This window comes from Schistocerca serialis, chromosome 2, assembly GCF_023864345.2.
Source record: "Schistocerca serialis cubense isolate TAMUIC-IGC-003099 chromosome 2, iqSchSeri2.2, whole genome shotgun sequence".
NCBI lineage: Eukaryota > Metazoa > Arthropoda > Insecta > Orthoptera > Acrididae > Schistocerca > Schistocerca serialis.
The window spans coordinates 287,452,808-288,571,996 of record NC_064639.1 but is presented as its reverse complement, the minus strand read 5'-3'; the positions used below and the strand labels follow the sequence as shown (position 1 = coordinate 288,571,996).

Genomic DNA, 1,119,189 nt, shown 5'->3' with positions numbered 1-1,119,189 from the left:
TCGCTGGGTTTTGTTCGTCGCTCCAGAGAATACGATAAACTGCTGCTGTAAGGGGAGCAAGTTCTTTTGCATAATCTGTGTAGAATATTACACGTATCTCATCTCGCTCATATGACTTTCCACTACTAACCGATTGTAGTTGTTTTTCCGTTCCGCGGTCGCGTATCTCAGTATCTGCCTGTTCGTTGTTCGTACGATGATTGAGAGAAGGAACCATATTCCGATTTTCCGTGGTAAAACAAATTCGGAAGGCTGATTCAGTATTTCCGCTTTCTGTTATCTTTCGTTTCGATGCCAGTATGGTATCTAAGTGACTGAATAGATGATTTCGGTCCGTTTACAGATTTTATATAAGAAAAAAGCCTCTTCGGTTTCTCAGGCAGATTGATCGGCAAAATTTTACTTTCAGTGTCACTGAACTTTTCTCTCATTGCTCTCCTTATTCTCATTTTCGCTTCGTTCAGCTTTTGTTTTTCAGATAGGTGTTTTGTCTTCTCAACTTCGGTTGTCCTTTCGTCCTCAGCTGCGTATAATGTTACGATATGTAAATCGTTATTACTTTGGGACCATCTAACAACAACTGAATTATACACAATTTTTGTGCCATATGCGTTTCGCCTTTATTCTTCGCAAAGTGCCTCCAGTGACCTGGAATATGCATATATTTTTGTTTGTCCTCTTTACTTTACATCTTAGGACGTTCCATACATAGTTTATAAACAGTTATGGCACTTTTTTGCTTTTGTATGATGAAGTAGCAATTTAAAGTTCTGCTTACAGATTTCGTGGATGCTAATCTATAGGTATTCTTGTTCCTCTGCTAAGCAGTTCTTCATCTGGTAACTGCCATTTGACATTCCTAGCGTTGTGTAGTGTGAAAACGAAATTTCAAATGAACGAGAACACACGTTGTTAAGCATCCACGAAGTCTGTAAGTAGAACTGACATCACAGAAAAGCAAAAAGTGCCAGAACTGTTTATAACATAAACATACAACGTCCTAAAACGTAAAAAATGGTTCAAATGGCTCTGAGCACTATGGGACTCAACTGCTGAGGTCATTAGTCCCCTAGAACTTAGAACTAGTTAAACGTAACTAACCTAAGGACATCACAAACATCCATGCCCGAGGCAGGATTCGAACCTGCGACCGTAGCGGTCTTGCGGTTCCAGACTGCAGCGCCTTTAACCGCACGGCCACTTCTGCCGGCTCCTAAAACGTAAACTAAATAGCATAAACAAAAATATGTACATACTGCAGGCTACTGAAATCGTCTTGCAAAGAATAATGGCGAAACGCGTATGCCACAAAAATTGTGTTTTAGTGAGTTGTCACTGCACGGCCCGAAAGTAATAATCATCTACATAGTGTAAGCTGTCTTTGTTTACGTAGCGGTTATCTAACATGGCCATGAAACCACAGTTGGTCTTTCCCATCCCTTAAAAAGTTGATAGGAAGATACTTGTCCAACGGGTATTGAACGGTGCTTTGAATTTTATCCATTTGTGCTCATCATCTTCGTCCTCAGCAATGAATTTTTGGTGCTGACTATTCAGAAACTCTGTAATTTATATACTGCCCCTTTTGCTAGTTATTGATGGTATCATAGGCATATGAGCACTGGTGCCCACCCTCCTCCAACCTTAACTGATTCGAACAGTTCAGGTCTGTTTGTGTTAGGAGGTCTAAGACGTTACCCTCAGGAGTTGCTTCTCTATCTGATCGAAATAATTTACAGACGGGACTTCAAGAACAATGTTATATCTGTCTCCATAGCATTACTCTGCCATTCTGTACCTGGCAATTGGACTCTCCCTCAATTTCAATAGTGTGATAAGGAAACTTAATCACGGGATTCCGTAAGTTTGTTCTGAAGCCTTTATTGTATGATTATATGATAGCGGAACAAACACTGGTAGCAGTTACTTCTGTAAAATATCTGGGAGTATGCGTACGGAACGATTTGAAGTGGAATGATCATATAAAACTAATTGTTGGTAAGGCGGGTACCAGGTTGAGATTCATTGGGAGAGTGCTTAGAAAATGTAGTCCATCAACAAAGGAGGTGGCTTACAAAACACTCGTTCGACCTATACTTGAGTATTGCTCATCAGTGTGGGATCCGTACCAGGTCGGGTTGACGGAGGAGATAGAGAAGATCCAAAGAAGAGCGGCGCGTTTCGTCACTGGGTTATTTGGTAACCGTGATAGCGTTACGCAGATGTTTAATAAACTCAAGTGGCAGACTCTGCAAGAGAGGCGCTCTGCATCGCGGTGTAGCTTGCTCGCCAGGTTTCGAGAGGATGCGTTTCTGGATGAGGTATCGAATATATTGCTTCCCCCTACTTATACTTCCCGAGGAGATCACGAATGTAAAATTAGAGAGATTAGAGCGCGCACGGAGGCTTTCAGACAGTCGTTCTTCCCGCGAACCATACGCGACTGGAACAGGAAAGGGAGGTAATGACAGTGGCACGTAAGGTGCCCTCCGCCACACACCGTTGGGTGGCTTGCGGAGTATCAATGTAGATGTAGATGTAGATGCAGCTACTGTCGCAGGCGGTCTATAAAAGAATCCGATTACCATTTTTTATCTACATTTGATGCTGAACTTCACCCAGACTATTTTTTTTTTTGGATGTCGCTAAACTTTTTCGTTCTCGAATATTGGAGGAATATGGTCTGGTTAATCTACGGGTCATAGGTTACGCCGCTTCAAAACAGATAAACACTTCCTAAATCTAATACTCGACTTATTGTGTCAAATGTTTAAAGTAAGATGGCTTATGACAGCATTTTAAATTTTTGAGTTTGGTCACTAATTAAATTGAGTACTTACTGAAAGTCAAATTTTTGTTGCCTCTGGAAATCATTAGATAGGCAATCTGCAAGTGGAGTCATTTCTAGTACGATTATGGCTCATACTCAGGAAAACACGTAAACTCTCTAGATTTGTCTCTACCTTGAAAGATATCCCATGAAGTTTGTGACTGTAACGTCACCTGTAAGTTCAATCAAATTTAATTAAGAAATCAGAGATTGCCAGCTTGAACGTATTTCTGCAAGAGAGGGAGGCGCTTACACGAACCGAATGACACCAGATTTTCTGACAGAGTCTCGAGCACCACGTTGCTGCATTCTGCCATCCCAGGTAGGGCTGGTTTGAAGCCCAAGCGACAGAGGCGGCATCACTGTAAGATTTCCATACAGCAAATGTACCACAATTCACAGCAGCCGCTTGGGGCGTCTAGATGAAAGGGGCACCCAAGTACAAGATTTATACACTGTGCGTACTAGAGATGTGTCGTTCACGAACTAATGGGTCCAAAGGAACGGTTCGTCAAGATGAACGGAACGAGCGATGAACGAATTCTAAGGAACGGTCTTTCATAGTTCACCTCGGTCGCGGTTTTCTACTTATAACTGGAAACGGTGGGTCTCGTTCCAGCCTCGGTCCCGTTCCCGTTAGCCTCTGTCTCGTTCTCGCTCGGCGGGACTCCTTCTTCTTCGGGTGGCCACTCGTCGCAGTTCCACTGCCGACTGCTCATAGTTCAGTATCGAGTTGTTTTTCGTTTCGTTCGCTGCGCATGCCCATTCTAGATCTGTTTCAAACCTTTTTTCAACTCTGAACTTCTGTTTCTTTTCGTGTTATATTCAGCGTCCGTGACCGGTAATTAAAAGGTATTTTATAATTACGTTAATTACATAAAATTACATGGTATGTAATACATACATCTTTTCAGGTAACAAAACAGCATATCAGCGTACTTTACTATTTCGAAAAAGAGCAGAAGAAATACTTATAAAAAGGCAAGATTTTTTTTTTTTGTTATTGCACATGCAAAGGACGTCGGCACGGCACATACGAGTGGCCATTTTCCGTCTTTTTTTTTTTTATCCAAGGCAAAAGAGCATGTTCATTGTTATGGAAGGCAGACCGACTTACAACCGAGTGAAGTCCGCGTTCCATAACAGAGTGCATGGTATGGCATTTTGTAAAGAGAATATGATAACTTCTACAATACTACTTCAATGGTAGAGGGTGGCGCACGAAATATCGGCGCCGAGTACTAGACTGCTCATCGTCGCCTACCAATCGTCATCTATTGTTTCGAAGTTGTTGTTTGCATTAGCTTATTTGTTATTTTCTCACTGCTTAATTATTACATGTTTATCTGTTCTGCTCGTAGCGGTCAACAAATAGTGCGTAATTGGCGAGCAGTCTGTACTCGGGGCCGCTTTTTCGTGCTCCACCTTGTATTATTTCACGGCGATCAGCCGCATAACGCTACAGTTGGCTAAACGAGAGGTTTTGCAGAATCACGAAAATTACAATTGTATGCGAATGCTGTTATGAATAAAAACTCTGTACTCCAGGGCGGAGGCAAGTGCCGCCTCTTGGCGCCTTCCATATTCAGTGACCTATGCTACTCATTTTCAATTTATCATAAGAACCTTATACCAATGACAAATGAACAGTGAACGAGTAAAAATGAACGGTTCCCAAAAAAGAGCGATCACCATTGAACCAGTTCCCAAGAATAAACGAGTTTGCCCATCTCTAGTGCGTATCACGATTTGCAGCGAAAACTTAAACGGGTGAAAGTGTATTAGGGAAAAGGGGAGGGATGATAAATCGCTCGCGTGGAAAAATGTTTGCGAACTGAACCTGATACCAAGAGTATCCAACCCCAGGGTTGGTGCAGGCTTGCAGGCGGCAGAGGTTAGTGGGGTTGAAAGCTGGTGGTGGCTCAGAGACACTCGGTTGTGAAATCAAACACTTTTTCAGATAACCGTGTGGGCTGCTAGAGGACAACTAGCGTCCAGCCAGCTGGCTGCAACACTCGCGCCCGGCTTTGCTGATAGTGTTTGGTATGCGGCAAGCGATTCACTTGTGTGAGTTGTGCCACAAACATACTGCGTAAGCGGCGTTCGAAGAGAGTCAGGATTCTTGTAGCGGTAGCCAGCTCTACAGTGAATGACGGCGTGCCGGCGGTTTTTGGCGTGTGGCACGGCAGGGCCCGTACCGCGATATCGGAAGACGACTGCCGTGCGCAGGACACGACGTGCTGCCCTGGGCAGGAGTCCGGCTAGCCGATGCAGTAGGCTTGCGAAAGCCCGGCTGTACCGTGGCACTGTCTAGCAGGTGGACTGTCTGCAAAAGGCAGGTACCGTGGCGTCACGGGGATGTCACTGCTGCTGGCTGATCCCTGCCGTCCCCTCATCTGGGCCACTATCGGTAGCCGCGCGGTCTCAGGCGCCTTGCCACGGTTCGCGCGGCTCTCCCCGTCAGATGTTCGAGTCTTTCAAAAATGGTTCAAATGGCTCTGAGCACTATGGGACTCAACTTCTGAGGTCATCAGTCCCCTAGAACCCAGAACTACTTAAACCTAACTAACCTAAGAACATCACACACATCCATGCCCGAGGCAGGATTCGAACCTGCGACCGTAGCGGTCGCGCGGTTCCGGACTGTAGCACCTAGAGCCGCTCGTCCATCCCGGCCGGCTCGAGTCCTTCCTCGGGCATGGGTGTGTGTGTTGTCATTAGCGTAAGTTTAAGTGAGATGAAGTAGTGTATGAGCCTAGATACCGATGACTCTGCAGTTTGGTCCCATACGAACTTACCACAAATTTTTTCCTTCATCTGGCTTAGACCCCATGCCCTGGCGGGCCTGCGAATAAATCTGCTACCAAAATGACATTTGTACAGGATAAGAGTGTCTTGTTGTGCCAATGTGCTGCTTTCAGTCGGGTTCTCAGCGACACCACTGAAAACTCTCAGTGGAGAAATCCCCTAGTCTCTACAGCAAGAACTGTGCCTTACATCCATCGACCATCGACATCACCAGCACTGAATTATTCTGGAGAGATGCACAACATACAGGATACAGATCACAAGAGGGACTAAATGGGAGATCCCAGTGAAAAAAGTTGAAAAAATTAGGTTCTATTACCAATATTCGAAACATTCCGGATGCCTTAGCTAGTACTTTTCATGGCACTTGAAACTCGTAAAGTATGCCAGTGTAGGCCTGGGTTGACGTATTTAGCGATTATCAAGCGTAAAAAAGTTATATAATATTAACATTTAAATTTAGCGACGGTGTGTCTATGATTACTATGTATTACGTCCTATACGGGACGGCAATATTCCTAAGTTTATTCCATGCACGAAGGCTATTCGGGAGTAAGGTCTGATGGATCGTGAAATGGGAATCATAGAGAAAAACCTATGAAGATTTGCATAGATGTGTTGGATAGTGCCTCTAGTATGCCCGACGATCGTGTCACGTCGCTCTTTCCAGTTCTGAACGCGCAGTGACCACGTAAGGATGCCTAGTTAATAGCGTCTTCCGCCCTTGTAAGGATGCCTAGTTAATAGTGTCTCCCGCCAAGTACGGGTGCCTGCCGTGAAATTTCGCCACATTTTATACAACCCGCTTATGTAACTATCAGGCACTTCCTTCTTCAAAACAATTCTCAGCCACACACTGCAGGGGCAGTGAGGAAGCTCCTGCTGCGCTTTCGATGAGAAGTGGTCCATCATCCACCATACAGCCCAAACGTGGGCCGACCAGGGTGGCCGAGCGGTTCTAGGCGCTACAGTCTGGAACCACGCGACCGCTACGGTCGCAGGTTCGAATCCTGCCTCGGGCATGGATGTGTGTGATGTCCTTAGGTTAGTTAGGTTTAAGTAGTTCTAAGTTCTAGGGGACTGATGACCTCAGAAGTTAAGTCCCATAGTGCTCAGAGCCGTTTGAACCATTTGAACCCAAACTTGGCTCCCTCTGATTTTCATCTCTCCTCACATGAACCGCTGGCTAAGAAGACAACATTTTGGCACGGACAACAAGCTATAGATCAGCGAATAATATTGACAGAAAGTATAGGCAGCTGCCTTCTGTGACAAGGGTATTGCAAAGTTGGTACAGCGCTGTGACGAATTTCTCAGTCGGAGCTGAGGCTATGTAGAAAAGTAGCTGGAAGGTGTAACAAACTGTTGCAACTAAAACATTTTTGATTTTCACTATGTTTTCCATTCCGTAACAGAACAGTCCACGTATAAAAGCTTCGTTCATGCAAAATTTTGGTTAAGTCGGTTGAGTAAAGCAGTAAAAAACAAAGACTTCCATATCTTTAAATACTGTGTTAGTTTGATTGTTTGCACCAGTTTAAAAAGGTCGCAACGCATATCGTAGTTTAAAGTACATACCTATGCTTATAAAACATAGCGAAGGCTGGAAACCTATTACTTTACAAAATTACCCTAAAAAAATTAACATTGCGTAGATCTCTTTTACTGTAACGTGGGCGACGCCGCTGGGGGTTAATTGAATAGTTCACTATAAAGGTTTTTGTGGGAAAGAATCAAGGAAAAATAACATGTATAGAACATCATACGCTATAGCTCTATTTAGACTATTTTAAAAACAGTTGATGAATTCTTATAGACTAGATGTTCTACTACAATGTACGGTAACAGTGAGTAAACTAGTATACAATTAGTAATAAACACTTACTTACCATCATGCCTTTGCCTTTTAGAAAAACAATATTGATTAATTGCTTTGAGCTCTCTGCTTAGCAATTCCTCTTGACACATGCACTGACTGTAAGTGTATTATTATACCAACACAAGACTCTTAAGTGATTGTCGCGTGGCGTTCAATTGTTAGCCGTCTGTCTCCTGGCCATCCCTCTAACAAACTTTCAACGAAACCAAGCAGATTTGTGCTTATCTGTCAAACTCCTGCGCTGGCAGTCATACCAACACAGTTCATTAAAATTTCGAATATCGTCTTTTTAGTAAATAATATGAGTGGATATGATTTACTGATACGTTAGTTGAAACCTGGTAGTCAAGGAAAGCAGGATTCGTTTACGATTGTGGACGGGGCCGCAATCAGTTATTGTTGGTTCCCTTTTGCAACTACGCACACTTATTTTAAAACGGTAATTCCAGACACAGCAAATAATGTTTTAAGAAGAAGCCAATGTGATCCCAAGTAGAATTTTAAGGCAAATAACCACAGTCACGGCTGAAGGCCTTTAACGCCAAGAACGGCAACTATAAAAGAATTTAACAAACATATTGTAATATAAAAAGACAGGCAACTGATCACCAAATGGGTGAGACAATATGATGGTAAACTTGGTAGCACAATCATTTAAACTGCTGTAACGCCAAGAATGGCAATTATATAAAAAATTTAGAAACATACAATAAAACACCAAATATAATAATGAAACACAAGGGCCAGTCACAGACGGTGCACCAGGAATCGACCTCTGAGTAAAAAAATGTTCAAATGTGTGTGAAATCCTATGGGACGTAACTGCTAAGGTCATCAGTCCCTAAGCTTACACACTACTTAACCTAAATTATCCTAAGGACGAACACACACACCCATGCCCGAAGGAGGACTCGAACCTCCGCCAGGACCAGCCGCACAGTCCATGACTGCAGCGCCTTAGACAGCTCGGCTAATCCCGCGCGGCACATCTGAGTTGGTCCGGCAAAAAACAGTTTCGCGAGCGATGAGACAGGCAGCCAAGAGTTGCATTCACTTCACAAGGTGTAACTCAGACTAGTGGGACTCTAGCGAATGACTAATGAAAATCTTGCTGAGGCTACCTGACGTCCAATAAACCAAATGCAAAGATGTAAAAATACGCCGAATCCGGAACCAGTGGTCTGGACTGGGCGCGCAGAATACAGTGTTTAAAGCGTCCGCAACGGGAAAGGAATCACTACCACCAGAGTAGAGGAATCGCCAACCAACCTACAAACAAGAAAGCTGTCAAAACTACACGCCTCACCGAACAGCAGCGGTAAGGCGAGGAAGCGTACACTGCCGTTACATACACTAACTGCCAGGGCAGGTAACTGGGGCGTAGGCGGCCACGAGGCAGGAAAAATACCGTTGGTTGATCTGAACAAATAGTAACAAACTGAACGCAATAAATAGTAATTAGAAGTCCAGGAAAGCTAATCAGATCCGCCTTCCCCAAGCACTCCACTCGCTGCTTGGTTCAAAATGGCTCTGAGCACTATGGGACTTAACATCTATGGTCATCAGTCCCCTAGAACTTAGAACTACTTAAACCTAACTAACCTAAGGACAGCACACAACACCCAGTCATCACGAGGCAGAGAAACCACTCGCTGCTCTTCGCCTCGGCAACACAATGAGCAGCAACACAAATCCAAGTCACTGGAGAACCGCAAGATCTCACAATGGTGGTTTCTCTACTTGAATCCAATTACGCTCAACTTAAAACTTGCAGGATCTGGTTTACGACGAGGTCGTGCACCCTCGTGACCACAGGCCTTCGAGTAGGCAGTTCATGCGCGCCACCAGCGGTCCCGGCGTGTTCGCGCACTGCATGGACCTGGCTCCTCCTGAGTCCCCAACCGAACTGCACACTGATACGATCCCGAACAACCACGATATCGCCCCAAATATAGGGCCACAGTTACTACATATCGATAACCGCCGCTGCTGCCACTAGCGGACAGGCAACGCTTGCGAAACCAAATGGCGCCAGTCAACATGAGAAGAAGACAAACAACCGCAACCATGACAGCTAGACGATACGGTCTGGCCTCCAACAGAGAACAGAAACCTACAAACAGCAACAAAGTGAGCTGCAGCACAGCTCATTAGTAAATCCTGCAGACCATTAATTCTTACTGTACGACAGCTTTTGGTAGGAGAAATTAGTGAAGTTTATATGTATTCGTTCAACGGTGTCATTTTTTGCACACTAAGACTCAAAAAATTGAAACTACCTTCCAAAAAGTTCTGAAGGTAGGGAGAGACATCCTCTCCCCCTCCTCCCGGTAGCGACACCCATGTTCACCGCTGTGCTCGTAGGTTTCACGAAACCGAGCGCGAAGGGGGGCGTCTCGCAATAAATCAACAGCTCTGTTAACTGTAATCGAGGTGGCAACACCCTGCACTCGCCGGAAGCGAGTGGCTGCTGAAATACTTCACCGTCACATTCCCGAGAATTTGCCCATATAGTGGTAGCTGCACCACGTAGCTAACATTAAGGCCATTTAATTCTCGATACTCCCATTTATGTTGGTAAACGGCGTCGAGCGGTGGTAGAGACACCCTGTCGGAGATTCAGAACACTAGGGCTACAAAGTCGGCGAGGAACGATTGTTCCCGAGCATTCTCAGTCGTGCAGACATTTCACTCTTTCGCCAACAGTAGTTCTGTTCGAGCCGCAAGGGTGCTAGCATGTGCGCTTCTAGCACTGCGATCTGAAGAGGACATGCACCCTGCCTATTGCAGCGGTTAATGACCCAATAACAATAAGCGAACCGCGTCACTATCTTCTACTTTGAGGCATACAGCACTTCCTAAGCTCGTGTCACGCCTGTGGGACGCTCCTTCTCATCTGCCGCCTCGGAGCTTCCGTAGCGACCAGCAAGGTGCCCCTTGCAGCCGCGGCCACACTCAACACACCTCTGTGGTTACCGCCTTGCGGTGCGGGAGACAAATCGCGCGACGTATCGCTCTGCAGATTTCCCTCATAACGTAGTCGTATCTTGGCAGACCCAGTTATTTCTACGCACTGTTACTCACTCTAAACAAGGGTCACCAGCAAAGCTTTGACTCGCAAGACGGGGTAAAATAGTCACTTCTGCTACACTATAAATCAATGGCTTGTAGTAACCCAACTACTTTGAAAACAATCTCAGATTCGACCACAGGATTACAAAAAGCGTACCGAAAAAAATTCACTACACAAACCGATATGCAGTATCTCATCCATAAACAAAACTGGATATCAGTCTAATGTTAAAGGAGGGAAGGACACACACAAAAACAATACAAGTTTACACTGCAATGAACTGAATTTAATTTTCTATGAGACCTCGCCGAGTCTGCCTCTTTGTTGTCAAATGAAACCTACAACTAGCTGATGTCCCTACGTTCTAATATAGGATCTGTGTACACCTAGCAAACCTCCCTCATTTACCACACGCCCTTCCAAAAAAAAAAAAAAAAAAAAAAAAAAAACCGGAAAATAATTATACTGGTCTTTGAGAGTCATTCATTCACGACCTATCACACGATCCACTGTTAGAACTACAACTCCGCCCCACAGGACCCATGACTTCTGTCCCACCCCTCGCGAGAGCTACCAACTGACTCCCACTTTCACAAGCTAAGAAATTATTTTCATAATCAGACCTTTTGGCCAATCAGTCTCCAAGCCGTAATGCTGGCAGTTAAAGTCATCACTTCCTGGTGATGCTCATAGCTCTTGCGACAAGGTGCTGCTCCCTCCCAACACTTTCACAAGTTTGTTTCCCATTAGGTATTAGGAAACACCGGGATTGCTCTGGAAATCACTCAAACTAGGCATGTAGGCCCCAACTGCAAACCCGTTTAGGAGGGTTAGACAAAAATCTGTCCATCAACTCCAGGCTGGAGAACAAAACCACGTAACGAGCACACAGACATGGCTCAGAGACGACATGTTTATAGTATATGGCTAGTTCCTCTAAGCAACACTTTCTGTGTGCGTGTGTGTTTGTGTGTGTGTGTATGTGTGTGTCTATGCGATTCACTTATGTTTTATCTCAAATCAAGGTGCCCTTCTTCCCCTACCTTGGTGCTCATGTCTTCACTATTATACGTTTTTCTGGTACGTTGTTTTATTCTTTCAATGCGCTCAGTACTAAATTTCTTAATACATGTTTTTATGTGGATACTAGTGAATCCAGCAATGCTTCACAATGGCTAAACATGTAAATACACCTTAATCTCCATCTTCTCTCTTTCGCTCCATCTACCTTCTCTTCCCTCCCTCTCTTTATCCATCTCCTCCTCCACCTCCTCCCCTTCTCTTCCATCAACTCCTACCCCCCTCTCTGTCCACCTCCTCCTTCCCCTACCTTGCTCCACCACCTTCTCCCACTCTCCTTGTTCATCTCCTCCTTCCTTCACTCTCTATCCATTATCTCTCCACCCAACTCCCCCATCCAGCTCCTCTTTTCCGTTGCCTCTGACCTTGAGCTTTGTTCACTGTTGCCAATGAACCGTGACAGGGAACTGAAGTCGCTTAAAATAAATACGTAAATCGTATGTGGGGTATGTCAGACCTCCCTTGATGTTGCATCAGTGAGGACATTAGCTCAATGATGTGCGAATGGTTAGGATTACCCATTGTAACTGTTTGGGCTCAACTTGCGTCAACTGAACTATAGGTGAGTTAGGGGAGTAATGGTTCCAGTGATTGTTTTGCAATTTTGAAATCATACAATAACAGGTGTTTCTAAATAAATTATAAAACAGCTTGGATTGCAAAGGTGCATTTACTACAAGATAATTGGTTTGGATCACCACATGATCATCTTCAGATTTTAAAAACTGTAATATGATACCGAGTAAAAATTAGAGTGATACATACAAAGGACTTAAAATTAGCTATAAAATTGCAAGACTTAGATACATCCATCTTGGTGGACAATGGCTATGCCCAGAGCAGGTACTGCTGAATGACGATAGTCAACTGCTGGAGAGAGCAGCGCATCTATTCCTTAAATAGGGGGTCTCCACCTACAGCTGACACCTTGATGTCAGCAGTAGCCAATCAGCTGTATATTGAAAGAATTATGTGCAAAAAGATGTACTTTAGTAAATAGAACCTCAAACTCATGTAGAATAAATTTGTAACAAAAAAGAAACAGTTTGTTTACGCAGTTATTGTCAAATAAATAGACTGAGATCTTTAAAAAGCAAACAAAGAGACAACGCATTCATTGACTATAGATTGCCCTCTAAGAGCATGCTAGAAAAATAATTACGATGTTGTTGGTTTCTGTAGAGATATGGACGCCATTCCAAAGATGTAGTAGCAGGTCAGTTTTTAAAGAGAGGGTAGTGAGTATCGATATGTGATGTCCAGCAAACCATATTCTACTGATGTATGAAGTAGTTGGTTACTATGGAGACGGCAGACGCTGATCTCAGGTGGTTTCCAATGACGTGGACACAAACTTCAATAAATGAAGTTTAGCGAAGAACGCTCCATACATGCAGTCACAAGACATAAAGAAGCAGTATCTGTTGAGGTATTTTCAATCTACATTAAATAGTCGTTAATTGTAGTATGCTAGCAAATAATAACAAAAGTGTTATGAGAGGTTACCAATATTAAAGATAAATAAGAGCCCAAATTTGTAAAATACATAATGCTGTAAGTAGTGAAAAAATAAGTTATGTCAAAAATACCATGATGATCAAATATAAAGTTAAATTTGTAGTTTTACATCTGACCTAACACTGTAGTAACATTACATAAATACATAATAAAATAATATGAAATTAAAGAAAAATATCATAAGCCATTATATTTAAATAAAATAACATGAAACACACTAATATGGGTCACAATGAAAAGAGTATGGAAATGATATAAAACAGAATTGTACAGCTATAAAATAAAGCCATCAGAGTAAGCACTCTAAAGGAGATCAAAGCTCAAAAAATGTTTGTCTTTGATGTCTACTGGCGCATTTATAACAGATAATGATATGTTTTTGTAATCTGAGTAAATTTCTATCAAACAATGATTTGATACTTGCAATACTAGTAGTATGCTCTATGAAACATACTGAAAGTTACATACAACTTGCCCACTATATTGTTTATCATAGTCATTGCACTGTATTTTGCAGATGGCAGAATTTTTATATTTGAAAGATTTGCCAACTGTATGGTCCATTTTTGTTGTAGTAGGTTGTGAGCTGCAGAAGATGTTGTCAGATTTGTTTTTGTTTAAATAATTTGTTGCTGGAGACTACAAAAAATTTAGAGGATAAGTTTAAAGCTCAGTTCCAAAATGTATTTTAACAAACAATGCCTAACAAATCACCTGACACCTAATTACATAAAAATTAATTTTCATACAATATCAAATGTAACACAATATTTATAAAGGAATACTAGCATTCTTTGGATAAAATCTGATATTAATGGTGCATATATGAAAAATGACACATCAAATCTTAAAAATGGGTTACTAGTATTTGTGCATTAGCTGTTAGTTGTCATAACTAATATTCCAACAATCACTTGCATCTACAGAAAAGAAAATTAATCTCTTACAAGAAACTATTTCCAACAGACGTAATAAGAAAATTTCAGTCCTTGTTAATCAATAGATTGTGCTTTCACAAGATGCTTCACCAAATGTACATAGCCTTTTTTAGATGAACTAACTTGGGTAATATTATTTTCACTCCCACCATAGAACCTCTCTTAAACAAAAACCTTAAATACAATTTAACTTCAGGATAGTGTAACATTAAATCTGTGACTGCCAATGTAGAGACTCCTGTAAAATGTTCACAGCTTAAACAATCTAAATTTGTGATAGTGCACTTAAAACTAAAAATGTTATAACAAAAGAAGAAGATAAAAGAAATTTAGCAATGAATCAAAATTACTTAAGGAGAGCAATTAAAAACTAATAAGTAACAAATCAATCATAATTAAGGCAGGTAAAGATAATACCATTATCATTGTTAATGAAGATCTCTTGCACTTGACAATTTTTTTACTGCCAGTAGAATTACTGGGGTTAGCAAACACCCTCCTACAAAATTTCAAGCCAAATGTAAAAATGTAGTTGATGACAATAATTTTTTATTTTTGCCTAAGGTGAGAAAATCCTATGAATCCTACATTACCCAGTCTGACATCACAAATTACATTACATAAACCAAACTTACCAGTTTACCCAGTTGTAGCCAGCCAGTGTGGCTGAGCCATTCTAGGCACTTCAGTCTTGAACCGCGTGACCGTTACGGTCGCAGGTTCGAATCCTGCCTCAGGCATGGATGTGTGTGATGTCCTTAGGTTGGTTAGGTTTAAATAGTTCCAAGTTCTAGGGGACTGATGACCTCAGATGTTTTAAGTCCCCTAGTGCTCAGAGCCATGTTTTTACCCAGTTGTAAACAGTATTAAATGATCCTCTTATAAGCTCTATTAGGCTGTCAACATAATTAAAAACAACTTACTAAATCATAAAATTATGAGCACTGAACAAACATTTTTGTTTATTATTCTACTACAAAATACTCTAGCTTTCAACCATTTGTCATTTTAAACAGAATCTATAATCGGAATATTGGACTTGTTATGGAGAATTCACTTGTCAGCACTTTATCCAATATCTTTGTAAATTTCATCAAAACTACAGTAATCTAGAAATAACCAGTAAAATCATTTATTATAAAAGATATATTGATGATATTTTGTTATTATACAAAGACTCAAAAGAAGAATTTGAGCTTCTCACCAGCTTAAATAATGCACATCTTAATCTTTCTTACACAGTGGAGCATTAAAACAAAAAAGGAATTAACTTTCTAAATCTTACAATTTCAAATCAAAATGGAAAACATTGTATCTCTATTTATAGGAAACCAGTATCAACAGATTTTTTGTAATTAATGATAATGAATGCCATGCTACAAAATATAAAAATGAATTCTTCAAAACAGTGGTATGTAAGTTATTAAAATTACCTTTTCAACCTGATACAACCCAAAAAGAAACTGATACTTTAAAACAAATTTATATTGCCAATAACTTTAGAGCTAGTCAAGTCGACTATTTATATCAAAAATTAAAACAAACAAATGACATTGTTACAAATTGCAATAAGAGATTTACTAAAATGATTCATATGAGACTTATTTCAGACAAAATAAAGGAATCTTTTTTAAAAAATAAGTCTGATGATAGCCTTGACAACTAACAACCTACCACAAAAAACCTGAAACATACAATTGGAGAATGTAACAAATACCAAAATTCTGGCATTTACAAAATACAGTGCAAGGACTGCAATAAACAATATATCAGACAAACTGGCTATAACTTTTTAGTACATTTCAGAGAGCATACTAATCATACTGCCCTGTACCAAATTATCTTGATGAACATAATCTCTCTGGAGGTTACATTTCTAACAATGTGAAACATTTACATAATGCTCTTAAATGGCTGTTCCTTAATACATTAGATGAAAACGAAATTTATTCACATTACAAAAATAAACCTATATTCATTATCTAGACTTCAAAGACAAACACTTCTTTGGACTTTTTGGCGATCTGTTCTAGAATGCTGACTCTGATGTTTTCTTTTTGTAATGGTACAAATTTATTTTATGTCCTTCTTCACACTCTTTTTACTGTAACTCATATTATTGTGCTTCATGTTATTTTATTTAAATATAATGGCTTATGAAATTTTTCTTTAATTTCATATTATTTTCTTTTATGTTTACATAATGTTATTGCATTGTGTAAATAATTTTCACATTAAGGCAGGCATAGCACTGCATTTTTATCTATATACTTCCTCATAATGGAACTAACTTAATTCATTAATTTTTGACAATACTTATTTTTTCACTTCTTATCACATTATACATTTTAGAAATATGGGCATGTATTTTCTTTAATATTGTTAGCCTCTCATAACACTTCTGTTATTATCTGCTAGCATGATTGAGAATGTATGTTGCAATCGCTACTTTGAGATGAAGAGGGGAGAAATTCGTGGTGGGTTGCATCAAACTAGTCAGAAGACTGATAACTCAAAAAAAGCATATTAAATTCAACTTCTGTTTACTATAGAGTGATACATGCATGAACAGACATCACTTATTTATATCCTGTGAGTGCATTGTAAGAGGTCCATGATTAAGGAATTTGTTGCTAGCACACTCGAGCAGATGTAATTTGGATGGATTGCTCACGTGCTGCCTGCAGTATGTAAGCTATAATAGAATCTGAGACCAGGGAGCAGTGTTGTATGCAGTAGGAACTGAGTAGCAGTAGGAGTAATTAGTAGCTATGAGTCTGGTATATTGTGTTGGCTGGGCCAGTCGTGTGAAGCAATGGTGGTGTCTGAGCGTTGTAGTATAAGGTAAAAGCAGCCTCGCGCATATGTAGTACTGTTATATCAAGTCCCATGTAAATAGTTTTAAAAAGAAATCCCTTAATAATAATCTTTTTTATAAAAATTAAGTTTTGACAATCATTCAACTCAATTTAAGGATTTTACTAATTTCTCCAATACATGGTCATCATGATTATTGTAAAGACAAATCAGTTAAAAAAAAAAAAAAAATGGCTGTGAGCACTATGGGACTCAACTGCTGAGGTCATTAGTCCCCTAGAACTTAGAACTAGTTAAACCTAACTAACCTAAGGACATCACAAACATCCATGCCCAAGGCAGGATTCGAACCTGCGACCGTAGCGGTCTTGCGGTTCCAGACTGCAGCACCTTTAACCGCACGGCCACTCCGCCCGGCACAAATCAGTTGTTTCTTTCTATACATGACAAATCTATTGGCCAGCATTGCACTGCGCTGTGCCAGAAAAATTTCTTATAGGAGCAAATATATACGCGTTATCCGGCGACCTTATTGAGGTAAGAATTTTCATTTTTTATTGAGAATGATCTTTCAGGGCCATGACGCAGCATTGCTGACGTCCAAAATTTACCAGTTTAAATTCAGTCAATTATTGAAAGGTGAGCCATAATTTTATTGAGAGATTAGTCACATTGTATTATTTGGAGGTTTCGGAATTTTTCTGTTGGGAGTTACACTAAATGTGAATGATATAATTATATATTTTTTCTGTTGGGAGGTTACGCTAAATGTGAATGATATAATTATATACTTTTTCTGTTGGGAGGTTACAGCATCTATGGAGCGTTCTCTGCTTAGCTTCATTTATGGATGTTTGTAGCCATTTCAATGGAAACCGCCGGATATCAGCGTCTGCCATCTCCATAATAACCAACTGCTTCGTATGTGTATGGAATGTTGTCTACTGGACATCACCTATTGATACTCAGTGCCATCTCTTTAGAAATCGCCCTGCTGCTACATCTTTAGAACGGCGTCCACCATCTCTATAGAAACCACAACATCGCAATTATTTTTCCAGCATGCTCTTAGAGGGCAACTTATACGCAACGAATGCAATGGTTATTTGTCTCCTTCTTAGAGGTCTCAGTATATTAATTTGACAATAGCTGCATAAACAAGCTGTTGGATCTTGATTATAAAATCATTCTAAGTTATTTTGATATTCTATTTACTAGTAAATACATCTTTTTACACATAATTCTTTCGATATGTTACTGATTGGCTACCGCTGACATCATGGTAACAGCTGTGGGTGGAGACTCCACTATTTAAGAAAGAGCTGCGCTGCTCTCTCCACCAGTTGACTGTCGTCATACAGCCCTTCCTCTCAGTGTACAGCCGTTGTCCACCAATACGGATATATCTGTGTTTTGTAATTTTAAAGTTAATTTTAAGTTCTTTTTCTGTATCCCTGTAATTTATATCCCGTCTCATATTACAATTTTGAAAATCTGAAGAGGAACATATTGTGATCGAAACCAGTCACGTTGTAATAAATGCGCCTTTGCGATCTGCGTGGTTTCATGATTGATTTCAAATAATGTATTTTGTTTGCTGTCTTTCTCCAGCAACGTTTTATAAAGTAATGGACAATGTCTCTACATATATGCAATACGTTACATTTGTTTATGTTGAGAATCAATTGCCTTCCATGCTCCAAGCGTCGATGCTCTGCATTTCGCTACAACTTTCTAGCGTTGCGGCTCCTCTGTTTAAAACAGCGTCACGAGCGAAAAGCCTCGTGGAGCTTTCGATGTTGTCTATTACGTCATTTATCTATATTGTGAAACATAATGGACGTACAACACTCCGTTGTGGTATATATACCAAGTTACTTTTAGACCTGAAGACTTCTCTGGGTTGAGAATGACAGATTGTGTTCCTTTTGCTAAAAAAAATAAAAAAATTCCTCTTACTCTAGTCATACAGAGAGTCTGATATGCCGTATGTTCGTAATTTGTTAATTAGCGGCAGCGCAAATTGTATCGAAAGCCGTACGGAACTCAAGGAACACGGCATCTACCTGGGCGCCAGTATCCACCAGCTTCTGGGTCTCCTGGACGAACGGAGCGAGCTGGGCTTAACACGATTACTGTTTCCGGAACCCATGTTGATTCTCACACAGCAAAATGTCGGTTGTACAAATGTCGTGACAAACCAACATAAGACACGTTGCGAAGTCAGAGATGTGGGCCTATAATTTTGTGCGTCTGTTCGATGACCCTTCTTGTAAAAGCAAATGAGCTGTGCTTCGCTCCTCCAGAGATGTACAGTTCACTGCTACTAGAAGAAGGGTTAATTTTTTTCGCATAATGTGTGTAGAATCGTACTGGTGTCCATCAGGTCAGGAGCCGTCCCTCTGTTGAGGGATTAAGTTGCTTTTCTATCCCATGGTCACTCACTTCGATATTGGTCTTTTTGTCGTTCGTGTGATTGATTTAAAGAGGTACTATAGTGCGATCTTCATCTATAAAACAGTTTTGGAGAAATATGTTTAGTATTTCGGCCTTTCCTGTGTGGTCCTCCGTTTCTCTTCTGGAATTGAACTTATATTGCACTCATTCACTTGCTTCATTTCGTTCATGGCTCTTTGAATCCCACTTTTATGTCATTTTGCAAGATTTACTTGCATTGTTTGTTATTCTGGTGTGAAACCATATGGTATTCGCAGCTTATGAAATTTCTTTGCAGATGTTCGTGTTTTGTAATCGATATTTAAGTATATAATATTAAAAAGAATTTTGTTTATTCATAACGTTAATAGCGTTTGGTGATTTTATTAAAGAGAACCACTTCCGATGAACAAGTTCTTCGGTTTGTGGTATGCTTGGGACAGAAAAACAAATATATCGTTACGATTCGAGGAAAAGTCGCGTTGCTATCAGGAGGTCGTGCGAAAAGCCGGGATGAGTGTTCCTGTAAAGTACCAGGCCTCTAATGAAATTACTGGTGAGAGATTTACGGACAATCTGTCTTCTTCCCAGCGCTGCCTAGCAGCGACCGTGCTGAGTCTCCACTGGTTGAAAACGCGAGGTCACACGTCAGTGTCCGCGAGTAGCTTGATGAGCACAGGTTCTGGCGTTGCCTGTGGTCATTGCTGTGGCCCCCTCGCAGGAGGATGTGGTGGCCGTGTGTCTGCGCAGTCTGGCATGGCTGTGAAAGTACGTCAAGGTATCAGCGCTCTCAATGAGTCAAACTGCGCTTAGGCTCGGCCCCAGAAGTCTGAACGGTCCTATTGTCGGTTGTCGGGATGATGTGTAGGCGGCAGAATACCCAGCAGCAACACGAACGACAGTTCGAGTGGCGGTCCCAGCGTACAGTCGGCAAGGCGGTACTTATACTGCCGCAGTAGTGGTGACACAGGCGCCCAGCGCTTAGGCTGAACAGCTTGTAGACGGGTATATCGGTTCTTGAGACTCGGAAGATCGGTCCGGCCACCATTCTCAGTCTGTCACTATTTTGACCGGCAGGGCTTGCAGATAGCTAGTCCCCTCCGCGGCCAGACAGTTACGGGTTTGGAGCAGTGTACTCCAAGCTGGCGGAAGGTTAAATAGAGCTGGTCTTCCATCGGTATCCATGAAGTGGATGGACGGCAGAACTCTGAGAATGAGCTTGAGGGGGCTGGACGTTTTACAGCAGGCGATGATGGCGATCCCGCACAACGATGATCCAATGTGTTCTCGCTTTCTGAGCTAGTCAGCGCTCGCAGCTGCTCTAGCGTTTAACTTCAGGGTGCCCAGTGCACTCCTTTATACGAATTTGTTCATATTGAAAGCTTTCCTTATGACATCTCTGGTTGAAGTTACTACACTTAGTATTATTATAGTAGAGCGTTCTGTTTGCTCTGCAATACTGTCACAGTGCTGGATCAATTGTCCTTGGCTTCCATATTGCAAAGGCTGATGAAACGAGCTCCCAGTCTGTACTTCAGATCTTCCGTGCCGCGCGGGATTAGCCGAACGGTCAGGGGCGCTGCATCATGGACTGTGCGGCTGGTCCCGGCGGAGGTTCGAGTACTCCCTCGGGCATGGGTGTGTATCTTTGTCCTTACGATAATTTAGATTAAGTAGTGTGTAAGCTTAGGGACTGTGTAACCTTCCAGCAGAATTTAAAAAAAAATAATTAATGAAAATGAGCCAAGCGTAGCCTCACCACAAAATAATAATAATTAAATGAATTTTTCTAATTGTAACCTCTGAACAAAATTGGCTCCCATTTATTTGTCTGTGTGCAGAAATGCATTCACACTTAATATTCCCACAAAATTCTTTTCTCATTTAATGCCAAGTTCGAAACAGAAAAATTCCTAAACACCAAGATAATAAAAGAGTTTAGTAACCTGATAAATTTTATGAGGACAGCAGCGCTGACCTTCGGCCCTGTATTGTGAATAAAAAAAGCAAAAATTCTTACCTCAATAAAACTGCAATTATATCTGCTCTTAATTAGTAATTCTGGACACAGCTTCGTGCAATGCTGGCGTATATTTTTTTTTCTTTATTCTTGGAAGTAATGATAATGCATTGGAAATTCTTTAAATTGAAATGAATGCTTTTCTTTAAAAGAGTTGCTTTATATTATAAAAATTATTATTGGGGTATTTTTGAACAAATTAAATTACAATTAACATACATTATCAAATATGCGCAAGGCTGCTTCTTTACCTTCTACAACGATACTCATCCTCCAGAGTCCCGACCAGAGTCGCGACCAGAGCACACATCCGACGCATGCCGACTCCACCAGACTACTACCGACTCGCTACTAAAGCCGACCGACTACTACTGTCGACTCGCGCAGTCAAGCGCAGACTAGCGACAAGCAACAACTAACGATAAACTACTCTCTGGTCAGAGATTCTGTCATGCCTCACCCATCGCTGGCAAAGCATACGTCTTACAACTGATGACCTTAGCAGTTAAGTCCCATAAGATGTCACACACATTTGAACATTTCAGGTCTTCCGTGTTGACATTTGGTTACGACACCACTACATATCTGGCAGTCGCACCACACACAGCGACGTCTCCATCGGTCTGTAACGAAATTTTATTCCTGCATTTACTTACTATTCCACTTACGACAGCCAGTCAAGCTGAGGCTCCCAAGTAATTCCCCCTACTGTTTACTGATGATGTTCGAGTTGCAGTCTGTGTATCTGGACATTATTAGTAATTACATTTTAGATCCAAAGTTACAGAACTGCGAATAAAACTCATTGGCCTATATTTTACATATTTCGGCTCCCCGTCGACTCAGTGACACCGGCCACCACCGCGTCTTCGAAGTGTGACCATCCCAATTGGTATCCAGATCAGGAAATATATTGCCTAAGCAATCGTGTTGTTCCTGTGACTAGTCTCATGCAAAACTGGCAACATTGTAAAATATGTTTGGCAGTTATTTGACTATCAGTTTACTTTGTGGAGTGGTTCACAATTAATCTGCTATATTCACTTAATATTTTCTTGTCATGTTCAATAAATAATGTGAATGATTCTCACTTACGGTATAACACAGTGTTATCAAATCTGTGATTTGATCTCAAGAAGTTAGTTCCATGCAGAATCTACAACTAATCGCCTATCTTACTTTGCGAATTATCTGTGTTATGTATCGCTATGGCACTGAGAGCGCACACATCGAGTAGTATGGGCTCGCTACATAAGTGATAACGCGGATACTGTGAAAACGAAAATGCATTAGCTCCGGTTTCAACATTGCAGGGGACATAGACAATTTTTCAGCTTTTTATCCTTGACTTGCCGAACTACAAGCTTTTAGATCAAAAATCAGTAAGAGAATTTGAATTTCTCCATGTTAAATTTTCTTGCAACCTCGCAACCTCGATTTCATCTACATCTGTGTGATTACTCTGCTATTCACAATAAAGTGCCTGGCAGAGGGTTCAATGAACCGCCTTCAAGCTGTCTCTCTATCGTTCCACTCTCGAACAGCGTGCGGGATATACGAGCACTTAAATTTTTCTGTGCGAGTCCTGCTTTCTCTTATTTTATCGTGATGATCATTTCTCTCTCTGTAGGTCGGTGCCAACAGAATGTCTTCGCAAGTATAATACACTCTAGATCAAATGGTTCAAATGGCTCTGAGCACTGTGGGACTTAACATCTGAGGTCATCAGTCCCCTAGACTTAGAACTACTCAAACCTAACTAACCTAAGGACGTCACACACACTCATGCCCGAGGCAGGATTCGAACCTGCGACCGTAGCAGCAGCGCGGTCCCGGACTGAAGTGCCTAGAACCGCTCGGCCACAGCGGCCGGCACTCTAGATCCAAAGTGGAAAAATTTAAGAAACTGTGACTTTCCAGTCTCGTTAAAGCACAAATTTTCCTACTAATACTCATCTACTTTTTAGTTTTTTGTGAGTGTGTAATTTCATTGGTTTATATGCGGCACTGTATAATTTGTTAACTGGGTTTCTTTTTGAGTCTATTCTCATAGCTAGATTTACATATCTCTGTGGTAGTCCCGAAATGTTTCTTGGATAGGACACAGTACTTCACGTAGACATAGACCATCGACGTCAAAAGTGCGTGAAATTTCTGGCAGGCTCGTATTGCGGGTACTTATATTAAACTTGCGTCGTAAAGTTATCATAAAAAGCATGCTGTTAGGAAGAACTCCGCTAACAGCTGGTAAAATTGTTGTTTATTAAAACACTACCGGTTTCGTAGTCTACAGTCGCATCATCAGGTGCAACCTATATGGTAGAAAGCAAAGTACAGTGTCGCCACATTTTTGGATATTAAAATTAACAAAGGAATACTCATAAGTTAAAAGATAATAAGCATACCCATCGCTCTTAGCCAAAATTTACTATTCAGTGAATATCGTCAACGCCATGGCGAGCGGAAGGTAACGAAGACGTGCTCTATTCACGAAAATTTTCCTGCATCTAAAAATAAAATAGAAAAAGTTTTTAAAAAAGGAGCCGGACTGGCGATAAAAAATTATCACTGGTAACATGGTTAGTCGTGGCACTATGCAAATTATTATGTGAAATGTATCATGTGGCTGCGTCTTACCGGTGCGACGGCAGCGCAGCTCGGTGCAGGGCAAAGTAAAAGCGGCCCGCACGAACAGCAAAGAGAGACTAGCTGGCTGGCGGAAGGGAAGCTCATGGAGGTAAGAATAGAGGGAGACGCCGTGACGTCACAGCTGTGAAGCTATGTGAAGCCGAGGGTAGCCATCTTAGTCAGACCAAAACATTGCTGCTGTAAGCTTGTGTGCATAGGCTTGTCGCCCGCTTTTGGAAGGATTTTGCGTTATTATGGTGTCTTGTGTGGTGTTCGAATGTACGAATCGTTCTGATAGTGATGCGAAATTGAAGGGAATAACATTTCATGTGTAAGTTGTCTCGTTAAGTGTGATTTTACAACTTCATTGTGAATGAACGTGTGCTACATCGGTACTTGTACTATAGCGTATTTTTCTCCTGTATGATTTTAATTTCCTAAAAATGAAAGTCGGAAAGCTCTGTGGGAGAATGCCGTGAGGAGGAAGATTTGGCGTGCGTCTAAGTGGAGCACTATATGTTCTCAGCATTTCCGAGAAGAGGACATAGACCGAACTTCCCTTTCAACAGTAAGGCTCCGAGAAAATGCTGTAGTTTTCCCTACACACCCAAAACATTTGCAAAAGGTATGTTAATTCAAAGAATTAAATTCTTAGTTTTCAAGTTCACGTTTCAGTATAATACGTACGTATCGTCGATAATCGAAGTGTTGAGTAACTCACTTTGTCTTCATCATGTACCAAATTAAAAGCTAACACTACATTAAATGGCGCAAAGTATAGGCCTAAACAGGACACTGTGTAGATTTGCCATTCTATGTACCGTATTTCAGTAAATATTGGTGGTAATAATGAACAGTGTTTCCCATTAGTGTAACGTAACTGAAATGTCCCAGTGCGTATTACAAACAAGATGTACGTATTTATGGGGCTTTGGAGGGAGGGTATAGCTAACTTAGTTTTCAGTTTCTATTATTTAGTTTGTGATACACGTTTATTACTGAATTAACAAAATTGTATCGTTTACATTGAAGACTAGCTATTCGTAATATTACATTAAAAACTATTTTTAATCAGAAGAGACGCGGAATTTCGCCTTTACGAGATTTTATTTTAAACAAAAACTTTGAAACAACCAATCTGATGACGTTACATGCGTATATGGTGCAATTAGCGACTGTAATACTCGCAGCGCTATAGCACACTGGCAATGTTTTGGTCAGAGTGTCATGGCAGCGAGCCACGCCCCCATGGCTTCAAAACGTAGTACGGCTGGGATACGTAGCGCCACCTCCCCTTATTCTTACCTCCATGGGGAAGCTATACGTATGGACAATGTGACGTCATACACTCATGGCTAGAAGGGCTGAGTCGTTACCTTTACAAGCGAGAATAATGCAGAATTTTACTACGTATTAATACCTAACCGTATAAGCCCGCCCGGCTAGCTGCGCGGTCTAACGCGCTGCTTCCCAACTGGGAAGGCGTACCGCTCTCCGGCACGAATCCGAATCGAGGTCCGGGGTGCCAGCCGACCTATCGACGGTTTTTAAGGCGGTTTTCCACCTGCCTCGGCGAATGCGGGCTGGTTCCCCTTATTCTGCCTCAGTTACACTTTGTCAGCGATTTCCGTGCAAAAACTGTCTCCCCCTACGCGTACACGATAATTAGTCTACCACGCAAACATTTTGGGGTTACACTCTTCTGGTATGAGACGTTTCCAATGGGTGGGAGGGGGCGGGGTTGGAGGGGGGGGGGGGTCCATTGGGGACCGAACCGCATAACAACCCTGGGTTCGGTGTGGGGCGGCGGTGGGCTGGGGGTACTGCTGTGGCCTGTGGTGGTGTTGTGAATCACTGAGGGCTACGGCGGGACGAAGCCTCTCCGTCGGTTCTAGGTCCCCAGTTCATTACACAATACACAATAATCGTATAAACAATCAAAATTAGCCATAATGCTACGCTGCTTTAATTCTAATTGATTGTTCAGCGGGAAATGGTGTTTTCGTTTTTCTATCTAAAAACTTCTGATTCCTCTTGTGGTGTCACCGCCAGACACCACACTTGCTAGGTGGTAGCTTTAAATCGGCCGCGATCCATTAGTACATGTCGGACCCGCGTGTCGCCACTTTCAGTGATAGCAGACCGAGCGCCACCACACGGCAGGTCTAGAGAGACGTACTAGCACTCGCCCCAGTTGTACGGACGACGTAGCTAGCGATGCACACTGACGAAGCCTCGCTCATTTGCAGAGCAGATAGTTAGAATAGCCTTCAGCTAAGTCAATGGCTACGACCTAGCAAGGCGCCATAGCAATTGATAGTTATCGTATGAAGCATGTCTCATCAAGAACGATGTATACAAATGATGGATTAAAGTTAAGTATTCCAGAAGCTACGTACTTTTCTTTATAGCATTCATTACGTATCCTGTTTCAGACCTCACGCCCATCTGCGTGAGCTTAGCGCGTGCCTTTCGGCTACTTCCGAGTGGCGTGGCTGTCTTGTTACGCCACAACACCTCTAATATATTCAAAATATGGCTTTTTCTCTTTTTTATAAAGTATTTTTAAATTTTCTGAAAGGCCTGCGATGCTGTGCCCCTCTTCGCGTAAGTGCGCTGTTAATTCAGATTGTGGATTATTTAAGTTAATGTGTTCCTGAAATCTTATTCGAATGACTTACCGATTTTCCCTATATATTTTTTAGGGCAATCACTGTACGTACTGCAGCATACAGCCACTTCTTTATATTTATTTACGATAGCTTTTTCCTTGTACTTGAGTACAAAAAAAAAGAAAAAAAGGGGGCATTCCAGCTCGGCTGGTCTAAGCGTTATAAAATCTGCCTCTGACCCGATATGGGAGGAAGATTTTTCTTTTCCAATACATTTCTTTTAATTGCTTTAACAAATTCTGGATCTTAACCATTTTGATACGGTGTATCCCGTATAACTTCATTTCAGCCACTAGTGAGGTGCAATTCATACATACGGTTTAACATGGCACGGAATTCCGCGGATTTATATTTAATTGAGTGACATGTCTGCGCGTGCACGAGTTAACAAGATCTGTTGTGGCTGGCTTTCGGTAAACATCGAAGTCTGTATTTCCATTTTTTAAGGTCACTTGGAGGTCCAAGAACAATAAAGTTTGAGCCGAAAGATATAGTTTAATGGGCAATGCGCTAAGCATGACACTTTGCCCGGAATGTAAAATAGTTTGTTATCATTAATAGTTATATTGCATTTGTATTAGAACAGTACATATTGTTGTAGAGCTTCTCGTTGGTTTATTGAACATAAGAGAGAGATCAATCATCAATAATAAATTCTCTCACAATTAAAGAGGCCTGATGGTGCTCTGGCAGTTTTTGGATTCCATGTGTATCGGAGGCTACTGGTTCGAGGATAAAGATGTCGTCAATCCAAGTTTAAAGCGTATTTTCGAACGCAAGGAAATTTTTTTTAGAGTTTGTTCGATAAGGAGTGAGTAAGGTAAATGTATGATGCCACAAGATTAGAAGAACAAGTGCAGTAGGGGTGGCTTTCTAGCCAAAGTCCTGTATAGCTTCTTTTGTTAAATCAGCAGAGTGCAAACGGGCGTTCTCGTATTGTAACTACTTTTCATGCAGTTTGCATGGTTGTTTTTCTTCTATGACCGCAAGGTGTCTCAGGTGTCAGCAGCAGATGCCAAATAGAATAGAAAAAGCCCTGGGATGCCTTCCTAGTGCCACCAGATGTTCAACGCTAGATTTTGAAGACTCACATTGGCCTTTGCTTAATGTATTTTTTTATTAGAGCGAACAATTATTTACTTTTTCTGCAGTTAACACAAGGTGATTCAAATCCCGATCTGGCCATCTTTATTTAAGTTTCCGTCACTTCATTACATCGATTAAGGCAAATACAGGGCTCTTTCTTTTGAAAGGCCGCAGTTGATTTCATACCCCATTATTCCCAATCCTAGATTCTGTTTGGTCTCTCATAATAGTTTCGTCGATGGAGTGCTTAACGATAATCAACCTTCCTGTCTGTCTTCCCTAACATTGCCCACTGAACAAAAGTGTCTCAAGTAGTTGCAGTTCATCACATTTGCCATTAGGTGGGTGAACCATAGTTGTAAACCATACAAACGTCGATCAAAGCCCGTTTGTTTACTTGAATGTAGCAAATAGTTCACGTCAAAACGCTCCTATTTAAAACATGAAAACCATTTTCTGACGTGACACATGGCACAAATGTTTCCAGTTGCCTCCACTACCTGCAATCTCTATTAAATACAAATAGAACAAAATATCAAAAATATTAAATATTTTTCCCCTTCATGCTCCATTTTTAACGCTTGAATAACATTCTTGTTAACCTTCAACTACGCCACAATCATTAAGCCACCGCAAAAACACTTTTCGCAAAGCAAATAAGAATGACGATTGATAAATGTAATTATGGCAATCTGGGCGACGAAACAACCAAATACATTATCCACGAAACTCTGAACCAACCTACTTTTTTCAGGTAAATTTTTCTCTGATAGATTTCGTAATTCAGTAATCTTCACGCCAAACTGTACATGAGAAAAAGTCGCAATGCCCTTGCCTACGCATTTATGTGAAATGAAATGCGGTTTAAAAAAACAAAGAAGTGTATGCTCGATATCTTGCCGTTGCGTTTACACTGCGCCAGATTTGCCACTAGACCATAAATACATACATGAATAAAACTGTTGCATCACCACGATATATCGTGCTGGTGCGTTCACATTGAGACTCCTCCTTAATCAACTAGAAGATCACCGCTGAAGTTGTTTGTAAACGTGCACATACAGTGCATCACAAAAGTATTCGACCATCCTCATTGTTCTTGAAATGCGAAGTTCTCTTCGAACATTTGGGCACACGAGAAGCAATTGCCGGTCCATTCCATAGTGTGAATATTGTCTGACAATGTACCACAAGCAGGTCACTGTATAATATAATTAACAACGTGCAATGTATATTTTCATTATAAGACACCACAAGATGCAGTCACTTTATTATTCGGGCACATGTATAGGCGGCGATGGTGCTAGCTGTAGTCTGAGCAGACTGATTCCGTGCTGCGCTTCCGTGTTGTTAACACGCATGGTGCACAGTACGATGGGGCGCAAAAGAAACAACACCTCATTTGAAAAGAGACAAATTGTTATTTTCCATCACGCTAAAGGACCTTCCGAAAGACAGATTGCCGCATTGTTACAAATGAGTAACAGAAGTGTAGGTGACAATATACGAAGTTCAACAGAGAAGATAATATTGAAGATAACCCAAAAACAGGGCTACAAAAGAAGCTGAGTAGAAGAGAGGAAACCGGAGTAATAAGAAAAATTAAAACAAATCCAATGTTGTCGGCAACGAAAATTTCTGCCGCATTGCAGCAGGAATATGGGAAGGGCGTGCAGCCTGAAACAGTCCGACGAATTATCAGACGAGAGGGGTATAATGGTCGAGTAAGCAGGAAGAAGCCTATGATAAATGAGAGGAATTGAAAGAAACGACTGGACTTCCTGAAGCAGCACGTACATAAAAGTATCAGTTGGTGGGACGAAGTAATTTTTGTCGATGAATGTCAAGTGCAGATGTCCTCCTCAAACGGAAAACCTATGACTTGGAGAAAACGACGTGAAGAATTTCAGTCGAAGCATCTGCAACCCACAGTTAAACACGGTGGTGGAGGTGTCATGATTTTTGGTTCCATGTCGTCATCTGGGATAGGCGAATTAGCATTCGTTGAAGGTACAATGGTCAAGCATTAGTACCTGAACATCCTAAAAGAGAACTTACCGCAAAGTGCTACAAGTTTCGGGCTTTCGAGGACGTTCAAATTGTATCCAGACAATGATCCGAAGCATAAAGCGGATATTGTGAGACTATGGACGCTGTATAATTCCCCTAAGGTTTTGGATACCCCTCCTCAGAGTACAGACTTGAAACAAATAGAAAATCTTTGGAGTGAACTGGATCGAAAAGTACGACAAACGCCAGTGACATCAAAACAAACTTTAAAGGATCGAATACTGGAAGAATAGCGTCAAATAAGTCCTGATTATACGCGAAAGCTCGTTCACAGCATACCTAAACGCTTGGAACGAGTGATTAAGCAAAAAGGACTGCGTACAAGGTATTAAAATGTACAAGGTTTTGATTGTTATACTTGCCGCCCGAAAACATTTGAGGTTGTGGCAGTGGGCATGTTTCTTTGTGTATTATTGTTTATGTTGAGTTAAGTTTGCAAATCAGAAAATGCTGTTATGTTATTTATTACATAGTCCTATGCCATTTTCTGCCGAGAGTACTCCTCTAATTTGTGATGCCTGTATATAATGAAGTAAAATTAAAACATAACACTGGAGGCCGAATACTTTAGTGAGTCACTGTAGTTACGTCACCGTTACGTACAGGTAGAACTCCACTGTAGGATAGAGTTGAAAGTAAACCACCAGTAGAAATCAGAATTGTGTTCTACCAAAACTACGGTTCTTTCTTTTCGGTACATAAAAGACGTAGTAAATGGTAGGGTTACCGGTAGTATTGGTAGGGAAAGAAACATAAATAAATGTGCGAGATAGAAATTGGTGAGACACCGACTTCTCTTTCTTTTGTGTTTGTCTGTTAGTTTTGCACATCATCAAAAATATCACTCAGTGTTGAGCGCAGTGTGTGTTTTATGTCCGTCCGAAATATAAATTGCATTTTATAAGCAATAACGATTAGTTGCTCGCGTAACGTCTGCGCTTTTAGTAACAAAGGCAGTTATTTCAGACGTAAGTACAGTTGACAGTTGCAGAAACATAAAAAAATGTTAATAATTATTGTTATTTTGTACACAGTAGAACGTCCATCATTATCAAATGCAAGAGTTTCCTGTTGTTATTGACAAGCGCGAAAGTTGTTTATGAAGTACGGAAACATGTTTTATGTAAGGTCGACGAAATATTCAACGGGTTTGATATGCTTTTCATTTTGTGTTTTTAAAAATTTTAGCTTTTTTGAGGTAGTTGCGTTTTCTAGAGCTATGTGGTAAAACTGTACTGTTCATTTTTTATTCTCACTGCAATATTCCTCTGTTTCTTGTTAATAAGCGACATTTCTCGAATATGACCTGAATTAAATATTCAAAGTTTCAATTTTTCTACAAATAATGTTTATTTGTAAGTAACAGACAGGAGAATAGCTGTGTAGATTAAAAATGTTCCATAGTTTACGCAGCCCTTTATAAAGGGTGTTTCAAAAAGGATTTTACAGCTTTAAAAATTTATATACATTGATTGAACGAAGATATAGCCTTGGGTTTAGTGTTCTTTTTTAGGGAAACAGATCAAGTTTTTTTTACCTTAAATTGAAGATGTTGTATGTGGCTTCCGTTGGTTATCCTGCACACATCCCATCAGAAGTCAATTTCTTACCAAACTCGCTGCAGCATTGCAGGTGTAACTTGCTCAGTGGCGCCAAAAATTCTTGGTCTAAGTTCATGTAGAGAAGCCGACACAGGAGGTGCAAACACGATATCGTTGACAAATCCCCATAAAAAAAGAAAATCTAGTGATGTCAGACCTGGGGAACGTGGGGGACATGCAATTGGTGCATCATGGCCAACCTATTGAGTGGAAAGCGGTCACTGAGAAAATTCCGGACGTCAGCCCAAGTAGTGGGGTGGTGCACCGGCTTGCATGAACTAAACATTTCGTTCTTGGTCATCCTCTTCGATCTGTGGTGTGAAAAATTGTTGTAACATATCCAGGTACGACGTCGTCAGATGTGCTTGGACGACCTGATGATTTCCCATGTCTTACCGAACACCCTGTTTCTACAAAACATTTATGCCACTCATGCAGGCCTACTAGAATGATCTTCTGCGTACTTGGTACGGAAATTAAGCTGAACTTTTGTCGCCGACACACAGCTAGCACGCTCGGGTTTAGTGAACACAGCCATCTTTAACGCAACTGCAGCTAGCGCTCCTTACGGTGCGATTCGGCACTAGCGAACTACGCGAGACAAAACTTGATCTATTTCTCTATAAATTGACACTACAATCATATTTGTAGGTACGATGAATTAATTTATATGAATTTTCAAAGTTGTAAAATCTATTTCGAAACACCCTTCATATCCTCACTGAGTTTCAGAATGGTTCGCCACTTCCAGTTTCAAGAGGAATCTCGTAAAACACAGGTCGCTTTCGCAAACAAAGGGATCGAAATGGGGTAACACCCTGTAGGTATGCAACACACGTAACATGCAGGTAAGGCAGTTACGATGTGAACTGACGAAGGTTACTAGGAAAACTACCGTAGTCTACACTCTACGGTACAGCTCTAGTGGACACGCATTACAGACGCCTGTCTAACAGTAGACTGAACATGCCTCATGCGACAAATGTGCGGGTCTGCATAATAACATTATGCACCGAAAGAAAGGGAAGTTGCTTGACGTGTGCGCCATAGTCATAGTGAAGTGGTGCGGTCGTGAAATCGCCCCCATTGACAGCTTGTATTGAGGACTTACAGTGCACAGGCCGTCCACATTCGACAGATACGAAGAACTTTCGATATCTACGACATTTGAGTAAAAGGGAGCTATGAACTGAGTGCTCAAGAATTCGTCGTTCGAAGAGGTTACAAGGGCACTGTTTATCGCATTAAACTGTTAGAAGCCGACTGCATGATGCATATCTCCATTCACAACGACCACGGCGAGCACCACGTCGTACATGGCAATATCATGGATACAGTCAAAGAGATGCAATAAATCATGCAGAATGGTGCACCAGGATTAGCGTCGGGTGTTATTTACTGACGAAACTGGGATCCGTTCATACCCTCATAATCACAGGCGTGTTTGAACACAATCTGGTGATATCAGGCGCCTCCAGCACTGTGTTCCACACGTGTGAAAAAGGTGGTGGTGGAGTGATCTACATCTACATCCATACTCCGCAAGCCACCTGGCGGTGTGTGGCGGAGGGTACCTTGAGTACCTCTATCGGTTCTCCCTTCTATTCCAGTCTCGTATTGTTCGTGGAAAGAAGGATTGTCGGTATGCCTCTGTGTGGGCTCTAATCTCTCTGATTTTATCCTCATGGTCTCTTCGCGAGATATACGTTGGAGGGAGCAATATACTGCTTGACTCTTCGGTGGAGGTATGTTCTCGAAACTTTGACAAAAGCCCGTACCGAGCTACTGAGCGTCTCTCCTGCAGAGTCTTCCACTGGAGTTTATCTATTATCTCCGTAACGCTTTCGCGATTACTAAATGATCCTGTACGAAGCGCGCTGCTCTCCGTTGGATCTTCTCTATATCTTCTATCAACCTTATCTGGTACGGATCCCACACTGCTGAGCAGTATACAAGCAGTGCGCGAACAATCGTACTGTAACCTACTTCCTTTGTTTTCGGATTGCATTTCCTTAGGATTCTTCCAATGAATCTCAGTCTGGCATCTGCTTTACCGACGATCAACATTATATGATCACTCCATTTTAAATCACTCCTAATGCGTACTCCCAGATAATTTATGGTATTAACTACTTCCAGTTGCTGACCTGCTATTTTGTAGCTAAATGATAAAGGATCTACCTTTCTGTGTATTCGCAGCACATTACACTTGTCTACATTGAGATTCAATTGCCATTCCCTGCACCATGCGTCAAGTGATGTTGTGGGGTGGCATTACATGCGGCCTCTCGTGGTTGTTAAGTGCAATCTGACTGCTTTGCGGTACGGGCAAGAGATTCTGCAACCAATAGTGGGACTATATCATCAACATGTTGGCGACAATTTCAGCTTGATGGACGATAACTCGCATGTTCGTCGTGCTGTGCTCGTGAACAGGATTCTTCAGCATGCCAGGATCACCAGAACGGAAAGGCCTGCCCGTTTCCTGGACATGAACACAATCCATAATGTGCTAAAAGCGGCTTACGCAGAATTACCATTATCAAGTGGGACAATTTGATGGCTTGATGATCTCATTGATTACGACGGATCTAAGCCAACAGTCTATCAAGGGGCGTTCCACCAAGTATTGATGCTACTCAGAAGTACTGAGAAAATCACCCATGGGAAACGGACGATTCTGTCGTTACGCAAATCTTCGTTTTTGATTTTTCGTTCTGGACGCATTGCAGATGAACATACAAGCAAGCCTCAAAGCAAGTTTTTGTTTCCTGTGCCAAGAATTTGTGTGATACAAAACTTTTAGTGATGCCTATACATACAATACCAAAGCAGCTGCAGAGAAAAGCAGCACATCCTGCAGAAACTTCCACATCCTACCATGTCTCCAGTTTGTGCAGATGTCTGTTACGTCAATTTAGTTTGATGATCACAAAATCATGTCGAAAGTATGTATAGGTAGCCGATGCAGCTAATGAATAAAAATTGATGGGGATGAACATGGAAAAGAATGTTTTGAAGAGACTGTAGTCCACCTCCAGGGAGTCAGTTCTCTTCCATTGTGGAGCATATTCCGTTACGACAAAATCATGAACCAGCCAATATGTGTAGTTTGGTGTTCTGTTGGTATCATTTTAGCTTCACATGCTTAAGGTCCGGGTTCGATTTACATTTCAGGTAACCATTTTTAAAAAGCAAGAACAGGTCCTCTTCACGTTTGGTAACGCCAGCCAAATGAACAATATATGGTTGCACAGTAGTTCTAAATCCACATTAAACATGATGTCCTGCTACTACCGACTGGAGGAGAATTGGTGTAGATAGAGATATAAAAGAAGCGGAAGTCGCGACAAGTAGAAACTGTCGCTGTCTTACATTAGAAGTGTCATTTTATTAATGAACCAATTATCACGCAAGAGCACAGGTAACTTATTTCTTATTGTATTTGAACTTGAGATGTTGAAAATATTGGCGATGGGCTGGGATTTGATCTTAGATTTCCCCTTTCGAGAGATTTGACCCTTTCCATTGTTTCGTTATTATTCAAGATTGTTAACTCCTCAAGGTGCATGTCTGGTTTTGAATCCTGGTCCAGTATAAAAATTTCCATCATGTCATTTCAAGCTGTAGCACGCGCAAAGCAAACTAAAGGTAAAAAGCATCTGGAACTTGTCATTACATATTTCACATTCAAATATGCCACTCCTAGCTATTGTGGTTCCTGAAGAGGGGCAGCAGCCTTTTCAGTAGTTGCAAGGGCAACAGTCTGGATGATTGACTGATCTGGCCTTGTAACAATAACCAAAACGGCCTTACTGTGCTGGTACTGCGAACGGCTGAAAGCAAGGGGAAACTACAGCCGTAATTTTTCCCGAGGGCATGCAGCTTTACTGTATGATTACATGATGATGGCGTCCTCTTGGGTAAAATATTCCGGAGGTAAAATAGTCCCCCATTCGGATCTCCGGGCGGGGACTACTCAAGAGGATGTCATTATCAGGAGAAAGAAAACTGGCGTTCTACGGATCGGAGCGTGGAATGTCAGATCCCTTAATCGGGCAGGTAGGTTAGAAAATTTAAAAAGGGAAATGGATAGGTTGAAGTTAGATATAGTGGGAATTAGTGAAGTTCGGTGGCAGGAGGAACAAGACTTCTGGTCAGGTGACTACAGGGTTATAAACACAAAATCAAATAGGGGTAATGCAGGAGTAGGTTTAATAATGAATAGGAAAATAGGAATGCGGGTAAGCTACTACAAACAGCATAGTGAACGCATTATTGTGGCCAAGATAGACACGAAGCCCACACCTACTACAGTAGTACAAGTTTATATGCCAACTAGCTCTGCAGATGACGAAGAAATTGAAGAAATGTATTATGAAATAAAAGAAATTATTCAGATTGTGAAGGGAGACGAAAATTTAATAGTCATGGGTGATTGGAATTCGAGTGTAGGAAAAGGGAGAGAAGGAAACATAGTAGGTGAATATGGATTGGGGGACAGAAATGAAAGAGGAAGCCGCCTGGTAGAATTTTGCACAGAGCACAACATAATCATAACTAACACTTCGTTTAAGAATCATGAAAGAAGGTTGTATACATGGAAGAACCCTGGAGATACTAAAAGGTATCAGATAGATTATATAATGGTAAGACAGAGATTTAGGAACCAGGTTCTAAATTGTAAGACATTTCCAGGGGCAGATGTGGACTCTGACCACAATCTATTGGTTATGACCTGTAGATTAAAACTGAAGAAACTGCAAAAAGGTGGGAATTTAAGGAGATGGGACCTGGATAAACTAAAAGAACCAGAGGTTGTACAGAGATTCAGGGAGAGCATAAGGGAGCAAATGGCAGGAATGGGGGAAATAAATACAGTAGAAGAAGAATGGGTAGCTTTGAGGGATGAAGTAGTGAAGGCAGCAGAGGATCAAGTAGGTAAAAAGACGAGGGCTAGTAGAAATCCTTGGGTAACAGAAGAAATATTGAAGTTAATTGATGAAAGGAGAAAATATAAAAATGCAGTAAGTGAAACAGGCCGAAAGGAATACAAACGTCTCAAAAACGAGATCGACAGGAAGTGCAAAATGGCTAAGCAGGGATGGCTAGAGGACAAATGTAAGGATGTAGAGGCCTATCTCACTAGGGGTAAGATAGATACCGCCTACAGGAAAATTAAAGAGACCTTTGGAGATAAGAGAACGACTTGTATGAATATCAAGAGCTCAGATGGAAACCCAGTTCTAAGCAAAGAAGGGAAAGCAGAAAGGTGGAAGGAGTATATAGAGGGTCTATACAAGGGCGATGTACTTGAGGACAATATTATGGAAATGGAAGAGGATGTAGATGAAGATGAAATGGGAGATACGATACTGCGTGAAGAGTTTGACAGAGCACTGAAAGGCCTGAGTCGAAACAAGGCCCCCGGAGTAGACAATATTCCATTGGAACTACTGACGGCCGTGGGAGAGCCAGTCCTGACAAAACTCTACCATCTGGTGAGCAAGATGTATGAAACAGGCGAAATACCCTCAGACTTCAAGAAGAATATAATAATTCCAATCCCAAAGAAAGCAGGTGTTGACAGATGTGAAAATTACCGAACTATCAGCTTAATAAGTCACAGCTGCAAAATACTAACACGAATTCTTTACAGACGAATGGAAAAACTAGTAGAAGCCAACCTCGGGGAAGATCAGTTTGGATTCCGTAGAAACACTGGAACACGTGAGGCAATACTGACCTTCCGACTTATCTTAGAAGAAAGATTAAGGAAAGGCAAACCTAAGTTTCTAGCATTTGTAGACTTAGAGAAAGCTTTTGACAATGTTGACTGGAATACTCTCTTTCAAATTCTAAAGGTGGCAGGGGTAAAATACAGGGAGCGAAAGGCTATTTACAATTTGTACAGAAACCAGATGGCAGTTATAAGAGTCGAGGGACATGAAAGGGAAGCATTGGTTGGGAAGGGAGTAAGACAGGGTTGTAGCCTCTCCCCGATGTTGTTCAATCTGTATATTGAGCAAGCAGTAAAGGAAACAAAAGAAAAATTCGGAGTAGGTATTAAAATTCATGGAGAAGAAATAAAAACTTTGAGGTTCGCCGATGACATTGTAATTCTGTCAGAGACAGCAAAGGACTTGGAAGAGCAGTTGAATGGAATGGACAGTGTCTTGAAAGGAGGATATAAGATGAACATCAACAAAAGCAAAACAAGGATAATGGAATGTAGTCTAATTAAGTCGGGTGCTGCTGAGGGAATTAGATTAGGAAATGAGACACTTAAAGTAGTAAAGGAGTTTTGCTATTTGGGGAGCAAAATAACTGATGATGGTCGAAGTAGAGAGGATATAAAATGTAGGCTGGCAATGGCAAGGAAATCGTTTCTGAAGAAGAGAAATTTGTTAACATCGAGTATAGATTTAAGTGTCAGGAAGTCATTTCTGAAAGTATTTGTATGGAGTGCAGCCATGTATGGAAGTGAAACATGGACGATAAATAGTTTGGACAAGAAGAGAATAGAAGCTTTCGAAATGTGGTGCTACAGAAAAATGCTGAAGATAAGGTGGGTAGATCACGTAACTAATGAGGAGGTACTGAATAGGATTGGGGAGAAGAGAAGTTTGTGGCACAACTTGACTAGAAGAAGGGATCGGTTGGTAGGACATGTCCTGAGGCATCAAGGGATCACAAATTTAGCATTGGAGGGCAGCGTGGAGGGTAAAAATCGTAGGGGGAGACCAAGAGATGAATACACTAAGCAGATTCAGAAGGATGTAGGTTGCAGTAGGTACTGGGAGATGAAAAAGCTTGCACAGGATAGAGTAGCATGGAGAGCTGCATCAAACCAGTCTCAGGACTGAAGACCACAACAACAACAACAGCTATTGGCGAAAAAGAATTCAATATTTAATGTCTCTTCGCGTGTAGTCAACAACGATATGTGCGGTGTTTGACTCCCAGTCAGCAGAGAATTTTTCCTCACAGTATTTGCAGTTCATCATGCGCACGTCTCGCTATGGTGAAATAAACCTGTATTTATTGTCTATTTGTGGGTAGGAAACTGCGGCGATAGATTCCGTGTTCGAACCCCGATAAGGTAAACTTTTTTCGTCTTGACATTTTAATTTCAGAGGCCATGTAATTGGCAAGTCACGACCGGTACACTTGTCGAAGATTCGTGCTACTTATTGCCGAATAACGCATGAAAGGTGTTGGTGCACCATCATGCATGTACCATAATGAAATCCATTCACCCGATGGAATATCATCCAAAATGTAGCCTTAGATATATTTTAACAAAGGTATTACTGCACTTGCTCATACGTTATATCGGGGAAACCATTGCTTTCCGGACGTACTTTTACTTGGGTTATTTGCCTGTTTCATTGTCCTCTACTAGCCACTTTCGTTTCTGCCTATAATAACCAAACACCCTGTATAAGTCGAAAGAAATTCGCCGAATGCGAATATCTTGGCTTCAGCTGTGTTAGGTATACATGTAATACCTATAAGAGGAATATGAAAATTTGTGTTGGACTGGGACTGCAAATGCGGTGTGGCTAGGGCTTCCCGTCGGGTAGACCGTTCGCCTGGTGCAAGTCTTTCGAGTTGACGCCACTTCGGCGACTTGCGTATTGATGGGGATGAAATGAAGATGATAAGGACAACAGAACACCCAGTCCCTGAGCGGAGAAAATTTCCGACCCAGCCAGGAATCGCACCCGGGACGTTAGGCTTGACATTCCGTCGCGCTGACCACGCAGCTACCTGGGGCGAACGGACTGGGACTGGAACACGGAACGCGATCAGTCGCCTTAACAACATCGGTTGCCCATGCCCGCCTCCAGGACCAATCCAGAATTCCGTACATCACACTGTCTACACCTCAATATCATAGCCCCCTACATTCATCACTTACTGCTCGCTACTTGATTCTGAACTCCCGCACCAGTGAGAGCGAGACTATGAGGAATCTAAACCCATGACATTATCGTCTTGTGCCTGCCACGGCATGTAAACTCGAATTATTCAAAAAGAAAGAACAGATTTCAGTTGTTTATTACAAACTGTAAAAGACAGAAACACATCGCGAAAGTCACTGTATAGAAGAAGGTTCAAAGTTTTGACAAAGCTGTGTCGTTGGTTGTTTATAGCAAACCAGGTGACTACACCACAAGAAAAATCATTTTGTATGTTGGAATCTGCATGAAGTCAAGCCATTGTACAAGTGCAAAGTGCATTCCGCCATCGATCCAACAAGGGATCACCTCTGCGCAAGCAAATTTACGATGGCATACAAAATTCGTGAAAGTTGGTTGCATATACAAAGAGAAGAGCGCTGGTCGGCCACACACATGTGATGAAAATGTCGACCGTATCCGACGTGCGTTCACACGGAGTCCTCGGAAGTCCACAAGACGGGCAGACCTGGAACATCAGCTTCCTCAAACGACGGTGTGGCGTTTTCTGAAATGACGCCTGCATGTGAAGCATTACAGTTACTGGAAGAATTTCATCCTCTAGACCATAACAGAAGGTACGAATTTTGCATTTCAGTCCTTCAGAATGTGGCAGAGGACACTTTTTTCGAGCGACTCATCTTTTCGGACGAATAGACGTTTCATCTGACGGGTAAAGTAAACAGCCATAATGTAAGAATTTGATGGTCACAAAGTCCTGACGTCGTCGTCGGACATGAAAGAGACTCGCCGAAACTGAATGTGATTTGCGCCGTTTCTGTTCACGAAGTATATGGATGTTTCTTTTTTTTTCGGAGGAAGCTGCAGAACTGGTTGTTTCCTCAGCTTCAAAAAGATTCCAATGATTTCATTTTTACAGACGACGGAGCCCCGCCTCTCATTCGCCTTGATGGGCGTTATCTTAACTACATCATCCCACAACTTTGGATTGGACGAGGTGGACAACAAGGTCTTGAAACTTCCTGGCAGATTAAAACTGTGTGCCGGACCGAGACTCGAACTCGGGACCTTTGCCTTTTGTGGGCAAGTGCTCTACCACCTGAGCTACCCAAGCACGACTCACGTCCCGTCCTCAAGCTTTTGCGAACCTTGCAGAACCAGCACTCCTGGAAGAAAGGATTTCAACGCACACTCCGCTGCAAAGCGAAAATTTCATTCTGGAAACATCCCCCAGGCTGTGGCTAAGTCATGTCTCCGCAATATCCTTTCTTCCAGGAGTGCTAGTTCTGCAAGATTCGCAGGAGAGCTTCTGTGGAGTTTGGAAAGTAGGAGACGAGGTACTGGCGAAGGTAAAGCTGTTGTGAGGATGGGGCGTGAGTCGTGCTTGGGGAGCTCAGATGGCAGAGCACTTGCCCGAGTTCGAGTCTCGGTCCGGCACACAGTTTTAATCCTGAGTAAAGCAATCAATGATCAACTTGAATGGATGTCTTGTGATGTCAGCACAGACCAAACGCAACGAACTATCTCGACAAACGACAAAAAAAAAAAAAAAAAAAGAAAAAAAAATAGCCGACATGGTAGCTCAGCGTGTTCCGTTAGAGGGCTAGCTGCTCTCTGTAATAAAAAACTGAGTTAATGGATCAACAACGAACTGAAACGGGTGTCTTTCGACGCCCGCCCAGAGCAGAGACAACGACCGAAAACGAACAAAATGCGATCGCCCGCACGGTAGCTCAGCGTCTTCGGTCAGAGGGTTTAGCTACCCACTGTAAACGGATCAACGAACAACCTGAACGAGTGTCATCAGACATCCGCCACGAACAAATTCAACGAACAATATAGAACAAAGTCAGATTTAGAAAAAAAAAAGTTGGTAGAGCACTTGCCCGCGAAAGGCAAAGCGAGTCTCGGTCGGCACACAGTTTTAATCTGCCAGGAAGTTTCATATCAGCGCACACTCCGCTGTGGAGTGAAAATCTCATTCTGGAAACAAGATCTTGTGCATTACTTTTGGCCTCCCAGGTCATCAGACCTCACGCTCTGCGATTTTTTTCTGTGGGTATTCGTAAAAGACGGAGTCTACGGCAGCTACTCTTTAGGAGCTGAGAAGATGAGCTGCTGAAGCTGTAGAGTAAATCAGCAGAAACCTATCGATTCGTATGTGGAATGAAATGCACTACCGTTTCTATATTTCTCGAGCAATACATGGTGCTCATGTTGAATGTGTGGTACAGCGGCTGTACGAACATAAAACTTTGAACTTTCCTCCATCCAATGACATGCGCAATATGTTTCCATCTTTCGTCGTTTGTCTGTAAATAAACAAGTGAAATCTGTTCTTTCTTTTTGAATCACTGTGTATTTATCGTGGAAGAAAAATTTCTTAGCCAAGGTCGCAATAAAACACTGTATTGTGGATAGCCGGTTTCGGTAAAACTATGTTACCATCATCAGATCTTCGTAAGGTGGTTTTACCGATACCTGTAATCCACAACACAGTGTTTTATTGCGATCCTGGCCAAGAAGTTTTTCTTCTCCTAAAAAAGTAAATACAGATCGCCCCTTCATACTCAGTATGAATAAACTAACTCTGTACCTACTTGCACGTCTGGTTGAACAGGGGAATGGTAGAGGACTAATGGGCACGGATAGCCGAACTGGTTAGGGCGACAGCTGTCGATAAGCGGGAAATCCGATTTTTATATCGCTCTGATAGGTAGTATATCTACACCTAACACAGCTGATGTCAGAATATTCGCATTCAGTGAATCTGTTTTGAATTAAATTTCGGACTGCTGTCAGTCGTCATTAATGTCTGTTCATCCAGACTTGCAAGTAAACCCCGCATAAGGATGCCGTCACCAGAAAGTACTTTCCTTCAGTGCTTACTATGTTACTGTGCATATTTTACATACTATTAGCAAATACTATCAGCTTTGTTTGTGGTGGAAAACGTTTTTTATACAAGGTAACGATCGGTATGGCAGTAAAAGCACTTTATGACGGCAAGTTGACAGACCGAAATGCCATTAATGTGTGTAGCACGAGTGTTATCACCGGACATAAAGCAGCAGCCCAACTTTGGCGTAACCACTCGTCGCTCTCCTTCCCACACACGTGGTCGTTACTTGTCTAAAAACTTGGCCGCTGTCCTGTAGGATAACTTGCCGCCGACGCAACTTTTACAGCGGACTTGAAATTTAGTGCACCTCCGGCGGTGTCCTAAACACAGCATTTAGAGCCAAGTGTCAAGGTAATAAAAGAACCGCCATGCATGTTTCAGCGTGTGTAAACGGGTATGCCGCCATGACGCGGCGAACCCAGCGGAGTATTATTCAGGGCGGCGACCGCAAGAGCCATACGACTGAGGAGGGGAACGTAGAGCTCCGAAAAATTACATGACGCCACGGTACTCTGCGGCCAGCGCAAGTGTTTTCTGAAAATAGAACGGCACGGAACTTTCTGCGAAAATATACGATGCGTTTCAGTAGAAAATACGTATAAATATTTAAGAAACGGTCGTATGCTCTCTTTTGAGCTGAGAGGTTAATCTAAACACGTGTCTTATTTCTGTCCTTGTAGAGGTACAGTTGTCTGCAGCTAACCCATCCCGTCAAATACACGCTCATAAATGTGTAAGTGACTTTTTGAGCCGGGCGGGGTGGCCGAGCGGTTCTAGGTGCTACAGTCTGGAACCGCGCGACCGGTACGGTCGCAGGTTCGAATCCTGCCTCGGGCATGGATGTGTGTGATGTCCTTAGGTCAGTTCGGTTTAAGTAGTTCTAAGTTCTAGGGGACTGATGACCTTAGAAGTTAAGTCCCATTCTGCTCAGAGCCATTTCAACCATTTGATCGTATATTAATGTGCTCCAGTTACATGTAAATGCTAGTTCCGGAAACGTCACCGAAGAACTGTGAAGTTTGGAAGGTAGTAAAGCTGTGAGGACGGGTCGTGAGTCGTTGTTGGGTAGCTCAGTCGGTGCAGAACTTGCCCGAGAAAATCAAGTTCCCGACCTCGAATAGCAGTCCGGCAGACTTTTGCTGTGCCAAGAAGTTTCATATGAGCGCAAACTCTGCTGCAGAGTGAAAAATTCATTCTAGAATAAATTGTGCTTCGCTTCAACGTAAATTTTAACTGCGAAATTCTTGTGAATGCCCTTATCCTCCTTGCTGTAGACTATGGTACTGTGTAGTTTACAGGGGTGAAAAAACCGGTTGGTGGCAGTACAGAGACAATTTGTATTGTTTGTTATCTAGTGCAGTAGTCGGATTGAGGAGTCTTTTGAAAGTAATCCGGCTGCTAGAAAGCATGAAGTGGTGGTTTAGTGAAACTCTCTCCATCCGAACAGGCCTCGGAACACCCAACGGTATCGACCGGCCGCCGTTTCATCCTCACAGCCCAGGGGCGTCGATGGATGCGGATACGGAGGGGCACATGGTCAGCACATAACTCTCCCGGCCGTTGTCAGTTTTCGTGACCGGAGCCACTACTTCTCAATCAAGTAGCTCCTCAGTTTGCCTCATAAGGATTGAGTGCACCCCTCTTGCGAACAGAGCTCGCCAGATCGGACGGTCACCCATCCAAGTGCTAGCCCAGCCCGACAGCTCTTAACTTCGGTGATCTGACGGTAACCGATGTTACCACTGCGCCAAGGCCGTCGGCAGTGGTGTAGTGGAAGTAACTAATTTAACCTTCGCCCAAGGATCAAAGTGGCAATGGCCTTGCCGTAGTGGATACACCGGTTCCCGTCAGATCACCGAAGTTAAGCGCTGTCGGGCGTGGCTGGCACTCGGATGGGTGAACCTCCAGGCCGCCATGCGCTGTTGCCATTTTTCGGGGTGCACTCAGTCTCGTGAGGCCAACTGAGGAGCTACTCGACCGAATAGTAGCGGCTCCGGTCAAAGAAAACCATCATAACGACCGGGGGTGGGGTGTGCTGATCACACGCCCCTCCCATCCGCATCCTCAGTGAGGATGACACAGCGGTCGGATGGTCCCGATGGGCCACTTGTGGCCTGAAGACGGAGAGCAAGGATCAAAGTGAGGCTGGTGACCCTTGCTTGGATTGATACCATATGTGTAGCAGGGGATAGAAATTATCCGGGTCCGTCAACATACGTTTCGGAGGGAGTCTGCGTAGCAATACGTCACGTGATTTGTCTCGAGCACCGCACGGCGCCAGCAGTTCGTGGACTCTGGCCAGTGGCCAGCCGATAGGTGGCTTCACCAGGCGCTGCAGAAACTCCGAGACGGCGGACGAAGAGGAACGTTTCAATTCCTCACTCGAAATACACAATGACAATCACTAAATTTTTACAGTAATCAACACTGTGCAGTTAATCACGTTGTGAGTTGAGTCTTTCATCAGAAAGTGTCACATCGCAATCAGATTCAAGTAAGACCTGCAATGCACAATGTCACTTGTGTGGAGAGATGTACATGCGTTACAAAAGCTATGAAAATACACTCATTAAAAAAAGTTTTGCATCACTTCGGTTCCTAGAGTTCCGGAACCTATACTGAGAATTGGAATAGAGATCAACAATATCGTTTCTCCCCTTTTTATTGTTCATGAAAAACACACATTACATGTTGTGTCTGAGAGCTGGTTTCTCAGGATGGGGCACGATAAGATTACGATTACGGACGGGGCCGTAATCAGGTACTCTCGGTTGCACACAAATACGTAAACTTTATTTAAAGAAATTAAAATTTTAAAACAATCTCTTAAAAAAACACAATTGACTGTATGACGACTGAAGGCCTTATGACCAAAAAAATTCCACAATTTTGGGGCCGAAGGCCACGAACAATAACCTCAAACAACAAATGGCTGAAGGCCTGAATGAGAAGTCAGAAGAACAATTCCAAATATAGCACTTATTAAAATAAATACTTCGTTTCAAAACAAACAGTAACATGGCTGAAGGTCTTATTATAAAAGAAGTGAAATTATTACTCGGCAGAAGACCACAAACAATTTCAAATAAAAAACGGCAAAGACCTGAATTAGAAGTCAGAAGAACAAATCCAAATAGCACACATTTCAACAAATACTTTGCTTTTAAAACAAGTTTGCTTTAAAAAAATTTCTTGTAACACGGCTCAAGGCCTTATTATGAAAGAAGTGAAATTATTGCTCAGCTGAAGGCCACACACAACTTGAAATCACCAACAGCTGAAGGCCTGAATTAGAAGAACAATTCCAAATAGCACATATTAAGATAAATACTTCGTTTTAAAACAAACTGTAACACGACTGAAGGCCTTTTTATAAAATAAGTGAATTTGTTATCAGGCGGAAGGCCACAAATAATTTCAAATAACAAACGGCTGAAGGCCTTAATAGGTAGTCAGGGAAACAATTCCAGATAGCACCTTTAAAATAAATACCATGCTTTTAAAATAAGGTTGCTTAAAAAAACTTACTGTAACATGGCTGAATGCCTTATCACGAAAGAAGTGAAATTATTGCTCGGCTGAAGGCCACACCAACAATAATTAGAAAATTACAAATATCCTTAAAACAAACATCACAGTCTAAGGAATCAGGCAAACGGTTCTCAGCAAGCGTGCCAAGGGTCGGCCTGGGAAAGTCACTCAGACATAAGGTAAGGTGAGACAGGCAGGCAAGAGTTGTACTCACGTAACAGGCTGGCAACTGAAACTAGGGGCAGCTTAAGCGCCGACCGACCGACTAACCAATCCGCCTAACGTCCGATCACCGGTACAACGATGGAATATTTTTAGGCAAGGGCGAAGATATAGACAGCATTACGTCTTCAGAAAACACCCAAGGCCGAAGGAAACACTAGACCAAGGTAGACCTCCCAAAAAATATGCACAGTACAATATAAGAGGCTGTCGAACTACACGTCGTGGCGGACAGCATCAACACGACGAGGTAAGGTACACTGCCGCAAAAGTACGCTAACCTCCAGGGCGGGTAACAGGGGCGTTAGCGGCCACAAGGCAGAAAATACCGCTGGTTGCGCTTCACTAATAAGAATAATACCAAATTCAATGATGAATAACAAATAGAGAAAGACGGCTGCAATACTTCACCTCCTCGAAACACTTCACTCGTTGCCGCCAGGCTCAGCGGCCCTGGGAACAACAACCCGCCGAACAAAGGCGAGATGTCAGAATAGTCGAGGTTGCATTAGTAGTTAACTCTTCACTCAACTTAAACGTCCAGGGTTCGGTGTGCAACCCCTCCTCCATCCGGCAGTGGCCCCAGCTTGCCCTCGCGCTGCACGGACCTGCTCGTTGCTGCACCCCAACCGACCTTATCCGTTCGCCACACCCATTACCAAATCCAGTACGCAGACAGCATTAAAATAACTGCTCACTCAAAACCACAAGATACACACAGATCCGGGAAACAATTCCACCAACAACTCACAACACTATAACCAGTCACTGTGAAACAATACAGACGAATTACAAGTCGGCACAAACACAGAGAAGCCAGAAGCGGTCGGAAGACCAAATGCACGTCGTCCGCTGCGGCGACTGACGGAACGACCAACCAATGGTCGTCGCCACTCAAGTCAGGCACGGAAAAGTATCCAGTATAAATCGTCGACTGACAACTTATTGGTGTGGGGTCACTTCGACAGGAGGACACACACACACACACACACACACACACACACACACACACACACACAGGTGAATGTTTCACAACTCGAATATCACGATCCATTCAACTAAAACTCGCTGAATCCGGTCCTTGACGTGGTCGTGCACTCTCGCGACCACATTCTTCTGTTGCACAGTGCATGTGTGTCGCTAGCGGTCGGGCGAGTACTGGCTGTCCGGTCCTCACTGCTGCTCCGTCCCAACTCCACTCGCTCGACACACGACGACCCGGAAATACTAGAGACCGCTCCAAAGACGGTACCACAGTACGCGCTATCGACAAGCGCTGCTGCTGCTGCCACTCACGGACAAACAAGGCGAGCAAACGTAGTGGCGCCAGTGAACACACTAAGATAACGAGACGCCACTATCGCTGTTACAAGATGCCAAGCTATGAACGGCATCAACGCGAGCCGCACGCGTCTCAGTGCCATCATACAGCGAGACCTTCAGAAGAGATGGTCCAGATTGTTGTACATACCGGTACATCTAATACTCAGTACCACGCCCTGTTGCATTGATGCATGCCTGTATTCATCGTGGCATACTATCCATAAGTTCATCAAGGCACTGTTGGTCCACATTGTCCCACTTCTCAACGGTGATTCGGCATAGATCCCTCAGAGTGGCTGGTGGGTCACGCCGTCCATAAACAGCCATTTTCAGTCTATCCCAGGCATGTTCGATAGGATTCATGTCTGGAGAACATGCTGGCCACTATAGTCGAGTGATATCGTTATCCTGAAGGAAGTCATTCACAAGATGTACACGATGTGGGTGCGAATTGTTGTCCATCAAGACGAATACCTCGCCAATATGCTGCCGATATGGTTGCACTATAGGTCAGAGGATGGCATTCACGTATCGTACAGCCGTTAAGGCGCCTTCCATGACCACCAGCGACGTAAGTAGGTCTCACATAATGCCACCCCAAAACAGCAGAGAATCTCCACCGTGCTGCACTCGCTGGAAAGTGTGTCTAAGGCGTTAAGCCTGACCGAGTTGCCTCCAAACACGTCTCGGACGATTCTCTGGTTGAAGACATATGCGACACTCATCGGTTAAGAGAACGTGATGCCAATCCTGAGCGGTCCATTCGGCATGTTGTACCGCGCTGCATGGTGTCGTGATTGCAAAGATGGTCCTCGCTACGGACATCGGGAGTGAAGTTGCGCATCATGCAGCCTATTGCGCACAGTTTGAGTCGTAATACGACGTCCTGTGGCTGCACAACACCATTATTCAACATGGTGGCGTTACCGTCAGGGTTCCTCCGAGCAGCGGCCATCCACTGCAATAGTAGCCGTTGGGCGGCCTGAGCGAGGCATGTCATCGACAGTTCCTGTCTCTCTGTAACTCCTCCACGTCCAAACAATATCGCTTTGCCTCACTCCGAGACGCCTGGACACTTCCCTAATTGAGAGCCCTTTCTGGCACAAAGTAACAATGCGGACGCGATCGAACCGTCTTGGATTGGTTTAACTACAGACAACACTAGCCTTGTACCTGCTTCGTAGTGAAATGACTGGATCTGATCGGCTGTCGGACCCCCTCCTTCTAATAGGCGCTGCCCATGCATGGTTGTTTACATCTTTGGATGGATTTAATGACATCTCTGAACAGTCAAAGGAACTGTGTCTGTGATACAATATCCACAGTTAACGTCTATCTTCAGGAGTTCTGGGAACCGAGGTGATGCAAAACTTTTTTTGATGTGTGTATGTTTAACCGTATAAAGGCTTGGTAACTGTAAAGCAATGCCATTAGACGGCTACTGTAATATTATTTACCAATCCTGATGAACGCCCATGGAAACAGCCATGAATAATGGTGGATGCTGCCGCTCGTTTTCGTATCACGCTCGCCATCTTAGCTCCCACTGTTTTCCGGGCCCTTAAGGGGTTCAGCAGGGAGCAGCACAATTCTGATATGTCTATTACAATGTACTGTTCGCGTTTGGAGACTCAGGCTGATAAAAAAAGGACCATTGTGAGCTGTCCGCCGCAGAAGACATGGCGCACCACAGAGTAAATATTTCCCCTCCTGGAAGTTCACTTTTCTTCGGTCATAGATAACTTCACGTCGTACAGTGCTGGGCGCTAATCTGCATTCCTGTACAAATGCAAGCCAACAACGTGCCGCAGGAAGCGAGACCAGCGGTCAGACCACTACCAGGAAACATTTACCGATACTGCACCAGCTAACCTCAGTTGGGAGTTTACAAACACCAGCCTGCACCTTCCTGGTCGTAGTTTCACGACAGATTACCCGTCCCGGGCGCTCGGAGCTCTCATCACAACAGCTTAACGTGTGGCACCAACGCACTGAGCCAAAGATCTTCATGACCATTCACATTTGTCGCCAAGCGGCAAAATACCGCATACAATACACCACTGACCCAAGCAGTCGCTGGACCCAACCTAGATACCGCTGCTGCTGTACTTCTTTTCACTGCACTTTAAAGTTAGCTCAGAGAATGCAAAAGCATTAAAATTTACGCAAAAACTTAGGAAACTTTGAACAAGTTAGTATACTCGTACGCTGGCGAGTACAGCGAAATACACGGCGACAGTTCACTTCTTCGCAAAAATGTGAGTACTGTACACAGGTCACCAGATTAAAACTGAATTAGGTGACAGTACCGCTCATCGCGGTATGAAGGTACATTAGACCGTCACCTACGCAATGCAAATGTCCAAAGTTTACGCAAAAACTTACTGTAAGTTAGTACATATTAGTCAGCACAGTAAAATAACAGATGCAATTCACTTCTTGGCGGAAGCAAGTGAGACAAACATACAACTTAATTGTGTGTATAGACAGAAAGGCAATGAAGGACATGAAGAGGAGGAAAGCTACAGGAGATGACGACATACTGGTGGATTTGCTGAAAGGAATCAGAAACGGAGGTTTGAAAGTTTTAATGCAACTTATCAACAAAATCTACGAAACTGGAGAATGGGCTAAGGGCATTTCAGACGTCACAACCGTTGCCCCTGAGAAATAACGAAAAAAAATAAAGAAATGTAGTGATTACAGAACTATTAGTCTGATCTCACACGTGGCGGTGATCATTGCAAGAATACTCAACAGACGGTTGGAGCACAAAATTGAAGAACTAATGGAAGAGGACCACTTTGGATTTAGGAAGGGAAAAGGAAGCAGAGACGTCATCGACATGGTCAAGATTTTGTCGGAGAGAGTTTTGGCTGTAAACGAAGAAGTTTGCGCTGGTTTTGTAGACTGGCAGACGGCGTTCGATAATCAACTGGATAAAATTGATGAAAATGCTTAAGAGGTGGACCGGAGAATAATTCTTAACTTGTACCTGGGACAAAGAGTAACGGTGCGGCTGAACTACGGACAAACAAACAGCGTGGAAACGGGAAGAGGAGTCAGACGTGGATCTCGCCTATCGCCGAGTGTCTTCAACCTGTATGGAGATCGGCCGGTGAAAGAAGCTTTGAAAGGATGCGGAAATCTTAGGAAAAGAGAACCACTCATCAGCACCACCCAGTATGCAGATGACCTGGTAGTGGTCGCCACAAATCAAAGACAGCTTCAACACGTGATGAACCTGTTGGTGGCAACTGGAAGGAAATCAAAGTTGACAAATCGAAAGTGGTGCAGGTATCAAAATGGGAGAAACTTTGAGGATACTTTAGGCAACGGAGAACTGGAAAAAGTGATGCACTTCAAGTACTTGGGAAGTTTGCTGTCAAAGGATGCTCACTGCGCAAGTGAAATTTGAACAATAATCGCCATGGCCAAAGCCGCATTCAACAAGAAGAGGAGTCTGCTGTTTAGCAAGTGGAGCTTGGATTTAAAAAGGAAACTAGTGAAGTGCTACAACCGGAACATTGCACTGTACGGAGCAGAGACGTAGACCATGAGAAAAACTGAGAAAAAAAATACATGTAAAGTTTTGAAATGTAGTGCTGGAGAATAATAGGGAAGATCAAGTAGACAGATAGGGTGACAAACCACTATGTACTGAGAAGCATAGGAGAGAAGGGAATTATTCTGAATACAATTCTTCAGAGGAAGGCTGACAGGACTCGACACGTACTTAGACATGAGAGGCTCGTGTACGATGTCATCGAAGGGAAGATCAAAGGAATTACGGGACGAGGAAGTAAAAGAGTTCAACATCTGGATGACGTGAATGATGGAAGGAGGTACAGCAGACTGATGGAAGATGCTGAAGACAGAGCGCATTGGCGTCAGAATTTCTCCGTATGAAGAAGATTAACCCTATGAAGGAGACTACATTATTTTAACAATAATAATAATATTAATAATTATAACAATAATAATGATAATAATCAGAAACTGCTACTTCTGCTAGCACGTTCTCTGGTTGGAGGAGGGATCTGCGAGCCATCCGAGTAGTTGACTTAACAAGCGTGGGAAACCGCCTAAAAATCTAACTCACAAATGGCAATCGGATTTATGTAATTTTTTATATTTATGGTACGTGAAGTCCAGAACTCAACTGTTCCTCTCCCAAATCAGTTCGATGCAACTGTCATTAATTCTCGAGAAAATCGACTTTAAAGTATTTAATATACTAAAATAAGATACATATTTTCTACGAACGGCTGTGTGAGAGGCCTGAGTCGATTCCCGGTGCGATCATATTTTTAAACAAAGGAGCATTTTCTACGAATATTTCCATGAAACGAGAGTACACAAAGCGCACGAGACTGGTAAGCGCTAGGAGGAGACTCGTTTCGGTCATTATTTTCTTCGAATACCTATGTCACTTCCATATAAAAGTCATCAAATATATGCTAATTAGTACATCTAATTCTCATTTTTGTGGAAAATAAACTTCTTATTTCTAATTAGATACTACATACAAAAATGCGGTTTTCACTGCAAACAAAACTTCTTTATTACCGATATTTTATAAAGATTATTAATCTAGATTCGATAGTTAAAAACCAATTAATTTTTTGTATCGTTTTGCATTTTATGCTTCAAGCAAATGCTCAAGCACCTGCACCTTTATTTAAAAATTTGATTCCACCATTTTAAAAATTTGATTCCGCCATGTTTCGAACTCAATCTTTGCTTTACTTGCAAGATATGACGACTTTTGTAATGGACTAAATGCGGCTTGTTGTTTTCTATTCCTTTTGATGTCAGCTGTTGTGGACATAACGCATTTTGATTAGTTTTCGCTAATGTAGAACTGGTAGATATATTTCTTTTTTTTTTTTTTTTACTTCCACTTTTTAATATTAATACAACACACCAGATGCAGAAAGAAAACCGTAAATGTTCTTCATTTCAATGACAGTGTACAAGAGTTCGGTACATGGTAGGCTGATAATCTGGATGAAAAACTTAAGGACTTCAGCATCTCTCCGTTTTTTCCAAATCTGATGCAAAGTAGTTTTCTTACATTGTTTTTCTTTCCTTCTTTAATCCTGTCCAGAGGTGACCCTTTGTATCTATTTGGTACTTTGCTAAAGCTGTATTCACGTTTGCTTAGTAGTAAAAAGCACTTTGAAGAATCATCAGAAATGTAGTTGACTTGAGTTTTCGTTTTCACATCAGTTCCTCTCCATCTACCATGCATTTCTTGAAATGAATCCTTCTCAGATCAATGATCCCTTCAATAGGGTTCAAAATTTTACATACTTCATTGCAATGAAATAGTTCCCAAACTTTCCCCAAAATCCTTGTTTCGTCCACTTCTACGTGAATTTCTTCGTATTTGGATTCAACATTACTTTCTTCTTGACCAAAAACCCAGTTAGTAGCTGAGAGAAGTGTCATAGAATTTGAAAGCAGAGAAGTACTTCAGACGCAAGCTCTGTAGATTCCCTTCTAACGAAAAAAGACAAAAATGAACGAAAAATACGTACCCATTCGCAATTATACGTTCAAAGTCAGATTGAAAAAAAATAAAAAATAAATTTAAAAAATGAACACCAGCTGGCCAAATTTGTCATTGTAGGCCAGTTCACAAATTTCACTTTAGTCCACCACTGTTACAAGGTTGAGTCAAATGAAAACCTTAAATATTTTTTTTAATATTATTTATTGTGCAGAAATGGTACAAAGCTGTATCACTTTTCAACATAATCTCCCCAATGCTCAATGCAAGTCCTCCAGCGCTTGCAAAGTGCACAAATTCCTTTAGAAAAAAATTCTTTTGATAGTTCGCGCAACCATTCGTGGCGTACCTCTTCATCAGAACGGAATTTCTTTCCTCCCATTGCGTCTTTGAGTGGTCCAAACATATGGAAATCACTTGGGGCAAGGTCTGGTGAGTATGGTGGATGAGGAAGACTCTCAAAATGCAGGTCTGTGATTGTTGCAACTGTTGTACGGGCAGTGTGGGGCCTTGCATTGTCATGTTGCAAAAGGACACCTGCTGACAGCAATCCACGTCGCTTTGATTTGATTGCAGGCCGCAGATGATTTTTCAGGAGATCTGTGTGTGATACACTGGTGACAGTGGCCCCTCTAGGCATGTAATGCTCCAAAATGACGCCTTTTTCATCCCAAAGAGAGTCAGCATAACCTTCCCTGCTGATGGTTCTGTTCGAAACTTCTTTGGTTTTGGTGATGAGGAATGGCGCCATTCCTTGCTCGCTCTCTTCGTTTCCGGTTGGTGGAAGTGAACCCAGGTTTCGTCCCCAGTAACGATTCTTGCAAGGAAGCCATCACCTTCTCGTTCAAAGTGCCGAAGAAGTTCTTCACAAGCATCAACACGTCGTTCTCCCATTTCAGGAGTCAGCTGTCGTGGCACCCATCTTGCATACAATTTGTGAAACTGGAGCACATCATGCACAATGTGGTGTGCTGACCCATGACTAATTTGTAAACATGCTGCAATGTCATACAGTGTCACTCGGCGGTTTTCCTCCACTATGGCTTCAACTGCTGCAATGTTCTGTGGAGTCAGAACTCGTTGTGGCTGACCTGGACGAGGAGCATCTTCCACTGAAGTCACACCATTTCCGAACTCCCTATTCCATTCGTAGACTTGCTGCTGTGACAAAAATGCATAAGTTTCACACTTTCACTACGCCAAAACCGAATAAGAGAACGCTGTTCTTCCCTGGTGCAAGTCGCAATTGGGGCGGCTATACTGATACTGCGACGGTATATGTGCTTCTGCACTATGATGCCACCGACAGGCCATTCTGCACGCTGTTTGTAGCACGCTTACCAACTTACAGGATGTTGTTGTTGTGGTCTTCAGTCCTGAGACAGGTTTGATGCAGCTCTCCATGCTACTCTATCCTGTGCAAGCTTCTTCATCTCCCAGTACCTACTGCAGCCCACATCCTTCTGAATCTGCTTAGTGTATTCACCTCTTGGTCTCCCTCTATGATTTTTACCCTCCACGCTGCCCTCCAATACTAAATTGGTGATCCCTCGATGTCTCAGAGCATGTCCTACCAATCGATCCCTTCTTCTAATCAAGTTGTGCCACAAGCTCCTCTTCTCCCCAATTCTATTCAATACCTCCTCATTAGTTATGTGATCAACCCATCTAATCTGCAGCATTCTTCTGTAGCACCACATTTCGAAAGCTTCTATTCTCTTCTTGTCTAAGCTATTTATCGTCCACGTTTCACTTCCACACATTGCTACACTCCATACAAATACTTTCAGAAATGACTTCCTGTCATTTAAAACTATACTCGATGTTAACAAATTTTTCTTCTTCAGGAACGCTTTCCTTGCCATTGCCAGTCTACATTTTATATCCTCTCTACTTCGACCATCATCAGTTATGTTGCTCTCCAAATAGCAAAATTCCTTTACTACTTTAAGTGTCTCATTTCCTAATCTAATTCCCTCAGCATCACCCGATTTAATTCGACTACATTCCATTATCCTCGTTTTGCTTTTGTTGATGTTCATCTTTTACCCTCCTTTCAAGACACTGTCCATTCCGTTCAACTGCTCTTCCAAGTCCTTTGCTGTCTCTGACAGAATTACAATGTCATCGGCGAACCTCAAAGTTTTTATTTCTTCTCCATGGATTTTAATACCTACTCCGAACTTTTCTTTTGTTTCCTTTATTGCTTGCTCAATATACAGATTGAATAACATCGGGGATAGGCTACAACCCTGTCTCACTCCCTTCCCAACCACTGCTTCCCTTTCATACCCCTCGACTCTTATAACTGCCATCTGGTTTCTGTACAAATTGTAAATAGCCTTTCGCTCTCTGTATTTTACCCCTGCCACCTTTAGAATTTGAAAGAGAGTATTCCAATCAAAATTGTGAAAAGCTTTCTCTAAGTCTACAAATCCTAGAAACGTACGTTTGCCTTTTCTTAATCTTTCTTCTAAGGTAAGTCGTAGGGTCAGTATTGCCTCACGTGTTCCAACATTTCTACGGAATCCAAACTGATCTTCCCCGAGGTCGGCTTCTATCAGTTTTTCCATTCGTCTGTAAAGAATTCGCGTTAGCATTTTGCAGCTGTGACTTATTAAACTGATAGTTCGGTAATTTTCACATCTGTCAACACCTGCTTTCTTTGGGATTGGAATTATTATATTCTTCTTGAAGTCTGAGGGTATTTCGCCTGTCTCATACAGATGGTAGAGTTTTGTCATGACTGGCTCTCCGAAGTTCTAATGGAATGTTGTCTATTCCCGGGGCCTTGTTTCGACTCAGGTCTTTCAGTGCTCTGTCAAACTCTTCACGCAGTATTGTATCTCCCATTTCATCTTTATCTACATCCTCTTCCATTTCCGTAATATTGTCCTCGAGTACACCGCCCTTGTATAGGCCCTCTATATATTCCTTCCACCTTTCTGCTTTCCCTTCTTTGCTTAGAGCTGGGTTTCCATCAAAGCTCTTGATATTCACGCAAGTGGTTCTCCTTTCTCCAAATGTCTCTTTAATTTTCCTGTAGGCAGTATCTATCTTACCCCTAGTGAGATAAGTCTCTACATCCTTACATTTGTCCTCTAGCCATCCCTGCTTAGCCATTTTGCACTTCCTGTCGATATCATTTTTGAGACGTTTGTATTCCTTTTTGCCTGCTTCATTTACTGCATTTTTATACTTTCTCCTTTCATCAATTAAATTCAATATTTCTTCTGTTACCCAAGGTTTTCTACTAGCCCTTTGATCCTCTGCTGCCTTCACTACTTCATCCCTCAAAGCTACCCATTCTTCTTCTACTGTATTTCTTTCCCCCAATCCTGTCAATTCTTCCCTTATGCTCTCCCTGAAACTCTGTACAATCACTGGCTCTTTCAGTTTATCCAGGTCCCATCTCCTTAAATTCCCACCTTTTTGCAGTTTCTTCAGTTTTAATCTACTGGGACACTCAGATGTTTAGGACGGGTGGTAGGGACAGAGCATCGAGTGACATTATACTGAGTGCACTATCCGAAAATTACCTCGAGCAATTAAACAGAGAACCGACTCGTGGAGATAACATCTTGGACCTACTGATAACAAACAGACCCGAACTTTTCGACTCTTTAAGTGCAGAACAGGGAATCAGTGATCATAAGGCCGTTGCAGCATCCCTGAATATGGAAGTTAATAGGAATATAAAAAAAGGGAGGAAGGTTTATCTGTTTAGCAAGAGTAATAGAAGGCAGATTTCAGACTACCTAACAGATCAAAACGAATATTTCTGTTCCGACACTGACAATGTTGAGTGTTTATGGAAAAAGTTCAAGGCAATCGTAAAATTCGTTTTAGACAGGTACGTGCCGAGTAAAATTGTGAGGGACGGGAAAAACCCACCGTGGTACAACAACAAAGTTAGGAATCCACTGCGAAAGCAAAGAGAGCTTCACTCCAAGTTTAAACGCAGCCAAAACCTCTCAGACAAACAGAAGCTAAACGATGTCAAAGTTAGCGTAAGGAGGGCTATGCGTGAAGCGTTCATTGAATTCGAAAGTAAAATTCTATGTACCGACTTGACAGAAAATCCTAGGAAGTTCTGGTCTTACGTTAAATCAGTAAGTGGCTCGAAACAGCATATCCAGACACTCCGGGATGATGATGGCATTGAAACAGAGGATGACACGCGTAAAGCTGAAATACTAAACACCTTTTTCCAAAGCTGTTTCACAGAGGAAGACCGCACTGCAGTTCCTTCTCTAAATCCTCGCACAAACGAAAAAATGGCTGACATCGAAATAAGTGTCCAAGAAATAGAAAAGCGACTGGAATCACTCAATAGAGGAAAGTCCACTGGACCTGACGGGATACCAATTCGATTCTACACAGAGTACGCGAAAGAACGTGCCCCCCTTCTAACAGCCGTGTACCGCAAGTCTCTAGAAGTACGGAGGGTTCCAAATGATTGGAAAAGAGCGCAGGTAGTCCCAGTCTTCAAGAAGGGTCGTCGAGCAGATGCGCAAAACTATAGACTTATATCTCTGACGTCGATCTGTTGTAGAATTTTAGAACATGTTTTTTGCTCGAGTATCATGTCGTTTTTGGAAACCCAGAATCTACTATGTAGGAATCAACATGGATTCCGGAAACAGCGATCGTGTGAGACCCAACTCGCTTTATTTGTTCATGAGACCCAGAAAATATTAGATACAGGCTCCCAGGTAGATGCTATTTTTCTTGACTTCCGGAAGGCGTTCGATACAGTTCCGCACTGTCGCCTGATAAACAAAGTAAGAGCCTACGGAATATCAGACCAGCTGTGTGGCTGGATTGAAGAGTTTTTAGCAAACAGAACACAGCATGTTGTTATCAATGGAGAGACGTCTACAGACGTTAAAGTAACCTCTGGCGTGCCACAGGGAAGTGTTATGGGACCATTGCTTTTCACAATATATATAAATGACCTAGTAGATAGTGTCTGAAGTTCCATGCGGCTTTTCGCGGATGATGCTGTAGTATACAGAGAAGTTGCAGCATTAGAAAATTGTAGCGAAATGCAGGAAGATCTGCAGCGGATAGGCACTTGGTGCAGGGAGTGGCAACTGTCCCTTAACATAGACAAATATAATGTATTGCGAATACATAGAAAGAAGGATCCTTTATTGTATGATTATTTGATAGCGGAACAAACACTGGTAGCAGTTACTTCTGTAAAATATCTGGTAGTATGCGTGCGGAACGATTTGAAGTGGAATGATCATATAAAATTAATTGTTGGTAAGGCGGGTACCAGGTTGAGATTCATTGGGAGAGTGCTTAGAAAATATAGTCCATCAACAAAGAAGGTGGCTTACAAAACACTCGTTCGACCTATACTTGAGTATTGCTCATCAGTGTGGGATCCGTACCAGGTCGGTTTGACGGAGGAGATACAGAAGATCCAAAGAAGAGCGGCGCGTTTCGTCACAGCGTTATTTGGTAACCGTGATAGCGTTACGAAGATGTTTAATAAACTCAAGTGGCAGACTCTGCAAGAGAGGCGCTCTGCATCGCGGTGTAGATTGCTCGCCAGGTTTCGAGAGGGTGCGTTTCTGGATGAGGTATCGAATATATTGCTTCCCCCTACTTATACCTCCCGAGGAGATCACGAATGTAAAATTAGAGAGATTAGAGCGCGCACGGAGGCTTTCAGACAGTCGTTCTTCCCGCGAACCATACGCGACTGGAACAGGAAAGGGAGGTACTGACAGTGGCACGTAAAGTGCCCTCCGCCACACACCGTTGGGTGGCTTGCGGAGTATAAATGTAAATGTAGATGTAGATGCAGTTCATAACCAATAGATTGTGGTCAGAGTCCACATCTGCCCCTGGAAATGTCTTACAATTTAAATCCTGGTTCCTAAATCTCTGTCTTACCATTATATAATCTATCTGATACCTTTTAGTATCTCCAGGGTTCTTCCATGAATGCAACCTTCTTTCATGATTCTTAAACCAAGTATTAGCTATGATTAAGTTATGCTCTGTGGAAAATTCTACCAGGCGGCTTCCTCTTTCATTTCTTAGCCCCAATCCATATTCACCTACTATGTTTCCTTCTCTCCCTTTTCCTACTGACGAATTCCAGTCACCCATGACCATTAAATTTTCGTCTCCCTTCACTACCTGAATAATTTCTTTTATCTCATCATACATTTCATCAATTTCTTCATCATCTGCAGAGCTAGTTGGCATGTAAACTTGTACTACTGTAGTAGGCGTGGGCTTCATGTCTATCATGGCCACAATAATGCGTTCACTATGCTGTTTGTAGTAGCTTACCCGTACACCTATTTTTTTATTCATTATTAAACCTACTCCTGCATTACCCCTATTTGATTTTGTATTTATAACCCTGTATTCACCTGACCAGAAGTCTTGTTCCTCCTGCCACCGAACTCCACTAATTCCCACTATATCTAACTTTAACCTATCCATTTCCCTTTTTAAATTTTCTAACCTACCTGGCGGATTAAGGGATCTGACATTCCACGCTCCGATCCGTAGAACGCCAGTTTTATTTCTCCTGATAACGACGTCCTCTTGAGTAGTCCCCGCCCGGAGATCCGAATGGGGGACTATTTTACCTCCGGAATATTTTACCCAAGAGGACGCCATCATCATTTAATCATACAGTAAAGCTGCATGCCCTCGGGAAAAATTACGGCTGTAGTTTCCTCTTGCTTTCAGCCGTTCGCAGTACCAGAACAGCAAGGCCATTTTGGTTAGTGTTGCAAGGCCTGATCAGTCAATCATCCAGACTGTTGCCCCTGCAACTACTGAAAAGGCTGCTGCCCCTCTTCAGGAACCACACGTTTGTCTGGCGTCTCAACAGATACCCCTCCGTTGTGGTTGCACCTACGGTACGGCTATCTGTATCGTTGAGGCACGCAAGCCTCCCCACCAACGGCAAGGTCCATGGTTCATGGGGGGACTTTCAGGATAACGGCGTGAAATTTCGATTTGTTATTACAAATTTGACTCACCCTTGTACATTGCAGCCATCGTCGCTTAGTAACACAAAAAGTAAACCGATAGACTTTATGATGTTTCATTCATTGATACTAGCGGACAACATGTATTTGTTGTATTTGCTAATTTTCATAGATCATTTTGAAAGTTTTGAAATGTGTTTTGATGGGATCAAAATGGTTCAAATGGCTCTGAGCACTATGCGACTCAACTTCTGAGGTCATCAGTCGCCTAGAACTTAGAACTAATTAAACCTAACTAACCTAAGGACATCACACACATCCATGCCCGAGGCAGGATTCGAACCTGCGACCGTAGCGGTCACGCGGTTCCAGACTGAAGCTCCTTTAACCGCGCGGCCACACCGGCCGGCTTGATGGGATCAGATTGTCATCGACCAGCAGTATGCATTTTAAGAAGTTGCTCCTCATACGTCTTTTGGGGGGCGGGGGGGGGGGGAGAGGGGTATGACCCGCATGACACCCTCTCTGGACCCGAGCCTGTGACGCCGTCACAATGTTGCGCTGTTTTCAGAGTCGGGCAGCGCATTAGAGTACATTTCGCTCGGGATGCAAGCGCTGTCTCAGATTGCGCCATGTTGCCGGATTCTCATTAATAATGACTGTACTGTTCTGGCGCCGCCTCACATGCGCTCCACATATGTACGCACAAAATGAGAAGTGTAGGGGGGAGGGAACTGCAGTTATCTCGTAATTATTTCGCCGGGCGGCGGCGTTGCAACTTCTGGCTGCGGCAGTCATTGACGGCGAATTGGCGCAATTATGTGATGATCAGCGTCATTTGGCTGCGCAGCCGCTCAAACGCGCCGCCCCGCTCCACCCACGCACGCGCGCGTGTACACGCACGTGCGCATGCACGCGAGCGCACGCGCAGCGAGAGCGGTTGCGTGGCATCCGGGCTGTTTGCCAAATCGAATTACCAACTTTGCGGTAACGCGCATCTGTGATGTTAAAGTACCCTCGCGCCGAGCCCGACATCGTAATATATAAAGTGATATTTTACTAACATGGCCGTAGGCTAGAGGGGGCGGAGAAGAGCGGCGGGGAGGCGGTAATGATAATTTATATGGGCAGGGAGGGGCTAACTTTGTGCGACTCTAATTTGTATTCATGTTTACTCGTTTATTTCCGCGGCGATGGCCGCTCTTGGCCGGCGGCCCTCCTCTGATTGTTTAATTGCCGCTCTAATGCGGCGCGTATGAATTCTGTGCGCTGCAGCCTAACGACTTCAGCACGAAAGAACTCGATTAAAACGTGCAGTGCGATTAAAAGATTAAATGTCGACAACGTTTTTTCCCTCGTGCCCCTCTACAACAGCTTCACAAGAACTCCCGAATGAAGAGCATCGCCTACTCATCATTATTTGAAAGGAGCACTTGATTCAGCTACATTTACAGGAGGGGGGGGGGGGGGACAAAAATACACTACGTGATCAAAAGTAACCGGACACCTGGCTGAAAATGACTTACAAGTTCGTGGCGCCCTCCATCGGTAATGCTGGAATTCAATGTGATATGGCGCACCCTTAGCCTTGATGACAGCTTCCACTCTTGCAGGCATACGTTCAATCTGGTGCTGGAAGGTTTCTTGAGGAGTGACAGCCCATTCTTCACGGAGTGCTGCACTGAGGAGAGGTATCGATGTCGGTCGGTGTGGCCTGTCAAGAAGTTGGGGTTCCGAAATATCCCAAAGGTGTTCTGTAGGATTCAGGTCAGGACTCTGTACAGGCCAGTCCATTACAGGGATGTTATTGTCGTGTAACCACTCCGCCAGAGACCGTGCATTATGAACAGGTGCTCGATCGTTTTGAAAGATGCAATTGCCATTCCCAAATTGCTCTTCAACAGTGGAAAGCAAGAAGGTGGTTAAAACATTAATGTAGGCCTGTGATGTGGTAGTGCCACGCAAAACAACAAGGGGTGCAAGCCCCTACACGAAAAACACGACCACGGCATAACACCACCGCCTTTAAATTTTACTGTTGGCACTAAACACACTGGCAGATGGCGTTCACCGGGCATTCGCCATACCACACCCTGCCACGAATCGCCACATTGTGTACCGTGATGCGTCACTACACACAACGTTTTTCCACTGTTCAATCGTCCAAAGTTTACGCTCCTTACACCAAGTGAAGCGTCGTTTGGCATTTGCCGGCGTGATGTGTGGCTTATGAGCAGCTGCTCGTCCGCGGAATCCAAGTTTTCTCACCTCCCGCCTAACTGTCATCGTACTTGCAGTTGATCCTGAAGCAGTTTGGAATTCCTGTCTGATGGCCTGGATAGATGTCTGCTTATTAAACATTACGACCCTTTTCAACTGTCGGCAGTCTCTGTCAGTCAACAGACCAGGACGGCCTGAACGCTTTTGTGCTGTACGTGTACCTTCGCGTTTCCAATTCACTATCACATCGTAAACAATGGACCTAGGGATGTTTAGGAGTGTATAAATCTCGCATACAGACATATAACACAAGTGACAATCACCTGACCACGTTCAAAGTCTGTTAGTTCCACGGAGCCACCCATTCTGTCTCTCACGATGTCTAATGACTACTGAGTCGCTGATATGGAGTACCTGGCAGTAGGTGGCAGCACAATGCACCTAAAATGAAAAACGTATGTTCTTGGGGGGTGTCCGGACACTTTTGTCACATAGTGTATGGAACAACTGCGGCCGGCCCGAGTGGCCAAGCGGTTCTAGGCGCTACAGTCTGGAACCGCTACGGTCGCCGGTTCGAATCCTGCCTCGGGCATGGATGTGTGTGATGTCGTTAGGTTAGTTAGGTTTAAGTAGTTCTAAGTTCTAGGGGACTGATTACCTTAGCAGTTAAGTCCCATTGTGCTCAGAGCCATTTGAACCATTTTTCTGAACAACTGCTACAAATGGATGCTTAAATGTACAGTGTGTTTCCCACTTCATCTTACACACTTCTAGAGATTGCAGAGGGGAGTTAGTAGATCAAGTTTTACATAGAAACCAAAGTCCAGAAACGGTTCGTTTCCATGTTAGAAGGAAAACAGAATATGCAGACTTCATTTCTATTTACTGTGATATTGTAATAGCTGATCGATATGACGACCACCAAGATCGGTGCACACAGTGTTTATGCGCAGTAAGTTCGCATAAACTCTGTCCAACACCCGTGGCGTATGGTTCATCACTTCTGCCGCAGCCGTAATCCGTGCAACCAGCTCTTCCTCCGACTGGACAGGTGTCTCGTAAACAACTCTTCATATGGCCCCACGAGGAAAAGTGCAAAGGCGTTAAATCTGGGGAACTTACATCTACATTGATACTCCGCAAGCCACCCAACGGTGTGTGGCGGAGGGCACTTTACGTGCCACTGTCATTACCTCCCTTTCCTGTTCCAGTCGCGTATGGTTCGCGGGAAGAACGACTGTCTGAAAGCCTCCGTGCGCGCTCTAATCTCTCTAATTTTACATTCGTGATCTCCTCGGGAGGTATAAGTAGGGGGAAGCAATATATTCGATACCTCATCCAGAAACGCACCCTCTCGAAACCTGGCGAGCAAGCTACACCTCGATGCAGAGCGCCTCTCTTGCAGAGTCTGCCACATGAGTTTATTAAACATCTCCGTAACGCTATCACGGTTACCAAATAACCCAGTGACGAAACGCGCCGCTCTTCTTTGGATCTTCTGTATCTCCTCCGTCAACCCGACCTGGTACGGATCCCACACTGATGAGCAATACTCAAGTATAGGTCGAACGAGTGTTTTGTAAGCCACCTCCTTTGTTGATGGACTACATTTTCTAAGCACTCTCCCAATGAATCTCAACCTGGTACCCGCCTTACCAATAATTAGTTTTATATGATCATTCCACTTCAAATCGTTCCGTACGCATACTCCCAGATATTTTACAGAAGTAACTGCTACCAGTGTTTGTTCCGCTATCATGTAATCATACAATAAAGGATCCTTCTTTCTATGTATTCGCAATACATTACATTTGTCTATGTTAAAGGTCAGTTGCCACTCACTGCACCAAGTGCCTATCCGCTGCAGATCTTCCTGTATTTCGCTACAATTTTCTAATGCTGCAACTTCTCTGTATACTACAGCATCATCCGCGAAAAGCCGCATGGAACTTCCGACACTATCTACTAAGTCATTTATATATATTGTGAAAAGCAATGGTCCCATAACACTCCCCTGTGGCACGCCAGAGGTTACTTTAACGTCTGTAGACGTCTCTCCATTGATAACAACATGCTGTGTTCTGTTTGCTAAAAACTCTTCAATCCAGCCACACAGCTGGTCTGATATTCCGTAGGCTCTTACTTTGTTTATCAGGCGACAGTGCGGAACTGTATCGAACGCCTTCCGGAAGTCAAGAAAAATAGCATCTACCTGGGAGCCCTTATCTAATATTTTCTGGGTCTCATGAACAAATAAGGCGAGTTGGGTCTCACACGATCGCTGTTTCCGGAATCCATGTTGATTCCTACATAGTAGATTCTGGGTTTCCAGAAATGACATGATACGCGAGCAAAAAACATGTTCTAAAATTCTACAAGAGATCGACGTAAGAGATATAGGTCTATAGTTTTGCGCATCTGCTCGACGACCCTTCTTGAAGACTGGGACTATCTGTGCTCTTTTCCAATCATTTGGAACCCTCCGTTCCTCTAGAGACTTGCGGTACACGGCTGTTAGAAGGGGGGCAAGTTCTTTCGCGTACTCTGTGTAGAATCGAATTGGTATCCCGTCAGGTCCAGTGGACTTTCCTCTATTGAGTGATTCCAGTTGCTTTTCTATTAATTGGACACTTATTTCGATGTCAGCCATTTTTTCGTTTGTGCGAGGATTTAGAGAAGGAACTGCAGTGCGGTCTTCCTCTGTGAAACAGCTTTGGAAAAAGGTGTTTAGTATGTCAGCTTTACGCGTGTCATCCTCTGTTTCAATGCCATCATCATCCCGGAGTGTCTGGATATGCTGTTTCGAGCCACTTACTGATTTAACGTAAGACCAGAACTTCCTAGGATTTTCTGTCAAGTCGGTACATAGAATTTTACTTTCGAATTCAATGAACGCTTCACGCATAGCCCTCCTTACGCTAACTTTGACATCGTTTAGCTTCTGTTTGTCTGAGAGGTTTTGGCTGCGTTTAAACTTGGAGTGGAGCTCTCTTTGCTTTCGCAGTAGTTTCCTAACTTTGTTGTTGTACCACGGTGGGTTTTTCCCGTCCCTCACAGTTTTACTCGGCACGTACCTGTCTAAAACGCATTTTACGATTGCCTTGAACTTTTTCCATAAACACTCAACATTGTCAGTGTCGGAACAGAAATTTTCGTTTTGATCTGTTAGGTAGTCTGAAATCTGCCTTCTACTACTCTTGCTAAACAGATAAACCTTCCTCCCTTTTTTTATATTCCTATTAACTTCCATATTCAGGGATGCTGCAACGGCCTTATGATCACTGATTCCCTGTTCTGTACATACAGATTCGAAAAGTTCGGGTCTGTTTGTTATCAGTAGGTCCAATATGTTATCTCCACGAGTCGGTTCTCTGTTTAATTGCTCGAGGTAATTTTCGGATAGTGCACTCAGTATAATGTCACTCGATGCTCTGTCCCTACCACCCGTCCTAAACATCTGAGTGTCCCAGTCTATATCTGGTAAATTGAAATCTCCACCTAAGACTATAACATGCTGAGAAAATTTATGTGAAATGTATTCCAAATTTTCTCTCAGTTGTTCTGCCACTAATGCTGCTGAGTCGGGAGGTCGGTAAAAGGAGCCAATTATTAACCTAGTTCGGTTGTTTAGTGTAACCTCCACCCATAATAATTCACAGGAACTATCCACTTCTACTTCACTACAGGATAAACTACTACTAACAGCGATGAACACTCCACCACCGGTTGCATGCAATCTATCCTTTCTAAACACCGTCTGTACCTTTGTAAAAATTTCGGCAGAATTTATCTCTGGCTTAAGCCAGCTTTCTGTACCTATAACGATTTCAGCTTCGGTGCTTTCTATCAGCGCTTGAAGTTCCGGTACTTTACCAACGCAGCTTCGACAGTTGACAATTACAATACCGATTGCTGCTTGGTCCCCGCATGTCCAGACTTTTCCCCGCACCCGTTGAGGCTGTTGCCCTTTCTGTACTTGCCCAAGGCCATCTAACCTAAAAAACCGCCCAGCCCACGCCACACAACCCCTGCTACCCGTGTAGCCGCTTGTTGCGTGTAGTGGACTCCTGATCTATCCAGCGGAACCCGAAACCCCACCACCCTATGGCGCAAGTCGAGGAATCTGCAGCCCACACGGTCGCAGAACCGTCTCAGCCTCTGATTCAGACCCTCCACTCGGCTCTGTACCAAAGGTCCGCAGTCAGTCCTGTCGACGATGGTGCAGATGGTGAGCTCTGCTTTCATCCCGCTAGCGAGACTGGCAGTCTTCACCAAATCAGATAGCCGCCGGAAGCCAGAGAGGATTTCCTCCGATCCATAGCGACACACATCATTGGTGCCGACATGAGCGACCACCTGCAGATGGGTGCACCCTGTACCCTTCATGGCATCCGGAAGGACCCTTTCCACATCTGGAATGACTCCCCCCGGTATGCACACGGAGTGCACATTGGTTTTCTTCCCCTCTCTTGCTGCCATTTCCCTAAGGGGCCCCATTACGCGCCTGACGTTGGAGCTCCCAACTACCAGTAAGCCCACCCTCTGCGACTGCCCGGAACTTGATGGCCAAACAAGTGGTCCACCGTGACTGATCCACATGTCCCCGTAGACTACATTCAGATCGCTTCGGAAGCGAGCTGCTAAATGTACTGCAGTGCCATTATGCTGGAATCACAAATCGTGCCGAATGTCCAATGACATATCTTCCAAAAATTCCTCTAGCACTTGTTACAGGAATGTCAAGAACGTGGCACCCGTTAGGTGGGGGAGGAAGGATATACGGCCCAATCACACGACCATCGCAGATACCTGCCCAGACATTGATCTCGAAGGAGAGCTGAGATCTTCGTGTACACGTGGCTTTGGGCTTTCCTTGACCAGAAATGTCGCTATTTCGAGCGTTTGAAACACCTTCCGTGTTGAAATAAGCTTCGTTGGTGAACAAAATTCGCCTTGGAAACTGAGAAAAATCCACGCCAAGCAGATTCAGAAGGATGTAGGTTGCAGTAGATACTGGAAGATGATGAAGCTTGCACAGGACAGAGTAGCATGGAAAGCTGCATCACACCAGTCTCTGGACTGAAAACCACAACAACAACAACATTGTGGTACAGATGTTTGTTGGTCTTCTCTTCCATTATGGCGAACTTCACCGTGAATTAACAACATATCGGTGTCCCTGCGAACGTGTACTGAGGCATCCTGTTACTGCAGTACTGGTCACCGTAATGCCAATTGACGCATCACCAGGAAGCATGAAAACAAGACAGGTGGAAACAGAGTACATAACGTGACACCGCGTCATCATACCATTCCCGAATGTGGGTAGCGAAGAAACATCTAGCGATGGAACGAAACGTTTCCGGACATGAGTTCCTATGTAAAACTTGGACTGCTATGTCCCCTCTATAACTTCTTGAAGCCTGTTAACATGAACTATGAAACACTCTGTTTATGTAGATGCTAGCCAAACCTGCAGGTTGATCTGTTGTATTCACCACATACAGCGTCTGTGCAATGTCCTCAATACGTTATGGGTGTCATTCGTGGTTAGAACAGTGTTCTGTGAAGTTGTGAGAACATCATGTCCGAGCTAAGTGAATTCGAACGTGACCAAATTATTGGTACTCGAACGGTGGGTGCTTCCGTGCTAGACTTATATCGCATACGGGAAAACTGGAAAACATCATCCACCAAGTCACAACGTGGACGAAAGTGTGTGTTGAGGTATCGAGAAAGAGGGTCGTTGAAGAGGATTGTGACGAAGTATGAGAGGACCAAGTGTCGCACTCGCTGTCAGCACCAAAACAACACGATGGGAGCTCCATAACCAGGGAATTGCAGGGCGATCTGGATTTCCAGAAACACTCAGGTCAATGATGCCCGTAACAGAAATACGTGGCGCCGAAACCATCAAACCTGAACGATAGAGCAATGGAAGAAAGTCATTTGATCGGATGAGTCCCGTTCCACACTGTTTCCAAATTCTGGCCGAGTTTATGTCACACGAGTAAAACATGACAGGAGTTCGATGATGATTTGGGCAACCAGATTGCGGTGTTCCAAAGGTCACCTGCTTACTCATCAACACTGCAATACTGCCAAGGATTATCCGACCATTTTGGCAGATCACGTCGATCCCACGTTACAATGTTTGCTCCCCAATGGTGACCTTGTGTTCCGAGATCGCAAGGCCCATATTTACACACCTCGCGTCGTCCACGACTGGTTTTGTGGACACGAGAATGAATTGTCACACCTTCAGCTGCTATCACAGTCGCCAGATCTCAGTATTAGTGAGCGTCTGTGGTTTACTTTGGAGAGAAAGGTGCGTATCACTATGTAGCCGCATCAACGTTGCCTGAACTTGCCACTATCTTGCAGGAAGAATGCTATAACTTTTCCTCCAGAACCGTACAGGACCTGTATTTGTCCATTTAGAGATAACTGGAAGCTATGTTGAATACCAACAATCTCCTATGCCCTATTAAGCATGGTAACGTGTTGCGTTTCTTGTTTTCCCTATTTTTTCCACCTCCTGTACATGTAATGGAAGCTTAAATTAATTCTCGCTGTTGACGAAGAGAAGGCAGCAGTTACAAGCAGTGCAGCATAGCACGCAGCGACACGAGGCGTATTTAGCAGCAGAGATATTAGGCTTTCAGATTTGTGTGTGACTTTCGAGTGCAGTGAAAAGGACATACCTATTTAGTGGCTTTAACGTGTCGGGTTTTTTACCTACAAAACAGCATTGGCGAGAAATGTTACTCTTCTGGATCCATGTTAAGAAATCTGCTGCGGAAACCGTCGTTCGCTAGTGGAAGCATATGGAGAACATGCTCTTTCGGAAACAACATGCAGAGACAGATTTAGACGATTCAAAGACGATTTTGAGGTGAGTGCCAAACTGCGTCCTGGCGTGTGTGGCGTACCACGAGCTGCTAAGGCGGATGCTGACTGTTACGAAACACAATTAAATGCACTTAGAGATGCACGCCCACAATTCTGTTTCATCACACTGCCAAGCAACATGTTGCAAACCGAGCGAGGGAAATCTTGAAAGGACTTCGATGGGATTGGGATGCTTTACAGTGTTCGCGCAGTAGCACCATTCGGCAGTCATTCGCACATGCCGGGCTGGGCTGATATGGTGGAAGAGACCAAACAGTGAGGTCATCGATCTCATTGGATTAGGGAAGGATGGAGAGGGAAGTCGGCCGTGCCATCCCGGCATTTACCTGAAGCGATTTAGGGAAATTGTGGAAAACCTAAATCAGCATGGCCGGACGCGGGATTGAACCGTCGTCCTCCCGAATGCGAGTCCAGTGTGCTAACCACTGCACCACCTCGCTCGGTCGCACGTGTCGGTTCATTAAGCTTTGTTAGTAGTGAGAGTTCAGCGCGACAGAATGTCAATCCTAAGGGCCCGGGTTCAATTCCCGGCAGGGTCGGAGATTTTCTCCGCTCAGGGACTGGGTGTTGTGTTGTCCTAATCATCATCATTCCATCCCCATCGACACACAAGTCGCCGAAGTGGCGTCAAATCGAAAGACTGGCACCCGGTAAACGGTCTACCCGACGGGAGACCCCAGTCACACGACATTATTATTAGTAGTTTTTCGCGACGAAAAAAGAAAACGAACTTAATTTTCCGTCACGGGTTCTCATTTGAGTTCTGGGAGCATTTTCGCAATCCTCGAACACTGATCTAATTTACCAGTACCAAATCTAGCAGCAGGCCTCTCGATTGCTTCGATGTCCAGCTTTATTTCGATCTGGTGTGGATCGACCAGTACTCAAGGGTGGATAGTGCTATTGTTCTGTATACGGGGTCTCCTTTATAGATACACTTCCCCAGAATTCTAGCAATAAACTGCTGTCGATCATCACCGCTCCCTACTACATGCATAACGTGCTCATTCCATTTCATTTTCTTTGTAACATTACGCCTAGATGTTTAACAAACGTCACTGTGACAAGCAGCAGATCACTACCTCCTGTATTCGAAAATAATAGGTCTGTTTTTTCTACTAATATGCGCTAATTTACATTTCTCCATATTTACAGCAAGCTGCTATTCATCACACCAAACGGAAATTCTATCTAAAATTTCCATTATCGTCCTACAGTACCGGAGGCTCGACAATGACTCTTGCCACAACAGTACAGCCTCATCAGCAGACACTCGCACATTGCTGCCAACCCCAAGCATCAGGATATTTATGTATGTAGAGAACTGGAACGATCCTATCACACCTCCCTGGGGCATTCGTCGTGCAGCAAAACGTGTTGGCCTCTCTTGCTAAAAAAATCTTCGCGATACCACATATCTCAGAACTTATTCCCTATGCTCGCATCTTCGTTAGCAATGCGGCTCTGTGTGAAATGTTTCCGGAAATCAAGGTATATAGAATCTGCCTGGTACTCTTCATGGTCTCTTGCAGCATTGGACCTGCACCTATAACGGGTATTCAGAAGGTTTTCACTGCTCATGCTGCTGTTACTTCTCTACATGTTCACCCTCCAGGGCGAAAAATTTTCCCCAGCGGCGGATGACTTGACAGTAAACTTTGCTGTAAAAATCTACGTTTCGTCTGTCTACGAACCTATCGTTGAGTAAAAAACACCTATGCAGCTGTATGGTTACTTTGTTTAAAAAGAACGACCGGTTTCATAACGTTAGTTACATCACCAGGTGAAGTTCTCAATAGAAAAAAATCAGAAAATAATACCAGGAAGTGACAACCTTGATTAAAAAGAACATCACATCATTGCCAAAAGTGGCTAAATGCAAGTAATATACAGGGTGGTCCATTGATAGTGGCTGGGCCAAATATCTCACGAAATAAGCATCAAACGAAAAAACTACAAAGAACGAAACTCGTCTAGCTTGGAAGGGGAAACCAGATGGCGCTATGGTTGGCACGCTAGATGGCGCTGCCATAGGTCAAACCGATATCAATTGCGTTTTTTTAAATAGGAACCCCCATTTTTATTACATATTCCTGTAGCACGTAAAGAAAAACGAATGTTTTAGTTGGACCACTTTTTTTGCTTTGTGATAGATGGCGCTGTAATAGCCACAAACGTATCAGTACGTGGTATCACTTAACATTCCGCCAGTGCGGACGGTATTTGCTTTGTGATACGTTACCCGTGTTAAAATGGACCGTTTACCAATTGCGGAAAAGGTCGATATCGTGTTGAGGTATGGCTATTGTTATTTAAGGAAACAGGAAGTGTTCAACCACACGTGAAACGTCAACCACGACCTGCAACAAATGATGATCCCCAAGTAGGTGTTTCAGCTGCTGTCGCGGCTAATCCGCACATCAACATCAGACAAATTGCGCGAGAAAAACGTCAGTGTTGAGAATGCTACATCAACATCGATTGCACCCGTACCATATTTCTATGCACCAGGAATTGCAAGGCGACGACTTTGAACGTCGTGTACAGTTCTGCCACTGCGGACAAGAGAAATTACGTGACGATGACGGATATTTTTGCATGCGTTCTATTTAGCGACGAAGCGTCATTCACCAACAGCGGTAACGTAAACCGGCATAATATGCACTATTGGTCAACGGAAAATCCACGATGGGTGCGACAAGTGGAACATCAGCGACCTTGGCGGGTTAATGTATGGTGCGGCATTATGGGAGGAAGAATAATTGGCCCCCATTTTATCGATGGCAGTCTAAATGGTGAAATGCATGCTGATTTCCTACGTAATGTTCTACCGATGTTACTACAAGATGTTTCACTGCATGACAGAATGGCGATGTACTTCCAACTTGATGGATGTCCGGCAGATAGCTCGCGTGTGGTTGAAGTGGTATTGAATAGCATATCTCATGACAGGTGGATTGGTCGTCAAAGCACGTTCACCGGATCTGACGTCCCCAGATTTCTTTCTGTGGGGAAAGTTGAAGGATATTTGCTATCGTGATCCACCAACAACGCCTGACAACATGTGTCAGCGCATTGTGAATGCATGTTGGGTTGGGTTGTTTGGGGAAGGAGACCAGCCAGCCAGGTCATCAGTCTCATCGGATTAGGGAAGGATGGGGAATGGAGTCGACCGTGCCCTTTCAAAGGTACCATCCCGACATTTGCCTGGAGCGATTTAGGGAAATCACAGAAAACCTAAATCAGGATGGCCGGACGCGGGATTGAACCGTCGTCCTTCCGAATGCGAGCCCAGTGTCTAACCACTGCGCCACCTCGCTCGGTGTGAATGCATGTGCGAACATTACGGAAGGCGAACTACTCGCTGTTGAGAGGAATGTCGTTACACGTATTGCCAAATGCATTGAGGTTGAACAATAGACGGCCTCAAATTTATAACGACTCGAAATAACATGAACAGCATCCAAGGCAGAGCCAGACTAAAATAAATTAACAATTTCTTGATGATTGGACCTGCAGTAAAATATATGTCTTGAAAGAGCTTTGTGCGTTGGAGCAACACGAAGGGTAAAAAGAACGAAATAAGAGGAGTTGGTAAAACTACTCAATTTGTTCTTATTCATGGACCTACTTTATTTTGTGGTGCGAGGTTAAATTTTTCTTTAATGAAAGTTTCTTCTTCTTCCAGTTTGGGTAACGGATGGCTAACTGTACCTTTCGATGCTTGTAACAATGCAGGAAGAGCCGGTTTGGAATCCTTTGAAACTCGGGAAATCTTAGCTTACCGTGCTATACCTGTTTCTGAGATTATTATTGCTAGTGAGGGTTCCTACCTTTTTCCGCACGGGAGTTTGTCTTTGTCTTGTCGTAGACGTTTTAAGATAAATTCTGACTGTAGCATTCACTTATAGGTGAAAGCTAGTGGTCCTTCTTCTTTGGAAGATTGTCGTATTGTGGGTGCATCACTGCAAGAACGTTTATTGACGATTACAACAGCTGTTTCGGGAGATTTCCATTCTCAAGTACCTGCGTATACAAAGTTTGAGAATTACAGTGTGCTATAGTTCTACAGGAAGTTTAGATTTAATTTTTATAAGTGAAGAATTTCGTGAGCTATCGAGGTATAACAGAAATTGCAGTCATAATTTACATTATCACGAATTACAAAAATACAAAAATCAAGAAAAGTAAATGTTTCAGCAGTGATACTAGAACCTTACTTACAATAAATTAACAGTATTAAACAACTCATTCATGGAGAACACAGTCTTTAAGATTCAAACAAAGAAAAGAACCACAGAAACGGTCGTAAAATTACAAGAGTTTTAAAACTGGTAAAACACTTATTTGAGCAGCTAAAAAATACTAATTTGCAGAATAAACGCAGCCGGAAATGAAGGCTGATCCTTCTAAAACATTTTTTGCTTGTGCTCTAACACCAAGGTGCTGTTCTAAATTGGCCGGTGGCACTGATCGCCGGCCGTGACTGCAGAACAAAATCCAATGCTGGCATAGGTCAAAACATGGCAACAGTATAACCTTGATCAAGCCTCTAAATGACAGCTGTGTGCCCAGGTGCACCTAAGCACAGACAAAAGAATGTTAGTTAACATATAATGATTATTCAGCACCAGATATGTTAGGAAATAGAGGGCAGAATGGGCAAGCTTCAATTAAGGCAAGATATAAGTAATGAAACTACTGTGACAATCTTTCGTTAACGACCTTTTATGGCCGAATTAAGAGGAAATGTATCAATCAGGGTTGGTGTAAGTACAAGCTGCACCTTACGTCAGCTATTGGTTGGTTCACTGATTGGAGGGAGGGGATGAAACAATGAGGTCATCGGATTAGGAAAGGATGGAGAAGGAAGTCGGCCGTGCCATTTCAGAGGAACCATCAGAATGCTCGGACGAGGGTTTTGAACGGTTGTCCTCCAGAATACGAGTCCAGTGTGCCAAGCACTGCACCACTTCGCTCGGTGAGTCAGCTGTTAGTGACACTTATCAGCAGATAATATACAAAACAGCAGGCGCACTTTAAAAATGTGCTGTCATAGCGATACAATAAACCAACGAAAGCAATTTCATATAACAGATAATTATGCACCCTGTGAAAGCTTGCTAATCAAAATTTAGGTTCTCAAAACAAACACGTTTAGCGCTACGAACTATCATTAGCTTTCAGAGGAGTTCAAACACTGAAACTGAGGTAAGTGGCATATAAATCGCCAAAGGCACACAGACGCGTGCTATTTTTAATTACTTACAGTTTTCAACGTGCTTTCCTTCACTCAATACACGATCGGCTGCAAACAAACACAGGCCGCCAATCGCACCGTGCCATAGGACCCAACTACTCTTGGCGGCAATCGAAGGAAAACAACTAAAGCGCACCCAGGTTTTAATATTAGGAACAAAAAAGAAAAATGGTGGCACACAATTTACTCTCAGTATCATAGAAAGAGCTTCTTCCTTGTCAAGATCAAGTTTACGCCAGCTCAACAGGGTCCGCAAATAACACTCACTAGGAAATCAGCTGGAATTTTTCTCTTTTTTCTTTTTTTCAAAAAAGAGGTAACAAAAAATACATTGAGGCTCGAACCTCACATAACGGCTCAAAAGGCACTTCCGAAAATACACAATGAACAGAGCCACAAGTAGTAAAAGCAGAAGCAATAGCAAGGCGTGGAGTGAGAGATTACTCACGCAGAATCTGCCAACTTGACTCTCCAGCTAGCCAAGAAGTAATTCATCAACCAAGGCGAAGGCGAAGGCGGGACAAAATCATCCTCCACAACATGGAAGCGCCGAAGAAGGCGCAACGGCAGGACCACCACGAACTCATCACATTACAGAAAAAAAAGAAAAAACAAAAATAATCCAACTGCCTGGCCGTACTGAGAAGCACTCGCTGTGTGTGCTCACTAGGGATGCCGACTATCGCTGAAAACAAACGATTTTTTGTTAGATCGTTTTTCGAACGCAAGTTTAACCGGACTGTTAAAACCGCTCACCAGTTTTCTCCTATTGATTTTAATTTTGAAATTCTGCCCAAAAATCATGTTATAATAGGGGATAATACCACTATTTGGACATTACAAATATACAGTACTAAAGCATAAAAACTGAGGTTGAACTCTATTTTTTGTGTGATTTGTCCGTTCTCAAGGACTAAAAGACGTTTGCAGCGAAATCCCTTAACACAGCAATGCGCACTTCCCAAATGTCTGCACTTGGCATGTCCACCCTTGACAATTTTCATGACGTACTCGCTAGAATGTGACAGAAAGAAAACGCAGTTGACCACATACCGAGACTTCAACCGTATTAATCTACTATGTATGAACTTGCAACTGAGGCGCAAAAAAATAGGTTGGGGGACGTCTTCGCTTTCTCGGACATAAACGATAAACTCCATGAGTTTATTAAGAAACTTACTCAACTACATGACAAATATTGCCCTTTGAATATAGAAGGAAACCTGTACCTTGGTTAATTGAAGAACTACAGCTCAAGAATCTCAGAGATGCAGCACATCGGGAATACAAACAGCGCCCCACTACTAAAAATCGTGTCACGTACAAATAGAAGCGTAACAGAGGCAGTTGTGAGAAATGCATAACTCAGGCATGCCCGTACATTGACTGACAACAGAAACAGACCAGGTGTCCTACAGCAAAACCTTCTTGGTCTTGGTATAGGCAAAGTAAAAGCTGCAGTTGATTCCATTATCCCAGCCGGTGAACTGAACTAGTACTTCACATTACTTACAACAACAATAGAATGACAAACAAAACAGCGACTCATTGATTACTTCATTGGGGTAAACGACTATAGCCACGAAAAATTTTGCCTAAACCATGTTACTTGTAACACCGTCAACAAAAGCCATCATGCACATCAGATCAGCATCTACTGGACATGGTGTCATCACAGTCCGAATAATGAAGCTTATTATTAACCCATTACTACCCACCATAACAGACATCTTCAATTACTCATTATCTACAAGAGTTTTCCCTGAGTTCTGGAATCAGGAAGTAGTTAAGCCATTACTAAAATGCCCACAGCACCTTCTGGTTACCGACTTATTCGCATTCTTCCTGCGCTGTCCTTGGCCTTAGAATATTTAATCCACAACAAGCTACTAACAAGCTACCTGCCTACAAACAACCAACTAGACGCATACCAGTCACGCTTCCGTAAACATCACAGCATGATATGTGCCATAATAAAGACAGCAGATGGCCAGAAGCTTGCCAAGGATGCACAAGAGGCAACTATGTGCTTCTTAGATTTCAGCAAATCCTTTGACACTGTCGTCTATGACACTTTGCTCGCCAAACTTAGCAGCCTACATTTTTCGCCAAGTGCAATGCGTTGCCTGACGTCTCGCCAGCAATGCGCCATGTCTGGCACCATAAAACCACAATTAAGGCACGTAGCACCAGGCGACCCACAGGGTTCGGTATTAGGTCCTACACTCTTTTCATGGCCCATGGACCTTGCCATCCGTGGGGCGACTTGCATGCCGCAGGGATACAGACTGTCACACCGAAGGTGAACCAACAATGGGTACGTAGGCGAGGGAGGGGGGGGGCTGGGGGGTTCTGTCGAGAGGCCAGACAGGGCCTGAAGATGGGATGCAGCCTTTTCAACAGTTGCAGGGGGAACAGTCTGTATAACTGACTGATCTGGCGTGGTAACATCAATCAAAACGTACTGTACTGATACTGCGAACGGCTGAAAGCTAGGGGAAACTGCAGCTCTACTGTGTGGTTAAAGGATGATGATGTCCTCTTGGGTAAAATACTCTGGAGGTAAAATAGTCACCCACTCGGATCTTCGGGCGAGTACTACTCAGTAGGATGTCGTCATCAGGAGACAAAATTGGCATTCTACGGATCGGAGCATGGAATGCGCCATGTCTGGCACCATAAAATCACAATTGAGGCACGTAGTACCAGGCGACCCACAGGTTTCGGTATTAGGTCCTACAGTCTTTTCATGGCCCATGGACCTTGCCATCCGTGGGGCGACTTGCATGCCGCAGGGATACAGACTGTCACACCGAAGGTGAACCAACAATGGGTACGTAGGCGAGGGAGGGGGGGGGGGGCTGGGGGGTTCTGTCGAGAGGCCAGACAGGGCCTGAAGATGGGATGCAGCCTTTTCAACAGTTGCAGGGGGAACAGTCTGTATAACTGACTGATCTGGCGTGGTAACATCAATCAAAACGTACTGTACTGATACTGCGAACGGCTGAAAGCTAGGGGAAACTGCAGCTCTACTGTGTGGTTAAAGGATGATGATGTCCTCTTGGGTAAAATACTCTGGAGGTAAAATAGTCACCCACTCGGATCTTCGGGCGAGTACTACTCAGTAGGATGTCGTCATCAGGAGACAAAACTGGCATTCTACGGATAGGAGCATGGAATGCGCCATGTCTGGCACCATAAAATCACAATTGAGGCACGTAGTACCAGGCGACCCACAGGTTTCGGTATTAGGTCCTACACTCTTTTCATGGCCCATGGACCTTGCCATCCGTGGGGCGACTTGCATGCCGCAGGGATACAGACTGTCACACCGAAGGTGAACCAACAATGGGTACGTAGGCGAGGGAGGGGGGTGGGGGTGGGGGGGGTTCTGTCAAGAGGCCAGACAGGGCCTGAAGATGGGATGCAGCCTTTTCAACAGTTGCAGGGGGAACAGTCTATATAACTGACTGATCTGGCGTGGTAACATCAATCAAAACGTACTGTACTGATACTGCGAACGGCTGAAAGCTAAGGGAAACTGCAGCTCTACTGTGTGGTTAAAGGATGATGATGTCCTCTTGGGTAAAATACTCTGGAGGTAAAATAGTCACTCACTCGGATCTTTGGGCGAGTACTACTCAGTAGGATGTCGTCATCAGGAGACAAAACTGGCATTCTACGGATCGGAGCATGGAATGCGCCATGTCTGGCACCATAAAATCACAATTGAGGCACGTAGTACCAGGCGACCCACAGGTTTCGGTATTAGGTCCTACACTCTTTTCATGGCCCATGGACCTTGCCATCCGTGGGGCGACTTGCATGCTGCAGGGATACAGACTGTCACACCGAAGGTGAACCAACAATGGGTACGTAGGCGAGGGAGAGGGGGGGGGGGTGGGGGGGTTCTGTCGAGAGGCCAGACAGGGCCTGAAGATGGGATGCAGCCTTTTCAACAGTTGCAGGGGGAACAGTCTGTATAACTGACTGATCTGGCGTGGTAACATCAATCAAAACGTACTGTACTGATACTGCGAACGGCAGAAAGCTAGGGGAAACTGCAGCTCTACTGTGTGGTTAAAGGATGATGATGTCCTCTTGGGTAAAATACTCTGGAGGTAAAATAGTCACCCACTCGGATCTTCGGGCGAGTACTACTCAGTAGGATGTCGTCAACAGGAGACAAAACTGGCATTCTACGGATCGGAGCATGGAATGCGCCATGTCTGGCACCATAAAATCACAATTGAGGCACGTAGTACCAGGCGACCCACAGGTTTCGGTATTAGGTCCTACACTCTTTTCATGGCCCATTGACCTTGCCATCCGTGGGGCGACTTGCGTGCCGCAGGGATGCAAACTGTCACACAGAAGGTGAACCAACAATGGGTACGTAGGCGAGGGAGGGGGGGGGGCGGGGGGGTTCTGTCGAGAGGCCAGACAGGGCCTGAAGATGGGATGCAGCCTTTTCAACAGTTGCAGGGGGAACAGTCTGTATAACTGACTGATCTGGCGTGGTAACATCAATCAAAACGTACTGTACTGATACTGCGAACGGCTGAAAGCTAGGGGAAACTGCAGCTCTACTGTGTGGTTAAAAGATGATGATGTCCTCTTGGGTAAAGTACTCTGGAGGTAAAATAGTCACCCACTCGGATCTTCGGGCGAGTACTACTCAGTAGGATGTCGTCATCAGGAGACAAAACTGGCATTCTACAGATCGGAGCATGGAATGCGCCATGTCTGGCACCATAAAATCACAATTGAGGCACGTAGTACCAGGCGACCCACAGGTTTCGGTATTAGGTCCTACACTCTTTTCATGGCCCATGGACCTTGCCATCCGTGGGGCGACTTGCATGCCGCAGGGATGCAGACTGTCACACCGAAGGTGAACCAACAATGGGTACGTAGGCGTGGGAGGGGGGGGCGGGGGGTTTCTGTCGAGAGGCCAGACAGGGCCTGAAGATGGGATGCAGCCTTTTCAAAAGTTGCAGGGGGAACAGTCTGTATAACTGACTGATCTGGCGTGGTAACATCAATCAAAACGTACTGTACTGATACTGCGAACGGCTGAAAGCTAGGGGAAACTGCAGCTCTACTGTGTGGTTAAAGGATGATGATGTCCTCTTGGGTAAAATACTCTGGAGGTAAAATAGTCACCCACTCGGATCTTCGAGCGAGTACTACTCAGTAGGATGTCGTCATCAGGAGACAAAACTGGCATTCTACGGATCGGAGCATGGAATGCGCCATGTCTGGCACCATAAAATCACAATTGAGGCACGTAGTACCAGGCGACCCACAGGTTTCGGTATTAGGTCCTACACTCTTTTCATGGCCCATGGATCTTGCCATCCGTGGGGCGACTTGCATGCCGCAGGGATACAGACTGTCACACCGAAGGTGAACCAACAATGGGTACGTAGGCGTGGGAGGGGGGGGGGGGCTGGGGGTTTCTGTCGAGAGGCCAGACAGGGCCTGAAGATGGGATGCAGGCTTTTCAACAGTTGCAGGGGGAACAATCTGTATAACTGACTGATCTGGCGTGGTAACATCAATCAAAACGTACTGTACTGATACTGCGAACGGCTGAAAGCTAGGGGAAACTGCAGCTCCACTGTGTGGTTAAAGGATGATGATGTCCTCTTGGGTAAAATACTCTGGAGGTAAAATAGTCACCCACTCGGATCTTTGGGCGAGTACTACTCAGTAGGATGTCGTCATCAGGAGACAAAACTGGCATTCTACGGATCGGAGCATGGAATGCGCCATGTCTGGCACCATAAAATCACAATTGAGGCACGTAGTACCAGGCGACCCACAGGTTTCGGTATTAGGTCCTACACTCTTTTCATGGCCCATGGACCTTGCCATCCGTGGGGCGACTTGCATGCCGCAGGGATACAGACTGTCACACCGAAGGTGAACCAACAATGGGTATGTAGGCGAGGGAGGGGGGGGGGGTGGGGGGGTTCTGTCGAGAGGCCAGACAGGGCCTGAAGATGGGATGCAGCCTTTTCAACAGTTGCAGGGGGAACAGTCTGTATAACTGACTGATCTGGCGTGGTAACATCAATCAAAACGTACTGTACTGATACTGCGAACGGCTGAAAGCTAGGGGAAACTGCAGCTCTACTGTGTGGTTAAAGGATGATGATGTCCTCTTGGGTAAAATACTCTGGAGGTAAAATAGTCACCCACTCGGATCTTCGGGCGAGTACTACTCAGTAGGATGTCGTCATCAGGAGACAAAACTGGCATTCTACGGATCGGAGCATGGAATGCGCCATGTCTGGCACCATAAAATCACAATTGAGGCACGTAGTACCAGGCGACCCACAGGTTTCGGTATTAGGTCCTACACTCTTTTCATGGCCCATGGACCTTGCCATCCGTAGGGCGACTTGCATGCCGCAGGGATACAGACTGTCACACCGAAGGTGAACCAACAATGGGTACGTAGGCGAGGGAGGGGGGTGGGGGTGGGGGGGTTCTGTCGAGAGGCCAGACAGGGCCTGAAGATGGGATGCAGCCTTTTCAACAGTTGCAGGGGGAACAGTCTGTATAACTGACTGATCTGGCGTGGTAACATCAATCAAAACGTACTGTACTGATACTGCGAACGGCTGAAAGCTAGGGGAAACTGCAGCTCTACTGTGTGGTTAAAGGATGATGATGTCCTCTTGGGTAAAATACTCTGGAGGTAAAATAGTCACCCACTCGGATCTTCGGGCGAGTACTACTCAGTAGGATGTCGTCAACAGGAGACAAAACTGGCATTCTACGGATCGGAGCATGGAATGCGCCATGTCTGGCACCATAAAATCACAATTGAGGCACGTAGTACCAGGCGACCCACAGGTTTCGGTATTAGGTCCTACACTCTTTTCATGGCCCATGGACCATACCATCCGTGGGGCGACTTGCATGCCGCAGGGATACAGACTGTCACAATGAAGGTGAACCAACAATGGGTACGTAGGCGAGGGAGGGGGGGGGGGCTGGGGGGTTCTGTCGAGAGGCCACACAGGGCCTGAAGATGGGATGCAGCCTTTTCAACAGTTGCAGGGGGAACAGTCTGTATAACTGACTGATCTGGCGTGGTAACATCAATCAAAACGTACTGTACTGATACTGCGAACGGCTGAAAGCTAGGGGAAACTGCAGCTCTACTGTGTGGTTAAAGGATGATGATGTCCTCTTGGGTAAAATACTCTGGAGGTAAAATAGTCACCCACTCGGATTTTCGGGCGAGTACTACTCAGTAGGATGTCGTCATCAGGAGACAAAACTGGCATTCTATGGATCGGAGCATGGAATGCGCCATGTCTGGCACCATAAAATCACAATTGAGGCACGTAGTACCAGGCGACCCACAGGTTTCGGTATTAGGTCCTACACTCTTTTCATGGCCCATGGACCTTGCCATCCGTGGGGCGACTTGCATGCCGCAGGGATACAGACTGTCACACCGAAGGTGAACCAACAATGGGTACGTAGCCGAGGGAGGGGGGGGGTGGGGGGGTTCTGTCGAGAGGCCAGACAGGGCCTGAAGATGGGATGCAGCCTTTTCAACAGTTGCAGGGGGAACAGTCTGTATAACTGACTGATCTGGCGTGGTAACATCAATCAAAACGTACTGTACTGATACTGCGAACGGCTGAAAGCTAGGGGAAACTGCAGCTCTACTGTGTGGTTAAAGGATGATGATGTCCTCTTGGGTAAAATACTCTGAAGGTAAAATAGTCACCCACTCGGATCTTCGGGCGAGTACTACTCAGTAGGATGTCGTCATCAGGAGACAAAACTGGCATTCTACGGATCGGAGCATGGAATGCGCCATGTCTGGCACCATAAAATCACAATTGAGCCACGTAGTACCAGGCGACCCACAGGTTTCAGTATTAGGTCCTACACTCTTTTCATGGCCCATTGACCTTGCCATCCGTGGGGCGACTTGCGTGCCGCAGGGATGCAAACTGTCACACCGAAGGTGAACCAACAATGGGTACGTAGGCGAGGGAGGGGGGGGGGGCGGGAGGGTTCTGTCGAGAGGCCAGACAGGGCCTGAAGATGGGATGCAGCCTTTTCAACAGTTGCAGGGGGAACAGTCTGTATAACTGACTGATCTGGCGTGGTAACATCAATCAAAACGTACTGTACTGATACTGCGAACGGCTGAAAGCTAGGGGAAACTGCAGCTATACTGTGTGGTTAAAGGATGATGATGTCCTCTTGGGTAAAGTACTCTGGAGGTAAAATAGTCACCCACTCGGATCTTCGGGCGAGTACTACTCAGTAGGATGTCGTCATCAGGAGACAAAACTGGCATTCTACAGATCGGAGCATGGAATGCGCCATGTCTGGCACCATAAAATCACAATTGAGGCACGTAGTACCAGGCGACCCACAGGTTTCGGTATTAGGTCCTACACTCTTTTCATGGCCCATGGACCTTGCCATCCGTGGGGCGACTTGCATGCCGCAGGGATACAGACTGTCACACCGAAGGTGAACCAACAATGGGTACGTAGCCGAGGGAGGGGGGGGGGGTGGGGGGGTTCTGTCGAGAGGCCAGACAGGGCCTGAAGATGGGATGCAGCCTTTTCAACAGTTGCAGGGGGAACAGTCTGTATAACTGACTGATCTGGCGTGGTAACATCAATCAAAACGTACTGTACTGATACTGCGAACGGCTGAAAGCTAGGGGAAACTGCAGCTCTACTGTGTGGTTAAAGGATGATGATGTCCTCTTGGGTAAAGTACTCTGGAGGTAAAATAGTCACCCACTCGGATCTTCGGGCGAGTACTACTCAGTAGGATGTCGTCATCAGGAGACAAAACTGGCATTCTACAGATCGGAGCATGGAATGCGCCATGTCTGGCACCATAAAATCACAATTGAGGCACGTAGTACCAGGCGACCCACAGGTTTCGGTATTAGGTCCTACACTCTTTTCATGGCCCATGGACCTTGCCATCCGTGGGGCGACTTGCATGCCGCAGGGATACAGACTGTCACACCGAAGGTGAACCAACAATGGGTACGTAGGCGAGGGAGAGGGGGGGTGGTGGGGGGGTTCTGTCGAGAGGCCAGACAGGGCCTGAAGATGGGATGCAGCCTTTTCAACAGTTGCAGGGGGAACAGTCTGTATAACTGACTGATCTGGCGTGGTAACATCAATCAAAACGTACTGTACTGATACTGCAAACGGCTGAAAGCTAGGGGAAACTGCAGCTCTACTGTGTGGTTAAAGGATGATGATGTCCTCTTGGGTAAAATACTCTGGAGGTAAAATAGTCACCCACTCGGATCTTCGGGCGAGTATTACTCAGTAGGATGTCGTCAACAGGAGACAAAACTGGCATTCTACGTATCGGAGCATGGAATGCGCCATGTCTGGCACCATAAAATCACAATTGAGGCACGTAGTACCAGGCGACCCACAGGTTTCGGTATTAGGTCCTACACTCTTTTCATGGCCCATGGACCTTGCCATCCGTGGGGCGACTTGCGTGCCGCAGGGATGCAAACTGACACACCGAAGGTGAACCAACAATGGGTACGTAGGCGAGAGAGGGCGGGGGGCGGGGGGGTTCTGTCGAGAGGCCAGATAGGGCCTGAAGATGGGATGCAGCCATTTCAACAGTTGCAGGGGGAACAGTCTGTATAACTGACTGATCTGGCGTGGTAACATCAATCAAAACGTACTGTACTGATACTGCGAACGGCTGAAAGCTAGGGGAAACTGCTGCTCTACTGTGTGGTTAAAGGATGATGATGTCCTCTTGGGTAAAATACTCTGGAGGTAAAATAGTCACCCACTCGGATCTTCGGGCGAGTACTACTCAGTAGGATGTCGTCATCAGGAGACAAAACTGGCATTCTACGGATCGGAGCATGGAATGCGCCATGTCTGGCACCATAAAATCACAATTGAGGCGCGTAGTATCAGGCGACCCACAGGTTTCGGTATTAGGTCCTACACTCTTTTCATGGCCCATGGACCTTGCCATCCGTGGGGCGACTTGCATGCTGCAGGGATACAGACTGTCACACCGAAGGTGAACCAACAATGGGTACGTAGGCGAGGGAGGGGGGGGGGGCTGGTGGGTTCTGTCGAGAGGCCAGACAGGGCCTGAAGATGGGATGCAGCCTTTTCAACAGTTGCAGGGGGAACAGTCTGTATAACTGACTGATCTGGCGTGGTAACATCAATCAAAACGTACTGTACTGATACTGCGAACGGCTGAAAGCTAGGGGAAACTGCAGCTCTACTGTGTGGTTAAAGGATGATGATGTCCTCTTGGGTAAAATACTCTGGAGGTAAAATAGTCACCCACTCGGATTTTCGGGCGAGTACTACTCAGTAGGATGTCGTCATCAGGAGACAAAACTGGCATTCTACGGATCGGAGCATGGAATGCGCCATGTCTGGCACCATAAAATCACAATTGAGGCACGTAGTACCAGGCGACCCACAGGTTTCGGTATTAGGTCCTACACTCTTTTCATGGCCCATGGACCTTGCCATCCGTGGGGCGACTTGCATGCCGCAGGGATACAGACTGTCACACCGAAGGTGAACCAACAATGGGTACGTAGGCGAGGGAGGGGGGGGGGGCTGGGGGGTTCTGTCGAGAGGCCAGACAGGGCCTGAAGATGGGATGCAGCCTTTTCAACAGTTGCAGGGGGAACAGTCTGTATAACTGACTGATCTGGCGTGGTAACATCGATCAAAACGTACTGTACTGATACTGCGAACGGCTGAATGGTAGGGGAAACTGCAGCTCTACTGTGTGGTTAAAGGATGATGATGTCCTCTTGGGTAAAATACTCTGGAGGTAAAATAGTCACCCACTCGGATCTTCGGGCGAGTACTACTCAGTAGGATGTCGTCATCAGGAGACAAAACTGGCATTCTACGGATCGGAGCATGGAATGCGCCATGTCTGGCACCATAAAATCACAATTGAGGCACGTAGTACCAGGCGACCCACAGGTTTCGGTATTAGGTCCTACACTCTTTTCATGGCCCATGGACCTTGCCATCCGTGGGGCGACTTGCATGCCGCAGGGATACAGACTGTCACACCGAAGGTGAACCAACAATGGGTACGTAGGCGAGGGAGGGGGGGGGGCGGGGGGGTTCTGTCGAGAGGCCAGACAGGGCCTGAAGATGGGATGCAGCCTTTTCAACAGTTGCAGGGGGAACAGTCTGTATAACTGACTGATCTGGCGTGGTAACATCAATCAAAACGTACTGTACTGATACTGCGAACGGCTGAAAGCTAGGGGAAACTGCAGCTCTACTGTGTGGTTAAAGGATGATGATGTCCTCTTGGGTAAAGTACTCTGGAGGTAAAATAGTCACCCACTCGGATCTTCGGGCGAGTACTACTCAGTAGGATGTCGTCATCAGGAGACAAAACTGGCATTCTACAGATTGGAGCATGGAATGCGCCATGTCTGGCACCATAAAATCACAATTGAGGCACGTAGTACCAGGCGACCCACAGGTTTCGGTATTAGGTCCTACACTCTTTTCATGGCCCATGGACCTTGCCATCCGTGGGGCGACTTGCATGCCGCAGGGATGCAGACTGTCACACCGAAGGTGAACCAACAATGGGTACGTAGGCGTGGGAGGGGGGGGCGGGGGGTTTCTGTCGAGAGGCCAGACAGGGCCTGAAGATGGGATGCAGCCTTTTCAAAAGTTGCAGGGGGAACAGTCTGTATAACTGACTGATCTGGCGTGGTAACATCAATCAGAACGTACTGTACTGATACTGCGAACGGCTGAAAGCTAGGGGAAACTGCAGCTCTACTGTGTGGTTAAAGGATGATGATGTCCTCTTGGGTAAAATACTCTGGAGGTAAAATAGTCACCCACTCGGATCTTCGGGCGAGTACTACTCAGTAGGATGTCGTCATCAGGAGACAAAACTGGCATTCTACGGATCGGAGCATGGAATGCGCCATGTCTGGCACCATAAAATCACAATTGAGGCACGTAGTACCAGGCGACCCACAGGTTTCGGTATTAGGTCCTACACTCTTTTCATGGCCCATGGACCTTGCCATCCGTGGGGCGACTTGCATGCCGCAGGGATACAGACTGTCACAATGAAGGTGAACCAACAATGGGTACGTAGGCGAGGGGGGGGGGGGCGGGCGGGTTCTGTCGAGAGGCCAGACAGGGCCTGAAGATGGGATGCAGCCTTTTCAACAGTTGCAGGGGGAACAGTCTGTATAACTGACTGATCTGGCGTGGTAACATCGATCAAAACGTACTGTACTGATACTGCGAACGGCTGAAAGCTAGGGGAAACTGCAGCTCTACTGTGTGGTTAAAGGATGATGATGTCCTCTTGGGTAAAATACTCTGGAGGTAAAATAGTCACCCACTCGGATCTTCGGGCGAGTACTACTCAGTAGGATGTCGTCATCAGGAGACAAAACTGGCATTCTACGGATCGGAGCATGGAATGCGCCATGTCTGGCACCATAAAATCACAATTGAGGCACGTAGTACCAGGCGACCCACAGGTTTCGGTATTAGGTCCTACACTCTTTTCATGGCCCATGGACCTTGCCATCCGTGGGGCGACTTGCATGCCGCAGGGATACAGACTGTCACACCGAAGGTGAACCAACAATGGGTACGTAGGCGTGGGAGGGGGGGGGCTGGGGGGTTCTGTCGAGAGGCCAGACAGGGCCTGAAGACGGGATGCAGCCTTTTCAACAGTTGCAGGGGGAACAATCTGTATAACTGACTGATCTGGCGTGGTAACATCAATCAAAACGTACTGTACTGATACTGCGAACGGCTGAAAGCTAGGGGAAACTGCAGCTCCACTGTGTGGTTAAAGGATGATGATGTCCTCTTGGGTAAAATACTCTGGAGGTAAAATAGTCACCCACTCGGATCTTTGGGCGATTACTACTCAGTAGGATGTCGTCATCAGGAGACAAAACTGGCATTCTACGGATCGGAGCATGGAATGCGCCATGTCTGGCACCATAAAATCACAATTGAGGCACGTAGTACCAGGCGACCCACAGGTTTCGGTATTAGGTCCTACACTCTTTTCATGGCCCATGGACCTTGCCATCCGTGGGGCGACTTGCATGCCGCAGGGATACAGACTGTCACACCGAAGGTGAACCAACAAAGGGTATGTAGGCGAGGGAGGGGGGGGGGTGGGGGGGTTCTGTCGAGAGGCCAGACAGGGCCTGAAGATGGGATGCAGCCTTTTCAACAGTTGCAGGGGGAACAGTCTGTATAACTGACTGATCTGGCGTGGTAACATCAATCAAAACGTACTGTACTGATACTGCGAACGGCTGAAAGCTAGGGGAAACTGCAGCTCTACTGTGTGGTTAAAGGATGACGTTGTCCTCTTGGGTAAAATACTCTGGAGGTAAAATAGTCACCCACTCAGATCTTCGGGCGAGTACTACTCAGTAGGATGTCGTCATCAGGAGACAAAACTGGCATTCTACGGATCGGAGCATGGAATGCGCCATGTCTGGCACCATAAAATCACAATTGAGGCACGTAGTACCAGGCGACCCACAGGTTTCGGTATTAGGTCCTACACTCTTTTCATGGCCCATGGGCCTTGCCATCCGTGGGGCGACTTGCGTGCCGCAGGGATACAGACTGTCACACCGAAGGTGAACCAACAATGGGTACGTAGGCGAGGGGGGGGGGGCGGGGGGGTTCTGTCGAGAGGCCAGACAGGGCCTGAAGATGGGATGCAGCCTTTTCAACAGTTGCAGGGGGAACAGTCTGTATAACTGACTGATCTGGCGTGGTAACATCAATCAAAACGTACTGTACTGATACTGCGAACGGCTGAAAGCTAGGGGAAACTGCAGCTCTACTGTGTGGTTAAAGGATGATGATGTCCTCTTGGGTAAAATACTCTGGAGGTAAAATAGTCACCCACTCGGATCTTCGGGCGAGTACTACTCAGTAGGATGTCGTCATCAGGAGACAAAACTGGCATTCTACGGATCGGAGCATGGAATGCGCCATGTCTGGCACCATAAAATCACAATTGAGGCACGTAGTACCAGGCGACCCACAGGTTTCGGTATTAGGTCCTACACTCTTTTCATGGCCCATGGACCTTGCCATCCGTGGGGCGACTTGCATGCCGCAGGGATACAGACTGTCACACCGAAGGTGAACCAACAATGGGTACGTAGGGGAGGGAGGGGGGGGGGTTCTGTCGAGAGGCCAGACAGGGCCTGAAGATGGGATGGAGCCTTTTCAACAGTTGCAGGGGGAACAGTCTGTATAACTGACTGATCTGGCGTGGTAACATCAATCAAAACGTACTGTACTGATACTGCGAACGGCTGAAAGCTAGGGGAAACTGCAGCTCTACTGTGTGGTTAAAGGATGATGATGTCCTCTTGGGTAAAATACTCTGGAGGTAAAATAGTCACCCACTCGGATCTTCGGGCGAGTACTACTCAGTAGGATGTCGTCATCAGGAGACAAAACTGGCATTCTACGGGTCGGAGCATGGAATGTTAGACCCCTTAATCGGGCAGGTAGTGGAAAATTTAAAAAGGAAAATGGAGCAGTTGAAGTTAGATATAGAGGGAATTAGTGAAGTTCCGTGGCAGGAGGATCAGGAATTTTCGTCAGATGAATATAGAGCTCTAAACACAAAATCAAGTAGGGGTAATGCAGAAATAGATGTAATAATGAATAGAAAAATAGCAATGTGCGTAAGCTATTTTGAACAGCACAGTTAACGCATTATTGTAGCCAAGATAGACACGAAGCCCAGACCCACTGCAGTAGTACAAGTTAATATGCAAACTAGCTCCGCAGATGATGAAGAGATTGCAGAAATGTATGACGAGATAAAAGAAATTACTCATAGTTAAGGGAGACGGAAATTCCATAGTGATGGGGAACTAGAATGCAATGGTAGGAAAGGGAAAGGAATACACTAGAGATGAATGGGTAGCTTTAAGAGAAGAAATAATGAAGGCAGCAGAGGATCAAATAGGTAAAAGGACAAGACTTAGTAGAAATCCTTAATTAACACAAAAGATATTAAATGTAATTCATGAAAGTAGAAAATCTAAAAATGGATCAAATGAAGCAGGTAAAAGGTAATACAAACGCTTAAAAAATCAAATTCATAGGAAGTGCAAAATGGCTAAGCAGGAACGCCCAGAGGACCAATTTAATTATTTAGAAACGTATTTCTTTAGGGGAAAGATAGACACCGCCTATAGAAAAATTTAAGAGGCATTTGATAAAAAGAGAAGCAGATGTATGATTATAAAGAGCTCTGATAGGCAACTAGCCCTAAGCAACGAAAAGCTGAAAAGTGCAAGGAATATATAGAGGGTCTGTGCAAGGGAGATAAACTTGAATGCAATGTTATAGAAAGAGAGGTGGACGTAGATGAAGACAAGCTGGGTGATACGATACTGTGAGAAGAATTTGACAGAGCCCTGAAAGATTTAAGTCGAAACAGGGCCTCGGGAGTAGACAATATTCCGTCAGAACTACTGATATTCTAGAGAGAGCCAGCCAAGACAAAACTTTTCCATGTGGTGTGCAAGATGTATGAGATAGGAGAATACCCTCTGACTTCAAGACGGATATAATAATGCCAATTCCAAAGAAAGCAGGGGCTGCCAGGTATGAAAATTACCGAACTATCAGTTTAATAAGTGATAATAGCAAAATATTAACGTGAATTCCTTACAAAAGAATATAGAAAGCGATAGAATCCGGCAACGCGGAAGATCAGTTTGGATTCCGGAGAAATGTAAAAACATGCGAGGCAATACTGACCTTACGACTTATCTTAGAAGATAAGTTAAGAAAAGACAAACCTACATTTATAGTATTTGTAGACTCAGAGAAAGATTTTGACAATATTGACTGGAATACCCTCTTTGAACTTCTGAAGGTAGCAGGGATAAAATACAGGGCGTGAAAGGCTATTTACAACTTGTACAGAAACCAGACGGCAGTAGTAAGAGTTGAGGGGCTTGAAAGGGAAGCAGAGGCTGGGAAGGGAGTGAGACAGGGTTGTAGCCTACCCATGATGTTATTCAACCTGTATATTGGGCAAGCAGTAAGGGAAACAAAAGAAAAAAATTAGAGTAAGAATTAATGTTCAGGGAAGAGCAATAAAAACTTTGAGTTTGCCGATGACGTTGTAGTTCTGTCAGCAAATGACTTGGAAGAGCAGTTAAACGGAATGGGCAGTGTATTGAAAGGTGGGTATAAGATGAACATCAATGAAAGCAAAACAAAGCCAAGGGAATGTAGCCGAATTAAATCAGGCGATGCTGAGGGAATTAGATTAGGAAATGAGACACTGAAAGTAGTAGATGAGTTTTGGTATTTGGGGAGCAAAATAACTGATGATGGCCAAAACGTAGACTGGCAACGACAAGGAAAGCATTTCTGAATAAGATAAATTTGTTAACATCAAATATAGATTTGAGTGTTAGGAAGTCTTTTGTGAAAGTATTTCTCGGGAGTGTAGCCATATATAGAAGTGAAACATCAACGTAAAACAGTTTAGGCAAACAGTAAAGAGAAGCTTTCGAAATTCGGTGCTGCAGAACAATGTTCAAAATTAAATGAATAGATCAAATAACTAATGAATAGGTACTGCGTAGAATTGCGGAGACAAGAAATTCGTGGCACAACTTGACCAAAAGAGGGTATCGGATGATCATTCTGAAACACCAAAGGATCACCAACTTAGTACTGGAGGGAAGTGTAGGAGGTAAAAATGTTAAGAGAGATCAAGAGATTTGTAAGCAGATTCATAAAGATGTAGGATGCAGTAGTTACTCGGAGAAGGTCGCACAGGATAGAGTAACATGGAGAGCTAAATCAAACCAGTCTTCGGACTGAAGATCACAACAACAACATGTCTTTTCATTGTACGAAAATGACGTGTCATCAGTTTTGTCCAACTGCAAATACCGCTTGTATGCTAATGACCCCAGGTTGTATGTAAGTGCAAAACCTATAAACCTTAAGACAGCTATCGAGGCTCTCATTACTGACCTGTATGCACTGTCAAAATGAGCGCAGGATATAGGATTAAAGCTCAAACCACCTAAAACCCAAGCGATATTGGTTGACAATTCTAGGCTCATTGTTGTTGTTGTTGTGGTCTTCAGTCCTGATCGAGCGAGGTGGCGCAGTGGTTAGATACTGGACTCGCATTCGGGAGGACGACGGTTCAATCCCGCGTCCGGCCATCATGATTTAGGTTTTCCGTGATTTCACTAAATTGCTCGAGGCAAATGCCGGGATGGTTCCTTTCAAAGGGCACGGCCGACTTCCTTCCCCGTCCTTCCCTAATCCGATGAGACTGATGACCTCACTGTCTGGTCTCCTTCCCCAACACAACCAACCAACCAATCTTCAGTCCTGAGACTGGTTTGATGCAGGTCTCCATGCTACCCTATGCTGTGCAAGTTTCTTCATCTCCCAGTACCTACTGCAAACTACATCCTTCTGAATCTGCTTACTGTATTCGTCTCTTGGTCTCCCTCTACAATTTTTACCCTCCACGCTGCCCTCCAATGCTAAATTTGTGATCCCTTGATGCCTCAGAACAAGTCCTACCAACCGGTCCCTTCTTTTCGTCAAGTTGTGCCACAAACTCCTCTTCTCCCCATTTCTTTTCAATACCTCCTCATTAGTTACGTGATCTACCCATCTAATATTCAGCATTCTTCTATAGCACCACATTTCGAAAGCGTTTATTCTCCTCTTGTCCAAACTATTTATCGTCCATGTTTCACTTCCATACATGGCTACACTCCATACAAATACTTTCAGAAACGACTCCCTGACACCTAAATCAATACTCGATGTTAACAAAATTCTCTTCTTCAGGAAGGCTTTCCTTGCCATTGCCAGTCTACATTTTATATCCTCTCTACTTCGACCATCATCAGTTATTTTGCTCCCTAAATAAAAAAACTCCTTTACTAATTTAAGTGTCTCACTTCCTAATCTAATTCCCTCAGCATCACCCGACTTCATTCGACTACATTCCATTATCCTCGTTTTGCTTTTGTTGATGTTCATCTTATACCCTCCTTTCAAGACACTGTCCATTCCGTTCAACTGCTCTTGCAAGTCTTTTGCTGTCTCTGACAGAATTACAATGTCATCGGCAAGCCTCAAACTTTTTATTTCTTCTCCATGGATTTTAATGCCTACTCCGAACTTTTCTTTGGTTTCCTTTACTGCTTGCTCAATATACAGATTGAATATCATCGGGGAGAGGCTACAACCCTGTCTCACTCCCTTCCCAACCACTGCTTCCCTTTCATGTCCCTCGACTCTTATAACTGCCATCTGGTTTCTGTACAAATTGTAAATAGCCTTTCGCTCCCTGTATTTTACCCCTGCCACCTTCGGAATTTGAAAGAGAGTATTCCAGTCAACATTGTCAAAAGCTTTCTCTAAGTCTACAAATGCTAGAAACGTAGGTTTGTCTTTCCTTAATCTTTCTTCTAAGATAAGTCGTAGGGTCAGTATTGCCCCCTGTGTTCCAACATTTCTACGGAATCCAAACTGATCTTCCCCGAGGTCGGCTTCTACCAGCTTTTCCATTCGCCTGTAAAGAATTCGCGTTAGTATTTTGCAGCTGTGACATATTAAACTGATAGTTCGGTAATTTTCACATGTGTCAACACTTGCTTTCTTTGGGATTAGAATTTCTGAGGGAATTTCGCCTGTCTCATACATCTTGCTCACCAGATGGTAGAGTTTTGTCAGGACTGGCTCTCCCAAGGCCGTCAGTAGTTCTAATGGAATGTTGTCTACTCCCGGGGCTTTGTTTCGACTCAGGTCTTTCAGTGCTCTGTCAAACCCTTCACGCAGTATCATATCTCCCATTTTATCTTCATCTACATCCTTTTCCATTTCCATAATATTGTCATCAAGAACATAGCCCCTGTATAGACCCTCTATATACTCCTTCCACCTTTGTGCTTTCTCTTCTTTGCTTAGAACTGGGTTTCCATCTGAGCTCTCGATATTCATGCAAGTGTTTGTCTTTTCTCCAAAGGTCTCCTTAATTTTCCTGTAGGCAGTATCTATCTTACCCCTCGTGAGGTAAGCCACTACATCCTTACATTTGTCCTCTAGCCATTCCTCCTTAGCCATTTTGCACATCCTGTCAATCTCATTTTTGAGACGTTTGTATTCCTTTTTGAGTGCTTCATTTTACGCATTTTCGTGTTTTCTCCTTTCATCAATTAAATTCAGTATCTCTTCTGTTACCCAAAGTTTTCTACTAGCCCTCGTCTTTTTACTTATTTGACCCTCTGCTACCTTCACTCTTTCATCCCTCAAAACTATCCATTCTTCTTCTACTGTATTTCTTTCCCCCATTCCTGTCAATTGTTCCCTTATGCTCTCCCTGAAACTCTGTACAACCTCCGGTTTAGTCAGTTTACCCATGTCCCATCTCTTTAAATTCCCACCTTTTTGCAATTTCTTCAGTTTTAATCTACAGTTCATAACCAATAGAGTGTGGCCAGAGTCCACATCTGCCTCTAGAAATGTCTTACAATTTAAAACCTGGTTCCTAAATCTCTGTCTTACTATTATATAATCTATCTGAAACCTTCTAGTATCTCCAGGGTTCTTCCATGTATACAACCTTCTTTCATGATTCTTGAACTAAGTGTTAGCTATGATTAAGTTATGCTCTGTGCAAAGTTCTACGAGGCGGCTTCCTCTTTCATTTCTAAGCCTTAATACATATTCTCCTACTACGTTTCCTTCTCTTCCGTTTCCTACTGACGAATTCCAGTCACCCATGACTATTAAATTTTCGTCTCCCTGAAAGGTGGCTTTCATTGGTGACGTTCATTTCGCAGATTATTCTGCATGTTTGAAGAAAATAAACCCATATAATGGTCAATTAGTCTTATTAGGTGGATTAGAAAGAGAGAACGTGATGATTAAACACATGTCTGAAATAATACGGGCTTTGGTAATGATAATATTTAGTCGCATGCTGTAAGTGTAAGCAAAGTAAATTACCAGTGGAGGTGAGGAGTGGACGGGCAGCCGGCGAGGCGAAGGCCGGTGAGTGCTGGAAGACCATTGTGTAGGGGCCGGGGGTCCCAGGGGATGGGGCCACTGACCTGCAAGCATCAAAAGGAACGCCGCCGGGTGCCAGGTGAGAGAGAGAGAGGGGAAATGTCGAGCAGACAGAGAACGGCCAACGTACGCGCTGGCACTGCCCGGTCGCGCGCTGTTTTAGCTGCAAATTGGCTGAGCTCTGATTGGGCAGTTTATAAGAAAGTGCGGGAAACGCTGACGGTCAACGCCCGCTGTTTGAACAGAGAAATTTTTGGATAGGTGGAGAAATTGTATCACTCCGTGAGGGAGATGTGGGAGGCCTTTGCAGCGTCGGGATTGGCTGATTGAAGTTTGGCGGCAAGATTGTCGCAAGAGCATCGTGCAGAGTGAGGCAAGAGGGGAGAGCGTCTTGTGCCATGAAAGCGGACAATCGCAAAGTTCGGTAGCTCTGAGATAGGGACTTAGATTCTGAATACTGTGTTATGTAGGATCTAGAGTCTGCAGCTACAGTAGGACATCAGCGTCCACGATAGGCACAGCATTGACTACTAGTATAATTGCAGTTGATTCCGCCTTATAGGCTGGCAGTCACCATTGAACGTAGTCAGCCAGTGCACAGAGCTATCATACTGGTATTGCAAGTTAGTACAAGACACACTGGGCTGCACCTTAAAGGTTGCTGAGCCAGTCTTGAAAGCATTGTATACTATTTAGAGGAAATATAGGGCTTGTGGTATTAGCAGTTTCTGAGTAGTTTATTCTGCTCAACATATTTGAGAGACTTACCTTACTTAATTCAATAACTTCACAGCTGCAGTCGTCGCCCCAGCAGTATCGATGGAGCCAGCACGCTGGTAGACGGTATTGTAAACTTGCAGCAGCGACAGTAAAGTTCAGAAATAGTTGTTGGATCGTGTTCTTGCCATCTACTGAGCATCTGTGCAGTTTTGCTTACGATTCGTTTTTGGTTATTTGTCTTTTTGCATGTTGTTTGGTTTGTTTCTTGGAGGTGGTGTCCGAAGTGCGTATTATTTCAGACACAAAAGAGATTATAGGAACGCAGTCAGATCGCATTTACCATTTGCTTATCCAGGGGCATAATTAAATCTAACTTCGCATCAACTTAAGATTAAGAGCTGAGAGGCAATCTTACCAGTGTCGTATATCTAAGAACAGTGTACAATTTGTTTAGTTTATTTTCATTCATGATTTGTTCAATATGATCTAATTTCTATCGTGAGATAATTTACAATAACTACACGTTACTTACAATATCGCTTTTGATTCAATAGTTAGGGGTAGTTAGCCGTTACTGTCACATTAATATATTTTATTCATGTTTAATATCGGCTGCTACCCCGATAAGAAGTCCTACATCACCCGACTTAATTCGACTACATTCCATTATCCTCGTTTTGCTTTTGTTTATGTTCATCTTATATCCTCCATTCAAGACACTGTCCATTCTGTTCAACTGCTCTTACAAGTCTTTTGCTGTCTCTGACAGAATTACAATGTCATCGGCGAACCTCAACGTTTTTATTTCTTCTCCATGGACTTTAATACCTACTCCAAATTTTTCTTTTGTTTCCTTTACCGCTTACTCAATATACAGATTGAATAACATCGGGGAGAGGCTACAACCCTGTCTCACTCCCTTTGCAACCACTGCTTCCCTTTCATGCCCCTCGACTCTTGTAACTGCCATCTGGCTTCTGTACAAATTGTAAATAGCCTTTCGCTTCCTGTATTTTACCCCTTCCACCATTAGAATTTGAAAGAGAGTATTCCAGTCAACATTGTCAAAAGCTTTCTGTAAGTCTACAAATGCTAAAAATGTAGGATTGCCTTTCCTTAATCTTTCTTCTAAGATAAGTCGTAGGGTCAGTATTGCCTGTCAGTATTGCCTCACGTGTTCCAACATTTCTACGGAATCCAAATTGATCTTCACCGAGGTCGGCTTCTACCAGTTTTTCCATTCGTCTGTAAATAATTCGTGTTAGTATTTTGCAGCTGTGACTTATTAAACTGATAATTCGGTAATTTTCATATCTGTCAACACCTGCTTTCTTTGGGATTGGAATTATTATATTCTTCTTGAAGTCTGAGGGTATTTCGCCTGTCTCGTACATCTTGCTCACCAGATGGTAGAGTTTTGTCAGGGGTGGCTCTCCCAAGGCCGTCAGTAGTTCTAATGGAATGTTGTCTATTCCCGGGGCCTTGTTTCGACTCAGGTCTTTCAGTGCTCTGTCAAACTCTTCACGCAGTATCGTATCTCCCATTTCATCTTCATCTACATCCTCTTCCATTTCCATAATATTGTCCTCAAGTACATCGCCCTTGTATAGACCCTCTATATACTCCTTCCACCTTTCTGCTTTCCTCTCTCTGCATAGAACTGGGTTTCCATCTGAGCTCTTGATATTTATACGAGTGGCTCTCTTTTCTCCAAAGGTCTCTTTAATTTTCCTGTAGGCAGTATCTATCTTACCCCTCGTGAGATAAGCCTCTACATCCTTACATTTGTCCTCTAGCCATTCCTCCTTAGCCATTTTGCACTTCCTGTCGATCTCATTTTTGAGACGTTTGTATTCCTTTTTGCCTGCTTCATTTACGCATTTTTATATTTTCTCCTTTCATCAATTAAATTCAATATTTCTTCTGTTACCCAAGGATTTCTACTAGCCCTCGTCTTTTTACCTATTTGATACTCTGCTGCCCTCAACGACTACTTAATCCCTCAGAGCTACCCATTCGTCTTCTACTGTATTTCTTTCCCCCATTCCTGTCAATTGTTCCCTTATGCAGTCCCTAAAACTCTGTACAACCTCTGGTTTAGTCAGTTTATCCAGGTCCCATCTCCTTAAATTCCCGCCTTTTTGTAATTTCTTCAGTTTTAATCTACAGTTCATAACCAATAGATTATGGTCAGAGTCCACATCTGCCCCTGGAAACGTCTTACAATTTAAAACCTGGTTCCTAAATCTCTGTCTTACCATTATATAATCTATCTGATATCTTTTAGTATCTCCAGGATTCTTCCATGTATACAACCTTCTTTTATGATTCTTGAACCAGGTGTTAGCTATGATTAAGTTATGCTCTGTGCAAAATTCTAACATACGGCCTCCTCTTTCATTTCTTAGCTCCAATCCATATTCACCTACTATGTCTCCTTCTCTCCCTTTTCTTACTGTCGAATTCCAGTCACCCATGACTATTAAATTTTCGTCTCCCTTCAATACCTGAATAATTTCTTTTATCTCATCATACATTTCATCAATTTCTTCATCATCTGCAGAGGTAGTTGGCATATAAACTTGTACTACTGTAGTAGGCGTGTGCTTCGTGTCTATCTTGGCCACAATAATGCGTTCACTATGCTGTTTGTAGTAGCTCACCCGCACTCCTATTTTTTTATTCATTATTAAACCTACTCCTGCATTACCCCTATTTGATTTTGTATTTATAACCCTGTATTCACCTAACCAAAAGTCTTGTTCCTCCTGCCACCGAACTTCACTAATTCCCACTATATCTATTTCCCTTTTTAAATTTTCTAAACTACCTGCCCGATTAAGGGATCTGACATTCCACGCTCTGATCCGTAGAACGCTACCATCTTTAACCCTAAATTGGATATACATTAACGTCTCTCCTTCAGCAAAGAGTCTAGGAGCATACAGATGAGAAGCTAACTGTAACGTGCAAAAACGCATCAGCATTTCTCAGTGCCCTACAAAAATATAAAAAGCTCTTCCTTCTGGACCTGAAAAAGAAACTTGTACAAGAACTTGTACTTCCAGTTATTGATTACAGCGATGTCGTCCTTCAGCGACTTTGTCAGGAAGGCTCACGGCGCCTGGAGCTGGTTAGGAATGTAGGCCAGGTTCATTATATCTCTGATGTTCGGCTCTTCGATCGCACTTCACCATCATACGCACAGCTATCCTGCCTGCGTGTAGACAAGAGCAGAGATTTCCATACCCTCTGCCTTCTCAGCTGTCTTATGAATGAACACTGTCCCTCATTTCTGTCCTCGACCTTAACAAGGTGGCGCAGTGGTTAGACACTGGACTCGCATTCGGGAGGACGACTGTTCAATCTCGCGTCCGGCCATCCTGATTTAGCTTTTCCGTGATTTCCCTAAATCGCTCCAGGCAAATGCCGGGATGGTTCCTTTCAAAGGGCATGGCCGACTTCCTTCCCCGTCCTTCCCTAATCGGATGAGACTGATGACCTCGCTGTCTGGTCTCCTTCCCCAAAACAACCCCCCAACCATAACGCTCTTGTCTGAGCAACACGTCAGGAACACCCGTTCCCATCAGAGCAAAATCCTTCCTGCCCCACTCCATCGTTCAGCTACCTTCTCGAAGTCCTTCTTAGCTGTGGAACAAGCTCCCGCTATACGAGGGTTATCCGGAAAGTAAGGAACAATCGGCAGCGAAATGGAAACCACAGCGTAAATCCGATGACGTTTTGAACAGGTGTGTTGGGCAGTGTCTCTAGTATGTCCGTCAATCGCGTTACGTCGTTCTTTTTAGTTCTGAGCATACAGGGAGCACATAAAGATACGTAGAACAATAGTGTCTCCCGCTAAGTACGAGGGCCGGGTGATAAATTTCGCCTGAAGCTAGGCAGCCAACATTACATAACTGTCGTGCGTTTTCTTCTTCAAGACAACTCTCAGCCGCATTCTGCAGGAGCAATGAAGATGCTCCTGCATCGTTTTTAATTGGAATGTTTGATTACCCACAATAAAGGCCGTAATTCTCTCCCTCTGAGTTTCATCTCTGCTCACATGAACCGCTGGCTATGAAGACAACATTTTGGCACAGACAACGAGCTGTAGGCCAGCTTAGAGAATTGGTGGAAAGCACTGCCGGCTGCCTTCTATAACGAGGGTGTTGGAAAGTTGGTACAACGCTACGACAAACGTCTAACTCGGGTCGGCGACTATGGAGATAATTAGCTGGAAGTTGTATCTAACTGTTGCAAATAAAACAGTTTTGATTTTCACTGTGATTTCCACTTTGCGACCTATCATTCTTTACTTTCAGAATAGCCGAACTGAATAACATCTCCAGCTTCAGTAGAGAGGTAATGACATAGCCACTGAAGTAACAATAAGATGACCACTGTCCCTGTACGCTCTCGTTACCCTTGTACATCTCTCTTTCCAACCTGATCTACCTCATATCCCAGTATTCTTAGTCGATGCAGCCTCCTTAAATTTCCTTTTCCCAAAACTCGCTATATAAGAAACCATCTATTTTGTATGCCTGTAAATTATTTTATTTACCACTGTCATTATTGTTATTAGTGTCACAATTACAGTCATTATTATTATTATTATTATTATTTATTGGTGGCTGCAGCTACAGTAGGACAAGTAACGCCAGTATTAACTTTGTTACTTCATAGTCAGTATAATATACTCACACTGCCACTGCAGGCATTCAAATCGTTTTAATACTAGCTGTCAATCTAAAATTGTGATATTCTTGGGTAACTATGACGTAATACATACTGTATGTGTGAAACCCTGGTCCGATGTAAGAGAGGGCCTGATGGCCCGAAGATCAGGTTAAATAAAACAAATAAATAAAAGCAGGTAAAGGCACGTTGTGTAGACACACGCAACAGGTCAGCTGCTTTCTATTTTACTTGTAAACCATGAAACAACTGTTAAATTTTACGTGTTCTCCTCATATTATGTCACAAGTCTGTTGTGGCTCCTTCCGTCTCTAATTTTTGAAAGAACTGGAGCATTGTACTTCATTGATCCGCATCTCGTAAATTACTTCCAGACTAGGGATGTTACTATTCTGTACCTCATTTCCGTCCACGACAGCGGGAAATTACCATACAGACCAGATGAGGCAAGTCTTGCACACTGCATATACATGCTACCACCCCATAGGTCACACCACGTTGTAACTGGAATATTATTGTCTCAGCAGTTCTTACGCCATATGTTTGTTGCTCTTTTCTTTCGGCATTGTTATTAAAATAAAACTGGTAACTTTTTGCATTTTCTATAATAACGCAATACGTGTAAGTAACGCAAATTTTAAGAATAAAAATTATTCGTTCTTTAAGAAAGGTTTATTTAAAAATCAAAAATTTTAGCACAGCTGCTACGGTAAGTGATATTTCGGTTTTTTAAATAATTATTTATTAAAAATAAAAGACCTGTTATAACCGAGACCAAACAACTACCGATTGTTCAGAACTAAAATACTAGGATCAGTCGGTTTTTCCCATCCACGTATGCCAAAACCAAATGAAGTTGCTACAGTTTATAGCACAAAACGAACACCGCAACGCCTTCTCATTCTCCAGTGTACACAACCGATTTCAACGCTGCAGTATCGAAATGGACAATATTTGAGACTCACTGATTTCGACTGTTGGAAGACGGTGGCTTATTTATACAATACACTGAACTAAACACCAGCAAGAGAAATCGTCGCTGCTGCTCTGTCACTAAGTTGATGTACAGCGCCCCAGAGGTAGAAGGCGGCAGGAACCATGGATCGCTAAGGAGGGTGTGTCTCTGTCGGTCGTGTCAAAAACAAAGTATTTTTCTAATTTCAGATAAAAAAATCCGCATTTCGCTGAAACAGTAGCCATTGTTTCTATATGTAATATTATCTGCCAGTCTAATTTTAGTCCATTCGTTTAAGACACCGTGCCATAGGAAGACGCAGGAACACGTATTTCTTTCTCACCACACATGGTTCTATGTTCCTCGGTTAGACAGTGCTCCGCCACGGCAGATTTCTCAGCTTGCAGAATTCGTTTGTGACTGTGGTAGTCAACGCAGCTGTCGTGAATAGTCTCGCCAATACATGTTTTCCCACAACGGCACAGAGGCTTAAGCAGCCGATTGCGACTGAAGAACATTCCATTCGCACCATTCTTCCGATGGAGTGTAACAACACACGGATTCTGGCGTGCACCTCCAGTAACTGAGATATAATTTAGCAAACAGCAGAGATTAAACTAGCAAGTGACCTAATAACTAGACGGTGCATTTTGCTTAAATTCTACCTGAAAGCTTGCTCTCTCTCTCTCTCTCTCTCTCTCTCTCTCTCTCTCTCTCTATGGTCAAACAACAGAGAGACAGGATTCGCCCACTTCCTCGCCAACTGGTAATTATTACTTGACTATCGATGACGACTGACGTTGGTTACTTATGCCTGTGTCACGGCGCTAGCTTTCTTCATAGTGCTTGTCGCTCTTCTGTACACGCTGTCTTTTGTTTCTTGGTTGACGTAGCCTCAGTCATGGATCCAGGACAAGGGGGAGAGGAGGGGAGTGGTCATTCGGACATGACTCCCCCCAAAACACACTTCAGCAGAAGCGTTTATATTGTAAGTACGCTGTTTATGTTTTCTTATTGGCAACGTTACGTAGCGCTCTGTATGAAAATCACTGGCTGTGCTGTGTGCAGTCTGCGGCTAGTTTGCATTGTTGGCTGCCATTGTAGTGTTGGGCAGCTGGATGTGAACAGCGCGTAGCGTTGCGCAGTTGGAGGTGAGCCGCCAGCAGTGGTGGATGTGGGGAGAGAAATGGCGGAGTTTTGAAATTTGTAAGACTGGATGTCATGAACTGCTATATATATTATGACTATTAAGGTAAATACATTATTTGTTCTCTATTAAAATCTTTCATTTGCTAACTATGCCTATCAGTAGTTAGTGCCTTCCGTAGTTTGAATCTTTTATTTAGCTGGCAGTAGTGGCGCTCGCTGTATTGCAGTAGTTCGAGTAACGAAGATTTTTGTGAGGTAAGTGATTTGTGAAAGGTATAGGTTAATGTTAGTCAGGGCCATTCTTTTGTAGGGATTTTTGAAAGTCAGATTGCGTTGCGCCTAAAATATTGTGTGTCAGTTTAAGCACAGTCTTGTATAATTTTTCAAAGGGGACGTTTCAATATCTTTACTTGCACCAAATTCCACAGCCGACTTTCGGTGAACAAAGTAGCACGAAGAGTAAGGGTCACGAAAACGGGAGGGAGTTTTGTAAGGTACTAGGTACATGCTGATAACATTGCAGCACTTTCCCACGGTGATTGCAGCTGCTGGCATCAACAGATCCAATACTGTTCGTAGAAATAGCAAAGCATAGGAAGTAAGGGTCACGAAAAAGCCAAGGAACTCTATAAATTACAGGTTACGTACCTGATTGGCGACCCTGTAGCCAGGTAAAGACGAATCCTGCCTTGGGCCTGGATGTGTGTGATGTCCTTAGGTTAGTTAGGTTTAAGTAGTTCTAAGTTCTAGGGGACTGGTGACCTCAGATGTTAAGCCCCATAGTGCTTAGAGCCATTTGAACCAGGTAAAGACGTACGCTTTACGCGGATTCCGCCTGCTGGCATCAACAAACCCGACACGGTTCGTAGAACTGGTAAAACGCAGTAAGTAAGTGTCACGAAAATGGAATGGTTCAAAAATGGATCAAATGGCTCTGAGCGCTATGGGACTTAACATCTGTGGTCATCAGTCCCCTAGAACGTAGAACTACTTAAACCTAACTAACCTAAGGACATCACACACATCCATGCCCGAGGCAGGATTCGAACCTGCGACCGTAGCGGTCACGCGGTTCCAGACGGAAGCGCCTTTAACCGCACGGCCACACCGGCCGGCACGAAAATGGAAAGGAATTATATAAATTACAAGCTACATACCTGACTGGTAACCCAGTAGGCAGGTAAAGATGCATATTCTCACGCTGATAGTACCTACTGGCATCAACAAATCCGACACGGTTCGTAGAACTGGCAAAGCACAGGAAGTGAGTAAGCGAAGACAGAAAGGTTAAGACCCTTCATTAAGAGATAAAACAACAGAAAGGCTGCCTTCCCACATGTAGGTTGGAACGACTGAAACGAACATCATTCATCTCATTTGCAGCTTCGTATAGCCATAGTCTTCAGACGAGTGCTTAATTTCGCCCGGAACGGCTTTACGGCACCTCCCAGGGAAGTTGACCTCACTGGAGCAAGTCGGCATTGGAGATTAACATTTAAATCATATACTAAACATCCAACTCCGTGTCTCATGTGACATAGTGTCTGTTTTTCTAACTCTTCGGATAATCGAAGTTGTACCTGACTCGGACGGACCAGGATTATCTTCATCGTCATTGATCTGGACACAAGTTCAAGGAGCAGTTATAAAGCAACTGTCTGAACATTACAGATGGCTGCAGTTGACAACATGGCGTCATAGTCACGAAGACTACCGACCTGCGCCGATATGTGTCGAGCAGAACTGGGGAGCAAAGTGACGCTGCTACAGGAACAGACGGTAGCACCTGTTGTTCATATTAAATCTTGTGATTTTATTGTTTTGATTATAAGAAATTATGTTTTAAAAACCTGAATCTCAGAGAAGTATTTTGTGAAACAGTGATTTCTCATTGTAAGTTTCATCACATGATGGTTTTCAAATATCGAAACTTTTTATTTTTATGGCTGGAGTGGGGTTAAGGGGCTGTATGGTTGAAGAGGTGCCTTCCCCAGCACCAAAAAGTTTAGATATTAAACACTGCTTCAGACTTGATGTGAATCATATTGATACGATGTGTAAGGGTACAAGTAGGACTGCAACATACAAGGTGCTCGGGAATTAACGTTACAAGCTTTTAAGGTTTGTAGAGGGGAGCGAGTAGCTAACATACTAAATTGGAACCCAAGTCCGGAAACGAGTCATTTCCGCGTTACAATCAAACATATTGGTAATGCGACTACTTCTACAAGTAATTAATTAAGCGTTACCCAGTACATCACTTGTTTTACAATTCCACTCGTTAATAGTCAATGAAATTACTCGTGTACTCGTTGACGGGTTCTTTTCAACGTGATGCAGTGCGGCCTCCTCCATTTCGAGTGTGCGGCGTCTCCTTCGAGCACCAGTCACTTCTGTTGACGGTGAAGTTACGCATTCTCGAAGCCGTTCCGTAATTGTGGCAAAAAGGGTATATAATAGAGTCGGACGTTGTGGAGAATGATCTTGATAAAGGCAACGAGTAGCTCTTCCATACCGTGAGCTTCGCCATTCAGTCGGATTACATGGGTGTATTTTGCAAACGTGTACTCATCCATGCTGCTCTAACACTCCCAGACACATAGGCTCCAACGAGGTCACAGAGGTAGGACAGACCTCAGATGACATCAGCCGATCCGATGTAACAACTCCCCCCCCCCCCCCCGTCCCGCCCCACCCCCCCCCCCCCCCCCGTCCCCATGACTACCCTGTTGCATACCTAGCTAGCAAACATGTTTTCAAACAGCTCGCAGCTCGGAAATTGTGCGTTTCCGGATATGGGTCCCTATTCAAAATATTATGTACTCACTCCCCTTTACAAGTCCTAGAAATTTGTAAAGGGAATTTTCGAACGCCCTGTATGTAAACAGACAGATTTAACTCTGGACCGGTTTCTGTGCATCAGTTTTTATAAGTAATCTGTCTTGAGTGGAATGTAAGATCAAAACAAATAACCTGTAAAACCAGATGTTAACAGCTGCTGCGGAAGATGGCCACACAGACAAACATATTAGGTTTCTCTGCTTGTTGCAAATAACCTTTCCGACCCTGTATTAATTCCCCGCTATCCTTAAAATATGATATGATTGCATAACATTGACACGAATTATTGACAGACGAGTGGAAAGACAGGTAGAGCCTGACCTTTGGGAAGATCAGTGTCGGTTCCGGAGAAATGTAGAAACGCGTGAGGTGATACTGACCCTACGGCATATTCAGGAAGAAATGTTAAAGAAAGGCAAACTTCCGTGTATTTCATGTTTAGATATAGAGAAAGGCTTCGACTGAGTAGTCCATCCAACACGTATCTCTGTATCTAAAAAGGAAACAAATTGAAGTTTGCCTTTCTTTAACATTTATTCCAGAATATGTCGAGGGTCAGTATCACCTCACGCGTTTCTACACTTCTCCGGAACCGATACTGATCTTCCCAAACGTCAGGCTGTACCTATCTTTCCATTCGTCTGTCAATAATTCGTATCAATGTTCTGCAACCATATCTCGTGGTCCGGTAGTAATATTCACACGTCTTCACACCTGCCTTCTTTGTAATTTTAATTATTACATTCTTCCTGACGTCTTACGTCATTTAACCTGTCTCATATATTTCCACAACAGGTAGGATACTTTTATCATGACTGTCTCTCACAAGAATCTCTGTAACTCCAAAGCAATGTCATATATTGCAGGGATCTTCTTTCCACTTACGTCTTTCAGTGTTCTCTCTGTATCATACCTCCCATCTCATATCCATCCACTGCCTTTTGACTTTCCATGACGATGTCGTCTAGTTCATTTCCCACGTAGAGGTCCTGTATTTATATTCCTCCAACCTTTCAGCTTTCGCCGGGCGGAGTGGCCGTGCGGTTCTAAGCGCTACAGTCTGGAGCCGAGCGACCGCTACGGTCACAGGTTCGAATCCTACCTCGGACATGGATGTGTGTGATGTCCTTAGGTTAGTCAGGTTTAATTAGTTCTAAGTTCTAGGCGACTGATGACCTCAGAAGTTAAGTCGCATAGTGCTCAGAGCCATTTGAGCCATTTTTCAGCTTTCCCTTCTTTGCGTAGCACTGGTTTGCTATTTGAACTCTTCATACAGTTCCTTCTCTTTTCTCAGAACGCCTTTTTAACTTTCTCATAGGAGCACCTATCTTTCCTCTAGTTGTGTATTCTTCCACAGCTTTGAAATCGTTCTATTCCTTCCTTAATATTGGCTTGGTGCATAAGTTCGTAGCGTAGTTTAATAAGCGACTCTCTCTCTCTCCCTGTCCGAATCACTCAGAAGGTCGAAAGCTACCGACCGACCGCCGTGTCATCCTCAGCCGGTAGGCGCCACTGGATTCAGATATGGATGAGTATGTGGTCACTACACCTCTCCTCTCAGTTTTCGTGACCGGAGCCAATACTTTTCAGTAAGTAGCTTCTCGATTGCCCTCACATGGGCGAATGCACCCCGCTTGCCAACAGCAAAAAACACAACAGATACAGATAAAAAATGCTTTAGTAATCAACAGTAAATTTTCCTCTACTATTTACAACAATTTGCCAAAGCTAGGGTAACTCTTCGATTCGGTGACTGCAGAAACCAGGTGGTTTTGAGGCGAAGAACTCGTCGATCCATGTTGTAAGCGCATTTTCATCCGGAAAGGAAGTTCCTTGAAGGTTGTTCGACAGAGAGAGGAAGACGTGAAATCTGTGTGCGCAAGGTCAGGTGAATAAGGTGGGTGTAGAATGACTTCCATACCCGTCTTCTGTATAGTGTTTTTTGACAGTCTAGCAGAACGCGGGCGGTCGTTATCATGGAGTACCATTACTTCATCCAGTCTTCCTGTTACCACTCGGAGAAGCAATTCGTAGGACACCACACCGTCGTTGTTCCAGCAAATACATGACATTACCTTTTGTGGATGCACGTTGGTCTTTGTACGGGGGACAGCTGATTTGTTTGGACTCAACCATTCGTTTATTTTCCTTGTGTTAGCATAAAGACACCATTTCTTGCCACCAGTAACGATACAGGATACGAAAGGTCGGTGCTGTTCACGAATCAGTTGATAACGAGCAAGTAGAATTGTACATATGACCACCCGCTGATTTCTGTGATTTTGGCTTAGAGCATGCGGTACCCATACACCCAGTTTTTAAACCTTCCCCGTTACACACAAATGTCGCACTATGGTGGAATGATCATAGTTCGTCATATTTGCCAGTTCTCTAGTGCCCTAACGTGGATCATTGTGGATTAATGCGTTTAAACGATCTTCACTAAGCCCCGAAGGTCTTTCTGAACGTGAAGAGTCACTTAGGTCAAAACGATCCTCATAAAACCAGAAAACCATATTCTTGCCGTGCTTTGTCCAATTACATTATTCCCATACACAGCGCAAATGTTTCTGGCTGCCTCCTCTCCTGTCAACCTTCAAACAGAACTCACAGAGGAAAATATGTCGGAAATCTTGTGATTTCTCCACTTGGCACTCATTTTCTAAGGCCCACACCTCTACTTGCTGTCTCCAAACGACAAAATGAAAATATGTAAACTCAAATAGCAGCAACGAACTACAAATAAAAAATTGAAAATCGATAAATAAATCCTTAGCAAACGGAATACCAACATACAAAACAAAAACGCTATGAAATTATGCACCAAACTAATACAACATTGATCTTTTAATCTGTGGTGGGTTATTTACAACAAATGTCATGACAGAATAAATATGCTATGAAGTAGTAGTTAAAATGCCTGAGTTCCCGAACTCGAAGATGATCGTAGGTGTGTATCACATTATTCTTACTGTAGCAAGCGAGATATCTGCGGGCTTATGGGATAGAGCGTGGAAGCACTGCACGAGTGGGGCGTTTACTAACAACAAATGCCAACTCTGAAACAAACGCAGATAAGAAGGAACGCAGTAATTTTCTTTAAGATTACAGGAACAGCCAGTTAAACTGCAGGCTGAATAGTAAATATTTAAAAAGCCGATTTCTTGAAGATTCATCAGATACATTTTAAGCTGAACAGACATTAACTTTAAATCAACTATGAAATTTTAAATGGGAAAACTGCAGCACAATTAAAATTTCTAATCTCATATCGGCTTGCAAACAGCAATACAAGCAGTCAAATTTCAGCAGAGCAGAAAGGACTTTAAATACCCTGAATTAAACAATAAATATCAAAACACATTAATAAAGCACAACAGATTTCTCAAAATCGGGTACTAAAGCTTCAGATCGACTCCGGAAACGAGGAGAGTCAACAAGATTGCTGCTGAAGTCACCGGGGACCGGCACCCCTCACAAAAGTCTGTTTCAAAAATGGCTCTAAGCACGATAGGACTGAGGTCATGAGTCCCATAGACGTAGAACTACTTAAACCTAACTAACCTAAGGACACCACACACATCCATGCCCGAGGCAGGATTCGAACTTGGGACCGTAGCAGCCGCACGGCGCTGGACGGAAGCGCCTAGAACCGAAAAGTCTATTCGAGACAACCAAATTAGCAGCTTATAAAATATGCAAAGTACAAATTTTAAAAGAAAGAGCAGGTACGTATAACAATGCTGCAGCAATATGCCGACCTCAGTTATCGTCAGGCTTAGCCAAGCAATTTACTTTTCTCTCGACAGTTCATAAAGAAAAGCTAGTATGTTTACAATGTCCACACTTCAATCAACACACCCACTCTTGAGCAAGAATTCAACACCCATTAGAGTACTTAAAACATACAACAGTAAGTGCAGTTACTGGTACATGAGCAACAGAATATGCGAAGCAAACAAAAGGTTGTTTACTCGTAATAATCAGTAAACAACTCCCACATGGGAAACACTTAAATTTCAGCGCTTGGTGCTAAGACATTAGATTTGTAACGCAGCAAAGTGTTAATATAAATCAGGGGGAAAACAGTAAATTAACAACCTAAATACACTATCAGGGGATAAAGGGTAAATGAATAATCTATAAATACACTTTGAAGATTTTCTCCACGGGATACTTAGCCTAGCCAAACGCGACGACGAGTTCCAGTCGCAATAATAGCTGCTTGGCGTCGGACAAGCTCACTTTCTATACACCATACCCTAGGAAGCTCGCACTTGGACAAACAGCGGCGGACCATTATGCACGAGGAGGTTTGCACGAAACGAAAACCGCGCTAGGAAATACGTCACAAGAGAATTGAATTCTAGCGTAACGTCCCAGAAGCTGCTCACCCGGTCTTTTAAATGAAGCGGTTGCGGGATATCTGCTTCTGGCTGCAAGTAGTTGGCCGCTATCGCCATGAAGCTGGAAGGTAAACAGGAAAATGAGCCCCTCGGCCTACAACGGTCCACCTACTGCCATCTATCGTCTCCCGGCTCTTACGGTCGCGCTATTCTTGTCCTCTAACTCGCTGTTCCCCAACTTTGGCGAAGACACACCCCGCGTATCCGTCGGCCCAGCACAGCGACAAATTCAGGACTTCCCCGAACGGCCCATACGACCCAGGCCACGTATCAGAGACTCGACACACCCGACCGCTTGCTTGCCACACCACTTCCTTCCCACTCGCCAGTTCAACTCCGAGAGAGCGAGAGCGCGTGCGCTGCCGCCACGGGCGTACCCTGCAACGAACTTGTGACGTCACACTATTCGGCTTGTCCGCCACACTTCGCGAACGCTCGGCTCCGTACAGGGCCTGCGGAAAATCAGTAAGTAATTGAAAAGGTAACTACTAAAGATCTTAAACCTGTCGTGTGCTATCGACAGCTTACATGCATTAAAACCAGCAGTGAAGAATTAAACTCGTCGGAAAAAGTTACTCGCTCACGCCGAAAGCTGCGCGGGGTAGCCACGCGGTCTCGGCGTCTTGTCACGGATCGAGCGGCTCTCCCCGTCGGAGGTTCGAGTCCTCCCTCGCGCTTGGGTGTGTCTGTTGTCCTTAGTGTGAGTTAGATTAAGTAGCGTGTAAGCCTAGGGACCGATGGCCTCAGATGTTTGGTCCCATAGAACTTACCACAAATTTCCATTTGCCCGCCGAAGACGGCTGCTGCCACGAGTAAGACATGCAGTGTCACGTGCTGTGACGTATTCGCTACGGCCTGTCTTTCTCGTGGGCCGCACAAAGACCCAGTATCGAACCCACGCCTCCTCTGACCAAAGATCAGCCCACTTGCAAGTCGGACGCGACCTATCGACTTCACGGCTCATCTATAGCACTTTCTTGAAGAGCAGAAATTTACTTTCTTAAAGATGGGTTGTTGTTGTTGTTATGATCTTCAGCCCAGAGACTGATTTGATGCAGCTCTCCATGCTACTCTATCCTGTGCAAGCTTCTTCGTGTCCCAGTACCTACTGCAACCAACATCCTTCTGAATCTGTTTAGTGTATTCATCTCTTGGTCTCCCTCTACGATTTTTACCATCCACGCTGCCCTCCTATACTAAATTGGTGATCCCTTGATGCCTCAGAACATGTCTTACCAACTGAACCCTTCTTCTAGACAAGTTGTGCCACTAATTTCTCTTCTCCCCAATTCTATTCAGTACCTTCTCATTACTTATGTGATCTACCCATCTGATCTTCAGCATTCTTCTGAAGAACCACCTTTCGAAAGCTTCTATTCTCTTCTTGTCTAAACTATTTATCATCAATGTTTCACTTCCATACATGGCTACACTCCATACAAATACTTTCAGAAACGAATTCCTGACACTTAAATCTATAATCAAAGTTAACAGATTTCTTTTCTTCAGAAACGCTTTCCTTGCCATTGCCGGTCTACATTTTATATTCTCTCTACTTACCCAAAATGTCATTCCGTACAACGTTGTTGAATAAAAGAACGCAAAATATTTTAAGATACTGAGTTGTCTCTCAACAACATTTGCAACGATCTGAAGAGGAAATATGACTAACCAAGTTGTTTCACGAGGGCAGACAGGTGTTTTTCCCAATTTAAATTCTGATCAATATGGACATTTAAAAATGTTGAGGTTTCAAATATAGCTATTATTTCCCCACCACATGTTAGCTGAACGGAACGGAATACGTGTGTCTTCTTGAAATCGAGAGTGAGATGATTCGCAAAAAATTATTCAGTAATACCTTTAAGGACATTATTTACTGTTTCAACCATGGCTGCAAGTGTGTTTGGATTCATTGCATTACTAGTGTCATCCGCGAAGGGCATTACTTCTGCTTGTTGTAGATTACAATAAGGTTGTTTTCATACACTGAGGTGACAAGTGTCATGGGATAGCGATGGGCACATATGCAGACGGCGGTAGTATCGCGAACACACGCTATGAAACGGCAATAAATTGCCGGAGCTTTAATTTCTTCTCAATTAATCGATGTGAAAACGTTTCCGACGTCATTATAGCCGCACGACTTTGAACGCGAAAAGGCAGTTGGAGCTAGACGCAAGGGACATTCCACTTCTGAAATCGTTAGGGAATTCAGTATTCCGAGATCCATAATGACAAGAGTGTGCCGAGAATACCACATTCCAAGCATTACCTGTCACCACGAACAACACAGTGGTCGACGGTCTTAGCTTAACGACCAAGAGCAGCGGCGTTTGCGTAGAGTTGTCAGTGTTAAAAGTCAATAAACACTGTGTGAAGTAACCGCAGAAATCAATGTGGGCGTACGGCGAACGTATCCGTTAGGACAGTGCGACCGACGCGATTGTCTTTGCTAACAGAGCGACATCGCCTGCAGCGCCTTTCCTGGGCTCGTGACCATATCGCTTGGAACCTACACGACTGGAAAACTGCCGCGCGTGGTAGCTGCACGGTCTGGGGAGCCTTGCCACGGTTCCCGCGGCACCGTCGTCGGAGGCTGGAGTCCTCCCTCGAGCTTGTGTGTGTGTGTGTGTGTGTGTGTGTGTGTGTGTGTGTGTTTGTTGTCCTTAGCGTAAGTTAGTTTAAGTTAGATTAAGTTGTATGTAAGTCTAAGGACCGATGACCTCAGCAGTTTGATCCAATAGGAACTGACCACAAATGAAATAATATGACTGCAAAACTGGCCTGGTCGGGTGAGTCCCGACTTCATTTGATAGGTGATGATAGGGTTCGAGTGTGGGGCAGACCCCACGGAGCCATAGAGCCAACTTGTCAGCAAGGCACTGTGGGAGCTGGTGGCGGCTCCATAATGGTGTGGACCGTGTTTACATGAAAATGGCTGGGTCCTCTGGTCCAGCTAAACACATCGTTGACTGGAAACGGTTATTTTGGGCTTCATGGAAACCATTTACAGCCATTCGTGTCTGTGAACCACAACTGTTCGCGATTGACTTGAAGAACATTCTGAACAGTTCGAGCAAATAATTTGGCTACGCGGATAGCCCAACATGAACCCAGTCGAACATATATGGAGAGTAATCATAGGTCAGTTCGTGGACAAAATCCTGCTCCGGCAACACTTTCATAATTATGGACGACTAAAGAGGAAGCATGGCTCAATATTTCTGAAGAGGCTTCCAGTGACTTCTTGAGTCGATGCCACAAGGAGTTGCTGCACTACATCGGGAAACAGGAGGTACGACACGATATTAGGAGGTACCTCATAAGTTTGTCACCTCAGTTTAACCCGTAAGCGATTGCAGTCAGATGAATCTCCCCTGCTTACATTGGTTAAACTATTAAGTATAACCTTGGCATCCCTGTCGCTAGATATGTCATTATCCATTGATTGGCTACACCATGAAGTGTAGAAAACCTCAGCTTATGGAGGAGGATAATGTGGTTCCTACAGTCAAATGACTTAGATAGGTGACAGAAAAAATGAAACCGTGTAATGGAACATTCTAATAGAATACAATAGTAGCAAGACAATAGTAGACATGATGCCGCTACACTGGGTCTAATGAGTATGAGTGCGGATAATTTTGTACGTGGTACCTCAGTAAGTACACCTATCAGTGCGTTGGCTGTTTTTCTCTGCGTCCCCCAAACATGCCACACACTTTGCGACTTGGAGTTTCTCGACGGCCACAACTACACCATTAAGTGGACTATTCCTGTCAGCATAGACCATCAGTTTTGCATCCATGCATCCACACTTCAACACCTGACCTGCTCCTCAGGGAAAATAGGCTTGCTCTTGCCACATGTACTTGGGAGGTACTATCCAACATAAAAACATATTACATGTAATGGCTATAATTATTAGTCTGTAAACGATGTGAACTATGTACACTAATGGGCATTAAAATTGCTACACCACGAAGATGACGTACTACAGACGCGAAATTTAACCGACAGGAAGAAGATGCTGTGATATGCAAATGATTGCTTTTCAGAGCATTCACACAAGGTTGGCGCCGGTGGTGACAGCTACAAAATGCTGACATGACGAAAATTTCCAACCGACTTCTCATACACAAACAGCAGTTGACCGGCGTTGCCTGGTGAAACGTTGTTGTGATGTCTCGTTTAAGGAGGACAAATGCGTACCATCACGTTTCCGACTTTGATAAAGGTCGGATTGTAGCCTATCGCGATTGCGGTTTATCGTATCGCGACATTGCTGCTCGCATTGGTCGAGATCCATTGACTGTTAGCAGAATATGGAATCGGTGGGTTCAGGAGCGTAATACGGAACGCCGTGCTGGATCCCAACGGCCTCGTATCACTAGCAGTCGAGATGACAGGCATCTTATACGCATGGCAATAACGGGTCGTGCAGCCACGTCTCGATCCCTGAGTCAACAGATGGGGAAGTTTGCAAGACAACGACGATCTGCACGAACAGTTCGACGACGTTTGCAGCAACATGGACTTTCAGCTCGGAGATCATGGCTGCGGTTACCCTTGACAGGCGCGCCTGCGATGGTGTACTCAACGACGAACCTGGGTGCACGAATGGCAAAACGTCATGTTTTCCGATGAATTCAGGTTCTGTTTACAGCCTCATGATGGTCGTATCCGTGTTTGGCGACATCGCGGTGAACGCACATTGGAAGCGTGTATTCGTCATCGCCATACTGGCGTATCACCCGAAATAATGGTATCGGGTGCCATTGGTTACACGTCTCGGTCACCTCTCGTTCACACTGACGGAACTACGAACAGTGGACGTTACATTTCAGATGTGTTACGACCCGTGGCTCTACCCTTCATTCGATCCCTGCGAAACCCTACATTTCAGCAAGATAATGTTGCAGGTCCTGCCTGTACAGGTCTTTCTGTATACAGGAAATGTTCGACCGCTGCCCTGGCCAGCACATTCTCCAGATCTCTCACCAATTGAAAACGTCTGGTCAATGGTGGCCGAGCAACTGGCTCGTTACAATACGCCAATACTACTCTTGATGAACTGTGGTATCGTGTTGAAGCTGCATGGGCAGCTGTACCTGTACACGCCATCCAAGCTCTGTTTGACTCAATGCCCAGGCGTATCAAGGCCAGAGGTGGTTGTTCTGGGTACTGATTTCTCAGGATCTATGCATCGAAATTGCGTGAAAATGTAATCACATGTTAGCTCTAGTATAACATATTTGTCCAATGAATACCCATTTATCATCTGCATTTCTTCTTGGTGTAGCAATTTTAATGGCCAGTAGTGTAAGTACCATTGTATTGCTGATAAATAGACTGTCCTCAGTCACCAACTGAAATGTCTGCACCTATACCCACTACATTCTGTTGAGTGGAGTCGGTGGGCCGTGTGTGTTACGCCAGCCATTCAGGGGCGCACAGGCGCTCGCCAGTCTGGGCACGCGCCGCACGCACACGCCCACGCCCACACACACACGCCCACACACACACACACACACACACACACACACACACTCACACACACGGAGCCGCACCCCCGTTCCCCCGCCAGCTCCTCGCGCATGCAAACACACTTACCCACTTTTGCGCGATTACAACCAACACAGACGCGGGCCGCTCAAACGGATTTCCGGGAGGCGGGCGGCCGCGCCGCGACGTCGCCGGGGTCCGGCGAGGCGTCGCCGCCGGCGTCGGCGTCGGCGTCTGCGCTCTCATTGTTGACGACATTAGGGCGCCGCGGCGCGCAGTGTGATGGAAATATGATTTGGGCCCGGCGCCGCGGCGGCGCGCTCATCAGGCATTCTCTTTCCCGGAGCCGGCGCCGCGGCGCGCGCCTGCACTATGTATGATCCCCGCAGGCAGGCAGGCAGGCAGGCTCGGCGGCCGCGTGGCTGCGGCGTCGCCGTGGCGTCGCGTGGAGTAGCGGCGCGCAGTCTGCCGCGCTGTGCTGTGCTGGGCTGAGCTGAGCTGTGCTCGCAGCCGCACGCAGCCGGCGCCGCGACAAGGGCGCAGTCTCGTCGTCAGACTCCTTCCTCGAGGCATTTTTGTGCAAGGGATTGGTCAGGCGATTGGACACAAACGCTTAGGACATTTCCGTTTAAAGCAGAGCTCGTCCTACAGATGCACTCATATCTGATCAAATGATTCGGACGTGTGTTACTGGACTTAGTGTAGGGTGTTTCCACCCTACACCTCTAGGACGGCTTGAACACTGACTGGGACACTTCCAGTGAGGTGCCTGAATGCTTGCGGAGGAACGCCAGACCATTCTTCCTCAACAGCCGAGACCATATCAATTAATGATGTTGAGCCTGGAGCGGAGTTAACGTTCCAACTCGTCCTAAAGGGCACCGCTGGGTTCACTCTCGGTTTCCAAGCAGGCCAGGGTGGAGTCTGGAGCGATGTTAACGTTTCAGCTCATCCCAAAGAACTCCATTGGGTTCAATTTGGGGCTTTGAGGAGGTGTGGCTCTGGAGCGAAGCTAACTTTCCAGCTCATACCAAAAGTGTTCCATTGGGTTCAATTTGGGACTCTGATCAGGCCAAGCTGGGGTCTGTAGCGAAGTCGACTATCCAGCTCATCCCAGTGGTGTTCCATTGGGTTCAATGGGACTCTGAGCAGGCTAGACTGGGGTCTGAAGTGAAGTCGACATTCCCTCTCATCCCAAAAGTGTTCCATTCGGTTCAATTTGGGACTTTGAGCAGATGTGGCTCTGGAGCGAAGTTAACTTTCCAGCTCATACCAAAAGTGTTCCATTGGGTTAAATTTGGGACTCTGAGCAGGCCAAGATGGGGCCTAGAGCGAAGTCGACTTTCCAGCTGATCCAAAAAGTGTTCCATTGGGTTCAATTTGGGACTCTGAGTAGGCCAGGCTGGGGTCTGGAGTGAAGTCGACATTCTGTCTCATCCCAAAGGTGTTCCATTGGGTTCATCCAGAAATCTGAGCAGGACAGGCTGTGGTCTGAAACGAAGTTAGTGTCCATCACATACCAAAAGTGTTCCATTGGGTTCAATGAGCAAACCATTGCAGCACAGTTGCCGCATTATGATAGAATCCATTATGGAACTGATGCAGACAAGCACTGTTTCCAAACAGTCTTCTAACACAGTGCACAATACTGAAAATTTGTTCCTATTCTTCCACATTTATCGCTTTCTTAACTATAATAAGGGAACAACACAATAAGCAAGAAAAGCACTCCTACAACATGATACCACGTCTTCCGCTCTTCAATCTTGGCAATACACAGGTGGCAGTTAACCTTTTGCAAGCGTTCGCCAAACCCATATATCAGATTGCCCCAGGTTCAAAAATGGTTCAAATGCCTATGAGCACTATGGGACTCAACTTCTGAGGTCATAAGTTCTCTAGAATTTAGAACTACTTAAACCTAACTAACCTAAGGACAGCATACACATCCATGCCCGAGGCAGGATTCGAACCTGCGCCCGTAGCGCTCGCGCGGTTCCAGATTGTAGCACCTAGAACCGCTCGGCCACCCCGCCCGGCTTGCCCCAGGGTATAGAGTGATTCGTCACATCAAATCACTCCTAAGGATGATGATCATTATGACGATTATGGCTTTTCCAGCAGCGGTCATCTTTTATTCATGGCCCAGGATGAAATCTGTGTACCGCATGTCTCAGTGCCTCGAGTAATTCCTATACGACAGTGTGAGAATATTTTCCGAACGTTTGAGTACCGTGTACCTCAGGTGGTTCGTGCGTACCAGCCCGGTATTTATCTAGTGGGATATGGCAAATAGCTTTAAAACCACATCCAGGCCGGCCCGCTCTCCAACCGTCCTCGTCAATCCGCGAGGTGGATTCGATCCTGGTCACGCTCTCCTACCAGTATCCTGGAAGCTGCGCGTTAACGCTGTCGGCTATACGGGCGGATTAAACCAGTCGTTTCCAATCATCCACTGTGTACTGGCGAAGCTGTTTAGGGCATCTCAAGCATCGCTTTACAGTGGCTAAAGAAATAGTGTTTGGTTTATGAGGGGCTGCTCGACCATTCTTTTAGACTGCCCACACACTGCCACTGTGCTAGATGGACCGCTGACAGCACTCCGGAACTCACGAGTGATTCCTTCTGCTGATTTCGTGCGATTTTTTACAACCGTCGTCCACCAATATTCGACTATGGCAGGTTTGCCTGATCGATTTGTTAGGCAGGTGACACCCGACGACAACTACACGTTCAAACTGAGCTCTCCCGACCAACTCATTCTGCTGTTACTGCTTCGCTACTTATAACACAGTACTCCTTGCCATATTTTATATTGGCGAGTCAGTCTCTCGTAACGTCTAGTGGTCAGTTCCCCATTATGTAGAGGTGTGCGGATACTTTTGATCTTCTAGTTTAATTATAAGCCTTTACCGATGACAAAACTCTGCTGTACAATATCAAAACATGTTTTAGGTTCTCGCATTATGACCATTTTTGTGGGTGCTATATGACTACCTACTGAAAATTGTTTATAGCTTTATTACAACTAAGCCCATTTTTATGGAACAAAAAAATTTTTGTTCGCGACAGTGGTGGAACTTAATGCAAAATATCTCACTTGCATTGTAGGTATCGCTGGCGGACGGATCATGGCGTAACATCTAACCTTGAATGAACGGTCTTAACTGGCACCCCAGTACCAGATATGGCGGTCCGTGGTACAAGTTCAGACATATGGCAAAGAGTGCGATGACCTTACGGCGTTCCTGGGTAACGCGAATTAAATATACTCTGTCGTCTCTTCTGAATGTGACGTGAGTCAGTCATCCCAGCGACTGTGTTTGCGGTTCCCTTCTACGCAGTATGACAGATGGCTGCAAATTGTCCACATTTGACCTGGTGTAACAGGACGTGTAAGTTATTTCCGCATCAAAGCAAAACATAGAATTTCTAAAATGCCCACCAACCTGCTGTCTTCAAGTAATGTCGATGTCCCAGCACAAAGGCAGCACGTAACTGGTCAGTCAGGTGCTCTTGCTGTGACACAGTAATGGAAGTACAAATGAACTGGCTCACTATTTCTAAAATTATAAATTCTGAAGTTTAACATACGCCTACAAGAGTCGCAAGTTAAGTTCGTAATCATCTTTGTTATTCACTAATAGTAAACCTAGCTCATTGCTAAACGTGGTAGAAAATGTAATAAATATTTTAGAAATCAAATTACATTTCCCAAGCTCGTTTCTACTCTGCCTTGCTCGCAAAGTCGTGATCTTGAACGCGCAACGCCATATACGATTGGACGCGAAGTGAGTCGGCTCTCTCTCTCTCTCTCTCTCGTTACTCAAGTATTCTCCAAATATTGATTCTACAAGGAGCGTTCAATAAGTAATGCAAGACAGCTTTTTTCTCGGTCAATTTCGGTTGAAAAAATGCAGAATTTGTTGTGGGACATCACTGAATATTCCCGCTTCAGCCCCTATAGTTTCATAAAGTTCCGATAGGTGGGGGTGCTATATAGAGCCATCAAAATGGCGTCTTGTAAGGGAGGTGAGTTCCAAGCAAAGAGCTGACATTGAGTTTCTTTTGGCAGAAGACCAGAGCTCCGCAGAGATTCATAGGAGACTAGAGAGATCTAGTAGTGAACAAAAGTACGTTGAGTCGTTGGGCGAGGCATCTGTTATCATCGCAACAAGGACGCGCAAACCTATCCCATATCCCGGGTGCCGGCCGGGCGCATGCAGCTGCGACTTCTGCAGTGTTGGAAAGTGTGGATACTCTCATTCGAGGTCATCGACAGATCACGATCAAACACCTCGCTGCACAGCTGGACGTCTAACGAAGGACCATTTGGGCGGAAATGCTTACCGCGTTACAAAGCTGGTCGTGACAATTTCGTCGAACATCATCACAGGCGGTGAAACATGGGCTGATCACCTCGAGTCAAAAACAAAACGGTAATCAGCGGAGTGACACTACACCACCTCTCCTCCGAAGAAAAACTTCCAAGTCGCACACTCAGCAGGTGAAATCATGGCGAGACCTTCTAAGCCTCAAAGGGTTTATTCTATTTGATGTCCTCCCTAACGATACATTGACCAACTCGAAGGTGTACAGCGCTAGCCTCAGAAAATTGAACAAACGACTTCAGCATGCTCGTCGCCACAAAAATGCAAACGCAAAGCCTGTTACAAATCTGCACGCTCGAAAGGAGTTCACAGAACTTCATTGGACTGTTCCTCATCATGCAACCTACAGCTCAGGTATCGCACCTTCCGACTTCCATGTCTGGCACAATGAACGATGCACTCCGCGGGAAGCAGGAAGTCGACGATGGGGAGATTATTGATGCAGCAATACTTTGGCTCCAACGTCGACTTGTACAGTGATACCATGCGGGCATACAAGCACTCCCAAAAAGGTGGCGTAAGGACTTCACACTGAACAGAGATTATGTTGAAAAACAGGGTTCTGTAGTCAAAAGAGTGGGGAATAATATGGTTTATTGAAATCCTGTATAAAACCAATCTGCTTTGAGAAAAATGTGTGTTGCATTACTTATTGTACTCCCCTTGTAAAAAGAAGTTTCGACTGTTTGGTGGTAGCTTAGTATTTAGAGCTTCTCCATTTATTATACCAAAAATGTTAATTTTATATCAGTAATAATTAATTAATGAAAACATGAGTTTTGGCGCGCTGTCCTGGGGTTAGTCCCTCCGTCTGTCACAGCAGCTAACCAGAATACAAGACTATTCAGCTGGCGCATTTTCTTACGACAGGTACGCTTGTAGTACTATCTGTTGTTCCCACCTCATTCTTCTTTATGATGCCATGCGTCAGCTACTGCATCTTCGCTCAACTGAGATGTGTGACGTGGGAATAAAGCTTATGGCTCTCAGAGGCAGAAATGCCACAGCCTCATGCGTCGGCAGATGCGAGGACCACAAGAATTACCACTGGGAGCTAATGGACACAGACTCTGTATCAGAAATGAGGAAGCGCGCTCGCCCTTGACATCCTGGACGATGAAAAACGTGGAAGTGTTTCAGCCAATGTACACTCGAAGTCCTCAGAAGTCACTAAAACAGGCACCTCACGGAGGTGGTTTATCTCGACACACAGTTCGAACTATTCTGAAGAACGAGTTAAATTTTCGTCCACTGAAATGGTTCAAATGGCTTTGAGCACTATGGGACTCAACATCTGAGGTCATCAATCCCCTAGAACTTAGAACTACTTAAACCTAACCAACCTAAGGACATCACACACATCCATGCCCGAGGGAGGATTCGAGCCTGCGACCATAGTGGTCGCGCGTTCCAGACTGTAGCGCTTAGAACCGCTTGGCCACTACGGCCGGCTTGTCCACTGAACCATTTTACGCCAGGAATTATCGTCAAAAGACTGTGATGGTCGGTTGGAATATGGTGTGAAAACTGGTTCGATGGTTTCTATAATATCCTCCAGTCAAATAAAGCTGTATTTCATATTTTTGCGGTTTGTTGACGGCCACTGTTGTTATTACTGCGCCGTAGAGGATCCGAGGGTGTTTGCTGAAAGTCAACAACTCCCTGAGGTCACTGTGTAGTGCGGCATCATATCCACGGAAGTTGTTGGTCCATATCTAACTAGAGACACAATGAATGTCGAACGGTATCTTGAAGTTTTCGGAGATTGTGTTCAAGTACTGTATCAACTGGACCAATCAGCGACCTATCATGGCTGTCAACAGGTTTGCTTAATGTATTAAGTGTTATGGCTGTTTAATTTGATTAGTGTGCACGAACACTTGAAACAACGCACCATCAAAAAATAGCTCTGCGCACTGTGGGACTTAACTGCTGAGGTCATCAGTCCCCTAGAACTTAGAACTACTTAAACCTAACTAACCTCAGGACATCACACACCGTAGCGGTCGCGCGGTTCCAGACTGTAGCGCCTAGAACCGTTCGGCCACTCCGGCCGGCCAACGCACCATCAATGGATATGGAAATAGAGTTGGCAGAGTAAACATGCCGAGAAGAAAGAGACATCACTTACGCACATGATTTCGCCTGGGCGACCATAAGTATGTAACGCTGGTCTGGAGGAGGAGGAGGAGATTAGTGTTTAACGTCCCGTCGACAACGAGGTCATTAGAGACGGAGCGCAAGCTCGGGTGAGGGAAGGATGGGGAAGGAAATCGGCCGTGCCCTTTCAAAGGAACCATCCCGGCATTTGCCTGAAGCGATTTAGGGAAATCACGGAAAACCTAAATCAGGATGGCCGGAGACGGGATTGAACCGTCGTCCTCCCGAATGCGAGTCCAGTGTGCTAACCACTGCGCCACCTCGCTCGGTGCTGGTCTGGAGGTCTCTGAATCACACAGGTGGTAGAGAGTCACCCAGATTCGGGCGTTGGTGTAACGTAGGGTGGAAGGTTAAAGAACTCAGGAAAATCATTCAGACAAAGTGGGAAAATAAGTGACAAGACAACCACATGCGGAACTTGCTGCCAATTTTTGAGTCATCAGTCTTCCGAGTGGTTTGGTGCATCCCGCCACGAATTCCTCTCCTGCGCTAATCTCTTCTTTCAGAGTAGCACTTGCGTCCTGCGCCCGCAGTTATTTGTTGGGTGTTTTCAAATCTGTGCCCTACCCTAAAGATTTTAATCTCTACGGTTCCGCAATACTAAGCACACGTCCCATGATACTTTCTTCTTGTCAATCTTTTTCTTATGTTTATTTCTTCGCCGATTCTGCAGAGAACCATCTCATTCTTTATCTTATCAGTCCAGCTGATTTTTCAAAATTCTTCTGCAACACTACATTTCAAATGCATCGATTCTCTTCTGTTGTGGTTTGCCCACTGCCCATGATGCAGTATCACGCAATGCGATGTTCCAAACTTTCTTCCTCAAATTAAGGCTAAAATTTGATACCAGTAGACTTCTCTTGGCCAGGAATGCCCTCTTTGCCCGAGCTATTCTGCTTTTTATGTCCTCCTTGCTTCGTCCTTCATGGGAAATTTTGCTTCCAAAGTAGCAGAATTCATTAATTTCGTTTACTTCGTGATCTCCAGTTTTGATATTAATCAACGATCTGTCTCTAAAATTTTTAAATACTCTCCCCTCCCCCGGCCCGCACACACACACACACACACACACACACACACACACACACACACACACACACACACACGCAGAATGTGTCCTCTGAACGGAAACCTTCTTTTAATCAAGTAGTGCCACAATTTATTTTCTCTCTCTTCATCAGCTAGTTGACCCACCCATAATCAACATTCGTCTGTAGCATCAGATTTCTATTCTCTTCTTTTCTGAACAGCTTATATGCCACGTTTCTCTTCCGTAGAAGATTACACTCTAGAAAAATACATTCAAAAATATTCCTTAACACTTAAATTGATATTAAATATTAACAAATTCCTCTTTTTGAAATACGTTTCCTTGCTACAGCCAGTCTACATTTTATAGCCTCTCTACTTCGGCCATCACCAGCTATTTTGTTGCTCAAATAGCAGACCTAATCTTCAACTCGTAGCGTCTCATTTCCCCCTCTGATTCTCTCAGCACTGTCTGATTTGATCTGCGTACTTTCCATTACAATGTTTTTATTTATTTTATTTTATGTTCATCTTATAACCTAACTTATTAAACTTACAGTTTGGTAATATTCACACTTGGCACCGCCTGCTTTTTTGTTACTGGAATTATTACATTCTTCTTCAAGTCTGAGGTTATTTCCCATGTCTCATATTGTACATCTTGCCCACCAAGTGGAATAGTTTTGTCATGGGTGGTTCTCCCAAGAATTACAATATAGACATAGAGAAAAATGTGAGAGATGAGCTAAGCCACGTCTCAATCTTGTTTTTAGTCTCTTTTGGGTTCCGTATTTCAATCGGTAAAAAAGGAATCTTTGTAGGGTCACTTTGTTGCCCGTCTGTCCTGATTGTTAAATACTCTTTTTTCTCAGGAACTCTTTGACGCGTCGAGTTGAAATTTATGTCACATACTAAGGTCTCAAAATGGTTCAAATGGCTCTGAGCACTGTGGTACTTAACATCTGGTCATCAGTCCCCTAGACTTAGAACTACTTAAACCTAACTAACCTAAGGACATCACACACATCCATGCCCGAGGCAGAATTCGAACCTGCGACCGCAGCAGCAGCAGCGCGGTTCCGGACTGAAGCGCCTAGAACCGCTCGGCCACAGCGGCCGGCTATTAAGGTCTATGATCCTTAGGTGGTGTAAAAAAGTTAAACTCGTAAGTAAGAAAAATGAAACGATACGGCCATTTATATCGCATATTTTAAAATTCGTGAATTCAGTCATTGAAACATGTAGCGAACTTCCCGATGACCTAGAATCATTAAATTTGAAGGAAGCAAAGTTTCACGGTACAAGTAAAGGGAAAAAAATCAGCATTTTTTCCCCTTGTGGCTAGGGCCTCCCGTCGGGGAGACCGTTCGCCTGGTGCAAGTCTTTCGAGTTGACGCCACTTCGGCGACTTGTGTGTCGATAGGGATGGAATGGTGATGATAAGGACAACACATCACCCAGTCCCTGAGCGGAGAAAATCTCCGACCCAGCCGGGTATCGAACCCGGGCTGTTATGTATGACATTCCGTCGCGCTGACCTCTCAGCTACCAGGAGCGGACAATTTTCTAATTATATCGGATAGTCAGCTTAATCACTCATACAGCTAAGTATATAGAAAATGGGAAGAATATTGAGGATAAGTTAGATGATCAATTTGGATACAGGAAAAGTAAAGGCACCAGAGAGGTAGCTCTGACGTTGCAGCTGACAACGGAAGAAAGACTAAAGAAAAATCAAGCCACATTCATAGGTTTTGTCGACTTGGAAAAAATGTTCGACAGCTTCAAATGTTGCAAGATGTTCGAAATTTTGAGATAAATAGGGAAATACGGGTACTATACGAAGTACAGTATACAAGAATCAAGAAGGAACAGTAACAGTGGAAGAGCAAGAACGAAGTGCTCAGATTAAAAAGGGTGTAAGACAGGGATGTGGTTTTCCTTTCCTACTGTTCAACCTTTACATCGATGAAGCAATGACGGAAATAAAAGAAAGGTTCAAGTGTGGAATTAAAATTCAAGGTGAAAGATTGTCACTGATATGATTATCTGATGATGTTGCTATCCTCAGCGTAAGTGGAGAAGAATTAAAGGATCTGCTGAATGGAATGAACAGATTAGTGAGTACAGCATATGGATTGGAAGTAAATCGAAGAAAGACGAAATTAATGAAAAGCAGCAGAAATTAGAACAGTAAGGAACTTAACATCAGGATTGGAGATCACAACGTAGAAAAAATGAATGTCGTGTGACTAGGGCCTCCCGTCGGGAAGACCGTTCGCCGGTGTAAGTCTTTCTATTTGACTCCACTTCCGCGACTTGCGCGTCGATGTGGATGAAATGATGATGATTAGGACAACACAACACCCAGTCCCTGAGCGCAGAAAATCTCCGACCCAGCCGGGAATCGAAGCTGGGCCCTTAGAATTGACATTCTATCGCGTTGACCCCCTTTTTTTATCTCATTTTGCTCTATAGTGGTCGATGAATTTGTTCGTGGCGGACGTCCGATGACAGTCGTTCAGGATCTTTGTTGATCCGTTGACTCAGTTTTTTATTACAGAGGGTAGCTAACCCTCTGGCCAAGCACGCTTGTAAGAGGTCCATGACTAAGGAATTTGTCGCTATCGCACTCGAGCAGATGTAATTTCGATGGATTGCTCACGCGCTGCCTGCGATATGTAAGCTATAAGAGAATCTCAGACCAGAGAGCAGTGTTGTATGCAGTAGGAACTGTGTAGCAGTAGGAGTAGCTGTACGGGACTTTAACTGCTAAGATCATCAGTCCCTAAGCTTACACACTACTTAACCTAAATTATCCTAAGGACAAACACACACACCCATGCCCGAGGGAGGACTGCCGGCACCAGATGCACAGTCCATGATTGCAGCGCCCTAGACCACTCGGCTAATTCCGCACGGCACCACTCAATTACCGGGGCACACGATGTAGATGAAGTTAAGGAATTCTGCTCCCTAGGCAGCAAAATAGCCCACGACGGACGGAGCAAGGAGGATATAAAAAGCAGACTAGCACTGGCAAAAATTGCATTCCTCGTAAAGAGAAGCGTACTAGTGTCAAGCATAGGCCTTAGTTTGAGGAAGAAATTTCTGAGAATGTAGTTTTGAACATTGCATTGTATGGTAGTGAAGCATGGATTGTGGGAAAATCAGAAAAGAAGAGAATCGAAGCATTTGAGATGTGGGGCTACAGAAGGATGTTGAAAATTAGGTGGACTGATAAGAAATGAGGTGGTTCTCTGAAGAATCGGAGAATCAGCGAGGAATGAAATTTATGGAAAACATTGACAAGAAGAAGGTACAGGATGGTAGGGAGAGGCCGGAAGGACATCACGGAATAAAATGGTTCAAATGTCTCTGAGCACTAGAACTTAGAATTACTTAAACCTAACTAACCTAAGGACATCACATACATCCATGCCAGAGGCAGGATTCGAACCTGCAACCGTAGCGGTCGCGCGGTTCCAGACTGTGGGGCCTAGAACCACTCGGCCACCCCGGCCGGCCACATCACGGAATAACTTTCATGGTATTAGAAAGAGGTGTAGAGGGTAAAAATAGTAGTGAGAAACAGATATTGGAATATATCTAGCAAATAATTGAGGACATGAGAGTGAAGTGCCACTCTGTGATGTAGAAATTGGAATTCGTGACGGGCCGCATCAAACCAGTCAAAAGACGAGCCAAAAAAAAGTTTTGTCTTTTTTTATCCGAGTTCAAACTTAAAATTAAAACATTCCCGAAAGTTTTGCAATTCCCGGTGCTAATATATTGCCAGTATGAATGTAGATTAACGGCAAAAATCGTTGACATTCTCGATTCCTGGGATGCACATATGTGTATGCACATAATTAAGTTTGTACAGAACCCTCAGCGTGCGAGTCCTACTCGCACCTAGCCGTTTTAATTTTTTTGTAAAAATCGCAGTTTTGGAGCCGTCTACTAGGGCCGCGTCAGACGTGGCTCCGCCTGCGCCGCGGGTGGCCGCCCTAGCAGGCGCAGCGGGCCCGCACGGCAGGGCAGGTTTCGATACTGTAATCGCGTTTGCCTCGGTTAATTTGGGCCGAGGATTGAGTTTCCAGAAAACACGCGCCCGCCGAGCTAACTCACTTTGCCAACATGGAGGCTGCAGCAGAACACAGGGGCCGGCCCGCGCCGCGCCGCCGTCTGTTGTACCTAATGGAGCTGCCGCGTGTGCGACCGTGTGTGTGTGTGTGTGTGTGTGTGTGTGTGTGTGTGTGGCCATCTTTTTATAGGTACTTTGAGGGCCGACGCGCGACGGCCTAGCGAGCGGCCGGGCCTTGGCACGTTACTCTTTTAGTGGGCATCAACGACGGCAGTTACAAAGTGGCTCGCTACATAAATGAATAAAAAGCTCGATAGCGGAGCACCGGCCGCGCCAGACTCCCGAGATGAAACAGGCCTCGCGCGCCGTAAAAATAAAACCCGAAATTGACTCAGGAAAGTTAGCATCAAACTGGCCGTCCGAGCGGACAGCGGCAGCGGCGGCGAGCATATGAAACTTAATAGCGGAAATTTACTATGGGTTCATCCCAGAAGCCCGCTTAGCCGTCCCGTGCGGCCACACTCTACTCGACGACTTTCTCTCGCCCGCTACCGTAGACAAAAGCTGGCCGTAAACAACTAGGGGGAACTCCGAAATAATGTTCCCGTGATTACGGGCCATTTTTTGGTGGGGGCTACTTCCTACTTTTTCGCATTTTCCGAAACGAGGGTATCTCGTTTGGTTAAAACGCCGCGAGAAGGATTTAAAAAGCCGATAAAATTGCCGCCCCACTTGCCGACAACGACAGGTGTGCCTCTTGTACGCCCACGAAGTGTGAACAGAGGAAAAGGCAAACGTAGTTATCTTCTCAGTCAAACACGCTATTGCCAGAAGAAGATGTTTATTTTTCAGTTTGAACACACACTAAGTGCTTATCGAAAATAAGGCAGAGGGTATAGGGAGCCTCGTCTTCTGCAACACCGCCATGAAACTACGGTGAATCGTCTACGTCTACATACACGCGATGTCTTCCCTAATTTTTCCACCTCATGTTTTCCTGAAATTAAACAAAATGTGAAAAATTCAGTTGGCCAGGGGTGCACCTATGTCACTGGCTCACAAAATTGATAAACGTAAACAAATATGAATCTCTACACAAAGTTAAGATTTTAAAATGTCGTATGTGTGTTTTTGTACGGAAATGAAAAACAGAGGTACAGTTAGCGATAGTAGACTCGGTTACACTGCTCTAAGCCTTATACAGGGTGTACATAAAGTCCGGGAAGACTTTCAATTATTTACTGTACAAGAACTAAACATTGTACAGATGTCACACATATTGCTTTTTGAAGAGAAACTCGGAAAGTTTTTTTTTTTTTTTTTTACAAACATTCGATATGCGAACAATGAATGACCCGGCAGACGTCAATACGGCAATCGTATTATTGCCAGTATGGCATCGTCGACTGTGGCAGTCGCTTCCCGTTCTCTCTGCCGGAGCTCTGCTACATCACGTGGTAGAGGCGTTACATACACCAGATCTTTAATGTGTCCCCACAGAAAAAAGTCACACGGAGTGCGATCTGGTGATCGGGGAGGCCACTTCATGAAACAGCCGACCCCTTCTGTAGCACGGCCGATCCATCGATGCGATCCATCGTCCGCTTCTCTTTGCCGAGCACAAGCAACCCGTCGTAACGAATTTGTTGTGCCAGTAGTAAATGGCCTTCCTTTTTGGTGGCTACTTACCGCACTTGGTTCTAAACATCCGTTGAACAGCTCTAGCACATTTGTTTTTGTCGAACTTCAAAATGGTTCAAATGGCTCTGAGCCCTATGGGACTTAACATCTGAGGTCATCAGTCCCCTGGAACTTAGAACTACTTAAACCTAACTAACCTAAAGACATCACACACATCCATTCCCGAGGCAGGATTCGAACCTGAGACCGTAGCAGTCGCGCGGTTCCGGTCTGAAGCGCCTAGAACCGCTCGGCCACCGCGGCCGGCTTTTGCCGAACTCCAACACACAGAAAGCTCGCTTCGCAACTAAACTCACCATGTTTGCGACTAGCGCTATCGGCAAATTACCAAACTACGCTGTAGCGGTATACATGGAAAAAAATACTTTCATGGTTTCTCTTCAAAATGACGTATGTATGGTATCTGTACAATGTTTGGTTCTTGTGCAATAAATAATTGAATGTGTTCCCGGGCCGGCCGGAGTGGCTGAGCGGTTCTAGGCGCTACAGTCAGGAACCGCACGACCGCTACTGTCGCAGGTTCGAATCCTGCCTCGGGCATGGATGTGTGTGATATCCTTAGGTTAGTTAGGTTTAAGTAGTTCTACGTTCTAGGGGATTGATGACCTCAGATGTTGAGTCCCATAGTGCTCAGTGCCATTTGAACCATTTTGTGTTCCCGGCCTTCATGTACACCCTGTACTTACTGGAGTACTTAGACCTTATGTGACGGAAACGGTGCCACGGTTTCTGCCGTAATGCTATAACGCAGGTTGCCTGCACTGTCCTCAGGACTGCTTTAGGCAACCCGTGCTCTGCGCTACGGCAGAAAAAAGTGGCGCCGTTGCCATCCTTTAAAGTATACTTTTAGAGCGGTCAAAACAAGTCTGTCGTCACTAATTGTACCTCTAGGCTTCATTTCCGCTGAAAAACGTGGGGCACATTTGTCATTAAAAAAAAAAAAAAAAAAAAAAAAAAAAAAAAAAAAAAAAAAAAAACCTATCTTGATGTTCAAAATGATGTTTGTTTACATTTGTGGATTGTGCATTGCAGCCCTGAGAGAGGTGGGTCCTGGGTCCCTGGACAAATGCCTTTTTCACATTTTGTTTCGTTTCGGAAATATATAAGGTGGTAGAGTTACGTGGAAAACCCTATATAGGCCTATCTGTACTCCGTAAGCCGTCTAATGGTGTATATCGGAGGGTATTTCGTGTACCTCTTTCATTTTCCCGCCCTTCATGTTCCAGTCGCGAATGGTGCGTGGAAAGAACGTTGTAGGCTCGAATCTCCCTAATTTTTCATGAGAAACACGTATGAAGAAGCAATATATTGATCGACAATTCTAGGAACGTACGCTTTTGGAAATTTATCACACAGCTCACGGTGATGCAGAGCGCCTCTCTGGCACCGTCTGCTACTGGCCTTGGCTGAGCATATTCCTGACGCTTTCGCGCTTACTACATAAACATGTAACGAAACACGCCGGTCTTCTTTGCACCATTTCCTCTGTCAATTCTATATGATAAGGATCCCAGACTGACGAGCAATATTGAAGTCATGTTGGAAAGAGGGTTTTGGAAGCTACTTCCATTGTAGATGCGATGTATTTCCTCAACATTTTTTCCAGTGAATCTGTCTGGCATATGCCTTATTCGTGTTAATTTCATGTGGTCGTTCCTATTTAAATCGCTCCGTACGCATACTCCTAGGAATTTTATAGTTGTGACTCCTCCCTCTAATTGTCCTACAATCCTGTAACCATACAGTAATGGTTCTTTCCGTCGATCCATGCGCAATGTTACATTTACTTATGCTGCAGGTGACCTGCTAATCACTGCAGGTTTTCCCGCATTTCACTACAATTTTACAGCGTTGCGAGTTCTCTGTATACAACAGCATCATCCGCGAAAAGCCTCATGGAACTTCGCGCGTTATCCACTACGTTATATGTATATATACAATGAGGGGACAAAAGTAATTGGATAGCGATACTCACATATGCAGATGCTGGTTGTATCGCGTATACAAGATATAAAAGAGAACTGCATTGATGGAGCTCTCATTTGTACTCACGTGACTCATGTGAAAAGATTTCCGACGTGATTGGGGCCGCACGACGAGAATTAACAGACTTTGAACGCGGAATGGTAGTTGGAGCTAGACGCATGAGACATTCCATTTCGAAAATCGATAGGAAATTCAATATTCCGAAATCCACTGTGTCAAGAGTATGCCGAGAATACCAAATTTCAGGCGTTACCTCTCACTGCGGACACATCGCAGTAGCCCACGGCCTTCAGTTAAAGATCTAGAGCAGTGGCGTTGAGTAGTCAGTGCTGACAGAAAAACAAGACTGCGTGAGATAACTGCAGAAATCAACGTGAGACGTACGACGAACTTATGCGTTAGGACAGTGCGGTGAAATTCGGCGTTATGGGGTATGGCAGCAGACAACTGACGCGAGTGCCTTAAGCGTCTCTCCTCGCTCCAGGGCTGGTGACTATATTAGTTGGACCCTAGACATCTGGAAACCCGCGGCCTGGTCATATGACACTCGATTTCAGCTGGTAAGAGCTGATGGTAGGGTTTAAGTGTGGCGCAGACCCCACGAACAAATGGACCCAAGTTGTTAACAAGGCATTGTGCAAGCTGGTGGTGACTCCACAACGGTGTGAGCTTTGTTTACATAGAAACAACTGAACTGAACCGATCATTGACTGGAAATGGTTATGTGCGGCTACTTGCAGACCATTTGTAACCATTCATAGACTTCATGCTCCCAAACACGTAACCGGGCCACAGTTGTTCGCGATTGGTTGGAAGAACATTCCGGACAATTCGAACGAATGATTTGGCTACCCACATCGCCTAACATGAATCCCATCGACAGTCGATAGATCAGCTCGTGCATAAAAGGCTAAACTGACAACACTTTCGCAATTATGGACGGCTGTACAGGCAGCATGGCACCATATTTCTGCACGGAATATCCAACGACTTGTTGAGTCAGTACTACGTCGAGATGCTTGCACTACGCCGGGCAAAAGTAGGTCCAACACAATATTAGGAGGTGTCCCACAACTTTGGTCACCTCAGTGTATACATATACGTGAAAAGTAACGGTGCTGTACCACTCCCTTGGGATACACCCAAAGCTACTCTTACGTCTGAAGGTATACCTCCGTTAAGAAGAACAGGGAATCCGTTACCGTGTTCCACTGTCGAGCCCCATTCTATCCTACAGTTTTTATCCTTTACGGTTCCTTCTAGCATCGCTGAGGTTATTCTCCGATGCCTTAACACACGTCCTATCACTATGTACTTTTTCTTCTCAGTATATTCCATATATTCTTTCCTTCGCCGATACTACGGAGACCAGCCTCATGCCTTATCTTGTTAATCCATGTAATTCTGAACGTTCTTCTGTAGCACCACATTTCACAGGGAATGAAATGTCGAAACCTATCCCGAATTTTTTCACACACGAAGAATGCACGGGAATAAATGCGGTGTCAAAATTTTAGCTGCTCAGGCGCTCTACAAGTATTTTTTAATGTTACAGTTACTTATTTTTACTGCACGAAGAGCCGCTTATAACAGCGGTTTGTACAGCGCTTCCTACCTAGCGCGCGAGTCTCGGTGAATAAGCAGACCCAGCGTGACAAGAGGAGATAGGGCCACGAAGAACGAAGTCCAAAGTGCACAGATGAAGATTTTAAGCACTTCAACTATTCTAAAACTGTCTCAAATCTTTAATTTTTTGAATAACTTGCCGACAGCTAAATTGTTGCAGATGTAATTGTTATGCAAGCGAATAGCAGACGAAAGAAAATCAAGGCAGTGTGTGATGTTACATAACAGACGACTTCCATCAACCAGGGCTTTAATTTATTTATATACAAGTGGCAAGGGCCTTATCGACCATACGCTTGCTGGACAAGCCTCTTCCATTTCCGTCTGTTGAGTGCACCGTTTGTCCATTCAGTGTTCGTGTTCATTCTAGTTGTGTCCTCCCGGATGTTATCTCTCCACCTACTTCTCGGTCTTCCCCTTCCTGTCGTTCCATCTATTGCCCTTCCGAATGCTATTTTAGGTAGTCTGTATTCTACCGTTCTTGCTATATGGCCTGCTCAGTTCAAACTTCTCTTCTTTAGCGCATCCGTCATGTTACAGTGTTTGTACAGCTCTCTTAATTCTTCATTTTTTCTTACCCTCCATTCCATGTTATCTTCATCATATACTCGACCAAAAATTTTTCTTAGTATTTTTCTTTCAAATGTTAATAGTTTTTCTTCATCTTTCTTTCTAAATATTAATACTTCACTTTCGTATAATGTTACTGGTATAATGGTAGACTGATAAAAGCGGATTTTGAAGTTAGTACTAAGTAATCTTTTCTGTAAGATTTTGTTCGCTGTTGCTAGACGGGCATCTACTTCTATATCCATTCCATTATTGTTACTAAACAGACTCCCTAATTACTTGAAGCGGTCAACTGTTTTAAAAGTGAATCCATTTACAGCCAAAGGTGCATTTCTTTGGTTTTTCTTACTTATGACCAGATATTCTGTCTTTTCTTGATTATCATGTAATCCTGCTTTCTCAGCAATTTTGTAATAGTTTTGCATCATTTTGATTAATTATGTTTCGAAAGTACTTGTCAATGCTACGTCATCTGCGTAGGCAAGTCTAGTAATGTTTATCTCCTACATTTGGATTTCTTGTGGATTTGACTTACTATATTCTCTACCGATCTTCTCTAAAACGAGTTTGAATAAAATAGGTGAAATGGCATCTCCTTGTCTCAGTCCAGTGAACACCTTAAAATGTTCTGTTTCTCCTACAGGTGTCTTGATACGACATAAAGTTTCATCTGTACAGATTTTAATTAATCTGATTAGCTTTGATGGTATTTCAAATTCCCTCATTATATTTAAAGTGTCTGTCGATGTATGCAGTCTTAGGCCTTATTGAAATCTACAAATAATGTGTGTACATCTACATTGAATTCCCACGCCATTTCAGTTATCTGTCTCAAAGTGAAAAGGTGAGCTAATGTTGATCTATGTCTGCGGAATTTATTGACTTTAAATATTTTATAACAATTCCTGTAGCTCAGTTCCCATGATAACTTTTGAGTAATGGATATTTTACTAAGAATGAAACAGTTCCTTGTTTATTCCCTGCAGCCGTCACAAAAAAGGGAAGTGTCTATTGGATGAGGCAAACCTTTTTCCTTACACCAGGCATGCATGATTAAAGAAATATTAATGCATTCAGGCACTTTACAGTAACTACTAGTTTTACTTAGGAAGAGCTGTAATGGAGAAAGAACTGGACGTGGCCCATGTTCTGCATGTTGTGATGTGGTCCAGGCATACTTGATCAAATTCGTAAAATGTAGCGCGCAAAACTTAAATGCAGAAATTACTGAACAAAACTGTTCCGTTGATAAACTTGAAATAAATAAGAGCTGTCGGATATTATACTGTCCGCCAATTTTCTGAAAAATTCGTTACACAGTTGAAATTTTGTTTTATCGAGAGGCTGAATCACGCTATTAGTTATGGGTGAAAACCGAATTATATTAATCGCTTTCGTCGTCCTCCTAAAGAAAGAGCTGTCATGTCCGGCCGGTTCGCTTTATTAATTATGATCACGTTGTGTCGTGTTATCTGTTTACCAATGAGCCGTCACTCAAGGATGTTTGCCCGCTGTGTGTTGTGCGTGCGCTATTATAGACACGACAGGGGTGTACATTTCTCCATGTGCCTGATGAACTAAAAAATTGGAATTCTTCAAAATTTTTTTAAAAAATACTTTCAGTGTGTCTTAGCAGGCAAATTTCTGAAATTGTGTTTCTTTCGGTGTATTCTTCCTGCCTAAAAAATTTCATGGCAGGTTTCGACACATCATATTCGACCATTCCCTTGGCAAATGCTTAGATTCTCTTCTCTTCTGCTTTTCCCAGTGTTGATCACGAATGCCCTCCTTGTCTGTGCTAGTCTGATTTTTTTGTCCTCCTTGCTTCGTCCATCATGGGTAATTTTGCTTTCAAGTTAGCAGAAGTGATCCCTGATTTTGATATTAAGTTTTTCGCTATTTTCATTTCTGCTATATCCTGTTACCTTCCTCTTTTTCCCGTTTACTCTCAATTCACATTCTATACTCATCAGACTGTTCATTCCATCCAACAGATCCTATAATCCTTTTTCATATTCACTGAGGATAGCAATGTCATCAGCGAATCTTATCACTGGAAGATTTTCTTTCGTCGTGAATTCTAATTCCTTTCTTGTTGAACATTTCTTTTATTTCCGTCATTGCTTCCTCGATATAAAGACTGAACAACGAGGGTGAAAGACGGCATTCCTGTCTTACACCATCTTTAATCCGAGCACTTCGTTCTTGATCATCCAATGTTATTGGTCTCTATTGGTTCCTGTACATACTCTACATTACCCTCCTTTCCTATTGCTTACCCCTATTTTTCTCAGAATTTCGAACATCTTGCATCATTTTACGTTGTCGAATGCTTTTTTTAGATCGACAAATGCTATGGTAAATTTTATAGCGCTTGAATATGAGTGTTTTCCTGCGTAAGTTAATATAAAATTGAGGTAATAACAAAAAGAAATATTTTCTTAGTATAATGCTCTGTATTTGTCAGCTTCTTAGGTTATTGAGGGATGAGGACTGCGTGCCACAACTGCAGACAATATAACATGAGACAGACGAAGTCATTAAATTTGGTAAGTTGACTGTACATACAAATCTCACAACAATGAAACAGATACATAAAAAAATAAAGTTGACTTTACTGTTGAAATTACGGAGTTTTCTCACATAAAAATGTTTAAGAGAGAGAAAACATTTAAATTCATTTCAAAGTATGCTAATATTCTGTGGCATATGATTAATGGTTTGTATTAGTTCCAGAAACGTAATTAGTTTACCTTTCTTACCAGTACAAAAGAGGTCAAATTCACGTCACATGGGTAGTTTTTCAATACAAGATGTTAGCCACATGTTGAACCTGGCTTTTGTAGACTTCCGTTTCTTTCTTGTTCAGGCAGTCTGACAGTCACAACTCTGCTTGTTTGACCTTCGTGTATAAGAGTCGACTGTCTCTACTGTTGAGTAACTTCCGGGGTAAGTTTAGCTATAGACAAATGCAGGTCAGCATTTATTAGATTTTAACATTTTGGAAGATTGAAGTTTTGCCAACATATGGGGTAGAGCACGTGTTCATCGGGACACAAGAAGAGTACAATATTAATTTTTTTTGTGTAGAATTTTTATCATTCAAGTCAGAGCTGCAGCTCTAGGTGACGTGACTGATCGCATGCAGCTATGTTTAAAAGACCGGTTCAGTTAAAGGAAGTGAAACGAAGCGATGTACAGTGGAGTGGGAAGTTGCACATTTCAGTTGACGGGTGCTGGTAGTTTACAGAGAGTAAGGTTTTATTAATTGTTGGTTTTATGAATATCGTTTATGACTGTGCGTCTCTGCTTGTATCTTAATTTAGTTACTAGGAATTAATGAAAGAGCCTCCAGCTCCATTTTAAAATTAGTTAAGTTTGGCTTTTGATTGTTAAAGACTATTGCCTCCTCGGGCAATCAACACCCGAACGCACCAAGCTGCATATTGCACATGCAAATGTCCAGTCTCTGCCAGCTCACTTCGACGAGTTCAAATATATATTTCAAACTGCTGATATACACGTAATACTTTTATCAGAGACTTGGCTCAAACCAAGTATTCCTACAACTTCCGTAAGCCTAGATGGCTATATCTTTCTCAGGCACGACAGATGCAACAGACGAGGGGGCGGAGTAGGGGCTTACATACGCTCTGATTTGTCACCTACAGTACTACACACATCAGACAACAATGTAGATAAACAAGTGGAATATATGTTCATAGAGATCAAATCACTTAACAGAAAGTGCTTAATATGTGTCCTTTACAAACCTCCCAAAGTAGGTGGGTTCGCCTGCTTCGAAACTGCCCTCTCTAGTCTCGAATCGTCATATGAACTTGTAATTATAGCAGGTGACCCTAACATTAATTTTCTGTGCAATAGTCCTTCAACTGGGAAATTTAAGAGGATGCTTTCTTCCTCAAATATGACGCTACTTCAGCTGGCACCTACTCATCACACGACTACCAGTCACACTTTCATAGATATATTCGCAACGAAATCTCCGAACAGAATAATCCGCACCTCACAAATATCTGCGCCTGGCATGTCTGCCCACGACATCATTTCCGTGACGTATTCACCAGAATTCCCTAGAAAGAAACAAAAACTGTCTACATACCGAGACCTCAAACGCATAAATTTGCCTGAACTCGAAACTGAGGCACAAGAAATAGTTTGGGGGATGACCTCTACTCCCCTCATGGACATAAACGACAGACTCCAGGATTTCACTACCAAAATTACTCAGCTATATGACAAATATGCTCCAATAAAGACCAGAAAAGTAAAAAGGCAACCTGCACCTTGGCTGACTGATGAACTAAAACAGCTCATGAATCTCAGAGATGCTGCACATCGAGCATACAAGATACACCCTACACCTGAAAATCATGCTGTATACAAGCAGAAACGAAACAAAGTCAGTCAAGCGGTGAGAAACGCTAAGCTCAGACATGCCCGTACATTAGCTGACAATAGATGTAGACCAGCTATCCTGTGGAAAAATCTCCGTAGTCTCGGTTTAGGCAAAATAAAAGCTGCAGAAAATCCCATGGTCACAGCTGAAGAACTAAACCGATTCTTCACATTACCTACAACCAAAATTGATCCGCAAAAAAAAAACAAAACTGATGAACTTCATGGGGATGAACGACTGTAGCAAAGAAAAATTCTATCTACAGCACGTCATTTGCAGTACTGTCAAGAAAGCCATAATGCGGATTAGATCAGCATCTACTGGACATGATGGTATCACTATCCAGATGGTAAAACTTATTATTGACCAACTAATGCCCTCTATAACAGACGTTTTCAACGATTCCCTGAGGCCTGGAAACTGGGACAAATTAAGCCACTGCCTAAAAAGGACATCGCCACAGCACCCTCTGACTACCGCCCCATCTGCCATCTTCCTGCACTATCAAAAGCCTTAGGATATATAGTTCATGACCAGCTCACCAACTACCTAACTACTCACAACCTACTAGACGAATACCAATCAGGTTTCCGTAAACATCGAAGCACAACATCCGCTCTGATAAAGGTGACAGATGACCTGAAACTTGCCATGGACAGACAAGAAGCGACTATCATTCGCTTCTTAGATTTCAGCAAAGCATTTGATACTGTCGACTTCGACATCTTACTAGCCAAACTTAGCGGTCTAAATTTCTCACCAAGAGCAGTGCAATGGTTTCGCTCATACATGACGTCTCGTCAGCAACGCGTCCTGTCTGGGAATATAAAATCACAATGGCGGCAGGTAGTGTCAGGCGTTCCCCAAGGCTCAGTATTAGGTCCTATACTCTTCTCTCTGCATGTCAATGATGTGTCATCGGTCCTGACCTATTGCAAATACCATATGTATGCTGATGACCTTCAGTTGTATCTAAGTGCGAAACCAAGCAATCTCAAGAAAGCTATTGAAAATTTCAATACTGACCTCGATGCACTGTCAAAATGGGCACAGGACTTAGGTCTAAAACTAAACCCATCTAAAACCCAAGCGGTACTTGTTGCTCACTCTAAACTCATTAGCCCAAAACATCGGGAATCTGTACCACCTCTTATCCTAAATGGAACAAATATTAACTTCTCTCCCTCAGCAAAGAGTTTGGGAGTAATAATAGATGAAAATCTAAATTGGACAGAGCACGTAACTGCAGTGTGCAAAAAAGCATCAGCATCCCTTCATGTCCTACAAAAATATAAAAAACTCTTCCCTTTCGATTTGAAAAATAAATTAGTACAAACGCTTATACACTCCTGGAAATTGAAATAAGAACACCGTGAATTCATTGTCCCAGGAAGGGGAAACTTTATTGACACATTCCTGGGGTCAGATACATCACATGATCACACTGACAGAACCACAGGCACATAGACACAGGCAACAGAGCATGCACAATGTCGGCACTAGTACAGTGTATATCCACCTTTCGCAGCAATGCAGGTTGCTATTCTCCCATGGAGACGATCGTAGAGATGCTGGATGTAGTCCTGTGGAACGGCTTGCCATGCCATTTCCACCTGGCGCCTCAGTTGGACCAGCGTTCGTGCTGGACGTGCAGACCACGTGAGACGACGCTTCATCCAGTCCCAAACATGCTCAATGGGGGACAGATCCGGAGATCTTGCTGGCCTGGGTAGTTGACTTACACCTTCTAGAGCACGTTGGGTGGCACGGGATACATGCGGACGTGCATTGTCCTGTTGGAACAGCAAGTTCCCTTGCCGGTCTAGGAATGGTAGAACGATGGGTTCGATGGCGGTTTGGATGTACCGTGCTCTATTCAGTGCCCCCTCGACGATCACCAGTGGTGTACGGCCAGTGTAGGAGATCGCTCCCCACACCATGATGCCGGGTGTTGGCCCTGTGTGCCTCGGTCGTATGCAGTCCTGATTGTGGCGCTCACCTGCACGGCATCAAACACGCATACGACCATCATTGGCACCAAGGCAGAAGCGACTCTCATCGCTGAAGACGACACGTCTCCATTCGTCCCTCCATTCACGCCTGTCGCGACACCACTGGAGGCGGGCTGCACGATGTTGGGGCGTGAGCGTAAGACAGCCTAACGGTGTGCGGGACCGTAGCCCAGCTTCATGGAGACGGTTGCGAATGGTCCTCGCCGGTACCCCAGGAGCAGCAGTGTCCCTAATTTGCTGGGAAGTGGCGGTGCGGTCCCCTACGGCACTGCGTAGGATCCTACGGTCTTGGCGTGCATCCGTGCGTCACTGCGGTCCGGTCCCAGGTCGACGGGCATGTGCACCTTCCGCCGACCACTGGCGACAACATCGATGTACTGTGGAGACCTCACGCCCCACGTGTTGAGCAATTCGGCGGTACGTCCACCCGGCCTCCCGCATGCCCACTATACGCCCTCGCTCAAAGTCCGTCAACTGCACATACGGTTCACGTCCACGCTGTCGCGGCATGCTACCAGTGTTAAAGACTGCGATGGAGCTCCGTATGCCACGGCAAACTGGCTGACACTGACGGCGGCAGTGCACAAATGCTGCGCAGCTAGCGCCATTCGACGGCCAACACCGCGGTTCCTGGTGTGTCCGCTGTACCGTGCGTGTGATCATTGCTTGTACAGCGTTCTCGCAGTGTCCGGAGCAAGTATGGTGGGTCTGACACACCGGTGTCAGTGTGTTCTTTTTTCCATTTCCAGGAGTGTACTCCCAATCATTGACTACAGCGATATTATCCTACAAGGCCTCTCTCAGGAAAATTCCCGACGTCTAGAACTGGTCACGAATGCCTGCGGTCGATATATCTGTGACGTTCGACTTATTGATCACATTTCACCAGCATATGCAAAATTGCCCTGGCTGCGTGCAGACAAACGCAGAGATTTCCATACACTCTGTCTCATCTACTGCCTTATAAATGTACACTGTCCCTCATATCTCTCCTCGTCCCTAACGCTCATGTCGGAACAACATGACAGAAACACACGTTCCCATTATAATAAAATCCTCTCCGTTGCACTCCATCGCTCAGTCACCTTCTCCAAGTCCTTTACAGTAGCGGGAACCCGACTCTGGAATAACCTCCCTCGTTATGTGAGAGAACTTAAAAACATGACCGGCTTCAAAAAACAGTTAATGACGTATCTACTTAAGCAACAGTAATGCCTTCCTCTGTACATGAGTGCACTTCACCTCATTACTTCCCTCTTTCCCCCTCCTTAAATCTCCCTTACCCAAAACTCGCTATACTAGTAAACATCTACTATACACACCAAGATATTAATGTACATCTGCACAAACCTTCATTACTATTGCCAATCTTTCTCATGTTTGACATTATTATTTGATTTTTTTTTACTGTTATTATTATTGCTTTCACCATAATCTGTATGTATATCACCTGATGTAAAAATACTGCCAGCGTTTACTTTATTAGGTCTTAGTCATGTTTATCATTATTATTTGATTCTTTGTTTTACTGTTATTATTATTGCTTTTATCATAATCTATATGTATAGCACCTGTTGTAAAAAAAAAATGGTTCAAATGGCTCTGAGCACTATGGGACTTAACAGCTATGGTCATCAGTCCCCTAGAACTTAGAACTACTTAAACCTAACTAACCTAAGGACAGCACACAACACCTAGCCATCACGAGGCAGAGAAAATGTTGTAAAAATACTTCCGCATTTACTTTATTAGGTCTTAGTCACTACTCTTTATCCATATTGTCACTAGAGTAAGCTAATTTTCTCATTTGAACTATGTTCATGATGTAACTCTGATGTGTGAAATGCTGCATGTGTGGAACACTGGTCCGATGAAAGAGAGGGCCTGATGGCCCTAATCTGATCAGGTTAAATAAATAAATAATAAAAATATTTACATATCCTCTGGATAAGAATTTCCGCATAAAGATCGATACAGTCCAAAATTAAATGTTCAGTGTGGTATGTGCACTGCTTGTGAAATGGTGCACCTTGGCATTTATCATCATATTCAAGCATACAACAATGTAAAATTCAGTTACTATTTACACTGAAGGGTCAAAGAAACTGGATAGGCAGCGTATTCAAATACATGGATACTTAAACAGGCAGAATACGGCGTTGCGGTCGGAAACACCTATATAACACAAGTGTCTCTCGCAGTTGTTAGATCGGTTACTGCTGCTGCAATGGGAGGTTATCAAGGTTTTAGTGAGTTTGAACGTGGTGTTATAGTCGGCGCACGAGCGATGGGACACAGCATCTCCAAGCCAGCGATGAAGGGGGCATTTTCCCGTACGACCATTTCACGAGTGTACAGTGAATATCAGGAATCCGGCACAACATCAAATCTCTGGCACTGCTGCGGCTGGAAAAGGATCCTGCAAGAACGGAACCAACGATGGCTGAAGATATGCGTTCAACGTGACAGAAGTGAAACCCTTCAGCAAATTGCTGCAGATTTCAATACTGGACCATCAACAAGTGTCAGCGTGCGAATCATCCAACGAAACATCACCGGTATGGGCTTTCGGAGCTGCAGGCCCATTCGTGTACACCTGATGACTGCACGACACAGAGCTTTACGCCTCGCCTGGGCCCGTCAACAGCGACATTGGACTGTTGATGACTGGGAACATGTTGCCTGGTTGGACGAATCTTGTTTCAGATTGTATCGAGCGGATGGACGTGTACTTGTGGAGACAACCTCATGAATTCATGGACCATGCAGATCAGCAGCGGACTATTCAAGCTGGTGGAGTCTCTGTAATTGTGTGGGGCGTGTGCAGTTGGAATGATATGGGAACCCTAGTACGCCTTGATACGACTCTGACAGGTGACACGTACGCAAGCATTCTGTCTGATCATGTGCATACATTCATGTCCACTGTGCATTCGGACGGACTTGGGCAATTCCAGCAGGATAATGCGACACCCCACACGTCCAGAATTGCCACAGAGTGACTCCAGGGACAGTTTAAACACTTCCCCTGGCCACCAAACTCTCCAAACATGAACATTATTGAGCGTATCTGGGATGTCTTGCAACGTGGTATTCAGAAGAGATCTCCACCCCTTCGTACTCTTACAGATGTATGGACAGCCCTGCAGGATTCATGGTGCCAATTCCCTCCAGCACTACTTCAGACATTAGTCGAGTCCAAGCCACATCGTGTTACCGCACTTCTGCGTACTCGCGGGGGCCCTACACGATATTAGGCAGGTTTCCAGTTCATTTGGCTCTTCAGTGTAAAAGTAATGGTTGTCAGAGAAACATCAGCGACTGAAATAATTGTCAAAGTGACATCACCTGCTGCTGTTCTCTCTTCAGAACTCCTGTCATTCTTGATTAATTGTAATATTTTGCTTGTGTTACTCAGTTTCAAACTGCTACTAATAGTATTGTAGTTTTTGGTTTTAATACAATTTGCATCTTCTGTGAGATAAAAACTATGTGAAGTGCACTGTAAGAGCTATAAGAGCAAATATTGTTATCATTAGTACCTTCATATGTATCCACTCACTGTGTTAGTTGTTTTCCACTGTATCAATATAGACTTCTCTCTCTCTCTCACTGTGTGTGTGTTTACTGCTGCTTGTAGACTAGTGCAGCCCGTGATTAGATAAATACAACTACATCTACATGGATACTCTGCAAATCACATTTAAGTGCCTGGCAGAGGGTTCATCGAACGACCTTCACAATTCTCTATTATTCCAATCTCGTATAGTGCGCGGAAAGAACGAAAACCTATATCTTCCCGTACGAGCACTGATATCCCTTATTTTATCGTGGTGATCGTTTCTCTCTACGTAAGTCGGTGTCGACAAAATATTTGCGTATTCGGAGGAGAAACTCGGCGATTGAACTTTCGTGAGAAGTTTCCATCGCAACGAAAAAGCCTTTCTTTTGATGATGTCCAGCCCAAATCCTGTATCACTTCAGTGACACTCTCCCGTATTTCGCGATATTACAAAACGTGAACTTTTTCGATGTACTCCGTCAGTCCTATCTTGTAAGGATCCCACACCGCGCAGCAGTATTCTACAAGAGGACAGACAAGCGTAGTGTCGGCAGTCTCCTTAGTAGATCTGTTACATTTTCTAAGTGTACTGCCAACAAAACGCAGTCTTTGGTTTGTCTTCCCCACAACATTTTCTGTGTTCCTTCCAATTTGCCGGCCGCGGTGGTCTAGCGGTTCTAGGCGCTCAGTCCGGAACCGCGCGACTGCTACGGTCGCAGGTTCGAATCCTGCCTCGGGAATGGATGTGTGTGATGTCCTTAGGTTAGTTAGGTTTAAGTAGTTCTAAGTTCTAGGGGACTGATGACCACAGATGTTAAGTCCCATAGTGCTCAGAGCCATTTGAACCATTTTGAACCTTCCAATTTAAGTTGTTCGTGATTGTAATTCCTAGGTATTTAGTTGAATTTAGATTTGACTGATTTATCGTGTACCCGACGTTTAACGAATTCCTTTTAGCATCCATGTGGATGACCTCACACTTTTCGTTATTTAGGGTCAACTACCAATTTTCCTCCATTCAGATATCTTTTGTAAATCGTTTTGCAATTTGTTTTGATCTTCTGATGACTTTATTAGTAGATAAACGACAGCATCATCTGCAAAAAACCTAGGACGGCTGCTCCGATTGTCTCCCAAATCGTTTATATAGATAAGGAACAGCAAAGGGCCTATAACACTACCTTGCCGAACGCCAGAAATCACTTCTGTTTCACTCGATGACTTTCCGTCAGTTACTAAGAACTGTGACCTCTCTGACAGGAAATCACAAATCCCGTCACATAACTGAGACGATATTCCATAAGCACGCAATTTCACTACAAGCCGCTTGTGTGGTACAGTGTCAAAAGCCTTCTGGAAATCCACAAATACGGAATCGATCTGAAATCCCTTGTCAATAGCAGTCCACATTTCATGTGAATAAAGAGCTAGTTGTGTTTCACAAGAACGATGCTTTCTAAACCCATGTTGACTGTGTGTCAATAGACAGTTATCTTCGAGGTAATTCATAATGTTCAAACACAATATACACTACTGTCCATTAAAATTGTACACCCCGAAGGTGACGTGCTACAAACGCGAAATTTAACCGACAGGAAGAAGATGCTGTGATATGCAAATCATTAGCGTTCCAGAGCATTCACACAAGGTTGGTGCCGGTGGCGACACCTACAACGTGCTGACATGAGGAAAGTTTCCAACCGATTTCTCATACATAAACAGCAGTTGACCGGCGTTGCCTGGTGAAACGTTGGTGGGATGCCTCGTGTAAGGAGGAAAAATGCGTACCACCACGTTTCCGACTTTGATAAAGGTCGGTCTGTACCCTATCGCGATTGCGGTTTATCGTATCGTGACACTGCTGCTCGCGTTGGTCGAGATCCAACGACTGTTAGCAGGATATGGAATCGGTGGGTTCAGGAGGGTAATACGGAACGCGGTGCTGGATCCCAACGGCCTCGTATCACTAGCAGTTGAGATGACAGGCATCTTATCCGCATGGCTGTAACGGATCGTGCAACCACGTCTCGATCCCTGAATCAACAGATGTGGACGTTTGCAAGACAACAACCATCTGAACGAACAGTTCGACGACGTTTGCAGCAGCATGGACTATCAGCTCGGAGACCATGTCTGTGGTTACCCTTGACGCTGCATCACAGATAGGAGCGCCTGCGATGGTGTACTCAACGACGAACCTGGTTGCACGAATGGCAAAACGTCATTTTTTCGGATGAATCCAGGTTCTGTTTACAGCATCATGATGGTCGCGTCCGTGTTTGAGGACATCGCGGTGAAGGCACATTGGAAGCGAGTATTCGTCATCGCCATACTGGCGTATCACTCGGCGTGGTGGTATGGGGTGCCGTTGATTGCACGTCTCGGTCACCTCTTGTTCGCATTGATGGCACTCTGAACAGTGGACGTTACATTTCAGATGTGTTACGACCTGTGGCTCTACCCTTCATTCGATCCCTGCGAAACCCTACATTTCAGCAGAATAATGTACGAGCCCATGTTGCAGGTCCTGTACGGGCCTTTCTAGATACAGAAAATGTTCGACTGCTGCCCTGGCCAGCACATTCTCCAGATCTCTCACCAACTGAAAACGTCTGGTCAATGGTGGCCGAGAAACTGGCTCGTCACAATACGCCAGTCACTACTCTTGATGAACTGTGGTATCGTGTTGAAGCTGCATGGGCACCTGCTCTTATACACGACATCCAAGCTCTGTTTGACTCAATGCCCAGGCGTATCAAGGCCGTTATTACGGCCAGAGGTGGTTGTTCTGGGTACTGATTTCTAAGGATCTATGCACCCAAATTGCGTGAAATGTAATCACATGTCAGTTCTATTATAATATATTTGTCCAATGAATACCCGTTGATCATCTGCATTTCTTCTTGGTGTAGCAATTTTAATGGCCAGTAGTGTATATTCCAAAACCCTGCTGCATATCGGCATGTAATTAAGTGGATTACTCCTACTACCTTTCTTGAATATTGGTGTGACTTGTGAAGTTTTGCAGTCTTTGGGCACGGATCTTTTGTCGAGCGAGCGGTTGTGTATGATTGTTAAGTATGGAGTTACTGCATCAGCGTACTCTGAAAGTAACCTAATTGGTATACAGTCTGGACCAGAAGACTTGCTTTTATTAAGTGATTTAAGTTGCTTCACTACTCCGAGGATATTTACTTATACGTTACTTATGTTGGCAGCTGTTCTCGAATTCTGGAATATTTACTTCGTCTTCTTTTATGAAGGCATTTTGGATGGCTGTGTTTAGTAACTCTGCTTTGGCAGCACTGTCTTCGATAGTATCATCACTGTTATCGCGCAGAGAAGGCATTGCTTGTTTCTGCAACAGTGTTCTGACCCTTTTTGTGTACCAAGGAGGATCAGCTCCGTCGTTTGTTAATTTATTTGGCATAAATCTCTCAATTGCTGCCGATACTATTTCTTTGAATTCAAGCCACATCTGGTCTACACTTATATTATTAATTTGGAACAAGTGGAGATTGTCTCTCTGGAAGGCGTCAAGTGAATTTTTACCTGCTTTTATGAATAGATATATCTTTTGTTTATTTTTGGAGGCTTTGGGGGTTACAATATTTAATATCGCTACTACAGTCCTGTGTTCACCGAGCCCTGTACCCGTTTTGATGCTCGGTATTAACTCGGGATTATTTCTTGGTAAGAGGTCAATAGTGTTTTCTCAACCGTTTACTATTCGCGTGGGCTCATGAACAAACTGCTCGAAATATTTTCAGAGAATGCGTTTAGCACAATTTCGGATGATGGTTTATGCGCACCTCCGGAATTAAACATGTATTTTCGCCAACATATCGAGGGTAAATTAAAGTCACCACCAACTACAATCGTAGTTTGAAAGCAAACTCAAGTTTTCTTTGAACTTTTCAGCAGCTTATCATCTGAATTGGGAGGTAGGTAAAAGGATCCAATTATTATTTTATTCCGGTTGCCAACAATGACCTCTGCCTATACTAACTCACAGGAACTATCTACTTCAATTTCGCGACAAGATAAACTACTTCTGACAGCAACAAACACACCACCGCCAACCGTGTTTAGCCTACTCTTTCGGAACATCGTTAGGTTCTGCTCAAAAATTTCGGCTGAGCTAATATCCGGCTTTAGCCAGCTTTCAGTGCCTATAACGATTTGAGGATCACTGCTTTCTATTAGCGCTTCGAGCTCTGGTGCTTTCCCAACAGCTACGACAATTTACAACTGTTATACCGATGGTTCCTGTATCTATGTTCTTCCTGTGTTCAGCCTGCACCCTTTGTGACTGAAGCCCTCCTTGTGTTTTCTCGACACACTCTAACCTAAAAAACCGCACAGTCCACGCCACACAGCCCCTGCTACCCGTGTAGCCGCCTGCTGCGTGTAAGTGGACACCTGACCTGTTCAGCGGAACCCGGAACCCAACCACCCTTTGGCGGAAGTCTAGGAATCTGTAGCCTACACAGTCGCAGAACCGTCTGAGCCTCTTATTCAGACCCTCCACTCGGCTCTGTACAAGAGGTCCGCAGTCGGTCCAGTCGACTATGCTGCAAATGGTCAGCTCTGCTTTCATCTTGCAAGCAAGACTGGCAGCCTTTACCACTTCTTTTAGCCGCTTGAAGCCAGAGAGAATCTCTTCTTATCCAAAGTGATACACATCATTGGTACCGACGTGAGCAACCACCTGCAGATTGGCTTCATCCTGTGCTCTTCATGACATCCGGGAGGACCTGTTCCACATCTGGAATGACTCCACCCGGTATGCAAACGGAGTGCACATTGGTTTTCTTTCCCTTCTTGGCAGCCATGTCCCTAAGGGGCCCTATAACGCGCCTAACGTTGGAGCTCCCAATTAGAGTAAGTTTCTTTCAGTACAAGTCAAAAAATGGTTCAAATAACTACTTAAACCTGACTAACCTAAGGACATCACACACATCCATGCCCGAGGCAGGATTCGAACCTGTGACCGTAGCGGTGGCATGATTCCAGACTGAAGCGCCTAGAACCGCTCGGCCACTCCGGCTGGCCAGTACAAGTCAGTCTCGGAAGGCCTTTTATTTCAATTTTTCTACTTGGTAGACTAACAGTGCAAAAATATTTTTCTTCGCTGCTCAGTGTTAATCTCCCAAGTAGCAAAATTCAGATGTAAACGCTTCTGAGAAGGGGTTGTACTGGCAGAAACTACCGAACACTTAAAGCAGTGAAATGATAATTAAATCGAGATCCTACGCTGTCGACAGGCGTTGATATACATCAAAGGGGACAGTTGAAAATGTGTGCCCCAACCAGGACTCGAACCTGGGATCTCCTGCTTACATGTCAGACGCTCTATCCATCTGAGCCACCGAGGGCACAGAGGATACTGCGACTGCAGGGACTTACCCTTTGCACGCTCCCCATGAGACACATTCCCAACTTAATGACCACACACTATATTCGTGGTGCCCCTGCCCATTACGCTCATACTTAAAACAGTATTCTTCAAGCAGGTAACATTTGTATTTCTGTAACTACACCTCCCATAAAATGTTCGTGCTTTTAATAAGAACCGATATATAGTTTACTGGTAATTTATAGTTTGGTTTTTTGTGAGTGAAGTTTCTATTGTTCCATTGTATTTGTGGAAAGAAATTGTAAAATGTGGTCATGAGTGAGGAGTGCACGAACTGTCATAGCATAGTGAGTGGTGGGGTATGCTTTGAACTGTACAGCAGGTGTTTTCATCGGGGTGAATGTGGGGGGGAATCTAATGGAGAAATCTAGCGAGGCCCCCTCCTGGAGCTGCAGAACATGTAGTAGGAACACATCAATAGTGGAGCAGGAAGTGAGAATAGGTGCCCTTCACGCTACCAAAGGTAATATTTCATTCAAAATAGTCGACATATCAAAATGCTGAAAAGACCAAATATTGGATTTTTGTGCTGGGCAGACTGCATTTTCAAGGCATTATAGGCTTCTTGATACTACCAGGCTCTTAAGAAATATATAACATTGATTTTGTTTATGAATATCAGTACAGACTTTTTGACTGATTTCCAGAGAAAATAACATTAAAGGATTTACGTGTATCTTACAAACAGATAGAGACAGGGTACTTTCCAACCAAAATTCAGAAAAACACTGTTACAATCATAGACATCTTCATAGATTGTTCTCAACTCTAGTTGATGGCCACACCATGGGAAAACTTACTAATGGACTGTCAGACCATGACACACAGGTAGTAGTACTGAAAGGAACAAGACAAATTCATATCCCAAAAATTTACAATATCAAAGACCTCAACGACAAATATAATACGTTATTTGAACCTTTATCACTTTAATAGCTTAACTGACGATAAGAAGGGATAGGAAGATAGGAGACCTGTTAGGACATCAGGGAATAACTTCCATGGTAGCTAGGGAGCTGCAGAGGGCAAAACTGCAGGTGAAGACAGAGACAGGAATACATCCAGCAAAAGTTGAGAGTGCAGGTTGCAAGTGGTACTCTGAGATGAAGTGGCTGGCACGTTAAAGTATTTCACGGTAGGGCATGTCAAACCAGTCAGAAGACTGATGATGCAAAAAAAGGCTCTTTCGCATTTAAAAAAGTGCAGTTACTTATGCAGTACTAATAAATATCAAATTTGAATGGCATTGGAATATTGTGTAGGAGGGAATGGGAGCAAGATGGTAGTATGAAGGACATACACAGCCCAGTAACAGAATTTTATTACAGTCAATACTGCAAAGTGCTGAGAAATGTTACCAGACAGGCTGAAACAATGCATTACACTAAGAGGATAGGAAACTCTCACATCAAAATTAAAACCATATGGTCAATTGTGAAAGAAGTATCAGGACACAATGGGGGCGCTTAATGTACTACATATCTTTTGTGTGAGAGTAAAACTGTTAGTGACCCACCAGAGTCACACAAAATATTTAATAACAATGTCTTGTCAAGTCAGAACGTTAAATCAAAATTTTATTGGTACATATAAATATGTAAAACTCCTGAAAGCTGGGATTCCAAGACAACTACATCACACGCAGCTACAGGAAGTGAGCAGACAAGAAACTGGTTGAATTGTTACATCATTACAGAGTAAATACCCACATGGGTATGGCGAAATTTCAAGTAGGATTATGGAAATCCACGCATCATACATTAGTTCTGCACTTAATCACCAGTGCAATTTGTGATTACATGTGGTCAGTTTCTGACAGAATGAAATACTGGCAAGTTAAATCACCTTATAAAAAGGGTGAAAAAGATATTGCCAGATCTGCATACGCACAATTTCTGTCAGATCCTGTTTGGCTTCAGGAATGGAGCATCCACAGAAAATGGTATTATTCTTGCGCGTCTGAGACATTTAGTAGGGCTAAATGATAGATTCAAAAGAGTGATTTAACATAAGCATTTTATTGTGTGGACCATACAATAATTTCACATAATTTGGAACACTATGGCACTAGGTAGAAAGCTCAATAATGATTTAATTCATATCTGGAAAGTAGGAAGCAGAAGGCTGCCCCAGTGTCAACATAAGTGGAAGAGGTTTGAATATAACTGGGGTCGTATCAAGTAGGGAGTGTGTACTGGTCCGTGACTGGCAGTACCCAAGGTCGATTGACGACGACAAGGGATCGTACTGTACCAACGTCTCTATGCCGTTACTGCAGAGTGTCTTGTTGCGCAGAGTACTTAGGCCACCAGTCGACCACCATACCTTTAATTAAGTACAGTTTCTTATTTTTAAATAGATGTTAAGACTGCAGAACGCTATCTAATTGCAGAAGATTCCAGTTGGAGATGAGCCTCTGATGACGGCAAGAATATAGTCCGCGCCGCAATCACACCGGCAATGAAGTAATCTGACACGAAATCAGCCTTAGTACAATTAATATTGCAGCCACCTCAACCGCTGACCATGCAAACAGCCTGTCTGCCAAATAAGGAGAACAACACCCTGCCTAGACACGACGCCGAAATCGTACCAAGCCACGATAGAACTACGAATAATCACTTAACAATATTCACACACCAATGATTACTGAAGTTAAGCAGTAGTGAATAAATGGGCCTATTTAATGAACCACTCTCGTTGTCTACGATACTGATCTCGTCGGAGCAACAAATTACTTTAATTTCAGTAACTGATTATCTTGCGTGATGATAACTGCGACATCCAACTAGCAATTGTTATCTTTCACAACGAGCTCACAACGCAGTACGTACTCTCTGACAAACTCGGAACTATATTATTACTTGTACTAAAATACCAATCTGTCTACCGTCTTGTAATGATTATTCTGTCTACGGACACTTCCATCACTACTGTTAAGAATTAAAACATCTTTACTTCTCCCTTAAATATTTTTCCAACTCGACGCAGTGATAATATGTAAGTGATGAAACTTCGAATGCGTCACAAAATAACGAATCTTTGTTAGTAGCAAAATCTTTAGCTTTTCCGTAAATAATTCAATTACTTCAATTAAACTTATTCATCATTTAGAAATCTTTTTCCCTTAATTGAAACCTTTTCTTTAATATTGAGAAGATCTGCTTTCAGTAGCTTATTAATAATTTCATTCTTTTACCAAACAAATTTAAAAAACACCACATTATACGTGATATCGACTCCACTGTATCAATATCTCTGAATTACACTCTTTTATACTTCCGAAAACGATATAGACATATTCACACTAGATACCAATTAAATAGACTGGGAAGTTTCCTTTAACCCCAATAAAATTGGATTTATTTTCCTTCTAGGTATCTCAATACACGTTGGTTATCACCAGTGGACGAGTGCCAGCAAATATATTATCAGTCCCCACATTACGGAAACAAGTCATAAAAAATCAAACAAAAATCCTAATTGTCACCGCCACTTTTCAACTAACCTGAAGTTACAATTTAAAAGCAAATCTTGACCTCTTCAGGCGTTGACCACACGCGACCCGCTAAGTTCCCTAACATTTAAATCGGCCACTCGTCACCTTGACGAATCAAGTTTTGGTTTAGCTACGTGTAGCTCGTTAAATGGTTCCCTCAATTTACTATCGCTTGTCCAATCAGTGATACGTGCACACCATCACCGTATAGTGAAACAGTTCGTCGTTCTATGAGCCAATTCGCTGTCTGCTGCAAGATAGTGGTCTTGGAAATACAACTACCAACACGTGTTCGAAGCTTCCCTTCTCTATACACACACGCACAATACCCAAACCACCTCACTAAAAACGACAAGCAACCCAATTACCTCTGGGCGCGTCGCGACCACTCAACATACAATGCAGACGGGATATCGGTCACACCGATTCTAACAAATCAATCTCTCAATTAAATCAGGCTCACGCGGGACTCACCCCAGCAAATTTTACGAACGAAACTGTTCCCTTAGCTATAATCAACAAAATTCCGTGCCCTCTCCCAAAACTTAGGTGTCAACTGAGTAGCCTCACTACACCACGCAGTGAAACGCTGTAAGATCAGACTTGATATGCACCACTACCACCACTTGGTCGGTGAGAGGTCTATCCGGGAACTAACTAACCCTTTTCGTTGTACAATAGGAACCATTTAAAACGAACAAACAAGCAACGCCACGCCAATTTTTAACAATTAATGTAATAATCATCGATGCTGTCGATTCTTCGCAATAGCGGCCGGCTGCTGCGCGTCGCTCAGGCAGCATATCTGGACGCAGCGAGGGCGATGTGGGATATCGCTGCAGTCGCGCGTGCTCGCCACCTGCTATTCCGTAGACGCTCTCACATCATCTAGAGCACAATTTGATTTTGGTTTTACCACATCATACACGCATATTATCGAGACCACCAGGTGTTATCATTGATTTATCACGCAGGACGCTCAGCACCAGTAAGGGCGAACGTACCCCGTGCGTTTTGACACAGCACAAGTGCCACAGACTTCTACTCTGTCTCTGTTGGTTTTCTTGGTGTACATGAATGATGTGACACTAGCCATGACAGATGGCACAAAAATGATTCTTTTTGCAGATGTCATAAGTGTTATTGTGAGATACATGGAACGTAATATGAATGATACGAATGCATAGTTTTGTGATGATATATACTGATAAAATTCTCTCCAGCTTCCAGCCACATCAAGTAGTTTAAACTCCACAAGCTTTAGGTGGAGTGCTCCTTGGCCATTGTCAAGTGGTGACTGTAAAATGATTGCTGCTGCTGTCAGCACTTGACCATGGCCAAGGAGCACTCAGCTGCAAGCTTGTGTATTTTAAACAGCATGACATGGCTGGAAGCCAGGGAGAATTTTATCATAATATAAATGATGTAGTTGATAGGTTAGACAGTACCATCAACATGTGGCTATCAGGGACCTGATTAATATTTAACTGTAACATGCATTCAGTTTCTGACAAGGAACTCTTATAAAAGTAAAATTTTAGTGGTAGGAGGTGGTCAGACAGTCAGTGAAGTCAACTATTTAAATTCTTTGGGATTGAGGGTAGATGGAAAATCTGAATGCTGTTATCTCTGCCGTAAGAATGATCTCCACTGTCTCTGACGTTGCCCACTTTCATTCTGCTATGTTATTTCATATGGTGTTACGTTTTGGAGGGACTATGTACACTTTCCGAGAGTAATACTGGCTCCTAAACAGGCTGCCAGACTGATATGTGGTGTCAGTTCACTAACTTTGTGTGCACTCTTGTTCACGTGCTTTAGAATTCTAACTCTGCCATCCCTGCACATATAATTCACTACAAAATTTGTTGCCGACAATACTACCTCATTTACAAGAAACTGGATCATTCATTCAGTGAATACTAGACACAAAAAAGGTATGCACCCTGATAAAACTTCCTTAAGTAATGCACTATTCAGCAGGTTTCATTTTCAATATGCTTCCAGCAGAACTAAAAAACATTGAGTAATAAACCCCACGAATTCAGTTCCAAGTCAGAAGCTTTCCTTGTGACACACTCCTACTCTGCACAAGAGTTCCTGGCAGTAGTTCTTACCTTTCCTCTGTAATGTGCAATTTATTCATGTACTCCCAGTTCCATTGTGCTTTATTAATTCTTGTTAACAAAATTTTCTAATCATCATTCTGTAAACGAAGTATTGGCTCGTCCTGTGATCAAGAGCTGTTGCTTGTATCGTCCTCAGAACAAGATAAATAAATTACTATGAGTGAACTTTCATGTAGATGGAATGGGCTTCGAAACACCAACGACAGAAAAACTGTTTTAAAAAGACGACACTGGCGGTCAGCAGCTTGAAACTGTTGAATGGTGTCATTTTTAGAGTTCTGTACCTTAATTGGTGCAAACAGAATCAATATAGATTCACTTTGTTGCCCGTCTGTCTTTCTGTCGCTCAGTTAAAAACCCTTTTTGTCTGGAATGGGTAGACGTACTAAGTTCAAATTTGTGTCATATACTAAGGTCTACGGTCAACTGGCGGTGTAAAAATTGAAGCTTCAATATCAATGCACTCACAAGATACGGGTATTTATGTCGCGTATTTTCATACTTGCGTACTCACTCATGACAATATAGGGTACATCCCATTGACATAGAATCATGATAAATAATAAGAAGCAAGGCTTCACACTACAAATAAATGAAATAATCCTAAAACTGTTTATTTATAATTGAATAAGATTTTTTTTTCATTCGTTATCCCACTGTCCATCTGTCTGACAGTTAAGAAAATCTTTCTCTCGGGAACAGTAGACGCGTCCAGCTGAAATTTATTTCACATACTGAGGCCTGTGGCCCCTTGGCGGTGTACAAACTTTAATCATCTAAGTCAATGTACTCCAGAGACACGGCTACTTACGTCACGCATTTTGATACTGGGCAACTGACTCATCCAGACCCATTGGGGACATTCCGTTGATTGAGGATCATGATATTTAGCAATGAGCAAGATTTCCCAGTACAATGAAAGTAAAAAAAAATCCGAAATTTGGTGACCTGTAATTAAATCACACGAAAATTTTTTTTGGTCATTTCGTAGTCAGGCCTACAGGGTGGTCCAATGATAGTGACCGGGCCAAATATCTCACGAAATAAGCATCAAACGAAAAAACTAGTAAGAACGAAACTCGTCTAGCTTGAAGGGGGAAACCAGATGGCGCTATGGTTGGCACGCTAGAGGCGCTGACATAGGTCAAACGGATATCAACTGCGTTTTGTTTAATAGGGACCCCCATTTTTTATTACATATTCGTGTAGTACGTAAAGAAATATGAATGTTTTAGTTGCACCACTTTTTTCGCTTTGTGATAGATGGCGCTGTAATAGTCGCAAACGTATAAATACGTGGTATCACGTAACATTCAGCCAGTGCGGACGGTATTTGCTTCGTGATGCATTACCCTTGTTAAAATGGACCGTTTACCAACTGCGGAAAAGGTCGATATACTGTTGATCTACGGCTATTGTGATCAAAATGCCCAACGGACGTATCCTGGACGACATCATCCAAGTGCCCGGACCGTTCGCCGGATAGTTACGTTATTTAAGGGAACAGGAAGTGTTCAGCCACATGTGAAACGTCAACCACGACCTGAAACAAATGATGATGCCCAAGTAGGTGTTTTAGCTGCTGTCGGGCTAATCCGCACACCAGTAGCAGACAAATTGCGCGAGAATCGGGAATCTCAAAAACGTCGGTGTTGAGAATGCTACATCAACATCGATTGCACCCGTACCATATTTCAGTGTACCAGGAATTGCATGGCGACGACTTTGGACTTCGTGTACAGTTCTGCCACTGGGCTCGAGAGAAATTACGGGACGATGACAGACGTTTTGCACGCGTTCTATTTAGTGACGAAGCGTCATTCACCAACGGCGGTAACATAAACCGGCATAATATGCACTACTGGGTAACGGAAAATCCACGATGGCTGCGACAAGTGGAACATCAGTGATCTTGGCGGGTTAATGTATGGTGCGGCATTATGGGAGGAAAGATAATGGGCCCTCATTTTATCGATGGCAATCTAACTGGTGCAATGTATGCTGATTTTCTACGTAATGTTCTACTGATGCTACTACAAGATGTTTCACTGCATGACAGAATGACGATGTACTTCCAACATGATGGTTGTCCGGCACATAGTTCGCGTGCGGTTGAAGCGGTATTGAACATCATATTTTATGACAGGTGGATTGGTCGTCGAAGCACCATACCATGGCCCGCACGTTCACCGGATCTGACGTTCCCGGATTTCTTTCTGTAGGGAAAGTTGAAGGATATTTGCTATCGTGATCCACCGACAACGCCTGACAACATGCGTCAGCGCATTGTCAATGTATGTGCGAACATTACGGAAGGCGAAATACTCGCTGTTCAGAGGAATGTCTTTACACGTATTGCCAAATGCATTGAGGCTGACGGACATCATTTTGAGCATTTATTGCAATAATGTGGTATTTACAGGTAATCGCGCTGTAACAGCACGCGTTCTCAGAAATGATAAGTTCACAAAGGTACGTGTATCACATTGGAACAACCGAAATAAAATGTTCAAACGTACCTACGTTCTGTATTTTAATTTAAAAAACCTACCTGTTACCAACTGTTCGTCTAAAATTGTGAGCCATATGTTTGTGACTATTACAGCGTTATCTATCACAAAGCGGAAACAGTGGTCCAACTAAAAAATTCATATTTCTTTACGTACTACAATAATATGTAATAAAAAATGGGGTTCCTATTTAAAGAAACGCAGTTGATATCCGTTTGACCAATGGTAGCGCCATCTAGCGGGCTAACCATAGCGCCATCTGGTTTCCCCCTTCAAGCTAGACAAGTTTCGTTCTTTGCAGTATGTATATGTCCTTGCGTTAAGACTCCTTTTTCTCGGAAATGGGTAGACGTACATCTTGCCTGTATCGATATCGATCACAGATAAGCAGCGTCAAGGTTCTCGATTCCCGAAATGGATGAGCCATCTACATATTTAATTAAGTTTGTACGGAACCCTCCGTGCGCGAGTCCTACCCGCTCTTATCCGGATTTTTACACAGTAAAATCGACTTAATCTGATTAAGTTTTTATAATATCGCCGAAGACGTGCGTAATGTGAGTTACTAGTTGACCAAGACCGTAAGACGGATCATATCGCATAGATTGAGTTGATAAAGCTATAGCAAATAATAACTTTCAATTGAGATTGAAACTTCCTAAATAACATATCAAACAAGAAACACCACAAAGAAAAAGCAAGCTAAAAATAAATATAAAAATTTTATTTTGCAATAATCAATTGACACACGTTTATTAACAGCACGTAATTAAAAACTGTATTCTGTGCACGAAGGATCTCGTTATAGACAATACTCTGCCCGTGCATCAGACCCACTAGGAAGTCTCTTTGCTGTCTATGCAAGGTCCTTCATCTTGATGGGCTTTCTGACAGCATTACTGAAGCCCTCCTTGAAATGGAACCATATGTCACTCTTCACAATCTCATCGATACGGCGACCTGCAATAAAAAAGAAAAAATGATTTAGTTCACTTAAAAAAATATTGCATGTTTATTTAACACTCACATGGCGACGACACAAACAAAACGTGGATAATGAAAGGGGAAAAAACATTGGGTGAAAATCACAAATAGTTCACTATTACTATTAAAAAGAAGAATGTATTTCAAGCGCTGGAGGCTCATCTTCAGGTGCTTATCACTATGCCACCAATAGTTGTAGATTAAGATTCCCGCTGGCCCTGTTAGGCAAATACATTTCAGTTGCGTGATGAAATAAGATTGACTAAAACAACAATCTGTACAAAAATTACACTGAGGTGACAAAAGTCATGGAACACCTCCTAACATCGTGCCGGACCTCCTTTTGCCAGTAGTTGTGCAGAAACTCGGCGTGGCTTGGACTCCCAACTCGTTCGAAGTCACCTGCACAAATACTGAGGCATGCTGCCTCTATAGCCGTCCATAATTGCTAAAGCGTTACCGTTGCAGGATTTTGTGCACGAAACGACCTCTCGATTATGTGTCGTAAATGTTCGATGAGATTCATGTCAGGTGATCTGGGTGGCCAAACCATTCGCTTGAATTGGCCAGAACGTTCTTCAAACCAACCGCGAAAAATTGTGGCCTGGTGACATGGCGCTTTGTCATACACAAAAATTTCATCGTTGTTTGTGAACATTCCATGTAAATACAGTCCTCACCATTATGGAACCATCACGAAGTTGCACAGTGCCTTTGTTGAAAATTTGGGTCCATGATTTCAAAGGGGTCTGCGCCATCAGCTCTTACCAACTGAAATCGGGCCTCGTCTGACCACGCCACGGTTCTACAGACGTCCAGGGTCCAATAGACATGGCCATGAGCCCAGGAGAGAGGCTTCAGGCAATGTCGTACTACTAGCAAATGCACTCGCGTCGGTTCTATGCTGTCAGAGCCCACTAGCGCCAGATTTCGCCGCACTGCCCTGCCGGATACGCTCGTCGTATGACCTACATTGAATGCTGCGGTTATTTCACGCAGTATTGCTTGTCTGTTAGCACTGACAACTCTACGCAAACCTCGCTGCTCTTGGTGGTTCAGTGAAGGCCGTCTGCCACTGCACTGTCTGTGGTGAGAGGTGAAATGTATTCTCGGCACACTCTTGACACTGTGGATCTCGGAATATTGAATTCCCTAACGATTTCCGAAATAGAATGTCCCATTCGTCTAGCTCCGGCTACTATTCCGCGTTCAAAGTCTTTTAATTGCCGACACATGCCACAATCATGTCGGAAACCTTCAGATGAATCACCTCAGTGCAAATGAGAGCTCCGTCAATGCAGCATCCTTTTATACCTCGTGTTCGCGACACTAACGCCATCTGTGTGTATGCATATCACTATTCCATGCCACTTGTCACCTCAGGGTATTTAGTGCTTGTGTTATCAAATGTATGGACCTCAAGCGTGGATAACGTTGTGAAACATATTTTGTGCGTTAAACCGGTTTACTTATGTTAATATTTCCAATGCCTGTGTACGTTACAAAGCTACAGACATCACATAGACTAACGGTACACACAGTTTTCGGTGTTTTTTTTTTTCTACTATAAAACGAGTCTAAAGTTATCATGACAGTTGCCTGTAGATTACAGAGGTGACTTGTCTGCTATGTGTGGTAATAATAGACTGTTAAATTACTGAATAAATCTATTTATTGATTTATATTGTTTTTGGAAAAGTTATCATTGTGCACAAAAATACTTCTTGTGTCTTGTGTCTTACCTTCAGTTTCTGCATGAAGTGTACTTTCAGTCTATCGTGGATGATGATTTGTATGTTTCTGTTTTGGGTACATGGGATTATCCATTATGCATTTTTCGCAGTGGTTGAACCTAAGCCCCCAGCGTGCTACTGGCGACGTATTTGGAGAGTTCAGAATATTTTTCCAGAGTAAAACTCAGGTAATTGTTGCACTGTAATCTGTAAACTCAACTTGTTACACGTTCGGGGTGTTAATGTTTGGTGTATGAGTTGGTTTATAACAGAAAAGCGATTGTGACTGAAGGCGTTTTACCTTTCCTTTATTTTTTTTCCAGCCATGTCTCCAACAAAAACCACAATGGAGAAGATTTAAAAAAGCGAGCCGACGTAGCGTAGAAATCGCCTGTGCAAGAATTCGATTAACTACCAGCACCCCGATTACAGTTAACAAACACTGAATTCATGCGTCGGTTTACCATTTCCTCGATGGTTGCATTTGATTTAAAAGTGAAAAAGTTATGGAAAAGAAATGACCGCACAGAATAAACGACAAATTCAATTGAGAGAAAGACTGTTGAATAGAGAACTAACAGCAGAAAAAGTCAATATCAGTACATGAAAAAAATTGTAATTTCTTTTAGAGCGATGCCATATGGAGGAATAGCGAAACCTATTTGAATAATACATTGGGCTTAGTACTATCATACGCATTGTGCGGCTTTTGTAATGTTATTAGTTACTCGATTCGAGTTGCAAATCTCACAATTATCAACCGGTGAATACACATATACCTTCTCAATTTACCGATTTGCAAAATGTTATTTATCCGACAGATTTGACCATGCCGCAGCCGATGGGCTTGCAGAAAAACCTGTCTGCCTATTGGATCTCTGTAGCATCACTGGAGCGCTCCGACAAAAACGTTATCAAATACTGAAAAATCCCTATTTTATAATAATATCTATACCTCTGGTCAATAATCGTGATCCACGACGAATCACTGAAGGCATACTGTGAACGCTACGTCTGATAATTCAAAAGACAGCAATTTTTGATAACTTTGTTGTGCGATTTGAAATGGATCGCTTAAGGAAATAGGCACAAACATATTTTTTATTTGTTGTAATAATTCATCCCAGCATGTGAAAACTACAGAGGTATAACACTACTAAGTACAACTTATAAGATTTTCACTACTCAATAAAAGATACAAAACTGCGCAGAAGGCATACTTGGGAAAATCGGTCTGGTTTATGACCAGAGGAATAAGTGATCAAACATCTGCGATAAGACAAATGATGAAAAAGTTCCATGAACATCAATTAGATCTGCACTTCTTATTCATCGATTTCAAACACGTTTTTGACCTCATAAATCAGCAAAATTTATACAGAGTGTCGAGAGAAGTCCTAAACAAATAAATCTAATGAGAATGACAATGATAGAGACAGGAGCAACAATAAAGTTACTCAATAGGACAAGTGAAAACTTTGTGTTTAATAAAGGCGTGAAGCAAGGTGATTGTCTCTCCATCATCTTATTCAATGTAGCCCTGCATAGCGTAGTAAATCAAATCAATAAAAGAGGCAGCATATTTTTTATGAAAACTAGCCAGATTGGTGCATATGTTGATGACATGGCAATAGTAGGACGAAATTCCAATACACTTAAGAAACATACCTGGCGATGGAACCAACGGCATTAAAAATCGGCCTCATAGTAAACTAAAATAAAACGAAATATATGATATTGTCGAACTCGAGGCCAGAAGAACCCCTAAATATCTAAATACAAATGGGAAATGTTTTCAAGTCCCGTCCTTAATGTGATGATAACAGCATTGGAACGGCTAAAAGGGAAAGGATACAAGAAGAGAACAGAGTTTACTTTGTACAGCTACAACTCTTCAGAAACAACCCTGTCACAAGAAGAAGGAAACTGCCAAGTTCGCCCAGTTGTCACATAGGGGTAAGGGTATGGACGCTCATAAAAAATGACAAAATGCTTTAGAAACATTTGAACGAAAACTACTACGTGAAATTTATGGCCCAATAAGAGAGGAAGAAGCCTGGAAGATACGCCATAACACCTAGCTACGAGCCTTAATACAAGGAAGAAATATAGTGAAATTTATTGCGTGACACCGAATATAATGGATTGACAAGCCCCCGCAGACATTCCGCAAGCGTCTATGAATATCTGCGATGCTCTGGTTTTCCTCCTGAAGAAACTCAATGACAGCTCTCTGTTCGGAACGCACGGCCGTCACAGACGCCAGCCATATTGAAGGCTATGGCTAGCGCTGCCACTTATCTGAACTTCATAAAACTAGAATGGCTGAAGCGGGAATATTCCACGATGTCTCACAACAAATTCCGGATTTTTCAACCGATATGGGTCGAGAAGAAAGTGTGGTCCATTACGTATGAACACTGCTCGTAATTGACGAAGCCAAGGCTCACCACCGGCTGTGGCGCAACAGAAGAAGAAGAAGAAGAAGAAGAAGAAGAAGAAGAAGAATAGATCAACCACAAGCTGTCCTCAACTCGTCGATTGGTTTGAACTCCGCAGCGCTTTACAAGACATCATATTGGAGTTGCTATGGGCCTGCCTTCCTCCGGCCTATGAACTGACCTATCCAGCCGTTTATAGGCGGAACAAAGGGTCGCCGTGGACTCCGAACCACGGTGCAATTTGGAATTTTTCAAATTAAAATGTCATTTCCAGAGGTGCAAGAACAGTCAAATAACACAAAAAATTGTAGGCCCGATTGGAGATTGAACTCACGACCTGTGGGTTTGTAGCCTGTCACGTACTCACCCAGGCACTGACCTACATCCATAAAACGACCAACATACTCATGGACAATACTTTGCAAGAGGACAAACTTTAGGTGGTGACTCATGACACGAAATGGAACCATAACATCTATAAGAAGGTGTCTCCAGAAACTGACGGCCAGTCTGCAATAAAACACTACTACTGTTACATCACACACTACACAGTATTAATTTGTTATTTAATTTAAGCATATTTCCCAACGTATTGAATCGTAGCATCAGTAACGGTTTAGCAGGATTGACGATCATATAGAATTAAGTAAATTGTACACCCTCTCAAGCATAATTTTTAATGAGATGTTTGCTTCCTTTCGAGCCTCTTACAACAACAAAATTAATGGCGTTGCGTACAGGGTGTACGGAAATTCGTATTACAACTTACAGGACTTGTAAGAGGACAGTGAGTACTTAATGTTTTCCAGCAGGCTCCCAAGTCGGGAAACATACCGTTTCCGTTCTACAACCGTTTGAAAACATGTTTGGTGATGTCAGTTGATGTCTATACTACATCTAAGATTGGTTCGAGCCTCATTCAGGTGCCTGTGAGTGTTAGAGCAACGTGATTGCGTACAAGTTTGTAGAATACACAGACATGATCCTTCTGACCGGTAACGGAAGAGCCACTTGTCTCCTTGATCAAGATCGTTCTCCACAACGTCCGACTCCATCGATTACCCTTTTTGCCACAATTATGCAACAGCTTTGAGAAACGGTACCTTCACCGTCAACAAGCGTGACTGTACTGCTCCAAGGACGCACCGCAGACTGAACTGGAAGAGGCCGTACTGCATCACGTTGAAGAGAACCCGTCAACGAGTACGCGAGCAACTTCTTTGGCTATTAACGAGTGGATCTGTAAAACAGGTGGTCATGCCTGATCAACAATTTGTAAAATGCTTTCAAATGATTATCGCATGGAAACTCTATGTTTCTGGACACGAGTTCCAATCCAAAATATTATCTACTCACTCCCTTCTACAAGTTCTAGAAGTCTGTAACGGGAATTTCCGAACATCCCGTTTAATCATATGTGCCTTATTATGAAGAACTTTCCCTGCACGTACTGTGCATGAATACTATGGTGCCATGCAATTTAGTAAAGAGATAGCAAAGAAAACACTCCAAGCGTGCAGCTTGGGTGGCGACAGTCACACGAGACGCCCACCCCTCTGGAACAACGTGACATACTCGCTCAGCGCTGACCACGAGAATGCGTTTCTGCGCCGGTGATAACGTTATTTTACGCGAGCCATATGAAATATCGCCGATTCGCAGTCGGAGCGTTTCTCGCAAGTGACGGAAACCTGGAAGAAATCATTTCCAGAATGCAGCATCAACTGGGCCTCATGCAATAGTGGGCCAATTTAAACAAGATAACTATCAACCTCATCAAGACCATGGGAAAGATGTGTGTCCACAAGCAAGCAAGCTTCCGCAAGTCGCTTCCAGAAGCAATTTAAGCAAGTTGTCTGGCTTGGAAATATCCCCAGCACGTCGACTTCCACAAGTTTCGTCGTCTTCCAGAAACAGCTTCCGCAAGTTTGTGGAAACAGTTTCTTGCATTTTGCACCTTGCTGCAAGTACTTGCCTAACTTGACAGTTGCTGAAACTTCTACTCAAACTTGCGGAAATTTTCTGTGTGTAATACCGACACGAAAATGTCAGTGCCGAAAAGGAGAATGGCGCAAAGACAGATGTGCCGAAACAAATGTACCACTGGAATCCTAAAAGTATGTATATATAATTGGGCACCGTCAGCGAATAAGCGCGGAATGGTTGGTTTGTGCCTTTGGGGGGGGGGGGGGGGGGGGGACCAAACAGCGAGGTCATCAGTCATAGAGGATTAGGGAAGGATGGGGAAGGAAGTTGGCCGTGCCCTTTGAAAGGAGCCATGCCGGCAGTTGGCCGAAGTGAATCAGGGAAACCACGGGAAACCTAAATCTGGATGATCGGACGCGAGCTTCAACCGTCTTTCTCCTAAATGCGAGTCCAGTGTGTTAACCACTGCGCAACCTCGCTCGGTAGCGCGGAATGAATTTACTGATTGCTTTATTCTCCAGACGGGGAAGTTGAATCGCATTCAGACGTCTTTGAATTTTAGCTGATTTTTTAATGTTAGTATGAACATAAATGTATTACATTTGTAATAAAAGTAATAAGTACTGTTTGCAAAAATCGAAGAGTAATTGAAAGTTGATCTCTTGTTGATGCAACATGCCGCATTTTTGTATTCTGTTTTCGAATATTTGTTGTACAATATATGACATGTGTTCAAAATTTGCATACGACGTTCTCAGAAATATTTTCATCTGACCGATGTCTTCTGATTTTGGTTCATTCAATAGGGTATTTTAATACCTATAATACGTACGCCTCCGTATTCATCCAAATATTTATTTTTGTCTAATTTCGTTTACTGTCACGATTTTTCTTGAGTAATAATGATAATAATAATAATAATAATAATGCAACAATTGTGGCGGCTGCTCTGGATTTTAAGCACGAATCTACAAACTTCTACTTCCGTCTCTCACGACGCAAGTCTTGTGGAAACACTTTTACAAGTACTTGTAGCAAGTTCCTGAAATTAACTTGCCCAAGCGACTTGCAGAAGTAAACACCTTAGAAAGTGCTTGCAGAAGTTACTTTGCACTTAATCTGGACGCGCGCCTCAGGACTCTTCACGAAACGAGGACACATCCCGTGCGCCGATTTGGAAAAAAAGAAAGCTCTTGTGGGAGCGCGCGCGCGCACGCACGCACACACACACACACACACACACACACACACACACACACACACACACACACACACACACACACACACACACACCTTGTCACCGAGAAAAATGAAGGAATGAAAATTATGAAACCAGTAATACCCTCCTTTAACTTAACGTTAAAACAAAATAGTCAACTCTACGGATAACGGTAGGACAAAGTGCGTTATATCGCTCCACGTTCTGGTTAACAACCTTTGGAGTTAATTGTAGGACTCTCCAAGTCCTACAAAACACGTGTTTCCTATGGGAATTAGGAGCCCGTTAGTGAATACTCACTGCGGAGTTCCACGAAGAGCTGTAAGAAAAATGCCTCCAACGGAAAACGGAAGACGCGGCACAACAAATGTTTTACAAAATCGAAGATTTACGTGGCATTTTTTAGACAATTTTAAAACAGTAGGGACTATTCACCTACAGGGATGGCATAAAAGCAGAGTACCACGAGCGATAATTTAGTTATGAAGCAAAAACCAAAACATCAGCCATCCATTCAAACTCAAATTAACTAAACTGCGTCCGGCCTCAGAAGACCTAACGGTACCGACCGACCTCCGTGTCATCCTCATCCGACTGGCATCATCGGACGCGGATATGGAGTGGTGTGGGATCAGCACATCGTTCTACTGGCCATTGTCACCTTCGTGACCCGAAGCCACTACGACTCAGTCAAGCAGCTCGTCAACTGTCATCGCGAGGCTGACTGCGGACCGGTAGGTCAACAGCAGATGGCGACCCAAAAGGTCACTCATCCAAATGCCAACCACGCTCGACGGTACATAACATCAATAATCTGACGGAAACTGGTGTATCCACCGTGGCCATTGACCGTTTATCCAAACTACCATAGCCCAATACAATTAACAAAATACGATGACCATTAAGGAAGGGAAGAGGAGTCATACGAGTTCCCAGGCCCCGACTCAAAAGAGAAATGAAAGATTTTACCCTACCTTACGCACAAATAGTAAAATTTTCAAAGATGATAGAGTTTCAGTTAAACCAAAAAATTTGGAGCACCGAGGCGTCAACTCTGTACCAGGCGCCGCAGACTCTGCACAGGCCGGCACCACGTGCGGACCAGTAGCGCACCACGTTCAAAACCACGTCCACATTCACGCGAGGGCAGCTTCACCAGTGCCACATCTGCACGGCAAACATGCGCGCGCCGCAGAGACACGGCTGCCATTCTCTGGCGTCGGTCGGTTCCGGTCCCTGGGGATCGCAGTTCGCAGCGCGCACAGAGCGAACCAGTAAGCGAGTGAACGAACGAACGCGGGGAGCGAATTAGGCAGAGCAGGGCGTTATCTCGCCCTCTCTCTTAATCGCTGATTGGTTTACTCAGACCGCGAGAGCGCGCTCAACTTAGCAGAGTAATTATTCGGTGTAATTACGCATGACAATCCTATCAGGGCGCACGACCGCGGGCATACGAATCTCATTAGCTGAACAAACGGACGCAAAGGAAATACAATAACGGCTGGTGACGCTAGACAAACAGTACCACTAAATTAGACAAATGCGCCGGGCGCAGAGCTCGCAGGGAAAGTATAATCAGTTTTACGGAGCTCCCCAACTGTAACTGACGGCGGAAAGAAGAGGAGCTCTCGGTTTAACCGCGGCCCGCCCGCGTTTACATTCCGACTCTGAGGGGCAGGATCTATTAGCCGTCCTTCCGCAGACGTGCACCGGAATTAGCTCCCGTGGCCTGCGACTGCAGTTTCAACTAGGTCCCATAATATGGCCGCCGTAATATGTTATACTTGCGTGGTGGCCACTGGCACGCCAAACAACAGGAGTTACTAAACGCACAGCTACTTTTGTAATTTGAAACCAGTCGTACGGCTTGTAATAATTTGTACCATCAAAACATTACCCTATTTTTATTCCATTCGTGGATGGTGCGTGGGAAGACTGAATTTGTACAACTGACTTTGTATCGTAGATAGTGTAACTATTTCGTAATGGTTTCACGTCGCAGACACAGACAGATATGAACATAAGACCTGTTCAAAAATTATTACAGTAAAATATTCACTTATACATGGCTATATTAAAACGCAACACATAACTTACTACACTACTGGCCAATAAAATTGCTACACCACGAAGATGACGTGCTACAGACGCGAAATTTAACCGACAGGAAGAAGATGCTGTGATATGCAAATGATTAGTTTTACATAGCATTCACACAAGGTTGGTGCCGGTGGCGTCACCTACAACGTGATGACATGAGGAAAGATTCCAGCCGATTTCTCATGCACAAACAGCAGTTGACCGGCGTTGCCTGGTGAAACGTTGTTGTGATGCCTCGTGTAAGGAGGAGAAATGCGTACCATTACGTTTACGACTTTGATAAAGGTCGGATTGTAGCCTATCGCGATTGCGGTTTATCATATCGCGATATTGCTGCTCACGCTGTTCGAGATCCAATGGCTGTTAGCAGAAGGAATCTGTGGGTTCAGGAGGGTAATACGGAACGCCGTGCTGGATCCCAAAGGCCTCGTATCACTAGCAGTCGAGATGACAGGCATCTTATCCGCATGGCTGTAACGGATCGTGCAGCCACGTCTCGATCCCTGAGTCAACAGATGGCGACGTTGCAAGACAACAGCCATCTGCACGAACACTTAGACGACGTTTGCAGCAGCATGGACTATCAGCTCGGATACCATGGCTGCGGTTACCCTTGACGCGGCATTACAGACAGGAGCGCCTGCCATGGTGTACTCAACGACGAACCCGGGTGCACGAATGGTAAAACGTCATTTTTTCGGATGAATCCAGGTTCTGTATACAGTATCACGATGGTCGCATCCGTGTTTGGCGACATCGCGGTGAACGCACATTGGAAGCGTGTATTCGTCATCGCCATACTGGCGTATCACCCGGCGTGATGGTATGGGGTGCCATTGCTTACACGTCTCGGACACCTCTTGTTCACACTGACGGCACTTTGAACAGTGGACGTTACACTTCAGATGTGTTACGACCCGTGGCTCTACCCTTCATTCGATCCCTGCGAAACCCTTCATTTCAGCAGGATAATCCACGGCCGCATTTTGCAGGTCCTGTACAGGCCTTTCTGGATACAGAAAATGTTCGACTGCTGCCCTGGCCAGCACATTCTCCAAATCTCTCACCAACGAAAATGTCTGGTCAATGGTGGCCGAGCAACTGGCTCGTCACAATACGCCAGTCACTATCCTTGACGAACTGTGGTATCTTGTTGAAGCTGCATGGGCAGCTGTACCTGTACACGCCATCCAAGCTCTGTTTGACTCAATGCCCAGGCGTATCAAGGCCGTAATTACGGCCAGAGGTGGTTTTTCTGGGTATTGATTTCTCAGGATCTATGCATCCAAATTGCGTGAAAATGTAATCACATGTCAGTTCTAGATAATATATTTGTCCAATGAATATCCATTTATCATTTGCATTTCTTCTTGGTGTAGCAATTTTAATGGCCAGTAGTGTATTATGATGATGTTTATGTTTGGATTGTGGGGCGCTCAACAATGGGGACATCAGCGCCCGTACAAAGTCCCATATATTACACAGTCGAATTTTTTTACACAGTCCAATTTTTTTTACACTGTCGAATCTAGCCACAGTTACGAATGATGATGATGATGATGATGATGAAACGATGAGGACAACACAAACACCCAGTCCCTGGGCAGAGAAAATCCCCAAGCCGGCCGGGAATCGAACCCGGGAACCCGTGATCCAGAGGCAGCAACGCTAGCCACTAGACCACGAGCTGCTGACAGATTTACTTTGACTCCCCCGTAAAAGGACACAACGGAGTTACCTCGGGTAACGCAACCTGTCCTCTTGCTGTGGTTAACAGTAAACAAACAGAAACACAAGTAAAATGTACAGTGGCCGTTGAGTCCATCATCTTCAGTAGCAGGTTTGCGTTACTAGGTTGGTGTATAACACTGTAGCGTTATTGTTCTGATGTTGGTATTCTGACTGCCTTGGCTTTATTTATGGAGTGTCATTTTTCATTTGTAATACACTGTTGCTATCTGAGATTACATATTATCATTTGGAGATAGTGAGCGGAGCTGTGGACGCTATAAAATGGAGTACCAAGTGGAGAAACCGAACATTTCCGACACTATCTTCTGTTTGAGTTCAAATAGAGGGGTGACAGCAGACGTGGCAGCCAGAAACACTTGCGCCGTGTATGGACTTATTATCATTGGATAGAGCAAAGCAAAACATTAGTTTTCTCGTTTTAAGGAGGAACGTTTTGACATTAGTGACTCACCACGTTTCGGAAGAGCTTAGTGGTTTGATGAAGATTGTTCAAACGCATTAATCCACAATGGTTCACGTCAATGTACTCGAGAACTTGCAAATGTGATGAACAGTGATCATTCCACATCGTGCGACATTTGTATTCAACGGGGAAGGTTCAAAAATTGGGTGTATGGGTACCGCATGCTCTAAGCCAAAATCACAAACGTCAGCAGTTGGCCACACGTGCATCTCTGCTTGCTTCTCAATTGGCTCCAAAACAACAACGGCCATTCCTATACTGTATCGTTATTGCTGATGAGAAACGGTGTCTTTATGCTAACGTAAGGAAAATAAACGAATGGTTGAGCCTAAACAATGTTACAACTCCCCGAGCAGAGTCCTGCGCGCTTCGACGAAAAATAATGTCTGATGAAACAGCGACGGTGTCGTGAACTACCAACTGCTTCTCCGAGGTGTAACCACCACATCTGACATTTACGGTCTAGAACTAGGCGTCCTGCAGACGGTATCGACGAACGACGACCAAGAAGACTGCATGAAGCGATGCTACTTCACGATACCGACTGTCAGCATTCCGCTAGACTGACAAAAGACACTATAGACGTGTGGTGTTGGGAAGTCGTTCCGCACTCACCTTATTCACCTGACCCAGCGCTCTGAGACTGTTAAAATCTGAGAGTGCAGGCTCAGGTCTCTCGTCTGTAGTGTCTTTTTCGTCCTCTATCGAACAGCCTTGAAGGAAGTTCCTTTCCAGATGAAAATGCGCTCCGAACATGGCTCGACGAGTTCTTCGCCTCAATATCACATGATTTCTACAATTGTGAAATCGAAAACTGACCACACCGTTGGCAGACTGTTGTAAATAGTGAAGGAGAGTATATTACTCATGATTGAAATATCTGTTACGTGTATCTGTTGTGCTTATTAAACTTATGGAAATACGCTACGAACTTATACACCAACACTTAGATGAGTAGCATTTCTACCTCTTTTTTGTTGGTGTAAACTGTACTCCCACAAACTTTCAACTCAAGTATGTATTTTCCTTGTGTTTCCATTTGTCTACTGTCACGTCCAGCAAGAGGACGAGTTGCGTTACCCTGGGTATCTAGGCTCTATGGCTCTGAGCACTTTGGGACTTAACATCTATGGTCATCAGTCCCCTAGAACTTAGAACTACTTAAACCTACCTAACCTAAGGACATCACACAACACCCAGTCATCACGAGGCAGAGAAAATCCCTGACCCCGCCGGGAATCGAACCCGGGAACCCGGGCGTGGGAAGTGGGTATCTAGACTGTAAGCTAGTACGGGGGAGAGTCAAACTCACTTCCTTCTTACAGTTTTTAACGCCGTCATGTTTACGTCAACCGTGCACTGTGGTACGTTTTTGAACACGCCTTGAGGAGAGAAAGTGGATTACGGAATAAAAATATCGAGTGCTATTCAGGAAAGACCTACTGTGTCCATATCTTCGTAACGAACAACGGTATAAGAAAGGCAATCATGCTGGTTGATATTCCCTCGTAGCTTGATACTTTTTTAAATTTGCTTTTAAACGAAATGTTTTTTGGAATGGTCAAAATAGGTGAAGCACAGCAAATTCCAGAATGATTTAGACAAGGCACCTGTACGGTGATAAAAGTCGCAACTGACTCTAAATAATGAAAAGTGTCGGATCATCCAAATGAGTTCCAAAAGGAACCATTACATTTTGGTTACCCGATGAATCACAGGAATCTAAAGGCTGCAAATACAATGAAATACCTTGGGATTGCAACTACGAGGAACTTAAACTAGAAAGGAGGAGGAGATTAGTGGTTAACTCCCCGCTGAAAACGACGTCATTGTTCCGATTAGGGAAGGATGGGGAAGAAAATCGGCCCTTTCAAAGGAACCATCACGGCATTTGCTTGAAGCGATTTAGGAAAATCAAGGAAAACCTAAATTAGGATGGTCGGACGTGGGTTTGATTCGTTGTCCTCCCGAATGCGGAGAGTGGAACGGTAGAGAAATAGTCTGAAGGTGTGGTTCGATAAACTCCCTGTCACACACTGAAATGAGAATTGCATAGTAGTCATGTATGAATAGACGTCCATCGACTGCATGTCATGTTTTTTAAGTTTTTTATTTCCATAGGCATTTCTGAGCGACAGCTCCGTTCGTAAGATCTTCCAAGCCCACTTGAGGCTTTCGACTTTCTCCTGGTGAAGCCGTTATAGCTTCTTGTTGCCAGAATATGCTTCTCTGGCGGCCCGTGGCGAAATTCCTTACGTCGTTCGAAATATACGCGAATACATACCACGCCTGTATCGGCTATTTCAATTCTATCCACGGACTGCAGTTTTAAGATACTGTAAACTCTGGTAAAGAATGAAGCTCATTATTCTTCAAATGGCGTATTAAAATCTGTGAATTAGATAGAGGTGGTATGCCCTTCTTTTTATACTATCTTTGAACTGGTGTAGCCAGCCATTTAGAAGAGGATCTGAGTTTAACGTGGAGTCCGAACCGAGGAGGAAGCAGGCATTTCTGACGTATACATTGCCGGAAGAAAATTAGTACGCTTGGAAAGACGACGTCGATTTCAATGTCATGACGGCACTGTCACTTGAGGGATAGTAGGTGTACTGATAATGGTTCAATGTCGTCCACCAACCGACAGCGCAGTGGCACAGCTACCAGAGCGGCATGTCTGTTACCCTTTAATATGGAATGCACAAAGCCAGAAGGCTCAGTGTGATGCAAGCTGGTAAACATGCCACAGAGACGCACTTGTGCTTTCTAGAATCAAATGAGCGAGTTTGAAAGGGGTCAAATTGTGGCCTGAGTAGCGGGATGGTCCTTTCGGCGAACTGCCACACAAGTTTCACGCGCTGCAGCAGTTGTGCAACCACGCTGATACCAGTGGTCACGTGAACACTCTCACGCCCGTAGACGAGGTCCTGGACGTCCACGTAACACAAACGCCCGCCAGGATCGTCGTATCGCGGCAGTGACAGAGCACAGAAAGAGGACTCGTGACCACAGACGTGCCAACACGAACTGTTGCCAACCGGTTACTAACAGTAGGACTACGTGCGCATACACACCTCTAGCCCATCTTCCACTCGCGCCACAACATCGACGTGCACAGCTCGACTTGTGCTGTCAGAGGATCACTTGGAAGTGTAATGGTCCGCCGTGGTCTCCAGCGACGAATGCAGATTCTACCTGCACGCAAGTGATGGTCGTTTACGCGTACCTAAGTTGACCTTGAGTGTGCTGTCTCGTAGAATGCATTCGTCCAAGACACCTGGCACTATTGCAAGAGTTATAGTCTGGGGGTGCAGTAAACTACAACTCTCGTTCACCTTTGGTGTTTCTGAAGGGGACGCTGAACGGCGCTCGGTACGTCCAAAATGTTGTCTTTCGCCGTTCGTGCAACAGGAAGGTTCGTATTGTGCCAGTAGTCTAATGCTTGCCCACACACTGCCCGTGAAACTAACCGTGCAGCAAATTTCCTGGCCAGCACGATCTCCAGACCTGTCACCTATCGAGCACTTAAGGGATGCGACTCGTCAACAAACAACTCTTACAGAACTACGTGAACAGGTTGAGCAGGCGTGGCATAACGTATCTCATCTGTAAGATCAACTACATGCCAGATCAGTGCCTGCATTGCCGCTCGTGGATGCTATACCGCGTACTAATATGGGTGTTTCGGCTTGGGCCGACGGCTGGTACCTCAGCACAGCTTGTGCTATTGATCTGTAAATGTAATCATTTCATGTACTCCCTATGCACTGTGCAACAATACATCGTGAGTGAATTGGAAACTTCTAATTTTTATTCTGGCAATGTAGATGAGTAAAATTTCTACGTCCTATTCGTAGGTGAACTTTGTACTTCCACAAACCTTCAACCGAATTGTGCATTACTCTTGGGGGTTTCCATTTGTTTATTGTCACCTCCAGCAAGTGGGTTCGTTACCCCAGATAGGTGCACTGCGTGCTAGTACGTGGGAGAGTGAGATTCAGTTCCCTGTTACGCTTTAAATAGCATCATTTTTACGTCAACTGTGCACTGTGGTACGTTTTTGAACACGTCTCGAGGAGAGAAAGTGGGTACGGAATAACAAACATAGGGTGCTATTTACGAAAGACGTACTGGACGTACTGCTGTCTATATTTTTATTTTGTTTTTGGACGGAAACTTATTTGAGATGGTCAAGGTAAGTGGGGCTCCCCAACTGCAAAATGATTTAGACGACATATCTGTACGATGCGATAAGGGGTAATTGATTCCAAACAATGAAAAGTGTCGGGTCATCCACATGAGTTCTAAATCGAATCTATTACTTGCGGTTACACAAAAATCAAAAGGTTGCCAATTCTACTAAATACCTAGGGATTGCAATTACAAACAACTTAAACTGAAACGGTCACACTAATTATGTTGTGGGGAAGGCGAACAGAAGACTGTGTTTTACTGACTCAACACTCAGAAGATGCAAGAGCTCTACCAAAGAGACTGGCTACACTACGCTTGTCCGAACTCTGTGCGGTATGGGATTCTTGCCTGATAGGATTGACGGACGACATCGAAAAAGCTCAAAGAACGACAATGAAACGGGGGAGTGTCTGTCACGGATACGATACGTGAGGTTGGATGGTAATCATTAAAACAAAGCCATTTTTTGTTGCGAGATATCTCTCCACGTAAATTCACCAACTTTCTCCAACAACTTTTGTTGCCGCCCAATTACATAGAGAGAAATGGTCATAGTAATAATATAAGAGAAATCAGAGCTAGCACTGAAAGATGTGTGTGTTTTTTCCGTGCGCTTTTCGAGGTTGGAACGATAGACAAATAGTCTAAAGCTTGTTCGATGAAAATTCTGCCAGACATTTAAGTATGAACTGCAGAGCAGTCATTTGGATGTAGATATATTTTGTGAATAGAATTCATTTGAAGTAACTCTTAATTGCCAAGATCGCATTCAATACCATTGATAACTGATGATCTGTATCAACAGTTTATCATCTTCTGATATGTAAAGTGACGCATTTACATAGAGTAAAATTTACAATAATTACTTACATTTGCCATTACAAACAAGGCAATGGAAACTCTACATTTTCAAATCTGAATTTCAAAAAAACGTTGTTGTTATACGTCCTGACTCATTGTGACTGTAGCACACATGCCATGTTGACATTATAGTGTATAGTGTGTAGCACATTCCACAGATTCGTTACAAATAAAAGCCAGTTAATCACAAACAAATACTACACAGTTAAAAAGCACGTCGTGTGAAATGTCCTACATTCTATACACTATATGGGCTACGTGATACAGAAATAATGGAACAGAACGTATAACAAGTCTTTAAAAATATTAAAAGCTAGAATTTCGATTTCTTCATTTGTAACAACAAGTAGAAATAATGATTGTAGATGTACTCTACATTAATCAGTCACTTTATAGATCTGAGGATGGAAAACTATTGAATCCGATCATCAGTAATAAATAGCATTCAATGTGATCTTCGCTATTAAAGGTTACTTCAAAGCAAATACAGATTGCTGTTTCCAATCTCCAATTACGAGAAATTTCAACCGAATAGGAGTCTCTCGACTGTATTTCGTGTATTGTAGCCTTTAATGTTCGTTAGATATTTTGGAGCGAAAGCTCAATTCGTCAGAGCTTCCGACCTCACTTGAGGTTTTTTGCCATTTCACGACGAAGCTGTTGTACCTGCGTGTTGCGAGAATATGGTTCACTGGCAGTCCATGGAGAAATTCCTTACGTCGTTCGGAGACTACACGATTACGAGGTGTCATCAAAAAGTAAAGGGAAATTTTGTTTTTCTTATAGAATCTTTATTCATCACCATCAACATTATCCCCTTCAAAGTAATCCCCCACGAATATAGTAACTTATGCGAGCGCTTTTCCCAATCTTGGAAGCACTTCTGGAACTCACTTTTCGTTATGGCGTTCAGCTCCTTCAGCGATTCTGTTTTTATGTCATTAATGGCGGCAAAATGATATCCATTCATAATTCTCTTCAGCCTCGGGAATAGAAGTCACAGGGGGGCAATGTACTGCGAATACGGTGGCCGAGAACGCACAACGGTTTTGTTCTTTGTCAGAAAATCATGAACAAGGATTGAAGCACTGAAGCGTGAGCGGGATCATTATCGTGATGCAATTTATAAGAGATATTCTGTCACAATTCAGGATGTTTTCTTCGGATTGCTTCACGCAAACGGTGCTAACTTCCAGGTAGTACCGTATGACCGTAAAGCAGGAAGTCATGACGTAATATCCCTTTGTAATCGAAGAAAACATTGAGAAGGACCTTCACAATCGATCGAACTTCTCGAATATTTTTCGGTCTTGGCTCTTCAGCCCTTGCATTTAGTTTCATACCCATACAACCAAGTTTTGTCATCTGTCATAACCTCCTTTAGAAGTTCTGGAACGTTGTCGAGTTCGTTCAGCAATTTCAAAGAAATGACTACGCGACGTCGTTTCTGTCAAATTTCCACAATTCCCGAAAAAACTTTGGTGCTACACATTTCAAGCCCAAAAAATCGGAATACGTCGTTTGGCATGAGCCAAAGGATATGCCGGCGTCAGCAGCAACCTCTCTGATAGTCCACAACCATTTTCTTTAATTTTATACATACACTACTGGCAATTAAAATTGCTACACCACGAAGATGACGTGGCTACAGACGTGAAATTTAACCGACAGGAAGAAGATGCTGTGATATGCAAATGATTAGCTTTTCAGAGCATTCACACAAGGTTGGCGCCGGTGGCGACACCTACAACGTGCTGACATGAGGAAAGTATCCAACCGATTTCTCATACACAAACAGCAGTTGACCGGCGATGCCTGGTGAAACGTTATTGTGATGCCTCGTGTAAGGAGGAGAAATGCGTACCATCACGTTTACGACTTTGATAAAGGTCGGATTGTAGCCTATCGTAATTGCGGTTCATCATATCGCGACATTGCTGCTCGCGTTGACCGAGATCCAATTACTGTTAGCAGAATATGGAATCGGTGGGTTCGGGAGGGCAATACAGAACGCCTTGCTGGATCCCAGCGGCCTCGTATCACTAGCAGTTGAGATGACAGGCATCTTATCCGCATGGCTGTAACGGATCGTGCAGCCACATCTCGATCCCTGAGTCAACAGATGGGGACGTTTGCAAGAAAACAACCATCTGCACGAACACTTCGACGACGTTTGCAGCAGCATGGACTACCAGCTGGGTGACCATGGCTGCGGTTACCCTTGACGCTACATCACAGACAGGAGCGCCTGCCATGGTGTACTCAACGTCGAACCTGGGTGCACGAATGGCAAAACGTCATTTTTTCGGATGAATCCAGGTTCTGTTTGCAGCATCATGATGGTCGCATCCGTGTTTGGCGACATCGCGGTGAACGCACATTGGAAGCGTGTATTCGGCATCGCCATACTGGCGTATCACCCGGCTTGATGGTAGGAGGTGTCATTGGTCACACGTCTCGGTTACCTCTTCTTCGCATTGACGGCACTTTGAACAGTGGACGTCACACTTCAGATGTGTTACGACCCGTGGCTCTACCCTTCATTCGATCCCTGTGAAACCCTACATTTCAGCAGGATAATGCACGACCGCATGTTGTAGGTCCTCTACGGGCTTTTCTGGATACAGAAAATGTTCGACTGCTGCCCTGCCAGCACATTCTCCAGATCTCTCACCAACTGAAAACGTCTGGTCAATGGTGGACGAGCAACTGGCTCGTGACAATACGCCAGGCACTACTCTTGATGAACTGTGGTATCACGTTGAAGCTGCATGGGCAGCTGTACCTGTACACGCCATCCAAGCTCTGTTTGACTCAATGCCCAAGCGTATCAAGATCGTTATTACGGTCAGAGGTGGTTGTTCTGGGTGCTGATTTCTCAGGATCTATGCACCCAAATTGCGTAGAAATGTAATCACATGTCAGTTCTAGTATATTTGTCCAATGAATACCCGTTTATCATATGCATTTCTTCATGGTGTAGCAATTTTAACGGCTAGTAGTGTATATTCTTTACTTCTTCCACACTGTTTTCAGTAATTGATGGCGTCCAGAGCGGCCATCGTCTTCTTCTCGATCCTCTTTGAAACATCTATACCACTCGAACTCTTCCCTAACTCATAGTAGATACGCCAAAAATCACGTTTCGAATGCTGTGCTGCACTTTATTTCATTTTTCAAGAAAACTTTAATGCAAATCCTTTGAGCTATCTTTTTCGAAAGTAAAAGTTCGCCGAGCATTTGAAAACACGTGTAACTTTTTCGACTGTCAACAATAAAATAAATATTCAAAACACCTGAAAATGCAAACACATACTAGGAATGTGGGTACTAACTAGATTAAAAAATTAAAAATCTGACGTATAACGGCCGCGTAATTAAATTCCCGTTACTTTTCGATGACACCTTGCACATATTATGCATGTATCGGCTATTTACAAATTTATGCGCTGACTGCACTTTTAAGACACTGACTGCACTTTGGTAAAGAATGAAGCTAATTATACTTTACACCGCATATTAAAAGCTGTGAATTAGACAGAAGTGGTATGCCGTTGTTTTTATCCTATCTTTGAACCTTTGAACTGATGTAGCCAGGTACTCACAAGACGATTTACAGTTTACCGTGGACTCCAAAGCAAGGAGCAAGTAGGCATTTCTGACCTATACAAGTCACTGCCAGTCGTGATCGGAAAAAAAAAATGTAGGTCCGAATGGGGACTGACCATCGAACTTCTACATTTTTCCATTCTGATGCTTGCCCAGTACAGGGCACTGAGTACACGCTAGAATAATATCGATGGTGTGCTTACTGGTGTTCAGCTGAGTTGTTGTTTCCATTTTATGCACAACATTTCGAAAACATTACTGATCAATCACGCAGAGAAAACCTGAGATACTTCAATGATATTCTTCAGTTGTGTTAGGCAATGACCGAAATAACAGCACAAGGAGTGGACTGCATCAAACTGCATTCACAAAAGCCTTTCCATTGTATCAGGTGAACACCTACACACATCACTCCGCTTGCCACTGTACAGTGTGTAGCGGATGGTACTCCCTACTGAGGTGGCAATTTTCTGTCGTACTGCATTCGCGTATGGAGCGAGAGGAGAAGTGTTTGCATTCTCGGTGCATGACGTGTTTTATGTTATTCGACTGATCTCAGCTCGAGGTTTACAATCGATGCAGCAAAATAGTCGACCGGTAAAATAAATTTACACAACAGCGTTTAGCGAGAACTACATTGTTTTTCTTCCACATTTCTCTCTTTTTAAATTAATTGATCACTTCTGTTTTCCATGGGCTATACCGAACTGTTTCTATCCCGAAATCCATCAATTTGTACGCGATACGTCAACATCTGCTGTCAAGCCTGCCTGATGAGGATTCCAACTAATGCAGTCGAGCTCTCGAGTAGACAGCAATAATGTCTTCTATGCTGGTTCCTTAATAGAGTACTGTAATTTGCCAGATCTATCCCAACAAGTCTACGATTTCACGTTCAATGTAATATCACACATCGATTGTATGTACGAGGAATGTACACAGAACTCGGTGTGCATGAGTGCCTACTTTCTCCCGATGAAGAGAATGGTTTCTTGTGCCGATGTGCGTAAGGAGCGACAGTATTCCAATTTCTCTAGTTTTTCGGCTAGTATTTATGTGACTGTTTAGGTCAATAAGTCATCATGTGGTGCAGATGTTTCGCTCTACACGAAAGGCAACTTCGAGGAGTACAATAATAAAGTTATTAATGCTGGTTTTGTTCATGCTGAACATTATCGATTTCGATGGCTGCCGATTTCACACCTCGTCATTTGTGTTCGGAACAAATGTTGCACTTCGAGGAATTAAAAAAAAAATCACATATAAAGTATAAATCACTAATACAGAAAAATTGTAACATATTTGTGACATCCAAAATAGACTTGGTGGTAGGCTTCGTCACTTGCTAGAACTGTTTGAGGATGGAAAATCATTTGGATGAAGAAGCAGAATTACACTTAAGGAAATTGACTCTTCTATCCTATCGGACACCCATTAGAAAAAACAGTAACACTAACCCGTGCTGTGCCAAGAATTTATTTTCATAAGCTACCCACCGACGAAACACCACTGTAACAGAAAAGCGCAAGCAATGAAACACATAAGCGCTCACCAACAGAACCCGTTATGAATGCCGTTAAACACACAATCAGATTTCTCTCAAGCCCTGGCTTCGTAGAAAAATGCGGAATGTAAATGAAAGCCTTAAGCATTTAATTTGGATCAGATGTCCAAACATGACTGTTGAATGAGGGAAAATCACGACCGATTTTAAGCGCTGGAGGAAAAAAGGTGCGAATCCGGGTATGTTTACTGCAAAAACATTTACACCATCAAATGGAGCAAGATCAACAAAGTTGACGAAGCACTGTCCGATTTTCAAACACTAGCCACAAAGAAAGGAAGGAGAGAGAGACGAGAACTTGAGGATCAGGAGTTTCAGTAAGAAGGAATTTAAAATCCAGGTTAGCCTATTACATGTTTGAACATCTGAACTATACTTTTTTTTTACATAGTAACAGGCCACTTAACAAAAATTATAATCCAATGTTATGATATTTTCATGTTCTCTTCAAAAGATATTTCTGTAAATTTGAAACAAAAAAAGGACATCACTTACTTAAATTCTGATTATAGGGTTGCGTGTTAGCAAAAGTGCTTGATTTTGATTAAGTCAACAGCATGCCAAACATGGATTATTTGATGGTGAAAAACATCCAATTAATGGCTCGTTGCTCGCATTCGAATGATTTATAACCTAACGAGCTGATTTTCTTCCGTTATGTCAAACAACAAATCCGTGCACAAGGATTTTCATTAGAAGAAGCTGTTGAATCATCTCAGAACCATATTCCTGAGGTGCCAACCTTAGACGATTTCTATAAATAACTGTTTCATTATTTTCGAAGAAACTTCGTCGACGCATCTTTCGAGTAACTTGAAAGGAAAGACAAACTCTCTAAATAAAGAATATCGAACGTCGAGCTCAACCGTATAGCCCCTGCAGATGATCTGGCAATATTTTCCGAAAACATCGAAAGAGGAACTGAGCACGTCAGTGTATTGAAAGAAAAGGTGGAAAAGCCTGGATTACAAATTTCTTTCGGGAATACAGAGTTGATAACGAAAATTCAAAATACTCCGAAGTTTCCGCACAAGACACGGTACAATCAACAGAGTGAATAAATTTAAATACTTCGGGAAAATAATACAGCAAACAAAAACAATGCCCAGAAAAACGGAAATGAATTATCAATTAACGAAGGGCATTTTCAATTAAAAATGACTCTCAGTAAAAACAAAAATCCAACACTAGAACATTGTCATAAAACTGGAGTACCTTTATGCAGCGGAAAGTTTAGCTCTCAACAAAAATGAAGAAATTGAACAGTTGCAAAAAGAGGAAAGGAAGGTACTACGGATAATACCAGGTTCACAGACAGTTGGGAGTACGTAGATGACAAGTAGTAATGAAGAAAACTACACCCAGACTGAAAAAGTATCTGAAGCTGATTTCATGGTCACTCGGTTCGAACGAAACAGGAAAGACTGCCTAAAAGAAAGTTTTGAGTATTTAGAAAAAAAATTCTCAGAACGCAAATCACATGGTTCAAGAAAGTGAAGAGAGACTTAGCAGAAATTGATTTCACGAAAGGAAATTCTAGCCACGCCATTTTTTCGAAAAAAGATTAGAAAGTTAGTGGAAGTTCAGGAAAAAGACAGAAAGCATCATCACAGCGTGAATAGATGAAAGAAGCAAAGAACACCGTGAAAGAATGAGGAAGTTTCAGTAAGACCGAAAATAAGGAAAGAAGGGAACATCATGAGGAAGTTACCGCACGTGGTCCATTGATGACCTATATCTCTAACGTCGATCAGTTGTAGAATTTTGGAACACGTATTGTGTTCGAGTACAATGACTTTCTGGAGACTAGAAATCTACCCTGTAGGAATCAGCATGGGGTTCGAAAGAGACGATCTTGTGAAACCCAGCTCGCGCCATTCGTTCACGAGACTCAGAGGGCCATAAACACGGGTTCCCAGGTAGACGCCGTGTTTCTTGACTTCCGCAAGGCGTTTGATACAGTTCCCCACAGTAGTTTAATGAACAAAGTAAGAGCATATGGACTATCAGACCAATTGTGTAATTGCATTGACGAGTTCCTAGATAACAGAACGCAGCATGTCATTCTCAATGGAGAGAAGTCTTCCGAAGTAGGAGTGGTTTCAGGTGTGCCGCAGGGGAGTGTCGGGGGACCGTTGCTATTCACTATATATATATATGACCTTGTGGATAACATCGGAAGTTCACTGAGGCTTTTTGCGGATGATGCTGTGGTATATCGAGAGGTTGTAACAATGGAAAATTGTACTGAAATGAAGGAGGATCTGCAACGAATTGACGCATGGTGCACGGAATGGCAACTGAATCTCAATGTAGACAAGTGTAATGTGCTGCGAATACATAGAAAGAAAGATCCTTTATCATTTAGCTACAATATAGCAGGTAAGTAAGTGGAAGCAGTTCATTCCATAAATTATCTGGGAATAGGCATTAGGAGTGATTTAAAATGGAATGACCATATAAAATTAATCGTCGGTAAAGCAGATGCCAGACTGAGATTCCATTGGAAGAATCCTAAGGAAATGCAGTCCGAAAACAAAGGAAGTAGGTTACAGTACACTTGTTCTCCCACTGCTTGAATATTGCTCATCGGTGTGGGATCCGTACCAGATAGGATTGACAGAAGAGATAGAGATGATCCAACGGAGAGTAGCGCGCTTCGTTACAGGATCATTCAGTAATCGCGAAAGCATTACGGAGATGATAGATAAACTCCAGTGGAAGACTCTGCAGGAGAGACGCTCAGTAGCTCGGTACGGGCTTTTGTCAAAGTTTCGAGAACATACCTTCACCGAGGAGTCAAGCAGTATATTGCTCCCTCCTACAAATATCTCGCGAAGAGACCATCAGGATAAAATCAGAGAGATTAGAACCCACACAGAGGCATACCGACAATCTTTCTTTCCACGAACAATCCGAGACTGGAACAGAACGGAGAACCAATAGAGGTACTCAAAGTAACCTCCGCCACACACCGTCAGGTAGCTTGCGGAGTATGGATGTAGGTGTAGATGTAGAGATGGCCGAAGTGGAAGGAAGAAGAAGAAGGAGAAGAAAAAACAACTTGAAATACGAGGGACGTTCAACAAGTAATATAAAACACGTTTTTTGTTGGTGAGTTTCAACTGAAAAAAAAAAAAATGTGAAATATCTGGTGGGACACCGTGAAACATTCCCGCTTCAGCCCCTAAAGTTTCATGAAGTCCCGACTGGTGGCGGTGCTATACGTAGAATTCAAAATGGCGTCTCTAAGGGAGGAGTGTACCGTATAGAGAGATGTCATTGAGTTTCTTTTGGCGGAAAACCACAGTATCGCAGACATTGATAGGCACTCGTAGAATGTTTACGGAGACCTGGCAGTGAATAAAAGCACGGTGAGTCGTTGGGCGAGGTTGTGCAAACTTGTACGATCCACTCTGCCGGCCGACCGTACAGGACTGTGACTCCTGCAATGTTCGAATGTGGGGACAGACTCTTTCGAGGTGGTCGACGGATCACAATCAAACACTTCGGTGCTCAACTGGATATCTCTCTTGGCAGTGCTGTCATACTCGTCCACTAGTTGGGTCCTCAAAGGTGTGTGCCCGCTGAGTTACTCACGGCCTAACAGAAGACCACGAAGAGGAACGAAGGACCATCTATGTGGGATTGCTAGCGCGTTACGTGGCTGCTCATGACAATTTTTTGTCGAACATTATCACAGGCGATTGAACATGGGTGCATCACTTTCGAACCTGAAACAAAACGGCAATCCATGGAGCGGCGCCACATCACCTCTCCTTCGAAGGAAAAGTTCAAGGCCGCACCCTCAACCAGTAAATTCATGGCGGTAATGATCAACTCAGAAGTGTATTGACGCAACCTCAGGAAACTGAAGAAACGTCTTCAGTGTGTTCGTTGCCACAAAACGCACTTCTCCATGACAACGCAAGGCCTCATGCAAGTCTGCGCACCCGAGAGGAGCTCACAAAACTTCACTGGACTATTTTTCCTCGTTCACCCTACAGTCCACATCTTGCACCTTCCGACTTCCATCTGTCAGGTCCAATGAAGGATGCACTCCGCGGGAAGCAGAACGTGGATAATGGGGAGGTTATTGAAGCAACAAGACGTTGGATCCGCGACCATATAGGCTCTCTCAGTAAGGTGGCGTAATGCTGTTGCACTGAACAGTGGTTATGTTGAAAAATATGTGTCCGTAGCCACAAGACTGAGGAATAATATGTCGCCCTGGAATCCTGAATAAAACCTAGATAGTTTCAGAAAAAAATGTTTTGCATTACTTTCTGAACGCCCTTCGTACCTTAGAAATGGTAATCAATAGCATGGTGAGTATCATTCAGTCCAGATCTGAATCGTAGTAAAAGTCTAAACACAAACGCATTACCTTTGACTAGCTACATTACCATGAAGACGTCTTAGAATACGTTGTCATTAAAAATGAAAGAACGGGTAACTAACCTGTTCCTCCGGAAGACGCCACTTGCTCCACCTCTCGTCCAAAGAAATCCTTCACAACCTGAAACAAAGAAATGTGTCATTACTTGGAAAATATATATGAATAAGTCTACTTCGCAACTCACATACTAGTGTACGGGAATAGTGGCAATAAAGAGAACCAAATAAACTTCAAAGTAATAACATAACACGTCAGAAGAGTGTACACAAAAGGAACCTGCATTTTAAGGCAAAAAAAACCGTAATATCATTTGATATGGAAAGGTACCGCGGGGGCGTTAAAGCGTGGGTAAGAGGGAGTATTGTTTATTACACCCAAGCATCTTTTTGTTAAACTCGGCATGTCGAGCATAGATTCAAGCATGTAACATACTGCACTCTATTGTTCTAACAAACGATTGAGAAAACGAAGAAAAATTTGGATTTATCCGTACATTCAGAAAAACAATCTGCTGACTGCTTGTAGCAGCCAAGGAGTTGCAGAAAGACAGATTCGAAAGTCACTGCTTTCTACAGAATAGGGAAGGTGACACCACCGTCTATTTATTTTCCATAACAAATTATGTTTTGCTCATTGGCAAATAATTGTGCGTAGCTCTTATAGAATCTTTTTTGACTGATGATCCACTTCTGTGTATGAGTAATAATCGTTGAAAACGGTTGGTCGATTGTGAATTATGCAAGCAATCGTGAGACCAATCATCTTAATTGATGCGTTGCTTTTGCAACGTATCGCAACTTTTGCAGCCTTATCATTTCCATTGTGTCGATGCACTCTGACGTTGTGTGATCTATTATCGCAAGTCTCCCTCTGATGTAAGACCAGATCCCTCAGATGCATACTGTGGTACTGATCCCTTACTCTTGTAAACGACTGGCATTTAATTTATTGCTGGTTTTCTCCTTCCTAGAATTGGTCCAGACGTATACATGATGTTCTTTTCGGAATCCGACGGAACTACCTGTCGTCCGAACGCCAAGTTAACCCCGACACAAGGCAATTTGCCTAAACGCTTAAATGTCATCCAGTCTGCCAATGTACCACTGCAGAGATTTTCGTGTGGTGCACAATCTGCCTAGTACGATGCCATATGCCATATACGGGCAAATCACGGTGGCACGAGCGGTGTCCAGAAAGTATGCTCCGATCGGTCGCGAAATGGAAACAACAGTGAAAATCCGAAGAAGTTTTGCGCAAATGTGTTGGGCAGTGTCTCTAGTATGCCCGTCGATCGCGTCACGTCGCTCTTTCTAGTTTTGAGCGCACAGTGAGCACATAGAGCGCCTAGAAAATAGTGCCTCCCGCCAAATATGAGTGCCTTTCGAAATATTTTGCCTGATTTCATGCAACCCCTCATAACGTAACTTCTTCATGACAATTCTCAGCGGCACAATGCAGGGGCAATGAAGACGCTCGTGCAGCGTTTTCGATGGGAAGTGTTTGATCATACACCATATGGCGCGAATGTGGCTCCCTCTGATATTCATCTCTGCTCACATGAACCGATGGCTATGAAGATAACGTTCTGGCATAGACAACGAGCTGCAGACCAGTGCAGGAAATTGGCGGAAAGCACCATGACATATGTCGTGGAAATTTAGTACAACGCTACAATAAATGTCTTAACGTCGGAGCGGCGATTATATAGAGAAGTGGATGGAAGGTGTAGCTAACGGATGCAAATAAAACATTTCTGATATTCACTATAATTTCCATTTCGCGACCGATCGGAACGTACTTTCTGGACAACCCTCATAGTGTAGCCATTTTCGGAGAAATGGCAGCTACTTCATTTTTCGGCTTGTAAAATAAAGTAATTGTTTTTTGGCTGATAGCTGACATATGGATGTTTATAGATGTCTCGGTAATGTGCTTTGGTAACACTTTGGTAAGAACTCGTTGAGAACAAAATGGGAGCACTCTCCGTCACAATATTCTCGGCTGTGACCGGCCACCGGTCTGTTACCGAGGCAGAGGTCGCGTCTGTTTCTCCCTGGGGGGATTTATGAGCCACTTCTTCTTTTTAAAAGGCTGTAGGGGGATGTAAAAACGACGCAGAGAAAGGAAAGGAAGTAATACCTACACGGCTGCGTCCCGCGCGCCACTCTGAACAGGGGGCCTTGGAGGATCCTCCCACATTACCATTGTTGCTTTTTATGCAGCATTGATTTCATCAAATATTTCTTGTCTGAAACCGGCAGCTGAGAGGTTTTTTTCCTTCTATGATACGCGACAGTATACAGTCTCTTTCTATTAAACGTTAAAAACCAGCGTCTGAATTAGGCTCGATCGTTCCTACTTCCCCTCGCCATCACCACCTTATCGATGTGTGTACGTGTCAGGGAGAATTCAAACCAGTAAGTGTCCGTTTATGTGTCTCTTTCAGCACACAAGTAGAGTTCGCACACTGCCTACACTCGCTACCCACACTCTGCTGCTGGATGTTCGTAGAATTCCACAACCTGTAGTTAATTTGGTTCGTACTTTTAATATCACCATAAAAATTTAGCCTATGCTCTTTCATGTCCGAATGAATGTTGACATAATTTTCAATTTTTTAAATTTGTTCTTAGTCTGTACATTCCTTCTACAGAATAATTTGAACCTAATTTTCCTGATTACTTCTCGTTCTCTCTTTTGGATTTCTTCAATGTTTCTCTTTTTGTTTAAAGGGTGTGTTTTTGACCCATAAAGACGCTCTGTACAGATAACTGTGCTATAGTATCTCATTACTTTTTCCCCTGTTCGAAGACAAGAAACGCCAATGCAACTGAATTTGATAAAATCAAGAAATGAGAAGGGAGCTTTTCGGTGCTTCTGTGCGCCTGCATACGAATATGCGAGGGGGAAAGAGCGGTAAGACAGAGCATACGGGCGTTGCAATAATCTAAGTCGGCTACTCTTTCTCGTAACAGTCCTAACTTCACGCTGCACGAAAACTGTGTACGTCCCCACTGTCGGACACGTGTGTTCACTAGTTGTTCTTTCTCCACTTATCGTCCCAGTGTTGGTGTGTCATGTGGGAGAAAACTGTATACAGATGTAAATGATCTTCAGTGTCTCGTCAAGCGGTACGCTTTATTATTTATTTTGTAAACAATAATGGCGGAAACACTGCATTGCGAAGGAGAGTAAGCATACTGCAAAATGTCTTTGTGTCAATATTTAGAAAACGTCCTATGTAATTTTTGGTTAATTTCATTGCAGCCTCAATATCTATATAGATTAAAAAGACACTAGTGTTATCAGCCTCTATCGGTACTATTATACCTCGCAACCTTTTAGATGACTAGGACTGTTACATTACCTCCTAGGACATCCTTCTCGGCTCTTTCCATGAACAAGAACCTCGTGGCTCTGAAAAATGTCTCTTTCCACCTCAATACATTAAGTTGGGTCTAATGAAATGGTTTTTCAAGTATTTCTACGAGAAGTTTCGTCATCTATCACTAACGAAGGTTAGTAGAACCTGACATTCGAAATGTGTTGGACTCCAGCGTTGAATGGACAAGTATTTAGGCTGTTTGATGAGCCTTGGGATTCACTTTTTCAACAGCCACCTTGTTGTTCTCGCTAAAACTTTGGGCGATGTCCGCGAGCAACAAAGTAAACGCTTTCAACAACACACCAAAGATATGGAAAGACAGTTTCAGGGCGTTTCAGATACAGCAATATGGTGGGCACCTAACGCGCCGTTGGTCTCTTCACCGAGGCAGTTCATCGGAGAGAAACCTACATTATATTCTTTAAGGATATGAGAGAACAGCAATATAATTCAACGGACGCAGAAGTAGTATGCAATAAACAGATCAAGTTTATACTTCACCCTTTGCTCATATTGAAAGAGGCAGTTCCGTACTTTTCATTCCAGTTGCAAACCTTTTGCCAGCTTTCTGGTTTATAGCTCACACTGTCACGAAACTTACTGTCACAGAAGAAAACTGAGGCCTGATATAGACTTACTGAAAAAATCCTTGGAGAAAGCTATTACAAAACAGAAAGCGTTTTTTTAAGCAACATCGTTATGACCAATGAAAGAGCGTGATTGAACTTTGTAGCTGATCTGCATCTATGTCAATACCCCGCAAAACCAGCTTACGGTGGGTGGAAGAAGGTGCTTTGTGTAAAAATGTCATTTCTCTCTTTTCCTGTCCCAAATGCGAACGTTTGCAGGAAGAGCGACTGTTGGTATGCCTCCGCGTGAGCTCGAATTTCTCTCATTTTACCTCCATGGTCTTCGTGCGTGATGTACGTAGGAGGAAGCAATATACTGGCTGACTTTTGTATATTATTTCGTCTTACTTCATGGGCTATCACTCTCTGACGGGTATGATTGTCTTCTTCGAAACTCAGTTTCTATGGGATACCAAGTGACTGTAGAGGCCAATCCTGCAGTTGCAGATTTTTCCATACTGTACACACACGTTTGTTCGGGTGGGGACTGGCTGCGTAGCGTAGCAATCTTTGTCTTCAGGAGTTACCGTTGGTTCCTAGCATTGCGCGTGTCAGTTTCTGCTTTCAGCGTCAGTTGTTAAGAAGGCTGAACTCCTTTCCAACCACGCGACGTCATACTAGACGACCAAGTGCAGTAGCTTCTCAACTACCAGCTTCAATTTGACATCTTTTCATTTTGTCTTTTAATACACCTTTGTATCGTTTCTTTGGTCGTCCTACTTTTCTTTGACCATCCTTTAGCTGAGGATACATAATTTTGTTTGGTAGACGGGATTCAGGCGTACAAACAATGTGGCCCGTCCAACGGAGTTGAAGCTTGATGATCATGCCTTCAGTGCTAGTAGAGTGCTTCTTCCAGAACTTGTTAGCTCGCCGATCTTGCCATTTCACCCTTAGGATCCTTCTCGGGCTGCGCTGATCGTATTCTTCCAGACATCGTGTGTGCCTTTTGTAAGTAGTACGTACTTCGCACCCATATGTGAGAGATGGTACAACAGTACACTACCGCTCATTAATTTCAATATACCCACCAAATGACATCTAGTTCTCTGTAGAGAAGGTCTAATACCGTGGGTACGGTTGAGAAAGCAAAGGAAAAGTACAACAGTTGTACACATGTCATGATATTCGTTTGTGGTCATCGAGATACTATAGTATACAACGAACAATGTTGTGTAAATAAACGGTATGTACCTATCTGCTATGTTTGTTAACCTCTTTGCCGACGGACGCAGCAAAAAATGGTTGGTTCAAATGGCTCTGAGCACTATGGGACTTAACATCTGAGGTCATCAGTCCCCTAGAACTTAGAACTACTTAAACCTAACTAACCTAAGGACATCACACACATCCATGCCCGAGGCAGGAATCGAACCTGCGACCGTAGCGGTCGCGCGGCTCCAGACTGAAGCGCCTAGAAGCGCTCGGCCATTCCGGCCGGCGGGACGCAGAATTTGGGACACCTGTGTTGTTCCTTGTAGTGAAGTGATGTCCGCAGCGAACGGCAAGCATTGCTACGATACATAACATGTGGTTACTGCAAGTCAGTTTCTTCGTGACACTGAAGTGTGCACGTCGCTAGTATGGTTCCACGAGTGGAGATATCCATAGAAAGACGTGCTGCAATTGTAGCACTTAGCCAAACAGAGTTGGTGACATTGTGAAAATAGAAGGATATATGGATCAGAAGCAGTAGCACCGCATACTTCACTATCATGCAGTACGAAGTGGATTGCGCTTAATACGCGAAGGGTTCACCTTACAACAGGACAATGACCCAAAACTTCGGTCGGCATACTGTACGAAGTACATTACATCAAAGGATAAACAGAAAGTAATCTACTAAGACTGAACAAACCACCATCAGACATGCCCTTTGGTATCTTCTCGTCAACAAGATGAAGTATAGTTCCAACAAGTACTGAGAACATAGTGGGAGCTATCACACAACCTTGTTTCGAAATGATTTCGAAATTCTCTCCCTGATAAGAACCATGCCATTCATGTTATCGTGCAGCAGTCTAACGATGTTAATGTTCTATTCACAACAACTTATTTTAGCTAAGATCTTCCACTTATACCCTGCAAAAAGACCCTTAAGAAAAGGATAGATTAGAATTCACACAGAGGCCTAAAAAGGATAGACTGAATTCTTCTTCTCCAAAAGTATATTTATCTACAGCCAGGCGTTTCTCTTCTGTTCTGTCCAGGTTATGCAAGTCCCAGTTCTCGGTCCTGTATTATGCACTTGTGATGCCAATTCCCTGTAGATCTTTCTCAGATTCAAACAGCTAACTTTTCTTGCCTTTCACTGACAAAGAGACGGAAACACCTTTTGGTCGGCTTGTCATAATTCATTCTCAGAACGTGATCGTAAAATTTTAATAGTCTTCCTCAAACTGCTAGTGACCTTCTCAATATGCCGAGAAAATTCCTGATATCTATTCCCTTCTAATTTCCGCTTGAGTACGACGGGCCAAAAGTTTTCCTTGGACTTTATATTCTTTGATATTCTTTGTCATGAACTGATGATCTTCCTCCAACTACTAACGCTCCAAATACCTTCCCGTTATATATTGAGTTATTGAGCTTTTTGTCATATCTGTTCCAGGTGACACTACAGGATTTTGTAATTTAGTGATGTCTCTCTGTTCGCTGCACGACTTAATCCTGAAGACTGGATGATTTCCCCTATTGTTGCATTTAGTGGTCTTACTTTATTTGCACTCGATTTCGATGTTACATTAAACCATCTTAGGTCCTGAATACCCTACTTATACCTTTGTCGTAACCGTACAAAATGCAATATCAAACTAACTACAGTTACTTTTAAAACTGGTAACACATCAGTTCCATTAGATTGCAAAAAATCAAATATTCATACGAACATGTAACCAGCAAACTGTTAAAACCTTAAGAAAAGACAAGAGCTATGGACAGTGTCTACGCTTCGCCATATTTACGAGGGGTGTTCAATAAGTAATACAACAAATTTTTTTCTGAAAGCAGGTTGGTTTTATTCACGATTCCAATACACCATATTTTTCCCCACTGTTTCGGCTACAAAACCCTATATTTCAACAGAACAACTGTTCAATGTGACGGCCTTACGCCACCCACTAGGAGGGCCTGTACGCGCGCCTGGCACCACTCTACTGGTCAACGACGGAGCCAACGTCATGCTGCGTCAGTAACCTCTGCACCATTCAGGTACTGCTTCCCACAGAGTGCATCCTTCATTGGGCCAAACAGATTGAAGTTGGAAGGTGCGAGATACGGACTGAAGGGTGGTTGAGGAGGAATAGTCCAATGAAGTTTTGTGAGCTCTTCTCAGGTGCGCAGACTTTGTGTGAGGCCTTGCTTTGTCATGAAAAAGGAGAAGTTGGTTTACACTTTTGTGGCGACGAACATGGTTAAGTCGTTTCCAGTTAATCGTTGCACCTTGGGGGCGGACATCAAACAGAATAAACCCTTTCAGAGTCCCAGAAGGCTCTCGCCATGACTTCACCTTCTGAAGGTGAGGCTTTGAACTACTCCATCGAGGGAGAGGTGGTGTAGTGTCACTCCATGGACTGCCGTTTTGTTTGCGGTTCGAGGCGATGAACCAAGGTTTCACCGCCTGTGACGCTGTTCGACAAAAACTTGTCACGATCAGTCTCACAGCTACTCAGTATTTAGTCGTCTCCACACCAAAAGTCTACCACCATCTATCTATACTTATTAGTAAATGATTGCAGACGTGTGGTGTAGAGACGACCGAATACTGAGCTGGATCTCACACGCATTCACTCCACAGTGAAGCGCGGTGATGGGGAATTTTGGTACGGGGATGTAAGGCTATATCTGGTGTTTGGTGCCCTGGTTTCATTTGAAGATAACATGGACAGATGTCAGTATTTAAATATCCCAAAGGTAAATCTGTAAAAAAGTGTTGCTGGCTTCGATTTACGCACAGATCACTACTTACAAGAAGGCGCGGACTCTTAAGCATACTGCGGCAATAGTTTGTGGCTGCTGTACCATACTCCCTAAGTTTTCACGTTCCCGTCACAGAGCACAGATCTTAATTCACTTGATCATCTTGGCTGTACGCTTGAAAGAATGGTCATAAAGCACAAAATACGAAGTAAGACTACTCTGGAACAACGTCTGCACCATGAATCGCAAAATATTACTTCACAGACTACTAAAACAAGTTCAGTCCATCCCAAAGAGGATAACAGAAGTGATAAATACAAGAGGAATGACTACGAAGTACTAAAATTGTCATTATATTTAATTACATTGTAATTTTCTTTGCGTTTATGAACACTTTTGTCCTCACTTTGTGACACCAGCCGGCACAGAAAATTTAGTTACTTTTTGCACGAGGCTAATTTAGTTAATCGTTTTATATGTACAGGTTAGGAAGGAAACAAATGGTTCAAATGCTCTGAGTACTATGGCACTTAACATCTGAGGTCATCAGTCCCCTAAAACTTAGGACTACTTAAACCTAACTAACCTAAGGACATCACACACATCCATGCCCGAGGCAGAATTCGAACCTGCGACCGTAGCGGTCGCGCGGATCCAGACTGAAGCATCTAGAAACGCTCGGCCACACCGGCCGGCCAGGAAGGAAACCACATACTGTTAGCTTACCAAACAACATCTCTGGTTGTGATGTTTCGTTCGGATAAACACAGTTATTTTACAAGAACAACGTTGTATCAATACTTTTTTTTTATGACTGTACGGAGTCTGTATCCGTTCGTAATTGCGAAAGCATTGCCCGTGCAGGATTTTGTGCACGAACTGACCTCTCGATTATGTCTCATAACTGTCCGAAGGGGATTCATGTCGGGCGATTTGGGCGGCCAGATCATTCGTTATAATTATCCAGAATGTTCTTCAAACCAATCGCGAACAACTGTCATCCATAACAACTCCATCGTCGTTTGGTAACCTGAAGTCCATGAATGACCGTAAATGGTCTCCAAGTAGCCGAACAAAACTATTTCCAGTCAATCATCGGTCACGCTGGACCAGAGGACCCAGTCCATTTCATGTAAACACAGCCCATAACACTATGGACCCATCACCAGCTTGCTCAGTGCCCTGTTGTCAAGTTGGGTCCAACGCTTCATGGGGTCTGCGTCACACTCGAACTACCATCAGCTCTTAGCAACTGATACCGGGACTCGTCTGACCACACTGTGGACCTCGGTACACTGAATTCCCTAACGATTTCCAAAATGGAATGCCCCATGCGTCTAGCTCCAACTACTATTCCGCGTTCAAAGTCTGTTAATCCCCGTCGTGCAGCCCTGATCGACTCTGAAACCCTTTCGCATGAATCACCTGTGTACAAGAGTGCAAATGATAGCTCCATCAATACACTAACCTTTTATACCTTTGTATGCGATACTACCGCCATCCCTAATGTACATATCGCTGTCCCATGAATTTGTCACCTCTGGGTGACTGTCTGAATTATTAAATGTCTTATGGTGGCTATTCTAATGCCTGTTTCCTAGTAGGCAAAATAACTGTTAATAGTTTTCTGAGTGGCGCTGAGGCAAATAATGATTGTTAAAGATCTTTCTCACTTTCGGCTCAGCATCTTACCACTCCCAGCTCCGTATAATTTCAGTGAGATTCAATCTCTATAATTTGTCCTAATATGTGTGTTCTATTGTTAACTGTCTGTGTTGCTGGCTCGCCCTCGAATAAAGTGTATACACCGGTGCAGAGGGCAAGTTCAAGTGTAAGCCGTCACGGACGTGTCCGGAGCCGGAATGAGCACCGTGGCCGGCAAGCAGCAGGGACCACGGCGCTGGGCGGCGCGGGGTAGAGCCAGCCAGAGCTGGGAGCCGTACATCTCGTGTGCACGCGTGGGCGGACCGCGGGAGTGCGGGTGGGGGCGGGGGAGGCGGTGGGGGCAGAGGAAGAGGCGGCGGGCTGGCTGCTAGCAAGGAGGCCACAAGGAGCGGACGGCGGGCAAAGAAAAATAAGAGGCTTTCTCCCTCCGGCCGGGCCTGCAGCGATTCCATTTACTCTGTCCAGGAAAAACTCTTTTATTTCACGAGCTGGAACATCGTTAAATTCCATCTAAGTAGGGTTTATTTTGTACCCTTAACGTCCGGCCTGGATTTGTTGAGGTAATGGCATAGACTGCTAACCCCTCCCCCCCCTCACTGGGCCGAGCCCTCCCCCACTTTCACGGTACAGTCCGGGCCGGAGCGGCCGCCGTCCGCGACCCCGGCGGTTCTGTGGCGGCTCAAACAGCGGCGTGCCGCTTCAGCACACGGAACAGGGACACAGTATCGGGATTTAATTTTGATCATTTAATGGCTTCACAGCTGTGCGTCACAACCGGCTTCGTCGTAAATGAACATCTTCAGGTGACCGTAGGTTCAGCAACAGTCTTTGAAATTAATTATCATCAAGTGGCAAAAATGTTTTGGTACGATGACTCAAAAATTTCCAGTAGCCATATTGTGCCTTTTAGCGTCTCGTACGTTGATTAAAGATTTATGTAAAAGTTATTCACGAAGGTCCTTGGTTAATTTTTGGCCATCTGAAGATGTCTACCCATTACGAAACTGGTTATGGCATAACAAACGTACCACAAATACAGCTGTGGTGGTTTTTACAAACATTTAAGAGGAGGATGATTCTGGAAGAACGACGGAGGCTAGGGTCACAGATAGGATATCTAATCACAAAAAAGTAAAATTCCATGGCTTTTTTTGTTCTTAAGCCCTGTTTCTGCAGTCGTAGTTATGCAAGTTGTAAACGTTATACACCGTGTTTTGCTGCTGTTGTAACAACTAAACATAACTTCTATTACACTCACAAAAGAAGGGATATGACGTATATTACCAGAAAAATAAATTTATTGAAAGGGCTGGAATGCGTATGAAAAAAATGGTTCAAATGGCTTTGAGCACTATGGGACTTAACATCTGTGGTCAGCAGTCCCCTAGAACTTAGAACTACTTAAACCTAACTAACCTAAGGACATCACACACATCCACGCCCGAGGCAGGATTCGAACCTGCGACCGTAGCAGTCGCGCGGCTCCGGACTGAGCGCCTAGAACTGCTAGACCACCGCGGCCGGCGGAATGCGTATGAGCTACTACTAAAATGCATGTATAAGTGTCTGATTTTTACGCAGAATATGTTTGAATTAGCTTACATCTAGAAGTGTCGTAATTTTCCAGGGTTCGGCACTGATTATTTCAGCCTACTTGCACTTTGACTTGCTGCACTACACGTTTCTGGGAGGAGAAACGAGACAAATAATTACATCGCTAGTATTTGTCTACGATCTCCTGGCTAAACGCGTGACAGTATGCATAGCATTGCCAACTGAGCTGCTAGCTCTGCTTTTCAATTTATTTAAGAAAAATTCTTTTTATTATGGGTTGTATACGAATTCATATCAACGTAAATAAAATGTAGTTTTTAGGTTTTGGGCAGTTAATGCACAGGAATCCGGTCACGTAAACTGACATATGGTCGGTAGACTAATGCGCTGACCACACGCCCCTCTATATCCGCATCCAGTGACGCCTGTGAGCTGAGGATGACACGGTGGTCGGTGGATACTGTTGGGCCTTCACGGCCTGTTCGGGCGGAGTTAAGTTTTTGATGCTAAAGAAGAGATGAACAGGAAAAGAAACAAAGGTAATCATTATCATTGCACATATAGTACAAGGGCGTCTTCTCAGTGATCACTGCAAAACAAATTTTTCCTATAGAGCTTCCTGGTCTTTCTTGTCAAGTACAGCTAATCAGCCAACGCACCCCCCCCCCCTCACACACACACCCCAACCCTACTCACCTTCTCTCCATCCCCTTACGACTTAACAGCAGTTAGCGTATTTCTATATTACCAAACAGTAGCCTACCAGGGAATCCTACTTGTGTTATGTAGCTAAATAACTAATCCTGTTTCAGTACAAGAAAACACTCACGTACTTATCATGTCAGCTATAATAAACTGAATCTGTGTTACCATAAGCCAGGATTCCAGACAATGTTAATATAACAACAGAAAGAAAGTAAGCTTTGAAGTTTTGTTCCATAAATTTAATGTTCATATTTATACAGTATATAAACAGCTGCAATTCCATGATCCTGTAATTATTGTAACACTAATTTTTGGCATTAGTGTTAACAGCAGTTTAGATGAAAGTATTTGCTCACAGGTCGATTGTATTATATGCACAAGGAAACCAAATAATCATTTGTCAGCGATATGCCATATATTTGAAGGACGGCCAGTGTAACATGCACCAATCGTGAAGCATAAGAAGGACGTTCTAGATTTATCGTTACGACCTGTATATAGTTACACCCATGGTGAAAGAGTAGTACCGTGTCGTCAACTTGCTGTCACAATGGAACCTGTCAGGTGGACACCAACTACACTCCTGGAAATGGAAAAAAGAACACATTGACACCGGTGCGTCAGACCCACCATACTTGCTCCGGACACTGCGAGAGGGCTGTACAAGCAATGATCACACGCACGGCACAGCGGACACACCAGGAACCGCGGTGTTGGCCGTCGAATGGCGCTAGCTGCGCAGCATTTGTGCACCGCCGCCGTCAGTGTCAGCCAGTTTGCCGTGGCATACGGAGCTCCATCGCAGTCTTTAACACTGGTAGCATGCCGCGACAGCGTGGACGTGAACCGTATGTGCAGTTGACGGACTTTGAGCGAGGGCGTATAGTGGGCATGCGGGAGGCCGGGTGGACGTACCGCCGAATTGCTCAACACGTGGGGCGTGAGGTCTCCACAGTACATCGATGTTGTCGCCAGTGGTCGGCGGAAGGTGCACGTGCCCGTCGACCTGGGACCGGACCGCAGCGACGCACGGATGCACGCCAAGACCGTAGGATCCTACGCAGTGCCGTAGGGGACCGCACCGCCACTTCCCAGCAAATTAGGGACACTGTTGCTCCTGGGGTATCGGCGAGGACCATTCGCAACCGTCTCCATGAAGCTGGGCTACGGTCCCGCACACCGTTAGGCCGTCTTCCGCTCACGCCCCAACATCGTGCAGCCCGCCTCCAGTGGTGTCGCGACAGGCGTGAATGGAGGGACGAATGGAGACGTGTCGTCTTCAGCGATGAGAGTCGCTTCTGCCTTGGTGCCAATGATGGTCGTATGCGTGTTTGGCGCCGTGCAGGTGAGCGCCACAATCAGGACTGCATACGACCGAGGCACACAGGGCCAACACCCGGCATCATGGTGTGGGGAGCGATCTCCTACACTGGCCGTACACCACTGGTGATCGTCGAGGGGACACTGAATAGTGCACGGTACATCCAAACCGTCATCGAACCCATCGTTCTACGATTCCTAGACCGGCAAGGGAACTTGCTGTTCCAACAGGACAATGCACGTCCGCATGTATCCCGTGCCACCCAACGTGCTCTGGAAGGTGTAAGTCAACTACCCTGGACAGCAAGATCTCCGGATCTGTCCCCCATTGAGCATGTTTGGGACTGGATGAAGCGGCGTCTCACGCGGTCTGCACGTCCAGCACGAACGCTGGTCCAACTGAGGCGCCACGTGGAAATGGCATGGCAAGCCATTCCACAGGACTACATCCAGCATCTCTACGATCGTCTCCATGGGAGAATAGCAGCCTGCATTGCTGCGAAAGGTGGATATACACTGTACTAGTGCCGACATTGTGCATGCTCTGTTGCCTGTGTCTATGTGCCTGTGGTTCTGTCAGTGTGATCATGTGATGTATCTGACCCCAGGAATGTGTCAATAAAGTTTCCCCTTCCTGGGACAATGAATTCACGGTGTTCTTATTTCAATTTCCAGGAGTGTATGTACAAAGTCGCCCATACTGAGTCAGTAAGTAACAGATTTCGAATTTCTATACAACTCGCCAGATAACCATTGCTCAAGGCTACTCATTACAGCCTTTTTTTTGTCTATTTTTGTCACGTAACTAGTACAGAACCCAACACTGTGGAAATCAAATATGTAACTTCCATGAGCCCCATCTGAAGATGAGCCTGGAAAGTTTAGAAAACTAGTTATAGGGCATAAAAGAATATTTCCAAAAAGTGACTTGTTGCAGTTTTCTATATCAATATGTAATAATAAAAAATGGCTGACGAACTTCTGGTAAATTGAACAGGATTTTCACAACAAAACTTCTGACGTGCCCAAGAAATAACGTTTACCAGCAGTGTACATTCCTATTTTGACTGACAGTAGTAAGACCAAGTTTTAATGCCGTACAAAGAACTGATGGCTGCTTATAGAGAAATAACTAGGACAGACAGAAAAAGGAACGAGCTAATGAATGACGGAACCGACTGCTGTGCAAAGCGAGACTATGTCTGTAAGGAGAATAAATGAGAGTGGGCGGGACGTGAAGCCACGCGATTGGATGACTCATAGGCTAACCAAGTTCGCTGCTGGCTTCCAAGAGAAAACGGAAGACGGCGACGATGACGTAAGGAAAGGTGGGGAAAACGTTGTAAGAATACACGCAGGATTAAGATGGATGAGCATAGCCGAAGATAGTGAGGATCGGAAAAGTCAGCTGCTGTTGCTGTACTAATGACGACGACGTCCGTCTTGTTACAGACTATATTACGCCTGCAGTTGCGCTACTGATGGACACACAACACCGCCGTGGTTTTCGCTGTCTGATAGCATTCGTGTGGCTATTGCTCCGGGTTTTACCCTGCTCCACAGATTGGTTGATTTCCCCATAATGGGTTAAGGAGCAGCGCGCTTGTATCATGTAATAATGAGAAGGGAATTGCAACATCCTGATTTTCACCTTTAATGTTTTAGCTCCTATCAGTTTGGGGAATTTTGACAATGACTTTCATCATCGATCTCCCCAATATTTATCAACAGAAAGAAAAATTTGGCTAAAAGCTCATTCGCAACGGAGATGTTGGTTAAAAATTTCTCGGTTAACTTGCCGCTTTAAATTCCGATGCAATTCCAAGCTTCCGATGAGTGCCCCCATTATGCAGAAAATGGTAGCCTCGCCAGACGGCCACTGTTTCCAGGTTCTGCTCGCTAGCGCATGTCGTCGTGCTATGCTGCATCAGATGTACAACCAATGTTCATAGCGCATTCTGCTTCGATTTTTCCTAGCGTATTTAGCTTAGGTTTCCGTAGGCAAATAGGCCCATTGTTGTATGGTCATGCCATAGCAGAATAATCATTAGAAGCAGTCACATCCATAAAATATTTAGGGGCATGCTTGTTGAGCGATAATAAATGGTTCAAATGGCTCTGAGCACTATGGGACTCAACTGCTGAGGTCATTAGTCCCCTAGAACTTAGAACTAGTTAAACCTAACTAACCTAAGGACATCACAAACATGCATGCCCGAGGCAGGATTCGAACCTGCGACCGTAGCGGTCTTGCGGTTCCAGACTGCAGCGCCTTTAACCGCACGGCCACTTCGGCCGGCAGCGATAATACTAATCGCGGATAAGGCAGATGGTAGCCACAGATTGATTGGAAAAATCCTCAGGAAATGTTGCCTAACCACAATGGAGGCAGCTTACAAAACCTTCTTTCGACCAATACTCGAATATTCCTCGCCAGTCTGGGATCCGTGGGCCACAATATAAGACCGATATAGGAAATACAGAAGATCTACAGATGAGCAGCCCGTTTCGTTACAGGTTCATTTAACAAGAGCGAAAGCGTCAAAGGGATGCTCAGGCAACCCCTGTGGCAGATGGTCCAACAGAGGCCTTCTGCATTAAGGCGTGGTTTACTATTAAGCTTGGTGAGCTTAAGTGCTTAGAAGATTCGGTGAATGTAGTGCCTCGTCTCATGTATACATTGTGAAAAGAAGATAAAATTAGAGAGATTCGAGCTCACAGGGAGACATACCAACGTTCTTCTAGCGAACCATTCGCAACTGTAATAGGAAATCACGGGAAACAAAATCAATTCCTTGAAAATTCTTGTTCATTAGATAGAAATTTACTCAGCTTGATTATTTGATGCACTTCAAATAAAGTACACTCTTAAAAAAGCGCACTAGATGGAATTATCCGAATGGGACGGAAATCGATAGTAGTCATATACATGTACAGATAAACAAATGAGTACGATTTCAGAAAAATTGGTAGATTTATTGAAGACAAATAGCTACACAAAATAAGCTACTCAATAACGCGTTGGTCCATTTCTGGACCTTATGTAAGAAATTATCCGACTCGACACGGAATGACAGAGTTTTTGGATGTCTCTCAGGCATATCGTGCCAAATTCTGTCCAGTTGTTGCGTCAGACAGTCAAAATCCCGAACTGGTTGGAGGGTCCTGCCCATAATGTTCCAAACGTTTTCAAGTGCGGAGACATCGGACAATCTCCTTGGCCAAGGCAGGGTTAGGCAAGCACGAAGACACGCGGTAGAAACGCTTGCAGTGTGCTGGCGAGCATTATATTACTAAAATGTAAGCCCTAGATGGCTTGCCATGAATGGCAATAAAACGGAGAGGAGAAAATCGTTGACGTACTGACGTGATGTAGGGGTGCCGCGTATGACAACCAACGGGGTCCTCCTATGAAGAGAATTGTGACCCTAGACCATCACTCTTGGTTGTCGGAGACGTATGGTGGCGTCAGTAAGTACCCAGCCGATGTCTGGGGCGTCTGCAGCAACGTCTTCGCTCATCATCGGGGCTCAGTGCGAAACGGGATCCACCACTGAGGACAACTCTACCTCATTCAATGAGATTCCAGGCTGAATGTGCCTGGCACCATTGCAAACGGGCTTGTTGGTGTACAGGGTGATTCAAAAAGAATACCACAACTTTAGGAATTTAAAACTCTGCAACGACAAAAGGCAGAGCTAAGCAATATCTGTCGGCGAATTAAGGGAGCTATAAAGTTTAATTTAGTTGTACATTTGTTCGCTTGAGGCGCTGTTGACTAGGCGTCAGCGTCAGTTGATGCTAAGATGGCGACAGCTCAACAGAAAGCTTTTTGTGTTATTGAGTACGGCAGAAGTGAATCGACGACAGTTGTTCAGCGTGCATTTCGAACGAAGTATGGTGTTAAACCTCCTGATAGGTGGTGTATTAAACGTTGGTATAAACAGTTTACAGAGAATGGGTGTTTGTGCAAAGGGAAAAGTTCTGGACGGCCGAGAACGAGTGATGAAAATGTAACACGCGTCCAGCAAGCATTTGTTCGCAGCCCAGGAAAATCGACTCGCAGAGCTAGCAGAGAGCTGCAAATTCCACAATCAACTGTATGGAGAGTCCTACGAAAAAGGTTAGTTATGAAACCTTATCGTCTGAAATTGGTTCAAGCACTGTCTGCAGCTGATAAGATTAAAAGAATCGATTTCTGTGATTTTATCCTTGCTCAAATGGAAACAGATGAATCTTTCGTTTCAAAGATTGTGTTTAGTGATGAAGCAACTTTCCACACTAACGGGAAAGTCAACCGTCACAATGTCTGTATATGGGGCACTGAGAATCCGCGGTAAACAACTCAGTATGAACGTGACTCGCCTAAGGTGAACGTTTTCTGTGCCATTTCAGCCAATAAAGTTTTTGGTCCCTTTTTCTTCGAAGGTGCTACTGTAACTGGACTACAGTATCTGGAGAATTAGCTGTTCCCTCAGTTCGAACAAGGAGCACAACAATTCATATTTCAGCAGGATGGAGCGCCACCACATTGGCATTTATCTGTCCGTAACTACCTGAACGTCAACTACCCGAGGCGATGGATCGGCCGCCAGGCAGCCCGTGACAGAGCACTTCATCACTGGCCTCCAAGAAGCCCTGATCTTACCCCCTACGATTTTTTCTTATGGGGGTATGTTAAGGATATGGTGTTTCGGCCACCTCTCCCAGCCACCATTGATGATTTGAAACGAGAAATAACAGCAGCTATCCAAACTGTTACGCCTGATATGCTACAGAGAGTGTGGAACGAGTTGGAGTATCGGGTTGATATTGCTCGTGTGTCTGGAGGGGTCCATATTGAACATCTCTGAACTTGTTTTTGAGTGAAAAAAAAACCTTTTTAAATACTCTTTGTAATGATGTATAACAGAAGGTTATATTATGTTTCTTTCATTAGATACACATTTTTAAAGTTGTGGTATTCTTTTTGAATCACACTGTATAGTGGTCAACAGTAGTCGGCTCAAGGGGCGGCGTGAGCTTAGTCCCCTTCTTATGAGCGGCCTTTTGATGGTCCTGGTGGTCACTGAAGCACCAGCTGCTGGTCGGCGATGATAATGATGAATCTGGGGCTCTGAACGCCTCTTTGACGATTGCTCGGTCCTCACGTTCTGTCGTCTCTCTAGGTCGACTGCTTCCTTCGTGACGCTGTGTTCGGCCATGGTTTACCCATTCCTGCCAACAGCGTCGAATAGTGGAATCGCTCCTATTATGCCAAACGATTTGCTAACTACTCCAACTAGCTTCTTTGAGAGCAACTACGCGTCCTCCGGCTGGAGTGGCAGAGCGGTTCTAGGCGCTTCAGTCTGGAACCGCGCGACCGCTACGGTCGCAGGTTCGAATCCTACCTCGGGCATGGATGTGTGTGATGTCCTTAGGTTAGATAGGTTTAAGTAGTTCTAGGGGACTGATGACCTCAGATATTAAGTACCATAGTGCTCAGAGCCATTTGAACCATTTTTTGAATTACACGTCCTCTCTCAAATGCTTGCATCTGCGTCTATTGTTCACGCGCCTGTCTGCGAGGCACAGTTATTGTTCCGACTGACAAGGGAACTATAGAAACTTCTCGTCGCCTATATGACTCATTCTGGCAGAATGTGCAAAGCACCGCTAGGGCTTCAACATACGTGAACAGGAAGACGCAACTCTTAACAGTTTTCCATAATATCGATTTTGAAAATGTTAGGCTTGCTTTTATACTTTGTATAGCGGCAAGTATTTAAGCAGTCCGCAGCCATGCGAGAAAGCGCATAGCTTCACAAGCGCGAGGTCCTTGGATCAAATACGCCTACCTGTACTTACAATTTATTTCCACGTTATTCTGTCGACAGATTTATTATGTCTGAGTACATTATCAACCTTTAATGAATCATTTGTTATTTACATAACATTTACGCTGAAGCAGGAGACAGGAAATTAAAAATTATACACGAGAACTTTCAGTCGAATCAGAACAGTCATTTCATTCATAATACTGAATCTACATTTGTCACAAGTGTAATACACTAAAGCGCCAAAGCAACTGGTATAGGCATGCGTATTGAAATACAGAGACATGTAAACTGGCAGAATACGGCGCTGCGGTAGGCAGCGCCTAAATAAGACCGCAAGTGAGTGGCGCAGTTGTTAGATCGGTTACTGCTGCTACAATGGCAGGTTATCAAGATTTAAGCGAGTTTCAACGTGGTCTTATAGTCGGCGCATGAGCGATTTGAGACACAGCATCTCTGAGGTAGCGATGAAGTCGGGATTTTCCCGTACAACAGTTTCACAGGTGTACCGTGAATATCAGGAATCCGGTAAAACATCGAATCTCCGACATCGCTGCGGTCGGAAAAAGATCCTGCAACAACGGGACCAACGACGACTGAAGAGACTCGTTCAACATGACAGAAGTGCAACGCTTCCGCAAATTGCAGGGTCATCAGCAAGTGTCAGCGTGCGAATCATTCAACGAAACATGGGCTTTCGGAGCAGAAGGCCCACTCGTGTACCCTTGATGACTGCGCGACACAAAGCTTTACGCCGCGCATGGGCCATTCAATGCCCGACATTGGACTGTTGATGACTGGAATCATGTTGCTTGGTCCGACGAGTCTCGTTTCAGTTCAAATAGAGCGGATGGACGTGTACGGGTATGGAGATAACCTCATGAATCCACGGACCCTGCATGCCAGCAGGGGACTGTTCAAGCTGGTGAACGTCCGTAATGGCGTGGGGCGTCTGCAGTTGGGAGCGATATGGGAGCCTCTGATGCGTCTAAATACGACTGACAGGTGACACGTACGTAAGCATCCTGTCTGATCACCTGCATCCACTCATGTCCGTTGTGCATGCCGACGGACTTGGGCAATTCCAGCACGAGAATGCGACACACCACACTTCCAGAATTGGTACAGAGTGGCTCCAGGAACCCTTTTCTGAGTTTAAACACTTCCGCAGGCCACCAAACCCCCCAGACGGGAGCATTATTGAGCATATCTGGGATACCTTGCATCGTTCTGTTCAGAAGAGATCTCCACCCCCCAACCCCGCGTACTCTTACGTATATATGCACAGCCCTGCACGATTCACGGTGTCAGATCCCTTGAGCACTACAAGCTGCGGGCTAGCGGGGGCCGTACAAGATATTAGGCAGGTGTACCAGTTTCTTTGGCTCTTCAGTGTACGTGACCTATGGAGTGCTGCAAGAATCAGGATCATACTTATCGTAGGAACATGGAAAATAATTATTATTGTAGCCCGTGTGATGAACGCCGAATTTTGGCATGTGCACGAGTTTTCAATATGTCTGTTGCGAAACACATTTGGTTTACACTCATAAACGGTACTCGGTCATCACACATTTCAGCGGCGTACCGAAGCAAATCACCGAATATTGGTACACACTGGTGGTATACGACTGATCGAGTTGTTAAGCTATCTTCTCTAAAAACCATCTATCTTCCGCAATAAGAGCAATTTAGTAGTCGTTTTATAAGGTTCTTCACCTGTTCGCGTCTGAGGAATATGTTTGGGAGGATTTACTTTAGTACTGTACGCTGGCAGAATAACCTGGGAGCAAAAAACGCACCAGTAGCCAGATTCAAAATGGTTCAAATGGCTCTGAGCACTATGCGACTGAACTTCTGAGGTCATCAGTCGCCTAGAACTTAGAACTAATTAAACCTAACTAACCTAAGGACATCACACACATCCATGCCCGAGGCAGGATTCGAACCTGCGACCGTAGCGGTAGCCAGATTCGATCTAGGCATCTTGCCCTTGTGAAACCAACGCTTACTCGTTCAATTGTGGACTCACTGAACGCGAGAAATCATAGAAAGTATATGAACAGCCTTAAGATTTTCTAACTCGATATTCACAAAACCGGTTGAGAGTTGTGTCTCCCTGTTTACATATGTTGAAGTGCTGATGGTCCTGCGCCGTTAAATTATGGTGCAACGACACATATTCACTCACCAGTCGTCAAAGGTTACAATTTTGCATTTTCCGTCGACGCCTTTTATCAATTAGTGACCAATTTGGATAACTCCTTCACTGTGCGTCGTTTTTTATTTTATTTTTTAAAGAGAGTATTATAGAATTCTTTTCAACATTATCTGAAATGTCCCATATTCTATCTTCCTCCAAATGATCTTATTACTAACAGCGAAAGCAAAAATGAAAATCAGACAACTGAAATAACATTACCGTTACCTCTCGCTAAATGGACGAATACTTAAAAAGGAAATGTTACGTTAATTTCGTTGTGTCGAATGAATTATATAAGTAACAAATGAAATTCAGCAATCAGTTGTCTAGCTTGGAAGTCTCAACTTAGTATAAAAAGGGTGCAGAGAATAAGATAATAGAAAATGAAGAGTAACTGAAATGTGAAGTGTAATATTAATATCAGCAAATAAATTATAAAATACGTAAATGAGCGATTGTAGCCATAAAGTCGTCATTAGAAAAGTTTCTGTTCAGTGATTGCAGCTTCGAAGTCACGAGCACAATTTGTCGTCAAAGTAATCATTAATTCTCCCCCTGAGATAAGGCTTAACGTTTATTACTACGTTCTTTATAACTCTGTCACCGTGGAAGAATTGCTCGAACGCAAATCGTTGAACGAATGCCATGACCCTAGTAAAGCAGGAGCAGCCGCTGAGATTCCTAGACGCTTTACAAAATCAATAATGCCTTTGTTGCTAGTCTACTGCCACAGAAATAATAAATATGCAAAAGTCTTTGTTACATAACTGATACCGTACATAAGAGACAAAACAGTATCCATCTGCTATCCTCAGCTACTGGCGCTACTCACCAAACCTTGTACGCAGCACAGAACATTCGCCAAAGTAATTATCTGTTATTGATTAACGAAACGAAACTCAATAAGCAGTATCAAAAATTTATACCTACTGATGGACAACGTGAAAACGTCATATCACTCAAGAATAATACGGACTTTGGAGAATTCTACGACTTTTTATGTTATTTGCCACAATACGCATCAACCTCTCTGGACATACGACGTGAAAATAGCGTTTCATCCGACAATAACAGGTTCTTTGGTGAGTGCTACTTTTTTTGCATCATGTAGCGCAGTATGTGTAGCGGATTCCATACGGTTATTGTGTCCAAACGAATGCGTGAATAAGGGAAAAATTCGGTTTAGGCGGTGGGGAAACAACCGACACGAAAAACCAAATTAGTGGCAATCGCGCTCCGGCTCATACTACGCTGCAACTGAGTTAGTGTTCAATCAGTATTCAATCACATCACTGTCGGAATTAGCAATCTTATTGCAGACAGATGAAACACCGATTTCTGCCCACCCGCAGCGCAAATAATGGCAGATTGGCACCAGGGGCAGCTGTATCGGGAAGCCCGGCTGCCTCAGTGGAAGGCTGGAGCAGCTGTTTCCAGTTGCGTCACAAAGGTATCTCACTCAAATGTTCGGGAGCGGGTCATGACACAGTAATAACTCAACAAATTACGGTATATAATATAATATGCATATAGTCTGCAGGCATTTCCGGATTAATATTTACGATTCAAAGTAAAACGAAAAAATAACGACTTTTTTTGGAAATGACGTCTCCATAAAAAAGAAGGGAGAATTTAGCGTACATTATTCTGGAAGTAGCAAGCACTGAAGAGGTGAGATGATTTAATATATTTACGTCGAGCAAACAAACCTCTTCACGTCAGTCACAGTTATAGACTTCATATAACTGCAGAATGGTTTTAGAACAGTGTATACCATTTTATTTAGAACACGTCACCACACTCGCAACTGCATTTCTGCCGCACGCAATCTTCTCAGCTGCAGACAATACATAGCCCACTGAATCTGTGTATTATCGACAATATAGCTCAGCAATACTGCTCGCCAGTGTTGCCAGTATGGGGGACAAGTAATTAAATATGAGGTATTTGCCGAGCACAACAGCGACTGAAATTCATGTTTGGGATTGGCGAACTTTTCGGGGTCTGCTTGGATGCTTTATGAAAAATCTTAAAATTTTCACTACCGTAACTTCCAGATTATATCCTACATTCGGTACTTCTATAACATTTTTGCAACAATGTAGAGAGGCATACGGAGAAAATATGTACACCAAAGACTTCTCTCGCGATTGTGGATTCTTTAGTATGAGAGGGGAACGATAGGATTTCTTTTCCATTGTAACACGTGAGTAAGCGTTATTTCAGCATATTCCTGGCGTTAGCACTAACCTTACATAACAATAACATTCAGTAAGAGCTTTGCTGAGTAAATGAACGCGATTCCTTCCTGTATTGCACCATCTATGAAGCAAGAACAACTTGCGCTGTGAACTCCCTCGCCTAATCCAACGAACAAAACAAGTGAACAAGTTGCAACAATGAATCTCGCAGTCGGTTATACAGTTTGCTTGCAGTTTTGAGTTACGTTCACTTCAGTGTTTGATTCCAAGTCTTTACGTGTGTAAAACTGCGCATTTCGCTGGTGTTTCGCGATGGGACCTAATCCACGAACAACATTACAGACAATTATGGGAGTCCTATCCTCAATTTTAAGACTGGTTACGTTCTGTTGAAAATGACAGTACAAGAGCCTACAGCACTTACTGCAAGTGCGAAATATATGCAAAATTAGCAGACATACAAAGCATGTTAAAACACAGAAAATTTCGGATCTTTCGAAAGTTCTCGACAACGGAAGCTTCCGATTAAAAGCGAGACTAAAACAAATGCTCATAAATTGTCAGAAGCAGGAATCTGCATGTTCATTACTGAACACAATTCATTTCTTTCGTGTGAGCACTTGTGGAATTACCTAAAAGACAATTTTCAGGTCCGAGAGAAGTTCAGTTACACAAAACTAAGTGGAGACATATTGTCCGTCAAGATACTTGTGAAAATGGATTCTGCTTAATTTTAGATGAATCAATAGATATATCCATTAATATCTATTACAAAATCACTCTCTCCGTTTGTATACTCTATTTCAGCGCCTCAATGGAAAAAATATTGTGCGCGTTCTTGGTTTGGTGGAATTAGAATTTTGGCACAACTGAAGCCATTGCTAATTCAATAAAAGCTTTGTTGGAGTGCCATAAATTTAAAGCAAGAAATATGGCTGGAGTCGGGGTTGACACTGCTTCAGTAAGTATAGGAATAAGCAATGGTGTATCTGAAAGGCTGAAACGAGATTTAAATTTACCACACCTGATTATGATGCGCTGTGTTTGTCACTCACTGCAGTTCGCAGTCTCTCATGTAACGGAACAGACACTGCCAAGAAATATCGACTTTTTAGTTCGAGAAACCTACAACTGGTTTTCGCGTTCCTCTAAGCGCAAATCAATGTACAGGGATATTTATAAAACATTAAATGAAGGGGAGGAACGTTTGAAAATTCCAGCTGCGTGTGAGACGCGATGGCTTTCTATTAAGTCTGTTGTAACAAGAATATTATCGCACTGTGAAGAAATGAAGCTTCACTTTCAGATTTTCAGATTTAAAGAAAACTGATACACAGCATAAACGCCGTCCACGTATTGCAATCCTGTGAATAAGTCATTTTTGGGTTACTTAAAATTAACAGTAATGGGAAAGCAAAAGACAACCAAGGCTTTTGAAAGTGAGAACGCTGACCTTACAAAATTACTTCAGGATCTGACAGATCTCATCCAGTCAGCGAGAAGGAGAATTATCATACCTACAGCGAAAGTAGACATCCTGACAAGTGATTCGCATGTAGAGAAAGCGATTTTAGAAATTAAACTCAGTGGTGATTCTGAAAACATCCTTTGTAGACGGAGCACAGATTTCACAATGAAACTCACTAAAGAACTAAGAAACAGGCTTTCTAAGGACATTCACATCCTGAAAAAAATAAAAATATTCTATGTGAACGAGTTTCTCAAGTCTGTTAAAGAATCGATTACTAATTAGATGAAATACTTGGTTGTAGTAAGTCCGACGTAACTGAACCCATCATTAGTCAGTGACGGAATATCAGTTTCATAACGTGGTGCGATGCTAGTAATCTAGCGTATTTTTGGGCTGAAGCAGTTACTTATAAAAATTTCACAGGCATGAATTGCTTTCAAAAGTTATGGCGTCTCGCAATTAAAGTGTTAGGTCTCCCCAACTCAACTGCACAAGTGGAGAGGAATTTTAGTCAAATGAGGATTGACAAATGAAAATGGCGTAATAGCATGAATATCGATCCTCTGAACTCGATTCTTATATTAAGTAGTGCGCTACAGCGAATAGGAAGTTATCATCTGATCTACCTGACTCAGTGTTAAAGTTGATAGGTACAATGTCAAGTTACACCTTACAGTCTGCTCCTGACAGTGGAGCAGCCGGACCTAACCTTCAGGAATGGAGGAATATGGAAGTGAGGATGAGGACTTAACGTAAATGTAATTTTAAAAAAAATTAAAAAAAAACATTTTATTTTAGGTAGTATCTACTTAGGCGCTACTTACATTTAACATATAGATAGCTGGATATTAAAATGAACAGTATTTAGAGCATGAACTAACAGGCAAAGTTTTATTTGACAACAACAGACATGGTAACTTTTTGCTTAAGTAAAAGCATAAAAATACAGTTTGAAGACTGAAAACTGATTAACAGTACAAAAAGAAGCAGTACTTACACGTCACGTATAACATAAACATTAAGCGAAAATGCTTGAGTCACAATTTTAAAGTAGAACGCGTGAAAAGCAAGTCACTACGGGCTGCTCGCATATGTCTGATGCTACCTGTAGCTGAAATCTTTCTAGAGCAGAAAATGGACGTCAGTACTGTAACGTTTGTGGTGCCTAAGTACCATACATTAAGGATGCTAACGAACAATGAAAAATTGTGCGTTACCAAGAGGGACGACAGAGATGCGGTGAACGTAAATTTCAAAGGTTATGTGGATATTATTATATATTTTAACCACATGCAGGTTAGGTAAGTAGGATCCCAACACCATTCTCTAAATATTAATTGGAACACATATATTTTCAGTACAAGTACCTAGTCACAGCAGCCAAGAAGCAATTGCACGACATAGTAAGAAGACGAAGTTTGAGAACTGGGCAAAAGATTTTCTTCTCCTAGTTAGTAGAGACTTACAAGAAAACTATATGAGTGGAAAAATAACTCTCAACGGCTTCTTCGGCTTGCTTGAATGGTAAGAAAAATATTAAATACCTGCCACAGTTGCCTTCAGCGAGAGCGTCTTTAGCTTAATTAGTGAAAACGATCAATTCTTCGTGTAGAAAGACTTAACGATCCCGTCGTAATTCACTCAAACTCTACTCAGGAGACACATTAAGAATACAGTCAGCTATAACGCATCAGAATTGAAAACCATAAACAGCAAATGGGAAAATTGTTCAAATGGCTCTGAGCACTATGGGACTTAACATCTGTGGTCATCAGTCTCCTAGAACTTAGAACTACTTAAACCTAACTAACCTAAGGACATCACACACATCCATGCCCGAGGCAGGATTCAGACCTGCGGCCGTAGCAGCAGCGCGGTTCCGGGCTGAAGCGCCTAGAACCGCTCGGCCACTGCGGCCGGCGGAGAGGATTTGTGAGACAGGAAATTACAAGATATTATGCAGATTGTCCGGAAAGCCCTGTTACAGACTTCTAGGACATATATATGTGTAGGGGACTGAATAGGTAATATTTTGAACTGGAACCAGTGTCTGGAGACGTATTATTTCCATGTTAAAACAATTTGAAAACATTTTGCTAACTCGACCACTTTTACAATTAACTGATTAGGCGTGACCCAGTACATCACTTGTTTTACAATTCCACTCATTAATAGTCAACGAAATTGCTCACATAGTCGTTGACGGGTTCTCTTCAACGTGATGCAGTACGGCCACTTCCAGTTCTCTGAGCGGCGTCTTCTTGCAGCACCACAGTCGTCCCTTTATAGAAGGCGTTGCGTAATAGTGGCGAAAAGGGTACACAATGGAGTCGGACATTGTGGAGAACGATCTTGATCAAGGCGGCTAACAGCTCTTCCGATACCGTGAGGTTCGCCATTCAGAAGGATCATGTCGGTGTATTCTGCAAACGTGTATTCAGTCATCTTGCTTTGACACTCACAGACACGTGAAGGAGGCTCGAACCAAGTCAGAGAGGTAGGATAGACGCAACCATTCCCCCACCATGACTACCCTGTTGCATACCTACCTAGCAAATATATTTTCACACGGCTGTAGCACGGAAACCGTACGTTTCGGTGCATCGGTTCCTATTCAAATATCATGTCCTCACTCTCCTCTACAAGTCCTACAAGTTTGTAACGGGAATTTCCGAACACCCTGTAGACAGAATTCACTTTTGTTTGAGATTATAAACGTTTTGATTTTGATCCTCTGAAATGACATTCATTATTGTTCACAAACAACTCGCCTTTGGTAAATTTGGGAAATATTTTTAGGATGACTTGGACGGGCTGAAATAAATCATTTAGGGTAACTGAGGGATATTTTGGAATGTTTAAATCTGCTCTGCAAAACACTATATTGATTTGCTATCGATTAAGGCAATACAGAACATAAGTTGGTTAAATAAACAATATTTTGTGTTGAGTCCCACATACATTCCGGAAAGTAACTGCAATCCTGCATTTGTATACTAACAGGGCCCTCGTACCTAGGTCTGAGAGGCTGAAGACCTATAATTTGCCTAAAATAATTATAAAAAGAATCTGAAATGTTACTATAAAGATCTGAAGCCTGGTTCAAATGGCCCTGAGCACTATGCGACTTAACTTCTGAGGTCATCAGTCGCCTGGAACTTAGAACTAATTAAACCTAACTAACCTAAGGACATCACACACATCCATGCCCGAGGCAGGATTCGAACCTGCGACCGGAGCAGTCGCTCGGCTCCAGACTGTAGCGCCTAGAACAGCAAGGCCACTCCGGCCGGATCTAGAGCCTGGAAAATATGGTGAAAGCAGTATGTCAGATTGAAAATACAAAATTGTGGTGATATGTAAAGTAATGCGATGAAAGCCTAATGTGAATGAAAAGCTTGTTCTTGCATACGAGTATTTTTTAGAGTAACATAATATGAAAAATGAACTTCGAGTTTGTTAAAATACGTCTGAGGAATTTACCATGAACTATTTTAACCACTTAGAATGAATTCAGCGAACCTGCAGTACACATTCTGAAAAAAGCAATGACAGTTGGTACAGCTGGGTCATTTTGGCTGAAACATACTGTTACAGAAACCAGACTTCCAAAACGTTAGTTTAGCTGGCATTGCCGTGTAATAGTCATCCTCAGATTCTTAGGTGCAAAGGATCTCTATTTTCAGTGAGGGTTGTGTTTACTACAGTAAACATGTATTAGAGGTGACCTGATGATTGTTCGAACTGAGAACTAGTCGAAAGAAGGTGAAGTTGCAGAGAAAACAGTTGATATCTAAAGATAAATAAATAAGCTCAAAAACATCAAAAAGGAAGAAAATAACAAATGAAATTCACCATTTTCTGGACTGCAATGACCCAAAATGGATATTTAGTATATTGGGCCTTGTCCTATGAGACTCGCGCAGAAAAGGACTTTTCTTCAACTCGGTTTGGCATAGCTTGGCTCGGATGGTAGTAAAGAGCCTGCTCGTTCTGCTGATAACGTGCGGCAGCTGGTCTGCCTGGTTATTAGGCCAGCATGAGCTGGTGAAAAGCGGAATGTGTACACCTCCGCAGGGACTGTGAGCAGGGAGTTAGAAAGAAGGGAGCAGTACAACAGGAATATTTTCACCCCCCTCTACGATCACGTAACAGCATTTCGCCATTCTAAAATTTAGCAGGACTGTACGCTAATTAGTCAATTATTTTAATTTCTTTTTGCTATTTCATGTCAAGTTATTGTTAATCACGTGAGTAACAAATCCATCAGAGATATATCAACTCCTCTAAAGCTGTCCGAGTCGACTGATGGTACTTGGTGTAAATGAAAATGTAAGGAAAAATGCTGTATGAAGTTGTAGGATTATTTTGTCGATGCAACTACATACAACTTCCGTTTATTCTGAAGATTTGGTCCAGTACGGAAGGTTTAATCTATGAAAAAAAAAATGTAAGTGGGAAGAAATATGTGAAATGATCTCAGATGGGACTCGGAAGTGTTAAGATGGACATAGGTAGCATGTGTGATTTTTAGAAGAAAGTTTGTTATATTTTGTAAGGGTGAGGTTTTTTGTCCTGTAATGAAAGGCGCGAATCTCGGGAGAAAGGTTTATCGAAAAAGGAAAAGACCTCTATATGCGCTTCATTGATCGAGAAAAAGCATTTGACAATGTGGCTTGGGACAAGCTGGTGACTACAATGAGGGAAAAGAGAGCGGACTGCAAAACCAGAAGACCTGTAAACTCATTATATCTGAATCAAAAAGCCTCAGTTAAAGTGAGGGGAGAAAGTACAAACTGGATCGGACTAGGAAAAGGAGCAACACAAGGATGCTATCACCTACCCTTTTCAACCTCTACTTGGAAAATATGATTGACCAATGCTCATTAGATGACAAAGGAGTAGAAATTGAAAGAAGAAGACTAGAGTGTTTGAGATTTGCTGATGACATGGCCCTCCTAGCCACAGGAGAAAAAGAATTACAGGGTTTAGTGGATACCATTAAAGCTAACGGAAAAAATTATGGATTGACAATTAACACAAACAAAAATTATGGAATGAAAATTAACACAAACAAAAAAAAAAGTATTGGCACTAGGAGGAAATAAAGAAATAAAAATTATGCTGAATGGAGAAGTATTAGAACAGGTGCAAAATTTTAAGTATCTTGGAAGCAGGATAAGAGAACGACTGGAAGTGCAGCACAGAAATTAAAACAAGGATAGCAATGGCAAAAGAGGAATTTTATAAGAAAAGGAGAATTTTCTGCAGCAGTCTGGACACAGAACTGAGGAAAAGACTCATAAAATGTTTTGTATGGAGTGTTGTTCTGTATGGCGCTGAAAGGTGGACTTTGAGGAAGAAAGACAGATTTGGACATGGCGGAACTGTTACCAGATGTAATAAAAAAGAAGAAAAAGAAATTGGATTGGGCATATATTTAGAAAGAATGACGGACTGATAAAAACAGTTTTAGAAGGTTATGTAGAAGGAACAAGGAAGCGAGGAAGGAAGAGATTTCAGATACTGGATGACGTTATGGACGGTACAACATACAGCAGCCTTAAGAAGGAAGCAATGGATCGCAGAAAATCGAGAGGCAAAGGACTGCTAATATAGCAGGAATCTGACGAAAATGATGATGGTGATGGTGATGATGATGATGAATGAAAGGACGGACTAGTTTAAGAAAAGAACGTGAAGTTTTGAAATATAGTCAGTCTTGGTCGGAACTCGGATGTGCAGCAAAGGTCGGGTGAGAGCGAAGAGTTAATTAGTAAAAAATTAATTATCTCGTGAAAGGCAGAGCAGTTTGAAAGTCTGTTGAAAGCGAAGAAGAGACGCGGTACGGAGAGGGAGAACGCAGTAATAACGTGAGGAGGCGAGAAGCGCACAGAAGTTTTGAGAACGCGATTGCTTTGCAATTGTTGCAATACCCCCCGTAATCTCGAGGGGAAAACTAATTCTGAAATTCGACGCAGAATATGAAATCGCAAGAAGGGAAGACCGTAAAGAAAAGACGAAAAACCAGAACCAAGAATTACGTGAGAGAAGATTTTTCAAGACTCGGCACATAAGAAGTTGAGAGGAAGAGCTCAAGAGTACATCAAGAAAATGGTTTAAATGGCTCTGAGCACTATGGGACTTAACATCTGAGGTCATCAGTCCCCTGGAACTTAGAGCAACGTAAACTTATCTAACCTAAGGACATCACACACATCCATGCCCGAGGCAGGATTCGAACCTGCGACCGTAGCGGTCGCGCGGTTCCAGACTGAAGCGCCTACAACCGTTCGGCCACATGGGCCGGCTACCAAGAGAATGCAAAAGCACCATGATTTCTCTGAGTGGTACAATGACCTGTTCTTTCATGTTACCTCTATTTTGAGATCCCTGCACGAGGCTGAACATGATTGTGCTTTCGCAGTGAAGGTGGTGGATTCATTGCCCATCGAGGCGACACAATTACGTGAATGCGTGTAGTCTGTTCTTCCGTACCAAGATAGTCCGCGCAATTACGATAAACACTGTGTCTGGGTGGCGCGGTGGTTAACGCAACTGCCTTATAAGCAGGAGGTCCCGGGTTCGATTTCCGGTCTGGCACACATTTTCACTCGGCGCCGCTGACTCCGCGTACAGTCCCGATGGAGCTTACTTCACGAGTTCCTCTCTTTCTCCCCCTCCACTTTCAAATTACATAATATGATTCTGAAAGAAGTTACACGAAGCATTCACATAATTTGCAGCATGGGTTCAGCCACGAGACGACGCGCGGGAGCAGCAGCGAAAATTTTATTAGCCTTCTATGAATTACTTTTCCTATGACAAGACAGCAACCGCCTTCTTACTGTGGTCCAGCAATCGCCAGAAAGGATGCAGTACACCGGCATCACAGAGCATCCAGCTCGGCGAGTACGGCGCCAGATGAGACAGATGAATCTTCCAGGAATCTACAAAGCGATCAACTTCGTTTCATGTCTAGAAACAACATGTAAACTAACTTTTATGCAGACGTTTATAAAGTCATAAGAAATGCAGACCGTTTCATAATCAGTGTAAAACTCTCTCACAGCTACAATTTGCCATCGTATCGCATAACAGGAACAGTGTGAACATTAAATTTCATGTTTGAAATAAAATTTCACCCAGTGAATAACGGTCTCATTACGGTAGCATTAGTTTGCGAACATTTTTCTGTTTAGTAGAGAAAGTACCAAATTGAGTTTTGCTTAGCAACAGGAAGACTGGATGTGTAATACGACGTAACTTATAACAAACGTTCACTTTCCATCTTCTTTCCAGCCTCAAATTTTATGCTGAAATGCTTTTATCAGTTATTGATAGAAGTGTCTCCAGATACTATGATCACTCAGTTCATGTCAAGCTTTGTGTTTTTATGCACAACACGTACTGCATCCATCAATGTTTACTACATAGTTCAGTCAGAATCTATTACGAAGTTCCGGTCGGTCAGTTTACACTGCTAATTCTTAGTGATTTACCCGTTCTTAGTTCATCATATAGATGACGTAATCATTCGTCTTATCCACATAGATGTCTTCGATAGCGAACAGATGACCTTTTAAGTGTAAGGTGTACCATTTTGCTTCCGCCATTTGCCGATGGGTGGCGACAAGGGTATGTAGCGGTCGAAAGAAACAGATCGCAGACGTCAGGCAGTTAGCTTTGACATCGGTCAACATAACCTCATTCAAACATTAGTCGATTTGTGTCTGCATCATAAAGTTCTTCTTGATTGAAAATGTCAGTTTACGAGCCTAATTGTCGTCTTTTGCGGGAGGTGTTACTGTTTTGTTTCAGTATGAAGAAAGGAGCGGCTGAGTCTCATACAATGCTCTCAAGTACATATGGTAAGGACGCTATTAGTGAAAGAAAGTGTCATGAGTGGTTTCAACGTTTCAAGAACGGTGATTTTAATGTCGTAGACCGGCATATGCTGGAAGAGAGGGTGTTTTCGAAGATGCAGAAGTGGAGACATTGCTGAGTGAAGACTCGCGCCAAACTCAAGAAGAATTGGCACGATAAATGGGAGTGACACAGCAAGCCATTTCAAAAGGTCTCAAGGCTATGGGCATGATTCAGAAAGAATGAAATTGGGTCCCTTGTAAGCTGAAACCAAGAGACGTTGAACGGCATTTGTGTGTTTGTGAACAGTTGCTTCAGAGGCAAAAAGGAAAGGGATTTCTGCATCGCATTGTGACGGGGACGAAAAATGGGTTCATTACGATAACCCTAAACGCAAAAAATCATGGGGATATCCCTGCTATGCTTCCACGCTGACGGCCAAACCGAATATTGACGGCTCCAAGATCATTCTCTGCATTTGGTGGGACCAGCTGGGCGTCGTGTACTATGAGGGGTTAAGACCACGTGAAACAATCACAGGTGCTTGTTAAAGAAGGCAATTAAAGCATTTCAGCAGAGCATTAAAAGACAAATGGCCGCAATACAGCGAGAGGCACGATAAAGTGATTATGCAGCACGACAACGCTTTGCCCCACGTTGCAAAAGAGGTCAGAACGTACTTGGAAACGTTAGAATGGGAAGTCCTACCCCACCCGCCGTATTCTCCAGACATTGCTCCCTCTGAATATCACCTGTTTAGATCGATGGTGCATGGCCTGGGTGACCAACGCTTCCGATCTCATGAAGAAGTCACAAATTGGATTGATTCGTGGATGGCTTCAAAAGATGAACAATTTTTTTGACGCGGGATTCGTACACTGCCCGAAAGATGGGTGAAAGTATTGACCAGCGATACTTTGAATGATACATGTGTAACCAATTTGTTTCATTAAATCCTCAAATGTTAGGGAACAGACATTCTCGTATAGACTGCATGTAGGAGTAGTAGTCTATGTTCACGGACATGACAGAAACGATCATTCGAAGCAAAAAAGTCTAGTAAACATGGATTCTAAAATGCACGTCTTTAGAGTTATAAGCATTTTCTATCTTAAATGCTGTGAAAGAAAACTCTTCTGCTTCAAGTTTTTTGCTTTCCGTATACTGACAGTTGGTAGTATGGACCAAACAAAGAAATAAATGTCCATTAAACATATGAACTAAAGTGCACGCGTTAAGAACTATGAGGACTTATTCATCTTCGCTAACTGAAACAACTGCTCATAGCTCTTTGAGGTACGCGTTTTAGAGCCCATATTTCCTCGACTTTTCTGCTTCGAATGATCGTTCCTACCATAAGCCTGAATGCAGAAATTCCTCCTGGGACACCTTGTATGTAAAAATATTGGCATATGTTATTTTGTAAGAGTGCATGCGAGAATGTTAGTTTGCCCATCACAAGTCAAGTAAAAGCAAAGTTAGCCACAAGCAGATTCTACAGATTTGTTCCCTTAGCACTGAAGTAACCTCCGTTAAGCAGAATCTGACTAAAGGGGTCATGAAACTTTGAGATAATTTTAGTTAGGACAATTCAAATGTGACCTCTTTGGTAATCAGTGTACTCAGTATTTGCAACGGTACCAAGTCACAATGAGAGGAAGCCGAAAGGCACGCGCTTAAGCTCACGCAGGCTGGCGCGAGGTCTGGAACAGTTAAGGGAATTAATAGTAGCAAATAAAGTACGTAGTTGATATAATACTTAACTTTAATCCACAATAGGTGTACATCTCTCTTGGCTGTACAGGCATTAATATAAAGATCAAATGAATACGGCGCCTTGCTAGGTCGTAGCAAATGACGTAGCTGAAGGCTATGCTAACTATCGTCTCGGCAAATGAGAGCGTAGTTGTCAGTGATCCATCTCTGGCTAAGTCGGCTGTACAACTGGGGCGAGTGCTAGTAAGTCTCTCTAGACCTGCCGTGTGGCGGCGCTCGGTCTGCAATCACTGACAGTGGCGACACGCGGGTCCGGCGTATACTAATGGACCGCGGCCGATTTAAAGGCTACCACCTAGTAAGTGTGGTGTCTGGCGGTGACACCACACTTACTACTAGTGCATTATAATCAGTGAAGGTAAAGTACCGCGTTTGGTTATCTTAGTCAGTTATAGTAGAACGTATTCTGGTTTTCATCGACGCATTTCGAACTTGTTGAAATAAGTAAAAATTCTCTTAATTAATCCAGCTTTGTTGGGTTCGCGAAAGACAAAAATGGCTCTGAGCACTATGGGACTTAACTTCTGAGGTCATCAGTCCTCTACAACATGAACTACTTCAACCTAACTAACCTAAGGACATCACACACATCCATGCCCGAGGCAGGATTCGAACCTGCGACGTAGCGGTCACGCTGTATCAGACTGAAGCGCCTAGAACCGCTCGGCCACACCTGCCGGCCCGTGAAAGATTTGGAAGTAAGACCAGGACTGTTTTAGAAAAAATGATGAGCAATTCCTCGTTTCTGTAGTCGGTGCTAAGTGAGGCTAGAGGTGGTGGACACTGGATGACTTCAAACTAGTGACCTCCAGTAATGAATCATGCCACACGCTGTGAAAATTTGATGGAAGAATTTGGCTTTGGCGAATGTCTAGCGAACGTTACCTGCCGTTATGTGTGGTACCAACAGTGAAGTGCGGTGAATGTGTTGTTACGGTACGGGGTTGTTATCCGTGGTTACGGTGTGGCCCTCATACTGCCCTTACGACAACAGTAAATGCAGAAGTAATGAACACATTTAACACCACTGTGTAATGCGCACAATTCGGAGACGATGATTGATTGTATCAGGACGGCAATGCTGTATGTTACAAAGCAGCATCGGTGAGGACACGGTTTGTGGACAATAATATTCCTGAAATTGACTGACATGCTCAGAGTCACGACCTGAACCCACTGTAACAGCTTCGGGGGGGGGGGGGGGGGGGGGGGGGCTCTGAGCACTATGGGACTCAACTGCTGTGGTCATAAGTCCCCTAGAACTTAGAACTACTTAAACCTAACTAACCTAAGGACAGCACACAACACCCAGCCATCACGAGGCAGAGAAAATCCCTGACCCCGCCGGTGTAACAGCTTCGGGATGCGCTTGAACGTCGACTTTGCTCCAGATCCTAGCATCCAACATCACTACCCTCTCGGATTTCGGCTCTTGACGGTGGGATGTCATTCCTCCACAGACATACACACACATCACTGAAAGTGTCCCCATTAGAGTTCGAGTCGTCATAAAGGAGAAGTGTGGACACATCTATAATAATGTCCACTAGCAGTGTCCAGATCCTTTAGATCGGCTAGTGAACGTGCGGATACAACATATGTTCAATTCGGTGTAGAGAGCGTGTTTTAGTACGACATAAGGGATGTCACTGGCGTGGCGTAGTAATCAGTGTCCAGTACGCAAACAGCTAGTACTGCATGTCGCTCTGGCACGTTGCTCTGACTGTAGCAGAAGGCAAATCTGCTTTATCTGAGAACAAACTAGATGCCTTGGAAGTGGTCTAGGAAATACACTGCCGTTCGTGAAAAGTGCAAACTTATTACCCGAATAGTGCCACACTTGGTGGAAGTGGCGACGAGTGTGCAAGCAATACGTGAGCTGTCACACAAGGTGCAAACAATACAGTGAATGCCAGTAAGCCTCGTCGACGTCAAAGGGAGCCATATCGGAATGTGAGCGAGTTCGAACAGGGCAGAATGACCGGTCTCCGGGAAACGGGGTTGTCATACCGTGACATATCGGCTCGCACAGGGAATGCTGCAACGACAGTGATGCGTGTGTTGAAGCAATTGATAGAGTAAGGTCGTACGCAGCGACGAGCGGGAACTGGACCACGGAACATGACCACAGTACGGGATGACCGACATCTTGTCCGCATGGCTATTACGGACCGTACAGCGTCATCCACAGTGTTGGGTCGTCGCTGGAGCACTGCAACAGGTGTGAACTTGTCTGCATGGACGGTTCTTCGCCGTCTGCTGCAGGTTGGACTGGTTGCACGCATGCCATTAATTCGGCTTCCACTGTCCAGGAACCACAAGCTCCTCCGACTGCAATGGGCGCGTGAATACCGTCACTGGGGTGCTGAGTGGCAACATGTAATCTTTTCGGATGAGTCCCACATAAACGTGTCCTACAGTGATGGCCGCATACGTGTCCGGCGGTACAGTGATGAGGGCAACCTGGAGGGCTGCATTGTGGAGCGGCACAGCGGACAAACACCAGGTGTGATGGTTTGGGGGCGCCATTGGTTACAACAACCGATCTCGTCTCGTACATAGTGCGAGCACTTTGAGCAGCAACCGGTACCTAACTCGGTTGTGGAGCCTGAGGTACTCTCCCTGCTTCAGGCATCTCCACAGGCCACATTTCAACAGGACAATGCTTGGCCACATATTGCGACGAATATACAGGCCTTCTTCAAAGAGCGTCGTTCGCCAGACATGTCGCCCATCGAACACGTCTGGGGCATGGTTGGTAGGCACTTGGTGCGTCACGGTTTTCCAGTAACTGATGTCACGGATTTGTGGGCTCTGATACAAACTCTGTGGAGGGAAATCCCTCAGGAAAGTATTCAGAGCCTTATTGATTCAACGCCACGACTTGTGGCAGCTCTAATTGCAGCGCATGGTGGCCACACGACATACTGAATAGTAGGGCTCAAAAGACATGTACAGGTTTGAAAAGGTGTTCATTTGTTACTTGTCATGTGCCTAACCTGCGATAATGGCTGAGCCGTTTAGCTTTTCTAACTGGTGTGTCAATAGCATCTGCATGAACCCCGAAGTATACCCATCTGAAACTGCTTACTGTAATCATAACTTGGTCTCCCACAACAGCTTTAACCAACACTTCCCTCCAATAAAAAACTGGCAGTTCCTTGATGCCTCAGAAGATGTTCTATCAACAGATCCCTTCTTGTAGTCAAGTTGTGCCACAAATTTTTTGTCTCCCCAATTCAACTCAGTACCTCCTCAGTTAGTTTCACGGTCTACACAAGCAGTCTTAAGCATTCTTTTACAGCACCAGATTTCAAAAGTTTTTATTTTCTACTTATCTGAATTGCTTATTGCTCATGTTTCATTTCCGTACAAAGCTACGCTCCAGAAAAATACCTTCAGGGAAGACTTCCTAGCCCTTAAATTTAACTTCGATGTTAACAAAATTCCGTTTTCAGAAATACTTTTCTTGCTCTTGCCTGTCTGCATTTTATGTTCTCTCTTCTTCGGCCATAATCAATTATTTTGCTACCCAAATAGCAAAACTCGTCTACTACTTTTAGTATCTCATCAGCCAAATTATTCTCGCAGTATCATGTCTCCCATCTCATCTTCATCTACTTCCTCCTTCCTTTCTACAATATCGCCTTCGAGTTCATGTCAATTGCACTGCGTGTATACAGGATGAGTCAAGAGGAAAGGTACATGCTTTGAGGGGTGATAGTATTATTGATTCTGAACAAAAAACTTCTCGTGGACCTATGCCCTATTCCGAATGGTTTCCGTGATAGAACACATTTAATATCACTTTTGTACGTTTTTCTTGAATAAGTCGAAAACCGCATCCTCCAGCGAAAACGCGTCGCAGTACAAAATTAACCTATATTAAATTTCCTGCAAAAAAGGTCGTATTTTTTTCCCCTCTAGAACTAATGGTTTGTGCGAAGAGAGCGCGAGAATGTTGAAAAACTCGCTGGACGCGCATGCGCTGTAGCTTACGTAGTTTTTGTAGGCCAATTTGAGGTAGTTTCCCGACTTGATGGACCAAAAGTGTCCCATATCACATTGTTCGCCTCAACTTGCTACCTTGTTATGCTACCTCAAATTGGCCTACAAAAACTACGTAAGCTACAGCGCATGCGCGTCGAGCGAGTTTTATTAACACTCTCGTGCGCTCTTCGCACAAACCATTAGTTCTAGAGAAAAAAACGAATACGATCCTTTTTGTAGGAAATTTAATATAGTTAATTTTGTACTGAACACGTTTTCGCTGCAGGGTGCGGTTTTCGAGTTATTCAAGAAAAACGTACAAAAGTGATATTAAATGTGTTCTATCTTGGAAATCATTCGAAATAGGGTATACGTCCATATGAAGTTTTTTGTTCAGAATCACTAGTGCTATCACATCTCAAAGCATGTACCTCCCCTCCTTACTCACGTTGTATATATTAGTTGCTTCTCTTTTCTCGAAGGTATCTTTAATCTTACTATAGGCGGTACCTATTTTCCCCAACATGTTCCTACACCCTTACATTTGTAGTCTAGCCATTCCTGCTTAGATTTTGCACTTTCTGCCAATTTCTGGTTCTAGGCATCTGTATTTCCTTTCGCCTACATCATTTTCTACATTTTTATGATTTCTGCTTTCGTAAGTTATTGAAGAATGTGTACTAGGTATTGTCTTTTTACCTATTTCATCATCTGCTGCCTTCACTGTTTCACCTGTCAAAGCTACCCAATCGTCTGCTACTGTATTCCTTTCCCTGTTTGTCAAATATTGCCTAATGCTCCCCCTGAAACACTAAACCATCTCTAGTTCTGTAAACTTATCTAGGTTCCGTATCCTTAATCTCGCGCCTTTGCAATTTCTTAAATTTTAACTTATAGTTCACCTGGGCTAGTGCACCAAATGTCAAGGTCTTCTGAATTCAGTTCGCAGGCTTGTAGAAAATAATTGCGTACTTGCAAAAAGGCGGACCCATCCATAACAATAAAGGTTTCTGAGAAAATCATCAGCAAGCTTTAAAACAATTTGAGGATTTCATTTCAGGATAAAGACAGTCATACTTTGTCTCGTTAGCGCTATATACAACGAAAAACGATATAACCGACCGAGAATACATTATTTTCACTGACGAGGGTTTCTGTCTAGTGGTGGAAGCATTAGCTGACAGCAATTAAAACACCTGTCGGCCTCAAACACCTCATTCTCATTAGATACAAGCCACATAATGCTGCGGACGGATATGTCTGTCGAAACCACTGAGAACGAGCAGGCCACGGACTGGCATAACCGTTTCACTGATTTAACTGATTTAAGGGGCTCCGGACAGGTTGAAACTTGAAATTTTTCATTCTTTTATTCGATATAATCAATTGATTTTCACTTTTCCAACGATATATGTAAGACATATATATTATTGCGTTATTTCTGGTTTATTCATTCATTTAAACAAAATATTGTGTGAGCGTGACCACAAACATTTGACAGTTTTCAGAATGAAATTTGATTGTTTGAATGCCACGTCACAGACGGCAATTATTTAGAAGATGGGGATTGAAAAACTTTCAAAGCAGTTGAGAAAGAGAAGCAATATGGAGAAAATGTAACTATCGCTAAGCAGAAGTACATAGGTCATATGCAAAAGCGAATGGATACGAGGCTGCGACGACTAAAAATTCCATACCATGGAAAGAAATTGGATATGGCAGAGGATTAGATGGTAAGAACAGACTAACATGATCTGTCGGAGAAATAATTGCCGGCCGCGGTGGTCTAGCGGTTCTAGGCGCGCAGTCCGGAACCGCGCGACTGCTACGGTCGCAGGTTCGAATTCTGCCTCGGGCATGGATGTGTGTGATGTCCTTAGGTTAGTTAGGTTTAAGTAGTTCTAAGTTCTAGGGGACTGATGACCACAGATGTTAAGTCCCACAGTGCTCAGAACCATTTGAACCATTTTTTTTTTAGAAATAATTCAAAATTATTACGGTATGACCATCAGGCGAACTGTTAGTAGCGTAGAAGATATGAGAAAAGCTGTATGGGCAGTTTGCATCACACGCCTTGTGCAAATACAACACAGCACAGCAAAATGGTAAGAAATTTATTCATAAACCAACTATTCCTTTTGCCATAGCGGACGTTCAGAAAGAAACTTTCAAAGGTGTGTCAGGTGCACGTCGATTGAGGAAATGTCTTCGCGGCCACTCCCACAGTCCTAACAAGTCCATCAAGAGCATAATCTGGGCTACAACTGCCAAGGATAGTGTTGTGGCAATCAGTACCTTGCACATCGGTGTCTTTGATGCAGTGACAACATTCAAATGTGTGTGAATTCCTAAGGGACCAAACTGCTGAGGTCATCGATCGCTATATTTACACTCTACTAAACTAACTTGAGCTAATAACACCACACACACCCATGCTCGAAGGAGGACTCGAACCTCCGGCGGCAGGGACCGCGCAATTCGTGACATGGCGCCTCAAACCACGCGGCGACAACGTTCAATGAAGGAAATGTTGCACTATGTGAAAACCTGAAAAGGCTGCTACAAACTGTTGGTCGTTTCACAGTGAAACAAGTGTGAAAATAAAAAAAAAGGCTTATGGTATGAGAAAGAACTGTTAAAAACATTGAAATAATAGCGAGACAGGGTAGACAAGCAGGAAAAAGGATATTGCGAGATGGAAGAGGTCGCGGAGAGCCCATCATGTGTGGAGCTGGGATTCATTGACAACTTTAATGGCTGCTTCCCGTAAGTTAGAATAAACTGTACTTTTTCTCAGTTTCTAGTTGCCAGAATTTGTTCAAAATTACAGTGTATACTCACTGGAGTATTGTGCATTTTTTAACAAAGGGTTTTTCTTATTTTATAAATCCCAAAGAAGTTAGAGCCTCACATATACAGAAAGGGGTAGATGATTTTTTTTACTTTTTATATCCACGTTTTAGAAAAATAATTATTATCCTAAAACTAATCAATACTTCAGAAATCCGTCTGTTAAAGTGGTTAGAAATGTGTAGCCTACACGTCATAGTTTTTTTTCAAATTTGTTTTCCAATAATTTGTAAGAAAAAGTACTTTTTATGTGAATGAATTCTGCATTGTTTTCCTACCTTTCCGGAGCACCTTAAAGAGTTAATTGGTGACGCCTTAGGCTCGGTACCGTCTGACTAATCATCGTCGTTTAGGAAAATCACGGCATACCTAACTCTGTAACGCACGGCTGGAATTTGAACCCAGCACCGGTGTTTTTACTACTGTGCGAGTTGAGTCAGCTTGTTTAACAGGAAAGAAAATGAAACAGACGCCCTTTTATCCACAATCCGCAACCGAACTTGCACTGACCGTACCAACTGGAGCCACAGTGAGGGGAGGTCTAGAGAGGCGGGACGCGACTGTACGGGCAGGAGGGCGGGCAGGTCTGCCCCTCCGCGCCGCCCCGCCCCCGCAAGAGCTATCGCGAGGTACGGCGAGGCGCGGCGCGGCGCGCGCAGGAAGGAAATGGCCATCGCTTTCTTGCGAGAAGACACAGCCACTTTGCCGCCCCCACTTTATCAGCGCCCGTTACGCCGGCCAGCGCCGCATTTCCGCTGGCTGCTGCCTGCCGTCTGCAAACCCGACAACACACACCACACCAAGCCGCAGCATCGGCCACTCCTGCTCGGGGCTGCGCTTACGTTTTACGGCCCAAACACAGCTACCTCCCCTCCCTCCTCTTTCTCCCACGCCCACACTTCCATTCCCTTACACACACAAAGACACGAAACCATGACATATAGACTTCCATGCGTGCAAGGGGTGCTACTCACACACAGTCACATTAATGTTCCATTATCTGGCACTTGTAAGCAACTTATCACTGGAGGAAGTGGCAACCGAACAACTATACAAGCTGGTATGTATGATCTATGAGACTTGAAACACACCGTCAGACATGCACACAATCCTAAGATACCAAAGGCAGGTAAACGGTCCAGTAACATCAATACGACCACCTGCCGAAATACTGAATAACCACCTTTTGCAGTGCAAACGAGAAGGAAGAGTGTCAGTGAGGATCTGAAAGATACCGAGAGGATTGTGGGGCCATGGCAACTCCTGTGGTACGGCCATCTGGGTTAGGTTTTTCCATGACGCGAAAGCCCGATCGAGGTAGTCGCACACATCCTCTACTGGGTTTGAATCTGAGACGTTTGGTGGCCAGGGGAGTACGGTAAACTTATCCTCGTGTTCTTCGAACCACGCTTGCACACAGTGAGCTGTGTGACACATTGCATTGTGTAGCTGGTGTATGCCATTGTATGGGGGAACGAAAAAAAAAACTACACCTAGGGATGGAGATGGTCCCCAAGGATACATGCATACTCGTGTTGATGCATTGTGCCTTCCAGAATGACGAGATCACCCAAGGAATGCCACGAAAATATTGCCCAGACCACAGCGCTCCCTCATTCGGCCTGGACCCTACCGACGATTGTTGCAGGAACTTACACGCCAAGGGGTATATTTCCGACAAAGCGTAATACGTGATTCCGACACAGCCAAGATGTTGATTACATGTTGCGAACACATGCAGTCCAGTACTAGCCGCGATCAATGGTGGACAACCTGTTTCGAACGCGGTGTAAACGCGCCTTTAGTAAGCTGTGGTGACGAAATTATTCGTAGACAGATTTACTGCGTACTTAGGAAGGAAATCATTACAATCTATAACATATTTTACTATCAGACTATATGATTAGAGAAATTTCTCGATTTTTTTGAAACATCAGATTGTAAAATGTCTATTTCCGAAAATTTCTGGTAACTTCGCGTAACTCTATAATTAAGGTGATAAATTCGTAACAAGTGCGGACAAGTCGTAATAGTCGGCATTTACCGTCTTGAAAAGCCATCAGATGATCAAAACGGCTTGCAAAATGATTTAGATAAGATATCTGTATGGTGCGAAAAGTGACAATTGACACTGAATAAAGAAAAAAGTGTGAAGTTATTCAGATGAGTACTGAAAAAAATCAGCTAAATTTTGATTACGCGAAATGTCACACAAATCTGAGGGCTGTAAATTCAACTAAATACTTAGGGATTACAATTACAAATAACCTAAATTGGAACGATCACATAGATAATATTGTGGGTAGAGCAAACGAAAGACTGCGATTCCTTGGCAGAACACTTAGAAGGTGCAACAGGTATACTAAAGAGACTGCTTACATTACGCTTGTCCGCCCTATTCTGGAGTATTGCCGTGCGGTGTGGGATCCGCATCAGGTGGGACTGACGGATAACATCGAAAAAGTACAAAGAAGGGCAGCTCGTTTTGTATTATCGCGAAATATGGGAGATAGTGTCACAGACATGATACGTGAATTGGAGTGGCAATCATCAAAACAAAGGTGATTTTCGTTGCGACGGAATCTTCTCATGTAATTTCAATCACCAGTTTTCTCCCCCGATTGCGAGAACATTCTGTTGGCACCCACCTACATAGGGAGAAATGATCATCACGATAAAATAAGAGAAATCAGGGCTCGCACAGAAAAAATTAAATGCTCGTTTTTCCCGCGTGCAGTTCGAGAGTGGAACGGTAGAGAGACAGCATAAAGGTGGTTCATTGAACCCTCTGCCAGGCACTTTATTGTGAATAGCACAGTAATCACGTAGATGTAGACGTAGAGGTAGGCATGTAAAAGTATCATCGCGCTGGCTACAAGAAACTGACGTGTTGCCAACGTATGAGCGATGGAAGTACATCGCCGTGGCTTGGCGTTGGGCCCGATTTAGACTTTAGCCCGTCCTTTGTTTTTATATGGACTTGTTTGGTGAAGGGTGGGGAGGGAGGGGGATCGCGTGCACGGTGAGGCAGTCAGGCAGGAGGCGACAGCGCAGCCGGTGTGCAGCAGCAGCAGCCTGGTAGCACAGCACGGCGCGGCGCGGCGCCTCGCTCCACCTATCTATAAGAAGCGCAGTTAATTATTAGCAGCAGGAGCTGCGCTGGGACACGGCAGCCGCACCGCACGCCGGAGCAGATAGCGCCGCGCCGCGGCATTGTTCAAATTCCGTTTGTGTAAACCGCCGAGATTTTAGAGTCCATTAGGCTAATTAAAACGCAGCCATTAGGGCGCTCGGCGGCAGCGGCGGCGGCGGCGGCGGCTGCTGCTGCTGCTGCTCCTCCCTGGGGTAAGATGAAATACATTAGCTGGAGGCGAGCGCCGCCAGGAAGGAGGAAAGGGAAGGAGGGGGAGGGGCGCCGTCTTGCGTGCTAAATTAACACCATTACACTTACCTCTTTAGCCGCAGCCGTAAATACCCCCGCCCCGGCGCCGCTTTTGATGCATTATGCGGAAAGTGCCGGCGGTAATACGGTACGGTACGCGTCGCAGCGGCGCCGCGCCCGGAGACTGCGCGTGCCGCGCGGGCTGCGCCGGCCCGCACCAGCCCCGCCAGAGCGATAATTACTTTCCGCCCGCCGCAGAGCGAGTCGCGCGATCGTGCGTTATTTAGCGCAATCCGCCCGCGAGTAATGTTGTTTAGGTTACGCCGCCGGCCGCAAAGTAGTAGCGGAGGAGCGCTCGGGAGCTGCGGGGGGCGGCGAGAAAACAAAACTGCAGAGGGCGCAGCCTCGCTAAGCACCGCCTCGTAACCGTCTGCAGAAATTTATCCGAGAGAGGGCGATATTCTAAAATCGCCATTTCTGATACAATTAAATCGATGAGTGTGACAATGTCTCCTACTTAGACTCAGGCTGTCGAAGGAACAGCATCGATACTTTACTCGTAAGTAGTACCGATTCGTAACACAAGTTTCGTACTCATGAAAATATCGATAGAAACGCGTCGATATAAATTTGTCGATAGCAAACTATACCAACAGAAAAGTCTCGAAAGGAAAGGGTCGATACCTCGACGTACCAATAGGTATATTTAATTAAAAAAAAAAAAAATTGCCTCTGTCGGTTCCAGTTTCTCCATCTGTGTTTTTCATATCTAAATTAAGAAAAAAAAAAAAAAAAAAAAAAAAAAAAAAAAAAGGCAACGTCCGAAGGCCTAACAGTACCGACCGGCCGCCGTGTCATCCTCAGCCGTCAGGCATCACAGCATCACAGGATGCGGATACGGAGAGGCATATGGTCAGCACACTGCTATCCCGGCCGTTGTTAGTTTTAGTGACCGTTGTAGCTACTTCTCAATCAAGTCGATCCTCAACTGGCCTCACATGGGATCAGTGCACCCCGGTTGCCAACAGCACTCGGCAGACCTGGACGCTGACCCATTCACGTGCTAGCCAAGCCCGACAGTGCTTAACTTCGGTGATCTGACGGGAACCGGTGTTATCACTGCGCCAAGGCCATTGGCTTATAATTAAGACAGATTTTTAAAATGTAAAATCAATAATATTTTTTACTTAAAATCAAAATTCGCCAAAGTATATTAATCAGCAAATCTATAATACTATGATTTATTTCAGAAAATGGCATTTGATTCGACAGAGAAACAACACATAACATCATTAGAGAGAATTTGGTCTTAAGGCAAAATTAATGAATGTAATTCGTGAAAGTCTTGCAAATAAAATATATGTCAAATGTGTGACAGAAGTACCTCAGCAATTTTAAATAGAAACTGATGTTAGACATGGGGACGGCTCATCACCTTTATTGCTTAACTGTGCTTTTTAAAGAAAATGTAAGGATCTGGAATTTGGAGTTAAAAAAGAGAAAAAACACAAAATTAAGCCAGTAGTTCAGGAGAAGGAAAGCAAATAGAACAAGGTAAACTACTTTCCTTTTGCAGACGATTTCGCGATAATATCAAAATATCTGAGAATAGTAGTTACACAAAAAAATGATAGAAAAAATAGTACATAGGACTGGTCTCAAAATTTCAGTAGAAAAAATAACTTCAACACAAAAAAATACAAGAAACATCAAAATAAACACAAGGTGACAAAATAGAGCGAGATAGTATATTTAAATATATTGAAGAAATGATACATGAAATGGACTAGAAAAATTTGCAACAGATGTAAGAGGGGGTAAAATGGAAAAGAGCGTATGCCTTGATAAAAAAAAACTACAGTAACAAAAACGTATCCAGATTAATAAAACTAAAACACTATAAAACACTCGTAATACCAGGACGTTTACATCCGTGTCAATGATAACGATGAACTGTAAGTTGGATAGAACAGACGTGCTAGAAAGACGGATTATTAGAAAAATAATGGGTACAATAAACTACAGTGGATTGGAAAATGAGTAATGCGGAGATCTACAAATATATTGAGCAAATATAAAAAGTAATGGCAAAGGGAAGGTTAGTTTCCTTTGGAGACATCTACCGAATGAATGAATTGAAGCTAACAAAATAAATATTCCAGTATTTCTCGAAAAATAAATCGACAGTAGCATGGATTACAGAAATAAGAGAAGAACTAGTAACAAACGTCACCAGAGAACGTGAAATAAGAAAAAGAAACATTTTAACAAAAAAAAGATGCTAAAATTACAACGCTTTCAAGGTAGAAGAAATAAGAAGAACAACATGGACAGAAGAAAGGAAACGACAAAGACGGGGTGAAGACAAAAGCATACTGGAAAAATAGAAAACAAATAAATAACAGCATCTCAAAAGGTTACTAAACATAAGTAGGTCAATATTAAAATAAAACAAAAATGACTAATTTAAAAAAAAAAAAAAGGCCGGGGCAAAACGAAATAATTTGCAACCGTAATTGGTAGAGGTATATCTACAGGCAAAACAAATCAATACACTTTCTGAAAAATTTGAATGATTTATTTATTCAAGAGAACGAGCTTCACAAATTGAGAAACTCAGTAACGCGTTGGTCCTCCTCTGCCCCCTATGCAAGCAGTTATTCGGCTTGGGATTGATTGATAGGAGTTGTTAGATGTCCTCCTAAGGGATATCGTGCCAAATTCTGTCCATTGGGAGCGGTCGATCGTCAAAATCCCGAGATGATTGGTGGGCCTTGCCCATAATGCTCCAAACGTTCTCAATTGGGGAGAGATTCGGTCATCTTGTTGGCCAAGGTAGGGTGTGGCAAGCACGAAGACAAGCAGTAGAAATTCTCGCCACGTACGGGTGGGCATTATCTTTCTGCACGCAAGCCCACCTTGGCTTCCCGTGAAGGGCAATAAAACGCGCCGTAGAATATCGTCGACGTACCTCTGTGCCGCGGAGGAGAACCAAAGGGGTCTTGCTATGAAAAGAAATGATACCCCAGGTCACCACTCTTGGTTCTCCGTCCTTATGGCGGGCGACGATCAGGTTGGTGGTACCCTACCGCTGTCTGGTGCGGCTCCACACTCATCTTCGCTGGCCCTCGGCGTCAGTTGGGAAGCGGGACTCATCCATGAAGATGCCTCGAGATGACTGGGTGTTTGTGCTGTCCTCATCATTTCATCATCATTCATCAAAGTGGCGAGATTGGACTGAGCAAAGGTTGGGAATTTGTACGGGCACTGATAACCGAACAGTTGAGCACCCCTAAAAAAACCAAACATTATCATCCATGAAGACGTTCTACTCCGGTCAAATGAGAAGCCGGGCCGAAGACGTGTCTCGAGATGCCCCACACAGTAGCGGGATACCACCCTGAATGGCACCCACCATACGGCTCGACAATCAGGAGTGACAATCAGGGGTGATGTTTCTTTTCGTTGCTTGGACCTCTTCGAGTGTCATACATGGCACCCTTACAGCACAGCGGTACGTCGACAATATTTTACGCCCCATTTTACTGCCCTTCATGGAGAGGCCACCCTGGGTTTGCAATTCATTTCAGCAAGATAATGCCAACCTTCACACGGCGCGAGCTTCTACTGCAAGTCTTCGTGCTTGCCAAGCCCTCCCCTGGCAATCAAGGTCACCTGATCTCTCCTAAACTGAGAAAGTTTGGAGCATTATGGGCAGGGTCCTCCAGCCAGCTCTGGATTTTGACGATATAACGCGCCATCTGCACAGAATTTGGCACGATATCCCTCAGGATGACATCCAACAACTCTGTCAATCAATGCCATCCCTAATAACTGCTGGTATAAGGGTCAGAGGTGGACCAATGCGTTATTGACTTCCTCAATTTGTGAATCTCTCTTTCTTGAATAAATCATCCGATTTTGCTGAAATTGTAATTATTTGTTTGCCTGTACATGTACATCACGTCTACCGATTTCCACCCCATTCGGATAATTCCTTCCGGGTGCTTTTTTTTCTTACAGTGTGGACTCAAATAAGCGTTGAATCAAGCAACGTTTTTACTTTCATTGTGTATTACATTCTTCCCAGCGAATCAAGCTTATCATGACAGATCACATTGCTACGGTGTGATTTATTACGGCAATATTCTACGACGGTAATTCTTAAAGCTCTGTTATCTCAAAACTCCAATTTCTGATTTACGTCCTTCTTCCATCCATGTCATATATTTATAAAAAAAATGTGTAAAGCACTATTCACTCCCTTATTCCCTGGTTAAGCAAATAATTTCACCTTTGCATTGCAGAGTGATGGTGTTTAAAATGCTTTTTCAAGTGTGACGTACTGGCATTTCCCAAACTCAAAATTTTTGAAACTGATTTTGCACCTCGTTTCATTGTTATCGTTTATCAAAATACTATCAATTGAAGAAATAAAGTTGAGATCACATTTGTTACTTGCTCACTTATGTAACTGTGTGTACAAATTATGTTTGTCAGAATACATCTCTGAAGCCGAAACAGGTCATTGTGTAGTAATATGCTATCAAGACGGATATATATGAATATAGGACGAAAATACTGCTGCGTTTCACTTTCGGTAAGCGTCATTCTGTCTGCTAAGTCAGGAATTCTTGCACTTAAACTGATCTAAACGACTACACAAAAAGAAACAAAGAAGTCGAATCGTGAAAACAAGGGATTCCAAATGAACGAACTGTGAACGAAACGTTGTCAACGCTAGGAAGATTCGCAAATGCATTCGTGTACACTCGCTCTGTTGCACGTGTGCACATGGCTCTCACAGTTGTTGGCCTACTGGCGCTCGTACTTTCAATTGTTGAATGTGTCTGAACCGAGATATGGAGCAAAAAATTTGACTTAACAGTAAAAATGTAGTAAATCATTACTAGGATGTATACGATGCCTGCTTTAAAATACTACTTTGAGGTAATAATACTTATATTATTATAAGACTTAACTGAAAAGTACAGAGTGTGTAAGTAGCGGTACTGACATGAAAGTACTTGGTACCAAGAAGTTGACTCCATTTTCGCACGTCCGTAAGTCATACCGCAACTTAAAAGTCGGGAATTATACAAAACGTACTGCACCTCAAACGACTGATAATCCATTTAGGACTTTATAAGTGGATTAATTTTTAGATTTAAACGGTAATCATTATTTCAGCACTATATGCAGAGATATGGATGCCATCTTTTTGATACAACGACCTGAAATTATATCGTGATATGATTAAATCCAGGGTTTCTAACGAGTTATGGAATATAACAAGAAAATATTCACAAAATATTTATTCGTATTTCAATAATGTTACGTTGATACTGTAAATTGGAAATATAAACAAGTCACAACAACTAAGGGTACCATACTGGTCGTCGACAAAAATAACCAACCAAAAGCCGGCCGTTGTGGCCGAGCAGTTCTAGGCGCTTCAGTCTGGAACCGCGCGACCGCTACGGTAGCAGGTTCGAATCCTGCCTCGGGCATGGATGTATGTGATGTCCTTACGTTGGTTAGGTAAAGTAGTTCTAAATTCTAGGGGACTGATGACCTCAGATGTTAAGTCCCATAGTGCTCAGAGCCATTTTTGAACCAACCAAAAATGACAAATTAATGTTTCTCGAAGTGGAGAAAGAGGGAATAAAGTCACCAAATCGCTTATTGTTTTCTGATGACATCTAGAAGCCTTGGTTTATTTATAAAACTTCGCCTCTCATCATGTTCACGAATTTCATGTTTTCTATTTTTCAATGTTGATCGGAGTAACTAAAGTTGAACGAAATGTATTTTGAAAAGTGCATTTGCTTGGTTGGTTCGCTGAAGTGCAACCCCCAGCACCAACAAGCGAAGAAATGAGTGTGGAAAATAGTTCAAAAACCAACCTCAAAGTGGCTTGTGGAGTCGACTTTGTACAGCATAAATCTGAACGAAGGCTGTTTTCGTCTCTACTGTTTGTTACGTTATCATGCAGTCACGCCAACTGTACTTGAGAATTCGTAGCACTTCGAATGCATGTGGTGCAGCGTTACAATTTTTTTTCTTTGTATTTTGCTTTCTAGACGGAATTTATGGGCGTTAATTCCAGAAACTACTCCGTCAAAAAAATTGAAATAAATATAAGGAAATTAATACAAGCAGCTTTGGCCGCCGCTTACATGGAAAAAATGACCTTTGTAATAAAAAACGTTGTAATGTAAGGGTCTATATTCATCCACTCACCATTTTTCTCTCGTCAGTTGAGTTTTGTTGACTGGTCTATATTCACACACTCACCATTTTTCTCTCGTCGGTTAAGTTTTGTTGTCTGGTCGTGACAGACGGAAATACTACAACACGCTAATTTTTGTCCCCTCTCAGTTCGACGTAACACACTATCTGAGAGTAGAAGACCATCTTAGTTCAATAGTTGTACGTTAATATAAATTACAGATGTACTAAAACCCTCTACACGGATCACTCGCAAACATCGGACAACAGTTTTTAAACGATATGCTCCGTGACGTGAGGATAGTTACGAATTATTAGTAAGCTGTAAACACGAAGAAAACGAAAATCTTCTAACAATACAGTTGCAATTTTTTAACATATCTTCACGGTCTATGTTTTCTCACAAAATATTATGCAAGTTACACTCTCGGCAAGATAACATAAAAATCTGTTTCAAAATACATATATGTCTAACAGAATTGTGTTATATACAAAAAGCATTTCTGTCGTTATGCATGGTAATGGAAGCAAAATTTCAGAAAAATCATAGTTTAAATTTTCATAGCATGTGTTGACGTAGAAACAGGGTTCTACAAAGTAAAATGGCGTAATATATTTGATATTCTCATTAAAATAGGTCAAGCTACAGGCAAAGTGAGGTAATGTATTATAGTTCCAAGAAAAGGGGAACAATAACTACATAAAACCAAGACAGCCAGCGTTACTGGAATTAAAAAGGTCATAAGACAGGTATGTAGTCTTTTTTCCATACTGTTCAGTATGTACACTGAAGAAGCAATGACGGAAGTAAAAGAAATTATCTGAAGAGTGATTAAAATGCAACATGAAGGCATACCAGTGACAAGATTCGGTGGTGACATTCCTAATCTCTATGAAAGTGAGATAATAATATTGGACCAACTGAGGGAAGTATCGCTCCAACGAGCACTAACTGCAGAGTAAGCCAAAGAAGGACGAAGGAATCAGTAGCAAAAATGAGATCAGCGACAACCTTAATGTGAACCATTGGGGGCCACGGAGTAGCCAAAGTGAATAAATACTGCAACCTTGGAAGTAAAATATCTCACGACGCACGAGGAAAGGACGTCGTAAGAGTTACTGATAGCACAGGCAAGGAGACGATTCCTTGCTAAACGAAGCCTAATAGCTCAAACATGGGCCTCAATACGAGAAATATACACTCCTGGAAATGGAAAAAAGAACACATTGACACCGGTGTGTCAGACCCACCATACTTGCTCCGGACACTGCGAGAGGGCTGTACAAGCAGTGATCACACGCACGGCACAGCGGACACACCAGGAACCGCGGTGTTGGCCGTCGAATGGCGCTAGCTGCGCAGCATTTGTGCACCGCCGCCGTCAGTGTCAGCCAGTTTGCCGTGGCATACGGAGCTCCATCGCAGTCTTTAACACTGGTAGCATGCCGCGACAGCGTGGACGTGAACCGTATGTGCAGTTGACGGACTTTGAGCGAGGGCGTATAGTGGGCATGCGGGAGGCCGGGTGGACGTACCGCCGAATTGCTCAACACGTGGGGCATGAGGTCTCCACAGTACATCGATGTTGTCGCCAGTGGTCGGCGGAAGGTGCACGTGCCCGTCGACCTGGGACCGGACCGCAGCGACGCACGGAAGCACGCCAAGACCGTAGGATCCTACGCAGTGCCACTTCCCAGCAAATTAGGGACACTGTTGCTCCTGGGGTATCGGCGAGGACCATTCGCAACCGTCTCCATGAAGCTGGGCTACGGTCCCGCACACCGTTAGGCCGTCTTCCGCTCATGCCCCAACATCGTGCAGCCCGCCTCCAGTGGTGTAGCGACAGGCGTGAATGGAGGGACGAATGGAGACGTGTCGTCTTCAGCGATGAGAGTCGCTTCTGCCTTGGTGCCAATGATGGTCGTATGCGTGTTTGGCGCCGTGCAGGTGAACGCCACAATCAGGACTGCATACGACCGAGGCACACAGGGCCAACACCCGGCATCATGGTGTGGGGAGCGATCTCCTACACTGGCCGTACACCACTGGTGATCGTCGAGGGGACACTGAATAGTGCACGGTACATCCAAACCGTCATCGAACCCATTGTTCTACCATTCCTAGACTGGCAAGGGAACTTGCTGTTCCAACAGGACAATGCACGTCCGCATGTATCCCGTGCCACCCAACGTGCTCTAGAAGGTGTAAGTCAACTACCCTGGCCAGCAAGATCTCCGGATCTGTCCCCCATTGAGCATGTTTGGGACTGGATGAAGCGTCGTCTCACGCGGTCTGCACGTCCAGCACGAACGCTGGTCCAACTGAGGTGCCAGGTGGAAATGGCATGGCAAGACGTTCCACAGGACTACATCCAGCATCTCTACGATCGTCTCCATGGGAGAATAGCAGCCTGCATTGCTGCGAAAGGTGGATATACACTGTACTAGTGCCGACATTGTGCATGCTCTGTTGCCTGTGTCTATGTGCCTGTGGTTCTGTCAGTGTGATCATGTGATGTATCTGACCCCAGGAATGTGTCAATAAAGTTTCCCCTTCCTGGGACAATGAATTCACGGTGTTCTTATTTCAATTTCCAGGAGTGTATTACGAGAATGTACGTGTGAAGTACAGCATCGAATGGAAACGCACTCACGAAAAGAAGAGAACCGAAGGGTCCGAGATACGGTGTTATGGAAGGATACTGAAAATCAAATGAACTGATAAGGTAAGGAATGAGGCGGTTCTCCGCAGATTTGGGGATATCATATCAGATTCATGCGACTGTCAGAAGAAATCTTCTGGTTGCTTTGTTGGACACGCTCTCTTTCAGCGTCCTTCTAATAACGTAAGTGCAAAAATAATTGATAATGTTATTAATTAGTGGAGTCCACGTCACTAAGTTTTCAGACTCACTGTTCATAAAGACAATGCGTTAGCAAACGCAAAGGGAGGCGCGCTCACATTTTCTAAGTTCGGCATCCCCCTAGGAGAAGGCAAATTAAGCCTGTCTGTCCCACTTTTCATTTATTCTGTCACGGCGGCGGAGATAAAATTGCTCAAGTAAGAACGCAGTCAATAGCAAAGGATACCTGACGAGAAAAACAAAGATGAAAACAGCGAAACTAAATAAACAGTTAGATCGCAGCCAGGGCAGGTGTGATCTACTGCTGGCAGGATAGGAATATGTGTAAAACATGACTAGAGCTGTGGTTCCCAACCTGGGACCAATTACACCCTGAGCGGTAAAATTAAATTTTCTAAGGAGTAAAAACAAAAGTGTTAAATCGTGTTTTGCTCACTCAATTAAATCATTTTAAAAAGATCATTACTGTTTCACTATTTTGTACGACGATAATACTGATTACGTAAGTTAGTTATTACTGTTACAGTTACCAATAATCATAATTTTTTTAAATACTAGTGTTAACGCGCGACACAATGTGCTGGAGGTTACAGCTTGTGAAACATATGTACGATCGCAGTCTTCCTTCAGTAGTCCACTCGCCACACACATACTTTGTACCACGTATTTATTAGAGTAAAATTGATATACACCAGGTGTCACTCCTAAGAGTCGCCAGGCACATTTTCTCTGGTGTTTTGGCTGATATTTATAATTTACGTTTGGAGCATGTAGCTGGAGACACCCCCAAACAAATGTTGCTCGTCACGTCTTCCGTCCATCGCTCAGTGACAACAGAAAGCGTCGGTTTGATTACCATTACAAACAAAACTGCTCTTAAGCCGAAATTTTACGTACGCATTCGATGTTGTTGTGGTCTTCAGTCCTGAGACTGGTTTGATGCAGCTCTCCATGCTACTCTATCCTGTGCAAGTTTCTTCATCTCCCAGTACCTACTGCAACCTACATCCTTCTGAATCTGCTAAGTGTATTCCTCTCTTGGTCTCCCTCTACGATTTCTACCCTCCACGCTGCCCTCCAATGCTAAATTTGCGATCCCTTGATGCCTCAGAACATTTCCTACCAACCGGTCCCTTCTTCTTGTCAACTTATGCCACAAACTCCTCTTCTCCCCAATTCTATTCAATACCTCCTCATTAGTTATGTGATCTACCCATCTAATCTTCAGCATTCTTCTGTAGCACCACATTTCGAAAGCTTCTATTCTCTTGTCTAAACTATTTATCGTCCACGTTTCACTTCCATACATGGCTACACTCCATACAAATAATTTCAGAAAAGACTTCCTGACACTTAAATCAATACTCGATGTTAACAAATTTCTCTTCTTCAGAAACGCTTTCCTTGTCATTGCCAGTCTACATTTTATATCCTCTCTACTTCGACCATCATCAGTTAGTTTGCTCCCCAAATACCAAAACTCCTTTACTACTTTAAGTGTCTTATTTCCTAATCTAATTCTCTCAGCATCACCCGACTTAGTTCGACTACATTACATTATCCTCGATTGGTTTTTGTTGATGTTCATCTTATATCTTCCTTTCAAGACACTGTCCATTCCGTTCAACTGCTCTTCCAAGTCCTTTGCTGTCTTTGACAGAAAAAAAATGTCATCGGCGAACCTCAAAGTTTTTATTTCTTCTCCATGGATTTTAATACCTACTCCGAATTTTTCTTTTGTTTCCTTTACTGCTTGCTCAATATACAGATTGAGTAACATCGGGGATAGGCTAAAACCTCGTCTTACTCCCTTCCCAACCACTGCTTCTCTTTCGTGTCCCTCGACTCTTATAACTGCCATCTGGTTTCTGTACAAATTGTAAATCGCCTTTCGCTCCCTGTATTTTACCCCTGCCACATTCAGAATTTGAAAGAGAGTATTCCAGTCAACATTGTCAAAAGCTTTCTCTAAGTCTACAAATGCTAGAAACGTAGGTCTGCTTTCCTTAATCTTTCAAATGGTTCAAATGGCTCTGAGGACTATGGGACTTAACAGCTGTGGTCATCAGTCACCTAGAACTTAGAACTACTTACACCTAACTAACCTAAGGACATCACACACATCCATGCCCGAGACAGGATTCGAACCTGCGACCATAGCAGTCGCGCGGTTCCGGAATGCACGTCTTAATCTTTCTTCGAAGATAAGTCGTAGAGTCAGTATTGCCTCACGTGTTCCAAATTAGTCTACTGAGATATTTATTTTATCTATATGTACGGGGAAAAGAAAACACGAAGAATGTGCAGCAATCCAGCAGCGACTCAGTTGCTCTACATGCTTGGCGGTAGCGGGCAGGGTGGGCTAGGCAGTGGTATCGCTACTGGAGTACTGGCTATTCATCGTCTTTTACTGTCCCTGTGAATACATATCGATAGAACAAATATCGTAATAGACTAACCTTGAACAGCTTTCTCGAATGGGCACCTGAAATTTCCCTTTAAAAATAATTTTGTTTTTAATGGAAAGCAATAAGGCGCTTTCCGTCGACACTGGTCGTCTCATGAAAAACGTTACGAGTATTATTTCATTGGACTGAGTTCAGCTACAGAATGCACAAACGAAATTGCAAATAAATGCTGGATGGCAGGTGAGACACACTACATACGTCGCATACGCTTATACATCTCACGAAAATTACTGTAATAGACCATAAATCGCTTCACTATTCAGTTCACAATAATAAATGAAATAATTGACAGTTCAACTTGACAGGAATTATGTATTGGCTGCTACGTCGAGGTAGAACCTACACATTATTATTATTATTTGTTGTTGTTTTTATTTTTAATGGCGGTGTTCAGACGCATAGCACTGCTAGCGTGGAGTCTATTTCTGTCAGTTCAGAAATAAGGAGTTCAGCAATCGAGTGATTTACAAACAGTAAATGTACGCATTTTATCTTGGTTGATTTTTAAATGGAGGTGCAGGGTGTGGATGAAACACGTAGCAGTAGGTTCAAATGGCTCTGAGCACTATGGGACTCAACTGCTGAGGTCATTAGTCCCCTAACGTAGCAGTAGGATGAGGAGCGATGCAGAGAAAGCAACTTTATAAGAAGTGTCTACTCTCAATGTGGATATTCAGTTTCCTTTTGAGAAGGAGCTGAAAGCATGAGCCGCAATGCACTGAGAATTACTTCAGTATTCAGTAAAAAAAAAAGTTGTAAGAAATAAGCAGTACCAATTGTGTTACTGATTCATTAGTTCGTGGTTTAATAAAACGCTGCAAAAGCTAAATATAATTTATTGTTCGTCATTTAATAATAAAAGCGTTCAAAGAAAAGTCTCTCTCTTTCTAAAGTTAAGATAATCGGCAGTATTGGGGGGAGGGGCTACTAGCTAACTTTGGATTGCACTGGACTACAGGAGGGGACCGTGGTGTGTTACGGCATCAGATTTTCACAGTACTAGACGGAGTAGGGCAAGACAGACTTGAGTATATCCTGCAAATAGTCGAGTACGTTGGGTTTTAAGTGCTACTCTGATAAGAAGAGTCCGGCACAGGAGAGGAAGTCGTAGCAGCTCGCATCAAACCATTCTTAAGACTGGCGATAAAAAAAAAGACGATTACGTAAGTCAGTGGTATTTACCATCCGCGCGTCCGCGCGCGCACGCGAGAGTGTGTGTGAGAGAGAGAGAGAGAGAGAGAGAGAGAGAGAGAGAGAGAAGAGCACGTGCGAGTTTAGTACATAGTTTGTATTCATGAGAGAAACCTGTTCTGAGAGCAAACTGTTTATTGCTTGGAGAATGCATTTCTTGCAAACTGGAGAACAATCTGTAACTGCATCTGGAGCGACCACAGGCAATATTTTACCGCTGAGGCTAACATGGCGTACTAAGACATGGCATAAAACTGTAGATGGACCAGTGTTCTGAGCAGAGCAGCACAACCGACCTATTCTACGCGTATCCCACAAAGGAGAATGATCCTATTACAGTCTTCTAGAGCTGTAAAACTACCGTAGACTACCACAGGTAAGAGTAGACAGTAGTAACTATCCTAGTAGCTTTGGTCAGTTAAAGCCGCAGCCGCGTTGCCTGTATGTAGATATGTTGCATACCTACCGGGCGTTACTTCATAAGGGGAACAGTTTAAACGATGAATGGGGATACAAAAGGTCTGCATAACCTACGGAATATTTATCTTCTTCATACTTATCCCCCCGTCTGTTACTTAAGAATAATCGGTATTTATAGCAAACTGAATCTGTCAATGTTTAATTCACGGCTTATTCGAAAATTCTTGATTTATAATGTGGAACAGAGGTACTTTGTAGTAAATATAAAGAAAAAATACATACTTATCATACAGCTCCAGGAAACTCAATTTACTAAACAAAAAGGTAGAATAAAAACAGCAGAACAAAAATATCAAACATGTTTACAATAATTCTTCCAGCTTATATAAAACATGTTTCTGTTATTCACAAACAGTTTTCGCATTTATCTGTAATAACAAGACTTCTAGTCAGTGAAAAATAACAATAATTAATTATTTTTATGTTTGTGCATGTAAACCGTATGTGCATCAAAAGTAATTGCTTTGGTTCAGGGTGGCAGATGACGTCAAGAAGCTCCTAATAAGTTAATGGTGCACAGGGGCCGGGGCATGGGGGCAGCGCACCACAATAACGACTTTTCCCTCCTCTCAGCTGAGCTGTATACCTGCCGTAGGGAGTAGTTCGACAGCAGTTTTTAAATCTCGATAATTTATATGGCATAATATTCATATAATTAAACACACTTTTAGATATTAGGTATTTCAAAGTTTTTGATTTATAAGAAGCAATAAAATTCAGTGTCAATGCTAGATTAAAAATGGAGAATTCCCTGAGATTTTTAAAAAAGTTTCTGAAACTTCCTGTTACTTCCTTGGTTTTTCCAGGTAAAATGTAATTCCCTGTGAATTCCAGGTTTTCCCTAAGAATCGCCATCCTGTGGTTACATAAAAGTTAAGTGAATAACTAATTTTTATTATTTATGAAATGCAATTAATGTTCCTTATGGATGTGCAGTTCGAACTGTGTGCAAAACAACCAAACAAAAAAGCAAAGATGAGTCTTAGGCCCCCATTTTCTCTCTTGTATATTCATTTCTGTTTCTTCCCATACCAATTCTACCAATACTATCGGTAATCCTACGATATACTACGTCATTTACGTAGTGTACCAAAACTATCGAACAGTAGTTTTGGTAGAGCACAATTCTACACTCTTCCGTACTGAGAGGCACAATACGTATTCTCGAACAAGACAGCAAGCAAGCGCTCAGAATATCGTTGAGTTCCCTGCCGCCATATTACAGCAAAGAGCATCAATAGCTCTGCAAGGTGAATAGTGTCATTCCCGTAAACCAAGTGGGGTACCGAACTGAGCAAAAACAAGGCTGACGAAAAAGCAAACCTGAGCCTCTTCGACAATATATCTATTTTCATTCTCAACGATCAGGAATGAAAGAAATTCCTTAATGGTAAGAAATTCCTTAATGGTCGATTTCATCATTTAAATAGATTTTTCCTGAGATTTTGTGCATTCTACTCTTAACACTCCTTAATAAGAAACTACCAATGTCGATTTCCTTTTAATGTTACGAAGGTCTTTCAATATATGAAAGGGGAAATGCAAAACGTTCTAAATGCGAAATCTGGCACTAGCTAGAAGAATTAAAAAACAATGTATCTCTTCTTGTAAATACTTGATTTGTGCCCAACAAAAGTGAGAAGGTACTCTGATAACACGGAATTAAGATGTCCAATACATCACCGCAAAAAATGGTGAGGCAAATTATAAAAGAAATACTTTATTACGAAAGTTCTACGTGCTGTAACGGAAAACTGACTGGTTCTAAGTGCCAGTAAGAAAGTTTTTAAATTTGTAAAGAAGGAAAATTAATGCAAACAACAACAAATGAAATATAAACGTGAACACCTGCCTATATATAAACCTATCGGCTCGAAAGCGACAACAGCGCTATTTGTGTAAATAAACGGCGTTTTTAACAGTGGCTAGTTGCTGTTTTCCTCTTTGCAACAATCAACTTGTGTTTTGTACTCAGCGATGGTCTCAAATATGTCAGTTTTCGACAAAGTAGCGGTAAGAAAGTTTTTGTTTCAAGTGCTATCAATACTGAGGCTCTATTATTTATTTCTGACAATACATGTACAGAAATACAACATTAGGTTTTTGACTAGTAGAACTGTAGTCAACAAAAAGTATTTATCATATCTTTCAGATTTTGGAACATAAATATGGTGACAATATCAGTCAACATTTCTTTTTACTATTTTTCTACATAGACTCCAACACGTTCTATGGGCCTATCCAGCGTTGTATACGATCACGTACTCCCTGTTGTAAAAAGCTCTCGTCCTGTACTCGGAGCCGTGTATCCAATACTTGTATCACGCTCTCATCATCTTCGAAGTGTATCATGCGTAGAGAATCCTTAACTTGCCGAACGGGTGGTAGTCCGAGAGCGCCAGATCTGAGCTATAGGGTGGATGAGACAATGTCGTGTAACTCAATTTTTGATGTTTTATTCCCAGGGTCAGAGACGTTTTGGGGAGCTCATTTTCATTTTGAAGCAAGATTTATTTTGAATTCTTGTCAGACTGAAAATTTTGGGAACGGTTCTCGAGTTTATTTCGAGTCTTTACATACGTCTCTGAATTAACAGTTGAACCTTTTGGCAACACATCCACGACAACGGCCGATCACTATCCCAAAAGGACTGACACCATGACTTTGCTGGTAGAGGGAGCTGCCTTGAATTTCTTCTTTTTCTTACATATATTGCGGAGGTGCCACTCCAGTGACTGCCCTTTTGTTTTCGGTTCAAAGTGATGCACCCAGACTTCATCCCTCACCTGTAACGAATGTGACAGAAAGGCATGTCGAGTGGTCTCAAATTGCTCGAACAATTCTTTGAATCTTGAAGACTGTTGTGAGCATTCGTGTAACCTTTTTGACCACATTTTCGAATATTCAAGAGTCGCAATCATTGTACTGACACTTCCAGTGCACATCGATAGCTGAAGAGTCAATTGTCAAGTTGTGATTGCAGTACACGTAAGGTGAGAAAAAGAATAATAATTGAAGCTGTGGTGTTGCTAGTATGAACTAAGAAAAAAAAACAGAAATTATGCTGGTCCGAGAGACAATAACTGGCACCACATAAACAAGGCGATCATTTGGCGAAATCATTTAGGTAAAATGTATACCAACAGATGGCTGAAGCAGATATCGAAACACAAAACCAGGACCCTTTCAACATCGTGGAAGTAAGGCGTTTCTGAAGCTGTATCTGTGAGAACACCTCCTGAAGGACATTGGGTTAAGAGAAAAACGTGAGACATGAAATGAAAAAAAAAACATGAAACGGACTGACTGTTACAATCACACGTGCTGTTGACGTTGGAATTATTGGGGATGGCTCAATGGCCCAATCGGACTAGAATACAGGAAAATGTAGACAGTGGTCTCGTTTAACGAACCACAACATTTACCTCATGAGCTTCAGAAAAATAATCGAAAACCTAAACATGGATACCTGGAAGGAGATTTGAAGTTGCTCCTTCAGAGTAAGAGCTCATTGACCCGCTTTTTCGCCACCCCGCTCGACCGCCACTAAGAACTCAAAACAGTCGCCTCTAAGAACTCAAAGCACGGATCGCAACACTGTTTAGTTTAGCAGCTGTAGATGTGATAAAGCTGGACAGATCTGCAGAATTTCACTTTAGTAACTTGGTAATCCTGGTTCAGGGCTCTGAGAGCATGTGGTTGTAGGCAGCTTAACTACTACATCACAATAAAGAAAAAGCAGTCTGTCAGTTTTTTATGAATTAATTAGCATGTGACTTTCGATTATATGCGTTAATTTCTGCGACATTCGCCAAATAATTTACTATGCTTAACATTCACTGCCCCGAAAAACAAGAGTGCAATGCGTATATGACGAAAAATGAAAATAAGCATCTCATCGACGACACGGTCTTAGGGACGCAGCATAAACTCGTATAGGTTAAGGACGAGGAAGTAAGTCGGTCGCATTTGTCTTCAGCTACAACGAAAATCCTAAACCTGGATGCCCAGATGTGGATTTGAATCGCCGACCTTCCGAAAGCAAATCTTACCACTACTGCGCAACGTTTCTCGATGGAGGGCAGTTTTAGGAAATACAACAGGTTAAGGGAAAGTTTAAACTTTGTGTTATTGTTGTGATCCATCAAGTCGTCTCCGACCCCGGGAGGTACGATGAACGATGTCCTTTCAAGCACTCCTAGACATTGTTTTGGTTCTTAATTGTTTCAGGGTCGTTCCAGTGCATTTCCTGATATCCACTTATGAACCTTCTCCTTGATTCTCCTCTACGTCTTTGACCTCCTTTTCGTCCGAGCTCTCAAGCTCGTTCAAGTCTCACGATATACCCAAAATACCTTAATTTCATCTGCAGTATTTTGGGTTCCAAAAATATTTGTTGTTTTATTTTTCCAGAGCTGTTTTATTAAGAAAAGAAATCTGTTTTCTTGCGGTCCACTGAAAATAATCGATTCACTATCACCCAGAAACAACTAGGTGCGACTATGAAATCTGGTAATGGAGTTAGTCCTTTTCTCTATATTTACCTCCCATTGCGACCCATTATTCACAAAGATGAATGACTTGGAGGAACCTTTGGTTGTAGAAGTCGTACTGGCAGGTCATGCTGCGCAGTGGCTTTTCATCTGAGCAAAAAGCCATTGGGTCCCATCTCACGAGGATACGCTCGGGGGAGGCGAAATCCGGTAGCACATATAAGCTTAAGTGTGACTGTCACCTGAGCAGATTGAAATGCGGTGTTGTTATAGAGGAAATTAAGTGGGGCTACATTCGTGCATAGTCTTTCGGCAGTATCGCAGAAGGAACTTGCAGCTAATCGCAGCCCTATTACACAACCTCGTTCAAACTCAGTGAGTTGTTGATAATGTCGTCTTTGTCGTCTTAAAGGCATTCTTGACCCCGATTTGCATCCTCACAGTGGCGTTACTAGCGCCACTCTTAGGCGACTGGCGCGAAATTTGAAGACATCATCTTCCAGATTCGACGCGCAAGTCGCCGAAGTGGCGTCAAATCGAAAGACTTCCACCCGGCGAACGGTCTATCCGCCGGGAGGCTCTAGTCACACGACATTTATTTATTTACCTTCAAAATGTAAAAACACGACTTCCAACTTTCGTTATGGCGCACAACTCCTTCTTGAGGTTAGGATTTTTTTTTCCGTCAGTGTAATATGATTAGCGAATTATGTCATACGAACCTTTCTGTGTTATCACTCCCAATGTGTTACTGCTGCATTTCGTCTATGAATGCATTACACGTGAGGTGCCTAGTTTCTTCCACCGTCCTGAGTGAAATGTATAGAGTTACGTTAATTTGACCAACCCACGAGAAAAGTATCATCTGCTACTGGTGCCTCCCAGCACTGATTACCTCATGTGCATAGCGCTACAATCACTACTGCTCTGATAACGAATCATGGAGCTAATATGATGGTTGCTAAAGCCAGAAATAAAACACTGCGATGCCTCGCAATATAATCTTCCGTAACTTTGTGAGCAGATTTCCTGTGATGGTGTGCTCCTTACGAGTGTAATCTGTTAGTACCACACCATGCCAGTCCCCTCCGCCCCCTCCGCCATTCTTAAAAAACTAGGCATCATGTTGTCCAGTGATAATTGGGTTTTAGCTTCTTTCGGCGATGGAAAACCTACAAGTTTTCCACTGCGTGCTTTGCTTACTTGACTTGGGGAGATAGAGATACTGCCAACAGAAGTGTATGGTCATCAGATAGCTAACTAAGTCATATGGATTGTGCTGACACAAGTGCAACATTTGATTTGATGCTTCGAATCAGCGGGCTTTTCTTGAAAACTGATCCATGGCTGAACTTCAAGTTTTCATGAAATGTATGCGCAAATCGCGACTCGAACCTTGACTTCCCCTTGGTGCGAGCACTATGAGAAGCAGAGACTGGGACATATGAAGACCTGAGTTTGTCCTGAAAGCATTGCATCTTAATATGCTGAGGTTAAAGAAGTCATGGAATACATCCGAATAGCGTGTCGGGCCTCATTTCCTCCAGCATAGGGCATCCAACTTGATGTGGCATGGACTCAGCAAGTCGTTGGAAGTCACCTGCAGAAATATTTGGCGATGCTGCTTCGGTAGCCGACATAATTGCGAAATTGTTGCGTGTGTAGGATTTTATGCACGAACTGACCTCGTAAGCTCTATAAAAAATGTTCTATGGGACTCATGTCGAGCGATCTGAGTGGACAAATCATTCGCTCGAATTGTTCAGAATGTTCTTGAAACCAACCGCGAACAATTGTGGCCCGGTAACACGGCGCATTGCCGTCCATAAGGATTCCATCGCTGTTTGAGAACATGAAACCCTGTCAATGATCGGTTCAGTTGGACTAGAGGACCCAGGCCATTCCATTTAAGCACAACCGGCACCATTATGGAGGCACAACCAGCTTCCACAGTGCCTTGTTTATAGCTTGGGACCATGGCGTCAAACACGAACCCTACCGTCAGGTCTTATCAACTGAAACTGGCACTCAACTGAACAGGCTACAGTTTTCCAGACATCTAGAGTCCAACTCATACAATCAGAGCCCACAAAAGGCACTGCCAGTTATGTCGCGCTCTTAGCAAAAGCACTCGCGTCGATCGTCAGTTGGTATAGCCCACTAACGCCAAATTTCGGCGCACTGTCCTAAGTGATGCGTTCGTCGTACGCCCCAAATTGATTTCTGCGGTTATTTCGCGTAGTGTTGCTTGTCTGTTAGCATTGACAACTCTGCGCAAACAGCGCTGCTCTCGGTGGATATGGAATGCCTCATAAGTCTAGCTCCAACTGCCATTCGTGATTCAGGGTCTGTTAACTCCCATTATGGAGCTGTAATCGCCTCGGAAACCGTTTCACATGAATCACACGAGTACAAACGACAGCTCTGCCAATGCACTGCCCTTTTATACCTTGTGTACGTGACACAACCGCCATCTGTATATGTATATATCTCCATCCCATGACGTTTGTCACCTCAGTGTGTACAGACAATGCACTAACATACTGTATTTGACTTTTTCCATTATCGTCTCGATTGTGACACTCCCGGTTCCGAGCCCCAGAGCCTCCACTTCCATTGCGATCCTTGGGTCCACGCAGACACATGATCAATGCGTCCTTCGTCATTCAGCCTTGTTTGGCTACAACAGACGCCGCCGTTTCACGTATTGTTACTCTACCTCTTGCGGGGATTTCAACGTTTTCCACGACTGTAGACATGCTCTTGGAAAGACATGAAAGGTTAGTTATGTAACTGTATTATGTTGGTGCACAGCCAGGAGCGTTTTTGTTTTGCATAATGGTATTCCGATTGCTATGGCTTTGTTTATCTACTGTCATTTATTATCTGTCGTTCACTATTGCTGTTCAAGTAAACATATTGTCGTTTTGCCATTCGGAGACAGCGAGTGGAGCTATGGATGCTCGAAAATGGAGTGTTAAAAGAGGAGAAATCGGAACATTTCTGACATTCTTCTGTTTGAGTTAAATATAGATGTGACAGCAGCGGAGGCACCCAGAAACATTTGATCCGTGAATGGGGATAATGCAACTGGACAGAGCACAGCAAGAAAACGGTTTCCTCGATTTAAGGACGTTATTCTGACATTAGTGACTCTGCACGTTCAGGAAGTCCTTCGGAGTTTGATAAAGGTCGTTTAAACGCACTAATAAACAATAATTACGTCAGAGGATATGAGAACTGTGATTATTCCACCGTCGTGCGACATTTTTATGCAATGGAGAGGATTCGAAAACGGGTTTATGATAACTGCATGCTCTAAGCCAAAATCATAAAAATCAGCGGTTGGCCATATATGCATCTCTGCTTGCTCGATAACGATTATCTCGTGAACAACACCGACCATTCCTACCCTGTACAGTTAGTGGTGACGAGAAATAGAGTCTTTACGCTAGCGTAAGGAAAAGAAAGGAATGTTTGAGCCCAAACAAAGCAGCAACTCCCCATACAAAGACCTGCGCGGATCCACAAACGGTAATGTTATGCACGTAATGAAGAACGATGATGGGGTATACTACGAATTGCTTCCCTGAGGTGTAACCACCACTGCTCACATTTATTGTCAACAATTGAGGCGCCTTCCAGACGCAGTCCACAAACAACGACCAGGAAGACTGTGTGAAGTGCTACTCCACGATAGCGCCCGCCCGTGTTCTGCTAGACTCACAAGAAATACTGTACAGGAGTTAGGTTGGGAAGTCATTCCACACAGACCTTATTCACACGATCTTGCGCCCTCATACACTACTGGCCATTAAAATTGCTACACTAAGAAGAAATGCGGATGATAAACGGGTATTCATTGGACAAATATATTATACTAGAATTGACATGTGATTACATTTTCATGCAATTTGGGTGCATAGATCGTGAGAAATAAGAACCCAGAACAACCACCTCTGGCCGTAATAATGGCCTTGATACGCATGGGCGTTGAGTCAACAGAGGTTGGATGGCGTGTACAGGTACAGCTGCCCATGCAGCTTCAACACGATACCACAGTTCATCAAGAGTAGTGAGTGGCTTACTGTGAAGAGCCAGTTCCCCAGTCACCAGACGTTTTCAATTGGTGAGAGATCTGGAGAATGTGCTGGCCAGGGCAACAGTCGAACATTTTCTGTATCTAGAAAGGCCCGTTCTGGACCTGCAACATGCGGTCGTGCATTATCCTGCTGAAGTGTAGGGTTTCGCATGGATCGAATGAAGGGTAGAGCCAAGGGTCGTAACACATCTGAAATGTAACGCCCACTGTTCAAAGTGCCGTCAATGAGAACAGGAGGTGACCGAGACGTGTAACCAATGGCACCCCATTCCACCACGCCGGGTGACACGCCAGTATGGCGATGACGAATACTCGCTTCCAATGTGCGTTCACCGCGATGTCGCCAAACACGGATGCGACCAACATGATGCTGTAAACAGAACCAGGATTCATCCGAAAAAATGACGTTTTCCCAATCGTGCACCCAGGTTCGTCGTTGAGTACACCATCGCAGGCGTTCCTGTCTGCGATGCAGCGTCAAGGGTAACCGCATCCGAGCTGATAGTCCATGCTGCTGCAGACGTCGTCGGACTGTTCGTGCAGATGGTTGTTGTCTTGCAAACGACTCAGGGATCGAGACGTGACTGCACGATCCGTTACAGCCATGCGGATAAGATGCCTGTCATCTCGACTGCTAGTGATACGAGGCCGTTGGGATCCAGCACGACGTTCCGTATTACCCTCCTGAACCCACCGATTCCATATTCTTCTAACAATCATTGGAATCCGACCAACGCGAGCAGCAGTGTCGCGATACGATGAACCGCAATCGCGATAGGCTACAATCCGACCTTTATCAATGTCGGAAACGTGATGGTACGCATTTCTCCACCTTACACGAGGCATCACACCAACGTTTCACCAGGCAACGCCGGTCAACTGCTGTTTGTGTATGAGAAATGGGTTGGAACCTTTCCTCATGTCAGCACGTTGTCCTGAAAAGCTAATCATTTGCATATCACAGCATCTTCTTCCTGTCGGTTAAATTTCCCGTCTGTAGCACGTCATCTTCGAGGTGTAGCAGTTTTAATAGTCAGTAGTGTAGTTAGTGCTGACGAGAAATACAGTCTTTACGCTAGCGTAAGGAAAAGAAAGCAATGTTTGAGCCCAAAGAAAGCAGCAACTCCCCATAGAAAGACCTGCTGTCGCGAATAGTAGAAGATGGTGTCGCGAATAGTAGAAGATGGTGTCGCAAATAGTAGAAGATAGAATTAAAATCATGTAGGCTGTAGGCTGGAAAATTATTGCTACAGATCAAGCGAGGCGGACGTGACCAGACTATCTCATGTGTAATGTGTAATGTGTACTCGACTAACAAGAGCGGAGTATGCAGTATCACGAGGCTCAAACACAGTTAGTGGCAACCCGTGGACACAGCAAACAGTGGAGAATGGCTAGTTCATCACGTAGGCATCACATGCTGCCGCGTGACTAGCCTACTCAGGGCTCAAAGTTCGGGGTGCTAGAACCTTCTAGAACCTTCTAGAACAAGTGGTGCCGGGTGCACTAACCCCTATAAAAGCGGATAGCCGCTAGATCGAAAGACAGTGATGGAGTGAGGTACTTAGGAAGCCGGTCCACGTCAGTCTGCGTCGGGATGCTGCAAGAGTTGCAGGAGAGTATTGAGCACAGCAACAAGTAGGGACTTAGGCTGAATCGACACAGCTGACACTTAGTCTGGTGCGCTCGCCTCTGCTGTATTAGGACTTAGGTTTGGGAAGTTAGGGATGGCAACTGCATAGCCAGATAGACAATCATGGGAGACTGTATATAGAACCTTATTTAAATCACAAGTGCCAGGGGTACTTCCAGTATAATCGTTCTATATATCGAGTGTTCATATATGAAAGCTTCCCTAAGATCCTATCCGAGTTCCGTACTCTAGCTCACCTTGCAGCCTTCTCTACAACGGAGCAGTGAGGAGTTGGCGGCCCACACCACCGAGACCTCATGCCAAGTAAGTTCTCTGACGCGCACCAACGCAGTCCTTCCACTCCCTCTCAGGACACGTCAGTGGGACACGACAGAGGTTTAGACCATTTTTCTGGTGCCAGGTGTGGGGTATAGGTGAGGTATCTACGGGTGAAGAAGCGACAGTATAGAGTACTGGAATAGGCAGAGGGGCGTTAAGCAGCACCAGCATCACAGAACGAGAGGGTCGACACATCGCGCCGTCGCAGAACGAGAGGGTCGACACATCGCGCCGTCGCAGAACGAGAGGGTCGACACATCGCGCAGCTGCGGAGCCAGAGGGTCGACGCAGTGCACCGTCGCGGGTCCAGGGGGTCGCCGCGGCACGTCAAAGCAGAAGGTGCTGATTCACGCCAACGCAGCACCAGCGTCGCATCGCGCCGCCGCCGGGGTAGAGAGGCGCTGGTCCGCGCCGTCCCAGCAGCTGCACCGTCTCGCACCGCGCTCATCTCGAGCGGGTCTACGCGCCGCCACCGCGACGCGCCACATTCAGCACCAGCCAGCAGGAGTCAAGGTTAGTGGAGATGTCAACCTCCAATGAAGTAGACTCGGGCGAAGGCTCGCAGACACTCTCCAGTGGAAGCAGGCTATATTTAAGTTATAGTGAGGCTACCAAGTTGGTACCCCATAAATTTGATGGGGACAGAGAAAGATTGTCCGAATTTATTGATAATTGCGATAATGCTTACAATTTAGTAAATCCTAGTTATAAGCAAGTATTTCTGAAGTTCATTATTGGTCAGATAACGGGCTCAGCCCGCAGTAAACTATTGGTTAGGGATCATACAGAGACTTGGTCTGCCGTGAGGTCTATATTGTTGGAAAATTATGAGAGCAAACGCACAATTGACTACTATGCTTGTACTATGTTTAATAGTAGGCAGGGAAACGGTGAAAGTGTGGCTCAATGGGGCTCTCGCGTTGATTCTATGCAGTTCCACTTTCGAGAGGCAATGAAGAGGGTCATGGATGAGGACGAGATTGCAGGATGCAATGCGCTGATAGGGAAGCTAGGACGGGCCGTGTTCATACAGGGATTATACGACGAGAGAATAAAAACAGTAATACGGGCACAAGGCGAACGGATAACCTTGTCAGAGGCTATTGACTTATCCGCAACGGAGGAATGTGCGATAACGTCCGAGCGAGATAAACGCCGAGTGGCGACTGCAAGCAGGACAGGACGGAAAAATAGTATGAAATGCTTTAGTTGCGGAAAAGAAGGGCATGTAGCGCGTGAATGTAGAACAAAGTATACCGTCCGAAAAACAGACGTGGTAAAGGGCGGCCCCCAGGGGACAGACCGAAATCGATTACCAGTCAAGGAAATTGACGTGCGGGAATTTAGGGGAAATGGGGGACGAGCTCAGTGTCCTCCACCCGTACGGTGTACAGCATGTAACCTACCGGGACACACACCCCCGTGTACCAAAGCCAAACCAGTGACATGCTTCACGTGTCACCGACACGGACACTATGCTCGAGATTGCCACGAAAGTAAATGGGTTAACATCCGTGGGAAGCATATGCAGGGAAACGAGAAGAGGGCGTAATGCCGCAGTTCCATTACGCTGCGTCAGGAATAATAAGAGCTGCCGAATGCACGGGCAAAAATGACTATATATGTGTGAGGAGCAAAGATGTAAAAGGAACTGAGACGAGATTACTAATAGATAGTGGGGCCCACATTAACCTCATTAAATCCAGGGTTTTGAGGGATGGTGTAAAGAAGGAAACCGACAGGGCAGTGACAATAAAGAGTATCGTCAATGAAGAGGTCAGGACGGAGGGTCCTGTATTAATCGAATTAAGTAGCGGTATAGGAAGAAAATGGGTTACTCAGTTTCAAGTTGTAAATGAATGTCTTGATCTGCCGTTTGATGGGTTACTTGGACGGGAGTTCCTGGACGAACATAAAGTCGTGCTGGATTATGGGCGACGGAGAATGTATGTGCAAGACGAATGGGTAGAATTACGAGAAGCGTGCGAAGAGGACACTGCAAATCGATTAGTTGCGCAAAGTGGTAAGATTGGGACGGAGGTAAGAGCCAGTTACGCGGATGTAGCGCGAGGAGATAAGGCGCCGGTCGAGGTTACGACGCGCGCGCGGGCAGTCGCTGGGAGACAAATAAGAGATAGCGGTCCAAGTTATACAGATAGTAAGGGTGGCGGTTGCTCCAAATACCCGACGAGGCGAGACAGCCGAGTGCCGGCTGCGCCAACTTGTAAGAATTGTGCGACGCCAGATGACAGTGCAGTTATTCGAAACGAAGAGCTGCCAGAACGAGCAAAGAAGCCCTGTAATATCACGACGAGTAGGCGTGACAAGTCACTAGCCCCGGAGGATCTGGAAGAAGTCAGGATAGGACCCCGGGAAGAGAGGTTTATAAGAGTCCGCGTGACGCGGAAAATAGGTAGGGAGGCAGTAATTCCCAAACAAGAGATTAGGCCAGGGGTCTATATACCAGAAGCCATAGTGGCCGTCCAAGATGGAACATGTATAACGAGCGTAATGAATACCCGAACCCAAGAAGTGCGGTTTAGGGTGCCGGAAGTACTAGCAGAAGAGGTCCCACCGCCCAGTAGCTACAAAGTTAGACGTGCACCCCAGAACAGGAGGATCGAGAGAAAAACGCGGCAAAAGTTGTTAACGGAAAATATGCGTATAGACCACTTAAATCGGGAGGAGCACAACGCCATACGGGAATTGTGCTTGGCGTATAACGACGTGTTTCACTTACCAGGGGACGTGCTCACCTACACTACCGTAGTGAAGCACCAGATCCCACTAACGCCGGAAGCTGAAGGGACAGTTATAAATCAAAGACCGTATCGCATCCCACAAGCTCAGCAGGATGCACTGCAAACGGAAATTCAGGGCATGTTGAGAGACGGCATAATCTCGCCGAGTACCAGTCCATTTAATTTCCCCTTGTTATTATTGCCAAAGAAACTTGATGCTAGTGGTAAACCCAAATGGAGAGTAGTTGTTGATTATAGGAAACTAAATGATGTCTTGATAAATATGGTTTACCCGTTACCTAGAATTGACGAAATTCTAGATAGCCTAGGAAAGGCAAAATATTTTTCAACGTTAGATCTCGCGAAGGGATACTACCAAGTATTAATAGATGAGAAGGATCGAAAAAAAACGGCATTTAGTACGCCGACGGGACATTACGAATATAATAGAATGGCCATGGGCTTAAAAACGGCCCCATCTACATTTCAACGGCTAATGAACACCGTGCTGACGGGCGTGCAAGGGAATAAAGTGTTCATTTATCTAGATGACATCGTCATCGTAGGTGCGTCGCTTGAGGAGCATAACGCACGCCTTGAAGAAGTATTTGAACATTTAAGAAAAGCGAACCTGAAGTTGCAGGTCGACAAATGCGAATTCTTGCGGACAGAAGTTACGTTCTTAGGACACGTTTTAACGGCAGAAGGTTTGAAACCCGATCCCACGAAAGTAACGGCAATAGAAAATTACCCGCCGCCAAAGACAACTACGGAATTGAAATGTTACCTGGGAATGGTCGGATATTACCGACGGTTTCTGAGCAATTTTAGTAAAATTGCCAAGCCTCTACATGAACTACTAAAAAAGGGAGTTCCGTACGAATGGGGCGAAGTGCAACAGGAAGCTTTCCAGACCTTGAAAGAGAAGTTAACCAAACCTCCAATACTACAGTACCCGGATTTCACTAAGGAATTTTTGGTAACCACAGACGCCAGCAAATACGCGGTAGGAGCGTATCTGAGTCAAGGTCCTATAGGAAAAGATTTACCGGTTGCGTATATATCGCGCACTCTCAATAAAGCAGAGATAAACTATAGTACAATAGAGCGAGAGTTAACTGCTATAGTGTGGGCTGTTAAATATTTTCGTCCTTATCTGTTTGGGAGGAAATTCAAAATACTCACGGACCACAAACCCCTGATGTGGTTAGGCAGTATCACAGATCCATCGTCTCGATTAATGAAACTTCGGCTAAAATTGGAGGAATATGATTACCAAATCCTGTACAAGGAAGGGAAACAAAACCGTGTAGCTGATGCATTATCACGGATTCGGAGTGTACAAGACAGCGATAAGGAAGTACCGCAGGATAGCGGGAGGCAAGGAGAAATGAAGGCGGACGCCGCGCAGCGGGACGAGAACCGAGAAGTAGATAACGAGGCAGCGACAGAAGCAGTAGCGACAGCTGAGATAACAGACCCCGAGGAAACAGCTGACGCGACCGAGATAAGTGAAGACGGAGCCGCACCGCCGATAAACGAAGAAGACGCTCTAAGCGCAGAGGACAAATTGGAAATCCTAAAACAGATGCACATATCTCCCATAGGAGGCTATCAGGGAATGGGAAGAACATATGCGCGAATAAAGCAGTACTGTACCTGGCCGGGTATGAAAGCCGATATAGAAAAATTCATAAGAATGTGTGAAAGTTGTCAAAAGAATAAGATAACCCAAGCAAAAACGAAGCAACCGATGGAACTAACGCCGACTCCCGAATTCGTATTTGAGCGATGTGACATCGATATAGTAGGTCCCTTACCAGTTACCCGAGTTGGCCACAAGTATATTTTGACCTTTCAAGACTCTCTTACGAAGTTTGTAATAGCTGAACCGATACCTCGACAGGACGCGGATACAGTAGCTCGAAAGTTAGTAGAAAACATTATTTTGAAGTTCGGCGTTCCGACCGCCCTGTTAAGTGACATGGGGAGTAATTTTATTGGTGATACGATGAGACGAGTCTGCAAATTACTGAGAATTGAGAAGATACAAACAACGGCGTATCATCCGCAGTCGAACGGAGCATTAGAACGTACGCACCGCACGCTAACAGAGATGTTACGACATTACGTGAACCGGGACCAGACGGATTGGGACGAATGGGTATCGTTCGCATGTTTTGTGTACAACACAACACCACACAGTACCACGGGATACACTCCATTCCAGTTATTCTTCGGCAGGAAGTGTAATCTGCCAGGGTGGTTACAGAAGAAGCCAGCCAACGTGATCTACAATTATGATGATTACGTGACGGAAATCCGACAGCGACTGCAGTTAGTACACCAAGAGGCCCGTAAGGCAACACAGGAAAGCAAAATCAGGAATAAAAGCGATTACGATAAAACACAGAACCCGAGGGAATTTAAAAAAGACGATCGCGTATTACTGTATGATGAAAGCGTGCGTCGGGGACGCTCAAGGAAGTTAGACAGCCAGTGGCGAGGACCGTTTACGGTATTAGATGTACAGGGACCGAACGTGATAATTAGACTGAAAGGAAATAAATGTATAAAAGTGCACGCGAATAGACTGAAGGAATTTTACTAAGCAGGCAAGAATATCTTTTAGTTGTTCGTGGTAGAGGAAGTGAACAGATTGCAGGCGATAGCAAAACAGGAGAGTGGCACGTGCGTTTCTATTGCAGATGCCACTGATGAGGGCGTTGTGGATGACAGCGATATTCGGGAGTATATGGCAGATCGGACTCGCAGGACGCGAGGCAAACCCACAAGATGTAAGAGTGCAAAAATTCCAGTCTGCACCAGGAATGTATTACGACAACCAGGGCAGTGTGAAACTATACAGCACAACGTGGAGAGTGGTGACCTATTTCAACCTCAAGGAATTGCATGACAAATTTGAAGAGACGCAGGTGGGGGCCAATAGAGCGATAGCACATTGTATAAGTACGATGAAACAAGCAAAGTTAGATGCCAGAGAATGTGAAAATGTACAACAAACTGTAAAATGGCAGGTGGGAGAGATTTCTAAATCAAAGGACTTGATTGACCAGTTGGCTAGACATGAACGGCCCAGAACCAAAAGGGGGATATTGAACTTTATTGGGGTAACAAGCAAGGTATTGTTTGGTACACTAGATGAAGATGATGCGGAATTCTTTAAAGCTAAGATAGATGTTTTAGAGGAACAGCAAAGGGAATTATTGCGATTGTCCAAGGAACAAGTAACCATTGTGAGGGCGTCACTGACGGGGGTGAACCAAACAATTAATGCAGTCACCAGGAATACTCAAATAATTGCGGATGGGATAAGGAAGTTGAGTAAACATGTCGAGGATTACGAAAATAGTACCAACAGGAAGATACAACACACCCTGATTGTTTTGACTATTACGGAACAACTGATGCAAATCTCTAATATGTTCAATGAGCTCGAAAGGGAATATGATCTATTGATCTCTGCCATAGTTAATGCGCAGAAAGGGCTATTGGAACCACACTTGATTAACCCTGTACAAGTAGTCACGTATCTCGAACTGATAAAGGAGGACTTAAAAGACAAGAAATTTCCCGTTGAACTCACGAAGGACCAAGGGTATCTGTTACTTCGTATAATAGATATAGATGTAGTTCTTGCCGGCAATACCTTAAGTTATGTACTAAATATACCTTTAGTAGATAGTAGTGTATACACTTTATATAGAATATGGCCATTACCCGCAGAATATGATGCAACTAAGAAGTTATTTGCGTATATCGAGCCTGAACGAAACTTTCTACTTATTGACGATGCGAAACGACAGTACGCACTACTGTCTCGGGACCAATTGCAGTGTAAAACGGTTACGGCGAGAAATCAAATTTGTAAACAACGGTTCGTTCTGATGTCGACCTATGATCACGAGCGATGTGAAGCTCGAATGCTACAGCCTATAAGGGAAATTCCGAAAGATTGCAATCAAAAGTATGTCATACTGAACGAAAGTATCTGGACGCAGATACAGGACAATGAGTGGCTGTATGTCGCTCCCAAGGATGAAGGACTGACAATATTATGTAACGGATTACCCCCAAACGACCTTATTGTAAGGGGTACCGGAAAGTTAACCTTTACGAGTCAGTGTAAAGGATACGGTGCGCAGGTCATGTTACAAGCTGACCATATAATTAGTACTAATGTAAGTAAGAATGATATAGTACCTATGCTAAACTTAAATATAGATTGCTGTATCATAGACGAAACAAAGCAAGAGGTCACACGTATACCTATAGATTTACCCTTAGAACATATTGTTAGACACTTAGATGACCTCAAGGTAGCCAGTCACAAAGTGGATGAACTGCAGAGTGAAATAGAATATCAGCAGCGAACCACCTTTAGTGGATGGTCTAAGAGCGTATATTCCGTATGGGGGTATACGGGTTCAGTAGTGTTAGTTGTCTTAATTATATCATGTTGTTTATGCATCTATTGTAAGTGTTGCCGTATGTGTGGCAAAAGATTGTGTGAAATCGGAGGACATTGTTGCGCTAAAGTGTGTGTGACAAATACAGTGGTAGCGGATGGCCGCTGGGAACGAAGTGTTCGGTACACCCCTGCCCGACAAACCGAGCACTGTGAAGCGGCAGCAGAAGGTGGAGAGTATGAATTAAGTTGTACACGTCGCACTCCTCTCTCCGATAGGGTACAATGGAGAGAACAGAGTCAAACGCCACAACTCTCTGAGCCCCGTGCCAGAGCAATGGAGCTGTCAAGCCCCAAGACAGACAGGAGATAACACAATTGTATGTTTATTGATTATCTTACCCTCCTGATGTATCCTAAATTGATGACAAATCAGATCTTTTGTATGTGTATAAAACTCAAATGTGTACTTATGTATGTAACTATTCTGTATGCTCTTGGTAAAAATTTGCAGCATTTTTTGAATATGTGACATGAATTTTGTTTGTTCTACGCACATTATGGACGGCACTCAACTGTATCTTATAACTTCTTGTGTTTTTTATTTTTGTGCCATGTATTTTTCATGTTTATAACGTCAAGTCTTGATGGCAATAAAGACTGGTAAGTTTTACTGGCACCGCGAGTAGAAAACGAAAATTTTGTAATCTCGAGGGACCGAGCTTACAAAATTTTCCCCTGGGGATGGGGAGGTGTCGCGAATAGTAGAAGATGGTGTCGCGAATAGTAGAAGATGGTGTCGCAAATAGTAGAAGATAGAATTAAAATCATGTAGGCTGTAGGCTGGAAAATTATTGCTACAGATCAAGCGAGGCGGACGTGACCAGACTATCTCATGTGTAATGTGTAATGTGTACTCGACTAACAAGAGCGGAGTATGCAGTATCACGAGGCTCAAACACAGTTAGTGGCAACCCGTGGACACAGCAAACAGTGGAGAATGGCTAGTTCATCACGTAGGCATCACATGCTGCCGCGTGACTAGCCTACTCAGGGCTCAAAGTTCGGGGTGCTAGAACCTTCTAGAACCTTCTAGAACAAGTGGTGCCGGGTGCACTAACCCCTATAAAAGCGGATAGCCGCTAGATCGAAAGACAGTGATGGAGTGAGGTACTTAGGAAGCCGGTCCACGTCAGTCTGCGTCGGGATGCTGCAAGAGTTGCAGGAGAGTATTGAGCACAGCAACAAGTAGGGACTTAGGCTGAATCGACACAGCTGACACTTAGTCTGGTGCGCTCGCCTCTGCTGTATTAGGACTTAGGTTTGGGAAGTTAGGGATGGCAACTGCATAGCCAGATAGACAATCATGGGAGACTGTATATAGAACCTTATTTAAATCACAAGTGCCAGGGGTACTTCCAGTATAATCGTTCTATATATCGAGTGTTCATATATGAAAGCTTCCCTAAGATCCTATCCGAGTTCCGTACTCTAGCTCACCTTGCAGCCTTCTCTACAACGGAGCAGTGAGGAGTTGGCGGCCCACACCACCGAGACCTCATGCCAAGTAAGTTCTCTGACGCGCACCAACGCAGTCCTTCCACTCCCTCTCAGGACACGTCAGTGGGACACGACACTGCGCGGATCCACAAAAGGTAATGTTATCCACCTAATGAAGAACGATGATGTGGTGTACTACGAATTGTTACCTGAGGTGTAACCACTACTGCTGACATTTATTGTCAACAACTGAGACGCCTTCCAGACGCAGTCCAAGAACAAAGACAAGGAAGACTGCGCGAAGTGCTACTCCACGATAACGCCCCCCTGTGTTCTGCTAGACTGACAAAAATCACTGTACAGGAGTTAGTTTGGGAAGTTATTCCGCACCCACCTTATTCACGCGATCTAGCGCCCGCATATTATCATCTTTTCCGCTTCCTACCGAACAACTTTCAAGGAACTTCCTATCCGAATGAAAATGTGCTCCGAACATGACTCGACTAGTTCTCCGTCTCAAAACAACTCGAGTTCTACAGTCGCAGGATCGAAAAGTTCCCCACCGTTGGCAGACTGTTGTACATAGTGAAGGAGAATACATTATTGATGATTAAAGTCTCTGTTAAGTGTATCTGCCGGCCGGAGTGGCCGAGCGGTTCTAGGCGCTACAGTCGCAGGCTCGAATCCTGCCTCGGGCATGGATGTGTGTGATGTCCTTAGGTTAGTTAAGTTTAAGTAGTTCTAAGTTCTAGGGGATTGATGACCTCAGATGTTAAGTCCGATAGAGCTCAGAGCCATTTGAACCATTTTTAAGTGTATCTGTTATGTTTATTACACTTATGAAAAACCGCTGCGAACTTACGCACCAGCTCAATACTTCTTCGAGATGATAATTAACTGTTTAACTACTGCTTGTACAGTCAGGACATGCTCAATTCACGCTGTGGAATCGGGATAAGAAAGCCTTAACACACGTCTGCTATTACGGGTGACGCCTGAGTGCTGGGCAAAGTAGCCATTCATTACCTTTTCAGGACAGCAAACAGGGGTGACGCGAATTACAATGCAGGCGCGACGTGAGCGGATACATGGTGGAGCGAGGAGCCAGCAGGCAGCAGCCAGCAGCGGGCAGGTGTAGAGGGCGCGTCGAGCCAGAAAGCCCCCGCTGCGACTCCCCGGGAAATCCCGCTGAGGGGATTCCCCCAAATGAGTGCGCCACGGAGACGCGGCGTGGCGCGACCCGCGCCGGCCTAACCGAGTTACGGAATGGGCGCGAGCGCCCGGCCCAGACACAAAGGGAATATTACGCGGGACAATGCGACTTTTATACCAGAACTTGGCAACTTAAGCGCCGAACTTTTGGAACGGCGACAAGAGCCGCGATAAAATCCCCAGTTGAAAAGAAGCGTCACGCTACACTGGCAATTTCCGTCGGCGCAAATGGCTGAGAACGCTCTTCCACACACGAACTCCCATCGGTTTAAGAAGACATTTATTTTCCCGATACAATGAAGACGATCGTTCTGTTGTTCCGTCGGAATAAGATAATGCGGCCGCAATGAAATTCTGAGCATGTTCGTCTTTCTGGAAGCAAACTCAAGTGCTGATAAATGCCAAGGTCTCATAACACGGAGAGAGATTAAAAACTGACACTTGGCAGTTAAAAAAGAAGTAACTTATGCTGAAGAATACAATTACGATGATGATTTAGTTAAATTAATTATATATCTAGTAGTTAGTTCAAATCATGGTTGTCGATTGCAGTCACACCTCAACGCTTTCGGCCACATTAAAAATAAATGATGTGATACGTAAACGTTTTTGGTTTTTCTCGCTGAGCAATTAAAGTGTAAGAACTCAGGTTAACCTTTCAAATACCAATTACTTTTCAGTTAGAGTCTTAGAAGTAGCAATATACAGAAAAATATTTCCCTCCATTTCGTTTTCCAACGTGGGGAGAGATGGGACAAACGAGGTTATTCATGATATCCTCTGGGGTTTCAAAAGATGACTGCCCAAAAACTACGAGGCATAGAGAAAGGACACACATATCGGGTTGCATTGTTTGGGGGAAGAGACCAAACAGCGAGGTCATCGGTCTCATCGGATTAGGGAAGTACAGGGAAGGAAGTCGGCCGTGCCCTTTCAAAGGAACCATCCCGGCATTTGCTTGGAGCGATTTAGGTAAATCACGGAAAACCTAAATCGGGATGGCCGGACGCGGGATTGAACCACAAATATCGGAAATTGATGTTAAGATCTTATGGGATCAAACTGCTGAGGTCAGAGGTTCCTAATAAAGCTAACACAGTACTTAATCTAATGTAAACTTACGCTAAGGGCAACACACACACACACACACACACACACACACACACACACACACACACACACACACATGCCCGAGGGAGGATTCGAAACTCCGACGGGGACAGCCGCGCGAACCGTGACAAGACTCCCCGGACCACGCAGCTACTCCTTGGGGAACACGCAGCTACTCCTTGGGGAACACACATATCGGAGGACAGAGTATCTCTTCAATTTTTTAACTCACATTACTAGCGCTCAATAAGACACTGTTTGTGATGTGACTGACGTCAGTATGTGCGTCCAATTAATTGATACCGATTGTCTGGGAAGGTATGAAATGGTTCAAATGGCTCTGAGCACTATGGGACTTAACTTCTGAGGTCATCAGTCCCCTAGAACTTAGAACTACTTAAACCTAACTAACCTAAGGACATCACACACATCCATGCCCGAGGCAGGATTCGAACCTGCGACCGTAGAGGTCACGCGGCTCCAGACTATGCCGCCTAGAACCCAACAGGCACTCCGGCCGGCGAAGGTATGAAAGCAGCCCGCTTTGCAAATATGTTTAATGGTTTGCCTACCTGCAGGCTCAAAATGATTCGATGCGATAATACGGAGCGGAGTGAAACGGAGCAGAGTGCTAACAATCAAACTTGAAGGCTGTCAACTTCCAGGTACCAAGCTGCTATTATAAGAAATCTACAAACCATTAACAGGCTTCCCTTTACCAGTGGGACACTGACACAAAGCAGTAACATGCGGCAAAATCGCAATGGGTCTCTGATAACTTATCGTGGTACACAAGTGTCCCACTGTTATCGAAGGGTCAAAAAATTCTTGTGAAAATTGTTTGGATGGCCATTCATTGCAAAAATGATACAAACAGATTCAGCTAACCTTTCTACCATTGCAAAAACAGAATAAAATCTCAAACTAATTAACTGCCCACACCGTAGGAAGATTAGATATACCACAAAAATTGGAATTCGTAACACGATCGTCTTACCAAACAACAAAATACGTATAAAGACTGAATCTTTCACTCTGCATCGGACTTTGGACATTTTGAAACTTTCTGGCACATCAAACCTGTATGCCGCACCGGGACTTGGAAATTCACAACTTTGGAGAGAGAGAGAGAGAGAGAGAGAGAGAGAGAGAGAGAGAGAGAGAGACTGACTAGTGCAAGCAATGTGTGAGGACGGACTGTGAGTCGTGCTTTCGTAGCTCAGTCACTAATAGTATTGCAAAGGTATTGGTTCAAGCCCCGGTCTAGCACACGCTCCTGATGTGGCAGGTTGTTTCACTGCAGCATACACTCCATTGCAGAGTAATGATTTATCCTGGAAACACTCCCCCCCCCCCCCCCCCCCCCCAAGGCTGTGTCTATGCCGTTTCCTCGCAGTATATAAAAGGAGATCAAAAATGTTCAGCTCGGAGGCCATATAGTCCAGAATGGGTAGGATGGAGATGCCCGTTGCGCTTCAGTCTGGAACCGCGCGACCGCTACGGGCGCAAGGTCCAATCCTGCATCGGGCATGGATGTGTGTGAAGTCCTTAGGTTAGTTAGGTTTAAGTAGTTCGAAGTTGTAGGGGATTGACGACCACTGCTTTTAAGACCCATAGTGCTCAGAGCCATTTGAACCATTTTAAACTGGAAATTTACATGCCAATTATATCAAAGTCATGGTGACTCATTATAAATAATATCGCACATGGTACCACCTGACACTAAAGAAAACGAAGAGTTAAACTGAGACTGCTGCAACATTTTCACGCAACTAAATTCAGTATGTGGGTCAACTAGTATGTTGCACTTCCTTGAGATCGTAACTCTGGTTCATACTGCTCAACCATGCAAATTACTTTTCGTAATATAAACCACGGTGGAAAAGATAATTACGCACTCAGAGTGCGATAGGTATTCATAATGTATAACATGTTTTTGTAATGTTAGTACTGATTTACTTTTTATGAAAAACAAATGTTAGTATTTCAATTTGCGCCACCTATATGTGGATTCCTCCTCCTGGTTTTAACATAAGTACTGAATGCATTTTAGTGTCTAAGGATTTCAACTTAATTTTATGTAAGGCTATTACATGTTACTTTTAAAATAATTGAAAAAAATGTACTCTGCGAATGACTTTAATGAAGAGGACGCTACTTACTACTGACGTCACGTGCAGGGTTTAGCTGCATGAAAATGTTAAGCAGCGAGCTCAGTCAAACTGTTCCTCATCTGTAATGTGAAGTGGTACCATGTGCGACTTCATTTACGATGAGTCTTCATGACTTGGATACAAGTGGTATGTAAATTTACGGTTTACAAGGTTGTATACCTCTGATCTTGCTTTCATTTACATTTTAATACCTAATTCTCATTATGTTCTTTTATTGAAGTAGCACTGAAAATCGCCACACAATAGCTGAAATAGATCTGCAATATACAGATTAAAAATTTACGCCTGACGCTGCTCTTCCTCCTATCTTGGACCTCATTAACACGGTCGTGGAGCACGCTGTTCCTGATGGGAACGAATCTGAAAGTAATGCAACAATAATTCTTCCCACGCGACAATCGTAAATGCAACAGGGGAGGTAGGGATCACTTAGTGGCACCAGATGAACCCTATGCCACACAACGTCTGGAGGCTTATGGAGTACACATGTAGATGTGAGGGACAGTAAGGACTGCTCCAACAGTCGTTTCCGAGTGAATGGGCATAATGCATTTAGTTCAGAGGAAATTCAAGTGATGAATAGAAACTTTTACTAACAATCTCACCTTTCAACCTTATCAGTCAACTGAAACTTCCTGGCAGATTAAAACTGTGTACCGGACCGAGACTCGAACTCGGGAAATTTGACTTTCGCGGGCAAGTGCTCTACCATCTGAGCTACCCAAGCACGACTCACGCCCCGTCCTCACAGCTTTACTTCTGCCAGTACCTAGTCTCCTACCTTCCAAACTTTACAGAAGCTCTCCTGCGAACCTTGCAGAACTAGCACTACTGAAACAAAGGATATTGCGGAGACATGGCTTAGCCACAGCCTGGGGGATGTTTCCAGAATGAGATTTTCACTCTGCAGCGGAATGTGCGTTGATATGAAACTTCAATCAATTCTCCAGCACCGCGGTACAGGCGCCTGCCAAGACTGTTAAGAGTGTTTCTGGTTATATCAACGTAGGATTGGTGAGCCATGTGACAGCACTCCACCTACCGCTTACCCTGAGGTGGCAAAGGTCATGGGAGGCCTTCTAATATCGTGTCGGACCTACAGGGTTATTACAAATGATTGAAGCGATTTCACAGCTCTACAATAATTTTATTATTTGAGATATTTTCACAATGCTTTGCACACACATACAAAAACTCAAAAAGTTTTTTTAGGCATTCACAAATGTTCGATATGTGCCCCTTTAGTGATTCGGCAGACATCAAGCTGATAATCAAGTTCCTCCCACATTCGGCGCAGCATGTCCCCATCAATGAGTTCGAAAGCATCGTTGATGCGAGCTCGCAGTTCTGGCACATTGTGTCTGTCCACTTCACCATTAAGAAAAAATGTTGCTTCATCACTGAAAACAAGTTTCGCACTGAACGCATCCTCTTCCATAAGCTGTTGCAACCGCGCCGAAAATTCAAAGCGTTTGACTTTGTCATCGGGTGTCAGGGCTTGTAGCAATTGTAAACGGTAAGGCTTCTGCTTTAGCCTTTTCCGTAAGATTTTCCAAACCGTCGGCTGTGGTACATTTAGCTCCCTGCTTGCTTTATTCGTCGACTTCCGCGGGCTACGCGTGAAACTTTCCCGCACGTGTTCAACCGTTTCTTCGCTCACAGCAGGCCGACCCGTTGATTTCCCCTTACAGAGGCATCCAGAAGCTTTAAACTGCGCATAACATCGCCAAATGGAGTTAGCAGTTGGTGGATCTTTGTTGAACTTCGTCCTGAAGTGTCGTTGCACTGTTATGACTGAAGTGAGTGCATTTCAAGCACGACATACGCTTTCTCGGCTCCTGTCGCCATTTTGTCTCACTGCGCTCTCGAGCGCTCTGGTGGCAGAAACCTGAAGTGCGGCTTCATCCGAACAAAACTTTATGAGTTTTTCTACGTATCTGTAGTGTGTCGTGACCATATGTCAATGAATGGAGCTACAGTGAATTTATGAAATCGCTTCAATCATTTGCAATAGCCCTGTACTTTTGCACGACGTACTGCAGCAGCTCCACGTGGTATGTTCTCAACAGGTCGATGGAAGCTTCCTGCAGAAATATTGAGTCGTGTTGCCTCTACAGCCGTTCATAATTTTCGAAGTGTATCCGGTGCAGGATTTTGTGTACACGAGTTGACCTCTCGATTATGTCCCGTAAATGTTCGATGGGATGCATGTAGGGCGACGTGAGTGGTTAACTCATTCGCTCGAAGTCTCCAGAACGTTCTTCAAACAAATCGCGGACAATTGTGACCAGGTGATGTGGCGCATTTTCATCCATAAAAATTCCATCGTTGTCTGGTTGAAAATGATCTCCAAGATTTTCAGTCAATGATCAGTGCAGTTGGACCACAGGACCGAGTCCATTCCATGTCAACAAAGCCCACACCATTATGGAGCCACCACCGACATGCATAGCGTCTTTTTGACAACTTGGATCCACGGCTTCGTGGGCTCTGCGCCACACTTGAAACCTATCATCAGCTCTTACCAATTAAAATCGAGACTCATCCAATCAGGCCACGGTTTTCCAGTCGTCTAGAGTCCAATCGATAAAGTCTTGAGCCCAGGAGAGGCGCTGCAGCATTGTCGTGCTGTTAGGGGAGGTACTCGCGCCGGTCATCTGCTGCCATAGCCCACCCTTTAATGCACAGTGTAGCTGAAACTTCCTGGCAGATTAAAACTGTGTGCCGGACCGAGACTCGAAGGTTAAGAGACGAGGTACTGGCAGAAGTAAAGCTGTGAGCACGGGGCGTGAGTCCTGCTTGGGTTGCTCAGTTGGTAGAGCACTTGCCCGCGAAAGGCAAAGGTCCCGAGTTCGAGTCTCGGTCCGGCACACAGTTTTAATCTGCCAGGAAGTTTCATATCAGCGCAAACTCCGCTGCAGAGTGAAAATCTCATCATAGTGTAGCTGATCAACTACAGACTTCATTTCTTCAATTTATCCTATACTGAGCAACGTTTTGTAACAAATTCTCTATGTAGTTAAGTGTATACACTCTACTGCAGTTGCTAAGCTGCTAGTAGTTCTTCATAGTGATCGTAAATGGCAGGATGAACTAAACCAGTTCGACAATCAGCTGTGTGGCTGTACTGCCGTGCGTGTGTTTGTGCAGCGATTTGTGGGTTTGAAAATTACTTTTTTATTTTGAAAACTTAAGTAGATATGGTATAGACAGTTAATTCCAGTGTCTTTAAGGTAGATTTGAAATTAGGTCTGTTTTTGTGCTTGCACACATTGTCAACAATAATGCTTAGTTAATTTAATTAAAAAATTATATCAATATTTTTTCCATAATGTAGGCACTATAAACTAAAAGTGGCAATTTTTACAGCTTGAAATAAAAAAAATCATGCAATTAAGGGTTAACGTCAAATTTCGCCGCACTATCCTAACGGATACGTTCGTCAAACGCCTCGTATTGATTTCTGCGTTTCTTTCACGCAGTGTTGCTAGTCTGTTAGCAGTGACAACTCTACGCAACGCCGCTGCTTTCGGTCGTTAAGTGAAGGCCGTCGGCCACTGCGTTGCCCGTGATGAGAAGTAATGCCTGAAATTTGGTACTCTCGGCACTCTCTTGATAGTGTGGGTCTCGGAATACTGAATTCCCTAGCGATTTCCGAAATGGAATGTCCCGAGCGCCTAGCTCCAGTTACCAATCCGCGTTCAAAGTTCGCTAATTCCCGTCATTACAATTACAAATAACCTAAATTGAAACGATCACACAGATAACATTGTGGGCAGAGCTAACCAAAGACTGCGATTCCTTGGCAGAACACTTAGAAGGTGCAACAGGTCTACTAAAAAGACTGCTTACACCACGCTTGTCCGTCCTATTATGGAGTATTGCTGTGCGGTGTGGGATCCGCATCAGGTGGGACTGACGGATGACATCGAAAAAGTACAAAGAAGGGCAGCTCGTTTTGTATTATCGCGAAATAGGGGAGATAGTGTTACAGACATGGTACGTGAATTGGAGTGGCAATCATTAAAACAAAGGCGTTTTTCGTTGCGACGGGATCTTCTCTTTAAATTTCAATCGCCAGTTTTTTCCTCCGATTGAGAAAACATTCTGTTGGCACCAACCTACATGGGGAGTAATGATCATCACGATAAAATAAGAGAAATAAGGGTTCGTATAGAAAAATTTAAGTGCTCGTTTTTCCCGCGCTCCGTTCGAGGGTGGAACGGTGGACAGACAGCTTGAAGGTGGTTCATTGAACGCTCTGCTAGGCACTTAATTGTGAATAGCAGAGTAATCGCGTAGATGTAGATGTCTTGTGGCTGTAATAAAGTCGAAGACCTTTTTACACGAATCACCCGAGTACAAATGACAGTTTAGCCAATTCACTGACCTTTTATACCTCGTGTACGTGATACTAACGCCATCTGTGTATGTCCATATCGCTATTCCATGACTCTGGTCACCTCAGTGTGTAACAATGTACTTACATATTGGACAGATGTTGTGGGCGCCATAATGGCGACTGCACTGTATCCGGACAGAAAGACTACAGTGTAACGGCTGGCCGCTGGCGGCGCTGACGAGAACGTATCGCGCTGACGTAGATTGGAGCGCATTTCGGCAGCGCAGGCGCCGACCCGCCGACATTCCGGAGATTTACGCAGCAGGCAAGAGGCCGCAGCAGGGAGAAATACGCCGCCCGTCATAAACAAATACGCTAATGCCGCATTATCAGCCAATCCGAGTAAAAGCGGCCCGCTGCAGACAACATTTCATCACGAACATTTAAACCACTTCACGCAATTGCCAAAATGTTCACGGATTCAAAAGGCGTAGCGCCGCGTCGCCTGGCGGCGCTGACACCAGGGCCGATGCTTAACTGAGATTGTGCCATTACGGAATCACCAATTAGCGAGAAGGCAGCCGAGCTGTCTTATTTTTTATTCAAGAGAGAGCGCATTTTCGCGTCTGTGGAGGCAGGCGGCCGACGGAGCGAACGCGCGCTCACCGATGCGTGACGGCAGATCTCGTAATGCGGGAGCGATAGCATTAAGAAAACAAAGGCCCTGCTTGCATATCGCCGCCTCGTCACGGCCGATGGAATATTTCACGCCTTGTACTGAACAGCTTTTCCAGACGTACAGATTCTCCGATTTCGATCATAATATGCAGACAGCCCTCTCCCCAATCTAATATTATGGTGTACATACAGGGCGGTCATCTGACCGTGACTGGGCCAAATATCTCACGAAATAAGCGTCAAACGAAGAACTACAAAGGACGAAACTTGACTAGCTTGAAGGGGGAAACCAGATGGCGCTATGGTTGGGCGCTGCCATAGGTCAAACGGATATCAACTGCGTTTCTTTAAATAGGAACCCCCATTTTTTTATACATATTCGTGTAGTAAATAGAGAGGATATAAAATGTAGACTGGCAATCGCAAGGAAAGCGTTTCTGAAGAAGAGAAATGTGTTAACATCGAGTGTAGATTTAAGTTGTGGGGCGGCGGGTGAATTTTTAATGTTGTTATTTAATAACGTAGAAAAGATGCATTTCCCGGCCGATGCACCATTTGTGGGGCGGCGGGAGGAATTACTTGTGTTTTAAAATGTTCCTATTATTTATGCTGTTGTTTTGCCGTTCTCAACACTGGCTCTCTAACTACAATATTGGCAACCAGAAAGTGATTAGCAAAACGTGAAGCCTGTATTTAGAATTCCTAGTGCCCACTTCATCTGAGAAACACACTTATAGCTGCAACTTATAGCTCTGAGGAATTAGGAGATTGTCTGGGATTCATAATCAAAAACGATTTTCTAAAATAGTTGAGCATTCTGAAAGTCACAGATGAAAAAAAAAAAAAAAAAAAAAAGAATCCACACAATCTGACTAACAGAGTAGTTCAGAGTCTAATGTGCTGATGCAACTATAACTGTCCAAATTAAATATTTAAATGAATGCTCGCCATAATTTGATGATTAGGTTCATCAAACGCCACGCTAAATAATGGTAGAATGTCTGTCCCGCGGCGCCACGTGAAAATACGACACACGCAAACTGAAGACAGCTAATTAAAGTCATCCCAGAATTAACACTTCACTCGAAAATGATTTCATGGTTATGCGTATCCCGAGTAACTTAATACGGCATCCGAGGCTGTTTATAGCAATGATACCGACGCGACGCGACTCCCGACACAGATGGTGTGCTATTCAGCGTCTGGAGAGAACTGGGGCCTTGCTTCCTCGCGCAACTTTCTTTATAAAGCCGTGGTGCGGACGGCTAAGGAAACGCCTGATCAAATCGGCTCTCCCAACTAGCCGCTGGGCTAGTAAAGCACCACTTTAAGTTACCGAATAAATCATAGCTTCTTTTGCTGATGGCAAATGAAGCTCTCAATTTAAGTGCGCATTCAGCACACAGGTAAGTAATCATAATATAAGCCTGACGTGGCTAAGTCAATTATTTTGTGCAAGAGAATTAATTTAATTACACTACACGCAGTAGACGAGCTCTGAACTTGCCCTTTGGAGATACGCTATCTCTATAGTTTTATACTTATTCAATTGAAACTTCTCACATCTTTATGATTATAGCGGATCTCCCTTCTACTTAAATCTAAACATCCTAGCCTTATTTATTAGCCTACTTAATCTATCTTGCTTCCTTAATTTTTAAGACAAAAACCAGAAAATCATGAATTTCAACTAAAATTTTAATTTGTGAGATCCAGAAGACTGTTTCTATTAAATTATTATGAAAAAGGAATCTAAATATAAATTTTTAAGTTTCTAGCTCTTTTGTGTTGCGCCAATGATTTTTACAGAAAAACATCCAAATTTCGAAAATGGTTAAAGTTATCGAACTGATATTCAACACATAGTATTACTCATGACATGCTAGAACCGTTTCAGGTTATTTACTTGATTTTTAAAGTATTGCGCAACATTTATGACGTCAGAGCTAGTTACAGCGGACTGGCTGGCACACAATGGAAAGACTGATGTGAATTTATTATGGCGTGAGTAGGCTGCTTCACTACAAAGTGTCAGGAAGTCGTTTCTGAAAGTATTTGTATGCAGTGTAGCCATGTATGGAAGTGAAACGTGGACGATAAATAGTTTAGAGAAGAAGAGAATAGAAGCTTTCGATGAATGCTACAGAAGAATGCTGAAGATTAGATAGGTAGAACACATTACTAATGAGGAGGTACTGAATAGAATTGGGGAGAAGAGGAGCTTGTGGCACAACTTGACTAGAAGAAGGGATCGGATGGTAGGACATGTTCTGAGACATCGAGGGATCACCAATTTAGTATTGGAGGACAGCGTGGAGGGTAAAAATCGTAGAGGGAGAACAAGAGATGAATACACTAAGCAGATTCAGAAGGATGTAGGCTGCAGTAGGTACTGGGAGATGAAGAAGCTTGCACAGGATACAGTAGCATGGAGAGCTGCATCAAACCAGTCTCAGGACTGAAGACAACAACAACAAGTAAAGAAATATGAATGTTTTAGTTGGACGACTTTTTTCGTTTTGTGGTAGATGACGCTGTAATAGTCACAAACATATGGCTCACAATTTTACACAAACGGTTGGTAACAGGTACGTTTTTTAAATTAAAATACAGAACGTAGGTACTTTTGAACATTTTATTTCGGTTGTTCCAATGTGATACATGTACCTTTGTGAACTTATCATTTCTGAGAACGCATGCTGTTACAGCGTGATTACCTGTAAATAGCACAGAAATGCAATAAATAATGTCCGTCAACCTCAAGGCATTTGGCAATACGTGTAACGCCATTCCTCTCAACAGTGAGTAATTCGCCTTCCGTAATGTTCGCACATGCATTGACAATGCGCTGAAGCCTGTTGTCAGGCGTTGCCATGATAGCAAATATCCTTCAACTTTCCCCACGGAAATAAATCCGGGGACGTCAGATGCGGTGAACGTACGGGCCGTGGTATGGTGCTTCGACGACCAATCCACCTGTCATGAAGTATGCTATTCAACACCGCTTCAACCGCACGCGAGCTATGTGCCGGACATCTATCATGTTGGAAGTACATCGCCATTTTGTCATGCAGTGAAACATCTTGTAGTAACATAGGTAGAACTTTACGTAGGAAATCGGCATACATTGCACCATTTAGAATGACACCGATAAAATGGGGGCTAATTATCAAAAAATGGCTCTGAGCACTATGGGACTTAACATCTATGGTCATCAGTCCCCTAGAACTTAGAACTACTTAAACCTAACTAACCTAAGGACATCACACAACACCCAGCCATCACGAGGCAGAGAAAATCCCTGACCCCGCCGGGAATCGAACCCTGGAACACGGGCGTGGGAAGCGAGAACGCTACCGCACGACCACGAGATGCGGGCTAATTATTCTTCCTCCCGTAATGCCGCACCATACATTAATGCGCCAACGTCGCTATTATGCCGGTTTACGTTACCGCTGTTGGTGAATGACGCTTCGTCGCTAAATAGAACGCTTGCAAAAAATCTGTCATCGTCCCGTAATTTCACTTGTGCCCAGTGGCAGAACTGTACACGACGTTCAAAGTCGTCGCCATGCTATTCCTGGTGCATAGAAATATGGTACGTGTGCAATCGATGTTGATGTAGCATTCTCAACACCGACATTTTTGAGATTCCCGATTCTCGCGCAATTTGTCTGCTACTGATGTGCGGATTAGCCGCGACAGCAGCTAAAACACCTACTTGGGCATCATCATTTGTCGCAGGTCGTGGATGACGTTTCACATGTGGTTGAATACTTCCTGTTTCCTTAAATAACGTAACTATCTGGCGAACGGTCCGGACACTTGGACGATGCCGTCCAGGATACCGAGCAGCATACGTAGCACACGCCCGTGGCGCATTTTGATCACAATAGCCATACATCAACACGACATCGACCTTTTCCGCAATTGGTAAACGGCCCATTTTAACACGGGTAATATATCATGACGCAAATACCACACACACTGGTGGAATGTTACGTGATACCACGTACTTACACGGTTGTGACTATTACAGCGCCATCTATCACAAAGCGAAAAACGTGGTCCAACTAAAAAATTCATATTTCTTTACGTACTACACGAATATGTAGTAAAAAATGGGGGTACCTATTTTAAAAAACGCAGCTGATATCCGTTTGACCTATGGCACCGCCATCTAGGGGGCCACGACCAGTTTCAGTGAAAAAATGCGGAATTTGATGTGGGACATCGTGTTTGGAATATTCCCGCTGCAGCCCCTAAAGTTTCGCGAAGTTCCGATATGTGGCGGCGCCATACGTAGTATTCAAAATGGTGGCTGTACCGGAGGTGCGATCCAAGCAAAGAGCTGTCACTGAGTTTCTTTTTGCGAAAACCCAAAACATCACAGATATTCTTAGGCGCTTGCAGAACATCACAGAGAACAAAAGCATTGTGAGTCGTTGGTCGAGGCGTCTGTCATCATCGGAAGATCGCGTAAACTGTTCGATCTCCTGCGTGCCGGCCGGCCGCACACAGGTGTGACTCATGCAATTTTGAAACGTGCGGACACTCTCATTCAAGACGATCGCCGGTTGACAATCAAATACCTCACTGCACAACTGGACGTCTCCATTGGTAGTGCTGACATAATCGTCCAACAATTGGGATATTGTATGTTAACCGGGGACCTAGAAACGACGGAGAGTCTCCGTCCCCGCCGCAGCCGCAGTGGTCCACAACCCCACGGCGACCACCGCAGTCCACTTCACCCGTCCGCCGCCCCACACAGAACCCAGGGTTATTGTGCGGTTCGGCCCCCGGTGGACCTCCCAAGTGAACGTCTCACACTAGACGAGTGTAACCCCTATGTTTGTGTGGTAGAGTAATGGTGCTGTACGCGTATGTGGAGAACTTGTTTGCGCAGCTTTCGTCGCCGGGCGGATTCGTGCCGGGGACCAGGCGCTCCTTCCCGCCGGAAAGCCGTGCGTTAGAGCGCACGGCCAACCGGGCGGGCACAAATTGGGGTACCCAGGTGTGTGCCCCCTACGTCCCTCGCCGCCTCCCAGAAGACCATAAACAGCAACGAAGGATCATCTGCGAGGAACTGCTTGCGCGTTACGAGGCTGATCGTTACAGTCTTTTGTCGAACGTTGTCACAGGCGGTGAAACATGGGTTCATCACTCCGAATCGGAAAATAAAACGTCAATCCATGGAATGGCGCGACACCACCTCTCCTCCGAAGTAAAAGTTCAAACCAGGGCCCTCAGCAGGTAAAGTCACAGCGAACCTGAAGGAGTTATTATGTTTGACTTCCTCCCTCACGGTGCAACGATCAACTCTGAAATGCGCTGTGTTACCCTCAGGAGGCTGAAGAAACGACTTCAGCGTGTTCGTCGCCACAAAAATGTAAACAAATTTCTCCTCCTCCTTGACAATGCAAGACCTCACCCAAGTCTGTGCACCCGAGAGGCTGAGGGGCGGCTGGTGGAATATATTGTTGTTATAAATGTAGAATGTAATGTAGAAAAAGATGCATTTCCCGGCCGATACACCATATGTGGGGCGGCGGGTGGAATTATTGTTTATATAATGTAGAATGTAATGTAGAAAAGATTAGCAACATATGTGGGGCGGCGGGTGGAATAATTGTTATTATAAATGTTCCTATTATTTATTTAATGCTGTTGTTTGCCGTTCTCAACACTGGCTCTCTAACTACAATATTGGGAACCAGAAAGTGATTAGCAAAACGTGAAGCCTGTAATTAGAATTCCTAGTGCCCACTTCATCTGAGAAATACACTTATAGCTACAGCTTATAGCTCTGAGGAATTAGGAGATTGTCTAGGATTCATAATCAAAAACGATTCTGGTTAAAATGTTCACTATATTCTGAAAGTCACAGAACAAAAAAGAATCCACACAATCCAACTACCAGAGCAGTTCATAGTCTAATGCGCTGATGCAACTATAACTGTTCAAACTAAAGGTTTAAGTGAATGCTCGCCATAATTTGATGATAATGTTCATCAAACGCCACGCTAAATAATGGTAGTATGTCTGTCCCGCGGCGGCTCGTGAAAATACGATATACGCAAACTGAAGATAGATCATTAAAGTCATCCCAGAATTAGCACTTCACTCGAAAACGATTTCATGGTTACGCGTATCCCGAATAACTTATTACGGCATCCGAGGCTCTATATAGCAATGATACCGATGCGACGCGACTCCCGACACAGATGGTGCGCTAATCAGCGTCTGGAGAGAACTGGGACCTTTCTCTCTCGCGCAGCGTTCTTATATATAAAGCCGCCATGCGGACGGCTAAGGGAACGCCTGATCAAATTGGCTCTCCCGACTAGCCGCTGGGCTAGTAATGCACCACTTTAAGTTATCGAATAAATCATTGCTTCCTTTGCTGATGGCCAATGAAGCTCTCAATTTAAATGTGCAATCAGCACACAGGTAAGTAATCATAATAAAATTCTGACGTGGCTAAGTCAATTATTTTGGGCGAGAGAAATAATTTAATTACACTACACGCAGTAGACGAGCTCTGAACTTGCCCTTTGGAGATATGCTATCGCTATAGTTTTATAATTATTCAGTTGAAACTTCTCACATCTTTATGATTATAGCGGATCTCCCTTCTACTTAAATTTAAACATCCTAGCCTTATTTATTCACCTACTTAATCTATCTTGCTTCCTTAATTTCTAAGACAAAAACCAGAAAATCATGAATTTCAACTAAAATTTTAATTTGTGAGATCCAGAATACTGTTTCTACTAAATTATTATGAAAAAGGAATCTAAATATAAATTTTTAAGTTTCTAGCTCTTTTGTGTTGCGCCAATGATTTTTACAGAAAAACATCCAAATTCCGAAAATGGTTAAAGTTATTGAACTGATATTCAACACATATTGATTTAGTATTACTTCTGACATGCTAGAAACGTTTCAGGTTATTTACTTGATTTTTAAAGTATTGCGCAACATTTATGACGTCAGAGCTAGTTACAGCGGACTGGCTGGCACACAATGGAAAGACAGATGTGAATTTTATACGGCGTGAGTAGGCTGCTTCCCTACAAGGGGCTCACAAAATTTCATTAGACTTTTCTTCCTCACCTACCGTACACCGTATAGCCCGGATGCCGCACCCTCCGACTTTCATGGTTTAGCGCAATGAAGGAAGCACACTGCGGAAAGCAGTACGTGGATGGAGCAAGACGTTAGGTCCGACGTCGACCAGTAGAATGGTATCATGCGGGCATACACGTTTTCCCACTAAGGTGGCGTAAGGCCGTCACAATAAACGGAGATTACAGTGAAAAATAAGGTTTTGTAGCCAAAAGAGTGGAGAATAATATGGTGTATTCGGATCCTGAGTAAAACCAAATAGCTTTCAGAAAAGATGGTTGCAATACTTATCGAATGTCCCTCGTATGTGTATATTCCTGGAGTAACACTTTAAAGCCCGTTATTGAACTTTCCTCGCGAAAGTTCGCCTCTACCTTCGAGTATCTGCCAGTTCAGTTTTTTCAGCATCTGAGTGACACTTTTCCATGGGTGAAACAAATCTGTGACTATTCGTGCTGCCCTTCTCTGTATACATTCAGTATCCGCTTTCAGTCCTGTTTGGTATGGTCTCACACAGTCGACCAATATTCGAGGATATGCGGTCAGCTCGCTTTATTTGTAAGAAACCACCTTTGTAGACAGACTGCCCATTTCATATCCCTACAAAGTGTTACGCTCAAGTATTTGTGAGACTTGGCCTGTTACAGTTGTGACTCACTGGTGACACGGCCATACATACTACGTTTTTTTCGTTTTGAGGAGTGCACAATTTTACATCTTCGTACTTTTAAAGCAACCTGCCGTTCTTTACACCGCTCTGAATTGTTATCAAAATCCCACCGAATATCTGTGCACCTTTTTCTCCGACAGTACACCTTTATACACAACTTTATCATCTGCGAAAAGTCTGCGGTTACCATTAACAGTCTGGAAAGTCATTAATATACTACATGAACAGCAACACCCATTTCCCTGTGGCACACTCGAAGGTACTTCTACATTTGTCGATAACTCTCCATCCAACATTACATGCCACGTCCGTTCTACCAAACATTTCTCAATCCACTCATAAATTTCGTTTTACAATCCATATTATTGTACTTTTGATTAAATAGCGTAGATACGGTACTGAGACAAATGCTTTTCGGAAATCGAGAAATACTACTTCTGCCTGATATTTAACTTATTTGTAACAGGTGACAATTTTAACAGTTTTGCGAGATGTGGCTTCCAAAATTGTTTAACAATATCCTGAAAAAAAGCTAGAAACGCCGACACGTGGAAGTGTTCTAATCCCTTTCTACAAAAACAATGGAGACGAAAATGACTGTAGAAACTTTATGGGTGTATCACTCCTACAACACTCATACCCTTAAAATCTGAGTGAGAGTCTTTCAAGACCGCCAACTTCGTAACAGAAAACCAGATTTGACTCACAGCTGCAAAGGAAAGCACAGCTGCAATTCGTATAATGAAACTAGTGATAGAAAAATTTCGAGAAGTCTTGTTAGATCTAAGAAAAGCTTTCGACCGAGTACCAAGAACAATAATATGAAAAGCTGTGAATGCTCATCATGTCCCGGAGTGCTACACACGAGTTAGCGTAGACATGTACAGCAACGTCCAAACTTGCGCCAAAAGCCCCACAGGCAAATCACGGAACTTTGACGTAACCTCGGTACTAGTGTCCAACGGGGTACGGCTCAAAATCCCTTACTGTTTAATACTGGTACTGAATTAGCTAGTCGGAAAGGTACAGAAACCAAAACTGTGGAATTTTTTGGATGCTGGCGTAGCCATTATATCTGATAATATCCAAGAAATTCTAGAGAATCTAGAGGAGTGCCCAAAGACCGAGTTCGTGATGCGCAACTCCGTCCTACGTGCCGCAAAAACTACAGATATCAAGTTAGATAACGTAATAATTTTAATAATTAAAATTTTTGAAGTATCTGGTAACTTCGAGAATGGATTAACTAAAGCAACGAAACAACGAAAAGCAAAATTTATAAACAACTGTAAGACCAGCACTACATTATTGTAGAGAAGTTGGACATCAAACAAGACTCACAAACAGTTCCATGCAAAGAAACGCACAGATTACGATGAGTAGGGGGAGGGGAGTACCATTAAAGACAACGTGCGTAATGAATTCATAAGAGACAGTTTTAAAGTCCTCGCCATAAACAAACCAATCCGAATCCATGCTGAGATGGTATGATCACTTTCCACAAATACATCATGAACTTGTCGACTAAAAGTTCCTCTCAAAAGCTGACCCCGAGTAATGAGAAAACTCGAGGACAAATAAGAAATTTGATACTTGAAGTGCGTGCTACATGAGAGAATTTAAAAAAAAAAAAAAAAAGAAAAAAAAGGGGAGAGAGATATCTGTTCCGCCACAAAGAGAGAGAGAGAGAGAGAGAGAGAGAGAGAGAGAGAGAGAGAGAGATCTGTTCCGCCACAGTGTAAATCTGATGAAGTTTTGCTCACATGTACTGCATAATGTGTCTAGCATGCCCGACAATCGCGTCATATCGCACTTTTCAGTTCCGAGCGCACAGTGAGCACGTATATATGCCTAGAACAATGGAGTCTGCCACCAAGTGTGAAGTGCATGCTTGTCATTCGATTTCTTTGCGCTGAGGTGCTGCGCTGATTTCATGCAGCCCACATAACGTAATGATCTAAAGTGACACCAAACTGCGGCAAAGGCGCTTGAATTTTGAAGCAGGACGCATCGGCATTCATGATGCAGACGGTCAGGGAAGGAAGCGAATGTCAGCCGATTAAGTCGTTCAATGGATTAGGCGATTCGAGAAAATCGCCTACGAAGGGCAGTTCAGAACAAGCGGAGAAGAATGTTGTCATGAGGCATTGTTGTTCTGAAGGATAATACTCAGCCTCATACAGCAGCTGCAGCGAAGATGATTCTGCAGGATTTTCGAAGGGAAGTGTTTGACCACTCACCATACAGCCCTGACTTGGCTCCCTCTGATTTTAATCTCTTGCTGACACGAGCCGCTGTGTACGAAAACAGCATTTTGGCACAGACGTTCCACTCACTCCAAACCACCGTCGTTTCTAATTTCAGTGGTGTCAAGCGAGGGCAGGGTGGAGATCTGTTGTGTTTTCTGATTAAAGCTGTTTCTGCCTCGGTGGCTTAGAATGAGGCAAGTTGAGGGCCTGCGACCAACCTGCCTGCGTGCTAGACACACTGGACCTACAACTGCAGTTACGAATTGGGGTGCGATTTCGTGTGACGGCAGTAGCATTCTCGTGGTTATCTCGCGCACCCTGACTGAAGATTTGTGTCAATCTGGTGATTCGAACCGTTTTGCTGCCTTTTCTGAATAGCATTCCAGGGGGTGTTTCCCTACTGGATAACGCTTGCCAACGTACCGCCGTTATAGCCCAGCGTACTCTACAGTGTGTCTGAGCAGTGAACGGCTCGTGTCTATTCCATTTATTGTTTTGTCATCTTCTATTACGATACTGTCGCCTCGTTTTCTTATTTCATTTACTGGCGTCACTAACTTCCTGCCTTACTTGCCCGTGAGCGGCAGCAGCAGCGCGTATCGATAAGTTCACTGTCGTACCATCTCTGGAGCGACCGGTAGTATTTCCGGGTCGTCGTGTGTCTGACAATCAGTTCGGGATGAACCGGCAGTGCAGTCGGGACGCAGCTGAAGTGAAATTGGGGACGGAGCGCCGGTGAGGCGCCGACAGCCAGTGCTCGCCGACCGCTGGCGACACACATTAACTGTCCGACGGAGGGAGATTGGAGCGGGACGACCGTTGGTTGGTCGTCTCATCGGCCGACGTATATTTGATACTTTCACCGTTTCCGGGACTGGCAGCTGGTTGGTTGGCGTGGAGTCTCCGTGGCGCATGTCTGGCCCGCTGGCGACGTCCACGCGCGGTCGGAGTGTGAGGGGCTGTTCCCAGTGCTACGAGGTCCGTAGCTCTCCGATCCCGGACACGACAGTTCAGTCTTTACTTAATCTACCAGCCAGCCCGAACTGTTCACATCGTGTCCTTTGAATTTCTCTGTGGGCTCTTGGGACATTCCCTCGAGCAACAACGTGTGTTTTCAAGTTGGCGAAATTCTAGCCGCCCTCCAGTGGAGTTTAACTAGATTATTTTGGAACTGAAGTGCACCAAGGGAGTCTTCTGCCTTGTGGCCGTTAACGTAGATTAAGGCAGCGTAGTTTCCTTGTCGTGTTGTGGCTGTCCAGCACGGCCTGCGGGTTTACCAGGGTGTCTTTGCCTGCTCGATCACCAAATTTGTCTCCAATAGAGCAATTACGGGACATCATCGGACGCCAACTCCAGCGTCAGCCACAAACAGCCTTAAGCGTCCCTTTATTCACCGCCCAAGTGTACCAGGCATGGAACTCCATCCCACAAAGTAACACCCGGTACCTGAACAACACAATGCATGCACGTTTGCATGCTTGGATTCCAAATTCTGGCGGTTAATTCAGTTATTTCACATTTGCAATGGCTTATCCCGTACATGCATTAAACTGTGATCTTGCAATGGTTGGTTGGTTGGATGGCTTGGGGAAGGAGACCAGACTGCGTGGTCATCGGTCTCATCGGATTAGGGAAGGATGGGGAGGGAAGTCGGCCGTGCCCTTTCAGAGGAACCATCCCGGCATTTGCCTGGACTGATTTAGGGAAATCACGGAAAACCTAAATCAGGATGGCCGGACGCGGGATTGAACCGTCGTCCTCCCGAATGCGAGTCCAGTGTCTAACCACTGCGCCACCTCGCTCGGTGACCTTGCAATGCTAATCAATTAATATGTTACCTAAGCAGATGTATTCGCAAAACTTCAATACTCTACATCAATCATTTTTTAGTGTTTAGATTTTTTTCCGTCAGTGCATTTCGCTTTGTGGCACCTGGGCGCGGTGTCTGTGGTCTACAGTCTTCAAAGAGGCCCTAAACTTCTTATTCCTATTCCACTTTCTCAGATTTTGTGTTAATAGCCTGTGTTTTCCAGCGAAATTTGACTGCCTGTTGTTTCTCTCCACAACGGTAGTTATTCCGCGAGGATGCTGGTAAGCTGCACGCATTTCGTGGCGACAAAGCACGCAAAAACCATCTCTGTTATCCCCGCAAATCCTGGAGATAAAATGTCCATTGTATCACTTTGGACGGTTGAGGCTAGGGCAGTCGCCTCTCAAAACACAAACCAGCCCGACTCCAATACCTATCTGGCGAGTCTCTTCGCATGGAGATGACCGGCAACTCTGTGAATGCGGATGGGAAACTGACCCCCTACAGTTTATGGTCCTGCAAAAATGTTTCAAATGGCTCTAACCACTGTGGGACTTGACATGTGAGGTCATCAGTCCCCTATACTTAGAACTACTTAAACCTAACTAACCTAAGAACGTCACACACAGCCACGCCCAAGGCAGGATTCGGACCTGCGACCGTAGCAGCAGCGCGGTTCCGGACTGAGGCGCCTAGAACCGCTCGGCCACAGCGTCCGGCTATGGTCCTGCAGCGCTTCCCATTTTCATCATGGAGAACTTGCTTCCATAGAGGCTTCTCATTTAGCTGTGCAGGCAATTAATACAGGAAACTGTAATCTAAGTACGTTAAGTAGTTAAGTACTGGCAACCACTGGTACTAATTCACATTTCCTTATCCGGTGAGGATTTACTTATTCTGATTAAATTTCACTCTTTCTTATCGATTTTACATAAATTACGGGACAATTTGGAAAAAAACTGTCGTGTAGCAATAGTATACCAACTGCATATCTTTCAGAGCACGCTGAGCCAATAGCTCCTCACTTAGCAATCATACACAAACACTCGCTTGATGAAAGATCCTTGACGAAAGACCGGAAAGTTGCACTGACCCATTTTACTGACGTTGATTTGTAGAACAATTTTGGAACATGTACTGAGTCAGAACATTATGAATTACCTGTATACAAGCCGGCCGCTGGTGGCCGAGCGGTTCCGTTCGCAGGTTCGAATCCTGCCTCGGGCATGGATGTATGTGATGTCCTTAGGTTAGTTTTGTTTAAGTAGGTCTAAGTTCTAGGGGACTGATGACCTGAGATGTTAAGTCCCATAGTGCTCAGAGAAATTTGAACCTGTATAAAAACTATCAATTGGCACATAGCATGGATTCAGGAAATGTCTTTCTTGTACAGCACATTATTCTCATTAAGTAAAGAGCGCTACTGACAGGAGATCTCAAATTGATTTCGTATTTCTAGATTTCTATAAGGCTTTCGATAACATAGCTCATAATCGGCTTCTAATCAAACTGCGTTGCCATGGAATATCGTCTTAGTTATGCTACGGGATCCGCCTAAGGTCAGAAAGGTCACAGCTCGTAGTAATTGACGGAAAGTCATCGAATAAAACAGAAGCGTTCCTCAAGGAAGTTTTATTCGCCCTCTGCTGTTTCTGGTCTGTAGAAATGTTTTACTACGTAATCTGAGCAGTCCCCTTATACAGTGTTCAGATGATGAAGTCTAGGCAGTGTTCCTTGCACACCAAACAGTGTAACTGGGCTGGAAGTGTACAAGCAGTTTGCAAGTACAACCAGATTTATAAAGCATGACTGGAAGATCATTTGGCCGGAAATGCTGCAACCTTGGATATTTAAGAGAATAAAAGGGGGCCTGATAGCCACAACTGATCAGTCTTCTGTGGTAGTGGAAGTGTTAACAGGGATTCCTCCAATGTGCTAAACATCCCTCAACTAGTTGGGAGGAAGACGAGACCAACTAATGAATATTTTGATGCGTGGTTATTACTGCATAACGTGAACAATCTTGTTACTGATATTGATAACATAAATTACATGGAAATCGGTAAGCTCCTTAGGAAGAATAATTTATATGTGTTTACGTCTATTACAGTTCTAACCATTTTACGATAGCATCAGAGTAGTGAAAATCTGTGATCAACTGGACTATTAGCAATTAGAAAAGGCAAGTTCATCACTGGAAGAGCTGGCGTCAAGGAAAAGCTACAGTTTTTCCTATACGGGAACTACAGTGTTACAGCAAGAGGAATATTGGAAAAATTCGGCAAGAAAGAGCTGGAAATCATTTCGAGAAAATACAAAAATCCTGTAGGATATATCATATAAAGTGAAATCAGCTGACAATAAAATTGATGTAATAATGGAACAGATGCCTAGAATATTGTAGGAGCTTCGTGTAGCCGACTATTATCTAATTGTCCGCTCCCGGTAGCTGAATGGTCAGCGTGACGGAGTGTCAATCCTCTGGGCCCGGGTTCGATTCCCGGCTGGGTCGGGGAATTTCCTCCGCCCAGGGACTGGGTGTTGTGCTGTTATCATCTGATCATCCTCATCGACTGCAGGTGGCCGAAGTGGCGTCAAATTGAAAGACCGGGCCCGGCGAACGGCCTGCCCGACGGGGGGCCCTATACATACGATTAAATAAAATAAAATCTAACTGACCTGGATCTAACGATAGATTTTGCTGGGATTTTTAACAAAATGGAGATGTGCGACTACCAAATTACAAACCAAAACGTCTGTATGCAAGGAGACCACCTGATAAATAGCAATAACGATAAGACAGCTGGAATAAACTGTTTATCGTGGATGACCTCTAACTGCAGAGATGTACAATAAATTTATATGTAAAATCACAAGTCCAGGAGTGAACAAAGACATCGGTGAGCACGTTATTGGTTTTATAAAGTGCCCAGACTTGCGTCTATTAGAAACTTTTACGCCCTCCTTGGCTAAAGAATATGACGTCAACCAGGCTGGGGTCTACAACATGTATACAACTACAGAAATGTCTGGCCCTGATCAGGACTGTTTACGTGTTTTAAACACCAACGACCAGTATTTACAATATGCTCCACTGTAGTCTGTACCCATCACTTCCGTGTGATGTCAATTAACGAATAACACAACAACCACTGTGTGGTGGTTAACAATGTTCTGCAGTTTGTCTATTGGCGTAATAAGAACACCTGAAAACTGACTGGTGTGCAGGTAAACCTTCAAGACAATCAAGAACGAGAAAAGCTTATCAGCTCTCTTCTGTCTGCATACAGTTTTAATTATCTACCTGTAAACTATATGGAAATTCTTAACACTGACTTCAACAAATACAATATAAGCGTTATACAGAAGTGATATATTAAAGCAGGAGAAACATATTTTTCTTAATCCAGCACACTGTTCTCCACAGTATAGTTAGATATAGGCATTTCTAAATTGGAAGTGGTTCCCACGAATAATGTCATCCCGGAGGTCTTTTCTTAGAAAAATACCCAATGTATCGAACACACATAGACCAGTCCGCATTAAAGAAATTACGCCTTTAAGTGCAGTTGACGTGTTATGAGTACAAAAAGAAGACTGTAAACGGAAGAGGTTGAAGCCAAAAACACGAAAACTGGAGTACATGGCGAAAACAGTTGCCAGAAAGAAGGAATATAAACTACTAATGGGAAAGAGAGAGCCATTGCAAACGTGCAGGCAAAGGACACATAAAAATGTTTTTATAAACGTCCATTCCAATTTGGATCCGGTTCAGAAGGATAGTTACATTCTATCTGAATGTGGCAGACCGGATGTTATGCATCTACGAACAGAACCACCTCTATCGGAGTTTAAAACTGATGGGACAACAACATTTAATGGTAATTAGTTTCCAAAAATCGTAAACTTTGGTTATATACACATATTCTGCAAGAATGTGGCGCAGAAGAGTTATCAATGTGCACCCACCAAGATGCAGAGTGTTTTGATAAAAGTATTATGCAGGAACTACGGGGCAAAATTAAAATCACCGAATGCACTCGGTTATATGAAATGCAGGGATGAACATAGCTAGCTGTTAAAGCCGCAAAAAGAGATAGTTTACTGGAAAAAATTAGATATGTATTAGAATTCGAGAATATGTCTTCTTTATATTTATCAAATTTCTCACTGGAGAAAAAAATACAAGGCTCAGATGTAGATTTGATCTGCAAGTTAAAAATTAAGTTTGATGTTATTAAAACTACACCAAACAAACATAAGAGAAAATGTAAATGTGTATATAGAAATTAATCAAGATTTTTTGCAAAAATATTTGTTTCGTATTCTATACCCTGCCACAAATACTAAAAAATTCTTCTATTTGCTGTGATTACGAAAATTTACGTGTCTGTGAACTGGATGGTTGGGTGACCTGAAAAGTAGCCAAAACTAGGTAGCTGAAAGTATGGTAATCCTCCTTTATTACCGATATAAATATATCTTGCCCAATGTCTCTGCTGTGACATGACATCCTCTCTCACGGTCAAGCTCATACCGTATGCCAAATTTCCTCAGCTATAACCAGACACTGACACTGGAAGTAGTGTTATCAAGGTCAGAGGTCAAGATCATTTAGGATGCCCACAACTGTCCTACTAACGTAACGTGGAAACTGGGTAGGGTGTTAATTCCATGGCTGTAGAAATAATGTGTAACGTGAAATATTACAACACTCCTTTGATATGTGGAGCTAACAAACGCTAATTTCATTTATACGTTGTTTTCAGATTTTTAAGTAGTTAATAGCTATGGTTAAGATACGGTAACAATTTCGTACAGAGTATGCGCTAGAACGAACATACTTACACCATATTCAGGCTAATGTAGGTAACATACATACAGGTCAGAAAAATGTAATGAAAGGGTTGATGGACTACATTTTAATTTATTAAGGGGCCTGTAACAGGCAGGTTTCGAAGCCTGTCTTAGGCACTGCGCCCTTGTGGGGAAGTGTTACTGCACACAGGGCTGCATTTGTGTGGTGGCTATCGAGACCTGCAGCCTTGGGGTCTGCACCAAAAAAATTTAAAATTAAGAAGTCCTTGTTATAATGCTGCGATGCACGTCCCCATATAATTCTAAAAGAAGCAGACGGAAGTATTTTTTAGGATTCATTCGACTGAACTTTTCAGTGGACAGACGGTTTGAATTATAATTCACCTCAAACCCCCACTCCCTTGCGTGAAATTCATAGTGACGCCTTGTGTAACGCATGCCACTTCAGTTGGCATAATCGTTAAGACTTTTAAAAGAATGATTAACGAAATTGTGGCACTCTCAAGTTACATTATAAGTCGATTCATTAGTATGAATTATAGACACAAAACAGACAGTGAAATTATGTGAAGCATTCATTTTAACGCAGATTGTTAGCGACAGTATTTTATTTGAATTAAATATAAGTAAATTTCGCTTGGTTGTTACTTGCTGCCCGTAATCGCGCACGTGCTTAACAAACATATTTGCTTCCGGTTACAACCACCACTGACCCCAACCCCCGATTCTTTAAAGAGTAAAGCGCTGTTCTCACTAATGCAATACAATATGCGATACAACACATTGCAATAAAAAGTGCGTGATGCGATGGTTATCCGTGCGATACTCGTGTTCCCACAAGAGCGATACAACAAGCAACAGGACGCAGCAAGCGGCAACAGCCACACGCGTGGCACGTCGCTGCCTGCCTAATCATTGAAAACTTATAAATATGTCGCATATTTACCACAGACTGGATAGAGATATGGCTCTAGTTCCAACGTTAATAACAATTTCGATATGTTGGCTACATTTTGCACGCAACACTTATGTCTAAAATGCAACAAACGTAAACTGGCCACCGACTACTTTTTCACTGCAAACTTTCCAAGATATCCGCAGCATTTTACTTAATTTCGAAGTGTCATAATAACTACGGGCAACTGTGGAAGGAAAACCAGCTGATTATCAAACTGTATTATCACGCAAAAGACGCAAAAAAAATTTTTTTTAACAAATAGCTTCCTCAAAATCGAGAGAGAAAGATAGCATACTGGCGAACACGCGCGAATCCCAAATCAGCGATTTTTATAATTTTTTACATAAAATGTAAAAGTTTCACTGACAAGGAAAATTCCCCACCGCACACTCTCAGATTTAAGGATACGAGGGCCCAATTGACAGACCGTCAAAAACTGAACACAGATCGAGCATGAAAACAGAAAGAAGATGTCTGAACTGTGAAAAAAAAAAGCAAACTAGAAACAGTGAACGGTCGAAGCACAACAAGAGCAACATAGAGCAATACAGAAGAGCGAAGCGGACTGCAAAGGGGGCGCAGTCGTGTTCGAAACTCCCTCGCCCAACTTTCTCGCTGTTCGCTGTATCCACATTTATGTCTGCATCGTGGCGTAACCATACATCTGCAACAGCGAGGTGCAGGAAAGAGACGTATAATGAACGTTGTTTCTGACCACCTACTCCATTAGTAGCCGAAAGGAAGTGCCTTTCGAATAGGAACCGCAAATGTATGTTGACAAGGCGACAAGTCAACCGAATCGTCCACCGGAAAACACGTGTGATGCGTCATACACGGCATAGGTGGCACTGCGTGTGTCATGTAACAGGAATCTCTTATCGGCGCACCTAACTTGTAAGCCTCGTAAGGCATGCCTCTTTGACCGATTTACGAGTTCGTATGAATGTTAACGTGATCACTCCCAAGGAAATGATGAAAACACAGCAGTTTAAGTTGCAACAAATGAACAAATGAGCGCAACAGTTTCACAATACACAGTTCTCTTTGTGCTCTGCCAAAATATATGTTTCTAATATTTTACTCTTGAATTCCTTTGTTGTAACATAGTTCGCACCCGTTTATTTTATTGTTTCCATTTCCGTGAGACGTCTATGTGCTATCTCGCCTGCTCTCACTATTCACCATATTTACTTGCGACGGTAATGTATTCTTACCACACAACTCATATTCTATAATCAAATGGCTCTGAGCACTATGGGACTTAACTTCTGAGGTCATCAGAGCTCTAGAACTTAGAACTACTTAAACCTAACTAACCTAAGGCCATCACACACATCCATGCCCGAGGCAGGATTCGAACCTGCGACCGTAGCGGTCGTGCGGTTCCAGACTGTAGCGCCTAGAACCGCTCGGCCACACCGGCCAGCGCTTAGCCTTCCACAGCACATTTTCTTTGTCATTGTTCAAGCTTAAGTCGTCTGCAAGAGTAATCCGAAGTATACAGTTCAATCAACAGCCTGTTTTCATGCTTGATGTGTGTTCAGTTTTTGACTGGCTATCCACTGGGCGATCTTATCAATAAATCTGAGGGGGGGGGTTCCCTTATGTGAAACTAACCACAGACGAGGATGTAGCATTGCTTAATACACATGAAATAATTTTTTTGGGGCGCATCAAATGACTTACAATTTCCCTCCCAGTGTATCATATGATACAGTTGCGTGTGACAAACAGAACTCCATGGTGCACGGGGACACACAACACAGAATTGTATCAGTGTCGTATTGCTCCGGTCCCAGTGCTAACCAGTTAACTAGCTACGTTTCCACGCGCTCCATCGACTTGGGAAGCTTCTGCATCGTATCGGCAATGTAGGGCAATCTGGGTGGCCAAACTATTCGCTCGAACTAACCAGAATGTTCTTCAAACCAATCGCGAAGAACTGTGGCCCTGTGATATGATGCATTATCATCCATAATAATTCTTTCGTTGTTTGGGAACTTGCCTTGAATGGCTGCAAATAGTCTCTAAGTAGCAGAACTTTCAGATGACACGGTACATCCAGGTAAATAGAGGCCACACCATTATGGAGTCAAAACCAGCTTGTGCAGTGCCTTGGTGACAGCTTGGATCCATGGCTTCGTGGTGTCTACGTCACACACTAACCCAATCATCATCTCCTACCAGCTGCTATAGGGGCTCATCTGATCACGTCACAGTTTTCCAGTCGTCTACGGTCGAACCGATATGGTCACGAGCCCAGGAGAAGCGCTGCAGACAACGTCGTGCTGTTAGTAAAGAAACTTGCATCGGTCGTCTGCTGCCACAGCCCATTAACGCCAGATTTCGCCGTACTGTCCTAACGGATACGTTCGTCGTACAACCTACGTTGATTTCTGCGGGTATTTCACGCAGCGTTGCTTGTCTGTTAGCACTGACAACTCTGTACATACGCTTCTTCTTTCGGTAGTTAAGCGAAAGCCGTCGGCCACTGCGTTGTCCGCGGTGAGAGGTAATACTTGAAATCTGGTACTCTCGGCAAGCTCTTGACACCGTGGATGTCGACATACTGAATTTCGTAACGATTTCCGAAATGGAATGTCCCAAGTGTCCATCTGCTACTACCATCCCGCGTCCACAGTCTGTTCCCGTCGTGAGGCTAAAATCACGTCGGAAATCATTCCACATAAATCACCCGAGCAGAAATTACGGCTCCACCGGTGCACTGCCCTTTTACACCTTATGTATGCGATACTACTGCCATCTGTATACGTGCGTATCACTACCCCATGACAAACGTCGTCTCAGTGTAATTCTATTAGACGTCCCACTACAAGTTCAGGTCTTTACATCCTAAATACGTCCCTGATTGGATACCTCACAGTGGACTGAAACTAGTCCGGTGGACTGGCTGTACAGCCAGCGAGCTTCGAACTTGCGGCCCACCACGGTGGCGTCCCCTGGCTCTGGCCTGCACGCCGCCTGCCGCGTGGCGCACGCGCCCGCGGGGCCGCCCCGAGTGCGTGCTTAATGGCTCGGAAATTGTGCCATTGAATCTGGGCGCTGCGCTGGCCGGAAGGTATAAGACACTCGGCAATGGCTTCCGCAGGGCGGCCCCCGAACCCCTCGCAGCCCGCCGCCGAGGTACTCAGCTCCGCGTCAACGCTCTCTTCACCAGCCCGTGTGTACTAACGCGAGCCTCTGACCCCTCGCATCACTCAGAACAAAACACTGCCGAGCGCGAGACAAGGGCGCGCCGGATACTTCCAGCCTCAAACATTATCGATAGGTGTCCTGTCACGGTCGCCACGAACCTGAGGCGCGAGGCCAAAGTGACAACAGGCCGATATAAAAGTCTGGCTACAATTCTTCTGCTGTCATGCATGTATCGCCTAATGAAACGCAGGTACAGATTCAGCAACCTAACAGGCGACCTGAACATCGCTTAGCGTACTTCTGCTCCTGTGCCATTAGCACATATATTCTTCCAGTGCACTTGCAAGGAGTTCTGGCCATAGCACTTTCTATCTCAATTAAATTTTAGTGAATACAATCCCCACTGATGTTGCATATGTGCCCTTGATTTTCTCCCAAGAGCCACTTGCGATCACATTACGAAAATTACACATACAAATCATATTCTTAGATTGATTGAAACGGGGAGTGTTACACATTGAATACGTTATAGTGGGCCTGGCAATATTTTTAAGCGTTGCGCGGAAAAATAAATTTCTTTGATGATACAGCTGTGGTGGTTCGTTCATTTATTTTCAGACTATTCTCTCGACTGTTTCAGTCTCGAATAGCACGTGAGTAAAAGGAACACTTAAATCTTTGATTTCTGTTATTTTACTACGATGGTCATTTCCCCCGATCTACCTATCTCGTAAGGAACCGTATCACGCGTCGATGATCCAGAGTAGAGCGGACAAATGGAGTCTAGTAAATTTTTTGCGCTTTTTAAGTGTTCTGGTTAGCCTTCCACAGCATATTTTTTGTGATAGTTGAAGTTTAATTCGTCTGCAATAGTAATCCGAAGTATTTAGTTCAATCTACAATCTTTAAATTTGTGGTATTTATCACGTAACAGAAATTTAACGAAAATTTTTAATAGGCTTGAGGACGACCACTCTTCCAATTAACACACTTATATTCCAGTACCTCCATTTCTGTGGGATATGTCGATTAAAGTGTCATTCTTATATGAGCTTATTTTCAGTACAGAAAGAAGCCATTCCTACCGATGAAGAATGGTTTGAATAAAGGGTTGCCAGGTCTTTAACAAAATCGGGATTTTTTACGAATCCTAGACAAAACACACACAGGCCTAAAACACAAAACAAACTCGGTAGGATCTTCCCTTCTTCCTCGCCGAGAAAATGACTAAACTGCAGGTACGTATATTAGTCATTCATCTTCACCAATAATTCTGCTTATAATGTAGCCATTGAGAAACGGTTCTCTTACCTAGTCAAGTGTTCCTCATGAGGCTGAAAATTATTTCTGGAACAGTATTGGAATGAGGTACAGAAAACACGAAGCAGGCAACTTTGGAAAGGTTTTTACAGTTTTCATAATGACAAAAAATCTGATCCACTTATCATCAGATTTCACCTCAAAAAAATTCTTCTCTTTTTCCTTTTATAGAGAGGTGTGTAATTGCACACATTCCCCGAATATTACATCCTCGTTACACGAAGTTCATATCGAGAAGTCACATGTGCGAATTCTGCAACTGAGCATTGTTTCCTTGTTAATGAAAATGGTTTGAAGGCTTTATACACAATTTCTTCAAAGTCAATCGTCATCAAATGAGGATGCGACGAATTCAGAATATTGTCCAGTCAATGTTGTGTTGCCCAGAAGCAGTTGTTACTACCAGTCTGGTGCTATTTTCTTAACGAAAAATTGTTGAATACTGCTGAAACTGAAATCATGTTTTCTTTGTAGTACGTGTAATCTGCAAACAACTATTCTTCTGAGAGAGAAAAAAAAATAGTGCGTTTGTTGTGGGTTAAAAGAAACTTTTGAAGCACTCCGGGCCCAGACCATAAAATAGAGGCAGAAAAATCTGAAGAAGTGCGAGGCAAACAGCTCTTCTGAAGATGAGAATGGTTCAAATGGCTCTGAGCACTATGGGACTTAACATCTGAGGTCATCAGTCCCCTAGACTTAGAATTACCTAAACCTAAATAAACTAAGAACATCACACACATCCATGCTCAAGGCAGGATTCGAACCTGCGGACCGTAGCAGCAGCGCGGTTCCGGACTGAAGAGCCTAGAAACCCTCGGCCACAGCAGCCGGCGAAGATGAGAATGAAACGCCTTGCCTTGTTTGCAAGGACACCTATCCGTCAACAACAAAATCAGATGATTGAGTAAAGCATTTCAAGTGTGAGAAGTGGGCCCATGAGGAATGTACAGGTTGGACTGGCGATAACTTGCATGGGTATCGGTGCACCTCGTGCCTCAGACGCAAAATGTAACCTCGCCCGTTTGAGTCGCAACGTATGGAGTATAGCCATATTGCACAGTGCTGAGTTGCATTAAATGTAATGTAAAGCATCAAAAGTAAATCCTCATAGTTTACATATTTCAAGATTTTAAACTTGGCTGAAACAGCAACCGTTGAAATTCTTCACGGTAAATGATAACAGCCAAACAGTTGCAGGATAAAGATTTATTAACAATCTTGACCACGGTTTCGGAGACACTGAACAGGAGACACTTTCATTAGCAAAAACTTTGCATCGCAACCGAGAAAGAAAAAAACACTATAGCTTAAGTAACTGTAAAATTACCAGAGTATTATAAGCACAAAAACATTTAATTACTCATTAAAATCACATCCTGCAGTAGAGATACATAAAATAATTGTGCCAAAGGCGTCATCAATAGTTAAAACATGATCTCCATTTATACGATATAATTATGGACAGAGGGTTGATGCGAACACAGCATAGCATCATTGCCTCGCCTGTGAACTAGCGTGAAGAGGATGTGAAAGCCCTAGGGCAGACAGTTTCACAGAGAGAGGGCACTCGTGGTATGCGCGAGACACTCGCGCACATTAAAACCCATGGACACATACACATGCACATCAAAATTGTTAACAGTTGTGCTAATTCAAACCTTCTGTCTTAATAAATAAAACGTATCAGAACCATTTAAAAACATCTACGTAAAATAGAAAATATGAAACCAATTTTACCTGTGTCCTAGTGTCAAGCAGATGAAGCTTGCGCTACGGAACACATCTAACGAGAGAGGGCACTAGTGTTGTGCGCGAGAATCTCGCGTAACTTAAAAGGTAAAGTACTTACTAGAGAAAACAACCAAACTGTTAAAGTAAGCCGAAACCATCTGTCGTTGTGAATAAAAACATAACAGAGTCATTTAACCACACATACACATCGAAAGCCACAAACAGCAAACATCAAAAAAACGTAAAATCCCAACAAGACAGGAAAAGCGTATCTCACCAGCATCAACAGGCAAGAAAACTAACTTCTAGTCAGCCAGACTATATTACATTAGAGCAAGGAGGGGTTTGAAACGATCTAAAAAAAATTTGTTTCTAATCTTTTTGAGACAGATGGCTGAACATCTCTAATTCTTCGAGCAGATCCAGTTTGTAACCCTTACTCGCTTCGTGAAGCAATTCTACGTCATCCAGTTTACGTGGCGTATGCTGTAAGAGCCATAGATGTTCAGCAAACGTGGAATTATATACGATTTCGCCGCGCGGGATTATCTCGCGGTCTAGGGCGCTGCAGTCATGGACTGTGCGGCTGGTTCCGGCGGAGGTTGGAGTCCTCCCTCGGGCATGAGTGTGTGTGTGTTTGTCCTTAGGATAGTTTAGGTTAAGTAGTGTGTAAGCTTAGGGACTGATGACATGAAGGCACGGTAGCTCAGCGTGTTCGGTCAGAGGGTTAGCTGCCCTCTGTAATAAAAAAACTGAGTTAACCAATCAACAACGAACTTAAACGGGTGTCTTACGACGTCCGCCCCGAGAAGATCAACGAACGAAAACGGACAAACTTAGATTAAAAAAAAAAAGACCTTAGCAGTTAAGTCCCATAAGATTTCAAACATAAAAAAAAAATCGTTCAAATGGCTCTGAGCACTATGGGCATTAACATCTTAGGTCATTAGTCCCCTAGAACTTAGAACTACCTAACCTACAACACACACATCCATGCCCGAGGCAGGATTCGAACCTGCGACCGTAGCAGTCCCGCGGTTCCGGACTGTAGCGGCTAGAACCGCACGGCCACCGCGGCCGGCGATTTCACACACATTTGAACATTTTTTATATACGTTTTCCCCAATTTTAGATATTTAGATATACCGAAACCGTGGTCAAGAATTTTAGTAAACCTTTATCCTGCAACTGTTTGGCTGTTATCATTTACCGTGAATAGTTTACATATGCTGTTAATGCCATGTTCATCTTTCAGTGATGTAAATTTGAAGTCACAACAATGAAAATCGTCACTCTTGTCCTGCTTTCTCCCTAACTACCGGATTATACCCCATCTTTCCCTAATAAACACAAATACAAAATGAAATGTAGAGAATCGATTTAATGTTGCATTATCAACAGCAAATCCTCCTCACACTCATTGAACTACATCTGTTCCTAAGAACGGCATTGCTGATAATAAATTAGTAATTACTCATCAACATCTCAACATAAAGCGAAAACACTCTGATGTCTCTTAAACCCTCATTTTCGTATCTCTACCTTCAGTCGTAAGGAATGAGACCTAGCTGTCCCAGTCCTTCAGCGAAATGGGTCTCGACCCTTACACATCGCAACTAGGTTAGGACAAATGAATTACTACTCCTGCTGCTACTACCACCAGCAAGAACAATTCGCAAATGTGTAGTTGAGAACGACTACAATTCAAAAATGGCTCTGAGCACTATGGGACTTAACATCTGTGGTCATCAGTCCCCTAGAACTTAGAACTACTTAAACCTAACTAACCTAAGGAGATCACACACATCCATGCCCGAGGCAGGATTCGAACCTGAGACCGTAGCAGTCGCGCGGTTCCGGACTGCGCGCCTAGAACAGCTAGACCACCGCGGCCGGCTACTATTCCTCAGGCAACAAGGCTACTCGGGCGCTATGCGAGGCTGTGGCTGGGCCAGTAGCGATCGTGGAGTGTTCAGTGTGTGTGAGGGTGGTTAAAGGGCAGGAGACGCATGGGCCAGGTGCCACAGAGGAGAGGGGATGGGATGGGGACACAGTGTCGCGGCGACGTGACGAATCAATGATTCAGGCGGCCGCGGCACTCTATTTTATGAAGTGGCGCGGCAGATAAGGACGACTCTAATCACGCGCCGTGGTAATCGCGTTTATTTTCTGTTGTCGGATTAGCGCCCCGGATTACTAGGCAGAGGGGCCGGCCGGTTCGCACCGCCCCGCCCCCCGCCGCCCCCTGCAGTCTAACTCTCACGCCGCCTCCTTTTTTTCACCTTTACCTCGGCCAAATTTGAAATGACGTTTTAAAAGGGTCGTCGTTCCATTTTTAAACGGTGTCGGAACGCGCGCGTGCGTGTGTGTATGAGCTGGCCGGTACGCCGCGCCTTTCCTAGCCGGTGTCTACTCTGCCCTCGCTGCTCCTCCTCCCTTGTAACGTATATACAAAAGAAAATTTGATGAACGGGAATTAACTAATAATTAGTTGATGGATGTCTAACGCGATTAAGACCGGCGCGGCGGCGCGCGCTTCCCTTTGAACTCAGAACGCGATCCCAGCGCGGCGCGGGAGCGGCCAGCAGGTCCGTGAGCAAATGCACGCGAGTGCTCCGGCGTCCCTTCTGCTCCGCGCCCCCGGCCTCCTGAAACTGGCTAACCAACTACTGTACACGCGCCCAGAGCAAGTAGTAGCCCAGTCTACGAAGACCAAAAACGGCCGACTGGGGGAAAAGATTAGTCTAGTCGCATAGTCGCACACTTTTGAACGTGTTGCGGGGCGGGTGATGTAATGAACAACATACTCGAAATCCTGACCGTTGGTTGTGACTGTAGGGGTGGCGGTGGCGCGGGGGTGAGTAATGGTCGTTTCTCGAATATCACGAAACCCGCTGCTTCTAGCGAAAATTTATCCCAGTACAAAATCAACCCCAAATTTCCTACAAAAAAGGTCGTATTCATTTTTCTCTAGAACTGTTTCTCGTTTCAGGGGATGGGAGAATCGCAGATTACCCGATGAGTAGTTTTCGACCCCAAGCTCATTATCAAATCATTCAATAACCCATACAACAACATACATTACGGCAGCCACATGACTCTTCATTCTACACTACTGGCCATTAAAATTGCTACACCGAGAAGAAATGCAGATGATAAACGGGTATTCATTCGACAAATATATTATACTAGAACTGACATGTGATTACATTTTCACGCAATTTGGGTGCATAGACCCTGAGAAATCAGTACCCAGAACAACCACCTCTGGCCGTAACATCGGCCTTGGTACGCCTGGGCATTGAGTCAAACAGAGCTTGGATGGAGCGTACAGCTACAGCTGCCCATGCAGCTTCAACACGACACCACGGTTCGTCAAGAGTAGTGACTGGCGTACTGTGATGAGCCTGTTGCACGGCCACCATTGACCAGACGTTTTCAACTGGTGAGAGATCTGGAGAATGTGCTGGCCAGGGCAGCAGTCGAACATTTTCTGTAACTAGAAAGGCCCGCACAGGCCCTGAAACATGTGGTCGTGCATTATCCTGCTGAAGTGTAGGGTTTCGCAGGGATCGAATGAAGGGTAGACCCACGGGTCATAACACATCTGAAATGTAACGTCCACTGTTCAAAGTGCCGTCAATGCGAACAAGAGGTGACAGAGACGTGTAATCAGTGGCACCCCATACCATCACGCCGGGTGATACGCCAGTATGGCGATGATGAATACACGCTTCCAATGTGCGTTCACCGTGATGTCGCCAAACACGGATGCGACCATCATGATGCTGTAAACAGAGCCTGGATTCATCCGAAAAAAGAGGTGGGGGGGTTATTTGATTCTCATTACGTGTGTTAACAAAACATTGAATATAAAAATATGAGTTAATAATAACAGTAACACAACTAAAGCCTATGCACATATTCTAAAAACAATCGCTGTGCACTATTCTACACTGCTAGAGTGGAAACTGATTCTTAGTCACCCTGCACGGCTGTTGTAGCATTCTTCATGAAAAGGTGACTTCCTTCACCACGAGCGCTTCTCGCTTTTCAATTTACAGAAAGGGTATACCTCCGTAGCATTTACCGTCCATTTATCTTACGTAAGCTGGCAGAATAAATTTGCTGAGCTCATGTTTATACCGGCTGTCAGCAGGATAAGTGCAGATATTTTTATTGGAAACTGAGGGCAGTTCACTGAACAAAATTACATCAGTATTTATTGAATTAGCAAACTAATAATAATTACAGCTATTAGGAATACTATGTTTTTAGGCTGGTTAGTACCTGGAAGTACACGTGGCAAGAGCAAGCCATTAATGCATATTTTTCCCTGGGCAGCAGGTCAAGTGCTGAGTGTGGACCCAAAACTGTTAGTCTATACAGACAAGCGTTGTCCACTTAGTGGTTACGACCTTGCAAAAAGTATCAGGTAGTAAACTATGTGACGCGTAGGAAAACAAAAAAAGGTCAAACACACTTAGGTGGATACATATTAAGGTAATAATGACGTAAGTCTGGAACCGAGCGACCGCTACGGTCGCAGGTTCGAATCCTGCCTCGGGCATGGATGTGTGTGATGTCCTTAGGTTAGTTATGTTTAATTAGTTCTAAATTCTAGGCGACTGATGACCTCAGAAGTTAAGTCACATAGTGCTCAGAGCCATTTGAACCAATAATGACGTAAACAGAATTCATATTTGCAATCGAATATCACATTTTTCTCTGCTTATTCAACTCATTCGTCAGCCTACATATTTCAGTCTGATAAGGAGGCCTCCTTACCCACGAGGCCATTTTCTAGGCTTGCTTCGCTGTTGTGTCAAAGAGGAACATCTCTTTATTCATTGCGGCTTTGATAGTTATTAACACACCACAACTGTCTATAATGCCCTGATATGAAATCATAGTATCTATATGCGCACCTAACACCGTCCGCGCATGTATGCATAATTCCTGTAATAGTCTGTAGATTGTCTTATTAGCGCGTCGCAGTCTGGTTTATTAAACCATAATTCTTCCAACACAAGTACTGCTGCAACACATTTATTTTACTTCCATAAAAGGTTAAAGCTAACTCACCCAATACTACATCGTTTGGTACTATGAATGCCGGGAGGAGGTCGTCGGGATACAACTTGTTATGGTCCCAGTTCCGGTAAAAAAACTGAAGAGCAGTCATAAGTTGTAAACAATTGCCTTTATTTAGAACGTAACCTTTCCTTTTCTTTTACAAAAGTCATATACACTACTTTCTTAAACATAAATGATATATTCTTCAACTCACTTTGATTTTTCGAATCTTTCTTAGAGTCTAGACCAGATAAAAGATTACCTACGTAAAACGAATTTGCACCCTGAAAAAACTTACTCTCAGATTTTCTTCAGCTCTACGACATTGGTCAATCTTTACTTAGTTCATCGGATTGCTGTGATTTATTATACGTTATGAATTTCTAACTGTTACGTCGATTATATGGACGCCAAGTGACTCCAGCTGAATCATACCGCACTTACACTCTAACACACTACATAGGGGGGTAACTTCAGTTTACTGACGAAGGACTTACTGGCAATGTAAAGCCGTTTAATTGTGTTGTAGTTACTTGGTGGTGAATTAATGAATGACCAGAAAGTTACTGCTCTTCTCTCACCCTTAATCGTGTTACTGTTAGACTGCATAGCCCTCTCCCATCCAGCAGTTGCTGGCACTTGTGGAGTGGGCCGTGAAGTGGGCAGCACTGAGTGTACTCATTTAGCACACGTCCAAAATATATCTTACAGGGTGGGTGTCAACATGTCGTAGGGAATAGGAGTTATTACGTTCAAATCTATAATATTAATATGCTGTAATGTAATACAGTGCTCGAATTATGTTGAAATGTCTGGAGATTCATATTACCTAGGTAGTCTACTTCTCTTACAGGAGGAGCCAATGTAAGCCTCTGGATCTCTTCCGAAGCTGGCAGAGATGAGATTGGGCTGTCGCAGATGATACAAAAAAAATGGCTCTGAGCACTATGGGACTTAACTTCTGTGGTCATCAGTCCCCTAGAACTTAGAACTACTTAAACCTAACTAACTTAAGGACATCACACACATCCATGCCCGAGGCAGGATTCGAACCTGCGACCGTAGCGGTCGCGCGGTTCCGGACTGAGCGCCTAGAACCGCTAGACCACCGCGGCCGGCGCAGATGATACACCCTCAAGTTGCGAACAGTATTCGAGAAATTGATAGTGCAGGCAATGAAATCAAAATTGTCGAACACATTCTGCCATAGTTTGTACAAGCTCTTCAATGTTGTAAACAGCTGAGAGCTGCAGCTGTGGAGCTTTTTTTACATGATAGCTCACTTAAATGCAAATAAATTTTCACTTAATAAACTGAAAATAACTCCTCGATACAGGGTGATTCAGCAGCTTCTATTGATAAGTTTTATCCAACCTGCAACACCTTCAAAAAATTTGCGTGAGATTTTCATTTTCTCTTGCTTGCTATATGCAAACTATTAGTCCTAAAGAATACACAAACAGGACCTTTTTGTAGGAAATTTAATGTAGTTAAATTTTGTACTGGGATACAGTAATAATTATACAGATACATTACATTCTGACGGATACTAAATGAAAAGTTTAAAGTTGTTGTTATCTTCAGTCCAGAGACTGGTTTGATGCAGCTCTCCATGCTGATCTATCCTGTGCAAGCTTCTTCATCTCCCAGTACCTACTGCAACCTACATCCTTGTGAATCTGCTTAGTGTATTCATCTCTTGGTCTCCCTCTACGATTTTTCCCTCCACCCTGCCGTCCAATACTAAATTGGTGATCCCTTGATGCCTCAGAACATATGCTACCAACCGATCCCTTCTTTTAGTCAAGTTGTGCCACAAATTTCTCTTCTCCCAAATTCTGTTCAATGCCTCCTCATTAGATATGTGATCTACCTATCTAATCTTCAGCATTCTTCTGTAGCACCACATTTCGAAAGCTTCTATTCTCTTCTTGTCCAAACTATTTATCGTTCATGTTTCACTTCCATACATGGCTACACTCCATACAAATACTTTCAGAAACGACTACCTGACACTTAAATCTATACTCGATGTTAACAAATTTCTGTTCTTCAGAAACGCTTTCCTTGCCATTGCCAGTCTACAATTTATATCTTCTCTACTTCGACCATCATCAGTTATTTTGCTCCCCCAATAGCAAAACTCCTTTACTACTTTAAGTGTGTCATTTCCTAATCTAATTCCCTCAACACCGCCCGACTTAATTCGACTACATTCCATTATCCTCGTTTTGCTTTTGTTGATGCTCATCTTATATTCTTCTTTCAAGACACTGTCAATTCCGTTCAACTGCCCTTCCAAGTCCTTTGCTGTCTCTGACAGACTTACAATGTCATCGGCGAACCTCAAAGTTTTTATTTCTTCTCCATGGATTTAATTCCTACACCGAATTTTTCTTTTGTTTCCTTTACTGCTTGCTCAATATACAGACTGAATAACATCAGGGATAGCTACAACACTGTCTCACTCCCTTCCCAACCACTGCTTCCCTTTCATGCCCCTCCACTCTTATAACTGCTTTCTGGTTTCCATACAAATTGTAAATAGCCTTTCGCTCCCTGTGTTTTACCCCTGCCACCTTCAGAATTTGAAAGTCAACATTGTCAAAAGGTTTCTCTAAGTCTACAAATGCTAGAAACGTAGGTTTCTCTTTCCTTAATCTATCTTCTAAGATAAGTCATAGGGTCAGCATTGCCCCCCGTGTTCTAATATTTCTACGGAGTCCAAACTGCCCTTCGCCGAGGTCGGCTTCTACCAGTTTTTCCATTCGTCTGTAAAGAATTCTTGTTAGTATTTTTCAGCAGTGACTTATTAAACTGATAGTTCGGTAGTTTTCACATCTGTCAACACCTGCTTTCTTTGGGATTGGAATCATTATATTCTTCTTGAAGTCTGAGGGTATTTCGCCTGTCTCATACATCTTCCTCACCAGATGGTAGAGTTTTGTCAGGACTGACTCTCCTATGGCTGTCAGTAGTTCTAATGGAATATTGTCTACTCTCGGAGCCCTGTTTCGACTTACGTCTTTCAGTGCTATGTCAAACTCTTCACACAGTATCATATCTCCCATTTCATCTTCATCTACATCCTCTTCCATTTCCGTAATATTCTCCTGAAGAATATTGCCCATGTATAGACCCTCTATATACTCCTTCCACCTTTCTGCTTTCCCCTCTTTGCTTCGAACTGGGTTTCCATCTGAGCTCTTGATATTCATACAAGTGGTTCTCTTTTTCTCCAAAGATCTCCTTAATTTTCCTGTAGGCAGTATCTATCTTACCCCCTAGTGATAAATGCCTCTACATTCTTACAGTTGTCCTATAGACACTAGGAAAGGTAAAAGACGCATTAAGTGACAGTAAAAATGTTAAAAACGGCTAGTGACCTAACCCCACAGCTTAGCTTACCAAAGTCCAGCGTTTACCCTGACTCACTATGGAACAGTGCAGCGAATGTACTACGTTGTGCTATTAAACTGTGCTCACGGGCAATCCAGAATTTGCCCCAGTCGGATTTGTTTATACCTATCATCAGTTCATTTTTGCAAGTGGACGTGAATAGTAACGATTAGCGAATATTTTGTAACAGGTAGATGGTTCGACAGTACCGAATACATACTGTTTAAATCTAAGTTGTTTGTTTTACAGGCCTAGCAACAGCTTAGTGCAGTATGAAAAATTATACACGAAGGTGCCTTTGTGAGAGCCGCGTCAGCTTGCAGTCAGTCATAAAATTTACTGACTTGAGAAAATGAAAGGAGAGAGAGTGTCGGCGGTAGCCGTGATGGAACGTGGAAGGAAAATGTTTCGTAAGTCGGCGGTGTGAAAATTACAGCATGTAGGGCAGGATGCCGAGCGGAGGGGCGTTGCAGTATCTAGCCCACAGACGAAGAAACGAAGTGCACGCAATAAATAGACCACTGATGGAGTTTACAAGTGTCTTATTAGGCGTTATTCCTGTGACACTATTAACAATACAAAGAAATGCGCAATCTGCTAAATCTTCACAACTTTCGTCACACAAAACCGGAATTCGTGGCTAACGAGGAAACAACACTCTGACTAAATGTTGTCACTGTTACTGTGTGCGAGGAATATTGTCGAACTAAAGCGCCGGTGAATGTTCCACTGTTGTCATGTGCAGGGCTCTGACGTACCATCGTGTAACGTTCGACGGCGCTTCGCTTGTAAGAATACAGTGTTTTGCAACTTGAATGTAGTTCTAATTATTATCATTAAATGTTTATTTTCTCCCGTTCCTCTTCAACTCCCCACAAACATGCGACGTACTCGGATGCCGCCTGTCTTACGACAAGAGAATAGGAAAAAACGGAAAACACTGTCCAGCCGGAACATCCATGCACACACAAAATGAAACTAACGTGGATAATGACGCAGGCTTGTAATGGGAAAAACAATTTATGATCAAATAGTTCATATTTTATTCTGGAGACTGCATCAATACTTGCGCGAAACAACACAATATAAATCTATCAAAGGTCTTAACTTCCATCAGTGGAAGGAGGAAACGATGGTTGCTTTCCTTAAAACACAAACGCTATAAAATGTTCGAAATGTGTTCGTGACGCCAGGGGGTTTTTAAAGCACGTAACAAAAATGCTCAGAGTGTCACAACTGATCACGTCCAATTAAAATTATGTTAAGATCCGACTCGATGTAACTGTTCAAAATCGATGTCCAGCACACACCTGGCTGCTAAAATACGCCAGGTATAATTGCCGTAAAACTTCAACACAATGAATGCCAGATCTGAATCATCAAAAGTTATCTAGCACGCCGTGTCCTTTTTCAGGAGTGTGTAATTGTTGGACACATGGCCTATGAAATTAATTTCTTCATTATCAGTCCTGCTAGGCCACGTGAATAGGAATCATGCACAACCTTTAATAACAAATCATTTCAGCATTTCATAAGAATAAAGTTTATTTTTTGGAAGAACAGAGCAAAAATAACATAAAAGCTGAATTTGTCATACTTCAACAGGTTGGTTTACAAATTCACAGTAGATGTAACAACATATATGAATTAATTAGTGTGTTCTGAAGAACGTGTGGTTATCCGCGCCGAAATCTACGTCAACATCCGGTTTCTATTTGTAATCGAAGCGGATTCTTTATAATCATTATTATCATTAATTAATAGGTTGTATGCCGCACTTTATAACCGGGAGTGTTGAAAAGACAGTCCGATCACATGAACTTTTGATTTGGACAACCGTTACACATAGCTGCTAACTTCGGAAGAGGCTGTCAGTAATCACATGGCAAATATGGAGGAGGTAGGTCAACGAATTTCGGAAGCAAAAGTATACGGCCTCTGCAGGAGGCCTGGGAAACTATACAACCATTTAAATTCAGTGTAGCTGAGTATACGGGTTATATGCACGGCCTGAAATGTGTGTTTCAGTTTGATGCATATGGCTTGCCGGGGAAGTCACCTTGTGTATCAATTTGACACACATGGCAGCCAATGGGTTAATGTATTTTTACGACACCTCGATGCCTGGCCTTCATGCTCTTCCGTATCCTTCGGCGGATCAGAGTATCCACCCGGTGCAGTTCCACTGCCGACTAACTCATGTGCACAAATTCCTCTCCGCGCTATATACACCGTGGCCCAAAGCTTGACGCTTACCACATATCTCCTGGGGGGGGGCTTCACTACTGAGTCTCACGGGGCTGTGTCCCTTAGACATAAAAATCAGGAAACAGGCAGCTTGGTATTGAGTCAAAAGAGGAGGAATTGAAAAGTGAAAAGACTGAAAATATGGGGGGGGGGGGGGGGGGGGTAGCGGATAAATTTGCAATCAGAAGAAGGGGGGAAGAATTGTGGCAAGAACTTTGGGATAAAGAAGAGACGGGAAGAAGGAGTTACCAGCTGCTGACAAACATCAAGGAACGGCTCCAACTTACATACTTCCAACCAAGTAAACGATTGCTGCACTTCCTTACGGGGCATGGACCGCACCCGGCATATCTTTGCGGGTTTGGGAATTCGGCTACCCCCTCGTGTGACTGTGGTGCTGAAATACGCACTCCGGACCTCTGATCTACGAGTGTGCCCTTTTCGATGACATTGCCACCGAATTAAGACGTCGATTACCAAATATAGACACTTATAACGTACTCAGAAATTCATCCACATTCAGAATCATTGACAGTCTTGCCAGCGGGGTATCAGCAAAATATCCTATAGAGAATCAATGATTAGTAAAACGTAAAGTGACATTCCCCGCACCTATCCCATCCCGCCGAGGCGTGGACTGGTCGATCGCCGTGACGGTCGGAATCCACCACGTCCTGGAACAGGGGGAAGGTGCGAAAACATCCCGAACTTGACTTATAGCACACTAAAGATGACTAGTAGTAGTAAGGTAGATTTAAGTAGAATGTAGTCTTTTGAACAATCACTACCAGTACCTGCAGTGACTTCCAGTTCAGGCCAGCCCAGTGCCAGGGGCACGTCCACTTGGGTTAGCTCGTTGGGCACGGACAAAAACAGTAGGTTTATAGATTTACTGGCACGCTTGTAACGCTGCAGGAGTTAGCTTGCTAGGATAGGAAGAACAGTATTTCAGTAGACAGTAACACTTGCCCATAGCGTAACTTAAATCCTCATATTCTGTAGTACGTAGGAAATCTAGAATAGAACAAATGCTGCTATGAAAACAATTGTTTTTGTGGTCTTCAGTCCTGAGACTGGTTTGATGCAGCTCTCCATGCTACTCTATCCTGTGCAAGCTTCTTCATCTCCCAGTACCTACTGCAGCCTACATCCTTCTGAATCTGCTTAGTGTATTCATCTCTTGGTCTCCCTCTACGATTTTTACCCTCCACGCTGCCCTCCATAACAAAATTGGTGATTCCTCGATGTCTCAGAACATGTCCTACCAACTGATCCCTTCTTCTAGTCAAGTTGTGCCACAAGCTCCTCTTCTCCCCAATTCTATTCAATACCTCCTCATTAGTTATGCGATCTACCCATGTAATCTTAAGCATTCTTCTGTAGCACCACATTTCGAAAGCTTCTATTCTCTTCTTGTCTAAGCTATTTATCGTCCACGTTTCACTTCCATACATGGCTACACTCCATACAAATACTTTCAGAAACGACTTCCTAACATTTAAATCTATACTCGATGCTAACAAATTTTTCTTCTTCAGAAACGCTTTCCTTGCCATTGCCAGTCCACATTTTACATCCTCTCTACTTCGACCATCATCAGTTATTTTGCTCCCCAAATAGCAAAACTCCTTTACTACTTTAAGTGTCTCATTTCCTAATCTAATTCCCTCAGCATCACCCGACTTAATTTGACTACATTCCATTACCCTCGTTTTGCTTTTGTTGATGTTCATCTTATACCCTCCTTTTAAGACACTGTCCATTCCGTTCAACTGCTCTTCCAAGTCCTTTGCTGTCTCTGACAGAATTACAATGTCATCGGCGAATCTCGAAGTTTTTATTTCTTCTCCATGGATTTTAATACCTACTCCGAACTTTACTTTTGTTTCCTTTATTGCTTGCTCAATATACAGATTGAACAACATCGGAGAGAGGCTACAACCCTGTCTCTCTCCCTTCCCAACCACTGCTTCCCTTTCATACCCCTCGACTCTTATGACTGCCATCTGGTTTCTGTACAAATTGTAAATAGCCTTTCGTTCCCTGTATTTTACCCCTGCCACCTTCAGAATTTGAAAGAGAGTATTCCAGTCAACATTGTCAAAAGCTTTCTCTAAGTCTACAAATGCTAGAAACGTAGGTTTGTCTTTCCTTAATCTTTCTTCTAAGATAAGTCGTAGGGTCAGGTATTGCCTCGCGTGTTCCAACATTTCTACGGAATCGAAACTGATCTTCCCCGAGGCCGGCTTCTATCAGTTTTTCCATTCGTCTGTAAAGAATTCGCGTTAGTATTTTGCAGCTGTGACTTATTAAACTGAGACCCACTAATGTGTAAGGTGATGAGTTATCATGTATCGTATATTTGACGAATAAAAAAAAAGCAAATGATCCGGAAAATATTTGCAGTAAGACTTGATGTGTGACTAACCCTTGTTAACGGACATGTAGCAGCTCGTCCTGAGTGATAATAGCAATACCATTTCAATGAACCGACGCAGCTTTTCCATGGTGTTAGGATTATTTGAGTACAACTGGCCCTTCAATCTCCCCCACAGATACAAGTCACATGGAGAGAGATCGGGCGATCGAGTTAGCCGGATTGCACTGCCTCTGCTGAGTGTCCTCTCCCCACCGACAAACACCTCATCCACTCGTGTCAAGCTTGCTCCGTCTTGTTGAAAATACGCTCATAGTCGCGATAAGTGGGAACAGCTTATTGGAGTCAAACAGCAGTCCTCTGCTACGATGGAGTGCTAGCGGATAAACGTGTCTATCGTATCTCTATGCCGTCTTCGCTGTGAACCAGGACTTAGCCATTGATTCTATATAGTATCTGTGTTTTCATTCTCTCCAATATCTTCGTAGGGTTTGCCACGGAAACTCGATGTTGCACACTTATAAGTCCGTTGAGGTGAAAACTGAATTGACTCAGAGGCGAAACGAAGTCCTATTCACGATAATCGCTATACAAATTGCGGTCCAGCTCTGTTGGTTTATCGGTTGGTGAGTGGGACGAGCTGCCACGAGCGTAGGGTGGGGTGGAAACAATGGCTGTCGGTCTGTCAACAGCCAGCGGCCAGCACATGTTTAACCTGAGTCTTCTCCAGTAGCGTATAGGACGGCTGGGTTATCGCGTGAGGAGGGAGGGGGAGGGGCACTGGCGCTCAACAGTACCATCTGTTACTGAAACATGTAAGCTCTCGCGGATACATCAGGCGTCCAGTTTTAAGTCAACACGGTGGCGCAGTTGCACTAGAGGCACAGAGCATGACGCTTGTATATGAATTTTCGGATTATAGAGTCTAGGTTCATTTCTTGCACGAATTTTGCACGTTCTTTTTTTCGTATGGATTTTAGCAAATCACAAACAGATTACGACGAATAAAAATAACCTTAGCACAAAAGTGGTCAGATATGTGGTAAAACATGTATTCAAGAACCCGCCACAGCCTATCACACATTTTATGAGTAATGTAATGGAGGTCAAGACTGGCTTAAAGTGCCAGTGAAGATGATCTGCAGACAAACTCCTGAAATTAATGTTTTAGGTTATTTTGTAATTCATTAATAGTTCATAATGTAAAATCATTTCACTGTGAATTATTATTTTTTTCCTGTCTTAAGCGTACTGCAATAAAACAGTCTTCCAATCTCTTAAGTTGCAGTACGTCTACGGTAAATATTAACTGATGTATAACAGCTATTCCGGAAGACAGCAATTCAAATGAACATAGTATTACGCTTGAATGATACATACGCCCTTGACCTCTTTCCACGCCCCAGGAATCTCTGTTCGAGGGGTTTCATAACACGATCAATACAGTGTATTGCACCACTTATATCCAATCTCCTTTATGCTCACTATACCACATCGAAAAAGCTCTAATTTGAACGTCCAAGAGCTATGAGAATAAGTGAGTTTGTTTCTAATATTTCTTATGAATTAATAATTTCTAACCCAAGCGTGCGACTCAGCCTGCGAAGAGAATGCAGTAACAACGAGCAAGTGACCAAAACGGGAGAACAGCGTCCAAGAGTCATCACCTGATATGCGCCATTAATCATTTCTAGCTGTGCCAATTTCACAAGTGTGAACTGGTGCTTTGGTCCAGAGGATGACGGTTCTTTTTTCGGGATATGTGAATGCATTTTTGTACTATTCTTCAAGTTTATCAATTTACGGAAACGAATGAAGAGTGTAGAGGACAAAGTGGGTTTTGTTTGTTTCATCTCTCTTTCTTTACTGTAGCACTACTTTCACTTTTGATAACACCTGGTAATAGACTCAATTACGGCGATTACACAGTAGATGACATTGAGATAAAATACAGCTGACTTCATGTACACAACGGCATAGGCACGTTGATCAAAATAAAACTTATTGAAGTGGCATCAAAAAGGAATTCAGTCTCAAAGGGTGTTGTTGTTGTTTTGGGGGAAGAGACCAAACTGCGAGGTCATCCGTCTCATCGGTTTTGGGAAGGATGGGGAAGGAAGTCGGCCATGCCCTTTCAAAGAAACCATCCCGGCATTCGCCTGGAGCGATTTAGGGAAATCACGGAAAACCTAAATCAGGATGGCCGGACGCGGGATTGAACCGTTGTCCTCCCGAACGGGTCCAGTGTGCTAACCACTGCGCCACCTCGATCTGTCTCAAAGGGTGCAGTTGGAACACAGGAAGAATGTAGATCTAGGAATCATGAAAGTTGTAAATTATCATACCTGTGTTCGGAAAGTAACACAACTCCAAGCGCTAATACATACACCTGAAAAAGTTTTGCATCACCTCGGTTCCGAGAGTTCCGGAAATCCGTACAGAAAATTGGAATAGAGATCAACATAAACATCATTTCTACCCTTTTTATTGCTCATGAAAACCACACTTTGCATGTTGTACCATCACACAGCGAGAACTTCAGAGGTGGTGGTCCAGATTGCTGTACAAACCGGTAACTCTAATACCCAGTAGCACGTTCTCTTGCATTGATGCATGCCTGTATTCGTCGTGGCATACTATCCACAAGTTCATCAAGGCACTCTTGGTCCAGATTGTCCCACTCCTCAACGGCCATTCGGCGTAGATCCCTCAGAGTGGTTGATGGGTTACGTCGTCCATAAACAGCCCTTTTCAATCTATCCCAGTTATGTTCATCAGGGTTCATGTCTGAAGAACATGCTGGCCACTCTACTCAAGCGATGTCGTTATCCTGAAGGAAGTCATTCCCATGATGTCCATGATGGGGGCGCGAATTGTCGTCTATGAAGGCGAATGCCTCGCCAATTTGCTGCCGATATGCTTGCACTTTCGGTCGGAGGATGGCATTCGCGTATCGTACAGCCGTTACGATGCCTTCCATAACCACCAGCGGCGTACGTCGGCGCCACATATTGTCACCCCAAAACAGCAGGGAACCTCCACCTTGCTTCACTCGCTGGGCAATGTGTCTAAGGCGTTCAGCCTGACCGCGTTGCCTCCAAACACGTCTCCGACGATTGTCTGGTTGAAGGCATATGCGACACTCATCGGTGAGGAGAACGTGATTCCAATCTTGAGCTGTTCATTCGGCATGCTGTTGGGTCCATCTACACCGCGCTGCATGGTGTCGTGGTTGCAAATATGGAACTAGCCGTGGACGTCGTGAGTGAAGTTGCGCATCATGCAGCCTATTGCGCGCAGTCCTGTGGCTGCACGGAAAGCATTATTCAACATGGTGGCGCTGCTGTCAGGGTTCCTCCGAGCCATAATCCGTAGTAATAGCCCTTGGGTGGCCTAAGCGATGCATGTCATCGACAGTTCCTGTCTCTCTGTATCTGCTCCTTGACCGAACAACATCGCTCTGGTACACTCCGAGACGTCTGGACACTTCCCTTTTTGAGGGCCCTTCCTGGTACAATGTAACAATGCGGACACGATCGAACCGCGGTATTGACCGTCTAGGCATGGTAGAATTACAAACAACACGAGCCGTGTACTTCCTTCCTGGTGGGATGACTGGAACTGATCGGCTGTCGGACCCCCTCCGTCTAATAGGTGCTGCTCACGCATGGTTGTTTACATCATTGGGCGGGTTTAGTGACATCTCTGAACAGTCAAAGGGACTGTGCCTGTGATAACAATATCCACAGTCAACGTCTATCTTCAGGAGTTCTGGGCACCGGAGCGAGGCATAACTTTTTTTTTTTTTTACAGTGTGTAGAAAGCACTGCTGCTCAAATCGTTATAGGCACTGTAAGCTGGCTAAAGCTGGAGACAAGTTACGGTAAATACAATTGGAGGTGCCGTGTTTGTTGCTGTTCGAAGTAGTTTATCTTAATAATAATTGTATCCTTTTACCGACCTCCCAACGCAGATGATACAAGGTTCAAAGAAAACTTAAATCTAATGTCAAACACGTACCATACTCATACAATTATAGTTTGTGGTGACTTCAATTTACTCTCGATGTGTTAGGGAAAATACATGTTTACATTCGGAGGTATGCATGAAACATCATCCGTAATTGCACTAAACGCATTTACTGAAAATTATTTCGCGAAATTAGTTATAAGGCCACTCGAATAGCAAATAGTTATGGAAACATACCTGACGTCTTAGGAACACATAATTCTGAGGTAATAAAGAACATCAAAACGGATACAGGGATTAGTGAACACAGGGTTGTCGTAGCGAGACTGAATACAGTAACTCCCAAATCCACCGAAAATAAATGATATATATATATATATCTATCCAAAAAAGAAAATAAAAATTCGCTTTTCGCCTTCCCAGGAGACAATTTCCACTCCTTCCAAATTAACAGTGTAAGTGCAGACCAGATGTGGCTTGAATTCAAGGATAGAGTATCGACAGAAATTGAGAGACTTATACCAAATAAATTAACAAACGACGGAGCTGATTCCCCTTGGTATACAAAACAGGTGAGAACGCTGTTGTAGAAACAACGAAAAAAGCATCCCAAATTTAAACGAACGTAGAACCCGCAAGATTGGCAATCTTTTAACAGAACCCGAAATTGAGCATGGATGTCAGTGCGAGATGCTTATAATAGTTTCCACGACGAAACTTTGTCTCAAAATCTGGCAGAAAATCCTAACTATTTCAGAATTTGAATCAAGAACAGCGGCAACATGAGTAACTTAGAAGAAGATACGAGGGCAGTTCAATAAGTAATGCAACACATTTTTTTTTTTACCAGGGGTTGTTTTATTCAGCATTGAAATACATCAGGTTATTCCCCAATCTTTTAGCTACACAACACTATTTTTCAACGTAATCTCCATTCAATGCTACGGCCTTACGCCACCTTGAAATGAGGGCCTGTATGCCTGCACGGTACCATTCCACTGGTCGATGTCGGAGCCAACGTCGTACTGCATCAATAACTTCTTCATCATCCGCGTAGTGCCTCCCACGGATTGCGTCCTTCATTGGGCCAAACATGTGGAAATCCGACGGTGCGAGATCGGGGCTGTAGGGTGCATGAGGAAGAACAGTCCACTGAAGTTTTGTGAGCTCCTCTCGGGTGCGAAGACTTGTGTGAGGTCTTGCGTTGTCATGAAGAAGGAGAAGTTCGTTCAGATTTTTGTGCCTACGAACACGCTGAAGTCGTTTCTTCAATTTCTGAAGAGTAGCACAATACACTTCAGAGTTGATCGTTTGACCATGGGGAAGGACATCAAACAGAATAACCCCTTCAGCGTCCCAGAAGACTGTAACCATGATTTTACTGGCTGAGGGCATGGCTTTAAACTTTTTCTTGGTAGGGGAGTGGGTGTGGCGCCACTCCATTGATTGCCGTTTTGTTTCAGGTTCGAAGTGATGAACCCATGTTTCATCGCCTGTAACAATCTTTGACAAGAAATTGTCACCCTCAGCCACATGACGAGCAAGCAATTCCGCACAGATGGTTCTCCTTTGCTCTTTATGGTGACAACGAGGGACCCAGCGGGAACAAACCTTTGAATATCCCAACTGGTGAACAATTGTGACAGCACTACCAACAGAGATGTCAAGTTGAGCACTGAGTTGTTTGATGGTGATCCGTCGATCATCTCGAACGAGTGTGTTCGCACGCTCCGCCATTGCAGGAGTCACAGCTGTGCACGGCCGGCCCGCACGCGGGAGATCAGACAGTCTTGCTTGACCTTGCGGCGATGATGACACACGCTTTGCCCAACGACTCACCGTGCTTTTGTCCACCACTGTAGACATTCTGCAAGCGCCTATGAATATCTGAGATGCCCTGGTTTTCCGCCAAAAGAAACTCGATCACTGCCCGTTGTTTGCAACGCACATCCGTTACAGACGCCATTTTAACAGCTCCGTACAGCGCTGCTACCTGTGGGAAGTCAATGAAACTATACGAGACGAAGCGGGAATGTTTGAAAATATTCCACAATAAATTTCCGGTTTTTTCAACCAAAATTGGCCGAGAAAAAAAAAGTGTTGCATTACTTATTGAACTGTCCTCGTACCTTCGGAGTAGTGAAGCAACTTAAATCACTTAATAAAAGCAGTGTTCCGGTCCACACTGTATACCAATTAGGTTCGTTTCGGAGTATGCTGAGGCAACAGCTCATACTTAACAATCGTATACAACCGCTCGCTCGACTAGAGATCCACACCCAAAGACTGGAAAGTTGCACAGGTCACTCCAATATTCAAGAAAACCAATAGGATTTATCCACTAAATTACAGGCCTATATCACTGTTGTTGATATGCAGGAGGATTTTGGAACATATACTGTGCTTAAATATTCTGAATTACCTCGAACAGAGCGGTATATTGAGACACAGTCAACACGGATTCAGAAAACATCGTTCTTGTGAAACAAATAGCTCTTTACTCACATGAGCTGTTGAGTGCTATCGAAAAATGATTTCAAATTGATTCCGTATTTCTAGATTTCCACAAAGCCTTTGGCACCGTGCCTCATAAGCGGCTAGTAATCAAATTGCGTGCTTATGGAATATCGTATCAATTAGGCGACTGGATTGGAGATTTCTTGTCAGAGTGGTCACAGTTCGTAGTAACTGTCGGAAAGCCACTGAGTAAAACAAGTGATTTCTGCCGTTTGCCAAGGTAGTGTTATAAGGCCGCTGCTGTTGCTCATCTACATAATCGATTTAGGAGACAATCTCAGCAGCCGTCTTAGTAGTTTCCACATGATACTGTTGTTTATTGCACAGAAAAGTCACCAGAAGATCAAAACCAATTGCAAAGCGATTTAGGCAAGATATTTGGGCGGTACGAAAATTTGCAATTGACCCTAAATAATGAGAAGGGTGATGTCATCCTTATGAGAGCTAAAAGGAATCAAACTCCGGTTACACGATAAATCAGTCAAATCTAAAGGCCATAAACTCAACGAAATACCTAGAAATTACAATTAAGAGTAACTTAAATTGAAAAGAACACATAGAAAATGTTGTGGGGATGGCGTACCAAAAATGTATTTTATTGGCAGTACACTTAGAAGATGCAACAGATCTACTAAAGAAACTGACTACAACACGCTTGTCCGTCCTCTTTTGGAGTACTGCCGCGCGGTGTGGGACCTTTACCAGACTGGATTAACGGAACATACCGGGAAAGTTCAAAGAAGGGGAGCACGTTTTGTGTTATCGAAGAGTATCTGAGAGAGTGTCATAGACATGATACAGCATTTGGGGTGGACATGATCAAAACAAAGCCGTTTCTCGTTGTGGTGCGATCTTCTCACGAAATTACAATCACCAACTTTCTCCTCCGAATGCGAAAACGTTTTATTGAGGCCGACCTACATAGGGTGAAACGATCTTCATAACAAAATAAGGGAAATCATAGTTCGCACGGAAAGATATACACTCCTGGAAATGGAAAAAAGAACACCTTGACACCGGTGTGTCAGACCCACCATACTTGCTCCGGACACTGCGAGAGGGCTGTACAAGCAATGATCACACGCACGGCACAGCGGACACACCAGGAACCGCGGTGTTGGCCGTCGAATGGCGCTAGCTGCGCAGCATTTGTGCACCGCCGCCATCAGTGTCAGCCAGTTTGCCGTGGCATACGGAGCTCCATCGCAGTCTTTAACACTGGTAGCATGCCGCGACAGCGTGGACGTGAACCGTATGTGCAGTTGACGGACTTTGAGCGAGGGCGTATAGTGGGCATGCGGGAGGCCGGGTGGACGTACCGCCGAATTGCTCAACACGTGGGGCGTGAGGTCTCCACAGTACATCGATGTTGTCGCCAGTGGTTGGCGGAAGGTGCACGTGCCCGTCGACCTGGGACCGGACCGCAGCGACGCACGGATGCACGCCAAGACCGTAGGATCCTACGCAGTGCCGTAGGGGACCGCACCGCCACTTCCCAGCAAATTAGGGACACTGTTGCTCCTGGGGTATCGGCGAGGACCATTCGCAACCGTCTCCATGAAGCTGGGCTACGGTCCCGCACACCGTTAGGCCGTCTTCCGCTCACGCCCCAACATCGTGCAGCCCGCCTCCAGTGGTGTCGCGACAGGCGTGAATGGAGGGACGAATGGAGACGTGTCGTCTTCAGCGATGAGAGTCGCTTCTGCCTTGGTGCCAATGATGGTCGTATGCGTGTTTGGCGCCGTGCAGGTGAGCGCCACAATCAGGACTGCTTACGACCGAGGCACACAGGGCTAACACCTGGCATCATGGTGTGGGGAGCGATCTCCTACACTGGCCGTACACTACTGATGATCGTCGAGGGGACACTGAATAGTGCACGGTACATCCAAACCGTCATCGAACCCATCGTTCTACCATTCCTAGACCGGCAAGGGAACTTGCTGTTCCAACAGGACAATGCACGTCCGCATGTATCCCGTGCCACCCAACGTGCTCTAGAAGGTGTAAGTCAACTACCCTGGCCAGCAAGATCTCCGGATCTGTCCCCCATTGAGCATGTTTGGGACTGGATGAAGCGTCGTCTCACGCGGTCTGCACGTCCAGCACGAACGCTGGTCCAACTGAGGCGCCAGGTGGAAATGGCATGGCAAGCCGTTCCACAGGACTACATCCGGCATCTCTACGATCGTCTCCATGGGAGAATAGCAGCCTGCATTGCTGCGAAAGGTGGATATACACTGTACTAGTGCCGACATTGTGCATGTTCTGTTGCCTGTGTCTATGTGCCTGTGGTTCTGTCAGTGTGATCATGTGATGTATCTGACCCCAGGAATGTGTCAATAAAGTTTCCCCTTCCTGGGACAATGAATTCACGGTGTTCTTATTTCAATTTCCAGGAGTGTAGTTGTTCGTTTTTCCCATGCGCTGTTCGAGAGTGGAATAACAGAGAATTATTGTGAAGGTAGTTCGAGGAACCCTGCCAGGCACTTAAGTGTGATTTGCGTAGTTGCCATGTAGATGTTAAATTTCGGAAATAGTGGTTTTTAATCCGTTAATTTTCATCCATGTGAAGCAAATAAAGGCGGATAAGTTGAAGACCAGTGAAGCAGTGCGTCAACAAAAGACAATACAACTGAATTTAATACAATAAAATCGACAAATGTAGAAAAAACTTATGCGTCTTTCTTTGGCACTGCATAAGCCACGAGGAAAGAGTCTTGCATGAAATCATTACTTAAAGTCAATAGACAACAAGGCCGGCCGGAGTTGCCGAGCGGTTCTAGGCGCTACAGTCTGGAGCCGCGCTACCGCTACGGTCGCAGGTTCGAATCCTGCCTCGGGCATGGAAGAGTGTGATGTCCTTAGGTTAGTTAGGTTTAAGTAGTTCTAAGTTCTAGGGGACTGACGACCTCAGCAGTTAAGTCCCATAGTGCTCTGAGCCATTTGAACCATTTTTGAATAGTCAAGGAGACTTAGACGGCCCATTTGATGTCCTGTATATAACCATGAAGATAGACAATCGCTTGTTCCACTTTAACTGTGACATGCGTTAAGGACTTCAAAACCACTTTAAAATGGCTGAAATGTACGACATCAATGGTGTGAATAAATTACCATATCCCAGACAGTCGCCTGGCGATACTGCTGCCATTCAAAATATTTTATTAATAACTAAAAACCTGCCACACTGATACTGTCCAGTATATTAAAATTACACTTCGAATTCTTTTCCTTAACCATCCGCAGTTTGTATGCTCGAGCAGCAGTCCGAAATTCTCAAGCGCATGCACACTGCGTTTGAGCAACTTCGCCAGCTACTGCTAACAGTTTCTCCCTGAACACCATACTGTTCAAGCGGCGACACAAAACTATTGAAGGACATTTGCAACTGCCAGAAAGAATATGAAAGTTCTTTCTCCGAACTGCACGAAACTCTGCATGAGCAGGTCTGCTTTTTGGTCTCCTGTTCCACGATTCTTTATGGTGGCTCGTTCCATTCGTGTCTCATTAATGTTCTTATTAAGCTTTAGATTTTATTTTCTGGTTTTGAATAGAGTAAGTTGTTCCAGAAAAATACTTTTATGTAGTAGCTTACAAGAATACTAAAGTGATGAAAAATTAAGTTAATGTAAGTAGTTACCTTGACTACTAAAAAGAAATTAGAACAAAAATTAAAAATGATTACTTATTTAAATAAAACGATAATTACCAATTATGGAAAGAGAAGAGGAGGTAGGTGGAGATGAGATAAGTAATATGATATTGCGATAAGAATTACACAGAGCGCTGGAAGATGTAAGTGGAAACAAGACAGCTGGAGTAGACGACAATCCGTAAGAATCATTGAAATCCTTGGGAGAGTCAGCCATTACAAAGTCGTTCCACCTGATGTGCAAGAATTATGGGACAGGCGAAATACCTTCATATTTCAGGAAGACTGTAATACTTCCAATTCCAAAGAAGGCAGATGCCGATAGATGTCAATGTTAACGGATCATCAGTTTAGCTAGTCATGGTTGCAAAATACTGATATGAATTATTTACTATTAGAGAAGAACTGTAAATCTTTAGCCTCAATGATAAAATTCTAGATTACAGAAGAAAATGGAATGAACATCTACAAAGAATGGAGAGAGAGAGAGAGAGAGAGAGAGAGAGAGAGAGAGAGAGAGAGAGAGAGAGACTTCCCTTAAAGGCAAGAAATTTTAAGTGCCATTGGAGAAGAGACAGAGGAAGACCGCGACAGAGATGGGTACCGTAACAGGCAATTCCTGCCTAATACCTGCAAAGAATATGAAGATGAATTATTTACAGAAGAGTGGAAAAACTACACCGAACAAACTGGGAAGAAAACCAAGGAGAAAGATTGAGTTTAACCGATGACATTGTATTTGTCAGAGACGGCAAAGGACTTGGAAGAACAGCTGAACCGAATGGGTAGTGTTCTGAAAAAGAGATTCTAAGATGAACATCAACAGAAGTAAAACAAGGGTAATAGTCGGATTAAGTCAGAATTAGATTAGGGAATATAACACAAAGTAGGAGATGAGTTTCGTTATTGACGTTCGGGGGAGTAGAGAGGGCGTAAAATGCAGACTAGAAATAGCAAGAAAAGAATTTCTGAAAAAAGGGAATTTGTTAAGACCTAATATCAATTTGTGTCTTAGAATGTCTTTCCTGAAGATATTTGTCGCATTGAAAGCGAGTGAAAGGTGGGCGATAATCTGTTCAAACAAGAGAAAAAAATGGTTCAAATGGCTCTGAGCACTATGGGACTTAACATCTATGGTCATCAGTCCCCTAGAACTTAGAACTACTTAAACCTAACTAACCTAAGGACAGCACACAACACCCAGTCATCACGAGGCAGAGAAAATCCCTAACTCCGCCGGGAATCGAACCCGGAAACCCGGGCGTGGGAAGCGAGAACGCTACCACACGACCACGAGCTGCGGACTAACAAACAAGAGACTAAAAGCTTTTGAAATGTGGTGCTACAGAACAACGCAGAAGATCAAACGTGTAGATTGAATAGCATATAAGGAGGTACTCAATCGATTTGGAGGAAAGCGACATCCATTACACAGCTTGACTAAAAGAAGGGATCGGTTAATATAACACATTCTGAGGCACGAAGGGACTGTCAAATACGTAATGGAAGGACGTGTGGGGTGAATAAATTGCAAAGGGAGACTAAGGTTTGAGTAAAGTGAGCAAGTTAAAATGGGTGTAGGCTGCGGTGGTTACGCACAGATGAAGAGACTTGCACAGGAAGATTAGCACGGAGAGCTGCCACAAACCAGCCTTCAGAAGAAGAGCACAACAATAATGATCAATGATAGTGCGTATTAATGCATTGGAACTGCTTATTACGAAATTTCATTGCCTATCAGCCTTAGCTCTTCGACCCAGAGTCCATAAAGTTCGATGCAATGATCTGTATTTCATGACAAAGCCAACGCAATTTTACGAGAAAACTAAAATGAGTCGCTCCCTGTGCGGGTGAGCAGTATGGCAAGGAGGGACTGGGATATATGGAAATCTGGGTCTGCCTGTGAAGTGTGTTCGGATAGACAAAGCTGTTACGGCGACCGCTCGTGTAACGCGGGAAATCTAGGTTCGAAGCCCGGTCCGGCGCAAATTTTCATTTGTTTCCAGTAAACACGAGTATAGATGTTGTCGTACCGTATTCGCAGTTTGTAAAGAGGTTTGACGATTTAATAAGGCTACAAATCGTCAGCAGTGTCTGTAGCTTCCGACATGCATGCGTCTCTAAAGGAATATTACTCGAACTATACGGACACTTTGAAATACAGACGCGCCAAAGTCAAGGCGATCTGACGAGAAAACTGAAATACGTCTCTCCCTGTACGCGAATCTAATTGTGCGAGCGTTATGGGAAGCAGACAGTGTAACATATGGAAATTTGAATCTGTCCGTGAAGCGTGCTGGGGCAGCCGAAGTGGTTAAAAAAATGGTTCAAATGGCTCTGAGCACTATGGGACTTAACTTCTGAGGTCATCAGTCCCCTAGAACTTAGAACTACTTAAACCTAACTAACCTAAGGACATCACACACATCCATGCCCGAGGCAGGATTCGAACCTGCGACCGCAGCGGTCGCGCGGTTCCAGACTGCAGCGCCTAGAACCGCTCGGCCACTTCGGCCGGCCGAAGTGGTTAAGGCTATCGCTCGCGTAAAATGGGGGATCCGGATTCGAGTCCCAATCAGGCACAAATTTTCCTTTGGTTTCCATTGAATTATACGGCTGCAAATATTATTTATTTTTTTCCTTTTCTATAGGGTTCGAAACTGTATTTTATTTATTTTATGAACAGTTTCTATCTATGTGATCGTCGTCATATGCATCTGTCTTTTCTATCGCTTGCGCCTTTGTCCCGCATTTTGTCCAGGGTTGGCGTGGTTAAATCGAAATAAGCATGTTAATTGGAAGGAGTGGCTGGATGCCCTTTCCTGCCGTCACCCCGTACCCCCCCAGGACGGAATCAGAGTACCCCAACTGTCTGCATCTAGTGGAAATCATGGAAGAGTGCGGATGTGTTTCAAATGTCTGCGATTCGTGTAACTGAGGCGGACGTGGGGACCAGCCCGGTATTCACCTAGAGAGATGTGGAAAACCGCCTAAAAACCACATCCAGGCTGGCCGGCACACCGGCCCCCGTTGTTAATCCGGCGGGCGGATACGATTCGGGGCCGGCGCGCCTACCCGAGTCCAGGAAGCAGCGCATCAGCGATCTCGGCTAACCTGGCGGGTCGTCATATGCATCTGTCTTTCTACTCTAATAAATAAGGCATAAGAAACTTGTAGCGAAGACATCCAAATTCAGAAGATATGAACATCTGTTATATCTAATCATCATGCTTTCATTAAGACAGAAAAATTAAAATAAGTGTACACATTTATGCATGCTTATTTTAATTTGCCCCCGTCTTTAAGTGGGTAAGTAAATAGCCAATACGATATGTGAGGTCTCGGCAACTAAAAAAACCATTTATTATTTTCAAGAGTAGAGCTTAAAAATCAGCCAATCCAAAGTACCCGATTTTAAACAAAACGCAATGTCAGTTTCAGAAAAGGGTCTGGTTTCAAATTACCTCCGTTCTGTATTAGTGCCAACGAATACAATTGAAGAATCGCCGCGCCATACGTTTCACGAACGACATCGGCGGAAGAGGTCTCAGAAATTATCTTTTCATCTCGTGCGAGCGGAGCAAACCCTGCGTGAACTGTGTCGCAGGGGGTCGGCAATTTATAAAAGTATCAGCACAATGGAGCCGATGATTTCGCCGCTAAAACGAAAGCCGCGAGCCTCGTATCTGCCGTAACAGTTTCCCCGCTTCCTCCCTCTCGAAGGCATTCCGTGATGGGATTCCGGGATGAAATGTCGCCGTACTTATCGAAAGAACAGCAGTTGTGCCGAGTCAGTGGCGCCGCGAAACCGATTCTTCGGTAATACGCAGACTGTCACTTGTCAAAAAAAAGGAGTTTAAAAATCTCTAGAGCTCCGTAGTGTGCGGGAGGCAGAAGCTTCTCCTTTTTTTTAAAAAAAATGGGGTGGAAGGGGGGCTAAAAAAGCGAGTCGCGTCTGCTCGCGGTCTGCACGGGTTAAGAATAGCGCCGGCGCGCCTATATGGGCGAGTGTTTGTTTAGCGCACATGAAATTGAACCGCAGCCGCGGGCGCACCGAGCGGGGGTAATTTTTCGAGCGAATGCTTCATCATACACAGACGGCGCGGCCGTCCGGGACCAGTTCCGAGTCGCACGAGAGGGAAAAAGGCGACCCGACCCGGCCCGGCCCGGCGAGCGCATTTAAACAGATGGCTCCGCCCAGAATTACTTGCTGCGTCCGCTTAATGGGCGCGCACGGGGCGCATAAACCGCGCCGCCCATATCGCATTTGCTCTTTGTAACAACAATATGTACTTTGTTAATGAACATCCCCCGCCATGACAACAGAGCCATTATCGACTGCTGCCAATTTATTTGTTGCATCCCATTTTTTTTACACTCCCCACCACCACCACCCACCCATCCCACGGCCTCTGTGTTGCGGAGTTTACTCCTGACCGCGTTGCGGAAGTTTGCCCGATAAATAATGCAAAACTAACACGAGCTAAACCACTGTCAACAAAATCCGTTGTCAATTACACGCCCGTTATACCTCCCCGCGCTCGCGCGAGCCGACGTTTTAATATCAATTGGAGCAAGTAGCGATTCGAATTGACGTGCGGATTTTCCGATCTGCGCGGCTCGGACAATAAACGGTTCCGCATTTTTTCGGTAAATGTTTGCCGCGGGCCCGAAAACCTCGTGTTGGTTCACGCTGAAAATATTATAATGCGCTGTTATAGGTGATTACTCGACCATTTGTTTGCACAATTAGAAACAAAATGCAGCAATCTTCCGTGCTTTGATTACAATAAATAAAGTGAAATTTACTCGGGGCTCATGATGAATCACGCACCAGATGTACGATGAATTCATACTTTCTCAGTCTATAAACGACGTCTAGTCTCGACGGGTCAAAATACTACAGATGGTAGACGTTCCTAAAATGAGTACTTTGAGTTTTACTCACGTTCGGTCCGGGTCCTGCTCGACCGGCAATGTAAAATAAAAGGAATTTTCACATTTTGTTTTAGCTTTTTTTGTGTCCATACTACTTTCATTCTCTCAGAACGCACTGTTTTTCGGTCATTAGATCCGGTATACTTCTGTTTTTCTTCTACTCTAATTGTCCAGTGAATTTTGTATATGAGTTTCTTTCTAGCACGTAAGTTTTGTTATTTCACCATTCTTCAGGTCTTTTTTTACTGCACTTATTCACTTCAATGCTTCAGCATCGACTTCATTTCGAGTTTCGTAGAATTCCACAACCTTATTTTACAAGGTGTTTGCGTATTGTTGTTGTTGTTGTGGTCTTCAGTCCTGAGACTGGTTTGATGCAGCTCTCCATGCTAATCTATCCTGTGCAAGCTCCTTCATCTCCCAGTACCTACTGCAACCTACATCCTTCTGAATCTGATTAGCGTATTCATCTCTAGGTCTCCCTCTACGATTTTTACTCTCCACGATGCCCTCCAATGCTAAATTTGTGATCCCTTGATGCCTCAGGACACGTCCTACCAACCGATCCCTTCTTCTAGTCAAGTTGTGCCACAAACTTCTCTTCTCCCCAATCCTATTCAATACTTCCTCATTACTTACGTGATCTACCCACCTAATGTTCAACATTCTTCTGTAGCACCACATTTCGAAAGCTTCTATTCTCTTCTTGTCCAAACTATTTATTGTCCATGTTTCACTTCCATACACGGCTACACTCCATACAAATACTTTCAGAAACGACTTCCTGACACTTAAATCTATACTCGATGTTAACAAATTTCCCTTCTTCAGAAACGCTTTCCCTGCAATTGCCAGTCTACAATTTATATCCTCTCTACTTCGACGATCATCAGTTATTTTGCTCCCCAAATAGCAAAACTCCTTTACTACTTTAAGTGTCTCATTTCCTAATCTAATTCCCTCAGCATCACCCAACATAATTCGACTACATTCCATTATCCTCGTTTTGCTTTTGGTGATGTTCATCTTATGTCCTCCTTTCAAGACACTGTCCATTCCGTTCAACTGCTCTTCCAAGTCCTTTGCTGTCTCTGACAGAATTACAACGTCATCGGAGAACCTCAAAGTTTTTATTTCTTCTCCCTGGATTATAATACCTACTCCAAATTTTTCTTTTGTTTCCTTTACTGCGTGCTCAATATACAGATTGAATAACATCGGGGAGAGGCTACAACCCTGTCTCACTCCCTTCCCAACTACTGCTTCCCTTTCATGCCCCTCGACTCTTATAACTGCTATCTGGTTTCTGTACAAATTGTAAATAGCCTTTCGCTTCATGTATTTTATTCCTGCCACCTTCAGAATTTGAAAGAGAGTATTCCAGTCAACATTGTCAAAAGCTTTCTCTAAGTCTACAAATGCTAGAAACGTACGTTTGCCTTTCCTTAATCTTTCTTCTAAGATAAGTCGTAAGGTCAGTATTGCCTCACGTGTTCCAACATTTCTACGGAATCCAAACTGATCTTCCCCGAGGTCGGCTTCTACCAATTTTTCCATTCGTCTGTAAATAATTCGCGTTAGTATTTTGCAGCTGTGACTTATTAAACTGATAGTTCGGTAATTTTCACATCTGTCAACACCTGCTTTCTTTGGGATTGGAATTATTATATTCTTCTTGAAGTCTGAGGGTATTTCGCCTGTCTCGTACATCTTGCTCACCAGATGGTAGAGTTTTGTCAGGGCTGGCTCTCCCAAGGCCGCCAGTAGTTCTAATGGAATGTTGTCTACTCCTGGGGTCTTGTTTCGACTCAGATCTTTCAGTGCTGTGTCAAACTCTTCACGCAGTATCGTATCTCCCATTTCATCTTCATCTACATCCTCTTCCATTTCCATAACATTGTCCTCAAGTACATCGCCCTCGTATAGACCCTCTATATACTCCTTCCACCTTTCTGCTTTCCCTTCTTTGCTTAGAACTGGGTTTCCATATGAGCTCTCGATATTCATACAAGTGGCTCTCTTTTCTCCAAAGGTCTCTTTAATTTTCCTGTAGGCAGTATCTTTCTTACCCCTATTGAGATAAGCCTCTACATCCTTACATTTGTCCTCTAGCCATGCCTGCTTAGCCATTGCATATTACAGGCACAAATTCAAAGAAACATCCGTCCGGAAACCAATGTTTTCCCAGAAACGACGTATTACGACTGATTACAAAAATACCTTGTAATAGACTGTTTCGATAAGGTTCCTTATAGCGAATGCATGCGCATGTGATATATTATGGTGCATCGTCGCATCTCCACGTGGCTGTTCGGTAGTATGTGACCGAGCATAAGTGTTCGACAGCAAATGTTTCGGTCGTGGCTCGCTAATGCCACCGCATCCCATGTCCAACGACTTGAACCTGTTGGATTCATTTGTGTTGTTGTTGTTTAGACAAGGACAAGAAGAGAACAGAAGCTTCCGAAATGTGGTGCTACAGAAGAATGCTGAAGATTAGATGAGTAGATCACATAACTAATGAGGAGGTATTGAGTAGAATTGGGGAGAAGAGGAGTTTGTGGCACAACTTGACTAGAAGAAGGGATCGGTTGGTATGACATGTTCTGAGGCATCAAGGGATCACCAATTTAGTACTGAAGGGCAGCGTGGAGGAAAAAATCGTAGAGGGAGACCAAGAGATGAATACACTAAGCAGATTCAGAAGGATGTAGGCTGCAGTAGGTACTGGGAGATGAAGAAGCTTGCACAGGATAGAGTAGCATGGAGAGCTGCAGCAAACCAGTCTCAGGACTGAAGACCACAACAACAACAACAACAACAATGGAACGCTCATAGTAAAGTTTGTCCTGAGGTGCAGGATCAATCTGTGGCCCCTTATTTTGGGATATCGCCTTTGGACCCCTCCTACATCAAATGGAAGGGAATAGCCATGCGAACGGGGTGATAGCATACGCAGATAACCACATATAGTGGTTTCCGCGGACTCAATGGCACGAGTCGAACACCGGTCAACACAGCTACTCACAAGCATCAGCCAGTGGTGCAAACATAATAAACTCGAGATGGCTCTACGCAAAACAGTTTATATACTACTCCAAGGAACACTGCAAAGTAATCCAACCATAAAACTACACATCAGCATACGTTGACAGCGGAAAACACAATATCGTGATGAACAACTCGACCAACGACTGTCCTTTGACGGACACATGAGGACAACGACTCACAGGGCTGCCAAGATCATGCACAAGCTGGCCAGACTCAACATAACACACTTCAGGGTACCATTAAAGCAACTGAGAACTTACCATTGTGCGGTCTTTGAGTGTGTGGTCTGTTTTGCGGACAGCCGGCCTAAGTGGCCGTGCGGTTAAAGGCGCTGCAGTCTGGAACCGCAAGACCGCTACGGTCGCAGGTTCGAATCCTGCCTCGGGCATGGATGTTTGTGATGTCCTTAGGTTAGTTAGGTTTAACTAGTTCTAAGTTGTAGGGGACTAATGACCTCAGCAGTTGAGTCCCATAGTGCTCAGAGCCATTTGAACCATTTTTTGTTTTGCGGACAGTGCACGGTCCCGCCGAACATGTCTGGTGATGAACAGAAACATCGGGCTGCGAGGGCAGACAAGTGTCCTTGTAAGGCTGTCAGGAGCTTTCAACACCACGTCAGTGGAATCAATCTGCGTGGTGCTTGGAATCTTCCCTATCGACACAACTATCTGGTTACGGGCTGCAGTGTACTGACTGAAAAAGGGGAGACAGGATAAGGTAGTCGAGATTACCGGACAGGACATCACCGAGAAGAGCCAACTCGTTTAACGGTGGGTGGATACGTACCAAAGAGGATCGGAATTAAGCGATAAGGACCGTAGGGTGTATCATTTATTCCCGGACATCGGAGAACGTCTGAGACTGAGCCATACCAATCCCAGCCGGGGTGTGGTTCACTTTCTGATAGGTCACGGCCCTTACCCTGAGCACTTGCACCGCATAGGCCGCGGCCAGATTGGTACTTGTACATGTGGAGAACGTGAATCCCCAGAACACATACTTTTTCACTGTCACCGATACAGAACAGCATACCAGACATCAACGCAGATATGATACTGGCAATAAGAGACAAAGACGAGTGGCAAATAATATATACTTTGATGATGTCTCAAGGAGATAACATGACCAATAAAGACAGACACGGCCGTATAACAGAACACTGAAATACACACGAAGCACGTAAGAGAGCAGTTTCAATTCGTGCACCAACACACACACACACACACACACACACACACAGACAGACAGACAGACAGACAGACAGCGAACACTTTCACCAATACATACCGCAGACAACCTTACACAACATCTAGAACAATTAAACTGTTTTAGGATAAAAAGTGTACTGCAATCACCCCTATAAAACTAAAGTATAAACTTAAGTATAAGCAGCAGGCATATCCATCCTGCAGTCATTACACCGCTGTTGGGATGTAATGCTTGTAACTGAACACTTAGTATGTAAGCAACATAATAGCTAAAATACAAGACACACAAAATACGAACTCAAGTTTAATCAATAACCCCAAGAAATAACATACTGAGCTTTCCACAGTGTACGTAATAGTTCTAGTGATTTCGTATATAGTGTTTAGAAATATTAATCCGTAAATTAAACTGTAGCGAACCGGTACTGCATGGCTCTAGGTACTGGTAGTTTCGAGACTTTCAGACCAGTCTATCCAAGTCTTTCCTATCATATATCATATCTTCTTAGAATCTGAATATTTTTGTGTTTGTTTTCTTTCAGTTTCTAATGTATTTATAATTTATTATTATTTCCATTGTAATTGCTGAAAACAATAACTGCTGTTTGTAACATGGAATATGTTTTGTAATCTACATTAAAGGCTGTAAAATGAACGACCTGTTATAAAATGTAAGGCAACAGGTGTCTAAATGAGCAATAAATCAAATCAAAATACCTGCAGCCTAGATCGTCGGGGAGTCTGTTATAAAGTATTCAATTACTTAACCGTAACACGTCATCTGCGAAAACCATTCGTTTCCTAACCCAAGCTTGTTGGCATGATTTGCTCGTTTCGTTGTCCTCTACTTGCTCATTTCGTACCTATAATACTGGGTGCGTATAATTAATATGCAGGTCCTCACAGAGGTCCATTGTGGGCTGTAATTATCGTATGGCAACAGAAACTTGGTAGATATTTTAATGCGTTAATTCGAGACCGATTTACGCTGAAAAGAATTAGTTCTAATGTTGGCCATCAGATGCAAAACTGGCGCTGTGAATGCGACAAAGACGTATAAAAATGAAACTTCCTGGCAGATTAAAACTGTGTGCCCGACCGAGACTCGAACTCGGGACCTTTGCCTATCGCGGGCAAGTGCTCTACCAACTGAGCTACCGAAGCACGATTCACGCCCGGTACTCACAGCTTTACTTCTGCCAGTACCTCGTCTCCTACCTTCCAAATTTTACAGAAGCTCTCCTGCGAACCTTGCAGAACTGACACTCCTGAAAGAAAGGATATTGCGGAGACATGGCTTAGCCACAGCCTGGGGGATGTTTCCAGAATGAGATTTCACTCTGCAGCGGAGTGTGCACTGATATGAAACTTCCTGGCAGATTAAAACTGTGTGCCCGACCGAGACTCGAACTCGGGACCTTTGCCTTTCGCGGGCAAGTGCTCTACCAACTGAGCTACCGAAGCACGACTCACGCCCGGTACTCACAGCTTTAATTCTGCCAGTATCTCGTCTCCTACCTTACAAACTTTACAGAAGCTCTCCTGCGAACCTTGCAGAACTAGCACTCCTGAAAGAAAGGATATTGCGGAGACATGGCTTAGCCACAGCCTGGGGGATGTTTCCAGAATGAGTTCGAGTCTCGGTCGGGCACACAGTTTTAATCTTCCAGGAAGTTTCATATCAGCGCACACTCAGCTGCAGAGTGAAAATCTCATTCTACGTATAAAAATGTTTCCATACATAATGGTTTAAGAACGGGACGTGGGCAGAAAAGACCAAACAAGTGAGAAAGTCACAATGCAAATTTTATTATTTACTGTCGCTTACAGAATTTGTTCAATATGAGCAACGGACACGTCGACGAGATACTGCACCGCGTCGGATGTGTACCTGGTGGCCAAAATTGGAAATAATTATTTCCAGCATAAAACGGTTCCACGTTAGCGCATTAGCATATCTACCAAGTTTCGCTGCCGTACGATAATAGCGGCCCACACTGGACCTCCATGAGTAGCTGGAATTCAGTTACAGCCACCCAGTAGTTAGATATCCTGTACATGCGAGCCGGCAGGAACCCGAATGAAGGAAGAGGCAGTAAACAGGAAAAAGAGACAGAAGCCAATTTGATACATTTGAAAAGCTTGAAAAATTTTTTTACGAGGGTGAGTCAAATGAAAACCTTAAATATTTTTTTAAATATTATTTATTGGGCAGAAGTGGTCCAAAGCTGTATCACTTTTCAACATAACCTCCACCACCCTCAATGCTAGTCCTCCAGCGCTTACAAAGTGCATAAATTCCTTTAGAAAAAAAATCTTTTGGTAGTCCGCGCAACCACTCATGCACCATGTGGCGTACCTCTTCATCAGAACGGAACTTTTTTCCTCCCATTGGGTCTTTGAGTGGTACAAACATAAGGAAATCACTCTGGGCAAATTCTGGGTTTATCGCTCTCTTCCTTTCCGGTTGGTGGAAGTGAACCCAGGTTTCGTCTCCAGTAACGATTCTTGCAAGGAAGCCATCGTCATCTCGTTCAAAGCGCCGAAGTAGTTCTTCACAAGCAACAACACGTGGTTCTCTCATTTCAGGAGTCAGCTGCAGTGGCACCCATCTTGCAGACACTTTGTGAAACTGGAGCACATCAATCACAATGTGGTGTGCTGACCCATGACTAATCTGTAAACATGCTGCAATGTCATTCAGTGTCACTCGGCGGTTTTCCTTCACTATGGCTTCAACTGCTGCAGTGTTCTGTGGAGTCACAACTCGTTGTGCCTGATCTGGACGAGGAGCATCTTCCACTGAAGCCACACCATTTGCGAACTTCCTACTCCTTTCGTAGACTTGCTGCTGTGACAAACATGCATCAACGTACTGAACCTTCATTCGTCGACGAATTTCAATAAATTTCGCACCTTCACTATGCAAAAACCGGATAACAGAACGCTGTTCTTCCCTGGTACAAGTCGCAAGTGGGGCGGCTATCTTTATACTGATACTGCGACGGTATGTGTGCATCTGCACCACGCTGCCACCTACAGACCATTCTGCACGCTGTTTGCAGCACGCTTACCAACTTACAGGATAACGGCGCGAAATTTCGATTTGTTATTACAAATTTATGGGTTTCATTTGACTCAACCTCGTACTAACTAAAAAAAAAACAAGTTTTTGAATTAACAATGCAATTTCATTAATAACCTTTTACGAAGTGTTTCACGATATGTTATTATGTCTCGCCTCCCAGTTTTATGTATTTAGCTTTGTTGGTTTGTTTTACTTGTTGGCTTGGGCTTGTACACTATTAGTCTGATTTTGTAACAGCTTCATTCCGAATGTTACCTCATATATCTATTGTCGACTTGCAACCTCTAGTTACTGTTGTGCTACCCGTGGATTGCGTCTGCAAGCGGGGATCATCTTTCCTACTTCTATTGCATATCTAACTTATCTACACCAGCAGTTATGTTACAAGTTATGGTAGAGCACTTGCCCGCGAAAGGCAAAGGTCCCGAGTTCGAGTCTCGGTCTGGCACACAGTTTTAATCTGGCAGGAAGTTTCAGTTATGTTACATTTTTACCGTTTTCCACTTTGTTAAGGTTTTCTCTCCCAATCAGTTTTATACAGTGAATATTTTAATCTTATATTTACAATCTAAGAGTTACCGACTAGTTAAATGTAGGATTCGGTTACATCAATCAATGTGCAGATACGTTTGCATCATGATTGTCTCTCCAGACCTCATCAGTTGACGCGTTAATACATAACGTAAACAAGTACGTATAGATGTCTATATAAGTTTGTTTGATTTATTACGATTTAGTTTTCTTTCTCTTCAACGACATCGTCTATAATGGTTGGTAATACGCTCACACTTAAAAAGATACCGTTTGTGCGACCTGCGACTGAATTGTATAACGAAACAGAATTTAGTTTTATTTTCCTTAAATAATGTACACTTTACAGAAACAACTTACGCAAACAGCACTTGCTAAAAACGAAAACAGCAAACCTTACAATATAATCCACTCACATAACTGAACACTGTGTTCAAAATATTCTGCCTCATTGCTCCCACATGTTGTTTGTGATAGGAAGTGTGTAATCTGTTCCCCAGTACGCTCCACACTACATTCCTCCAAGTGTCGATTTGAAATATAAGTTATGGGATACAAACTGCTGCTCCTTCTCCCGTACTATCCACAACCATCTACAGGGTAGGCAAAATAAAACTGGAGTAGAAAACACACTCTTAGACGAAAAAAAAAGACGGAACACGAAGGAATTACCCGAATGGGGCATGAATCGGTATAAGTGATGTACATTTGCAGACAAACAAATGATTAAAATTTCTGATAAACTTGATCCCTTATTCAGGAGAAATACCTCAGCAACCTGAGCAACTCAATGAAGCGTTGGACCATCACTAGCTCTGATGCAAACAGTTATACGGCCAGCCATTGATAAATAGAGTTTCTGGTTTTCGTCCAAAGGGATTTAGTGCCAAATTCTTCCAATTGGCCCGTTAGATCATCAAAATCCCGAGCTGGTTGTAAGGCCCTGCCCATAATGCTCCAAACATACTCAACTGGCGAGAGATCCGTCGATCTTGCTGGCCAATGTGGAGTTTGGCAAGAACGAAGACAACCAGTAGAAACTCTCGTCTTGTGCGGGCGAGCATTGCTGATGACAACCAAAGGGGTCCTCTATGAAATTAAATGGCACCCCAGACCATGTCCGCCCCCGGTAGCTGAGTGGTCAGCGCGATACAATGTCAATCCTAGGGGACCGGGTTCGATTCCAGGCTGGGTCGGAGATTTTGTGCGCTCTGGGACTGGGTGTTGTGTTGTCCTAATTATCATCATTTCATCCCCATCGAAGTCGCCGACGTGGCGTCAAATCGAAAGACTTGCACCCGGCGAATGGTCTACCCGACGGGAGGCCCTAGTCACACGACATTTACATTTTTACCCCAGACCATCACTTCTCGTTGTTGGACCGTGTGGCGGCCGATAGTCAGGTTGGTATCGCACCACTGCCCGGGGCGTCCTTATGTAAATACACAGTGTTGGTAGCAGTGGAGCGAATTAATGTGGCCCCACTAACAAACGTTTCGTGGCAAGACTACGGAGCGACACGGCGCTAAGACTGCTTGGTCTCTGGCCGCGGAGGCACGAAAGCTCCAAAACGGCGGACGAGAAGCGATGTTACAAAGTCATCAACAGCAGATAATTGTAATCACCGTGGATACATCGTAGACGGCTGCTTATTGTTTTCTAAGGTACCTCAACTAAAGTCAATGCGACAAACAGTCGCTTAATGGGAAAAATTAGCATTTACAATCGCGTACCTAACACGCAACGCTCGTGCAAGATCTTGTACCGCCTGAATATTAATTCCAGACCATTTGTTGGTCATCTCAACGTACTCATCTTACAATGCTTTCCTGGTAGCTTAATTTTCCTCCTGTGGGTTTGGGGACAACCTGCACAACTATTATCTAAACGAAAAATTATCTGCGAAAGGAACAAACACCAAAGGTACCCACACTGCATTTGGTTTTATGCTAAAACTAACTATGCACCAAAGGTCTGGGGAATTTTATATACACTCCTGGAAATGGAAAAAAGAACACATTGACACCGGTGTGTCAGACCCACCATACTTGCTCCGGACACTGCGAGAGGGCTGTACAAGCAATGATCACACGCACGGCACAGCGGACACACCAGGAACCGCGGTGTTGGCCGTCGAATGGCGCTAGCTGCGCAGCATTTGTACACCGCCGCCGTCAGTGTCAGCCAGTTTGCCGTGGTATACGGAGCTCCATCGCAGTCTTTAACACTGGTAGCATGCCGCGACAGCGTGGACGTGAACCGTATGTGCAGTTGACGGACTTTGAGCGAGGGCGTATAGTGGGCATGCGGGAGGCCGGGTGGACATACCGCCGAATTGCTCAACACGTGGGGCGTGAGGTCTCCACAATACATCGATGTAGTCGCCAGTGGTCGGCGGAAGGTGCACGTGCCCGTCGACCTGGGACCGGACCGCAGCGACGCACGGATGCACGCCAAGACCGTAGGATCCTACGCAGTGCCGTAGGGGACCGCACCGCCACTTCCCAGCAAATTAGGGACACTGTTGCTCCTGGGGTATCGGCGAGGACCATTCGCAACCGTCTCCATGAAGCTGGGCTACGGTCCCGCACACCGTTAGGCCGTCTTCCGCTCACGCCCCAACATCGTGCAGCCCGCCTCCAGTGGTGTCGCGACAGGCGTGAATGGAGGGACGAATGGAGACGTGTCGTCTTCAGCGATGAGAGTCGCTTCTGCCTTGGTGCCAATGATGGTCGTATGCGTGTTTGGCGCCGTGCAGGTGAGCGCCACAATCAGGACTGCATACGACCGAGGCACACAGGGCCAACACCCGGCATCATGGTGTGGGGAGCGATCTCCTACACTGGCCGTACACCACTGGTGATCGTCGAGGGGACACTGAATAGTGCACGGTACATCCAAACCGTCATCGAACCCATCGTTCTACCATTCCTAGACCGGCAAGGGAACTTGCTGTTCCAACAGGACAATGGACGTCCGCATGTATCCCGTGCCACCCAACGTGCTCTAGAAGGTGTAAGTCAACTACCCTGGCCAGCAAGATCTCCGGATCTGTCCCCCATTGAGCATGTTTGGGACTGGATGAAGCGTCGTCTCACGCGGTCTGCACGTCCAGCACGAACGCTGGTCCAACTGAGGCGCCAGGTGGAAATGCCATGGCAAGCCGTTCCACAGGACTACATCCAGCATCTCTACGATCGTCTCCATGGGAGAATAGCAGCCTGCATTGCTGCGAAAGGTGGATATACACTGTACTAGTGCCGACATTGTGCATGCTCTGTTGCCTGTGTCTATGTGCCTGTGGTTCTGTCGGTGTGATCATGTGATGTATCTGACCCCAGGGATGTGTCAATAAAGTTTCCCCTTCCTGGGACAATGAATTCACGGTGTTCTTATTTCAATTTCCAGGAGTGTATAAAAGGACTCCTCTACTACCTCATACAGCGGAGATGCAAAGTGTATGACAAGGCTCGAAATAAGCCAACAACACATTAGGCACTCACTTGAAAGAGCACACCGGTCGCTTTGGAATGTACCAGGCGGTCACGTGAACCACCACCGCTGACGGATTATGACAGTCATGTGGTGCATACGTGACAGTCGCCTGTATGGGCTCACAACAGCAAGATGTGTCGCATGGAGAAGTGACATAATCGTAGAAACGACCCACCTTGTTTCGACGTGTCCATGAGCACACCCTGAATGTAGTTGACAGATTTGTTGGTGTATCAACGCCGACTGTCCAACATGCCTGCAGGTAATGGTCGACCACTTGTATGTAACACGGCGCAAGAACAGTGGTCGTGGCAAGATCCTAGCCGACAAAGCCGAGACGGGTGTCATGTCTTGTCAATGACAGTCAGTAGCTTGAATACCCAACATCAATTGCTGCTGTTACTGAGTGCTGGCCCATCTCAATAAGTTTCCGAGCATATACTGCGAAGGAAACTGCATTCAATGGACACTGGAGTTTGGTACCGCGCAAAACGGTCATTCCGCACAGCGGTACATACAGATGCACCTACTCAATTAGTTAAACAACACAGAACTGGACAGCAACCGACTAGATGCGTGAACTGTAGCCCAAACAGTCGCGAAGCTGCCTCTTTTCAAATGATGCTACGCGTAGAGTGCGCTGACGAGCCAATTAGGCGTTCAACCTGCCGAGTATAGAGGGGGCAGTTCAGGCTGTAGGTGGTGCTGTCAAGTTTTGGGGGCGTTTCTCGTACTATGACTAGGGCCAAATTGTTCAAGTCGCCGTAAACATGAACGAATCTGTTTACTTCAACACTCTCGCTGACCAAGTGTTGGCCTGTCTTCTACATCATCCAAGATCACAACGGCCGTCCTCGCTTGGCAGCGCGCGCGCGTTCTTGATTTGACGGACACTTTTGCATCGCTCTGAGACTATTTGGAACACCGGATGGAACGTAATAGTGAACATTTCCGCACTTTGGTAGCTCTAGGGAACCTACAATGAGGTGACAAAATTCATGAGAGAGCGATATGCGCATGTACAAATACGGACAGGATTGCGTATACAAGGTATAAACCGGCAGTGCATTGGTGGAGCTGTCATTTATGCTCAGGTGATTCATGTGAAATGGCTTCCGACGTGATTATGGCGGCACGACGGAATTAACAGACTCTGAACGCGGAATAGTAATTGGAACTAGGCGCTTGGGGCATTCCATTTTGGAAATCGTTAGGGAATTCAATATTCAGAGATCCACAGTGTCAACAATGTCCAGAGAATGCCAAATTTCAGGCATTACACTGACCACGGACAGCCCAGTGGCCGACGGCCTGCACTTAACGATCTAGAGCGTCAGCGTTTGCTTAGAGTTGTCACTGTTAAAAGAAAAGCAACACTGCACGAAATAACCGCAGAAGTCAATGTGGGACGTACGAGAACGTATCCGTTATGACAGTGCGGCGAGATTTGGCATTAATGGGCTATAGCGACAGACGACCGACGCGAGTGCCTTTGCTAACAGCACGACATCACCTGCAGCGCCTCTCCTAGGCTCGTGACCATATCGGTGTCCGCCCCCAGTAACTGAGTGGTCAGCGCGACAGAGTGTCAATCCTAAGGGCCCGAGTTCGATTCCCGGCTGGGTCGGAGATTTTCGCCGCTCAGGGACTGGGTGTTGTGTTGTCCTAATCATCATTATTTCATCCATCGACGCGCAAGTCGCCGAAGTGGCGTCAAATCGAAAGACTTGCACCCGGCGAACGGTCTACCCGACGGGAGGCTCTAGTCACACGACATTTACATCTACCATATCGGTTGGATCCTAGACGACTGCAAAACCGTGGCCTGTTCATATGAGTCCCGATTTCAGCTAGTAAGAGCTCACGATAGGGTTCGAATGTGGCGCATACCCTATGAGGCCATAGACCCAACTTGTCAACAGCGCCCTGCGCACGCTGGTGGTCGCTCCGTGATGGGGTGGGCTGGGTCCTCTGGTCCAACTGAACCGATAGTTTACTGGAAATTATTATGTTCAGCTACCTGGAGACCGTTTGCAGTCAGACAACGATGAAATTTTTATGGGTATCGATACACCACGTCACCGGGCCACAACCGTCCGCGATTGGTTCGAAGAACATTATGGACAGTTCGAGTGAATGGTTTGGTCACCCTGCTCGTCCGACATGACGATTTAAGGGAGATAACCGACAGTTCAGTTGGTGCACTTAATCCTGCACCGACAACTCTTCCGCGTCTGTGGGCCGTTGTATAGGCAGCATGGCTCACTATTTCTGCAGGGGACTTCCAACGACTTGTCGAGTCTATGCCATGTCGTCTTGCTGCACTACGCCGGGCAAAAGGAAGTTCGACACGATATTATGAGGTATCCCGTGACTTCTGTCACCTCAGTATAAGCATCAATGAGTGGCGCCAGGTGGATACACGTGGAAACTTGCCGAGCCTCTTTCTCGCCGAATTCAGACCATCAGCAACGCTAGAAGTGGCATTACACTATAATTGCGAGATGTCTGATGGTGGTCACTAATTGTTTGTGCAATGCGGTTATGTGTCAAGAAGAGTAGATAAGAAATCTTTTAAGAATGCATTAGCACGACTGAACACCACGGGTATTCTCATAATATTAATACGTGGACATCGAAAGTCGAAGTATCGATTATTAATACGAATTACAGTGTGTCTTACGTAATTAGAAAGATACTTTAACATAGATGTACAATAAAAAAGCGATGTGCGTACGTAAACATTAATAGAGGTAAAAGGAAATGAAAGTGAGAAAAGGAAGTGAGAAAAGCTTTCCCCTGTCTCTCACACTCCTGCCACTTCTACCCCGCGTGCCGATCTGGTGTTATAGTAGAAATGGGACACGATAATAACAACGTTTCGTGGAACTGCATTCTAGGCACGTTCATGGTTAGATATTGAAGATGGTTATTTTCAGTAACACACGCTTACCGGGCAGCTACGACACCGAAACTGCTATGTCGCTGACGTCAGCAGGGGAAAAAAACATCGTAGTAACGAAGCCTTCATGGGCAACACAAAGACTGTACATAAAGTTCGCTACTGGCGTCGTTCTTTCGCTCACTTTGGCTAGCAGTAAACGAAACTAACGGTTATTTTTCGCCGTTAGCACAAAATTTGAATAAAGTTTCTCATTTTGTCATTATACAGTAATTTTAGTTCTTTTAGGCTATGCCTTGAAGAAAAACATTAACGGGTCTGACTGAAAGAAGAAGAGCTAGAGCATTTTTGCGCCGATAAAGTAATATCAATAATGTTCACACTGATAGTGTTAGTTCTATTTGTTGTTCATATTGTGCTGTCATATGGGAAACGCTAACTTGCCACCGTTGACACGAAATTTCTGTTTCAAGGCAGTGTATAAAGGACTCGCTTCAAATGATCGAACAGTTGAAGTTAAATCCAAGAATTATTTCAATAACATTCGTAGCTACAATGTCGCATCTAGTATGGCCAGTGCTGAGGCTGAAATTTCATACACAGTTTTACGTAGGGTCTATCACTTTAAGATATCGCCATTTTTTTCATAGGTAATGGCCAATGGCGTCTGCGTATGGTCGCTCACCACGTCACGCGCAGTTATAGTTTTATGAGATCGAGGTAACTGGTGGAATTTCGACCACAGGCGATACTATTATGTCACCAATCAGACTTAATTTATACAGTGACGATGTCGTCTAACAACTAAATACAAAATTTTCTAACTGGTTAATGTTACTGACTTGCTAATAGGGTTTTCTACCGTTTCCTTCATTCTGCGATAATCACATTCTGGGCTGTGTACAATCCTTCACTTTATAAAGCGATGCTTTGCGTTTTCCACACCTGTTTCTGATATGTTTAAGGCGGCTCCATAATTTTCTTAGCGCTTTAATACAACCCCATGTTGATGTGATCCGTGTGCGCCGGCCCAACTTACTTTCAAGACTCAAAGGAATTAATGACATTAGCCACCAGTGGGCACTGATTTAAATCAATAGGGAAAGTTGAATATTTGTCCCTGACTACGATTAGAATCCGGGTCTCCTGTTTACTAGGCAGATGCTCTGACCACTGTGCCATCCGGACACGCCTCCCGTCACACCCAAATCTTCAGTTTATCCACTGATATAGTACCCCTTGCCCATCATCCTCATTACTCGCGGCATTCTGCCGATTCCCGTAAGAGTTCGAGTGTCGTGTGCACCTGCACTGAAGTGATCATTGGCTTTCTTCGCCTTAATTACATATGTGGTGTCTGTTCTTTCCGAAATGTTCCCCACTGATTTAAATTAATGTCCACTAGCAGCTAATGTCGTTAATTCCTTCTTGTCTGGATTCACAGTGGCCCCAGGACCAAAATGGTGTCTGTTCTTTCGGACATGTCCGAAAGAACAGACACCGCATACACAAATATTTATCGTCGGACGTAACACGGCACAAGGAATACAAAAACCTATGAAGATGATTCCGAAGATGCGGGGATTTTAGAACTGGTGGAAAGGCTAAGCCTCGTTTTAATATAGCTGCTCCACTCAGAAATTATATGTATAAAGCTATTAAGAAACCATAAATAGTAGAAACGTGCTTCTTCGCCGGAAATTGCTGCAAAAAGCTTTCGTTGCGAGTCATGAATAAGCAAGGACCTCCCCATGAAGGCTGCGGGCGAGGAATTTTACCGCGGAAGCGCGCCTTGCTGCTCATCAACTCTACCACCAGAGGCCGGCCGGTGGCGGCCACTGGCTCCATACTCTCAACGATGCGTGGACGCTACTCCAGCATGCAGTCTAAACGCGTCGATCAGTCAGAATCTGGACATACAACCGGCAAAACGATTATCATACTGCACGCTCAATCTACGTAACTAAATTACATATCTTTGGAGAAATTTTTAAATTCGTTTATATAGGGAAGTAAAGAATAACTATTTCTTCAGCAAAGGAACAGAGAGAAAAAATTCACCTTCGTGGATATACAAGAGGGCGTTCAATGAGTAATCCAACACATTACTTTCTCGGGCAGTTGCGGTTGAAAAAATACGGAACAGGTTGTAGGACATCGTGGAGTATTCGCGCTTCAGCCCCTACAGTTGCATGAAGTTCCGATATGTGGCGACGCACGCAGAACGTGTAGACAGACTTGGCAGTGAACAAAACCACGGCGAGTCGTTGTGCGAAGTGTCTGTCATCATCGCAAAAACGTCGCGTAAACCTGTCCGATCTCCCGCGGCCGGCTGCCGCACACAACCTTCACTCGTGATGTTGGAACCTGCAGACACACTCACTCGAGGTGACCGAGGGGTCGCAGTCAAACAGCTCGCTGTTCAACTGGACGTCTCTGTTGGTAGTGCTCAAACACAGGCATCTGTTGGAGTACACAAAGGTGTGTGCCTGCTGGGTTCCTACCCTAACAGAATTCCACAAAGAGCAACGAAGGTCCATCTGTACGAAATTGCTTCCGCCTTACGAGGTCGCAATTTTTTGCCGAAAATCGTCACGTGTGATGAAACATGGGCTCACCACTTTGAACCCGAAACAAAACGGCAGTCCATATTGCGGCGCCACACCACCTTTTCTCCGATGGAAAAGTTCAAAGCCGCACAGTCAACCGAAAGAGTAATGGCGACGGCCTTCTGGAACACTGAAGGGGTTATCCGGTTTCATTTCCTGCCTTCGGTGCAACGATAAACTCTGAACTTTATTGTGCTACCCTCAGAAATCGAAAAAACGACTGCAGCGTGTTCGTTGCCGCAAAAATGGAAACGGCAAAAATGCAAACGACACCCGAGAGCAGCTCACAAAACGTAACTGCACTGTTGCTAGTCATCCACTCTACAGACTGGATCTCGCACCTTCAGACTTCCATCCGTTTGGCCTAATTAAGTGTGCACTCTGCGGGAAGCAGTACATGGATGATGGGAGGTTATTGATGCACAAGGCTTTGGCTACCAGAGTAAGGTGGCGTAAGACCGTCTCACTGAACGGAGATAACGTTGAAAAATAGGCTTCTGTACCTCTAACAGTTGGGAATAGCTTGATGTATTGGAATCCTGAATAAAACCAACCTGCTTTCAGAAAAGAGTGGATTGCATTGCTTATTGAACGCCAGTCGTATACATACACTGAGAAATTACCTAGATACATGAAAACTTAAAGTCAATAAGACTGATAAATACTTACCTAAATACAAAACACGATTAAACACTGATCAGCCACAACCTAGTGGCCGGTGTGTCTACCACCGGAGTGGAAAACAGCCAGCGGCGACGCGGCGTGTCATAGAAGTCATGAGGCCTTGTTAGATCGCTGGAGAGAGTTGCCATCACATCTGAATAAAAAAGTTCCCTGGGGGGGGGGGGGGGGGGTGCGGTAGGAATGAGCTCTGAAACCACGTTAAATTATCACATCACAGATGTGTTCGACTGGGTTCAGATCTGGCGGGTTGGGGGGGGGGGGGGGGCTAGCACATTAATTGGAACTCGCCACTGTGTTCCTCCTACCACTCCATCACACTCTTGGCCTTGTTACATCGTGCATTATCCTATTGAAAATGCCGCTGCCGACAGGAAACATGATCGTCATGAAGTGGTGTGCATGGTCCTCAACCACACCGTGGCCGTCATGATGCCTTGCACGAACTCCACTGGACCCATGATTGCCCGCGTGAATGTTGCCCAGAGTATAATCGAGCCTCTGTCCCACAGTAGTGGCGTCAGGGAGCTTTCCCCCTGGAAGACAACGGATTCACGCCCTCCCATCGACGTGATGAGGAAGTTATCGGGATTCATTAGACCATGCTACGTTCTGCCACTGCGCCAACGTCCAGTGCCGATTGTCACGTGCCCATTCCAGTTGTTCTTGCCGATGTCGTGATGTTAATTGGCACATGGAGACGTCGGCTATGGGGGCCTATTTTTAGGAGAGTTCGGAGCACTACGAGTTCAGACACACATGTTACTCTGCCCAGCATTAAAGCCTGATGTTAGTTCCACCACAGTTCGCCGCCTGTCCTCTTTTACCAGTCTGCCCAGCCAACGACGTCCGACATCTGTATTGAGGGGTTGCCGTCCAACCCCACGACGTCTGGACATTGTTTCACCTTGGTTTCGCCACGTGATGAAGATACGTTCAACGGCACTGCTCGAACACCGGACAAGTCGTACAGTTTCCTAAACGCTCGTGCCGTGCCTTCGGGCCATCGCAATCTTGCACACAGATAAATCGCGCGCCTTCCACGTTCTACACACGGGCAGCACGCTCACTGATACTCCAGGCACCGTGTGTGTGTGTGTCTGACTATTAAAGCAGTCATTCCTCGCCAGGTGACGCTGCTACAGCTTCCACGGGTTTATATCGCTGGTCGGTGGTCATAGTGTTCTGGCTGATCACTGTAATCTTTCTGTTAAGAATAAAGTACTGTTCTAGATAGTAATTATACATTTTGTGTAAGACTGTACTGTAATTTTAATGTAAATTCTGGAAGCCGAAAGTCCGATAAAAGCACGTTACCTCAAGACCATCATACTAGTATTTAGCAGAAATGGGAAGAAACACTGCACATACTTATGACCAAGTCTTTTAAAAATAGACTAGTTTTGTTATAATTGTAACGTATTTTTATGTTTTGCACCTAGGAAATACAAACATTTAACTGTGGTGTGTCCATGGAAACTACGCTATGTTTGGTGCATCCTCAGTTGTCACACAGCAACGTCTAGTTCACTCTTAGAGGCAGTTTTGTAGGTCCACAGATGCTAAATGGAGAGAGAGATCCGGGTGACGGGTTTCCCACATTAAGTAGTGCCGCATCTGGAGTGCTGCAGCGTGTCCTGAGAAAGCTAAATCGTATACCAGGCTGAGATTGCACTGTTATCAGTTTCCATGAATCAATGTTAGTGAAATTAGGTACTTAGCAATTATAAGGAAGTAGTGACTTTAGCATATAAATTTTAGGGCAACTGTTTTCTACGTTTTGGAGTTACAGAAATTTCTTTAAAACAAAAAAATGTTTCTTTAGGTAAGAAAATACAGTCTTCATATTATTGGAATGTGCGTGGATCGAATGGAAAGTGTACGGTTAAAAAAGAATCTTGAATTTCTGAGAACTAATATTGTCCTGTTATGTGAAATAACCTTCTGGAATGGTGAATTCAGTTACATGATTCAAGGGAAAGGAAAACGTAAAAAGAGCTAGTAATTATAATGGAGGAGCAAGATCTTTACGGCAGTTCATAAGGCGAGTAAAGATATGGTTATCAGAAGTTCATCTGACAATGCATAGATAATACTTTGCGAGTTAACAAAGATTTAAATTTAACAGTTTCGACTCGTCAGGTAACGGATTTTCTTAGATATATGAGAACAGGTAGAGCTCTTATTGGCCATTAGCTGAAATGCCAATCAAAGGAGAGTATAGATTTGGAACCAGTTTTTCGGAGAATATCCAACATTTCCTTACTTAAACTATTTGAAGACCTTATTCCGAGAAGTAATGAACTTACGCCTACTACAAAATATTTAGGATGGTCTGAAATTCAGTTCCCACACTGAGAGCCGGGAGACAAAAACAAATATATTGCGTAAAGCAATCATGTGTCGGAAATCCATACTGCGGGAGCACTGAGCATGCGTAGGTAATACACGAGTGAATCAGATGAAACTCGTTGTATCTAACGTTGTTACACCACGTGTCAGACCGAGCGGGGTGGCGCAGTGGTTAGACACTGGACTCGCATTCGGGAGGACGACGGTTCAATCCCGCGTCCGGCCATCCTGATTTAGGTTTTCCGTGATTTCCCTAAATCACTCCAGGCAAATGCCGGGATGGTTCCTCTGAAAGGGCACGGCCGACTTCCTTCCCAATCCTTCCCTAATCCGATGAGACCGATGACCACGCTGTCTGGTCTCCTTCCCCAAACCAACCAACCAACCACGTGTCAGTTTGAGATACGTAGTTCGTTGTGATGTCATGCTCTCTTCGACAATGGTAAGTAAACAGCGGGTAGCACTGGCGCCTACACGATAGCTGGAGTGCCAAAATGGAGAGCTATACATGAGGTGAACTGCCAGACATGCATTTTGTTTACAGTGCAGCAGAAGGCCCCATTAGACGTACTTCTCATGGGATACATGAAAACCGAGGTGTATGCTACCCTTGTTGACTCTGAGGCGGAACTAGTTGCAAGAATTCTTGCAGCACCCACGGAAATGCAGGACACACCACCCATTTTCCAGTGAACACGGGACAACCTGCTACGTCGATACCTGCTCTGCGCTGAGGTTAATGGGGCTCATTTTGATCATTTACTGTAATGTAAGAGTGATCAGTACAATAAAACCGTGAGAAACATTTAACATTTCACTCTCAACCATACACCCTAACCTCATGCGTCCTCAGTACTCGAAAAATATGCGTTTGTGACATTTGGTCGCTTTACGAAATATATTTGTTTTTGAATCAGTCAATATCACTGTTAGTTTGGGCACTGATTTTTTGAAAACCCTGTGTATGCTGTTGTCTATGGACACATGCACGCACAGTTTATCACAGATTTTCTTGGCTAAGTAAATTTGTGTGTCATGAGAGATCAGGCAGTGGGATGTGTAGAGTTTATTCCGCAGAGACAAAGAATTTCTTGCCAGACTGGTTTTGATACTGCCCGCCACAACTTCCTCTGCTGTGCCAATCGCTTCATCTCAGAGTAGCACACACCCAACATCTTCGATTATTTGTTAAACGTTCTCCAATCTCCGTCTTCTCCTTCAGCAGAAACCCACAAACTGATCGTTTATGCATACGGGACCCGTGCTCTTTCGTATTCGCAAATTTCGTGGTGACTGAAACGTTTAAAGAACAGGTGGTCGACGAACCCCGCGCTGGACAGCCGTCAACTAGCGTAACCAACAACAATTTGGCCCCTACGTGCGATCTGTTAAATTCTGACCATCGGTTGGCATCCAGATGCTTGCAACAACTCTCAAGATTTCCAAAACAATTGTACACGAACTGGTAACCGATAAACTGCACGTGGGGAAGGTGTGTGCCAAGCTTGTTCCCAAGCTTTTGGCGGACAATCAGAAGAATCAGAGGATGACTGTCGCGACTGAACCACTCGAAAGCGTTGAAATTAAACCTTCTTTCTTCGACAATATCATTACCTGGAATGAAACATGGTGTTTCGAGCACAACGCAGAAAACAAACGTCAAAGTTGCAAGTCGCACACCTCGGGATCCCTAAAACTGAAAAAGTCAAGAATGAGTAAGTCTAAATCGAAAACGATTGTCGTTTTCGACGCCAAAGGTGTGGTCCACAGAGTGTTCATTCGTCAAGGCCAAACCGTTAACGTTACCTACTGTGTTGATAAGCTGGAAAAACTGCGAAATGGGTCGTCCGAATGACAAAGGTGATCGCCACTACCTGGGAGCTCCACCATGACAACGCTACAAGTCACACCGCTCTGCGCATCTTTGAGTACCCGACGGAGCGAAACTTGGCAACGCTACCGTAACGCCCTACAGTCCCGACATCGCTCCAGCCAAATTCTCTCTCTACCCGAGGATCAAGACCGACCAGAAAGGACACCACTGAAGCCCTCAAGGACGCTCACCGTTGGAAAAGTGTGTAGATAACCAAGAGAATTACTTCGATGAATATTAAAGCTTTTTTAACTATATATACGAAAAATCTACTCATTAAAAATTTGCATCAGATATTTTGCTGTTGTGATTGTTGCTCTAGTTGAACAATATTGGTTCTTTTCACATACTTACTACAAGTTACATTTTCTTTCGCTTATGGGCAACTGTCGGTCGCAGCACTAAGCCTCGAATTTTTAACCTTCCTCCATTCTGTTACGACTTTCTGGCGTTGTGACTTTCCCATATATAACTGCAGTTATCCTCGAAGAGTTTCACTGAATTATCGACATTACCCACCATATCATCTGTGACGGGCCTATGCCGCTGCCATTGATTACAGTAGTTCATCAAAAGCACCGTTGTCCACAGAAACGATAGCATGCAACCGGCATACGGCAGCACAAGTAGTTGGAGTATTGCGTTCTAGTAACTCCGCACCGTCCAGAATAGCGAACCAGAACTGGATCGTAACTGACATGATTGGTACAAATTGTACAGCCATTTTTCCAAAATGTATGTCTCTGCATGAGCAGCTGATTGTGATGGCTAGACAGGGTGGGCACAACCTCTTTACCTATCTACTGAAGCGTCGATTTTAACCATGAAATTGCCGCGCGGGATTAGCGGAGCGGTCTTAGGCGCTGCAGTCATGGACTGTGCGGCTAGTCCCGGCGGAGATTCGAGTCCTCCCTCGGGCATGGGTGCGTGTGTTTGTCCTTAGGATAATTTAGGTTACGTAGTGGTAAGCTTAGGGACTGATGACCTTAACAGTTAAGTCTCATAAGATTTCATACACATTTGAACATTTAACCATGAAATTGTTTGCATTCATCAAGCTATTATTCACATAGTCGATATACAAGTCGACTAAGATCTGATGTATGTAATCAGTCGATAAATACCTTACTATATCTTACGAGGGCAGCCGAAGAGAAAACTGTAAATGCCGTGCATACGATATACTACGAAATCTCAACAAAGTAATGGAGCTGCGTCAACTGGCCAATCTATAACGGATACCTGAATATGCTGGTATGAAAGGCAACGAAGGTGCAGACCAACTGGTGAAAATGGTGCGGCATCTACTTCCCACCGATATACTCCTATGAAGCAGTGATTTTCATTTTACACTAGACGATTGAACAAAAATGGAATGGACAATGTTACTAGACATGGACCGTAACATCAGAGGCACATGATATTGAACGATTCAGTGAGCAGATTTCGCGTCATCCTCGGTTTCTCAACTCGACGCTTACGAGAAAAGAAATTGTTAATATTAACAGACAAGAGCAGGTCACGTGAATACTAACAAAACGAGACATTTGCTGGAGTTAATACCCTCTCCAACCAGCGATTCCTACCTCGTGGCAGACGACGTAGTATACAGGGTGAAAAGTATTTAAACCGACAAACTTTGGGAGGTTGTAGCGGACATCAAAACAAATATTTTTCCCTAATGTCATTTTTTCCTATGAGGAGTATTTAAAACGGTGGAGGCCGTATTACGCTCTTCAGTTGTTGGAGGCGGTATTACGATCTTCAGTTGTTAGAGGGCGTATTACGCTCTTCAGTTTTAGGCAATTGCTGTCCACCAGTGTAGTAGTGCGTTGTCTCCGTTTACTAATGGAGCGATACACCTGGAGTGAGTTCACTGATATGGTTGGTGCGTACTACGTAGCGCACCACAATTGACGAGCTGCACAGCGGGTTTATCAACAACGATATCCTAATAGCCGTATCCCGCATCATACGACCTTTGCTGCTGTGTACCAACGTCTGCGTGAGACCGGGTCATTTAGCAGATAATCTGGACAGGGACACCGTCGCACGGTAAGAACGCTGCAATTTGAGGATCTGTCTAGCAGCATGTGAAGCGGGATCCTTCAGTCAGCACTCGCGCAATTGAACGTAACATGCGGTCGAATCAGACGAATGTAAGAACAGTCCTTCGAGAGCAATTGTTACGTCCATTTCACTTACAGTGTGTCCACAACCTGTAACCAGATGATTATCCACCCAGAGCACAGTTTTCGCAGTGGTACCTGGAACAGTGTGAAATGCATCCTTCATTTCCATCCTCTGTGTTGTTTACCGATGAAGCAACGTTCGGGCATGATGGAGTCTTCAACATGCACAATTCGCATGTTTGAAGTGAAGATAACCCACATGCCATAGTTACTAGCGCTCATCAAGTGCGGTTCTTCGTTAATATGTGGGTAGGTGGTGTTGGGGACTGTTTAATTGGGCCGTATCTGCTACCTAGCCCATTAAATGGCAAGCACTATTACAATTTTCTCGTTAGAGCATTGCCAGAATTGCTGGAAGGCGTCCCGCTCCCTACAAGACAACACATGAGGTTCCAACATGACGGGGCGCCGGCACATTTCAGTCGCCGTGAGCGTCGATTCCTGGACCGACGGTTCCCAGAAACGTGAATTGGCAGAGGTGGTCCTGTAGCATGGCCTGCTCGATCCCCAGATATGTCCCCTTTGGACTTTTTTGTGTGGGGAGAGATGTGCAACCTTGTTTACGCAACTCCTGTTGCATAGAAGAGGATCTGGTTGCTCGGATAGTAGCAGCAGCAGGAACAATTAAGAATACTCCTGAGGTTTTTGCCCGTGTCAGACAGAACATATTCCGACGGTGTAACCTTTGTTTACGTGTCAATGGAGTCATTTTTGAAAATCTACTGTAATTGAAATTAGGTTGTGTTAATGTGTTGTCTCTTGGTCATAAAAAAATGGGAAAGTGTTAGTTGGTTTAACTAATTTGCCGCCAGAGAAATCTTCGTCTACCGGTTTAAATACTCCTCATAGGAAAAAATAACATTAGGGAAAAATATTTGTTTTGATGTCCCCTACAACCTCCCAGAGTTTGTCGGTTTAAATACTTTTCACCCTGTATATCCAAAAACTATTAAACTCCACAATATTTTAAAAATTAAGCATCATTTTTCTCTTAACAATAACTCATCGTTTCGTGAATAGGTCCGTGGCATACAGTCATTTTTCCCTGGTTCATTATGTGGATGGAATACCTGCTAAATTCGCTACTACTGGTACGAAGTGCCCACGGCCATACTCTGTAATATGGTTTGCAGAATACAAATATACGGAACGTCCCAGAAATTATAGGAAACATTTCAGTTGCTTCTGGTATAGGATGGTCACAAACAGCCTGAAAAGTTTTTAGGGTGTTGTAGGGGAGATTCTGCTGAGAAAAAACTGTAAAAAAGAATTCGATAAGTTGCGCTGTTTCAGAGTTATTTAGCATTTAAGATAGCTAATCAGGTCGTTATACGCGCAAATTCAAGCGCTTCAACGCGCTAAAATCAGTAATGCACGGACATCTGTGGGTCCGTGAGTTACCACTTACTGAAATGCTCATTGCGAATTAAAATATGCCTTTTTCGTAAATGATAAATTTAAGCTGGGTCAACAAGAGCTACGTTTGTTCCGTTTGTTGAAAGAACAAGTTTGGCGACATAGCCTATGGCAGGCTGCTTGAATTTGCGCGCGCCACGACCTGGTTGGCTAACTTCATTGGTAAATAACGCTGAAACAGCCCAAGGTATCTCAGTACTATCTCCGCTGCAGCACCCTTACAAAAGTTGTTTCAGAGCATCCTGTGTAAGTACGGTTCAGTCTGGATAGTGCAGGAAAGTGAGATAAAAATTTTAAAAGTTGGATTATCTTCTGTGACAGCAGCGATCATTTTTCTTTTTAGTGTGCCAGGTATAATTGTCAGAACCACAAATCAACCCTTGTCTCTTCAGTGTGTTTGCTATTTTCTTTTGTTCGTCCTATTCATGTTTCACTCAGCACACACATAATTTTTAACTATGTTGAAAGTTTTGTTTCTGCGTTTCCTATTCTTCAAGAAGCAATTTTACCATCTGTATTCAAGTTTGTAAACGTTTAAAATCAAGGTCATTCTAGGCCTTTCCAGGGCATTAAGAGCACACAGGCTGGGACAAGCGTCAACTACGAAACGAAAGGGCTGCGAGGCGGCATCAGAACGTCACAACACGTGTCGTCGCCATACAGCTTTCCACACACAAATCCAACGAATCAAAGCAGAATGAGGGCTGGGTGCCGTCAATACAGGCATTATGGCGGTCACACAGGACAAAATACAAAACGGCTTACCCGACCAGCCGTTTGGAAAGACGTGCGTGAGCGACCCAGCAAACAAATCCGACACGGTTGTCAGTCCAAAGCAGTGAAACTGGCCTCGATTCCTCTATGACAGCTCATTCGATTCCGCGTCAAAACGGCCCTTCGAGGGTCACGTCAATGGTACACGCTTCTGCAAGTTCAGTTTTGTTGTAAGCCTTTATCTAATCGCTGACGTCACAGTCCTTGCTGACAACACTGTAGCTCTACGCACATTGTCATGGGGTAAATATCCATTCTTTTGCACGAGAGCAGCGAAGAAAAGGCGATATACAAAACAGGTTTCTTTCATTCAGTTCTTCGAGTATATCGTACCAATGTTATCGATTTTCTTTCCTGTTCCACTCACGCATTTAGCGAGGGGGAAAATGACTAAATGCCACCCTAGGCATTTCAGTCTCTTATTTCCAGGAATCCTAAGCGTAATGGTCGTACAGTCGTCTTGCTTCCAAGAATTCTAATTTACGTTCTACGAGCATTTGTGCTACATTGTTATCGGTCCGTGCACGATAGTGCACGGTACCAATATATTTCAAAAACCCGGGCGCGAAAATGCGATTTTTCAGGGGGTCATTCTCGGGTGTACAGAGATAAAGGGTCAAGTGTTTGGGATAACCCTTGTCGTAGCCTTCGTACACTTACCGGAAGAATGGGCACATCGTAGATATCCTACAGTACACGGTCAAACTTGGAACATTAGAGTAAAAATGATTTGAGTGTTCTACACGGCGGCGTAAGCACATTACAAAAAATTATTTTGTCATACGAATTTTTTTTACTTGCAAGCCATACAACGCTTTTTTTGGTATAGTGTAAGTGTAGCCTAAAAACATGCATTTTTTTAATGAAAAGTGAACTTGTGTTGGTCGGAAGACGATACAGTTTCAACCTTATTATGCGCGCTTATATGCTGTTTACATGTCACAAAATATGCAAACGAGCCAACGTACATAAACATACAGTGAAAACTAAAGAACTATAGAATTCGTTTTATATAATCAGCACACCATGCTATATCAGGGAAAACAAGGGAACCAGCTGAAAAACGGTCCCCTCAGAGCACAAAGAAGGCGGCTACTCTCCTTTTTAAAAGACTTGGACAAAAAAGTGTGGAAACGGCTGTGTCAATCGTCATTCTCCCTTTTTCACCACAAATTTTGGCATGCGAATATATTCGCGCTTTTCTGTGCTGAAAGAGAAGAGTAGGAGAGAGAAAGTACCGTCGGAAGAGAGGAGAAAATGCCAGTGGGATAGAAAGAGAGATTGGCAGTGAAGGAGAAAGAGAGATGGAGGAAGACAATATAGTGGCAGCCAAAGAGAGAGGAGATAGTGATGATGAGCGAGAGAGTAGCAGTAAAAGAGAAAGAGAGATGGGCGATGGTAGTAGAAGGGGAACAAAAAGAGAGGAAACAGTGGTAATGAAAAAGACCATACAGAGGCGTATAGGTGTCTGCTGCTCGCCCCCCCCCCCCCCCCCCCGCAACCCGCCTTTCCACCAGACAGGCGTTAAAAGTTTCTCAGTCTAGGCCTCTAAGCCTCGAGCAAACCATCCCCAAGGACACGAGTGGAGCGGATACAAAGGTGGTCGAAGACAAACACAGCGCACTGTTACGCGAGAAAGAAACAGACACTGGCGATGAGAGAGAAAAAGAATGGATTAAAAACAATGGCTGTGAGACAGTGCAAGTGCTTGACCTTGCGCGTGCAACGACTTGATTGGCTAACTTTAATGGAAAATAACTCCGAAACAGCGGAACGTATCGAATTTTTTTTCTTAACATTCATTTCTCAGCACAATCTCCCCTGCAAAAACCTCACAAGCTCCACAGACTGTTTCTGAGCATCCTGTATAACGGCAAGAACTGTTCTGTCTCTAGTGAATGAAATATCATATTGGTAGAATTGTACGAGAATGTGTAATAAATAACACCAGCCCTTAATTTTGACTCCTGTTTATCACTCACGCTGTTAAAAGGGGGACTTTTTCGATATTTCGACGGTTAACATTGTAACAGATAGATGGAGAACTGATTGTCGAAGATTCCTCATATATGGCTGTCAGCTTCGACAACCACTGAACCCACGAGATCCTACATTGCATCTATAAATCTGAAATACACCAAATTAACATTAACTGAATTCTCCGTTGGTGCTTGACACAACAAGACAATAATATTAAAAAAGAAACGGTTTCCTACTTTCTGGAATTATTATTTGTTTGATCTTCCGAAGTAAAAGTGATTTCAGGTGTGCCGCAGGGAGTGTTGTAGGACCGTTGCAATTCACAATATACATAAATGACCTTGTGGCTAAGACCGGAAGTTCATTGATGCTTTTTGCGGATGGTGCAGTAGTATGTTGAGAGGTTGTAACAATGGAAAATTGTACTGAAATGCAGGAGGATCTGCAACGAATGGACGCATGGTGCAGGGAATGGCAACTGAATATCAATGTAGACAAGTGTAATGTGCTGCGAATAGATAGAAAGAAAGATACTTTATCATTTAGTTACAATATAGCAGGTCAGCAACTGGAAGCTGTTATTTCCATGAATTATCTGGGAGTAGGCATTAGGAGTGACCATGTAAAATTAATCGTCGGTAAAGCAGATGCCAGTGGAACAATCCTAAGGAAATGCAGTCCGAAAACAAAGGAAGTAGGTTACAGTACACCTGTTCGCCCACTGCTTGAATACTGCTCACCAGTGTGGGATCCGTACCAGACAGGGTTGATAGAAGAGATAGAGAAGATCCAACGCAAAGCAGCGCGCTTCGTTACAGGATTATTTAGTAATCAAAAAAATGGCTCTGAGCACTATGGGACTCAACTGCTGAGGTCATTAGTCCCCTAGAACTTAGAACTAGTTAAACCTAACTAACCTAAGGACATCACACACATCCATGCCCGAGGCAGGATTCGAACCTGCGACCGTAGCGGTCCCGCGGTTCCAGACTGCAGCGCCAGAACCGCGCGGCCACTTCGGCCGGCATTTAGTAATCGCTTAACGGAGATGATAGATAAACTCCACTGGAAGACTCCGCAAGAGAGGCGCTCAGTAGCTCGGTACGGGCTTTTGTTAAAGTTTCGAGAACATACCTTCACCGAGGAGGCAAGCAGAATATTGCTCCCTCCTACGTATATCTCGCGAAGAGACCATGAGGATAAAATCAGAGGGATTAGGGCCCACACAGAGGCATACCGACAATCTTTCTTTCCACGAACAATACGGGACTGGAATAGAAGGGAGAACCGATAGAGGTACTGAAGGCACCCTCCGCCACACATTGTCGGGTGGCTTGCGGAGTATGGATGTAGATGTAGAGATCATGAACCTGCTTTCGGTTTCTTGTGCCATCATCAGGTGATAACAGAAAGTCACAAACAGTCACAAAATGACATGCGACGTGTTATCGGTAATACCAGTGTAAGTCGGAAATCATTTTACCTCTTTCTGTGACATTCAGCTGTCAGAGGAATATGACGCAGTAAGGCAAAAGATGATTTATGATCAAATAAATAATATTTATAGAAAAGACGAAAGTTTTCCCGTTTTAGTAACATACGAAATTATTTACAGAGTTCCACACAATGTGGTTTCCTAGTGTCAAATGTGGTATTTTACAGGCAACAACCTTCCAGGTCCCTGGAGAAGTCATTAAGTATAACCTACACCACAACTCTCATCTAAGGTAGTTTGTTTTGATGTACCACCCCTTGAAACTTCTGAAAGAAGTATTGCCGCTTCCTTTATAATAAAAATTGATCATACGCTACGCTGCTCGATCTCTTTTTAGTGTTTTAAAGGTGTCTGAGTGTTTTCCACATAATGCAGGGTGACACAGAATAACGGGAATGTTTGAAATGAGCAGTGGCAACCATGGGCATCTGGCAGCATTGAGGGTTCGTGACAGTTAGCGACTAAACAGTCCGCCATTTCAGTAATCATCGATCAGTGGAACGGACAGCAGCGTGCGTTAGCCATAAAAATGTTTTATAAAAATAATGGTAGTTTGGAAGCGGCGTAAAGGAAGTTTCGACGTTTTTATAGTTTAGGACGTCATGAAGCCGTTCCGTAGAAACACGCGATAAAATGTTGGATTAATAACTTTGAAGGGACTGGACCTGCCCTCAAGAAGAAACCGACAGGACGACCAAGAAGTGTGCGTTCTCCAGCGAACATTAATGATGTACGCGAGTCTGTCTTACGGAGCCCACGGCGTTCAATCTGTAAGCAAGCAGCATTGGTTGGAATGTCCCGGGAGAGTGTTCACAAAATTCTTCATCTCGATTTAAAATTTCATCCGTACAAACTTCAAATGGTGCAACAACTGAAGGACAACGATTACCGGTTACGATTAGGATTCTGTCAATAAACGATAACAAAAATAAACAATGACGATGGATTTCTAAACAAGTTGTGGATGTCAGATGAGGCACATTTTCATCTCTCAGGTTATGTGAATAAACAGAACTACCGTTACTGGCTAAACAAAAATTCTGAAAACGTTCATGAGCGCCCGTTACACGCAAGTAAAGTGACAGTATGGTGTGGTGTTTCATCAAATGGGATTAGCGGACAGTATTATTTCGCAAATGAACACGGAAACACAATAACTGTCAATGCCGATCGTTATGTGGAGATGTTAGAACTTTCATTTTACCTGCACTGAACAACTTTCCAAACGTTCAAGAAGCCTGGTGTCAACAGGACGGAGCCACATCACACACAGCACGGCACTCAATGGTATACGTGCGACAATTGCTTGTCAACCGTGTGATCTCACGATTCGGTAACATTCCCTGGACCAATAGTTCGCCAGATTTATCCGTTTGTGGTTTTTTCTTGTAGGGCTACCTGAAGAGCAAAGTCTACACGACTCGACGAAGATCCCTAGATGAGTTAAAACAGACAATTCGGGATGCAATTCACAGTATCCCAGCTGAGATGTTGCAGCGGTCAGTGAATTTCAACAGCAGATTTCACGAATGTATTCGTACAGGAGGACGCCATCTAAATAAAGGACATAATTTAAAAAAAAAATGATAAATGCCACCAATGTTTCGTGAGTGGCAAAGTTGTAAGATTTCAGTTACTATGAATGCAATTTCTTTCCTTCATCACTTCTAGTTTTATTGGATTGTGGAAATGTTCCAGTTTTCTGTGTCACCCTGTATTACAAGGTCTGACGTGCGCATTAATCTGTGAAACGTTAGCATATTAGTAATTTGCGCCCGTACTATTGCTGTTCACTGTTAAAAGCTAGCCGTTGCATGGAGAACCTAACTACTAATTTTCGGCGTAGATAGCACTCACAAAGAGCGCTTTATTTCTGCATCAACTAGAAACTAAAGGAAAACCGCATAACGTGAGTAGCCTTTCCGCCAGTAACCGTAACCGCCAAGTTAGTTGTGCACTGCGACATTAAAATCAATCGCACTGTCGAAATGTCCATTACTAGGATGAGAGACGAGGTAATCAAAGTAATGGAATCACCTATGTGTAGGAACGTATGTTTGTGACGCGGTAATGTTCGTCATCAGTGCGCTACGGTCGTTGTGTTATTGCAGTGATGGTGGTTATTTTACAGAACGTATTAGATTATTAATTTCACTGTCCTGTTGACCAGGCATATTTTCATCGACAAGAGATTGTTAGAGAACTGCGTGTGTGTGCGTCGAGCTTAGGGAGACATTCTACTCCTATATATAAGCAAATTATCACCCTGTCAAAATCCTCATCAGATCTAGCTACTGATGGATAGAGGTCACTAGGTTGTTCTATGCGTTAATGTGTCCAGCAAAGCGCAATCATCATGCGCTCTGCGTGTTTTCTTATGTCGTCTATCTGCTTACCATTAGGACACCGTCTGTCTGTATTTATCTACTGCAACTAAACTGCAGACTTTCTTGACTTATCTACTACTCATTCGCCTGGATATATGTCCTATACATTTCCATTTAATTTTCAGTTTACGCATAATTAGGTATTCCACTCCAGTTTGTTTTCCGACCCATTTATTTATTTTATTGTCTCTCTTGTAATTCCCGATATACATCTCGCCAGTGCTCCATGAGTACCCCTCAGAGTCTGAAAGGTTTTTTGCGCTAAGAGTCAGTCTTATTCTAATAGTAATATGAAAAAAAAATGATTTGTTGACGACAAAAGTGAGTCTTAAATTCTTGTAAATGAATATGTCGTAGGTCCATGAATAGTGTTTTGCTGACGATTTATGTCGCGAAATGCCCTTAGAGTTCTGTCATCACGGTGTAACAGAGTATTTCTTTTAGTTGCATAGTATTCGGTTTTTTACATACTATGCATACATGCAGTCAATTCTTAGCTATGGCATTCTTTTTTGCTGATAAAATGCACAAAATATGAATACAATTTTCACACTCCAGAAAAGGGCCATAAGAATAATAACCAAAAACTAGTAGTAGAGCTCACTGTAACGATCTGCTCAAAAGACTGGGGATTTTAACTGCACTGTGTGAATACATTTACCACAGCTGTCCACATAAAAAATACCACTCCTCATTACTGGACAACAGCCCTGTCCATGACCATGGAACATCTAGACTGAACTTACATTTACGAAGAAACAATAACCATAAAACTCAAAACAGCATTTTCTAACAAGGAATAATACTGTACAATAAATTACCCGAGTTTAAAGACATTGCTAAAACAAACTTATTTAAAAAGGCGTTTAAAATGGATCTGTTGAGCAACACATTCCATACACTGAAGGGTTACATAGATAGCAAGGAATAGGGGCTTGGTAAGAAATGTAACACAAATTAATAATAATAATAATAATAACGGCAATAAAACATATAACATTCCACATAACTGTTTCACGCTGCTTTCTCCTTTCTTCCTCCTTTCTGGAGAAACTTACACCTAAAGACATGCAATGCATGACATTAACACCTTATTCTCCTCATGAGCTCAACATCTCTATCATTGCAAAGAAATGCGGCCTCATTTTTCAGGCAAGCATACGGGGAGTTGCATTGCATACAATGTTTCCGATATCAGCGGATAGTGCGTGTAGTGTTGATTGCAATGTGTGTATTGCGTGCAGTGGCTGGGAGTGAGAAATGAGTGAACAACGTAGCGCTAGTCTTTTATCATGACTAAATAACTTATACGTAAGACAGTACATTGCACTACAGGTGGACCGGCCGTTGTGGCCGAGCGGTTCTAGGCGCTTCAGTCTGGAACCGCGCTCCTGCTACGGTCGCAGGTTCGAATCCTGCCTCGGGCATGGATGTGTGTGAAGTCCTTAGGTTAGTTAGGTTTAAGTACTTCTAAGTCTAGGGGACTGATGACCTCAGAAGTCACTACAGGTAAACAGAATGAGGTAGAACTGTTTTAAACAGAGTGGCCTTTATTCGACTGAGTGAGGATTCCAATACTAATCACTCCACCTTGATTTAGGTTTTCCGTGGTTTACCTAAATTATTTCAGGCAAATACCGAGACGGTTCTCCCTCTAAGGTCACGGCCGACAATCTTTCACATTCTTGTCATTCCAGACTTGGAAGTCTGTAAATATCTTATATGTGAATTACATTATTTTGGTTGTTATTAAACTGTAATACCGTGATATGTCTAACATCCTAGTACAGAGATCTTCGGATCAATACTACTATTACTGCTACTACCTGACTTAATCTCTACGAAGCTGCTTAACAAAGATTAGATACGCCGACATCAGTCGGAAGACTGCTTTGAAACCCACTGTGCTTTACTACAGACCCCCGATTCTCCAAAGGCTCGAACGCTCTTGTATAAAATAGCTTCAAACGTCTGATTACTTTACAGGTGTGTGTATTGTGTATTGAACCGGGGACCTAGAAACGACGGAGAGGCTTCGTCCCCGCCGTAGCCCTCAGTAGTTCACAACCCCACAACAAGCTACAGCAGTTTACTCGCCCCACCGCCGCCCCACACCGAACCCAGGGTTATTGTGCGGTTCGGCCCCCAGTGGATCTCCCCCCCCGGGGGAACGTCTCATACCAGACGAGTGTAACCCCAAATGTTTGCGTGCTAGAGTAATTATGGTGTACACGTACGTGGAGACAGTGCTTGCGCAGCAATTGCCGACATAGTGTAAATGAGGTGGAATAAGGGAAAGCAGCCCGCATTCGCCGAGGCAGGTGGAAAACCGCCTTAAAAACCATCCACAGGTTGGCCCGCACACCGGACCTCGACACTAATCCGCCGAGCGGATTTGCGTCGGCTAGCCTAGCCGGGCGCGCACTTTACAGGTGAGTCAATGTGTTAAACATTTCACATTAGCAAGTAAGCGAGAGAAAGCTGCAAAGTATGTTCAAAGTTTTTTTGCAAGTCGGTACATGTTCTCATTATCAAACAATGCATGAATATTCTCTGGGTTATTTTCCGTTTTATGCTAAAACTAGTTTTCCACTAATCTCGATGTTTATGACACCTTACATCCTGAACAATATGCCGTACAACGATATAATTTTGCAGGTACGTTTAGTGGTATATGTGGACACTGTCTGACAAATGTGTTCCGAACAGAGTTAGTAACTAAAGAAGTAATAAGTTAAAACGTCATGCCTGTTGCTGAAGTCTGATTGCACGAAAAGCAAAAACGTAGTAAGCTATATTTTCTTTTCCTTTTTATTTTTTGAGGGGATGTCAGCGAGAATAAGTTCGGAAAAGATTGGAAATTATGTGTGAAGTTTGCTGGTAGTCGATAAGTGCTCTCATTCCCAAATACTGGATGAATGTAGTCTGGGTATTTGCACGCGATGAGTTATGCTGCCTTGTGACATTTGCACTATTGCTGACTGTAAACGTGTCTTACTGTGTTAAATTTGTAACACACGATTCTGTCTCTTAATAAGCAGATTATGACAGTATCGTAAATTTTTAAATTCGCTCAAAAGTTATATGAAACACCGTATATCAAATTTTGTTGCCCTAGAAGCCGTTACGCAGGCAACTTGCAGCAAGTGCCATGAATCGGGTTGGCCGTTCAGTAACACAGATGCTACTGTCGAATGTGGTGCATCGGTTTCTTTTTCAGATCCATCAGCTCACGTTATTATTTGTGGAGGCAGAGGAGTGGAGGTACGAATGGTTCGACAGACAGTGTAACAACGTAAAACGCATCAAGACGACGTATCAATGTCAAAAGACAGGATGAAACTGAATTTTATCCTTCGTGATTTGTATTTCTTACTGTTTCCGTTAGATATATCGATATGACTATCTTCCTCTGCCTCTGCTGCTTTTTCCCTCTATTTTATCTTCAATGATAATTTTCTGCAAAGTATCTTTTTGTTAGGTTGTGTCCTCTCTTCTTTCTAATTTACTACAGCACTTTCTCAAAAATTTAACATTCCATAGGCTGTCTACTCGCTTAATTTCCTCCATTCTTCTCCACAGCCGCATTTCAAACCTTTCGCAATATCATTTTGCACATCTCATACTCAGATCTACTTCTATTGTGTTTCTTCTCAACAATCTTTATTTCCTTGAATGCTTCTTTTCTAAATATTATCCTTTTTCTCACTTCTCTGGCACAACGTCCATTTGCAGTAATTAATAAGTACACTACTGGTCAAAAGTTTTCGGTCACCCATAGTAAAAACTACACAGAGTGAGTCAGGAGGAAAGGTGCATGGTTTGAGAGGTGGTACTGATTCTGAACAAAAATCTTTATATGGATACATGCCGTATTCTCATCGTTTTCCGAGATAGAGAGAGAGAGAGAGAGAGAGAGAGGGAGCTGTTTGTGTTGTCTTTACAGTACAGCTGCTTTAACGTAGTAACTAGTGTGCCACTGCGAGGAGCAGCCTAATTATTTATAATATGTTTTCTTTCTGCTAATTCCTTCTACATGTGCAAGTTCCCTTCTACTGTAAGTTTATAGTATATGCTGTGGCAGGATTTCAGAATTTCTAAATCCGTTTGTATTTTAGTTGGTTGATGGTTGTGGGCCGTTAAGCGGTCAGCAAATGTGCTGTGGGAGCTGTTTCTTTTTAGAACGCCGAGGTGTTTTTGAGTATCTTGTTTTAAAGCTCCTGCATGTTTGCCCTACATATAACGACTGACAAGAGTTGCATGTAGGTTCGTATATGCCTGATATTCTATCTGTTGATATTTCCTGTGTTCTGAGTTTTTTTCTATGTTATGTAGTCTGTTCTGTAGCCTATTTCAATCCCTGTTTCTTTTAAATGTTGCCTTTATTGTAGGTGAGTATATGCCATTTTGTTTTGTGTGTGTATTCTTGTGTTTTGTTGTGCAAGGTTCGGGTGCATGTAGCTTGTTCACATAACTTGAAATTAATTATATGTAATCCAAATTTAGCCTAATTTTTCCATGACCTAAATCATTTTCTGAATTTCCTTCAACACTTTGTGTTAGGAATGCTTGATCATCTAATAAGTTTCACTGTATCCCCTAAAAATTTTGTTTTTCATGTATTACTATGGGGTTCATCTACAAATACGTCCACTAAGATAAGAAACAGGGCTGGAGGCATGCAATAACTTTGTCTCCTCGCTCTCTTAACGGCTATTTTAACCGTTTCTTCCTGCCGCATTCTCAGCACTTCTCTCTGTCTTATGACTTGTTCCCTTATTAGTCTCCTGTCCTTCTAGTCTATTCTTATATATTCCGATCAAAAGCTTTTCCCCAATTTCCAAAATATACATACGACTCACTATCATTCTTTCCATCAACATTCTCATAGATTCAATGGTACCACTTTCTCCAGTTGCTGCCTGTTCCCCAATTAGTCATTTCACGAGTAGTTCTCTACCTTGATTCCTATTTTTCCCGTCATACTATTTCAATGGCTTTGACAGTGGTTTACTAATCCTTGCAAGACTCTGCACTCGATTGTCAGGTACTGCACCATGATAGTCTTACAAAAATTTCTGGTCATCTTCTTATACTGTCTATTTGCGTATGAACAGTGTTGCTCTTCATTTCATCTTGTAAATTCAATTCCCGTCACATTGTCTCTTCTTTTCATTCAATGCACACATTTATATAACATAGCGCACGCTATAGGTATTCTATAAAAAAGTTAAAATGTTTCTTAGAGCTAGCAGGGTCTAAGGGTATCTTCTCAGGCCTCTAACATAAATCAATCCTACTGATTTTTTCACTTCTCCCTCTGTTAAAATTAGTGATTGCCTCACACACGACGATGAATCGAAACATTTTGAACACTGCTTACCGCAAGACTGAAAGCCTCCTGGCGGCGTTGCAGGCATGTGGCGCATTAAGTATACAAGGCGAATCACTTAAAACTTGCGCCGCAAATACTGCGAAAATAGAAACTGCTGTTGATGTGCAGTTTTCACAGAACGGATTGGTAGTCAGGGGCTCGTACTTTTTGTGCAAACATACACTTTTTTAAATTGTACAAAGCCTATTGAAATTAACAAACTAAAAGTAAGGTAAATTAAAATGTCAGTGGTGCAGGATTCCATTGCGAGTCGTTTACGAGATATTTTGAAAAGTTCCCGCACCGAAATTAATAACAATACCTGTGATATAACACTCTAAAGTACGGGGTGTTTAAAAAGTCTCTCCGCAGTGCCGTATGATTGTTCGCCTCCTGCTTGGGTTACTCCCCTTCAAGTGGACTCTCCCAACATTCCACTGATTCGTTTATCGCAGCCAGCGTCAGTAGTATCGTTGGTGTCTGTCATGTGTTGACGTGAATGTTTAAGTTTAGTTCCTATTGTTCGTTTGTTTCGTTTTTGCTCGCCATTGAAGAACGTGTGTTTTTAGTCGAACAAGTGTTCAAAGCTGGCGGTAAATACACAGTTTCATTTCGTCAAACATTTTATTCAGTTTTCCCGGAAACATCGCAATACCGTGCGAGATCTGATTAACAAATTTCGAAGTACGGGTTCAGTGACAGATGCACCGAGAAGTGGTCGTCGTAGCGTTTTGTCTGAGGATAAACTACTCGAGATTTCCGATAAAATGTCCAAGAGTCCGAACAATTCACTAAGAAAACTCGCCCAGGAAATCGATGTTAGTGTCCCAACGGTCCACACAGCTGTAAGGAAAAAACTAGAACTTTTCCCATACAAAGTGACAATTGTGCAAGAGACTGCATTATTGTCAATGGTTCAAAAATTTCGTTCAACAAAATGGAAGGGATATTCTTAACGAAACGTTTTTCACTGGTGAGGCATGGTTTCATTTATCCGGGTACATGAACTCGCAAAATTCTCGTATGTGGAGTACTGCAAATACATTGTGTATTCATGAGGAACCACTTCATTCTGTGAAAATAGGAGTTTGGAATGCAATTTCGAGACGTCAGATTGTGGTTCCTATATTCTTCAGCGAAACAATAAACGCACAACGATACTGCAGTGATATTCTGTACCCATTCATAGGAGAACCTGTGTTAAGTTAAATACTGAAGGGTTATTTTCAACAAGATGGTGCTATCGCGCATACAGCTCGCGTTTCAATCTCACTACTTGCTGATGTTTTTGGTGGTCGGATAATTTCACAGGGACTTTGGCCTCCACGCTCGCCTGACTTAACACCAGCTGACTTTTTCTTCTGGAGTGCAGCGAAAGCAACTGTCTCTAAAAACCGTCCAAAATCGATCGATGAATTGAAAACTGCGATATCCATTTTCACTGCTTGTGCTACACAAGAAATGTTACAGCTTGTGTTTGGAAACATGATTAGACGAATTGAATTGTGTATTCAACAACAGGGGGGACACTTTCAACATTGAATTTGAAAATTTGTAAGTAAAAATGAACATTCAATAAATCATTAACTTGTATTTCACTGAGTTTAATGTCGGTATATTCATTGCTGCATACGGCACGCGCGTGTAACAATCATACGGCACTGCCGAGAGACTTTTTGAACACCCCGTACAACACAAGTGCATAGACTAGTTATGCGGATTCTGACCAGTAACGAGACAATTCAGCATCACAGACTGTGTTCAAAACGACCACCGGCAGTGACAATACAAGCTTCCAGTCAAGTATGGAACGACTGCTTCACATGTGTTAGCATTTCAGCGGACCTGTCCGATCAGGCTGCAGTAATACGTCGTTGCATATCATCGGGTGTAGTTGGTATGTCCTCGTAGATAGCGCCATTCAGGTTTCCCCACAGACAAAAGTCTACAGGCGTCAAATGCGGGGAACGGGCTGGCCAAATTACAGGTGCTCTGCGTCCAATCCAACGATTTGGAAACAAAACAAAAAAAAATGGTTCAAATGGCTCTGAGCACTATGGGACTTAACATCTATGGTCATCAGTCCCCTAGAACTTAGAACTACTTAAACCAAACTAACCTAAGGACATCACACAACACCCAGTCATCACGAGGCAGAGAAAATCCCTGACCCCGCCGGGAATCGAACCCGGGAACTCGGGCGCGGGAAGCGAGAACGCTACCGCGCGACCACGAGCTGCGGACGATTTGGAAACAATTCGCGAAGACGTGCAGTAGTACTTCGCGCACTACGAATTGGACAGCCATCGCGCTGGTAACACAGGTTCTTCCTAGTCTTCAGACGAACGTTTTGTAGCGTCCGTGAAAGATGGTCTGTTAGAAGGCTGCGATACTTCTGCGCGTTCAGTGCTCCGGCTACGAAAAACGGGCCCTTGAGCTCACAGCACACGTTTGCACTCCATGGATGCTGACGTTCCACGACGAAGTCAACGGGGATTGTCAACAGGCCAACAGTACATCTTTCGGCAGTTTACCTGACCATGATTTGCAAATGTGGCTTCATCACTAAACAAGTTACATGATACATCTGGAGTATCCTGTCCTAATGCCCGTGGACAGAAGTTGACACGATTATCATAATCGTTTCCACGCTGCTCTTGACGGAGAGAGATGAGACAGGGATGGAACCCATGCCGACGCGCGGGACCTTGCCTTATTCATGCCACTTCCTCGTGCGATTGCGCGGGAGCTCACGTGCGGATCAACTGCAACAGCAGTAAGAACATTAATTTCTCCCTCTTGTGTCGTCACTTGCTTCCTTTTGTTACGTTGTCTAGGTGTTACACTACCACTTTTACGCAACTGGTTGAAGAGGCTGATAAAAAATTGCGAAGATAGTTGACGTTTATTGGGGTGTCTCGCCGCATGCACCGTACAAGAACGGCGCACTATCCATATACCATGAGCTTCCCGGCTTTTTCTGCGCTGGTGAATCCCATCGCCCACTCACGATTTGCTGCTTGGACTGTCAGTCACTGACTTACCACAAAGTCGCAGTGCACTCAAGGAACACACAAGTACGCTGCAACCAAATGCAACAATGTTGTACCTACCAACTACGCACGTTGAATGGCACAAAAAAGTGTCGATGCGGAAACTTTTCACAATACGATATCTCGTAAACAACTCGTACTGCATTCCTGCAACAAACAACACCGACATTCAGATTTACCCTATTTTTGGTGATAAGATACTGCCGGAACGAAAAACGCCGTTGTTTTAATTATTGTCACCCCAACTCGCGTATCATATCCGTGGCACTGTACCCCGTACTTCGCGATAGTACAAAACGAACTGCCCTTCTCTGGATTTTTTCAGTGTCCTCTATCAACCCTATCTGTTGCTGACCCTTCACAGCCCAGAAATACTCCAGAAGAGGACGGACAAGCGTAGCGTAAGCAATCTCTTTAGTAGACCTGTTGCACCTTCTGCGTTTTCTGCAAATAGAACGGAGTCTTTGGTTAACGTTCCCAACATCACATATGTGGTCGTCCCATTTTAAGTTATTCGTAATTGTAATCCCTAATTATTTGGTTGAACTGACAGCATTTGGATTTTTGTAATTTATCATGTAACCGATATTTACCGGATTCCTTACAGTAATCACGTAGCTGACTCCACACTTTCCATTATTTAGAGTCAATTGCCACTTTTCGCATCACAGACGTAACTTGTCTATATCATTTTGCAACTGGTTTTGATCTTCTGATGACTTTACTATACGGTAAATGACAACATCATCTGCAAACAATCTAAGAGGGCTGCTCAGATTGTCTCCTGAATAGTTTATATAGATGGCCTTCCTTATGGAACGCCAGGTATCACTTCTGTTTATCGATACTAGCAGCGCTGTCTCCTCTGGATAAAAAATGTCTTGGCAGATGTGCGTAGATCATCCTGCTAAATGTCACATGAACGGCTGAAATGTTGTTCTATATTACTACCTGGCATCGCACGTAGCCAACATATACCAGAAAAAAACTGACTATATATGTAAGATTACGTTGATAAATTTCAGATTAGTTCTGTTTATGACTAGCTGAATAAAACCAATTTTATATTGTCATTAAGTGTTTCGCCTTTAATTTTCTTTAAGGTGTATCAATGGCCTGATATACGTATTTAGGAGTGTACTATTTTGGTTTACATACTAAATGCTGTAATTACAGGTTAGAAACAGTCCTGGCACTTTCTGACTTTCTGTAGTGTAATGAATGTCCCAATTTTTACTCACAAAATTCGTTGAAGTGCCTCTACATGTGGACTTGCTTTGCTGATTTTAAAGCTGTTTTATGCTTCCAGTCTATCGAATTGGACTAGAACAGCAATGAGTATATGAACATACGTTTCCTTCATGTTCTGTTTTGAATGACATTGACAACAATTGAATGTTGTTGCCAAGTGTCGAATGTGTGTTTGTGATAAATATTTGTGTATGCGGGGAAGTAAATTGGACGTGAACGTATACAAAAATAATATTATACGCAACTGAGGATGGCAAGAGATCAAAAGCTGAACATGTTACGTAAGACTTCGGACCCACGCCAAGATGATGTTGCTGTAGGGACGAACGGTTGAGTATCTAATGGCTCGTCAGTATCGAGGTCATGAGGGACTGTCCACTAGCTCATATAGAGAAAGTGCGGTAATTGCACCCGGCGTAACTACCCAAGCATTCACACGAAGTGACTCTGGGGCAAAATAGAGTACAGCCAGTCAGGATGAACGGAAGGAAATTTGAAGCAAAGGAATCCACTGTCACATCTGTGTGCGAGGCTCTCCGCAGTTGAGTGGAACAGTTGTGCGGAGTGACACTTCCACGGAGCGTGGGGCTCTGACTGGGAAAGTGGCTTTTCACAGATGGTTGTGGAGACAGACTGAGTACAGCATAGACCAAGGTCCAGAGTAGGTAGGAAGGCCAGTTTGGTTGAGAGTTGGCGAAGCCAAAGAATATAAAGGCAAGAAAGCTGGTTGTGATGACACGTTGTCCCAGGTTGACCTGTAGCTTAGCTGAGACCTAGGCTAGGTTGGAATGTGACAGTTTGGTTATGAACTGGCGAAGGCAATGAATGGGAACCCTAAAGACCTGGTTCTGGCGACATACTGAGTTTTAGCTTAGCCTGAGGTCTGTGCCAAGTTGGAATATTACTGTTTGGCTGTGAGTTGGTGAAGCCAACGAATGTTAAAGCATAAAAAATATCTGAAGTGTTTTGGGCTCCGTAGAAAAATTAACATATTCCATCTCCGTCCAAGTGTTATTTTGCACAAGTGTCATTGTTCACAAGCGTCGTTGTTCACAAGTGACAATTTGTGACAGTTCTACATCTACATCTACATTTATACTCCGCAAGCCACCCAATGGTGTGTGGCGGAGGGCACTTTACGTGCCACTGACATTACCTCCCTTTCAGGTGCCAGTCGCGTATGGTTCGCAGGAAGAACGACTGCCGGAAAGCCTCCGGAAGCGCACGAATCTCTCTAATTTTACATTCGTGATTTCCTCGGGAGGTATAAGTAGGGGGAACCAATATATTCGATACCTCATCCAGAAACGCACCCTCTCGAAACCTGGACAGCAAGCTACTCCGCGATGCAGAGCGCCTCTCTTGCAGAGTGTCCACTTGAGTTTGCTAAACATCTCCGTAACGCTATCACGGTTACCAAATAACCTGTGACGAAACGCGCCGCTCTTCTTTGGATTTTCTCCATCTCCTCCGTCAACCCGGCCAGGTACGGATCCCACACTGATGAACAATACTCAAGTATAGGTCGAACGAGTGTTTTGTAGGCCACCTCCTTTGTTGATGGACTACATTTTCCAAGGACTCTCCCAATGAATCTCAACCTGGCACCCGCCTTACCAACAATTAATTTTATATGATCATTCCACTTCAAATCGTTCCGTACGCACACCCCAGATATTTTACAGAAGCAACCGCTACTTGTGTTTGTTCCGCTATCACATAATCATACAATAAAGGATCCTTCTTTCTATGTATTCGCAATACATTACATTTGTCTATGTTAAGGGTCAGTTGCCATTCCCTGCACCAAGTGCCTATCCGCTGCAGATCTTCCTGCATTTCGCTGCTATTTTCTAATGCTGCAACTTATCTGTATACTAGAGCATCATCCGCGAAAACCCGCATGGAACTTCCGCCACTATCTACTAGGTCATTTATATGTATTGTGAAAAGCAATGGTCCCATAACACTCCCCTGTGGCACGCCAGAAGTTACTTTAACGTCTGTAGACGTCTCTCCATTGAGAACAACATGCTGTGTTCTGTTTGCTACAAACTCTTCAATCCAGCCACACAGCTGATCTGATATTCCGTAGGCTCTTACTTTGTTTATCAGGCGACAGTGCGGAACTGTATCGAACGCCTTCCGGAAGTCAAGGAAAATGACGTCTACCTGGGAAACTGTATCTAATATTTTCTGGGTCTCATTAACAAATGAAGCGAGTTGGGTCTCACACGATCGCTGTTTCCGGAATCCATGTTGATTCCTAGAAGGGGGGCAAGTTTTTTCGCGTACTCTGTGTGGTATCCCGTCAGGTCCAGTGGACTTCCTTCTGTTGAGTGATTTCAGTTGGTTTTCTATTCCTTGGACACTTATTTCGATGTCAGCCATTTTTTCGTTCGTACGAGGATTTAGAGAAGGAACTACAGTGCGGTCTTCCACTGTGAAACAGCTTTGGAAAAAGGTGTTTAGTATTTCAGCTTTACGCGTGTCATCCTCTGTTTCAATGCCATCTTCATCCCAGAGTGTCTGGATATGCTGCTTAGATCCACTTACTGATTTAACGTAAGACCTTCCTAGGATTTTCTGTCAAGTCGGTACACAAAATTTTACTTTCGAATTCACTGAACGCTTCACGCATAGCTCTCCTTACGCTAACTTTGACATCGTTTAGCTTCTGTTTGTCTGAGAGGTTTTGGCTGCGTTTAAATTTGCAGTGAGGCTCTCTTTGCTTTCGAAGTAGTTTCCTAACTTTGTTGTTGAACCACGGTGGGTTTTTCCCGTCTCTCACAGTTTTACTCGGCACGTACCTGTCTAAAGAGCATTTTACGATTGCCTTGAACTATTTCCATAAACACTCAACATTGTCAGTGTCGGAACAGAAATTTTCGTTTTGATCTGTTAGGTAGTCTGAAATCTGCCATCTATTACTCTTGCTAAACAGATAAACCTTCGTCCCTTTCTTTATATTCCTATTTACTTCCATATTCAGGGATGCTGCAACGGCCTTTTGATCACTAATTCCCTGTTCTGCGCTTACAGAGTCGAAGAGTTCGGGCCTGTTTGTTATCAGTAGGTCCAAGATGTTATCTCCACGAGTCGGTTCTCTGTTTAATTGGGCGAGGTAATTTTCGGATAGTGCACTCAGTATAATGTCACTCGATGCTCTGTCCCTACCACCCGTCCTAAACATCTGAGTGTCACAGTCTGTATCTGGTAAATTGAAATTTCCACCTAAGACTATAACATGCTGAGAAAATTTATGTGAAATATATTCCAGATTTTCTCTCAGTTGTTCTGCCACCAATGCTGCTGAGTCGGGAAGCGGGTAAAGGAGCCAACCATTAACCTAGCTCGGTTGTTGAGTATAACCTCCACCCATAATAATTCACAGGAACTATCCACTTCTATCTCACTACGGGACAAACCACTACTAACAGCGACAAACACGCCACCACCAGTTGCGTGCAATCTATCCTTTCTAAACACCGTCTGTGCCTTTGTAAAAATTTCGGCAGAATTTATCTCTGGCTTCAGCCAGCTTTCTGTACCTATAACGATTTCAGCTTCGGTGGTTTCTATCAGCGCTTGAAATTCGGGTACTTTACTAATGCAGCTTCGACAGCTTACAATTACAATACCGATTGCTGCTTGGTCCCCTCATGTCCTGACTTTGCACCGCACCCTTTGAGGCTGTTGTCCTTTCTGTTCTTGCCCGAGGCCATCTAACCTAAAAAACCGCCCAGTCCACGCCACACAACCCCTGCCACCCGTGCAGCCGCTTGCTGCGTGTAGTGGACTCCTGACCTATCCAGCGGAACCCGAAACCCCACCATCCTATGGCGCAAATCGAGGAATCTGCAGCCCATACGGTCGCAGAACCGTCTCAGCCTCTGATTCAGACAGTCGTGCGGCGATGGAACGTATTGATAGATCGGTGGAGCCCAAGACACTTCAGTTAGTTTTTTGCTTTCACATGTCACTTTTCAACATAATCTGGACCTCGTGCAAGCTCCACATCAGTCAATCACCAGAACCGTCTGCGAAAAACCGCTCATCCCAGATAGACCCCTGGGCTTAGCACAAGTGCCACTTCGCACAAGCGTTCCAAGCCCGAGCTTCTCCGCTACCTCTTCCGGGTCTCGGTATTACGGTTAACCGAGCCATTAATTACAGAGGCGTAATGACCGTGAGACGTGTAATGGCGTGCGGGTTGTCTCTTCCGGAGACAGGCCAGCATTAATCGCGTTTGTCGCGCCGTGAAACTGGCGATTACGGTCTGCCACTTTTGGCGGGCGGACACGCGGAGCGAGATGCGATTACCGGCGGCAGAGACGCGCGCGAATGCAAATGGCGCCGCTCGCTGTGTTTGCGCGAGCCGTCACTGTGCTCCGGGGGCCATAATCTGGCCGTGCCGGCGTTTTGCGCAGGAAATGGCGATGCGTAAGGCGATAAAAACTGCCGGCGCCTCCCGACATGTTAAAAACATAATGTAGCAAAACGGGGCGCGGGGCAGGGAAAAAAAAAAGGAGCGGGAGCAGCGGGGGGCAGCAGACGAGAATTTCACTTTCTTCAGAAAGCGGAAGCGAGCGCTTCAAGTGGGGATTTAAAATACGAAAAGAGCGGAAGTAATTTGAGCAAGGGTAAATACATTTCTCCACGCCTGGGAAGGCTGCGAGCGAAGCGGTGCTCACTTATTCACGTCTGGCGCTGCATTTTCCAGGGCCCTGGCTGCTTCCCCACGCAGTGGCAGTCGGGAAGCCCAGCCAGTCGCGCAGTCGCGCCTAGCCTACACCAAACACTATAGTCAACAGTCTGCAGGCGCCCACACTCCGCTACTTTATAACACATCTCAAAAGGAACGGAAATAAAATCTCGTGCTCCATCCTGTCGACATACTGAGAACCTTTTAATGTCATCAGTACCCAGTGATCCTTCGACGGGTAGGCGAAGCTTTCCTATAACTCAAAAAATTAAAGTCATTTAATTAATTTTTTGTTTGTTTGCATGTATTGTTACCAGTCCTGGTACAGACAATAAAAAACGGTGCCCAGTAGTTTGAAGGAAGTACACGTCACACCTGTCTACTTGAAGGGTAGCAGAAGTGATCCACAAAACTATCGTCCAACAGTCTTGACGTCCATTCGTTATACAATCCTAGAACATAATCTTATGAACTCTAATCCGATAGCTCGAAAGGAATGACCTCATCCATGCCATCCAATATAAATTCCGAAAACATCGATCAAGCGAAGAAAAATCACCCTTTTCTCACACGACATCCTGCAAGCCACGCATCAAGGCAGTCAGGTAGATGCAGTGTGTCTTGACTTCCGAAAAGCATTTGGCTTAGTCGAACACCAATGACTATTGTCGAAAGTACGATTCTATGGGTTATCAAGCAAAGTTTGTGACTGTGGTGAGGATGTCTTAAGAGGACGCACCTTATTATCTTGAATGGAGAGTCATCCACAGATACAAAAGTAGCTTCAAGTGTGTGTCGGGACTCTTGCTGTTCGACCTGTCAAGAAATGCAAGCCACAGAGAAAATCAAAAATGTTTAACTTGCACAGTTAGCTACACCTTCCAGCAACTTCCCAACACAGTTGTCGCTCCGACTCAGACATCTATCGTGGCGTTGTATCAATTTCCCGATACCCTTGTCATACATGGCAACTGTTTGTGCTTTCTGCCAATTCTCTATGCTAGTCTGCAGCTCATGCTCTGTGCCAAAATGCTGTCCTCACAGCCGTTAGTTCATGCGAGAAGAGAGATAAAAATTACAAGGAGGCAAGTCCAGGATGTATGGTGGGTGATCAAACACTTCTCATCGCAAACGCTGCAAAAATGGTTCAAATGGCTCTGGGCACTATGGGACTTAACATCTGAGGTCATCAGTCCCGTAGAACTTAGAACTACTTAAACCTAACTAACCGAAGGACATCACACACATCCATGCCCGAGACAGGATTCGAACCTGCGACCGTAGCAGCAGCGCGCTTCCGGACTGAAGCGCATAGAACCGCTCTGCCACAACGGCCGGCTGCAAACGCTGCAGGAGCGTCGTTGCCGTAGCAGCAGTGTGCGGCCGAACTTTGTGATGAAGAAGGACAATGCTTGATGACAACATTTCTCTTCGCTTGATCTGAACTGCCCTTCGTAGACGACTTTCTCAAATAGCCTGATCCACTCGCTGAACAAGATCATCAGCTAACATTCGCTTCCTTCTCTGACCGCCTGCATCGCGTAAGACTGCGTGTCTTCCTCCAAAGTAAATATTGGTGCCTGTTGTTTTAATTACGGCTAGGACGACCAATTGATCACTTCAGTGGAGATGCACATCACGTTCGAACTGTTACGGGAATCGGTGAAACACCGCGAGTAAAGAGGATAATGGGCAAGGGGCACTACATCAGTTGTGTTTCGATAAGCTAGAATTTGGGCCTGACAGGAGGCTTGCTGGGGCACAGTCTGTGTACTTACGATGACCACTGCGCCCAGAAGACGGTCAGCGCACCTGCTCGAAAGCAGGTGACCCAGGTTTGGATCTCGGTGTGGCTAAAATTAGGAGAGGAATTACAGGCATTAGCTGCTAGTGGTCACGAGCAGCTAATGCCTGTAACTCCTCTCCTAATTTTAGCCACACCATCCATAAAAATGAAGTCAGAGCCGAAGGTACCCCTCAAAAGATGCACATGGTGAAGTATAGTGTCACAACAACGTTGACAGCTAAGTGTACCGTGTTCAAAGATTCGGAGATCAGTGATTGCATACAACATTAATTTTGTGATTCCGTGAGAGTTATTCTGTCCTTGCCTGAAATCTTCTTCTTTGTCCTCGATAATAAAAAAAAGTACGAGCCTTTGCCGTGGAAGTGCGTATCTAAAGAATTAGATATTAGAAATTTGTTTTCACATTTGGTAGCTCAAAAATTTTTATCGGTATAATGCTGCATTACACCCTGCAGGTTATGTTTGAAAGTAAGATTTATTTCATGCCACTATACTGCACTTACGTGCTTTGCGTTCTTCAGTTATGATTACCGTTTTGTGTGTTCAGTACTGCCTGATTGCGAGCATGTTAATGACGTGTATTTGTACTAACGCGAACGTAAGAGTGAATGTATGTTTCTCTGAGACATTACTGCGCCGCGTGCGATTCGGTGTTGTGAACCAGCGTTGCGAATACTTGTGCTTATTGAAATAGAGTTGTGACAAATTGTTTCAGTAAATTTCTTTCTTATTTGTTTGGATGTGTTTGTGCGTATATTTTGAAGGGGATAATTTTATACAGTTTCTGTCTTGTTGTGATAGTGCAGGTCACAGCAAGCCCTGATCACAAAAAATGGTTCAAACGGCTCTGAGTACTATGGGACTTAACATCTATGGTCATCAGTCCCCTAGAACTCAGAACTACTTAAACCTAACTAACCTAAGGACATCACACAACACCCAGTCATCACGTCCTGATCACAGTTAACTGCGAACAACAGTTAGCTTATCAGAGGGGAATAGAAACAAAAGTGTCTCCCTGCACTGCAGAATACCAAGTTTTCGTAATACAAGTGGCGGAAAAAGGAAGAGGGCAGTTTCGTGAGACACTTACAAGGCCTCTCTTTCGTTACGCAAACTGCAAATGAAAGCCATTTTTACGAAAAGCTTCACAATAAAGTAATTTAAGGACCTGAACCGTTGCAGCCTCGCCTAATGTATGCTACGCCGTCATCAGCACAGAAATATTTACGTATCGCTACTTATAGCACGTTTCGCTATCATAAAAAGCATCGAACGAAAGAGCTCAGCGTTGATTACATCGCCTAGTTGTGTATCGCTTGCTGATGATTCGGAATATGTACTCGGCAAACAGCTTTGGGGCGACAGCAGTGAGAGCAAACTTATCAACGAAATGCACGTTTCTGTACACAACAAGCAAGATGAACCAATCTCATTGTTATCTGGTCTAAAATAGCACACACATGCACACGCTTCGCATTCCATACGTCAATACCGCACGGCTTCATTACTACGGAATGATTGGCATGTATGGAAGGAGCTGATGGAGGATGAAATGAACGTGGCGGAGGGCCAGTTTGCGGCGATAATGGCGCGGGCAGTGAGGTCTGGCGCTGGCGCTGGCGCAAAATGTGATTTTAGCAGATTTGTAACTGGACGCATGGCAGCACTGCTGTAAAATGCTGTTCTTCCATTATTGTTTCTAGTAGTATTGATAATGGAAGCTTAAAGCTGTGTGCCGGACCGGAACTCGAACTGAATCTAGAACTTTGCCTCTTATCAACTGAGATATCCAGCACTACGCACAACTTCACTTCTGGCAGTATCAGTTTCATACTTTCTTGATTTTCAGTGAAATTCTCCGGAATACTTAGCAAAATTAGGACGAGTACTGACAGCAATGAAACTGCGGGGACGAGTAGTGAGGCAAGGTACTGGGTTCGAGTCCCGGTCCGGCATATAGCTTTAATCTACGTCTTATTTCTTGGCGAAAGACTAGCTACATCATCAGGACAGTTGTACACAAGGGCGTAAGCAAAGTAAGAAAGTAAAAAACAAGGTCTCACTGAAATGCGATGCATCTAGAAGGCGAGGAGGGAACGACAAACTTCAAGGGTTGAGATGGTTTGTGATGTTATTTGAGTGATTACAAAATCGAGTCAAATTTAGTAAGAACGTGGCAGTATGCGCCAACTTATTAGTATGACGTTGCGCTCTCTATGCCCTGGATGATGCGGTTGGGAAGGGTGTCACAAAGCAGTTGAATCCTCTCCTGAGGTAAGCTGACCCACTACAGCTTCAACTACTGACCACGACAGTGTCGCATCGGAGGTAACACATCAGGACGCAGGATGTCCGTGATGTACTGTTGAGCCTGCAGACTTTTCTCAATCACTAACTCCACCAGCCGCGACCTGATGCCAGGGGTAACATCACTGTGCCTCTCACAAACAGTAGAAGAGTGGGACCTCTCACCACGTCGCCACTATATTCGCTGGCGACGTTCATTCGGGGTAGAGCAGACCCATGATTCATCGCTCTATTTAATAAGCATTTTAACACTTCCTTATAGAATTCCTTACTTACTGTCGTATCTGCTGGAAACAACTTTTCAGGTATGATACAATGCCATCAATAATCGCTTACAACCACATCTAGATGTGCAAGACAGCAAATTCTCTCACATTCGAGATTATTTTACTTAACCTCTCAAAATCTTCACGTTTCATTTAAGCATCTGAGAATAACACTACATATCGTCAAAAAATTTACTGTCTAAGTCAACCTCTCGTAACTGGTCTCTATAAAACCTTATTTGCAGTCCACTTGCAGAGACGCTACTGCACATGGGTCAAACTTAGGCCGCTTGTTCAAATCTGTGTACGTGATTCCCAAAATCACTCTTCCGGAAGAAAGAAAACAAGGAAGACTGGAGTTCTACGTCCCGTCGACAATAATGAGATCACTGGGGACGGAGGAAAGAAGGAAGGAATCGTGATAACGGTGTCGCCAACGAGGAGTTCATTAGAAACACTGCAAAGGAATCATTTCAACATTTAAATTAAGCTTTGCAAAAACAGACATAATGTCTTATGGGATAACAGCAATCAGTGATTTTATAAGGTTACTTAAAATCCGTCTTGATTGCGAATTTTTTATTATTCATATGACCGGTTTCGGTTCATTCAGAACCATCTTCAGATCTGATATTTCAGTTACAGGAATAACCCGTCCAAATCCAGCAACTTTCACATGCTACGTCACATCCAACTTAAATTAAGCAACTTGTGGGTATCACTAACTTACTCTTCCCGAATATAAGGTTTTAGCACTGCATCGCCTCACTCGGTCAGCAGCTACCAAGAAACTACTCGTCCGTTACTTAATTCAAAACATACCAAGAACCTCACAAACGATTTGGTTCCACCAACGACGACAGCCCTTCTTCACACACGGTTATGAGTAAGTTCCTCTGGGTTTTCAGAAGACGACTGTGAAAACTACAACACACACATAACGCGACGACGGGTAAAGCATATCTCTAAGTTTTTAATGTACATGACAGATGCGCAATAAGGGCATCGTTGTGACGCGGCAGATGTCAAGAAGTGCGTGCAACTCATATGAGTCGCTGACACGAAATGCCCTCGAAGGCGCGACAGTAGTCCGCTTTCCAAATCTGTTCGCTGGGTTCTCTATCTGCTGGCGCAAACTAAAGCCGGTATTACACGGCACATTTAACGCGTACAAATCAGGTGTAGACGGCCTGCCACATAGCGGCATTACGGGTGAAGCTGCTGTTTCAGCAAACGGTTTATGGGAACTGTTTAGTTCTGCAGTGGATTAGCACATGCGCAATGCAAGAGGTGTATGCGCGTATGTCCAAAACGGAGAATTTCGATCTGGCTTTCTGAGTGTTATTGTTTTCACTTATAGTCAGCAGACGAGAAATATAAGACCTCTTGGGAATTCTACACATTTTTCAGTGAGTAATTTTTTTTTTCATAAACAAGGTAATAAACCATGTAAAATTCTTTTTTTTAATGTCATTGAGAAAATCTGTATACTTATCGATAGATTATTATTGTAGAAATGTAATGAACAAAGAAAGTATAAGCGTGTTTATTGAGGCATACAGCAAGGAAAGGGGTCTACAGAATCTTCTAGATATGCTGTGTACCATAAAAAAGAACGTCTACAAATGTTTAACTCTCAGTTTATGTGTGTTGTGTAAATTTGCATACAATTTTACTTTCGATACGTGGCCTTATCACCTAATTGGTGAAAGTACCACGTGTGTTTGATTTAATTGCGTCTTTTGTGTTATTTCAGCATGCAAGAAAGGATAGTATTAAGCGAATATCCACAAGAGTCAGAGCAGCTGAGGGCTGTAAAAGCCGTTTTGCATCTTTGCAGTTGTACTACTGCGAAGTACGTTCCCTCATTGCCGTGTTACTTAAACGAATCCCGCCATGCATGATCGACAAGCCACACCCATTCGGACGAAGTTCCTACATTCCTGTGGATCTTCGGGATTCTTTATTAACAGAGACCACACAGGGAGTACATGTCCCTGACTTCACACATTTTTCCCAGTCAGGGTCGAATCCAGTTCCTACTTTTGGTATTACGGCGACGCAGAGTGGCCGCGCGGTTAGACTCTCCATGTCAGTGGTTGTGCAGCCCCTCCCGCCGAGGTTCAAGTTCTCACTCGAGCGTGTGTGTGTGTGTGTGTGTGTGTGTGTGTGTGTGTGTGTGTGGTGTGTGTGTGTGTGTGTGTGTGTTGTTCTTAGCATAAGAATGTCTAGGGACCGATGACCTCAGCAGTAGTTTGGTGCCTTAGGAATTCACACACATTTGAAAATTTTTGGCATTACGTAGTCGTCCTGCGAACAATAGTCCATAATTCTCTATAATCATAACGCAATTTCTTTATAGCTGCATAAGATAACAATAACTGCTTAATAAATACGAAGGTAAACCTCTCAGAAGTTTCAATACGAGTAAACAGCAGCTATACAAAAATATATTAATTCCATAAATTATCTGGGCGTAGGCATTAGGAGTGATTTATAATGGAATGGCCATATAAAATTAATCGTCGGTAAAGCAGATGCCAGACTGAGATTCAGTGAAAGAATCCTAAGGAAATGCTGTCCGAAAATAAAGGAAGTAGGTTACAGTACACTTGTTCCTCAACTGCTTGAATACTGCTCACCAGTGTAGGATCCGTAGCAGATAGGGTTGATAGAAGATAGGGAAGATCCAACGGAGAGCAGCGCGCTTCGTTACAGGATCATTTAGTAATCGTGAAAGCGTTACGGAGATGACAGATAAACTCCAGTGGAAGTCTCTGCAAGAGAGACGCTCAGTAGCTCGGTACCGGCTTTTGTTGAAGTTTCGAGAACATACCTCCACCGAGGAGTCAAGCAGTATATTGCTCTCTCCTACGTATATCTCGCGAGGAGACCATGAGGATAAAATCAGAAAGATTAGAGCCCACACAGAGGCATACCTACAATCTTTCTATCCACGAACAATACGAGACTGGAATAGAAGGGAGAACCGATAGAGGTACTCAAGGTACCCTCTGCCACACACCGTCAGGTGGCTTGCAGAGTATGGAGGTAGATATCAATGTTCAAACTCAACGACGTTAACAAACCTGCAGTTCCAAACATGTACGCTTTGGCCGCAGACTTGAATGCAATAGGAGTGTCATGAAATTCCAGCTTAATTCGATGCGACATGCAGACCAGATGTTTTGTCTACATATTATGACCCCCTTCCCTCCTAGTGGTCCCCTCTGAAACTACGCAACGGCCCATATTATGAATCGAAACTTGGAGAGAGGCTCTATCACTTACTTGTCATTTTTAGGTATATTTTGTAGCTTCTTATGAGACCTCGTAGGTACTTAAGAATAACCCTCCAATGACGTTGGTGTCCCTCTACCGAAAATTGGAATAGGGCATCCTTCAGATATTGTTTCATATTAGCGCGCTCGTTTACTACCATATTTCATTCTGAAGATGCAATCAATTTCAGCAATTCTAATGTGATGGTACTGGTGAACGAATATTACGACTCCATTAAAAGATTTGACATTTTCTATCCATTACATGAGCAAGATAAATCTAAACGACTAAAAGATATTTTCTGCAAGTGGTGTCCCTGTAAATATTACAAAGTAGGATGTGGAAAGTTTACAGAATATGTGTTGGTTAAGTTGGTACCACACACAATATTATTGTTTTTAACGCATCACGCAACCCTCTTTGAGTGTGGGGAATGTAAGATGGCTACCAGAAAGCATCTGCATTTACATCTACACGGATACTCTGCAAATCACACTGAAGTGCCTGGCCGAGGGTTCATCGAACCACCTTCACAGTAATTCTCTAGTATTCCAATCTCGAACAGCGCGCGGAGAAAACGAACACCTACATCTTTTCGTGCGAGCTCTGATTTCCCTTATTTTATTATGATGATCATTTTCCTCTATGTAGGTCAGCGACAACAAAATATTTTCGCATTCGGAGGAGAAAGTTGGTGATTGAAACTTCCTGAGAAGATTCCGCCGCAACGAAAAACGCTTTTATTTTAATGGTGTCTTCCCCCTTCTTCGCGATAATACAAAACGTGCTGCCCTTTCTTGAACTTTCTCGATGTACTCCATTAATTCTATCTGGTAAGGATCCCACACTGCTCAGCACTACTCCAAAAGATGACGGACAAGTGCAGTCTATGCAGTCTCTTTAGATCTGTTACATTTTCTAAGTGTTCTGCCAATAAAACGCAGTCTTTGGTTAGCCTTCCCCACAATATTTTCTGTATGTTCTTTCCAATTTAAGTTGTTCGTAATTGTAATACTTAAGTATTTAGCTGAGTTTATGGCCTTTAGATTTTATTGATTTATAGTGCAACCGAAGTTTAACGGATTTCTTTTAGCACTCACGTGAATGAACTCACACTTTTCATTATTTACGGTAAACTGCAAATTTTCGCACCATTCAGATATCTTTCCTACATCGTTTTGCAATTTGTTTTCATCGTCAGATGAGTTACTAAGCAATAAACGACATCATCATCTGCAACAGCCTACGATGGCTGCTAAGATTGTCTCCTAAATAGCTTGTAAAGATAAGGAACAGCAGTGGGCCTATAACATTCCTTGTGGAACGCCAGAAATCACTTAGGTTTTACTCGATAACTTTCCGTCAATTACTACGAACTGTGACCTCTCTGACAGGAAACCACGAATCCAGTTGCATGACTTAGGCGATATTCCGTAAGGACGCAATATAATTACAAGCCGCTTGTGAGGTACGGTGTCAAACGCCTCCTAGAAATCTAGAGACACCGAATCAATTTGAAATTCCTTGTCAATAGCACTCAGCACTTCGTGTGTGTAAAGAGCTAATTGTGTTTCGCAAGACCGATGTTTTCTAAATCCGTGTTGACTGTGTGTCACAAGATCGTTCTCTTCGAGGTACTGCATAACGTTCGAACAGAATATATGTTCCAAAATCCAGCTGCACATCGACGTTAATGATTTGGCCTTGTAATTTAGTGTATTACTCCTACTACCTTTCTTGAATGTTGGTGTGACCTGTGCAACTTTCCAGTCTTTGGATACGGATTTTTCGTTGAGCGACCGACTGTGTATGATTGTTAAGTATGGAGCTAATGCATCAGCATACTCCGAAAGGACCCTAATTGGTATACAGTCTGGACCAGAAGACTTGCTTTTATTAAGTGATTTAAGTTGCTTCACTATTCCGAGGATATCTACTTCTAAGTTACTCATGTTAGCAGCTGCTCCTCATTCGAATTCTGGAATATTTACTTCGTCTTCTTTGGTGATGGAATTTCGGAAGGGTGCGTTTGCTATCCCACAGAGAAGACACTGATGGGGTCTGCTGCTAGCATACTTTACGTCTCTTCGCATTTTCTGCCAGGTTCCGAGGCAAAGTTTCGTTATGGAAACTATTAGAAGAATTTCGCATTGAAGTCCGCGCAAAATTTCGAGCTTGTGTAAGATTGCTCATCTTGGCGATTTTACGTTCGTTTGAATTTGGCATGCTTTTTTTGTTGTTTCTGCAGCATTCTTCTGACCGTTTTTGTGTCCGCCGTTTGTTAATTTATTTGGTATAAATCCCTCAATTGCTGTCGACGCTATTTCTTTGAATTATAGCCACACCTGGTCTACACTTACATAATTAATTTAGAAGGAGTGGAGATGGTCTCTCAGGAAGGTGTCAACTGATTTTTTATTTGCTTTTTTGAAAAGGTGTATTTTTAGTTTATTTTTGGAGGCTCTGGGGGTTACAATATTCAATCTCGCTACGACGACGCTGTGCTCACTAATCCCTGCCAGCGTTTTGATACTCGTTATTAGCTCAGGATTATTTGTTGCTAAGAGGTCAGGTATGTTTTCACAACCGTTTACTATTCGCGTGGGCTCATGAACAAACTGCTCGAAATAATTTTCGGAGAATGCGTTTAGCACAATTTCGGATGATTTTTTTATGCGCACCTCCATATTTAATCATGTATTTTCGCCAACAAATCAAGGGTAAATTAAAGTCAACACCAACTATAATTGTATGTGTCGTGTACGTGTTTGAAATTAAACTCAAGTTTTCCTTCAACCTTTCAGAAATTGTATCATCTGAGTTGGGAGGTTGTTAAAAGGAACCAATTATTATTTTATTCCGCTTGCCAAGAATGACCTCTGCCTAAACTAACGTACAGGAACTACCTGCCTCAGTTTCACAACAAGATAAACCACTTCTAACAGCAGCAAACACGCCACCGCCAACTGTGTTTAGCCTATCCTTTTGGAACACCGTTAGGTTCTTCGCAAAAATTTCGGGTGAACTTATCTCCAGCTTTAGCCAGTTTTCAGTGCCTATAAAGATATGAGCATATGGTGTGCATACTGGCATTCTTCCCCTCCTTGGCAGCCATGTCCCTAAGGGGCCCCATAATCCGCCTAACATTGGAGCTCCCAACTAGCAATAATTCTACCCTCTGTGATCGCCCGGATCTTGCAGGCTGAGAGGTTCCCTCTGAAACAGCAGAAGTGACTGCATCTGGCTGAGGGACAGTGTCAGCCACAGACAGCACCTGGAATAAATTTGTCAGACTAACTGGGGAGGCCCTACCTGCGGCCCCTGGGAAGTCTTTGGCCTCCTGCCACACCCAGAGGTGACCTCCCACTCGACCACAGGTAGTTGGTCAACCTCAACGTGAGCAGTAACTGGGCTCGTCGGTGCAGACCAATTGGCAGGCTCAGACGTGCTGGACGTCCATTGGATCTGCACTGCCGGCCCACAACAGTGACGTCCATCCACTGCAGCTGTGTAACCGAAGCCATCACAGCCTGGAGCTGAGAGCGAAGTGTCACCAACTTGGCTTTCATCCGCAGACAGCAAGCACATCTGAACAAGCTTTTCTATGCTTACTCAACTCGTTACAATGAGTGAGAACTGGTTCTTATTCTCTTACATCACGGCCTACAAAAGCCTTTTCATCCCTGCATAGTTAATGGAAGCTACATCCACTTTAACTTGCTTAATATAGTCAAAGCCACTTTCTGCCTCTACAACACATTGACGGAAAAAAATTGCAACACTAAGAAGGACTTGCGCGACATAAACGAAAATAGGTATGCACGTTTCCACATATGAAAAATGATGTTTATTCAGATTTTGCGTTAGTAACGCCACTATGAGGATGCAAATCAGATTTTCTTTAAATACAATACAAGGAATACTATCAGTACCGCCTACACGTGACACTGCTGTCAGCATGAGGTTTGCAATTTGATCCAAAACACTGGAACAGTCTTCAAATCAGGCATCTAACGGCGCAACCTATATCCTTGTTGTTGACCAATGTCTTCTGTCACCAACAATCGAATCGTGTGCTTCCGAGCTAATCGTCACCGCACAAGCACGCGAGAGCGATCTCGGCGACATAGGTGAGCAGGTAATGTAGCTACATTAAACCGCCGATTCCTGAAAGAATCGAATTCCTACGAATAAAACAGTTTCAAACGCTTGATTATTTTGCAAATGAATTATAGTATTACATATGAGACATTAAGTACGTAAGCGAGAAAAATTTTCGAAAATATTTTAAATTATGCTTAATGTTTATTGGAAGTCGTTAAGTGCTCTGATTCTCAAATACTGGATGAATGAAGTCCTATATTTGTGCGCCGTAGGTACACTGCTTCAAGACAAACACACAATTTCTAATTGCTTTACTGCTTCACACTTTTAACATATAATATTTCTGAATGAGATGATAATGACAGCATTTTAAATTTTTAAATTCGGTCAATTATTACAAGAAATATTGAAAATCAAGTTTTTGTTGCCCCTGGAAACCGCTAGAAGGCAACCTGCAATTCACACCCGGTTTCCGGATAGTCGCTTCGTAATACAGATAGGCTACATATTTGATCTTTGCCATTCCATGATCTTTACAGCTGAATTATGCCCATAGTCTTATGTTCTGTAGTTAGTGTTGTGAAGTGACAGTTTACAGAAAAGATGCTGTGAAGCAATGACCTTCTGAAGATGGAAACCGAAACAAATGTTCTAATTTTCTTGGCGGTTTCTAGACTAACATTGCAGAGGCAACCCCTGGAAAGAACTGTATCCATACATATTATAAAAATGTATGTAAGTACGTGCAAACATGTTTATTTTGGCTGGAAAGAATCGTTGTGGAGTAAGAACCACCTACCTATCAATGGGGTGGGAGTGAAAAAGAAGTGTAGCATTCTATGCGCTAATTACCCAGCCATTGTGTTAATAATATCTGAGAGTGAAAGCGCTTAGTGACTTGCAATTAACTTTACAAATAATTTTAAACTTTTACGAAACTTTTTCTCACTGACAACGCCCATAAAATGATGAAACGAAAAGTAAGCGGGCACAGCACCGGGTAAAAAGACCCTTCTAAGCCGCTGGATCGATATCAACCAACCTTGACACACATACAACTTGCTATCTGGAACGAAATACTGAGTGGGTAAGAACCAACAATCTCCTACTGGCGTAGGAGTGACCGCGTGGAGAGACAAGGGGGCAGGAGGAGCTGGACAAACATAGAGGGGGAAGGAGGAAATTTAAAAAAAAAAAAAAAAAAAAATGGCTGTGAGCGCTATGAGACTTAACATCTGAGGTCATCAGACCCCTAGAACTTAGAACTATTTAAACCTAAGTAACCTAAGGACATCACACACATCATGCCCGAGGCAGGATTCGAATCTGCGACAGTAGCTGTCGCGCGGTTCCGGACTGAAGCGCCTAGAACCGCTCGGCCACCGTGGCCGGCCAGGAAATTTACAGAGGAAGGAAGCGGAGCAGATGGCCAGAGAGAGGGAAGAGGAAGAGAAGGACAGAAAGAGGGGACATGAGGTGGTAGGTGGTGGATAGAGGAGTAAATGGGCAGAAGAAGAGACAGAAAGAGAGAGGGGGAGGGGGAGGGAGGGGGGCAGAGAGGATGTGGGGGGAGAGGAGGAGATGGACAGAGAACGGAAAAGGGAGAATATGGACGGAGAGAGGAGGAGATGGAGATAGAGAGGGGGTAGGAGGAAATGGAGAGGAATAGGTTGAAGGAGGAAATGGACAGGAACAGGTGGAAGGAGGAGATGGAACAAAAGAAGAATGGAATAAATGCATACCCGGCCAACGCCGGGTACTCAGCTAATTACACTGTTAGAAACGGAACCTCGAAATGAGAAGCAATAAGCGCTAACTGTACGATGTATATAAGGTGACTGCCTGGGGGACGTTTGAAGTCATACTAAATGCACACATCGCCATTATTGAACAATGTAAGCGTTAACAGCGTTTCTGATAAAAACAACCTTTATTCTGATCAATATGAAGACACTATTTACATTAATACGCGCATTATATGTTCGAACTGTTTCTTTCATGAGGAACGCCGTACGTTAAATAGAAATGCTCGATTATTTCACTGTGTCGCTGCACACCGCTCCAGCTGAAGCAGTAATTCCTCATTAACAGAACGAACCAATGCAGTATTGGAGTAAATTTCGGAACACTGGTAGGGGACGCTTTGCAGCCATGCGTTCCGATCTCTTAATCGCTATTTCGCGGCACATGTGTCATGAAGGACGCAGTTGCTCATTATTTCCCCTGATCCGATTTCGCGGCAGTATACAAGATGACCGCTCTTCGGTAGTCGAAAATGTCGAGAAGGTTTCCATCCATCGGAGATCGCATTATCGTTCCCTATTTATAATTTCGACTAACACAATTATCTCCAGTATGACAAATTGTTTCATCTGCTTTCATAAAATGGGTCACAAACATAAATTTTACTGCAGAAATATTAAGATCTTGTACCCGTGAAGATTTCGTAACCCGCCACAGATCCGCATGGGTACCATTAGGAACCTACGGCCAGATGGCTAGTCTGACGTAGCGCTAATAAATTACATACACAAACCATCCTCGTGAATCAGTCTATCTATTAGCAAAAACCGAATAAAAGTAGCGACAGTAGTTCCAGTAATTAACCTTCACACGCTGAAAGAAAAACGCGGCGGGGTACTTTTAATTTACACTCTAAGAAAAAAGAAAAAGAGAAAATCACCACGATGAAATTATCCCAATGGGACAGAAATCGATAGATATGATGTACATATACAGATAAACAACTGATGACAGTTTGTGAAAAATTGGATGATTTATTCAGGACAAAAAGCTTCACAAATTGAGCACGTTGGTCCATCTCTGGCCCTTACGCAAGAAGTTATTCGGCTTACCATTGATTGACAGTTGTTCCATGTCCTGACTGATATCGTGCCAAATTCTGTCCAACTGGTGCGTCACATCGTCAAAATCCCGATCTGGTTGGAGGGCCCTGCCCATAATTCTCCACATGTTCTCCGTAAGGGAAGTTCGGACAACCTTGCTGCTCATGGTAGAGGTTGACAAGCACGAAGGCAAGCAGTAGAAACTCTCGCCGTGTGTAGGCGGGAATTATTATGCTGAAATGTAAGCCCAGGATGGATTGCTGTGAAGGGCAATCAAACGTGGCGTACAATATCGTAAAATCGTCGACGTACCGCTGTCCTGTAAGGACGCCGTAGATGACAACCAAAGCGACCCTACTATGAAGTGAAATGACACTCCAGTCATCAATGCCGGTTGTTGGGTCGTACGGCTGTTCGGGGCGTCTCCAGACCCGTCTTCAGCCTGGAATCTCATTGACAGGAGTAGAACTGTCTTCAGTGATGAGTCCCGCTTCGAACTAAATCTCCATGACCAACGTCTTTTCCTTTTTTTCTTAGAGTTTATAGTAAGAGTTGGTATAAATAGGAAAATATTGCCTTTATCAATTTGGCGTTCCCGCATTTGCAAGATACTAAAATTGTGTAAAGCAAGCCTGTTCGATATGCCGGAGCTCTAACGGTAGGCTTGCGCCTGTCACTAAATTACAGCCTCGTAATTTCGATGAATGTAGGGTCCGATCATGAAAACATTTTAATACAACTAAGCCGTAATACTCTTGATATGTTGTGTAATTTAAACATCTTTCCTTGTTACTGTAACGAATTTTCTCCATAAATATTCGCAATGTTATGAAGATGAAGTCTTAGAAGTCACATCTCTCACACTGTTACATTAATGTACATCGTATCGTTAATTAACACACATCAAAAAAGTTTTGCATCATCCCGGTTCCCAAAACTCCTGAGATAGACACTGACTGTGGATATTGTATCACAGACACAGTTCCCTTGACTGTTCAGAGGAATCACTAAACCCGCCCAAAGGTGTAAACAACCACAGCGCTTATTAGACGGAGGGCCTCCGACAGCCGATCAGTTCTAGTCATTCCACCAGGGAGGCGGTACACGGCTCGTGTTGTCTGTGATTCAACCATGCCTAGACGGTCAATGTCGCGGTTCGATCGCGTCCGCATTGTTACTTTGTGCCAGGAAGGGTTTTCAACAAGGGAAGTGTCCAGGCGTCTCGGAGTGAACCAAAGCGATGTTTCTCGGACATGGAGGAGATAAAGACAGACAGGAACTGTGGATGTCATACCTCGCTCAGACCGTCCAAGGGTTACTACTGCAGCGGATGATCGCTACCTACGGATTATGGCACGGAGGAATTCTGACGGAAACGCCACCATGTTGAATAATGCCTTTCGTGCAGACACAGGACGTCGTGTTGCGACTCAAACTGTGCGCAATAGACTGCATGATGCGCAACTTCACTCCCGACGCCCATGGCGAGGTCCATCTTTGCAAATACGATACCATGCAGCACAGTACAGATGCGCCCAACAACATGCCGAATAGACCGCTCAATCGATGGAGACGTTTTTGGAGGCAACCCAGTCAGGCTAACCGCCTTAGCCACACAGTCCAGAGAGTGCAGTAAGGTGGAGGTTCCCTGCTGTTTTGCGGTGGCATTATGTGGGGCCGAAGTACGTAGTTGGTGGTTATGGCAGGCGCCGCAACGGCTGTACGATACGTGTATGCCATCCTACGACCGACAGTGCAACCATATCGGCAGCATATTGGCGAGGCATTCGTCTTCATGGACGAAACTTCGCGCTCCCATCGTGCACATGTTGTAAATGACTTCCTTCAGGATAACGACATCGCTCGACTAGAGTGGCCAGCATGTTATCCAGACATGAACCCTATCGTAAATGCCTGGGATTGATTGAAAACGGCTGTTTATGGACGACGTGACCCACCAACCACTCTGAGGGGTCTACACCGAATCGCTGTTGATGAACTTGTGGATAGTATGCCACGACGAATACAGGCTTGAATCAATGCAAGAGGATGTGCTACTGGGCATTAGAGGTACCGGTGTGTACAGCAGTCTGGACCAACACCTGTGGAGGTCTTGCTGTATGGTGGTAAAAAGGACGGAATTCAAGTTTATGTTGATCTCTATTCCAGTTTTCTGTACAGAGTTCGGAACTCTCGGAACCGAGGTGATGGAAAACGTTTTTTGGTGTGTGTACAAATTGTAGGTTATTTCAAAAAATGGTTCAAATGGCTCTGAGCACTATGGGACTCAACTGCTGAGGTCATTAGTCCCTTAGAACTTAGAACTAGTTAAACCTAACCAACCTAAGGACATCACAAACATCCATGCCCGAAGCAGGATTCGAACCTGCGACCGTAGCGGTCTTGCGGTTCCAGGCTGCAGCGCCTTTAACCGCACGGCCACTTCGGCCGGCAGGTTATTTCAACATAGTGCTAATCAACTAGCTACATTTGGCAATGAAATAAGCGTTGCTTTATGTGCTGGTAAATACAGCGTGATCCCCAAGGTCACCGACTAACTTTCAGAGGTTTTTCGTGAATATTTTCTGAGGATTCCAGTGTAACGGAACCACGGTCGGCGGTGACTGTTTATACAGTATCTGGATTTCATTTGATTTCTTACCCGCATGTATCTGCATTGCAGTGAAAATGTCATATAATCATAACATAAAGTAGGACGCTGTGCGCTCTGTTCCCGGTTTGGTAACAAACTGTTCGCTTTCACTCACGGTAGTTGCTGTTGAGAACAATAAAGCCGGCTCTACTTTTCGCCCTCCAGCTTCCATTCAGTTTCATTCGGTTCAGTCTCGGGATTGTCTTTCCAGCAGTGTTTGTTAGACGTTAACATTGATGCACAGTAGTACGGATATGTTTACAGACGAACAGTTGCTTTACTAAATGTGTTCACAGGGAGAATTCTAAGGAAGGTTAAAAACTGCACCGTATAATAAATATCTGTATTTTTTTACTAAAGACGATCGATATCGGTCATGTTTCAGACCGTTCTCGGGTCACTAGAAGGCATTCCGCTATGCACTGCATAGTTGCAATGCCCAATAACACTCTTATAATGTTTTGAGAATTAAAGCATGGTCCAAGTAGGCTGTGTTCTTTTCATTATCCCATCAATTGGCCAGTTTCAACCGTGGGACATTTTCAAACACCTGTAACACGTTCAAAAGTAGTGTCATTGGTTTATACATCAGTTGACTACAAGCTCTTGCGTATAAATATACTTTATAAACCAAGTTAATGACATACCTTAAACTTCCAGTTTTATTTCACGTTGAGTACATTGCTGGTACATGTGGACAGATATACATCGTATTTCTAAGCGTATGTGGCACAAAATACAATATTATACATGGTTACGTTCATCAGCCGACAAAAACAGAAAGTTGCCAAATCATAATATAGGCACAGTTGTTATGGTACGGCCAAAGATGTTCAGACTCCTATCTGTGAATGGTCGATAACATTAAGTAAGCTACTGGCGCCATATTCATTGGCCCATTATGTTCATTATTCTTACACCTGCTATCTTATTAAAAGTAGTGGATTGAAACAAATACGTCATATGTTACCCCCACATGTAATATTATAAATTACAGTAGAAAGTCCACACTATAAGATATTATGTCAGGCTGTTTAATGAGGCGTGTCAGTCAGTCTATAAAATAAAACAATACTGGCGTATTAACAAATATTTCATGTGGTACATACAATCAGTAACAGATTATATATATACATTTTAAAGTATATGTTTCCTACAGTGTTACAATAAAACTGAAAAACCATAGTTGGCTTACACCATGGAAGTACAGCTATTTCACAATATATTCCAGTACAGATGCTGGAACCTACAAGTGTTATGTGAAGGAGAAGGGACCTATTTTGGATTGCCTTTGTGGACCATCTAAATTACTGTACAGTTTAATGCGAAACGGAAGTAGCAGCTACAGTTCTGAGGAAAATAGTTTGACTTAGAGCTCACAGTTGTAGGTCTTATAGTACTGGCTGATTCACAGCTCATACACCATGTGTCATGCCGGGAAAGTTATTTAAAAGTTCGTTAAAAAAAAGAGAGGAGAAGAAAAAGAAGAAGAAGCAGGAGGCAGGCGGCGCAGAGCATTCTACTTTTCATATCCAGTTTAAGTGTGCTCATTTGCACAGTTTTAGACATGCTAGTATGTTACGACCAAAACCGTCTGGTGTAATCATGTGCGATGAATTATTCGAAGTTAGCGCAAAGGTCTCCCTTAAAACGGTAAACACCTTCTAGCCGAAAATTACTAACTTGTTAATTAATTTCAATTACGGCCAGTAAAAATTATGGATAGTACCCGTATACCGTGGCTTCATTATTGTCTATTTGGTATCTCGGTATCACCCACGAAAAACAGAAAAAAATCTCGAATCAAATTGAAGTCAAAATTAATTATTTCATGCACGTCGCTGTCAAAGCTTAATGACAAAGTGGAATCTTGCAAACGATCCTTTCTGTGAGTGCGGAGAACTTCAAACTACGGATTACACCTTAAACTGTGTAATTTGTGGTTTCAAAGGAGGAGGAATTTAAGACGTCTCTGTAGAAGTGCTCCAGTGGATAAGTAATCTTCTGTGTGCTTTTCACTGTAGTGTGTATAGTGTTTATCTCACCTCATTAACAGACTTCTATTTTTTATACTCCTTTTCGATTCATGAGGTTTTGTGCCTTGCAGATCAGATGTGCATTCTGTTTCCAGTATGTACAGTGTATTTTCCCATATGCTTAACATTTTTCCCCGTATTTTTTTTCCCCACGTGATGTATTTTTACTTGCTGATGTATTATGTCTTCTTCACGGTTTCCAATTACGTGTGAAGTTTGCTGCAAGTCGCTGTGCTCATTCACAAATACTGGATGAATACAGGCTGGGTAATTTGCGCGTCTCGAGTTATGCTCCGTCGAGACATACACTGAGCTGAAAAGAAGTCATGGGGTAGCGATACGCACATATACATACGGCGTTAGTATAGCGTACACAAGGGATAAAAGGCCAGTGCACTGGCGGAGCTGACATTTGTACGCAGGTGGTTCATGTGAAATGGTGTCCGATATGATTCTGGCCGCAGGACGGGAATTAACAGACTTTGAATGCGGAATGGTAGTTTGAGCTAGACGCACGGGACATTCAGTTTCAGAAATAGTTAGGGAATTCAGTATTCTGGCATCCACTGTGTCGATAGTGCGCCGAGAATACCAAATTTCAGGCATTACCTCACACCACGGACAACACAGTGGCCGACGCCTTCACTTGACGATCGACATCAGCGGCGTTTGCGTAGAGTTGTTAGTGCTATCAGTCAAGCAACACTACGTGAATTAACCGCAGAGACCAATGTGGGACGTACGACGAACACATTCGTTAGGACAGTGAGGCGGAAGTTGGCGTTATTGGGCTACGGCAGCAGACGACCGACGTGCGTGCCTTTGGTAACAGCAGGACGCCGCCTGCAGCGCCTCTCCTGGGCTCGTGATGGTATCGGTTGGACCCTAGACGATTGGAAAACCGTGGCCTAGTTAGACGAGTTCCGATTTGATTTGGTAAGAGCTGATGGTAGGCTTCGAGTGTGGTGCAGACCCACGAAGCCATGGACCCAAGTTGCCAACAAGGCACTGTGCAAGCTGGTGGTGGCTTCATAATGGTGTGAGCTGTGTTTACCCGGAGTGGACAGTTTCTTGGTTATGTTCGACTACTTGGAGGCCATTTGCAGCCGTTCATGGGCTTCATGTTTCCAAACAACGATGAAATGTTTATGGATGACAGTGCGCTAAGTCACCGTGCCACAATTGTGCCCGACTGTTTGAAAAACATTCTGGACATTTCGAGGGAATGAACTCGTGATTCACTAGCAAAATTCGAGAGAATCGTTTCGACACCCAAATTGCTCGGCATGAATCCTACCGAACATTTATGGGACATAATCGAGAGGTAAGTTGGTGCACAAAATCCTGCACTGGCGACACTTTCGCTACTATGGACGGCTGCTGAGGCAGCATGTCGTAATGTTTCTCCAGGAGACTTTCAACGACTTTTTGAGTCGATGCCACGTCGAGTTCCTGCAGTAACGTGCAAAAGGAGGTCCTGCACGATATTAGGAGTATCCAATGACTTTTGTCACCTCAGTGTATTATCATCGCTAGCGTTAAAGAGATCTTCATCTGTAATTAAGCTACTTCTGATGTGGCGACAACAGTTTTCAACCCAGGGAGAACGCGACATCACACAACGATGGATCCAATGTATTTAAAAGAACATCGGCTATGTCAGAAATTTTCATTTTTTCACTGTTATTATAAATCATAAAAATGTTTTGCAGATTCTTTTTAACTTACCCGTATACAACAACAACTAGAGCAGTACATTATGAAATGACGGTAATTGCCATAACCTCAGCCAGACGTTTCACCCACAAAAAAAAAAGGAAATAGTGGACGTCTAAAAACATCTACATTTTCTTTCCCTTTTGTGGCAAGAGACGTAGACCTAGCAGCATCGCCGTTAGGAGCCGCGCGCTGCGACGCCACGGACGAGCTACGCGGCTGCCGGCTAAATCACGGCGGTTGCACAGCGCATCGAGCCGGCACGCACACCAGCGCGCCACGCCGCCAGCTAGTACCTGATTGACTCCTCAATAACGCGCCGCTAATAATCCGCAATCAGTGTTATAAGCCGCGCTATTTATCCTACCCACGCTCCCTGCCTCGGCCTCTCATTGGCTACGCCGCCGACCAATCGGCGCGGCCGCCCTCCGCTCAGCGCCGCGTCGCGTCGCATCGCATTGCCGCTGCGAGCATTGCCGCTCGGCCGTATGGAAGCAAACATACGTCTTGCTGTAAAAGATTAACCGGAGCACGGCCCATTTCTCGTGCCCACACATACACACGCGCGCGCACACACATCCCCCTACGTCCCCTCCGCAGCTGCAGACCCGACGGCCCGGCCATCCGCGCGGATTACCATTTGAATAGCGGGCCGCTACTGCAATATGGACAGGGTAATATCATCTCTCCATATCCTTCAACTTCGCATTTATCATTCAAGCCATCAATATCGTGCTCGCGTGTGCCCCAGCCGCTACGATCCGCGAGCACGGTGGCGGCGCGACGGTCTGAGCCGTTCGGAGGAAATTCATAAACTGTTGCGTCATTCGATAAGAGCCAGCCTTCCTTTCAGCGCATTCTCGCGACGCGATATTTAATTCATGGCCGGCCTCGTAACAGCTACGCCTCTAAGCGTCTAGACGCTTTAAAATCGGAATGTATGGAAAAAAACTGTGTCTGCGGCCGCTGCAGCAACACGAATAGGGTCCCTACAACCACGTAATTTTTCGTGCATCGCCAACGTATTTCGATCATCATGATTTATTAACATGAAAAAACACTTCTTAGACATGCCAGCATTCATGAAACACCAAATCTCGTAAGGTGGTACAAATAAACAACAAGAATCTTTTTCAGAATATCTATCAAAACTAAAATGTGGAGTACCAGATCCGCCAACATGGGACATATCAACAGCGTAACCGAAAACGTACCGCAGTTCAACAGGATAGTGACCTGAAAGATTTATGCGAGGCAACACAATACAAGCTTATGCAATGAATACATTGTATTAGGGCACCATTATTGCTGACCTCATGCAAGACTTCCTGCATTTCATAACTTCCATATGGCTTGGCAAGAATTTTTCGAATTAGTTAAGTCTTGTTCCCTAACATTTTTCACAAAGTGGGTATCTGAATAGATTTTAAAAACGTTTCATTCAGTTTCCCACTTCCCCCCTTCTCTCTCTCTCTCTCTCTCTCTCTCTCTCTCTCCCCCTTTCCATGAGTAACAGCATCCCCCCCCCCCCCGTCCACCACTCGCCCTCATCTGTTTTATATTAGCACAGTTATCACCGTCCCGAAGGTTTACTTCAATACGACATGTTTAAATAGGCATTGACCTATTGGATAAGATATGCCTTTGCCGTCCTTTAAGATTATTTTCGAAGCCAGTTATAGCGTGCTACGATTTGAAGAGAACTTTGAACCACGATGCAATCCAGCATTCTTCGCATTAACAAATAGTTGTCAAAGTTGAGGAATGCAATATGTGAGAAAAAAAATCTCAGAACCAAGTCGAAATTGAACCACCCTGACCTTTAGACTTGCATTCAGGCACTTAATGACCATGCCAATATTAATTTTGTATACAAAGTATTTTACTATGATGAGATATCTTCATAGCCGTACAATACTGATGCAAAGCTTGACCATTATCAACATATATTTCAAATTATGTATATTGAATAAATAAATGACTTAGGAATATGACAATGACTGTGTATATTTTTGTACCCAGAAGGAAAATTTTTTTTTTTTTTGGCCGGCCAGTGTGGCCGAGCGATTCTAGGCGCTACAGTCTGGAACCGCGCGACCGCTACGGTCGCACGTTCGAATACTGCCTCGGGCATGGATGTGTGTGATGTCCTTAGGTTAGTTAGGTTTAAGTAGTTCTAAGTTCTAGGGGACTGATGACCTCAGAAGTTAAGTCCCATAGTGCTCAGAGCCATTTCAAACCGGTTTCAGAAATAAATTGAATTGGCAACCGGTGACGCTGCCACAAAATCTACGTTACCTTTAAAGAAATCTAAGAGTCCTACAAGAAGGCGAACTTTTGATACTTCTGTGGAAGGTATGAGTGATTTCTTCAAATTTGGGGTAGATTACAGGGATTTGTCCAAATTGTAGCCAATAAGGATCATTTAATGAGATTACAATGACTTGTAAAAGGAGACAGAACGTCACTCATCTTTAATGATAAAATTAACAACGAAAATAATCTGTTCACTCTATCAGCGTAATATTTCTTAATCGTTACGACACAGAAAAAGAGTAAAAAAAGACGTAAAAAATACGTCGATTGACTGGTCTTTCTTTTTTTTCATAAATTAGGCATAACAAGAAATTATGCATAAAATGAAAACGCCATTCCGGAGAATGATTAGTCGTAGCAGTAATCGACCCGAAGATGAGTTTCACAACACATACCCTATAGCAGGTCGTAATGTGGCTGAGTACTTAACATGTGTCAACCATGAAACCTAGCAAGTAACGTAGGACCTCTAGTTAAAATACGAAATTCAAAACGACTGCACAACGTCGCATTCTTCAAGAACAGTAACATTTACCCTGGAGTACAAGATGCGTTGGATTTAAAAAGAAAAAAAAGGGGGGGATCTAAACACGTTATGACATGCGACATAAGCACACTGAGTAATGTGAATAAGGACACAAAATAAATCGCATTAAATTCTCGGCACACCGGGATCTGTCAAGTATTGCTACGAATTAATAGGAGATTCGGAGAGACGAGCATTGGCATAGGCTAACAGCCGTTAAACTTCGTCGATCACGTAACCTACCGATAATCATTCGTATTTAGCGAAAGCTAAATTGCACAATTCAGTCGCAATTGTCATGACTGAAGAAACAAAGAGACAGTTGTTCGGTCAGTAACAAATAGACTAAATTTTGTTGGTTCAAGTGCTTCGAAAAACCAATTTCTTTCCAAAACTCGTTCCCAATACTGCGCAGAATATCTAACTATTATAATAGCTAATATCAGACCACAAGGTGGGCAAATTTAAGTGAGTGGCAAAGACACTAACAGTTCGTGTGCTTTTGTTATTACTCATTAAATAAACACGTGTATGTGGAAAACATTAACATCTAAATCGTTCCGTGCGAGCTATAATTCTCTTATTTTAAAGGACGGTCATTCTTCCTATGTAGGTGGGAGTCAACAAAATATTTTCGGATTCGTAGGATTATTTATTTAGCGTATGGCAATACAATCTGAAGTGCAACTAATATAGATGAATTGCATAATTTTACAAAATAGATGGAACTAAAACACTAAATCTACAAATTAATACCTGAATTTTCAGTACATTTATGGGCCGCCTGTGCCAGTTCAAAGAAACGTTCCAGATTTCCACGATAAGCACGTATGCTTGATGGTCTGGTGTTCACTGCCACATCACGCTGTAAAGATGAAGGCTTTCCCCATCGGTAGACAATTCGGAGGAGGAAGTTGGTGATTCAAATTTTGTGAAACGACCTCGCCTTTGTTTTGATTATTACCACATGACGCCACTTATATCCTTAACACCCTGTCCCTATTCCGATAGTACAAATCTACCTGCTCTTCTTTGAAAGTTTTCGATGTCCTTTGTCAAACATAGAAATGAAGTATACGGTTATATAGCCCAAATTCGCAGATAATGGTTTCCATAAACAAAAGTACACAGTCTTGGGGGAAATGCGAGTAGTGTAGGTAAATCGAAGAAAACATTACAGAAACGGAACAGAAAGTAAACGAAGAAGAGATGGGAGGTTGATACTGCGGGAAGAATTTGACTGAGCACTGGTAGACCTAAGTCGAAACAAATCCCCTGGAGTAGACGGCATTCCTCAGAATCACAAAATTATTCCGCCTAGTGTTCACGATTTAAGGTGCTTTCATGAAGAAACAAGCTAGAGGTTGTAAAATGAGAACTACTGAAATGATCGTAGTGTCATTGCCTGCAGAAAAAGGTGTGGTACCTGTAAATGTGCTGAGTCACCGAAATCGGAGCTAGAATGAGACAGCCACACACCCAAGTGACGACAGAGCGAGCATGCGCACGTGTCGATCGTCCACCGCACTCCGTCGTGAAATGGAGACTCCAAACGAAGAGCAAACGGGTACAGCGCGGTTTGGTTGGCGGTGAACCTGCATGCTTCCGCCGGAGAATTTGTCGTTTTGACTCGAGTTCGAAGTGTCCCCAGTGATCACTCGTGACAGTAACACATTCCTTCCCTTGGCACAGAGCTGTAGATGTTAAAGCGACGGTCTCATTCGAAATGCATTGATTGGACTGTGAGGAACAGAGTAGGTTCACACTTTTTGAAATTCCAGTCAGCCCTTAATGATGGCGTGAAAAATTCCGACGTTCAACCTAACCTCTACGGAAATTGGAAATTTGTGGTAAGGTGTTATGGGACCAAACTGCTGAGGTCATTGGTCCCTAAGCCTACACACTACATAAACTAACTTATGCAATGGACAACACACACACACCTATGTCCGAGGGAGGACTCGAACCTCCGATGGGGGGGGGGGGTTGGGGGGGGGGGGGGCAGCCGCACGGACCGTTCAAGGCGCCAGAGACGGCGCGGCTGACCTCTGCGGCAATGGCTGGTACCGTAACTGCTAGTTCTGCCGTCACGTAGAGGCGCGCCTGTGTCCCTCTAGTGGAAACTTTGTGGCTTCAGCGCTCTTGTACTGATAGCACCTTCTGCCGCAGCCAATGACATTTCGATCCTTTCAGCGAGTTTCATTTTGAAGCCTCCGGTTCTTTTCTTACATATGAGACAACCGATGTACTGTCAGACTTCCATTCCGAAGAAGGCAGAGGCTGCGGCATGTTTGAATTTTACCGAATCATTAGTTTAATACGTAATGGTTCTGAAACAGTGTGAAATCATTTACAAAAGAGGTTGTAATAGAACTAGTTATAAGGTAGTTAATGAATATTCCGATACCACTAAAAGTTTAGCAGATTGTATACTACCCGATCCACAATATGTAATGGACAAAAGTTGGAAAGTATGGTTTTTCTTAATTTATATCAGCAAATTAAACTGTATGGTTCACTTATATACCGAATCAACATCATTGACATTATTTCTGATCATTTAACTGTAAGTAACAGTTATAATTAGTTTCAAAACATGATGATGTGAATTAACATACTGTCGTAAATCTCAGCACAATTTATGATTTCATTCGAGTGATTGTATTTTTAAAGTTCCACAGAAATGTTAGGAGAAAGATCTATGTTGTAAAAAAAAACAATAATTAATTAGAAAAATTCGTAAATTTCAACTTGCCTAAAAACACACTTTGGGAACAATAATCAACCACCTGATGTATTTAACGTGACTTGTGCGCTGTATGTATCCTTCATTAACGATTCTCGAACATTCTGATGCAGACACTATTGATTTTCAGTAATTTTGATACTACGAAATTATCATACGAAACTTTAACTTGAAATTCCGTTTTGGCATTTTGTACTGTTCCTTAGTAAATGTCAGGAATAAAATCCAAATCGAAATCAAGACGTAATTAGTGATTTCACGATAGGTATAATTATTGTAACTTCATTTCCACACAAAAGTCGATAGAACAATATTTATAAATGTATTCAGAATTAATCGTCTTCCACTGTCTTTACAACCGCACTTATAGTTCGTTGTAAATCATTAACTTTTCATTATAAATCAGTAAACGTAATTGTTTTTGACAACAGGTCAAAGAGCATGTATTTTTAAGATAGGGCATATACTCAGCGGTGCAAAGCACTTGAAGTTAGTCGTAGTTTGGCCAACGTAATGACACAAAGTCTGTAACAGTTGGCAGAAAACAATTTGTGTGTTAACATCTTTGTAAATGCCTACGGAAAATAGATCTGCTGTTTAAAGGATTCATCAGTGTGTTGGAAAATATTATTTTAAAATCCAAGTTTTCATAACGTCCGAAATTCAGACAACTCTGCAATATGCATCCCCTAATTGACTTTTTTGTGGAGGCGATTAGACGGTTCAAAGCTAAGTATCCCGCTCCAAAAACTACATCACTCTCATACTATGATGAATGTCTTGTAATGAGAAGTACTTTAGCCAGAACAGCAATTGGAATGACATTAGAAGGTAGACCCCCGGAAAGATCACTTTTGGGTTCAGCAGAAATGAAAGATCACGGGAGGCAATACTGACTTAGTGACTTATCTTAGAAGATAGGTTAAAGGAAGGAAAACCTAAATTTATAGAATCTGTAGATTTAGATAAGGCCTTTGATAATGCTGACTGGGCTACACTCTCAGAATTACTAAGGAATCAGGGACAAAATACAGGGAGTCATAAACATTTCGCAACTTTTACAGAAACCAGACTACAATTACAGAAGAATATGAAATGGAAGTAGTAGTTGACACAAGGTTGTAGCCTATCCCCGATGTTGTTCAAACTGTACAGTGAGCAACTTGTGAAGGAGGCTAAGGAAAAATTTGTAAAGGGAATTACAGTTCAGGGAGAAAAATAAAATCTTTGAGGTTTCCCGATGACATTTTAATTATGTCTGAGACGGCAAAAGACTTAGGAGAGCAGTTGAACTGAATGGATACCGTTTTGAAGAGAGGTTGTGTGTTGTTTGTCAATAAAATTAAGACAAGGGTAACGGATTGTACCCGAATTAAAGCGATATGCTGCGAGATTTAGCTTTAGGAAACGAGATACGAAGAGCAGTAGATGGGGTTTTCTATTTGGGCACCAAAGTCACCGATGATCACCAAAGTAGAGATGATGAAAAACGCAGATGGGCTGTAGCAAGAAGGGTATTTCTGAAAAAGAGATTATAAATATAAGTGTTAGGAAGAGTTCTTGGAAGTTATTTGTCTGGAGCGTAGCCCTGTACGGGAGAGAAACATGGGCGATAATGATTTCGAACAAGCAGACAATAGAAACTTTTGAAATGTGATGCTACAGAGGAGAAGATTAAATGAACAGATCGTGTAACTCACGGCAAATTTTTGAATCAAACTGGGAAAAACAGAAATTTATAACCCAATTTGATTAAAAGAAGGGATTTTTGATCAGTCATCCTGGGCCATCAGTAAATCATTAAGTTTGTGAGGCAGAGAAGAATTTGGGGAGGGGGGGGTTAGACTCGTAGAGGGATATCAAGGCATGAATAATGCAAGAAGTTTCATATTAATATAAGTTATAGTAGCTACGCAGAGATGAACAGACTAGTACATGACAGTTAAGCGTGGGGAACTGATGACCAGGGTAGAGGGAGAGCGCGAAAACTATTGCCAGTACATATATAAATCCTCTCTAATAACACAAAGAGTTCACAAAGTGTAAATTCCATACGACGGGCAGGTTACCAACAATGCCATGTGCCGCAAACCAACAGGCTCTTCTGATGCGTTCGCGATGTAGCCTAGAGCACTGGCCAACAGTCTGGTGTACAAGAACTGCACGCTTACCCCATTTTCGCCTCCATAACTGAGGTCAATAACGCACACTCGTGCGATGACGCTTGAGCAGGAGGTATCCAGTTCTGTAAAAAAAGCATATTTGAACCAGCGGCTGTTTTTGTTTTAAATCCAAATTCTACCGGTTTCAGTCTTGGACCATCTTCACGGTTGCTATCCAAAGATGCAAACAATTATATATAATATACAGGAAACGTTAGCAGATTTTTAGAAAGATCCAGTTCGTATCCTAGTGGTGAAAGGCACCTCCACTATTTGTCTAGGTCGGAGGAAGTAGTAGTAAAAGATAAATTAATGGCCATCAGGAATCGTGTCACGTCCTAGGTAAAAATTCTATACCTGCCAGCTACCTCTTATTCAGTGGGGGGGCAGGGAGCGGAACACGAATCACATTGAACACAGCTTGCTCCATGAGGCTGTTCCTTGATGATGCAGCTGTATACAGTGAAGTCGCAACGCTACTTAATACTCGTAATAATGGTACGCAGGAAGATCGACGCTTGTTGCAGGGACTGGCAGGTGACCCTCAAAATAAACAAATATAACGTACTGTTACTAAATTAGCGGGAATACCAATTATTGTATGACATCTCGAGTGTAGAAGAATAACTGGTAGCAGTCACATACATTAAAATCTGGAGAGATTCGTACGAAGCGATTTTAAGTCAAACGAGCAGAAAAACAACACGCAGGAAATGCAGATGCCAGACTGCCAGACTGTGATTCATTAGAACAATCTTAAGAAGGAGGTAGCTTATCAAATCCACATCTGACCGATACTCCGTATTGCTCGTCAGTCTGGGATCCTTAACAGCCGCACCGGTTCGAGGACATCTTTCCACACAAGGGGCTTATCAGATAGCTCCCCATTCTCCTTTTCCCTCGTACACTTTCACCCGATACAGTTTCCACAATTATTGGGATACGCACGGTATACAAATCTTGCACTTAGGCATCCACGTCAACTTGACGCCCCAAGCAGTGGCTTGTGCGGCTTGGGCCTTAAACCGGCCTGCTTAGCAGATAGGCCTGACAGAGAAAATGGATAGCATTCAATGAATAGCGGCACATTTTGTCACACGTTTCGCGGTGAAAGCGTCACTGAGATGCTTGTTCCATTTCAATGGTAAACGCTACAAGAGAGGCGTTCTGTCACACGATGTGGTTTACTGTTAAAATTCTGAGAGCGTACGTTCTTAGGGAAGTCAACCACCATATTGCTTCCTCCTACGTACGAGGGGCGTTTGAAAAGACGGTGCAATAATAGAAACTACTTACATGTTTGGGATAAACCCTTTTTATTTTTCGACATAGTCTCCTTTTAGAGGCCGGCCGGAGTGGCCGTGCGGTTCTAGGCGCTACAGTCTGGAGCCGAGCGACCGCTACGGTCGCAGGTTCGAATCCTGCCTCGGGCATGGATGTGTGTGATGTCCTTAGGTTAGTTAGGTTTAATTAGTTCTTAGTTCTAGGCGACTGATGACCTCAGAAGTTAAGTCGCATAGTGCTCAGAGCCATTTGGACCATTTCTCCTTTTAGACTTATACACTTCGTCCAACGCTGTTCTAATTTGTTGATCCCTTCCGAATACTAGGAATTGCACAAGTCTGCAAAATAACTATTAGTTTCTGCAATCACCACCTCGTTTGAATAAAATCTTTGTCCTGCCAGCCATTTCTACAAATTGGGGAACAAATAGGCTATTAGTTTCTGCAATCACCTCCTCGTTTGAATTAAAACTTTGTCCTGCCAGCCATTTCTACAAATTGGGGAACAAATAGTAATCCGAGGGAGCCAAGTCTGGAGAGTATGGGGGAAGTGAAACGAATTGGAATCCTATTTCCATTAATTTTGCGACCACAACTGCTGAAGTGTGTGCTGGTGCATTGTCGTGATGAAAAAGACTTTTTTGTGGTCCAATCGCCGGCGTTTTGCTTGCAGCCCGGTTTTCAAACGGTCCAATAACGATGAATAATATGCACCTATAATAGCTTTACCCTTTTCCAGATAGTCGATGAGGATTATCCCGTGCGAATCTCAAGAGACAGTCGCCATAACCTTTCCGGCCTTAGGAATGGTCTTCGTCTTTTTTGGTGCAGATTCTCCCTTGGTAACCCACTGTTTAATTTGTTTGGTCTCAGGAGTATAGTAATGTATTCATGTTTCATCCACAGTGACGAAACGACGCTTAAAGTCCTGCGGATTCTTCCTGAACAGCTGCAAACCATCCCTGCAACATTTCACACGATTCCGTTTTTGGTCAAGCGTGAGTAATCGCGGAACCCATCTTGCGGATAGCTTTCTCATGTCCAAATAATTATGGAAAATATTATGTACCCGTTCATTCGGGATGCCCACACCCACTAGCAATCTCACGCACCTTAACTCTTCTATTATCCATCACCATATCATGGATTTTATCAATGATTTATGGAATCGTAACCTCCACAGGGCGTCCAGAACGTTCAGCATCACTTGTGCCCATATGGCCACTCCAAAAATTTTGAAACCACTTATAAACTGTTCTAAACGAAGGTGCAGGGTTAGGTAATGTTTATCAAGCTTCTCTTTAGTCTCCTGAGGCGTTTTGTCTTTCATAAAGTAATGTTTAATCACCACACGAAAATCTTTTTCGTCCATTTTTTGACAATCACTCGACTTCCTTGATTCACATGAATGCCAAACACAAAGAAATAGACCAATATGGCTGAAACTTGGTTTGCATTCTTTCCAAAGATACTACTAACTAAACATGACCTCGATACAGGACGAAGAAGTAGAAAATATTCATCGCCTCTTGAAATGGACAGCCTGCGTTCGGCGGCTCCGTCTGTGCCATTCGAAGTGATAAGGCTTCTCTCATCATCAGTCTCATCAGCAGCAGCATGAAGAGAGTTGAAAGAATAACAATCAATAGAGTTGGAGAAAAAAAACAAACCATCTAATGCCATGCAGAGTACGCTTGACAGAGGAACCGTGTTACTACTGACAAGAACCGTCTAGTTTCAAGAAACATCAAGGGAAGTTTTAAAATTAGTCGCGTATCTCTGTCTTGGTATGATTCACTCTCTGAGCGCAACCCTCGTCCACAACATCCGCACAGAAGCAAACGATGGCAGAGACGGTAATACGATTGTGGAGCGTTGGGAACGCCCAGCTTATTGCATTTCCACGTCCGTGTTAGCAAGCGACCAGAACTCAAGGGATTCTAGACTATTCTCCGGATTCGTAAGCGGCCACCCAGACGCATGTCGCTAGCAGTGCAGACTGTCGCAAGACGCTTTTCCTCTGATTTTGTTTCCTTTGTGAGACGTGATGCACCGAAATGTCTGTCACGAACACCGATAATTCTTTATAAACATGAGAGTGTCAGTGAGTCTGCGAGAGTGTTAATGTCCATATGACGCTGTAAGCATACCATGTACAGAGCATGTTCTCATCTGCTGCAACAAATCTCGTGACATCAAATCACCCACACCCTTCCGTGAGTACTAAGGAGCACACGCACATTCAAAATAAAAATAAAATCATAATGGAATACCATTTGCTTTCAAGTCTGATTTTCCTGACACACGGTTCACCAACTACAGGGTGTTCAAAAAGTCTCTTCGCAGTGCTGTATGATTGTTAGCCGCGCGTGCAGTATGCCACAGTGAATATACCGAAATAAAACTCAGTGAAATACAAGTTAATAATTTATTGAATATTTATTTTTAGTTACAAATTTTCACATTAAATGTTGAAAGAGTCCCCCCTGTTGTTGAATACACAATTCAATTCGTCTAATCATGTGTCCAAACACAAGCTGTAAAATTTCTTCTGTAAGAGAAGCAGTAAATGTGGACAGTGCAGTTTTCAATTCATCGATGGATTTTGGACGGTTTTTATAGACAGTTGCTTTCGCTGGACCCCAGAAAAAAACGTCAGGTGGTGTTAGATCAGACGATCGTGGAGGCCAAAACCCTTGTGAAACTATGCGATCACCAAAAACATCAACAAGCAGTGACATTGAAACGCGAGCTGTATGCGCGCTTCCACCATCTTGTTGAAAATAACCGTTCAGTATTTCACTTAACACAAGTTCTCCTATGAATGGGTACAGAATATCACCGCAGTATCGTTGTGCGTTTATTGTTTAGTTGAAAAATATGGGACTCACAATCTGACGTCTAGAAATTGCAATACAAACTCCTATTCTCACAGAATGAAGTGGTTCCTCATGAATACACAATGTATTTGCAGTACTCCCCATACGAGAATTTTGCGAGTTAATGTTCCCGGATAAATGAAAGCACGCCTCATCAGTGAAAAATGTTTCATTAAGAATATCCCTTCCATTTCGTAATTTTTTAACCATTGACAACAATTCAGTCTCTTGCCATGATCAGTATTTCTCAGTTCTTGCACGACTATCACTTTGTATGGGAAAAGTTCAGATTTTTTCCTTGTAGCTATGTGGGCCGTTCCGACACTCCTGGGCGAGTTTTCTTACAGACTTGTTCAGACTCATGAACATTTTATCGCAAATATCGAGTAGTTTATCCTCAGACAAAACACTAGGACGACCACTTCACGGTGCATCTGTCACTGAACCCGTACTCCAAAGTTTGTTAATCAAATCTCGCGCAGTATCGCGATGTGGGAGTATTGTCTCCGGGAAAAGTGAATTAAATGTTTGACGAACTGAAACTGTGTATTTACCGCCAGCTTTGAACACTTGTTCGACTAAAAACACGTTCTTCAATGGTTAGAATTTTAACAGTGACAAAAACGAACAAAGGAACTAAACTTAAACATTCACGTCAACACGTGACGACACACACCAACGATACTACTGACGCTGGCTGAGATAAACGCAACAGTGGAATGTTGGGAGAGTCCACTTGAAGGGAAGTAACCCAAGTAGGAGGCGAACAATCATACGGCACTGCGGAGAGACTTTTTGAACACCCCGTATTTCCTTCTAGATAGGAGTCAGTGCTATGAGGTCAACGAGTTTGTGTGAAAATCTATCACTTGTGAATGTTATAATGCCCAAACATGAACAGCAAGTGATGGAAACGTGTAAGATTTATTTAAATTTCTTACAAAAATAACCTTCATCCATGTTTATTTATCATCATACCTCTGCAGCTAGAAAGAAAGAGGCTTCAGAATATTTAAATATGTTGCTGGCAATGTGTAGCGCTGTTGGGCTGGGCTAGCACTTGGATGGGTGACCATGCGATCTGCCGAGCGCTGTTGGCAAGCAAGGTGCACTCAGGCCTTGCGAGGCAAACTGAGGAGCTACTTGATCGAGAAGTAGCGGCTCCGATCTCATAAACTGACTTACGGCCCGGAGAGAGGTGTGCTGACCACATGCCCCTCCATATCTGCATCCAATGACACCTGTGGGCTGAGGATGATACGGCCGCCGATCGGTACCGTTGGGCCTTCATGGCCTCTCCGGGCGGAGTTTAGTTTTTAGTTGGCTGTGTGTACATGGTGAGCCAAAGCCAAACTTCAGCACACGTCCAAACAGTTATTAAGAATTGCCATGAACTAACCATTGTCTCATGCAGGATAACAAAGAATTGTAGCGTTGTCAAGTCCTCTTACATTCAATCATTAGTTAACATTGTGTATTAAGTGGCGATACTTTTGCTGTCTGCACTGGCGCATCGAAAATGAAAAAATAAAGTCATGTAGGACGTGCGGTTTGCTTTCCATTGATTTCTGGCCCAGGTACGCCTACATACAGGGTGTCCACAAAATCACCGACAAATGTTAGGGATAATAAACATGCGATCTCAAGAGTATACATTAAGAGCTACGAGCAATTGTTCATCTCCGCTAGTGTGAAACATCTCTTCTATTAAACAAGTGCTCATAGTTCTTAATGTATTCCTTGTAGAGCCCGTGTTTACTAGATTTTTTTCTTGTTTCGGTCCATACTACCTCCTCCCAAAATATCAAAAGTAAACAGCTTGCAATACAGGAGATGTGTTTCATACTATCGATGTGCTCGTATCTCTTAAGGTGTATGCTTTAGAACCCTTGTTTACTACGAGTAGATACACATTTTCTTGTTTTGGTGCAAGGAACCTGTTCCTAAAGTTATTCGGTTTTTTTGTGTGACACTCTGTATAACAAAGTCCCACCGCCGCGCCGCGTTTTTCTGTATGTACGTGAAGGCTAATACCAGGAGCTACTGTGGGACTCTTGACACATTTTTCATTAATAGACTGATTCAAGAGAAAGATTTGTCTATATACACTGGTGTCCAAAATTAAAGCAACAAACTGGTATTTCCCCGTCCTGTGTCTAATTCACGATATCATCATACAAACTGTCAACGGATGTCGTTACGATCGTGTTCTGTAAGGAAGACGCATTGCGACCAACTGAAAACCACGCCAACAATGACCTATCAAGTGGGGTAGTGTTTGCTGAGCAGTCCCACATTCACAATCGCTGCGCACAAAGTCACAAACGGTGCAGAATGGTACAGAGAAGACACCTACACTCTCTCTGCTGTGAAGGGCCATAGGAAGAATGGAAAGCAGGAGAGTCGCAAACTGATGTGGCCCGATGACTTAATGTAAATTTTTCTGTTGTTTTTATGATGCGGCGACAGTTTCTAAGAGACCGAAACTGTATTCCGGAGACCAGGACATGGCCGAACACGTGTGACGTCAGAAAAACTGGACCGTTATTTGGCTGTAAGAGCACGACGGTACCGCCTCACTACTGCTCTGCGACTGGCGTTTGACCTAGCAGCATCTCCTGGACGTGTTGTATGGAGGCAAACGGTGGACAGAAGACATCAGCAGAGTGGTTTTTATTGTTGGAGACCTGCTGTCTGTTTACTTCTGGAGTGTCTTCACAGAAGGGAACGTCTAGAGTAGAGCCGTCAACATGCCACCTGGACGGTCGAACGGCGGGCCAATGTTCTTTTCAATCCCGATTTGGTCCGGAGAGTCATTCTCGACGGATTCGCATCTGGAGGGCACTTGGAACACGATTTCGGTTCAAATGGTTCAAATGGCTCTGAGCACTATGGGACTCAACTGCTGAGGTTATTAGTCCCCTAGAACTTAGAACTAGTTAAACCTAACTAACCTAAGGACAGCACAAACATCCATGCCCGAGGCAGGATTCGAACCTGCGACCGTAGCGGTCTTGCGGTTCCAGACTGCAGCGCCTTTAACCGCACGGCCACTTCGGCCGGCCACGATTTCGGGACCCAGACATTGTGGAAAGAGGCCGATATCGAGGAGGATCCCTAATGGTGTGGGCACGGATTATGTTGACCAATAGAACACTTCTCCATGAAATTGTAGAGGTGATGGTTGGTTGTTTTTGGGGAAGGAGACCAGACAGCGAGGTCATCTGTCTCATCGGATTAGGGAAGGACGGGGAAGGAAGTCGGCCGTGCCCTTTCAAAGGAACCATCCCGACGTTTGCCTGGACCGATTTAGGGAAATCACGGAAAACCTAAATCAGGATGGCCGGACGCGGGATTGAACCGTCGTCCTTCCGAATGCGAGTCCAGTGTCTAACCACTGCGCCACCTCGCTCGGTGTAGAGGTGAATCAGCAAGATTTAACTGCTGTCAGGTACCGTGAGAAGAGCTTCGGATCTCATGTGCGGTTGTTGCGAAGTGCTGTGGGCCCACACTTCGTATTCATGGACGATAATGCTCGACCTCATTGAGCATGGCGTGGTCTGCTTGCTCTCGCTATTTGAATCCCATAGAGCTTGTCTGGGGTGCACTAGAGAGGCGGGGTCCATCACGTCAGTATCCAGCAACCACTCCCCAAGACTTGTGAGCAGCTCTGCAGGGAGCACGGGCGTTATAGCCTCGACATGATATTGATGACATCATTCACAGCATGTCCCATCGTTGTCAGGCCTGTATTAGTGCCAGAGGTGGTCACACCCCGTATTAACCACTTGTCAGGATGTGTGTGCAAATCCGATGAGTTGGAAAAAACGAACATTTTTGTCTACTGTTATGCCTGTTGCAGCTGATTACGATCTATATTCTTTACATTGTGCCTATTTCATTATCACCTATTTATACTGTTTCGTGGCAAAGTAAACGAAACCTTGCAAAATTTCCATTTGTTGCTTTAATTTTGGACACCAGAGTAATTTATTACAGCTACGCCAGATAAATAGCACGGTCGTAGATATTTAGTGCTAGCCATATGAAGCTAGTCTTCTGTATTTACAGTCGACAGTGTTGCGGTTATTAGAGGCACTGACGTTTGTTACAAGCGTCCCAGCAACAACAGTGTTACTGTAAACACGACTCTATACCTGTTCTGGAAGCACTGGACTCCAGGAACCATCCACGACAAAGAAACACTTCATTAACAAAATAATACGAGTGCTTATAACATGTAGAAACTCCAATCAGACAATAGTAGTTGTAAAAGTTAAAAGCTACACTGATATAATCGATAATTAGAGGGATGAGAAGCTGGCAAAGGAGGCAATTTCTAATCGGTTGCATCTTAATATAAATATTAAATCTCCATACAAAGAATTTTGTGTGATATTGCAGTGCGCGCGTTATTTTGAATTACGACGCGAATTCCTTTGAACATGCAACATCATATCTCACTTGTACGAGAATATACATACCGGATGTAAAGTTTGAGTTTGGCCGTTAAGTCGTGCACAGATAGCCAAATGGTGCCGGCACGGTAGCTCAGCGTGTTCGGTCAGAGACCGGTTGGCCTCTATAATAAAAAACTGAGTCGAAGGATCAACAAACGAACTTGAACGGATGTCATGTGACTTCCGCAACGGCCAAACACAACGATCAACAACGAACATAATTTTAAAAAAAATGGTAAGGCGACCACTCGCAATAAGCGGGAAATCCGGGTTCAAGTCCCGGTCCGGCACAAATTTTCATTGTCGTCGTTCCATTGTACAGCTGATGGTTGTCCATAATCGCAATTGCAAATACATTTAATGTAAAGAAGTGTTGTCTTGTTGGAAAATTTTCGTGTGTGCATTCACCTTGACATACAGGGATCAACGGAACTTCTGCACAATGTCACCACCAGAGAACATTCCAACTCCCCCCACCCCTCGCCTCCCTCCTCCCCTCCCATACCAAAAAAATAAAAAATGGCGGGAAAAATCGCTCAGTCTGTCCTGAGCCGACGGCCTGAAAGAATCCGATGACAGGAAATTCAACTACTTTCCAGAGGGCATAATAATATATTGCTTATTTATAAAATTCAATTTGCATACCAATTTGCTGGGGCTGGATGTCTTTATTTTGTGGGTAAATCTCATCATCCATTGCAGTTTACTTAATTTGGAAGGTGCAAGTCTTGTAAAATATATCGAAAACGAGTAATTAAATATGTAAATATATCGCTTTTTCCGATCACGCACGGAATAAAACACTCACCACATATAATTACACTCTCAAAAACCAACTGCAATTTTGCGTGCGCCGAATTACATCACACGTGCCGGACCACCAGCAAACCTTTGAGTCCCGAGCGTTGGACTGGGAGACGCCAATCGCCTGCGGAGGAATGCGTAATACCGGATGTTGGCTTCTTTTCAATTTGATACCAGACTAATTTTCTGTTGGCTGATTTAGTTCAAAATACCACCGGAAGAGGACGCGGGGAGAAGCAGCCTTCCCACCCCACCTCACTCCAATCTCATCCTTTCTCACCCCTCTCCTTCCAGTCAGACAAAGCATCAGGTGGAGGCAACTCTTTGGCACTGAGAAACACATGCTCTCTCTCTCTCTCTCTCTCTCTCTCTCTCTCTCTCTCTCTCCATTCTCCCTCTTCCCCCCTTTCTCTGAAGTGGTTACTTCCTGACAAGCATACATCTGTCACGTGCCACCGGAAACCATCCTAACACTTGTTTTGATCTCAACAAAGTAGCTGATACCTAGTAAATCCACACCCCTATCCCAAAATACTGGGCTATGGATGTCTCAGAAATAATCCATTTGCACTACCCCACTCAATCGAATTGATTACTAATTGATTAAATCAATACCCTCTGTGTGGGAAAATTTTTCCTTGCTTCCTTTCGGTGGATACTAGGAGTGGCATATTTGGCAGGAAATTCTGGGGCTATTCAGGATTCAATCCCGCAATCACCCGGTTTCCAAACCCTAATCATCCCCCCTTTTGGATTTACCTCGCCTCTTATAGGTGGATGCATTTACGTCGTTTGGCGAGAAATCCACTGCACTGGGGTTAGCTGAAAATGGTAATGAGACTTTCAAATTTCAGCTCATTTGCGCTATGTCCTGAAACAATTTGCAGGAGACAGGGCACGGGTTTGACTGGAGTGTGCTTGCAAAACTACTATCAGAAAAAATAAATTGATCAATTGGGAATCTGACATTATTATATGTGGTGCTGTACAAAATGATAGTTGTAAGTTCAACAATGCTACAATGTAAAAGCAGAGTGGTTTCCAATATATTTGTCGCGTGGAATGCAAAGCTGTTAATACTCCTATGCAAGAAGTCTGTTGTTACCCCGGACCTACAGCCAGTGAATCTACTTTCAGACACCATCCCAGACATTTCTCGGGTGGATTCACCTTCGAATCCTATCCCAGCCCTGACACATGGTTGATCAACTTCCAAATCCTATCCCGGCCTTAATGCGTGGAGGATCCACCTTCGAACCCTATCTTCGCTGTTGGTGGATCCACATTTGAACACTGTCCCTGGCGTAACACATCGTGAATCCATCTATTAGAGAGAGAGAGAGAGAGAGAGAAAATTAACCCTAGGTGTTCACAACTGTACATTTACAAAATTTTTGAACTCGTCGTGAGAAGTGAGCTCATGTTCACATGAGCAGAAGTGACACAAAATCGGTAAAATTGCAAAAACTGTCGGAAAAGACTTATAAACCGTGGGAAAATACGACAAAATGCGGGAAAATTGAGGGAGAAAGACGTAGTACTTACATGTCTGATTGGTGCAGGAAAATTCTTGTATATGGGAACGAGTGTGTGATAGCAAGAGGAATACGAGAAAAAGTCGACATGTAAGCAATGGGAACCAGGGAAGATGCAAAGGAGCAAGGGAAGCAGTGGCAACAAGGGGATTCACCACCGCCAAAGAAGGCGAAGATCCAACCATCATTGAGAAATGTGATGCGGCCGTAATGTGGTGCCAACAAATTCCGCCTGTATTGGGGCAAACAATCCGAGGAGCACAGTGCTGTAGTCTACAGGTGAGGTTACACGAGGCTATCAAGACGAAGCATAGCTGGAAGTTCAGTAAGGGTGTGATCTTGGACCAAGGCAACATCTCAGCTCTATCTACGCAGGACACAGTCACACATGCTGCTTCTTTGGACTACTAAATTTTATTCACCGTTGTATATTCCTCACATAGCTCCCAGTGGCTTCTTCTTCTTTCATCAGATGAAGAAACCTTTGGCTCGCACAAATTCTCAGAATAACGACTGGGTGATTTTCGAAATGGAAGGCTTCCTGAACATATACAATGCAGACTTCTACAACCAACGTCTCCACTAAGTCACCCAACGTTGGGAAAAAATGAGTTCTTCGTAAGGTGAATATGTAGAGTAGGAATAGAACCATAAATATTGATCATGGTAGAAGAGAGATTTTTTCGAGGTGATAATTAAAACTTTGTCACCATAGCTTGTATGTACTGTATTCTGGCATTCGCTATTAGCCCGTGCCATCAAGGCAAATGTTGCCGCGGGTGAGCTCAGTTTCGCAAGGTTGAGGTTTTGAGGGCCCATGCAGATTTCCCCTGAAAAGGTTGCTTTATTCTAAGAGTGTCATAATGTTTCAACTCATGTCATGTTGTAGGACTGTGTTACAAATAGATGTGAAAAAGAAGGTAGTTAATGGGTGCTATAGCTACAAGCATCTTACACCTTAATGTTTTGAATCCCGTCAGCTGCAACGTGTCATTAAGATACATCTCATAATCATTTAAAGAAGCTACAGGACTTAAAAATTGAATCTTCTTAATAGAGAAGTTTTATTTGCCAGATCGCCATAAATACATATTCTACCTACTAGTTTCGGCAATTTAAATTGGCATCATCAGCCCATCTACATAGAGTTGAACTTTCTTGTAACGACCAGTCTTGATTTCTGTGGTATACTTATATTCTTTGTAAGATACTTCTCATCCTCGCATAATACGACAAATGTATACCTCGTATATAAAGTCGTTTTCAGCCTCAGTTAGCAAGAAGATTTTCCAAGAATCAGTGTACTGTAGAAGAAAATCTCTTGTAATATGGCAACCTGGCATATTATTCTCTCTCCCCTTCCCTCAACAATAGGTGTAGTGTGGATCGCTCACCTCAAATTACCCTACCGCGTTCATACTAAAATAGTGGTGACAATCACAGCACTCGTCAACAGTACACGATATCTCAGTTTCCATAAAATCTGTTACGAACTGCACGCATTTTAGAGTAACTCAGGAACGAATAGCAGTTCTGGTTTACGCTAATGTAGATGGAACTATCGCTCGTGACACGCAAATCAAAAGAATCCTAAGCGTTTTACGCATGTAAAAAATCTGCCAGTGCACTACAATTCTAATAAAAAGTCCTGGATAAGCCGTGAAATATTTGAAGCTGAAATAAGGTGTTGGGATCGGAAGCTTACAAGTCAGAAAATGAAGATACCGGTTCTTGTTGACAACTGTCAAGCACATCCTGCACTTTCTGGTCTGTAGAATATTACGCTTGTTTTTCTTCCTGCAAATACGACAAGATTATTGCAGCCCATAGACCAAGGAGTAATTCGGAGTCTGAAATCCCACTATCGAAAACTCATATTACTGAAAATGATGCAAAGTATGGAGAAAAAGCAGGATTATTCTATTACACTGATGGATGCGACCAAATGCACTACCAAAGCTTCGAGCCGGGTCACACCTCACACCATCAAGAATTGTTTTTGTGATGCAGGAATCACAACGGAAGAAATAAATTCCGCCGAAACTGAAGCCATGTTCAGTGACACTGATGATCTGCCGCTGTCTGCATTGCTTCCAGAAATCGACTACGATATTCTCAATCAGTGCGACTACGAAACGTATGCAACAAAAGATAATGCCCTTGTTACAACCGATGGGCAAACTGAAGACGAAATTGCAAATGAAGTGAAGAATCAGGGTCACAGTGACCATGAAGTGAGCGAGGGAGAAGATGAAGATGAGGAAGAAGAAGGAAGAAATAAAGTGCCTATCCCTACTGTGAATGATGCTTTAACGCCACTAGAATTTTGAACATGTTCTATGAAGCTAGGGGAGGAGAGCAGTGAAATTGCAGCAAATGAAATACTGAACAAAGAATGTAATTTAGAAAGTGTGTAATGGAGAAATAAACAGCAGAGTAAAATGACTTATTACTTCACTCCTAAGTAAAGAAGTTTGATGAGCACTCGACATCCTGCTGTATATACTTTATTCATGTAAGCTTCAGATTGAATACTGCATGTAAAATAAAACACTGCTAAATAAAACACTGCTAAATAAATTTGTTCTTTTCCATTTGCCAACACAACAGACTGAAAATACCGATCTCGGTTACAACGACACTCGTCTATAACAACATAATTTTCAAGGCCCTTTGAACTTAGCTATAGCCAGGTTCCACTGTACATCACTCGAGTGGCACAATGATTGATGTATGTAGATAGTGTGATGATGATATCTATTTATTGCGATTTGAGCATATAAAACTTCTATAGTTAGAAAACAACTTTTTTTTTTTTTTTTTTTTTTAATTCAGAGGTCCCTCTCCGCTGACGAAGTCAGGTAACCATACTACAGAAATTAATTTACAACAATGAAACAGACACTAGCATGAAGTACGGCCCCAGTGGGCCGGTGCCAATCTTTCTAAATCCGCTACCTTCACTGATGTCCGCATTTCCGCTCCCGGTAGCTGAGTGGTCAGCGCGACAGAATGTCAATCCTAAGGGCCCGGGTCAGAGATTTTTGCCGCTCAGGGACTGGGTGTTGTGTTGTCCAAATCATCATCATTTCATCCCCATCGACGCGCAAGTCGCCGAAATGGCGTCAAATCGAAAGACTTGCACCCGACGAACGGTCTACATTTTTACCTTCACTGATATTAAACGTTGCTATACAAGTAACCACACAGTCATGATATTATTCAGTTGTCAAAATCGTGTTTATAAATGGCGTCCTACCATCTAGAAAAAAATTTTGCGATGTTGAGATTGACGGTAATATTACACTGAAGCGCCAAATAAACTGGTATAGGCATACGTATTCAAATACAGACACACGTAAACAGTCAGAATACGGAGCTGCTTTCGCCAACACCTATATAAGACGACAAGTGTCTGGCGCAGTTGTTAGATCGGTTACTGCTGCCACAGTGGCAGGTTATCAAGATTTAAGTGAGTTTGAACGTTGTGTTATAGTCGGAGCAACAGCGATGGGACATAACATCTCCGAGGTAGCGATGAAGTGGGGATTTTCCCGTACGACCATTTCACAAGTGTGCCGTGAATATCAGAACGGCAAAACATCAAAGCTTCGACATCGCTGCGGCCGAAAAAAGATCCTGCAAGAACAGGACCAACAAAGACTGCAGAGAACTGTTGAACGTGACTGAAGTGCAACACTTCCGCAAATTGCTGCAGATTTCAATGCTGTGCCATCAACAAGCGTCAGCGTTCGAACCATACAACAAAACATCATCGATATGGGATTTCGGAGCCGAAGGCCCACTCCTGAGCCTTGACGAATGCACGACACAAAGCTTTACGCCTCGCCTGAGCCCATCAACACCGACATTAGACTGTTGATGACTGGAAACATGTTGCCTGGTCAGACGAGTCTCGTTTCAAATTGTATCGAGCGGATGGACGTGTACAGATATGAAGACAACCTCATGAATCCAGGGACACTGCATGTCAGCAGGCGACTGTTCAAGCTGGTGGAGGCTCTGTAATGGTGTGGGGCGTGTGCAGTTGGTGAGATATGGGAACCCTAATACGTCTAGATACGACTCTGCCAGGTAACACGTACGTAAGCATTCTGTCTGATCACGTGCATACATTCATGTCCACTGTGCATTCCGACGTACTTGGGCACTTCCAGCAGGACAATGCGACACCCCACACGTCCAGAACTGCCACATAGTGACTCCAGAGACAGTCTTCTGAGTTAAAACACTTCCGCTGGCCACTAAACTCCCCAGACATGAACATTATTGAGCATATCTGGGATGCCTTGCGAAGTGCTGTTCAGAAGAGATCTCCACCCCCTCGTACTCTTACGGATTTATGGACAGCCCTGCAGGATTGATGGTGTCAATTTCCTCCAGCACTACTTCAGAAATTATTCGAGTCCACTTCACGTCGTGTTAGGGCACTTTTGCGTGCTGGCGGGGGCCCTACACGATATTTAGGCAGGTGTACCATTTTCTGCATTATAGCCACGGCTTTCGGTAATTATTTGCAGTGCTGAATTAGATTTGATTTTGAGCTTAATAAAACTGATGTTCACGATGGCCAAAACTGGATTACTACCGTTGTTGTTCGTGAAGATAAAAATAAAACTGCTGGAATTACTGCGATGGGAAATTTCCCTCCGCTAGATGTTGTCGCTTTTAAGAGTTTGTTGCCTGCGATTGTGTGGTATTGGACTGAAGGACTTGGAAATATTGCTAAATTTAGTTTAATGAATGATTGCGCTATGCATAAATCTTTTTAAAAAATGAAACATACGGGCCTTGCCAAAAACCGGAATTGTTTACGTAACGTATCCCTGCTCGAGAAATGTGCAGTAAGAGGTCGGGGAAACGCTCGTCCATTCCTCTTAGAACTGCACCATACCTAGTATATCACTGTCGTTTTCAGTGTAACCTTCCGCTTGAAGGCAGTTTTACATCACCTTGACGGAGAGGCAATGAAAATATTTTCTGCCAACGAGATGCGAACCAGTTATCTTCAGCTAGAGACTCATTGCACTAGTGGGCACAGGAGACCCTTGCTAAGGGAGCGGGACCATTCGTCCGGATGACCTGCGCATGTCGCACAAACAGCTGGGATTCCAGCCATTCCCCCCGCCAAAACTCCTCAGCCATTAAGAGCCACCGAAGTAATGGCAATTAGCCGAATGCGAAGAAACTACGAAATCCAGGATGCGACGCACCACTAATGGGGACGTGGCGTCTTTCTCACATTACCACCAGGGATTTATTAACTGCGGCAATTCGGGCCGACTGCAGTGATTAATGAGGGACGGCCGCACCAAAGGAATTTGCAGCCGTAGGAGAAGGGAGGGTGGGGGTGGATGGGGGGGGGGGGGGCAGGAACTAGTTAAAGGCGCTTGCCAGGGGCCACGCGACGCCACCTTAACAAATGGCGAAATCCTTTTACCCGCCCCCGCCGCCTCTGGCTGCGACACGGCCGCCGTCCTTCTCCTCCCCGCCGTCGGACTGCCGTGCCCTCTCGCTCTCCCCACGCCCCCGCCTCCCACCGGCCCTTTTTGTCTTCGTAATTACTGCCCGCCCCCACAATGGCCGCCTGAATGCGTTACAAAGGAAGCAGCGGTGGCCTGGCGCCTTCTCCCCACTCGTGATAAATGATTCCGCCATTCGAGGGCCTGCAGCAGTTCTTGATACTCCCCCCTCTACCGGCCACTGCATACTAAAGTGATTTGCTTTTAACGTAGCGAACAGACGAGGAGTAGCGGGCGGGGGAAAAAAAACTATTAAGGCTCGCCTTTGTGTACCGAGTCAGATATTACAAGAAAATGGATCAATGTTATGAAAAGGATCCCTTCAAGATTCTCCGCAAATAAACTTCATCATCCCCGGCGATATTTAGGGCGGCGCTGCAGCCCCTTCACGAGGGAGCAGGGCTTTCACATCATAGCACTCGGCGCACCAGAGCGAAATAAAGCCGCCACTCCAAAGTCTTTCATGCGCGTTAACCGAGCCCATTGTTCCAGGAGTGGCACTCCGGTACGGAACCGGCGACCCCGTGGCGCGCATGTTTTGCTACAATGACGAACGACACAGTATCGCATTGCGAGCAAACGAAAGCTGTAACAGTGCCGCATTGTTCGCCTTTCCATCGCTGTACCTCTCATTTAGCCTTCATTACACAATTGCCGGCTGAATACGTCGGCACACACTCCAGTTTGGAAAACGGAAACTAGGGGACTGATGTAAATATACACAAGCAGTAATTCAAGTAAACGATCCGTCTTTCCTTGTTAGTATTTAAATGCCACTCGGCGCAATGTTTGTTTCAACAACGCGTGTAACTGTGTATCTTATTTAGCTCCTGAATCATCATCATCATCATCATCATCATCATCATCATCATCATAAGCGGTCAATTGGCATCTACTGCTGCTTTCTCCAGACATGTCCGTGCAGCTCAGACAACCTATTGCAAGGTGTGTAGGGGCATTAGAAAATATGCGGGAATGCCATGGTTACGTACGGCTGAACACTGTAACGTATGAAATAATCTGGGAGACGCTCTTAAGGTCCTTGATAGTACATGTCAACGGAGCGGAACGGCATCTACATCTATGTGATTACTCTGCTATTCACAATACAGTGCCTGCCAGAGGGTTCAATGAACCACCTTCAGCTGTCTCTCTATCATTCCGCTCTCGAACGGCGCGAAGGAAAAACGAGCATTTAAATTTTTCTCAGCGAGCCCTCTATTTGCAGGTAGGTGCCAACAGAATGTTTTCGCAGTCGGAGGAGAAAACTGGTGATTGAAATTTCATGAGAAGATCCCGTCGCAACGAAAAACGGCTTTGTTTTAATGATTTCCACTCCAATTCACGTATCATGTCTGTGGCACTATCTCCCCTCTTTCGCGATTATACAAAACGAGCCGCCCTTCTTTTAACTTTTTTGATGTCATCCGTCAGCTCCACCTCCACACCGCACAGCAATACTCCAGAACAGGGCGGACAAGCGTGGTCTAAGCAGCCTCTTTAGTAGATCTGTTGCGCCTTCTAAGTGTTCTGCCAATCAATAGCAGTCTTTGGTTTGCTCTACCCACAACATTATCTATGTGATCGCTCCAATTTAAATTATTTGTAATTGTAATCTCTAAGTATTCAGTTGAATTTACAGCCCTCAGATTTGTGTGACTTGTCGCGTAATCAAAATTTAGCTGATTTCTTTTAGTACTCATGTCAATCAACTTCACACTTTTCTTTATCCAGGTACAATTGCCACTTTTCGCATCTTACAGATATCTTATCTAAATCATTTTGCAATTCGTTTTGGTCATCTGAGGACTTTACAAGCAATCTAACAGTGCTACTCAGATTGTCTCCTAAGTCGTTAATGTAGATCAGGAACAACAGAGGCCCTATAACATTTCCTTGGGAAACGCCGGATATTACTTCTGTTTTACTCGTTGACTTTCAGTCTGTTACTATGAACTGTGACTTTTCTGACAAGAAATCGCGAATCCAGTCGCACAACTGAGGCTATATTCCATAGGCACGCAGTTTGGGTAGAAAACTCTAATGAGGAACGGTGTCGAAAGCGTTCTGGAAATCTAAAAATATGGAATAAATTTGCCATCCCCTGTCGATAGCACTCATTACTTCATGAGTATAAAGAGCTAGCTGTGTTTAACAAGAACGATGTTTTTTGAATCCGTCTTGACTATGTGTCAATAAATCGTTTTCTTCGAGGTAATTCATAATGTTCGAACACAGTATATGTTCCAAAACCCTACTCCAAATCGACATTAGTGATATGGGCCTGTAATTCAGCAGATTACTCCTACTTCCCTTTTTGGGTATTAGTGTGACTTGACCAATTTTCCAGTCTTTAGGTGCGGAACTTTCTGTGAGCGAGCGGTTGTATACAAATGCTAAATATGGAGCTATTGTATCAGCATACTCTGAAAGGAACCTGACTGGTACACAATATGAACCGCAGGCCTTGCCTTTATTAAGTGATTTAAGCTGCTTTGCTATACCGAGGATATCTACTTCTACGTTTGTCATCTTGGCAGTTGCTCTTGATTGGAATTCGACATCGAAGTCATTATAGATGACTGTTTCAATGATGGGGAAGGAAATTGGCCGTCCCTTTCAAGGGAACCATCCCGCCATTTGCCTGGAGCGATTTAAATCACGGACAATCTAAAGTAGGGTGGCCGGACACGGATTTGAAACGTCGTCCTCCCGAATGCGAGTCCAGCGTGCTAACCACTGCGCCACCTCACTCGGTTGCAATAAGAACAGGTGTACATCTGTTTACAAGCAGACCCTTTAGTTTCTTCCTAGTGGCGATTCACGCAAGAAGATCTTTAAAGTGCACTCCTTACCGGTATTCCTTTGGCACCAGACATTCATTAATTTTCAAATAACAAGCAAACATGTACGTTAATATTGTAATGTGGTTCATGAGTGCAGTGAGGGAACTGTGAACTTCATAAACGAGTCATACACGGTCCAGTCTCATTAATGTGAGTACCGCCTATGTTCGACGTTAACGTGCAACAACTACTTACAGATGACAGGTGGCAGCAGTATCAGTGGAGGGTACATAAAACATGACGGGGGGCGCGAAAAAAGTGGAGTCGTTGTCTTAATGAGGAAACGGAGCGATTTATCTGACGACCAAAGGGGTATGATCACTGGCTTGGAGCCAAAAGTGGAAGCATTTCCGAAACGGTTAAGTTTGTAAACTGTTCGCGTGTCGTTGTGGTTAAAGTATACCGTGTATGGCAAAATGGCGCTATTCAAAATCGGCGCCGAGGCGATTATGGTGTACCACGGGCCACATACGACAAGGGATGAAAATCAGTTGTGGAGATGTGTACGGGCGAACAGACGTGTAATTGTTGAGGAACTGACCGCCCAGATGAAGCAAGGAGCTACAAACAGTGCCACCCCAAGGACTGTTAGCGAACATATGGGCCTCTGCAGCAGGCGTCTGATTCATTCACCCATGTTGACTACTGTTTATCGGCGACGAAGAGTGGAATTTGCACGCCAATGCCCCAAATAAGCGTCCACTGAGTGGCGACAGGTGGCCTTTTCATGTGAATCACGTTTTATGTTCCATCGAACAGAGGGCCGTTGGTGAGTAAGGTCTGAAATGCCTGAAAGCAAACACCCTGCAACAATCATCGGAAGGGTTCGGCCCAGAGGAAGAAGCGTCGTGGTCTCTGGAATCTTTTGCACGCTTTGAGGAATTCAAGGCCTAAATTTTTTTTTAAAGTCCGCAGCTCGTGGTCTAGTAGCAAGTGTTGCTGCCTCTGGGTCACGGGGTCCGGGTGCGATTGCCGGCCGAGTCGGGGATTTTCAATGCCCGGGGACTGGGTGTTTGTGTTGTCGTCATCATTTCATCGTCATTCGGGAAAATGGCGAGAATGGACAGCGAAAGGATTGGGAATCTGAATGGGCTCTGATAACCATGCAATTCAGCGCCCCACAAACAAAAAATTTTTTAAAAGTAGGATATAATTTTTAAGCAATTTGTTATTTTTTCTAGTCTGTGCATTAAGTCCATACTAATATTACAAATGCGAAAGTGTGTGTATCTAATGTCTTTTCATGTCTAACCCGCTGAACCCATTTTGATGAAATTTGGTAGAAGATAGGTTCAATCCGACTATCTTTAGTATTACATAAGTGCATTTAAAAAATACAAACAAAAACAAATTAATAAAGCCTTGCTGAACAAGAAACTGTAAGGAGCGACTGCGCAGTATAGTGTTGTATTGTGTTGTTATTGTTACAGAAATCGAATGAGGAGGGGGGTATACGCGGTACCGACACACAGCCCAAACCTCTCGTATAACAACATGGAGGCTGCTGAGGCATCTTTCCCATCTGAAGGTTGGTTGATTATCAACAGTCTTAGAGAAGATTGTGGTTTGTACAAAACTGCTCCTATTACGAGGGAAAGTCGAAAATTGCTCGAAGTGGCTTGGATGGACTCCGTTTATTTTTTTTGAAAAATGTACAAATTTTTCGACATACTCTCCTTTTGGCCACTATACTGTAAACTATGGTCCTCCACTGAACGACGATTCTGGAATGTCTTCAAAACACCCACCCATAGTGCCACAACTCCGTCGTCGTCTATAAAACATTGTTCGGCCACGGGTTTCGTTACCTGAGGATCCAATCAAGTGAACAGGAAGCGTGTTTCAACAAAACAACTCTAGAAACTTCCTGGAAGATTAAAACTGAGTTTAGATTTTATCCATACTGGATGAGAGGTCGTGGTTGTGAATGTCAATGTTAAAAAATATATCGGCTCAACCACTTGTTTATAGTTTTTTACACTATGAACAAGTGGTTGAGCCGATATATTATTTAACATTAAAACTGAGTGCCGGACCGAGACTTGAACTCGGGACCTTTGCCTTTCATTGGCAGAAGTAAAGCTGTGATTACGGGGCGTGAGTCGCTCTTGTGTAGCTCAGATGGTAGAGCACTTGGCCAGGAAAGGCAAAGGTGCATAGTTCGAATCTCGGTCCAGCACACAGTTTTAATCTTCCAGGAAGTTTCATATCAGCGCACACAACGCTGCAGAGTGAAAATCTCATTCTGGAAACATCCCCAGGTTGCGGCTAAGCCATATCTCCGCAGTATCCTTTCTTCCAGGAGTGCTAGTTCTGCAAGGTTCGCAGGAGAGCTTCTGTGAAGTTTGGAAGATAGGAGACAAGGTACTGGCAGAAGTAAAGCTGTGATTACGGGGCGTGAGTCGTGCTTCGGTAGCTCAGATGGTAGAGCACTTGCCCGTGATAGCCAAAGGTCCCGAGTTCGAGTCTCGGTCTGGCACACAGTTTTAATCTGTCAGGAAGATTCATACCAGCGCACACTCCGCTGCAGGGTGAAAATCTCATTCTGAAACAACTCTTGTTGCCAGCTGCAACATCCTAGTGGAGGATTATTCTTCCTTTTTCATTAATACTACTTCTCGTTTATTTTCATGCAGTTGGCCCACACGGATGGCACATATTTCACAATGCGGTGCTTGGCCCTTTTTCATAGTAATCAATAAGAAGAATTCATTTTGCAATCTGGAAATCACTTGTTGTCTGCAGTCAGTAATGATCTGCTACAGAAAACTGAAGAAACAATTCGTGAATATCAGCGCTATATGCCGATTGTCGGACAACTTTTGAGAACGTTTGTAGGACTTTTTTGCTTGGCACGTGACTTAACAGTAAGGGTATAATAAGGTATATGCTCGTTAGGCTCAAAAACTCACTTTCTGAGCGTCACAGAACTCAACGGATGACTCGCATGAGTCCTGTTTGTGGTTTTTACAGAAAGAGCAACGACAATAAATTCTGAAGACTACTGTAAGACATTAAGAATACTGAGAACACACTTGGAAAACAAGTGATGCTCTCTCTTTGTCGTATTTTTGCACGACATTGCTCAGCTACACTTTACCTGCGCTCCAGGAAGTGTTGCGCCAGTTCAAACGGGATGGTTGTGAACATCTGCCCTACAGCCTATACTTCGCTCCACGCGACTTCCTCCGCTTCATGAACATGGGAAAGTGGCCAGGTTCCTAACGCTTCGTCTCCAAGAAAGATGCTCTCATGGGGTAACTGCAGTCTCAGGCGGCACAATTCTATGCAGTGGAAATTTGTCACTTCATTAATAAATATGATAGGAGATTAAATCTGACTGGTGATTATGCAGAGAAGTAATATTATAATGCAATATTATTTTTTTTTCTAATAAATTTTCGTTGACTACTTCAGTACTTTACTTAAGCCTAATGGGAGTAACTTCCCTCCTAAATTTCATTGATATCAATGGACCCATTGTGACAGGCCGAATAATTTTCTCCACGTATTTGTGTTTGACGGGCTCAGACTGACCACCACCACCACCACCACCACCACCACCACCTCCTCCTCCTCCTCCTCCTCCTCCTGGTTACGAGCTGTTTGTTCTTCTCTGCCTTCTATTGTGCAAAGTTTAACTCTTCTCAGAAATTTCATCACTTATGTCTGAATACGACTTTCTTGCTTTTTGGTAATCACCAAGATCTCACTTCCATAGACCAGTGTGGGGACTGCAACAGTTTTGTAGAAGTTGAGTACCTTTCCTAGTACGGCTTTTAAGTTTTCTGTTAATTGTTCCGCATGCTCGGCTGAATTTACCAAGCTTATTTGCTATATCTATGTTGAGCTATATGCCAACTCAGATCCTAGGTAACTGAACTGATTTACGTGTTTTAAAATCTTCTGATCTGTCAATATTTTGGTTCAATGTGTTCTTTCCCCTTTAAGGCCACTGTCTTAGTTTTTTCCGTTGTGATCTCCACGTCAGATTTAGCACGTATTTGTATCAGTGAGTAAACTCCTTTGTGCATGTCCTCTTTTTTATCTGCTAGGGTAACTGCATTATCAGCATACAGTAAGTTATTTAACCCATTTAGGCCAAAGGTTGCGCTAACGCAAAATTTCATTCGTAATTTTTTATGTAAAATGAGTGGCAAAAATTCGGATTTCTTTATTAAAACATTAAGAGGACAACTGAAATAACACGTTTAGGCATTTTAAATTGCTCACTGAACTAAATGTTGACCGCTTTGAATTTTCAAACTTCCAGATAAATTTGTGTATTTTCATTTTCATAAATTCAGACAACATTGTCCATGGAGTACAGCGATCTGGTACTATATTTAGGTTAAAATATCGGTTTCGGCTTACGTTGAAGAAGCCATCTTCAGAATGAATATATATATATATATATATATATATATATATATATATATATATATATATATATCGTTATATGAAAATAGGTAGGGGAAGACTGAGGAATAATGTGTTGCCGGCCGCGGTGGTCTAGCGGTTCTAGGCGCTCAGTCCGGAACTGGGCGACTGCTACGGTCGCAGGTTCGAATCCTGCCTCGGGCATGGATGTGTGTGATGTCCTTAGGTTAGTTAGGTTTCAGTAGTTCTAAGTTCTAGGGGACTGATGACCACAGATGTTAAGTCCCGTAGTGCTCAGAGCCATTTGAACCATTTGAATAATGTGTTTTTTAAGCTGTGTGTCATTCTACAACGATTTTATGACTTGAATAAGATATTTGTAAGCCTATACATCTTTACGTTTCAGTTTCAGTTTGAACTTCATTGATGATAAGGGGGCGTGTCTATATCTGGAACAATAACTAAGACCAAATATTCGCTACTGGTAAGTCAGTTTTATTTAAGTTTTGCACTTTATTTACTTTAGCGTATTACGAATTGAATGGTAATTCATCACAGCTTTGCTGTACATGAATGCAGATAGTACATACAGGGATTTCTCCTTGTCTAGGAATGTCTGATTTTTATACAAAACCCATATCTACTGCGGAACTCAAGGCCATGCTGAATAAAGCTGAAGAACTTGAGGTTGCACATATCATTGATTGCACATACATGCCACCAAATGTTGATCAGATCACAGATGAAGATAAAATTGATGAAAATCTTCTTGTCGAAGAAGAGGAAGCAACTAATATTGCTGGTATATTGCTGGTACATTTGAAAAACATGAACATAGTGAGCAAGACAGTGAATTCAGCTGTAGCGTCAGAACCTAGTGCATCTATTAAGAAAGGAAAACGAATTGGTGTGAATGTAAGGAAAAGAAATGACGATGTTCCGAACTGGAAGAAGATTCAACAAACTTCACTTCTTCACCAATAACAGAGAAGGTAACCAAGGCAGAAAATATAAAGAATAGAGTAGAGGTCTATCGCCAAATGAAATTTTTTCAGTTTATTTTGACTCAAAAGTGTTTTCAAAAATTACTGAATACGCAAATAAATGTCGACAAGATAATAATCGCCACTCATTTCAAATAACTGTTCCATTGCTGAAGCAATTTATAGGAATAATGATTCTTTCAGGGTATCACATATTACCTGCAATGAAACTGTACTGGTCGAAAGATGAAGACAAAGGATTACCAATTGTAAGAAGTTGCATGAATTGTAATAAATTCTTGTCAATCAAACAAAACATCCATTTGTCTAATAATGACAAACTCGATAAAAATGAAAAGTTTTCTAAAGTGAAACCAATCTTTCATATAATCAATGAAAAATATCTACAATTTGGAATATTTTCATATAATTTGTCTATTCACAAGGAAACTGTCTTTATTTTGGGAGACATTTCTGCAAGATGTTCATCAAAGGAAAACCTGTCAAATTTGGCTTCGAACTGTGGTATTTATGCAGTTCAAATGGCTACTTGTACAAATTCATTCCTTATGGTGGGACAATGGCCGGCTGTGAAACATCTGAATTTTCTTTGGGTGAGCAAGTAGTTATAAATTTGCTTTCAGATGTTAAAGACTCGCCTCGTCATTGTATATATTTTAATAATTTCTTCTAATTCTTTATTTTGTTTTTAAAACGAAAGAGATTTTTTGGCACTGGCACTATTTGTGAGAACTGCGTTGTACAGTGCCCTTTGGACTCCACCACAAGCATGAAGAAAAACGGCAGGGGAGTGTTTGAGTTTCTTTTTGACGATAAAGCTGAAATCATGACGGCAAAGTGGAATGACTCTTCCACTGTGACAGTAGTTCCCAACAACGGCACCATCCAGCCTTTAGCGAATGCAAAAGGCACAGTCGGAAAGAAAAGAAAAATCTTTCTCTGCCCCAGCCCAGGGTAATATCTCAGTAGAATCAGCAAATGGGTAGTGTTGATCTACACGATAATGCTACTGCTAATTACAGAAATCGAGTAAGAGTCAAGAAATGGTGGTGGACTCTCTTCATCAACTTGATACGCAACCTAGCTGTCAATTCATGAAGAATTATACTACCTTGCAAATGAAGAACATATGTCACAACTTCAATTTCGATCATACTTACGTGTGACCCTAATAAAATCAGAAAATACTGCAGCTGAGGATGAAGGAAATAGAGAAACTGCAACCCCTTAGGACACAGGAAAATACCACTAGGGACGACCCTCCAAAAGTTCTCTTCCGAAAGAAACACGCTATAACTACGTAGGCCACATAATAATAGACGAGGAAAACAAAGCAAGAAGTAGATATAGGTTATGTAAGAATGCAACCATTTACAAATACAGGAAATGTAATGTGCATCTTCATTCAAACTGTTTTCAAAAATTTCGTAAGAGAACGGAATGAGACTCATAGTTCCAAAGTAGTGTAAATACAACATTTTTTTATGCTTAAATTAGGACCTATCCATTTCTTTTTTGTACATTTATGTCTACAGTAGTGTACAAGTAGACCAAATAAACATTTTTTAAAAATCATATGGGTTAAAAGAGGACTCCCTAGGTATATACCGTTTTGAAATTCTGTTTTCCTTACAAGTTATTTCAAGTGAGTAAATGAAATGATCGTATGGCACTGATGGTCGGGATTCCGCCGGGTTGCAAGTCTTATTCCAGGGACGCCACAATGGGCGAATTGCGTTCGGTGGTGATGAAATGATGATGGGGACAACACTGCACCCAGTCCACGAGCGGAGAAAATCTCCAACACGGCTGGGAATCGAACCTGGGCCCGCTGCATGGGAAGTGAACATGTTACCAGCCAACTAAGCAGACGGACATGTGAGTAACTGATGAACAAAGTTGGGGAGATGCAGCAGCCTTGTCGTACTGCTTCTTTAGTTGGTGTCTCATTAGTCATTTTTCCGTTGAGATCTAGACTGATGGGTTCTGGTACCAATTTTATCGCATTTATTTGATGTTTTGGATATCCGCGACTCGTCATTGTCATCCAAAGATTCCTACTGACATTATTAAAAGCTTTTTCAGCTCAATATAAGCAATGTGTGCTACTTTGATATATTCTCTGCGTTTTTGTATTATCTGGTGTAAGATAAAAACTACATCTATCGTAAAGCGTCCTCTCCTAAAACCCATTTGTTCCTCATACAGTATTATTTACGTTATGCTTTTAAGGCTTATGTTTAAAATATTAGCATATATCTCGTTTGATGAGCCCAGTAAACTTATTCCTCTGTACTTATTGCAAAGGCTTTTATCTCCCCTTTTTTTACAAAAAAAAAGGAAAAGGAGGGAAAAAAACTGATATCACTCTAGCAATCTTTCAGTCTTTGGGGATAATCTTGTTCTAACAGCATTCGTTCAAGAGATGTAAAAGTCGTAGGCGTAGCACAGTTCCTCCATATTTTAACAATTCAGGATTCTCTTCCCAACGTTTTCCTGTTCTTAAGTGATGTTACGGCAGATGTTATTCCGTCAGACTGTATTTCATCTAATCCTTTCTCATCCACTGGTTCAGGTTCAGTTTCTTGTGCTGCACCATCACACCATAATCCTTCGTAATGATTCACCCGCTGATTTTTTTTCCCTAGATGATATTTACAACTTTGTGACTGCCCCCCGTAAAACAGCTTCATCACAACGCTGCTTTGCACAGGCCCCTCTTTCATAAGCAACCGAACGATGATACGCTCACTCCCGGCAATTCGATCTGCGCATCGCAGGCTGAGCGCCAAGGAACATATGAATAAGGCACGGGCTGTTAACCGCCGGTGTTTCGCAACTATTCAGCGCTTCGATTAAGGCATCAAGTGGATTGTAAAAGCCGAGGGAACGGCGCGGGGCGGGTAGCTTGTTCCGCTAATGGCTATTTCTTCCGGAAGTCAAACACGGTTCGGTGAAGTATGTGTCATTAAGAGACCACAATACGGCGGCGTCGACTTGCGCCCATAAATACGGAACGCTCGCTTCCGCCAATGCCGAGTCCACGCTGCCTCCATCAAGAGACAAAGAGCGCCGTATAAGTGGAATCACTATACGGTTTGCTCTTCCGAGCACCCCTATTAATAGAAATAACTCATAAAAGGATCGCATCAGTTCTTAGCGTCGTTTACAACGTCGGACAATATTCTCCTTATATCTGCGCAACAAAGGCTCATTCAGGGCATGGGGAGTGGCAATTACACGTGGGAAATAATTTAAGGGGATTTATTCTCAAAACGCTGTGTCTTCCAGCTTCTCTCCAGGATTGTTTCACATTACACTCGACGCTCTTACTACACACTTCTCAATAGCTTTCAGATTTTCTATTTTATGTGAAAGTTATTAATTGTTTGACAATAAAGAAGCGTACTTCAAAGTTCTTTTCTCTCCAGTTCGAACACTAAAGAAAATGTCGATGTTAGTAAATGGAAGTACCGCGACAGAGACAGATAAACAGAATGGAACCGCGTACATTTTAGTGAGAAGAACTTAAATCAGGAAGGACAGATTGCAGACGTCTTAAAATCACTTAAACTCAACAACGTACAAGTGACTTTAAATCTGGCGATAAAGAACTGATGATTTATTTAAAGTTTCGTACCTCAGTCGGTAAAAACGGAACCCTTACAGGATCGCTCAGTTGTTGTTGTTGTTGTTGTTGTTGTTGCTGTTGTCCGTCCGCCCGCCCGTCCGTCCGTCCGTCCGTCTGTCTGTCTAGAACACTTTTTCTCAGGAACGGGTGGACTATAAAGTTCAAATTTAAGACACTTACTAAGGTTATGGTCCCTTGGCGGTGTAAAAAAGATACGGACCTATTTTGATAGTCGCAAAGTCGCTCATCAAAACCTATAGGATACCTCCCGTTTACGTAATATCACGAAATTTGGCAAGAAGCGAGGTTTCGCAGTACAAGTAGAGGGAAAAATATCCGAAAATGGTTAACTTGTAATTATATAATACGAACTGTCTGTCCGTCCACCCATCTGTTAAGATCCCTTTTTCTCAGCAAAGGGAAGATGTATTAAGTTAAATTTCATTTCGCGTACCAAAGTCTGAAGTCCCTTGGCGGTGTACAACATTTAAGCTTCTACGTCAATACAGTTAAAGGATGCGGCCATATCGACAACAGGCAAAAATATTCAAGATTCTCGATTCCGGGGATGGATGGTCTATCTATATACATAATTAAATTTGTGCGCAACTCCAGGGGGCGAATGCTACTCGCACTAGGCCATCTTTCTCGAAAAATAAAGATGTACAGATCGGTTAATATTTTTCTTTATCTAAAACGACGTATCCTCTACCGTCATTATTGGATTTAATCTTAGGACTTGTAAAACAAGGTTCTGCCATTTGTAATAAAACCTATGCCCCACTCAGTCCAGTGTTTTATTGCGACTGACTCCGATGCAAATGTCTCTGAGCACTATGGGACTTACATCTGAGGTCATCAGTCCCCTAGAACTTAGAACTGCTTAAACCTAACTAACCTAAAGGACATCACACACATCCATGCCCGAGACAGGATTCGAACCTGCGACCGTAGCATTCGCGCGGTTCCAGACTGAAGCACCTAGAACCGCTTGGCCACAGCGGCCGGCGACAGACTCTGAATCTTGTTTTACATGTCCTACGGTCTTCACGCATTTCGCTACACCCTTATGGTGTTGCAACCTTCTTACAGACGCAGCATCATCAGTAGGCTAAACATTTGAAAGTCATTCTAAACGTGTTAGGTTGTCTACTATACAGTTATCCACTTCTAAGTTTTCAAAAATATGCGCACGTAAGAAATTTAAATGTTCTACCTTTATTTCGGAATACCAGGTTAACAGGAACTAGGATATTTGTGACAGTAAAAAACAGAATATCCTGAGAACTTTTTCTTTTCGAAGTTAAAAGTTGGCCTATTTGTGCAAAACCAGTCAGTAACGTTCAGAATATCATTTACTATTTTATCTGTTGATGCTTCATGGCTCGGCTTCACAACAATAGTTGTATCATCTGCAAACAGGACAAATTCTCCCCACTCATTCGAATAAAATGGCAGATCATTGATATAAAGCAAGAACAGTAGTGGCATAATGATCAACCCCTCTGGTAATTTCTGCTCATACAGATGAAGTGGCATCCCTCTTTGTATCTCTCGAGTAGCCTAGGGCAACTTCCTGCATTTTGTTTCACGCTATAACAACAACGAAATGCACATACACGGATGGCGGGAGCTGTGATTTGTACTTAGGCGACTCATGTGAAATGGTTTCCGACGTGCTTATGGCGCACGACGGCAATTAACAGACTTCGAACGTGGAATGGTAGTTGCATTCCATTTCGGAAATCGTTAGGGAATTCGCGAGATCTAAAGTGTCAAGAGTGTATCGAGAACACGAAATTTCTGGCACTATCTCTCATCACTTACAACGCAGTGGCCGATGGCCTTCACTTAACGACCGGAGGCAACGGCTTTTGCACGGATTTGTGAGTGCTAAGAGTCAAACACCACTGCATGAAATAACCACGGAAATCAATGTGGGACGTACGACGAACTTATCCGTTAAAGCCGTGCGGTGTTAATGGGCTATGACAGCAGACGACCAACGCGAGTTCCTTTGCTAACAGCACGGCATCGCCTACATCGCCTCTCCTGGCCTCGTGACCCTTTCGGTTGGATCCTAGGCGACTGGAAGAAAGTGGCCTGGTCAGATGAATCACGTTTTCAGTTGGTAAGAGCTGATAGAAGGGTTCGAGTGTGGCCAGACCGCACAAAGCCATGTACCCAAGTTGTCAACAAGGCATTGTGCAAATGGTTCAAATGGCCCTAAGCACTATGGACATCTGAGGTCATCAGTCCCCTAGACTTAGAACTACGTAAACCTAACTAACCTAAGGACATCACACACATCCATGCCCGAGGCAGGATTCGAATCTGCGACCGTAGGAGCACCGCGGTTCCGAACTGAAGCGCCTAGAACCGCTCTGCCACAACGGCCAGCGGCATTGTGCAAGATGGTGAGGGTCCATAATGATTTGGGCCGAGTTTATATGGAATGGACTAGGTCATCTGGCCAAGTGAACCGTTCATTTACTGGAAATAGTTATATTCGGCTACTTGGAGACCATTCGCAACCAGACGATGGAATTTTTATGGATGAAAATGCACCATGTCACCAGACCACAGTTGTTCGCGATTCGTTTGAAGTACATTCTGGACAATTCAAGAAAATGATTTTGCTACCCAGATCATCCGACATGAATCCCATCGAACATATATGGGGGATAATTGAGGGGTCAGTTTGTGCACAATATCCTGCACTGACAACAATTTCGCAATTATCGACGGATATAGAGGCAGCATGGTTGCGTACTTCTGCAGGGGATTTCCAACGACTTGTTGAGTTCAGTCACGTGGAGGTGCTGCACTACTCCGGCCGGAGGTGGTCCGTCACGATATTAGGACATATCCATGACTTTTATCACTGCAGTTTATTTCCAGTGACATTACAATATGTCGTGTAGGTACACTGTAACTTAGTGGGCGTTTGTTTACAGGATCGAACTTATGATAAACAAATATAGCAACATAGGACTGATGTAGGTACTCACCCTGCTGACTTCGGAGATGGCCTTGGGCTTGAGGCTCTGCAAGTGGTTGGGCACAGCTGGGGCCTCCTTCGTCTTGTCCACGGCTTTGTCCTTATCCTTGGCTTTGTCCTTGTCCTTAGTTTTGTCCTTGTCCGTGGGCTGGGCAGCCAGCAAGCTCGCTTCGGCGCGACGCAGCTTCTCCATTTCCAGCTCGCGGGCGATCAGCTGCTTGGCGTTGTAGCTCAGCGTGCGGCTCGGCTTCGTGTCCGGGAAATGCGCCACCTCCGCCATGTTGCTGCCGGGAGAGAAACAACCACTCGTTACGTTATGTCGTTTGCAGGAGTCAGCTCGCCGACACGGCAGCCCACTTACATAGGCTTTAGACCTTACAATTTAATACCCCCGCCCCCCGCCATACTCACGCGACGTACTACTAAACTAACACGTATTTACGGAAATACGATAACAAAGACAAGCAAACGGAATTTATAACTGGCTTGAGGATTTCTTGGTAGAATTCAGGCGAAATAACATGGCCCCTGCGCAGAAACGCACTCTCGTTCTCAGCGCTGGGTATTCAACACCTTGATTACGAAGGGGCGGCCACGTTAGTTTGTGGAGCTCGGGCGAAATAACGTGGCCCCGTGTAGAAACGCATTCTGTTCTGTGTTGAGCGAGTCCATACCTCTCTTCCTAAGGGTAGGTAGTTCTACGTGATCTCCTGGCCACCAAATTCGCCACATCTGAACCAGAGGAAAAACATCTGGGATGGTGCCGGGCGACAGCTCCGTACCTACAGACCAGCAGTCCGTAATTTACGGGAACTGCGTGACCTGTGAAAAGACATCTGGAGCAGCGTAACTCGAGAAATCTGCCAAGGAGTTATTGGATCCATGCCACGTGGAGTCGCTGCTGTATCGGATTTCAAAGATTCATCAAGATGCTGTTAAACACATAAGGTCATAATTTTTTAGCTCACGAGTGTATAATGAAGTACTGACTCAAAAGGGCTTCACAAATAATCAGTAAGTTCTTGATAAAATTTCGCAGTGGTACAAGGACTTACAACTTGCTTTAAAAGTTGAAAAATGTAGAACTGTGCCATTCTGAGAAAGCAGACAAGTAGTATACAATGATTAGAATATCAATGAGTCACAACAGGAATCAGTCAACTAATACAATTAAATCGGTATAAGAATTTGTAGGGATGTGAAATGGAACGATCACATAAGCTTACGTGCTGGTCGCAGACTTCGGTTCACGGGTAGAATATCGGAAAAATGCGGTGAGTCTACAACATCTTACAAAATACTCGTGCGATCAATTCTAGAATATTACTCAAGTATGTGGATGCATATCACGTAGTCATAATTGGTTACTTTAAAGATTTATAAAGAAGGGCAGCACGAACTGCCACAGGCTTATTTAAACAGGGAAGAACGCCTCTGAGCTGATGAAAATCCTAAAATGGGGGTCACTTCAAGATAGACGACAACTATCCTTCGAAAGCTCTAAACAATCTGCGTGGTGTCTGTCTGTTCTATATCGTGTCTCCCTACCACTTTCGCGCAACGACGCTCTGAGCGTGTTTTTTAGGGAATTGACTAGTTTGAACCTGGGACCTGTTGCTGGTGAGGAGACGTCAGACCACACTTGACATGTAGAATTCAGAAGAGTTCAGTGAGACTAGCGATGATATAACCAAATACTTAATGATTTCAGCGTCAGCTCCACTGCACTCCCTGTAAAGCAATCTTAATACTAACTAAATTTAGTGGAAGGGGTTCAAGGCTTTCCTATTTTTAGTTAACTGGTAAAATAAAGTCGAAAAAGCAATTAAGTTTACCATTGGAAATTTTATTCTACTCACAAAACATCGTTTATGAATTGCACTACTGATAAAAGGAAATGTTTTAATACAGGATGGTAAAAACCAACTGCGTTCAACAAAAATGTGAACGAATATTCCCTGAATGGGTTTCCAAGTTCTACAATGGATCGAAGGATGACCTATGCCATATCACATCTATAATCTAGGTTTAAATTAAGTTTCACAAGAGAGAAAACTATCAAAATGGTGTACAGTGACCCTCAATTATCTTTAATTACTTATCTAACTTGTCGTAAATTACAGTGGCTGATGTGGCTTCTCAATAACTATATAACAGAAAAATCATCGAGTTTCAGATTTTTACTTCAAGTGGCAAATGTGAACACCATGAGCTTTAATTGACGATCGACACTAGTATTACGTAAAGGGGATGTAACAGATGAGAGTTCTGCAGTTCTGAGTGAAGCCTTATGCACTCAAAAATGCGGCATCGCGTGCGTTCATCACGTTGTCGGTGTTCGTCAGGGGGCGGCAGCCGGCGCAGCTCCGTCCAGCTCGCCCTCTCGGAAGCAACTCTGTCCTAACTTCTCCTTACTACAATTTACCGAAGTTGGTTTAAAAAAAAAACTATATGGCTGTGTTTTCATCTGACCAATCAGGGTCTCAATGTTAACCTTAAGCTCCGCCTACAGAAATTCTGTCTATCCAATGAGAAACGTTATACTTTTCGTGGTGGGGCAATGTTTTTAAAGTCTGCAATGTAACAGAGAAGCGAAAAAGTCTCACGCAAAAACTTGCAGTTGGTGTGGTCCTTTTAGCGTTATCGTAAGATCTATACTGTTCTTCTGGAGCGCTCTAGCTTTTAACATGGGCTGGGGGGGTGGTCCTAACGTAACAGAGACGCGAAAAAGTCTCACGCTAAAAACTTGCAGGTGGTGTGGTCGTAGCGGTTAGCTGGCGACGTGGGTGTCCGTCCCTTATCGTAGGGCCTTCTCGCTTAAAACGGTTCTGCTCTCGGCTTCTGTTCTCGTTTCTTCCCTCGGAACTGCGTCTGTCTCACGGTGGGAAGGTATGACATGCATTTAGGCATTCTTGTGTTAGTCTGTGGTATTCCATTTGCTCACTCGTTCCTCGTATTACTTTGGTTAATTTAATGTCACGATTTATTCGGAGCTATGTGACATACTACTGGATTTGCTTATCATGTCAGGGTTTTCATGGAAGGTGTTGGATTTGCCTGACACCTTACAAAGCCTATTAATAAAATTTCAAGTTTTATGTGAGGAATGTAGTAATATATTACGGAATCCTTCGTGCAGCGATCACCAAGAAAACACTAGAATTATTTCAGTGCGCACTGTGGCATTTAAGTTGTTATTCTTCCTGCGATCCATACACAAAGATACAGGGAATAAACCATAACACGTAGTACAAAAAAAAGACCCTCTCCTGTGCACTGCAGACTGTGTATGGCGAAGATACACAACGTGCCACTGTTACTACCTCGTCCCCGCCCCCCCCCCCCCTCCCAAAAAAAAACCATACACGCCAGCTGCCAAAAACCGGGACAGCACATTGCAGTATACAAGGTCTGATCAAATGCATCCGGACATGGTGACGTAACGCGGAATTCACCACTAGTTATGACGAGAGGAGGACACACCAGTATAATAGAAGCTGGTGAGTACTGTGTTGGCTCTAGACAAGCAGTAAGGGTAGACTGGATCGGTCAATAGTGTTCAGACTTCGACAGTGGACTAGTGATTAGGTGCCACCCGAGCAACATACCCATCAGGAACGTTTCAAACTTTCTAAACCCGCCCAAGTCGACTGTTGGTAATGTGATTGTGAAGTGAAAACGCGAGGGACCAACTACAGCTATAACAAGATCAGGCATATCTGATGTACTGATGGACAGGAACTGTCGAGTACTCTGAAGGTGCGTGTAAGAATTCACATAAAATCAGCGGAAGGCATCACCGGTGAATTCCAAAGTCCTACGAGCAGTCAGGCCAGCACAATTAATATGCATAGGGCGTTAGAAACAATGGAGTACAATGGTTCTGCAGCCCCTCATAATCCACACACTTCTATAGTCAGTGCTAAACGACACTTCAGGCGGTATGAACAACGACAGTGCTGGACAGTTGATAACTGGGAACGACTGATTTCATGTGGTGAATCACGGTATACACTGTGTCAGTCTGGTGGAAGGGAGTAGGTTTTGCAAATGCGTCTAGAACGTTACCTGCCATCATGTGTAGTGCGAACAGTGAAGTACAGAGGAGATTGTGCTGCAGTATGGAGTTGTTTTTCTTGGTCTGAGTGTGGTTCCCATAACTTTGCTTAGGAAAATGCCAAATACACGTAACACTGTAACACAAGTTACAGTACAGTGCACTCCGGAGAGCAGACGAACAGCTTGGAAACAATGATTGATTGTAGGTACATTGTAATGCATCCTGTTATAATGCAGCACCTGTGAGGTAACGGTTCGTGGACAATAACATTCAAGAATAGGACTGGCTTGCACAGAGCTCCGACTTGAACCCAATGGAACACCTTAGGGATGAGTCAATGTCGACTTCGTTCCAGACACCAGCGTCCAAAATCTATAACTTCCCGCTCTTGAGGATACCTTTTCTATTTTCTCGTTTGCAGCCCCAAAAAATAATGAGAGAAAAACCGTTTATCGCTTACGAAATATCTGTTTTTAATGCGATAATGCTTTAGTATCATGCATGACGTTTCAGTTTATTACTTTTCTACTACTGAACATATTCCACTTTTCATTTGAACTTTTTATTTCGTCTGTGGGTGAATAATTTGGTACTAATAAAACCAACATTATTATTAGGATTTGGTGTCTTCCACCATAAAGGTTTTACATGCTTAATGTCAAATATCGTCACTTTAACTCATTTTTAAAGTAATGATTATTGATTATGGGAGATCGATTCTTTAGAGAATTGGAGAGGGGGGGGGGGAGGTTACTGGTTTTTTATGCTCCACAAACCACTGAGCAGTGCTTGCAAGGTGGAAGGTTTCCTGTACCAATATTATTGCGTTTCTGTCTTATTCCGTATGCGTATGTAGCGAGAAGAAAAACAACTGTTCAAACGCTTTTGTGCGCCCCCTTTACTTTCGTGAACCCCACACGAAGTATACGACAGTGACAGGAGAATCCTCTCCAGTCTTCCACGAAAACCCCTTCCCTAAATTTACTCAATATCGTCGCCTTTAAGAAGGAAACACTTTCTTGTTGTTCTGCAAAAATATTATTTATTTGATCATGACCGTCTTAGGCCAGCCGCCTGATGACTGAACGTCGCAATCACAGATAAAATTACGCGGCATAGTCAAATATAACTGATCCACAAACAGAAGGTACACTATGTGATCAAAAGTATCCGGACACCCGCAAGTACATACGTTTTCCATATTAGGTGCATTGTGGTGCCAACTACTGCAGGGTGTTCCATATCAGCGACCTCAGTAGTCATTCGACATTGTGAGAGAGCAGAATGGGAAGCTCCGCGGAACTCACGGACATCGAACGTGATCAGGTGATTGGGTGTCACTTGTGTCATAAGTCTGAACGCGAGATTTCCACACTCCTAAACATTCCTAGGTCCACTGTTTCTGATGTGACAGTGAAGTGGAAAAGTGAAGGGACACGTACAGCACAAAAGCGTACAGACCGACCTCGTCTGTTGACTGACAGACCGCCGACAGTTGAAGAGGCTTGTAATGTGTAATAGGCAGACATCTATCCAGACCATCACACAGGAATTCCAAACTGCATCAGCATCCACTGCAAGGACTATGACAGTTAGGCGGGAGGTGATAAAACTTGGATATCACGGTCGAACGGCTGCTCATAAGCCACACATCACGCCGGTAAATGCCAAACGACCCTTCGCTTGGTGTAAGGAGCGTAAACACTGCACGATTGAACAGTATAACAACGGTGTGTGGAGTAACGAACCACGGTACACAATGTGGCGATCCGATGGCAGGGTGTGCGAATGGCGAATGCTCGGTAAACGTCATCTGCCAGCGTGTCTAGTGCCAACAGTAAAATTCGGAGGCGGTGATGTTATGGTGTGGTCGTGGTTTTCATGGAGGGGGAGCGCAGCAAAGGCCTATATTGATGTTTTAAGCACCTTCTTGCTTCCCACTGCTGAAAAGCAATTCGGGGAGGGTGTTTGCATCTTTCAACACGATCGAGCAACTGTTCGTAACGCTCGACCTGTGGCGGAGTTGTTACACAACAATAACATCCCTGTAATGGACTGGCCTGCACAGAGTCCTGACTTGAATCCTATAGTACACCTTTGGGTTGTTTTGGACCGCTGACTTCGTGCCAAGCCTCACCGACCGACATCGATACCTCTCCTCAGTGCAGCACTCCGTGATGAATGATCTGTCATTCCCCAAGAAACCTTCCAGCACCTTATTGAACGTATGCCTGCGAGAGTGGAAGCTGTCATCAAGGCTACGGGTAGGCCAACACCATTCCAGCATTACCGATGGAGGGCGCCACGAACTTGTAAGTCATTTTCAGCTAGGTGTCCGGATACTTCTGATTACAGAGTGTATATAAAAGACATACAAAGTATTAGGTATAATAAGTGGAGTGGTTATGACGTCATAATTTTTAAACTGGCGTCAGGTACGTGGGCTGCTCCAAACATTAGCTTCTGGTGGAAGTGTTTTGTTCAAAAATACCAGCTTGTAGGTGTACTAATCGTTCTCGTTTCATTCTAAGTGAAATTATTCAATCGATATTTTCTTTTACACTCTTGAGTTTTGGTTGCACTGTTTACTTTCACAGTAGTAGCTTTATTTCTGTCATGTTATTTCGGATTTTCTATCAACCCAACTCGAAAAAAGAACATTATGGGAAGGAAAGGCTAGTTTCCGACCAAACATAGCAAAATACGTTTCCTTCAATATCGGCAAAAGGGACAAAGACATGGCCTGCACCACAACAGGTATGGGAAGGGGAGGTTGGCAAAGCTTATAGGTGACAGCATAGGTGGGGTTGGTGGGATCACTCATGGGAAAATTCCTGCAGTAGTGGCTGTTACAGCTGCACCTTTTTTAGATTGAAGTCAGCTGATAGGTATTCCTGCTTAAGGGAAGTCTCTCTAACAAGGGAATGACTTTTGACAAAGCTTAGGTATCCGAGTAATGAGGGAATTAGTATATTTCATCAAAATATACAAGGTATTAGACATAAAGTTAGTGAACTGCTTATAGATGTTGACTCTGAAATTATTGGTATATCTGAACACTTCTTAAATAAGGAGATAATTCAGAGGCTTCCTTTACTAGGATACAGGTTGGCTGGCAGCTTTTCGAGGAGCTCTTTGCGGTGTGGGAGAGTAGCCATGTATGTGAAAAACGGCATCCCATTTGAGTCAATTGATGCTTCAAAGTACTGCACTGAAAAGGTGTTTGAATGTTGTGCAGCCGTGGTTAAATTTAACGGAGCTAAACTTCTAACTGTTGTTATTTATAGATCCCCAGACTCCGATTTCACAACATTTTTGTTAAAGCTAGAGGAGGTTCTTGGTTCACTTTATAGGAAATACAAAAAGTTAGTTATATGTGGTGACTTCAATATTAATTGTATAAGTGATTGTGCAAGGAAGAGGATGCTGGTAGACCTCTTTAATTCATATAATCTTATGCAAACCGTATTCTTTCCAACGAGAGTGCAAGGGAACAGTAGAACAACCATAGACAACATTTTTGTTCATTCCTCATTACTAGAAGGGCATTCTGTTAGCAAAAAGGTGAATCGCCTTTCAGATCATGACGCACAAATTTTAACTTTAAAAGATTTTTGTGCTGCAACACGTGTTAAATATAGTCATCAGCTGTTCAGGAAAGCTGATCCAGTTGCTGTAGAGGCCTTTGTAAACCTTATAAAGGAACAAGAGTGGCAAGATGTTTATAGCGCTGATACAGTAGACGATAAATATAATGCTTTTCTCAAGACTTTTCTCATGCTCTTTGAAAGTTGCTTTCCGTTAGAACGTTTAAAACAGGGTACTAGCACAAACAGGCAGCCTGGGTGGCTGACTAGAGGGATAAGAATATCTTGTAGAACGAAGTGGCAATTATATCAAAACGTTAGAAACAGTCAAAATCTAAATGCAGCAGCCCATTACAAACAGTATTGTAAGGTGCTTAAAAATGTTATTAGGAAGGCAAAAAGTATGTGGTATGCAGATAGAATAGCTAAGTCTCAGGATAAAATTAAAACCATATGGTCAGTCGTAAAGGAAGTTGCTGGTCTGCAGAGATAGGTCGAGGATATAGAATCTGTGCGTAGTGGGAATGTCCGTGTTACTGATAAGTCGCAAATATGTACAGTATTTAATAATCACTTTCTGAATACAGCAGATGAACTAAATAGAAACCTAGTCCCAACAGGGAATCATATAGCGCTCTTAGAAAAAAGTGTTCCGAGACTGTTACCTGAAATGCTCCTCCATGATACTGACAAGAGGGAGATTGAGTTAATAATTAAATCACTAAAGACCAAGAACTCTCATGGATATGACGGGGTATCTAGCAGAATACTGAAGTATTGTTCTATGTATGTTAGCCCAGTTCTCAGCCATATCTGTAACTTTTCCTTTAGGGGTGGTCGGTTTCCTGACCGATTAAAGTACTCGGTAGTGAAGCCACTTTATAAAAAGGGAGACATTGATAATGTTGACAATTTTAGACCCATTTCTATGCCATCGGTGTTTGCTAAAGTTATCGAGAAGGTTGTATATACAAGGTTACTGGAGCATTTAAATTCACATAATTTGCTGTCAAATGTTCAGTTTGGTTTTAGAAATGGCTTAACAACTGAAAATGCTATATTCTCTTTTCTCTGTGAGGTTTTGGACGGATTAAATAAAAGGTTGCGAACGCTAGGTGTTTTCTTTGATTTAACGAAGGCTTTTGACTGTGTTGACCACAAAATATTACTGCAGAAGTTGGACCATTATGGAGTAAGGGGAGTAGCTTACAATTGGTTCGCCTCTTACTTTCTCCGCAATGTTGAGAGTGGTAGTGATGTTAAGTGGAGCGTTCCCCAAGGGTCGGTGCTGGGGCCACTGCTGTTTCTTATTTATATAAATGATATGCCTTCTAGTATTACAGGTGATTCAAAAATATTTCTGTTTGCTGATGAGACCAGCTTGATAGTGAAGGATCTTGTGTGTAATATTGAAACAGTAACAAATAATGTAGTTCATGAAATAAGTTCGTGGCTTGTGGAAAATAATTTGATGCTAAATCATAGTAAGACTCAGCTTTTACAGTTTCTAACTCACAATTCAACAAGAACCGATATTTTGATCAGACAGAATAGGCATATTATAAGCGAGACGGAACAGTTCAAGTTCCTAGGCGTTCGGATAGATAGTAAGCTGTTGTGGAAAGCCCATGTCCAGGATCTTGTTCAGAAGCTAAATGCTGCTTTATTTACCATTAGAACTGTATCTGAAATAAGTGACACTTCAACACGAAAAATAGTCTACTTCGCATATTTTCATACGCTTATGTCGTATGGTATTATTTTTTGGGGTAATTCTTCTGATTCAAAAAGGGTATTTTTGTCTCAAAAACGGGCTGCTCAAGCTATATGTGGTGTAAGTTCGAGAACGTCTTGTCGACCCCTATTCAAAAATCTGGGAATTCTGACATTGCCCTCACAGTATATATTTTCTTCAATGTCGTTTGTTGTTAGCAATATTAGCCTATTCCCAAGAGTTAGCAGCTTTCACTCAGTTAATACTAGGCAGAAATCAAATCTGCATGTAGAATGCACTTCCTTGACTCTTGTGCAGAAAGGAGTGCAATATTCTGCTGCATCTATTTTCAATAAGCTACCACAAGAACTCAAAAATCTTAGCAGTAGCCCAAACTCTTTTAAGTCTAAACTGAAGAGTTTCCTCATGGCTCACTCCTCCTATTCTGTCGAGGAGCTCCTGGAAGAGCTAAAAAAATAAGCAAATTCCAGTGTTACATTATTGATTTTCTTCATTTAAACTTACGACTTGTCACCTGAATATGTTTTTTTATATTTCATTTTATCTGTTTCTAATATCGTGTTATAATTTCATGTATTGACTCGTTCCATGACCATGGAGAATTCTCCTTAATTTGGTCCCATGGAACAATAAATAAATAAATAAATATCAGTCTCGTCGCCACATACTTTTCTTCTTGTTTATTCAAAACGTATAATAATACGAAAGTAACATTAATAAGGCCAATGTGTTCTATTACTGGGTGAAATGTGCAACTGAGATTAGAAAAGCGTCTGAAAATGTGTTCTTAACAGTGTTATTCACGAAAGGATTTTGACATTTGCTATTTGAAACAGCTGTCGCGTGCACACGACAGAAATTTAGAACAAGAAGCAATTGTAAACTTTAGTCTGCTAACTTTATGGGGCATTCAACGTGGCGGCGCGGGCTTCAAAGTAAAACAGCGAAAGTCTGTATCACCATCTCCCCTTTTCATTCCTCCACGGTAAAGTATTAGTTTCATTTTTATTTTTTTTATTTTACACGTCTAATTACGTGGGAACGAATTGACGAGCAAATCTCCGTGGTCATGGAACGTGTCAGTATACGATAGTACAGCAGAAAAGTAATAATAAATAAAACAAAATGTTTATAAATCCTAAAAAGACGGCAAGCTGTAAGTTTATATGAACGCAATGACAATTCACACAAGAATTTGCTTAACTTTTCAAGGAACTCCTCGACAGAATAGAAGGAGTGACCCACGAGAAACCCTTTGATTTAGATTGGAAAGTGCACGGATTACAAGTACGATTTTTGAAATCTTGTGGTACCTTATTGAAAATGGATACTGCACGCTTTTCCGCACAAGAGTCAAGGAAGTGCGGTCTAAATGCAGATAGGATTTCTGGCAAGCATTAACTGAGTGAAAGCTGTTAATTGTTGGGAATAAGCTGATACTGTTAACAAGGAACGACATCAAAGTATACACACATTTAGAGAGAGTGAAGTCAATGTCAGAATGCCCAGCAGCCTAATGAACACAGGTTTATGAAATTACACCCTTATTGCCTGAACCGCCTATTTCTGAGCCAAAAATAGCCTTTGAGAATGGGAAGAGTTACCCAAAATATACCACAAGTCATAAGCGAATGAAAATAATCAAAGTAGACTAGTTTCTGTGTCGAACTATCACTTACTTCTGATACTGTTCTAATGATAAAATCGGCAGCATTTAAGTCTTTGTACAAGACCCTGAACATGGGTTTTCCACGACAATTTACTATCTATCTGAACACCTAGAAACATGAAATGTTCAGTCTCACTAATCATACGCCAAATCTGTGTAATTAGAACGTCACTTGTTGTTGCAATGTGTGTTAGAAACTGTAAAAACTGGGTATTACTGTGATTTAGAGTAAGTTTATTTTCTACAAGCCCTGGTTGGTTGGTTTTGGGGAAGGAGACCAGACAGCGAGGTCATCGGTCTCATCGGATTGGGGAAGGACGGGGAAGGAAGTCGGCCGTGCCCTTTGAAAGGAACCATCCCGGCATTTGCCTGGAGCGATTTAGGGAAATCACGGAAAACCTAAATCAGGATGGCCGGACGCGGGATTGAACCGTCGTCCTCCCGAATGCGAGTCCAGTGTCTAACCACTGCGCCACCTCGCTCGGTACAAGCCCTGAACTTATGTCTCGAACTGCACTATTTGAAACGGTGTCAATGTTGCACACAACATCCTTTACTACCAATCTAGTGTCATCAACAAACAGAAATATATTAGAATCACCTGTAATACTAGAAGGCATATCATGTATATAAATAAGGAACAGGAGCGGCGCCAGCACCGATCTCTGGGGAAACCACAATTTAACCGTGCCCCACTCGGACCCCACATCATGGCTGTTCTCAGCACTGTGGAGAATGACCTTTTGCTGTCTGTTCTTAAAGCGAAAGCTAAAAAGAAACTCAGCAGTCGAAACTTTGATTTAATCCACCCAGTACCTCACAGAAAAAGGAGAATGTAGCATTTTCAGTTGTTAAACCACATCTAAAAGCAAACAGTTGATTTTACGCCAATTATGTGAAATGAAATGATCAATTAGCCTTACATACATAGCCTTTTCAGTAACTTTGGCCAGAACTGATGGCATAAAAACTGGTCTGAAATTGGCTACATTATCTGATTTTCCCCATTTCATAAAGCAACTTCACCACTGAGCACTTTAATCGTTCAGGAAACTGACCATTACGAAAGGAAAAATTACAGATATATACAGGGCTAACATATGCAGCACATTACTTAAGTATTCTGCTAGATACGTATTCTGCTAGATACTCCATCATATCCATGACAGTCTTTAGTCTTCAGTGGTTTAATTATTGACTCAGTCTGCCCGTCGTCGTTCTGATGCAGAGATCGTTACACTTTATACATAATAATTTTTGTGATATGTGGAAATCCCTACATTTGACAAAAGGTGAAAAATAAAATCGACTTTGTTATTTTGCTCTCCTACAACAGGACTGAAACGTAATTTAACGAGAGCAAACAAGCCACTGTGTTTGCTCATTTAAAATTAAGCTGGAGTTCTGCGTCATACGTACGTTGCATACAGAAAGCAGAAGGAGGACGATAAAGAAAATACTTGGAAGTAATAAACATAAGATACAGAACGATATCTTAGTTTTATATTACGAAACACAATCTCCCTTTTCGCTCTCTGTTAAATTACATTCCACGCATGCAAATGTTAAGTCGTAATATCAAATTTACTATCTTTTGTTAAATATAGCGATTTCCACAAAACATAAAAAGCTCTGTTTTTCATTTTTTGATAAATTTTAACGATTTTGGGGTAATATAGAGGCGTAAAACTTCCCTTTGTGGACGCTCCCTATCTCATCATTTTATGTTATCTTCTGGATTTATATCACTAGGCGAACGTCGGGCAGTTTCGGGCAGCGGGTTTTGTCGGAGAAGAACTATTTCTAAACTCTAGCAACCAAGCGAGGTGGCGCAGTGGTTAGCAAAATGGACTCGCATTCGAGAGGACGACGGTTTAAATTCGCGTCGGACCCTCCTGCTTTAGGTTTCCCATGATTTCCCTACCTCACTCCAGGAAAATGCTGGGATGGTTCCTTTGAAAGGGCACACGCCATTTCCTTCCCCATCCTTCGTAATCCTAGCTTGGGCTCCGCCTCTAATGATTTCGATGTAGACAGGACGTTAAACCCTTCTTCTTTTCCTTCATTTCTTGCCACTCACTCTACCGCTAGCGACAGTAACTGTCGTGCCACTGCAGTGTGAACAAGGGAAGAACAAGACAACTAGTCAGGAAAAAAAGAAAACACGTATACTGTTAGGCAACCATATTAAAGTGAGACAACCGCGCATAACTTTTCCAACATTCGAGGTTTTAATTATGAGGCGATGTTAACCGTTCCTAGGGGACTTTCCGGAACACAAACGTAATTTTTGGAGTGTTGTGTTCTGTTTGCAAGTAAGTAGTATTACATTTTTATTGTGCCTTTACATATAAACGATATTATTTTCTATATTGTGGGCTGTGACCACGTCTAGTCAAGCAATAACAACAGGAATGAAAAATAACACAGCGGTACGTTCAGGTTGCATCTGACAAAGCAATTTCGGATTGTACCGGATCAAACAGAGCACAAAAACTTAAATTTACTGTTTTTTTCTTTAACAGCCAAAGGCGGAGGTGTCAGGACACAAATGGGATAAAAATAAAATGAAGGAAGATCTAGAGAAAGTCAGACTTTTGAAATGACAAGGAAGTAAATGCGAAATATTCAGTTAAAAGAAGTACATTAGGTCTTAAAGTTGAAACTTGCGGCAAAACGAAGTGCTGACTGTGAAATCTACTTTAGGAAATAATATGTTTTATTTTTTTCCAAGAACATACACTGTTGAACTAGAAACAATATCGTAAGATCATGTAAAAATGTAGATTGCCAGCTTATGGCTTCGGATAACAGGGTGTATATGCGGACAAGGAAAAAAAATTCCCGGATTTTTCCCGGATTTCCCGGTTAAAAATACACTTTCTCCCGGATCAAAATACACTTTTTCCGTGTTAAGTGACAGTATACTCTTCCTTGGCACTGTAAAAGTCATCAATCCTTTGAATTTTTATGGTTTTATATACTGACATTTAATTTCCCGGCACTTTAGAAAACGAAACTCAAGAGGAAAAACAGGTTTTGAAAGACCTTTGATGTGCAGCAACATGTACGCTGCATATTTTCGTATTACGAAGGTATAAATTTGAATTCCACCAAATAACGCATGTCACTTTCCGAAGCATTGAAACTGAGATTGCGATGCGCTTTTGTAAGCATCATAGCTCATTCACATGATCTCGCCAGCTGATGACAGCAATAGGACACGTGATGTAGTCAGCCAATAGCAAGATCACTCTTAAGTAGCGCGAATACACAAATAAGAAAAGTTAATGGCTTAAATTAATATACATAGCATTCACATATGATATTGGTCTCGAAGATTAATAAGTTGGAAGAGAAGCTAAGCTTCCACATATGATGTTGATCTTTTTTGCGCCTGTTGCACTTTAAGATACACACACAAATATGCCAGTAAAATTTTTAATAACGACGCAAATGTCTCATATTCTGGGCTCGAAATACTTCTAAATGGTCGTCCTCAAAGACTTGATTTTTAAATGAGAGTCAAATGCTTTGTGATTTAAGAAATTCATTGTACATTCTCGCATATAATTTATCTTGCGTAAAAGGAAATCTGCTTTGAATGTAACGCTTTTCAAACCACCATTCGCAATATTTTCCCGCAACCTGTTAGAAATAGGTTCGTTTCAGCAATTGCAAGAGAGCGCCAGATAACTGGCGTCACCGCGCTTGCGCAGCCACGATCACGCAGGAAGCCCATATGTTCGTACGTGTAAAACATTAAAAGATCTTACATATGTCATAAAAGAAACAAGACATCAAAGGATACTTCAAGAGCGTCGGGATTCGCGAACCATACTAAAGCGCATAATTCAGCTTAAAATGCACATCCGTATGTAAATTTTCGTGGAGAACCAGTACTCATGTTTGGTTCTTTATTATAGCATAATGCCATACGTGCACTTGAAATGAAGCGAACAGTTAAAACTAGCTAATAGTGTGAAATTGAACACTTCGTTTCAAATAAATTGACTGCCTCAGTAGAAAGGATTAATAAAAGCCAAATCTCTTTAGCAAACCAGCAAAAATAACTTCATTGTTCTGTAAGGTGATTAATGCTTGACTGTCAAAGGTGGAAATGAAATCTTAAACTATTAACATATTTTAGCCTGCCGTAATTACGCGAACGTATTTTAAATCATTTGATAGCTCCCGGCCACAAAAACCCGTTTGTTATCATTTAACGTGAGAGCAATAAACGAAGAGGAAACAACAAAATCACTAAACGTAAACATAGGTCACGACCCACCTCCCCACCACAGCTCTGACTGTTCTGTGCATCAGCCCCGGATCTATGGTATTTCCGAACTGGGGCAATATTAAGTAGTGGCGCCCAGCCACACTTCCGTAACCAGAAGCGTGAGAAGGTACTACTCACACGCGACTCAACTGCGCATGCGCAAGAGCCCGCCCGCAACTGCTCAAACGAATCTAAACAGTTGTCACGTCACCCTCATCGGTGGCAATTTGTTGTTATAAAGCATTGCATAGTGTTCCTAAAGCCTTTGACACACTTTACTGTTGGCAGACGGTTGTACGAGCACTGTTTTGTTGTTGTATATGGGGCATTTCCTTTGCAAACTTAAGTTTTTTTTTCTTTTTTTTTTTCTCCTCCCGTTCATGTTTTGTTGCTGCAGTATCATTCTGCAGTAGCGGGATACAATAATATCCTTTGTTAGAGTATTGGTTCTTACCAGTCAAAATCACAAAAATTTAACTGAAAACTAAAACAATTAAAAACTCCCGGAATTCTAAACAATTCCCGGGTTTTTCCCGGTTTTCTCCCGGATGGAAAAATTCACGGGTTTTCCCGATCTCCCGGTTGTGCCGGGTCGTATACACCCTGGATAAACATGAGTTCTTGCAACGAAAATGACTTTTTTTAAATATTACAATTTCATGTCCGATACAACCCTCCTAGAGTGTCAACGACCAAAATGCACAGCAGGAAAAATATAAAGAAAGTCAACGGATGTATATTCTTATGACACTGAGTTTTATAAATAACGTATCATGTTCATGTTCAGTGTTAAGAGTGTTCTAATTCAACCTTAAAAAAAAATATCATAATTTCGAAAAAAGTGCCTGCTAGTACCCGATCTTCCCTTGATATCAGTTTAAGTCGCACGTTGTTTTTATCTATGGTTGCGACATTCAGTTATAGGATTTGTTGGTGCAAGAAGCCGAATAAATAATAGTTCCCAGAACATCGCGAATGTGCTTCCCTTTTAATATTATCGTCATGTTCTGTCCGGTTCCGACGAATATTCAGTCAACGTCGCGTTTCTATCAAAGTTTGCAGGAACGTTCCCGTGCATCTCTGTTATACGCTCCCACGGTCTGTACCAAAGTGCGCCGATCCTAACAGTGCGTCTGGGTATTCGTTCTGTTTCTGCTGCCATGCCTTCTTGATAACGACGTCTGTACAAGTGGACTGAACTTTTCCAAAACCATTCCAGTAAATCTAAATCTCCAAACTCTACTTTCTTTTGCTGGTAGGCTGTTTAGGTTTTTATGTTGGTAACGCCACGTAGCGCTCTGTATGAAAATCACTGGCTGTGCTGTGTGCAGTCTGTGGCTGGGTTGCATTGTTGGAACATTGTTATCGTAGTGTTGGGCAGTTGGCTGTTAACATCGCGTAGCGTTGCGCAGTTGGAGGTGAGCCGCCAGCAGTGGTGGATGTGGGGAGAGGGATGGCGGAGTTTTGAGAGCGGATGATCTGGACGTGGAGACAGTAAATTTGTAAGACTGGATGTCATGAACTGCTATATATATTATGACTTTTTAACACTATTAAGGTAAATACATTGTTTGTTCTCTATCAAAATCTTTCATTTTCTAAGTATGCCTATCAGTAGTTAGTGCCTTCAGTAGTTTGAATCTTTTATTTAGCTGGCAGTAGTTCCAGTAACGAAGATTTTTGTGAGGTACGTGATTTGTGAAAGGTATAGTTTAATGTTAGTCAGGGCCATTCTTTTGTAGGGATTATTGAAAGTCAGATTGCGTTGCGCTAAAAATATTGTGTGTCAGTTTAGTGTTGATCAGAATAGGTAAAGAGCGAAATGTCTGAGTACGTTCAGTTCTGCTCAGCTGTTTGAAAATCAAATAATATAAGAGGTTTATCAGCACAGTAATTCATTAATTTTTCTAAGGGGATGTTTCACTTACAACTGCTCTTACGTGTTCGTGCCATTTCACATGGCTTCTCAGTATTACCGCCAAGTACTGCGATTGACTGCAGAGGTTTACAGTTAATCTTGTGAGTCATTCGTACTGTCAGCAGTGGTATTCCTTTACGAGCGGCTAGCGCCGTACACAATACGGAAAGAGACTGGGCGCAGGGTTCAAACAATAGTTTTCGACGTTCAGTTTGTTCTATAAAAACGTGGGTTATCTGTGCATTAAACAACGGTGGCGCGAGAGCTTTTCCGGCCTACAAACGACCGAGTCAACAGAGCGCGTTCGATCAGACTGTCGCAGCAACACCCCCTACGCAAATTATTTTGATCAAATACGAAATTATTTTCTCTGTGACCCGCGTTAAGGGTGAAATTCGTGTACAGCGAGTAGTCTAGTAAATCGGAGGGACGGGGATTTTAATCAGAATTTATAATCCGCAAGAGGACGAAAACTTCAGCAAAAAAAAAATCGTATTAATCTGTAATACTACAGGACCAGACGCCCTATCAAAAATTAATAACAACAAATATGCTACGATATTACGAACATGGAATTTCGGAAAGCACTAGAGAGAGTTACATTTTAAATTTATAATATAGAGAATGGCGTCAAGAAGCGGTGACGAAAACTCATTATTCTTTAATTTTGCAGAACTAACCATGTACTCTTTATGAAAAAAAGAAGCTAACGATTTCAGTCGAAAATAGGATTTGTTTCACACTTTTTTTTTTTGTACGAGTAGATACGATGTCCTTAATCTAAAGCTCCTCGAAACAAGCGCGCCCGCCACGACTTATAAAAAAAGAACCGCTCTATATCTTTAGTGAGGGGGAAAATGTTCATCGAAGAATTACCTGATTTGCGATGAGGCTGCTTGGAAAGCACGAGAGCTATTATTATGTACACGGGTAATATATTTCAGTTGTAGACTCTACAAGAAAGGTATCATTTTACTGCGAGGAAGGCTACTTTCGGTAGCCATTCTTTCAGAGGAGCAATTACGATTACAGGGGCCATAAAAACTGCATATTGCAGATTGTCCGACACTATTGCAGCCGCATGTACTGCTGGCCACTGTTTCCTGGAAATGTTTGCGGCAGTATATTTTCCTTGATGCAATAATTTATTTCTTGATGCAATAATGGATCAACAAAGATATATTTTCCTGGCCAGAAGTGTTTACACGAGCCACTATGGCCGCGAAGTGGAAGGAAAGGGGGGGGGGGGAGAGAGAGAGAGAGAGAGAGAGAGAGAGAGAGAGAGAGAGAGAGAGAGAGAGGGGGGGGGGGGGGGAGGTGCGATGCTCTTGCATTTACAATCCAAAAGGAAAAAAGTATGCACGAAAAAGAGAAATCGGGCGTCCCTACGGTGTTCTTTATCTAAGCAAGCGAACTGCTTTCGAAAGCTTAGTTCCTGAACTGATACTGGACACAAATCTTTTCCAGAACGCGAAAACACGATTTTGATTATATTGTTTAAAAGTAATTCGTCCGAGAATTGGTAAGACCAATATCAATATGAAAGACCGTACACCAATTAGAACCAGACTGGGTATCGCCCTTCAATTTTTGGCTAGTGTTGTTACATACGAAAGCTTGAGTGTACCCCTTTACTCTGCACTTCTCATCGACATGCCTCATAGCACAAGGCGTTTGCAACGCTTTGGTGGAGTTCATTAACGTAGTTTGAAATAAGGATAAGATGTTTATGTTGATACTTTAAAGTTATTCACCAGTATAGTGCGAGAATTATTAATTTCATAAATGCGATACATCTACCTCAAGAATTATGGGGGCGTGAAAAGTAATGTACAGGGTGACCCAAAAGTTCGTTAACACATTTTGAAAATTCAATACTTCACGGGATAATGTACGTAGAGAGGTGAAAATTTATATACATGCTTGAACTGCCATGGAATTTCATTGAAACCAGAAACATGCACAAAATAACCAACAGATGGCGCTTCATATGATACAAAAGTAATAATTACCGTAACAATTGATTTTTGGAACAGGTGATGTTCTTTATAACAAATGCTCAACTTGTCGCTCGTCATTCATCAATACATGTAGTCAAGGAACAATGTTGTGATTAACGTTGTACAGTATATCAAGAGGTACGGTGAGAAATTGCCATCGGATGTTGACTTTCAGTATCCCTAATGAGGTCGGCCGATCGCGGTAGACTTGCGAATTTACGTAACTCACTCACCAATAACCACACGGACTGAGGTCTCGGGATATGCGGTGGTGGTGGTTTGGGGGCAGCATCACGGATGCGGTTACTCCGCACACGATCCTCCTCAAACGATATACGCAAGGGACTGTTCACACATGTAGCAATATGGGTGAAGCGCTATCCTGCATAAAAATCGTACCTGCCAGCAGATATTTATCAGTCAGGTTAGAGATGCGATTCTGTAACACATCGGCGTACCTCACACCTGTCACGTTGACAATCTGAAAAGCAGCTGCCCCGCATTTCCTCGAAGAAGGGTTCGGATCACGAGTGGTGTGGTACATCAACAATAAATGGTGAATTTCTCGTCATACAATGGAGTTTCCACGACAATTTTAGGAATTTCGGTAGCCGAAATTCTGCAGCTGTGGGTGTTGACAAACCGTCTAACTGTAAATGCGAAATGGATGCCATCTGTTGGGTGGTTTTTGCACTCGTTTTTGGTTTCAATAAAAACCCATGTCATTTCACACATGTATGTCAAGTTTTATCTCTCTATCTACCTACATTATTCCGTGAATTAGCGCATTTTCAAATGTTAACGGACTTTCAGATAAGCCTGTATAGAAGCACAGCAATAACAATTAAAGACAGTTGGTAAGTTGATGACTGACACACGTAATGAAGCTTCAAAGAAATTTAATTTTTCATCTTAAGAGCCTATGTACGATAAAATTGTGGCTCACTATAGCAGACCTTCTCCTACGACTGTATCAGCGAGACTGTCCTTTTTCAGTTTTCGGTGTGTTGTAAATACTGTTTTCTGTGTTCCATGCCAGACGTACTTACGACATTAATGGAATTACTGGGTGCCTCATTTCCCCACGACTACATTTCTGCAGACAACAAATAAATCGAGTGTCTGAAAGTTGCGGCCATCTTTGGAACCCAAGCGAAATAATATTGCTTCACGTGACTTGAGACTGCAGCGCCGTTGGCGAGAGTAAGTGGAAGCAAGAGTGAGAGGGGAGCATTTACAGAAAAAGTCAGAGACACTTCTGGCCCGGCCATCCGAAGTATTATTGCCGTCTATTGTGGTCACATCACAACCATGCTGACGGCAACATTTTTGCGGCCGTGCTTTTCCGTAAAATATGATCCATTGATCCATGTAAACGCGCCTTAAGAATGTTTTATCCCCCCCCCCCTACCATCCCATAATCTTCCACCATCTACTTGCTGTTTAAAATATGTAAAAAAAATTATTGTAGCACATGCCGAAGCAAACGGACATGATGATGATTTTTTTTATTTGTTTTTATTTTTTTTTCCCCCAGGACGAAAAATTTGGGATCCACAAAGGATCCGTTTTTCCTCCACTGCTATTCCATCCGGTCACATACTATTTCATAGAATATCTTCAGTAACCAACTCCATAGACAATTTTATACGCGGACGACATAGTTCAATAACAGAATCTCTACCAGAAATTCACCAGGACATTAATTCTTGGTTCATGGCGCTAGAACATAGAGTAAGCTGCGCATAAACGAAGTGTATGTGTTGTAACTTCTCAAGAACAACCACCAATTCTAAACCGTAAATACATTAGACAATGTCTTTAAAACACCAACCAATCAGTTCCAAGTCCCTCTAATCAGTAATAATATCCAAAGCTTCCACAAGTACAGACGCTAAGTACCGTATAAAAACTGGGTGGTTGAAATGCAGGTCACCAAAAGGCGTCATCTGCGACGCGAGAATACCTATCGAAATAAAACGAAAGTATATGCAAACAAGCGATAAGTCCAGCTTTAACCGAGGGTTCACAATGCTGGGCCACTCACAAATCCGACGAACGGAAGCTCCAGGTTACAGAGACAACGATGCTACATTGGTCTGGAGGAGTGACCCTAAAAGAAAGAGTAAGAAAAGATCACATCCGAGGCTAAAGGTAGCAAACATAGCGGAAAAGCTTCAAGAGAATCGCCGACGATGGTACGTGCACGTTATTCGCCGTGAACCCAGACGTATGACAACAACAAGGCTTGACACAAAGAGACCACAAAGGAGCACTGGACGCCCATCGAATACACCGATTAGGACCTTAAGGAACGACCTGAAAACGATGGGACTGCACCCTGAAATGACGCGAACACCTTTAAAATGGCGTAACAAGGCACGGCCAAATGGGAAATAAGGCACGGGAGAAGACGAAAGCTCTTTGGAATTATCTTCCACCATACAACGGCATGTGAAAATGAATAAAAATGTGGTTGAAGGGAAAACAAATATTTTTTTCATGTTTTCCACCTGAAGAAGAGCTAAAATTCAGTTAAAAGTTCTTGGGTTCTCGTAGCGCCTCATTCTTTTCAGCAAGACCTTTAAATATGACGTTCCGGCTCTTTTGATGAGACTTCTGTCTCGGAACTGGCTGCACACTGTCACACTTTCGCAAATTCGTAAGGACTGCTTCCCGCATTTATCGCCGTAAATTTTCATGACTGGTTCGCAATGACTTTTCCGCGACTGGAGGAAGTATTCACCGGAGTACCAGAGGTTGGTAAGAGGAGTGCGTCTTCCTGTCGGTGCAAGACTCTGTACCTCAACAGCAAGACGATAGCACGCAGATGGGTGGCACACTGAACTAAGGATCTTGACACGTCGCCTTGGCTGCCTTTTTATTTCCGCAACACCCATATGTTCTGGCACTCAGCAGAAAGACACCACCTTCACCAACTTCTGTAGTCAGAGGAGCGTGTCGTGGATATTCTGGACTACTTTATCTGCTGGGTAAGAGCGTTGTGGAAGTGATGGGCACTCAGAGAATACGTACAGGCAAGAAATTTAGCACTCGTAACACATCTTGTTCTCTCCAGTGCCAGCAAGATCGCGTATAATTCCGCGTCGAATACAATAAACTCGTGGAGCAAACGGAGCTTGAGGACACGACCAGGGAAATCAAGAGAGCAACCCAGGGAGACCCTCCATTTAGACCCATCTGTACATACAACTACAAAGTTGTGGTGCTCATTTAAAATGTCATACAACAATGGATAAGAACATATGCAGGAGAGCAACATCATCTGTACTGTACTAAATCTAAAACCACTCTGGGCCTTGTAGCGATAAGAATGGCAGGCCGATAAAACACTGGATTTGGGACTGAACTTCCCTTCGCACCAAGTGACTCCACAATCCCAAATGACCTACTTGCCCATAGGATGAGGCGTTCCATAGCTGGACGAGCAACAGTATTGTATGCTGGTGCATTGGGAGAAGTGAGGAACTTACATGCCTGAAGCACCATCTGTAGCTGCCACCAGATGATAAGTGGCAGTTCCCCGGCCTCAGCACAGAGTCTGGGTGTGGGAGTGGTGCCTGTGGTTAGCCTAATCCCTCATGGTGGAGTCAAAAATGAGGTCCAAAAAACTGCAAAATCGTCTACAAATATGGCACTGAATAGTACTCCCTGCTGTAGACGGGATGATGTTTATGGCTATGGGAAAGAGGGTAAAACAGTGCTCTGAGAAACATCATTCTCCTCCTCAAAATGATGCAACAGCATTTCACCAACTCGGGACCTAAAAAAGTGCTTAGATAGGAAGAACCATATGAAGATGGGTAGGTGGCCACGAAAGGTCCACTAGTGGAGTTGCCATAGAATATTGTGCCTCCTACTGGAGCAGTATCATGAACCTAAGAAAGTGCATAATACAGCTTCCACATGGAGAAAGGGCGGCGGTATGACGTCACAATTGTTAGATATGAAGTCCAACTGGGCGCTCTCTACAGTTGCAGGATAGTGGCAGAATGCTAGATCCTGGCTGGCATGGGCAGTAGTCGTTGCAAAATGGTCTGCCATCATTCAGATGATGTCTCTGAGCGTTGTTTGGAAACACCCTTGTTTCAACACTGCTGCTATTAGTTAACGACTGCGCTTACCCGAAATCATCCTGATAGCTTCTCATACTTTTGCAGAACAAGTGTAATAATTGATAAAATACGGCAAGGCGTAGTATGAACTTTTCTTGCTCTGTTTGTTGAGGTATCGAGCCTTGGTCCTTGCCACTCGAAAGGCTCTGAAGTTTTCGCCATTGGGCAGCACTTGAACCATTGCAGAGTTCCATATCTGATCCAGATTACTGAACCACACTCATTAATCCGCCAATGGATAAGCTGCCTCCAAAGATAATCTGAAGACTTTGGTATGGTGACGACAGCAGCATGGTGGATCAGTCATGTGATATGGTGCACCCACTCTTGGGTGCCGTTGCAGCATTCAAACACAACCTGCTGGCTGAACAGTGTCCAGACAGCTCTGTCGATCGAAGGCTGTGTCTTTCCACGGAGAGCTCCATCCAGTAGCTGAATCTGCAGTGGGAAGTGGTCACTGAAATGAATTCCCAATGAAGACAGTCCACTAGGGCTGGTGAGCAGAAACACAGGTCGATGGCTGAGGATGATCCAGTAGCAACACATAAATGAGTGGGAGTGCTTGTGTTAAGGATTCACAGCTCGTGAGACATCGTGAGACTCTCCAAAGCCGACCCCGAGGGCAAGTAGAGGTCAAGCCCCACAATACATGACGAGCACTGAAGTCTTCCAGTATGAGAATTGGTCAGGAGAGTTGTTTCAGTAGGAGAATTGGTCGGGAGAGTTGTTCTGTGAGATCTGATATAGCCTCAGAGTCTTCTGAACTCATTATTGTTCCAAAGTATTATGGGAGCCATCTGCCACTCAGATGGGGAAAGGAGCCCTCATTTGGTGGAGGCTCAGTCTTTGGGCGAGATGATTGCCCCAGTCTGACATCAAGGCTCATCTGCTCTGAAAAAGAATCACGAGGTCAGATAGGAAGATGTCAACACTGTCAGTCTATTTAATTCACGAGTCCATCCGTTGTTGACGCTTTGCTTTTGATTTTTTGGCTTCGCTAGACTACAGAACCACAATCACAGCTTTGGTAGCTCAGCAATGAAGGCAACCATAGCCTATTATGACGTTCTGGGAGGAAGTATGAGCTACAAAATAACTGCGCAGCACAAACATGGGTATTAGTGCTGATAATAGTAATCTCCGTCTGTGTAGCAGCACTGGTTTCTAAACTGCCTGTTGAGTACCTTTAGCAAAGTAGGAAGCGAATGGGGGGGGGGGCAAGGCCTCACAGATATTTTTGGCCTCATCATACATGATGCACTTTGTTGTTTTAAACTCATGTAGCTTACTTTCTTCAAGGAAGACACTGCAATTCCTACTCCAGAGAGGATGATTGATCCCTGGAGCAGTTTACACACTTCAGAGGAGATGAACAACCAACTCCTTCTTGGGCGGCCTTACCAAGTTTGCCACAAGTGGCTTCTCCCTTGCAACGAAGAGTAGTGTGCCCATAGTGTTGGCATTTAAAACAGTGCACTGGGTTGGGAACATAACGTCACATGCTTAGTCGAAGGCAACCTGCTTTGATGTGCGCTGGAAGTCAGTATAAACGAGTCTGATTTGATCATATCGTCATCCACCGTTTTCATTACGTTTTGTACAAAAGCAGTGCCTTCATTGGTCCATTCAGCTTTCAGTTCTTCTTAGGGGACATCCATCAGATCCCTGCAAGTCACAACATCTTTGCTGCTGTTCAAGATGGTGTGTATCTCAATTTCAATGTCATATTCTCCAAGGCTTTAAGCTATCTTCTGGTGCATCATTTGTTGGGAACTAGAGGTTTCAGCCAACAACGTCCCACTGCACAATAGCTTTTACCTGCAATGCCCACTAAACCATCCTGGCATTTGCCTGAAGCGATTTAAGGAAGTCATAGAAAACCTAAATCAGGATGTCCGGATGCAGTATTGAACCGCCGTCCTCTCGAATCCGGGTCCAGTGTGCTAGCCACTGCGCCACCTCACTCCGTTCCACTGGGAGGAATAGGAGAAAATTTCGAGGGTTCCATCTCGGTCCTATGAGCAGCAAGTCATACACTCCTGGAAATTGAAATAAGAACACCGTGAATTCATTGTCCCAGGAAGGGGAAACTTTATTGACACATTCCTGGGGTCGGATACATCACATGATCACACTGACAGAACCACAGGCACATAGACACAGGCAACAGAGCATGCACAATGTCGGCATTAGTACAGTGTATATCCACCTTTCGCAGCAATGCAGGCTGCTGTTCTCCCATGGAGACGATCGTAGAGATGCTGGATGTAGTCCTGTAGAACGGCTTGCCATGCCATTTCCACCTGGCGCCTCAGTTGGACCAGCGTTCGTGCTGGACGTGCAGACCGCGTGAGACGACGCTTCATCCAGTCCCAAACATGCTCAATGGGGGACAGATCCGGAGATCTTGCTGGCCAGGGTAGTTGACTTACACCTTCTAGAGCACGTTGGGTGGCACGGGATACATGCGGACGTGCATTGTCCTGTTGGAACAGCAAGTTCCCTTGCCGGTCTAGGAATAGTAGAACCATGGGTTCGATGACGGTTTGGATGTACCGTGCACTATACAGTGTCCCCTCGACGATCACCAGTGGTGTACGGCCAGTGTAGGAGATCGCTCCCCACACCATGATGCCGGGTGTTGGCCCTGTGTGCCTCCGTCGTATGCAGTCCTGATTGTGGCGCTCACCTGCACGGCGCCAAACACGCATACGATCATCATTGGCACCAAGGCAGAAGCGACTCTCATCGCTGAAGACGACACGTCTCCATTCGTCCCTCCATTCACGCCTGTCGCGACACCACTGGAGGCGGGCTGCACGATGTTGGGGCGTGAGCGGAAGACGGCCTAACGGTGTGCGGGACCGTAGCCCAGGTTCATGGAGACGGTTGCGAATGGTCCTCGCCGATACCCCAGGAGCAACAGTGTCCCTAATTTGCTGGGAAGTGGCGGTGCGGTCCCCTACGGCACTGCGTAGGATCCTACGGTCTTGGCATGCATCCGTGCGTCGCTGCGGTCCGGTCCCAGGTCGACGGGCACGTGCACCTTCCGCCGACCACTGGCGACAACATCGATGTACTGTGGAGACCTCACGCCCCACGTGTTGAGCAATTCGGCGGTACGTCCACCCAGCCTCCCGCATGCCCACTATACGCCCTCGCTCAAAGTCCGTCAACTGCACATACGGTTCACGTCCACGCTGTCGCGGCATGCTACCAGTGTTAAAGACTGCGATGGAGCTCCGTATGCCACGGCAAACTGACTGACACTGACGGCGGCGGTGCACAAATGCTGCGCAGCTATCGCCATTCGACGGCCAACACCGCGGTTCCTGGTGTGTCCGCTGTGCCGTGCGTGTGATCATTGCTTGTACAGCCCTCTCGCAGTGTCCGGAGCAAGTATGGTGGGTCTGACACACCGGTGTCAATGTGTTCTTTTTTCCATTTCCAGGAGTGTATAAGGGTTCACTCAGATGCAGCCCTGCTTGCCTGAGTAAGCCTTATTCAACACAAGTGCGGCAGTTTCCCCAGAGGTTACCCGCTAACAACTGTTTTACTTGTATCTCTTCAGCGCACAGGGTTTTTTTACAGGTTTTTATCATCATCTGAGTGGTCAAGATCCCCGTGCCCTGTGATACACAACGTGCCACAGCCGTGCTGCGCAGTGGTTGATGAAGCATGGATAGATATTATGGAAATGAGAACTGATGGCGCCTACGAGTCCTCGGGACTGCCAATCCCATACCCAGCAAACGAATGCTGAACCCCTGAGGGCACAGAAGCAGTTGTTGTGAAGGGAGTGGGGCAGTCTTGTAGCATATCCCCGATGTTATTCAAACCATACACTGAGCAAGCAGTAAAGGAAGCTAAGGAGAAATTCGAAAAAGGAATTAATATTCAGGGAGAAGAAATAAAGGCTTTGCAGTTTACTGATGACACTGTAATTTTGTCAGAGACAACCAAGGTCTTGGAAGAGCAGTTGAATGGAATGGATGGTGCCTTGAAAGGAGATTGTATGATGAGCATGAATGACAGTAAAACAAAGGTAATAGAATGTAGTCGGACTACATCAGGCAATGATAAAGGAATTAGATTCCGGATATGAGACACTAAAAGGAGCAGATGCATTTCGCCACTTGGGCAGCAAAATAACTGACGATGAGCGAAGTAGAGAGGATATGAACTGCAGACTGGCTATAGCAAAAAAAGCGTTTCTCAGAAAGCGAAATAAGTTAACATCGAATATAAATTTAAGGGTTAGGACTTTTTTCGTGAGTGTATCTGTTTGGAGTAAAGCCTGTACAGAGAGAAAATATGGGCGCTAATCCTTTCGGACAAGAAAAGAATAGCAGCTTTTGAAATATGATGCTCAGAAGGGAAGATTAGGTGGGTAAATTTGATAACTACTTAGTTGGTGAAAGGGATTTGCGAAAAGAAGTTTATGGGCCATCTGAGTGAAAGAAGGGATCTATTGATAGGACACATCCTAAGGCATAAAACAATAGTCAGTTTGGTAATGAAGGGGAATATGAAGGGGCGAGGGAGGAAAAAACTGTAGATGGAGACCAAGATATGACAATAGTAAGCGGCTTCAATTGAATCTACGACGGCCATACTGAAAGTAATGAGCAAAAATTCTTACAATTTTCAGTCCTAAATTTCTAAGAGAAACCAAGAATCTCATCGTATGTACATACTATGTCTGTTTTCAACATAGACTCCGTGTCTTTGCACACAATTTCCCCGATTGGTCTGCTAGTTTCAAAACACCCTTACAACTGAACTCCATTCCAACTTCTCAGAGACCTGTTGTACTGCTTGCCAAACATCCGGCACCATCGCAGCGCTGGTGTCGTACTTGTTCCTTAACAGAACGGGAAAAATGGGAGTCGGAGGGTGCCAAGACAGAATTTTTGTGAGGTTTGTTGGATACCTCTGGATGAGGGTTGTTTTCTGAGGTTTTTTGTCTTTGGTCAATAAATGTGTGACCCAATGGGCACAAACTTTTCGATAACCTAAGCTTTCAACCATTTCTTCATTTCACTGTGTCCTACAGCAGTTTTCCAGCGACAATTTTTGGAAACGATATTGGAAAAAGCATATTCCCGATTAGATAACATGAAACTGTAATGTCTTAATCGTGAATCTTTCAATAAAAATTAAAAATCACGTGTCAATGGCAACCGCCTTCGATCATATCTATATCATCATCAGAAATGCAATAATTGAACTATATTTGTGTCGTTTTAAGTGTCATCGATCTGACATGTGTTGAGACATTTCTTCGTCATTTATGCAATTTCATCATCGAGTTTTAGGTTTTATACTTTCAAAGCTACGATACTGATCGTCATTCATCAATCCCTGCCTCCATGGTGACCGATAGCGTCCTTCTGCCGCTACATCTCTGGCATTGGTTGGTTGGTTAGTTGGATTTGGGGAGTAAAAGGACTAAACAGCTTGGTTATCAGTCCCTTTTCCTGTATTTTCACAGGTCTCGGATGAAAACCATACCCCAAAAGAATCAGATCACCTAAAATCTGGGAAAGGAGCAAAATGCGCAAAACGAACTGTGTAACCACACAGAAGGAGAAAACGAAAGAAACAAGCCAAAACTGAAAATATCAACTAAAAGGGAAAAAAAAGAGGCAGAAGGTGTTAAGACAATATAGCAGATGGCCTAGACTGGCTGATCGCAAGCATAAAAAAAGGATGAGCCAGCCACTCTGCAACACACTAAAATCCTCCAGCCTAAAGACCCAAAGCAAGAGAAACACAGATAGTGAAACGACGAACAGCAAACTGAAGAAACAGTATCAGAAAGACCGATGAAAAATAAAAATTCGCAGGTAGGGCGAAGGCCTGGGAGATAAGGCCAGGCGCCCACTCTTAGACTGAATCATAAAAATCGTCCTCTCGTAGAAAACTTAAAACTAGATCAGCCGTTGAGGCATTGTCACCTAACACTGTCTGGCGCGCCGTATTCCTCGCCACTGGCGCCACTCATCCAGAAATTCGACTCTACTGTCTCCATGGCAACGGATGGAGTCTATCTTTATCTTTGCTTAGATGTCTCAGTTTGAACTTTCACGCAGTGACCGTAGATGGCAGTTTAGCGTTTTTATAACCAATTCTATTGGATGTTCAAGCACGTTTGTAGTTATTTTTGCCGATGCAAAGTAATTACTACTACGGCCAGCTTACATTTATGTAATCATTCATATTATATTTTATTTGTATCTAGGCTGATATTTTACGTTTTCACATACGGCATCATCATATATTAAGCCCTACTGGCTCCCGATGAGGTCATGCAGCAGGCGAGGGTCGGAGCTTTCACTGTATAACGCGTAGCGTTTTGACGCTGTTTAGCTGTGGCCGGGGATGTCTTCCGACATTCGTCAGTGATCAGCTCGTCGTTTCTGCCCACCACGTAATGGTACAAAAGCCCTTTCCGTTTTATTATATTGTGTATCCATATTTTATTACGTAGGTAAATTGTATAATATTGGTACCTGTTACCCTCTAAGGAGAATTACTTTTTCTTCCAGAGACATGGTCTCAAGATGAGGTACATATGATAGAAATCGGATACCATTGACATGTAATTTTTAATAAAAAAATTGTGATCAAGACTGATTACTTTTTCAGACCCTTTCTTTGTTGCGTTCTGTGGAGCCACTTAAACCGTGACCGCTACAAGACTCATCTTGGATATCGTGTTTCCACTTTTGAAATGTTACACCAATCTCCTAACATTGCTGTCAGCCAAGCAGACACATCTCCAAGAGCACGTTGATGGCTGAGGTGGATTTAAGCAGCACATTTTCCCTCTTTGACAAGGAATAAAATGACAGAACGCTATCGAAACGAAACACTGATGTCGGCCATTTTGGAAGTACTGCCTGCGGTCATCTGACAGGCGCTAATGACGTCACATTATAGTAATGCGTGAAATAAAGTATTTAGATTACGATGTCACAGTTGTTTTATTACATCGTTAGAACTGGAATTTTAGCAATTTGTTGCTCACGACTTTCAGTATGTCAGAGAAGAGGCGGCTTGCACGAGATAGACTAGCTTGGAGAGCTGCTTCAAAACCAGTCTTCGCACTGAACACAAAAACAATATGAATGACTACTACCATTAAAAACAGTAACAAAACATGTAAAGATACTTACGGATCCAAGTTGTATTCATAAGCGCCGACAGGAGTTCTCTCTTGTACGTAGTTGAGATTATAATCGATCATGATTCCAATAACGTTGTCCAACTCTTGCTTTTCCGTTTTACTGTACAGCTGGATGTTGACCTGAAGGAGAAATGGAGATTAATTCACTTCTTTAGCAAAATTCGGAAATTTATCGTGATAACTGCACTGATATTACCAATTTAAGACAGTGTCCTGAAACTTCTAGTGTCACCAATATTGTGCTTGCCACGCCATCCCTGCTGCCTCAGCGACCGTAGGTACGAAAGATATTAAATTAAATACTAGTCGTAATCAGTCATTACTGTTGCTGATTGTGTGTTTTTTAAGGAGATTAAGCATCTAAGATCATCAGTCTGCTATTCATCCTTCATGACGAAAATCAATGTACCCCATCTGTCTGCATCTACAGTCTATGTGAAAGGGTAAAAAAGCTTTTCTAAATATTCGCGTGAGTGTATCTCAGGCGAAACTTCGGTACTAGCCCGGTATTATTATTATTATTATTATTATTATTATTATTATATACTCCTGGGTACAATATTCTGAAGGTAAAAATAATTCCTTCTGTGGACCCCCACGTGGGGATTACTCAAAAGATTGTCGCTGTCAGACAAAACAGATCCATTCTACGAGTCGGAGCATGGATGTAACATTTTTTGAATCGTGGGGTAGGTTAGAGAACCTGGAAAGATGAATGAGGAAGTCGAACTTACGTATAATGAGAATTTGTGAAGTTTTGTGGCAGGAAGAATACGATTTCTCGTCAGATAAGCACATGTTTATAACACAAAATGTAAGTAGGGGTAGTGCAAGAGTAGTTCTAGTAACAAACAAGAAAATAGTAATGTGGGTAAACAACTATAAACAAAATATTGAACGGATCATCAGAGCCAAGATAGAAATAAAGCCAAGACCTGCCGCTTTAGTAAAAGTACACTTGTTTTATAATGTGCGGATGATGTAGAGATTGGAAAGAAGTTATTCAGTGTATTAAGGAACACGAAAATTTTATTATACTGGGCGACTAGCATTCCACATTAGGAAAATGTAGAGATGGAAAAACAGCAGGACGACATGGACTGGTGGGAAGGAATGAAAGAGAAAGTCGCTTGATAGAATTTAGAACAGAGCACAATAAAGAAGGTTGTGTATTTGGACGAGACTTGGAGACGCAAGAAGGTTTCAGATAGACTACGTATCGGTAAAATTGGAAGTTGGAGTTTAATCGTCCACTAAGAGGTCATTAATGGATGAGCACAAGCTCAACTGGACAAGCATGGAGAAGGAAACCAACAGTGCCCTTTCCAAAGGAACCTACTCAGAATTTCCCTTCAGTTACGTCTGAAAATTTACTTTTTCTTTCATCAGTCTTCTGGCTAGTTTGATGCGGTCCTCAATTATTTGTTGTTCATATTCCAATCTCCGTCCTGTTTTGCACGTTTTACCCTCTACGGCTCCCTGCATTACCATGGAAGTGGCGCACTGATGCCTTAAAGTTTCTCCTTTGATTCAGTCCCTTTTCGTGACAGTGTAAAATCTGGAAATTTGTGATAAGGTCTTATGGGACCAAACTGCTGAGGTCATCGGTCCCTAAAGCCTATACACTACTTAACCTAACTTAAAACTAACTTACACTATGGACAACACACATACCCATGCCCGAGGGAGGTCTCGAACCTCCGACGGGGGGAGCCCCACGAAACGTGACAAGGCGCGCAAGACCACGCGGCTACTCAATGCGACCGTGACATTGTTTCCCACACATTTCCTTTCCCGCCGATTCTGTAAAGAACCTTTTCATCACCCCAATAAATTTTCAGCACCCTTATGTAATACCACATCTCAAACGCTTAGATTCAGTTCTATTCTAGATTTCCCACATTCCACGATTCACTTCCTTACAGTAATGCGCTGGTTCGCATACGTACTATGCAGGAAATTTCTATTTCAAATTATGGCCTATGTTTGACACTAGGAGATTCCTTTGGCGAGTAGTGCACACTCTGCGTGCTCTAGTCTGGTTCATAGATCTTTGCTTCGTCTGCCACGTGTTATTTTGCTTCCAAAGCAGCATAATTCATCCACTTCGTCTACTGTGTGGCTCTGAACAAATTTTGATGTTAAAATGTATCGTTAATCTCATTTCGGCATTTTTGGTGGTTTACTCCTTGCTCTTAGGTCGGGGTCAGTAGACTATTCACTTCGTACAACAACTCCTTAATTTTTTCAAGTTTTTCACTCTGAATTTTCATCTAATTTCTGCACCATTTTCTAAAAATGTTCTTCCATTGTTTTTCAAATATATAAGTTCGACGGTAAAGGGAAAAAACATCGGCAATACTGAACATGTGGTATCAACTGCCTGTTTTGACTCATGACCTAATCAAAACGGCGAATTTAGAACAGTTCTAAAAATCCAATATGCGTAAAATACACGGAATAACCAGAATTATAGTTATTCTAATGACATTTCCCTCTTTGTCTACGCCAACTCGCAACCAAATTGTCATATTCCAAACTAAGAGACTACAATTTATACTACAAAAATAAAGTAGGAGCAAAATAAATAATTTCAGTGTTGAAAGTTCCATCTCCGTTTGCGCAAGAACCACGTCACAAGCCACAGTATCATTGAGTCGTGGATCATCGCAGATGTCTGGTTTTTATAGGCTCAACCGACCCCAGTACAAGATAGGGTGTTGCCGCGTAGTATTATGTACAAAACAACAGACTTGAGTTAGAAGTATACTTACATTACCCTATGTTGCAAGGAATTAATTTACGTCTGTGACTGTAACAATGTAAATTTCCTTAAACGTTCCCCCTCAGTTGAAGGGTAGATCTATTAATAGTAGAGAGACTTAGGTAATGGTTACCCATAAACATTGAAGGTAAATAGTGGCTGCTTGACCCTTAAAAAAACGAAGAATAATAGTGGATAAGTTAATAAATATTCAATAATCACACTGTGTAATATGTGCAACGATTTAAATACTGGGTGTCCATAGAGTCCCTTTACAAATTCAAATGGCTCTGAGCACTATGGGACTTAATATCTGTGGTCGTCAGTCCCCTAGAACTTAGAACTACTTGAACCTAACTAAACTAAGGACATCACACACACCCATTCCCGAGGCAGCATTCGAACCTGCGACCGTAGCGGTCACGCGGTTCCAGACTGTAGCGCCTAGAACCGCACGGCCACACCGGCCGGCAGTCCCTTTACAACTTCAAGATTTCATTACAACGGCAGTTGTTGAAATATTTTAACAAAATTTCTTTTACTGTAATCACTGTTTACTAAAGTTTTTATATATACTAAAATTCTGTGTTTCAGATACTCTGTTGATCGAAGGAACTTAATCTCTATAAAATGCCAACTCCTCAAGAGAAGGCACAATGTGGGTCCTGGTTTATAGAGACAAAATCGGATGTTCAGACTCAACGAAACTTCAGAACGAAGTATGGAAGAGATCCACCTTCGCGCCGTTCAATCCCTGCATGGCACAAAAAGTTTGTGGAGAGAGGGATAGTGTTGGATAAAGGGAGGAGCGGGCGACCAAGAACATCCGAGGAAAACATTGATGGCGTTTTAAATGTTTTCACTCGTTCACCTACGAAGTCCATCCGCACTGCTGTCAGACAGCTGCAACTATCATGTTCAACTGTGTATAATGTCCTCCAAAAGAACTTACGGTTGTACGCTTACAAAGAACAACTGTTACAGACACTTGTGCCAAATGACAAGCCAAAACGAACAGAGTTTGCACTCAACGTGCTGGAACGCCTTTCGGAGGATGAAGCATTCCTCAAGCGAGTTTGTTTCAGCGACGCGGCAACTTTTCATTAAACAGACACAATGTGAGAATCTGGGGATCTGAACACTCACATGTGACTAGGGAGCTTCACTGGGATAGTCCAAAAGTGAATGTGTGGTGTGGAGTCATGTGCAACCGAATAATTGGTCCATTTTTCTTCAACGAGTCAACAATTACTGCAGATGTTTACCTCGACCTTATGACCGAATATGTAGCGCCACAACTGACTGATTTACAACCAACTATCATTTTGAAGCAAGATGGTGAGCCATCACATTGGGGACTGCATGTTCGTGTGTTCTTCAATGAAACATTTCGAGGCAGATGGATTGGGAGGGATGGGCCAGTTCCTTGGTCACCGCGTTCGCCATCACTCCCTTGGACTTTTTTTATGGGGGCATATAAAAGATACCATGTATCAAACACAAATACGGGACACTGCTGACTTGAAGCTAAGGATTCGTAATCCAATTGCCACCATTGATGACGCTATGCTACAGCGAACATGGCAAGGAATCGAGTACCGTCTTGATGTGTTTCGTGCAACTAACGGCGCCCATATAGAGGTCTATAAACAGTGTCAAAAAACTTTTATTTCAACAACTGAGGTTTTAATAATATTTTGAACTTGTAAAGGGACTTTATGGACACCCTGTATACTTTTAAAAAACTGTCTTTACTCATACTGTATACAGTCGAATCTTTGGCTTTCTCTACTCACCAAACTGTAAAGAACTGTGTGGGAAAGTATGAACGGATAGTGCTGTATCAGATACGGGTATATTTCTTACAAAATGTCAGGAAAGATATCCCTGTGATTATCTGAATAACGTAGCGCATTTAAAGAGGATAGTGCATACCAATATAAATTAATACTTCAGGACATGGGCTACAATATTTCCAAGCTGAAGCACATTGGCACACCTGACAAAAATGTTTTCGCATTTCACAGGAATCTGTAATTAACAACTGATGTTTAGGGTCTTACAACAAGAATGCAAGATCTGAACTTTGCGCCATTCTGGCTGTCAATCGAGAGGTCCATAATTGTGACATGTCGATATTCGACAGACAGGAGTTAATAAAAATGGAGCGCTTCACGATACAAGAACGTGTCCTTTTTGTTAAATATTATGGTGATACGATTCGTATAGTGTATTTTAAGTAAAAATAATGTCCCAAAACCATCAACTGTGAGAAGAATACTTAAAAATTTCGGAAGTACATGTTCAGAAGTTGGTGGAAACACCTGAAGCGTGCTCGTAGTTGTTCAGGAACAAAAATAGCGGCAGTTCGGAGAAGTGTCGTCAAGAGTCCAGTTCGTCATCTGACACAAGAACTGGGCATTTCAACGGTCACTCTCCACCGTATTCTCACTGAAGATTTGCATCCCCGAACTTACAAGATCTGTCTGGCTCAACAGCTTCTTCCAGCAGACCATGCGCAGTGAAGAGAGTTCACCAATGAATCACTGACGAACAAGAGCTGAACAGCGATTTCGTGGACATTATTATCTTCAGCGCAAGTCCCGTTTTGCCTTCGATAGCATCGTTAATAGTCTGAGCTACCGTATTTTGGACACACATAATCCATTAATGATTCATGAAGACAAAAAAGAAAAAAAAACATGCATCCCCAACGTGTCACTGTTTAGAATTTTGAGCCCATTTTTCTTTCAAATTGAGACAGGTGCTCCATTAACAAATGGCTCTGGGCACTATGGGACTTAACATCGGAGGTCATCAGTCCCTAGAACTTAGAACTACTTAAACCTAACTAACCTAAGGACATCACACACGCCCATACCCGAGGTAGGATTCGAACCTGCGACCGTAGCAGTCGCGCGGTTCCGGTCTGAAGCGCCTAGAACCGCTCGGCCACCGCGGCCGGCGATGCATTAACAGTTTATGGCGAACGTTATCGTAACATGATAACCCAGTTCTTTGTGCTCAATAAGAAGATATTGCTCTTGAAGAAGCGTAGCAAAGAGCTGCTGTTAAAATGTCCAAGTGGTGTGCATGATGGCGAATAAAAGCACCTGAAGTGTCCCGTTTTGGGATTAGAAAGTGTGAGAAGAAGTCGACAAAGCACTGAAAGAACTCAAGAGGAAACATGCAGTAGACAACATCACTTCAGCATTACTGAGATCCTTGGAAGAAACAGCCAATACAAAATTGCTCCGCGTATTGCCACGGTATATGACACAAGCGACAGACCCTCAGGTTTCAAGAGGAATGTAATGGTTCCAACTCCAAAGAAGGCAGATGTTGATAGTTGTGAATACTGCCGAACTACCCGTTTAATAATACACGTTGTAAAATACTGACGAGAATTATTTACAGAAGAATTAAAGAACTGGCAGATACCGACCTTGAGAAGATAAGTTTGGATTCCGGAACACGTGAAGCGGTAATGACTCTAAGACTTGGCTCAGAAGGTGGGATAAAGAAAGGAGGACCTATTTTTACGGCATTTGTAGATTTGGAGAAAACTTTTGATACTGCAGCCTGGACCATACACTGAAATTTTGAAGGTGGCAGCGATAAAGTACAGGGAGTGAGATGTTATTTAGAACTTATACAGAAACCAGACATCAAGTATAATAGTCAAAGGACAGGAAGGAGAAGCAGTAGTTGAGAAGTGAGACAAGGTGTTACCGTACTACCAATGTTATTCGATCTGTACAGGGAGCAGAAACAAAAACTCTGCGGTTTGCCGGCGACAAAGAAGATGGAGGAGCGGCTGAAGTGAATGGATGGTGTCTTGAAAAGAGATAATAAGATAAACATCAATAAAGGTAAAACAAGAGTAGTATATCGTAGTTAAATTAAACCAGAGGAAATTAAATTACGAAAAGAGACATTAAAAGTAAAAGAAGAAGTTTACAATTTGGGCAGTAGAAAGGCTGATGATGGGCCGAAGTAGAAAGGACATAAAATGCAGACTGGCAATAGCAATCTAATATCCATTTGAGTGTTGGGAAGTCCCTTCTGATGGTATTTGTATGGAGTGTAGAATTGTATGGAAATGAAACGTGGCGTGGTGCTGTAGAAGAATATTGAAGATTTAACTGGCAGATCGAATAACAGGTGCGGAGTCGCGTAACTGAATTGGGGAAAAAAAGAAAATTATAGCACAAGCTGACTAAAAGAAGGGACGTGTTGACAGAACACATCCTAACGCATAAAGGAATTAACAGCTTTATAATGGAATGAAGTGTATGGAGTAAAAATTGTAGAGGGATACCGAGGGATGAGTTCAAAATGCGGATTCAAATGGATGTAGGCTGCCGTCGGCTTTATCCGGACATGTTCGGATTTTTACGGCCGTGTCTGTCCAAGTTCACTGTCGGAATAAAAATGGTACACACTTTTAGAGATTTCCAGCTCACTCAAGTTTTATTGATGCAACAGTACATTTGGAGTACAGATCAATAGCAAAAGCGATTTTGAGGCACCATCAGGATGAAACAAGTACATGGCGGCAATTCAGGAATTGAAATCCAGTCGATCGTGCAGATGGCGAATTCCGTCCTGGGATACATTATGCCACGCGTGCTCGACCTGTTCACATAGTTCTGTAAGAATTGTTGGCTGCAGAGTCACACGAGTCATTCTCGGTCCACCATATCTCCCACAAGCTCATTTGGAGACAAGTCCGGAGATCGTGCTGGCCAGGCAAGTTGCTTCGCGTCTTGCAGAGCACGTTGAGTTTCATGGGTAGTGTGTGGGCGAGCATTATCTTCCTGTTGCAAGAATGGCCAAATAACGGGTCCAACAATATTCTGCACCTACCGAGCTCTGGTTAAAGTCTACTCCAGAAACACTAAAAGTGAACGAGAGTTGTAGGTTATCGCAACCCAGACCATAAGAACTGGGATGGGGCCAGTGTGTCCTGAATGAATTCACTCTAATAGACAGGGCTCACCAGGTTTACGTCGTACGGGGAAACGACCACCACTTGCGTGCAGGCAGAGTTTACTTTCATCGCTGAAGACCACAGCGCGCCATTCCACCTCCAAAGTGATCCTCCGGCGGCACCAGTCGATCCGTGCAACTCGATGCTGCAGCGTGAGTGGAAGACGCGCTAGAGGTGTGCGTGCCCGTAGTCCCACTGCTCGTAACTGGTTCATTACAGTACGTGTTGACACATCTGGGCTCACAAACCCTCTCATCTGTGCTGTTGTAGCTGCAAGATCTGCCACTGCTGCGCTTACAATACGACTCTGGCGAGTGCCTGTGCTGCGTGAACGTCGAGAACCACCTCTACGCGCGTACGAACGCTCACGTGACCACTGGCACCAACATCGTTATACAACGGACGCAACACGTCCAATCTGTGTGGAAATTCTCAGAAAGGATCATCCCGCTACTTTGAAGGCCAACAATTTGACCCCTTTCAAACACGTCAGTTGGCTGTAGGAGGCACGAGTGCGTCTCAGTGGCATGGTTGCCTGCTTGCTTCACACGTCTGCACCACACTGAGCCTTCTGGTTGTGAGCGTCCCCTTTACAGGGGAGACACAGATGGCGCTCTTGTAGTTGTGCCGCTACGCTACTTTGGAACCATTATCAGCACATTGTAGGGAAGCAGCCTACTCATGCTGTAGTAAATTCACATCAGTTTCCATTGTGTGCCAGCCAGTCTGCTGTAACTAGCTCTGACGTCATAAATGTTGCGCAATACCTTAAAAATCAAGCAAACGACCTAAAACTTTTCTAGCATGTCAGTAATAATACTAAATTAACGTGTGTTAAATATCAGTTCGATAACTTCAGCCATTTTCGAAATTTGGACGTTTTTCTGAAAAAATCATTGGCGCAACAGAAAAGAGCTAGAGACTTCAAAATTTATATTTAGATTCATCTTTCATAATGATTTAATAAAAACAGTACTTTGGATTTCACAAATTAAGATTTTAGTGGAAATTCATGATTTTCTGGTTTTCATCTCAAAACTGAAGGAAGCAAGATAGATTAAGTAGGCTAATAAATAAGGCTAGGATGTTTAGATTTAAATAGGTTGTAGGTCCGCTATGACTATGAAGATGTGAAAAGTTTCTTTTGAATACCTATAAAATTACAGCGATAGCGGATCTCAAAAGGGCCAGTTCAGAGCTCATCTACTGCGTGCAGTGTAATTAAATTGATTCTCTCGCCCAAAATATTTAACTTAGCCACGTCAAAATTTTATTATCAATACTTACCTGCGTGCTGAATGCACGTTTAAATTAAGAGCTTCATCGGCCATCAGCAAAAGAAGCTATAAATTATTATGTAACTTGAAGTGGTGCGTTACTAGCCCAGCGGCTAGTCGGGAGAGCCGATTTGATCAGGCGTTCCCTTAGCCGTCCGCACCGCGGCTTTATATATAAGAACGCTGCGCGAGGAAGTTCTCTCCAGACGCTGAATAACACGCCATCTGTGTCGGGAGTCGCGTCGCATCGGTATCACTGCTACAAACAGCCTCGGGTGCCGTATTAAGTTACTAGAGATACGCGGAACCATGAAATCATTTCAAGTGAAGGGTTAATTCTGGGATGATTTTCATTATCTAGCTTCAGTTTGCGTATTGTCGTATTTTCACGTGCCGTCGCGGTACAGACATTCTACCAAATATTTAGCGTGGCGTTTGATGAAATATTTTCATCAAATTATGGCGAGCATTCTTTTTAACATTTAATTCGGACATTTATAGTTGCATCAGCGCATTAGACTCTGAACTGCTCTGTTAGTTAGGTTGGAGGGATACTTGTGTTTTTTATCAGTGAATTTCAGAATATACTCAACTATTTTGGAAAATCGTTTTTGATTAAAAATCCCGGACAATTCCTAATTCCTCAGAGCTATAAGCTGCAGCTATAATGGTATTCTCAGATGAAGTGGGCACTAGGAACTCTAATTACAGGCTTCACGTTTGTTAAATCACTTTCTGGGTGCTAAAAAGTAAATAGAGAGCTAGTGTTGAGAACGGCGAAAGACAGCATTAACAACATTCTAAAAGCCTGAAACTGATTCAACATGCAAGCATTTATACAGCAATTAGATTTTTTACAAACTTATTCGCCGCCCCACAACATCTACTACGAGGTGCGACAATAAAGTAATGAGCCTGATTTTCTCTGCAAAAACGTAAAGGCTTGCAGGCTTGCGTAGGCACAATATCTTTGACCTCGGTCTATAAGCTGCTTCTAGTTCAAGCGGCACATCGATACAACTGTTCAGTCGTGAGTTTTGCTGTAATAGGTTAACACGTGTTTGTGTCTCTCATCACGCAAATGGAACCGCATAATATTGCGCAACGGTATGCCATTTCTTCTAGCGTTAAATTGGATGAAAAGGCGACGACAACTTACGGTAAGCTTTAGAAGGCTTTTGGAGAGGAGGTTATGTCAACAGCTCAAGTTTTTTGTTTGCATAAAATGTTTAGCGAGGGGAGAACGAATGTTGAGGATGAAGACCGCAGTGGACGACCATCAACCTCACGGACGGATGTCAACTTGGCCAAGGTGCGTGAACTCGTACGATCTGATCGAAGATTATACGTGAAAATGATTGCAGATGAACTGAACATCAATCGAGAAACGGTTCGTCTAATAATAACTGAAGATCGTGGTATGAGAAAGATTTGTGCAAAAATGGTCCCCAAAAATCTCACACCACAACAGCGAGAAACAGGGTAAAATGTCGTAGCCGATCTGTTAGAGCAAATGGAAATCAATCCAGAATTGTTGAGCCGTTCAGTACGATCCAGAGACAAAATGCCAAAGTTCGCAATGGTGCTCAAAGGGATCACCCACCCAGACCAAAAAAAGCTCGCATGTCACAGTCAAAAGTGAAATGTATGCTTGTGTGCTTCTTTGATTCCAAGGGAACTGTTCATAAAGAGTGGCTGCCTCCTAGACAAACAGTTAACCAATATACCTACAAAGAAATTTTAGAAAGACTTCGTAAAAGAGTTCTTCGTGTCCGTGCCAACATTGCTGATAACTGGATTCTGCGCCGCGATAATGCGCCATTTTCAGGCAACACAAGATGTCTAAAAAGCTGTGACGAGGGTCTTGGAGGATGTTACTGAAGATGAGTTCCAGAAATGTTACCATCAACGGCAGAAGCACTGGGAAAAGTGTGTGCAATCGGAATGGAACTACTTTGAAGGAGACAACACTAAAGTTGACAAAAACGATAAGCAACGTTTTTTTCACATCAGTCTCATTATTTTACTGTCGCACATCGTATTCCCCAGGTGACATATGTCGTCATCGGATCAAAATCGACGTCGTCTTTCCAGGTTAACTATTTTTTTCCCCCGCAGTGTATATACAAGTCCTGTTCGTTCGATTTCTGATAGGCTTTTCGATCACAACTACGCTACGCGCAGAGCGAGCGAGGGAAAGTAGAACATGAAGATCAGCCGAACCAACCCGCCCCCGCCACACCGCTCTCACGCGTCGCTTCCGCATGACTTGAGAGACAGAAGGGCAAAGAAGAATTATACATGGTCCAGTCACGTTAATGTGACCACTGCCTGTATTGGACATCAACGTGGAATAACCACTCACAGACGGCAGAAGGGCAAAGGAGAATTATACATGGTCCAGTCACGTTAATGTGACCACTGCCTGTATTGGACATCAACGTGGAATAACCACTCACAGACGGCAGGCGGTAAGACTAGCAGTGGAGGGTATACGAAGCATGTCAGGGGAACGCGGAAAACAGTGCAGTCGTTGTCGTAATGCGGAAACGCATCGATTTATCTGACGTCCATTGGCCTTCGGGCCATGGGTGGTAGCATTTCCGAAACCAATACGTTTCTAAGCTGTTCGCGGGCCGCTGTGGTTGAAGGATACCACGCAGGACAGAATGGCACTATCCAAAAACCGGAACCGAGGCAACTGTGGTGCATCGCGGGCCATAAATGACAGGGGTGAACTGTGGTGTCACCGCCAGACACCACACTTGCAAGGTGGTAGCCTTTAAATCGGCCGCGGTCCATTAGTATACGTCGGTCCCGCGTGTCGCCACTGTCAGTGATTGCAGACCGAGCGCCGCCACACGGCAGGTCTAGAGAGACGTCCTAGCACTCGCCCCAGTTGTACAGCAGACTTTGCTAGCGATGCTACACTGACAAATGCGCTCTCATTTGCCGAGACGATAGTTAGCATAGCCTTCAGCTACGTCATTTGCAACGTCCTAGCAAGGCGCCATTACCAATTTATATTGAGATTGTAAAACATGTACCGTCAAGAGCGATGTACACCAATTATGGATTCAAGTTAAGTATTCCAAGATCTTCGTACTTTATTTGCAATTATCAAGACACTGTCCTGTTCCAGACCTCACGCCAGTGTGCGTGAGCTTAAACGCGTGCCTTTCGGCTACCTCCGAGTGGCTTGGCTGTCTTGCCAAGTCACTACATGAACGACGACCGGGAGTTGAGTATGGGCAAACAGGCATGCACCTGTTGAGGGACTGGCTGCCCGCCCAAACGAACAAAGGGGTTAACAACAACGTCTCCTCAACGCCGTTCAACGAACGTAGCTACGAAAGGGCCCCAGCAGCAGGCGCCTGGTTCACGAATTCGTGCAGAGTACTGTTCATCGGCGACGAAAGTTGAAATCTGCACACCAATACCGTAACTGAACAAATGGACTTCTCAGATGAATCACGTTTTTTGGTCCATCACAGAAATGGTCACTGGCATGAAACGTCTGAAAGTAAACTCCCTGCAACTATCATCAGAAGTGTCCAGGAATTAGGAGGGAGCGTTATGGTCTGGGGAGTGTTTTCATGGCATTCCTGGATTATCTCGTCATTCTGCAAAGCACAATGGATTGACCCAAGTATGCATCTATCCTTTAGGATCACGTCCTCCACTACACGCAGTGAGCCATCCACGACTCGTGATCATGCCGTTGATTGCTTGACATCTTGTCTTTGCGGTACTGCTGTCTCATTTCTTATTCGATTTACTGGCGTCACTAAGTTGCTGACTTGCCTGTCCGTGAGTGGCAGCAGCAGAGCTTATCGACACGAGCAGTGTCGTACTATCTTTGGAGCAACCGCTAGTATTTCCGTGTCATCGCATGTCGGGGAGTTGAGTCGGGACGGAGCAGCAGTGAGGTCCAGACTCGCTCGACCGTTGCCGACACACTTGACTAGAGAGGGGACTACCTTGGTTGGCCGCTCGGTCGGTCGCCTCATCGGGCAACGTGTATTTGGTTGCCGACCATTTCTGGGTTCTCCGTGTGTGTCGATTTGTGATTGGTCCTTGTTGTTTCACAGTGACTGGTTTTAGTACTGTTCGGATTGTGAGGCACTAGCTGCGAGAGCTATAAAGTTCGTTGCCCACCGAACCTGGACACTGAAGTTGAGTGATCAAGTAACCTGTTATAAAACCTCAGCTGCTGTGATATCTCTTCATTCGTTGTCGGTTGTTGCTTCCTGGGCCGTTCTGGCTAGCAGCAACGTATGGTGTGTTGGAGTCAGCGAAATTTTGCAGCCCTCTTCCTGTGTGGTCTTTGACTATTAAATTGGTTGTTACTTATCAGTGAAGTGATCCAGCGGTATTTTCTACCTTGTGGCCGTAAACACCCCAGTTACCTGCTCTGTTCATTAGCGTAGTTTTCCGGCAGTGTGTTTTTCCTCACTGTGTTGATGCTGTCCGACATGGCGTGTAGTTCGACAGCCTTTTAGCTGTTTGTTCGTAGTTTTTTGTTGAGAGTGGTTATTGTGCCTTGGGTGTTCATAGGCGCCGATTCTGAAGACATAGTGCGGCTGGTATCTTCGTCCTTGGCTGATATTGGTCGGGCGGAAGCGAATTGATTATGTTCTTGGTCGATCCTTCAGCTGTCCCTGCGTCGGATTGCCAACCGATTATTTAGCCTTACTCTTAGCTGCCTGTCTCACCTCACCTTACATTAGAGCTACCTCCTCAGGCAAACCCTTTGAACACTTCTGAGCACCACGGTTCTGTTGGTTTTAGATTTTGATTTTCATTTTAGTCTGATGTACTGTGCAAGGCTTTCAGCCATCTATTAATTTAATTGTTTTTATTTTTTAAAAAATGGTTCAAATGGCTCTGAGCACTATGGGACTCAACTGCTGAGGTCATTAGTCCCCTAGAACTTAGAACCAGTTAAACCTAACTCACCTAAGGACATCACAAACATCCATGCCCGAGGCAGGATTCGAACCTGCGACCGTAGCGGTCTTGCGGTTCCAGACTGCAGCGCCTTTAACCGCACGGCCACTTCGGCCGGCTTTTATTTTAAGATAAGGCCTTCAGCTGACTTAAGGTTTGCAGATTGATTTGTTTAATAACTAAAATTTTGAAAGTTTGTTCTATCTGAAATTCTTATTATCCAGGCCCTAAGTCCTGAGTTGTTTAATGTCCAGTGCGTGGCCTTCAGCCGAGTATTTATGTGAAATATTTTTTTTAAGTAAGGCCTTCAGCCATGTGTATTCTTTATAGCAATTTTTATAACTTGTGTTTGGGCCTTCAGCCATTCTTGTTTTCGGTGTGGTTTTGGGCCTTCAGCCCAGGAGGCATCACAAGTTTTCTTAACTAGAACTGGCGAATTTTTCCTTCTTCTGGGACTTAAGTTCCTATTATTCGTAGGATTCCTCTTGGACCTTTAACTCCTTCAAGTACAGTTGCGTTCATTTACATATTCATAGTCTAGTATTTTATCTTCCTATCTTCTGTGAATATAGATGGGAACACCTTTACTGGCTCTTTGTTCCTGATTTGTTCCGCTGTAGAGCCTAATATAATAGTCTCCATAGAGTTCCAAATGTTTTCTTCTTTGTTTCCGTAACTAGTACGAAATCTATTTCCTTTTCTTTCGAAGGTTATCTAATTCTACTTCCTTACGAACAGTTCCCCTACCGTTAGTAGTGGCAAGTCTCCAAGCTTCATCATCCCATTTTCTCTTGTACTCATTTCTTGCCAATGTCGTATCCCGGTACTCCGTCCTATTTGCGAGGTCAGCCTGAGTACTGCAAGCATGTTTATTAAGTCCCTGAATGGAGTAATTGCCTATCGCTGGTAAGACGGGTGATGGGACTACCATCTCTGAGCTTTACCAAATGGCTGTGAGCACTATGGGACGTAACATCTCAGGTCATCAGTCCCCTAGAACTTAGAACATCACATACATCCGTGCCCGAGGCAGGATTCGAACCTGCGACCATAGCGGTCGCGCGGTTCCAGACTGAAGCGCCTAGAACCGCTCGGCCACCAGAGGACGGCGAGCTTTACCAGTCAAAGCTCCAAACTCACATATGTGAGAGTGTGATACAGAATTTCCTCTTTACTCGTCGTTATGGTTACTTCAACATTCGGTCGTCAGAGCGTCGTCTGCTTGGCAGGGTACACCACTGGCACATCAGGTTGATAGCTGGATGAGATATGCTGTAATTCGCGTTATCATCCCATTGGTATCGAAAAAGAAATGAAGATATTGTGGTGTCACCGCCAGACACCACACTTGCTAGGTGGTAGCTTTAAATCGGCCGCGGTAGTACATGTCGGACCCGCGTGTCGCCACTGTGTGATCGCAGACCGAGCGCCACCACAAGGCAGGTCTCGAGATACGGAATAGCACTCGCCCCAGTTGTGCGACGACTTTGTTAGCGACTACACTGACGAAGCCTTTCTCTCATTTATCGAGAGACAGTTAGAATAGCCTTCAGCTAAGTCAATGGCTACGACCTAGCAAGGCGCCATTAACCATTTTAAGATAGAGTCTCACTTGTATCATCAAGGAATGCTGTATACAAATGATGGATTAAAAGTTAAGTATTATAGCAGCTACGTACTTTTCTTGCTACCATTCATTACGTATCCTGTTTCAGACCTCTCTCTAGCCTACGTGAGATTAACGCGTGCCTTTCGGCTACTTCAGTGTGGCGTAGCTGTCTTGTTACGCCACAACAGATATAGGCGAAGATTTAGGAATATATGAGATAAAAGAAAGAAATAGGTAAATAGAAGAAAATGCAAGGAACATGTAGACCGTCTGGGTGGAGAAAGATTCCTGGCAAATGCCCTAAATTATAAATGCAATGGAAGGAGGACTGTAGGAAGACAATAGAAGAGGCAATCTGTCCCATGCATGCAGTGAAGAATAATAACGAAACACCACGTCATTCATGCAAAACTATTACAGAAAATTTCGGCAGAGGAGTGCGCTTCTGCCACGCAAGGTGTGGCGGCCAGTTACCAGATGTTTTGTTTAATACGTAAATCTTAAATGTCTACATTGCAAATCAATAAACATTACAATTCTTTGTCACAGAAAAACATCTTTTATCTACAATTAAGATCTTGCGCTCTTATTGTGACATGTGACAGACACGTGATGATGACAGAATTCAGCCGAAATCGCGACGTGCCAATAACAATTGGAAAATAGGCGCTACCGTATCTGGAAAAGCGTTATTTTATAATGTGACTCACTCACCGGCCTGAGCCTAGGCACGATGATGCGTAGCAGGTGCGGCAGCGTGTCCAAGAGCAGGGTGTCCGCCTTGTAGTGGGCGCGCACCTTCACGTCCATGCCGCGCATCATCTCGGACACCAGCTGACGCGTTCTCGCCTCCTTCACGGACGCCTGCAAGCAAAACACGGCGGCGTTTCTGAAACCAACACACTACGACGTTTCCGTCAGAAATGACACGTTCAAACTCCCCACAGAGACTAGTCGCCTTCAGCACAAGCAAGCCAGCCTGATAAAAGTCGCGCACGCCAGTGTAGCGTTGCGGGCCAGTGGCTAGGATAAAGCCGTCGGCACATGACAGCGCTTTCGAACGTCGACCTTAAGCGTTACGAGTTCAACGTGCTGCTGAAAGCTCAAGAACGATGCAACTTTTGCGTATGACGTGTCCTCAACGTGGTATACGCGACTGCAGCGCGATCCAGCCGTAGTTGTCGGCTGTATCTGCCCGCACGTCACACTGTTTACAAACTGGACTGGCGTAAAATTCCTACGTTTCTTCAATTAAAACACACGTTTGCTCCCTCGCCCATACGCTAGTCATGTTGTTCTACCTGTGGTACACATAAAAAGTTCAATATCTATGGGCAAGTCATAAGACAAAAGGAAAGTACCATGTCCAGTCAACAAGGACATCGGCTTATAAAAGGTAAATTACAAATCCTTCGATACAAATTCACAATGGTTCTCCATATACCATAAAAATTATTTCATCATTCTCACTTTTCTGCAAAATCCTAAGGTCAAACTTTCTTGTTCCTATACAGCAACAAAATCCTTAGAACATGCGAAATGTGTTGTTGTTGTTGTTGTTGTGGTCTTCAGTCCTGAGACTGGTTTGATGCAGCTCTCCATGCTACTCTATCCTGTGCAAGCTTATTCATCTAATGTTAAAATTAAAACAAGAAAGTGCAAAATTTCTTAACTGCAAGTACTGCAAGCTGCCTTGTAGATTACGCCAATCAAACAAACTCACTCCACGGGAAGAGCGCACTTACATTTACATCACATCGAATATTATCGAACATCGTTTCAATAAACTAATAAGAAAGTATCCCAACGTATTAGAAAACGCGAATGCTAGCAACAAAATATTACGATCCAGGGAGACGCGAACCAGTAACACAACACCCGATACCTTAAAATTCTGCAACTCTACACATCTCGCTATACCGACCACAGCGTTAAACGACCATACTTTGCGTATTACCGTTTTCTGAAAGCTTTAATCGTAAATATGTAGTTAACTGACATTTAACTATAATAAACTGAACCAAGAACCGATGTCTTATGGATTCTCTGTATGCCGTTTCATAATACGCAAGTTACAATAACTCTGTAACCACCAATATGAAATTTCCTGTCATTTTCTTACAACAAACCATACAATTAACGACAGATTTTCGAAAGATCCGCTATTAGCCCATATTTAGAAACGGCATATATACATATGGGTGTCAACTGAAAGCCAATACGGCGTCTCGCGGCTCTGTACTGAAGAGAGGTGGCCTGCATGTGACGTAAGCGGCGTTCTTCAATAGCACTGGTTAACGTTCAAACGCACGTTCAGAATACGTCATGCTACACACTGCTCTGTTTGTTCAGAAGGACTCCCCAAAGTGCGTTTTCCACGACATGGCGTCAGAAACTCGGCACATCCTACATTCGAATGCATGGTAAGCGTGCCGACGGCTTATCTACGTTTGGAGAAGCAAGCGTATGCAGCAGCCTCCGAACAGCTAAACACATGAATATAATATTTAAAAACGTTCACAATTTAGAAATCCAAAACTCATGGAATGTTGGAGGAACCATAAAAAGACGCCACAGTGATGTACAGGGTGATACTGTGATGATGATACTAACTTTCAGGGGTGACGGAGAGGATAAATGTATCAATCTGAGGTTGGGGTTCCTGGTCGGGAAACGACTGAGTCGAAAGTTATCTGCGTAAATCGTTCTGATACCTGTGACAGCGAAATACACATACCGGTACTATTCTTGCTGACAAGGGGAGGGGCTGACATGTGAGTCACTCATTTTGATCAAGTTTTGCAAAGACTATCTATATTGAAAATATAGATACTCGTGTATCGGTTTTTTGCTACACACTAACTAGTTTTTGAAAAAATCGAGATCAGGGTTGATGAAGCAAAATCCTATTTTCAATGCTATGCATCGAAAGATCGCCTAAAAACCAATATTTTTTATTAATATAATATGGGGTCCAAAGTAAATAACGTTCCAGTATCCCATGATATTCTGATAATCAGAATACTTTCCTTCGCCCTTTTTAAAAAAATAAAACATCGGAAGGTGTGATTAATAATCAAGTAAGTATACATAATGGATTGACAGTTATTTTCACCACGATACACAGTAAAAAATACGCCCAAAGCCAATTACTGCGTAATCCCAACTCACCGTCTACTCGTCAGCGTTCTTGCGATCAGTGGGGTCAAACTTAAACACAGAAATAGGCGAAACATAAATGTTTCTCGGACAAAGCGCAACACGCGAATAAAATCCCACCGCACTGACCCGTTTTCCGGTACGTTGTTCCTTGAAAACATATCTGATTCACGTTGTTTAAAACACATGTATCATATATCAGTTTGGATGTGTACAAAGCATACAAAAGCTTACCTTGAAAGACAGGCGCTGACAACCGATTATGGACCAATGTGTGAATTTTGATAGCATCCAACATATCTTCTAATTCTCTGATGTACTACGATGTTGCATGATTTTTAACTTGTGTGAGGAAATTCTTTACCTACCGGAAAAAACAATGTGACGCGGTTGATAAAGAGAGGCAAATTTCGGTGGTATCACTTTCACGGTGCAGGTCGGTTGAGTATTATTATCTACGAAAGGTCTATCGTAGCGAGTCATGTACCACGACGGAAACAACTGTGAGTACATTATACACACTTATTTGATTACTAATCACACTTCCCGATGTTTTACTTAAAAAAGGCAAAGAAAGGTATTCCCGATACCAGAATATTAGCAGATAAACCGAAAAAATACCAAATGAAAAAAGCTACCACCAAGAATCTAACACGGACCAGCAGTTTCGTTGCCGACCTCGCTCTACTATAAACGTAGATTGATGAGTAGCTACAGCGTGGAAACACGAAAAGTCAATAACTTTAACATTATTAACTTTGCATCCAATATATTTTTTTAAATTTTTCTTTTTAGACGACCTTTCGACGCAAAACATTGAAATACGATTTTCTGTCATCAACTTTAATCTTGATTTTTTTTTTCAAACACTAGGAAGTGTCTAGCAAAAAGCCAAAACACGTGTCTCTTTATTTTCAATATAGATCTTCCTTGAAAAACTTGATAAAAATCGGTGACCCATATGAAAGACATTCTTCTTGTGACGTTGAAGCGTAGGGAACATTCATAGGAGGTAGTATGGACCAAAAAATAAAAAGTAAAGTAAACATGGGCTCTAAAATGCATATCTTAAGACCTACGAGCACTTGGTCATCTTTGTTACTGTGAAACATACTCTTCTACCGAATTTTTGTTTTCGTCTTGGCACATACCAGCACTCTTTAAGTTGCCTCCCTAAAGTCTTAGCAACAAAAGCACCGGTACATGTAGTATTCCACTGTCAGAAGTATCAGAACGATTTTCGCTGAGGGTTTCCGTCGGTCGTTTTCAAACCAGGGTCCCTCACTACAAACTTATGCTTTATCCTTCCCCATCAAGTTTGTAACCTCATCACTGAATCACACTGTATAAATTTGTAATAAATACAATTTAGTAATAAATTGGGCTCGTATTGTGAAACCAATCACCCAAGAGAATTTACAAAGATCCAAGAAGTTTAATTCCTAGATTTAACGATACCAGTCGACGGAGTAGAGAGTTACCAAGCTAACTTTGAGTGTATCTTATGAGGATGCCGTTTTACGTTAACCACATTAGGGTAATATAAGCCTGCTTCTGTTTTAATCGCGTATGTTTCATCACATTTTAAGCTCGTCTTTCCTATATACGAATTATCCTAGTGGGAATGATCAATATTCAGGTATGTAGCAGTAATGATCATTCGGGGAAAACCTAGTAAACATGAGCTCTAAAGTGCATACCTTCAAAACCATGAGCACTACATCTCTGATACTGCGAAACAAATCTCTTCTATTGAACAAGTGCTCACAGCTCTTGAGGTATGGATTTTAGAGCCAAAGATTTTTTTTTTTTTTTTTTGCTTCAAATGGTCATTCCTACCACATCCCTGAATATTGACCATTGCTCCTGGGACACATTGTATATAAAATTAGTACCTTTTCATTATTGTATATTTTGTTGTCTACTAGTGTACATCGTCTATCAGTTGTATTTGATTTCCCTTCTCCTGACGTATCTGAAGATGATCAGTATGACGCGAAATCGATAGTCTGATGATAATTTGTGATAATAAAAAAAGTAAGTCGTTGTTCTTTTAGGACTACTTCCATTTAAATGGAAATGAACGTATGGCATCGTCGGCCGGGAGGCACCATTCGGGTAAGTTCGGCCGCCAAGTTCAAGTCTTATTTCATTTGACGCCACATTGGGCGACTTGCGCACCGGTGATGAGGACAACACAACACCCAGTCCACGAACGGAGAAAATCTCCAACCCGGCCGGGAATCGAACCCGGGCCCGTTTGCATCGGAGACAAGCACGTTTCCACCGAGCTAAGCAGGCGGACCTATTTCCATTCACTGTTATTCGAAAAGAGTTGTTAAAATCGCAGAGAAAATCTACACTGTTTCAGTGACGCAAGTAACCGCGTGGTTAACGAAAGAGCATGTTCACCATGGACTGGCGATCGTTTCTTAAAACCGGCACAGTCTGCGTCAGTACGTCGGTATTACACGACTAAACCGCACTATACTCGCACTCCTCTGTATTCGCTGCGGTAATGCACTTCGAATTCATTTCATTCAGGTGCGACAATTGAGGGATTTGTGTTTGTACTCCTCTATTTCAACCGCTATAGTAAATTAATTTTTTATTGATTACAATTTATTTTACATACACCTGAAAAACGAACTGTCAAAAATTTTCTTCCGTTATGATCAATAACTAACCACTAATACACTTTGAAACATATACGTTCCACCAGACACAAATTATGTAAAAGCCAGCAGAATTGCCTAGTATGTAGTAATGTCTCAAAACAGTCTCTGCGATGATAAGAAAACACATTTAGTTACTTCAGAGGTTCTTGGAACATAGCTGATGATTTAACCCGATTTTTATGGAACTGATGCACTGCGTCAGCTATGAACACGAGCTTGATCGCTCACAGAAAACGATACGTGCGTACGACACATTTAACTGGAAGTCCCTTTCGGGGAAGTTCGACGCCTGGTGCAAGTCTGTTTATTTGACGTCACTTCGGCAATCTGCGCATCAATGATGATGACATCATGAAGATGACAACACAAACCATCTGGAACGCAGAGACTCCTCGACTGGCGGGGAATAGAACCCGAGGTCCCGCGATCGACAATCAGCAACGCTAAACACTAGGACATTAGTTGCTGACGATCGCTCACAACCTTCTGTACGTCTACCCGACGGTCCACTGTAATTTTTTTTCCAAATTCTGAAAGCTTCTTGCTAAATGGTAGCACTAGACAGGTATAGGAGACCATTGTCCCAACGCTCAAAACTCCTCATTACTCTAGTGGCACACAGTAATGTAGTCCACCAACCAAGAAAGTGCTCAAACCGACAACTTATCCAAAATTTAAGTAACACTTCTTCAGTTAAAATTATTGGGATATCATTGAAATCGGCAGGTAGAGTTGTAACTTAACACAAAATGATCAATAATACGCTTGTATTCATTCAGCTAAGATGTTTTAATTTACAGTATTTCGTAAAAAAAAAGGTTAAAATTGGTCTGAGCACTATGGGAATGAACATCTGAGGTCATCAGTCCCCTAGAACTTAGAACTACTTAAACCTAACTAACTTAAGGACATCACACACATCCAGGCCCGAGGCAGGATTCGAACCTGCGACCGTAGCGGTCGCGCGGTTCCAGACTGAAGCGCTTCGAACCGCTCGGTCACACCAGCCGGCTACAGTATTTCAGACAGTGGTATTACGATATGACACGCCCAGTTATTCAGTTTGTCGTTGAGACACTAAAGCCCTCTCTCCATTACAACAGTTATCTCTAGTTTATTGAAAATTTGAAAAAGCAAATCACAGAAGACAGGAAGAGTGTAACTAACAAGGGACAAATGTGCATACGAAAAAGCATATAAATCGTAAGTATGTAAGCAGACTTTCTCGACAACTAAAGTGCGCGTCATATATCTTGGCGGCCGAGTTTAGGTTTGTTCTGCGCATTTGACATCACAAAACATAGTCAGCCAATGAACAGAGAACAACGTTGCCACATCTCGACTGCAGTGCAGAGCACGGACGAGTGTCTTCAGTTTTAGAAACGTTCAGTCATAAATAAAGTAATAGAACAAAAGCAATGTCTTGATAGCAGACTTTCTTTTATAGAAAGTTTGAAAAAAGCATTCTTTATACAAATTGATTCATATTCTATTAATTAAACCAAACAAGCAATAAGACTCCTCATTCAGGCGATAGCAAGGAAAGGTGTTTGTTTCAATCTCACGAACTGCTTTTTCGCAATAAACAACAGCGGTAATTGTTTATTTCCTATCGTACTTCGACGAAGCGTGAGTAATTCATAGTCATACCAACAGTGTTTATAAGTAGTTGCGTGAGGTGTTAGAGTCCTTATGGAGTTATACTGTCTGAGGTGGTGAGATAGCGGAACGGTTAAGGGTCGCCGGCACGGTAGCTCAGCGTGTTCGGTCAGAGGATTAGCTGCCCTCTGTAATAATAAAACTGAGTTAATCGATCAGCAACGAACTTAAACGGATGTCTTACGACGTCCGCCCCGCGCCCCGAGCAGATGCAACGAACAAAAGCGAAAAAAATGAGATTAAAAAAAAAAAAAAAGTGTTGGGCTGCCAAGTGAAAGGTTAAGAGTTCAAACCTTGTGCAGTGCTCAATATTTTCTTTATTTAAAAACAATATTGGAGTAGCTTACTTCACGAATTTTATTCGTTTGTATGAAATTTCTAGTGCTTTGCCTCTTCATTAACTTTTTCGCTGCTGCAGACACGTGCTCCCCGCATTCCGCGCTGTGCGCGGTTTTGTCATCACTGCACTTCTCGCCTGTGCAGACACATGGTTGGTGTTCCCACTGCTTTGACACACTTATCATTCGATTTCCAAAAACTATTTGGCCAAAAAATTTGATTATTACACGTCTTCTTGACTGATACCTTCCCCCCATAAATGACTTAATTTTGTTTTGATGTGCAGCATTAAATGTAGTAAACCATTGCACGAAATTTTGAAGAGTTTGCAGAGGTAAAAGTCCATAGCGTATACTTTCCGTATGGTCGATTTTAGTTGCCACAATGTTGAGAATGAAATGGGGACAAGATACCTAAATTTCATATAATATTTACTGTATAACAATATCTCAATTAATTTAAGTACCACATAGGTGTCGTATGTAATATTGAGAAATACTCCGTCTTTCGCGACTGTAATAAAAGTTTTATTTACACACGGCGCGTTTGGCTTTATTTTAAAGCACTTCCATCGGTGAAAGGTATGGCACATACACAATGGTATTCATGTTCTATTTCTTGTTTTTGTTCCACAGTCGCAGTTTTACCAATGGTATTGAAATATATTCCTCTTCTGCAACTGTAATAAGCGACTTATTTAGACCAGACGCGTTTCTCTCTTTTGGAGCATCATGTATTTTGTGTCCTCCATTGCCAAGTCACCTTTCCTAGTTTTGTGCTGCGGTAGCACAATATTCAACGTTCGTGTTGGCTCATCAGTGTTTTAGCAAATAAATGCTGTTTGTATGCGCCACACACAAAATTATATTTGACATAGCTCTGAGCACTTCACTGACAGACGGTATATTCAAGTCCTAATGTTTTTGTAAGTCCACAGTTTTGTTTAATGTATTTTGTCTACTTCCTTTTGATTGATTGAAGTGCTTTAAAATAAAGCCAAACGTGCCCAGTGTAAGTAAAACTTTTGTTACAGTCGCGAAAGGTGGAATATTTCTCAATATTACATACGACACTTATGTGGTACTTAAATTAAATGAAATGTATAGGTATCTTGTCCGCATTTCATTCTCAACATTGTGGCAACTAAAATCGACCATCCGGAAAGTATACTCTATGGACTTTTACCTCTGCAAACTCTTCAAAATTTCGTGCAATGGTTTACTATATTTAATGCTGCGTAATAACTGCGTTGAACATCGAAACAAAATTAAGTCATTTATGGGGGGAAGGTATCAGTCAAGAAGATGTGTAAAAATCAAATTTTTGGGCCACATAGTTTTTGTGGAATCGAATGATAAGAGTGTCAAAGCAGTCGGAACACGATGTGTCTGCACAGGAGAGCAGTGCAGTGACAAAATCGCTCACAGCGCGGAATGCGGGGAGCACGTCTGTGTAGCAGCGAAAGGGTTAATGCGGCCGTGGTGGCTTTACTTCACGAACTGCGCGCTCCCCCCCCTAAACGTAAGCTTGCGAACTGTGCTATACTACGGCGCTGCTTCTATTGGCGCATACAACTGGCAACGCAGCAATCTCCCGCGTCTGGGCGGGCATGCGCGAGCCGCCAAGATAAAAGAATTGAACTATAGCAATGCATACTTTTTATCGGGAAATCAGCCGAGCGGCGTTTCGACAGGTTTTTTACTCGTCAACTTCTGCGTATTTTCGCCAGAAGATGATAAGCAAAAACTTGCTGAAATGTCGCGCGGAACGGTATTATTGGTCGACTTATTTCCCTAGAAGAATTCATCAGCATAAAACCTAAGGGTCACGAAGTCAGATTTGTATGCATTCAATTACGTATTATGGACAAAGTTTGGAAGTCGGATCGCTGGCCGTATAAAGCCCTAGAGAGCCTTCTTCTGTAAGTGCTAAAGGCACCACAGTGACATTTTGGTGAAGCAGCGTTTCCCTACCAGTACAATGAGACAGACAACTCTGACGTAGTTTGTTCTTATCCTGTTGAGAGTGGTCTGTATTCTACAGTGTGAGTCAAAACTTCGAGGTTCCACAGTGACACAGAGAAACGTATGCAGGGTGGTCAAAACAAGAAATAACTGTTACGGAAAAAATTCGAAATCGCAACCTTGTTCTGTTTAAGGAAACCAAACGTAGAACACATTTGCCGACACTGTCTCTGGTGGGCCGTTCGAATCTGTGCGCGCAACGGCTCGAGTGGCTAACTTCAAATCTAATTAGCTCGGAAACGGCGCAACGCAGATTTTTTTTTTTTCTAAACAACTGTTTCTCAGCGCACAATATCCTGCAACATATTTATGAGCTTTACAGACATTTTCTCACCACCCTACATACATTATTACGGAAGCATATACAGGGTGGTCCATTGATCGTCACCGGGCCAAATATCTCCCGAAATAAGCGCAAAAAGTAAAAACTACAAAGACGAAACTTGTCTAGCTTGAAGGGGAAAACCAGATGGCGCTATGGGTGGCCCACTAGATGGCGCTGCCATAGGTCAAACGGATATCAACTGCGTTTTCTTTAAATAGGAACCCCCATTTTTATTACATATTCCTGTAGTACGTAAAGAAATATGGATGTTTTAGATGGACCACTTTTTTCGCTTTGTGATAGATGGCGCTGTAACAGTCACAAACATATGGCTCTCAATTTTAGACGAACAGTTGGTAACAGGTAGGTTTTTTAAATTAAAATACAGAACGTAGGTACGGCTGAAGATTTAATTTCGGTTGTTCCAATGTGATACATGTACTTTTGTGAACTTATCATTTCTGAGAACGCATGCTCTTACTGCGTGATCACCTATAAATACCACATTAATGCAATAAATGCTCAAAATGATGTCCGTCAACCTCAATCCATTTGGCAATACGTGCAACGACATTCCTCTCAACAGTGAGTAGTTCGCCTTCCGTAATGTTCGCATATGCATTGACAACGCGCTGACGCATGTTGTCAGGCGTTGTCGGTGTATCACGATAGCAAATATCTTTCAACTTCCCCACAGAAAGAAATCCGGGGACGTCAGATCCGGTGAACGTGCGGGCCATGGTGGGGTGCTACGACGACCAATCCACCTGTCATGAAATATGCTATTCAATACCGCTTCAACCGCACGCGAGCTATGTGCCGGACATCTATCATGTTGGAAGTACATCGCCATTCTGTCATGCAGTGAAACATCGTGTAGTAACATCGGAAGAACATTACGTAGGAAATCAGCATACATTTGACCATTTAGATTGCCATCGATAAAATGGGGGCCAATTACCCTTCCTCTCATAATACCGAACCATACATTAACCCGCCAAGGTCGCTGATGTTCTACTTGTCGCAGCCACCGTGGAATTTCCGTTGCCCAATAGTGCATATTATGCCCGTTTACGTTACCGCTGTTGGTTAATGACGCTTCGTCGCTAAATAGAACGCGTGCAAAAAATCTGTCATCGTGCCGGATTTATCTTGTGCCCAGTGGCAGAACTGTACACGACATTCAAAGTCGTCGCCATGCGATTCCTGGTGCATAGAAATATGAGACAGGTGCAATCGACGTTGATGTAGCATTCTCAACACCGACGTTTTTGAGATTCCCGATTCTCGCCCAATTTGTCTGCTACTGATGTGCGGATTAGCCGCGACAGCACCTACTTGTGCATCATCATTTGTTGCAGGTCGTGGTTGATGTTTCTCATGTGGCTGAACACTTCCTGTTTCCTTAAATAACGCAACTATCCGGCGAACGGTCCGGACACTTGGATGATGTCGTACAGGATACCGAGCAGCATACATAGCACACGCCTGTTGGGCATTTTCATCACAATAGCCATACATCAACACGATATCGACCTTTTCCGCAATTGGTAAACGGTCCATTTTAATTCGGGTAATGTATCACGAAGCAAATACCGCCCGCACTGGCGGAATGCCACGTGATACCATGCACTTATACGTTTGTGACTATTATAGTGCCATCTTTCAGAAAGCGAAAAACGTGGTCCAACTAAAACATTCATATGTCTTTACGTACTACACGAATATGTAAAAAAAAATGCTATTTTAAAAAACGCAGTTGATATCCGTTTGACCTATGACAGCGCCATCTTGCGGGCCAACCATAGCGCCATCAGGTTTCCCCCTTCAAGCTAGACGAGTTTCGTTCTTTGTAGTTTTTGCGTTTGATGCTTATTTCGTGAGATATTTGGCCCGGTCACTATCAGTGGACCAACCTATATATATACGGTAACAGTCCTCGCCAGTATGCAGGGTGAACCACGTACAGCTTGCACCGCAAATATTGGGAAAATGGGAAGTGCTATTGATGTGCGGTTTTCACAGAATCGAACGGAGTCGTACTGTTAGCCAGTCAACAGAGTGTAGTAACAATTAGAAAGTGTATTTCTGTGCGAACAGTCACTTTTTTAAATGGAGCAATGTCTATTGACACAACAAACTAAATCAGGGTAAATTAAAATGTCAATGGTGTTTGTTGCAGTATTCTAGTGTGAGTCGTTTACGAGATATCGTATTTTAAAAAGTTCCCACACCGACACTTGTACAATACCTATGGTAGCCCACACTAAAGAACAACAAAAGTGCATACGCTAGTTATGTGGATTCTGACAGCCGGCCGGAGTGGCCGTGCGGTTCTAGGCGCTACAGTCTGGAATCGCGAGACCGCTACGGTCGCTGGTTCGAATCCTGCCTCGGGCATGGATGTGTGTGATGTCCTTAGGTTAGTTAGGTTTAAGTAGTTCTAAGTTCTGATGACCTCAGAAGCTGAGTCCCATAGTGCTCAGTGCCATTTGAACCTTTTTTTTTTTTCTGACAGAAACGATACAATTGACCATCACACAGGTTGCGTTCGAAATGACCACCTGCAGCGGCAATACACGCTTCCAGTCTTGTACGGAACTGCTGCAGACGTTCTAGCATTTCAGTAAAGATGTCTGAGCACGCTGCAGTAATACGTAGCTGCATATCATAGTTTATAGTTAGTACGAGTTTCGTATGTCCTTGTAGACAGAGTCTTTCAGCCTCCACCCCCCCCCCCCCCAAAAAAAAAAGTCTACAGCCATCAAATCAGGCGAACGGGCTGGCCAATGTACAACAGGTCTTCTGTGTCCAAACCAACGATTTGGAAACAATTCTTGAAGACATAATGTAGTGATTTGTGCACTGTGGGCTGGACAGCCACCATGTTGGTACCACAAGTTCTTCATAGCCTGCAGAGGAATGTCTTCTAGCACCCGTGGAAGATGGCCCGTTAGGAGGCTGAGATAACTGTTCGCATTCAATGTTCCATCTACGAAAAACAGGCCTATGAGCTGATGGTATATCACACCAAACGTTTACAATCCATGGGCGCTGACGTTCCATCTGACGAAGCCAACGGAGATTGTCAACAGATTAGTAGTGCATGTTTCGGCAGTTTAAATGACCATGATTGGTAAGTAGTTTTAGCACTAATCTAAGTTCTAGGGGACTGATGACCACAGAAGTTAAGTCCCATAGTGCTCAGAGCCATTTGAACCATTTTTTTATCACTAAACAAGATACGTGATACCTCTGGAATATCCGTCTTAATGCCCATGCACAGAAGTTGACACTATTCTCTTAATCGTTTCCACGTTGCTTTCGACTGGGAGAAATGCGATAGGGGTGGAGCCTATGTGGATGGAGAATGCATAGGACATTTGCCTGACTCATGTCACTTCCTCGTGCGACTGCGCGGGAACTAACATGCGGATCAATTGCAACAGCAGCAACAACATTAATTTCCCCCTCTTCTGTAGTCACTTGTTTCCTTCTGTTGCGTTGTCTAGGTGTTACGCTACCACTTTCACGTAACTGGTTGAAGAGAGTGATAAACAACTGCCGAAATGGTTGACCTCTACTGGAATATCCGACAGCATGCACAGTAGAAGAACGAAGTGCATTCTTCGTACACTCTCCACACAACGTGAGCATTTCGGGTTTTTCGCATCGTTCGCTCACAACCTACTGCTCGGATTGTCACAAACTGAATAGTAAGTCGCAGTGCACTCAAGGAACACACCAGCGCGCTGTAAGGAAACGTAACAGAATCGTACCAAGCAATTATGAAGGTTGAATGGCACAAACGAGCGTCGGTGTGTAAATTTTTCAAAATACGATAGTTCGTAAACGACTCGCACTAGACTCCCGCAACAAACACCACAGACATTATCATTTAACGTACTTTTAGTTTGTTAATGTCAATAGGCTTTGTTCAATTTTAAAAATGTGTACTTGTACCAAAAAATACTTTCTAAGTATTATTATAATCTGCTGATTGACTAACAATACGAACCCCTCACTACCAGTCCATTCTGCGAAACCACACATCCATAACACTTTCCATTTCCTGGATATCTGCGGTAGACGTTTAAGGTGATTCTCCCTCTATATAGACAAGGACTGTTCTCTCAATTTTTGGCAAGCTCCTGAAGTATTAAAATTGTCAAGACCTAGTTTGGAAGTTTTTAGGTAAAGGGGTTCTGTATCTCAGTCTGTCGATATCCACACATTTGAATAGTCTGTGAATTCGAAGCAAACGAATAGTTTCTAGTTTACTGTATTCTCTGAAAACAGCATGGTACTGGCATATTTGGTTCGGGTGAATGTGGCTGAACCAGTAAGTGGGCTTAGACATAATCGATGCAGACAGTATCCGCACGGTGCACTTCAGTTGTAAGTCGACCTTATTCACATGGCCGTCATTGAGCTAAACTGGCGCACTAACTTCGGCAACAGAGCATACCAGACTCAGGGCTGAAATTCGTAGACTAGAGGCAGCGGTTCCCGACGTGAGGACAGAATATTTGCACAGGATTCGAAATGGTCTCCATTAGATGTTACGCCCAGATTCGAAGCGAAATATGATGAAGTTTCATTCCAGGGAAGAATGCCTTTCTCAAAATGTTCTGAAACTCTACGGTTGGAGGGGGAGGGTTTGTTGTTTACGTGGAGCTTTGTCACTTTTTTTTCCTAGGTTCAAGCCTCCTTTCGTAAAAGTTACCCTGCAAGTGTTTAAAACCTTCGAGGATATTTCCTCTGCAGTCCAGTGCCCTTGTGTCGGACGAGTACAGCCCATTCATCGGCGTACTGGATGTTTGATGTCTCTGTGAAGAACCGGGAATCGCAAGACAACTGGAGACGCTAGGCTCCAAGACCGGGAATAGTGAGGAAAGTTAAAATCAGACAAGAATTAATTTTTCAACATCTTGCGCGACATTTTCAATGTGGCAGGTATCACGGCCCGCTGAATTCCGCGACTTCTCATATATATATATATATATATATATATATATATATATATATATATATATATAAAAAGAAAAGAAAAAAACACCCTAACGCCCTAACGGTGGCAGCAGTTCAGCAGTTGAAATTTTGCCCCTCTGTCACGACGATACAGAAGCTTTCATATGTGGACCGATGATGGGCGTATAACTATCAGCCCGAGAGAAAAGAGCAAAAAAATGGCTCTGAGCATTATGGGACTTAACAGCTCTGGTCATCAGTCCCCTAGAACTTAGAACTACTTAAACCTAACTAACCTAAGGACATCACACACATCCATGCCCGAGGCAGGATTCGAACCTGCGACCGTAGCAGTCGCGCGGATCCGGACTGCGCGCCTAGAACCGCGAGACCACCGCGGCCGGCAAAAGAGCAAAAGAAACACTGGATACATACAGATTCACATCCACCGAAGACTGCGAAGACGCAACTATCATCGAGCAAGGTACAGACGAGTGTTTTTTTTTTTTTGGGCTGCCACAGCTTTTTGTTAACAGATATTGCTCGATAGAGGCAAACTGTCACAGAAGCATTATCAACTAGGTCTCGTGACAAGATTAAAGGACGCTGGCAAGACGAAGCGTAGCGGAAAGCTGACCAAGAGTGTGTTTTTGCTTCACGATAACAACGCAATTCATTCTGCACAAAGCTTTGTCTCACTCCTTTATCCTCCTGAGATGGCACCTAGTGATGAAGTAACCTCGGATGAAGTAACCTTCACGTGGCAGGTATTTCCAAAATGAAGTAGAGGTGATTATCGAGGTGAAACGATTCCCGGACAGCCAAACTGCACACTTCTACCACCAATGTCTACGCCAGGTCATCCATCGTTGGGAAAAAACGTGTCGCATTCAACGATGAATATTGGACGAAAGACTAGTATCACCACCCAATTCCACGGATGCAACTTTATTTTTCGAGGCGATAATTAAAATTTGATGGTGACAATGTCTGTTTATACAATGTATCTTCACTCTCACTGACGATTACAGCTATTGCTAAATTGACTTCAGCTGTTTGTGACGCACGAAAATAGGTCTCAAGCCGGGACTCGAACCCGAATTTCCCGCTCATCGTGAACGGTCGCCTTAGTCACTTCCGCTACTCGACCACGTCTCGAGGACGGATCCAAACTCCACGTGTCAGGTAGTCACAATCCTTAGGCTCGCACAATTCACGATTTCCGCACAGGGAGACAAATTTTATATCGTTATTTTAGCTCGTCGAGGCACAGATGCATCACTGATGCTAACAATGTCTCTGCTCATGCAGTGTCTGTATCTTCACTGTTCAACGTCCTTCAGACATGTTCACGTCCCGATCTGGCATAAACTTCCGTTTGTCGCAGATAGCTGACATCAATGCATAGTCGCAGAATTCGAATCTACTTCGTAATGTCTACCACAGCGGTTATCGTTAGCAACAGGGACTGTTCCTTCAGAGAGGCATGCTGACATTGCCTGTTTCTTCAGAGATGCGTGCCTCTCTGAAGGTATTACAGTGTGAAGATACAATGTACGCATACAGGCATTGTAACCATCAATGGTGTACCCACGTCACGATAGGCGAAATCGACGTGTCATAGTTGTCCCCCTATGCGGGAATCACGAACCGTGCGAGCATAAGGCTTCGGCCAACGTGATACAAGGAAGTTTGGATCAGTCTTCGAGGCGTGCTCGGATAGCCGAAGTTGTTAAGGTTAACGTTCGCGATAAGCTGGAGAGCCAGGTTTGAGCCCTGGTCAGGCACACGTTTCCATGTGTCGCAAACAGCTGACTTCAACGCACAGTCGTAAAATGCGGATCTACTTCTTAAAGAAAATTTAAACTTTATGACTAACAGTAAGACGTACGCGCCTCTATATACAGCGTGTGTAAGTGGAGCGCCTTTTCATGAGGCACATTAGGTAGTGTTTGTTGTGTATTAAGTGAACTAGCATAACACTGGCGACCAGGTAATGTTTTACTCTTCTGGTCACTGCTAGTGACAACAGCTACTGTAAAGAACCTACGTGTCGTCCCCAAAAAGGTCGTGAAGCCACGAGATGCCTCCCTGGCGGCAGAAGACAGGAATCTACGCGTTCTTGGATGGTGAAATACATTATCTTACGTATTGCTGCGAAAATTAACTAAGAAACGTTTGTCGGCGGTCCCGGATCGATATCTTCACTGCTAAAGTCCAAATAATGGTCGCTAGCCACGCTTTGGTTAGTGTTCCAAGACCAATGATTAATGCCCTGCAGCTACTTAACAGCATTCAGGAAGATTCCCAAATCCGATGACTGGACTGGAAAATGATCGCTGCGCCTTCCGCCGAAAATCTCAAACAAAATGGGACCCCAGTTCCAAGTCAACAGGTCAGAAGTCACACAAACGCTCTGTACTCCAACAGAAACAAATGTAAATTATCTTCTTCAATCAGTCCTATCCAAGTCTGTCGCTTTCAGTAAAATACCACGACCTGATAGTCAATGCCTCCACGATCTGGCATGAGGGCTCTGTCTACTAAGCACGTCGACATTCGTGAAACTACAACACTAACCTAGAAAGCCAGAAAAATGGCCATTCATAATCGCATTCCTACGCACAGGACATTACTTTGGTTTCTTATATGCATTCCGGATATTAAAAAGAACTTTATTGGTCACTAAGATTCAGTGACTACCAACTTCGCAGTGTTAAAAGATCGTCAATCACCACCTCAATCTCAAGGAATACATAACTACCCCCTACACCTAAAGAGAATGCTAGCCGATTCCTCGATACGGCGAGCTCTAAGCAGCTCCACAAAAAGTTTTTGACGTTCAGATCTTTCAGCCAGTCCGCTAAGGAGCAGAATGCTACTATTTTCACGGACCACGTCCTGTTTCCACTACCAGCACTACTCTGAAAACTCAAATGTTTTTTATTCCAGTCTTTGATCACAATGTAAAGACCTTCGACGATGACTGGTCTCAGTCAGTAATGACCATCTTCAAATCTACAATACAAAAAAAATATACAACTACTGTGCAGTCTATCTTTCAAAACAATACAGTATTTCTTATCAAAATATACTCCGATACAAACTGGGAATGTACAGACAAAATAAAGTGAAGCGTACCTGTTCTACGTCATGTTCTAAAGTGATAAAGCCGTAATGACATTGTCGAAACATATAAATACACTCGGCAAAGCATCTTCACTTGGAACTAAAATATGGTGTAAAATAGGCCACATCGTCCACACAGTCATTTTGCAACTGGCGTTACTGTACAAAACATACTGAAGTGCAGTAGCTACTACAAATACGTTTCCATATATGCTTCCTAGATGTTGCTACTGTAGGCTTACACAATCGACTTGGGGAGCATTAAAAGTTTTGAACCAAACTTGCCATCAGGTTTGCTACTCACGTGACATTCAATGACCTGTCCACGTTGAAAGTCACTGAGCTTTCCTGGCCGACCCATCCCGCAGTAACTGCCTCCTTTTGAACTGACGGGTGCGTCTCTCGTGACATCTAGGGGTCAATTTCGTAATATATAAGTGTGTTCGGATACGTTTGATCAGCTGGTGTATGTTAGCAGGTACATTTTATTCTTATGTGCTGTACGCGCTTCTGTCCAGCACATCATCCACGTTCTGAAATATTTCCTTCCTCATCCCCCTTTCCTTTTATGTAATCTTTTAGGACTGTATTCACCAAGCCCTCCTCCTTACGTAATACGAGGGGCTTTTGAAAAGTCCGTGCAAAGTCCGAGAGATGGCACCACCGGCGCATATCGAGGTCATTTTTAGTTAGTAGCATCTTTGGAAGGAACGCACACCAAGTTTCAGCCATATTGGTCTATTTCTTGGTGTTTGGCATTCGTGTGAATCAAGGAAGTCGACTGATTGAAAAAAATGGGAGAAAAAGAATTTCGTGTGGTGATTAAACATTACTTTATGATATGCAAAACGCCTCAGGAGACTAAAGAGAAGGTTGATAAACATTACGGTGACTCTGCATATTCGATTAGAACAGTTTGTAAGTGGTTTCAAAATTTTCGGAGTGGCCACATGGGCACAAGTTATGCTGAACGTTCTGGACGCCCTGTGGAGGTTACGACTCCAGAAATCATTGATAAAATCCATGATGTGGTGACGGATGACAGAAGAGTTAAGGTGCGTGTGATTGCTAGTGCTGTGGGCATCTCGAATGAACGGGACATAATATTTTGCATACACATTTGGACATGAGAAAGCTATCCGCAAGATGGGTTCCGCGATTGCTCACGCTTGACAAAAAACGAAATGTTGCAAGGATTGTTTGCAGCTGTTCAGGTAGAATCCGCAGGACTTTAAGCGTCGTTTCGTCACTGTGGATGAAACATGGATACATTACTATATCCCTGCGACCAAACAACAGTCTAAACAATGGGTTACCAAGGGAGAATCTGCACCAAAAAAGGCGAAGGCCAGTCCTTCGGCCAGAAAGGTTATGGCGACTGTCTTTTGGGATTCGCAAGGGATAATCCTCATCAACTATCTGGAAAAGGGTAAAACTATTACAGGTGCATATTATTCATCGTTATTGGACCATTTGAAAACCGAACAGTAAGAAGAACGCCGGCGATTGGACCGCAAAAAAGTTATTTTCCATCACGACAATGCACCAGCACACACCTCAGCAGCTGTGGTCGCAAAATTAATGGTAACAGGATTCCATATCGTTTCACATCCCCCCTATCCTCCAGACTTGGCTCCCTCGGACTACTACTTGTTCCCCAATTTGAAGAAATCGCTGGCGGGACAAAGATTTTAGTCAAACGAGGAGGTGATTGCAGCAACTAATAGCTATTTTGCAGACTTGGACAATTCCTATTATTCGGAAGGGATCAACAAATTGCCGGCCGTTATGGCCGAGCGGTTCTAGGCGCATCGATCTGGAACCTCGGGAGCGCTACGGTCGCAGGTTCGAACCCTGTCTCGGGCATGGATGTGTGTGATGTTCTTAGGTTAGTAGGTTTAAGTAATTCTAAGTTCTAGGGGACTGATGACCTCAGATATTTAGTCCCATAGTGCTCAGAGCCGTTTGAACCATTTGGATCAACAAATCAGAACAGTGTGGGACAAAGGGTATAAGTTTAAAAGGAGACTATGTGGAAAAATAAAAAATGTTTACCCAAACACGTAAGTAGTTTCTACTTTTGCACGGAGTTTTCAAACGCCCCTCATAAAAGTCCTACCCAACTTCCTTTGCTCGTTCTGGCTACTCCTAAAACTTCTCTCTCCCTCTCTTTTCAGTACCTCCTCACTTTTCGCCCTATCAATCCATCTTAATTTTTCATGTCCGCATCTCAAAAGCTTGCAGTCCTTCTCTCTGTATTTTCTTCATTAGCTACATTTCAGCCCCAAACATGGGGACATCCATACAAGAAACGTTATCAGTTTTTCCCACAAGTCTTCGTCTATATAGTTAAAGAAAACTGTCCTTTTCTAACAAAATGCACTTTACGCCATTGTTACCCGGTATCTAATTTCTGTGCTGCACTTCGCGTCGCTTTCTGTTCTGCTTCCTAAGTATTTAAAGCTTTCTATAAATTCTAAAGTACCCCCATTTAGTATCGTCTTTGCCCTTTAATTTAATCTACTTCTACATCTACAGCTACATCTATAGTACATCTACACTCCGCAAGTCACAATATGGTCGATGGTGTAGAGTAACTTATAGTACCGTTAGTCATTCCTTATCCTATTCGCTTTGCAATGAAGCGAGGGAAAAACGGCTGGCTGTATGTTTCCATAGGAATACTAATCTCTCTTTTCTTCGTGGCCCTTACACGAGATGCAAGTTATGTTGGTGCCAGTAGGATAATTCTGTAGGCTGTTGCAAATTCCATTTCTCCAAATTTTGTCAAAAGTGTTTCGCAAAATGAACGTCTCCTTCTCTTCATCGATTACCCTTTGAGTTCACGAACCGTTTCTGGAATCGTTGCATGTTGTCGCGCCTATGGGTAACAGCTCTAGCAGCACCTCTCTGAATTGCTACGATGTCTTCCTTCAATCCAACCTGTGGGGATTCGAAACACATTAGCAGTACTGAAGGATAGGTCGCACAAGTGTTTTATACGCTACCTCCCTTATGGATGAGCTACAGTTGACCAATGTCGAGCATTCGCCTTTCCTACAACCGGCCTTACATTCTTGTTCCATTTCATGTGGCGTTGGAACATAACGCCTAGATGTTTAATCGACGTGACTATCAGGACAGCTAATTCCATTACCTTCTTTTCATTGTACTGATTTTCATTTTACAGTTGTGTTCCTAGTTCTATGACTTCCACTATTTAGTACAACTCCTTGCGTTAGTTGCTAGGAGAACTATGTCGTCTGCAAAACTCAACGTTCTGCTTCCTCCCGTTTCTACCCCATTGACATGCAGTAATTGTTACACTACTTCCAAATTCAGAAGAGTGTATTTGGTTGAAAATTAGGAGGAAAAACAACATAAATGACCGAACACTGCAATAAAAGGCGAAAAAAGTTGAACACAAGAGCTCTAGAAGAATGAGGAGCGAGGTGACTGATAGTTGGAGGACGAAGTGAGGACATGCGAAGCCCAGGTGGACCAAAGCTTGTAAGTACGACGGTGTAATCTCTGAAACTAATGAGGACAGTGGCGAGTTATAACAGTCGAGTTAACTCATAGTAGGCGAGGTTTATGTTTGTCAGTAATCGCACTCGCTGAATGCCCAATACGTCATGTGGTTTGTTACACACCGACGAGAACATTGGGAGTCCATGCAGTTTGGACCCTCTACACAAGTTGCTGCGTCGTGGGTGGGGGTGGGGGAGGAGGTGCAAGTTGTAGCGGTCGCAGAACAGGAGGGCTGCACCCTAACAACAGACCACCTGCGTCCCGCCACAAATTACTGCCGACTCGGCGTAACAGGTGATTATACAAATTCCGGAGGAGGACAAGTTTGGTCGCAGCCAGCAGCAGCAGCGGCCGCCTCGCCGCAGCTAACGCTGTTCCAAGGAGCGCTCCTCTCCAGAAAACTCGCTCCTGTATTATATATTTCTCGCTTACAAAAGTTTGCGCCGCACCCTATTCGCGAGAAGCGGCAGTCTTTGGAAACAGTTTGCTTTAAACTTGGCCGCCCGTATTTACTGGCCTCGCACGTGTAAGCAGCTGCCTCATTTCCTCTGAAGAATGATGCAATAATTCATGCATTTTTGTCATTGCGGTAATTATTGAAAAAGCCTTTTAAGAAATGAAAACGGTTTTGTGCGGGGCAGGGGGAAGAAAGGAAGAAACTGTATCCTTGCTTGTTTTCCTTACTCCTTTATGTTTTTGTGTTTTTTTCCCTCCTTCTCCTCCTCCGCTTCTTTCTCCCCGGCCGCGATCCATTTAGAGCAACTACTTTCCGGCGGAGTTTTTGTTTCTGGCTAATGAGACGGTGAATTATGCAGCCGGCGCCTTGTTCCGCGAGGGGCGTTGCGCGCCCGTAATGTTAGTCCCTTTCTTTCCGTAATTAACTCGCGGCTCTTTAGCGCAGCGGCGCGCGCGCCTGGCTGGTGAAACTTTCAGCATGCGGTTCCGGCGTCTTTGTTTTGGGCGCGGCGGCGTCGCGACGCGCTCCAGTCCCCGGCGCCGGCGTCGGCTTCGCCACCTCCTTACGCCCGTCCCCAGCGCGGCGCTGCAGCAGCAATCCTAGAGGCGGGCTGCCCGCCGGGCCACCGGCTTTTGTCCGGGCGGCACGGCGAGACATCTTTCACGCTTGCACGTGTGATGCGACGGGAGGACCTCGCTGTTTAAACACCGGCGGGTTCGCGCTGCGGGAACCGCCCGTGGAAGCAGCTACTGTGCGGCCTTTGTCTCGATTTGATGCATTTACAGGGATGATGAGTGTAGCAACTAGGTGCGTTGGCTTTAAACAATCACTGCGAAATTTACATGTACGAGGGTCGTTCACTAAATTGTGCCCCAAATTTTATTTACATCTGATAATGCTTTAAGTGACACTGGTAAATACAGTATGTGATCAAAAGTATCCGGACACCTGGCTGAAAATGACTTACAAGTTGCGGCGACCTCCATCGGTAATGCTCGAATTCAATATGGTGTTGGCGCACCCTTAGCTTTGATGACAGCTTATACTCTCGCAGGCATACGTTCAATCAGGTGTTGGAAGGTTTCTTGGGGAATGGCAGCAGGTCCTTCACGGAGTGTTGCTCTGAGAAGAGGTATCGATGTCGGTCGGTGAGGCCTGGCACAAAGTCGGCGTTCCAAAACATCCAAAAGGTGTTCTATAGGATTCAGGTCAGGACTCTGGGCAGGCCAGTCCATTACAGGTATATTACTGTCGTGTAACCACTCCGCCGCATGCCATGCATTATGAAGAGGTGCTCGATCATGTTGAAAGGTGCAATCGCCATCCCCGAATTGCTCTTCAACATTGGGAAGCAAGAAGGTGCTTAAAACATCAATGTAGGCTTGTGCTGTGATAGTGCCACGCAAAACAACAAGGCGTGAAAGCCCCCTCCATGAAAAACACGACCACACCATAACATCACCGCCTCCGAATTTTACTATTGATATACACACACTGGCAGATGACGTTCACCGGGCATTCGCCATACCCGCACCCTGCCATCGGATCGCCATATTGTGTACTATGATTCGACACTCAACACAACGTTCTTCCACTGTTCCCAATGGTCCAATGTTTACTTTCCTTACACCAAGCGTGGCGTCGTTTGGCATTTACTGGCGTGATGTATGGCTTATGAGCAGCCACTCGACCATGAAATCCAAGTTTTCTCACGTCCCGCCTGTCACAGTACTTGCAGTGGATCCTGATGCAATTTGGAATTCCTGTGTGATGGTGTGGATAGATGTCTGCCTATTAGAGATTACAGCCCTCTTCAACTATCGGCGGTCTCTGTCAGTCAACAGACGAGGTCGGCCTGTACGCTTTTGTGCAGTACGCGTTCCTTCACGTTTCCACTTCACCATCACATCGGAAACAGTGGACCTAGTGATGTTTAGGAGTGTGGAACCCCTGCGTACAGACGTATGACACAAATGACACCCAATCACCTGACCACTTTCGAAGTACGTGAGTTCCGCGGAGCGCCCCACTCTGCTCTCTCACGATGTCTAATGACTACTGAGGTCACTGATATGGAGTATCTGGCAATAGGTGGCAGCACAATGCACGTAATATGAAAAACGTAAGTTTTTGGGGGTGTCAGGATACTTTTGATCACTTAGTGTATATAGGCGTATATCACTCGAATTAAATGTTGTTTATTACTTTATTTACTAGTAGCAAACGCAGCAATGCTTCGCAATTGCTAAATATGCATGGGAATTATATATACACCGATGAGCCAAAATATTATGACCACATGTTTAATAGCGTGGTCTTCCACTCTTCAAACACAGTGCAACAGAGATTCTGTTCAGCATGGGCTCTACAAGTCCTTCTCAGGATTCCAGAAGTATGGGGCACCAGATGTCTACACAGTGCTCAAACAATTCCCGCAAATTGCGGCATGGTGGTTTACGGACACGCAGCTGGCGCCCGATATGTGCACCAATGGAAGCAAATCGGGTACATTTTCTGGCCAAGATACCAATGAGTTCACTATAATGCCCCTAAAACCACTGTAGCACGATTCTGATCTTACAGCACAGTCTGTTATCGTGCTGGAAGATGTCATCGCCGTCATGGCACACTTCAAGCATGAAGCGATGCAGGTGGTCCGCAATAATGTTCTCGTAGTTCATTGCTGTGATGATGTTTTCAGATTGCCACCAAAGATCCCATGGAAGTCTATCTCGAAGTACCCCACAGCATAATTCTGCCCCCACCGGCTTGTACCTGCGGCGCGGTGCACTTTTCGTGCAACCATTCGCCTGCATGACAGGGTGTAAGGACCCAGCCATTGACCTAGTGTAACAAGAAAAGCGATTCATTTGACACGTGACATGTTTCTACTGATCCTCGGTGAAAACTCAGTGATGCTGTGCCCACTGCAATCGTAACTGACGATGTCTCTGGGTCAACATAGGAACTTGTAGAGGTGTGTGATATGGAGCTCCACGTTCAACAACGGCATTTGAACGGTGTTTTCCGAAACACATGTGCCTGCAACAGCACTGTACTCTGTCATCAGATCTGCCACAGATCGCTGCCTATCCTGGGTTACACAGTGGGGGATCCTCCGACGTCTACGTTTGGCGAAGAGACGTTTGATATTAACACACAAATGTCCGGAATTAAAAGACGAAAATCCGTTTCGCACGATGTCCTACTGCCAATTAACGCATTTCCATCAAACTTGGACCTTACATTAAACAAACCTAACGTAAATACCTGCCAACGATCAGAAACCAAAAATCAGGAGATTCAGTTTTAAAAATCAGTAGGTATGAATCACCAAAAAGCCGCGGCTCGTTTTAGTATAAGCCCAAGACAACTGATTTCAGTGTCTCTCTATAACGTCACAAATCTATACAATGGCAATAAAAACACAAATGGAAACGCTATTTTGTCAAAAACTGACATTTGGAGCCCGTGGCTGCATACAAAATACAGGTTGACCCCTACATAGGTTACAGGAACCAGCCACTTTTTAAGCTATAGAAATGGAAACCCTGAAAAAGGCAAGTAACTATCGATATATACTGGTCGCACGCTACTTCAAGATTTGTACTCGTATTAACTTCGATACGTGTAACGGTTAAAAACGACTATTGAGCAAAAGAATTGCGACCACTGTTAAAAAGAAGAAAAAACCTTAAATGGCGGGTTTTCAAAACAAATATTTTAGGTTTGACGGTAATTTGTGAGAACATGTAGAAATAATGGAATAATTTGGAGATGGAATAAAAAGTTGAAAACAGGGACTGCCGCATCGGGATGCTTGGTAGATAAGAGTAATGAAGGAAATACGCAATGAGACGAACTGAAATGACACTTCTGTTCAAAGAAAATAATTACATGGAAGTCACCGCAGTTCATGATGATCCCCCGTACATTACAAAAGGCGGGACATGTTTCTTAATAGTGTGCGTTATCACCACAGACATCAGCGCATGCCCTGCAACGGGTTCGCATGCTGGCCACAAGGTTGGTAACGCGTTTTTAAAGACGGCGTTCCATCCCCCACCCCCCACCCCCCAGTGCGGTTGGCAACTGCTGGATGGTCTTTGGTGCATCAGACGTGCTGCAATGGTCTCCCCAACATATCCCACACGTGCTTGACGGGATTTAAGTCGAGGGAACGGGCATACCAGTCCATTCAGGGAATATTCTCTCGTTCAAAGAGCTCTTCCACTGGCGCTGTTCAATGTGTTCGTGAATTTTCAATCACAAAAATAAAGTCAGAGCCAAATATACCGCCGAAAATACGCACACGGAGGCGGGATACAGAGGCACAATAACGTTGACTCGTGAGTGTCATCGCCCCTTCACCATGTTCGGCAATGTTCCTGGATGCATTACCTGTTCCCACCTCTCGCCATATGTGGATACGTCCAGAATCATTACTCAGACTGAATCTCCTCCAACCCGAGAGGAGCGCGAGAAGCAACGTCCCGTTGGTCAAGTCTGTACTAGTGTTTTAGTCCCATACTCAAAAGGGCAGTTATGTTATCCACTACGGCGGTGCCGTAGTACATCGGTACTAGGGGCCATCCGCTTCACTGCTGTTTCCGACTCACTCTGGTGCGGGCATGTGGCGTGTCGTGCCGTGTCGTGTCGTGTCGTGCAGTGCTGAGAACTGACAGCCCAGTATACCAACCTGGAACAGAACGACGTGGTCTTTGAAGACGGATAAGTGAACGGCAATGGGCGGCTGGCCCCCAAAATAAGTCGCCTTTGTGGAGCCCATTCCAGACGTACGTTGCCATTTGCCTGTCCATACGTGAAGACCACGTCGGCCTGTTGGCCTGTTCCTCGTGAGTATACAATACCATCGTACCTCAGCACTGCACTGACACACGTCCACACCAGAGTGAGTCGGCAACAGCAGTGAAGCGGATGTCCCTTGGTACCGATATGTGAGCGCGCCTGCGTCATGGGTAGCATCACTGCCCTCTAGAGCATTTAGCTATAACACCAGTACAGACACAATATTCCCATTTGTCCGTGGTGCTCGCATGCGCTTTTCAATCACTAAAACCTACACTGTAAAAGATTGTTTACCTCTACTTTCAAATCAGTGTGCCTCCCTGGGAACGTATCTCCGGCCATATTATCCCTCCAAGGGGTCGTTTCCTGTAGTTTGTCCCGATTTCGCAAAATCACCCTGTACATGAGAAGCGTGAGAAAGTAATGAGATTTACAACACTGCAAGCGATCTAGCAACGCTGTGTTGGTCTACTTGGGCAGACCGATGTGTTCATTCCGTCCATGTGCTCAGTTCTGAGTTTCAGCTCTGTACAGCCGTCACGTCGTTTTTCAGAGCGCCATTAGTGAAGTTGTGTGTTACGAAAGTGAAACTTACGCCAACATGTTTTGGTTCAAATGGCTCTGAGCACTATGGGACTCAACTGCTGAGGTCATTAGTCCCCTAGAACTAAGAACTAGTTAAACCTAACTAACCTAAGGACATCACAAACATCCATGCCCGAGGCAGGATTCGAACCTGCGACCGTAGCGGTCTTGCGGTTCCAGACTGCAGCGCCTTTAACCGCACGGCCACTTCGGCCGGCCCAACATTTTTTATGTTCAGCTTGGGGAATCCGCAAGTGTGACGTCTGAAAAGTTAAAACGGGCCTGTGGGGAACATTCCTTATCAGGAGCACAAGTTTTTCGCTGGCACAAATCATTTTTGGAAGGCTGAGAGCACGTTGAAGACGAAATCGCTGTGTAGAGCATATTGATTTACAACAGCGGTATGTGGACGAGTGTTATCCTTTTGAAAAACACCGCCTGGAACGCTGTTCATGAATGGCAGCACAACAGATCGAATCACCAAATTGATGTACAAATTTCAAGTCAGGGTGTGTATGATAACCACAAGGGTGCTCCTTCTATTATACGAAATCGCACGCCAGGCCATAACTCCAGATATACGTCCAACGTGTCTAGGCCGCAGACAGGTCGGTGGAAGACGATCACCTGGACTACTCCTAACCAACATACGGCGATTACTGACACCGAGGCAGAATTGGCTTTCATCAGAAAACACGTACACTCCGCCCACCGATGAGCTGTGGTCTGACAAAATGGTTCAAATGGCTCTGAGCACTATGGGACTCAACTGCTGTGGTCATAAGTCCCCTAGAACTTAGAACTACTTAAACCTAACTAACTTAAGGACAGCACACAACACCCAGCCATCACGAGGCAGAGAAAATCCCTGACCCCGCCGGGAATCGAACCCGGGAACCCGGGCGTGGGAAGCGAGAACGCTACCGCACGACCACGAGATGCGGGCTGTGGTCTGACACCGCTGAAGTCACAAATGTCAGTGGCTTCGGGCCAGTGGAATGGAGCTGTCCTTGAGGTAACCGATTTGTAAAACTTCGTTGTGTCACTGTGGTGCTCAAATTTCTGCTGCAGATGCAGTACGATGCGCCAATCATGCGCCGAGTACGATGCTCTTCCCTTTCGGCAGTGCCACGTGGCCGTGTGGAGCCAGTTCTTCTTGAGACCGTACATTCTCGGGACCACCGCAGCAAGCAACCATGAAATGTGGCTACAGTCCTGCCAAGTCTTTATGCAGTATCGCAGAAGGAACAACCAGCTTCTCGTAGCCCTATTACGCGACCTCATTCAAACTCAGAGAGGTTTTGATAATGGAGTCTTTGTCGCCTTGAATACATTCTTGACTAACAACAACTCACCACGTCCAATCTCAAAGGTAATTAGTGCCCGTGACCGTTACAGAGGGTATTTAAGGCAAACCTGATTTGCGCCCTAATAGTGGCGTTGCTAGCACTACTCTAACACAAGTGGCGCGAAATGTAGAAACAGCCCTACCATCTTTCGTTTATTTCGCACAACTCCTTGGTGTTCTGATTTCTTTTCCGTCAGTGTATTTACCACAACAAGTTTCAGAGCTACGTTATTCCATCATAACGTACTATAAAACAAGGAAACAAGGATGTACTGGCATCGCAATACAACACATACTCGCAACTCTGTAAATATTTATATTGTCTTGTAGCATAAGGTACCTTGAAGCTTCTATGGCATTTGGCACCGTCGAAAATAAAAACCCAGCAGCAAACATATATTTTCAAACATAAAACACTTCCTTGAACATCTCACGTTGGCCCGTCATACTCTCACAGGTCTCAGTTTTAAACTAAGAACAGCTCCTTCACCTACCAAAGAAGGAACTATCCTATAATGCAAGTGCAACAGCCCCCAACCATGTTACTGTTTATCTAAAATATTTGAACGTTACTTGTCAAGTCCTAGCAAAATCTAAAAACCAATACTACAACTATGCTGAATGTGTGTATTCATGTAGAATGACCACAGAAAATATTAAACCTAACACCGCTAATTAGAATACGTTGGTGGCTGCTTCTCAAGGAGGCGGTCGTTGAAGTGGACTCAGAAATACCCTTTGGACACTTGCCACTGACGCTTTCCTCTCTTAAAGCGCAAAAAAATCTCAATTTCCTTTAAATTTGACAGCAACCACCCTTTATCCTCAAAGAGCAATGCGCTCATGCTGTCTGTGATCTTACCCAACTGCTGGCTTTTTGGTTTTGTTGCAACCAGATGGCATATAAGCTTTAAAGTGTGTTGTACTAGAGGACGATATAAAATTTACATAGTTGCAAGATGTATAATACTACGATGTTTGACTTCTTTCCTAGTTTTATAGTACTCGATACTGGAATAAAGTAGTCCGAAACATGTTGTGATTAATACATCATATATTTGAAAACTCGTGCATAACATTCTCCGTTCTGATTGGGGTGACCTGCCTGTGAAAGCACTGTTGGGCATGCCCCTACGTTTTCTCTATCTCTGCGGTCAGCTTGAAATCCCGTTGAACAGATAACTCCCAATACAAACTTCCCGCAAGTCATTCTGTGTCAGGACCGCAACCCAATTAAAAAAAAAAAAAAAAAAAAAAAAAAAAAACAATATCTAAATTCTCGCCTTCATGGAATTCCACAGGACATGTGACACCGATTATTTAACATAGTTTCCAACAAACGATTTTACGTTGCACCTGTTTGAAAGTTAGAACAAAAGCGTTAGAAGAAACACGCTTTCCAAACAAATTCGGGATGTTCATTATTCTCTGGGCGTGCCTATCTCCTAGTGATCTACTGACACTGCGGGGACAGTGAAAATTCTTATCACTGAAATATAATGCTCATGATTATTCCACAATGGGAACTCCCGGTTGTGAGACGTAAAAATTCGACAAATTTTTCTAGATTTCTTATGAATTTTCAGCGTTCTAGTGTCAGTCTCAACAACTATTCCAGAGCTGTTTTCGAGAATTGTAGTTTTTCTTGCCATCGATGAGTTTACGCAACTGAGAACTGAAAATGACTAATATCATGATCAGCGCCTTCGTGAAAACATCAGAGCACTCGCTTCAATATAACAGGTAATTACTCAGAAAGTCAAGCCGAAAACTCCACGCTGGGGTTGACAACGGCACCTTCCACATTACAAGTCCCGCTGCCAGTACCTAATAATTATCAAAGTACTACTGTCTCACCGAATCCGCCAAAGCGTCAAGAAAATCATAATTTTCGGAAGTGGCGGTTTGTATGTCCCTCATCCGCCGTGTAAGCTAACGAAAGCTTGTTACGAGCAGCATCGTTAAAGCAGCCATGAATTTAACTTGACTAATTCACTCTCCGTTTTCCGGAGATTAAAAGCGGCAGGGACGGTTTCGTTTAAGTCAAGGAGGACGGTAATACCCGAGACCGGTAGGTGCGTGAGGAGAGGAGAGAGGGAAACAATTAGCAGGAATTGGCTAAGCACCGCTCGGGAGACGTGGAGAAAAGCGGGGAGCGATAACCGCTCTCTTAACATAACGAGATGTTAATTCCACGAGCCGGTAATTCATAAATAAGCCTCTTCTCCGCAGGCAGATCATTTTGGGCTAATTAATAAGTAACGGCGTAGCTGCTACGCCTCGCCCGTCATTTCATCTGCGTCTCTGCAAATATGCCATTACGCCTCCGTTCTTCAAGTAGGGGTCTCATCGTTTTACTGTCCATAGATTTCCTGATTAACAGCGACGAGGAAAATAAACATGATACCGCGCACTTCATAAATTACACGGACGAGGAACTGGCAGGAACGACAAAGGGAGGGCGAAAATGCTTCGCAACGACAGACGAGCTGCGGCACGTTTCCAACAATTTGTTTGAATTTTGTATTGCTTTTGCACTTGAGACAAGACAACATAACTACGAAAGAATTGTCCCACGATTTAAACTTCTCTCGATTTCCTTGCCACATCGCGTTCCTCCATCATCGTCAAAAGCAGGCACTTAGACCGCAGATGATATGGGTGACGCATGACGTCGTTACATGGAAACCAACTTCTCGATCACCTGACCGGTGGATTCCGTAAGCAAGTCACACATGGAGTAAAGTTTATTTTTTCATATTAGTATCTCCAGAGAGCTTTTCTTTATTACAATGGTAGTGCCTTGTGCAGCGTTACGTTACACTGAAATTTTTTTGGCAAAGAAATATTATTTCATTTTAAAAATGTCAAAATGTTGGGGATACATTTTTCGAGATCAAGTCAATGCAGCTGAAGTTAAGGAGTGATATTTTTACCAAGAAGGAGTGAATGGTATGTCTGTATGTGTTTCGACTTCGCGAGCGCTCAACGGCGATGTTGTAAGCGCCCTGACACTTGCTAAAAGAAAAGAATGTGGATAAAATCGCTAAAACTGTTGCACTCAGTGAGGACGAAACCCACAAAATGACACTCACGCACGCATTCCCACTTCTCTCGCACTGGCCCACACAACTACTCTGTCTCACACGCCTTAAGGGGATACGGAATCGGACTTTGGGTTAAAAAATCGAATTTTTTTTTATTGGCGTATTATATTCTGCCATGTTTCCTCTTTAAAATGACGTATCATACATAGCTCTACTACAATTATAACTATTTTATTTTTATATATTTGTGAGATCGGGTATTGCGCTTTAGTTATACACGTCTCTCGTGGCTGACCATGAACTTTTTGGCAGTACCTTTAAAGTGACATGAATTCAAATATCCCGGTTTCCAGCGACTATTTATACACTAGTTGCCCGAAAATGTTTCTCTCTGGTTTCCTCAAGTTACTCTTTGACTTTGTGGCGGGACTGTTTTGTAAACAGTGTGATATAAGAAAGTAGTTGTTGTTGAGTTATTTCGTATTTAGTGCTTCATTTTTCGCAGTGAAAATGCCTAGAGCTAAAGCAAAAGTATTTAAAAAGCGTGTGAACTGGCAAAAGAAAAGAAATAATGATTCATTAGCAAAGCAAAGCAGTTCATCATCATCACTGTTGGAAAATGTGAATCCACTTATTACTGATTTGCCGAACGAACTTACACCAAATGAAAACAGTGCTTCTCATAAAAAACTAAGAGATTTGGAAGAGAAATATAATTTACTTGATAGAGGGAATGAAGTTTTTGAACTCATTGATACGAATATATTGTGTGAAGCTCTTGAAAACAGTTTGTGCTGCAAAAAATGTCATGGAAACGTTTCTCTGAAAGTAGAATCCCATGTTGGCCTGGCTGCCCAGTTTAATTTAATATGCAGTGTTTGTAAATACAGCTGTAAGTTTCCAAGTTCGGTTTCAGTAACTGTAAATAATGGATACAAGAAAACTGAACTTTATAGTGTAAATATTAGGTTAGTTTATGGATTGCGAGCAATTGGTAAGGGTAAAGCAGCTGGTGATATGCTATGTGGTGTTCTAAATCTTCCAAGTACACCTTCAAAGTTTGAAGCTTACAATTATGTACTAGGATCTGCAGTTGAAGATGTAGCACAGAAGTCAATGCAGGTTGCTGTGGAAGAAGCAGTGGAAGAAAATGACGGCAGTCGTGACCTCACAGTGGCGTTTGATGGCACGTGGCAGAAAAGCGGCCACACCTCCAACAATGGTGTTGTAACAGCAACTAGTGTTGATACTGGCAAGGTTATTGATGTTGCAATAATGTCTAAATACTGTAGGTGCACAGGCAGGCTGAAAAATGAACACAGTGATGACTGTATTGCTAATTATATGGTAGTAGTGGTGGCATGGAGGTTGCTGGGGTGAAGAAAATTTTTCATCGCTCTTCACAGTGGTATAATGTTCGCTATGTCAAATATCTGGGAGATGGTGACTCTAAAGCATTCAAAGAAGTTTTGGAAAGCAAACCATATGGGAACAGTGTAAATATAAGCAAACTTGAATGTATAGGACATGTGCAGAAGAGAATGGGTGCCAGGCTGAGAAGGCTAAAATCAGTTATGAAAGGGAAAAAACTAGATGATGGGAAAACCTTGGATGGCACAGGAAGATTGACTGATTCCATAATAGACCACATTCAGAACTGCTATGGCCTTGCAATCAGGCAAAATACAGGCAATCTTGAAGAAATGAGGAGAGCTATATGGGCTTTATATTTCCACACCGCATCCACGGATGAGCATCCACAACATGGTTTGTGCCCCAAAGGTGAAAACAGCTGGTGTAAATACAATAGGGGACTAACAACAGGAGAGAAATACATTCACCACCACAGTCTACCATCAGCCATCATGGCAGAAATAAAGCCCATTTTCAGAGATCTGGCTGACAGAAGTCTTCTGATGAAATGTCTTCACGGAAAAACGCAGAACCCCAACGAGTGCTTGAATAGTGTGATATGGCATCGTCTCCCAAAAACAGTGTTTGTCGGAATTAATACACTACATTTTGGTGTGTATGATGCTATGGCAACCTTCAATCTTGGAAATATAACTAAATGCCAGGTCCTTCAAAAGTTGGGTATGTGTGTTGGTTCCCGTACGGTACGTGCTATGTTCTTTTTAGATCAGCACAGACTAAGGCATGCTGATAATATAATCAAGACATTAGTGAAAAAAGCAAGACAGGTGCAGAGGGGTGCCAAAAGAAGACTTGAAGATGATTATGAAGACTGTGAAGGGGGTATTAGCTACGGATCAGGAATGTTTTAATCTTCTTTCTCCGTTTCCCGTAAGTTTACTTTTTACTTCATCTAGGAACATTATCTCAGGTACTGGTCAACCTAGAAGTCTGAAATTTTTATGACGTAGTGACATAGGTCCCTATTACATACTGAAACAACGATTTTTTAATTACTTGATTTACAAAAGACTTAGGGGTGATAGTCTAGTAAAAAGCGATGGAAAAAATTTACTTAAAAATAAATGTACAATATCTCTGTAAGAAAATACTTTGACAATAAACTGTTGTTTCAGTATTGTTGTAACATATGAATGCACATACAGTAAAATTTTTACCTCTCTGTCTCCAGTAGTTTGTGAGAAAATGTTCCCTATAGTAGGCATATATTAACATTGCGGGGATAGGTGATTCCGTATCCCCTTAAGATAATGGAGAATGGGGGGAAAAGTGGTATATCAGGAATTAAAACATAAGTAACACGACAGAGCAGCTAAAACAATGGCAAAAATGTGACCGGCTAACCTAACACAAAAAACATGGGTAAGCTAATCACCCTGTTAACACATTAAGCCCATCTCCCTAAAATTTTGGGAAAAATTTTGGACAATTCACAAAACTTTAAAACTAACAACATTCTTCGGAAAGCCACTTACAGCAGAGGACAGGACTGTCGGCATATCTGCCGCTACCCTCTGGTCTGAAAATAAAACACGGTCTAATAAAATGTGGTACACATTGGCTGTAAGCCACAAGCACCATATATTTGAGGATCCTCTCGCCGGAATCAGAAGTCATGCGACTTAGAGCGGTGGCCTATACGAAGAAGATGAACGAGAACTCGTCACGTCGACATGGCTGGAAGGAGGTACGCCATGACCACGTTGTGGGCTTTACTAGAGACGCGAATGGTCATTATTTGACAGTATTTATTTGTGTACAAAAATTATGGGTGTAATGATGATTTATTACTTATTCGTCTCATAAAAATAAGCATGGAAATTTATTAAAAACGAGGTAAGTCAAGAAAGCAAATATCGTTTGTATTTGTTTCGGAAGCAGCGCTACAATCACAGTTTGGATCATTCGCGGTAGTTTCCTTGATTCAACGGGATGGAGATGACATTTTGAATTATCTGCGGGTTGTTTATGCTGTATAGCGCTTGATGTGACCATCCAAGCTTTCCCGGCGGATATGTTTTAAATAGTCTTCAGTCGTACCTAGCCACTAGCAAGGTTCAACCACTTGAAGTTGTCGCACAGTTGCTCCGAGGAAATATTGTGGAATTTGCAAAACGTCATCCGGCGGCAAACCCGTGAAGACTATTTACTACACTGTACAGTGCTTGTTTAGAATGGTGAATTTCACTAAAAATCCCGCCGCTTGTGAAATTACATCTGTAATCCGTTTTCTGAATGCGCAGAACTACACCCGTCGACATTTATGGACATGTGTGGGGTTTACAGAGAAAATGCGATGAATGATTCAATGGTAAGGAAATGAATTCGACAGTTCGATGAAGGACGTGAATAGTGCACTATGTCAAACGAACTATGCGTCTATGTTCGATTAATGAAGAATTGGTTCGTGTTGTTGAAGAGCTCGTAAAGAAAAACCGTACACTTACAGTACCCGATCTTTTTAAGAACTCTCCGCAAATTACAAGAACTAATGATTGTTTTTGAAAAGCTGTGTGCTCGTTGCGTTCCAAAAAGGCTTACACAGCAACACAAAAAACACCGTCTGGCCGGCGCACTTGATCTTGTGACTCATTACAACAAAGATGGTAATGATTTTCTAAGCAAGCAGTGACGGGGGATGAGACTTGGGTCGCTTACAAACTCCGCAATCGAAACGACAATCGACGAAATGAGGGCACACTGCACCACCATTAAAGAATAAAGTAAAGCAAATCTGGACATATCGAAAGGTCATGTGCAGTCTTTTGGGATATATACGCGCGTATTCTTTTCTTCTTTTCTTTTTTACCGGGAGATGAACGTATCAATGCAAAAGCTTAACGACGCGGGTGGAATGGAAGGAAATGATTACCGTGATTAAATATACTACTTGAGTGTGAAAATACGGAAAGTAATCGCAGCACAAAGTTCTGTGATAAGTTTAACGTCTAACACAACTTTGGACAATAATCATTTTTCAAGTTAACTGTGTTTCAACGTTATCAAAAAGAACCTTTCATGAACCATATTCCTATTAAGCCATTTCGACGAAAATAAATCGAAGAGGTGAAAAGACAAACATAATTGATAACTATAGACAAAGTCTAAGCAATAATCAAATCAAAGACAAATTTGCACATTAGTTAAGAGATATCCTGTAATGCGACGTGTTACGAGGGAATATCACAATAGACCAGAGAGGTCAAGTAGCACAGAGAAAAGTCTCTTTACAGAGGGCAAAAACAAAAGAAGACTGAAGTAAATACTGCAAAACCTGCAAAAAGTAATGACTGACACAGGAAGGAAGACTTTATGATTAACCTCCGGCGACAACGAAATAACCTTATCTTTGGGAACCAAAAGGCCTACAAAAATATGAATCGTTTGAAAGCCATATCGACTATTAATTGACCTTGACTGTTTTAAAAAAAACGAGAAGGTTTTTCAGAAACCGCTAGCTGTCATATAATTTTGTTGACTTACTTGAATTATTTAACGAAGGAACAGGTTTTGAGGTACGAACGTAGTCTTCAGTTTTTGGTACAATGGTAATATAACACAATTCCCATCTCTCGCTCTGCACAAATTACGATGGTTGGAACTTTAATAATGGCAACTATTTATTTACAGCTCGTACAAAATAGATACGCGTTTCAAAGTTTTACTGACCTTCAAAGTAGTCACCAGCATTGTGTATAACAGGATACTCTGAGCAATGGCAGTTGTGTTGACAGTTCGAGCGGTGGTCTATTGCCCGACGAATTTCTAGCAGTTCTGAAGCGAATTCCGTGAAGTGTTTCCTTCAGTTTAGAAATAGAGTTGAACTCACGAGGGCTTAAGTCAGGGGAGTACAGTAGGTGGTATAGCATTTAGCAGCCCCATCAGTCAAACAAATCAGTAACAGCTTGCAACGTACGTGCTTGAGCATTGTCCTACCAAATTATGGTCATGTCCTGTAGAAAGTGTCATCACCTCTGTCTCTAGGCTGAACAGCATAGAGACATTATTTTGCAGGACAATGCTCAAGCACGTACAGTGCAAGCTGTTACTCATTTGTTTGACTGATGGGGCTACCAAATGCTGTACCACCCACTGCACTCCCCTTACTTAAGCCTTCGTGAGTTCAACTCTATTTCTAAACTGAAGGAAATACTTCACGACATTCGCTTCAGAACTGCTACAAATTCGTCGGGCAACAGACCGCACCGCTCGAACTGTCAACACAACTGCCATTGCTAAGAGTATCCTACGACTTCCACATCGCTGGCAACGGGTTATACACAACGCTAGTGACTATTTTGAAGGTCAGTAAAACTTTGAAACACCTATCTATTTTGTACGAGCTGTAAATAAATAGTTGCCAGTATTAAAATTCCAACCTCCGTATATTCTCACTGTCATGGACAGAAAAAGCCAAGTTGATTCGGTGTCCCCAGATTTTCGAAAAGCTTTTGGTTCCGTGCCATTTAGAGATCTTGTAAGCAAGGAAATGAAAGTTCACAGAGGAGAAATTAAAATCTTACGGTTTGCCAAAGACATTGTAATACTGTCAGAGACGGCGAAAACGTGGAACAGCTGCTGAATAGAATCGATTGAGTCTTGAGTTATAAGATTAACACCAACAAAAGTAAAATATGGATAATGGAATGTAGTCGAATTAAATCAGGATGCTGAGGGAATTTGATTACAAATTAAGACATTAAAAGTAATAAATAAGTTTTGCTATATGGGCAGCAAAAGAACTGATGACGGCCGAAGTAGAGAGGATATCAAATGCAGACTGACCAAGGCAAGAAAAGCATTGCTGAAAAAAAGTTTATTTGTCTGTCAGGTTAACCCCGCTCTGCTTATGAAATTGTGTGACAGACAAGTACGCTCAATGTAACCCAAGAACGTGCGTTTAACGGGTTCCAGTCTGTAAGTTCTCTTTTTATTCTGTCGACTAAGCAACCAATGGTTACATCATGCTTCATATTTTTATTATTTTATACCAGTGTTAGGGCCTGGGTAATCTCCTCGGCGTCTACTGCTTTGACAATATCTAGATTAATAATCCAACTAATCTAGATATTGTCAAAGCAGTAGACGTCGAGCAGATTACCCAGGGCCTAACACTAATGAAAACAGGGAAAGCAGCCGGACCCGACGAAATCCTCCCAGAATTTCTGAGGGAGCTGGGACCCATTGGGAGGAAATGGATGGCCAAGCTCTTCACGGAATGCATTAAATCAGGTGCACTCCCGAAGTTATGGAAAGAAGCTAAGGTAATAGCGGTACTGAAACCAGGGAAGGATGGAGATAATCCAAAGAACTATAGACCGATCTCACTGCTTTGCACCTCTTACAAACTATTTGAGAGAATATTACTGGCCAGACTAGCACCATACATTGAGGCGAACCTCCCGGACTATCAAGCAGGGTTCCGTTTGGGAAGGAACTGCTGTGAACAAGTTTTGTCCCTTACAACATATATAGAGAAAGGCTACCAGAACAAGCTGAAAACGGGCCTGGTATTAATAGATCTTACATCAGCCTATGACACTGTCTGGACCGAAGGACTACTGCTCAAGCTTACTCGAATTATCAAATGCAACCAGACGTACACATTACTAAAAAATATGCTGACAGGCAGGAAGATCAAGGTCTATCTCCATGGAAAGAGCAGCAAAAGCATGGTCATAAACAATGGCCTGGCGCAGGGGTCAGCCCTGGCGCCTACCCTTTTTAATTTATACATATCTGATATGCCGAGCACCAGGTCGCGTAAATTTGCGTATGCGGATGATCTGGCCATCGCATACCAAAGCAAAAATTTCGAAGATCTTGAAAAAACATTGAATGCGGACCTTGAAGTGCTGAACACCTACTACCTTAAGTGGCATTTGCATCCCACCCCCAATAAAACGACCAGTACCATAATGCACCTTAATAACAGAGCTTCAAGCAGGAAACTACAGCTTTCCCTGAATGACCGACATATCAGATATGAAGATAAGCCCAAATATCTGGGAGTATAATTAGACCGCACACTAACGTTTAGCTCCCATCTGGAAAACACCAAACACAAATTAAAATCTCGAAATGCCAGTATGTCTAAACTGGCCGGAACATCATGGGGGTGCGGAGCTAATACACTAAGGACGTCAGCATTAGCCCTCGTGTACAGCGTGGCTGAATATTGTTCACCAGTCTGGGCGAAAAGTGCGCATGTAAATAAAGTAGACACCCAATTGAAAGAGACGATGAGAATTATCTCAGGCACACTTAGGGCTACCCCATGTGACTGGCTCCCAGTCCTTGCCAACATAGAACCCCCTGATATAAGGCGCTCCATGGCGACCTCAAGAATATATAGGAAGATCGTACACAATCCAGAACTCCCTATACACCAAGACTTATCACCCATCAACAGGCTTAAATCTAGGTCCCCCTTTTGGAAGATTGGCAGGGAATTACAGGACTTCGACCCAAAGCTAGCCTGGGGGGGAATCATGGCGCAAAGGGACACACAAGAAACAAAAGCTTATCGATGACCCCAGCAAGAAGATAAATGGTTTTGATCTCCCTCGGAAGCTCTGGGTTGCCTTAAATCGCCTTAGAACAAGCGTGGGAAGATGCAAACAATGTTTGCAAGTGGGGACTTGCGGAGAGTCCCGTGTGTGAATGTGGTGAAATCCAGACAATGGACCACCTACTGGTGTGTTGAAGTGGTAGGATATAGTGGTGAACTGAAGGACATACATTACCTGCCTGACCTAGCCATAGATTGGCTCAAAACTATAAGTAGCATTGTGTAGTGTTCTAATTTCCTAGTGGATTGTAATGACACTGTAATATTTGCCTTGTATATGCCCAACGAATAAAAAAAAAAAGGTGGTTATTATTAAAGTGAAGCTACTAACTGAGGTCCAGTGTAGGCAGCAATTATCGTATTTAATGAGGAACCGATTTAGGCTGAAAAAAATAGTTCCAATTTTGCCCACCAGGTGCAAATCTGAAACTATGAATACAAGAAAGAGGTACAGTAATGTTTCTAAACGCACTGGATTAGTTACGGGACGTGGGCAGAAAAGGTCAAACAAGAGAAAAAGGCATATTGTTGATTTTATTACTAACCGCCGCTTACACAGTTTAATATGAGCACCGGAGACGTCGGCGAGATGCTGCTTCCATAAAACGACGTGGCCAACAGTAGCTCGCAGTCATTCCGGTGGAATCTGAGCAATGTGTTCCTGTACCTGACCTTCAGACTAGATAGAGCCCGAACATTTTCCTGGTAAACGCGTCCTTTTACATATCCCCAGAGCCAAAAGTTACATCGATTCGGATCGGGTGATTTTACGGCCAGGTATCTAGAAAAACTCTGGAGATAACATGTTCGTGGAAGGTTGCATTAGACAGATCTTTTACGGGGCGAGTGACATGAGATGCTGCCCCACATTGCATGAAAACAGTGGTTTCCACACAGGTGCGCTCTTCCAAATCAGGAATCCAAAGTTGTGCAAGATCTCGATAACGCGCAAACGTCACGGTACATCTAACAGGCCCTCTGTGTGTATTCTCCTCAAAGAATAGTGGACTGAGAATAAGGTGCATTGGCTCTTTGTGAACAACAAGGGGTAGTACCTCAGATTCGGCAGTTCTGTATATTCACTGCATCTTGTAGTATAAAATGTCCCTCCTCACCCCACAAAATGTTCCCCGGCCACAGATCATCGACTTCGATCCTTGCCAGAAACCGAACAGCAAATTCAGAACGTTTCTGTGCATCGTGAGGTTTCCGTTGCTGCACCGTGTGGATATTGTACGAGTACCAGTATAAAATAAACAGCAAATCTTGCAGCACTGTTGAGCATGGGATGGACAATTCTCGTGATGCTGCACGAGCACTACAACTATCCGCTGGCACGTACTGCTCGGTCAGTTACAGCAACAACCACCTCGTCGATAACTTCCACCGGGATACGAAGCCTTCCAATTCCCGGCCTGACATCAAGCTCAACCATGTTTTAGAATTTCATTATCATCTTCTTGAAACCATTTAATGACATCGCGTCTCTCCTCATTAACTTTCAGTAGGTGATACTCTCTCAATGCAGCACTGAAATTGCTGCTGTTCAATGACAACACTAACTACATACGGTTCAAATGGCTCTGAGCACTATGGACTTAACATCTGAGGTCATCAGTTCCCTAGAACGTAGAACCACTTAAACCTAACTAAACCGGCCGCTAGTGGCCGAGCGGTTCTAGGCGCTTCAGTCTGGAACCGCGCGACCGCTACGGTCGCAGGTTCGAATCCTGCCTCGAGCATGGACGTGTGTGATGTCCTTAGGTTAGTTAGGTTTAAGTAGTTCTAAGTTCTAGGGGACTGATGACCTCAGATGTTAAGTCCCATAGTGCTGAGAGCCATTTGAACCAAATCTAACAAAGGACACACGTCACATAGTGGGCGTTCCAAGACCCTGTCACACCGAGGTCTGCTGTATAGGGAATGTAAACAGTTGCTTCAGTTATCGTGATCGTTACATAGCTTTGGTTACTGATAACAACTTGACACATGTGCCTATGAGTTTAATTTGTACACTACAGCACTGAAGATGATCATTATGTCATTGAAAATAGATTTTGCTGTCAATAAAGAATCAAAATTACGGCCAACGCTGACCTTCCTTCTAATTTAACCTAAGGACATCACACACATCCATACCCAAGGCAGGATTCGAACCTGCGACAGTAGCGGGTCCAGACTGAAGCGCCTAGAACCGCTCGGCCACAGCGATCGGCCTACACACTGTCTCTCTCCCCGATAGCCCTACTGTTTACTCACATTATGGCTTGTCAAATGACAGCGTGGATGTCATACCGTCACACAGTGTACAGCGCTAAATTTGCACCTGATGGGCACAAATGGAAGTAAAGTTTTTCCGGCGTAAATCGGTTCCGCATTAGCATATCTACCAAGTTTCGCTGACACAGATAATTGCAGCCCACACCGGACCTCCGCGAGTGGCTGCATTTTAATTACAACTAAGCGCTATCTGATATGTACTGCAGACACTCGGGAGTGTCTAAACAGCGGAGACTACGTAGCAGTAGAGAACATATTGTAAAATTGAAGGATGGTTTGATTCTAACTGAACTTGTATCACTTAAGAGAACGTCGTAGACAGATGAAGCGCCAGCCCAATCGATGAGCCACCCCGTCGGTGCTGCTCCTTTCGCACTCCACAGTTAGTCTGCTCGCTGGAATCCAACACCGGCGCCGCCGCCCCTTTGGCAGACGCGCCCCATGTGACAAACGGCCTCGGCATTAGGCGCTGATTCTGCTGGCGCGTTAGCCGCCCATTTGCTGCGCCGATAACACAGTGCGATGCCCAAGATGGCGCGGGCCGGACACGGCCACTACTGCTAATTGCGTTGGCCCTCGCCGACGTAATGGACGCAATCAGTATGCGCGCTCCGGCACGGCGTGGCGCGGGTATGTTGCCGGCGACCGCCGCCGCCGCCGCCTCCTCCGCCGGCGGCGGCGCCACCGTCGCGCCGCCGGGCCGCAGGTGTTAGGAGCTCTCGCGGGCCAGCAGCCGGCCGCTAACCGCGTTAGCCGTCCATTTCCTTGCCAGCGCGACACCTCACCCGTCCCCCAGGTAACCGAATAAACAGCCCGAAAGAGGACAACAAAAGAGAGCGCCGCAGCGGAGGCTAGGTTCAACTCGCCCACTGGTGTCCCTCCCACGCGGGCGCCAATAATGGAGGCAATTCATTAATATACGTCATTTCCGCCTCAAGTTTTTGGAGGGCCGGCACGCACGTGCAGGCATGCTACGCTAAAAAGCGAGAGTGTGGGCGGCAAATTTGCTTACCGGGACATAGGCAAACTCGGTTACTCGAAACGGTTTATGAATTCGTAATGTAATAAAAGGTTGGTGCGAGTACGTTCGAGCGCCTCGGGACGTGTAAAGGCAACGGTGGAAGCAGGTGGTGAAGATGAAAGATGACGTCGTTGAGGTGGCAGCTTTCAAAACAGGGTGGGGAACAGTACAATGGCATCTCTCTCGTGCAAATGCGGCACGCTGAATGAATAAGAATTAACTGTAATACTCTTTTTCTCACAATCCGTCTTCATTGTTGAAAGAATTAATGTTTTCGTTTAACGTTCGCGATCAATAACGGCAACGGCAATTCTGACTGGAAAGGATATCTTTTAATTCACTCATTTTGAGCCGCAAGGGGGCGATATGTGGTAATATTTTAGACAAGATAAGCTGCTTTCCCAGTACGCTCCATAACCGGGTTTGATAATCAGTGTTACCATCTTCAGATCTCAACGGATAGGTTACTGCGTATTTCTTAAAACAGCACTAAAAGTAATCTTTCTCGTGAATAGGTAGGTACGTAACAGAGTATAAGACTAATGTGTTGCCGGCCACGGTGGCCGAGCGGTTCTAGGCGCTTTAGTCTGGAACCGCGCGACTGCTACGGTCGCAGGGTCGAATACTGCCTCGGGCATGGATGTGTGTGATGTTCTTAGGTTAGTTACGTTTAAGTAGTTCTAAGTTCTAGGGGACTTATGACCTCAAATGTTAAGTCCCATAGTGCTCAGAGCCATTTTGAACTAGTGTTTAATTTTGGTATGCCGACACATCAGTCTTGTAGTCTATTACGTACCTGTCAATTAATGAAAACGAGTACTTTTATTGCTATTTTAATGTAATAATCTGTCCGCTGAGATCTGAATATGGTAACATTGATTACCGAAATCAGTTATCGAAAATAAAGCGATTTTGGCAAAGAAGTTTATCTTCTAGAATGGTGAAGGATATTGTTGGTAAATCGACACGTGACAATTTACGATGCTTCATACTTCGGTCTTTCGCCTATCCTTATGAAGGAATTGGAAGTGGTTCCGCTAGTAAAGAAACCATCCCAGCATCAAAGCAACCAAAATAAGTCCATATCAAAATGGTCGAATGGGCAAACGATGATGTTTTTGTAGTGAACGACGAAATATTTTTCATATTCACAAAAATGGGCCTCATCGTCCACACAGTGTCGACGATGTGGCCTATTCTACAACTTATTTTAGACCTATGTGACGAAGCCGTGCTGAATATATTTATATGTTTTGACGATGCCACTACGGCCTTATCACTTTAGGATATGATGTAGAAAAAGATCTGAGAATGGACATTAATGACTGAAACCGGTCATCGTCAAAAGAATTGATATTGTGATCAAAGACTGGAATAAAAAACATTTGATCTTGCTTTCTTCAAACTTAATTGATGGTGAATCCTCCGTGTTGTATGGCCATGGTTCATGGAACTTTCTGATGCTGACGTTTCGTCCAGAGCTGCGTTGGACCTCTTCTGTAGTATTCCTGGTTTCGATGAATCTTGCCGACTTAACGGAACCAGGAGCGCCTCTGAATATTTCCAATGCTGTTCTGGAAGACACGTCACGAAGCAAAAGGTCACTTGTACCAAGACATTACAACCTGGAATATTCACAAGCAACAAAGGCAAACAGTCGTGAAAGCCTTCAACGCTTCAAACTTGGTGAGACGATCGTCCACGTGTTTGAGTGAGCAGGATGCGAATTCTGTTTGAAGAAAAAAAAAAAAAAGCCAGGAAAAAGAGGGAACGGGAGGGGATGCAGCTGCCCTACACATGGTCACTGTCCAAGTCTGACAGGTACTCATCTAAATTTAGGTTAGTGATAATTTAGATGTTTTTGTAATCCTGTTTTAAGTTGCTTTTACTAATTTTAGATTTGCTCGCAGTGTACAGTACATCTACATCTACATCTACATCGATACTCCGCAAGCCACCCAACGGTGTGTGGCGGAGGGCACTTTACGTGCCACTGTCATTACCTCCCTTTCCTGTTCCAGTCGCGTATGGTTCGCGGGAAGAACGACTGTCTGAAAGCCTCCGTGCGCGCTCTAATCTCTCTAATTTTACATTCGTGATCTCCTCGGGAAGTATAAGTAGGGGGAAGCAATATATTCGATACCTCATCCAGAAACGCACCCTCTCGAAACCTGGCGAGCAAGCTACACCGCGATGCAGAGCGCCTCTCTTGCAGAGTCTGCCACTTGAGTTTATTAAACATCTCCGTAACGCTATCACGGTTACCAAATAACCCAGTGACGAAACGCGCCGCTCTTCTTTGGATCTTCTCTATCTCCTCCGTCAACCCGACCTGGTACGGATCCCACACTGATGAGCAATACTCAAGTATAGGTCGAACGAGTGTTTTGTAAGCCACCTCCTTTGTTGATGGACTACATTTTCTAAGCACTCTCCCAATGAATCTCAACCTGGTACCCGCCTTACCAACAATTAGTTTTATATGATCATTCCACTTCAAATCGTTCCGTACGCATACTCCCAGATATTTTACAGAAGTAACTGCTACCAGTGTTTGTTCCGCTATCATATAATCATACAATAAAGGATCCTTCCTTCTATGTATTCGCAATACATTACATTTGTCTATGTTAAGGGTCAGTTGCCACTCCCTGCACCAAGTGCCTATCCGCTGCAGATCTTCCTGTATTTCGCTACAATTTTCTAATGCAGCAACTTCTCTGTATACTACAGCATCATCCGCGAAAAGCCGCATGGAACTTCCGACACTATCTACTAAGTCATTTATATATATTGTGAAAAGCAATGGTCCCATAACACTCCCCTGTGGGACGCCAGAGGTTACTTTAACGTCTGTAGACGTCTCTCCATTGATAACAACATGCTGTGTTCTGTTTGCTAAAAACTCTTCAATCCAGCCACACAGCTGGTCTGATATTCCGTAGGCTCTTACTTTGTTTATCAGGCGACAGTGCGGAACTGTATCGAACGCCTTCCGGAAGTCAAGAAAAATAGCATCTACCTGGGAGCCTGTATCTAATATTTTCTGGGTCTCATGAACAAATAAGGCGAGTTGGGTCTCACACGATCGCTGTTTCCGGAATCCATGTTGATTCCTACATAGTAGATTCTGGGTTTCCAGAAATGACATGATACGCGAGCAAAAAACATGTTCTAAAATTCTACAAGAGATCGACGTAAGAGATATAGGTCTATAGTTTTGCGCATCTGCTCGACGACCCTTCTTGAAGACTGGGACTATCTGTGCTCTTTTCCAATCATTTGGAACCCTCCGTTCCTCTAGAGACTTGCGGTACACGGCTGTTAGAAGGGGGGCAAGTTCTTTCGCGTACTCTGTGTAGAATCGAATTGGTATCCCGTCAGGTCCAGTGGACTTTCCTCTATGTTTGTCAACCACGTTTGTTCAAAAATGTTCCAACGTGTGTGAAATCTTATGGGACTTAACTGCAACGGTCATCAGTCCCTAAGCTTACACACTACTTAACGTAAATTATCCTAAGGACAAACACACATACCCATGCCCGAAGGAGGACTCGAACCTCCTCTGGGATCAGCCGCACAGTCCATGAGCAGCGCCCTAGACCGCTCGGCTAATCCTGCGCGGCACCACGTTTGTAAAGCTTTCATGTTTAACTCATTCAGGTATTTCGAGGTGCACATTCTCTCCCGTAGAATGTTCCACTGGCAGATTTCCAATGTTCACCTCTATAGCTGGAGTCACGACCGAATGCGGTCGAGTTTACGCTTGTTCTGCGCACCTACGTCACGCATTTTCTGACAGCGAATGTGCAATCACTAGTGCAATGAGCGTTCTGGTGTGAATGTTGTAGCCAACGCAAGCATTAAACGTGGTCTAAGCGAGTTATTTAATGTATCTATATTCCATTTGTGTCCGCTCGATAGCTGAGTGGTCACCACGGCAGACCGTCGCGCCAAGGGGCCCGTATTCGATTCCCAGCTGGGTCGGAAATTTTCTCCGCTCAGGGATTGGGTGTTGTGTTGTCCTCATTATCATTTCATTTTCATAGGTGGAAGGCAACGGAAAACCACTACTGGAATCACTTCCCTAGACGCTCATACGGTGGACCTGTCTGACGAGGCTTCCCGCATGAAAAGACCTGTCGTAAGGCACAACACAAAGATAGTTATTCCACTTGTTGCGAGTCGTTATGGCTGATCGAGGTCGTAAGCGAAAAATTCTACACGAGCAAGTGAGAGACACAATTTGCACGATACACGCTTTCCTCAAGCGCAAAGCATGTGTATGCGAGTACCCGAATGTCGCTTGGGACCGACAACAACGCAATCCCCGTCCGTGTCTCCAACTGCGCGGACAGCCACCGATCGTGGATCGGACTATAGGCATAGCGAAGATAAAACTTCCTAACCGGTATGTCGTGGAATTTCACTGTGTGCCATAATCGTGTGAAATGTGTCGCGAAATTCGGTTCTCTCCAAAGCTCTAAACTACGTAATACAACGGATTTAACTTTTTAATGTGGGCTGTAATTATTTGTAATCAGTTTAGATAACTGTGTAAATCAGCGCCTGCAACGGTAGACAACTGTCAGTCTGCTACCCGGTACTTCCAGCCATGGGAAAAACCTGGAATAATCGTTACCGTGGTGATTGGAAAGAAGAGTAAGAGCGTACTCACCACTTGGTCAGGTTCAATCTATATACGGCCTCTGTAGGTAGTGTTTCAAACTTTTAACTTCGGTATTATGATTGAGACAGCTGAAAGAAGTTTACGACTCAGGACGAGGCTATTGTGGCCTTCAGTCAGAAGACTGGTTTAATGCTGCTCTTCACGCTTGCTGTCCTGCGGTAGTCTCTTGATCTACGACATCCATGAGAACCTGCCAACCGTAGTCAAGCCTTGCTCTTCCTCCAAATATTTTTGGCTTCGTAACTTTCTTCCATTAATGAACTGACAATTCCTTTACGTCTCAAATTGTGTAAATGAACCGACTCTTCTTTTAGACCTATTGTGCCATCAAATTTCTTTCTTCTTCAATGCCGGCCGCGGTGGTCTCGCGGTTCTAGGCGCGCAGTCCGGAACCGTGCGACTGCTACGGTCGCAGGTTCGAATCCTGCCTCGGGCATGGATATGTGTGATGTCCTTAGGTTAGTTAGGTTTAAGTAGTTCTAAGTTCAAGGGACTGATGACCACAGCAGTTGACTCCCATAGTGCTCAGAGCCATTTGAACCATTCTTCTTCAATTTATTCATTACCTCTTAATTATTTATTTGGTTTACTCATCTGATATTCAATGTTTTTTTGTAGCACCGAATTTCAAAAGGTTCTACCCTCCTCATGTCTGAACTCCTTATTATCCATGTTTCACTTCCAGACAAGGGTACATTCCGGGCAAATACTTTGAGAGAATACTTCCTAAAATTTAAATTTGTCACAGATGTAAACAAATTCGTATTTATCATAAACACGTTTTTTCCTGTATACAGTCTGCATTTAATATCTTCTGTACTTCGACCACCACCAATTATTTTACTGCCCAAGTCGCGAAACTCGTCTATTACTTTTAGTGCCTCACTTCCTAATCTACACTGTAGAGCCGAATAATCTGATACACCGGCCTAATGTCGTGCAGGGCCCCCGCGAGCACGCAGAAGTGACGCAACACGACGTGGCATGGACTCGACTAAAGTTTGAGGTAGTGCTGGAGTGAACTGGCACCATGAATCCTGCAGGGCTGTCTATAATTCCGTAAAAGTACGACGGGGCAGAGATCTCTTCTGAACAGCATCCCAGATATGCTCAGTAATGTTCATGTCTGGGGAGCTTGGTGGCCAGCGGAAGTGTTTAAAGTCAGAAGAGTGTTACTGGAGCCACTCTGTAGCAATTCTAGACATGTGAGGTACCGCACTGTCCTGCTGGAATTGCCCAAGTCCGTCTGAATGCACAATGGACATGAATGGGTGCAGGTGCTCAGACAGGATGCGTGTCACCTGTGAGAGTCGTATCTAGACTATCAGGGGTCCAATATCACTACAACTGCACACGCCCCACGCCATTAAAGAGCCTCCACTAGCTTGAACAGTCCCCTGCTGACATGCAGGGTCCATGGATTCAAGAGATTGTCGTCATACCCGTGCATCTCCATCAGTTCGATACAATATGAAAGGAGACTCGTCCGACTAGGCAACATGTTTCCAGTCATCAACAGCCCAATGTCGGTGCTGACGGGCGCAAGCGAGGCGCAAAGCTTTGTGTCGTGCTGTCATCAAGAGTACACGAATGGGCCCTTGGCTCCGAAACCCCATATCGATGATGCTTCGTTGAATGGTTTGCACGCTGACATTTGTTGGAGGCCCAGCACTGAAATCTGCAACTTTTGTCGAATGATTACACTTCTGTCACGTTGAAAGATTCTCTTCAGGCGTCGTTGGGCCGTTCCTGCAGGATGTTTTTCCAGCCGCAGAGATGTCGGAGATTTGATGTTTTACAGGATTCCTGATATTCACGGTACACTCGTGAAATGGTCACACTGGAAAATCCCCACTTTACTGCTACCTCGGAGATGCTGTGTCCCATCGCTCGTGCGACGACTATAACACCACGTACATACTCACTTAATTCTTGATAACCTACCACTGTAGTAGCATTAACCGATCTAACAACTGCACCAGACACTTGTTGACTTATATAGGCGTTGCCGACCGCAGCGCCGTATTCTGCGGGTTTACGTATCTCTGTATTTGAATGGGCATGCCTATACCCCTTTCCTTGACGCTTCAGTGGAATTCCCTTAGCATCACTTGATTTAATTTAACTACATTCCATTACCCTTGTTTTACTTTTGTCGATCTTCCTCTTACCAGATCTTTCCAATGTATTAGCCATTCCGTACAACTGCTCTTGCAAGTCCTTCGTCGCCTCTCACATAATTACAATGTCATCGGCAAACTTCAAATTTTTACTTCTTCTCCCTGAATTTCAATTCCCTCTTAAATTTCTCCTCGGTTTTCTTTAGTGCTTGCTCAAAGTACCGATTGAATAATATCGAAGAATTGGTTACAATCCTGTCTCACTTCTCAACTACTGTCCTGACCTATCTCGAGACAGAGGACGTTCGACTGTTCCCTTAGTCAGCACATTCTCCAGGCCCCTCATCCACTGAAAACCTGTGGTTATAGGTTGCTGAAAGACTGTCACACTACCACTCGACAGCCGCTACGATTGACGGATTCTGGCATGAAAGTTGAAGCAGCGTGGAATGACGTAGCTCCGTACCTATCATCCAAGTTCTGTTGGACTCGATGCCCAGGATTAGAGCCATTGCAACCACTAGAGGTGGCAGCTCTGAGTACTAATTTTCGATAGCCGCATACTTACTACATAATCACTGTCTTCCTCCTAGGGACAGTACAGGCACAATGAAGAAACATTTTGGTATCTTCTGTCCTTCCTGGTGTTGCCGTTTTCACTGTCAGCAGTGTACAAACTCACCTCAGCTTCGAGACCAGCTCGTCGTCACAGTGTCGCATTCTACTACTGCAATGGGGCCAGCAGTCGGTGATAGCCGTATGACATACCGATCCTGCGAGTTCCCACTTTGCTTTTACTTCTAGTAATCGAGTGCTGCTTATCACTGTGCTATGACGACGAAGCCGGCCGGATTGGCCGAGCGGTTCTAGGCGCTACAGTCTGGAACCGCGCGACCGCTGCGGTCGCAGGTTCGAATCCTGCCTCGGGCATGGATGTGTGTGATGTCCTTAGGTTAGTTAGGTTTAAGTAGTTCTAAGTTCTAGGGGACTGATGACCTTAAAATTAAGTCCCATAGTGCTCAGAGCCATTTGAACCATTACTCCCGCTGGGATAATTTCAAGCTGCTGGTTGTTTAATTTTATAAGGAAGTAGCTGTTCCCAGACACACGTAGCTGTGGCTTACGAGGAGAACACGGCAATTTCCATAACGCGATTTCCCAGAAACTTCGCTCACTCAGCCGAAGAGGAATCAAAATAAGCGAACAAATGTCTCGCCTTATTCGTACGTATTTGACTGTTTTTGAGAAAACAACGGTCAATGTTTTCGACGTAATTTAGATGTCTTTTATCGCGGTAGCCTCACCCGAAATGGTGGCATTGTGGCTAACGTCGCGACCTCTCACTTTCGCGTCCCGCGTTAGAAACCCGATTATTGTTTTTATTTTATGTTTTATCTGCTCATGTCCGAAGGAGGTTACTATAGAATGTTTCTTATCAAGTTATGGTATACAAGGGCGTTATATTAACTGGGTTTCACGTTAACCGTCACACTATATATATATTGCAGTTACAATCTTTTCAAAATCTCATTTCCTTACATTTCCTTCTTATATCAATTCTTAAATTAATTCATATATCCTTGGGTAATACCTTCCATAGAAGCATTAGAAATATAGAATCCCCAACACCACGGACATCGCGCGAAGGCAGGTTTGTCATAGCGACTTTTCTTCGAATGAATCTCACACGAGAAAGAAACGTGAACGGTGCTGAAAATTTCACGCGCTGCCAATAATTCAGTGGCAATCCATGCATAACGGATCACTTTACCGAAAACTGGCACTTGCAACTGATTATGAATCAAGATACACTACAGGAATTTCACCGAAAACAATTTGAAATGGTTTTCCCATCATGTATTGTTTTTTTAATTCATTCAGCAGACATACAACTAGGAGACAAACAAGGTGAACATTATTTCAATATACAACGGACAACATTCGTGTAATCATCTACAGACACGGGTAGATAAACGAAAAAAAAAGACTAACAGTCGGGTTACAAACACAGGGCTCAAAAGCTTGGAGCCCACAGTGCCACCACATCGGTTGAAGTATTTACTCGCTAAAAGGTAACAAAATACCTCGAAAACTTTGGCCGTCTTCTCAGAAAGGGTCGAGATCTACGGATAAGCCGAGACAGTTGTTCGCTTTATTTTTACACCTCTTCCACTGAGCGAAGTTTCTGGAAAATCAGGTTATGGAACTTGCCGTGATCTCCTCGTTAATATGGTTAAACTGAAAGAAAGGAAAGAGAACGTATCCGTTCCTAATATGTATGGGAATTGGATACAAATCGTGATCTCTTTCTCCTTACTGTCTCTGTGACCATCTTCTTTCCCCACCCCTCTTTCTCAATCTCCTTCTCCTCCTCCCCCCTTCTCTTTCCTACTCTGTCTGTCCATCACTTCCTCCCCCCTTTCTACGTCCCTCTTCTCCTGCCCCCACTTCACTCTCCTACAGCTCTACAGCTGCCCCCCCCCCCTCCCCCGTCTCTTAGCCGTCCCGACCACCACCACCACCACCACCACCACCACCACCAACTCCTCCTCCTCCTTCTCCTCCCCTCTTTCGATCACCAATATTACGTTTTTATTTATTGTATTACATCATTTGGCGCTTTAGTAGGTGTACAAAAATACTATTCGAATGCAACGTTGTGTCAAAACTTCAAACTAATCGCTGAAGAATTTTCGTAGATTTATGATTTTGAACAAACGACCATTCACATTCATAGAGTGAGATTTTCTCTCTGGAGCAGAGTGTGCGTCTACCAGGAAGTTACATTCACATTTATGTTCATACAGATTTGCGCCCTTTAGCGCCAGACGAATGAGGTGCCCAAGTCAATGTTATAAGGGTATTCATAAGTTTCCCTTGTTCACTCTTATAACGATTTGAAATGAAGGTGCCTAAGTTTATTTTACACCTTTTCTAGTTAGAACAGTGAAATGCTAAAATTTTAAAAACTGATACATTTCTTTCACTCAGTACCTTATTTAAACTATCTCGATTCCGTAAGAAGACTAAAAAGCTCAATCACGGACGAAGGTCCGCGAATCTCACCAAATGTAGCGAGAAGAAAAATTAAAACGGAAGCCGAAACGTAAAAAGCTTTCCTTTAATGTCATCGAAAATTTGAAAAATATTTATTATTTACCGAAGGAACTGTCGAAGTTTCAGTTTTTGACCTTTACGGGAATAATCAGCATATTTTCGTCTTTGCTTTTTCCTTGACCTCTTGTTTCGAAAAATTTGCTTCATTATTCTGAGGTGTTAAGAGGACGAGATAGGGAGATGTATTCGATAGAACGAATGTTCATTAATACTATTTTTAATTTTTTACGTTCAGTGCCAAAGAGAACAACTTGAAGCGTTACATGTACATCACATCTCAAAGAACGTAATTTCTTCCGCTGAACAGTCTTGAAACACATAAGCAGTCAAAAATTTTGCTTCTAGGCACATCCTCAACAAACCAAAAGTGTGGCTGCTGTCTGATACTGTAATATTTGTAAGCATGAGAGCAAGAACATGGTAGGTTGAAAATATTACTATGGTGAAAAAATGTATTCACTGAACGTACACTTGTCACGCGTGCAGTTTCATTGCAGGTCAATTCATTATTAAGCTTTTCCGGTTTTTTTTCCGCTACGAGTATGGCGCAGTCGCCTCATTCGTGAGAACTCGTATTCAGAGCATGAGTCTGTCGCCACCTCATTCGCGAACAGCTCCTAAGGTCACGAGTAACGACTGAGCTCGATGCAGGTGTTCACAGCTTCTACTAGCGGAATAAAAATTTGTTAACAGCAGACGCCGTGGGCAATAATAATGTCATTTACGCGTTGCATAACATCAGTGATGCTCGAAATGTATAAAAACATTTAAGTCACTCAGTGTCGGCTGTTGCTTAGCAAATATTACGTGTTGATAAACTAGCCTCGCCGGCGCACAGCGGGAGCCCCTGGGAAAGTAGGCTGTCCCGGCACGCAGCACACGGATCCAGCGCGGCGGTTCGGCAAGCGACTGTAGGGAGGCGGTAATTGCTTTAGCCGCCATAACGGCGCATCTTCAGCAGCTGATACCAGCGGCGCGCGTCAAATATGCATGGCCGCTCATTAAGCGGGCCTCGCCTCCACAGCGCAGCGGCACAGCGCTAGGCGAACGCGGAGGATACCAAGTTTCAACCCTTCATACGACTGCGTCGCGGATGCCAGCCAAATATCAAGTGTCAACTGTCTGCTCCAAACACATTTAACACTTTCAGGGTACGTGGTACAACGTGTGTACAACCATTCGTCTTTGCTTGAATGTATGGTGGTACAAAAAACGTACCACTTGGCTGCGAAGTCCTGACTTGTCGAGCTTGACGGTATGTTTCCTGAACTACCCGTTGTATACAGGGTGGTCCATTGATACTGACCGGGCCAAATATCTCAAGAAATACACATCAAACGAAAAAACTACAAAGAACGAAACTCGTCTAGCGTGAAGGGGGAAATCAGATGGCGCTATGGTTGGTCCGTTAGATGGTGCTGCCATAGTTCAAACGGATGTAAACTGCGTTTTTTGTTTTTTTTTGTTTTTTTTTAATAGGAACCCTCATTTTATTTTACATATTCATGTAGTACGTAAAGAAATATGAATGCTTCAGTTGGACCACTTTTTTCGCTTTGTGATAGATGGCGCTGTAATCGTCACAAACGTATAAGTGCGGACGACATTTGCTTCGTGATACATTATCCGTGTTAAAAGTGGACCGTTTACCAATTGCGGAAAAGGTCGATATCGTGTTGATGTATGGCTATTGTGATAAAAATACCCAACGGGCGTGTGCTATGTATGCTGCTCGGTATCCTGGACGACGTCATCCAAGTGTCCGGACCGTGCGCCGGATAGTTGCGTTATTTAACGAAACAGGAAGTGTTCAGCCACATGTGAAACGTCAACCACGACCTGCAACAAATGATGATGCCCAAGGACATGATTTAGCTGCTGTCGCGGCTAATCCGCACATCAGTAGCAGACAAACTGCGCGAGAATGGGGAATATCAGAAACGTCGGTGTTGAGAATGCTACATCAACATCGACTGCATCCGTACCATATTTCTATGCACCAGGAATTGCATAGCGACGATTTTGAACGTCGTGTACAGTTCTGCCACTGGGCACGATGACAGATTTTTTGTACGCGTTCTGTTTAGCGACTAAGCGTCATTCACCAACAGCGGTAACGTAAACCGGCATAATATGCACTATTCGGCAACGGAATATCCACGATGGCTGCGACAAGCGGAACATCAGCGACCTTGGCGGGTTAATGTATGGTGCGGCATTATGGGAGGAAGGATAATTTGCCCCCATTTTATCGATGGCAATCTAAATAGTGCAATGTATGCTGATTTCCTACGTAATGTTCTACCTATGTTACTACAACATGTTTCACTGCATGACAGAATGGATATGCACTTCCAACATGATGTATGTCCGGCACATAGCTCGCGTGCGGTTGAAGGGGTATTGAATAGCATATTTCATGACAGGTGGATTGGTCGTCGAAGCACCATACCATGGCCCGCACGTTCACCGGATCTGACGTCCCCGGATTTCTTTCTTTGGGGAAAATTGAAGGATATTTGCTATCGTGATCCACCGACAACGCCTGACAACATGCTTCAGCGCATTGTCAATGCATGTGCGAACATTACGGAAGGCGAACTACTCGCTGTTGAGAGGAATGTCGTTACACGTATTGCCAAATGCATTGAGGTTGACGGACATCATTTTGAGCATTTATTGCATGAATGTGGTATTTACAGGTAATCACGATGTAACAGCATGCGTTCTCAGAAATGATAAGTTCACAAAGGTACATGTATCACATTGGAACAGCCGAAATAAAATGTTCAAACGTACCTACGTTCTGTATTTTAATTTAAAAAACCTACCTGTTACCAACTGTTCGTCAAAAATTGTGAGCCATATGTTTGTGACTATTACAGCGCCATCTATCACAAAGCGAAAAAAGTGGTCCAACTAAAACATTCATATTTCTTTACGTACTACGCGAATGTGTAATAAAAAAATGGGGGTTCGTATTTAAAAAAAAAAAACGCAGTTGATATCCGTTTGACCTATGGCAGCGCCACCTAGCGGGCCAACCATAGCACCATCTGGCTTCCCCCTTCAAGCTAGACAAGTTTCGTTCTTTGTAGTTTTTTCGTTTGATGCTTATTTCGTGAGATATTTGGCCCGGTTACGATCAATGGAGGTAGTTTCCACTCTGATCGAGAGAGATCATAAGCTGCATTGCTTCATGTGGTGTGTCTGTTGCGATTGTTCTTTCCGACAGCGTGGATAGTGCTGTATTTTTTTTGTCCATTGCACTGCGACCGAGTACGGTCTTTGTGTGATATATTGTGGATTCACGTCTTCTTTACAGGTAAGATAACGACTTGTATACAGGCAGCATCACTGTAGAATTTACAGCCCTTAGGAATATTCTACAGAGGACGACTATTTCACGAATAACTCAGAGTTCAAAATATGGACCACCAGGCATCCACTTTCCTCCACTATGTCAGATACTGAGGGGAACATTGAGTAGTGCTATGCATTTCGTGTAGTGTGGTCAAATTGCATGGTAGGTTAAATGAACTTCATAGATTTAATTCAAGACGTTATCTTCCATTTCAATTTCTAATGAATCGCTGTAGGCACGTACTCAAAGATGCTGAAATTCCTTCAGCTTACAGTTCGTCGGACGATGAAGCAGATTTTAGTGATGACGACCCAGATTACTGTGCACCTCATTCAGGAATACATGGAAAGTATTCGCAGTTGCGAGTACGAACAACCATCAGTTGTGGAAGGGAATGACGACAATGAAAATTTGTGGCGGACCGAGACTTGTACCCAGATTTCCCACTTTACGCGAGTGGTCGCCTTAACACGGAAGCATGCCCGAAGGAACACTGCATCGTTCTTCCTAACGAAACAGGCACCGCAATATCGTATTTATCCGCCGATATCATCAGGTAAAATGTCCTCCCCCGTGCGGGAAGTACACAATATCTGTACGAGTACTGGTTGTGAAGTAGGAACGAAGACATGGAGGTTTGGGTTCGCCCGTGAGTCGTGCACGAAGAGCCAAAGCAGTTAAGGTGACTAATAACGTAAAGCGGGAAATCTGGGTTATATTCCCGGTCCAGCACAAATATTCATAGTCGTCAATCCCTTACAGAGGGTGAAAAGTATTTAAACCGACAAACTCTGGGAGGTTGTAGGGGACATCGAAACAAATATTTTCCCCTGATGTCATTTTTTCCTATGAGGAGTATTTAAACCGACAAGCTACGGTCGCAGGTTCGAATCCTGCCTCGGGCATGGATGTGTGTGATGTCCTTAAGTTAGTTAGGTTTAAGTAGTTCTAAGTTCTAGGGGACTGATGTCCACAGTAGTTAAGTCCCATAGTGCTCAGAGCCATTTTTTTTTAAACCGACAGAGGAACATTTCTCTGGCGGCAAATTAATTAAACCAAAAAACACTTTTCCATTTTTATGACCAAGAGACAAAACATTAACACAACCCAATTTCAATTACAGTAGATTTTCAAAAATGCTTTCATTGACACGTAAACAAAGGTTACACCGTCGGATTATGTTCTGCCTGACACGGGCAAAAACCCCAGGACTATCCTGAATTGTTCCTGCTGCTGCTACTATCCGGGCAACCAGATCCTCTTCTGATGCAACAGGAGTTCCGTAAACAAGGTTGCGCATCTCTCCCCACACAAAAAAGTACAGAGGGAACATTTCTGGGGATCGAACAGGCCATGGTACAGGACCACCTGTGCCAATCCACGTTTCTGGGAACCGTCGGTCCAGGAATCGACGCTCACGACGACTGGAATGTGCCGGCGCCCCGTCATGTTGGAACCACATGTGTTGTCTTGTAGGGAGCGGGACGTCTTCCAGCAATTCTGGCAATGCTCTGGCGAGAAAATTGTAATAGTACCTGCCATTTAATGGGCTAGGTAGCAGATACGGCCCAATTAAACAGTCCCCAACAACACCTACCCACATATTAACGAAGAACCGCACTTGATGAGCGCTAGTAACTGTGGCATGTGGGTTATCTTCACTTCAAACATGCGAATTGTGCATGTTGAAGACTCCATCATGCCCGAACGTTGCTTCATCGGTAAACAACACAGAGGATGGAAATGAAGGATGCATTTCACACTGTTCCAGGTACCAGTGCGAAAATTGTGCTCTGGGTGGGTAATCATCTGGTTCCAAGCTGTGGACACACTCTAAGTGAAATGGACGTAACAATTGCTCTCGAAGGACTTTTCTTACATTCGTCTGATTCATCTTTATGTTACATGCCCAATTGCGCAAGTGCTGACTGAAGGATCCCGCTTCACGTGATGCAAGACAGCTTGCTCAAATTGCAGCGTTCTTACCGTGCGACGGCTTCCCTGTCCAGGTTATCTGCTAAATGACCCGGTCTCACGCAGACATTGGTACACAGCAGCAAAGGTCGTGTGATGCGGGATACGACGATTAGGATATTGTTGTTGATAAACCCGTTGTGCAGCTCGTACGTTGTGGCGCGTTACGTAGTACGCACCAACCATATCAGTGTACTCACTCCAGGTGTATCGCTCTATTAGTAAACAGAGACAATGCACTACTACACTGGTGGACAGCAGTTGCCTACAACTGAAGAGCGTAATACGGCCTCCGCCAGTTTAAATACTCCTCATAGGAAAAAATGACATTAGGGAAAAATATTTGTTTTGATGTCCCCTACAAGCTCCCAGAGTTTGTCGGTTTAAATACTTTTCACCTTGTGTAGCTAATGGTTGCTCATATTCGCGACTCGAATACATTTCATAACGGCTATAATCACCGCAGTTCCTGTTCCTTCGGACATGCACGCATGAGCGAAGGAACATTGTATTGTAATTCAGAACAACACAGCCACTACAGTATAGTATCACTCAGAAATGGTTATTTCTGTAACAAGCTCTTCAGACGAAGGTGATTCACCAGGGAAAATACACAACCAAACAATGCAAGTCTCATCTTACGGTTTTAGTGAAACTGCTGAAACAAGACGAATAACTGAAAGGTGATAAAGTCAGTTGGGTTACAAGTGACACTGGGTTGTGTATTGTAAAATGGAAGGACACAAGAACTGTGCATTTTTTGTCAAGTTTTCATGACCAGAGAGCCACAGCAGAAGTACTGTGGAAAGAAGAGAATGGAACTTATCATGGAAATATGAACTGTGTGGACAAATTTCATCAAACGAAACCAACACATGAAATTGAAAGAAATACTCGGAAATGGTGGCCACATATCTCCTGGTACTTCACTAATGTAGGTGTGGTGAATACTTTCGTGTTTCACAAGGAACTGAAGCTTGAAGCAATGACAAGGAAGTGTCCAGAAGACTTGTGAACACTTCACTGGCTGCTTCAAAGAAGAAAGCCTGACGCCTCAGAAATCTAGCGCAGATTAGTAAAAATAAACCTTGTGGACCTAAAAGAGTGAGAACAGTTAGCTCAACACACCAACCACGAAGAACTGCACGGGGAAGATGTGTAAACTGCATTACCAAGGAAAAGCAGATAAGAACTGGATGTATGGGTTGCGTGTGCCAGGCATCTCTCTGCTTAAAAAAAGGAAAACAAGCCTTGCTTCCAAGCCTGTCACATTGCTTAAAGCGTTAAACATGGCAGGTTCCTTTATGTTTGCAAAATCAAATCCTGCACCCAAGACTGCTACGTCGTGTGAAGAGTGGTGGGTGCTACACATCACGTACCAACACTGTTTTCGAAGAAATCTTTTGAAAATCGTCATTATGTCGATTAATTTTATTATTCTAATGAAATTGTATAACATTTCATCCGAGTTTTTATAAGACTGTTCGGCAAATAGAATTATAGTGCAACAAGGGTCGAACTTTGTCTCATAACGCTCTGCACGAAAGAATTAAGGTATTTCGAGCAAAGGAATGGTCTCAGTATGTACGAAAATGTTATCAGCAACATTAATGGATATTTTACCACAATTATTCTCAGGTATTCATAGCAATCGCACATTACTACGATTATGGGTTTCAGCGTTAGCCGAATTCAGATCTGTTACAGTAAATACACACATCAAAAATTGTTTTGCACCACCTCGATTCCGAGAGTTCCGGAACCTGTACAGAAAATTGGAATAGAGATCAACATAAACATCATTTCCGCCCTTTTCACTAATCATGAAAACCACACATTGCATGTCGTACCACCATACAGCGAGACCTTCACAGGTGGTGGTCCAGATTGCTATACACACCGGTACTTCTAATACCCAGCAGGACGTCCTATTGCATTGATACATGGCTGTATTCGTCATGGCATGCTATCCACAAATTCATCAAGGCACTGTTGGTCCAGATTGTCCCACTCCTTAACGGAGATTCGGCGTAGATTCCTCAGAGTGGTTGGTGGGTCACGTCGTCCATAAACAGCCCTTTTCAATCTATCCGAGGCATTTTTCGATAGGATTCATGTAAGGAGAACATGCTGGCCACTCTAGTCGAGCGATGTCGTTATCCTGAAGGAAGTCATTCACAAGATGTGCGCGATGGGAGCGCGAATTGTCTTCCATGAAGACGAATGCCTCGGTAATATCCTACTGATATGGTTGCACTATCCGTCGGAGGATGGCATTCACGTATCATAAAGCCGTTACGGCGCCTTCCATGACCACCAGCGACGTACATCGGTCCCACATAATGCCATCCCAAAACAGCAGGGAACCTCCACCTTGCTGCACTCGCTGGACAGTGTGTGTAAGGCGTTCAGCCTGACTGGGTTGCCTCCAAACACGTTTCCTACGATTGTCTGGTTGAAGGCATATGCGACATTAATCGGTGGAGAGAACGTGATGCCAATCCTGAGCGGTCCATTCGGCATGTTGCTGGGCCCATCTGCACCGCGCTGCATGGGGTTGTGGTTGCAACTATGGACCTCGCCATGGACGTCGGGAGTGAAATTGTGCATCATGCAGCCTATTGCGCACAATTTGAGTCGTAAAACGAAATCCTGTGACTGTACGAAAATCATTATTCAACATAGTGAGGTTGCTGTCAGGGTTCCTAAGAGCCATAATCCGTAAGTAGCGGTCATCCACTGCAGTAGTAGCCCTTGGGCGGCCTGAGCGAGATATATCATCGACAGTTCCTGTCTCTCTTTATCTCCTCCATGTCCGAGTAACGTCGCTTAGGTTCAGTTTGAAATGCCTGGACACTTGCCTTGTTAAGAGCCCATCCTAGCACAAGGTAACAATGCAGACGCGATCGAACCGCGGTATTGACCGTCTAGGCATGGGTGAACTACAGACAACAAGGGCCGTGTACCTCCTTCCTGGTGGAATGAATGGAACTGATCGCCTGCTGCACCCCCTCCGTCCAATAGGCGCTGCTTATGCATGGTTGTTTACATCTTTGGGCGGGTTTAGTGACATCTCTGAACAATCAAAGGGACTGTGTCCATCTTCAGGTGTTGTAGGAACCAGGGTGATGCAAAACATTTTTTGGTGTGTGTAAAAGAAAAACTAAAATTAGCGACTGCATCACAAAAAACGTAGTATAGTACAATTCACACTCGCATAGCCTTTAAGAGCAATGTTGATATAACATGTAAACATTCGAATCTTTCCCACTGCAAAATGTATCTTATCTCGAGTTTTTCTGTACACTATATGTGGTATCACGTATCGATTTAAAATCGGAGTTTGGTGACCAGGGGAGTATGGTAAACTCATCCTGATGCTATTCGAACCATGCATGTAGACAACGAGCCGTGTGATACATTGTATTATCCTGCTTGTAGATGCTATCGAAGCTAGGAAAAACGAAGTGCATGTAGGGGTGGACGTGTCCCCAAGGGTAGATGTATACTTCTATCGATCCATTGTGCCTTCCACAATGATGAGATCACCCAGGGTATGCCACTAAAACATTCTCCAGATCATAACGCACCCTCCTCTGGCATGGAACTTTCCAACGATTGTTGTAGGGCGTTTGCCTTTGACATTTCACGCCGTACCCACCAACGGCCATCTGCCCGATGGAGCACAAAACGTGATCATCTGGAAAGGTCACCTGTCGCCGCTCAGTGGACGTCCAGTTGCAGCACCAGCGTGCAAATTCCAGCCTTTTTCGCTGATGAACAGCAGCTCGCATGGGTGCATGAACCAGGCGCCTACTGCGGAGGCCCATACGCAACAACGTTCGCTGAATGGTCGTTGAGGAGACACTATTGGTAGCCCATTGGTTCATCTGGGCATGCACTTGTTGAACAGCTGCAAGTCTATTCTCCCGTACACATCTTCGCAGCTGTCATCTACCTGCCACCTATGAACTGTGCATTTTTTGTCAGTTGCCTTGGCTGCGGTTTTGGTTGGTGCCATTTTGCCAAGCACGGAATCACGCGAACAGTTTCAAACTTAGCCGTTTCCCAAATGCCTCCACCCTTGGCCCGAAAGCTAGTGATCATGCCGTTTTGGACATCAAATAAGTATCTCCGTTTCAGCATTACGACAACGACTACACTGTTTTCCGCGTCCAGCCGACATGCTTTACATACCCTTCATGTTACTCCTGCCACCTGCAGTCTGTAGGTGGTTATAGCACGTTGACGTCGAGCACAGTTGGTAGTCACATTAATGAGATTGGACCGTGTAAAAGAAACGTAAAATAGTGTCAAGCAAGCATCCTAATTTGTTCTTACTGAAAGAATATAAACACTGAGACAAATTGTATCGTACAAACGTAATTTAGGCACAACTACAGAAATTTAATTTTTTATTGTTATTAATTATTTCCTTTAATTTTCTTCCTTCATCTGTCACTGTTTTACTTTTATTTTTATTGTGTTTATTCCTGCAAATCCCAAAGAATATTCAGGTCAATTTATAATGCATCTTTCCGTCGCTGCTTGATAGAAGAGTTTCACATTTACAACGAGCGGTCACATGAATATGTGACAGGTGGAAAAGAAGTAATTAAACTGTTTATTATTTCAAAAGTAATCGCCTTAGCTGTTAACAGATTTATGCCACTGTGAGACAAGATGGTCAGTGCTTTCACGAAAAACGTTTGCACTTACCTACAAATCATGATTGTACAAAGGCGTTCACCTCTTCGCCCGAAGCAAATCGACAACCACCATTGTCTTTCAACAGGCAAATTGCAGTATCGTCAGGGATACTACAGCTGCGAATATGCTATTTATCTTCTGAACTAATTGACGGTAATACCGTCCGCTCATCTTTCTGTTTTACCAATTAATCAGGCACCAGATCGTTAAGTGCAGGTTTTATTTTTGACATGCCGCCTCGTTAGCTTTTCTTTTTCTTTCTTTTTCTTAACTTTAAATAGACGGCGAATCTTGTGTCTTCCACACGACTCCAGCGTTGCTCAGCTTAGGACCTAAGATATAGGATCACCTGAAGATGTGGCTGTGATGGCACGAAACCGGTCTCTAGTCCAATAAAAAGGACTTTCATGCATCTGAAGAGGTTTTTTATTTTCCAAGATCTTTCCAAAAATATGGAAATCTCATGGGGAGAGACCGGGGCTGTATTGGGGATGTGTGAGAGCCTCCCGACGAGAACTTCTGTAGCGTACTCGAAACAACTTTAGTAACATGTAGGTGAGCCCACAGTTGGATTAATGAACTAATGCTTAAGGCGATTACTTTTGTATTGACAAACAGTTTGATACTTTCTGGCAGATTAAAACTGTGTGGCGGACCGAGGCTCCAACTCGCGACCTTTGCCTTTCACGGGCACGTGCTCTACCGACTGAGCTACCCGAACTCGACTCACGACCCCTCTGCACAGTTTTACTCCCACTAGTACCTCGTCTCCTATCATCCAAACTTCACAGAAGTTCTCCTGCGAACCTTGGAAGACTAGCATTCCTAAAAGAAAGAAAATTTCATTCTGGAAACATCAGCCTGTGGCTAAGTCACGTCTCCGCAATATACTCTCTTCCAGCAATTCTAGTCTTGGAAGGTTCGCAGGAGAACTTTGACGAGTTACTGGCGGAAGTACAGCAGTGGGGAGGGGTCGAGAGTCGTGCTTGGGTAGCTCAGTCTGTAGAGCACTTGTACACGAAAGGCAAAGGTACCGATTTCGAGTTTCGGTCCAGCACACAGTTTCAATCTGCCAGGAAGTTTCTTATCGGCACACACTTCGCTTCAGAGAGAAAATTTCATCAATAAGCAGTTTACTTACTTTTTTTCATCTGTCTCGTGTTCACTTAAGACCCCTTATACACTGGTGTCCAAAATTAAAGCAACAAATCATTATTTCCTCGTCCTGCGTCTAATTCACGGTATAATCGTACAAAATGTCAATAGAGCAATCGTGTCCTGCACCGGAAATAGCATGTCGGTCAATGGGCAACCATGCCAGCGGTGATGACAGGGCACCTATCAAAAGGGATAGTGTTTGCCGAGTAGTCCCACATCTACAGTCGCTGTGTACACAGTCACAGATTGTGCAGTATGGCACGAAGAAGACACCTACCACACTCTCTGCGGTGGAGAGCCGCAAGAAGAATGCAAGCTGGACAGTCGAAAACTAATGTGTGCCCGAAGGTTTAATGTGAATAGTTATTTTGTTTCTCGGTTGTGGCGACCATTTATAAAGACCGAAACAGCATCCCGAAGATCATGGTAAGGCCGACCACGTTCTGTGTGCGTATCCCTGACGCATCTTTACGGAAGGGAACGTCTAGAGTCGAGTCATCAACAGCCACCTGAACGGTCGAATAGTACGCCAATCTTCTTTTCGGAGGTGAGTCCCGATTTGGTCTGGAGAGTAGTTCTCCATGCATTCGCATCTGTAGGAAACGAGAAACACGATTTCAGAATCCAAACACTGTGGAACGAGACTGCTCTCGAGGAAGATCCTTATTGGTGTGGGCAGAGATTATGTTGACCACTCGAAAACCTCTTCATGAAATTGTACGGGTGAATCAGCTAGGATTAACTGCTGTCAGGTATCGCGACGAGATCTTGGGACCTCATGAGCGGTTTTTTTGAGAGATGGCGTGGGCCCAGACTTCGTACTGATGGACGATAATGCTGTACCGTTTCCTGGAAACGGAAGGTACTGCATGTATAGAGTGGCTTGCTCCCTCGCCCGATTTGAATACCATAGAGCATGTCTGGAATGCGCTAGGGAGACTGGTTGCAACACGTCAGCATCCACTAACCACTCTCCAAGACTAGCGAGCATCTCTGCAGGAAGAATGGGCGTTATTGCCTCAACATGAGGCTGATGACATCACTCAGAGTACGCCCCATGTTGTCAGGCCCGTATTTCTGCCACGAGGTGATCACACCCAATACTGAGCACATTAACCAGTTGTCGCAATGTGTGTGCAAATCCGTTAAGTTGGAAAAAACGAAGAACATTTTCGTCTACCTTTATGCATGTTGCAGTTGTTTTAGTTCTCTGTTCTTTACATAGTTTCTACTTTACTATCACCTGTTTACACTGTTTTGTAGCAAAACAAACGCAACCTTGCAAAATTTCCGTTTGGTGCTTTAATTTTGGACACCAATGTATGAATGATAATAACAAACAGTATTTGTAGACTATTCATGTTTGGCCTTTTTCATTGATGGAAAGGCTCTCAGCAGCATTATCAGATGGTTCACTGACGATACTATTGTCAACAGGAAATTTTCGTCATTGGAAAGTCGTGCGTAAATGCTGACAGATTAGTAATTGGCACTAAAACAGCGATACGTGGCTATTTTACAACGACGTCGCTTAAACTGACTCGTTATTACTGGAAGGACTTTATTTTTTTTCTTCACGCTTTATATAAGGTGTTTCAGATAAGGTGATTTTCTCTGTAACTGACAAAATAATAAGTGAAACGAATACTTCTTCAGGTAGGTAAACGCAAGCAACATTACTCTATCTGCTAAGTTGTGAACATAATTTAATCCATCATTCTCCAGCTAGTTACAGCAACGAGTTATAACTTTTAAATATAACATATTTTCTATTATGTACCTGATTTATTTAAAATGTGTACAAACCAATTAAAATCAATTATCTATGCATATTATATAATGAACTGGAGAAGTTCGGAGCGATCTTGCGGGCACAGTCCCAAGTGACTTCAGACGGTACGGCGAGAAAGTTTGTCGATAAGTGACACCCGAAATTTCAGATCGCTTCTGCAGGTCGTTTAGGATAACTTTGAGCTGTGCATTAAGGAAAAAGGGCACTCGTTTGAACACCTTAGTTTTATGACCATTCCTCCGCTAAAACATCGGTCTGAAGACACTCAGTTATGCACAACATGTTGCATACGCTTTTGTGACTGAACGTGTCTTGCACCCAAACTAAAAATAAAAGATATTTTATTTAAATTGATTTGCACATAGCTGCTTTACACACACCAGCCCCATAGAAGAGAAAATAATGTTCTATTTATGGTTCAAATGGCTCTGAGCACTATGCGACTTAACTTCTGAGGTCATCAGTCGCCTAGAACTTAGAACTAATTAAACCTAACTAACCGAAGGACATCACACACGTCCATGCCCGAGGCAGGATTCGAACCTGCGACCGTAGCGGTCGCTCGGCTCCAGACTGTAGCGCCTAGAACCGCACGGCCACTCCGGCCGGCAACGTTCTATTTAAAAAAAGCTTTCTGTAAATGTCTGGAGAAAGACTAACTATATTCATAACCATATAGAAAGCGTCACGTTTCTTACGTTTATCTATCTAAATAAATATTCCTTTTACTTATTTTGTAAGTTAGATAGAAAAACACCTTATATGAAACTCCCTGGATGTAGTTGTGTATCAAAGGTCATCACTTATCAGGGAAAGTGTCAGGTAAATATGCTTTATACAGTGTGTATACACGTTCAAGGAAAAAATTCCCGGATTTCGTCTGGCTAAAAATACTTTTTCTCAGGCGAAAATTCACTTTTCCCGGATAAAAATACAGTATACCCCCGCGTGAAAGAGCTTTTTTTCGTTTTAAGCGACAATTCGTCGGAGCTTGTAACAACAACAACGCTGTACTATGGTACATATAAATAATTTTTTCTTCTGATATTTCGATAAATTAGTGTAATCGATGTTCTGATTTCATTTCCTTTTTGTTTCATGTCACTGTGTTAAGAAAACTGTAAACAAATTTCGATGTGAATATTAATGTTGATGTCAAATTTCAATCAATATTGTAATAGAATTGAAGTGTAACAAATGTTGAGACTGTTGTAAGATGTTCAAATTGTAATTGTGCGTCTGGTCCATACGTAGGCAATGTATTACGATATGTAGAATGCAAAACCTCTGGTGAATACCCTGTCTGTAAGGGAGCGGTAAATGGTGGATGGCAGGCGAGCGCGGGAAAATGCGCACGGGCGCTGCACGGCATAACGGGCTCAGCAGTAGTCGTCGGAGTTGGGCATTGGTCTGAGCAAGACGTTCTGGATCGAGGAGGCTCTCCTGGAAGACGTGGTTTCATTGAGCCTCGGATATGCCGTTCCAACGCCTATACAGCATGGCAAAATTCCATAGGCACTAAATGGAAAAGCATTGCGACGCTATGAAGAAGTAAAGTGCCGATACATCAAGAGCCATAGCTGTGGTTGTATGTGTGCTCTGTGCCTCGCCATCTCGCCGCCCGCCAACTGCCGCATCGATACGAACAGGTTGAAACTTTTAGTACTGTATTCGTGTGGACCAGTGTTACTTTTGTTCCATACTGTTCAATAACAACTTAAATTTTACCAGAACTGTCCTATCATTTAATTATCCTCACAACTAACTTAGACAGGGTCCTTTCCAAATGTTGCGCAATCCGAGTGTCCCGAAATGAAGAATTAAAGTTTGTGTTAATAATAATTACCTGCAGACCTAGCTATGTTAGAATGATGTTTAAAGGACTGTTTTGTTAATGAACCAATAAAGGTATAACGAAGGTCTGACAAAGTTGGAAGATAATTTTGATATTGATTTAGTAATGAAGTTTAATTATTTCGAGACAGATATAATGGTATTTAAATGAGCAGGAAATAAGATGAAAAGAGTAGTAACTCATATATTGGAAATCTTGAGCACATAATGATTTCAGTAATCAAATTTTTTAATACAGTGATCATAACAGTTTCAGGGTTCCCCCCCCCCCCCCCCCCCACCCCTCTCTTTTTTATTCATTTGAATTCTGAAGTGTTCTAAACTGATTTGACCAGCAAAGTTAAAGTCAATATAAAAACCAAAATTTATCAGTGTTTTATCTTTATCAAAATTGACATTGTGTGAGTGATTCGAGAGTGCTATTTCTAGGGTAACCTATGCCCGAATTTAATCAGATCAATAGACGGTACGAAGTTTTGTAGTAAACATTATAGTGTGGTGTTATGTATTTATGGTTTATCCATATCAGCACAGAAAGTGAAATTATCAGTTCAATAGATTTTCTGGTTCTAAAATTTAACATATTATGCAGTGTTACTACGTGTTGTTTTGCATGAACTTACATCAACTTGTACAGGGAAGAAACACAGTTAAATTAGGCTGGCGACCGCATTATTAACAAATTGGTAGCATCTCCCGTGTTGTTTTTCGTCCGTACTGACGTGCAGTTGCATTTCGAACTTGCTTGACGTATCATTGTTATTACAGAATAGGTGTAAGTCTGATTTGCCTCCATTCAGGTACACGCGGTCAATATCTACACAAAAATCCTTTCTCATAAGGTGAAGCCCGTCAACTTACCATAGTACAGGCTTTAAGGAGTATTGTGTGCCATACGCGCGCACGTTACAAGCTGTACAACCTATCAGTCCCTTGAATGGTAAAGGTTTTATACACGATCATAAAAATTCCCGGCAGTTTAGGAGACGGAACCCAGCGAAAAACATCTTGTTTTCAAAAGATCTTTAATGCGCGGCAACAAGCACACAGCATATTTTCGTATTACGAAAATATAAATACGATTTCCACCAAATACAGCACGATCGCTTCGGGAACACTGAAATCGAGACTGTGGTGCGCTTTTGTCTGCCAATCAGAGCTCTCGCCACTGGATCTTGTCAGCCAATGACAGCAGATGTACAGAGCACACGACACGTCATGCACTCAGCCATAGCCACATCACTGGTCAGTAGCGCGAACACGCACATAGGAAGGAAGTTAAAGGTTTAAATTAATATAAATACACTACAATTACAAGAAAAGCTAAGCTTTCGAGTATAGTATTGGTCTTTTTTAGGTGGTGTTACCCTCCAAGATATATCACACACGAATGTGCTAGTAAAATTTTTAAATAAAGGCATAAATGGCTGGTCTTCGGGGCCCAAAATTTTTGTAATTGGCTGGTCCTGAAAGTCTTAAGTTTTGAATAAGAGTCATACGCTCCACGATTTTCAAAAATTCATCGCACATTCTCACACGTAACATAATTTATCATGTGTGAAAGGAAATTTACTTTGAAAGTAATGCTTCTCAAACCACCATTCACAATATTTTCCCGCGATCTGTCAGAAATGTAAACACTTGTGACGTCACGTTCATCGAAAGCAGTTTGTTGTACGAGGTATTGCATGTCTTCGTCCGAAAGCCTCCGACACATTTTGTTGCCGGCAGGCGTTTGTGTGTCCACTATCGTTTGCTGTTGTAAACGGTGCATTTTCTTTGCAACTAAAGTTTTATTTTGGTGTTACCCTACCGTTTAACCTTACTGCTGCAGTATTATTCTGTAGAAGCAGACAAAAGTAAAATTGTTTGCTACAGTATAAGTTCTTACCTGTCAAAATTACAAAAATTTAACTGGAAATTGCAACAATGAAAAATTTCCGGAATTTTAAAAAATTTCCGGGTTTTTCTCGGATTTCCCGATTGTCCTGGGGCGTTTACACCCTGTTTATAACAACGAACATCAAACGCAACGAAAGATGATAACAAAGGGTGACGGTTGGGTGGAGTTCAGCGCTTCGACGATGTGGACATTAGCGAAAAAGGCTGCCATAAGCAAGCGGTCGTGGTCCGTTTTCAGGAAATCAGGGCCACAAATTAGTACAGCCACGCGAAAATCAAATTAAGCTTCTCCTTCGGTCTCCAGTCCTTGGTAAACTCATTAATTTCGGGACACTAGCTGGTTTGGGCAAGGACACACAAAGTGACATAAGCCAACGGAAAAAAAAGATTACTTTCTGTTGGGTAATACCTAAATTCGTAGTTTTTAGGCACTCAGTTCATGTTAGACAGTGTTTTTTTTCTATCACGTACAGTTTTGTCGCAGTGTTATTTTGTTATAAACTAGAAAACTAGCAAATCAAATGTAATTGGAATGAAAAGTATGAAACGTTTGTTCTTGTCTGTCGTCTTGAAGCTTCCATCGCGTGGCGAAGTCTCTCTCTGATGCGGCCAGAGTCGAAGCACTCGTAACAACGAGCGGCGCTCCAGACAAATTACCCGACGCATTGCTCTACTGAGTTCCTCGGAAACTTTTGATGGCAAACCCGGATTTCTATGCACTGCTACACATACACTACCTGTGTAAATAACAATAGCCAGCCTCGCTTTGACCCTCGAGACAGGGTTAAAATAGTCACTACTAATATACCACTAGCCAATTCACTGTACAACCCAAATGATTTCAAAACACTCTCAGATCCGACCGCTCCATTCGAAAACGAACCCGCAAACAGTCACTACGTCTTCTACAAAACCTTTATAGCATATCCTCCAGTCTAAAGTTAAAAGGATACACAAAAAAAACCAAAGTTTCCACTGTAACAAACAGGATTTATGATCTTCTATGATACCTCACCAATTCTGCCTCATTGTTATCAAACACTATCTCCAGCGAGCTGCTGTCTCTACATTCTGATACCAGACCTGAGACCTGTGTCCACCTAACCGCTGTTTTCTCATTTAGTTGCACCTTTTCTAACAAAAACTGGAAAGCAGCTGAGAGAATCTCACCAAAGCACAGCTATATCCTTTCTTCCGAGACTGCTAGTACAGCAAGTCATTGCAGGAGCACTTCTGTCAAGTTTGGAAGGCAGGAGATGATGTACTGACGGAAGTAAAGCTGTGAGGACAGGTCATGAGTCAAGGAAATTTCATGAAAACACCTTTGTCTTAAAGGATTCAATACAGTTATTTCTCCAGCGAACTGCCTCTTGCAGACCTCAGTGAAGTGACAAACAATAGCCTGCCATGAAATTGGCATTGCAGCGGCATTGATACAGTCTTTCCATCACTTTGATGTATTGGTAAAATCTTTAGCCACATTCCTCACTGCCATCAACCACATTATCATTAAAAAATATATATGTGAATGTTAAAAAAAGTTAAAGAAACCAGAAATAAAAACAGATGAACCGAGGAGACATCGCACTAACAGAATGTAACACAACCTGAAGCCTTGATAATGATATCCATTCGGCAAGAAAGAGTCCACAAGTTTGTTCAGCTGTGTCATATACAGCTGCAGCCGCTCACTGATTAAATCCTGTGAAACTACTAAATTATGTAGATGTTGATTGTTACATTTCACCTGCTATTTCAGATATTTTCTATGGCATTCAATTTGGGTGATTTAGTGTGCTAGCCAAGAGGCAATAGTGTTTCTGTACCCATCAAACTGGGACTGTGTTATGTGCAGACATGAATACGGCTGTTGTCATCTTTGAAGGCAGAAGTGTCCACAGCACACTCGTCACGGAGATGCTACGAGAAGAGCGCTACTTGGGCACCAAGAAGGCTGAAATAAATATCCTGGTTCTTGTCCACAGTAACCAGAGCAAGTTTCCTCAATTCATGATAAGTAAAACCCGCCTGAAAATCACAGAATGATGTCTGCCCTGAACTACAGCCACCACATACTATGATTTAAATGGCTTGATGGCCATTGGCACACTAGATACCTTGCACAATTTGAAAAGTGAGAAAATCACTACTCTGCAGACCATACTACACACTTCCTGTCAGATACTGTTCAGTCTCTGTGTTGTTTGGTAAATTCAGCAAATGAAGACATATTTATACATCAAGCTGCAGCTTAATAAAGTTTTCGACAGCGGCTGATGGTGGTGTAGCTACATAAATATGTCTTTCACAAAATATATGAAAGCTACAGAGCACCACTACTTTGTTAGGATGAGTGAACTTCTACGTGCCACTGTGACCAATAGCCTTTTGGGAAATACCTGCCACCAACTGTACAGACCATGCAGTTCTCTTCACACTGTGTGCTCAAAAACTCACCCAGATGACCTGAATTCACTAACAGCAGCAGTTCTTGTTGGGTTTGGAAATAATTGTCACTGCCAAGGCACGACATTCATATCTGATCCCTGTCAAACTAGATATTTTTGCAACCTCCATTCTTATGATGTGTTACTAGGTTGAATGTAAGTACACCATTCCTAGTAAACTCAATGAACAGTCCACATTGATAGACCAACAAATCGAGTAATTTCATTTACAGTGTAGTCATCGGCTCATCCCAACTACTACCTCTAGGACTAACATCCCAACATGTTAGCAACTTTCTGCCATTCTGTCACACCTCCACATTGATCCACCTAACTGCACTGACTCCAAGTAATGTAAGTCAGATGTAGCAGACTGCCTAAAAACCATATCCAGACTGGCCGACACACTAGCCCTCATTGTTAATCTGCTGGGTAGGTTCAATCCGGGGCCAGCACGCATCCCTGAGACGAAATTATTCTCTCTTTGAGCAATGCATCAAGCAATATGGATGGCAATAGAAGCTTACTGCTTAAAAATGTTTCTTCTCAGATCACAACATGAACCATCCCTTGAAAATACACTAACGGCCATTAAAACCAAGAAGAAATGAAGATGATAAACAGGTACTCATTGGACAAATATATTATACTAGAACTGACATGTGATTACATTTTCACGCAATTTGGGTACACAGATCCTGAGAAATCAGTACCCAGAACAACCACCTCTGGCCTTAATAACGGTCTTGATACGCCTCGGCATTGAGTCAAACAGTGCTTGGATGGCGTGTACAGGTACAGCTGCCCGTGCAGCTTCAACACAATACCACAGTTCATCAAGAGTAGTGACTGGCGTATTGTGACGAGCCAGTTGCTAGGTCATCATTGACCAGACGTTTTCAATTGGGGAGAGATCTGGAGAATGTGCTGGCCAGGGCAGCAGTCGAACATTTTCTGTATCCAGAAAGGCCCATACAGGACCTGCAACTTGCAGTCGTGCATTATCCTGCTGAAATGTAGGGTTTTGCAGGGATAGAATGAAGGGTAGAGTCACAGGTCGTAACACATGAAATGTAATGTCCACTGTTCAAAGCGTCGTCAATGCGAACAAGGGGTCGCCGAGACGTGTAACCAATGGCACCCCATACCATCACGCCGGGTGATACGCTAGTATGGCAATGACGAATACACGCTTCCAATGTGCATTTACCGCGATGTGGCCAAACAAGGATGCGACCATCACGATGCTGTAAACAGAACCTGGGTTCATCCGAAAAAATGACGTTTTGCCATTCGTGCACCCAGGTTCATCGTTGAGTACACCATCACAGGCACTCCTGTCTGTGATGCAGCGTCAGGGTAACCGCAGCCATGGTCTCCGAGCTGATAGTCCGTGCTGCTGAAAACGTCATCGAACTGTTCATGCAGATGGTTGTTGTCTTGCAAATGTCCCCATCTGTTGATTCAGGGATCGAGACGTGGCTGCACAATCCGTTACAGCCATTCGGATAAGATGCCTGTCATCTCAACTGCTAGTGATACGAGGCCGTTCGGATCCAGCACGGCATTCCGTATTACCCTCCTGAACCCACCGATTCCATATTCTGCTAACAGTCATTGGATCTTGACCAACGCGAACAGCAATGTTGCGATACGATAAACCGCAATCGCGATAGGCTACAATCTGACCTTTATCAAAGTCGGAAATGTGATGGTACGCATTTCTCTTCCTTACACGAGACATCACAACAACGTTTCACCAGGCAATGCCGGTCAACTGCTGTTTGTGTATGAGAAATCGGATGGAAACTTTCCTCATGTCAGCACGTTGTAGGTGTCGTCACCGGCGCCAACCTTGTGTGAATGCTCTGAAAAGCTAATCATTTTCATATCACAGCATCTTCTTCCTGTCGGTTAAATTTCGCATCTGTAGCATGTCACCTTCATGGTGTAGCAATTTTAATGGCCAGTAGTGTAAAAATGCATCAAGAAATGAGTCTCTCTTCATTGTAAGTGTTTATGTCAAGCTGTGACTTTAATGCAGTGGAGATGTAAAAGTTACTGTCTCTTAAAAGATCTGAAATAAATCAGAAGATGGAATCCATTATTTTAAAAGCACCCATAAGGAAATTTAGTCATCATTTGTAGCATTTTTTTTTTTTTTTTGTATGTTTCTCTCTGTTACCATTCTGTGATGATGAAGTAGACATACAAGCCAGAATCAAAACGCTAGCAAATCTGGACAGAGAGAATAGACAAATTTAAAAGATATCAGGATGGACCTTTATATTTTACTCATTGATTTACATCTCCTAATTCAATCTCATCTTCATTTCAAAGAAAACATTAACCAACTTTGTGTCAGGCAAGAGCAATGACCTGTTATGTTGCCTGAAGACTATGGACACTACCTTTATTCAAGAGTGCTCTTTGACATGGATGACCATGACTTCTCAATTAGATGCTAAAGGATAGTTAAGGAGCTAAAAGCTGTTAATGACTCTGTTCAAAGGTGTGTTAAATTAATGCAAGGTTTTCACGAAATAATGACTGTAGATGCGGAGCAAACAGATTTTGTATTGTGTTGTCTTCAAGAACATCGTAGGCTGTAGCCAGATTGCAAGAAAGAGAAAACATTCTCTAGAATGCTTAACACATCCTAAAATGCAAATGGTATTCACTTTTGATTTTATACAGTACTCAATAAGTTTTACGCTGACTGAAAACTACAAAACCTAAAATTCTGGTGAATTTCATGGCGGAGACATCAACATGAGTTCATTATCTTGCTCCTCGAACCAGTTTCCACCTTGTGACATGTCAAGTTATTCACATGTCACAAGGTGGAAACTTGTTTGAGGAGCAAGATAATGAACTCATGTTGATGTCTCCGCCATGAAATTCACCAGATCTGAACATGACAGAAAACATCTGGGATGGTGCCAGGGGAGAAATCTGAACTCAAAAACCACTGTCTCCTAATTTGCAAGAATTGTGCAACCTGTGTGTGAAACATCTGGTGCCACATACCAATGGAAACCTACCAAGCACTTGTTGAACCCATGCCATGCAGAACTGCAGCTTAATGATTTCCAAAGGTGGAAAAACATGCTATTTTGCTGATGGTCATAATGTTTTGGGTCATCAAAGTATCTCTATCTCATGGTGGATAAATAACCCAGGGAAAGGAAAAAATGCTTGTGTTGTAGGCTGATAAGTGGTAATTGCTTTCATGCTCCTGTACTACAGCTGGTCAGCTCCTTGTTTATAAAATGTTTGATATAATTGGTTTTATTATTTGCTTAAATAGTGCTTAGTGTACTGCTTTGGCATAGCTTTAAGGATAACAATGTACCATGCCTGACACAAAAGTGAAGCAACCAGAATGGGCAGAGAAAACAAAATGTACTTGGTCTACAACTTTGCTTCCGTCACTTTTTCTCGAAGTTCAATGCTTCACTGCGAAAAACTTACAAAAAAAAAAAAAAAATGATTCATAGTATTGCCCATCACTGGCCACTACATTCTCCCATTTTTCGGATAGCATACAAATCCCGTGGTGGAAGAACTGGGCATCTTTTGAGGGGATCCATGAATTGATTCAATTTTGCACTTGTTCATATGATCGGAAGTGCTGGTCGGCCAAACTGTATGCCACTGATCTAAAAAGGTGGTGGTCAGAGGGAGCAACGTATGGAGAATACGGCGGGAGGGATAGGACTTCTCATTTCAACATTTCCTTGTATATTTTGACGGGTTTTGAGACATGGGGTCAAGCACTGACCTGCTGCAAAATTACCTTTACGTGTCTATCGCTGTATTCTGGCCACTTGTGTTTCGGTGCTGAGCTCGAACACATCAATTGCTTTTGGTAATGATGTCCTGTGACTGTCTTCATCTGCTTCAGTACCTACGAAAACGTTCTGACTTCCACCGCCATGCCGGTCTTCGACATCAAATTCACCGTTCTTAAGGCGTTGAAAACATTCTCTGCATGTTCTTCCACTAATTCCCTCACCATTTGTCTTTGCCATCATTTTAAGAGCCAAAGACACAGATTTCTTCATGTTAAAGCAGAAAATTAAAACTTCCCACAAATGGTGAGAAAAGGGTACGTAAGTTGACGTACTTCATCGAAAATAACCTTATGATGTAATCACAAATCGACTAATATTTTTATGGCATTATGTTTACAGACGCCTATGCTTATTGTTTTACACCTATGACCAACCGCACAAACCCCACTTGCTGCTACTGCCGTTTATTGCAAAACGGCAGAAGCAAAGTTGTAGACCTAATAACTTCATGGGTTGAACAGGTATGTGATGTTACTTTGGCGATTACAATATTGAGACAAATTCACAAAGAACTTGGCAGTATGAACCCAAGTATCAGTATGACACTGCATTGGTTGGGAAGGGTGCCATAAAGCTGCTGTATCCTCTCCTCAGGCAAGTTTGCCCACAAGTATTGAAACTAGTCCTTGATATCCTAGGTGCTAACACTGATGTCAAGCTGGTCCAACCCACATTCTATCGACAACAGCTCTATGGCTCTTGCTGGCCAAGGGAGCACCTCAACATCACACAATGGTCCATAGAGAAATATTCCATGTGTGGACAAGCACTGTCCTGTTGGAAAATGGCACCACAATAATATCGCTTCAGAGGTAACAAATGAGGACACAGGATGAATGTGTTGGACCATTATTACATCAGAGTTCCCACCGTCACTAACACTCATGACCTGAAGTCATAGCCAATGGCTCACCAAACCATCACACCAGTAATAACACTGCCATGCCTCTCCAAAACATTGGAAGAATGGGTCCTCTACCCATGTTGGAGTACGTGCCAACAATGGTCACCTGGGGCCACACAGAACTGTGATACATTGCTGAACATAGTGTGACACCAACCGTCAGCAGTTTATGCTTCCCGGTCATGGTACCATTCTGAATGTAGCCATTTGTGTTGTTGTGTTAATGGCAGCCTAGGGCTGGAACAGTAACTTCCTAGTCCTGCTGTTGCTGCTGCTGCTAGTTTCCAACCAACAATGCAGGATGACACACAATGTTGCAGGGAGTCCACTGCTTGTTCTTGGATGGAAGGGAATATGCAGGGCCAGTTTAAAGCCCAAGCGACACAAGCCACCGTTTTGGACACCAAGCTGTGAAGGGTACCTGGGGCAACACAACTGTAAGATTTCTGTACATGACACATCACAATTACTAGCAGCCGCTTAGGAAGAGTTTTAACAGGGGCACAAAAGTGCAAATTTGGTAAACACTGCATATCAGTAGCGAAAACAGACACAGGTGAAAGTGTATGTGGGAAAGTGTGTTGCGCAGGAGAGAGGAGGAGGGGGGGGGGGGGGGGGGGGGGAAGGGGGAATGAAAATGCACAGTCATCAACAGTAACTGTTCTTTCGAGAACAAGTTACTGTCTCTGTCTTCGTATATATAGTTAAAGGCTACCCAGCCATTGACTTTCGTCTGTGCGAATGCGCACAGGTTGCCCAAACTCTTACGGGAATCGCCGAGTAATGAGTGGTTGGGCAAATGTCTATAAGGTACAATACATATATAGAATTGTGGACAGTTGGGAATGTGAGCCTCACGGGAAGCGTGCAAGGGATAAGTCCCTGCAGTTACGCTATTCATCTGTGTCCTCGGTGGCTCAGATGGATAGAGCATCTGCCATGTAAGCAGCAGGTCCCGGGTTCGAGTCCCAGTCGGGGCACACATTTTCAACTGTCCACATCGAGGTATATCAACAACACCTGTCGGCAGCTGAGGTTTTCAGTTAGTCATCATTTAAAACTGTCTCACTTGAGTGCACAGTACCTCCATGTTCGTGAAAGTGATCATCAAAATCCGACATTGTTCATGCCTCTTTGTACACCATACCAGCCTGGTAAGAACACTAAACACCAATGCACTCTAGTGGCTGTTCTACTTGTCACAGAGAACTGCAACTCTAATTAGTTTCATACCTACTGACAGTGTGCATGAGCACAAAGTTACATTGACATCCAACCATATGTTCTATATGCATCCGGTCATACTATCCAGAACAACAGTATAATGATAAACCTATTTTCACTTCAACAGCAATTTTGATTTTAATTTTGTCACAGTTTGCAACTTATATACCATATTTTGATTAAAAACAAAAAACAAAACAAAAAACGCCCCTTTAATGCAGGATGCAAATTGTCCACGAAGAGACCATGCTCTGACAATCAGCTGCACTGTTCCTCACACAGTGTCTGTCAATTTCAAACAATTTTCTGAAGGTGAATTCATTAAAGACTGCATTTAAATAGCAATGGAGAAAATGTACCAGCAACTGATACCCAACACTGACATTCTAACACAAAGAAAAACATACAAGCAATGAAATAATAGAAAACAATTTTGCACTGATTTCATTGGTTTTCATTGCACTTTGGTTTTCCAATGTCTGGTAGCAGTTTCATGGATATAGTGTTCATTGGTCAGCTTTACCATTTTGTTTGCCATTGCATTTATTTTGAGTCACTTTTTTATTTGCAATTATTTATTTTATAATCTAGTTGTAATTAAATTCACAATTATCAGCTTCACTAAATGCTGGCCATGCTTGGCCAGTATTTCTGACAATTTTCTTAATGTTTTGGTACCTCAAATTGGTTGTAAGAAGATTTACTTTTTATTACAAATTAAACTGCAACTGCTGCCTTTCCTTTATGATAACATTATTTTTGACAGATTGAGCTTGGGCCAACTGTGCACCACATGCTGCATTCAATCATACTCTGTATGGGGCTGCACTGCTTATCTCCTAGTGTGAGCAACACACTCTCAAAGCCCTAGCTTCCTGGAGTAACAGGCAAATCTCGCTGCTCTGCATAGTATTGTTGTTAATGGCCCCCCTCTGCACTATTCTGCAAATGTGAATCAGCAAAACATGCAACACCCCATCACTCCCACATTGTTCCAGAATGGTTTGGGGAACATTTCACAACTGACGGGAATGTAGATGGGTGATGTCTTCGACAACCACTGATATTTTGACAGGTGCACATTACATCGTTTTCAAAGTACAAATGCAAAGAGAGATTGCTGTAAAAGGAATTTAAAATCCCAGTATGTGGGGCTATGCTGACTAAGAGCCATAATAAGGCTACGCGGAAAACAGACATGAGCGCGCGGACAAGCGCGCGGGCACACACACACACACGCACACACACACACACACACACACACACACACATGCACTCTCTCTCTCTCTCTCTCTCTCTCTCTCTCATATATAATGTTGTTTGACCTGGGAGAAAGCAGGATTCCAAGCAGTATTTACAAAGAAGTATCCATCTTTTTTTGTAATGGCACTTGCTAATTTAATCTCAAGTTTTTCCTTAGTAACAAAATCCCAATAGCTGGAAGTGCACACAAGACTCTCTCTACTGTTGTATTCCAAAGGATGACTGACGCCACATCAATGTTCTGCAGTAGCAGATTTGCAGAGAGTATCCTCAATACACTGGTCCTCTACCATCCTGATGATCTGACCAGTGCCTGCCTTGGAATCAGCTCTGACTAATATCCGTAAGGAGTGAGTGGCAGCCGAGTGATTGTGGAGGGCCAAGGCTATGTACCTCACTGTCTTACAGAATATCAGTTCGTTAACTGCATAAAAAGAAAAATTATCTTGGGAACAGCCCAAAGTAATGAGACAGGATTACTGTTCATTACTCACCTAAAAGAGGAGAAATTTTTCCCCTCATCTGTAGGATTAAAAATATTGCCTCTTGCAGTTAATTGCTGGCCACAAATTCTGTTTAATAATTTCTGACTGTTACGTATCTACATCTCTTAACTCTGCTGGAAGTATTCATGAAGTTAATATTGGGAAAAACATTGAATGTGAAAATTCGTTTAACATGAAATGATACTTTGTAACATCATATAAATTTACTTTTAATCTGAACTAAAATTAAATAACGCAAAAAAAATTCTCCTTGGATGAAAAAAAAAACATACCTTATTTCTGCTTTCGGTATGTCTCTCAGATTCACTGTCTCACTTTGTTTTGCAAGACCAAAGAAAGTTAAACACACATTCTCCTGTTGCTACTTTACTCCTTGTCCTTAGATAGTGCCACTGTTGAAGCATTTCAGTCAGTTTTCAAATTCAGTGATCGGGGGTGTCAAATCTGGTGACTTTTGTGTTGAAATCAGTGAAATTTGCATCAAAGCTGGTTAATGTTTTTTTTGTTTTTAAGTATAGGCATGTAAATTTTTCTCATGAATAGCAGAGAAATTGGGACAAATTGCTAATTCCCTTTTTAGTTTCTGCAGAAGGCATAACAATGCCACTACTCAACATGGTCAGTGTGGTTACTTCACAGACCAATGGCGACTTGGTAACAGTCAGGGAACACAGTCCCGTGAGTGGGACAAGCTCGTCATGCAAATTGAACTACGGGAAGTGAAGCACCAGAACACATGTAGATAAGCTCATGCTATACGCTCAGTGCATGGCTGGCACGGGCAACTAATGTCTGACCACACAACAACTCCAGGCACAAAGCACAAGGGTAGGCCCACAGCAGTTTACTTCTGGAGGAGCATGAGACTGCTCCATTTATTGCTGCTTGCAAATAAACACTTCCATCAGTGGGTCTGCTCATATGACATCACATATGTGTACACTATGGGTAGTTTCTAAACTATTCCATTGTTCTATCTATGCAAGGTCCACTGGTGATGATACTAAGCCCTTGAAATGAAGGTGCAGCTGCTTAAGGCAGCTGATGACAAAGTGATATTGAAAATGGAAATCTCTAAGGAGTTGGGCACTGCTAACTCAGCACTGTTCACACACTCAAAACCAAGATCATATTATGATGATTTTGGAGTGCAATATGTTTGAGTCAGAGAGAAAAAGATAACTCACTAAACACAAAGATGTGGACAACATGTTGCTTGTTTGGCTTAAACAAAGCAGGTCTCAGAAAGCTCCCATATAAGGACCTTTATTACGGGCACGAGCTGATGATCTTAACAGGTATTGAATTTTCACAAATCCATGCTGGCTGAAATATTTTAAGAAAAGTAATATGTGTTTAAAAAAATTGTGCAGTGAAATTAGAGAGGTTTTACTGACTATGAGTCCAGACTGGTTACAGTGTACATTGGCTGCAGTACTTGAATGAGATGCAAAAAACGTCTGCACTGTTGATGAAACTGGTTTATTTTATCTTTGTAATCCCAATACCGTTTCTTGTATCCCAGTACAATATTAATAAAATAATAATAACAAGTCTATAGATTTTCAATGTACAATATGGACTTATCCATGTATTAGCCATGGTGGTGCACCCAAACAACAGTAACTCATCACACACACGTCAGGTCCAGGTTTGGTTCGCTTACCTATCTTGCAGTCCAGCAAGTGACTCTTTATTATCACGTCTGTATCTCCTACCAGCTAGCTATATACCGTATGTTCACAATCAATCATCATGCAATCCCTCAGTATGTAAGCCAGTAAGTAGTGAGGGTTTGAACACGGCAAGAAAAGGTAGGATTTATAAGAACATGAAAGCAGATCAACAAGGCCCAAAGGGCTACATCCCTTCTCATGTAACACTGTTTTTGCTGAGTGTTTATTATTTGGAATGACTGAAGTGTACCAAGATGATGAGCTGGAAATTGTACAGAACATGGAGTGACAGTTGAGACAAATTCTATATTAGAACTGGTACTACCAACAGAAGCAGCACTGTGCAACATCTGATACCAAAGTGACTGACCTAATAACACATCTCAGATTATCACACATCACTCATTTACACTTGTGTTGCCAGGAAAGGAGTACTGAACTACTCATTTCTCACAGGAAGCTGATGTGGTAAAATTAACGCCTATTGCATGGTTGGCAACAGGAAAATATGTGCTGTTTTTACACCATTCCATACATATCATGCAGTGTCCAACATGATAGCTAACATCTGGGCTGTATCACTGGTGTGGTAAGATAGCTCCCCGCCAACGGCACAGGCACACGGTGTGCTAAACTGATGAGGAAAAAATGCCAAGTTAGTAAGATGATTTAGGAACTAACAGGAAGAGATAGTCTTAAAAATCCATTTGATGACTCCAAATTCCTTGACATCAACTGTATTAGATACTGATCTGCTACCCAATAATGACACATGAAAATCTGCACCACACCGGGACTCAAACCCAGATTTCCCACTTTTCGCAAATGGTTTCGTTAACCGCTTTGGCTACCCATACACACTCCGTGGAAAAGACTTCCACATGTCATGTCATTCTTTCATATGCTGACACTAGATAAAAGACCTATACCTAATACAGCCGAAGTCAAGGAATTCACAGTCAGCAAATTAATTTCAAAAATATTTCATAGGCCTGTTGTTAGTCAACAGCATCTGTTCTTTCAGACATACTCATAAGTATTTGGGAAAGGTATACGAGTTCTCCTAGCCCTTGTGTTCCTGTCTTGTGTCTACTGTGGTGTAACATACAACTTTGGTAAAGTGATGTGTTACCCAATGTCCACCTAGTCGACGGATGAGGATCAGCACAGTAAAAGTATTTTTATTTGCGCATTAGTTTAGAATCACAAATCGTTGAAATTTGTAACCGTTTTTGCATGTACACTGGTGGAAATAGGTGCTGTGCATCTTCAAGGTGGGACTATGATGGCAGTTCTGCTACATATTGCAGTACCCACTGGGTTGGCAGTAATTCTGTGCTTTTGGTGTCCCAACCCAGAGAATGGGATGTGCCATCGAATAAAGGGGATACCTTGGCAAAAGTGCCGACATCATGGAGGACACACCATGATTTGTTAGGCGTCAGATCTACAAGATCTGTCATTAACATCATACACAAAGTACGTAATATCATAGTGCATGTATGAACACAAACATCTTATGAAGTGTTGCCATACTGTAGCAGAAGGAGGAATATAAATGTATTTCACAAAAAGTGCTTTCTGTTATTTAGTAGAGGTTGAAGACAGATAAAAGCTTTCAGACTCCAACACAGGAACTGTTGAAATGGTACAGGAGTCCACATCAAGAAGAAATTTTTGGTTTATCTGAATGTTTAATCAAGAAGCAGCAGTTCATAATTTTAGACTAGCACACACCATTTCAGACTTGATAATATTTCACTACAAGACTGTTAACACACACTGTTACCATTTCTACAGTGTTATTTTGTCCAAGCAGTGACATCAGGAAATGATTACTACCAAAGAGATGTCTATCGTTAATGTGGTTTACACAGCAACAGCACAATTGGTTCAAACAGATGCAATATTTTGTGAACGCAGTTCTATGAAATTAAAGATGACAAAAAACTTTGTAACATTGATTATTGGCAAAAAGCAGACTGACCAATTAAGCTATCTTGTTGATAGAATATGACACAGCTTCTAATAATTTTCATATGTGCAACCGAACCCCGTCAACATTCTGCACGTTTCAGCCCAGAGACAGTTGGCCATCTTCAGTTACCTGAGTAGGCAACTGCTCAAGAGCCCAGGTGCATTCACGATTTTTATGCCAAATCACACACATGCAAAATAAGCTGGCGTCTTTTGGTGCATGCATCAGATGATGACACGCACAGGCCAGCTGAGTTGTGTGTGCTGCCCTCGGTGGTGGAAGTGAGAGATGATCTAATCATTGAGTATCAAATGAATCTGTCGATTCCATTGTGACTGGATAATTTAATTATAGGGTTACAATTTTTATCCAGTTGATAGTCCCTGTCACAATTTATAAAATTATTACCAAGGCATATTTCCACCAGTTGACTACTAAATTCAAAAAACTGGAAACCGGAGCTAAAATTTTTGTTCTATTGCATTCCATTGAGTGTTCCATGGAAATACAGTGTTCTGCTACTGTTGATTTTAACAGCTGCTGAGGATGGGTGCATGTTTTGTGTTCTGTACAATGCCCCTGGACAGTTCATGCCATCTGGCGTCTATATGCAGCAACACACTCACAGGGAATTTTGTAAATACCCTCTTTTTTTCAGTTGTAAGTTGCCTTTAATGGATCCAAGCAGGGCTAAGCTCTTCACTGGTGACTGGAAAATAACCTTGATTTTATTTTTCCTAAGCAATCTGCCTGTCTTGGACGACACACTCCTGGCATATGGAAGGAATGCAGTTGCTTTATTGTCAGCATCAATACCCTCAGTGCATTGCTTCTTGCTATTATAACTGTGCAGGGCTTTCCTTATTTGGCATGAAATGCAGCCATTCTCTTAAAAACCTTCTCCAAGTGTTCTAATTCTGCATGGAAGTTTTCATTGTCCGATATTATGTGTGCCTGATGCATTAAGGTACTAAGAACACTGGCAGTTTGTGCATGGTGAAGACAGCTGGACACCTGGAGATATATATCTGTGTGCATCCGTTTTCTATACACAGAATGACCCAATGACCCATCATTCTTGCGGCATACTAGCATGCTGAGAAAGGGTGAAGTTCATCTTTCTCAATCTCTTATCAGTCGCTTGAGTACAGTTGAGCTTAGCTGTTCAGATTTACTAGTTAGCTTTGATGTGGTCTCACTTTTTACCAAAGTGCCTTTAATGGACTTGTTACGTCTTATTGGTAACTTATTCAGAGCTGACCTGATGGCCTTGTTCGAACTACTTCTTATTTAATAATGAATCCTTTGAACAAACAGAAGGCGTCGCCATGAGGAGTCCTTTGCCCCCTGAGGTGGCTGATCTTCTTACGGAAGACTTTGAGGAGAAAGCACTCGAATCTGCTGTTTTAAAGCCCACGGTTTTCTGGCATTATGTAGATGGTACTTTTGTTGTACGCCTTTGTGGCAGACAAAAACTGGATAAATTCCTTTTTCACTTAAACTGTTTACATGAGAACATCAAGTTTATGAAGGAGATTGAGAAAGACAGGACTTCACCATTTCTAGACATGCTAGTACACTATAAGAATGATGAATCATTGGGACAATCTGTGTACAGAAAACCCACACACAGACCTGTATCTCCAGGCGTTTAGCTGCCATAACCCCTCACAAACCACCAGTACCTTAATACATCAGGTGCAAGTAATATCGGATAGTGAAAACCCCCATGCAGAATTAGAACATTTGGAGAAGGTTTTTAAAGAAAATGGCTACACTTCATGCCAAATCAGGAAGGCCATGCACAGCTATAACAATAAGCAATGCACTGAGGATATTGATGATGACTATATATCAACTGTGTTCCTTCCATATGCTGAGAATGCTGCACACAGCTTGCTTAGGAAAAATAAAATCAAGGTTACTTTCCATCCACCAGTGAAGAGCTTGGCCCTGGTTGACTCTGTTAAAGATGACTTACAACTGAAAAGGCGGGCACTTACAAAATTCCCTGTGTGTGTGGTGCGGCATATATACATCAGATTACATGCACTGTCCAGGAGTGTTGTACAGAACATGAAAGATACACTCATCTTTGGCAACCATTACAATCAGCAGTAGAACAAGACTCTATTTCCATGGAACACTCAATGGAATAAAATAGAACAAAAATTTTAGCTCCAGTTTCTAGTTTTTGGAAATCAGTAATCAAAGAATCGGAGGAAATACTTATTGCCGATAATCTTGTAAATCTTGACAATGGCTTTCAACTCAATAAAAACTGGAATCCTATAATTAAAATTAAACAATGGAAAATCCAGTATTGAATGTAACAATATTATGAAGAGGATAGTTGGTTGGTTCTGAGCACTATGTGACTTAACTTCTGAGGTCATCAGTCGCCTAGAACTTAGAACTAATTAAACCTAACTAACCTAAGGACATCACACACATCCATGCCCGAGGCAGGATTCAAACCTGCGACCGTAGCGGTCGCTCGGTTCCAGACTGTAGCGCCTAGAACCGCACGGCCACTCCGGCTGGCAGAGGATAGTTGCTACTCACCATATAATGGAGGTACACAGAAAGACTGTCAGAAAGTGAAATATACAACCAACACACACACACACACACACACACACACACACACACACACACACACACACACACACACACAAAAAAAACCACAATCTCACCAACAACAACTCACACACACATGACCACAATCTCTGGCAGCTTTGTGTTGTGTTGTGTCTTCACAATATTGTTATAATTAAAATCATCCAGTCACAACAGAATCAATGGGGTCATTTGATACTCAATGATTAAATCATTTCTTACTTCCACCACTGACGGCAGCACACACAAGTCATCTGCCCCACACGTCATCACCTGATGCATGTTCCGAAAGATGCCAGCATGTTTCGCATGCGCAAGATTTGGCATAAATACCATGAATGCATCTGGGCTCTTCAGTAGCTGCCTACCCACCTGAAGATGGCCGGTCGTCATTGAGCGAAAATATCATAGCAGAACGTTGACGGGATCTGGCTGCACACCTAAAATTATTAGAAGAAGAAATATTCCAGAAAAATTTCAGAAGTTCAATATGACACAGCTGTTAAACGTGATTTCAACAGCATAATCCAGGAGTTTGCTTCAGTCAAGCAAGGAAATGGAATGCAAAATTATAATAAAACACTGTTTCAAGAAATAAATATTTGCTCCACTCTTAATTGTACCCCCTTTTCTTTTAATTGTAATTAACAATTTATGTGCTGTTAATAGACAGCCTCCGTAGCCGAATGGTTAGCATCACAGACTTCGGTGTGTAAGGACTCTTAGTTTTCTTAGGCATGGAGGTCTGGATTGGGTTTCACTGAGCCTCTTGTGGTCAAATGAGAAGCTGCTTGAATAAAGAAGCAGTAGCATTATCTGGATTCACCCACTAGCAAAAACAGCTGAAAATATTAGCAACATGCTGATCATATGTCCCTTGACCATAGATCACTTCTCGTACTGCCTCGTAGACAGCAGTCAGCCAATCTGAACATACCTAAGACCTAATCTGTGGTGTTTATGTTTTGCACTATTAATAATTTACGGCAGGAAAATGAAAGCTATTCTTTACTACAGATTGTACTAAAACCAATGTGCAGTAGCTGCCATGCAGAAAACAATACTTATTTTGTTTGACTTTCAATTCTTTTCAGAAGTTTGTAACCAATTTGTAATCTATTTACCGCAATCATACATTAAATTTGTGTGCAATATTTTTCACAAATATAGTTAATTTAAGTCATATTTTTCAATAATGCTTCATTTTTTTGAAAAGTTCTTATAAAGTTATAAAATTTTCTAAATCTGAGTAGAAAAAAATTCCGGGAAGATAGTTTTACAGGAGGGGGGAGTAGAGGGAGGGGGGGGGGGGATGCACAGCTTTAGCAGTTCTGATAATGATACAGGATCACATCAGTATGGCTCTGACTTACATTGCCAAGGATAGTATCGATAATGATAGCATTCTTCTTGCAAACACGGTGCAGTTAATAATCTTGCATGTTTCAAAAAATGGAACATGTCTCAACATTATAATGCAGCTTACTGCCATTCTTGTCCATTACAGGAATGATTTCAAGAACATAGTATACATGTACAAGAGAGATTTCCAAGTTAATCAAACCTTTATTCTATTTTAAAATTCATGGTAGCGTATGGCCAGTCATTTGATATCTCCCCCACCTACAATAACACCTAAATATTGTGCTCCATATTTTGTTGTTGACTATATCACAACATTATTTGGACATACATCACACGAATACAGCTAGTGTCATTGCTGTTAGAGAGGTGTCCAGATGACTCACATGGTGGGTGATCTCACAGCACTAATTCACAAGAATGCAATCAGTACAGTGCAAATTACTTGATGCTTTTATTTCAGAACAGAAAAAAGTAGTGCAACAACATGATTTAGATGCTCTGTCTGTCTCCAACACTGTTACTCGATATTTTTATAGCTTACAGGGAACCGTTTCTTGCAAAGCATAATTGGATTACAATTATATATGAAATACGTGAAACATACTCACTAGTGCCGCTGGTCATGTATTTCATTTCTATCCCATATACCTGCTGCCTCCATCAAAGCCACCCTCCCCCTCCAGTTCCTGCCTCCTTTCTTCCCTTGCCCACTCATCCCACCCACGACACAAACTGCAGAACTGCAAACTTGGCAGTGTGTATTCATCTGGCACAACGTAGTTGTACAGCAGGTGTGTGTGTGTGTGTGTGTGTGTGTGTGTGTGTGTGTGTGTGTGTGTATGTGTTGTTTTTACACTCTAGCTTGAAAAAGGATTCATCTGAAAGCTAGCAACATTTTCAGTTCTGTCTAAGTGGCTGTTGGTGGCAACTCACTGTCTCTACTATTCCATGAGTTATTACCTTTACTTCTCAATTAATTACAATCTGCCAGAACTTCCCATACCATAATTGTATGTGAAACAGGTTTACACACTTACCAAATTATAAACTTCTGTCGTCAAACTCTGAAGATGCCAAATTACTCTTATTAAAAACTATACAATTACATTAACGTCTATAACGTATAAAGATTTTTTCTTACCTCATACCCTGCATTGGGATATGTAATCTTTGGCCATGAAGACAATGCAAATGTGAAATGCCAAAATGCAAATGCATATGGAAGATAGCTCATCAAAACATAATTCTGTGTGGCATGGATGTGGTGACTGAAAACATCTAATGCGCAGAACCACTCCAAGCTATCAGTAATCTGAAAAAATAAAGCTGTTACTCAGCCATAATTTAAGTTCTAAGAGCAAAAGAAAATCTTTCAGATACATTGGAATAGCTGGTAATTAATATATAATGTCTGCTTAACAGAGAAAGAGCTCATGTAAATGAAAGCTATTTCCAATTTATAGCACTTTAAGTTGTATCAGTAAAAGGAGTTGTACCACTTAAATGCAAAACTAGTGTCACAAGAGTATTAACAAAATAAAAAAATAAAATAAAGAGGGATTCAATATTAAAGATCTCTTCCTTAAAAGATCAAGAAAGCATTACAGTTAATACAAAAAAATACAGGATGCTAAGACTACAATATGGAAACAACTCAATTCAACTATGAGCTAGTAACACATTAAAAGAAATAAGCTTTAACTAGGGCTATAAGGAGAGGGACGTGGTATGTCTGGTAAAATAAACATAGGAAGGAGATGCCACTAATGAATGTACAGCCGAAGATTGAAGACCACACACACTTGACAACAGTATGCATGAGGAAAGTACCTGCTGAAGAGCCAGTTTTGACAAACAACTGCAGTGTGGGTGTAATTAATGCAGACAGTGAAATAAAAACTGAAGTCAATGCTGATGAGATGCAGAGCATGTTACCAACAGTATGCTACCTGTTGCTAGTCAACCTTAATGTTAATTGTAGACAATTTTTATAACATTGAAAAAATTGACACTTTGAATTTTTTTCCATGAAAGATAATTACTTACCTGTTTCAATTGAGCATATCCTTCTTTTAAATTCATATTAAGGTAATTTTCAAATACACCTTGTGCAAGTCTCTCATAATCACCATGGCTCTGCACAGTCTGCAAAATACTCCTCATCCTATAGAAATGAAAATGGTAATAAAGTTTATGTAGGCCAAACATGAAAAAATGGAGAAACAGGGGGCATTATTCAACAATGTCATTTACATAGAGAACGATCAAATTCTATTCTATATTGATATTTAGATACAGTAGAACAAAACATTTCGATAAATGTTCATGTAGGCTTTAGGTATGCTGATGCAATAGCCATTACTAATTTAAACCTAATATCAAATTAAGAATGATTTCTACAAGTCACTTTTTCAACAAACTTTCATGGATTTGGTCATCAACATTTAGCTCATCACAGTCTACTTTTTTTCTTTTCAATTTGGGTGATACAGCGGCATCAGCTGCAATCAAGGCAGTTGCACTTTCAAAATATGCAAGCTGCCAGTTACACAACCATGTTTCTTACATCCGCCAATGCAGCACAGGGTGCTGCCATGAACGATTATGCTGCCACTAATGAGGTGCAAACATCCCCTCTTGAAGTTCCAGCGATGGGTGTACTTAAGTTCAAACATTCATGCACTGATCCCATTTTGTGTGTTTGCCAGCTGAATAAAGTTTACAGACTTTCATAGTGGCCAGGTTTCGACACCTTCACAACAGACATTGTGTTGAAGATTGACAGTATACCATATATTTCTACATTCAGATCTACTGTTGATAAAGGCACTGTTAAAATTACCAAATATGCAGCAACCAGTCACAAAATCATGTTTTATTTATTCACTTTTGCAAATCGATTTCAACTGATTACTTGAGTAGTACTCAGGGCACATATTGGTTGAAAGCACCGATGATGGCTGTTAATCAGTTGAAATCGATTTGCAAAAGTGAATAAATAAAACATGATTTTGTGACTGGTTGCTGCATATTTGGTAATTTTATGGTTTACGGTCGCTGCAGGACTTGGGAACCACATGGAGCCCACCATTCAAAAGGCACTGTTGTAACAGCAACAAAGTTATTTATTGTTTTTACTATTTGATATTAGATGTAGAGTAAATTAATATCTGAATTCTCTATTAATGAACAGCGTCTGTTCCTCGCTCCTGTATCCACCAAAGAACCACTGAGTGTGCAAAGGAAGACATAACAGATAACACGCAAAGCACAAGATTACATGTATTGACAGCCTTTCGCTACTGTGCAGTTTACCAACAGCAAATGCTCCAAAATTACTTACTACATGAAAACAAATTATTTGTATTTCAATGTATAATTCAGTGGTGTACTACTACCACAGTGTAAATCAAATTGGGACAAAGGACAAAAAAGAGCTATATCATCAATTTCACTTTTACTTTCTTTCCTGTTACAAGTGTAGCAAGACACAACTGTATTAGTTTCCTATGATTCTGAAAATATAGTGACAAATAGGACCAGAAATAGTTTTTGAATGCTAAGTAATACTAGCTGTGTCATTATATTTAACGTACCAGAATCCCGTTAATATTCAGTTGTTTGTGGTGACTAAGAAAATACTTATTAAGAAAATCTGTGTCACTGTGTGACATAGCAGCCATTGTCAAAAATACAATATGAACTTTCTTTACAGAACCTGTGAAGATAAATGGGAATTAGCTCAGACTGTTAGCTTACAATTACTTAGTTAGGGTACTGAAAAGACCTACACCACATAGACTGTTGTTAGTTTTCCCAATACCCAATGAGAAAAAAACTTCTGAGCACTCATAACGGCTGACGATTCTAATATGCAATTTAAAAGCCTCAATAAAGGAGGTAAGTAAAAGGTGATAAAGATTCTAAACTGGCAATACCTTCACCAAATGGAAAGAATAATAACTGTCTTTGTAATCCTATTAATCACACTACCTCGAATGATTTACATGTATATTCTCTACAGTATTATACCATACAACACCATCTTGTTCGCCTTGTATTACATATAACAGAAGTTATTTAAGTAATGAAGTGCTTTTTGTAAGTGTAGGCTTTCTTGACAAAGTTCACTGATGAGTTCACATCATGATATCAACAGAGTAAACTGGTAGATGAGTAATCACATTTCAACAAGTTTCTTACTTGCCAAAAGATTTGTTTACGAGGCACTAATTTGATTTTTTGTCATGGATCTACATACAACTTTTGTCTGATAATGGCAACAATGGTACTTCTACACATAGGGTTTTGCATTAAAGACATTATATACATTTTACCAACTTTTATTTTTATATTTTTTGACACAATCACATGAGAATTTCACGATGCCGTTACTGGTTTTGATCACCCAGTGGTCATCTTCAGTCTGTCAATAGGTAGATCGAGGACACAAAGAATCATCATAGAATTTGTTAAATTTGCAAATTAATTATCCAGATAATGGTCCTTTCTATCCCTTTTTAACTACTGACAGTCTTTATATGACACTGGCAGGTCGAAACTGTACCGGCATTTTGAAATCCTCATGTGATCATATCAAAAAATATGAAAATAGAAGAATGTTAGTCAGTCACTTTATCTCCAAGACTCACTACTTTTTCCTGACGTTTTACTAAGATGATGATAACATCTTCAAATATATAATGGTTACTTACAATAATTATACTTAATTAAGCAAAGAACAACACTGATGTATCCTTTCTTCAGTTTCAATACCCTTGAAAGCACATGTCAAACATCAATATGCAGAAGCAAACACATGGATGAAACAGATGACAACAATAGAACTTAGAGTTTAAGGTTACCTTGATGCTTTTGAGGTTTCTCCAAATTTCATTTCTGGTGAAGTAAGTTCAGGCATTGGTTCCAGTTTGTAATCATCTTTATTAGTCTCAACAAACTTTCTGTTACAACCAACAAATATGATTATTAAAAGCTGCAGTACACATTAAAAACATAATATGAAACTCTGCATGTAATGTATTAAATGCTTACCTTTTTGGTCGCTGGATCTGAAATATTTCTTGCCACACAGTAAATAAACCTTTCTGCATATCCTTGAGGCCAACATTAGATTTCTGCACATCTGAAAGTCTGATTTCTTTCTTTTCCATCTTAAAAAAGTGCAGGAAAGACAGACAAGCCCTTACATCATTCCTAGTTTTCTCAGCAAGAGCAGTTAACGCTCCCATATTTGTTTTGATTCGTTGCTTCCGGCAGATTTCTAGCAATCTTTGAGCTAGTCTGTCAAAAAAGTAACAAAGTATTCATTAAAAAACAAAATTTAATTTTGGATCATTGTGCCATATTTATATCCAAGTCTTTAGCAAATTCTACCTCAAAATACCTCAATTTCTTTATTTTATATTTACAATTATTTGTTTTGGCGCAAATAAGTTCACAACTGTATGAAACGATAACTGCAGTTTTACTATTCACAACATAATAGCAAAAACTAACATGTCATTAAACATTTTTCACCTCTGTTCTTGAAACTGTACTTTAAAACTTGCATATTTAGAAACTTGCCTTAAAACTTTGCATACATTCTGTGAATAAACAGTGATAAGGATGACAATACAAACAAAACTTTGAAACTACTACACTATCAAGAAAGGTATCATACATGTTATTTTCATGTATGTGCTTCTCTTCCTCACTGGTGCTAATCTAACAAAGAAAGCAATGAGAAATAAGAAAAAGGTGAAGGGAAAGAAGCAAAAATAAGAAAGACTGACAAAGATACATAAGGAGTAATGGCAGAGATTGAAGGAGAGAAGGAAAAAGAAATACAATTAGAGATTAACAATACTGATGGAATCACTGTGGAAAGAGAAATGATGGAGAATAAATAAAGATGGATAGAATGGATCAACACAATTAATTCAAGCTGCCAGCTGCTCTTCTTTCTTTAATGTAGGTCTTGACTTTTTCTACATTCCTGGAGGTTTTCTTTAAATATGGTCCTTATGAAACAAGATAGTGCAAGATATGAATGAATGTATGGATGATAGTTTTGAATCAGTGAACTAACTAGTAGGATAGAAAGCATTTTTGGAGTAACCAAGCAGTAAATACAATTTTATGTGTATCTTAGTTCAAAGCTACAATACCGATGATTTTTTGAAGTAAAATTATGATATCAATCCACGTTCTTAGATTTGTAGAATAAATCTAGATACAGTATTAGTATAAAATGATTGGAAGTATTGCAAGATATTCTCTTTCCACAGTGATTCCATCAGTAGTGTTAATCTCTACTTGTATTTCTTTTTCCTCCTCTCCTTCAATCTCTGCCATTACTTCATATGTATCTTTCTAAATATTTTGAAAGGATCTGAAGAAAGTAGTGAGAATGTACTACAAGTCTTAATGAAAGAACTCAGAATATCAAGAACCACATTTCCGAAGATGTTGCAATATCATACTTCTGCAGGTAATTCTTTTGTTTCAGTAAGAAGAATGATTGCTTCAATGTGAAAAAAGTAACAATTTTAACTGATACTTGTTTAACAAACGGCTCTGAGCACTATGCAACTTAACTTCTGAGGTCATCAGTCGCCTAGAACTTAGAACTAATTAACCCTAACTAACCTAAGGACATCACACACATCCAAGCCTGAGACAGGATTCAAACCTGCGACCGGAGCGATCACTCGGCTCCAGACTGTAGTGCCTGGAACTGCACGGCCACTCCGGCCGGCACTTGTTTAACCTGTATTGTTTACAGAAAGAGTGAAGCTACAACTCTTACTTTTACTCCTCAAAAGTAACCCTATGAAAATACTCAGTGCAGTAATTTTTTTACATAATATTACACTAAACAAATTCATCAGACTTTTATGAATATGAGGCAAGAATGTCCTCCTCTACACAGGACACAAACAAAGTAAGGCACAGTTTTAAAGACTACTAACATAAACAATTACAATAAGTTGTAGAAAGCTCTTGAAATATGGCATTACAGAAGAATGATGATGATTAGGTAAGTAGAGTGGATAAGTAATGAAGAGGTACTGAACTGAATTTGAAGAAAAGAGCTTTATGACACAATTTGACTAAAAGAAGAGGTATGTTTATACAGGGTGCAGCAGAAACATTGACACACTCGCATTTTAAACATTTTTTCTGACCCTGAAGATACACAGCTATATATTATTAATGGACATTGTCCATTCAAGAGAACACTTTATACTATTTTATCAGAGATGTCACTTTTTATAAATTATGTCCTTTGTGTGTCCACCACCGATGGTGATGCAATTTTTGGCATGAACATGCATACTCTCCATAACCTAGTCAAGTGTGTAACTTGTTATTGCCTCGATTGTGACAGGAATATTGTTTTTCAAGTCCTTAGTAGATATTGGCCTGTTAGTATACACTTTGGATTTCAGAAATCCCCACAGAAAAAAGGCACAAGCCAAAAAATCTGCCGAATGGGGTGGCCAACTGACATCACCAAAGTGGGAATCAATATGCTCTGGAAACATCTTTTACACGGCTGACATAGGCATTCTGGTTGTGTGAGTAGTTTCACCATCCTGCTGGAACCACTGTGACTGCATATAGTTATTCTTATGATGGACTTCCTACATTACAGACTGTTGCAACATAACAACATGTCTATCTGGTGTCACTATGACAGTGACACCTGCATCATTCTCAAAAAAAAGTATGAACAAATAACACCTTATGCAGACATGCCACACCACACAGTAACCTTTGCACCTGAAGTAGTTTTTCATGCATTTGATGAGGACTGGTAGGCACCCAGCACCTACAGTTTTGTTTGTTCACACTGTCAACTAAGGAAAATGGGCCTTGTCAGATGGCATAAAACTGTTGAGAAAAGGATTGAGTGTCGACCATATCCAGAAGCTCTGTACAGAGCATGTGACATGTTTGCTGATCTCTGGGTAATAACTGTAGTGCCACCTGGAGTTTTTAGGGATGGGAGTGAATATTCAGATGCAACATCCATTGCACATTTCTGTCCAAAATGTTAAGGACTTGCGAATGTTGATGAACTGATTGCACTGGACAGAAAAGTAACTGTCACTATTGCAATGTTGTTCAGGATACCAACCATTTGTGGTATGCTAGATGGCAACTTAACAACTGCAGGTGCTATTGCTCTGAACCACTGAACCCATCTCATAATCTACTATTGGGTCAAAACTTTCTGAATACAACCAATGTCAAAATGTTAACGAAACATATGACACTACCACCACATCTGAAAAACATTCCAACAGTGAATACATTATGTTCCTGTGACCAATGACTCATACTGATTCGTAATGCTTTTAATTGCACTATATACTGGTACCAATGTAAACTCTATAGAAGATAGTGTTCCACAAAAGGCCTGTGCTTGATAAATATGCCATTGTTTCTGCTACACCCTACATATAGGTCACATGCAGAATTTCGGAGACTTGACAGACATGAGGAAAGCTGCATAAAACAAATTTCTGGTCAGACAACAGTAAAAAACAAATGAAAGCAGAAATGCACATTATGAATCCCATCTAGGTTAGTGGTCAGCATTTTATGACCATCTAAATGCAGACATGCAAAATTACAGGATGTTCACCTATTTAGAAAATTTAATAATTTTTCAAAAATTTTAGGCTCTTGGCTTTCAAAACTGAGATATTTGAATCCTTACAGGATTTAAATTGGAAGACTCCTTCAAAGAAAGAAAGAAAAATATAAAAAAACACAACAAAATGTCAAACTTAAACAAAATTATAAATTTCTTAGTACAAACCGTGCAGAGGCAGTTGGAGGGAAGTGTATAACAAATGCTAATTGCCGGAGTGGACGTAATGCTGGTACATAAACATCATTGCATATGCAGATAATTGGGCGTTTCAGAAATGTTGGTGTAGCTTTCTTCTTTGCACGTTTCTTTCCAACATCCTTTCCCGTGGCGAATTTCACCAAAACTTCGATTGATGCCTTAAAGTCATATAAGAAAGCAAGAATATTACCCAAAGCAACCAAAAAAAGATATGTGATGCAGTATCAATGGCAGTAAATCATACAAAAGGGGGTAGATTCACAGAAGTAAATACTAGTTTAATACAAGACAGAACTCCTATGTATCACAGGTGATACATGCACAGTACAATGTTTCAATAACTTGAGTGTACATTTTTACTAGAATATATATATATCTCTCTCTCTCTCTCTCTCTCTCTCTCTCTCTCTCTCTCTCCCCCTCTCCCTCTCCCTCTCCCTCTCCCTCTCCCTCTCCCTCTTCCTCCCCCCCCCCCACACACACATTTGAGCTTCTCATTGTGTCTTGAAATGTGGAATATCTTCCCCTAAAAATGGTGTTCTATCAGCCATTCAATTTATGTGAAGTACCCTTTTCTGTTCCTACACCACTACCTGTCTCATCCCACACATTGCTATCAAAGAAACAGGTGTAAGGCCCTTCCTAGAAGCACATCCCAAGTCACCTTGCAGATTAGAGATTAGATTTACTTTCATTCCAATTGATCCATAGTGAAGATCAACAATAATACATGACAAATATTTACAACTGAAACAAATAAGCTAATGTACCTTCCACAGGTCCCAAGTGGAATTATCGTCTTTTTTTTTATTTTTTTTTTTATTATAATTTTTTTATATGGACACTATATGAAAGAATAATTTTACAAACACACATTTACTAAGATTGCATTAATGCACTGAATTTAAAATTTAAAAAAAAAAAATTTATTTATACGGTAATAAATATATAGTAGAACTACTACAATACTTATTTACAATGAACACATTACTGCACTGAAATGGTGCAGAAAAATCACTTGATTCTACTGAGAAATTCATCAATGGAGTAGGAGGAGTTGGCCACCAATAAATCCTTTAGGCTTCTCTTAAAGTGAATTTCATTGATTGTTAAGCTTTTTATGGCTACTGGCAATTATCGAAAATGTGTGTTCCTGAATAATGCACACCTTTTTGTACAAGAGTAAGTGACTTTAAGTCCTTGTGAAGATTATTCTTATTTCTGGTATTGATTCTATGAATTGAGCTGTTGGTTTGAAAAAGTGATATATTTTTAATGACAAAATTCATTAACGAATAAATGTATTGGGAAGCAGTAGTTTGTATCCCTAGATACATAAACAGGTTTCTGCAGGATGTTCTTGAGTTCACACCGCATATAACTCTTATTGCAAATTTTTGTACCCGGAAAACTTTAGCATGGCTTGATGAATTAACCCCAAAAACATCCCATATGATATTATGGAATGAAAGTAAGCATAATATGCCAGATTTTTCGTTTTTATATCCCATATGTCTGACACAATTTGCATAGCAAATAGAGATTTGTTAGATGCTTCGACAGTTCTGTGGCGTGCTCCTCCCAGTTGGATTTATTATCAAGCTGTGTCCCAAGAATTTAACACTGTCCACTTCTTCTATCTTCTTGTCATTGTATGTTATGCACTTACTCATGGGACACTCCTTATAAGTCCTGAACTGCATGTAGTGTGTTTTTTCAAAGTTTAGTGACAAAGAATTGGCTAGGAACCAGTGATTAAATGTCCACAAATACTTTATTAGCCGATCTTTATAAAACTACACTTGATTTGCTATTTATTGCAATGTTTGTATCATCGGCAAACAAAACAAACTTGTCATCTGGTAATGTTACTGATGAAAGATCATTGATATACAAAAGAAAAAGTAAGGGTCCTAAGATGGAACCTTGTGGGACCCCCACATGTAATTAGTTCCCAGTTGGATGATGCCTAATAGCTTAATACATGTCTCTTTCCTAATAACACCCTTTGTTATCTGCCAGAGATATAAGATTTGAACCATTTTGCAGCATTTCCTGTTACACCATAATATTCTAATTTACTTAAAAGGATATTGTGATTTACATAGTCAAATACCTTTGACATATCATAAAATATACCAGTTGCCTGCAATTTTTTGTCAAACAAATTATGTACATTTTCACTGTAATGTACATAGCCCTCTCAATATCAGAACTCTTTAGAAATCTGAACTGCAACTTTGACAGTATGTTATTTGTGATAAGATGGTTATAAAGCCGATTGTACATTACCTTTTTCTAAAATTTTTGAGAATGCTGGCAAAAGTGAAACTGAACAGAAGTTTGATGCTATTTCTTTATCTCCCTTCTTAAACACTGGCTTAACTTCAGCATATTTCAACCATTCAGGAAATATTCCACTGATAAACGACTGGTTACACAGATAGCTTAATATGCTACTTAACTCAGAATCACATTCTTTAATAAACTTTGTTGATATTTCATCATACCCACTAGATGCTTCTGATTTTAAAGATTTTATGATGGACATTACTTCTGCTGGGGTAGTGAGGGTCAAATTCATATTATAGAAGTTACTTGAAATATCTGGTCTGAGGTATTCCACAGCAGCATCTACAGAACCTGACAACCCTATATTTTCAGCAACAGTTATAAAATGTTTGTTAATAAGTTCTGCAACACTATACGCATCTCTGGTTCGATTGGTCTCCTCCTTCACCACACCCCATATTGTCTTTATTTTGTTATCTGATATGACTATCTTTTCCTTGTAATATATTTGCTTTGAAGTCCATATTACATGCCTTAATATTTCACAGTATTTCTTGTAATTTGCTGTAGCATCAACATCAGAACTGTTTCAGATTGACAGACACAATTTTCTTTTTGTTTTACACGATACCTCTATTCCTTGAGTAATCCATGGCTTCTTTGTAGACTTTGCTCTAACCATGGTTAGTTTTGGGGGAAAACAGTGTCCAAAAAAGGTAAGCACTTTATTAGCAAAAGTGTTATATTTTACATTCATGATCACTGTAAACATCACTCCAGTGAATGTCTCTGTGGGGTGTTCTAAAATAATCAATTTTTGGCTTTTGATTACCCTCTTGAGTTCAGATTTAAAAGATTTTATATACTATTCAGTATTAACATTTAACAGAAGGAACTGGATGTCATGGTCTGAGAGGCCATTGACTATTGGTTTTGTAATATAATTTTGTTCATTGGACTTTTCTATAAAGATATTATCAATGGCTGTTTGTGAGCAATTGGCTACCCTAAAGGGGAACTTTACAGTGGGAATTAAGTTAAATGTTAGTGTTACTAATTCTTATTGGGAGAATCTTTTAGGAAATCTACATTGAAGTCACCTGCAATCACTATTTCTTTGTTTTTGGTTGTTAAATGGGCCAGTACAGCTTCAAGGTGGTTTACGAACAGATTAAAGTTACCAGCAGGTGCTCGGTATACACTTAATATTAAGAAGGATCTTTTATGAAATCCTACTTCTGTTGCACATGCTTCCATATGCTGTTCTGGGCAAAATTTATGAATGTCTATGTTCTTAAATTAATGACAGTTCCTGATGAATGTGGCAACTCCTCCTTTCTCCATTTCTACTTTACAAAAGTGAGACGCTAACCTAAATCCTGTAACAGTTAAAAGTTCTATACCAGTGGTCACATGATGTTCAGAGAGGCAGATTATGTCAGCAGATTTTGCAGTTTTATCCCTTGCCCTAGTATTAATACCACATTAAACATACAGTTAATTGTGTAAGCAGCCACATTGGTTTTTAACTTCACTGCTGCCTATGCACAGCCTTCTACATAGTTATGATTCCAAGCAATCTATCTATTAACTTCCCTATCCAGTTGTGGAGCATGCAATTCAACATGGCGTGGTTTATTACAACAGCTGCATCATGAGTTGCACCATCTGGATACCCCACTAGTAACAGCTTTTCTTAATTCCGTAAGTGAGAACTATGCCGGTAGCTTTTCATTTGATTCCACAGTCCCATTAAGCTCAGTCTCTCCTGAGCCTTATCATCTACTGGCCTTTAAGACAAGTCCTGTTGCCACCCCATTCCACTCTTCAGTCCCCATGCCAACTTTACAGTTTCTCAGTTACTTTCTCCTCCATATTACCTCACCTGTCTCAAACTTTCCTTATCTCTTTCTCTTATTCTTAGTCTTGACCCTTCCAGCTTGCCCCATACTATTTTCTCAACCCTTAACTTAGTAGCTCCTATCCCATTCGCTGTTTCTCTTTCCTGCATGTTCCCAAACGTTCTATATCATCAACACAAACTTAACTTACATGTCCAGTGTTATCACTCTGTCAAAAATATGTTACACAATAAAAAAGCAAAATAGTGTAGACAACATAATTTATGAATAGCAAATAGTGGTAGTACTACTGGAGCTTTTACTTCCCCTTAGATTATCATAATTTTCATGGCACAGGAACAAAATAGCAACAAGATCTGTTTGGCACTTCTGCTCTTAACTGACCCTTGAACCTTGAAAGCTACATCATTGAAGGTTGCACATGACAGACCACATAAAACTAAGTTGGAATGCAGAAGACTGATATACCACAAACTATGCAAACATTATGCACAAACTTTTAGCTATGAGTAAGCTCCTAACAAGATGGATAACACAATTGCTCAGAGTTTACCGAAAGTAAAAGTTATGCAATTCACACAGTCTTTCCCCACGAGTGGTTGAACATATTGAGTCATAATGCAAGTAAAATTTCGAACCACTGTTTTGTAGTTGATGGAATGCAGACAAATTGTTTTCAGTCAGAGACCAAGAACCAATTAAAGCACAGAACTTCCTACTTCAACATGCTCCAAATAACATAAAATGCTGCAGGCTTTCATGGATATAGCCATTAGAGGTAAACATCTTCTGGGTGATTAGGCTATGTCACACACTTTTTCAACTTCTCCAAACTTTATGTTTCACCTGTTCTGCTAAGAACTTTCTCGGGAATGTTCAGCCACCAGAGAAATTGAATGTATACAGAAAATAACAGCATGAATTGTCACAGGTTTGTTTGACCAATGGGGAAGTGTCTTGGAGGTGCTGAAAAAACAGATCTGGCAGTGCCTGAAGATAGGCTCAGAACTATCCTGTAAAAGCCTAATTACACAGCTTCAAGATTGCTGTGTACAGACAAAGGTATGAAAGACTGCTGAGAATGGTCCCACCAGGTGGACTGATACATCAAGCTTGCAGAAGAGGCTGAAGAGGGATGTGACATGGCCTAATCATGAAGATTTCACTTTCAACACAAAAAACATTTAACAAGCTGTAAAAGTAAGTATGACACGTATTTTTAAAATAGACGAAATTCATAGCTGCATATTATTGTCCTTTATTGGAAAAAATTTAACAAAGAATTGGTGGAAAGTTACCCTATATTGCGAAGAAGATTTTCTTTCTCACCAATCTTCCGCTACTGTATCATGACTAAAATTGGTAAACTATACTACAAACTACTATGTCATCCACTCGATGGCATACATATCTACTATTCATAAAATGTCATCCACTCGATGGCATACATATCTACTATTCATAAAATTCAAGATATTTCTTTGTGGAAGCTAATTCATATTGAATGATGAGATCATTCCATGGATGAAGAAATCATATCAGCCCAATTTCAGTTGAAATACAGCTCAAGAAGAAGACATCAAGAAAGACATACTCTGTGCAAACTTCACAACAATGTAGGTTAAAGAGGAAAAGATGACAAAAAAGAGTGGCTTACGGCTGGCGCTCCATCTATTTCATCCAGCACAAGGCAGTTTGGACGTGGCTCTTCACCCATGACAGCCCGCATTTGTGTGGCAGCTTCCAACTGATTTCGGAATATATCTGGACTTCGATCGTCACTCGCATTCATCTCAACCACCTTGTAACCTGCAAAAGTCATAAGAATTTACACATCAAGTATCAGCCAATCATTTAATACACACAAACAGTTTTCTTATGTAGAATGCTATCTTCACTCTGAAGCAGAGTGTACACTGATATGAAACTTCCTGGTGGATTAAAATTTTATGCTGGGTCAAGAATGAAATTCAGAACTGAAGTTCGGAAAGTAGGATATGAGGTACTGGTGGAATGTAGGATGAGGGACTGGTAGAAGTAAAGCTTTGAGGATGGGTCATGAATCATGCTAGGGTAGCTGTCAGTAGAACACTTGCCAACAAAGGGCACAGGTCCCGAGTTTGAGTCTCAGTCCAGTACACAGTTTTAAACTGCCTGGAAGTTTCAGTTTTCTGATGTTTGAAAAATTGTTTCTCATTCCCTTACAATGACAAAAAATTGTATATATGATCTCCTCATAGGTCTGTTTCCAATCTGTTTCTGTGATAAATGGAATCAGACTCAAACTGAGTGTAATAAATCAAAACCTTGCAGTACTGTTAGCAACAGACACTGCCGCTGCAAGGATTTCCTATTGTCTTTTAGTTTTTCTCACTGTACCAGTTGGGTCTGATTCAAGAGATTGAGAAGGTCCAAAGAAGAGTGGGCAAGATTCGTGACTGGTACATTTAGCCATCGTGAGAGCGTTACAAATCTCATAGAAAGTAAGTTTGAAGTGGGACACACTTGCAGATAGATGGCACGCTAAATGGAAGGGGCTGCACACTAAATTCTGAAATCCGATCTTCACAAAGGGTGTAGAGCATATATTATTACCATCAACTTTCAAATCGCACAATGATCACCATTAAAAGATAATGAAAATTAGAGCTCGTACTGAGGCTTTCAGACAGTCGTTTTTCCCTCGCGCGATCCGCGAGTGGACTTTGGTGCAAATTGTGCCCTCTGCCACACACTGCTTGGTGGCGAGTGGAGTATATATGTAGATGTAGATGTACTGAAATAGAATACTGTATGCAGTTCTTTATACACTACACTACAGAACAGAGCTGAAAAATCAGAGGTCCATAACAATGACCTCCAAAAGCTACAAAATGTGTGTCAAATTCTGAGTATTATATCATTCCCGATGTATTACATGGGCATATATCAAATTACTCATATGTCAGTTATTATGTCATAGTTTGATACTCATTGCTATTGAAACTTCCTGGCAGATTAAAACTGTGTGCCCGACCGAGACTCGAACTCGGGACCTTTGCCTTTCGCGGGCAAGTGCTCTACCAACTGAGCTACCGAAGCACGACTCACGCCCGGTACTCACAGCTTTACTTCTGCCAGTACCTCGTCTCCTACCTTCCAAACTTTACAGAAGCTCTCCTGCGAACCTTGCAGAACTAGCACTCCTGAAAGAAAGGATATTGCGGAGACATGGCTTGGCCACAGCCTGGGGGATGTTTCCAGAATGAGATTTTCACTCTGCAGTGGAGTGTGCGCTGTGGCCAAGCCATGTCTCCGCAATATCCTTTCTTTCAGGAGTGCTAGTTCTGCAAGGTTCGCAGGAGAGCTTCTGTAAAGTTTGGAAGGTAGGAGACGAGGTACTGGCAGAAGTAAAGCTGTGAGTACCGGGCGTGAGTCGTGCTTCGGTAGCTCAGTTGGTAGAGCACTTGCCCGCGAAAGGCAAAGGTCCCGAGTTCGAGTCTCGGTCGGGCACACAGTTTTAATCTGCCAGGAAGTTTCATATCAGCGCACACTCCGCTGCAGAGTGAAAATCTCATTCTGGGCTCATTGCTATTGTTTCTTATCATTTTGGCTTTGTGACTTCTAAACGCCAATTAGCTTTCATCAGTTACAAATGGCGGGAAGCACTAATCTAAAATATCTGAAAAACCTACTTGTGAGTTATACAACATTTAACACCACAACATTAGTAAGTCGGTTAAATTTAATTACAGTGTGAAACAGCTAAAGTCGTGGCCAAGAGTGGAATATCAATTCTTCCACCTCTCATATTCTCTTCATCTGTTGCTGACAATGAGAAGCCTTTCCCTGAATGCTGTTGTCACAGTGTCATTTTTATTGCAGTCATCATCATATCAAAACTGGATTGAAATTTTTTTATTGCAGTCATCATCATAACAAAATGGGGGACAAGAAAGGAGCCTCCTAGAAGATTGTACAAGTACAGTCGGGCATCCCCATACCAGCTGATCCTTCCATACACTACGTCTAAAACAACATGTATTCAGAATCTAAAATGAAGAAAAGGCCGTTTTCAGAGCCATGCTTGACAGTAATGTTGTGTCTAGGCAAGACAGCCTAGACACAATGAGAAGAAGCCGAAAGGCACGCGCTAAGCTCACGCAGATGGGATGGCGTGAGGTCTGAAACAGGATACGTAATGAATGCTACAAAGAAAAGTACGTAGCTTCTGGAATACTTAACTTTAATCCATCCTTGTTGTACATCTGGAGATTGTGGCGATACAAGTGAGACTCTTTAGATACAAGCTATGTAAGGCTAATGGCGCCTTGCTAGGTCGTAGCGATGGACTTAGCTGAAGGCTATTCTAACTATCTGCTCTGCAAATGAGCGAGGCTTCGTCAGTGTGCATCGCTAGCTCCGTCGTCCGTACAACTGGGGCAAGTGCTAGTCAGTCTCTCGAGACCTGCCGTGTGGTGGCGCTCGGTCTGCTATCACTGAAAGTGGCGACACGCGGGTCCGACATGTACTAATGGACCGCGGCCGATTTAAAGCTACCACCTAGCAAGTGTGGTGTCTGGTGGTGACACCACAAGTAATATGTCTCAATATTGAGGGAAAAGAAGAACTTATATCCAACATATGTAAACTTCATTCCTGCGACGTCCTTTGTCTCCAGGAGACACATAGAGGGCCATCACAATGCCGTCCAAATATTCCTGGGATGACCTTGGTGAAAGAGTGACCTCACGACTAATATGGAATTGCTCTATTTCTTTGGCCTGTAATCTAAGTATCCAGTATACAAGTTAACACCGTTAACAACATGGATATCATTTCTGTTACTATCAGAAGCATTACAGTGTCATCGATATATAAACCACCACAGGAAAGGTTTGCTTTCATCCAACATATCTGTCACCCACAGCTAATAATGGGAGACTTTAACTGTCACATTTGAGTGTGGGGCTACTAAGACACAAATGAGGCCAGAGAATTATTGGAAAGCTGGGCAGAAGAACACAAGATGAATCTCATCCATGATCAGATATAGCCTGCATCATTCAACAGTGCAAGATGGAAGAGAGGGTATACTTGTTTCCAAAACCTTATTTGGGTCATGCAATAAATTTGTTCTCAACCCTGTCCCAAAGACCCAACACAGACCAATAGTGCTAAATTTTTGACCAATAATAGCGCCACAAGAAGTACCCTTCAAAAGAAATTTTAACTTCAAAATGGCTAACTGGAAAAAATTTGTGGACACCCTATATATGGAAATCGTAAATTTACCATCAAACACTGAAAACTACAGAAAGTTCGTCCAAACTGTTAATAGATCAGCAAGACTCGGCACACCCAGGGGCTATAGAACACTCTACATTCCTGGAGTTTCCAACAACATGAAACAAATATATAACAAATACCTGGAGCAGTACAGCCAGGCCCCTTTCAGTGAAGAAACAATAAAACTTGGGGATCAGCTGATTGAAACTATAAGCAAAGACCGACAAGAGACCTGGAAACAAATGTTGGAGAGTCTTGACATGAAGTATAGCAGCAGAAGAGCTTGGAACCTCATAAAACGATTGTCTAGTGACCCGGCAGCCCCCAAGGATCAGGTTTCCATGACAGCTAATCAAATCGCACATCAGCTCCTTTTGAATTGTAAACCAACCAGGAACAGCAAGATTGCCACCTCATATAAGAGGCCACAAGTGGCTGAAATACCACCTGAGCTATATTTCACTTCAACAGAATTGGAAGCTGCTATCAGTTCTTGAAACCCAGGAAGGCCGCAGGTCCCGGTCGCGTCATTAATGAATTTGCACAGAGCATAGGGCCCATAGCTAATGAACAGCTCTTACAACTCTATTTTCTGATGGTCTAACAAGACAGTACCTAAGCTATGACTGAAGACCAAGGTAGTAGCTACTGCAAAGCCAGGTAAATCAAGAGATGATGCCAAGAACTATTGTCCAACATCACTGATGTGTTGCCCTTTCAAAGTATATGAATGTCTTATTTTGAATAAAATAGGACCTCAACTAGAAAGCCAAGTCATTCCACAACAAGTAGGATTCAGACCCGGTACGTCTTGCACCAGCCAGGCCCTCTGCCTAACACAGCATATAGAGGGCGGTTTTGAGAAGGGAGAAAAAACTGGTGTGGTGATTGTCGACTTATCAGCAGCATACGACACAATAAAGCACAAAATCCTCCTGGGAAAAATTTTCAAAATGATGGGAAACTGAAGTTGTGATATCACTGATCTCCAACAGAAGATACTATGTGGAATTTCATGAGCAAAGAAGTCACTGGTGGAACCAGAAGAATGGGCTCCCTCAAGGTATTGTTTTGTCCCCTCTACCTTTCAATCTGTATACCAATGACCAACCAGTTGGACCAATGACAAGAAGTTTTATCTATGCTGATGATATAGCCATTGTCTACCAATTCAGATCAATCAAACAGATTGAGAGAAACCTAATAGATGCCTTAGAAGTACTAGCTGAATATTACAACAGGAACCAGCTTTGACCAAATCCAGCAAAGACGCAGACTTGTTTTTTTCATCTGAACAATAAGGAAGTAAACAGGGAATTACAACTGGAATGGAACTCAGTTGATTAATTACGGGATGCCTGGAGCCTACAAACCATGATCTCCTTCATGCGTGTTCTGGAATTCCCCCCACCACCACCACCACCACACACAGAGATCAGATGGCCGAACGAAGAAGGCAGTGTGAAGATAGAAGACATTCCCTGTATGCACATCAGCCAGTGGTGGAAAGACTTAAATCTAGGGAAGATTTTATAAAAGTTGAACGTCCACTAAACGAAAGTCAATCTACAACCAGAGAATCAATGTGGAAACAGAAATTGGATAAAGACAGCCTGAAAAGTTGGAACATTAAAGAAATACTTCCTGCTGGATCACAATTGGAATGGCGAGTCTAGAAGAGCCTAAATAGACTTAGGTGTCAAATGGGAAGGTCAAAGGATAACCTGTTCAAATGCAGATATGCCGAAGAAGAGCCCTGCCAATGTGGAGGAAAACAAACGGTGACACAAATGTTGACCTTGCTGGCCCCATGCACTTTCCAAAACCTGTGGTTGGCCAATGATGCCACAGTGAAGTGTGCCGAACACCGGAGAAAGATATGAGCCTTGCTATAGACAATAATGGCGACATATGATATGTGAAGATCATGAATGTATATATGAATGTATAACTATTATTTGGTTATATTTGTAAGCAAGTATATATATAGGCTATTAATTAATTACAGATGTAGCTCAGACACGATTAAATAAATAGATACCGTATTTACTCGAATCTAAGCCGCACTTTTTTTCCGGTTTTCGTAATCCAAAAAACCGCCTGCGGCTTAGAATCGAGTGCAAAGCAAGCAGAAGTTACGAAAAATCTTCGTACGTGCCGCCACAACTAACTTCTGCCGTTGAATATATGTAGCGCTACGCAGGCATGCTTTGTAGGCACAAAGATAAATACTGGCGCCAAAATCTCTGCGTCACTAAACAAATTTTTTTAAAAAAAGTGGAAGACGAGCTTTTTTTCTCCGCCGCGAGTTTCGACCACTGCATTTTCATACATTATCCAACGAAGTAAATACAAATTCCGTATTGTTCATCTTCGAATGTAGCACAATTTCAGTGTACTATGAAAATCTGACTGGCAAGACTGTTTGGGATGTTTGTCAATATGGCCAACTCTTACGTTCTGAATTTTTTCCTATCTGTGAGAAGAGATGGTTGCTAATAGGAACCTGATGAAATTTGAATCACATACAGTATTCTCTTCACCATAAGAATAATACGAATATAAAAATTTGGAATGTATTCTTTCGTGTTTGCTGCTATCTCATTTAAATCCTGTCTGCCTAATAAACTACGAAACTAGAGTGAGACAACAGCAAACGCGGAAGAATATACGTATCGTGTCATGTTTATATTCGTATTATTCTTATGCCTAATAGTGATACTGTCAGAAATGAAGCATGGCATGTGACTAGATTTTTAAATCTAAGATGACTCTAATTTCTGTGCAGAATTTGATGTAATAAAGAAGCGGCCGCAGAGATTTTCAAACGGAGAAAAATTTTCGCCTAACTCTCGTTCAGAACATGTTCTATCATACGCAGTCTATTATTTGATTCTTGTTGATCATTATCAAAGAAAGCAGCAGTGTAAGTAACAACAAATAGCAGTCTCTTGCCATTGTTTTGCTAATGAGACGATTCCTCTCTCTCTCTCTCTCTCTCTCTCTCTCTCTCTCTCTCTCTCTCTCTCTCTCTCTCTTTTTTTGTAGCGGCGGTAGCGCGCACAAAAGCAAGCCATGCCGCGACCCGCGACAGGCCGTAAACACGCACTATCAGAATGCGACAAACAATGCATGACACAGTGCAGTAATGCGTTTTCAGCTTAAGAGTGACGCAAACACCTATAACAAAGAAAACGGCATTTATCAGATCAAAGCAAAATAAGCAATCGATTCAAACCAGACGAAGCACGTGAAAAAGGAAGGGTATCTGTATAAATACGGACGGAGTGCCTGATGCATAGCAATGGCTACGTGGTAAAGCTTAGCTGCTAAGCTTATGACTCGAACCAAACTACTGTAGCTGTATCGTCATTCATTCGACCTAAATTGTGTCTCATATTACAATGGACCAACTTTGTTTCGATTTGGAGGTGCGGCCTAAAACTTTTCTCTCCCCTTGAATTTCGAGTCTCAAATTTCAGGTGCGGCTTAGATTCGGGAATTTTTTTTTTTTTTTCCTTTATTTCGAGTATCATTTTTCAGGTGCGGCTTAGATTCGAGTGCGGTTTAGATTCGAGTAAATACGGTAACTCATAACAAAATAATAATTACCATGTAAACACGAACACAGGTATAGTTTACGTTGCAACACACTGTATGATTTACACAGCTGCTGCAGGCACAGCTCAGATCTAACAACAGAGTTGTAGCTAATACTAAATTATGGTTGGTTGGTTGGTTGGTGGGAGGGGACCAAACAGTGAGGTCATCCGTCCCATTGGATTAGAGAAGGGTGGGGAAGGAAGTCGGCCATGCCCTTTCAAAGGGACCATCCCAGCATTTGCCTGAAACGATTTACGGAAATCACAGATAACCTAAATCGTTTGAACTGTCGTCCTCCCAGACGCGAGTCCAGTGTGGTGCAGCTTTAGCATGGAATCGTTAGATTGCAAAGGTTTTTGGGTAGGTGTTGATGCAAATGTACTATTTTTCCTGAAGGCATCTGATTTCTAAAAGTTGTGGAAAGAAGCAATGTTAGCAGAAAAAAATGCAGGAAATAGAGAAGGGATACCTTCCTCACTTGTTCTTCAAGTTGCAAATTTTGCTGCTATCACGTATTAGAACAGTCAACAAACTAACCATTATCGAAATGATACAGACTCATTCACAATTTAGGCAGAAATGGATAAGACCTGTTCATAGACAGAGATATAAGCATAACAGTAACACAATGAACGGGGGTTTTTAATTAACCAGTACCAGCTCTCAACCCATAATCTCTTTTTTCATACTTTTATCTGTGACTCTGCTGTCATAATACTTTTATTCCTGCCCAATAGGTCTTTTTTATCATCACCCTCCTCCACGCACAAGTGATTCCATACAAATTTACCCATGGCAGATGGAGGATGAGGGGGACGCAGGACCCTACAATAGCCACCTTTTTTTATACAACTGAATTGGTGACTTTGGATTTGTGCCGTGTCACAAACACTAAATCTTTGTAGAAGACTACGAGTATTTATTACATTAAACAACGGAACTCCAGGTTGGAATATCAGCAATATACAGAAATGATAGATTGCTACTAACTGTAAAGAGAAGACATTATGGTGCAGACAGCCACAACTACAAAATACTTACACATTAGCTTTTGGCCACAGCCTTCATCAGAAAATGAAATATACATTCCTTCTTACAAGCAAGCACACCTCTCAAGCGTACATGACTCCCACCTCCAGCAGCTCACACCAGAATGCAACTGTTGCATAGAATGGGAGCAACAATCTGAAGGCAGTGGGAAACTGGAAGGGATAGCACCCAATGCCACCCTAGACAAGAACAACTGAATCACATTGTTTGCCAGGACTTTGATTAACCATCATCATGCCCTGAAATGAGACACATCCTACCCAACATCCTTCCCACCCCCTCTTAAAGTGATTTTCCATTGTCCAACCAACTTCCAAACATATTAGTCCATCCCTATGCCACTCCCAATCCCAACTGCCTGCCACACGGATCATATGCCTGTGGAAGATCCAGACGAAAGACCAGCCCGATCCACCCACCCAACACTTCCTATTCCAGTCTTGTTATTCTACCCCATCAGAGGCCAGGCCATCTGTGAAAGCAGCCATGATACCAGCTCTGCTGTAATCACTGCACGGTTTTGTATATTGGTATAACTACCAATCAGCAGTCCACAACAAGGAATGGCCACCACCAACTGTGGCCAAGACAAAGTACACCACCCTGTGACACAATATGCAGCTGAACATACCATGCTTGATTTCAATGGCTACTTCACTACCCGACCAATCTGGATCCTCCCCTCTATCACCAGTTTTTCCAAATAGCACAGATGCGAATAACCCTTATGCTTCATTTTCCACTCCTGATCTTATACCGGCCTCAGCCTACAGTAATATACTGTCCCCACACCCTCCAACCAGGTTTCACCCCCCCCCCCCTCCCCCCCCCCCCTGCTCCATAACTTCCTCACCAATTTCATCTCCACCCTCTTTCTGTGTGACTCTCTTACAATGCACCAGCCCATCTTCCCCCCCCCCCCCCCCCTCCCACCTCCCTGCCCCACAACCTCCCGAAGCTGTATGTCTGTTGGCAGTCTAGTTCCTGTACACTCTGCCAAACAGCAATCTTCTCTCCCCCCATCCATGCACTGCTAACCCTTGCCCTTCCCATCCCCCTCTGGGGTGCTCCTTCCGCTCTATGTGACTAATGCTTTTGAGTTTGACGTTCCAGAGATGGTGGTGTGCACCTGCTTGCTCTCAGAGAATATTGTATGTATACAAAATAAGAGTGGCAAAAATGAACACAGGCTTGTTTGACTCACAGGAGAACATCACAAAAATGTTGGAAACCTGAACTGCTGGACTCTTGAAGATAGACACAAATTATCTTGTGAAAGTCTACTTACAAAATTTCAAAAATCAGTATTAAGTGAAGAATCTAGAGATATTCTTCAGCCTTCTACACAGTGATCCCACTAGCACCAAAAGACAAGATTAGACTTATTACATCACAAACATTCACACAAGCATTTAAGCAGTCATCCTTCCCACACTCCACATGTTACTGCAACAGAAAGAATGCCTAGCAGGTGGTACCACGTTGAGTACCCTTTGCCATGCACTTCAGAGTAGTTTTCAGAGTATGTACATATATGTAGACATAGACGGGGCTTAGATTGCACCACGATTCCAAGGCAGCATTCATTCAATAGACTTATTTTTAATGTGAATGTAAGAAAAGCAAGCTTAATTTATAAAAGTTTCAATTCATGGTATATGTAATACCATCTTCTCAGTTACAAAGTTGTGAAAAAGCGTAAACCAAGCCATTCAATTATGGAGAGAGGATTTCATTCCTTTGTGAGTCAATCTCCCTTCTATCTTTTTGAACTCAATGCTTTACCATGCGCCAAAAGATGTTGGGGGGGGGGGGGGGGGGGGGGGGGAGCTACCTTTTTGTGGCTTCTTTGACATATTATGGTCAAGCTGATTTACAAAGCATAGACCAACAATTGTGTTAATCAAAGTTGTCTGCTGTGCAAATACTCAACGTGCACTACAAGATTATTCTTGTGAAGTGGCTGATGGAACTGCTTCAATCTATAAAAACCAAATGACATCAACTAGTATTAATTGATTTTTGATCACTCTTAAGGTGAAACAGCAGGCAGTATGTTTAACGCATCTAAATATAGGAGAGTAGAAGCAATGCACTGAGTTAATGACCTGAAGTGTTAAATGTAATTGATTTTGGAATCATCTTATTTACTGACATGTTAGATGCATCATACACAGTGCTGTCTGCTATTTAAAGTTGGTAGTAATTGGAAAGCAGTAAATACAAATTACCAACATTTGATTTCGATTGCCACAGTGACATTAGTTGGTCACCTTGTCGAGAATCCTCTTAAAATGCACGTATACTATCGTTACATTCTAATGACAAAATAGAGCTTCCCTTGGCCAAATTATTGTTTCAAGATCTTCAAAAAAGATTAACAAAGACATGTTGGGTACTTTTTGCAGTTAAGTTAGAGGTCATGATGAGATCTATCCCTGGGTCCATCCTGGCATTCACCAGCCTATATAAACGATTTGATAAAGCATAAAAACAACTTATTATGCTCTTGAAAGAAGCAAAAACCGTCTATAAAATTGTATTACAATATTTATACGACATTTTAATCAACATACTTCTCTGAAAATTTAGAAAAATTAAAACTTTTAAACAAAATGAACAATGGTACACATACTATGGACTGTGAGTTTGATGAAAACATGGGTATTACTGTGTCAGAACACACAGTTTATCTTTCATTTGGCACGAATGCTTTGCTGCAACCGAAACAAGCAGACCTACTATACAATATGGTAGTGTTCTTTGGGGACCCGCCCAACCATCTCCCATGTAAAACAAACAGTCTCGAGGCGTATGAAATTTCTGTAATGAATGAAAAGTGGTACTGTGCGTTAGAAGAAGAGGGTTGCCATACCCCTTTTGCATCTCCCACTCTTGACACTTTGATACTCATGCCTACCAAACTGTCACTTATTACAATATTTCAGTTTCCTAATTTACCTCTGATTCCAGTTTACATACTTGTCATTATTTGTCCTGTCCTTTGTTTACTCTTGCTGTGTTATCTGTTGCACTATTTGCACCCCTGCTAGCCTTTCCATCTCCCAGTTCACTTTCCAAGTCTTAGGTTGCCATCGAACTGACAGTCTGGTCACTCTGCTGAAACACTTTCTTCAGTTAACAAGTGGTTCCCATAATTCCTTATACACTGGCGGTTTAGCAGCATGGCCAGCTTTGCATCTGCCCATCCCTGCAGCTGACCATAGGTGTTCAGCTGCTTTTGACCATAAAGAGCAAGTAAGTCAGGCATATAGCTACGTCAGGGTGGGGTTAAGCACACTGCTGGCTTGCCATGCAGCTCTGCATTTATTTTTGTTGCAGGGTTGAGAGTTCACTTCATTTGTTCACTACACTGTTTTATGAAGTTTGTACTTTTGTACAGCTAAATGATCTTCCGTGCAGAAGTTTTTATTGCTGATATAGAATATTGTCCTACAGTTCAGGATTCATAAAATATGGATTACAGAAATAAAGTCATAAAATGTAATGCTTGGGAGAAACTATGACAAAAGTAACACATACCTTGTCAAAAGATGACAGTAAAATTCTGAAGTAGTTATCAAATTGATGATTTTTCATTTAATTCCTCATAATAATGATAATAATAATAATTATTATTATTATAGACCAGGAATTTCATGAGTTGCTAGCATTGGATAAATGCAGTGCTTCCATAGACGTCACTGGTGTCAGTATTTTCTTTTCCGTAACAAAGCAAAATGCAAAAGATCTCTGTCAGAGTCCATTTTGCAACTGTTTCATGCAAGCACAAAGCTTTTGCCACAGACATTCTGCCCGGTAGTTCAGTCAGCTGGGTCAACTGTGTGCCTACACCACCAGAATGGAAGCAGCCCCAAGCCTGTCATCTGCATAAAGATAGTGTTCCCTTATCCATTTTGTCGCAATGAATGGAAGACCTAACTCTGTAGTGTTCCTTACTTCCACACTTTCTTAACATCCAACTTGTTGTATGCCACACTTCCTGCAGTTGCAACTTACCACAGATCATTTCATATCATGGTTGTAATGTAATATTTACTTTATTATTTTTTCATTCATATATCTTCTGATAGTCATTCACTTTAGCAATCATGTCTCTGCTGCTGACTCATTTTCATTTGTCACTGACTGGAAGGGAAAAAAGAGAAAAAAGATAGCACGAAAGTTATTACTTCTTCTTCTTCTTCTTCTTCTTCTTCTTCTTCTCATAGCAATTGTAGTCAGTAGATGCAAGCCATTATGCATACTTGCATTTTATATCTGATACTGTTCAATATAAAGAGGTGTTGATAAAAAATTTTGTGTAGCTTGCATAATTTCAAGAGCAACCATTGTTAATCCCACATATGTTTAAGCTCAAACAGAAAGCAGAAACTAAATGTGGAGAGCAGATCGTAGAATTAAAAGGACTGGAGATTTCGGATACAAGCGAGACAAAGAAATACTTGTTTAAATTTCAATGTAAACGCAGCACATGCTGTACCACTTCCCTTTCTCATAATCATTAACCTTCTACCAATGTGGAGCATCATATTGCAAAATTGCCATTTTTGGTACACTTCTTCCATAAAAAATTTGCAAATTAAAAGATTAAAGAGGTTGCAAATGGTCTTATTAATGTATTTATGCATGTTTTACTCTGGATTTTCCATTTATACAAACTCTTTTCTGGCCTGTGTTCATGAAGTATTTCACAGCAACATCAATATGTAAAAGACTTTCAGTCTTCCAACAGTGTAATTGCTGAATTCAGACTGAACATCAGTTAACCACTGCCACAGCTTGAATATAAGCCCTTTTTCTTTTAATTATTTTCTTCTCTCTTCACTATGCATGTCAATTGATCTTTTGTTTCCTTTTGTCCACACATGAAGTGTCTCTTTAATTGAAACTACAAGTTTAACATTGTCAGTCATAAATCATTATTATTTCGATTACGTATTTCAGAGGTTTAAACCTCCATCACCAGCTGGATTTACAGGAATTAATAAGATACACGTGTTGTGTGTACGACTTTGGGGTGGCACAACACACACACATCTTATCGATTCACACAAATCCACCTGATTACGGGGGTTTTAACCTCTAAAACACACAGAGGCAATAAAAAAATTTAACTGGTAACAGTAAACTTGAATTTCAATTGCTATCAGTAACAGTCACTGTAAATCCTAATTCAAAATGTTCACATTTAAAGGTCTCTCTTTGTCATTATAAGTATCACCACATATTCTGTTATCTAAAGATTATCTTTGTTATGAATTGATATTGAAGTTAACATTTATAAACAGGAGATACTGTCAAAATTTCCTTAACACCACTGACACAAATTATTAATGCAAAAGGTATGCATAAAAATGACTGAGATGGTACCACAAGCTACATTATCAAAATATTACATACCTGCATGTCGTGCTACCATATGAGCAAGTGTAGTTTTTCCCAGACCTGGTGGGCCACACAATAATGCCATTTTATACTGTGGGCAGCCATTTTCATCCAGATCATCAAAACTTTTTTCTTGAACTATTTTCTTCTGGAACCTGTTTTCTGAAAAGAAGAAAAAGATATATGTATACCTTAACAAAATAATTCAAATTAAGTTTTATGCATATTGTAAAAATGTGTGTGTGTGTGTGTGTGTGTGTGTGTGTGTGTGTGTGTGGGCGCGTGCGCGTGTGCGAGCACATCTGTTCGGTGAAAATCGCTGTGGGGGGGTAAGAACCATACAGCTATCAAAGGAGTGAAGGTGGGGATAAAAAAGAAGCGTCACCCACGACATCTGAATTTCCAGACTTTATCTGCTCATCATTTGTGGCTAAGAGCATTTAGCGACTTGTAACAAACATTACACGTAATTTCAAAGCAATGCATTTTTTTTCTTTCTCACTGGCAACACCTATAAAATGATGGAAGGAAAATTATTTATCACTTACTACTTTTCTGCTGTTCACAAAGTAAAAGTACAGTATGAGACATGATGTTAAAATTTATTTCTTCTTTATTACTTAGTGTATTTGTGACCCATTTTAAAGACAGTATGCACATATACCACTGAATGTAAGTGTAAAATTATATCATTGTAGGACCCACAGTTCAGGAATCATGAGGTCACAGACATTAAGCACAAGACCAGATGCCGCATGGTAACGGAGTGGTTGCACATAAATAAGTAACTGGGGAATGCTGGGCTGCACCACTAGTTGACTATATAATAAATTCTACATACACTTCTTTCCATATTACACAACCAAGAGAAGTAGTCATCAAAATCAAATATTGTTTTGTAAACCACAGTGCTTTACAAGGCATGCTCATGTTGGAGATGGTATGACATTGCCTCCCTCTGTCCTCTGAACTGACTTACCCAATCAGTTGTAGAAGGACCTACAGTTTAATATGGGTTCCAAACCACAGTGCAACACAGAATTTTTCACTTCAAAAAACATCACCAGAGGTAAAAGAAGTGAAAAGTGACTGACAAAAGATCAAACCCAAGACATTCAGATTAGTATCATATTCTATTAGAATACCTGTGGCAGCTCAGCGCTTTTCGCTCCCACACCACAGAACCAGCAACATCAAGACAGGTATTTCCCAAGTACTATTGGAGACTACATGTGGTGGGAAGGAGAGTCTGTACCTCTGCAGTGATCTGACTTGATGCTAGTTGTAAGCAATGTTACATACAAAGTTGCACAAATAAATCTCTGCGCTACTATTCATAGCCCAAACATATCTTGCTACTATTCATAACCCAAAAATATTTTGCTACTATTCATAACCCAAACATATTTTGCTACTACCGTATTTACTCAACTCTAAGCCGCACCTGAAAAATGAGACTCGAAATCAACGAAAAAAAATTTCCCCGAATCTAAGCCGCACCGGAAATTTGAGACTCGAAATTCAAGGGGAGAGAGAAGTTTTAGGCTGTACCTCCAAATTGAAACAAAGTTGGTTCATTCTAATATGAGACACAATTTAGGTCGAATGGATGACGATACAGCTGCAGTAGTTTGGTTTGAGTCGTATTCCATTATCTTCCTTTCCTTCTGGAAGATCCTACAGTCCGGTGAGCAGGGGGAATGGTGTTCTCCGCAGTTAACACAGATAGGAGGCGGGGCACATGGAGTATCGGGATGGGAAGGACGGCCACAATCTCGACAGGTGATGCCGGAAGTACAGCGAGATGACATGTGCCCGAACTTCCAGCACTTGAAACACCGCATCGGAGGAGGGATATATGGCTTCACATCACAACGGTAAACCATCACCTTAACCTTTTCGGGTAAGACATCACTCTCGAAGGCCAAGATGAAGGCACCGGTGGCTACCTGATTATCCCTCGGATCCCAATGAACGCGCCGAACGAAGTGAACACCTCATCGTTCGAGGTTGGCGCGTAATTCATCGTCGGACTGCAGAAGAAGATCCCTATGGAATATAATACCCTGGACCATGTTGAGACTCTTATGCGGCATGATGCTAACTGAAACATCCCCCAACTTGTCACAATTGAGCAACATCCGTGACTGGGCAGAGGATGCCGTTTTGATGAGCACAGAACCAGAGCGCATTTTGGACAAGCCCTCCACCTCCCCGAACTTGTCCTCTAAATGCTCCACAAAAAACTGGGGCTTGGTCGACATAAACGAGTCCCCATCAATCCGCGTACACACGAGGTACCGGGGCGAATATTCCCCACTGCTGTCTTTAGCCAGGCGTTCCTCCCAAGGAGTGGCCAGGGAGGGAAACGATCTCTAATCAAATTTCTTCCTGTTGAGGTTAGACCCCGATCGCTTAGAGACTGCTGGTGGAGGCCCACCAGCGAGAGACGATGTACCACACTTCATTGCAGGTCATCCGCCCTGATGCCACCCATTCCGACCAGGGGCTCTCCCCACGGGCGCCACGCAGCCGCAGCAAAGACCACCTGGCAGGATGGCCTTTACCGGGAGTCTCGATGCCCCAGAGGGATAAGCATCTACTCCTCGGCATATGTGGGGAGGTAGCAGCTCAGGCATCAGCAGTGCGATCCCTGTGTAGTCAGGGGGTTACCACCAAGAGGGCACATGACGACCCCACCACAACGGACTGGCTACCATGCTGGATGTTGGGTGTCGAAATATCCATGTACATCATGAGGGCAAAGATGGAAGTGCACATTGGAGGGAATGTCTGCCACCCAGAACACACTGCAGTGGATGTGGCCGGAAGCTCGATGTAAGTCCAACTCCATGAAAAATCAGGTGTGCCAGATCTTAGGGCAAGATGGATTTAAGATGCACTACGTAAGGTGTCCTTCCCCAAATGGTACGCACTAATGGAAAAATTTAGAAATGGAGTGGTCAAACCCCTTAGGGGACCATCACATTAAAGGCCGAAACAGTTGAGACTCCTTTTAGTCGCCTCTTACGACAGGCAGGAATACCGCGGGCCTATTCTTACCCCCGAACCCACAGGGGGGTCTCATTAGCGAAGCAATGGCAAGAGACTGCTATTTGTTGTTACTTGCACTGATGCTTTCTTTGATAATGATCAACAAGCACCAAATAATAGACTGCGTATGATAGAAGATGTTCTGAACGAGAGTTTAGCGAAAATTTTTCTCTGTTTGAAAATCTTTGCAGACGCCTCTTTAGTACGTTACATTCTGCACAGAAATTAGAGTCATCCTAGATTTAAAAATCTAGTCAATTGCCGTGCTTCATTTCTGACTGTATCACTATTAGTCATAAGAATATTATGAATATAAACATGACATGCTATGTATATTCTTCCGCATTTGCTGTTGTCTCACTCTGGTTTCGTAGTTTATTAGGTAGACAGGATTTAAATGAAATAGCAGCAGCAAAGAATACATGGCAAAATGTTTATATTCATATTATTCTTATGGTGAAGAGAATACTGCATGTGATTCACAGTTCATAAAAGTTCCTATTAGCAACCATCTCTTCTCACAGGTAGGAAAAAATTCAGAACGTAGAGTTGGCCATATTGACAAACATCCCAGTCTTGCCAGTTGGATTTTCGTAGTACATTGAAATGCTGCTACTTTCGAAGATGAACAATATGGAATTTGTATTTACTTCGTTGGATAATGTATGAAAATGCAGTGGTCGAAACTTGGGGCAGAGAAAAAAAAATCTCGTCTTCCACTTTTTTTTTAAATCTATTTACTGACGCAGAGGTTTTGGCGCCAGTATTTATCTTTGTGCCTGCAAAGCATGCCTGTGTAGCGCTACATATATTCGACAGCAGAAGTTAGTTGTGGCGGCACCTACCAACATTTATCAGAACTTCCGCTTACTTTGCACTCGATTCTAAGCCGCAGGCGGTTTTTTGGATTACAAAAACCGGAAAAAAAGTGCGGCTTAGATTCGAGTAAATACGGCATTCATAACCCAAACATATTTTTATCCCATAAGTGGTGATCCTAACTCAAGAACTGGAGCTTTGTGAGGAAATTGTGCAAATACCAAGACCACACAAGGTCTGAGTACCAACAGTCTGCGAGACATGAGTATCGATCAACAAGACCTGAATGTCGATGGTCTGCCATCAACGGATGTGGTGTTGGAACATATGAGGGTGCAGCTATAATGATTGCATCATCAGTATCATCTACAGAATCACAATCTACATGAGCAGCAGCAATTGCTGCACCAGCAGCAAGAATTCCGGTGGGATCAAGAGCATCTCAACCAGGAGAACGCAGCTGCATTACAAAATAAATGCTAAGAGCAGAAACAGACATCACCAGTTGCAGTAAATATGAACCTCGAGTCAGCTGATTCCTTTCTGCAGCGATAATGCCACTCAGCCGCAGCTGCCCTGTTTGTGGAACCCAGGGGCAGAAGTGCATTGTGCAGCTTTCGGAGCATCGCCACTCTGGATAAGCAGCCCAGCACTATGGTTCAGTCATGTCAAGAGCTGTTCTGCTGCTGTTAGCATAACAAAGGCAGCATTTGTGGCATTGTTAAGAAGTCAAACAGCCCTCAAAGTGAGTGGTGTGATCAGTGAAAGACCGAAGCAAGCAGCTGAAGGAAGAGATAGTATGGTGACCATCACTCACACACATGCTATTGCTGCTATACATCAAAGAGCTGGTAGGTAGAAAATCATCCCAGTTCCTGCAAGGGCTGTTTGCTGGCACATTTTTAAGTGCTCGGGAAATTCCTGCTCTCTGTATGGTTGTCACACTTGTGAGAAACATGCCACACTTTATACTGTCAATGATACAGGAACAGGAGCTGAATAAGTTTGCAGAAACTGCAAACAAAATTTCAGATGTTGCAACTCCACTTGTGCAGTGTGTCATATAATCACTCTGTGGCAAATTTAACATAAGCACAAGCACCAGGTTGTAGCTCTTGGAGCATATAAAGGATGGAGAAGCCAAACATAGCGCACAGGAAAAGTGAACACACAGCTTCCACACCAGACTAGGATGAACATTTCCACCAGAGATGCTCTGTATGTAGGATACGTCAGCTTTCTGTGGCCAAAGGGCGAGCCTGTCTGCAAAATCTCAGCCAACAATCACAATACATAGTGGTGACATACAGAACCGCCAAACTGCAGTTTTCTGTTGACACAGGCTCAGACATATGTGTGTTCTCAAAGGCAATCTTGTGGCAGGGGAGACTATACAATAATTTCAGTCTTATTGCAGCAAATGTTTCTCCCATACTAACTTACGGCTGGATGACATTAAATTGGAACTTTGGCTTGTGAAGAACTTCCGTGTGTAACTTGATTGTCAATGTTGCCACCCACCCAATTATAGATCTAGGTTTTCTGTTCTTTTATGACCTTGTACTTGATGTAAGACATAGTTGCATCCGGCACCAAACAACTTCAGTAAGATTTGCAACCCACCTAATTGAGTGCAGTGATTTAACTGTGCATTCTGTCACAGGACTGCCTCCACTGTTACATCTATTAACAGAATTTCCACGAATCATGTGTCCAGTAGGTGTACCCAACAGCCCATGCCACTCAACAGTGTATAATATTGTCTTCTCTTGACCATGGTATTTTGGTTCTGACGAACTTCGGATCATCAATGTGAAACTCAATGCAATAGTTCATGCATGCACATCACAACCATTGGAAAGCACATAAGCTCTGCCGCTGCACTTGGTGGCAAGGTAGCCAGTTGGTTCGAGACTGTGTGTTGCAGTTGTACAGTAGTATCCAAACTGGACCTTATTGAGGCCTACACCCAGATCCCAGTGGCCCCAGAGGACATACACAAAATACCTATCACAACACCATTACAAACAGTTGAATTTCCTACAAGTGTTTTATGGGCTGTGCAACGCTGCACAAATTTTCCAAAGGTTTATTGATTAGGCCTTAACTTCTGTTCCACCTATAGTGAAGATGTGTTGGTTGCATCATCTTCACCGATCTCCAAAATGTGTTGCCATCCTGCGGGAGTATCCAGTGTCAATGACAGTGTGAAGACTCCGTTACTACCTAGGTGTGATAAACCCATATCGTCACTTTACAACTTGTGCTGTTGAACTCCAGGTGTTACTCCATGTAGTCCTAGCTGGCATTGCAGTGCATGGTTCCACATTTCTCATGTATAATAACCAATTACAGAAGAGCATTCGAAGTATGCCATGTGAACTTCACGGGGGAAGGGGTGCACTGTTCACACATCATTTGTAAGAGCCTCCTTAGTGATCTTTTCATCTTTTCAGATGCTTCAGCATGCCCTGCGGGGGCAGTTCTGCAGCAGCGTATCAATGGAGCCTGACAAACCTTAGGTTTTCTACTAAAACACAGACAGAAGAGCAGTGTTCTTGGCAATCATTTTATGTTGAAATACAGGTGATTGTCAATGATGTCACCCTAAGTTATTTGAACAAGATAAAACGTGTTTTACAAATTACATATTCAACAAATTTTGCATAGTAAATACCATACTTTCAGCCTGTCAGAAAGTTTCTGAAATGTTACAACTATTGTTTGGCTGAAGATAAAATGACAGAATTAATTCATATTGGCAGTTCCACAATTTTAAAATAGGAGCATGTTAATACATTTGAAAAACACACATGTTAATACATTTGAAAAATACTATGCACCTCCAACTTCATAATATTTACTAGATACAAATCTCTGATACAATAGTCATGAAGAAGAATTTGTGTATAAATAAATCTTCACTTACCAGAAACAGGCTTCTTAGTTTTATTTTCCTCTTTATGTTTTCGTTTTGTTTTTGTTTCACGATTAAATACAACTTTATCCCATAACTTCAACCAATGAAGAAGTGTTCTGTTGGTGCTCTGTAAACATAATTAACCTTACACAGATATTCAGTAAGTGAATGTTGGCATTCCAAATACAATTCAGTGAAGCTATGTCATAAAGTTGCCACAAGTATTTGCTATAAATCCTAGAGGACTGAAGAAAAGCTTACATTACATAATGTTTTTGCATTATTTTACTGGTTCCATACTAATTGGACATATACTTAAACACAGAGTCACAAACTATTGCAGCATTTTGAATATGATACAAAAGAAATTTTACAGACAGAATCTAAAATAGGCTGTGGTCTGGTACATATCTGATACTTATTACCCAGTAAAAGAAACTGCAGTGGAGTGGGTGGAGTGGGTTGAAGCACTTTCATGTTAACACTTGAGATGCAATGAGGAGAGGCAGTAGCAGTGTACACTATGGTATTCTTACAAGAGGGGCACTGTGATATGCTACATGTCTGTACTACAATGTAGTTAATGGCACAACAATTAAATGAAGACCAGCACTTTTGATACACAATACTCCATGGACACTATCTCTTTGCCAGCACTTAGTCAGAGGATAATATGTATTAACCCAAATTTTGTCTAAATAAACCACTGGTAACTGTAATTCTTATACCTTCTCTGTCTACACTTCCCTGCTTTCTCCTCCTCACTGTTACGAATCTCATTTTGTTTCCAGAAAGCTGCTGCTGCTGCTGCTGCCCACAAAGACTTTTTCAATGATCACTTTCCATTGTTGCACTTTTAACTACCACTACTCTGAACTGGAGTGTGGCTCTATCTAGCCAAGAGACAAAGGTACTTCCTGCTACTGCTGGGATCTTCAGTACATTTTGTCAAGTAAAAGAAGGTATCCCATAACTGTCACCGTTAAAATCGAAAATACGTCAGTTACAAAATATATCAGTTTAGATTATCACTATAACACAACAATTCTTCAATACTGCACATTCCAAGGAACAGGGTAAAACAAACCAATTCACAACTACAGTTCTATGCATCACTCTCTATATTATTTTGTCTGTGGACTATGTGATCACAAATTCAGAGATAACTTATACATAGGTGCTTTTAACTTCTTATCTTTTCTGTTCCTTCACCTTTTGGCAAGCAGAACTGGATATACTAGGTAAATATACTGATAGAAAAAAAATCACAACAACATGAAGGAGTTATGTGACATAAATGAAAGATGGCAGGCATGTTTCTACTTCAGAACAATGATGTCTAATCCAATTTCGCACCAGTCACATAAGAGTGGCACTAGCACTGCTGCTACAAGGATCAAAATTGTTTTAAATACACGCTGTCACAGTCGTGAGCACTAGTTACCTTCGAGATTGGACATGGTGAGCTAATCTTAGTCAAGACAGCCTTTAAGGTGACGAAGACGCCACTATCAACACCTAGCTAAGTTTGTGTAATTGAGATATGAGAAGCTTGATGTTCCTTCTGCTATATTGAAAGAAAACTAGGAGGAAATGTAACCAAGTTCATGATTGCTGGCAGCACTGGTCATGAGAATATACAGTCATAAGAACACCAGGCTCCAGATGCCCATGTGGCACTACTGCAAGGGAAGGCCGACATGTTCAGCATATGGCTCTGGTGGATTGTACTGCATCTGTAGCAGCAATTTGAGGAGCAGCTGGCACCACAATGACGCAACGAACTGTTACAAAATGGTTACTTCAAGGATAGCCCTGAACCAGATGCCATGTAACATGCATTCCACTGACCCGAAACCATTACCATTTGCGACTTTAGCGGTGTCAAATGAGAGCTCATTGGAGGACAGTGTGGAAGTCTGTTTGGTTTCTGATGAAAGTTGGTTCTGCCTCACTGCCAGTGATGGTCACATGTTGGTTAGTAGGAGGACTGTTGAGAGCCTGCAAGCAACCTGTCTATGTGTTAGACATACTGGATCTAGGTCTGGAGTTACAGTCCAGGAGAGTGATTACGTATGACAGCATGAGCACTCCAGGGGTTATCCCATCCACCCTGACTGCAGATTTGTACATCAATCTGGTGATTCAACCTGTCGTGCAGCCACTCATGAATAGCATTTCAGGGGGTGTTTTCCAACAGGACAACACTCGCCCACATACTGCTACTGTAATCCATCTGGCTCTACAGTGTGTCGACATGTTGCCTTGGCTTGCTTGATCAAGAGATCTGTCTCCAATCAAGCACATATGGGGCATTATCATATGACAACTCCAGTTTCATCCACAAACAGCATTAATCATTCCTGTATTGACCAACCAAGTGCAACGGGCATGGAACTCCATCCCACAGACTGACATATGACACCCATATAACATAATGCATGCATGTTTGCATGCTTGCATTCAACATTCTGTGAAAACATAGATCATTAATGTATGAGCATTTCACACTTGCAATGGCTTACCTTGTGTTTACATTAACCTGTGATCTTGCAACGTTAATCACTCAAATATCTTACCAAGACAAATGTATTTCCAAAATTTCATTACCCTACACTAACTATTTCTTGCTGCTGCATTTTTTTTCTGTCTGTGTGTTTCCTTTCAGTTTGAGACTGATATTAAAACCATTATTATGTTTCATTCCCTCTGCATACGAAGGTATTTCCTCTACTACTGTAATAGTAATAGTGAACTAAAACTATTTTGGCTGATGAATTGGCCCTGATCAAATTTATGAAAAAATAAAATAAAATAAAAGTAAACCCTCACCAGAAAAATATTTTATGTTACTCACAGTACAGGTTGAAATAATAACAGAGAATTGAAGTTTGTGCCCCTCAAGCAAACTTCAACTATAATCTGGAACTAATATAGACAGTATTTTTAGGAACAAGGAAGTAAGTCTGTAATTGGCAAGCTTGGGCAGAATGTTAGCCCTTTGATATAAAGGAAACCAAAGTTGGAGTACAGGATCATTAGCATCTTCAGCTCTAAGGATTAAAGGAAGAAAGTTTAGTATTCAACCCCCACTGATGATAAGGTCTTTAGACAAAGCACAAGCTCATATTAGGCGGAATGGTCAGTGTCCTTTTCAAAGGAATTAAAGTGTCATTTCCCTAAAGTGATTTACAGAAAGCACAGAAAACCTAGATCTGGATGGAAAAACAGCGAGACCGCCTTACTCGTGACTGTGGGTACAGCATTTCACCCAGAGAGAGAGAGAGAGAGAGAGAGAGCACTTACCTCATCACTCAGTAGCTCAATGTAGGTTTTGGGTTTATACCTCTCAACCCACAGGTCTGCAGAGTCTTCTTTCTCATCTTCACTGGTTAGTTCAACGCCAGAATCCATTCCTGAATCTTCTAGAGCACGGATCTTCCTTTCAAATTCATTTGCTTCTTCTTGGTCTAATTTTTTCTGAATCTAAGTGCAAGAGAAATGATTTGCATTACTGCTATGCAATTATTCCTCAAGAGTTGTGTTACAGAGCACCGAACAATACAAAGTCCTCCCCAAGGCTTCAGTATCAGTATGAAAATTTGGCAGCAGAATAATGTTATAACTACTTACTTGAAAAATGTATTTTTTTAAAGTGAACAATGACACTTGCACTTACACATTGGTGTCCAAAATTAAAGCAACAAACCACTATTTCCCCACCTTGTGTCTAATCCATTCGAATGCCTCTTCACGAAACTGTATGGTTAAATTGGAAAGGTTTAACTGCTGTCAGGTATTGTGACAAGATCTTGGGACCTCATGTGCAGTTGTTGCTAAGTGCTGTGGGCCCAGACATCTTATTGCTGGACAAGAATGCTTGACCTCACAGAGTACGGGTAGTTGATGTTTTCCTGGAAATGGAAGCTATTGCACACATGGCATGGCCTGCTTGCTCTCTTGATTTGACCATAGACTTAATCTCGGATCCACTAGGGACACGTGTTGCATCACGTCAGCATCCACCAACCACTCTCCAAGACTTGTGAGCAGCACCACACAAAGAATGAGCTTTATTTTCTCAACTTGAGATTGATGACATCATTCACAGCACGCCCTGTCATTTGTCAGGCCTGTGTTGGTGCCAGAGGTGGTCACATCTCACATTGAGCGCATTAACCAGTTTTCAGAATGGGTTTGTAAATCCGTTAAGCCAGAAAAAACAGAGAACAATTTTGTCTGCCATTATGCATGTTGCAGTTGTTTACATTCTGTATTCTTTATATTGTTTCTACTTTTCTATCCCCTGATTATAATATTTTGTGGCAAAATAAATGCGACCATGAAAAATTTTGTTTTGTTGCTTTAATTTTGGACACCAGTGTAATATCTGAAGATCTAAACTGTGATTGGTTATTTACAAACTATTTTATTTGAATACAGCTCTCATCTTTAAATTTGTATATGAATGTCATCTGTTTCAACTTGCATCACTCATTTTGAGGATGCACGCCAATAGAAAAATGCTACAAGGATGATATTTGTTCAAAAATGAAACACTTTAGAAAAAAGTAGTAATGTGGAGGTGGTGGTGGTGGTGGTGGTGGTGGTGTTGGTCATAGTCGTCATTGGCCTTTTAGTGTGTTCAATGTCATGGTTATTAGTGCCCTCATTGAATACGAACATATTCATTTTCTAAAATGAGCACAAAAGCATTTCCCAATGAATAATGACTAGCAACTTTTCTGAGAAAGTGTGACAATATCAACATTAGGTAGTGAAGGAGAGGCCACTTCTGCAGGCTAGGCTGCAAGGAAAGTTTACTTCCCCACAGCCTCCAATAATGTCAACACTGCTTAGTCCCATACTGACTCACATTGGAGCAATCCACAGTCTTATCTGTTTTCATTGGGAAGTACACAGTAAGGGTAAATGATGTTAGAGACGGATGATTTTGATCTTTTTAATATGAAAGAGTTTCCACGCACTGGAACCAATACTCTTGCAACCCTCTCTAAGCAAGAAGTGTGGTTTTGTCATGGGAGGTTTATTCTTTTCCTTGGAGCTGTTTTTTTTCCCCTTTTTTCTCTATTATTGTTACAGTATCCTGTTCCAACAGTGATTTGATGTGATCTCCATGCTAGCCTCTCTTTTGCAGGAACTCTCCAAGTCTGCGAGACTGCAACTTACAACCAACAGAAGCTGCTTATTGTAGTCAAATGTTTACTCTACACTCCTATAACAAATTAACCAGACAGACTTTGATGTCACAAGGTCTGTTCTATTCATCTAGCCTGCATTTTTGTCAAGTTGTGCTCTAAAGCTTTTTCTTTCCTCTGTTCATTTCTATTCGGTGGTGCTTCATTATGCATTCAATCTTTCTATCTAATCTTCAGCATTGTTCTGTGACGCCAGACTTTAAAAGTTTTTATTTACTTATTATCTGCACCGCACATGATCCGTATTTCACTATATAAGTTAGGTACAATATATTACTTGTTCCACAGAGGGGAGAGTCTCATGGAGGATGAAACATGAATACACATTTTATATTTAAAAAGTTGTGCTAATGCATCTTCCATAGACTCCAAGCAAAATGGTCTCATTGATTTGTAACACGTCAAAAAAATCTTAAACACATTTTCATTAAGAAGTAACAACAAACTTGTCACAAAACAAGCATATTTACGAAACTCTGAGGTGCATAGGATAATTCTTAAGCTATTGTAGCTGTAAACAAAACTACAACTATAGTCTGATTTTACAATAATTTCGGATTTTCTGGAGTAATACGTAAAGAAAAGGGGAGCCTTTAATATTAAATCAAAACACATAGTAATAGATGTATTTACAGAGTAATCTGTAGTAAACTAACTATTAACATAATCTAAACAACTTACTTTTATGAAAGCATGAAACTTGCATGACTCACCTGCCAAAGGGCTGATATTGTTCATAGTGTTACAATACTTTTCTTTTTTAGAAAAAGTTTTCTTGCCATGACTGATGGCATTTTACATTCTTTTTTCTTCAGGAACCATCAGTCATTTTGCTGCCCAAATAGCAAAACTCATCTACCACATTTAGTTTCTGATTTCCTAATGTGATTCCATTGGCATCATCTTACTCAATTCAACTACTCTACATTATCTAACATGCCATTTCGCTAGCAGCCAAGCTAATTGTAATTCTTGAAGTAGATGGTATGTAAATACATACATTTATTGATGATACACAAAGCAGCAATTCTGCACAATAATACTGTAACCAAAGTGAGCATAGCAAAATAACAACTGAATGCAAAACTGAAATTCGTAGCACTTATGTATATGGATAGAAATTTTATGAAAATTTGTAATGGTTCAAATAAAACATTTCCTCTCCAGTTAATTTGAGGATAGTCTGTAACAGACCACATTTGACAAAGCCTTGTTGATCTCATCTGTTTGGTAGATGTCCCCTCAATATGTGTGTTTTCAGGTTCAATCTCTGAAGTAACCTGGTGTTCATTTTCACCCTGTTTTATTGCTGGTTCAGGAGGCAGTGCTCCAGTTTCATCTTGTTGTACTGCTTCTTCAGGAGGCATTCCTTTTCAGATCTGTGCTGCCCATTATTCTTCAAGGTGCTGCATTTTTTGGGTTGGTTTTGGAGCCTTTTGAGAGTTCCATAAGGCACTTTTATTATGTACCATATATTTTCCATCTGTTTGATTACACTTTCAATGATCCATGGAGATCCACTTGACAAATTGTTTAAGAAATTTTTGGCATACACTTGATCACCAATCTGAAAGTTTGAATCCTTCTTTGGCTTTTCTTCCTCCTTTGATGAACTGATCAATGACAATGTGATCCTTGGCTGAGACAGCTGTGAAGTATTTCAGAGAGTGAGATGTCCAGTTATTGTAGCATCTTGCTTGTTCTCTCCATCTCAGTTGCCCCCCCCCCCCCCCCCTCCCCTAAAAGTGTCCTTGACAACACTAATGGAAAGGACACATGCAGTCGCATGGTGGTGCAGATTTCTATGCACAGTAATGGGTGTGAGATTCAAAAATATAGTGTGGCTGGATGAAATGTGGGTTAATGCCAGTCATTCCTTGCACGGAAGCTGGAGTGATGGAACACCCCAGGGGACCATGACAGTGCTTGTTGGAAAAGGATGACGAATTACTGTTTTATATGCAAGTACATTAGCTGATTTCGTACCATATTGCTTATTAATGTTTCATTCAAAAAAGTCAGGTGACTACCTCAAAGAGATGAACAGCTTGGTTTTTCAAAAGTGGTTCAAAACATCGCTTATGATGAATCTGACATGTCCACCAGTACTGTGAATAGTACAACTGAATAGTACAACAAGTATCATCAGAAAGGCACCCAAAAACAAAGGTGTTGTGGAAGAATGTGTAGTAAATTTAATTATACAACTGGGAGAGAGCTGTGATAGTTCAAGCAGCGCTAAAAAAGACTATCTTACAGTAATGAGAGTGGTGTTTTTCCATTAGCATAACTACAACACACTCAAGGAATGTAAGGAGTGAGCATGCCGGCGACCTATCATCTTACTGTGAGTACCATCTTCAGATCATAACTGTTAATATACTCACAAATTATTCAGTCACTCACCGTAGAACTAATTGATACTGCTAATATTCATCAATGGAATCAAAAACTGTGTATGTTCAAGGATGAAAAAAAATAGTTTTCATTTATATGGCGAAGTTTGACAAATAATTTTACATTTCAGCATAGTAGATACTAAGTAGCTCTTTTCAAATTTTTTGAGATTATACATATATTACAAACAGCAACAGTAAATAAATTTATGCGTACAAATATGACCTGCATGTTATCGACTCTTTTGTTTCTGCTGCTAGAGAATGCATACAAGTAGAGACCGGGTGCGGAATGCACTTCAAGCCATGTTAGGTAACATTGTCGTCTGCCCACCAGAATTTTCAATACCATTCACTCATCTCACAGACTATAGCTTCGAACAATGGAAAATCCAGGATGGAATGTAACAGACTATATGTTACAGACTATAGCTTCTGAATGTCAGCTTCCACCCACATCCGTGATGTGGCCTACAATTCACGTTTTTTTCTATCGCACCTGACGCCATTTTCTTCCAGTCATGTGAAAAGCATGTGCAAATTGTTCACATGCTCATTCACATTTGTGCCTGTGACAATTACACTATCCAAATAACTGGAACATCCAGGTAGGGTATTTGTGATTTGTTAAATAAATCACTGTCATATTGCAGGAGCACTTGCTATGCCAAAAGGTAAACTCTGATATTCGAAGAACCCAAGTTGAGTATTGCCAACTGTCATCTTTTTTGATTCTTCATCCAGTTCCAACTGGAGATATGCATCTGATAAAGCTATTTTTGTAAGATATTTGCCATTTCTGATTATTTAAAGAGTTCCTTAGGTCTTGGTATTGGATACTGGTGTATTTCCGATTGGTGGATATACAATCACTTTTAAATCTCCATAGATTCTTACTGATCAATTTGGCTTTGACACAGCCACAATTAGTGTAGCCCATTGACTGGTCTTCATTGGCTTCCAGTCTTAGGCCAGTCTTTCAATTCCTTCTTTAACTTTATCCATCATAGCAAACAGCACTTGTATGTGGATGAAAAATTTTGGTGTTGCTCCCGTCTTCAAATTCTGAACTGCTTTGTATATTTTGCTGCTGGAAAAAGATTCATGATCCTGGCATATTTTCTTCTCAGCTTCTTTAAAGCTATTATGAACCACCATGTTTGCAATATGTGATTAACTAATATTTAAATTGAAGGCATTGAACAAGTTCATGCCAAAGAGATTAGTTGTTTTTCACAAGTTGACAGCCAGTAACAGAAGCTCTTTGGTTGTTTATTATATTCAATCATTGCCATTGTTTTTTCCCTTTAGTTTAATCTGGGCTCCATTGAATGTTTTCAGTGATGAATATGAAAGGAAGTATTTTGATTATACCAACAATTCACAAGCATTCAGATTAGTTAGTGAGCAAGTTGCATCAGTATCCAGCAATTTCTTTGTGCAGACATTCATTGATTTCCAGTGGTATGCGGATTTTTCCTGCATCTTATTTGCTTCACTCTGTATTTTCCTGACGATGAGATTGAATACTGATGCTTCTTGGCAGTGAAAATATTTTTATTTCTCCGCAGGCAGATGGAGGATGTGTGGCCAGTCTTCCAGCAGATATTGCACATTGCATTTCTGAACTTGCATTCAATGAGGCAAGATTTAGATTTTTCCTGCTTAGGGTTCCTTTCTTTTGATGGACTTCTTGAATGTGGCTGTTTTGATTTGTGGTGGATGGTCATTTGAAAAATTTCAGATGAATCTCCTGTATTTTCATTCTTCCTTGTTTTAATCATTCATTGAGAAGCCTCATTGCTTCAGCAATCTTTAAAACTTCATCCAGTGAAGGATTGCTGCATTGTATGGCTGAATTCCATATGGTATCATGATGGATGCAGTATAATGACACCTCTGATCAATCCATCAATATAAGCAATCTTTTGGTTGTCATGTTTGTATATGAGATTGCAATCCCTTGTGATATTACGTATATCAGCCACCCATTCTGATAATGTCTGTCCATGCTGCTTCTTTTGTGCATGGGACTCATAAGTGGCCACTGGTAAATATGTTTTTACTTTAAAATTGACAAATAGTTGCTCAGAATATTTTTCCTTATTGACTCCTCCTATCCAAAGAGCTTCATCAGTGTCAGTGCCAATCCATGATAGGAAATACACGTTTCTGGTTGTTGTCTGTTATCAGGTGTGCCTCAGAACGTCTATCAGAGTCACAGATATGTGCTCCATTGTTCCTTCAATCTGTTGAGTGCAGGAAACACTGGTGCATTTTATTTTTGATCCAGTGATGTAGCACTGCATTTTGGCAGCAGTTTCAGCAGTGTTCTTTTTATGTTTCTTGTTGCTGTTCCATAAGCTGCCACTGTTGGAGTGCCGACATTTTGATAAGCTCCGCAAGTTCTGTTGTTGACATTCTGGATTGTCTTCACAAATTCTTTGAATTCTCATTGCTACATAATATGTTATCTGGTTAGTGGCCAGGCTAACAGTAATTCTTGAAATACCAATGTGTAAATACACACGTTTTTTAGCACAAAACACTAAACAGTAACTCTGAATACTACAGTAATTCACATGGTTCAAATGGCTCTGAGCACTGTGGAACTTAACATCCAAGGTCATCAGTCACCTAGAACTTAGAACTACTTAAACCTAACTAACCTAAGGACATCACACACATCCATGCCCGAGGCAGGATTCGAACCTGCAACCGTAGCAGTCGCGCAGTTCTGGACTGAAGTGCCCAGAACTGCTCGGCCACAACGGCTGGCACTACAGTAATTATAAATACACACATTTATTACACAAAACACTAAACAGTAACTCCGAACAGTACTACAGTAATATATACAAGCATAGCAAAATAACTGAATACAAAACTGAAAGTCATGGCACTTCTACGTACACAAAACATAAAAAAGTTCAATCTAACATTATCCTTGTTCTATTTATTTTCTTATTATCTCTTTTCAAGGCACTATCCATTCTATTCAACTCATCTTGCAGGCCTCTGCTGTACACAACAGAATTACAATGTCATCAGAAAACCTTAAAGGTTGTGTTCTCTTTCAGTTTCTTCCTCATCCTCTAAATTTTAATAGCTTTCACAAATATCTCCTTGATTTGCTTTACTGCTTGGTCTAAGTACAGACTGCATAACGTGGGAGACAATAATACAATCTTATTTAATTCCTTTCTCACATGCCGCCTGTCTTTGATGTTCATCAAGTCCTAGAATTGCAGTCTCTTTTCTACATCTACATCCATATTCTGCAAGCCACCATTTATTAGGACTTATTTCATGTGCGTTGCGAAGGAATAATGATGGCTTAAATGCCTCTGTGCTGTAACTAGTCTGAGTACATCTTCGCAATCCCTATGAGAGCAATATGTATAGCACTGTAGTATTTTCCTGAAGTCTTCACTTAAAGCTGTTTCTTGACTTTAGGAACAGGATTTCATGGGATGGGCGGTTTCTATCTTCATGCTTCATATTTGCCATGTTTTTGTGATATCACTTTTAATTTATTTAAGTTTTTATTTATTTTGATAATGTAGTGGCTTCAAGTGTGGCTTTGTATTTTTTGCTTGTTCCATAAGGCAACTGAAAATGACTAAAGTATTGAAATTGGTTTATTTTGTATTTGATGATGAACTGCAGTTTCAAATATTGAAATTCATTCCTGAAAATCAACTTTATCTGTATTAGGTATAGACTATTTCCTAAAGTGACATATGGAAATTTGTGCCACACCAGGACTCAAACACAGATTTCCCAGTTATTGCACATGGTCACCTTGCCACAAAGGAGATCTAAGCTTCGCACCCTCCTCCTCCTCCCCCCCCCCCCCCCCCCCCATGAGGTCCTTTGCCATCCCCCCTCCCACACCCCTCCTGCCCAAGGTCTTTCTGTGCCGATTCTGAGCAGCAAATGTTTTTGTCAGCCACTCATAAGAAAACTGCCTGATTTCAATGCTGTGCATAGTGGTTCTAACCTCCATCAGAGAGGTGTTAAAAGTAAGGGGGATTACATTTGGATAAGATGGGCTGTGAGGACCTTCCCATCATGTGACAAATCTATAGTGGCACTGGACTGAATTGTGGAGAAGCTTGGTGTCAATGTGACATCATTAACCCACCTTCCACATCACATGAACTTCAGAGCTGTGGCTCTTTTTTTTCTTCGTGTATTGACATCTTACTCTTCGAAGCATCACAAAGCACAAGGGTGATGTCACAGGATGCCATGCTTTTGCATTATCACAGAGCGAGGTTATATACAACTTTGAGACCAATTTCAAATTTAAGTGTTGCAATGGGTGGGAATTATTGGGTTTCAAAAACCTGTTCCCTTAATTCTGTTATGCAGTGCACTTCTTTTCATAGGTTATTAATTTAACTACCCACACTTGCACAACTTGTGAGTCCCATGATGGTTTTTAGAATCAAAACAGTGAGAAGTTATAGAATATTGTCATTTTCATCACAGGCCCATCTTCACCTTATACATATTTATATTTGATGAGAAACTACAGTTTCAAATATTGAATTTTATTAGTGAAATTCAGCTTAACTATAATAGGTATGCGTGCACTACATAAAGTGACACATTAAAATTTGTTGGAAATTTGTGCCTGGCTGGGATTCGAAACTGGATTTTCCGTTTATCGCAAGTAGTCGGCATACCACATACGTTACCCAAGCACGCACCCCAGATCAACCCAAACAACCACATGTCACACACCTGTCTATTTCTTCTAATAGATTAACAATGTACAGAAAGTTCTGGTTGAGATTTACGAATTATTTAGGAATAAAGGAGATGGTTCACTGAAAGGCAGAAGTGCTGTGTTGTCGATAAGTACACAAACAAAAGGTATAGAGCTTTGCTAGCCTCCTTTTTCAAGCTTGTAGGAGAAAGTGTTTGTTTGTACCAAATGAAAGTGCTGGCAGGTCGACAGACACACAAACAAACACAAACATACACACAAAATTCAAGCTTTCGCAACAAACTGTTGCTACATCGGGAAAGAGGAAAGGAGAGGGAAAGACGAAAGGATGTGGGTTTTAAGGGAGGGGGTAAGAAGTCATTCCAATCCCGGGAGCGGAAAGACTTACCTTGGGGGAAAAAAGGACAGGTATACACTCGCACACACACACACATATCCATCCGCACATACACAGACACAAGCAGACATTTGTAAAGGCTTTCGCTCCCGGATTGGAATGACTCCTTACCCCCTCCCTTAAAACCCAGGATGTAAAACCACTGTGCTGTGCTTGCAGCAGAGCTGGTATGTAACATGGCTGTTTTCACGGGTGGTCCGGCCTGTGACGAGAGTATGGAAAACCTGCCCTGGGAATGGAGTAGGTGGTGCTGTGTGGGTGGATTGGGCAAGTCTTGAATCTGTGTTTTCCACAAGGTATGATCCCTGTAGCAGGGGATTGGGGGTGGGAGTGGCATGAGGATGGGCTAGGATGTTGTGAAGGTTGGGTGGATGCAGAACACCACTTTGCGAGGGAATGGAACTATCATCAAGGGTAGCATTTTTCCTCATTTAAGGGCATGCCAATAGATAACCAAAGGCCCTGACAAAGGACATAGTTCAGTCATTCCAGTCCCCAGAGGGTATTGAGTGACAATGTGGGATGCTTCTTTGTGGTTGGTTCTTGAGGTGATTGTAAGGATCAGGTGTGTGTGTGTGTGGGGGGGGGGGGGGGGGGGGGGGGGGGCACATGAGATCTGTTTGTGAATTAGGTCTGCAGGGTTTGATGTGGACCGAGGTGTGAGTGGATGGATGGCAGCCATCTGAGAGGAGGAGGTTGACATCTGCGAAGGTGTACGATGGGTAGAGGAGGACCAGGTGAAGTGGATTGGGAGAGAAGACGTTGTGGTTGCGGAGAGATGAGGATAAGGTGTCCTGGCCTTGGGTCCAGAATATAAAGATATTAGCAATAAACCAAAACCTGACCAGGAGTTTGGGATCCTGGGAAGCTAAGAACGTTCCTTTACTTGGCCCATGAAGAGGTTGGCACAGAAGGGTGCCATACTGGTGCCCATGGCTGTGCCACAAATTTGTTTGCATAACTTCCCTTGAAGTCAGTTATGGGTCAGGATGTAGTTGGGTGAGTGTACAAGGAATGAAGTGGTGGGTTTGGAATCTGCAGGGCATTGGAAGAAGTAGTGTTCAGTTGCGGCAAGGGCATCAGAGGCTGGGCCACCTGTGAAAGCAACCTTGTTATATACCTGCTTTGCTGCAACCACTGCATAGTGTTTTACATTGGTATGACAACCAACCAGCTGTCAACTAGAATGAATTGCCACCACCAAACTGTTGCCAAAAACAAGGTGGACCTTCTAGTGATACAAGATGCAGCAGAGTCAACATGCGAGATTTCAATGGCTGCTTCACAATCTGTGCCATCTGGATCCTCCCCAGCACCACCAGCTTTTCTGAGCTGTACAGATGGAAGCTATCCTTACAGCATATCCTTGGCTCCTGTAACCTCCCTGGCCTAAAACTAAGGTAACTCACTGTTCCCCAACCCCCACTCAATTTTATGTGTGTGTGTGTTCTCATCATCCCATGCCCCAGTAACCACCTCCCCCCCCCCCCCCCCCCCCACTCATGTCAGATAGTTGTGTGCTATTATCTCATGCCCTAGTCTGTGAAATCATGTGCCCAGCTGCCCTCTCTATCTCCAGCTAGCCCACAGGTGGCTCCCCTCTCTCTCATGAGCCAGCCACTAGATGCTTCCCCCCAACCCCCTCACTGCCTCCCAACTCTCTCCAGCCCTCACCCCAACTCATTCTGCAGCCCTGACACATCCCAGTACAATCACTGTGGGCCAGAAAAGTGCTGGCAGTTGACTGAGCACAATGTAGGGAGAAAAGCGTGCTTGCATGTGTATGTGTGTGTACACATTTCTCCTACAAGCTTGGAAAAAAGTTCATTCCAAAAGCTAGCAAAGCTCTGTATCTTTTGTTTGTGTACTATCAGTGATGCAGCACTTCTGCCTTCTGCGAGTCATCATCTTCTCATAGATTATCAGTTCATTTACCCACACCTGCACAAATCATCATTCCTATGTAGGTTTTTAGTATCAAGACAATGGGCAGTCATAGACAATTGTTTTAATTTTTTGCCTTATATATATTTTCAATTAATGGCAACAATGTTTACGTTTATGCAGTGCTACATTTATTACAACACAATGTCCTTCAGACAACCATAAATGTCCGACGACACTGTATTGGCGCAAACGCAGTTGCTGCATAAACACAGACGCTGTTTCCATTAATGATATAATCATGCATGGCAATAGAAAAATAACTACAGTCTTCCTGTGGTTAGTTTCATGAAGGTGCAGATATTTGGATGGTGACTTCATGACATATAGAGGTTTTGACAGCACTGTGGGCATACTTGGATAAACAAAATGTTTAAGGCAACCACTCACGACAAGCGGAAATCTGGGTTCTAGTCCCAGCCCGCACAAATTTTCATTTGTCATGAGTAGTTGACATTAATATGTATTTACAGTATGTGCATCGATCTCATTATCTATATTTATATTTAATGATTAACTACAAAAGTCAAGGACAGTCTACTAGAAGAGGTCAGTGAATATGTCTACCTTGGCCAGATTATAAATATGAAGGGAGACAGAAGGCCAGAAATCTATCGACGCATCAAGCTTGGCTGGCAAGCATTTGGGAAGAATTCAAAAGTATTCAGATCAAAAATGCCAGTAAATCTGAAGAAAGCAGTATTTGATCAATGCATTCTTCCTGTGATGACGTATGGCTGCGAGACATGGACACTGAACTCATTCACAAAAGGGAAACTTAAGACAGCACAGAGAGCCATGGACAGATCAATGCTGGGCTATACAAGAAAGGACAGGAAAAGGGCAGATGACATCCGGTCTGTGATGAAGGTTAATGACATCTTAGAGAGAGTAGGTTCCTTGAAATGGCAGTGGGCTGGCCACGTTGCAAGAAGAAAAGACAACAGATGGACGAAGCTAGTACTGGAGTGGAGTCCGAGAGAGCACCGGAGGCCTAGAGGAAGACCACCAGACAGATGGGACAAAGACATCAAGAAGATCGCTGGTAACACCTGGCAGAGAACTGCCCAAGACCGTCCCACTTGGAGAAGACTTCTGAAAGCCTACCTGAATCCACAACTCGAAGAGGCCACATCATCTAATGATTGAATTGGCTGATGATTATGATGAACTACAATTTCAAATATCGAAATTTATTCCTGAAATGTTGCATCATCCCTAACAAAAACTTAATTTGATACCACATGTGATCATACTTCCAATAATAAGCATGGGTGTGGTATTGAGTCAAAAACATTTTTCCGAAGTCAAGAAGTACTGCATCCACTTGACTTCCTTGGTCTATGGCTTTCAGGATGTGAGAAGAATGTGAGTTGGTTTTCAATCAATGTTTTGGAATCAGTTCTGATTTGCATGGAGGAGGTAATTCTGTATAGTATAGCTGTACAATATGTCCCTCCAGACTTTTATCTCTGACACTTTGGAATGACAAAATGTGTACTCCAGTCAATATTATCAGAGGCTTTCTCCTACACAAATGTTATAAATGTCAATTTGCTTTCCTTCAACCTACTTTCTGAGCTATTTATCTGAAAACCAAAGTGATATCCCCCAGATTGGTTTCTACCATTCCATTCTTCCAGTTATTATTCTATAGATGAAATAATTGACCAGGTGAATCAGTGATATGGATATACAAGACACTGAAGTGTTGAGCATTACATAATTCATATGATCTTCATAAAGAGACAGTGATTTTGAAAGTTGCTTATTTGAGAAATGTAAACACTAATTGTTATTCTGGTTCTTGTGGGTGAGTGTGAAAATCCAAAGTAAATATGAAAAAGCGTTGAATTATGTTATACGTGAAAACTCTCATCATCAAAAAAGGAAACAATTTATTAAAAAACCATCACTGTAATCATATTAATTTTAAAAGGGGATAGCTTCTGCAAATGCAGGAAGTGAGTGAGTCAGACAGTAAGGGTGCTGTTGAGTTCAGCTTTGTTTGTGTGAATAAATGAAGATCTTTAAAAAGGGAAATGAGTTGTTCCAAGACTTTTCACTAAGCTAAAACCTCGCAACCAGATGAGAATGTACACAAAAATCGAAAGATTCATCTCACAACTACTGCAGGAAACTTAAACAATATTTAAATCTAACCAACAGTCTCCAGCACATCTGATTTAACCAAGTAAGTAACTAAGTATTTACATATTGTTTTCCTGCTGCAACTCTTATCATTTTGCAAGATCCACAATATTATGATAGGGATACAGCAAATGATTAATATTTTTGAGCTCCGACTTCGATTTCATTCTTATCTACATTATGAGTAGGAGCATGACACTTGCCATCTGAGCTCTTGCTATTCATACATCATCTTCTGTTTTCTTCAAATGTTTACTTAATTTTTCTGTGAACAGTATCTACCCTTCTTATAGACTAAAGCTAAGTAATTCTATTCTAGTCATTCCTGCTTTGCCACACTGCACTAATGAACATATTCGAAATCACTGGTATAAGTTGGACATTGCTATGACGAGTACTACTTTGATCGGACTGGTTGCTTCTGGTAATTAGGTGTGCAAGTACCCTCTTACTACAACCATTCTGATACAAACCATAACATCTGTGACAGGACTGAGTGAAGAAGGTTACACCAGTACTAAGGCAACATAACAAGCATCAAATAGATGATAGAGTAAATCTTACTCTTATTATACAAGTGCATTCTAATATGTATTAACCTAAAATAATAGTATTTTAAATCTCTATGTCATTCAGTCTAGCATCCTAAACAATAGGCAATAAACAGTGCTTTAATTGCTACACCATTCTATTATTGTCTTGAAGTGATTTAATGCATCTAATAGCATTACTGATTTGGTATTATCTTTCAAGAAGAATTTCATAACAATACTTCTACACCAGCTAACTGAATTTCAATAAATGAAGTGATATTGTTGCATAGGAAACTAATGTGAAATTACAGCATCATTTTACAACACGCTTACTTATTACTTACATAAAGACGTGCCTGCTCCCTAACTGTCTCAAATGACACAGAGAGAAGTCCTATAGTTCGCCCTTTGCAACCAATGCTCTCTATCTGTAAAGGATGTGAATCATATTAGACCTCAATATTTGTACAGCAAATCAACAAATTATTTTATGTCAGAAACAGAACAATTACCCATTAAGGAATCAACTGAATTTAAATGTTCATAGAGGCATTGGCACACAATGAATATATGTGAACCACAAATACTGGTGTACTACAGTAGTTGTTTCTTCAACAATATCAGGTCTGGCATTAAAACATTATAATGAGATGTGCAGAAAGAGTGGTTGTTTTAGTTTAAGAAAGGTGAGTGAATTGAAAGGAAGGATTGGGAACCAGGGAGAGGAAGAGGGATGGATTAATAATGGCAAAGTAGGGGGGAGAGTGGAAGGGGCAGGATATTCTTCATCAAGCAGACCGTAAACATGCAGAAACTATTCTACTGCACTGATTAGTTCATTCATTGTTTTAAAAAGATCCCATCATGAAGGAAAATGGGTTTAGGTAAAATCTGTGGTAGGAAACAAATTTTCTCCAAATATTAACAGTTAACTATTCCTAAACTGATACATTCCGTTTGTGCTTGCATAGGCTAAAATAAACATATTAAATTTGCAAGAAAACAGCTAATTTCAAAGAGCTGTTGCTTTCTAAGTTAGACTTCGATAATACTGTTTATATACCATTCCTCATTTATCATTTACATGTCAAAATTAATGATAATGAAAGAACAAGAGCTATATGCATTGTACTAAAAGTTCCAGAGACTTTCCACATTCAATAAATAATAATATACCACATGTAGTATTTACTAATGATGTATTTGTAAAATAATGAGTGTCTCGTGAACCATTTGCTCTTTTTCCAATCAGCATTTAGTACAACAAACAAACTAATCAGATATGGTAATTGTTGGACTTCACTTTAATGCTTACCTCCTTACTATAAGCATCTTCAGACTTCAGTCGAATATAGAAACGATCTGAATCACTTGTAGTTACAGTTATAAATGCCCATCTTGGAACACTTCTTGATATTGAAGGCTGTTTCACTTCATCTGAACTAGAACAAACCGTCCGCATTTATACAAAACAATAATCACCTAAATGCAAAAGAAATTATGATGTGAAACAAATATTCAGCATTTCAGTATCATCCAGCACTGAAATACTCACCATAAACTTTTCTGAGTGCTACCCAAAATTTTGCAAGTCTTACGTTCATTTTGGGCTTTTTGTCTACCAGCTGTTATCTTTTCTATAATCATTTCCTCAGAATTACTTAATTCAGTCTGCTTAGTTTTCTTAACTGAAAATTGAGAAACAAAAACGCACAAATCAGTTCCAAAATACATTTTAAAAGATGTAAGTGAAAAGGTAAGTATACTATAAAAAACATGTAACTACGATTCAAAGTGCTGCACAAATCATCATCCTCAATGTCATCAATATCACCAAAGAGCTCTTCCACTTTCCTTTTCCGGTCAGGTCCCTCAAAATGCTGGGCCTCAACTTCCATTGGCAGAGTCCGACTTTCCTGCTAGAAAAATAAAACTACTTTTACTTAAAATTTAGTAATATTTCATATGTGAAGTATGATGCACATGGAATATATTATCCTACGAGGTGCGCTAACTTAAGCATCAAAATAAACTTATCTGGCTCACCATTTAGTCACAATTTTGTTCATATACTCTCATACATTAATTTTTAAGTTGTATTATTCATTGTTATGCAATTTCTTTGTCATATGCAACAGCTCTCATTAAGTAATGCAAGCTTTTAAGTACAGTGGTAATAACATAAATTGATAAAAATTTGTTCTAGATATGTTTGCATCTTGTAACAATTCAATTTCTACACCACATTGATTCCATTTTCATCTTGTGTGTCCATACTCCACACACCTTGGATAATTTATTCTTCACATGCCACAGTTTTCACATGATCCTCACTCAAATTCTTAAACAATATTTCCCCATTCTCTCACATATGGAATATGTACGACTGATACTGATTTGATCTTCAAGGCTGATTAGAATAGCGGCTTCTTAAAACCTGCTTTGTAATTAACAGCTTTAATCTGCCAGGAAGATTGGAATCAGTGAATTCCACTGCAAAGTAAAACTTCATTCTGGAAACTTTGTAACTATTCCATGGAAGTTGGTGTCGTGGCCACTTTGGAGATGTTATCTTTCATGTGAGAATCCTGTAGCTTGCATTTCATTGGACTTGAAAAACAAGATTACTTACTGTAGTAACCAAAACCAACTGCAGGAACGCCTTGGGCTGTGGATCGGAGCCGCCAGGCGGGGAAGCCACCGGCGGTGGAGCACGCACCACCGGGTAAACACAGGACGAGTCGGGCGACAGACCAACGACAACTGACAACAACCGACTATGACCGACACAACAAGGAAGAGAGGCTTGTGGAAACCACAACACCAAACACCAATGGTAAATCCACTCAGAACCAGAGCCAGGCAAATGTCAACAACGAGCAACAACCAGAACGCAGTACCGCCGAGATAGAAACTAAATCCAGAGCGAGTACCAGACTGACTGGACTAGGGCAGAGCGGGTCCCTATATACGAAACCGGAGGGAGCGGCTATTGGCCGCTGTCTGCACGTGGTGTAGCTGTGGCGCCCTCGCTGCGCGAGAGCCGCTGCGCAGAATAGCCGCCACGGAGGCAGAGCCCCCTATGGGTTGACCACGTCCATTTGTTCTGGCGCGTGTTCGACTTCCGCGGCAGAAGGTACTAGATTTACAGTTTTCTTTTGTACGATAAACACACTTTTCCATGTTTCACATTATACTTGATGCTGTCTAGAATCACCTGATCAGTGAAAGACTATTACCTGCCTGTTATACAATCAAATTTTTGCATTACACGTCTCATACAATCAAAAATTGTGAGATGGAAGATTTGTCAACTGTGTAGTGTATCAACTGTATTCGGCCAAAAACTACGTGGAAGTCAGATGCAACAGAGCCAGCTGCAGGTGGGCACGAGTGTTGTGTGTTGCAAAGCAAAACACAGCTGACTAGTCTTGCGTAGTGGAGCTAGCTGGGCACAGCACAGCAACTGCTGATGCTGCAGTAAGCTATCAGAAGGATGCAAGCCTTTCCTTTCTTGCTGCCATGGAAGTGTTTAGAGTATGTGCCTTAAGCCCTAAACAAACACAGTCTGAAGTGTGTACGTATTCGGCCATTTATGTACTAAATGATTCTCATCTCAGTGTCACAGCCTACACCATGAGCCTGTGACACCCGGCGTGACATCCCAGACTGCAGTATGGAGTCCGCTGTTTGACCATGGGACAGGGCAGCCTGTTGTAAGTCATAAGGGAGCTGCCTGCTTCCTGGAGGAGGTTCATGGCCATTGCCAGCTGCACCGCTGCACTGTTATCACAGTTGCAGAGATGTCCCTGGTAGTGGCAATTGAGTGATGTCATGTACAACCCCGCTCTTTGAATTGTCACCAATCCCGGATGTCTATTGTTTTGCATGAGAGGCAATTGGACGCCTCCACCGATCTGTTCCTGATGTAGTACGGACAAGGATCAGAGTAATGAAATTAACTGATCAAATCTAATGCCATCCTGACATCTCATTTCACTCTTCACTGGTGATAATCTAAGGATCATTTAACGCTGGTGCTAGAAAACTGTTATTGTCTTCTTACAGCAACGTCTGAACCTACAGCCTGTGGTTGCAAATAGAGAACCAATGGATTTGTCTAGTTTCAGAGGTAATGAAAGTCACAATTGGTTACCACTTGTTGGATGTGCACAGTGTAACCTTGAGAGTCACTCAGTGCCATGTACGAAATCAGCCCCAGTAAAATGTTATACACGTAATCATTTGGGGCAATGCCGGGAGTCGAGCTGGCTCATCATTAGACATAAGAATTAAGTTAATGTATTTTGTTTTCTTGTCTTGTGTATGCTAGTTCCCAAAATGAATGCTGTCAAGGACAAAACTTTGATAGTACCAGAGACATAAGGTGTGTCAGAGCCAGAAGCAGTGTTCATATTGTTAGAAAAGGTAGCACAATTAACAACGGATGATACACTTCTGTGAGAGTTGGTAGAATCATGATCATCACAACAGGGTGTAGATTTGTTAGTCGCAAGTTTAATGTGCAGGCCTTTGTGGGAGACCTTGAAAATCTGGCTCAGATGGAAGGTTGGTCTGATAAGGAATTATTGAGCATCACAAAACTGAGACTAACATGAGAAGGGGAAACTAATGTGGGGTACACAGAAGCTCTTAAGGGAGCCACAACAAGTCAAAAATTTAAAGAATGGTTAATTCAGAGATACATGAAACAAAATAGTACCAGACACTATAGGGAAATAATTAACAAAAATACAGAAACCGTGGAACAATTTGCAGATAGGATAAAGAAAATTCATGGATGAACCTATGAATTAGGACGGGATGCTGCAGTCAATAAAATTATTTTGCAAGGAGCTAAGCAGAGAGCACTCGATACCTTTTTAAGGGGGTTATATGCAGAAATTTCAAGACATGTGCGAACAGGTGATCCGACGGATTTACACACAGCAATGTGGTTAGCTACAGAGTCTGAGGAGATTGATTTGTCAACTGGAATGCGGGGTAAACAAACAGTTTTTGCAGCTAATATAAAATATTTCCATTGTGGATGAATGGGGCAGGTAAGGAGGCATTGTCACCAGCCTCAGAGTCAAGTGAATAAAATAAGAGGAAATACTATAAGAGGAAATAATAGTTTTATTAGTACAGGACCAGGGAGGAATAAGGTATTTAACACCAATGGGAATGCCAGATCCACCTAAGGTCCTTCCCAGTAAGGTTGGATGCTATGAAATTGTATGCAGAGGTGGATTGTGAGAGAGGAATAGAAGGAAAAAAAAGGTTGCAAGATATTACTGGACAAAGCGGCACATGTATCGGTCACCAGTAGCTGTCTGGTGAAACATAAGCAACGGGACCCACCACAGTACAAACAGCATGGAGAGGGGGATAAAGATGTCACATCATTAGGATTGGTGGACGTAGATTTTTGTCTGAATACAGTGCAATGTAAACAATGTGTAGAGACTGTGCCACACATGAGTGAAGACTATGACATGAGTCTGGGATTAGATTCCTTATATCAGCATTTTACCACAATCGATCTTCGGCAACACAGAGTGGCACATGAGGGGTGTCAGCCACAGACAATGGCTGGAAGCCACTGAAACTGCATTACGAGAAAAAGTGAAGCAGTTAGAGGGAAACGATAGGGAACAGATGGAAAAATTACCTTTGGAATTTAAGGGTTTATTTTTTTCCAAAAGGGCCATTACCAGCTATGCATATTACACAGCACTACATACCCACATACCAATGGGAAATAAATCATTAATTAAAAGGAGACCATACAGAATACCAAGATACTTGCACCAAATTTTGGAGGAATTTGTCGATCAACACCTGAAAGATGAAATTATTGAAGAAAGTAATATTTGTAATATTCCACAAGGAGAAGGAAGGAGGGAGGGGGGGGGGGGGGGGGTTAGGAGAGACAGGAATAGCAGGTTTTGTTCTGATGTGTAAACCATAACGGATGCCTACCCTTTTCCAAACATCACAGAAACCATGGATCATTTAAAACAATGCAAATATTGTCAAACAATGGATTTGGAGTATGGTTATCACCAGACAGAGGTTGCATGGCAGGAACGACACAACAAACCATTTTCGGCACCCTGGAGACACTACCAATGCATAAGAATGCCATTCCGATCAAAAAATGCACCTGCAATGTTTCACACATTGTTGGATGGAGTGCTCACAGGCTTGGAACGACACCAATGCTAAGTGTATCTCAAAGATATATTTGCCAATGGGAGCAATATGGAACAGCATATACAGCGGTTAAGGGAAATATTCCTAAGGTTAAAAGCAGCGAAATTATCACTGAGTACAGAAAAGTGTAATTTTGTGATGGAAGAGGTAGTATACCTAGGTCACATCATAAGTAAAGATGGGGTTAAGGCAGACCCAAAATTAATTAGAGCTGTATGTGAATTTCCTGTACCAGAATCTGTAATCGAATTGCAATAGTTCTTGGGACTAGAGAACTGTTACTGCCGGTTCGTAAAAGGATTTGCAGATATTGCCAGACCATTGACATAATCGTTAAGAAAGGGTAATACATTTGTGTGGTCAGAACAGTGCCAGCAGGTTTTTGAGGAGCTAAAAAGAGCTTTAACATTGAGTCATACATTTGTATTTCCAGATTTTAATACAGGATTTGTTTTATCATGTGATGCATCAGACCATGCACTTGGCTGTGTGCTGTCACAAGAGGTAGAAGGCGCAAAACATCTGGTACTTACACATCAAGGCAGAAAGAAATTCCTCAATGGGAAAAAAGATGTTAAGCCTTCTTTATGGAATCACATATTTAAGATGTTACCTACATGGTAAAAAGTTTAGAGTAAAAACAGATCATGCAGCATTAAAATGGCTGATGGGGTTAAAGGATCCTTCCAGTAGGTTGATATGATGGGCAGTAAAACTAAGTGAATTTGATTTCAAAGCCACACATAAACCAGGGAAGAAGCACAGAAGTGTGGATAATTTAAGTAGAAAAGTAGGAGTATTACATATTGTGGGTAATGAGCAAAAGGAATGGAAAGCTCCACAAGGAGCAGATGATGAATGTAAGCAGTATTGTAAACAGTCACAGTTTTGTGTGCAGGATGGGTTGCTGTGCAGAGAAACCAAGTTGGGAATGCAAGTAGTGGTACCAGCGAAGTTAAAAAGTAGAGTGCTACAAGAAGTTCATGATCACATATTAGCAGGTCATGGAGGTCACAGATCTACCAACACAAGAGTAGCAGAAAGGTATTGGCGGCAGACATACATATACCAGTATGTGCGGAACTGCGTACAATGCATACAAAGAGCAGATCTGTGTCAAACAAGAGTACCATTGGAGAGGTTATCTGAAGCATTGGTACCACTGGAATTTCTGGGGTTCAATGTTTTATGCCCATTCAATAAAACACCTGTAGGGAATAAGCATGTACTCACAATCATAAATCATTTTTCATGATATGTAAAAATGGTCACAATGCCAAAACAGCAGGAAGAAACAGTGGCATAAGCACTTGTGAATAACTGGATATTGAAGTCTGGAGTGTCTGAAACAATAACAACAGACCAGGGAACCAACTTCATGTCATATCTGTTCAAGGAATTTTGTAAGTTACTGAATGTGGAGAAGTTGGGGACAAGCCAATGGAAGAACTGAAGGAGTGCATATGACAATCGGGTAGATGCTTGGATCCTATGCTGCCTCACATCACACCAATTGGGATGTCTATTTGAAGTACATCATACCTGCCTAGAACTCAAAGCAGCATATGAATACAGGATTATCACCATATGAAGTAGTATATATTTGTAAGATGCTGTCACCATTCGACATGTAGAAAGCAAAGAAAGGGAAAACTGAAGAGCATGTTAAGGAATTTGCCAGCATGATTAGGGAACTATGGAAGAGTGTACGCAGAGAAAATACACAAGCACTGGAGAAACAGGAAGAAGCAGTAGCCATATGACAAGAATGCCACAGTATCAGGTTGGTCATTGAATGATGCGACCAACTTTGTATACACCAAAGGGAAAGACAAAGAAGTTTCTTGCAAAGTATCGGCAGCTATACCAAGTGGTAGCGGCTACATCGTCAGTAAATGTCAAGATTCAATTGCCGATGAGAACAATAATTATGCACGTAGGACAGCTGAAACCTTTTCAAGGGAGTCCGGAAGTTACTCCGGGAATAGGAGATGCAGACCGGAAAGGGAAAGTGAAAAGAAAGTTATTGGGAGATAAACAAGAGGTTGTGAATGAAACAGTAACAAGGAACCAGTATGGATTAAGGCCTAGGAGATAGTCATGTAATATTTTTTTAGGTTAGATATAGATTTGGTGTAATTAGTACAAGCAGCTGCAGAGCAGTAGTGAATTAAGGTGGAGAAAAGTAATAGGTATTCTTGCCCATAGTTGAGGTTTAGAGAAGGACACATTGAATAACACACAACTACTATAACAACTGAGTGGAGAAGTATTGTGATATGACACAGCCACAGAAGAGGCCGTTAATCAGAATATCAGGGAACTATGAAGTCATAGATATGGAAATAGTAATGACACAATGGTTGCAGTCTGTAGAAGATAATGTTTAGGAAGCACAAGGGAGAGTAACAGAGCTGCAAGAGGCTATGTAGCAGGCTGTAAGAGATCAGCTAGGGGTAAACTTGTTGTCGCCAGAGCAGTAGTTAGAGAGCCTAAGGAAAGTATACAAGGAATTACTATGTTTTTGAGGTTGGTTTTAAAACAAAAGCACAAAATCTTACCCTTTTATCTCAAGGTAGCCATAGTATCAGTGAGAATGATGGAACAAAAGTTTACATTTACATTTCTATACCTGTAGCTGGGGAACAAGTACATTATGAGGGCTACATAGTTCATGCGTATCCTGTCAAGTGGGGTATACAGAAGAAGTTTGTAAGAGTAAAAACACTGCAACTGCTATTAATTGCAAAGGGCAAGGGAGGTATGTACAAAAAGGGGAAACAATGTTACAAAAATGCCACTGAGGGGAAATCACAGACTGTCCGAATACGGTAATAAGAGAGGGGAAAGATTCCTGTGCAGTGAAATTGCTAATGGGACAAAAAGAGGTAATAGAATGCAATTGGGAAGTGATTGAGCCATAATTGTACTTTCAGAAAATCAAGTTGCATTGGTTGTACTCTAGCTTTGACAAGATGGTAATAGAGGCTAGTTGTTTCGAGCAGGGGAAGCTTACATTAGAAAATAGGCTAGAATTAAATGGGAGTGGTTTGTTATTAAATGGAAGAATGTGTGAGATAATCAGGTCTACTTTCCATCTGTCCGCTGCAATTTCAGTAATAACTCACCTGAATATTTTGCAGCCTCATTTATATAGACCAGAGAAGCCTAAGGAAGTGCTACTTACTGCAGATCTAACCAGCTTAAATCAAACTCTATGGGCAGAATTAAAGCAGTCTAAAAACACACTTCTGAACCAGCAGAAGGGATTGGTCTCCCTGAAAACCTTATTGCAACATGTAAATTCAAATCATGAAAATCAGTACTGGGAATAGACAACATTGACTATAGGCATACTAGCCACTGTAGCATCACTTGTTGTTTTGGTACATAGAAGACGAAGCACAAGGCTGAGCTCAGCCCCAGCTGTTGTTCAGATTCCAGTGGATTGGATAACCCAAGCATAAAAGCAGCAGAAGAAAGCTGAATGCACAAGGGGATAATATTAAGAATAATTGATTCATTTTAGCTTGTAATTTGGGAACCGAGAGTTAGAAGTGATTGTGCAAGAAGACTAGTCATGAAATACATTCCATGGTGTTTTGAGTTAAGAAGCTGGGAAGGGGTCCTGTGGAAGTGTGTAAGATTAAGTCATGCGGTTAAGGGAACCAACTGTTAGAATAATTCTCATGGGGTGAAACAGGGCCAGAAGGTCCAGCAGCCAGGAACTTTAGTGTGAACGGTAATCGAGTTTTGTTGACCCGAGGAACCAGGTCTTGATGAAAAGGAGGGCAGTGCAGTTTATCAATCATATACAGTCAAAAAATACACCAGAGAGGGAAAAGAGGCAGCTGCAGGTGTGCGAGAGTGTTATGCATTGCAAAGCAAAACACAGCTGACTGGCATTGCAAAGTGGAGCTAGCTGGGCACCCTATACCAACAGCCGACGCTGCAATATGCTAGCAGAAGGACAGAAGCTTTTCCTCACTTGCTACCATGGAAGTCTTTAGAGTACATGCCTCAAGCCCTAAACGAACATTATCTGGAACTTATAAGTACTCAGCCATTCGTATGCTAAATGATTCACATCTCTGTATCTCAGTCTACACCATTAGCCTGTGACACCTGGAGCAACATCCCAGAATGGAGTCAGAACTCAGTTGTTTGACCACAAGACAGGGCAGCATGTCCTGAGTTACAAGGGAGATGCCCATTCGCTGGAGTAGGTTCACAGCCATCATCAACTGTGCCGCCATGCTGTCCTCACGATCGCAGCCAGATACATCGCTGGCAGCAGCATTCGAGTGACGCCACATGCGGCCCCACCACTTTTTCTGCTGTCAGCAATGCTGGATGTCTATGGTTTTGTATGAGAAGCAACTGGACACTTCCACCAAGCTGTTCCTGATGTACGAGGGTAATCCCAAAAGTAAGGTCTCCTATTTTTTATAAGTACATAGACCTCTTTATTTCTATAATGGTTTACGTCAATTTACAGCTTGAACATTTAGCTATTTTTCGACATAATCACCATTTCTGTTGATGCATCTTTGTAGGCACTGTGGCAGGTTTTGTATGCCCATGTCATACCAGCTCGCCGCCATGCTGTTCAGAAAGTTATGAACCTCATCTTTCACCTCGTCATGAGAGCTGAATCGCTGGTACCTCAATTAACGCTGGCAGGTACTGTGAGACTCTGAAATCAAACGGGCAATTCAGAACCGGAGAAGAAGAATGTTGAGCAAGAGCATACACGTTCCCCATGAAAACAGTCGCCCACACTTTGCTCAGCAAACCGTTGCTCTCCTGCAACAGTTTCAGTGGAACATAATCACCCACCCACCCTATAGTCCTGACTTGGCGCCCCGTGACTATCACCTGTTCCCTAGGTTAAAAGAACATTTGGCCAAAAAGTGATACAGCTCCGACAACAAAGTGAAAGAAGCATGGCAGCGAGCTGGTATGACATGGGCATACAAAAACTGCCACAGTGTCTACAAAAATGCTTCAACAGAAATTGTGATTATGTCAAAAAATAGCTAAATGTTCAAGCTGTAAACTGATGTAAACCATTGTAGAAATAAACAGGTCTATGTACTTACAAAAAAATAGGAGGCCTTACTTTTGGGATTACCCTCGTACTATGGGTGAGGGCCAGAAAAAAGAAATTAATTGGACAAATCTACTGCCACCCTTACGTCTCATTTCACTCACTACAGATAACAATCTAAGGGTCATTTAACAATTGTAAGACTACATATAGACTAACACAGTTAATAAATACTTATGATATATCTGATGTTACATTTGTCACAAGCTTACACTAAGGTTGAGCAGACATAATTTACTAAATAAATACAATAATAAATACAACTTTCTAGAAATCTTATACATTTTAATGGCATTTAGACTGAGGTACTTTTTCCATGTCTACTTTGTTTTTTAAGCCACGTTTGCACTTCCAAGTTTTATTTTCAAATTTCATAATAATATAACATGGAGTTCTTTTCAGATCAAGCACCAATCCTTTGAATTGGTGCTCTGGCACTTACCCATTGATCCATCAAGCGGCACAATATACGGGTGAAGAAAAATGCCATACTTGGAGGTCAGCATGCGATCCCTCATCCAGATTCAAGACAAAAGCTCATCTAACAAAATCGGATCAGCTGCATTTTGAAAAAAAATGAATAACAACAAGGAGCTGGCAATACTATCACATTGTGTAACATGTTGGTATGTACAGAGGAACATGTATCATACCACACTACCATATTAGAAGTAGTAGCTCAGTGAATAGACTGCTGAGACATCAAACCTACACCCACCATGAAGCCATAGTATGAATTCTCGCCAGGTTCCTTTTTTTAATTTTTATTTTTATTTTTTAGACTTCTGTTCCCTAGTTATCATCATTTATAAGCATGCATGCATGTGTCTACTATCCACGCAGTCCCCAATCATAGCTGGTCCTATCAAGCTCATGTAGTGCGGCTTCCCAATGAAGTACACAAATGATGAATATGTCAATATGCTTTTGGTGCTGGGTGCACCTGATAGCCAAGCTGTTGCTGTTGCTGGTACTGGTTTGTATGCTGCATGATACGTGCAAAGGCGTTATCCTGAAAAGAATGTTTTACATTGCCTCAAGCAACACCTAAGGGAAATAAGTAATCTTTATCCACAAATAATGGACAGATGTTGTCCAAGGTCTACACATACTCCACAAACTGTGGTGTGATTCTTGAAACAGTTCACCAGTCACTTCACTTCAGTGAAGTACCCATGGTGTTGCAAAGCAGTTCCAGATACCTCAAACAGTGGCTGTTGAAGTGTCACACCATGAAGAACTGCAACCATATCATTACACTTAACCCAAAACCAACAGCCAGTAGACCACATTCAGTGAGTACAATTTTGTAAATGGCTTTTGAACCACATAGAAGGTAATGAACATTTCAGAAATAATGTAATATGGACTGACAAATTTAGCTTCACTCGTGAAGGTGTTTTGAACCTCCACAACAGGCATTATTGGTCGGAACACAGTCCACATGTTACCCACGAATGTGGCTTTCACGCATGCTTTGGCATAAACCTGTGGGCTGGAATTATGGGAGGAATGCTTTTGTGCCCTTATCTATTGCAGGAAAAGTTGAATGCATCTCTGTATCATAAATATCTTTGCAAGATCTTGCCTCATGAATTAGAAAACATTCTACTTGAGTACGACAATGGCAACAATTTCACCATGGTAGCGCATGAATATGTGTAACTATTTAAATGGTGCATCTCTAGGTTTTGAACTGGTCATGGAGGTCCTATCTTCTGGCCTTCATGTTCCCAGGGCCTTAATCCACTAGATTTTTATTTGTGGGTTAAAGGAACTAATTTATAGAGCTCCACCCATGGATGTACACAATCTAATATCACACATGAGTGCCACTTCGGCAATGGTGGACGTAAGTGTATTGCTTAGGGTCCAGTTAAGTATGATCCTGTAACTGGCGAAAAGTTTGCAAATGCAAGGTTGTCGCTCTGAACATCACTGAAAGTTGCTTGCTTGTGGATGTACCGGTTCTGTGACGATAATCCTGAACATCAAATGTATAGAACGGAATTATTGTGCATAGCGTAATGTGCAATCTAGTGTACCCTGCCTGTGCTTTTCTTGTACCTCATTAGAAACAGACGATGTTACTGTATCCATTACTATTTTCTAATGGCTTTATTTGTGTCATGGACAAAACCAATTGGTCGTTTACATCTGTAAGAAGTCCATGTGATGTCTTAATGTTTAAATAAAGGTGACAGTAACAGAGAGAAATACACAAGATACTCCATTGTGGACGTGTAAATTGGGTATAATTTGATACTTTAATTGAAAGGAAAAAAAATTTGGCACGAACACACTCAAGCATCAGTGAGTCTGCATGGCATTGCCTCATCTCACTGAGATGATGGGACAGATCCAGCACAGCATAGAGTTCATGCTATCTGTTCTTGACTATGCTGCATGCAGTTACAACACAGCAAGAACCTCATTTTTCAAATCACATTTCTATTAAATATACTGGCGGGACTAGGTTTTGCTAGATCACTTTTGTCTTGAACTGTATGAGGAATCGCTTGCCAACTGCCAAGTGTTGCGTTTTTTCTCCACCTTGTCTATGTAGTCACAGAATAATAATAATAATAATAATAATAATAATAATAATAATAATAATAATAATACAGTCACAAGGTCACAAATATAGAATACATCACATAAATTCAGCAACAGAAAGATTCACATTAAGCAGAAAGGAAGGAGGAAGGGGATCTATCGACATAAAAAACCTAAATTATGGACATAATAGAGGGAAACATTCCACGTGGGAAAAATATATCTAAAAACAAAGATGATGTGACTTACCAAACGAAAGCACTGGCAGGTCGATAGACACACAAACAAACACAAACACACACACAAAATTTGAGCTATCGCAACCTAAGGTTACTTCATCAGGAAAGAGGGAAGGAGAGGGAAAGACGAAAGGATGTGGGTTTTAAGGGAGAGGGTAAGGAGTCATTCCAATCCCAGGAGCAGAAAGACTTACTTTAGGGGGGAAAAAAGGACAGGTATACACTCGCACGCACACACACACATATCCATCCGCACATACACAGACACAAGCAGACATTTGTAAAGTGATTGCTTTGGCAGTTGACAAGCAATTCCTCATCCAGTTCAAGACAAAAGTGATCTAGCAAAACCTAGTCCCGCCAGTATATTTAATAGAAATGTGATTTGAAAAATGAGGTTCTTGCTGTGTTGTAACTGCATGCAGCATAGCCAAGAACAGATAGCATGAACTCTATGCTGTGCTGGATCTGTTCCATCATCTCAGTGAGATGAGGCAATGCCATGCAGACTCACTGATGTTTGAGTGTGTTCGTGCCAAATGTCTGCTTGTGTCTGTGTATGTGCGGATGGATATGTGTGTGTGTGCGCGCAAGTGTATACCTGTCCTTTTTTCCCCCTAAGGTAAGTCTTTCTGCTCCCGGGATTGGAATGACTCCTTACCCTCTCCCTTAAAACCCACATCCATTCGTCTTTCCCTCTCCTTCCCTCTTTCCTGATGAAGCAACCTTAGGTTGCAAAAGCTCGAATTTTGTGTGTATGTTTGTGTTTGTTTGTGTGTCTATCAACCTGCCAGCACCTACATTATGGACAGGTAGACAATTTAAGAAAATTCTTTATAGAAAAAGCAGAAACTAGCAAAATACACAAAGCAATCACTCATATAAATACATCGGCTACCCCATTGCAATTTCAAACCACTTCTACAACCCTTTAGATCACATAACATCAACAGATACGAAGAAAGTAAATTGGAAAAAGAAAACACTAACATGGCAAGCACCCGTATCATCTAACACAGCCACACATCGACCAAGACGCATCCAACACAAGGCTAACAAAAGGCAATATATACAGTGAGACGGAAGGATTCATGATTGAAATACAGGATCAAACAATAAGCACAAGGTATTACAGCAAGCATATTATTAAAGATACCAATACCACAACAGATAAATGCAGACTTTGCAAACAACAAATAGAAACAGTAGATCACATCACAAGCGGATGTACAGTACTAGCAAATACAGAATACCCCAGAAGACATGACAATGTAGCAAAAATAATACATTAACAACTTGCCATACAACATAAACTAATAAAACAACACGTTCCCACATACAAGTGTGCACCACAAAATGTACTGGAGAGTGATAAATACAAATTATACTGGAACAGAACCATTATAACAGATAAAGCAACACCACATAACAAACCTGACACCATACTCACCAATAAAACGAAGAAATTAACACAACTAATTGAAATATCCATACCCAATACAACAAATATACAGAAGAAAACAGGAGAAAAAAATTGGAAAATACATCCAACTGGCTGAGGAAGTAAAGAACATGTGGCATCAGGATAAAGTTGACATTATACCAATTATACTGTCAACTACAGGAATCATACCACACAACATCCACCAGTACATCAACACAATACAACTACATCCAAACGTATATATACAACTACAGAAATCTGTAATTATTGATACATGTTCAATTACCCAAAAGTTCCTAAATGCAATGTAACATATACCGTACAGTTAAAAGGAAGTCACGCTTGATCAAAGTCCGCATCACTTTCCATTTTTAACCAGACACAACGTCTGAGAAAGGAAAGAAATAATAATAAAAAGTAATTGTAAGTGAACTGCAATATCATCATAGTTTCTACACAGTTCTATGTCTCCAAACATTTAAGGACTCATAGATTTGGTGGGACAAAGTATTAAAAAGAACAAATCATTGCAAAATGATACTGAGCAGAAAATGTGTACCATCTAATACAAGTGTATCAAATAGTTCAACTGAACACACAAGTGTCAGTGTCCAATGCTTTTAGCTGATTTTTGTGTAACTAGTTGGCAAAATTAATCAATTGGTAGTTTTTTATAAAACAGGGTTTTATTTCATTATAAAATAAAGGCAACTCTTGCTGTATTGGGACAAGTTTCTGGAAGATCACATTATATTTGTGTCCATCCATCTCTGACTGTATTTCGCAAAGGAAGAAAGAAAGAAGGGGAAAAAAGTCACTGAGCACTGGAGTCATGAGTGTTCCTCCTTAATCTGAATACACTGTCTTTTCTGCCTGGTGAGAACCATAATTTTATTTATCATCATACGTGACCACTTACAGAAAAGAAAAGGAGAATTTGGACTATTTCTTCAAGGTTTCCAGGTCAATACTGGCATGTGAGAAAGGCGCATACTATTCATACACAGTTTTGGGCACCTCAGAATAATAATATCAAATACCAACATAGGCAAAAAAATTTAACAAAACAATTATTTTCAATGAACCAATTTTTGGTGCCTCTATCAGATGATAAATTAGTGAGTACATACCATGTCGTCATTTGTCGGGGCTGTTGAAAGAATTGGCACTTCTGTTGAAACATTTTTCTGAACAGGTTTCAGTGGTGGACTGGAGAAATCAAGGCTACGTTTGGATTTTGGTCTTTGCCCTAGGTCAGATGCCGCACACTCTTCTGTAAAATGTAATACAGATAAATTATTATTTTTTAAATACACATCTCACCTTTTTTATGCTAAGTACTACAGATAAGGAATGACAGCAGAGACTTTTCAAACAATAATTTTAATTTCAAACAAATGTAAATCTAAAGTTACATAAATTAAACAGATATTTGTGATGGGTTAAACATATGTCCAGGATAACAATACAGACTTAGACACATGCCTTACACTAAAAGCCCATATCAACTGGACTAGATGCCTGCACTGTGTATGTTCAGTTCAGAGAAAGCCCCCTCAGATTGCAGTCCACATACTGATAAAGGTATTAAAAATTTAAAAGAAATAATGTAAGCAGCCCCATAGTATGATGATCAATAAGTATTATATTCCTAATCATCTAGTGTGACTTACGGGTGGAATATTTTTTCATTTTTAACTAGAGAGGTCAATATATTCATTTATAAGAGGGTCACATTGTTTCCAAGTGCTTTCTAAGTGCACAAAATTACAGAAATGTGTGTTCAGTCAACTACTGATTCTCTCGCTGCATAACAGCAAACAGTTTTACATTTATTCTGTTTTAATAATGAGATGGACTTAGCATCATATGGAGAAAGGAACATTGGAACTTAATGTGTCACTGATGATAAGATCAATACAGGCTTGAATTACGCAAAGATGAAGAAGGAAATCAGCTGTGGTCTTTCAAAAGGAACCATCCTGGTGTTCAGCTGCATTAATTTAGAGAAAACACATAAGACCTAAATGTGGGTGGCAGGACAGAAATATGATGTACACTAATCCAAAGTGTTTCTGGTCACAGTGACTCTGGAATGTCTTTGGTCTTTATATCCCTAACGGTGGTGTTTGGAATAGGACACTGAAACAGTCCAGTAGTAACTTCCATATCTTGCTAGTTTTCTTGCTTCTCTTACTTTTTCCTGCAGTCACCACACAATACCAATGCTGCAGGGGTCCTGTTATTCAGTATCCTTGAAATGTAACACACCTTCCCCCCTGTGGAGTTCGATCTGTTATGTCAAAGATTTGGAAAGAGACTTTTCTTGCTCCATTTGAAAACACACTCAGAGAAGTTGAAATCAATGTATTCCCTATAATGTACAACTCCAACTTCTCTTAATGAATGAACTACACATGTGTTACAGCCCAGCTAGATGTTCTCATATGCCCATCTCAAATGAGACTCGGAACAACAGTACAATAAAACATGAACATCAATGCTGTGATGATTTCTTTGGTGTCATGGAGATCATGTGCACTCCATACCTCCCCTCACAACCCCACAGGTCAAAGAACTCCACCCAGCAAGTAGAACTGCCAGTCCGCAGCGGACAACGTCAGCAGCACAGTCTGCAGCGAACGTCGGCAGCACACAATCAGTACAATCCCAATCTGCACAAATCAATCAAAAAACCTCCCAAAAGTGGGGTGCTTCCTACTTACTAACTACCATAACCCACGAACATCTTTTGTTGACCAATGTATGTCAAGGATGTGGAACATCTCATTCTATGAATGACATTTTATACCTCAGCTCCAAGTAGTTGTCTCCCCTGAACACATTTTATGTATCATAATTTGACAACATATAGATCTTAAATAAAAGCATAAAAGTTACACTAAACACCTAGAGTTGGTGACAGAGTTCAATGAAGTCATGAGAATTTCTATTGGCAACCTGTAATTACTTGAAATGATATGTTATTAACAACGTAAAATAATAAAATTTAACTGCAACCAATGTGCATTACTGAAGAAATGGTCCTTGCTTGGTATTTGCAGTGGTTGAAGGAGTGCTACCACTGCTTTAATATCTAATCATTAGGATCTGTTATACTTGTCACTTACATTTTAGCATAGTTTCTCATGTGAGACCTTCCTTTTAATAAGTGTACAATTGTTTATATACAACTAAATAAATATTCAAGGTGGGTACTAATAGTTATCTGAGCACAAAAACAGCCTGGTGATTAAATTCATACAAATGTTTATTTAAATATATCCTTAGTGTTTGTCTGTGTGCTCGAATGCATTCACTAAAACAAAAAATGTAAATGAAGTGCGATAATGACCATCAACTTACAGAATACCAAAGCCCCTTTAATTCAGAGGCAGATGAACTAAAACAGAGGCCATGCTACATACTATTCAAAACTACTCACACTTTTGTTGTAACTGACATGAAAATTTTATACTGTCAACGCAGTCTATATATATTGCTAGTAGCGGATGCTAACACAAAAAGAAACATACATGACCATGCTTGTAGAGCAAATACATTCAATTTAGCTGAATGCATAAAAAAAAGTGCACCAAATCAACATAAACTCAATTATGGAACAAGCAACTGAAAGGGGGGAGATAGGAGGGAAGTAATGAGGAAAAAAAGATTTTTTTTTTTTTCAAATGGAAAATGGTATTTATTTTCTCTTTGGTTGTCAATTAACACCTTAACAACCCATCTGAAGGGAAACCGCCAAACAAATCACTGGGAGTATTTTATCTCTATGATTTAGATATACCATTCAGAGTCTATTCAAAAATTGTTAGATCAAGATATCAACACAACTGCTCTCAAGTCTGAACCAGATTTTGATCACAGTCTCATCACTAACTTCTCATTGAATACATGGAATATTAAGCAGCAAATAAATGAGTCATCTCTCTTAAGGAAAACTTTATCCAGATCACAAAACCGGTAGCAAGTCCTCTGTATAAGCTGAGAATAATCTGTTTAAACTGCCTGTCTTCTGTTCAGTGCTTCTACTTATCCACCATCTTAGCCAGCAGTTGAGACAGAGACTGACTGATCATCAGTAGCAGACATTACATGCATACTATAGATGCCATAGCTCCAGTGTACTCAGTTTTGAACACAAAAAACTAGCCCAAATATCCATGATCTACAACTCCAATAAAAGAGGTCACCAGTACCACATCCATTTCAATTCTTTGTTGAACAACGGAAAATCCAGGATGGAATGCTCTGTGTGTGTGTGTGTGTGTGTGTGTGTGTGTGTGTGTGTGTGTGTGTGTGTGTGTGTGCGCGCGCCCGCGCATGCACGCATGCGTGTGTGCATGCACGTCTATTTTTGACAAAGACCACGTTGGCTGAAAGCTTATATCGTGATAGTCTTTTTGTTGTGCCTATTTGTGACTCAGCATCTCCACTATATGATGAGTAGCAACTTTCCTTTCATATTGTCACTTCTTTGTTGCTTTCTCTTGACTGTGTTGCTTATTACTGCCAAGTAACTTGAAGGAAATCTGCAGTCTTCAATGAACACAATATTTAGATGTAACTGGCACTGGTGATTATCCAGTTGTGGACAACATTATGCACAGCACTTGGGCTCATAATGAACTCTAAGAGACTTGTATATCTCACTGAATCCGGTGAGTTGGTTTTGGCTGTCAGCTTAGTTTTTCTAGATCCACATACATTTTCTCTGAGAAAACATGACAAAACATGGTCTAATTACATAACTCAATTTTTAACTCTTAATGAAAAAAAAATTGATAAATGTAACTTAAGAAGATACAGATATTATCGATTTAGAAATTCATCTTTGGAACAGAAGGATATGTCAAGTAGAAATGATTTTAATTTGTTTTTAAAACTTCCATTATCTGTCAGCAACTTTAATTCATTATGAAAGTGAGAGAATAAATGTATTATCAGGATGTTGTCAGTATGCACATTTTTTTGAACAGTTGCCTACATGAAGTTTGAGAATAGATACCAGATATCCTTACAGTACATTTCTCTGCAATTAATGCTTTGTGTGTGTGTGTGTGTGTGTGTGTGTGTGTGTGTGTGTGTGTGTGTGTGTATATGTGGAATTGTCTCAACAGCTATATATGACATCAGTAAAACGGAGTACAAGAAATAAGCTAATTTACAGTTAGTTCCACAAATTTCCTTCCTCCCATGCTGTATTGTTATTGATCATGATGTATCTCGTCTTGTACAGAATTGAATGAACTATGTTTTTTTCTAAATTAAGTGACAGACCATTTACCATGAACCAATAATGATAATAATAATAATAATAATAAGATTTTATTGTCATTAAGCTTACAGAAGCAATAGACAACATCAAATTACAAAATATAAACAAAATTATATGCAGGAGTTATAAGTACAATAGTTTTATAAATAATCAATAATAGTTTTGAATATTTCACTTTATTGCTCTTTCTGTTGTTTTAGGTCTGTTGAGCTTGACTGTGATGCTTGCATCAGCAAAGAGAACTATTTCTGCACTATCAGAGTAAGCTAGGTCATTTATATATAGCAAACACAGGAGTGGTTCCAGAACTGAACAAGACTAGTCATTTTTCCTATCTCGGAAGAAAATTCATCACGAGAGCTGCATGAGCTTTCTTATATGATGTTCTGCTTTAGATCAGTTAAATATGAACTGAACCTTTTACCCACTGTACTGCAAAAACCATAAACTAAGTTTCTCTGAATGAATGTTGAGTGTTTCGATAGTTCAATGCCTTAGATAAATAAAAAAAATCTGTTAGGTGAAATGACAGATGGCATATTCAGTGAAGAGCATTCTGGAATCTATGAATTCATCATGATTATACCTTGTTTACTGATATAATAAAGTTTGTGCTACACAATATACAAAACTTGTGTGAACCATGATCTATACTCATCTAGGTATTTATTTTTCATTATGTAATGAGAATTTCCATTTTCCCTTGCATTGCTTTTCTCTCCTGGGAAAAAAAGGGGGGAGGGGGAGGGGGGGGGGGGGGGGGAGAGAGAGAGAGAGAGAGAGAGAGAGAGAGAGAGAGAGAGAGAGAGAGAGAGAGCAGGACTGAGTTAGAGGCAAGGAGCAGATTCAAAATTAACATCCAGCCATCCTGATGCCTCTAACACATTTCAGGTGAAGGTCACAACAAGCCATTCAGCAAGGAGCTGGCTGATTCTCTCCTCCAGTCCTTGTCCCACTAAGTCAGTACTTAACTACTGTACACTCCTGGTTTCAGCAGTGGGTGTACTGGTAATGTGATGGACAGCCTCTTTAGGCTCTATTTTCCCACATTTCTACTCAAATTATATGATCTCGTGTGAGTGTCTGCATGAGAAACAGAAAATGATAAACGAGAGAAAACAATGCAACATATATCATTAAACTTATGATGTGCCTGAAATGGAAAATTTACTGCCAGTACGATTAACCAGTTTTTGACTTACTAGAATGAGACATGGAATTTCAATGTAAGGGGGGGGGGAGGGGGGAGGTGTCTGCTGAAACAACAACTAGGCAGAACACACAAAAGCACACCATTAACTGAGGTAATGGAGAGATACACATTGGGAATAACTAGAAGAGGGAAAGGGCCAAGGAAGTGGCAGATGTGGAAGATGTCATTATGACACTATTTAAAATGAAATGTAGATGGGAGGAATACAGGAGATGGACCAAGGAAGTTCTTTGGTAAGGTAGTTCTTTGATAGATTCTGAAACATACAAAAGAACTGAGACAATGACCTAATCAAAGGTTAGTATATGACATTATAAAGGATGCAGGAGCAACTAAGATACATGCACCATAATTCAATTATTCATTGTGTTTGATTTATCCCATCTACATCTACATACACACTCTGCAAACTGCTGTGCAGTGCAAGGCAAAAGGTATAGCCTGGTGCCACATGTTAGGATTACTTCGAATTCCAATTCCAATAGGACTGCTGAAATGCCTTTACGTATGCCATAACTACTTTAATCTTGTCTTTACAGTCCCTGGAGATCTTTAATTACCAACATCACTTTTCCACATAATCACCAGCCAATTGGATACATTTCTGCCAATGCTGAACAAGTTTTCTAAAGCCATCACAGAAGAAGTTGACACTCGGTTTCTGCAACCAATGTCTTCATCAGAAGCATAATGATGTCCCCGCAAATCGTCTTTCAATATCGGGAACAGATGGAAGTCACAGTGCTATGGAGGATGCTGTACGGTGGTGAGATTCAGTCTCTCTGCTCTGCTGTGGTGGCACATGAAGTGTGTGGTTTGGCACTGTCATGCTGCAGGAAAACATTTCCCTTCTCCTTTCAGACCCTCGTTAGCTGTCGTTTCAGAGTTCGCAGCATTGTGATGCAACACTCTGAATTTATTGTTGTTCCACAATCAAGGAAATCAACATGGATAACACCACCTGCACCTCAGAACACTGTGGCCATGATTTTTCCAGCTGAGGGCTGCATCTTGAATTTCTTTTTCTGGGGCCAGTCTTTGTGTCGATATTCCATAGACTGACATTTCATCTCCGGGTCATAATGGTGTACCCACGTTTCATCTCCTGTCACAATTGAATGGAGAAAGTCGTCACCTTCGTTCTCGTAATGCGAGAGGAGTTCCTGCCTAATTTCAAGTCTGTGTGCTTTCATTTCACGAGTCAGCATCCGGGGTAAAGCAATAATGTGACCCATACGTGCTTGTGAAATGCCGATTGTGCTTGCAATTTCTCTCTGAGTAATACGATGATCGTCCTGAATCAATCTGTCAACATTTTGCTTGTGAAACTCAGTGGGTGATGTCATAGGACGTCCAACTCTTTGTTTCTCATGCAGGTCATATGTTCCTGCCTCAACATCTTTAAACTCACTCGCCCAACAACATACAGTACTCTCATCATCACAATCACCATAAACTTCTTTCATTCTCTGGTGAATCTCCTTTGGGGTGACACCTTCTGTTTTCAAGAATTCAATGACTGCACGTTGCTTAAATCACATTGACTGACCGTTGGCGCAGGGTTACTACCTTACACTGTAACAACACAACCGTTCAATGCTAAGGCTTCCCGCCAACTGGAGCTGTAGAGAGGCTATGGAACAAGTCAGTACCTGCCGCATACCAATGCTGCCAACTGTTGAGGAGATACGGAGGTGGAGGCAGTACTTTTCAGTCAACCCACGTATATGTATGCAATTACAGAAATGTGCAAAAAGTAACTATTCCAAAATGAAAATTACAATGCTAAAAAGCTGTGTTAAACATGTTTATACATTCTGAAAAGACATCCAAAATTATTATTATTATTATTATTATTATTATTACTACTACTACTACAGTTCTTTGATGATTATTTGAAAACATCTACAAAACAGGTAGTCCAACGTATGAATCATATGAGTTGTCTTTACAGGATAGTTCGTAACCTATTACTCAAGTTCTTTTAACTAAAGCAACAAATAATGAAAATCATGATGACAAAAAAAGCTCATAAACTACTCATTTGAATGTTAATATAAAAAACTGGAAAAATCTGGTTCTCTCCTCTTAAAACAGGACTCACTGAACCCGACACTGAGCAAATAAAAAGATATTCGATACAACTAACTGAAGAGCCAATCTGCATAACTTGTACCTGTTAAAACAGTGTTATTTTGCGACATCACTATACTTCATCTACCCTTTGTATAATGTCTTACGCAGACAAACCAGTGCTCATCACTGATATCTGCTGAACTATTTCAATTATTGATTCAGTAATATCACAAATAGGTTAAACCTCAGAAGTTAAATAACACACATTGCCTGAAGCAAGATGACACGAAAAGTAGATTAGTACAAGCCAAGAGGGCATTCTTGGATAAAAGAAGTCTACCGGTATCAAATACAGGCCTTAATTTGGGAGCAAATTTCTAAGAATTTACATATGGAGCACAACCCGAAATGAAGAGAACTCAAGCACTTGAGATGTGACCTCACAGAAGAATATTGAAAATTAGATGGATTGATAAGCTAAAAAATGAACAGAGTCACCGCAGAAAAGGTGATACAACGTGGGTTAAGATCAGGGAATAACTTCTGTCATACTAGATGGAGCTGTAGAGGGTAAAAATTGTAGAGGAAGACAGAGACTTCTTCAGAAACGCTTTCCTTGCCATTACCAGTCTACATTTTATATCCTCTCTACTTCGACCATCATCAGTTATTTTGCTCCCCAAGTAGCAGAACTCCTTTACTACTTTAAGTGTCTCATTTCCTAATCTAATTCCCTCAGCAACACCCGACTTAATTCGACTACATTCCATTATCCTCGTTTTGCTTCTGTTGATGTTCATCTTATATCCTCCTTTCAAGACACTGTCCATTCCGTTCAGCTGCTCTTCCAGGTCCTTTGCTGTCACTTACAGAATTACAATGTCATCGGCGAACCTCAAAGTTTTTATTTCTTCTCCATGGATTTTAATTCCTACTCTGAAATTTTCTTTTGTTTCCTTTACTGCTTGCTCAATATACAGATCCATTATCATTTTTAAATGTAATAGAAAGTATAAGAACAACCAGTTCAAGAGAAAACTCACAGCAGTATGTTGAAAAAGTAACTCTCATAAAATTCAATCGAATATGAATGTATCATAGAATTCCCCTGAAACTACGAAAATTATATATCCTCTTAAAAATATAAGCTCATCTATATTTGATGGTGTTTCCAATAGATTACTACAGATTTGTTCCCACATAATATGCCCCATAGTATGTAACACACTTAATGCATAACTAACTTAAGGCATTTTTCCAGAGAGACAAATAGAGAGAGATGTCAATATATAACCACAGACCTGTTTCACTACTGACATCATTTTCCCAAATTTTTGAGAAGGCGTTGTATTCTAGAGAAGCATCTCAACTCAGCAACAATAATACTCTCAGTAAATCACAGTTTAAATTTCAGAAGAGTTGCCCTACTGAGAACACCATTAACAAGTTCACTCATCAAATTTTACAAGCATTAAATAATAAAACAGTGCCAGCTGATGTTTTCTATGTCCTAGCTAAGCCACTCATTGTGTGCATCACATTATTAGGTTTTATGTGATTGATGTTACAACCAACCAATGGATGATATTATAGCTATACAAAAGAGTGCAGAAAGTTGAACTCAAGACTTATATCAATGTAGTCCATGTATATTTTCTGACTGGGGAGAAACCACATATGGGGTTCCCCATGCCTCAGTCTACAGTCTGCTATTGTTCATCACATATGCAATGATCTTTCATCTAATACACAACAAGCAGACTTTGTTGTTCTTGCAGATGGCACTAGTATTGTAATCAGTCCAAACATGCCCAAAGTAGTGAAGAAATGCTAAAAAATGAACTTAAAAGTATAATTGGCTGGTTTTCAATGAATGGTCCCAATTTTAATGATGTACTATGCCAATGACATGTGTAACACTTGTGGAGGAAATGACAAATAGGGTGAAAACTTCAAAATTCTCACGAGTCCATGCTAAAGAGAATTTAAATTTGAAAAAACGTATTTTGGAACTGCTAAAACAACTTATATCCCACAAATTTTCACTTAGAATGATTACAAATCTTGGGGAGGGACACGTAAATAAGTTGACTTTTTGGTGTATTTTCTTCCAATAATGTCATATGGAAGAGTGTCCTAGAGTAGCTCATCTGTAAGAAAGAAAGTTTTCATAGTTCGAAAACGTGCTGTAACAATAATATGTGGTGCCCACACATGATCATGTTATATACATCTATTTATGCACACATGATCTTGTTGTACACATCTATTTTAAGAATTGGGCTTTCTGGCCACTGCATCACTTACATTCATTCCCACATGAAATTTGTTGTAAATAATCCACAGCAGTTCAAAAGTAAAATGATGCACATAGTTACAATACCGTACCAGAAGAAAAAAAAATGGCATTCATTATACCACATTAAAGTTTAGCACAAAAGGAGTGCATAAGGCTGCAACAAAAATATTTAATCACTTACCCAGTGATTTACAATATCCGACAGGCAGCAAGGTAAAATATGAAAATGAACTTCAAAAATTTCTTCTTGACAGCTACTCCTACCCCATGGAAAAACTTCTCTTACTGTAATGTGTAAAAGGTGGCGGGTAGGTATCACTAAAGCCTTGTCAATGACAAGCATGTAGGAGTATTTACGAAATAATCTGAGACTTGTCCCACATTATTATGATTCGTTGTGCAAATGATCCATGGAACATGAAACTACCAAACTAACTGACGTAATAGCGCGTATTTTTAAGAGGATACAAATTTTAAGAAAATGCCATCATTTCTTCTCAAGAATCACGAAGTTCGAATTATCATGCAATAATCAAGGAAAGAAACAATGACAAATATTTCAGTTCCCAGCGGAGCATCCAAGTAAATCACAATCCGAACACACAGCCTGCAGACGACAACTACCGTAATTACCTTCCAACTCCATCATAAGTTCCATTTCATCGGCATAAGCCATATTATATTCCTCGTCTTCATCATATGGATACTCCATTTTTGTGGGTGGCGGGCAACAGGCACAGCAATGTTCTCTTTTGTAGTGTCTTGTGGTACTAACAAACGTCGGACTTTAAATGACACCTAAACAGCTGACATTACCACCATAAGTAAAACACGCGATTTCGGGATATTTCAGTAACACAAGAATTAAACACACATCAGAAGGTCTTTGCTTCAGATAAAACACTTTTGTTCTTCACTACTATCAGCTGTTTTTCTCTTCATGCAGAACTGTAAACATATTTCTTTCTTTTCCGGTCATCGAATCATAACACAGTATACACACACTCTATTTTCGCGCCAAAAGACTACTTGCAATATTAGCTTTGGCCCGGCTGATCTTCATTTGTTCATTCTCAATTCTCATAACTAACGTCTCTGTGTCAGGAACTAGGGAACACAACTTTGAATTTTAAGGTATTAAGTTCAATTTACATTTAAAAGAACATCAAAATATCGTGCAGTTAATTTCAAGTGACGACATTTACAAAGCTCGTCAAAGGAACGGGAAGTCAACTTTAAGGTCTCGCGGAAACAAAGTTTTGACGTTGTTGTTGGCGTAGTGACGACTGCATCACATTCTAACATACGTTAGACTCTGACTGCATCGTCTGCTAACATTGGTAGTTAAACTATTCTAGCCCGCTAGCCACGCTACTCGCGTAAAGTACTGAATTTCGTCCTTATGTGTCTCTTTACCCTTAATTTTAGGATCTGCATGTTTTTCCTAGAGTGGCCGTCCACAAAAGAGCCCATGTGTCTGAAAGAGAAAATGATTCTTGGTTCTGCATCATCTAGACAAATAAAAAGCCTACAGTGTGCATAAATAACAGCATAAATATATCAAATAGTTTTCATTAAATAATCTTTATTAACAACGAGAAAGTCAGCTGTATTATGGCGAACAGTACAGTCGTCTACATCTACATGTCTACTCTGCAATTCACATTTAACTGCTTCGCACAGGGTTCATCGAAACACAGTCATACTATCTTTCTACCACTCCACTCCCGAACAGCGCGCGGGAAAAACGAACATATAAACCTTTCTGTTCGAGCTCTGATTTCTCTTATTTTATTTTGATGATCATTCCTACCTATGTAGGTTGGGCTCAACAAAATATTTTCGCATTCGGAAGAGAAAGTTGGTGACTGAAACTTCGTAAATAGATCTCGCCGCGACGAAAAACGTCTTTGCTTTAATGACTTCCATCCCAACTCGCGTATCATATCTGCCACACTCTCTCCCTTATTACGTGATAATTTCAAGAATTTTATTCACCATAGATCATTTTACAATGATATTGGCTTCGTCATACAAGATGTACTAGTACATACAGAATAACAAAATAAACTTCTGTCAATACATTATAAATACATTTGAAGCATGGCAGTGTACCAAATTACAAAGGATAGCTTTTAAAAGCTAACGCAACAAGCTATCTTATAATCTCATATAATAAGGTATTTTATTGTTTATAGTATAAACTTTGTAATTACACACGATTAACCACAGCACAAAATAATATGTTTAACTACAGACAACTTTTAAATGCTTATATTCTCCTCAGGCATCTCAAAGAATTCTTTTATGTCATAGAATGGATGATCTGACAGCCAGCTGTACCACTTAATTTTAAAAGAATTTGTATCCATAGACTGAACATGAATTGGCAGTTTATTGAACATTTTGAGTGGGTTAACTTTGTGGGAATTTCCTGTTCTCGCTAATCTGTGGCGCGGTATGTCTAAATTACCGTTCGCCCTGGTGTTGTGTTCATGTATTTCCTTTCTGGCAATAAATTCTGAAATATTATTTTTAATATAGAGTACAGACACATAGATGTATAAATTTATAATTGTAAGTATTCTGAGTCTGGAGAGAAGAGGACGACAGTGCTCCCTATGACCTCTTTTACATAATGACTTTTTTTTGTAATTTCAATACGTTTTTGATGTGAGGGGGTGCCCCCATATAATAAGACCATATGAAATATGTGAGTGGAATAGCCCAAATTATGTCACCCTGAGGTATTCCAAGCTCACTACCTCCTTTAGTTTCAAGAGAAGGTATGCCACCCGAGATATTTTTTCACATACATGATTGACATGTTCCTCCCAATATAGTTTTGAGTCAATGTGAATACCTAAGAGTTTTACTGACTTATTGCCTACTTCATTTGATGTTCTCATTAAAAGTTGTTGTGTTTTGTCAGGGTTGCATAGGAGCTTATCGGCTGCAAACCAGTCCAGGGCCTTATCTAGTGTTTCTTTTGTTAGGTTATTCAGATCTGAAATGTTCTGATGTGTGGTAAGTAGTGTTGTATCGTCAGCATAACACACAACAGGGTGAGCCATATTTTTAGGTAAATCATTAATAGCGACAATGAAGAAGAAGGGTCCAAGGATAGACCCTTGTGGTACACCTGTGCTGATTTCCATGATGGAAGAATTTAAATTTCTGACTGAAATGAATTGTTTTCGGTTACTTAAATAAGAATTTATCACAGATAAAGTGCTCCCCCTCACCCCATAAAACTCTAGTTTCCCCAGTAGTATGTCAACAGGAATGCAATCGAAAGCTTTGCTTAGGTCACATAATACCAGTGATACCATGTTATTATTTTCAAAAGCTGTTAAGGTTTGGTCAATGATTTCCAAGATGGCCCCTGTTGTGTTCTTCCCCTTTCGAAAGCCAAACTGATTGTTACATAGGATATTGTGTTTTTCAAAGAAGTTGCTTATTTGTGTGTGTATCAGCGCCTCAAATACCTTTGAGAATATTGGAACAATGGAGACTGGTCTGTAGCTTTGGGGGAGATGTTTGTCTACTTTTTTAAAAACTGGGACAACTTTTGATACCTTGAGTGCATCCGGAAAAACTCCAAATTCTACACATTTATTAAAAATATAAGCTAATGGTTTGGCGATGGAGTGTATTATCTTTTTAATTATGTTATTTGATAACCAATAACAGTCCATACTTCTAGAAACTGAAAATTTGGATACAGTTTTTATAACATCAGCAGGTGTGACAGCCCTCCATTGAAATGCCAGGTTAACAGGCAGTGGTGTTCCAACAAGGATAATGCCCTTTTTTGCACCCTTTCGATGTCCTCCGTCAATCCCACCTGGTAAGGATCCCACACCGCGCAGCAATATTCTAACAGAGGACGAACGAGTGTAGTGTAAGCTGTCTCTTTAGCAGACTTGTTGCATCTTCTAAGTGTGCTGCCAATGAAACGCAACCTTTGGCTCGCCTTCCCCACAATTTTATCTATGTGGTCTTTCCAACTGAAGTTGTTCGTAATTTTAACACCAAGGTGCTTAGTTGAATTGAGAGCCCCTAGAATTGTACTATTTATCCAGTAATCGAATTCCAACGGATTTCTTTTGGAACTCATGTGGATCACCTCACACTTTCCGTTATTTAGCGTCAACTGCCACCTGCCACACCATACAGCAATCTTTTCTAAAACGCTTTGCAACTGATACTGGTCTTCGGATGACCTTACTAGACGGTAAATTACAGCATCATTTGCGAACAACCTAAGAGAACTGCTCAGATTGTCACCCAGGTCATTTATATAGATCAGGAACAGCAGAGGTCCCAGGACGCTTCCCTGGGGAACACCTGATATCACTTCCGTTTTACTCGATGATTTGCCATCTATTACTACGAACTGCGACCTTCCTGACAGGAAATCACGAATCCAGTCACACAACTGAGACGATACCCCATAGGCCCGCAGCTTGATTAGAAGTCGCTTGTGAGGAACGGTGTCAAAAGCTTTCCTGAAATCTAGAAATACAGAATCAACTTGAGATCCCCTGTCGATAGCGGCCATTACTTCGTGCGAATAAAGAGCTAGCTGCGTTGCACAAGAACGATGTTTTCTGAAACCATGCTGATTACGTATCAATAGATCGTTCCCTTCGAGGTGATTAATAATGTTTGAATACAGTATATGCTCCAAAACCCTACTGCAAACCGACGTCAATGATATAGGTCTGTAGTTCGATGGATTACTCCTACTACACTTCTTAAACACTGGTGCGACCTGAGCAATTTTCCAATATGTAGGTACAGATCTATCGGTGAGCGAGCTGTTGTATATGATTGCTAAGTAGGGAGCTATTGTATCAGCGTAATCTGAAAGGAACCTAATCGGTATACAATCTTGACCTGAAGACTTGCCCGTATCAAGCGATTTGAGTTGCTTCGCAACCCCTAAGGTATCTACTTCTAAGAAACTCATGCTAGCAGCTGTTCGTGTTTCAAATTCTGGAATATTCCATTCGTCTTCCCTGGTGAAGGAATTTCGGAAAACTGCGTTCAATAACTCCACTTTAGTGGCACACTCGTCGGTAATAGTAGCATCGGCACTGTGCAGCGAAGGTACTGACTGCGTCTTGCCGCTTGTGTACTTTACATACGACCACAATTTCTTCGGATTTTCTACCAAATTTCGAGACAATGTTTCGTTGTGGAACCTATTAAAGGCATCTCGCATTGAAGTCCGTGCCAAATTTCGCGCGTCTGTAAATTTTAGCCAATATTCGGGATTTCGCGTTCATCTGAACTTCGCGTGCTTTTTCCGTTGCCTCTGCAACAGCGTTCTGACCTGTTTTGTATACCATGGGGGATCAGTTCCATCTCTTACCAATTCATGAGGTATGAATCTCTCAATTGCTATTGCTACTATATCTTTGAATTTGAGCCACATCTCGTCTATATTTGCATAGTCAGTTCGGAAGGAATGGAGATTGTCTCTTAGGAAGGCTTCTAGTGACACTTTATCCGCTTTTTTAAATGAAATTATTTTGCGTTTGTTTCTGGTGGATTTGGAAGAAACGGTACTGAGCCTAGCTACAACGACCTTGTGATCACTAATCCCTGTATCAGTCATGATGCTCTCTATCAGCTCTGGATTGTTTGTGGCTAAGAGGTCAAGTGTGTTTTCGCAACCATTTACAATTCGCGTGGGTTTGTGGACTAACTACTCGAAATAATTTTCGGAGAAAGCATTTAGGTCAATCTCGGAAGATGTTTTCTGCCTACCACCGGTATTGAACAAGTATTTTTGGCAACATATTTAGGGAAGGTTGAAGTCCCCACCAACTATAACCGTATGAGTGGGGTATTTACTTGTTACGAGACACAAATTTTCTCTGAAGTGTTCAGCAACTATATCATCGGAGTCTGGGGGTCGGTAGAAGGAGCCAATTATTAACTTAGTTCGGCTGTTAAGTATAACCCCCACCCATACCAATTCGCACAGAGTATCTACTTCGACTTCACTACAAGATAAACCACTACTGACAGACACAAACACTCTACCACCAATTCTGCCTAATCTATCTTTCCTGAACACCGTCTGAGACTTCGTAAAAATTCCTGCAGAACTTATTTCAGGCTTTAGCCAGCTTTCTGTACCTATAACGATTTCAGCTTCTCTGCTTTCTATTAGCTCTTGAAGTTTAGGGACTTTCCCAGCACAACTACAACAATTTACAACCACAATTCCGACTGTTCCTTGATCCAACCACGTCCTGTATTTGCCATGCACCCTTTGAGATTGCAGCCCACCCCGCACTTTCCCAAGGCCTTCTAACCTAAAAAACCGCCCAGTCCACACCACACAGCCTCCGCTACACGTGTAGCTGAGTGTAGTCTTTGACGATATTTGGTACTAATACATAGCATACTGTTTTTTAAATGTTGTTTGATGTGATTATGCTATACACATATTTTCTGAAGAAAATAAATGGTGATGTTTTAACGACTTTTTTCTTTTGTTCCACTTTTCAGCTTCTTGCCGTTATTTGGCTATTAATAAACTTTATCACTGCTATTCCCTTAATTCTGATTCTACATTCCGATTTTTTGTATCACAGATTGTGTCTAATAATCTCAGTTTCGGTTATCGGTACAAGAATAAATAAAGTGACATAATGTTGACATTTGTCTAATGTGAATACACCAAGATTTGACAGTGACAGTGATGTCATCTTTCGTTCTCATCAATTCTGTAGATGTCCATTGTGAATCAGACTTAGTCGGTATGGTAATCCACACATATCATAAAAATGAATGTGTGTATATTGTATGTTCCATATCTCCTCCTAAACCACTGAACCGATCTCAATCAAACTTGGTGTACATACCCATTACTGCCTGGCAATTGTCTCTTTGAGGGAAAGAAAAGCTTATCTGTCATTGTTCGGACGTCATAAAAATGAGATGTGTGAAAAATTGTAGCATCATGCATGACATTTAAATTTATTACTTCTTTGTAACTTTATTCATAGCAGCTCCCCGACATGAAACTACATTTGCTGTTCATAATCAAGTTCTAAGTTAAATAAATGTTACAGGGAGTTTGTGTTTTGCTTACTATATTTCTTAAATTGGATACGCAATTCAAACATTTGTACATAATGCATACTTCTTTGTATAAATGTCTCATAATTTCAAAAATGTTTTCACGAACACATGGAAATGAAATTTTTTCGATGTTACACTACAAACACATTTCATTTCTTGTTTTCGTTTCTAATAGAAAATTGGCAAAATGAATAACTGGGCACATTGGGTTTGCCATGTAGTACTGAATAAACCAGTAAATTCTACCGAGAATAAATTCGAAAATGTGTGCACAGTAGAAACAATCGATGTTAAGATATGACACGCCCTTGAGACTGTCTTGAAGTAGGGTTAGCATTTTTGGTGCGATCACCTTAACACTGCCAGCTGCTGCGGTCATGCGGTTCTAGGCGCTTCAGTCCGGGACCACGCTGCTGGTATGGTCGCAGGGTCGAATCCTGCCTTGGCCATGGATGTGTGTGATGTCCTTAGGGTTAGTTGGGTTTAAGTATTTCTAAGTCTAGGGGACTGATGACCTCAGATGTTAGTCCGATAGTGCTTAGAACCATTTGAACCATTTTGAACCTGAACGCCTATAAGTGGAGTCTTCCACATCAACCTAATGGCAATGAGCCAAAACACTTACATTTTCCCTATCAGACAGATGCAGTACTCGACAGGAAAAGATATGCTAAAAGTTGGCAGGACGAAACAATGCTACTGCCGAAAATGGAATATTGTACACTTAACATGTATGTTATGTAACTGGGAATATGTGTGTATATTTATACATATGTTACAAATGGTATGGTGGCTCCGCTCCTTTCAAAGATATACTTTGACTGAAGAACTTGGGAAATGCATATTGTATTACATCGATTTCAGTTGGTGTGTTTTATATTGTAACTTATGTCCTATGAATACATACTGTTTAAAAACGCTTGCACGTTGGGGATCTCTCAAAAAAGCGTCTGTATTAGGACAATTTGTTGTCAGGTAATGTCTTATCAGTGTTTAAAGCTTGCAGGTCATCTATGATACAGGACAAAGTCACAATTTGTGCATAATCGCTGCTGTGTAGTGATTACAGACGTGGAATTATGAAATTGAAAGTTCTTTTTTGTATCCTGCCATCTGCAAAAGCAATTTTATCCACCTTCGCCTTTTTAAAAGATGCTGGCACCTCTCTTACTAATTTAATAGAAGTATGTTACATAGCATTGCATATTATATCATATAAGAAGCATTCTTTCAAAGTTTGTTGTCACTGGCAATAGTTTACAAGTTATGCATGAAATGTGGATATGAGAGTAAATATTCAAAACATGTTAATTATATGGTTAGACAAACTACCACTTCAAATTAAAAAAAAACCATAGAAGAGACTGATACATGTGAAAAAGAATTACTAGGTGTTGTAGCGTCAGCTAACTATGAAGTACACTCCTGGAAATTGAAATAAGAACACCGTGAATTCATTGTCCCAGGAAGGGGAAACTTTATTGACACATTCCTGGGGTCAGATACATCACATGATTACACTGACAGAACCACAGGCACATAGACACAGGCAACAGAGCATGCACAATGTCGGCACTAGTACAGTGTATATCCACCTTTCGCAGCAATGCAGGCTGCTATTCTCCCATGGAGACGATTGTAGAGATGCTGGATGTAGTCCTGTGGAACGGCTTGCCATGCCATTTCCACCTCGCGCCTCAGTTGGACCAGCGTTCGTGCTGGACGTGCAGACCGCGTGAGACGACGCTTCATCCAGTCCCAAACATGCTCAATGGGGGACAGATCCGGAGATCTTGCTGGCCAGGGTAGTTGACTTACACCTTCTAGAGCACGTTGGGTGGCACGGGATACATGCGGACGTGCATTGTCCTGTTGGAACAGCAAGTTCCCTTGCCGGTCTAGGAATGGTAGAACGATGGGTTCGATGACGGTTTGGATGTACCGTGCACTATTCAGTGTCCCCTCGACGATCACCAGTGGTGTACGGCCAGTGTAGGAGATCGCTCCCCACACCATGATGCCGGGTGTTGGCCCTGTGTGCCTCGGTCGTATGCAGTCCTGATTGTGGCGCTCACCTGCACGGCGCCAAACACGCGTACGACCATCATTGGCACCAAGGCAGAAGCGACTCTCATCGCTGAAGACGACACGTCTCCATTCGTCCCTCGATTCACGCCTGTCGCGACACCACTGGAGGCGGGCTGCACGATGTTGGGGCGTGAGCGGAAGACGGCCTAACGGTGTGCGGGACCGTAGCCCAGCTTCATGGAGACGGTTGCGAATGGTCCTCGCCGATACCCCAGGAGCAACAGTGTCCCTAATTTGCTGGGAAGTGGCGGTGCAGTCCCCTACGGCACTGCGTAGGATCCTACGGTCTTGGCGTGCATCCGTGCGTCGCTGCGGTCCGGTCCCAGGTCGACGGGCACGTGCACCTTCCGCCGACCACTGGCGACAACATCGATGTACTGTGGAGACCTCACGCCCCACGTGTTGAGCAATTCGGCGGTACGTCCACCCGGCCTCCCGCATTCCCACTATACGCCCTCGCTCAAAGTCCGTCACCTGCACATACGGTTCACGTCCACGCTGTCGCGGCATGCTACCAGTGTTAAAGACTGCGATGGAGCTCCGTATGCCACGGCAAACTGGCTGACACTGACGGCGGCGGTGCACAAATGCTGCGCAGCTAGCGCCATTCGACGGCCAACACCGCGGTTCCTGGTGTGTCCGCTGTGCCGTGCGTGTGATCATTGCTTGTACAGCCCTCTCGCAGTGTCCGGAGCAAGTATGGTAGGTCTGACACACCGGCGTCAATGTGTTCTTTTTTCCATTTCCAGGAGTGTATATAAGAAAATTAACAAGCTAATTTTTTTAGGAGACTTATTTTCCAGACAAGGATGTCTTCAACTAAAGTACACATGAAGGTGTAATATGTTTCGGAACTGGTGGTGCTTTATCTCGTTGTTTCTATTATTTTCAAGTGTAAAGAAAGAAGTTTAACTGTAATTTTTCGTGCAAATTAGAAGACTGTTCACACAACCAGGACATTTGTTTAACATTGGCGAAGCTCCTTGTCAAGTAATTTTCGTAATACATTAGAAAATAACAGGTATGAAGTTGACAGGTTGTCACTTTGTACATTTTATGCAGAATATCAGTCAATTAACTTCGCAATCTGATCTCTTGTTGAGCTCCAAATCCCAAAGTGCTAGCTTTCAAAAAGTCATGTACTTAATAGCTTAAAAATCGAATTATGGTCTTCTGATTAGCAATGTTTGTTTACAACCCAAAATTACAAAAATAAAACAATAAAACAATATTAGCAAATGGTGAGGCAGTTTAAAACACAGTGATTCTCAGTCTAGTCTGTTACTGAACAAAGTTCTTAAATACTCTTCAAAAATATCACATAATGAAAGCAACACTGAAATTCATGAAGTAAGTAATTTACTAAATTTTGTGTCACAAATTTATATCTCACTAAAAGCTTAGGCGATGGAGAATTCGGAAAACATTCCAAATTTTGTCTACCTTGCTGGATTAAAGGTTTATTAAAACAGATAAGATCTTAATTTCCAGCTTTGAAACACAACTGATCTGTATCAATGTTAACACTAAAATATTATTTATATTGTTACATTTAAAAAGTTACATCGCTCAGAAAAGCAAATTTAAAATACACTTTTGTTGAGAATATATCTAGTTCTCTCACTAGCTTAATTACCCATTATATTAATGACTGAAACTGTAAAGACATATATTCACAATTAATCTTTGATACAACTACATACAGGTCATTCAAAAGAATTAGTTAACATCTGTTCTAATTTAAACAAGAATGGTTTTTTTCTAATAAAGACTAGTGTAAAAAGTCATGTTCTAGTAGTTATATTGTTACTGGAAGTTTGTAAAAGGCCTTGGACACTTCTGAGGTGAAAGTCACATGTACTAAGGATTTCTCAATGAAAGAACATGTTTGTAAATTGCTGTTTATCGTCAGTTATTGCACAACACTGCTGAAGGTTGTGCAGTGTATTGCACTCAGCGGATCATGTTTGGATAGAAAGGAAGAAAAAACTGTGTTTGGGGTTGGGTTGTTTTGGGGAAGGAGACCAGACAGCGAGGTCATCGGTCTCATCGGATCAGGGAAGGACGGGGAAGGAAGTCGGCCGTGCCCTTTGAAGGCAACCATCCTGGCATCTGCCTGGAGTGATTTTAGGGAAATCACGGAAAACCTAAATCAGGATGGCCAGACGCGAGATTGAACCATTGTCCTCCCGAATGCGTGTCCAGTGTTTAACCACTGTGCCACCTCGCTCGGCTGTATTGCACTGGGTAGATATTAGTCTACCAATAAATAAATAGAGAGAGAGACAACAAATTTTATTACCTTTGTTTGTATTTGAGAGACAACAGAAGATGTTAAACATATACTTCACAAAGCCTCACATGACTTGAGAAAAAGCACAACACATCATCAAATTGAAGGAGATCAATGCAAAGAAAACAAGAACAAAAATTTCAGCTTAGCCATTTAGCCAACCTTGCACCAATGGAGTTCATAGTGCAAATCTGACATGGTACTGACATCAAACATGAAACTGAACAGTGGTTTCAGCTGGTAGCATGTCGCCAGATTTTTACATGGAGACCATAATAGAATCTGTTGTCTGTTGCAGAATTGTTTTGTTTGAAACTCTTTGTTGTCAACAGGGACAATGATGCCTGTACACATAACTAATGTAGGCATCAAACTCAAATGGACTCTTTTGAAAGTTTGTTGGTGAGAAACAAAATCCTGAACTCTGAACATCTGTTTCAAGTAACACAAGCTAGTACAGCTGTAACACTATTTTATATTTCGGTGCTGTGCTGTGCTGTGTGAATACATAGAACAGTGTTCAAGACAGGAAACATTTACATTGGAAATTTTGCAAGTGGTGTCAGTAAAATACTTCAATATGGTTTATTGACCAGTGGCATTAGCATGCATTAAACAGGAAAAGGATGATGCAGAATCAGAGTGAGTAGCCTCAGAAACAGTAAGAGTCGATCAACCAGGTTTATAAGCAAGCAGGCCTAAGTCAGGTTGATCAAGCACAAAGGGAACAACCCAAAACAAGTGCAAGCAATGTCCCAGAAGAATTTAAAAGCATACTGGAGCAAATTTTCAGAGATATAGTTCATAAAATTTCCGAAACAGATACGAATTTTTTTAAAAGAACTTAGCAATATTGATGTGAAAGTTTCGAGAGAACTTTCATAAATAGCCAAAAGATTACGAAAACATTTATCATTCTACACTAGTTGCTTGAATGTTGACAAGTACGAATAGACTGTCATAACTGGGGACTTATGGTATTGCTGCTACATTAACAACAATTGACATGACCATTAATATATACGAGCACCATGACTGATTGTTTAGCAGTGAATATATATATATATATATATATATATATATATATATATATATATATATATATATATATATATATATATATATATATCCTCCTACCTATCTAACTTCATAGAAGCTCTCCTGTGAACCTATGGCCCTGAGTTCGAGTCTTGGTCTGGCACACAGTTTTAATCTGCCAGGAAGTATCATGGCAACTTGTTTTTAATGGCTGTTGGCGAGTTGTGTAGCTTATCATTCATTCCCATAATTTTTTCGGAAGCTGCTGTAAATTTATTTTCACAATCAATCTCCATTTAGAGAATGCACTTCATCATTGTGTCCTGTTTACTAGTACTGTCTTCAGACTCGGTTGGTTGGTTGGTTTGGGGTGTAAAGGGAGTCTGACTAAGTAATGTGTCAAGTGTTTCTATGTCAAAATAATTGTTAGACATTCTCAGAATAGAGATTAAATATTAAAATGAATGTACAGCATTATTCGAAAAAGCTTTAACCTATGCTTCCATATATACATAATACATATTTACACACACACACACTATATATATATATATATATATATATATATATATATATATATATATACCTTGTGTATGTGATGCTACCACCACTGTATAGCTACAGAAACCTTTCCTTTGGCTGATACTAGTGTACAGTAAATTGTATTGTGTAATTTTCTAAGGCAGTATTGTACTTCTTGTTAAGGTAGGCCATGGGTGAAATTTGAACCCAACTAAATGATTACTTAATCGAAAAGTTTAGATTTAAAATGCATGTATAACTAGGACAGCATTTGATACTGAAGTCCGCAGTGCCTCGTGAACACGCATTCGAAAACATCTCACAAACGGCGCATGTGTGCATCCACTTTTCCTGGAATGTTTCTACTTGTGTATCTTATATTTTTACCGTTGTCAGTTTTTGCTATTAAGTATCATATAGTCTGTATGTATTACTGTACAAGGTTTTAAGAAAGAAATGTTAATTTATGCACCCAATATCAAGTGCATCAAACGCATTTTTGTGAAATGACAGTACAAAGCCACTTATGTTAGTGCGTCTGTAAAAAGTGTGTGTGTGTGTGTGTGTGTGTGTGTGTGTGTGTGTGTGTGTGTGTGTGTGTGTCTGTATGTGTGTAGGGAGAGAGGTCTTGAAGACTACGATTCTGACAATGTTTTGTAGTCTAGACTCACAGTATTTGAGACATGGGGACATATCTGACATAGCTAACATGTAAGTGCAGTCAAATGGAAACGAGACAGTCGGGAAAAAAGTAAGTAAATTGTTTGTTATATCAACAGTAATAGCCAAATTGAACATACATTTATCCTACTGTGAGAAATGGCAGTCAATGCTTTAATGGAAAATGTTTCCAGTTACCTACTGTAATATCACTAGTTACAGTGCGATTAATGAATGCTTTGATACCACTAAAAGTTTTGCATATTGTATATTACCTGATGTACAATATGTAATGGATAAAAGTTAGAAAGTATGGTTATTCTTAATTTCTATCACTAGGTTAAAATTGTATGGTTCACTTATATATCGAATCAACATCATTAACTTTATTTCAGATCATTTAATAGTAATTAACAGAGCTTTGTAATTAGTTAGAAAAGCTTATGTTGTGAATTAACAAACTGTCATAAATTTCGTCAAAATTTATAATTTCATTCTCGTGATTACATTATTACATTCCCATAGAAATGTTAGGAGAAATATTTATGTTGTAAGTAAACCAATATCTAATGCTGGCCGGAGTGGCTGAGCGGTTCTAGGCGCTACAGTCTGGAACCGCGCGACAGCTACAGTCGCAGATTCCAATCCTGCCTCGGGCATGGATGTGTGTGATGTCCTTAGGTTAGTTAGGTTTAAGTATTTCTAGGTTCTAGGGGACTGATGACCTCAGAAGTTAAGTCCCATAGTGCTCAGAGACATTTGAACCAATATCTAATTAGGAAAATTCGTGAAGTTCAACTTACCTAAAAAACAGACTTCTGGAACACTTACAAACTTCCAGCATGTTGGAGTGACTTGGGTCAGCAGCTTCTGTTAATCAATAGAAAGAGAGACCAGTCCAAGTTGCAAACATGTTATTTTTCATTTGATTTGTAGTTCTAGGCGATACCGATTTTCAAATCAACATAAATTCGAAAATGGTATTTCCAAAGATGTCATTCACAGTGTATACAGATAACTGCATGCACTGTGAATATACATTATTTGACATATTTGGAAACGCCATTTTCGAATTCATTTATGTTGATCTGAAAATGGATCTCGACCTGATACTAGTCATCGAATGAAAAATAAAATATTTGTAACTTGGACTGGTTTTTCGTTCTATTGATTTTGGAATATTTATCACTGATCTGATGTATTTAACGTGACTTGTGAACTTCATGTATCACACCTATAACGAAAAACCAAGTAGATCAGTTGCAACTGGCTTGTTCATTAACGATTCTTGGACATTCTGATGTAAACACTATTGATATTCAGTGTTTTTGATACTACGAAATTATCATACCAAACTTTAACCTGCATTTCCATTTTGACATTTTGTGCTGTACATTAGTTAATGTGAGGAATAAAATACATCATGAAATCAAGAAGTAATTAATGATTTTTCAATAGGTATTGTTATTGTAACTTCATAACCAAATTTCCACACAAAAGTCAGAAGAACAATATTTAGAAGTGCATTCAGAATGAATCATCATTTATTGTCTTTAAAACCATACCAGCAATATGTTGTAAATCTCATTATAAATCGGTGAATGTAGTATTGTTTTTGACAACAGGCCAAAGAACATACATTGTTGGTGTATATTACTGAGCGGTGCAAAGCACTTTGAGTCAGTCACAGTTTAACCAATGTAATGACACACAAAGTTTGTAACAGTTGCAGTTTTGTCAGTCATGTTGGTAGAAAACAGTTTGTGTGTGAACATCTTTGTAAATGGTTACAGAAAACGCATCTGCTGTTAAAATGATTCATCAGTGTGTTGGAAAATATTATTTTAACATCCAAGTTTTCATCATGTCCGAAATCCAGGCAAATCTGCAATATACCTCTCCTAACGGAGTTTATTGGTGGAGAAGATTCGACTGTTCAAAGCTAAGTATTCCACTGCAAAAATTTCATTACTCTCATATTACGATGAATCTCTTGTAACGAGAAGTATTGTAGCCAGAACTGCAGTTGGAGAAAGATTAGACTAGAACCATTATTGTGCCAGGAGTGCACCTCTTTGTCTGAAGCAAATCGATGGCCACGAATCTTTCTTCAGGCAAGCCCACATGTTGCCAAAGTTATTTCGAGAACGCTACAGAAGCTGAGCTGGAAACTCTCTTACACATCATCCATATAATCTTGATCTCTCACAATGCAATTTCCATATTTTTGAAGCCGTGAAGCAAGATATTACATTCCTGACCGTTGATTTCCTTCAGTTGAAGAAGTGCACGGCCGCAAAGTTTTTTGCATGGAGGTATTGACCATCTTGTCTCATAGCAAGATAAATGTATTAATAGTTATGGCTATTACTTTTGAAATAATAAACAGTTTATCTACTTTATATGGTTCCATACCTCAATCGATAAACACGGAACCCTTATCCGTCTATCTGTCTGACTGACTGTTAAAACCCATTTTTCTCAGGAACATGTTGATGTATCTTTTCCGACACAAGTACCGGTACGAAGACGAAGAAAGCAAGAGCAGAGAAGGCAGTGAGACAACGTCAGCCAATAGCCCGCTGACAAGGACCGCCACACGGCAAGAGCGCTAGGCGAATAGAATATAAGCGCCGCTGCTGCCGGCGTCGGCTGCACAGTACTAGACGGAGACTAGGAGACAAGCACAGTATTCACACAGTACTCGGAGAGCAGTACGATAGCAGTGACGTGTGATCCATATCCATTGCTTACGGGGACATTGTACATAGCAAAGGACTTTGATTGTTTGCATGTCACCCATCGCTTGCGACATCGTTGTAAATTCAAAGTTAAGTATTGGCATCTTCTTATTTGTAATGAAAACTACGCTGCTGGCCATTAAAATTGCTACACAAAGAAGAAATGCAGATCATAAACGGGTATTCATTGGACAAATATATTATACTAGAATGACATGTGATTACATTTTCACGCAATTTGGGTGCATAGATCCTGAGAAATCAGTACCCAGAACAACCACCTCTGGCCGTAATAACGGCCTTGATATGCCTGGCCATTGAGTCAAACAGAGCTTGGATGGTGTGTACAGGTACAGCTGCCCATGCAGCTTCAACACAATACCACAGTTCATCAAGAATAGTGACTGGCATATTGTGACGAGCCAGTTGCTCGGCCACCATTGACCAGACGTTTTCAATTGGTGAGAGATCTGGAGAATGTGCTGGCGAGGGCAGCAGTTGAACATTTTCTGTATCCAGAAAGGCCCGTACAGGACCTGCAACATGCGGTCGTGTATTATCCTGCTGAAATGTAGGGTTTCACAGGGATCGAGTGGAGGGTAGTGCAACGGGTCGTAACACATCTGAAATGTAGCGTCCACTGTTCAAAGTGCCGTCAATTCAAACAAGAGGTGACCGAGACGTGTAACCAATGGCACCCAATACCATCACGCCGGGTGCTACTCCAGTATGGCGATCACGAATACACGCTTCCAATGTGCGTTCACCGCAGTGTCGCCAAACACGGATGCGACCATCATGATGCTGTAAACGGAACCTGGATTCATCCGAAAAAATGACGTTTTGCCTATGTGCACCCAGGTTCGTCGTTGAGTACACCATCGCAGGCGCTCCTGTCTGTGATGCAGCGTCAAGGGTAACCGCTGTCATGGTCTCCGAGCTGATAGTCCATGCTGCTGCAAACATCGTAGAACTGTTCGTGCAGATGGTTGTTGTCTTGCAAACGTCCCCATCTGTTGATTCAGGGATCGAGACGTGGCTGCACGATCCGTTATGGTCTGGGGTGCGATTTTGTCTGACAACAGGAGCACTCTCGTGGCTATCCTATGCACCCTGACTGAAAATTTGTACATCACTCTTCTGATTCGACCTACTCCGCTGCCATTCATGAACAGCATTCCAAGGGATGTTTCCTAGCAGGGTAAGGCTCACCTGCATACCACTGTTGTTATTCAACATGCCCAACAGAGTGCCAACATGTTGCCTGGGCCTGCTCGATCACCACATCAGTCTCCAATCGAGCACATGTTGAACATCATCTGACGATAACTTCAGCGTTATCGACAAACAGTATTAACCGTCCCTGTATTAACCTACCAAGTGCCACAGGCAATGGACTCCATCCCACAAACTGACATCCAGCACATATACGACACAATGCATGCACGATTGCATGCTTGCATTCAAATCAAAAATAAATTCAAATGTGTGTGAATTCCTAAGGGTTCAAACTGCTGAGGTCATCGGTCCCTAGACTTACACACCACTTAAACTAACTTAAGCTAAGAACAACAACTCAAACACCCATGCCCGAGGAGGACTCGAACGTTGGCGGGAGGGGCCGCACAATCCGTGACATGGCGCCTCAAACTGCGCAGCACTCCGCGTGGCGTGCTTCCATTCAACATTCTGGCTGTTAACACTAATGTACCAGCATTTCACATTTGCAACAGCGTATCTCGCGCTTAGCCTACACTCACGTATGATCTTGCTATGTTAATTACTTAAATATGTTACTAGACAAATGTATTCTTGAAATTTCATTACTCTAAATTAATTATTTTTTTGGAGATGCGATTTTTTCCCATCAGTGTATTTGTTTTATGTGGTCATTCCACTTCAGCTCGCTCCGGATAGTTACTCCTAGGTATTTTACGATTGTTACTGTTTCCAGTGATTTGTCATCAGTAACGTAATCGAATAGCAGTGGATCTCTATTCCTACTTATGCACAATACATTGCGTTTATATACATTCATTGTTGACTGCCAGTAGCTGCACCGTCGATACTCTGCAGTTCTTTTTGTACTTCAGTAAATTCTTCTGGCGTTGCAGCTTTCCTACAATGGGTGTCTCAAACCGTATGGGTCAAAGTGAAACAGATGACACAACCGATTAAATTGGGATTAGGAACCAGTGGTCGGAAATGCGAATTTATTGTGTTACGGACATACACAGCGCACACCGCAAAACAAAGAAGTAGCTCATAGTGATGTTCAAAGTGACGACTGCTAGTCTCACTGTATGCTTGGCACCGGCACATGAAGTCTTACGGAGGATCGAGTCCTCCCTCGGGCATGTGTGTATGGGTTGCCCTTATAAAATTTAGTTTAAGCTAGATTAAGTAATGTGTAAGCCTAGGGACCGATGACCTCAGCAGTTTGGTCCCGTAGGAACTTACCACCACCAAGTCTTACGACACCGTATATTAAGTACACATCTGCCAAATCTCGTAAGAGTATCTTTCCAGCTTCGACTATGCGTCAAGCACTATACACGGTGACACGCGTCAAAATGGAAACATCGCACGCCGTCTGATGCAATGGACAGCTGACTTCAGGGAACTCATGCGTTCGGCAGTGGTAAAAGCGCCGGTGCGACGCATGCGGTCGTCACATGACACACGCGCTGTGAGTTAAGGTGATACCAGTATGTCTGTCTGGTGTTCAGAGCTGTACGCTGTTTATCGCCCGCTGGCTGTTCCAGTATACGACAGACACCCGGAATCTTTGCGAGAACACCACAGAACTCCATGCGCCGTTGCAATACATGCACTGAGGCTGGCGCTCTTCGCTTTGAATAGTTACTGCACTACTGGCCATTACAATTGCTACACCACGAAGATGACGTGCCATAGACGCGAAATTTAACCAATAGGAAGAAGATGCTGTGATATGCAAATGATTAGCTTCTCAGAGCATTCACACAAGATTGGCGCCTGTGGCGACACCTACAACGTGCTGACATGAGGAAAGATTCCAGCCGATTTCTCATACACAAACACCAGTTGACCGGCGTTGCCTGGTGAAACGTTGTTGTGATGCCTCGTGTACGGAGGAGAAATGCGTACCACCACGTTTCCGACTTTGATAAAGGTCGGATTGTAGCCTATCGCGATTGCGGTTCATCGTATCGCGATATTGTTGCTCGCGTTGGTCGAGATCCAATGACTGTTAACAGAATATGAAATCGGTGGGTTCAGGAGGGTAATACGAAACGCCGTGCTGGATCCCAACGGCCTCGTATCACTAGCAGTCGAGATGACAGGCGTCTTATCCGCATGGCTGTAACGGATCGTGCAGTCACGTCTCGATCCCTGAGTCAACACATGGGGACGTTTGCAAGACAACAACCATCTGCATGAACAGTTAGACGACGTTTCCAGCAGTATGGACTATCAGCTCGGAGACCGTGGCTGCGGTTACCCTTGATGCTGCATCACAGACAGGAGCGCCTGCGTTGGTGTACTCAACGACGGACCTGCTGGGTGCACGAACGGCAAAACGTCATTTTTTCGGATGAATTCAGGTTCTGTTTATAGCGTCATGATGGTCGCATCCATGTTTGGCGACATCGCGGTGAACGCACATTGGAAGCGTGTATTCGTCATCGCCACAGTGGCGTATCACCCAGCGTGATGGTATGGGGTGCCATTGGTTAGACGTCTCGGTCACCTCTTGTTCGCATTGACGGCACTTTGAACAGTGGACGTTACATTTCAGATGTGTTGCGACCCGTGGCTCTACCCTTCATGCATCTGGTCCCGGCGGAGGTTCAAGTCCTCCCTCGGGCATGGGTGTGTGTGTTTGTCATCAGGATAATTTAAGTTAAATAGTGTGTAAGCTTAGGGACTGATGACCTTAGCAGTTAAGTCCCATAAGATTTCACACACATATGTTATGTTTGCTAAACAACAGCGCGGAACTGCATCCGATGCTTCCCCGAAGTCAAGGCACACTGCATCAACCGCAGCGCCCACATCTACGGCGCTCTTATTTCGTGGATGAACAGAGCGAGCTGAGTTCCGTAAGATCCCTACTGGCGTCCTCCGTGTTGATTTTTATGGACGAGATTAACGCTCCCAAGAATCACATAGTGCGTGAACATAAAACATATTCCACAATTATTTAACGGAATGACATGGATATACACGCATAACTACACTACGTGATCAAAAGTATCCGCACACCTGACTGATGTGTGTGTGTGAAATCCTATGGGACTTATCTGCTAAGGTCATCAGTCCGTAAGCTTACACACTACTTAACCTAGATTAACCTAAGAACAAACACACACACCCCATGCTCGAGGGAGGACTCGAACCTCCACCGGGACCAGCCGCACAGTCCATGACTGCAGCGCCAAGACCGCTCGGCTAATCGCGCGCGGCTACACTTGACTCAAAATGACTTACAAGTTCGTCGCGCCCTCCATCGGTAATACTGGAAATCAGTATGGTGTTGGCCCACCCTTAACCTTAATGACAGCTTCCACTCTCGCAGGAATACGTTCAATAAGGTTCTGGAAGGTTTCTTGGGGAATGGCAGCCCATTCTTCACGGAGTGCTGCACTGAGGAGAGGTATCGATGTCGGTCGGTGAGGTCTGGCACGTAGTCGCCATTCCAAAACATCCCAAAGGTGATCTATAGGATTCAGGTCAGGACTCTGTGCAGGTCAGTCCATTACAGGGGTGTTATTGTCGTGTAATCACTCCGCCACAGGCCATACATTATGAATAGGTGCTCGATCGTGTTGAAAGATGCAATTGCCATCCCCGAATTGCTCTTGAACAGTGGGAAGCAAGAAGGTGCTTAAAACATCAATGTAGGCCTGTGCTGTGATAGTGCCACGCAAAACAACATGGGGTGCAAAATCCCTCCATGAAAAACACGACCACACAATAACACCACCAACTCCAAATTTTACTGTTGGCACTACACACGCTGGCAGATGATGTTCACCGTGCATTAGCCATACCCACACACTGTCATCGGATGCCACTTTGTTTACCGTGATTCGTCACTCCACACAACGTTTTTCCACTCTTCAATCATCCAATGTTTACGCTCCTTACACCAAGCGATACGTCGTTTGGAATTTACCGGCGTGATGTGTGGCTTATGAGCAGCCGTTCGACCATGAAATCAAGTTTTCTCACCTCCAGCCTAACTGTAATAGTAGTTGCGGTGGATCCCGATGCAATTTGGAATTCCTGTGTCATGGTGCGGATTGATGTCTGCCTATTACATATCACAATCCTCTTCAACTGTCGGCGGTCTCTTGTCAGTCAACAGACGAGTTCGGCCTGTACATTTTGTGCTGTACGTGTCACTTCACGTTTCCACTTCACTAAGACATCTGAAACAGTGGACCTAGGGATGTTTAGGAGTGTGGAAATCTCGCGTACAGATGTGTGACACAGGTGACACCCAATCGCCTGACCACGTTCGAAGTCCGTGGGTTCCGCGTAGCGCCCCATTCTGCTCTCTTACAATGTCTAATGACTGCTGAGGTCGCTGATGTGGAGTACTTGCAGTAGGTGGCAGGACAATGCACCTAATTAGAAAAACGTATGTTTTTAGGGCGTCCGGATACTTTTGATCACATAGTGGATGCTCGTCTGTCTGACGGCTTTTGTTGAAGACGGGAATGGACTGCGCTTTTTTACTAATCACTAGGTACGCTACGTTGGTCCAGTGTCCTAGGATAAAGTGCTGCTGGAAAGGGAGCTAGTTCTTTTCCTTGGTCTTTGTAGAAAATTACAGGTACCTCATCCAGTCCTGTGGTATTTCCACTGTTACACAAAGGCTGCAGTAAGCGAACTTCTCTACTTTTTTCTCATCTAATATTTTTTTTGCTGTGTCAGAGCAACGGTGCTGTGGACTTACTGCTCTTACAGGTTTTCACGTTTGCAGTGTTGTTTTCTGCTTCATTAAGCTTGTATTACGGCGTTAAGTACCAATTTTCTTACGTTTTCAAGGTAGCAATGGCATGTAATTTCCTGGTGAAATAGCTTGTATGACATGTGAAGTCGTTACGATAGATGTTTTTCCACTGTGAAGATGGTCCGTGATCGACACCGCTGGTGAATACAATAAATATATTGAGTATGTATCGTGCAATTCTCCATGTTTTTCTGTTCTAGTATTACCCCATGTGTGGCGGGACTGTTCCCACTAATTATCCGCTATTGTGAGTTAGTGGCTCCCAAAATTAGTATTCAAGAGTACACTGAGGTGACAGAAGTCCTGGGATACCTCCAAGTGTCGTGTCGCACCCCTTTCTGTCCCGTGTAGTGCAGCAACTCGATGTGGCATGGACTCAAGTTGTAGGAAGTCCTCTGCAGAAATACTGAGCCATGTTGCCTCTATAGCCCTACATAATTGTGGAAGTGTTGCTGGTGCTGGATTTTTTGCACGACCTGATCTTTGTGCACGATGGTGTTCACGTCGAGCGATCTGGATGACCAAACCATTGGTTCGAAGTTTCCGGGATGTTCTTCGGACCAACCGGGAGCAATTGTGACTCCGTGACATGGTGCATTATCATCCATAAAAACTACATCGGTTTTTTTGGGGGGGGAGGGGGGGGAGGGGGGGGAGGGGGGGAGGGGGGGAACGTGAAGTCCTGGGTCCATGGCTTCTTGGGCACCCCCACTGGCTCTTACCAACTGAAATCGGGACTCATCTAACCAGACCATGGTTTTCTTGTCGTCTAGGGAACAACCAACATGGTGATAAACGCACAAGAGCGCTGCAGGCGAAGACGTGCTGTTAGCAAAGCCACTCCTGTCGATCGTCTGCTGCCATACCCCATCAACGCTGGATTTCGCCACACTGTCCTAGCGGATACGTTCGTCGTCCTTGCCACATTGATTTCTGTGGTTATTTCACGCAGTGTTGCTTGTCTGTTAGCACTGACAACTCTACGTAAACGCCGTATGCTCTCGGTCGTTAAGTGAAGGCCCTCGGCCACTGCGTTGTCGGTGGCGAGAGATAATGCCTGAAATTCGATATTCTAGGCACAATCTTGACACTGTGGATCTTGGAATATTGAATTCCCTACGGATTCCCGATTGACATGTCACATGCGTCTACCTCCGAGTACCGTTCCGTGTTCAAAGTCTGTTAATTCCCATAATCACTTCGGAAATCGCTTCACATGAATACAAATGACAACTCCACCAGTGCAGTGCCCTATTATGCCTTTTGTAAACTATGCTGCCGCCATCTGTATACGTGCATATCGCTATCCCTTCAATAATACTAGAATTACATAAAAATTCGAAGTATTTCTAGTTTGTTCCCGTTCCGTTATACACCGTCCATCCAAAACGTTTCGGACGTAATTTTATTTCTGGTGCATAAGCGATGTGAATATACTAACTATGGTGGAAGCTTGAACTACCAACAGTAAACAATGTATACAACATGCGCATTCAATGATTCAGTTGTGAGCAGGCGGTGTTAAATAGTGGATGTGTGGCCATAGTGCGCGAACGTCGTTGTGTCACAAAACTCAATGAAGCAACACCTCTAAATCAAGTGTTCAACAGATGTTCCAGAATGTTTTGAAGAAGAGAAAAATGTGTACAAAGCTGGTGCCACACGCCTTAACTCCCAAACAGAAACAACGAGGCGTGCTTACCTGCTACCACTTGATTGAAATACAAATCGCGGACAATTCTTTTCTGGGCAAAATCATCACGGGTGGCGAGACTTGATGTTATCGATACGAACTCGTCACAAAACGACGAAGTGCAGAAATTCACTTGAAAGGTCAACGGTTTGACGACGTAACCAACGTTCAAGCAAACTGCACGCGCGGTTTCAACAACATCCCAAAGAAGGACATTTCTGACTGTTTCTCGTGGTTGCACGAACTTTCTGTAAGCTGTATTCAAGTGAGGGGGGGGGGGGGGGGGGACCTATGTAGAACACCAGAAGCATTAAAACCGCCTCTTAGCTTTTATCTGATTTTTATTACTCCAATCTCCAAAACTTTTCGACAGAAACGCCTGCAGTAAGACAAGAATTTGACGCTGCGACGGTTATGGTGAGAGGAGAATTTCTGTGGAATTAAGAAATTAAATATCTGCGAGAAGGGAAGGAAGTGACATTCAAGGGAAGTATCATGAGGTACTGCGGAGAGGTTTGTAATTTAATGCTGGACATTAGCGGGAACTCTGGTGATCGGGAACTTCAAGCAGCCGCCGCCCCTTCCAGAGCAAATATCTGCTGGTGAAAATTTCTTCCAGCAACAGGATTTGATCCTGCTACCTTAGAGCGACACGTCACTTCACAGCCACGGAGGCGAGTAAAGCCAGGAAAAAACCGGGCGTTTGAATTCAGCGGAGAAAAAAGCCGCCCGTTTTCCTTGTACCGCTAGTGTGAGGGTATCTGCAGAGATACTGGCAGCCGTTTATCGTGTGTACGTCGGGTTCATCTGCCCGCAGTCTTTAGAGCCCTGAGCTGTCGGTTACCAGGCGGACAGCTGCATCTCGCTGTATCTCGTGACCCGCTCTAGTGCGATAATCCCGCGGCCAGTGTCAACGGCTTCACAAGCGGTGCTGCGTCCGTTCGCCTGCAGCATACGACCTCGAGTGCACAGGACAGTCAGTGACGTTAAAGTCGCCTGACTTAGTCAGCCTAGTCGTCACGAGAAACAAAACGCATTGTACGGAGCGTCGATGTCAGATTCACTGATCAGGTAAGAAAGAAAATGGATGAACCGAAGTCAGATTAAGTGTTAAAAAATGAAGCGCAGTGGCAGAACAGGGCTTCTCGTCACGCGAATACAGGATTATCAAGATAAATCAAACAGTAGTAGTGTCGGAGTAGGCCTAATAATTAATAAATAACAAAATAGGAATGTGTAAGCTAGCATGAACAGCATAGAGAAAGCATTATACTAGTCGAGATAAATACACTACTGGCCATTAAAATTGCTACACACAGAAGAAATGCAGATGATAAACGGGTATCCATTGGCCAAATATATTATACTAGAACTGACATGTGATAATATTTTCACGCAATTTGGGTGCATAGATGCTGAGAAATCGGTACCCAGAACAACCACCTCTGGCCGTAATAACGGCCTTGATACGCCTGGGCATTGAGTCAAACAGAGCTTGGAGGGCGTGTACAGGTACAGCTGCCCATGCAGCTCCAACACGATAACACAGTTCATCAAGAGTAATGACTGGCGTATTGTGACGAGCCAGTTGCTCGGCCGCCATTGACCAGACGTTTTCAATTGCTGCGAGATCTGGAGAATGTGCTGGTCAGGGCAGCAGTCGAACATTTTCTGTATCCAGAAAGGTCCGTACAGGACCTGCAACATGCGGTCGTGCGTTATCCTGCCGAAATGTAGGATATCGCAGGGATCGAATGAAGGGTAGAGCCACGGGTCGTAACACTTCTGAAATGTAACGTCCACTGTTCAAAGTGCCGTCAATGCGAACAAGAGGTGACCGAGACGTGTAACCAATGGCACCCCATACCATCACGCCGGCTGGTACGCCAGTATGGCAATGACGAATACACGCTTCCAATGTGCGTTCACCGCGATGTCGCCAAACACGAATGCGATCATCATGATGCTGTAAACAGAACCTAGATTCATCCGAAAAAATGACGTTTTGCCATTCGTGCACCCAGGTTCGTCGTTGAGTTCACCATCGCAGGCGCTCCTGTCTGTGAAGAAGCGTCAAGGGTAACCGCAGCCATGGTCTCCGAGCTGATAGTCCATGCTGCTGCAAACGTCGTCGAACTGTTGGTGAAGATGGTTGTTGTCTTGCAAACGTCCCCATCTGTTGACTCAGGGATCGAGACGTGGCTGCACGATCCGTTACAACCATGCGGATAAGATGCCTGTCATCTCGACTGCTAGTGATACGAGGCCGTTGGGATCCAGCACGGCGTTAACGTATTACCCTCCTGAACCCACCGATTCCATATTCTGCTAACAGTCATTGGATCTCGACAAAAGGGAGCAGCAATGTCGCGATACGATAAACCGCAATCGCGATAGTCTACAATCTGACCTTTATCAAAGTCGGGAACGTGATGGTACGCATTTCTCCTCCTTACACGAGGCATCACAACAACGTTTCACCAGGCAAGGCCGGTCAACTGCTGTTTGTGTATGAGAAATCGGCGGGAAGCTTTCCTCATGTCAGCACGTTGTAGGTGTCGCCACCGGCGCCAACCTTGAGTGAATGCTCTGAGAAGCTAATCATTTGCATATCACAGCATCTTCTTCCTGTCGGTTAAATTTCGCGTCTATAGCACGTCATATTCGTGGTGTAGCAATTTTAATGGCCAGTAGTGTACAAAGCCAATACTCGACACAGTAATTCAAGTTTATATGCCCACTAGCCTCATGCAACCAAGTTGCTGATAAGAATAATATTCAGAAGAGTCGAAAAAACTGAGGATCTGTTAGATGACGGTAAGTTTGGCTTTAGGAAAAGTAAAGACAGAAGGGAGGCAGTTCTAATGTTTGGTTGATAATGAACGAAAGACTGAAGAAAAAGCAAGACACTTTAATAGGATCTGTCGAGCTGGAAAAAGTGTTCGACAAAGTCAAATGGTGCAGGATGTTCGAAATTCTGAGAAAAATAAGAGTAAGCTATAGGAAAAGGCGGGTAATGTACTATATGCTATGAGGCTGGAAAACCAACAACGAAATACTCGAATTAAAAAGGGTGCAATAGACGGATGTATTCCTTCGCCTCTACTGTTCAATCCATACATCGGAAAAGCAATGACGGAAATAAAGCAAAAGTTCGAGAGTGGAGTTAAAATTCAAGGTGAAAGGATATCAATAATAATATTTGCTGATGACGCTATCCTCAGTGAAAGTGAAGAAGAATTACAGGATCTACTGAGTGGAAACTACAGTCTAATGGGTACAGAATGAGACTGAGGATAAGTCGAAGAAAGAGGGATAGCTGAAATGAGAACACCGAGAAACTTAACATCAGTACTGAAGATCACAAAGTAGACGAAGTAAAGGAATTCTGCTGCATAGGCAGCAAAATAACCCATAATGGACGGAGCTGGGAGTACATAAAAAGCAAGCTAGCACTGCAAAAAGGTGATTCCTGGTCATGCGAAGTCTACTTGTATCAAATATCGGCCTTAACTTGAGGAAGAAGTTTCTGAGAATGTACGCTTGGAGCACAGTGTTTTATGGTAGTGAAACATGGCTTGTGTGAAAACCGGAATAGAAAATAGTCGAGATAATAAAATAATTTGAGACCTGGTGCTAAAGACGAATGCTGAAAGTTAGGTGGACTCATAAGGTATGGACTGAGAACGCTCTTCGCAGAACCAGCAAGGAAAAGAATACATGGAAAACACTGACGGGTAGAAGGGACAGGATGATAGGTCGTCTGTTAAGACATCAGGGATTATCTTCCAAGGTACTAGAGGTAGCTGTAGAGGACAAAAACTGTGGACGAAGACAAAAAGTGGAGTACATGATGCGAATAATTGAGGATGTAGGTTCCAATTGTTACTGTGAGATGAAAAAGTTAGCACAGGAGAGGAATTCGTGGCGGGCTGTATCAGACCAATCAGAAAACTGATCACTCAAAGAAAAAGCCTCGCAGATGATGAAGAAATTGAAAGAATTAATGATGAGATGAAATATTTTATCCAAATGATTAAGGGAGATTGGGGACTCTAATTTGATAGTAGGAAAAGGAAGAGAAGCAAAACTAGTTGGGGAACATGGACTGGAGGAGAGGAAAAAAAAGTGAAGCCGCCTGTATAATTTAGCAGCCGGCACAATTTAATCATTACTAACACTTGGTTTAAGAATCATGAAAACGATTTGTTTACGTGTAGGAGATGTGGAGACATCTCAAGGTTTCAAATATATCATCATATTTTAAACAATAAAACATTTTTAGGGGGTAGAAATGGACTGCAGATTAAAAGTGAAGGAATTTCAGAAAAAGTAGGAAAATACGACGACGAGACCTGAATAACCTGAAAGTACCAGAGATTGCTGAGAATTTCAACGGAAGCATTAGGAAATGATTGACTGAAGTAAGATGAGAAACACAATAGGAGATGAATGGGTAGCCTTGAGAGATGAAAAAAATGGCTCTGAGCACTATGGGACTCAACTGCTGAGGTCATTAGTCCCCTAGAACTTAGAACTAGATAAACCTAACTAACCTAAGGACATCACAAACATCCATGCCCGAGGCAGGATTTGAACCTGCGACCGTAGCGGTCTTGCGATTCCAGACTGCAGCGCCTTTAACCGCACGGTTACTTCGGCCGGCTTCTTGAGAGATGAAACAGTGAAGACAACAGAGGAAAAAATAAGCAGAAAGACAACAGTTTCTTGGAGAATGCACCCGATACTGAAACAAACTGCCGAAAGGTGAAACTCTAAAAATACAGCAAATGGAGCAGCCGAAAAGCAATGCAGACTTCTAAAAAATGAAACTGACAGGAAATGCAGAGTGGCAAAGCGGAAATAACTAGGTCAGAAGTAGAAGGCTGTAGAAGCGTGCATGACTACAGCAAAAACAGCTCAAACAATGAAGCCAGTAGAGGATAAAGTAGACAAAAAGACAAAAATTTCATGGATAATGCACTGCACGAGATATTGAACCTAACAGCCGAAAAGTGAAAAACTTAAAGTACAGCAAATGGTACAGCCAAAAAGGAATCCAGACTTCTAAAAAATAAAACTGACAGGCAATGCAAAGTTGTAAAGCAGATATGCATAGGTGAGAAATATAAAGCTGTACGTAGAAGCGTGCATGCCTATAGGAAAAACAGATGCCGCCTAATGCAAAATTAAAGAGGCCTTTGGAGAAAAGAGAAGCAGTTGTATAACTACCAAGTGCTCATTTGGAAAGATAATAGTATGCATAGGAGGGAAATCTGAAACGATATAGATGGACAACGCAATAGAAACGTGCTTGAAGAAAGACAAGATAAAGTACGAGGGCGTTCTGAAAAGTACTACCTCCGAATTTTTATGTGAAAACTCTCGGAGATTTTTAAATTTTAAATGAAACGAAGTTTATTTACAGTCTACATCTTTATTCTTCGTGTCTACGGATTCGCAGTCCTCTGCCGCTAGAAAGCTCCGAACTGTAGGTGTAATACCATGCGTGGGAAACAGTGTGCTGTAATCGAGTTTCGATTTCGAAGAGTTCGTTCTCACATGGAACGCTCTCTTCTGTTGTATGACAATGCCACACCACATTCGAACGCTGCGACATGTGCTCCAGTCCGACATTTTGGATTCACTGTTCAAATGGTTCAAACGGCTCTAAGCACTATGGGACGTAACAGCTGAGGTCATCAGTCCCCTAAACTTAGAACTACTTAAACCTAACCAACCTAAGGACATCACACACATCCATGCCCGAGGCACGATTCGAACCTGTGACCGTGGCAGCCGCGTGGTTCCGGACTGAAGCGCCTAGAACTGCGGATTCACTGTCATCGATCATGTTTCATAGTCTCGATTTGGCCCCATCCGATATTAAGCTCTTTCCGAAACTCAGAGAATGCTTTCGAGGGTCTCAGTTTGATAGCGATGGAGCAATGCAAACGGAGGTGAGGTTGTGGCTTTGTCAACAAAGTCAAACACTCTAAGTGACGGTGTCAACAAACTGGTCTCTCGCCAGGGTGACTATTTTGAGAAATAAATATGTAGACATGTAGAACAAAGATGTTGAACTATAATAACGTTTTTTAAAAAAGCTTTAAGAGTTTTGACATAAAAAATTCATAGGCATTATTTTTCAGCATTCTCTCCTAGATGAAGATGAGATGGGAGATATGTATCTATATCTACAGTGTGAAAAGTATTTAAACCGACAAATTCTGGGAGGTTGTAGGGGACATCAAAACAAATATATTTCCCTAATGTAACTTTTTCCTATGAGGAGTATTTGAACCGTTAGAGGAAGATTTCTCTGGCCGCAAAATTAATTAAACTAACAAACACTTTTCCATGTTTTTATGACCAAGAGACAACACATTAACACAACCCAATTTCAATTACAGTAGATTTTCAAAAATGCCTCCATTGACACGTAAACAAAGGTTACACCGTCGGATCATGTTCTGTCTGACACGGGCAAAAACCCCAGGAGTATCCTGAATTGTTCCTGATGCTGCTACTATCCGGGAAACCAGATTCTCTTCTGAAGGAACAGGAGTTGCGTAAACAAGGTTGCGCATCTCTCCCCACACAAAAAAGTCCAGAGGGGACATACCTGAGGATCTAGCAGGCCATGGTACAGGACCACCTCTGCCAATCCACGTTTCTGGGAACCGTCGTTCCAGGAATCGACGCACACAACGACTGAAATGAGCCGGCGCCCCGTCATGTTGGAACCACATGCGTTGTCTTGTAGGGAGCGGGACGTCTTCCAGCAATTCCGGCAATGCTCTGGCGAGAAAATTGTAATAGTGCCTGTCATTTAATGGCCTAGGTAGCAGATACAGACCAATTGAACAGTCCCCAACAACACCATCGCACACATTAACGAAGAACCGCACTTGATGAGCGCTAGTAACTGTGGCATATTGGTTATCGTCACTCCAAACATGCGAATTGTGCATGTTGAAGACTCCATCACGCCTGAACGTTGCTTTGACTTTAAACAACACAGAGGATGGAAATGTAGGATTCATTTCACACTGTTCCAGGTACCACTGCGAAAACTGTGCTCTGGGTGGATAATCAACTGGTTCCAGGTTGTGGACACGCTGTAAGTAAAATGAACGTAACAATTGCTCTCAAAGGACTGTTCTTACATTCGTCTGATTCGTCCCCATGTTAAGTGCAATTGCACGAGTGCTGATTGAAGGATACCGCTCCACAGGCTGCAAGACAGCTTCCTCAAATTGCAGCGCTCTTACCGTGCGACGGCGTCCCTGTCAAGGTAATCTGCTAAATGACCCGGTCTCACGCAAACGTTGGTACACAGCAGCAGAGGTCGTACAGTATGATGCGGGATACGGCGATTAGGATATTGTTGTTGATAAACCCGCTGTCCAGCTCGTCCGTTGTGGTGTTCTACGTAGTACGCACCAACAATATCAGTGTACTCACTCCAGGTGTATTGCTCCATTAGTAAACAGAGACAATGCACTAATACACTGGTGGACAGCAGTTGCCTACAACTGAAGAGCGTAATACGGCCTCCACCGGTTTAAATAATCCTCCTAGGAAAAAATGACATTACGGAAAAATATTTGTTTTGATGTCCCCTACAACCTCCCAGAGTTTGTCGGTTCAAATACTTTTCACCCTGTATATGCTACGAAAAAAATTTGACAGAGCTTTGGTAGACCTAAATCGAAAAAAGCCGCTTGATGTAACCGAAATTCGGGAGAGCTAGTCGTGACGAAACCACTTCATATGATGTGCAAGATACAAGGAAAGGCAAAATACCCTCAGACTTAAAAAAAATCCATTTCCAAAAGGGAGAGATGCTAATAGGTGTTAATACTATAGACCTAACAGTTTAATAAGTCATGGTTGCAAAATACTGACACGAATTACATTGATCAACAAGAATATTATGATCACGGATAACAGCGGTGACCCGTCGTGCCATGGAAGCAGTGAGGCTTTGGTAGGTCGCTGGAGGGAGGTGGCACCATATCTGTACACACAAGTTACCTAATTCCGTAAATTCCGGGGACCTTCTGCTCTGACGCCACGTTCAATCACATCTCAGATGTGTTTGATCGCGTTCGGATCTGGCAAGCTGGGGGGCAGCACATCAATTGAAACATGCTACTGTCTCCCTCAAACCGCTCCATCACACTCCTGGCCTTGTGACATGGCACATTATCTTGTTGAAAAATGCCGCTGCCGTCGGGAAACACGATAATCATGAAGGGGTGTACGTGGTCTGCAACCAGTGTACGACACTCCTTGGCCGTCATGGTGCCTTGCACGAGCTCCACTGGACCGATGGACGCGCCCACCTGAATGTTCCCCACAGCATAATGGAGCCGCCACCAGTTTGTCTCCGTCCCGCAGTACAGGTGCCAAGAAACTCTTCCCCCAGAAGACGACGGATTCGCGCCCTCCCATCGGCATGATGAAGAAGGTATCGGGATTCAACAGACCACGTAACGCTCTGCCACTACGCCAACGTCCAGTGCCGATGGTCACGTGCCCATTTCAGTAGCAGTTGCTGATGTCGTGGCGCTAACATTGGTACATGGGTCATCGGCTATGGAGGCCCATTGTTCTGTGCACTGTTTATTTAGACACACTTGTACTCTGCCCAGCATTAAAACCTGATGTTAGTTCCATCACAGTTCGCCACCTGTCCTCTTTTACCAAGCCGGCCAGCCTACGACATCAGACACCTGTATTGAGAAGTGGCCGCCCAAACGCACGACGCCTGCATGTGATTTTACCTTGGTTTCACCACGTGTTGGAGACACGCTCCAACAGCACTCCTCTAACACCCGACAAGTCCTGCAGTTTTCAAAATGCTCGTGCCAAGCCTTCAGGCCATCACAACTTGCCCTCGGTCAAACTAAGACAGATCGCGCACATTCCCCGGACGGCACCCGGACGGCGCGCTCACCGATACTAAAAGTACCGTGCGTGTGTTTCACTAGCAGTCACTCCTCGCCAGGTGACGCTGCTATCGTCTGGACGGTTTATATCGATAGCAGGTCAGTGGTCGTAATGTTCTGGCTGATCAGTGTGTGAAGAGAAGAGTGGAAAAACTGGCAGAGGCCGGCTTTGAGGAAAATCAGGTTGGGCTCAAGAGAAATGCGAGGGACAGGAAGCAAGAGTGCCCCTGTAACTTATCTTAGAAGATGAGTTGAAGAAAGGCAAACATATGCTTTTAGCATTTGCAGATTTACAGAAAAAATTTGACAATGTTGACTGGACTACACGCTTTGAATCTGTGAAGGTATCAGAGATAAAATATAGGGAGTGAGAGATTACCAACAACTAGTACCGAAACCAGACTGCAGCTATACGAGTAGAGGGGTATGAAGGAGAAGCAGTAGTTGAAGAGGAAGTGAGACATGGTTGTAGCCCATCCCCGATGTTATTCAACCTGTACGTTGAGCAAGCAGTAAAGGAAACTAAGGAGGAGTTTGGAGACTCAATTAAAATTCTGAGAAACTAAATGAAAACTTTGCGGTTTGCCGATGACATTACAATTCTGTCAGAGACAGCGAAGGACTTGGAGGAGCAGATGAACGGAATGGCCAGTGCCTTCAAAGGAGGACGTAAGGTGAACATCGACAAAGCAATACAAGGTAATGGAATGTAGTAGACTTAAATCAGATTTTGTTGACAGAATTATACAGGCAAATGAGACACTAAAAGTAGTTGATAAGTTATGCGATTTGGGCAACAAAATAACTGATGATGGTCGAAATAGAGAAAATATAAAATGCAGACCGGCAATATCAAGTAAAGCGTTTCTGGAACTGAGAAATTTGTTAGCACCAAATATAAATTGAAGTGTAAGGAAGTCTTCTGTGAAAGTTTTTATTTGGAGTGTAGCGTTGTACTCAAGTGAAACGTGGACGATAAGAAGCTGAGACAAGAAGAGAATATAAGCTTTTGAAATTTGTTGTCACAAAAGAATGTTGTAAATTAGATGGTACTGAATCAAACAGGTGAAAAAATAAATCAATGGCACAACTCTGCTAATAGAAGGGATCAGTCGATAGGACGCATTATGAGGTACAAAGGAATTCCCAGTTTAGTCATAGAAGGAAGTGTAGGGGTGAAAACGTAGGGGGATACCAAGGTTTCAATGCAGTAAAAGGGTTCAAATGGTTGTAGGCTGTGATAGTTACGTAGTGATTTAAAGTCTAGCACAAGACATACTAGCGTGGACAACTGCATAAAGCGATTCTTCGCACTGAACACAACAACAATAACGACAACCACAACAAACATTTCTGTTCTGCATCTTAGAAATAAAAATCAACAAAATAAAAATATATTCGTAAAAACAAACACAAAACCATAATTACTGCACTCAGACGGCCAATATGGCTTCCCATTTACTTTAGGTTAGAAGATGGCTTAGTTAGCTGTTTGGTTGTTAGCATATATCACAGGTTATATTTTCTACTATAGTCAGTAATGTAGAATGCGTTCAAAGATGCGTTGTACTTGAGACGGTGTAGGAAGATCACTGAAAACTCAGCGTTGTTGCCAGCTTTCAACTGCCATTCATTAACAGGTGCAGACGAAAACAGTAGCCTCTACAGAGCTGTGACAACACTAAGATGCAGCCACTGCAGTTGCCACTATTAACTTACACCGAATGAACTATAGTTAGCTGTTGGTTATTTGGATATTTCATGCATTGTATTTTTTGATATTGTCAGTAATGTAGAATGCATCAGTAAGTTACCACAACGTAACTGTTTTTTTTTTTTACATTAATCTTCATCTACCTTACAATTTTATAAACGAAAACCAACTACGCACAGATATTATCTATTCAGAAATTCATCTGTGCAGAAGAAGAAGATATCAAGTAGAAATGGTTTCTGCGTGGTTTCAAAACTGTTTTCTTTGTCTGCTAGTACGTTTAATTCCCTAGAGAGGTATCAAAATATTTTTGTGCCTGCATTCTTCCGAAGCGGTAATAATCACTAAAGGCAGTTCTACTTCATTCAGTGAGATTCCAGGCCAACTCGTTATTAACTTGCTCAATTTGCAAAGGTCGCTCTCTTGAATAAATCATTCCATTTTTCTGAAATTATGATCATTTATATTTCTGTATATGTTCATCACATCCGATTTCCGTCCCATTCGGATAATTACTTCGTGGTGCGTCTTACTTTTTTTGTTCTTAGAGCATATGCGGTGACCGTCCTATTGAGTGCATTGGACTCAGTGGCGTTGTTGAAGTGTTGCTTAACTCGCGTTTTTTTTGTTGTTACCTTCCAAACGATAGAAATATAATATATGTTGTACATACCATCTTTACTAAAGTAAGCATACAAAATACAGCCTCGAAATACATTTGCTATGTTACAGTTTTTTGTGAAGAATTAGTCACAATTTGAAAATGATAGTAGCATTCATTACGTAATACTAGAAAAAAGAATTGTCTCTGCTGCCCATAAATTGATCTTACTTCTGCACGGAAAGGAGCAAAGTATGCAACCACAAAAATAAACCCCTGTGAATTAAGATGCAAGCAAAACAAAAAGTTTTAAATCCAAATTGAAATAATTTCTGTGTGGCAATACCTTTTTCTTCGCAATGAACTTATGAATAAATAAAATTTTATGTGGTTGGTTTACAGTTATAAGAAGCTGTTGCAGATGAAGACTAAAGTAAAAATCCACTTATTTAATTATTAGCACGTAACCATATTGTCCCAAATAAAACGTAACTTATTTCTAACCTACTGATGTACTCTGACGAGCCAAAGAAAATGGTACACCTGCCTAATATCGTGTAGATCCCCCGCGAGCACGCAGAAGTGACGCAACACGACGTGGCATGGACTCGACTAATCTCTGAAGCAGTGCTGGAGGGAACTGACACCATGAATTCTGCTGGGGTGTCCATAAATCCGTAAGAGTACTAGGGGGTGGAGGTCTCTTCCAAACAGCACGTTGCAAGGCATCTCAGTTGTGCTCAATAATGTTCATGTCTGGGGAGTTTGGTGGTCAGCGGAAGTGTTTAAACTTAGAAAAGCCGTAGCAATTCTGGACGTGTGGAGTGTCGCATTGTCCCGCTGGAATAGCCCTACTCCGTCGGAATGCACAATGGACATGACTGAATGCAGGTGATCAGACAGTATGCTTACGTACGTGCAACCTCTCAGAGTCGTATTTAGACGTATCAGGGATCCCATATCACTCCAACTGCACACGCTTCATACCATTATAGAGCCTCCACCAGCTTGGACAGTTCCCTGCTGACATGCAGCGTCCATGGACTCGTGAGGTTGTCTTCATATCGGTACACGTCCATCCGCTCGATACAATCTGAAACGAGATTCGTCCCACCACGCAACATGTTTCAAGTCTTTAATGTGTTGGTGTTGATGGGCCAAGGCAATGCGTAAAGGTTTGCGTCGTGCACTCATCAAGGATACACGAGTTTGACTTCGGCTCCGAAAGCCCAATTGATGGTGTTCCATTGAATGTTTCGCACGTGACACGCTTTGATGGCCCAGCATTGAAATCTGCAGCAATTTGCGGAAGGGTTGCACTTCGGTCACGTTGAACGATTCTCTTCAGTCGTCGTTGGTCCCGTTCTTGCAGGATCTTTCCCCGTCCACAGCGATGTCGGAGATTTGATGTTTCACCAGATTCCTGATATTCACACGTGAAATGGTCGTACGGGAAAATCCCCACTTCATACATTCTGTGTCCCATCGCTCGTGCACTGACTGTAACAACACATTGAAACTCACTTAAATGTTGATAACTTGCCATTGTAGCAGCATTAATTGATCTAACAGCTGCGCCAAACACTTGTTGTCTTACATAGGCGTTTCCGACCGTATTCTGCCTGTTTACATACCACTGTATTTGAATATTCATGCCTATACCAGTTTCTTTGGGGCTTCAGTGTATTATATGTACGTTATTCAAAATTGTCGCAAATATTATAAAAGGACAAGTAAATAACTAAAATAAACCGGAAAGTTGTTTTATTATGAGACGAGTCTTTGTAGAACGTTCACCCTACAGGAGGAAACGTTTCACTTATTTATCATTCAGTGCGGGGGCTGCTGCAACCAAATTACTGGAAATTTCGAAGTATAATGCTGTATGCTAAAAACATGATTAAGAAGCTCTGACTACCATTCATACTTGCATAGACGTCAGTTTCTAATTTGAAATTCAGAATGTGGAAACACAACAAGCCTTGTGAAGACAGGTTTTCTGCAGGAAGTAATGTTTCACTTGCACTTAGATAACTACTTCGCTAGTCATCCGCTCGTATCAGTTTAAACAGATGAAACAAAATTGCCCTAAATTCTCAATTTAACTTTCTTGAAGAAGAGGGAAGAAAAATGGTTTTTAAATTTGTAGAAATTTATTCTCTGTTAGTGTTTCGAAGAGTAAACAGTAAAGATGTGTCTATAAAGATGTCAAGGATTTTTAACAATAAAGTGATATATATAGTTTCTTAGAAAATTACTAGCTGTGATCTTGTCCTTGATCCAAAAAAAGTCACTGGTATGAGTTTTGTTCACTGATTTTGGAAAGCTTGGATTTTGAATGCACCAACTCGACACCGTCTCTCTATGTCCTTTAAATGTTTCATATATTTCCGTTTAAATCATTGTGAAGTCAAAGACAGGTTATGAAGATCTGCTATGTATCTACCACAAAAAGATCTGTACGGAACGTAATAGAAATTAGACACAGAGGAATTGAGTCTTAGTGTGTGAACTACACTCCTGGAAATGGAAAAAAGAACACATTGACACCGGTGTGTCAGACCCACCATACTTGCTCCGGACACTGCGAGAGGGCTGTACAAGCAATGATCACACGCACGGCACAGCGGACACACCAGGAACCGCGGTGTTGGCCGTCGAATGGCGCTAGCTGCGCAGCATTTGTGCACCGCCGCCGTCAGTGTCAGCCAGTTTGCCGTGGCATACGGAGCTCCATCGCAGTCTTTAACACTGGTAGCATGCCGCGACAGCGTGGACGTGAACCGTATGTGCAGTTGACGGACTTTGAGCGAGGCCGGGTGGACGTACCGCCGAATTGCTCAACACGTGGGGCGTGAGGTCTCCACAGTACATCGATGTTGTCGCCAGTGGTCGGCGGAAGGTGCACGTGCCCGTCGACCTGGGACCGGACCGCAGCGACGCACGGATGCACACCAAGACCGTAGGATCCTACGCAGTGCCGTAGGGGACCGCACCGCCACTTCCCAGCAAATTAGGGACACTGTTGCTCCTGGGGTATCGGCGAGGACCATTCGCAACCGTCTCCATGAAGCTGGGCTACGGTCCCGCACACCGTTAGGCCGTCTTCCGCTCACGCCCCAACATCGTGCAGCCCGCCTCCAGTGGTGTCGCGACAGGCGTGAATGGAGGGACGAATGGAGACGTGTCGTCTTCAGCGATGAGAGTCGCTTCTGCCTTGGTGCCAATGATGGTCGTATGCGTATTTGGCGCCGTGCAGGTGAGCGCCACAATCAGGACTGCATACGACCGAGGCACACAGGGCCAACACCCGGCATCATGTTGTGGGGAGCGATCTCCTACACTGTCCGTACACCACTGGTGATCGTCGAGGGGACACTGAATAGTGCACGGTACATCCAAACCGTCATCGAACCCATCGTTCTACCATTCCTAGACCGGCAAGGGAACTTGCTGTTCCAACAGGACAATGCACGTCCGCATGTATCCCGTGCCACCCAATGTGCTCTAGAAGGTGTAAGTCAACTACCCTGGCCAGCAAGATCTCCGGATCTGTCCCCCATTGAGCATGTTTGGGACTGGATGAAGCGTCGTCTCACGCGGTCTGCACGTCCAGCACGAACGCTGGTCCAACTGAGGCGCCAGGTGGAAACGGCATGGCAAGCCGTTCCACAGGACTACATCCAGCATCTCTACGATCGTCTCCATGGGAGAATAGCAGCCTGCATTGCTGCGAAAGGTGGATATACACTGTACTAGTGCCGACATTGTGCATGCTCTGTTGCCTGTGTCTATGTGCCTGTGGTTCTGTCAGTGTGATCATGTGACGTATCTGACCCCAGGAATGTGTCAATAAAGTTTCCCCTTCCTGGGACAATGAATTCACGGTGTTCTTATTTCAATTTCCAGGAGTGTATATTGATGTAGGATCCACTTGCTTGGTTGCTTTCCGACACAATTTTCTGTCGAACTGATCAGCCACTTTGACGTCTGTCACTTGCATGTCCTCATTGCTTCTTGGGACAACCATGGGGCGATTTCCTCATACTGAAGAGCGGTTTTTTCAGTGGAGTTGTCGTTTTAGAAGCCTATTTCGTGTTTCTCGTAATTTGTTAGTTACTGCTATCACATCCATCCGTTCTCACGCAGTCCATCCTTGACACAGTCATTTACATTCCATGCAGTGTTTGTTCATGTTCTGGTGTTGCTGCCCATTATTCAGAGCGGTACAGAGTCACTAGGCAGATGACAAATATACAGATTTCCCCTTTATCATGGATGTGGGTATTCTTGCATAATACAGCTCTCCGGTGACTTGTCACCATTTCAACCATGCAGAAATGTTCGCTGGTCAAACTCCTAGGAACTTTTTGTCTTCCGATGACTTAAGAGAAACAAGTCGCTGGCTCACTATAATGACGGCGCTGCTACTAACAGAACCTCATTCCAATATTCAGTTTTCATGCTGTTTAACTTATTTCTTAAATGATGCTGTTAGCTCCAGGGTTGAATTTTGAGATCTTATATCCGTGGTGTGAATTTCCTGCTGGGCAGCGAACAGCACCCTCTACTTAGTCTGGATATCGAACATAGGCTTCTGAAATAGTATGGTCTCTAGCCCCTGTCCAAATGAACTATGGAAAAATCTTTGCAGAGTTCCATTAGTGCCAGGTGTATAAGTTGGTTATTTTTACGGTTTCGCAATGGTCAAAATGAATAAAGGACATTAGGAACGGTACGAATGTCCATCATTCGAATCAGATTGAGAGATAGTCGTACACTTACGAGAGTATTTTTTAAGCAAGAGTACAGCATATTAAAAGCTGGTATTGATACATTACAAGCAATAGTCATAAAGTGTTCATTATGACCTCAATAAAATACAGTTTTTTAATTTATTTCTTGTTTTATTTGCAAGTGCTTGTCTGCAGTCCCAGTGCGCAATGAGATTCCTGTGCCACGGTAGCCAGTAGGTTTACTGCCGCACGTTGGTAGAGGAGTCAAAATAATATGGCTCTGCCTATTGAAAACATGAAGACAGGTTGCGCCATTTTGTTGAGTCATCAAAAGCAAGCTGTAAGTTGCGTAGTCCATGACATTACACAGTATTTCCAATTGTTTGATAAAGTATCTACCATCCTCTCGCCACAGTAGTAGGGTAACTGTGAGAATTTCCTCTCTCCCCATCTCTCTGAAGTCACAGGTCTATTGCTCTACGATTAAAATGGCAGGAAATTCAAAAACTGGTAAGAAAATAAAAAAAATCCAATGTGGTGGACTTACCCCAACAGTCAAAAGCATAAACTGATAGGAAATTCAAAAATCCAAGACGAGAAATTGTCCTATTGGTGAGAAATCCTAGATGATGGAAAGAGGTCACTTCTGCTGAAATATAAATTCCTAGATGACTAATAGTCCTCTTTGGTTTTCCCCAGCAATATGACATCAAAATCCAAGATGGCTGACCTGGAGTTACTGGCATGGCCCTATCATACACAGTCCAAGATGTCGATCCAAGATGGATGGTCTTTGGGTACTGGTTCAGCCTATATGGTTGCCAGGTCGCTGCTGCTATATATAGAATCCAAGATGGAGATCCGAGAAGTCACGCCTTGAGATACTGGCGAAGTTGTATGTCTGTCAGGTTCTCTCGGTTTTCCCCTCCCCTATGATGTGATAATCCAAGATCATGGACTGGTGAATATTGGCACCGCTTTCATAATTGTCATATCACTTGTACACAGTTCGGTTACACTGGTCAAAGAGTGGCTGCAAAATTTATGATATCCATGAAGATTAAAATGCATCCATATTTGTGCTTTTATCGCTCTTTTAAAAGTTCCACCATAGTTGCACTCACGTGAGAGAATGTTGATCAGTGGCGTAGCCCATACCGCTCCATTATTGTGTTGAAGTATCTATTATAAAACTCGCCGCCATGGCCTGTTTGTAGGTTCTCTGGGATGCGAATGGTTCCCATTTGTAACAACTGATGAATCACCTGTGCAACTGCTTTCCCCGTCTTTGTTTTCAAAGGTAGGGCCCAGGCAAATTTTGAGAATATATCAATTACCATTAAAATATTTTTGAAAGCTTTATTTCTCCCGTGAAGATTGTCTAATACCTACAAGATCCGTTTACCATAAGCCACACAAATCTCGAATATAGCACACCTACGCAGGAATGTCTTGTGTGCTGGTTTAAGATTTTCTTGAAATACTGTCTTCATTATTAGATAATATGTTTTTCTCAAAGCTCTGAATTACTGAAGTGATGTTATTGGAGTGAGCTGTATTCCCAGCTGCAGCCAGTGCTCTGAGCATTCATATTCGTTCATCTATTGTGCTGGGATTGTTACATTAGATGTTTTGTGTTCGTGTTCCTACACCCCCTTAGCTTTCTTATACGCTTCAATCATACATAATGTCCCACTGTAGATATCCCTATCTTTTGATGAACACCTGTCGAGTTTTTAAGAATATCAGATACAGTAAACCAGATGCTCTTTCAGTATTGCATTCATTGCTAAACTTATGGGTTGAATACGCAATGTATACAATCTTTACCTGCTTGCTCCACGTATTCTATACATGCTACTATCAGTTTGATGTTTAATGGTATCACCAATAGGACCTTCTCCTTCAGAGGCATTTACCTTCGAGATTAGTTTGATAGATTCTGTAAAGGATCTAAAAGCTCCTCTGAGTGATTGGTCAGTGCCGACCTCTGTGGCCGAGCGGTTCTAGGCGCTTCAGTCTGGAACCGTCTCAGGTTCGAATCCTGCCTCAGGCATGGATGTGTGTGATGTCCTTAGGTTAGTTAGGTTTAAGTAGTTCTAAGTTCTAGGGGACTGATGACCTCAGATGTTAAGTCCCATAGTGCTCAAAGCCATTCGAACCATTTGATTGGTCAGTTTCCAGGTGCCCTAATCTTAGCAGCGAATTAATGTATTTATACACAAAGCAGACTTTGAGGTAGTATACAACCTATATACTCTCTCATTTGTTTACTTTTCAGTTACGTCAATCCTTGCATTCAATTCCCTGATTAACCTCAAAATGGCTTGGGAATAAGTATTTGCTTTCATGATACTGTTGCTGAGTGCCTCAAATCTCATAGTATGGTGTTTGACTCTATCGTCTAAATTTTTCATCAACATACAGAAGAATGTTCTGCCTTCCCCTGTCAGGTTGGCTGTAGATGAGTGAGATTCAGTTTGTCCATAGTGAGAGGTATAGTAACATAATTTTCTTGATGTTTCACTCTATATACATGCCGTCATCTTTCAAAGACCGCCTGAAAGTCACTCACTTGCTTTGTTTTACCGATAATCAAAAAACCGTATTGTGAATGATTCCAGCAATCTCCACTAAAATTACAAATTCGTCGAATTTCATTTCGGTTTCTCCAAGTGCCTGACACATATGTTTTAAATTCAAATTACCTTGTTTGATAGCAATAAAGGGTTCAGTATACCTTACACGCTGTTTTTGAATCTTAGAATATGTATGACTCAGGTAGAAGACGTCAACTTACATATGACACGCGAAACAAGTATTTCCATGTGGTGGAACATTATCTCTTTCCATGAAAGTGTTGTATGCAATACCATCAATGCTGAAAGTATGTCCTCTAAATAGCTGTTATATGGGCTTAACAATGTTTTTGAAAATGCATATACTTTTCGAAGCGAATTCCATCTGCAGTCATTAGTATGGATGTGAGAAAATTTGTCTTGTCACTATCTGATGGACGTACAACTACCGATCATGCAACGCTGGCAGTTGTGAGCCACTCTTCCTGTTCCGTTTTTCCGCAGTATTCTCAGACCAATCAGTTAGAATGAACTCTTTCTGAAGAGAGTGTTGCCGGACGGGGTGGCCGAGCGGTACTAGGCGCTACAGTCTGGAACCGCGTGACCGCTACAGTTGCAAGTTCGAATCCTGCCTCGGGTATGGATGTGTGTGATGTCCTTAGGTTAGTTAGGTTTCAGTAGTTCTAAGTTCCAGTGGCCTGATGACCTTAGAAGTTAAGTCCCATAGTACTCAGAGCCATTTGAACCATTTTTTGAAGAGGGTGTTGCGTCCACCTACTCATGACGAATACTATTAGTATATTAATGTACATGGATTTTTATAGGAAAAAAGTGTATGATCAATGTGGAGCATCTAGTTAGGGGGATGATCTATGGTTTGAATTTTTGCTCTAACTATACTATTACAACTACTACTACCTTACGAAATGCATCATACTGATCATTAATCTTTATGAACCTTTATAGCACGTTTTCGTACCGTAGATTTTGTAGCTACACCAATATTTAAAGGAACTGTCTTGTGTGTGAACCCAAACGCTCATGACATTCCTAGTGACTGAATTTTTGTGTTGAATGGTATTAGGGAGAATAGGTCAGCTGTAAATAAGAAAGGGGAAAGTAGAGCAGAAATAGTATGTTTGAATGTGATGATGATGATGAAGTCCCATACTCCATAACAGAGTGGAGGGGACGATGTGGGAGACCCGCACCGCCATCCTAGGCAAGGTCCTAGCGGAGGTGATTTGCCATTGCCTTCCTCCGACCGAATGGGGATGAATGATAAGGATGAAGACGATACAACAACACCCAGTCATCTCGAGGCAGGTGAAAATCCCTGACCCAGCCGGGAATCGAACCCAGGACCCCGCGCTCGAGAAGCGAGGACGCTACCGCGAGTCTAGTATCTTCCGCCGCGGAAGTCGAACACGCGGCAGAACAAATGGACGTGGTCAGCCCATAGAGGGCTCCGCTTCTGCGGCGGCTATTCCGCTAAGCCACGTGCAGACAGCGGCCAATAGCCGCTCCCTCCGGTTTCGTATATAGGGACCCGCTCTGCCCTAGTCCAGCGCCACCTCACCTGGACTCTCCATCTCCTTACCATCCAAAACAAAGCTCACAACCGCCTCCGCCTCCTGAAACTCCTGTCCAGCCGGACGTGGGGTCTGCATCCTTCCACCATCCTTCGCACCTACATATCCTTGATCTGCCCCATCCTTTGTTATGCCAGCATCGCTTGGATTTCCGCCCCTCCAAATCCTCGAACGCCATGCGCTCCGCCTCGCCTTCCGCATCTGCCTTCCGTCCCCCACGCGCATCCTCTACGACCTCATCCCCTTCCCCCACCTTCTCCTTTTCCTTGAACACATCCGCACACTGTATATTGTCCGCCGCCTTGATCCCCCTCACCCCCTGGTGTCTCCCTTCCTCTCCACCCCCAATGAGTTGCCGTGCCTCGACCATTGTGTCCCACCCTCTCTCCATCTCCACACCCTCCATCTCCTTTCCCAACACAACTTCCACCGTCTACCCCTCCCGGATGATGAGCTTCGCCCTGACATCTACCCTTCCTACCAACTCTAACCCCATATTCCTGCCTCCTCCTCAGGGCTCCCTCTCCTCCCCCTCCCTCCTCCTTAGTGGCTTCCCCTTCCTACTCCTCCTTACAGTGTCTCTGCACTCCCTCCTGCCCTGTCTTCCCTCTTCTTCTCCCGCCCCACGTGTCTCCTGCCTCTTCGTGAACCCACTGATGCCCCTCCTCTCTTCATCCCACCGCTTCCCGAGCTGCCCCATGCTCTCCCCTCCTTTTCCATCCTCTCTGACCTTTCCCTCGGCAGGTCCCACCTGGCAGCTTTATTCTTTGTCGTGTGTGCTCCAAGTGGGTTTTAAGTGTGTTGTTCCGAAGTGTTTTTAATACTGTGGCCGACCTTTAGCCTGTGCTTGCGCATTCATTGTCTTCTCTGTGTTTTAAGACTCGCCAACTGTGTTTTTTTAACTTTCTGGTGACTTTTTTTTAACTGTCCCCCATGAACGCCTCCATGTCCATGTATTTTGACCTCAATTTTCTCCCCTTACTCTGTTTTATGTTCCCCTTTTTTATCTTATATGTATGTCTCATTTTATTCTTGTTTTAGTTGTTGTGTCACTTGGCTGAAGAGCGGCGGATTGTGCCGCTGACAGCCCTCCCCTGCCCATATGGGGCAGGGGAATGAAATCACAATAAAGAAAAGAAAACCTATTCCAGCCACTCTGGTACTCGCTCTGGATTTCGTTTCTATCTCGGCGGTACTGCGATCTGGTCGTTGCTCGTTGTTGACATTTGCCTGGCTCTGGTTCCGAGTGGATTTACGTTTGGTGTTTGGTGTTGTGGTTTCCACAAGCCTCCATTGTTTATCTCTTCCTTGTTGTGTTGCTCATAGTCAGTCGTGGTCGGTTGTTGTCAGTTGTCGTTGGTCTGTCGTCCGACTTGTCCTGTGTTTACCCAGTGGTGCGTGCTCCACCGCCGGCGGCTTCCCCGCCTGGTGGCTCCGATCCGCAGCCCAAGGCATTCCCGCTGTTGGTTGTGGTTACTACAGCGAGACCATGGGGAGACCTTTGAACATATCTAAGTGATTTCCTGTATTTCACTCTAGCTGAGTGAGAAATATGTTTCAACCATTTGCACATGTTTCAACCAGATGGTTAAGGTTATAGGAGAAAAACATGTTTGCGTCACTTATGTGGAATCCTTTGTTAGCTACACATAGAGTAGGGCAAACCTACAAACAACCTAAGAGTCCCAGCAGAAAAAAACTGCAAACTTGCAGGGCCTAGCTTGCTAGCTAGTGCACATGGATACCAATGTGGCGCATCTCTTTGCATGGTAGGGTGATGCCAATGCGCTAGGCATGGAGTGTTGTGGTAATAGGGAGCGCACCCACCAATGGCTAGTACAGAGGCAGTGCGGAGTGGAGGGTAGGGAGCGGCAGGGCAAGATGCTGAGGTCGTGGTATATAACATTGGCATTGTCAATTGTGTAGTCAATGGCTCCAGCCTACTCCTCCTCCCATAGTCATTAGTGTCTTGACTAACTCAGCAGGCAGTCATTGTGCTGAGGTGGCTGGTGACAGCAGTGGTGACAGTGGCAGCAGCTGCGAGCTGTGACTAGGCTATCAGCATACTTATGTGGGGACACAACAGCAAAGCTTAAGGTGGTGGCTCTTAGATCAGTTATCAAGGAGGTTTATGTGGCTCATCACAGCATGGATTGCATGGGCAGGTGCAATGTTACACTCACAAGCTTTGTGGATGCAGAAGGGGCTTCTCACATTTGTTTAAATAAAGACATATAGATACCTAATCTATCCCACCAGCAGTGGCAACTGTCTAGACAGTACACCTTTTAAATTTAGGGCAAGTCAGTTCTTGAGTTCTAAGCTTAGGATGGCAAATGTTAAACAGCACAAGTGAATTTCTTGAAGTTTCTACCAGTTTATATTTAGGAAAGAGCTGTATACTTTGCACAGGTGACTTAGCAATCATGCAGGCTGTACCAGTATCCAACTGGTCCACCATCTTCGATTCTACACTTAGCACAAGTCATATGAGAACCACACAGGCTGTGCAAGTATCCACCAAGTCTACCATCTTGGATTCTGACATCAGAGGAATGGGGAAAATTGATGAAACGTGACAACCTTGCAGACTGTGCCAGTATCTCCAAGCTAACTTTCGTGGATCATCATATCATCATCAGGCCTGCTGTCTTGGATTCTGCCATAATAAAGCTGAGGAAAACCAACAAACAGGACAACTGACGTTAATATCCACAGACAGAAATGTAAGTGTAAATATGGAATTATTCTAAACGATGTGCCCCTTTTCAAAGCTTCGTATTTATTCAAGTACATATCCGAAAAATGTTCAAATGTGTGTGAATTCCTAAGGGACCAAACTGCTTAGGTCATCGGTCCCTAGACTTACACACTACTTAAACTAATTTCTGCTAAGAACAACACACACAACCATGCCCGAGGGAGGACACGAAACTCCAGCGGGAGGGGCAAAAGGACAAAAGACGCCTCTAATCATTTGTGTCGTACATATATTTCTCTTCAAATTGATTTGAGCAAATGTAGGTAGTTGTAGTTCGAAACAAGTGTCCCATCTCGTATTTCTACATCTACATCTACATCTACATGGATACTCTGCAAACCACGTTTAAGTGCCTGGCAGAGGGTTCATCGAACCACCTTCACAATTCTCTATTATTCCAATCTCGTATAGCGTGCGGAAAGAATAAACACCTATATCTTTCAGTACGAGCTCTGATTTCCCTTATTTTATCGCGGTGATCGTTCCTCCCTATGTAGGTCGGTGTCAACAAAATATTTTCGCATTCGGAGGAGGAAGTCGGTGGCTGGAATTTCGTGAGAATATTCAGTCACAACGATAAACGCCTTTCTTTTAATGATTTCCAGTCCAAATCCTGTATCATTTCTGTGAAACTCTCTCCCATATCTCGCGATAATACAAAACGTGCTGCCTTCTAGCACTCGTGTGGATGACCTCACATTTTTCGTTATTTAGGATCAACTGCTACTTTTCGCACCATTCATATATTTTTTCTAAATCGTTTTGCAGTTTGTTTTGATCTTCTGATGACTGTATCAGTCGATAAACGACAGTGTCATCTGCAAACAACCGAAAACGGCTGCTCAGATTGTCTCCCAAATTGTTTATATACATAAGGAACAGTAATGGGCACGCACGAACGCCTGGGGAACGCCTGAAATCACTTCTGTTTTACTCGATGACTTTCCGTCAATTACTACGGACTGTGACCTCTCTGACAGGAAATCGCAAATCCAGTCACACAACTGAGATGATATTCCATAAGCACGCAATTTCACTACGAGCCGCTTGTGTGGTACAGTGTCAAAAGCCTTCCGGAAATACAGGAATACGGAATCAATCTGAAATCCCTTGTCAATAGCACTCAGCACTTCAGGTGAATAAAGAGCTAGTTGTGTTTCACAGGAACGATGTTTTCTAAAACTATGTTGACTGTGTGTCAATAGACTGTTTCCTTCGAGGTAATTCATAATGTTCGAACACAATATGTGTTCTAAAATCCTGCTGCATATCGACGTTAACGATATGGGCCTGTAATTTAGTGGATTACTCCTACTACCTTTCTTGAATATTGGTGTGACCTGTGCAACTTTCCAGTCTTTGGGTACGGATCTTTCGTCGAGCGAACGGTTATATATGACTGTTAAGTATGGAGCTAATGCATCAGCATACTCGGAAAGGAACCTAATTGGTATACAGTCTGGATCAGAAGACTTGCTTTTATTAAGTGATTTGAGTTGCTTCACTACTCCGAGGATATTTACTTCTAAGTTATTCATGTATTACTGCCCATCTCTGCATTAGCTTCTGTCACTTCGATTCGTGCAATTTAACGCAAAACACAATTTAGGCACGTTTAATTTTTATTTCGCTAAACGAAATGCAAATACGATTCACCAAATAAAGTAGTCCACTTTCCATACTGACCAGCGAAAGGCTGGCTCCTCTCTCTGTTCTGACCACCTTCAGTACGGTGGCCGAGTTCATCTACTTCTACATCTACATTTGTACTCCGCAAGCCACCCAACGGTGTGTGGCGGAGGGCACTTTACGTGCCACTGTCATTACCTCCCTTTCCTGTTCCAGTCGCGTGTAGTTCGCGGGAAGAACGACTGCCGGAAAGCCTCCGTGCGCGCTCTAATCTCTCTAATTTTACATTCGTGATCTCCTCGGGAGGTATAAGTAGGGGGAAGCAATATATTCGATACCTCATCCAGAAACGCACCCTCTCGAAACCTGGACAGCAAGCTACACCGCGATGCAGAGCGCCTCTCTTGCAGAATCTGCCAATTGAGTTTGCTAAACATCTCCGTAACGCTATCACGCTTACGAAATAACCCTGTGACGAAACGCGCCGCTCTTCTTTGGGTCTTCTCTATCTCCTCTGTCAACCCGACCTGGTATGGATCCCACACTGATGAGCAATACTCAAGTATAGGTCGAACGAGTGTTTTGTAAGCTATCTCCTTTGTTGATGAATCTCATCCTGGCACCCGCCTTACCAACAATTAGTTTTATATGATCATTCCACTTCAAATCGTTCCGTACGCATTGTCCCAGATATTTTACAGAAGTAACTACTACCAGTGGTAACTTTGGTTGCCGCATGGAGCGCTGTAATTTTTGTTTTAGCCACTCTAAGAAATTTCAACTCGTTGGTAACGACCACATAAGACCAATTCCCGGAAAGATAGATGCCAGACTAGATTCATTGGAAGAATCGTCAAGAAACGTAATGCACACATGAAGGAGCTTACAACACCCACATTCGACCGATACTTAAAATATTGTTCATTAGTCTAGGACCGGTGGCAGGTAGGGCAGACCCAAAGAAGAGCAACGCGTTTCGTCGCAGGTACGTTTAGTCTGAGCGAAAGTGCATTGGTGATGTTGAGTCAGTTCCAGCGATAGTCGCTACACGAGAGGCATATTGCATCACGGAGTGCTTTACTGTTGAAAATCCGGAAGCGTACATTCCTAGAAGGGTCAATCAGTATCAGTGGCGTAAATCTTCAGGTTTTGGCGGCGCAAAGACTGTTCCATTAACTTTAGGGTGTGCAGCCGCAAGAAATCTCCTTCTTCTTCTAATATTTCGGCTGTATAAAGTTCAGCCATCTGCAGAGTGAGCCGCAAGACTGCCGCTCCAGTTTTTTTTTTATTGTTATTTTAACACCTGAACAATCAGGTAGGCTGGCAGCGGCATGCTACGCCGCTCTTCAGCCATAGTGTTGACAATAACAGTACAATAATGGAGAATTAAAATGAAATAGTGACGGGCAAAAAATAGTGGTCACAGATACACAAAAAACACGGAGCCGTTCACACTCGACGATAACGACACTGAAAACACGTTGACACGGCGCACTTAACACTGATGAATCCGACGGTACAAGTGAACGTAGAAGCGTGATGGGGGACACTAAAAACACAAAACGACGTCACACACACGAGACACTGATGGCGATGATCTCCGGCGCGCGAAAGTCCACGTAGCGTGTGCGAGTCCGGGGACCTGTCAAGAGGGAAAGAAGGGTGATGGGGGGTGGAGAGGGGAGAACAAAGATGCCAATGGCTGAGGAGATGGGAGGAGGAGTAGAGGTACAGGGGAGGGGTGGCCCGGGGGAGGAGTGGGGAGAAGGGGAGGAGGGACGGAGGGTGCCCAAAGGAACAGACACAGGAAGAGGGAGGGAGGATCAAAGTTGGTAGGAGGGGTAGATGGAGGGGAGGTGGACATCATCAGGGAGAGGGAGCTGGCGGAAGCCACCTTGGGAGAGGGTAAGGAGGGTGGAGAGATGGAGACCGGGTTGGACATGGGAATACAGGCACGGCAGCGGCGGGGGTGGGAGAGGACGGGTGAGACAAGCGGATGAGGAGGATCGAGTTTGCGGGAGGTGTACAGGATCCGTATCCTTTCAAGGAAAAGGAGGAGGTGGGGGAAGGGGATGAGATCATACAGGATCCGCGTGGGGGAGGGGAGACGGATGCGATAGGCGAGGCAGAGAGCATGGCGTTCAAGGATTTGTAGGGATTTATAAAAGGTAGGGGGGGCAGAGATCCAGGCCAGATGGGCATAACAAAGGATAGGGTGGATGAGGGATTTATAGGTGTGGAGGATGGTGGAGGGGTCCAGACCCCACGTACGGCGGAAAGGAGCTTGAGGAGATGGAGTCGGGAGTGTGCCTTGGCTTGGATTGTCCAGAGATGGGGAGTCCAGGAGAGGCGACGGGCGAGGGTGACGCCAAGGTACTTAAGGGTGGGAGTGAGGGCGATAGGACGGCCATAGATGGTGAGATAGAAATCAAGGAGGCGGAAGGAAGCGGTGGTTTTGCCTACAATGATCGCCTGGGTTTTGAAGGGATTGACCTTGAGCAACCACTGCTTGCACCAAGCGGTGAACCAGTCAAGATGGGATTGGAGAAGGTGTTGAGAGCGCTGCATTGTGGGGGCAAGGGCAAGGAAGGCGGTGTCATCGGCAAACTGGAGGAGGTGGACGGGGTGTGACGGCGGCGGCATGTCCGCCATGTACAAAAGGTACAGAAGGGGGGAGAGGACGGAGCCTTGGGGAACACCGGCGGAGGGGAAAAAGGTGTAGGAATCCGTGTTATGGATGGTGATGTAGGAAGGACGGTGGGAGAGAAGGGAACCGATCAGACGGACGTAGTTAATGGGAAGGGCGAAGGTTTGGAGCTTGAAGAGGAGACCGGAATGCCATACACGGTCATAAGCGTGTTCAAGGTCCAGGGAGAGGAAGATTGTGGAGCGATGGGAATTAAGCTGTTCGGAAAGGAGATGAATGAGGTGAAGGAGAAGGTCGTCAGAAGAGAAGGACGGCCGAAAGTCACAATGGGTAACGGGAAGGAGGCGGTGCTGGCGGAGATGCTGGTGGATGCGTCGGGTGAGGATAGATTCCAGGACCTTGCTGAAGACCGAGGTAAGGCTGATGGGACGGTAGGAGGAGACAGCGGACGGCGGTTTGCCAGGTTTAAGGAACATCAGGATACGGGAGGTTTTCCACAGGTTGGGGTAGTAACCGGTAGACAGGACTACATCGTAGAGCCTGGCCAGAGTGGAGAGGAAAGTGACAGGAGCTTCACGAAGGTGACGGTAGGTGACACGATCATGACCAGGAGTGGTGTTGCGTTATGTGCGGAGTGTAGTAATGAGATCCTGTGTAGTGATAGGGGCATTGAGTTCCGTGTGTGCAATGTTGTCCAAGTACTGGAAACCAGGTGCGAGGGGAGGGACAGAGGTGTCAGTTCGATCGCGGACATCCGGGAAGAGGGAGTAATCGAACTGGGGATCATCGGGGATGGAAAACACATCAGAGAGGTAGGAGGCAAAGTGATTGGCCTTACTAAGGGAGTCAGGGAAGGGGTGATCATCATGGAGAAGAGGATAGTAGGGGGAGGGTTTAGTTCCGGTAAGGCGACGGAAGGTTGACCAGAACTTGGACGAGTTGATAGGTAGTCTAGCACTTAAACGGGTGCATGTCTGTCGCCAGTCCCGGCGTTTCTTAGCCACGAGCAAATTACGAATGTGTCGCTGGAGTTGCCGGTGGCGTCGTAGTGTGTCCGGGTCACGCATGCGGAGGAAGGCATGGTAGAGACGGCAGGATTCATGGAGGAGGAGGACGGCCTGTGGGGGTAAGGTAGGATGGTGAGGATGGATGGCGACAGTAGGGACGTGGGCCTCCACGGCCTCAGACAAGGCCTGCTGGAGAAAGGAGGCGGCATGGGTTGCATTGTCAGGGTGGTGGTAGGTGAAGGGGTGGCTATCGACCTGGGTGGAAAGGGTATCCCGGTAGGCATTCCAGTTGGCACGGGAATAGTCATGGATGTACTTGGGGGAGGGTCATTGCAAGGGTCGGAGTGGGGGCGACGACCGTCTGAAACAGTGAGGAGGACAGGGAGATGGTCGCTACCAATAGGCTGCAGGACATCCACTGTTATGCGGCCAAGGAGGTTGGGGGAGGAAAGGATAACATCGGGAGTGGAGTTGGATTTGGGACGGGTGTGCTGGGGGATGGGAATGAGGTCGCCTTGAAGGGAGGAGAGGAACCGATGCCACCGCCGTAACTGGGCGGCGGAACGACTATGGATGTTGAGGTCGGCGGCGATCACGTAGGAGGAGAAGGTACGGTCAATGTGGGAGAGGAAGTCGAAAGGAATAGGGGCGTTAGGGTGGACATAGATGGTGGCGCAGGTAACGGTAAGGCCGGGGAAGAGGAGACTAAGGATCAGGTGTCCGGTGGGGTCGGGAAGGAGAGGTTGGAGCCGAACGGGGATCTGGCGGTGGCGACCAATGGCAACTCCGCCACGCGCAATCGGGAGGGTATTATTGGAGCGGTGGAGGGGGTAGGGATAAGTGTGGACGGTGTGGTGGGGTTGGAGAAAGGTTTCATTGAGGAGGAAGGCATCCACGCGGTAGGTGGTAAGGGTGTGCAGGAAGAGGTTCTTGTTGGCAGGAAGGGAGCGGATATTGTTGAAAAATCCGCTCCAGTGTTCGCTTCGTCCCTTTATACTGTTGTACCGCGCGACTGCGCATGCGGCCACAGATGCAAATGCGCCAGAGACGTTGGTCGGCGGCAGAGACGTGCATAATGCGCGAGTTGTATCTATGACTCCGCAGTTGATCTTTGTTGCCTTATCGATATATCATTGTGGGCTGCACTGTGACGACGGCGCTGCCATAGGTCAAACGGATATCAACTGCGTTTTTTTAATAGGAACCCCATTTTTATTATATATTCGTGTAGTACGTAAAAAAATATGAATGTTTTAGTTGGACCACTTTTTTCGCTTTGTGATAGATGGCCCTGTAAGAGTCACAAACGTATAAGTACGTGGTACCACGTAACATTCCGCCAGTGCGGATGGTATTTGCTTCGTGATACATTACCAGTGTTAAAATGGACCGTTTACCAATTACGGGAAAGGTCGTATCTTGTTGATGTATGGCTATTGTGAACAAAATGCCCAACGGGAGTGTGCTATGTATTCTGCTCGGTATCCTGGACGACATCATCCAAGTGTCCGGACCGTTCGCCGGATAGTTACGTTATTTAAGGAAACAGAAAGTGTTCAGTCACATGTGAAACATCAACCACGACCTTCAACAAATGGTATGTGTTTTAGCTGCTGTCGGAGCTAATTCGCACATCAGTAGCAGACAAACTGTGTGAGAATCGGGAACACGAAAACGTCGGTGTTGAGAATGCTACATCAACATCGATTGCACCCGTACCATATTTCTATGCACCAGGAATTGCATGGGGACGACTGTGAACGTCGTTTACAGTTCTGCCACTGGGCACAAGAGAAATTACGGGACGATGACAGATTTTTTGCACGCGTTGCATTTAGCGACGAAGCGTCATTCACCAACAGCGGTAACGTAAACCGGCATAATATGCACTACTGGGCATCGGAAAATCCACGATGGCTGGGACTAGTGGAACATCAGCGACCTTGGCGGGTTAATGTATGGTGCGGCATTATGGGAGGAAGGATAATTGCCCCCCCTCCCCCATTTTATCGATGGCAATCTAAATGCTGCAATGTTTGCTGATTTCCTACGTAATGTTCTACCGATGTTACTACAAGATATTTCACTGCATGACGGAATGGCGATGTACTTCCAACATGATGGATGTCCGGCACACAGCTCGCGTGCGGTTGAAGCGGAATGACAGGTGGATTGGTCGTCGAAGCACCATACCATGGCCCGCAAGTTCACCGGATCTGACGTCCCCGGATTTCTTTCTGTGGGGAAAGTTGAAGGATATTTGCCATCGTGATCCACCAACAACGCCTGACAACATGCGTCAGCGCATTGTCAATGCATGTGCGAACATTACGGAATGCGCACTACTCGCTGTTGAGAGGAATGTCGTTACACGTAATGCCAAATGCACTGAGGTTGACGGACATCATTTTGAGCATTTATTGCATTAATGTGGTATTTACAGGTAATCACGCTGTAACAGCATGCGTTCTCAGAAACGATAAGTTCACAAAGGTATATGTATCACATTGGAACAACCAAAAAAAAAAAAAAGGTTCAAACGTACATACGTTCTGTATTTTAATTTAAAAAACCTACCTGTTACCAACTGTTCGTTTAAAATCGTGAACCATATGTTTGTGACTATTATAGCGCCATCTATCACAAAGCGAGAAAAGTGGTCCAACTAAAACATTCATATTTATTTACGTACTACCACAATATGTGATAAAAATGGGGGTTCCTGTTTAAAAAAACGCAGTTGATATCCGTTTGACCTATGGCAGCGCCATCTAGCGGGCCAATCATAGTGCTATCTGGTTTCCCTCTTCAAGCTAGACAAGTTTCGTTCTTTGTAGTTTTTTCGTTTGACGCTTATTTCGTGAGATATTTGGACCGGTCATGATCAATGGACCACCCTGTATACAAACAAGCCTACCAACTTTCATTTATGTCGCGCAACTCCTTCTTGTATTGCGATTTTTTCCCATCACTATGGTTCTTCCTTCATCATATCTGTAGCGATAAAATATTAAGGTAAATTTAGAGAGATTCGATCTCATGAGGAAGCCTGCCAGTATGTGTCCTTCTGGTACAAAAATCAGCCTCCACCACACACCATAATGTGTTTTGCACATTTCAGATTTAGATGTAGTTGTAGGAGCTTTATGTTTTTATGGGATATGCGGGTTCTAAGACCATAAGGAGTATGGATGGAAGAAGGGACGAACAAAAGTAAAGGGGGTGATGTAGGGGGTGGCGGGGTGGGGTAGAGGGGTGGGGGGGGGGTAAAAGGAAAGGGGAGATGAGGAGGGGGGGGGGTAGGGAGGAAAGTTGTAGTAACAAGCAGCAGAGCGACCGGTGCGGACCGGCGAGCAGATAACCTCGCGGTCGGCGATCCAGGCGCAGCTCTGCAGATAGTCCTCCGTCCTCGCAGCTGCAGTGGTTGCTGGGACGTCGCGTCGCCGCCATGGGACTATCAGCCACCTTCTGTGCGTTCTGCTTTTTGTTCGGCCTGGCTGATGCTGGTTTCTCCACGCCCCCGCACCGACTCGGTAAGCACTTAAAACAACCATTAAGCCAGTACTCCTAGAGCTACACGCCCACAGTATTCCATGGCTTCCATCGAATTCACCATACCTTCAATTACATACGCTACGGTCGCAGGTTCGAATCCTGCTGCGGGCATGAATGTGTGTGATGTCCTTAGGTTAGTTAGGTTTAAGTAGTTCTAGGGGACTGATGACCTAAGATGTTAAGTCCCATAGTGCACAGAGCCATTTGAATCATTTTTTGTTTTGCAATTACATATCATCGCTCGATTCACCCGATGGTAAGGTGAAACATTTTTAGGATAGTCCTTTTTAGGTCGTTGCACATTGTCCAACGCTTGTTCCTTGAGTATACAGTTTTTTCTCTCTCTGTTTTTTCCCCAACCACCTTCTGACTGATTTCATGCAGCCCGCCACAACTTCCTGTCAGGCGCTATCCTCTTCGTCTCAGAGAAGTACTTACACTCGACATCGTCAATCACTTGTTTGACAAGTTTCGATCTCTGTCTTCCCTAGAGTTCTCACCGTCTACAGCTCCCTCCACTACCATTATACTTATTCTCTGATGTCTTAGCTCATACCCTGTCATCCTGCCCCTTCTTTTAGGTTCTCTTGCTTTCCTCGCAGATTCTGTGGCCAGCCTCCTCGTGTCTTATCGGTCATCCTAATTTTCAATATACTTTTGTAGCACCACATCTGAAACGCATCGATTCTCTTCTTTTACGATTTTGTCACAGGCTGTGATTCACTTCCATACAATGCTACGCTCAAAACTTACCACCTCGAAAATTTCATCCCCGAATTACGGCAGAAGTTTGAACCTAGTAGACTTCTCTTGGCCTGGAATGCCCTTTTCGTTTGTGCCAGTCTGCTTTTTATGTCATCCTTGTACCATCCGTCACGTGTTATTTTGCTTGCAATGTAGAAGAATTCCTTCACTTCGTTCACTTTGCGGTCACCAATTTTGATGTTAACTTAATCGCTTATTTAATTTATGCTGTTCCTCATTACTTTTGCCATCTTCAGTTGACTGTTAACCCATATTCTGTACTAATTGCTCATTCCTTTCAACAAATCCTGTAATTTTTCTTCGCTTTCACTGGAGATAGCAATATCATCATCAAATCTTATAATTGATATCCTTTCATCCTGAATTTTAATCCTAGTCTTGATCGTTTTTACTTCCATCACTACTTCATCGATGTATACATTGAACTGTATACGTGAAAGATTACATCCTTCTGAGCACTTCATTCTTGGTATTTCGTTCTTATTCGTCCGTCTTGTTTCTTGTATACGCCAAGGTGACAAAAGTCATGGGATACCGGGATACCTCCTAACATCGTCTCAGACCTCCTTTTGCTCGACGTAGTGCCGCAAGTGGACATGATATGGACTCAACAAGTCACTGGGCGTTTACTGGAGAAATAGTGAGCCGTGCTGGCTCTATAGCCATTCATAACGGCGAAATAGTTACCGGTGCACGATTTTTTTGCATGAACTGACCTCTGGATTGAGACCCGCTAATGTTCGATGGGATTCATGTAGGGCGACCTGTGTAGCCAAATCATTCGCTCGTATTGTCCAAAATGTTCTTCAAACCAATCGCAAACAACTGTGGCCCGGTAACATTGTCACTCATAAAAAACCTTTCGTTGTTTGGGAATACGATGTCCATGAATGGCTGTAAATGGATTCCAACCAGCCGAGCATCCAGAGGGCCCAGTCTATTCCATGTAAACACAGCACACATCATTATGGAACCATCACCAGTTTGCTTGTTGACAACATGGGTCCATCACTTCGTGGGGTCTGCACCACACTCGAAGCTTACCCCCAGCTCACGCTAACCGAAATCGGGACTCATCTGACCAGGCCACGGTTTTTCACTGGTCTAGGGTCCAATCGACATCGCTAAGCGGCCAGGAGAGGTACTGCAGGCGATGTCGTACTGTTAGCAAAGGCACCCGCGTGGGTCGTCTGCTGCCGTAGACCATTAACGCCAAATTTAACCGCACTGGCCTAACGTATACGTCGTACGTCCCACATTGTTTTCAACGGTTATTCCACGAAGTGTTGCTTGTCTGTTAGCACTGACAGCTCTCCACAAACGCCGCTGCTCTCGCTCGTCAAGTGAAGGCCGTCGGCCACTGCACTGACCTTGGTGAGTGGTAATGCCTGAAGTTTTGGTATTTTGACCACACTCTTGACATGGTGGATCGCAGTATATTGAATTCCCTAAAGAATTCCGAAATTAAAAGCTCTGTGCGTCTAGCTCCAACTACACTCTTGGCTATTAGAATTGCTACACCAAGAAGAGATGCAGATGATAAACAGGTATTCATTGGACAAATATACTAGAACTAACATGTGTTCACGCAATTTGGGTGCATAGATCCTGAGAAATCAGTACCCAGAACAACCACCTCTAGCCTTAATAACGGCCTTGATACCCCTGGGTAGTGAGTCAAACAGAGCTTGGGTGTCGTGTTCAGGTACAGCTGCCCATGCAGCTTCAACACGATACCACAGTTCATCAAGAGTAGTGACTGGCGTATTGTGACCAGCCAGTTGCTCGGCCACCATTGACCAGACGTTTTCAATTGGTGAGAGATCTGGAGAATGTGCTGGCCAGGGCAGCAGTCGAACATTTTCTGTATCCAGAAAGGCCCGTACAGGACATGCAACATGCGGTCGTGCATTATCCTGCTGAAATGTAGGGTTTCGCAGGGATCGAATGAAGGGTAGAGCCACGAGTCGTAACACATCTAAAATGTAACGTCCACTGTTCAAAGTGCCGCCAATGCGAACAAGAGGTGACCGAGACGTGTAACGCCGGGTGATACGCCAGTATGGTGATGACGAATACACGCTTCCAATGTGCGTTCACCGCGATATCGTCAAACACGGATGCGACCATCTTGACGCTGTAAACAGAACCTGGATTCATCCGAAAAAAATGTCGTGCCATTCGTGCACCCAGGTTCGTCGTTGAGTACACCATCGCAGGTGCTCGTGTCTGTGATGCAGCGCCAAGGGTAATCGCAGCCATGGTCTCCGAACTAATAGTCCATGCTGCTGCAAACGTCGTCGGACTGTTCTTGCAGATGGCTGTTGTCTTTCAAACGTCCCCATTTGTTGACTCAGGGATCGATGCCTGTCATCTCGACTGCTAGTGATACGTGGCCGTTGGGATCCAGCACGGCGTTCCGTATTGCCCTCCCGAAACCACAGATTCCATATTCTGCTAACAGTCATTGGATAAACCGCAATCGCGATAGGCTACAATCCGACCTTTGTCAAAGTCGGAAACGAGATGGTACGCATTTCTCCTCCTTACGCGAGGCATCACAACAACGTTTCACCAGGCAACGCCGGTCAACTGCTGTTTGTGTGTGAGAAATCGGTTGGAAACTTTCCTCATGTCAGCACGTCGTAGGTGTCGCCACCGGCGCCAACCTTGTGTGAATGCTCTGTAAAGCTGATCATTTGCATATCACAGCATCTTCTTGCTGTCGGTTAAATTTCGCGTATGTAGCACGTCATCTTCGTGGTGTAGCAATTTTAATGGCCAGTAGTGTATCACTCCGCGTTCTGAGTCTGTTAATTTCAGTCGTGCGGCCATAATCACGTCGGAAACCTTTTCACATAAATCAGCACAGTACTAGCAACACGCTCCGGCTCCGCACGGTAGTCCTATGTGTCTACAGCCAGACGACTTGTTTATAAAAAGCAGTGATGTACATAAATCTCTGTCATGAACCAATCTGTTGATTGGTGAAAAACGTTTCAAAATCACTACAGTAGTCCCTGAGATTGGCCTTCACGCACAGACAGAAATTCGCGATAGGAGACTTTAGCTTATAACATGTATAGATTCTATTCACGTTTCGCTGCTCTCTGGAATCGCGGTGGCTGTTACTTTACTACCTTTGCCACTGGATACCTCCTCCTCTCTAGTTACCCTTTATTGCCACGAGATGTCACACAGAACACCAACTAAATATGGAACAGATAAAAAGAACTATATCACACACTCATAATTGAACAATAAGCTATGTACACAAATCTTTCTCGTGAATCAGTCTGTCTACTAGTGAAACCGTATCTAAATCCGTACAATAGTTCCTGAAATCAACATGAAGATATATACATAAAGACGCGGCGGAGGACTCTATAATATACTAGCAGCCGAGCCCGGCTTCAGACGGGTAGCATTAAGTATCAGCACGTAGACCACTCGACTGAAGTAACGTATTTCGTTTTGGGCCCACTAATTAAATTCGGAGAACAACATTAAGTATGTGAACATTATCACTTCCGTATAACTTACGCGAAGTAAGCGTACGCCAGGAAAGTTGTATGGAGGCATGAAAGTTATGTGTTCAAACAGAATTAGCGTTTGGAGTAACATCTCACGACACTGGTGGGAGCGCATCGTGATGTAAGTAATATGTTTACAACCAATGTAAGTACTGCATGATAATCATGGGGTACGGGTACGTGATTATTCGGTATGTATCGGAGCTTTGAGGTGGCACAACTAAAAGAAAAAATTTAAAAAATCACGTATGACCTACAGGTTTAATTCAGGCATGTATCGGAGCTTTGAGGTGGCACAACTAAAAGAAAAAATTTAAAAAAACACGTATGACCTACAGATTTAATTCAGGTTACAGCACTCCTGTTGTGAAGTTTATTACGCACTGTGATGCACTCATTTCCGCAATTTTTTGTCCTGGTCTCTTTATAGCAGATTTCTTCGCCGTGCCACGCAAAGAATCGTGTCCGCATGCAGTTTTGATCCAAGGAAACCAGAAAGCTGGAAGTTGAGTCATCTGTTGAAAGAACGTACTGTATGTAAACAAAGCAAAGTTTCTGAAGTACTTTTTTGGAAAATGTTTTATTTGAAGCATAAAAAATTAAACTCGACTTATTTTGAATCCGTTTTTTTTTCGCTCTGCAGTTATTCTCAAACAATTGCAGGGAAACTGTTGATTAAAAATATTTGATTACTTCAAATTGTAAGTCACACGTCACAACCTGATGATGAGGTTGTTATCTTTCGTTATTGGTTACTTATATATTCCTATGCTTCAAAGCTGATTAACTCACTGTCCGTTGTTAGATGAACTTGCAGTGAATTAAAACTGCGAGTTGAGACTGGTAGTCTGAGGGAAGCAGGAATCGGTTGTCTGAAATTATCGTCATATTTTGAAATTCGTCCCTCAGCTGTCTGTAGAATTATTTCGAAATCTTATGTATTCATCTGCAAGAAATTGAATCCCATTCAGGAACACTGCGCCCGTAGTTCACGATCTTTAAAAGGCCTCAATCTCTTTCTCGCCAGTGCAGATTCTTTCACCAGTCTTCTATATAATTTGAAAGTGTTATCTTACGCCCCATCACGTAAAGACTCTACGCTTGACGGAAGGAAAGCAGAAAGCTGAAAGATGAGCCATCTGCTGAGCTGCTGCAAAACTTTCTTCATACAAAGGACGTAAAGCAGCATCCCACGCTCCACCTTACTCTATTCATAAATAACTGAAAACCAAAGGTTTCGGACCCGCATGTTTTTTTGACTACGCAGCCGTTCTGGAACGATTTCAATTAAATGGATTACGCTTTGGTGACTTAAATGTCCCTGACCATTTATCCAACTGGGAAAATGGAAGCTACAGTGTAACGTGGAATCTGAGCCACCGTTCATTTCCGGTGAAACTCCGCGTCATTAAGATGTGAGTGCTAAGTTAAAAACCAGAGTAAAAGAAAAGTGACCTAGTCCGAATTCGACCATACAACCTTTTGTTTTCCAGCCAAACACTCTACCACAAGACAATCTCACAAGACGCGAATGTGATTATGCTTACTGTTACCTCATGTCATTACTGCTCTCTCGGGTTAACTAAGGGGTAAACAATTCGTACGAAATGTTTATAAATTATATACAAAAATCTAAAAATCTCCCTCGTATGTCAGTGTATGTATTTGTGAAAACCGGATAAAAATCCCTACAGCATTTCCTGATATTAGCCTACACACACACACATATATATATATATATATATATATATATATATATATAGAGAGAGAGAGAGAGAGAGAGAGAGAGAGAGAGAGATTGTATTGTATGTATGTATACTACCCATCTTCCTCTATAGCTTAATCCCATTTTTCTCGGAAATTCGTACGTTTCGCACCATTTTCCTTCGTCGAATGTTTTTTGCTAGATCGACAAGTTTCGTAAACATTTCTTGATTTTTCTTAAGATTTGCTTTCATTATCAAGCGTAGACTCTTTCCTAAAGTCGAATTGATCGTCATCCAAAGGATCCTGAATTTTAGTTTCCGATCTTCTATTCCTTATCATTCTTCTGAGTAGACAGCATCTTCGAAGTGCGATTCTGTAAGCTATGCCTTTACATTTGCTGCCCATAAGGCATCGTATTGTGTATTACAGAGGATATGTAGTGCAGGCTATCGGTATCATTTAGGAAAGGTAAAGGGACCAGCGATGCTATACGTGGCTGGTGTCAGAGAGACTAGCGCCATACCACTAGCAAAGAGGTTTGAGACGCTGCCTCCTGCTGATAACGAGAGAGAGCCAGCAGGCCGTGTCTTCCCTCAGTAACGATCTGGGCGCCCACAGGGAGGACCCGATAGATGGTTGAAACCTGAAGTAAAGGGTGTGGACATTTTCGGCAACACATGGAACGTATGTTAGAGTGACAGATTAGACTCTTCAGAACGAGAAGTGTTCATAGCGACAAACAAATGCATTAGGTCTAACTAGGTACGAAATGAAACTGACTGCGAACCAATATGGACGAGAGTAACTAGGGTCGATGGACTTAGGTCAATCATTCGTTGTTTCTACCGATCACATATTCAGAGACATCGTTGGTAGAGTCATTGAAAGACAGCCTACACTTGAAGTCGCGGAAACACGCTTAGCATACGGCAGTAGGAGTTTGGTAATTTTAACCTGACTGGGAAAACAACGCACACGTTATCTGCAATAATATTTATCATAAAATCCCAGAAAGGTCCGGTCATACGTAAAGTCAATTAACTGGTCCAACTCCTCCGTTAAAGCTTTTATGGATCCATGTGGTGTTGAAGCCGAAGACAGCAGATAGAAAGCAGAAATTTTAAAGTGCCGCATTTAAAATGTATTCACGCAAGAGGATACTACCGTGCCAATGTTTGACAGCCACCAAAGCCTCACAGGTGAGCAATATCGATACCAGTACATCGGGTACTGAAAAACGTTTGAGAGTAGTTAAAACAAATTATGCACCAGGCCCTGACGGAATTCTAATTAGATTCTCCACTGACTAATTCGCGACATCAGTTCCTTTTCCAGCTCATATTTATGGAGAACACTGAGCACAGCGAATAGACCCATGGGACGAAATGAGCGAAGGATCATTCTTGTTTAGAAAACAGATAATAGATCGTACGCACAGAATTACAGAACAAGTTAGCTGACGACTGTCTGTAGCAGTATCGTAGAGCATATACTGAGCTGAAACGTTACGACGTTCTTGCAAGAAAACACGCTTCTCTCAGAGAACCGGCACGAATTCAGGAAAACCACTTATGTCACACACGGCTTGCTTTCACTTGAACCATCTGGGTTAATAAGCCGTGATCGATGTATAAAACTTTCTCCTAACGTTTCCTCTCCAATTGTGGGTGACATCTTCAGAGGTAAAGCGGCGAACTGCCACCAGAACTTGAGGGAGCGCCGAAAAGATGGGCAGTGTAGACTAGAGGGTACAACAGTTCATCACATCACGTCGACTACAAGGTTATCTCTGGTAACACCAACAAAAAAATGTTCAAATGTGTGTGAAATCTTATGGGACTCAACTGCTAAGGTCATCAGTCCCTAAGTTTACATACTACTTAACCTAAATTATCCTAAGGAGAAACACACACACCCATGCCCGAGGGAGGACTCGAACCTCCGCCGGGACCAGCTGCACAGTCCATAACTGCAGCGCCCCAGACCGCTCGGCTAATCCCGCGCGTTACGCCAACATTCTAGATTGAAAGTAATCGATCGTCATTCTTACGGTGCAACGTTGACATCTAAATTTCATCTAATGTAACACCTTCCTCTTTTCTGTTAAAGGTATTGCGGTGTTTGTAAGTTTCAATACCCCTATATACATCCGCGAGATTCATAAATACCGTAATAATCTTAACAGAAAAGAAGATGGTATTAAATTAGGTGAAATTTTGATGTCAACGTTGAACCGTAGGAATGACGACCGATTACTTTCAGTCGAGAATGTTGGCGTTACCAGAGATAACCTCGTGTGATGGACTGTGGTGCCCCCTACACTGCCCGTACGTTATGCACTCCCTCGAGTTCAGGCTGCAGTTTGCCGCTTTATCTCTGAAGACGTCTGCCGCAGTTGGAGTGGGAAAGTTGGGAGAATGTTTTATACCTCGATCACTGCCTACCAGCCCGGAAGCTTCAAGAGAAGTCAGCACCGGCCGCGAAAGCTTCGACTGTATGACCCATGGGCTTGCTTTATTCGTACACGACATCCTGCCGACATCCAGGTGAGCAGCTAGATTCCGTCCTAGCCTTCCGGAAGCCGTCTGACACTGCCACATCGTCCGCCTAGAACCAGGATACGATCATATGGAGTTTCTTTGCAAATATTTGATTGGGTCAAGAAATATTCGACCTTTCAAACCCAGTACGTGATACTGGATGGCGAATATGCCACAGAAACGAAACTAACACCGAATATGCTCCAAGGATGCACAATAGTACCTCTGCAGTTCTCAGTACATAAGGGGAAGTCCAATAAAAACGAAACAGATGTAAAAAGATTCGCCAAGTGCGAGTAGGACGCGCGCTTTGAATGGTTCGTACAAACCTAGTTATGTACATAGACAGTTCAGCCATACCGGTAATCGAGAATTGCCAATTATCGATATTGATACTGACAAGATATCGGTCCCGGGAATTCAAAGACTTTCGAGAATGTTTAAAATCATATAGCAAATGACAAAAAATCGTCTTTTTTGTGATATTATTATTGTTGTTGTTGTTGTTGTTGTCTTCAGTCCTGAGACTGGTTTGATGCAGCTCTCCATGCTACTCTATCCTGGGCAAGCTTCTTCATCTCCCAGTACTTACTGCAACCTACATGCTTCTGAATCTGCTTAGTGTATTCATCTCTTGGTCTCCCTCTACGATTTTTACCCTCCACGCTGCCCTCCAATGCTAAATTTGTGATCCCTTGATGCCTCAGAACATGTCCTACCAACCGATCCCTTCTTCTTGTCAAGTTGTGCCACAAACTCCTCCCCAATTCTATTCAATACCTCCTCATTGGTTACGTGATCTATCCATCTAATCTTCAGCATTCTTCTGTAGCACCACATTTCGAAAGCTTCTATTCTCTTCTTGTCCAAACTATTTATCGTCCATGTTTCACTTCCATACATGGCTACACTTCATACAAATACTTTCAGAAACGACTTCCTGACACTTAAATCTATACACGACGTTAACAAATTTCTCTTCTTCAGAAACGCTTTCCTTGCCATTGCCAGTCTATATTTTATATCCTCTCTACTTCGACCATCATTTTCGGTTCTTTTCCTTTACTTGTACTGTTCCATCTTGCTTCTTGCCAAATTTCATGATTCTAGGTCAACGGGAAGTAATGTAATGGTTTTAATGAATGAGTTTGCGAGTATCTAAATATATGACATAAATGGCCGTGTCTTATGATTGCATTGACTTAGAAGCTTCAATTTTTTACATCGCCCAGGGATTGTAGACATAAATGTCAACTTGATTCGTCTACTTGTTCTTTAGGAAAATAGAAAATAGTCATTAACAGTCGGACAGACAGACATACGGATAACCAAGTGATCCTCTAAATGTTCCGTTCTTATCGGCTGAGGTACAGAACCTCAAAAAGTACATTATTTCAAAAGTAATCGCCATAACTGCTAATATATTGATCCCAGTGTCAAACAACACGGTCAGTGCCTTCATGGAAAAATATTTGCGGTTGTCTGCGGAACCCCGATTGAACCGAGACGTGCACCTCTTCATCCAAGCAAAGCGACGGCCACGAATGTCTTTCTTCGGGGCTCCAAATACATGGAAATCGCATGGGAAGAGATCAGAAAGCATAGAGGATTCGTAAGTGCTTCCCAGCGGGACTTCTGCAGCATAGTCGGAAAAACCTTCGCAGCAGAATGACGGCTTCCGTCAATATTCCTGGGCGACCTTCAATTCTTGCAAAGTACACGTGTACCGCTTCGTTTTCACTGTGGTGCCGTCTTCCAGGAAGTCAATGAACAGAGGGCCCTTACAGTCAAAGAAAGGGCTCATCATGTCTTTCCCGGAGCTGGCGTGCCTGTTGCTACTACGCTGCAGAAGTTTCACGGGGAGCCCTTACACATCATCCATACAGTCCCAATCTATCCCAAAGCGATTTCCATGTTTTTGGAGCTCTGAAGAAAGACATTCGTGGCCGTCGATTTGCTTCGGACTAAGAGGTGTGTGCTTGGGTACAAACATAGTTCCATAGGTAACTGGAAACATTTTTTCATGAAAGTGCTGACCGCCTTGTCTCACAATGGGATAAATGTATCATTAGCTATGGCAATTAATTATGAAATAATGAACAGTTCACTTATTTTTTCTCCAGGTATATCGTTTCCGTTTGACTGGCCCCTATGTTGTTGTTTAGACATAATCAAAAGCAATGTAAGATTTTTCGCTACAATGTTGTGATCTACAGCAAAGTACTGCTGTCGGATTATCATAAGGCACAGAAGGAAGACTTGGATAAAATTTCCACTTGGTATAATGAATTGTTGCTTTCCATAAATGTGAATAAACATAAGATAATGACTATACCAAAGAGAAAATATTCTGATTATGAGATCAGTGGTGAACATCCTGAGCACGTCAATCGTTAAAGTAAATACTGAGAAATGACATGAAATGGGACGATCACATAAAATCATAAAATGAGTATTGGGGAAAGTGAATAAAAGACGTAAATTTGTTGCAAGTGTGCTCGGAACATGGAATGTATCTGTGAGGAAATCGCGTAAAACGCGCGTGTGCGACCAATTCTAGTCGATTTGGAGCTCTTACGAAGATGACATGACAACAAATGGCTCTGATCACTATGGGACTTAACATCTGAGGTCATCCATCAGTCGCCTAGAACTGCTTAAACCTAACTAACCTAAGGACATCACACACATCCACGCCCGAGGCAAGATTCGAACCTGCGACCGTAGTGGTCGCGCGTTTCCAGACTGTAGTGTCTAGAACCGCTCGGCTACTCCGACCGGCTGACATGACAACAGACATCGAACAAATTCCGAGACGCGCTGCTATACTGAAGAGCCAAAGAAACTGGTACACCTGCCTAATATCGTGTAGGGCCCCTGCGAGCACGCAGAAGTGCCGCAACTCGACGTGGTATGGACTCGACTAATGTCTGAAGTAGTGCTGGAGACAACTGACACCATGAATCCTAGAGGGCAGTCCATGAATCCATAACACTTTGGTGGCCAGTGGAAGTCTTTAAATACCGAAGAGTGTTCCTGGAGCCACTCTGTAGCAATTCTGGTCGTGTGGGGTGTCGCATTGTCCTGCTGGAGTTGCCCAAGTCCGTCGGAATGCACAGTGGGTATGAATAGATCCAGGTGATCAGGCAGGATGCTTACGTAAATGACACCTGTCAGAGTCGTATCTAGGCGTATCATGGATCCCGTATCACTCCAACTGCACACGACCCACACCATTACAGAGCCGCCACCAGCTTGAACGGTCCTCTGCTGACATGGAGGGTCCATGGATTCACGAGGTTGTCTCCATACCCGTACACGCCCATCCGCTCGATACAATTTTAAACGAGACTCGTCCGACCAGGCAACATCTTTCCAGTCATCAGCAGTCCAATGCGGGTACTTACGGCCCAGGTTAAACGTAAAGCAGTCATCACGGGTACACGAGTGGGGCTTTGTCTCCGAAACCCCATATCGATTATATTTCGTTGAATGTTTCGCACACTGGCACTTGTTGAAGGTCCAGCAGTGAAATTTGCAGCAATTTGAGGAAGGGTTGCACTTCTGTCACGTTGAACGATTCGTTGGTGCCGCTCTTAAAGGATCTTTTTCCGGCAGCATTGATGCCCGGGGTTTGATGCTTTACCAGATTCCTGATATTCACGGTACACTCGTGAAATGGTCGTATGGGAATATACCCACTTCGTCGCTACCTAGGAGATTCTGTGTCCCATCGCTCGTGCGTCGTCTATAACACCACGTTCAATCTCATTTAAATCTGGGTAACCTGCCATTGTAGCACCAGTAACCGATCTAAAAACTGCGCGAGATACTTTTTGTCTTATATAGGCGTTGACGACCGCAACGCCGTATTCTGCCAGTTTACATATCTCTGTATTTGAATATGCATGTCTGTACCAGTTCCTTTGGCGCTTCAATGTAGGATCTTAACAGGCCTGTATAAAACCATTCGAAAGTGTAACACAAATGCTCTGTGAACTTGCATGGGAATCCTTGGAAGAAAGACATCGTAGTTCTTGCAAACCCCTGATGGAAAAATTTAGAGACTGTAGTGTCGCTCTCTAGTAGTCTCTGAGTAAAAATTATGTCTATAACAGGAGCAATGATAAGTATTGCGGAAGCCGCCGTGGAGCGTTGCGTTAATTTCCATGAGCCGTTAGCTTGCTAGCGTGGCGACATGTGGGTTACAGTAACAGGCGTGCAAGGGGATTGCGAAGCCAAGACATCAGAGCACAGCCGTAAACTGTACCGCAAAGAGGTAACCACGTGGCCAGAGGGGCGGTATCACCACACCAGGGCAAGTTTCTTGTTATGGACGACGTGACTAAGTGCTCGGTCTTGGTGAAACAAATGCACGGCACAAAAACTCTAAATTTGGAGGAATAGAATCACTTCCCTCCGCCGGAAACCAGCAGCATCACCACGACGCCAGAGCTTCGCCCGGACAGTGAAACGACTGGGCATCTCCAGCAGCAGCTTCTGTTTCGACACTGGGCTGTGTCTACGGCCAGCACCAAGTCCTTCACGAAACTTGGTGCCACATCCCTGCTGACCTAGCGTCCGTGCCTGCTGCCGCCGACACCGAATTCTTAGTGCGACTTTGCGCCAAAGCGCCAGCTGCTATCTACTCCTGCCAAAGGGTTGTCCCCGCCCACATTCGTCTTCGTGCACAACCGTTGTGATGAGAGCAGAATGAAGTGGCGCCGAGCCTCCATAACGCCAAGGAAAGTAGCACGTCACTGAAACAAGTGGCCTCGGTCTCTAAAGACTGCCAACTGACCATAGTTATTCTGTCAACAGCTGGGGCAGAAGCCGCTGCCCGCTCATCAACACCAGCCATGGGTAAAAACGGGAGGCAGGGTCGTCTCACTATCTCACGTAGCGAAATCAATAAAAGCCATTCTTCACTGCCAATAATGTTTCCAAAGGGTATTTCGACCCTACCACTCACCCTGCTCCCTACAGAATGTAAATCAGAACTGCTGCACAGGAATCTGAACCACCATACTCCGACTGCTAGTCCAGTACCTCGTTAATATTCCATCTCTATCATTTCTGATTTTCATTCATTTGATGCAAAAGATGCGAAGAACAGTTATCAGTAATTGCTTCGCCCATTTATAAGGTTAGCGAACTCACACTTTGGACATGAATCATAAATGTCTTGTGTAATACTGGGCTAAAAATACTGAAGTTAGGAAAATTCTTTTTCTTACATTTCTGTTTGGTACTTCTAATTTCTGCAACACGAACTGACGCAGATGCTGCAACATGTCCCCTCAGAAACACGATCGTCAGTTCTGCTGCAAAAAGTTTGATAAATCAAAGACACTGTGTGTCAGCAGTGAGCTCCAACAAGAGATGAAATGACAGACCAAATGAAAGTCCATTCAAACTGGGCGTCACAGGGCAGCATTTCTAATGGTGACATTCACACAGACCATTAACGGAACGGGACAGATTCTAGGGAAGAACGTATTGAAATTGACCTTGGTGGAGGGGGGAAGTATGTTACATACACTCCTGGAAATGGAAAAAAGAACACATTGACACCGGTGTGTCAGAACCACCATACTTGCTCCGGACACTGCGAGAGGGCTGTACAAGCAATGATCACACGCACGGCACAGCGGACACACCAGGAACCGCGGTGTTGGCCGTCGAATGGCGCTAGCTGCGCAGCATTTGTGCACCGCCGCCGTCAGTGTCAGCCAGTTTGCCGTGGCATACGGAGCTCCATCGCAGTCTTTAACACTGGTAGCATGCCGCGACAGCGTGGACGTGAACCGTATGTGCAGTTGACGGACTTTGAGCGAGGGCGTATAGTGGGCATGCGGGAGGCCGGGTGGACGTACCGCCGAATTGCTCAACACGTGGGGCGTGAGGTCTCCACAGTACATCGTTGTTGTCGCCAGTGGTCGGCGGAAGGTGCACGTGCCCGTCGACCTGGGACCGGACCGCAGCGACGCACGGATGCACGCCAAGACCGTAGGATCCTACGCAGTGCCGTAGGGGACCGCACCGCCACTTCCCAGCAAATTAGGGACACTTTTACTCCTGGGGTATCGGCGAGGATCAGTCGCAACCGTCTCTATGAAGCTGGGCTACGGTCCCGCACACCGTTAGGCCGTCTTCCGCTCACGCCCCAACATCGTGCAGCCCGCCTCCAGTGGTGTCGCGACAGGCGTGAATGGAGGGACGAAGGGAGACGTGTCGTCTTCAGCGATGAGAGTCGCTTCTGCCTTGGTGCCAATGATGGTCGTATGCGTGTTTGGCGCCGTGCAGGTGAGCGCCACAATCAGGACTGCATACGACCGAGGCACACAGGGCCAACACCCGGCATCATGGTGTGGGGAGCGATCTCCTACACTGGCCGTACACCACTGGTGATCGTCGAGGGGACACTGAATAGTGCACGGTACATCCAAACCGTCATCGAACCCATCGTTCTACCATTCCTAGACCGGCAAGGGAACTTGCTGTTCCAACAGGACAATGCACGTCCGCATGTATCCCGTGCCACCCAACGTGCTCTAGAAGGTGTAAGTCATCTACCCTGGCCAGCAAGATCTCCGGATCTGTCCCCCATTGAGCATGTTTGGGACTGGATGAAGCGTCGTCTCACGCGGTCTGCACGTCCAGCACGAACGCTGGTCCAACTGAGGCGCCAGGTGGAAATGGCATGGCAAGCCGTTCCACAGGACTACATCCAGCATCTCTACGATCGTCTACGAATAGCGGCCTGCATTGTTGCGAAAGGTGGATATACACTGTACTAGTGCCGACATTGTGCATGCTCTGTTGCCTGTGTCTATGTGCCTGTGGTTCTGTCAGTGTGATCATGTGATGCATCTGACCCCAGGAATGTGTCAATAAAGTTTCCCCTTCCTGGGACAATGAATTCACGGTGTTCTTATTTCAATTTACAGGAGTGTAGTATGCTATCATTGGAAGTTAATCAATGTGCTCACTCATGTTATTGTAGTGGACTTTGTGCTTTGGTTTCTTCTCAACCTTTATTTTTGTTGTTTTGTTTAGTTTCAATGACTCCCCACTCTGTTATCCTCATTTTAGTTTTGTTGAATTTTATCTTATAGTCTCTTTTCAAGACACTGTTTTATGAAGACACTTTCAACTGTTCATTCAAATCCTACTCAGTCAGAATTACAGTGTCATCGGCATACCATAAAGTATTTTTCTTTTCTCCTTGAACTTTAATTCCCTTTCCAAATTTCTCTGAGGTTTCCTACGGTGCTTGACCAGTGTACCGATTGAATAACATCGGAAACACGGTTCATCCACATCTCACTGCCTTCCGTTTATGTCTCATGACTCTTATACGTGAAGTCTGTTTTATATAGAAGTGGTAGATAAACTTTCCCTCCCTGTATTTTATTCCTGCTACCTCCAGAATTGCGAAGAAGTTATTCCGGCCAACACTGTCAAAAGCTTCCTCTAAATCTACAAATGCTATAAACATAGGTTTTCCTTTCTTCAATCTATCTTCTGGGATAGGTAGTATAGTCTCCCCTGTTCCAACATTTCTCCACAATCCAAGCTGATCTTCTCCCACGTCGGTTTCTAGCAGTTTTCTATCCGTCTATAAATAATTCTTGTCAATATTTTTCAGACAGACTTATTAGAGTGATAGTTCAGGAATATTTGTTACCGGTCGTGCCGCAGTGGATACACTGGTTTCCGTCATATCCCCGAAGTCAAACACCACTGGGGTTGGTTGGAACTTCGATAGGTGACCATTCGTTCTGCCATGCACTGTTGACCTACCTAGGTGCCCTCAACTTCGGGATACCAACTGAGGAGCTACCCGAGTAGTAGCGGCTCCATGTCACGAAAACTGACGCCGCGCGGAGTGGCCGCGCGGTTAGAGGCGCCATGTCACAAACTGCGCGGCCCCTCCCGCCGGAGGTTTGAGTCCTCCCTCGGGCATGGGTGTGTGTGTGTTGTCCTTAGCATAAGTTAGGTTAAGTAGAGTGTAAGTCTAGGGACCGATGACCTCAGCAGTTTGGTCCCATAGGAATTCACACACTTTTGAACATTTGAAAACTGACAACGGTTAGCAGAGCAGTGTATTTACATCACGCCCCTTCATATGCGCATCATATGATGCTAGTCGGTTGGGAATAAAAAGGCGGTCGGTCGGTAACGTTGGGTATCCAGAGGCCTGCATGGATGGAGTACGTTATCTCCGCAGTATTCACACCCAACAGGAGCCCATTTATCACATTCTTCCCGAAGTTTGGGGGTGTTTCGCCTCTTTGTTTAGTACTGACTTACCTCCTGAGCTCCAGATATTCATACAGCTGCATTTGTTTTCTCCAAAGATCTCTTTAATTTTCCTATGAGTGGCGTCTACCTTTTCCCTACTTATGTATGCTTTTATTTTGAATTTGTTCTCTAGCCAGTCCTGCTGATCCATTTTGCACATTCTGTCGTTCTCATTTTTTAGACATGTGTATTCCGTTCCGCCTGCATCATATGCTGCAAAATGAAATATATTAACTTACTCATTTCCTGCTCTTCGAGAATGCGACGACACTAAGTTCGAAGGTACCAGAGCTCAATTATATAAAAATCTCTGAAACAAGTTTCTTTCCAAATTCTTATAAACAGACGCAGGCACAAATTTTAATGTCTCCTTCTTACTCATAAGCTCTTGCCAGTACCTTAAGTTTATCATTAATGCAGTAAGATCAAGAGCAAAGTGGAGAATTCTGAGTTCTTTTTGTATGAAGAGAGAGACCTTCAGCTGCAAACCGGCCAATAATCCTTTTAAATTTTCTCTGTTGCTGTACATCCATTTGGATTGATGTCAATGCAGTGGATCACAAGTCTGAACATTGTGGATACTCTAATTATTTCTCACTGCCACAAATACCTCCTCTACGTAAATTTGCGTTACGCAATACAATATGCTTTTTTTAACACTCAGTGCCATAACTACATCGACACCCCGCTTATTTCGAGATAGTGGTGTACGCCAATTTATTTTACCATTCAGAGTCCATGAATAAAATAATAAGGGAGACGTATTGTGGTGACACTCTTCTTCTTGTAGCAAACTCTGATTTGTGTGTAGAAGTAGAACTTCGTTGAGGTCGGTCACATACACCAGATGTGTATCCCCCCTTCTGAAGGGAAGTGTGGGGGGGGGGGGGGTAGGTTGAAGTTGGCCTGAACTAAACGTCTTTCGGACGGCTATACACATGCGCTTCGTCCTTTCGCCTTTGCACTCTTCTTACATTGGGGTAAAAGTGTAATATTTCTTGTTGCTGCTGACGAATACCGGAACATTACAGATTTTACTGTATCTCGTGGTGCCGCATTAAAAATTAGTAACTCTCAGTGTGTAAATATACTTATCAGTTGTGAACGTTGTGGCTGGTCAGTTCGCGGTGACGTAATCTGTGATACTAACTGTAGCTCTCAGGGTTCCGTTGTGCGAGGTCATGGTCGAGAGTTTTAAGAAGGGTGAATGATAATATCTCCGCGAGACTGCTTTCTTGACTATTGCCTCCGGAAAAATAGTAATTTTTACTGGTTAGCGGGTGATAACTTTCCCAGCGAGAGTGTCAGGCTAACTACAAAACTGTGTCTGTATTAATAACGGTAAACTGCGATTTTTCACGCCAAGAGTGCTGTGAGAAAACCGCGATAAACTGTCTGCATCTGGTGTGTTTACTTGACAACGCTTCACTTGTCTCAGCAAAGTTAAATATAAGCTGAAGTGTCAAAAATCATAAATAGCGGTATGCACTTAGATAGGTTGCAGTAGTATCGAGGTATAAAAGGGCAGTGCACTGGCGGAGCTGTCATTTGTACTCAAGTGATTCATGTGAGTAGGTTTCCGACGTGACGTGGCCGCACGACAGGAATTAACAAACTTTGAAGGCGAAATGGTAGTTGGAACTTTTGTAGTAACAACTTTTATAATTGTGCGGCCGTGAATTATCTTGGTGCTTTATCCAATCTGTTAACGTATATGTGGTCTTTGACGCCTGATACGGACTTGCAAATTTTCAGGGCATCCGTATACTATTATCTACTAATTGATGTGTGTTTAGGTACAACATGCTGATAAACCATATCGTGAATATCAAAAAATGAGTTGAGTATAACTTTCCCAGCAGAAGCAACGACTTTTGCTTTTTGGAGGTTGGTGATGAAGGAGGTTTCTGCACCGAGCCTTTCTGATTGCTCTCAGGATCCAAATAACGTTAGCCAAGTTTCGTCAGCAGAGATTACCATTGAAACAAACTGTCGATCTTCCTCTAACATTAACTTCAACAGCATGCAGACCTCCACACGAATGTCCTTTTGTTCAGATATCAGCAGTATTGGAACCAACCGCGCACAAACAGCTCTCTCATGTGTAAATTGTCTGTCACCAACTCGTTCGTGGCACGTAATGAAGTTTTTAATATTTCAGAAAAATACGAAAGATTTCACAAGTGATCGGCTGGGTACAAGGGACCAACCAGCGCAATATTTCGGCATGCGATCATGTTGTCATAGTCAGATTTACTGACGAACTGATTGCCTAGCGTATGGATGCCTGTATTTCATTCCTTAGAAGGACATCAGTAATTTGCCCGTCTGACTTCTAGCACGGAATTGATGATGATTCAAAACGGCAGGTCTTTGGTTCAAATGGCTCTGAGCACTATGAGACTTAACTTCTGAGGTCATTAGTCCCCTAGAACTTAGAACTACTTAAACCTAACTAACTTAAGGACATCACACACATCAATGCCCGAGGCCGGATTCTAAACTGCGACCGTAGTGCCTAGAACAGCTCCGGCCGAGTCTTTGGCTCTGAATGAACGTGTATATGTGTGATTGTTGTCTGTGATCTGTAATATCCTGAACTGTTTGTTGAGTGCGGACATAGGTCTTTTATCTGAAGCGTCGGCGTGTTGTGTACCTAACTGATGAATGAGTTGGTGGGTCGAAGTGGAAGCCTACTCAAAGAGATTTTCTGACTTCCTTTTAATGTAGGTGTAGATAGCTGGTTGGCCTAAGAGGTCCCCAATGTGCGTGTTTGACGTGTATCTGTCATCGTCGATTATGGTGCGGGGGATTCTGCGCTGTAATGATTGCAACTTGCTCAGAAGTGTTCTGCCGTCATGGATAACACCTCTGACCCACACGGCATACCTGGAAGACTCACTGCCTATAGTTGCCATCCCCCCTCCACCGTTTACGAGAGGGTAAACTGACACATTGGTCTTGTGAAGGTTAAGTGACAATCCAGCCCCAGGCCGAGTCGCTTCATTCTATTACTCTCCCTGTGGCGATTTCGTGCCGTTATCTTGTTTGTTAACATTATTCCGACGCTTTCGCCAGGGTTAATCTTTATTTTCTAGATATTGCACCACTGGATGGTAGCATCTAGATTTTCCTTCGTGGAATTGAAGTTGAGACAGCTGCTGCTTCTATAGATCACCGTATCTTCTGCGTACAAGGCAGTTTCACCTCCTGTCAACTAGGAACGTCGTTGATGTAGAGCGTGTATAGTGTAGGGTCCAGATTTGAGCCCGGCGAGTTCCCGGCCACAGTTTTCCTGATCATGTTAACATTCTTGCCACACCTGACAGAGTACTGCCTCCCTACCAGGGACGAATCAGTCATGCAGATCATGTGCCGTGGTTTGTCTAACTGGGACACTTAATAGAGTAATCCATTATGCCAGACCTTGTCGAAGGCTTTCTCGATATCGAGAAAGACTGCTCCAGCGCTTTGCTTCATATCTCTTTCCTTGCATATGTGTTCCAACAGACGTAGGGATTGGTGGATGGTGTTTGTGTTCTGGACGGAATCCGAACTACTCGGGGGTGATAATATTGTGGTCTTTCAGGAACTGGTTGAGGGCTCTGTGGATAAGACACTCCCCTACTTTCCCAAGAAAGCACAGCAGTGAAATGCGTCTGTAGTTTTGTGGAAGGATTAGGTTCTTGTTAGGTTTGGGCTGCTTTGTGACCTGAGCAGTTTTCCAAACTGTTGGGAAGTAGATCAGGGAGAGTCATTGGTTGTAGATCGTGGTGAGGCATGTGGTTTCTCAAGGAGGCTGGTGCTTGAGATGGGATACACGGACCTTGCCGAGTCTGGGGGATTCTCTAGTCCCTATTTGTCCCCCTGTAGCCACACACAAGGCTGTCGGAAACCGGTTGAATCTCTCTTTCTGGCCTAATATCTTACAACTGAGTCACATGTCTGAGTATATCTCCCTCCTGCTTTTCATCATCTGCAACGACAGAACAGTGACTTCATTGATGTCGCCAGCGCCTCTGCTTTCTCCTCGTCATCGTAGACGAATCTATTTTCCTCTGGAAGTGGTCTGTCTACCTTGCAAGTAGCCTCCCGCGCTTTCATGATCTTCTATCCTTGGTTCATGTCCTGCTCCACTTCTCGGAGTCTTTCATTCCACCAGAGCTCCTGTAGTTTCTTTTTCATCTGTCCTTCCAGCAGTTTAAGCAGACAACGATCGGCAGGATTGCGGTAACGTTTCCAATCCCTCCTCTTGCGCCACTTAGTGACTACAAGGTCCCACATGCCAGGGGACAGGTCCCTAGCACCAGGTTCGGTGGTCTGGCTGGTGATTCAATTACTGAGTCCACCTCCCTTCCATTTTGCATTTGCAGTATGTCCTTCAGGTGATGTCCCACTAGGGTGTTATATTGTTCCCAGTTATCAGAATATGTTATGTCGCCGTTCTCCTGCTTGTGTCTTCGACACTGGCACATACCATAGACGACTGGGATGTGGTCTGAATCCAGTTCACAATGAATTGTGGTCGTAGTCCTACACAGTAGGCAATTTGTCAGAAAAATATCTAGGATATCTGGCCTGAACTGGGCATGATAGTGGATGTGAGTAGGCTCCCCTGGAGCGATTACCATCAAGGAGGGATCGTGCTTGACAAACTGCCAGTCTCTTACAGCTGCTGTTTGTGGGCCTGCAACCCCACCATGTTTGGCGTTCACAGGCTGCACTAGTAACACCCCAGCAGACCAGGCAGCGATCTCAGTAGCCTGATAAGCTAGAAAAACTTAGATTTATGTTTTCTGGGATTAATCTTAGCAAAAAATAGCAAAGAAACAATGACAGTGGTGCGAGGTATCTCACGTAAGCTCACAAAAGAGATGACCCTAGAGGAAAAGGTCATATTATTCTTCGATAATATCCCTTAGGCATAGAAGCATCTGATTATTTAATTAGAATGCTAACGACATTAATGATAATAGAGAACAGCAGCAATCCTTCCTAGACTGGCAAAGTTATAGATGTCACCTGCATTACAGAGAAGCATCTATCACTGACCGATCAATTAAAAGTGCACAACTAGTCTGTCCACAGAATGGACCTGCCTCTCTGTTACCAATGCAGCGGAGGGGTCGGCGTTCTCGTGAGGTGGAGAATTTGCCAGCGAATAATCGATATACCAAACTTGGTCAAGGATGAGGCTTTTGGTATAGGGTTAAAAGTAGTGATCAACATCTTAACATTGATCTCAGCATGCAGCTGCCCACAGTGCCATAAATACGCGGGAGCTTCAGGTCTTGAGAAGCACTTACGATCGTGTTATAGGTGAAGGGGACCTGAAATTCAAATATGATAATTGCTTAGGACATGGGAAGGTCTTATATCTCCTCCTCTCCTCCCAAAGATCTGGTGTTCTGTATGTTATCCGCCTAAAAATATGTCACACGCATACACACATGAAGATTTCTTATTATAATACGCAAATACACAGTTTTTGATCACAAACAAAAATTCAACATTGCAGCAAAGTATGGAAGACTTCAAGCACAAAACACATGGGCATTACCATCATATTGAAATTATTTTACAAAGTTTTTAAAATAAACATTGCTTGCAACTGGCACCACTACTGATAAAATTTATAGGTTAAGCAGCACTTGTTAAAGATCAAAGTTGACTTGTTGTATCACATTTGCAAGCACAACAGAATTTAAAATTAAATATTTAAACATCTAAATTGTCCATATAACACATTAAGTTATATGCAGCTCTCTTATTGGCACTATTGGAATAAATTACAGATCAGTAGATGAGCATAGTTCAATTTCTGTACGATAGTACGATATATATATATATATATATATATATATATATATATATATATATATATATATATATGTGTGTGTGTGTATATATATACATATATAGGGTGGTCCATTGATCGTGACCGGGCCAAATATCTCACGAAATAAGCGTCAAACGAGGAAACTACAAAGAACGAAACTCATCTAGCTTGAAGGGGGAAACCAGATGGCGCTATGGTTGGCCCGCTAGATGGCGCTGCCATAGGTCAAACGGATATCAACTGCTTTTTTTTTAAAAAAAAGGAACCTCCACTTTTATTAGATATTCGTGTAGTACGTAAAGAAATAAGAATGTTATAGTTGGACCACTTTTCTCGCTTTGTGATAGATGGCGCTGTAATAGTCACAAAAAATATGGCTCACAATTTTAGATGATCAGTTGGTAACAGGTAGGTTTTTTAAATTAAAATACAGAACGTAGGTACGTTTGAACATTTTATTTCGGTTGTTCCAATGTGATACATGTACCTTATCATTTCTGAGAACGCATGCTGTTCCAGCGTGATTACCTGTAAATAGCACGTGAATGCAATAAATGCTCAAAAAAACGATGTCCATCAACCTCAATGCATTTGGCAATACGTGTAACGACATTCCTCTCAACAGCGAGTAGTTCGCCTTCCGTAATGTTCACACATGCATTGACAATGCACTGACGCATGTTATCAGGCGTTGTCGGTGGATCACGATAGCAAATATCCTTCAACTTTCCCCACAGAAAGAAATCCGGGGACGTCAGATCCGGTGAACGTGCGGGCCATGGTATGATGCTTCGTCGACCAATCCGCCTGTCATGAAATATGCTATTCAATACCGCTTCAACCGTACGCGAGATCTACAGTCTGGAACCGCACGACCGCTGCGGTCGCAGGTTCGAATCCTGCCTCGGGCATGGATGTGTGTGATATCCTTAGGTTAGTTAGGTTTCAGTAGTTCTAAGTTCTAGGGGACTGATGACCTCAGAAGTTAAGTCCCATAGTGCTCAGAGCCATTTTTTTCGTACGCGAGGTATGTGCCGGACATCCATCATGTTGGAAGTACATCGTCATTCTGTCATGCAGTGAAACATCTTGTAGTACATCGGTAGAACAATACGTAGGAAATCAGCATACATTGCAGCATTTAGATTGCCATCGATAAAATGGGGGCCAATTATCCTTCCTCCCATAATTCCGCACCATACATTAACCCGCCAAGGTCGCTGATGTTCCACTTGTCGCAGCCATCATGGATTTTCCGTTGCCCAATAGTACATATTATGCCGGTTTACGTTACCGCTGTTGGTGAATGACGCTTCGTCGCTATATACAACGCGTGCAAAAAATCTGTCATCGTCCCGTAATTTCTCTTGTGCCCAGTTACAGAACTGTACACGACGTTCAAAGTCGTCGCCATACAATTCCTGGTGCATAGAAATATAGTACGGGTGCAATCGATGTTGATGTAGCATTGTCAAAACAGACGTTTTTGAGATTCCCGATCCTCGCGCAATTTGTCTGCTACTAATGTGCGGATTAGCCGCGACAGCAGCTAAAACATTTACTTGGGCATCATAATTTGTTGCAGATCGTGGTTGACGTTTCACATGTGGCTGAACACTTCCTGTTTTCTTAAATAACGTAACTATCCGGAGAACGGTCCGGAGACTTGGATATCGTCCAGGATACCGAGCAGCATAAATAGCACACGCCCGTTGGGCATTTTGATCACAGTAGCCCTACATCAACACGATATCGTCCTTTTCCGCAATTGGTAAACGTCCATTTCAACACAGGTAATGTATCACGAAGCAAATACCGTCGGCACTGGCGGAATGTTACGGGATACCACGTACTTATACATTTGTGACTATGCGCCATCTATCACAAAGCGAAAAAAGTGGTCTAACTAAAACATTCTAATTTCTTTACGTACTACACGGATATGTAATAAAAATGGGGGTTCCTATTTTTAAAAAACGCAGTTGATATCCGTTTGACCTATGGCAGCGCCATCTAGCGGGCCAACCATACCGCCATCTGGTTTCCAACTTCAAGGTTCTTTGTAGTTTTTTCGTTTGACGCTTATTTCGTGAGATATTTGGCCCGGTCAGTATCAATGGACCACTCTGTATTCCAACTGTTAACAACAGCTGTAAAATGAAATGAAATATGCATATGGCTTTATAAGTTTGGAGACACTGTTCGGGGTGTTCAGCCTCTTGGTGCAAGTATTTTTATTTGACGCCATTTCAGCGACTTCGCGTCGGTGATGATAAAATGGGGGTGAAGACTAAACACACACACTCAGTCCCGAATGAAGAAAATTCGTACAGCATTTAAATGATGCTGTTGTGTCTTCAAGCGTCTCAGAAGCTGTGATAGATGCATGATGTTGTGCGGCATTTTAATGCATCAGCCTGGTGATTGATTTTAGTGTAGAAGTATGGATTAAGCAAGTCTTGAATTGTATGAGCATTATATTTATTACGCTGAATCATATATGTAGAACATGTCAAATATTAACTGCATTTTCACAAATATGTGAAGGTCAAAAGCCACAGAGTAAACAGCTTTTTTAAAGAATAATTATTGTTCCATAGTTCGCGCTATATTCTTCAAATTAATAAATATCTTGTATCACACACTTCCTAAAGTTGCCTGAGCTCTTCTACAGCATTTAAGCTACCTCCATAGCAAATTTCATCAAAATCGGTTCAGCAGGTTAGTCGTGAAAGCATAACAGACAGAGATGCTTTCGCATTTATATTTTGTATGTACATTGATTTAAAGATTATTACGCGAAACATGAAACATTAACTTTTCTTTGAATAAGCTATTTACAATTTTTTACTTTTGACCTTTATCATATTTATGAAAACGCTGTTATTCAGTGGGCCAAATGGCTCTAAGCACTATGAGATTTAATATCTGTGGTCATCAGTCCGCTACACTTACAACTACCTAAACCTGACTAACCTAAGGACATCACACACATCCATACCCGAGGCAAGATTCGAACCTGCGAGCTTAGCAGCCACGTGGTTCCGGACTGAAGCGCCTAGAACCGCTCGGCCACGGCGGCCGGCTATGCAGTTATTATCTGACTTGTTGTGCACAACGCTCATAAATTGTCAACGTGTTTAATCCATACTTCTATACTAATATCCGTCACCAGGCTGTCACAAATGCCGCTCAGCATCAAGCATCTCTTATAGCTTCTGAGATGCTTGAAGACACGATAGCGTCTTTTCAAAGGTATATATATATATATATATATATATATATATATATATATATATATATATATATATAGAGAGAGAGAGAGAGAGAGAGAGAGAGGGGGGGGGGGGGGAGAGAGAGAGGGAGAGAGAGAGAGAACTTGATTAGTGGTGCCTCATATCTACTCCAATTCATGGCGGTGTGCTGCCAGTAACCACTGCACAGATTTCAGTTGTTATCATCTGTCTAGCCCACAAATACAGTTGAACAATCCTACGATCTCCTCGATATAGTCCTCCTTGAAATACCGGTGCCTACTCTTCTTGCAATATTGTTGGCCTGAGTCCATCTCCTCAAACCTCTTTCTGTAGTCATGTTGTTACAGCCAATTGCTTACGTGCTATGCACCATGACCCTGCGATGTCCCTCATGCCAATGTTTGACCTTCTTCAAAGTCCATCGGATGGTGATAAGTTGCACATGCACGCCCTCTGTGCATGCTGTTTTGCAATCTATACCTGAATAGTTCCAGCAATGCTACGTGCACCCAGTAGCAGTCAATACTAATACTTTTTAAAGATTAAAAACAGTCTTGATCGCAACTTTTTATTTTTATTGGAGTGACCGGTTTCGATTCTATTTAAGTACCATCTTCAGCCTCTGAAAAAACATATTGCCAGATAGAGGGATCGTTATAATAGTTAGTATATATATAACAAAATATAGAACTAATAAATAAATATACCCGGACAGTGGGTGGATTCCGTGGCGCAAGTTGCGCCGATCCTCGACGCTGGAATTACTGCTAATCCGACAAGGAGAGTTGTTGTTGTTGTGGTCTTCAGTCCTGAGACTGGTTTGATGCAGCTCTCCATGCTACTCTATCCTGTGCAAGCTTCTTCATCTCCCAGTACCTACTGCAACCTACATCCTTCTGAATCTGCTTAGTGTATTGATCTATTGGTCTCCCTCTACGATTTTTACCCTCCACGCTGCCCTCCAATGCTAAATTTGTGATCCCTTGATGCCTCAAAACATGTCCTACCAACCGATCCCTTCTTCTAGTCAAATTGTGCCACAAACTTCTCTTCTCCCCAATCCTATTCAATACCTCCTCATTAGTTACGTGATCTACCCACCTTATCTTCAGCATTCTTCTGTAGCACCACATTTCGAAAGCTTCTATTCTCTTCTTGTCCAAACTGGTTATCGTCCATGTTTCACTTCCATACATGGCTACACTCCATACAAATACTTTCAGAAACGACTTCCTGACACTTAAATCTATACTGGATGTTAACAAATTTCTCTTCTTGAGAAAGATCGACTACAAGGAGAGAACGGTTATTAAATAGGCTTGGTCACTCCCATAAAAATAAAAAGTTGGGATCAAGACTGTTTTTAATCTTTAAATTTTAATTTTAAAGATCGCTGCCAATGTTTTGAAACATTTTAAATACTAATACTGTTCTTCATCTGTAGACATGTGATCCTTGTGTACTAAAAGTAAACTTACACAAGGATAAAATTTTCATCAACATATCCAACAGGCAAGGAAATACTAGAATCCCAGTTTGGTAACTTTGACTTAAGCTGTTAATGGTGTAGTTCTTGGCACTACTATCAATATATAAATCTCTAATCCGACATTTCGAAAATACCGGTATTTAGTCAGTATTGATGTCGGACGATTTATCGATCACTCAGAAATAGTTGATCCATACACTGAGATGATAAAAGTTGTGCGTTAGCAATATGCAAATATCAAGATTGCGTTAGCATCACGTAGGGACAGTGCATTGATGGAGCAGTCATTTGAACTCAGGTGATTCATGCGATAAGGTTTCCAACGTGATTATGGCCGCATGTCGAGAATTAAGAGGCTTTCAACGCGGAATGATAATTGGAGCTAGACGCATGCCACACTCCATTTCGTATATCGGCAGGAAATTCAATACTGCGAGATCCACAGTGTCAAGAGTGTGCCCAGAGTATCAAATTTTAGGTATTACGTCTCACCACGGTCAAGGCAGTGACCGACGGTCTTCACTTAACGACCACGATCAGCGGCATTTTTGTTTAGTTGTAAGTGCTAACAAACAAGCAAGACTGCGTGAAATAACAGCGGAAATCAATGTTGGACTAATGACGAAGGTATCTTTTCGGACAGTGCGGCTAAATTTGACGTTAATGGGCTATGGCAGCAGACGACCGACGCGAATGCCTTTGTCAACTGCAGGATATCGCCTGCAGCGCCTCTCCTGTTCTCGTGACCATATTAGCTGGACCCTAGACGACTGAAAAATCGTCACATGATTCCCGATTTCGAGTGGTAAGAGTTGGTCTTAGGATTAGAGTGTGACGCAAACCCCATGAAGCCATGGTCCCAAGCTGTCAACAAGGCACTGTGCACGCTGGTGGTGACTCCATAACGGTGTATGCTGTATTTACATGGAATGAACTGGATCCTCTGGTCCAAATGAATCGATCATTGACTCAAAATCATTCTGTTTGGCCACTAGGAGACCAACTGCAGCCATTAATGGACTTCACGTTCCCAAACAACTATAGTATTTCTATGGATGACGATGCGACACGTCAGGATTAGCCGAGCAGTCTAAGGTGCAGCAGTCTTGGACTGTGCGGCTGGTCCTGGCGGAGGTTCGAGTCCTCCATCGGGCATGGGTGTGTGTGTTTGTCCTTAGGATAATTTAGGTTAAGTAGTGTGTAAGCTTAGGGACTGATGACCTTAGCAGTTAAGTCCCATAAGATTTCCCATACATTTGAACATTTGATGTGCCATGTCATCAGGCCATAGTTATTTTCGAATGGTATGAAGAACATTGTAGACACTTAGAGCGAATGATTTGGCCACTCAGATCACCTGACACGAATCTCATCGAACATTTATGGGACATAGTCGAGAGAGGTCACCTTGTGCGCAAAATCCTGCACCGGCAACACTTTCGCAATTGTGAGTGGTTATAGAGGCAGCATGGATCAGTGTTTCTCCAGGGCACTTTCAACTTGTTGAGTCCAAGCCACACCAAGCTGGTGCAACACGTTGAATAATAAGAGGTCCGACACGATATTAGATTTCCCATGACGTTTGTCACCTCAGTGGCATTGTGGGACAGAGTGGATTCCAGAAGAAGAAAACGCAGCACATTTGTCAACAGTTAGGGTCATTTACCAAACTCAGCGCCAAACTGTAGACCTTCTCTGGCTGCACAGAAATTAATATCGATCTCCCTCATTTTCCAGCGGACAGGGAGTTCCTGTCAAAGCAGACGAAGGTTCTGGATCTCCTGTTGCACATGGGCCAGTCCGACCTGGGCGACAATCTGACGGTACCCTTCAGCCTGGAGGAGAACGCACACAGGTTCCAGGTACCAAGCCATCCCGCCCTTCCCTGCAGTGATGCGCTTCCATAGAGTACCGCTGGTAGCGCTGGCGTCTCAGATTGTTTGTCTGCCAGTTTAGGAGCCGGCGCTGGCGCAGCTGTTGGCTGCCATGCATTCTAGAGGCTTCCTCGTGGGTCGCGGGCAGACCTTCTCCATACACCATCAAGGCGATATTGAGCTGGCGAGGGTCACGGTGGAACTACTGCTTAGCGCACAGGACTTCGACACCTTCTATTCGGTAAGTAAGGTGACGATCACTTCCAGGGCCAACTGGTGGGTCAGTAGTCTGATTATCAGTTTAGATCAGTTATGGTTAAGAGAAGGACTTAACAGCACAAAAACTGACCACAGTTAAAGTTTAAGATCCCTCAAGTTTTGACGGAATCAGTCGTATTATATGATGTGAAACTGATAACTGTTTAGCTATCACAAAAGCCAACGATTAAAACACTTTTTTCATGCATGTGGCTCATTCTTGTGGTTTTTAGCGTGCTGACTCCTAAAGCGATTGCCAAAAATATATATCATCCACACTTTTGTACAATTGGCTCTGATTATTTAAAAAAATACATTTTTAGCTATATAATGAAATATATTTCACATAATCTTCAATTAGTAATAATGTGAAGTTGATATCCTGGTGGCAGTGGTTGACTAGTTAGTACAGTGTGTTAACTGTAAGTTGACCAATCGGCCCCCTAGACCTGGGCAGGTAGATACTGAAGGTTTCCGTTGATAGTCATTCGTCTGTAGTCACATCCAGCGTTACGTAGCTGATAGTATCGAGAGAGGCTGCCATTGTTTTTGCTGTGTTATTGTTTTGTAACCATACAATTGTTGAAGTTATGCTATTTATTAAATATGTCAATACATAATACAAATTGAGTTTCAATTACGAACAACATTTAAGTAATCTTTATACTCCGTGCGCGATTTCTACTTTCACGTAAACATGAAGTACAACTTGAGGTGCCAGCCCTGCGAGAGGGGCAGAGCTGTTTCACGCATGGCTGTTACCTTGCAGTGGTCCATGTGGGGGCAGGGCTTGCTTACCTCATTCCCTGCAGCCTCCTCGGTTAAATTAGCAAACCTACGATTTGCACATTGTGTGTAACCTAATTGCTATGATAAGTGCACAGGCTCTTCTTTTTTGTTCTCAAGAACCTTGATGACAGAAAAAAGTTCTATTACCGTATCTACTCATTAAGGTACTTCTAGATTAGAATATTTCCGGTATCTCTGAGAGAAGTTCCTTCATCTGGCAGAAGCGAAATTGAAAGAATGAGTGTTTGTTGAGCATAAATTCGAAAAACGATGTTCATTTCTACTTTTGAATGACTATGAGTGAGATAGAGACTTGTATCCCATTCAAGGATAGTTCTTAGGCAACAAGAAGGATACACACAACATTTTCGCTGTAGCAAACATGCTGCAAAAATTCAGGAAATTAGGTTGTTTGATGAGCCTCAAGATTCACTTTTTGAACAGTCAAGCAGAGTTTTCCCTGACAATTTCAGTGATGGAGCAGCAAGGTGAGTACTTTCATCAAGACACTAATGTACTGGAAAGACCGGTAGAATAAAAATGTTTTTGGAGACTACTGTTGGTCGTTTGACCAAGGTGAACAACAGGCAATTCATCTGAGGAAAAAACTATATCAGTTGCTGTAAGGAGAAGAGAGAAACGGGGTGTAAGACAATGGGTATACACATAATTCCTAAGTAATAAAAACGTGCTTTCATGCTTACAATCCAATGAAACCTTTGTTCATGTTGAAAAATTATTCTCCAGTTACATCTGTTTTACTGCTTTCCTAGTTTATAATGCCGTTGCATTGTGACGAAATTCTATGTGACAGAAAATTACTGAAGTCAATTATGAATACATCCACCAGAAAACTGGACCCATATTCTTCCACTTCACTCGTTTCTCTGCCATCAGGTACCACCGTGTTCCAGGGGTCTTCTTGATACTATTGTGCCATATTTTCTGAGGTTTCCCAGGAATTCTTTTACGTCCACAAGATCTCCAATGAAATACTAATTCATGTGTTGGGATCTTACCTCACTAAATGGCCAGCTGATTGCTATTTCATTCTAGTAATTCCCTCAAGCATGTGTATTATTTTTGTTCTTCGAACGACTTCTTTCTTAATCTTGCCCCTGAGGATGATGCTCAAGATCACATCGTCAGCTGTCTCATGCTGAAGACAATCTCTGTTGTGTTGCATGGTTTTCGCTATGTTTTTGGTGAGCTAAACTGGTAATACATTGTTCACCTTTGGCATGCTCAGCTAGACCCTTCCACGAAACCAGCTAAGTGCGAATTCTTTACGATTGGCACGTTCTTTACGATATAAGATGATTCCTGACATTTTATTTCTGAATCGGTGAGATCATGTACGTCAGACACGTTGGCTTCGAAATTTTAGATTTTAACGTTTTATGCTAAATTTAAATGTCGTTTTTTGTTGTTGATTGTATCTAAACCTGTGTATGTGTCAGGATATATTATGTATTTTCGAACAATGACTACCACAAAAATAGTATTTCATACTATAGCATCAGTTGCGATGTACATTTGTGCTTTATATAACATTGACGACTGACGCTGACTGCTCCGCGAAAGCCTACTTACAGAATTTCAACAAACGGTATGAAGTGAGGGATCTAAGAATATACAGGGTGTCCGGGCTAAACATATAATATAAAATGTAATAACTTGAGATGTAATTGAGATATTTGTCGGCGGGATGCTACTACAAATATGATAACTCAAAATGTTTTCTATGTTTGCCTGCAGCAGTTGTTGTTACGTGCGCATGCGCAAAACTGCTTTGTTCACGTAAACATGCATCAGTAACGTGGACTCCACAGCAGAAGGTGATCTGTGCGCTTCCTCCCGCGGAGCTAAGGTCTGTTACATTGGTACAACGTCGTTTTCGGCATGAGTATGGACTGCGACAACTCACGATGTTCCTGTTATGAGGACGAACGAATCGTCGCTAATGTGAATGTCTGATGGCCAATGCTAAATAGAAACATACAGATCTCTTCTTCGCATATACAGCTGGTTTGTGAGTGAAGTCGATAAGGAGCTGGCTGCATGGTCTGGGTCTACAACGACTAAAATAATTAGAAGTTGTTGGTAAAAAATAATATATTGTACTTAACTGGTGCTACAGGAGTCTTCATAGTCAGGAGGAATATAATTACAATTGGAGAGCTATAGAGGCCATACTTTAACTAAGCGCCTTTTTAGAGGTTGCTCCCTATCAGCTGAAGGCTATACTACTTTCCTACTTGACGTCCCGAGCGAGAGTGGCCGAGCGCACGCTAGAGACTTGCAAGCCGCAAAGCGGCGCTAGTCTCGACTCGCGGGTCCAGCGACACTAGTACGGACCGCGGTCGATAACTGCCGCCCCTAACAAGTGTTGTATCAAACATTGATACCACATTCCTCCCCCGTAAATCTGCGAACGGCCGTTGAATATGACTTACGACCGCCGGGAGGAGGACCCAATGATGACTGACTGCAGCCAAGGCATGCCCACTAGCCCCCTGCCATTCGGACCGAGGGGAAACCTACTCCAGGGTGCACGTCAACATGAGGTGTCTGAGCTTCTACAACTATGGGAGGAACGGAATGGCCGACCTCCACCGGGTCGGCGCACCCGACCGGCAACAAGGACTGGAAACTCGGAACTGCAGACTGTTCTACGGCGGGGGACGGCTTAGTAATCATAGGTTCACTGTGCACTATCACGGTGGGAGGCACCTGGTCCATATGGTCATACGGTACAGTGGGAAGACATATGGCCGAACTTCCAGCACTTAAAGCACTGCATCGGGGGAGGGGTATATGGCTTGACATCACAGCGTTAAGACCATCACCTTGACCATCTCGGGCAATGTGCCACCCTCGAGGGCCAAGATGAAGGCACCAATGGCAACCTGGTTATCCCTTGGATCCTGATGGAAGCGCCGGGCGAAATGAGCACCTCGCCCGCTCTAAATTGGCGCGGAGCTCGTCGTCAGACTGCAAAAGAAGGTGTCTGTGGGATATAACACCCTGGACCATATTTAAGCTCTTATGAGGCATGATGGGAACAGAAACATCCCACAACTTGCCACAATCAAGTAATGCCCATAACTGGGCGGAGGATGCTGTTTTTATCAAAACTGACCCAGAGCGCATTTTGGACAAGCCCTCCACCTCCCCAAACTTGTCCTCCAAATGCTCCACAAAAAACTGAGGCTTCATGGACATAAAAGATTCCCCATCAACTCTCGTACATACCAGGTACCATGGCGAATAACCTTCACTGCCATCCTTAGGCTGGCGTTCCTCCAATGGTGTGGCCAGGGAAGGGAATGACTTGGGGTCATATTTCTTAGCATTGGAGTTAGACTTTGCCCACTTAGAGACTGCTGGCGGCAGACCACCAGCAAGAGATGATGTACTACGCTTCATGGCGTGTCATCCGCCCTGATGCCACCCACTCCGACCAGTGGCCCTCCCCACGGGCGCCAACTAGCCGCAGCAAACGCATACATGGGGAGTTAACGGCGCAGGCATCAGCAGAGCGATCCCTGTGTTGTCAAGGGGCTACAACCATCAGGAAACATGGCGGCCCCACCACAATCGACTGGATACTGTACTGGATATGAGGTGCAAAGAAGTCCATGGTCATCGTCGGCACAAAGTGACACTGCATAGTGCATGGTGGAAAACGCACCCAGGAAGGTGTCCTCGCTCGGAGATGGGGAATGGGTGGGACTGCAACGCAACGACGAGAAAGTGAGCTAAAGATCTCAATGCACAATGGACATGTTGTACCATGTAAGGCGCCTTCCCCAGTTGGCTCGCTCTTCGGGAAAATTTTGAAAAATGGAGGTCAAACACTTCAGGGGACCATCACACAAAGGACGAAACGTGTGAGACTCCTATTAGTCGCCTCTTACGACAGGCAGGAATACCTCGGGCCTATTTTAACCCCCGGACCCGCAGGGAGGCCACAGTGATTTACAGAGTACACATATGGATGTAGATGTAGATGGGCAACTACAGCTGTGGTGATACGTTTCGAATGATGAAATTCGCAGCGGTTGCCGTTTCATCGTTTGAAAAGAGAGAATAATTGTTTTCTACTTCCCCTCTTAACACTTATGATAATATCTTAGGTAGCATAAAGAACACGTAGAGTGTACCTATCCACATAGGTTTGTCTTTGACTTGTTTACCATCAAGTGTCGCTGCACACAGTTCAGTGCTATCTGACGATTGTAATGGGCCGGCCGGAGTGGCCGAGCGGTTCTAGGCGCTACAGTCTGGAACCGCGCGACTGCTACGGTCGCAGGTTCGAATCCTGCCTCGGGCATGGATGTGTGTGATGTCCTTAGGTTAGTTAGGTTTCAGTAGTTCTAAGTTCTAGGGGACTGATGACCTCAGAAGTTAAGTCCCATAGTGCTCAGAGCCATTTGAACAATTTTTTTTTATTGTAATGGATAATGTTGTGTGCTTTTGTTTGTACTGTAACGATTATTTTGGCTACAGTCTTCAAGCCTGATGATGTGATAAACCCTTTATTCATATAACATTTTCAACTATTGCTTACTTATTATTATTTTGCTTGTGCTTGCATAGTGTTTGATTTTATTTATTTTACTCCATGTCTGATCAGCAACGGAATATCATGAAAATGCCTGTAACTAAAACGTATGTAGTCAAAGGGTGAAACATTGTTAAGAGCACTTTTTTCTGTTTTTAATATGATTTTGTTCTGGTGGCTCTAACCAATGGTTGCTTTGTAACTGGCAGTTTGATTACGGTTTTGTGGCATGTATGCAGTTACTTGAGAATGACAACACAGGTGAAACTTCGTAAAACGTAAAATGGAAGTAAATAACTACCGTTAGAAGAAACTTATCTCTATCAAGAAGTTTATTAACGATGTGGGCCCTGTTGCAACTGAATTTGGATGTTACCACCTTCTTTTCAAGCTGATTAAACTCTGGTAACCTTTCAAAGTATTATTCTAATATGTGAACGGGAATATAAATGTGCACTTTCAACTCACTGGGTAAATCATCATAATCTCTAATAAACAAAGAAAATATTGTATTGGGTTCAGAGTCGAGTAATGGTTTTTGGAGGACATTTACGTCTTCGTTAGTTTTACTTAAAAATTCACCATAGCCGTTTATATAACTACACACAATGTATGAGCACTCTTATTGCAAATTTATTCTAATACCACAGGAGTTTCGCTGCTCATTTATATCTATTCTGGACGAAACGGTATCGGGCTACACGCTCAATTTCAGCGGTTCTGCAAAAGATACCTGATAATAAAACACTATATGCTTTTGCACTTGTGGCAGTTGTGCGTTAAGTTGCCCATTACTAACGTATAATTTATTATTTTGCCTTCATATAATTTCTGTAGATGTTTTTGGAGATTTTACCTTTTTTTAGCTGGTTTTCAGCATGTCCTCGTTATGTTATGTGCTAACTTGCTTTAAAATACCAGCGTTGTATTCTGCCGTCAGAGATAACGGTTCATGCATATTGTTTACTCTGATTTAACCGACATATTTAATTACTTTGTTTCGTTCATTAATAATAGATATAAAAATATAATTGTATAATATCTGCTATTTTTAGTTTAGGAGGTCATTTTATCTCTGAACAAGGATACCTGCAAAAATTAGATAAAATTCCTGCTTCTTAGGTCTGTTTGCTCATTTTGGATATTATATGGATCTTTTCACAATTTTTACATGTTAGTTTATAAACTGCTGATCGAGAAAATTTTGTGAATTGTTCTAATGAAGGACATATTGTGTTCTGCGACCTGAATCCGAGTTTTAGCTTTTTTTTGGGGCACGTTGGAGTTTATCCAATAATTGTCTCTAATAAGGTAAGATAATGTATTTGTGCTTCTCTCGAGTTTGCGTTTGGTCAAGTACAATATCGTCTATTAATTCACTTCGATTCGTTTTGTTTGTTTTCGAATGAACTTCATTCATCAACTTCATAGAGGATGCAGTGAATACAAAAAGAGTTAGAGCTTATTCTTGTGCTTAGTGTTGTAACCAGACGGAACTACATTCGTATGGCCATAAATGTGGGTTCTGTGATTGCTCTGGGAGAAGGCTCATAAAACTGCAACACATGAAATATTATTTCACTTTAATACATAAATGGAGTTACCTAACTTTGGCACAGTTTTTTGCCACAGGATTGCGTGGTAATTTACAACTATCGTTTACTGTGAAAACATCACTTGATGTACAGATTAACAAACTCATCTCTTGAGAGACAATGCTCAACCTTTGTTAAAGTACAAGTTCATCAGAAACTTTTTACTGTTACTGTTTTACATGATGATGTTGACTGCCGTAACTGAGGTCTCGAATTGGGCAGAGCGCTTTCCACGCTCGACTCTCTATTGACCTGCAGTGAGAGGGCAATGCTGATAGGGAAGGCGTGTTCTTCCGAAGCGCCTCCCATGAGTCGTTGCAGATTACAGCGAGATCTCATTAACGTGTGTGGTATCGATATGTGTTGCCGATTTTGGTGCGGAACTACTATCTCTGGACGATACCAGAGCTAGTTCCTAGTCTCTAGTGATCGCTTGCACTTACGGTACTCAAGACAAATGTTACATGATGGTCCGAACAATACCACATCGAGCTCTGCGGTGAATCGCGAAATCTCGAGCTAGTTAGAATGCGGGTATGGTTGCCCAGCCCTAGTTTTAATTGTGCCTTGAAAACGATAGGTGTGTTCACCTACGGTAATATCAGACGTTAACTGGCTGCAGAATAGAAATTTACACTTCTTCGTCTCATATCACACTGACAGACTAGTAGCTCTTATACTACGTTCATTTTAACTGAAGACATTGAAATATATCGAAAACTACACATCGGATCAAAAGAAGTTATAATTCCAATTTGTTTGTGGCGGAGGGGGACGTCTAACGATACCACACTAGACCTATCACATTACCATTCTATGACAAAATCTACATACGTTATGTATGAAGCATTATCTTCATTTCGCCACAAATGGTTCTGTAATCGGAGGAATAGAAATGGGTATACAATCGTAATTAACGACATGCTACTCAAAGGCCCTTGAATATCCAATGGAACATGGAACCCTACCTGCGTGCTGCGAGGATAGAACAGGCCAGTATTTCATAACTTGTAATTGGAAACCCAAGTCGCAATGCTGTATTCCTCAGACACATCGAACAGAGGACTACTCGACGCGCCACCGTGGTAGTTTAATAAAGTACCACGAGCACTTCGGCGGCAGCTCATGCGTCGTGCAGACGTAGAACACATAGGGGCTCCAAACGTTACAGTACTTCCACAGTGTTTATTGCTTGCACACGGAGCTATCATTTGGAGAACAGACGTGCGAGTGGAGGATGAATGTTGCAACCACAGAAGAAAAAACCGAAAATTTACGGAGAATGTAGGAGAAATGCTGAAGCTGCTGTTGGCTTGTATGCCGAGAGTTTTCCAGAGAAAGATCGCTCTCGTTCGTTCTTTTACAAGGTTGTGAACGCCTTTACGTCTCATGGCTGTGTACAGACCGGCAAAAGGAAACGAAGGAAACCTGTTACAGAAGAAGCTAATGAAATAGCTAAACTAGCGACAGTGCACCGGAACTCAAAGATAAGCGCCCGGCAATAACATCGCGATTCTGGTATGTCCGTAGGTACAATTATCACAATACTTCATCGTCATAAGTATCATCCATACCACGTGTCACTGCATCAAGAACTTCATGGCGCCGATTTACGTAACCTGGTAGTGTTTTGCGAACGAGCACGTCAACAAATAAGACCCCCAGGTTCTTCGTCGAGGTACTATTTCCCGATGAGTCTACATTCACAAACCTTAGTAGCGTTAACCGACATAACCTGCATTACTGGAGGGTAGGCAATTCCCACTGGTTACGTCAAGTTGACTATCAACGTCCTTGGTCGGTTAACGTATGGATGTGGCATCATGGGGAACAAACTCATTGGTCTGTATTTTATCGACGGCACGTTGAATGGGGGTAAATATCGGACTTTTTGGAAGAGGAACTATCGGTACTACTGCAAGAGGTTGTCATGGACATTCGACAACGTAAGTGGTTTCAACATGACGGTTGCCCATTAGATTACACAACTGAAGCACTGGAGGTATTAGATCATCTTTGCACTGGTCAGTGGATCGGCAGAGGTGACCCTATTAATTGTTCCTCTAGGTCGCCGGATTTCTTTCTGTGGGGATATTTAAAAGATAAGGTGTACCAGCAAGTGACAAAAGGACATAAAGCCATGGTCGACCGCAAGAGAAACGCCTGTTCTAGCATTGCCGCAGATATGCTTCTGTCCTGTACACGGTCATTTGAAAATCGTGTCACTAAATGTATTGAAGTTGGCGGTACTACGTTTGAACGCTTACTCTAATTGGAAAAATAGAGCAGCGTCCGCCTCGAACTCCGGTCAGAATCGTAATCTGCAATAAAAAAAAAAAAGCGGGGTTCCCACTGAAGATTTCAAAGTTGACTTCCGCCACGCACGCATGGGATAGGGTGGAGGACCGAGCGTGGTATCGTTGGATATCCCCTCCGAGACAAACAAATTGAAATTATAACTTTTCTTGATCCGAGATATTTCAATGTCTTCAGTCAAAACGAACATCCTATATATTAAGCGTTAAAAATTCTCGACGAATCGAAACAAATGTTATTGTGATTATTAGTTTCAGCTACACATGAGCCATCTTCAGAGCATAAAAAAACATTCTTGAATAGCGTAACTCCTATAACAGCGTAACACATTGTCCTAAAATTTTGAGTGACAACATTCACACTGAATGTATAAGTGGAATAATTTGGCATATCGTTCACATACAATCAACTGGAACGAAGGTCATAAAACTAGGGCATCAAATTGTTAAAGGTTAGTAACTGTCTCATTTGATTATTATTTGTGTTGCCTCACAGCAATATGTTATTGCAACGTGGTATATGAAGATAGTATTGCAGTAGACGATCAATATAGCAAACAAGTAGTATAACATCTTGATTTCGAGGATTTTTAAACTTTAGTAAAAAAAAAGCCTCTTAAACAATCCGGATCTGGATCAAGTGTGGGCGTTTGATCGAGGCGCGCCGTTGCTACTGTTGCCCGCTAAGTGCAGCTTGGTTTGCTCGTCGTGTTTGTCAGGCCGCCACGTGGGCCAAGCAGCGGCTGAGCGAGGCGTTGTTCTCGTACGCGTTAACGGTGGCGGTGCTGCGCCGAAACGACACCAGCGACGTGGTGCTGCCCGCGCCCTACGAGCTGTGGCCCCGGTACTTCGTCGGCCCTGACGTCTTGCGGCGGGCCTACGACGCTCGCCTACGCGGTAAGTCCCGTGTTCTGCTGTAACTTATACAGGCCACACAACCTTATACAGAGGGTACGGTGTCGTAAACTGAGTACATCTACATCTACATATATACTCCGCTAGCCACCAAGCGGTGTGTGGCGGAGGGCACAGTTCGCCACAAAGTCACATTTCCCCCCTCTGCTCCACTACCGGATCGCGCGACGGAAAAACGACTGTCTGAACGCCTCAGTTCGAGCTCTTATTTCCCTTATCTTTGAATGATGATCATTGCGCGATTTGAAAGTTGGTGGTAATAATATATGCTCTACATCCTCGGTGAAGATTGGATTTCGGAACTTAGTGAGCAGCCCCTTCCGTTTAGCGCATCGTCTGTCTGCAAGTGTGTCCCACTTCAAACTTTCTTTTGTAACGCTCTCGCGATGGCTAAATGAACCAGTCACGAATCTTGCCGCTCTTCTTTGGACCTTCTCAAAGTCCTGAATCACACCCAACTGGTAAGGGTCCCATACAGATGAACAATACTCTAAGACTGGACGAACTAACATATTGTAAGCTATTTCCTTTGTTGAAGCCTGCATCGCTTCAGGATTCTACCAATAAACCGCAATCTAGTGTGCGCCTTAGCCGTTACTTGTGTAATCTGGTCATTCCATTTGAGATCATTTCGAATGGTCACACCCGATACTTGACTCATGTTACCGCTTCCGAAGACTGATCATTTATTTTGTACTCATACATCAATGGGGATTTTCGCCTTGTTATACGCAGTAGGTTACACTTACTAATATTGAGAGATAACTGCCAGTCATTACACCATTCATTTATTTTCTGCAAATCCTCATTGATTTGTTCACAACTTTAGTGTGATACTACTTTCCTGTAGACTACAGCATCATCGGCAAACAGTCTAAGGCCGCTGTCAAAACCATCAACCACATCGTTTACGTAAATCGTAAAAAGCAGAGGACCTATTACGCGGCCCTGGGGCACACCTGAAGTTACGCTTGTTTCTGTTGAAGTTACCCCGTTCAGGACGACATACTGCTCTCTGTCTGTTAGAAAACTTTCTGTCCAACCGCATATGTCATCGGACAGAGTATAAGCGCGCACTTTTTGGAGCAAGCGGCAGTGCGGAACTGAGTCGAACGCCTTTCCAAAGTCGAGAAATATGGCATCAACCTGGGAGCCGGTATCTAGAGTCTGTTGTATATAATACACAAAGAGGGCCAGTTGTGTCTCGCATGACCGCTCTTTCCTAAAACCGTGCTGGTTTCTGCAGATGAGCTTCTCAGAGTCTAGAAAGGTCATTATGTCTGAACACAAAATATGTTCCATGATTCTACAACAAATCAATGTCAGCGAAATTGGCCGGAAATTATGTGCATCCGATTTTCTACCCTTTTTATAGATTGCTATGACCTGAGTCTTCTTCCAGCCTCGTGGAACTTTCCTCTGTTCCAATGATCTCTGATATATGACGGATAAGAATGGTGCTATATTTGTAGCATAGTCAACATATAATCTTGCGGGGATACCGTCTGGGCCAGATGCCTTTCTGGCGTCTGAGGATCTATTTTACAAAGATCTATTTTACAATCCCAGATACACTTAACACTACGTCAGCCATCCTTTCGTTTGTTCGAAAATTGAAAGGGGGAATGATGGTGCAGTCCTCTATCGTAAACGAGTTTTTGAAAGCTAAGTTTAGAATTTCGGCCTTCTGTTTATCATCATAAGTTACATTACCCGTACTGTCAGCAAGAGAGTACTCTGATACAGGGAAATAATGCTCATTAATGAATATGCCATGTTCCTTTCTGACTCCCCACACTTCGATCCTCCACTTTATCGTGTAGTCCCGTACCTAAGAATCTCGAAAGCAAGGCCATAGATTCCCAATCGATATAGGGAAACGTATACAGCTCACCGCCAAGAATGGCAGTGACAGATCACTCACCTAAACAATATTTTTAATATACACTATTTGAAAAATAAGTAAAGCAACCAGAAGGCAAGGTCAGATGTAATGTTAATTTACATATACAAACCATCAGTGGGTATGTAAATAGTAAGAGCCCCAATTCTCTGTGATAGAAGTACCACTAGAGAGCATCAGTGTAGTTCGTGATTAGTGTTATTACTAGACCTGGTAAGATATCCAAGCAACGTGAATAGCGTCAGACGTTGAGTGGTCTCTGTGAAGGATACAGAGATGCTGTGTAGTAGTGTGAGACAACGCTATCAGTACATGACAGAGTCTGAAAGGGACCTAACTGTGGGTTTTAATTTGGCTGGCTGGTCGAAATGTGCAATACTCAGATTTGTGTGTGTGTGTGTGTTTATAGCCTATGGGCGCTCAAAGGTGAGGTTATCAGCGCCCCAGATTTGTAAGGGACTTGGATTTAACAATTGGTGTCACCTGACGAAACTATAATTGTCCAGTCACAACTGCAGGTTCTTTGATTGCTCTGGGAGATGGCTGATTGGAACTACAGCATACAAACATCCAAAATCCTGACTGCTTCATCGGTGATCACGAACTGGAGGAGAGTGAGTCGACGCTCGGCTGTATATCGACCTCTCTGCTAAGGCGCTGCAGTGTCACTTTATTAGAAGAGTGCTACAAAGATGTAATTAATTATATACAATCCATTGCCGCAGGAGCGTGCCGAATATTTACAACTGTCTTTGAACAGTAAAGTATCACTTGATACACACAATTACAAACTCTTCACTTGAAATACAACATTCACAAAAGCACAGTTCCATCTGAGACCAGAAGATCACAAGTGTCCTAACTAGATGATCCTGACTGCTTCATCGGTGATCACGAACTGGAGGAGAGTGAGTCGACGCTCGGCTGTATAATCGACCTCTCTGCTAAGGCGCTGCAGTGCTGAGACAGGGCGCATGTCTTCATGAGCGCCCCCCATTTTCCGTTGCGGACTGCAGCGAGACATCGCTAATATCTGTGGTGTCTATGCGCTTTGCTGACTTTGGTGTGGCACTACTATCTTTGGATGATACCACAACAGTGGTCCGATGATGGATTGCATGGAAGCTTGAGGGCAGGTATACTCGTCGTCGAGTTTCTGGTCAACCATGGCTGACAACCACAAGGGAGGGCCGTCGTACTGTGCACCAAACACTTCCTAACCCTTTCATATATGCTCCAACCACCCGAGAACAAGTAGTGGACTCCCTGCAACGTTCCGCATCATCCCACACTGGTCGATGACTAGCAGCAGCCGGACTAGGAAATTACAGACCCTTCGCTAGGCTGCCGTTAACACCGCGCTTCGAGTGGTGTTGTGCTGCTGATGAATAATGTCGAATTAGGTTTAGCGAAGATTCGCTGTTTTGCACTACACCGGATGACTGTCGTCGACGAGTATTCCGGAGACCTGGGAGGAGATCCGATTCTTCCAATGTTTTGCCAGAGGCACAGCGGTATTACTTGGTTCAAATGGCTCTAAGCACTATGGGACTTAACATCTGAGGTCATCAGTCCCCTAGACTTAGAACAACTTAAACTTAACTAACATAAGCACATCACACACATCCATTCCCGAGGCAGGATTCGAACCTGCGACCGTAGCAGCAGCGCTGTTCCGGACTGAAGCGCCTAGAACCGTTCGGCCACAGTGGCCGGCGTGGTGTTACTCCTGGCGTTATGGTGAACGGACCATCGAGTATAACCTCAGATCAACTCAGATGACACAACGACAAGTCACGGACATCCTGCGTCCTCATGTGTTACCTCTCACGCGACAATATCGTGGTGTCTTTTTCACCAGGTCACAACTCTCTCAGGCATGACACATGTATCTATGAACTGTCTATGTTATGCTCAAGTACTTGTGTGACTAGCAAATTCCCAGATCTGTTCCCGAAACAACATGTGTCGGATCAGCTCGGTCGTCGACTCCATACCAATGCCAGCATCCAGTATATCAAGGACCAGTAACAACAGTTGTGGGCAAGCTTGCCTCAGGAGAGGATACAATGGCTTATAACACACTTCCCAGACGAATCATTGGATGCATCCAGCCCAGGGGATGCAACGTCATATTGATAATAGAGCTCATACTGCCAAGTTCCTTGCAAATCTGACTCGCTTCTCGCTTTCGTAATTACTGAAATCACATACCCTCTCAACAACTCGTGAAATTCCATTTCGTTTCCTCCACGTCTTCTGGGTGATCCTTTTTTTTGTTTTTTTATTTGGCGGTGTTTTAATGAATAAAGGGATTAAAGTTGGTACCGTCTTTTTCAGAAATAAATACTTCCACTGCCTGTATGGTTTAGTTGCTTCAAACTAACTTCGGTAATTTTGAAATAATACGGCCTCCAATCCAAATGGACACACTGAACTGCGGTTGATTATAGCAGTGGCTTATGTAGCCTAAAATTGTGTTTACAAGTAGATTACATAATTCTGTATTGTACCTGCTGACGCAAGCATTCTCTGCAATTACTGAATTTCGAATTTCGGTATCAGTCTGGTCAATTGAACTTTGAAATGAACTTGAACAGGACAACGCATTGATCTCGCCGGACACTAAGACGTACCTTAAGAAATTTGTTTTTAGATGAATTAGTCACAGCACAAACATAAAGTTTCAAGCCGCTGAAACTCATTATGCAATATAGACTGTGAAACAATGCTACAATACTGTACACCAAGCGATCAGAGAACAATAATATTGAAGCAAAAAAATGTATTATCATGCTTAACTTGCTTAGTGCTAGAATTCAGTTTAAGTTAAATAATAATATTCAAATCTAAGATCGTTAGACTGAACCTCTTTCTACGCAAACTCTCTATTAGTTGGTATAAGTTTACTCGCCAACTTCTCAAAGTAGTAGTATTAGACGTATTTCGATTACATTATCTTAGGTATTTTGATACTCAGTCATGGAAATTGGAACTTTGCAATCAGGAATATATCCCAGCTAATAATGAAACAGGTCAATAATGTAGTAAGCAAAACACAGTCTACCCAACATTACATCTATATAACATTACACTGAGGTGACAGAAGTCATGGCATAGCGATATACACATGGATAGGTATTGGTGACATCGCGTACACAACGTATGGAAGAGCAGTGCATTTGTTGAGCTGACATTTGTACTCACATAATACATGTTAAAGGGTTTCCGACGTGATTATGGCCGCAGCGATGGGAATTAACAGACTTTGAACGTGGAATGATAGTTGGAGCTAGACGCTTGGAACATTCCATTTCGAAAATCGTTAGGAAATTCAATATTAGGACATCCACAATGTCAAGAGTGTGCCGAGGATACCAAATTTCAGGCATTACCTCTCACTGCCGACATCGCAGTGGCCAATGGTCTTCACTTAACGACTGAGAGCAGCGGCATTTGCGTAGAGTTATCGGTTCTAATGGACACGCAAAAATGCGTGAAATATACGCAGAAATCAGTATGGCACGTAGGATGAACGTATCCGTTAGGGCAGTGCCTTTGCTAACAGCACAACATCGCCTGCAGCGCCTCTCCTAGACTCGGAACGATATCGAATGGACCTTAGACGACTTGAAAATGGTGACCTGTATGCCCGCACACCCACAGTCGTCGCGACTGCGCAGATATCGCTTTGCAGCCCTCCCCCCCTCTCCGGCAGCGGAGCTGATCTCAAAAGTTTGTGTATATATTGTCCCGGATAGTTAAGAAGAATTCCCTGCCGTGTGGGTCGGGCATAAAACATCCCTGACTCACGTTGTGAATCTATTCGTGTGAACTGGCAGTTGAAAATTGATCGCGTTTTTTCAGAGATATATCATTCATTTTCAAAGACGATGGATCCAAAGACAGTTTTGTTCTTATTTTTATTACTCTGGAGTAAGATATCAATTGAGTTCCAGTCTATTTTTACTAAGTTGTTTCCGTGAGTGATTTTATTTAGTTACCTTAGCAGTCTATATGCATTCGTTGAATCCTATTAAATCTGTTTGTAAAAACGTTTATCAGCTTCCTTCAATAACCCTTGAATGTTCACAGATATTATTGTCTATGTACCAGCTGATTGTGGAATTTAGTAAACACTGGGAATGTCTCGTATACTTCTGTTTTATTGACACAATTAAGTTCTTTAATTAATGAGAGATGGCCCTGGGGGATCAATCAAAGGAGAGTTGATCCTACAGTGTATTGTTTCGGTATGATAACAGTCAGTCACTACTACATTCCTTCGTGTACCTATCACAAAAGATATGCTTTTCCATGAAACTGTCCTTTGCCTTTAATGTCCGATAAATTATAAATATGTCTCTGGGCCTTACAGTGTCTAAGCTTCTCAATTCTCACGACACGGTATTAATAATGGGTTCTAGTCCTTTCAATGTCTGTTCAGCACAAGTTTAGTCTTTTAACGGGCACTATTTTTCATTTCTCGTTTATTAGCGGAATCACCTTGACAACGAGCCGCAGAGATACTACTGTGATAAGGTCCAAACTATTTTCGGTCTAAATACTCTTTCATAATTCGCATACAGCGAATAAAGTCCTAATTCAACATAAAAATTTCCGTGTTGCCAATAAATCTCTTCACAATCGTGAGTATACGATCGTAACTTTTCGTTTAACACGTACAATCACCATTCACTTGAATATCAATGTTCGTACACCAAAACACCTCTAATTGTCTCCGTCTGAATTTATCCGACAATAATCTATTCTCCACCACTCCAATGTCTAATCCAGTCCTAAGAATGCAATTTAATTAGGCTACTAATCCCAAAATTCCGACTACCGCAGAAGAACTGCGAACACACTCGCCACCGCTGAAAACAAATACTCAAGAGACCTAACAATGCTGCGCATTGGTTTACATACACTCCTGGAAATGGAAAAAAGAACACATTGACACCGGTGTGTCAGACCCACCATACTTGCTCCGGACACTGCGAGAGGGCTGTACAAGCAATGATCACACGCACGGCACAGCGGACACACCAGGAACCACGGTGTTGGCTGTCGAATGGCGCTAGCTGCGCAGCATTTGTGCACCGCCGCCGTCAGTGTCAGCCAGTTTGCCGTGGCATACGGAGCTCCATCGCAGTCTTTAACACTGGTAGCATGCCGCGACAGCGTGGACGTGAACCGTATGTGCAGTTGACGGACTTTGAGCGAGGGCGTATAGTGGGCATGCGGGAGGCCGGGTGGACGTACCGCCGAATTGCTCAACACGTGGGGCGTGAGGTCTCCACAGTACATCGATGTTGTCGCCAGTGGTCGGCGGAAGGTGCACGTGCCCGTCGACCTGGGACCGGACCGCAGCGACGCACGGATGCATGCCAAGACCGTAGGATCCTACGCAGTGCCGTAGGGGACCGCACCGCCACTTCCCAGCAAATTAGGGACACTGTTGCTCCTGGGGTATCGGCGAGGACCATTCGCAACCGTCTCCATGAAGCTGGGCTACGGTCCCGCACACCGTTAGGCCGTCTTCCGCTCACGCCCCAACATCGTGCAGCCCGCCTCCAGTGGTGTCGCGACAGGCGTGAATCGAGGGACGAATGGAGACGTGTCGTCTTCAGCGATGAGAGTCGCTTCTGCCTTGGTGCCAATGATGGTCGTATGCGTGTTTGGCGCCGTGCAGGTGAGCGCCACAATCAGGACTGCATACGACCGAGGCACACAGGGCCAACACCCGGTATCATGGTTTGGGGAGCGATCTCCTACACTGGCCGTACACCACTGGTGATCGTCGAGGGGACACTGAATAGTGCACGGTACATCCAAACCGTCATCGAACCCATCGTTCTACCATTCCTAGACCGGCAAGGGAACTTGCTGTTCCAACAGGACAATGCACGTCCGCATGTATCCCGTGCCACCCAACGTGCTCTAGAAGGTGTAAGTCAACTACCCTGGCCAGCAAGATCTCCGGATCTGTCCCCCATTGAGCATGTTTGGGACTGGATGAAGCGTCGTCTCACGCGGTCTGCACGTCCAGCACGAACGCTGGTCCAACTGAGGCGCCAGGTGGAAATGGCATGGCAAGCCGTTCCACAGGACTACATCCAGCATCTCTACGATCGTCTCCATGGGAGAATAGCAAAATGGTTCAAATGGCTCTGAGCACTATGGGACTCAATTGCTGAGGTCATTAGTCCCCTAGAACTTAGAACTAGTTAAACCTAACTAACCTAAGGACATCACGAACATCCATGCCCGAGGCAGGATTCGAACCTGCGACCGTAGCGGTCTTGCGGTTCCAGACTGCAGCGCCTTTAACCGCACGGCCACTTCGGCCGGCCGGGGGAGAATAGCAGCCTGCATTGCTGCGAAAGGTGGATATACACTGAACTAGTGCCGACATTGTGCATGCTCTGTTACCTGTGACTATGTGCCTGTGGTTCTGTCAGTGTGATCATGTGATGTATCTGACCCCAGGAATGTGTCAATAAAGTTTCCCCTTCCTGGGACAATGAATTCACGGTGTTCTTATTTCAATTTCCAGGAGTGTATTACATTCAAAACAAAACGCAGCTCTGTTATGTTTTCCTTGGATTCCCTTTGTACTACTTTGCGTTACTCTATTTCGAATATCTACTCTTTGTAAAATTTCATCTAACTATTACTTCTAAATACTACTACCGCTGTTTGGCTCTTAGGCCATTTCGTATTACAGAATTTAATCTAATACTCGTTTCTGTATAACGACTCTCTAAAGAGCGATTACACCTGGTCAGATGAGTCTTGGCATCAGTTGGTAAGAGCTGATGGTAGGGTTCGAGGGTGGCGCACACCCCACGAAGCTACGGACTCCATTAGTCAACAAGACACTGTGCAAGCCGGCGGTGGCTTGGTAATGGTGTGGGTTGTGTTTACATTGTATGAACTGGGTCCTCTGGTGCAACTGAACCGATCATTGACCGGAAATGGTTGTGTTCGGCTGCTTGAAGACCATTTGCAGTCATTCGTGGACTTAATGTTCGCAAAAAAAAAAAAGAAGCTCCATGTCAGTGGGCCACAACTGTTCGCAGTTGGTTTGAAGAACGTTCTGGACAATTTGAGCGAATGATTTTGCCACCCAGATCGCCCTTCATGAATCCCATCGTACATTTATGGGACGTAATCGAGAGGCCAGTTCCTGCATTGAATCCTGCACCTGCAACACTTTCGCGGTTACGGACGCCTATAAGGCAGCATGGCTCAGTATTTCTCCAGCGGACTTCCAGCGACGTGTTGAGTCATTGCCATGTCGAATTGCCGCACTACGCCGGGCGAAAGGAGCTCCGACGCGGTACTAGGAGGCATCCCATGACTTTTGTCACCTCGTATAAAACAGGAAATGTTTTCAAAAGAGACGCCTGCATTTACAGTTTAAATCACTAATCACTGTAAGCATCGATTTTACAGTCTCGTGATGCTTGTGTCATCGAAAGTCGAAATTTTGTGGAGAGGTTGGCGACAATAGTGCAATACTGCTCCATAAAACAAGTTTACAACAAATCATTAATGTGCAGTACCATAAGTTGTCAGACTTTTCTTCTCTGCTCGCTCCAACCCACCAGTGCCACACTTGCGAGAAACATACATGCTGTTAAATCTCGCCTCGTAAATGCATGCAAGTGAAGTTCGGCGGTAAGAGTTCGCCCCACGGCTCAAACCTTGTGCTAGCGACACATACAGCTAGACAAATACCTCCATCTTTGGTTCAGATGGTTCGAATGGCTCTGAGCATTATGGGACTTAACTACTGAGGTCATCAGTCCCCTAGAACTTAGAACTACTTATACGTAACTAACCTAAGGACATCACACACATCCATGCCCGAGGCAGGATTCGAACCTGCGACCGTAGCGGTCGCGCGGTTCCAGACTGAAGTGCCTAGAACCGCTCGGCCACACCGGCCGGCACCTCCATCATTGCGAGCAGCTCGCATTCGTGCGTGTCACATTCCGAAGCCGTTCTTAGCGACACATATGAATTCTTCTTGTTTTATCGTATCCCAGTGATTAACTGTATAATAACATCATGAACATCCAATCCCAAAGAAAGCAGGTGTTGACAGATGTGAAAATTACCGAACTATTGGTTTGATAAGTCACGGCTGCAAAATACTCAAGCGAATTCTTTACAGACGAATGGAAAGATTGGTAGAAGCCGATCTCGGGGAAGATCAGTTTGGATTCCGTAGAAAAGTTGGAAAACGTGACGCAGTACAGACCCTACGACATATCTTAGAAGATAGATTAAGGAAAGGCAAACCTACATTTCTATCATTTGTAGACTTAGAGAAAGCTTCTGAAAATGTTGACTGGAATACTCTCTTTCAAATACTGAAAGTGGCAGGGGTAAAATACAGGGAGCGAAAGGCTATTTACTATTTACAATTTGTAAAAAACCAGATAGCAGTTAGAAGAGTCGAGGGGCATGAAAGGGAAGCAGCGGTTGGGAAGGGAGTGAGACAGGGTTGTAGCCTATCCCCGACGTTATTCAATCTTAATATTGAACAAACAGTAAAGGAAACAAAAGAAAAATTCAGGGTAGGAATTAAAATCCATGGAGAAGAAATAAAAAGTTTGAGGTTCGCCTATGACGTTGTAATTCTATCAGAGACAACAAAGGACCTGGAAGAGTAGTTGAACGAAATGGACAGTGTCTTGAAAGGAGGATATAAGATGAACATCAACAAAAGTAAAACGAGGATAATGGAATGTAATCGAATTAAGTCGGGTGATGAGGGAATTAGATTAGGAAATGAGATACTTAAAGTAGTAAAGGAGTTTTGCTATTTGGAGAGCAAAATAACTGATGATGGTCGAAGTAGAGAGGATGTAAAATGTAGACTGGCAATGGTAAGGAAAGCGTTTCTGAAGAAGAGAAATTTGTTAACATCGAGTATAGATTTAAGTGTCAGGAAGTCATTTCTCGAAGTTTTTGTATGGAGTGTAGCTATATATGGAGGTGAAACATGGACGATAAATAGTTTGGACAAGAAGAGAATAGACGCTTTCGAAACGTGGTGCTACAGAAGAATCCTGAAGATTAGATGGGTAGATCACATAACTAATGAGGAGGTATTGTATAGAATTGGGGAGAAGAGAAATTTGTGGCACAACTTGACTAGAAGAAGGGATCGGTTGGTAGCATATGTTCTGAGGCATCAAAGGATCACCAATTTAGCATTGGAGGACAGCGTGGAGGGTAAAAATCGTAGAGGGAGACCAAGAGATGAATACACTAAGGCTTAGTGACTAAGCAGATTCACAAGGATGTAGGTTGCAGTAGGTACTGGAGAGCTGCATCAAACCAGTCTCTGGACTGAAGATAACAACAACAACAACAACAACATCATGAGCACTGATTACTCTGATTAAAAGTGCTCTCCATCCGAAACGCATAAGAAGCGATAAATCTCATCATGTTATTTTATCTTTGAGAAATAAATACATTAACGCATAACTGCATCTGTGGTGGAATCGTTACATCTTGTCTTCTGAAAGGCGTTGGCAACTGTTCCGTACTGTCGTCTAATGCACAAAATGCGAGCGTACGGAATTTCGTATCAGTTTTTCCACTTGATTGAACGATTGGCAGCCAATAGAACACACCACGTCGTTCTTAACAGAGGTAAATCTTTAGATGGGCATACTAGATGGAGTGCTGCAGGACCACAATGTATACACGTGATCTAGTAGATAACGTCCGAAATTGCACAAGGCTATTAGGGGATGATGTAGACAAGGTGAATCAGTTGCCCCTATCGATGTCGTTTTATACAACCCGCAATGGTGTATTTGGTCTTCAAAAGCCATGGCGAAATTTTTGTATTATCTTGCTCACTGCGCGCGAACTATTAGTCGTACAGAAAAAATGATCAGGACTTTTTTTGTAGGATCTCTAGTATGTTGCTCTTGACACTCCCTCCTACGGCTGTACAGAAATTTTTCCCACATTCGACCTTTTTTGTCTTCCTTCACTGGCCTTATTACGCCACCGGTTTAGTCGAGCACTTACTAATTGTAGAATTGACGTTTGTGAATGTTTTACTTAACTTTTTGTCAATTTTAACAGCGTTAAATGAACAGTTACATCGTTGTGTTCGTCAGGCCTTCTGGCTGCAAACTACTGTGCTTGTAACAGTTAAGTTTGGATCGAACTGTCAACGTAATTAGTTTTAGCGTATGTTGTTGTTGTTGTGCAACCTACATCCTTCTGAATCTGCTTAGTGTATTCATCTCTTGGTCTCCCTCTACGATTTTTACCCTCCACGCTGCCCTCCAATTCTAAATTTGTGATCCCTTGATGCCTCAGAACGTGTCCTACCAACCGGTCCCTTCTTCTTGTCAAGTTGTGCCACAGACTCCTCTTCTCCCCTATTCTGTTCAATACCTCGACAGACTGTCAATCCAAAGGGCCCGGGTTCGATTCCCGGTTGGGTCGGAGATTTTCTCTGCTCAGGGACTGGGTGTTGTGTTGTCCTAATCATCATCATTTCATCCCCATCGACGCGCAAGTCGCCGAAGTGGCGTCAAATCAAAAGACTTGCACCAGGCGAACGGTCTACCCGACGGGAGGCCCTCGTCACACGACATTTCATTTCAGTTACGTGATCTACCCATCTAATCTTCAGTAACGTTTACAAAATTCGTTTTTCTTCCATTGCCCTCAAGGGCACGTTTACATTAATAATGTTAACGAAATAGCCGATATTGCTGGTGGCATAATAGCCCAACCTATAGAGACCAAAAGAGGTAGATTACCGGGAATAGTTCCGTGTAGTCGGAAATTTTTATACAATGGTAGGACAAGCTAGAAATTCTGACTAGTGAAGGAAGAGTGTGAGGTTAGAGGTGCGTTTGGAGGTCACTTTTGGAGTTTTTCTTGAATAAATTGAAAACCGTGATCTCCAGCGAAAAGGTATCCCAGATAAAAATTTAACTCAAAATTCTTACGGCTTTCGTGGCCACTTGTTGGCAAACTGCCTATTGGTTTCTGTATCGGGTTCTTCGGCCGACGTTCATCTAATGATTTTACTGACGTTTCGCCGGCACGATTGGCTGGCGAAACGTCAGTAAAATCATTAGATGAACGTCGGCCGAAGAACTCGATACAGAAACCAATAAGCAGTTTGTCAAAAATTTAACTACATTAAATTTCCTACAAAACTGTCCAGTTCATTTTTCTATAGAACTAGTAGTTGGCGCGTAAAGAGCGAGAGAATATGAAAATCCCGCGCGTGGTTTTTGAAAGCTGGATATAATACGCGTGCTGCATAAAACGAGATCGGTAGGGGCAGCTGAATTACCCTTTGTAGAGAAGACACAACACTAGAAAATTGTAGCGAAAAGCAGGGAGACCTGCAGAGGATCGATTCTTGGCACAAGGGCTGAAAGTTGACGTTCAACATAAAATAAATGTAATGTATTGGGCATAGATAGGTGGAAAGACCCGTTACTGTATATGATTGTACGTTTGCCGAACAATTTAATGCACAACTGGCAGTTGAGTGGTAATGATCGTGTCTGATCGTGTGCGACGTTCAACACAGCTAAATGTTTCATGAATACTGGTTGCAGTTTCAGTTAAATGGGCAACCTGCTTTTCTGGAGTGCCTGTCGGGGTCTCATGCAGCGAAGACTTCACCTAGTCTCACAAAAAGAAATCCATGACTGAGTCAGCAACATCTCTAAAACAATATTGCCGGCCGCCGTGGCCGAGCGGTTCTAGGCGCTTCAGTCTGCAACCGCGCGACCGCTACGATCTAAGGTTCGAATCCTGCCTCAGGCATGTATGTGTGTGATGTGCTTAGGTTAGTTAGGTTTAAGTAGTTCTAAGTTATAGGGAACTGTCGACCTCAGATGTTAAGTCCCATAGTGCTCAGAGCCATTTGAACCATTAAAACAATATTCATCAGACGGCAGTTTGAATACCACCTCTGAACATCGCTAATGTCGAAGCCTTCGTGGGCCCATAGCGGGTGCATCTGTGACATTTTCGTCAAACAAAAAAAGTGTTTCTTCTTATCTCCTTCATATACACTGAAACTATGTGTACATTGCTTTTTTGTAGACACTTATTACAGAGTTAAGCCATGAAATGTCATTCTGTGTTGAAAATTGAGCCTACAATACTAATTTTGAAACTAACGTAGTTATTCAGTACATCAATGAAAGGAGGAGAGAACTGCATATCTCAAACTATCACGTTGATCCTAAATATAGAAGATAAGTATGAAAGAAACCACAGTACAGGAGCCATCTCCATTACAGTTGCTTATGGTACAATGAACCACCTTATTTACTGATTCAAAGTCTACAACCCCCCAAAGAATATTCCTTAACCCGCAATATCATTAATCTCTATCAAGATTGCATCTTCTTTGTAGAATTCCAAGGTCAGAGAATAATATGGAGGAAACAAACATAGCTCCCCTGAAGCAAGCGTTTCACTTCGATACAAATGAGCAACCTCTTCTTAAACGGACTCAATGTTTCAACTGCGGTCACGACCTTGTAATCACTAAACAAAATATGAAATGTGGAGGAGAAGTTGCTACGGATATAGACATCCTCTCATTGTCGGTACATACTACGAAATAAGTCAGCTGAAATTCAGCCCACTGAAGGTACATTTATCTGTGGAGCTTGGTGGCAAACGACAGTGTAAACCTTTTCTAGTAAGGAGAAAGACTGAAGTACGTGGAACGACAAACTTTCATCGTTGCTACGCCCTACGTAGTAGTCCGAAAGTGAAACACATTTAATAACTTTGAACCATGGAACCCCAGCGACTGATTAACTACCTATAGTATTTCATTGCTACTATCACCTCTATAATACGTTCTGCAGCTGGATCCAGCGACTTTTGTGGCGCTAGGTTGGATTTCGGTGTTATTTTAACGAATTTTCGAAAACAAAAGTGCCCATTCAGATAAAATAGAGCTAACTTTAAACTGGCATAGCTGAATCATTCCATGTAGGCTTTCACGGCCGGCGTCTTTATCAGTAAACTCTTCCGGGCTAAGTTGCCGTGGTCGATCTGTAGAACTTCTTCTCCCTGACGTTTCGTTCTCAACTACGGAGAACATCTTCCGAGGTGAGTCGGGGAGTCAGGGAGAAGAAGTTCTACAGATCGACCACGGCAACTTAGCCCGGAAGAGTTTACTGGCATAGCTGAATTTCAGTAATTAACCTTGAGCCGTCGTAAGACGTTTCGCAGCCGCGACTGTTTCAAATCCGCTCAATCAACGTGGCAGTGATGGCGGAGCAAGACTAAGGCGCTAGGACGAAACGGCTGCTGGATTTGACTGCAAGCCGTGGCGGAACAGCTGCAACAAAAAGAAGGGAGCGGGCCGAATACTTACTACACGTCGGGGCTGGGCGCAGTTTGCTTCAGAGTTAGCTGACTGGGCTTTAGCGTAAACAGAACATGGAAACAGCGAATTTGCCTCTGTGTGTGTAATTCGGCCTGATTAGCACACATTATGTCCGCCCCCGATAGCTGAATGGTCGGAGTGACGGACTGTCAATCCTCTAGGCCCTGGTTCGATTCCAGGCTGGGTCGGGGAATTTTCTCCGCCCAGGGACTGAGTGTTGTGCTGTCCTCATCATCATCCTATCATCCTCATCGATTGCAGGTCGCCGAAGTGGCGTCAAATGGAAAGACCGACACTCGGCGAACGGTCTGCCCGACGGGGGGCCCTAGCCATACTATTAAAATAAAAAAAGCATACATTATATTAACAGAATTCGCTATTTGATTTGTGTCCACGTATCTGAGCTTTCAGATGCAATATCAAAGTTCCTCAGCCGCCAGTTCGTTTGGTCCCCTCTCAGTTTGATGTCATTTGAGCATTCACTCATGCTTCTTGTACCAATCCGCTCTTTATTTAACTGCCAGGCTTCACCTGAATTTTTTTGAAGTTTTTCTAGCGCAGCGGATATATTAATAAACGTTCAGACCGCTTCAGCGTTTCTGCCAGGGGTCTATTTGAAATTTTCCTGTGTGAGCAGGCGTTGTTTATCTACATTATTGTCATTCCTTTTAAGATTTTAGTTTATTTAATTTTAAAATTTTAAGTAGAATTTGCTCCTTGCCCAATTGATCCCGTGTCTGATGAAAATTACTGACACATTTGTGAGCAAGCTATTACGGAATATTTAACCGTTCCATGTTTGGTTAAGCTTGTGCTATTGTGTTGGTATTCTTTTGCAAATTCCTTGCACAGACAGATTCAACTGCCACTTTTGTATTGTCTTTCGGAAATTATTTTGCCAAGCTTGAAATGAATTAGTTATCTGTTACAGCGGATTAAATTTTGATTGATTTTAATGCTGAAGTGCCGTTTGTACTTCATATATCGTCTATTGTAAAGGTTTTAAACTATTTGTCCTATATATGGTTGTTTTGGTAGATTTTTATACTAATCTGCTACAAAATGACTTGTTATTTAATGGTGAACTGGTTCTCTTTCTGGCATGTATAACTGCCTTAAAATTTACTTAAATTTACTCTATGTATGGGCAAATAGTTTTTAAAGCTTGTTTAAACAACAAAAATTTTTAGCAGGGGGCAAAAATCACTCACAGCTCAACCCAATCGTACCACACCCTCTAGTGGCACAAACCTGGTATCGAGAGCTGTTTCATGGAAAAAGATGTTTGTGAAATCTAAAAACAAAACCATAATTCACAGTAATGAAGCACTGTTAAATTGCGACATACACCGCGTGGTTGATTGTTCCCATGCAGACTGTAGCTTTGTAAAGGAAAGGTGCTCTTCAGGGGATAGAAGGGGTACGGTTCAGCCTGCGACACGTAACACGCAATGAGGACTGGAGAGAAGTATGCAACAGTTTATTGCCAACGTTTGTTGGTAGTGCTAAAGTAACACAGTCACATCTTGTAATCCACATGCTACACTTCCTGCAACTGTAGAATATGTACAAAATAACTTGGCCCGTACATGTGCAGATGGAGCGTTAGCGGGGGAGACAACGGTAGTGGAGGAGCCACATCATAGCAGGGGAGCTGCGGTTCAACAACAGAAGTCCTTCACAAGCGGAACGTCTATGCTACAGTTAACGAGTCTGCAAGCTATCATATTAACAGGTTATGTCACTATGACCAATAATTCGACGTGTCAGTAGCCCGTGGCTAGAGTACTGAGCTTGATAATGAGCACACAGACAAGTGAGATGACCGCTTCTAACAGACAAGAACATTGCTCAGGAGGTGGCAGTAAACTAAAGTGACCACCTCTTCGGAATAAAGGGGTAGATTCATTCAGCACTGAGAACAAGAAAGCATTTTTGCACTGGAGCCAAATTACATTACTAGCCATTAAAATTGCTACACCAAGAAGAAATGCAGATGATAAACGGGTATTCATTGCACAAATATATTATACTAGAACTGACAAGTGAATATATTTTCACGCAATTTGGGTGCATAGATCCTAAGAAATCAGTACCCAGAACAACCACCTCTGGCCGTAATAACGGCATTGAGTCAAACAGAGCTTGGATGGCGTGTACAGGTACAGCTGCTCATGCAGCTTCGACACGATACCACAGTTCATCAAGAGTAGTGATTGGTATATTGTGACGAGCCAGTTGCTCGGCCACCATTGACCAGACGTTTTCAATTGGTGAGAAATCTGGAGAATGTGCTGGCCAGGGCAGCAGTCGAACATTTTCTGTATCCAGAAAGGCCCGTACAGGACCTGTAACATGCGGTCGTGCATTATCCTGCTGAAATGTAGGGTTTCTTAGGGAGCGAATGAAAGGTAAAGCCACGGGTCGTAACATATCTGAAATGTAACGTCCACTGTTCAAAGTACCATCAATGCGGACAAGAGGTGAGCGAGACGTGTAACCAATGGCACCCCATAGTATCACGCCGGGTGATACGCCAGTATGGCGATGACGAATACACGCTTCCAATGTGCGTTCACCACGATGTCGCCAAACACGGATGCCACCATCATGATGCTGTAAACAGAACCTTGATTCATAAAAAAAATGACGTTTTGCCATTCGTGCATCCAGGTTCGTCGTTGAGTACACCATTGCAGGCGCTCCTGCCTTTGATGCAGCGTCAAGGATCAAGGATAACCGCAGCCATGGTCTCCGAGCTGATAGTCCATTCTGTTTCAAACGTCGTCAAACTGTTCGTGCAGATGGTTGTTGTCTTGAAAACATCCCCATCTGTTGACTCAGGGATCGAGACATGGCTGCACGATCCGTTACAGCCATGCGGATAAGATGCCTGTCATATTGACTGCTGAGTGATACGAGGCCGTTGGGATCCAGCACGGCGTTCCGTATTACCCTCCTGAACCTACCGATTTCATATTCTGCTAACAGTCATGGAATCTCGACCAACGCGAGCAGCAATGTCGCGATACGATAAACCGCAATCGCGCTAGGCTACAATCCGACCTTCATCAAAGTCGGAAACGTGATGGTACGCATTTCTCCTCCTTACACGAGGCATCACAACAACGTTTCACCAGGCAACGCCGGTCAACTGCTGTTTGTGTATGAGAAATCGGTTGGAAACTTTCCTCATGTCAGCACGTTGTAGGTGTCGCCACCGCGCCAACCTTGTGTGAATGCTCTGAAAAGCTAATCATTTGCATATCACAGCATCTTCTTGCTGTCGGTTAAATTTCGCGTCTGTAGCACGTCATCTTCGTGGTGTAACAATTTTAATGGCCACTAGTGTATTTTGTGTGAGCTCTACCATGAGTTGTTGATAGACTACCACTTCTATTAACTAATACCGCGCTACAATTGCTAAATGGGACAGGCCAGAAACACTTGTACCTTTATATAAGAAAGTCATAGAAGATTGAGCCCCTGAAGCTCTCTGGCTACTCAAAACAGAATTGCACTAAGGTTGGCAAGCGATTCGTGTCGAGAAAGGTTGAGCGATCGTTTAATGACTGGATATGTAGCCTCTGTATTGATGTTTTAAGCCACATAGAGCGTCTGCGGGCAGGTGCAGCAGCAGATGGTGAAAGGCCGCAGACAGTATTGGCCAGCAGCAACCAGCGGCATTCGGGCTGTCCAGAGGATCTGCTGTCGTACTTCAGAGAGGATGTCGGCCTGAACGGAAACTGGGCCATGAAGCATTTCCGCTGCCCCTTCTGGCTTTCTGGGGCAGTTTCGGCGTCCAGCTGTGATCGCAGGGGTGAGCTGTTCTACTTCGCGCTGCGGCAGCTGGCGGCGCGCTATGACCTGGAGAGGCTCTCCGCAGGGCTGGAGCCAGTCCAGCCCCTCCAGTACCCCACCGTCTACCAGGTGAGGTGCTACGTCTGCCGTGTCTACATTTAGTATCTACAGTGTGGGCTGAAGATGTGTATGTTAGCCAAAGTGTATAAAAATACATTCACTCTTGCATTTTTCACCATAATACGGACATGCCTCAAGGATCTATCGTGTCATGACTCTTATCTCCTCAACATCTGACATTTAATACCTGTGCCCTCCCATATACCTACACCAGCACGCGGTCTTCCTCACAGTACGTCCCATCCTCCGTTTGTACCAACCTTCTCTCCACTTCACCCACTAGTGTCAGATCACGATCAACCCATAACAATGGGAAAAATCACACAAGCTTCCCACGTTCTTGTCGTCTACTCAACAATCAAAATCTTCCAGTCCTGTTAAATATAGCATGAAATTACCAATCAGTAACTTTTAGTCAAACACTAACATCCAATCATTACCTAGTAACCATCATAAAGGAATTCGACGGTACACTGAAAATTTATTAAATAATTTTTACTGCTTCAATCTCTTTTCACCACTATTTATTAGCATGACACGTTTCAGCAGTATGTTGCCTTTATCTGGTGCGTTACAGTTACATTAATTTGAAGTATGTTGAGGGTGCCAGAGAGCTTATGTATCAAAATTTAGCCCTGCACAGAATGATACATATATCTTTCTGTGCAGGGTAGAAAAATGGTTCAAATGGCTCTGAGCACTATGGGACTTAACTTCTGAGGTCGTCAGTCCCCTAGAATTTAGAACTACTTAAACCTAACTAACCTAAGGACATAACACACATCCATGCCCGAGGCAGGATTCGAACCTGCGACGGTAGCGGTCGCGCGGTTCCAGACTGTAGCGATATATAAGCTCAATGGCACACGAAGCAAATAATCCTCATTATACTTCAAGTTAATGTAATGTACATGTAACTCTAATGCACCTCATGTAGGGTAGAATTTCGATATATAAGCTCAATGGCACACGCAGCAAATAATCTTCATTATACTTCAAGTTAATGTAATGTACATGTAACTCTAATGCACCTCATGATAGTAGCATGCCGCCACAACGCGAAGTCTAATAAATGTTCGTAAAAAGTGACTGAAGCAGCAAAAATTATTTCATAAATTTATAATACAGTCACAGACTTCAAACAATTCCATATATTGTGAATAAATTTAAACTTACACTGGAAAACAGACCCCAAAGCAGGGGGACTGAATCACGTGATCATCATTCGCATGAAAAGGATCCAAACGAGCTCCATTCCCAATTGAGGCAATTTCGCAATGATCTCTGTTCCTCAAATTATACTAGCTTCCCATATCCAGTTAATCTCCCCATGTTTATCCTGCATCCGCTCATAAAGTTCCAATAACTGCAACATCTTCACTGGGCTTTTATTCCTCAAAGACAAATTCCAACACCCCATCATATTCCCCATCTTTGAGAACCGTGGCCTGGTGCCACATTTGTAACAGTACGTCCTACCTTCCCTCGACCTCCACACCAGCCACAAGTTTCCACAGACGAATGTTAATTACCCCCTCTCCTAGTCCGCGAAATCAGACCTGAGATCTATACACTATCTCGGCTGTAGTCTGCCTTATCAAAATAAAGACTACATTCGACACTTCTCTGCCTAGGGTGAAATCCTGTACTCAACAGCGGCATCCCACCAGTCAATTCTTTTCCACATATGAGAGGCATACATGAAGTTTTCACTACCACCTCGAGATAATAAAGTTAAATAATTTTTTGTACATTTGCTGGTAGGCCTACATGTTTGCAGCCCTGGTAGTCACTCTGATTCACGTGCCACATTACCGTAGCACTCCGCCAGAGCAGACAAAACCGAATAGCGTAGGCCGTTGGTAAAGTGGCGTATCACGTGGTCATATTGCGTTTGCGCATTTGAAGGATAGCACCACTGCAAAATATCCATTCTTAGTTGGTGGAACTGTACGGCAACAATGCACCGTGACAAGACACGGAGGTGAGGTGGAGCGCACAATTACAGTGTGGTCACACAGGTCTACCGAGCGAGGTGGCGCAGTGGTTAGCACACTGGACTCGCATTCGGGAGGACGACGGTTCAATCCCGCGTCCGGCCATCCTGATTTAGGTTTTCCGTGATTTCCCTAAATCGCTCCAGGTAAATGCCGGGATGGTTCCTCTGAAAGGGCACGGCCGACTTCCTTCCCCGTCCTTCCCTAATCCGATGAGACCGATGACCTCTATGTTTGGTCTCTTCCTCCAGACAACCCAACCCAACCCTCACACAGGTCTGAATGACGAAGAACGACGCGGCAGACCATTTCTCTGTGAAAAACCGCCGATAAGAAGTGGATGCTGTGGTGCTCGAAGACTGACGTACCACAATCGGGACTGTAGTGGAAAGAGCGAAAATCAGTTATGGATAAGTTTCCAACATCTTACATGACATTTGGAACACGGCAAACTTCGCTGCCTCTTGAGTTCCACTCCACACAACGCCCCAGTTCCTACTGCAAAGGGCGTGGTCACATATGCTGCTTCTTTGGGTTATCAAGCTTTGCCCTATCCTCGCCCCTTACACCGTATTTTCTGGAGAGGCACCAAGCTGCTTCTTCCTCTTCCTCGGATGATGAAACCAGTGTGTGGCATGTATTTCGAGAATGACGACAAGTTGACTTTTGAAGTGAAATGTATCCTGAACAGCCAAAAAGTAGCTTCTACGTCCATGATCTCCATTAGGTCACCTACCGCTGGCGGGCAAAAAAGTGTCGCACAGGCTGCCGTGAAACTCAGTTCGCTGCTCTGCCCCATTTGACAAGTCTGTTGGCAAAATGAGAATGACTCCTTGTACTGGGAGCTTTCGCTCGGCATTAGAGATGACTTTTATTCAGAACTTAAGCAATGGCTGGGTTCAAAGACGGAACTCAGGAGGTTTTGATTACTAGTCAGAGCCACTACCGATAGACCACTGGTAGTGGGGACAATATGACACGAAAAATAATTGGAAATATGTGCGAGTCAGAAAGTTTTATTATGGCTTACAAAGAAAAATAATCCAGCCTTCGCCTTTCAGGGTGAAAATGTAGAGAAGGATCAATACTATCACCAAATGTTATGGTCGCCCTGGCTTTTTTTTTTTTTAAGCCATAATAAAACTTTCTGACTCGCACATATGTCCAATTATTTTTCGTGTCATATTGTCCCCACTACCAGTGGTCTATCGGTAGTGGCTCTGACTAGTAATCAAAACCTCCTGAGTTCCGTTTTTGAACCCAGCCCATGCTTAAGTTTTCCGACCGAAAGCTCCCAGTACAAGGAGTCATTCTCAGTTTGCCAACAGCCTTGTCAAATGGGGCAGAGAAGTGAACTGAGTTTCACGGCAGCTCTTATCCTTGGACTGGGAAACTGCCCTAAAAGGCGTAAGAATCAGCAATGACCAACGGTATGAGAACGCAGAAATCAGTGGAAAACACTGCATATTTTTTTGGATCGCCGTTTGATGCGGCCTGCCACGACCACGACTTCTACGCCTTTGCCAGCTTCTTCGTTCCATAGTACCGCTCACTACTAATGTCCTCCATTATTTGTTGAATATATTCCAATCTCTGTGTTCTCCTATAGTTTTTACCCTCTACAGGTCTCTCTACCACCATGGAAGTCATTCTCTCATGTCCTCCAGAAGTATTCTAAGAAATTTCTTCCTCAAATTAAGACCAATGTTTGGACTAGTAGACTTCCTTCTGTCATGAATGACCTCTTTGCCTCTGTTAATCTGCTTTCTTATGTCCTCTTTTCTTTATCCAATATGGGTCATTTCGCGTCCTAGGTATTAGAAAGCTTTCACATTCGTGATCCCCAATTCTGAAGTGAAGTTTCTCGCGTAAATGTGTGGATGATGTTTGTCGGAAGTCCGATGCTAGGTCTTCAGTCTTCTAAAGATCTATTAAATTCTGACTGTAATACTGGATCACCTATGTCATCCACACCGACTTCAAATTCTTCTTTTATCACATCAGACAGATCCTCCTCCTCGCAGGGGCCATCAGTGTACTCTTTATCCCTATCCACCTTCTCCCCTGCGTTTCATAATGTAATTCCCTTTGCACTCTTAATGTTGACCCCTTTACTTTTTTTAAATTTCACCGAAAGTTTTTTTTTTTTTTTTTTTTTTTTTTTAAATCCTGAATCTGTCCTTCCGACGACCACTACTATTTCTTCAAATTTTCCAGCATCCGTTTCGCCTTGGCTGCCCTGCACTCCCTATTTATTTTATGCCTAAGTGACTTACGTTGTTGTATTCCCGTCGATGCCTGAGCGTATTGGTGCTTCCTTCCTCCATCGATCAACTGAAGTATCTCTTCTGTTACCAAAGGGTTCTTCGCCAATCCCTTCCTTGCACCTACATCTGTCTACATAACTTCTGTGACTGCCTTTTCTAGAGCTGTCCATTCCTCTTCAGTTGAATTGTCACGGTGTAATCACTATCGCAGTTATTGCAGGATTATTCAAATTCAAACGTACTTCAGTATCTCACTTCTTTCCACGTCGATTCTTCCTGACCATTCTTTTGAACTCTACTCTTTATCATTGCTAAACTGTGATCTGAGTTTGTAGCGGCTCCTGGGTACATCTTTCAATCCAGCATCTGATTTTGGGGTCTATGACTGACCATATGTAATCTAGCTGGAATCTTCTCTGTATCCGGGTCTTTTCCAAGTATACCTCCTCCTCCTGAGATTTCTGAACAGAGTATTCGCTGTTATCATCTGAAATTTATTGCTGAACTCAATTAATCTTTCTCCTCACTCATTCCTACTGCCAAGTCCATATTCTCTCGTAACCCTGTCTTATATTCCTTCCCCTACAACCGCGTTCCAATCCGCTTTACCAATTTCTGCTGCTGTAATTATTGGTCCATATTCATTTGATCAGAAATCGTTACTTTCTTTCCATTTCACTTCACTGATCCCTACTATGCCTAGATTGACACTCTTAATTTCCATTTACAGATTTTCTAGCTTTCCTAACACGTTCAAACTTCTGACATTTCACTCTCCATCTAGTAGAATGTTATTCTTTCTTTCGTCTTTCAAGTTTTTTCTCACGGTCACTTCCCCCATGACAGGACTTCCCTTCGGGAGATCGGGGGATGGGGGACTAATCTTTTGCCAATGGGGAGGTCAGTGCGACATTTTTTTTTATTACAGGCCAAATGATTCGTGAGATAACGATCACTTTGGGTGAAGGTACCAGAGTGACAGTTCTGACGTTGCGCTTGGTAATCGAAATAAGACCTAAGAAAGATCAAGACACGTTTGTAAGATTATTCGACCTAGAAGAAGCATTCGACGATGTAATATAGCGCAACATGCTTGAAACTGTGAGAAAAATAGGTGTAAGCCAAGGGAAAGATGGATAACATACAATATGCTCAAGAACCAAGAGACAGTTACAAGATTGGAAGACCAAAAACGAAATGCATGGATTAATAAGGATGTAAGACAGAGATGCAGTCTTTCCCTTCCACTGTTCAATCTATACATCGAGGCAGTACTGACAGAAGTAGAATAACAGTAGAGTGGGATTAATTGAGAACGAGGGGATATCAGTTATATGATTCGCTGATGGCTTTGCTATACGCAGTGGAAATAAGAAATAAGTACAGGATCTGTTGAAGGGAATGAACAGTCTAATGAGTACAGAACATAACACTTAGAGTAAACCAAAGAAAGACGAAATAGCAGGTAACAGCGGAAATTATCTTGTGACCATGATGTAGACGAAGGAAACGAATTCCGCTACCTTGGAAGCAAAATAACATATGATGGACGAAGCAATACGGACATCAAATGCAGACTAACACAGGCGAAGAGGGCTTTCCTGGCTAAAACGATTCTGGTATTAAATATAGGGTTTATTTGAGAAAAAAATTGCTGATAATGTGCGTTGGGAGCGCTGTATTGTACGGTAGCGAATCATGGATTGTCGGAAAACAGGAACAGAAGAGAATTGAAACATCTGAGATGTGGTGCTATGAAAGGATGTTGAAAATTAGATAAACTGATAAGATAAGGAATGGGGAAGTTCTCTGCAGAATAGGCGAAGGTAAGAACATAGGAAAAACATTTACAAGAAGAAGGGACAGGAAGATAGGACATATGTAAAATGAATAAATAAACAAAATAAATAAAGTACCTTGAGATCCCACCAACCCAAGAAAATTATGATCGACTGTGCTAAAGAAGCTGCGTTCTGTAGCAAGTGAGTGATATGAGCTTCAATGGCAGGAACTCCCAACTGAGGGACTTCATCAAGTGATCACTGACATGCAAAGCACAGAGATTATAGCGGTAACGTCAAGCGAGAGATTCTTATGAACGTAAACAAAACTACCTTATTTAAACACTGTACTCCCTGAAATTTTCTAGCATCTCCTGTATTTTGTCGTATGTTATTTAAAATGACTACTTCATTTTGCAGTAAAGGGCTCATTACCCTGTGTTAGCCACATATAAACAACTTCTGATAAAGTCTCAGCTGACGATTTCTATATTTCAGGAAACCTATCACTCAGATGAGAGAGTTCCCAGTGAATTAAGGTGTGCTCCAGAAGGCGAAGCGTTCCTACCGGACACCCCTCACGTATGGGCGCTCAAAATATTCGAGGAGAGAATATGTGACGCTATTGATGTCGGATACGCAGTTGATGTACGTACCAAGTAAAGGTGACATTTTTATTTTATAATGTTTCTACATAATTACGCGGCGTTGCAAGGCAATCCAAATCTCCTGTCAAACAGAAAAAGAATTAAATCTATCTGTAACTTAGAACTCTAGTAATTTTAGTTACATGTTTTTGTAACTTAGAACTCTAGTAATTTTAGTTACATGTTTTTAAAAGGATAAGAAGGTGTAACAGCTTTAACACTCCTTTCATCCCTATCGGTCCAACCACCAAACGTAAATGCGATGTCTGTGCACAGGGTCAGTCAATTAAGGTAAACCATCATCTAAATACTTTCAGAGCGAGTAAGTACGTCAAGGTGCAATTTTCGCTAGGAGATAGCTAACAGTATTGCGAATATTCTGATGTACACAATATAACTATGTACTTTTTTCTGTGGCAGTTGAAAAAGCATTCAAAGAGGAAGTCAACGACATAACGTGTGTGGAACTTCATCAAATAGTAATAATATTATTAATAGACATTAGGTCGTGAGCTACCCCTGACTATAACTTCTATGTTAGGAATACATTAATTAATAATATTATGTTTTCATTCACAATATTTTTCTTTTCCAATTACTGTCCAACATATTTCTGAGCTACAGCTCCGTTTTCAAGGACTGTATACAGTGTACGTAAAGGGCATAACATCTCGCAGTAACAGAACGACACAGTTATTGGATTTAAGGAGAAAACTGTATCAGGAGGGGTTAATTTCCATTATATTACCTGCGTATCGCCAAATAACATTAGTATTTTGCACTGGTGAAAAACGTTCACATTTTCGCTTACATTTTGAACGATGCAGCATTTTCATGACAGTACTAACTGATTCAAATGACGCATATTTAACCTATGTCACGGTGATGTCATGAAGTATTGAATTTTGTATTGTTCCTGATCGTACAGATTGACGAAATGAAATAAATAAATTACTTAGAAGAATCCCAGTAAACAATTTTTGTTTTGCATTCTTATATACTCAAGGCGAAATTTCACATGCATATTAAAATGCAGGGTGACTTTTAAGTGCTAGTTACAGTTTTCTGCTTCTTTTCCCAAGTGTGGTTCAAATGGTTCAAATGGCTCTGAGCACTATGGGACTTAACATCTGAGGTCATCAGTCCCCTAGAACTTAGAACTACTTAAACCTAACTAACCTAAGGACATCACACAAATCCATGCCCGAGGCAGGATTCGAACCTGCGACCGTAGCAGTCGCGCGGTTCCGGACTGAGCGCCTAGATCCCGCTAGACCACCGCGGTCGGCTCCCAAGTGTGCTATTTACACTTGTTGAGATGTTAGCTTAATACTATCATCAGTTTATTTTAGTTTATGTATTTTAGTCTATGTATACAACAAATGAAACAACCTACAGCCGTGTGCCAGCGAGTTCTATATTAACATTATGAGGATTAGTGGGAGGGAGGGAGGGGCCTGAAGAGAGAGAAAGAGAGAGAGGGAGAGAGAGAGAGAGAGTGGAACGAGATGGAGATAGGGCAAGGATGATGGGTTTGTGTAGATTACTTCTTGTGAGGCTGTTGTATTAAGAGACAGTGATCACTGAATAAAGAAAGCAATCTGTTGTATTCGTCATCTATCTGTTCATTCTACGTGTCAGTGGGTAGGAAAATCCGTTGTCTGTGATTTCTGGTGTCTACGAGTAGTATGTAGAGTTTCATGCCTGATGGCTGTCTGTGGCAGAATGTGAGAATCTTTTGGGAGTTTAGTCGGCTTTGTTTGCTGTCATAGAGGTGAGTTGCCTTTGAGGATTTGTGATGTACATATAAATGCAGAGCTGGCATGTATCCATTATCTGTGACAACCGACCCGGAGTATGATCGTACATGATTGTTTTATTCAATGACTAGGTTCGTTTAGTATGATCATCAGATTGATCTAAAAGGAGTGCGTCTAATAATTAGCAGGAGCATTGTGGTAACAACGTGATAAGAAGTTGCGTTGATTCACATTATCTGAGAATCACGTAAAAAAACAACGTACTTCTCTCCTTGAAATTAATAAGAGAGGCAAATAAAATTTATAGCCATGAAAGGCATCATCACTTGGCGTACAAACATGATAAAATTATAATAAACAGTGCTTAGAGCTGCAGCACAAAGAGCTGAGGCAACTTGGCTACTAGATGTCGAGGTGCAGCTGACCGAAAGCACTATTTACAATGGAGTGTTACGAGGCCAGAGACTGACGTTTAAAATTTTATACGAAACAAAATAGGATGAGTTAAAAAGAAAGCTAGAGTTTAAACATGGGCTCACAGTAAAATATTAGTTAAAATTGTAAATGACAGTTTTTAAATAGGTGGCTTATACAGTCACGTAATGAAGTTAACTGAAGCAAAATCTCGAAACACGAAAGGAGCCACAGGCACAACGAACACGCGAAAACAGAGCCAAAAACCCGTGGGTGGCGCAAGGCCAGGGAAAGAAAACTACAGTACAGAGAATAAAACTACTGTACAGAGAATATCAAGATATCAAAGAACTACACTGAAGAGCCAAAGAAACTGGTACACCTACCTAATATTGCGTAGGGCCCCCGCGAGCACGCAATAAATGCCGTAACACTGCGTGGCATGGACTCGACTAATATCTGAAATAGTGCTGGAGGGAACTGACACCATGAATTCTGCAGGGGTGTCCATAAATCCGTAAGAGTACGTGGAGTAAAGATCTCTTCTGAACAGCATATATGTTCAATAATGTTCATGTCTGGGGAGTTTGGTGGCCAGCGGAAGTGTTTAAACTCAGAAGAGGCTTGTACAGTCGGCTGCTGAGATGCAGGGTCCATTGATTCATGAGGTTGTCTCCATACCCGTCCAAGTCCATCCATTCGATACAATTTGACACAAGATTCATCCGAGCAGGCAACATATTACCGGTTATCAACAGTCCAGTGTCATTGTTGACAGACGCAGCCGAGGCGTAAGGCTTTGTGTCGTGCAGTCATCAAGGGTACACGACTGGCCCTCCGGCTCCGAAAGCCCATATCGATGATATTTCGTTGAATGGTTCGTACGCTGACACTTGTTGATGGCCCATCATTGAAATCTGGAACAATTTGCGGAAGGGTTGCACTTCCGTAACGTTGAACGATTCTCTTAAGTCCCGTTCTTGCAGGATATTTTTCCGGCCGCGGCGATGTCGGATATTTTATGATTTACCGGATTCCTGATATTCCCAGTACACTCGTGAAATGGTCGTACGGGAAAATCCCCTCTTCATCGTTATCTCGGTGATTCTGTGTCCCATCGCTCGTGCGCCGACTATTGCACCACGTTCAAACTCATTTAAATCTTGATAACCTGCCACTGTAGCAACAGAAACCGATCTAACAACTGCGTCAGACACTTCTTGTCTTATAAAGGCGTTGCCGACCGCAGCACCGTGTTCTGCTTGTTTGCACATATCTGTATTTGAATACGCATGCCTATACCAGTTTCTTTGGCGCTTCAGTGCACAACTGCCCATATACATCGAAAAAATAGGCGTCCGCTGCAAATTCGTTTTGCTCTTTAACAAGTATTGTTGGGTGGTGTTTCTTGTTACCATAGATCTCTGTTTCTTGGAAAAGGTTCAATAGGTGCCTCTTCGGTGCGGACACATATTTAAGAACTAGCATGTAATCAGGTATATTGACTGTTAGATGTTTCTCAGATATATAGCAAATTAGGAAAAATTACTAACTCACAGAATCGAAGACCAGTTTTGGAAGAAGCACAAAAATTCCTTTAAAATAAGACATTTTATACATCGTTTCACTGTAATTTTATATTTCGTATGAATTACAATTAGTCTATTTTGCTAAGACGGTAGAATGAAAGGTGGAAGCAATAGCCGACTCAGATATTGCTGCTACCACATTCATATACATTATGGTTACTGTAACATACGAAGGACAACCTCTGTTTAAAAACTGGTGTAAATTAAAGTAGGGCCGCTTAATTCTACCACCTTGGTTTTGTGACCTGACATCCCTCAAGATGGTAGAGAGAGGCATTCGTATATACAGATTTTTGAGCGGCGGCAGGAGTTCTGCGGAATTTGATGTTGAGGTAGGTCGTTGGACCTCTCCGTATTTTTGTGATTGCCTACTCAAGTTAGGCCGAGGTCTGTGAATTGTGACTTTGTACGTGAGGTTTGTATACATAATAAATGTTATTTATGGAAACATGTTTTGACCTTGTTACATGGAACACAGTGCAGTACTAGCGAATCCTGCGACCAGATGTTATGAAATCCCAAAGTTGGATTTGAGGCGTAATCTATGAGGGCTCAGAATCCTTTTATTGACCACGAGTTTAAGACAAATATTAACACTTGCTTCCGCTTCCTGTCGGTTATCATATTTTTACTACAATGGTTCTTACGCCATTTTACATGGTTGTGAGAGGCAAACACCTTTCCTTGAAGACACGGTGGTCAGTCCTCATTGATACACAAATCAACTGGGCAACTTTATTCGCAGTTTGCTCATGGACACATCTGTACATGATAGCACCTTCTTGCCATTCCATTATATCTTCGCATCGACTCTGTTTCTATGCAGACATTTTTTTGGTGCACACACGTGTCTTCATTGCCATGATTTATATCTCCAGTGGAATGTATCTTGACCATTTGGTACCAATCCGATACAATCTATAGCGCTCTAAAGAAACTGTTATGCTCTTCTAAGTGAGTGTGCAATATTTTGTCCGCAATTACGACTCCTCCTGCAGTGTGAAAAGAATTTCAACGATCTTGTTCAAAAGTACATAAATATCACGTGTAATTCGTGACTTGTGTATAATGGCCGCTGTCAGACATGAACAGAGTGAAACACTCTTATTGGTTGTGTAGCTCGATGACTCATTCTGTTTCTGTATCTGGTCGCGTGTAGATGTGTTTGTGTGATGTCCTATGTGGGCTCATACATCGCAGAAAAGTGACTGGAGTGAACTGCATTCTACAGAGGGTAAAAGATGGCACTCATTCCTGATTGCTGATGAAAGAAGTTTGCTATTCACCTGTGCTGGCTAATGATAATCAACCAAACGCAGGTCACCGCGACGGCCACGAGCTCAGGTGCAGTACGTTAACTGTAAGTTGACCGATTGGCTCTCCATGCCTGAACTGGTGATAGTTGGAAGGCTTCAGCCGGTAATTATTTGTGTTTGGTTGCAGCGAACGTTCAAGGTAGCCATTTTTTCTGTGTTAAGGTTTTGTACCTCACTGTGTTTAGTAGAGTTTCCTCTCCTTGTGATAGTTCAAATGGTTCAAATGGCTCCAAGCACTATGGGACTTAACATCTGAGGTCATCAGTCCCTTAGACTTAGAACCACTTAAATTGCTAAAGAACTCCAAGTTAACGTCGTGTTTCTCCAGTCCGGAGCCGCGCTGCTGCTACGGTCGCAAGTTCGAATCCTGCCTCGGGCATGGATGTGTGTGATGTCCTTAGGTTAGTTAGGTTTAAGTAGTTCTAAGTTCTAGGGGACTGATAACCACAGCAGTTGAGTCCCATAGTGCTCAGAGCCATTTAACGTCGTGTTAAAGTGTTGTCTGTAAGTTGTGTAAGTGTCACTAAATCACAGTTCATACAACAGATTCCTTACAACTATTGATTAAGATGGAAGCAGGTATCTTCAGCAAAATGATCATTAAAACCACTGAATATCAGCCGCGCGCAACACTGACGTATGTTACTTGAAACAATATTCTTCGCAACTCGTGCGTAACTAATTTCGTCTCCATACATCAGCTAGAAAAGTTTCTTATGAGGATCGTGCTATGTGCACTGTTTTTAAAGAACCAATCTGATTCGAATCATTTTCATTAAAATGAGTTCGGGACCACCGGTGCACATTTATTTTTACACATTTGTATTACCTTCGGCATTTATTCTGCAGAGTTGCGTAATTTAAATTTGAATTTGCCGCTGAGATAATTGTTAAGATGGCGGCAGACAATTGATAGAGACTTTCTACTGTTAGAGCAAATAAGTAAATATTTAAAATGCTTATTAAACTCTATAGAATCTACTTTCGTATTGTGCACTATTTAGACTTCATCAAGCAAACATTTGATTTGTTTCTAAGGAAAACACAGACAAAAACGCGATACAAATCGCTGTCATCAATGGCTGCGCTGCTTGCGGCGGAAAAAAATAATTAACATAGATAATGCTTACTGAGAGAGGAATTAAAGTTACAAATAATCATTCACTCATATTTATAATAATAATGAACTCTTTTTCAAGTAATAATTAACAAATAATTACAGTTTCTTAACAGACTCAGTTCGATATGCGTCCGCAACCTACAAAAGCCAACCAACAAAAGGTAAAAACAAAGGAAGACAAACGCAGATCATAAAAGGAATTTACAATTATCATTGTCTTTGTATGATACACATCGATATGCCCAATTACATCATAGAATATTATATAAATAATTAATATTTATCATCGTTTTCATTCGTTTTCACTGTTTTTTCATACATCGAATAGATAATGTTTATAACTGTTAGAGGCATAATTTTCTCTCGTTGCACTGTAGCTAAAATTTATCTCGTGGATGTTACAGACAGCATACATATCTATACCCGAGGCAGGATTCGAACCTGCGACCATAGCAGCAGTGCGGGTCCAGACTGAAGCGCCTAGAACCGCTCGGCCACAATGGTCGGCTTGTGATAGTTTCAGTTAGGATTTTTTTTTAAACATGTCAATACATACAATGACTTCAGTTTCGATTATGAACAATATTTATTCAATTTTAAAGCTGCTTGCTGGGCTTTGCCTGCAAGGTAGTAAATAGGCGCTCACCCATCTCCACAGGCAGACGCCCGCAAGAGAGGCGTCTTGCATCACGTTATGATATACTGTTAAAGTTCCCGAGGGTACATTCCTATAACAGTCAACCAGTATATTGCTTCGTCCTACGTATATCTCGCGAAAAGACCACGAAGATGAAACTAGACAGATTCAAGCCCACATGGACGTGTACCAGCAACTGGTCTTCCCTTGAACCATACGTGACTAGTATAGGGAAAGGGGGAAGTGACAATGGTGCAAAAAGTACCCTCCACCAAACACCGGCTGGTGGCTTGCGGAGTATAGATATAGATGAAGCACAGGTTAAGGTTCCTGCACTGCAGGAACCAGGAGGGGCTTGTTCCCCCCGCACGGCTCCTCAAACTATGGTAGTCTATTTTGGGGGTCGGGTAAGCTTCCTTTTCTCCCTCCAACTCCCTCTAGCAATCAGCCAACTTCCACTTAACGTACAGGGCGTCCGCGTTAAACATATAATATAAAATGCAATAACTTAAGAAGTAATTGAGATACACTACTGGCCATTACAATTGGTACACCACGAAGACGACGTGCTACAGACGCGAAATTTAACCGAGAGGAAGAAGATGCTGTGTTATGCAAATGATTAGCTATTAAGAGCATTCACACAATGTTGGCGCCGGTGGCGACACCTACAACGTACTGACATGAGGGAAGTTTCCAACCGATTTCTCATACACAAACAGCAGTTGACCGGCTTTATCTGGTGAAATGTTGTTGTGATGCCTCGTGTAAGGAGGAGAAATGCGTACCATTACGTTTCCAACTTTGATAAAGGTGGGACCGTAGCCTATCGCGATTGCGGTTTATAGTATCGCGACATTGCTGCTCGCGTTGGTCGAGATCCAATGACTGTTAGCAGAATATGGAATCGGTGGGTTCAGGAGGGTAATACGGAACGCCGTGCTGGATCTCAACGGCCTCGTATCACAAGCAATCGAGATGACAGGCATCTTATCCGCATGGCTGTAACGGATCGTGCAGCCACGTCTCGACCCCTTAGTCAAGAGATGGGGACGTTTGCAAGACAACAACAATCTGCACGAACATTCGACGACGTTTTGCAGCAGCACGGACTATCAGCTCGGAGACCATGGCTGCGGTTACCCTTGACACTGCATCACAGACAGGAGCGCCTGCGATGGTGTACTCAACCACGAACCTGGGTGCATGAATGGCAAAATGTCATTTTTTCGGATGAATCCAGGTTCTGTTTACAGTGTCATTATGGTCGCATCCGTGTTGGGCGACATCGCGGTGAACCCACATTGGAAGCGTGTATTCGTCATCGCCATACTGGCGTATCACCCGGCGTGATGGTATGGGGTGCCATTGGTTACACGTCTCGGTCACCTCTTGTTCGCACTGACGTCACTCTGAACAGTGGACGTCACATTTCAATGTGTTACAACCCGTGGCTCTACCCTTCATTCAATCCCTGCGAAACCCTACTTTTCAGCAGGATAATGTACGACCGCATGTTGCAGGTCCTGTACGGGCCTTTCTGGATACAGAAAATGTTCGACTGCTGCCCTGGCCAGCACATTCTCCAGATCTCTCATCAATTGAAAACGTCTGGTCAATGGTCGCCGAACAACTGGCTCGTCACAATACGCCAGTCAATATTCTTGATGAACTGTGGTATCGTGTTGAAGCTGCATGAGCAGCTGTACCCGTACACGCCATCCAAGCTCTGTTTGTCTCAACGACCAGGCGTATCAAGGCCGTTCTTACGGCCTGAGGTGATTGTTCTGGGTACTGATTTCTCAGGATCTATGCACCCATACTGCGTGAAAATGTAATCACATGTCAGTTCTACTATAAAATATTTGTCCAATGAATATCCGTTTATCATCTGCATTTCTTCTTGGTGTAACAATTTTAATGGTCAGTAGTGTATTTATTGGCGGTTTGCTTCTACAAGTGTGGTAACTCAAAATGTGGCATGTACTGCTGAAGGACAGGGTTATAAACCAGTCTTCTTTGCGGAGACTATATTTAGTCCATCAATGAACGTAGGAGCTGTATGCTGTGCCATAACTTCGTCATGGTGTGATCTTTCAACACTTAGTCGATCGAGTGCTTGACCCCCTAGATGACCAGATATTACGTCTCTTGATTTCTTTTCTGTGGGGGTTTATCAAGAATCAAGTTGTCCAGACACCAGTTCGTGGTCTACCAGATCTACACCATCGCATTCATGCAGCTATCCTAAATATTACGCCTGCAATGTTGCAAAAGTCTTGGAGGGAAGTGGAATGCAGATTACATGTCTGTCGTACCACTAATGGCACACATATCAACGTGAATTGGCTATGTAAAATGACATATTGAATTACTGTACTTGTAGAAACATACCATCAATAAATATCTCAATTACTTCTGAAGTTATTAAATTTTATGTTATTTTATTTTTAACCCGGACGCCCTGTATTTTAGAAGAGACAAGATAGTGCAAAATCACCTTTTGCAAGCCTTCATTCTAAGAAATGCGTGAATGGCTGACAGAGTCAAACTTATGGATGAGGAAGTGTACCAAGTTCATTACATTCTTTCCAGAAATATATATCTATCCTCTACATGTAAGAACAGTGCTGAGCTAATTATCGGTTAAGCCAAGTTCATAGCAACTCCTGTCTGCAGACAGGATCACACTTTAGCAAAAAGAACATAGTGGGAAAGCTCGTGACATGAAATGACGTTAACTGCGAAAGAAACCAAAAATAAAACGAAATCAAATTACAGTACAATGCTCTTCTATGGTTCGAATATAAATGCATTAAGCTCCACTCATCGGTACACACTGTTGCACGCAGATAAACTATATTAATCACCAGTAAGAGCCTCCAGTCAACATTGTCAAAAGTTTTCTCTAAGTCTACAAATGCTAGAAACGTAGGTTTGCCTTTCCTTAATCTTTCTTCTAAGATAAGTCGTAAGGTCAGTATTGCCTCACGTGTTCCAGTATTTCTACGGAATCCAAACTGATCTTCCCCGAGGTCGGCTTCTACTAGTTTTTCCATTCGTCTGTAAAGAATTCGTGTTAGTACTTTGCAGCTGTGGCTTATTAAACTGATTGTTCGGTAATTTTCACATCTGTCAACACCTGCTTTCTTTGGGATTGGAATTATTATATTCTTCTTGAAGTCTGAGGGAATTTCGCCTGTTTCATACACCTTGCTCACCAGATAGAAGAGTTTTGTCAGAACTGGCTCTCCCAAGGCCGTCAGTAGTTCCAATGGAATGTTTTCTACTCCGGGGGCTTGTTTCGACTCAGGTCATTCAGTGCTCTGTCAAACTCTTCACGCAGTATCGTATCTCCCATTTCATCTTAATCTACATCCTCTTCCATTTCCATAATATTGTCCTCAAGTGCATCGCCCTTGTATAGACTCTCTATATACTCCTTCCACCTTTCTGCTTTCCCTTCTTTGCTTAGAAGTGGGTTTCCATCTGAGCTCTTGATGTTCATACATGTGGTTCTCTTATCTCCAAAGGTCTCTTTAATTTTCCTGTAGGCAGTATCTATCTTACCCCTAGTGAGATAAGCCTCTACATCCTTACATTTGTCCTCTATCCATCCCTGCTTAGCCATTTTGCACTTCCTGTCGATCTCATTTTTGAGACGTTTGTATTCCTTTTTGCCTGCTTCATTTACTGCATTTTTATATTTTCTCCTTTCATCAATTAAATTCAATATTTCTTCTGTTACCCAAGGATTTCTACTAACCCTCTTCTTTTTACCTACTTGATCGTCTGCTGCCTTCACTACTTCATCCCTCAGAGCTACCCATTCTTCTTCTGCTGTATTTCTTTCCCCCATTCCTTTCAATTGTTCCCTTATGCTCTCCCTGAAACTCTGTACAACCTCTGGTTCTTTCAGTTTATCCAGGTCCCATCTCCTTAAATTCCCACCTTTTTGCAGTTTCTTCAGTTTTAATCTACAGGTCATAACCAATAGATTGTGGTCAGAGTCCACATCTGCCCCTGGAAATATCTTACAATTTAAAACCTGGTTCCTAAATCTCTGTCTTACCATTATATAATCTATCTGATACCTTTTAGTATCTCCAGGGTTCTTCCATGTATACAACCTTCTATCATGATTCTTTCTATTCTGTTTTACCTCCGGAATATTTTACCCAAGAGGACGCCATCATCATTTAATCATACAGTAAAGCTGCATGCCCTCGGGAAAAATTACGGCCGTAGTTTCCCCTTGCTTTCAGCTTACAACTTGTACAGAAACCAGATGGCAGTTATAAGAGTTGAGGGACATGAAAGGGAAGCAGTGGTTGGGAAGGGAGTAAGACAGGGTTGTAGCCTCTCCCCGATGTTATTCAATCTCTATATTGAGCAGCAGTAAAGGAAACAAAAGAAAAATTTGGAGTAGGTATTAAAATCCATGGAGAAGAAATAAAAACTTTGAGGTTCGCCGATGACATTGTAATGCTGTCAGAGACAGCAAAGGACTTGGAAGAGCAGTTGAACGGAATGGATGGTGTCTTGAAGGGAGGATATAAGATGAACATCAACAAAAGCAAAACGAGGATAATGGAATGTAGCCGAGTTAAGTCGGGTGATGCTGAGGGTATTAGATTATGAAATGAGACACTTAAAGTAGTAAAGGAGTTTTGCTATTTGGGGAGCAAAATAACTGATGAGAAGTAGAGAGGATATAAAATGTAGACTGGCAATGGCAAGGAAAGCGTTTCTGAAGGAGAGAAATTTGTTAACATCGAGTATAGATTTAAGTGTCAGGAAGTTATTTCTGAAAGTATTTGTATGGAATGTAGCCATGTATGGAAGTGAAACATGGACGGTAAATAGTTTGGACAAGAAGAGAATAGAAGCTTTCGAAATGTGGTGCTACAGAAGAATGCTGAAGATTAGATGAGTAGATCACATAACTAATGAGGAAGTATTGAATAGGACTGGGGAGAAGAGAAGTTTGTGGCACAACTTGACCAGAAGAAGGGATCGGTTGGTAGGACATGTTCTGAGGCATCAAGGGATCACCAATTTAGTATTGGAGGGCAGCGTGGAGGGTAAAAATCATAGGGGGAGACCAAGAGATGAATACACTAAGCAGATTCGGAAGGATGTAGGTTGCAGTAGGTACTGGGAGATGAAGAAGCTTGCACAGGATAGAGTAGCATGGAGAGCTGCATCAAACCAGTCTCAGGACTGAAGATTACAACAACAAGAGCCTCCAAGCCTTCCTCTGTTGGCGAAAGTCCTGGGAAATGACGTACCACGAATGAACTTTGCAAAGACATCTACGCATACCACAACGGACGATTTCAGCAGTCAGATGGCTGTCAACGGTATGCAGATATTCATATGCGCAGCAGGCTGGGAAACAATCGTCTGCAGCATGACAAACGACGAGATGATGAGAGGCTGTAGAGTATACAGTCACTTTTAACGTGCCATACTAGAATAACAACGACATCAGGATTGTCAAAAAAAAAAATAGCAGTCACTATCAACATCGCCTGAAACATAATTGTCTATGGACATAGGGCCGTTATGAGATACAACGGACAGTCTACGATGGTTTATTTTGAAACTCCGTCCCTACAAATATTACCACTCGTTTGTACTGAAGCTGCACACGGTTCAGGAGTCGCAGATAAATTTCTGTGTACTGGGAAAGAGCACAGGAGTTTCGTAGCCTGGCGTTCCATAACCTGGCGTCTTCACAGCAAGTATTTTGACCCAGCACAGTGATATGTGAGCTCTCGCTTCTTGACCAGGTACTGCTGTCTGAAATGGACTGTTACTGCACCTCACTTGAACACTCATGCTTAGCCAAACTAAACTGATTGACAGTTTCTAAGCAACAACTGACACTTGCTAAGGAAAAACTGACAACAGCTATGAAACAACCGACAATTGGGACAGAGCACCCGATCAATGACAGCAATTGGAAATGTAGAGGGCGGGGCGTGTTAACTGCAGCGGAGCCTGTGTACGAACGCCCTGTATGCATTCGATACTTCATGCATAACGGTGCTTGGCTACGTTTGTTATGGAACGTTTATCGTGAATCTCCCGCCCAGCGCAAAGTCCCAATCGGCCGGAAAAAAGCACAGGTGACTCATGTATATAAGATGAGTAAAAGAACGGACCCTCAAAATTACAGCCCAGTATCTGTAATATCAGTTTGCTGCAGAGTCTTTGAACATATTCTCAATTAGAATTTAATAAATTTTCCTGAGAGGGAAAAGCCTCTGTCCGCAAATCAGCACGGTTTTAGAAAGCATCGCTCGTGTGAAACTCAGCTTGCCCTTTTCTCACATGAACTCCCGCGAACCATGGATGAATGGCAACAACTGAATTCCATAATCCTTGACTTTCGTAAAGCATCTGACAACGGCGCCCCGTTGACGATTCTTAACGAAGGTACAAGCATACAGATTAGGTTCCCAGGTATGTGAGTGGCTCGAAGACTTATTAAGTAACAGAACCCAGTACGTTGTCCTCGACGGCGAGTGTTCATCAGAGACAAGGGTACCGACATGAGTTCTCCAGGGAAGTGTGATGAGTCCGCTGTTATTTCCTATACATATAACTGATCTGCCGGACAGGGTAACCAGCAGTCTGCAGCTGTTTGCTGATAACGCAGTGGTGTATGGAAAGGTATCGTCGTTGAGTGACTGTCAGAGGATATAAGATGACTTAGACAACATTTCTAGTTGGTGTGCTAGCGGCAAAAAGGAACAGACATCTCACTCCTAGGCACACAGCTGCAGATCTTGCAACCGCTACCGGTACACGTGTCTCTGCCAGTACCATTTAACAGGGGTTAAATCAGTCTGTTTTTCATGCTCGGAAGTCTGTTAAGTACATCTCACTTCAACTAAATCATCGTCGAGAAAGAGTTCGTTGGTGTAGTGAAGTGAGCATGTTGGTTGGGGTAAGAGTGACGTTCTCGGACGAATCCCGCTTCACTGTGGCAAGTGATTCTGGCCACCAGAGAGTGTGGTCAGAGAGAGGTGAACATGTTACACACTACAGAATGTTCACGAACATCATTAGTATGGCATAGGCATTACGATATGGGCAGGCATTATGCACAATGGCGAAACACCGCTGGGCATCATTGCGCGTGGTACCGTTACAGGACAACGGTATTGTAGGGAGATTATTCTGAATTATGTCCGGCAGTTTAGGGGCGCGGTAGGTCCCGCCTTTCTGTTCATGGAAGACGATGCCCACCTACACAGGACCGATGAGGTGCCGCACACATTGGAATGTGAAGATACTGAACGTATGAGTTGGCCTGTACGCTATTCATGAACGTATTGAGTGGCCTGCATACTCCCCGGATCTAAACCCTGTAGAGCATGCCTGGAATGCTTTAGGCAGACGTTTTTCTCAACGGACACCTCCTCTCCGAAACATGCAAAAACTGAAAACTGCCGTCAAGCGCGACGGGTTCCGCAACAGTTTGGTAGCTAGTATCAACAACAGCATCTATTAGTGCCCGAGGGCGGGCATGTTCCTAATTGAGAGTCCGATATCGAGCTTAATGTTTGGAGTCTCACCTCTGTCAAACATTCACGTTATTTATGTCTGTTATCCTGCTTTCCCACATGGCGAAACCTGTACATTATATTAAATATACCACTCCATCTGTATTACGTATGTACTGCATTTCAAGTGGGCCATCATTGCCTGTGATTAATCCTGTCCACCTTTGACCCTGTTCCTCGGCAATTGTCAAGCAGTGTATTAAGTGACGTGGTCAAATTTGACAAGGAATGACAGCTATTTTATTTACGACATTGGCATTGGTTAAAATAACAAAGCCAAAATCACCGTTTCAAGTGTTTATACGATCAACGAAGTATAATCCACATGCAAAATACACTGAGGTGACAGAACACACATATACAGATGGCGGTCGTATCCCGTGCACAAGGTATAAAAAAGCAGTGCATTTTCAGAGCGCCGGCCGCTGTGACGGAGCTGTTCTAGGCGTTTCAGTCCGGAACCGCGCTGCTGCTACTGTCGCAGGCTCGAATCCTGCCTCGGGCATGGATGTGTGTGATGTACTTTGGTTAGTTAGGTTTAAGTAGTTCTACGTTCTAGGGGACTGATGACCTCAGATGTCAAGTCCCATAGTGCTGAGAGCCATTTGAACCATTGGCAAAGCTGTCATTTGTACTTAGTGATTCATGTGAACAGGTTTCCGACGTGATTATGGCTAAATGACGAGAAGTAACAGACTCTGAACGCGGAATCGTAGTTGGATCTAGACGCATGGGACATTCCATTTCGGATCCACAGTGTCAAGAGTGTGCCGAAGATACCAAATTTCAGGCATTACCTCTCATCGCGGACAATGCAGTGTTCTAGGCCTTCACTTAACGACAGAGAGCAGAGGCGTTTACGCAGAGTTGCCAGTGCTAATAGACAAGCAACACTGCGTGAAATAACCTCAGCCATCAAATTAGGATGTACGGCGAACGTTTCCGTCAGGACAGTGTGGAAGATCTGGTGTTAATGGACTGTGGCAGCAGACGACCGAGTGTCTTTGCTAAAAGCACGACATCACCTGCAGCGTCTCTCGTTCCGATTGCAGTTGGTAAGAGCTGATGGTAGGGTTCGAGTGTGTCGCAGATCCCATGAAGCCTGGACCGAAGTTGACAGCAAGGCTCTGTGGAAGCTGGTAGCGGCCGCATAATGGTGTGGGCTGTGTTTACATGGAATGCACTGGATCCTCTGTTCCAATTCAACCGATCACTGACTGGAAATGATTATGTCCCACTATTTGGAGACCATTTGCAACCATTGGCTCAAATGGTTCAAATGGCTCTGAGCACTATGGGACTTAACATCTATGGTCATCAGTCCCCTAGAACTTAGAACTACTTAAACCTAACTAACCTAAGGACAGCACACAACACCCAGCCATCACGAGGCAGAGAAAATCCCTGACCCCGCCGGGAATCGAACCCGGGAACCCGGGCGTGGGAAGCGAGAGCGCTACCGCACATTTGCAACCATTCGCGGACTTCATGTTCCCAAACAATGAAGGAGTTTTTATGGATGACAATGCTCCATGTTACCGGCCATAATTGTTCGCGATTGGTTTGAAGAACACTCTGGGTAATTTTGCCATCCAGACCGCCCGACATGAATCCCATCGCACATTTGTGAGAAATAATGGAGAGGTCAGTTTGTGCACAAAATCCTGAACCAGCAACACTTTCGCAATTATGGACGGCTGCAGAGGCAGCAAGGCTGAGTATTTCTGTAAGGGACTTCCAACGACTTGTTGAGTCCATGTCATGTCGAATTGCGGCACTACGTCAGGCAAAAAGCCGTCTCACACTGTATGAGGACGTATCACATAACTTTTGTCACCTCAGTGTAATCCACACATGTTAAGAACATACTATTCATGCACAATCAGCAACGAATCACTTTCTTACTAAGTGACTTCTGTGCATTGATCGCAGATTCCCGCCAACACGCGGTCTCACTGCTGCCGGGAGACACGCACCCCATGACCAACTTTCTGGGACATTGTTCGTGACAGTCTAGAAAAGCAGGAAATAAATTGGGCTGTTCATAACCTTTCCTATATTACGAATGTTATAGTCAGATTATTTCATAAAGTACGTCCTAAAGAGCTCACTGAAGAGTGACTTTTTTACTCATTTGCAAATAGTTATTTGACGTCTTATTGAATTAATAAAATGGTATTGATGTTATAGAATCGGCACACAAGCCGCACAACCGTACCCCAGCAGTCAATCATGGAGTAGTCTGCTCCGCTGGTTCCACGTCAGTTGAAAGCACGAGGTAACCTAACATTAGTGCCATGTGCAAACGATCACGTGGTCTCAAACATTGGTCAATAATTTCTTTCCGGCGTCAGCTGCCTGCTGTAACACGTAAGATACTTTTGATGACAGCAAAATAATCACGGCTGCAAGACAGAGGAGTGTTGCAAGTCGCACACTTGTATGCTTTGCAACTCGGCTGAACACATGAAGGTGTAATGTCTCCCCGAAACCAAATGCCCACAATGCAATTACATTGGCTCGGGAATCACCCAGGACAACTACTTCCTAGAGCAGGTTTCGAAATGGTCCTGTCTATTTCTATAGTATGTTTCACAGTTACTCTTACATACTTTCAGAATTTGTGGAAGATGAGTCAAAAGATACAGCTTTATACATGAACACAAGCCCAGTTATCGTGTGCTTCCATGACACAGATACACTACAGTCAACTCTAAAGATCGTGTGTCGTATGGTTCCGTAGATGACAGACGCACACATGAATAGTAATATCACTAGCGACTAATGTGACCAGATCTACATCCACAATGATTTCAACATAAAATTTGGAAGCAGTGTCAGATTTTTACTAAGCAGTCACTGTTTATATTTCAGAAAAACTACACAGAACACCCCCTGAGGAGGCCAGAGGCCATTGAAATCCTCGGAAACATCGTCGAAGGCAACGCTGATTCCTTAAACGAGAATTTCTATGGATCACTTTACCGTGGTCTGTTAACGTCTTTCAGTCAAAGTGAAGACGCATTTCCAGCAAAGCAAGTAAGTGCGCCATTCTTTTTGTTTTCGACGAAGTCAAAGAACATTTGTAAACAGGGTTTTACCGGATTAATGCTCACACAGGTTGCCACCTTCATGGAAAATCCTGCTACAGCTCTGAGGGATCCATTATTCTACAGAGCAGTTAAGAAATTGCTGGGGGTTTTCAACCGTTTTCAAGATCGCCTGGGACCATATAAAAGAGAAGAGGTGAGTGTATCTTGTTTTTTGTCACATTGATTTTTGTCACAATCTTATGATGGATGCACTGTTTATTTATTACAAAACTAAAAACATTTCGTTGCAGCACAGTTTCATGCACGCATGCACTCACGCACGCGCGCGCGCGTGCACACACACACACACACACACACATATTCCGTTGAAAGGGCACGGCCGACTTCCCTCACCATCCTTCTCTCATCACATGGGACCGATGACCACGCTGTTTGGTCCCCTCCCACAAATCAGCCAATCAACCAACACACACACATACAAACACAAACACACAAGCAAAAAAAAAAAAAAAAAAAAAAAAAAAAAAAAAAAAAGATATGCACTTTCAAGGTAAGGCTAGGGGATACCATTTGTTATTGGGTTATGTTAGTGAAATGGAATGCACGAAGGGACTTCAAAAACTAAGTTAAACGTTATAACGGCAGACCAAGTAACTTTTACTGAATGCAGCACTACACTTCAGAGTGACATAGATACATGACACTAGTTTTCAACGTAGTCACAAAGTCTCTGTGAACAACGGTCGTAATGTTCTACCAATAATTTAATGCCTCGACGATAGAGGTATGCTCCTTGGTCACAGAGCCATTCGAGAACCAGTGATTTTCCTCATAACTGTAAAAATCTCTTCCATTCCGCACCCCCTCCTCCCCCCCCCCCCCCCACACATACACACATGTTCTTTTAGCTTGCCGAAAACATGGAAATCGCATGATGAAAGATCTGCACTTACCGGTCACCATCATCCACGTCTATGTGGCGTTAGTCAAATTGTTGCCACCATTTCACTAGGGCAGGACGCAATATTGCATTTGGTCCATATATCTCCAGAATTTCACTGTGAATCTGTGTACGATTTAGACGTTTTGCCCACAAGAATCATACTGCACCGCCTACTTCCACTTAGGAGTACGTTGGCTGTTGCTGTGCCATTTCAATCCGTATTGCAATGCCTCTGCACTTTGTGCACAGGAAACCCGGAACATGTATCCACCTCTGACAATGAGCCACTCTTGTTGCACAATGATCCGCGTGGGACAATAGGTGTAACTTATTTTCTGATGTCCTAAGTATATAGAAACTTGATACAAAATATTTCTAATGTATTCGGTTCTATGTAAAAGACATGTTAATTTATCCCCGTGCCACCTCGTTTGCGTTAATAACAAACATTTTGTTATTCCAAATAACGTCACACAATGTGAACTATTTGCAACATGCTATACAGAATTACTGTCGGCAGGAAATCCAGGCTGTAACAAATAGGTACACCCAAAGTTTCGGGTCACATCCCTGTCACGCAGAAGAAGAAACTACGTTATATGGACCTTGATCCAGAAACACTTTTTTTATCTCAGAACTACATTGTCCAGTTTATTTTATTTAGCGTATGATACATAACAATCACAATAACACATAAAATACAGTACCATAGACACATCAAAATACAGTTTAGATCTTTATATCGAAGCCATTGATCCAATCCACCATTTCGAAAGTAACCAGATTCGAATCCACTAGATTTCCAGGGAAGGCACGGAGGGGGTAGTCCACTGCTATATGCTTCATTGTTTGTGGAACGTCAACACAGTCACAGTATGGGGTGTCCACCCAACCCCATTTATGAAGAATCGAAGAACTTCTTCCCACACCACATCTGAAACGGTTAAACCTGCTCCAAGTGTGTCTTGGCAAAGTGAAACCATTGAGCCTTACTGTTGGATCTTCAACTTTCAAGATGCCCTGTGGAGAAGAAGATGTCCATTCTTGCCGCCAGCTGTCTTTGGGGTCGAAATGGTTCCTTAACAATTCCAAGGCTGTTTTACATGCCGGTTTACGGGACTTCAACCTGGATAATTCTAGTTGTCTCACATCTTCGTGAATTGGGATTGACGAGTTATTCAGTACTCTTGACCACAGACGACCAAGATATTTTTGTCTTCTGATGTGAGGAGGTGGTATGTTACACAATACCGGCAGCCATTGAACTGGAGTAGCAAGTAATGTCAGATATGATATGCATAGTGTGACGAAGCCACAAGGTGAGTGTGGCAGCTATTAAGCCATACTACAGAGTAGCACTCTGCTGAGGAATAGACGAGTGCTAGAGGAGATGTTCTCAATGTGTTGGCGTCAGCTCCCCATGATGTATCAGCTAGACGCTGAAGAAGGCTATTACGGCTCTTCAGTTTTGCAGCAGATTTGCGTAATTGGGCTTTATATGTTAGGATCCTTTCCAGAGTCATACCCAGATATGTAGGCGTGCCATTAAACCGTAATGCTTCCCCTCTAAAATTGACCCTTGGTTGGTAATTTGAGAGCCTATTGGTTCAAATGGCTCTGAGCACTATGGGACTCAACTTGTGAGGTCATTAGTCCGCTAGAACTTAGAACTAATTAAACCTAACTAACCTAAGGACAACACAAACATCCATGCCCGAGGCAGGATTCGAACCTGCGACCGTAGCGGTCTTGCGGTTCCAGACTGCAGCGCCTTTAACCGCACGGCCACTTCGGCCGGCTGAGAGCCTATTGAGTAGGTGAAAAGTAGGTACCTCACTTTTGTGAGGGTTCGGTTTCAAACTCCATTTCTTAAAGTATTCATCCAGGAGACAAGGTCTTGGTTGAGGACATTCTCTGCTTCTGCAAAATTAGTGCGTTGAACAGTGAGGTTGATATCATCCCCATATATGAATTTGCGGGAGAGTGCGTTAGGCAGATCATGAGAATATAAATTGAAAAGTGCTGGAGAGAGGACCGAACCTTGTGGTAGACCATTACTCAGTTTGCCAAATCGGCTTCTGCTATTTTCTTAGTAAACTTGAATTAGTCTGTTACTTAGCATATTTTCGATTAAAGATGATATCTCCACACAGGGACGCCCTTGATCAGTTTTAATAAAAGACCTTCCTTCCAAATGGTGTCGTAAGCTGCCGTGAGATCAAGGAAGACAGAGACGCTCTTCAACTTCTTCTCAAAACCAGTTTCCACAAAAGTGGTGCCGGCCGTGGTGGCCGTGCGGTTCTAGGCGCTGCAGTTCGGAACCGCGGGACTGCTACGGTCGCAGGTTGGAATCCTGCCTCGGGCATGGATGTGTGTGATGTCCTTAGGTTGGTTAGGTTTAGGTAGTTCTAAGTTCTAGGGGACTGATGACCTAAGATGTTAAGTCCCATAGTGCTCAGAGCCATTTGAACCATTTGAACAAAAGTGGTCAGTGAAAGGACTTGATCACTGAAAACACGACCGGGGCGGAATCTCGCTTGTTCAACTGGAATTGCTTCGATTGCTAGTGCTGTTCTATTCAATATCAGCCTTTCCAAAAGCTTGAACGTGACAGAAAGCAAGGCTATTGGTCGATAACTATGAGGTAAGTTTGGATCTTTTCCTGGCTTCAGGATAGCAATGACTTTGGCCTTCTTGAATATTGCGGGTAACTTCCCTGATTCCAATATGCTACTAAAAAAAACAATGCCAACCATTGTTTTGTAGCCGGGCCACAGTTCTTTAGTAGTTCCGGATAAATCCTGTCTAATTCTGCTGCTTTCTCATTCTGAAGGGAGTGTAAACCTGGTTCCACTTCTTGCATGGAGAAAGGTCGTGAATATACGTCGTGAGGTTGAGTTATCTGCTTGGCTTGCCTGAGTTCGTCCCGTCACATTAATTAACGTGCATAATCACCATTTGCAGAACGAGATGTGCATGAAGTGAGCCAATAATGTTCCGGAATGTAGAGCCATGCCGCCTGCAGTGCGCTAGGTTTCTCCGTTGAGGATCCACGGCGTGAAAGGCCTGACTGAGGTGGTTCCTAGATTCTCGACTGGGTGTTAACACGGGAAGGTTCGCGGCCAGGGGAGTCGGTAAACTCATGTTGGTGGCCTTCAAACCACGCACGTACACTGCGAGCTGTGTGAAGAGTTGCATTGTTCTGCTACTAGGTGCCATCATTCCGAGGAGAAATACACTGCGCGTAGGCGCGGACATGGTCCTCAAGTATAGACGCATAATTGTGTGCTGATCTGTTCTGTCTTCCAAACTGACTCGATCACCTAGGAAACGCCACGAAAACATTCCCCAGACCAAAACACTGCTTCCTGGTTGCAGGGTGCCTGCTTTCAGACGTTTCAATCCGTACATGCCAACGGCTATGTACTTGATGGAACCTAAAACGTGATTCATCTGATAAGGTCACCTGTCGCCATTCAGTGGACGTCTACTTGCTGTATTGACGTGCAAATTCCAGCGTCCGTCGTCAATGAATGGCAGTCAGTATGGGTGAATGAATCAAACGCCTGCTGCGGAGGTCCATGGTCATTGTGGAGACAGTGTTGGTTCATTTGGGTGGTCAGTCGCTCAACAGTCGCACGTCTATTCGCCCAAACACGTCTCCGCAGTCGCTGTTCAACCCTGACGTCTATGAATGTGGTGCACCACAGTCGCCTCAGTGCCATTTTGTCTTGCACAGTATATTTTAACCATGGCCACACGCGAACAGTTTACAAACTTAGCCGTTTCGGAAATGCTTCCACCATTGGCCCGAAAAGCCGGCCGAAGTGGCCGTGCGGTTAAAGGCGCTGCAGTCTGGAACCGCAAGACCGCTACGGTCGCAGGTTCGAATCCTGCCTCGGGCATGGATGTTTGTGATGTCCTTAGGTTAGTTAGGTTTAACTAGTTCTAAGTTCTAGGGGACTAATGACCTCAGCAGTTGAGTCCCATAGTGTTCAGAGCCAATTGGCCCGAAAGCCAATGATCATGTCATTTTGAACTCAGATAAATCACTCCGTTTCCGCATTACGACAACGACTCCACATTTTTCGTGTCCGCTGACACGCTTTAAATATCCTTCACTTCTAGAGCTGCCGCCTGCTGTCTGTAAGCCGGCCATTGTGGCCGAGCTGTTCTTTTCGCTTCAGTCCGGAATCGCACTGCTGCTACGGTCGCAGGTTCGAATCCTACCTCGGGCACGGATGTGTGTGATGTTCTTAGGTCAGTTAGGTTAAAGTAGTTCTAAGTCTAGGGGACTGATGACCTCAGATGTTAAGTCCCATAGTGCTCAGAGCCATCTGACCCATTTTTTTGCTGTCTGTGAGCAGTTATTGCACGTCGACGTCGATTACAGAAGGCGGTCACATTAATATGACTGGATAGTGTAGTTTTTTCAACTATTCAGTACATTAATCACGGTAAACACACAGGAACAGTATGTTATCCCTGAACACAAATAACACTGATGGCCAAAAGAATTACACCACCAGGAATGCCACCTGCAAACAAAACATCAAATTGGTTTGAAATGTGCTGTATAACCGGATGCAATTAAAACTTCTTGGTAGATTAAAACTGTGTGCCGGACCGAGACTCGATCTCGGGACCTTCGCCTTTCGCGGGCAAGTGCTCTACCATCTGAGCTACCCAAGCACGACTCACGCCCCGTCCTCAGAGCTTCACTTCTGCCAGTACCTCGCCTCCTACCTTCCAAACTTTACAGAAGCTCTCCTTCGAACCTTGCAGAACTAGCACTCCTGAAAGAAAGGATATTGCGGAGACATGGCTTAGCCACAGCCTGGGGAATGTTTCCAGAATGAAATTTTCACTCTGCAGCGGAGTGTGCGCTGATATGAAACTTCCTGGCAGATTAAAACTGTATGCCGGACCGAGACTCCAACTCGCTTCTGCAAGGTTCGCAGGAGAGCTTCTGTAAAGTTTGGAAGGTAGGAGGCGAGGTACTGGCAGAAGTGAAGCTCTGAGGACGGGGCGTGAGTCGTGCTTGGGTAGCTCAGATGGTAGAGCACTTGCCCGCGAAAGGCAAAGGTCCCGAGTTCGAGTCTCGGTCCGGCACACAGTTTTAACCTGCCAGGAAGTTTCAATGAAAATTTGTGTTGGACAGGGACTCGAACCCTGATTTCCCGCTTTATGCAAGTGGTCGCGTCGGCTATACGTGCACGACCCACAACTAGACACACACATCCATATCTTGTTGTCCATGTGTCATACCTAATTCATACAACCTATCAGTGTTATTCCCTGAGAGGGAAGACATTTTATTTGTAAGTCGCAGGCCCGGTAACGGCCAATACATATAAAATTACTGTCCTGTGCTGTGAAGAAGTACGATGCATGCATGAATGTCCGAAGGTACATTGCATCGTACTTATTAACAGTAGAGGCGCTGCAATTTCGTATTGAGATTTTGGTTTCTTCGATGATGCTGTTGTTGGGTGGTGTTCCACGACTGCCATACGAATGCATAATCGACGCCTTCAGAACAGCCATACTCAATACCACGCAGGATCTCAACAGTCCCACTTGCCTAGCGTCCGAGACGATAGCAGATGGCCGTGCCCTGTCTTCGAGTTCTCCGTAACGTTATCAAAATTCAAGTGGCTCTAAGCACTGTGGGACTTACCATCTGAGGTCATCAGTCCCCTAGACTTAGAACTACTTATACTTAACTAACCTAAGGACATCACACACATCCATGCCCGAGACAGGATTCGAACCTGCGACCGTAGCAGCAGCACGGTTCCGGACTGAAGAGCCTATAACCGCTCGGCCACATCGGCCGGCGAAACGTTATCGTTCAACAATATAACGCAGGGCCGCACACTGGCCGTCAAATGAGCACAGATGTGGATCGAGAGAAGACCAACGAAAGTGAGAATAATTGGAAATGACGTTAGCAGTGACCGTAACATGAAATTTGCGAATCATGTAGTCCACGGAGCCAATGAATACTGCCGCCTTGGACGCAAAATAACGCATAACGGGCGATGCAAGGAGGACATAAGAAGCAGACTACCACCGGCAAAGAGAAAAGTTTTGAAATGTGCTGTTACAGTCTGCAGCTCGTGGTCGTGCGGTAGCGTTCTCGCTTCCCGCGCCCGGGTTTCCGTGTTCGATTCCCGGCGGGGTCAGGGATTTTCTCTGCCTCGTGATGGCTGGGTGTTGTGTGATGTCCTTAGGTTAGTTAGGTTTAAATAGTTCTAAGTTCTAGGGAACTGATGACCATAGATGTTAAGTACCATATTGCTCAGAGCCATTTTAATCATTTTTGTGGTGTTACAGAAAGATGCTGAAAACGGAGTGGATTGCTGTGAGATGAACTTCTTTGTAGAATCGACGATGGAAGGATGTGTGGTAAACACTGCAAAAAAGAAATCACCAAAGCTAACCATAGAACATTAGCGTAAGCTGTTTCTCTTATTTTGCATATGTTATCGCACGTGTACAGTGAATATCATTACCAAGCAAAGGCGACGTAATAACTTCAGTATTAAAAAGAAGTATCCGGAACATGCCTATTCATCAATATGAGACCAACCGCCAGCGGGATTTTTCTTCGTCCTGGCAGTCGTTCCAACGCCGCGGGGTTCGCGCCGTCGGGTAGCATCCGCTATTGCATGATTTCGAACTTCATTTGTATCAACTTTGTAGCTGGATGCCCTTCCCGCCTCCAAAACCGCAGATAAAAATTACCGCAGCAACACAGCTGACTTCAAATTCAACTGCTCACGACTGTGTAAACAAAGACGATGAAAATACATGGAAAAAGAAAACAATGAAGGCATCTTCTCTCCTAATCCCTTATCGCAAGCGGTGACTTCCCTAATTTCAGCTAGGGCGCTGCAGTCATGGACTGTGCGGCTGGTCCCGGCGGAGGTTCGAGACTTCACTCGGGCGTGGGTGTGTGTGTGTTTGTCTTTAGGATAATTTAGGTTAAGTAGTGTGTAAGCTTAGCGACTGATGACTTTAGCAGTTAAGTCCAATAAGATTTCACACACATTTGACCCTAATTTCAGTGATTGCCTCAAGATTTGCTTTCTGTGATGTTACATAAATAACGGTAAAGCTTGATTTAAAAAATGGTTCAAATGGCTCTTAGCACTATGGGACTCAACAACTGAGGTCATCAGTCCCCTAGCACTTAGAACTACTTAAACCTAACTAACCTAAGGACATCACACACATCCATGCCCGAGGCAGGATGCGAACCTGCGACCGTAACAGTCACGCGGTTCCGGACTGATGAAGTGCCTAGAACCGCACGGCCACCGCGGCCGGCAAAGCTTGATTACACATCCAAATATTTGTTCGGTTTTCATAACAGACGTCGCCATTTGCAATATTCCTGCAGTTCTTGTTGACATTTCCTTAGTTGCTACTGAGTCTGTGTTTGCCAGTTCGCAGCTTGTTATGAGTATGCTTGATACGTGGAATGGTTTTCTCCTCGAATCATTCCATTTTGTTTCTAATTTGTAACGAACATTCTAATCAAATCGACTTAATTACGCACTGTTCGTTATTTTCTCTTATCATTAAAATGTTCCTGAATGTTGTTTTTCATAATTATGTTAGCAGGGATAAAATACAGGAAGCTAAAAGTTTTCTGCAGGCTGTACATAAACAACATTGCAGTTATAACAGTCGAAGGGATGTAAAAGGGAGGAGGTTGAAAAGGGAATAAGATAGGTATATAGCTTATCCCCAATATTATCCAAACTGCACATTGAACAAGCAGCAGAGAAAAGCAAGGAAAAATTTAGAACCGGGAATATGGAGCAGGAAGAAGAAATAAAAGCTTTGAGGTTTGACAGTGACGTTACAGTTCTGTCATAGTCGGCAAAAACCTACAAAAATAAGTTGAACGAAATGGATTAGTCTGATGAAAAGAGATTATAAGATGAACATGAAGAAAAGTAAAACCAGGTTAACGGAATATGGCAGATCAAAGCAGGCGGTGCTCAGGGACTTAGATTACTAAATAAGGCTCTGAAAGTAGAAGAGTTTTGCTATTTGAACAAAAACGTATGATAATGCCCGAAGTGATGAGGTTGCAACACGCAGACTAGCAACAGCAAGAAAAGAGTTTCTGAAAAAGAGAAATGTGTTAGAATCAAATATAAATATTAGGAGCCCTTCCCTGAAAGAATTTGTATAGAGTGTAGCCTTGTGTGGAAGTGAAATATGAGCGATCAAAAGCATTTGAAATGTAGCGCTATAGAAAATACCGAAGATTAACTATGTATATTGGATAACGGATTAAGAGGCACTGAATTTAAATGGGGAGAAAAGAAATGTATGAGATAACTTGACTAAATGAAGGGATCGGTTGACAGGACACATTCTTAGGTGTAAAGGAACTGTTAATTTGGCAATAGAAGGACGTCTACGGCGATAAAAATCTTAGAAGGAGACTAAGAGATGAGTACAGAAAGATAATCCGGAAGTATGTAGATTGCAGTAGTTATTCGGAGATATAGAGGCTCGCTCAGGATACAGTAGCGTGGAAAGCTGCGTCAAACCAGTCTCCGGACTGAAGACCACAACAACAATTGATATCGTATCTTTATCCCATAAAGTATGCCTTTAGAGAAAAATAAATTATTGGACAGGTTACATGAAATTTTGTGTGCTGAAGACATTAAGGAAGTACCAAAAGAAATGTTACACCCGGTAGCCAAGTTGTGATCATTCTGCACAACCTTCAGAATCACGTGACGGTGGTAATTTTCACCTTTCTGCAGACATCTTGTATTGATACGACAAAATAAAAATAAATATCAAATACAAATGCAATGGCCATACTAATGAGAAAAAAGATACCTTTTTAAAAAAAAATTAAAAGTCTTGCTCTTGGTGCGAAGGAAAAATAACGATCTAACTTAAAGTACTTGCCAAGGACTTCCACACCTATTACACCAGCTGCAGGCGCAAGGCAAGAAAATAAGAAAACCTGGAACTTAATACATGCATGGCAAGTGTAAAAAGGACAGAAGAAAAACTGTACGCTTTTCGTGCAATAAAAATGTGTACTAGAAACGAAGTGTCACTGACTCAAAACGCGTACAGTGCGGAAGTGAATCATTCATTATTCGTTTCTTAACTCTCATAATTCATAAGCGTTATATTTACCTTCATTGCAAAACATTTAAATGATTATCTAACTAACGAAGGGTTAATGTGTGCCACTGGTGTTAGATTGTTTGCAGATGATCCTGTCCTTTACCGTCTAGTTAAGTGTACAGAAATCAAAACCAATTGTAAAATAATTTAAACATCCGCCTGGTGCGAAAAGCGGTTAATTTTCTCTGGAAAAGGAAAAGTATGAGGTTATCCACATGAGTACTACACGATAAATCATATGAATCTAAAGGGTGTCAATACACCAAGGAATTACAGTTACGGAAGAGTTAATTCTTACGATCACATAGATAATGCTATCGGGAAGGTAAACCAAAGACAGCGTTTAATAGCCAGAACACATAGAAGATGCAACAGGTCTACGAAAGAGACTGCCTACAATACGCTTGTCCGTCCTCTGATAGAGTAGGCCTATTGCCATGTGGTATGTGATACTTACCAGAAGGACTGGCGGAGAACATCGAAAAACTCCAAAGAAGGGAAGCTCGTTTTGTATTATCGCGAAATAAATGAGAGAGTGTCATGGATTGATGTATAAGTTGGGATGGTAATCATTAAAACAAAGTTGTTTTTGGTTGCGGCGAGATCTTTTCACGAAATTTTAATCAGACACTTTCTTTTCTGAATGCGAAAATATTTTAATCTCGCCAACCTACATGGGAATAAATGATCATCGTAACAAAATAACTGAAATACGGCGTCGTAGGAAAAATGTAATGGTCCATTTTCCCCACGCACTGTCCGACCGTGGGGGCGGTAGAGAAATTGCCTGAACGTGGTTCGAAGAACCATCTGCCAGCCACTTAAGAGTCAATTTCTGAGTAGTCATGTAGATGGAGGGAGAGAAAAAATTATCTACACTTTTCGTTGTTATTAATATCTAATAATTTTCAAACCGTTTTTTGCTAAAAATGTTTTATGAATTAATGAGATTCATAGTGAATGAAGACTCTTCGCTCCGCTTTAGCTATTTTGTAGTCACTTATTGGGAACACTATCAGTTTCTCACAGTTACAAATTCTATTAGGGAAACTACGATGTCCCACAGTTGCAAATCGAAAATATTGATCCATTATAGGCTGCTGCAAGAGTGAAATTAGCACTAAGCACCAATAGGTCTGTGTCACACTGGTCACATGAAGTGATAAGACCATTATGCAAAGGTGAAAAGGATACTGTTTGTTAGGCCAGTGCTACAATGTATCAGTATTTACAAAAGGTGGTGGTTCGGCATGTACATTACTTTCAACGTATTCGCCATCCTTTTGAACGCATTTGGTCAATCGGTCCGCAAGCTTGTGTATTTCTGCCAAGAAGAAGTTTTTCACTTTTGCCCTACTTTCTGCACCTCCACATATGAGGAAAATCGACGACCTCGGAAAGAAGTCTTGAGCGGCCCAAACAATGAAAGTTGTAGGTCACAAGACGGTGAGCTATCGGATGGGTTTTTCCAAAACCAACTTTCTTAGTGGTTTCAACATTGTGGTGAGTTGTGTGCGGGCGTGCGTTGTCATGCAACAACAACACTTTCTTTGACAACAGAGCTCGTCGTCTGCTGCGAATTGCTAGCCTTAGCTTGTTTTCCAACAGTTCTCTATAAGACTATTCGTTTATGGTTGTTCCCTTTGCAGTGTACTATTCGAATTCAGGCCCATTTGCGTCCGAGAAAATGGTTAGCATAACCTCTCCCGCCGGTGTCAGACTCTTCCATTATTTATTACCCACTTTTTTTGCCTTTGGTGATCTAGGGTGTTTCCACTCTGTACTCTGGCATTTTGATTCTGATTTACAGTGGAGAACCTATGTTTCATCACCGGTGACTATCCTGGTCAAAAATGAGTCGCCTTCCCTTTTGAAACAGCCTAGCAAGCGTTGCCAATGTCAACTTGTTTCACGTTGAGTTATTCAGTAAGCTATCCTGGTATCCACCGCGCAGAAACTTTATGGAAGCCGCGTTCATCGTGGATAGTTTGATAGGAAGAACAATAACTGACGTCCTAAGAAGAAGCTAGCGTATTGATGTGTACTCACCTATCCGCTGAAACCATCTCTTGTGCTTGCTGAATCTCTTGGAGTGTGGTGAATATTGACGAGGGTCTTGCTCTCTCTTCATGTGTCACACTTGTTAAGCCACTTTTAAATATCTCGATCCACAGATAAAAACTTTTACGTGATACGGCACTGTCCCTCTATTATGCTGAATATCGACGATGAATTTCAGCCTCTTTGATTCCTTCCGACCAAAGAAGTCTAATCACTGCCCGTTGTTCCTCCTTGACGCAAACTAGTATAGGAGCGGACATTTTTACACTGTCATTGATAGAACGCAACCGAATTGGCCGCGGTGGAATGGAGTGTACATCACTATAGTGGTACCAGGTGGTTATAATAAAGTGCAGCTACTCAGAGAGATTCATTGTGAGCTGCCATTACTGTGCGGCCACGAAACTTGATAGATATTTAAAATGCGTTAGTGCGATTTAAGGTCGAAAACTATTAGTTCCAGTTTTGGCCACCAGTTGCAAATCTGGCGCTGTGAATGCAACCAAACATGTACAGAAATGTTTTAATATGTAATGGATTAGGAACGGAACGTGGGCAAAAAAGTTGAAATATGTGAGGAAGGCATAATTTTGATTTTGTTATTAACCGCAACATTCACAGTTTCTTCAGTATGAGCACTGGAGACGTCAATGAAATGCTGAATCCGTAAAACGACGTGATCAACAGTTGCTCGCAGCAGTTCCAGTGGAATGTTAGCAGCGTGCTCGTATATAGTGGCCTTCATATCAGGTAGATACTGAATGTGTCCCTGGTAAACGCATTGCTTTAGAGATCTCCAGAGCCAAAAGTAACGCGGATTCAGTTCAGGTGATCTAGCAGGCCAGGTACAGGCAAAAGTTCTGGGGGTAACACGTTCCTCGAAGGTCACATTAAGCGTATGTTTCACCGTGCGAGAGACATGAGCTGTTGCCCCATCTTGCATGAAAACAGTGGTTTCCACACAGCTGAGCTCTTCCAAATCAGGAATCATATGCTGTGTAAGGATGCCTCGATAGCGTGCAGACGTTACGGTGCACCTGACTGCCCCTCTGGGTGTACTCTCTTCAAAGAAGATCGAATCGAGAATAAAGCTGCTTGTGAATCTACACCACACAGTCACATGCGGCAGTGAAACGCTTCTTCGTGCAGAACACGTTTTCTAACATTGCCCCAAATTCGGCAGTTCTGTGTATTTACTGTTTCCTGAAGTGGAGGATGTGCCTCGTCAGTTCATAGAACATTGCCCGGCCACATACATCAACTTAGATCCGTGCCAGAAATCGAACAGCAAATTCAGAACGTTGCTGCAGACCATGAGGTTTCAGTTTCTCCTCCAACTGCATCTTGTGCAGGTACGAATATACAGACCGCAAAACTTTCCATACTGTTGACTATGAGCTGGACAATTCTCGTGACAATGGACGAGCAGTAGCCCTACCCGGGTCACGTGTTGTGTGGTCAGTCACAGCAACAACAAACGCGTCAGTAACTTCCTAGGGATAGGACGCCTTCCTGTTCCAGGTGTGAAAAACACGTGTTTTCGAATTTCATTATCATCTTCTTTAGCCGGCCGTTGTGGCCGAGAGGTTCTAGGCGCTTCAGTCTGGAACCGCGCGACCGCTACGGTTGCAGGTTCGAATCCTGCCTCGGACATGGAAGTGTGTGATGTCCTTAGGTTAGTTAGGTTTAAGTAGTTCTAAGTTCTAGGGGACTGAAGACCTCAGATGTTAAGTCCCATAGTGCTCAGAGCCATTTTTGAACCATCTTCTTTAAACCATTTAATGACATCGGGGCTCTCCTCAGACATTTCAGTCAGCGCTACTCTCTGACTGCAGTGCAGTGCTGTAATTGCTGCCACCCACAGAAAAAAATTTCACTAACAGTCTCTGTTCTCGATAGCCACACTGTTCACTCACGCTATGGCTTCTCAAACGACAGGGTAGCTGTCATAGCGTCATAGGAACAGTATACAGCGCCAGATTTGCACCTGGTGTCTAAAATTGGAACTAATTTTTTTCCAGTGCAAATCGTGTCCTCATTGACGTAATATCATACCTAACAAGTTTCACTGTCATACTGTAATTACAGCCCACACTGGGCCTCGTGAATAGTTACATTTTACTTACAACCACCAGGTACCAACTGCAAATGTGCATCTGCAGAAGACAGGGTGGTAATTATAAAGGTCTATTATGACGAAGGTGTAGACATGTTTTAATCCTACTCTTTGAATGCGCATGCCTCTCGCTCTGTCTTTGAGCAGTCTTTGTAGTAGCGCTGAAAAGAAAGACGTCATAAAAATCCCTATCTCGAGTGTTCTATTGTGGGTTCCCGCCAGCTGGAGTTCCCCGGCGTCAGGGTGGAGACCGTGTTGGTGAAGCCGCTGTCGACGCACCTGGAGCAGTTCGAGTTTGAGCTGGACAACGCGCTGCCGGCGCTCAACTCGTCGCGGCCTCGGCTGCTGGCCCGCCAGCGTCGCCTGACGGCGCGCCCCTTCCAGTACCAGCTGGCCGTCGCCAGCCAGCACGACGCCGACGTCGACGCCCTGTTGCGTGTCTACCTGGGGCCCCGCCGCCGCCCCGCCCAGCTCGACCACGACCGGCACCGTTTCGTCCTGTTCGACGCCTTCCGTGCGTCGTGTAAGCATTGCCGCTTCATTGCTTGTAGAGGGTTCATCTTTATTCCTACACATGCCACTGAGTCACTGCTACGGCATCCGGGCGGGCGCACTGCCTTGTGTAGCCTTACACTGAGGTGACAAAAGTCATGGGATACCTCCTAATATCATTTCGGACCTCTTTTCGCCCGGCGAAGTGAAGCAACTCCATGTATCATGGACTCAAAAAGTCGTTGGAAGTCCCCAGCAAAAATATTAAGCCATGTTGCCTCTATAACCGTCCACAATTACAAAAGTGTTGCCGCTCCAGGAATCTGTGAACGAACTGACCTCTCGATTATGTCACATAAATGTTCATGGCGGGCGATCTGGGTGGCCAATCTTTCCCTCGAATTGCCCAGAAAGTTCTTCAAACTAGGCGCGAACAGTTGTGGCCCGGTGATAGGCGCATCGCTGCTTGGGAACATGAACGGCTGCAAATGGTCTCCAAGTAGCCGAACATAACCATTTACAGTTACTGATAGGTTCAGTTGGACCAGAGCATGTAAAAACAGCCCACATCATCATGGAGCCATCACCCAGCTTGCACAGTGGCTTGATGACAACCTGTTTCAAATGGTTCAAGTGGCTCTGAACACTATGGGACTCAACTTCTGAGGTCATCAGTCCCCTAGAACTTAGAACTACTTAAACCTAACTAACCTAAGGACATCACACACATCCATGCCCGAGGCAGGATTCGAACCTGCGACTGTAGTGGTCACGCGGTTCCATACAGTAGCACCTAGAACCGCTCGGCCACCCCGGCTGGCTGAAAACCTGGGTCTGGGTCCACTCGAACCCTACCATCAGCTCTTACCAGGCCACGATTTTCCAGTCGTCTAGAGAGCAAAGGAGAGGTGCTGCAGGCTATGTCATGCCAATAGCAGAGGCATTCGAGTCGGTCGTCTGCTGCCATAGCCCATTAACTCCAAGCTTCGCCACACTGTCCTAACGGATACGTTCGTCGTGAGCCTCACATTGATTTCCGTGCTTATGTCACGCAGTGTTGCTTGTCCGTTGGCTCTGACTATTCTAAGCAAACGCCTTTCTTCTCGGTCGTTAAGTGAAGGTCCTCGAGTAACTGTGTTGACCGTGGTCAGAGGTAATGTCTGAAATTTGGTTTTCTCTGCTCACTCTTGACAATGCGGATCTCGAAATGGAATGTAGCACGCGTCTAGCCCAACTACGATTCCGCGTTCAAAGTCTATCAATTTCCGTCGTGCGGCCATAATCACATCGCAAACCTTATCACATGAATCACCTGAATGTAAATGGTAGTTTATACTAGAAATCTTGATTGGCGAGGTATAAATATGGAGGTGGAGGCGCATATGAAGAACACTTTCGTGCGTTTTTCTTGAATAATTCGAAAATCGTGGCCTCCAGTGAAAACGTATCCCAGTAAAAAACACAACAACATTAAATTTTCTACAAAAAGGTCCTGTTCATTTTTTCTGTAGGGCTAATAGTTTGCGCATAGCTAGCGTGAGAATATGAAAATCTTGCGCTTGGTTTTTGAACGACAGATATAACATTGCAGGTTGCATAAAACATCGGTAGGGGTAGCTGACTCACACTGTATATAAATTGAAACAGTTAGCAACCAAAACGTCTCTTTGCCGGCTGCATGCGAATTTGCATTCATACACTGAGAAGAATTTTGCCTTTTTAACTAGGCATTCTCCTTGGTTGTCCTGAAATAATACTTGAATTTTTATTAACCTGCTATTAGGACAGCATTAAGAAAGGAATCCATAGAAACAAGGATCCACAAGAATCTTGTCAGTAGGGACGAAGGTCACCAACTTATATATATATATATATATATATATATATATATATATATATATATATATGCCCGCTAGATGGTGCTGACATAGGTCAAACGGATATCAACTGCGTTTTTTTTTAAATATGAACCCCCATTTTTATTACATATTCCCGTAGTACATAAAGAAACATGAATGTTTTAGTTGTACCACTTTTTTCGCTTTCTGAAAGATGGCGCTGTAATAGTGACAAACATATGGCTCACAATTTTAGACGAACAGTTGGTAACAGGTAGGTTTTTTAAATTAAAATACAGAGCGTATGTACGTTTGAACATTTTATTACGGTTGTTCCAATGTGATACATGTACCTTTGTGAAGTTCTCATTTCTGAGAACGCTTGCTGTTACAGCGTGATTACCTGTAAATACCACATTAATGCAATAAATGCTCAAAATGATGTCCTTCAACCTCATTGCATTTGGCAATACATGTAACGACATTCCTCTCAACAGCCAGGAGTTCGCCTTCCGTAATGTTTGTACATGCATTGGCAATTGGCTGACGCATTTTGTCAGGCGTTGTCGGTGGATCACGATAACAAATGTCCTTCAACTTTCCGCACAGAAAGAAATTCGGGGACGTCAGATCCGGTGAATGTGCGGGCCATGGTATGGTGCTTCGACGACCAATCCACCTGTCATGAAATATGCTATTCAATACCGTTTCAACCGCACGCGAGGTATGTGCCGCACATCCATCATGTTGGAAGTACATCGCCATTCTGTCATGCAGTGAAACATCTTGTAGTAACATCGGTAGAACATTACGTAGTAAATCAGCATACATTGCACCATTTAGATTGCCATCGATAAAATGGGAGCCAATTATCCTTCCTCCCATAATGCCGCACCATACATTAAACCGCCAAGGTCGCTGATGTTCCACTTGTCGCAGCCATCGTGGATTTTCCGTTGCCCAATAGTGCATATTATGCCGGTTTACGTTACCGCTGTTGGTGAATGACGCTTCGTCGCTAAATAGAACGCGTGCAAAAAAATCTGTAATCGTCCCATAATTTCTCTTGTGCCCAATGGCAGAACTGTACACCACGTTCAAAGTCGTCGCCATGCAATTCCTGGTGCATAGAAGTATGGTTCGGGTGCAATCGATGTTGATGTAGCACTCTCAACACCGACGTTTTTGAGATTCCCGATTCTCGCGCAATTTGTCTGCTACTGATGTGCGGATTAGCCGTGACAGCACCTAAAACATCTACTTGGGCATCATTTGTTGCAGGTCGTGGTTGTCGTTTCACATGTGCCTGAACACTTCCTGTTTCCTTAAATAACGGAACTATCCGGCGAACTGTCCAGACACTTGGATGATGTCGTCCAGGATACCGAGCAGCATACATAGCACACGCCCGTTGGGCATTTTGATCACAATAGCCATAAATCAACACGATATCCACCTTTTGCGCAATTGGTAAACGGTCCATTTTAACACAGGTAATGTATCACGAAGCAAATACCGTCCGCACTGGCTGAATGTTACGTGATACCCCGTACTTATACGTTTGTGACTATTACAGCGCCATCTATCACAAAGCGAAAAAAGTGATCCAACTAAAACATTCTAATTACTTTACGTACTACACGAATATGTAAAAAAATGGGGGTTCCTATTTTAAAAAACGCAGTTGATATCCCTTTGACCTATGACAGCACCATCTAGCGGGCCAACCATAGCGCAATCTGGTTTCCCCCTTCAAGCTAGACGAGTTTCGTTCTTTGTAATTTTTTCGTTTGATGCTTATTTCGTGAGATATTTGGCCCGATCACTATCAATGGACCACCCTGTACATGTATACAAAACTCTTATATACAAGAATTTTTTAATATGTAATTGTAGGGTAAACAGTGAACTACTTGTCATATTCGCTTGGGCATTTAATATACAAAATATAGACAAAAAATAACCTACTATTAAACAATCATGCAAATATGACAAGAACTCACTGTTTACTTTGATTCCCTAGTAGTCAAACATCCCAATATGTGATCACAAAACCCATTCCTGTCCTACAATTGTGTGTTACAAAACACACACACATATATATATATATATATATATATATATATATATATATATTTCATAAGTGGACTCGCTGAAGCAATATTTTCTTTAATAGAAGTTGCTCCAAAAATGGTGTGACAAACTTCGATGGGTTGTTCAAGGTTTCTTGAGCAAAAAATCAAGGAAAGGGACCCATGACCAGAAATGTCATCCAACGACGCTAGAGAGCGTCCAAGTTACAGGCCCCGGTGCCTGCCACTATGCCAATCCTTTGCCTGCAAACGTGGCTTTGTACGCTGTCGGATTGTATGTGGGACGTCTCGCAATGCTGTTTGTTATCCAGTAATGGCGACTGATGGCCGCGATCGTCAGTGTGGAAGATTGAGCTGGCTGCTGCTTAGAAAGGCCTTGTCTGCTGTGAATGCGAAGCTTTGTCTGCTTCGGCTGATGACGGTTACAGATACAGGTTTCCATAAGCAGTTCGTTTTTCTCTCGGAGTCCTCTAAAATCTACATTGTTTTTCGATACACAGATGGAAACCCACGTCCAAAATCGTCATCCGCCAAGGCAACAGAGCACTGTATTCATAGTATTTACTAAACACCTAACTCAGTGTCTCATGTTACGTCGTGTTTTGTTTTTCCTAACTCTTTGGTAAGTCGGAATTGAACGTGAACCCGATGGGCCAGAAATATCTTCATCGTCATTCATCGCTAAGTGCTTTATTAATGAATACTGGACATTCATTGTGGCTGGCAGCAGTTGAAAACATGACGCGACGTTCGCGAAGGCTATCGAGTTGTACCAATGTGTGTCGGGCAGAACTGAGGAGCAAAGTGACAGTGCTATAAGGACAGACACGGTAGCCAACGTTGTTTATATGAAATTTCGACGTTTTATTGTTTTGATTATAAGAGATTATGTTTTACAAACCTGAATTTCAGAACAGTATCTTGTAAAAAATGATTTCTCACTGTTAGTTTCATCACAAGTTTTCACAAATTGATATTTGCATGGATTTCTAAAATTTTAGAAATTAAGCATTGTCTTATACTACTACTACTGCTGCTGCTAATAGGCTAGCACCATGGCTTCTACTGCAGTTATTTTTGAATTAATAACTGCTTCTAAACAAATGTAGAAGTTTGTAAGGAATAGAGAACTTGTATAATTAATTGTAAGGTATCTTCTGAAGCACTGCATATGCGTTAATGGAGTTTTCTCAAATATTTTGATTCATGCAAAGAAGCCTGAAAAACAATTTGACTCAGATTTGATAAGAGGGATGCCAAATATTAATCGGAAGAATACTCCAAGGGATTCTGAAATCAAATCGAGAATTACAGGAAAATTTAAAGACCATCAAGGGCCTCCAGCACACTGTACATTCGTTGTAGAACTAAGGAACAGGAGCTGACCCGTGAAAATAATTCACTCTCTACCCAGATCAGTAACCGAAAGGTAAATAGTAATGGGGAAATAAGTAAATAGAAGTATTTATCAATAAAAGGTATTATATTTTGACTTGTAGTAACAAATATTTGTCTTTTGTACGAATGCATGACGTCTGTTGTTTCAGATATGTCCTAAAGAACAGACACGACGTATTCATGTAACTGATCCCCCTCGACGGGCAATGAATCCACAGTCGTCACTGCGGATGCATATTACCATTCAGTCTCCAGCTAGCATGATTCAAATGGCTCTAAGCACTATGGGACTTAACATCTGTGGTTGGCCGAGCGGTTCTAGGAGCTTCAGTCCGGAACCGCGCTGCTGCTACGGTCACAGGTGCGAATCCTGCCTCGGGCATGGATGTGTGTGACGTCCTTAGGCTGGTTAGGGACTGATGACCCCAGATGTTAAATCCCATAGTGCTCAGAGCCATTTGAACCATTTGAACATCTGAGGTCATCAGTCCCCTAGACTTAGAACTACTTAAACCTAACTAACCTAAGGACAACACATACTTCCATGCCCGAGGCAGGATTCGAACCTGTGACCGTAGCAGCAGCGTGGTTCCTGACTGAAGGTCCTAGAACCATTCGGCCACAGCGGCCGGCTTAGCAAGGATGGAGGATGTAGATTGGGCCTGTTGATAGGTGGCGCTGGATAGGTATGTGGGTCAGCTGGATAGCGTGCTTAGACAGTCTGCGCATATTCCATAAACATTGTGTGGGTGGCGCAGTGGTTAACGGAACAGTATCCCTAGCAGGAGGTCACGGGTTCGAGTCCCCGACCTACATGCATTTTCACTCATCGTCAGTGCTTCAGCATAAAGTACCAGTGCATGTGATACCGTTAGTTCCTTCCCTTTCATTTCATTTCCTTTCTCCCCCCTCCAACTTCAGTTTACAAAAAATATCAGTCTCACTGTAAAAGAATGGACATCATTATATACAACATGGTTAATTGTAAAACATACAAAAATCAGATATTGTCTTTGTCAGAAAAATTTTATTTTTTAAAACTTCTTTACTTTACAAAGCTTCTTTGAAAACAATGTTAGCAGTTAAAATGTGACCATCATTTACTTTTCCGCTGTATATGTCTTAAGGATAAACAAATATCACTGAAAGTGTGAACTCGTGAAAAAGTCACATATGACTGTCCATGGGAAAAAAAGGTTCTGGTAAATTCTTTCCTGCCCTTTGACCTTTATTAATGGTCATAGCGAAGACTACTTTTATTGGGAATTGTTTTCTTCTCATTTTGAAAGGAAAGGCTGGATCCGAAGGTTAATATGGGGTATGAGCACAGTTTTATCAGAGTCAACGAATTTAGCTGTGCTGATGCACTCACCTCAAGTTATAAAAGTAAACGGCACTTACCTGTGATAATGAACGTTGATGTAATTTAGTTTATTCGCGCACTGCACAACGCTTGCTTAAAGAAAGCAAACAACTCTAATTGCTGTCGTGTATAACAGTAAAATTAAATTGTCGGTAGACGGCGCCTTCTAAATGCTCTACGTCGACATGTATGATCGAAATCGCGTATTAGACTACATACACTTGCGTAGAGAATAAAAACAGCTGCAACAGCTGTCGTGCATGTAAGTTAAACAGATTGTTAATAGTGGTACGCCGGAGTGGCCGAGCGGTTCTAGGCGCTTCAGTTTGGAACCACGCGACCGCTACGGTCGCAGGTTCGAATCCTGCGTCGAGCATGGAAGTGTGTGATGTGCTTAGGTTAGTTAGGTTTAAGTAGTTCTAAGTTCTAGGGGACTGATGACCTCAGATTTTAAGTCCCATAGTGCTCAGAGCCATTTGAACCAATAGATGGTACCTTCTGCTTTGATTTTATAAAAATGTATTCAAAATAAAGTTTTTTGGAGAATCTAATATCATTAGCTATTTGTGTTTTTTGTCTTTGATGGTGAACAAAATCTGGCAAAAGATGTCTCAATCATTAATTTTGCTTAAGTAATACGGGGGATACGGCGTACCGACAAGAAAACACTATTGAAAATAGTATATATGATGTTAGATTACGAAAACAAAAAAAATGGTTCAAATGGCTCTGAGCTCTATGGGACTTAACATCTCTGGTCATCAGTCCCCTAGAACTTAGAACTACTTAAACCTAACTAACCTAAGGACATCACACACATCCATGCCCGAGGCAGGATTCGAACCTGCGACCGTAGCAGTCGCGCGGTTCGGGACTCAGCGCCTGAACCGCTAGACCACCGCGGCCGGCGATTACGAAAACAGCTTTTCGTGTTATGTACCGGGTGATCAAAAAGTCAGTATAAATTTGAAAACTCAATAAGTTACGGAATAATGCAGATAGAGAGGCAAAAATTGACACACATGCTTGGAGTGACAAACAAACAAACAAAAAAAAAAACACCCCATATTGCTGGACGCGTGAAAGACCTCTTGCGCGCGTCGTTTGGTGATGATCGTGTGCTGAGCCGCTACTTTCGTCATGTTTGGCCTCCCCGGTCCCCAGACCTCAGTCCGTGCGAGTATTGGCTTTGAGGTTACCTGAAGTCGCATGTGTATCGTGATCGACCGACATCTCTAGGGATGCTGAAAGACAACATCCGACGCCAGTGCCTCACCATAACTCCGGACATGCTTCACAGTGTTGTTCACAACATTATTCCTCGACTACAGCTATTGTTGAGGAATGATGGTGGAGATATTGAGCATTTCCTGTAAAGAACATCATCTTTGCTTTGCCTTACTTTGTTACGCTAATTATTGCTATTCTAATCAGATTAAGCGCCATCTGTCGGACATTTTTTGAACGTTTGTATTTTTTTGGTTCTAATAAAACCCCATGTCATTCCAAGCATGTGTGTCAAATTGTACCTCTCTATCTACATTATTCCGTGATTTATTTAGTTTTCAAATTTAAACTGACTTTTTGATCACCTGGTACTTCCCCACTTGGTTATTCGAAATGTATAACAAATAGGAAGTTACATTAACGAAGCGAATTGAGTTAAATACACATTTCAGACCAGAAAAATGTCTAAAAATGCCTTTCTGACGCTGTGTCGCCAAGAAAGCTCTGTTATATTTTCTGTTGCGTGCACAAGAATAAATCGTAAACAGTAGTTTGGTAATGTTTTGGTGAGTTTGACAAGGCGGCTCCGGCGTCAAGGCAACGTCCAGTGTAGTTAGTGCCCGCGCCCCGTGTTATACCTACACGGTCGTGACGCAGTACAGGCGGCAGCGAGCCGGCGAAATCGCCGTGCCAGGCGCCGGCGGTGCCGCCGTTGGTTGCTAGGCAGCGTTTGCAGGCGGCGCTGAGCGGCGCAGATCGACTCGGCTTTTCCGCCGTATGACGACCGAGACGGCGTCTGTCTGCGGTGCCGTGTGCAGCGGCATGGACGAAATAAACACGCAGCAGCTGATAGCGCTCGTGCAGCAGAGACCTGTCATATGGGACAAGACTCTTTACGCTTACAAGGACCGCAAGCTGAAGGATGCGGCGTGGAGGGAAGTATGTGCGGCTCTGAGGGAGGATTTTGAGCTACTTGGACAGAAGCAGCGGCAGGAATTCGGTAAGTCCATTTTATGTCCTGTGATATTAGACAGCCATCTACGTTGTGAAATTTGTATCTCGAATCTGTCATCAACCAGAAGCCATAGCACTATTTTATTTTATTTGTTACGGGTCATCATTCTTGTGAACCGTTTGATGCAGCTCTGCTACGAATTCCTCTTCTGTGTCTAACTCTTTATCTCGGGGTAGCACTTACATCCTCAATTATTTGTTGGATATGTTCCAATCTCTGTATTCTACAAGTTTTTGCCTTTGTCAGCTCCATCGACTACCGTGGAAGTTACGCCTTGATGTCTCAAAAATGTCCTGTAGTCCTCTCACTTCTTCTAGCCAGCGTTTCCCGATTCTGCGGAGAACCTTCTCATTTCTCATCTTATCAAATGGCTCTGAGCACTATGCCACTTAACTTCTGAGGTCATCAGTCGCCTAGAACTTAGAAATAATTAAACCTAACTAACCTAAGGATATCACACACATCAATGCCCGAGGCAGGATTCGAACCTGCGACCGTAGCGGTCTCTCGGTTCCAGACTGTAGCGCCTAGAACCGCTCGGCCACCACTGGCCGGCTCTCATCAGTCCACCTAAGTTTCAACATTCTTCGGCAGCACTACAGCACTAACATTGCGATTGTCCCCTTTTCTGGCTTTCCTACAATCCATGTTTCACTACCACACAGTGCTGTGTTCCAAACGTACATTTTCAGACATGTATTCCTTACAGTAAGGCCAATTTTTGAACTAGTAGAGTACTTGAATCTTCCTTTGTCTGTGCTAGTGAGATTCTTGTGTTCTCCTTGCTTCGTCCACCACGTGTTACTCTGATTAAAGGCAGCAGAATGCCTTCGGTTCGTTTTCTTCATGGTTGCCAGTTCTGATGAAAAGTTTTACACTAATTGCATTTATGCTATTTCTCGTTACTTTCATCTCTCTTTTGTTTATTCTCGATCCATATTGCGTGTTCATTAGAATGCTGAGTCCATTCAAAAAGTCCTGTAATCCTTCTTCAGTTTCATTGAGTGTAGCAATGTCATCAGTGAATCTTATCATTGATATCCTTTCACACTGAATTTTGATCCCACAGCCGAACTTTCCTTTTATTTCCGTCATTGCTCCTTTGATCGAACAGTAAGGTCGAAAGCCGGCCGCGGTGGCCGTGTGGTTCTAGGCGCTGCAGTCCGGAACCGCAGGACTGCTACGGTCGCAGGTTCGAATCCTGCCTCGGGCATGGATGTGTGTGATGTCCTTAGGTTAGTTAGGTTTGCGTAGTTCTAAGTTCTAGGGGACTGATGACCTAATATGTTAAGTCCCATAGTGCTCAGAGCCATTTGAACCATTTTTTAGTAAGGTCGAAAGATTATTTCCCTGTCTTATAACCTTTTTAATCCGACCACTTCGATGTTGGTCTTTCATTCTTATTGTTCCCTCTTGGTTCTTGTACATATTGCACGTTATACATCTTTCCTTATGCTTACTTCTATCTTCCTGAGTATTTCGAATGTCTTACACCCTTTTACTTTGTCGAACGTTGTATCTAGGTCAAGAGATCCTATGGTTCAAATGGCTCTGAGCACTATGGGACTTAACATCTGAGGTCATCAGTCCCCTAGGACTTAGAACTACTTAAACCTAACTAACCTAAGGACATCACACCCATCCATTCCCGAGGCAGGATTCGAACCTCCGACCGTAGCAGTCACGCGGTTCCGGACTGAAGTGCCTACAACCACACGGCCACTGCGGCCGGCAAGAGATCCTATGAGCGTGTCTTGATTTTTCTTAAGTCATGCTTCCATTATCAGCTGCAAATTCAGATTGTCTCTATGTTGTCTTTACCTTTTCTACAGCCAAACTGTGCGTCATATAACAGATCCTTAATTTTCTTGGCACTACATTGCATCGTATATGTATGTCTGTGTTGTTCCTCTGACCGTTTTAACTGTTTTACCCAGCCAGCTATAGGGCGACCAACCGCTTAACGTTGACGCCGTACTATGACGCAACCCAGCATTCTTTAAGTTAACAACCACTGCCCGAATTGAAAGAGTGACATACTATGTGACAAATGAAAATCGCGAGAATGTATAGAGCACTTTGTTTCGAGAGCCTGAAACTTTGCCACCGAGCAATATGTCAACATGCGCCGATCAGCCAAAATATTATAAACACTGCCCATTGCGACGTCGGATGCCGCCTGGTGTCTTTGCGGGCCAGTGACGCCGTAACAAAAGTATGTAAGCGGAGCCGACACAGACTCGGATCACCCTAGCGAAGATATGAGCTGCAAATGGGGAAATTCGTTGACATAATCGACTTTGACAAAGGGCAGATTATTATTACGCAGAACCTGTGAACGAGTGTCTCTAAATCGGCGAATCTGGTCGAATTTTCATGTGCTTCTGTCATGAGTATCTACGGAGGATACAAGGTGACTTGGACAGGATTTGTGATTGGTGTAAAGAATGGCAGCTAACTCTAAATGTGAATAAATGTAAGTTAATGGAAATGAATAGGAAAAAGAATGCCGTAATGTTTGAATACTCCATTAGTAGTGTAGCGCTTGAGACAGTCACGTCGATTAAATATTTGGGCGTAACATTGCAGAGCGATGTGAAGTGAGACAAGCATGTAATGGCAGTTGTGGGGAAGGCGGATAGTCGTCTTCGGTTCATTGGTAGAATTTTGGGAAGATGTGGTTCATCTGTAAAGGAGACCGCTTATAAAACACCTATTCTTGAGCACTGCTCGAGCGTTTGGGATCCATGTCAGGTCGGATTGAAAGAGGACATAGAAGCAATTCAGAGGCGGGCTGCTAGATTTGTTAGTGGTAGGTTTGATCATTACGCGAGTGTTACGGAAATGCTTCAGGAACTCGGGTGGGAGTCTCTAGAGGAAAGGAGGCGTTCTTTTCGTGAATCGCTACTGAGGAAATTTAGAGAACCAGCATTTGAGGCTGACTGCAGTACAATTTTACTGCCGCCAACTTATATTTTGCGGAAAGACCACAAAGACAAGATAAGAGAGATTAGGGCTCGTACAGAGGCATATAGGCAGTCATTTTTCCCTCATTCTGTTTGGGTGTGGAACAGGGAGAGAAGATGCTAGTTGTGGTACGAGGTACCCTCCGCCACGCACCGTATGGTGGACTGCGGAGTATGTATGTAGATGTAGATGTAGGTGTAGATGTAGAGAAAGGTAGAATGACAGTGAAACTACCACTAGGCGCTGAATGGTTGGACGTGTACGGCTCTTCACAGAACGTGGGGCTAGGAGGCTTGTCTACTATGTAAATTTAGGATAGATGCTGATCTATGGCATCTCTGCCGAAAGAGCACAGTGCTAGTGTTTTGGAGCACACGGATCATCGTACACTGTTGAACATGGAGCTCCGCAGCAGACCACCCCTGAATGTTCTCATGTTGACCCACGATTGCAGTGGTCATGGGACCATCGGGATTTGACTGTCGAGCAATGAAAACGTGTCGGCTCTTCGGATGAATGACATTTTTGCTACGCTAGGTCGATGATCGTCTCCACAAACGCCGTCATCGAGGTCAATGGCGGCTCGAAACGTGCAGCGCGCCACGGACGCAGGTTGTTGGGAGCAGTTGTTGCGCTTGCATGGGACCTGCTGTAGTAATCGAAGACATGCTGACAGCTACGAACAACGTGCATCCCTTCATGCTTGACGTCTTCCCCGACAGCGATGTCATCTTTCAGCAGTATAATTATCCGTGTCTCGGAGCCAGAACCGTGCAACAGTGGTTTGAGGAGCATTAAGGGGAGGTTCACTATCTTCGGCCCGAAAAAAGCATGCTCTTTGAGAATTTTTTTCTCGGGATGAGTTATAGATATCAATGTCAAATTCGGTCAAAATGTTTATTAATATTTTGTCTACAAAGTGGAATTTTTTCGACCGGAAATGTCGAAGAGCAAAGGCGGAAGTGCCGTCGGAACGAAACAAAATTTCGATGTAGACCTCCACGCGAGGTATGTCACAGGTCAGCCGGCTCGTCTGAAATCAAAACTGAGTCGACGTTAGCGAAGTCTATAGGATTGTTTAGGAGTTGCACCTCGCTTAAGTTATTTGGACCATAGGAAACAAAACGGCGGCCATTTAAAAAAAAAATAGAGTTTTTCCACCGATTTTTCGACTTCGTCGCCCAAGTAAAAATATTTATAGTTGACGCATCGGAATAATAGTGGAACAACTCCTAGACAATTTAGTTAGCTTTGTCGGAAACAAAGAATCATGCCAATCGGTTCAGTAGATTTGATGTTACCATACCGCGCGATAATAGAAAGTCATTTCGAGAAAAACTCGTCTGAAGTTTTGACTACATACAAATGCAATGTTATCCACCTTAGGTTCAATTTGCTATTCCGGGTCCATAAACTAGTCCTTCCTCATCCTCATAGAGGGCGTTCTGCTCGATCTGGGCCATCCTGCGCTGCTCCAGAGCCGCTCGTACGGCCTGTGACAAGCACTTTTCGGCCGCTTGAATCCGGTGGTCGTATGAATGCTTGGCGAGCTGCGTCGAATAGTGTCCCAGGGTGACGTCCATCGTTGTCATGGTCTGCAGAATTTCTGAATACCTTTCGTTGAAGCTGCTCACTGCCAGGAAAGTCGCAATCTCCACAGTCTTCGCACCAGAATGCAAATGCTTGGGGCTAGCTTCCAAACACACGCGTTCAAACTTTCATTTCAATTTTGTCTGTTTCCTCCCAAGCACCGGAACAATAACTCGTCCTCCGAAAGAAAAAAACTGGTGCGTGAAAAAGGCAGGTGCATTTTTTTGTTCAACCTCGAATAACAAACATTTCCGTTCCGTATTCTGAAAAACCGTTTCAGGGGTGGATTCTAAACACTTTTTTAGATCCAAAAACGCAATTTAAAAAATCGATTTTTTGAACCAAGAGATAGTAAACCTCCCCTTAAGGAACATCATAGGGAACTCACGTTGATATCTCGGCGACCAAATTCGCCTGATGTAAGTCCTATGGAATCCATCTGGGCTACTACAGGGCGCCAATATCGCGTACGCCAATCAGCAGCCCATTATTTACACGAATTACATCACCTGTGCGGAGATATCTAATGCCACATACCTCCACAAACCTACCAACAAACTGTCTGAACTCTGACACGCAGAATCAGTGATGTAATTCGTTCCAAAGACAAACAAACAAGCTATTAAACAAGTGTTCATAATGTTTTGGCTCATTGTTGTAAGTACATTCGTTTTGTTTCGTTCACTACTCATTTGGTAGCCAAGCAGGTGTCAGACTACAAAGAGGAAATTACTAGGCGCACTCTTCGGCCAGTCAGAGGTTTTATTTCTCTCGATTATTGTCTATTTCACCTCTTGGATAGTTTTCTTGATGTGGAAAATGATAAGCAGGGTTGTACTTCAGAGTCCACCTTAAGCTGTCTGGGTAAATCAATTAAAAAGTCGGAGGATGGCAAAAACGTATCACCTCCGATAGGACCGTTACTACCAAACCACAGTGATGTTCAAACCAGCATTCAGGCCGTGAGCGTAGATTTTGTCTTTGCATTTAATAGTGATCCACGAAACGTATCTTTCATTGCAACCTGAAAAGGTTAAAGCACACTTGAATTTTCAACTGTTTCAAAATCATGCCATGTGTTTCTATACGAACTAAGACCTTCGTGCAATAAACAATGTGCTAGGTCTTCATCTTGTCAAGCAACTAAACTCTGAACTGACACTACACAACTGAAAAAATTTGCTGTTGTCCAAAACGAATCAAATATCTTCTCCTATTCCTCAAGTGCATTTGGCAAACGAATGAAATCTATAGGCACGTTATTCCCTAGAACCATTTCGTGCTCCTTCTATTTCAAAGTTTCTAATAGTTGAGATATAAGCTTGATATTTTACAGAAATTTAGAGGAATTTAGAGAAATTTTGGATGATAAAGACCAGAAATGTTGTGAAAATCTCTTTACTTTCTATTACAGGCAAATTGGCTTTGAAGAAATGGTCACAAACCAGAGACTCGTGGATGAAATCTGTTAAGAAACGTCATGAACAAAAATCATCGACATTTCCCGCCAGGCCGTCGAGGCTTTATTTGTACCACGAGCAGATGTTGTTTTTGAACAAGGTTATTGAGACATCCGTCTCTCAAGACAACTATTTTCCGCAAGAATCTACACCAACAAATGTGACGAGTGAAGCAAGCAAAACTGCACAATACGAAAAAATTTATGAATATATTCCAAAACCTGAAATCATAAATAATTATGCTACACAAAGGAAAAGAAAGAATGATATTAAGGTTGAGTCTGATGTGGAAATGAAGTTTTCGGACAATCAGCCGTGTAGAGAACACTGTGGCTGCCGGCATATGGCGTTCTTCAACAGCCTTCTGCCATCATTGTCCTTACTTGACGACACTGAAACTTTAAAATTTCAGTCTGAAGTCTTAAGCGTGTTACAAAACATCAAGAGAAAAAGAAGTGAATCTAGTTAAAAATTTACCATTGCATTTTATGCAACTTAGGAACTGCAAAGAGTCGCAAAATCCAGGTTAGTTCAATAATACACATTACCTAGCGGCATGAATTTATCAAAGCTGATAAGCCCAGAAGCCGACTCGGCGCGGCCATCTACACCACCATCAACTACCGCAAGTTGCTCCTTTTTGGAACAGGATTTATCGAATTTTTATGCCATTTCTCGTAGGAATAGCCGTTTGTCAGCATAATTGTGATTTAATTTTGCATAAATGGAAAACACAGTAAGTTAATTGTTCTGCTTGTATACTTTCATGATTCTGTACTTTGTCTTTAGTGAAAGTTTGAAAATATCCTGAATGATAACATTAAAATCCAAAAATTGAGCTTAAGGATATGATTAATTTTTCTTTTGGTATAATACTCTTTCTCATCTATATAATTTGTTCCTCATATCGCCCTCTACAATCTAACAAGTAATTAATAAAACTTATGAAATAATTTTTCTGCTTCATCCACTACTTACCTATATCAATTGCCATGACGCATTATGACAGCCTGTTGCTATCATCAGGTACTTTACATTTTAATTACAGTAATCGGGTAGGAATCGGGTGGAGGAAGTAGTAAGGTGCTGGGCACATTAAATCCAAAAAACATAATTTAATACCCATTATTACAACACTGATTAGAGTGCACTTGACACAAAACATTTTAGAATTGATCAAGATGGAAAATTTAAAACAATAAATATAAAGCCTGTATCAGTACTGAAATCTTGTAAGGAATTATTATACAACTAATTAGCCAAAAGGTTAATTACAATGTTAAGGTACAAGTTCAAGAAACATTGTTTTCCAAAATTCACAGTCAGACAACTATGTCTCTAAACTGACTGACATTTAACAAGTTTTAAATACAATACCACGGCAATCAATCATATTCAAATACAAGCTAGTAAAAAAAACAAGTTGGCAAAACACAGCTACATCGCTGCTGCCACGGCGTACATGAAATGCATCGTAGTAATAAAATAAAAAAATAAAATTAGTAATTCAGTTAAGAGGTAGTCAGGTTCCAGACAAGCCTCACAAGTAACGGTTAACTGTTATAACGCCCAGGCCTCACACGTAACAGTTCACGTAATCCCTTTTTTACAACAAAGGCCAACGACCAGTTTGAATTTTGAGAAACGCAAGTGATCCAAAGCAAGGAAAAGATGGGCTACAACCACAAAGTAACAGATTACTGCTAATGACGCGGTCAGTAAGAATTCGTAAGATAACCACGCCATCACAAATGACGAAATTTGAGGTTTTATTTCCTGTCCACAACCTTTGACATGAGAGGGGCACAACAGTAACTGAACGAGTCAGGTGCAGGAAAACAAATGCAAGCAAATAATGTCGTTGACAACAAACACGTTTAATAATAATACTAAATGGAATAAAAATATTCCTCTTTTGAGATAGCGGCAGCCACGACATATAAATAGCCGCAAACGTACAATCAGGGAGACCACTCGTTTAAAATCTCTACAGAAAATTTTAAATGCAGTTGCCTAAGTAAAAATTGTGCCAATTGAGGCTTTGATGGTTCAACAGTTTCATGCCGTGGCTGCCTGAAACTTATGAGACGAATTACACACACGAAAGAAGCAACACAAAACTACTGGCAACTGATTGTTCCAAACGGTATAATCGACACACACAAATGCACAGAAGATAATCGCTCGCCACAACTAGGACCATATTATAACAGCAAAACAAATTAATAAATTTCGAAATGCCACTAAGAGCTACGTACCTTCTGTGTTCAATGTACACAATAACGATACCTAAAGGAGATCTTCACTCTGCAGCGGAGTGTGCGCTGATATGAAACTTCATGGCAGGTTAAAACTGTGTGGTGGACCGAGACTCGAACTCGGGACATTGGCCTTTCGCAGGCAAGTGCTCTACCATCTGAGCTAGCGAGCCGTAAAACCTGGGAGAACTGGAGCTACGTGCAGCGTTTCCATAGTTTAGGATGGAATAGAGGGAATTTTATGTAGATGGGTGATTGTAGTGAGATTTAGTCCTCGTCTTTATCCAGTTAGTAGTTTTACTCTGTTTAGAGCTTTCTTTAGGATGGTTTGTAGGTTGTCATTCCAAGCTGGTTTTTAATTGAATGTTAATCCTATATTTTTAAGGAATTTAAGTAACTGAATTGGGCAGTTGTACATTTTAGCGTAAAAGTCTTGGGATGGAATGTTGTCGTGGTTATCCCTATAATTATGGCTTAGGTTTTTGCAGGGTTGTGATACCACTCGCATACCAGAGATGAAATTGTTGAGATGGTAGCATCATTGGAATGAATCGAAGATAGGAGGTCGGTGTCATCAGCATGTTGGAATAGGGAGATAGGAGGGGCTGCACGTGTGACGTGGGCTGTGTCTGGACGTCAGTGGAGGTCGGGACGATGCCGAAAGCTTGCAGTGCTACATGAATTTGACATGGCAAGTTCGCTCAGAATATTTTATTCAACTCCAACATACGGCTGGGTACGTTTACATTTATACCCACATGCATACTGTGCAAACCACTGCAATTCGATGTGCATGGTGGAGGGTACTTAGCGTTGTAGCACATGTAAGGTTTCTTCCCGCTCCCGCGTATGGAGAATGGAAAGAGTAACTTCTTAAAAGCCTCTGTGCGTGCTGTAGAGAGTCTAACCTTGTCTTCCTGTTGTTTGCGTAGGCGATCCTTAGGGAGCTGACGTACATTCTTAGATGTTTTACTTTATATGGGTTCTTGAAACAGTGTACGTAGGCTTTCGCGAGATCACTAATGCTTATCTTGAAGCGTCTGCCAGATCAGCTTCTTCATCATTTCCTATCAGCAAAATAAAGTGTAGCCGTTCGAGCTGAACGTCTGTACATATGTTCAGTATCCTCTGCTATGCCTGTGGATAGGATACCACAGAGTTGAGCAATATTCTAAGAAAGGAGGCACATGTATCGAATCGTCCACCTCGGTAGCTGCTCGGTCAATGCGGCAGATTGCTACTCAAAGGGGCCCAGATTCGATTCCTCGCTGGATCGAAGATTTTCTCCACTCGGAGACTGGGTGTTGTGTCGCCCATACGCTCGTACCGTCATGATTAACATTCTACTGTCGAGGTGGCTGTATGGGCATATACTGAAAGCCAAGTATTATGTAAGCAGTCTCCTGAGTAGCGGACTACACTTTCACAGTATCCTGCCAACGAAATGCAAGCTGTGCCTGGTTTACCAAAAACTGAGCCTGTGTGATTACTTAATTTCCTAACGATACAAGTTGTTACATCCAGGCATATATCCACTATGTGATCAAAAGTATCCGGAAACCTGGCTGAAAATGACTTACAAGTTCCTGGCGCCCTCCATCGGTAATGCTGGAATTCAATATCGGTTGGCACACCCATAGCCTTGATGACAGCTTTCACTCTCGCAGGCATGCGTTCAGTCAGGTGCTGGAAGCTTTCTTGGGGAATGGCAGCCCATTCTTCACGAAGCACTTCACTGAGGAGAGGTGTCGATGTCGGTCGGTGAAGCCTGGCACGAAGTCGGCGCTCCAAAACATCCCTAAGGTGTTCTATAGGATTCACGTCAGGACTCCGTGTAGGTCAGTCCATTACAGGGATGTTATTGTCGAGTAACCAGTCCGCCACAGGCCGTGTGTTTTGAACAGGTGCTCCATCGTGTTGAAAGATTCAACTACCAACTCCGAATTGCTCTTCAATAGTGGGAAGCGAGAAGGAGCTTAAAACATCAATGAAGGCCTGTGCTGTGATAGTGCCACGCAAAACAACAAGGGGTACAAGCCCCCTCCATGAAAAACACGACCACACAATAACACCGCCGCCTTCGAATTTTACTGTCGGCACTACACACGCTGGCGGTTGACGTTCAACTGTCATTAGCCATACCCACACCCCGCCATCGGATCGCCACTTTGTGTACCGTGATTCGTCACTCCATACAACGTTTTTCCACTGTTCAATTGTCCAATGTTTATGCTCCTCACACCAAGCGATGCGTCGTTTGGCATTTACCGGCGTGATGTGTGGCTTATGAGCAGACAGCCGCTCGACCATGAAATCCAAGTTTTCTCACATCCCGCCTGTCATAGTACGTGCAGCGGATCCTGATGTAGTTTGGAATTCCTGTGTGGTGGTCAGGATACATGTCTGCCTATTACACATTGCGACCCTCTTCAACTGTCGGTGGTCTCTGTCAGTCAACAGACGAGGTCAGCCTGTACGCTTTTCTGCTGTACGAGTCCCTTCACGTTTCCACATCACCATCACATTGGAAACAGTGCACCTAGGGACGTTTAGGAGTGTGGAAATCTCTTGTACAGACGTATTACACAAGTGACTCTCAATCACCTGACCACGTTCGAAATCCGTGAGTTCCGCCCCATTTTGCTTTCTCACGATGTCTAATGACTACTGAGGTCGCTGATATGGAGTAGGTGGCAGTAGGTGGCTGCACAATGCGCCTAATATGAAAAACGTATGTTTTTGGGGGTGTCCGGTTACTCTTGATCACATAGTGTATGAGTTCAACTTACTGCAATTGTAGTCACAGAAGACTACTTTTCAGTGTTGTGTGAAGGTCACAAATTTATATTCCTGTACATTTAAAGCAAATTGTCAATTTGTAAACGCCATTAAAATCTTATAAAGAGCTACAGTGATATCCAATCTCGGTGCTCCTGTGCCCATTACAATTGTAACTGATACTGTCGTTGGGGCAACATGGGAACGTGGAGGTGTCGTGTGCTGCGGTGCCCCATGTTCAGCAGTGTGAAATGAACCGTGTGCTCCAAAAGACTCGCGCCTACACTAGCACTGAAGTATGTCGTCAGATCTGCCACTGATCAGCGCATACCCTGCTCCAAGAGGCGACGGTTGAGAGGGCGGAAGTAGAGGTGGTCCTGCATCAGGAGGCACTCTCCAAGTTCGCTCCTTGCCATCTTCCTCGGAAGGATGGTGATGACCTGTTGTCGCCGGTAGGCGCAGTGAAAGAAGTTTCAAAATTAGTTATGTATTTTCATAAGTTACAATCAGTGTCTAGATTATCTGTTGACATCGGCTGACGATGTCCGTCGAGGATTCTCGTCGTAACTGGCCTTCAGCCCGGCCGGCCGGAGTGGCCGTGCGGTTTTAGGCGCTACAGTCTGGAGCCGAGCGACCGCTACGGTTACAGGTTCGAATCCTGCCTCGGGCATGGATGTGTGTGATGCTCTTAGGTTAGTTAGGTTTAATTAGTTCTAAGTTCTAGGCGACTGATGACCTCAGAAGTTAAGTCGCATAGTGCTCAGAGCCATTTGAACCATTTTGAACCTTCAGCCCACTCAAAGTAGCTGACGTCGCACTCACTGTTCCTGGCCGGCAGTTGCTATGGCGGATGCCTCCAGCAGTGGCTCCGGCGCTGGAAGTACCGCGATGTCGCGGCAGTGAGTGAAGGCATTGCGTGTGTTGGACTTACGCACTCTGATCTGGGAGGGGCTCACCACCGTTCATCTTCATCTGTTGAACAGCAATGTCGGTTGACGTATAGCCGCGTTGTACGACGATCTTGGACTGCCATTCGGGTAAACCACGGCCAGTCTGCCAAAGTATCAGGAATACCGGTTTCCTGACACGGTACGATAGGGAAAACAGCTGGTTCCAGTCATCTGCGACAATGGCAGGCTGTGGTGCTGAACTCTGCGGGTGATGATTACGGCGAGGTAGCCATCTCTCCCAGTAGCGGCTGTCGTTGCTCAGTAGCGTGCACGAAATATAGAACAGACTTACCAGACGTCACTACCGTAATCAGGGAATCAAGTGCGAACCCTTTGCACACCGTCTGACCTACTGCCTTATGAGATAAAATGCTGGGCTACTTATGGAGCGAAGTAGTGGCTAAAGTTTACTCAACATCATTTGTCATGACCGTGTAAGTCTCGCTATAACGAAGGTGCACTGGTTCTCATTCTGCCGTGCTTACTTAACAAGTTTGTTACGGTATAGGACTCGTTCGCAAAAGCTCTTGGTACGAGTTGTTGCATTAGCAATAGCGTTTCTTTAATCAAGTAATGAAGGTTTCGCTATTACAGAGGCGTCACTGGTTCTCACTGTGCCATGCTTACCAAAGAAGACGAAGTAAATATTCTTGAATTCCAATCAAGAACAACTGCAAATAAAAAATTGTTAAGGCTTTCGTGGCCACTTGTTGACAAACTGCCTATTGGCTTCTGTCTCGGGTTCTTCGGCCGACGTTCTTCTCCGCGGAGAAGCCCTCGGACGTTGGCGCGCCAGGTACATATAGTCTGCGCCCGCGAGCTCGGCTCCAGTTCACCACCGGCAATGGAGGGTGAAGCTTTGACAATGCCAGCCACTCGTGCTGGCGAAACGTCAGAAAAATCATTAGATGAACGTCGGCCGAAGAACCCGAGACAGAAGCCAATAGGCAGTTTGTCAACAACTGCAAAGATGAGTAACATAGAAGTAGATATCCTCGGTGTAACAAAGCAGCTTAAATCACTTAATAAAGGCAAGGCCCCGGTCCAGATTGTATACCAGATTCCTCTCAGAGTATGCTGATACAATAGCTCCATATTTAGCTCACAGAAAGACCCGTACCTAAAGACTGGAAAATTGCTCAAGTCACACCAATACCCGAAAAGGGAAGTAGTAGTAATCCGCTGAATTACAGGCCTATATCACTAACGTCGATTTGCAGTAGGGTTTTGGAACATATACTGTGTTCAAATATTATGAAGTACCTCGAAGAAAACGATTTATTGACACATAGTCAGCACGGATTCAGAAATTATCATCCTTGTGGAACACAACTAGCTCTTTATACTCATGAAGTAATAAGTGCTATCGACAGGGGATGTCAAATTGATTCCTTATTTTTAGAGTTCCAGAAGGCTTTCGACACCGTTCCTCACAAGCGTCTTCTAACCAAACTGCGTGCCTACGGAGTATCGCCTCAGTTGTGCGAGTGGATTCGTGATTTTTTGTCAGAAAGGTCACAGTTCGTAGTAATAGACGGAAAGTCATCGAATTAAGCAGAAGTAATATCCGGCGTTCCCCAAGGAAGTGTTATAGGCCCTCTATTGCTCCTGATCAATATCAACGATGTAGGAGACAATCTGAGTAGCCGTCTTAGATTGTTTGCAGATGATGCTGTCATTTACCGTCTTGTAAAGTAATCAGATGATCAAAACGACTTGCAAAATGACTTAGATAAGATATCTGTATGGTGCGAAAAGTGGCGATTGACCCTGAATAAAGAAAAGTGTGAAGTTATCCACGTGAGTACTAAAAGAAATCAGCTAAATTTCTATTCGCGATAAGTCACACAAATCTGAAGTCTGTAAATTCAGCTAAATACTTAGGGATTACAATCACAAGTAACCTAAATTGGAACGATCACATAGATAATATTGTGGGTAGGGCAAACCAAAGACTGCGATTCATTGGCAGAACATTTAGAAGGTGCAACAGGTCTACTAAACAGACAGCTTACACCACGCTTGTCCGCCCTATTATGGCGTATTGCTGTACGGTATGGTATCCGTATCAGGCGGGACTGACGGATGACATCGAAAAAGTACAAAGAAGGGCAGCTCGTTTTGTCTTGTCGCGAAATAGGGGAAATGTGCCACAGACATGATACGTGAATTGGAGTGGCAATCATTAAAATAAAGGCGTTTTTCGTTGCGACCGGATCTTCTCATGAAATTTCAGTCACCTTGTTTTCTCTTCCGATTGCGAAAACATTCTGTTGCCACCCACCTACGTAGGGAGAAATGATCATCACGATAAAATAAGAGGAATCAGGGCTCACACAGAAAAATTTAAGTGCTCGTTTTTCTCGCGTGCCGTTGGAGAGTGGAACGGTAGAGAGACAGCTTGAAGGTGGTTCATTGAATCCTCTGCCAGGCACTTTATTGTGAATAGCAGAGTAATCACATAGATGTAGATGTAATGGGTTTGTTATAGTATAGGACTCGTTCATAAAAACTCTTGGTATGCGTTGTTGCATTAACAGTAGTCTTTCTTTCATCATTTAATCAAGGTGACTTGATCCTGCCAAGCTGCTCTGCCCTACTACATTTTTGGCTATCCAGAAGCGTCGACGTTGTGTTTTCCTCCGACCCACTCTCGGTGGTGAACTGCTATGCTTCGTGCCCGTCTCGTGTTGACACCACCATAACGTAAGCTAGATAGTTTCTCTTTGACATTGAAAATTTTAACCATTTGCTGCCTTGTACAAGGTTGACATGCAACACTGCTTTACTGAGCAGACAAACCTCCGTCTAGACGATCTGTGATGAAGTGTGAACGGCCAACATCTTGTCGTCTACTCATGGTTTCACCGTCCTTTGACCGCTTCCCAAAGATGCTCAAGACAGTAGCACGAGAACAATTGACCAGATCCGCCGTTCCCGAGATGCCCTTCCGCAGGCGCCGCGCCATAACAGTTTGCCCTTTGTAAGTGTTGTTGTTGTTTTTTGGGGAAGGAGACCAGACAGCGAGGTCATCGGTCTCATCGTAATAGGGAAGGACAAGGGAGGGAATTCTAAATGGCTCTGAGCACTATGGGACTTAACTACTGTGGTCATCAGTCCCCTAGAACTTAGAACTACTTAAACCTAACTAACCTAAGGACATCACACACATCCATGCCCGAGGCAGGATTCGAACCTGCGACCGTAGCAGTCGCGCGGTTCCGGACTGCGCGCCTAGAACCGCTAGACCACCGCGGCCGGCACAAGGGAGGGAAGTCGGCCGTGCCCTTTCAAAGGACCCAGGCATTTGCCTGAAGCGATTTAGGGAAATCACGGAAAACCTAAATCAGGATGGCCAGACGCGAATGCGAGTCCGGTGTGTGTAAGTATATTCTGCCATCTGCAATTCGTATCGTTGCTAGAATAATTCCTCATTCGTGTCTGATCCGCTTTTATACTTAACTTATTGCGTCACGCGGCCGCAACGCCATCAGGCGGCATTCGATCTGGCTGTGTGGAGTGGTCATGTTTTGGCCCATCTCTATTTGACGTACTTCGTAATCAAGGGTAGGTGGTTTATACCGATTTGAGCTGTACGTCTACCGATATACGACACACGACAATGCAACATCGACTTCTGGTGGTGTAAAAATTGGTCATATCATCTTCATCATCATCCTTTTCAAGGATTACGCCCTGGTCCTGTTCCGCCTCAGAATTGTTCATGGCAACTCTTTAAGAGACGTCCAACGTTCCTCTTGGCGATTCGCCAACGCCCCCTCCCTGATGATGCCCTCATCCCCTCCATCTACACCTCCTATCAACTTTGATCCTCCCCTTCCTCCCCCTGTGTTTTTCCCCTAAGGCGCCCTCTCTCACCTCTCCCCTCCTCCCTTCCTCCCTCCCTCCCCTCCCCCCTGGGCTTCCACCACCCCCCTACCTTCTCCCCTCCCCCTCCCTTCTCCTCTGCCAATGGCATCAACACCCCCCCCCCCCTCTCCCTCCTATCCACACCTCTTCCCTTTGGCAGGTCCCCAGCTTGCCGCCTTTGTGCGTGAACAGTGAACCTTCGTGCGCCAGAGATCGTCGCCAGTGCTTGTGTGTGTCTTTGTATTAGTGCTTAAGTGTCTCCCCGTTTGTGTTCCATCGTTCACGTGTGTGATTTCTGCCTCCTCCATTTGTGTACAGTCATGAACGTATTTTATTCGGACACTGCGCTTGTGAATGGGTACATGTATTTTAATATATCTGTCTACCGTTTTTATCCACCGTGTTTGTTTTATTTTTTTTGTGTCTCTTTATATGCTGTCTGTGTTATCTGTGGCCGAAGAGCGGCATAGATAGGCCGCTGCCGCCCTACCTTTCATGTAAAGGTGTCGAAATGACAATAACGAAAAAAAGAAACATCTTGGCGGTTGGTTTACTCGTACTGTGTATTGCCGCTATAGTTATTCTATCATTAAACATACGTAGCACGCAGTCTTTTCAGTTCAGTCGGTATTTTCCAATTTTATTTGTAATAGGTTCAATATTAGTTCTAATCTAATAACGGTATGTCTTTTATGGTCCAACAAAGAATATCGCACTACAAAGCGGAGCAACTTCGTCTCTGATGTTTCGATTTGTCCTACATTCGCTACCATACACTAGCAAAGGTAACGCTGTTGCATTGTAGAGTTTAATTAATGTTCCTTTCTGTATGTTGTGAGTATTTAAAATCTCGTACTTGTTAAATTATTTGTCCACCTGTGGCCTTGCTGTGCTGGTACTGCGAACAGCTGAAAGCAAGGGGAAACTACAGTGATAATTTTTCCCGAGGGCATGCAGCTTTACTTTATGGTTAAATGATGATGGCGTCCTCTTGGGTAAAATTGAGATGAATACACTAAGCAGATTCAGAAGGATGTAGGTTGCAGTATGTACTGGGAGATCAAGAAGCTTGCACAGGATAGAGTAGCATGGAGAGCTGCACCAAACCAGTCTCAGGACTGAAGACCACAACAACAACCACAACAACAACAATAATTTTCGTTCTTATGGGTCCCAATCCTTCAAATGCAATTCTCATTCTGTATTTAGCGGCAGTTTGACTCAATTTGTGTAGTGAAATTGGAATCTCTTCTTCAGATTCTTTTATTACAATTTGATAATAAGCAATTAGCATCGTCATAAAATTAAAATTACCACATCTGTATTTAAAAAATAAACTATTTACGAACGATATCGTCAATGTAAACATTAAAAAGGGTCGGAGACAGTGGACAGCTTTGTCTGCTTGATATCGGCAAAATCTGTACCATTTCTCACAGCAAGGATCCTTGTCTACGGATTTTGTATAGTTGGCAATCCTTATTTCCTTCTTTTCTCGTTACTTGTGCCAAAGTGAAAAGACCAAAAGACCATCAGAACATGATTTCAAATAATACAATCAGAACATGATTTCAGATAAGGTGATCTGTGGGGCTCAATTAAAAAGAATAGTTTATGGAGTAAAACAGAGGTATAGGTTGCCACATTTCAAAAAACTCGTCCTCGCACTCCCTCCAACCCCCCCCCCTCTCCCCATCACCACCACCGAGCTCCACACAAAAGTGAACGGTGCCCTATTGACAAATGGTCTTCGACATATCCATAATTCTCCATCATTTTGTACTAGAGTACAACACAACTCATCAAAATGGTTCAAACGTTTCTAAGCACTACGTGACTTAACATCTGAGGTCATCAGTCCCCTAGATCTTAGAACTACTTAAACCTAACTAACTTAAGGACATCACACTCACCCATGCCCGAGGCAGGATTCGAACCTGCGACCGTAGCAGCAGCGAGGTTCCGGACTGCACAACTCATCATTTCTGGCTACTTTTTTCCATACTGCGAGCAGGAATTCTAATAGTGGTGATTCTGCGTTCATACTAGTCTCTGTGCCCTCTGTTTTCGTGATTCAGCACTGGAATGGTGGCATGTGAGAGGCGCAATGCCTAGACGACCAAATGCGTCCGTATAGCGCTTTTTGACTATCCATATCACGATTGCCACGCCGGCGGCCAGTACATGTATAGTGAATAAGTTAATTCATGTCGTATATAGGTATGGTGCACTCGTAAATGTAAATTCGTATCGTATATACGTATATACGCATATATTCATATGTGTCAAGCGGAATATTAACGCATATGAATTTACGCAGTTCATTTTTATGCGATGCCAGTAGCGCCTATTCACAGCACTGAAGAAGTTGTTGAATCGCTGCAAACATGTAACGGGCAGTGCATCTAGATAAGAGATACTTAGTTACTCGCCATAGATGACAGAGAATTTCTTACAAGATAAATCAGCAAGGAATTTCCCACGTTCACGCATCCATCTTACGACATGCGTGAGGCAGCAGCTTGCAATCAATTTTGGTACTACATTACACTATATTCAGAAGTCTCTATGATACCAGGCGAGCATGTGGATACCGGGTAATCACCGTCATACGTATTATACGAGTAGAAGGTACTATGGTTAACTTCCTTTCCTGCTGTCATGTAAACGGCGGCAGCACATCAACAAATTATCAGGATGTTCACATCACACTTAAAGCGGGAAGGTTTTACGCCATCCGAGAGTTTCAAAATGGCCTACTCGGAATTAAAAGAGACGGAATGGTCTCAGTATTGATTACTATAATTGGAATTATCAGCAGTCGATAGTACGATGTCGGACTGAGCTGAGTTACAGCCGGGCGAAGATTCTACATCCAGAAGTACGTGATTACTCTGTTATTCACAATAAAGTGCCTGGCAGAGGGTTCGATGAACCATCTTCAAGCTGTCTCTTTACCGTTCCACACCCGAGCGGCACGCGAGAAAAACGAGCACTTAAATTTTTCTGTGTGAGCTCTGATTTCTCAATTTTATCGTGATGATCATTTCTCCCTATGCAGGTGTGTGCCAATAGAACGTTTTCGCAATCGGAGGAGAAAACTGGTGATAGAAATTTCATGAGAAGATCCCGTCGCAACGAAAAACGCCTTTGTTTTAATGATTGCCACTCCAATTCACGTATCATGTCTGTGGCACATTTCCCCTATTCCGCGATAATACAAAACGAGCTGCCCTTCTTTGTACTTTTTCGATGTCATCCGTCAGTCCCGCCTGATACGTATCCCATACCGCACAGCAATACGCCATAATAGGGCAACAAGCGTGGTGTAAGCTGTCTGTTTAGTAGACCTGTTGCACCTTCTAAGTGTTCTGCCAATGAATCACAGTCTTCGGTTTACTCTACCCACAACAATATCTATGCGATCGCTCCAATTTAGGTTATTTGTAATTGTAATCCCTAAGTATTTAGCTGAATTTACAGCCTTCATATTTGTGTGACTTATCACGTAATCGAAATTTAGCGGATCTCTTAGTAGTCATGTGGATAACGTCACACTTTTCTTTATTCAGGGTCAGTTGCCACTTTTCGCACCATGCAGATATCTTATCTAAATCATTTTTCAATTCATTTTGGTCGTTTCTTATTTTTAGACTGAAGCAAATTAAGGACCATGTACCGATGGGTACTTGCTGAGTTTCTATGCTATATGCTGTCGAATTTTATGTTGTAAGCAGTGATCCTGTATTGTTTTGTATGGTAGCCAGAACAAACTGCAACTCAACACGTTTGTCTCCGAAGCTTAGAGCAGATGGCAAAGCTGGACGCCTCCTCAGAAACAATAATATGAGAATTGTGAGTCCGCCTTGATGCAAAACACTCTTCTTATTTTTTTTTATTCATTCCCTAGCTCTGTGCGATTTTCTCCTCATTGAACATTATGTACTGTAACACTTACATAATTAATACCAGCTAAACTGATTCCAGAATTCCGGGCAAGCGCGCCTCCTTCTACCTCCAGACTTTCCGCTAGCAGCCTTGTCTAATTAGAAGGAATCACTCCTTCTCACCGTAGTCTGACTTCTGATAGTGAGGTATGAACCACCTACCTCCTACGTACCTAACAGTAAGGCGCATTAACATACGTCCGCTACACGGAAGACCACGACAGGTATAACTTTCTATGTATACGGGTGAGTATAAGGATAATGCCTCCGGGAAACGGCATATGATGTGGCGACATCCCTCTCACGTGACACGTCAAAGTATCCCCCTAGCCCTGGAGACACGAGCACTTCCTCTCCAAGATTGAAGTTGTTCGTGAGTGTACAATCTGTAAAGCTAGTAATCGTAAACATATTCTGCGACGTGTAGAAAAGTCGAATTTTGGATACTAATTAAAGTGCTTTCTGCAGACTGTACTGTGAAAATTTTGGAATTAATGAATTAGTAGCCCTCAAATTGCAGATGTGTTGTTCAGACCTAACTCCCATATAAATGATCTGCAATATTCTAAGACGTAACATTCGTAGTTCTGTATACCAACCAGCTCACTATCGGAGCTAAAAAAAAAGCGCTGTGCCACGTGTGTAGTGGCTACTATTGGGGGGAAGTGCTCTGTTTGTAGAGAAAATTTAAAATATCACAGTGGCAAATGGCGTGGATTCGGGTAAAGAATCTTCATTATAACCTAAGATACTGGAACATGTATAATGGTTAGTTTTACCATCTCCAAAAAATGTCGACGTGGCGGTCTTCAGTTCTAAGACTGGTTTGATACATCTCTCCTTGCTATCTCATCCTGAACAAGTCTCTTCATTGTTGCATAACTACTACAACTTACAACCACTAGAACCCGCTTACTACAGTCAAGTCTAGTTCTCCCTCTGAAGTTTTTAGATCCTGGGCCCCGACTCGCCCCCCTCCCCCTCCTCCCCCTTCCCATACACACAATTTCCTTTCATAACCAAACTCACGATTCCTTGATACCTCCGCATGTGTCCTATGAAATGCTTCCTTTCGTTTAGTCTAGTTCGTATCTATTCATTAGCTATCACTAGTATGGCTATGTGTACTTTGAAATACTTTGTTTACATTTGGCATTCTGGCGCACCTTGTTTATGTCACATGAGCGAGGTCATTGACCTAATGACATCATCAGTATCTTCATCAACATTATCAATGATATCATCCTTATCAGTAGCAAGCCACACCCCTCCCCTCTCCTTTCCTCATCTCCCCCCTTCTTGTCTCCAACCAGTCTCAGCAAAGCAATTTAAGTCGCTATTTGAGAAAACTCCGTTAGGCAACCAAGTTTTCAATGATTTATCAGCCTTAATGAAATCTAAGCAGCACTGAATAGCATTTTGCAAGCAAATAGTGTACAATATGTACAATATGAACTATATATCGTTAATGCAGCAATCGACCAGCTTCATATACTGGAACGGAAACAATTGTGTGTAATAAATACATTCATACCAATTGTTCCCTTCAAAAACATCATAATATTCAGAATCGGAAAAGCACTTTGTCTGAAGCAAGTATATTATTCTCTCATTATTTTCTATAAAAGCTTTTAGATCACAAATGACTTTAAACATGAGAAACTCTTGCGAATAAATCAAGAAGTCACAACAATCTTTTGTTAGAGATACAACATTAATATCTCTTATTCTAACACCGCGTGTTACTTTGTCAACAGAAACTGTCATTTTTATACACTCAAACAATTACGTATCAATATTTCCAAAGTTGGCTGTGTCCGTGTTATTCGCTCTCCCGTGACGTATTAAGCACACGTTACCATCACCGCAGATGTCGATTACATGGGACTGGTGTCGAGAATCTTGACGGTAGATATAGCTTGCAGTCCTTCAGACGAACCACCACCATGTTTACGAAATTGGAAGCGACGCATTTTGTGCCAAATATCGGGCGGCACCGCTCCTTCTCCGATATTGACAGTCTTACAGTGCATAATGCGCTCCCAGCGTTGCTGTGATTCTTCAACTGCTGTAGCGTGGAATCCATGTTCCAACGTACTAGAGCAAGTAACTGATAAGCAGTTTATATATGTAGTTCTTATTAGTAGCAGTACATGTAATTCTTGCATTTCTTTCCGAAGACAGCGACCGTGATAATGACAACAGTTTGTTGTCTCTCTGATGGTTCAGCATTGACTGAAAGCTTTTTTATAAATCTTCCTGTTTTTATGCCCTCACGTTGCTGCTGGGTCAGCAGAAGATGTCGTTAATAAGCATTAGTCCGCAAGTTTTTTTCATATCTTGTTGTTAACAACACATATATACGAAGGAAGAGAATCTTTCTCACCACGAGATACTCCCAGATACATTATCTCTTTGCGGATGTGCGTGTATTGAATCTTTTGGATGAAAACAGACTAAGCAGAACACGCAACTCTGCTCTGCAATTTTGCGTTTAAAAATGTGGCAAAAAATCTTTTAACACACACATGTGTCAATTCAACGCAGCAGTGCATGTCTTCCAAGCCACGGTGGTACAAACCGTCTCAACACTCGCCACGGCCTGGCGAGAGATAAGGCAACGGCGTTATATTTCGCAGACTGTCACCGTGGATGAGCTTTGTCTTCCTCGCTCCAAGCACTCGGAGTAGTGCTGGCTCCATTATTTCCAATTCTTCTGCAGATGCCCATAATCCTAAAGCATGCTGTAAAATTCAAATCAATAATTACGTGGACTGTTTCTGAACCATAATTCTGGGGACATCCCCCAACCAGTGTAATGTTCTCATATGCAAAATCCCAATCCTCCATTTTATTTTCCGCAGCCTCAGACGATGATAGCTGCTTTGCGAAGTTCTTCTTCAGTAGATATTATTTCATATCCCGTGAATTATTGTCTGCTGCTTTTCGAGTTAGCAAGAATTCTAATCACTCCACCAATTTATTTGGCTCGGTATCTGCTGACTATTTATTCGAGAGCACCTGCCAATCGTGGATATCATCCTCTTCTTTCTCTTCTATTTAACCATCATCTTCCTCATCATAATCATTCTCTTCTCCTTATTCTTCTCCTCCTCCGCCTTCTGCTTTCATAAATACATCATTTTTAACATCTTCAGTTTCGTCTGTCTCTTTTCTGAATAGCTGTCCCATTCTCTGAGATAGTCTGATGGGTATTTGAAGTGTATGGTTGTTGGATTGGATCTTCTTCTTCTTCTCTGTCAAAATCTGGTGAGATAATTTGTATCTATCATTAGGCACAGCTCGATTAGGGTTTGAAATTGCATTCTCTCCCATGCTAATATCTTTATCATCGCCTCTTAATAACGATACACCAATTTTATCTATTGTAACCTTAACAGGGACAGCTTTGCTAATGAACATTTGTAGCCTTGAGAATTTTACCATAAATTTGAAGATCTCATGTTGTGTAACTCTTGTATGGAGGTTTAATTTTAAAGAATAGATAATATAATTCTGTCGTCTCCAGATGCCTTACATTATGAATTATTAAATCATCACCATCAACATCTACTGGTGAATCACCAGTCATCCACACTCCACACTCACCATCGACATCTACCGGTGAATCACGAGCCATCCTCACCCTTGATGTTGGTCCAAATCTAATGCCATATACTGTTTCACGGGTTTTGTCTGCTAGTTAAACAAAAAAAAACAAAAAAAAGAAAAGAAAAGAAAAGCTGCCAGTTGACACTCTGTCTCTTCTTCATGTCTGTCACCATCTTCCACATGATTTTCTACATCATCATCATCATCTTCTTCTTCTTCTTCTTCTTCTTCTCCAATATCTCTGCCTTCTGCCTTAATAAAATACATTGTTTTCATTGGCTTCATCTTGGTTTATTTTCTTTCAGAACAGCCATCCAAATCTCTCGGTTGAGAAATGTTTTTTAACACATTTTCCATTACAGAGACAGGAGCTCCAGCTTGTCTTTATTGCGCCAATGGGCCTTCTGTCCAACTGATTAGAAGCAAACGTCTCAATTTACACCAGCGCTCACAGATTCAGGAGTTATGCATTAGGCGTTAGGTATTCTGGATCTACACTAGTATTCTAACACCAGATGTATTTCAGCTACTGCTGTTTGGAATAGGTGAGCTTCTAAAAGTTGTGGAATATGATGCAGAACGTAAATTATTTCATTTTCACTACGTGTGACAGTATAAATTGTTAAAGTTCTCTCTGAAAATTATTTTGTAATAATTTTTTAATATATTGTTTACTTTTCATTTCGTACCCCCAGTAACATATTATAATGATAAGACAAATGTGCCGAGAGAGAGAGAGAAAGACATAGGGAAATGATTAGTCTGAATGAAATAGATTACAGAATTTGACATAAAATATACGTGTGTGTGTGTGTGTGTGTGTGTGTGTGGTGCGTTCTATTTTATGTATATAGGGAGTTCGGAAATTCCCGTTACAAACCATGTCCGGAAACATACCGTTTCCCTTTTCATCCACTTCTGCTTGAGGAACTGAATTAGATGTGACACAATACAATAATTAGGTAACAATTCGGAAGAAAACATAACGAAACATGAATTTATCACTGAAGCATATTCTTTCGTATTAGCACTTCAACACTGTGTGTTTACATTATTTAAAAATAAAACGAACTCACCATACTGTTCGTACAGAACAGTACTGATGTATTACGACAGCGGCTCGATGTGGCGACCACCAACGTCGTTACAGACATTATACCTGCGAAGCACGTTCTGATACACACTCTCCACCCCACCTGGTGTCTCTTCAGTCTTCAGTGCAGCGTCCAGTAGTCGTACCAGCACATCTGCCTCTGTCTCTACACGAGTCTCGTAAATTAAACTTGGCATACGACCCTACAAGAAGTAGTACACGTCATCCAGTGTACCCTATTGCATGCCAGAACAAGCAACTCAGATTTTTGTTTTTCCCTCAGCAGACGTGGCCGTATTACACATCTGTACTGAAACCGTCTTAGAACGGAAATGGACTGATTTTCTATTCAAAATAAAATGTACTCATTCCCCTCTACAAGTCCTGTAAGTCTGTAACGGGAGTTTCCGAACACCCTGTATAACGCACACCTTTGACATCGAGTCATTTTAATATTACGCCAGAGGTATGTTTTGTGTGTGAATAATGCATTACTTTCACCTTGGGATCACTTTAATATTACTTCAGTGGTGTGTGCCTTTCACAGAAATAATGCATATCTTTGACTCTAAACTGTGGGTTATGTAATTGTTTTACTTAATTTCTGGCACCATTTTAACACATCACTTTAATACAATACTTTGACCGATTGGAGAGAGGAGGGGATTATGGTATAAAGACAATTGAGCTATTCCATCTTTGGTTTCTGATTAGCTGTTCCATTTTAATACTTTACTGGGATTGGCTTGAAAGAGAAGATGAATGGGCCTTAAAGTAAAACTGAACTATTTCTGGGGCTTAGATTTTTCATATACACTCTTAATGGCTGGAGATAAATAGGGGTGAGGAGGATGAGCTGAGCATTCTTGCTTTCATATTAGCACAACTGGACTATGCGCCTCATCATGGATTTTTGTGTGGCTCTTTCATCTTTTCATACTTCGCTGTAATTTGCTGGAGGTAGGGAGGGATAGGAGGTGAAAGGAGTGTCGACATCGCTGTTGAGGATGATGACATCACTGATAAGTGTTATGATGACATTGGTGGTGTCACTAGGTCTATGACCTCACTCGCATGATGCAAACAAAGTTCCGCAGAATGTCCGTTGTAAATAAGGTGTTCCAGAGTCACCAGAACAGTACCACTGTTACCTGATCTACTCATTTAATCTTCAGCATTATTCTGTGGTATCACGTTGGAAAAAATACTACTTTCTTGTCTGTAATATCTATCATCCACAGTTCACATGCCACACAAATTCTTGTTAAATGTTAAGAAATTTCTGTCTTTTAAGAATACTTTTCATGCTATTGCTAGGCTCTATTTTATATCCTCACTACTTGGACTACTGTCAGTTATTTTGCTACCCAAATAGCGCATCTCATCTAATACTGTTAATGTCTCATTTACTAATCTTATTTCGTCATCATTACCTGATTTAATTCGACAGCATTCTATTACACTTCTTTTAATTTTCTGTATGTTCATATTACAACATCTTCTCAAGACATTATCCATTCAGTTCAACTGATTTAAGCCCTTTGCCATCTTTGATAGAATTATACTGTCATGAGCAAACATGATAGTTTTTAATTCTTTTTCTGGAATTTCAATTCCATTTCCAAATTTCTCAGTTTTTAATTCTTTTTCTGGAATTTCAATTCCATTTCCAAATTTCTCAGTTTTTAATTCTTTTTCTGGAATTTCAATTCCATTTCCAAATTTCTCCTTGGTTTACTTTATTTCTTATACAGTTTACGGATTGAATTACTTGAAAGAAACGTTACAACTTGTAGTCTCTGCTCACCTACTACCTCCCTTTCATATTCTTCGACTCTGATAAGTGCACTATTATTCCTGTACAAGTTGCAGACTTGCAGACAGCTTTTGTTTCCTGTGTTTTAAATTGTTATCCCAGAATTTTGAAAGAGTTTATTCCCGTCAGTGTTGTCAAACAAAATGCTATAACCGTAGGTTTGCTTTTTTCAGTGTATCTTCTACAGTAGTCTTAGGGTCCATATTGTCTCGCATTTTCCAATATTTCTCCGAAATTCAAATGGCTTTCTCTGATCTTGGCATCACCCAGTCTTTTCATTCTCCTGCAAATATTTTTTGTTAGTATTATGAGCAATGACTTACTAAACTGATGCTTCACTTACATTTATGCCTGCCAGTACTTGCCTTCCTTGGGTTGAAGTCATTACGTTCTTCTTGAAGTCTGAGGGAATTTTGTATGTCTCACATATCTTGCGTACCAGATGGAGTAGTTTTGTCATAGTTAGTTCTTCCAAAGGTCTTAATAATTCTGAGAGAATGTCGTCTTCTACAGGGCGTTCTTTCAACTTAGGTCTTTCAGAGCTCTGTCATATTCTTCTGGCAGCATCATGACGTATCTCGTCTTCATCTATCTCCTCTTCCGTTTCCATTACATTGTTTCAGATTACTTTACTTTCTATAGTCTTTCTGTAAATTCCTTCCACTTTCCAGCCTTACCTCCTTTGCTTAGTACTGTCTTCTCATCTGAAATCCTAGTATTCACAGAGCCGCATCTCTTTCCTACCGTAGTTTCTTTAATATCCATGATGGTGGCATCTGTCTTTTCCCATAGTCATGTAGGCTTATGCAGCTTTGCATTTGTCCTGTAGCCATTTCTGATTTGCGTTTTACACGTCCAGTCAATCTCATATTTTAGAGGTTTGTATTCCCTCTTCACTACTTTACTTCCTGCAATTTTGTGTTTCCTCCCTTTGTCAATAATTTCATTATCTCTTGAGTTATCTAGGGATTCCTACTGGCCCTTGTCTTTGTTCCTGTTTGATCATCTACTGCCTTCGCTATTTCATCCCTTAAAGCTATCCATTTGTCTTATATTGTATTCCATTCTTCTGTTTCAGTCAATTGTTACTCAGTTCTGTCTTTGAAGCTCTCAACAATTCTTTTAATTTATCCAGGTAGCATATCCTCAATTTCCTACCTTCCTGAAATTTCTTCAGTGTAGATCTGCAGTTCATAACGGTCAGAGTGACATTTGCTCCTGCAAATGTTTTGCTGTTCAAAACATTTTTTTCGAAATCTCTGTTTTGCCGTCAGGTAATCTTGTCTGAAACCTTCTGGTTTCTTCAGGTCTATTCCACGTATACGACCTTCTTTCATGATTCTGAAACCAAGTGTTATCAAAACATGGCGATGGCGCGAATATTCCAATGCAAACATGCACTTAAAAATAAATAAAAATTAATTATGTAACTATTATTTTCGAGGTGATAAGTAAAGATTCATGACGACGCCTTCCAGTTAATAATGTGGTAACAGCCAGTGACGCACGTTTAGCAGCTAAGGTACGATAAGCGAATGTCCTGTTTCACATTTTTCTCATTCTTATTCGAAGTGACTCTTTTTCTGCTGCAAACACGATGCTCTTGTCACACCAGCTGGAACTTGTCTTTAATCTCAAATATGTCCATATTACAGTAGAACTGGCTAAGGTCTGCAACAGCCTCGCAAAATTTCACAGATATACTACTTCGGCCAGTTTTTATTATTTCCCTTAGCAGTTTGGCAAGACACGATTTGGCAGCACGCCGTCATGCTTACTGTGTAACTTATAGTATATATAATCAATTCAGAGGCGACCTAACTGGAATACCAAGCACAAATATTGCATTTCAGAGGAGAGAGTACTACAAAAAATAAAGAAATCATAGCATACCCACAGATGCAGACGGTAGTGTGTTGCATATACGTTTCTGGTCACACGATTAACCCAATACAAAGGGTGAGGGTGGTAGTTTTACGTCCACCTTTCGGAATATTGTAACCTAGTCAGTGACTACTTTATATTTTGAAATCCTGAAACAAATATTTATTGCTTTTAATGATTTCTTCTACCGGATTTCATGTTGTTGTTGATGTGGTCTTCAGTCCTGAGACTGGTTTGATGCAGCTCTCCACGCTACTTTGTCCTGCGCAAGCTTCTTCATCTCCTAGTACCTACTGCAGCCTACATCCTTCTCAATCTGCTTAGTGTATTCATCTCTTGTCTCCCTCTACGATTTTTACGCTGCCCTCCAATACTAAATTGGTGATCCCTCGATGTCTCTGAACATGTCCTACCAACCGATCCCTTCTTCTAGTCAAGTTGTGCCGCAACCTCCTCTTCTCCCCAATTCTATTCAATACCTCCTCATTAGTTATGTGATCTACCCATCTAATCTTCAGCATTCTTCTGTAGCACCACATTTCGAAAGCTTCTATTCTCTCTTGTCTAAACTATTTATCGTCCACGTTTCACTTCCATACATGGCTACACTCCATACAAATACTTTCAGAAACCGGATTCTATATGTGTTTTAAATTTTTCGGTTAAACTTAACCCGAAAGTTTGTCTCAGTAGTAGACGTCACTTCTCCAAGGAATGTCGTATCGATATTTCCAAGTTGAGGTCCTTACTTTCACATCAATATTTCTTTAAAAAGTAGGTTGAAAGTAAAAGTCAACTGAAATGAACGAAATTTGCATTTCTCAATTTCTTCTGATGATCATAAAGCCGGTAGTACACGTTATTGAAACCTCTGGATCCTACTTACACGTCGGTACCTCTTTAAAAAGTAAATTCTTTCCACAACAATTAAAGAAATTTTGGTTTGTTTAAAATTTTTTTGCGGTTGTTATAAAGTACCGCCACCCTCGGTAATGCGCTTTATGTAAAATGCCTTGGTATTGCTGCTGTTTAGCGAAATAAGACTGTGACTAGAACAGAAAAAGAGTGTAATTTCCGTCTTGTTGTTGTGGTCCTTATCTCTTCTTTCCGTAACAGTACAAACATTTGCAGCAAACGAGAAAAGCTTATGACGTACAGTGTAATTTGAACTAAAATGGAGTCAAAGGAACTATATAGCTCGTTTTGCTAATAAAGGGGTCTACATCGATAAACATATATTCATTTATTACAATGTTTTGAGTACTGCATTATGAGATCAAAACTTAGAACAAGTAAAACAAAATTCAGTTTCAGTTTTATATATATGTTAAGAAAAAAAAACTTGTAAGTGACACTGAACCTTGTTTTACGAGTTCTAAATCTTGATCTGTTGATGGCAGTAGCCGAAGCATTATAATAGATGAAAAGATATTAAGTGATGGAGATGGCTGTACGCGTAAAAATTCACAGAGTTGGCAGATTCATTTGCGTACTTTATTTCCTATATTAATAAACTGGTGTACGCGTCTGTGCAGTGTCTCCCGGTGTGACGACACTGCGCCGCACTTACAAGGACCTGCGCTTCTACGGCCGGCCACCGCTGGCGGTGTCGGCACTACGTCGCCAGGCGAGGGCGGCGCTGTCTAGCGGCTGGCGGCTGTACGTGGACGACCTGGCGCGGCCGCTAGGCGGCGTGGAGCGCCTCGCTCTGCCGCGCGGTCGCCGCGCTCCGGCTGGACTGCCTTTGTCCCTGTTGGTCGTCATCAGCTCTGCTCCCAACACGACCTCTGTTGCTACTACCAACAGCAGCAGGAATACGACCATAACTGCAGTCTCTTTCCCGCCCAGAGATGGACGACCTGTGGGCTTCCCTCTCGACAGACCTATCGACCATGACGGCGACTTCGACCTGCCGAATGTACGCTTCGCAGATATCACCATTGTGCATAGGGGGTAGCCGTTCCAACAGCACTGTGCTTACACTCTTGTACGCCAAAGAAACACACCACAAATAAAAGACTTTCCTCAATTTCTAAACGCTGTTTTCGATTCATGTTACCATCAGCGAATCTGACGTGTTCTTTACCTTTCATCTCCACACTCATAATTACCAATATAGCATTATAAACATGGCAGTGATTGCTTTACATCTCGCTACATCTTTAGTGTCTTCCCATTCCAGTAACGGTAAGACTGTGAGAGGATTGGAGGTCCCGATAATTAGCAGCAAGCGAGGTGACGAAGTGGATAGCACGCTGGACTTGCATATAGGAGCACAACGGTTCGATCCCGCGTCCGGCCATTCTGCTTTAGGTTTTCCATGATATCCCTAAATCGCTTTAGGCAAATGCCGGGATGATTCCTTGGAAAGGACACGGTCGCCTTCCTTCCCTGATCCGAGCTTGTGCTCAGTCTCTAATGACCTCGTTGGCGACGGGACGTTAAACAATAACCTCTTCCTCCTCCCGATAACTAGCAAACTCCCGCCCACATCTGTCTGTTCGGACCCTGCTGAAGGAACGGCCACATGTTGATTCACAGGGCGAATATGCCAGTGCCCCATGCGACGCGCCAGATTCTACGCCACCGCTGCACCCCGAAGCAGGCGGCTTACCGTAGCCAAAATTTTTACCCCCCCCCCCCCCCGCCCCTTCCTGCAGTTCTGTTAAGTACCGTGGAAATTATTCCCTGATATCTTAATCTCTTAACACAAGCCCAATATTACTGTCCTTCGTTCTTGTCAGTGTTTTCCACATGTTCCTTTCGTCGCCAATTCATGCCTTATCTTCTCTTAATAGCAAATGTAATTTTCAACGTCCTTTTACAACATCACATCTTTTTTAATTTTTTTATTATTCCACAAAAACAGTAACAAAAATGGCTATCTTACAATGAAATGAGATAAATAAGGTGGCAGATAATTGCAGTCATAAATTACAGCATTCAAAGAATGAGGAATGATATGCAGTCTTTAGCAGTAGCACACATTTAGCACCTCCACTGTCACCTTCAACTGGTGACAGTTCAGCATGCACATTTTCTCCTTCTGCAGCCTGAGGTTCCTTATCATCATTTCCGAGACCCAAATTAATCATTCAGTAAATCCTTGATGTGTGTTCCTTCCAGGGTAAATTACATGGACAGAAGAGCAGTCCCGAACAGCGACATCGCAATGTCCTCCACTGTCTTGCTATTTTTGTCAGTTCCAGCCTTCTAAACGCATCCATAGGGAGTTCATGATCTTCCTTTATAAGAGACCCCAGATGTTTGCCGTCATATTCTTGTTTTCTGCTGTACTATTGATTTATCTTTCATGTGTGACTTGCAGGTGAGGTTAGGGTCGGGAACGTGACAATCCATCCCCTCTCCACGAGGAATCCAGTTCCTAACCTACACCCATTCTGTTGAAGACAATTCAGAGCATGTTACCATCTCAAACGTTTCGCTTCCCTTGTTTATCACTAACCTCATTTCTGCTACTGCTTTATTACTATTAATCCATTTCATAATGATTGACCGCTGACGCCAGCCGCGGTGGGCGAGCGGTTCTAGACGCTTCAGTCCGGAACCGCGCGATTGCTACGGTCGGAGGTTCGAATCCTGCCTCGGGCATGGATGTGTGTGATGTCGTTAGGTTAGTTAGGTTTAAGTAGTTCTAAGTTCCAGGGGACTGATGACCTCAGATTGAAACGTCCCCTTTGAACAATTATACACGACTGACCTTAAACTGACACACAATATTTTTTAGCGCAACGCAATCTGACTTTCAAAATTCCCTACTAAAGAATGGCCTTGACAAACATTAAACTACACCTTTCATAAATCACTTACCTCACAAAAATCTTCGCTGCTCAAGCTACTGCAATACAGCGAGCGCCACTACTGCCAGCTAAATAAAAGATTCAAACTACTGAAGGCACTAACTACTGATAGGGGTAGTTAGCAAATGAAAGATATTAATAGAGAACAAACAATGTATTTACCTTAATATCATCACAAGTCATAATATATATATCAGTTCATGACAAATTGCAAACCTCCGCCATCTCTCTCCCCACATCCACCACTGCTGGCAGCTCACCTCCAACTGCGCAACGCTACGCGCTGTTCACAGCCAGCTGCCGCTGCCCAACACTACAATGGCGAGTATTACAACAATGCAAAGCAGACACAGACTGCCCACAGCACAGCCAGTGATTGTCATACAGAGGTGGCGTTACCAATAAAAAACCTAAACAGCCTACTTACATAGAGAAAACATAAACAGCCTACTTACATAGCCCCCATGCTCCCCACAAACATTTTTACAAATGGTGTTGGGCACTGGCCAATACAGATTTGACAAAAATTTTTCACAATTACAGTAACAAAGATATAAAATGCACACACTTATTAATATTATGTTGGTCAAAAGATCAAAATTTCTCACAGTCCATAAAGACAGTCCACATTGTTCATCACAGTAAAAATGCAGAGTTTTTTTCAAAGTCCAAGCAGTTAAAGAAAATGCACATACAAGTAGTGGATTTCCATGCAGTCTTGAAGAAGTAGTGTTGACCTTCCAACGGAAAGACAGTGCTGACTCTCGACATGCAGACAGGTAATGGGCCACAATGGAGCAAACCCATAGCAGAGTCATTCGAAGTTTTGAAGAGTATTGGTAGGTAAGTCATCACAGAGCAGACCCACTGTAGTCCTGGTAGAGATTACGGTATTGGTGGGCCACCAGAGGTGCAGACCCACTGCAGTCCTTGTAGAAATAATGGTATTGATGGATCATCAAAGATGTAGACCCACTGTAGTCCTTGAAGAGATGGCCAGCAGCCATCTGTTGTGACTGTGCAGGTGCACAATCACCATTGAAGAGTCTTGCGGATAATATAGCAAGTCCATAAACCACCACTTGTGCACTCACAAAGTTTTTGAAATTGTCCTTGGAACCAGCAATGCTGTTATCCAGTCCCTTGCTGAGTTATTAACACACGTGCAAACACTAACAGTCCCTACTTCTCACATATTGTCCACATACTATGACCAACAGAAACGTGTGCAGTGAAATGTAACTAACAAGTTAATAATGTCATGAACTGGTGACAATTACAATTTTATAACATAAGAATACAATTACAAAGGTACAAAATACATCATTAAAAACATAATAATACAGATAACATTTGTAGTACAGGCTTTACAAAAGAATAGAAAGAAACATATACATCAGTGTTACAAAAATAGTGACATAAGTACATACATAAAATAATGAGAATAGTTTTCGAAACATTAATTTCACACATGAACATTGAAACAGAACAGAATTGTAAACAACTTTACAAAGAAAATAACATATTATTAATGCAACTTATATTTGAGGATAACAGTATTCCTCCTCATAGTGAATATAGCTTAGTATTAGAAGAGAAAAAAATTCTATGAAACAGTACACAGAGACAGGAAGAAAACAAATACTCAAGGGTACACAAACACATAGTGGGATAACACCAATAGGAAAGGACAGGGTTCGTTTTCAGTGTAACATTTGGTACTGCAGTCCAACCCAAAACTTCATATATCTTTCCTCTTATTTCATCCTCTGTTTCCACCAAAAAAAATTCTATCTAAGCATGCTTTCTGTATTTATATGTTCACACATTTCTTACCTCATTTTTATTTTCCATTATCTTACCTCATCATTTATTTCCAAGAAAATCCTACCTATACCTGCTTTCTGTACGTTTTTCGTATAGATTCTCAATGCATTTCTTCCAATTCATCGCAACTCATTCTCTTAGAGGCTACCCCCTCTTAAGCTAACTTAAGGGGATACGGAATCGGATTTTGGGTTAAAAAATCGAATTTTTTTTTATTGTCGTATTATATTCTGCCATGTTTCCTCTTTAAAATGACGTATCATACATAGCTCTACTACAATTATAACTATTTTATTTTTATATATTTGTGAGATCGGGTATTGCGCTTTAGTTATACACGTCTCTCGTGGCTGACCATGAACTTTTTGGCAGTACCTTTAAAGTGACATGAATTCAAATATCCCGGTTTCCAGCGACTATTTATACACTAGTTGCCCGAAAATGTTTCTCTCTGGTTTCCTCAAGTTACTCTTTGACTTTGTGGTGGGACTGTTTTGTAAACAGTGTGATATAAGAAAGTAGTTGTTGTTGAGTTATTTCGTATTTAGTGCTTCATTTTTCGCAGTGAAAATGCCTAGAGCTAAAGCAAAAGTATTTAAAAAGCGTGTGAACTGGCAAAAGAAAAGAAATAATGATTCATTAGCAAAGCAAAGCAGTTCATCATCATCACTGTTGGAAAATGTGAATCCACTTATTACTGATTTGCCGAACGAACTTACACCAAATGAAAACAGTGCTTCTCATAAAAAACTAAGAGATTTGGAAGAGAAATATAATTTACTTGATAGAGGGAATGAAGTTTTTGAACTCATTGATACGAATATATTGTGTGAAGCTCTTGAAAACAGTTTGTGCTGCAAAAAATGTCATGGAAACGTTTCTCTGAAAGTAGAATCCCATGTTGGCCTGGCTGCCCAGTTTAATTTAATATGCAGTGTTTGTAAATACAGCTGTAAGTTTCCAAGTTCGGTTTCAGTAACTGTAAATAATGAATACAAGAAAACTGAACTTTATAGTGTAAATATTAGGTTAGTTTATGGATTGCGAGCAATTGGTAAGGGCAAAACAGCTGGTGATATGCTATGTGGTGTTCTAAATCTTCCAAGTGCACCTTCAAAGTTTGAAGCTTACAATTATGTACTAGGATCTGCAGTTGAAGATGTAGCACAGAAGTCAATGCAGGTTGCTGTGGAAGAAGCAGTGGAAGAAAATGACGGCAGTCGTGACCTCACAGTGGCGTTTGATGGCACGTGGCAGAAAAGGAGCCACACCTCCAACAATGGTGTTGTAACAGCAACTAGTGTTGATACTGGCAAGGTTATTGATGTTGCAATAATGTCTAAATACTGTAGGTGCACAGGCAGGCTGAAAAATGAACACAGTGATGACTGTATTGCTAATTATTATGGTAGTAGTGGTGGCATGGAGGTTGCTGGGGTGAAGAAAATTTTTCATCGCTCTTCACAGTGGTATAATGTTCGCTATGTCAAATATCTGGGAGATGGTGACTCTAAAGCATTCAAAGAAGTTTTGGAAAGCAAACCATATGGGAACAGTGTAAATATAAGCAAACTTGAATGTATAGGACATGTGCAGAAGAGAATGGGTGCCAGGCTGAGAAGGTTAAAATCAGTTATGAAAGGGAAAAAACTAGATGATGGGAAAACCTTGGATGGCAGAGGAAGATTGACTGATTCCATAATAGACCACATTCAGAACTGCTATGGCCTTGCAATCAGGCAAAATACAGGCAATCTTGAAGAAATGAGGAGAGCTATATGGGCTTTATATTTCCACACCGCATCCACGGATGAGCATCCACAACATGGTTTGTGCCCCAAAGGTGAAAACAGCTGGTGTAAATACAATAGGGGACTAACAACAGGAGAGAAATACATTCACCACCACAGTCTACCATCAGCCATCATGGCAGAAATAAAGCCCATTTTCAGAGATCTGGCTGACAGAAGTCTGCTGATGAAATGTCTTCACGGAAAAACGCAGAACCCCAACGAGTGCTTGAATAGTGTGATATGGCATCGTCTCCCAAAAACAGTGTTTGTCGGAATTAATACACTACATTTTGGTGTGTATGATGCTGTGGCAACCTTCAATCTTGGAAATATAACTAAATGCCAGGTCCTTCAAAAGTTGGGTATGTGTGTTGGTTCCCGTACGGTACGTGCTATGTTCTTTTTAGATCAGCACAGACTAAGGCATGCTGATAATATAATCAAGACATTAGTGAAAAAAGCAAGACAGGTGCAGAGGGGTGCCAAAAGAAGACTTGAAGATGATTATGAAGACTGTGAAGGGGGTATTAGCTACGGATCAGGAATGTTTTAATCTTCTTTCTCCGTTTCCCGTAAGTTTACTTTTTACTTCATCTAGGAACATTATCTCAGGTACTGGTCAACCTAGAAGTCTGAAATTTTTATGACGTAGTGACATAGGTCCCTATTACATACTGAAACAACGATTTTTTAATTACTTGATTTACAAAAGACTTAGGGGTGATAGTCTAGTAAAAAGCGATGGAAAAAATTTACTTAAAAATAAATGTACAATATCTCTGTAAGAAAATACTTTGACAATAAACTGTTGTTTCAGTATTGTTGTAACATATGAATGCACATACAGTAAAATTTTTACCTCTCTGTCTCCAGTAGTTTGTGAGAAAATGTTCCCTATAGTAGGCATATATTAACATTGCGGGGATAGGTGATTCCGTATCCCCTTAAATCTACTGAGCTCAGATGCTAAACTAAGGGACGAGGCAATGCAGCAGCACAAAATAAGTAACACAAACAGCAATGACCAAAAAATTGGAAAATTGCAAAGCAAGCTACAGTAAATCTAAATTAACAGAAAAAATGCAAAATTACAACTAATATGAGCCAATGTGCAGCAACAAAAAATAAATCTGGCTTAGCAGAGTAACACAAATTAAAGTTCAGTAGCACTATGCCTGGCAAACAGCAACTTATATCTAAACATGACATAGCTCAAGCAGAAAAAATATTACAGTAAAAACAACAATGCAGATAAGGGAAATGTATATTCACATCTTACTGTCTATGTAATTAAAGTGGTGCACCACAACATCTGATTGTAAAAGAAATATTACCATGTACTTGAAAAGAAAATTATGTGTTACTGTTATTAGTTCCTTCTTATTGTTCTTTCCTTTCCAAGTGCTCCTTTTTTTAAAGAATGTGGATCATAAAATAATTATTTAATAGATCTGTTGACAGAAAGTGTTCACATTAGCAAATGCATTTCATTTTATAAAAGCAATGCTGCAACACAGCTGGAAACCAGATATCAAGTGAAATAAGCAACTACGAAAAGCAAAGTATAAAAATATCAATCAGTAGTCATGTGACATTTAATAAGTTAGTAGAAACTCTCTCAACTCTCGTAGAAAGACGCTTGTCATAATCAGGTGTGCAGATGTAAAAATATTTCCAAGGATAATGGCCTCCCCTTTTTTTTTGTTCTACCTGTGCCGCTGACAAGGGCTCGCAATAATGGCTTTTTCTCCAGGCGTCTGACACAGCTGGGTGCCCGCGACGCATTACGTGCAGGTGGTCACTTAACTTTCGTACGGAAATATTTACGACAGCAGTTTCTGCTACCGTGGCAGTCATATAAAAATATTTCACAGGTCAAGAATTAGCGTTGCAAATCTGTAGAAACAAAATCCTATAAATATAAGTGTCCAAAAAAAATATTGGTCAGCATTGTGATACAGTCACACATTTCATAACTCTTAAAGTACGTTTCTTGGTTTCCAACATCCTTTTCATAAATCAGAGTCCCTAACCACTACTCATTATTCCTTACCTCATTATACATATACATATTCGTCGACACTTCTTCAATATTGCATCATAACAGATAAGTATCATAATCAAATAACTCATATAGCATCAGCCTATTAATCATAAACATACCTCAGCAGCGTAATACACAACGTCGTCGTAAAAATAACATCATAACACCTCAGTCAAATCTCAAAATCGTCGTAGCTTCCTCCAATAATTAAAAAAATTCTCTGCTCATGTCAAAAGTGTCATCTGCCTCAAACGTACTTTAAAAATCATAATCCCTTTACCAAATACATCATTCAAAGCTCTCATAGTATCACAATGGTTCTGAAAAAATATGAACAGTTCACAAAGTACAGACAAAATACAATTTCATAAGTGTGAAGTTAGCCAACTGTGTAATTGCGTAAACATCTGTCACTGACGTAGTAAAAAGATGTTTGTTTCTCTGTTACATGATCAGATAGCCGTGTAATTTGTGTGTTAGAGAAACATGGTACCGATGTGTAAAGTTGTATAAGCAAATACCATATTAGCTAGGGTTCCTTGTGGTTGCCACACACATGGTACACAAAGTAAGCGTGTACCCCCCTGAGGATAAATGTAATTATACTCCCAGGTGTTACAAATTACAGCAATGGAATGAAATGTATCACGGAAAACTTTCTTTGTAATTAAAAAAAATCTTTAAAAATAAGTGTTTTAAGTATAAGATTAATCACTCAAATGCGTGTACTGTAGCGCTAAACTGTGCGTCTTGTAACATAATCTCTGTGGAAGTGTCGTAGTTATCGTCCTCCGAAAGCTAAGTTCTGCAGAAGTCAATGTACTTACCTCATGATAAACAAAAGTGAAATGCTTTGCGTATAGATATCGTAGTTATTATGCTTATTGTTGTAATGAAGAAAGTACTGTACAGTAACGTATTGTTATGCCACGAAAAAGGCTGTCTCATTGTTGCTATACCACAAAAGTTACTACTAAAACATGTTTTTCTTCCTAGAAGAATTCAGAAAACTGTGCAGATATAAAACAGATACACCGCAAAAGCAACATTGTAAATTGTCACTCATTAGTAGCGTCGTGATAAAAATCGTGTAGCTGTCACATAAACTAACCTCTGTGTCATCTGGTATCTCTCAGAAAGCACTTTAAATTCAGAATGTATTTTCAAATAAACCAAAATGTTGCATTAAAATCTCATTAGCAGTACTGGTAAATGTTCTAAGTATGTGAGCCTTATAGTCGTTACGTAATCGTGCAACAAACAAGCAAGAATGTACACACACAATAACACTGTGACGTCTGTTCACTATAACAATGCATTCGTCATTTCTGTTTAAATAAGTTCTCTTGGTTCTTGACTGGATATTTCACTTCAAACATTGTTACATGTTAACAGATTCTAAATCTGACAAAGCATACTAGAAATGTGAAGTGAAACGTTTTATGGCAAAGACAAAGTTAAAAAGCAGATTATCTTTCAATAAACGGTTTTACATGTGAAATGTGGTGTAAACCTTTACTCTTTCTAGTACGCAGAGTTTCAACTGAAAAGCAATTGTCATGCGGTATACGTCGGTAAAGAATACTGGAGTTTTTCTCAAGGTTAGCGTCTATGTTATTTTTCTCTGACCCACCTGGCGCACGCGGCTGCCTGCTGTGCGAGTCATTGTCTGTCTCTTTGTTGGCGCGCGTCGTTATTGGGATTAGGAGACCTAACTTCTACAAATTCACCTCCTCGAGAGGGCCCTGCTCTGTTTGAATCCCGCCAGTTCTGATGCAATTCAGGTCTGTCGTTACGATCACATCGTCTGTCGTCATGTCGGTAGTTCCTGTAGTTTCTTTCTTGTCGGTTAAGTGGTGGAGAATTTCTCCCTGAATCGTAACTGCGCGCTGAACTGTTGCGTCTGAAGTTATTCTGTCTCCCTTGATAATAATTATTTTGGTTCCCATATTGTCTGTTTCTCTGATTGTCTCTGTGATAGTCACTACCGCGGAGAGGTGATCTTTCCCTGTAATTATTACTACTCTGCCAACGGTTGTCGTACGGGTGGTGTCTATTTTGGTCACGATTTGCGTTGTAAGGATAGACCTGTCGTGTCCAGTTATTGTTTCTGTCGTCACGGAATTGTGACGGATGTGACCTGTAATTGTTGTGTCCTTGTTTTCGCGTTCCGCGATTGTCAGTGTCACTTTCCAGTTCTTGTAACAGTCCCTGAAAAGCTTCAATGTCGTCTTTGCAACGTCCTGCCAAAATAATATGTCGTAAATGTTCAGGCAGTTTGATTAAGCAAATGCGGATGAGTTCTGAGGGGCTGTATGGGTTTGACAGGTACTGATTCTTGTGCAACATGTCTTCAAAATACTTCACAAGACTGGAGAATTCAGATTGTTCGAAATGTTTCATCATTATGATGCCATGTTTTACGCGGTCTTGTGTGGCTTGAGACCAATATGCTGAGAGGAAGGCATGGTAAAACTCTCCTTCACTGTGGCAATCGTGAATTACCGATCGCATTCTTACAGCTGGTTCATTCTCTAAGTATCCACACATAAATTCTAATCTGTGCTCCAATGACCAGTTGGGAGGAAAACAATGAGAGAATTGATGGAGCCATGCTTGTGGATGAATGTCGTTGCCAGAATTCTTAAATGTTTTGAATTTACGTGTAGTAATGAACAGCTTATAGTCAAAGTCATCATGTCGGCGAGTCGCATATCGGTCATTGTTACGTCGTTTCGGCGGTTCCATTTCAAAATTCGGTGCACCTTGCCAATTTCTTTCATAACTTCCGAAGTGTCCTGTGTTATTATTTTGTGGTTGTTCCGTATTTCTAAGTCCCTCCTCCCGTATTGGAGCGCGAGTTGCCTCTGAAATACATAATTCTTGTATTACCTGAGTCAGCTGATCTTGTACTTCCCGGATTTCTCTTTTGTGTTGTGTATTAATTTGATTCTGATTTTGTTTGAATTTTCTTATTTGTTCATACTCTTCTGTGTCAGTGAAGGCTACGGGTCTTGTGTCATTCAGATCATCATCTACCTTTGTAGATAAGTTAGTGACCTGATCCGAAAGTTCGGCTACTTTCTCCGATAGTGTCCTTATTTCTTCAGTGTGTTTTTATGAACCAAGTTTCAGAGTATCTACTGTGTCCTTAAAGTTTTCCTGAGTTTTTGCAAGTTGCGTAACTGAATCGGTAGATGCAACTGAGTCAAATTTAGCTTGCAAGGTCTCATGATTTTCATGAACAATAATTTGCAGTTCTTTTATGGCTGCTTCGTGATTCTGTAATGCATTTTCATGCGGCGAAAAAATAGGTTGAAAATGCTCACAAATTTCTGTTTTTACGTCATTACAGACTTTTTGACATTTCGATTCAATGTTATGTAACTCACTAGTTAAATCTTCACGTGTTTGTTCAAGTGTGGTGTCTAACTTTTGAAGATTTTGCCCCATTGCGTCTAACTTTTGAAGCTTTTGCTGTGTTTGTCTCTGATTTTGTTCCATTGTGTCTAACTTTTTGAGATTTTGTTCCACTGTGTCTAACTTTTTAAGATTTTGTCCCATTTGTCTCTGATTTTGTTCCATTTGTTGCATTAATTGCAATAATAATGTATTAGTGTCTGGAATCTGTTTCTCTACGCTTTTCGGCTGTGCATTTGCACCGGCAACATTCACATTTTGACAAGCAGAAAATGCGTCTTGACTTATTTGAGAAAACGGTGATAACCCAAAACCTGAATCTACAGTATCTGCGAAATTGTGTCCTGTCATTTCGGATTCCTGAGGCGAGCTGTTGCCGACCGATCGATCGATAATGCTTCCCTCTTCACTAATTGTTTCACTGTCCGTGCCATTGTTTGCCGCCCGCTCCATTTCCCTATGCACGATTACCAAATTACTACTTTGAACATCAGTTAATTCATTACTCTGCGGCGCTAACACACTGCCTTCGTCTTCACTGTCATTTCTCAGTTTACTTTGGAGCCTAGTATTACGTTTTTCACACGCCATAATTGTCACAATATTTCACACGATAACACAGAAAAGCACAATTTGAAGTGCAAAAATAGGAGAACACATTAACATAGCACTGAAAATAATATCTAGTTAATTGCAGCTGCGAAATACTTGGTGCAAATCTACATGCATGCCACAACTGTTTTACTGTGCAACAATGAAAAACCACAACTACCAAGGAGATTCTCTCTACAATTACGCGCTAGCAATAAACAAAAGCTACACTAAATACACAAACTACAAGAAAAAATCAGAAGATTCCAGTGAGGTATCCTAGGCTAAGGGTCGACATATGAAACGTCCCCTTTCAACAATTATACACGACTGACCTTAAACTGACACACAATATTTTTTAGCGCAACGCAATCTGACTTTCAAAATTCCCTACTAAAGAATGGCCTTGACAAACATTAAACTATACCTTTCATAAATCACTTACCTCACAAAAATCTTCGCTGCTCAAGCTACTGCAATACAGCGAGCGCCACTACTGCCAGCTAAATAAAAGATTCAAACTACTGAAGGCACTAACTACTGATAGGGGTAGTTAGCAAATGAAAGATATTAATAGAGAACAAACAATGTATTTACCTTAATATCATCACAAGTCATAATATATATATCAGTTCATGACAAATTGCAAACCTCCGCCATCTCTCTCCCCACATCCACCACTGCTGGCGGCTCACCTCCAACTGCGCAACGCTACGCGCTGTTCACAGCCAGCTGCCCAACACTACAATGGCGAGTATTACAACAATGCAAAGCAGACACAGACTGCCCACAGCACAGCCAGTGATTGTCATACAGAGGTGGCGTTACCAATAAAAAACCTAAACAGCCTACTTACATAGAGAAAACATAAACAGCCTACTTACAAGATGTTAAGTCCCATAGTGCTCAGAGCCATTTGACCGCTGACTTTGAGTTCATATTCTGGTCGCATTGCATTACGAACAGCGATATGTTACACCTTACCAGATCGTGGAAATGTTTACTTTTATTTAGTGTATGAATATTACATCGTAGTTGAAATGGGGTGACATACGCGGTAATATTTAAGAGGACCCGTGCTTTTCCTAGTTTTTTCGGCGAGTGTCAACTTTAAGTATGCGTAAAAATAAAACCGCGTTAGGAGAAAAATTCCCTTTGCACAGTTTAAAGACACAACCTTATTCTATTTACTGGAGGATTTCCGTTATTTTCTGATTACTCGTTTCATCTCTGTAATGTCAAACACAAGACGCTGCGATTGAGCTTACTTGTGTAGTTATTGCGACGGAGAAGGCACTAAACTTTTGTTGGTTACATCGTATGTCTTTACTAATGAATGCTCCTCGTGTTTGTTAGTTAGGAGTTTGTAAAGCGATTGTGTTGGTAGCTGTAATATACGCATGGCTGTGTTGGAGCGTAGTTGTCACACCAGTGCGCCACCACTGTTGTAATGCGCCATAAGCGCCTGTTCATCAGCGAAGAACGGCAACTTCGTAGTCACATTCCACTACAGCATTGCCGCGTTCAGGTTTCATTGTGAGTAGACGAAAATAATATGGCCAGTTGCAAATAAATGCTCCATATGCAAGCAGCTCACAATAAATGAACATTTGTATGGCACATTTCAACAGCAAATGGAAACGTCGATTAGCTCGAATAAATTTTGCAGTAAAGAATGATGACTAAAATGAAACATGCCTTAATCGATTTCGCTACTAGCCGAGGCCTCGCTCTTGCAACTGCACTCGTGCACTTGACACAGTAACGGTTCTGTTGCTGTGTCAAGACATTAGCCTGTTTGTGCATAACTGCTCTCAAGTTTGTATAAATGACTCACTGAATTCCGCCACACACTTTGGAGAACACTTTCCAGAGCGGAGCGACACAACTGTAAAGTATCATTTATTTTAAATTTCTTGTTCTCTGTCACTACCTTGTTCTTGACAAATGCCAAAATACGTTCAATGGCTTTAATTTGCAGTGCACTACAGGAAACCACAGAAGCTTAATTTCCTTGCCCACTGATCGCAATATACTTTCAAAAAGATGATCCTGCGCCCTGAAGTGCGGTCGCGCGTGTTCCAGTATGCCAGCTTTCGTAAATTCCTCATATGATGTGACGTTAGATGGAAGCTCTACATTATTGCTTTCTATCTATTCTATAATAGAATCCTTGCTCCGTTTCGTAGATGGATTTCTGACGCTGGATTTACCATCACGTGATGTGGAGTCTGATCTAAAACAATCGCACATCTGTCTGGTAATTTTTCGAGACCGCTCCTAAACTAATCTTCGTAGTGTCTGGCATTCATTTCAGAATGATACTCTGCGTATCCTTTTTGCCCAAACAAACACAAGCCAGCATTTTGCAACAACCCATCTTCGTTTCCAATGTGGCACATTATAATCCTTTTTCCAGAACCGGACGGTGTTCGAGTTCCTCCTTCCCAGCCATTCCACTCTTGAACACTTCCTCTGTGATAATCGTATACACTTTCTGATGAATAAGGCATTGTTTGTTCTGCCAACCAAACTTTCTGGGATGATTTGGACCACACTGACTCTCATCAGTGTAATAAATAGTCACAGAAGTCGTGGACTTTCCTTCTTATGACCCGCTTTGCAAACTCGTGCAAAATAAACTTCTGTCTCCTGCCAGAACTCTTTTTTGGTGATTCATGACACACAGTTTCCCTATGTTCTCTCGAAATCTCTTCATTGTACTCTCATCAATACCGAGACATTCAGTAATTCTCTTACTGGTTATGATACAAAACTGCTCGCGCTCTGTTCTTTTTCTACCTCAAGGTAAGCACGCGCACTGATTGCCATAGGCTTTTCACAACTCCGTAAATGATGCATGGTTACACACGAGGAAAAGGCAATTCAGGCCCGGATCAGGGGGGAGGGGGGGAGGGGGGGGGGCAACCGAGGTATCTGCTCCGGGCGGCAAAATTCATATTCTTCAATCTAGCATTCTACCCACATTGGTCTATAAATTATTTGAAACGCACCCCACTTTGTTTTTGAACATTTCTGAACACATTCCAAGCTGATTTCTGAAGGAATCATAAGCTGATTTTTTGAACGCGTGCATAGAGTACGTGATGTGTTTGTTGCAGACAAATAGGGATGGGGCTGTACGAGCTGAGGCGAATAAACCAGAACAGGTTAATGCCAATCGCTGTTTATGTGGTTGATCGGGTGTGCGAATCATCGTTGTTATAATTATTTGCGAAATACATAGATTCAGACTACCAGAGTGGGAACAAACGACTAACAGGCATAACAGGTAACAACGATTACATATTACCTTTTCGGTGTATCGAAGAAAATTAAATTTTGACAGAATATTTTTGCCAGAAGGCTACACTAATAAGGGCCAATTAAGATCTATTCTTGGAATAGCGGGGAAACTGCTCTGTACGGACGCGTAATAACTTCTAACCGTAGAATAAACGCGTGGTAACTGAACCGGTAATTCTGGAAGGGCTAGTGATGTTAAGGGGATACGGAATCACCTATCCCCGCAATGTTAATATATGCCTACTATAGGGAACATTTTCTCACAAACTACTGGAGACAGAGAGGTAAAAATTTTACTGTATGTGCATTCATATGTTACAACAATACTGAAACAACAGTTTATTGTCAAAGTATTTTCTTACAGAGATATTGTACATTTATTTTTAAGTAAATTTTTTCCATCGCTTTTTACTAGACTATCACCCCTAAGTCTTTTGTAAATCAAGTAATTAAAAAATCGTTGTTTCAGTATGTAATAGGGACCTATGTCACTACGTCATAAAAATTTCAGACTTCTAGGTTGACCAGTACCTGAGATAATGTTCCTAGATGAAGTAAAAAGTAAACTTACGGGAAACGGAGAAAGAAGATTAAAACATTCCTGATCCGTAGCTAATACCCCCTTCACAGTCTTCATAATCATCTTCAAGTCTTCTTTTGGCACCCCTCTGCACCTGTCTTGCTTTTTTCACTAATGTCTTGATTATATTATCAGCATGCCTTAGTCTGTGCTGATCTAAAAAGAACATAGCACGTACCGTACGGGAACCAACACACATACCCAACTTTTGAAGGACCTGGCATTTAGTTATATTTCCAAGATTGAAGGTTGCCACAGCATCATACACACCAAAATGTAGTGTATTAATTCCGACAAACACTGTTTTTGGGAGACGATGCCATATCACACTATTCAAGCACTCGTTGGGGTTCTGCGTTTTTCCGTGAAGACATTTCATCAGCAGACTTCTGTCAGCCAGATCTCTGAAAATGGGCTTTATTTCTGCCATGATGGCTGATGGTAGACTGTGGTGGTGAATGTATTTCTCTCCTGTTGTTAGTCCCCTATTGTATTTACACCAGCTGTTTTCACCTTTGGGGCACAAACCATGTTGTGGATGCTCATCCGTGGATGCGGTGTGGAAATATAAAGCCCATATAGCTCTCCTCATTTCTTCAAGATTGCCTGTATTTTGCCTGATTGCAAGGCCATAGCAGTTCTGAATGTGGTCTATTATGGAATCAGTCAATCTTCCTCTGCCATCCAAGGTTTTCCCATCATCTAGTTTTTTCCCTTTCATAACTGATTTTAACCTTCTCAGCCTGGCACCCATTCTCTTCTGCACATGTCCTATACATTCAAGTTTGCTTATATTTACACTGTTCCCATATGGTTTGCTTTCCAAAACTTCTTTGAATGCTTTAGAGTCACCATCTCCCAGATATTTGACATAGCGAACATTATACCACTGTGAAGAGCGATGAAAAATTTTCTTCACCCCAGCAACCTCCATGCCACCACTACTACCATAATAATTAGCAATACAGTCATCACTGTGTTCATTTTTCAGCCTGCCTGTGCACCTACAGTATTTAGACATTATTGCAACATCAATAACCTTGCCAGTATCAACACTAGTTGCTGTTACAACACCATTGTTGGAGGTGTGGCTCCTTTTCTGCCACGTGCCATCAAACGCCACTGTGAGGTCACGACTGCCGTCATTTTCTTCCACTGCTTCTTCCACAGCAACCTGCATTGACTTCTGTGCTACATCTTCAACTGCAGATCCTAGTACATAATTGTAAGCTTCAAACTTTGAAGGTGCACTTGGAAGATTTAGAACACCACATAGCATATCACCAGCTGTTTTGCCCTTACCAATTGCTCGCAATCCATAAACTAACCTAATATTTACACTATAAAGTTCAGTTTTCTTGTATTCATTATTTACAGTTACTGAAACCGAACTTGGAAACTTACAGCTGTATTTACAAACACTGCATATTAAATTAAACTGGGCAGCCAGGCCAACATGGGATTCTACTTTCAGAGAAACGTTTCCATGACATTTTTTGCAGCACAAACTGTTTTCAAGAGCTTCACACAATATATTCGTATCAATGAGTTCAAAAACTTCATTCCCTCTATCAAGTAAATTATATTTCTCTTCCAAATCTCTTAGTTTTTTATGAGAAGCACTGTTTTCATTTGGTGTAAGTTCGTTCGGCAAATCAGTAATAAGTGGATTCACATTTTCCAACAGTGATGATGATGAACTGCTTTGCTTTGCTAATGAATCATTATTTCTTTTCTTTTGCCAGTTCACACGCTTTTTAAATACTTTTGCTTTAGCTCTAGGCATTTTCACTGCGAAAAATGAAGCACTAAATACGAAATAACTCAACAACAACTACTTTCTTATATCACACTGTTTACAAAACAGTCCCACCACAAAGTCAAAGAGTAACTTGAGGAAACCAGAGAGAAACATTTTCGGGCAACTAGTGTATAAATAGTCGCTGGAAACCGGGATATTTGAATTCATGTCACTTTAAAGGTACTGCCAAAAAGTTCATGGTCAGCCACGAGAGACGTGTATAACTAAAGCGCAATACCCGATCTCACAAATATATAAAAATAAAATAGTTATAATTGTAGTAGAGCTATGTATGATACGTCATTTTAAAGAGGAAACATGGCAGAATATAATACGACAATAAAAAAAAATTCGATTTTTTAACCCAAAATCCGATTCCGTATCCCCTTAACCGGACAATAAGTTTCGACAATGGCAGGAATAATTATAGAACTAGTGATGACAAGATTGTTTGTTAGAACGAGGAAGGAGAAGAAATGGGGACATCACACAGATTATATGGAAGAATATGATGATTCCAAATTTATATAAAAATTTCGTACTGCCACTTTTCGATCTCAAGCTTGAGAAACTGGAGCATATGAATAAAATCTGAAACTATTTCCTAACTAGTAGGCCTAATAGGAATTTGATGTTGGTAGTTCGTGAATTATATTCTGTCGTGTTATTTATGTAAATGAGGTGGATAAAAATGACCATTTGTGCCAAAACAGTCTCGCTTACTCGGCGTGTGCTACAATTTCTGGAGTATTAGAAAGGTCTATTTCGTTTTGTCTAGCAGACAGTGACAAAATAGACGTAATCAAATCGAGAAATCACCCCACTCTTAATACTATTCGTACTAACAACAGTGTTAGACAACGACATTTTGATTTTTCATGTAGCAAAAGGATTGAAGAAGTGGGTACCGTCTTGCTTGTCTCTTGTCCATACTGATTTTGTTCCCTACATTTACTTTTACATCACACGAAACAGAAAGTTATTAGCTAATAGGCAATAAAGAGTGCGAATTTTCTGATGAGTTCTTGTTCTCCCGGTAACAAATTAATCCACCCAGAATTAATTGTGAGTTGTTTTAAAGGGGTAGGATGTCAAACTCGGCGACTGGAAGCAGGAGAGGCACCACAGGACATTCTAATTTCCACTGTCCTTACATTACAAAATACACACGTTTGAATTCCACAGAGCGAAGTGTAGTGACGTGAGATAGAAGAATGCTATATGAAGAGGCGTGGCACTGCACTTTATATTTCCTCGAACATGTACACTCCTGGAAATGGAAAAAAGAACACATTGACACCGGTGTGTCAGACCCACCATACTTGCTCCGGACACTGCGAGAGGGCTGTACAAGCAATGATCACACGCACGGCACAGCGGACACACCAGGAACCGCGGTGTTGGCCGTCGAATGGCGCTAGCTGCGCAGCATTTGTGCACCGCCGCCGTCAGTGTCAGCCAGTTTGCCGTGGCATACGGAGTTCCATCGCAGTCTTTAACACTGGTAGCATGCCGCGACAGCGTGGACGTGAACCGTATGTGCAGTTGACGGTCTTTGAGCGAGGGCGTATAGTGGGCATGCGGGAGGCCGGGTGGACGTACCGCCGAATTGCTCAACACGTGGGGCGTGAGGTCTCCACAGTACATCGATGTTGTCGCCAGTGGTCGGCGGAAGGTGCACGTGCCCGTCGACCTGGGACCGGACCGCAGCGACGCACGGATGCACGCCAAGACCGTAGGATCCTACGCAGTGCCGTAGGGGACCGCACCGCCACTTCCCAGCAAATTAGGGACACTGTTGCTCCTGGGGTATCGGCGAGGACCATTCGCAACCGTCTCCATGAAGCTGGGCTACGGTCCCGCACACCGTTAGGCCGTCTTCCGCTCACGCCCCAACATCGTGCATCCCGCCTCCAGTGGTGTCGCGACAGGCGTGAATGGAGGGACGAATGGAGACGTGTCGTCTTCAGCGATGAGAGTCGCTTCTGCCTTGGTGCCAATGATGGTCGTATGCGTGTTGGGCGCCGTGCAGGTGAGCGCCACAATCAGGACTGCATACGACCGAGGCACACAGGGCCAACACCCGGCATCATGGTGTGGGGAGCGATCTCCTACACTGGCCGTACACCACTGGTGATCGTCGAGGGGACACTGAATAGTGCACGGTACATCCAAACCGTCATCGAACCCATCGTTCTACCATTCCTAGACCGGCAAGGGAACTTGCTGTTCCAACAGGACAATGCACGTCCGCATGTATCCCGTGCCACCCAACGTGCTCTAGAAGGTGTAAGTCAACTACCCTGGCCAGCAAGATCTCCGGATCTGTCCCCCATTGAGCATGTTTGGGACTGGATGAAGCGTCGTCTCACGCGGTCTGCACGTCCAGCACGAACGCTGGTCCAACTGAGGCGCCAGGTGGAAATGGCACGGCAAGCCGTTCCACAGGACTACATCCAGCATCTTTACGATCGTCTCCATGGGAGAATAGCAGCCTGCATTGCTGCGAAAGGTGGATATACACTGTACTAGTGCCGACATTGTGCATGCTCTGTTGCCTGTGTCTATGTGCCTGTGGTTCTGTCAGTGTGATCATGTGATGTATCTGACCCCAGGAATGTGTCAATAAAGTTTCCCCTTCCTGGGACAATGAATTCACGGTGTTCTTATTTCAATTTCCAGGAGTGTATGTTCTGTGTATCAAACTCCTCACAAAGATGTGCGCTACAAAATGAACATATTTTGGAAAAATCAATTTTTTTGTAACTTTTGACGTCCCACTATCTTGAGGGAGGGAGGGGTTGCGCAACTATCAAGATTTGACCCCGGTTTGGAAATATCGTAGATCCGGGGCTGAGGCAACTAATTATGCTATGAGCACTGCCTCACATGAATACACAACGAATGGGAGCACGATTGTTTCCTATCTGACGGGAAGCCGCGATGTAAATACTGCAACAATGAACAATGAAATGGACACACACTTTGAAGGTTCGGCAAATATAGCACATGCAAGCACGCGACGCATAGAAACGCAAAAGCAAGTAAATTAAATATGTGACATTAGTGCTTTTGTAGATTTACGTGCATAAAACATAACAGCTGTGAAAGGCAGCAACACTTTTTTGTCTTGTTAACATGTATCACCATTAGACTTGAAGCAATTTACGCCCACCATTACTAGGACGAAACGACTAGTTAGAATGCAACGACAATTCGTTTGCAAGTTGAGTATGATTGTATCTTTAAACTATGGCAAGGAAATATTTCTCCTAATTACAATCTTATTTTTATGCGTCCTTGAAGTTGACATTCGCCGAAAAACACTAGAAAAATCGCGGTTTCTCTTAAATATTACCGCGTATGTCGCCCCCATTTCATCCTAGATGTACTGTTCATACTCTAAATAAAATTAGACATTTCCACTACTCCGGCAACATATAACATATCGATGTTCGTAATGCAATGTGACCAGAAAATGACCTCAAAGTCAGAGGTCAATCATTATGAAAGGGATAAAGTCTTTCTTTGGTTTACTCTCAGTCCGTGGTGTGTGTTCATTATGCAGTTTATTACATTTAACAGATCGTGCAATTATTCCTCACTTTCGCCGAAGACACCAGTGTCATCAGCGACTCTTGTCATTGAAATTCTTGAAGTCCTCGAGTTTTCTCTCATTTCCGCTGTTGAATAGAGTTGTATAGATTGAAAAGTAGGGGAGAAAGACTGCATCCCTGTCTCACACCCCCATTTAATCTGAGCATTTCGTTCTTGGTCTTCCAAGAATACATTGTATACTACTCGTCTTTCCCTGAACATTACACCTAGCTACCTGAGATTTTTAAATCCTACTATAGCACTTCCTTCACACATGAGTAGTGGGACAGAGCAGTTTTCAGTGCGATGTTGAGCGGTTTGCCAATATCAAGGGCAACTGCATTGCAGGGAAAAGTTTATAGTCTTCATGCTTTTGCTACTTTCATGAGAAACCTTCCATCCCCCCTCTCATCCCTCCTCCTCCCCCTTCCATCCTCCCCTAGCCCTCTATGCCAGTTGCCATACATATAAAATGGTGTGCGGTTCTTCTGAGGGCTGAGACATACTGGCAAAGCCTGGATGGTTGCTAGATTTCGTGTGTCTATTTAAGATCATTATCTGATAATTTATTAGCCTGCTGTGACTCTCCCTACAATGGTCCACAAATTTCGATTTTTGTTTTTACAGAGACAAAAGTAGTTGTGCTTTATTGATTTAGATGTGCTGCATTTAAATATCAAGGCTAATTTTGTTCCTGACTCAGGGTTACAAGTGAATAAAGTGTTTACATTTCACAGTCACACTTGTGGGACATTATAAGAGCTGCATGGAAAGACATTGTGTAAGGATTCCCCTCCCATGAGCGAGTGAGGTGGACGCCTCCAGTACAATTTGACAACACTGCTTTACAGCATGACTCATGTACGCACCATCCAGTCACGTGAGCATTGTCGAATGTACAAACCAGACGCGATTTTAATTGTCATTTGTCACAGTCGCGTGCTCCTGTGCTGCATTAGTTCACTCGCTACTGGAAAGTGTTGTGGCGTTGTCAGTCAATATATGTGAGGCGACGTGTTGAAATTGAAGGATTGTTATTGTGCACGTGCACAGTTTCACAAAAATGCCTCACCCCTTCAGTAATAAACATTAAAACCGTGTGCCAGACCGAGACTCGAACTCGGGACCTTTGCCTTTCGCGGGCAAGTGCTCTACCAACTGAGATACCCAAGCACGACTCACGCCCCGTCCTCACAGCTTCACTTCCGCCAGTACCTCGTCTGTCGATGCCATAATGAAAGATCTTCGTCAGTGAAAACCACTCGTCTCCAAACCTGGTGAGTTCTGTCGACATTTGCAGCAGAAAAAGCAAGAAGGGCCTGTCTGAGGAAAACAGATAATGTCCCTTTCACAGCAGAACTTCTTACGCTCAGTCCATTTTTGCCTTAGACGACGAATGAAAGACCTGCTGCTACAAGCGAGGCTGAAAGCTGGCTGAATTTGTCGTACATTGAAGAATGGATAGTTTACCCAGAAACTATATACCTGCTGCTGCTGAGCTGCTATTATTTTGTGTTTAGCTACAGAATGAGGCCATTTGCTCAGATTACCACCCTCTTTCTTTTCTCTAATCTACCTGCCCAACCGTTGACTTGAGAAGGCCCATAGTCCTTGATATAGTATATAGGACGTCCCTTCTAGGAGTCGTCAAGTGCTTTTTGTGGATTTTCGGGGGGTACCTACAATTTCGTTTTTGCTATGTGTAGTTGGAGTCACCTCAAATAAATACCGCAAATGTCTTTCGTGCGACGCCCGTTGTCAACTGAAAGCGTCAGTTTGTTTCCCATTTTTGTGTCCCGCCCGGATAGGCGGTGCGTGGGTCTGCTCCCGTCAACTGCTTTTGGAATATAGGCCGAGAGTGAAGGAAGCGAGTAGGAGCAGGGGAGGTGAAGCACTTCGGAGCTGCATGTAACTTTAACACTTTTAATAGAGTCAAAAACACAAGTAAATATCAAATGCATACATAACTTTGGCTAGGATGATCACGTATGTGTGAAGCAGTAGCCCATGTCTACTCCTGTGAAGTTAGGATGACTGTTCTGTATAATCTCAAAACTAACAAATACTCGTTGCTGTCCAAACTTTAACTGAACGTAACTAATAGAATAGCAAGCTGGCCCATTCGGTAGTAGAAGCGACATTTCCAAGCCGTCTGCTCTTGATGAAATGGGGCAGATATCAATCCGGCACTCCCTGAGCTCCACAGCGTCGGCCAGAGGGCACTGTGGTCGGCGTAGTTAGTCTTCTCTCGTAGTGCCAACTTACGAGAACGTGCACCTACGTTGTGGCATTGTAACTATCGACGCCACACCCATTACAAACAAAATGATATTTAAAGCGGTGATTTTACGTGACCATTCGATAGAGTGAACCCTAATTAGTCTCTTGCAACGTTCATTTAATCAATACGTATTGAAAGGGTCAGGAAAACTCGAAAAATATCCAGTACTCCGGGAGAGATAGCACTGACCTTTCCAGCGCCAACAAATGGCAGTCGTCTGCACTGAAATGGTGCTGCAGGGGGACAAGAAAGCGCTGTATTCCTAGCTCCAATCGCTGCCGTGAGATCTCACTAGAAGCGCTGTAATAAAATAGGAAATTTATGGTAAGGTCTTATGGGACCAAACTGCTAAGGTCATCGGTCCCTAAGCTTACACACTACTTAATCTCACTTAAACTAACTACTCTAAGGACGACACACACACCCAACGAAACTCCAACAGGGAGGGGGCGGGTTGGGGGGGGGGGGGGGGGGGAGGGGGGGGCGGCGAGCCGCACTGACCGTGACAAGACGCCATTAAAACTGCTACAACATGAATATCACGTGCTACAGACGCGAAATTTAACCGACAGGAAGAAGATGCTGTGATATGCAAATGATTAGCTTTTCAGAGCATTCACATAAGGTTGGCGCCGGTGGCGACACCTACAACGTGCAGACATGAGGAAAGTTTCTAACCGATTTCTCATACACAAACAGCAGTTGACCGGCGTTGCCTGGTGAAACGTTGTTGTGATGCCTCGTGTAAGGAGGAGAAATGCGTACCAACACGTTTCCAACTTTGATAAAGGTCGGATTGTAGCCTACCGCGATTGCGGTTTATCGTATCGCGACATTACTGCTCGCGTTGGTTGAGATGCAATGACTGTTAACAGAATATGGAATCGGTGGGTTCAGGAGGGTAATACGGAACGCCGTGCTGGATCCCAACGGCCTCGTATCACTAGCAGTCGAGATGACAAGCATCTTATCCGCATGGCTGTAACAGATCGTGCAGCCACGTCTCGATCCCTGAGTCAACAGATGGGGACGTTTGCAAGACAACAACCATCTGCACGAACAGTTCGACGACGTTTGCAGCAGCATGGACTATCAGCTCGGAGACCATGGCTGCGGTTACCCTTGACGCTGCGTCACAGACAGGAGCGCCTGCGATGGTGTACTCAACGACGAACCTGGGTGCACGAATGACAAAACGTCATTTTTTTGGATGAATCCAGGTTTTGTTTACAGCATCATGATGGTCGCATCCGTGTTTGGCGACATCAAAAAAAAAATGGTTCAAATGGCTCTGAGCACTATGGGACTCCACTGCTGAGGTCATTAGTCCCCTAGAACTTAGAACTAGTTAAACCTAACTAACCTAAGGACATCACAAACATCCATGTCCGAGGCAGGATTCGAACCTGCGACCGTAGCGGTCTTGCGTTTCCAGACTGCAGCGCCTTTAACCGCACGGCCACTTCGGCCGGCTTGGCGACATCGCGGTGAGCGCACATTGGAAGTGCGTATTCGTCATCGCCATACTGGCGTATCACCCGGCGTGATGGTATGGGGTTGCATTGGTTACACGTCTCGGTCACCTCTTGTTCGCACTGACGGCACTTTGAACAGTGGACGTTACATTTCAGATGTCTTACGACCCGTGGCTCTACCCTTCATTCGATCCCTGCGAAACCCTACATTTCAGCAGGATAATGGACGACCGCATGTTGCAGGTCCTGTAGGTCCTTTCTAGGTACAGAAAATGTTCGACTGCTGCCCTGGCCAGCACATTCTCCAGATCTCTCACCAATTGCAAATGTATGGTCAATGGTGACCGAGCAACTGGCTCGTCACAATACGCCAGTCACTACTCTTGATGAACTCTGGTATCGTGCTGAAGCTGCATGGTTAGCTGTATTTGTACACGCCATCCAAGCTCGGTTTGACTCAATGCCCAGGCGTATCAAGGCCGTTAATACGGCCAGAGGTGATTGTTCTGGGTACTGATTTCTCAGGACTATGCACCCATATTGCGTAAAAATGAAATCACATGTCAGTTCTAGTATAATATATTTGTCCAATGAATATGCATTTATCATCTGCATTTCTTCTTGGTGTAGCAATTTTAATGGCCAGTAGTGTATAATATTTCTAGCTTTTCAGCCATCATATTCAGGTACAAGAAGCTCTTCTTAGAGACTTCAGAAGACAGCAGGGTGACGTAATGTGGTGCTAGAGACAGATGGTTTATTCAAGACGGGTATCGTGAGAGAGACTGCCTAAATTGTGGTCCTCCGTGACTGGCTGCTGCGTTCGAAAGTTGCGCACCAAAATTATAGCCTTCTGGTATCAATATTAGAATAACTAAACAGCGTATATATTTGCACTTCATATTAAAGCATCTCTCAAAAGTGTTATTTACTAGAAGAATAATAAACAATTGGTAAATAAAAATGCAGCACTTTGGAGATCTTCGGGTCGCGCCTAACTTGGATGGCGGGCGAAGTAGTTCGACTGTAAGATGAGCTGGTTCGGCAGTCTCGGAGGACAGACTTGTCTGTCACGGTCGGTGTCAGTTAAGACTTTATTAGCAATTACTGCTTATGTGTATATGTAACTGAGAACAGTTTGGTAGTAATCTCGCAAATACGCAGTTCATTGTCTTGTTTTTATCAGAATGTGAAGATTGGAGATTATTTGTGATTCATAAAGTGGAATGTAGTTGTGCATTTTCTCGTATTCTGCTAATAGAAAGCGAGTGGCTTCCCATATAAACAAACTCATTGGAAATTTAATTTTTATAAAATATCAGTCCTCTCTAAGATTTTATTACAGCCTCAAGATAACGGATTCACAACCTACGTACTGTTTTCTATGCAAGGGAAAACAACTATAGAAGATTACAGGTTGGTGAACAGTAATTAGAACTTATGCATTCTACTCAGGGCGGTGGAAGCAAATAGACATTTCACGTGTACTGCGGTCTTAGTACAACTGAGATCAGTGACAAGTCATCTGTGGTAACTCAGAGGAGGTGTGAAGGAGAGAAATATTCGAGCGAAGGGGTTTATCATACGCACATATACATCTCCCTCTTTCCCTTTCTCTCGTTTTCAACTTGCAGTAATGCCAAATAAATATGGAACAGAAAACGTTCATGCCTCCATCGAACTTTCCTGGCGTGCATTGCTTAAATAGTTTAAGTTCTATGAAATTAATGATATTGAGATACCAAATATTGTTCTCTGAATTTTAATCGTATCTCTACACAGTGACCCATAAACAACATTTCTGCAGCGCCAGACAAGGCGTTCCACCGTAGATAGTTGGCGTTACCTGTGCGAAGCTAGGGCATGTCGGTAGTATTACATAAAATGAAATGTTTAAGCTATTGTATGCCATTCTGTACTTGAAACTATCCTTTGCCAAATTCTTGCATAGCTGTAGCGATGCAGCGCTTGCCTTTACTGCACTTGCACCACTTGGCGGAAGAAACAGCACGCCTTTGAAGCAACATAATTTCCGGCTACTGAGGTACATCTGCAAGCTAACCGATTTTCCATTGGTAACGGGGAGTGAAGTAAGAACGTAACCTCATCTATCGACTGAGCAGTATATTTTGGTTAATCATCCAACAGCTCTCATGACGATTATGCGAGTCATAAAATGAAAGAATTGAAAAATGGTTCAAATGGCTCTGAGCACTATGGGACGTAACTACTGTGGTCATCAGTCCCCTAGAACTTAGAACTACTTAAACCTAACTAACCTAAGGACATCACACACATCCATGCCCGAGGCAGGATTCGAACCTGCGACCGTAGCAGTCGCGCGGTTCCGGACTGAAAGAATTGAGTTGACCAAATTTTTACATGTTATATTCCCTTAAAATGTGGCATAAACAGGTTGAATGGGCAGTCCAGATATTTAGATATTATATTCCCTTCGTTAATGGACGCGTAAATTACGTATTTCTGAATATCAATTATACAGGCTGTAAATTTTTTACTTACGCAAACGAATGCACATTAAAAGATCAACCTGTTGGAAAATGGTCTTGATCCTAGGATCTAGTTTTATGCATCAATACGTTTATTCCTGAGCCACGAATCCCCAAATATAATATGAACATATTACGTATTACGAAGAGCATCGACAGTTTTTGAATACGACTTTCTTGAGATTGGCCCAAAATTGAATTTTGTGCTTCCGTCTGTTTTAAGTCTACTTCGTGAGCCATTGAACGAGTGAGACAACTTTCATCCCCTCTTCTAAGGGAAGAATGATATACAACTTAGCATTACTATTTTCGGTCTTCTGTAGGAAAATACTATTACTGCACAAGTGACTGACGCCATCCGGAAACAACTCATCCCCTTTATTTATTTATTTAATCGTATGGCTAGGGCCCGTCACTCAGGCAGTTCGCCGGGTGCTGGTCTTCCAATTTGACGCCACTTTGGTGACCTGCAGTCGATGAGGATGATAGGATGATGATGAGGACAACACAACACCCAGTTCCTGGGCGGAGAAAAGTCTCCAACCCAACCGGGAACCGAACCCGGGCCCAGAGGATTGACCATCCGTCACGTTGACCATTCAGCTACCGGGGGCGGACAACTCACCCACTGATTACTGACGAGGAAGGGTGGTTTTGATTTCTGTGTGCTAACTGAGACCTACCACAGTATAAAGTTGTCCTTCTACATCAGAGTTCGTGTCAGAAAAAGTCTCGGCTGCTAAATCGAAGAGCTCAGCATACGAAGCATTTAACTCAATAACTTTTTTCGTTTTTCTTCTTATACGACAGCTACTATGAAGAAGATAGTGGAAAATTCGAATTTCAGGTAAGAAATTTTACTTTTCACAAGTTGCTCAACATCTTTGGTTCCCTGTTCACAATATCAAATCAATACCACCTTGAAACTTCCTGGCAGATTAAAACTGCGTGTCGGACCGAGACTCGAACTCGGGACCTTTGCCTTTCGCGGGCAAGTGCTCTACAAACTGAGCTACCCCAGCACGACTCACTCCCCGTCCTCACAGCTTTACTTCTGCCAGTACCTCGTCTCCTACCTTCCAAACTTCACAGAAGCTCTCCTGCGAACCTGCAGAACTAGCACTCCTGGAAGAAAGGAGATATATGGCTTAGGCCGGTATTACACTATCAAATTTCTTTGTCAAAGATTTGATCAAAGATGTGATCAAATATTCCATCAAATATATTTGACAAAGATCTTTGATGTAGCGCTAGAAGGGGTATTATACTGTCATCATATTTTTCGTCAAAGTTCAAGATGGCTGACAACAGGAACTTGTTATTAACCGCAGCAGTTGCATGTACCACAATTGCACTGTGTGCACATGCGGAAGAGAAGCGGGGGGAAAAAAGGAAACATAAAAGCATTCAACAAAACGTGTTTCGTAAACTTATAGTGGAGGACGTCAAGTCGTACATCAATTACTTAAGAATGGATGAGAATACATTTCTGTATGTGCTCAAAGAAGTGTATCCTCATATCACAAAGCACAATATTCACTTAAGAACTGCTACATCCGCAGAAGGCAGGCTCACTGTAACACTCCGATTCCTTGCTACAGGAGAGGGTTAGGTTAGGTTATGTTAGATCAGGTCTCCAATCTTCGTAATCTATTTTTGTATTCAGCGTGCCTCACGTTGTAAAGCGCCTCATCAGCTTCATACATCTCTATTAATTTTGTAGTTGTCGGCAAACACCAATTGTATTTACCAGCAATGTTTATAAAAACACTACAGACGACAGAATGCAGCGATGCTACCGCTCGATGTGGTAACATGTCACATTGCGGCAAACAGAAGACAAGCGACTTCTTTGATCAAATCTACAGCGAGGCTCTAGATTTGATCAAATATTGGATGACATTTGACAAAGTTCCCTATTACACCATCAAATATCTTTGACAAAGATATTGGACAAAGATATTTGACAAAGAAATTTGATAGTGTAATACCGGCGTTAGCCACAGCCTGGGAGTGAAGTTTGGAAGGTAGGAGACGAGGTACTAGCGGAATTAAAACTGTGAGGACGGGGCGTGTGTCGTACTTGGGTAGCTCAGTTTGTAGAGCACATGCCCGCGAAAGGCAAAGGCCCCGAGTTCGAGTCTCGGTCCGGCACACAGTTTTAATCTGCCAGGGAGTTACATTATCAGCGCACACTCCGCTGTATAGTGAAAATTTCATTCTAATACCACCTTCTTGAAAAAGATGTCCGAGTTCAGCATAAGACGACAGTCTCTCAAGTCTGCATTCTGCCCACTGTAATGTTGGGTGCGGATGGTCCGGCGTGATGGTTTTTGATTAGTATGCGAAAGGTCTTGTGTCCGACGCTCACCCACGACAAAAACCTTCACTCGCAACAAAGGACCTCCTCCGCTTCTGGCAATACCCAGTGAAGAACCCCGAGCCCGCCGTTATTCGGAATTCTCGTCAAACCTGATGCCCTCACACTACCGACTGGAGTGAAATAGGATTAGATTAGACCATAACACAGGCGGATGTCGCAGCCACTTGAAATTCAATATGTTGTTTACTCACAAAATGTAGTTTTTGTGTCATTACTGAACAATAAGAAATAAAAACATCTTTACGTGTCGGCATACGATGGCTTCGCGAAATTCGATTGGTACACACAGTTCTCTATTGTACATGTTTCCTTCCTTAATGCCCATGTTGTTACCATTTTATGGAACGAGACTCCGAATGACAACAATAATTTCGCCATGCTGTTTGCGACACTCATTGTTACTGGAATTTTATATTTGTTTATTTTTGTGACAAGAAAAACGTAATGAGAAGTGTGTAAACATTCAAGAACAATGTGAAAAAGACAGTACTCGAGCCGTCGTTTTCTAGTGAGACTTAATAACCAAGCGTATCCTTTAGCAAAGTTCCTTTCCCTGAGTTTTTTTTATCAAACAATCGTATGTGTTAGCTTTAGTCACCAGTAAGCTATCCAATGCTTATCACTAATTATTTTGGTAAGATGCAGACTTTGGATCAATTAGTTGTGAAGATTCACAATCGATTGTCAAAATTTTTAGTTTTGTGTATTAAACAAGAATTGGACTTAAGTTTCCCACTTTTATTTGAGAAATTATAAAATTCGTTTCTATGTTACGTGTGCACTTACGACAAGCTATTAATACAAGTAATAACCACTGCATCCTGAAACTCGATGGTTCCTTTCTTTCTTTGTTTTTTTTTTTGGGGGGGGGGGGGGGGGATGCCGTTGGAACTCTTATTTTGAGATCGATCCACGACTCCCGGAAGCGTATTATATTAGTAACGTATATATTTAAGAAATTGTCATTAGTGGTTACAAATACAGTTTCTGTTTAAATTTGCATTAACATTTGAGTTGCAACGTCAACAGATTAAAACCAGTGGAGCCGCCAGTTAGAATTAAGTCTTCACTCTCAGAAAACCACCAGCGATTCACCACGCCAGACAGTTGTTGCCTTTTAGCGGTTGACGGATCCAGTGAGCAAAAACCGTCACACAGGCTGTTCGCGTTGCACTGTGGTTTCCACCAATTCGTAGCAAAGGGTGTAGAACAGGATCCCTTTTGTCCGGCCTTTCAACAAACACTTATTGTTGCATGGGTTCTGCACATGTGTCGGTATAACATCCACCAAAGGTCTGTCGACTCGATCTGGTATGATCAAAGTTACTTTAAGTACTAGCTACTGTCAATAATTTGTTTCCCGTCATCTGATTCATGGAATGTCATCTTATGTAAGCACATTTTCCGTTCTAATGTGCCAGAAAAATCTTCATAATGTTTCCAAGCTGTAATTTCAATCATTATTGGTGTCTTCGTTCACTGATACTACGATAAAAGGTATTTAGAAAATAATGTGTTAGTCGTGAATAGCTTCAAACACTGTGGGAAAGAAAATGAGAAGCACTTTGAAAATCCATTTCCAAAATCCACGTCATATTGCAGAAGAAAGGCCGGCCGATGTGGCCGTGCGGTTAAAGGCCCTTCAGTCTGGAACCGCGTGACCGCTACGGTCGCAGGTTCGAATCCTGCCTCGGGCATGGATGTGTGTGATGTCCTTAGGTTAGTTAGGTTTAATTAGTTCTAAGTTCTAGGCGACTGATGACCTCAGAAGTTAAGTCGCATAGTGCTCAGAGCCATTTGAACCATTTGCAGAAAAAAGAGGGCAATTTGTTACTACTAGCTGTGATGCTCGTAGATAACTGTTTTCCTCTCGTTTCGTGTAATATACATTAGTTACACATTGACAGTACGTTGGTAGCATTGTGTTTCCTAGCTTTGCAGTTGAACGTAACGAACAGCCAAGGGGTCACGCTAATTCTGTCACCAACAGTATCTACCCTAAGGCCCTGATACTGCACTGTGCTCGGAATATTTATGTAAAACTGGGAGGTTCAAGCTCTGAATGTTACTGAACAGCTGATTATTTTATTCTACGTGGGGAACAATTTAGCTTATGCTAATATCTATGCTTTATGGTTGGCGTTAACCATTCTATTATTGTTTAATAAATCATATGTGGAATCTCTCAGAAATTTTCACGATATATTGGTCTGCCAAGGTAGAAGAGAATTGTTTTCCCTTGTCTATTTGAGGTTATTGCGTAAGCTGTTAGCCATTGCCACATTTAAAGTCATTCAATATCTCATTAGCTGAACTAGTGTGTCCTAACATAATACGAGTGGGCTTGTATTTAGTCCAACAGGTATGTCGGTAAGAGGTTCAGAGGTGGGTCCACCAGTTTTCCTCGTAGCTTTCGGAGGTGGATCCACCCACGCTACCTGCGGGAGGGATCCAGTAGTAGCCACGAAACACACACCTGCATTCATATAGGGCGAGTCAGGAGGAAAGGTACAGGCCTATTACAAATGATTGAAGCGATTTCATAAATTCACTGTAGCTCCATTAATTGACATATGGTCACGACACACTACAGATACGTAGAAAAACTCATAAAGTTTTGTTCGGCTGAAGCCGCACTTCAGGTTTCTGCCGCCAGAGCGCTCGAGAGCGCAGTGAGACAAAATGGCGACAGGAGCCGACAAAGCGTATGTCGTGCTTGAAATGCACTCAACATCAGTCAGTCATAACAGTCCAACGACACTTCAGGACGAAGTTCAACAAAGATCCACCAACTGCTAACTCCATTCAGCGATGGTATGCGCAGTTTAAAGCTTCTGGATGCCTCTGTAAGGGGAAATCAACGGTTGAACGCGTGCGGGCAAGTTTCACGCGTAGCCCGCGGAAGTCGACGAATAAAACAAGCAGGGAGCTAAACGTACCACAGCCGACGGTTTGGAAAATATTACGGAAAAGGCTAAAGCAGAAGCCTTACCGTTTACAATTGCTACAAGCCCTGACACCCGATGACAAAGTCAAACGCTTTGAATTTTCGGCGCGTATGCAACAGCTCATGCAAGAGGATGCGTTCAGTGCAAAACTTGTTTTCAGTGATGAAGCAACATTTTTTCTTAATGGTGAAGTGAACAGACACAATGTGCGAATCTGGGCGGTAGAGAATCCTCACGCATTCGTGCAGCAAATTGGCAATTCACCAAAAGTTATCGTGTTTTGTGCAATCTCACAGTTTAAAGTTTACGGCCCCTTTTTCTTCTGCGAAAAAAACGTTACAGGACACGTGTATCTGGACATGCTGGAAAATTGGCTCATGCCACAACTGGAGACCGACAGCGCCGACTTCATCTTTCAACAGGATGGTGCTCCACCGCACTTCCATCATGATGTTCGGCATTTCTTAAACAGGAGATTGGAAAACCGATGGATCGGTCGTGGTGGAGATCATGATCAGCAATTCATGTCATGGCCTCCACGCTCTCCCGACTTAACCCCATGCGATTTCTTTCTGTGGGGTTATGTGAAAGATTCAGTGTTTAAACCTCCTTTACCAAGAAACGTGCCAGAACTGCGAGCTCGCATCAACGATGCTTTCGAACTCATTGATGGGGACATGCTGCGCCGAGTGTGGAAGGAACTTGATTATCGGTTTGATGTCTGCCGAATCACTAAAGGGGCACATATCGAACATTTTTGAATGCCTAAAAAAACTTTTTGAGTTTTTGTATGTGTGTGCAAAGCATTGTGAAAATATCTCAAATAAAGTTATTGTAGAGCTGTGAAATCGCTTCAATCATTTGTAATAACCCTGTACATGCTCTGACGGGTGATAGTATTAGTGATTCCGAACAAAAAACTTCATATGGACGTATACTCAATTCCGAATGGTTTCCGAGATAGGACACATTTAATATCACTTTTGTACGTTTTACTTGAATAACTCGATAACTGCACCCTCTAGCGAAAACGTGTCGCAGTACAAAAATTAGACTATATTAAATTTCCTACAAAAAAGGTCCTATTCATTTTTTTCTCCAGAACTAATCGTTTGTGCGAAGAGAGCGCGGGAATGTTGAAAAACTCGCTCGACGCGCTTGCGCTGTAGCTTACGTAGACTTGATAGACCACAAGTGTCCGGTATCAAACTGTTCGTCTCAGCTTGCTACCTCAATATGATACCTCAGATTGGCCTACAAAAACTACGTAAGCTACACGCGCGTCGAACGCGTTTTTCCAACATTCTCGCGCCCTCTTATCACAAACCATTAGTTCTAGAGAAAAAACGAATAGGCCTTTTTTGTAGGAAATTTAATATATTTTAATTTTGTACTGCGACACGTTTTCGCTGGAGGGTTCGGTTTTCGAGTCATTCGACAAAAACGTACAAAAGTGATTTTAAATGTGTTCCATCTCGGAAACCATTCGGGATAGGGCGTACGTCCATATGAAGTTTTTTGTTCATAATTACTAATACTATCACCACTCAAAGCATATACATTTCCTCCTGACTCACCCTGTCTATTTAAAACAGTGAAGTTATCATAGACGTTTGCAATTGGACAAGCCAGTTCCTGGAACTTCATTGCCATCTGTTACATACATCTTGGATCTTTGCATTACTGGCAGCAACAATTGCTCAGTATTTTGTGTTATGAACATATATGAGAAAGTAAAATTGTGTCATCTTTGTTAGACGGTCATGGAGCGAGATTTTGTAAGAATCATCTTAAGATAGTTAAAGTCAGCAAACTCACCTATGATGCACTAATTAACCATGTAACGAACCCCGCCTCCACCACAATCCATGTGTTTTAGTGTATATGAGGGCTAACGTCGGTAGTTGTCGTAGTGTGATTACATACGTTTTCCCGGGAAGACATTTGGCGGGAGAAGAAGAGGTGCTCCTGCAAGCACTTTGTAGATAATGTGGCTGGGTGAGGTATCTGCAGCATGAATGGATGCCAAAAAAACCAACCCGTGCCTGGTAGGGTAATGAATAAGAACACATATATTCTTGTATTAAATCTTGAGTAATTTTTGTATACATTTACACACAGAAAAACGTATGCACTTCGAATAAACAGAAGTCCGCGGTGTCCAGTTTAGTGAATATGGTACCTATTCTATGTTCGCCGTGTTTGGATGCCTCCTCTTTTTCTTTGCATAAAAGAATGAAGTTCACACCAATGAAGCTTCGAAACTGGCTGATTAAATAATAAATATGTTTAGGAAGAATCATGAACCGATTCCCACATCTACGTCCGTATGATGGATCTACAAAAACTAAAGCGAGTTCTATCTGTAGCAATCGATCTGGAATGGATCGATTGGACATAATCCATAAGGCTTTATGAAAAGAGCAACGAGTTCAGTAATATGGCATCACATACATTTTGATAGGCGTGTCCGTCATTGCTCTGCAGTTGGAGGAGTGCAGTGTTCGTAGATCACTGCGTGTGTACGGGTTGTCGGGGTACAGTTCCATCTTTCTATCACATCTCTATCTATTCCGTGATGCTATAGTTCCGCCAATTAAAGAAGGCTACTTTATTTTTGTGGCAATTAAGTACAGCATCTGCAAAACTTCCGTTAAGTCAGGTTGTCTGCAGTTTCTGTCGGTAGCTTCCTACTCACTGTTCTGCGCTCTTGGTTAAGTGGGCTGATGTACTGGAAGCGGTGAAGAACTGAATATAACAACTCCGGACAAAAAATGAGGCACGCTAGGAGATATGAAGTCAATAACGCTAAACACCGCCTCTAGCTTTCATAATGAGCTTATTTTGGCGAGGATTAGAGTCCACAAGTTTCCTCAGGTACGCCGTACCTAGCTGAAGCCACTCACTGATGACTAGATCCTAAATAGTGTGACGTCTCCTGGCGAAACATATTTGTGATAAAAAAGGAGAAAAGAGTAATTGAAATGGATAGTTGTAATTGCGTGGACAATGATTGTGTGAACTTTATGTAATAAATAAAAACCATCATGTGTCATGTTTTATACTTGTATAGAATTATATACCAATTTTTTTTTAAAGATTATATCTGTGTCGGCGAGTACTGAAACCGCCACAGACGATACTTATTAAATATCAAACAAAGATGTAAATGTATTAAACCGAGTATAAATAGTAGAGACCGAGCATTAATTTCTCTGTCGTCTTTTTGGAGTTACATGAGTAGGAAGAACCTGTGACGCTATATTGTATGCTTGTGTAACATTCTTTTGTCAAGATTGAGAGAAGGACGCCATTAGGCATTGATTTGTAAAGGTGTGTAAGAATTCAATCTGTCTAAATGTTTTGAGTAGAGTTACTTAGTGAAAACTTGCATTATGACTTGTAATAAGCTTGCCTGGTATTTTATCCTACCCTTTTAAGAGATTTTCAGTTATTTAAATATTATTCGTCATGCAGAGGTGCGCTACGAACGAACGAGCCGCTGCCGCGGCGCATTCAAATTGCATTAAATGAAACCAATAATACCGCAAAGAAGCGGACAGGTAACAGTGAACTAAAATTATTTCATTCAGCTTTCGGGATCGCAGGGCAGAGCAGCAGATTATATTATGTGTTTTACAGGTGGTCGCGGGCTGCGGATGGTATATTATTAACAGTGCAAAAGGTAATTTACCTTCATGACGTAAAGAAATCTTGCTGTGTGTAGTTCTGGACTGGCAAACATTATAGAAAAAACATTTTTTCTCTGATAATAGTCTCATGTTCTCGTGTTAGCCGTGGTACTTATTGGTGTTTCACTGTTAACAAAAATCCACTGCAAAATGTTGATGTTGAACAAACATTGCTTTCTGTAACATCAGTATTGATAACGAAATAATTTTCAGTAAGCTTTTCAATAACTGTAAAGTAAGGAAGATAGGTTGAAATTTATAGCGAGTTACAGTAACAAAACAATGCTCCTTTTTTAGAAAGCCAGATTAAGAATAATAAGAACATAATATATTTTGTTTGTTTGAAAATTAATGATCCAAAGAAAGTCACAGCACACTATCCCTAAAAAGTATCTCAGGGCTCTTTTCGTAGCAACATATTTTATCTCATATATTGGTTGTTACGCGAGCAATAACAAGCAAGCAGACAGCGAAAATAGATACCAAATTATGGGGATATTGACTGCTACGTTTCGCCCACTGTTCCATATAGTCGTAGACATTTTCTACGGCTTTATGATCCGAAGATTTAGCGAGATAGTTGAGGTGCGGTAGGGTGCCTGAGCGCTCGTCAAACCAGAAACGCATGTGTGCAGCCACAGTGAACACGACTGTTGTCATATCGGAAGACGGGGTTATCCGTTTCGTCAGGAAGATACAATCTAAGAAAAAGAAAAAAAAAATCGACGTACCACGAAGGAAATATTCGAATGGGACAGAAATCGGTGCATGGGATGAACAAGTACGGACGAACGAATGGGTACAATTTCAGGAAAATTGTATGATTTATTCAACAGAAAGAGCTTTACAAATTGATCAAGTCAATAATGCTTTGGTCAACTTCCGGCCCTTACGAAAGCAATTATTCGACTTGGAGTATAGAGATATAGAGGGATATCGTGCAGAATTCTGTCCAATTGGCGTGTTAGATCCCCAAAATCGCGAGCTGGTTGGAGGGCACTACCCATAACGCCTCAAACGTTCTCGATTGTAGAGAGACCCGGCGACGTTGCTGGCCAATGTAGGGTTTAGCAGGCACAAAGACGAGCAGCAGAAACTCTCGCCGCGTGCGGGCGGGCATAATCTTGCTGAAATGTAAACCCAGGACGGCTGGCCATGAAGAGCAACAAAACGGGGCGTAGAAATCGCCGACGCACGCTGTGCTGTTACGTTGCCGCGGAAACCAAATATGTACTGCCGCGAAAAGAAATGACACCCCAGACCATCACTCTTGGTTGTCGGGGCGTCTCCAAACTCGTCTTCGATGCTCACCGGAGCCCAGTTCGAAGCGGGACTCATCACTGAAAACAATTCTACTCCAGTGAATTATATTCCAGACCGAAAGTGCCCGACATCACTGCAAACAGGCTTGTTGGTGTTCAGAGGTCAATGGTATTCGGCGTAAGGGCCCCGTTTGTGAGCCCCCTGTTAATGATCCTTGTGTTTACTGAAACGCTAGTTGCACGTCAGATCGATGATAATGATGAATCCGGTGCTCTGAGTGCGTCTATGACGGTTACTGCATCCTCTCGTTCTGTCGTCTCTCTTAAGTCGACCACTTCCACCCTGACACAGTGTTCGGCTGTGGTTCGCCCATTCCTGCCAACATCGTCGAGTAGTGGCATGGCTCCTATTCAAAATGTCGAGCGATTCGCCGATTATTCCAACCGGCTTCTTGAGCCCAGCTACATGCGCTCTCTCAGATGCTGGCATCTGCGTAAGTTATTCACGCGCCTGTCTGTGAGGCTTTCACATTATATAGTTAATTTCATTTCTTTTCACATATGAACATAGATGTCCTTAGCACGAAGTTACTTTTATTCGTCAAATCGGGCTTAAACTGCTCTAATGAAACATGTATTCTTCATTTAACAAAAGATATTTATGTCATTACATCTTCCACCTTCTGAAACATTTAAGTAATTACATCAAAAGCTAAATGAATCCCCCTTTCCAGTTACCATCAAACATACTAGGCAACGTAGCAAGAAATCTATGCCTAGTATCTCGCTAGATGCTTTCTACACCACTTAAATACACTCATCCAACCACATATTTTCTGCATGATGTACTTAAAACAGTTCACTTTTTCATCGCCTCTTTATGATTTTTTCAACTTAAAAATCGTAATTACCTATCTACATGTATTCTCTGTCATTTCCTCTTTCCTCCATGAATCTTTTATACAACATATAATTAATTACTGACCACTTTTTACTTGAATTTTCCTCTTAAAAATGTAAAGAAATTCGTGTTTAAATAGTGTTTCTCTTTCAGTAATACCTCATTCACTGATAAAACATTATAAATGCATGGACTCTCATCCTCAGAGCAATACCATCAAAAAGTTAATTCTTAATTTTCATATTCTCTTTCCTCTCCTTAACAAGTTCTGTATCATTATTAACTAAGCTTTTCGGAATAACGTTATACTTTATTATTCTACAATATCCTTATGTTTGCTATGAATCTACTATAATTTTATAGACAGTAAATAAAAAGTAACTTTTTATTTCTTCTCATAGAAAAGCAGCTCTCTACTATTGTTTTCTCTCACTGACCTCCGCCATTTCCTCTCTTTGTATACTATTTGTTTCAGTGATAGTCATACCACAGAAGAACGCTTCCTATTCAGTTCCTAGATATATTATCTCCAGCCTTCATTAAACAACGTTTAACTCGTCCTCTTGACTGAATAGCCAATATAAACCTAATAAGAAACTCATATTCATTTTGGTAACAGCAACATTAACTGATTGTAAAGCATTTCATTAATACTGAAATAAATAAATGCCACCTTAGTATATTAAGTACTACTCTTCCCATCCACTCCTCGTATATGCAAGTCCATTACTGGATAAAATAGCCCATTTTGTCCTCCAATACTGTTCCAGACTTTCTCTTGGATTATAGTGCAAATAATAACGGACGCCAGCATTACGTTAGTTTCCATACTGTTCCTTCTTTACTCGATTATACAGCGTGTCCATAATTAAAATCCAGTTTCAAAACACCTCCAGATATAGAACCATTGTTCAGAATGACGTCAAATTTCAACAGCATATTTTTGGTGAAGGAAGAAACGTCCTGAAAAAAAAAGGACGATAATTTTACCCGTAGACGGCGCTCTAAGCGTGTTAACGTCGTAAAGGGGATCGGTTACAAATGACATGAATCGTAATATGATGGCTATGGTTTAGTTGCACATCACACCTTCCGTACTGTAAATGTGCATAACTGCACAATTTCGGTAGTGAACAGTTGTAGCACTGTTAGTTATGTAAGTCCATCCACCACGCCAAGGTCGAACCACATCGGAGGGAGAACTCGGTTTTTAATTGCCCTGGTGCCAAACACAGCATAAAAATCGAAATGTCATCGGCTTTTAATTGTCCTGCGGCGAAAACCACATAAAATGTACAATGACATTTATTTCTACTTGTCGTGAACTGACGCAAGACATGTTCAGTAAGCAGTCCACTGTTTTCTGCCGCAAGTTGAAAACGAGACACAGTATGTTCTACAACAGATCGAAGTGTCTTGGGAGTGAAGTTCAGAATGCGTTGCTCAATGCACGCCTTTAGTTCAGCTATGTTCGTAAATGGAACACTGAACACAATAGTGTTCAGATAATCCCACAGCCAGAAGTCACACGGATTAAGATCTGGTCATCTGGACAGATGGGCTGTAGGGAAATGGTGGCTGATAATTCTAGCATTTCCGAAATGCCTCTGCAGAAGCCGCTTCACTGGCTGTACAATGTGCGGAGAAGCACCATCATGCGAAAATGATCCTACCCACACATCCACACTGCTGACCGCTTGGAATGACGTTGGTGCACAAAAGACTCTCCTAGCATTTAGTAGTGACAGTACAGGCGAAAGGACCCACAGGACTCATTTCCTCGAAAAAATCCGTCCCTATGATAAACGATGCTGTCAACACACAGCACACAGTCACCTTTGCAGAATAAAGTACTGGTTATGTGCTTGCGGATTTTCCATTCCCCATATTCTGAAGTTCCGTGTATTGACGTTGAGAGATTGCAGGGCACTCTCACTTCTGATACGGTTTATGCTTTGAAATGTTCTTAGGGAAGATGATCTTTATTACTTGGTTGCTATACGTGGAAACGATCTGACTTCATACAACGTTAACGCTCTTGCTTGTGTGCTCTGGTGAAATCCCAGCCAACTCTCCACCAGATCGTCGAAAGTTTCATCACATGTTAAATGTTTACAGCTTTTACTCTCCAATGTTGTTTCACATAATGCTACTACTTTTCTGTGTGTTCTCCTTTCATGAACATCTGATTCAGTAAATTGTGGTTTCTTCGCTCCTAATGATCACTTGTATCTTCACCTTGCATTTAAATGGCCACATTATTTTGCCATATGTGACATGGCTACAGTATTTTCACAGTTGCCTCTGGTTGTTCCAGAAACTTTTGTTTTGAAACTTGATTTTCTGACGCTAACTCGCAGGCAATTACCACATTATCCAACGAAATATTGCTATAAGTAACAGATTGACTTGTGTCTATTCAAATAATCTAGTTTTGAGAAAATTCGTACTCGTAGCTTCAGCATTGCATACATTGGATGTTGAATATCCACATCTTCCACGGAAAATTTCACGATAGCTACTTCCTTTATATTTTTTCTCTTGTTTTCAATTACCTCTCGTCATTGGACTCCTTTAACTGAATGAGATGGTGCCTTCTTCCAGTCTTTTGCTTTATTCCACCAAGTTCTGTCTATTAAACATACGTCATACCCAGAATCAACTAACAAAATTACCGTTTCCTCGCTTGTTTGCCCTTCGACAAAAGGTCACAGGTCACGACTCAGTTTTATTCTGTATCCCCCTTTCTTCCAGTATGCTATCAGTTAGTGCCACTCCCCCTCTCTCCTGACGTCTTATAAACGCAGATTGGTAAACTGTTTCTTTTCTCTCCCTGGGTATAATATTGTTTGCTTGATCAACCTGTTCTCTCAATTTATTGTACTTACATTTTTATATATCATTCTCGAGCCCTGACAAAAAGTGTCTACATTCCACATATCCTTCTCTCTCGTCTCTAACATAATGACCATCTGGTCTTCCACATCTCTTACCACTGAGCTGGCGCCTCCACCCAGTTTAGCGCTCTACAAAATTTCGGCAACCACCCTCCACGATTCATTAAAATCCCCTAGTCATAATAGTGATCTCCTTAAACGCTTCTCAGATCCTGAGGGCCAAAATTTTGCATTATACGCACTCTCATATTATTCACACATTTCAAAATCTATCCACATGCAATAATTTTCATTGGAATACGCTTACTTGTGAATGGTTAGTTACATACCGTATTTTCCTTTTACGACACCTTGAGTTAGGTGAAGTACCTCCAAAATTTCTCAAGAACGGTACTGGATAGTGATAGAAACCAGGAAATGTCTGTGAGATACATTTTTTTATTTCAAAGCGAAATTCACCCCATCAGTCGTGATTTCCATTTAAATTCGCACTTCCCGGATCAGCACTACCTCCATATCCTTTCTGATTGAGTCCTGTATTCTCTCCAGCATCTCTACATTCTCCCATTAATCTCATTCCACATTCCCGAACGCTACAAGGTGCTCGGGTTCCATAGGTGTTCTCTGTAACCACCCCGTGTTTTCATAGCGCTGCATTACTAAACATTCAAGATACCTGAATTCTTCACTGGAAAATCAAAATCTCTCATTATTTTTATACCCAGTTTGTACCTCTTACTGGACGAAATGTTCCTGAAGCTTACTATAATTTTCCAATTTCGTTGTGATCCTCTTGTTCTTTGACAAGTAGTTGTGTGACTGAAGCATTCAATGTTGCTATTTTATTATTCATTCCGTTAGGCGTTGATTAACACTATCATTCATATCCTTTCTAAACCACCAAATGGTTTTGAAAATTTTCAAGTAATTATTTATTTGATGTGCATTTTCAACTTCTCGCGGTCTTTATTTCCTTGTTTATCTTCATAACCTTCATTTTCTCCCTCCGGTCTTTGCTTTTCTCTTTCTTGCCTTTATTCTTCCACTCACTTAGCGAGAAAATCATGAACATTTTCTAACTCGCTCAGTTTGATATAACACGATTGATATCAAGTAAAATACGACATGTCTTAAACGAACAGTGAATGGCCGTCACAAATCTACAAACTATACTTTCAAACAACACGCACACATATATGACAAAACAATAATTACACAATGAACCACAACCATGAACTAACAAAGTTTCCACCAACAGAGCCATTATAAGCAACATATATTGGCTTACACTTGTCACTCAGTAAAGCTCTACTTGTTTCATGCACGCTATCTACAGTCAAAATATGTCGGTATTCATTTATCTGCGTCCTTTTTCTTATTCAAGTGCTGTCCGGTATATTCTTGTTTCCATTTATCCTCGCGACAACAGCCCTTTTCACTTGTACTCTCATTCCGTGCAATGCTAAAAGTTGAACAACTAGGCAATATCTAAATTTACTAAATACTTACCAAAATGACAAATGATCACATAGAAACTAATAATAACCGAATCACTGTCCGTTCTTTCTACTTGTATTAGACTAAGCAAACTCAAATTATATTTCTTGTGGGTTCTCAGCAACTTCGAAAATCAAAAAGATTTGTTGCCTCAATAGTTCAGTTTATGGAAAGAAAAATTCAACAAAAATGTCTCTTGAATAAGAGCGCTATTTTCGGCCCTGGAGGCCAGCATCGTTCACCTCGCGAATTAAGTGGAGTTCAGTCTGACAAGTAACACCACACGTGCTTTGATTTGGTGACCAGTCGGAACATATTAACATACACCAAAGATCCGCCTACGGGCGAGGTACTGCCTACATCGTGGATGGTTCGTATGTAGATAATATCTGTCCTAGAAGTATTTTGACTAACAAGTCTACAGAAGTGACTACATAGGTACTGATGTAATGCCCTTACAAGAGACGATGAGTTCATCCTACCCGACGACTACTGTTGATTTCGTATATCTCATTTCGAGGGCTAAGAGGTTCAACACGATTAGATTTGAAATGATAATTAAATGAAGGCCCCAGGCGTTGATACACATCAACGGAGACAGTTGAAAATGTGTGCACCGACCGGGACTCGAACCCGGGATTTCCTGCTTACATGGCAGACGCTCTATCCTTCTGAGCCACCGAGGGCACAGAGGATACTGCGACTGCAGGGACTTATCCCTTGCACGCTCCCCATGAGACCCACATCCCCAACTTAATGTCCACACACTACATTCGTAGTGCCCCTGCCCATTACACTCATTACTCGCGGCAGACAACCTTGCCGAGTCCCGTAAGAGTTCGGGCAATATGTGTGCATCCGCACAGAAGAAGAAGGTCAATGGCCGGTTAGCTTTAACTATATGAAGATGGTATCTGTTCCTTTGGACACGTCCGAAAAAACAGATACCATCTTCATACGATTAGATTTAGCAACTTGAATGGCCAGTGCGATCTACTTTCCTTACTTCTACTGGAATGATTTCTAGAGTATCATGCCACCTGCAGATCTCTTACCGACACCCTTGCGATAGTGAGAGGAGCTTTTCAATAACAAAATTCCCTTCGCACGGAGGTTATAGACGCTATCGTCAACAACGTCAAACGTCGCAGTTTTGCTGGTCTGTGAAAATCACACACAGGACCCACGCACCATGCTCTACACAAAACTGACACATCTAATTTCTGCGTTTGAAAAGATTTCTGGGTATCGACATAGAATTTATGTGTGCTCACGTTTTCCTTATAACGTGGCATACATTCTGAATTTTAGCTCAGTCTCATTATTTTCGACACATACTACGGTACAGTTTCGTACTGCCAACTAATGGACGAAATACCGGCTACAGCATATCACATCATCTATGTGAAAGGGTTGAAGAGTCGCTAGAAAACAGAACACAGTACGCTATTCTCAACGGAGAGAAATCTTAATACATAAAAATAACATCTGGCGTACTCCAAATATGGGTTGTACGACCATTATTTTGTCAGAATGTACATAAATTGCCTAGTAGTTAACGTCTGAAGTTTCTTGAGGCTTTTAGCGGTCGATGCTGCAGTATACAGAGAAGTCGCAATGCTATAAAATTGTTGCGTAGTGCCAGAAGACTTGCAGACCATCGGCGGTTGGTGCAAGTAGTGGCATTTGACCCTCAAAATAACAAATGTAGCTTACTGCGTGTACATAGTTAGAGGGAGACACTATTGTATGACTACGCGACTGCGGAACAATCACTGGAAGCAGTTACTTCCATAAAATATGTAGGGACAATCTAAACTGGAACGACCACATAAAACAAATCGCAGGTAAGGCTGAAAGTCATTGGAAAATTTCGTCCAAAAAGGAGGTAGCTTACCAAACGCTCGCAAACCTCGTCAATCTGGTATTCGTACCAGACAGGACAGATAGAGGAAATTGGGTAGATCTTGACGGCCAATGTGGCCGAGCGGTTCTAGGCGCTTCAGTCTGGAACCGCGCGACCGCTACGGTCGCAGGTTCTTTTGTGGCGGCGTTCGTAGCGACAAACAATTCGCTGTAGAAACGGCTTACGAAGTCACCGCCACACTTTTAATAGCGGGCCGACCGGTCCGCTGGAACAGTGAACAGAAAGATGAAAACCCAAACACTCTGATTAAATAAAAGTCGGTACTTATCTTTATTAACGAAGATTCAGAAACACAGTAGTGAACTCCGTGTCTACAGAAATCTGTCTAGTTCGAGTCGGAGCGGCTAGGTCAACGTCGGCTGACGACAAACAACAACTCTGCTGCGGTGAACACACAACTGACTAGCAAGTACACAAGTCGGTGGCGAGTATACAACTGAGCGGCGAATACAGAAAGAACTGTCCTAGCGCTCGCGACTCCAGCGCTTAAGAAACCAGAAGCCAGCGGTGGCGCGCGCAGACTTGCGGCGATTTCCTGTCTCGCTGGCGCTGCTTATGCGGACGGCGTCCGGACTTTGATGCTGCCAACCTTTTGGCAGCGGGCTCGGGTGGCATTACTGGCTAGGACATAACAGGTTCGAATCCTGTCTCGGGCATGGATGTGTGTGATGTCCTTAGGTTAGTTAGGTTTAAGTGGTTCTAAGTTCTAGGGGACTGATGACCTCAGATGTTAAGTCCCATAGTGCTCAGAGCCATTTGAACCTTTTTTTTTTTGGGCGGGGGGGGGGGGGGGGGGAAGATCTAGAGAAGAGCAGCATGTTTCGTTACAGGCTCAACTGAGTATGCGCGATGCGTCACGAATATCCTCAACTAATTCTAGTGCCAGGCGGGCGCTACAAGCAAACCTTCCTAGAATAGTAATCAATGTAATAGTTACTCATGAATACGAGGGTGGTGTGGTGTGTATGGTAAATTTTCATGACAGAATGGAAAATTTTTGTTGCACCTTCACGGTTGGTAAGCTCGATTGTTCCAAGGAATGTCAACAACGCACAACGTACAGTTCATTTTGACAGCCGTCTGAATGGGTCAGTGTGTCAACTGCGATTGAAAAAGAGAAAACTGATTGTGTGTGCTGCTAATAAACATTTTCATTTGCAGCGCTGGAGTGACGCACAGATCAAAACAGAACTGGATGAAGTTCACGTGGACTCCACACCATCGCTGAAGACCATTTACTTTTGGATTAATGAATTTAAACGTGGTTAGACAAGCACTGAAGAGAAAGGGCGCTCCGGCGGCCACAAAGGAAAACATTGACAAAATCTACGATACGGTAATGCAACATTGTGGGAGAAAAATTTTTGAGCTGCTGAGACTGTAGGCACCTCAACTGAGCAAGTGCATAACATCCTGCACGGAGAGTTGGCTATGAAGAAGCTGTGTGCGAAGTGAGTGCCGCGACTTCCCACAGTCGTCCAAAAGCGCATCCGGCACAACATTTCACAACAATGTCTGGTGATGTTTAGTCGCAATCCGCAAGACTTTTTGCCCCAGCCGGCCGCTGTGGCCGAGCGGTTCTAGGCGCTGCAGTCTGGAACCGCGCTGCTGCTACGGTCGCAGGTCCGAATCCTGCCTCGGGCATGGATGTGTGTGATGGCCTTACGTTAGTTAAGTTTAAGTAGTTCTAAGTCTAGTGGTCTGATGACCTCAGATGTTAAGTCCCTTAGTGCTCAGAGCCATTTTTTTATTTTATTTTATTTTATTTTTTTTTTGCTCCAATTTGCTGATGAAACCTGGATCCATCCTTACACACCAGACTCAAAACTGCAGCCATAACAGTGGACAAAGACTGGTGAAAGCGCACCGAAGAAGGTAGAGACTATTTTGCGGGCTGTTTTTTGGTATTCCCAAGGAATAGTCCTCATAGATTACTTGGAAAAAGGCAGAATCGTAACTGGACCCTATTATGCTTCGTTGCCGAATCCTTTGAAACCTTCGTTGGCTGAAAAAAGGGCAAGGTTGGCACATGGAAAAGTTCTCTTTCACTATTTTTAGGATCGAGCAGAATCCCACAGATCAGCGATAACAATGGGAAACCGCATAAACTGGGCTTTAAACTGGTTAGTCATCTATCCTATTCACCAGATTAGCCCCAAATGACTTCTTCCTGTTTCCCTTTGGCTTCCTGGGAAGAATTTTCAAGAAATGAAAAGTGATAGATGAAGTCAACGAGTGTTTTGCAGGGTCTGACAGACCTATTTTTCCTATAGGATGATAAAGCTGGAGGATCACTGGACGAAGTGTATATCACTCAGAGGTGACTATGTCGAGAACAAAGGCGAGCTGTTAACGAAACAAACGTGTTTTCTTGCTTCTTCACCGGACTAATCAAACCACCCTCGCGACACTCGTTATTTCCGCGAACCATTCACGATTGGAAAAAGGATGACGAAAAGTGACTGTGGTACACATAGTACCCATCACTACACACCCTATGGTGCCTTACGGATTGTAGAAACCTGTTGTCTGGGGTTACAGTCAGTCCCCCGCAGCTGGGTGGACAGTGCGACAGAATGATTCAGGGCTCGGGTTCGATTATCGGCTGGGTTGAAGATTTTCTCCGCTCAGGGACTGGGTGTTGCGTTGTCCTAATCATCATCGTTTCATCCCCATCGACGCGCAAGTCGCCGAAGTGGCGTCAAATAGAAAGACTTGTACCCGGCGAACGGTCTACCCGACGGGAGGCCCTAGTCACACGACATTTGCTGGGCTTGCGGATTCATTTTCCGGCAATTATTATGTTCTGAGATAGCAAGTTTCGCCAAGCGTTGTACAAAAACAAGTCCTTCGTGTAGACGATAGGCGTTGCAGTAGGTGTCTCGCCGTAAAACTACCAGTGACATAAGTGCTGCAGCGCTAGAAAAATACTGCACGACTTGAAAACTGAGTAGTAATAAACCGTTCCGATTGCCCCAGCACGCTCCGTTCCTTTACGGCCGTCGTCACCGTAGCTGACACAGGAGCGGAGATTGTCCTATCAGCTAGACCTCGCTCTTTGATCCTAGATAAGGCGCGGTTCGTGGACGGCGCTACGGGCAGCCTGTTGGCGATGCTTGTCCTGTGGCGACTGCAGCGACCTAATGTGTCTGGACGTAAAAAACCGGGCTGTTAATGAACGGAGGAAGATGATAACATGACAGGGGTGGATACCACTGCACCGAAGCTGTAGGGGCGACTGGGGAGCATCACGTGGTCTTTAGTTGTTTGCACTGCAGCTTCATCACTTCAGTATTGTTTATTGCATATCTTAAACTGGTTTTATAGATATTTTACAATGTACGGTATTGAATTAAAATGGGCAACTGCTGTAAAACCAGACATAGAGCAACTGGCAGAAATTAAAGAAGGTTCTACAAAAACGTGTTACGAATGAAAAAGACAGTAAAATTTAGTAATGAAGAACAACATAATTTGCTATAGGAAAGGAGTAACATCAATGATCAGCTGATTTAGTACTGGAATAACGAAAGAAGAATTTTTCGGGCTTCGAGTAACTATAAACCAGTAAAGTTTGACTGATTTTCAGATTCAAATGTTATTATAATGAATGTTTTTAACTTCTGTGATATTTATGTTGGTGAGCACAGGGGATTTTATGAACTGATAACATGCTAACTAATGCATTATCTACAATGTAGAGGAAGTACTGAAAAAAAATTGTAGTTGGCCAAGTTTAGCATGGATATGGGGACGCATTGACCGGCCCATACTTCCCACAGAACTGTCAGTGATCAATATTTCAAAAACACAATGAAACTTTGAGCATCCACAAATAAATACAATGATCTAAAGCTTTTTTATGTGCTTTATTAAGCCTCATAAACCAACATTACAAATACAATGAAAGGGATGGAGTACCATACACATCGCCTGAAATGTAGTTGAGCATAATACCTTCAATTTCATCCATCTTTAACCCAAATCCTCGCTTCAAAACATCCAGTGCAGTTACAACTAAGATCATCTGTTCTTCATTTATTTAGTCAATATCCGGCACCTTTGGTCAAATAAACTTCACTCCTGTTTCCAGAGGTATTTGATATTATATGTTATAGCTGGATTAAGTGCATGAACCACGATAACTTGCAGTTTGAGCAATATTGGACCGATATTTGTTTTTCTTGGTTATAATTACATTACCAGTTACAAATGAGCCTCCATCTGTATACTGATGATTAATGTTTGTATTTCTGAATTCTACACTGTCATTGGCATAAACATTGTTTAACAAATTTATTGTGTGTCTGTAACACTGGTCCAACAATAACCAGTGGTCAAAGTTACCCCAAAACAGAGAAATCATGCACATTGCCTCAGAAACCTTAATATACTGTCCTAGATATATGCAAGTGATCACAAAACTAATGAGTGATCTGTCATCAGAATTAATCAAGCAACATACTTGATACAGTAGAAAACACCTGATGGCATTCCAGTTAAATGATATCATTGGATTTTGCAGAACTAGAGTTTAACAAACTTCTCGTATACAAATATAACTGACAATAAAATCGGCACTACACGGTGCCATCTAGTATATATTGATGGAACTTTACCACCAAACTGACTAAACACCCAACTGAGAGCCAGTAGAGAGAAGATGGTCAGAGTAACCACGATGGTCAAAATACAAGGTTTATAGAAACTGCAAAAATGTGACATGGCTAATTCTGAATAATGGCATTGAATACAAACATGGCATGGGATCCTGTCAATATCCTTCTTTCTACCCACGAATTAAAGCATTTCCTTGACGCATAGATACAGATTTTTCTTATATGAAGCTGTTGTAATGTAATGCTTTTCATTAGTTTGTTGTGGCACAGTTGTAGAAAAAGTGTGTCTCTGTCAAAAGGCAATTCATTTGAAGGAAAGAGAGGCATACCACTGGAATATACAACTAATCGAGAAAATAATCAATAACAAACAAATCAGCAGTTGTATTTTCAAGTGTAATTCATTCCAGAGGCAACCGGTTTCGGCATTCCATTACGCCATCATCAGGCCTCTACGGTAACATAGTGGCTGAGCTTGAACAGTCAGACAAAGTATCAAGCAAAAGCGAACCAGTATCCGCACCAGCGTATGACTTGTGCTGAGATTGTTTACGAGTGTACAGCTTTTGGATAATATTTTGTCTTGCAAGACAAGCTCAGCCACTACGTTACCACAGAGGGCCTGATGATGACATGATGGAAGCCCCAAATCGGTTGCCTCTGGAATAAATCAGAGATGAAAATATTGCTGTTGGTTTATTTATTGCTGGATATACCTATACCCCTGTCGTCCTGACGTCCCTTATAGTAAGGATGGGTGAAGTGAAGGGGAGGAAACGCCAAACTAGTATAATTTGCTCCACACCTGTAACTCTCTATAAAGATGCACAGTGTAGAAACAAAACTGGTTACCCTCATCACAGTTCCGTAATGAATATATTGCAGCTAGTATTTTGGACCTATAGCATCGTTTATTACAGCTGGATGTATTTTGCACTTGATTACACAGTTTTCGTAGACACAATATCCGACCTGTCTGTCACAGGAAGGTGAACAGTGTATACGACAGCAGGTCGCTAGTTAAATGTGGAATGATTATAATACGTGCAAGTCGCGTGGGTCATAGATTGTCGAGGATCGAATTCGGGTTTCCAGGTGGAGAGTGTCTGGTTTGGATTTTCAGTACTGCAGATACACCGTTTCCACAAACTCAAACTGCCGCCCCCCACGGACGTATTCAGCAGAGCAGTCACGTGTTTGGCCAAGACGGATGTTGCTGCCCTTATGTTGCTGACTATGGGCCACAGTGGGATGCTCTCTTTGGAAGCCCATACAGTCATGGAAGAGCAGCAGTTCGTGGTCGAAATTTCTTGACAGTGCTCGCATCGAAGTTGCTCCGAAGAAGTTCGCTGGTTTTTATCTCCTTGTATCCTGTATGCTACGTCATCGATAAATCAGTCAATTTTCTGTTTACGTTGTGAGCTCTAGAGCAACACTGTGGTGTTCTCTTTGTCAGCAGGAAGAACGATCAAACCTGGATCGTCACGTACTTCGCGGATGGCCGCCCTGTCTGCCTTTGAAATGTTGTTCTTCTGTGGTGCGGCCCTGGTGAGAGCGCGGCATGCATCGCGGCGAATTTCTTTGGTCTCATTGAAAATTGTAGGCACTGGAGTGAGAAAGTTTGTTTCGGCGATATTGGACACTATGTGATTGGTTCTTACGTCAGTGAAGAAATCTTGACGGACAAAAGATACGTACACTTTCTTACCGCATTGCTACCAGTTCTCCTAGTGCAAGTATCAGGTTGTTGAGCCTAGTTTACACCAAGACATTGGGTTGCGCCACTCATTGCGTGGAATGAGTTACACGGAAGTGGTTTCATATATGACTGTAGACACAACGATACCAGGACACACTTCAGTTTCGTCGTTTTGTGGGTCCCTGAGTCGTGTCTGAAATGAACGTTTTATCAGCTCCACGTCGCACGAGTTGTGATGTAGTTAAAGCTAGTTGCGTGGAATCGCTCCATAAGAAAAAAATAAGAAACGTGTTTCGATTCGTGCTTGGATGAAGAAAAGACGTCAGCTCGGTTGCTCAGCATCCTTGCTGAAATTATTTATAACGGAAGATCCAAGAAGTTCTTTTAATTATCTTAGAATGTCACCAGAACTGTTCACGTTTCTTGTAAATAGAGTTAATTATGCGATAAGAAATAAAGGTATTGTAATGCATGAAGCACTGTCGCCAGAACTGAAATTACATATATTGCGTCCATTACAATTGAGAACACCCGGCCGGCCAGAGTAGCCGAGCGGTTCTAGGCGCTACAGTCTGGAACCGCGCGACCGCTATGGTCGCAGGTTCGAATCCTGCCTCGGGCATGGATGTGTGTGATGTCCTTAGGTTAGTTAGATTTAACTAGTTCTAAGTTCTAGGGGACTTATGACCTCAGCAGTTGAGTCTCATAGTGCTCAGAGCCATTTGAACCATTTGAGAACACTCGGTATGCTATAAGATATAGTTTTATTTGGTGATGACGCTATTTCATTAACACCGGTAACTATTAACATTAACGGTAATAACTATTAACACTAGAAACTATACTTATTCGAAGCAGGCCGCATTAAGAAGAGAACAGTTTGCAAACTTCTCTCTTGAAGAGAAATCTGTACAGTGGCAATGTTTCAAAATTCTAACATATGTGAATGGGGAGCACTGCAGCGACATTTTAAATAGATGAATATTCAATAAAGAATGCAGCTTCTTGATTTTGTATAGTCTTCCTCCTGTCAACAATATTCCTTAAGAAAAAAGTCGGCCAACTCGAACTATGGGAATTTAGTATTGTAGGCGAGAGCATTGCCACAGCTAGAAAGAACTACACTTGCTTGTGTTTTTCTTAATTCTGTTGTATATGTGTTCCTAACTCAATAAATTTTGCCCGGCAGCTCAGATAATGTCAGACCATCTAGGTTTTGATCGCACATGACGGTCTCAGCGGCAGCAATTTGTTGCTTGTTTTTGTAATCACCATCACTGAAATCCCACAAATACCCATGCAAAACATAGATATCCAAAAAGCGAACATTATTCTCAGTTCCCCACTTCATATTTCAGTTTGTCTGCACTCTACGAACACACATAACCTCAAAACTCATCCAACTTGTGTCGCCGAAGTTGGAACACGCCGAAAGTGTTTAGTTTCACCAACGAGTTGCGCAAACGCGCGGCACGCATGCGCACCGAGTGGTAGAGCAGTTACCTGCAACCTAGTGTCGTCATGTAAACTAGGCTTTATAGTTGAAGCGTAGCTACACACGGAGGTCCAGTGCTGTCTGTAACCGTCGCATGGCAGCGAAACTTGACAGATGCTAATGCGTTATGCGGAACCGATTTACGATGGAAAAAAAATAGTTCCAGTTTTGGCCACTAGGCGCAAATCTGGAGCTGTACACAGTTTGTATGACGGTATGACATCCACTTTGTCATTTGACAAGCCATAACATGAGTGAACAGAATGGCTATCCAGAAGAGAGACCGTGTGAAGGGCAGAAATTACAATACTGCACTGAGAGTATTTCGCCAACTGGAAGGTCAGAGGAGAGGCCCAATGTCGTTAAATGGTTTAATGAAGATGATACACAGCTTGGTGTGTCACATCGAAGAGGAAGGTGTCCCAGCCCAGTGAAAGTTATTAACGATATTGCTGTTCCTGTTGCTGTTGCTGTAACGTGAATTGGGTGCTCGTGCAATATCAAGAGAATTGTCCATCCTTTGGTCGACAGTATGGGAAGTTTTGTGATCTATACTACACTGGTACCTGTACAAGCTCCAGACGATGCAACAACTAAAACCTCATAGTCTGAAACAACGTTCTGAATTTCTGGCACGGGTTGAAGTTGGTGATGTGTGGCCATGCAAAACTGTACGAAATGAAGAGTTACATTTTACACTACAGGGTGCAGGGGATACACAGAAATGCCGAATACGGGGTATCGTTAAACAGGGAGCTGTACACGAAGAGCCGTTGCACTCCCCATGCGTGACTGTGTGGAGTGGATTCATAAGCAGCTTCATTCTCGGCCCGTTCTTCTTTGAAGAGAATACACGCAGAGTGATTTTCTGGTGTACCGTGACGGCTGTACGTTATCGGGACTTCCTCGTGCAGCGTGTGATATCTGATTTGTACGAGCGCAGCTGTGTGGAAACCACTGTTTACATCCAAGATGGTTAATAATAAAACCAACATTATGCCTTTCTCATTTGTGTGCCCTTCTCTGCCCATGTCCCATTCCTAATCCATAGCATACGGAAAGATTTCTATGTGTGTCTCTTGCAGACACAGCGTTAGATTTGCACCTGGTGGCCGCATTAGAACTCTTTTTTTTTTCAGTGTAAATTGGTTCCGCATTAACGCATTAGCGTATGTATCAAGTTTCGCTGTCATACGATTATTACGGCCCACAATGGGCATCTGTGAGTAACTGCAATTTAACTACAACCACCCAGTACCACCTGAAATACGTAGATGTATGTCCAAGCGCTGTGGGTCCCCAGCTCGCCGCTCACTTGGAGCTGATGAGCACTCACCTCTTTTCTGATCGCTGGAAAGAATGTGGAGGCGTTATCATTTGCCTGATTTGACGCCTCTGGACTTCTTATCTGGGGTAAACTCAGAAGATGAAATCCACGCACAAGGTCTGATGACACACGTGGGGTTAAAACATGGTGTTGTTGCAACACGTGCAATGATTTCGAAGGGATCTCTTCACTCCGTCCAAACGTTCTTCCATCAGATACTGAAAACATGTATTGCAAGTAAATTTTCTGCACTGTTCCGCTTTTGTATATAGACTCTCTCAATTGCATCCAGTTGGAACGCTCCATAAGCCTGCTGCGACATTTCCGTTATACTACGCATTATCGGAAACACGCGGTGACGTTAGGGTAAACAAGTACAGTAGTGACTAAAGTAAACGCATCGGATTGTGAACAATTTCAAGACAATGGTTCAGCGTGTCCTCGTGAAATACACGACAAAAACTCACGATAAGCCAAACGAAGCGCTCTCACTTCCAAGTGCAATAATGTTGTGGTCGACAAGTAACACCACGAACTTTCTCATAAGACAGCAATCGGTTTCAAAATAAATAAACCCTAAGTTCCAAATATTGTATTTTGTACGAAACTAGTAGTCAGATTTTGAAGAGTGAAATGCCATTGAATTCTTCTCTTTTTAGAACAACGGGTCTAGCAGCAGCAATTACTAAAATTCCATTTGATAAGCAAAATTTACACCGGATATCTCAGTAATTAGTGCGTATATGAAGAGAGATTATAAGTAATTTAGGCTGAAATTTCTAGAATTAATTAAGTGAAAACAAAATTATGATATCTTAAACGCTCAAGGAAATATCTAAAACAAACAGCTTAGCTGTCTATCGATCTAACGGACATCGTTCGGGCAAGTTTCCGGCTAGAAAGTTTAACTTGATTTGGCTACAGACGGAAGGGACGTATGTACGAGTATTTACCTGAGTTGCGATAATTTGCTGCGTCATTTCGAAAGAACATACGAGTAGATTGCGGAGAATCGACAGAGCTTTTCTCCATTTACGTTTGTTCCCGTAGCTGCAGATATAGCTCACAACGATAATAAGCTAACTTTAATAATCGTCGCCGGATGTCCTTCCTCTAGTCAGAACATCACCTTAATTCGAGTACAGCCGGACGGTGGTGGAGGGAGAGGATATAGAGATGGGAGTTGTAGAGGAGACAGAGGACGCTCTCTCTCTCAGAATCTTTTACTGTCAGCCGTTACTATTTTCAAAAACTGGGTGGTTTTGGAAATCAGCCTTATGATAATACAATTAGTTTATTTTTTATATTCACCCAGACATGTTTTGACACCAATGTGTCATCTTCTGTGGGTCAAATTTTATTAATTAAAATTACATCGCTAACAGAACTGTATTATTATACATCGATTGTAGTGCTCGTTTTTGTCGATTTTTTTGACAGCATGTCATCTGCAAAATATTCCGTCCCGTTTCGTGTCCCTGGTCGATGGCTCAATCGGCTGCTGTTTAGTGTATTGCTTTCCCTCAGTTTATCACAAATTTCTGCTCACTACTTCACCTCACATGCACTTACACAAAATGTGGCGAAGTGTGTTGTCAGAAGTGTCTGTGCAGATCACATTTCGCACGTCTGGGTAAATATAAAAAATAAACTAATTGTGTTTGCATAAGGCTAATTTCCAAAATCACCCAGTTTTTAAATCGCAAACACGGAAGAAAGAAAAGGGGAACTTCAAACCTTAGTAAAATGAGTTAGTATTCTCGTATACAAGCTGTTTGTGCATTGTCTATCTGAGGCCTAAATAAGGATCCAGCTGTGCCTTTACGTAGTCGTCATCATAATCGTCACGATGATCATCCATTTGTTGGTTATCATACTTTCGCCTGGATAGTTCTCCCACAAACCTAACTTTTTTTTTTATCAACGCCATTATCACGTCCTCCACTTCAATCTGTTACGTCACTCTAGTACTACCCAACACGCATCACTCTATTGATCGCTATGCAAAACGGTTTTTGACTGATTTTCGTCCGAACTGTAAGTTAAAAGTGCTATGGTAGTACTCACTGTAAACTTCCATGCTCAGACACTCAAAGCATGGTTTGGAAAACACTGTTTAGCTTATCAAAAAACTCCATCCTACATCTCACCTCAATCTATACACATAAAAAAAGAATATTTCAGATGAAAGTAACGTCAACCTTTTTCAAAAAATTACCAAAAAGGCAAAAACATGCATCTCTCCAAATCCAGTGCTAGGGGAGTTTCAATTAGATCATGTGGCTATTTCTAAACGCAATTTAAAAAAATCATTAATGTAAAAGTAGCAAGAAACAGGGAATTTGATTCTGATCACTACCTGGCTAAGATCAAACTGAAACTTCTCCCCAATAAAAACCAAAAGAGACAGCAAAAATTAATTAAATATAATACAGACAGGCTCAACATCACCAAAGAGGTAATAAAAAATTTTAGGGAAGAAATTAAAGGAACTAAATCAGGAAAATGGGAATAAATATCGAAGGAAATCAACAGGGCAGCGAAAAATGGATTTGGGTCAACAAAAACGAAGAAGAAAGTCTGGTGGAATGAAACCTGTGAAGAAGCAGTTACAGAAAGAACAAAGCAGTAGAAGAAATGGAAATGTTCTGGGAAGCCTGAACACCTTGATGCATTTAGAATGCAAAGGAAAGAAACAGCAAGAATAATAAAGAGTGCTAAAAGATCTTTTGAGAAATCACAATTTCTTAACATACAAAACAACTCTATAAAAAAAAGCTCCCGGAATTTCTATCGGATGTTTATAAGTCATCTAAATGGCTACCAAGCTCCAAGTATTTACTTCACAGATGAAAATGGTAAAGAAGGCCTAAGCAACAGCCATAATTGTGAAATACTAAGAAAGTACTTTGAAAAATTATTGAACTATGAAGAACCAAACTGTAAGCTAGAATTTCCAGATCTCCATGAAAGTAAAGAAGCAGATCCACCACCTACAGCTGAAGAAGTTAAAAAAGCAATTATGTTTGAAGAAATATGGGAAACTGAAAAGATATCAGAAGACTAGAAAGTGGCTCTCATCCATCCCATGCACAAGAAAGGTGATAAGCAAAATGTAAATAAGTACAGAGATATATCTTTGTTGCCAGTGGGTTGTAAAATATTTTCAACAACACTACTAAACAGGGGAGAAGCAACACTTGATAGCCAATTGGGAGAGTATCTGAGTGGATTTAGATAGGGCAGATCTTGCTCAGAACAGATTTTCCACCTTAAGTCCATAATTCGTCACAGACTTACAGACTCCAAAGATTGTAATATTTATAGATTTTAAAAAGGCATTTGACTCAGTTGATAGGGAAACACTAGATAAAATGATCAGAGAATTTGGCATCAAATCTAAATTAGCAAACCTCATTCGTGAAACGCTCACAGACACCAAATCAAAAGCAAAGTTTCGGGGTGAGATATCGAAGGCATTTAGCATCAAAACAGGTGTAAGACAAGGTTATGGCCTGTCTACACTCCTATTTAACTGTGTACTAGAGAAAATAGTAAGAGAATGGAAACAAAAACTAAAAGAAGCTATCACCAATCAGACTGGGAACTAAAAACAAACTGTTTAGCATTTGCGGATGATTTTGCCATTCTTTCTGAAAACCTAACTAATGCTGGAATACAAATCAGTCTCTTAGAAGAAATAGCCAACAAAGCAGGTTTAAGACTATCTGTAGAAAAAGAAAAATTTATGACAAATATAGAAAATGCTCCAGAATCTCTAGCTACAGATATCGGCCAGATAAAGAGGGGAAATAAATTTAAATATTTGGGAGAAATCATCCAAGAAAATGACTTAGAAAAATTCGCTATAGAAGAATGAATACATAAAATGGAGAGAGCTTATGGAATAACTAGGAATGTCTACAACAAAAGGTGTCTGTCTAAAAATTTGAAGATACAGCACTACAACACGGTAGTAAAACCAGAATGTCTTTATGCAAATGAATGTTTAGTACTGAACTACAAATTAAACAAACTTGAAGTCCTACAAAGAAAAACCATTCGAAAAATACTTGAACCACCAAAAAATACAGAGGTATGGAAATTAAGAAGCAATGAAGAAGTTTCTAGCAGCACAGAAAATATAAATGAAACACTACGAAAGAGGCGACTGATATTTTTTTGGACACTTTATAGAATGAACAGCAACAGGTTAACCAAACAGATTTTTAAATATCTTTGGGACAAGAAGTCAACAGTAGCCTGGATTCAAGAAGTTAGGAAATATTTGGAAAGAAACAACATAAGTGAAAATGATGCAACAGAAAGGGAGTGTCAAGAGGAAATTGTTAAAAATGGAAGGACTCGAAGGCAGAAGGGAGAAGAAGACGGTCAAAATGGTCCGAGGATACATAGTGAAAATATGAAAGAATACTGGAAGAAAAAGAAAGAACAACAAAGAATGAAGCATTGAAATTGGTGCGTGGTCCTTAGATGCCCCAAACGAAGAAAGAAAAATAAAATAAAAATGGTGCACCACGAGGGAATTATCAGAATGGGACGGAAATCGGTAGACTTGATGTACATGTACAGACAAACAAAAGATTACAGTTTCCGATAAGTTGGATGATGTATTCAAGAGAAAGAGCTTCACAATTTCAGCAAGTCAATAACACGTTGATAAACCCCTGGCCCTTATGCAAGCAGTTGTTCGGCTTGGCACCGATTGATAGATTGTTAGATGCCCTACTGAGGGATATCGTTCCAAATTCTGTCCAATTGGCACTTCTGATTTTTTTAGTGTTCGTCTGTCGCACAAACGTATGTCAGAACAGATACCATAGGAACTTTTTATTTGCATATCTTCGAGTTTCTTGAAATGTTTGCTTTTTAATATGCCTAGTAACACGAAATTACATTTACTATCCTTTTGTATTCTATTATCTATTTCTTCTTTGACGCCATTTACTGCAGTTAGGAAGGTTGCGAAATAAGTGATGTGAGTTACTGTTTCGTTTTTCTCTTCTCCAATTTTGAAGGTATGATCCGCTTTAGGCCGGTATTACACTATCAAATTTCTTTGTCAAAGGTTTGATCAAAGATTTGATCAAATATTCGTCAAATATATTTGACAAAGATCTTTGACGTGGCACTGAAAAGGTGTATTACACTGTCGTGATAGTTTTCGTCACAGTTCAAGATAGCTTACAACAACAACAACTTGTTATTAACAGCAGCAGTAGCATGTACCACAATTGCACTGTGTGCATATGCGGAAGAGAAGTGGGGGGAAAAAAGGAAACGTACCTGGGTGAAGCCGTGGGTTTTACGACGACACGAGAGAAGTATTAAGCAAAACTTGTTTCGCGAACTCATAGTGGAGGAAATCAAGTCGTACATCAGTTACTTAAGAATGGATGAGCATACATTTCAGTATGTGCTCAGTGAAGTGTATTCTCATATCACAAAGCACAATACTCACTTAAGAACTGCAATGTCTGCAGAAGACAGGCTCACTGTAGCACTCCGACTCCTTGCTACAGGAGAGAGTTAGGTTAGGTTAGGTCAGGTCAGGTCAGGTCTCCAATCTTCTTAATCCATTTTTGTATTCAAGGCGCCTCATGTTGTAAAGCGCCTCATCAGCTTCATACATCTCTGTTAATCTTGTATCTGTCGGTACACACCAATTGTATTTATCGGCTATGTTTATAAAAATACCACAGATGACAGAACGCTCCAGCGATGCTAGCGCTCCATGTGGTGACACTTCACAATGCAGTGAACAGAAGTCAAGCGACTTCTTTTATCAAATCTACAGCGAGGCCCTAGATTTGATCAAATTTATTTGACGACAGACGATTTTTGACAAAGTTCCCTACTGCACCATCAAATTTCTTTGGCAAAGAAATCTGATTGTGTAATACCGGCCTTAGTCATCTGTAAGGCGATGAAGTATTTACGGTATTGCAGTGCCTATGTTGTTCTGATTACGATGCAAAGTTCCTTTGGACATGCAGGCATATATGGGAATATACATAATGGCTCATGTTCCTTTGGACATGCAGGCATTTATGGGAATATACATAATGGCTCTACGAGTTCAAGTCGTAGACGCATGGTTGACGACATGTGGAAGTTTGGGTCTGGTCGTGAGTCGGCATTGATAGACAAATGAAGCCGACAAGGTGGCTCAGCGTGTTCGGTCAGAGGGTTAGCTACCCTCTGTAATAAAAAAACTGAGATCAACAAAGAATAAATAAATAAATAAATTTAAAAAATGGTAAGGCGATTGCTCGTGATAAGCGGGAAATCCGGGTTCTTGTCCCGGTCCGGCACAGATTTTCATTGTCTTCATTCCATTCTACAACTGATGGTAGTCTTTATTCGCAATTGCGAATTCATTTGTTGAATGAAGTGTTTGGTTAAACTGATATTAATTCCTAGTCCCGTTCCAAGTAAACTGTTAAAGAATACTGAAGCTGGAGAATTAATTTGTTGTTCATTTTCTCCCAAGATTATGATGTCATCTGCATATGACAGTATGTTAAAACTATGCTCTAGTTTTGTTCCAAGTTGCAATGATTGTATCTGCTCCATAAGAGGTTGCAAACTGGAGGTAACAGTGTGTCCCTCTTTTTGACTTCAGAAGTAACTTGAAGCATTTTCAAATGACGGTTTCGTTCTTCAACTCGACAATTTGAATTTGGACTGCACATTTTTAACAGTTGAATTAATCTGTCTGGGATTCCAAATTATTTCATAGACGTTCAGAGATATTTTCTGTTAATACTACCAAATGCTTTCTTAGTCTATAAAAAATTTGTACATTGAGCATATCAATTTTTTTCAAGTAGGATTCGTAACGTGAAAATATTATCCACTGTTGATTTATTTCTTCCAAAACCAGCTTGTGCATCATCAATAATTTCTTCGACATATTGTTGTAGTCTTGATAACATTACATGTCTAAGTATTTTGTACTCAAAATTGAGCAATGATATTCCTTTGTAGTTGTTGCGGATAGATGGATCTCTTTTTTATATATTGGGTGAATTAAAACATCTTTCTGTTATTCTGAAATTTGCTCTTCTTTCCAAATCTTGACAGTGAGAGTATGGAGTTTTTCCGCTACAGGTAGATTCTTATTTTCCAGATATCAGCTGGTGCTGAGTCACTTGCATTTGCTTTATATCGTTTTAGTTTCGCATCAGCGACATGTCAGGAAAAATAATGTTCTATTACAAAATTTTAACTCATCGCTGTAACTCTTTGGACAAAAACTGAATTAATTATGATTATAAATTCGCAGAAAGAGTACCGTTTCTTGCGTTTACCTACCGTATAGGAAGATGTATTAGTTTCATTTATTATTTTGTAAGTTACAGAGAAAAATATCTCATCTGAAATACCCTGTATGTGTGGGTAACATTTTGTGCTCTGTAAGATAACTACTTCTCGTTTGAGGCTTTTATCTGCCCGACTCTGAAGGTGGCTTGAAGTTGAAAACTGTTAAATTTATGCAGTAAAAACGGAAATCTTAGTGGAGGTGTTGTACTGCCCAGTGCAGTTACTATTGCGGCCTCTTTTAATGATTTTTTTTTTTTTAAGTCAGGACATGGCCGACTTGGAGCACGGTGGATTTCGTGTCCAATGTAGGAACCTGTTATGAATATTTCGTCCATAAAGGACGGTATTACGAGGGTTGCAACTGTTGATAAACACAAATAAAACAGTTTTCTGTGTGAGTTACCTGTGTATTTTACCTCTTCGCGTGTCGATGGTTCACACTATCATCTTCGGATGTAGAATTGTTTATTTAGGTAGCTGGTGTTGGTGAAAAGTACAGACCTCTTTTCACCGTAATAGACCAAGGATAGTATAGGATATGTTGCGCCTTTTGCTAATAATGAAATTATAAATATTCTTCACGGGTTTGCCACCGGATGGCCGGTCGGAGTGGCCGAGCGGTTCTAGGCGCTACAGTCTGGAACCGCGTAACCGCTACGGTCGCAGGTTCGAAGCCTGCCTCGGGCTTGGATGTGTGTGATGTCCTTAGGTTAGTTAGGTTTAAGTAGTTCTAAGTTCTAGGGGACTGATGACCTCAGAAGTTAAGTCCCATAGTGCTCAGAGCCATCTGAACCACCGGATGACGCTGCGCAAATTCCACAATATTTCCTCGGAGCAACTGTCCAACATCTTCAGGTGGTTCAACCTTGTTAGTGGTTAGGTACGACTGACAGTAACCGCACGTCGACGCCCTGAATATAGAACACCCGTGCGAAGAATGCGCAGGCGCGGATATCACGCATGCGCAATGATTTGCAGATAGATGGTGCCGTAATGAAATTGTTTATTTGTAAAAGACACTTCTGAGGTCACAGAACATCAATTTCTTAGACTGAATTGTACTTACAGGTGCGGCAGAGTCATAAAAAGTCTGGATACTGTTCCCCGTTCCATATCCTCTGCACTGTCACATCAGAAATGTTGTAATGTTGTAAATATGCTTGCTTGCACTGGATACGAACATAAAATATTAAATGCTTTCTACATAAATATGTTTTTCGTCAAAAAAATAAAGGGGCTGCACTTCCATTCATTTCTCAATAAGTTCGACCTATAGGATATATGTATGACCTGTTGTAATATACAATAAATTAACATAATAATTGAATTGTGCACTTGCCCATATTCTGGTGTAACCCATTCATATTTTTTTAAATAAAAGGAAAATATATTTATGTACTTAAACACTTAATCTTTTGTTTTTGTATCCATTGCTGCAGCCTATGCATATTTTTCAAAAATACGAGAAGAACATATTTATGTATATGAAACTACCTAATGCAATAACTGATTTTGTGCACATGTCCATATTCTGGTGCAGCCCATTCATATATATTTTTTTAATGAAGAGATATTTATGTATAAACCATTTAATTCTTTATCTATATATCCAGTAACATGTACAACATCTTTGAAGCGTCAGTGTACAGTATACAGTGGAGAGCACAATATGCAACAGGCAGCAGTACGCAGATTTTTTACAACTCTGTCGTCCCTGCAAGTACAATTCACTATCAGAAATTTGTTTTCTAAGTAAATAATTTTATCATTAGCTAAAGAAGCAACGTAACTTACAGTGCTCTTGGTCTGCTACTAAATGACGTCCATTTCATCACCAACACCAACTATGTAAATAAACAGTTCTACATTGGTGCGAACCATGGAAAAGCGTGGTGGTCAAATGAACGACTGACGCAGAAAACTCTTTCATTTGTCGGAACCCGTTAACCTAGCTGGAACGTGGTAGTCGGTTTGTCGTCAATCACGCCGGGAGCGGGCCGGATGGTGGCTTTTAATGGATTACCACATGGTTAGGGAGCGGGAGCGGAGTGTGGCCGCTGGCCTGCATGACGTGTGTTGTTGTACGGTGGGAGGGCCGGCTTGTCGGGCGAAGCGAGCGCGCAGCGGCTCAGTCTGTGCGCACAGTGGCAGTCGTGGTATTCGGCAGTCGCCCGCCAACCGCCGCCCCGTCCAGACAGTTTCACAGCCACAGACACAACACAGCCGCAGCCATGCGACGCGCGCTGACTCTCATCGTCGTCTTCTCTGCTCTGGGTGAGTTTCCCATCTGACTCTGCCGTAGCCTCCGCTGAGCGGGGCCATTTGACGCGCGTGAATAGGGGTCAGGGACGGCGCCTACTCGCTGCCTCCACAATCCGCGACAAAGCACAATATTTCCATATCGCGCGCGGTGTGCTCTAGCATTGCGTGTACTGTAGAACGAGCAGTGAGAGCCAGTTATTTTAGTTATATTTCATGGCGTCTGAGCGGAAACCCCCAGCATTCTAATATTTTTTATAGCAGTCTACTGTCGCATTTGACTTTAAAATGATTAAAGGTTTCCTTCAACTTTCGAACATCTTCTGATCTATTACAGTTGCAGAGCAAGCCGTCATCTTTGCGTGTTGTGCACAGCATCCGCAAGTCGTTGATGAGGCTGATCATTAGCTGATTACAATTAGCTAGATCAGGTATAATTCTGCTTTGACAATCAGACACATCTACTCTTGAGCTTGACCCATTCATTCTTTGTGGTTTTGGAGTTTAGCATTTCTCACGGGTCGTACTAATAACATTGTCTTACTGAGAGGATGTGAAATGGTACGTAAATAATGTATGATCTTTTATACTGTGATGATAGTTATTAACCAAAACAGTGTTAATATAGGGCATAAGGACAGCTCAGTTTCATGCCTTTCATGAAATGCTTAACAGTCAGATACATTTACTTGATAGGCTACACATGAAGCATATGTGTAGCATCACATATACCTTAATTATCTTATAATTATTAAATTAACATATTTAACATTTCATAATTTCGTATATGCCGTCTCTCTCTCTCCCTCTCTCTCTCTCTATCTCTCTGTCTGTCTTTCACTCACACATCTACACACACACGAGGTAGGCTCGGTCTTGCGGAGATCACACTTCGTTACTTATTCTAGTCTTCTCCCCAAAACAAAACTTGCTGCCACGCCCTCTTTCAACGTGCTAGACATGCCTACTACTGTACTAGTGTAATAATAACAATAAAACAAATAAAGATCAGACAAGAAGATAATAGCTTTTCAAATAAGTAGCTGCCGGAGAATACCGAAAATTAGATGGATAGAGCGAACAGTTAGTGAGGACGTACAGAACGGAACTGAGCGAAAAAGAAATTTATGGTAAAAATTGACTTGAGAGAAGCGATCTGTTGATAGCACACACCATAAGGCATTGACGAATAGTTAATTTGGCAATGGGCAGAGGTATATGTGGGAGTGGGCTGTAAAAATTGTATATGATGAGATAAGCGTGAATACAGAAAGCTGATTCAGAAGGATGTAGGATGCAGTAGTTATTCCGAGATGAAGGGGATTGCAAAGTATAGACTAATTAGGACAATTGCATCAAACCACTCTTCGGATCGAAGACCACAACAATAACAGCATCAACAACAGTATGAAATGTTTGATATGTTGTCGTTGTGGTCTTTAGTCCGAAGACTGGTTTGATGCGGCTCTCCATGCTGCTCTAACCTGTGCACGCTTCTTCATCTCCGAATAACTACTGCAACTTACATCCTTCTGAATCTGCGTGTTGTATTCATCTCTTCCTCTTCCTCTACGACTTTTACCCCCCACACTTCCCTCCAGTACTAAATTGATGATTGCTTGATGTTTCAGAATGTGTCCTAGCAACCAAACTTCCTTCAGGCTGTGCCACAAGCTTCTTTTCTCCCCAATTCTGTTCAGTACCTCCTCATTAGTTACATTATCTACCCACTTAATCTTCAACATTCTTATGTAGCAGCACATTTCAAAAGATTCTCTTCTCTTCTTGTCTAAATTGTTTATCGTCCATGTTTCACTTCCATACACGGCCACGCTCCATAAAAATACTTTCAGAAAAGAGTTCCTAACACTTAAATCTATATTCGATGTTAGCAAATTTCTCTGCTTCAGGAACGGTTTCCTTACAATTGCCAACCTACATTTTATATTCTCTCTAACTCACCCATCATCAATTATTTTGCTGATCAAATAGAAAAAAACTTATCTACATACTTTAAGTATCTCATTTCCTAACCTAAATCCCTGAATATCACCTAATTTGATTCGACTACATTGCATTACGCTTGTTTTTCAGTTGTTGCTGTTCATCTTAAATCTTCCTTGCAAGACACTGTCATTGTTCGATATAATAATAACAAATTGTTTAATTACAATAAAATTTATAAAATGTTTTCATATAACCATAATTTGTTTGCATCAGCTCTTAGTACATCGTTTTAGCAAAATTTTCATAAAATTGTCATTCAGAGAACTACAGCATTTGCAAAGCATACATCCGAAAATTTGGGAAATACCTATGACATGCAATTGATTTAAGAACTATAATAGCAACAAAGTCGAACACCTATAACAACACAGTATTAAAATCGTAGTGTGTACTTATGGTGGGTACTCACCATGATATCATTACGATTGTGAACACTGGTCTACAGCAAGTGAGGGGAATATTGTTTCTTTCAGTTGTTTCGGCTTACGTGTTAGAAGTTAGTCTTTCTGTTTTTATTTCTTGCGGCAATGTTCTCTGTAGGCGGTGATGCCTAGAGCAGCCATACATCGCGATTAATCGGGACAGTCCCGTTTCTGAGCCTCAAAAATTTCCAAGAATATTTTCAAACACTTCCGTACCGGTTAAAATATTTTCTGACTATCGATTTTATAAATTAAGGGTCGAAATTGACATTTTTTATGTTGGTGGCCCCTGACACATATAAAGTGCTATAATACTTGCGTACTCGATTTTCTTTGCTTTTGCTGAAACGGAAATCACGGTTTTAAAAAGAGTTTCAGGGCAAATTCGCTTGCTTTACTGGCACAGAAAATGATCGTTTAGCAAAATGTAAGTTATGTAACTATGCTGTTTCTGTGTGTCATCGCGGTGCTGCAGATCTCAAACATTACATGGATTGCGAGAAACACTGGAAGAATCTTCGATCGGCAGGGTCTTCGCTAAAAATGACTAGATATTTTTTGACTTCAAATACATACAAACAGACAATGCTAGCTGCAACAGGAGGAACCACGTCATTATACGTTGTTAAACACCACCACTGTTCTAATAACTGCAGTTCAACTACACGAAAATTCGAGATTTCGGAGATCGCAGAAAATGCTTCGTGTGGAAGAACCAGGTGTGAGGCAATTGACGATGTTATACTCCACATTCCTGGAAGCAGGTAATAGATGCTGTAAAAAAATGACGTAGGTTTTTCAGTTCTTGCAAATCACTTCTTGCCCACAATGGTAGAATTAAAAGTGATACTTCATGCAAGCAACTACAATTATTCACGTTTCCTAGACTCATAGTTTTCATACTACTTTATGCCCGAAAAGTTAATATGTAAATATGATTCTTTTTGTTGGGAGGACTCCCCGCCCCAGTTTCTTGGATCCGTGCCCGACACACACACACTCGTACAATGTACATACTGTTTCTTGTTTAAGAGTCGTACAGTGAACTGTACTACTTGTGTAAAGTGGCCAGTAAGTGTGCGGTCACCCTGGGCTAGTTTGCAAGCCATGTACACACTGAGGCGACAAAAAGTCATGGGATACCTCCTAATATTCTCTCGGACCTACTTCTTCCCGGCATAGTGCATCATAGACTCACCGAATCGTCTGAAGTCTCCTGAAGAAATATTGAGCCACGCTGCCTCTATAGCCGTCCATAATTGCGAAATTATTGCCTGTGGAGGATTTTGTACACGAAATGTCCTGTCTACCATGACCCACAAATGTTGGATGAGGTCATGTCGGGCACTCTGGGTGGCTAAATCATTCTCTCGAAATGTCCGGAATGTTCTTCAAACCAATTGTGGCCCGGTGACGTGACGCAATGTCATCCATAAAAATTCCATCTCTGTTTGGAAACATGAATGGCTGCAAATGGTCTCCAAGTAGCGGAACATATCCATTTACAGTCAACGATCGGTGCACTTGTACCAGAGGACTTCCGGAAGGCGTTCGATACAGTTCCGTACTGTCGCCTGATAAACAAAATAAGAGCCTACGGAATATCAGACCAGCTGTGTGACTGGATTGAAGAATTTTTAGCAAACAGAATACAGCATTTTGTTCTCAATGGAGAGACGTCTACAGACGTTAAAGTACCCTCTGGCGTGCCACAGGGGAGTGTTACGGGACCAATGCTTTTCACAATATATATAAATGACCTAGTATATAGTGTCGGAAGTTCCATGCGGCTTTTCGCGGATGATGCTGTAGTATACAGAGAAATTGTAGCATTAGAAAATTGAACCGAAATGCAGTAATATCTGCAGCGGATAGGCACTTGGTGCAGGGAGTCGCAACTGACCCTTAACATAGACAAATGTAATGTATTGCGAATACATAGAAAGAAGGATCCTTTATTGTTTGATTATATGATAGCGGAACAAAAACTTCTTAAAATATCTGGAAGTATGCATACGGATCGATTTGAAATGGAATGATCATATAAAATTAATTGTTGGTAAGGCGGGTGCCAGGTTGAGATTCATTGGGAGAGTCCTTAGAAAATGTAGTCCATCAACAAAGGAGGTGGCTTACAAAACACTCGTTCGACCTATACTTGAGTATTGCTCATCAGTGTGGGATCCGTACCAGATCGGATTGACGGAAGAGATAGAGAAGATTCAAAGAAGAGCGGCGCGTTTCGTCACAGGGTTACTTGGTAAGCGTGATAGCGTTACGGAGATGTTTAGCAAACTCAAGTGGCAGACTCTGCAACAGAGGCGCTCTGCATAGCGGTGTAGCTTGCTGTCCAGGTTTCGAGAGGGTGCTTTTCTGGATGAGGTATCGAATATATCGCTTGCCTCTACTTATACCTCCCGAGGAGATCACGAATGTAAGATTAGAGAGATTCGAGCGCGCACGGAGGCTTTCCGGCAGTCGTTCTTCCTGCGAACCATACGCGACTGGAACAGGAAAGGGAGGTAATGACAATGGCACGTAAGGTGCCCTCCGCCATACACCGTTGGGTGGTTTGCGGAGTATAAATGTAGATGTAGGACTCAGTCCATTCCACGCAAACACAGCCCACGTCATTATGGAGTCACCACTAGCTTGCACAGTGCCTTATTGACAACTTGGCTCCATGGGTTCGTGTGGTCAGGAACACATTCGAAAGTTACCGTCAGCTCTTACTTACTGAAATCTAGACTCATTTGTCCAGGGCACGGTTTTACAGTCGTCTAGGATCCAGCCTATGTGACAAAGACCATATGAGACAGGCTGTAGGCAAGACGTCGGTCGTCGGCTGGTGTAGCCCACTAAGGCCAAATTTCGCCGCACTGTCCTAACGGACATGTTCGTCGTACGTCCCATATTGATTTCTGCGGTTATGTCACCCAGTATTGCTTGTCAGTTAGCACTGACAACTCTATTCAAACGCCGCTGCTCTCGGGCTTTAAGTGAAGGCCGTTGGCCGCTTCGTGGTTCGTGGTGAGAGTTAATGCCTGAAATCTGGTATTCTCGGCACACTCTTGACACTGTAGATCTCGGAGAATTGAGTTCCCTAACAATTTCCGAAACGCAATGTTCCACACATCTAGTCCGCGTTCGAAGTCTCTTCAATTCTCGTCGTGAGGCCATAATGACGTCGGACACACTTTCACACGAATCGCTTAAATATTAATGACGGCTCCACAAATGAAATGCCTTTTTATACTTTGTGTACGCACTATGACCGCCATTTGCATATGTGCATAACCCTATCCCATGATTTGTCACCTCAGTGTGTATGCAGTAACGGGATGTGATCGCTCGTTCACACATTCGTCAGATCTGCATACTTAAACTACATTCGATGTGTACACAGGCCATTCAGCACGCAGATCCTTTAGCGCTTTCGCGCTTGTTTGACCAGTTAACACGCGAGGTGCAGTAATAGGAATCTAATCACTCGTTGCGTGTTTCAACTTTCACTCGTGAATGCTAATTATGAGAGAGGACGCTACGTTTTACATAAGCTATCAACATGTTCGTTGCCGGCCGCGGTGGTCTAGCGGTACTAGGCGCTCAGTCCGGAACCGCGAGACTGCTACGGTCGCAGGTTCGAATCCTGCCTCGGGCATGGATGTGTGTGCTGTCCTTAGGTTAGTTAGGTTTAAGTAGTTCTAAGTTCTAGGGGACTGATGACCACAGATGTTAAGTCCCATAGTCCTCAGAGCCATTTGAACCATTTGAACATGTTCGTTAAACAACCCTAGTTTCCAAACCGTGTTCCGATAAACATTACAGCCAGCCGTAGTGGCCGAGCGGTTCTGGGCGCTACAGTCTGGAGCCCCACGACCGCTACGGTCGCAGGTTCGAATCCTGCCTCTGGCATGGATGTGTGTCATGTCCTTAGGTTAGTTAGGTTTACGTATTTCTAAATTCTAGGGGACTGATGACGTCAGAAGTTAAGTCCCATAGTGCTCAGAGCCATTTGATAATCATTACAGATAGTCCACAAGAACGTCATCAAGAGTCACGCGAAAATGCTCACTAGAATTTAAAATATTGCAGAGACACTGAAGTAGCTGTGGCGACAGTACTTTAGTTGCAACGAGACCCACAGACAAGTGAATTTTTCAAAATCACGATGATTTTTCGCACCGGCTGGTCTTACTTGGATTAGAATATCCTTTATTTTGTATTCTTCACTGCTTCACAGTTTCGGCTGTGTAGACATTTTCGAGGGTCTGGATTACATACCAGACGTAATATTGTCAAAATAAAAGTTAATTCGTTATTGAGTCGACGGAATAAAAGTAAAACGTAAATTAAATGAAAGTGACAATAAAAGACATTTAGTATAACCCGTCAAGCGGACTTACGTTTGTCATAAATTGTAAAAATACAGTGGGCGGGCCTGGTACATAATGAAATACAAATAGAATTAAACTGTGGTCAGCATATAAAAAGCGAAAACACAATGTAATAAAATATTTTACTACAGTACCGCGTTTTAAAATAAACGATATAACAACGAGTGTTTCCTGAACAGCTGCTACGTAACATAAAGCTTGCAAGTAGCTGTAATTCCGTACTAGACTATTTGCAGCGACATCTCGCGGACAGGTGATCAGGGACAAACTTGCAAGATCTGCTCTGCGTCTCGTACATATAACACAAAAAGCAATTTTTGTCAAGTTGTGAACAAGGAAAGTGCATCAGCGATCGACAGGAAGGGAAAGAAGGATTAGTATTCCGGTGAAAGTGCACGTTCCATTTCGGTGTCTTTTCCGTTGCGTGCTGTTTGTAACGGTACGCGCGATGAATAATAGGCAGTCAACACGACGAATCATGAGTGACGCATCATGACGCAGATTTAGATAGCCAATGAGATTCTCGTACGTAAGTTTCTATGGTTGTCAAATAAAGTTAGCTGCTATTTTGTTTGTTAGGTTAGAATTGAACCACGTCGTCGGAATTTTCAGCAAAATACGAAATAAGACATACCTGTATGTTAATGCAACGAAGAATGTATACCTCGGGTTACTCTAGACATTAAGTTAAGGCAGTCGTATCTTTGTGTTGAGATTCGTTGACTTCACCAGCTCACAAGCTTGGCCAAGTAACAAACTGTCTACATTCCAATCTAACCTAGGCCTCGGGCTACGCTACACGACATTCTTATCAGCATATCCAGGTTCGCTGACACAAGCATGCAACACAAGAGCCCCCGAGAACGTGAGCACACCTTAGCCAGTGTCTCTCGCTATAGGCAAAGTTCATAGCGATGTCACATTTCATCGGTATCGGATGTGATTTACATATCAGAAAAATGAAAACTGTCAGGCCGAGAATGGCTTGACGAATTTTAACATTTTCTTTTGTCTTAGCAAAGAAGTAACTGATGGTTTCGCAATTAAAAGGCGTTGTAAAGGCATGTAAACGGCTGTGGTGGGGTCGAAGGACGATCTCCGATCAGTAACCTGTGGTCTAGAACGAATATAACATCAGAAAATTCCGAGACCTGTAAAAACTGTTTTTCGTTGTATCGATCATATTTCTGTATTCTGGTATATATAGATTGCATTCTTTTATAATGTCAACTTATGTTTTACTGCATGTTCATTTTGTGTTTATGTTAGTTTATTATGCACAGTGCTTTACATTTATAACCTGTATAGGTTCCGTTCAGAGCGTGATGGTCGCTCAAGAATGCTTTAAGAAATCTGCTTACACCTGCTGGGGTTTATTTGGTAGATATGATTTCTGCGTTCAGTGTATTTAACGCCAATTGGAACACGTTTAACACGTACCACTCTGTATTCAATATCTAAATTTTTCCCTTGTGAACAAACGACCAACGTTCCGTTCTCTTTGAGTTTTTAGGCGTTTAGAAATTTATAGCACTGTGGCAAATAAATAGAATAACTAAGAGCTGTAATAGGCAACAAAATCAGTAAAGAATGGAGAAAAAGAATGCAAACAATTAATACAAAAATACAAATAAATAAAACATTAGTGTAATCAGGTAACATATTTCATATCTTCGCCTGCCCCATGACAGCTGATTTCGTCACAGGAGATAGACTCATGGTCAAATACAGTAGTATTTCGGCTACTTCTCTTGTGCGTATCATTTTTATCACCTTTACGAAATTATCGGAAGTGAACAACGTCAACGAAACGAACTGAAGTACTTGTAGGGTTTGGCTAGTAGTAAGACCATATTAATATTCCTACTTTCGCAACATCCTTGGACTTGAACGTACTGCCTAATTTGTAACGAAGACATACAGAACATTTGTGCCTAGTTTTTGCCTAAGAGATGTTGCTGGCTGAGAAGAGAGATAGAGGTGGTGCAATTGTGTATGGAATGAGCGATAATCAGGTCACGTGCTGTCCATCCTGATTCGTCTTTTCGATGATATTTCACGAAACTCTTCAGTAGAATACCTCGAAGTTTCTGTGAACAAGACTTCGAATGATTCCTTCCTTATCCATCTCTCCCACATCGCGTAATAACCACAGTACTTACAGGAAGTTAAACTTTGGTGCTTCTCTAACAAAGCCTCACCCCCATTACCTGACAAACAATGATTGCTAACATCCCGAGGTCCTAGCAGAAGTTCAGACATAAAACTGCCAGAGCAATACTCGGCAACATGTAGAGCAAACACTGGCTAAGTCGCCGATAACTCAGCAGTCACGCCGCTGTGTTTATAGTCCGAAGTCCAGTTGATGTATCTTTCAAAAGCGCCTCCCTTTACCGCTATAGAGTAACTGACTGCGTAGGTGATGTGTAAATTTGACCAACGTACATAAAATGCGCTACAGCCAAACCCTGTAGGGGTTATCAGCGTTCTAATTTTAGAAATACGACCTTATTGTCCAGTAAGCGAAATTGATGACGCTTGTAAAACTCGTTAGCTTCATGTACTTGCGATATTAATATCTATATTTTTCTGCATCACATGTCCACCAATGCGAGTACTTAATAATAGAGTTAAGGAGCCGATAAGATTAATTTTAACGGCTTTCCGTACAAAATTTCTTTCTGTAATTTTTGTCGATGATTGCAAACAAAATTTTTGTCAGACTGTCGATTTTGGGTCACAATGAGCATCTTAAGATAACTGAATCGAGTCATATTTTCCATATTTCAAGTTGCTGTTTTTCGTTTCGGTATCTTCCCATCTTTATCAAGATTGACTTACAACACTTATCTTCCTCGGCATAAACAGTTCCATATTTTCCCCTATTTCCTGTTAATTTTCAGCGGTTATTGCCAGAAATGATTTTTTTCCTGATTATAGTGGACGAACATTTGCTATACCGTACATCTCTCAGCAGTGACGGCAATATAAAATACACACTGCAGTTTCAGATGACCAGTTCGGTAATATTCACAGTCAGAAGACACGGCCTGAATTCTCAGTGGCTCAGCAGCAATTTTAGTCTGTGGAAGGGACAGGAAATGCTTTCATAGCGCGTTCAGAGAACTTTTACTCTGCTTTACTCAACGTAAACGTGCAGCTGAATATATCTGACATTGTACGAGTAGGAGAGAGCGATCGTAAGTAGATAAAAAAATGTAAAATTATAAAAATTTCAAAAATTTTCTATAAAACTTCTCCCCCCAGGGGCTCAGCATTCATTTGCTGAGTACGGGCTTGGCGACCCCGGGGTCCTGAGCTGCGGACTGGTCAGCGCTGCCAGTCTCCTGTCACCGTAAACCCCGGACATGCTTCAGCGACCACCGCATGGCACGGCGGTGGAATGTTGTGTGCTGTGGGGAATGGTAATCTTGGCTTGACCGCCTGGATTGCGAGGAAGGTAAACCTCTATAAAAACCCCTCAATCTTACGGTGTGCTGCGCGCCTATAAGATGCATGGCTGTTGGGGTGGAACAGTCGCAAGCGGGCAACCTCTGGGGCACCTGCCGCCCCAGTTGTATAAGGCTTACCTAGGCACGCGGGGCTCTGTCTGAGCGGACCTTTAGTTCCCTAGCTGCTCGTGGGACCACAATGGACCCTTCGACCTCTACGTTTCCCCCTACCAGTGGATTGGGTGGGCCACTGGTGGGAAAACACACCCCATCGAAAAAGCGACTTCGTGCTGGGAGTCCTCCAGCGCCTGATGTTACTAGAGATTTATCAGACTGTCGTAACAGAGCACATGCTAATAACCAGAATGTGTTTTTGATTGTCAAACGGAAGGAAGGTAGCTTTGAGAGAGTTTCTCCCTTTTACATCCACAAGGGTCTTGAGGGAATTGCAAGAACACTGAAATCTGTGAAGCGACTGCGCAATGGGACTCTGTTAGTTGAAACTTCTAGTTCCCGTCAAGTAACTTCTCTTCGGAAAGCAACCTGTCTCGGAGAGTACGCTGTCGAGACCGAGCTCCACTCCACTTTGAACTATAGTAAGGGTGTTGTGACATGTAGGGACTTGGTGGATATCCCCAAGGACGAGTTGAAATCTGAGTGGGCTGACGAAGGTATTGTCGACGTGCAGCATATTATGAAACGAGTCGATGGGGACCTAGTCAAATCCGACTCGTTTATTCTCACGTTCAATTGCCCGAGACTCCCAGAGCATGTTAAAGCGGGTTTCTTACGTTTGCCAGTACGGCCATATTTCCCCAACCCAATGCGCTGTTTTAAATGTCAGCGCTTTGGGCATACTACGTTGGGGTGCAATGGGATAGCCACTTGTGGTAAATGTGGTCAGCCTGCCCTCGAAGGAGCCGATTGTTCATCGCCAGTGAAGTGCGTGAATTGCTCTGGGAGTCACCCTGTCTGGAGCCGGGTCTGCCCCATCTATCTCGAGGAACGGAAGATACAGGAGATCAAAACATCTAAGCGCATCCCCTATGGTGAGGCCAAGAAGCTCTTTAAGGCCATGCAGCCTCCTGTGTTTACATCTTTCGCTTCCACTCTGCAGAAACCGGTACAGTTGGCCACTGTTGCTACACAAACGGAGCTTGCTAGTGTCAGCACTAATACCTGCGTTTGCCAGTGCACTTGTGCTGCTGTGGTTGTTTTGCAACCTGCAGCTCTCCCCACAACGTCGGACAAGGCCGTGGTTGCTGACATTGGGGTACTTCCTACCCCTCCCCATATGGCACCTTCTGCCCATGCGAGTAAAGCTCCAACTGTTGACAAGGTTCTGCATTCTAAGCCCCCCAAGACGAAGACGCCGAAGGTGAAGGTTTTGCCACCTGAGGAGACTAGTCAGGCTCAGACCGATAACGATGCTATCATACTGTCTGACATCTCCCTTGGGTCGCCATCGGAGCTGATGGACATTGACGTCGACCGGGGGCGATTTTCTCGCCCCAGGAATAAATCTCCGGCCAGTACGGGCTCTCCTCCAAAGCACAGGGGCAGGGTGAAAATTCAGCCACCCTGATCACTGGCTCCCATATTACAGTGGAACCTGAATGTGTTCAGGAAGCATGTGGCCGAATTACAACTCCTTGTACGAGAGCGCCCCTTGTGCTTATGTCTCCAAGAGACACACTTCCGGGCCACTGATGCTCCTTCTTTACGGGGCTATACCGTGTATCGAAAAGATGATCTGATGGGGGAAAGGGCAAAGGGTGGTGTTGCGGTTTTTGTCCATGACATGCACCACTCATCTGAGCTCCCTCTCGTTACGGACTTGCAAACAGTTGCAGTTGACCTTCTTGTGGGGCGGAGGCTCACAATCTGTTCCGTTTACTTACCGCCTCAGGATGCAATAGACTCTGAGGCTCTCACAGACCTTATTACCCAACTCCCCCGCCCATTACTCCTTCTGGGGGACTTCAATGCTCATAATGTCTTATGGGGCTCTACGACTACTTGCCCCAGGGGTCGCATTCTGGAAAGCCTCATGGCATCCGAAGAACTGTGCATCCTCAACTCTGGTGCTCCCACTCATTTCTGTACTGCTTCTGGGTTGTCGTCAGCTATTGACCTTTCCTTTTGCTCTCCAGCACTCGCGGATTCTGCTCTGTGGGAGGTTGCCGCTGACCTCCATTCTAGTGACCACTTCCCCCTTTGGATTCGCCTCCTGGATGAGACTGTGGCATTACCAGTGCCGCCCAGGTGGCACCTCTGCAGAGCTGACTGGACACTTTTCAGCGATTTAGTTGTTTTGGAACACCGTGCTAGCGTCCACGAATAGGTCGACCATGTTACAGCCGTGATCTCCCATGCTGCTGAATTGTCGATCCCACGGTCCTCAAGTCATCCCAAGAGGCGCCCTGTCCCTTGGTGGACCACTGAGTGCCGCTCAGCCATCCGAGCCCGCCGTGCAGCTCTGCGCCGCTTCAAGTGCCGTCCCTCAGCTGACAATCTTGTGGCCTTTCGGGTGGCAAGGGCCAAGGCGCGACGAGTGATTAAAGAGAGCAAACGACGGTCATGGCAATCGTTCCTGAACTCCATCTCCCGCTCCACTAGTTCTACAAAAGTATGGGAAGCCATCAGGAGGATTTCCTGGAAACGCAGCCAACTACCTGTCACGGCATTGCTGCATCAGGGTTATCTACTCACAGCGCCGAGAGACATTGCCCAGACACTGGCCATGTATTTTGCCGAATCTACTGCCACTATTAACTGTGATCCAGATTTCTGCCGCTACCGCACTGCCATCGAGAGGGATCACTTGGACTTCCGGTCTCCAAATTCTGAACCCTACAACTGCCCCTTCACAATGTGGGAACTGGATTCGGCGCTGTCTGTGGCTCATGATACTGCGCCAGGTGATGATCAAATCCTGTACAGCATGCTGCAGCACTTGTTGCTGCCATCCAAGGAAGTTCTCCTGAATTGTTTTAATATGATATGGTCATCCGGCACGTTCCCTGACTCGTGGAGGGAGGCGATTGTGATTCCCCTCCTCAAACCGAGGAAGGACCGAATGCATCCCAGTAGTTATCGGAGTATTGCTTTGACGAGCTGTGTCGGGAAGACATTGGAACGCATGGTCAACCGTCGCCTGGTTTGGCTGCTCGAGACCAGGCAGCTCCTTAGCCACTCTCAGTGTGGCTTTCGGAGATGTCGTTCAACTATAGACAACTTGACCCTGCTTGAGGCGGCCATCCAGCAGGCCTTCCTACGTAACCAGCATTGTCTAAGTGTATTCTTTGACATTAATAAGGCGTATGACACTACTTGGCGCCGCCTTATCCTCAATCAACTCCCCATCTTCATTCGGTCCTTTCTTTCCCGCCGCCTCTTTCGATATCTGGTTGGTAATGTGCTATCTGATTTGTACGTGCAGGAGAATGGTCTTCCTCAGGGAAGTGTTTTAAGTGTCACCCTCTTTGCCGTCGCCCTTAACAGTATCACGTCCACTATCCGGAGTCCTGCCCAGTGCTCCTTGTTTGTGGACGATTTTGCTGTTTTCTGTTCTTCCTCCAGTCTTGTCACTGCTAGTCGGCAGCTGCAGCTTACGATAAAGCGATTAGAGGCATGGACTGCGAAGACGGGTTTTACCTTTTCTGCAGACAAATGTGTGTGTGTTCATTTTAATCGTTCTCGACGTGCTTTTACCTCCCCTGAATTGCGTCTGAGGGACACCATTCTTCCTTTTAGAGACACTGTGAGGTTCCTGGGCCTCACTTTTGATTCCAAGTTGTCGTGGTTGCCGCACCTTAAAGACCTCAAGATGCGGGCCCTGAAGGCGCTGAATATTTTGAAGTGTCTGAGCCATCGGTCCTGGGGAGCAGATCGGGCGCGTCTGCTGCAGTTTTATAGGGCTTTCGTCCGGTCGCGTCTTGACTATGGATGCACTGTGTATGGGTCAGCGAGGCCTTCGTATCTGAAGATTCTTGACGCAGTGCACCATGAGGGTATCAGGCTGGCTACTGGTGCCTTCCGTACCAGTCCCATCCCCAGCCTGTGTGCTGAGGCAGGGGAACCGCCGCTCGCCATCCGGCGGAAACTCCTCATGGTGCGACGGGTGTGTCAATTCCTTGCCTGTCCTACCTCCCCTGCATACCCTACTGTTGCCCGACCGCCTATGGAACGTCTCTTTTCCAGTCGTCCAAGGGCAACGAGACCATTTGGGATTCGTGCCAAGCATTTGCTTGAGTCCCTTGGTGTGGAGCGTGTGGCACCCCAACTCCAGGGATTTACCCGCCTGCCTCCCTGGTTGCTCCAGAGGCCCAGCGTCCTTTTAGACTTGTCAGAGTACCGGAGGAGCTGCACTCCTGCGTTTGTTTTTACCTCCTTATTTTACGATATTTTAAACCAGCATGCCGACCATGTACCAGTATTTACGGATGGCTCTAAACAGGGGGACTCTGTTGGTTGTGCTGTTGTTTTCCCTGATCGAGTCGTCAAGTTACGGCTTCCTGCAGCGTTTACCATCTTTGATGCCGAATTGTTTGTGATCTTGCGGGCATTGGAGCGGATGAGATGTGTTCCCAGTCTTAAGTTTCTCATCTGTTCTGACTCCCTGAGTGCCCTTCAGACCATGCAACACTTGTACCCAGCGGATGCGGTCGTCCAGAACATCCATGATGCCCTACTCCACCTGCAACGGCAGGGGAAGGAGGTTACTTTCTGCTGGGTGCCGGGGCACGTGGGTATTAGGGGAAACGAACTGGCGGATGTGGCTGCCAAAGATGCATGTTCCCTCCCTCACGTTGTCGAATGTACCGTCCCCCTCCATGCTGTTACCTCCCTTTTGCGTTTTCGTGTTATGCGTCAATGGGAAGAGGAGTGGCTTGCAGTCGGTGAAAATAAGCTGCGTCTGGTCAAGGCCACCACGCGGCCATGGCGTACGTCCTACCAGTTATGCAGGCGGGATGAGGTTCTCCTCACTCGCCTCCGCATCGGGCACAGTCCCTTAACGCATGGTTTTTTACTCCGGCGGGAGGACCCCCAATCTGCAGTGCTTGTGGCGTCCAGATTACTGTCCGCCACATTTTACTTGACTGTCCTTTATTCTCTGACCAGAGGGCGGTGGTTTCCTTGCCACCGGATTTGCCCTCTATTTTGCAAGACGACGCAACGACTGTGGTTAAGGTCTTACGGTTTTGTGTTCTGTCCAATTTGTTGCCTCGGATTTTAGGGAGAGGATTTTAATGTGCTGCTGGGTGACTGGCTCACCCAGGCTTTAGGTAAGAGGTCCACCAGTCACGATTACCTACTTGTTTCACTTCGATTTCTGTTCTCTTTTCCTTGTGTTTCCTTTCCTTTTTTAGTGCGTTTCTTCTCCTCTTGTTTTGCCTCTGTATGTGAGGATTTGTAACTGCGTCAGGTCTGTGTCTTTTAGCCGTTCTCCTTGTTCGCTGTCCGTCTTCGTCCCTTCACTGGATGCTTTCCTGTTTCTATGCGTTTGGGCGCTGTGACCACGCTGTTTAGCGCCCGAAAACCTCAAACCACACACACACACACACACACACACACACACACACACTATAAAACTTCTTAAAACTTTCAAAATTCTCTATTTGTTTCAGTTGCTTCGTAGACTGCGTGGCTGTACATCGCACATTTTACCTCAAGATTTAAAATAACCTTATGTTTGATGGAACAGTCTTGTACATTGCGTGTGCAATTATACACACATCAAAAAAAATTTTTCATCACCCCGGTTCCCAGAACTTCTGAAGATAGGCGTTGACTGTGGATATTGTATTACAGACACAGTCCATTTGACTGTTCAGAGATGTCACTAAACCCGCCCATGGATGTAACACCCATGCATGAGCAGCGCCTCTTAGACGGAGGGGGTCAGATAGCCCATCTGTTCCAGTTATTCCACCAGGATGGATGTACACGGCTCGTGTTGTTTGTAGTTCAACCACGCCTAGACGGTCAATACCGCGGTTCGATCGCGTCCGCATTGTTGCTTTGTGGCACTAAGGACTCTCAACAAGGCACGTGTCCAGGCGACTCGGAGTGAACCAAAGCGATGATGGAGGAGATACAGAGAGACATAAACGGTCGATGACATACCTCGCTCAGGCCGCCCAAGGGCTACTGCTGCAGTGGATGACAGCTATCTAAGGGTTATGGCTCATAGGAACCCTGAAAGCAACGCCACCATGTTGAATAATGCTTTTCGTGCAGCCACAGGACGACATGTTACGACTCAAACTGTGCGCAATAGGCTGCATGATGCGCAACTTCACCCCCGACGTCCATGGCGAGGTCCATCTTTCCAACCACGCCACGATGTAGCGCGGTACAGATGGGCCCAACAATATGCCGAATGGACCGCTCAGGGCTGGCATCACGTTCTCTTCACCGATGAGTGTCGAATATACCTTCAACCAGACAATCGTCGGAGACGTGTTTGGAGGCAACCTAGTCAGGCTGAACGCCTTAGACACATTGTCCAGCGAGGGCAGCAAGGTGGAGGTTCCCTGGTGTTCTGGGGTGGCATTATGTGGGACGACGACGCCGCTGTTGGTCATGTAAGGCGCCGTAACGGCTGTGCGATACGTGAATGCCATCCTCCGACCGATAGTGCAACCATATCGGCGTAATGTTGGCGAGGCATTCGTTTTCATAGACGACAATTCGCGTCCCTATCGTGCACATCTTGTGAATGATTCGTTCAGGATTAATACATCGCTCGACTAGAGTGGCCAGCATGTTCTCCAGACATGAACCCTGTCAAACATGCCTAGTATAGATTGAAAAGGGCAGTTACGGACGACGTGACCCAGCAACCACTTTGAGGGATCTACGCCGAATCGCCGTTGAGGAGTGAGACAATCTGGACCAACTGTGCCTTGATGGGCTTGTGGATAGTATGCCACGACGAATAGAGGCATGCATCAGTGTAATAGGACGTGCTGCTGAGTATTAGAGGTACCGATGCGTAGAGCAATCTGGGCCACCACTTCTGAAGGTCTTACTTTATGGTGGTACAACATGCAATGTGTGGTTTTCATGAGCAATAAAAAGGGCAGAAATAATGTTTGTGTTGATCTCTATTCCAGTCTTCTGTACAGGTTCCGGAACTCTCTGAACCGAGGTGATGGAAAACTTTTTTTTTATTTGTCTGGTACCACATGTGATCTGAAGATGATCATCACTCTGAAAAAAAAAAGGTTGATGTTAAATGCAGTTGAGACAATATATAGAAAATTTTGATAGTTTTAAAAATTTTCAAAGAATGTTTTTAAAATTTTTATAATTTTACATTTGAGTAGATGTGCTACAGCGAACGCAAAAATTATTCAGTGATACACTGCTGCCTGGTAATTTCTTTGACATTCAGCAGCAATTTTAGTCTGTGGAAGTGATAGGAAAAGCTTTCATAGCGCATGAAACTAATCAGTTATACATTGTTTGCTGGTAAGTTTTCTGAAACTCATAAACATACGTCAGTGTTGCATGGAGAAGCGTTGACGCGTTGTGTCTGAGGTTTCGAGAAATCACCGCGCAACAGGCGTAGGACTGATTAGTTTGTGCGTTCATGTAACACATCTGCGTTGAGTAAAGCAGAGCAGAAGTTCTCTGGGCGAAACTAAACTCCACACGCCACGCAATCGCTCGTACTTAAGCGCGGTTTCGACTATTTAAATGTAGAGTCACGTGCGGCACTTCCGAGCGCTGATCCGTGAGCGGTCAACAACGTGATATGTGCTTCTCTCCACGTTCAGGCACATGCGAAGATACGCCGTATTTGGATCCTCGGTTAAATCCGTACCTTTTAGGACCTCCCCCCCCCCCCCCTCTCCCGTTATTATCCCGTTCGCACTTTACTGCACTGCACTGAAAAAGCATATATTTTTACCTCCAGTACACAGATAATAGTACCAAGCATTTTCCTATGGTCAAAAAGAGTACAGAGGAGGAAGTTTCTGGTAAGAAAGAACACAAATAGTCTAGCCGTGGAGATTGGGGAAAACACTAGAATAAGAAAGCAACTATGTGACTGTAAAGTGTTCGAGAATTGGCCGCTGCGTCGCAGATTCAGCTTTGGCTGCTATCTCTAGCTATCGGCCGACCTCTATGCTGTCCTCGGGGCTTCGACCGCCAGCGATGCTCACCAACTAGTGCCAGTCAGCATATCCTCGACGCGTGCCTATCGACCAGCGATGAAGGACAACTACTCATATTTACACAAAACGTGTATTGTGCTGGAAGAATGCTCGTGGTGCACGTTCTGAACCGAACTACATCGCCGTTTCCACAGTTTGCTGCAGTTTCAAGGTTTTCTTGTTTCCAGTATTTTTAACGAACTTAGTGACACACAGATACTAATTTCCAACTTAAATTGGAAATACTACGTAGATAATAGTGGGGGGAAGGCGAAAAAAGACTGCGCTTTGTTGGCAGAACACTTAGAAGATGCGACAAACCCAGTAAAGAGACAGCCTACATTACACTTATGCGTGCTCTGCTGGAATATTGCTGCGCGGTATGGGATCCTTACCGGGTAGGATTGACGGAGGACATCGAAAAAGTACAAAGAAGGGCAGCTCGTTTCGTGTTACCGCGCAATAGGGGTAAGAGTGTCACTGATATGATACGCGAGTTGGGGTGGCAGTCACTGAAACAAAGGTGTAGGGAGAAATGATCACCACAATAAAATAAGAGAAATCAGAGCTCGAACGGAAAGATTTAGGTGTCCCTTTTTGCCACGCGCCATTCGAGAGTGGAATGGTAGAGAAGTAGTATTAAAATGGTTCGATGAACCCTCTGCCAGGCACTTAAGTGTGAATTGCAGAGTAACCATGTAGATGTAGAAATCGGACATTACAAATATGTAGAGATAAAGTATGAACCGTGATGAGAATTCTGTGACATTTATGTGTACATCTACTATGTTTACATCCTTTATCACACCGCAAATTTAGATAAAGCTGTTGACAGTATTGACCGAGTATATAAACTTTGAAACTCTGCCGGTGAAGCGAAAGGTCATCTGCAACTTGTACACAAACGCAGTTGCAGTTATTAGAGTCAAATATGTGAAAGAGAGATAGTAGTTGAGAAGGGGCAAGCGTTTTTAACAGTGTATACAATGATGTGCATTACAGCATATTTTCATGCGACAAACGTCACATCATTTCAAAAAATGGTTCAAATGGCTCTGAGCACTATGCGGCTTAACTTCTGAGGTCATAAGTCGCCTAGAACGTAGAACTAATTAAACCTAACTAACCTAAGGACATCACACACATCCATGCCCGAGGCAGGATTCGAACCTGCGACCGTAACGGTCGCTCGGTTCCAGACTGTAGCGCCTAGAACCGCACGGCCACTCCGGCCGGCCACATCATTTCACTATTTGGTATTTTTCTAATGTGAAATTCTAGTTACATGTCTTTCTGAAGAAGACGGGTTTATATCCGTCTGGGGCTGAATAAAACCGCCTTTCGTTGCAACTGGTTAGCAGCTTTGGATTCATTTACTGCTTTCTAACCGTTGCTGAAGAGTAACCATTTTCAAAATATATATGACTGCTCTTCCCTCGCCCGCCATATATGCTGTTCGAATCGGGGAGAAACGAAATTTGTGGCGCAACCTGACTAAAAGAATAGATTGGTTGACAGGACACAAGCAAGAATTAATTTCCAGAGAGCTTCTATGAAGTTTGGAAGGTAGGAGGAGAGGTACTGGCAGAACTGAAGCTATGAGGAGGGGTTGAGTCGTGCTTGGGTAGCTCAGTCAGAAGGCGGCACGGTAGCTCAGCGTGTTCGATCAGAGGGTTAGCTGCCCCATGAAATGAAAAACTGAGTGAGCGGATTAACGACAAACTTGCACAGGTGTCATGGGACGTCCGCCCCGGACAAATGCAACGAACATTGACGAACAAAATGAGATCAGAAAAAAAGGTTGGTAGAGCACTTGCCCGCGAAAGGCAAAGATCCCTAGTTCGAGTCTCAGTTTGGCATACAGTTTTAATCTGCCAGGAAGTTTAATAATTAATTTGTTTCTGCAGGAAAGTATTGGAAGCACAAGTTGTAAGAGGAGACAAAGGTCTAACTATAATATAATATACGGGGTCTAAGCGCTGATATTTCTACTGATGACTGTGACGGTATACTGAACATTACATCAGTACTTAAATCACTTGCAGACTAATAATCATACCTATTACATATCAGATGTTTTTAGACTGGATAGTACGTTCAAGTATATATGGCAAGAGCAAACAACTAACGTTTATTTTCCCCTGGGCAGCATGTCAGGCGCTGAAGCGTGGACCCGTGGGCACAAAATGGTTGCTCTGTACTGAGAGAGTGGTCCACTTAGTGCAGTTACGACTGTGCAGAAAACATCAGGTAGTAAATTATGTGAAGTATTAGCACGAAGACTTTGGATGCAGAGAAAAAACAATCAACACACCGATGCATGTACATACACTACTAGCCATTAAAATTGCTACACCAGGAAGAAATGCAGATGATAAACGGGTATTCATTGGACAAATATATTATACTAGAACTGACATGTGATTACATTTTCACGCAATTTGGGTGCATAGATCCTGAGAAATCAGTACCCAGAACAACCACCTCTGGCCGTAATAACGGCCTTGAAACGCCTGGGCATTGAGTCAGACAGAGCTTGGATGGCGTGTACAGGTACAGCTGTCCATGCAGCTTCAACACGATACACAGTTCATCAAGAGTAGTGACTGGCGTACTGTGACGAGTCAGTTGCTCGGTCACCTTTGAAGAGACGTTTTCAATTGGTGAGAGATCTGGAGAATGTGCTGGCCAGGGCAGCAGTCGAACATTTTCTGTATCCAGAAAGGCCCGTACAGGACCTGCAACATGCGGTCGCGCATTATGCTGCTGAAAGGTGGGGTTTCGCAGGGATCGAATGAAGGGTAGAGCCACGGGTCGTAACACATCTGAAATGTAACGTCCACTGTTCAAAGTGCCGTCAATGCGAACAAGAGGTGACCGAGACCCCATACCATCACGCCGGATGATACGCCAGTATGACGATGACGAATACACGCTTCCAATGTGCGTACACCGCGATGTCGCCAAACACGGATGCGACCATCATGATGCTGTAAACAGAACCTAGATTCATCCGAAAAAATGACGTTTTGCCATTCGTGCACCCAGGTTCGTCGTTGAGTACACCATCGCAGGCGCTGCTGTCTGTGATGCAGCGTCAAGGGTAACCACAGCCATGGTCTCCGAGCTGATAGTTCATGCTGCTGCAAACGTCGTCGAACTGTTCGTGCACATGGTTGTTGTATTGCAAACGCCCCCATCTGTTGACTCAGGTATCGAGACGTGGCTGCACGATCCATTACAGCCATGCGGATAAGATGCCTGTCATCTCGATTGCTAGTGATACGAGGCCGTTGGGATCCAGCACGGCGTTTCGTATTACCCTCCTGAACCCACCGATTCCATAATCTGGCAACAGTCATTGGACCTCGGCCAACGCGAGTAGCAATGTCGCGATACGATAAACCGCAATCGCGATAGGCTACAATCCGACCTTTGTCAAAGTCGGAAACGTGATGGTACGCATTTCTCCTCCTTATACGAGGCATCACAACAACGTTTCACCAGGCAACGCCGGTCAGCTGCTGTTTGTGTATGAGCAATCGGTTGGAAACTTTCCTCATGTCAGCACGTTGTAGGTGTCGCCACCGGCGCCAACCTTGTGTGGATGCTCTGAAAAGCTAATCATTTGCATATCACAGCATCTTCTTCCTGTCGGTTAAATTTCGCGTCTGTAGCACGTCATCTTCGTGGTGTAGCAATTTTAATGGCCAGTAGTGTATTAAGGTACCATATATAAAAATGTTTGCACTTATACCCGTCACAACCTGTATGTGTGCAGATAAAGACACTTACACAGGGTAGACTAGCATGGAGAGCTGCATCTAACCTGTCTTTGGATTGAGACCACAACAATAACATATCACTTTTCACATTGCGGCAGTGCCTTTCTGTGCAGTTCGGCTGCCTGATGAGTGTTTATTTGACGCCACTTGGGCAACTTGGGCCTCGATGATGATGAAATGATGATGTGAACAACACACACAACACACTGAGCAGAAAAAAACCCCTACCTGACCGGGAGTCGAAGCCAGCTCTCTGTGATCTATCGTTAGCAACTCTAATCACAAGACCACCAGCTGCTGACTAAATTACGTCATTCACGTTCCTCGGAGCCGCGAACAGGGATCTTTGGAATGTGAAAAGACTCTGAGGATGCAACTATTATTCCAATGCGGTGTAACGAAATGACTCATCACTATGACGTACTACAGAGTATTAATTTTAATAATTTTTGCGAAGATACCCTTCAACTGAATACAATAGGACGCAAGACAGAAAGTTTCTTAATTCACACTTAAGCTCCATCTCACCACCGGTGTGGCATTTAATATATGCTCTGACAGATTGTTGAATACAAATCGCTCTAGGCACTGTGGGACTCAACATCGGAGGTCATCAGTCCCTTAGACTTAGAACTACTTAAACTTAAGGACATCACACACATCCATGCCCGAGGCAGGATTCGAACCTGCGACCGCAGCAGACGCGCGGTTCCAGACTGAAGCGCCTAGAACCGCTCGGCTACCACGGCCGGCTGTTGAATACAGTTTCACGCTAAAGATGCAGGGATGGTTCTATGGTGCATGCAGTATCAAATTCCAACTAAACAAACAAACAAAGAAGCTCTGACAGGGTGGCGTCTGCAGACTAAATTGCTGGAATTCGTATTATGGAAACAACTACTCCCTATATTATCCAAATACGTTTCAGCACGTAAGTGCCATCATCAGTGGGTACTTTTATTCAGGCCTAAAAAACGAAAACATGTTTTGATTGATAATTATTTTCTTTTCAATAATTATCAGTTAAACATGTTTGCATGTAACAGACCTGAATAAAACTATCCACTGATGAGAGCACAAACGTACTGAAACATACCTGGGCATTAAACAGAATAATTGGTTGTTAATATACTGTTATTGGGTAATCCACATAGCTGTTTTATTTGTGGTATGTAATTAAAATGATCTATTTCGAAATGATACAATTTAATCTTCAGACGTGCTTGTGGCAGAGCCATTGAACCGAAACAATGAACGTGGATAAAGTGATCCCAACTTAATCACTTCGAAAATCAGTAGCGCTACCTACCGTAAGCATAAAATATGCCAGTTCTTGTGGGCACCCAATATGACTGCCAAACACACAATAACAAAAGTTTCATTCCTGCCTAACGAACGGCTTTTAATTGTGGTTTCGTTTCCATTCGCTTTATGTACTTCAAAGTTTCGACTGAATTGAACTATCACAGACAAGCACATTGAAACTCGATCACGTGAATTAAATACCACCCACAAAACATCTGTATGGATTATGCAACAGACCCGAATTCCTGTGATTACAGTTTCTACCGAAAAGCATTCGCAGTATTTTTCTTATAGGAAGCCAGGATCTAGGAATGTTCTAAGTCGTGTCGTTTATCAGTTGTTAATCTCATGTCAGTTCGTAGACTCGCACTTTACACACACACACACACACACACACACACACACAACATTTAACAATACTTTCCATACTAATGATTCTTATCAGTTCTTCTTTTTGTCACGAACTTAATTGTGTTCGAGCTAACATATATGAGATGTAGTCTTTCAGAGAAGGCCGTTGTGAATGTTTTCACTATTAACTTTAAGGGGAGTTAGAACGGAGAAAATATTTCTTTTTCACATTTTCGGATTTTATTTTTATCTCATTATAAAATTTGCAATTTTCCGAACAAAATGATATATATAAGACTTATAAACTCACATGGGAAGTATTTCATTTTATTCTCTTAAATATAATCTACACAGGTTGAAAATGTGAATATTTTTACGTGTGTTACTTCAAGATCTAATAAAATCGGTAACTTTTTATATAGAAGTCTGTGGATATGTGTGTTATAAAGGTTAAATTACGTGTTTGTATTCGTAGCACTGTCAAAAACAGTAAACAGTATCGTATCGTTTCATAGTATAAACATGCGCTGTATGTCGAAGTGCTAACGTTTTTCCGAGGAAAAGTGACGAATAGATTAGTAAATCTCTCAAAAAGTAAAGTCTGACGGAAGTGTTTTTAAGAAACGTGGGTTTCGTGATGACATATTTTCGAATAAAGGGAAACATTGTGTTCAACATGTGGCGTGTGAAGTTACAGACAATGAAATACAGGCAAACTCGTCAGTATCTAGAGAAACACCCATTAGTGATTCGAAGTTTAAAATAAAACGTTGTAATACACAGTTTTCTCAGAACGACAGTGATGTAAATGGTAGGTTAGGTTATATTCTGATAGATTTACACATCATAACAAGGGTGTCAGATGAATGTGTGTGTTGTAAAATATGTGGAGAGCCAGTTAGTTTACATGAAGACAATTGAGGTATCAAATGGACTAGCCAGGAAATACATGATGTTATGACTGGCATACCAGTAGCTTTTGATGGCACTTGGCAGAAGTGAGGCTACAGTCCTAAGAATTCTGTTGCTACAGTGACCAGTGTGGATACTGGAAAGTAATAGATTTCCAGATGTTAACCAAACATTGTTATAAGTGAAAATCAGGGAATGGAGAAGGGCATATCTGTGACAGAAATTATGATGGAACAATGCTTGGTATGGAGGCCTCTGCAGCTATTGAGATTTTTAGTCGTTCTGTGAACGAAAGGGGAGTGTGTTTCACTAAGTTCTTAGGCGAGAGACTCAAAAGCATATAACAGTGTAGTAGCCGCTCAGCCTTATGGTGAGAAGATTATCAAAGAACTGGAATGTGTTGGTCATGTCCAGAAGAGGATGGGCACCAGGCTGAGGAAGTTGAAACAAAGTTTGAGAGACAAGAAATTTTCTGATGGTAAAACCATAAGAGGCAGGCTGACAGACAAAATGATTGATGAACTACAGCAGTGTTATGGGATGACCATTAGAAATGATATTGAGGATTTGTTGAAAATGAAGCAGGCAGTATGGGCTACCTTCTTCCACACACTGTCAACTGATGAAAAACCAAAACACCACCTTTGCCCCCTGGACCTGGTTCATAGTGCAATTACTGCAATGCCCAGTACTCAAACAGTTCATACACCCATAAACATTCCATCTCAGCAGCAGTCATGGATATCATGAAACCTATTTACAGAGACCTGGCAATTCCTGAATTACTGAAGAAGTGTCTGCATGGTAAAACTCCACATCCCAATGAGTCGTTCAATAATCTTATATGGACTCGCTTACCAAAAAATGTTTTTGTTGGAATGAAGAGACTTAAGTGGGGGGAGGGGGGGAGTCAGTGATGCTGTTATTGTTTTTGATGATGGCAACATTGGTAGGGTGAAAGTGCTACAGCATATGGGAATTAATCCTGGAGCAAACTGCTCCAGAGAACTTGAACGGGAGGACAAGGTTCGGATGAAGCACCGGAAAGAAGAAAAGAAGAAAAAACTTGGAAAAAGATCAAGAGGATGATATACAGTATGGTGCAGGGTGCTCATGAGCGACTAAAACTAAAGATTAAGCATATATTAAGAGAGTGTTACAGTGTTTTTAAAAACTTTAGAAGCCGGTCCCAAAAATTTTCATTTTCTGTTGCATTTTTCCCTAAATCTCAGAGACCACTTCGAGCAGAGTACTCAAATTTTCAGGGAGTAAAAACATACATAAGCTAAGTCTACTGAACTAAAAGAAGAATATAATGTTATGTATAATTAAAATTATTTAGGATTACGTACAAAAAAGGTACACAAAATTTTAACTGTGTAATTAAAAAATTGTACTTCCGAAAGCAGTGGCTGAAATGCAATTATTGTAGCTCAGTAGACTCAGAACACACAGTTTAATCCTGTAAAATTTTCATGTCAATGGCTACAGTGGTCCCCGAAATAAAGGGAAGCCAAGTCACCAAATTTAACATTGTCGGGATAGTGCTTTCCAACTCCCCTTAACTACATTTGGATCTTTAAAACCTTTTACGTGCATTACAAAACGACATTATCCTGCGATTGATGAAATGCGCTACCTCACACTTTAACTGATATACATCTTCCTTGCACTGATTTATTAGCACTGAACACCGACTGAAGCGCCACTTTTTAAACAGTCCTCCACTTTTCTTACCTGTCTAGCTCCCATATGTATGTGGGCTGAAGGCCTTTTCCTCTTCCTGCAGTAACAGCCGGTGTTCGTAATCCAAGTTGTCCCAGATCCAGCATCAATATTATTATGAAGTAAAAACTTGCAAATCCTTCGTTTGTCTCATGGCCATCAGTGGGTTTGAACTTTCTGTTAACATCCCTATCAAGTTTACAAGTCTTGACACATTTTCTCCTTCAGTCAATTTTCGTTTCCAACAATGGCTGCCCAAGGAGCATTTCAGCAGAACTGTCAACTTCAGGTGCCCATAGTTTGTTCAATATTATCGCCAGCCTGCTCTGTGCATTACAGTCCCCAGACTTAAGTCCCCATTTTGCTCCTATGCGTTTTCTTATGTCATCTACCCACGCTCCATTACCTCCTTGCGAAGTACTACCTTGGTCACTCTATCATCCATTTGTCTGGCTGCACGTCCTACCCATACCAATACATTTTAATTGCGGTCATAATTACATTCTCCACCCCAGAGTTCCCACTGGTCCATTTTTTTGTTTTCCTGCCTCTCTTAGTAACAAGTCCTTCTCTAACTACCGCAATGCAAAACTGGTAATAAACGCATAATGTAAACTATCTGTTTCAGACACATTTGTGATTTAGTTTTGCACTGAAGAGCCAAAGAAACTGGTAGACCTGCCTAATATCGTATAGGGCAACACGACGTTGCATGGACTCGACTAATGTCTGAAGTACTGCTGGAGGGAACTGACACCATGAATCCTGCAGGGCTCTTCTGAACAACACGTCGCAATGGGTCCCAGATATGCTCAATAATGTTCATGGTTGGGGAGTTTAGTGATCGGCGGAAGTGTTTAAACTCAGAAGAGTGTTCCTGGAGCCACTCTGTAGCAATTATGGATGTGTGGGGTGTCGCATTGTCCTCCTGGAATAGCCAACTCCGTCGGAATGCACAATGGGCATGAATGGATGTATGTGGTCAGAAAGTTTGCTTACGTACGTGTAACTTCTCTGAGTCGTATTTAGACGTATCAGGGGTCCCATATCACTCCAACCGCACGCACTCCACACCATTACAGAGCCTCCACCAGCTTCAACAGTCCCATGCTCACATGCTGGTTCCATGGGTTAATGAGGTTGTCTCCATACCTGTACACGTCCATCCTCTCGTCCGACCAGGCACCACTGTACAGCTTTGTGTCGTGCGGTCATCAATGGCACACGATTATGCCTTCGGCTCCTAAAGCACATGTCGATGACGTTTCGTTGAATGTTTCGCGCCGCGCGGGATTAGCCGAGCGGTCTGGGGTGCTGCAGTCATGGACTGTGCGGCTGGTCCCGGCGGAGGTTCGAGTCCTCCCTCGGGCATAGTTGTATGTGTTTGTCCTTAGGATAATTTAGGTTAAGTAGTGTGTAAGCTTAGGTTCAAAAAAGGTTCAAATGGCTCTGAGCGCTATGGGACTTACCATCTGAGGTCATCAGTCCCCTAGAACTTACAACTACTTAAACCTAACTAACCTAAGGACATCACACACATCCATGCCCGAGGCAGGATTCGAACCTGCGACCGTAGCAGTCGCGCGCCTCCGAACTGAAGCGCCTAGAACCGCTCGGCCACCGCGGCCGGCTGTAAGCTTAGGGACTGATGGCCTTAGCAGTTAAGTCCCATAAGATTTCACACACATTTGAACATTTTTGAATGTTTCGCACGCTGACACTTGTTGATGGCCCAGCATTGGAATCTGCAGCAATTTGCGAAAGGGTCGCACTTCTGTTACGTTCAACGATTGTCTTCAGTTGTCGTCGATCCCGTTCTTGCAGGATCTTTTTTCCGGTTGCAGCGATGTCGGAGATTTGATGTTTTACCGGATTCCTGATATTTACGATACAATCGTGAAATAGTGGTACGCTACCTCGAAGATGGTGTATCCATCGCTCGTGCGCCGACAATAACACCACGTTCAAACGCACTTAAATATTGATAACTGACATTGTAGCGGCAGTAACTGGTCTAACAACTGTGCCAGACACTTATCTTATATAAGCGTTGCCGACCGCATCGCCATATTGTGCCTGTTTACATATCTCCATATTTGAATAGGCATGCCTATACCAGTTTCTTTGGCACTTAAGTGTAAAAACCCTATTTAGCGTATCAAACGTCAGATAGACTCCGCGCTTGCAGGTGGCAGGAATTTTTCCGCTTGGTTCTGCACTAGTTTCATGCCGCCGAGTTCTACAACAGACAGATGGCTTGGTTCAAATGGCTCTGAGCACTATGGGAGTGAACTTCTGAGATCATCAGTCCCTTAGAACTTAGAACTACTTAAACCTAACCAACCTAATGACATCACACACATCCATGCCCGAGGCAGGATTCGAACCTGCGAACGTAGCGGTCGCGCGGTTCCAGACTGTAGCGCGTAGAACAGCTTGGCCACAACGGCCGGCAACAGACATATGAAAAAAAGTAAGTAAAGTGTTTATTATTTCAAAGGTAATCGCCATAACTGTTGCACTGTAAGACAAGGAGAAATGTTATCGTTTGCCAACGGAACTGTGATTGGCCGCGCGGTCTAATGCACTGCTTCCCGAGCAGGATGGTGGGCCGGTCCCCGGCACGAATCCGCCCGGCGGATCAGTGTCGAGGTCCGGTGTGCCGGCCAGCCTGTGGATGGTTTTTAAGGCGGTTTTTCATCTGCCTCAGTGAATTCGGGCTCTGTCCCTTATTCCTCCTCAGTTACACTATGTCGGCGATTGCTGCGCATACACTGTCTCCATGAAAGCGTACACCGTCATTACTCTACCACGCAAACATTTGGCGTTACGCTCGTCTGGTATGAGACGTTCCCGGTAGGGTGGGTGGGGGGGGGGGGGGGTTGGGGCCGAACCGCGCAATAACCCTGGGTTTGATGTTGGGCGGTGGTGGGGTGGGTGGGATGCTGTGGCCTGTTGTGGGGTTGTGAACCACTGAGGGTTACGGAGGGACGAAGCCTCTCCGTCGTTTCTAGATCCCCGGTTCAATACACACACATGGGTGCATCTCTTCACTCGGAGAAAATCGACGGCCACGAATGTTTTACTTCAGCGTTCCAAAAATATGGAAATTACTTGGGGAGACGTCGGGAAAGTATGGAGAATGTATAAGGGCATTCCAGCGAAACTTATGATGAGTAGTCGAAACAACATGTAGACCGGCCGACATATATAAAGTGAAAATATCGATATGGAAAGTGACGGATGGTTTCAAGCGTCAAAGAATAACGTGAACATGACTTTCATGGTGCCAACGACCTTCTTTTTTTTTTAAGTCATGAAGTAAGCAAGACATTCATGGCTGTTGATCTGTTTCGGACGAGGAGGTGCACAGGTAATTACTTTTGAAATAAGGAGCAGTTGATGGGCAGGTTATTTTAATGCATTAATGAGGAATCGATTTAGTTTGGAAAAAAATTAGTTTCAATTTTGGCCACTAGGTGCAAATCTGTCACTGTGAATGCAAAAAAAAAAAAAAAATAAAATAAAAAAAAAAGAATAGAAATGTTTCCATATGTAATAGACTGGGAACGGGACATGGGCTGAAAAGGTAAAACAAGGGAAAAGCATAATATTTATTTTATTAATAACCAATGTGTACACAATTTGTTCAATACGAGCACCGAAGACGTCGACGAGATGTTGCATTCGTAAAAGGAAGTTGTCAACAATTGTTTCCCGCAGTTCCGATGGAATCTGAACAACGTTTTCCTGAATAGTGGCCTTCAGATCTGACAGAGATCGAACGTGTCTACGGGAAATGCGTTGTTCTAGATATCCCCAGAGCCGAAAGTCAGATAGGTTGAGGTAAGGTGATCTTGCGGCCGTGGTTCTGTAATACCTCTGGAGACAAGACATTCGTCGAAGGTTGCATAGAGCAGCGACTGGGTGAGCGACGTGATGTGTTGCCGCATCTTACGCGAAAACAGTGGTTTCCACACAGTTGCGGCCTTCCAAAGCATGCTGGACAGGGAGATAACGTGCAGACGTCACGGAACAGCGGACAGGCCCCGTGGATGTATTCTCTGTAAAGAAGAACAGACAGAGAATAAAGGCGCTCGTGAATCCACACCACATAGTCACATACGGCGAATGAAATGGCTCTTCGTGCATAACACACGGTTTAACCGTACCCCAAACTCGGCAGTTCGATGTAATCACTGCTCCGTGTGGTGTATAATGTGCCTCGTCACTCTGGGGAATATTGCCCGGCCACATGTCACCAACTTCAGAAATTCAGAGCATTGCTACAGATTATGAGGTTTCATTTGCTGCACCGTCTGGATCTTGTACGGATACCAGTGTAGTATTGACCGCAAAATGTTCCATAGTGTTGAGCATGGGATGGACAATTTTCGTGACAGTGCACGAGCATTATCAATACTCGGGACACGTGCTGCATGATCAGTTACAGCAACCACGTCAGTAATTTCCCCCGAGGACCGGACGCCTTCCTGTTCCAGGTGCCATACCAAGCTCACCCGTTTTCGAATTTCATTATCATCTTCTTTAAACCAATTAATAACATCGGGCTTCTCCGCAGACCTTCCAGTCGGCGATATTCTGTCAGTGGAGTACTGTAATTGCTGCCGTTCACACACAACAGTTCACGAACAGCGCACGATCTCTCTTCTCGATAGCCATACTGTTCACTCACGTTATTGGCTGTCAGATGACATCGAGCGTGGCATGCCGTCACGCAGACTGTGTACAGCGCCAGATTTGCACCTGGTGACCACAACTGGAACTAATTTATCCCATTGAAACTTGGTTCCACCTAAAAGCATGTTTCGCTTCCATGTGTTAATTACAGCACGCACTGGACCTCCCTTGAGTAGCTGCACTTTAATTATAACCACCAGGTACGTCTACACCTACATCTATACTCTGCAAATCACTGTGAGATGGTTGGCAGAAAGTTTTCCGACAATGCCAGTTCTTAGAGCTTATTCCAGCACCGTTTGCTTATGGAGCGCTGGAAATGATTACTTGACACGTTGATTGCCGTACAGTTTCACCGCCAGGCCGGCGTCCACAAGACGTCAGGCGCGAGGCTCTGCTGTGGCCGGCGGCAGCCTCGTAGCACTCAATTAAACGCCTCTGTGCGCGCTGCAATTACACTAATTTTGTCTTCGCGATCCCTGCGTGAGCAGTACGTAGGCGCTTGTGGTAAATGCCTAGATTCCTCGCTTAAGGATGGTTTATGAAACGTAGGAGGGGAGGTTGAGACGCCCGCTAAACCCACTGGGCAGAACAGGTGATTAGGATTGTGGAAAGGGCCAAATAAGTTTGGGGTCAGTTTCACCTTAAAATTGCAATTTATTGTAATTTAATAACACATTTACAACCAAAGCGGCACATAGCCGAACTTTTACAACTACGAGTATCAAAATGCAATTCTTTCACGGCTGCAGACCTCCAAACAAGAAATCTTAAAAACCGAGATAAAAATGCAGTTAAAATAGCAAGTAAAATAATTAAAATATATATACGACAGCTAGGTGGAAAGCCTCATGGCAAAAGTAGGTAGAACAAACATATGCAAGGTGCAATACAAAGCCGGCCGGTGTGGCCGAGCGGTTCTAGGCGCTTGAGTCTGGAACCGCGCGACCGCTACGGTTGCAGGATCGAATACTGCCTCGGGCATGGATGTGTGTGATGTCCTTAGGTTAGTTAGGTTTAAGTAGTTCTAAGATCTAGGGGGCTTATGACCTCAGCAGTTGAGTCCCATAGTGCTCAGAGCCATTTTGCAATACAAACGACTGAGGGCCCCAATTAAATTTCAAAATTTTAAAATATATTACCATAATCTTTTAAAGGCAGAAGGCCGCAATGTTTAATCTTCAAAGGTAATTTTAAGAAAGGTTCCAAGGCTGAAGGCCCACAATTAATTTTCCAAAATTTTAAAAAATATAACCATAGGCCTTAAATTTTAATTAGCTGAAACCGTACTAAAGGGAAAGACAACACAACGGCAATTACCTTTTAGCTTATATCCGCTTGCAGGAATTCAAACTTACTTACATAACACAGTAATACCAAGAATTTTTCTTTTATCATTGGCTGTGATAGATTACAAACAGACAATTAAACACCGGTGAGAAGTCAACAGCACTCAGAAGCCTCCAGGGGGTCAGTCTGCCCTCGTTCACTTAGGTGAGGCAGGTGGTGAGCCCAAGGGACAGTCATGGACCGACCGACAAACGACTTGCTCGTCACCAATCGGTACATAAGGATTCAAACACAAAATGTTACGGGCGTGATTATCCACAGTCAAATATGTATATGTATTAAACTGTCAAAACTATACACCGTGTTGGACAGCGACAACAGGTGAGGAAAGGGCACTACCTGAAATTACGTTTTTGGCCAGGGCAGGTAACCGGAACACTAACGGCCACAAGGCAGAAAATTCCCCTGGTGCCCTTGGATTGTAATCAACCAATATAGTTAATTCCACCGCATGGCGGCTAAATTTCAGCAATACAAACACTCGGTGTTCCTCACAGGAAAACCTCCGCAACAGCGAACCACCGAAATGAACCATACATCATGAATGGACGTGGCTTGGGTACTTGAAACCACTACTCAACTTTGACCGTACTGGGTCGGTGAATCACACACGCCCCACACACGCTCCGACACTGCGCAGGGACCGCCAGCAGACCCAGCTGAACGCACCCCGTGGAGATAACTTTCCTGGTCCGGAGCAACCGACCGACTCCCCTCAGAATGCCGATAACATCTAAAATAGTTGTCAGTGGAAATAACGCCAACTATATACACAACCTGACAAACACTTGCACGTAGACCTGAACGATACCCAACAGTAACTAAGCACGCGAAGACAAATTGGGAGTCGATGCACACACACAGCCGACTCATGAACGATCGGCGAACCGAAACGCGTCGTTTGGTAGGACGACCGACCGACGCTCCACCAAGACGATCGCCCGGCTCAAGTGATGCGTGGCGGCAATGGTCGGATGAGCCATATCGACGCAGACCTCACTGCTCCAATCCGACTGCATTAGTGCCGCATTGCAACTCCCCGACTGGCAGGTCCGGACTGCGCTCCAGACGCATTCCAACTGACTGGCAGCCCGAACTCGCAACCCGAACTGGCCTACGACAGACAACGACCGGGAAGTAAAATCAGTCGAGTAAAGATACTACTAGAGCAGATATATCGACACGCGCTGCTATCTCCGCTCACGCTCAGGCAAAGCAACAACTCCGTGACAGTAGTAATTTAAATTAACGTAGTGAGGTGGAAGTACGTTAAAAACAGAGTGTAAAATACATGACGGCGGGAGCACGAACCACGCACGGCTCAGAGGTAAGTAAGGCAACAGATTTTTTTCTGAAAGCAGGTTGGTTTTATTCAGGATTTCAATACACCATGTTACTCTCCGTTCTTTTAGCTACAACATCCTATTTCCCAACATAATCTTCGTTCAATGCGAGAGCTTTTCGCTACCTTTAGAGTGCCTGTATGCCCGCAAGGTACCACTCTACTGGTCGATGTCGGAACCAACGTCTTGCTGCATTAACTCCCTTTCATCCACGCACTGCTTCCCGCGGAGTACATCCCTCACTGGGCCGAACAGACGAAAGTTGGAAGGTGAGATACCGAGGCAGTGGAGTGGTTTAGGGAGAACAGTCCGGTTCCAAGTGATGAGCCCATGACGAAGTTCGGCAGAAAACTGTCACGAGCGGCCTCGAAACGCACAAGCAATTCCGCACAGATAATCCTTCGATGCTCTTTATGGTGCGGAACTCAGCGGACTCATACTTTTGAGTACCAAAACTGGAGGACGAGTGTGTCAGCACTACCAACAGAGACGTCCAGTTCAGCAGCGAGGTGTTTAATTGTGATCCGTCCATCACCTCGAATGAGAGTGTCCGCACGTTCCAACATTACTGGAGTCACAGCAGTGTGCGGTCGGTTGGCTTGCAGCAGGTCGGAAAGGTTTGCGCGACCTCGTTGCGAAGATGACAGACGATTCGCCTCGCTTTTGTTCATTGTCAGATCTCGGCAGACACCGTGCAAGCGCCTACGAATATCTGCGATGCTCTAGTTTTACGCAAAAAGAAACACATTGACAGCTCTACGCCAATTTGGAGGCTACAAATAGCGCCGCCACCGTTGGGTTTCGCTTTATTGATGTTTTCGGAATCAATGCTCGTTAGCAAGAATCTCAGAATATTTTCTAATATTGCACAATTCTGGACACCAGTTTCTGCGAATCACTTCTCCTACCCTTCTTGTACATGGTTGTGACTCATTCTTTCTTTCAACTGCTGGGCATACCTGTTCAGGGGATTTACTTTATATTATGGCTAAAAGAGGGGCCAACTCAGCCGCAGAGTCTGTATAAAATCTGATAGCGATTGCATCAGCTTTTTCTCAGTGCCACTGACGCTAATATCTATTTCATCCAGATTTTCAGTGTTGCTAGAATTAAATTGGGACAACACCTTCCTTTGCATCTACTAATAACGCAGCCCATTAAGTGATCTGCAGTAAAGAGACAAATGAATGGATCAGTGTGGGAGGGCTCTGGAGCTAATCGTTGCATAGAACGGACGAAATGATTAGCTGGCAGTGTTTGCTGTCATTGCAGCACACATATGGTTAAGAAATTGATGAGCGTACTGAAACATTAAAATCTTTGTAGTCCTATAATTTCTTTAAACTGAACCTGATTCATCAAGCTACATGTCAGAGATAATATTTTAGGTAATCAGAATAATAACTAGATATAAATAATTGATGGGAGGACAAAAAATGGTTCAAATGGCTCTGAGCACTATGGCACTTAACATCTATGGTTATCAGTCGCCTAGAACTTAGACCTACTTAAACATAACTAACCGAAGCACAGCACACAACACCCAGTCATCGCGAGGCATGGGAGGACACTACATAAATGTACTCTAACCGATTTCCACTCTTACGTCTTTTACTTTTTCTGTCATCACAATCTTCGTTGTCATCAGCCCTACATACAAAAGCGCATTTACTGTTCACATGACTTCACTGATAAGTTGTAGAACTTTCCTTATGATTTGTTCATTATACACCATTTCAATCTGGTTGTAATTCATTTTCAAACTTGCTCCATTTCCCTTTTTACTTCAATTCTTACTAGATGAAAACGGTCCTACGTCATGAACAAAACGGAAGTGGTTCAGTTAATTTCATTAGCACTTTAAGGAGTTGGAAACTTCCTCTTGGTCCGCAGACAACAATTTTTGTAATATGAGACCTCCTCTTTGACTTTTGAATGTTCCAATCTCCTGCTGAAGTTTCATGCAACTTCTCGGTCTCTCTCTCCGTCAGAACAGGCCTCGGAAGGCACAACTGTACCGACCGACCGCCGTGTTATGCTTAGCTGACGGGCGCCATCGGATCCAAATATGGAGAGGCATGGGTTAAGCACACCACTCTCCCGGCAGTCGTCAGTTTTCGCGACCTGGAACCTCTACTACTCGCTAAAGAAGCTCCTCAATTGGCATCACGAGACCGACGAGAAGAACACGGAAAATGCCATCACCTGATTTCCCAGAAACTTCGCTCAATGGAAGAAGAGTCAGAATAAGAACACGTGTCTTGGATTAACTGTAGATACTCAGTCGTTTCTAAAAAACGACCGCTCAAAGTTTTCGATGTATTTTCCAGGTACTTCATGTTCCTTATTCGCAGTTCGTGGCCTCGCGGTAGCGTTCTCGCTTCCCAAGCACGGGGTTCCGGGTTCGATTCCCGGCGGGGTCAGGGAATTTCACCTGCTTCGAGATGACTGGGTGTTGTTGTATCCTCTTCATCATCACTCATCCCCATTACGGTCGGAGGAAGGCAATGGCAAACCACCTCCACTAGGACCTTGCCTAGGATCTCCCGCATCGTTCCCCTACGCTCTGTCAAGGAGTAAGGAACTTCTTCATCAATGTACCTTTTACCGAGCAATATGCTCAGATGAAATTAGTGTTCAGTGGCTAGTGACGCCGTTCCTTAATTTTGCGCCCGTGTTGGAAAGACGATTTAATTTATTTTATTTTTATTGTTTTCATTTATCTACCCATGTCCGTAGAAGGTTACTATACAAATGTTTCTTTTCAAATTAGTGGATACAAGGGCGTTATATTAAGGCCCAATTGTAAAATAAGAACTGGATTTCACAATAAGTGCCATACATTTATTATATGTGTGCATGGCATATTGAGGGCTTAAAATCTTTTTTAAATTCTCACATTCTAATATTTCATTCTTGTATTAGTTCTTATATTAATTCTTATATTTTATTCATATTTGCTCTTCTGGAGGATTGGGTGCTTTCCCTTGGGTGGTGCCGTCCGTAGAGAGGTTCGGAACACAGATACTCTGAACACCATGAGCATCGCGATAAGGCGGGTTTGCCACAGTGACAATTCTTCGTACGGATCACACTCGGAAAAGGAACGTCGTTGAAGATTTAGGACGTTGGCAATAAACTCGCGGCAAACCATACATAACGGATCACTTTTCCGGAAACTGGAGCTTGCAGTTAATTATGAATCATGGTAGACTACAGGAATTTCATCCGAAAACAGTTTCAGATAATTTTCCCACTGTTGTTTTTAACTTATTCGTCTGACATGCACTTATTAGACGAATAAGGAAAGGACAACGTTATATCAACATACACTGGAAAATACTCGCGTAGTAATTTTCTACAGACACTGGTATATAAATGAAGAACAAAACTAAAAGTAATAATCGGGCTTCGAACGCGGGATGCAAAATTAAGAAGCCGTGACATTAACAACTTTGCCACCAACTGAGAATATCGCGCGGTAAAAGGCGCATAAACGACGTGGAAAATACCTCGAAAACTTTGACCGTTCGTTTTCCAGAAACGGTCGGGTATTTCCAGATAAGCCGATACACGTGTTCGCTTATTTTTACTCCTCTTCCACAGAGTGAAATTTCTACGAAATCGGATGGTGTTCCTTCCCATGTTCTCATGAGTGCAGCCCCGTAGGCCAACAGCGTTTAGTGGCCCTGATGGTCACCCGTTCAAGGGTCAGCCACGCCCGACGGTACTTCTGAGGGAACCCGTTTATCCACCACGGCACGGCCGTGGAGTTTCGTGGAGACTGTACCACAGTTGTGGGTTGGGTTGTTTGGGGGAGGAGACCAGACAGCGAGGTCATCGGTCTCATCGGATTAGGGAAGGCTGGGGAAGGTTGTCGGCCGTGCCCTTTGAAAGGAACCATCCCGGCATTTGCCTGGAGCGATTTAGGGAAATCACGGAAAACTTAAATCAGGATGGCCGGACGTGGGATTGAACCGTCGTCCTCCCGAATGCGAGTCCAGTGTGCTAACCACTGCGCCACCTCGCTCGGTGTACCACAGTTGTATATGCTGTTCAGTGTGCTAACATACGTTGAAGGGCTGTTAGCAGAGTTGGGCGAAACTGAGTCAAGAACTCCCTTAAAATCCATGAATACCATGCATACTGCTACAAACTGAAATACTGGTAATATATGAAATACACATTGTTTAAAACAATAAAAATGCATTTTTAAATATTGAGTATTAATATGAGAAACGGTGGGTGAAAGGATGTTTTTCTTGTCTTACTAGGGTACAGTGCATTAGAAGCCACAAGAGTAAGCCACTTTCGTTACGAAAATCATTCCATTGCTGTCCTGTGTAATTAGTCTGTGAGATGCGACCCTGTTTACGGACGGGTGTTGAAACCTTGAAGTCGAAAACCTATGGTTCACTTTACACGTGCGCGGATAACGACATCCGATCGCAACGGTATTAACGATCGGTACTTGTGCAAACTTTCGTCATTCATCTTTAAAACTAGACCAATTTGAGGCGCTATGTCTGTTTTTCGGGCGAGTTTTTTAAGTCTGAAATTACTTCGATGGAAACCGTCGCCGATTTGTTTTCGGTTATCTCCCCCAAGTGTGGCATCGATTTTAAAGCCGATTTCACTTTTAAGTATCATTACATCGTCTCGTGACAAACAAAAAATACAAACGGCACCCTTACAGTCACTTAGTTTGAAACTTTTGCTATCTCCATCGCTATGGCACAATTTACCTCATAACTATGACCTCGTTCTCGTGAAAAGCGACGAATATTTCCGGCTATGTCAACCTGTGTTCCAAATGTACAAAGCGTTCGCGTGCAGGGCACGCGGTACCTCGTGCCCCTTACAGCCACCGGAAGGGCTAGCTGTCGGTGCGACCTCGGATGTCAACGGCGGAAGCAGCACACCGCACGGCGTCCTGTGTTACTAAATGTGCCGCTATGATCTACTTATGAAGAGGAGCTTCACCACAGAAACGCCCTAAAACACCAATCATTGATATCCTGTTTTCCTCCTTGCCACCGGTCTTTGTTATAATAATACCATTCTCATCCTCTATCTACATCATAGTCCATCTAGAATCGTCGTCATCATCGCCTTCTATCCACAGTAATTACCATTATTTTCATCCATCTATAACACCGCCATCATCAACATCATCGTCGTCCGTGTACAAAAATCATCATCCACATATTCCACTCGTCGACCCACCGTCATCCAACATTCCATTAATTATATGTAAAACATTCTCGGCATTCTTGCCGCGTCAGTTCTGGATAAAATCTCGAGCTTTCGACGATTACCTCCATCGTCATCGTCAGGAGCAACTGACTGTCTTCACTGCTGCTGTGGTAGCCTTTCTTATAACCCGTGGGCGGGTTCTGATTGGTCGGCTTATGATTGGTCGGCGATTACGTACTGCTGTCGCAGACGGTGTCACTGTGTGCGCCGGTGGCGCCACCGCTTCCTTTGGAAGGTAAACCGTGGAAGGAACGTCTCTGGTGCTTCTCTGCATCAAGCGCTCGTTCCCATGCACACCTCAGATGGTATCCGCTTTCGCGATTAAAGTTCTTTTAGCTCATTCTTATTTCAACATCCTCCTTAATAACAGAAACCCATTACGTGGAGGCATGGGACAGAATTTTGTTTCATCGAACAATATTTTATGTTTGTTCGTGAGGCTGTACCGCAATTGCCGATTTCTCCAGTTCTCTATTTTTAATATGGCGTTGGTGTTCTGCACAGCGGTCGGAAACGGTACGAATCGTCTGACCTAAATAATTGCTTCCACACTCACAAGGGATATTATAAACTCCAGGGACCCTGAGGCCGAGGTTGTCCTTAACAGGGCGCATCATCTCCTTAATTTTCTTGTTGTTGTTGTTGTGGTCTTCAGTCCTGAGACTGGTTGGATGCAGCTCTCCATGCTAATCTATCCTGTGCAAGCTCCTTCATCTCCCAGTACCCACTAAAATCTACATCCTTTTGAATCTGCTTAGTGTATTCATCTCTTGGTCTCCCTCTACGATTTTTACCCTCCACACAGCCCTCCAATGCTAAATTTGTGATCCCTTGATGCCTTAGGACATGTCCTACCGACCGATCCCTTCTTCTAGTTAAGCTGTGCCACAAACTTCTCCCCAATCCTATTCAATACCTCCTCATAAGTTACGTGATCTACCCACCTAATCTTCAACATTCTTCTGTAGCACCACATTTCGAAAGCTTCTATTCTCTTCTTGTCCAAACTATTTATTTTCCATGTTTCACTTCCATACATGGCTACACTCCATACAAATACTTTCAGAAACGACTTCCTGACACTTAAATCTATACTCGACGTTAACAAATTTCTCTTCTTCAGAAACGCTTTCCTTGCCATTGCCAGTCTACATTTTATATCCTCTCTACTTCGACCATCATCAGTTATTTTGCTCCCCAAATAGCAAAACTCCTTTACTACTTTAAGTGTCTCATTTCCTAATCTAATTCCCTCAGCATCACCCGACTTAATTCGACTACATTCCATTATCGTCGTATTGCTTTTGTTTATGTTCATCTTATATCCTCCTTTCAAGACACTGTCCATTCCGTTCAACTGCTCTTCCAAGTCCTTTGGTGTCTCTGACAGAATTACAATGTCGTCGGCGAACCTCTAAGTTTTTATTTCTTCTCCATGGATTTTAATACCTACTCCAAATTTTTCTTTTGTTTCCTTTACTGCTTGGTCAATATACAGATTGAATAACATCGGTGATAGGCTACAACCCTGTCTCACTCCCTTCCCAACCGCTGCTTCCCTTTCATGTCCCTCGACTCTTATAACTGCCATCTGGTTTCTGTACAAATTGTAAATAGCCTTTCGCTCTCTGTATATTACCCCTGCCACCTTTAGAATTTGAAAGAGAGTATTCCAGTCAACATTGTCAAAAGCTTTCTCTAAATCTACAAATGCTAGACACATAGCTTTGCCTTTCCTTAATCTTTCTTCTAAAATAAGTCGTAAGGTCAGTATTGCCTCACGTGTTCCAACATTTCGACGGAATCCAAACTGATCTTCCCCGAGGTCAGCTTCTACCAGTTTTTCCATTCGTCTGTAAATAATTCGTGTTAGCATTTTGCAGCTGTGACTTATTAAACTGATAGTTCGGTAATTTTCACATCTGTCAACACCTGCTTTCTTTGGGATTGGAATTATTATATTCTTCTTGAAGTCTGAGGGTATTTCGCCTGTCTCGTACATCTTGCTCACCAGATGGTAGAGTTTTGTTAGGACTGGCTCTCCCAAGGCCGTCAGTAGTTCTAATGGAATGTTGTCTACTCCCGGGGCCTTGTTTCGACTCAGGTCTTTCAGTACTCTGTCAAACTCTTCACGCAGTATCGTATCTCCGATTTAATCTTCATCTACATCCTCTTCCATTTCCATAATATTGTCCTCAAGTACATCGCCCTTGTATAGGCCCTCTATATACTCCTTCCACCTTTCTGCTTTCCCCTCTTTGCTTAGAACTGGGTTTCAATCAAAGCTCTTGATATTCGTGCAAGTGGTTCTCCTTTCTCCAAAGGTCTCTTTAATTTTCCTGTGGGCAGTATCTATCTTACCCCTAGTGAGATAAGCCTCTACATCCTTACATTTGTCTTCTAGCCATGCCTGTGTAGCCATTTTGCACTTCCTGTCGATCTCATTTTTGAGACGTTTGTATTCCTTTTTGCCTGCTTCATTTACTGCATTTTTATATTTTCTCCTTTCATCAAATAAATTCAATATGTCTTCTGTTACCCAAGGATTTCTACGAGCCCTCGTCTTTTTACTTACTTGATCCTCTGCTGCCTTCACTACTTCATCCCTCAGAGCTACCCATTCGTCTTCTACTGTATTTCTTTCCCCCATTCCTGTCAATTGTTCCCTTATGAAGTCCCTAAAACTCTGTACAACCTCTGGTTTAGTCAGTTTATCCGGGTCCCATCTCCTTAAATTCCCACCTTTTTGCGATTTCTTCAGTTTTAATCTACAGTTCATAACCAATAGATTGTGGTCAGAGTCCACATCTGCCCCTGGAAATGTCCTACAATTTAAAACCTGGTTCCTAAATCTCTGTCTTACCATTATATAATCTATCTGATACCTTTTAGTATCTCCAGGATTCTTCCATGTATACAACCTTCTTTTATGATTCTTGAATCAGGTGTTAGCTATGATTAAGTTATGCTCTGTGCAAAATTCTAACAGACGGCTTCCTCTTTCATTTCTTAGCCCCAATCCATATTCACCTACTATGTTTCCTTCTCTCCCTTTTCCTACTGATGAATTCCAGTCACCCATGACTATTAAATTTTCGTCTCCCTTCACTACCTGAATAATTTCTTTTATCTCATCATACATTTCTTCAATTTCTTCGTCGTCTGCAGAGCTAGTTGGCATATAAACTTGTACTACTGTAGTAGGCATGGGCTTCGTGTCTATCTTGGCCACAATAATGTGTTCACTATGCTGTTTGTAGTAGCTTACCCGCACTCCTATTTTTTTATTCATTGTAAAACCTACTCCTGCATTACCCCTATTTGATTTTGTATTTATAACCCTGTATTCACCTGACCAGAAGTCTTGTTCCTCCTGCCACCGAACTTCACTAATTCCCACTATGTCTAACTTTAACCTATCCATTTCCCTTTTTAAATTTTCTAACCTACCTCCCCGATTAAGGGATCTGACATTCCACGCTCCGATCCGTAGAATGCCAGTTTTCTTTCTCCTGATAACGTCGTCCTCTTGAGTAGTCCCCGCCCGGAGATCCGAATGGAGGACTATTTTACCTCCGGAATATTTTACCCAAGAGGACGCCATCATCATTTAACCATATAGTAAAGCTGCATGCCCTCGGGAAAAATTACGGCTGTAGTTTCCCCTTGCTTTCAGCCGTTCGCAGTACCACAACAGCAAGGCCGTTTTGGTTAATGTTACAAGGCCAGATCAGTCAATCATCCAGACTGTTGCCCCTCTAACTACTGAAAAGGCTGCTGCCCCTCTTCAGGAACCACACGTTTGTCTGGCCTCTCAACAGATACCCCTCCGTTGTGGTTGCACCTACGGTACGGCTATCTGTATCGTTGAGGCACGCAAACCTCCCTACCAACGGCAAGGTTCATGGTTCGTGGGGGGGGGGGGGGGGGGGGGGGGGGGGGAGGGTTAATTTTCTTAGGTGGACGAAAAATCGGTCTTATACCTCGTCTACGCAGGACTCTTCCTATTTTGCTGGAAATCGCGCCACAAAAAGTAAGAACCTCGATCGGTGTTTCATCCTGTGAGTGTACAGCTTGTTTCATCCTGTGAGTGTGCAGCAAAAAGCTGGTTCTTACTTTTTGTGGCGCGATTTCCAGCAAAATAGGAAGAGTCCTGCATAGACGAGGTATAAGACCGATTTTTCGTCTATCCCGCGCGGCGTTTCTATATTCCGAGCTCAGTGCTCCGGCACTGATGAGATCATCGCCAACGGGACTTTAAACCCTAATCTTCCTTCCTTTTATCCATGTCTTATTGCTGTCTTCCATTACTGCCATCTACAATCGTGATTGTCCATTCATCCATCAACAGCCACTGCTATCCGTTCATCAATGTGTAATTATCACCATCTATTCATTTAACCATACATGAATCATCGCTTCGCGCAGCCATCTGCATAATATATAGTCACGAATGGACCTGTATTTTTCTCTTGTCTCAGCATGTCAGCGTTTGCAACAACGGACTCGACTAAAGAAGCGACGTTAACTTCCGCAAACTGCGAATCCTTCACCGATTTTCCAATCTGCGGGCTAAACAGTATCTCACCTCACCTATAAGCTTCTTGTCGACCAGTGCTGAATTATAATAAAAGATAAGCTCTTCCATGGGCTTTGACTATAGCTGCGAATAACGGAAATGCCTTATCCAGTTCTTTCTCCATTTGCGTGAAGACAAATATATGTATGATAACGACACTGAAACTCCGACCTTAAATTCAATGGCGACAACTGAAAATTTGTGCTGGAACGGGACTCTAACCCGGATTTATCGCTTTACGCGAGTGGTCGCCTGAACCGCTTTGGCTTCCCGAGCTGACTTCACATCGAACCCAAATTCCCTTCTTGTCGCTCGCTGCATACGTAGCGTCCTCTGTCCATTACCCTCATTGCTTGCAGCCTCTCGCTGATTCTCGTAAGTGTCGGACGAAGGGTGTATCAGCATTGAATGACCATTAATTGAATAAAGAACAGACTCCAAACATAGAAGTACAAGCACCACGACTCTTCGCCCGACCTCTTGCGGGTATCAGTGTGGGGCCACGAGCAATGAGGGTAATGGACAGGGGATGCTACGCCTGGGTTGTGCTATAAGTTGGTAATTTGGGTTAAACGTGAAGTATGCTAGGATAGCCGAAGCGCTTAGGCGACCGTTCGTGTAGAGTGGGAAATCCGAGTTCGAGTCCCAGTCCGGCACAAATTTTCACCTGCCGTCACTGAATTTATTTCAATGGCGAATTGTGTCAGATCAGAACTTATATATAAGGCTGCAGGATCATAAAATGCTGTTTGTGCTTTTGGACACGTTCGAAACAGCAAACAAAAAACACATAAACGTATTTCTGACTGTGATAACAGAAGTGCCATTATCGGAAATAATTTTTTTGAATTATTGGTGTCAAATGGTTGGGTGAACAATGTGCCGAATGGTCTGAACTGATGAAAAAATTGGCTTAAACGAAGAAACAGTAAGAGAGAAAGACTGGCGTAACAGCTGGAACCTTATAGTGATCCTTAGATGCCTGGCTAGCAAAATAAATGAAGAATCAATAAATATATAGGTATGTGTGTGTATGTTTGTGTCCCACTGTCTATGTTAACAGCGGATATAAATTTATGTGCTAGACTGGAAGTCTTCTGACAAACATTTGTCTGGAATGTAGCCTTGTATAGAAATGAAACGTGGAGTACAAACAGTAAAAGCAATAAAACAGTAGAAACTTTTGAAATGTGGTTATACGGAAGAATCTTGAAGATTTGGATCATATATCGCGTAATCAATGTAGAGGCACTGAATGGAATCGGGGAGAACGGAGCGTTATCGCATAATTCGGGCAAAACAAGGGACGAATTGATGGGACACATCATGAGGCAGCAATGAATAGATAATTTGATAATGGAGGGAGGTGTAGAGGGTAAAATTGTAGAAAGAGACTAAGGGGGTAGTACAGTAAGCAGCCTCAAATGGATGACGGTTGTATACACATTAAGAAATGGAGGAGATTAGCACAGGTTAGACAAACGTGGGGAGCTACATCGTAAATGACTACAACAACAGGTACTACACTACTACTATTAACTCTAATCGCTCCTCTTCTTCGTCCGAACAGGCCTCGGAAGGCCTAACGGTAGCGACCGACCGCCGTGTCACCCTAAACAATAGGTGTCATTGGACGCGGATATGGAGGGGGCATGAAGTAAGCACACAGCTCTCCTGGCCTTCGTCAGTATTCGTGATCGGAGTCGGTACTTCTCAGTCAAGTAGCTCCTGAAGTGGCCCAACAAGAGCTGAGTGCACCCCGCTTGCCAACAGCACTCGGCAGACTCGTACGGTCACCCATCCAAGTACTAGCCAAGCCCGACAGCGCTTAACTTCGGTGATCTGACGGGAACCAGTGTTAATAATACCTTAATAATAATAATAATATCTTAAATGTTGCTGAAATAGTACTTCAACTTCTAAAGACTCTAACATTACCATAAATATATTACATGTAGCATTACGGTTCGGCCTCTTCCAGCTTTTCCGGATTCTTACTGGTTGTTCCGTCTTTTCCAGGAACACCTTCATCAATTTTTACTACCGCTTTATTTACGCACCTCAAAATGGGATTAATAGGATTTGTGGAAATGATAGCGATTCTTTTTCTTTTTTTGTAGGGAAAAAATACGTATTGTCTTCATTTTCGTAAATTTCTGCTTATTTATTCTGAATCATAAACGGTCACATATTAATTATACAACTGGTCGCAACAAGCTATGGCGAGTTCTTAATATAATCAATCGGATCGGCTACATGTCTGAGTGTATTTTAAATACTGATCTTACAGAGTTCCCGCGTCGGGATTAGTCGACAGAGTATCTGCGTGAAAGAACGTACGTAAATAGTTAAGAAGACAACTGTGACACATGGCAACCGTAACAGGACAACGAATAATTGGAATAGTTTCTTCGTACACTTCTTTACTCATCGTGCGTCCATAATTCTATATAAACCTGCCTCAGTCGATTCCACTAGATTTATAAAGAACTCTCTTTCGTTTAATTGCGTTTGATGATGCAATTCTTGATGCGTAATATTGTTCTGATAACAAAATGGCGTTCATACTTCACCGAGGTAAACAAATCCCTTCAGCGACAGAAACGCGTGTGTCCTCCTGTCTGGATTTGTCATCTTCTTCCTCCGCTTTCAAAGTTGCAAGTGGTGCGAACAGCAGATATACTGACACAGATGTACTTGTCTGATTGACACAAGAAATATAACATGATCCCATAAAGAAACGTAATATAATAGTCACATGAACCGTGGAACCATGAAACTAAGGGAAAAGACAGATTTTTGGCGCACCGGAGAGTGAGGCAGGGTTTGGGGGGTAGGGTAGCTGAAGCTGATATTAGGTAAGTGTGAAGGGAAATACACACGCGCGAGCACCTGACCTAGCATAAAGTTCAGCCTTGTTGAAACTGTACATCAACGTGATATGTTAAGTATGGCGGCTCCGCGTCGTGTTGAAATGATTCAAGCCATCGAACACCAGCATCCCATTTTCTATGAAGTGTAGAAGATAGTGCTCAATGTGTATTTTAGGCCAAGTTATTCAGTTTCTCTAGAAATGCAATTACTCCGTGGAAAAACAATTACTCAGTAACGTACCGACGAGTATCACTCAGTTATCGTCCCTGAAAGACATTATATTTTCGTCTGTAGAGTTCATATTAACACTGTACAGTCACAGCCTCAAACCACTGCAAGAATTATTTTTCGTTGGAATCTGACCTTGGCCGTCGACGTTAACGACGTAATAGCCCTATCCAAGTGGACGTAGTTCGTAGCATACAGTTAATCAACAGTTGATGACTAGTCGTAGCATGACGAGGAATACTTTTGCAGTTATTTGGTCAGACATATCTAATGTTTGAGCACAATATCCGTCTGTGATTACTAACAGCAGGATTATCAGTGTGTGGTGTAAAAAGATAGCAATGCATTAGTAATGGATTGCACATGATAAATCTGTCGATAAGACACAATGACCACGAACCTAAAGGCTACTTCTAAATTTTTTAAATTCAGTTTATGTGGGGGTCCACAGCTTCATCGTGTTTCGAAAATAAAGACATGGTCCAAATAGGCTGTATTCTTTTTATTATCTGTGCAATTGGTCAGTTTCAACATAATACAGCCTACTTGGATGATGTTTCATTGTCAAAGGTACTTTTAGAGTTTACAAAACAAATTATCGACGAAGGGTAGAAAATCCGTTGATGTAAACCGTAAATATGGTAATCACAAAGTCAGAGTAGCTGACCACAAGAAGATATTGAAAAGCGATCCCTATTAATTCCATTCATTTCATTACGCCCACCGTCGTATCCTTTTAGTTTGGCCCTGGAATGTCCTCGGATGGTCCGGCTTAGACGTTCACGAAATCCTTGTTTCAATCCCGATTTGTCTCAAATTTTCATTTCCTCTCAAGATGTTCGTCTTCAGGATGGACTAGCGCGTCGTCATCGTTTTGCGTAAGACGCATTAGAAATCTGCCTGTTTCGTACTCACAAAATTTATGTCCATCGTTTGCTTACTCCACCTTTGTCTCTCGTTCCTCCGGCTTGCAGCTCATGATAGTAACATGTTGTTTACACCTATCACTGTATTCCGCTATTCTCTCATTAACATAATATACATTGAATAATTACGAATGTTTTCATTTGTAATTAAACGTCTTCTTCTGCAACCTTCAATTCTCCTCAAAAATCTCGGCTCTGCTATTTGGATGTTGTTGTTCAGATGGTTCTGAGCACTATGGGACTTAACTGCTGAGGTCATCAGTCCCCTAGAACTTAGAACTACTTAAACCTAACTAATCTAAGGACAACACACACATCCATGCCCGAGGCAGGATTCGAACCTGCGACCGTAGCAGTCGTGCGGTTCCGGACGGTGGCGCCTAGAACCGCACGGCCACCGCGGCCGGCGATGTTGTTGTCATCGGTCACTATTTGTTCAACTCCCGCTTCAATACAATAATAATGGTATCCCCATAATTATAGAAAATGTGGTCCTTGATTCTTTACGGGCCCTATAGTCACGTGGTCAGTGTATCGCAGAACTGCTTGAAATTAGTGCTGCTTATCATCTGGTACATCATTATAATAATTATAATTCGTGTCGCTGCCAAGTTATTTAAAATTTGACACCTGTACAATTACTTCCTTGTCAGCTACCACATCTTTCATCTTAGGCAAGAGCATTTTAAGACTGTGTTTTTTACATGCTTGGTTACCAGATGCACTGCTAATTGAAGGTGATCTTCACTTTTTTGTACTATTACTTCACCATCTGCAAACACTAATGCATTAAGATTAGCGTTTTCATGTAATTTAATTCCTGAATAACTATCCGAGTTCGTACTTTTAAGGACATTAGCAACACAAATGTTAAAAATAGCAGATGCACAAAATCACTTGCCGTCTAAGCACCTCACGACGGAAGTGGCGCAGAGCGAACCCGCTTTTTTCGCGTCCGCGACAAACTAGCCGCAATTGAGGGCGACACAAAGAAAACTAGGGAGCTGCAAAATTGCAGCGCGTCAAAATACCGCGCAGCGCCTCTGCAGCGCGCCGGAAAACCGCAGTTTCTTTTAATGTTAGTCCACACCCAAGCCGTTTTTATGTGGGTTGTGAGGAGACTGCCAGCGGTACAACATTCCGCTCTTTTGCCAAAAGCTATAAAATGTAAATAAAGACGGTACAAATACAGGGTGTCCATAAATTATCGTTACAACTTAAGACTTAAGTACCTTTAAAACTTCACTAGATATCAACAAATGGTTTTCAACAAGTAATAAGATAACCCATAAAGACTTTCTGCATTCATACACATCCTTAGTGGCACGGATAATTTCTAGTCGGCGTTCCATTTCTCTCAGCTTATAATTCAAGATCTCCAAGGTGATATGTTCAAGTGCCGGCCGAAGTGGCCGTGCGGTTAAAGGCGCTGCAGTCTGGAACCGCAAGACCGCTACGGTCGCAGGTTGGAATCCTGCCTCGGGCATGGATGTTTGTGATGTCCTTAGGTTAGTTAGGTTTAACTAGTTCTAAGTTCTAGGGGACTGGTGACCTCGGCAGTTGAGTCCCAGCCATATGTTCAAGTCCTGTAGGTCTCTAATCTTCGTTCTGTACACCAGAGCCTTAAAAAAAAAAAACACACACACAGGAAGAAGTCTAGTGCTGTGGCTTAGGGGATCGTTGCGGCCATGGAATTGGACCAAATCGTCCCATCCTATCCGGAAACTGTTCATCTAGAAATTGACGGTCATTTAGGAACCAGTGAGGTGGTGCCCCACCCAGCTGGAAAATGACATGAGGTTGCCATTGTTCCAATTGTGGCACAGCAAAATCTTGTGACATCTCCATGTAACCACCACCGTTGACGGCAGACTCGATGAAAAACATTGACCTTGGGACTGTCTCTTTCTATGTCACGTCTAACATGAGGATACTGTGAGCCCCATATACAAACGTTATGACGGTTCAGTTTGTCGGATACATGAAACGTTGCCTCATCAGGGAAACAAATCTTTTCCAAAAATCATTGGTTGCTTCAATCTTGTCTAGCATATCCGCTGCAGGCTGTTCGCGCTTAAGTTTGTCCGTAGGCTTCAACGCCTGCAGCAGCTGGACCCTGCAGTGACATAGCCGTAACCTCTTACGCAAGACAGTGTGCACTGTTGATCGTCTCATTTCCAACTCTTTGGCCCCCTCACGCACCGACTTTGTCGGACTTCTTGCAAACGTCTATCGTACATTGCCCATGTTATCCTTTGAAACAGAGGGTTGAAATGGTTCAAATGGCTCTGAGCACTATGGGGCATAACATCTGAGGTCATCAATCCCCTAGAACTTAGAACTACTTAATCTTAACTAACCTAAGGACATCACACACATCCATTCCCGAGGCAGGTTTCGAACCTGCGACCGTAGCAGCAGCGCGGTTCCAGACTGTAGTGCCTAGAACCGCTCGGCCATTCTGGTCGGGCGAACAGTTGTTCGGGACGGTGGTTGCCTTTCATATCGTGTTCGAAAGTTTCGTTGCATTTGGGCATCGGGCGTCGTCTGTATGAACTGGGTTACACACTGAGCATTTTTCCTGTGGCGTCCACATTTTATCAGGTTTCCAAGTTCAATGTTGTGTCCAAATTGCGTCACCTGGAAGGCAGAAAGAAAAAAGAGTTATCGCATGCTGAAAACTGTCCGTTATATCTAGTATAGTTTTAAAGTTTCCAGAATGAGATTTTCACTCTGCAGCGGAGTGTGCGCTGATATGAAACTTCCTGGCAGATTAAAACTGTGTGCCGGACCGAGACTCGAACTCGGGACCTTTGCCTTTCGCGGGCAAGTGTTCTAACAACTGAGCTACCCAAGCACGACTCACGCCCCAATTTAAGTTTTAAAGTTATTAAAGTCTTATAATTATGGACATCCTGTATAATCAAAAGGTGAATATTTTATAGGCGTTTTTAAAATTTATAAAAGGGTGAATTTTGTGGACATTTACTTAACATTAAAACTGTTGATTTCCTTTGTTGTTACATTAAAATCTAAACATTAAAAGACAAATATAAGTATATTTGAACCAGTTGAAAAACAATGCCTTCCTTAGAGATGACGTTTTGAAAAGAACAGTACACTTTCACCAAAAAGCAGAATGACCTGCACAGGAAAAAAAAAAAGATATGCACGGAAGGGAAAACGTGCTCTTTAGGGTTGAGGGGTTTGGGAGAAGTATACGGGTCTGTTGGTTGATATCTATGAAGACGAAAGTATATGTTGGGGGTGGATAATGGGAAGACAGAAAGTGAGTCGGATTCTACTGTACCGTACTATCGATAGAAGGTAACGGAGAGGGAGGGGGAGCCCCGATGTGGAGTGGGATAGGTGGAGAAATATAGTTGGGAGGACGGATAAATATCGGAACGAACTGCATTGTCTGTGAGAGGGGGTCGGTTTAAGTTGCGCTGGGATAGGATATAGAATACATTTAGTCACAGGGACAGTTGTATCTGTTGTTACAGGCGCGGTAGCATGCCAGGATTGGTGATCGAAGAGGAAACAATGGGGTATTGGAATTTAGTTTGTAATTAGTGTAAGATATGCGGAGGTTCAAAAATGGTTCAAATGGCTCTGAGCACTATGGGACTCAACTCCTGAGGTCATTAGTCCCCTAGAACTTGGAACTAGTTAAACGTAACTAACCTAAGGACATCACAAACATCCATGCCCGAGGCAGGATTCGAACCTGCGATCGTAGCGGTCTTGCGGTTCCAGACTGCAGCGCCTTTAACCGCACGGCCACTTCGGCCGGCCTATGCGGAGGTGTTCAGTGTGAATAAGGAGGGGGTGAGTATTTGACGAGATGCTAGAGGAGCCGTGAGGGAGACGGTTAACGGGTGTGAAAAGCAAATCGGTGTGCATGGTACTCAAGGAATTAGATTGGTTGGTTGTTTTGGGGAAGGAGACCAGACAGCGAGGTCATCGGTCTCATCGGATTAGGGAAGGACGGGGAAGGAAGTCGGCCGTGCCCTTTGAGAGGAACCGTCCCGGCATTTGCCTGGAGCGATTTAGGGAAATCACGGAAAACCTAAATCAGGATGGCCGGACGCGGGATTGAACCGTCGTCCTCCCGAATGCGAGTCCAGTGTCTAACCACTGCGCCACCTCGCTCGGTAGGGAATTAGAGAGAGTTATATAATACGTGTGGCTTTTTGTTGGATGGTTATTAGGTGCAGTTTCCCTGTTAATTTCCAAACGTGAGTTAGTCCAAGATATTTTAGTATATTAGGTAAGTGGATAGGATGGTTGTAAATAAGGTAAAAGTTACGGCACGGAATGTACAGCTGTGCACTGGAGTGGACAATCCTGAGCAGTCACTGGTTACACCAGGAGGAAAGCTGATTAAGATAGAAGGATCGTTGAGATTTTTGGGGTATTGGGGAGAGATCGAGGAATACAGTGTCATCATCATACTGAAGGAGGTGAACTGGATGGGGTTATGAAACTTCGTGGCAGATTAAAACTGTGTGCCCGACCGAGACTCGAACTCGGGACCTTTGCCTTTCGCGGGCACGTGCTCTACCAACTGAGCTACCGAAGCACGACTCACGCCCGGTACTCACAGCTGTACTTCTGCCAGTATCTCGTCTCCTACCTTCCAAACTTTACAGAAGGAAGGTAGGAGACGAGATACTGGCAGAAGTAAAGCTGTGAGTACCGGGCGTGAGTCGTGCTTCGGTAGCTCAGTTGGTAGAGCACTTGCCCGCGAAAGGCAAAGGTCCCGAGTTCGAGTCTCGGTCGGGCACACAGTTTTAATCTGCCAGGAAGTTTCATATCAGCGCACACTCGACTGCAGAGTGAAAGTCTCATTCTGGATGGGGCTACTTTGGCATAACATCAGTGTAGAGGATGTAAAGGAGAGGAGAGGGCGGGATACACCTGTGATAGGATAGATTCAAATGGCTCTGAGCACTATGGGACTCAACTGCTGTGGTCATAAGTCCCCTAGAACTTAGAACTACTTAAACCTAACTAACCTAAGGACAGCACACAACACCCAGCCATCACGAGGCAGAGAAAATCCCTGACCCCGCCGGGAATCGAACCCGGGAACCCGGGCGTGGGAAGCGAGAACGCTACCGCACGACCACGAGATGCGGGCAATAGGATAGAAGATGAGGGAAGTAGTACTGTTGATACTGACGTAAGATGGACGGTTACATATAAAGGAACCAATTGTGCAGACGTGGTTAACTGGAACTGCATATGTCTGTAGTTCGAGGAGGAGACCGGAATGTCATACAGAGGCATGCGCTTTTGTGAGGTCATGAGATACGAAATTGCGGATTTCGTTGTTGAGGTAACGTCGATATGCAGCATGATTTTGGAACATGTATTGTGTTCGAACATTATAAGCTGCCTCGAAGAGAACGCTCTATCTATTGAAACACAGACAACATAGATTTAGAAAACATCGTTCTCGTGAAACGCAACTAGCTCTTTACACACACGAACTGTTTAAGTGTTGTCGACGAGAGATTTCAAATTGATTCCGTATTTCAAGATTTCCAGAAGGCTTTTGACACTGTACGACATAAGCGGCCTTGTAGTCAAATTGCGTGCTTATGGAATATCGTCTCAGTTATGTGACTGTATTCGTGATTTCCTATCAGAGAGGTCACAGTTCGTAGTAACTGACGAAAAGTCATCACGTAAAACTGAAGTGATTTCTTGCGTTCCTTAAAGTAGGGTTTTAGGCCCTCTGCTGTTCCTTATTTATATAATCGGTTTAGTAGATAATCTGAGCAGCCGTCTTAGATTGTTTGCAGATGATGCTGTCGTTTACCGTCTAGTAAAGTCATCAGAAGATAAAAAAATGCAAAACGATTTAGATATTTGTGCGGTGCGAAAATTGGCAATTGACCCCAAATAATGAAAAGTGAGAGGTCATCCACAAGAGTCCTGAAAGTAATCCGTTAAACTTCTGTTACACCACAAATCAGTCGAATCTACAGGCTTTAAATTTAACTAAATACCTATTAATTACAATTACGAACAACTTAAATTGGGAAGATCACATAAAAAATGTCGTGGGAAAGGTAAACCAAAGACTGAGTTTTATTTGCAGAACACTTAGAAAATGTAACATATCTACTAGAGAGATTGCCTACACTACGCTTGTCCGTGGTGTTTTGGAATACTTCTGCGTGGTCTGGAAACCTTACTAGATAGGATTAACGGAGTACATCGAGAAAGTTCAAAGAAGAGCAGCACGTTTTGTACTATCGCGAAATAGGGGAGAGAGTGTCATTGACATGAAACAGCATTTAGGGTGGCCATCATTAAAACAAAGGCGTTTTTCGTTGCGGCGGAATCTTCTCACGAAATTTCAATCACCAACTTTTTCCTCCGAATGCGAAAATATTTTGTTGACGCCGACTTTCATAGGGAGAAACGATCACGACGATAAAACAAGGGAAATCAGAGCTTGTACGGAAAGAAATAGGTGCTCGTTTTTCCCGCGCACTGTTCGAGATTGGAATAATAGAGAATTTGGTGAAGGTGGTTCGATGAAGTCTCTGGTAGACACTGAGGCGTGATTTACGGAGTATCCTTGTCGAGGATGATAGAATAAAAGATGCGTGAGGAACAAGAGTTGGTCATCAGAGGAGAAGTTGGAACATAATCCACACTGGTACACAGCAAGAGTTTTATGGATGTGATGGAAGAGAATGGTTCTGAAGACCTTGCTCTACTCCGATGTGAGACTGACGGTTCGATAGGAGGAAGTACTGCTAGGGGGTTTGTTTGGTTTGAGGAGAAGTAGGATTTTGGAGGTTTTATACAGCGCAGTGTAGTAGCCTGCGGAGGGCATCGTGTTGTAAAGGGCGAAATGGGTCTTGTGAAGGAATGGGGACGCTCTTTTAGGTGATGTAGGCAATGCAGTTGTGAAAGAGAGCGACGTTGCATTATCAAATGGTTCAAATGGCTCTGAGCACTATGGGACTTAACAGCTGCGGTCATCAGTCCCCTAGAACATAGAACTACTTAAACCTAACTAACCTAAGGACAACACACACATCCATGCCCGAGGCAGGATTCGAACCTGCGACCGTAGCGGTCCCGCGGTTCCAGACTGAAGCGCCTAGAACCGCTCGGCCACCCCGGCCGGCTGATGTTGCATTATCAATATAATATTTGTTTTACGTCTTTTCTATTATTTATGTTTTCTGTTCTTACTGTGGAATGTTGTCCAAGTAATGGAATCTGGGAGCAATTGACCTGACAGTGGAGCTTGTACATTCATATATTGTAGGGGATAAGGAGTAGTCGAAATGAATATCATCAAGAGTTGCAATGATGTAACAGTAATATGATACAAAGTGATTAGATTTGATCATTCTGGTAGGGAATTGTTATTACGTAGAAATGGATAATGAGAAATGGAGATGCAGCTTAAGAAATCAGCTGTCCGATACTTGGAGTTACGGGTGTGTGTAGCGTTAAGCCCAGTGCTGTTAGGCGTCAATCCCGACGTTTTTTGGCATTGAGTAAATTTCTGATATGTTTCTGTAACTGCCAGTGACGTGTGAGTGTATTCGGTCCCGATTCTGTAGGAATGAGTGTTAGAAGCGACGGGTCTCACGTAGATGGAATAGAGCTTGTAGAGGGAAGGTAGGGCGATTAGGATATATGGGTTCGATGTGGATGTGAATGGATTCGGCGTCTAACAAGGCCCGCAACGAGAAGGAAGCATTACGAATTATACTATATGATGCAAACTATCCGAACACTTATTAGTCGGCATTAATATGGAGAGCGTCCACTCTTCGTCTTTATGATGTCTTGAATTCAGTTGGAAACACATTCAGTAAGGTGACAATGTCTGCGGAGGAATGGCAGCCCTATTCTTCCTCAAGAGTAAACTGACGTCATCGCTGTTATTGTGCCAAGGATCTGTAATGGATGTTTAAGTAAGCGGCAGTAATGTACACTGAAGTGCCAAACAAACTGGTATAGGCATGCGTAGTCAAATACAGAGATATACAATCAGACAGAATACGACGCTGCGGTCAGCAACGCCTATGTAAGACAAAAAGTGTCTGGCGCAGTTGTTAGATCGCTTACTGCTGCTACGATGGCACGTTATCAAGATTGAAGTAGGTTTGAACATGGTGTTATAGTCGGCGCAAAACCGATGTAACACAGCATCTCCGAGGTAGCAATGAAGCTGGGATTTTCCCGTACGACCATTTCACTAGTGTACCGTGAATATTAGGAATCCGGTAAAACATCAAATCTCTGACATGGCTGCGGCCGGGGAAAAGATTCTGCAAGAACGGGACCATCAACGACTCAAGAGAATCACCCAACGTGACAGAAGTGCAACCCTTCCGCAAATTGCTGCAGATTTCAATGCTACGTCATCAAGAAGTGTCAGTGTGCGAACCATTCAATGAAACGTCATCGATATGGTCTTTCGGAACCGAATGCCCTCTCGTGTACCCTTGGTGAGTGCATGACACAAAGCTTTACGCCTCGCCTGGGCTCGCCATACCAACGTTGGACTGTTGATGGCTGGGCCGGCCTTTGTGACCGAGCGGTTCTAGGCGCTTCAGTCTGGAACCGCGCGACCGCTACGGTCGCAGGTTCGAATGCTGCCTCGGGCATGGATGTGTGTGATGTCCTTAGGTTAGTTAGGTGTAAGTAGTTCTAAGTTCTAGGGGTCTGATGACCTCAGATGTAAAGTCCCATAGTGCTCAGAGCCATTTGAACCATTTGTTGATGACTGGAAACACCTTGCGCTGCCGGACGAGTGTCGTTTCAGATTGAACCGAGCAGACGGACGTGTACGTGTGTGGAGACTACCTCATGAATCCATGGAGACTGAATGTCAGCTGGGGACTGTTCAAGCTGGTGGAGGCTCAGTAATGGTGTGCAGCGCGTGCAGTTAGAGTGACATGGGACACGTGACACGTCTGGATACGGCTCTGAGAGGTGACACGTATTTAAGCATGCCGTCTGATCACCTGCATCCATTCACGTCCATTGTGCATTCCTACCGAGTTGAGCAATTCCAGCAGGACAATGCGACACTCCACACATCCAGAATTGTTGCAGAGTGGTTCCAGGAACTCTCCTCTGAGTTTTTGCAAATCAAAATGTGTGTGAAATCTTATGGGACTTAACTGCTAAGGTCATCAGTCCCTAAGCTTACACACTACTTAACCTAAATTATCCTAAGGACAAACACACACACCCATGGCCGAGGGAGGACTCGAACCTCCACCGGGACCGGCCGCACAGTCTATGACTGCAGCGCCTCAGACCGCTCGGCTAATCCCGCGCGGCACCTCTGAGTTTAAACACTTCCGATGGCCACGAAACTCCCCAAATATGAACTTATTGAGCTTATCTGGAATGTCTTGCAACGTGCTGTTCAGAAGAGCTCTCCACCCCTCGTGCTCTTATGGACATACTAGGGTGATTCAAACGAAAATTTAAATTTGTAGTAACAAATCGAAAATACGCTCCGTTATCCTGTAAGTTGGTAAGCGTGCTACAAACAGCGTGCAGAATGGCCTGTAGGTGGCGCATAGTGCAGATCCACACATACTGTCGCAGTATCATTATAAAGATGGCCGCCCCACTTGCGACGTGCACCAGCGTAGAACAGCGTTCTATTATTCCGTTTTTGCGTAGTGAAGGTGTGAAACCTACTGAAATTCATCGTCGAATGAAGGTTCAGTGCGGTGATGCACGTTTGTCACAGCAGCAAGTCTACGAATGGAGTAGGAAGTTCGCAAACGGTGTGACTTCAGTGGAAGATGCTCCACGTCCAGGTCAGGCACAACGAGTTGTGACTCCACAGAACATTGCAGCAGTTGAAGCCATAGTGAAGGAAAACTGCCGAGTCACAATGAATGATATCGCAGCATGTTTACAGATGAGTCATGGGTCAGCACACCACATTGTGCATGATGTGCTCCAGTTTCACAAAATGTCTGCAAGATGGGTGCCACGGCAACTGACTCCTGAGACGAGAGAACGACGTGTTGATGCTTGTGAAGAACTTCTTCGGCGCTTTGAGCGAGAAGGTGATGGCTTCCTTGCAAGAATCGTTACTGGGGACGAAACCTGGGTTCACTTCCACCAAATGGAAACGAAGAGAGCGAGCTAGGAATGGCGCCATTCCTCATCACCATAACCAAAGAAGTTTCGAACAGAACCATCAGCAGGGAAGGTCATGCTGACTCTCTTTTGGGATGAAAAAGGCGTCATTTTGGAGCATTACATGCCTAGAGGGACCACTGTCAACAGTGCATCATACACAGATCTCCTAAAAAATCATCTTCGGCCTGCAATCAAATCAAAACGACGTGGATTGTTGTCAGCAGGTGTCCTTTTGCAACATGACAATGCAAGGCCCCACACTGCCCGTACAACAGTTGCAACAATCGCAGACCCGCATTTTGAGTGTCTTCCTCATCCACCATGCTCACCAGACCTTGCCCCAAGTGATTTCCATATGTTTGGAGCACTCAAAGACGCAATGGGAGGAAAGAAGTTCCGTTCTGACGAAGAGGTATGCTACGCGGCGCATGATTTGTTGCACGGACTACCAAAAGAATTTTTTTCTAAAGGAATTTATGGACTTTGTAAGCACTGGAGGACTTTCATTGAGCGTGGGGGAGATTATGTTGAAAAGTAATACAGCTTTGTACCACTTCTGCACAGAAAGTAATATTTAAAAAATATTTAAGGTTTTCATTTGACTCATCCTCGTATGTACTGCCCTTCAGGATTCATGGTGTCAATTCGCTCCAGCACTACAGACATTAGTCGAGTCCATGCCACGTAGTGCTGCGGCACTTCTGCGTGCTGACGGGGGCCTACACGATGTTAGGCATGTGTACAAGTTTCTTTCGCTCTTCAGTGTAGGTGGCAATGGTACGGTCCACGAGAGTGAGGAAAACGTCGTATCCTGCCTCTACCCTATTTGTCTTCAGTACTATGGTTCAGCTTCAAGCCTAGACGCTGCGACAGACACGTGACTCCTCGACGCAGCCGTTACCCGGAATCCCTCCGCCTGCGGGGTAAACAGCGTGCGTGGCACAGCGACCACGTTGGGCAGCGCGCTGCCGGGTGAATCACCTCTGCCTGGGGACAATTGCCGGTGATTGAGGCAGTTAGAGCCGGGAAGCGGCGCGCACCTCGCCTTCCCGTGGCGCCGGCCGCTGCCAGGGCCTCCGTGTCGCCTTCTCGGCCGCTAGCCACTCCTTCCTCGTCCTGTTACAAACGAAATTAGTAAACTCTTTGCAATGTGAGACGTCTGTTTTTCTTACTGTGGTGTCGTACAATAGTGTTACTACCGTCTACACTTTCTGATCAAAAGAATCCGGACATCGAATGTAATCAATTAAGCACTAGATGTCATGAGTTTACAAAGAGGCGGATAGTGATATGTTGTCAGCAGAGAAGCAATAACAGCAGAATATGCCAGTCATGATCGCTCACAAGGAGACAAAACGGTAATCAGATTTTTGTAATCTTTTATATTAATACACAATTTTGACATCGTTATCGTGGGGGCGATCTATGGTATTTTGAACGCTGAATAAATTTTCAGCTGCCAATACCGCTAAAATCATTTATTCATGTAGATTACTCGTTTCGGAAAATCTCTCCTGTCATTTTCGGACCTATGTTTACATAATACACAATATTCTCCTTCAGTACAGTAAGTGGTGCTATATAATGTACTGTATGTCCATTTTGAAAGCTATTGTGATCTATACTGTAATTCGGCATGTCTGTATTAAAATAACAGCTATGTGCACAAATGTTATTGCGCCGATTACTAGTTCTCACATTCATCACCACTTTACAGCTCCAAAGTTGTAAAGTGGTGATGAATGTGAACACTTGTAATCGGCGCAATAACATTTGTATGTGTACATACTCTTATTTTAAAACTGACATTTCGACTTCCAGTACAGCCCACGATATCATCACGGACATATAGAGTGGAGTAAACAAAAGTGGTTCATATGGTTCAATTGGCTCTGAGCACTATGGGACTTAACTTCTGAGGTCATCAGTCCCCTAGTTCTTAGAATTACTTAAACCTAACTAACCTAAGGACATCACACACATCCATGCCCGAGGCAGGATTCGAACCTGCGACCGTAGCGGTCGCACGGTTCCAGACTGCAGCGCCTAGAACCGCTCGCCCACTCTAGCCGGCAAACAAAAGTGACCCGGAGAACATAGTTTGAGGGTACATTGAAATATAGCAGAGGAAAGGAAATGCAGTACTAACATGACTATAGCACATTTGAAACTGACCACCATTCATCTCTTGGCACTTTTGGGCCCTGATCAGCAAGTTACTGAAGGCAGATCGAAGCTGGACTGCTGGAATTGCTGCAGTCTTATCCGAAATGTTCTGCAGCAGTTCTTGAAGACTACGAGGGTGCCGACTGTATGGGCAGTTGTTCCATCCTGTTGGAAGTAGCTGTGGTCTTTTCCTCCCCCGTTAATGCTGACGCAAATGGTATCCACTCATATGGACCACTTTTCTTTGCTTATTTGCTCCATCCTGTACACTGTACAGCCCCGCTTACTGTTCTGAAGGAGAAGATTGTGTAATGATATAAACATAGAACCGAAGAAGGCAACAGAGAACTGTCGAAACCGGTACCATAATCTATATGAATAAATGGCGGTTAAAAATTTATTCCACTGGGGTCTGAAGCGCACAATAATCCTGGGTTCAGTGTGAGGCGGCGGTGAGGTGGTTGGACCGCTGTGGCCTGTTGGGGGGGGGGGGGGGGGGGGGTTGTGAACCACTGAGGGCTACGGCGGGACAAAGCCTCTCCGTCGTTTCTAGGTCCCAGGTTCAATACTCAATACACACAATGTCCTGGTCCTACGTAAAATCGGTAAGCGGGTCCAAGACTTCCATTCAGTACCTTGTTGACCAGTCGGGTGTGGTAGCTGAAGATAGCAAAACGAAAGCCGAAGTTTTAAATTACACGTTCAAGGGATCTTTCACACAAGAGAATCATACAAGCAAATAATCATTTGGCCATCGGGTGGAATACCTAGTAGTAAGCATCCCTGCCGTAGAGAAAGAACTGAAAGATTTGAAAGCAGATAAATCACCATGTCCGGATTGAATCCCAGTTTGGTTTTACAAAGAGTACTCTACGGTACTGCCCTCTTGCCTAGCATGTATTTATCGTGGACCTCTCGCCAAGCACAAAGTCTCAAGCGACTGGAAAAAAGCGCAGGTGACTCCAGTATAAAAGAAAGGTAAAAGAACGGACCCGCAAAATTATAGACCAGTATCCATAACTTCGGTCTGCTGCAGAATCCTTGGACATATTCTCAGTTCAAATGTAGTAAACTTTCTAGAGACTGAGAAGCTTATGACCAGGAATCAGCATGGTTTTAGAAAGCATCCCTGGTGCGAAACTCAGCTTGCCCTTTTCTCACATGATATACTGCGAACTATGGATGAAGGGCAACAGACGGATTCCATATTCCTAGGTTTCCGGATAGCTTTGGCCACGGTGCCATTCTGCAGGCTGTTAACGAGGGAACTAGCATATGGAATAAGTGCACAGATACGCGAGTGGCTCGAGGACTGCTTTATTTTGTCCTCGACGGCGAGTGTTCATCAGACTTAACGTTGCAAAGCGATATGAAATTGAACGAGCATGTGAGAACCGTTGTAGGGAAGGCAAATGGTCGACTACTGTTTATTGGGGGGAACTTTAGGAAAGAGTGGTCCATTTGTAAAGGAGCCCGCATGTAGGGCGCTGGTGCGACCTACTCTTGAGTACTGCTCGAGTGTTTGAGATCCGTACCAGGTCCGACTGAATCGAAGCAATTCACAAGCGGGCTGCTAGATTTGTTGCCGGTAGTTTCCAACAACACGTAAACGCTCGGAGATGCTTCGGGAACTCACACGGGAATCCCTGGAGGGAAGGCAACGTTCTTTTCGAGCAACACTATTGAGAAAATTTAGATAACAGGCTTTTGAAGCTGTCTGCCAAACGATTCTAATGCTGCCATCATACATTGCGCGTAAAGACCACGAAGATAATACACGAGAAATAAGGGCTCATACGGAGGCATATAGATAGTTGTTTTCCCCTCGCTCTATTTGCGAGTGGGACAGGAAAGGAAATGGCTAGTAGTACAACGTACCCTCCGCCACGCACCTTATGGTGGTTTGCGGAGTATCTGTGTAGATGTAGATGCAGATGTACACTATATTTCCAGAATGGGCTCTGAAATGCTTTATAAATAAAAGCGAAAAGCGTCTGGTGAAAACCACTTTTAAAATGCACTAAGCTTAAGACGATAAAACCAATAATAATAATAATTATTATTATTATTATTATCGGAACAGGTATCGCAATGCACAACCCATCGCGAGGACAGCGGCGTTCTGAAGATGCTCGCGTTAGTCGAGTGAAAAATGTAAAACAAAGAAAAAGTCACATGCGACTTGTGGCGGCTCTACTTTTTTAATTTCTAAGGTCGCTGTTCCCCTGTACGCAAATGCTAGCGCTAGCTGTATTTACGCCTAGTCAGGCCTGGCGAGATGTGCACAGGTATTTACGACTGAAGTTAAAGCTGATGTGGACCATCATGAAGATTAAGTTTAACCTAGACTGCTTACACTTGGTGTCATCCCAAAATATGCACGAATACACATTCGGAATCCATCTCGTGTAGCACAACGTAACGCGAGGACGATGGAGTTCTGAAGATGCTCGAGTTGCTGTAAAATTAAGGAAAAGTTACATGCGACTTGTGGCGGCTTTGCGGTTTTAACCAATAATAACTAATTATATGACAGCTGCTGCTGGAGATGGCCATGCAAACAAACATATTAAAGTTGTGTAGTTTTGTTTCGTTTCGCTATACCCATGCGAACACAAACACAAGTACAACCCCATTATACCCCATGTTACGACACACCTGCGCTCTAGTGGTGCGCTGTGCGACTACGCCACGACGTGTATTACCAATCAAAACTTGGAGAGATGCACTGTCCACTGACATGTGTCATGTTTTTGTATGTCTTGTAGTTTCGCGCAGTCGTTAGGAACTAATGGATAATTCTATATACATAAATTCTACAACTTCCATTCTACATCACATCAGTGATAAAATTCAGTAATGAATGAGAACTCAGCCAGGGAAATCCCTTACAACCGCATTGATTGTCAACAGGTCTAAAGCATGTTCCTTTCTTCCAGGAGTATTACTCCCGGAAGGTACGCAGGAGAACTTCTGCGAAGTATGAAGAGAGATAGTGGCGGAACGTCGTAGCGCAGTCGCACACGTACTCTTATTCCATTGGCAGTTGCAAGCCTGACGTGTTCTTGTCCTGATTCGCCTAGCGCACCACTTGACCTTCATAATCTCTGGAGCTTCACCTTCATGCGACGGCGCCTTCATGCTGACCAAGTGCTGCAGATTACTCTCACAACTATCAGTCTAAATTTAGTACTGGTATAGGGGGCGTCGAAGTTTTTTCATCTTACACAACTTTTGACTCGTTACAGTTATTTTTAATCTCTTTTCACCTAGACGAATCGTAACCAGGGACTTATGAAAGGAAGAGCAACATTTTGCCAACATCATTAACGACCAAAATACAGGCATCAACTTCGTTCTTCTCAAACTGAAGTGCCGGCCGGAGTGGCCCTGCGATTCTAGGCGCTACAGTCTGCAGCCGAGCGACCGCTACGGTCGCAGGTTCGAATCCTGCCTCGGGCATGGGTGTGTGTGATGTCCTTAGGTTAGTTAGGTTTAATTAGTTCTAAGTTCTAGGCGACTGATGACCTCAGAAGTTAAGTCGCATAGTGCTCAGAGCCATTTGAACCATTTTTTTCAAACTGAAGTAAGGTACGGTTTCATTCCAAAACTAATCAAAAAATGGTTCAAATGGCTCTGAGCACTATGGGACTTAACTTCTGAGGTCATCGGTCTCCTAGAACTTAGAACTACTTAAACCTAATTGACCTAAGGACATCACACACATCCATGCCCGAAGCAGGATTCGAACCTGCGACCGTAGCGGTCGCGCAGTTCCAGACTGAAGCGCTTAGAACCGCTCGGCCACAGCGGCTGGCCCAAAACTAATCCATCCTATTGTTTTTTGTTGGATTTGGGTGTCCGAGACAGATTATGTGGGTGAAGTACTAATTCTTTAATCTTCCCGCTAATGTCCTGTCGGTTTCGTTATCCTATGATGGCAGAAGCAGGGGAGCGTTCCAAAATGGCGCCTCAACTAAGTGAGCCAAATGAAGTCCATCGAGGTTTGTTAAAAGTGTATGGAGACAGTAAAGAAGGTGTGAGTAACGTGAGGCGGTGGGTACAGCATCTTTGTTGTGGTGAAAAGAATATGCACAACTAGCCAAAACTCCAGTCGATACTGCTCAGCTGTCATCCCTCATAATGAACAGCATCTCGATCAACTAGTCCGCGACGATCGGTGGATTACGAACAAGAAATCCTGTGAACAGCTCAATGTCGGCTGTAACACCGTAGACCGTATGTTACGCAACGCCGGTTATCGCATAATGTGTGTGAAATGGGTTCCACGGATGTCTCCAATACGAGTCGGAATCCAAAATACTGTTCATGGAGTGGTGTCATGCTGTTTCTCAAAAAGAGAAGAAGTTCAAGACACAACCATCTGCAGGTAAAGTTATGTGTGCAATCTTGTGGGATATGCAGGGTGAGGCTCTTTCAAACGTATTGGAGCATAAAGCAGCCGTCAGTTCGGAAACCTACAGTTCGATACTGATTCAGCTAAAAGTCATAATTTCCAGACACAACCCAAAAAAGAAGAAGCACTTGCGTTCGAACACGATGACGCCAAGACCAAAAACAGTTTTTCAGCCGTGGAACTCGCTTCCAAATTTGGTTACACTGTCCCACCACATTCATCGTACTTAATTTACCACCTTCGGACTCCAATCTGTCTGGGCGTATGAAAGATGGACTACGTGGCCAACATTTTCCATACTCGGATTCTGTTCTCAAAGCTGTAAAACAGTAGCTGATTCAGGTTTTCACGAAGGCGGTGCGCAGGCTTTTGTTCGCAATTGGAAAAGTGCATAATGAGTGGTGGTGGCTATGTGGAATAATTACAGTATGTAGCTAAAATCTTGCTCTATTTAACTGTGTTACTTTCCTTTCTATGTCTGTTGTGGTTTCCATAAAAATAAATTGGATGCTTTAGTTTGTACGTTTTTTACATCAGATTAGCAGATCTGTATGAGATAATTTCAGTGATATATCTCTTTTGTAGGTCTCCTTTACTTTGAATATGCAGAGTTGTTATCAGAATGAGATTTTCACTCTTCAGCGAAATGTGTGCTGATGCGAAACTTCCTGGCAGATTAAAACTGTGTACCGGACCGAGACTCGAACTCGGGACCTTTGCCTTTCACGGGAAAGTGCTCTACCATCTGAGCTACCCAAGCACGACTCACGCCCCGTCCTCACAGCTGATGGTAGAGCACGTGCCCGCGGAAGGCAAAGGTCCCGATTTCGAGTCTCGGTCCGGTACACAGTTTTAATCTGCCAGGAATTTTCATGCAGAGTTGTTGTTCCGGCCGTTTGAGAGCCACGCTGCGTGGAAGTTGACTCTACTTGCTAGCTATTCCGTAGTTGACCATAAATCTATCAATTATTGCTCGTATTCAGTTCTGACGCAACTGTGGACTTACCCTGGCAAACACATCGCACCTGGAATCGCTGTTTGGATAACGCACTAAACTATTGGGTCCTGGTCGTCGTAATGTACGTAGAACTTGTTTCCTTCTTGTCGTCCATCTAGGATGTAGCGCTCTTTGGCTTTAAGGGAGAACGAAGATTAGCGTTTAACGTTCCGTCGACACCCATATCATTAGAGACGAAGTCAAGCTCGAGGTGGTTAAAGGATAGGAAAGGAAATCGGCCGTGCCCTTCCAAAGGGACCAATTCTAGGGAAATCACGGAAAACATAAATCATGATGGTCGAATGCGAATTTGAACCGTTGGCTTCCGGAATGGGTTTCCAGGGTGCTGACCACTGCGCCACATCGTCTTTCCGTAGATGTAGTAGAAAACCTTGTGGAGATGGTTAACTACTTATCTATGGGCTGTGATGTAATCACCTAAAAATAAGATACTGATTTCTTGACGGAAGTTATTTACCTATGTAGGCTGTTATCTATGCGCTGTGATGTAATCACCTAAAAATAAGATATTGATTTCTCGACGGAAGTTATTTACCTATGTAGCCTGTTTTATTTTTAAATAATCACTTTATTTCATGATTTAGAGATTAGCTAATTTCACCCCGTTGGACATTTTCAACCTACCTAATGCTAAAAATAATAAAAAAAGTTACAGCAGCGTTAAGAAGAACAAGAAATAAAATCCAAAATAAAATAATTTCACGCACTCTGTTATTTGTGAAACTAACTCTATAATTTTTTTTTTTGTTAAACACTGAAATACAGAATTTTCCCTGACAAAGACAACTCAAATTTAACCTATTCATTTGTTACCCACAACATACAAGCCCAACGAAATCTGACTGCTATACATTGACAAAAAAAATGGCTCTGAGCACTATGGGACTCAACTGCTGAGGTCATTAGTCCCCTAGAACTTAGAACTAGTTAAACCTAAATAACCTAAGGACATCACACACATCCATGCCCAAGGCAGGATTCGAACCTGCGACCGTAGCGGTCTCGCGGTTCCAGACTACAGCGCCAGAACCGCGCGGCCACTTCGGCCGGCATACATTGACAATATGACTTCCAATAAGTAACTGAATTGCAAGAAACCCCAACAATAATACAAATCCAAAAAATATGAAATTAAAGAAATGAAAAACTACCTCCTAGTCTGTTAATTGCCAAAACTCATTTCAATCATGAATATCGAGAGTGGAAACCCCATTCTTTTTTTACAAGTCACTTACCTCACAGAAAATCTTCATAACACGAACTACAGCAGTTACAGCAAGTACCAGCAACAACCAGCTAAATAAAAATATTCTAACTACTATAGAGTCCAACTATTAGGAGGCATATGATTAGCGAAAGAAAGATTTTGTTGAAGAGCAAACAATGTATTTAAAAAATTTAACCTTATTCATGTAACATCCTGTTTCAAAAATTATATAGTTGTCAGTAATTCCACTACCCAAACATTTACATAACATCCATCATCATACATTTCCTTGCATGTTTTCTTATAAAGACATTATTTCATCTTACTTTACATCGCGTGTCCTACCAACACAGTGTCTCCACTAGGAATACCATGTCTATACATTTCCCTATCCACTCGCTAACTGCTAATTCGTCCAACCACAGAATCTCTTGCCGAGGGCGCAGAGTGCTGTCAGCGATATTATCACAGCCTATAATGCTGCCAACATACTAACAGGGTACTTGCACTTGTATCACAGTATAAAAAAATTGTTAGCTTGTAGCATTACACACTCCAAACATATGCGTAGAGGAAGGAACAAGCCATGGCGTTCTTAACAATGGTTTGTCATAAGCATGGTAGTTACAGTAACAACCTTTATATACAGAACGGTTATAATTAAATTACAACTACTCACAGAGGTCCAGTGTAGGCTGTATTATCGTATGACAGCGAAACTTCGTAGATATTCTAATTCATTAATGCAGAGCCGATGTATGCTGGAAACAAATTAATTTCTGTTTTGGCAACCAGGTGCACATATGACGCTATGAATGCAAGAAATACGTATAGAAGTAGTGGATTAGTAACGGGGCTTGGGCAGAAAAGTTCAAACAAGTGAGAAACGCATACTGTTGATTTTATTATTAACCGCCGCTTACACAGTTTGTTCAATATGAGTAATGGAGACGTCGACAGGATTCTGTGGCCAGATTTCCACCTAATGGCCAAAACGTGGTACTAGTATTTTTCGATCGTAAATCGGTTCCGCATTAACGTACTAGCATATCTACCAAGTTTCACTGGTATACGATAATTACAGCGTACACTGGACCTCTGTGAGCAGTTGCTTGTTAATTGTAACCACCCAGTACATCATTATTCAGCGTGATTCACATTAAAACGCGAAAATATAAATTGCATCTCTTACCGTTAAATAAATTATTATCTATCTTCTTACACAAGCATTTCACGTCTTACCATTAGAAGCAGTGGTTGGGAAGGGAGTGAGACAAGGTTGTAGCGTCTCCCCGATGCTATTCAATCAGTATATTGAGCAAGCAGTAAAGGAAACAAAAGAAAAGTTCGGAGTAGGTGTTAAAATCCATGGAGAAGAAATAATAACTTTGAGGTTCGCCGATGACATTGTAATTTTGTCAGAAACACCAAAGGACCTGGAAGAGCAGCTGAACGGAATGGACAGTGTCTTGAAAGGAGGGTATAAGATGAACATCAACAAAAGCAAAACGAGGATAATGGAATGTAGTCGAATTAAATCGGTTGATGCTGAGGGAATTCGATTAGGAAATGAAACACTTAAAGTAGTAAAGGAGTTTTGCTATTTGGGAGCAAAATAACTGATGATGGTCGAAGTAGAGCGGATATAAAATGTAGACTGGCAATGGCAAGGAATGCGTTTCTGAAGAAGAGAAATTTGTTAACATCGAGTATAGATTTAAGTGTCAGGAAGTCGTTTCTGAAAGTATTTGTGTGGAGTGTAGCCATGCATGGAAGTGAAACATGGACGATAAATAGTTTAGACAAGAAGAGAATAGAAGCTTTAGAAATGTGGTGCTACAGAAGAATGCTGAAGATTAGATGGGTAGATCACATAACTAATGAGGATGTATTGAATAGAATTGGGGAGAAGAGGAGTTTGTGGCACAACTTGACAAGAAGAAGGGACCAGTTGGTAGGACATGTTCTGAGGCATCAGGGGATCACAAATTTAGCATTGGAGGGCAGTGTGGACGGTAAAAATCGTAGAGGGAGACCAAGAGATGAATACACTAAGCAGATTCGGAAGGATGTAGGTTGCAGTAGGTACTGGGAGATGAAGAAGCTTGCGCAGGATAGAGTAGCATGGAGAGCTGCATCAAACCAGTCTCAGAACTGAAGACCACAACACCAAAAACCATTAACTGGGTGAAAATACAATTACGTAATCTTAAACCGTTCAGGAAACGTGGAGGTGAACATCTTGACTGAGTCGCCCTCTGCAAAAATGGTAATGAGTTAACGTGAGATCGGCGGGACAGCGAGTTACTCCCCATCCTTCGTGAGGGCCAGCTGTATTCGTTGCGGCTTGCGATTCGCTAGCCGTCGCCAGCAGTTGCTCTCTCAGCGGACCGCAGCCAGCCGCTTGCTCACTTACGTCACGTACAGAGCCGAGAGCCCACCTGACTTCCCGGGGTCGTCGGCCGGCGCAGTTGGCTCCAGTGTGAAGGTCGCGCAGAGGCAGGAGTGCAGCAGTCACGACTTCGCACCACGGCACCCTTCTCCATTCTCGGCAACGGGCTAATGGCGTCCGCGCTTGTTAGTCCTATAAGGAGGTGTTAACAGAATTTCGGGCGCGGGAAAAAGCACTGACATTAAAATTATGGTACACCATCAGTTCATTTACACGTACATCCACATTTCTATTCCCCAGTAGTACGTTATGTGATGGAGGGTGCACGTTGATATTCTACGCCTCAATCCGAATACTGATGTGATGTAGCTCTCCACTCTAGACTATTTTATTGAAGCCTCTTTCTCTCTCCATAATTACTGAACCTACATTCATGCGCCGCCGTTTATTACAGCCAAGTGTTGGCCTCCCTCACAATTTTTACTACTCTCCCCCGGATCTCTATGCTACCTTCCGCAGCCAAATTCACGTTTCCTGTCTCTGGATCTATCGACTTCCAGTCCCAATCCAGCTCACAAATTTAATAAACCAGGAAGTTTTTTATTTATTTTTTCTTATGGGACTTAACTGCTAAGGTCATCAGTCCCAATGCTTACACACTACTTAACCTAAATTATCCTAAGGACAAACACACACATCCATGCCCGAGGGAGGACTCGAACCTCCGCCGGGACCAGCCGCACAGTCCATGACTGCAGCGCCTGAGACCTCTCGGCTAATCCCGCGCGGCCAGGAAATTGTAAAACAGCGTATATTCTGCTGCGATAGAAAGATCCATTCTGAAAACAACTCCTAGACTGTAGCTAAAAAATTTTCCGCGATACTCGTATTTTTAGGAATGCTAGTTCAGAAAAGTATGGAAAAACTTCTGTGAAGTCTGGACACTTGTTGTTGTTGTTGTTGTCTTCAGTCCTGAGACTGGTTTGATGCAGCTCTCCATGCTACTCTATCCTGTGCAAGCTTCTTTATCTCCCAGTACTTACTGCAACCTACATCCTTCTGAATCTGCTTAGTGTATTCATCTTTTGGTCTCCCTATACGATTTTTACCCTCCACGCTGCCCTCCAATGCTAAATTTGTGATACCTTGATGCCTCAGAACACGTCCTACCAACCGATCCCTTCTTCTTGTCAAGTTGTGCCACAAACTCCTCTTCTCCCCAATTCTATTCAATACCTCCTCATTAGTTGTGAGATCTACCCATCTAATCTTCAGCATTCTTCTGTAGCACCACATTTCAAAAGCTTCTATTCTCTTCTTGTCCAAACTATTTATCGTCCATGTCTGGATACTAGGAGAGACATACTGGCGGACGTGAGCCTGTGAAAAGGGGTCGTGGAAGTTGACTGGATAGATAAGTTCCCTAGAACGTTGTCTACAAAAGGGGAGGTTCACAATTCGAGCCCAGTCCGGCACACAGTTTAAATCTGGCAGAAATTTCAAAATATACGACACTCCACTGCAAACCGGTGATTCATTCCCTGCTATATTAGTATATGATGTTTGGTGCACGTACATGTGCATCTACAACTACACTCTGCAAACCACCATGAAGTACACGACAAAAGGTACATCCCATGGTACCGGTTATTAGGGTTCCTTCCCGTTCTTTTCATGTATGGAGCACGGGAAGAATAATCATTTGAATGCCTCTGTCAGTGTTCTAATTATTCTGATCTTGTCCTCAGGATCCCTATGTGAGCGATAAGTAGGAGGTCGTAATACATTCCTAGACTCAGAATTTAAAGCCAGTTCTTGAAACTTCGTTAGTAGGCTTTCTCGGGATAGTTTATGTCTTTCTTCAAGAGTCTGCCAGTTCAGTTTATTCAACACCTCTGTGACATTCTCCCACGACTTAACCAAATCTGTGACCATTCGTGCTGCCCTTCTCTGTATACTTTCAACATCCCCTGTTAGTCATTCTTGGCACAGATTGAACAGTATTCTAGAATGGGTCGCACGAGTGATTTATAAGCAATCTCCTTTGTAGAGTGATCGCACTACCCCAGTATTCTACCAATAAACCGAAGTCTACAACCAGCTGTATCCACGACTGACCCTACATATCATTTCATTTCATACCCCTTAGAAGTGTTACGTCCAGGTATTTGTATGAGTTGGTCGGCTCTAACTGATGTGAGTTTACGAGAAATTTCGGGAAAATAAAATGGCTGATATTCTGCACCACAGTTTTGAGACGAAGGGCTGGATCCGATTGTCCGATTGCCTTATTTCCTCGTATTTATGTTTTCCACAACTATAGCCGTAGGATACTACGTTTTGTTTCGTTTTATGAAGGTGCACAGTTTTATATTTCTGAACATTTAAAGCAAATTGCCAGTCTTTGTACCACTTTGCTATCTTAAGACCTGGCTGAATATTTATGCAGCTTCATTCATACAGTACTTCGTTATAGGTAACTGCATCGTCTGCAAAAAGTCTGAGGTTACTATTAATATTGTCCGTAAGGTCATATAGAACACGAACAGTAAGGGTCTCAACACACTTCCCTGCGGCACACGCGATGTTACTTCCTTCTCCATCCAAGAGTAGTACCTCCCTCTGTCCTTCATTTCGTTGCATGTGTGACAAATAAAGACTTAACGTCCGATTATTTTTGGCATTAATCAGTATGCGTCTCTGTCACTCGTATTAGGTAAACTGTAACATTACAAGAAATTTCGGGAAAATAAACTGGCTGATATCTTGCAACTCAAGTTTGAGACGAAGGACGGGATCAGAGTCTCCGATTGCCTTCTTTCCTCGAATTTATGTTTGCCACAGAAATAATTTTTTGCTGGTGGAGGGACCAAAATTCTAATGACTGTCTTGTTTCTTATTTCTAGGTCCAATGTGCCACATGGCGCCAGGTAAGATTTTTCCTAGCATGCATCTACATAATGTTTTCTGTCTGTTTTACTAACCACAAATTGTTTCAAAACCCTTAACGGCAAGAAGACGGAAAGAAAATGCATGCTGAATGCAAATAAGCTGGGATATTGCCACTGGATAATGCGAACATAAAATTCTGGGACATTTGCTTAAGACTCGCATGGTGTTGGTGCAATCATATTTCGCCAGGGAAAGGTGCTGCTTGAAGTTATTCTCTAAATCAATCATCACAAGACTTTGAACGAATCTATGCTAGCACTGTAAAATAACACGAGCAGCGTGTCCACGCCGGAATCAGGTGGCTACAGTGACGTATGGCATTTCGTGCCGTATCCCTGAACTCAAATGTTCTATTTTTTAAATTACTTAAGCGGTACAGACATATTTTTATCATGAGATTCATGAAATGAAATTATAAAAGATAGTTATGAAGTTTTAAATATGACCTCGAAAAGAATTAAGTTACGTAATTAATTTATATCTGGTCCTTGGTTTACAGACCTCCTATACATTGAAATATCTGAGCTAAAGCACTCTGCTACCGCAGCCAAAACAAAATGACACAGTCCACTGATAAAACTATATGGGCTCCTCTAACGGAATGCTACGGTACGATGGCGAGCGGATTTCAGAATGTACTAGGAATTCAAATATTATCTGCAAACAAAAAGTAAATCATGTAACTTTAATTTTGCGGGGTGATAATTAAAACTGTATGATCAGTTGCCCATCGTAGCCCACAGCTGATATCTTTAATTTCGCAGTAGTTTCAACAACGAGAAGACAGTGTGAATGCGCATAAGAGCGCACTTGAAACACAGTTTCTTTCTCTGAAGATTGCAAAGAACTTAGTGTTGTTTCACGTAGTCATCTGTCAACAGAATCATACATTCTTGTTCAGAACAGAACAGAACACATCGAACGACTAGAGGTAGGACTTTCATATTCACAGGACGTGTACATTACTACGTTCTGCAGAAATGGTTGACGTTTCAATCATCTAGCTTCAGCATGTGTCTTGTTGCCTAGTAGGCACAGAGTCCACCATGGGTGCTGATAACTTGTTGCATGCGTGATGGCATCGACGCGTATAACGCGCGAATGGCATACTGTGACATAGCCATCCATGCTGCATTCACGTGGTTCCAAAGTTCATCTCTGTAGACTGGCATTGGGTCACAGCGCTGCACCTCTCGTTTCTCCATATCCCACACATTTTCGATTGGCGACAAGTCTGGTGATCTGGCGAGCCAGGGCAAAAAAATGGTTCGAATGGCCCTGAGCACTATGGGACAGCTGAGGTCATCAGTCCCCTAGAATTTAGAACTACTTAAACCTAACTAAGCTAAGGACATCACACACATCCATGCCCGAGACAGGATTCGAACCTGCGACCGTAGCGGCCGCGCGGTTCCAGACTGTAGCGCTTAGAACCGCTCGGCCACTCCGGCCGGCGAGCCAGGGCAAAAGGCTGACATCCTGTGACACCAAGAAGGTAGTTGTTGTTTCAGCAACACGTGGTTGCACATTGTTTTGCTGAAATATGGCGTCTGGGGTGTTGTGCAGAAAGAGTATGGCTACGGGTCACAGGATGTCATTCACGAAGGTCACAATGGTCACATTGCCCTGGACACGCACCAACTGTGATTCGTGGTTGTACCCAATGGCACCCTGCACCATAAGACCTTAAGCTGGCCCTGTATGTCTTGTGCGAATGCAGTCACTGTGATGCCGCTCCCCCTGTATGTGGCGAACCAGAACACAGCCATCATTTTCAAACAAACAGAACCTGGGTTCGTCCAAAAACACTATCTGATGCCCTTACTATCCCCAGTGCCGTCGTTCCGTACATCATTGCCATATGGCATGTTTCTACACATTCGTTAAAGGTAGGCGGAGAAGTGTACGACGCCCACGTAACCCATGCTGTGATAAACGGCGCCGGATTGTCACCCCTGGTTGTGTACAATATGTTACACAGTTAGATAACTGCGCCAGAGCCATGGAGGGTGCAGATCTGTCCAGCAATGGCATATGGATGAGGTGTCGATGTTCTCGGGGGATGGTCTGGATGGTGCACCTGACCCATCTCGTCGTGTCCTATGGCCTTCCGTGAACCGTTCTGCACACACCCGTTGCACTGCTGAAACACTTCGTCCCGCAGGAGCAGCAGTTTCCCGGCTGGATGCACCACAATCTCTCATGACAATAGTGCACCCTCTTTCAACCTCACTGAAATGACGGTTCACGCCGTCTGCAAGGCATTCTGCACGTCTGCTCAAGTCACGCTGATCTATTACGTTCGGTTTGTAGCGACAACGAGAGCCGCAGGCACATTTTACCTGTAGGTGGCGGTACGCCGCGATATCGATGTTGATCTCGAACCCGCGAGCCGACGAGACGAGTGTAACTAGGGTTCTAAAGTTTTGCGTGTCTGGACCCTGACCTAAACTTTTAGGCTGGAGGTCTTAGTGGCTGGCTCCTCCCATTTTTCCTTGCGGTCAGCCAACCACTTCGATCTGCTTTATTGTTTCAGCTCCGTCTACCACTTTATTTCTGTGGAACTCATGTTTTACTACTGACGCAATGCTTTGTCCCATGCTTCGGTGTGGGTACGCCCATAGTTTTCCAACCTTTGTTCAAAAATGGCTCAAATGGCTCTGAGCACCATGGGACTTAACATCTGAGGTCATCAGTCCCCTAGAACTTAGAACTACGTAAACCTAGCTAACCTAAGGACATCACACACATCCACGCCCGAGGCAGGACTCGAACCTGCGACCGAAGCAGCAGCGCGGTTCCAGACTGAAGCGCCTAGAACCGCTCGGCCACTCCGGCCGGCTCCAACCTTTGTTATCTGTGTTTTACGTTCTGCTTTATCTTCCTGTTCTGGATATTTTTGACACCTATCTTAACTTGTTTTTGCGATGGCTCTGAAGACCTTGCCGTCGTGCGCCCATACAAGCCTTTCCACTCCCACCACCTCCAACTTTCATTGGTAGCAGTACGGACGAAAGCAAGAAAAAATAGAGATGATGTGTTTCACAGTAGCGAAGATGAACAAGTATTCATAGCTCCTCAGAGCCCATGTTAGCTGACTTTCTTTTCCCTGTTTTGGTACCTCCTTCTTCATCATCCTAGAAAGCTTCTAACATCATCACGGAATCATGCTTTATTTACACACATTTACAGACGCCGGTGCCTACAACTTTGACACTCTGTAGCGTCGTTGCATGATGTTTCCGAACAAGGATTCCTATTCAAAATATTGTGTACTCACTCCCCTCTACAAGTCCTGAAAGTTTGCAACGAGAATTTCAGAACACCCGGAATACTTCGCAAGATAATGTACAGCAGATGACGAAGGATAGCCACTGACAGTATTAACGATTTTTCTGTTACTATCCACTTTGCGTATTTGGATCCACATTGCTGAAAAGAACAATATATAGAAGAATGAAACATAAAACTGAAGATATAGTAGATGAGGATTAGTTGGGCTTTAGGAAAGATAAAGCTCCACAGAGGCAGTTCCCACACTGCACTTAGTATTGGAAGCAAGTCACCTCCACATTGAGACAAAAAAGCGCTTGAGAACCTAAAAGCTAGGAAGATGTTTGATGTTACTGTATAAAGAGCTACAAGATCTAGGGGAAAACGGATAATATACAATGTGTACAACAACCAATAGAGAACACTAAGAATCGAAAAGAACTCGGATTAAAAAGGCTGTAAGGCCGGGATGCAATCTTTCTTCATTATGGTTCGAACTATAGATCGAAGAAGCAATGACGAAAATAAAAGAAAGGTTCAGAAGTGGCATTAAAATTCAGATTGAAAGGATATCGATGATAGTATTAGGTAATAACATTGCTATTCTTCATGTAAGTGAGGAAGAATTGCAGGGCCACTTGAGCGGATTGCACAGTCTAATGAGCACAGATTAACGACTGACAGTAAACCACAGATATCTTAAAGTGATGATCAGTACAGAAAAGAGATTAGCAATAAACTTCACGTCAACGTGAGTGTTGTTTATTACTTCGCACACAGTAGTAAGGAGAGGTGGGCTACATAACGGTGCAGCAGCTGTCGTCGTAAGCAAGCTGGACTGCAACACAAATGATTAGGGAACACGTAAATATAGTAAATAGAACTTTTACGTAACTTATAGCTTTCTCCAAGCATTGCGAAGAAACTCTACAAAAGAACAAAAGCACTAAAGTCCATGCATGCATGTCCGAAGGAACATTGGATCGAAATACGGAATAACACTGGCACTGCATTATCGTATTTATCCGCCGACACAAGGCAAGGGTATTTTAAGTAAAATGTCTCCTCTCTGTGAGAGTGTACATAATGGATGTGAGAGTACAGGTTGTAGCTAGGTGGCTGACGCCGTGTGGAAATTTGGGTCTGGCCGAGCCAAATGGTGGCCGGCACGGTGGCTCAGCGTATTCGGTCAGAGGGTAACTGCCCTCTGTAATGAACAAACTGAGTGAATGGATCAACAATGAATTTCAGCGGGTGTCATGGGACGTCCGCCACAACAAATGCAACGAACTATAAGGTACAAAATGAGATTTTAAAAAAATGGGAAGGCGATCGCTCACGATAAGCGGGAAATCTGGGTTAGGGTCCCAGTCCGGCACAAATTTTCACTGTCATTATTCCATTATACAGCTGATGGCTGTCTATACTCGCAACTGCGAATACATGTCGTGTATACGAGAGACGTTTGAAAAGTCCGTACAAAGTACGAGAGATGGCACCACCGGCGCTTATCAAAGTCATGTTTAGTTAGTAGCATCTTTGGAAAGAATGCACACCAAGTTTCAGCCATATTGGTCTATTTCTTTGTTTTTGGCGTTCGTGTGAATCAAGGAAGTCGAGTGATTGTCAAAAAATGGACGAAAAAGAATTTCGTGTGGTGATTAAACATTACTTTATTAAAGGTAAAATGCCTCAGGAGACTAAAGAGAAGCTTGATAAACATTACGGTGATTGTACCTTTGATTAGAACAGTTTATAAGTGGTTTCAAAGTTTTTGGAGTGGCCATATGAGCACAAGTGATACTGAACGTTCTGGACGCCCTGTGGAGGTTACGACTCCAGAAATCATTGATAAAATTCATGATGTGGTGATGGATGACAGAAGTGCTGTGGGCATCTCGAATGAACGGGTACATAGTATTTTACATAAACATTTGGACATGAGAAAGCTTTCCGCAAGATGGGTTCCGCGATTGCTCACGCTTGACCAAAAGTGGAATCGTGTGAAGTGTTGCAAGGATGGTTTGCAGCTGTTCAGGAAGAATCCGCAGGACTTTAAGCGTCGTTTCGTCACTGTAGATGAAACATGGATACATTACTATACTCCTGACACCAAACAAAAATCTAAAAAATGGATTACCAAGGGAGAATCTGCACCAAAAAAGGCGAAGACCATTCCTTCGGCCGGAAAGGTTGTGACGACTGTCTTTTGCGATTCGCAAGGGATAATCCTCATCGACTATCTGGAAACGGGTAAAACTGTTACAGGTGCATATTATGCATCGTTATTGGACCGTTTGAAAACCGAGATGAAAGAAAAACACAGTCGATTGGACCGCAAAAAAGTCCTTTTCCATCACGAGAATGCATCAGTACACACCTCAGCTGTTGCGGTCGCAAAATTAATGGAAATAGGATTCCAACTCGTTTCACAACCCACATATTCTTCAGACTTGGCTCCCTCGTATAACTATTTGTTCACCAATTTGAAGAAATGGCTGGCAGGACGAAGATTTTATTCAAACAGCGAGGTAATTGCAGTAACTAATAGCTATTTTGCAGACTTGGACAATTCCTATTATTCGGAAGGGATCAACAAATTAGAACAGCGTTGGACGAAGTGTATAAGTCTAAAAGGAGACTATCTCGGAAAATAAAAAAGGTTTACCCCAAACACGTAAGTAGTTTTAATTTTTGCACGGACATTTCAAACGCCCTTCGTATATGAGAAGTGGTACGATAGAATACGAAATGAGGAGGTATGGAGCCTAATGAAGATAACGTGGTTTGTAAAAAAAAACCTTTAGGTAAGAGAGCACTTTACTGGTACGGGCACGTACAGGAAACGGCTAACCTTAGGCCACTAAGGAAGATTTTAAGCTAGGAGTCGTCCGGAAGAAGAAGGCCAGCGTTAAAATGGGAAAAATGCATACAGGAAACAATATAAGAGAGAAATCGATGACCCGATGGCTGGAACGAAAGAAGACTGTGGAGGTCGAAAAGGCAACTGCTAGGGGAAAAGAAGAAGAAGATGATGACAACATAAGAGATCTTATTATGCTTCAATGCATACCCAGTGACATCCTCGTTACTAAAAATCATTCACCTTGCTGTATAACGTAATCGATCCAGTAAGATAATATTGTGGGGAAGGCGAGCCAAAGGTTGCGTTCCATTGGCAGGACACTTAGAAGATGCAACAAGTCCACTAAAGAGACACTTACACTACACTCGTTCGTCCTCTGTCAGAATATTGCTGCGCTGTGTGGGATCCTTACCAGGTGGGATTGACGGAGGACATCGAAAGGATGCAAAATAGGGCAGCTCGTTTTGTATTATCACGTAATAGGGGAGAGAGTGTGGCAGATATGATACGCGAGTTTGGATGGAAGTCAATAAAGCAAAGACTTCTTCGTCGCGGCAAGATCTATTTACGAAATTTCAGTCACCAACTTTCTCTTCCGCATGCGAAAATATTTTGTTGAGCTCAACCTACATAGGTAGGAATGATCATCAAAATAAAATAAGAGAAATCAGAGGTCGAACAGAAAGGCTTGAGTGTTCGTTTTCCCCACTGTTCGGGAGTGGAATGGTATAGAGATAGTATGATTGTGGTTCGATGAACCCTCTGCCAAGCACTTAAATGTGAATTGCAGAGTAATCATGTAGATGTAGATGCAGAAGTCAAAAATTAATCGAGCCAATCGCACAACTTTGAAGACACTCCATACGACTGTATACTGATTATCAAAAGGTAAGTTCGTACAGCGTCGAATGCCTTTCAGAAATCTAAGGGGACGGGATGTACCTCTCCACCTGCTTCTGCTGTTTGCCAAGTAACGTATATGAATAAAGCAAACTGTGTTTGAGGACTTGGCGAACTGTATCAGGAACACTGGCGCCAATTACGCTGTCGCCCCGGTATGGAAATCTCTCTTGCGGAACACTCACCGGTGACCGTTAAGGCCACGACCTGGTAACGTCAGCTTCTAGCAGTTCTTCAGAGCAGTCAGCCGCACACACAATACATACTTCAGAGCGATGGTACACATCAAACGCGTCGGAGAGACAATGTGCCCTACAGTACTCATACGACTATCCTCGTCTGGTAGTTCATCTGTCAAAATACACTGCTGGCCACTAAAATCGCAACTCCACAAAGGCAGTATGTAACAAAAGTGTAGCAGATATGAGATGTTGTATATACTTAGGTAAAGAAACACTTACAAGGGAACCTCCCCATCGCACCCCCCTCAGATTTAGATATAAGTTGGCACAGTGGATAGACCATGAAAAACTGAACACAGATCACTCGAGAAAACAGGAAGAAGTTGTGTGGAACTATGAAAAAAATTAGCAAAATATAAAAACTGAGTAGTCCATGCGCAAGATGGGCAACATCAAGGATAGTGAGAGCTCAGGAGCACCGTGGTCCCGTGGTTAGCGTGAGTCCTTGGTTCAAATCTTCCCTCGAGTGAAAAGTTTAATTTTTTTATTTTCAGACAATTATTTTGCGAAGCTGCACAAGTACACAGAGCAGTATTGTTTACGTGATCATGTGTCAATTATCAACGTTCAGGCACTCACACATAATCAACTTCGCTGCCCAAAATTCCAGGACTGTTCAGATTTGCTTGGACATATGCAGGGTTTGACGGTCTACATACGGAAAAATTTGAAAACGTTAGAAACATATGTTTTGACAGAGCACAGGGAAAACTGTACGACTGTGAAACTGTTGTACTCATTTGTAGCAGTTTATGTGACAAACTCTTACGTTTCCATCACTTTTTTGGGAGTGATTATCACATCCACAAGAAAACCTAAATCGGGCAAGGTAGAAGAATCTTTTTACCCGTTCGCCAAGCGTACAAGTTAGGTGGGTCGACAACATATTCCTGTCATGTCACGCACATGCCGTCACCAGTGTCGTATAGATTATATCAGACGTGTTTTCCTGTGGAGGAATCGGTTGACCTATGACCTTGCGATCAAATGTTTTCGGTTCCCATTGGAGAGGCACGTCCTTTCGTCTACTAATAGCACGATTTTGCGATGCGGTCGCAAAACACAGACACTAAACTTAGTACAGTGAACAGAGACGTCAATGAACGAAAGGACAGATCATAACTTTGCGAAAACAAAGAACTTAAATTTTTCACTCGAGGGAAGACTTGAACCAATGACCTCTCGTTCCGCAGCTGCTCACGCTAACCACGGTACCACGGCGCTCGTGAGCTCTTGCTATCCTTGATGTTTCCTATATTAGGCATGGGCTACTCAGTTTGTATATTTTGCTTATTTTTTTCATAGTTCCACACAACTTCTTCCTGTTTTCTCGATTGATCTGTGTTCAGTTTTTCAAGCCCCATCCACTGTGCCAACTTATAACTAAATCTGAGGGGGGTGCGATGGGGAGGTTCCCTTGTTATTATTTCAGCCTAACCGTACAAAGCAGGTGCAGTAACGCCATCTACATTCCGTACATCAGGGAACATTATGCAGTGGGTTTTCCATTTCTCAGTCAAAAGTCAAACTTGAATGCAACAGCCTATTGGTCCTGAGGAAACTGGTAAACCCTACCACAAGGACCAACACTATCGCCATTACTGTTAAATATACCTATCAGCCAGAACATTATGACAACATACCTTATAGCCGGTATGTCCACCTTTGGCAAGGATAACGGCTGCGACGACGCGTCATGGCATGGAACCAGTGAGGTTTCGATAGGTCGCTGGAGGGCATCGACACCACATCTGCGCACGCAAGTCACATAATTCCCGTAAATTACGGGGATAGGGCCGTGGGGGGGTGGGGTTAAGCTCCGACGCCATGTTCAATCAAATCCTAGATGTGTTCAATCGGGTCAGATCTGGTGAGTTGGGAGGGGGGGGGGGGGGGCACCAAATCAACTGGAACTCGCCACTGCGTTCCCCGAACCACTCAATCACACTCCTGGCCTTGTGGCATGGCCCATTTTCTTGTTGGAATACCACTGCCTCCGGCAAACATGATCGTCATGAAGGAGTGTACGTGGTCTGCACCCAGTGTGCGATACTCCTTGGTCGTCATGGTGCCTTGCACGAGCTCCACTGCACCCATGGATACCCACCGGAATACTCCCTAGAGCACAATGGAGACGCTGCCAGCTTGTCTCCGTCCCGCAGTACAAGTTTCAAGGAGCTGTTCTCCTGGGAGACGACGGATTCGCGCCCTACCATCGGCATGATAGAGAAGGTGTCGGGATTCATCAGACCATGCAACGCTCTGCCACTGCACCCATTTCGTTTGTAGTTGCCGATGTCAGCTGTGTGTTCAGACACACTTGTACCTGCCCAGCATTAAAATCTGATGTTATTTCCGCCACAGTTCGCCGCCTGACCTGTTTTACCAGTCTGTCCAGCTTACGACGTCCGACACCTGTAACGAGGAGTGGCCGCCCAACCACTCTGCGTCTGGGCGTGGTTTCACCTTGGTTTCGCCACGTGTTGAAGGTACTCACCACAGCACTCCTCGAACACCCGGTCAAGTCGTGCAGTATTCGAAATGCTTGTGCCGAACCTCCGGGCCATCAGAAACTGCCCTCGGTCAAACTCGGATAGATCGTGTGCCTTCCCCATTCTACACACGGAGGTGCATCGTGAATGTGTCTGACTAGCAGTCATATCTCGCCAGGTTAGGCTGCTATCGCTTGGACGTGTTTACGTAGATGGTAGGTCGATGGTCATAATGTTCTGGCTAATCAGTGCATATTTACAGGAGACATGCACAAACTGATTCTCCACGAAGACAAGATTTTCCATTGTTCTGACGCCCTGTGCTTATACGACTATCTCAGCCTCGCCAGAGGGATGCAGCAAGCTGGATAACATAAGGTTGAAGCTCAGTAGATTAGAAACCTCTCCAAATAAATCCGCTGCGATTAGTTTTAATCGCTATAAACTTAAGGAATCATAACTTTGAGGCTGGGACCATTAAGTATTCGCGTGAAACGTCTACGAAAGTATTTAGATCTTTGCATTGACTACAATCTCAATTGGTCCAGACACATTGAGCAAGTAGTGGTCAGATAATGAAAAACAGCTGTTAAGTTGCTCCTTGCATTAACAGACACTAGCTGGGCCACGACGATGAGACGAGCATCATCAGAACTTACAGCGCCTTGATGCACCTGCATCTAGACAATGTGAGTCTGTCCTTTGGGTCAACCTCTGATAACATATTACAGAAGCTTGATAAATTACAACGTGTATTAGAGCTATTTTTCAACCACAAGAAATGCTCTGTTAGTCAATAGTAACGAGTTACCTCTCCACATTAGGCCGCAAATTCTCAATGAAGTGGACCATTTACGATGGTACATTTCTGGATAACGTCTGAAAACTTTCTGCCACTTCCTACTCCAATCAATATTGATTCTGAAACTTGGTGGGAATCTCTCTTTAACTTCGAACAGCCGTTGGTTGTGTTTGACCACTGTATACAGTGAAAACACCATTGCACTGAGAAGAACAAACTTAGGTGAACAATAAGTTATATTTGTTGTTTGTGGATCACCAGCCCATGGAAAATTTGTAGGACAATAAGGGTATCCTGAAATCTAAGTCAAGTGTGAATATAACACATTTTTATTTTCACTTTATGATGAATACAGTTCACGGAAATTGATAGAGAGCAAAGTTCTCTAAAATATCAATTGAAATTACACAAACTGACGCTAACAACGTGTGGCGGTACCAAATTGTATGGAAGACTGAAAGGAGAAAACGCAGCAAGATTTCCTTATCAGAACAGCTCGCGAGTTCAATGTTTCCGAGATAAAAAGAGACCAAAAATTATAATCAGGCACGCAACACTAGTTGTGTGGCAGAACAAGTAAGTTGCGAGCTGCTCGGAATATGGATCACACTACCGCAATGGTGACTTCTACATTTCCCCAAAAGCGGCTAGAATGCGCCAATCAGCAACGCTTGGTGGCCGGGAGGCGAATAGTACAGAAAATTCGTTTCCGCCCCCAACTCAGAAGTTTCCAAAAAAGTTCCACAAGGCTGTTGCTAATGTGACATCGAGAATGTCGCTTATCTCAAAAAAACAGGAGAACGGTGCAGACACTGGTCACTATTGGCGTTCAAAATTGACATTAACAAACAAAAGGTTAGTACAAGGATGGAGCAGTGTGCCACCGACTGGTTAACTTGTGTGCACCAAGCATGATAGTGCGGAAGATTCATTTAGTTGGATACACCAAAATTTTGGAGCCGAAGCAACTGACTCTCTCACGCCGGTTGGGTGGCGCCACTGTGTCCGGTTTTTTGGAACTCCTACAGAAAAGACAAAAATTTTATTCTCTAGGACTGCAGTCTCTGCTCTGCGTGAGGACAGACTCTGGCTTTACCGCACAAAATCACGGGGCGGCCATTGCTCCAGTTTGCAAAACTGCTCAACTCCCCAGGGATGTTCGTTCCTCCTAATGAGATTCACTCACTGACTTCTGCTGAGAAACAGGAACGGAGACCACACTGGGAGCGAACCTACCCATCGAGAAAAACGCAGATCTTTCTTCTCAAACAAACATGCCCAGTACTCTTAATAAAACAACCACGAACTAGTAGCAGAAAAATTAAACGATGCCGCATATCAATACGTAATTATCATGTCACAATTTAATAATAATCCTCCACCTGTTGCGAGAGATTACTCTGAAGTTGACCCTCATATATGTGCATCTGTCTGCCCAGTTGATGTTATTGTTTGAGCAGGAATTCAGCAACATCTTGTTTGATGTAAAAGGCCGAAATAGAAGTGAGTTCACTGAGCTATTAGTAAAGCATCCGCAAGCTGGAATAATATATTAGCTTACATCCATATTAAAAACTATAAAATGTGTCCACTTATTAGTAAAGAAACAAGTCGCCATTCTGTCTAATATTAAATCAGCAATTACATTGCTAAAAAACGTGGGGAAGGGATGGTCAAACCATTCAATGGTCTACTTGATAGCGACCAATAACTGTGAGCTGACTATAAAGGGACATCAATCGCAATTTCTTGGATAAATGCGAGTATTAACAAGCTAGGCAATGAAATAGCTGACACTCTTGCGAATAAAGCTATTTATAGTGGAAAAGAAAACCACGACTAGTGCCACGACTATCCACAAAATAAAGCATCTCGTCAGAAAAGAGTGGGGGAGAAATGGAGATTCTCGCGCGCGAGAAGAGGAAGACACTACGGAATGATACAGTGAAGAGCCAAAGAAACTGGTATACCTGCCTAATATCGTGTAGCGCCCACACGAACCCGCAGAAGTGCCACAACACGACGTGCCATGGATTCTACTAAAGTCTGAAGCAGTGCTGGAGGGAACTGACACCATGAATCCTGCAGTGCTGTCCATAAATTAGTAAGATTACGAGGGGGTGGACATTTCTTCTGAACAGCACGTTGCAAGGAATCCCAGATATGCTCAATAATCTTCATCTCTCGGGAGTTTGGTGACCAGCGGAAGTGTTTAAACTTAGAAAAGTGTTCCTGGAGCCACTCTATAGCAATTAGGGGCGTGTGGGGTGTCGCATTGTCATGCTGGAACTGCTCAAGTTCGTCGGAATGCGCAATGGACGTGAATGGATGCAGGTGACCAGACAGGATGCTTATGTACATGTCACTTGTCAGAGTCGTATTTAGACTTATCAGGGGTCCCATATCACTCCAAATGCACATACCCCACACCATTACTGAGCCTCCACCAGCTTGAACAGTCCCCTGCTGACATGCAGAGTCCATTGATTCATGAGGTTGTCTCCATACCCGTACACGTCCATCCGCTCGATTCGATTTGAAACGAGACTCGTCCGATCAGGCAACATGTTCCCAGTCATCAACGGTCCAATGTCGGTGTTGACGGTCCCAGACGAGGTGTAAAGCACACGAGTGGGCCTTCGGCTGCGAAAGCCGATATCGATGATGTTTCGTTGAATAGTTCGCACGCTGACACATGTTGATGGCCCAGCATTGAAATCTGCAGCAATTTGCGGAAGGGTTGCACTTCTGTCACGTTGAACAATTCTCTTCAGTTGTTGTTGGTCCCGTTCTTGCAGGATCTTTTTCCGCCGTAGCGATGTCGGAGATTTTATGTTTTACCGGATTCCTGATGTTCGCGGTACACTTGTGAAATAGTCGTACGGGAAAATCCCCACTTCATCGCTACCTCGGAGATGCTGTGTCCCATCGCTCGTGCGCCGACTATAACACCACGTGCAAACTCACTTAAATCTGAACAACCAGCCATTATAGCAGCAGTAACCGATCTAACAACTGCGCAGACACTTGTCTTATGGAGGTGTTGCCGACAGCATCCCGTATCCTGCCTGTTTACTAATCTCTGTATTTGAATACGCATGCCTATACCAGTTTCTTTGGCGCTTCAGTGTAAAACCAATAATACCAACAAGACCTTGGTACAGAGGGCTCAGCTGTGAATGTGGATTCTTAGTCATTGCATTCCACAAGATATTCAGTCACGCTGGATTGAAAGACTTCCATCACATCAAAATCATACCATCTCCTCTGTTGGACCAGTGTGAAGATGAGGATCTAAGTCACAATTTCTTTGGCTCCAAATATTGGAAAAACTTGTCAAAAAGGCTATCAAGTTTTCTTGGAAGAATGTGTCCCCCGATGAAACGCCCACTTAGTTCCCCTAACCATAGTTTCAATGAGAAACTTTGGTGATGTGTTACCTCATGAACAGTATATGGATTTTCGTCAGATCTTCTGCTTCTTCTTCTTCTTCTTCTTCACCTCATGGATTAGGCATTCTTGCCTATTCCGGCTTCTTGGTTGTCTGTTGCATGTCCTCCGTCGTCCTCGATCTCTATTTCACCTAGACACGTAATCAACTATGGCAAGTGAAAGAGAGAGTGGCAGCGAGAGGGATTTATTGGTGTATATTAGACTTGGCCACTGTTTCTATGTTTCGATACAGTGTATCGATACGTGGAACTGTTTCAGTGTTTCGGAACGGCTGTGGTTCACTGTTTCGAAACAGTGATGTTTCATTCCGCCCCTGTCTCGGATAACCAGACCAGATTCGATCTCGAGCCGGACACAAAAACTGTATCGTTGTTTCAAAATAAGGTTTTTTCAGTCCACCTGTGCTTGGAACGGACTAATTATATCGAAACAGTGATGTTTCATTCCGCTCTGTGTCGGACGAGATTCGGGCTAGGCACAGGTACTGAAACACAACATACCACTTCATGAAACACTTTCAAGAGTGTCGAAATCTTTTTGACAAGCAATAGCATGAAGCTTAAGATATCCGGAAATAAAGCTTCGTTTCTAGCTGACTGTCCTATTCCGAAATGGCGTAACATCTGCTTTACAAACACTAACCAAACAATAAAACAACGCATACTATTCACATTCAAAGTAATAAACATGTGAAAACCATTCAGTTAAATTGCACCTTTTTTTATAATATACGCTTCTCTGTTCATGTACAGTAATCATATTAAGAAACGCAAGTAGGCCTACAACATTTTGAATAAAAAAAGGCGTAGAGTGACAGTTATTAGACATATACATAAATTTGATGTAGGGTATAATTGCAAGCAATCTGTTTGACATATCACTGATAGTGTAATGGTGAACGGGAAGGGCTGGGAAGCATGGTGAATTTATAGTAACGGTTCGAAGCATCTTGAAAGACAAAACTTTTTTCTGTTGTATTTTGTTATTTATTCGAATTATTTGGCGTTTTTTGTAAGTCTATAGTCACTGTTCCTATTATCCACAATGATTCCGTTTGTGTGCATGGAAATTAGCAGGATGGGTATATTACCCATACTAACTGAATGTGGGAATCGCAGTAGCATATCCGTTGTCTCTGCAGTTTGCTCCCATCTCCAGTTCCGTTAGTGGTGGTTCTTCTGTCTTCAGCTATGGCTGTCCTCAGCCAATTGAAAAGTACGAAAGTCACACGACACGAAAGCAGCGCATTTACTGCAGGAAATACGAAACTGCCAAGACGCCTAAGTGATGGTTTCATACTTTCTGTGATATGATTAGCGCTCTCGCACCTCATTTGTGTTTATATGGACACATTTATACAGTAGACATCCAAGATGATAAAATGTGTAGGTTTATTAGATTACAAAACACAAACTGTTTCACTGTCTCGAAGCAGCGTATCGAAACATTACATTGTACTGTTTCATTTGTTTCGAAACAGTTACGTGTTGTCCGCAGCTCGTGGTCGTGCGGTAGCGTTCTCGCTTCCCGCGCCCGGGTTCCTGGGTTCGATTCCCGGCGGGGTCAGGGATTTTCTCTGCCTCGTGATGACTGGGTGTTGTGTGATGTCCTTAGGTTAGTTAGATTTAAGTAGTTCTAAGTTCTAGGGGACTGATGACCATAGATGTTAAGTCCCATAGTGCTCAGAGCTATAGTTACGTGTTTCAGTTTGCCCACCTCTAGTGTATAATATATCCCTTTCCTCGAAAATTTCCTCCCTTCATACCATCTCTACCAAGATTGCAGTACACGCAAGGTGAATAATGTTCATTAGCTTGCAGTCTCTACAGTTGCTGTCCCCTGCGCAAAAAACACCTCGTAGGTCGTGAATCCATTATCTTCAGGCTGTAATAAATTATTAGCGAGGAATTAATATTGTAAAAATTATTAAACTTTGAATAGGTTTGTTTAAACGGTTTTCCAGTCGCTTTTCTTATTAACAGAATACGAGACACTGCACAATTATAGTCCCCTGATTGTCCGATGTACTTCTGGCCACACTCACAAGGTATTTCGTAGACTCCAGGTGTTCTGAGACCTACTGCGTCTTTAACTGGTCTCAGTAATTGACAGTGCGCACTGTGGAACAACGCAGGAAAGAACATGGGAGGTATTATCGCCTACGCTGTCCAGAGAAATCTACGTTAGCTGAGCATGCGTTAGAAAACGGTCACCACTTAAAATCTGACGATACCTCTGTCGTGGCTCGCACTAACGGCTTCTGGGACAGTTTAATAAAGGAAGCTATAGAAATAAAAATTACCGCAAAACACCCTGAACAGAGACGGTGGCTTGCAGCTCAGCACTGCGTGGGATCCAGCGATCGCGCGGTTGAAGAGGGCACATCGAACGCCGACTCAAAATATGCCCATATATGGAAATGTCACGGGCACCAGTGACGTCACAGCCGGCAGCTAGCGTATATAAGGGCGCACCGACAGCCCAATGGCAGTCATACCACTTGACAATAGCCAAGGAGTGCTTGGCCAGAAGCTCGTGTAGTTTTAAGCAATTGGCGCGGTTGGAAACCCGACAACATTTTATTCATCATGTCTGTCCTCCGAGACTGCCGTACCAGCTTGATCTTACAGCTGAACCATCTCGCCCGCCATACAAGTTAAGCGCGACCCGAAGATTTCCAAAGTGCTTCGTCTGCCTTTTCATTTAGCAATTACTTATTATTCTTCTGGCACTGAACACTTTTGAAATAATGGAATGATAGCCTGCTGTTGAGAGATACTTATATATGACATGCAAGTAAATTCACTGTTTTATTTTTCTGATATTCGTAACAGAAGTTTATCATTTTGGCGCGCTGCTTCCGAACATAGCAGCCAATTGCGGAGAAGGACCACAATTTAGGCGGTCTTCCTCACCAGACACGTACAGAATAAACCATCTGTCACAGGTACCTCACACCACATTACTTCATCTGATTACCGCTGTCTTATAAACTGCTCCAAGAAGAGATTCTTGTAGTTAAATATGATGGCTGTAGAGCCAGAAATGTTACACAACACTACCTTGGGAAATCTGGTATTTTCCACTCTTTGTAAGTGATTGGTTGGTTTCTATTATTTAATGTTTGATTATGTACTGATTCAATATGTAATTCTTTCCTAATATTTTCATTTCATATCCTATACAATCTCGAACATCCTTAAACACTCCTTAAAAGTCTTATTTCTGCCGGCTGTATTTTATTCAGTTGCCTTTGAGTCGGCACCCAGGCTTCGCTGCCATAAAGCAATGTGGTTACAACCACTACTTTAAAAAATGTAATTCTCCTTTCTTTCCTTATTTTATTTTTAAAAGTTCTTTCAGTGGTCCCAAAAAGAGCTTGAAAATTTCTAACTTTTTGCTGAATGCTTGTCATTGCAAATATTTACGTTGCAACCAAGACATTTAAAATTCGATACTTGTTCTAAAATGTTGTTTCCTACCACACTCTCTGGTCTGACTAGATCATTACCTCTAAAAGGATTAATTATTAGTTGAGATTTTAAAATTATAAGATTTACATAGCTTACTTTAAAGATGCATGGATTTCTGTAAATGTGTGTAATATTCTATAATCATTATTTGATCGTGGATAAATGGAGGAGTGTTTGAATAGTCATTGTTTAATAATTGAATTCCTTGATCTAGTAACATTTTTAATTTCTTTGAAATATTGTCAGCGTACATTTTAAAACGAGTGCGTGATAAACTGCACTTTATTCTTCGTCCTTTATTTACTAGAATCCGTTCACTTCTTTCAAATGCAGTGTGTCTAAGATAAAATTAGTGTTTCCTTACAGACTGCTTATTAACAAAATTAGGTTTGGTGGACAGCCCAATTAGACCAGAACTTAATCGAAACATTTACTTTTCAAATACATTTGTTCTAACTAGGACATTGTTCCAAACCGAAGTCAGTGACTTCCACCACCCTTGAACCGAGGACTTCGCCGAGGTGGGTGGCTTGCGTGCTTCATCGGTACAGAAAGCTACCACGTAGATGTAATTACGAGTTACAATGGCGGGGTCTCTGTTGAGAGGCCAGAATAACCTATGTATGGGTCCTAAAAGGGAGGAGGGGGGGGGGGGGCAATAGCATTGTCAGTAGATGCAGGGGCAACAGGCTGGATGACACGGATTTGACTTTGCTGTTGGTATGGAGAGAGGTATCAAACCAGTATTCGGACGGAAGACGACAACAACGGTGGATTGTAACCACATACCCGCAGTTATCTGACAAATGTTTCAGCTGGCTATACGTGTTTACTAGAACGTTCTTACACCTATTATCGTATACTTTCACCCGTGCCCTTTTCCGGTATTGGTTACGACAAAGCTGTGTATATAGAATTGTTTATACGCTGTTTTTCTTTCGAAATGCTCACTCTATGACGTCCTGGCGCTAGTTCTTTTCCTCCTGAAACGTCCAATATAAGGAAGATAACAGGCATGGACGGACTGATGACACACCCTCATTCCTGCCTTGTGCGTCAGGACTTTCCTTTCCATCGCATCCTGGAGAAACACACGCAGCATCCGACCAACAGCGTGAAGCACGGACACGGTTAAGTGGGACAGAGCCCACACAGTGCCGCTAGCGAGCGAACAGCCACGGGCAGCCGGAGGAGATGTCCTCAGGATAAACTGCAAGCAATAACTGACAAAGGCCTGGTTGGGCTTTTATGCAGTGGCCACTGAATAGCACTGCCGGCAGCGGAAGCAATTTCACGAAGGTCGCCCGCGTAACGATGTGACAGCGAGCGTTAAACGTTTACCGTGTGTTACGTAGTCGCCGTTGGCGGTGAGCGCGGACACGCAAACTAATTCGCCTGCGGCCGTTCTGTTACCACAGTGTTCGTGTATAGTAAAGTTTTATATTAGATGTGCCTAGCAAATGCAGAAAAGGTCGAGAACACTGCCACAATTTTTTAAGCTCGAAACTTCTTTTTCCTTAAAGGTAAGATAGGGTGACCAGGCGTCTCGTATTTTACGGGCTGGTCCCTTAATTTAACTGAAGTATCCCATTGTCCCGACAAAGTACGTACGGGACGTATATTGTCCCGTTTTTCATTAACTGTACCGTTTATTTTGAAATAGCATGTTTTTAAGTAACGTGTGGCATAATCAGATGAAGAGGAAATTTGGTCATACCCAAAGAATAAAGAAAATATACTCTTTGATTAAATCCAAACTGAACGAGGTCTATCATTTCCTTACATCTCATGATAGCTGCTGGAAGCATTTGCAGCACATTACTGCGTTTGTGATAGTTCTGCCTTGCACGAATGCTGCTACTACAGAATGTGTGTTCTCGATCACAAGTGATCTATGGATTGATGAAAAGAAGAGGTTTAGTATCGAAGCCATTAAGGAATTGGTTACAGCTAAGATTCATTTTCAGGATACTTCATGTGGTGACTTTTATAAAATTCCGTTTGAAAATATCAAACTCACACACATTTTTGGGAAAAATATAACGACAAAGAGTTTTCAAAAACTACCCACAGCGAAACTTCTAGCACAGTTTAGATCTAAAAATAAGTAACACATGTTATAATCATTTTCTAACCTAGTTAAAGGCATCGTTACATTAAAGCGATATATTGTGTACTTACATGTTATAACAATAAAGCGATAAACTATTTACTCGATTAGTAATGCAAGGTATTTTGGTAGTTCTTTTAGTGCGAATTTTAAGAAATGGTACGATGATCTATGTAGTTGTAGCATAAACCAAAGAATTTAATTAAAATCTACAATACAGTTATGGTATTAACAGAAGTTTCCACAGAATGTCTTTTCATTTCAACTTCTAATTTGGGTCCCACATTCTGATTTTGCATATCTGGTCACCCTAACGTAAGTCGAAGCTGGGATCAATTTTATTACTGCTCACTGCTCGGAATGCAATTATGCTCTCTAATTTTTATAGATTATTAAAGCTTACAACGAAACAATAGTAGACATCAAATGATAATATAACAAACATAACCTAAAACATAGGTGTATTCATTATTACTGTATAATTATAACACTTTAATCTCAAAAGTCAGTAAACAGGACTTAGGTAACAGCTTTTAACAAAATGGTTCAAATGGCTCTGAGCACTATGCGACTTAACTTCTGAGGTCATCAATCGCCTAGAACTTAGAGCTACTTAAACCTAACCAACGTATGGACATCACACACATCCATGCCCGAGGCAGGATTCGAACCTGCGACCGTAGCGGTCGCTCGGCTCCAGACTGTAACGCCTAGAACCGCACGGCCACACCGGCCGGCAGCTTTTAACACTCAGTTGTTTGTGTCTCCATACCTCTGTGATGAATGACTTTGATTCAGCAGATGTTTCCGTCCCTTTAAGTTTAAGAAGTCATAGAATCCCTAACAACTGTATTTAAAATTAACTTTCACCATTAGTTTTGCTTTCAAAGGCTCTACTTTCATTTGAGTTTTCTCAGAAATCGACATCTTATTCTTCAAAGAAAAGACACGCTCGACTACTGCATTTGTACGGGGAAGACATAACACAATTTGCACAATCTTAGAAATATTTTCATAAGATATATGTTTGGATGTGAAGTTCTGGAATACTGGAGCCCAACCCGTATCAGTGAAAGTTCTTTCTTTGTTCCATTTCTCTATTTTTGAGGTGTGACAAACTGCTGCATATTAAGACACTCTTGAAACAAGTCAATATCATTAATTTTGCAGTTTGGTAACACATCTGCAAGAGACTCGTAGAATTTTTGTACCTCATCCAGTGTAAGAACATAAGTTCAAAAGAACCCATTTGTAGTCTGGAGAGACAGTAAAATGATACCGTCAGCTGCTCACTGTATTGTGCACTGCTATCATAAAATTCGCACACGGGTTCAGCGAACATAATAACATTTACATCCCCTTAGATACAAGTTTGCTGAAAGCACTTCTTATAATTTGTGGCATGAATCTGGTTTTCCGTTTTTCTGTCATATTCGTTCTTAAATCATGAAGTGCTTCTCCAACCTGCTGCTCGACATTTAATACTGCTGCATGAAAAGTTGGTGTTAAATTACGATACGACACTGAAATAAAGCATAGTTACAGTGCTAGAAATAGAAAAAAGTTACGTGTTGAGACCTCGAATGACCGAGAATTTTATTTGATTTCTAAAAACCAGAAAATTTTAGGCGACCTGGCAGAACCCGATGGGGACAAGGAACTGGATTTCAAAAATCTAATCTGTCCCGATTAAACCGGGACGTCCGGTCACTTTATATAAGGACGTCAGAAATGCATTCTCAGGAACTATGCATTCTCTACTGAACCACGCAAAATACCTTTTATAAAAAATGCAAACATTTCAGGAAGGACACAACATGGCTCTAAAAGTGTAGGGGGGAACTGTATTCCCAGGGATCTCTACTTAAAGTAGTGTAGATCTGCAACTGCTAAGCGCGACGACCACAAACCCTACATTTCTTGCCTACTTGCAGCGCGGCGGTCAAGAACAAAAATCTTTCCATTCTGTGACCACTTCAGCCTATTACACTGAATGTTCAAAGTTTATGAAAAAGAACAAAACGAACACTTTCAGAAATTGCGCAAAATGCGGTTGCGGTTTCGTTGTATCACTTCAAAACTCGTGTATGATCCAGACGTTGACAAGTCTAACTATAAAATTGATCAGTATAATTTTACCTATGTAACATTCAAATGGTACAAATGGCTCTGAGCACTATGGGACTTAACTACTGAGGTCATCAGTCCCCTAGAACTTAGAACTACTTAAACCTAACTAACCTAAGGACATCACACACATCCATGCCCGAGGCAGGATTCGAACCTGAGACCGTAGTGGTCGCGCGGTTCCAGACTGTAGCGCCTAGAACCGTGCGGCCATTTACACAGTCATTCCATTGTTATGTAAAACAATAAATATTCTTAAGATTCTTCCAATGAATCTTAATCTTTCATACGCTTTTCTTACAGTTTGTTTTATGGAGTCATTCGACTTTAGGTCGCTTCGGTTGGTTACACCTAGGTGATTAGGTACGTGCTTAAGTTCGTAGCGTTTCTGTTTTGCGTGTCGGTATTCCGATTGCTATGCGTTTATTTATCGATTGGCAATTTTCACTTGTAGTTCACTGTCACTATTTGAGTTTACATATTGTCAATTTGTCATTTGGACATAGTGAGTGGAGCAGTGGACACTAGAAAATGGATTATTCGAAATGAGAGTCACAACCGCATTATTTATTTTGCTGCCAACTGGTTTCAACCCGCGATGGGGTCATCTTCAGGGCAATTTACACCATTTGGTCGCTCGCTGGAGTCGTCACCCTGCCTGTGCACAGCCTGTGTCCAGCGAGCGACCAAATGGTGTAAATTGCCCTGAAGATGACCCCACCGCGGGTTGAAACCGGTTGGCGGCAAAATAAATAATGCGATTGTGACTGTCATTTTGAATGATTGATTATAAGTGAATTAATCGCTGTTATCTCCACACAAGTATGTTGTCTAAAAATATACTAAAAAATGGAGTGCCAAGAGGAGAAATTTGGATTCTGTGACCACTTCAGCCTATTACACTGAATGTTCAAAGTTTATGAAAAAGAACAAAACGAACACTTTCAGAAATTGCGCAAAATGCGGTTGCGGTTTCGTTGTATCACTTCAAAACTCGTGTATGATCCAGACGTTGACAAGTCTAACTATAAAATTGATCAGTATAATTTTACCTATGTAACATTCAAATGGTACAAATGGCTCTGAGCACTATGGGACTTAACTACTGAGGTCATCAGTCCCCTAGAACTTAGAACTACTTAAACCTAACTAACCTAAGGACATCACACACATCCATGCCCGAGGCAGGATTCGAACCTGAGACCGTAGTGGTCGCGCGGTTCCAGACTGTAGCGCCTAGAACCGTGCGGCCATTTACACAGTCATTCCATTGTTATGTAAAACAATAAATATTCTTAAGATTCTTCCAATGAATCTTAATCTTTCATACGCTTTTCTTACAGTTTGTTTTATGGAGTCATTCGACTTTAGGTCGCTTCGGTTGGTTACACCTAGGTGATTAGGTACGTGCTTAAGTTCGTAGCGTTTCTGTTTTGCGTGTCGGTATTCCGATTGCTATGCGTTTATTTATCGATTGGCAATTTTCACTTGTAGTTCACTGTCACTATTTGAGTTTACATATTGTCAATTTGTCATTTGGACATAGTGAGTGGAGCAGTGGACACTAGAAAATGGATTGTTCGAAATGAGAGTCACAATCGCATTATTTATTTTGCTGCCAACTGGTTTCAACCCGCGATGGGGTCATCTTCAGGGCAATTTACACCATTTGGTCGCTCGCTGGAGTCGTCACCCTGCCTGTGCACAGCCTGTGTCCAGCGAGCGACCAAATGGTGTAAATTGCCCTGAAGATGACCCCACCGCGGGTTGAAACCGGTTGGCGGCAAAATAAATAATGCGATTGTGACTGTCATTTTGAATGATTGATTATAAGTGAATTAATCGCTGTTATCTCCACACAAGTATGTTGTCTAAAAATATACTAAAAAATGGAGTGCCAAGAGGAGAAATTTGGATTCTGTGACCACTTCAGCCTATTACACTGAATGTTCAAAGTTTATGAAAAAGAACAAAACGAACACTTTCAGAAATTGCGCAAAATGCGGTTGCGGTTTCGTTGTATCACTTCAAAACTCGTGTATGATCCAGACGTTGACAAGTCTAACTATAAAATTGATCAGTATAATTTTACCTATGTAACATTCAAATGGTACAAATGGCTCTGAGCACTATGGGACTTAACTACTGAGGTCATCAGTCCCCTAGAACTTAGAACTACTTAAACCTAACTAACCTAAGGACATCACACACATCCATGCCCGAGGCAGGATTCGAACCTGAGACCGTAGTGGTCGCGCGGTTCCAGACTGTAGCGCCTAGAACCGTGCGGCCATTTACACAGTCATTCCATTGTTATGTAAAACAATAAATATTCTTAAGATTCTTCCAATGAATCTTAATCTTTCATACGCTTTTCTTACAGTTTGTTTTATGGAGTCATTCGACTTTAGGTCGCTTCGGTTGGTTACACCTAGGTGATTAGGTACGTGCTTAAGTTCGTAGCGTTTCTGTTTTGCGTGTTGGTATTCCGATTGCTATGCGTTTATTTATCGATTGGCAATTTTCACTTGTAGTTCACTGTCACTATTTGAGTTTACATATTGTCAATTTGTCATTTGGACATAGTGAGTGGAGCAGTGGACACTAGAAAATGGATTATTCGAAATGAGAGTCACAATCGCATTATTTATTTTGCTGCCAACTGGTTTCAACCCGCGATGGGGTCATCTTCAGGGCAATTTACACCATTTGGTCGCTCGCTGGAGTCGTCACCCTGCCTGTGCACAGCTTGTGTCCAGCGAGCGACCAAATGGTGTAAATTGCCCTGAAGATGACCCCACCGCGGGTTGAAACCGGTTGGCGGCAAAATAAATAATGCGATTGTGACTGTCATTTTGAATGATTGATTATAAGTGAATTAATCGCTGTTATCTCCACACAAGTATGTTGTCTAAAAATATACTAAAAAATGGAGTGCCAAGAGGAGAAATTTGAAAATTTCCGACGCATTCTTCTGTTTGAGGTCAATAGAGGGCGACAGCAGCGGATGCAGAGAGGACCGTATTGACGTTAGTGACTCTCAACGTTCAGGAAGACTTTTGGGCTCTGATGAAGATCGTTTAAACGCATTAATCCACAATGATCCGTGTCAGTGTACTCGAGCACTGGGAAATGAGATGAACTGTGATCATTTCACCATCGTGCCACATTGCATGCAATGGAGAAGGTCCAAAAATCGTGTGTACTGGTACTGCTTGCTCTTAGCCAAAATCACAAAAATCAGCGAGTGGCCACATGTTCACCTCTGGCTGCTCGTCATCAATTGGCTCGTGAACAACACCGACCATTCCTGTCCTGTATCGTTATTGGTGATGCTAAATGGGTTCTTTGTGCTAACATAAGGAAACAAAGCAGTAACTCCCCGTACAAAAACGTGCGCGCATCCACAAAAGATAATGTTGTGTATCTATTGAAACAGCGACGGTGTGGTATACTACGACTTGCGTCACCGAGGTGTAGCCATTTCTGCTGACATTCAGTTTCAACAACTGAGACGTCTTGCAGATGCAATTCAAGAACGACCAGGAAGACTGGATGTAGTGATGTTACTCCACCACTATAACGCCTAACCACATTCTGCTAGACTGACAAAAAACACTGTACAGGAGTTGGGTTGCGAAGTCACTCCGCACCCACTTCATTCTCCTGATCTTACGCCCTTAGATTTTCAGCTTTTCCGCTCTCTATGGTCAACATCCGAGGAACTTTTTTTCCGGATGAAAATGCGCTCCGAACATGCCTCGACATGATTTCTACATTCGCGAAATCTAAAAGATATCCCAGCGTTAGCAGACTGTTGTAAATGGTGGAGGATAATATATTTTTGATGACTTAAGTCTCTATTATGTGAATCTGTTGTATGTACCTGTTGTACTTTTAAACTTCCGGAAAAACGCTGCGAACTTACACGCCAACCCAATATTTTACGGTAGTTATTGTATCCAGTGATGTATCGCCAGTAGTGTAAGCATACAATATTGAATTTCATCCGCCCAGTTATGCGAATTGCTTAAAATTTACGTTCAGGGCCAATTGCCAGTCGCCCCACTAATCATCGGTCTTCTGCAGGTTTTGCTGCAATTCGCTGCAGTCTTCTGGCTTTGCTAACTTCTTACAGACAACAGCATAGAGCTTGCAAGATCCCCTCGCTTCTAAACTGGTACTGTTATTACCCAGCTTAGCCGCGAGTCCATAGAGGGTGGTATATGTGACGTACAGTATGACTGGTCAGCTTTTCCACCCGGAATTTGCGAGTGTAAGTCGGACCTTCCTTGATCCGCCTTGGTGGGTCGTGTCGTCGGATTACATCCTACCAGTGCGCGGTGCAGTTCTCGTAAATGTCGTCCCGTACAGATTCTTCATTGGCGCATTGGATGTCTCTGTCGGTGGAAGCTAATCATCTGAAATTACTGTCGGTCAACTTTGGGGTATCTATTTACTCGAAATTAACATTCAGAATGCCGTAATATCACTTTTATTCCTATTAGGTCAATAATGAAACACTCATGTCACAAACTACTCGTAACCGAGAGCATGGCTACCATCGAACAAGACAGGAAGAGCTCTTAACGCCGACTGCCGACTTTGGCGCGCAGTCCGTATCTCTTACTAGTTTCGTCACAGTTCGTGGATTTCCGATCAAGTTTGTACTTGTTAACGAACGGGTGTGAATTTTAACGAGGCAAAATTATGAAAAATAGCTTTAAACATCCAGAGGCTTCTCCTAGTATTCATGTTGTCATAAATGACTTTAATTATTAAATATAAATAAACAAAATCGGTGACTTTGGCGCCAAGATGGCGGTACTTCCAGTCATGTATTGTATATTTCCCAGGCTAACGCTTGTTGCTATGGTCCAGCGCCGAGCCCCACTACGCGCGACGTATGGTCGCTTCGTCACCTAGCTAGCCAGCATGGGAAATGCTCTCCGATTCATGGCCTGCTACGGACTACATCACTCCCTAACTATCGTGCATACATCAATGACAGAGAATAATTTATTAAAACTGGTAAAAATGTCTTCCTCACGTAAGAGGCACCATACAAGCTTCCGATATTATTCACTACTACATCATTTACATATAGTGCGTAACAGTAAAGGTTCTATCACGTTTCTTTGGGGTAGCCCTGAAATACCCTGTGGATATGTGGATTTAAGATCGACGTGTTGCGTTCTGCACTGTCCAGCCACATTAATGTGACCAACTATCAAAAGCCTCAATAACCATCTAATGCAGCGCGGACCGCTACGAAATGTGCTGGAAAACAGTCATGTTCTGCAAGCTACCGACGGGGATGTACAGCCATGCGGACTCCAGTAACGCGCTCGGTTTCTCGGTTGAGGACCCACGGCGCGATCAGTCCGATCACGTTGCTCCACAGATTCTCGACTGATTTAAATACGCGGAGTTTGGTGGCTAAGGAAGTTACGGTAAACTCATTCTGGAGCTCTTCGAACGACACACGTACAGTAGGAGGTGTGCGATACATTGCATTGTCCTGCTGGTAAATGGCATCGTTCTGAGGAAAAACAAACTGCATATAGGGTTTGTCATGGTCCCCGAGGATAGATACGCACTTGAGGTGACTCATTGTACGAGGGCAGTCCAATAAGTAATGCAACACATTTTTTTTCTCGGCCAATTTTGGTTGAAAAAACCGGAAATTTCTTGTGGAATATTTTCAAACATTCCCGCTTCGTCTCGTATAGTCATTGACTTCCGACAGGTGGCAGCGCTGTACGGAGCTGTTAAAATGGCGTCTGTAACGGATGTGCGTTGCAAACAACAGGCAGTGATCGAGTTTCTTTTGGCGGAAAACCAGGGCATCTCAGATATTCATAGGCGCTTGCAGAATGTCTACGGTGATCTGGCAGTGGACAAAAGCACGGTGAGTCGTTGGGCAAATTGTGTGTCATCATCGCCGCAAGGTCAAGCAAGACTGTCTGATCTCCCGCGTGCGGGCCGGCCGTGCACAGCTGTGACTCCTGCAATGGCGGAGCGTGCGAACACACTCGTTCGAGATGATCGACGGATCACCATCAAACAACTCAGTGCTCAACTTGACATCTCTGTTGGTAGTGCTGTCACAATTGTTCACCAGTTGGGATATTCAAAGGTTTGTTCCCGCTGGGTCCCTCGTTGTCTAACCGAACACCATAAAGAGCAAAGGAGAACCATCTGTGCGGAATTGCTTGCTCGTCATGTGGCTGAGGGTGACAATTTCTTGTCAAAGATTGTTACAGGCGATGAAACATGGGTTCATCACTTCGAACCTGAAACAAAACGGCAATCAATGGAGTGGCGCCACACCCACTCCCCTACCAAGAAAAAGTTTAAAGCCATACCCTCAGCCGGTAAAGTCATGGTTACAGTCTTCTGGGACGCTGAAGGGGTTATTCTGTTCGATGTCCTTCCCCATGGTCAAACGATCAACTCTGAAGTGTATTGTGCTACTCTTCAGAAATTGAAGAAACGACTTCAGCGTGTTCGTAGGCACAAAAATATGAACGAACTTCTCCTTCTCCATGACAACGCAAGACCTCACACAAGTCTTCGCACCCGAGAGGAGCTCACAAAACTTCCTCATGCACCCTACAGCCCCGATCTCGCACCGTCGGATTTCCATATGTTTGGCCCAATGAAGGACGCAATCCGTGGGAGGCACTACGCGGATGATGAAGAAGTTATTGATGCAGTACGACGTTGGCTCCGACATCGACCAGTGGAATGGTACCGTGCAGGCATACAGGCCCTCATTTCAAGGTGGCGTAAGGCCGTAGCATTGAATGGAGATTACGTTGAAAAATAGTGTTGTGTAGCTAAAAGATTGGGGAATAACCTGGTGTATTTCAATGCTGAATAAAACAACCCCTGTTTCAGAAAAAAAATGTGTTGCATTACTTATTGAACTGCCCTCGTACTTCCCCGAATGATGAAATCAGCCAGGAAATTCCACGACCACAAAGCTCCGTCCTCCGGCCTGTATCCTTCCGACGAATGTAGCAGAATGTTTGTTTTCTGAGGTTTCACGCCGTACACGCCAGCGGCTGGATGTCCGATGGAGCGTAAAACGTGATTCGGAGCATAAAACGTGATTCATCTGAAAAGGCCACATGTCGCCACTCAGCGACCGTCCAGTTGCGATACTGGACTGCAAATTCTAGTCTTCGTCGCCAATGAACAGTAGGTAGCAAGGGTGCATGAACCAAGCGCCTGCTGCGTGGGCCTGTACGCAGCAACGTTCGCTGGACGGTCATTGTATAGACACTGTTGGTAGCCCCTTGGTTCATCTGGGTCATCAGCTGCTTAACAGTACACGTCTCCGCAGCTGTCGTTCATCCCTGTCAGTTATGACCTGCGCTGCACCATAGTTGCTTCTGCGGCGGTTTTGGATACCGCCATTTTGCCATCCACGACATAATTTGACCACGACGACACGCAAACAGCTTACAAACGTAGCCTTACCGGAAAGGCTCCCACCCTTGGCCCGAAAGAGAATGATCATGCCCTTCTGGACGTGAGATAAATCGCTCCGTTTCCATATTACGACTACGATTGCACTGTAGTCCGCGCCCCTCGACACGCTTTGTATACCGTCCACTGCTAGTGCAGCCGCCTGCCGTCTGTGAGTGGTTATTCCTCGTAGACATCGAACATAGGCGATGGTGGCATTAATCAGACTGGATCGTGTATCTGCAAGGAAATCCTGAATCCAGTCTTAAATATGGTTCGGTACTCGGTAAGAATAGGCAGACATCTATCCACACCATCAAACAGGAATTCCAAACTGCATCAGGATCCACTGCAAGTACTATGACAGTTGGGCGGCAGGTGAGAAAACTTAGATTTCATGGTCGAGCGGCTGCTCATAAGCCACACATCACGCCCGTAAATCCCAAACGACGCCTCGTTTTGTGTAAGGAGCTTAAACATTGGACGATTGAACAGTGGAAAAACGTTGTGTGGACTGACGAACCACGGTACGCAATATGGCAATCCGATGGCAGGGTGTGGGCATGGCGAATCCCCGGTGAACGTCATCTGCCGGCGTGTGCAGTACCAACAGTAAAATTCGGAGGCGGTGGTGTTATGGTGTGGTCGTGCTTTTCATGGAGAGGGCTTGCACACCTTGTTCTTCTGCGTGGCACTATCACAGCACAGGCCTACATTGATGTTTTAAGCACCTTCTTGCTTCGCACTGTTGAAGAGCAATTCCGGAATGGCGATTGCATCCTTCAACACGATCGAACACCTGTTCATAATGCACGGCCTGTGGCGAGTGGCTACGCGACAATAACTTCCCAGTAATGGACTGGCCTGCACAGAGTCCTGACCTGAATCCTACAGAACACCTTTGGGCTGTTTTGGAACGCCGACTTCGTGCCAGGCCTCACCGACCGACATTGATACCTCTCCTGAGTGCGGCACTCCGTGAAGAATCGGCTGCCATTCCTCAAGAAACCTTCCAGCACCTCATTGAACGTATGCCTGCGAGAGTAGAAGCTGTCATCAAGGTTAAGCGTGGGTCAACACCATATTGAATTCCAGCGATGGAGGGCGCCACGAGCTTGTAAGTCATTTTCAGCCAGGTGTCCGAATACTTTTGATCACACAGCGTATATGCATCCGCGTATGAGCTTTCTTGACAAAGGGAATGACAGGCGCATTTTTCAGTCGCTAGGTACCTTCAGTTACCCTCACGAATGCTCGAAGAAATTTTCGGTCGAGACATTCTGAATAATATCACATATATCCCTGCCTCTGGTACCATTATATTAAATATCGAATTTTCTGAACTTTTGGGTAACACGTGTGTCTCTGTTTTGACAATAGAGTGACGTGTAGATCCTGAAAAAAATATCGTAATTGATTGTCGATTTCCTGAAGGAATTTTTTTGGTAAAGGGGGCACTTAGACAACGTCTTTCGTAAAATCCCACGAAAATATCAAAATGTATGTCCAATCCGAAGGCCTATGTGACCAAGAGCAGAAAACAGCGACACCATGTCCAGGCCGGCCGGTGTGGCCGAGTGGTTCTAGGCGCTTCAGTCTGGAACCGCGCGACCGCTACGGACTGATGACCCTGATGACCTCGGATGTTAAGTCTCATAGTGCTCAGAGCCATTTTTTTTTAACAAATGCCACAAAGGTTCCTTTCGAAATACATGATCCGTTTCCTTCCGAAATTCTGTATTTGAGGCAGAGGATCCAGTATTAGAACCAAAATTTACACCAGCTTTGGAAGACTTGAGATCAAATAAGACGGAAGGGGTAGATAACATGCGATCAGAATTTCTGAAATCGTTTGGGAAGTGGCAACAAAACGACTGTTCACGTTGGTATGTAAAAGGTATGACTCTTGCTATGTACCATCTGACTTTCGGAAAAACATCAACACAATTCCGAAGATTGCAAGAGCTGACAACTGTGAGAATTATCGCAAATGAGCTTAGCAACTCATGCAGCCAAGTTGCTTACAAGAATAACACACAGATGAAGGAAAAGAAAACTGATGACGTGTTATATGGCAATCAGTTTGGCTTTAGGAAAGCTAAAGGCACTAGAGGCAGTTGTGACGTTGCGGCTGATAAGGGAAGCTACGCTAAGGAAAAATAAAGACACGTTCATAGGATTTGTCGAGCTGGGAAAAACATTCGACGGTGTCAAATAGTGTGAGATGTTCGAAATTCTGACAGAAATAGGAGTAAGCTATAAGTATACAATATGTACAAGAGCCAAGAGGAAGCAATAAGAATGGAAGAGCAAGAACGAAGTCCTCGGATTAAAAAGAGTGTAAGACAGGATTGTAGTCTTTCTCTCCTATTGTTCAGTCTATACATCGAAGAAGCAATGAAAGAAATAAAAGAAAGATTCAAGCGGAATTAAAATCCACGGTGAAAGGACGTCAGTTATAAAATTCGCTGATGACATTGCTATCCTCAGTGAAAGTGAAGAAGAATTTTAGGATCTGCTGAATGGAATGAATAGTCGATGGACTGAGAATAAATCGAAGAAAACCAAAAGTAATGAGAAGAAGCAGCAGAAATGAGAACAGCAAGAAACTTTTCATCACGATTAGTGATCGCGAAATAGAAGTTACGGAATTCTGCTAGCAGCAAAACAACCCCTGAGGGACGGAGCAGGGGTGATATTAAAAGCAGACTAACGCTGGCAATAAAGGCATTCCTGGCCAAGAGAAGTCTATTAACATCAAACACAGGCCTTAATTTGAGGAAGAACTATCTGAGAATGTACGTTGTGTGACTTTGGGAAAAGCGGAAAAGAAGAGAATCGAAGCGTTTGAAATGTAGTTCTGCAGAAGAATGTTGAAAATTGGGTGGATAGATAAAGGATGCAATGAGGAGGTTCTCCACAGAATCGGCGAAGAAATGAATATATCGAAAACTGACACGAAGAAGGGACAGGGTGATAGGACATCCTTAAGACAACACGGAATGACTTCCATGGTACTAGAGGGAGCTGCAGAGGGTAAAACCTGTAGAAGAAGACAGAGATAGGAATACATCCAGCAAATAATTGATGATAAAGGTTGCAAGTGCTACTCTGAAATGAAGAGGTTGGCACAGGAGAGGAATTCGTGATGGGCCACATCAAACCAGTCAGGTCGTCAACGGGACATTAAACCCGTATCACCTATCATTCCTTCTTCGAGTGCTCAAATGAACAAAATCCTGTAATTTTATTTACTAATAGCTGCTTAATGTATTATGCGCTGTACCTCCAACAATCTCACTTTCGCGGCAGGCATGAATCTTCTTGGGCAGGCAAGAAAATGGAAAGCACTTTCGTAGGCTGGGCGAGGGGAAGGCGTGACTGACCAGTTCCGATGTGCCTGACCTCGGTGCGACTCGCCAGCTGTGTCGGTTCCAGGTGAAAAAGAAGGTGGCCAGTGCGAGTCGTTCCGCCCACATAACGGCGTTGTGACAGGCGATGGGCATGAGGGGGAGGGGGGAAGCAAGGAGAAGTGTAGGCTACCTGCGCCAGAGGGCAGCGGGCTCGCTTTTCCAGCTGACGCGTAGAGTGCCTCAGTCGCAAGTCGGCGCCAAAGAAGGAATGTTCTACTGTGTCTCGCTTACGTAAATAGTTTGCTGCTTATAGGCTGCCCATCTTACGCGAGGTGCGTTTTGGCACTCTGTCGAGATTCCGACGAGTGGGTGCTATTCAACACTTGAGCTGTCGTCGTCAGCTATATGACATCGAACGTGCGTTGTCATTTACGGCAGTGTTTGGAGGACTGCTGAAGCGCCCTAGTTAACAGAAACTGTGCATTGCTTTTGTCTATAAGAGACCTGCTACCTCTGGAGGAGGTGTGTAACACGATGCCACTCTGTCTGCGCGAAGACGACATTTAGTGCAACGATAACCATCCACAGGGGACGTATCCACGGCAGATAATTTACGTGTGCTGGAGCAGCAGTAATATGAACGGTTCATCCTTGTCTATACTCCATATATTGAACTTTCAAAGACTACATTTCATTGCGCAACACCTGCAGTGGTCATGAGCGCCTGTTTGTGTGAGAACGTGGAGGTGGTTGGTGACAGGTGCAAAGTGTTTGTTGTTGTAGAGTTCGTTTAGTAAGTTACACATTACAGGAAAGTTTGTAACCAGCGTCAGCACAACTGCTGAAGTGGAGTACGTAAGGGAGACATAACCGCATTTGCAGCCTACCAGAAACCATTGAAATGCGAAAGTTAAAAGAAGTTGAAGTTACTTGTATATTTTTACCTAGACTTTCCTGTTTCGATTTTTGTCGCGAGATGTTCGTACAGCTTCAACAGTGTATTGCATCATCATTGCCAAGGGAGCATAGTTCAGCTTTAAGTGTGTAAAGGTGGTTTCTGATAAGTGCGTTGTTTATATTGTCATCGACTGTCCTTTAGTAAGATAAAGATACATGAAGGGGTGTTACCGGTGACATTATAAGTGTTTAACGGTAGTAGGTAATAAAGGCAACATATAATCACTTCCAGCTAATCATAAAACCCTGAAATACATAGAACTCAAAAATTCTAAGTTGCCTGTTTATTTATTTATTTATTTTCTTTTGCGTGACTTTCCACGGTGAGATCTTTTGACGGAAGACATTCATAGAACTTTTAACAGGAAATTTGAAGTGCGCATTTCACGTATTCATTGCCGTGATTGCGGCGTCTGCAGTATAATACTTACGACTTCTCTGGTGAAAATGCTTGCGCATTCGAAATGAGTCTTCGCGTGTCATTACGGGTGGAGGTAGCTTGATACGAGCGATTAAAAAGTCGTTCAGTTGCGACAGCAGCAGCTAGCGCACCGCCAGCGTACTCTGGACAGGGGGGTTATCGCATTAAGCGGGCCCCATTCGACGACAAATGCTCAGCAAGGTCACACACAGCAGCTCCCTGGTCAGGCAGACCCCAGTGTAGTGGCAGAAGCCCGGCGGGCACCGCACGTGGGGAGTGAGAGACTGGAACTGTCCTGGGCGCGAAAGGAAATTGCGCACACACACACACACACACGGGAGCGCGCGCGCGCTTGTGCTATCAGATATGGTAATGCGATTCGGCTGACGCGCGACGCTTCATGCAAGTCGTATTTCGCCGCGAAGGCACCGAGAGAGGCCCTCAGTCTGGTTCAGGATAGCAAAAGCTGTACACGTAGTGTACCCATCATTGCCTGCTCGGAACTCTTGATTGCATTCCGCTGGAACATCAGCGGTTGTGAATTACTCCGTTAGTGAGACTGTAACGTGAGCAGTGGGCGTTGTGCTCTGCTGAACTTTTGTATAGACACTTCCTGGTTATCGGGCAGTGTGTTTGGTCGTAGCACATCAGTTCCGCGATGCAGCCGAATGTGACAGCGTTGTGTGTCCTGTGGGTCGTGGTGTGTACGTGCTACAGCTTCGTCCTCGTCTCGTCCCCAGCAGCTGCCGGGGCCGGAGGGGGCGGCGTCGACGACGGCGTGTTCGCGGCCGGGCACGGCCAGCGCTACAGCCTACAGAGCACGATCCTGCTGAACGACGCGGCAGCAACGGGCAAGGACGTCGGCTTCCAGGTGACGGGAGAAGTGACGGTGGGCGCCGTGTGGCAGCGCGGTGGCGAGCGTCTGCTCAGGCTGGAGGTGAGTTGCCCACTGCAAGTCTGCCTCCCAGACCAATAGTATTGCGCAGTATTATTTAAGTCCTCCCTAACCTTCCCAATAAAAATCTGCATCGATATTGTACAATACTGTTTTGGAATGCTGGTCGATCAAGTCGTTGCTGCTGTGATAATCGTTCTGTTTTGTGACACGCGAAAAGAGAAGAATGTGGATGTGTCACAGATTCACTCGCGAAAACTTGATGAGAGAATCATAATTCAACGAGAAAAAGGTTTATCTAAGCTATTTACACGTTGACGGTCCAACATTTGAAACAGTACTGGAAGTGGTTGTCCCCATGCACAGGCATCCGCAAAGGGGGCGGGGGCATGAGGGAGGCAAATGAGTGTAAAAGGGACCACTTTTCGCTTCCCTTCCCGCCCTAGGAATGTAGGATGCGAAGCTTTTATTCATTACAAAATTCTCATACACTTTTAGAAGTGATTACCTGTGATTCTGTAGGCTTTTCCATTGTGCCAAATGTAGCATTTTATTACTGATAGCAGAGATACAATATTATGGCTGTAGCACTTGTATAATTTGACTGGTGGATTTAAATATCAAAGTAATCTACTTATAACAAATATTGAGTGGATAACCATCAATTCTGTGGGACATTATTCATTTTTTGTGTCAGTTATAAACAATTAGTTCTTTTTTGCATGACACACTTCGAAACTGACCTTGTTTATATCAAAAATGGCAATTCTAGAATATTGCACCATATGAGAGACGAATTTTTGCTCAACGATACTTTGGCTTTTGGAAATTCTTTCCAAGTTTTGAAAGTTACAAGTGTAGTTTCACGTCCAAGTATCTTAGGCATTATGACAACTTTGTGGATTCGCCCATGGATTAGGGATAGCGTCACTCATTGGTAAGTAAGACGTTCTCAGTCCCGCTTTCGAAACCCATCACTGCTTAAATTTGATTAATAATCAACATTGGTGGCCCAAGACTTCCGGCATAAGAAGTCAGCCTCTTTCTGCCAACGGGGGTGTCAAAGACAGCAGAGGAGGGGGCAGAGGTTCAAGGAACTCTATTGTGTTTGGAAGAATCAGCAGTGATCAACGCCATGAGGACGTAAAGGCAACGGAAACCACTGCATTAAAGACACATAAAGTGTAATTGAAAAAGTGTCATGACGATCTCTCCATTGCCGAAAGATTCCGTAATAGTCACCAATTCGGATCTCTGGGAGGGCTCTGCTGAAGGGGAGGTCACCAAGAGAAAAAGATTGAATAATCAACGAAAGGATAACGTTCTACGGCATGGGGTGTGGAATTTCCGAAGATTGAACATGGTAGGGAAGCTAGAAAATCTGAAAAGGAGATGCAGATGCTCAATCTAGATTTTGTTGGGGTCAGTGAAGTGAAATGGAAAGAAGACAAGGATTTCTGGTCAGGTGAGTATAGGATAATATCAACAGCCACAGAAAATGGTATAACGGGCGTAGGATTCATTATGGATAGGAAGGTAGGGGCAGAGACAGTGTTACTGCGACCAGTTCAGTGATAGGGTTCTTTTTATCAGAATCGGCAGGAAATCAACAATGATAACAATAGTTCAGGTATACATACCGACGTTGCAAGCTGAAGATGAAAAGATACAGAAAGTATATGAGGATGTTGAAGGGTTCAATACAGTATGTAAAGGGGGATGAAAATCTAATAGTCATGGGGGACTAGAATGCAGTTGTAGGGGAAGGATTAGGAGAAAAGGTTACAGGAGAATATGGGCTTGGGACAAGATATGAGAGAGGAGGAAGACTTATTGAGTTCTGTAATAAATTTCAGGTAGTAATAGAGAATATTGTGTTCAAGAATCACAAGAGGAGGAAGTATACTTGGAAAAGATCAGGTGATATGGCAAGATTTCATTTATATTACATCATGGTCTGACAGAGATTCCATAATTTGATACTGGATTGTAAAGTGTATCTCGGAACAGAAGTAGACTCAGATGACAATGTACGAGGGCAGTTCAATAAGTAATGCAACACATTTTTTTTCTCGGCCAATTGTGGTTGAAAAAACCGGAAATTTCTTGTGGAATATTTTCAAACATTCCCGCTTCGTCTCGTATAGTTTCATTGACTTCTGACAGGTGGCAGCGCTGTACAGAGCTGTTAAAATGGCGTCTGTAACGGATGTGCGTTGCAAACAACGGGCAGTGATCGAGTTTCTTTTGGCGGAAAACCAGGGCATCTCAGATATTCATAGGCGCTTGCAGAATGTCTACGGTGATCTGGCAGTGGACAAAAGCATGGTGAGTCGTTGGGCAAAGCGTGTGTCATCATCGCCGCTAGGTCAAGCAAGACTGTCTGATCTCCCGCGTGCGGGCCGGCCGTGCACAGCTGTGACTCCTGCAATGGCGGAGCGTGCGAACACACTCGTTCGAGATGATCGATGGATCATCATCAAACAACTCAGTGCTCAACTTGACATCTCTGTTGGTAGTGCTGTCACAATTGTTCACCAGTTGGGATATTCAAAGGTTTGTTCCCGCTGGGTCCCTCGTTATCTAACCGAACACCATAAAGAGCAAAGGAGAACCATCTGTGCGGAATTGCTTGTTCGTCATGTGGCTGAGGGTGACAATTTCTTGTCAAAGATTGTTACAGGCGATGAAACATGGGTTCATCACTTCGAACCTGAAACAAAACGGCAATCAATGGAGTGGCGCCACACCCACTCCCCTACCAAGAAAAAGTTTAAAGCCATAAAGTCATGGTTACAGTCTTCTGGGACGCTGAAGGGGTTATTCTGTTCGATGTCCTTCCCCGTGGTCAAACGATCAACTCTGAAGTGTATTGTGCTACTCTTCAGAAATTGAAGAAACGTCTTCAGCGTGTTCGTAGGCACAAAAATCTGAACGAACTTCTCCTTCTTCATGACAACGCAAGACCTCACACAAGTCTTCGCACCCGAGAGGAGCTCACAAAACTTCAGTGGACTGTTCTTCCTTATGCACCCTACAACCCCGATCTCGCACCGTCGGATTTCCATATGTTTGGCCCAATGAAGGACGCAATCCGTGGGAGGCACTACGCTGATGATGAAGAAGTTATTGATGCAGTACGACGTTGGCTCGGACATCGACCAGTGGAATGGTACCGTGCAGGCATACAGGCCCTCATTTCAAGGTGGCGTAAGGCTGTAGCATTGAATGGAGATTACGTTGAAAAATAGTGTTGTGTAGCTAAAAGATTGGGGAATAACCTGGTGTATTTCAATACTGAATAAAACAACCCCTGTTTCAGAAAAAAAATGTGTTGCATTACTTATTGAACTGCCCTAGTAGTAGTGATGAAGGAGTTTAACAGATTAGTCAGGAAGAATCAATATACAAAGTAGTGGGACATGGAAGAACTAAGGCATGACGAGATATGCTTGAAGTTCCCTACAGCTAGAGGTACAGCAAAAGGGAACAGCTCAGTAGGCAGTACAGTTGAAAAGGCATGGACACCTCCAAAAAGTGCAATCACAGAAGTTTCAAATAAAAACGTTGGTACAAAGAAGGTAACTGGTAAGAAACCATGGCTAACAGAAGAAATTTTCAGTTCATCAATGAAAGAAGGAAGTACAAAAACGTTCAGGGAAATTCAGGAATACATAAATACAATCCGCTGAAGAATGAAATAAATAGAGAGTGCTGGGAAGCTAAGATGAAATGGCTGCATGAAAAGGGTGAAGAAATCGAATAAGAAATGACTGTCAGAAGGACAGCTGATAACGGCAGTAGTCGCCGGTGTGCCTGTTCCTTCGCATGCATGTCCGAAGGAACTTTGTACCGTAATTTGGAATAACACAGGCGCTGCAATATCGTAAAGAGGATGTTCTTGCAGTGGAATCGAGGGCCACAAATTACAGTAATTTTACTCCTTTGAGCTGTGCTAAAAGATACTCATGGGAAAAAAAGGAGAGAGAGAGAAGAAGAAGAAATCTATTACAAGGCCATATCTCACAGAAGAATACAAGACCCATATGGGTGGCGTTCAACTACTGGACAAGCAGATATAACTTCAGAGGACGAGGACAAGATCAAAAAAGTGATGGGGGCCATTATTCACCCTGTTATCTGCATGGTCAACACATGGCACGCATACCAATTTGCCAATCCAAATGAGAAGCGCCCACTTTTGCATGCCCGAAGGCGAATAGTGATGATCTACCTTTGAAAGAAAACAGAATCAACATCGAAACATAGAAAACCATAAGGAAGCAAAGTGATGGGAGGAAGATCCAAAAATGGTTCAAATGGCTCTGAGCACTATGGGACTCAACTGCTGTGGTCATCAGTCCCCTAGAACTTAGAACTACTTAAACCTAACTAACCTAAGGACATCACACACATCCATGCCTGAGGCAGGATTCGAACCTGCGACCGTAGCAGTCGCACGGTTCCGGACTGCGCGCCTAGAACCGCGAGACCACCGAGGCCGGCTGGGAGGAAGGGAAAGCACTTTATTGTGCCGAGTAAAAAACACGGAGATGTGAATAATGCAACAAAAAAACCATAAAAATGTGGGACAGGTGCAATATTGGTGTACATTACAGATGTTTTATTTGATTTCACACAGAACAGACACACAACAGTATTGCAAACAGTGTTTTTATTTTCTTCACGATGTTCCTGATAGTTTTCTGCACTGACAATAATATTGTTCCCCAAAAATGGGACATTCTATAGTTTTTGTATCGATACACTGAAATTTTTCATAACAGCTTTTCCTTTCATTTTCACTCAAGGCAAAAGAGAGGTTGGTTGAAATGGCTCTGAGCACTATGGGACTTAACTTCTGAGGTCATCAGTCCCCTAGAACTTAGAACTATTGAAACCTAACGAACCTAAGGACATCACACACATCCATGCCCAAGGCAGGATTCGAACCTGCGACCGTAGCGGTCACGCGGTTCCAGGCTGTAGCGCCTAGAACCGCTCGGCCACCCCGGCCGGCTGAGAGAGAGGTTGAAAAAAAATAAAGTAATTAAGTTTTGACAAGTGATGGGTTAAACCGGCAATGATAATTTGCCACGCAATTATACGTACATTAAGGGATTATATTAGGGCAAATAGGGTACACAAGCACGCACACACGAAAACCTACATATACCTTTTTATTCCTAGCTTCGCACTACTTTTTTTTTAATTATCTACCTTCCTGACCGTAGGATACCGTTCCCATTTCTCAGTATTTTGTAAGCAACAAATCATACAATTCGTTCTTAATATAGTCATCCTCCTAATATCCCACAATGCCAACAATGATTTACCGGTAAACATTTCGATGCACTCCAGTAACAACGTACTTTCGTCTTGTTTCGAAATCATGTTTGTGTTAAGACTCAACAGCAATAACGAATAGCGTGTGCAAATACGCCCAGAGACTAAAGCACGCGAACGATTGCCAAGGATATTGTCAATATAACTGGTCAGTACTGCCTACAAACGGCATAGTATTTCCAGGCAGCGCAATATATTTCAAAATTATTTGGTGCGGTCGATAGTTTTGTGCAACCTTTCAGTCTAATCCCCACACGTTCAATGTTATTGCACATCCGGAAATATCATGCATAATGTTGAGCATCTAGGGGCCATTTTAAAATAAAAAAAAAACCTAACATGTGATGGGTTAATGCGTCGCAGAAGTGACACGAAAGTTGATGGCGAGTCGCTATAAGGGCCAGGTACAGCCTCTTCGCTCTTTTTTCTCGATCATAAAACAACGCACATGAATCAAACTATTTTTCACAATGACTATTTTTTTGCTACAGCGCACAATATTGTTACGGAGTTAAGCTTGGCAATGAACTACCTCCACGGCAAAAATCTCAAGCTTGCAGTCAAAAAGCTTCAGCACCCACTCGCCGTAATTTCAAAACTGAAAATATCGTAGCGAAATAACAGCAAAAACTCAATTGCTCCACAAGGGGGAGTTGCACTTGGACGAAATACCACTGTAGAAATAACTGACAACAGCGTGCGTAGCGATCCAAGGGAAATGTTTCGTTTAACAGGCAGGAGATAAGAACTCGAAATGTAGGAGAACTCGCTGCTTCTCCCGCGTGATTCTTAAATTGTTCCCCTCTCTGCTTTTCTCTTCGGTAGGTACTACCTTTTTCCGTCCAGCTTTGACTGTGCCCTTGGCCGGATCAGTTTTACCACCCCCTCGGTAGGGCCCCGTTCGTAAGTAGCGTCTGTCACGAAGACAGGATCTAGCAACTAACGTGAGCCATTGGTATATGCGTTGAAGTGTGCTCTTATTGTTACGTGATGGCGCGAGATATATATGTATTTTTTATGTGTGTTTCAGAAGTCGGTCGTACGTTTCGTTTACAACACATGGTTTTTCTTGTGCGTAGTGGCTTGAATCCTGTTATTCGCTAGACCTATGAAGATTCGGAGGAAATGGCGATTCATTGAGGGCAATGATAGTTTTGGATGTTCGGCTGACTTTTTCTTTTCACGTTTTTTTTAAAAAAGTTGATGGCTTTGATCTGACAGAGTGAAGTATAGTGTAACCCGAGGCATAGGTAGGATTGGAAGTTAATAGTTTGTGAGTTGGTGATGGCAACGAGGTTGACATGATAGTACACACATCAAAAAAAGTTTTGCATCACCCCAGTTCCTGAACTTCTGAAGATAGACGTTGACTGTGGATATTGTATCACAGACACATCTCTTTGACTGTTCAGAGATGTCACTAAACCGGCCCATAGATGTAAACAACCATGCATGAGCGCCGCCTGTTAGATGGAGGGGGTCCAACAGCCGATCAGTTCCAGTCATTCCACCAGGAAGAAGGTACACGGCTCGTGTTGTCTGTAGTTCAGCCATGCCTAGACGGTCAGTACCGCGGTTCGATCGCATCCGCATTGTCACTTTGTGCCAAGAAGGGCTCTCAATAAGGGAAATGTCCAGGCATCTTGGAGTGAACCAAAGCGATGATGTTCGGACGTGGAACAGATACAGAGAGACAGGAACTGTCGATGACATGTCTCGCTCAGGCCGCCCAAGGGATTACTACTGTAGTGGATGACCGCTACCTACGGATTATGGCTCGAAGGAACCCTGACAGTAACGTCACCTTGTTGAATAATGCTTTTCGTGCAGCCACAGGACGTCGTTTTCCGACTCAAACTGTGCACAATAGGCTGCAACTTCACTCCCTACGTCCATCTTTGCAACCACGACACCATGCAGCGTGGTACAGATGGGCCCAACTACATGCCAAATGGACCGCTCGGGATTGGCATCACATTCTCTTCACTGATGAGTGTCACAGATGCCTTCAACCAGACAATCGTCAGAGACGTGTTTGGAGGCAAGCCAGCAGGCTGAACGCCTTAGACACACAGTCCAGTAAGTGCAGCAAGGTGGAGGTTCCCTGCTGTTTTGGGGTGGCATTATGTGGGACAATGTACACTGCTGGTGGTCATGGAAGGTGCCGTAATGGCTGTACAATACATGAATGCCATCCTCTGACCGACAGTGCAACCATTTCGGCAGCATATTGGCATGGCATTCGTCTTTATGGACGAGAATTCGCACCCCCATCGTGCACATCTTGTGAATGACTTCCTATGCCAGGGAAAGAATTGAAAAGGGCTGTTTCTGGACAATGTGACCCACCAATGACTCTGAGGGATCTACGCCGAATCGCTGTTGAGGAGTGGGACAATGTGGACCAACAGTGTCTTGCTGAACTTGTGGATAGTATGCCACGATGAATACAGTCATGCATCAATGCAAGAGGATGTGCTTCTGGGTATTATAGATACTTGTGTGTACAGCAATCCAGACCACCACCTCTGAAGCTCTCGCTGTATGGTGGTACAACATGCAGTGTGTGGCTTTCATGAGCAATAAAAAGGGCAGAAATGATGTTTATGCTGATCTCTATTCTATTTTTCTGTACAGGTCTGGAACTCTCAGAACCAAGGTGACGCAAAACTTTTTTTGATGTATGTATTTTTGTTTAATACATTGCTCATTTTGTAGTTACCATTTAGGCCCATGATCAGAATCCCTATTTTCCCTGTGATAACCAATATTTTCAATTTTTATGCATGAAGGCCATAATAAGAACTGCATTCCCAGCCTAAAAGCCAATAGTCATATGGAAGTCCCATTAGTTTACTGGATTTTATCTCTGGTAATTACAACTACTGCTTCACTCTATTCTCTGATCTTTTGTTAGTTTCCTCATGTCACCAGCTGATTTCCATTACACATCTCTCCATTACTTTCTAAGCAACACTTACTTCCTGAATGGTTTTGGCACAAAAAATCAACATATAGATGAAAACCCACTATGCATACAAATTATAATCTTCCCTTTTTAGGTATGGAGACACTGTCAAGCTGTTGTCTTCATCTGTCCATAATAAACAAATTCATTAATGGAATATATGGCTTATTATCAATACATAGTATTTTTTTCTTAATATGTTGGTAATACATTATTGTAGTAATAAAGCATGGAAAATACGAGATGGAATAATTACAAAATTATGGCCTTGGTTGCCAGAGGCAGTGGTTATGTGTGTGTGAGCTGCATTTGCATGAGTATGTATGTGTATTTTGTCTACTTCAGAAGAAGGCCTTCTGTTCAAAAGCTTCTGTATTTAGCAGTCTTTTTGTTGTACCTATCTGTGACTCAGTATCTACTGTATGTGGTGGGTAACAATCTATCCTTTTCATAGTATTGTCATAATTTTGGTAATATTATTTTATTGATTTTTTAGGCCTGCCTCCGAATTTGTGCTATGCACTTATGTTCATTGTTCACTTCATTCATTTATTTTGTTTTGGTTTTGTGACATTCAGGTATAGGGCAAGTCGGTAGGAAATACATGTATTTACCAATATTAACACAATTTTTTCATAATGGATTGTTGGAGACAATACACAGTGTGACCATAAATATTTATGTCTATGTTAATACAACTTTCCATTCACATGACTGCTATTGACACTACAGTTAGCTATTACATACATATGACAACAGTAATAAAATTTACAATCCCTACTTGCTATATTAGGTTTTCTAAATATTCAATTCGGTATATGTGCTTCTGAAATAATGTACATAAAACAGAAGACATATGATATAGATTGAAAATCATTAATGTTTATAAATAATAAGACTGGTAATTTAATTTATAAAATCTCCACTACAGGTAAATGTTGTGTATCTGCAAAATGAATGTAATTTGGATATGTTCCTCAACACAAGTTCTATAGTTTTGTTCATAACTTACTGCTGCTGTGGACAATGCGTTTAAGGAGACCACACTTCTTAAGACCGTCAGTCTCCTGGAATCAAGGTGCCTCATCTGTTCAAGTGTGAGAAGGTTTTTTAAATGTTTACATACCGTGTATGTGAGGTGAGACATGTGGACCAGTCTGGTATTCAACTTGTGGGATGTGGGAAACTGTCTAAAAACCACATCCAGGCTGGCAGACTGACTGGCCCTCACTGTTAATCCACCTGGTGGATTCAAACCATGGCCAGCATGCCTCTCCAAGTATCAAAAGTGGGTGCTTTAATGTACATGGTTTAGTGGGCAGGTTCCTTAACTTACATGTTGTCCATTGTGTCTTCCTCTAAAACCTCCTTGTTCCTTTGCCTGATTAAAATACAATCATTTTTCTTAGAACAACATTCTTAATTTTAAAAAATACAAATTTATATGTCTTGTCTGTCCCTTGATTGTTAAGTAGAATAATCACAGCATTGTGTAAACAATTTTGCAAGTACCATGTATTATGTTGACTTCATTTATAACCATTTCTCTTTAGAGACTATCATCTCTAGGTGTCTTTCTTTTCTTCATACTTCAAATTCCTTTATACACATCATACGGTATTGCTTCCAGAATGTCATTTTTGTTATTATTTTTCTGCATCATTAATTTTCTTCTTGAACTACAGATATTGAAAAAGTTTGGAATACTTGTGTATTTTATCTCTGTTGTTAGTTAATGTTTTATCTACTGTCATACCTGATAATAAGCGCTGTCTACTCAGTTCCAGTTCAGTCTTCATTCTACTCAATTTTTAAAATACTGTCCTTATAATAAATTTAATTATGTCTTCTGACATCCTGTCAGACATTTTTTAATATTTTTGTTTAATTTAGTATTTTTGATCATATTCTTGTTATTGTTGATTGAAACTTTGTTTCTCTTCACTAGCTGCCTTGTTTCACTTGAGAATTTTGCTTGCTTTGCTGTCTCTGTACTACTTTTTTTGTATTTATATATATAACTTTTGTGGAATGACATTTTTGGCATATGAAATTCCTGAATACATTGTGCTCATTCCCAAGTATTAACGGTTCTCTGCCCCCACCCCCTCCTGCCCCCCTCTCAATCTCACATTCTCCGCCATTCTCTCATTGACTCACATACCTGCACTTGATGTCCTGAAACTCGGTGCTACATACTCCACTTCTTACTGGCACCACATTTTTTTCTCTGGTTGTTCTTCACTCCATTCCCAAATTAACTAATTCAGAATGCTGTAGCAGAGGTTCCACTATTCTTTCCCTACTTTGTGTTACAGTTCTCCATATAGTTATTTCTTCTTAATGCCTTTGCTTGCATCTATAATTCCCTTATTTATCTGTACATCTCAGTTTCAGTATTCAAAAGGTGTACCACCCCGCACAGCTGATGAAACACACAAATAAAACATATAAGGTTACTAGAAGCTGCATCTGCTGATAAGTACATGCCAATCAGACAGCATCCAGCAACATGTTGTAAATGCTCCCCACACTCCTCCCTAACTCCTAACACTTTATTTTCCTCAGCTACATTTCTCTTCCACACAGTGCATTGCTAAGAAATGGAAGTACAAGAACTGTGCCCTTAAGTATTATTCCAGTGTTTAATAGAAGTGGATGTTCAATATTTGTTGAAGATGCAAAAGGAAAACACTTTCACTTTTCTGCTCCTATGCACTCCGTATGACTCAAGTCTTCAGTAATTCTTCATGTTATTTAAGTCTTCTTTCAATATTTCAGCTGTGCATTTCACCCAGTTTTGATTGTTAGTTGCTTACCCCTCCCCCCATGAACCATGGACGTTGGCTTGGTGGGGTGGCTTGCATCCCTTGGTGACACAGATACCTGTACAGTAGGTGCAAGCACAATGGAAGAGTACCTGTTAGAGGCCATACAAATATGTGTTTCCTGAAGAGGGGCAGCAACTTTTTCAGTAGTTGCAGATGAGTAGGTACAGATGATTTACTGAATTGATCCCGTAACATCAGCAAACATGGTCTTGCAGCGCTCCTGTTGTGAACAGCTGAAAGCAAGGGGGAACAACAGCTGTCATTTTTCCCAAGGGCATGCAGCTCTGCTGTATGATTAAATGGTGATGCCATCCTCTTGGGTAATTTACTCCCTCATTTTTATCTCTGGGGAGGAATGACTCAAGATGATATCATCATTAGGGAAAACAAAACAGGAATTCTATGGGTCAGAACATGGATTGTTAGACCCCTTAATTGGATAGGTGAGGTAGAGAGTTTAAAAAGGAAAATGGATAGATTGAATTTCAAAATGGTGTGAATTACTGAATGTAGTGTCAAGAAAATCAGGACTTCAGGTCAGGTGGGAACAGGGTGATAAACACAAAAACAAACATGGATAGTGCAGGAGGCAGCCTAATAATGAGCAAAAAATAGGAATGCATAGTGAACGCATTATCATACTAAAGATAGACATGAAGCCAATACTGACCACAGTAGTACAAGATTATGTGCCAAGTAGCTCCACTGATGATGAAGAGGTTATTGAAATGTGTGATCAGATAAAAGAAATTATTCAGATAGTTAAGGGAACTGAAAATTTGTGATGGGAAAGTAAGAGAAAGGAGAATAGTATGTGAATATGCACTTGGGTGGGGGGGAGAGTGAAACAGGAAGTTGCCTGTTAGAATTTTGCATGGAGCATAATTTAATCATTGCTAACACTTGTTTAAGAATTATGAAATACATGGGAGAGAACTGGAGGCACTGGAAGGTTTCAGATTGACTATAAGGGAAAGACGGTGATTTTGGAACCAGATTTTAAAGTGAAGGACACTGTCAGGGACAGACGTGGACTCTGACCACAATTTATTGGTTGTGAACTGTAGATTAAATTTGAAGAAATTGCAAAGAGGTAAGTAACTAAGGAGATGGGACCTGAATAATTTAAAAGAACCACAGGTAGTTGAGAGCTTCAGAGGGAGCAATACGCAACGATTGACAAGAATGATGGAAAAGAATACAGTAGAAGACAAGTGAGTAGCCTTGATAGAAGAATTGTGAAGGCAGCAGAGGATCAAACAAGTAAAAAGACAAGGCCTAGTAGAAATGCTTGGATATCACAGGAGATATTGAATTTAACTGATGAAAGGAGAAAATATAAAAATACAGCAGGTGAAAAGGAATGCAAACTTAGAGAAAATGAGATTGACCAGACGACTCTAAACATTGTCATGGCTGAAGACAGCTTATGGGGACTCTGCAATATCTTGTCAGGCATGTTTCCTTTGGAATCATGCTTTCAAAAATGGCTGACAAAATGCTGAAATGCAGGGAGGAGCAGGTGCACCTGTTACTACCATAACAGAAACAACAAAGTAACACAGCAGATACCATTGGAAACAATGTGTTGAGGACTGCTCCTGTTACATGGATGCACTTCTATGAGACAGAGATGAAGTGGTGTAGCACAGAATGGGTGCAACATTGTCAACTCCCACCACAAAAAGCACAAGCACAGTAGCCAGCCAATAAGCCCATAGTCACCTCTTTTTTTTTATTTACCAAGAGATGGTGTGCACTCACACAGTTCCAAGACAAACAACAGTCACTGCAGATTACTATAAGAACATCCTGAAGCAATTGATAAAGGATCATATCCCCAGAAAATGAAGGAACCTCATTCAACAGTAGAAACTCCATCACAATAATGCCAGGCTGCCTGTTGCTAATGCTGTTATCAAAGGGCTTGGCATAAAAAGACATCTGCAATGCACCCCGTCCCTCTTACAATCCCAACCTGACTCAGAGTGACTTTTTTGTAACCTGATGGCCAAAAAGTAACTTAAGTGATGTCGGTTTGGTGAGACCAACGCAGTGAAAGCTTTAGAGATGATCCTGAAGAAGATGTTAAGAAATGACTTCCAGGAATAGAAAAAGAGGTAGGACAAGTGCATTGCATTTGGGGGGGGGGGGGGGGTATTTGGAGGGGGAAAATATATGTGAGAGTAATTTTTACAAACAGTATGAGCATTAATGTCAATCTTTATTGAACATTACTCACAGATAATGCCTATAGGAAAATTAAAGAGGCCTCTGAGAGAAAAGAGAAGCAACTGTATGAATATTTAGAGCTCAGATTGAAAACCAGTTCCAAGCAAAAAACAGAATGCTGAAAGATGGAAGGATTACATAGAAGGACTATACAAGGGAAATGAACCTAAAGGCAATATTATGGAAAGGAAAGAAGACATAGATGAGATGGAAAATATGATAAAGCAAGAAGAATTTGACAAATCTCTGAAAGATCTAAGTTGAAACAAATCACCTGGGGTAGAAGACATTCCGTCAGAACTACTGATATCCTTGGAAGAACTTGTCATGACAAAACTATTCCACCAGTTGTGCAAGATGTATGAGACAGGCAAACTACCCTCAAATTTCAGGAAGAATGTGATGATTCTAGTTTCAAAGAAAGCAGATTCTGTCAGGAGTGAATAACTATCAGTTTAATAAGTCATCATTGAAAAATACTAACACGAATCCATCACAGAAGAATGGATAAACTGGTAGAAACTGACCTCAGGCAAAGTCATTTGCATTCCAGAGAAATGTAGGAACACCAAGGCAGTACTGACCATATGACTTGTCAGAAGACAGGTAAGGAGAGGCAAACGTACATTTATAGCATTTGTAAACTTAGAGCATGGTTCCCGAAACTATGGCCCACGGGCTGGGTCCGGCCTCCTGACGCCAGTTTATCCAGCCCGCCCCACGGTACTGATATGCTTTCTAAAAATGTATGGACCATAAGACATTGTGATACAGTTTAAATTTAAATATTATGTTTAGAATACTAGGAGATCTTCACATATGCGGAGACCTTCTGTCTGCTAAGTGCCTAAAATTTATTATGTTCTTTTTAAATTTATTGTATCAGGGTACTGTGCAGAATGATAATGCAACCTGTGCTCACCATTTTATCACTTATCTGGCCTGCTGTGGAAAAAGTTTGATGACATCTGATTTAGGTAAAGGTTTTAACAATGTTTACTGGAATACACTCTTTGCAATTTTGAAGGTAGCAGGGTTAAAATACAGAGATCAAAAGGCTATTTACAAATTTCACAGAAACCCGATGGCAGTTATATGATCAAGGGCCATGAAAGGAAGCAGTGGTTAAGGAGCAAGTGAGACAAGGTTTTTAACTATCCCCATTGTTATTCAACCAGTATATCAAGTAAGTAGTAAGGGAAACTAGGAGAAGGAACTAAAATTCAACGAGAAGAAATAAAAAGTTGAGATCTGCTGATGACATTATGATTCTGTCAGAGATAGTAAATGACTTGGAAGAGCAATTTAATGGAATGGACAGTGTCTTGAAAGGACGATTTAAGAGGAACACCAACAAAGCAAAACATGGGTAATGGAATGTAGTTCAATAACATCACACTTTACTGTAGGAATTAGATTAGAAAATGGCACACAGAAAGTAGTAGCTGTGTTTTACTGTTTGGGCAGTAAAATAACTGATGATGACCAAAGTAAAGAGGATATAAAATGTAGACTGAATAAAAGAAACTGGTAAAATCGAATGTGGGTTTAAGTGTTAGAAAGTATTTTCTGAAGGTATTTGTCTGGAGTGTTGCCTTGGGTGCTACAGAAGAATGCTGAAGATTAGATGCATGAATTATGTAACTAATGAGGGAGCACTGATTATGAAAAGCAACTACAATCACTTAGCTGTGGAAAGACATCAGGACCAGATGAGGTACCTATAAGATTCTACATAGGTTATGCAAAAGGACTTGCTCCCCTTCTAGCAGTAGTTTATCATGGATTGGTGGAGCAATGAAGGGGTACCTAGTGACTGGAAAATGCTGGTCAGTCTTGGTGTCAATAACGGTTATTGGACAGATGCACATATTTGTAGGCCTATATTGTTGCTGTTAATCTGTTGTAGAATTAGGGAACATGTGTTGTGCTCCAGAATTAAGACATTTTTGGAAGATGATAATCTTGTCACTGAGTGCCACCCCCCTCCCTCCCCCTCCCTCCCCCTCCCTCCCTGCCACACACACAGACATTTTAGGAGAATGGGAATCTTGTCTATAAACTATAAAATCAAGATGTGTTATGCAAATGATGTGCATCATAGAGAGGTTTACTATTGAAATTTCAAATGAGAGTTGGGCAACATATTCACTAAATGATGATGACAAGAAAATCTGATAAATTAGAGGTAATACAGAGACTTACTGACATTCTTCCCTCATGCCATTCATGAGTGGAACAGTGCCATCAGTAGTACCCTCTGTAATGTACCATTAGATGGCTTGTGGTGTGTGATGTAGATGTAGACTGAGGGGGAAAGATATTTGTGACACTACTTGACTAAAAGAAGGGATTGATTGATACGACACATTCTGTAACATCAAGGGATCACCAACTTGATTCTGGAAGGAAATTGTGTGGAGAGGTTAATTTGTAGAGGGAGACCAAGAGAAGAATACAATAAGCAGGTTCAGAAGGATGTAGGTTGCAGTAATTATTCAGAAATGAAGAGGCATGCATGGAGTAGGGTAGCATGGAGATCTGCATCAAACCTGTCTTTGGACTGAAGACAACATAAATATAAGAAAACATCTTGTAAACAGAAAAGGGAAATGTATCTTATAGCTAGGAGGAGTAATGATCCCAAAACAGTGAAAGTTTATAAAGACTACTGCACTGTACTAAGAAAAGTTATTAAAAAGTCTAGAAGTATGTGTACTGATGTCTGAGATTAGTACATCTGATAATAAAATTAAGACAATTTGGAATATTGTTAAAAGGGAAACAGGGCAACCGAGAGCACAGGAAGACTGTATTTCTATCAAACACAATGAAAAGTTTGTTAACAAGAAGTCAGAAGTAGAGAGTATTTTTATTATCATTTTTTAAGTGTTGTAGAGAAAATAGGATCCAGCTATTCATTAGAAAATGCAAGACAGTGTATGGAAGAGGCAATACCTATGCAATTTGATAAAATTGAAATTCAACCCACCTCTCCTACTGAAATGAGAAAAATTATAAATTCACGCAAAAGTAAAAGCTCACATGGAATTGATGGCTTTTTCAACAGAGTACTAAAGGCTTGTTCCCCACAAATGAGTAGGATTCTCAGACACATATGTAATACCTCACTGAAACAACGCATTTTTCCAGATCGACTGAAATACGCTATTGTTAAACCATTGCCTAAAATTCTGATGCTAACAAGTACCACCCAATCTCACTTCTGACAGCTTTATCCAAAATTCTTGTAAAAGTAATGTATTCAAGAGTAGCATCACATATTTGAAAAAATGAAGTACTAACAAAATGCCAGTTTGGTTTTCAGAAAGGCTTTTCAACAGAAAATGCTGTATATGCTTTGACTGATCAAGTATTAAATGCATTAAATAACTGAAAATCACCCATTGGGATATTTTGTGATCTCTCAAAGACTTTTGATTGTGTGAATCATGAAATTCTTCTAGATAAGCTTAAGTATTGTGATATGAGTGGGACAGTTCACAAGGGGTTTAATTCATATTTAACTGGAGGAATGCAGAAGGTTGAAATTAACAGTACAGATAGTGTGCAAAAATCAGCAGAGTCCTCCAGCTAGAAGTTATCAAGAATGGTGTCCCACAGGGTTCAGTCTTGGGTCTATTTTTATTCTGTATATACAGGGTGTTACAAAAAGGTACGGCCAAACTTTCAGGAAACTTTCCTCACACACAAAGAAAGAAAATATGTTCCGTGGACATGTGTCTGGAAACGCTTACTTTCCATGTTAGAGCTCATTTTATTACTTCTCTTCAAATCACATTAATCATGGAATGGAAACACACAGTAACAGAACGTGCCAGTGTGACTTCAAACACTTTGTTACAGGAAATGATCAAAATGTCCTCCATTAGCAAGGATACATGCATCCACCCTCCGTCGCATGGAATCCCTGATGCGCTGATGCAACCCTGGAGAACGGCATATTGTATCACAGCCGTCCACAATACGAGTGCGAAGAGTCTCTACATTTGGTACCGGGTTTGCGTAGACAAGAGCTTTCAAATGCCCCCATAAATGAAAGTCAAGAGGGTTGAGGTCAGGAGAGCGTGGAGGCCATGGAATTGGTCCGCCTCTACCAATCCATCGGTCACCGAATCTGTTGTTGAGAAGCGCACGAACACTTGGACTGAAATGTGCAGGAGCTCCATCGTGCATGAACCACATGTTGTGTCATACTTGTAAAGGCACATGTTCTAGCAGCACAGGTAGAGTATCCCGTATGAAATCATGATAACGTGCTCCATTGAGCGTAGGTGGAAGAACATGGGGCCCAATCAAGACATCACCAACAATGCCTGCCCAAATGTTCACAGAAAATCTGTGTTGATGACGTGATAGCACAATTGCGTGTGGATTCTCGTCAGCCCTCACATGTTGATTGTGAAAATTTACAATTTGATCACGTTGGAATGAAGCCTCATCCCCTAAAGAGAACATTTGCACTGAAATGAGGATTGACAAATTGTTGGATGAACCATTCGCAGAAGTGTACCCGTGGAGGCCAATCAGCTGCTGATAGTGCCTGCACATGCTGTACATGGTACGGAAACAACTGGTTTTCCTGTAGCACTCTCCATACTGTGACGTGGTCAACGTTACCTTGTACAGCAGCAACTTCTCTGACGCTGACATTAGGGTTATCGTCAACTGCACGAAGAATTGCCTCATGCACTGCAGGTGTCCTCATCATTCTAGATCTTCCCCAGTTGCGAGTCATAGGCTGGAATGTTCCGTGCTCCCTAAGACGCCGATCAATTGCTTCGAACGTCTTCCTGGCAGGACACATTCGTTCTGGAAATCTGTCTCGATACAAACGTACCGCGCCTCGGCTATTTCCCCGTGCTAATCCATATATCAAATGGGCATCTGCCAACTCCGCATTTGTAAACATTGCACTGACTGCAAAGCCACGTTCGTGATGAACACTAACCTGTTGATGCTACGTACTGATTTGCTTGATGCTTGTACTGTAGAGCAATGAGTCGCATGTCAACACAAGCACCGAAGTCAACATTACCTTCCTTCAATTGGGCCAACTGGTGGTGAATCGAGGAAGTACAGTACATACTGACGAAACTAAATTGAGCTCTAACATGGAAATTAAGCGTTTCCGGACACATGTCGACATAACATCTTTTCTTTATTTGTGTGTGAGGAATGTTTCCTGAAAGTTTGGCTGTACCTTTTTGTAATACCCTGAATATTAATGACTTGCTACTATATATTCATGAAGATGCAAAGCTAATTCTTTTTGCTGGTGATACAAGTTTAGTAATCACACACAATAAGCAAGAATCAGCTAAGGAAATTGTAAAGAATGTCTTTCAGAAAAATTATTAAGTGGTTCTCTGCAAATGGACTCTCACAAAATTTTGGGAAAACACAGTTTACACAATGCTGCACAGTAAATGGCATTACACCACTGATAAGTATAGACTGTGAACAGATGTGTGTTGCTAAGGTAGAATATTCAAAATTTCTGGGCCTGTGCATTGGTGAGAAATTGAATTGGACGAAACACATTGATGATCTACTGAAACAGGTTCAGCTACTTATGATACTAGGGTTATTGCAAATTTTGGTGATAAACATATCAGTAAATTAGCCTACTATGCCTGTTTTCATTCACTGCTTTCATATGGGGCAATTCATCACTATGAGAGAAAGTATTCATTATACAAACGCATGTAATCAGAATAATAGCTGGAGCCCACCCAAGATCACTATGCAGATATGTATTTGAGGAACTCGGGATACTCACAGTACCTTTGCAATACATACATTCACTTAGGAAATTTGTAATTAATAACCCATCCCAATACAAAAATAACAGCAAGATGCATACGTACAACACTAGAAGAAAGGATTATCTTCACTATTCCAGATTAAATCTCACTTTTTTTGCAGAAAGGAGTGAATTATCCTGCCACAAAAATGGTAATTTGCCAAATAGCATTATAAGTCTGACAGATAGCCAAACATTTAAAAGCAAAAGAATTTCTGAATGACAATTCCTTCTACTCAATAGAACAATTTTTAGATATGAAGTAGTAACTGTAAAATAAAGGTAATTAATTATTTTGTGTAAAGAAAACTTACATTAAAGTTACACATTCCACATCATTATGAAATCTCGTATTCATGATCTATGGAACAAGGATTAATGTATGTATCAGTTGTTTATTGTTATCACTTCTGCTGTGTTACATTCTTTTATTGTCTTCTTCTTTTATACTACACTGGATCAATTTAAAGGAGTTATTGAGATTCTTCAGAGGCTACTTTTGATGGGCTGTCACTAAGCAGTGAAAAAATGCATATCAACAGTAATCAAATTTTAGAGTTGGGAACAAGTTACATGGAAAAAAAAACAGCTAATGGGAAATATTAAATGTTAAAACAAATGAAGGCATTAGAAATTTATATTTCCAGTGAATCTGGGAAATTGAACATTTTTCTAGTATATTAATTATTCTATGTGTGGGCTCCCTAAAAGGAGTTGCATTAGTACTACCACATAACAGTCATTAGTCCAGGAGCTGAGTGAAGTGCTGACAGGTGAAAATTGGGTGTACCGTACTGTCTACTCTAGTGCCAGGCTGAGGGTCCAACAAATTACTTTGTCCATCTTCTGATATTGTGAAAATATTGGACAGGCCACCTGCAACCTGTGGTCTTGAGATGCTGTTGGAAATCAGTCAGTGGGCGAAAATGACTGCAGAGCCACAGCTGACAACAGAAAATTCCTTAAATCAGCAATGAGCAACAGATTATACCCCTTCTCTCATGCAAATGGCCTGTTTTAATTGTTCAGTTTCCCATTTTCTTTATCTCCAAGAAAACTAGTGACCCTAGATTTTTGTGACATTGATCAAAAGGACTATGTTGTTCCACCATTATTTGAAGCTGTCACTGCTCATTGAAAGTCTTACCTCCTCCTAGTTTGAAACAGTTCTGAATACAATCCCTCCCAGTTTATTGGTGATTTTATTCTATTCACACAGTTCCTTAAATGTCAGCTGGACATCTGCAATACATCACCACAGTCAGTATCCATTGGTTCCTAGATGCCGTACATCTTCTTGCGATGAAAACATGAGCTGTATAAGTGCTGGGTTTCATTACACCCCACAGTGTCTAATGTCTTGATGTGTGCTCACACTGAAAATAGTTGTAAGAGTGTAAGGACTGTGTCAAGTATCTGAGACTGTCATTCGATCCCAAGTTCTGCACACATTGAGATAGGTGTGTTGGTGAATTTGTGGTCGTCTTGCAGTCAGAGTATGAATGTTACATTCTTTTAAAAGGTCTGTGTAATATGTTCTGCTTTACTGGCTGTTCGTATCAATAGCTATTGCATAGTTAATTCTTATTATTTCCAGTTGTATAACAGAAAATAAGCTAATGGGATAGATAAACAATCTACTCACAAAGTGGTGAGAGGAGAAAACATTGTAAAGGTTATGTACATGTGCAAGCTTTTGGACCCAGCACTACCTTCTGGCAGAAGGGTTGAAGGGGAAGGAAGAGGGATGAAGGAAAATGACTGACAAGGTTTATGAAATGGGGAGACTTCAGAAAAGTCACCCAGAACCCCAGGTCAGGGGAGACTTAGAGGACAGGATGAGAGTAAAAGACTTTTTTCTCATCCTGTCTGGTAAGGCTCCCATGATTTGGAGTTTTTCCCAATGCTACCCATTTCCTAAATCTTGGCAGTCATTTTCCTTCATCCCTCATGCTTCCCCGTAAACCATTCTACCACAAGAAGGAGCCACTGGCTCCAAAAGCTTGCACATTTACTTAACTTTTATATATGTTTTTCCCATTGCTGCTTGATGAGTAGATTTTTTTATGTATCCAATTTTATTATATTTTCAAAAATTGATTATTTTCATTGACAAAACAAACTAACATTTTTATCTGCAGTAAAACACAATAGATAGATGTTGGATAGAGCTCTTATGTTAAGCTTATTTCCAATATACTAGTATTTTCATACTAGTATATTGGCAGCCTGAACACCATAAAATTATCTACATGATTCACTTTATGTGTGATAAGAGTTAACACCCCTTTTCATCTTGTTCCTTTATTAACTGCATCATTATTTCCTGTTACGTTTCAATGGCTGCTTCTTTACAATTTGCTGCTACTCCTCCTCCTCCTCATCTCATACGTGCTTTTATGTTTAGCTTGTCCTATCTGTATCTCTGAGTCATCAATTAAGAAACTGGACCCAATACAACAGGGGTGGGGTCCAAGTCTGTATACAGACATCCAAATTTAAATATTCTATTGTTAACTAGATATGGTGTGTTCAAGGGTGATTCCCTTCAAAAGGACACAGCAAACTTTGTTCCCTATTCACTGCCTGCTATACCTATTATAGTGAACTTTTATGGATTTCAAACCCGGGAAATTGTAATGTTAGCTAGTTGAAATGTTTTCTGTACATCAATTATTAGCCTGGTGGTCCAAGGTCCTGATTGACTTGTCTGTTTAATATGTAAATAATCTTGTTATATCCAGTTTGATCTTTAGTGGATTTTGATGGGTTTAGATAGGCCTATGTCAAATTTTTCACTTTTTACTCTAAAATTAAAAGGTCACTGAACAGCTGCCCAGTAGGTACCAGTCAGAGGCAAAATTCCTGTACTGCTAACAGACACACTTAAAAATACATTACACTGTCCTAGCTTTCAAAGCTAGTAGTTCATTTCTCAGGGAGGAAAGAGGATAGCTTGGGACAGGACTGAAGTGAGGGGCAGATCACTCACACACCAAGATAAGAGGGACCTACTTACAAGAGTGAGGAAAAAAAGTTGGAGGAGGCAAGTGATAGAGTAGATTGACGAAATGAAATAACTGTATGGCACTATTGGCTAGGAAACTCCATCTGGGGCTTTTTGGCAGCCTGCTGCAAGTCTTTCTATTTGATGCCACTTCAGCAACTTGCATGTCAGTGAAGATCAGATGAAATGATTAGAGCAACACCCTCTCAGTCCCTGAATGAAGAAAATACCCTACCTGGCCAGGAATAGAACCCGTGATCTTGCAATCTAAGAGGCAGCAGTGCTAATTATTAGACCTTACACTGTGGTTAGGAGATTGGTAAACAGTGTGCATTTCTTTTTTTGTATTCCATCTTTCTGAGTGTGGTCTATCATCTCTGGACTGAAGGCTGCACTCAGGTACTACACTGGTAAACTGTGTGCAATCTTCAGTGCAGAAATGAGGGGTCAGATTGAGCAACAAAGATAGAGTGAGAGAAAAGAAATTAGAAGTGAAATGAATAGAGATCTATGACTTTCTCAAGCACAGAAATGAGTTAGTTTCTCCCTCATTTTTTACCCATACTACCCATTGTCACCTTCCCTTCTCGTAATCACCATAACCTCTTTGTCAAAACTTATGATATTCCAAGATTGATACCTTTACTGCAAAATTCATACTCCTGCAATAATGTTCTCACCATAAAATCTACCCCATACACCCATTCACTACCCTTTGTGCCATTCTCAGCACTGGTAAATTTTAAGTCATCAAAGGTAGAACATGTGAAGCCATATACAATCAGGAACTAAAATGTGTTCATTGCATAGTGTCTTGTGTTGGAATGGCCACCATTAGACTTGTTGAGCAAATCGATGAATACAGAACTGTGTGCCTTGGGGATACCCAGTACTCAGCTGCTGAGGGAATGCAGTCACTGCTACAATGTTTTGCCTCCAACCTGATACTAGTTTCCCTGAACTCAGGAGATTGGACCACAGGCTCGTCTGCCTCGTCTGCAAAAGCTGTGCCAATTGGACACCTCCAAAAGGGGTGCTGCAGATGGTAATGGGGAGAGCCATGGATGCTAGTGGGGGAGGGCACTCACTGGAGAGTCCGGGCATCACATCCTGGCTGCCTGTCTATTCCATCAGCTGCCTTTATTGCTTCCATGTCAGGATGCTCTTGGTGTGTTCTTGCAACTATTATACCCCATGCAGAGCTCAGCTGGAAACCACTATCTTGATTGACAGGATCCTTGTGGACCCCTATCTGCACTACCTCTTTGATGATTGAATGCCAGAAGTAGTTTGCCCCGCACAGCACCTTGGTCTGTATCTTCATTAAGGCTGTGCTCTGTGACTGCAGCTTTGTCAATTTGACTGAGATGAACATTTCTCATGTGTTCTGAGCGTGCTGTGGAATAAGCACTGTATGGAGAATAATTCGAATGTTATTTTTCTCCAGACTCCTGGCAATCTTGGCTGTGGGTGGTCCAGCGTATGGAAGGCATGTCTAGCACTTTGTGTCCTCTTCCAGATCGTCATCTGTCTCCTCCTTGTTTGGCTGGAGAGCATGTCTTATCTGTGTCCAAGTAGCTGTTCTTGTGGAAGGTTTCCTGAAGATCCTACAACTCAGTGGGTAGAACTCTGCTTGTCGCATATGTCTTATGCTATACACCAAGCTTGCTCTAATGTGAAGTCGGTGAAGGAAGCAAATGTAATAGACAGATGGCACCATGACCTGAGGCCTGGTCCCTCCAGCACACCGTGAGCTTTTAATAACATTTTATTTTAAAAGCTTTGAGTTTTGACGTAAAAAAATTTGGAGGCATTACTTTTCAGCAAACCCTCATAATACTGATTACAATTTTTGAATGCATCTGTGGACAGCTGTACTTCTTCAAAAATGGTAGAAAATTTATATTTTATGGGTTGGAGAGCTCATCTTTAACCAGTCATAAATCATAATTTTATGGACAGATAAACCCAAGAACTTGTTCTATGACACGCAGCCATGTTGGATCCTTGTGTTTCTGTATAATAGCTGCTGTCTTTCTCTATTAAAATACATGCACCTGCAAATTTGGTGATAATTTGTGTGCCATATTTTGGATAGTTTTGGAGGCCCAAATATCAGCTATCTGTTCTTCAACCTCCTTTATCATCTTATATCCAGAAAGAGTATTCTCTAAACCTCAGAATCTATGCAGTTTAATGTTTGACCCATGCCTGCTTATGCCTGAAAAACATGGCTCGAAGTTATTACTTTTCACACACAGTGTATATGCTCAAATGTGACATTGCTGAGTAAACAGAAAGTAAAGTAGGTGAAGATAATTTTGATGTCAATAGAAATACAAGTTTAGTTATGCACAAATCAATTTCAAGCTGTAAGCAGACACGAAACAAATGAAAATCTAGCAAGGTAGGACTTCAAACACACTGTACAACTATAAGAGTTCTTTACCCTTTTAGACTGAATAAATTGCTAATAGTACATTGCTTTCCTGAAGTTGTTAATGGTGCTTTTGTGATTTTAAATATGTGTTGCTCTGGGATCCAGCAGGTATTTTTAAAATATGGTGAGTGGAAGGAATGGGTAGAACCATGGGGAGGTGTAAATCTGATCACAGGATCTATTTCTTCTAATAAAATGTCTCAAACATTTACACCAACCAAGCATTGTCATATGCACAAGCAAAATTCCTGGTGATAATGTTGTAGTGGTAACAGCCGGAATTCCCTTGTGTGCTTTAAATGTTTTAACTGTAGATGCTGAAGCATCATTGGAAACTCTGCTTACTTTGATCTTGTGTAAATGTTTGGGCTTGAACTAGTGATTTTCGTTTGTCCCAGAAATTGTGTAGCCTTTGGCAAGCTTCTTTCCCGACCAAACTGAATTTCTTCATTTTACTTCTGTGTAATGTAAAAAAGATTATGCCTGAAATGTTGTCATTGCAGAACTTAAACAGATAAGGGGCATCATTATTTTATCATAAGGCCTCTGCAAACTAGCATGAACTACCAGTTTTTTAGCTGTTTCTTTAATTTAATCTGAAGGAGATTTTCCATGGCTGAGTCCACAGTTCTTTTTATCCAGGCACAAATTGATAAAATTCTTGTATTGAGCAGTAGATCCATCACTAACATAGTCAATGTGCTTCATTTCTCCTATAATTATCCTCAAATATTTAATCAGCCACATTATGAATGCATGAACTGTGATGATATCATGACAAAGGCAGTCACTAATAATACAGATGCTTATATTCTGTAGTTCTTTACTACTAAAATAAATCACAAAGGCATCTAATGTGGCTTGGCTGTTCTCCCAATGAAACACTTGAACAGCATCTTGAATGGCAAATGAATAGGTCTCAGCAAATGCTGTCAAAATAGTCACTTCACCATCTGAAGATTTTCTTTTACATGCCTCAGTTGTGAACACTAGTATTTTGAAATGAAATGGTGCCAGCCTCCATCTTTAGTTTCCTTGCTTGCTTCGCCATTCTAGCAGAAATATTAAAAATCCATTTGCTGTTTGTTCTATAATCCATCTGCTAGGGACAGGGTCAAAATCTGAAACTTGTTGGAACAATTTGAATGATGCGATTCATTTCTTAGTTGATCAGTTAAAAAGTTCATATCCTTACATTTCTGGCATTGCTTCACCATTTGTGTTTTCACATCAGTGGAGCTCACACCAGCAGCTGCTACTGTATCATTGGTGATGGAACCTTTTGCTTTCTGCCTTACATAACTCGTTGAATCCCTTTTGCTAATTTTTTTGAAGCTGTACAGATAAATCTCCAATAGTTATTAGAGAAGTATCCACTGTGCAGTGAACACCAACTGGCCCAATATAAACAGTAGACATTGATTCTTGCTCATCCAGAGGCTGTAGCTGCTTATGAGAAAATTCTTGTCTGCATGTGGGACAAAGCTTCTGGCTAGGGTTGAAAACTTTTAAGCCAACAGTTACAACTTTTTAACATGGGAAATGCCAGTTGGTTGTAAACCCTTCATAACTTTGTTTGGTTTTCCCTTGTGGATTACAGTGGGTATTTTGCAGTAACTGGAATTTTGTCATCAGCAGGGCTTTATGGTATGAACAAATTTGGGCATCTTCTGTAAAACCAAGTCAAGATTTAAGTTTTAAAAGCTTTTTGTCCATCAGTGACATTCCTTTTACTGGCTTAAGGTGATTTTTACCATAATAAAATAGTGAGGCTCAAGAGACAGTGCAATCTCGAGAGAAAAAAAAAGGAAAAAAAAGTCAGGCACTACTTGGTCCATTTCACAAAACACAAATTAGTTGAGTCACAAATATTTCTAAGAGCAAGCTAATCACAAGATCAACACCAGAGAGAAACTGGCAGTTCAGAGAAGAAGAAAAACATATTCCTTCAACAAATATGGTTTGGCAGTTTTTTCAGTTCTGTCTTAATGTTATAAGAAATCAGTAATGAATCTCCAAAATCTTTTGGGGGTCATTTCATCCATAAGTAGGTGTAGAGTTTTATATATTTATTGCTGATTATTGCTTGAAAATTGATTTACACATAATGACACTTGTATTTTTATTGATATAAAAACAGTTTTCGCTGATTTTACTTTCTGTTTGCTCATTGTTACATTCAGACATATGTATTGTGTGTGAAAAATAATAACTTTGAGCAATTATTTCAGCCATAAGCATGCATGGGACAAAAATTAAACTATATAGTTTCTGAAGCTTAAAGAATTTTCTTTCATTTCCATTTCCGTTTTTATTATCACATAACATGCCTTATACAATCAAAGATTGTGACATAGGGGACTTGTCAGTTTTACACTATATATAGTAATACTAAAAGTGGACAATAAACTAATAATACATATGGTGTAACATTTTCAAAGAGGTATTTTAATTACACTATTAATGCATTGTTGCCATTTAAGAAATCTTCTACACTATAGTAACATTTATCTTTCAGATATTTTTCCAGGTCTCTTTTGGTACCTTTTACATTTGGGTCATCCATACCTTTCCATATTTTATTTACAAATTTCATGCCCATATAGTACGGTTTTTTTTCATATGATTTTAATCGGTGGGTAGGTAACATGTAGCTCGTTCTATATCTAATATCATATTGATGCAAGAAGCAGTTGCCCTCAAAAAGTTGTGGGTTTCTTTTCATGAAAGTGAGAGTTTCATGGATGTATATGCTTCGAATGCTCATTAGATCTAGTTTTATAAATAAAGGTTTACGATGTTGCTTTGGTTTTGCTCCCAACATTGCTCAGATGATTCTTTTTTGTAGCCTAAAAGCTCTAAGTAAATTTGTTTTTTCACACCTCCATAAAATTATACTATACCTAATGACTGAAACAAAATATGCATTATATACAGTTTTTCTTACAGCTAAATGAAATACTATACAAGATATTCATAATATATACAAGGCTATTCAGTCGACCCATTATGTTGTCCACATGGTGACTCCATAACAGGTTTTTATTGACTAATATGCCAAGGAATTTGACATAGTCTGCAGACTCTAATTTTTTTTCATTTACCTTTTTTCACTTATAGACTGTGCAGATTGTTTTGTGGTGAAATGAACAATTTCTGTTTTTGCAAAATTTAATGTCAAGTTTTTGACTCAAAACAGACTACAGCTGTTGAGTCATCTGCATAGAGGATAGTATCAGACTGGATCTGGCATGGCATATCATTATTATAATACAGAAAAAGTAGTGGCCCTAATATTGAGCCTTGTGGAACACCTGATTGACTGTGTTTCCAGCCAGAGAGAAACTTCTTGCCATTGATGTTAATAAGTACTCTTTGTTTTCTGTTTGCCAAGTATGATGACATCCAGCTAAGAGATTTTGCTTGAAAACCATAGCGCGCCAATTTTTGGAGAAGCAGGTTATGATTTGCTGTGTTGAAGGTTTTGAACAGGTCACAAAAGATGCCTGACACACACATTCTGTCATCAAGCCATCTGCTGACTTTTGTAACTAATTCATTTATTGCATGGATTGTGCTGCGGCCTTTTCTGAAACCATACTGATTGCATAAGATAATGCTGTTACATGAATTGTGATTTTCAATCTGATCACATGCAGCTCTTTCAAATATTTTTGAGAAAACTGGTAACAGTGAAATTGGCCTATAGTTGCCCAATTCATCTTGTTTGCCTTTTTTATGTACTGGCTGAACTTCTGCATATTTTAATCGATCTGGGAAACATCCCTCATCAAAATATTAAGTGATTATGAAAGACAGTGGATATTCAATACTGTTATGGACTATTTTTATTATTTCAGTGGAGGCCTCATCCCACCCCACATATTTTGAATTTTTTAGGGATATTATTATTTTGATGACATCTGGATTTGGAAACATGAGAAAACTTAAAACATGGGTAATTACTGTCTGTCATATTGGGCTTTGTTTTTGGTGGTGAACAGTCACCAAATTTGTTACAGTTTATGAAAAAGTCATTGAATGATTCACAAATGGTACTGGGTTCTGTAACAGCTCTACCATTTATCACTATTTTAGAAGGGCATTTTCTCTCTGCCTCACTGCCAAATTCGCTTCTTATAACAGACCAAACAGCTATTGATTTGTTTTTTGCATTTGAAATGAAGTTTTTTTTAAATTTTTTTATTTGGCCTTTGAGTGTGTACTCAATTTAGCCATTGGCAACACATAGTGACAATGTACACATAATTGAATAAACTAATACAGAAATGCATATTTACAAGAATAAAAAGCTTAACTGTTACAGGTTTGTACATAATGTTTTAAAAATTGAATTGAATTGAATTGGAAAGTATTTAAAAGTGCCTTGGCTTACAATTCACACCAATTCTGAAATATCTTCATCAGTAAGACATATTTATAATTTACGTACACCATTAAAAACTACAGATTGTGGCCAGTATTCTGTCGCAGTACGTTTTGCTAGTTTAACTAGTTTGTTGAATGTTTTTTTGTATGTGCTTACATATTTAAGAAATTCAGGGCTTTGATTTACTTTTGCCTCCATATGCAGTTTCCTCTTAGTAGCACTAGACACTCTAATTTCTTTTGTTGCCCATGATCTACTTTATGGGACCTGGTCCTCACTGTTACAAAATGGAAGTATTCACTGAATATGCCCAAGAATTCAGTTAAAAAATTATTGTGATTGTCACTTGTGGAAGTGTGTTTGCTGACTGTCCACTTGGTTTGGCTTAGTTTTTTACAAAATACTTCCACATTTTCTTGACTGAAATTCCTACTCTTTTTGTTGTGCAGACTGCATTTTGCTTCGGTAGCGATACAAATAGCACTTTATGGTCTGATACTCCTAAATCTAGAAGAAACTTTTCTTTTACATAATAATTGTAACTACTAACAATATTGTCAATACAGGATATAACAAGATAAAAAATACTGAAACACATAACTATCTAAAATTTGGCACACCAAATGTGTTCATCAAATTTGCAGGTTCATATATTTTGATAGAGAAGGACAGAGGCTGCTGTACAAAAAGTACAAGAAGACAGCATGGTTATGTGTCATATTACCAATTTCTGGCTGAATGCATCCTTTTATGATTTAAGGCTGGTTAAGGTAGGGCTCTCCAAGTCGAACAATGAATTTTCTGTCATTCCAAAAAAAAGTACAGCTGGCATCAGATGTATTTAAAATCTAATCAATAATATATTATTATTTCAGATAAAAAGTTGTTTTAAGTATACAAAAGCAGGCACTTGTAAGTCAAGAGTACCTGTAATAAAAGTTATGGCATGCATGTAAATAGTGCAAGCTTGGGACTTCTATCTAAAAGCAGCTGTAGAAATGTAACCAAAAGACATATCAAGCTGAAACTTTTGAAACTTTGTGCTTATCCATACAGGACATTGTGAACCTTCCCACAAAATTTCATCAGATTAGGGAATGTTTGATCAGGGACCCTGGTCTGCTTGATATGGAATGACACAGATATGACCTGAACTGCTCCACATAATTTCCCTGACCCCATGTATTTATAGATCATGTAGCAGCAGGGTGGTCCACACTATCAGCTTCTTTTGTGAAGTCACAGGAAATTCCTGCTACTTTATTTATTCAAAGAGTGGTTAACGGTTAATGCTGTCCAAAATGCCATCTACGGCTTGTATAGTTGTGTTGTTATTTCAAAGCCAGACTAATTTTTTACAGTGATATTGAAATTCCGTGTAGTTTTTTGGTAGTGCCTATATTTATACTCAGCAAACTGGAACTTAACAGAGGGTACTTCCCTTCATACTATTTATTATGGCTCCTTGTTCCATTTGATATAAAGCCTTGGGAACTGGATTGCTTAAATGCCTCTGTGAATGGTGTAATTAATATAATCTGTTCTTTGCTGTTTCTATGGGAATGGTATGTAAGTGGTTGTAGTAGGTTCCACATTAAATGCTAGTTCTTGAATCTTTGTAAGTATGCTTTCATGAGACAGTTGGCATCTATTTTCAGGTGTCTTGGGTTCATGTCCATGATGCTCCCCTATGACTCAGATAAACATGTGATCATACATGCATACATGTATACATTCAGTTTCCTATGACTGAGATGTGTCCCAAGTAGTTGAGCAATATTCTAAGATAGGCCTTATGCATAATTTTTAAGCAGTTTCCTTTGTCGAATGATTGCATTTTTCCTGTCTCCTGCCAATGAACTGAAGTCTGCCACTTGCTTAACCTAGAGTTGAGTGCACATGATCATTTCATTTCAAATCCCTGGAGGGAACTAAAATGAGAAGGGAATCTTTACGAAATTCTGATTTGATTGTGCTGAAAACACATGGAAAAGTATCATATTTGTATTGAATGAAATTTGGGACTGGTTTGAGAATTTCTTTGTAGAGAGATTTAGTGTGATGTGCAGAGTTATCAACACAAGCTAAAGTAACTTCAGATATGCTCCAGGGAATTCTTTTGTAACCCTTGTTGTTCATGTTATAAATCAATGATCTGGATGCAAAGATTGGTGTATAACTTTAACTGTGTACTTACCACAAAAAAGAAAAAAAAAAGAGGGCACCTACATCTATGAATCGCAAGTGGAATGAGTCAGCTCATACACATTCCTATTTCCTGCCAATGAACTGAAGTCTGCCACTTGCTTAACCTACAATTGAGCGCACATGATCATTTCATTTCAAATCCCTATATATTGTGTACAATATATATATAGCTAAAGAGACAAACTTCACAATTCTTTCTGTCAGACTCACTTCCCCAAATTGCTGCACGTATGGAAAATGAAAAAATATCAGCTAAAACATTCTTATGTAAACACACAATAAAAGCAGTACACAGTAATTTATCTGTGAGCAATCATCATCTCCTTCTCCTTCCAAGGATTAGGTGCTATAGTCATTTGTTCTGGTCTCTATCATCCATTAACCTCTTACGAGGTCTTCATAGTGGCCAATAATTCATTAATTTATTAGTTATCTCTTTTCTGCCAGTCTATCAAGATTATCCTTCCATTGCACGCTCTTCTCTTCAATCTTTAGGGACCAATGACCTCAGCAGTTTGGTCCCTTAGAAATTCACACACACACACACACACACACACACACACACACACACACACACACACACTACAATTTCAATCTTGTCATTAACTGGATATATTTTTAAATCCAATCTAACTGTTTTATTCCTTATCTTACCCATTTCATTACAGCCCTTTACGTATCTTGTGAACTTCATCTCTGCTGCCTGTATGTGAGTTTTCCTTTTTTATATTGTCCGTGATTTGGAACCATATACAAGAGTAGGTACAACAACAACTTTATAGAATTTCATTTGTCTTCCATTTTTGTTTTCCTTCTGAAAATTTTTCCAATTGGTCATGTGGTAGCGTGACATTTATAAACCTATCTATTAGTGCCTTTATCACAGTTAAAATTCCTCTCACATCCTAGCTAATTGAAGTGAGATACTTGTAAAATTTTCACATGTGTTATTATTTTCGATCTGACTGGATTCTTTCCATTGAAAGCTAGCAGTAAAATCTTATAATATTAACTGGACATTCTGTGGTTACAGATGTAACATTTGTACAGTTTACATTGAAGTATTAACATGAAAATGAAAAACAGATAGGTCTGAATATGACATTAGATACAGCAAAGCTTTGAATTTGTGAACTGTGCTGATGTGTCACTAAACAAAGGAGCAGGAAGTGTTACAGATACAAGAAAACCATCAATTTTCATGGAATGACACTAACCCAACAAATTATGCAGTCCAATCACATCGCAATTACTTGTTTACTTCTTTAAAAATACTTATCTTTTTCTGTCTTCAGTACTCTCTCAGAGAAATTTGTTAAATTTAGAGCATTATTGTTCCAGCCAAAAGATGTATAGTATGTTGAAGAATAGCAATTAATGAAGTGTTGAGTGGCACAAAGAAAGCAGAGATGTTTTATTGTTCAGGAAATGAAGTCCACAAATGATCATGGACTTTTTGTTACTAAATTAAATTTGTGTTTCAGTTGCTGAATCCTCGGCTACACATTAAATCTCGGAAGGCTCCATCACCCGAAGGCTTTGTTGGCCATGCATCAAAACTTGACACAACTAATAACAGTCCATTTTATGTTCATTGGAATAATGGAAAAGTGGAGCATATGTTTGTGGCCAGTGGTGAAGATCTCTCAATGGTGAACCTTAAAAAAGGAATAGCAAGTCTTTTCCAGGTACTTTTTAAAAATGGTATGAGAGCATCAGGATACACTAACAAAGTATCCACATAGCACTCTTACTTGTGTTAATTATGATAATGTCAACAGTTCCAGTTGCTTGATGTGGAAACAACAGAAAAGGATGCATCTGGGAAATGCCTTGTGAAATACACAGCTACAGATCCTCGTTCATTTACCAAGACTAAGACTGAATGTGTCTCTCCAAAAACTGTTCCATACATTGCACATCCAGAGCAGGTAAGTACTAAAACTAAAAATCAGTATCTATATATGGTGCAAATAAATTACTTCTCTTTAAAAAATAAAGTGCAGGAATATTCTTAGTAGTGGCTAATATCTCAGATTCTGATAATTAAGTGTACCATCTGCATTTCATGATTTCTGTGAAATGTAAATTTACTGTTCAGTTGAGGTCATGTACAACTGAATTGCCTTATGTGTGTGCGTGTGCGTGTGTGTGTGTGTGTGTGTGTGTGTGTGTGAGGGAGGGAGGGAGGGAGGGAGGGAGGGAATTTTTTTATTTATCTGCATGATCCATAGTTCAAAACTGTGACCTCTCATTATGATACAGAATATGTCAGTTTCACAATTATAGTACATCTTCTCAGTGAGAACTATGGCTATATGCTGAATATATTTCTAAGTTCCATGTTCTAAGCTGGCTCTCATTTTGGTTATAGGAATAATTATTTGGCTGGCTAAAGTTATAGGAACTGGGCTTGCTCACTACCAACAGCATCGGACTTATGCCCAAGATACACATACCAAATTACTTAAGTTCCTAATGGTATACCTATTGATGCATCTCCTCAAAACTTCCACTAATTCTGTTCATAAGCGCACACTGAACACTCACTTCATTGTTCTTTACTCACAAGAAATACATCCCTATGGGGCCTACCACACTTGACAATCATGATCACTTGCTTAACACAATTATATTTGAGTTTTCCATTGCTGTTTGTACTTAACAATCACCAATTAGTTATGTATGCTTTCATCACTTATGAAATTAAATCTGTTCTCCAAACAGTTCGTTTTTTACTCTATTGCTCACTACTTGTGCTCAAACCAGACTGACTTGATATTTGTGGTGTGGTTTCAATTGGTCTAGAATTCTGTCTTTAAATTTTAAATAGTCTAATAAAACTTCACACGTTCTGTGGCACAAATGCTCACATTGTGAGCACGTGATACCTGAGTGACTAATATATGCACCAAAACCACTGACAGGTGCCAACCTGGAATCTACTTGTAGAATGGAGCATCCCTGTCATCAGCATTGCCCCACTAGATCAAACATGAGTAAGGGAAGATTTGATCTGTTAAGTACGGGATTGATATCTGCAACCTTACAATGTGTCACCTGGAGATTAAGGAGAACTCTGGCAATTCTTATTGGGTTTGGATCTCCCAAACTCAGGATTCTTATGAAGAGGGTACATCAATCACTACCATCTCTCAAAAGCTGTGAGTCTTCAGCAATTACCACTGGGTATCACACTGCAATGTTGAGATAAAACAGTCAGTAAAGGGAATTGTTAGGGTCACATATTGCCTGCTTCAGTATGCATGGCTCAGCTGTGGTTGTCTGGACTAGTACTCAAGATTTTAATGGAATGATAATGAATCTATTAGTGGCATCTTAAATTTGCTGTTAACAGTACGAGTGAGTGGTGAAAATGAATATCAAGATCTATAAGAGCACATATGGAAAATCTTCTTGACTGGAACAGAAAATTGCAATGAGCATCAGGTCTTCATCAATGTCTGAACATTTAATTCTTGAAGCTCGGAAGAGGAGATTGCTTCTGTTTCTCTCCCTCTCTCTGACTGAAAAAAGAAAAAGAAAAAAAGGCATTTACATCAGATAATAAGGGTTAAGGGGGTATGTAGACAATAAAAGGTTTCCATATTCCAATGAAATACAGACTGATACAGTAATCAAAGGCAAAAACTAATGTTTCTAACAAAAGAAATGTCCTTTTGCATGTACCTGTAATAAGAGCATTCCAAAGTAAGTCATCAGATTTGTCAGAAGGAAAACTCCAGTGGCAACAGGGTTGAGAGTATCATCAAACATCTGTTCTCACAAGTATGGAACTCAAATTTCTGCTGCAAATTATGGCCAATACAGAATTACATTGTGCTCAGATATCACCCCATCAAACATCTGTCAAAGAGGATCTCCCATAATCATTTCTCCTTCTAGCAGATTTCAGTGCAAATAAGATCTACAGTTCTTTCCTCATTGCCCTAGAGGTCAAAAGCAATCTTGAGCATCCTTTTATTAGAACACGAGCTACTTGTCAGTCAGCACAGATCCAAGATCAATCTTCTAACATGTGCTACTTGTCAGTCATCAAAGATCCAAGATCAATCTACTTTCTTCTGTCCTTTCAGATGCTGTCTAATGAAATCTCGAAAAAGGCTTCTGCTTCATTGACCTAAAAACTGTTTAAGTAAATCTCCTGCAAACAGCAATAGAAAGAGATAATCAAGTGCATGCTCAGCAAAGCCAATAGCTGCTATTCAACCAGCTAGCTGTGTTTGAATTCAGGGAACTCTCTAGATTGTTGTGAAGCATAGCACCAGCAGAATCCTTCAGATAGTTGAAGCAACCACTCTCAAATCCTCCAGTGTGGTCACTGTGAAAGGAGAGCAATGCTAGAGTTGGTAGTGATCTGTATTCCCTACCAGGCACTAATGAAATGAGTGCAGGGAATGATTTTTTACTAGTTTTATTTCTTTATGGGCTCCTATCCTAATTGTTGGAAGTGATTAAGGAGTGATGCTTTACTTTATTGCTAGCTGAACATTTTAAGGTTGCTGGTAAACTGATGAAAATATGTTTTCATGAATAATGGACATTTCACTCTTATTTGTACTATTGATACCAAGCACTGAGCTGTTTGTTTGAGAAATAAATATATTATTTGTCAAATTTCATTAAGAAATAAATATAGTGGAAAACAGTAGTTAATAATCCCAGTTTCTTGCAAAGGCCACTGCATGATGTGAATTCACATCACAAGTCATTTGTATTGCACTCTTTTGGACTCCAGAAAACTTTAGCTTGATGTGATGAGCTACAGCAAAATATTATCAATTGTGATATTATGGAATGAATGTAAGCAAACTACAACAGCATTTTTTTAAAATTTTTGTGTCACCATTGTCCCAAAACACGGACATTTCAAAAGCAGAGTTGTTTTAGACATTCCAGAAGTTCTATGCCAAGTTCTTCTTATATGAATTTATTAAGTTGTAATCCCAAAAATTTAGCAAGGTTAAGCTCTTCTGTACATGTTATATTTTAGACATATGCTGGGTAGAAACCTCTTAAAAGTTATGAACTGCATATAGAGTGTCTTTGAATTTTAGTAACAAGGAATTTGCTAGAAATATTTATCTTTGAATTTTAGTAACAAAGAATTGGCTAGAAACTATTTGTTAATGGCCATGAAAATATTATTAACAGCTATTTCTAAAAGAACTCTCGATTTTATATTTATTCGAATGTTTGTATCAACTGCAAACAAACCAATATATTTTAGTGGTGTCACTGCTTGATGGATTATTGGGTAGGTTCTAAAATACAATTATAGAGGTGCTGGGTTTGATTTCCAACTGGTTCCAACAAGGGAACCTCCCATCGCACCCCCCTCAGATTTAATTCTAAGTTGTCACAGTGGATAGACCTTGAAAAACTGAACACAGATCAATCGAGAAAACAGGAAGAAGTTGTGTGGAACTATGAAAAAATAAGCAAAATATACAAACTGAGTAGTCCATGTGCAATATAAGCAACATCTAGGACAAGGTGACCTCAGGAACGCCGTGGTCATGTGGTTAGCGTGAGCAGATGCGGAATGAGTGGTCCTTGGTTCAAGTCTTCCCACGAGTGGAAATTTTAATTTTTTGTTTTCAGTTTATGTGACAAACTCTTATGTTTTCATCACTTTTTTGGGAGTGATTATCACATCCACAAGAAAACCTAAATCGGGAAAGGTAGACGAATCTTTTTACCCATTCGCCAAGTGTACAAGTTAGGTGGGTCGACAACATATTCCTGTCATGTGACACACATGCCGTCACCAGTGTCGTATAGAATATATCAGACGTGTTTTCCTGTGGAGGAATCGGTTGACCTGTGACCTTGCAATCAAATGTTTTCGTCGACCAATCGCACGGTTTTGCGGTGCGGTCGCAAAACACAGACACTAAACTTATTACAGTGAACAGAGACGTCAATGAACAAACGGACAGATCAAAACTTTATGAAAATAAAGAAAGTAAACTTATCACTCGAGGGAAGGCTTGAACCGAGGACCTCTTGTTCCGCAGCTGCTCACGCTAACCACGAGACCACGGTGCACCTAAGCTTACATTATCCTTGATGTTGCCTATCCTGCGCATGGACTACTCAGTTTGTATATTTTGCTTATTTTTTCATAGTTCCACACAACTTCTTCCTGTTTTCTCGGTTGATCTGTGTTCAGTTTTTCAAGGCCTATCCACGGTGCCAACTTATAACTAAATCTGAGGAGGGTGTGATAGGGAGGTTCCCTTGTAAGGAGTTATCTGTCATTTACCACTAGCCTCTGTCATTGACATGTTAAAGTGAAAAATGTAAACTGCACTGTGACTGCAAGAACATGTTAAACTGTAAGCCTCAATAAAACTACCCAATTCAGTTCAAAGATCAGAGGAAAGCAATGGCATACCGCCTCCAATAGGATGATGACTTGTACAGCACTGTGATGTTCAAGGTCATCATTTGGTAGATAATGTTGTTACCTTTATCTGTTGTACTGACAGTACATCAATAAGTTGTCAGTATTCAGCACAATTCATGTGTATATACAGCTACCTGTAACAAATATACAGAGAATATACTACTCTGATCAATAGTTTAGTAACAGAAGTACATGATTTAAGGGTGAAAATTCCAGGGATAATCCTACAACTTGTTAGAGAAATTGGCAAACTAATTTACACAACACTAGTTCTGTGAAATTATTGGAAGTGATTATTGGATATTACAAAGAGCTATTATGTTTGTTACAGTTATATGGAACATACAAAGTTCTTCTGTAGATCACATGTTGACTTCAGATGAATTACGTAGTCTTGACTGCATGACAATTTAGTGGTAATGAAGCCACAGAAGTGTAGTACTGACTGGGTTCGATATGGTTTAGATCAAAATGGAAGTGGTGTGTTACTGGTTTTCTAAATTTGTGTCTCTTATTTTAGAAACACATAGGAAGTCAGTGAGTGTGATAAAGGTGAATGAAAGGCAGATGTAACTAATAATTTATAAATGATGTTAAGATACTACACTATAATGTTAGTTTTACTGAATGAAACCAGCTCCAACTTAAAAGTTACTTTTTGCAGGTACTCAGTGCTCTTGTAAATTCTCAAAGGACATCTAAATATACAATGACAGGAGACTTACTAGCCATTGACTCGGTAATAGCAACTGAAACTCATGAAATGTTTGTGGCCATACGACAAGATGCTGGTAGTTCTATAAAAGCTGTCTTAGAATTATCTCGAACAGGTAAGGGTATAAATTTATTTCCACATCACTATTGAATGCTTTCTCTTATACTGGTAGTGAGGCAAAGGAAGTGTTAACATGTTATTCATTATGTTTGCATGTTTTTGTGTGTCACAGCTGGTGTTCTTAATTTTTTTGAAAATAAAAATAAAAGAGGGAGTGAGAGAGAGAGAGAGAGAGAGAGAGAGAGAGAGAGAGACTTCTTCTTTCTAAAAGCATGACGCATATTGTGACATCCATCTCTTTATTTCTTCATTGATAGTCCTCGCTATCAACATACTGCCTTATTATACTGGCTGAAAAATAGGGGTGGGAGGGGGGTGGGGGTGGAAGCTCAGCACTGACTACTGTAAACGATGTAGACAACAGTTGCACAATTGTGTTTCACAGTTCTTACTTTCACTGTTCACAACCTCCAAATATGACACAGTTATATGGCCAGTTCACTATTGGTAAATGTTAATAAGCCTCATTAATAAATTGCAGGCAACATCAGCATACCGCTGTAGTTGTTTGCTGTTGAACATCTATGAGGAGTAAAAACCTAACCACACAGTTCACAGTTCTTGCAGAATAGTACAGTATGTGTGACATTATTTTTCAAATAAATTAAACAGACAATGTCATTAATTGTTCTAATACATGGCCTATTTGTGTTACACTTATTCCACTGTTAAGTTGATGCATTGTTGTTAATCTAACCAATACATGATTCAAGTCTGAAAACTGGCTGTGGACTGACTGTCTCAGTACCAAAAATTGGTCTTTTATATATCCTCGCAATAATAGGTACCGAAACTATACATTGTTTGATGTTTAAGTTACAGAAATTACAATTAAAACTCAACTCATCCAACTAACTGAATACATCATAAAATTCCTTCTTTTTGACAGTTCTTTCTACAACAAAGGTTAGGCCTAATTATTTGTTTAAATAATGAAATGAACAGATATAATTATACAAACAATACTTTTAACAAACCTGGCAATTATTTTGGAATTAATTAAGGGCTAGCTTTGCTAATATGTTTTCGAATAGAGCCAAATAAATTCTTTAAGCATCCTAGTAGTTCTTCTGCCAAATGTTTATAATTAGTACAGAATTCATATTTGTTAATAAGTCAACAATAGAATCCAAGTCAGGAAACAATTAACTGGTTTCATCCCATAATGATCTGTAGTGAAATAATTTAACTAGGAATGGTCAAAATAAATTAAGAAATTAATTTCATACACAAAAATAAGCACAACATTATATCTGGTACTATATTCCTTAAGACTGAGGGCCAATCTTTCTCTTTTATAGAAGTGCAGATTATACTCACACATGTTAATGATAATTAGGCAAAAATGAAAATAAAATGAATTTAAGGAGGCAGATGACAAAACAAGAGAGGAAGTATAGGGATACCAACTTGTTTTGTCACAATATGCTTATATAAAGTGTGTAAATGAACTGTGATGTACTCTATCTCTCTCAAAATAATAATGTGGCACAGTTATTTAGATCTCCAAAAGTGTACACACGGAAATTTTTTCCCCCGCAAGTGTTATCTGGTGATTGTGGTTTGTCATTGTATCACACATACAGGAAACATGCTCGAAAACTCTTGCCTGCCAGCTGATTCTTCATATGTGGGAAAGAGTAGAAATTTGGAGTAGAAAGATTTAATCACTGTTAGGAACGATATTCATGTAGTGAAATATCTTTTTCAAATGCTTGTGCACCAATAGAAGTCCTGGTCAAGGAGTACTGGCCTAGTTAGGAATACACATACTGGTATCAGTGGTGTTGAGAAACAGCTGAAATTGCTAGAATGGAATGAAGTTCCAAGACCCAATGGAATTCGTACCAGATTCTACACAGTACTTGTAGCTGAGGGAGCTCTTTTTCAGACTATGATATATATATATGAGGCTACTTACAATATAAATCTGCTTCTTGGTGACTTCACAATGAAGTACTGTCTAATAAAAGCTGCACAACCACTCAGTCAAATTTTCATACATTTTTTGAAATGATTCCGAGATTGGCGGTTTTCTTTAAGTCACAGAACCATAGTATCCTATGACAGTATTAATGAATCACAATTGGAATCAGTCAATATAGGACAATGAAGGCTACAAAGAAGATAACTTACAAAACACTCATTTGGCTTATACTATTAGATTATTGCTTAAGTGTGGACTCTTATCAAATAGAGTAAACAACCCCCCCCCCCCCTCCCCCTGCCATTGCCCCCATCCTCACCCCTGATGAACTGGGAGGTGCTTGGGATGATCAGCGGCAGTGTATCGCGAAGCTGTGAGCTTGTGGACCGTCAAGACACAGGTTGAGGTGCAGTAGTAGCTGATGGACATCCAGTGGCTGACGATATCAGTGAAGGCATGAGATGACACTCGTGTTGTTAGGTAGCAGCAGTGGCAGGTATTGTGGTCTGAAGCATAGAATTGTGTGTGGTTAGAAATCTGTCTGGAGCCCGGAGTGTTAATTCATCATCGAGAGGCAACCTAAGTACCCATCAATGGAGGAATATTGAGAGCACCAGAGCAGATGAGATGTGTGAGTTATTTATTTATTTATTTTGGAGTTATCAATCTTCTGATTGGTTTGATGTGGCCAGCCACAAATTCCAACCTTTTCACCTCAGAGTAGCACTTGGAACCTATGTGCTCAATTATTTGCTGGATGTATACCAATCTCTATCTTCTTCTACCCTCTGCAACTCCTTCTAGTACAATGGGAGATATTCCCTGATGTATTAACAGATGTCCTATAATCCTTTCACTACTTCTTGTCAGTGTTTTACATGTGTTCCTTTTCTCACCAGTTCTGTGGAGAACTTCCTCATTCCTTAACTTATCAATCCACCAAATTTTCAACATTCTTCTATATCAACACATCTCATATGCTTCTATTCTCTTCTGTTCCAGTTTTCCCACAGTCCATGTCTCACTGCTATACAATGTTTTGCTTCAGATACAAATTCTCAGAAATTTCTTCATCAACTTAAGACCAATGTTTGATACCAGTAGACTTCTCTTGGCCAGGAATGCCCTTTTTGCAGTGATAGTCTGCTTTTTATATCCTCCTTTGTCTGTCTGTCATGGATTATTTTGCTACTTGGGTTGCAGAGTTCTTTAACATGATCTTCTTTGTGATCAACAATCCTGATGTTAAGTTTCTCACTTCTCTCATTTCTGCTACTTCTAATTACTTTCATCTTTCTTCGATTTACTGTGAATCCATATTATAGTCATTAGACTGTTCATTGCATTCAGCAGATCCTTAACTATTCTTCACTTTCACTGGGGATAGCAATGTCACCAGTGAATCTTTTCAATGATATCCTTTCACAGTGAATTTTAATTCCCTTCTTGAACCTTTCCACTATTTCCATCATTGCTTTCTCAAGGTATAGATAGAACAGTAGGGGCAAAAGACTGCATCTCTGTCTTACTCTGTTTTTAATCCATGCACTTCGTTCTTGATCATGCACTCTTATTATTACCTCTTGGCTCTTGTACATGTTGTATATTACCCATCTCTTCCTGTAGCTTACCTCTATTTTTCTCAGCATTTCAAACATCTTGCACCATTTTACATTGTTGGACACTTTTTACAGTCAACAAATCCTATGAACGTGCCTTGATTTTTTTTCAGTCTTGTGTTCATTATCAACCACAATGTCAGAATTGTCTGTCTGGTGCCTTTACCTTTCGTAAAGTCAAACTGATCATCATCAAACAGCTCCTAAATTTTCTTTTCGATTCTTCTGTATATTATTCTCATTAGCAACTTGAATATATGAGATGTTAAGCTGAATGTGGGATAATTCTCGCACTTGTCGGGCCTTGCAAACCCTGAGAATTGTGTGGATGACTCTTTTCTGAATGTTTGTTGGTATAGCACCAATCTCATATATTCTGTGTACCAATTTGATAATCATTTTTCTGCCTTATTTGATTTTGAGCCTTCCAAAGCTCTTCTCAATTCTGATTCTAATACTGAATCCCCTATCTCTTCCATATCGGGCTGTTTCTTTTTCTTTCATGTCATCACTTAAATATTCCATCTCGTCCTTTTTTCTCCTATCCGCTCTTTCCTCAGCATTTCACAGGAATTCCTATTCTCTCTTAATGTTACTACTCTTAGCATTAATGTCACTGAAGGTTGTTTTGACTTTACTATATGCTGAATCAGTCCTTCTAACCACCATTTCTTTTTTGATTGCTTCACATTTTTCATGTAGCTATTTTGCCTTAGTTCCCCTATATTTCATATTTATTTCATTCATAAGTGACTTGTATTTCTGTATTCCCCTGAACATTTTTGTATTTCCTTCTGTTGTCGACTGAAGTATTTTTTCTGTTACCCAAGGTTACTTTGCAGTTACCTTCCTAGTACCTGCATTTTTCTCTGCAACTTCTGTGATGGCCCTTTCTAGGGATGTCTATTCTCCTTCAACTAAACTGCTTACTGAGCTATTCATTATCACAGTGTCCATAGCCTCAGAGAACTTCTCTTCATCCCCTAATACTTCTGTATCTAACTAATTAGCATTAAGATTCTTCATGACTAGTCTCTTAAATTCAGCCTACTCTTCATGATTATTAAGTTGTGATTTGGATCTACATCTGCTCCTGGATATGGCTTACAATCCAATATCTGTTTTCAGAGTCTCTATTTGCCCATAGTGTAATCTAACTGGAATCTTCCTGTATCTCCTGGCCTTTTCCAAGTATTCGTCTTGCTCTTGCAATTCTTGGATGGAGTACTCACTATTACTAACTGAAATTTACTGCAGAAGAAGTCTTTCTCCTCTCTCATTCATACAACCAAGGCCACCTTCTCCTGCAACCGCATTCCAATCCCCCATGTTTATTAGATTTTCATCTCCCTTTATGTACTGAATTACCCGTTCAATACCCTCTTATACTTTCTCTATCTCTACATCCTCTGCTTGCAGCATTGGCATGTATACCTGAAGTACTGTTGTTAGTGTTGGTTTGCTGTCGATTCTGATGAGAACAACCCTATCACTGAACTCTTCACAGTAACTCACTCTCTGCCTTAGCTTCCTATTCATAATGAATCATACTCCTGTTATACCATTTTCTGCTGCTGTTGATATTACACTCTACTTGTCTGACCAGAAATCCTTGTCTTCTTTTCATTTCACTGCACTGATGCCCATGATATCGATAATGAGGCAAAGCATTTCGCTTTTCAGATTTTCTAGCTTCTCTACTGTGTTCAAACTTCTAACACTCCATGCTCTGACTTTTAGAACATTATCCTTTCATTGGTTATTCAACCTTTTTCTCAAGTTGACCTCCCCTATGGCTTTCCCCTCCTGGAGATCCAGATGGGGGACTATTCTGTAAACTTTTGCGACTGGAGACATCATAAGGACACTTTTGCAATTACAGACTGCATGTCCTATGGATAAATGTTATGTGTATTTATTGCAGTGGTTTCTATTGCATTCTGCATCCTCATGCCACTGATCACTGCTGAGTCTTCCATGTTTTAGGGGTAGTTTCCCATCCCAAGGGCAAGAGAGTGCCCCGAACCTTTGTCCACTACTCCGCCTGTTTTGATAAGGCCATTGGCAGAATATGGGTGACTTGATATGCCGGAAGTCTTTGGCGGGCATTTATGATGATTTTTATCAAAATGTAAACCGTGGTGGTGTTCAAACCCAAGAACAAGGACAGTTTGATTATTAACCATAGATGCCACCCTTAATTCAAGTGTCCAGCCACTAAAGTAGTCCAGGATACCCACGATGCCATTCTCCATCTTTCTGATGGATGCCAGATGACAGGGTGATTGCAGGGAATGAAAGGGCAGAAGTAGCTGCCAAGGAGGGGTCATGATCCTCAGTTTAGTGTACCATCCCCCTGCATGCTTTTGTTTCACTGTTGAGGTGCAGAGTCATGGGTCAATGAATTGCAGTGATAAGCTCCATCTCGTAAAGCCCACAACATACCTGCATACCTGCTTCCAGCCCAGCAGACAGGACAAGGTCCTCCTTATTTGTCTTTACACTGGCCACAGCACTATGATGCATGGCTTCTTGCTCTTTCAAGAGGACTCTCCAATGTATGGTGCTTGTGACATATGGATCAATGTGTGCCACATTTTAACAGACTGTGTTTTATTTTCAGACTGAAGGGCAGCAGCGGATTTGTGAACAGATCTGCCCTCTATTTTAAGTAATTTTCAAATGAATGTGTTTAAGGTTTTGAGATTTTGTGATTTGTCCGAAATGTTGCCTTAGATTTTAGGGAGGTGTTCTTAATGGGAGGAGTAGGAGGAGCTTTATTCATCCATAGATCTCTTGTTACAAGGATGTATGACATTTAAGTTGTACTTTTCTACACATATGTTGTTGAGAGGGTGACAAGTTTTTTATACTTTTTGAAATTATTAATGCATACCATTTTTTGGTACTCACAAACAGCCAAGAATCCTGTGGCAAAATTACTCAGAAAATTGTAGTTATTGAAACATAAGTTAATTGAATTCTGAAAGTCACTAAGAAAATAATTAACTGTGATGCAGAACACAATTGATATTTACACACAATGTCACAGTTGACATACAACACTGTCTTATAGTAAACCACCAGATAAATGTATACAGTGAATAGTTCAGTTAGTCAAGGTCTTGTTGACACATCACCAAACTCAACAATCAATTGTTCAAAATTACATTGTTGGTCTGAATGTCCTAGCAACCATCACACAGTTCAGTCAAAACATTATCAAATTCAATTAAGGAAACTCATATAGGATTTTAGGCTTCAGAATTACTGCATTTTTTCAGATGCCAGTATGTGAATTTTCATGGACAAACTGTACATAGCTATTGCGTAAGCTAATATCAGGAGCAGACTGGACATAGATGTTACATGTTCACTACCTCAACCAGGAATGAACACAGACTGACAATTTTTGAGTCACATTTGAATATTTCAAGATTGGCACATGAAGAAATTGTTGTTTTGAAAACTCCACAGTCATTTGAAAAATGGCTAAGTTAAATTATGGTTTTCAGGATGGACAATAAGTACTGATAAAATTTTGGTTTATGAAAAACTGGTCGTGTATAAATGTAAAAAAAGTTTATGGAACCACTTTATGCATCTGCAGTGGGAATAACTTATGAATATAAGCAAGACATTGAAAATTATGGAAAAATTGTAATTAAGGACTCAATCAACTGATGAAATATGTCATCTGCTGCATAAAACTCTGGTCAGCAAAAGCATAACTGCAAAGGTCAAAATATAACAAGAAAGGAACTAAAATCTGCAACAGCAAATGTAGCTTCTTTTGAAATTAAGTATTAATTACCTCATAAATTAATTAGTTTTACATAATTTCGGATAAATTTTTTAAAAGTTGAACTACCAGTCTTTATGGCTAGTGGGATCACTGTGCCCAGAAATACATATTAGCTCACAATGTTTTCCTTATTATGTCACACTAGAATCTTCAACTAGGTAGAATTTCTAATTGACTGATTTCCCAGTAAAACTGGCATTAGAATTAGCATGTCAAAAACATTACATTGAATAATGAATCGTAAGTGAGTAACAATTTAGTTGATGTTTTGAAATTCTCTAACACCTCCCACATGAACAGTACCAAGAAAATGTACAAAATTTGAAAAATGAAGGAAGGGAAAAATGTTAGTTATTCACAGGAGCTGCAGTCATAACAGATAACATAATTCCAACTGGCTATGTCGCTTCGGTTAGTTTGTTACAAAAAGTGTTCACATCATCATTAAGTAAGCAGTACACACACAGAAAAATTAACTTCTTATAGATGTCTAGCTTTATTAGTTAAACAGCTGTCAATTCAAAATGTTTATCTACACTAATTGTGATCAGATCATTTCTAGCTGTAAAATATGTACCACCGCAGGTATAAATGCATGATCCCCCACCCTTTAAGCTACCAGCAGGTATACTGTAGCAACTTATGCATTTATAAGCACTATTTGACAAGCTTTATGTATGAACTTCATCAGTAAATTTTAGAGTTAACATGTACACTTAATGGAAGGAAAAAATTTTCCTCTCTTTGGTATGTACCCCATATGCTTATTGCATAAATGGCAATTCAGTTAATCTTCTTTAAATTTATTAGTTCAGAAACTTTTGTGCTTTTGTCCTAAACTCATATTTATTGTATCTGTTTGTTCGGCCACCTTAAATTGTGGGTATGTAGTAAAGAATTAAGTCAGTGACAAGTTAATAAGGGTTGTTTTGATGTACATTCTGAAAGTTCTTGGCTTAATTCAAAACTACAGTGAATGTGGCCCAAACTGTATGAACTTTGTAAGACTCTGCACAGTGCTGTGAAGCTTTGGGTTATATATTTTGCAGCTCGTTTGTGACAATAGCATAAACAACAAAGTGTTAATATTTTCACAAGCAATTCATGTAACTGAATTACTCAGTTTTTGGTGTGACAAAGTTTTCCTGCCAATGAGTTCCATTCAAGTCAATGTTGCTAAAGATTATTTACATTTGTTTGGATCCAATTCAAAATGGTTCAAATGGCTCTGAGCACTATGGGACTTAACTTCTGAGGTCATCAGTCCCCTAGAACTTAGAACTACTTAAACCTAACGAACCTAAGGACATCACACACATCCATGTCTGAGGCAGGATTCGAAACTGAGACCGTAGCGGTCGCACAGATCCAGACTGAAGCGCCTACAATCGCTTGGCCACACCAGCCGGCTTGGATCCAATTACAAAGGGTTTTTTGGTGTTTAAGAACAATAGATCACACATGGATTCACCATTGCATGCCAGAGATAGGGGATTAAGACAGAGAATGGCAAGCAGAAAAGTTTACCAAAGCAAACAAACATTGTTCCACCTGTAGAAAAAGTCATTGCTCACAAACTATTTCCATAAGGGCAGAGCTATGACCAAACAGCATTGTATCCTCATTGGATAAACCAAAGGATGATATTCGGGTTAAACATCCACACCTTAGAAAACATTAAATTTTTTTACAGGCATGCATGCACTTCTGGTTTAGATAACAAAAAAGGACTGATTATTCTGGTCTGATTTGTTACTGTGGATGAGATATGATGCAAACACTCTTTGCTAGAATAAACAGAAACAAACTCTGATGTCACTGCATGAAGAATGGCTACATTCATTTTTATCCTTAGGAAAGGTTGATACTGTTTTCTGGCACACAGAAGAGATTTGTCATACGGATTTCCAAGAGTACAACAATAACTGGCAAATACAATCCACATTTTCTGGACCAACAGGATGAAAATATATATGAGGAGAGGGGTGGATGGGAAATCCAGTGTTGTGGGGTGAATTGGAAATCCCGTGTTGTTCAGCTCATTAGGAAAATGCCAGGCAAATTGCACTAACATAAAAGGGGACCATGTCAAAAACTACGTGATTTTGAAAACCTAAAACAGGTGTTCACTGCTAGAGTGACACCTTGCTCTTAAACAGTCCCCCCCCCCCCCCCCCCCTCCAATGTTGATGAACTGAAGTGATCAGGAGAGGCAAGTACCTTGTTCTTTGTGGTGGAGGCTGTACTGCAAGACACATACATTTTTTCTTTTCTTTTCAGAATAGCTCTGAAGCTTGATTTAGTCTTCACAGAAGAAAATTCATATTTTTTATAGTTAAAATGCAACAAATTTTTAGGCACAATTAAGTAACACTCTACTGTAATACCTTCGACTCATTATTAGTTGCTTGCACATATTCTTTTGTGAAAAAAATGTTTTCATGTTATGGTTTTAGGTCGTTTTGAGATAACAGATACAGTTCAAGCTGAATCAGTTGATGCAGCTTTGACTCAGGTGCAGGAAATGCAGAGAACAGAATTCAGCAAGCAAATCTTAATTACAGAACGAGAACCTAGAATTTGCCAGGATGATTGCCCAAATGTAAGTAACTGCAGTAACAGGTAATCAGTGATGAAATATGACATTTAATAGCTATTCCAAGGATTTAACAAGTAAAATAAGTTCACTACTGTTAAAACAGAAACTTACTACTAGTTTTAGGAACCTAGTGAATTTATTGCACTGCAAAGTGCGTAAATATGAACCATTGGAAGGGTAACCAATGGTATGAGGAAAACCTGCGACACTCCACACAACAGCGTTGACAAATAAATAAAATGTTTATTACTTTGATTCTATTTCATTACTTTGACTCATCTATAAAAAGGAGATTTTACATATCATATACACACATCTGACATGCCTCAGTGGCCGAGATCGCTAATGCACACTGATGCAGTGGTACTTGACGCTAAGGTAAGCCAGTTCGAATCCCGGTGGTGGAAAAAATCTTCACTGCCAGTATTTGGCCAGCTGGGGGAGGAGAGATAGTAACGTTACATTTCTGATCACCAGACTTTGTGCCAATGTCCTGTTTTAAATACCAAACCTCTCTCCAGTTTTTCATGAAGTGAGGGCACGTGAAGCTGTTAATGGTGATCCATCCGTAGGATGAGGACCTAAAACTTGGCAGCCTCCTTGGTGCTATTCGCGAGAATTAGGCTATGTGCTGGCGCAGGGTTTCACACTCACCCTTCTCCCATCATCATCATCATCATTATTATCATTCAACACAAACATTACATTACACACACACACACAGTATTACAAATACTGTAATGGAGCATGTTGCAAATAAATAAACAAAAAAAGTACTTTTAGAATGTAACAGTACTGGTAGGATGTGTACGTTACCAGAAATGTGTAACTCAAGTAGAAGGCAGGGGAAGGGCAGATTTAGTAAAGTGTAAGGAGAAAGTGTGATGAGGTACATAGGAAGGGGCAGATGACTGGGATAGAGAAAGTAGTATTTAGAGCACATTTACTAGTGGAGTGTGAGATTGGGATGGTTGAGGTACTGAATGGGATGGAGAGAATGTTTGGTCACGTGCGCATTTCAGGGATTTTTTTTTTTTTTCTCATGGAATGATCTTAATGACACTGGTTGTAAAGCAGATCCTCAAGTTGACTTCACTATTGTTAGCAGCATGTTGTGTAATTGGTTATACAGACTGTTCTTTGCCACATTTTGCATTGATCATTTCTACTGGGGGATAGCTAGTTTACGGTTCTGCCCCTAATGTGTCAGTTACCCTGATCACAGATGTAATATGAGACAGGTTATTGCATTCAGATCTATAAAGGTGATAGGGCATGTGGGGGCAAAGGTTTCGGGAAGGATGCTTCATAGGATGGGAAATTGGTGAAATGCCATTTTGGAAATGGAAAGAAAAGTTCTGGGGAAGATATTATAGTAGTATCTGAGAGTCCTAAAGTAACACATAGTGGGTTTGAGAATTAATCTTCACAATGTAATCTCTGAAAATGCTAGTCACAACACAAGTTAATGAACCTAGAGCAAAATATTATGTTACAATAATTTTTTGCAGTTCTGTCAGGGAGAAATTTAAAAATTTTTCTTCTTAATATGAACATTTTTCCATTTATTCCAATTTATTTTAAGTGACTAGATTAATATCAGTAAATACTTCAATTGACATCATTTGATGACACCCACATTCCAACTTCAAACCTACTGTAGATGATACATTTATATTTGATATAGAGTTACAGCAAGTACAAGTATACTGTTTTGTGCTGACAAGATTTCAAATTTCAGTCTGGTACAGAAATTAAGAAGTAGATCTAAATCTAATGTTATGCTTACCAGTCGCAAATCACGGAAGTGGAATAAGCACACCTGTATGGATACTGCATTAAGCTTTAGACTGTAATGAAAATTGCTGTATTTAAATATTACATCCCAACAATGGAACTGTAAAGACATCAGCAATTCTTGCTGTAAAAGTCATGAGAGGGAAAAATTAAATTTTATCATTTAATCATTGCCATACCGAGATGGTATGCAGCATGCAGCTTTACTGTATGGTTAAGTGATGATGGCGTCCTCTTGGGTAAAATATTCCGGAGGTAAAATAGTCCCCCATTTGGATCCCCGGGCGGGGACTACTCAAGAGGATGTCGTTATCAGGAGAAAGAAAACTGGCGTTCTACGGATCGGAGCGTGGAATGTCAGATCCCTTATTCGGGCAGGTAGGTTAGAAAATTTAAAAAGGGAAATGGATAGGTTAAATTTAGACATAGTGGGAATTAGTGAAGTTCAGTGCCAGGAGGAACAAGACTTCTAGTCAGGTGACTACAGGGTTATAAACACAAAATCAAATAGGGGTAATGCAGGAGTAGGTTTAATAATGAATAGGAAAATAGGAATGCGGGTAAGCTACTACAAACAGCATAGTGAACGCATTATTGTGGCCAAGATAGATACGAATCCCACGCCTACTACAGGAGTACAAGTTTATATGCCAACTAGCTCTGCAGATGACGAAGAAATTGAAGAAATGTATGATGAAATAAAATAAATTATTCAGATAGTGAAGGGTGAGAAAAATTTAATAGTCATGGGTGACTGGAATTCGGTAGTAGGAAAAGGGTGAGAAGGAAATGTAGTAGGTGAATATGGATTGGGGCTAAGAAATGAAAGAGGAAGCCACCTGGTAGAATTTTGCACAGAGCACAACTTAATCATAGCTAGCACTTGGTTCAAGAATCATAAAAGAAGGCTGTATAAATGGAAGAAGCCTGGAGATACTGACAGGTTTCAGATAGATTATCTAATGGTAAGACAGAGATTTAGGAACCAGGTTTTAAATTGTAAGACATTTCCAGGGGCAGATGTGGACTCTGACCACAATCTATTGATTATGACCTGTAGATTAAAACTGAAGAAACTGCAAAAAGGTGGGAATTTAAGGAGATGGGACCTGGATAAACTGAAAGAACCAGAGGTTGTACAGAGTTTCAGGGAGAGCATAAGGGAAAAATTGACAGGAATGGGGGAAAGAAATGCAGTAGAAGAAGAATGGATAGTTTTGAGGGATGAAGTAGTGAAGGCAGCAGAGGATCAAGTAGGTAAAAAGACGAGGGCTAGTAGAAATCCTTGGGTAACAGGAGATATATTGAATTTAATTGATGAAAGGAGAAAATACAAAAATGCAGTAAATGAAGCAGGCAAAAAGGAATACAAACGTCTCAAAAATGAGATCGACAGGAAGTGCAAAATGGCTAAGCAGGGATGGCTAGAGGACAAATGTAAGAATGTAGAGGCTTATCTCACTAGGGGTAAGATAGATACTGCCTACAGGAAAATTAAAGAGACCTTTGGAGATAAGAGAACCACTTGCATGAACATCAAGAGCTCAGATGGAAACCCAGTTCTAAGCAAAGAAGGGAAAGCAGAAAGGTGGAAGGAGTATATAGAAGGTCTATACAAGGGCGATGCACTTGAGGACAATATTATGGAAATGGAAGAGGATGTAGATGAATATGAAATGGGAGATACGATACTGCGTGAAGAGTTTGACAGAGCACTGGAAGACTTGAGTCGAAACAAGGCCCCCGGAGTAGACAACATTCCATTGGAACTACTGACGGCCTTGGGAGAGCCAGTCCTGACAAAAGTCTACCATCTGGTGAGCAAGATGTATGAAACAGGCGAAATACCCTCAGACTTCAAGAAGAATATAATAATTCCAATCCCAAAGAAAGCAGGTGTTGACAGATGTGAAAATTACCGAACTATCAGTTTAATAAGTCACAGCTGCAAAATACTAACGCGAATTCTTTAAAGACGAATGGAAAAACTAGTAGAAGCCGACCTTGGGGAAGATCAGTTTGGATTCCATAGAAGTGAGGCAATACTGACCCTACGACTCATTAAGGAAGGGCAAACCTACGTTTCTAGCATTTGTAGTCTTAGAGAAAGCTTTTGACAGTGTTGACTCGAATACGCTCTTTCAAATTCTGAAGGTGGCAGGGGTAAAATACAGGGAGCGAAAGGCTATTTACAATTTGTATAGAAACCAAATGGCAGTTATAAGAATCGAGGGGCATGAAAGGGAAGCAGTGGTTGGAAAGAGAGTGAGACAGGGCTGTAGCCTATCCCCGATGTTATTCAATCTGTATATTGAGCAAGGAGTAAAGGAAACAAAAGAAAAATTTGGAGTAGGTATTAAAATCCATGGAGAAGAAATAAAAACTTTGAGGTTCGCCGATGACATTGTAATTCTGTCAGAGACACCAAAGGACTTGGAAGAGCAGTTGAACGGAATGGATTGTGTCTTGAAAGGAGAATATAAGATGAACATCAACAAAAGCAAAACGAGGATAATGGAATGTAGTCGAATTAAGTTGGGTGATGCTGAGGGAATTAGATTAGGAAATGAGACACTTAAAGTAGTAAAGGAGTTTTGCTATTTGGGGAGCAAAATAACTGATGACGGTCAAAATAGAGAGGATATAAAATGTAGACTGACAATGGGAAGGAAAGCGTTTCTGAAGAAGAGAAATTTGTTAACATCGAGTATAGATTTAAGTGTCAGGAAGTCGTTTCTGAAAGTATTTGTATGGAGTATAGCCATGTATGGCAGTGAAACATGGATGATAAATAGTTTGGACAAGAAGAGAATAGAAGCTTTTGAAATGTGGTGCTACAGAAGAATGCTGAAGATTAGATGGGTAGATCACATAACTAATGAGGAAGTATTGAATAGGATTGGGGAGAAGAGGAGTTTGTGGCACAACTTGACTAGAAGAAGGGATCGGTTGGTAGGACATGTTCTGAGGCATCAAGGGATCACCAATTTAATATTGGAGGGCAGCGTGGAGGGTAAAAATTGTAGAGGGAGACCAAGAGAAGAATAGAAGCTTTTGAAATGTGGTGCTACAGAAGAATGCTGAAGATTAGATGGATAGATCACATAACTAATGAGGAAGTATTGAATAGGATTGGGGAGAAGAGGAGTTTGTGGCACAACTTGACTAGAAGAAGGGATCGGTTGGTAGGACATGTTCTGAGGCATCAAGGGATCACCAATTTAATATTGGAGGGCAGTGTGGAGGGTAAAAATTGTAGAGGGAGACCAAGAGATGAATACACTAAGCAGATTCAGAAGGATGTAGGTTGCGGTAGGTACTGGGATACGAAGAAGCTTGCACAGGATAGAGTAGCTTGGAGAGCTGCATGAAACCAGTCTCATGACTGAGGACCACAACAACAACAACAACAACAACAACCAAGATGGAGGTGAAATAGCCCTTGGTTTTGGCAGTTCTGACAGGTGAGCAGTTTCAACTTGGTATGGCTCTGCAAACCATTAGGGTATAAAGCAAATTTGAAGATGTAACTTAAATCATTCTTTGTAGATATTTTGGTGCTGATTTTGTCAGTTAATGTGGACAATGGGTATGCCAAATTTTGTTGTTATAACTAACCTGCCAAATTAACATGGTGAAATCTCCTAGCTATGTGGAGATGGCTAATAAAATATGAAAGCAGTATATCAAAATTGTACTTCATAATTAAATTGGCTAATTTGGAGATAAATTACACAAAAACTATCTACTCCATTAAGCCATCCAATGATGAGAAACAATAATTGAAAATAGCTGCAGAAAGAGATTTATAAAACTTTAGTATGCACAGTAGACAAGACAATCCTTCATAATAAATGTTCAGTAAAGTGAATTGGAGACCCCCCCTCCCCCCTTCAATCAGACAGATCAGGTAATTTCAAATTGTTGTGGGAAGAAACAGGCTGACAATTGTGATCACAATATCTTGTGCCAGGAGGGGGTTACTGAATATCATTCGCAGGACACATTTGGTTATGTACTTAATTTATAAGGACACTGCAGCAGGTTACATGTTACATGGATAAGTACAGATAATGTTAATTAACATGGTGAATACTTATCACTACCATTGCCTGTCACAGCCAACAATTCAATATAAAAACGACTTAAACAATGTAGAGAACAACACAAATTAGTTGCCTAGTGCAACATTGGATAAGTGATGACAAACCACTCCATACATGACATCAGTGACATTGTCGGGAGGTCATGAATACTTATTCAGAGGGTGGCTTGTTGCATTTTTCTCATAGGCTGTTTCCAGTGATGTGAGGCAATGTCATAAAACCATACCTGGGTATCATGCCACTTTCTTCTCACCGAACTTGCCTAGTTCCATAGGATCACTACTCAACCACACCAGGTCATAGGGGATGACCGGGGGAGGGGGGGGGGTTAGAATAACATAACAGATCTGTATTTCTCATGTTTTCACTTCAGGGTATTTCTGTGGGGGAAGAAAGTGACAGCATGGAGAACACTTTTTAAAAATATGAACAGTTAGGTATTGTGAAAAGTTGAAGAATGAAATTCTTGTGCAAGTCACTTGAGTTCCTACATTCACAAAACATTACCGCATAAGGGTGTATATGCAGTATGGAGACGGGGGGGGGGGGGGGGGCAGATTTCATGGTAAAAAGTGTGCTTTTTCCCCAGGGGAAGGTAATTCTTTTCATGGTGAAGGTTGTATACACCATCATAAAACTTCCTGGCACTTTAATAAAGGAAACAAGATGTACACTGCTTATTTTCTTATTACAAAAGTACAAATACAAATTTCACCAAACACACCACATTAGTTTCTGAAATCGAGATTGATATGTGTTTTTGTCTGCCAGTCATAGCTCGTGTCATGTGGTCTCACCAGCCAATGACAGCCGATATTCAGAGCATAGGACATGTGATGTAGTCAGCCAAGGGCAACATCATTATTAATTAGTGTGAACACACAAATAGGAAAAGTTAATGGTTTAAATCAATATACATATACTATAGCTACAAGCAAAGCTAAGTTTCCACACATGTTATTGGTCCTTTTTTTGCGCGTGTTATCCTTTAAGATATACACTATGTGATCAAAAGTATCCGGACACACCCCAAAAACATACATTTTTCACATTAGGTGCATTGTGCTGCCACCTCAGTAGTCAATAGACATCGTGAGAGAGTAGAATGGGGCACTCCGCGGAACTCACAGTCTTTGAACATGGTCAGGTGATTGGGTGTTACTTGTGTTATACTTCTGTACGTAAGATTTCCACACTCCTAAACATCCCTAGGTCCACTGTTTCCAATGTGATAGTGAAGTGGAAACGTGACGGCACATACAGCACAAAAGTGTACAGGCCTACCTCGTCTGTTGAATGACAGAGATCGTGGACATTTTGAAGAGGGTCGTAAGGTGCAATAGGCAGACATCTATCGAGACCATCACACAGGAATTCCAAACTGCATCAGAATACACTGCAAGTACTAGGGCAGCTAGGTGGTAGGTGAGAAAACTTGGATTTCATGATCAAGCAGCTGCTCATAAGCAACACATCATGACAGTAAATGCCAAACGACACTTCACTTGGTGTAAGGAGCGTAAACATTGGACGTTTGAACAGTGGAAAAATGTTGTGTGGAGTGACAAATCATGGTACTCAATGTGAGCGATCTGGTGTCAGAGTGTGGGCATGGCAAATGCCCAGTGAACCTCATCTGTCAGTGTGTGTAGTGCCAACAGTAAAATTCAGAGGCAGTGGTGTTATGTTTTTCATGGAGGGGGCTTGCACCCCTTGTTGTTTTGCATGTCACTATCACAGCACAGGCTTACATTGATGTTTTAAGTACCTTCTTGCTTCCCACTGTTGAGCAATTCGGGGATGGCAACTGCATCTTTCAACATGATCGGGCACTTTTTCATAATGCACGGCCTGTGGCAGAGAGGTTACATGACAATAACATCCCTGTAATGCACTGACCTTGACAGAGTCCTGACCTGAATCCAATAGAACACCTTTGGGATGTTTTGCAACACCGACTTTGTGCCAGGCCTCACCGACCAACATAGATAGCTCTCCTCAGTGCAGCACTCCAAGAAGAATGGGCTACCATTCTCCAAGAAACCTTCCAGAACATGATTGAACATATGACCGTGTGAGTGAAAGCTGTCATCAAGGCTAAGGGTGGGCCAACACCATATTGAATTCCACCATTACCGATGGAGGGCACTACGAACTTGTAAGTCATTTTCAGCCAGCTGTCCGGATATTTTATATCATATAGTGTATCAAACACAAATGTGCAAGTAAACTTTTAAATAATGACAAATTGCTAGTCTACTGGGCCCAAAATTTTTCTAAGTTTCTAATGCTCTGTGATTTAAGAAATTCAGCACACTCTCACACATAACATAATTCATCTTGCATGAAAGGAAATTGACTTTGAAAGTAACACTTCTCAAACCAACATTTGCAATATTTTCCCATGACCTGTTAGAAATAGGTTCATTTGAACAGCTGCCAGAGAGCACCAGAAAACCGGCATTACTATGCATGCATAGCTATAATGACACAGGAAGCCCATATTTGGTGTTTGATCTGTTCATATGCCTTTTGTCACATTTCTGTTTGGAATTTCAGGGGTACTGAGGCATCACCGGACCATGTGTAGCACTGCAGCATGTTGTTTGGAGAGGATGCATGGACCTATTATATTTAGGGCAATTGTTTTATCATATTTTGTCCAGATAAGGAACCCAAAATAAGAAAGCAGCCCTTGGCATTATATTCATTTCAAAACTAGACTTCACAATGCAAAGTGCCCTAATATTTTGTTATGTGATGACATTCACATAATTTTTTTTATTTGTACTCTGCAATTCTGTTATCTAGCATTTCCAATCAGGTTTACATCCACACAGCACTGCAAAAAGCTAGTAAGAACAAATAAAAATTTTCTTGCAAAAATTTAAAAAAGTAAAATGTTGTTTGTATATGACAGAACTGAGTCAATAAGTATTTGGTGACTTTTTCAAATTAACAACATTCCTCTGCAGTCAAGTAACTACAACTGGCAGTTTGCATTCTACTCCAGGAGAAAACATAAGTTACAATGATAAGACACGATGTGCTGCCAGTCTATAATTTGCAGAAGAATGGCGTTCTGTAAATTTAAGGTGTAAATAACACAAATTAAGAAATAAAGTCAAGCCCAGAGGAGGTACCCGACACGCGTCGAAACATGTCTTGCGATCAGAAACATTGTATTTCATGGAAGGTGGCATTGTAAAATTTTGCTGCAGCTGTCGATGTATTTTGATAAAAAACATTTTATTCGGTTCTACTTCCCAAATTCGCTACTTAGTCATCTTCAAGTGAACATTTACTTATGCTCATACATATATAGCATTACCAGATCTTAAATTATATCACAATAGAAACAGGACACCAGTATACTCCAAAATCATTGGAATTTTATCAACCATACAAAAATGCATAATTCAGCTTAAAGTGCACATTCATATGTCCAGATTCACACTGAAGTAGGCCCCTACCTTTTCAATGTGGTTCTTGGGATTGCAAATTTCCTTGGAGTACCAGTACCGTATTATCTCATGTTTGGTTCTTTATTATGGCATTATGTCAAGTGTGCCAGAAGGTGAAAATGTGCACTTCAAATTCATTGAAGAGTTGAAATTAGCCAATAGTGCAGACTGAAATACTTAATTTCAAGTAAATTGGCTGTCTCAATGGAATAGATTAATAAAAGCCAAATTTCTTTAGCAAACTTACAAAAATAACTTCACTGCTCAGCACAATGATTAATGCTTGACTGCTAATAATTTGGACAAAAAATAAAATTAGAAAACTGAAACTAATAACATGTCTTAGTCTACCATAATTATATGACTGCATTTTAACTTACTTGATAGCTCAAGGCCACAGAAATTTGTTTTGTTTTTATTTGATCTGAGAGCTGTAAACAAAGAGAAAAATAGCAAAATTATGACACTTAAACACAGTTCATGTGGAGACTACCCCCCCCCCTTTCCTCCCCCCCCCCCCCCCCCCCCCACACCCCCTCTTACCCACACATACACACACGCTAAAACTCAGACTGCTCTGTGCATGCGCAAATCTGGCAGCTTGGGTGCCCCAGAAAAATTTTTTTCTGGCTAGTATCAGGCTGCTTGCTGCTTATACAGCTAACAACCACACTTCAAGTAGCCAGAAATGGGAGAAAGCTCTGCTCATATGTGGCTTCAGCTCTGTGAAAGCATGAGTCTGCTGACAACTGATCAAACAAAACTAATGTAAACAGTTGTGTAATCATGCTCATTGAAAGCAGTTTGTTGCTAAGAAGTATTGCATAGTTTTTGTCCTAATGGTTTTAACAAATTTTGCTATAAGCAGACGCTTCTGTCTGCACTGTATTTTGTTGTAAATGCAATTTAAGTTTCATTTTGGTGCTTTTCTTTTGTTTATGTTTCATTGCTGCAGTAGTAGTCTGCAGTAGTGGGCGAAAGTAGAATTCTTTGTTAGATTAACAGTTCTTGACAATCAAAATTACAAAAATTTAGCTGAAAATTAAAACAATGAAAAATTCCCAGAATACTAAAATATTCCCAGGTTTTTCTTGGTTTTTTTTTCTGGATGAAAAAATTTACAAGTTTTTCCAGGATTTCCTTGTTGTCCTGGAGTGTATACACCCTATGTAATGTTGTTTGTGGCCAATGATAAAAACGTAATTAATATTGCAGAACACAATATAGTGAATACAGTTAATCCAAAACATTTAACCTCTGCACACTGTGAGACTGAAAGCCACCTGGTGATGTTGCAGGCATGTAACATGATAAGGAATGAATATAAGCATAACAGTGATGAATTGGGAATTATTCTGGTGAAGATAAGGGACACAAATGGAGAAATCACTGACATGAGCAACTTTGACAAAAGGAAGATCATGGCTTGGTTCCTGGGAAAGAGCATTTCAGAAATACCAAAGTTGGTTGGCTGTTCACATGCTACTGTCTTAAGCATCTAGGCGAAGAGGGTGAAGGGCATAGAAACCATGAGGAGGTAGCGAGGTGCTGGACTTCCACATCTCATCACAGAATGTGGAAGTCAGGGGTTTGGCAAGTCTGAACAGGAAGATATGCGGTGGTCTGTGCCAGTTCTAATAGCGAGGTGCAAGGCTGAAGAAGTGTTGTGGAGCACATGATTTAATGCACATTGTTGAACATGTGGCTCTACAGCAGATGACATAGTCAGTTATTATTGCAAAGGGCACAGGATCATTGAGATTGGACTGCAGATCAATGAAAATGTGTCACCTAGTTACTATCATGTGGACAAACGGCTCACTTGGGCTACCATGGGACTTCTACTACTATTTGAAGGCACTTTCATAACTGTGGGCTACGCGAACAGTATGGCGAATTACCTGCATCCAAACATGCTTGCTGTCTTCCCCAAAGGGTCTGGTATCTTACAGCAGGATAACTGTCACAAGGACAGAAGGCTACAGTGATTTAAATGGCATGGAAGTGAACTCACATCTGTCTTGGCCATGTAACTGACACCACGAGTAAACTGTAAGGAAAAGTACAGTACATTCTACATGACAAATTAACCTCAAGAAACTTTTTTCTCCTCTCCCTGCTGGGGTTTCATCATGTACACAGTCTAGTCACATTAATGTGACCACCACCTGTGTTCTATATCAACATGCTGATGGCTGGTGGCAGCTCTAGCAGAGGAGAGTATATACGAGGTGGAATCCAAAATTTTCGGGACTGACTGGTGCTGCCATCTGGAAAATAGTAGTAGTAGATATTTGCACCACTACGTGGCAAGAGCTGCACATCTGATGAGCCAGTGTGCGGAGTGGCATTCAGCTGGGAGGACGTGTTGTGTGTCCACAGTGATTTCCGTAATACTCTGTGTTTGGTGTGTGATGATTTTACAATGGAGCCACAAACAGAACAGCATGTGTGTATCAAATTCTGTGCAAATCTTGGGAAAAGTGCTACAGAGACCCTTGCATTGATTCAACTGGATTTACAGTTATGACCCAGAGACAAAGCAACAATCGTCCCAGTGGAAGAACCCGGGTTCTCCAAGACAAAAAAAGTGGAGCCAGTGAAGAGCAAAGTGAAGAGCATGATCATCATTTTCTTTGAAACCAAGGGAATTGTGCACAAAGAATTCGTCCCACCCAACCAAACATTGAATTCCGCTTACTCCTTTGACATTTTGCAACGGTTCCATAAAAAGGTGATGTGACGACGGCCCAAACTTTGGTGTCAAGGAAACTGGCTGCCGCATCATGACAACGTGCCCTGCCACATGTCCTTGCTCACTAGGACCTTTTTGGCAAAAAACAATATGGCGATTGTACCCTACCCACCGTACTCGCCAGATTTCGCACTTTGCGACTTCACGCTATTCCCAAAACTGAAACTTAAGTTGAAAGGCCATCGGTTCGACACTCTAGAGAGGATTCAAGAAGCATTGCTGGCGGTGATAAATGCCCTCAAAGAACAGGATGTCCAGAAAACATTTGACCAGTGGCAGAAGAGCTGGGACTGGTGTGTATGAGTGGATGGGAACTACTTCAAGGGTGATGGTGACCATTAATCCAAAGCTAAGGTTTTCAACAGAGGTCAGCACCAGTCCCAAAAATTTTGGATAGTACCTCATATAGTGGGTTCAGGGAACACACAAAACAATTCAGTTATTGTCATAATGCAGAAATGGAGTGATTTATATGATGTCCAAAAGGGCATAATTACTGGCTTTACCACCGAGGGTGGAAGAATTTCCAAATTGGCTAAATCTGTAAACTGCTCGTGTACCATTGTGGTTAAAGTATACAGTGCATGGCAAAATGACACTATCCAAAACTGGCAACAATGCACCTGTGGTGTACCAGGGCCATAGATGACAGGGTTGAATTACAGGTGCAGAGATGTTTATGGATGAATAAACATGCAACTGTTGAGTAACTGACTGGCCAGATGAATAAAGGGGCTACGAGTAGTGTCTGCTCAATAAGAATTCAGCGAACATTGCTGCTGCTGACTGCTATTCATTGGTGACAAAGGTTTGAATTTGCATGCCATTACTGCAACTGATCATCCACTGAGTGGCGACCAGTGGCCTTTTCAGATGAATCATGTTTTATGCTTCATCACTGGGAAATGTCTGAAAGCAAACACCCAGCAACAATCATTGGAAGGGTCCAGGCTAGAGGAGGGAGCATTATGGTCTGTGAAATGTTTTCATGACATTCTCTGGGTGACCTTGTCATTCCTGGAAGCTACAGCAGATCAACACATGTATGCACCTATCTTTGGGGACTGTGTCCATCCCTACATACAGTTTGTCTCTCTTTGGCAGCGTGGCACCTACCAGCAGCACAGTGCAACATGTACACAGCTTACAGTGTATGTCCATGGTTCAAAGAGTATGAGGATGAGTTTTCTGTACTCCTCTGGCCACCAAACTCACCACCTTTAAACTCAATCAAAAATCTGTGGGACCACTTTGATCAGGCCATTCTTACCATAGATCTGCAATGCAAAAGAGGGCTATTCAGGCTTTTAACTGGTGGTCACACTAATGTTCCACAAAATGTGAGAGATTTTTAGTTAATTTACTTTGGCACATTCCTGTGGTAAACAGTAATTTACAGGCTGATGCCAATAATTTGCCTTCAGAACATCTTGTATGGTTAAAAATAATTTCGTTGTTATTAAACTTGTGCAAAACATAGTAAATGCAATCCCATTCTAATTACAGAGCTCCTCAGGAGACCATTATTGTACATGAGTCTGTGGATATGTTTTAGGCCTCTCACCAGAATATTTTCTTCATCAGCAAACATCTTCGTTTTCAAAGTCCTCCAATGTCTTTGGTAAATCATTTTTATTGCAGCTTATGGGCACCCAGTAAATAATTTATTCAGATCAAGAACAAAATATTAAATAGTGCAAGGTACCATACACTGACAAGCCAAAACATTATGATCACTGCCCACCACAATGTTGGATGCTGTCTTGTGGCATTGTGAGCACGCGATGCAGTAATAAAAGTAAGTAAATGGAGCAGACACAGATGGAGGATCACCCTAGCAAACATATGGGCTGCAAATGGGGAAAAGCACTGAGATAAGTGACTTTGACAGAGGGTAGATTGTTGCTACACAGAGCCTGTGAATGAGTATATCAAGAACAGCTAAGCTGGTTGAATGTTCATTTTCTACTGTCGTGTGCATCTACAGAAAGAAGTAAGACAGTGAAACTACTACTAGGTGCTAAATGGTTGGACATCCATGCCTTCACAGAATGTTGGGTTTGGAGGCTAGTCTGCAATGTAAAGTAGAATAGATGGTAATCTGTGACATCTCTGCTGAAAGAGCAAAATGCTGGTGTATGCACAAGTGGTTTGGAGCACACTGTTCATTGTATATTGTTGATTATGGAGCTCCGCAGCAGACCTCCCCTATGTGTTCACATGTCGACCCAACATCATTATCAATTACGACTGCAATGGGCATGGGACTATCAGGATTTGACCGTCAATCAATGGAAATGTGTTGTCTCTTACGGTGAATCACATTTTTGCTACACTACATCACTGGTCATCTCTACAAATCCCATAATAGAGGTGAATGGTGGCTCGAAAAGTGCAGCATGATGTATGGAGGCTGGTGGGAACAATATTATGCTGTGCTTGCGTGCGACCTGTGGTAGCAGTCAAAGGCAAACTGACAGCTGTGAACCACCTGCACCCCTTTATGCTTGATGTCTCCCTAACAGCAATGTCATCTTTCAGTGGTATAACTGTCCATATCTTGAAGCCAGAACCATGGTGCAGTGGTTTGAGGAGCATTATGGTGAACTCATGTTGATGTCTCGGTGACCAAATTTGCCCGATATAAATCCTATGGAACCCATCTAGGTGATTATCGGGGCCATCAACATGTACGCATATCAGGGGCCCTATTATCTGCATGACCTGTGAATAAAAATCTAATGTCATATACCTCCACAAATCCACCAGCAAACTGTTGGATCTCTGATATGCAGAATCAGTGATGTATTTTGTTCCAAACATGGACAAGCAAGCTATTAGGCAGGTGGTCGTAGTGTTGTGGTGTATTTAATTTTCTCCACTTACTATTAAATTTTTGCCTGTTCTATCATTAGCTAATGTGGCATTATTTTCTGTTGTTAAGATAAAAAGATAAAAGACTACTCATGCGGGAGGATGCATTTAATGCCATAAAGTTTTAGTTTCCCCAGAAGAATTTTGTGATATAAGCAAAGGCCTTTGTGGAGTCACAGACAGATATAGCAGGGTAACTTTCTTGCTTGATTCTGTCAGAACGGAGTTTGTAATATGACATATTGCATTCTCTGTAGAGAATCCTTTGCAGTAGTGATATGGATCTATCATTAAAACATTGTCAAAATATTGCAGTTTCACTTAAAATGTGAAGAGTTCTTCAAAACATTTCCCAAAATTTGCTAAGGGAAATGAATGTTAGTTACTGGCAGGCTACTTTCACCTTGATAAATCCCATTTTATGAAGTGAGTGGTATGTATATATTCCAATTAATAAAACATTACAACAACAATCAAATTAAGGACATATCTGCACGTACATCAACATCTACATTTACATCTAAACTCTGCCAACCACTGTGAAGTGTACAGCAAAGGATACTTCCCATTGTACCATGTGGTTGGATTTCTTCCCATTCCATTTAAGGTATGGAGTGTGGTTAGAATGAGTATTCCAGTGCCTTTGTGAGTGCTGTAATCAGTCTAATATTGTTAATACAGTTCACATTGGAACAATGCATATCGAGCTGCAGTATATTCCTCACTAAATAATGCATCTTGAAGTGTTGAAAGCAGGCTTTCTCGGAATAGTTGAAGGCTGTCCTCAAGCATCCACCAGTTCTGATTTTTTAGAATTTCCATGATGCACCCATGGCTCAAAGAAACTACTGTTCATTCATTCTATCCCTGTTTGAAAACATACATTATCCCTTTTAGTCCTTTCTGATGTGGTTACCACACACTTGAGCGATATTCTAGGTGCACAAGTGATTTTTAAGTAGTCTCCTTTGCAGACTGACTACATTCTCCCAGTATCCTGCCTATTAATTTGAAGTTAGTTTTAGTCACATGAGGGATATCAGTCATTCATGTCTGATCTCTGAAGTTATTTTTTTTCCTTTCCATTTTTCCATTCCCATGCTTTTTATGGTATTTTACTTGGAGAAGATATTTGAAAATGCCCATTATTCTGGTTTGCAAATTGCAGTTTTTCTGTTTAAAATTGTCAAGATTTATTTTTGTTTTCAGTTGCCATTATGTTTTGCTGTGTTTCATGAACATTATTAGTCAAAACTTGAGCATTTTAAGTATGATCAGAATCTATCTTACATAACCCAAAATAAGTGAAATAAAAGGAAACTAGTTCCTTTCTGCAGTCATTTAAAAATTTTACACTGCTGTGTCCCTGCCAGGTATGGTACAGCAACAGCATCGGAGGATGCCGCATAACAGGCTGTCTCAGTGTGGTAACACGAACAGTGTGGTCAGTCACTTCATACCAGGGACTATTTTATGCTTGCCTTCACTGGAAGTGAAAGCTTAGTATATATTGCTGTGCCTCACTGCAATAAATGATTATTGTTTCTCATGTGTTGTCTAATGATTTTGTTGTAGAGATATTGTCCAGCGAAGAGTTCGTAGCAAGCGTACAAGCAGCCCACTTCCATTTAACTGTGGTTAAATGTGGCAGGAGGTTTGCTTCCTGCTACCTATTGTTGGGCTCCTTGGGTGAACAAAACATACACAAATTCAGTATTTATTCTATAAACTACTTTCTGAATAAGGGGGAAAAGTAATGAATTTGCAGCCAATCGATCTCCTCATACCTTTATTTAATATTTCAGTCACCTAAAAATTTTTCACCAATAACCACTGAACATAACAGATTTAAATGTGAAGATCAATCCTATAGTTTTTAAACTGAAAACTTTAAAGTCCTAGATATTGCATGTATATTGTTACTGATCACTTTATTTCATGTATAGATGGTATTGTTTTATTACTAGTTACAGTCTATAAACAAGAGCATCTTGAGATACTAACAATGCTAATGCAACATTTGAAATCTTCAAAGTTCTGTGCAGCACTATTACAGTGTAATTTAGATGTGCTACACAATTTTTTGCATGATATGGATGTCATGCACAGCTTTGAATCTTTAATATCTCGCTAACAGTGCAATTAATATTTGAAGATGCTCAAGTTTAATGGATGAAACTAGTACCACAGCAAATAATACATAATCTGTGGCAGTTTATATGCATATTAATTTCTTACGGCCGCTGTGTCCTGTGAATGTAATGCCTACAATTACTAAATTTATCACTGAAATATATGTTTTGTCAGCAAACTCAAAATAATGACATGTTATTTCGATTTTGCATGTCCTCATAATTTTTAATACCTTCATTTGTTTGCTAGCTTCATACAGTGTTAAAGGAAAATAAGAAATTTCTGAAGAAGGATAACCTTGGCACAGTTCGTTCAGCCACTGCTTTCCTCAAGCTGCTAATGGTAGTAAGGGAATCAAAGAAAGAAGACCTCTACAAAATATTAAAATACACAAAGAATGAAGAAACAGTGTGAGTGTTAACATACCATTTTTTACCTTGATACTATACAGTTGATTTCAAAAGCAAATATTTACTTTGCCGTATAGTTGTCTGGCTTTTATCATTTTCTGGGTTGTCATAATAATTAGTGGTCATTGAGAAATTTATTACTATAGCTTTGTAAGCGATAGAGTTTTGTGTGCTTTCGTATTTATTTTGAGTAAAACATGTGCAGTAAAGAGGACAAAGTTATGACATGACAATTCCTCAGGTTAAACCAGAACTCTGGCAGCATTTAGGGAGTTGTCAGGGATATTTACTAAGTATTTTGGAGTTGGGGACCTGTGGTCTCCAGTCGTTCATCACAAAGTAGTTACATTTCTTTGGATTTCTCATCTCCATTTCTCTTTGTATCTGTATTGCACTGAAAGTATGTGCACAACAGTCCAGATATCAACAGTATGCAATATGTTTCTTGTATGGAAACAAGCTTGTTTCTTTCACTGCCAGTATTTACTATTGACAACAGTAATATCTCAATTTATCTTCATCCTCAAGCTTGCATTCAGTACCACTGGATTCTGTCTTGAATTACTCTTCCTGGCAGTGATAGTTGTCCATTAAGTGATTCAGAGCAGCAGGATATGTTTATTGATTAAGAAATGGCAGATATGCACCTCCTTTATGGGATCCTTCCACGTCACAAGGATTACACGATACACACATTTTTACTGTTTTGAAGGTATTGTCAGAGAAACAAAGATAACTGGGGTAACAAAAAAAAAAAATCATAGTTATATCATTATTACTCTCTAATAAACCATCGGAGACCACAAATCCATATACCAAAAACACATAATTTCCTGGAATAAGCTTCATAATTTTTTCAATGGAATTAAAGTTTATCCTGTACAGATGATGGATGACCTTAATATATTGAACAATGACTTGGGATTACACACCTTTTGAGAATCATGGCAAGTCTGCTTTTGAAGTGCAATTGCCACAGGTATTTCACATACTGTTGTCATAGATTTTGTCTTCATGGATTTTCCCGCTATTGATTCCTCAGGAATCCTATCTTAAGAACATATTGTTTGAAACTCTCTAGTTAGAGAGACATTTCTGATAAAGCACTGTTTCCATTCTGCAAAAGAATTTCTGAATATGTAACATGAATGTTACTTTAAACAATCAGATCGTAAAAATAGCTACCTAATTTTAAGTTGCCTACTATTTTGCTGATACTATGTACCCTTACACAATTACAGCTACAGTTAGATTCCAAGAATATCCCCCTACTTACTTTTACTTCCATTCTACTCACACAAAATACCACTTTATTCGCATTTGGTTCTGTACAATATCAGTTGTACAATTTGTATTGTATGATAAAACTGCATCAGTAAAAAATCAATCAAATATAACTGGTACAGAAACCAGATTGCAGTTATGAGTCATAGGACATCAACAGAAAGCAGTAGTTGAGAAGGGAGTGAAAGAGGATTGTAGCATTTCATTAATGTTATTCAACTGCACATTAAGTGTGTGGTAAAGGTCGCTGTTATAACCTGTAATCACTAATAAATTGCGTGGATATACAAAAGTAGAAACACTAGCGGGTTACATGTTACTAACTCCGTATCTGTCATTCGACTCCGTCCGTGACATGCGGCCGGCGCCGTTCATAGCCAGGTGGCGCTCCCGCGCTCGGCCGGGCTGCGGAGCGCCTCTATCGTCGTGTTCGCATACTAACGTAGCGGCACTTTTGAATGTCGTGGCACTGTCACAACACTTTTCCCCCCTCGAAAAAAAAACACTCACTTCCTTGGAGACACGGACAGTGCGGAGACATCCATTGCCTCTTGGGAGGCCCCGAGAAGATCCCGCGGAGAAACACGAGAGTATGGTTGAAAATGTCCAGGACGGAAGCTTGCGCATGGAACGTGCCTCCTGGACGAGATGATGGGTGAAAACTCCGGAGCAGCATCCATAGGTGTCGTGGACCTGGGGGTGTGCTCCAGCGAGATGGGTCCCGGAGAAGGCGGCGTCGCGACTGGGGCCGGTTCCGGCGTACTCGGAAGCGGTAGCAACGGCGGCGGCAGCAACACGCCCGGAAGATCGGCAGCAGCGACAGGACTGGCTTCTCGGGCTGGTGGAGACGAAAGAAGGGGCGGTGGTACCGGCGTGGCCACCACTCGTGGGCGCATCTGGTCGTAATGGCGAACAACCATGCCGTCGTCCATACGTATTTCACAAAGCCGGCGGCCACGAAGAGCCTGGACCACCCCTGGAATCCATTTAGGGCGAGATCCATACCCCCGTGCCCACATGTCGGCGCCCACCGGGTATTTTCCCGCACTAGGGGACACAGTACAAGGCCTGACAGGGTGAAGCAGGTGCAGTAGAGTGCGCGGTTGGCGGCCATGCAAGAGTTCAGCAGGGCTGCGATCACCCAGAGGCGTGAAGCGATAAGAACTCAGAAATTGCAACAGAGCGTCATCTGTGGAAAAATCACTAAGGAATTTTTTCATTTGGCTTTTGAAAGTGCGGACAAGGCGCTCGACCTCCCCATTTGATTGCAGATGGAAGGGCGGTGCTGCAACATGATGAATCCCTTGTCCAGTACAAAAATCACGGAAGGCCTGCGAAGAGAACTGAGGGCCATTGTCCGTGACAATCGTGGATGGAAGACCTTCTAGCGCAAAGATTTTGGACAAAGCCAGCGTCGTCGCTGCAGTGGTGGGCGACGGACATCGAACAACAAACGGAAACTTCGAGAAGGCGTCAATCAACAGTAGCCAATGAGTGCCGAGGAAGGGGCCGGCAAAGTCAGCGTGCACCCGTTCCCACGGCTTCGCCAGATCAGGCCAGGGAGAGGGCAGAGTACGAGGCGCAGCCAGTTGTTGAACACACTGATCACACGCAGCGACCATGTGGGCGATGTCCGAATCAATACCGGGCCAATAAACATGCCTGCGGGCCAGGGACTTAGTCCGAGAAATCCCCCAATGGCCCTCATGCAATAGTTTGAGAACATCTTTGCGAAGAGAGGCGGGCACCACAACCCGTTGAGATGCACCATCCGTGGCCAGAAGAACAACACCCTCACGAACAGACAGACGAAGGCGCAAGGCATGGTAGTTGCGAAGGGGATCCGATGCCCGGCCCTTGGTCCTGTCCGGCCAACCCCGCTGAGCAAAACCGATCACCTGACGCAGGACCGGGTCCCGCGCCGTAGCCGACGCGACCTGCGAACCTGTAAGTGGAAAACCCTCGACTGCACGACGTTCTTCCTCATCAATGTGGAAACAGTGTACTTCATCTCGATCGAAAACCGGGTCGGGGCCCATCGGCAAACGCGACAACGCGTCAGCGTTGGCGTGCTGGGCCGTGGGGCGATAGTGAATCTCATAGTGAAAACGAGACAAGTATAAGGCCCAACGTTGCAGGCGGTGAGCTGCCTTATCCGGAAGCGACGCCGAGGGGCTGAACAGAGAGACCAGCGGCTTGTGGTCGGTGATGAGGTGAAACTTAGAACCATACAAAAAAACGCTGAACTTTTTGAGAGCATAAATGATAGCGAGCACCTCCTTTTCTATTTGAGAGTAACGCCGTTGGGCATCGTTGAGGGTCTTGGAAGCATAGGCGATGGGTCGTTCCGACCCATCCTCATACCGATGAGCGAGAACAGCCCCTAGGCCATACTGTGACGCGTCAGTCGCCAGAACCAAGTGCTGACCCGGACGGAATGTGACAAGACAAGGCGCCGACTGCAAATGAGCCTTCAGGCGGACAAAAGCCTGCTCACACTCGGCGGACCAACAGAAAGGAACGTTTTTGCGTAACAGCTGATGCAGAGGATGAGCCACCGCCACCGCGGAGGGAATGAATTTGTGATAATAAGCAACCTTGCCTAGAAACGCCTGAAGTTCTTTGATCGTAGACGGCTGGGGTAGAGCGGTAATGGCCGCAACATGCTGTTGTAGAGGACGTATACCCTCACGGGACAAGTGGAAACCAAGATACACAATGGAGGGTTGGAAGAACTGTGACTTGTCCAGATTGCACTTCAACCCAGCTGAATGCAGAACCCGAAACAGGGAACGCAAATTGCGAAGGTGCTCCTCAGTGGAGGCCCCCGTGACAACAATGTCATCCAGGTAGTTGATGCAGCCGGGAACGGAAGCCGTGAGCTGTTCCAAAAACCGCTGAAAAATGGCCGGCGCGCTAGCGACGCCAAATGGTAACCGCTGGTACTGATACAACCCACAAGGAGTGTTGATGACGAGAAATTCCTTGGAAGATGCATCCAACGGCAACTGATGGTACACCTCCGATAAGTCAAGTTTGGAAAAGAACTGGCCCCCAGCGAGCTTGGTAAATAACTCCTCAGGACGGGGAAGAGGATAAGTGTCAATGAGGCTTTGAGCGTTGACAGTGGCTTTAAAATCACCACACAATCGCAGACTCCCGTTTGGTTTAGAAACCACCACGATGGGCGATGCCCATTCGCTGGAGGTAACAGGAAGGAAAATCCCCGAAGCTGTTAACCTGTCTATCTCAGCTTCGACAGGTGCACGCAATGCCATCGGAATAGGGCGTGCCCGGAAAAACTTAGGGCAAGCCGTAGGTTTAAGAGTAATGTGGGCTTCAAAATCCTTGGCACGACCCAGACCAACAGAGAACACGGACGAGAATTCAGAACACAAGCCATCCAGCTGTTGATATGGAATGTCCTCAGATATGAGGTGCACATCATCAATGGAGAACCCGAACAACTGGAAAGCATCATAACCGAACAGGTTTTCAGTGCCCGCATGATCCACCACATAAAACGTGAGGGGCCTAACAACAGACTTGTAGGCACTGGAAGCATCAAACTGGCCAACGATAGGAATTTTCTGCTTATTATACGTTCGTAGATTTCGTGTAATGGGAGACAAGGGAGGGGAGCCCAACGTTTTGGACACGCGGCTCTGTCATGCTGTACGAAACAACGTGGACAAGAAGGAAGGGCAGAACGAACCTGCTTCTGTGGTTGCTGTTTTCGCTGCGAGCGTGGCGGCCCAACGCGACATTGTTGACGCGAGTGCACCGCCGCCACATCGTCGTTTCCATGTGAAACAGGCAAATTGTCCACGTCGAAAGTGGTTTGTACAGCGCCTACATCACACCACGCGTCTATTTGCGCACCAGCAGCGTGAGACACTTCAAACGATTGAGCGATGCTGAGAACTTCTGACAACGACGGGTTTGGCAATTGTAAGGCACGTTGCCGAACTTCTTTATCAGGAGCAAGCCGTAAAATAGCGTCCCTAACCACTGAATCAGCGTAAGACTCATGATGAGTGTCCGTGAAAAACTGACATTTCTGACTCAGACCGTGTAGTTTCGCCGCCCAAGCCCGGTAAGATTGATGGGGCTGTTTACGACACCGGTAGAACGCCATGCGGGCGGCAACGACATGGGTGTTTTTTCGGTAATAGTTAGACAATAAGTCACACATTTCTTGGAAGGACAGAGAGGCAGGTTCCCGCAGTGGGGCTAACTGAGATAGCAGCTGATAGATCCGTGGGGAAATCCAAGAGAGAAATAATGACTTACACATAGGAGCGTCGACAACGCCGAAAGCCAAGAAGTGTTGCCGCAAACGCTTCTCATAATCCTCCCAGTCTTCAGCGGCCTCGTCATAAGGAGGGAACGGAGGCAGAGAAGAGGAAGACAGACGATGAGTAAGCGACGTCGACAACGCCTGAATAGCAGCCGTCAGCTGTGTTTGTTGTTCAATGAGCGCTTGCATAAGCTGTTCCATGTCTGCCCCGACACGAACACACAATTCCACAACACAGGAAAAAAATATCCGACCTCGTCGCCAAAAAGTGTTATAACCTGTAATCACTAATAAATTGCGTGGATATACAAAAGTAGAAACACTAGCGGGTTACATGTTACTAACTGCGTATCTGTCATTCGACTGCCGTGCCGTGACATGCGGCCGGCGCCGTTCATAGCCAGGTGGCGTTCCCGCGCTCGGCCGAGCTGCGGAACGCCTCTATCGCCGTGTTCGCGTACTAACGTAGCGGCACTTTTGAATGTCGTGGCACTGTCACAACAGTCGCCAAGGAAAATTTGGAACTAAAATTAAAAATCGTGGAAAACAAATAAAAACTTGGAAGTTTGCAAAGGACTAAGTCAATCAGCTGAATGGAATAGTCAGTGTTGAAAGTATGTTTTGGTGAGTATAACAAGAGTGATGGAATGTAGTAGTCTTAAATATGATGATGATGATGATGATGATGATGAGGAAGAGGAGGAGGAGGAGGAGGAGGAGGAATTAGATCAGGAAATGAGGCATTAAAAGTAGCACATGAATTTTGTTATTTGGATAGCAAAATAACTAATGGCAGAAGTAGAGAACATAAATTGCTGACTAGCAATAGCAAATAAAAGTACTTCTGAAAAAGAGAAATGGTTTTAAAATGTAATATAAATTTAAGTTTTCAAAACTCTTTTCTGAAGACACATGTCTGAAGTGTAGCATACATGAAAGTAAAATGTGGATCATAACCAATACATACAAGAAGCATATATAAAGTAATCTTGAAGTAATTTCCATAATCATGAATATGAGTAGTTTAGCACTAGTCATAATTTGTTGTTAGTTTACTTTAAAGACGTAGCCAACAGTGGTCGCTTCTGCTTGTTCATGTATAACCCAACTCATATATCACTTGAAGGCTTTTCATCATGACGGGATCAACCACATAGAAAGATTTTTACGATACAACTTGACTAAAAGAAGTGACTGATTTATACAACACATCCTGATGGAATGAGGTAGAGTTAATTTGATAACAGAGGAAAGTGTAGTGGATGAAAATTTAATAGAGGGAGACCAACACTTGACTGCAATATGTAGGTGTAAGTGGATGTAGATTATGGTAATTATGCATAGACAAAAATATTTGGAAAGGATAGACTTGTGTGGGGAGCTGCACCAAACAAGCCTGTGGACTGAAGGCCAGAACAACAGCAAAATGATAGTGAAAAAAGGTGTAAAAGCTACACTGAGAAGAAAAGGACACATGTATATAATTGATGAAGTTACAGGTGTAAGTCCTGATGGATCATCTGAAGAAGATATACATTTTATTTACTTGACAACAATCCAATAACTGCCATGAAGGACAAGACTAATCGTTAAACCAAGCAGAAACTTGCAGAAGCTAAGTCTTGGAATAATCTTCTGCTTGGTTCTAGGTTTAAGGTATAGAAAATTGGGATTGTTGCAGAAGAGAGAAAAAAAAAATCTGTGTGCTGTGCAATATATGTAGCATGGCAGAGAATGGACATAAATACTCACAGGAGTACTGATTCTTTTGGCTGTCACTTTTCTCCCATTTTTGTGAGTACAAAGATTAAAAATGAAGTTAAAGAAGGGTTTGACACACTGAATAAAGCCACAACTCAATTTGTTTGGAGAAGGAAATTTCAATAAGTTCAGTACCGAGAAGAAGCTATGAGTTGCTAGAATTTGCCAGTTCAGGCAGAGGGTAGGTTTAAAGGTTTATATGGCTAATAAACCAAATAGATATGACAAGTATGTTGGCATGACCACGTTCCACCTCTACTATGTAAGTATTTATTTATAGACAAAACACTTTTTTTGCAATATTGGTATTTAATTTCCCAGATGAGATTCACCTTCTATATGAAAGAAATCTTCTGTGGAGGTCAGCTATATTTTTAGAATGAGATTTTCACTCTGCAGCAGAGAGAGCACTAATCTGCCAGGAAGTTTCAATTATATTTTTGCTTGTTCTGATGATTTCTGTTCATTCTCTCTGTGGTCACAGGTGAAAAGATATGAAAAAAAAACTGACATGAACTGATGCTGTCTTTCATGTAAAATGTGAAACATGTCAGGAAATTAACTATCAGTACTGCAGAAAGAAACTGGTTTTTTATAAACAAATATGCAAATAATACATTTAGAATGATGAGGTGCTGCAACATATAAGTTCAGTTAGTATTGTGATTCATTTGGTAGCTTGCAAGCAGTGTGTCACAACAAAGACAATGGCAAAAAAATTAAGACCTGTAGCTGTTGTCAGACACAGTTGACACACCTTTATGACTAGCATCTGCCATGGTGGACTCTGGACCACTACATACTGAAGTGGTGGAGAAAACTTGCTTTTTTTTAAATTACATTATAGTGGCAATATCAAATACATGCATCATGCACAACATAATCACAAAGAGGACACAACCTACAACAATGTACATACTTGGCATTTGCTGGAGAATCAACAGAGGGCTATCCTTCCCTGTGTTATTTCACAACTGCAGAAAGGAAGAGAAAAAGACAGGCACTATGAATTAAAAAGGGGGGGGCAGGAAGAAGAAATTTCTGATGGGGAAAGGTGTCGGAAATGGGGAAAGGTGTCAGAAACAACACATACTATGAATGTAGAGTATGTAAAGCAACTTGTGTATTGTTTGTTACTACTGCACTATGAACACTAATTTTCACTTTCATCTTGTGCTTTGTGTGTCGGCACATAAACTGGTTATAACTTTTTAAATAATTAGATCAAGTATTTACTTACATATTTAAATAAAGCAAGAAAAACAATTCTTTTGGTAAAACTATAAAATTATGGGAGAAAATTGCTCTCCAATACTGAACTTCAGGACAAATGTCAGTACTGCCAATACACACACACAAGACTACATACACTACCCTAGTTTGTGCAACAAATAGCTCCTTTCTCAGGGAGGAGAGAGGGGATAGACTGCGGAAGGTGAAAAAAGGAAGGGTACGTCATTAAGACCCCAGAATGAGAGGGAGCCACTTGTTGTGAGTCTGAATAACTTGCCCTTCCTTCTTAACCTTCCCTGTTTCAATCCCCCATTCTTCCCTGAGGAAGTAACTATTGGTTCCAAATGCTAGGGTAACATGTTTACTTTTATGTGTGTCTATCGACACGTGAAGGTAAGTACTGGAAAGCAATTCTGTACCATAATTTGAAATAAAAAAAAACTCTTTTACAGTTATTTTCTACAAGCAATAGTACTAAACTGAAGTTTCATCAGTATATCTGGTTTCAACAGTATCAATAGCAAGATTGATACAAAATCTCTTTAGATGTTTAAAATTCCACCAGATAAATATTAACAAGTGATAGCATAAAAAAATATCTTAGCCAAATCACATGTGGTGGCTATCACCCATGAGACTGGCAGCATAGGTGTTGAAGTAAATATAAGAGTTTTACGCAACAGAAACTCCAGGTTGGAATATGAACAATGTAATGAAAAGATAGATTGGTACTTACCATAAGGTGACACATTAAGCTGCAGATAGGAAAAACTAAAAGATACTTACAGAGTACCTTTTGGCCACAGTCTTAACCAGAGAAAGGTACATTCACTCACACAAGCAAGCACACCTCACTCACATACATGACTGCCAACTTCGGCAGCTTGGAGTGGAAGAGTATCAATGATTATGCAAAAAAAGTTAACAACAGGTCTACAGACTTTTTAAGATTTCAATGTACAGTATTTAATTACAGTTCTACCACTCACTGTAAATTAAGATCCTGAATAGAAGCATGTAAACACAGCCTAGCTAGGCTCTGTTTAAAATGTCATAACTATGAATTAGCTACAGTAAAACCCTCTTTTCAACAATTTGACGTGGGCCCAAATATTTTGTCCCTCAATAGGAATTTTTCTTAAATGGAGGTTTTGCCACAGTAAATGGAAGGGCTGATCCAGAATCACAATTGAACCACATTTGGGTGCTATAAATGATATTTAATTACAAAATTATGTATATCCTATGCTACAAATTTAAATGCAGTAAACATATAATTATTACACGTTTTACAGAACATATACTTTTTTTTTTTTTTAAATTATGAAGTCTTGTTTGTTTTGTCCTTCCAACATATTGTAACAAAAGAAGTTATCACTCCAGCTGGTTGATGTAAGTCGGAACTGATTCATCTCCATTAAAAGATGAAAAAAATCCTAATAGTACCAGTTCTCTGGAAAGCAACAATGAAACTTGATGCAGTGCCCTCCTTTTCTTCTTCTTCATCTTCATCACTGCCAGCTTCTGCCTGTTCTCCTTCATTCAAAAGCATTTCACCTGCATCAATTGCAAGTGTGGAAGTCAGGATGGCACATCACAACAAATAATACCCTAGAATGCTACATTTTCAGAAAGATCAGTTTTGTTACTCCATTATTCTTCATCAGCAACTGATGTACTACAGCTAGCCATCATGAAAAAAATGGAATACAATCTGCTGTGTTACAGAATTTCAGGCAGTAACAAACATAGGCATAGCCTGTACATTGCTGAGCCTCATCACTTCCTTTCTCTCAAACAATGAAATTGACTTCTATGTAACTGCCACTCTGTATTTTGCTGTAACAGAATGTATTATGCCCAGGTCCAGAGATTGCAGATGACTTGTACAGTTCAAAGGAAGGAATACAACACATTAACATTCTTCAGAAATTACTTTTGCTTGGGATTTACAGGGCCATAGATTAATCAAAAGTACAATTTACTTTCCTGCTGCACCCATCTTGGCATCTAAATGCCTGAAAAGTTGTATAGATTTCTGACACCTCCATGGGACTGCTGTTGTACTCGTAAACACAAAGAAGTATTTTTCATGTTCTAGGAACACCTGGGAATTAATAGTGGGGGGAAGGGAAGGGGGGGTACTTTTCAATTGTATCACTACTTACACATAATAGCAGTGTGTTCCTTTCTTTACTTTTGTTACCTCCATGTCATTTTTACACCTTAACAGAATATGATTTTGCAGGAAGTAAATTGTAAAAGATGCCAGATTCATGTGTGTTGAGAATATATCTGGGTTCATAACCTTGTATCAGTCATGTCAGTGTATTGTTCTTTCATTAGAGTATAATTTCTTTGACCAGTGCCTCACTTTTCGACTTACACTTTGTAACAAAAGATGATGATATTTTCAAATGATTCAACCAGCCATTCTAAGCACTGAAATTTTCGCTGTCAACCTTCGGAGTGATTTCTCATACAGTATGATTCTGCTTATAGGAACACTTCCAATTCGCAGTCCTCGTAACTACTTTAGAAGAATTTTTTCCACATCACTAAATATACAGATATGGATGTTCTTCCTTTTTGGATCCACAGGAATCATTATATAGCTTTGACATTTAAGAACGCTTCCTTATTTTTGAATACACCACATGCGTAGATGATGCTAAATTGTATTTCCTCAGCAGGTTGAAATGATTTTTGTTAAGACTGTCATTGACAGTGTAGATGAACATCAGCTTTTGGTGAACTTTACACTTTCTATGTTTGCAGGTCATAACTCCACAAAAGCAAAACTGATAAATTCAACACTTCAATAAACAAACAACTACACTTTTTGGGCTTCATAGTTTGTCGACTCTGTGATGGTAACATCACATGACGTGACATACGTTGCATGGAAATCAGTTTCCAATTCTTTCAGTGTATCTGCCAGTATCACTACAAAGGGAGTTGAATTACTGAGTATGATCTAGTTATGTATTGAATCAATTAACATTTAATGTGTCTCATGACAAAAAATACTACTTACGTGAAACAGAAAGAAATCAGAAACCCACTCAAATCTGTAAGGAATTAAATATAAACTGGACTCCAATTTGCAAAATGTTTCATGTTCATTTCTTAAAATTGGACTTTTCCTTAAACCGAGGTTCTTTAAAAGCATGGAGGAGAAACAGTGTTCTTATGGAAATTTCGGCGGAATCAATGGAAATAGGACTAATGGAAATATTCATTAAAAGTGGGATTTTCTAAAAAGTGGGTTCGTTAATTCTATATCTACTTCACTGTCATGATTTCTGTTTTAACACAAATCTACTTCCAGACTGGAGTGAGTAGTTAAGCCAATCTTTGTGGCTCTTTAGTTAGGTCATGTTAAATTACATTGTTTACATAACACTCACCAATAACATTAGAAAATGTACAATCATAATTAAAATGCTGTTCATAAATACATACACATTAACCAGAATGTCACAGCTGAGTGAGCTTACAATGTTCATATTATCACATTTAACATCAACATTCATCAAAGTACAGATTTAATTGAATTTATACTACAATATTTGTGCTCAGCTAAATAATGGTTTTAATCCAGTTTGAAATGATCCTCCCTAGTGTTTTTACTTCATTAGTAATCTGAAATGAAACTACCAAGGACTTTAAGAAGAATCTTATTCATTGTATTCTTCTTAATTAGTCACTATTTTCAGTGTTGATATGGTAAAAATTTCAGTTAATTTTTTGTTATGCTACTAATGATAGACATGTAAGTTTGGTATAAAATCAATATGATAATGATAATCCAGATACTTAGTTATAGTTAGTAACAGTTGTAATATACTTCAAATTTATCCATAGCTAGTGGAAGTGAGGCACAGTTGTAATTTAACAACTAATTTGGCTCAACCATACTCACAATGCTAATGACATTAAAATTCAATCATATTAAAACTGACTTATCACAGAAGAGCAGGCTGTCATCTTTAGACACATACCATAACAAGTGCCAGAACTCAGTGAATGCAAGCACAAATTCGTTCATAACTACAAAAATAGTAAAATATTCAGACTAAGGTGTCACCATGCCTTTTCTTAGCAGTTGGATATCTTAGTTGATTATTTGTTATTAACCAATTTGTGCTTGTATTCCTTAATGTATACAAAGAAGTATTGTGATGATATGTGTCTCTGAAGGTGGATAGTAGCTCTCCTGAAGTATCTCAGTTTCAGCGTGATGAAATCTACTCTGCAAAGCAATATGGATTCCGAAAACAGATGTCATGAAATTCAGCTTGTTCTGTCTGTCTGTTCACAGCACCAAAGATAGTAGTGGTCAAGTTGATGCTGTTTTTCTCGATTTGCAGAAGGCATTCAGTACTGCTCTCCACAGTATACACAAAATACTGGGAGTGTCATAAACAAATCAAGTTTCCAAGTTTTTAAAAATAAAACATTGTTACATGATAAAACTTTGTTGGCAACAGATACAACAATATTTTCGCTCCTTTTCAGCATATGATGTTGTCATTGTTGTGGTCTTCAGTCATAAGACTGGTTTGATGCAGCTCTCCATGTTACTCTATCCTGTGCGAGCTTCATCATCTCCCAGTACCTACTGCAACTTACATCCTTCTGAATCTGCTTGGTGTATTCATTTCTTGGTCTCCCTCTACGATTTTTACCCTCCACGCTGCCCTCCAATACTAAATTGGTGATCCCTTGATGCCTCAGAACATGTCCTACCAACCAATCCCTTCTTCTAGTCAAGTTGTGCCACAAGCTTCTCTTCTCCCCAATCCTATTCAACACCTCCTCATTAGTTATGTGATCTACCCATCTAATCTTCAGCATTCTTCTGTAGCACCACATTTCGAAAGCTTCTATTCTCTTCTTGTCCAAAGTATTTATCATCCATGTTTCACTGCCATACATGGCTACACTCCATACAAATACTTTCAGAAACGACTTCCTGACACTTAAATCTATACTTGATGTTAACAAATTTCTCTTCTTCAGAAACGCTTTCCTTCCCATTGTCAGTCTACATTTTATACCCTCTCTACGTTGACCATCATCAGTTATTTTGCTCCCCAAATAGCAAAACTCCTTTACTACTTTAAGTGTCTCATTTCCTAATCTAATTCCCTCAGCATCACCCGACTTAATTCGACTACATTCCATTATCCTCGTTTTGCTTTTGTTGGTGTTCATCTTATATCCTCCTTTCAAGACACTATCCATTCCGTTCAACTGCTCTTCCAAGTCCTTTGCTGGCTCTGACAGAATTACAATGTCATCGGCAAACCTCGAAGTTTTTATTACTTCTCCATGGATTTTAATACCTACTCTGAATTTTTCTTTTGTTTCCTTCACTGCTTGCTCAATATACAGATTGAACAACATTGGGGAGAGGCTACAACCTTGTCTCACTCCCTTCCCAACCACTGCTTCCCTTTCATGCCCCTCAACTCTTATAACTGCCATTTGGTTTCTATACACATTGTAAATAGCCTTTTGCTCCCTATATTTTACTCCTGCCACCTTCAGAATTTGAAAGAGAGTATTCCAGTCAACATTGTCAAAAGCTTTCTCTAAGTCTACAAATGCTAGAAGCGTAGGTTTGCCTTTCCTTAATCTAGCTTCTAAGATAAGTCGTAGGGTCAGTATTGCCTCACGTGTTCCAATATTTCTACGGAATCCAAACTGATCTTCCCCTAGGTTGGCTTCTACTAGTTTTTCCATTCGTCTGTAAAGAATTCATGTTAGTATTTTGCAGCCATGAGTAATTAAACTGATAGTTTGGTAATTTTCACATCTGTCAACACCTGCTTTCTTTGGGATTGGAATTATTATATTCTTCTTGAAGTCTGACGGTATTTTGCCTGTCTCATACATCTTGCTCACCAGATGGTAGAGTTTGGTCAGGACTGGCTCTCCCAAGGCCGTCAGTAGTTCTAATGGAATGTTGTCTACTCCCGGGGCCTTGTTTCGACTCAGGTCTTTCAGTGCTCTGTCAAACTCTTCACACAGTATCATATCTCCCATTTCATCTTCATCTACATCCTCTTCCATTTCCATAATATTGTCCTCAAGTACATCACCCTTGTATAGACCCTCTATATACTCCTTCCACCTTTCTGCTTTCCCTTCTTTGCTTAGAACTGGGTTTCCGTCTGAGCTCTTAATATTCATACAAGTGGTTCTCTTTTCTCCAAAGGTCTCTTTAATTTTCCTGTAGGCAGTATCTATCTTACCCCTAGTGAGATAAGCCTCTACACCCTTACATTTATCCTCTAGCCACCCCTGCTTAGCCATTTTGCACTTCCTGTCAATCTCACTTTTGAGACGTTTCTATTCCTACTTCATTTACTGCATTTTTATAGTTTCTCCTTTTATATTTTCTCCTTTTCAGCATAATCACCACCAAAAGTGAGACATTTTTCATATCATGGGATTAACTTTTTGAATTCTTGTGTTGAAGAACTGTGCTGCCTGAGAGTGAAATCAGTAAATGGCAGTCATCTTCAGCTCTTTATCATTGTGGTGCAAGAAAAAGATTAAAATCACTAGGAGCAAGATCAGGTCTGTATGGAGGATAATCAAAAAGTTCCCAGCCAAACTTCTTCATAACAGTTGTTTTGTGCTGAAGTGTAAGGAGCACTGTCATGGATGTGCACAACGCCTGCACTTTGCATTCTATGCCCCTTTGTTTTGAATGGCCTATTGAAATTTCTGCAGTGCTACAGAATAACTGCCAGCTCAAATGGCTCTAAGCACTATGAGACTTAACATCTGTGGTCATCATTCTCCTAGACTTAGAACTACTTTAACCTAACTAACCTAAGGACATCACACACATCCATGCCTGAGGCAGGATTCGAACCTGTGATAGTAGCAGCAGCGTGGTTCCAGACTGAAGCGCCTAGGACTGCTCAGCCACAGTGGCCAGCTAACTGCCAGCATTCTCTGTTTTCACCTCAGGGGAGGAAGTAATGAACAGAATGCTCTTGCTGTCCCAGAATACCATGCACATCACTTTCTGCACTGGCACAGTCTGAGTTGTGTGTTGACTGGGGATTCACTGTAATCAGAATGCATTAGCTGTTCCTTCTTCTTCTTCTTCTCTTTTTTTTGTGTAAACTGAGAAACCCATATCTCATTGTCTATGACAATTCTCATGACCTTGGGCCCTTACATCTTACACAGCTAATGACGATTTTTTATTGGCTCTATGTTTTGTGCGTTATGAATCTTTATCATAGGCTGAACCTTGCAGTATGCAGCAGAAAGAATAAGACCCACTATTTTCATCTCTGCTGCAACACTATCAGCAGCAGTCGAGATGTACCTGGCTATCATGATTAATTCTGTTGCACTTCAGCTATATCTGCAGTTAAATACATTTGCTGAAAGACAAAGGAAAACTTAATTTCTTTATTATTCTCGTAGGTTGCTAAGTACTGGACCAATTTGTGACTGGATTCAGGACTTTCTAGTAGATAGAAATCAGCATGTTATTCTTAACAGAACAAAACTGGCAGATGTAAAAGTAACTTGGGAGTATCCCAAAGCAGTGTCAACAATATGTATAAATAGTTGATAATGTGAGAAAAATACTGTAGTGAAATGCAAGAAGACCCGTAGAAAACTGATAATTGCTGCAAGGCCTGACTATTGATAAATGTAACACAATTTGCACATATAGATAGATATCCATTACTGTTCAATTACACTGCATGTGACAAATAACCGAACACTGTAAGAATCCTAAAATACTTAGGTGTAACTCTAGGGAGCAAACTAAGGGAGAATGACCACAAAACTAATTTCACCAAAAGCAGATGCCAGGCTGAGATTCACTGGAAGAATTTTAAAATGACCAAGATGAAAAGAATCAGAAATTTTAGTTCATATTGTGGCTTACCAGCAGGCGTTACTCCCATATCTCATTCGTGAATAGGCTATGGACAGGAAGGAAATGATAGTCATGCCAAATGTACCCTCTGTCTCACACTGCAAAGTGACTTGCAAGATGCACATGAAGTATAATCTTAATCACCTTAAAAAACTACATGTAAAAGTGTGATTGAGCCAAATTAGTCTCTTAAATTGTTAAATAATTATAAGGCTCTTGGGATCATATTCGTGCACACCAGGATCAGATTTTCTATAATTGTATATAAAATTTCTAAACTAGAAGTGTAGTTTCTGCTTAGACAAGATTGACTGTATAGAGTTTTATTTTGCCAGTGCCTTTCATATAATAGTGCATTCAATTTACCATTTCTCCCTGGAAGCATAAGAACTTCTTGTCTCATTTGAAACCTTAGCTGACATAGGCCTACTTCATCCTGATCAATGACATAACAGTAAAACTGATCCACCCATTACAATACACAAGAAATAAAGACTGTTTTGTTATTCATATGACAGGCTGCAACTGCTGGATGTGCTTGGTGCTGCACAGACTGCAGCAGCTCATGAAGCAGCTATGAAATACCTTCAGCTGCGTGATGATTCAAAACTGGAAGAGAATGAAAGATATTTTTGGGCTCTCTCTCTTGGTTCACATCCTAGCCCCCAAATTGTAAAAGGTACAGTATCAAAAATTTTATATTTATTAAAAGTGTTGGACACAGATGTATCTCAGTCTTTGTGCTTAGATATTTCTCAAAATGTCTCCAAAAATATTTTTGTTGTAATTAATTATTCAGTGTCTAAGCACAAGAGGATGTTGTTGTTGTTGTGGTCTTCAGTCCTGAGACTGGTTTGATGCAGCTCTCCATGCTACTCTATCATCATACAGTAAAGGTGCATGCCATCAGGAAAAATTACGGCTGTAGTTTCCCCTTGCATTCAGCCGTTCGCATTACCAGCACAGCAAGGCCGTTTTGGTTAGTGTTACAAGGCCAGGTCAGTCAATCATCCAGACTGTTGACCCTGCAACTACTGAAAAGGCTGCTGCCCCTCTTCAGGAACCACACGTTTGGCTGGCCTGTCAACAGATACCCCTCCGTTGTGGTTGCACCTACGGTACAGCTATCTGTATCATTGGGGCACAAAGTCTCCCCTCCAACGGCAAGGTGCATGGCTCATGGGGGGGGGGGGGGGGGGGCACAAGAGGATACTTAGTTCAAAGTTTAATAGAAAATTTGAAACATATTGTAGAATCAAGTTCATAAACAAAAACAATGTACATAAATTTTGAAAGGTATACAATTCAAACTGTAAACATACTCAATTAATTTGATTCATATGACAAAAGAAAATAAGAAGTACTAGAATACAAAAGTTCTATATTATATGAGGGAATACTGAAAAGTAATGCCTCCAAACTTTTTATGTGAAAACTCTTTAAAGTCTTTTAAATAAAACAAATGTTATTAACATTCTATGTAATGTGATTCTTCAATTTCTCCAGGCATATTTCATGCTGAAAAAAATCTCAGGTGAACAGCCTGGTGTGAGTGCACAAAGGACACATTATTTCGGTGATCAGCCTTGCTGCCATCATCAGGTGTGCTGATGTACTATCAAGGGATGGTAGGCATGAGGTATATATCAGATTCCCCCTCCCCATCCCTTGGGCACTCCTTCCGCTGGCCACGCCGTGGGCGCTCTCTCGGCCGTCAGTGCTGGGGTGCGGCGTGTAGCCTGTGGCCCAGCGTCTGGATGTTCCCTCGCAGGTCTGCACCCAGGGAGGTTTGCCAGTGGCGTTGGAGAGATTCCTCCCCCTGCCCTCGAAGTCAGTACATCCAGGGATATTTCTATCTTCTCCTTAATCTGGGTAATGACTGGTTCCCAAGCATGGTCAAGGGAATAGCCTGTGTCATGATTCAGTTCAGGATTTCTTACTCTCATATCTATAACTTCTTTGATGATACATTCCCAATATTTCGAAGTCTGTGTTAGGACCTTGATCGTGTCATAATCCATGCCATGAAGTTCTGACGGGCAATGCTCGGTGATTGGAGACTTATTAGGCTGTTGCAATCTCGTATGCCATTGGTGTTCACGGCATCGGTGTTCAATGGTGCGAACTGTCTGACCTATGTATTCCTTACCACATTCGAGTGGTATTTTGTAAATCCTTGATTTACATAAACCAAGGTTGTCCTTAACACTGCCAAGAAGTTCTCTGGTTTTAGTTGGAGGGCAGAAGATGGTTTTTACTTGATATGTGTGTAAAATTCATCCAACTTTTCCCGATAAGGCGCCACAAAATGGAATGAATGCCATGGTCGTGTTTTCCTCAGATTCTTCATTAGTTTTTGCCAGTTGTGTTGCAAGCGTCAGACATAGAGCATCCTGGATTTGCCTTTCCTTATAACCGTTTCTCAGAAACATGGACTTCGGATGGGCCAATTCTTGTTGGAGACTGTCCTCATCAGAGAGGGTGCGAGCTCTGTGTACAAGTGTTTTTAGCACACTGTTCTTCTGAGCGGGGTGATGGCAGCTATCCTCATGTAGGTATAAGTCGGTGTGAGTTTTCTTTCTATACATGCTGTGCTCCAGCCTGCCATCATCTCGTCTTTTGATGAGAACATCCAAGAAGGGGAGCATCCCATCTGATTCTACCTCCATGGTGAACTTGATATTCTCGTGTCTTGAGTTGCGATGTGTGAGAAATTCCGTCAGCTTGTCTCTTCCATGTGGCCAAGTAACAAATGTGTCATCCATGTATCTGAAGAAACAGGCAGGTTTTAGATGCGCTGACTCTAAGGCTTCCTCCTCGAAATGTACCACATACATGCTAGTGACGACGGGAGAGAGAGGACTCCACATAGCAATGTCTTCGGTCTGCTTGCAGTAGTCACTGTCAAATAGAAAATTCAGACATGTTCTAACGTCAACATATATTCTATTTGACTGTCAAACAAATAAGTTTGGAGAAAAGATCTTCTTCCCAATTAGACAGCAAACACAATCACCCTCATGCAAATGCAACTCTCACTCTCACAACCACTGATTCTCGCTGCCAAGATTTTCATGAGAGTGTGTTTTGTACAATTCAGAAGACTGTCAAACAACTAAGCTATTGGTTAAAAGACAGTCTTTTTGTTGTGCCTATCTGTGGCACTGTAGGTTGAGTAACAATTTATACTTCTCATGAAGTTGTCATTATTCCATTCCAGGAGTTTCCATTGTTTGATATAGAATGTTAGTAATGTGTGTTTTTATTAAAAAAGCTATAAGAGTTTTCACATTAGAACTTTTGGAGCAACACTTTTATCAAGGCCTCTTATAATGAATTACATGTGCTAGTTTGAAAATTTACCTTTTGTGTTTGTTAATGTGGGGTTAACAAGGTTCAGATAACTATAGTTAATGTGAAAATGATTAAGGAAAATACAGTAAAATGCACTTGCACAAGTCAAAGTATCTGAGTAAACCAGTACCTTGGTCTTGGTCGACAAACAGGGAGGTTTCTCATTAAAATTTGCTGAAATAATGTTAAGTGTCTTTGTTGATCTATATATATGATTCCATTTAGCTTATTATATAGCTGAATGACAAGTAATTATATGCTTTGTGTGTGGCACTCTCTACTTTCTGGCACCAGCAGGTCACATATGTTTGTTTGAAATTACTTGATTCTTTGAGATAACCATATTTACATTATGTTGGGTAGCTTATGCAGTGTGTGCCATAGATTTGCATTTTAAGTTTAATCTTTCCCTTATCTGAATTTTTCAAATGGCTTTCTATAGTTAAATAGCATTAAAAAAACTCACAGTAGCTCAGCAGGTACTTATTTTCCACATCTGATGAAAAATGGTCATTCTTAAAGTGACTATTTTAGTGCATACTTCTTTCGTGATTGAGTTCCCTCAGCCAGTACATGAACAACATGCTTCCTGTGTCATTCAGAGTCATGATGAACATTTCAGCACAGGGATGGATGCAATGGCATTTATGATTAACTGGTTAGATGATAAGGGATCTTACTAAAAGAAAAGGAAACAGTTATTTAAATATCCAACATATGTTAAAATGAAAGCCAATGTCTTAGTACACCCTAAGTTTGTTTCCTGTTTGTGAAGGTTTTGCAGCCAAGTTAATATCCATAATTGTTAAGTTTGCTAGTTCTTTACTACTTCCCCTCATACATGTGAAGGCTCGTTACATAGTCAGAAGTGTAGTATGAGGATTTGGCTGTACTTTGTTGGGAGTATTAATGACAATGAGAATAGAAAATTGTGTATCAAGAGCCCCCCCCCCTCTCCCCCCTTTATCGCCCTGCTCTCAATAATCACAGTATGAGAAGTAACCTTTCACTTTGCAGTCATACACCTGTATCTTTTAGAATCAGTGTTTATAATGTTACCACTTATTTTACTATCTGTTGCAAACTCTTTATTGTATGGTAGACTGTTGGGTGCTAGTACGGTTTGAAGAACACTATAGTAAGGTCATGTGTTGATGTCTTGGCCACCAAGCTCAGACGATCTGAACATGATTGAACACATTTGGGACATTATCTGGCACCAGCTCTGTGACCACAAACCACAGGCCCATAATTTACAAAATTGCATAGACATCTGGTGCCACATACCTCCAGAAACCTACCAAGGTGTACGAACACGGTATTAAGCAGGTGGTCATAATGTTTTTCCTCAACAGTGTATACAATTTGCTTGAAGCCTTCAATCGATTTTCAATTCAAGAATGGAGCTAAGAAGAAACGAAAAGGGATTGAATGATATGTAGAACATGCTTTATCAGTTTCCATTTCCTTTAAAGTCTGAAAGAATCATTCTCAAGATCATGCACTATAGGCGCAAATATTTATATTTTGAACACTCTAGTTAAGAAAATTGCAGGACAGAATCAGTAAACAACAATGCTGAAAGGTAACCATTCAACAGAACCTGAATGTGGTGTTAAATGTCTGTGTTACACATAAGAGACATTCTTAGTTTTTGGGCTGCCACTCTTTTTCTATCGTAAATACATATTCCAATGTGTGTGCACCAGCACTCATTAATTACTATGTTTTGATATTTGCTTCTATTTTTAGGTGTCTTGAAACTTAGCCATGAAACAAATCCAAGTGAGAAGCTGGAAGAAACTATTATTCTAACTGCTGCTGCTCTGTCAAATAGATTGTCTCATTTACCGGGAAGTGGGCTACACAAGGTAAGCCAAGATACTTCAAACAAGTATGATGATCCTGCAGAGTACATTTTAAACTGTTTACAACAAGAATAAAGCAGTAGGTTCACATTGTTTGTTCTGTAAATCTGCATTTATTATTTTCCAGTTTAGCAACTGGCAGGGCACATTTCATAGATTCATTTCAACTATTGAGCCTATGAACTAAAAACTATAACCTCAATGCTGTTTTGTATTCTTCAATTGTAATGACTTTTATCCTTTTTACTTAGTATTTATTTAATACAAAGACTGTGATTTGTCAGGAGAAACTAAAACATGTTGCATTTCAGCATGCTTCAACAAATGAATTGATAGCAAATTTAGGACAGAATGTAAATGTGTATATGAAGTTAGATCACTCCTCAACAAGTAGAAATGTTTAGCTGAATGCACTCATGTTCTCTCTCTCTCTCTCTCTCTCTCTCTCTCTCTCTTTCTCTCTCTCTTTTTCTCAATCGCGTGTGCACACAAAATATTCTCTCCTAGAACTACAAATGGCACATTTCTGTATGGAATGTGCATCTTTGTTTCACAATACAATACCAATTCTGAGAGACATTATTTGTACAGTTAATGTGGTCTTGTAAGTAAACCAGATAAACCAGCTGAATTTATTGCTGCGTAGTAACTGTGAATTAAAGACAATTTTGTCATAGGAAGTCCGTTGCTGTCATTTTCTTTTGAGTTTCTAGAAGATGACTGTAATGTTGACACTATATCGTACCAGTTGGCCAAGTCATAAACAAGTGAGAACTTGGACTGCCCAATGGGAGAGAAATGGAACCAGGGAACAAGCCCCATCTCCCTCTTGGAGGGCTGGCAGTCAAAGTCCGTCTTTTATGCTCCTGCGAAACAGAACTGATGTAATGGTCAAAGGAACTGCTGATTTTTTTTAGTGTTGTAAGGATTGTACTTGAACACTTTCCTTGACCAGGATTAGTCCCTTCACTCATTGTAAAATAAACAAAGAAAACAATGAGTGTTGCACAACACAGAGCAAAGTGGAATATGCAAAGCATTCACTAAGGGCTACAGTGCAATATTTTACTGAGTAATCATGATAATTCAGGCCCTATCTCTACTGGTATCTTTTGTGAAAGACATCTGGTGCCACATACCTCCAGAAACCTACCAAGGACTTCTTGAATCCATGCAAGCAGAATCACTGCTGTACTGCATTCCAAAGGTGTACAAACGTGGTATTTAGCAGGTGATCATAATGTTTTTTCTCATCAGTGTATACAATTTGCTTGAAGCCTTCAATCGATTTTCAATTCATTTTTTTTCAATTCTTTTTCATTTTTCTCATTCCTACTTTGTGCCACTCAATGTCTTGCACAACTTTTATCTATTTCTGCCACCACTAACTCTCCAGTTTTGTTTTTAGTTCTTGTCACATTCTTGCACTGTCTCATCAAAGAAACCCTATTGATAAAAGATATATCAAACATTATAGTCCTTGTGGTATTCAGTCTGAAGATTCATTTGCTGTAGCTCTGTAGCTATCATCAGTGGTCTGATCCCTCTAAAACTCAACCCTCTGCTCCCCACCCCCACCCCAATTACAAATTGATTCATTGATGCATCAGGATTTGTCCTATCAACTGAACCCTTCTTTTTAGTTGGGTTGTGCCATAAAATCTATTTTTTCCTCTACTAGCTCCCATACCTCCTCACTTAGTTATCTGATCTACCAATGTAATCTTCAACATTCCTCTGGAGTGCTATATTCTAAAAGCTCTTTCTTCTTGTTCATTGTACCTGTTTCACTTCTATAAAAGTCTATATCCCACACAAATGCCTTCAGAAAAAATTAACTAACATTTAAAATTTATGTTTGATGTTCACACACACACACACACACACACACACACACACACACACACACACACACACATTTACTAACCAACTAACAAACACAGTTAACATTATTTCAGCATATATTTTAATTAGAAATTTCCCACTGTCAATTAAGAACAATATATTGGCTTACCTTGGATACTTCGATTGGTCAAGTGTTTTTTATTGTACTTTTTCTCAATTATTTTCACATTAACTGTAATTACCTGCACCTTTATGACCCTGCCATTGAAAATCACAGATAGTAAATTTTCAAACAAATATATTTCATTATATGAGAGCATGTTGGGAAATACTGCTTCTGAATTTTTAATGTGAAAGCTCTTAAAGCTTTTTAAATAAAAACAAACATTTATTAACAATCTACATCAAACAATGGAAAATCTGGGATGGAATATTGACAGTGTTATGAAAAGTATAGATTAACAATATGAGAGAAGGAAAGTTGCTACTCACTATATAGCAGAGATGCTGAGCTGCAATAGGCACATTAAAAAGATTCACACAATCAAAGCTTTTGGCCATTAAGGCCTTTGTCAGCAGTAGACACACATACACGCACGCACACACACACTCACGCAAGCGCAACTTGCACACACATCTTCAGTCTCAGAGAGCTAAAACTATACTGTGATCAGCAGCATCAGTGCATGATGGGCGTGGCGGTTGGGTGGGGTTAAGGAGGAGGCTGGGGCAGGGAGGGGGAGGGATAGTATGGTGGGAGTGGCAGACAGTGAAGTGTTGCAGTTTAGATGTAGGGTAGGAGAGAAGGTGCGGAGGGGGGAGGGGGTAAGTAGCGGAAAGGAGAGAAATAAAAATAAAAGAAATTAAAAGACGGGTGTGGTGGTGAAATAACAGGTGTGTAGTGCTGGAATGGGAACAGGGAGGGGGCTGGATGGGTGAGGACAGTGACTAATGAAGGTTGAGGCCAGGAGGATTACAGGAACGTAGGATGTATTGCAGGGAAAGGCCTATCGCAACTCAGCATCTCCACTATATGGTGAGTAACAACTTTCCTCCTCTCATAGTGTTACATTCCATCCTGGATTTTCCATTGTTTGAAAAGTATAGATTGCTACTCAGCATATAGCAGAGATGTTGATTTGTAGATAGGCACAACGAAAAGGCTGCCAAACAAGTAAGCTTTCGACCAAGAGGAATTCTTCTGAACTAGACAAAACACACACACACACACACACACACACACACACACACTAAGCCAGACTGTCAGTCAGACCTTAGTGGCCAGAAACTGTGGGCATGTATGTGTGTGTGTGTGTGTGTGTGTGTGTGTGTGTGTGTGTGGGGACCAGAAGTCTTGTTCTTCTTGACATCACATTTCACTAAATCTCATTACATCTAAATTCAACCTATCAATTTCCCTTTTTAAATTCTACTTATCTTATTAAGGGGTCAAACGTTCCATGTTCCAACCTGTAGAATGTTAGTTTCGTTTTTCCTGACAATGACATTTTCCTGAGTCATCTCAGCCAAGTAATCTGAATTGGGGGGGGGGGGGCTGTTTTACCTCTAGAATATTTTACTCAACAGGATTCCATCATCATTTAACTGTAAAGTAGAACTACATACCCTCAAGAAAAACAACAGCTGTAGTTTTCCCTGGGTTTCAGCCTTTTCAGTACCTACTATGTTGGCTAATATCACAAAGCCAGATAGTCAATTGTCCAAACTGCTGGCTTGCGATACAGAAAGGACTACTGACCCTCTTTGGCAACCACAGTTTCATGTGGGCTGTCCACAGATATACCTCTGTTCTGTTGCAGCTACAGTACACACACACACACACACACACACACACACACACACACACCTCTTTATCACTGAGGCATGCAAGGCACCCCACTTCAGCAAGTTCCATGGCTCATTTACAGATAGAAATGTTACGTAGATAGAATATTAAATGATGACTTTTATTTATTTTCATCTGTGAGGCTGATATTAAATGTACAAGAAGGAAAAGAGGTGTTTTTCTCCCCCAGAAGTCAACATCTCAAAACTTGCATAAAGGATCAGTAGCAAACAATAGGGCAAGAATCCTGATAAGTCAAGAATATGCACTCAAAATGGTACCTTTTTGGCTATTTTCTTGAAACTTGACCAAGAAGAAACTTTCAACAGCTATAATTAAACCTGTAGTTCTTAGTGTAGCCAGTAGAAATGGAATGCTGGATCTACATGATCCAATTGGCCTTTTACTTGTTACCTAATACTTGAGATAATATTGTTTTGCTTTATATTTGTATCTGAGGAAAAATTAAATCAAGAAAACTAATAAATTGTGGAACAGATTTGCTGGCCAGGACTTTCCTGCAGGAGGTGAAATGTGTACTGGTTGCACACTTTTACTTCACAACTGAATGGAGCATGCTGGGACAGAAGCTTGCGATGAGCTCGTAGCACATTGGCTGCTGAGACAAGCCCCACCTTCTTTTCCCAGAGCAGCCAGTTTATAGTGTATAAAAGAAATGAACATTTAATTGATTACTGCATTACAGAATTTACACTGTGCATCTTGGAAGTTTATAGTGAGTGACTAGAAAGATCAAATACAGCCTCTCCCCTCATGTTTGTAAATATTATTAACGATCACTATGCACAACAGCGCACACAGATCAAAACTATATTCACAATGGCTACTTTTTGTTATGGGGCACAATACTGTTGCATAGCTATGGTTGGCACCGAACATAAACATTCTGGAGTAGCACAAAGTCAGCCAACTTCCACCACACAGATGGACTATTTAAAAGTGTGCACTCAGCAGTACTGAAAATACAAGTCAAAAAGATGTATTACCTAGCTTTTGGAACTAATAGTTCTTCCCTCAAGGAGGAGAGACAGATTGTTTGGGGACAGTCAAGAAGGAAGGGCAGGTGACATGGACCACTTGATGAGAGAGATCTACTTGTACTGAGGAACCTTTCTACTCTTCCAGAACCTAAGACACTCTTCTACCCAACAAAGAAGCTGCTAGTTACAAGCTCTAGGCAATGTGTGTCTTTTATTTTTATATGTGTCTATCAGAAGTACTGCACTCCAGAAAGTAAGTACTGCTGGGCAGTGAGTCTGTGTCGCAATTTATTATATTTCCATTCTTGTTTTCATTATTTTTTAAGAATGCAGTAAACTTCTATTCCACAGAAAGCTATTAGCCTTACCCCATGAAGGCACTCACATACTGTTATGGATTAAGTCAGTGTCATATTAACCATAAATACTGTAATGAATAAAACTCTGAATGATAAATCCATTTTTTTTATTATATCCAGGTGATTGAAGAAACAAGAAAATCCCTTGTTGATGGGCTCAATGACTGTAGTTCAGAAGAATGCAAGCAAAAATACTTAAGAGCCTTGCGGAATCTTGGCGGTGGTAATACAGTGCCAGTACTTCTACAGCATGCTGTCAATGGTACCAAAAAGACCAGTGTGACGGCAATGAAGGCCTTGAGATCACTTCCATCAAAGTACTGGGACCAGACTGTTATATCACTAATGAAACGAATCTATTTTCAACTTGACAAAAAGTACGACTCAAGTGCTCGAACCTTAGCCATAGATATTCTGCTCGAAACTAACCCAGACAAATCTTTCCTCAAGGAAATTCTGATATCGCTGACTTCATTAGATACAGCATATGAAGTGAAGCAGTACCTCTGGCAAAGAGTGACACAAATATCAGAAAGAGATTTACAATTCAGGTCACTGATGAATGAAATAATTACAGAAGAAAAAAGATTGTTGAAAAATTACCACGCAATGGCATTGAGAGGTCTTTCAACAGCATTCACAAGATCTCTATTTAGCAACCCATATGGTAATGCAAGTCTGGTTACTATACAAGAAATATCCAGTGGCTTTTTGAAGAGAGGTACAGTGGATGTTGTTCTTGAAATGAATGGAGAAACAAAGGAAATTTTCAGTGTAAGTTGGTGTCTAGCAACAATAGTACTGGTAATATCATATATAATGTTCGACTGGGATGTCTATATTACAAGTAACTTCCAAATATTTCCAGCTTGGACTGTTTGCTGGAGGCCTTAGCTCTCTCATATCATCAGATGACAGTGATGAACCTGACGATGAACCTGCCACTGCTGGTATGGAAGTTACTGCTCTTGGAGTTCAGTTGAGGCCATTTATTTTCTTCAGTGGGCAAGGAGATCTTATGGGTCATGTTTGGTCTGGTACAGCTTCAGAAAAGACTCCTGCTTTCCAGGTTTGTCTTTGATAGTACTTATACATTAAACAAAAATCATCACTACTAACCAATTATTTATTTCCTTTTCTATTAATTACTTATAATTGTTAGTTAATAAATGTCTTAATTTCATAGTACTGACCCATGTAATTAAACTGACATTTTCATTTAAAGAAACTAAAACTAGTCCAACAAGGAAATTCAGATGGCGTTGCCATTTCAGTTCACAAAAGTTGCTCACTCTGGACTTCATTCTGTAGGAGCTGGGTTGCATAACGATAACACTGAAAGATTATGCACGATTAATAGTACATGTACCTGTATCTTTTCTTGTTTGTGATTATACTTTGACTGACCATTGTGCAATCAGCAGTGAGAGGTTAGAAAACTGTGGCAAGCCTGCTTGCAACATCAACAACACCCAAAAAGTGGGACAAAAGTATGAATAATGTGGATTGTATACTTGCCAGCCAATAATAAAAAATCACAGCTCAATTTCAGTATAATCCCAAGATAACTGATGTGAACCTTTTCTTATATCACAAACAGTTATAGAAACACAAATGAAAACACTAGGACTACCCAAAATGTTGATTAGGTGTTTTTCTATTTCCACGTATTCTGAAACTATTTTTTCTATGATGTATATACAAATGTCTCTTTGGCAAAGAGTCTTGCTTTCTTTCTGTGGGCCTTGTCCCACTTCAACACAGGGTCAGCCGTGTTGTTACAGATTTGGCAGTGTTAGATGCAGAAGGTGGCCAGATGCCCTTCCTGTCTCCACCACCAACCCCTCAGGGCATAAGTAGTATACCCCAGCTGTCTGCATCTAGTGTAATCCATGAAATAATGCGAACATGTGCGAATGTCTGGGAGTTGTGTAACTGAGGCAGAATGTGGGGACCAGTCTGGTAGTTACCTAGTTGGGTGTGGAGAACTGCCTAAAAACCACATCCAGACAGGCTGGCACACCAGCCCTCATCATTAATCTGTCAGGCGGATTTGATCCAGGGCCGGCATGCCCTCCGGAGTCTAGGAAGCAGTGCATTAGCGCTCTCGGCTACCCTGCTGGGTCTTGGCAAAGGGTACAAAATGCAAACAGCGGACCTTTCCTAGACTCAATAACTCACAGAGACTGTTCAGAATATTGTTTCAAGAAAATAGTTACATTTTTATGCAATAATGAAAAACAAAACATCTAACAAAATACTACAAATATGATAAAGAAATACACAAATAAAACAACAGGTCACACAAAAATAAAGCCTCACAGGTAACAAAATACAGTCTAAAGATTTATACCGATTACTTAAGCATAATGACAGCACATGAAACAATTGGGGTGCAGGTGGAAAGTAAAAAGTTGGGATCTCCTGCCTTAATCAGGATACTTGGCAGGTATGGGACAGATAAAAAATCTGTTCCCCAGATGCAGTAAATGGAAACACTTAAAAATGTGTGAAGTGTTTAGCATTCAATATCAGGAGCTTGTCCCTCTGGCAAAATGGAGAAATAAGTTGGAAAAAGAAGTTTCCAAATCTCTTGAGGTACCAACATTCTATTTCTAGTTTTGAATCTCTCCAATAAGTTCATTTGATCTAGGGTCATGAGTGACCTGTCCTGCAACTTATACTATATACTAAATATCACTATTGTCTCTTCTTTCTGTACCATTCCTACTTCTACCAAAGAAACAATATACTTAGTTTAGAAGTTAGCAGTTTTATGTTTTTGTGTGAGTTTCACAGTATACCATGTGGGGAGTAAATTTAATATAGTCCTCTACATTATAAAAACTATGAGGTATGTACTGTAGCATAAAGTTTTCTCTAGTCATGTAGAGATAGTGAATAAGCACAGAATGAAAATGTTGCAATAGGTGGTCATGACTGAGCTGGTTGATTGTAAGTTTGCACCTACTATCTAGTACCATATTATCACATAAAGTAAGAAGACTTCAGTGTTAAATACTGAAATGTGATATCAAACTTCAAGCTTCAGAATTGACATTACATATGATTTAACTGATTGTTGTTTTTCACTTATGTTGATAGACGTTTTAGTGAACTAGTTCAGTTTTCAAACAATGCCACAATAAGGCACACAAAAAATGATTACATATGCAGGACAATTAAAAAATGTATTTTTGGTTATTTTCTGTTTTGTAATGGCTTTATTTCATTATTTTTGGGCAATTAATCCATATCTGACAAAGTTTTTTTCTGCCACGTATAATTTTGTCACAATGGGCAACTAGAAAGTTAGCAAAACACAAGCAGATCAAATGAAAAGAAATTTTTCAGTACGAGAAGTACTGAAGTGAGAACACAAAAAAACCTATTTATTACATAGAAATGAAGTGTTGATTCACTTTCATTTTCCTTCTGTCTGCTTATTAAAGTATCTAGTAAAGCTTATTCTCCATCTTATTAGCTGCTGTAAGCCATGGATAAGTGACTAACATGTCTCCAATCAAGTCCGCACTCTAGTGGCCCTAAATCATCTTTACATCACTTTGATGTCTTGATGCAAGTGCTCACCATGTTCCTTGACGACACCAACCAAAGTTTTTGTGGAAAAAATCAAGGTGACTGTTCAAGAAATGAATCTTGAGGCTCCTCAAACAGCCTAACTTCCTGAACTTTTCCAGTGTATTTCTTTCACCCCATCATCAATCTTCTGACCAAATTCATCTCCAGTGCCAAATTCTTCATTTCAGAGTAGCATGTGCACTCAACATCCCGATTTATTGGGAATATTACTATCTATGTCTTCCAGTACAGTTATTATCCTCTACAGCTCCCTCAAGTACTGTTGAAGCTATTCCTTAATGTCTTAACATGTCTTACCATCCTCTCCTTTCTTCTTGTCAGAGTTTTCCACACATTTGTCAACTCACAGCAGAGAACTACCTCACTTCTTATCAGCTCATCTAATTTTTAAAGTCCTCCTGTAGCACAGTGCCACAAACACTTCAAACATCTGCTTTCTGGTTTTCCCACAGTCCATGATTCACTTCCACACAATGATGTGCTCCAAAAAGAAATTCTCAGACATTTCTTCATCAAATTAAGGCTAATGTTTGATATTAGTAGGCACTGATTAGCCAAGAATGCCATCTTTGCCTGTGCTAGTCAGCTTTCTACCTCCTCCTTGCTTTGTCTGTCATGTCTTATTTTGCTTCCAAGGTAGCAGAGTTCTTTCATGTTATGATTCCCAATTTTGATAAGTTTATCACTACTTTTATTTCTGTTGCTACTGATTACTTTTGTCTTCTATTTAGAACCTTCATTCCATTGTATCTTGCTTTCATCAAGGATAGCAAATCTTATCACTGATATCCTTTCACCCTGAATTTTTATTCCACTACTGAACCTTTCTTTATGTCTGTCATTGCTTATTTGATTTATAAATTGAACATTAGGGATGACAGAATACATCTCTGTCTTAAGCCCTTTTTACTCAGAGCATGTCATTCTTGATCTTCCATTCTTATTGTTCCTTCCCATGTATCACCCTTTCGTCCCCAATAGCTTTCAACTATTTTCCTGAGAATTTTGATCATCTTGGGTCATCATGATTGTCAATTTTCTTTCCTATTCTTCTGTATATTATTCTTGTTATCAACTTGTACGCATGAGCTATTAAGCTAAATGTTTGATAGTTTTTGCACTTATCCACCCTTGGTATTTTTGGGATTGTGTGGATGTTATATTTCCAAAAGTCTGATGGTATGACTTCAGACTCAAATATTCTACAAAGCAACTTAAATAATCTTTTATTGCCACTTGATAGTAGAAATTCAGAAGTAATGTCATCTATGCCTTCTGCTCCATTTGACTGCATGTCTTCCAAAGCTCTCCTTGACTCTAATACTGGATTTCCACTCTCTTCCATATATACACCTATTTTGTCTTCAGTCATGTCATCTGATAGTTCCATCCCTTTATAGAAGTTTTCTGCTCTGTCCTCTGCATTCAATAGTGGAGTCTTCTTGTGCTCTTAATGCCAACACATCTACTTGTAATTTGACTGAAGGTCATTGTTGACTTTTCTGTATGCCAAATCCATCTTTCAGTGACCATTTCCTTTTCGATTTCTTTATGTTTATCTTCCTTGCAAGTCCTTTTCATTCCATTCCTATATCGCAGTATTTGTCCCTTTTCTTGAACATTTCTGATTTTTGTACTTCCTTCTCTCATTGATCACTTTTTGTTGAACTTTGTGATTGCTCTTATTAGAGTCCTACATCCCTCTTCAACTGATCTGCCTACTGTTGTATTATCACAGTGCCTACAGCCTTAGGGAACTTCAACTGCACATCGTCATTCCTGATTAGTCATTGTCCAATTTCTTTCCACACTGATTCTGCTAGATGATTCTCTGATTCTCTTAACTTCAGAACTACTCTCCATCATTGCTATTGTGATCTGTGTCTATATCTGCAACTAAGTACACCTTATAATCCAATATGTGCCTTCAGAATCTCTGTCTGACCGTGACGTAATCCATGTGGACTCTTCCCATGTCTCGAGCCTTTTCCAAGTTGCCTCCTTCTCTCAAAATTTATTGCAGAAGTCAATCAGTCTTTATTCTCACTCATTTCTACACCAAGTCCATATTCTCGTGTAACTCTGTCTTCTGTTCCTTCCTCTATTACTGTGTTCCAGTCACACATGATTATTAAATTTTCATATCCTTTAACTCACTGGGTTACTTGTTTGATATCCTCACATACTTTCACTACCTCTACCTCTTCACTTTCTGTTTCTGTTATCAGCACCTATAACTGGAGTATGGATGTTGGAATTAATTCGCTGTCAATTCAGATGACAGCAATTCTATCACTGAACTGTTCACAGTTAGGCTCCACCTTCCTACCCATGACAAATCCTACTGGACAGATCAACATGACTTTTTCCCCATTACATATCCTGTGGATACACAATATATATCTTTAATGCAGTCTATAGCCTTCTGCATCTTATACCATTTATCATTACTAATTCTTGCAACTTTTAAGGGTAGTTTCCTACTCGAGGTCAAGATGATGCCCTAACTGAACCTCTGTCCACTCCTCTGTCCTCTTTGACAAAGCTGTTGGCTGCATGGGAGTGACTCATACTGGAAGCCTCTAGCTACCACTGCTGATGATTTTTTTATTCAAAATTTAAGCAGTGGTGGGATTAAACCTGGGATCCAAGACATTGTGATTAATAATTGGAGATACTTCCCGTAGGATCACAGTGATGATGGCTGCAATAGGAATATAATGTGAGTTCATTATGTTGCCCTAAAGTGTAGTAATAGTCTTCTACAATGATTATCAAGCCTCATTCTCACTCAGTCATTTTTCACTTAAAGTTGGAAACAAACATCAGTCTTCAAATGTCAAGTCCAGTGAACACACTTTCTTTCAGTATTGCTTCTGACAGATGAGGAAACTTATCACAGAGATCTCAATTTTTGGGCAAGGCTTGCACAAACTGTTTCATTAGTCCAAAATTAATGTGTGAATGTGGTAACAGAATTTTATTTAGCTCCAGCAAGAGGTTCTTGGAGGGGGGAGGGGGGGGGGGGGGAAGAAAAAAAAGAGAAAATTCATGTTTTTGTTGTTGTGGTCTACATTCTTAAGTGGTTTGATGCAGATTTCAACACCAGACTATGCCGGGCAAGTGTCATCATCTCCGAATAATTACTGCAACTTGAATTAGCATATTACATTCATCCATTGATCCCTCCTCTACAATTTTTACTCCCCACACTTCCATCCAGTATCACACGGACAGTTTCTTCATTCCTCAGAATGTGTCCAGTCAGCCGATTCCTGCCTTTAGTTGAGTTGTGCAATGAAGTTTTTTCTCCTTCATTGCATTCAGTACCTCTTCATTAATTATTTGATCTACCCACCTAACCTTCAGCATTCTTCTGTACAACCACAACATATTGAAAGCATTCATTCTCTTCTTGTGTAAACTATTTATAGTCCACATTCTCTTCCTGTAAAAGACTACACTCCATATGAGAAGCCTTCTGAACTTTCTAATTTACATTCAAAGTTAACAAATTTCTCTCAGAATTTTAATTCCTTTTCCCAATTTCTCCTTTGTTTCCTTTATCGTTTGCTTAATACACAGATTGAATAACATTAGGGATAGCCTACAATCTTGTCACACTTCCTTACTTTCATGTTCTTAGCCACTTAAAACTGCAGTCAAATTTCATAACAACTTGTATTTAACCATTTGTTCCCTGTTCTCTTATCACTGCCACCCTCTCAATTACAAAGAATATATTCCAATCAACATTGTCAAAAACTTTCTGTAAGTCTATAAATGTAGGTTTTCCATTCTTCAGTCTACTTTCTAATATACGTCATACGGTCAGTATCGCCTTGTATGTTCTTACAATTCTCCGGAACACATCATGACAAAGAGGGAGGGGTGGCTCATTGCAAAGTAAAAAACCATGGCTCAACCTAGTGTGGCTGATATGAAGACGGTGGAGGATGGTAGATTCCCACTGGGAGAGGCAGAGGGAAGATTGCCATGTGATGGGAGTCTTCCTGATCGCACGAAGTTTATTAGACAGTGGGGTAGTCTCCCAACAGGTGACCCATGACCATAAAAAGGGATTTGCTGTAAAGCCACAAATCTGCCACTGTAGGTGTCACAGAGACTGGGTGGTGGGGTAGATGGCTGCCCCACCAACCAGACAATCAGCAAGTTCATTTCCCAAAATATCTACATGGCTGTGAACCCAAAGGAAATCAACTGAACAAGTGGCATCGCTAAGAAGATCATGGATGGCAAAGATCAAAGGGTGGTAGGAAAAACAATGAGTGATAGCCTGAAGGCCACTCATTGAATCTGTACATAACAAAACTTGGATGATCGAAGAGTGTTTAATAAAGCAGAGGGCCTGGTAGGTGCCCATCAGTTCTGCAGTAAATACCCCACACATGGAGGAAAAAACATGGTGTTCTGTGCCAACAGATGATGTAAAGGCATATCCAACATGATAGGCAGATTTAGAGCCATTGGTGTGTGTTAAAAAACAATGCCATCCTAAAACTCTTGTAAGAGCAGTTGGAACATTTGGACTCTGGAAGAGATCCATCTGAATCTGGGGCAAAGTAACTGACCGCGGTCGGGGGGGGGGGGGGGGGGTCAGGAGAGAATGTGGGAAAGAGGGCAAGGAGGGGAAAAAGAAACTGTGGCAGACAGAATCAAGGTGGAGCCAAACCAGTACCAAACAAGTACACCCACACAAAGGCAGGCAGCAGGTGGGTTACGGCCCAGAGTCACAAAAAGAATAAAATAGGAGGGGTGAGCAGGGGAAGAGCAGACATTAATGGCATAGGAAACCAGAAGCTGGAACCACAGAACTGAAAGCAGAGGGATTCTAGTGTCAACCAGAAGATTATCGAGAAGGCTAGTGCAAAGGAAACTGGTGGCTAAAAGGATAACACAATGATGAAACGAGTCCAAGAGGAGCACTGTGGAAGGGGCAGCTAATCTACAAAATTGACAACCATAGTCCAGATGAGACAGAACTAATGCCCAGTAAAGATGGAGAAGGGTTGAACAATCCACACACCAGGAGGTGTGGGCAAGGAAGCGAAGGACATTGAGGTTACAAAAGCTGCCAACTGTCAAATAACATATATGGGGAACCAGATAAGCTTGTTGTCAAAAAGAAGTCTGAGAAACGGTACTTACACATACAGAGAGGGATGATCAATGGTCTGGCAGAGGCCACAAGTCCATCAATAGTGATGAGAAAAAGGACACTTAATACGGAGCCCGGTGGAACGCCATTCTCCAGGGTATGTGGAGAGCTGAGAATAGTGCCAACCTGAACTCTGAATGACCAGTGGGACAGGAACCAATGAATAAAAATTGGGAGGGCCCCCCTAGACCCCATTCATGGAGTGTAACGAGAATGTGAGGGCACCAAGCTGTGTTGTAGGCCTTATGAAGATCGAAAAAACTGCAACAAGACAGCCACACTGAGAAAAGACCTGCCGAAGTGTGGTTTCCAATCAGAGCAGTTGATCAATTGTAGACTGTCCCTCCTGAAAGCCACACTGGTAAGCAGATAAAAGGTCCCGAGATTCGAGTATGCAATTAGGCCAATAAGCGACCATCCATTCTAGTAATTTGGAGGAGACATTGGTCAGGCTGAATGGTCGGTAACTATCAAGGGATGACGGATACTTGTTGGGCTTAAGGACAGGAGCATAGTGCTGTCTCACCACTGAGAGGCAAAAATGCCTTAGAGCCAAATACAGATAATCACCTGAAGGAGATATTGTTGCTGCAGAGGATTGAGGTGTTGAAGTAATTTGTTATGAATAGAATCAGAGCCAGGTACTGAATTGTAGGAAGAAGAGAAGGTCAGGAGCATCTCCCATTCAGTAAAAGGTTCATTGTAGGATTCCACCTCACAGGTATAAAGCATAAGCGGAAAGATTCAGTCCACTGTTTCTGGAGGAGGAAGGCAGCTGATAGGAGGCTGATGCTGATGCAGTTGCAAAATAGGTCGCGAGGTGTTGTGCGAGAAGTAATGGATCTGTACAAAGGCCACCTGGAAGGGCAAGGCCCGGAATGGAAGTCTGCCACTGACAGCCTTGGAGGATACGGTGTAGCCCACACCCATGATGAAGAGAGAGAAGGAGGTAGAGAACAGACAAAATGTTTCCAAATCTACTTGCTCTGTTTGAGTAAGTAAGGAGCTTTGACTAAAGATGTTTAAAGGTAGTAAGACCAGGAGAGGTTGAGTGCCACTTGAGGCATTGCAAGGTGTGACAACGATCGTGGAAGGTGGTAGCAATGGCCATCTTTCACCACAGAACTGGCCAATGGTGAATGGGCCCCATCAAGCAGCTAACAGCAATGCCAGCAGCTTGGATTATCATATCAAACAGATCATGGAAGACTTCATTAATATAACCTGACAAATAAGGTGGAAACACAACCTGGGACGTATATAGAGGCCAATCGGCACGATGGAAACCCCAGCGGGAGGCAGGAAGGAAACAAGAGAATTAATGAGAACTGGTCACTATCACAGAGGTCATCATGTGGTGACCAGTGTAAGGTAGGAAGAAGGGGAGAGGAAGAAAGCTAAAGACCAATGGCAAAGAAAGTGCCATATGTGGCACTAAAATAAGTAGGAGAAACATCATAAACAAGGTACAAGTCATGGTGTGAAAAATTGGTCAATGAGAAGCCCCTGACTAGACAAAAAAGCACTTCCCCGCAAAGGATGATGGACATTAAAACATAAAAATCTCTGAGGAGGTGGAAGGGAGGGGGAGTTGCTAAAGGAGGGCACTTAGTGCAGCTGGTGTAGGTGACCTTGACAATGGAGATAGGGATTACAGACTGTGTCTGCAGAGTCCAAACAATGCTTCCAATGTGGTATGAAGTGGGATCCATTTACTACAACATCCATACAGACCAATGTGAGCACACCACTGGAAGCCCCTCAAAGGCCCAACCTCCTTCTGACAGAAAGCACACAACCTGTGAAAGGTTACTGAGTGATTATCAATAAAATGAGATTCCTGGAGAATGACACAAGTTGCCAAGTAAAAGGCAATAAAGGATTGTAACTCTTGGAGGTGATGGCAATATCCATTATAGTTCCATTGGATAAGCCCTGACCAGGGATCTCAATCGGAGGCAAATGGACTGGAGCCAGTCACGCTGCTGAATCACACACTGTCACCAACAAGGATGGAGTGACATCCATAAATAAGATGCCAGACTCAGGTTCAGGTTGTGAGGGGGAGTGGCGCCTTTGTGGGGGGGTTTCCTTCTCCTAAGATTTATATTTCTTTTCCTTCTCTTTCATATGTTAATGAGAGCAAGGCATGGTGGGAGAGCAGGGTTTCGCAAGATCCAGAACCAAAAGTTAGTGGGCAACCTTGGTACGCACTGACTGTGTGTCCTGTGGCAAAGTAGTGGTTAGAGGCCTTTGGCCTGACAGACACTGGGGAGAGGGCTCCCAGGTGCTGAAGAAGGGGGCACTTTGACTGACAAGGCAGAGAGGAGAAGCGGTGGAACTGAGGTAACAAAGAGGGAGAAGGGGGCAAGGATGTAAGAGAGGCAAAGGGTGAAGATGATCATTTTTCTGATAAGCCTCAGTATAAAATGAACAATCAAGTTACTTATATTCCTTTATCTTCTTTTCCTTCTTAAAAGCAGGGGAATCTAGTGAGTGTGGAGAGTGATGCTCGTGACAATTAACACACACAGGAGGTGGAACACAGGGGCTCCATTCGTGGAGTGGGTGTCCATATTCACTGTGTAGAGGGTGCACAGTACATTGGGAAGACGTGTGTCCAAAACGCAAGCACCAAAAACGCCCCATGTGTGGCAGGACATACGGCTTCACGTCACACCAATAACACAAAACCTTGACCTTCTATGGGAGAGTATCTCCCTCCAATGCCAGAATAAATGTGCTGGTATCAGTATGATTGTCCTTGCTAAATATGCCAAAGAAAATGAACACCCTGTCATTCCAGATTGGCTCACAGTTCCTCATCAGTTTGATATATGATCTCTATGAAAGATGACTCCCTGAACCATATCCAGAGACTGCTGAGGTGTAATGGGCAGTGGAATGTTCCAAGATGATCCTACGCTAGAAGAGCTGCAGATTGGGCAGCAGAAGTAGTTTTGTACCGACAATGAACCCAGCCACATCTTATGGAAATACTCGACTTTCCCAAACTTGTCTTTGATATTTTCCACAAAAAATAATGGCTTTATGGTGGTGAATGTGTTCCTGTCTGTCATAGTACAGACCAGGTAGCAGGGAGGTTTTTCACCCCAAGCCGGTGAGCCTTGTCCTCTCCCAGGGTGTAGCCATGGAAGGAAAGGCCACAGGGTCATGATCCATTACCAACCAAAGAGACGGCCATAAAAGAACAGACAATGTTTTGGAGACATGTTTAACATGCAAAGCATCCACCCTGATACCACCCACTTCGATCAGGGACTCTCGCCATGGGTGTCACCCAGTCACAGCAAGGGCCATCTGCCATTGCAGCTGTTGCCGGAAGTTCCAATGCTCCAGAATGACAAGCAACCACTTCTAAGTGGACATGGGGAGGCAACAGCTCAGGTATCAAAAGTATGATCCCTGTGTTGTCAGGGGCTCAGCCAGATGAGTATGTAATGTCCCCACCAAATGGACTGGCTACACATGCTGGTGTCCTAGTGGGGCAGAGGGGGCTTTGGTGGGGAAGGAAGAGAGGAAGGAAGGGAGAGGGAAATACAAGCTGCAGATGCTAGGGGAGGTGCGGGGAGGAGTTCTTCCTCAGTGGAATAAAACCACAATTCATACAGAAAGCCAGGTGGATAGCCAGGTAGATATAAATAAGAATACCAAGAGACAAGAAGAGGGGTCAGAGGAGGAGGAGCATGGACAGAGAGCAAGGGGATGGGGAGAAAATGCAGCACAGGAAGGAAGAATGTCCTGCTATAGCTCAGGGTCCCATTTGCGCCACACACAAACACAAAAAAACCTCGAACCCTCTGGCAGGTGGATAAGTGTTCAGTGTATATGGGATTGTAAAGCAGTTAAGATCCTCAGACACCAGGAAGGCATCTGGCCCAGACAGTATCCCCGTAAGATTATATGTTGACTAAGCTACAAATATAGCACTATTCTTATCTATCATATATCAGAGATCATTGGAACAGCGGAAAGTTCCATGGGACTGGAAGAAGGCCCAGGTCATAGCAATCTATAAAAAGGATAGAAAATTGGATGCACATAATTAGTGGCCAATTTCACTGACATCAATTTGTTGTAGAATCATGGAACATATTTTGTATTCAGACGGAACATATTTTGTGTTCAGACATAATGACCTTTCTAGACTCTGAGAAGCTCATCTGCAGAAACCAGCACGGTTTTATGAAACAGCAGTCATGCAAGACACAGCTGGCCCTCTTTGTGCATGATATACAACAGGCTCTAGATACCGGCTCCCAGGTTGATGCCGTATTTCTCGACTATTGAAAGGCGTTCGACTCAGTTCCACACTGTTGCTTGCTACAAAAAGTGTGCGCTTAAGATCTATCTGATGACATATGCAGTTGGATAGAAAATTTTCTAACAGACAGGGAGCAGTAAGTCATCCTGAATGGGGTGACTTCAACAGAAACAAACGTAACTTCAGGTGTGCCCCAGGGCAGCGTAATAGGTCCGCTGCTTTTTACGATTTACATTAACAGTCTGGTTGATGGTTCTGACAGCAGCATTAGACTCTTTGCCAATGATGCTGTAGTCTACAGGAAAGTAGTATCACATGAAAGTTGTGAAGAAATCAATTAGTATTTGCAGAAAATAAATGTGTGGTGTAATGGCTGGCAGTTATATCTCAACATCAGTAAGTGTAACCTACTGCATATAAAAGGCAGAAATCCCCATTAATATATGAGTACAAAATAAATGCCCAGTCTTTAGAAGCGATAACATCCATCAAATATCTGGGTGTGACTATTCAAAATAATCTCAAATGGAATGATCAGATTACACAAGTAACGGGCAAGGCAAACTCTATATTGTGTTTTATTGGTAGAATCTGGAAGCGATGCAGTCCTTCAACAAAGGAAATAGCTTACAATATGTTAGTTCGTCCAGTCTTGGAGTGTTGTTTGTCTGTACGGGACCCTTACCAGTTGTGTCCAATTCAAGAGATTGAGAATGTCCAAAGAAGAGTGGCAAGATTCGTGACTGGTACATTTAGCCATTGCGAGAGCATTACAAATCTCACAGAAAGTTTGAAGTGGGACACACTTGCAGATAGACGGCACACTAAATGGAAGGGGCTGCTCACTAAATTCTGAAATCCGATCTTCGCTGAGGATGTAGAGCATATATTACTACCACCAACTTTCAAATCGCGCAATGATCATCATTCAAAGGTAAGGGAAATGAGAGCTCGTACTGAGGCTTTCAGACAGTCGTTTATCCCTCGCGTGATCCACGAGTGGAACAGAGGGGGGGAAAGATGACTTTGGAATGAATTGTGCCCTCTGGCACACACCTCTTGGTGGCTAGCGGAGTACATACATAGATGTAGATGTAGAAGTTGAGACAATAAGAAATTGTTGAGAGTTTCAGAGTGAACATTAGTTAATGATTAACTGCAGCAGGGGAAAGGCATACACTAGAACACAAATGGATAGTGTGAGAGATGTAATAGTGATTGCATCAGATGATCAAATTGGTAAAAAGACAAGGCATAGTAGAAATCCTACAACACTGGAGATACTGAATTAAGGTTATGAAAAAAAAAAAGGCTAGATACAAAACAAAGAAGCTTAAAGGTGGAGGGAGTATACAGAGGATCTGTAAAAGGGAAGCAAGCTTGAGAACAACATTAAGGAAGAGAAGAGGAAGTAGGTGAAGATTAGATAGGAAATATACCTTGAAACGAATGTGACACAGCACTGAAATATCTAAGTTCTTGGAGTTGGTGACATTCTCTTAAAATTATTGAGATCCTTGGGAGAGCCAGCAATGATGAAACTATTTCACTTGGCGTTCAAGGTATATGAGAAATGCAAAACACTGTCTTTGTAATAATTCCAACATGAAAGAAAGCAAGTGCTGATAGATGTGAATATTACAGAACTTATTTCAGGTGTTGGCAGATGACTCTCATCGAATTATCCTCTGGAATTGGAGCCCCTCAGTTAGTGTTGCATTGGTTATGGAAACCTTGACTCTGTCACCGACCAGGTTCTACACAACTTCCCTACCGTCTGCCTGGTCTTTCGTCCAGTTTTGTTTCTCCTTTTCTTGTGTTTTTTCCCATGGTGTTGTCCTCATTGTGTTGTGATCATGGTAGTCTGTGGGAATCATGAGGGGCCAGTGGCAATGCTACTGCCCCACTGCACTTAGCATTTATGGTGCACACCCACTCTCCCCATTTCCCTCCACCCCTATTCTGTTCTTTCCACTTCCCACTACTGACATTTCTTTTACCTCTTTGTTTGCCCATTTTCCCTCTCCCTGGAATGAACTGTGCTGTTTGTGTCATCCCTCCCTTGATTTCTGACACTGTTGGTCATGGAACTGATAAACTCGTTTGGTCCTCACACTCAATCTACCAACCATCAACTTTTCCAGATCCTGTTTCCTTAATTTCCTACCTTTTTACAATTTATTTAGTTTTAATCTACAGTTCATAACCAATAAATTATAGTCATAGTCCACATCTGCCCTTGGAAATGTCTTAAAGTTAAAAATCTGTTTTTGAAATCTGCCTTACTATTATAAATCGATTTGAAACCTTCCAGTACCTCCAGGTCTCTTTCACATATACAACCTACATACTGTATATGATTCTTAAAACAAGTTTTAGCAGTGATTGATTTGTGCTCTGTGTAAAATTCTACAATGTGTGTTCTTCTCTCATTCCTTTACCCCAGTTCATATTCTCCTAGAATTCCAGTCTCCCATTATCAGACTCACTCCTGTGTTACCATTATTGAATTTCTTTTTATCACTCAGTCCTCACCTGATTAGGTCCTGTTCTTCTTGACCCTACACTTCATTAATTCTCACCATATCTAAATTCAGTCATCTGTTTCTCTTTTTAAATTCTCTAATTCACCTAACCAATTAAGGGATCTAACATTTCACACTCTGACCCATAGAATGCCAGTTTTGTTTCCTCCTGAGTTGTCCCTGTCTTGAGATCCAAATGGGGAGACTATTTTGCTTCCGGAATACATTACCCAAGAGAATGCCATCATTATTTAAACATACAGAAGAGCTGCATGCCCCTGGGGAAATATAACAGCTGTAGTTTCCCCATGCTTTCAGCTGTTTGCAATACCAGAACAGCAGTGCCATATTGGCTAACGTTACTAGGCCAGACCAGTAATCCAGATTGTTGCCCTCCTACTACTGAAAAGGCTGCTTTGCCCTTTTTAGGAACTACATGTTTCTCTCTCCTCTCCACAGATATCTCCCCACTGTGGTTGCATCTAAGGTACAGACAGCTATGTGTATTCTTAAGGCTTGCACACCACCATACATAGGAAAGATCCAAGGTTCTTACTAACTGAAATTGCATTAAAAATGCAATATGCTTAAAACTGCTAAAATTGCATTTTTTAAATATTCGGAGTTACTAGTAAAATAGAATGGTGGATCATACAGTTATTTTATCATATTTGGGATCACTACATTAAAAATCACAGTAATAAACCACTTTCATTAATGTTTTTTCCATTGTTGGCCTGTGTTATGTACACAGTAAAAAGAATTTACACTTTTTGTGTTAACATTTGATTATCATAAAATTTCAGGCACTAGCACTTTTGCACGACCACTTGCAGTACCTCCCACTCCAAAGTGGATTTGTGGCTGAACTAAGTCTAATTGGCGCAGTATCATTTGACCTATCTGGCCAGATTCAGCTAAGTTTGTGGAACAGAAATGCTCATTCCTTGGTGGAAAAGAAGTAAGTAGCATCTGTTTTCATCTGTTTACAGTTGTGGGAATGGAAATTAAATTACACACCCACACACACACACACACACACACACACACACACACACACACATGCAGTGATATTTTCCTGGCTGATTATGTTGTGCCTTCCGGCCATGGACAGGGGAGTTGTGTGCGATTCAAGATGACATGAAAGAGCAGACTGGAAGAGGTGATAGAACCAAGGAAGGGCAAGAGTGGAAGTGGGTTTGGGTGTGGGGCAGGTGCTAGTGAAGGGTATTGAGGCCAGAGGTGTATGGGTTCAAAGAATGTGTAGCATGAACAGCTCCCAGCAATGTAATTCAGATACGCTGTTGGTGTTGGGGAGAATGATCCAGATTTCACAGGTTTCTGCATTTTCATGTTTAAAATATGCACATGATCTTATCTGGTTCCAGATAAGAATATAGCAGAAACTTTTACCAGCTTTTCCTGGCATATCCTAGAGAAAGGTTGACCACGGCATGCCAAACTGCATGTGAGCACAATCTACAGGCCACTTGTGGGTTGAGGTTTGACCTTACTTAACTTTGCTCAGTTTGTTGGTTGGTTGGTTGTTTTGGGGAAGGAGACCAGACAGCGAGGTCATCGGTCTCATCGGATTAGGGAAGGACAGGGAAGGAAGTCGGCCGTGCCCTTTGAAAGGAACCATCCCGGCATTTGCCTGAAGCGATTTAGGGAAATCACGGAAAACCTAAATCAGGATGGCCGGACGCGGGATTGAACCGTCGTCCTCCCGAATGCGAGTCCAGTGTCTAACCACTGCACCACCTCGCTCGGTTTGCTCAATTTGTCTCAGAAGTATTTGGCACAGTGTGACATTTCATAGAGCTCTGCAGAATGGCATTTTTTGGTTGGCACGACTTCCTTCAGTTCAGCAAAATTGGGATGTCAGCAGTGTTTACCCCTCCCTGCTTGTTCCTAATACAAAAGAAGTTCACAAGTCCTGTGGTTATTTGTGCGAGAAAGGCCGTCTGGTGACCTATCATCACAAGCCTTTAAAAATGAATGGGAATGATAGGAGAGAAGGATAAAAATTCTCAATATCTGCTATGTGTTATACAATTGCATAATAGGCAACATTACACCAACGTGCAAAAAAAATTTAAAGATTTTGTTAATGGTGAAAGAGCAACGAACTACAACAGCTGATAGGTGGAATTCATTGTTTTGTATGTAATGAAGCACTTTGTGGTACATTTGTATGCATGCAGCACGTGCTGGAAATTGGTGGTATGCAGAGCAAATCTTTTGAAGTCACATGCATTACTCCACTGTCAGTTGCAACAGTTTTTGATGGAATTGAATGAAGAGTATAGCAACTTTACATATGAGGGTTATTTGGTAAGTAAGTTCCAAATCGCCATAGCTAATCAAATGTCATGTGAACATTGAAACGTGCAAGCAGACCGACACTCAGCATGTCTTGCTCATCAAATGACATCATTTTCATTCACATTGTCACGATGTGCTGCTTACAATGTCAGTTCAGGACGTTTAAACAAATAGTCAGCCCACCAGTTGGGAAATATGGTCAGTCATTCAGTTTTTGACAGCAGGAAACTTTGCAGTAGCAGAAATTTGTCAGTGGATAACAGAGATGTAGGGCACAAATGTGATGAGTGACAGCAAGATGTGCAAGAAGGTGAGAGCTGTCACAGACAGATTGGGAAATGTTCATGATAACTGCAATCAGGCCAAACCATCAATGATCTCAGAAGATCTGCTCAAAGTTGTGGATGAAAAGATTTGTGAAGACTGGTTATTCATAATTTCAACTTTAGCATTGAAATTTCCAAATGTGGTAGAACAACTCTGCAGAATAGTGTCTCTGAAAAGTTGCAGATTCACAAATTGTGCACGCGTCAGGTTCCCATGCCGCAAACTCAGAAACACAAAATGGAAAGAATGGCTTGTACTCTTGATTTTTTGGACTGAAACAGATCTTACTTTCCAAATAATCGTCATATTAATGCAGTGTATGTTGGCTAATTCAAGAAGCATGCCTGGAATAATTTTTAGATTTAAAACCTGCTATTGTTGAAATTATGAAAAGGAGAGCAGGAATGAAAATTAGAACATCCAGAATTAATTGCAGACCTCACATTGTAAGCTGACTTGACTGCACACTGTGCTCAGTAAGACATTGTGAGGTGAGAAACAACTTATTTCTGATTTGATGGAGATAGATTTAAAAAGAAAACTGCATTGAGGAAAGGACAAATTCTGACAAAAAACACCATCCATGTCCCTAGGCTCACTTCAGTTAAAGAGAACATGAGTTTTGAAGAATTCATTGTGGCTTTCAAACATTTTGAGGAAACTGCCAGTTGTACATCTCTTTTCAAGCCCATTTGCTCTTTCAGTTGAAAGTGCTCCTGTGCATGTGCAACTGGAACCAATTGATCTGCAGTGTAATTTCCCTTTTAAAGATGAATTCTCTTACTTTAAAAGTGTCCAGGAGTTATCTGTTGTCCCCCCCCCCCCCCCCCCCCCCCCAGGAAGAATTTAGTCTCCATAACGAGGTTGCAAATGTGAAAATACTTCCATCAACAGATGTGTGTGAAAGGCTATTTTCAATTATGAAACTAAATAAGTAACAATTACATGCCAACCTGAATGCAAACATACTATGCCTGCCCAAATGCTGATAGTTTGTGCAGATAAAATTTTGTTATGTCTTGAGCTTGCCAAAAATGTTTAAATAATAATGAAAATTAGTTTTGTTTATGATGCACATTCTTGAGACCTGAAATCAAGTTGTATGCAGTATGACTGTATTACTATTTAAATTTGGCACTGTCACAATTTCCTTCTCTTCCCATTCCTCATGCTCGGACAGTGTGGTGTGTCAGTGGGATAAGTGGCTAGCCAGGTGAGAGAGCTATGGCACACAAGCGGGAGCACTGTCAGTGTGCCGAATTCTTGACTGTCACTGCTCTAGAGCATCACTGCATCAGTTAATTAGAGTTAAAAGTACACCAAACGTCATGCCATAATGTGTCACCATATATTCTGTGTTACCAATAGAGGAAGTTGTTCACAAGTATTAGCCACTGTATTCAATTTTTTGCTATAACCTGATGTCTGTTTTGCGGAATAATTTTTGTTTTGTTTTGTTTAAGTAACTATTACTCTTGATTGCAGTGCTGCACTTGTGCTACAAGGAAGAATGAAAGTTGACACAGAATTTGTGAGGAGCCAAGCAGATTTCACCATATCTACAGAATCAAGCCTAAATCTAGTTTCAGATATTGACTTTTCTAATAACATTGCACTCTGTCTTCAGTTAAAACAGCCAGACTCAAGTGTGAGGTAAGATTTTCACTTCAGTAATTCTTTCCATGCCAAACCCCTAATTGAAAGTAAGGAAAGTAACTTTCAAGTAGATTTGTGATGTTCTTGAAATACAACAAATTTATTACTGTTTACTGAATTGCATTTTATTAATGATGTCACAACATTTTACTAAAATATATGCTGATGGGTAATAATCACATTGTGCTTATTTGTCTTTGAAGATAAATGGAAATCTTTAAGGTCACATAGCGTCAATTGGAAGTTGTAAGTCTGTGCTTAATGCAAAATATTTCACAATGTTTAGTCACTGGTGACTTTAAAAAAGAAATTAACTTTTCCTTTGTTTCAGACACAATGTCTTCAAAGTTGAACGTATTCCTGGTAGCAAACACAGGCTACGCAAGTCAAAATACAAGGTTATTCCTGTATCGGGGAGGACATTTGCTCTTAACAGAAAGAACAATGAAATGTGCAGTGCAATATTTGAAAACTGAGTGTTACAATTATGCGCAGATGGTTCATAATGTTCCTATGAGACTGAACATTGTATTTTAAAAACAGATCTTTGTGCTGCCACACTACTTGGACCATGTTCAAATGTGGTACATACACAAGCTCTCTCTTAAGTAGCAACATGGTCTGTTGCAATGCCAATGAAGACTGGATGTGATAGCTGTTGATCACTTAACATTTTTATTTATTATTTTGATAATATATCATTTGAAAAGAGTGTATATATTCAATAAAAATATACATGTGTAATATGACTTAGTTTCCTTCATGCACAGCAATGTTTACCATTAGTTTTGATATTACCCATTTCCTTAACGTTATTTTATCAGACTTACACTTGCCGCTTATTGAAGAGACTTCATGAGAAGGTAAAGGGGACTTAAGGTACATCTACACCTGTGTGACTTCTTGTGAGCAGTAGGCGTGTGCAGCCATTGCACGAAGAGGCGAGGAGGTGCATGCACTGGTGCAAAGTGGCACATGCCTCTGCACGTGGGGGCGCAGAAGTCTCCTCATACCAGACAGGGAGACAAGTGCCTCTACTTGCATGTGGGCTAAGCACAGCCACATGGTGACTGGATGCAAGGCTCACAGGTGCACACGCACCTTTAATGTGAGAAATTTATCTCATAAATATGGTGTACATTTTTTAAGAATTTAGACTGAATTTGCTTATTCATTCACTTTCACTGTTACCTTCAGTTCTGAAATGGAATCGATTTTAAATTGGGTTGTAAAATTATTCCATTGATAAATAAAAGCTAGTAATAAAGCAACATGGTACAATCACGCATATACCACAATCTTCTGCACCATTCAGTTCAACAGAGGAAGAGAAGGGTAAGTCCTGAGCACTTAACCAAGAGATAGGCTACAAATCTTGTCAAAGTTCAAATAATGTTATGGAATAATATCTCATAATACTTCTTTTCCATATTTCCATCTAGAAGCTTTTGCCAATAAATTGGCACACACACACACACACACACACACACACACACACACAGAGAGAGAGAGAGAGAGAGAATGGTTTAGACGAATATTTGTTTTTTGGTTTATTTTTTATCGACATGCACTAGTTCTACAATTACACTAAAACGTTGTGTCTTTTGTTAATAACTTAAAGAAGTTACAAAAAAATGTGTTCACTACATCAAAAACAGATGTGAAACCAAAACCAAGGTTTGGTTGATCAGGCTGACGAGTTGACTGGAAAATGTGGAAAACCAAAAATCCTCAGGGGAATTTTAATTTACTGGAAAGGTCAGGAAAATCTGAGGGGATTCTGAAAGACTCAAGCAATTCTCAGCCACTGAGATTATTCTATAGAAACAGTCAATAGTGAAACTGTGTAATGATGGTAGGCAACGAAAATCTTGTAACATCATCTGTCTGTGAAAATTCACAATTCCAGTAACTCCATAA

General features: G+C 42.7%; 4 protein-coding genes, 1 non-coding gene and 1 pseudogene across 13 annotated transcripts; 5 read left to right on the top strand and 1 right to left on the bottom strand.

Annotated features, from left to right (window-relative positions):
• The first annotated feature begins 44,093 nt into the window (after positions 1–44,093).
• On the top strand, positions 44,094–44,211 carry LOC126459173 (5S ribosomal RNA; annotated as a pseudogene).
• A 112,257-nt stretch (positions 44,212–156,468) lies between these two features.
• On the bottom strand, positions 156,469–642,349 carry LOC126457060 (chromosome transmission fidelity protein 18 homolog). 2 transcript variants are annotated; one of them, XM_050093058.1, is made up of 20 exons: positions 641,965–642,349; positions 631,578–631,720; positions 616,666–616,798; positions 616,435–616,567; positions 616,195–616,321; positions 615,224–615,307; positions 600,808–600,987; positions 597,511–597,628; positions 590,724–590,870; positions 577,036–577,187; positions 571,192–571,382; positions 567,411–567,659; positions 567,221–567,319; positions 564,402–564,519; positions 563,497–563,667; positions 475,183–475,332; positions 458,865–458,995; positions 428,307–428,580; positions 183,067–183,124; positions 156,469–156,719 (listed from the first exon to the last, which is right to left on the bottom strand). In XM_050093058.1, exons 1-20 carry the CDS (start codon positions 642,041–642,043, stop codon positions 156,616–156,618), a joined length of 2,841 nt encoding a protein of 946 aa, XP_049949015.1. In that variant the 5' UTR covers positions 642,044–642,349; the 3' UTR covers positions 156,469–156,615. The 2 variants fall into 2 exon arrangements, with proteins under 2 accessions (XP_049949015.1, XP_049949016.1); XM_050093059.1 differs by having other exon boundaries at positions 616,666–616,795.
• Positions 214,403–214,476, top strand: Trnai-uau (transfer RNA isoleucine (anticodon UAU)). The gene has a single exon. It is a non-coding gene; the product is annotated as a tRNA-Ile (tRNA).
• Positions 642,350–697,034: 54,685 nt separating the features above from the next.
• LOC126457057 (allergen Cr-PI-like) lies at positions 697,035–834,395 on the top strand. 4 transcript variants are annotated; one of them, XM_050093053.1, is made up of 10 exons: positions 697,035–697,230; positions 726,427–726,551; positions 726,646–726,804; positions 736,807–736,984; positions 755,966–756,261; positions 762,796–762,945; positions 780,232–780,396; positions 780,478–780,603; positions 794,930–795,230; positions 833,894–834,395. In XM_050093053.1, the coding sequence occupies exons 1-10, from the start codon at positions 697,146–697,148 to the stop codon at positions 834,313–834,315; spliced, it is 2,007 nt and encodes a 668-aa protein (XP_049949010.1). In that variant the 5' UTR covers positions 697,035–697,145; the 3' UTR covers positions 834,316–834,395. The 4 variants fall into 4 exon arrangements, with proteins under 4 accessions (XP_049949010.1, XP_049949009.1, XP_049949012.1 ...); XM_050093052.1 differs by having other exon boundaries at positions 697,036–697,230; positions 755,960–756,261; XM_050093055.1 differs by lacking the exon at positions 697,035–697,230 and having other exon boundaries at positions 726,641–726,804; positions 755,960–756,261.
• On the top strand, positions 803,918–810,997 carry LOC126457059 (uncharacterized). The gene is made up of 2 exons (XM_050093056.1): positions 803,918–804,118; positions 810,105–810,997. Exons 1-2 carry the CDS (start codon positions 803,941–803,943, stop codon positions 810,617–810,619), a joined length of 693 nt encoding a protein of 230 aa, XP_049949013.1. The 5' UTR covers positions 803,918–803,940; the 3' UTR covers positions 810,620–810,997.
• Positions 834,396–897,530: 63,135 nt separating the features above from the next.
• Positions 897,531–1,118,015, top strand: LOC126457056 (microsomal triacylglycerol transfer protein). 5 transcript variants are annotated; one of them, XM_050093047.1, is made up of 15 exons: positions 897,543–897,672; positions 969,703–969,726; positions 1,004,434–1,004,630; positions 1,037,322–1,037,525; positions 1,037,619–1,037,768; positions 1,042,935–1,043,100; positions 1,052,913–1,053,058; positions 1,070,434–1,070,594; positions 1,087,615–1,087,775; positions 1,092,203–1,092,321; positions 1,097,490–1,098,143; positions 1,098,238–1,098,438; positions 1,113,768–1,113,922; positions 1,117,099–1,117,266; positions 1,117,601–1,118,015. In XM_050093047.1, the coding sequence occupies exons 1-15, from the start codon at positions 897,630–897,632 to the stop codon at positions 1,117,743–1,117,745; spliced, it is 2,694 nt and encodes an 897-aa protein (XP_049949004.1). In that variant the 5' UTR covers positions 897,543–897,629; the 3' UTR covers positions 1,117,746–1,118,015. The 5 variants fall into 5 exon arrangements, with proteins under 5 accessions (XP_049949006.1, XP_049949004.1, XP_049949005.1 ...); XM_050093048.1 differs by having other exon boundaries at positions 897,553–897,672; positions 1,004,437–1,004,630; XM_050093049.1 differs by lacking the exon at positions 969,703–969,726 and having other exon boundaries at positions 897,531–897,672.
• Positions 1,118,016–1,119,189: the final 1,174 nt, after the last annotated feature.

Excerpts from the sequence above, each read along its gene's own strand:
- LOC126457060 (XM_050093058.1), bottom strand. The coding sequence starts at position 642,043 with ATGGAGTATCCATATGATGAAGACGAGGAATATAATATGGCTTATGCC. Across the intron at positions 590,871-597,510 it reads AACTAAGAAGCCTGTTTCTG|AAAACAGGTTCCAGAAGAAA; the intron begins GTAAGTGAAGAT and ends TCTTCTTTTCAG. Across the intron at positions 577,188-590,723 it reads TATGGTAGCACGACATGCAG|GTTACAAGGTGGTTGAGATG; the intron begins GTATGTAATATT and ends TGACTTTTGCAG.
- LOC126457057 (XM_050093052.1), top strand. The coding sequence starts at position 697,146 with ATGGGACTATCAGCCACCTTCTGTGCGTTCTGCTTTTTGTTCGGCCTG. Across the intron at positions 736,985-755,959 it reads CTACGACGCTCGCCTACGCG|GTGCAGCAGCAGATGGTGAA; the intron begins GTAAGTCCCGTG and ends GTCTGCGGGCAG. Across the intron at positions 780,397-780,477 it reads ACGCATTTCCAGCAAAGCAA|GTTGCCACCTTCATGGAAAA; the intron begins GTAAGTGCGCCA and ends ATGCTCACACAG.
- LOC126457059 (XM_050093056.1), top strand. The coding sequence starts at position 803,941 with ATGGACGAAATAAACACGCAGCAGCTGATAGCGCTCGTGCAGCAGAGA. Across the intron at positions 804,119-810,104 it reads GAAGCAGCGGCAGGAATTCG|GCAAATTGGCTTTGAAGAAA; the intron begins GTAAGTCCATTT and ends TTTCTATTACAG.
- LOC126457056 (XM_050093051.1), top strand. The coding sequence starts at position 1,004,352 with ATGCAGCCGAATGTGACAGCGTTGTGTGTCCTGTGGGTCGTGGTGTGT. Across the intron at positions 1,053,059-1,070,433 it reads GCCAGGATGATTGCCCAAAT|CTTCATACAGTGTTAAAGGA; the intron begins GTAAGTAACTGC and ends TTTGTTTGCTAG. Across the intron at positions 1,117,267-1,117,600 it reads CAGCCAGACTCAAGTGTGAG|ACACAATGTCTTCAAAGTTG; the intron begins GTAAGATTTTCA and ends CCTTTGTTTCAG.